Below are 975,697 nucleotides of genomic sequence, written 5' to 3' on the forward strand. Positions count from 1 at the left end.
TGCTCCTCTGTGCTCCAGTCATCCTTCCGGCCCAGACACCACCAGGGCCCCCTGTGCACCAGTCCCACCCATGTTGGCCCATCTGCCTGAGTTGTGAGTCGACAGTGGATCAGCTCGGTGGTCACCATGCCGATCCTGGGAACGACTGGAGCATTGGCAATGGAGGGAGAGCAGGCACCCAAGAGCAGGGCACGGGCTTGACACCCCTGGGTGATGTCATCAGCCCAGAGTGTGTCCACACGAAGCAGGCACCAGGTGATATGGCAGCGGCAGGCTCAGAGTAGGAGGCTATTGTACTTAGGGCATCCCATCTCAAGGAGGCAGGTATCCGGCATCAGACAGGACGCAAATGTGGACCTCAGAACGACAATGTCTTCCTTGTTTGTCCGATATGGGCAGCAAATCGGGACAGAGGGGGGGCGGGCTTGGGAGGTGATAGTTACCATGGCCAGGGCAGAGGTTGCACTGTGTCGGGCAAGGAGGCAGGCTGCCCTCCTCGAGGTAAGCTACCAGCACTGTTGTTACCGGACCGGCAAACTATGAGTCTGCGAGCGGGTGCCTTTCCGCCGCCAGGTCTGACCTGGCGGGTGGAATGGCACCCGCTCGCAGACCATGTCAGATGCACCGGCACCATTCACGAATGGTGCCGGTGCATCCGACCTCCCCATTCCCATTGAGTCCAGCAGGACTCAATGGGAATGGGGAGTAATATTTTTCAGTTCCCGGGAATGGGCAATTACCGTGTTCGCCGGGGCCAGAAAAAAAAAGACTCTGGCGGCAGCCGTGCCAAGTTTACTGGCACGGCTACCGCCAGAGTCATAATGAGGCCCATTGAGTGAAATTAGTGAGGAGGAAGACTAGCCCGTTGCCCGTGTTAATAGTTTGGTAGATGTATAGTTTCCTTTAATGTTTTGTATTATTTAGAGCTTGAATTTCGGACATTACTCCATTTATTTGGTACATAGCTCTGTAGGTGTAAGTTTCCTTTTATTTTTATTTTTATTTGGAGTGGACTCTGGACTATCCTCCATGTTTTATTTTGTACATAGTTTTTTAGTGTGTGTTTGTGTGTTCCTGTTAACCATGCTTTCCTGTTATTTTTCATGCTTTTTACTGTAAATATTTTCATCCACATGGAAATTTTTATTTTTCTATTTTTACATGGACATATTTGATCATTTTATTTACAGTCTGTGAGTAATACAACTGTTGAATATAGTTATTTTTTTACTCTCACAGTCACATTTATTTTTCAAGTGTGCCTGTTTGGTAGTCTATTTAGTAACCCTGATTCTGGCCATTCTTAGTCATTTGTGTGGTTGGTTACTTGCATGTGTCATGTTTGGGGTTTATTTGCCGGGTGAGTATACACATGTGGCGGACTGGTGGTGGTGTGTGATGTGGGAGTTTGTGTGTGCACGGGCAAATAGCATTTCCTTTCACATGTGCAGCATCACTGTTTATTGGACCTCACTGTGTTTGTGAGGGGGGTGGGTGGGGTGACTGGGGGAGTGTTACATGTCTGGGATATTGGCACTTGATGTGCTTGATGCTGTGTGACACAGATGTTGTGCTTTCCCCTTCACTTGCATGTGTTTATACAGTTATCATCATTTATAGTGTTGTTCAACCTCTTACACTGGGATACAATATTGGCATTTCTTTGTATTTACACATTGGCTGCCCAATGCAGCTGTCTTTGTGCATGGTGCATTGTCTGATTGCCATGTTCTTCACACATGGGCGTACAGTGATGTGTTTATTAGGAAATCTCTTATAGTAATCACAGCTCAATGAGGCTCAGGCTGAGAGACACCTGGCAAGTGTTCGTTCATGTGGCACACATTGAGGGTGTTGTTGATTCTGTCATTGTAGTATTATTTTTCCCTGGGGATTGATGACATGACATTGTCACATGGCCAGCAGGGCCTCACTTCAGCATTAACTTGTTACATGTCTATGTTGGGAGATGGTTGCGGACAGCAATTGTGTTTTAGCAGAAGCCACACTCATGGATGTGGCCCAGGTAAATGCATTCAATTTTGGTTTGCAGAATACATGTTCCTGTGGATATTCTGCCTGGTGTCACAACATGGCAGTCAAGGTGCACAACTACAATCGATGGAGTGATGATGTGTCACTATGTCAGGAAACAGCCTGGAGGTGAAGTCCCATCTGGAGGGGGCTGCCTGCACAGTGGGGTCACGGATGATGGGGGCTGGGGTGGGGGTGTTCCGTCTGGGGGGCTGCTTTCAGGGTGGGGTTATGGGTGATGGGGCCTGGGGTGTCCCATCTGGAGGGGGCTGCCTGCAGGATGGTGTCATGGGTGATGGGAGCTGGGGTGTCCCATCTGGAGGGGGCTGCCTGCAGGGTGGTGTTACGGGGATGGGGCTGAGGTGTCCCATGTGGAGGGGGCTGCCTTCAGGGTGGGGTCACGGGTGATGGGGGCTGGGGTTTCCCATCTGGAGGGGGCTGCCTGCAGAGTGGGGTCATGGGTGATGGGGGCTGGGGGCTGGGGTGTCCCATATGGAGGGGGCTGCCTGCAGGGTGGGGTCACGGGTGATGGGGGCTGAGGTGTCACCTCTGGAGGGGACAGCCTGCAGGGTGGGGTCATGGGTGATGGGGGCTGAGGTGTCCCATCTGGAGGGGGTTGCCTGCAGGGTGGTGACACAGGTGATGGGGGCTAGGGTGTCCCATCTGGAGGGGGCTGCCTGCAGGGTGGGGTCATGGGTGATGGGGGCTGGGGTGTCTCATATGGAGGAGGCTGCATGCAGGGTGGGGTCATGGGTGATGGGGGTGGGGTCATGGGTGATGGGGGCTGGGGTGGGGGTTTCCCATCTGGAGGGGGCTGCCTGCAGGGTGGGGTCATGGGTGATGGGGCTGGGGTGTCCTGTCTGGAGGGGGCTGTCTGCAGGGTGGGGTCACGGGTGATGGGGGCTGGGGTGTTACATATGTAGGGGGCTGCAGCGTGGGGTCATGGGTGATGGTGGCTGGGGTGGGGTTGTCCCGTCTGGAGGGGGCTGCCTGCAGGGTGGGGTCATGGGTGATGGGGGCTGGGGTGTCCCATCTGGAGGTGGCTGCCTGCAGGATGGGGTCATGGTTGATGGGGGCTGGGGTGGGGTTGTCCTGTCTGGAGGGGGCTGTCTGCAGGGTGGGGTCAGGGCTATCGGGACTGGGTTGTCCTGTCTGAAGGGGGCTGCCTGCATGGTTGGGTCACGGGTGATGGGGCTGGGGTGTCCCGTCTGGAGGGGGCTGTCTGCAGGGTGGGGTCATGGGTGATGGGGGCTGGGCTGGGGTGTCCCATCTGGAGGGGGCTGCCTGCAGGGTGGGGTCATGGGTGATGGGGGCTGGGGTGTCCCATCTGGAGGTGGCTGCCTGCAGGGCGGGGTCATGGGTGATGGGGGCTGGGGTGTCCCATCTGGAGGGGGCTGCCTGCAGGGTGGGGACACAGGTGATGGGGACTAGGGTGTCCCATCTGGAGGGGGATGCCTGCAGGGTGGGGTCATGGGTGATGGGGGCTGGGGTGTCTCATATGGAGGGGGCTGCCTGCAGGGTGGCGTCATGGGTGATGGGGGTATGGTCATGGGTGGTGGGGCTGGTGTGGGGGGTATCCCATCTGGAGGGGGCTGCCTGCAGGGCAGGGTCATGGGTGATGGGGACTGGGGTGTCCCGTCTGGAGGGGGCTGCCTGCAGGGTGGGGTCACGGGTGATGGGGCTGGGGTGTCCTGTCTGGAGGGGGCTCCCTGCAGGGTGGGGTTATGGTTATGGGGACTGGGTTGTCCCATCTGGAGGGGCTGCCTGCAGGGTGGGGTCACAGGTGATGGGGGCTGGGGTGGGGGTGTCCCATCCGGAGGGGGCTGCCTGCATGGTGGGGTCACAGGTAATGGGACTGGTGTGTCCTGCCTGGAGGGGGCTGTCTGCAAGGTGGGATCATGGGTGTTGGGGACTGTGGTGTCCCATCTGGAGGGGCCTGCCTGCAGGGAGGGGTCACGAGTGATGGGGCTGGGGTGTCCCACCTGGAGGGGGCTTTCTGCAGGGTGGGGTCACCGGTGATGGGAGCTGGGGTTTCCCTTCTGGAGGAGGCTGCCTGCAGAGTGGGGTCACGGGTGATGGGACTGGGGTGTCCCATCTGGAGGGGGCTGCCTGCAGGGTGGGGTCACCGGTGATGGGGACTGGGGTGTCCCATCTGGAGGGGGTTGCCTGCAGGGTGGTGACACAGGTGATGGGGGCTAGGGTGTCCCATCTGGCGGGGGCTGCCTGCAGGGTGGGGTCATGGGTGATGGGGGCTGGGGTGTCTCATATGGAGGAGGCTGCATGCAGGGTGGGGTCATGGGTGATGGGGGTGGGGTCATGGGTGATGGGGGCTGGGGTGGGGGTTTCCCATCTGGAGGGGGCTGCATGCAGGGTGGGGTCAGGGGTGATGGGGACTGGAGTGTCCCGTCTGGAGGGGGCTGCCTGCAGGGTGGGGTCATGGGTGATAGGGCTGGGGTGTCCTGTCTGGAGGGGGCTGTCTGCAGGGTGGGGTCACGGGTGATGGGGGCTGGGGTTGGGTTGTCCCGTCTGGAGGGGGCTGCCTGCAGAGTGGGGTCATGGTTGATGGGGGCTGGGGTGGGGGTGTCCTGTCTGGAGGGGGCTGCCTGCAGGAGGGGTCACGGTTATGGGGACTGGGTTGTCCTGTCTGAAGGGGCTGCCTGCAGGGTTGGGTCACGGGTGATGGGGCTGCGGTGTCCCGTCTGGAGGGGGCTGCCTGCAGGGTGGGGTCATGGGTGATGGGGGCTGCGGTGGGGGTGTCCCATCTGTAGGGGGCTGCCTGCAGGTTGGGGTCACGGTTGATGAGGGCTGGGGTGGGGGTGTCCTGTCTGGAGGGGGCTGCCTGCAGGGTGAGGTCACGGTTATGGGGACTGGGTTGTCCTGTCTGAAGGGGGCTGGCTGCAGGGTTGGGTCACGGGTGATGGGGCTGGGGTGTCCCATCTGGAGGGGGCTGCCTGCAGGGTGGGGTCATGGGTGATGGGGGCTGGGGTGTCCCATCTGGAGGTGGCTGCCTGCAGGGCGGGGTCATGGGTGATGGGGGCTGGGGTGTCCCATCTGGAGGGGGCTGCCTGCAGGATGGGGACACAGGTGATGGGGACTAGGTTGTCCCATCTGGAGGGGGATGCCTGCAGGGTGGGGTCATGGGTGATGGGGGCTGGGGTGTCTCATATGGAGGGGGCTGCCTGCAGGGTGGCATCATGGGTGATGGGGGTATGGTCATGGGTGATGGGGCTGGTGTGGGGGGTATCCCATCTGGAGGGGGCTGCCTGCAGGGCAGGGTCATGGGTGATGGGGACTGGGGTGTCCCGTCTGGAGGGGGCTGCCTGCAGGGTGGGGTCACGGGTGATGGGCCTGGGGTGTCCTGTCTGGAGGGGCTCCCTGCAGGGTGGGGTTATGGTTATGGGGACTGGGTTGTCCCATCTGGAGGAGCTGCCTGCAGGGTGGGGTCACAGGTGATGGGGCTGGGGTGTCCCGTCTGGAGGGGGCTGCCTGCAAGGTGGGGTCATGGGTGATGGGACTGGGGTTGTGGTGTCTGGAGGGCGCTGCCTGCAGGGTGGGGTCACGGGTGATGGGGGCTGGGGTGTCCCATCTGGAGGGGGCTGCCTGCAGAGTGGGGTCACGGGTAATGAGGTTGGGGTGTCCCATCTGGAGGGGGCTGCCTGCAGGGTGGGGTCACAGGTAATGGGGGCTGGGGTTGGGGTGTCCCGTCTGGAGGGGGCTGCAGGGTGGGGTCACTGGTGATAGGAGCTGGAGTGTCCCATCTGGAGGGGGCTGCCTGCAGGGTGGGGTCACGCGTGATGGGGCTAGGGTGTCCCGTCTGGAGGGGGCTGCCTGCAGGGTGGGGTCACGGGTGATGGGACTGGGGTGTCCTGTCTGGAGGGGGCTGCCTGCAGGGTGGGGTCACGGGTGATGGGGCCTGGGGTGTCCCATCTGGAGGGGGCTGCCTGCAGAGTGGGGTCACGGGTGATAGGGCTGGGGTGTCCCGTCTGGAGGAGGCTGCCTGCAGGGTGGGGTCACTGGTGATGGGGCTGGGGTGTCCCGTCTGGAGGGGCTGCTTGCAGGGTGGGGTCACGGGTGATGGGGGTTTGGGTGGGGGTGTCCCATCTGGAGGGGACTGCCTGCAGGGTGTGGTCACGGGTGATGGGGGCTGGGGTGTCCCAGCTGGAGGGGGCTGCCTGCAGGGTGGGGTCACGAGTGATGGGGGATGGGGTGTGGGTGTCCCGTCTGGAGGGTGCTGCATGCCGCGGATTGCGAGGGTTTGGGGAGCAATTTGGCTGATGTAGGGTCTGACCTTGCGTGGTAGGACATGCGTTTTCTACGGGGTGTGGCCGGGGATCGTCAGTGTTTTTGCGTGATTATGCATGGGGGCGGCCGGAGATTGTGAGGTGTTGTCGCGCGATTTGGGTGGTGTAGAGGCTGGCCTTGCGTGGGAGGGCACGCGTTTTCTATGGGGTGCGGCCGGGGATCGTAGTGTCTTTTGACACAATTACGCTGGGTTACAGGCGGGGATTGCAAGGTGTTGTTGTGCGATTTGGCTGGTGTAGGGGCTGGCCTTGCATGGGAGGGCACACGTTTTTTATGGGGTGCGTCTGGGGATCGCGGGGTGTTGTCGCACGCTTTGGGTTGTGTAGAGGCCGGCCTTGCGTGGGAGGGCACGCGTTTTCTATGGGGTGCGGCCGGGGATCGCAGTGTGTTTTCGCACAATTTAGCTGGAGGGGGTTGTATGCTGGGCCAGGGATAGCGCAGAGGCTTGCGCCGTTTCAGGCATTTCACTTGCTTTTTACTGTGCGCGGATGTGTGTCAGGGGCGTTACTCGCGCAGCTTGCTGTTACTCGCGCGACGGCTACTGATGCCTCAGGGAATCCATGAATACGTGTGTCACGCAAAGAATTTTCTGTGCCACGGTTCGCGCAGACTACTTCTCGGCGCGTGGACCTTGTGCCTTTTCTGCACCCGATTCGATGAATCGGTCCCATAGTATTTCACAAAGAATAATAATAACAATTTCCATTCACATATTGCATGTCACAAAGTAGCAATAACTTTTCATGGCCTCCTGTAAGATTAAAGACGCGTGTCACTTATGTGACGTCATTGCGCGTGACGTCATGTACCTGATGTTAATACACATGTTAATTAGGCGGCCCACAAGACTTGCAAATCCTAGAACCAAGGTACATTCATGGAGAATCCAGTCCACACACTAAAGCTTCTCACTCATAAAAAGAAGCCAGACCTAATGTCTTTGCCAATGTATATGGAAATATGTATTAGTGATTTCCTTTGCTTAAATGCTGATGTCGTGGAATGTTCATCTCTCTCACTGAGGGAGTGATGGGCGCCCGCCCGTGCCCGTGCAGAGGGTTCTGGGAATGCGTCGCGTTCGCACTTCATTTTGTGGTTTATAATCAAGAGTCCCAGCGCGTTGAATCATTTCCTTACTGTGCGCCGCTGTCCAGGATCGCACTGGAGTGCAGACATTTGGGAAGGCATCTGGGGGAGGGAGGGAACATTGCTCTACGTGATTATATTTGGCACTGAGGTCTCCAACCCAGAATTCATTTCTAGAAAGAAAAGTGAAGCACAGAGGAGCTGGGGTGAGCTTTGAAGGACCTCCCCGCCCTGCAGCAGACACGTAATGTGCTGGCGTGGGGACAACAAGAGCCGCTCCATGCTGCCCGGAAAGCAGTCTACCCTGACAGCTGTCCAAGAAGAAAGGGGGACGAGCTGCGGTGCCCTGTGAAGACGCCACCTCCCTCCTCCAGCCACGGGCCCCTCGCCTCACACCCTCCAGAGACCAGAGCAGCAGAGTGGACCCGAGAGCGAGGGCTCTCCAGCAGGCATAGGCTTCAGCCTGAGGGAGCAACGTCATACCCTTACTCGAGGTGCGGGGAGGCCAGGGCAGGTGAGGGACAGAACTGCCCTCGCCAGAGCAGCGGCGCTCAATAGCCACGCGCATCCTGCAGGTAAGGGCTCTGTGCCTGCACTGGGAAAATTGCAGGCTTGTTGGGGGGACGCTGAGCTGCAGGGTTGAGCAGCTGCGAAGCCTGTGCTCGCTGCTCTCCAGAGGGGCCACAAAGGCAGCGCCTGCTGACCCCTGGCCGAGCAACAGTCCAGACCGACACTCATCAAACACGAAGTCTCCCCAGGCGGTCAGTGCTGAGAGAGTGGACCTGGGGCGTTGACTTGGCAGTCTCTCTAAATGGGCTTGGGTGCTGCAGTGGGCGATATGCTGACGCTGGGGGTCAGATATGGGGTGTCTCTTTCTACTTGTCTGGGCTGTGTGTGTTAGTCTTCCTACACTTTGGGGTAAGGTCGGGTCCTTTTATTGTGCCTGACATCCTGGGGTTTAGGTGTACTTCTAAGAAGTGTACTGGACAGTCGGTGGTTTAGGCTTACATCTGGGGTATGCACTGGACAGCCTGGGATTTAGATTTACATATAAAGTGTGTACTGGACAGCCGAGGGTGTAGGCTTACATCGAGGTGTTACTAAACCTCTTGTGGTTTTGGTGTACATCTGAGGTATGCACTGGACAGCCCAAAGTTTGGGGGGTACATCTGAGGTGTGCACTAGACAGCCTGGGATTTGGATGTACTTCTGGGGTGTGCATTAGACACCCTGGGGTTTAGGTATACATGTGAGGTACTGGCGAGCCCGAAGTTTGGGTTTGTATCTGAGGTGTACACTGGACAGCCTGGGGTTTAGGTGTACGTGTGAGGTGTCTAATGGACAGCTGGTGGCTTGGGAGTATATCTGAGGTGTACACTGGACTGCCTCCGGGTTTGGGCAGCATCTGAGGTGTTCACCGGACAGTTTATAGTTTGGATTTACGTGTGAAGTGTGCACTGGACAGTTTCTGTTTTGGGGTTACATTTGGTGTGTGCACTGGGCAGTCTTTGATTAGGCATCACATCTGGGGTGTGCACTGGGTAGCCTTTGTTTGGGGTAGCATCTTAGACAGGCACTGGACAGCCTATGGTTTGTCATGACATCCGATGTATGATAGGCAGTTTTGGGCTGCATCTGATTTGTGGGATGGATAGCCTCTCTTTTGGGTTACAACTGAGATGTGCACTGGACAGGTTCTCTTTTGTCCTTACATCCGATGTGTGACTCTGATAACCACTATTTAGGATTTGCACCTGAGGACAGTCCGTTGTTGATGTGACCTATGCACTGGGCAGTCCTTTCTCTGTCTTGTCATTACATCTAAGGTTCACATTGGATGGCCTTTGATGTTGGGTTACATTCGAGTTGAGATGTGCTCTGGACAACACCCGTTTGCACATAAGCTCTGATGTGTGCACTGAGCAGTCTCTATTTTGGGGTTACCTCGAAAGCGTGCACCGAGCAGTCTTTGATTTTGGGTAACATCTGAGATGTGAACTTGAGAGTCTTTGTTTAGGGGTTGCCCCAAAGTGTGACCTGCACAGCCTCTGATTCTGGGTTGCATTTGAGGCAGCATCTGTTTGGGGGTACCCCCCCAGGATCGCTCCAGCCATCCCCTGTTTCAGCCACAGGTGCCTTAAATGTAATCTTCCGGGGATCCTATAGAAGCTCTGACCCGGAAGAAGTCCCTAAAGGATCCCCGGATGTGAGGTTTGCAGTGGGGGTTTTGGTCAGAGCTCTTTCCAGGGCAGGTTCGGTCCATTGGTTGGATGGTTGAGATCTGGGCCGTGCTATGGGTCGGTGACTTTTATGGGTCAGAGGTGGACAGTTTGTGCTTAGTGAGGAACTGTGAGGTATATGTTTGGGGGTCTACAGTTGTATTCTGCAGGGACCCAGTTGAGGTATGAGGCTTGACAGTATGCTGGTGCATGTACTGAGGAGATTGTGCTCATGGATATTTGTTTAAGGGTAAGGAATAGCCTTACTTTATTTGTTTGTTACTCATAGTGTAGCTTACCAGATGTTCTGCACTTAAACTCCCATTAACCCTAACCAGCATAGTGAATATTGAAGGATCATGGGAGGTGTAGTCCAAAAAATCCAACAGGTAACATAATGATCAACAAGTTATTGGTTAATTCTAGACTAATTTGCGAACATTGGGGCAAATAATATGATTTGAGAATGCTGTCCAATGACTATTAATTCCTGGGGCCCACACTAACAGGGGGTGCATGATAGGGGTGATGCTTGTGGAGGCAGCATGAGGGATGATGCAGAAAGGAAGAGGGCAGAAGAAAGCGCTTAACACAACTTCCAAAAGTGTGTGTGCGTTTACCTGTGTATCTGTGCATGCCTTTAAACGTCATGCCTTGCCTCGGGAGGATAGCTCAGGGGCACTGTGCATGCCTTGGAAGCAAGACAACAAGGAGCAACACAGGTTCGATCCCTGGGCCGGGCTTAGAAACCTCTGGTTATTAAGCACATTATAAATAACCTATCATATCATATGCATGATGGGGGGTGGGGGGGCAGGAGAGGTCTAGCATGTAGGGTTGCCCAATGAGAGATTGTGCATGCATTGAAATATCCCACTATGTTGCATGTTGTGTCATGTATGTTGCATTTCCTCCTGTAAGGAGAACAGCACAAGTTCTCACACCAGCATCCTTAGTACTTACTAACCCCTTCTGGGTGGCCAGTGAAGAAACAAAAGGCTTCCACACCTGACACGGAAGGGCAGAAGAAGTGGACACATGCCATCCACAATAAGAACATGCATTAAGTTAGGAACAAATGCAACAAATATTGTCAATGCTAACCGTTTGGGCTTTGTGTAGACGTCGGAAAGGCACTTGCCAGGCTCAGCCATAATGGTATTAACTGGCCATTGATGATAGCAGGTGAGAAAATAGTGTGTGTACCTGCACATCTAATAGCAGTGCCTAATATACAGAAAAGAAAAAACTGTTGGCTTTGCCAATGCTTGTTTTTAACACGACTTCAGGGAAGGACAAGCATAGTGCTTATAAACCGAGGGGCTGAAGGCAGACCTGGAGATGACATTTGAATTACACCAGTAGTGCATTTACAACTTCAATTAAGTCATTAACTCTGAGAATACTGCCTTGTGAAAACACTGCAGGCACTTTGAGTGCAACGTTTGATTGTAAGGCTTGATAAAAGCTAGCTCAAAGAGTGCCCATGAGGAGGTGTTTTGGGCATGGAGGGGCAGGAACTGGCCATAGGGATTAGCCTGTCAATGGGCAGTCAGTGGGTGGGGACATAACCAAACAACACATACAAGCTGCGTGTCCCTCCTCATATGCCATTTCTTCATATCTGTACTTGAAATAGTTTCGGATATAGGTGTCGCAAACGCCACCTAATAGCACACACTAATAATGAATGTGCCTGTAGCAGTTTTTCACTGATTCTTGGTCGCATCAGGCTCCACGTGTGGGCTGTGGAAGGAGATCCTGCGCTCCTGGAGCATCTGCCCAGGCTCTCTCCACTCATTGTGCCGGAGGTCTATGTTAACTGCTTCATTTGTCACCGAGACATAAAGGCCGCCATTTTACATATCAATGTTTCTTGTCTGTCAGCCGTCATGTGCCGCTGACGCTTCCCTTTCATGCAGGGCCAGAAGTTGGCGAGTGTTATTTTCTCTTTAGCAGGGCCTTCAGACCTTGGCCAGCCAGCAGGGATCTTCACTTTAGAAGTAAATGCAACAGCTTAGCTCCACGTCCGTACATTTTGTAACTAAGGGTTGTGTATCATGTTTCCTATTACACAAATGCTGTTCCAGAATTATATATTGTTTTAACCTTTTTTCATTTGTTATGATTGAGGACTTATAATTCACAGCAAGATGATACTGCAAACTGAATTGCTTTGTAGCGCAATTGTGGGTGGAGTCGGGAAGGCACCACGTCCAGGCTCTCACCCCCTGCGAATATACACACATGATAGCATACACACATGCAGAAATGTCGATGCAGAAATACTGGACGCATAGGTAAAGACACTAGAAACTGGCTTGGGTTTAAAATAGGCTGCACCCAGCCCGCTGTTATGTGATAGAACGTAATGTAAATGATCTTGAAAAGCGCCCCTCTGCAATTAGTGGCCTCGATGCGCTTGGCTCTGTAAGGAAAGCAGCAGAGAGTCATTAGATGGAACGTAGGAGGGGGAGATGTGAAACCTATGGTGTTCATGGGTTCAGTTTGTACGTTTCCAGTTCCTGCTGTTTATGGATTTGGCAGAGAATGTTTTTTTAAAAAAATGTTATTTTAGTTTTAACTATATACAAAGCGATCTACAACAATGAAATCACAAGTACACATTAGATATATCTGATTATGTTAATACAATAAAAATCAAATCCATTCCTCTGCCCCCAAAATTCAAGGTTCACATTTGTAATCAACTGATCAGTATAACGTTAGAAATGTTCCCCAAATCTTTTCAAACTCAGCCATTATTTTATCTCTTCGGTAAAGCACTCTTTCCATCTCTGCAAGATTATGCATCTCAACGAGCCACACAGCTATGTCAATGGGATCTGCCGTCTTCCATCCTCTCAGAATTATTTGGCAGAGTATGTTATCCATAGGGCAGAGGACCGGAATGTGATAAGAGTACAGCGCTTTGAGTTTGGTTAGCCACAGATGTGGGAGAGTGTCATAGCGCTTAAGAGGAGAGCTTAGCCATTGTTCAGTGAGTGGTGATGTGCTTTAGAAGCTAGGGCTGTGGCTGCCATGTGTCGGGTATGTGAGTCTAGTGTAAGGTGGTAGGATATCTTAGAAGGGAGTCAGTTAGTCAGCAGAAGGGGCAGTAGGCCTTACAAGGCAAAATAACCTTGAACCCTGCTCTCCCGCCACTATCCTCGTTTCACAAGCCTAAAATGCCACTGTCCACCCCCCCCCTCTCTCTCTCTCCCTCTCTCTCTCTCTCCCATAGATACTGTGCATCCCATGTACAACAAAACAAGCCGCTGCGAGCTCCCAGATGTAGGGTAGAGGAAGTCTTGAAATTGCCTTAAGACTACTTTTTAAGGGTTATGGGCGGCAAGAACCGTTGGTTCAGAGAAAGGGCTACTGGGAATCTGAGGGCAGACGTCACCATTTTGGCCTTCCTTGGTATGCTGGCTGGCAGGCTGAGAACCACCTATAACCTTATTTTGGCATCCTCAGGTCATGTGCTCAGTGGCCTGCTGTGACTTATGCCCACCTTGGGCAGATAAAAAGGCATCAGTCATTGGTCAGGGCAGGGGCCAGAATTGTTGCTCCTTTGGGTGGGGCATGGGCCAGAATCTCTGCTTCTTCCTCCTAGAGGCCTACACTCCTGTTCCTAACAAGCCCCAAACTCTCCTCACACAGGCAGAAAACACATTCCTCCCCCTCCAACCTCACCATGTTTTGAGGTGGCAGCAGGACTTTGGTATCAGAGTCATGCTGCCACCATGCAGGTGGCTCTTCATGATGAAACAAGGAGCAGAAAAGATAGAAGGTGGCTTATGGAGTCCTCAGAAGTGCAGCACCTTACCCTAAAGGTAGGGCGGCAGCTGCAGAAAGGTGAAGAGCAGCATGCCGGCAGTGGCAGAAAGGGAGTTTGGGTGGTGGGATAGAAAGTGATTCCAATAACATTGCAACATTGACTTTGCAGTCTCTGGGGACCGTGCTAGGTACGCTGCGTCTCTGACTTATATCCCAGGAAGGCTCTGTGCCAGAGCTAAATGATGGAACCAAAGCAAAAACATCTACTAAGGGCAGTCCTTCCCAGGGTAATGGATTAGCTCAAGGTGTGAGTTGTTCCCTGCAGTGGGTCTTTTGCAGCCAGGAAGGTACTGCCTCACCCATTAACTGCTACCTACACTACAAAAGAGAGGAGGGGGCAGAGAGGTTACCTTTCTACACACAATGGGGAACGGGGGTTGAATTGTGCTTTTGTATTTACGCACAATGGTATGATGTCTGAGGAAGAATGTTAGAGAAATTGGGTTTGTGTAGTTTGGTGCTGGTTCCAAAAGCTACAACAAATCGACAAAAAAGACACATGTTTCGCCGATGAGGGCTCATTTAGGTTGACTGGTCATTTTCTTCTTTTCTTGTAGTGCCTGGGCTCTTCATGAAGCGCGCTGCGTGCAAACTGTTCTGCCTTTTAATTGCTATGGGGAGGTGCCTCAGTGGAGCTGGTCCCCTTTGCAAGCCTGACGCAGCATAAAATGCCTAGAGGGACACCCTTTGCAAAGCCTGCATGAATATAATGTAATGTAAGTGGTCTTGTATAGGTGGAAAAGCCCCGCATTAAAGAGTGGATCTGTTTCTACCTGTCACCAAAATGAGCGCAGGCCTGGAGACATGCTGGGGGGCATAACAACAATTAGGAATGTGAGATCTGGGGGCAAAACTGATTGAAATTAGCTGAATAGGTACATGGTGGCTACATTTCTGAAGGTAATCAGCATGGAGCGAACAATCTTCAAAGAATGGGTGTTCTAAAGTTCAGGGGCTTGAACAGCGAACCCCCCTCTCACACCAGGCCATATAGCTGGAATGATGAGGAATCCCAGCAGTTGGTGGCCCACAGAGCCCAAGGTTCTCTCTGTAGTTTGGCTATAAGGTAGGGATGAGCAACAAGGCCTCGTCTGAGGTTACAAAAGTCCATCTAAGGAGGAAAGTCAAAAACCTTCTTTCCAGATACCAGCTGTGAAGACACTAATCAACTAGGTAAAGCAGTTTGAATTACATCAAATTGGAAGCCAGGGCAAAGAGCTATGAGCGTCCGCGAGCATCGGCTGTAGGTCATTAGGTATAAACGGCAGAGCTCATCCAAAATGGCCGAGTCTGAAATGTGACCGCCGATAAACCAAGGTAAACTAAACAGCCAGACTCGGATCAGTGTTCCAAACATACCTCAAGATCTTCACCATTTGGTCATGATGTTGTTGCGTATAACTTCCAATAGAAACTATAAACACCAACATCATAACCAATTAGCAATGAATCAATGTTCTTAGTGCTGTATCCTCCTCCATAGGATTATGGAAATCATAATGCACTGCTGTGACGTAACAGCAGGCAAATATTTCATTTTCTCTGACTCCCCTAGGTCACCCTAGACCCAAGCGAAGCAGAGAAAGCCCACTGCCTACACTAAAGACCAGAGCCTTGACAGTGATGGAGCCACAAGTCTGACACTTTCACAGACCTGCAGCGTCCACGTTTTCAGGGTCCATCACTGTGCTCAGCATCGGTTCCACGGCTCTGTGAAGCTGATATATCCATGGCTCCTGCCCTGTCATTAAGCTGTGGCGGAAGTGAGTGGGGCAGATGGAGAGGGAAGTGGGGGTCAGTGGCAGGACACCTTGTATTAGTTCCTCTAGGGGAAAACATTAGATAGAAGTTGGGTAGAGTGGGAGAATGCTAGCTATTAAGTGTTTCAGTATGGGGGCAAGCGCAGCGGCAGTGGGCACTGTCACATAACAGCAGTTATTTCCGTTTTTTTAATGTGGGAGGCAAGAATTGGATAGCGGGGATGGGCGGTAGGAGGCCCGGTATTGCTTTGCTTTTTCAAGGAAAGGGGAAGGGTTCTGAGTGACCTCATCTTCACTCGCGTTGTCTTGGTGGAATATATCCCCCTTGTTGATAGATAACCTTCAATATGTTATATGTATTACAAATAAAAGGTACCAATTAAGGCATGCTCCCGCAGTGCAGTTTGGTCCCAACAGCATAAACTCTGTCTTGGTGCATCCATATTCAGCCACCTTTAAAAAGAAAACAATCACCGAGGGCGCTGCTGAGCAGCCAGGCAATCTTTGATTGCAAGCAGAGCAACAATACCCCTTGATTGTAGTGGATCATTGTACTGGATTAGTTGATAGAGGGTGTACATACACATGTTTTGAGAGGTGCAGTAACAGTTTCGGACCTCTAGCTGTAACCGTTATTTGAGCAGCAACAGGTACTGCCAGAATCGGTATGGGAGGCCATTATCACGCTTCTTCTTAAACCAGGCAAAGTGGCAAGCGAGAGTGCCTCCTACCGCCCATTATCTTTAATAAATGCTGATGCCAAACTATTTGTCAAAGTAATAGCAAACAGACTGCTTCTGCTGATGAGACACTTTACGGATCAATCGGATTTATCTCAGGGAGGGCCACAGCCTTAAATCTGCGCAGGTTGTACAGCGTAGTCTCGCTGGTAGCTCCTGAGTCGGGGGCAGTGGCCACCTCCCTCAACATGCAGAAGGCTTTTGATACAGTATATTGACCATTCCTGTTCCAAACACTTGACAATTGTGGGTTCAGACCCTGCTTTGTGTCATGGCTGAAGCTATTATGCACAAGACCTGTGGTAAGAGTGAACACAAATGGGATGCTGTCACCTGTAATACATTTAGTGGGGGGGACAATGCAGGGGTGCCCCCTGTCACCGCTTCTATTTGCAATATGTATAGAGCCGCTGGCAGACCTAGTGCATGACATATATAGTGCATGTGGTCTAGAGTAGGGGGGTGTCCCACGCTGATATCGTTATATGCAGATGATATTCTGTTATGCATACACAGGCCAGCTGAAAGTGGAGCGGCAATACTGAAAGTGGTCAAAGATTTTGGGAGGTATGCAGGATGGCGCCTAAACAGGTGTTCCCCCTCACTGACACAGAATTGTCACCAGCTGTTGTGCATGCGGTGAAAGTGATGAAGACCCACATAAAATACCCGAGCATTGTCATTTCCAGATCCCTGGAGATCATTGAATACAACTACAGTACATACATCACGCAATTCAGAACAAAACTACATAGGTGGAGCCAAATCCCGAAGTCCATGATGGGCAGGCTCTCTCGCATTAAAATGATTGTTTTGCTCAAATTACTATACTTGTTTAATAATATTCCAATTTGACCAGGACGTACTACTTCCAGGGACAATAGAGAGTTTGTGAAAACAAGGATATAATATGAGGCAGGGTAACCAAAAAGGAAACACACCAAACACAGGTTACAAAGGAACATACAACGTACTTTATTTTATACTGAATCCAGTTACAAAAGAACACAACAAAATTCAGATAGCTATCGACCCTCAGTACAACACAGCGAACTCCGGCGTGGTTCGGTGTGCTCAGTGAGTGCAAATATTAATTGAAGCAGTCAGGCTTTTTATACATTTCTCCAGCCTGTTGTCCAGCCTTTCTTCAGGTTAACCATTCCATAAATAAGTTACTGCTCTAGGGTACCTTGCCAGGTCAAATCTAGTTCATCTTAGGTTTATACATTAACAAGAAGAAATGGTAATAATGTATGCTCTCGGCCTTACATTACAATGCAGGACTTAGTTTATACAATGTAGTTAAGCAGGTGTTCTCATTCAATTATAGATCAGTTTCGGTGATACAGGTAATCCATTGCACACAGGTCAGCAGAAGGACAAGGTCTCAGCTCATGACCCTAACAAGTGGCCTGCAGGCAAGTTATACATTAGCTGTACAGAGGTCATGACAATCGAGTTCTGTCCTGAATAACTGAATAACATAGGCTACCATTTTAGCTCACATGGTGACTTTATAGAGCAAGAAAACCTAAAATGGCGGCTTGACCCAAAATGACAGTTTACATGATTTCTAAGGTCAGGACCTTGCAATGCGAGTTTATTCGCATGTAGTTTATAAGCAGCTTGTTAGCAGCTTGGCGTAGGCCAATATACATATATTCATAGCAATAGGAGGCACGATATAATTTCTAGTTTGACAAGTTTGCAACCAACCAAAAAAAAGAGCTTGCCTTGGCGACGAATTTTATGTAGTCAAACTGATCGCTTATTTACTTATAAGGTTGTCAGCATGAGTAAAACTCTAATCCATGTGTGGTTGCTACACAGAAGCAATCAAAAAACTGAAAAAGCGATAAGAGTTATAATTTTACTCTAATGCGCCAACCACTTGTATTGAGTTTGTTTCGGTGAGTATTGATGAAAATAAAGAGTAAGGTTCAACAGATTAATGATTCCAAATAGTCAGATCTGTAATTCCATAGTTCCATTTATTGTAAACTAGACATGTTAACTTCACATTCAAGCATATCCTTATGGTTTGTGTATCAATTTTCCATATAGTTTCTTTCAATTCCCAATTACTCTCAAATACTCTCTACACGTGTTTCCCCATCACATTTTGCAATGGTTCTTCAGGAGAGTTTAACACATTCTTGATTACCAAAAAAAACAACTTATTCTTGTTTCAATTTCCTTTGTTTGTGAAATAACTTTCACTTTACTCCTTGTTTTAAGTAATTTATACCATATTACAGCCCTCTGCTGTCTAATCTTTTTAGATTCTTAGTATTATATCTGGTTTCTCCTTTCAAAGTCCTCTTTTCAGATTCAGGCTACATAGCAGAGTGTCGCCGAATGCTTTCGCCTCCAGGGACATACTATCTCCCTGCACATCCTTTGTATGGGGAAATCAGGTAGCCAGGCGCAATTGGGTGGCAATGACATGCCCTTGAGAGGAGGGAGGCATCATGGACCCACAGTTAGAGGTGTATTAGCTGGTGGCACAGGGTATGTATGCTGTGTACATGTAGAATTGAAGAAATGTGCTGCAGGTACGACCCCATTACAGACTCTGATACTGGGAGGGGATTATACACTGGGGGACGGCTAGACCCGACGAAGGCCAGAAGGCAGGCCTGGAAGAAGTTATTGCGGAAGCAAAGAGTGTGTTTCCCATATGACAGGTGGGCGGCGGGCGCCATTGTGGGGAATGTCAAGCATGTCACCAACCTTAGATGCCTCAATACAAAAAAACGGCATGAAGGTAAGAACAGACAGAATGGGACACTTATAATCCCTGGGAAAGTTCAGGAGCTGGAAAGACATTAGCCGTGTAGACGGCAATGCGACCCTGCAGCGGATGTACTATTACCAAATGAGATCTGTTGGCCGAACTTCCACGAAGAGCCACAGATAAACCCAGGGATGTCATATGTACATGAACCCGTAGAGGATGGGAGGACTAAATGTGTGTCAGTATTGTATAATCGCACACTTGGGGAGATAAAGGTCAAAAGCCTGGATATTAAGTTAAAATGGGAGCGTGATCTGGCTGTTGAATTTACAGAGAAGCAATGGTCCGGAATCTATGGCTTGACAAAAGAGATCTCATACAACTCCAAATTTAAGCTTATACAGTTTAAAATTGTTAACAGGCTCCATTACACCCCAGCCAGAATCAAGCTATTTAATAGAGAATGTATGCGCAGGTGCCCTAGATGTGTGGGAGTATTGCATATGGTGTACACAGGTATTTGTATTTGTATTTGGATTTGGTTTATTTATATTGCGCGGCTTGCCCGGGGGCATCTGGGCGCATTTCTTGCAGAGGTTAGAGGTCCTAAAATGCCTCAATATTGGGTGGGAAGAAGTATGTCATATATTGTTGCTGGTGATTGGTCAGCACGCAAACATGACGCCCCAGGTTTGTGTGTTAGGTTATGTAGGGAAGAATTCTGAAGTAAGGTGAAGATTTTTGAACCTGGGGTTACGATGGGACAACTAAGAGGTCACCCGCAGCCGATGAATGGTTGATGGATGTAGTATGGGCTAATGATATGCAGGAGGTGTACATGACCTTACTGCTATCCAAGTGCAGCCCTAAAGAAATATGGTCAGAGTTCAGACAGTATCCCTGGAATGCGGTGAGGGCAGAGGAAGAAGAAGATTCATGAAGCCTGGACAACCCTGAATACCAGAATATTTTATTGTAAACATAATTGTACACAATCGTAATCTGCACGGCAAGAGTTTGTACTGTGATCACCAAGTGTTATAAATAAAATACAAAAATTAAATAAAAAACAATCTCCCACCAATGAAAACCTCACTGTTGACGTCTTCGGTGGGCGACATAGACATAGCCAGACGTGTGTCATCCACATAAGAATACAAACAAGCTCTTGGCATCTCAGAAGGTCTCTCAAGGGTCTCTAGCAGATGTTGAAGAGTGGTTGATCGAGAGCAGGCAGAGGGATCCTTGTGTGAAAGCACAGGGGACAGATTCGGAGGAAGGTTCAAAGGATCCCAGTTTGATCTTCTGTGTCTGTTTCACTTCTTCATTGGTTTCCCCAGGGCTCGTCCTAGGTCCCTTTCTGTTTCTCTTTATACTTCTCTTCTCGCTTCTATTATTTTATCATTTGGGATGTCTTGCCATTTTTATGCTGAAGACACTTTTTCTTTCCTTTTCTTCTTTTACTCCGGCAATCCATCACTCCTTGTCATCCTGCCTTTTGGCCATGAAATCTTGGATGGCTGATCAGTATCTTGTTTTAAATTCTGCTAAAATGGAAGTTTACTTCATTCCTGTCTCCACTGTTCCTCCTCCTCCTGCTTTTATTTCCTTTCCCCCTTCTTCGCTTCCTATTTCCTTTTCTGCCCGTAATCTGGTTCTTTATCTTGATTCTGAGTTTTCATTTACTTGCCATATTTCTCTACTTTCACACACATGTTGGTTTCATCTTTTCAATATTTATAAGGCTAGGCCATTTCTCACCTTTTAGGCTGCTAAATGTCTAATCTCGTCTCTTATCTTCTCTCGCTTTTGCTATTGCTCTTCTATTCTTTTTGATCTTCCAGCTTCGCGCCTGGCTCCTTTTAAGTCTATTTTGAACTCCTCTATTTATCTTTTATGTAGCCTTTCACCTTGTGAGTCTATTTCTTCGTCACTATTGTCTCTTGGATGGTTGTCTTTCCATTCTCAGCTGAAATTAAATTTTCGCTGTATGGTTTTTAAATCTCTTTATAATGATGCTGCTCCTTATCTCGCATCGCTGGTCTCTTTTTATGTTCCTTCATGATCACTTCAGTCTCAATCTTTTAACCGTTCCGTGTTCCCATTGTGCTCAGTCTCGATTCCGTTCTTTCTCTCTATTGGCTCTGTTACATTGGACCGCTCTCACGCTTACTTTACGCCCTATGACCTCTTAAGCACTGTTTCGCTCTGCTCTCAGGGCTCATCTTCTTGAATTTGACTTCATGAAGTGCATCTGTTTTACTGTACTGTGATGTGATGTTAGTACAGAGCTTTGGCGAGCAGTGCTTAACAAATACAAAATAAATACGAAATACGGAAGTGATTTCCAACAGCATACAGACTCTTTTCTGCTCCCATATCTACTTATGCAGGACACAGGCCTGCTATCAAGCGTGTTTGAGAAAGGTACACACAGGCAGGGTTATTTTTAATTTGTTTGCAGAGAGCCCTGAGAGGGGAGCAGATGTTGCCTCTGCACTGTGTCGAATGTGTGTGTTCTATTGAAGGGTGACATTAGTTCCTTCAGTGCAAAGCTGCGTTTGTAGTTTGTAGTATTCTGCTAACCCTACACAAGTAACATTTAAAATGAGAAACTTCAACACCTTAGTGCGTGCCCAGAACATATTTATTGATTAGATGCTATTTATCCAAGCGTGTGTTTCAGGCTGCTCCTGCACTTACTCAAGGCAGTTTGCCGACAGTGTACATTCTTGGCTTTCCAGCGTGATACCGGAGGCATTCATAGGTGTGTAATCTTGCTCCCTTTCCGCAATGATGAATTTCCATTTGGTTACTACACTGTTAAAACGTTTCTCATGTGCGTCTTATTAAAAAATAAAACACCGATATGTACCTGTGCTTGGTTGGCAGTATGCCTGAAGGCACATAGATGGAATCATATACAATGAAGACAAACACCGTTGCCTATCACACTCACAAATGGAAGTAATGTGGTAAGATATCATATTGAAAACAGGAGTTCTGGGATCCTCTCTTCCCAGCGTCTCCACTTCACCAAAGTCTGTGATGTATCGCCTCGTTCCTCTTATATCCAAAGATGTTGATCACTTAAACACACCATCATTGAGCCATGTCTATCACAAATTGGTATTAAACGCAGCCCCCGGCTATATGATGTCTATACAGCTTACACAGTAAAATCATACAAGACGCAGGTGTTGATAGCTTTTATTGGACTGACTGAAAATATTATGAAGTCGTGGAACAATGTAATAGCTTTCCAGGTCCAATGGACTTCTACATCAGATGGTGCAGAGTGAAATGATTAGTAAAGAAAACCCCACTGGACAATTCACTCTCAAAGCAAAGAAAGAAAGGAGCAGCACATTTGAAACTTCATTGACTGAAGGAATGGTATACATGGAATATTGGTCTGCAATTGCGGTCTTAATAGTCTCCGGCGCATAGCTCAGGGGCAACGTGCTTGCCTTGGAAGCAAGACGACACAGAGCAACACAGATTTGTTCCCCGGGTCCACGCTTAGAAACCTCTGGGTGTTAAGCGCGTTATAAATAACCAATCATATATCATATCTAAAAGACCATGTAAAATCTTTTGAGCAGGGATCACATATAACGTTTGGAAAGCAGTCCACATTTCTAGAGGAGAGTTGCATTTTAAGAAAACAAATCGTATTAACATGTAACTGTTGAATGTTCAAAGGTAGGGACGCGCAGTCTGAAAATGGGTCTGAATAGTTTCTTAAAATGACTGATGTTATTTTGGCTTGAAAAAAAAAACCTTCCACCTAAAATGTGAAAGTCACACACATCACAGCAGTACACCGTAGACATCACTGGACGTTCACCCCCAGTTCAAGAGCCATAACCCAATGCTCCAATCACAAGGCTGTTAAGCTTTAGTGCACTGATGATGAATTATAAGGGTGAAACTCTTGCGTAGTTGCCTGCAGCTTTCAGAAGTGTTTGTCTTGAAAAATGCTGTCCTATTGACAAAGACATTTTCCTGGGGCAAGGCTTGACATTTGAGTTAATGTTCACACAAATAGTGCATTACCATCTGAACAGGACGTGAACCTCCAGCAATGACTACTGGGGGTCGCTGTGCTGTGTGTGACTTTGCTCAAATGGCTTAATATATTTTTGCATTTCTGCTTTTAGTGTAAAAGACATATTGAAGTGAAAAGTTTAAAAACACATAATCAGATAGCAGGGCCATTATTGCATTTTCCTCACACAGAGTCTAGAAATGTGTTTTGCAGCATCGGTATAGTGTGAGGGCTTTGTAGTGAGTTGTTTGTAGTGGCTAGGTTTTCCTGGCTGGGATACAATATGAAAATACCAGGTTTAATTGGCGCAGTCTCCATTCTTACCTCTGTATGCCACACGCTTCACAATGGTTTCCTGGCTTGCATGCAGTATGGCAAATGCAAAATACATTGCCGATTTTTAACAGTTCGGTATCCGCTGTTAGCTCAGTGTGTATCATACTCGGTAGTCGAGGCCAGCCAGCCAATTCAGGTTAGGTGCCCAAGATTTCTGTTGTCAGTGTCCTATGCCCTCACTCATTAGGGGCCCTGAACAGTAGTGTCCAACAGCTGTTAGTGAGAGGGTACAGGCGGGTTGACTTTGTTGATGTGATTTAGTTTGGGGACCCGTTGTTACAGAAGTCTTGAATACAATGAGGGAAGGGACACGAGGGGGTAAAGCCCATGTTGGGAACTTTAGTCTGACCACACCGAGACCACAGGAACACTTCACAACAGTAATATCACTTGTAAGGCTTGGGCCCAAGCAGAGGACAATCTACAGGTACCATGACACCCCTGGCAGGAAGCATTAACGTTTTAACGTGGAACGTCAGAGGCTTGAATAGCTTTGTTAAACAACGCCGGATATACACCTACCTGCGTAGATGCAAGGTGGGAATCGCCATGCTGCAGGAAACACATTTAACAAAGGACAGACAAGAGGCTATGGCCAAAATATGGCGTGGAACCCTAATTGGATCCCCCTACTCTTCATACGCTAGAGGGGTCCTGATATGGATAGACCCATCCATTCCTTTTAGAGTAGTGAACACAAAGACAGACAACGAAGGCAGGATGGCACTGGTACAGGGGACCATGGAGGGGAGGGAGATATGTCTGATTAGCACGTATGCACCTAACCATGACGCCACAGCATTCTTCCACTCCCTTTATTCTAGGATTGGCCCCTATGTAGACTGCACAGTGATTTGGGGGGGTGAACACAACTGCACATTAGACCCCCGAAAAGACAGGTCCGACTCTAAGCACTCCCGTCCTTCCCCCCCAGCCAAAGTACTCTCTAAACTAATAACCCAGCTGGCACTATGTGACCTGTGGAGGGAGCGGAACCCTGAGGAAAGAGAATATTCCTTTTTCTCCCCACCTCACAAGGTCCATACCAGATTGGACTATATCTTAATAAGCCAGGGGCAGCTTGATAGATTTGGTTATGCACGTTACTTGCCCAGGGTGCTATCAGACCACTCTCCCATGCAAGCCACCTGGGAGGTATACCCCCCTAGACCCCCAGTTCCCACTTGGAGACTTAGAGCCGAGGCCTTACTGGATACAGCCTTCCGAGAACATATAAGAGACAGCACAGAGGAGTACTGGCAGAACAACTTAGATAGTGTGGACTACATCGGAACAGCTTGGGAGGCTTATAAAGTGGTTATGAGAGGTGAGATGATTGCCACAATTGGGGGTACCCTGAAGTCCATCACAACCTCCCTAGTGGGCGCTGAAAAAGAACTGAGTGTGCTGGAGGGCGAGGCAGACTCGACCCCGGAACATTTACAGAAAATTACTGAATTGAGACAGGCCTGCCTGGCTCACTGGGAGTCGCTGGGGAAACTGAGCTTCGCTAAACATTCTGAAAGAACACACGCACTGGGGGATAAACCTGGTAAACTATTAGCTTGGCTCTACAAAAGAGAAGTCCCCAGGTCACCCATTTGCTCCATACTCAGACCAGATGGCACCACAGCACATACCCAAGATGAGATTAACTTCGTCTTCTCCGAGTTCTACCGAGAACTCTACTCCAAATCCCCGCCCCCCACCAACACTGAAATAGAGGATGCCCTGAGTAGCATAGTGCTGCCTTCACTAGATGCCCAATCGGCTGAGGCTCTAGAGGAGCCAATTACCCCAGATGAGGTGTTGGCTATAATCAGATCCTTACCAACCGGAAAAGCGCCAGGCGCTGATGGCATACCAGGGGAATTTTATAAGACATACGAAGACGCCCTCGCCCCAATGCTAGCACGGGTTTTCAATGAGGCATATGAGCGGGGCACCCTCCCTGACTCCATGAGGGAGGCCACAATCATCCCTTTGCTAAAGCCTGGAAGGGATGGAACGGACTGCGGGTCTTATAGACCACTTTCTATGCTAAATGTGGACTGCAAAATACTAACAGCACTTCTTGCAAATAGGCTACGCAGAGTGATCCCCCAGCTGATCCACCAAGACCAGACTGGCTACGTACCGGGGCGCTCTATTACCGAAAACCTGCGTAGGTTGCACCACATCATATACGCCACTGAGCATAACCCCCGAAAATACGCGGTGGTGTCATTGGACGCCACCAAGGCCTTCGATTCGGTGAGATGGGAATGGTTGTATGCTACTATAGGCAAAATGGGGATCGGGCCCGCCTTCCTGAAATGGACCCAATTGGTCTACGCCCGCCCCACCGCCAGAGTGCGCACCAACAGGACGTATTCTGATAAATGGCCCCTTCACAGAGGCACCCGACAAGGATGTCCACTGTCCCCCATGCTCTATATTATTGCGGCTGAGCCGGTAGCAGCGTATCTCCGACAAGAATATGGTGACGGGGGCATTGAACTGGATGGGGTGACTCATCTTGTGTCCATGTACGCAGATGACATGCTGCTATACTTACACAATCCAGAGCACCTCCTGCCCTACATACTAGAGACCCTAGAATGTTTTCATAAACTTACGGGCATTAGGATCAACAAGGAAAAATCGTGTCTTTACCCCTTGGCTGCTTTACACAGGGACGAACTTGGATCCCTACCCCCACTAGACCTTAAATGGCAGCCGACATCCTTCAGATACCTTGGGGTCACCATACACCGCAGCCCCAGCACGGAACATATCCTTAATACAGTCAGAGCCAAAGTCTCCCTTGATAAGTCCATGGTCTTTTGGGGGAAACTCCCTCTCTCGGTGGCGGGGCGGGCGGGTCTACTCAAGATGGTAGCACTCCCACATCTACTGCATTTCTTCACAAACGTTCCCTTCAACATTCCCCCCTCCTTTTTCAGAGACTTGAACAAACTTTGTAGAAGATTCCTCTGGCAGGGGGGTAGGCACAGAGTGGCGCTTGAAAATCTCCAAAGACCCTACGAGAGGGGGGGGCTGAAGGTCCCTAATTTCGAGCTATATTACTTGGCCAGCCAGCTTAGACACGTGACACAATGGATGGCCGACGAAACCACCACTGATACCCGACTTCTCCAGCCGGCCCTGCCTACGTTGCTACTTAGGGACACACTGTGGGTTGAAAGGGAGACACTAAGGCATTACCCTTATCTAGTTCAACTTGAGACCCAGCTCTGGAGGCGTGCCTGCGTAAAAGTGGGGACTGCGGATCCGCTCTCTCCGCAGATACCCATCGCCGCAATCATGGCCAAACACCCATGGGGGCACAAGGAAATACGCACCCTATGGGAACCTTGGGGGGCAGCGGTGCTAGGGGACCTCACCAGCGAACAAGAACTAATGTCATTCATCGACCTCAGTGAGTCTACAGGCCTACCCACAGGCCAGTTTCTGCTCCACAGGGCGGTAATCCAAGCCATAAAGGAGAGATGGCCGGAAGCCGCAAACCAGTTCATAGAAAACGAGACCATCGAGTCCATGTTCGACACTGCTGAGGGAGGCCACGAAACCTCCAGACTATACGAAGCGTTGCTGCAGGGCACAACCACAAACGAACTCAAATGCAAGAGCAGATGGGAGATCGAATTGGGTAGGGAGTTTGAAGATAAAACATGGGAAAAGATAACCCACTACCACAAAAAAATATCTAGGAACGCCCGCCTACAGCTCATCCAACTTTACATTACTAATAGAGCCTACCTCACACCAGAAGCCATATCTAGGTTCAGGGGAGCCGCAGTCCAGACATGCCCCAAATGCAATACGCCAAAGGCCGGAATGACCCACATGTTCTGGGGTTGTCCCTCTGTTCAAAGGTTCTGGGCTCAGGTGAAGGAAAAGGTAGCATATGCCGAAATAGTAGTTGACATTCTTGACCCAGCAGCCTGCATATTGGGTAGCTTTACGAGAAACAGCAAAAACAAACCCCTCAACAAGCTCAAGGACTTAATATACATAACGGCGAAAGGACGTACAGCTATGAGCTGGAAAAGCGCAAGAGGCCCGAGTGAAGCCCTCTGGTGGGCCGATCTCAAAAGATGGATAACGGCTGAGACTGCTGCTTGGGAAACTGCAATCCAAGTACAGAGATTAGAATCCAGCGAGGAACTACTCCGGTGGGTGGCATTAACTGTGCCACTGCTCCACCCAGCAGCGCGAGAGAGCGCTTCGGAAGGCTCTGACAGTCCAGGGCCGTCGAAGGTCTAAAACAAGGATTGAAGGTCTAACTGTGGTCTCGGGAGAGGCGGGTGGGGAGGGAGGGGGGGAATTGTTTTATGTTCCTCTGAAGTACTCATGTGGCAATGATTAACCATTGATTTTATGTGTATAGTTTGTTGTAAAATTAATAAAGACATTTAAAAAAAAAAAAAGACTTTGTTGATGTGATTGCATGGCTGGGCCCAAATGCAAAGTTGGCCCTAGATTATCAAAAAGGTCACCTTTTAAAAGCATCACCTATAAATCGAGCAGTAACTGCCCATGCTGTGCGAAGCAGCGTCTGAGTGGTATTTCTGTTTTGTGTGTATCTGTGTAAGTTCATCCTTGAGCAAAGCTTCTTGCAGGTCTCACCTCCAATCCACACTCTCTAGCGTTGAAACCTACACATTGAAATGCCGGAGATGGGCAGGTCTTCCTCTGTTCTAGATGAAAAAACATTTCTAAAGAAATCAAGGAGCGAGGGCAGCCCTGCACAGTGGCACCAACTTTGCGGAGGCAGGAGGTTTTCAACCCCCACTGGGAAAATCCTGGGGGGGGTGAACTCCCTCTCACCCCCAGAGGTGACCACCTGCGCATCAAGGACTATAGGGGATGAGGAGTGCTCGCCAATACTCCTTAATAATGTTTTTGTTTGCTCTGCTCTTCTAAGAGCAGACATAGACGGGTCATCAGCTGTATGATGGAGGAATATTAACCCATCAGTGTGACATTCACACCTGCTGGCCCACACTGCAACCTCGCGCTGCGCAAGTGTGTAAGATCCTCTCTCAAGGCACAGGGCTGTTTGGTGCTTATAACCCAGTATTCCAAGTTCTCTAATGAAATGGACCAAATGACAAAGTAAAATCATTTTTTAAAAGTAAAAATCACTACTTGATGTAATTATATATTTAGGATTTTGCTGGATGCAACTTGTATTCACATCATGCATGCCACCAGGATGCCTTGCTGTTTGAAATACTGACCAAGAGCAGAGGGTTGGGCCACACATACATATTAATGACATCACAAGTTGGCCAGTGTAAAATGTTCTGTGCGTCCTGGCTTTTAGGCTCCCAATGGATTGCATTCTGGTAGCCGTAGTCCTTTGTTTTATACTGACAATAACCACATCATGCAAAGAATATAGAAAGCTGTGATCCAAAAACCTAGAACTTGCCAAATCTCCATCCTTTACCAGGACGACTAAAGATGCAGCAGGAAAATATCCAGTGTGAGGCACATGCATTTGCAAACTCTGTTGGCCCATTGCAAGGCTTCCCTGTGTGACCACTCTTTGTGATCCTGGGCAAATCACTCTACCTAAATCCATCATATTTTCTTTGGCTGCCATAACTGGAATCTTGTAAAAGTGATTCTGTGAAGTGTGAACTACACCACATGTCTTACTCATAGATAGTTTAATAAGTACTGTGTTTGCACCTTGTATAATGATAATAATAATATTATATATTGTTTAAATGGTGCATATCAAATGCCGGCTTGTCTTAGCTTGATCATCACTCAATGCACCATCGCTTGTTTTGAGCCACGGTTCTCTCCTAACAGAAAAGTGAAATAAGTGAATCACTGCAATGTTTGATGGCTGAGAAGGCTGACCTTGGTCTTGACTGTTCAAGGAGTTTGGCACCCCCATCAGGTGCCTAGGGGCAGTGGCCATGGGGACCCCATCTGCTACACAGTTTGTGTGGGGGATAGTGGAGGGAAGAAGCTCATTTTGGCTTGCTACCATCCACATTTTGCTTTAGATTTTCTCCCCTCTCTCGCTCCAGCTATTGACATGTGGCTGCGGCCCGCCACAGCTGCCACTTTTCTCTGCTGGGAGATTGGGGAAAGCTCCCCTGGGACTGAAGTCCTTTGGTATCCCTGTTGCTGCTTCCCAGTCCCTCACAGGCAGCAGGATATCGGTTAACTCAATGCTACTCATTCTTTCAGCCTCAGAAGAATTCAATGATTTGCCAGCGCATCCAGGATACAAACCTGTGACCCACCGCTTGACCATGGATTGCCGCAGGAGCATCAACCAACTGAAGTACCTTACACAGTATATTCAATGTTTTTACACTGTCATTTCCCCTTCCTGAGGATATTGGAACATGATGGGTTGATATATGAGAAATGTTATTCCGGATGGGAAAGTGGAGGAATATCAAAACGAAATGCATTTTACTATACCTGGCTTGTTTCTAACATGACCTCTTCCATTTGGGAGGTCTCTTTGCACTACAAACGTGAATGAGGCAAGGATTTGAGTGCTTATAACACTATCATTGCTCTGGCCAGCCTTCCATGCCATCATTGTTTATCCCTGTATGCCCCATTACAAATGGAGACCAGCCAGATGCACACCAATCTTGGTCCTGCCACCAGTGCGTGGTATGTTAGCATGCCCTGAGCAATGCCAGTGGTTATGATTCATTTAAAACCGTGTATCCACCATACCTTTGGCAGCTCCCCTGTGACGTCACTTCCCATGACATCACCTGGGTGAAAGGTTGCACCATAATGTTCCATTCTATATTTCACCCCCTCACCTAATATATTAAAAAATGTGGCAGCCCTGTGCCTGCTCAGAGTTTCCACATTACCAGATCATTGAAAGAGTGCATAACCGGCCACCGCGTCGTGTGAAGAGGAGGTTCTGCAGCTCGACCCCTCAAAATGCTGCATTGTGTCCGATTATAATTAACATTTGTGGACATTCTTGTACGTAAAGCTTTGTCCGATTATAATTAACATTTGTGGACATTCACATCAAATCCAGAACAGGACTGCGAGACGTGTCCTTGGCCTCAAGCCCTAGGATCGTATCTCACCAGCTCTGAAATCTCTCCATTGGCTCCCAGTGGATGCAAGTATGAAGTTCAAAACCCTCTGCATTGTCCACAAGGCTTTCTGTGGCCTGGGTCCAAAATACCTTCAGCTATCCCTCCATAAATGCCTACCCCTCTCGAGCTCCTCGCTTCTCTAACTCTAACTCCCTCAGGGTCAGTCGTTTTTCAAAGAAACGAGCTGGGGGTGGATCTCAGTCTTCAGCTGGGGCCTTCCTCTGGAACAGCCTCCCTGCCACTCTAAAACTTGAGGAGAACCAACTCTGGTTCCGGAAGCATCTCAAGGCCTTCCTCTTTGCTTCTGCCTTCGCTCCTCCTCTCCCCTGGTGATCTGTTCTCTCTTGGCACTGTGCACCTGGCCACTCTGTCCTCCGGGCCCAGGTACCTGCTCACCCTGCCACTCTCCCGCACTGCCTCCGGGCCACCCCTTGCACAGGGGTCTGTATCTGTACCCATACAGTCCCCCCACCTTTTTGTTCCTGCACTTATCAAACCTACCCTGTCTGCTGCCTTAAACCCAGCACTTGCCTCTTGTTGCTGCACTACCACCGTTTGTTGCCTTTATTATTTATTTATTATTATTTATCTGTTTCTCCTTTGCTCCGCACTTTCCACTTCTCCCCCCTTCCATGCACTTTCCCCGTCTCCTATGCAATTGCGCGTTCTCAATGTCACTTGGCCTAATAAGATTGTTGTTTTGATCTCCCCTGTGCCCCTCCCTTGCCTTGTCGCGCTCTGAAACACTTGTGTAGGAGCACGATAGAAATAAAATGTCAATTCAATTAAATTCACTGCAAGTCCCCTAAGAGGCACAGTGCAATGTCCTCGACACAACAAAAGCCACCCTGGCCAGGAGAACACAGAGTACCGTGGCATAGTACTGGTGTGCAGCCAGAACTTTCTTCACAGCGACTTGCAAGATGTTATTTCTACTTACATCAGCGGCCATTTTTGCAAGTAGTGCTCTCAGACCAGAACACAGGGGGGTGACATCAGCAGGGGCACGGATCCCACTTATGTTGGGTCTTAGTCACAGACAGAATGTAAGGCTGCCTTACAGGGTCGGATTGGCCCCTTGGCCTTTCGGCCCGTGGCTGGGCAGAAATCGTACCTGGGGAGTGGGGCCAGTTTCCGGCCATACCTGGGCCGGTTTGGGAAAAAAAATGTGAAAAAAATATATTATTTTTTTCCAATTTTTTTTTCTTTTTCAAAAAGCCTTTCATCCTTCTTAGGTGGATAAATGAGTACCAACACAGGTTCAGTGATATTCTATGCATATTTGATCTATAAAAAAGAGCTTAAGCGTAAGTGCTATACAATAACATATTATCATTTGGCCTTGGACGTCTGCTTGGATTCACAGTAATTTACTGTACTTAGGTACAATGCTATTTGATGCCACTTCCTGTTTTGTCAAGGGGTGAAAGGTCGTGTTTCATTGCTTCCCGGGACGTCACTTTGGGGTGGTGTCAAATGATATTACTTCTGGAGATGTCATCAGAGGTCAAGGGTTGTGAGGCGAGGGGTAGGCCACTTTTTTTGGGTGGCCGGGCCTTTTTCTTGTCCCAGTCCGACCCTGCTGCCTTAAAAAGCACTCTCACATCCAAGTCTCTTCAAACCATGAACAAAACCCGGGCAGCTCATAATATGTTTTTCATATTCCGATGCCACTCAATAACACGTGATTCTTTAATAGTAGTGTCAGGTACTTATGCAGGTCTTCATGCCCGATTCCTACTGCTTCGAAGCAGTGTAATAATATCTACTAGCACTAGTGGTAGTCAATTTATCGACCTCAGAAGGATGAACTGCACCCACCCCACATCTGCTTTAAACATTCATTAATGCTTGCATCCACACACACACCACTTTTCATAAATATCATTATCATTATCATTGTTTTTGTAGTACTAGCAGGAGTAGTAATTATTTCAGTAGTGTCTGTTTAAGCACTAGTTACCATTGTAGTAATAGTAACAGTAGTAGTAGTATATTCATTATTAGCACCCTTGGTGCGGAGCCTGCCAATCAGGAGGCATTGAGTGCAGGCTGAAACTGGAAATCTCCGCCCGCGTTCCAAGCTGCCTGATGGCCAGTTCGCCTGCCATCTTCCCCCCACAATCTGCACCCTTTTTTCTTTTTTTCCCTACCCACCTCATTGCGTCGGCGACACTGACCCCCGTCGCAGCTGCTGCCGCTCCTTCAGCTCTTCTCCGACTGGCTGCCATGGAAAGGGAAGAGGGGCTCAGTATTTTCTTTCCGTGAATGGGACCCGTTCACGGAAAGAAAATACTTTGTATTAGCCCCATCCCAGCATTTGGGACGGGCGCTAATGGCATTAACAACCACTTCCAAGGGCTGGAACGGGTGGTAATGGCCCGGCAACCCAAGTTAAAGGCCTGAGCGAAACGAGTGACTGCAGGGGAGGAGGAGCAAAGGTCAGAGTTGGGGTGTGGTCTGCTGGTGGCACTGGGGAGCTTTTCTTCTAGTACTGGTGGCAGTCCACACTGACTGGCTGGAGGCCATGCCTGGTACGCTGCCTCTCGCTCCTACTTCTCCCTTGAAGGAATGCCTGGATTACATACCAGTAATGCTTGCTATTCCCGGTAGTACTCTTCCCTAGCCTATTTAAGCTGGGGCCACAGCCGATAGTAGAATGCTAAAAACAATAAAAATGTGAAGGCCGGTCAACCCCCTTAAGAGGCAGCATATGTCCATATGCCTATTTCAACAGTCTTCCGGACTGCAGTCCCTGGTCTGGGGTCGAGTGTATCCATTGGCCGGATGGGGAGGCAGGGGAAAGTACTTTAACATGGAAGAGGAGGAGTCAGAGTAATGAAAATGTGTGTTAAGCAATACAGGAATAAACTCCATGCCTTTCCTCCTCATTAGAGTTCATACCTCTGAGGGATCGTGGCAAACGAAAAGGCTCAAGGACAACAATTAAATCAACCACACACCTAATATTATACTGAGCACAAAAGCGACATTTATTTAGTGGGATTATATGATCAGAACTCCAAAATCATGAGTAGATGAAACTGAAGACTTTCAATGTAGTTTCGTTTTTGTGATGTATTACTTTTGCAAGCAGAGTTTTATTGCCGGCTCAGCAGTCCCATCCCTGGGTTCCTAACATTGGCACGGTGTTAGCATTGGCAGATACATAGACCAGGTGTGAAAGGGCAGCATTAGTACAGCAAGAGGCGACAGAACTGACAGCACATGATTAAAACTGACTTACTCTAAAATAGTGTTCATTGTTTGCATGGAGTGACTGAGTGCAGTCGCTTCAAAAGTGCACACTAGACATTGAATGGCCTCTAGGGTCTAGTCATCAATGCAGGGTGATAACAAAAGCCATTGACAAGGTGGAGAAAAGATGCCTTTTCAGAAGAACCCTGAATCAATGATGGTTACATTTCAACAAAACTGTCTGGTTCCCAAACACCGAATCAACAGCCGCCCCGATCAGAGAAACATACTCTTGGAATGGACAGCAAATCACCATTGCTTTATCCTGAGGCCCCCTATGGAGAAAGAATCTTGGAATTAAAGATATTTGGGATCTAGCCTCATGAACATTGTTACATACGACCTTGAAGACAATTGCCTTTTTGAGCTAAACCTAATGGAGAGGTCTGGAAAGGTCTCTAACATGGTATCTTGTCAATTAGGGTAAATGAGTAAAGAGGTAGGCTCATGATGGGGCTGGAGCAGTTATCCAGTCTTGCAAAAGTGGAAGGGTACAACCGAGTAGCCGCTCTGCACACCTCCTGCAGAGGAACACCCTGAGCCACCTCCCAAAAATCCCCCATTCCAATGGTGGACATACAAACGATTCCCTTTGGTAAAGGACTTTCAGATAGAGGCAATTCAAAGGATAGTGTGTGCTTCAACCATCTAGTTAAGGAAACTGAAGAGGCTTTCCTACCGCTCCACGACATGTCCTAAGTTATGAGCAACGATTCAGATTCATGAGGATGAGCTGCTCTATCCAGGTATAACAGAAGGACCCTTCGGATAGCCAAGAGTGACAACATTCATCCTCTTCCGAAGAAAGAGAATCAAAAATACAGGAAGCAAGACACCTTCGTTCTGGTGGAATTAAGACAAAATCTTAGTCTTAAAGTCTAAATCACAAATTAAGACAGCTGTTCCATGTTAAACAATCAAGAAGGGGCCCTTACAAAGGTGAGTGCTTAATTCACCCATCCTTTTTGTTGAAGTGATGTTGAGAACCAAGCCAGCCTTTATAGTCTGGCATTTTTTTTACTGCAATTGGTTTAATCAAACCGTTACAAATTCAAATTTAAATCCCATTAGAAGAAATATCAAGGAAAGAATAACATATTCGAATATTTCTCTTGCTATATACATCATTAAAAAAGTAATGTAAAAATACACAAACAAGAGGGATACAGTTCATATATAGCATTACAGATAACTCATTGCACGTACACCATTTCAGATAGCGCATTGCACACGCCAATTGTTTATCATAATAATAATAAAATAAAAAGAACAACATATAATTCATTCAACAACCAGTCAGCTTCGTAGTAAGAGTTCCCCATTTGCACTCTATACTATCTTAATGCCCTTGAGAAATCATGAAAGGGCTAATCCTTACCATACATTTCGTATGTTAAGACAGCGCTTCCACATTAAATTCATAAAGTTCCACACATGGTAATCATTCAATGTTCCTAGGAAAACATTCCTTAAATCTTTCAGCCACTTCACATTCCAGAACAAGATATTTCACAGATTCTGGTTCTGATTGGCAGAACCTACAGCCAATTTCCTCTAGATGTATTTATTTCCTTCTTAACAGGATATCCTTTGTTGGTAAGAAATACCATCTTAACCTCAGGAGTAGCCCACGGTAATACCGGTTCAGAAACTGAAGGAAGGTTTTTGAGAGGGATCCTCTGCACTTATATTAATGGGCCAAGTGGCTCAGTGATAGATATGAAAGGAAAGTTTCTGTCGTTAGGATCCAATTCTGATCCAACAGCTGTTTGTTAGTTAGCGTTGCATTACTAACCAGAGTTTCCAAATCGGAGCCTAGGTTTTAGAGACTAGTCTCACAAGTATTTTTAATTTCCAGCAGGGATGCAGTACAACTTATATTAATTCCCATCAACCCATATAGGGTTTTCGAAGTAGGGGCCATAATCTTCGCGTATAGTGTCAGTAGCCTCCACTGCACTGTGGCCCAAAGTGAGACATACACTAATTCATACCTAATAGCTGCTAGAGGCACACCATTAGGTATACCGAGGATCTGTCTCCAAATACTTCCCTCAATTTTATTTATGTTTAGGGCCAAAATTCCAAACCATATGTTAAATTAGGAACAATCTTTCCGTCGGAAAACATGAATGCAGGTTTTAGCGAAAACCTACCAAATTTTCGATCTATCTTCACGATCTGGGCTTCCAAGAGCTGTGGCTTGTGCGAAAGGATCTCCACATGTGTTTTGATTGCCTTATGTGACCCAAATTGGAATCCCAGATACGTAACACTGATAGATGTACTCACTTAGGTTCCTTCAATATGCAATAGTCAGACATTTTAGAACCTGTGCCTTCCAGGGGCTCCAACCAATGGGACTGCATGGCACATACAACCAAAGGAAAATCCCAGGGAGCAGCAAACGTCCTCGTAGAGGGACGAGAAATAGCAACTGTTTTAAGGAGTATGCTTACTAAAAGGTCTCCTGTTACGCACTCCAATCTTCCCTGAAAACTCTGACAGCTTCGAAATGTGCTCAAAAGAAGAACTAGCTTATCCCGGGGAAAACATGCCCTGCAAGAAATGGAGGATTGATGGGATACAGCAGGTCAAGGGACGGATCGTTTAATTTGGCACCAGGAGTGGCTCTCGATTACATTCTCTCTCCACTTTAAGGATCTGTCCATGGTTCACAGAGGTGCCTATGGCAAAGGTCCTCATGTCCTTTTTTCACACCTTATTCAGTATCTACCTACCAGAGCCTTTCCGGTCAGTGGGTACACTTTTATCAAAAGTGCCTAGATTCTAATAGAGCCAAAAGGGCGAATGCTTCTTCTGGGCTACTGGACCTGTCTCTCCCACATCCTATTTGTTTAACAAGCCTCTTTCTCTCTTTCTACAAGTCTCTTAAAACTTGACTGTTTGCATCTGCTTTTTCCTGGATTTGATCCTTCTGTCTCTTTCCTGATCCCTGATTTTGCATAGCACCAAGAAATCACCTGCAGGGTGTATACACCCTTATTGATCAATATAACATAACATAATGCAATATAACATAATGTAACATAACTGGAAGTTATTCCAATGTCTGTTGTAAGACATCAGATTAGATCCTCTCCTGGACTGCAGTCTGGCAAGGGACATTTTTCTAGAGAGACCCTTATTTATTAGCTCCTGCCATTCAACCTCCAGGCCAACAATGTCCACCTGCCTGTTGGCTTTGAGTGAAAGAAAGGAGCCTCAAACCGGGAGGGGACCAAGAGAAGCTTCCAGACTGGAGCAAGGGTCATTTGAGCTAGCCAAGGAAACTAACAGCTCCTTGTCCAGAAATAGCCTATGAGATTACGCCTGCAACACCTGACCTTGAGGTGAACTCTGAGAATCATAGGGATCAAAGGAATCATGGGGGGGTTGCATATAGGAGACCCTTTGGCCACTGTGAGGAGACAGCATGCAATACTCATGACTGAGGTTCTGAACCCAAGTTCATAACTGAGTGTAGAGAGCGGTATCTTGGGTGGCAAAAAGGTCCAGCAGAGGTTACGCATATGTCTGGAAAATCTGATGAAAATCTAAGGACAGCCCACTTCCTCTGAGGAGGGAACGCTTTGCTCAGCGGGTGTGCTCAAACATATTCCACTCCACTATTGTGGACTACAGAAATAGTGACAAACGGTGCTGCTGTAACCAAAGACCTAAAGAATAAGCCACTTCCTCAATGGCCCTAGACCTGGGGCTGCCCTGCTGTTTGATGTGGGCCACAGGGGCTGTGTTGTAATTTTGGATCTGAACTGCCCTTCCCCGGTAGCGTGCAAAAGACCCTGAGGGTCAAAATGAATGCCACCACCTCTTTCGATTGGAGGATAACGTATTCCTTGACTCACTAACACCCTTGAATCGGAGATCCTTGCAAAGGTTGCCCTCCCACCCCCCATTTATAACCGTGGGAAACGGTTGTGATGGTCTGAGGAGGAGGAGGATTGAGAGGAAACCCTGCTTGCATGTTTGATGGATTTAACCACTATTGCAATTCTCCTCTAATTTTTTTGGTTTTAAGAGTCATCATGTCAGCCATGAGTGTCAGCCCTTCCTTATTAATAATACATCTTTATATTGGGGTAATCACGTACAACTACTTCCCCTGAGCCCAGTGGGTTTAGGGGAACCAGTTGAACCCGGAGAAGGTCATCAATCGTCTGATTTACAGTATTTAAACTATAACCCCACTTGAATCCCTCCTTCACGACCAATGTAGATACGTGACTTGTAATGCAGAAGGGCAATTGTGGGCATTCATCAAGGGGTTCAGTGAATACAAGGAGGCTGTGGAACAACGGTCCTACCCCCTTTTGTTGAATAATAGTTTTGCAGAATTTATTTTGGATGTTTTACCACTTTTTTTGCTAACAAAATACAGATGGTAAGTTTGGGTAAAGTATATAGAAGTTGGATGGGGGCAGAAGGAGGGGGCGCCCCCCTTATATTTTGCATTAAAAGAAAAAAGTGCTACAATTGGCTTGGATACATTCAGCGAAATGTCATTCTGCAAAAAATGGTCAGGAAACCTTCATAGATCTGGAACACCTACTTAATTGTTTCAGAAGACCCAAGCTAACCATCCTAGTCAAGGCAGAGTTAGACGTTAGTGTCAGTGTTCATGCGGCGGTGTCTGTCTGAGACATACCTCCCCCAAAGCACTTAAAGAATAAAAGCTATTTAGGACTCAGCAGTGTAGCGGGGTTGGCCCGCTCAGAGCCTAATGTGACTGGAGAGTTTGCAAATGCAAATCAATCTCATATTTTACATGTTATGTTATGTTATGTTATGTTATGTTATGTTATGTTATGTTGACTTACACCATGCACTGCTACCACCCAGGAGCAGTCTCTGGGTGCTCTCATGCAAAAGTGAAGCACAAATATGCATTGCCAAAGCAAGAGAAGAGATGCATTCCCCAAGAAAGCTTTGAACCAGGGCCACGTTAAGAGCTTTTGCAGAGTGGACACGGACGAATCCCACCCCCCAAACCAACCCAATTAAGGGATCCAAAAGTCTCTATTTGCAAAGCTCCCACCTCCTTAATTCCAGTCACAACCTACGGGGTTATATACTCCCTTGGCTGGAATCAAAATAAGCATGGGCTTCTCTGCTCGCATCCTAATAATGACCCAGTGGTCTGGCAAGGGCAACATTAGCAGCCAACGATGAGGGTACTTGTGTTCTAGCACGTGTGTCCTGTCCAGGGCACATTTTTACAACAGCAGTCACCTAGAAGGAATACAGGCTGTAGTACAGATCAGTAGTTGTAAGACAAACGTGCACGTGACACGGAATAGATAAAGAAACAAGATTAGCCACCTCACAGAATGCGCATGTGGTCAAGCGCAGCTACAAGAGACATATCGGGGTCAGCGAGGAAGGGGCGCACGCCATTGGGCAGATAGAAGATCCGGTTCAGAAGTGATCACCTTCCGGTACGTATCGGTGCATAGACATAGATGAGAAGAGAGCCGCGCCTCCAGAAACACACGACTTTGTGGCACGTAATATATATGAACGGTCACTATTATCCGTACTACGGCCATTCGTGGCCGTCTGGGGCAGAGTAGCAAAGACTCCCATCTGCCTCCTTGCCACAGCACCATGAGGTGGCCTAACCATGGCAGAAAGTGCTACAACACAACGGTGCCAGGCAATTTAAATGCCCCCTCTGATAATTATCATTACCTTACGGCTATGAAAAGTAACATTAGCTAAAGTACTTGGGCAGAGTGTTGCAATCTGTCACTATTGTGAACAAGTGCGCTGGTGTATACCAGGTCTCGGCATCACACTATCCATCTTTGTCCTCAATCTACTAGGTATTCTCAGGGTACTTTATTCACCTAAATGTTACCAGTGAGAGATTTCACAAGCAATAACAAACTCTTCCTTCCACAAGGGTGCCAGGCTTTCACTGCATAGAGACGGATGTGCGCCCATCCTCTGCCTCCCTTCAGTCCTCTGTGGTCTGTTTACATTCACCTATCACGTGGCCTATCCTTGACTTGGCCACGCTCGGCCTCTGGGCTTGGCAGTCCCAGTGGTGCTATTCTGAAGGTGTTTTGGTCAGAGAAATCGAATGCACTTCTGACAACCAAAAGCCTCCACGCGTAAGGGGATTTGCTTGAGCCCATCATATGCCACACACAACAATTATTTTACACATATATATCTTTAAAAAATCGACTTTCAAGCAAATACCCCCTGCACCTTTAAATTTACCCTCTGCATTTTTGCCACTCCAGATGCACGATCCATGTAGGTTGGATCAACATGCCCCTATTACACTATTAAAAAGCGTATCCCTCCCCCTGTGAAGCAAGTCAATTATGGGAGGCACTCCATTGGAATATCAATAAAAATATGCAAATATTTTAATTTAAAAAATGTATTAAAAATGCCACTTGCATCTTGGCTACAACGGGAGTAGAAGAACGGTCAACAATATGGGCTTTTCAGTCATGTTTCACCCTTCACCCTGACTCGCCTCTGCTTGAGTGTCTCTGAGATGTATCCCCCCAACCCTAGCCCTGCACCTCCATACCTATTCCACTTCCTCCAGAGACTACACTCTGCATAGCCCTGTTAACAATATGATACATTCCAGACAGACTTCGATGCTATCAGACCACCGTGTTAGTGCTTTGGGGCAGCATAAAAGCTTTATAACACAGCTGTGGTGGATTTCAATCTGCTAAGGAAAAGCTCGTAGATCTTCTGACACTTTAGGAGCTCTAGTACATGGATTCTGCCTTGAAAGTCAGATCAGATAAACAGACTCACTTTCAGACTGCGCTCTGTGTATTAAAAACGGGTGTTGGTGGGTTTGTACCCAGATGGACTTTGGTCATTGGATTTATGAACATCCATGTTTGAGACACCCTATGCATACTAGCTGCTGGGCATCAGTCGTTGGCATGTCAGCAGCATGTTGGCAGCAATGGGGATACACTTTTAGAAAGTGCCCAAGACAATTTGTTAAGAGCAAACCTGTGTTTGCCTGGTAAAAACTATACACATGTGCCTGAAATATGCAAATTGGCCATCTCGGGTAGGTGGCCTTCAAAGGATTTCTTGCTGGCATGTCTGAACCGAAGTTATTTTAGAATTTAGCACTGCCCTTATTTGCAATAACAGTTGGAATTCCTTTGAAGGTAAACACACAGGTTCAAATGTATCACGTCACATCCCACGGCCTGGTGGCAGTTTCGCTAAATATGAAATGCAAGGTATATCTTGGTTGATATACTGGCCTCTAGGGAGTTTCAGTTATAAAAACACAAAAGCCCATTTGATGTCTTTTTATACAACTAGTTTTCCAGTGATCACTGCAACCGTCCAAACATTGTGTATCACTGTCTCTCTCGGGCTGGGGTTCACCAACAATAAGATGCTGGGCCCAGTCCATAAGGCTTCTTTTGTTCTCTGCTGGGAAGGTGTGACCACTTACCACTCTGGTTATGACCTCACACATACAGAAGATTGTTGGCAGGGACTTCAGGATTGGTTCACCAAGTTAGACGTAGCCTACACCAATCAATGTGGCACATTTGGCTTTAAAACAGGGCTGAGACCCACTTTTGGAAGAGCATCTGAAGACTTCACAAGAAGTAAGAAAGAAGAACTCAACCATGGACCTTGGCTGAAGGTACGGTCTGCCTTACACCTTCCGCCAGTGAAGGAAGGCCTGGATTTCCAAAGAGGGAAGTAAGATCCCTCCCCTAAACTTCTCCCCGGGAACAGAAGGAGAAAGGAACCCAGAGGACCCTCCAGCCTTACCAGAACTGGTACCCAGCCAGCACACAGCATGCCCTGCTATGCTCTGCAGCAAGCTTCCTGGATAATGAGTGCCAGAGGGTCTATGAACCTACAACCAAGGACAAGGCAGCTTCCTGCAAAACACTCCTGAGCTTTGGACTGTCCACCTTAAAGGAAGACATAAGCCCATTGAAGAAGCTGATAGAAGTGCCTCGATGAGCATCTACTGCAGTCCACCTTAAAGGACATTTTTGAGCCAGTACAGTTCCTCGATCCGCAACCGAATGCAACACTGACCGTTGCCAAGCTGCAGTCGCTTAAAGACATCCAAGATGTCTCGACCAGTGCTTCAGAACTGCTGAACATCACTAACACAACTATTTCTGTCCCCGAGCCACCATGTAGGCCAGCCTGCAGCCGTTCTTCCAGCTCTGCTCGCCGAAACATCTTGCCGCCTGATACCCGCAGCTGACTCCCGTCTCAAAATCTCACAAAAGCCTGAAAAGCGCCCTGAAGCCGACTATACCCTGTCAAGCACCAAGAACACCAAAAGAAAAAGGTACATTGTGGTTCTATCCCCCTGGCAGGGCTGGACTGAGCCGTCGGCCAATCGGCCCGTGGCCGATACAAAATCATGAAGGAGACCTGGGGGCCGGTTCCTGAAGCCCACGCTGGGCCGGTCTCCGGCTCAGTCATGGGCTTCAAGTCTGTGCCTTCACACTTCAGGAACCGGCCCCCAGGGCCTCCCCCTCGCCGCCGCCGGACGGACGCAAGTTGCAAAGGATCTGTAAGTAAGTATCTTACAGATCCTTTGCAATTGCAGCCCCGCCGCCGCCAGCCCGCCGCAGAGGCAGAGAAAGGTAACACCTAAGTGTTACCTTCCTTTGATAAATGCTGCAGGCCGCGACACCATGGGCTGGTTTTTTATGAAGCCACCCCAGGGCCGGTTTTAAAAAAATAAATAAAATGTTTGTTTATTATTACATTTGACTCGCTGCCGGCACAGCGCTGCAGCAGCCAGCCAGTGACACACAGTCACAGTGTGCTGTACAGCGCTGTGGGCGCAGGCCAAGCTGGGCCATTTCCATTTGAAACATTTTTTTTATTTGTTGCCTGCAGTGTTTGTACAATTATGGATTGGCTTGGCTACTGCCGACAGTGGCCACGCCAGCAGCTCGCCTTGCTAGCAGCAGGCAGCGCCAGTGATGGAAACTGGCACTCTGCAGGAGGGGCTGGGGCTGTGCGCATAATTATTCATCAAAGCAAGGTAACAACAAACAAGTTGTTACCTTGCTTTGGTGATTTGCATGCATCATAATTATGATGCATGCATATTATTAATGCCTGATCAAGTAGCCTGGACCCTGGGGTAGGGCCGCTGACATGGTGCAGCCACTCCAGGGGGAGCCGCGGCGTGCAGTGCTAGTCGCCGCTCGGGCCCGCCCCGGCTCCTCTGAAATGCTAATTCGGCTACAACTACAACACCTACTGCAGCCAGGCTCAGCCTCAGGCTGGCTGGCTTGCTCGCCTCCTGCCTGCAGGGCCGCTGGCCTGGGGCTGGGCTGACCTGGGCCCGGCACTGGGGGCACGGGGGCACCAACCAAGTGCAGTCTCATAACAAGTTGCTTTCAACTTTGCAGGAAGTAACAACAACGAATTTGTTGCACTTTGCAAAGTTGAAAGCAACTTGTGCCTGGGGCTGGGGATGAGGCTGATCCGGCACAGACTCTGTGCCGCCATTGGACGTGTGACATGTGACCCTCTCTCCCTGGAGAGAAAGGATATTAGTTGAGCCTCTCCTCCCTGCCCTGCATGATGATTTTTGCCACGGGCCACTGTCAGCCAGCCACAACACGACACCACCACGGGCTGCGTGCAGCACAGCAGAGGCCAGCCAGCAGACCGAGACAGTGGACCGTTACTCCACACCGGCTGCAGGCAGCACCCGGTCCAAAGTTCTTGCTGATCCGGCTGCTTGCCAGGGACCGGCTTGCAGTGGCACTGCCAACTCAGTCTGCAGCACTGGTGGTACTAGCAGGCAGGCAGCACTGTACACTGTCTGCTGGTGACTGCCGCCCCGGCCTGGCACCTCGTACCTGCGCCACCACCTCACTCGGTGGCTCAGCAGTGCTCAGCCCAGGTCTGCCAGCCCCCGCGGCAGCCAGCAGCAGCCAGCCCAGCAGACAACATCCAAGAGGAGACAGAGAGAGACTCTGCAGCTAGGAGCCGGCCCGTAAGGTAAGAATAAAGTCCAGGCACTGACTGCACTGGCCTGGCAGTTCTTCTCCTCCTTTCACCTACTGACAGCCAGCCCGTCCGCCGCCCACGAGTCCTCCCTCCCTGTACGTGAGTCCCTCAGTGGGCCGGCGGTGATGTGTGTATCGTGTCGCCCTGCTGTGACTGGGCACGGGCATGGCACTGGCTGGCACGGCACCAGAGGTCTATTTGGCCTATTTATTTATTTCATTTTACGTATCGTGCATTTGTGTGCACACATAGAAAGAGATGCATGCTAGACTGGAGTACAGAAATAGGTGCATTCTCAATCGTACAGTACAGATAGGAGTTCAAAACTGCCTTATCGTGCATTGTCCAAACTGTGTAAAGTAACTTGCCTTATGTATGGGATTATTAGTGGATATTGATTGGCAACCGCAAAATGATCTCAAGTAAGCACCAGGACTGGATGAAGTGATTACACTTGCTCCCGTGGATACGGCAGTGGAAAGGGGTGTTCAATGCACTGTATTATATTTAAAGCGAGTCACACATAGCCTGGGCTCATCATGACTTCCATAAGCAACACGTTACAGACCATGTGACATTTAATACTTTTCTACAGTTGTTAAATGGGATAGACAATTAAACCACATTAAGTAAAGTCTACCAACTTTACTTTGTATAAAAGGGCACAGTCAACTTTTAAAAATGCAGGTGTCTGTTTCACTCGGACTAGACAGACGGCCTGCATCCCTAACTGTGTTATCTCTCCGTTTTTTTGTTTCACTGGTTTTCCCCAAAGCTACATGCCAATGCAGACCTGGACTTGGCATCTCGAGTGCCAGCATGCGTCACTTCCTCCTGACAGGGTAACATTGGAATTAAACTATAAGTTGGGATCACATTGGCACTATTAGAGCTCATCCCCTTTGACCTCCAGGGAGTTGCATGTCCCCTCAAGGTGCTAATACATCAAGTACATTGTGTTTAAGCTCTCCTCTTATCAGTTCAGAAAATAAGCATCGGGAGCAACTGGTGCCTGGTACCCAGCCATGCAGCCGTCATCTGCCCTTCAACGTCTGCAGTCACGTTGCTGCCATCACATCTTGCTGCCTGGCATGAAGGGAGTCGGGACCGGTGGTGGACCACCACCAGGATCTGGCCCCCTATGAAACAGTACCTAGTCTCACCTGCTGACAGACAGCCCGTCAGCCGTCCATGAGTCCACCCTCCCAGAGTGTGACTCCCTCAGTGGGCCGGCGGTGGTGTGTGGCTGGCCCCAGGCCTGTGATTGTTCACCCCCACCCCAGGAGCCCGACTGGCCGCCCCTGCTAATATTATTTGACCAGGATGGCAGGCCCTACATTGCATTGCCCTTCACTTCTGGTGTTCTTTTGTTATTACCAAGACGTTTATTGTCTGCTATCATTTTTTACACGTTTAGTGAAGAACACATTTTTTGTAATGATGCTGATGATGATTTAGATGTATGATTGTTTTTTGTATTTAGACTAGGTTCATTATTTCGTTTTTCCTATTTCTATTGTTGCCCACTTTCTTTGCTTCCTTTTCTCTTCTATGTCTTGTTCTGTGCTCTGTTGTATGTCTCTCGCGCTGTTGTTTCTTTTTAGTTCTCTATGTTTTCTTCTGGTGGTCAGTGAGATCATCAAGGTAGGGCCACACAGTGTGCTAGCTTGCTTTTCGGACGCACTAACATCATTACTTCATTTACTTACCCATGTCTTTTATCTGTCTCATTATGCAATTCCGCATAGGTGTCACCATCTCACGACATTGAATCACACATCAAACTCGTAAGCATCTCCCATATGTCACAGCTTTGAATAGTCCTTTCACCCTTTGGATCCCTTTATAGTGCATCACCGTAGTGCAGATTTCCAAGCTGTGAGGCTCCTCAGAAAGAAATGTGATCTCAGGAAAGAGGGGCAAAGGGTTACTTCTTTCACTTTCGTGGACGCGTGACCTGTGGTGGGAGCTTATTGTGGGGGTAGCTGGGAGGGGATGCGGCTGAATGAGGTGAGGGAATGGAGGAAGGGTCAATGTAGAGCGAGGTGGTGGGTGACATCCTGCCCAGAAACTCCTGAATGTGGCAAAGGGACTCTGCCAGGCAGGTCATGGCATAGTGAAGGTGAGCTGTGACTGGGCATGGCACTGGCTGGCACCAGAGGCCTATTTGGCCTATTTATTTCATTTTATGTATCGTGCATTTGTAAGGTGCTTATACATCAAGTAAATTGTGTTTCAAAGCACCCCCCTCTCTTATCAGTTTAGAAAGGAGGCATCGGGAGCAGCTGGTACCCAGCCGTGCAGTCTTCATCTGCCTTATCACTTTCTCAAGCGTTTACACAAAACATAACATGTAACAGACACATGAACCCTCCATAAGTAGCATTTTCTGTAAAGTCGTGAACTGACGCGAATCACGGATGATCGTTTGAGGGCCACTTTTTTTGAGGTGAGGGGTGGGACACTTTTTGAGGCGAGGGGTGGGCCTTTTTTTTTGGGGTGTCCGGGCCTATTTCTTGTCCCAGTCCGACCCTGCCCCCTGGTCCTTCCCAGAAGGACCCTGAGACATTTTAAAACCTGTTTCCCCTTTTGCTGAAGCCAAGAAACCCTTACCAAATATTGTGGTTATTAATCATACCAACCACCCTCCTGTAGGTATCTAGAGTGCACCCCTTTCCTTTTCCTTCTTAGAACTGTCTGTCCTCTGCATTCTTTTGCAAGGTGGGTTGTATTTCATAGTGTTGTTAGACTGTTGTGATAATAATAAAGTAGATATTTGTATTCAGCCTTGACTGGACACTCCTTTTATCATTGGGTAATAATTGTATTTTCGCTGTTTTGCAACTAACCAACAATCCACGACTTTTAGGAGATAAGTCTGCTGTTCCGTCCACGTTACCAAAATTGGACAAGGAGGTTTATCATTTTAATTGTATGCTTGTTTATTCTTACCTGTTCGGGTCCAATCTGGAGTATTAGAGGTGTGGGGCTGATTGATGGTTTAGAAACCGATGTTCAGCCCTGTACCACTGGTACCCAGGAATTTGATTTGTCACAACAGGACATTGACATTAAATGACGCCTGGACTTTACTATTAACAAAGGCCCTTCAATTAGTAACATAAAGCATGTCACTGTTAGCACCTGCATGCATATGCATACATTTTTAGGCAATTGAAATTGTGATGTGGGGTTAGCACTTGCATGCCAGAGGAGTGATTGGAAGAGTAAGGGGGGACAGCAGACTACACACTCTTACAGCAGTCCTTAAGTGGGTGCTTTCAGAGGTAAAGGGAATAGTTAACTGCTTGTAACATTGAAGCTTCACCAAAGTAGTCTCATTGGAACGTATAAAGAAGTTAGATGCCCTCACACAAGTAAGTTTGCCCCTCCCTTACATTCTCTGAATATAGCGCCTTCTCCCAACATTTGAAGGGTTAGCACCCACTCCATCCTAAAATTGTAGCCTATGTGCACCCCTGGAAGGGGCTGATGAACGCACTAGCCATCGGCAGAGAGGAGGAGCAGGAAGCCTTTCCTGAAACTGGTAGAATTACAGTTTTGTTGTGTGCTTGTACAAACGCAGTAAAACTTTAAAGCTGCTTCTTTCAAGACTTGCATCGCGCCTCTGCCTCAGTCAAATCAAATGCTCACATCAGCCCCCTCCCACTGTATGCGAGCCAACATGTAACCACGTTATGTGTACTTTCACACCCGAGGGTAAGGGACTTTTGTGCACACTCGCTTTTTCTTGGGCATATGTGTTATGTGGCGAGAGTAGCATTTTGGTGCAGTCGGTTTAGTCGCTTAATACGCTGGCGTGACCTTATTTTTTTTTGTAATGGGCATCTATAATAAAGTAGGCCTGGTATCTGTTATTACATGGATACACGGGCATTTTGATGCATTTTGATGCAGCCGCTCTAGTCATGTATTACTGTGGAATGAGCATATATATACAAATGTTATACAATCTACCTTTTTTCCCCATTAATATTTTTCAAAAGTTGCGGTCCATAGCATATAAAAACTATGAATGCAACTAAATGTTTAAGTTGTCTTTAAATCCAATAACATTTTCATTCTTACTGGCATTTTGCACTTTAAAATGTACCAATTGATATTTTGGTCCCCACACCAGACAACTCTTGGGGGTAGAACAGAGGGGGTGGAGCCTCCAAGTTAGCGTTGCACAGTTTTTTAAGTGGCCCCTCCCATCATCAGTTAACCCGCTACCGAAATGTAGATTTTGTTTTGGGCTATACATCCTCCGTAGTCATGAGCTGGAATGCCCACAGGGCAATGCCCGAAGGGCTGGACAGAAAGACCAGTGTGGGCCAGTTTTCTGGGCCAGTTCAATGACCGTGCAGCTGCCACCTTCCTGCCTTACTGGCCTCAGCCCCGTTTCTTGGCCTGGGCTGAGCGGGCGACGGCCCGGGGCGCAGAGCTAAAGAGCTCAGGAGGGGGTGCAGTAAGGGGCTCACCCAGAAAGGTGTTTTCGACCTTGCCAGACAACAGATGAAACAGCATGCTGTGCCGGTGTGTGCTCCTGTGTGATGTGCGGCTGGCTGCTCTCTGCCGACTGCGATGCGTTGGAATATGCAAACAAAGGCATGCAGATTCCAAACGCAGCGTGTGAGATGCTCTGGAGTCACACATGTGCCCCTCATTCTTTGTGCTGACAGCCTTTCAAGTGGGGCAATCTATAAGTGATGGCTCACCTTACGAGCCATATTGTTTTTACACAGTGTGCGCTCAACATTTCAGTGTTAAGAACTTAACATGGGTCATTTTTTATTCACCAGGCCTGCACAAGTATCATTTAGCTGACTAAACCTATGCATTCTTCAAAGAGAATTAAAATGCCACACAGGAACATTTGAAAACTATTTTCTTTATTTGCATGTCTCTTTATTTGACACAACAAAACGTTTTTTTTTTTTTATATATTACTTTTTAGTTACATATGGCGCATCCCTGGGAAGGTTAACTGTCATTTTCTTGCTTGAATATTCTGGTGGCTGATTTGGGACATGTACTAAATGCATAAGCTCAGCATCAAAGGTCTTTTAATTTTCTAAACAAGCCACTGTCTAGCGCGCACACCAGATGACACTGCAATGTCACTTGGCACCTTGATTAGGAAAGCAGGGTTTATTGTGTCCCTGTGCAGACCATAGACCATGGCAAATCAATGTAGTGATGTGTGCAGCAATGATTTGTGCGCTGCACAAGTCGCCACCCTGTTGGTTAATGGTGTCTATGTGGTGCTCCCTTATGCAACAGAAAGTAGACCTGTTGTTGTCTGATGTGCCCAATGTCCATTCAATGGCACACTGGGATGTTTTGTGTATGTGGCTCTGATGAGCGTGCCATACTGTGCCCACACTTCAACACATAAAGCAATCAAAGAAGTTGCCTCAAATGACATCCACTAGGCCAGACGCCCTTTCTTCACTGCCACTCCATGATTTTCACTAGAAGCAGGCCAGCTCTAATGAGAAATGCTAATGCCAGCTCTGTTAGATAAAGCATGGGCCTGCTCTTTTTTTGCTGAAATAACCCCTGATGCCTGCGTAATAGTGAGGAGGTAGTGGCTGAGGAACTGTGGCCCCTGTACCATGCATTAGAAGCCGGTTTTGTTTAAAACGCTTCATCAGCTTATTACTGGTCAGGCTCAAGTTTGTAAAAGTTACAATCCTTTCTGTGTAGCCTTTCTGTGCATTGTTTATTGCATCTCTCTTGTGCAGCACCCTGTCCTGTCTGTAGATATAATTCCCTAAAGATGTTTCTGGATTGGGGTTGGGCATGCCCACACTGTGACCCAGCCCTTCCTCATCTAAAATTCTTCAGAAGCAAAAGAGCCCTTGTACCCCATTTGAGTGGCTGATGTTGCAGCCATGTATTACTCGCATCCAAAACTGTAAGCTGTCCAAATGAACATGTCTGGTTCATGGTTACAAACATTTTAATGTTAGGGTGAGTATTGTGAACCGTGATGTGAGCACCAAGCCATGCATCGGTTATGCACTTAGAGATTCACACATACAATCCTTTTATCACAGACTTGTTTATCAAATGTAGAGATCTCTGATCACTGTTATAGTCCTGAAATGCTCTGTGATTTAATGCAAAGCATACAGGAATCCTCATTGGTGCTGTTTGTCCCCTTTCCCATTCTCAGAGAGGTATTTTGATAGAGTACAATAAGAGTGTACCAGACTGTTCATCTTGGAATGATAACCTACTATCAGAAAATTATTCATATGGTTAGTCTAGTATTGCCCCTTGTGAAATACATGTGAGGTGGTTCGAACAGAACACCTGGCAGCAACACAGGGCCAGTACTCAGTGGGCCCTCAGACCCCGGCAGGCTGGTCACACCGCAGTGTGCCAGTACGGACAGTTTGAAACTGCATTCGGGTAAGGCTTTCACTAAGAGCAGGTGACAGAAAAACCATTTTATTAGGCAGCCACAGCTGTGTTTTCACATTAGAATTCTTCTGTGAAGTACTTGAATTACAATGTAATGAAACTATCTTCATCTATATAGCAATTATTTATTGAAATTGAGGAGGGGTTTTGTCGCATGACAGAGGTGTGTTTAGTTTGGGAGTGACATGAGCCAGTCGGGGGTTTGGGGCCGCATTCTCATGTTTCACCCCGGGCACCAAGTTGTCTAGAAACTGCCCTGATTGGCATGCTCCATTTTTAAAAGCACCATTTCCCACAAATCCCCCAAAATGTGAGTTCATAGATACTACTCCATTTGTCAAGAAAAGTCACGAATTGTCCGATGCATGCCCCTATTGTTTAACTGCAGAAATACTTGTTGTCCTAGTCCGACCCTGGTCAAGGGGAGGCCTCATACATGAGCCTGCCTCATGCATGTGCCTCCCTCCTTGATACAGGCAGGCCTTCCACTGCGCACGGGGCATATTTCAAACCTTGACTGACATTTTCCTCGCACCGTTGGCTCTTCCTATGGCGCGTCCGACCGTATCTGGAACCGTTTGGTTGCCAGGACCTCTGTCAAAATAAGAAGCCGGTTGTTGCACAAGGAGGTCGATTGTGCTTCACACGTCAACCCAAGAGAGAGTTCTGACAGGAGTTGGTTAGACCTCCGAGAAGCTGGAGGCCTCCAACCTCTCGCACCCCGTGGGGGCCTAAAGATGACCTGCGCAGACGGGTAGGGGGGATACCACCCCCTCCAGGCCTCAACCCCTAAATCACCGGCCGCTGCTCACACCCCACCGAGAAGGGGATCTGTTCGCCCCCCACTCTTATTCCCTGCACATGGACAAACAGGGGGCACCTCACATCTGGAAAAAAAAAGCCTTTAACGGCTTTGCGACCAACAGGTATCTCGTTACGCTGACGAGGTCTCGGAGGTATGCGAGGTCCAGTATAACGAGCTTTCCCGCTCTCTTGGAAACGTCGGCTTTCATGGAGTACCCACTTCTTATGTTTATTGCGACTTTTCCCAAACATACGTGAAGTCAATGCACCCCCAGGAACCTCGGCCGTTGGGCAGTGAACGCGTGACAGGGGTCTAAGGGAAACGTGCTCCTTCAGCAAGAGGCTATCAGGCGCAGGGCAGGGCGCGAGAAGCTAAACAGTCTGTTTACCGGGCCTCCTCCGTCCTCAGGTCGGGCTATAGGGCACGGTGTCCCCTCTGTAAACAGAGCCCTAGTATGTGCGGGCCATGGGAGACTAAAGATGCATGGGGCCCGCTTTTTTCACAGATGTAGTGATGTCGCAGAAAATGAGGTGACCGAAGTGGCCTTTAATATTTGATGGGATCAACGGAAGTTACTTTAAAACAAGTTCACAGGAGTAATCCAAGAGACAAATAAACAATGATGTTCCATTTTTGAATTGTTATGTTATGTTAACGCTTCTTATTCTGTGCACTGTTATGACCTTTGTGCTAATATCAGGAGTGAGGCCTTTTCTGGAGTAGGGGATAGTGTGAGCTGAATCGCTTGTGGAGGCTTCTTGGCAGATAAGGCATAAAGAGATAAAAATGATTTGCCAGGGAGCACACACTCACATTTGAGACCAGTCTGCACATATCTTCCTGGCTGTTTTGGTAGAAAGATTGTTTGTGACAGGTCTCTTTTCGACTTTGGTTCGAAAACGCCATGTGACTGTGGAATGCAGGGCAAAGGATGCGTGTGTTTCCAACTGAAGTAAACGGTTTCTATTTATTTTTTGCAGCCATCAGTTTTATGATTGCTTTAATTGTTAAGGTATTTAGCCACATTGTCCAAACTAGCAAAATGCTTTAATTCAGAAGTGACAGATGAGGATTATTTTGCCTGTGAAACTTAATGAATCTCCAAGCAATGCTTCAATTTTGAAACATGCAGTGAGCTATGTTAGCGGTTGCCGGTGTGCCCCTCCAGCCCCGTGGGCCCCCCTAGCATACAGAACACACGACACACAATGCTCTCTGTCCAGGCTGCATGGTTACACTAGAGATCCGTGGCACGCCCTGTTTATTGCGTGCACATGCGGCAGAGTTGCGTCACTCCGCCGCGTGTGAAGCTCTTAAAGGGGCAGGCACCACAAGCTGCATGCCTAAAGAATGTCTCCTGCTCTGACCGCAGGTTCCAAGGATGTGCAGGCAGTTTCGATCTGAGGTGGACAGTGCAAAGTGGATATACTGCAGAATTACCTTAAAATGTAATTTTACCAAAGCCCAGGGCTCAACTCGAAGGACCATGCGGGTGATTGGCATCCATCCTCTTTTATGAGAGAGCGGACATCCCACACCCTGCGTGTTCTTAAGAAATTAAAAAAAAACATGCATTTACTTCACACAGCTGTTGACCCGTATGGGCCACGGAAAGGAGGACGCGCACACGGAGATTACTGGATGCTTCTTTATTCATCCACTGCTTAACACGAACTGGCGCTTCTCGCGCCTTACCCAGAAAGCCCCGCTCTCCCTGTCCTCCTGCCGTAGCATGGCTCCGTCCCCACAACGGTGGGGGCAGCACTCCTTAACCCCTGAGTGCTTGGCAACATCACCCCCGAACAATATATTCAAACATGGAAATCAACATTCTTCAACAAGTCTCATAGGCTTCCTTACAGTTCTCCGTGGCCTCTCCTCTTGGTCACCTGCCTCTTGCAGTTCCGTGGCTTGCACATCTCTGCTTGTCCCTCCTGGGTCTCCTCCCGGAGGAACCCACAAGTCATCCCGCGACTCTCGCGGTTCTGGAGAGGCCGATCGCTGGAGCGGCTCTGTTCCCTCTCGTCTGGTGTAGTGTCTGAATTGTTGACAGTTCCTGGTGACAGCTCTGCTTTGATCCTCGGCCGTCACCATCGTGCCTTTCACTGCGGTTACTCTCATGGGGCTTGGAGCAAACTGCGGATCTGTCTTTCTGGGTGTTGGTTGTTGGCCGAGTACTTCGTCTCCAATGTGGAAGTCTTGTATCACCGCATGGCGGCGAGCGTCAGTCTCCCGTCTCGCTCTCTCCTTGGCTTCTGCGTCCCTTCGGAGCACGTCCATGTCAGGCAGCTCCTCATCGGATGGGTTGCACGGTATGCGGGTTCGTACTTTGTAGCGAAACATTAGCTCGGCAGGTGTCTTGTTGGTGGCTTCGTGAGGAGTGTTTCTGTAGTCCCGTAGGAGTCGGCACAGTGCCTGGTGTGGATCGACTGCTTCTACTCTGGCTCTTTGTCTTGTTTTCTTGATCGACGCCATGAATCGTTCAGCCATCCCGTTCGCTTGAGGGTGGCGAGGGGTTATCTTCGTATGTTCGAACCCTAGGTGTTCTGCTAGTGTTCCAAATTCATACCCACTGAACGGGGGCCCATTGTCGGATTTGACTATTTTGGGGATCCCCCACTCGCTGAACACTTCCTCTATTGCCGCTGCTACTTGAGGGAATGCGGTGGTGGTGACTGTTTTGACGATCGGGAAACGGGAGTGTTCGTCTATTAGGAGCAGGAGGTAGTCACCCTCCTCCGTGGGCCCATAGAAGTCCATGGCTACACGTTCCCACGGTCGTTCGGGTATCTGTGTGTGTTGGAGTGGGGGTGGATGTTCCGCAGGAGCTGTGCACTGGCAGGCATGGCAGTTCTTCACCCATTCTTCTACTGCCGCGTCTAGAAACGGGAACCAGACATGGCACCTCAGCTGTCTTTTGGTGTTCTCCGCTCCTCTATGTCCCTCATGGGCCGTGCTTACCACCTTATTCCTGAGCGTGGCGGGGATGACGATCTTGCACCCTCTGAGGAGGATGTCGTTGTCCTTGACTGCCAGTTCGCTGTGTACCCTGGCCAGCCTTTCAATTTCTTGTTTGCACACTCCTGGGTGTGCCAGCATTGCTCTATGGTGATCCCTCCATTTGTTGGTCGATGTGAGACTGATGGCGAGTGCCATGGTGGGGTCAGCTGCTGATGCGGCAGCAACTCTCTCCAGGGACAGCGCCGGTGTTAGCGAGTTTGACGCTATGTATCGTACATAGGCAATGTCTCCTTCGCGGGTTAGTGGGGCCCCAACTGGGTGTCGTGACAGGTAGTCAGCGGGGTTAAGGTCACCCCCGGGACGATGCACGATGTTGTAGTCATATTCCTGTAAACGGATTCCCCACCGCTCTATTCTGGGGGGCATCTTGGTGTGCGGGTTGCCAAAAAGCGATAGCAGGGCTTGGTGGTCCGTGATTAACGTGAACTTTTTCCCTATGATGAAGTCATGGAAATGTTCGCACGCCCAGACGGCGGCTAAGCTCTCTTTTTCCGCCTGGGAGTAGGCCAGTTCTGGGGTGGACAGGGCCCTGCTGGGGTAGGCAACGACGTGTCTCGGGTGGACATCCGCCCCGCTGGTTTGGGCTAGGGTGGCACCAAGGCCCACCGGGCTCGCGTCCACCACTATTTCAGTGTGCCATGAGGGATTGAAGTAGGCTAGGCGGTGCGCCTCCATCAGGGCCCGCTTGATGTTGGAAAAAGCCTGGAGACACGCAGGGGTCCATTCAAACACCGTTTCTTTCTGGAGGAGTTTCCGTAGAGGGTCAGTAAGGGGCGCGTAGTGCGGTATGTACCTCGCACAGTAGCCAGCCATGCCGAGAAACGAGCGGACGTCTGCAACTTGTCGCGGTTCTTCCAGGTTGGTGATAGTGTCAACCTTATCGGGATCCTGCATCATTCCTTCGCTGGAAAAGATGTGTCCAAAAAATTTCAGCTTTGTCTTGCTGAAACGGCACTTTGCAATATTGAGGGTGAGGCCTGTCTCCTGGAGTGCTGTACATGTGGCGAGTAGGGCTTTGTCGTGAGACTCTTTCGATGATCCAAAAACGAGGATGTCGTCACTGTAGTTCAGTGTGCCCTTGATGGGTCTGATCACCTGCCGGATGGCCTCCTGGAAGATTTCCGCGGCTGATGAGATGCCGAAGTTCAGACGCCGATACCTGTAGAGACCGTCGTGGGTTGCGAAGGTCGTGATGGGTCTGGATTCCGGATGCAGCTCCAGCTGATGGTATCCTTGGTTTAGGTCGAGTTTGGAGAACATCCGGGTGTTGTTCAGTTGCACGATCATGTCCTCAATGCAGGGGCCTGGATGCCTCTCGCGCTGAATGGCGGTGTTTGCCACCCTCATGTCCACGCACAAACGGATCTTCCCCCCTTCTTTGGGTACAACCACGAGTGGGGAAACCATGGTGTCGGACCTGTGGCTGGTTCAATGATGCCATCAGACAGCAGTTGTTGGAGTGCGTCTGATACTGCTGCTTGCAGGTGAAACCCTACTCTCCGGGGATGTTGTGGTACCGGCCTCACCGATGTGTCGATGTGGAGCCGGATGGGAGGGGCCCTGAGTTTGCCCAGCCCTATGCAGAGGTTGGGGAAGTCCCTTGTGATGTCAGCCTGTGTGACCAGGTTCTGCGGCTGGTAGCATGCGATGGCGCCAACTGCGTCCCTCGTGTTTGCGCTCTCGGAGGTCGCAGTGATGGAGTCTCCCGCCCTCACGTGCATTTCTATTAGCCCCAGGCGGGAAGCCGTGTGGTAGCTGAGCAGGCACCGGCTTCTGGCAAGTGACCGGATAATGTGTATAGTTGTGTCCACTTTCCGGCCATTCAGGAGAAGGCGTTGTGTGAAACATCCTACGGTCGGTAGGGGGGTGGTGGCACCCCACTGAAATATCCTTGAGCGAGACTGTTCAAGTGCGGGTGGGTTCGGTAGTACGGCATAGTCCTGTTCACCCATAATGTTGACAGTAGCGCCTGAGTCAATCATGAATTGAAATTTTCTGTTTCCCATTTTGATGGGGATTTTCGGGGCTTCTCTGGCCTCTTCAGTGTCAAGTATGAGGTTGACAAACTCGTCCTGGTCGTATAGGTCATATGGCATGTCATATGCGGCTCCCTGCTCCTCCTGGTAGAGAGTCTCAGGCCCATATTCCTCTGGTGGATGGTCATATTCGTCCGTGAAGTATCTGGTCCGATCAGCCTGCTCTGGCTGTGGTGGGTACCCCGGCGTATGGTATTCGTCAATGGCCCTGACGTACCGCCTCTGTCCTTGGCTTTGTTGGTAATATCTGGATTGAAAGTGTCTTGGAGGTGGTGGACGGAAAAGTGGCCTGACAGGCGTTTGGGGTCTCGCAGGGGGAAATGGTACACCTTCCCGGCACACCGAGTGAAAATGTCCTTCTCTTCCACAGTTCGTGCATCGTTGAGACAGCGCTGGGCATGAGCCTGCATGCGGAAAAGACATCCCACACCAATAGCACTGTCTCTGTAGGCGGGGAGTTTGGATGGTTTGAGTTCTGTACGCCTGTGGCCCCCTATCACCTGGACGAGATTGTTGTATGGTTGCGACCAGTTCCGCTGTGTCATGCTTGGGGTTGCTCGGATTGGCCATGGATGTAGCTTGGGCATCGACCCTCTCATGTATGCGAGCGAGCTCGCTCACTTCCTGAATGGAGAGGGGTTTTTTCAGGAGCTGTTTCTTGAGAGCAGGGGATAGGCAGCCTTCAATGACCCTCAATCTTATGGCTTCCTCCAGCGAAAATGCGTCAAATTGGAAATTTGCGCCTTTTACTCTTAGGCGGGTTATGAATTCGTCAACTGTCTCCTGTGGCATTTGGGTGCACTTGTTGAAAAGGTAGCGTTCGTAGTCGCGATTAACTTCTATGATGAGGAGTTTGTCTAGAGCAGTGGTATTCAAACTGTGGGTCGCGACCCCCTAGGGGTCCGCGGGTGCATCCCAGGGGGGCCCTGAGAGCTCAGCATGAAAAAAGATTTTTTTTTTTTTTTTTTTTTTTTTTTTTTTAGATTGGAAGAAATGGGCAGGGGTGGCCCACATGGGCAGGCTGAAGCATGAAACTGTCTCAGGCAACAATGAAAAAGTGGCCCACAGTTGTAAATGGATATTCATTCCTTTAGTCACAGACTGGGCCTCATTACTACTATGGCGGACCAGTAACAACGGTGCTGGTAAGCTACCGGCACCGTTGCTACCGTTCCGCCATAGTAAGAGTTGTGCTTGTGGGTGCTTGACAGCCCCCGCCAGGTCTGACCTCAGCTCGTCGGATGCACCAGCACCGTTATTAACGGTGCCGGTGCATCCGAGCTCCCCATTCCCATTTGAGCCATATGGGGCTCAAATGGGAATGGGGATCTACCGGCACCTTCGAAAGGGCAATTATCATGTCCGCCTAACTCGGCATGACCTAGTAATTGCCCATTCGCGGGTGCCAGACCCGGATGCAACTCCAGTGGCAGCCGTGCCGGTTTTACCGGCACAGCTACCGCCAGAGTAGTTATGAAGCCCACTGTTTCAATAGTACCCAAAGGGGTGCTTTGTGTTAAAATGTAAGTAAATTGTGATATATTCAGCAACAATGGTCAACATTACTAACTGCATAGTTAAGTAACTCATCAAAATGGTCCACATTGGCCAAAATGGTGGCCCATTTTGATTGGCCCAAACTAGCATTTTACATTTTTGGTACAGGCATTGCCCTATAGGCCTGTCCGAACCTGGCGGCTCATCCATAATGGCAAGAGGCGCCCACCCAGTGGCCCCTCACCCATTATGGAGGAGCTAAGGAGCCAGCCCAGTGAAACAGTGAGCACTCCCTCAGCTGCTTTATCCAGCTAATGGAGTGCTCCTGGGCTGGCTGAACTGTCAAAGGGAAACACTGTTTCCCTTTGACAGTTCAGTTTAGTTCCCCAGCCGCACATGCTCACTGAGCCATGCAAGTGCTGGGGCGTTTTGCTTCGCCAGCATTGCATAGCTCATTGGAAATGCTGGCTGGGGCACTGCATGTCTGTATGTCCGAGGGGGAGCTCCTGCGCCTCCTCGCATATACGGACAGAGCAGCTGGAGCAGGCCGTTTCAGCACCCACACACAGGCCAATGCAGAAGGTACGTTTATGTTCATTGTTTTTATTTAAACATGTGTATGGATGCGTTATGAGTGAGTGTATGGTGATGGATGCTCATGTGAATGATAGAGTGATTGCTGTATGAATGTGCAGCGCCTTGCATATACACATAATCATGTTCATTGTGTTAGGACCAGTGGGGCCCAGGGGACAGGGATGGTATCTTTTTACCGGACATCTATCATTCAAAACCCTCTGCCTTGTCCACAAGGCTTTCTGGGGCCTGGGTCCAAAATACCTTCAGCTATTCCTCCGCAAATACCTCCCCTCTCGAGCTCTTCACTCCTCTACCTCCAACTCCCTCAGGGTCAGTCGTTTATCAAAGAAACGAGCTGGGGGTAGATCTCCGTCTTCGGCTGGGGCCTCCCTCTGGAACAGCGCCCTGCCACTCTAAAACTTGAGGAGAACCATCTTTCTTCCTGCACTTATCAGATCTACCCTGTCTGCTGCCTTAAACGTAGCACTTGCAAATTGCTGGCTGCACTACCACTGTTTGTTGCCTTTATTATTTATTTATTGTTATTTATCTGTTTCTCCTCTGCTTCGCACTTTCCACTTCTCCCCCCTCTTCTCCCCCCTTCCATGCACTTTTCCCCTCACACTTGCGCGTTCTCAATGTCACTGGGCCTAGTAAGATCGCTGTTTTATTCTCCTCTGTTCCCCTCCCTTGCCTTGTCACGCTCTGAAACACTTGTGTACGAGCGCGATAGAAATAAAATATCAATGCCTGCCCCCTGGACTCCCAGCAACAATTGCAAACTGTTTGGCTATTTACCCATTTTTTGTTAAAAGTATGCTCTACAATGCAACATTTTAACCTATTATTTAAAAAAATATTCACAGGGGGAAACCCCCCCGAACCTCCCCTTAATGCCCCTCCACTTAAAAAAGATTCACCAGCCGCCACTGGCCCTCAGACTGTGTTGGGAACGGGATGGGGGAACCGAGGGACTATGGTGGGAGCACAATGGGCGGGAACCATGGGATAGTGATGGGAGCAGAGTGGGGAGAGCCCTGGGTGTGTGATGGGGTGGGGAGAGACCAGCGACTGGGTAGTAGTGGGATGAGGGAGCCCAGCGACTTTGATGGGAGCAGGTGACGGCGCGCAATATATACTGTCCATTTGGCATTTCTGGGGGTCCCGACCTGCCCAAATTTTGCTCAGGGGGGCCCTGGCCAAAAAAGTTTGAAGACCACTGGTCTAGAGCCTTTATTAAGTCCTTGAAGGTGTTCTGTTCAGCTGCAGGGATGGTCTTGACCACAGTCTTTATTTCGCCTCCTACTAAATTGAGGAAGATGTCCCTGATATTGGGGGAGTTTCCATCACCAGACCCCCTGACGTAATGTTGGAAATCTTCCATCCAATCAGTCCATCTGGGCCCCCTCGTGGCTTGTGGGGTCATGGTGAAAGGTGGTGGTAGTCGCAGTTGAATCGGCTGTACGACATGAGCTGTGGTAGGCGACCCTGGGTTGGAACCTGAAGCGGAGGCCGGCGTGCTCATGATGCCGGAAAGCCTGTGTCCCTTGTGCCTGTTATGGGCAGGCTAGCGGAGCTTGGCCTGCATGGGAGGTCGAGTGTTATGGGGGGGTGTGGCCCACTCCAACCCTGTCACGTCTCTTTATTGGCTTTTAGAGTGCCTTGGGAGACCTCGCCGGCACGCGACGTGGGGGGGGGGTCGCAGCAGATGGCCAATGTTGCACTGCGCGGTACCTGGGGCGCTTATCACAGCGTGGTGTCAGGCAGACTGCCAGCAATCAACAAAGACACTCTTGAAGTGTTGCAGGACGAGTGAAGAAGGAGGGGGGGGCTGCCGCCCGTGTCGGAGGTGGAGAGGCCGGAGGAGGAGGCCTGGACGCTCCCAGAGCAAGGAATTGGCGGATTGCCAAGCAGGGATACTTTCGAACGCGCTTGTGGCGTGGAGGGTGGCGGAGAGCCACGGAGGAGCGGCGGACTGCCGAAAGGAAGTCTCCGTGAGCGCACGGGAACGACCTCGTCACCAGTGTTGATCCGTATGGGCCACGGAAAGGAGGACGCGCACACGGAGATTACTGGATGCTTCTTTATTCATCCACTGCTTAACACGAACTGGCGCTTCTCGCGCCTTACCCAGAAAGCCCCGCTCTCCCTGTCCTCCCGCCGTAGCATGGCTCTGCCCCCACAACGGTGGGGGCAGCACTCCTTAACCCCTGAGTGCTTGGCAACAACAGCTTTCTTCCTTTTCCGCTGCCGGTCTCAAACCCAGGATGTGGGGCAGAAAGGCCACTCTGTAAGGCGCCGACCAAATGAAGTGTGCATCGGGCCACAGTAAAATGTCTCCAATGTTCACTGCATGTGACGTCACCTACCCGTGCTTGCGTCACAGTCCCCCTACTTTTCAATTTAGGAGTCGAGCCCTCACAAAGCCTGTTTACTGGGAAGGTATTGAGACATCAGGAGTGAGCAACGTCACAGGTCCTTAAAGATTAACAAAATCCACAGGGTTCAAGTCCTTAAAAAGTGAGGGTCTCATTGACATACGCACAGGAACTAAATATATCGTAGAGTGAAATATGCAAATTTAATTCAATTGAGCTTCCCCAATAGAATTAAACGCACAATAAAAATGAGCAGGGGCCTTTCTAAAAAGCAATCCTCAACATCTGAAAAAGGGAGATTTTCCTCTACATGTTGCTGGTGAAGTATAAAAGGTGCGTCCTATGAGCTAAACCCAAAAATCTATAGTGACATTCCCTGCCAATACGAGACGTGTGCTTTGATGACACTTTCATGTGGTCTTGTGGGTGTTTGCCCTCGGAACATGATGATCTGGGTTCAAATCCTGGTGGCCAACACTTGAAGAGACAACCCTTTTTTTGGGGGCTTCATAAACACCCATGGGGCGGGGGACACCGTCAATGCATAGGTACCCTTGATGTAGGCCTTAAAAATCAGGGCCGGCACCAAGGAGAACAGCCCCTTTTGCAGGTCATATCACAGAAGAGAACATTTTATCGAAAACAACAGTTACTGAGCTGGGCGATCACTTGTGAAAACCTTCCACTTTGAATGCTCTGCTAAAAGAAAGAGCGTGATAAGCAGTAATTGTGAGGCCCCACACAGGGCCGTGTCCAGGGAGGGGCCTGGAGTGGCACGCCCTACCCCTGGAATCTGATTGGCCACCCCAGGTGTCACCCCATTATCCTAAACTATGATCATTGTGTGTGTGTGTGTATGTGTCTGTGTGTGTGTGTGTGCGCGTGCGTGCGTGCGTGCGTGCGCGCTCGTACTTCTTGCCACCCCTACATATGTCAGGGCCCCACTAGGGCGAGCAAAGAGTGTGGACACGCCACTGCTCCCACACCGTCTGATGGACCGCTGGGGAGGTGGGTGTGTGGGTTGGGGTGTTTGTCGCTAGAAGAGGGTCACAGGGGGTTGGAAGGTGACAACACAACCTCCCTGAGATAGGCAACAAAAAGCCCCGTAGTGCTGCTCCGCTTGAAAAGAATTTGTATTACTGTATACTCATGACAGCGAGTGATTGCGTGGGGGCGCATGAGTGTGGGGCCTTGGGCGACGGCCAAGAGTGACCATGCCCAGGCCTGTCGATGAGTATAGTAAAGACGCTCTGTCTAATTACTCCACCATCTGCTTGTGCCTGTCAGTCATACAGTATGTAGTCTCCTCTTGCTATTGTGTTTTTCAGGACTCATCTGCTGTCTCCCTGAAAGGTTGCAGAGCAAAGCATGTGTCAGACTTTTAAAGCCGTCATCCTTTTAGGATGCTTTACTGCTTATGTGCTCTCTTTTAGACCACAACGGTCTCTTTCTCTTTCTAACTGTCGAAAGTCACGGCACACCTGCCACTTAGATCATACCACCTGGGAACACAACACTTCATCATTCTGGAAATAACAATAAACGATGGGTGGAATTAACAATTAAGTGACCACACACCCTGAATTGCCCACTTAAGCAGGGGTGGCACTGACTAGTTTTCATCAGGGATTTGCTGCTGCATAATTCTGCAAGGGGGTATGACATGTTCACCGCACCAGGTCTCGTCATACATCTGTATGTGGGTGACACCCGAATCTGTTTTAGGATTTCAGTCCTTGCTGGGTTCTGTTTTGGTGCAACCTGCGTCTGGGTATCAAATTAACCCCTGTAAAACTGGGATTTTATAATAATTGGTTATTTATAACGCACTTAATACCCAGAGGTTTCTAAGCACAGACCCGGGGATCGAACCTGTGTTGCTCCACGTCGTCTTGCTCTCAAGGCGAGCACGTTGCCACAGAGCAATCCTCCCGAGTCTCCTGCACCCAGAGGTGTCTGTCTTCTGTACGCTCCCCAAGTACCGCCTTTACTCTCTAGGTTTTACGTTAGACGTTACCCTCATTCAATCTCCCATATTTGTTCTTCTTTAGTTCAATCCTGTTCTTTGAACAGCGCCATCTATAGGAAGATGTATTCTTTCATTCGTCCCTCAGATCACTGGTCCACTGCGCGGTTTCTAGCTTTATCGAGTTTGATGGAGGTAGCTCCATCCTAGAAGGGCCATCCTAAATTGATCAAACACGTACCCACCCGACAGCTCTTGCCCACATGCAGGTTTGATCACAATCACCTCTAGGTTTATTTCCTCTCTTTTGATTCCCATTCCCTTCTGTGCTTTGTTAGGTAAATGTCTGTTGCCTTGCATTCAAGATTACAATGTTGGGAGATCCTAAGGGTGGTATAATAGAAACGTGCAATGAGCATACAGTCAAATATCCTTGAGTCTCTTAACACGTTTTGCAGTGCAGGACAAAATAGTAGTAGTTCATTTACTAGCTCCACCACCAGGAGATGGCTACTGGCTTTTACACGCCACAATTACAGCCGGATACAATCTTCAATATGTCTACATAACACTGTGGACAAATACCCTGCTTTGAATGTATGTATCCCTTCTGGTTACGTAGAAGGCAATTTTAAAAGCTAAATCCAACCATTGTATTCTTCATCCATTTATTAGGAAATATCAAATTCATAAAGGGTCATTACGTAATGCCCCGGTAAGTCCCCATTGCCGGGCACTGGAAAACAAATTACTTTACCGGCACGGCTACAGCCGGACTCATAATGAGGCCCATAGTCACAATCTTGTAGTTATCATAATTAATACACAACCTAAACAATGAAACTCCCCAAAGTCCACTTTTTATTGAACATTAAATCATAAAACACATAATTTCCACACAAAACATAAACATATTCACACAAAAATAGAAATGTTATAAAATCCATTTATGTGTAGAACTGGAATGTTCCTTATTCTACTTACTAATTACAATCCTATAGGCACACGTTTCCACAAACATTGAACTTGATTTAATCTCCTTATCAACATGTGCATGTTTCGTTCCACTTATTGCTGATGGTGCAGGGCATTCTTCAGGGTTACTTGTATCGCTAAATAATCTTTATTCTTATCATTGTTTGTATGCCTATTGGTGTCATTGGCCTTTGGACTTCTTTCACTTTGCTGCAATTTGTTTTTTTATGGCATTTTATTCACAATTCAACCAAACGTATATGTTTCTGTCCTCTTTTTTGCTGATGCTGCAGGGCATGACATCCTTCAGGTCTTGTTGTATAGCTACACAATCGTCATCCTTATCATTGTTTGTATGCCTATTGGTCCAGTTGACTCTTCTGCTTAGTTCAAGTTGTCATCGTTTGCTTTAATGACATCTGCTGATATTCACAATTCTATGAACCTCGTTTGCTCACTGCAATCTGTGGCGTTAACAGAAAGTCTTATCAGTGTTCAACTTGGTATACTAAGTTAATATTATGAATATTGGTGAGACAGAAATGTCACCTACTCTGCTCTTTTAAATAACAATTAGGAACAGCAGTATGTTCACTTACTTGATTAGTAACATTTTTGAAGGAAGATCCTCTGAATATTTTGGGTCACAAAGAAAACACCTCGATGTAAATGCGTATAAATCATAATTCTCACTGATCAGTACTTTCCCTATACGCATTTCTGCTTAATGAAAACTTGTAGAATAATCAAATAGTCTACGGACTTACTTCGATCTTGTTATCAGCCTGTACGTTTGAAATAAGTGCAAAGATGCTGTGTCGACTATTTCTTATGAAATCTGTAAAACAAAGCATGTTCTGCCTGTCAACTTCTAATGTTTTACACTAACTTACCACCTTTTCTCTTTCCTGACTAAAATAAAGGGATTGCAGGCTGACCGGCCTCGTGTGCAACTGGCGGTGGCTTTCTTTGCAAAGGCAATCACTGCTGGTGGCGTTCTCCTTATACTGTATCTTACGTTGATCTTGCATAAGCAGGGGTGATGCTAGGTCTGGAAAAGATCCAGGGCTACGCTAATGTCGGGACTTTGGGGACTCTGGGCTAGCTCCCCTTTTGGTTGTTGCCTCTGAGCTTTTAGCCCCTGAGCTTCTATCAGGGGCTACAACCAAAAGAGACGAGGCCATATCGCCCTCAGCCCCCCCCCCCCCCTCAGCAACGCCTCTGCGCATGAGCTGTATTAACCACGTAGAATCAAATGAAGGGACTTGCAGTACGCCATGTTCACCTTCATATTTAATCTCCATTATATTGAATTTATGTCATTGTATGTGGTTGGCGTCACCAAAAAAGCTGCCTCGTTCTAAATATATGAATTATTCATATACACCTTCTTTTTTGGGTATCAGTGTTTATCGTGCACATGTGTTGTGAATGGCATAGAACCCTTATTAGGGCACTAGTAGAATGCTAAGTTTGTAACTCTATTCACTATACACATGTTCTACTTATCTCGTGCTGTATAATAGGTGCAATCCTATACGTAGGTATTGTCAGCCACTATAGTGTGTGTTCATTGAAGTCACCATGCTGTTTCTATTTAAATTGCTGTGACAGGATATCTCAATGTAACTATTATTTGAGAGCAGGGAGGTGTACATCCTTAAGAAGGCATGGGTGACTGAATGAAGGGTGGTTACAGATGCCTGGCCTGCATTAAGGGACTACTGCTGGAGGTGTGATGTTGCCTTCTGTTTGCTACCTGTCGACATTACATGTGTCACGTCTAACCCACAGAAAAAGGGCCTCTTTGATAATTGCACATGCAAGCTGTTTGCGTGCAGTAAACTGTAGATGTGTGTTCAATATCGTAGGTCTGTTGACCAGGTTGGCATGTTTACTTTTAAAAATAATTATAATTGTTATTGTATAACACACTTAATACCAACCAGTGGTTTCTTAGCACAGGATCGGGATTCGAACATTTGCTTAATTGATCAATTTCCATGATGGCCGTTTGTTTGACTTGTAATTTAAAGTAATGTAAATGGCCTTGTTTAACACACATCTGCTACTATTGGTGGCCTAGCTGCTCTTGGCTCTGTAAAAAAAGACAGTGGGCGTGTGGTCATTAGTTGGACAGTGGGAGAAGCAGATTTGAAACCTGTGGTGTTGTTGGGTGCAGGTCAGAAGTACACAGTTCCTGTGTGCCAATCTGCCTGCTATGGGCTTGGCAGAGAAACCTGGAAGCATGTTATCCATAGGGAAGAGCAAAGATCTGATAGAGTACAGTGCTTTGGTCTGCTTAGCAGCCGACGTGTGAGAGTGTGATAGGGCTCAAGAGGAGGGCTTAGTCATGATTTGGTTAGTGCTTATGTTTGTTTGTTTGTTTGTTTGTTTGTTTGTTTATTTATAGGGCGCCAGAAAACCCTTGGGTAGCTGGGCGCACAGAATAACAAGAATACTTAGAGCTTGGTTACAGATTGCAGATTACAGGTTATTGGTATCATATATTATGTACAGTAATTACATTATATACATTCTTTACATGTAAGGATAGAGGGTAACATGTTATAAACAGTAAATACATCATGTACATTTTACATGTGAGAGGGGTATGTATGGCATCAGATCACAATTCACATGGTCTCAGGTTTCAAAGGTCATTGCGTCGGAGCCAGGTGCGGGTATGGTGTCTGAAGCTGTTGTATATCTGGTCCTTTCTTAGTTCAACTGGTAGGGCGTTCCAATACTGAGCTGCTTGCACAGGGAAGCTATTGCCTCCTGTTTTTTTTAGTCGGAATTTAGGGGTTTGGAGGCAGAAAGAGTTGGCTGTTCTGGTTGGTCGTGCAGCGGTTTTTCTTATTATTCTATCCCTAAGGTATGGGGGGGGCTGCATTGTTCAGACATTTGAATGATAGTGTGACAATTTTGAAAGTGATCCTATCGCTAATTTTTAGCCAGTTGTAGTTTCTACGCACATTCGAAATGTGCTCTCTGGCTGGGAGGTTCAGGGACGTTCTGAGTGCGTTGTTTTGCAGGGTTTGAAGTTTATTAATGATGTATTTGTTAGCGCCTGCATAAAGTGCATTGCAGTAATCCAATTTTGAGAGGATCAGTGCATTGGCTAGGATAATGTAGCTAGCTGGTGAGAGGAAGGGTCTGCATGCTTTAATAAGTTTACCAGTATGGGCAGTGGATGAGGCAAGGGAGTTCACTTGTTTCCTTAGGGACAAAGTGGAGTCCAAGTAGAAACCAAGGGTCTTCACCTCTTTGGCGACGGGATTATATTGCCGTCGATATTGAAGGAGCTGTAGTTGGAATCGAGTTTTTTTAAGTTGTTAGGTGAGCCTAGAATAAGGATCTCTGTTTTTTCGTCATTCAGGCAGAGGCCATGGGTTGCCATCCATGCCTGAGTGAGGGTGTAAACTTTGTTTACTAAAGCTGTGTCCGTAGTGAAATTGCCCGAAAGGGGGATGAGGATCTGGGTGTCGTCTGCATAATTTGTGTAGCTGATACCCAGTCTGTCCAATTTGTCGAATAGAGGTTTAGTAAAGATATTATACATCGTTGGCGAGATACAGGAGCCCTGTGGGACTCCACATGTTGTCTGGATAGGGTCTGCAGAGTCTAAGGTGGAGAAGACTTGCATACTTCTATTGTCGAGAAAGGATTGGACCCAGGCTATAGCTTCACTTGAGAAGTGGGCGGCTGACACTAGGTGTTTGCAGAGTACTGCGTGGTCCACTAGGTCAAAAGCTGCCGACAGATCAAGGAGGAGTAGCATAGCTGTGTTTCCTTTGTCGTTGAGCTCGTCGATTTGGGCTTTGATATCTATAAGTGCGGTCTCAGTGCCGTGCTGAGGTCTGAAGCCCGATTGACGAGTGGCAAGGAGTTGGTTAGTCTCCAGGTATTTTTGCATTTGGAAATAGGCCACTCTGTCAATTATCTTCAGGAGGAAAGGGACAGTAGTGATGGGCCTATGGTTGGTGGGGATGGAGGGGTCTAGAGTTTTTTTTTTTATCAGGGGGAGGACCCAGGACTCTTTTAAGCTGCTTGGGACGGTGCTAGATGAGAAGGAGGCATTGATGAGTTTAGTGACAAAGGGAGCTAGGTCTCTGGCGGCATCCTTAATTAACTGGACCGGGCAGTAATCACCTTTGCAATTGGATGGTTTTAGTGAGGCAATGATTTTTTCAGTTTCATGAGTGGAAACTTTAGCGAATTTGAAGGGTGTTAGGCTAGGTTTGGGCGTAGGCGTGGGCGTACTGGGAGTTTCGCTGAGAGGGAGCAAGGCTTTTTTTATAGTAATTTTAGATTATCATTTTTTCACTTTATTTGCGAGGGCATATTGGTACATCATTGCTTGTCTTTGGGTACGTTATCGGGTGGTGGTATGGGAGATTCAAGTTCTCGCAGGATTGCAAATAATTCCTTTGTATTGGAACATGCTTTGGAGATTCTATCGTTATAGACGTCTTTTTTAGCTTGGATGATTGCTTTCTTGTAGTTAGTAGCGCATAGTTTGAGTTTAAGTTTGTTTTCAGCTGTAGGGGTGTGTCGCCATACAGTTTCAAGCTTCCTTTTTTTCAATCTCAGTTTTTTTAGGTGGGTGGTGAACCAAGTATTGAGGTGGGATTGTTGTTTACTTTTACAGTTCTTCAGTGAGGCAACGGTGTCCATGGCTATGGCCATGGTGTCGTTGTATATTTTGACCATGGTGTCTGGGTCAGAATCAGTTGGCAAGGCATTGATGGTTGGGAGGAGCAGGGGTAAGATATTGTCAGGTGTGACGTTTTTTCTGGATCTAGTTTGTACAGATGGTGCCATTATTTTTTCAATTCTGGGCATCTTGTTGAATGTTAAGTAGAAATGAATGAGGAAGTGGTCAGTCCAAGGCTGGGGTGTAATTTTGGTGATAGCAGTAGGGCAGTTGGAAGTGCTAATGGCTAAGCCTGTGGCAGCCGTCTGTGGTGGTAGGGGGAATTTGTGTGTACTATAAGGCGGTAGGATATCGTAAAGGGGAGATGGTCAGTCAGGGGAATGGGGGAGTAGGCCTTACAAGGCAAAACAACCTGCAACCCTGCACTCCCACAACTGACCTCTTGAAGACAGGTCCCATTTCACTAGCTCACATTGACACTGTCAATCCCTCTCTCTCAATATTTCTTTCTCTCCCTCTTTCCCTCTCTCCTTCTCTCCCTCTCACATTGATAGATTGTATACTATGTATCTGACCACGTATGGTGCAGGGGATGTGATTTAGGGGGATAGCTCTGCTGTCTAAAGCTGGAGCCTGTAAATTACAGTGTATGCAATTTAGGTGTTAGTTCTGTTGTCTAAGGTCTCACTGTGTATGACCAGGACACACGATTTAGGAGAGCATTGGTCCTGTCTACACTGCAGCCATGTTTCGAGCAGGACACATGATTTGGGGGGATAATTCCCCATTGGTGATCTTTTGCATTACCTCTGCCTCCAACGTACCTGCCCCAGTACCACATTAGTAATTCATTGCATTGCCCCGCAAATCCCTCTTTCTTGATGAACTACACAATTACCCCTGCTTCAGTCTACCTCATTCCGGTACACCATTAGTAATCTGCTGCATTGCCCCCATCTTTCCCTTCTTTTTCCGAGTAACCCATTAGTAATCTGTTGCATTAACTCACCCTCCATTGTATTATCCTCTTCCTCATCCCAGTGCCTCATTAGTGATCTGTTGCATTGCTCCTTATTCCCTCTTCCTCGTCCCAGTACCCCATCAACCCGCATCAGCTTTCCTTGTCCCAGTATCCCATTAGTAATTTGATGCATTATTTATTTATTTGTTGCATTTGTTGGTAGCACACAGACCCGGAGGTATCACAGAGCTCAGGGTACATGGTTAGGAATAGGTGTAAAAACGTATGCTAGTTAGATTACATCACATGTCATAGGTAACAGGCAATATGGTAGTTGCATTACATCATGGGTCAAGATTCAGGTTCAGGGAGTTACATAGTTCAAAGTTATTTACATGTATTTGTTGAACAGTGAGGTTTTTACTTTCTTACAGAAGAGAGAGTAGGCAGGTTCATCTTGGATCTGCTGAGGGAGGGCGTTCCAGTGTGTGGGCGCGATGGTGGGGAGCAGGTGCCGCCTACTCTCTTTCTAGCAAATCTAGGTATGCGCAAGGCTGAGTTGGAGGAAGAGAGAGTGAAGAGGAAGTGCCAAGCACCATCCACACTCCAGCCACCCCTTCGAAGTACCAGGTACGTTCACGCCAAAATATGTGACGTATGGAGAACAGATAAACCAGCAGCGAGCCGCAGTTGGGCTCTGCCCAGTGCCTATCAGAGTAACAGCACCTATTGATGTACCGACACCTAAGAAAACCTGGACAGTAAGGTACCCATTGAGAAAACCATATCTACATGCAAGACAAAAGGACGTTTGTCAGAATGTAATACCCGAAGAAGCCAAGAAGATACTAAAGAAAGACGAATGGTGACGTCATGAGAAATCAGACTGACACACATATAGAAGATATAATGTCCTGAGGATACTAACAAAGAGATTAAATACCATGGATAAGTGACATCTTGAGCCTAAGGTGAAACAGTTGATGTCAAGATGAAGAAACTTATGCCATATGCACGATATAGATATTCAGTTACTTTAAACGTGTACAGATGCAGGAAACCGCAAGAAGCAAAGAAATCGTGAAGCTTGCTTAAGCTTAGTAGTAAAATAGATCACGCAAAGCTCCAACCATACATATATATACCTAAAAAGCACTTTATAGATGAGTGAAAATCCACTACGCACATGAGCAGAATTGTACAGAGGTTATTAAAGGTCTCAAGAGGAGAGTGTTGCAGCAAACAAATCGAGAATTAAGACGGAAAGAAACCCAGCTGAAGGTAACCATGCCAAGAAGCCAAGGTCGTATCGGGCTGGAAAAGGCCAACAATTGATACAATTAAGAGAAAAAGAACAGAGTATCCTGTTCTGAAAGGTCAAGATAAGCCACAGATGGTAGAAGACTGGCAGAATGAAATCAAATACACAAAATTGCATGAAGAAGAGGTCGATTTCACGGTGTCCTAATCACATGACAGGGCAGGCAGGAAGGGAGGATACTTTCACACCTACGCATGGATCCCTGCCATACCCATACTCCTTAACTTTCTCAGACCAAGAAGCAGACTTGAGGCCAAACTACAAAGAAGTAATTGACACATGACCACTGAGGTGATGATTGATTGTAACATAATTGGAGGGAAATGGTGGACAAGGATAAGTGTGCCTGGGAGTTTTGTTTCTGTGGACGTGCTGTGGATGGGCGGCACTGCATATGTGGGAGATATGGGATGCTGGGGGCACATCTAATGAGGGCAAGGGAGTGGATAAAGGCAGTCGAGTCGGAGACTTAGTATAATGGTTTTGGTCATATAGTGTAGATAAGATAGTTGTTGGTGACTGTGGTGTCTTGTGCGCATGCGCACGCCTGAAGGCTCCTGGTAGCTGTAGTTAAGCTATCTTCCTGTTGCTCGATCGAGTACATCATTTGTGATTTATTTCATTACCCCTGCTGTCCTCTTCCTCGTCCCAGTGCCTCTTTTGTAATTTGTTGGATTACTCCGGACTCCCTCTTCCTCATCCCAGTACTCCATTACTGCAGCCTCAATCTTCCTCATCCCAGTACCCCGCCGGCCACCTCACTTTTCCTTGTCCCTGTATCCCATTAGGAATCCTTTGCATTAACACGCCTTCTTCTTCCTCATCCCAGTACCTCATTAGTAATCTGTTGCGTTACCCCACCACCGTTCCCGCTTTCCCATTCTACTGCATCCCATTAATGTTATGTAATGTGATGCAAAAAAGGCAGTCGTGTCTAGCGTCATTCTGCCAATATTGGTGGACTGGCTGTGCTTGATTCTGTAAAAGGAAAGGGGGTGTGTTTCATTAGTGGGGCAGTGGGAGATGGAGATGAGAAACATTAGGGGTTGATGAGTGCAGGTCGTAAGCACCCGGTTCCTGAATGCCAATCTGCTTGCTTTGGGGTTGGAAGAGAAACCCAGGATATGTTATCCTTAGGGAAGAGCCCAAGATCTGACAGACTACAGTACTTTGTGTCTGGTTAGCCACTGGTGTGGGAGAGTATGATAGGTCTAAAGAGGAGCGCTTACTCAGCAGTTTGGTTGGTGTTTAAGTGGTAATGGCTAGGCTTGTGGTGGCTGTCGGTGGGGTGTGTGTGTGTGCAGTGTAAGGTGGTAGGAGATCTTAGAGGCGAGTCGGTTATTCAGGGGAGCGGGGAAAACAACCTGCAACCCTGCACTCCCACTACTGGCCTGGCCTCTTGCATACAGGCCCCATTTCACTAGCTCACATTGCCAAATGCCTGCTTACTTTTTACATGACGGCATATTGTATTCACCCTCTGCATCGTGACATTCTGTAGCATTGTAACATAGTGAATCATTTGCAGAGGTCTCAGGTGGTGCCATGTCAGGTGTGAGATCATCAGCCAGGCCTGGATTTGTGACTCACACACCTTGCCCTTTTTTTACGTGTAGGTACATAAAACTATGAACACGGTACATGCATGTAAATAAAACATGAAATAAAAAAAGGTTTGGAGATTATAAATCCAGAGCTTCGTTGCTGCATATGCCTTAGAAATTAGTGTGTGATTGAAGGAACAAGTTTAGGTGTGAATAGTGCACAGTCGTTTGTAAGCTTTACATACATTAGTTGGTTTTAGAATAGTTGCACTAATCAGTTTACTTAATTTGTGGGTTACTATTGTGTGGCAGATGGTAGAAGGTTAAGTAATGCTAACAAAGTAGGTCCTACCCATGAGACAAATGCACACTATAACTGGACCTCCAGAGATATGGGATCTTTGAAGATCAGGGAGACAATGGGGGTCATTTTATAAAGAAATGCAAATTCCATGCCGGGGCCCACCCAAGTTAGCACTGGCCTGCTGTCGGTTACCCTGCATGCCATTTTTAACACTCACAAAGTCAAGTGTAAACGTGGAGAGGAATAAGACACTGCATGCAAAGTACGCTTTGCAGGCAGCCTTTTGCAATGGATTCCAATGTAATTCCCCTGCTATTTACCAGGTGCATGCATGGGGTATATTAGATTGGAATCCGTTTTACGCTCGCAGGAAAATGTCATGCCGGTGTAAAACCGGGTGTTCTTCCAAGATGGAGGAAAGCAAAGAAGAGATGCAAACCTCACTTTGCTCCCACAGCACAAAAACGGGGTAGTTGTTAAATGGAGACTCAAAAGCAATATGCCTCGCTTTTAGGACTCCGTTTAGTGATAAAAATGTCCCCCAATGCAACTACATGTTTGCATTTCGACAGGGCTCTCTCAGCCTTTTATCATTCTGATGGATGATAAAATAAGTACCATTGACAGGGGTGGTGATAACTATGGTTATTTTCATCACTATTAATACAGCAAAACTGTGTTAGCTGCCCTTACATAAAAACAGGAAATAGAAAATATAGAAAGAAACTGCAGTAGGGAATCCATTGCGGAGGGTATGGTAGAAAAAGTCAACAGTAGTCAGGATTGCATGGAAATTATGTGCGTAGTTCTGATTCTAAAATGGTCTAAATTGTTTGTCCCAAGAATTTCAAATATATTTGAAAGCCTTATTCCTTTTAATGGGCGCCAACTGGACTAGTTCACCAGTGACTACGAGCATGTGGGTGTGTCACAGTTTGATGTCACCTCCTGTGGCATCACTTGCTGTGATTTTGTTGTGTGTTATGCTATGCTAATTAGCAACCCTGCCCAAGCATTTTTGAAAAACGTGTGCACTGGTCCAAAGTTCATTTCATCGTGGGTTACAAAGTACGATTTGTTGGTTGGGCTATTGACCTTTTAACTGCCATGGGTTTTCCCCCCCAGTGCCATGGCCTTTTTTGGTGATTTCAGTACTTCACCATGCAAAGCCTTCTAACATTTTCTCCTTCATTAACCCCTTAAGTGCCAAGGACGAGCTATCTCGTCCTTGGCACTGGGGAGGTAATCCCAAGGACGAGATACCTCGTCCTTGGCACTTAGAACAATTAGGACACACCTAACACACTTTCAAAAATCAAGGACAAAAGGTTAAAGTGTGGAATTTAGATTCAAAGTGTGCTGGCTCCTGGTTCGCTCATGGCAGCTCCTGCCTACTGGGTGATGCCCGACACCCAGGAGCTGGTTTTAGCTCCTGCTCTTCAAATCTCAATTTCGAACCCTGAAGCTGGTAAGCCGGATGACACATTGTTTAAATAGACCCTTGAATACAAGGCTGTGTCTGACATGAGAGTCAGGGCACTACACTGTGGGACTCATCAGGGGTTGGGCTGAGCGACAACAATGCAGTGGTAACGCTATTACCGCTGCATCACTGCTCCGCCCGATCACGAGTTTGGGTGGAAAGTTGGAGATTTCCACCCATTTTTGGCGCAATTATCTCTGGCGCTATTACTGCTGGCGGTAATAGCACAGAAAACCCCCATACAGGCTTATGCACGCTTAAAAAATGGGGATTTGCAGACATACTGCAACTCGGAATCTGGCGCTAATAGCACTGGACTGAGTTGCGGTAACGCTATTTGTGTTGGCGGTATCCCTGCGTAATTTCCGCTGGGATACCACCAAGGCTGTGATGAGGTCCTAAATTTCAAATGTTTTATTGGTCCTGTCCCTGCTCTCTTTGCAGGGTTGGCTGAAGATGTGCCAGGACTGGTGGGGGGCCAATTCATCATTATTTGGGTCCCCCTCCTTGTCTTGCAGCTGAGGAAAACTCTCTGAGGCACTTGTGAGGTACTTAAAATATATTGGCATGCTGGAGGGGGGAGCCAGCCAATCAGGTGATTAGGAACGCGGGCTTCAACCGCTGGTGAAAGCCTGCGTTCCATACCGCCTGACATCCGGCTCCCCTCACCACCATCTAACCCTTTGTCCCTTTGTTGTTTTTTCTCATCCTCCCACCCACCACTTACCTTATTTCTGCGGCAGGCGAGTGCCACCACCACTCCTTTTCCCTGGCTCCCGCTGGCTGCTGTGGAGAGGGAAGAGGGGCTCCCTACAGAGCCCTGCCTTCTCCTTCCATGGTGGCCATCTTGAACAAGTATTTTCCTTCGTTCAAGGGTACACACGCAGCGTCCCTGTTGATCGAAAAAAAATACTTTGTTTTTTACCACCCCAGGTTATCGCTTTGTCAAACCGGCATGCTAATAGCCTTAATCACCCGTTCCAAGGGCTGGAATGGGGGTAAGACCCGGAACCCTCATTATCTGCTCTCGCTTCACTCTATCCTATCACTTGGGCTGCCGTGCCGTTACTTTACTATTGCGTTAATCCTCCGTTCCAAGGGCTGGAACGGGGGATTAACGCCATAATAAAATCAAGAGAATGCAGCAAGGTGGTTAAAAGCTGACGATTATCACCGGAGCGGCAGCCAACAGGGAGTTGAAACACTGAATGTCAACTGAAAAGCCTTTAATCCCTCTTTGGCAGAGGAGTGCTAGGTAATGAGGTGATAAGAACGCTGGTTGTTGCATACTGCAAGAAGGAGGTGATAACCTGAGTTGCAGCAAAGGCAGCCTGTAAAATGTGCACTGCACACGTTTAATGTCCAAATTAAAGGGGTATGTTTCTGTGTTATAAGACTGCCAGCATGGGGAAGCTGATGGATAACCCACAGAGCGCCGGGGCCCTTTTCAACTGAAAAAATTGAAAGGCCCTGACACCGTCCCTTCCTGCTTGTGTCAATAGACGCCTCTTACAGATGTCTTGCTGTTAGTTCATCTGGTCAGTTCTCTCTTCTTTCTTTTTCCCTTAGCTTGGCTGCTCCTTTTCTTGGCTCTTGCGCATCAGAAGTCTCCACTATGAAGCTGCTCTTTCCAGGCATCGTCCTTCTGTCCTTCGCCCACGCCCTGCAGCTCTCTGCCTCTGCCGAGCGTAGCACAAGGCGTGAACTGGGCACCGCTCCAAGAGCTGGCAGGGATGCTGCCCTGCAGGCTACTCCACTGGGTGAGTCCTCGCCAGGTTCCTTTTGTGGCTGTGTCTCTGCCTGCCTTTGGTGTAAAACTACTTGTTATGCATGCCAATTGATGCAATTATATTATGATCACGAAACACACCTGATTCACATCACCAGCCAGTACCAGAATCTTAATTTCCATCTTCTGTAACAGTGGACCATCTGTTCTGTGCAAAATTACACATAGAAACACTGAAAATTGAGGAGTGGAAAACTACATCTGGATCATAACCACTGGGAATTGCTCTGGCCATCATCAATTCTTAGACTGCCAGTGCCATGACGTAAAGTTCTAAACGTATGCCAGTCATTCTTGGCACGATCCGAAAGGGATTAGTCCAGACTGAACCTCGGCACCCAACTCATGCAACCCAGACACGTTGTGGCTGTGTATGTCTTCATTATTGAGGTGTGGCGTGAAGCGACCTTGATTACATGTCATCACAACCCGACCATCAAAGGAAACACCAACATCCTCAGACATGCCTAACTAGACCTTGTTGAGTCTCATCAGTGCTGTTCTGCTTGGTTTCTTAGTCCCAAAAAGGCTGGGGTTGCTTGCATTCCCATGCAAAGGGGACATGCAAAGGGGACAAGGGAGTACCACTCCCTTTGTACTACGTCCATTTGAAGCCTCCACCATTGAGAAATTTGTAGCACTCCGTCGCAAGTATGTATTGCCTAAGTACACAAAAGCCCATCCATATAGTGGGACAGTGTGCATACTTGTGCCCTCTGGTTTTCATGTTTCCTTCGGGGTCCCAACATCCAGCATCCAATTATACGGCTCCACACACTCACGCGCAACCACATGCCTTCTGGATGTTCTGATCTCTACAGACCTTCTCCTTTCTATCCCTCTCACCACTCCTCTCTCCTGGAGTGATCACGTTCTCCTTTCCTCCCGCCTCACTCTCACCACCCCTCAGGCCAAGCCAACTCCAGCATTGCCACCTACCTTCTCGGTTATCCGACCCATGAAGCGTGTGTCAGTTGAGGCTTTCGCTGCCACTTTCTCACCCCCCTTCCCCTTCGGCTGACTCATGCCCTCATACAGCCCTTTACATGCTCCACACTTCTATATCTGATACTCTTGATGTCCTTGCCCCTGTCATGAGGAGCCACTTGAAGCCCAAAGCCAAGTGCAACTCCTGGTATGACTCAAACCTTGTCGCCCATAAACGCAAGTGCAGGGTGGCTCAGAGGAAATGGCGTGCTTCCTGTACATCCTCTGACAAACTGGCCTGCCGCCTGCTCCAAAGGCAATACCGGCTCTCTGCCCGCACCTAGAGGAGAGCCCTCATCCAGGCATATGTCTCTGCAGTATCCAACAACTAGGCCGAACTCTTTAAAATCTGCAAGGAGCTAGCAAATCCTGCTGCAGTCTATACCTCTCCTGTCCCACCCCAGGCCCTCTGCACAGCCCTGGCTTCTAATTTCATCTCTAAAACTCAGGACATCTTGTCCTCTCGCTCTTCCTTTCCTCCTCCTTCCTCTTCTCCCCGCCCTTCCTCTTGCCCATCTGTGGCCACCTCTCCTCCCTCCTTCTTTGCCTTTCCCCTGTTCTCCCCAGACAAAGTTTCTAGACAAGTATGATCTATGAAAGTCTTGTCAAAACAGGTTCTGCCCTGCTCCTCTAAAACCATCAAGGACCACATTGACACCCTGGCTCCTGCTTTGGATGACATCTGCAACCACTCCTTTGCCACTGTGAGCTTCCCTTCCCCTCTGAAGCACTCTTTGTGACCCTCTTCTTAGGAAACCCTCAGCCGACCACTGCTGCCCTGCTAACTACCACCCACTCTCCATCACTCCTTTCCTGGGCAAGCTCCTGGAAAAGCTGGCCAAGCTGGCCATATCCCAGCTTAATCTTCACACTGAATCACTTGGTTGTCTCCATGTCCACCAGTCTGGCTTCAGAGCTGCCAGAAGCACAGAAACTGCTCTCCTGAACATCCGTGAAGACCTGCTTTCCAACCTTGACTCCAATCCCACCTGTGTCCTCATTTTATTATAAACTCTCTTCTGCCTTTGACATGGTCAGCCATGTCACCCTGCTCAACCGTCTCTGTGATAACCTGGGTACCACCAATCAGGCCCTGGCTTGGCCGAGTTCTTTCCTCTCCAATCGACCCTCCCAGGTCCAACTTGTTCCTTCCTCTCCTCTATCTCTAGCTGTACCTTGGGTGTTCCCCAGGGGACTAACCTCTCTCCCTGGCTGTTCAACCAATACCTGGCACTTCTTGCCCACCACATTGCCGCTCTCTGCCTCAATGTTCAGTGCTATACGGACGACACTCAGCTCATTTACAGGCTCCCTTCTGCCACCTCTTCTTCTTCTCTCATCTCTGACTGTCTGTCCGCTATCCAGGAGTGGTGTGCCACCAATGATCTCTGCCTTAATGCCAGTAAGACTGAGATTCTCCTCATCAGCACACATGCTCCCTCCTTTCCTGTCACTCTCTGGCCAGCCTCACTTGGCCATCTTCCTTCTCCCACCTGTTAGGCTAAAAACCTCGGGGTCATCTTCGACTCCACACTCTCCTTCTCTCCTCACATCTCTGATGTCTCTAAGAAGTCACACTACCAGCTGCACCTCCTCAGAGGTATTCTTCCTTTCCCCTCCTTCCCCCAGAAGCTCACTGTCTCCAGAGCTCTGGTTCTCTCTAGGGTGGACTACTGCAACAGCCTATTTCTAAATCTACTTGCTTCTACTCTCTCTTCTTAAATATCTTCCTTCTCAAGCTCTTCACTCATCTGCCTCCAACTCCCTCAGGGTCAATCGCTTCTCCATGCAACGAGTTGGTGGTAGATCTTTTTCTTCAGCTGGGGCCTCCCTCTGGAACAGCCTCCCTGCCTCCCTCAAACTTGAGGAGAACCTTTTCCGGAAGCACCTCAAGACCTTCCTCTTTGCTTCTGCTTTCTCTCCTCCTCTCCCCTGCTGAACTCCTGACTGAAACTGCACTGGTCACCTGGCTGGCCTCTGATCTCGGGCCCAGGACCCCTCCCCCACCAGCGGCACACCTGCACTGCCTCCTGGGCAACTCCTGAACTTGGGGGCTGTTTCTGTATCCCTACAGTCCCCACCAGCTCTTGATACTTGACACTTGATGTCTGCACTTACGCCTGCACTTGCCACTAGCTGGCTGCCCTTTTTACCTATTGTTTTATTTGTTCTATTTGTTTTTGTTGTACTGTTGACCCTATGTATTGCACTGCCGCCCCCTCTCTGCACTTTCCCTCCCATCTCCCCTGCGCTTGCGCGATCACAATATCACCTGGCCTAGTAAGATCGTTGTCCTTGTCTTTCCTTTGTTGCCCCTCCCGTGCCTCGTCGGGCCTTGAAACACTTGTTTATAGGCGCGTTATAAATGCCATATCATCATCTCACATCAATACCACATAGTGCAACAAGGTGCATCAGGCATAGCTGTAGAGAGAGCGCAACAAGTACACCTTCTAGTACCATATGGCCAACCACTGCCAGAGGTTGTAGGTCACCTGGGTGCAGCGGGTTCAAGGCTGCCGGCATGATGCGATGGAACATGGTATCTCTGCTCCCCTGCAGATAAGAGAGATGGGGTCGCAATGTCGATGGAAAGTGGGGAACATCTCTAGTGGCCTTGGGGTTGTTGAGCTAGTCTTCAGACAGCGATTGTACAGTAATTATGCAATGAAACTTCATATTATTTGAGTACTTGGCAGAGTACATTGCAGTTGCGTTTATATTCATTCGTTTTTTGATATTTCATTTGTACAGCGAGAGCGGCACACTTTTTAAAAATGAATTTAATTTTAAATGACTAATTACGGGTTGGTCAACTGCAAATTGCGTTAATTTGTTTAATTATAATAAAAAACCTGTGTTCAACATTTAATTGTGTTCCACAAGACACTGGTGATCCTGAAGCAGCGCAATTTTGCACAAAGCATGTTTATCATGGTGATGATCGAATATTAATAGAAAATCGAGGCGAGTGGCTCCTTCTACGACATGCATGTATTACTACAGATAGTTTATACGTGTGTAAAACTGTATATAATGAATGTACAGAGTGATTATCGTTAGATTTTTGCACTTTGCACTTTACATAAGGGTTTGCACATTGCATGTTTTTTCACATTCAGTGATGCCATAAAATGTTTCCAGAATTAGGCGTCATTTGATGTGCTTTTTAATATGTTAATTAAGTCATTGAGCCTCATTACAAGGTGGGCGGTATGGGATTACCGGCACCGGTAAGGACACCGGTGCCGGTAATCCCTTACCGCCCTACTACGAGTTCCCTTTGCGGGTCCTTCCTTAACGCCTGGTTTTTGCAGGCGTTAAGGACGGGACCCACAAAGGGACACCGGGGTCAATAACAGTACTGCAATTTGCGGTACCGTTATTGCCGCCTTCCCCCTTCCCATTGAGCCCTATGGGGGCTCAAATGGGAATGGGGAATGGCCCTGGTGAATGGGGTATTACCGGTCCCACCGACCTCGGAATGGACCGGTAATTACTCCATTCACCAGGCCGCAGTCGGAAGGGTTTTGGAGGCAGACATGGCGCTATGGCTACCTCCAACCTCGTAATGAGGCCCATTGATGTTTTACTTTGTATGTGACAGAATGGTCAATTCACAAATGTTTTGTGTTTCTTTAATGTCAAAGCTTTGCAATATAGATTCAAAATATTTTTCATAAAATATTGCCCTTTGGCGTTTGAGTCCACTTGAACTTAGTGTCATGCTTGTGTCTTTGGTGTAATATTGAAAATCGGTGTTTCCCTCTGTGGTGTAAATTATTGATAACATTCAGACACACAGAGAAACAGGGTTCTATTGGACTGAGGGCGATTCTGTGGCATAGCACGGAGACTTCCTGTTATGAAACTTAAAGCTCTCCTTCATTCATCCGCAGTAAGAAGTGCAAAATATAAAGAAAATGACCCCTTTCTCACACTAGGAGCGCCCAAGTGGCCACTGCATCTGAAACAAGAGAGTCCCATATAGCCTGTGGCCTCCTGTAGCTCCGCCTCTTTTCTCACTACTCCAGGAGATGCATGCTCGCTCATGTAATACCTTCCCTGCTCTTTTGTTGGCTATTTGATTGACTTGATTATTAACATGGTTTCACTCGCTGCATTTACTGTAGCCCTTTTTGCTTCACTTTTCAAGGTGAATTTTGTGGGCTCACCAGCACTGCTCTTCGCGACAGTGGTGTGTGTGCGATTGTTCTGGGCCTTTTTGTACCGTCCGATGTTCTTTTCCTGACCGCAAACTCTTCCACACTAGAGGTAGGACTCCACGAGCATTGGATATCGCCTGGAAGCACGCAGAGAGCAGGGGAAATTACTTTTTACTGGCTAGCAATGCGAAACTATGTATCGATGATCTTTGGTTCTCAGGTAGTGGAGCCATGTGTGGTTTGGGTTGGACTGGGTGGCTTGGTTTCTGAGGGAGTCCTTGTGCCGCATCAATTGTTTAGAGATATTGGTTTGATACTGGCAACAAACTCTTGTCTTTGTGTGGTGGATTAAAGGCTCTGAGGTACTGGGGGTCTGGGTAAAGGGGCACTGAGAAAAAGGCATTTACAAATCCACAACATTGAAGTGAGTTGCCTCATGGCAACGTGCTTGCCTTGGAAGCAAGATGACACAGAGCAACAGAGGTTCAATCCCCGGAACCTCTGGGTGTTAGGCGTGTTATAAATAACCTATCATATCATATCATCAACAGACTGGGTGTTATGAAATCCCACAATCTTTCAGATCTGGCGGTTACATTTTGAGATTTTAGCCTCGAATTTAAGAATAAGCTTCAAGCTGATACCTGCGTAGGATAGGCAACCTGGTGGGGGACTGGAACTCCCATCATCTCCATGGTAGCAGCTAGACGCTTCAAAGATTGTTTCTGGGTCTGCAGAGAATCTGCACTCCGTTTCACATGGATCGTTTTGCAGCCAGAATCCACTATCAGTTTTCCCAGTTTAACAGCTGGATAATAGCTCCATTTGCAGTGACAACAGATGCTTTTGATCAGGTTTGGGCGCGCATCCCACGTTCTGCTTTTCCTCCCTTCGTGATGATTGCCTGGACTTTGCATGTGCAGAAGCTGTGGTGGTGGCGCATTGTGCTGATCGCACTGCGTTGGGCAGCCAGATATGGTTTCCTGTGGCATCATCAGGCACCTTGGAGAACTACGTCTCCTAATTATCACAGGTTCCCTTCACCTGATGGCTTAGTGTATCACTGCCGCAGAGGGACCTCTACAGGTATTTTGTGAACAGCTCCTAAATTCATCTGTAAGACCTGGACCAAGAGCACTCAGTAGGGCTATCTGGCCATCTCGACTGCTTGGGTTTGCCGGCGAAGTGGAGAGGGTGCATATCCCGTGCAACGAGCCAGGTGTTAAATATCCTTCATTCTCATTCTGCCTCTGCTTAGCGCACAGGGAATCTGTGTTGATCGGCTATCTCTTCCACTCATCGACTCGTGGAAGGGTGGACGGTGGGAGCTCATCCTCTACTGTGCTGTTTACTGAAAGGAATTTCAGTCAATAGTTCCCCAAAGCCTAGATACTCATACCCTTAAGACCCCCATATGGTTCTGTCAATGTTTAAGCGGTGGTGGCAACATGAGGCCTTTTCATTGCAGGAATTGTGAGCCAAACTATTCATGTTGATGCGATTGGTTTCATTTTCTAGGGTTTCTGACGTCAGGGCCTTGGATCTATCTGGTAGATTCTTTTACTCTCCTTAGGGTTGGTTTTAGAATCACTCGCAGGGCTAGGCGTAACTCAAGGCTTCTGGAATTTCCTGCCCTTACCAGGATGCCTTCTTTATGCGTAAGGTAGGTCTAAAAGCACATGAGTGCTGAAGAGCAGGTCTGAGAATGTCTCACAGTCCATTATTCATTTCCCTCTTGAAACTCCATTGTCCTGTTTCCTCCCCTATCCTGGCTAGATGGGTTTGCTGGGTTATGGTTTTGGCAGAGGGTAGCGTGTCCATTGTTGGGGCTCGCTCGGCTTGGCGTCCCATGGCATCTAAGTCCTTCTGGCTTGGATATTCTCAGGGCTGAATATTGGTACCCGAGCAGGTGTTTTTATACATTCCAGTGTGCGCCTATTGTTCATGCTGTTAGTGTGTTTATTGCAAGGCTTTGAATTTGCATACTGGGAAGTGACTGTGCCATGCCACAGAATTTCGATTTCTCCTAGTTTTTTTAGGAAAGAGAGTCGGGATTCTATTAATGGATCCGCCCTGGTTTCTTTTACGTAAGGCTCCCTCAGACGTTTACTCACAGCATCAGTTCTGGTTGCTAGGCAGCAGTTGGTCGCCAGGAGAGAGGTGTCTCTTGGGCGCAGCGGCTCTGATGAGGTTTGTGTCAAGAGCAGAGGGGAAAAGAGTTGGAGCTGTGTGAGGACATAGAGTTTATCGGACCATCTTCATAGAGATTGGCTGGGATGCAGGGGTCAGAGGACCATCTTCATAGAGATTGGCTGAGTTGCGGGGATCGGGGGACCATCTTCATAGAGATTGGCTGAGATGCAGGGGTCAGAGGACCATCTTCATAGAGATTGGCTAAGTTGCGGGGATCAGGGGACCATCTTCATAGAGATTGGCTGAGATGCAGGGGTCACTTATGGGGCTTAAGATGCGAGGAAGGGTTGTTTACTGTAATTCTGTTGTGCGCTTCATACTGCTGGTGAATGACGAAGTGAGTTAAGTTGCGTAATTATCATCTATCTGCCATTAATAGAATCCCAACTCTCCTCCATACATTGCTCGGAGCAATTGCCAAGAAGTTGCCCACAAACTGTTGGGAATAAACGAGAGACAGGTAGACAGCAGCACTCAATAGATGACTTCTTAATATTGAACTGAGGCCAGGCTGTAGAAGAATGTATCTCTCTAATGCAGTGGCGGCGGGTGAATTTTTCTAACTGGAGCGGCGTAAATATATGTCCCAGATATGCCGAGCATAGCGAGGGAGTCCACACCAACAAAGTGGGGTTTCGGGAGGGGTTGTCCCCCGAGAATTATTTTTAAATAATGGGTTAAAATGGTGCATTTCAGAACCCACATTTTAGAAAAATTGGGTAAAAAGCCAAACAGTTTGCAATTGGTTTTGTAGGGTAACTCGAAAAAATCCAATAGATGCAAGTCACCAACAGTGCACAGGAGCATTTCTCCAACACATTTTCATGATGCATTTTTGCACAATATGTGCCAGTTTAAAACTTTTTCACACTGTCTGTTCCCATACATTTCCATGCTGACTGCACCAATATACCTGAGTATTCCCATTTAAGAACATACTCATATTTGCTTTGTGCATAATGCCAGTAATGCTACTATAAGAAAACATGTTCTTGTTTGTTCTCCCAATATATGGCAGTACCCCCACGTAAGAACATACTCCAGCTGGCTTTACCATTAAAAATGAATGCAAAGTATGAAATCATGTCCAAACTGACAGTCGAGCTACATAATAGCACTTATCATGCTTGCTTTATCAAAGATGCCAATACAGAAATGTCATACAGCAATAAGAAATGGCTAGACTGGTTGCATAAAAGATTCCAGTCTTGCTTTGAAATAACACTTATCATGCTTGCTTTACAAGAGATACAAAATGTCATACCACAATAAAACATGGCTAGATAGGCTGCATTGATGGGCCAGTCTAGCTAAATATTAACACCTATCATGCTTGCTTTAACAAAGATGTCCAATCCAAAATGTCATGCCACAGAGAGAACAACGCTGTCACGGTCCATATCCCCACACATCAGGTGCAGACCAACCTGCCCAGGACTTCGACTTCCATGAGGACCTTTAAGGCCCCAAAGACTCTCTCAGAGGCCTCCTGGACTTGGTCCTGGCGCCGTTGGCGCCAGGCTCATGCTGCCATTACCAACATGGCAAGTTTCAAACAAGGTAAAGCACGTGTGGGCCAATCTGAGGCAGGCTGAAGGGACTACTTGCCTAGGGAACTATTTACTTGGGTGTGGTTGCTGGGACTACTTTACCTGGGGACTACTTTTCTGAAGACTATATAAAACACGCCTTTAATACAGAACACGCTTCGCGTTATTCTGCACTCCTGCAGCGTAACGCTCACCGTGTCTGTTACCTTCAGGCCAGTCAGCTACAACGGCAGCCCAGTTTCTTCTCGAGCAACCTGAAAAGGAAGAAAAGACATCAGGTTAGCCGCGCTGACCAAGGATCCACATCACTACCCAGCGCATCGTTCGTACCTACCTGAGAGCTGCTCTTCCCCGCGAACCGACAAACCTCCATCCCGTCACCGCTTCCATCGTTCGCCCAACACTCCGGAGTCGCCGCACCTGTCGGACGCAAGAAGAAACATCAGGTTAGCGCATATTGGGGAAAAAACCATTTGAAACAGTTAACTCAGCGACATACTCACCTGAAGGCCGCTCCTACTAGCGATCTGCTGATCTTTGTCACGCGGTCCTACAGCACCTGCAAAATAAGAGAGCAGCAGGTCAGTCGCACAGAAGAGTCATAGCTCATATACAGACTTATCACGGAACGCTGGTGCGAACTTACCTTTTCTTGGAAAACAACTCTATGTTCTACGAACTTTCGCATCAGAAAGAAACCTACAAAGGAAAGACAACAAAGGGAAAACCTGAGCAATTTGAACTCTTTGGCTAACCATATTAATGGTAAAGACTTACTCATTGAGTCAACGTTGTCTGAGACTCGACAGGATCAGTGAAGTAACTGGATCCTAGAACTCTATGCGCCCCTGCATACTGCTGCAGGACAGAGAGCCTGCCATCCTTAAAGCAAAGGTGAGACATAGCATAAGGGCTTTCAGAAGACCACGGGAGGCGGGTGTGGGTCTTCCGCCTCACAGTTGGGTAACGCTTCATTTAACCCTTTAGGCACACCATCGTGGGGGCACAGATACACAGAAGACACGTGAGCCATCTAACAGCAGACCTGCCAGTCCCGTTCGGCGCCCCTGTGGAGAACAGGTGAGCGTAACAGAATGCAAAACCTTACAAAAACTTCTACCTGGGCGCCATGGAAACCTCTGAGACAGATCAACTAGCCCAGCTTCTGGGGGAACTCAGAGCAGAGGTGCATTCGGCTCGGCAAGAGACTAATGCTCTAAGAAGGGAACTCATTGTGGCAAAAGAGCGCACCGATGACCTTGCCAGTCAACTACTCCAAGCCCAGGCTGGTAATACGCCGCTACCCGCGATGGGGGGATCAATCCCTACTCAGTCATGCAATTCAGTACAGGTGGTCCTTCCAGGAGCCATACCCTTAGCTCCACCAGAACGCTTTGCGGGAGACCCCAAGCGGTTTGCGGTCTTTATGAACCAGTGCTGTCTACACTTCGTATATCGGCCAGGGGCCTTCCCAAACGATCAATCCAAGGTGGCCTTTGTGCTTTCATACCTCAGCGGCAGCGCAGCAGACTGGTCAATACCAATAGTTAATCAGGATGATCCTCTCCTCCGAGACTTCCAAGGGTTTCAGCAGAATATGGAAAAGCTGTTTGCTCGGCACTCCCAAGGCCAGGCCTTGGATAACGAATTTCTGTCACTCCACCAAGGGAACCAAGACTTGTTAACTTATATTGCAACTTTCAATAGATTAGTGGTAGAGACCGGTTGGCCAGAAGACAAAAGGACTACCATATTTCATGGGGGGTTGAGAGGCGAACTGAAGGACGTCTTGGCCTAAGTCGTGAATCCTCCCCGAGACTGTTCGGAATACATAGACCTTGTGGTGCAGTTAGACCACAGGTTGCAGAACCGGAAGGCTGACTGAGCTAAATTTGAGAATCGAGTGTTTGTGCGTCCGAAAGACAGCACCCCCAAGAGTTCAGACACTTCGGAACCCTTGCAAATCAGAGGGGTTTGAGGACCGTTATCCAAGTCTGAGAGAGAGAAGAGGAGGCAACAACAACTGTGCCTATATTGCGGAATGGCCGGTCACTTTCTTCGAGACTGTCCTGTGAAACCTCCCAAGAAGGCAGTCGGGGTTGCCGACAAGGTCAGTGTCGAACCAGAGCCAGAAAACGACCCCACCCAGCAAGCGTAGAGGTCCGCTTGTGGAGAGAGAAGAAGGAATCCCAGACCTTGCATCTAGCCTTACCAATAATCTTTATTAGTCACCAGCACCCGTCTCATATGCACACATTTAGGGCTTACATCGACAGTGGAGCTATAGGTAACTACATGGATCAAGAATTGGCATCAAGGATGTGCCTTTCTCTGTCTCAAAAAGCAACAACCGATTTGGTCACCACCATCGATGGAACAGAGATTTCGTCAGGTCCTGTAACACACTCGACGAAGGAGATGACCCTGTTGTGCCAAGACTGGCATCGAGAAAACATTGTGTTCGACTTAATCAAGGCCCCGCAATTTCAAGTAATTCTGGGAATGCCGTGGTTAGAAACGCATAATCCTTGCATAGACTGGCGTGGCAAGAGGTTAACCTTCCTAGAATGTGCTCATACCTGCTATCCAGAAAAATCATTGCCGAAGGCAATCGCAACAATCATGGGTCCAGCAACTCAGATACCCCCGGAATACCAGGATTTTCAGGACGTTTTTCAGAAAGACCAAGCCAACACGCTACCACCTCATAGGCCATATGATTGTCAGATTGACTTAATACCTGGAGCTCAGATCCCATGCAGCAGAATTTACGCCCTCACGGAACCCGAAAATCTTCATCTAAAGCAATACTTAGATCAATATCTGGCTAACAGCTTTATTCGTCCATCCAAATCCCCGGCCGCCTCCCCCTTATTCTTCGTCCCAAAAAAGGAGGGGGACCTAAGAGCTTGTATCGACTATCACACATTTGTTTGGTCATATATATTGACTATATCCTTGTGTAATCGGCCTCCGAACAGGAACACGTAAAACACGTTTGTGCCGTACTAGAGAAACTTCAGCAACACAAGCTGTATGCTAAATTAGAGAAATGTTATTTCCATGTTACAGAGGTCGAGTTTCTTGGGTTCGTTTTAACGCCAGGTGGAGTGCGGATGGATTCGCGGAAAGTGGATGCTATCCTCAAATGGCCCTCTCCAAACTCCTGCTTGGATTCGCAAACTTCTATCACAGATTCATTCCAGGTTTTTCGCATTTTGTACACCCCATCACATCCTTGTTACGAAAGAACAAACGTTTTCAGTGGTCTGACGAAGCTGAAAAGGCCTTCCAAGACTTGGAAAAGAAATTCACCTCAGCTCCAGTTTTAAAACATCCACGCCCAGACCTCCCCTACGTGGTGGAAACCGATGCGTCCAGCTTGGCAAGGGGGGCAGTTCTTTCTCAGAAGGACCCTGAAACGAGTCAACTTCATCCAGTGGCCTTTTGGTCACGAAAGTTCATGGCGCCAGAACTGTACTATGCTATAACCGACAAGGAGCTTCGGGCCATCAAGGCAGCATTCAAAGCGTGGCGACATTACCTCCTTGGGGCCAGGCACACCATCTCTGTGATTACTGATCACCGAAATCCACAGTACCTCAAGTCAGCCAAGGCCCAGTCCTCCCGCCAGCTCTGATGGGCTTTATTTTGTGCAGAATATGATTTCGTGATTACGTACCGACCCGGTTGCCGAAACGGCAAGGCTGATGCACTGTCCCGTATAGGGACGGAAGAGGCATACTCAAGTCCGGGCCCCGTGCCCATCATCCCAGAGGGGAGAATCCTTGGAATCATCACTTAACTAACTCTGGACGACATCCACAAGGAAATCTCGCACCTCTTTAATTCTGAGGCCTTACAAGAGTGGTCGACCAAAAGCAACCATCATTCTATTATTGAACACTTACCTTATTTCCAAGGACCCCTGTACTTACCTAGTAAGGAACTGCAAAGACAGGTTATCTCAAATTATCACGAGTCATTTATGGAAGGCCACCCTGGAATTGCAAAAACTGAAGCCAAAATCAAGAGACATTTTTGGTGGCCAACAAGCGAAAAGATATCAGACAATTTGTACTATCTTGTGGCGTTTGTGCGCAGAAAAAGGCCCAAAAAAAGAAACCACCTGGTCTATTACAGCCTTTGGACATACCTCCTACACCCTGGCATACGTTATTCCTTGATTTTATCACTGACCTTCCTCCCTGCAACGGCTACAACACCATATTAGTGGTGGTAGACTTATTTTCAAAAATGGCCCATTTCATTCTGTTAAAAGGCTTGCCCTCCGCTTCAATTTTGGCAAAGGAATTCCTAGAACAAATTGTCCGGATACACAGATTTCCCTCCGTCTTAGTCTCGGATCGGGGTAATCAGTTTATTTCACAGTTTTGGAGAAAATGTTGTCAGTTGGCCCAAATTGATGTCAGACTTTCAACCAGCCACCATCCCCAAACGGATGGTCAAACCGAGAGAACCAACCAGACTTTAGAGCAATACCTAAAATGCTTGTTGCATCAAACTGAAGGCAATTGGAAGGACATTTTATGGATCACCGAGTATGCCTACTATAACTCTTTGCATTCCGTCATGGGGCAAACCCCGTTCTATACAATGTATGGAATACATCCACGAACTTCAGAACTCGACCCACCTCAACATTTGGAAATGCCTGCCGTAGGCAGTCTACACTCTACCATTACCCAAGCCTTCAAGAGAGCAACAGACCGTTTGAAACAAGCTAAAGAAAGATACAAGAAATATGCAGATCAACATAGGAGTGAAGCTCCTAAATATCAGATTGGAGATGAGGTTTGGTAAGCCTCCCGACATATACCACTAAAAGAAACCCACATGTCCAACCCCAGGTATTTGGGACCGTATACCATCAATGCCATCATCAACCCAGTAGCAGTTAAACTGGAGTTACCTCCAAACATGAGAGTCCACCCGGTAGTCCACATTTCCCTGTTGAAACATGTACAACCAGGAACCAGGATAACAAAACCACCAAGACCTATTTTGGTAGATGGTGAACCGGAATTCGAGTAAAAGACATTCTGGACGCAAAGTGGGTCAAATCAAAACTTTTCTATCTAGTTGACTGGAAAGGCTATGGTCCCTAAGAAAGGTCATGGGAGCCTAGTGACCATGTTCATGCACCTCGCCTAGTTAACCGGTTCCATCGAAATTACCCAACCAAACCTGGACCAGCGAGACAAATCACCTTGGGAAGGGCCTTTAGGGGGAGTGCTATCACGGTCCATATCCCCACACATCAGGTGCAGACCAACCTGCCCAGGTCTTCGAATTCCATGAGGGCCTTTAAGGCCCCAAAGACTCTCTCAGGGGCCTCCTGGACTTGGTCCTGGCGCCTTTGGCGCCAGGCTCATGCTGCCATTACTAACATGGCAAGTTTCAAACAAGGTAAAGCACGTGTGGGCCAATATGAGGCAGGCTGAAGGGACTACTTGCCTAGGGAACTATTTACTTGGGTGTGGTTGCTGGGACTACTTTACCTGAGGACTACTTTTCTGAAGACTATATAAACCACGCCTTTAATACAGAACACGCTTTGCGTTATTCTGAACTCCTGCAGTGTAACGCTCACCGTGTCTGTTACCTTCAGGCCAGTCAGCTACAACGCCAGCCCAGTTTCTTCTCGAGCAACCTGCAAAGGAAGAAAAGACATTAGGTTAGCAGCGCTGACCAAGGATCCGCATCACTACCCAGCGCATCGTTCATACCTACCTGAGAGCTGCTCTTCCCGGCGGACCAACGAACCTCCATCCCGCGACCGCTTCCATCGTTCGCCCACCACTCCGGAGTCGCCGCACCTGTCGGATGCAAGAAGAAATGTCAGGTTAGCGCATATTGGGAAAAAAAACCATTTGAAACAGTTAACTCAGCGACATACTCACCTGAAGGCCGCTCCTACTAGCGATCCGCTGATCTTCATCATGCGGTCCTGCAGCACCTGCAAAATAAGAGAGCAGCAGGTCAGTCGCACAGAAGAGTCATAACGCATATACAGACTTATCACGGAACGCTGGTGCGAACTTACCTTTTCTTTGAAAAACAACTCTGCGTTCTACGAACTTTCAGATCAGAAAGAAACCAACAAAGGAAAGACAACAAAGGGAAATCCTGAGCAATTTGAACTCTTTGGCTAACCATATTAATGGTAAAGACTTACTCATTGAGTCAATGTTGTCTGAGACTCGACAGGATCAGTGGAGTAACTGGATCCTAGAACTCTACGCGCCCCTGCATACTGCTGCAGGACGGAGAGCCTGCCATCCTTAAAGCAAAGGTGAGACATAGCATAAGGGCTTTCAGAAGACCACGGGAGGCGGGTGTGGGTCTTCCGCCTCACAGTTGGGTAACGCTTCATTTAACCCTTTAGGCGCACCATCGTGGGGGCACAGATACACAGAAGACACGTGAGCCATCTAACAGCAGACCTGCCAGTCCCGTTCGGCGCCCCTGTGGAGAACAGGTGAGCGTAACAAACACCACTTATCATGCGTGCACTGTCAAAGCTGCCCAATATAAAATGTCATACCACAATAAGAAATGGCTAAACTGGCTGCATTAAAATGCAAGTCAATCTACATAATAACACTTATCATGCTTGCTTTATCAACCATGCCCAGTGAAAAATGCCATGCCTGCTTCATGGTGCGCCAGCGCCTTGCACTCATACATAATCATATTAATGATGAATGTGATTATGTGTGATTGTGAGGTGATGAAAGGTCCAGGGGGCAGATGTGTGTCAGGAGCTTGGGGTTCCATGGCGCAGCCATGGCATTTTTTTATTGGGCATAGATGCCAAGGAAAAACTGCCATGTCCACCCCCTGAGTCCCCAAGTGCCCCACAGGCACACATTAATTGTGTGTGTGCGAGGTGCTGAAGGGTCCAGTTCTGTTATTTTTTACTGGGTATCTATCAGATGCCCATTAATAAATGGCATTCCTTTCCTCATTGCCCTCCAGTGCCTCACATGCACAGATAATCAATTGTGTGTACATGCGAGGTGCTGGGGCGCTCAGGGGTCAGGCTTGACATTGCATGTGAGGTGCTAGGAATCCCAGCGGACTGGGCAGGCATTCTTCACTGGGCATACACAGTAAGAAATGCCATGCCTGCCCCCTGTGCCCCAGTGCCTCACAAGCACACAACAAATGTGATTGTGTGTATGTTAGGTGCTGGGGGCACTGGGGTCAGGCATGTTTTATTTACTGGACATCTGTCATAGATGTCCTGTAAAGAAAATGGCACACCTGTCCCCTGTGTCCCAAGCTCCTCACATGCACACAATCAATATGGTTATGTGTGTATGCTATGCACTAGGAGTTCAGGGGGCGGGATGATATTTCGTAATGGACATATATCATAGAAATACCATCCCTGTCCACTGGGCCCCACAGCGGCAAACACACACACACAATCAAAGTGATTATGTGTGTATGCAAGGAGCTGGGGGAGGCAGGGATGCAGGTATGGTATTTTTTTACTAGACATCTATCTTAGATGTCCAGAAAAAAATAGCATCCCTGTCCCCTGGGCCCCACAGCACCTCAGACAGAGAGCTGATCTTGGCCGGTGGCGGAGGGGGGAATTGTGCGACAAAGGCATTTTTAAAATGTTGCACAAACCTCCTACCCCCACTCACCAAAATCAGCTTGGACCAGCACAAACAAACAAACACACACACACACACACACACACACACTCACTATACACAAATCAAGCACTCGCTGTCTCATTTACACGTGCACCCATCATGCACTAACTCATAACACAAGCATACATGCATCCATACACATATTTAAATAATAAATAAATGAACATACAAACACATACATTTTAATCAACCTACACACAGCAAGCACTCTCTGGGGGTCATTACGAGTTTGGAGGTAGCCATGGCGCTATTAGCTCTTCACGCAGGAGCGCCCCTTGCACATACATACATGCAGTTCCCCAGCCAGCATTTCCAATGAGCGATGCAAGGCTGGGGAAGTAAAACGCCCCCAGCCTTGCATGGAGCTTGCACGACTAGGGAACTGTAACTGCCAGAGGGAAACTGTTTCCTTTGACAGTAAAGAGCACTCCCTCAGCTGAATAAAAACAGCTGAGGGAGTGCTCGTATTTCACTGGGCTGTCTCCTCCATAATGGGTGAGAGGGGGCCAAGACCCGTGCGGTCGACACCTCATCGCGTATTATGGACGGGCTGCCCCATCTCTAATGGTAGGGTTACCTAAAATGTCTCTCTTGTCAATGGGGTCTTGTCACATCGCTACCTGTTTCACTGTGGTAGAAAAATAATCTCGGTACACTTCATTTGCTCCACATAGACGAGCACGTCCTGTTTAAACTGGACTGCCTCACATACAAGGAGCTTTCTGTGCAGAAACCAAGTTACTCTGCCAAAACACTTAATCTCTGGGAGGATGCTGAGTAACTAGCCGCAAGAAAGTCCAATATTCGACTTGTATGCAAAGCTCACACCTTAAATCAAACATCTTCTCGTGTGGGGCGTGCCAAAGTTCCGGAGTAGACTGCCAACATTGCATCTCGCTCCATCCCTGCTTCAGTTTCCAAGCACAAGAAGCCTTTTTTATTTTATTGTTTAAAGAGTGGACCTAGCTCGAGCGCAGCAGAGTGCTGTACAGAGTGTAAGTAGGCAGCGTTTGGGCTTTTTCTTCATGTAGCAGGAGATACCCTTGCTCTGGTTTAATCTGGATGTATGATTTGCTCATCCCTTCCTTAGGTGTTTAGATCTGTTACTTATATTTGTATATGTTTTAATGGATTATTATGTATACATGTCTTACTTGTTGCACACAGCATTGCCCCGCTTCCTGTTGCTTAGTCATCCTCTGTAACAAATTTCAGTGAAATAAGTATTAAAAAAAATAGAAATCACATTTCTCATGTGGATTGATTGATTACTTGAACACCTGGCACTCCCTGGCATGACCAACACGAGCTGGCAGCTTGGGAGTATAATTCTGGGACAATGTGCTCGTGCTGGGAATGTGATGGTACCATACAGCATGGGTTCGATCCTTACTCTGGTGCTAAGAAGGTGGAGAATTCCATCATTAAAAGCAGATAGAAATCACCAGTAAAAATAAATCATCAATTCGATGTGCTTTCCTGTGGGGACACCCCCACCAGTTCCAAGTGTTCCCTACGTAAGGTTATGGAGACCAGGTGAATTCCTGTCCAAAAGAGTGGAAAGACTGGAGGAAATAAAACTCTTAGTGGTCTCACGTTTTAAGTCCTCTGAGTGCTATTTATTGAGTCAGAGTGGGTGGGTGGGGGGAGGGGGGTCGAGATGAGCCAGGGTCACCATTTCGGCTACTCTTTGCCACCCTGCCTGAAAGAAACCATAGGTTTTCCACTTGCATGGCATTCCATGCGGGCTGAAAAACAATGGATTCCTGCAGAATCCATCTGTTTTAATGACCTGCTAAAAGCAGATGAAATACATAGGAATCCAGTGTAAATGCCGACCGCACGCGTACATTTCTGGGAGGCCTTCACGTGCTGTGGCAATAAGCCATGAGACGGCGGCCCAATACCGCCCCAGGTAATGCTCCCGGGGCCCATAGTTAACAAGGCTCCGGGGGCATTACATTGGGTGGTATTGGCCCGCCATCGAGGGGCTTATTGCCATTCGTACACCGGCCCGTTAGACCGGGGTACTAATGGCATTCGTGTATATGATACCCATGGCATTGAGGGGTGCAAAATTAAGTTTTGTGTATGCGTTGTACAGAGTAGGTGACAGGCAAGAGCCTTGGGGGACCCCTAGGAGTACTGGAATTGGATCAGTGGCCTCATTACCAATAGATACTCTTGAAAGAAAAAAGTCAAATAAAATGGCCGCCGGGAAAGTGAAAACATAGTCAATTTTCTCTTTCCATTGCGGCCATCGGGAGCGGACACGCTGGGAACAGAAGTGTTCCCAGCGCGTTCTCTCCCGATAAAAGAAGGTAAGTGGGGTTGGGAGGGCATGGAGGGGATAGTTTGCTGGGGGGGAGGTGGAGGGAAAAAAACTTAGCTGAGTCCCTGGCGGGGGACGAAGGAAGCCTCCAGCCATGGGGAGGCTCAGAGCGGGGATTGCCCCGTTTCGAGCCTCCTCATTGGCTAAGGGGCTGCGACGCCCCCGCCGGGAACCAACCCAGGCACGTACGTGCATCCACGGATTACACCGTGGTATGGCTCGGAAATGAGCCAATCACGTTAAGTGTATCCCGTGGATGCACGTCCACCTAGTACTAATTTGCATTACAAACCGCAAAACGTGGTACTCGGTTTTTGCCAGGTTGAACACTCGTTTTTGCACTTGCAAATGAAGAACATTGGCCTCAGGGGAAGCAAGTGCACAAAAGCACAGACAGTTCGATCCACTCTATGCAAAATACAGTTTTCTTAAATGAGCCTGTATGGGTCTAAATTGTCCCAGTGAAGCAAGGTTTGGGGTGAAGCAATCATGCAGCATGTTACCTTGCTTAATGATGGAGACATCTGAATTGCATCATCCCTACCTCCTGTTCGAAGGTCGGTGCAGAGATGATGTTTTTTGTTTAACTGTGTAGTGGTGATGTTATGTGCTTCCATCCTGCTGGTTCTACAAGCAAGAAGGTATCCAAAGCAGTGACTTTCATACTCGCCCAGGCCATTGAATTCTATGGGACGCTACAAGTCAATTTATTTTATTTATTTATTTTATTTATAGCATTTGGTATGCGCCCCAAACCCAGAGGTATCACGGCATAGGTTACAAGGGACCTTACTTATATGGTTACAAAGTAGTTACATTGCATTATAGACATACTTGACGTTAGATTAGAGCCAGTACACATAATTACATGTGGGTTGCAAGTGGGTTGTGCAGGCAGGTAAAAAGAACAGTACAATGTTACTATGTAGGCAGTGCTATATTCAAGACATATTCCACGTTGCATGTTAAAATGTGTTAAAGAGACAAGTTTTAATGAGGCTCTTGAAGTGCTGGTGAGAAAGCTTGTTTCTAATGTGGATGGGGAGGGAGTTCCAGATCTTGGGTGCTGCTACTGGGAAGCTGCCCGCCACCCCCTGCCCTAGAGCTCTTGAACCTTGGGACGAATATCTGAGTATTAGTGTCAGATCTTAGGGTTCTGGAATTCTGGAAGACCTTTTTTTGAGAAATAGAGTTGTTGAGGTGGGGCGGGGGGCTACCTTAGTGACGCATTTGTGGGTGACACAAAGCATTTTGAAAAGGATTCTGGCTTGGATGGGTAGCCAGTGAACTTTCCTCCTGATATGGGATATATGTTCCTTTCTTTTCAATCCGAAGGCTGCTCGTAAGGCTTTGTTCTGCAGCAGTTGCAGTTTGGATAAATGTGTGCTTCTGGTTCCTAGGAGGAGGATGTTACAGTAATTTAATTTAGATAGTATGAGGGCTTGGGCTATGGTGAGGCAGTTTTGAGGGGTAAGCAATTGATGACAGAGTGCAATATGTTTTGCTGTGTAGGCAGTAGAGGATGAGAGGACGCTGATGTGTTTAGTCAATGTGAGGTTAGAGTCCAAGTGAACGACCAGAGTTTTGACTTGCTTGAGAACTGGGATGGGTGTTCCATCAATGGTGATGGTTGAATAGCCAGCGTGTAGAGATTTTATTCTGAAAGGGGAGCCTACTATGATGATCTCCATTTTTTCATCGTTAAGATATAAACTGTTGGAGGCCATCCAATTTTGGATAATGGCATACACCTTGTTAATGGTGGTTTTGTCTAGATCATGGTTTCCCATGATGGGGATGAGGATCTGGGTGCTGTTGGCGAAGTTCGTGTATATGATACCCATGGCATTGAGGGGTGCAAAATTAAGTTTTGTATATGCGTTGTACAGAGTAGGTGACAGGCAAGAGCCTTGGGGGACCCCTAGGAGTACTGGAATTGGATCAGTGGCCTCATTACCAATAGATACTCTTGAGGTATGATCTGCTAGAAAAGATTTGACCCAAAGGGTGGCTTCGGAGGAGAAGTTAAAGTTTTTGGCTAGCGCCTTACATAGTTTGTCATGGTCCACCAAATCAAATGCGGCTGAGGAGTCGAGTAAGAGGAGGATGCAAAGATTCCCCAAATCTCTTAGGGAGGGGCTGGAAACCAGATTGTCTGGCTCCTAGTAGGTGGTTGCTTTCTAGATAGTGTTGGACTTGTGAGTAAGCTTTTTTATCGACTATAATTAGCATGAAGGGCACAGTGGTTATAGGGCGGTAGTTGGTGGGTATGGTGGGTACCAGAGAAGGCTTTTTGAGGAATGGAGTGATCTATGGTTCTATAATGCTGGCAGGGACAGAGTTGGTGTTGAAGGAGGCATTAATGAAGTTGGTGATAATGGGTGTCAGCGTGGGCGCACACAGTTTGACTAGGTGTGCAGGGAAGCTATCGCCTTTGCAATTAGATGATTTTAAGGTGGAGATGGTATTTAGGACCTGGTCTTGGGAGACCATAGAGAATTTGAATTGTGTAGCAATTTTAACTGTGTCAGTGTCTGGTGCTAATGGTGGTAAGCTTTATGTGGCCAAAAGATTCCTTTTGACTAGTATTTTGTTTTGGCTTGTGAGAATGTTGGAGGCTGGTGCGTTCGGGATGGTCGTGCAGCAGGCTTTGCTAGAGTTGGTGGGGATGGTGGAAGGGATGGGAGCTTCTAATTCTCTGAGAGTGGAGAATAGTACTTTGGAGTTGGAGGAGGTGTTCTTTATGCGTGTGTTAAGTGAGTTGGCTTTATGAGTCATGACAGCTGTTTTGTAGGTTTTATTAGCTGCTAAGAATGCATTTGCAGGTGGTGGACAGGGCCTTTTTGTGTAGGTGTTCCAGCCCTCTTTTGTTGCGCCGGAGTACCGTAAGTTCTTCGTTAAACCAGAAGTTGGTTCACTTGGAAGAACGGGGTATTTTGGTCTTGAGTGGTGCAACTGTATCAATGTTGGACTTGAGGCAATTATGGTAGATGGAGGCAATGTTGGGGGAGTTGGTGTTTGAAGGTAGATAGGTAGATAGGTCTTTAGGGAATCCGTTAGAGTGGGGATGAGGCTGTCTGCCTTGAGATTGCGGGTATTTCTCATTACAATGGGGCATGGTGTGGGTGTAGGTACGCCCAGAGTACTTTGCGTCATTAAAATGAAACTAATTAGAAAGTGGTCCGACCAATTGATTTATGTAATGGATTCGATAGATAGGTTGATGTTTAAAGTTAGGATCCAGCCCAGTGTTCTTCCCTTAGAGTGAGTGGATGAATTAACATGTTGGGTGAAGTGCATTTCGTTGAGGGCCGAATAGAAAGCACTGGCTTTATGGTTCAGTTTATCATTGAAACCTAGAGAGTGGGTGAGAGCCTATTGGGACACAGAAACTGTACAACAGAAACCACAGTGGGTGGGACCAAGAGAGTGGGAGTGAGCTTAGTGGGACACAAATAACAGAACAACAGAAACCACAGTGGGTGGGACCAAGAGAGTGGGAGAGAGCTTAGTGGGACACAAATAGCAGAACAACAGAAACCACAGTGGGTGGGACCAAGAGAGTGGGAGTGAGCTTAGTGGGACACAAATAACAGAACAACAGAAACCACAGTGGGTGGGACCAAGAGAGTGGGAGAGAGCTTAGTGGGACACAAATAACAGAACAACAGAAACCACAGTGGGTGGGACCAAGAGAGTGGGAGTGAGCTTAGTGGGACACAAATAACAGAACAACAGAAACCACAGTGGGTGGGACCAAGAGAGTGGGAGAGAGCTTAGTGGGACACAAATAACAGAACAACAGTAACCACAGTGGGTGGGACCAAGAGAGTGGGAGAGAGTCTAGTAGGACACAGATAACAGTACAAAAGTAACCACAGTGGATTATGGTGAATTACACAAAGTCTTTTAATATGCAAACAAATATATTTGCCTCCTAGGATTCAACAATAACCCTGCGTTTAAAGGTCCTTATAACATCATCTATGGTGAGCTTTAAGGGACTTTATGGAATTGAAAATACAATCTATTTCATGATTGAGTAGAATTAACACAATTAAAATAAATGTATTGCCTCACCTACCATAGATTATGCAGGTTTTACCAACATGCTCTCTGAAATTTGACCTCCTTAAATTACAAATAGACATTGGGCCTCATTACATGTTTGCTGGCCCGTAAACAAGGGTGCCGGCAAGCTCACTGGCACCCTTGTTTCTGAAACTATAAGTCTGTCTGCCGGAGCCGCTGTGCCCAACCGGTCTGACCCTGCTGGGCACAGCGGCCACGGTAGGAAGACTTGTCAGGGGAGCACCGGCACCCTTCTTAACATTGCCGGTGCTCCTGTGTCCCCACTCCCATAGAGTCCAATCGGACTCTATGGGAATGGGGATTAACAAATGTACCGGCGCCTGACTTCCCGGCTGCCAGACCTGTAATAGCCCGGTGGCACCGGGAAGTCAGGCGCTGGTAAATTATTATGGGTCCGGCGGCAACCTGCCAGTAGCACCGCCAGGGTAACCTCCGGACCCGTAATGAGGCCCATTGTGTACATTGGAGGTGAAGGAAGGCAAGGTTATTTTTGAAGATAGTAATTATAAAATTGCAGAAAGGGGGCTTACAATGTCTAAATTTGCTGGCCTACAATCAGCCATCACAGTTTAGGATACTAGTAAGTGGAGTGGTGCAAGGTTGACTCTACTATACATTGATGGGCTATGAGCATAGTAGTCAGTGGTGAATGCTTATGGCACGCTTTAAGATGTCTACAGCAGCTGAATAGTTCCGTAGTTTGTTGGCTCTGGAATTGGTGTACTTATGAAAGATCTCACATTCTGACTATCTGTCTAGTACAGAGGAGGACATTTATGTTTCGCTATCCCCTATTCCATTCAGAAACCTACAGCTTGCCTTAAGAGAAGAAGCACTTTTGTGGGGTGCCAGGCAAAGTCTATTGTCAGAGGAGGTACTGATCTGTTGTGAGCTTATAAAATGAAGGGTGCCTTGCAGTAGAGATAATGATTTCTTTGGAAGGGCTATGCAGTCTTTCCTCAGTTTCTCTTTTGGCCATTGTATGACTAACCCCCATCAACATCTAAATTATCTTTAGTCTGCCTTCAACACTATCCCCCAAATAATCAAATCATATTATCCGGCCCACTGCCAGGAAGGGTGCCAAAAAGATACTTTGCTTCAGGCAGCATTAAGCCTTGCACCGGCCATGAATAATTCTGTTATAGTATTAGTTCTGTCACAGACTGAATACCCTTAAAACAAATGTTCTACCAGAAGGATATGAAATTGCTGCTCTCTAAAGAATCAGGAATCTTCTTGTAATTCACAGATATGAGAGTCCCTGTTATGGTAGGTGGAGGCGTTCATGCCAAATAGATCCTAATTGTCTCCCAGACAGGCTGCCTTCTCCGAACGGCTGCCTGTTGGGGAACAGCACACGTGCTTACTGTGCACATGATATGACCAGAACACGAAGTTGCGACTGATGGTGCGAGGTAAGGAGGAGGATTGGGAGTGTGTCTGTGTGTTTGTGTGGGTGTATGTGTGAGTATGTATGTGTATGTGATATATGTGGCGAAAGGGGGCAGGCCAGGCATTCAGGGTTGCAGGGTATCCCCATGGAACACAGACAAGGGCGTGGGGAGGCGGAAGGGGGAGAGAATTGTGGGTTGCAGAGGTGTCCCTGTCATTGGGAGAGGACAAAGAAGGCACACTCAAAGAACATTATGTTTCCCTGTAGCACCAAAACAGGGCTCAGGGAACCAGGCTTCGGTGAACACTCCTTGTAGTGAAAAATTATAGATCTGATGGCAGGCCCACTCTCGAGGAGTCGCGATGGACGGTAAAGAAATGTCAACTAATTGGGTGAATAAAGTGTCACTTTTTCTTCAAACCTGTCACAATATGTGAAAAATGGATGCAGCATTCAGGGAAATGAAAACTTGAAGTGTGTCAAGTGACAAAATGGCTGTCAGACAGTGGCGAATTCCACCCTCATTGTCCCAGGCCCAACCTGCTGGCTACAGCTCAGTCGTGTTCAGAGTAGGTGAGGGTGAATATCGTCAAAATCAGGTGACGTTATAGTGGAGCCAAAAACATCATGCAGTTGTACATGCCAACTGCATGTCTCTGTCAGAAACGATAAGAAGCATGTGACTTCATCACAAATCTTTTTATCTGCATTATTGCTTTTAGAATTTTTGAACTTGGCAGTTAGTTTTTATGCAGATTACTTTTGTGCAGTAGATGAGTAAACATTTACCTATAAATGTATGGTTGTTTACAGTGTGCACTGTAAGGAAGGCATGGTATCAACAGTAAGACAGACACAAGTGACCACTGTTCAAGGGTGTTTATTGAACTGTAAACAAGAGGTTTGAAAAACGCCTATCTAATCCTAAATCTAAAGATGGGAGCAAGCTCCAACCATCAAATAACAATAACGCAGTCCTAGTAGTGTCTTGTCAAAATTAAAAAAGCCTATACTAAAAAACGTATTGCCAATCCTTACCTCTAAACACAAATAGTGTAGGAAACAGTGTTATGTAAAAGAAAGAAGTGTCCCAGAAATGATAAGGCAGGATATTCAGGCCGTTGGCCTCCCTTGCCCACCTTTTCAGCATGGGACAAGGTGACACAGTCGAGCTAAGCACAGTCTCTGGCTTCTCTAGCACAAGGTTGTAGGAGCCAAGGACAGTACCACGGCAGCAGGCAATTCTCCCCACCTTGATTATCGACGCAGGAGAGTCCCGGGTACCTCCGACACACAATGCAGGATTTTTCAGCCTGGTTATCTGGTTTTACGCTTTCTATTCTCAAGGTTTCATGAAAGTAACGGTTCTTTGTCAAAAAGATCAAGGGTGCTTCCCTCCTGGTGATCCTTTCTGTTTTGCCATCTTTTGCCTTGTGTTAATCTGTCATCTTGGAACTGCTGCTTCCTCATGTGCTTTGCCTCTCAGAGTGTGCCCTCGTGCTCCGCCTTTTATCCGTGTGGGTAATTGTAATCGAAGTCAGGTGTGTGTGATGGTCCGTAATTGCATGACCCTGCCTGACTATCGTATTGGGACATGTCAGGTATACGGCTCAGGTGTTTGTCCGTTTTCTCTCGTAGCACGCTGTCCATTGGAAAGTGTTCATGTTGTGAAGGTGGGGGGGTTGAGTTCCTAAGTATCCTACCTCGTAGGATAGGATAAAGGTGTTACAGGGGGGGGCATACTGTGTCTTGCCATCCAGTGTCCCACTCCCACTCCCAGAAGACCCCTCACCCAGGTGAGCCTCCCGCACTGCTCCAACCTCAGAAACTGGACCCAAAAGCAATGGGTGTGTCCTGGGCACCTGGATGACAGATCCCTGGGGATAAGCGGGTGAGACACCGTTTCTCGCAGCACCTAGCTATCATACTGCTATACACAAAAGGGGGAGAATGTAAAGATAATATGATGTGGAAACCTGGAATTTTAAGGGGTAAGCTTCGCATATATGTCGTTCTCCAGAGAGCCTTGAGGAACTGGCGTTCAAATGTTTGAATTATGCAGTTGATAAATCAAGTGCCATTTACTTTGGTAATTGTAACAACTGATATTTACAATGCAATGAAGAATGCCTACAAAAGCTCACATGTTGCCCTTGTCGAAGGAGAATGAGAATGCAAAAGTAAAACACTAACAATAAATAAATATCCTATTCTTTAGTTTCTGGGGTTCACTGTCCTAGGCCCACAATTACACAATGGAGGCCCACCTTGTAGTGAAAATATGGCTACAACACTGCTACCACAAGAGAAATAAACTATAGAGAGCTTGGGACCAGATCTAGGGTTGGAAGCAACACATTCTCAACATTCTTACATATGTGGCACAGACTAAGGCCTAATACAGCTCATATCATGAATTTAACAGCAGTAGATACATACAGCTTATGACTCAGCATGTGTAAATTGTCAAGTGGTTATATACAGAAAATTTGTGGAAAAGATTCACTATCAATTAATGGAACATAGTTTAGTTCATAGAAAAATAAATATTCACACAATTCATAACAAAAGACAGCAAAATAACTAATACAAAGAACACATGTCACAATTAATCAAAGATGCATATTGTCATCATTAAAATACATAATTTGATAGAGATACACCCAAAAGACTTAAACAACCTAAGTGCATTCATTCACCTATGCATACATGTCCATGCAGGCGGCACAAATATGTGCCCGTATTCCCATATAAGAGCGTATTCCTGTTGGGTTTGTCAGTAAAAAATGCCATAACACAATAGAAAAACATGTCAGACCAGCTGCCCTAACGTAGGGAAATCTACCCATGGAATAACATGTATCATTTTTGCTTTACTCTTGATTCCCGGTTAAATACACTTCATGCCACAGTAGGAATGTATATCGTACTGACTGTACCAATGAAGACCAATCTAGCAACGTTCAGACACTCATTGTGCTGTCTTTACCTTTGTAGCAATAAACACATTTATGCCACAGTAAGAAAGTATATCCAGACTGGCTGCACCAATGAAGGCCGGTCTAGCCACATAATAATACTTAGCATGGTTGCTTTACTCCTGATGCCCAGTAAACAATGCCATGCCACAGTGAGAATGAATAGCCAGACTGGCTGCACCAGAGTAGGCCCGCCCAGCTATGTAATAACAATCATCCTGCTGGCTCTAACTTCACACCAGTAAAAAATGCCATGCCACAGTAATAATGTATAGTGAGACTGGGTGCACCAAAGTATTCCAGTCTAGCTGCATAATAGCACTCATCATCTTTGCCTTACCCTTGATGCCCAGTAATACATTCTATGCCACGGTAAGAAAACAGCAAAACAAAAGAGGTGATGGCTGGAAGGTTTTGAATTAATCTTAACCTGTGGCATTGCTCTGGGCAACCCTGCAGACCATCGTTCTTCGCCTGCCAAGCCATGACAAAAGGGGAAAGCAGAGCTAGGCTGCCTGTAGCAAAGTATACCAGTCTTGCCATGTAATAATACTTATCATGTTTGTCCAACCATGTAATAATACGTATTATGTTTGTGGGGGTGGACCTGCAATCATCTTGACAAAAAACAGGCCCACCAGTTAAGAAGCGAGTATACGGTTATACATAAAGCAAGTTTATTGTACAAAAGCTCTGGGTAGCGGTTTGAGGGTATTGCAGGACCAAACTAACCCACATCTCAACAATACAACATCAGTTGGCAATTTATATACTTTTTTGCATTAAAAAAACCCAGATACATTTTATTACTCTCCACCCACCAAATATGATTGGACAAAACCTTTTCAAAGAAATCCCATCTTTCCCTAATTCTTCCATTTTCATTGGTCAGGCTATTCTTCATTATTATCTACTGGTAAAATACAGTTAAATCAAGTATAAAAAAAGAAAATTATTATCTTCAGATCATATTTTAAAACATACCTCTTATTGGGATTGGTTGTAGTAGGTCCTGACATTGGTGTATAGTTTAAACATTAGTCTTGAAAACATAATTCATTGCTAGTAATAACTGGCCTAAAACCTTTAATATTTAAGTATGATTGAGCATGGTATCGCTGACCTATTTGAGCAAATAGAGGAAGGTCTGCTTAACCATTATTTCCCCTGAACTGTACATAGACATCTCCATTCCACAGACTTCTGTCGCCTTTAAAAAGACCTAATGTGTGCAGCTACATACAACCTCTGATGACCTGGAAAATACTTAACAGAACAAATGACTAAACCTCTCTAAATATTTTAATACAAAGGGCAAGATAACATCTGTTCCCTTGCAACTTTTCCAATCTACAAGGTTCCCACTTTATCGCACAAATTGAAACTCCTAAATAGCTTTAGGCATTTAGCTTATCCTCTGTTTTCTTACTGACCAGAATAAACAAAGAAAACTCTTTTGGTCAAACTCCCAAACACCAGGAGTTTATATCTACTATCTACAAGGCTTATCTCAAGGCTATTTCTGCAGATGCTGACAGCAAAAGTTTGGGATTACTCATTTACCTGCCTTCTGTGTCTGAAAACCTGTTTAGAAGTCAAAAGTGCATTTTGCAAGAGATCCCTAACCACTATGTTCTGATTAATTGCAAAAGGGCACTTATATTGAGGTGTAATGAATTGCCCATGTATTTATATTAAAGTGCATGTATGTTTGTACATTTGGTAGATTTGATACTTCTTCTTTCTGCGCACATGCACGCTAATATTGTATCTGTTCTGAACAAAAAGTAAACTGTGCTCAGTTTGCCGCACCCTCAGTCATCAATATGGTACTCGCAATATGAATTCCACATAATAGAAGGGACCTTCTTTGACCACCCTGATATTCCCCCTTTTAGGTAAAACTTTAACTAAGAAATCATAATCATCTTCTTAGGGAATATCTCTACAACTATCTGTCACCCCGGTCTCTATATGGGCATACTCCTCCAATGAATCAACCTGACTCGTCCCACACAATTTCCACAATATACCCCCCTTCACACAAGCATGTCAATTTGGTGGGGGAAACAAAACAGCTTCAGTTGGAGTACTCGTATGGGATGAAGGAGTGGTAGCCCTAGTCTTGGACAGAGTTACGATCATCATGGCCACACCTGTTGGTACCTGGGCAGAGCAACAATGTAAAACTAACAAGCAGGAACAAAAAAGAATAAGTAAAAAGACAAAAATAGGCATCAAAATATTCACATCGAGGCTCAACTAGGGAGGTTCCGATGCAAACAAAGAGTCAATCCATGAGTCTTTGGTGATCCCAGCCTCAGTTTCCTTGACCTCTTCCAGTTTATGCAGAGAAGTGATAGTTCTGGTGAGTGTGCCATTCTCTGTGTATGTGTCAATGTACAGGAGCTACTCCCTATTTCTGGCAAATTCGGCCCTCTATTGCCATCGAGAGGTCAAGTATGTACCAGTTTTGCAAAGTTATGAGCCTCAGTGTTGCCTGCGATTCTTCCTTGATGGCACTAAACATGGACTCAGAAGTGTTCACAAAGAGCAAGAGTTCACACCTGATCACCTGGAGCCATTTGACATTTTCTGCTGCTTGAATGCCAGGAGGGAGGGAAAAAGGTTTCTGTGTGGCTAAACAGCCGATATCAGGAATGTGTGAGGATGCTGCTGAGAGGTAGTTGGACCTTTTCCTTTGTAATACTTGTCCAGGATTTTCTATCAAGAATAGTCTCTGATTTGTCCTTATGGGGTGATGAATGGGACTCAAGGGGCAGAGGAGATGGAGGGGGCATAGATGTCATTTCAGGCATTATATGAGCCAGAATCAAATGCTCTTCAGGGATTACAAGGATGGGCACATGCAGGTTTGAGAGACTGTACCCACCTCGCCTGGCTGGACCTGTATGCACGCTCTCCACAGATCCAGGAAATTGTGAAGAAGGGCAGTCGTACTTCCAGCCAAATCCGTAATGTTACTACAGTTCCCAGTTGTGCCATCAGGCACTGTGCCATCGCCCTTAAAACATAGAGAAAAATAGTTTTTTGCTGTTTTGTTGAGCCACGTTAGATATTGCAAATGATTTTTCCATACTGTCCCACACTCAGTTTATTTGTGCCACCATATCTTCTGAGGATCCCCTCATTCCTCCAGCTCTGCAACTCTTCACCGTTTGCTTCCATCGATTTTCCAAAATCAATTGAACTCTTTGAGTACACCTAATATTTATGGTGCACTGTCTGTTTGGCCATTGAACAGTCTTCATCACAGGGTATAAATGATACTGTAATTGACTTCCCTTTAAACTGCCCTTGAACCCTGCACGGGGCTAAGTCCAGCATTATCCTAACAATCTCTCTCTGCACACCTTCCTCATGTGGTTGTAACATACATTGTCAACTGCGAAACCATGTGAATCCATTATGGGATTTAACGTATCATCATCATTGTCAAAAAAAACTATTGTAAACATTTTGTTTTCTTCTCAACATTTTCTCCTCATTCTTCATAAGATTAGACAATTCTAATTGGTTTCCTTTTGTCATCTTCATACATGATAACCCATGGACCAAAAAAAAAATAAAACATTCATTATTACACAATTTACAATCATAAACATTCATTTTCTTATACAAAAATGATTTAAACTTCAGATCTCCATCCGCACCCCCCACACACTGAAACGAACGGTGAATCACTTAGGGCGTACTTAACTTCTATGCTTGCTCCTACTCCTGGGCAGGCGGAGGGTTGCCGGTATCCCTTCGAGTGTCTTTTAGGAGGGTCCAACTTGTATTGCCCTCCACCTTCACGGCAGCCAGAGTTGCATAGACGGTATCTGTATAAATGATCGAATACAAAAATAACTAGGAAGAAATGACCACATTTTTTACATATTTGTTTTGAGATTTTGGGTCGTTCTTATTAAAATATAGCTGTGGCTGGGGCAAGGGTGTTAGTAAAGGAAGGGGGTGAAGGGCAAAGGGTTCAGGGGGTTCCCCCCACATTATTAGAAAACAAATCCAGTCATTTCTACTTCCAATTTATTTAATTTGGTCAATTCATGGTAAACTGCGTAGACTACTGTGTGCCGACCATGGAAATGGTGCTCGTTCTAGTTAGGCACAAAAGAGCGGATATAGACTCTGTCCCTGGGGAGAAGCTGTAGCTCCTGCTGATCGTCAGTAGTCTTGCCATTTTCTCCTGTTGTCTATTGGTGAGAAGACACAACCTGTGAGGATATAATCTTCACACTTTTCGTACACAGAGACCAACCTCAAGCCACTGAGAGAATGGACAAGACATAACAATTAAAATAAATATTTGAAGTTACTGTACCTCATTATCATGACCACAAAATTGATATGGAGCTCCATGAATGGACCTGAGGGCCTGGGCAATACCCCCCTCACTGACCTCATGGTATTTCTTTTTTGTTGACTTTTATTTTTGTTGGCAGAAGAGAATAGCTTACACATATATCAGAGCAGTCAAAGGTGACACAATAGATTTTCGACTAAGTACAGTGGTACATATGAGCGGTAATATAAAGACAATTATGAGTACAACATCACGAGGCGTTCAAAGCTGTAATATTTCCTGAAGAAGATTGAAACGAGTTGTCCTCAGAGGAGGACGCATCTAGGCTGTTGAGATAGCTGTAGAAGGGAGACCAGATATTTTTAGGCCAGGAGTGGGCCGGGAGGGTAGTGAGGTACTCCTCCTCACAGTTCCGAGACCATGTTAATAAGTTCAACCATTTCTGAAATGTGGGGGGGGGGACTTCCAGCTCTGCAGCACACATTTCTTGGCAATTAAGCAGCTCACATTTAACAATTTAGCAGCACCCCTGGCTCCCTCGGCCCCCCACACCCTGAACAGAACCCCAAGCGGGTCAGGCTCAATAACAATGTCACACATTTCTGACATCGTCTTCAGGATCTCGCCCCAAAATGTAGCTAGCCTTGGACAGCCCCAGAACATATGGAGGTGGCCTGCATTCTCCGCACCACAGCGAGGGCAGAGTCTCGGGTCAGAGCGAGCAAACCTGGAAACTCTGCGTGGGGTATAGTATAATCTGTTCAACAGTTTGTACTGAATGGTGCGATAGCGAAAGTTCAAGGAGACTCTGCTAGTGTGGGAGCACATTTTCGTCCATAGTTGGTCGGTGAGATCCAACTCCAGTTCGGATGCCCAGTCATCCCGGGCCCTGGAGGGCAGTGGTGGGGAGATAGTCAGGAGGAGTTTGTATAGTGAGGATACCACCCTGCGGGCCCCACCCAAGTTGGCAATGTAGGAAATCCCAGGGGAGTCGGGGGGTTCATCAGGAAACTCAGGCCAAGCACTACGGAAAGCATCCCGGAGTGTGTAAAATTGTAGAAGCTCCAGTGGTGACCCCGAGTGACCGGGCTTCCAGGTCTGTGGTGTTATGAACTGCCCGTCCGGGTAGAAGTCAGTCAGGGCCAGGTATCCCAGGGACTGCCAGTGTCTGGCCAGGGCTATGTCATTTGTGGATTCCAGCCTGCGGAACCGCCAGGCCGGAAGCCACTTATAGTCCGGTTGTTCCTCAGCGCCCGTAGTGAATATCCACCCCCAGGCATGCACCGTGGTACGAACCGGGTCAATGGCCGAGTCCGGCTCATATCGTCGATGTAGTATTAAAGACATCATGTTGGTACCAGACGCCGCAAGGGTCTGCAGCTTGACATGAGGGCATGGGGGTCGGGGGGCAGGGTACCAGTAGGAGGCGAACTGTGCCTGCGCAGTGATCCAGTACCACAGCATGTCAGGGGCAGTGAAACCACCTTGTTCTTAGGGTAGTGTCATAGTGAGCAATTTTTTGCGGACGGCCCCTGAATGCCACAGAAACTGAGCGCACAGCTTTGTAAGTCTGCAAAGTATTTCTGACCAGGCCAGATAGGTACATTGGTGAATACGTACAGCAGTTTAGGAAGTATCATTTTTACCAGTGAAAGTCTGCCTGCTAAAGAAAGCGGGAGAGGGCGCCAGCGCGTTATCTTGGGTGCAGCCTGTTCTGCCACGGCCAAGTAGTTGTCAGCCAGGAGGGTGTCTTTGGCCAGGGACACCTGAATTCCCAGGTATTTAATCCCGTCAGGGGACCAGCAGAGTGGGTGCTCGGTGGCGGGGGGCGCAGTGGAGCTTGTGAGGGTTAAGAGTTCAGACTTGGTGTAATTGATCGTGAAACCAGAGTATGTCCCGATGCGGGTGATGTCACGCAGGATTGGGTCAAGGTGGTTATTGGGGTCTCAAACAGTAGCATGTCATCGGCGTAGAGTGAGATAATTTCGGGGGTATCTTGTAGCCGTATACCCTTATGCGAGTGGCGCTCCCTGACATGGTCCGCCATGGGCTCGATAGCCAAGGCAAACAAAATCGGGTAGAACTGGCATCCCTGACGGGTGCCTCTGAAGAGAGGGATCAGACCAGAAGTTTGGGAGTTGACACGGACCCTGGCCACCGGGGAAGTGTACAGTAACTTAATATAAGCAATCATCCTGGGTTCTATGCCCATGGTCTCAAGGACGAGCCACATGTACTTCCAGGACACCATGTCAAAGGCATTCTGGGCATCCAAGGTGACCGCAACCGCACTCACCCCCTGATCGATGCGCGCCATAACATTAAGAACCCTCCTGATATTATGGGATGTAGATCTCCCGGGCACAAATCCCGACTGGTCAACATGCATCATGTAGGACTTGACAGGCAGGAAGCAGCTAGCGATCACCCTGGCAAACATTTTTGTATCCAAATTCATCAACGAAAGGGTCCAGTAGGACCTGCATTCATTGCTGGGCTTAGCAGGCTTGAGTAGGACCGTGATGACGGCCTCTTGTAGTGTCGGGGGGAGAGATCCTAGCCTGAGTGACTCATTCCACACCTCGAGCAGCTCAGGGGCCAACATTGCTACGTGTTCCTGATAAAATTCAGCCGTTAGCCCGTCGGGGCCCGGTGCCTTTCCTTTAGGGAAACTAGATATGGCCTCCACTATTTCGTTCAATGTAATAGGGGAATCTAATCGGTATCTAGTGGCAGGGGAGACACATGTGGTAGGAATCTGCTCCAGGAGTTCCCGCATCTGGGAGTCACTGTGTTCAGGAGGCTGGGTGTTTAATTCGGAGTAGAAGCCTGTAAAGACTTCAAGGATTTGCAGGTCGGACCATTGTAGAACCCCCTTGCTATCTTTGATACAGGTTATTTGGGATTGGCCCCATTCCCCCCTTGCCAGTGCGGCCAGCGTTTTGCCGGGTCTGTCACCCTCGCCATATTTGCGTGCTGCCTGTGGGCAACTAAAGTACTGGACTTCCCTGGTGGGGTGTTTATTGAAGATTTTGAGCTCGTCACTAATCTGGGAGAGGACACTTGGGTCGACCGAGGCCGGGTGGGCTCGTTCCAGGTCCGTAATTTAGTTTTGGTGCTGAACAGGGCGGCTCTTATGGTTTTGAGGACACCAGACTCCCTAGAGATGGACGCCCCGCTAATGAATGCCTTGAAGGCTTCCCAGCGGACCCCGAGGGTGGTGGACTGTGGCAGGTTGTGTTCAAAGTAAGTCTGAATGTCGGTGAGGATATCCACCTTGAATACAACGTCCCACAGGGCGGCTGATTTGAATCGCCATGCATGACTAGTAGGGGCGGGTATCCCCAATTCCAGGGTGATCAAGACGGGTGAGTGATCGGACAGTGTGCACGCGAGTATCCGCGTTTCCACCACCCTGCCCAGCAAGGGGCCGGACAGCAGTACCAAGTCGATCCTGGAGGAACTGTCGTGAACTGAAGAGTAATAGGTGAACTCGCGCGCTTGCGGATGTAAGGCCCTCCATGCGTCGTGAATGTCAAGTGTCACTATGTGGGACAGCAATCTGCCCGCTGCGCCGGACAGGGACCTAGGGGCTGTGCCAGTTCAATCCATCCCGGTATCCAGTATAAAGTTCATGTCCCCCCCAAATGATCTGCACCCTGACGTATCCTAGCAGTATGGATACCACCTGGTCCACAAAATCGGGAGAGTCAACACTGGGGCCGTAGGTATTTACCAGTAAATAATCCCTGTTGGCTATGGCGCAGTATAGTACAGTGTATCTCCCCTCGGGATCTATATAGCTCTTGTGGAGAACAAACTTAAGTGACTTATGAATCATCGTTACCACCCCTCTAGCGCGCGTGGAGTATGAGGTGAAATACCTGTGTGGTCCCCATGTTGGTGCAATACTCTTGATCAGAGGGCCCATTGAGTGAGTCTCCTGCAGGAGCAGTATTTTTCAATCATGTCTGGTGGCATACGCCATAATTTTGCGAGCCTTGGTGTAATTGTTCAGGCCTCGTACATTCCAGGATATTACCATCACAGGCATGTCAATGATTTAGGTAACATCCCACCACTGCTGTCATAAGAGGAATCCAGGGCGAAGGTCGCCCTCATGTGGGCCCCCCGATGCACTGTGGTCCGCCAAACTGCCTCTGCCTTTTTGCATATCGAACATCAAACCCACCCCTCCCCCCTCCCGTACCACCCCGTCCAAGCGGGCAGTGTTATCCCCCTCCCACCACCCGTAATTACCAACATGTCTCACAGAAACAACAACATCGACACCTTTTAAATATGTCAAGGGACATTATCCAACGGGGATGTGCCCCTACCATGGCCCAACTGGGGCCAACCATCAATAACACCCAACCAAACATAAACATTTCCATTGCAGTGGGGTGTGCTGTTGCATTGAGGACGGCCGCTTAAGCATCATGTAGGACAGCGGAAGCCGTCAGAGGCAGGTTCTGCGGTAAGGGGATCTTATGTCAGGTCCCAAAGTCGACAGTCCATCGAAAGCAGGATGGGATCTATGAAGTACCAAGGGGTCATGGTCAGTTCCATGTTCTGAAAACACACAGAGATCAGTGTCCAAAGTACGGCTGTGGATGGGGCCGAGTATGCTGGGTTTGCAGTACATTATTGCTAGTGACACATTCACGCTAATGAGGAAAAAAGGGATTTGCTGAATAGATTGATTAGGCCGCATTAGGACATGGTACATTAGGTCAGTCTTCATCGGTGTGGCCACCAACTGGACCATGGAGAGGGATGTGCGCTCCAATGAATTTCACTGCCTCGTCAGGCACAGTAAAGAAATATAATTTGCCATTATGCGTGATTTTGAAACGTGCGGGGAACGGGATGGCGTATGGGACATTTCTCTCCCTGAGCAGTTTCTTGACCCCGAGAAATTGGCGCCTCTCCTGTTGTACAGCTATCGAAAAATCTGGGAAAATCCTGATGGTATTGGCCTCAAGTCGTAGATCGCCCTTCTCACGTGCTAGGCGGAGGATAAGGTCTCTATCGCGGTAGTTTAAAATTCTGGCGATGATGGGCCTTGGAATGTCGCCTGGTTTGGGGCGCGGTGAGAGGGCTCGATGGGTGTGTCCATTGTGAAGTAGGGCGAGGGGGCCGGATTGCCGAGGAGATCTCTGAGCAGGGTTTCAATGGCGTCCTGCATGCGCCCTTTCAGGGCGTTTTCGGGGACCCCGATAATTCACAGGTTATTTCTACGAGAGCGTGATTCTAAGTCGTCGCACTTTGCTTTCACACTTTTCATGTCACGTGATAAGGAGGTGACTGTGTTCTGCAAGGCTTGAATGTCATCCTCGTTTGTCAAGATTCTGCTCTCAGCGTCGGTGATCCTGGTAGCTGCCTGGTCCACTCGTGTTTTTAGGGAGGCCACATTGGCGTTAATGTCATCCAGTTTCTCGTGGAATGAAGTGAAGTTTTTAGCCATGGTTTCCATGAGTGTAGTTAGGTCAGGGGCCGTTGCGCAGGGATGAGGGTCCGGTTCTGGTTCCTCCTGTAGGGATGACGTGTGGGCAGAGTCCGTCCGTGGGACAGATTTGGTGAATTTGACCATGCCTCCCCCTTTCGAGTTCCCTCTGGATCTTTTAGACATTGCCGGTATAATTTCGGTGAGGCAGAGCTCACAGTTGGAGCTAGTAGAGAAGGGCAGGAGTTCAGGGCACGGGGCGAAGGGAGGTGTCAGGCACTGCAGTTGTGGCGGTGGTATGGACAGATTGTGGCAGCAGTGAGGGCAGGGAGGCTGCAGCAAGGTAGAAAGCGGAGAATATTCAGGGGCCAGAAGGAGAAGGCTGATAGCCATAAAGGAGGTTATTCTCCTGGTAGAGAGATGCAGCAGTTGCAGTGTGAGGTTTCACTCCTCAATCAGAGGGCTCTGTGCAGGTACTGGTGGATTGGGTGCCTCCAGTGAGATGGGGAGGGAAAATGAATGCCAAACACTCCGCTAGACAAGAGGCCCCATAGTGCCAAGTCCCTCGTGCAAGGGGGGAACCCCGATGTAATCAGGAGCCCCAGCGAAATTAGGTGGAAAAGTGTCCAGCAAATAAGTTCCTCTGAGGCCCCCCGCCAGCGCATATGATCCAATGATGGTGCCCCCTTCCAGAGCAGAGCAGGGGGCACCGGGCCCCACAGGCAGCAAGGCAGGGTGATGAGGCCAGCCCAGAGGAGCCACGAGCGCCGCAGCTCAGGCCCCCCCCCGCTCCTCACCTGTGCACCAGTGTCAGGATCGTGGATTTCGGGTGGGCAGCCAGGCTACTGCCCAGCCGCCCCACGCTGTTGCAATGAGAGCGCTCCGGCGCTGGTGTGAGGAGGAGAGGTGGGGGCGCGATGTCGCTCTCCAGGGAGGTGGTGGCTGCAGCCGATGGCAGAGTCTCTCTCCGGAGGGATGTAGGGTGAGCGCTCCCAGGGCTGATGCGAGGAGAGAAGTGGGGGCACACTCCAGCGCAGGTCCCCGCAGCGGCCGCCCGCGCGATAGAGCACTCCAAGGAGGGGCGGCTGATGCTGGAGACTCTCCCCAGGGGCATCCGGCGCAGGCCATGTACCGGAGGCCCTCGGATGGGGGTCATGGCATGGTCACCGCCCGCCACCGTGGGATCCGGCAGGGATGAGGAGGCGGTAGCCGGGGGCACGTGAAGGCCCAAGCGGCTGACAGTCAGCTGGCCAAGAAGCCCAGTTCGCAGGCTTCCCGGGACTGATTCAGGCCGGGATTGCTGCAGGGCATGCAGGAAGAGTGTTGTAGCAGATCCACGAAGCATTGGGCTGCAAAGTCAAAAATCACCGCAGTTGATGGCGGATTTCGGCCAGAGCCCCACGGAGCTCGAGAACTAAGCAGCCATCTTGGGCTGCTCAACAGCGCCAACCCACCTCATGGTATTTCTGAGATTGCACTCCTTGCACACTACACAATTCCCTATGGATCTACTTACCTGTTCTTGTAAGTTAGGGATAAACCAATCCTCCTGGACTTTTGTTGCAATTTGGTGTCGAGAAGTATGTGATGGGTATTGTAGTTGCTCTATGGCAAAAATAAGCAGCTCTGCAGGCATCACTACCTTCCCTGTCATGTCCTGTCTCCAAAGCAAATCTGTGGGTCTATTATTTGGAGCACTGGGACTGCGGTATACAGGGCAGGTAACTGTACTTGTTGGGACACGGTATCCCTTTACTGGGAATCTGTGAAGGAAAATATGCTGTTTCCTTATTAGTGTGGGAAGCGCACTTCACTAGACCAATCTCTACTGTCAAGGTTAACGCTTCAATTATCTGGGATAGCAGCACAGCATGCTTGACAGGGGACCCGTCAGACCTTCTAAATCCTCTTCTCTGCCATCTTTATAATACATAATGGACGATGCAAGTGACATACACAGAGTCAGAATAAACAGTGACTGCCTTCCCCTTACTACCATTTCTTCAGTCCGACCCCGTACTCCCCATCCAGAAGACCCATGACAGCTGTGCCCGTATGCCTCTCTCCCATCTCTCGGTTGATGGTCAAAGACCCAGCAACAAAAATCACCTCACCTCCCTCCAAGTCATCCTCTTTAACATTTACCCTCTCTTCTTCTTTCTCATATGTGGTGCAATCGTGAACAATATCCTTAGTTTCACTGTGACTGGCTGAGGTAGATTTTTAACTGTGGTAGCTCTCTGTGGCATTTCCTTCCTTCCTGTGGAATATCAGGCCAAAATAAAAACTCAATCGGTACCCGCCATGTCTGATTTCTGATCCCCGGGATCCAACTCAGCAAAACCATCAACCCATAAAGAAACAATGCTGCATGCACAGGAACCCCACTTAATCGTACTGTTGCTACAATAGGTCTGAAAAATGCACTGCATCCCTTAACGGATACAACCCTGAGGTTGAGCATGCAATACCTTCATCCGTGAAAGGAATCGATATCCGCAACTTGCTCAGGATGTCCCTTCCCAATAGATGTTCTGGGGTACCCGTACAAAACAACAAAGAGGCTGATACATTTTGATTACTCAGTTGATACGAAGATCTCAGTATAAGAAAGTGACAGGACAGCCCCAGAGTATCTCTGTGTCCATTGTTTTGACAGACAAGGGAACTCACCTTCCTTAACACAAAACCCGGTAGCTCATGTGTCAACCATGAATGAAAACATCTGGTCGCCTACCTGCACATCTATCTGGGGTTCCTCTTCTGGATCGGTGGTAATGGATAGGACTGGACATATCAAAGATCACTGTGGGCTGTCCCACACCTGGTACATATAAGCACCTAGGAGAGAAAAGGGATTTCCCCCAAAAACACTTGCCCCAGTGTAGTGCGCAACTGTTCCTTGAGATAAAGGGTTCCTATCCCATGTCTGCATTTATGCTTGCGCTGGCATGGTTGGTGGCATCCCAAAGGTCTGTGCAGCCCAGTAACTGGGTTCTGTTCAACCCATGCCTGTTGCAATTGCACAGGACCTGGGGCATATGGCAGGGTCGGGGCCTGCATATGTTGAGATCCCATGTTAAAGTACTGTGGATGTTCACAGCAATCCCGTGACACATGCCCCAACTTACCACACGACCAACACTGAATCCTATAAAACACTCCTTAATTGTTTCCTGCTGGCCCATTAAACTGGGGACGCATTCCCCCGAACCCACCAAATTACCCACTTCCCCATGGAAATCCTCTCATTGGCCTTGGACCGGGAACATGCCCGTCCACCCAACCCTGTGTCATACCCCGTTCACTGTGTCCCTGTTGTCCTGGTTGCCCATGCAGTCCCTGCATAGAATTTGTGATTACTGCCCCTTCTAAACAAATCTTTGCCAATTTCTTTTGAATAAGCTTGCACTTGCCACCATCTGGAAGCACTTTTTACTTTTGCTTTTATTTATTAATTTCATTTTTATTGACAATAACATGTACTGCACGGCCTCCTGCCCCTCTTCCCCTGCACTTTTCCCCTTCCCCCTCCCCTGCACCTGCGCAATCTCAATGTCACCTGGCCTAGTAAGATCGTTGTCTTTGTCTTCCCACTGTTCCCCCCTCCCTTGCCTAGTCGCGCCTTGAAACACTTGTGTAGATCATATCATATCATAACCTTAGCCTCTTTTTGCGCCTGATCTACATTCACCCTCTCTTTTTCCTGTCTTCTCTTGCAGAAATGCAAAATGTGTGCCTGTATTTCTGGCCAACTCTTGGCCTCCATCCCTACTACTTTATCTTAATCATGCTGGACTTCTTTAGGAAGTCCCTTCTTCAGCATGTGGTAAAAAATTGCCACATTCCTGTCCCATGTTCCTCCCATTTCTGCCCTCCACATCTCCTGAATTAACTGGATGTGTGAGGCAGGATCATCTTCCAATTTCATAGTCTTGTCTAAAATCAAATTGATATCAGGCATATTGGGGTACATAATCCACAAACCCCCCATACCAGTGCCCTAAGATTATTAAAAGCTGCCCCATCATGGGTATTTGCATTTAACTGAACTCCCAGATACCCAGAGTTTTTTCTAAAGCTCATTTGACCGCTCCCACATTAGGGCTGTGAATAAACTCTTCATGTCCCCTATGGCTAACATGACACTGGCAGTATGCTTCTCTAGTTCATAAATCCACTTCCCCACCCCTGCAGTGAGCAAAGGGAGTGTCTTCATTAAGTTACTCCGGTTCATGTATGACCCCGGGACATAATACACCATTCCCAAACCCTTCTGGAGCAACGGAAACTGAGTTATACCTGTTTTTACTGGGGCTTCCTCATTTCTCCCCTACCACTTACTGCAGCCATGCAAATACCCTGGTGTGTCATTTGGTTCCATGGTGTGCTTTCTATCAATGCTAATGGAGCGGGTGGTAGGGTGCCCACACCCTGCTCTCATTGCTTGACATCCCATTCCTCTCCTTCTTCATCGTCTACTCCAGGTGCTACATGCCCTTACCCTTCTATAGGCACAGAAGCATAATCGGCACTACCATAGGATGCCGTCTCTCATCCTCCCTGCTCAACCTCTGTACCACTGGCAGCATCGCAGTTCTCCATGTCCACCTCAACCATTCTGATACCCGAGTTATCCAATCTAACAAGAACCTGCCCATATCTCCACCTTCCTACTTCTACATCCCTTATCTGTCTTCTCACTTCCTCTCGCTCTTCATCTCTTTGCTGCCATAACAGCATTACCTCTTCCTCCGCTAACCATAGTGCTTCCATCCTTTTTTTCCCGTTCTTGCGCATCTACTACTCTTTGCAATCTATCCTCTATCCTCGGAGGAAGAGGCCTAACCTCCTCTTTCTCTCTCATTTCCAATCCTTCCTCTGCTCTGCTATCGGTCTCACTCTTTCTGGCTTCTTAACCTTTAATCTATCTGCTAACCTAGCAGTTGGGGGAGTTATCCCCTTCCCACTCTCTATTTTCAACCTCTCTGCAGCCCTAACCATTGAAGGAGTTACCCTTCTGTTTTCCTCATAAACCTAGTTTTTAGAAATCGTAGCTGGTGGAGGCGTTGCCTTTGTCCATCTTGCAACCACAGGAGTAGCTGCTGGGGAAAATGGCAGTACAAACACAGGGTCTGTGTACCCGTCTGCAGGCGATAAAGGATAGCACCCATATGGGGATAGTGCAGAAGAAATTCCTGCACCCTCCTTTTTTTCAGCCCTTCCCCCACAATTTCAACATTATTGCCCTTGCCGCTTTTTTCATACATTGTGCTTGGAGTTAAAAAAAGGTATGCAGGTTCTCCACTATCCCTGTATCATAGGATCCCTCAGAAGGCCAAGGATTTATAATTTTTTCCCGCAACCATTCCTTATGATATTTTAAAGTTTTTGCCTTATAGCCGGGAACATATGGCATACATGATTCAATGGAGTCTCCATACTCCAATCCAAGTTATCAAAAAGTAGTTTCACAAGAAATCTGATGCTAAGCCGAACCTGCGGCACGAAAAGATGTTCACCCAAGAGCTATATTTTTACACTTTCCCAATTCCGTAGTTGCCCTTCACACTCATTCACCGTGTTCGTCTATACCACATCTACCTCACTTCAGTTTTTACTCCAATTCTACTTCTCACTCATACACAGAAGACAGCATTTTATCAAAAACGGTTGCTGGGCAATAGTTCCGAGATATCCCCACCACTCGAGCATAGTAAGGGCGCAATTCTTTCCACTACAGCACTGCTGCTCTCGCTCTCTCTTATCTTACTAATACGCCCTTCTCTGCTACAAAAACATCTTTTCCTGACTACAGGAGGTTTCCTCTTCATTACTTCCACTAACCAACAAAATCGAGGTGAGGGGACCCACCCACACGGCAAAAGAATGTCATGACCTACTTCAGAAAGGTATCTCCAGTTGGACTTACCCTAAAATGCCACCCCACCTTCAAGTGAGGGCTCCAGCCAACGAGACAAGAAAACTAAAGAATATCAGGACAAGCTTCACACTGGGCATGTGGGGTAAGATACCCCTTCACACATTTAAAATAACAAACTAAGTAAAACATATATACAAAGGACTGACGATGCAAAACAGTTCAATCACTCTATCAAAACACATGCATTTTTCCAAATCTGGCAACCTCAACTAATCTCACACCCACACTCCAAGTCTACCCTTAATCCCTCTAAAACAATCCCTTTTCTACCCCTATTTCCCCTCTTGCTTTACACCCCCAACTGTGTACTCACGTGAACCCGAGGTGCTCCATTGTGATGCTTCGTCAAATCGTTCCACACTGCTAGGCCATGGCACCACGTCTCCGTGGAGCAGACAGTCCATTAACCAATATGGCATCCGCATACCTCTTTTTACGGTTCATGGAAGACTGGTCCCTGATGCGAGGTGCCGCACCTGAGAGGTGTGGATAGAAGACCCTCAACGTCTCGGAATGCCTGGGCTCCTACCTTGGCTTGACAAATGTGGGGGTGGACATTTAATCACTATAAGCAAAAACAGACCCACCACTTAAGAAGCCAGTACACAGTTGTACATAAAACAAGTTTATTGTACAAAAGTTCCGGAGAGCGGTTAGATAGTGTTGCGGGACCAATCATACCCAAATCTCAACAATTCAACATCAGTTGGCATTTGATATACTTTATTGATATACTTTATTGCAACAAAAAAAACACTCCCTACATTTTATTATTCTCCACCCACCAAATATGATTGAATAGAACCTTTTCAAAGAAATGCCATCTTTCCCCATTTCTTCTATTTTCATTGGTCAGGATTATCTTCATTATTATCTTTAGATCATATTTTAAAACAGACCTCTTCTTGGGATTGGTTGTAGTAGGTCTTGACGTTGGTGCATAGTTTTAACTTTACTATTCAAAACTGTCTTTAAGTATGATTGCACATGGTATTGCTGTCTTATTTCTGCAAATAGAGGAAGGTCTGGTTAACCATTATTTCCCTCGAACCATAGATAGCCATCTACATTCCACAAACCTCTGGCGCCTTTAAAAAGACCTTCTAAGTTGTGCGGCTACATACAACCTCTGATGACCTCAAAAAATACTTAACTGAACAAATGACTAACCCCCTCTAAAGATGTTAATACAAAGGGCAAGATAACAAAGGTTGCAAATTGAAACTCCTAAATAGCTTTAGGGATTTAGCTTTTCCTGTGTTTTACTACTGACCAGAATAAACATAAAACCTCTTTTGGTCACGCTCTCAAACATCAGGAGATTAGATCTGCAATCCAGGAGACCATAAACACAAGGCTATTTCTGCAGATGCCGACCGTAAAAGGTTGGGATTACTCATTTACCTGCCTTCTGTGTCTGAAAACCTGTTTAGAAGTCAAAAGTGCATTTTGCAAGAGAGCCCTAATCACTATGTTCTGATTTCATTTTAAAAGGGCACATATATTGGTTGTTAAGGCAATGCTTCCTAGGAAAACATTCAAAAAGGACAGCTGAATATTAACATACAATATGAGCTTAATAATTCTCCAAATGTCTCTCCAAAATCTGGAAGTGAATGAACATTCAAAGAACATATGCATATATGAGGCAGGAGTTGAACCACATGTCCAACATTTAGCATCATAGTTTGGATTAGAGTTTGCTAGTTTGGCGGGAGTTATAAATGCTCTATGAATGATGAAGAGATAATGTTGTGTTATGTTCGCAGAAACAGATATATTTTTGATTTTAGCAAACAAACGGCACCATATATGATCATCGAATCTGTAGCCCAAGTCCTCTTCCCATTTCAAACAAATAGTGCAGACATCAAAAGTTGAGGTGGTAAGCATATTATAAAATTTTGAAGCTCTAACATCATTGCACATGGTGAGCTGAAACAGTCTGAAGGGATCTGGAGAAATGATCTCGTTAGAATAATGATTAAGTGCATCTAGACAGGAGTTAATTAATTTATTACAGTATAGAAGGTCTGATTTGGGAATGGCAAATTTGGATATCAATTGCTGAAATGTGAGGATTGACTGATCATCTATAATGTGTTGAATGAATATAACCCCTTTTTTAATCTGAGATTTACGATTTAAGGTCCTGCTGTTGATAACAATATTCTTGCTGTGCCATATTAAAGGGGAAAGACACTATATATACAATATCTCCCCGGACTCAGCCGAACTTTATGATTTATTGATCTGCACAGCCTTGAAATGCATTACAGCCAAATGGAAAGATTCTAGATCTCTCTTCACCAGAGGATGGTGGAACTCTGTTTGTAATTTACATTAAATGGAATTATGTATGGCTAATGAGTTGAATGCAATCCCTAAATTCAATGCTTAATGGTCCTTTTCATCCGCTACCTTAACTATTTCGATGTTACTGCATATGGCACCTGAATCTGCATACCTATTTTGAATTCATTTGATGCAAGTTGATAATCTCATCCATATGTTTGCAATATTTATATTATAACTATATAAACAGTTTGAACAAATATAACTCTATACCCATCTTCCCCCTTACTCTCCTCCCTTTTGTTTCGTGTTTGTCAGCTGTCTGTCTACCAGTTTGTTTCCCCATCATTCATTTTCCAACTCTCCCCAATTTATTCTCATTGCAGATTTGATAGAATAACTTATGTTCCATTTTTTTATTATTGCTTCAGTAACATAAGCTTTGTGAACTTTGCAATATTATACAAATGGTTTATTTAATATTTTATGCTTTATTAACTTCTTCGCTTGTTACTATGGTTATCCTATGTTAAATTGTAGTATTGAGTTACGTGAAATATCTGTAACCTGCGAACACATGTATTATCATTTTTTAATTAAAACAATAAAAATAAAAAAAAATAAAAAGGGCACTTTTATTGACATTTAATGAATTGCCCATGTATTTATATTACGTTACATGTATGTTTGTACATTTGGTAGATTTGATACTTCATCGTTCTGCATGCATGCAAGCTAACATTGTATCAGTTCTGAACAAAATGTAAACCACACTCAGTTTGCCGCACCCCCAGTTATCAATATGGCACTCTCAACAAGAATTGCTCATAATAGAAGGGACCCACTTTGACCACCCAGACATGTTTGCTTTACCTTTGATAATCTGTAAAATAAATATTCATGCCACAGTGGGAAGTATATCCATACTAGATGCACCAATGAAGGCCATTCCAGCACCTTTATAACACTCATCATGCTGTCTATACCATCATGTCAGTAAAAAATGTCATGCTACAGTAGGAAAGTATACCCAGACTGGCTACATCAATGAATACTAGACTAGCCACATAATAACACTTACCATGGTTGCTTTACTCTTGATGCCCAGTAAAAAATGCCATGACACAAAAAGAAAATATATCCAGTCTATGGCTACATCAATGAATACTAGACTAGCCACATAATAACACTTACCATGGTTACTTTACTCTTGATGCCCAGTAAAAAATGCCATGACACAAAAAGAAAATATATCCAGTCTATAGTATGTAATAACAATAATCATGCTGGCTTCACATTCACACCTGTAAAAGAAAAGCCATGTCACCATCCAAATGTATAGCTAGACTGGCTGCACCAAAGTATGCTCTTCTAGCTATGTATTAGCACTGATCATATTTTTCTTTACCCTTTCTTTACCCCTCATGCCACAGCAAGAAGGTATATAGCTAGACTGGCAGCGCCAGGGTATGCCAGTCTGGCTACATGATATAACTCATCATATTTGCTTTGCCCTTGATGTCCAGTGACAATGCCACCCACCATCCGGCTCCTTAAAATATGAAATCCTTGCCTACCTCCCCATCATACACCAGTGCAGGTATACACACACTCATGCAACACAGCACAACACTCTAATTCATACAACATGCACTCCCTCACCCCCGCACACTTATAATCCGCAAATATAAAATATGGCACATATGTAAAAAGAAAACATACACACTTTCACACATGGGCTTATTCATACACGGGCACTCAGACAGACCCCCTTGCTTGCATGCATACAAACACATTACACAATATACACATAACATTAACATTTCACTTATTGCCTGCTCACACCTCAGCAGCATGTAGTTGCACAGAAGGAGATATGACCAGGTGGACCGCTCCATGCAAAGTACACTGATAGACAGAACAGGAGAGGACTTCTCCTGTCAGTCAGCACCTATGAAACTAGCGTAATACTGAGACGCAGTGGGGCCCTACTTCCTACACCCGGTCAGCCTCCCATAATGGCACACTATGCATTGAGGTGGAGCCAAGAGTGCTCTGCCTTAAAAAAGTTTTGGGAAAATCATAGCAGGGGACGTGCCCCTGCTGAGAAGCAGGCAGCACAGTCCCCCGTGCAAATGAAGCATCGGGTGCACCATGCTGTTTGTCTCTCTGCTGAGAGATGCCATGTACGTTTAGATTGTTAATCTAAACATGTGCATCTCTCAGTGGATGGCACCCCCCGCCTCTACAAGGGGGTCATCAATACCTTCACAGAACATAAGCATATCTCTGTTTATATAAGAAACCAAACTGGAACATGTATTGTATTTGTATTGTATTTGGTTATTTATATAGCTCTCTTTCCCCACTTTTGTGGCCTCAAAGCGCTTTTTCCTTGGTTGTAACGCCCTTGGTGACTGTAGTCGATGGTCTAGGAGGTTTAGCTTAGATGCATGTGTGCATGTTGCCGTTCTAAGACTTGGGTGGCTGGCAAGGCTCGACAAAGCAGCCCAGTACAGGTCATACACATGGTTGGGGGCTCTTCAGGTTAGAAATAGATTGCTATTGTTGAGAGAGTCTATGTGAGGCCAGCTATACCGGGTTCCTTTCGGGTGGTGGTCACTGTATGCTAGTGGCAGAGGTGTTGAGGTAAGTCAGGTGTTTCAGTCTGGATGGCTATGTGTGAAACTAGGCTGTGACAAATATCTTCTTTGTTCATGATAACCAGAGTGAGAGAATGATAACCAGAGTGAGAGAAACATAAAAAGGCAGAGTAAGAGGAAGTTAAGGAGCAAGAACTCATGAAGCAGTCAGTGATGAGTGTTTGAGGAGAAGACATGCTGCATCTGCTGGCCATAGACAGAGTGTCATAGGAAACACCAATCAAGATGTTACCAATGTCGACTCTCTGATGGACAGGAATCTGGATGTGATGGTGTCTGGTGGATACAACGGAATCATGCAGCCTCAGTCCATAACAGCCACTTGAGCGAGCTGCACGAGAGAGACGCCTGAGCCCAGCATAATGGAAGTAGCTATCAGAGGGATGGCCCAAGCCCTGTGTGTCCTCCTTGCAGATTGCAGCGCACACACCTGATAGTCAAAGCAGTGGGGTGACAAATGGTAAGAGCCGGGGAGAAAAAAAAGAATCAATGCTGCAACCATAGGAGCAGTGATGTATGCTGGGATATTCTGCCATTGCCAGAGAGACCTTGATGAGAAGGAAACCAGGTCAAATGAGGCACTGCTGCATACTGAGATTCCTGCTGAAAAGACAAGCACACAAGAACCATCCATAAGAGTACTTCTGCATGTTGAGATAGTGAGTCCATGCCAGAGGTGCCGTGATCAAAAGGAAATCAGGCTAAGTGAAGGAGTGCTGTATATTGAAAATCCAGGTGAGAAGCCAAGGCTCCATCGATTGGCGTACCTCTGCATGTTGGGATATTGAGTCCTTGCCAGAGAGACCCTGGTCAAAAAGAAAGCAGGTCACTTGAAGAGGTGCTGCACATTAAAAGCCCCAGTGAAAAGCAAAGAATCTAGGTGTACCACTGCATGGTGGGATACTGAGCCCATTGCACAGTGTCCATGGGTGTAATTGTAGGGGGGGGACAGGGGTGTTTGTCCCCCCAACTTTCATGCCAACACCATTCTGTCCCCATTCATTTGGCTGGGGCACCTTTTCTTCAGATGTCATGTCCCCCCAACATTTTCAGCAAAGTTACTCCACTGAGAGTGTCCCTGACCAGAAGGAACTCAAGGGTGATAGAGACCCTTGCAATATAATACATGAATTGCGCTTGATTGATATCTGTGGTTTCTGGGTATTGTGATGTTCAGGGTATAAACAGCTCTCTAGTTGTGGTGCATTGACCTGCTGGGTTACGATACTGGCTAACACATGCATCAATAGAGTCGACATTCGGTGCAAAGAGTGTTTTCCTGTTCAGAATGCTTTCCAGGCATCGCCAGTAACAGGCAGAATGGGTGGAGAAAGCAGGAAAATAGCTAACATTTAGGAGATGATTGGGACTGAAACATTATGTCATTGAGGAGTAAAGATGAAAGAGGTCCATAGGGATAAAGTGTCAGCTTGTAAAGCACCGCAAGCAGTGGATAAAATGGCTGACAAGAAAGTGACAGACAGCGTAATCCAAATATCAGCTGATGTTATCCATGTGTGACCAGCGTCCTCATCAAAATGTATGCCATGTCTGGAGATGCTAGCATCCGAGGTCGTAGGTGAGCAGAGAAAATCATGGCATAGAAAGAAAACACAAGTAACTTGGAGCAGTGTGAGATTGAGGAGGGTCTTGCTATGCATAGCGATGGGAGAAGAGAAGGCTGTGTAGAGAGGAAGAGAAGAACCTGCAGTGGAAGTCGAGGTAGCATAGTGAAGGTCGCTACTGTCATGTTGACAGTGAAGTTCCGGAGTAAGGGGGCGGGATGGGGCGGGAGCGGGAATTGACAGGGAAAGGCGTGTAGGGAAGTCAGTTGGTTATACATTGAGCAATAAAGAGGTTAGCGAACTCTTGGCTCTGTCCCATTACTGCGCAGCGTATGCGCGACTCTGGAGACAATGGCTGTCCCTCATCCGGAGAGAATCTAACACTGGAGATGGGGGGAAAGAGACGCTCACAACACGCGGCCAATACCTGGTGCTGCAGGTGCAACACAGCAGGCAAAGAGGGCAGCTGGCAGTGCATCACCCAGAGCTGCAGTGGTGAGAGCGTGACCCTGCCTGATAGTGGGCGGGCCAGCCGATATCGAAGTTAGCCCGAGTTCCACAGCGGTGATTTCACAAACACACCAGTGAGTGGGAGCTGGAGGGAAGGGGAATAGACGGTGCTTGTGCTAAGTGGCGGACGTCACACGGACCCCCTTTACATTTTGACACCATGGTGCTTGTACCCTGCTGGTGCCAGTAACAGGTGATCAAAAGGAGTTTCAAAGGAGGAAAAAGCACAGTGCAAGCAGGAGGGAACCATGATGTCTGTCCAAGACATTCTCCAGGCTTTGAATCAAGACAGTCAAGCAGCAGGTCAAGAGGCCCCACAAGCAACAGCCCTATACAGGCTTCCGGATTCCCTTGCGGAACAGCTACCAATGGCTTTTGATGTATCAGACACAAGCAACATGGGGCCGAGGTGGTCCAGATGGATTAGGGATTTCCATCTCTACATGGGGGCTAAAGGGTCCTTGACCGATGAAAGACAAAAATGCCTGCTCAAGCTAGCATTAGGGCCCGCGACAAGGGACATCATTGATGAAATGCCTGCAAGTCCATTGACTCCATTCAAGATTTAAAGGGTGCATTGGCCGCCTACTTCACACCACACACAAATGTGGACTTTGAGCATCGCCTTTTTCATAGCACAAAACAGGCCAAAGGTAAAACAATGGACACCTACGTCATGCGCCTGAGAATTAAAATGAAGCACTGTGACTTCCCCAATTACTCGAACACGGAGGCCTTACGGTCCCAAATCTTAGGCTGCGAATCTCAGTCGTTTCAACACAAACTACTTCAGAAAGCCCAAAAACTCAACGAAATCCACATGCTTGCAAGGGCAGAATTGGCAGTGGACACGCAAGTTGGGAGTTTTCACTCAACCAAACCATCAGAGACAATACATAGACTCCAAAATGACCACAGACAAGAAGAACCTTTCTGCTACTGGATCGGGTATGAATATCCGCAAGAAGGTACCTGTCCGGCAATTGGGCACAGGTGCTCCGCGTGTGGCGATGAAAGACACTTCAAATAAGTGTGTCGCAAAGCACGAGAGAAAGGACGTGATAGAGGGAGAGAGTCCACAGCTTGTTACAGGCCTAGGCCCTCTCTTACGGTGGCACAGGTGTCTCAAGCAGTCACTCACTCTCATTACAGACCAAAAAAGACAAAAGCAAGTGAGCTGGAATCAGGGGACGACAAGCACAAGAAGGACAGGAAGGAGAGGAGGAGATACGTTACGCATCCACGATCAGCCAGAATGTCAAGATGCCACGTTCGGTACTTGGAAGAGCAGTCTCCTTCAGACACCGAAATCAGCTCATTGGAGGGCAAACATAGAGGGCACACATAGAAAGAGGGGTCACCTATACACTTTGGCCAACTCTGCAACAACGGAGCACAGTCTGACCCTTCTCATGGGGCTCAACGAAAGGCCAACTGAATTCCTAATAGACACAGGCGCCACAGTGAACGTGATAAGCGAACAGGTATAGAATGAACAGCAGCACCCGCCTAAGCTTAGACCAGCCAATGTCGATATACACCCATATGGAGCAAAGTCCCCCTTAAAGTTCTTAGGACAATTTGTAGGCACATGCAGGAATAGGAGTTGAAGGTGAAATCAGTGCGCTGATCCAAAAAAGTTCACAATAAACAATAAATCAATATAGCAACAGAATGATTCTTGGACTCAAATAGTTATAGCATTTTAAGTCTTTTTTTTAAAATTTATTTTATTCAGTATTTAACAAACAATACAAACCAAACTTGCAGTGCATACGTTCACATTTCCATTATGCATCATTTTCATTTTACTCACTGCTCCCCTTATCCCACCCCCCATTACGAGCCCATTCCCTCTACTGCTCCTAGTGCCGGGATGTTCTCTTCCATAGGTTCCATTGGGTCCAACATTGACCCAAACAATTCTGCTATCAGTGATTTACATGCCATCAGGGTCTCTACCTCCTCCTCCCCACCTACATTGCTGGCTTCCTGCCATACCACGGTTTCTGCCTCTGCCCATTTCTGTAACTCCTTCCACCATACTTCCACTCGTGGTTTGTGACATGTCTTCCAACCCATAGCAATCCTTCTCTTCGCAAGTGCGTATGCCAGGTCTTTTAGTTTGCTCACATTGAGTTTCTGCGGCCTGGGGAACCCCCCTAACAAGCAGGCCCAAACACTATCCACCACGATCTTAATACCTCTTTCTGCTAGCTTATGCGCCACTTCACTCCAATAGCGCTCAGTGACCAGGCATGACCAAAGACCAAAACATATGCACCATTCTCACATTTTCTTCATCACACTTAGGTCATGCTTGCCGTCCCACATTTTTAAACCTAGATATCCTTTGCGGTGTCATATACGCTCTATGCATGATATGCAGCTGCATCTGCTTCAGTCTAGCATTCCTGGATACCTTCCCATGGAAGCCCTGGGCCCGTTCCCACATCCCATCGTCCACCGGGGCTCCCACTTCTTCTTCCCACTCTCGCCTCAACTGTACCACCTCTTTCCCCACTTTGAACATCACCATCTCATATATTCTGGATATCTCATGCCCCCCCTCTGCTATGTCATATATCAAATCTATGGTATCCTCTGGTTCCTCCTCCAGTACCTCTTCCGGCCAAGTTTTCCTAATTCTCTGTACCAATCTATGATACGTGATGTACTGGCCTATGTGTAACCCAGTGTCCTCCCTCAAAGTCTCGAAGTCCGTTATGGTCCCCTCTTGCCATACATCTCCCATGGTCGCTATCCCAACCGATTCCCAGTGGTTCCTGATTAACACCTGTAATTGCTTTTCCCCACCCACCAGTGCTACCAATGGTACCTGAGCAGAACACGGAGACGGGTTCTTCATCAGTTGACAAGCCCTATGCCACATCCTCCACCCGAGCACCATCATCCTGGGACGCCCCTCCACCTCTGCCCCGGGCAACCACATGATTTCCCTTAAGTAAAATGGGGAGCAATCTTGGCCAAACAACCTAGATTCCGAGGTGCTCTCCTCGGAGAGCCATTTAGCCACGTATTGTGGCTGGCTTGCTACGTAGTAAACTTCAAAATTAGGCAGCTTGATCCCCCCTATCTCATAAAAATTCTGTAGCTTCCAGAGAGCCATTCTGTTCCGTGTTCCGTGCCACAGGAAGTCCGCACACATGCCATCCAGTCTAGTGAAGAACTTCTTTGGTATCCAGTACGGGATATTCCCAAAGTAGTATAGGAGCCTAGGCAAGACCACCACCTTTAACATCGCTCTCCGTCCCATCATTGCCAAGGGCAGCTTCTCCCAGAACCTCATGCAATTTTCAATTTTCTTAATGGCTACCTCAGTGTTGCATTTATGCTCTTCTTCCACTGTGTGGTATACATCTATCCCCAGATAGCGAAATGTGATAACCGCCCACAGGACCTGCAGCACCGGCAATTGTTTCAGGGGGATACTTTTATATCCACCCAGTGGGAACATGCTGGACTTCTGAGGGTTCACTGCTATGCCTGACATCTCTGAATATTTGTCCATTACCTCCAAGATATATTGGAGGTTTTCCTCCGGATGCCGCAGATACAGCAGCACATCGTCTGCAAATAAGGATATCAGGTGTCGTTTGCTCCCCACTGCGATGCTTATTGTGTCATACTGTTGTCTCAGGTAGATTGCTAAGGGTTCCAGAGCCAAGATATAGAGCATAGGGGACCACGGGCAACCTTGTCTGGTGCCCCTGCAGAGTTGCCACCTCTCCGATATCACTGTTCCAGTCTTAACCCTGGCCAGAGGTTCACTGTACAACATTTTGGCCCACTGTAAGTATCCAGGACCCATCCCATAGCCAGCCAGGCCGCCATCAACCATGGCCATTTGACCGAGTAAAAAGCCTTTATTGCGTCTAGGGACACAATTGCCAGTTCACCATCAGTCTCGTTTCCATATTCAATGACTCTGTGGAGTCTTCTGAGGTTACTAGTTATATTCCTATTGGGGATACAGCCTGTCTGGTCCGGGTGTATTAATTTACCGATAACCCTCCTTAGTCTATTTGCCAGAACAGCCGTCAGTATTTTGCTGTCTTGATTTAACATTGACAGGGGTCTGTATGAACCACAGCTTTGCCCGGACTTATCAGGTATGGGTAGCGGTATTATGACCGCTTCTCTGAGTGACTCTGGCGGTCTGCCCAGCTCGTATGCCTCATTTAGCATATCTAGCAGGGGGAAAGCACTACTCTTTGAATGCTTTATAGAATTTGCTTTGGAAGTCCATCCGCCCCGGGGTCTTACTAGTGGGCAACTGTCTTACCACCTCCTCTAACTCCTCTAAGGTGATCGGCACATCCAGTTCCTCCCTTTCCTCAGCACTGATCTGCGGCAATCCTATTTCTTGCAATGTTTCTGTAATCATCACGCGATTATCCTCCCCATCATCTTCATATAGCCGCCCATAATAGTTTGCAAACTCCTGGTTGCCGCCTTCCTGGGTGTCAACCTCTCCTCCGTCTTCCCTTGTTATCGTCCTAATCGTGGGCCTCGGGGTTTCACTCTTGTATAGCCATGCCAAAATCCTCCCAGCTTTATCCCCTCCTGCATGCTGTCTCTCTATATATTTTTTGTAGTTGAGGTTACACAGTCTCTCCCAGTGCCCAGCGCATTTCTGCTGCAGCTTACGTATCAATACTGCCTTTTCCAGCTCACCCTCCGTTTCCCAGAGATCAGCCAGAATCCCCCCTTGCAGCCCTTTGGATTTCGCTATAGCTATCCCTCGCATCACAACCTTAAAGGCCTGTGTATGCCGAGTCCACACTGCCAGTATTTATATCAAAATAATTGATAATTTCCTCTCGCATGTCTTCTCTAAAGAGGGGGTCTCTCAGCTTCTCTGCTCTGAGGCGCCAGGTTGGTATCCTCGCCCTTGGGGGACAATATTGCCATCCTAGGATCAGAGGCGAGTGATCCGAGAGGACTCTCGCCTTATATTCAACATGCGTGATCTCCGTTAGTATCTCTGATGTAACAAAGACATAGTCTAGCCTTGTACGTAGCTGCTGCGGGGCAGAATAATGCGAGTATTGCCTCTCCTGGGGGTGTCGCACCCTCCATGCATCTTCGAACCCAAAGTTGTTCAGCAGTATTTGCAGCACTCTAACAGCTGTGGTAGGTCTGTCCATTTTCCCATCCGATTTATCTACCTTCGGATTTAATACACAGTTAAAATCCCCCCCCCAAATCACCATACTCCCCACACACATGCTGAGGTTGTTACACAATGTCTTAAAGTATGCCGCTGTATTTTGGTTCGGGGCGTACATATTTACTACGCTTATCTCTTTATTTTCCACCAATCCCCTCAACATGACCATCCTCCCATCCGTGTCTAACAGCTGAAAAGGGACATGTGGCGCCACCCAGATAATCACACCCCTAGCATACGCCGAGTATGAGGATCCCACAACCGTCCCTTTCCATTTCTTCCCAATCATCTCCGTTTTGTCCCGCGTCAAATGCGTTTCTTGCAGAAGGGCTATATCTATCTTCTGCATGCATAGGTATAATATCACCTTATTCCTCTTCAAATAACTATTGAGCCCCCTGACATTCCAGGTGATTATTTTAAAGTCCCCCATGGCATGGTAAAGTCCCACTCCTCTCTTCCCCTGTGCAGTCCAACTCTGACTGCCTAACTCGTCTATATGGGCTTGTTTCACAACTCAAACTCCCCTTAACTAACAACACAACAAACTCCCCACGCCCCCTCCCTCCCTGCCCCGCCCTCCCTGCCCCAACAACCCCCTCCCCAACTGTTGCCCAGCTCCATCCCTGGATCTCAGGCACCTCCGCATCTAGCCCTTCACAGGGTACAAAAGCAGTACTTGATCCCTGCTGCGCGCAGTCTCCTCTTGACCGCCACATAACTGTATCGCTGTCTTTGCACCAGCATGGTGTAATCAGGGTACGCCGTGATGTTGGTAGAAGCCCTTTCTATCGTTCCACCTTTACGAAAGTACTCGAGTATCTTTTCTCTATCTTTATAGTTTAAAATCTTCGCGATGATCGCTCTGGGAGGGGCCCGGGCCGCGGTTTCCTCATGAGGGCCCGGTGTGCTCGTTCAACCGTGAACCCTTGTGAGAGCTTGTCTGCGCCAATCTCCTGCAGGATCATGGTTTCCACATAATCTGTTGTTCCATCTAGCCCTTCCTTCCTCCTCCTCTACTCGATTTTCGAGGTTTGCCACCTGTTGCTTAAGTATATGGACCTCCTTCGCATTACTCGTGCTGGTGTCTGTATTGGTTTTCACGGCACTCTCCAGATTGCTTGTCCTGTCCGCCAGTGCTCTGACATCCTGTTGCAGCAGCGTGACTTTGAATCAAACGCATCAATCTTATTCTCCAAGGCCGTTCGTAGATCTGCCATTTTTGTCGCCCATGAGGTTCTCAGCTCTGTTATGGCTGCCAGGACCGAGTTGTTTTCTCCTTCAGGGACAGTGTCCATTGGGGCTACCGGTGTGCTTTGTGCCGGAGCAGTAGGGGTCCGTTGTGTTTTAGCAAAGACCTCCATTGTGGACTGCTTACTCCTTGCCTTAGGCCCTTTCACTGACTTTGTGCGGGCTCGGCTATGTCTCCAAATCCTCCGAGTGGGTCGTGTCCTCCCACATACTTTCTCCGACTGTCGTGGTCGGCCCCCCTTTCACTTATTCCCTTAGGTCGCTAGGTGCTCCACAGCCCATGCAACTCCAGTATGTAATGTGTCCAATGCTACATGTGCACCTCAATGCCTGCCACCTTTTCCTCTGCTGTCACAGCCTCCGGCAGATGTCCACGAGGAGCTAGCACGTAAGCTACCCCTGCTACTGAAATGGCAGTACACCCAAGTAGCCGCTTCGCCTGGCAGCGCCTGGGTGCACTCCCAATGTCTTGGTGCAGGTTCTGGCTGCTCTCACTGCCCCCTGTATTAGTACAGTTCCTGGGCCCTCTTCCATAGGAGGGAGGGCCTCTGGCACACTCCAGGCGCTACTCCACCACTACAGTCCATGGGACATTGCTCCCAACCAGAATTGCAACAGGGCTGCATACAAATCAGAGTGTTTGTGGACCACTGCAGTCCAAGGATGTTTGTTGGTGGTCTCATGCACTATCATCCCATGCGGCTCGCCACCATCCTTTTTTTTCATTTGAGATGGTTTTTAGTTGTTGTTTTTTTTCCATTCTTTCCCTATTTTAAATGCCAGGCTCACGTCCTTCATCCATTCGACCTGCACTCGCGGGTGTTTCGTTGCCGCTCACTGGCGTCCGGGGCCCACAATTATTCACGGGCCGATCCTGGCTGGTGTCTCTCTCATGGATCTCACCGTCACCTGCAGCCTGTGCCTCTCCCAACAACAATCGCGAGCGGCAGGGAGCCGCGTACACTTCAGTTGCCTGTCTTCGTGACACGGCAGCTGTATCTCATATGGCGATCAGCTCGCTCGCTCAGGCTCCGGAGCACCGCCACATTGTTGCCATCAGGAAGCAACAGGAGCAAGCTTTGGAGGCCAAGCATCGCACGTCCCGCGGCGGCTCACTTCTTTTGAACTGCAAGGCAGCTCAGCTTTCTTCGGTCTTTTCCGAGGCTGCGGGCCCAATCCCTTTGGTGTCTGCCATCTTGGCAACAATGTATCAGCACGGCCGCTCGCTTGAGGTTATGATTTCTCCTAAGTTCCCGGCTCAATTCACTCACATGCAGAGATTGCTGCAGAGCGTTAGTTCCAACGCTCATAGCTTCATTTCTGGAACGCCCAGGTCGTTTTTAAGCGTAGATTCCAGGATCATTGTCGGATCGGCCGGAGCTGCGCAAGAAAGCACGTCCTATTACATGGCTAGTTAGCCACGCCCCCTCTAGAATTTTAAGTCTTTATCAGGAAAATCTTCAAAGAAAACAGCAGACACGTGATTCGACCCTCACGGTCATTCTCAAGGCATATGAGTGAATGCTAGTGGCATGTATACGTGAAGAGGGATGGCTGTCTAACTGAAGACTGCAGTGCCACCCTAAACGCTGATTAGCAGGAAAATAATTTCAAAATGTAGCATAAACGCTGAGCAGGCGAGTTGAGGAAAGCTGTAGATTCAATGGTAAAGGGGCCAAATCCCCAGTCCCAGAAATCATACGACCCCTAGTTTTTCTACATACAGGTATAAGTCACAAGAAAATAAAATGCTCATTTATTTATTTTTATTCCTTTATTTATTTGTTATACATGCCCAGGACCTGGAGGTATCACAGCGCTAGATTACATACATAGTAAAGCATTGGTAGTTACAGTACAGTACAGGTTTTAGGTTCACAGTAGTTACAGAGATAATCATGCATATTTTTTCAAAAGTGAGGTTTTGACTTGTTTGGGGAATGCAAGGTAGGATGGTTTGTTCCTGTTCGTTCATTCCTCATACATGTGCTTGCCACCGGCACTGAGAGCGGGTGCATAATCAGGTTCAAGACATGGGCCTTGTACAAGTTAATGGTACACAAATATATCGACCCCATTAACTTGATCAAGGGACTGCACCCAACATTGTTCAAGGGAATAGGAAAGCTTCACAACCACAAGTCAAGTTACAGATTGACAAAGACATCCCGCCGGTAGCGCAACACTACAGAGGCATTCCCGTCAACGTGCAATGGAAGGTAGAAGAGGAACTATATAAACTACTCAAGCAGGACATAATTGAACCAGCCACAGGGCCCACAACATGGGTATCACCCTTCATCCCCATCAGGGACATGATACACTTGCTAAATGGCACTAAGGTGTTCTCTTAACTGGACCTTCAAAAAGGGTATCACCAGCTAGTGCTGAGCCCGGAGAGCAGAAACATAACGACACTTGTCACACACCTCGGACTCTATAGACTCTGTGGATTTTTCAAGCAGAAATTCATAATGGCCCTCATTACGACCCTGGCGGAAATCGAAAAACGATGGCGGAAATGCAATACCGCCATCGAATAGCGCTCGGTGCGACTATGACCCGTCACCGCAAAGTACGAAGCCATTAGCGACACCGTAGTGAACGCCAACGCTAACTGCACCAAGCACGCGCGCGCGCGCCATGCCAAACCGTAAACACCACCATGGCGCAAGGGTACGCCAATTCCGACCCTAGCGGACATGTACCTAACGCCATCAAGCATGGCGGAATGTACCATTCCGCCATGGTGAGAAGTACGGCATCGCGAATCAACCGTAAACGGCCCCACTGAGTGCCTGTACACCGCTCCCTGCCCACAAAGTACAACTCCCCGTAGGTGCAATGAAGTCACAATGCAACCAGTGAAATGTACAAGTCACCCATGCATGCCAACGAACAAATGAAACACAAGAGGGGCCAATGGGAGCTGCAGGGCACAGATGGCACGAATACAGAAGCCATCCCAATGGACATGACCACAGTCCCCCACCAAGAAACGCACGCAAACACAGGCACCTGTGACCAGCAATATTCCTAAAATCACATCATTCCACCAGTCCACCTGGCTGACCGGCATCTGTTACACAAAACCCAATCCCCCGCCCCTGAGCATGACAACATTCAAACAGTCATATTGGCAGCCCCCATCCCTGACCTCACGGGCTTCGTAGGCAAACGCGCCCAGTACAGTACCACGCAACTAAACTCCGAAGCTGGAACCCAATGCAGATCTCCTCACAATACATCGCTCCCCAAATAGGAATATGCCACATCACTTGCAAAGAAGAACGCTACACGGGCCAAATCAGAATAGAAATTTAATGCACAACAAAATCACCAAGCCCATACAGCCATCAGGCCATGAACTCCAAAACACATTTCACCATAGTGGGCTGCATCCGCAAGAAATGACCAGCCACTACTTGTGTGACGCCCTGTTCCATCATGGTACACAGAGCCACATTCACGTACGAAAAGGCAACATGGAAGCACACAGAACCGCAGGCACGTCCCAATGGGGAGGCACTAGTCCAGCTGAAAGGCCGAAATGTTGCTCCGAGCCACCAGTACTGCGTAAGGGCATGTGGCCCATTGGCGATCGTCCCATAAGATCGTAATGCTGCTCCACTGATTAACACGAAGCAGCAGGTGTCGGGAGTAAAACCCATCTGCAGGAGTGGCATACAGATGGCAGTGGCAAAAGGGGAGGAGATACCTGTCAACCAAAAGAAAAGAAAAAGAACAGAATGGCCATCAGAACTACATTCCAACAACTCACTTCAATGATCACACTAAATCCACAGCCATATGCATGCTAGCCCACTCCAAAGGTTCATCACCACCCAAAAACCACTTGCGACTCATAACTATCTATATCGAGGTGTAAACACCATCACAAACGAGTGTACCTGTGCATGCGTCTGTCAAAACAGAATCCATCAGATGGGATTGGTAACGTGCATGGACACAAGTGTCTGAGGGCGCGTCGAGACAGGGAGGGCTCAACAAGGCCAGATAGACGATGGTCCCACTATGGCAGCCCTGCATCACATAGCGTAGGGGAGGCGGATAGATCCCAAGAAGCCCTGTACATGGCAAACTCTGTATCAAATCACCTGCCCATGCATCCATTCATCATTCCCTCATCCCGGGATTAAAACGCCTGAATATTTACTCACATAACATTAGAAATATCCATTGAGTCTGTGCGTTATGCAGCCTGCAAAATCCACAGTGCCCCAGCCCGTAATTCCAGTGTAGTGAAGTAACATGTATTTGGGAACGTCCGGCCTCATCGCCCACGTCGCCATTGCGCATCCCAAACCATTCATATCAATCATTGCATCCTCGCCATGGCCCCTGTCCCAAGGACATTGAACAATAGTACGTTATATTTGCAGTCAGACCTGTGGGCATTTCCTCGCCGCTAGCTGAAAACCGAAAGCGCCGCCCTTCGAATTCCTCATTTGCAACATCACGTCGAAGAGGCATCTGTGGCCGTTTGAAATCACTAATTAATCCATCGAGTGCGGCTGTGTGTGAAAATGGCAACTGCCTTCACCCACAAATGGGACGCCCCGCCCGTCGTTGCAACTCGGTACAGTGATGCATGAGGGTCCACCGTTACTCGAGTACTACGTTCCACTGACCCTTCACAAGTCTGTTCGCGACTGCACAGATAGAATGTGAAACAATGGGACCACAGCAGAATGAACATATCAACCAATGTTACACGGCCATCGGGTACAAATACATGATTGCAATAGCAAGATGCCATTCCCCGAATTGCAGCGTTGTGTGCGGGACGTGCTCGGCCAAAGGGGAGAGCAGTTTGCACAGGTGGAATGAATCACCACAGGTGGAGGCCATACAGCCTGAAAACACATAAATTGCACACCCAGTCTCCTCCCACAACCACACCGAAATGCTACCGGCAGGACTCGCGATGTTGGCCCTGGGGGACATGATAGCACTGCAAGTACTCCAACTCCAAGAAGAAGACGAACACCAACTACAACCGGCCGCACGGAGGAGACGCAGGAGGAGGAGGAGGGCAAGGCAGGGCCAGCAAGGGCCGCCAGCACAGCCACTACCACCACGCAGGCAGCCCGCAATCCCACGCCTCCGAGCACATCCGTTCAACCTCACTGATGAGCAGATCCACACCCTCTACCGTCTGGACCGGGACACCATAGCCGCCATTGTGGACATGACACAGGCTGACCTTGTCAGCATGATAGATAGCCCAACCGCCATCCCACCCCTACTGAAGGTGGTGTCTGTACTCCACTTCCTGGCCACAGGCACCTACCAGCACACAGTCGGACAGTTGCATGGCATTTCTCAGCCACTGTTCTCACGGACACTATTGCAAGTGCTCGATGCCCTCCTGCAGCACGCAGACGACTACATCTCCCTACCACGCTCGGAGCAGGAAATTACCAACACAAAAGTGGGATTCCATGCACTTGCCGGCATACCGGGTTGCATTGGTGCCATCGACTGCACCCATGTGGAATTGGTCGTCCCACATGCCATGGAGGCCCAGTACCGCAACCGAAAACAATTTCATTCTCTGAATGTACAAATGGTGTGTGACTCCAACAGGATCATTACACATTGTTGTGCCAGATTCCCTGGATCAACCCATGATTCTATGGTCTTGAGGAACTCTACAATACCACGCTACAGGGAGCGACACGCAGGGAACAGATCCTGGCTACTCGGTGAGTCACATTACATGCATGATAATGTGGGGTATGTGATTCGGCAATGACCTGGCAGGAAGGGGGGGGGGTGTGCGTACGTAGCAATGGCATTCCACATCATACGTTTATCGTCCACATACAGGTGATGCTGGATATCCACTGAAGAGATGGCTCCTCACACCAGTCCGGAACCCACGGGACCAGCATGAGGAGGACTACAACCATGCCCACTCACGTACCCGTGTAGTCATTGAACAGGCATTCGGCCTACTGAAGGGTCGTTTCCGCTGCCTCAGCAGGTCTGGCGGGGCACTCCTGTACCGCCATGAGAAGGTTGCAAAGATGGTGATGGCATGTGTCATGCTCCACAACATGTGCGTACGTAGAAATGTGCCCATGCCCCCTGACGCAGAACTGCAAGCACCTGATGATGGTCATGATGAGGGTGGGGATGTGGCAGCACCTCAAGGAGTCTGCGAGGCACCGGAGGGCCGTGACATTCGTCAGCATCTCATTGATGTATGCTTCTAGCACTCACGCCTGGTGGCTGATACATGGACACGGGACTCGTGGCACTGTGTGTGTCTGGGACATGCACAATATGGACTGTACGCCTATGATGGCCTAGTACACAAAGATCAATGTCCACACATCTCATTGGTTGATCGTGCACTGTTTATGGCATATGTGATATCATGTAGTACACCCTATCGACCCGCCACCCAAGTGAGCCCAACACACCCCCTCCACCCTCCTACCTCCCCCCCGAACACCAGTGTCCAAAGATGCTCATTGTCAGTGGGCAGTCGCTATTGCAAGCCCCCTCTGCGGGTATCAGGGGCACCCCTGCCTGTGGAGCGCAGGTTCCTCCCAGATCTACGTTGGGGGCTGCCCTGGACGGAACTTGCAACGGATGATGTCTCTGCCTGCTCACGTCCATGCATGTCCCTAAGGGTTTGCGAGAGCTCAGTGAGCACACGGCGCACTGCGGCAAGTTCGGCACATACGTCCTTGGACGTCGCATGCAGTTCCCCCCTCAGGCTCTCGGTGCTTCTCTCCATTTGGACTCCCAGGCTCTCGGTGCTACTCTCCATTTGTGCCCTTAGTGTCTCTGTACCTCTCTCCATTTCTGCCCTAAGTGTCTCAGTTGATGTTTCTATGTCTGCCTTAGTGCCCCCACATTCATCGGCATGGTCCTTGAGGAGCGTGGCCAGTTGCTGCTGTTGCACGATTAACTGGTCGAGGGACTGTTGCCTCTGCTGGGCCATGGCCATTTGCGGGGGTGTCACAGAGGGGCTGTTGTCCTCATGTTGCCTTGCCACAGGGCTTGTGGGGGATGGCCAGTCGTCGTCTTGTGGGTGCCCCTGCGTGGTATCCTCATGTTGTACGGGATGGGACAGACAGGGGGATTGGGACAGGTCATGGATGGATCTGACTTCGACATCCCCGTCTTCTGTGTCGGAGCATGCTGCCATCAATGGGGTGTCACCTATGGTGCTGCTGCCACCAGAGGCAGTGCCTTCTGTGGCATCCGTTGGGGGGACCTGTGGTGGTGGGGGTGTGGGCATGCTGGCTGCTGGGGTGCCTGTTGATGTTCCCTCCTCTGTGCTGCCACCTGATTTGTGCTGCTGCCGTGTCTTGATGCGTGCAGCTGAGGTGGAGGGTCTTTGGCCGTTGGTCTTGGCCCTCTTTGCAGGTGTGCTGGTAGGGGTGTCCTGATGCTCGTCGTTTGGATCGGACCCTGTGGTGGAGTAAAGGAGGGCGAGGGTTATTGATGGGTCTGTGGGAATTGGAATGGCATTGTATCACATGCATTGGGGTGGTACCTGAGGGTGATTTGGGTCGGGGCCTTGGAGGTGCTTTCATTTGTGTGTGGAGTGAGGGTGCAGTTGTTTGGCAGCCTGCAGTTAGGGTGTGCCTGCTGCACGTGTAGTGCGTTTTTTAGGGGTTTTTAATTATTTATGTATTTATTGTGGGTTTTAACGTGCGCTATCAGGCCGATGTGTGTGTACGTTCTCCTGGACATGTGTTTCTGTTGCATTATGTGGACACATGGTACTTCACATGGATGGACTTTGTGGATTTGGCATTGTTTTATTTGGCCCACCTACCTGAATCTTCGGATGTCTGCACTCCTTTCTCCATCCCTCCGACTCCCTCTATGCTCTCCATTCCGATGGTGGAGGCACAGATTTCTTCCCAGGGGGTCAACTTGATGGGTGATTCAGGACCTCCCCCGGTGGCTGTGGCAATGTTGCGGTTGGCAGAGAGTATGCTGCGGACGCGTATCCGCAGGTCGTCCCATCGCTTTCTGCATTGCTGTGGGGTGCGGGGTGCGGTCCCCACCGCACTTACCCGCTGTGCCACCAGAGCCCATATGGCCTTCTTGTTTGCAAGTGCCGTCCTGGTCATTTGCGTGCAGAAGACGACGGCAGCATTCTCCTGGAGGGTCTCTGTTAGCACGGTGAGTTCCTCACGGGAGAAGTGGACCTGCCGCTTGCGGTCGCACGCTTTCTTCGCTACTTTTCCCATTTTTCTTGGTTTCGCTAGGGTGGATGACGGGTTGGGGTGTGTCTCAGGGTAGTGTTTTTAGTGGTTGTGTGGTTTTAGTGGTTTTATAGGTGTACGGCGGGATGTTTCCCGTTCCGGGCCCATGTTTTAACTTCCGTTTCCGTATATTTCCGGTCACCGTACTTTCCGGTAGGCGCACACTGCGGTGTCCGCTGTGATGGGTGGCGGTATTGCACCTAGGGCGCCGTACGGTGGCGGTGTGGGCCGTTTTGGGGTCATTTCCGCCATCGCGGACTTTGCACTTCCGCCATGCCGTGGTGCTCGTGCCCGATGGGTCGGAATGGGCCGCACTTTGCTCCATCGTGCAATGGCGGAAACGCTATTTACGCTGTGGCGGTCCGGTCAGTCACTTTTCGCCAGGGTCGTAATGAGGGCCAATGTCATCAAACACATTCCCAACTGTATTAACTAGAGTGATGACATTTTGGTGTTTGGCACAGACATAGGGAAGCATGAGGAGACACTATCCAGGGTGTGCATGGCATTGGAAGCGGCCAAACTCACCCTCAATCAAGAAAAATGTGAATATAGGAAAGGAACACTACATTTCTTTGGCCATATGTTTTGGGAGAATGGCATGACCCCAGACTCTGACAAGGTCACTGCACTCAATGAAACACAACCACCGGCTGAATTAAGATCCTTTCTGGGTCTTGCCAGTTATTGTACTCAGTGCATCAAGGACTTCGACACAGTCAGCGAGCTGCTTGGAGCACTAACCAAACAGAATGCCACTTTCAATTGGTCTGGAGAAGGTCAGCAAGTCTTCGCCACAATTAGTGACAGGGTAGCACGTGCCGGAAACATGGCATATTTCGACGCCAACCGTGAGTCGGAACTGACAGTAGATGCAAGCCCTGTCGGGCTAGGAGCCCTCCTGGCTCAAATTGACCCTGGTGATCCACGACGCACTCACAATGTCGCATATGCCAGTCGCAGTCTCTCAATGACAGAACAAGTGTACTCGCAAGCTGAAAAGGAGAGGCTTGCTGTAGTATGGGCGTGCAAAGATTTTCATCTGTTTCTTTACAGAAAGCCCTTCAAAGTGGTAACAGACCATTAGGCCCTGCTCTTCCTGTACGGAAATCCTCAGGCCAAGATGCCACCCCGCATAGCCCGTTGGGGACTCAGATTATAAGACTACATGTTTGAAATTGTTCACAGACAGGGAAAGGAAGAAAACCTGCCCAACTTCTTGTCCCATCATCCGAGAGGTGAAAGTGTGCCTGAACCATAGGTGGCCGACCGCTACCTCTGATATCTCATTCAGCAAGTGTTAGGGAGAATTCTCACCCAAGTTCTAAATTCCCTCTACCTTAGAGCCCTCCAGCTCTTTTGCTATATTTTGGGGCTTTGAACTTTTCATTTTCAATGTGTTTTACTTTTGTGTTCTTTGGTTATGGAGTTTTAAAACCACTCCATGGGCATCATCTTTTTCTGTGTGTCACACAGCACCTTCGGTGCAGTGGCACAGGGGTGTCTTTCAGACTCCCTAAGGTTTAAATACCTTCTCTGGGACTCACAACCATCTCCCAGAGCATGTAAAGTTAAATTGGCTTTACTAGTCGTTTTAACGGACCCAGCACACACTATCTTCCAATAGAGTGCTGGAGGGGTTGCTTAGCTTCCCCTGAGTCAAGACACTCATGTATCAGTCAAATGTTACCTTTTCCTACTTTAGATGGCTAGTGGCAGTGGTTTAGATCAACTACTGTGATATTTCCCGACCTCTAACAACGGTAGCTAAAAATCAGGTCAGCCATGTTTTTCAGTATGACGCCCAAGACCTATCTGTAAAAACAGGCTCCGGTCATCTTTTTTCGCCATTTCTTTTAGGAAAAGTCCTTCTTGTGTTTGTCTCTGCATTCCAAACCAGGTTTGGTCCCTTTGTTCTTTGGCAGGCTTCAATGCTGAAGCCCTTCTCTGGCGCCTGAGTGTCTGGGGTGGACAGGATGTGAGGGAGGTGCCCGAAACTCCCTGTGCTTAGTCTCCTAGGAGACCTGAATGCACTTTGGTGTGATTGGCCAGCTGACTGTCCAGCAAGGACAGCCACCCTGCTGTGTGAGTGACAGCCAGCTAGAATGAATGGTGGAAAACTGTTTAGAAGTAGGTGGGATTTTGGCAAACACTGGACTAGTGAGGCTCTGGTAGGATTTGATAAGCCACTAGCAGTTGAAAAACAGCTTACACAAATAATTGATTGGTCAAGTTTTTAGTGTTTTCATGGTGATTGTCACCCATGAGATCGTTTTATTTGTAACCAGATGTTACGTTTACACAGCTGACGCGCGTTTCAACCTGAGTCTTTTTCAAGGCTAAATAAGTTGAGGGTAAGCATCCGGGTGAAGTGTGCTGGTCCTCCCAATTAGGGTGCCAGTGGACTGGTTAGTCGTTTCTGGTGCCGGGTTCGGCTGTGCTGCTGCCGGTGGAGTCGCGGGTCGTCCACCGGCAGCAGCACAGCCGAACCCGGCACCAGAAACGACTAACCAGTCCACTGGCACCCTAATTGGGAGGACCAGCACACTTCACCTGGATGCTTACATTCAACTAATTTAGCCTTGAAAAAGACTCAGGTTGAAACGCGCGTCGGCTGTGTAAACATAACATCTGGTTACAAATAAAACGATCTCATGGGTGACAATCACCATGAAAACACTAAAAACTTGACCAATCAATTATTTGTGTAAGCTGTTTTTCAACTGCTAGTGGCTTATCAAATCCTACCAGCGCCTCACTAGTCCAGTGTTTGCCAAAATCCCACAAACTTTCCAAACAACCAGGAACCCCGGAGTTGGTTCCTTGACAAACTAGGACGCAGGCAGCAGGTTCAACATAGTCAACAACTGACTAAATAGGTGCGCAGGAGTGAGGGAGTCCCGCCTTTCAAAAACTCCTCCCATGCTAAAACTACTGTTTAAAAGTAGGTCTCTGGGATTTGGAAAGCAGAGTCGACCACTGGAACGAAAGAACTGAAGATAAGCTGAAGGAAGAGGACTGCTGCAACTCCTGGATGACTGGTGAAGCCCTGCTGCAGGTCCGAATTGCCTGAAACTCCAATCGTCAGAGAAGCCCTTCAAGTTTAACTTCTTCCCTTGAGTTTGGTGGGAAAAACCAACTTGTAAGCCACCTGGACACCGTCCCCATCTGGTCGAAATTTCATCAGAGTGCTGTTGAAAACCGGATAGCCAGAAGGAAGGAAACCAGCTTGTGGACTTTAAGGCACTCACACCTTAAACTGACGTCTTGTTAAACTTGTGGCCTCGCTCCCTGGGCAGTGCAGGAACCTGCAGATGTCCTCCTTCTTGTCCCCAAGATTGAAGCTCAGGAACAGAAAGATCTGCTCCAACTGCCAGGAACAACTGCCTCAGCTACAGCTCCTCTTCACTCACAGGGTACTGTGCAAACGCGGTCCGGAATTCTTTTCACCCATCGTGAAAGTTCGTGGAACTTTCCTTAACTTCAAAGGCTTGTCCTTCCCTAAACATTCGTCAAACTTTTCACCTAGCCAGATTCTTCTAAACTCTGTGGCAAAGACTTAACCGTTTACTACCAGAACTATGCTATCCAATACAAAGACTCTGAACCATTGACTTTGGCCCAGGCCTATGAGATGAATTGCTGGTTGTAGTTTATTGAAACGCTTTGCCCTGCCAATGAATGCATTTGTGCTGTTGATTCTTATAACCTTGTCTTTTTACCCCTTTTAAAAGTATATGAAGTGCCATTTTGCTCCCACTTCAGGAGAACTAAACTTGTTCATTTACTTACCGGTTGTGTATTTGTGGTTTATTAGTGTGTGATATTGAGCTGCTCTTGCTAGTGTAATGTTTTCAAACTGACTGAGTAAATAAATGTATATTCTTTTACCAAGAAACCTTGAGTAAGTGTTTGTTTGAATCACTGAATTAGTTGGTCCTTTGTGTAACTTGTTGTACTGCTCACTTAAACTCTTGAGATAAGTCTGGCTGCTCAGCCATCGCTACCACTTTACTGTGTAGTACAGGCTTGTACCAAAGGTGAAATTGTGCTTTCACTTGTAGTCCTAATTGCGTGTAGTGTTCCCAAAGGGTACTGCATGTGATTCTGCCTAACAGCAAGTAGTACCCAAGGGTATTGACCCAGTGTCCCTTGCTCAAGAAGAGGAGACAGACATAGCATGATGCGTAATCAGTGAAGGACTCAGGACGGGGCGGTGGAGGAGAGAAAAAGGAAAGGGGTCCCCTCGAGTTAGATGTCATTAGGACAGAGGTGGACAGGATCATACAAGTGAAGGAAGAGTTAGCCCTCACGAGGACCACATGTTACTGAAGAGACACAAGATGGTAATCCCAACATCCCTCAGAAGAAAAGTTGTAGTGCTTGCCCATGAAGGGCACCGGGGCATCATCTCCACCAAGCGTATGTTGCAACAAAATGTGTGGTTTCACCAAATGGACTCACTGGTGGAGGAAATACTGAGAGTGTCCAACTTGCTGTCTCATCACACTGAATGGACACCCTGAACCACTACACATGTCTGAGCTGCCAGAAAGGGTGTGGGAAGTGGTAGCTGCCGACTTCTTAGCGCCCATTGAAGGGGGAAAATATGTCTTAGCCGTAACGAACGAGTACTCCCGTTAACCTGAGGCACAGCTTGTGTCATCCACGGTGGCTCACCATGTCATTCCAGTAACAGACCGCATACTTACTGACTATGGTATACCCAGGAGCGTGAAAACAGACAATGGTCAACCTTTCACTGAACAAGAATTCAATCGGTTCAGAGAATACATGAGATTTCATCACAGGAAGATCACGCCTCTCTGGCCACAGGTGAACTGAATGATCGAACCCTTTATGGCAAATCTGAAATGAGCATTACAAGCAGCCCAGCTCACAGGACAGCCCTACAAATAGGTCCTTCACCAGCTGTTAAGGGATTACAGGAGCACCCCACATAGCTCCGCGGGAAAAAGTCCAGCAGAAGTAATGTTTGGGAGAATCTTTCATACCAGGATGCCTCAACACGGACCCCAAGATGATACGTGGCCTGTGGACACAGAATTCAGAGTTCATGACCGAGCAGCCAAACAAAGGATGAAAGAGTACGCTGATGTAGGGTGGAAGGCTAGGGACTCGATGCTTGACGTATGAGAAGTGGTGACAGTTAAGTAACCACAGACCAACAAAAACACAGCAGTGTTCAAAGATGAACCCTTGGTCATCACTGCGCGGAAAGGCTGAATGGTAACGCACACGTTGTCAATGAGTCCACCACACGGAACTCGTCACACTTTAAGAGATTTCCAGTAACCAGCCCACCACCGATGAATGGAAGGAAAGACGTGGTTGACGAGTACGGATGAGTCTTATCAATGGGACTGAGAGGACTCTGACACCTTGGATGCCGAGGATCTGCGTGACCCTGATGGAAGGAGCACAGTGGTGTTGCGTAGCACGCAATGTTTGTGAGCATGCGAGAGCCTCATTCGGGCTCCCACATGCGTTGTTAATAAAGGAGGTCCCAGAACGGCCGTTGCTGCTGGGACCCCATACCAGCAACACGTGTCCCGTGTATTCTTGTGGTGTGAGTGCGTGCGTGCGTGTGATGTGAACCGGGACCCCCCGGCGGCTAACACTGGCGACGAGGAGGTGCCGTGGGCACGTGAACGCGACACTGCTCCGGCGATTATTCTCGTCGGAGAAAGTGCTTTTCCTTCACTATGTGGCCACGGACCCGACGCAGTTTGCCGGCAGCCATCTTAGATAAGCAGATCATGACAGTTGCGGCCCTCACGGGTGCTCATGCGCCATCTGTGATCACTTTTACTAAATTTTTGGACATTCCATGGCCATTAGAGGACTAATGGCCATGGTCACTAATTTCTGAAGGGGAAAGGAGCACGACAAGTGCGCTGTGGAACCACCTGTACTACAACCAGGCCCAATCAGCCCACTGGGCCACCAAAGACCGGTGTCATCACCCAGCAAGTGGAGGTCAGTGAAATATCATTCTCTCACAGCCACAGGGCTCAGGACTAATCCTTCAACTATACGCTCACACAGTTCATCGCAATGGGAGAACAGGAGGAAGAAGACGCTGCTCCCATGCCAATGCCACGCAGGCTAAGCAGCACCCTGGCACCCATGCCTGAATTTGATACTTCAGGCCCACAATCAAAACTGGGTCCTAAATGGCTGCTGTGGGTAAAAAAACTTGAGATGTTTTTCAGGGCCACGGGGGAGACAGATGACGATGCAAAGGTGGCCACGATGGTGTACTCAGCTGGCACAGAAGTCCACAGGATCTTTGATTCGCTAAATCTTCAGGTGAATACTTATGATGCTGTTAAGTAGGCCCTCCAGGATAATTTTATCCCCATGGCGAATGTAGACTTTGACAGATTTGTGATGTGTGCTGAGAAGCAACTGAGCGACGAATCCTTGGACCAGTTTTGTGCAAGGCTGAGGCAGCTCGCAAGTACCTGCAGGTGGGGGAATGAAGACGAGATGGTGCGCAATCAGTTAATACAAGGTTATAGCTCGGGGAAGCTACAAAGGCAAGTGTTTTGAGAGCCCGGCCTGACGCTCACACATATCCTTGACACAGGTCGCGCATATGAACTGGCTGAGAACAGAGGCGCTAGGATGGGCGCGGCTGTACATCCAGGTAGGAGCGAGGGCGCCTTCACTATTGGTCGCCCAGCCCTGGAAAAGTCACGCTAGGGCCAGAAATGGGCGGACAGTTCCTCCTCGCCTGTGGGCCCACAGTCCTGCCAGTACTGTAAGTATGATCTGCCGCACGCAGGGGAATGCCCCGCGAAAACGAGAGTTTGCGAGAGATGGAACACGCCCGGACACAATGCGAGAGTGTGCAGGGCAGCGACTCCAGTGGCTGCATCAAGGGGGCTGGCAAGAGGGAGTGGGGGAAACCCCAGACGTTTCAGGAGTGTGTCGATGGTCGAACAGGGCGCGCAGGAGTTGGACATTGCTGAGGAAGAAGATGAGGAGGAGGTCTTTTTCATCTCAAACATTGCCACTGGGACGAAACAAAGAACAACCAACCTGCACTGTGAACATTGGAGATGTGCCAACACCTGTCTTGATCGACAGGGGTGCGTCGGTCTGCGTCCTAGCAGCAGAACACTACCAGGCCCTCCCGGGTCCTCCCACATTAGGAGACTCCAGAGCCCGAATATACACCTTCAGAGGGGATCCAGGAGTCTTCGTGGCACCAGTCTTGCACGGACTAAACAAGATCAAGGCAAAATTGTTTGTGACCCACATAAACCCGCATACCCTTTTGAGTTGTGCCACCTCTGAGGCCCTATACATTGTGCACTTGACGATGGCAGTGCACCAAACAGATGTTGACCGCCTGCTGAACCGGTTCGAAAGCATCTTCCAGGGTGTGGGCAAACTGAAAGGTGACCCTATTGGACTGCACATTGATGGGTCTGTGAGACCAACAGCTCTCAAGCACAGAAGGATATCTTTCCACCCTAGAGCGCAAGACGAGAAAGAACTCCAATCGCTGATAGACATGGATATCATTGAAACGATAGAGGGCCCGACACCGTGGGTCTCCCCCATAGTGGTAGCACCCAAGCCCAAACAGCCAGGGGCTGTCCGCATCTGTGTGGACATGAGGCTGCCAAATGCCGCCATAAAAAGGGAAAGCCATCTCACGCCCACCCTGGATGACATTGTGGGTGAGCTGCAAGGGGCGGAAGTGTTTTCCAAGCTCAATCTAATTTCTGGGTATCACCAGTTGGAACTCCACCCAGAATCACGTTATATAACAACTTTCACCACCCACGAAGGACTTTACCAATTCAAAAGACTGCGTTTTGGTGTCTCATCAGTGGCGGAAGTCTTCCAAAACGCCATACGTGGAGCCCTGGCGGGACTAAAAGGTGTCATCAACATGTCAGACGACATTCTGGTATTCGCCCAGTCGGAATCTGAACACCTGAAAAGGCTGGAATGAGCAATGGAAAGACTCAAAAGTCTAGGGCTCACACTACATAGGAAGAAGTGCGAGTTTCTCAACGACCGCATAGAATTCTTCGGATTTGTGTTCCACGCCGGAGGCATCTCTCCCGACACAGAGAAGGTGCGAGACATTCGCGAGGCGGCCTCCCCTCAATCACCTGCAGAGATAAGAAGCTTTCTTGGTATGGTCAACTACTGCGGGATGTTTATTCGTGACCTGGCGTCGTTATCAGAGCCCTTACTGGCACTGACGAGGAACGATGCGGCCTGGGTGTGGACGTCCAAGGAACAAAGGGCGTTCACTGATATCAAGAATGCATTGTCAGGCCAAGAGATAATGGCATACTTTAGCCCTGTTAAGGAGTCAGAGATTGTTGTGGATGCTAGCCTGGTGGGACTGGGTGTAGTTCTAATGCAAGCAGACTCCCATGGACTCATGCGCCCCATAGCGTATGCGAGCAAGGTGCTCACGGAACCCGAGAAAACCCGAGAAAAGGTAATCGCAGATTGAGCGGGAGGCTCTCGCCATTCTGTGGGGATGCAAACATTTCAAGTTATACATCCTGGGAAAGCCTGTGGTTGTCATCACCGATCACAAGCCACTCATTCCAGTCATGGCTGGGGCATCCGCCAAACCCCCTCCTTGCATCGAACGGTGGATGCTTTCGCTGATCGAGTATGGTGTCAAATTGCAATATCATCCAGGCACCCATAACCCGGCGGACTACCTATCCAGGCATCCAGGAGCAGGGCGTGACCGTGAAAATGCCGAGGTGGTGGACTGCATTGACATGGTCCGCAACGTTGTGGAGGCAGCTCTGCCGGTGGTGCTCTCACGCCAGGAAATAGCAGATGCATCAGAAGAGGATGAAATATTTTAGATCATCAAGGGGGCAATGAGTAACGGTGAGTGGAGAGACGTCCTCACCAACAATGCCAGGCGTGAGGCCGGGGCTCAGAGGGACCTTCAAGCCTTATTGAAGACACGCAATGAGCTCTCAGTGACTGAAGATGGTCTCCTGTTGCGGGGCCGTCAAATCGTCGTCCCGTGAGTTTTGGTGGCCAAGGTGCTGCAACTGGCACATAAGGGACAACTTAGTCTGGTTCCCTGACCTAGAACAGAGGGTGGACGATTTTGTGCCTGTATCCTCTGCCAAGCGGCCTGTCCGGTGAAGAGAGGCCTGCCATTTAGGGCCATGGAGATAAATGAGCAGCCGTAGGGGACGGTACACGCCGACTTCAGTTCCACGGGAAGAGGAATGTATTTTCTGGCGGTTGTGGACCAGTGGTCAAGATACCCGGAAGTGGAGTTGGTTGAATCAACGGCATGCGACCACACGATCTTGGCGCCAGAGAAGATGTTCGCCACCCATGGATTCCCGATAGAACTGTGCTCCAACAATGGCCCACCCTTCCAGGGACAGCAATTCGCCAAGTATCTGGAGGAAAGGGGTATCAAGCACAGGAGAGGCACGCCACTATGGCCAAGGGCTAACAGAGAGGCCGAGAGGTTCATGATAACACTCAATAAGATCTGCCGAATCCCGTTGGATGGAGGAGGGGAACTACGTCAGAACCTTTTCGAGTTCCTCCGAGAGTATCGAACGACTCCCCACCAGTCCACAGGAGTCGCACCAGTGGAGGCACTGTTCAGACGTTGCCCCAGAGGTCTGCTGCCAGAGGTAGAGGGGCGAAATCCAGGGGTAATCGACATTAGCCGGAGCAGCCTAGAACGACGAGTCAAGAATGAAAACAAAAGTGTACGGTGGAACCTCCAAGAAAAGACAATTGGAGTAGGGGACACTGTACTAGTGAGAAACAGGCGTCCGGAAGAGAAGCTGTCCCACACGGTTAAGACCAAACCACTTGGAGTGACCCATGTAAAGGGATCTATCGTCACGGCAGCCAACGAGAGAGGGACAATCACGAGGAACGTATCCTACTTCAAGACGATAGAGGCCAGCCTGCTGGAAGCAACACAAAGGGCTCCGGCCGAGAGGTCCTCAGGAGGGATCTGCATGACAGCAGCACCTGAGGAGGAAGGTGCCCCGGATGCTCCGGGGACACCCGGATCTTCCAGAGAAGATGCCAGAAGTACCCGAGCCGGGAGGGGCGCCAACGCCCGTCCAGGTTCCAAGACTTCGTCATGGACCCGGTCTCGTAGAAGAGCGAGAGCTGTTCCTGTGAACTCAGTTTGTGTTATGGTTAGGGTTAATGTTTAATTGCTTCCTTTGGTTGGGAAAAAGGAGGGATTTTACATAGCACGCAACGGTTGTGAGCATGCGCGAGCCTCGTTCGGGCTCGCGCATGCATTGTTAATAAAGGAGGTCCCAGAACGGCAGTTGCAGCTGGGACCCCGTACCAGCAACACGCGTCCCGTGTATTCTTGTGGTGTGAGTGCATGCATGCGTGTGATGTGAACCGGGACCCCCGGCGGCTAACAGGTGGAACCCGAGAACTTGAGACCTCAACAAGCTCGTAACATGCCTCAATGCCTCATTAAAGAGATGGGATGAGCCATATCATCAGACGTTGGAGTCACTTTTAGCAGCAACTACGTGGGACCGGTGTGTGCATTAGCAATGACAGCAAGCATTTAAAAGCCTGTCATTACCAACGCATGATTTGCTTTTATTAGAAATAAATTGATGCTCAAGTTTTGCATGAGTGTTTTATGTGGGGTGTAATGAAATGCAGGGAAGGGTCTGTCCTCGATGCCTGTGCCTGGTCAGCAGTAGGATAGACTGGGCACAGGGAAGGCGCCACAGGAACAGAGCCTGTCCGATCGCATGGCCCCAGGTGCCAGGGATTCACTGTAGGTGCATCTACCGCTCCGCAGCATTTCCCCAGGCCTTCACAAAGGCACATGCATGGGCATATTTACTTTTGTGATTGCAGCCCATGGCAAAATGCCACCGTTTCTTGTACCTGTGTGTGCCCATGCCACAAACACGTTAAAGAAACAACCCTTTTGTAAAGTGGTGGGGGGGGATGTAGTCACTATGAAATGGTTTGACAGGAGTTGCAAAACATGATTTAAAAAAATAGGACACCCTCAAGCAATAACATTACCGTTCATTACACTTCATTCTAAGTACTTTTCATCTTTGATATTTTCTTTGTTGAGTTTTCTAAAAACAAATGTCTGTCGTCTTGGGAGGATGCTGCTGAATTACAGGCAGTGTTAATGTTGCCTGTCATTTGTAGAGCACTCGCCTGCCATTGCTATTGCCTCATAGGCAGTGATCGAAGTGAGCGGGAACGGTCGGGAGCGGTGTTCCACTACTTTTTGTTATCTGTTTACCATTCCTCTACTTTTTACGACCATATTTACCATTCTATATAGTGGATGTGTCCATTCGTCTCCCTGTGCAAGTGTAAAGTTGTAACAGGAGCCTTAGTTACTAGTCACTTAGACCCTGCAACACCTTGTCACATGTTGCACTAGGCTTCTGCCTACCCTCTTCCCTGCCGAGACCACTGTTACACTTCTTTGTTCGGTACACTTCTACCACTGCTCATAGGGCTTCAGCAAGTCTGGGTGCGTCCTCTTGCAAGGATCTGAGTTCCAGGAGGACAGCACACTATGAATGACATTGAGGAGAAGATGCACTGAAAGGCATGGAACGCACAGAAGGCCAGAAGGCACACGCACATTCCCGGAAGGCACACACAGGCATGCACGCTGCATTATAGGCATGGCGAGGCATACACGGGCATACATTCTGCAGTAGAGGCATGGAAGGCATACACGGGCATAAAAGCTGCATGGAAAGCGTAGGCGGGCATAAAAGGTGCAGTGGGAGGCCTGGTGACGTCAAGAGGCGTGCGTGTACATTGAGAGTCCTAGAAACGCATTCCAGCCACTTATCCGCACGTGTGACACAGTGGGTGGGAGAAGGGAGCTGTTCCTTTCTGTTGGACCGTGACCTACGGACTAGACTCAGGTGGGCAATCCTTGCTCCCTCTGATTACCCTGTCCTGCCATCAGTGCTGTGTGTGGCACAGGGGGTCCTGCATCCCCTGAAATATTCTTTCTCCAGCCCTGGTGGAGCAGCATAACCCCGTAAAATTGAACGTGCTAGGCAAGCATCCTGCTATTGCTGGTATTATTCGGAATAACTTGTTTTTGTTTCCATTGGATATATTTAGAAAGCAAGGCTGTTTGCAAATGTCTGAGCAAGGGCATATTCTAAATAGATCATTGTTGTGCAACCTCCTCGCCTTTTAGGGCTGTGTTTCTATGGGCTGGCCCCATGCTGGCAGATCCATCCAGCAGCCCCCGGGTGGCCTTCTGTCCGTATTACCCAGCTTCCCCTGGGAAACGGCCGCTGGATTCTTTGCTCGTTTTACTCAACCCCAGTTACACCACAAAGAACCGTCAGGGAATCTTGGCATCATTTCAACCTGTTTTTAGGAGCAGCAACCGTTCTTAAAAGAGCCGCCTCTTCAACCATCCCCAGTAATATGGGTGCATTACAATGGTATGTGCGTACAAGGTACCACGCACCCACCAGTGGTCCAAGCCCAGACGTCCGCCCTGGACAATGCCGGCCATTGCATAAATATAGTAATTCACGGTTAGCTCGGCTCTGTGCCTCTTTGGCTTGGCAAACAGCAAAGTGGTCCAATTGCACACGCTTGCTTTTCTACCAGGCCTACAAGTGCACTGCAAATGTAGAAAGGGACAGTGGTGACTCATTCACTGAAGGTGGTGAGATTGCCAATGTGAGCCTACGCTATTGGTTTATGCAAAAGACTTAAGTGCCCTCTCCTTACGCCACAAAGGTATGAATTGTTGTTTGGAAGTGAGGAGTACGCATAGGAGCACACAGCCTGGGCACCTCTGTGCACCATGTGCAGCATGCACTATGCTGGCTGGGGAAGGGGCGCAGGGGATGAGACTTCATAGAACAGGAAGAAAGACTTCATGACCGAGAGAGAAAGAAGTAGAGGCTGTGCAGCCCCGATGTCCTCTGCCAAGCCAATGGCGGCCATGAGAGGCCCAAAATGGAGTGTAGGCCCCCGGAAAGGGTGGTGAAGGGTAGGCTGGTGCAGAGGAAGACTGGAGATGGGGTAGCATGAGAGGCTGAGCCTGTCAAGGGTGCGTGGGACGGTGCGTGTGTGGGAGGGGTTAGTGCCCAGTAGAGAGACCCAGCAGAAGGCGAGAAAGAGCGACCATATGAGTGGGTCTGTGAGACTAAGTGAATGTGTGGGACTGAGTGGGTCTCTCTATATAAAGAGGATTTACATCTTCCACCAAAATAGCAAGGAAAGAGTTCTGCACCGAAAGGTTGACAGTAAAGGCAGAGAATGATGTGGAGAGCAGATGCATCTCATTAATGAACTCTGTTTTGCTCTGCGCTGTCTTGCTTCCGGAACAAACACAATGCCCCTGAGCTATCCGCCCCTCCCTCTAAGAATATAAAGGTCGCAGAGGGATTGACCAGACCTGCACCAGTGGACGAGTCCCAATGACCCTTCCAGTGCAATCCTTGAGCACTGACCCCAATCAGCCAATGAGCCTATGTTAATGTCAGGGAAAGTGCTTTCCCTAAACTGGCTCTAGCGCATGCTGCCACTTTGCACCCATTTGGATCATATGTTTTAGAATGATTTGCTTTGGGTAAACTTGTATTGAAACAAATGCATGAGGTTGATGCAGCGCATGACATTGACATGGTGAAGATCCCGATGTGCAAGTGGACCGTTTATTCTATTCGTTCATATAGCTTAGCTTGTTATCATAATGCACTATGCAAAAAAACAAATAATTGCATCCTACTAGGACTGCAATTTGTGACTAGCATTCGGACAGAGGGCCTGATTCACAGAGCGGTTTCCTGTGGGATTGCACCATTATAAAAAGTTTCAGTGAATCAGGCCCGGAATGTATTAGCCGGCCACAGTCATTCCAATCTCACCCTGCGTGCATTTACGCAATGTTAATTGCACAAAATTAACATAACCTAACCAAATGAAGGCATTGCGGGTTTAATTAAAATGTGTTCGTTCTTTAAACAATTTGTTTTAAAAAAATGGCTATCAGGTACAATGAAAATGTGTCCTGCTATGAGCAGCAGTTTTTGTCAGTTACTGAGGATGAATGAGCCTCCAGTGGACCCCCAGTTGGTGATAATTGTTTTCATGTCAGAAATGCAAACCAAATTTGGAGGCGGCCCTTCCCAGCTGCTAGAACCTCTAAGAATACAAGTCCATCTTGAAATCTAAGGTGAATTGCGATTTTATTTTTATTTAATTGTTTAAAGCGTGGACCTAGCTCGGGAGCAGCGGAGCGCTGTACAGAGTGTGACGTTTCTGTTTGTTTAACCCATGTTTAAGAAACTTGGTGTACGATGGCGTGGACAAAAAAGCATTTGCTGGGAAGTGGCGTGTTGTTTACATCCACTCAGCTGCGTGGACACACCACCAACCCTATCTGATAAATGCAGGGTAATAAATAAGCTTGATGAACTTGGATTACAGGTACCTGTTAATAAAGTCTTTCTTCACTTTCTGCTGGCGTGGGTGGGATTCCAACAGGAGGGTAGCACTGGCCTTTAAGCTGACCCTCAGGGAAATCGGGCATACCCGGTGGGCCGACCTGATAGGCCCATATGGACCAGTATTTCTGTCTCAATATGGGTCACGTTATTGACTTCTAAGTGATTTTTGCAGCTGGTGGCTGTAACCAATGTTAATTGGCCACTGTGCTTTAAGAATCCCAATTTTACCAAAACCAATGTGTCTCCAGTTACCACACAAACAGCTTAGCATGAAAAGTCACAAGTTGCAATACAATGTGTGACACTTATTTGGTTCCTGGGGCTCTTTTGTACCCCGCACGGACGTCGAGTACAGATGCGCGGTATGAGAGCGGTGTTCGACGGGCTCCCGCACCATTCAAAGAGTGGCTCCTCGGCGGGGCCCCCCTTAGTGCCGACGCTCTCATCGGGCACGGCAGTGTATAAGAATCAAGGGGGCGGGGGCCACGCAGGTCACCGTCCAGAAGGGACCGACTCAGAGAACTGGTCTTGCCTCTCATTGGGGCGGCTGTGGGGGGGGGGGTTGGGCTCCAAGGGCGGAGGGTAGCGGTTAATGAAGGGGTGGCAAACATTGGGGTGAGTGTTTGAGCAGCGGATGGAGTCGTGTCCCCACTGAGGGTGTCGGCGCTGAGATATTTTGTTGACTCCATGGGAAATGGAATTGCGTGGGCAGGAAAGCCAGCATCCAACCCCTTTCTCGCACATCCCTCCAGAAGCTTCTGTCTGCTACCAGAGTCAGGGCATTTGAGTGACTGTCTGCACGCTTCCTTTGTCTCGTTGGTAAAGTATGCCATAAACCTGAAGTACAGCGGTGGCAGGAGGCGCCTGCAGCTTTCTATAAACCTGCAGGGTGACACTTAACGGTTTACTACCCTCTGCTCCCTGCCAATTGGCGGAGCTTCTGAACAAACAATGGCAGGAAAGCTAATCTCTCACCGAGGCCCTGCTAGCGTTTGGCTCCTGTCCTGAGGATGTGTAATTATCGCTATCCGTTCTGTGACAGACATTTATAAAACTGTTTTCACCAGAAGAAAAAACATGATTTTTTCCTATAAACTATGAAATGGCGCCAGGGTGGTCTCGTAATTTCTGTCTGTGTTATTGTGTGACGCAGAGGCTCTTCTTTTTCTTTGCTCTTCTTTGTTGGAGTGGTTTGTGGTCGTTTATTGGGATGCTTGTTTATTATGCTGTTCATCTCTCCTGTTAATGTATGTTAGCACGCATGTATAACAACGCATGTATGACAAGAAATCAAGTTTTAAATGCTAGTCTTTTGAACTGGCCGATGGAGTGGGTGAATCAATAAGGGAGTGGGGGTGTACAATAAAATGACAGGTACCTTATCATACCCAAGATTGCATCTAAGGCTCTGGCAGACAATAATGCATGTGGCACGCTGTAAAGCCCAGTAAAAAATTAAATAATTTCCCAGCTAATGACCACCCCTAACTGGGTGTAAGATTTAAATCATGGGTATAATTATGGAACAACAAGGGGGAACCCACTTGATTTTGCTGTGGACTCCTTTAAAACTCCTGTGATTTTAACCAATCTGTCAACTTCTCTAGTAAGTAGTATGCCTTCCGGTGTTGCTAGTCTTAGTTCCTGGGTGTGTGTGTCTGTAGCTAGGAGCGGTCTAGCTTCCGATCAAGGTTTATGTGAGGCTACTTCCCGTGTTGCCATTGAGGGCAGGGTCGGACTGGGACAAGAAATAGGCTCGGTCACCCAAAAAAAGTAGCCCACGCTTTGCCTCTAAAAAGTGGCCCATCCCTCGCCTCACGATCCTTGACCTCTGTGATGACATCATTGGAAGTGATGTCATTTGACCCCACCCCAAAGTGACATCCCGGGAAGCGATGAAACACGACCTTTCACCACTTGGCAAAACAGGAAGTGGCATCAAATAGCATTGTTCCTAAGTACACTACGAAAAATATGGTTATGATTTCACTAATGTGATATACATTTCATACAAGAATGGATCACCATTTGTATCATTAATATCTGTGTGTATAGATCAATATTGTCAAATGACTGTAAATCCAAGCAGACGTCCAAGGCCAAATGATAATATGTTATTGTATAGCACTTACGCTTAAACTCTTTTTTATAGAACAAATATGCATACAATATCACCCAGCCTGTGTTGGTACTCATTTATCGACATAAGAAGGATGAAATGTTTTTGAAAAAAAAAATAATAATTGAAAAATATATATATATTTTTTAAAATTTTTATTTCCCAGGCGTGGCCAGAAACGGCCCCCACTCCCCAGGGACGATTTCGCCCCGGCCACGGGCCGAAAGGCTGAGGGGCCAATCCAACCCTGATTGAGGGGTAATGGTTTGTTCACCGTCAGTTCTGCTACTCATATTATTTTGGGGAAATAATGTCACCACAAAAGAAAACGATGAATCGTTTCTCAACTACAAAATATGCTTGACAAAAACTGCATCTTCAAAATGGACACACTTAGGAGCATGGATTATCTTGAACCGGGGAAGAAAGCATATCACTGTGCTAGATATATGGGGTAATGTATCCCTTACCATTCCTATTAAGAATATTCCATGTCCCGAGGAGTTATGTGGCCCAATAGAGGAAGGGCCTTTGTAAAGTCAGGGAACTGCAAGGTGGCTTGCAATGTCCGTTTTATAACATTAGAAGCGGTCAGGTATTTCCTCTACTGAGAATGAACACAGCCAAATAACCTTTTATATGGGTAGGTGCAAATGCGTTTAAGCTCACAGTGGGCCTCATTCCAACAAGGGCGGTGGAGCCGCCAGGATACCGGCATCTGGTACTTACCTTTACCGGCACCCAGTCCGCCGGCGGACCGGTGTAAATCCCATTCATGGAGTCCTATAGGAGTCCATGAGGGGATTTTCCATCATTTTGGCTGGTAGGGCACTTGGCTTACCTCCAGCATCAATGGACTTGGGGTTTCATCCTGAATTAGCCAGGGTAATCCAGACACGGACCCCCTTTCTCACTGTGCTTAGAGAGGCACTGCTTCAACTCACTCATGAGACCCAACAAGGTCGAAACGCGTGTCTGGGGTTGCGGATCGTACTCTTGTTCAGATGAGACTTGCCTAGCATTTCGGTTCTGGACTGCCAAGATGGGTGGGACCAGACTGATCTGCTAAGGGATATTTTTACTCTGTGAAAGGTACACTGTGCTAAAACGTGGTTGTAGACCCTTCTGAGTTGGGTTCTACCCGTAGATCAGGTAATTTAGCCATGTTCATTCTTGGTAGAGGGGCTCTCAGACCTTTTGTATAAATATTGTTTTTAAATTTGGTTGGGGTATTTTATTCCTTATAATACATGGCCTCGCACTTTCATTCCCCTTAATACCTCGTCTATTGCTTAATATAATGTAAGAGATCTTCCATTTGCGGATCCATATAATCAATATAGAATCTGTTTGGTTTTTAAAAAAGCAAAAATGCAGCTCCTAATGTATAGCAGGAAAATAGTTCAAGCAGTAAATAAAAAATGTATTGAAAAAAACCTTCATTTTGTGCTTAAAAAGAGCTAATGACATGCAGATTCTTGCTCACAAATTAAACATTCTACCATAAAAAGTTACTTGTCAATGAATGGCTGTAAAGTGACACAGAAACCTATTCTGCAATCACAGAATTTGAAAAGCATTTCATGGCTTTAGTAAGTGCAGCAGTGACAGCTGGATTTCTGCTCTGTGCGGGCTCAAGCAGCAGGTATTGTGACGTCACAACTGAAGCGTAATAACTGATTACAGAACAGTTGTGATGTCATGTTCTTATTACAGGTCAATTGTCACGTCACAACTAGCCTATACTAAGATATTTATTTCCAGCCTTTTATCCAGATATTGCAGGCTGTCATGTATTATATGAAAATAATTTGGCAGAAAAAAATATTAAATTCGAGTGACAAATAAATGTGCCTTTACTGTTGGCCTGGCACAATAAACGGCATGAAACAGTTTGCATTGCTGAGATAGTCTCATAGTTTAGATTATACGATGAGACGTAGCTTTGGGTAAGTATTTGGGTAGACTAGCGATTGCAGCACCATGCTCTGCCAGATCTCAGTTTACCGGCGGTGTGTGCTTCTTCCCGGCCCCTTCCCCTGACTCCTTCCTCGTCCCGTCCCATCACCCCTTAGGACCTTGCTCGGCCTCCAGACCAGTTCTCTGGCTGAGATCCTCTCCCTACTGGCCATACGTTACTTCAAGTGTGGTTCTGAGGTTTAAATTCACCCCGGTCCATTCCTCTCATTCTCCCCTCCCACCCCTTTCCCCTTCTTTACCTCCTGCCCAGACCTCATTGTAAGAAGACTTCTACTCCCTAAATAACTAGCAGGAGCGTTGCCATCAGGGAACTGGCACCGGGGTGGTTATAAAGGCCTCCATTGTATTGTACATATATGTGTGCTTTCCTATGTCATGTACAAAATGCTCCCATTTTCAGTCCGTTGGTGCCATAAGACTCCCCGCGGTTGCCATCCACCTTGGTAAGTTTGATTGTGCCCATGCATTGGAACGTTAGATACAAAAGTATTCAAGATGGGGATTTGACCCATCTGAGTCCTGCCAGTGATACCTAAAATCAGTATATGTATCATTTGACCCCTTGTAGAACGCCCAAAACAGAAAATAGCTTCTCACAAATCTATGCCCCAAAAGTGATGACTGAATTGTGTTAGTGTCAAATTAACACATTATTATGATACAGCTATCACGATGGTGGCTCGAAGCATTGGTGTGGAGTGAATATTTCCTTTATTTTAAAAACACATGCTTTTAAATAAAAACCAAATAATTAAAGACCAATTTAGAAAGACTGCTCTGAGACCGCTCAGAGTTGACTTTCTTAATCTAACTGTCATGCCCCTGCCAACGAGTGCGCACAGGGGCTGAAAGGTGCGGCCGGGCAGGGGAAGATGGAAGTTGCGGGCGTGAGTTAAGTGTTTGTCTGTGTGCCTTTGTGTCTGTGTATTTGTCCAGTCGTAATATTTGTAGTGAGGAAGGGGCATGGGAGAAGGTTAGTGCAAGTGTGTTTTTGTGGGCGAAGGAGGAGTGTTGTTGCGCGATAGGGCAGGGGCGGGTACACGCGCAAGTGTATGGATGGCTAGTGTCGGAGTGGATGAGGACCGTAGGCAGGGGAGTTAGTTTCTTTTGGAGATGCTTTGGGTGAGGAAGGAGGGTGCTGTATTGTGGATGCATCTGTGTGTAAGGGTGAGAATCTTAAAGTCAATACGTGCTTTGATTGGCAGCTAGTGGGCGTCACGTCTCGTTTGAGAGATGTGCTCCGAGCATTTGAGGTCCCAGACAGCTCGGAAGTCATTGTTTTAGAGCAACTGAAGTTTAACCATATTTTAAGAGGAGGTGCCTGCAAGGATGGCGTTACAGTAATCCAATTTGCTGCCTATAATGCCTCTGGTGTGGGTATGGCAATCGTCAGTAGATAGGAATTTTCTGCTGAGGTGGATGAGTCTAGTGGTGTAGGCCGCTGAGTGTGTTTATGCATAGATATACACATACACGGCAAAATCAAATGTTGTACTCTTATGCATATAGGGCTTTGGCATGTTAGATTTCTCCCTAAGGCCTGTCCTGGGATTTCCAGGGCCCGTTGCAGAAAAAGCCATGCAGTCCCTTCCCCAACCCGCCTGAATTTGCAAAGGCATTGACCATCAGAAGTGACTCCAGATAAAATAGCATCAAAGGGAGCGTCATCAGCCTTTGATACCCAATGGTATCACTAGCAGTGACATTAAAAGACATGTCCATGTGTAAGCCAAGAGACAAGTAACTGTGTGGTCGTGTGCATCTCTATATTCTACCAAACCACTGGGGAGCTCTATTGCTGAAAACAGAATCACTTCTAGAGAATACAGATAAGACCCAGTCAGTGAGAGTAAACAGTTGCACGGGCTCAGACACTTTGCTGAAACCAGGATTTGGATCCAGTCTGCGATGTATGCATTTGAACCGCAATCCTTAAACACTGAACTAAAGCTGGGAAGATATCTAGTCAAGAGCTAATAAGTCGGGTGATAACAATACAGTCAAGGTACTCACATGACAAGAAAAATTTACCTGAGAATTTATGAATTGTTATCGAAACAGATTGATCAAAAAACAAATTATGACAGCTTTATTTTTCTCATCCTGAATGGAAAATTAAAGTAACATCCGGATACGAATCTCATTTGGGTTTTACTCTCCCTGTATTTCCTGCTCCATGAGGGGAAATGGACATCTGCTCCACAAATATCCAGTTTTGATCATGGTCAAACATAGTGGCCAAATAATAAGCACCTTCATGAGAAAAGGCTGAGGACTGGAAAGGGTTTGCATTTGTGTGTAGAGGAGCGCTCACCGGTAGAAGGATCCTTCTCTGAGAGCGAGGCAAATCCCACACAATCATCACTAGAGGCGAACTCCCAGCTCCCGTAGCGTCTTTCCCAGGGAACTTCCTCGATTTCAAAGGAGTTTTCTTTCAGGCGTTTGACAGTGAATGAAGCCATGAATTCCCCCCTGATGCAGCCGGAAGGCCCAGGAGAGGCGCCTTGTCGAGGAAAACTTAATCTCTGTGGACAAGTTGTCACACTCAGGCCTTTGGAAGCAAACGTGGTGGAGAATCGATTGAAAATTTGTCATTTTTGCCTCCAATGAATAAAGCCGGTTTTTAATGGGTCTGATAATCTTGGACATGAGTAGTAGTGAACGAGGGACGCAGTGAATGGCCTGAAGTGTTCCAACTCCACAGATAATAAACAGGCTCACATGAATTTGGGGGGAATGCACACAGGGGTAGTTGGAGGCTATAATGCAGTTCCCACCCTACACTCATCCAGAAGGAGACTGAGGGCGGTAAACTGCACCGTGCCGTGCCAATGATTGCCTGGGAGAATAATTGCCTCCATTTAGAATCTACCACTGTGTTTTTCTTATACTGTGCTCGGGGGCATCAGAAAGAATCAAAAGCATCAGAGGCTAAGGGGGCTTGTATTATCAGCATCCCGTAATAGTTTATTTCGGTGCATGGCTTCTCCGTGGGTTATAAGATGTTTGTGATTTCCTTTTCATGGACCTCTGAGAATTCAAGAAAAGTGGTCCTGCACCGGGGTGCGCGCGCTACTAGCAAAGCTAGAGGAAGAGTAGGGCACATCCTGTCGGCCCTTAGCGTATTAATTCTAACACTTAAGAAAGTCATCATAGTCTCACAGAAGTGCTGAGACAGGTCTGGCATGGCATCACAGGCACCTTGAGGATCTAGAAAAGGTCAGCTGTGAAAGGGTAAACTTTGCCCATGAATGGCTGAAGAGAGTCTTCTTTCATTCCTCTAGGATGGGTGTGCTTGTATCTCTGGGCATGGACTCAGCATCCAGATGGGTCGGATGGAATTTGCAATTCTTTCCATCTTCTCTTGTTTTCTCTGACTTGTCGCTTCTTCAACTGGTGTTTTTGTTGAAGAACCAGGGGTTTATGTTCCAGTTGGAGGGTTTGGGTTTGAAGGTTTAGTAGCAAAGCTTCACCTTGAGTCACATCATTTTTATTTTTTGCTTATATCGCAAACCTAGCTTGTGAACAGCAGAGCACTTTACACCGGAAGGGTGACAGTATTGGGCCTGGCATTTTACACAGTACTGCAGTTGGTGGAGGAAGGGAGGGATTTTTATTTGGCTGGCAGGTATGGTTGAAAGAGCCATGATGTTAGAATTTTTGCAAAGCTGGAGGATGGTGGGGGCTTTTTGTGCCTTGACATTAGATGTCAAAACACTGCTATTTCATTTCTGCTTTTATGGGATTCCATTGGGTCCATCGAAGGATTTGCACGCCTCTTTCACCGCTCATCTGACATGAGATTAAAAGCAGTGACTGTGGTTAATAAAATGACGTCAGAAAAATTGCCTATTTCTACTAGCAACTTTTCACTCTACCCTAAAGTGGTGTCCAGTGGCAGTGATTTCATGCCATGCTTCCCTTAGTATACAGTGGCGCACACTATCTTCACCTTTTCTCTCCTCTGACTAAACATAGGTAGCGCAAATCTTCAAAGTAACCATTCCTATATGTTTACATGGTTGGGAAGTCTTTGATTAGTCCTATTTTGTCCTTTGAACAACCCCAACTTTAGACACCCGTGACAGCTTCTTTCTTCATTTCTCTTAGGTTGGTGTTCTTTGTTGCAGTTTCTCCCAATTAAGTAGTATTTCTCTTAATTTGTGGCACCCAAAATTAAATGTAATATTTTAAATGTTGTTTGACTAAGCCATGGTTACTGAATATGTGATGTTGACATGTTTTGTACTTCAAGTTCTATTATCCCTATCCAGCATGGTTAGTGGAGAAGGTTTGTGGGATGTGTAGTCCAAACACCTGGAGAACCATATAAGGAGAAACCGTGGACTAGGCCATTGTACAGTGCTAACAACACTTTTACAGTTATCTCTATTCAAGGTTGTATCACAAATATCAAAAGATGTCTCCGTCCAGTAGAGTTAATAAGACTACTTTGTCTCTTCAGTAGACACTGGTGCTTCTTTCAATTTTTTGTGAACTGTGTGGGCTACAATAAAATGTTATGTTATTTTACTTTCCTTTAGGCTACTGGGATGTGTACCCCTCAACGCAGGATCCCACTAAGCACTTGTAGTCACAGTGCTCACACAACTATGAGTAATGTATACACCATCAAGATGTACCATAGTTCGTGGTTCCAAACATTGAATTTTCCCAATACCCAGTTAAACGTAGGAATGAAAAAACTGGGTGATTGCAATCCCAATCCAACAACCTATCACACTCAGGGATTGTGTCAAATATTTGGGTGTTCATCTGGTTAGGGATGTTAACAAATTGGATGAGTTTAATGTGAATAAAATAATAGAAGTTCTTCAAAAAGACATAAGGAAATGGTGATGTATGATCTTGAGTATCTGGGCGAAAGTTAATGCAATTAAAATGATGCTTCTTCCTAAGGTTTTGTACCTCTTACAGTCCATTCCTTTACGGTTCACGAAGAAAATACTGGGACGTATTGATAAAGTGTTTCAGGACTTTTTGTGGGGTGTTGGGAAAAGGGCTAAGATCCTACGTTATATTATGACTCGGAAATTTTGTGATGGTGGATTTGGTTATCGAGTTTTGGGTAACTACTTTAAGGGCTTCTTACTTAAAAAATTGTTAATTTTCTTGAATGATTATATAGACTTAGTGTCCTGGTGGGTGAGAATTGAGAGAGAAGTGTTGAAACCATTCAATGCGAGAAGTTTGGAAAATTACCTCATCGGGCTACGAATTTGAAATCAATTGCTGTTACTAAGGACACTTTGATCTCGTTGGTTACTACTAATGGTCAGGGATTGTATATGCATAAAGAGGCTGCTTTATGGTATAATCCTGGCTTGCAGATTAATAATATGCTGATGCATTGGAAGAGTTGGAGTAATAGAGGTGTTCTGGAAATTGGAGATGTTTTGAATGATAATGATGAAATGATTCCTTTTGATGACTTATGTTTTAAATATGGACTAAGTAGGAGGGAACAGGGAAGGTATAGGATACTGAAAGCTTTGCTGTTTGAACGGCAACAGATGTTAGACTCTGGATTTGTAGAAAGGCCAGGGATATGTGGGTTGTTTTCTGTGATGGAACAGAAGGTGTCGAATATTATGAACTTTCTTCCTTTGGAGAATGCTTGGTTGGCATCATGGGAGAAACCAAGAACAAAATGGTCTGAAGAGTTGGGTAATGACATTCCAATGGAGGAGTGGGAACAGATCTGGAGGGTCCCAGTTAAAGCAAATATCGACTTAAATTTGCGTTTTGTTCATCAAAGGGTATTGGGTAATAGTTACTGGACTCCGCTTCGTATGTGTAGTCTTGGATTGCTAGACAATGATGTTTGTTGGGGGTGTCGGAAGGAGAAGGGCTCTTTATTACATATGTTGTGGTACTGTGATAGGGTGAGGGACTATTGGAAGGATGTGTTGGAGAGGATTGATGCAATTTGGACCATTGATTTCCCGCGGAGCCCGTTGTCTGTGCTTATGCTTTCTCCAAGATGCGGGCGTAATATTGCTTAGTGGTTAGGAAATGGATTAATAAAGGATTACTGGTAGCTGTTAAACAGGTGTTAAAGGAGTGGAAAACGAGGAAGAAACCTATTCTGGAGGACTGGCTATGTGATATCAGGATTCTTTCAAAGTATGAGAAGTGCTTCTTACGTAAACAGCAAAAAGGAACAATTTATGAGGAACTTTGGGGACCTTTTAATGAATTTTATGGAAGGGAATGATTATAAGTCAAGGTGCGAGTGTTTTCTTATTCTGAGCTGGTTGGGCTATGAGTGTGTGTTTTGTGTCTTGTCTTTGTCTTGATTTATTTTGTGGTTTTGTTGTTCTTTATTGTTTCATAATATTTTAAAGAATCGGAGATTGAATATTTTGTCTTAATATTGAGAGAGTGATTCTTTACTTTTGTGTGGCATTGGATACTTTTTGTTTTGCTTTTATTGTTTGCTGTACTCATTTATTCTTTGATTTCAATGATTGTACTATGTTTATGAAAATTATAAATAAATATTTTTTTAAAAAAACTGGTTGATTGGCTATTTTAAAACATTTAGGTAGAACGATGACAAATTAGGCAATGAAGGATGCTAATGAAGTTGCTCATTTGCTGGTGATTTTATTTTCATAATCGCCATGCAGCACAGGGAATGTTTATGGAGCGGGGAGGTGGTGGTTTGATGCGGGAGCCAGCAGTCGCCATTATTCTCTTGTCTTTTGAATAAAGTACATATTCACCCACCTTCAGGTTACTGTTCTCCCATCACTTTATCTGGCGACGAGGACCGGGATCCGCTTCCCGCCGGCCTGTGGCAGTGGAACCGTAGAGCCAACATGAGGTGAGAAAGTAGCCTGCCCGTGAAGTGGCATTGTGGCTGGTGAGGAACGAGAACTCGGTCAGACTGCCAGTCAGATGTGGCAGTGGTGCTTCAGCATTGCTAGCTCTGCCCGGCAACCTGACGGAAGCACGTTGGAAGAGGCAGTCCAGAAGGAGGTCTAGGCCAAAAAGGAGATAATATTGTGAGGAGTGCACTGTGGAAATTGGACACCATAGGGCATCCTGAGGAAAGAAAAGGAGCTTGCACTTTGATGATGGCAGGTTATGATCAAGCCGAGACACCAACAGTGTTTCGGCTACGCCTCTTGAGAAGTGTGGCTGAATGTTGCATAAGTCTGAGAAGATGTCCGCTTTGTTGACTAATTCTCTTAGGTTGGAAGGACAGACTGTTTTCCATCATCTTCTCAGGGCAGAGGTGCTGAATGTTGACTTGTGTAAATATGAGGAAGCTGTTTTGATGCTGGAAAGACACCATGCTAACCAAACCAATGCTATAATTGAAAGGCACTTTTTGTTGTATACGGCAGCAGGGTGCTGAGGAAACGATAGAAGAACATGTGGAAGTGCTAAAGATTTTGGCTGCTGACTGTGAGTTCGGCCAGTTTCTCGTCCAATAAATCAGGCCTCAGATTGAGGTGCACTGCTATTGCAATAATCTTGTTGCAATAGCAGTGCACCTCAATCTGATGCCAAGAAAGGCTACTGGGTTGTAGAGACCTGCTACTGGAGCCAACGATACACATGGCTAAGAGTTTGGAGGTGTCAACAAGCACTCTGAGGGCAATGGACAATCATGGTAGTGAGAGGCCATCATGTGCATACTTTGGTGAGAAAACCTATATGAACGCCTTTGGGAAGGGGCGGGTCGGCCGAGAGTAGGAACAGCAAAGCTGTGAATCGAGTCACAAGGACCTGTTTCCATTGTGGTGGCATGGGGCACATAGCCTTCAGTAAGATGTGTCCACCTCAAGGCAAAGAGTGTAGCATAGGCAGGTGACTGGGGCATTTGGCCAAGAGATGCCAGATGGCCATGAGCAAGCAGTGAACTCTGTTGTAGAGGATAAGCTGGAGGATGACAGAAGTGCAGAGAATATGGTACTCATGGTGAGATTGTCAGTTGTGAAGAGCAGAAGGAAGACACAGAAAAGCTGGATAAAGGTTTGCAGCCAGCATGTGAACTCTGTGTCGGATTCGGGTGCTATACTTTGCATTAAATTGCAAAATACCTAGGGGCAGTTGTTTAGTTAGATGAAGCGGTTAAAAGCACAGATCATCCCGGAACAGTGCGAAAAGGAGAGAATATCTTTGGTGGGGTATTACCACAAGGTTTTGAGTTCAAAGGGCAATTTGCAGAGCACAGTATTTATGTTGCAAAAAAGGTGATCAACGTACTGGGCTGGGAGAATTAATCCAAGTTCAGAATTGTCCTTGGCCCATGTAGTGATGAGCAGGTGCTGTCACTGGGCCAGGAGTGTGGTTTGGAAGGTGTCCTGGGCGCGTGCAGGGACTTTTTATCTAAAAGGTTGGGAAGTCTTAAGGGATTTGTCCTCCGGATTAAGTTGAAACAAGGGGCGGTGCCCGTAAAGCATGAAGTGTGCACTCTGCCCTTAAGTGTGAGGAAGGAACTGTTGGCACACTTGGACCGCATGCAGGAAGAAGGTATAATGGAACCAATTGAGGCTTCTGCTTGGTTTTCTCTAATAGTGAGGGAAAGGAAAAAGAATGGATTCACTTTTTTGCGTGTAGATTTGAGGGGATTGAATGGAGTGATCTGGGTGGACTTTTACCCATTGCCGAATTTGGAGGACTTGCTGACCAAGGTGGACGATGGAAATATTTTCTTCAATGTTGAACTTAACGCAGCTACCATCAGATCTTTCTGCACTCTGACTCTCGTCCACTGTCAGCTTTCGTAACGCTGAGGGAGCTTTCCCATTTAGGAGGCTGCCGTTTGGACTGGCGTCCGCCTCAGCTGTGTTTCTGCGAGTGACGCAGTGGGATACCCGGGGGGGGGGGGGTCTTCCAGGATGATCGGCTATTGTTTGGGCGCACTGAATAGGAGCATAAGAAAGGCTTGGGGGAAGTTTTGGTGCGGTTAAGGGAGAAGGGATTGAGACTCCAGCAGGAAAAGTGTATAAACGTGAAGGCTTCTGTGGAGTACCTTGTGCATGTGATATCAGCCGATGAGGTGAAGCCAAGGGAAGGGTTGATACTGGCTATTGAACAGGCACCTACTCCCCAGGACAGGGAGCAGTTACATTTGTTTGGAGTTCAGCGAGTATTGCGCGTGATTTGTGCCAGGATATGGCACTATTGTTGAGCCCTTGCGAGTTGTTGCATAGAGGTGCCAAGTATAAGTGGTGTGAGGTGTGAGGTGAGAGAGGAGTGTCCAGTGTAACAAGAGGGCAATTGCAGAGACCCCTGTCCTGAGGGCATTCCATTAGGGAATGCCACGTCTTGTGATGGTCGAAGCAAGTGAGCTGGGGGTAGTTCTAGGGCAAGTATTGATGGGCAGAGAGTACACCATAGCCTTTGCTTCTCATTGACTATGTACATCTGAGCAACAGTAACTGCAGCGCGCAGAGCACTGAAGCCTCTTTTTAAAGTGAAAGATGAGTTGTCTGTTGAAAACAACATGCTCATTTGAGATCATAGAGTGGTGCCCCATATAAGTGTGACATCTATGTTACTCAGTATTGCAAATGAGGGCCATGGAGGGTCAACCCTGACGAAAAGGTAACTACAAGAATTACAATGGTGGCCAAAAATGGATGTTGAGGTGGACTTGCTGGTATGAAGGTGTGATGAGTGTCAGTCAGCCGATAAGAGGAGCAGTTTTTGACACTTTCCTTTTCAAATTGTGGATTGGTCTGAGACACCATGGACCAATATAGCAGTGGATTTTGTGAGGCCAATGGAAAGACTGGTGCCGGAAGAGCGGTACTCGTTAGTCGTCATTGATTATCATTCCTAGTGGTTTGGGGTGGAATTCATGTAAGAGCCCACGACTTTTGGAGTGATCAGATTCTTACGTGAGCGATTTGGGCAAGAAGGCATGTCAGCTATATTAACATACAATAGAGTCCAGTTTGCATTGTGGGAGATTAAGTTGTTTCTGAAGGAATAAGGCATAAAGAGCTGGAGGATGTCATTTTACCATACTCAAACCAACGAGTTAGTGGAGAGGGCCAATAATACCATCAAGGGGTGCATACACTGGGCGATGGAGAATTGGGTGCCCATGCGCGAGGAAATATGTGGTGTGATGTGGTCAAATCGGAGCATGCCTCATGTTGAGATAGCGGTTCCACCATATGAATTATTGAGGAGGAGAAGAGTGGTGTCGAAGTAGATGCCCACCTGAATTAACCTTTTAGCTGGGGACAGGGGTCTGCTGAAGGATTTGGAGGAGATTTGCGAGAGGTTGTTGAAGACCCAGTGGAGAAAGAAGATGCCGTATGACCCCCACAAGTGTGTGAGAGATCATGAGGTCAAAGTGGGTGACTTGGTGCAGGTGAAAAAAGCTTTTTAAGGTTCAAAATGTAGATTCACAATATTTTCAGTCAGATGTGGCCACTGAGGTCAGCCGATTCGCTGTTAAGCTTGGAAAGGGTGGATGGTGGAATAAGGAGAGAATGGTCAGTGCTGAGAGGATGCCGAAGGAGAAGGACGGCACATGGGAGGGAAAAATATGATGATGGTACGAGTGTGCGTACTGGTCATGGGTGAGGTGTAGAGTTATTTTGTGGCAAAGTCATGGAAAGTGTGTGAAGCATGGGTTCTGATGGCTCACAGTTTAATGGAAAGGATGAGACCTTTAGAGATCAGTTTAGGGGTGAGATGAGTAGGGGTGTTGAGCCCAGTGAAGAAGGCACGGCACCATGAATTAGGTAAGAGTTCGTTTATTAAAACGGAGCTCCCCGGAGCCCCAACCAACATTCGTCACGTACAATTATTTCCTCTCACTCCAACCGCCCACCTGGTCACGCGGCTCTCGCTAAACAATCACAAGAGCACGCGTGACCACCGCGAGCTTTAACATTCTCACCAGAGACTTGGATATCTCTACACATCTTTCCCCTTTACATAAAATTTAACAAGATAATTTGATATTAACAGAGTAAAGAAAACATAACTTATTATATAATGAACACAATAAAATTAAGAGTTATCTGAATTTTAAATATGAAGTGTTAACATATTCTTATTTAAATCCACATACAATTTGCATTTCAAGATGAAATTTCAAGTTTCATAATCTCTCATCCATACTGGCTTTGACCTAGACCTATGCGGACCTTCTTCATTGGTTATCAGACCAGCATCATCATTCTTTTCTGTCACCACACTTTCTTTCATCTCTTTTTCCAATTCCTTTCCATTTCTCATTTTTTCTTCTTTTCCTTCTAACTGTTCTCCCACTTTACTCTCTTTCACGTCCCTTACTTTTGCCAACCTTCCTTTAGACCAAACTTCTCCTCCTTCCAAAATGACAACATTACTTTTTACTGAACAAATTCTCTTCGGTCCCAGGAACTTACTTTCTACACATTTGTTCACTAGTCTGGGATTTTTAACATACACCATCTCTCCAATCTTCCACTCTTGTTCCTTCACTCTCATCCTATCATCAAACAATTCCTTGTTCCTCTCTTGATTCAAAGCAATGAGTTTCATTATGTGGCTCCGATCCACATTCACCACCTTGGCCATGCCTAACCAACCTGGACATAACTTCGTTCCTGGTTCCCTACTCTTCATTGACACAAATGGAGATATACCAGTTACCGAGTGTGGTGTAGTGACATAATTCCATGTTAACATCCTTAATACTTCTCTCCATGGTTGTCTTGATTTCATGGCCATTTGTAAACCCCCTTTTATGTACCTGTTAACCCTTTCAACAAGCCCATTAGCCTTAGGGTTATACAATGCCGTTCTCGTGTGTTTGATGCCATACTCTGCAAGAAATGTCTTCATTGCTACTGACACAAATTGTACCCCATTGTCCGATACAATTTCCACAGGCACTCCTTCTTTAAGAAAAACTCTCTCCAGAAACACAATCAATTCCTTAGCCGTGACTTCCTTCACCGCCTCCCACTCAAACCATTTAGAATGATAGTCCACCACCACAAACACAAATTTTAATCCATCTCCCAAACCTGATATTGGACCCATTATGTCCACAGCCAACTTACTCCAAGGCTGGTCTGGCACTACATTAGGTATTAATGGTGCTTCTCTTACCACCCTGCATTTGTCACTAGTTTGGCAAATCATGCAATCCTTGACATACCTTTCTGCACTTCTGTCTATTCCTGGCCACCAATAATTCTGCCTCAACTTCCTTTTCATGGCGGCTTCTCCTGGATGTCCCTGATGTGCCAGTTTTATCAACACAGACCTGAGTGATTGTGGTGGAATAACACATCTACCCCTCCTTAGTCTGTTTTCACACAAATTCAACTCATCCTTTATCTCCCACCAGGTATTGAATTTACTCTCTAACTCTCCTTTCTCTGGCCATCCCTTCACAGTCCAATACTTCACAAGTTTAAGATCTTCATCTAGATGATCCTCTTCCTGTATCCACTCTTCTTTACTAACTGCACTCTGTATTTCAGCCACTACTGACTCTTCCTCTGTCTCCTTTTCTTCAACAATATCCTTGTTTACCGGTAGCCTGGACAAACAGTCCGCCACCACATTTCTCTTTCCCGGCAAATAACTCACATCAAAGTTATAATTTTGAAGCCCCAAACCCCATCTGCTAATCCTTGGAGAGCCTAACGCCCATCTCCCACTCTCAAAAAGCTGAACCATGGGCTTGTGGTCTGACCTGACTATGAACCTTCTTCCCCACAGGAAAAACTTAAAATGATTTACGGCCCAGAACATGGCCAAAGTTTCCCTTTCTATAACGGAATATTTGCACTCCGCTCCTCTTAGTGTCCTCGACGCAAATGCAATCACTCTTTCCGTATTGTCCTTGTCATACTGCACTAATGTTGCTCCCAGTCCAAGCATACTCGCATCAACCACCAAAACACTCCTGTCTTTGGGATCAAATCTTCCTATGGAGGGCGCTTCACATACTGCTTTCTTGACTCTCTCAAAAGCCACATCACATTCTACCGACCATTCAAATTTCGCCCCTTTCTTGAGTAACATTCTAAGAGGATTAGACACTCTGGCAAAATCTTTCACAAACTTATGATAATATTCAGCTAACCCCAAAAATGATTTTACTTGTTCCTTATTTTCTGGCACAGGCGCAACTTTCACGGCCTCAACCAAATTCCTCTTAGGTCTCACCCCTTGTTCGTCTATCTCATGTCCCAGATATTCCACTTTGTCTACTGCAATCTTACACTTGCTCCTTTTCACAGTTAACCCCGCCTCACCCAATCTGTTTAACACCTGTCTTAACACCTCATCATGTTCCACTGTGGAACCGGCATAAATTAGTACATCATCCTGAAACACAATTATATTCTTTACTCCATTCAACACTGTCTCCATCACCCTTTGGAATACAGCCGCCGCCGAGGCGAGTCCAAACGGCATCCTGCAATACTTAAATGTTCCAAACACTGTAATAAATGCCGTCAAATGTTGACAATCCTCTTTCAATGGGACTTGATGATATGCCTGTGAAAGATCAATAACTGAAAATATCTTGGCATTGTTCAACACAGATAACTTGTCACCAATTATCGGCAAAGGATGTCTATCTATTAAGATGTTTCTGTTCAGATCTCGCAGGTCTACACATAGTCTAATGTCTCCATTTGCCTTAGCTGCTACCACCACCGGCGACAACCACTCGGAGCTTTCAGTCCTTTCAATTATTCCCCTTTGAAGTAGCAATTCCACTTCTACTTTTAGCTTTTCATTTAAATCATGAGGCACTGGCCTCACTTTGTGCACTTTAGGATTGGCTCCTGCTTTCAACCGGATTTGATGCTCAAATCCCTTTAACATTCCCAATTCTTCTTGAAACACTCTAGGATATTCCTTCTCCCATTTATCTTTCAACTCTGCTACATCTATAGGCCTTTCCGCATTCGCTTGGATTCTGATCCCTAACTTCCACTGTTCACCCCACCCCAGGAGTGACGAGCCTTCTTGAGTAACATATATCTCAGCTTCACAGCTTCTTCCTTTGTATTTGATGGATGCCTGAAACATCCCTAAAATCTCAATTTTTACATTTCCATAAGCATAGGGTTCAATGTCATGTTCTTTCAACTGCTTTACATTTCCCTGCATGCAACCCAAAAACGTTGCCTTCGACATCAAAGTCCACGGTGAACAACTGTCCACTTTCATTGTTACTATTCTCCCGTTGATCATGAACACATCCGTAGGTGCCCCTCCTTTATCTGAAACTTCCAATATTTCTAGCACATGTTTTGCTTGGTGGCTCACTCCCATTGCATGGTCCTCTTCTTGTTCATGTACTCTTCCTCCTGCTTCGATGTTCTGTACCATACCAGATTCACGACATACTCTCGCAAAATGACCCTTTTTCTTGCATTTCAGGCACGATATATTTTTTGCTGGACAGAACATACTTGTTGATATGTGGCGGTTACTCCCACACTTATAGCATCTTATTTCCTTGTTAGGAACCCCTTTACGGAATCCCCTCACTGCTGCCACTTCTCCATCTGACTTATCTCCTTTCATAGTATTCATATATTTATGGGTCTGTTCCATGCTTCTTGCCGTGTCTATGGCTAACTCCAGTGATGCATCTTTTGACAATAGCCTCTCCTGTATTTTTATATTGTTCGTGCATCTAACCAATTGGTCTCTTATCAGAGAGTCTGTGAGTAGTCCAAATTCACACGTGTGACTAAGGGATCTTAACGCTGCAATAAAGTTTTCCACAGGTTCTTGTGGATCTTGTACCCTCTGGAAGAACTTGTGTCTTTCAAATGTTATGTTCTTTTTAGCTTCAAAATGAACTTCCAATTTCCTTTCTGCCATTGAATACTGATCCACATCTCCTTGGCCTTGCTGTGGAAGATCTGGCAACCCATCATAAACGCTCCTGCCTTCGGTTCCTAAATTGTGCAGCAAAATCGCTTCTTTCCTTGGTGATGCGAATTTATCACCTCCTATGGCAATCAAATACGTGTCAAATAACTTCTTCCACCTGTCCCACCTAATTGGCGGGGCACCTGGTTCTGCCAGGAACGGTGGTGGCGGTGACATACTTGCTGCAGCCATTTTATTTGTATTATCCCGATTTGTTGGTTCCAATATATATATATACTTTTTTTTTCCACAGACAGTCACTAACTGGTTCCTCCTTCCCCACTGACAATGTTTCTTTGGCTATACTATTCTCTACTCCAAAGTTCTTTAAACCTTGACTTTTTATTTAACCTCTTTTGGCAGCACTTCACTTTTATATACCATCTGTATCCTCTGGGTGGCACTGTCTTATAATGCAGGTGGCCCTGTTTTCATTTTGGAGTGTATCTCTAATGTGCCTCCCCCTCTTGTTATTTGTTGTTAGTGCTTGCTTAGCCCAGCCTCACCCCCCTCCACTCCTCACCTCTGTGTCCAATGAAGCTGGGGTGGGTGGGCGGCACCGACCTGGATTGACTGCTTTGGCTCTTGTCAGTGAGCCGCCGAGGCGGGGAACAAAAAGCACTACGATCCTCCTTCTCCGCGGAAACCGTCTCCCTGCAGCACCTCACCATCCGGCTGCTGCGGAGACAGTCCTCTTGCGGTCCCCCACTTCCGTGTGCTGCTCTGCACGGCGTCTCGGGTCCGCTACTGATTCCGACGTCCCAGCACTCTGCCTCTCCACAGAGGATCGCTCTGCCGGCTCCGTGGCGAGCTCCGTGCCTCGTCGCCACTGAAGAAGGCACGGCACCATGAATTAGGTAAGAGTTCGTTTATTAAAACGGAGCTCCCCGGAGCCCCAACCAACATTCGTCACGTACAATTATTTCCTCTCACTCCAACCGCCCACCTGGTCACGCGGCTCTTGCTAAACAATCACAAGAGCACGCGTGACCACCGCGAGCTTTAACATTCTCACCAGAGACTTGGATATCTCTACACCCGGCATTTTCTTTTTTTTTTGTTTGTTATATTTATAACGATCTCAGGGCGGACCCAACCGTATAAAGGCACAGTTGGAACAAAACAATTATAATGCAAGAGTAAAGGAGGATGAGAAGTCACCAGGTAAGATGCTCTGTTACTAGTTCAACTGGAAGGATTTTAGGGCCTTCCGAAACTGGACACGTGTCTGACAGTCCCTAATCTCCAGAGGTAAACTATTCCAGAGTCTAGGAGCGCAGAGAGCAAATCTTCTGTCTCCTCTGGAGACAAATACCGAACGGGGGCTGCTCAGCAGCAGCTGGTCCCTTGGCATGGTGCTCAAGCACCCCTTAAGCGCATTGTTTATTTGTCCAACAGTTTTAAAGACGTTCTGTGTTATGATTATGTTCGGATATTCATGATGTTTCTGATATCATGTGTTACTCATTAAGGTTCACTATTGTGGGAAAGGGAGATGTGACGCATTGTGACTTGTGTTCAATGGCGAGGTTCACGAGACCGTGCTGCGCACCATGGAATGCAGCTTCCGGGTGCGAGAGGTGACGGTTGAGTCAGAGGGCGGTCGGCATTTTTGTCAGTTACAGGTCTTTTGAATAAAGGACATATTCACTTGCCTGCATTTTCTTGGTCACCTCTTACCCAACCCCTCACACTCCGTGTCCAGTGTTTTATCTCTTAAGGAGACTTTTGCAGTAGTGAGGAATGTTAACCCCTGGCTAAGGTATAGTTAAAGGTAACGGCAGGTCAGAGAAATGACCGTTGTGTAGCACTTTTCTATACGACAGTAATGGCTCACTGCGTCCCATGACGGCCACGAAAGCTGCTGCTACACGTAACTTTACCGCCCTGCACACTTTTTGACCGTGTGATGGTACCTTTCAATCGAAGTTAAAGAGTCACTTTCGGATCATGGCACCCATATAGGGGCTGAAGTTGGCGTGTTTTAGCTAAGTCACTCCTTGAACCAAGCAGCCGCCAGAGAAAAAAGAACATTTTGCGATAGTACAATTACAACGTTGAGGTCCTGTGGCAGGTTTCCAATTAAAGTACCTATAGTGTCTGTTAACATGGGATAATATCGGTGTGAAACCATGTCGGCAGGATCGCGCAGGAAGGTGAACTCTCACCTCAGAGGTGTGCCCACTCTGCAGGACAACTTTCAATTCTGGAATTCAATATTTTTAATTAAGGATATTTTTATATGGTAGGAGGGCTTTGGCGAACAATACTAGCAGGCACTGTTAGTTCTCACTCACCCCTCTGCTGTCTCCGATCCCTGACAGCTGCATGGAAATCTACGATTGCAGTGGCCCAGGAGGAACACAGGCAATCAACGCCCTCAGCCGCCTGCAGCCCTTTAACCCAACACACACAGTGCAATGGGCGTCCAAATCTTCCCTGTAGCCTGATACCGGCCCAGTTCTGGGGCTTGGTCTAGCGGGGCCCTGCCTCACAGTGAGGGTGCGTTTTACAGGATACTTACTGTGTGTGCAGCTGTTAAAGTGGAGTCACCACTGTACTGTCTGAGAAGATGGCATGGGGTACAACTCCCACAATTCACTGATTTGATGTGTATGTGTTCGTTGTAAAATGAGGGTACTTCTATTACTGTACAAACGTGTTGTTATTTTGTGTGCCGGCGAGTGCCATACTGCGCTGCAACCACTAGTGCCCTGTGCTGGAGTCAGCTGTGGTGAGCAGCACCTCCTGCTAAAGTGGCAGTACCACTCTGTGCAGCTGTCGGGCCCGCCATCGTCAAAACAGAACCCATGCAACATATTTCAGGTGTGCCAGTTCACTCATTATCATGCCGCAATCACTGGGCAAGTTGGCATGAAATCACCACCAGTTTTCATGATGAACATCACTTATGACATTTTCTAGCAACAGCACAACCTGTCGCGGTTCTATGTGACCTGATCGAAAAGTTTTCATCGTATTCTTTTTTTTTAAATTACTGGTTGATTTTGCCAAAAATAGATGTGGGGGAGGGGTACCACCCACAGCACCCCCCATTAACACCTCTACACTAGTTGTTTGCCTAAACCCACTCTCACATATATTTGGGCCGAAATCTGTTGTATAAAATTAGATGAATTCTTCTTCGACAAAATCTTCTACCGCCGAAACGCCTTATCCCACGTGTTGCCATGGAAGCTTCTGGCAGAGCACTGAAATATAAAGGCACCGTCTAATTATCCTTTGCAACATCAGAAAATAAGAAAGTGGAGTAAAAGACAGGATGGTTACTCTAAGGGGGCCTGTCCTGAGGTGTGTGCCGTGGCGGAGCAACACTTTTCTTAAAAGCACCATATTCTCTTAAACTAAGAATGTGGTGGCTGGCCCTCGTAGGTTCGGATTTTTGGCACGTGCCTCATTCACAGCCTGACCACGGCCCTCGTGACCATCATTAGTTCAGGACACGTATTGCAAATGCATTCTCCTTGGCAGAGGTCTTCCCTTGCATGTTTAAAAAACAGCATCTGTGAGGAGACATTAACAGGCTCAACAAGACTTTCATAAATCATAAAAGTGACAGAACTTTTAGAAATCCTTGTAGTGACACTGGTGCACACGTTGCTCCCGCAAGGACAGATTATGTGAGCTTTTGCAGCTGGAAAGCACAGCAGCGGGCCTCCTATCTTTCCACCCACTTCAGAATAGTGGTGCTGCAAACTGGAGGGGAGAATGTCAGCTTTTCCCTCCAGCTTTTGCCACAGATCAGAATCCGCCCTAGAGCCCCAGACTCCGGTGCCGGGCTGGCTGCAGAATGAAGTCTCCTTCTAACTGAGGACTCTTCAGAAAAGTGTAAGATAAACACCGAATAGGAAGGCCATTTTCACTTTATTAGCCCGAGAGCGAATTCAGTGATTGAAAATGCGTCCGAAAATCGCTCTAAAATGAAATACACTTGCAAGGAACTTGTAACATTCCCAGCAGTGCAGGCTGTGCTCTCCTCTAAAGGACCCCAATGCCAGAATAGCCTCCCAGGCTGCCAAACATGAGGTGCTTCTGGCACCAGAAGGATTTTAGCGGCAACTTTCATGTGAGCAGGAAAACTCTTCAGCAGATGTGCAAAGCAGGCCTGCACACACACACCATAAAAAGCATTTGAGGGAAAAGGAAGGGCTGCAGAAGGGGGTCATTCCACTTCAAAAGAGCAGTGCATATTTCCAGCTCAATGGTAAGCGCCAGTGGACTTTATGGGTTGCCCTATTAAGCCACAACGTGGATGCGATTATTTATATACCCACACATATCCACACACCCGGGGTTATGCTGCAAATCACCAAGGATTCTCATAGCCACAACCCTGTGCCATGACTGAAATACTGCAAGTCACCAAGGATTCCCATAGCTCTGAAGCTATGCCATGATTAAAATACTACAAAATACCAAGGATTCTCATATCCACAACCATGTGTCATGATGAAAATACTACAAATCACCAAGGATTCCCATAGCTCTGAAGCTCTGCCATGATTAAAATACTACAAAACAGCAAGGATTCTCATATCCACAACCCTGTATCATGATTGCAATACTGCAAGTCACCAAGGATTCCCATAGACACAAAGCTATGCCATGATTAAAATACTACAAAACAGCAAGGATTCTCATATCCACAACCCTGTATCATGATTGCAATACTGCAAGTCACCAAGGATTCCCATAGCTCTGAAGCTATGCCATGATTAAAATACTACAAAACAGCAAGGATTCTCATATCCACAACCCTGTATCATGATGAAAATACTACAAATCACCAAGGATTCTCATATCCACAACCCTGTACTATGATTGCAATACTGCAAGTCACCAAGGATTCCCATAGCTCTGAAGCTCTGCCATGATTAAAATACCACAAATCACAAAGGATTCTCATATCCACAAACGCGTGTCATGTTAAAAATACTACAAACTACCAAGTATACTCATATGCAACACCCTGTACCATGATTAAAATACTACAAGTCACCAAGGATTCCCATAGCTACAAACCTAGGTCATGATTAAAATACTACAAACCAGCAAGTATTCTCATATCCACAACCCTGTACCATGATTGCAATGCTGCAAGTCACCAAGGATTGCCATAGCTACAAAGCTATGCCATGATTAAAATACTACAAATCACAAAGGATTCCCATATCCACAACGCTGTATCATGGTGAAAAAACTACAAATCACCAAGGATTCCCATAGCTACAAAGCTACACCATGATTAAAATACTACAAACCAGCAAGTATTCTCATATCCACAACCCTTTACTATGATTGCAATACTGCAAGTCACCAAGGATTGCCATAGCTACAAAGCTATGCCATGATTAAAATACTACAAATCACAAAGGATTCTCATATCCACAACCCTGTGTCATGATTAAAATACTACAAATCACAAAGGATTCTCATATCCACAACCATGTGTCATGATTAAAAAACTACAAGTCACCAAGGATTCCCATAGCTACAAAGCTACACCAATACTTCAAACCACAAAGTATTCTCATATCGAAAACCATGTACCATGATTACAATATTACAAATCACAAAGGATTCTCACATCCACAACCCCGTGGCATGATAAAAATACTACAAACTACCAAGTATACTCATATCCAACACCCTGCACCATGATGAAAATACTACAAATCACCAAGGATTCCCACAGCTCCAACCATGTACCATGACTGAAATACTGCAAGTCACCAAGGATTCCCATAGCTACAAAGCTATGCCATGATTAAAATACTACAAAACAGCAAGGATTCTCATATCCACAACCCTGTATCATGATGAAAATACTACAAATCACCAAGGATTCCCACAGCTACAACCCTGTACCATGACTGAAATACTGCAAGTCACCAAGGATTCCCATAGCTACAAAGCTATGCCATGATTAAAATACTACAAAACAGCAAGGATTCTCATATCCACAACCATGTGTCATGATGAAAATACTACAAATCACCAAGGATTCCCATAGCTACAACCCTGTACCATGACTGAAATACTGCAAGTCACCAAGGATTCCCATAGCTCTGAAGCTCTGCCATGATTAAAATACTACAAATCACAAAGGATTCTCATATCCACAACTCTGTATCATGGTGAAAATACTACAAATCACCAAGGATTCCCATAGCTACAACCCTGTACCATGACTGAAATACTGCAAGTCACCAAGGATTCCCATAGCTCTGAAGCTCTGCCATGATTAAAATACTACAAATCACAAAGGATTCTCATATCCACAACCATGTGTCATGATGAAAATACTACAAATCACCAAGGATTCCCATAGCTACAGAGCTATGCCATGATTAAAATACTACAAATCACAAAGGATTCTCATATCCACAACGCTGTATCATGGTGAAAATATTACAAATCACCAAGGATTCCCATAGCTACAACCCTGTACCATGACTGAAATACTGCAAGTCACCAAGGATTCCCATAGCTCTGAAGCTATGCCATGATTAAAATACTACAAATCACAGAGGATTCTCATATCCACAACCCTGTGCCATGATAAAAAAATTGCAAGTCACCAAGGATTCCCATAGCTCTGAAGCTCTGCCATGATTAAAATACTACAAATCACAAAGGATTCTCATATACACAACCATGTGTCATGATGAAAATACTACAAATCACCAAGGATTCCCATAGCTACAGAGCTATGCCATGATTAAAATACTACAAATCACAAAGGATTCTCATATCCACAACGCTGTATCATGGTGAAAATACTACAAATCACCAAGGATTCCCATAGTTACAACCCTGTACCATGACTGAAATACTGCAAGTCACCAAGGATTCCCATAGCTCTGAAGCTCTGCCATGATTAAAATACTACAAATCACAAAGGATTCTCATATCCACAACTCTGTATCATGATGAAAATACTGCAAGTCACCAAGGATTCCCATAGCTCTGAAGCTCTGCCATGATTAAAATACTACAAATCACAAAGGATTCTCATATCCACAACCATTTGTCATGATGAAAATACTACAAATCACCAAGGATTCCCATAGCTACAGAGCTATGCCATGATTAAAATACTACAAATCACAAAGGATTCTCATATCCACAACGCTGTATCATGGTGAAAATACTACAAATCACCAAGGATTCTCATAGCTACAACCCTGTACCATGACTGAAATACTGCAAGTCACCAAGGATTCCCATAGCTCTGAAGCTATGCCATAATTAAAATACTACAAAACAGCAAGGATTCTCAGATCCACAACCCTGTATCATGATGAAAATACTGCAAGTCACCAAGGATTCCCATAGCTCTGAAGCTCTGCCATGATTACAATACTACAAATCACAAAGGATTCTCATATCCACAACCCTGTGCCATGATGAAAATACTACAAATCACCAAGGATTCCCATAGCTACAACCCTGTACCATGACTGAAATACTGCAAGTCACCAAGGATTCCCATAGCTCTGAAGCTCTGCCATGATTAAAATACTACAAATCACAAAGGATTCTCATATCCACAACGCTGTATCATGGTGAAAATACTACAAATCACCAAGGATTCCCATAGCTACAATCCTGTACCATGACTGAAATACTGCAAGTCACCAAGGATTCCCATAGCTCTGAAGCTCTGCCATGATTAAAATACTACAAATCACAAAGGATTCTCATATCCACAACCATGTGTCATGATGAAAATACTACAAATCACCAAGGATTCCCATAGCTCTGAAGCTCTGCCATGATTAAAATACTACAAAACAGCAAGGATTCTCATATCCACAACCCTGTATCATGATTGCAATACTGCAAGTCACCAAGGATTCCCATAGACACAAAGCTATGCCATGATTAAAATACTACAAAACAGCAAGGATTCTCATATCCACAACCCTGTATCATGATTGCAATACTGCAAGTCACCAAGGATTCCCATAGCTCTGAAGCTATGCCATGATTAAAATACTACAAAACAGCAAGGATTCTCATATCCACAACCCTGTATCATGATGAAAATACTACAAATCACCAAGGATTCTCATATCCACAACCCTGTACTATGATTGCAATACTGCAAGTCACCAAGGATTCCCATAGCTCTGAAGCTCTGCCATGATTAAAATACCACAAATCACAAAGGATTCTCATATCCACAAACGCGTGTCATGTTAAAAATACTACAAACTACCAAGTATACTCATATGCAACACCCTGTACCATGATTAAAATACTACAAGTCACCAAGGATTCCCATAGCTACAAACCTAGGTCATGATTAAAATACTACAAACCAGCAAGTATTCTCATATCCACAACCCTGTACCATGATTGCAATGCTGCAAGTCACCAAGGATTGCCATAGCTACAAAGCTATGCCATGATTAAAATACTACAAATCACAAAGGATTCCCATATCCACAACGCTGTATCATGGTGAAAATACTACAAATCACCAAGGATTCCCATAGCTACAAAGCTACACCATGATTAAAATACTACAAACCAGCAAGTATTCTCATATCCACAACCCTTTACTATGATTGCAATACTGCAAGTCACCAAGGATTGCCATAGCTACAAAGCTATGCCATGATTAAAATACTACAAATCACAAAGGATTCTCATATCCACAACCCTGTGTCATGATTAAAATACTACAAATCACAAAGGATTCTCATATCCACAACCATGTGTCATGATTAAAAAACTACAAGTCACCAAGGATTCCCATAGCTACAAAGCTACACCAATACTTCAAACCACAAAGTATTCTCATATCGAAAACCATGTACCATGATTACAATATTACAAATCACAAAGGATTCTCACATCCACAACCCCGTGGCATGATAAAAATACTACAAACTACCAAGTATACTCATATCCAACACCCTGCACCATGATGAAAATACTACAAATCACCAAGGATTCCCACAGCTCCAACCATGTACCATGACTGAAATACTGCAAGTCACCAAGGATTCCCATAGCTACAAAGCTATGCCATGATTAAAATACTACAAAACAGCAAGGATTCTCATATCCACAACCCTGTATCATGATGAAAATACTACAAATCACCAAGGATTCCCACAGCTACAACCCTGTACCATGACTGAAATACTGCAAGTCACCAAGGATTCCCATAGCTACAAAGCTATGCCATGATTAAAATACTACAAAACAGCAAGGATTCTCATATCCACAACCATGTGTCATGATGAAAATACTACAAATCACCAAGGATTCCCATAGCTACAACCCTGTACCATGACTGAAATACTGCAAGTCACCAAGGATTCCCATAGCTCTGAAGCTCTGCCATGATTAAAATACTACAAATCACAAAGGATTCTCATATCCACAACTCTGTATCATGGTGAAAATACTACAAATCACCAAGGATTCCCATAGCTACAACCCTGTACCATGACTGAAATACTGCAAGTCACCAAGGATTCCCATAGCTCTGAAGCTCTGCCATGATTAAAATACTACAAATCACAAAGGATTCTCATATCCACAACCATGTGTCATGATGAAAATACTACAAATCACCAAGGATTCCCATAGCTACAGAGCTATGCCATGATTAAAATACTACAAATCACAAAGGATTCTCATATCCACAACGCTGTATCATGGTGAAAATATTACAAATCACCAAGGATTCCCATAGCTACAACCCTGTACCATGACTGAAATACTGCAAGTCACCAAGGATTCCGATAGCTCTGAAGCTATGCCATGATTAAAATAATACAAAACAGCATTAATTCTCATATCCACAACCCTGTATCATGATGAAAATACTGCAAGTCACCAAGGATTCCCATAGCTCTGAAGCTCTGCCATGATTAAAATACTACAAATCACAAAGGATTCTCATATCCACAACCATTTGTCATGATGAAAATACTACAAATCACCAAGGATTCCCATAGCTACAGAGCTATGCCATGATTAAAATACTACAAATCACAAAGGATTCTCATATCCACAACGCTGTATCATGGTGAAAATACTACAAATCACCAAGGATTCTCATAGCTACAACCCTGTACCATGACTGAAATACTGCAAGTCACCAAGGATTCCCATAGCTCTGAAGCTATGCCATAATTAAAATACTACAAAACAGCAAGGATTCTCAGATCCACAACCCTGTATCATGATGAAAATACTGCAAGTCACCAAGGATTCCCATAGCTCTGAAGCTCTGCCATGATTACAATACTACAAATCACAAAGGATTCTCATATCCACAACCCTGTGCCATGATGAAAATACTACAAATCACCAAGGATTCCCATAGCTACAACCCTGTACCATGACTGAAATACTGCAAGTCACCAAGGATTCCCATAGCTCTGAAGCTCTGCCATGATTAAAATACTACAAATCACAAAGGATTCTCATATCCACAACGCTGTATCATGGTGAAAATACTACAAATCACCAAGGATTCCCATAGCTACAACCCTGTACCATGACTGAAATACTGCAAGTCACCAAGGATTCCCATAGCTCTGAAGCTCTGCCATGATTAAAATACTACAAATCACAAAGGATTATCATATCCACAACCATGTGTCATGATGAAAATACTACAAATCACCAAGGATTCCCATAGCTACAGAGCTATGCCATGATTAAAATACTACAAATCACAAAGGATTCTCATATCCACAACGCTGTATCATGGTGAAAATACTACAAATCACCAAGGATTCCCATAGCTACAACCCTGTACCATGACTGAAATACTGCAAGTCACCAAGGATTCCCATAGCTCTGAAGCTATGCCATGATTAAAATACTACAAAACAGCAAGAATTCTCATATCCACAACCCTGTATCATGATGAAAATACTGCAAGTCACCAAGGATTCCCATAGCTCTGAAGCTCTGCCATGATTAAAATACTACAAATCACAAAGGATTCTCATATCCACAACCATGTGTCATGATGAAAATACTACAAATCAACAAGGATTCCCATAGCTACAGAGCTATGCCATGATTAAAATACTACAAATCACAAAGGATTCTCATATCCACAACGCTGTATCATGGTGAAAATACTACAAATCACCAAGGATTCCCATAGCTACAACCCTGTACCATGACTGAAATACTGCAAGTCACCAAGGATTCCCATAGCTCTGAAGCTATGCCATGAATAAAATACTACAAAACAGCAAGGATTCTCATATCCACAACCATGTGTCATGATGAAAATACTACAAATCACCAAGGATTCCCATAGCTACAGAGCTATGCCATGATTAAAATACTACAAATCACAAAGGATTCTCATATCCACAACACTGTATCATGATGAAAATACTGCAAGTCACCAAGGATTCCCATAGCTCTGAAGCTCTGCCATGATTAAAATACTACAAATCACAAAGGATTCTCATATCCACAACCATGTGTCATGATGAAAATACTACAAATCACCAAGGATTCCCATAGCTACAGAGCTATGCCATGATTAAAATACTACAAATCACAAAGGATTCTCATATCCACAACGCTGTATCATGGTGAAAATACTACAAATCACCAAGGATTCTCATAGCTACAACCCTGTACCATGACTGAAATACTGCAAGTCACCAAGGATTCCCATAGCTCTGAAGCTATGCCATAATTAAAATGCTACAAAACAGCAAGGATTCTCATATCCACAACCCTGTATCATGATGAAAATACTGCAAGTCACCAAGGATTCCCATAGCTCTGAAGCTCTGCCATGATTAAAATACTACAAATCACAAAGGATTCTTATATCCACAACCCTGTGCCATGATTGCAATACTGCAAGTCACCAAGGATTCCCATAGCTCTGAAGCTATGCCATGATTAAAATACTACAAAACAGCAAGGATTCTCATATCCACAACCCTGTATCATGATGAAAATACTACAAATCACCAAGGATTCCCACAGCTCCAACCCTGTACCATGACTGAAATACTGCAAGTCACCAAGGATTCCCATAGCTACAAAGCTATGCCATGATTAAAATACTACAAAACAGCAAGGATTCTCATATCCACAACCCTGTATCATGATGAAAATACTACAAATCACCAAGGATTCCCACAGCTACAACCCTGTACCATGACTGAAATACTGCAAGTCACCAAGGATTCCCATAGCTACAAAGCTATGCCATGATTAAAATACTACAAAACAGCAAGGATTCTCATATCCACAACCCTGTATCATGATGAAAATACTACAAATCACCAAGGATTCCCACAGCTACAACCCTGTACCATGACTGAAATACTGCAAGTCACCAAAGATTCCCATAGCTCTGAAGCTATGCCATGATTAAAATACTACAAAACAGCAAGGATTCTCATATCCACAACCCTGTATCATGATGAAAATACTGCAAGTCACCAAGGATTCCCATAGCTCAGAAGCTCTGCCATGATTAAAATACTACAAATCACAAAGGATTCTCATATCCACAACCATGTGTCATGATTGCAATACTGCAAGTCACCAAGGATTCCCATAGCTACAAAGCTATGCTATGATTAAAATACTACAAACCAGCAAGGATTCTCATATCCACAACCCTGTATCATGATTAAAATACTACAAATCACCAAGGATTCCCATAGCTACAAAGCTATGCTATGATTAAAATACTACAAAACAGCAAGGATTCTCATATCCACAACCCTGTACCATGATGAAAATACTGCAAGTCACCAAGGATTCCCATAGCTCTGAAGCTATGCCATGATTAAAATACTACAAAACAGCAAGGATTCTCATATCCACAACCCTGTACCATGATTGCAATGCTGCAAGTCAGCAAGGATTCCCATAGCTAGAGAGCTATGCCATGATTAAAATACTACAAACCAGCAAGTATTCTCATATCCACAACCCGGTACCATGATTGAAATGCTGCAAGTCACCAAGGATTCCCATGGCAACAGAGCTATGCCATGATTAAAATACTACAAACCAGCAAGTATTCTCATATCCACAACCCTGTACCATGATTGCAATGCTGAAAGTTACCAAGGATTCCCATGGCTACAGAGCTATGCCATGATTAAAATACTACAAATCACAAAGGATTCTCATATCCACAACGCTGTATCATGGTGAAAATACTACAAATCACCAAGGATTCTCATAGCTACAAAGCTACACCATGATTAAAATACTACAAACCAGCAAGTATTCTCATATCCACAACCCTTTACTATGATTGCAATACTGCAAGTCACCAAGGATTGCCATAGCTACAAAGCTATGCCATGATTAAAATACTACAAATCACAAAGGATTCTCATATCCACAACCCTGTGTCATGATTAAAATACTACAAACCAACAAGTATACTCATATGCAACACCCTGTACCATGATTAAAAACTACAAATCACAAAGGATTCTCATATCCACAACCCTGTGTCATGATTAAAATACTACAAACCAACAAGTATACTCATATGCAACACCCTGTACCATGATTAAAATACTACAAATCACAAAGGATTCTCATATCCACAACCATGTGTCATGATTAAAAAACTACAAGTCACCAAGGATTCCCATAGCTACAAAGCTACACCAATACTTCAAACCACAAAGTATTCTCATATCGAAAACCGTGTACCATGATTACAATATTACAAATCACAAAGGATTCTCACATCCACAACCCCGTGGCATGATAAAAATACTACAAACTACCAAGTATACTCATATGCAACACCCTGTACCATGATTAAAATACTACGAGTCACCAAGGATTCCCATAGCTACAAACCTAGGTCATGATTAAAATACTACAAATCACAAAGGATTCTCACAGCCACAACCCTGTGTCATGATTAAAATACTACAAACCACCAAGTATACTCATATGCAACACCCTGTACCATGATTAACATACTACAAAGCACAAAGGATTCTCATATCCACAACCCTGTGTCATGATTAAAATACTACAAGTCACCAAGGATTCCCATAGCTACAAAGCTACACCATGATTAAAATACTACGACTCACAAAGGATTGTCAAGCTGGCATGAGCACTGGAGTGTACCTGATTTTTGGGTCCGTGGGTCTGTCAACCCCACAGTGCCCTCTGGGACCGGAACTCCAGCTATATGAGGATGAAACACCACCATGCACACCCCTACCAAGAACAAATCCCTCAGAGGCAGGAGGCAGGCTTGTTCTCCCTTTCTCCATGCACCCCGAAAGGATACCCCAGATTAGCATGATGCAGAGACAGTGCAGGGCATTGGAATGGGGTGGCACTGAGATGGAAACTTGAGAAGTAACACACAAGTACAAGATCAACCAACAAAAATCAGGAAACGACAAAAGGACTGCAGGGAAACAGGCTGGAGCAGAAGGCAGTAGGCAGAAGAACAAAAGGCAACAGGCAGCACGAAGGCAGGCAAGAGGCGAGGAGGAAACACCCAGGCTGGTGAAAAGCAGGACAAGAAAGCAGGAGCAAGACAACAGAGGAGTTCAGACGCACCAAACGACTGCCACTTCCTTCATGCTTGAGCATGAAAATCTGGCTGTAGCTGTTGGGTGTCAAGAAACACCATGCCGACCCAGACACCAGGCCACTAAGTGATGTGACAGCATCAGTGTCATGAAGGAAACATGGTGGCTCCCAGCTGCGTGAACCAACTGGGTCCCTTGTTGAGGGCTGGGGCCCCTCGTTGTGGCAATGCACGGCCACCAAGGGCTGCAGCAAACATTCTGGAGGAAGAAGAGCCACAAGAGAGCAGGTAAGGGAAGCAACGCCACGTGCGTCGCTGAGGCAGGTGCCACCGGTGATAGAGTCTCCTGGTCCTCGCTGGAGGACCCGGGATGTATGTTTGAGATTAACAAGGATCCTCATATCCACAACCCTGTGTCATGATTAAAATATTACAAGCCACCAAAGATTTTCATATCCAAATCCCTGTGCTATGATTAAAATACTGCAAGCCACCAAGTATTCTCATATCCAAAACCCTGTACCATGATTAAAATACCACAAGCCACAAAGGCTTCTTTTGCCCATAACCCTGTATCATGATTGAAATACTACAAGTCACCAAGGATTCCCATATCTTCAAACCTATGCCATGTTTATAATACGATGTACGTTGAAACATCAAATAGAGACATTTTCACAGCTTTTTTGTTGTAAAAATGCGGGGGGAGACCTCTGCCCCTTCCCTCTCCCGCTACTTTAACTATTTCCCTTACCCCACCCAATCCATATATTTTTTTTGAATGTCCCCAAAATTGGAGCAATCATCGCAAAAAAAACAGAGATAATTTCTCCATTCGATGTTTTCCTTTTCGACTTTGTCTGCGGATACCTTAAAATACTACAAATCACAAAGGATTCTCATATCCACATCCCTGTTGCCATGATTAAAATATTACAAGCCACCAAGGATTCTCATATCCAAAACCCTCTGCCATGATTAAAATACTACAAGCCACCAAGGATTCTCATATCCAAAACCCTCTGCCATGATTAAAATACTACAAGTCACCAAGGATTCATATATCCAAAACCTTGTGCCATGATTGAAATAAAACATATCACCAATGATTCCTTTACCCACACGCCAATGTCATGATTAAAATACTACACGTCACCAAGGAGTCATATTTACCAATTGTTCTGCCATGATTGAAATACAACACATTACCAAGGATTCCCAGAGCCACAGACCTATGCAATGATTAAACTGCTACGAGTCACCAAGCATTCCCTTATCCACAAACCTGTGTCTTGATTAAAATACTACAAGTCACCATAGATTGCCATAGCCACACGCCTATGCTCTTGAGCTAGGTCTGTGCTTTAAACAATAAAATAAATATAAAATAAAATATGCATGATCAAAATACCATGGTGCTCAGGTATTACAAATTATTAGTACCCGGTTGGGGCGTGGGTTAGTTTCCCAGCCAATGAGCAGGCTTGGATCATTGGTAAGTGTGTGCTCCCCATTCCGCTTCCCACTACCACTACCCCCCTTTACCACATCTCTTCTTCCCTGGCAACGATGTCCATGGAAAGGAAGAAGAAACTACATGTAGTACCTTCTCCCTTTTGCATGGCAGCCATCTTTTTTTTTGTCTTAATTTTTGAATGACCGCCATAGAAAGGGAGAAGGGACTGCATGTAGTCCCTTCTCACTGTTCCATGGTGGCCATTTTTTTGTTTTTCTTGTTTTTGTTGTTTCACACCTTCCTCAAGAATCGATTTGTACCCTGGTCCAACGGGGTGGGGTACTAATAGCAATAAGCTCCTCGCTGGGGGGGGCCTTACCACTTCAGATAATGCCCCCCGGGCCTGAGTTAAGGCCCTCATGAATGTAACTAAGTGTACCTGAAGTGGTAATGCCCCCCAGCTCTGGGCTTATTGCTTAAGTAATGTGGTGTCGGGGAGGCGTTACATGTCGGCATCCATTGCAAATGCTGCTTGCCATGGTTTCATGGTAGGCAACATATACAATTACACTTAAATTCTGCCTGACATGCTCGCATGGCAAGTGGTGCTGACAATTAAATGTAAATGCTGCTAGTGAGCGTTTACTCACTTTGCACAGCGGAGTGCAAAAGTGCAGGACAAAGGGCAGCATACACATGGCAAGTGGTGCTGTGCAAAGTGAGTAAATGCTACATAGTAGCCTTTATTTTTAATTGTGAGATCCGCTCATCTTGCAGCCATGTCGGGCAGCGTTTATCTGTAATTGTAAAAGCTGCATGACATGCAAGCACATCACACACATAAGGTCAACCCACAATTTATTCAAATGAATAGGATCAGTGGGGCCAAAAGAGGAAAACAAAAAAGGTGAGATCGTACCCACGCATTCACTGAAATATTTGTGCAAATACTGCTATTTTAATTCTCATCGAAATTATTTAAATAAATATACAAAGGAACATATAGTAATAAATAACAGATCGATTAGTAAGTCAACCATTTGTTGTATACTTATGTTAACTATGAATTTTGGGCTTCCAAATAGACAATAGAAAAAAAGATGGGTTTCCTTTTCCGATACGAGTAGTTTGTTTAATGAGGAAGTAAACCATCAAGAACAATCACAAGGTTGTCCTTTTTGAAGAAGAGGTCAGCCACGCATACGTTGTCCACCATGGGGGGGGGACTAACGTTCAACGTTCAACACGTGGAGGAGAGATTACCCTTGCTAGCTCCACCTCTGTCTAACTTGTGTGTGTACCAACTGCCAGACATTGAGTCCAGAGTTCTTGCAAGGGGTGTTGCATTTGTGCCCATGCAGGATACCTCCTTAAATACCATGGAGGTTGAACTAAAGCGCTTTTCCATACCATCAGGCTCAAAGCATTTTTTGACATGAAACATTTTATGGAAACTTTTAGGCCCAAATCCATGTTTACACCTGGGAATTACGAGGATCATACCAGGGTTATCACTTTTGAAAATACGGTAATATGAGGTCTACCATCTATTTTTAAAGGATGTCATTATAGAGGTCAATTCAACAACATGAGTCAATGTGAATCTAGAGCATTAAAGGAACTTGCCCGCAATAAGATATTGTCATCAAACTGGCAGATAAGGGAGGGTCATAGTTCTAATGGTAGCCTCCAGTATGTTGAGATGGTAAGGGCATTAATAGACAATCAAGAGCAGTATGCCAAGATGACTATGCACCCCACCAATAGTCTTATGGTACGTCTACAGGAATTGTGCCAGTTGGGAATCAATGAAGGTTTCCTTACAGCTAATGAGGCTATGTTCCTGACTCCTAGGGACTGCCATTCACCAGAAATATATATGCATTACTAAGGATTCACAAAGATTCTCAAAATCCTCCAGGAAGACCCATCATTTCATTGTGTCGTTAGATCTTGGAACCATGTGGTCGATATGTGGGCACATTTCTGCAGCCTCTAGCATCTGACACACCATCATTTTTAAAGGACACAATGGCAGCAATCATCACTTTTGAAAGGCTCCCGTATGATATAGACATCAACATAATGCTCACTCTAGACAGAGCCGCACTCTACACTAGCATACCTTAAAATGAGCCTTTGAAGCTCATTGAAAACAGATTGAACAGTCGGATGACTCCGCACAGTGTTCCCACCAACATTATTGTGGAATTATTGCATAATGCACTATGTAACAACTCTTTTGACTTTGATTCAGAACTTTTCCATCCGAAACAAGGGATGGCCATTGGTGCCTTTTTTGCTCCCAGCTTGGCCAATATCTATAGCCTTTGAGCAACAGTTTATTTACATGACTAATCCTTACCGTGCTCATATTGCTCACTAAAAGCGTTACATCAATGATGTTTGCTTTATATGGTATGGGACTATGGAAGTGTTGGAGCAGTTTCCTTTTTTTTATAAGGCTTTATTTGGTTTAGTAATTACAAACATTTTGCCTTCAAATAAACAGAAAACAAACAGAAAGACAGACTATCTTATACAAAAGTTATTGACTTTGCTTGTTTTTAAATCATACATGAAGACCTCAATGTTAATGGCAGACCTAGTGCATATTCAGACTGTACTCACGAAAATATTATCTATCAGTGAATGCAGTCGTCATTAATTTTCTTGAAAATAGCCAACCAAAGTTTCACCAAAGCTACAGTAATACATAGACATTGGCCTTTGAGCAAAATCAACCACCATTCTTCAGCAGATTTGTTAGCATAGTTAGCAGTGATCTCTGCCATTAGTTGACATCTTATGGTATTCACTGCTGGACAGTACAGGACTAAATGTTTCAGCAATTCTTTGGTTTCAGGTGAGTGACATAATCTGCATTGCAGATTAATTATGGATCTTGCGTTAATAATGTCACTAATAGGGAAAAGATTCAACCGGAACCTTAGATATTGGTGTCTGAAAAGAGTATTTGGAAATATTGCTAGATACTTTGGGATTGTATTCAGCTTCTGACAATCCACAAACGGTCTGCCATATTTTGTAAGTTTTTGTCGATCATTCTGTGTCTTGATCCAGTCTCTGGCATATAGCTTCTTCTTAACTTTATGTGGGTTTTTACGCAATGTTTCTTGAGTTTCCTTCAGATCCTTCAAAGTTTCCAGACATATTCAATGCAATTCTTGTAAAGTGGGATCTTGATTAGATGTTAAAGCTTTATTTATTGATATCAATGTACTATTTTTTGGCGGATCAACACATTTCTGATACAAGGCCAGAGATTTCCATAAGATGATTGCTTGGAGAGACGTGAGGCCCAGTTCCATGCGGAGAGCTTGGATTGGAGTTCCTGACGGCAGTCGGAGCACTTGTTTCCCAAAAATTCCTTCCAAGAGAGTCGAATTGTGCTCATATAATGTGAAAACGGTTTGTGCACCGTAAGTCAGTATGGGTATGACCTTTCAGCGATAAACAGTGATCAATGATCTGAGCGAGAATTCAAAATACTGTTTTAATTCTGCCTTGACTGGTTAGATTAAGGACTTTATTTCTTAATTGGTCAAGTCTTGGTTTATCGCTCTGACCTGTGTTCAAACATACCCCAAGGTAGGTACACGCAGTTACTTGTGGGATGTTCTCATCATTTATTGTCCAATTATTTTTTTTATTTTTCTCATAGTGATGATTATCTCGCCAAAAGTCATTATTCTGGATTTGGTCCGATTGATTTGGAGCCCATTGGATTGCACATAATGGTGGAATGCATTTAATTGCCTTTGCAATCCTACTGCAGTTTGGTCTAATAAGATGATGTCGTCTGCATATAGAAGCCGATTCATGAAAGTGCTTCCAATTTTTGGAGGGAAGCATCTAATTTGTTGGAATTCAATATCTGCTATAAAAATATTAAACAGATCAGCCGCCAAAGGCATAATTGTTTTAACCCTTTGTTGATTTCTATGGGTTTTGTTAGTGTCTCATCCCGATCAAGGCAAACTTGAATCGAGGTATTCGAATACAGTTCTTGAATTGCTTGGACAATTGCCTGTGGACATTTTCTCGATTTTAACTTCTGCCATAATGTATGTCGGTCGACTCGGTCAAACGCTTACGTTAAATCGATGAAGGCAGCATACATTTGTTTGCCTTTATTTTGTTGGGTCTGGGCTTTTAAGATGTTTAAGATAAAAAGGTTTAATGTTGTTCCGAGACCTCTTACGAAGCCACTTTGCCAGATATCATGGTTATTGGATTCTGTACTCCATTGACTCAGTGATTTACAGACAAAGGTAGCAAATAACTTTGCTGTAACATTGAGTAACGCAATTGGTCAATAATTCAATGGACTGGATCTCAGACCATATTTGAAAATTGGTATTACAATTGCTTTTTGCCCCGATAGTGGGATTTCCTGAATTTCTATTATTAGCTTAAATAGGGCTGTCAGGATAACCGTTCATTGTATAATATTTTCTTGCAAGAGAACATTTGTCAGGCCATCTGGTCCCGTAGTGCGGGATCTCTTCAGTTTACTTATTGCTTGTTGAACTGTCGTTGTATTAATGTCAAATATGTCCCAATTGCAGCCTTGTTTTTTTTCGATCAGGCAGGTGTTGTAAGTTCTCATCAAAAAAGTTTGAAAAGTGACTGCACCAACTTGATGCAGAAATGGAATTTGACATAATTGCATTTTGAGGAGTATCCAAGTGATTAATCATAGTCCACATTTCAGAAGTATATTTGGATTATATATAATTCAACATTTGTTCAGCGTCATTTAATGTTAGTGATCTTAAATGGCGTTTTCTCCAATTACGGAATTTTTGTTTTATTTTCTTAATGTTGTTGTTTTGGTCTGATATATGTCTCTTATATATGTCAGGTATCTCTTTGTTTTTTTTTCTTTTGCTTGGCTAAAAGTTGACTAAAACGGTGCTTATGTTTGAATCAAGATTTTTTCAGATTTTTGTTCTTTGATTCGAACATCTGCAATAGTGTTGAAAAAGACGAAATTACCACCAGTTGTTGAGGATCACTATTTACGTTCAGCCTTTTAAAGTTCTCATGAAAGCCCATTAATTTAGCAGGAGAGATCTTTAGCCGATTCCATCCTGACATCACCTCAAGTTGACTAGTGTAAACGTCTGTTAAACGTTCTGGGTGACAGGCCCATTCCATCTGTAGAAGACTATGGTCACTCATAGATGTCACGACTACCTGCATTGTAGTTTGATGTAACGTAATATTCTCTGAAGTACAAATGTAATCGAGGATTTTATTGGTCTTCTTTCCTCTCCATGTGGCTGTACTTGGTTTGCCATTATCCAGGTTATCAGTTAAAATGCTGATATTTCTTTTTGACATGTACCAACTCCATGAAATGCCTTTTTTTCTCACTTCCGATGTGACTAATGAGTCATCATCTGTATCATAGCCATTATCATTCCAACATAACGCATTCAAATCACCACAAATTATGAAATAGGGGTTCAGCCACTGTTCACGCAATTTATCTATATGTAATGAGATCAGTTCCGGGAAATTATTCAGTGTTTTTGTTACCAGATTCCAATATAGATTTAGTAACACTATAGTTTTAGATCGCTTGTGAATGTTGTCTGACATGGTACCACTACACATTGTGTATTAAGATTCCAATTATTTGAATTGATTACTTTGAAGTTTAATGAATTTTTGATTGCAATTAAGAGGCCTGAGGTTGGTCTTCCACAAGGGCCTTTTATAGCTGGATTTAAACATACTGAGTATCCTTCAATAATGGGAGTAGATTATAACCATATTTCTTGTAGACAGATGATCTCTTGCAATAGTAATGGTCTGGTCTTATCATTTATTAAGTGGTTAAAACCTCTTTTGTTCCAACTCGCAATTGTTAATTGTGGTGATTTGTTTTGATTTAAAATCAATGCGTTGTTCATTTTTGTTGCAAACAAGCCTGCTGGCAACCTCCAATTTTCTGTGGTTCCAATTTCAGAGATCACTGGTTGTTGTCCTATTGTCTGGGGTTCTGCTTTCCTAATGTGCTCCACCTTCGGTTTATTTGGTTGGAATCTCGACCGTGGACGAAAGGTTGAATCTTTTTGTTGATTGAGATCTTTATTTGTGTTGATCGGCATTGTCACTGACTTTACTGGTACATTAATGATCAACTCCAATTCGTTAAATGCATTTAGGAGAAAGCCCATTGCATGTAAGTTTGGTGCTTCTTCTAACAGGATGTGTTCTATTAAGACACTGTTTAGGTTAATAATGATTTTATCTTGACGTTTTCCGTCAGTGAATTGTATTGTTGTCAAATCTCGAGTTGTTAATAATCTTAATGTCGGCAGGTGGTGAAATAGCTGAATGACGTTGGCTCTATTTAGAATCAATCCATCGTCTTCTGGTGACATACCTTCCAATGATAATCGGATTGGAGTGTCGGATTGTTTTATTCCTGACATTACAGTGGGATTGTTATTAGATGCCTTGTGAAACGTATTCTCCACCTCTTTCCTTTTGATGATTCGTAGAGGTGAGATTTTATAGTCATCGTTAGATTTTGGGTCATTTGCTCAGACAAGGTTTATTTTGAACTATTCTTGTCTCTAAATTGCGGTCGTCCTCCAGAAGTGGCCCGCCTTGATCAGCTGACGCGGGTGGTTCTGTTTCTTCTTGTGTTACAGTTAATAGCTTTACATGTGGGGTTCCAAACACAGGTTGCTGTTTTTGTAAACTTTGTTCCGTGTCAAGTACATCGGCCTTGCTAATAGCTGATTGGTTTGGGATCCTGGTTCGTAGTTGGGTTTGAGCTGACACTGGACCTTGAGGTTTTTTGTTCCAACGAGGTTTATGTATGAGATCAACATCGTCTTCAGAATCTGATGAGAGAGCTTCATGCGATGAAACATCATTTTCACTTTCATCTGAGTCTTGTACTTCAGAAGATGTAATAGAATATGTGCTCAGGTCTAACAAATCTATATTTGGTGACGCCATATTTAAAGGAATCTCAGGTAATTTTGTTTTCTGAAGATCAAGATTGAGCTGGCAATGTTCATCAGTTAGCAATTTCCACAATTGATTAGCACTTGGTAAAGTAATATTTTTAATAAATGGTTTGCTTTGATTAGATTTGGTTCGGTTGCTTGGCAATTGGTTCTTGGTTTTTCTTACTTGTTTTATTTTAACAACAGTTTCTGTCTTTTTTTGCATTTGGCGTCTCAGTTGGAATGATCGTAGGAAGATGGCCATCAAATGCAGCTGGCTCTTGAACTGTTAATAGATCAATGTTTTTTAGAAGGTATATAAAATTGACCAAAGAATGCTCAGTTTGAGAAGCAACCCTAGATTGGACAGGACATTCAGTTTGCGCTCCAGTTATTAAAATTTGTTTTGGAGGCAGCATTAACGATGGATTAAATACCATGGGTTGGTGAGAGCGCAAAAGCCTACGTACTTATTTCTCCTTTAAGACTGGGTCCAAGATAGTATGTAATAACTCTGACACTTTGGCTTCGCTATTATCAATGTTATGTTGAACACGGCTAATTAAACCCTCAACATGAATCATTTTAGAGTGTAACATTGCGAGGACTGTAGTATGATCTTTAAGGTTATCGCCAATTTGTTCATATAATTTCATGAAGGGGTTCAATATTGACGTAAGCGTGGAGATCATTGTAAACTCGTGATTAGTTGAGGAGATAACTTTATTTGTTTGATCATTAGAACAGTTTGATCTTTCAATTTGTGTTCTTACTGAACTTGTATTATTCCTTTCTGATTTTTGTTGGACCAATGGACTTTGGGGAACAAGGTAGGCTGTTTCAAGTTTGTGCTGCCTAAGCCCATCTTTCGAGTTAACTGTTGTGGTGGAGGGCTGCTTCTCAGATCTTCATTACGCTCCACTGACAACGACATGTCCAACATTTGTTGATCCGAGATTTCTGATTCAATACTATACGTATTGTCTGTAGAATCATGATACAAGCAATGGAAGAAGGCCTAAGTATTTACTTTGCCCGATACATTAATATTTCTTGTGTTTTTGTAATGAAAAGGATCAGCGTCAGAATTGGAATGAGGTTTCAACGACATTGGTTTCCATGAGCTGGTTTTTATATTTGCTCATTTTGCAAAGAAATGTGCTGCACGCTGTTCATGTAGCGTAATATTCAGTTTTCTTTTCAAGTCATGTGCAGGTACTCGTATGTCTTCACTTGCTGATCATTTAGGCGGATGAATTGGGAAGGAGATGGGCGTGTCTGTCCTATGGGCGGCACTTTGAGGTTGATGTTGTTCAATTGGAGAACAGAGAGGAACGGGAGCCGAAAGACTCAAAGAGCCACTCCCCAAACCAAACCCATTGTCAGCTTTCTCATGTGGCTCAGAGCCCAACTGCTCCCGCTGGACTGCACTGCCCACCGGCTCAGCTCAAGTCGTTACTGCGAGCTGTGTAGCAACATCCAGGCTCGCGGCCGCCACGGTCGGTGAACACCCATGAGCAACGGCTGTCTTGTTGAAAATCTCGCCATTGCCACTGCCCTCTTCATGTAAGTATGTGGAGCATTGGGGTTCAGGTTGAGCAAAACCCACTTTTGCTGCGGTAAGTGTAGAATTAACCAGCCGGAGAGAATCAGCTGTCACAGACGTTATATTGTTCGGCGATAGTAAATGTGTTTGCATGGTGTTAATGTGAGAAGTTGTACTGGCAATGATGTTGACTTCAACATTAAAAGGCAGTAAGCTGGAGGGGACAGCCTTTATCTGGTAAAGTGATCCTTTAGATACAGAAGTCAGCTTGAGAGGTGATTTAATTCCAGTCTCGATATTTAAAATAACTTTTTTCATACATGCATTCGTTTGACTGGGTACGATCACGTCGTCCAGTGGTGTAATATCATTAATTGCGAGAAAAGGCGAAGCGGTTTTTGAATGAAGAAAAGATGTATTGTTAAAGTGGTGAATGCTGGGCAGCACCTCCGTTTCCCCACTAAGCAAATTAGATGTTGAGAGCGTAGGAGATGAAACAACAGTAATTGAGGCATGAGGAGATGCCAAACTAATGTCTGAGAGCGTCATGATTCCACTTTACGCTTCAAATCAGTTTTCGTTTTTTTGTCAAATGTAGTAAATCACTCACCACAGACCGCTTGCCGCATTGCCGGACTGCAGGACTGCCACTCTACGCCACTCTGCTCTGCGTGGTGAATGAAGGTTATGTAGGTCCGCCAACAGTGGCAACTGCAGACAGACTCTCCAAACAGACTCTCCAGGTTAGTCAATAGCACAGGAACAGAGAGTGGTCAAGGATAGTGGACTGCAGGACTGCCACTCTATGCCACTCCAGAGCAGTTTCTGGCATGGCTTAACGAATGCAATGCTAATTTAAAGTTTACATGTCACTTTATCAAAGAAATGCTACCATTCTTGGATTTGTGTATCTGCCAACAAGATGGGTATTTATACACCATGTTATATCGCAAGAGCACAGCCCGTAGTACTCTGCTTCTGTAGACCGGTCAGCATCTCAGGGCACTGAAGGACAACTTGACATACGGCCAAATTTAGCATTTTAAGTGAAACTGCACATTCTGAGAAGATTTTGAAAATCAAGAACAAGTACTTGCTGATAATATATTGGTACAGGGTTATGCTCGTAAAATGATGAAATGTGTGGCCAAGCCTAACACTTCATCAACAGGGATATTCTTTTGACCCCTCGTGAAACTTCCAGGGAACAGAAACAGGTGGCATGTGTTACTATATTTTCAAAACATACTAATCAGACTAAGAAACGTATTAAAATGCACTGGGGTTTTGAGACCAGCACGGGATGCACTTCAAAGGCTCCCTTATTTGCCCTGAAAAGAGCCAATATTTGTGTGACACATTGGTCCATGCCATATTTACAACTGCTAGCCCCAATATGTTACGAAACACTTGATAGGCAGCATGAGCACGTGGTTTTTCTCCAATTGTAGGGCACCACTCCTGTGGTAGTTGAAGTTCCTGCCCCTTCGCAACTAAGAGTACTGTGTTTGTACCTAATTCGTTCAGTTGGAAGCTGAGGCAGTTCAATTGTAATTCTGTCCACATGATTTATGTCATCAAATCTCCTCGAGCTCTGCTGTACAGTGGCATGACAACTGGCAAGATAGCAGTCAGAATTAATGAACATCATTCAAGCATTCAGAATCCCACACCCGCAGCACCTTTGGTGCAGCATTATACCGGAGTGAACCACTGTGATGATGACATTCTATGGATGACTATCAATCAATTTAAACCAGACCGATGTCATTTTTCCTCGGTGAATAGATTGTATTAATTGGAGCAAATCTGGATACAGCGCTTGCGCACCCATGAGACTAGCCTCAATGAAGATCTGCATTGGCCCTCCTTGCTGACTTGAATAAAGAAGGTAGGTGGTTGAATTGGAGCCAAGAATACTGTGTTACAAGTGCAGCACTAGTAATAACACGCTATTGCTTTTAGCACCAAAACCCAGGCCAATAGCTCCCAGGACTTCATAATGTATGATAGAAACCTGATCATTACTAATATTCCGAAGGTTGAAAGTACAGAGTCAAGACAAGCCCTACGCTACAACGTCCTTGCTTGGTTGCGACACAGGACAGGGCCGGGTGTAGTCAGACTGTCGGATTTGAAGATCATGCGCAGGTTGGCCTTGGACGATTGGTGTACACAACCCGACAGCGACTGTGTACTAGTGGGTTGTGGTAGTAGCTTCTTACCTGCTTTTTTAAGAAGATGTCAATATATCCCCAGAGGTTCTTCCTTGTGTAGCTTGATAATCTGATGGGTATCCCATTGTTGAGTTTTTTATATTTTTGCACTTTATCTGTGTTTTTGGTCTCTCATATGACATGTTTTTTACATATTATGATGGTTGTAATCTTTATGTTTTATGTTTTGTATGTGCCCTCACACCTCCGGGTTTATGGTGCGCGATATAAATGTAATAAAGTAAAAGTAAAGTAAAAGCATCTTAAGTTCCCTTTTCGACCTTCACTCAAATGTTATCAATTGAGTGGTCACATTCTTGGTCAAACATTAAGGTGATACTAATTCTAACAGCATTCATTAATGGGCGCATCCAAGTTCCTATAAAGGTGGTTTAATCAAGTCGTTTTGGTTAACAACAAACATTGATGCTAATTTCTCAGTGTTAGACTCGTGTTTTATACGGCAGCATCAGTATCTTTGATGGCTGTTGTTTCAATCAGATACACGGACATGGCGGGCTGCATCACCGTCGAATTATGAGTGACCCTCAATATGGCGGTGAGATGTACCATCAGAACGGATTGGATGGTTCAAGGTTTAGCAATTGAGATGAGGCAGAAGTAGAGTACACATCTCGAGACTTGGCGTATTGCAACGCTGACCGGTGGCAGGGGCACAACTCTATCAGAAACATGCTCCCCATGGATTCCCGATATTGATAAGCTTGTGCGTCACGGGAGAAGTGTGTATTCCCTTTTATTTCATTGGGAGATTGTGAGACAGGAAATTGGTGGTGTTCCACATCTTATGTGTTTGTTAGACACACCTGTGGAAAAAGGAAAATGTATTGAAGAAGGGGACACATGTGATGTGCAGTGGGACTTAGCTGCCACATGTCCCCATATTGAAATGGCACATATATTGACCTGAGCTCAGTGAGAAGCCTTGAAGGTAAGAAATGTCTGTGGCACAGGTGTGTTTGGATGATGGACTTGATCTATGTTTTAGACCGTCAAGCTGTATATGGCTTTTTGTTGTAAGTAGCTACAGTAAAGTTCTTTTTTCAAGCAGGGGGTTCGCCGCTGGTGGTGTGGAGGTAGATGAAAGTTGGATGCACCATCGCAATTGCAATCTCTTTCATTAACTATTTGCGGAATAAGGTCAGAATATAATCTTCAACATTAGACGGTGATTATTACCATGGGAAATGCATAATAGTAATATTACACTATGTGGGTTGTTTTGCAGCTCATGTCACAATTTCCCCTGTGTCACGGAACAGTACTACCCTGATGAAGGCTGGGTTGATCTAACTAAGTGACCCAGTAGTCGAAACTCGAGTTGCCCATTCTCTATCATAGCTCAAACTGTTTAGAGATGTGTGACAAAGATTTGGCCTGATTAACACAAGTTAATGTGTGATATGCTCTTTCATTAACATACCTGCACTTTATCAAATTGCTACAGCATGGGGACCATTACTTGCTCCTGTTTGCACTATGATATTTGTATGATTTGTGTGCTGCATGGGTGAAGTATGGATATGTTTTGGTTGTGTGTGGTAACAGTCATGTGGTTGTCATCACTTTATGTTCCATGGGATGTCCATGGCTGTCATGTAAAAAGTGTACTTTATAACATATACAACACATGGTTGACTAAGTATTTAATCTGTTATTTATGATTATACGTTACTTTGTATATTTACTTAAATACATTCTATGAGAATTAAAATGTAAGTATTTTCATAAATGTTTCAGTGAAAGCGTGGGTACTATCGCCCCTTTTTTTGCTTTGCCATGTAAGCATGGCAGGCAGCGTTTACAATGGATGCCTATTGGGTCCACCTACTTTTTATGCTGGTGCATAAAGCTGGCAGACCCCATATGGAACTGCTGCAGTTGTGTCAGCATGAAAATCTATGCCGGCGCAAATGCTGAAGCATTTGTGTGGCGGCGAGGGAGGGAGGAGGCAGAAACACTAGTTGCGTCCCACCCCTCCTCTCTACTATACAAATACATGAAAATGTTGTGTGACTTGAATGGAATGCGTTAAAGTCTTACTAAAGGCTTGTACACCTTCCATTCACGTTACGCCACAATGAAACATAAGCTCCTACATGTCCCCGAGGACTGCCATAGCCACAAGCCTATGTCATGATTAGAATATGACAAGTCACCAGCAAAGATTCCCCTATCCACATTCCTATCTGATTATTATACTAGAACCAACAAGGATTCCCACATTCTACAAGTTGCATTATATTGTGTTACTCTGCTTGTATACTGTGCCAAATAACCACTGTCATAGGGCCTGGTCCTTCTCCATGGTACTTTTTGCCCCAGTCCAGGGATGCCAGAACTTAGTCTGAAGGAGGGAGCGTGAGCAAGAGTGGGAATAAAAGAGAGGGAAGGTGGAAACAGGTGAAGAATCAGTAGAGTAATTATGGGAAATGCTTTTGTGTTAGGATGGATGCATGTTAATCCATCGGTTCCATGTCTTAAGCATAAAATGTCTAGCGTGTCACAGTTACTGTGTAGGTTATTTCCATGCTCCCCCACCTGTGCTTTGCCCCACCCACTTCCTTGCTTTCAAAAGCGTATCCTTCACTCCCATCATTCCTACATCCTCCCATTTCGAAGGGGGTTCCGCCCTCCACGCCTCGCTGATTCCAACTGCACGCCCCTCAATTCCCCTGTCCACCCCCTCACTTACTTCATTCACCCATCAACTCAACCTTTCCCCTTCCTGTCCCTTTCCTAGCCCTTCCCCGCTCTATTTCATCCCTCTTCCCACCCCCTTCCTAACTTATACTCACATTAGCGCCTGCCCTGCCATTGCAGCATGGTAAACACTTGGGAAGCAGAGCCGGCGATGTAAAAACGTGCCACAATTGGCAGCAGGGCATGACACTCCACCAGTCCATCTCATTATGGATTGTCATGTGGAGATGTTTGGTCAATAGATATATCTCTTGAGCTAGCATACGCATATGGATTCCAATGCAGATTTAGATCATTATAAATTAAACATTCCCTAGTGTTGGGTGCGTGCGGGACATGAGAACCTGCTCGAACAATCCGTGTAGATGTACATTCTTAGAATATCCATAGAATCAGTTAAATTACCATACATAATTCCTGAATCAGAGTTCAGGGACTACCAAGCCAATCTCCAAAAAGGAACTAATCCAAGAGAGTACAAGTCAAAAAGGAGACTATTGTTGGTAACCAGGAGAAGAGAGCAAGGAAAAGCTGGGATTAAAGAAGGTCTGATTTATGCCCTGCATCTGATTTAATCTAACATGTCATATGTTTGATTTCTATGGTTGAGAGTACATTTGGTCCCTTGATGTAGGACCAAATGTTAATTAGAATTGTAAAGGTATACAGATTGTTAATTAGTGCTTGGCGAGGATCAATCAGAATTTAACAAACTTTCTGATTGGCCCTTCCTGGGGCTTTACCTGACTGGGATTCCCTCAGCAAGGATTCCTTTCCTTTGCTCCCAGCGGTGGGTGTGGCATTCCCTCAGCCAATGAGGAGGCTAGAAACGGGCCAGTCCCCGCTCCGAGCCTACACACGGTTGGAGGCTGCCATCGTCCCCTGCTGGGGATTCAGGTACGTATTTTCTTTCTTCCACACCCCTCTCCTGCAAACAATACCCTCCCCACCCTCCCAAACCCACTTATCTTCTTTTTTCTCCTTTTTCGGGAGCGAACACGCTGGGAACACTTCTGTCCCCAACGCGTCTGCTCCCGATGCCCACCATGGAAAGGGAAAACAGATTCTGTTTTCTCTTTTCTGGCAGCCATTTTTTGTACATTTTTTAAATGTTATTGTTTCTGTTCCGAAATGCTGCAGCGTTTAGGAGACAAATGCTATTAGTACCCCGGTCTTGTGGCCGGGGGTACTAATAGCCAGAAGCCCCTCACCACGGGGGCATTATCGTATAACTATGGGCCCCGGGGCATCACCTGTCTCAGTAATGCCCCCATGGCTCGGGGCTTATTGCTCAATTGTGAGCCTGTGCTGTAGCTAAGGATCGAGAGAGACACAGTGAACAAGCTCTGATGCTCTCCCACTTACACCTCAAATTCTGATTTGAATAGGTTATCAGTACTCCACTGCTTAGTAGAATTTGCATTTTTATTTGTATTTGTTTGAAGAACCGGGATGTCAATTACGATCAGAAATGACTTACAATAACACATTTACATACACAGGGCATCCTCCGGAAAGTGCCTGTACAGTAGCACAGATTAAAACAAGTGGTGAGGCAATTTATCAGGGTTTGAACAAAGCTGGAGATAGACCAGAGACAAAACAAAGCGAGTAATAAAAATATGCTAAACAGATGGCTGGCGAGGGCAGCATCAACCTGAGGGGGCAAGTACTTCAAACTAAAGAGGGGCACTGCTCAAACATTCATATTGTCATTGTTACATTATTACACAGCACTAGAAGGAGTGGCGGGGTCAGGTACTGCATAGAACACTCTGTTGTCCTACAAGGCAGGCAGGCATGTTTTGGATCTTTCTTCCCATTCCCAGATGTGTGTGGGAGTAAGTCCCTTGCTAGAGTCTGTTTTGATAAAATAACTGTTGACAATCTTAGAATCAGGCCTCAAGGAGGTGCCATTGTCTTTGCACGTATTAAGACTATACAATGATTGCACAAAGAAATATGCCAAGCTCTAAGAAAAATGCAATTTGTTTATTTGTTCATTATTTTATCGCCATGTATGTTTACAATCTATGTACATTTTATCCACTTGTGATCCTCTCACCTCTCCCTTCCCGCCCCTCTACCCATCAGCACCCCCACCTACTACAAGGCTCTTCTATCCTACCCCCAACTGTGAGTTTTAGGTGGCTGTTTCAAATTAGCTACCTATGCTCAGTGTGTCCCTGTGTCCCACCCGTTGTCTGTCCCTGTCCAATCTCGTTGTCACGCAGGCATCAGTTCATCCTGTTTTCCCCATCATTCCCTACAAGTATGAGGTGTACCACTGACCCCTCTCCTCCATTTGTGAAGATTGATGTGAATTTCAGAGAAAAAGCCCAGATGATGGTCAGGCTTTTTCCTGCGACTACTGGGATGAGAGCAGGATTTGCCAATTCTTGTCTCCATTTAAGCCCATCCAATGTGAACTCGTCAGACAGCCAATGTGAGGTTCTCTGCTGAGAACCAATTGGTGCTGGATTTGAGATGTAATTGTTATGGTTCCAGGCACACTGCATCAAATGTGTGAACAATACCATTGTCAATTTCTGTAGCAGAGTACCTGCATCTTTAGCTGCTTAAAGGCAAAGCTAAGTAAGAATAACACCATTTGTATTTCTTTAAGAGCAATTTGCACTTTCTTATCTGCTTAAAATGTGAAGTGCTTTGTGTATCGTTTGCTTCCCATTCATGAGAATTGGTGGAATATAACAGGATAATGTATGATCTGGTCCATGTGCACTTTAGCCTGGAGAAGGGTGATATGAACATTAAATCCATGATGAGGTCCAACATGTTCCACCCACCCTTTATCCAATTGACTAATTGATCGAAGGGTGTTCTAAATGGATCTAGAAACACTTGTGTTCAGGAGCGTCATAAATGCCACATCATATCAAAGCCTAAAATGTTTTGAAGAGTGCTTCGTCAAATCTTGACAATAGGAGCAAAGTTAATTTTCAAAAAGTGCACTATCTGCTAGAAGCATTTACAGTGAATACCCTGGTGGGGAAACGCTGTCTGCACTAAGTGTTATAAGAAATGAAAAGCCATGTGCTGGACTCTTGACCATAAGGAGTGAAGGGGCATGCTGCAGGGGGGATGCCGCTAGAGCGGGTGCAGGTAAAGTTGAGGCCAAGTTGGATGGGGTGATGGGACCATGACGGATTTGGGACACCGGAAAAGACAAGGGCTTCCCTAAAAGGAATCGAAGCAGAGCAAACACACAACTGGAAACCCACACATAGGCATTGCTAGGCAGAATTATATGCAGTACCCTTTGGGAACACCACACACAATTAAGACTACAAGTGACAGGACAAAGTCACCTTTGGTACAAGCCTGTACTGCACAGTAAAGTGGTAGCGATGGCTGAGCAGCCAGACTTATCTCAAGAGCAAGTGAGCAGTATCAATAGTTACACAAAGGACATCAATTGCTATGATTCAAACACTGACTCAAGGTTTCTGAGTGAAATAACATACATTTATTTACACATCAGTTATATAACATTTCACTGAAGTAAAGCAGTTTAAAAATCACACTCTTAATACACCACACGGCTCCCAATAAGTTCCAGACAAGCTAAGCTCACAAAATGAAGTGGGAGAAAAATGGCACTCCAGGAATTCAAAAGGGAGGAAAAGACAAAGTTAGGCAGAAATTGAACTACACCAACAGGTAATTACTCAGGGCAATTCAGCAAGAGGAACTACAGTGATAGAATCAGTGTTAAAAGGCTTAAGGCCAAAGTCAATAGATCAAAGGTCTGTTGCCCAAGATCGCACGGTTCAGGGTAGTTTGTGGTAAAGTTCGTGCCACGGGTTCCGGACGAGGTTGGTTGGCAGAAAAGTTAGTTTTAACATTCAAAACAATCTGGTGTAGATTAGGATTCTTATGAGATTTCAGCTAATTGCACACATAGGCACATTACCCTTTGCGTGCCCGAAAAGTTAATACTAACCCTTCAAAACGCTTTCAGTATAAAAAGTTTAGCAAAATGATTTTTCCACCCATTAACACATTTACAACAGGGAGGGGAATGGGTATTTCTTAGATGTGATAAAGAAAATGGTGATTGGGGTGGAGGAAACGGGAATCAAGCATTTGTTGGTGGAACATTGGGCTGGAGATCCGGGTGAGCATGCCCAGCGCCCTGGCTCTAGGAGCCGGTCAAGACAGTCTCACCCCTCTCCCAATTGCAGGTGCCCACCAGCCTTATTGCCCAACCAGCATCGGAGTGAGAGGTCAGAGGCAGAGATTTCAGAGCGCTTTCTATCAATCCTCTGGTGGCGGTTTCTCAGGCTATGGAGCAGAGGCGTTTCAAGGAGGTCTGGGGGTGGGGGGCTTCTACAGCTCAGGATCTATACTCAGGGGCTACAACCAAAAGGCTAGCGAGCCCCGAGTCCCGACAGTCCTGACATTAGCGTAGCCCCAGATCATTTTGAGACCTCGCGACACCCCTGCTATAGAGAAGGCTGTGGAGAAGGCAAGTTGCATCCTCTGTTGCTGAATTTACCCTGATAAAGATTGCTACTTTTTTTTCGGCTGCCTCCGTTTGATCGCTAAACGGGAAAACTATTGCACATTGCTGCATTTGTCTTAATTTTTAGAACCAGTACTTTCCTTGGTGTACGGTATCAACAGCAGATCTAAAGCAGAGGATAACATATTATGTTTGCCTCTGCCCCCCAACTATGTAATCCAGTTCCGGTGTTTCCTTTTCTGAAGATGGTTTCCTGTAGTCCACGTGCAAATACACATCTGACATCTTAAAGTGCATCTTCACATAAATAATTAACTGCTCTTGTGTGTGTCGCCTGAAGCACTTACCCTATTGGCTGTGGGATACTGAATGTCTGTTATTCAGAAGAAACCATAGTTGTAAGTGCACTGTTCAGCAGCAAGAGAACGAATGGAACCATCTTTAATTGTGATTTCCTTTACCCCACATTCTTAAGGCATTTTCCAGGAAGGGTTGCAGAATAACTCCACCAGCTCAAAGGACTACCACTAGGCCAAACATTGCCCTGGTGCCAAAATGGATTCGAAAAATACGTTGTTTGCAGTAGGGAAAGATTTCCGCTAACGCTAATTGTACTTGCACCAGTGCAAAGTTTCTGTAATACCACCTGTAATGCCCACACCACCTTGTGCACATTGGCATTTGGCTGCAAAAATACACCGAGGGAACTGCTTTTATTTCTCCTTGCGTGAACACTGAGGCGCAACCTAAAAGCAACCTGAAAGTCAACACGCAAGCACGCAACCATTGATTTGCATTGGACATTTCCCCTAGCGCATCAGTGTCGGTTAGCCTGCCGAACGTTAACCCTCTGCGTGCCAGGATGCGACATCTCCCCCGGGCAAACAAAATGAACATGTCCCTTTGGCGGTCCACAGCTCTAAATTTCTTCAATAAGGCGTGTGGTCCTTCTGATGCATTGGACCGGTCGATAAAGTCCGAGGGGATGCTCCCCTTCTTCCAGTGTCTCTTGTCTAATCACTGCCACTTCACTCCCCTGCACCTTATTACTCTCTTCATCGTTTCTCTCAAAATACCTTTCAAAGAGGGACACGTTCTGGGTGATTACATGATCAGGAGACCTGAGACTGTCAACGGTGCCATAGTAGTGGGCGTGGCCTACATGGGGTGCATTCCTACAAAATTCCAAATGTACAGTAATGTACAAAAATCAACTGGTGGATTTCAGTTTCAGAACATTGTTGTACTTTGTAGCTCAGTCCATTGCAGTTTAGCCTGTTTTTTAGAGGAATTGGAATACTGCGCTACCAAGACGAGCATTGCAGATTTAGTTTAAAGCAAAAAACAATATAGATTGTATTTAGTTTTGGAAAAAAAATAACACAGCAGCGTCAGAGTTAATGCCTTTTATACAGTTATTTGAAAAACGTATTAACTCTTGAAGATCCTGCTTACTTTTTATAAAGCTAAAACCAATCTGCACTGTTCGTCTTGACAACACAATATTCCAGCTTCTTCCCAAAAATCCATGAAGTTAATTGACCAAGTAATGCAATTTTTCTTAAACTGAAAACCAGATTAATTGCAGCCAGCAGCACACAAACATAGTCCTCATCTGTTTGGTGGGTAGTAACAGCACGTGAACACAGGTGGGGAGTCCACTTTAACGTGTTAATGCCCCCCGCCCCCATCCCCTATCATGGTGCTGAGGACTGTGCTTTGTCTAATGCTGGCCTCAACCAATCACTCTGGCCTTGGAACTGAGAAAAACAAAGAAGCAGCTCATTGCCTGTAATCCATGGCTGCATGTTGCAGTCGTTGGGGGTGAGAGGCCGAAAACCGCACCACCGTCTCCAATATATGTGAACCAAGTTTATAAACCTAAGACTACGCATGGCACTATCTTTTGTAGCAATCTGCTGTGGGGGAGCGAGGGGTGCCTGGCAGAGCCCCAGTTCAAAAGTCATTTTTCATTTGGGCTTTTAGGTGTCGCTTGCGACACTCTAAGCCGAAACTATTGCATTGGAGTACAGATAGGGAGGAAGGGCATATGAGGAGGAACACACAGCCTCTAGGTGTTTGGTTATTTGTCCACCCATAGACTGTTTATGGCCATTCTAATCCTGATGGTTATTCCCACTCAGTTCCTGCCTCTCCCCGCCCAAAACACCTCCTCAAGAGAACTCTTTGACCTCGCTTTAATCAAGCCTCACTGTGACGAATCTGCTTCTGGGGTGCCAGTGATCCATGGATGAATTTCGGTTTCTAAACCATCAATCAGCCGCACAACCACAGTACACCTGAAGGGATCTGAACAGATTGGAATAACAAGCAAATTATAAACCTCCTTGTCGAATTTTGGTAACGTGGCTGGACCAGCAGGCTTATCGCCAAAAGGTCATGGATCGTTGGTTAGTTGCAACACAGCAAAAATACAATTATTACCCAATGATGAAAGGGACTGTCCAGTCAAAGTTGTATCAAAAGATCTACTTATTTATATTGCAACAGACAGTTCTAGCAACACTACAAAATGCAACCCACCCTGTAAAGGTATGCAGAGGAAAGACAGTTTCAAAGAAGGAAAAGGGATGCACTCTGGATACTGACAGCAGGGTAGTCGTTATGGTTAATAATCACAACAGTTGAAGGTTACTTGGCTTCAGCACGAAGGAAGAAATGGGTCTAAATATGTCTGTAGGGGCTTTCCTGGAAGGACCAGGGGGACAGAACCACAATGTGCCTTGTGCTGTAAGTGATTGTGGTGCTCGACAGGGTTGAGTCAGCTTCAGGGTGCTTTGCAGGCTTCTGTGACAGAGTTCAAGATGGGAGTCAGCTGCGGGTATCAGGCAGCAAGACGGTTCAGCGAGCGAAGCTGTACAAACATCTGCAGGCTGGCCTACACGGCGGCTCGGGGTCAGGAATCACTGTCTCAGTGCTGATCAGCGGTTCTGAAGCACTGGCCGAGACGTCTTGGATGTCTATAAGCGATCGCAGCTTGACAACGGTCAGTGTTGCAGTCAGTTGCAGCTCGAAGTACTCGACTGGCTCGAAAATGTCCTTTAAGGCGGACGGTGGTAGATGCTTGTTGAGGCACTTCACCCAGCTTCTTTAATGGGCTTGTGTCTTCCTTTAAGGCGGGCGCCCAAAGCTGAGGTGTGTGTTACAGGAAGCTGCCTTGTCCTTGGTTGTAGGTTCAGAGACCTTCTAGCACTCTCTATCCAGGAAGCTGGCTGTAGAGCCTAGCAGGGCACTCTGTGTGCTGGCTGGGGACCGGTTCTTGAGTGGCTGGAGGTTCCTTTAGATTATAAATCTCCCTGTGAGATGTTTAGGGGAGGGATCTTGCTTCCCTCTCTGGATGCTATTGGCCTTCCTTCACTGGCAGAAGCTGTAAGGCAGACTGTACCTACAGCCTGGGTCCAAGGATGAGTTTTTCTTTCTTTCTCCTTGTGAAGCCTTCAGATGATCTGCCAAAAGAGGGCCTCAGTCCTCTCTTAAAGCCAAGTGGGCCACAGCGATTGGTGTAGGCTAGGCCTACCTTAATGAACCAATCATGGGGTCCCTAACAACAATCTCTTGTATGCATGAGGTCATAACCAGAGTGCTTTGCAAAAGCAAAGGTGAAGGGGTGAAAATGTGTGATACTAAGTCCCACCCATCTTTCTCTCTGTTGTTGATCAAAGAGTCTCTCTGGTTGATGGATCTCTCTGTGGTTCCTGATTAAAGTGGCAGGTCTCCCTTGATGCTGCAGCAAGACTGGACTCTCTGGCTCCTGCAAACCACATTCTCGTACCTTATGAATGGGGTCCCCCTACTGGGGTGGTCTACTGTAAACACCAGCCGCAGACATGACTGTTCACTGTCATTTATAATGGGGGCGGGAGCTGGCTTCAGGTTGACACAGTTACATATGAAAGGTTGTTGGGTTTCAAGCCTCCTTTGGTAACCTCTGCAGCCAGGCCCCATGTGGGCCTGTTTGAAGTACCCTCTAATTGGTATGTTAATCGCCGCCATCAGATGCAGGGCCGAACAAAAGAGCAGGGCCGACCCATGGAGCCTTTGTTAGTTAATCAGGCTGGCCATGACTGGGGAAACCTGGTCCTTCGTCTTCCTAGACATAGTGTACTACTGGCGGTCACATTCCAACTAAATATGACAGGGAGGACTGTGCCTGTAGGCTGTGTCTACCCAGAATACAGAGGTCTATCCGTTTGTCGTGGTGTGAGCATAGGAAAATGTGTGTGGATTACCCACACACATTTTCATGAGGTTGGTCTACTATCATTCCATTTCATTAAAAAAAATTTAAAAAGCCAATGCGAGCGCACTCCCACAGTTCGGATCGTCGAATTCCTCACACTTACCATCAAACTGCACTGGATTTGACTGCCAGTGTTTTTTCAAAGCCATCTTCTGAGAGTCAATGACTTAATTGGATTTGTAAACCCGCTACTGGTGTAATAATGTCTTACCAGGTCTGCCTTCAGCCACTCCATTTATAAGCAATCTGCGTATCCTTCAGTGAAGTCCTGTTAAAAACAAGCATTGGCAAAGCCAATGGTTTTCACTTTTGTATGAGGCATTTGCCAGGCACTGCTATTATATGCCCATGTACTCACACAGGTAAATAGACATGCTACTATCAATGGCCATTAATACCACTACGGTTCTACCTGGCAATTGCTTTTGTCATGCCTAAACAAAAGCCCAAACTTTTGGCATTTCCAATGCTTGTTTGAGACTGCCAGGGCTCTGCCCCACCTAGCCTCGCCGACTTAAAGCCCTGCCTGGCCATCTCCAAAAAGTGTTCTTAAGCCAGGGACCCCACTAGCCCTTAATGCTGTCAGCATCCCTTTCACAAGACAGCCGGCTATCTATGTTGGGAACGGATCAGTAAATTCAGAAACAAAAGAAGAAGTGAGCGCAGCAGAATGAATGCTAGCACTGCACCTGCCTCTCCCACTGACGTCTCACAAAGAGGGACAAGAGGTGGAAGGGCCTTTTTGTAAGAGGTCAGTGGGGGTTGGCATTTTGCTCGCCTTCATTTGGCTGTATCCAACACTACTTTTATTTCTTAATCTGAGGAGCCGATCCCAGCAGGCAGTCCTTTCACAATACAGCAACGACCGTCTCTGTATGCAGGTGCGCATTGTGTAAGGGTTGCCTGCTGGGCTCAGTGCAGCAGATTAAGAAACAAAATAAGGCGGGTGCAGCTAAATGAATGCTGGCAATGCACCCGACTCTCCCATTAACTTTTTCCCAAATAAAAACTGCCCCTTTTTGTCCCCCAGGTCAAGTACGTCGGCCCCGCCACCTAGCTAGAGCCCCCCCTCGATTTTTCATCCCACTTAAGTACTGGTTGTGTATTTAACTGAGTACAGCGTGTGTGATGGGACGCAGGAGGTGGTTAGGGAAATCAATCCTTCTCAACAAAAGCTGAGCCCAGCGCCTCAGCCCACACAACGCACATGAACTCTGTGGCAATATGGCAGCACACAACATGTCCACTCTCAAACACACACACTGCATCCTTTCATACGTTGTTGGCATATGACAAGGGATCAGTATTATATTCTGCTTCAGCACAAGTAATGACTTACAGGGCCAGAATTATGGAAAATATTTTCAGTGCCAGCATTTCTGCATTCAATTAGACGAGAAATTATAGTTTTGCTCACTCTGGCTTCATTTCAGCATCCGATGTCTGGGTTCCGGTTCATGAGTTCTAAATGTCTATCCCTGGGATTGAGAGGTGGGCATCTCTGCAAAAATCATAAGGATTCTATCTGGAATATTATTATTATTATTATTATGGTATTTATTGAGTGCGCGTCTAGCAACGGAGCGCTTTACAGGCGTATCCAACCATGCAGATACATAACAGCACGCTTTACAGAGGTGTACAACAGTACAGATGCATAACGGTGCGCTTTTCAGAGGTAACAACAGAACAGATATACAGCTGGGGGTAGGATGCAGAGGGGCACAGAGGAGGGGTACAGCTGTACCGCGGGGAGGGGACTGGCGGGTGGCATCTAGCAAGTCAGGTGCCGCAAGGGGCGACGTGAAGGCCTAGGTTTTGAGTTATTTTCTGAATTGTAGCAGTGAGTGGGTGAAAGTCTGATGCTGATGAGGAGGAGGTTCCATAGTCTTGGGGCCTAGGCAGAGAAGGCTTTTTTCTAGTCCATTCATTTTTTCAGGGGCAGATTTCAAGTCTGCACATGTCCTGGCTTGTGGTGATGCGCTGTCCACCTGAGATGCTGAGTTTCTCCGAGTGGTAGCTGGCTGTGTCCCCGCCATCCACCCTCAGTAAAACAACGGGTTAAAGAAGAAATCAGAAAAGGATTTCGGCAGTTTAAAGAGGTTGATATTTACAGGGCCACACACAGAGGTTGTTTCAGTAACTCGTGAGTGGTGGTGATTGCTGTATACATTGGTTCGAGTCCCCCGCCTGTCCTGTGGTGCACTGCATGTCATCCTGCATGTTGTCAGGGGTAAAAATGGTTCAGGTAAATACAATGCTTGTCGAAAGAGAAGGGCTTTGGGAACTGTGACGTACCACAGTCACCACACTTTTTGTGGAAAAGGCTCTTTTAATGGATCGGGAGTTAACAAACACATTGCTTCCCTCGCTTGCTCAACACTGGTCTGTCCTACTACGGGTCAATTTATGAAAAAATGCCTATGCCCTTTCTCCCCTAACAACAAATCACCCTTTTGGACTTTCCAAAACCCACCCCTCACTTACCGAAAAAAATCTCCTCTACCTTGTGTCCATGCCTACCGTCCTCCTTTTCCTTTTAACCTACCCCGTCCGCTCCAAACCGAGGCTAGCTTCTGTCTTTGTTCTCTGTCCCACCAGACTGTTATAACAAAATGGCAGACAGTTTTGTAAATCATCCTGCCCCACCAGCAGCAAAAGCTAGTCTTAAGGTGCATTTGAGGTGCCCTTAAATGTACCTCACTTTTGCTGAGACATATCCCCTTCAAAAAACGTTTTTCCAAATATCTCTAACCTCTACCATAGCCCCCCCCCCGGACTAAACTATCTGTGGGGGAACACCTTGAGTCTTGGTGGCATCAAAGAGAAAGAGGTTGCACCCATGCTGCCTCCTCATCCATGGTCCCACTTCGATCGCCCCCCTTCCTATTAGCCCAAAAGGCCGGCCATTATCTGCTTGATGGCTCTCTCTTCATTTCAGCTGTGCCATTCACATGAATTCCTGCACCAGGTCTTGACTGGGTATACCACCAACATGTCTGGTATTCTATGTCTACGATGCATTTCAAATAACATAGGCGTTGATTGCCGGATTTCATTCCCGACTACCAGACCACTGCACTTTGCCACTCTCAAAACTGCGTCTCAGCTGTCCCCTAAGGCGTCTCTTCTCTACCGGTGCACAAGTCCAATGGACAAATGAATGGCCATATAACGAGGGTCCTTCGCTCGTTACCAACACCTGTAGCAAGAAAATGTTAACAAAAGGTACCACATTCATTAGTAGTCAGAAGTAACCTCTACACCTGTCTCAATTCCTACCCCCACTTGCCTCAATTCCTCCCCACTCATTCCAATACTTCTGCCCTTTTGTGGATGCCCCAATGCAAAATGGGTGTGCTGAACTCTTGCTTGCCCTTCCCCATGCACCCCAAAAATGTCTTCCTTCACCACAGCCCACACCTGTTCCCTGTCAGCTCCTGCCCATCCCTATGCTTCACCAATGAGAAGACCCAAGAAACTACAACAATAAGTATCATTTAAAAAGCCCGCCATCCCACCTCAGGTAGCACTGGTTACATCACCCTCTACAAACTCCCCGTCATCTCTTTCTTAATCCTTTGGTTGCCCCTCTTCTTGGGCCATATCTTCAGAACTCTCTGTCCATCTTACCTGCATATACCTCATTTACCTAGAGTCACTTGCAGTAAACAGCAGTGTTTTCCGGCAACAAACCCTTCATAATCATTTGTATAGGAAATTCCACGATATTTCCTCTGAGGTAATCAAGATCAAGCCCCCTGTCCAGAGTGGGACTGGGAGTGAAATAGGCCTGGCCACCAATTAAAAAAAGTCTCCATCAAATGCAAATAGCAGTTCTTTTCATGGCGCCTGAGTACTGCATAAGGGGGTGATTCTGCTGCACTGCGTCACTTATAGATTTGCCCAATGTTACTGACAGAATGTACGAAACCCATCAAACTGGCTCCCTTGGATGCCGAAAACTGGACCCGTTGGCCCAAAACACTTTCCCAACCTATCCTGATGGTCCAGTCATTCAGGCTTTGCCCTATTGCCCTGTAGGCCAGTGCAGGCCTGCCTGAACGCCTAAGATTTGCACTAGGTCTTTCTGTACCTCCTACTCCTGCTAAGTGATAGACCACCTCCCACTAGCTCCTGTTCCCTCAGTCCCCCATCTGCCACGGTCCTCCACATCCGTGTTGGATGCTGATACGCTGCTCCCCGCGGCAGCCACGGAACCGACAGAACATCCTCTCATTAATGTTTACATTTTGTTTAAATTATAGTATCGCACAACGGAACACAAAACAAAGACATCCCAACAAGGAATGGGATTTCAGATAACATTCAATCCTTACCACCCGCAGTTTACACTGCACCTCCCATTTCGACAAATGATACAGTCTCTCTATATGCATCATCCATTTATCATGTCTGATGATAGTACAATTCCCTCTGTCTCATATTCATCAAACCAATAATTACATGAATCCATCAAGATATCTGAAATATTTCACACCTGGAACATCAAGAACAATTGCAATTGCCTCTAACAACATGTTCTAGACAACTGTACTGTAATGATATACTCTTTACAGATACACATGTCCATAGGTTTCACCCACGCCGTGATTATGACATGTTTACAGAAGTTTGTCATCTGGTGATGATGTGAGTTTCATAAGTGCCCCTAATCCATCCCTATAGTCCCTTCTTCCTCGAGTACCTTGTTGCTTTATAAAACAACATCTTTTAGCCTTTAATCAATTATTGGATCCCTCCTGTACCTCTATGAATGACCAGACTCCTCTTCGCCAACAGAACAAGAAAAGCGTCCATCTTCCACATTCAAAGGATCAATGTTTTGAAGTGGTAAGTCTAGCTCTATGCCTGTATGCCTGCATCACTGGTCGCTTCCATACCATATGCCAATAAACAGCATGACCGTGTTGGCATCTGGGGCCCATGTGCGATTTAGCCGGGTTAAAAGTGTGTAATTTCATCGGCATTATATGTTTCCTATTTAGAATGTTGAATCGAATCCGTTATCTGGGAGCAGAACTTTCTCCATTCCCGATCTTCGAATGGGGTTCCCAAGTTCCCATTTCTCCCTCGCCTTTAACTCTGGGATTGTTTTCCCATTTGCTAATTTATTATAGGAACTACAGAGTATACCCTTTCTAACCTAGTGGAGAGGACCAGATGGTAAATCGGGGTTGTCAGTGGCTCTTCCAGCACGTCACCCATTTATCTGCCTGCCTGTTAACTGGTGTGGCATAGTTCAGGAACTATTCTGTCAACAGTTCATATCTATCCCTGGCTGAATGTCAGCATTATTCCTCCCTCAAAGAAATCCTCAAGCTTCATAGGCCCTGCCCCCGGGGCTTTAGCCATCCCATATCTTTAATGATTGCCCTCATATCCATGTCCACTCCCATTGGTATATCAGGGCTTTAAGATTCTTCCAAATGGCGCTTTGCCACGCTTGTTACACTACCCACAGAACGCAGGTGTTTCTGATCTCCATTATAGTACCCCAGATAAATTGCCTGTTTTTTTTTTAAGTTCCTGTAATAATCTACAATCTTCCCATTGGGCCCTATTGCTCCATCTCACTGCATGTTGCAATTTAGCTGCTAAAAATATAATTCAAAATCCTGGAGAGTAAATCCTCCATCTTCGTAGGATCTCTATAATGTTGCCAATGCCATCCAACACCCCCACGCCCTCTGCCCACAGGAGATCCACTATTTTTCTAACTGCTTTATCATATCTGCCATTGTTCGCGAACAAGCACATTAGTGTGGGGAGTATACCGATTTTGCACAGTGCAATCCTGCCCATTAATGAGAACGGGATCACTTTTTCCAAAACTTTATGGGCTCACCTATTCTGATTAGTGTCCTTCCTGTGTTATATAAGAATGTTTCTTCAAGAGTATGGAAAATCTGTACACCTAGATATCTAAAGGATTACAGCTCCCGGCGCATACCCAACTCTGGTAGCATATCCCTAGGGTTCGCCCGGAGGCCGGCCAATGGAAAAATGCACAATTTATCCCTATTGATTTTAAACCCTGAGATTTTTCCATAATTACTCAGTACCAACATCATTATTGGTATATTACATAGTGGGTCCCTCCTATAAAGTAATATGTCATCCAGATAAAGTGAAATTATGTGACGTTGTCCCTCAACGATGAATCCAGCATCAACAAAATACTTTGTACCGGATTTCAGCTAGAGGTTCAAATGTGAGTGCAAATATCATTTGGGACAGTGAACAGCCCTGACTTGTGCCCTTACCGTGCATCCATCTGGATGAGGGCAGTCTTTCTGTCTTCACCCTAGCTAAGGGATCGCTATATAGCAGATGATTACAATGTTACATGTTCTCCTCTAATCCATAACACTCACCAATTTTAAAGAGCCTCTTCTACTCCAAGGAGTCAAATGTTTTGACCGTGTCCAAAGAAAGTACTGCTATATATTCTTGCAATTTCAATGTCTTCTCCATCACATGATGCAAAAGGGGGAGGTTCAATGAGATAATCCTTTCCCCACAAGAAGCCGCATTGATCAGGAAGGGTTAAGTCAAGTGCTATTCTTAGCAGTTCAGGGGCTGTTATTTTGCTCAAGATCTATGCATCCACATTTAGTAATGGGATCAGATGACGTGACTCATGTTGTTTGGGATCTTTGTCAGACTTTAGCAATACTAGTATTAGCGCCTCCCTCATGGACTCGTGAGTAAGACCTGTTTGAAAGGAAGGGTCATAGACCTGTTTAGAGCCAGAATATCAACTGGAAGGCCATCACCTGCAAGTGTTTTGCCTCTCTCCAAGGAATTGATGGCGGCTACTATATCATCTTCACCTATGGGTTTTTCAAGTGTCTCCTTTGCTATTGGGCTAACGTGGGTATTTCAGCCTGTTCAAGAACTGCCGTGGACTCTGTCTCATCGTATGCTCCCTTGCTTAAGTATAGCTTTCCATAATACCTACAGAAGTTTATATGTTTCTCACTCTGTGTAGTCGTGGATCTGTGTGATAGTTGTATGCAACGTTTCTTCCTTTAGAAGCCAAGCCAGCAGTCGACCAGCCCTATCGCCTTGCCCATGAATTGGGCTCACAGAGTGAACAAACTCAAAGCGGCCTAGAGTTTCCTGTCCATCCTGTTGTGACCTAGGTTCTCTAATGAGTTTTGGCCTCAGAGATGTCCTATTGCCATAGCCCCTTGAATTTCCTTTATATTTTCCTCTGTTATTTTAATGTTTTAAGAAGGGTATATTTCACCCCATATGTAGTCATCATGCATGTATCCCGGTATTGTGACTTCGAAGGCTTCCTAAATGATCCCCATTTTATCAACAGAACCTTTATTGTTTATCAAAAAAGGATACTACTGCATCCCTAATGGAACTCTTATAGACTCTATCTTGCAATGAATCCACAGGTAACATCCAAGTTGCAATTGACATCATGACTTGATCCCAAGTCAATATTGCTGCTAAGGGCAAGTGGTCTGTTATGATTTTCCCCGGGTATTCTCTTTTGCTAAAGATGTGGAAGTGAACTCTTCTGGTGATAATATACTCTATTCTAGATGAGGGTCATGTGGGTGTGAGTGGTAGGAATATCCCAGTCTGCCCCCTCTATTCCCGCTCCACAGTTCCACCAGTTCGAGGTCTGACGCCACTTAATTCAATTAAACTTAAGCTTGTTTTTTTTTTGAGTGCTCTTTGTTTCTTATTTATCCAGTCTGTGGTCCAATAAACAGTAGATGTTTTCCCCAGAAGAACATGCCATATCTTTGCCACCTACTGGTTCCAACACTTCTGGGAAGTATGTGCTGTGTTGGGAACATAGGTATTTCTTTACTGTCTAATTAACCCATCAGTGCCAATGTCCTACCTTCTGTGTCTCTAAGCAATCTGGAAATTTGCAATAGGGTGCCTTTGGCTATGCATATCCGCGCACCTCATGCAAATGATGACTAGCTAGACCCATACCAACCCTTCCTTACATGGTCCCCAGCTTATTATGCTCTGGTTGCATAATGTGTGTTAGTTGTAGGAGTGCTATTTGTGTTCCACATCTTTTAAGGCGTGCCCCTCCCCATTCCTTCTCTTTTTCAACCAGTTGTCCATGCAAGTGAGCAGTTTCCCATATCAAGTGTTTAACAAGGCCATGAATGTATGTTCCCCTTTCTCGTGCCATAAATCATGCGAGCTACTGAGAGTTTAATCATTATCCCAAAGACACCCATTCCTTAACACAGTAACACTTTCAACTGTATCACTGACATGTCCTCAACTCACCATTCCCACCCAAGTCCAAACCCAAAACTCCACCCTAACAACAATAATTATGTTAGTAACTGAAACCATATTCCACCGCTCAAATTCCTGCAATCTGTGCCTATGGATTCCAAGAGAAGTTCCCCAGAGAAGGATGGAGGAACTCCAGGAATTCACTATGGTGGGGGGAGGGAGGCGATCTAACACCTCATCCTAAACTTAAAAGTTGTAAAGAAATGTTTATGAGGGAAGAAGTTCCAATCCGACTCCTCCCATTCCCCATTTTATTATTTTACTTGGCAGTTTATTCTCCAAAACGTAGTGCAGGAGTCTTCCTGTTCTACCTCCATATGTGCTTCTGTTGGTTGCTGCCTGGTACTTTGGATTACTGTCTGCGTTGCTGTTACGCATCTTCTACTTCTGTCCGCGTAGCTATTGGGTTTCATCCGCCGATGTTCCAGTTAATGCTGCGGCGAGTGTATCCTTGCTTCCGTGCTTTTTGCTCCTTTGTGCTGTTGCTTGTTTGAGTAGTGTACTCACCTTCTGTTATGTAACCAGTCCCCACTTCTTGTGGTGAACTACAAAGCCATTGTGTGGACCCATTAATTATTTTTAAGTTGCACGTTTGCAACAATGGGTCTAGGTCTAGCATCTGGGGTATGTGCTCTTGCTGGCACTCTATGGGATCTTTCTACAGCAAACCATTTAGATAGGCCTTTGGACCATAGGATTCCTGCAACCAGTTCTCCTTGAATAGTTCCATTGAGCCCTCTTCCTCACCCTGTGGCATCCCCAACATCCGCATGTTGCCTCTCCATGAGCGCCTTTCTTCACCTTCCGCCCGCAATCCCAAGTCATTGGTTCCTTGTAGGAGGCTCGGAACCTGCTTTTAAAACTGGTAAGTTCTTGTTCGATAGTAATAATTTTAGATTGAAGATGTGTCTGCCCGTCTACACCTTTGCAAACTCAGAAGGTTCACGTCCACTGCCATTTCACTCATATGGTTTTCTTGCACCAGTCTCGAATCCGGTACGGCATTCAGCACTTTTGCCATCTAGGTCTCAAGAAACATAGTTTGCAAGACGAAGCTGAGTCTTCCAGATTGTATGTCCAAGCTTCTCTTTGCAAATCCTGCGTGCTGCAATCCTTTTCAGTGCAGAAAGGTCCTCACAGTTCCCAAGTGCACTTATGCAAAAAAGATTGAGTTCAAGTCTGAGTTTCTCCTTCATGTATGGATCCTACCAAATCAAACCTGATCTTCACCTTATCAGAGCTTTGAAAAGGGATTCACAAGTTAGCCAACCAAATTTTTTTAAAACAATCTGTCTTGAGAGGATAGCTCAGGGGCAACATGCTCACCTTGGAAGCAAGATGACACCGAGCAACACAGGTTTGAACCTTGGGTGCGCGCTAAGAAACCTCTGGGTATTAAGCGCGTTATTAATAACCTATCATATCAATCATATTTGGGATTTGTGAGCTTGGAGAGGATTGGGAAATGCTGGAATTTCTCAGCTTCCAATGAACCACTCGGACAAGCTTTTTCAAGGGAATGGTGCTTGCTGCCCTCTGGACGGGCTGAGATGTATTCATGGACAATGTGGCCTGCACCAGATGGTGACAGGCGCCTGTGCAGCCTCTTTGATGCAGGAAGCCTATCACTATGCAGAGTCTCCAGCTTTATATCTGAGCGGCCAGAATATGAGGAGCACCTGAGCACATTCCTCTCAGGAGGCTCCCTTAGTTGGTGTTAGGCCACTGGGTCTACCATGCCCCGGATGACCGATATTTCCTTTTTTTTTTTTTAAAGTGAGCCGTTTTTCAGCTTAGAATTGCGCTCTGTGGGAGGCTGGATCGCTTGCATCCCAATGACATGCAGCTGAAATACCTCATGCGGCCAGAGAGCAACAAAGAGCCCAGTGTTGGATGCCACATTGCTTTCCATCTGATCATCTCCCTTTCACAGCTGGGTAACATGGGGAACAGAGACAAAGCATGTCTCGGGTCAGAGATGGGGTCGAAAGGGGGTCATGAACAGAGGCTGTATCCAGAGAGAGAGTTCAGTACCCCATTACACCATCACAAGGCCTTCTCATTTCCGGTCACTGGAGCCATTGTTCGTCAATGAAGCAAATGGCATGAATGACAATACATTCTAACTTTTATGCATAATGTTTCAGAATTCTGATGCAGCGGAAAGAGCGCAACATGAATTCACACATTTTGCGTTCATTGGCAGCAGCTTCCAAGGCCCGCCCTCGTGATGCACTTGGTTAATTTGTCCCTGGTTTATGGGTGCCCCCCTGGGGTGCAGGCATCGGGTGTTCTCCGCCTGGGATTGCATGGGTTCACCGATGTTGTCCAGAAGTTTACACTTTTTTGTTTTGGACACTTCCTTCGGGAAGAAAACCAAATCTAACACTACTCTGCTTCAATCCTCGCTGAAGCAATTGTACTCTCGACACATCACACATGTGAACTGAATAGGGCAATTTTAAACTGTCCCCACACCTGCAGACACGCATCATTGCGCAGTCAGTATCGAAATACGGTTTGGAAAAAAAATGCACCAAACTTTCCCAAGAAAGAAAAAGCGAAAAAACATCTTAAGAGTATCCGACAACTGAAAGCCGACAACACATGAATCTCTTTTCTTGTGCACTGGTAATACTATTTTTGCTCGTTTTGGGTACCAGAAGAAACAGCTTGGTCAAAGGCAATGTGTTGGCTTCGATGTGGCAGGGAAAAACAAACAGAGGCAGCAGCAGACAAACCTTAGGGGGACGGCTAGTGTGTGTTGCTAGGTCTGGAATAGAGCAGGGGTTAAGGTTTATGCTAATGTCGGGACTGGCGGCACTCGGGGCTAGCTAGCATTTTGGTTGTAGCACCTAAGATTCTATCCAGGGCTACAACCAAAAGACCCGTGTCTATAAGCCCCTGAGCCCCCCAAACCCTAGCAACGCCTCTGGCTGGTGGGCATATCCAGCGGCTAGAGGGGCATGGATAGAAGGACGCCAGTGTTGAAAGGCGGGGGCTAGGGGAGGGGGCTGCTCCTACAATGGCTGTAGGGCCACAGTCACAGGTGCAGATAGGCCTCTCAGCCCCATAGATGGATGAAACACTTCCAGGATGGCAAGAGAAACCAAACCACCCGGCTGCCTGCCGGGAAGCATAGCGACTTGCCAGCTTGGCATCTCCTTCTTGGTTTGTTATTGCCTTAGAGGTCGGAGGACCCCGTGGCCAGGTTGTCCCCGCCCCTCCCCCACCACCCTTAGCCCAACCACAATCAATAGCATACACATACACAAACACAGACATTTGACACATAAGTAACTAGACTCAAAGAAGAAGACACTACACTTTGGCTTGGATTTACAATAGTCCACAAACAACCAGTTATTATTAAACATTAGAGGTTAAATTGATATGGGGAGGGAAAATCTGAACTTTAGAAGAGTGCACCTTGGCGACCACCCAAAGGCAATACACATACGTTATCACATTCATGGGCTTGGCATCATTCCCCCAGGGTATATACCTCATATTAAGTTTGTTCCTTTATAAGTAGGTTCGGAATGCTCATGAGCCAATTATGTGGCAAAATGAGAGGTCACCGGCCAACCTCTTTACGGTATGGCTCAGTGGCTCAACCCTAGTAGGTGGCTCAATAGGAGTTGAAAGACACCAGATTCTAGTGTTGCTTGATCTTTCGGTTCTGGTAGCTAATTCTGCCTACACTGGTAGGCAGAAGAAGAACCTACTGACAACAGAGAAGTTGGGCCACAAGGTACCTCAACTGGATCCACCCTTCGTTTTTCTGGTTCCAACAAGTGAAGACACCGCTAAGCACTAGCTCCATGGAAGGGGCGTGGGTGGCCAAACATATTTCCCTTCTTCACTGCATGCCACCACCAAACTGAAATTGGCAGTGCACGGTGCTGCATATAATGGTCCACTGATGCAGTGATGATGCTGTCATGCCGAGCCACGACCTATGTTAGCACTGGAGGGAGGCTGCCTGCCTTTGCTAATGGTGGCCTGCCATAATGGCAAAAGTTTGCTGGCTAAGCAGCAAGACAACTCTGCAGCTCCTTCCCAGGTAGGGGAACTGTCTTTATGGGTTCTGCATAGGCCACGGAGGTTGCTGTTAGGCTTAGTAAACTGCTCTTCACACTGGCTGAAAGTGGCATTGTGGCTCTTGAGCTGGTCTAGGTTGTGCAGCATGATTGTTCAACAGGTCTGCGGTGCAGGTTTCTTCACATCACAGCTGCTCTCTGCGATCTCTCGTCCAATCAAGGTGCTTGCTCCATCTTCCTCTACTAGGCAGGCTTGATGCTGAAGTCCTACAAAAAAATAGACTGTCCAGCAATGTACAGTACTTGCACCAAGGCAAGAAAAGGCGGTACACATTTCAGGCAAGCAGGCACAAGTAGAAGAGTCAGTGTCTGGGGCCTCCCCAATTCCCACACCATGCCTCTGGGGGAGGACTTGCTCTGAGGAAAACTCTGGTATGCCACCCACGCCTGGCTGAGAGGGGCCCAAGTCCTCGCTTGACAGGGCCCGGTCACATAGGTAATGGCTAAATGTGGGTGTGGGGCAGAAGTGCTAGTCAAAAGCTATAAGTCTGGTAGAGTCAAATATAGGAATCATTGGGGGGAGGGAAGGTTATTTGGTTAATGTATGCACTGTTGTGTGTTTTTTGAAATAACGTAATAATTTTTCCTTAAAAATGATGCAATCAATTTTATATGAATTTGAGTATTATGTAGCAAGTGGTTTTAAAGGATGACTTGTGGTTTGAAAGTTTGTATTGCTGATTTCTAGGGTACATACAATGTGTGAAAACTTCGTTTAGTTTACATTTTTATTTGAATATTTCTGTGAGGTTTGTTTTGTCTAAACCATGAACACAATACATTTAAACAAATTTACATAGGCATATCGAATTTATATCTTCTGTTCATGGAGCCAGATGTTCACATTTCTTTTGAACCACTTGCAGATTTTTTCTGTTTTCAGAGCTGAGAGATCACCCTTCGTATTTCAGTGTTTTGAACATGGATGTAGTTTGCGTGTTAACCCGTGATGATTTTAGTGGTCTCGTAAATATATACTTGTTTATGTAAGATTTCATGTATTTAGGAGAAATATTATGGAAAATGTGATAAGTAGTAGAGATTTAGTGTGTGATTCCCTTTGGAACGGGAGCTGGTTGAGGCTTTGCTAGCCTGGTGAGATATGGTCACAGGGCATGATTGCCAAAATAGGTCTACCTGCTTTATTTTAGATACGTTGCAGCTGGGTTTAGTTGTTTTTTGTTTTGACCTTGATAGAGACTACTACAATAGCGTAGATGAGAGAGGACAAGGGCTCTTGTGTCCTCAATGTTCTATGTCATTACCAAGTAGGGGACAATTTTCTGAAGGATCTGGAGCTGTACGTGTGATTTCTGGTTGCAAGTCTATTTTGGTTTTATTGATAGTTTGCTGATGAGATTCTTTACCTGGTCTGACGGAGTGGGTGCCACACTCATGAGGGGTGGTCATTTGAAGTGTGGTGTTGCCAGGGTTGACATCACATAGAATATCATCTATTCTATAGAGGCATTCAGCCAGAGATTATTATCTCTGGTTTAATTCTGGGTTCTCTGCAGGAGTTCAGGTATATGTTGATTGTTGTTGTCAGGTTCCAGGTACAGTAGTACCCGAGAATTATCCATGTTCAATGATGAAATATTTGTAGAAAAAAATAATGTCTTTTAGGGATTTATTGCAAACATTAAATAACATATGGGTAAAAGATGGAGCCCTGGTGGACACCACATTTTAATGGGAACATTCTTCAGTTGAAATCTCCCATTTTAACCATCAGGGTGCGATCGTAAATGTAATAGGTGAGCCACTCCAAGGCAGTACCATCTATTCCTATCTCAACCTTTATTCTTGGTATTAGTGTTTGATGGTTGACTGTACATAAGCAGCCAATAGACCAAGGAGTACTGGGGCTGTTGCTGTAATGGAGACTACTTTTCATACACCTGCTTGAGAAAAAAAACAGATTGTTTTTCATGAAGTAAGAGGTTTCCTTCACTGTGGAGAATCAGTTGGGTGATAGTCCCCCTTTCGGGGAGTTTAGCAATTAAAGGAATGTTAGAAATTGGCCTTTCATATCTCTGGGTGTGCACTCATTTTTCTTTTTAGGAGGGGCGTTATGGTGACAGCCTTTAGTGATGTCTGGGTATTGTCTGATGTTAGTGATGCATCACCAAACTGGTTCCACCAGTTTATATTTGTTTTCCTTGATCAGTGTGGGTGGGCATGGGTCGAATGTCCAGGGGAGGCATTTAGTTGCATAATGAGGTTATATGGTCTTCAGTCAGTTGTAATGAGTTGAATTCCATAATCATATGCAAATTGCCTTGATTTACTTCGGCTGCTCTATGTGATCGTTTGTGGTGAGTAATGTTAGCTTGGATTTGAGCAATTATAGCCTGAAAGGCCCTATAAAGAGAGTTGGCCAGTTCCCCTGAGGGTTTGGGTTGATTTCTAGTTTGTTGTGGGTAGGTTAGTTCATGGTTTGTTTTGAAAACATCTTTAGTTTTATATTGTGCAGTAGAGACAGGGTTAGATATGATCTTTCTTTCTTACAATCTCTTATCAAGAAATAAGTATTAAAGAGAGCAATAAAGATGAGAGACAGAGATAAAACAAGATAAGAGAGACAGCGAGAGGCAGAGACAGACATGCAGAGCGAGACAGATAGGTACTGATATGGAGAGAGGAAGAAGTGAAATACAGAGAAAGGGTGAGAAGGGGAGAGAGTGAGGCAGAGAGATAAATATATCATTAGTTGCAAAGTGCCTAGGGCTCAAGGAATGTGAATCCCTCAAAAGTGGTGGGCAGTAAGATGGGCATGCAATATTAACACCCCCATTACTACATTGCTCATGACATCAAACATAATATGACATCACAAATACATAAACAAGTACACATGGTAATCACGCAGAGAGCAATTTCATCACACTAATACATCTTTGGAATTTTATAAAGTATAGATTGCTTCTGGTACATTTTATCTCAAACTAGTGGAAAAGCCTGTTTACATGGGCTAATGTGCATAAAGGAAGACATTTTCAGAGTGTAAATATATTATGTGGTGGATTTTAACATAATTTATGTTAATATGATATGATATGATATGATATGATATGGCATTTATAACACACCTGTATGCTAGTTTTTCTAGGCGCCAAAATAAAGGATCTTGCTCCTTTTACGTGGAGTAGTAACCTCAAACCAAATCTCACAGAGTTTGTTGAAAGTTCAAGATAGTACATACGGGCAATTGTTGTATCTGCTCCCCATTGTCTTGGATTCCACTAATGGGTTTTGGATTCAAACATATAATGTTGAGGGATGTCAGAGTAATACAATTCACATGCAGCATGATTCGAAGTAGACATGAGATCATAAAATAAGTTGAAAGCAAATAAAGTTTAAAACGTACATGAAGAATAATATTGATATAATAATACATACCAATACATATTACAATGAATAATTACATAATACATAAGAGCATTTAAACAAAAGTTATTCATTTTGTTAGGGAAATATTGCTTAATCAAATGAATTTCTGTTTATATATATTTTTTAATGGATATATTTTCTTAGTGTTTGCAACTTGAAGTATTCTGGTAAAGTGGTATCCCTGTCTTGGGCCTTTTCTGCAGCTAATTGTATGCTCTCATTGTTGAAATACACATTTTGCTCGCCTGGGTTATGAACTTGAAGTCTTATTGTTGTATACGTAAGGCAACAGCTCCGTCTAGCGGTGATACAGGCAAAGCGGGCAGGACGCTTCGGACAAACATTCATCTGGCCTTTTATTATATAGTATGATGAGACCTTATCATGCAATGGTAAAAAATGCAAAGGGTCTGATTCTGTCAGAGGCAGCACAAACGCTGCTAGAACACCTCCCTCCCCGTCGGGTCTTGGTACCTGGGTGCAAGTAACGCAGGCCGCCTTGACCCTTGGGGGAAAGAGGGTTAGGGTCCGATGGTTGGATGGGTAGAGGTTGTTTGGGAACACCGGAAAGAGGGAGAGGAAGAAGTTATGGATGGGGATGGGGAAGATCAGGGTAACATGCTCCTCAGCTCCGGCTCCAGTATCTGGAGTTCTCCGCCCTGGTGCTTTTGCATTCACTGGCACTCTCTTGCTCATACCAGACGGAATGGGCCTTTGTACTGGAGCCCCAGACCAGTTACTATGTTCAATTCACATTCAACAATACACTCAGATGCCAGATGATGTTAGGCTTTTGTACTGGAGCCCTCTACCAGTTTCTGGACCTTCAGTCCTACCGCTATCCACCCATTACTTCATGGAGGGAAGCTGTGTCTGCATTTACATCATACAGAATTATACAATCAATGCCCAGTTTCTAAACATGCCCTACTGTAACAATGGAAATTGCACTTAGCTTCGGCACTGCCGTGTAGTCTTCTGGTCTTTTCGGGCTGCTAGACCCCTATGACGTTCTGTACCTCACAAGCACTGCAAGAGGCAAGAAATAAGTCAGAATGAAAGCGTACATATGAGCGGAGTCGCTGTTTAGGGATTAATAGTTCAGAAATTGCACTTCTGCTCGGGTGTCTTTCCAGTCTAAACACATATAGGAAGCATGCTTCATCTAGGAACACAATCGCGTGTTAATGGTGTCTCATGCTGGGTTATTGGACGGAGCGCCATGCATTCCTAAACCGCCTCGGGCGCGGTTCCAGTTCGGAAATCCAAGCGCGACTTCCGCTAATTAACTGTCTCTCTAGAATGCTGCCGGAACGTGCGCGCTTTGCTCTGCACTTATCTGATTAGTCACGCGGGGCCTGGGGTGGCTAACAGGCGGCGGGGAGCCCCGCGTAGGCGTGCCGTCAGGAGCTCAGGCTCTGCACGTCCTTCCTCTCTGCTGGCCGGAATCGCAACCGTGGGACTTCGGGTGTGGCTCGCGCATGCGCATTCGCGCGGGCATGATTGACTTCATCCCAGCAGGCCTGTGCCACGCTCGGCCTGCTGGGAAACATAGTTCCTGGGCTGTCCTTCGTCCCGGAGGCTGTTCCCTGAAATAGGGATGAAGGACACGCCTGGGGAATAATGTAGGATGAATCCTACACCCCATTAGGGTACCTGCCACACTGCTAGAGCCCCCACCAGCCTCAATCCTGACAGTACTCCCCCTCCCTCCGGCAGGCCCAGGTTTAGATGGATTTGACAAATGAAAGAGGCGAAGGAGCCGAGGAGCATGAATGTTTTCAGCGGGCTCCCAGGACCTATCCTCCGGGCCATACCCCTTCCAATCCACTAAGTAAAAGAGTTTACGCCGGGTACAACGGGAATTAAGGATTTTGCGGACCTCAAACTCGGGCAGATCATTGACTAGAATAGGAGGAGGATTCTTGGTTTTGGAAGTGGCCGGGGCTGGTTTGAGTAGAGCTATGTGGAATACAGGATGTATTTTCATGTGTGCTGGTAAAATCAACCGTACAGCTACTGGTCCCACCAAAGCTTGCACAGGAAACGGGCCGATAAACCGGGGCATGAACTTTCGTGATCCCTGTAGCCGGAGATGACGAGTGGATAGCCACACCCTATCCCCTACCTGGTATTGTGGACCTGGTCGTCTTCCTTTATCTGCTTGGTATTTATAAGCCTTTTTCGCTGCTCTCAAGTTATCCTGCACTGAACACCATATTTCTTCAAGATGTTTTTTCTTCGCGGCTGCTGCTGGTACTTCGGGTACGTGTCCTACAAGGGCTGGTTGAAAGCGTGGATGATACCCATATTTACTGTAGAAAGGACTCGTCTTGGTTGAAGTATGTATTGCATTATTATATGCTATTTCAGCTAACCAAATAACGTCCGCCCAATTATCCTCCTTACCAAGAGTAAGGCACCGGAGGTATTGTTCGAGAGTTTGATTTAGCCTCTCCGTCCGCCCGTCAGTTTCTGGGTGATAAGTGGTGGAGAGTCGTATGTCCATACCCACGGATCTACAGAAGGCCTGCCAAAACCTTGACGTAAATTGCGGTCCACGATCAGAGATGACAATGTGCGGTAAGCCATGCTGGCGGACGACATGCTGCAAAAACAAGTCTGCTAGAGTATTGGCTGACGGGGTACCAGTGCATGGTATGAAGTGAGCCATTTTGGTGAGGTAATCCACTATTACATAAATTGTCTTAAACCCTCGACTTAATGGTAGATCCACAATTAGATCCATAGACACGGAATGCCAACGAGCAGGAGGCGTCGGTAAGGGTTGTAGAGTTCCTGATGGTCGTTGATGATCTGATTTGTTTCTGAGGCAAGTTTCGCACTGGGTCACATATATATGAACATCCTTAGGTATGGATGGCCACCAAAAATGGCGTTTTATTAATTCAATTGTTTTAGCTTTCCCGGGGTGGCCTACGAATTTTGAGTCATGACACCATTTAATGGCTTGTTGTTGCAGGGGTGTCGTGGGTAAATACAAGGCTGATTTAAAAAAAGGTAATCCTTCCTTAATAGTTTGGTTTTTGTTCTGGCTAGCCCATTGGACTAATTGCTGTGCTGACATCGCCTTTCTAATAGTATCGAAAACTGCATCCGCAGCTACACTCCCGATTACACGACTGGGATCAACCATTGGCTTGGGCTCTTCTACTCTTGTGGTGGATTGATCGGGATCTGGTTCCGGATACCTCGATAGAATGTCTGCTTTTCGATTCTCAAATCCTGGGCGATAAGTGACTACAAAATCATATTCGGAGAACTGCATGGCCCATCTGAGCTGCCTGGGACTGAGAGCCTTTGCTGATTTCAAGAACTGCAAGTTTCGGTGGTCGGTATAAACGGTTACAGTATGTCGAGCCCCCATTAGATAATGTCGCCATTCGTCGAATGCTGTTTTAATCGCCAACAGTTCCTTGTCAGCTATGGCGTAGTTTTGTTCTGCGGGTAACAACATTCGAGAGTAGTAGGCAACTGGGTGTAATTGTCCATGTTCAGTTCGTTGCGAAAGAATGGCCCCCACAGCATAACTAGAGGCGTCCGTCTCGACAATGTATGGTTTGGTTGGATCAGGATGTATTAGCACCGGGGCAGTAACGAAAGCCTTTTTTAGAGCCTGAAAGCCTGCCTCAGCCGCTTCATCCCAGGAAAAGGTTACCCCCTTCCGTAACAGTCTAGTCATGGGCTGTACCTTCTTGGCGAATCCTTCTATGAAGCGACGATAAAAATTGGCGAAGCCAAGAACTGTTTGAATGTCTTTTACTGATTTCGGTGAGGGCCAATCCAGGATGGATTGTACTTTTTTCTTGTCCATGGTGACTCCTTGAGGTGACAGAATGAACCCTAGAAACTCCACAGTGGATTGATGGAACTCACACTTCTCGAGTTTTGCATATAGGTGATGTTCCCGAAGCCTCTGTAGGACTGCCTGGACGTGTTTTTGGTGATCCTCCAAGTTCTGGGAATAAATCAAGATGTCATCAATGTAGACCACCGCGAACACGTCCAGGTACCCGCGGAGCACTTCGTCCAGGAAATGCTGGAAAGCTGCTGGGGCATTGCATAGGCCGAACGGCATAACCTGATACTCGTACAGGCCAAATCTCGTCCGAAATGCCGTTTTCCACTCATCACCGTTGCGTACCCTTACCAGATGATAGGCCCCGCGCAGGTCCAACTTGGTGTAAATTGTCGACCCACGCACCTGATCCAACAACACCGGTATCAAAGGCAAAGGGTAGGCGTTCTTGATGGTAATTTTGTTGATTGCCCTGTAGTCGATACATGTTCTGAGGTCTCCAGTCTTTTTGGGTACGAAGAATAAGGGGGAGGAAACGGGTGACGTAGAGTGTCGGATAAACCCGTTTGCCAGATTTGTTTCAATATAATCTTTCAGATACTGATTTTCTGCTTCTGTGAGAGCATATATCCTACTACAAGGAAGTACTGCCCCTGCTTCCAAATCAATCCGGCAGTCAAATGGCCGATGTGGCGGTAGGGTTTCGGCGGCGGCCTTGCTGAAAACATCCCGAAAATCTTGATATGCCTGAGGTAGTTCTGGGAGTGCACTTCCTGCGACGAACTGTGGAACAGATACTGAACAATATTCTTGACAGAAGACAGAATTAAAAGAAACTGAGCCAGCCTTCCAGTTTACCTGTGGATTGTGAAGTCGCAGCCAAGTCAGTCCCAGGATAAACCCGAATTGAGGGGCCGCTATGACATCGAAGACAATGGTTTCCTGGTGTGTGGTACCCATTTTCAGGTGCAACGGTTCTGTTTGCTGAGTCACTGGCCCTGAGATTAACGGGGACCCATCTACGGACTTCACTTCTTCTGGTAGAGTCTTAGCACGTAACGGAAGACCCATTTTCCGAGCTAATTGAACGTCCACGAAGTTACCCGTGGCGCCCGAATCCACCATCAGAGTAACGGGCACCCATTCCTCTTGCCAGTGCAAATTCCCGATCACTGTGATGTGGGCTTCCTGAGTCGTGTGCACATTAGCCAAATTCAATGGGGTGTTTTCTGCTTTGCTCGCTCCTACCACCCTTATGGGCGAGCTTTCTCGTTTCCCGAAGGCCCTCCTTTAATGGGCTTGGTAGGACATTCCTGCACGAAGTGCCCTGCTTTTCCACAATACAGACATAACTTGTCTCTGCGCCTCTTTTCTTTCTCCTCCTTGCTCAGTGGTACCCGCACCGAGCCAATTTGCATAGGTTCCTCAGTTCCCTTCTCCACTGTTCTGGTTAGTTTTTGCTGGTCCAACCTCACTATCGGCTTATTGTCCCATTTCCGCCTGTCCTGCCGTCGCTCACTCTGTCTTTGATCCAACCTGAGTGCTAGGTCAATCATCGCGGAACATTCATCTGGCTGGGGATCTACTTGAGCCACGAGATCCTTTAAGTCCTCCCGTAGTCCCTGGTAGAACAGAGCCATTCTTTTTTCCTGTGGCCAGTCGGTTTCCATTGCCAACCGGTTAAATGCTGTTACATATGAAACCAAATCTCTGCCCCCTTGTCTTAGAGTCAATAGTTCCCTATCCTTAATTAAGGTAGCAGCTCGTCTGTTAAAGATTTTGCCGAACTCCTCTAGGAAGATATCCCAACTATAAAGCAGAGCGTCATCCTTTCGGACTAAGGGTGTGGCCCAAGAAGCTGCATCTCCACTCAAATATGAAATCACGAAGGCTGTGCGGGACTGTGCTGTACGAAACACTGCCGGCTTGGTCAGGAAATGCAATTGACATTGCATGATGAATTGGTTAAAGGTTTGAGGGTCTCCATGATACCTTTCAGGCGCAGCTAGAGGCAGTTGGGGTTCAGTAGCGACCTGCACCTGAACCGGGATCGGCAGAGGGGCCCTAGGCAGTGGCGTGGCTTGGGCTTGTTGTTGGATAGTAAGGGTGTGCACCTGACCCGCCAGATTCTGGTAATCCTGCCTAGTTGCTATTAACTCAGTCTTGATTTACTGGAGTAATGCTACCACGTCTGCCATGGTTGTGCTGCCCAGGCGTCTGATGAATACTTGGGCTTGCGATTCTGTCAGACTTCTTTCTTCTCAACGCAGAGGCAGCACAAACGCGGCTAGAACACCTCCCTCCCCGTCGGGTCTTGGTACCTGGGTGCAAGTAACGCAGGCCGCCTTGACCCTTGGGGAAAAGAGGGTTAGGGTCCGATGGTTGGATGGGTAGAGGTTGTTTGGGAACACCGGAAAGAGGGAGAGGAAGAAGTTATGGATGGGGATGGGGAAGATCAGGGTAACATGCTCCTCAGCTCCGGCTCCAGTATCTGGAGTTCTCCGCCCTGGTGCTTTTGCATTCACTGGCACTCTCTTGCTCATACCAGACGGAATGGGCCTTTGTACTGGAGCCCCAGACCAGTTACTATGTTCAATTCACATTCAACAATACACTCAGCTGCCAGATGATGTTAGGCTTTTGTACTGGAGCCCTCTACCAGTTTCTGGACCTTCAGTCCTACCGCTATCCACCCATTACTTCATGGAGGGAAGCTGTGTCTGCATTTACATCATACAGAATTATACATTCAATGACCAGTTTCTAAACATGCCCTACTGTAACAATGGAAATTGCACTTAGCTTCGGCACTGCCGTGTAGTCTTCTGGTCTTTTCGGGCTGCTAGACCCCATTGACGTTCTGTACCTCACAAGCACTGCAAGAGGCAAGAAATAAGTCAGAATGAAAGCGTACATATGAGCGGAGTCGCTGTTTAGGGATTAATAGTTCAGAAATTGCACTTCTGCTCGGGTGTCTTTCCAGTCTAAACACATATAGGAAGCATGCTTCATCTAGGAACACAATCGCGTGTTAATGGTGTCTCATGCTGGGTTATTGGACGGAGCGCCATGCATTCCTAAACCGCCTTGGGCGCGGTTCCAGTTCGGAAATCCAAGCGCAACTTCCGCTAATTAACTGTCTCTCTAGAATGCTGCCGGAACGTGCGCGCTTTGCTCTGCACTTATCTGATTAGTCACGCGGGGCCTGGGGTGGCTAACAGGCGGCGGGGAGCCCCGCGTAGGCGTGCCGTCAGGAGCTCAGGCTCTGCACGTCCTTCCTCTCTGCTGGCCGGAATCGCAAGCGTGGGACTTCGGGTGTGGCTCGCGCATGCGCATTCGCGCGGGCGTGGTTGACTTCATCCCAGCAGGCCTGTGCCACACTCGGCCTGCTGGGAAACGTAGTTCCTGGGCTGTCCTTCGTCCCGGAGGCTGTTTCCTGAAATAGGGATGAAGGACACGCCTGGGGAATAATGTAGGATGAATCCTACGCCCCATTAGGTTACCTGCCACACTGCTAGAGCCCCCACCAGCCTCAATCCTGACAGATTCACACAAAGAATTGGGCATTGAACAATAGCACAGAAGATGCACTTTCAAGCTGCCCAATTCTTTGCAGTGCCAAGACTGCTTATTCACAAAGATGACCTGCATATTCCCTAGAGGCCAGCACCAGCGTAAATGATGCCCTGGCTGGCTACCTTGAACACCTAAGTTCCCAACGCAGTCATAGGGTGCTGGCATGCAATTCACCATGACAGGGCATTCGTGGTCTGACATTGTTTACTGTTTTAAAATAAATACATGTTTCTATTCCTATTTGAGCAATCAGTAATGTAGGCAGCTGCTGTCCCAGTTATAGACACATTTCCAGAATTCTCAGATTTAGCTTTTCTATGCATTGACTATACCCCTGCACTTGCCCCAAACATTTGCAGCCAAACCCTTTCAATTTCTACACATTCTGCATCCCATTTGTGAATTGGAATGCATAATTGAAATGTATGAAAATGTGCCCTTTGAAACCTACACAATTGCACACACGAAGGCATATAGACAGGATATACACACAGCACCCATTCAAAAGGCTTTTGGTAACAGGGCAAATGTTTCTTCTTATGAAGTGAAGGGAATGAGCTAGCCTTCATTTTTGACCCCAAGTGTCATCTTCATCGTGAGCTTAAACAATATAATTTGACATAGTATGTTTACCTTTTTAATTTCAGAAATATTCTTAAACTAACCCAAAACAGGTGGGGGTGGAGTCCACCTACACCCTTCATTTCCCCACCAGTCAATCTCATCTCCTACTAGCCACTGCCCCTTTTCACTCATCCAATTTAATTTGGACCTTGCTGACATGTACAGACCATGTCTACTCCTTTAAACTTCTACATTAACGCATATCAGCATTCCCTATTGGGAACACTGGTAAGGAACCTCCTTGCATTGCCTGCAGATCTTTGGTGAACAACCAATGCTTTAATGTAATTATTTTGTGAACATTGTCACTGGGCTTCTTGGGCTGTTTTGCAGGGTTCCCTTCCTTCCAATAGGGACAGTATGTCTTTCGTGGAACTATCATGGAAGTTGTCAATGTCAGAGTTTACCTTTTTGAGTCGATATTGCTACAGCTTCCAAATTAAATTGTCTAACTGTTTTTGGGGGTTCTTACATTTGCATCAAACCAAGGGTTTCTCTTTACCTGATTTATTTTATTAATCTCTTTTTGACTGGAGCCAAACAATTAGCCACATTTACAATTTTCCCAGGAAAGAGAGATCTTTGCCTTGGATGCCACCTACCAGACTTTGTAAACTGGAGGGGAAAACTGTGAAATATTAGACCAAGTATGCCTAATCTGTTCCTGTTTGGTCAGTTTATCATGGATTAAGGGATTAAGGGATCATGCAAATTGATAATGAAAGGAATTACAGCATGATCAGTCCAAGGAAGAAACATCGGATTGGTTATTTCCAACTTGTTGAAATTGTCAAAGTGTCCCCCTGAGTGGGTGCGAGAAAGATTTTTTGTGTCAGTCCAAAATCACTCATAAACTCAATCAATGTGGTTACGCTGCCTGTCGAGCAGTCACACCACAAATTGAATCTCCCAAGATGATGAAGTATGGGCACAAAGGGACAAGTTGCCCAATCACATTCCGGAGGTCGAATACAAACTGGGATGCAGTGACTTAGGGGGACAATAAACTAAAAGAAAGTCTAAAGATAAGTTTGGAGTTCTAGAACATTTCATGTGGAGTGCTTCCACACAGCCGAGATGGAGATGTTATTTTCCTCATTTTTAGTTTATTGTTAAATAACATGTATACCCCACCTTCCGTTTTACCTACCCGGTTACTGGCAAAAGCATAGAAATTGTCTGGGCGTATATCGTTTAAAGCTGAAATCTCATCTAGCCTCCTATTTCTTCTTCCCTCTCCCCATTCAATCTTGGTCTTTGGAATGCACGGTCCATCTGCAACAAAGCCCACTCTGTCTTCGATGCCTTCCTTTTGTCTCAACCTTTATTTTCTTTGTCTCAGTGAAACATGGCTCAATCCAACCCACCTTGTCCCACCTCCTGATCTATTCTCCTCTTCTACTTCTTTCTTTCACACTCCCATCCCTCAAGCCATGGGGGTGATGTTCGTATTCTATTCCGGTCTTTCTATACCTTACTTCCTCCACTTTCCAATCTTCCTCTCTTCCCGTCATTTGAGTATCAGTTCTCGTGTTTCACAAAGTCTCTTTCTGTTGCTTTTCTTTTGCTCTATCGCCCCTCTGGGTTTGCTAACTCCTTCTGTAATGATATTGATGTCTTACTTTCCTCTCTTCTCCCACTTGATATTCCCTTAATTCTTCTGGGTGATTTCTGCCTTCATCTTTCCTCTACCCACTCAGCCTCTCCTCTTCTTGCTGTTCTTGATTCCTACTATCTTTCACCTGTCCCCACTCCTCCTTTTCACACTTCTTGTTCATCTCTGGACCTCATCTTCTTTTCTCTGCCTGCCCTTACTTCAGTTTTGGCCCTTCCTGCTTATCTCTCTGACCACTATCTTCTTTCATTCTCACTTAATCCCCCTCACCCGTCCTCTTCCTCTCTCTCCTCTTCTTCATTCTTTCTCTGTGACACTTCCCTATCTATTTCTTCTTTAACATCTTCCCTTCCCTCTTTTAAAGCTCTTCTATCTTTTTCAGACAGTTCATCTTTGCTATCAACCTGTATCCTTGATACCCTTGATTATTTTTACCCTTCTTCCTCTTTCTTGCCTTCACACAAGCCATCTCAATCTTGGCTTACTCCAGCTCCTCATTCCTTGAGTTGTTCTCTGTGTTGCACTGAACGCCTCTGGAGGAAAGCCCTGTCCCCTTCTGACCTTCTGAATCTTTTCTCTCTCCATTCTGACTGTGACACTGCTCTTCTTTTTGCTAAACAACACTTCTGTGACAACCTTCTTGACCCTCTCTGCCTATCCCTGCCATTTATTGCAGTTCCTCAATCGTATTCTTTCTCCTTCTACCTGTGATCCTTTTCTTTCCTCTTCCCTCTCGGCCTCTGACCTTGCTCCTTACTTTTTTTTCTAAAGTCACTGTTGTTCGTACATCTATCATTTTGTCTTCTTCTTCCTCTTCCGCTCCTTTTGTCCTCTCCCTCATCTTTCTTCCCTTTCTGCTGCCAGCATCTCTTTTCTCTCTGAAGCCGACCCTATAGCCCCTCCTTCTATCCTGCTTCCCTCCGCTCTTATTCCGAAAGTCTATCCCTGCCTTTCTTCATACTTGCCTTACTCTTTAATCTTTCCCTTCAGTCTTCTATCTTTCTTTCTTCATTCAAACATGCCTCTATTCATCCTATCATTAAAAAACCTTCTCTCACATCTAATTACCAACCTATTTCTCTCCTACCTTTCCTATCCAAACTTCTCGAGTGGATCGTCTATTCTCAAGTCTCTACTCCTGTTAAGACTGCCTCTCTCTTCTTCCTATCCATCAATCTGGTTTCTATCCTCACCACTCCACCGAAACTGCCCTTTCTTTCTGTTTGTGATGCATGTCTTACTGCTCAGCAATCTTCTCTCCTGGTTCTGCTTGATCTGTCAGCTGCTTTCGACACCATTGATCACTCCCTTCTTCTTCAATCCCTTTCCACTCTTAGTCTCTGTGGTTCTTTTCTGAATTGGTTTAACTCATTTTTCTTGAATCGCACTTATCAGTATCCTGAGCTGGCTTTATCCCTCCTACCCTTATACCCTTCTTCTTCAGTATGGTGTACCCCAGCCAGAGCTCTATTCTGGTTCCCCCCTTTTCTCCCTCTGTACTATCCATCTCATCTCTCTTATCTCCTCTTTCGTCCTTTCCTATCATCTTTACGCTGACGATACCCAGCTCTTTATTTCCTTTTCTTCATTTTCTCAGTCTATTCATTCCACTCTCACCTCTTGCCTTCTTGGTATTCAGTCTTGGATGTCGGCTCACTTCCTCCATCTCATTTCCTCCAAGACTGAAGTTCTCTTCTACCCTGACATCACAGTGCTCCCTCTTATACCTCACCCTTTCATTTCTTTTCCCCCTTCCTTTCTCCCTATTGCTCTTTCTGCCTGGAATCTTGGTGTTTTTCTTGTCTCTTGCCGTTCTTTCTCCTGTCATAGTTCCACTCTTTCCCGCTCCGGTCAGTTTCCCCTTTTTAATATCCAAGAGGCTAGATCTTTTCTTTCATTTAATGCTACCAATTTTCCTGTCTCATCTCTTATTTTCTCCCATCTCTTATACTATTCCTCACTTCCGCTTGTCCTCCCTGCTACTCTTCTCTCTCCCCTCTGCTCTATCTACTACAACTCTGCTATTCGTCTCCTTTTTTCTCTAACCTCTCGCGACTCTATTGCCCCCGCTCTTGCCTCACTCCACTGGCTCCCTTTAGAATCACGTTTGCTCTTTAACTTCCTTTTCCGGGTCTTTAAATGTCGCAATAATCCTGCCCCTCCCTAGTTTTCTTCTCTTATTTCTTTCTATGACCCAACCTGCTCTCTCCACTCTGAATCTCTCTTCTTACTGTTCCTTGTCCCCCTTGCACTAACTCCCGTTTCCGTTCTTTCTCTCTCCTGACTCCCAAACACTGAAACACGCTTCCTCGCCCTCTCCGATCTCTCACTTCTTAACCTGCTTTCGCTCACGCCTTAATACTCACTTGCTTGCCTATTAATTTGTGTTTCTCAGAGTGTATCTCATGAATAGTACTGTTTATGTTATACCTGAAAAGTGCTTTGGCGCAAAGCGCTATATATAAATAAAACCAAATCAAACTTGAGCGTTCTGACAGACATGTTTCTTTAAGGCACAAAAGATTCAGATTTGGTGGTTGATTATGAATACAGACCATTTTTTTTAGCGCGCTTCTTGCGTTATGCAATGCTCCTTCCATTAAGATTCGGGTTCTTCCCAAGGGCTTTAGAAGTGTGTGCATACAGGGGAGAGGCACAGAATGCTCATTTCCTTCTTGTTTTCCACTACCGTTCTCTGCTAAAGAAAAATGCTCATATAGCCTCCAGGACCCCACAGGGGATGGTAGATGATGAAAGGGGTTCGGGGGAACAAGAGATAGGAATAGGTTTAGAAAGCCCTGCTGCCCCAGGTCCAGATGTTTCGTGGGCAATCCCTCAGCCCCTGTTATGACGTGATAGGTTATTTATAACATGCTTGATACCCAGTGGTTTCTAAGCACGGACCCAGGGATCAAACCTCTGTTGCTCTGTGTTGTCTTGCTTTCAAGGCGAGCACGTTGCCCCTGAGCTATCCTCCCGGGAGGATAGTGCAGGGAAATGCTGGAAAATATTGTCAGGGGTAACTTGTTATGTTCCATAAAATCCTCTTTCCTACATCTTTTTTTTTGTTGTTGCTATCGAGCCTATGGCCAGCCCATTGAAATTAGTGTGCACCACAACAGTAGTTGGGAGATGTAGTTTCCTAATGACTAAATTGGCAAAAATGTATGCCCAAAGCTATTGAGGACTAGGACAATTTCATATAGTGAAATGTAGAGAGTAGGACAATTTGCTATAGTGCTGCATGTGGTGGAGTGATGTTATATTACATAGTCTTCTCTTTCTTCTGAATGTTTCTCTTTCATGGTAATGTCTTCATAGTAATGTTACACTTTGACTGCTTGGCCGTTCTTACATTAGATGGGAAGAATTTGACCAGAATGCTATAATATTACATATGTCTCCATTTGTTTATCTTCCAGAAAATACATGTAACAAGAAACCCCTGGACCTTGTGTTCATCATTGACAGCTCGCGCAGTGTCCGGCCTTATGACTATGAGAAGGTGAAAGAGTTCATTGTCACAATCTTGCAATTTTTGGACATTGGTCAAGACACCACTAGGGTGGGCCTCCTCCAATATGGCAGCACCGTCAAGCAGGAGTTTTCTCTGAAGACGTATAGGAGGAAAGCTGAAGTGGAACGAGCGGTCCAGAGGATGATGCACTTGGCCACCGGCACGATGACTGGACTGGCCATTCAGTATGCAATGAACATTGCCTTCTCCGAGGCGGAGGGGGCCAGGCCAGTAGACCAACATGTGCCAAAGATTGCCATGATTGTCACGGATGGGAGGCCGCAAGATTCTGTGGCAGAAATTGCAGCGAAAGCAAGGCATTCTGGAATCCTGATTTTTGCCATTGGTGTGGGAAGAGTAGATATGAACACCCTGAAATCCATCGGCAGCGACCCCCACGAGGATCATGTCTTTCTCGTAGCCAACTTCAGCCAGATTGAATCCCTGACCTCTGTGTTCCAGACAAAGCTTTGTGGTAAGGATCGTATTTATGTTTTCTAAAAGCTGAAAATGGCACGTGCGGCATGTGTATCATGAGATGATTTGTTGTGATGTATCACTCAAGCATTGCATAGACAAGTGAGCTGTGACGTGCTCTTCCAACAACTAGTAGATGTCAAAAGAGCATATAAATAAGTAAAACACATTGACCCTTCCTTGAGCTGAATGTGCACGTGCGCCATTTTTGGAGGTTCTGCTCTTGCAAAACTCCGGAAGCTTGCATTCAACTCTGAGCCCTGCCGCGTCATCAAGTCCTCTGCCTCTTCCATGTGTGGCTCTCCCCCGCCATTGGTACAGAGTTCCGACTTGAGTCCATCATTGACAGTCTCTGTCTCACTGCTGAGGCAGCTTTCAACACTGTGGACCACTCTATCATGAGTACTCTGCGTGGGCAGTATTCGGTTTACCACACTCGTATGGCTGTGATGCTTTGTGGCAGATCAGTCCTAGCCTGTTTTGGTCACTTCTCTCCCCTCGCCACCTCCTTGCCAACTTTTATGTAGAATCCCTCAAGATTTGGCTCATTACTGTTCAACAGTTACATTCTGCATATTGCTCGCGTCAGACTCCTTTGTCTTTTGGTGTTACTCAAACTATGATTATGGTCAGATGCTGGTCTGGTTGGACTGGGGTCTGAGGTTGGACTCTTCCTTCTGTAGCTGTAAGGAGGCTCCTGGGGAGTGAGTGAATAGAAAATTGCTGCACTTAAGAAGACTACAGGGACTGTACAGGACTTGTTGGCTGTGGTTGAGAATGAAGAGTGCTGGGAAGCTCATCGCACTGGCCTACAGGGATCAGAACCCTGTTGCCAGTGACCACGGGTAAACACCCAAGGTTCAAGTAAGTCTGTTTTTAGTCACTTGAGCCTGATTTTAAGACCATGGCTAGCACTTGTTTTACCCATCCTTAAAGCTTTTGAAGGCGTATCCCTTTCTTTCCCCTGATCCTCTTGCTTCCACCTTGGCTACCCTCATGTTACTGTGTTGGCTACCCTCATGCTCCCACCTTGGCTACCCTCATGCTCCCGCCTTGGCTACCCTCATGCTCTTGTCTTGGCTACCCTCATGCTTTCGCCTTGGCTACCCTCATGCTCACTGGCTATCCTCATGTTCCTGCCTTGACTTCAGTGGTCTCTTCCAGACTGTACCTGGGTAGTGTCTCTAGTTGGGTCTTCCATTATACTTGATTCAGCAACTTGCACTTGTCTGAATGCTGCTTCCTGGCTGGTCAACGGATCTTGGAGGAATTTACTTTATTACTAATCATCTCTGCCAGTTTTACTAACTCCCTACTTGCCGGCAAATGTAATTTGTGTTCCTTATGGAAGCTCATAGCCTCTTCTATAAAACTGTCCCTCCATTTATTGTGAAGACGTGGTGCCGCTATACCCGTTCTCACTGGGCCTCATTATGAGTGTGTCGGTCCGGAAACAATTGTGCCGGTAAGCACCTTTGTTTCCAGACGGGCACATTACGACTCTGCGGGTGGGTGCCGTCCCGCCTGCCAGGTTCGGACCAGCACGGTTTTACCAGCACAGTTACCGCCGGGCTTGTGATGAGGCCCACTGTCTCCAATCTGCCCATCTCAGCCTTCTGGCTGTACCTCCTTTTCACTGGAAAGGAATTTGGGCATGAAAGGCACCTGGAAACTAACTGCAGAGAGGCATCTGGCATCGCCAGACCAAACCTGGACCTCCCATTGCAGCAAATGTCAGGAAAAAGCAGTAGAAGAAAAATTGGGGATTGCGTAAAGCTTGTCAAATCGTTGAAGCCTGTCCTTCTCACGCTCGCTCTCTGTCTCTTGGCTTCTCTCTGTATTCCCATGCCGCTAGCTCTTTCACTCTCTTATCTTCCTCTATTCCCTTACCTCTGCCTTCCTCCCTCTCTTCCTCTCCTTGTTTCTCTCTCCGTCTGCTCGCCCTCTACCAGCTTCTTTCTCGTTCACTCTTCCCCTTAGTTATCTTTACTTTTTCCCGGTCCTTTCTTTCCAATATGTGCAACGCAACATTATTCCACTTATTAGAAAATATAATGTAGGTTTGTTTTTTCCAACTCCATGTAGATGGAGCCTTCCCCTAAAATAAGGCATGTCTTTGGTGAAAGCTAGTCTTATTTTCTTTCCCTGAAACACTATGTCCCGCGCCGTGCAAGGTCTGGGAGCACTTTGCTTCCCCCTATTTGTTGGCTTGTCTAAAATACTTGACACACTTTTAAAGGTGAGCACACTGTGTCCCTGGCTGTGTCCGAACAGGTCCATATCGTGAGAAAGGGCAGGACTTTAATGCATCTTCACCTGGACTACTGCGGTGGTGACCTGATCCAGTATAAAAAAAAGAATCAGAAGATGAAATAAAAGTGCAGAGAATGTTTATCAGTGTTGTTGCAGGGGAGAATGGCCCAGATTATTTGGGTTCCCTTTCTACACTAACTGCCCATCCTACTTCTCCTGCATGCTGCCCTCAGGGCAATTCTATGCTAATCTTTGGCTCAGGCTCTCAATGTCATAATCTCCTCTTGTGCCTGGTTTATGCCTGGTTTATGTTCCTGTTCCTGCCCCTTCACCACCGAGTATACGCCATTTCATTATACGTCATGATTGTTTTGCCCATTATGGACAGCTCCTGGTTCTTTTCAGGACCGGTTTTTGGTCTAAACCTTTCCTGCGGTACATTCCTCCCTGCTAATGCTGCCACTCAATCCTCATGTTATCTCCCCCCCTCCCTGACCCCCTCTCCTGGTCACCTTTCCTTTTCTGCTGCCTCGCTCCGACTTCCTCCCGCTGTTAGCTACTCCTGCTTACCTTTATCCTCATTGCCTTCTCGCCCCACAGGCCACAGTCTGCTTTGCACCCTGGGTGGGGTCAAAGGTCACCCACACTGACAAGGTTGTGGCGCTTTAAGACCGCTGCGGTGGTGAGGGTGCAGTGTTAGATCTAAATAACATAACATGTAATACAATAATGTTCTTATGTAAAGGAACCTTATCCTAGGCCTGCCACGGATCTCTGGCAGTGCCTGCTTTGCAAATGATTTCTTCTAAATGACACCCTGTTCTTAAAGAAATACAAAATAGAAATTAGAAATATTACTCTTTATACTGTCCCTAAAGACATAGGGCCTCATTACGACTCAGGCGGTAAGGGTTTTACGGCGGCGTAAACAGCGCCGACCCTTACCGCCTGAGTACGAGGTCCCTTAGCGCCATGGCGGATTTAACACCTGATTTTAGCAGGTGTTAAAATCCATGGCGCTAAGGGACCATGGAGTTAATTACGCCACCGTAATTTACGGTGGCGTACTTAACGCCTTCCCCACTCCCATTATGCCCTATGGGGCAAAAATGGGAATGGGGAAGGGTAAATGGGGATTGGGGACTTACCGCCCCGCCAACCTCGGAATGGGGCGGTAAGTCCGCCAACCACCATGGCGTAAACATAGTTTACGCCATGGTGGTAAAGTCACGGCCCAGGCGGTAACTTACCGCCTGGGTCGTAATGAGGCCCATATACACACTGGCCAGAACCACGAAGAACGAGCTGACATGGAACAAATTATTCGGCTGGGTCTTGCCAGCAGAGGCGTTGTTAAGAGGGGCTTGGGGTGGCCAGGTCTTTTGGTTGTAGTCCCGGATAGAAGCCCAAGGGCTACAACCAAAAGGCTAGCTAGCCCCGAGTCCCGACAATCCCGACATTACCGTAGCCCCAGATCTTTTGCAGACCTAGCGACACCCCTGTTTGCCAGAGAGCAGCAGGGGTTCCTTTCGCGGCCCAATCACGGGTGAAGAGGCCATATACAGTTTGGCAAGCGAGGTAACATGTTACGCAAGGGCATTCCCCTTCCGCCAGAGTGGAATTATTAATCCATGCAAGAGTTGTGCTGATGCTGTGAAGTGCCACGTACCGTCTGTCTCGTGCGCAGACTGCGGGCCGACGTGAGATAGATCCAAGGGGGAGAGCCCCCACCTCTTACACACAAATGAGTCCAAAAGGCCTTTGTCCAAGGGACACACCACAAGTCTGTCTAATTTTGGCAAGCAGGCCACTGCACTTTTATGTGAATAAAATCAAATGATAGTTATGCCATAAATATAAGGTTAACCATTAATAGGGGTTTTCACATGCTCTATGCTTGGCGCTGAACTGAGTGCATTGCCTTCTCCACCATGCCACTTATTCAAGCTCCACACCAGTCAGTGTTCGCAGCTGCCAAATATTGGGACTCACTGGGTTTGTCTTACAGAGAAACATATCACTGTCCCTGCCCCACCACCCAATGCTGCACTGCCACACACGCCCAACACACACACAAAACACACCAGTACAAGCATCCTGGTTATGTGTTTTTCTATGTCTGTGAATGTATGGCTTTTTAGGGGAAGAAGATGGGAGTTGTGTGTGTATCTCTGTGTAGGTGAGGCAGGGGGGGGGGCGTTTATGTGTGACATAGGTGCACGATTGGAAAAAGCATCACACAGGCATCCAGCTACAGATTACAGCATCATGTCAAGGTGGCTGCATACATAATACAGACTGAGCGGATGATGGACCTCACAGATGTTTATGATGAGCTAAGAGGCCACTGTCTACTCATTTCCTGCCTGACCTGCAAAACAGAAGCTCAAGTGGATGGAAACGCACTCCCTTCTAGAGAACATCACCATAGGCAAACGGCAAGCATTGCCACACGAGAGCCCACGTACTCATCACCCATCATGCTTTTCAGCATGTTATTGAAGTAACCCACCAAACCATTGGGCTTGGGTCTGGGAGATGCTTCTCAAGGGCGCTGCATAGGATGCCAAGTTGCATGGTCCACATCTACTGCCAAGAACCTTCTCCTAGAGGTGATAGGTAGGTCAATAGGTCAAACATCTTCACTTCCAACGGTCTCAAGGGTATCACAATAAGGGTCTCACCAAAAGTAGTGCCACTAAGGGTCAAATCATCTGTCCACTCGACTTACCAGACAACTGTCAAGTCAGGCAGATCCCACAGCAGAATCTGGTTGTTATCTACATGAAGGGTCTTTGAGCTCAATATAAAGGCACCCACTTTCTTATCCGCACAGGGATCTCCTCTTTTGACTGGGCCTTGGCATGCCTGCATATATATTGAGGAGTTGGACGTACTCTCTGTGCTGTTCTTCTTCTTTCAACATGGGAGGTCTCCCAGGTCAGGCATTGAACACTCAGAGCGTCTTGGGCTCCTCCTTTGCAAGAGCAGGTTTGTCTGCAGGACATTGTGTATCCATGGGAGGTGCTCCTTGGTTGGTACTCCCTGCATTCTGTTTAGGTTCTCTGTCAACTTTCAACCTTTCCTTAGCAGAACCACTTCCGTCAGGATGCTGTTCCCTCCTGCCTTTGACTGGGTGATGTCAATGTCTAACAACGTAGTGTGCCTAGGGGTAGCATGACTTTCTATGTCAAATCATATCACAACTAAAATCTGGTTAGGGAGCTATCCTAAACACTTACACCCAACCGCTCAGACTGGTTATCTTTCAGTAAAGTAACTTCAGCAGTGACAGTCAAACTCATGGGGTCACTGGGCAACTCAGTGGGTGACAGGTGTAAGTGATGTAGCAAGCAGCAGTTTACTAGCATCCTGCTGCCCCCAATGTTGTGTAAGGTGGAGGTCTCTTGGACATTGATAAAAACACCCTCCATAGACTGGTGAGTGTTGTCAGACTCCTTGATAAGGTTCTCAGGAAGGTGTTGTGACACTGTGATAAGGTGGGTGGGAAATGACCACACTAGACACAGACTTGCTTGAACTGAGAACAATTTTAATGTCTATAAAGTTAAATTGATAACAGCCTGTATTTTTATGGCACTGTGAAGAAGGCTGCACCTTGCTTTCAGGTATCAGTCATTTAGGCCAACCGGCCCCCTTGGTGTATGTTCTCTACTTTAGGGTCTGATCTCTTCCCTCAGTGTGTAGCAGTGGTAGCCCCTTTGAGCAAGAACAGGAATTCAAGGAAGGAACTTGAAACAATTAAGTCTTGATTGCTTCAACGTTCGTTTTTAACTCACTTTAGAAATATTAGCTTGGGGTGTGTAAGGCTCTCACCCTCCTCTTCACTGTGTCCCATTTCATATAGTCAATTCGAATCAGGCCCCCAATTCATTTGCTTCCTCTTGTTGCTTTAGGGACATAACGACATTTCACCTCTCACCTCTTTCTTGAATGTCCCTTCGATCGTCAGCTCGTCTTCAGGGCCGTCAGCGTTTCCTACCGCCGTCGCGGCTCTGATCCGCTGGGTAGCAGGAGGCCCGGCGGCTTCCAGGGACTCCCGGCCCCACCTCCTCCTTCTGGGGCCGAGGAACAGCTGACGGCTGCCAAGCCGCGGCTTTGCCGCTTGCCGGAGGCGCGGCGTAGCTCGTCAGCTGGGCCCAATCCCTGCCGGTCTCACGCCGTTGGCTTCTCCCTCACGACGATGGGGGCCACGGAGTGAGGATGCCAGCCCCTTCGGTTGCTCTTCATATGCTGGCAGCCTGACACTTACTGCTTTGCTTTATAACACGAACGCGCTTCGTATGGTGCTCCGACTTCTCCGGACAGCGTCACAGGTAAAACGAAAGTCTTTGAAACCTTTGGATTCCTTTAACTATGTTTCCTTTAAGTATTCAAACTTCGCTCAACAGGAGCCTCCTTGCTTATCTTTGTTGCCTTTAGCGGTCAATAGGCCCATTCAAAAACGGTTTCTTCTTCCTGGGGAGTAGCTTCGACCTCCGCTCCTAACAGCTGTTCAACCGAAAACAAAACATAACAGCCAGTCAAAAGAAAAGCACCTTAACTCCTTCCTTCATTCGCCACTGGGCCACAGACATGCGTTTCATGCAGAGATAAGATAAGACCCTCCCCTCATGACAGGGTGACATCATAATCACTTCAGCCTTCAAGGCTTGCTAACTGGCTCTGAATAATGCTCTGATTTTGCTCTACTCCTCCTGCTTTGTCACATATCCTCTCCCTTAAGCCTTTACGCTCGGGAAGGGCATGAACTCTCAATAAGAAATCGGCTTGAGCCATCTTCCTTCCGGGTTGGTGGACAGTTTGGAACGAATATGGCTGTAATGACAGGAACCATCTTAGGACTCTGGGATTTGTCTCTTTGTTCCGGGATAACCACACCAGAGGTGCATGATCCATCACTAACGTGAACTTCCTCCCCAGTAGACAGTACCTCAGGGATTCCATCGCCCACTTCACGGCCAGGCACTCTTTCTCTATTGTTGCGTAATTCAGTTCGTGAGGCATTAAATTCCTACTGATGAATAAAATAGGTCTCTCGTCCCTTCCCTTATTCTGGAAGAGTACTGCCCCTAAGCCCGTTCCTGAGGATTCTGTGTGCAAATAAAAAGGCATCTCAAAGTCTGGACAGTGAAGGACTGCTTGATCTGAAAGGGCAGTCTTTAGGGCTTTAAATGCCTCCTCAGTTTTCGTATTTCTCCATTCTTTTTTTGGCAGGGCATCAGACCTTAGAAGATTGGTTAAGGGAGTTGCAAGGGTCGAGAAATGTGGAATAAATCGACGATAATATCCGACAAACCCAAGGAATGCCCTGATTTGTCTGGTATTTTCCGGGAATTGTAGTTTTGTATAGCCTTCAGCTTCTCTTGTTGCCATTTTATGATACCTTGTCCAACAAAGTACCCCAAATATCTAGTATATGAGTTGGCCACGTTTGTCTTCTTTGGGTTTACGTGTAAACCTGCCTCCTTCAGGGTCTGGAAAATAGCACCTAGGTGGCGCAGGTGATCATCCCAGCTCTAGCTATATACCACAATATCGTCCAGATATGCCCCCACGTAACCTTCATGACCCTTTACCAGGTGGTTCATTAATCTTTGAAAAGGGGTAGGGGCGCCATGCAGTCCGAATGGAAGGACAGTAAATTGGAACAGCCCGCTAGGAGTAGCGAAAGCAGTTTTTTCCTTGTCCTCAGGATACAACAGAATCTGCTAGTAACCCTTGGTTAAATCAATGGTCGTAAGATATTTCGCCTCCCCGAGCTTCTCCAGCAAGTCGTCGATTCTGGGCATGGGATATGCATCGAACTTGGACACTTCATTTAGTTTTCGAAAATCCATGCAGAAGCAAATGCTCCCGTCCGGCTTCGGTACCATTACCAGAGGGGAACACCAGTCACTATGCGAATACTCCACCACCCCTAATCGAAGCATCTCTTGAACTTCTTTCTCCACCGCCTGTAGCCTTGCTTCTGGAATTCTATATGGTCGCATTCTTACTTTTGCTCCTGGATTGGTCTGAATGTGATGACATGTTAACATTGTTTTTCCTGGTAATGACGAAAATAATTCTGTATACTGATCCAGTAACTTGGACAGCTCTTATCGTTGTGCCGGGTTTAGCTCAGGGTTAATATTCAAAGCTTCTTTCCCAAGCAGACTCTTGGAACTTGGCAGGTACTCTGCTGATCCCTCTTCCAAGTTAATCATGGCGATCGTTGCCTCTGGCTCAATCCATTTCTTTAATAAGTTGGCATGATAAGTTTGAAGAGGGATTTTACTTTCAGGTTGGCGGATTCTCTAAGTTACTGGCCCCAAGACTTCCTCAACGGTATATGGACCCTTCCATGATGCTAGCATTTTATTTTCAGTTGTGGGTAAAAGTACAAGGACTTGATCTCCTACCTGAAAACTATGCATCTGTGACTTCTGATTGTAATACTGTTCTTGTCTTCCTGCGGCCTGTAGTAGGTGGCTCTGAGCCACGGACTGAAGCTTCTCTACTCTTGCCTTCAGCTCTGAAGCATATTCTGTCAGAGTAATCTCAGAACTAGACCGCTCTTCCCAAGCTTCTTTCATGATGTCGAGCAGGGTCCTCACTGGTCTTCCGAACAATAGCTCAAACGGGGCATACCCTGTTGAAGACTGGGGCGTATTCCTCAATGTCATCAGAATCCATGGAGAATTCTGTCCCAATTCCGTTCTGCCAGTTGTATGGTCTTCCTCAGCATCTGTTTTATCGTCTGGTTATATCTCTCAACCAGACCATCGGTTTGAGGATGATAAACTGCTGTTCGGAGTTGCTGGATGTGTAGCGTTTCACACACTTGTTTGAGGACCGCTGACATGAGGGTACTACCCCTATCTGTGACTATCTCCTTGGGAATACCCACCCTTGAGATAAACGGGACTAGGACATCACAAATTTGTTGGGCAGTCGTGGAGCGTAAGGGAAAAGCTTCAGGGTACCGAGTGACGTAATCCACAATCACCAGCAGATACTTGTGTCCTCTGCTTGAAGGATCCAATCGACCAACAATGTCCATTCCAATTCATTGTAACGGTTCTAAAATCAGAGGCATTGTTTGGAGAGGAGCCTTGCTTACATTTGGTCTATTCTTTTTTTGACATTCAGGACATTGTTGGCAAAAGCGTGCCACTTGACCATATACTCCCGGCCAGTAAAATCTAGCTAGAATTTTCTGCGTGGTCTTTTCAACTCCCAGATGGCCCTCCCCAATTTGAAGATGGGCCACTTCAAGGACTGGCCGGTAGTACTTGCTGGGAACTAACAACTGGCGAACAGATTCTTTGTCAGAAGTACTAGTCACTCTGTAGTATAAAGCATTTTCTTTGACAAAATGGGGAGTTGGTGGATTTCTGTTGAGTCTCTTGCATTTTCCAGAAGGGGGTCGAGTTCTTGGGCCATGCGAAAACTATCCCCTTGCTCATCTATTTTCCAGTCTACAGCTATGGGATACATGTTCTGTTCGATCCAGGCATGCTTTTCACTCTTCTTTCTATTTTTACTCTTTCTCGATTTATGAGATGATGATGTAATCTCCTGATTATAGAAAGGAGCCTCTCTTAGCCATTGTCTCTCTAGATTTAGGATCAGCCGAGGAAGATCAGGCACATCAGAACCAATTAACAAGGGTTCCGGCAGCAGAGGCATTATTGCGGCTTTCAGAGTCATTCGTTCCCCCGCTACTTTCACCCGAATTTCTTTAACTGGGTATATCTTTACATCCCCATGTACACATCTGATGGGAATTCTTACTTTCAAAGTCTCTACATCACCTACCAACTCCGGATTCACAGCCGTTTGCAAAATCCCCCGAATCCAACATTGCTCTGGTAGGTTGTCCCTCCACCTCGGCCTCACAAACATAGGGATATGTGTTCTTCCGGGTGGTGATAGATCCGGTGGGACTGAAATCCTTAGATGACTCCATAACTCCCACATCCATAGGTTCCGCCTTGGCTTTTCTGGGACAAAGACGAGCAAGGTGGCCCCATTCGCCACACTCAAAGCACTGGGGGGCTCTTGCGCTGAGGCTGGGAGGTCTGGAGAGCTGTGACGTCCCGGTGGCTTCAGGGATAGCTCGGAGTCTTCCTCCTTCCCACTCTGGCTTTCTGATCATGGAATTTGGCCAACTGGAGGTGCACAGGGGTCGGTTGCTCAGTGTTGTGTGACTCCCTCCAGTCTTAGGTGTGGAGGGGTAGACCATCAGCTTTGCTTGTCAGACCTTCTGATACACTGAGGCTATGTTGACTGCTTCAACCAAGGAGGGTCTATGGTGTTGTCTAACCCACCTCTGCATTGGTAAAGGCAAGGCTTCTACAAACTGCTCCAGGATGACTTTCTCGGCCACCTCGTGTGTCATTGAGGTGTTTATCTGCATCCACTTTTCACTTAGTGAAAAGTGGAGTCTCTTCCGACATGAGTTTGGTGTCTCTAAACTTGATTCTGTAGGCTTCTTCGTCGTGGCTAAGCCGCTCAAGCACCACCCGTTTCATGTCTCCGTAAGCGGTGTCCCCTGCCGGGTTTGCAGCCTGGTAGGCGCTTTGCATCTCCCCGGTCATCAGTGGTGCGATGTAGTGACACCACCTCTCGGGGGACGACTGAGCATTCCTGGCGACCCGTTCAAAGTTGACAAAGAAATGGGCGGGGTCTTCACCGCTGGAAAACGTTTGAAGGACCGAAGTTGACACTGGTGTATGGTTCCTCAGATTTGTGGCTTCCAACAACTGGGCCTGCTGGACCTGTAAAGCCTGTTGGAAGGCTTGTCTATCGGCCTGCGCCTGCTGGCTTTGAAGTTGGAGGGCCTGCTGTAGCAACTGCTGTCCCTCGCTCAATGTTTTTATCAATTCCTCCATCGTGTTTCAGTCAATCCCACCCCTGCCACCAAATTGTGATAAGGTGGGTGGGAAATGACCACACTAGACACAGACTTGCTTGAACTGAAAACAATTTTAATGTCTATAAACTTAAATTGATAACAGCCTGTATTTTTATGGCACTGTGAAGAAGGCTGCACCTTGCTTTCAGGTATCAGTCATTTAGGCCAACCGGCCCCCTTGGTGTATGTTCTCTACTTTAGGGTCTGATCTCTTCCCTCAGTGTGTAGCAGTTGTAGCCCCTTTGAACAAGAACAGGAAGTCAAGGGAGGAACTTCAAACAATTAAGTCTTGATTGCTTCAATGTTCGTTTTAACTCACTTTAGAAATATTAGCTTGGGGTGTGTAAGGCTCTCACCCTCCTCTTCACTGTGTCCCTTTTCATATAGTCAATTCGAATCAGGCCCCCAATTCATTTGCTTCCTCTTGTTGCTTTAGGGACATAATGACATTTCCCCTCTCACCTCTTTCTTGAATGTCCCTTCGATAATCAGCTCGTCTTCAGGGCCGTCGCCGTTTCCTACCGCCGTCGTGGCTCTGATCCGCTGGGTAACAGGAAGCCCGGCGGCTTCCAGGGACTCGCGGCCCTGCCCCCTCCTTCTGGGGCCGAGGAACAGCTGACGGCTGCCAAGCCGCGGCGTATCTCGTCAGCTGGGCCCAATCCCTGCCGGTCTCACTCCATTGGCTCCTCCCTCACGACGGTGGGTGCCACGAAGAGGATGCCAGCCCCTTCGGTTGCTCTTCATACGCTGGCAGCCTGACACTTACTGCTTTGCTTTATAACACGAACGCCCTTTGTATGGCGCTCCGACTTCTCCGGACAGCGTCACAGGTAAAACGAAAGTCTTTGAAACCTTTGGATTCCTTTAACTATGTTTCCTTTCACTATTCAAACTTCGCTCAACAGCAGCCTCCTTGCTTATCTTTGTTGCCTTTAGCAGTCAATAGGCCCATTCAAAAACGGTTTCTTCTTCCTGGGGAGTAGCTTCGACCTCCTCTCCCAACAGCTGTTCAACCAAAAACAAAACATAACAGCCAGTCAAAAGAAAAGCACCTTAACTCCTTCCTTCATTTGCCACTGGGCCACAGACATGCCTTTCATGCAGAGATAAGATAAGACCCTCCCCTCACGACAGGGTGACATCATAATCACTTCCGCCTTCAAGGCTTGCTAACTGGCTCCGAATAATGCTCTGATCTTGCTCTACTCCTCCTGCTTTGTCACAGACACACCAAGATAAATCATGATTATCGAGAAGGGGACACCAGTGACCTCCTCCTCTTAATTGTGTGAAAGTATGCGCTAATGTTTCCCTTGTGACTTACGGTTTTATTTTTGTACTTGCTTCCTCTAATGGTCTCCCCTTTTTCTGTGGAGACCACTGCTCTTTCTATTACACCCAGTGACTAGCACACTGCTTTACGGCTAAAGTTAGCAGCTATGGATCAGTCACCTTGATGTCAAACAATCCCTCATAAGAGTCAGACGTTTTGCAATACATCAAACCATTTCACTTCCAGATCTCAACATACAGCCAAGTTTCTAAACTCACACTCCCTCTTTCCTGTGAGTCATGAATTATATGTAAGTTGTAGGTTGGTGTCTTCCCAAACCTTCGCACAAGTGGATCTTTTATAGTGGTTTAATTGTTTTGCTCAATTTCACTAAGCTCCAGAATCACTTCACTTCTGTCCTAGGCAGTTCTACTCGTAAACAGACCACCTTGTCTTCCTCACTTACCTTGTACATCCTACACTCGAACTCAACAAGACAAGCTAAGGTATCTGACTCAACAACATATGTGCTGATAAACTCTTTCAGGAGGTGGAAGAGAGGAAGGGCTGTCTGCTTCCTTAGTACCCGGCGCGTTGATGCTAAGGGATACACTTAATGTGGATTGGCTCAATTCTTAGCCACACCACAGTGTAATCCTGTGTACGCATTTGCGTGCATCGTGCGCCGGGTCGAGTGAAGCTTCCTCACTCACCTCTCCATTCATTATTACAGATCAATTGGGCCCAAAATGAAGTACTGAAGCAGTACGTGCGTTCTAGTCTTTCTAGAACGAACGCGTTCTGCAGTGCGCTTTTTTCAACCGCCAAAACAATAGCCGATTGAAAAAAGTCACAACGCCATTAGTATCCATGGGCTGATGAACTCTTTCAGGAGGTGGAAGAGAGAAAGGACTGTCTACTTAATTAGTGCACTTCCTGGGATGCCTGCCTTGGTGGCGTACAACTCCTGTTTCTACAATAATAGCAGCCGAGTTCATTTCTTCTTTGTGAGTTCAATAACAAGCCTCTCCAGCTCCATCTGATGCTTGTCCTTGCCCAAGTCATGAAGTGCTTTTTGTTCATCCTGCGGGGCCCTTTGTAGGACCACTGAACTTGCTATGGAGCATTCTGGAGTTGCCATTGCAGGGAGGCTCGCTCGTTCAGGAGATAGAGCCAATCGAAAACTGGGTCCCATTGAAGTGCAGAGTGGTCACTCTCCTTCTTCAGTGTCATATGGATTATCTGATTCTTCTCCCAAGGGAGACTAAGCTTGCTCCCTCTAGTACTGGTGAAGGAGCACCAACAGTTTCTCATTGGTTAGGTTGCTTGTTCTGGGCTTCTTCAGCTGATAATGATCATGCCGCTTGCCTGATATCCTGGTGCTTACAATGCTTTCCCTAATGATCGCCACTGGCTTTGTCTTCCTTTACTAGTTTTTTTTTTTTTTTTAACTTCTTTTTATTGGTTTTACAACATAAAAGGGATGGGAGAGAACAAACAGAACCAAAAACAAAAGTCCCCCTCCCATTGTCTTTTCCCCCTCCCTCCCCCCCTCCCTCTCCCCAAAGGCAGCCGCAGTATGTTCATGGTCCTTTGCCGCTTCGGGCCGGCGCCGGTCGTTGTCAAGTTCGTGGCGGAGGGGCCAGTCTCCCAGTGGCTTTTCTCCTTTCCTTGGAAATTTCCCTTGGTCTTGTCTTTACGTGTAGTTGTTGGTCTTTCCCAGTTGGAGTTGCACTGTTCAGAGTCTGCGCAGGTCACGACCTCTTCTCTTCCTTCTCCTTAGTTCTCTCCGTTGTGAGTTATGTAGTGCCTCCTGACGTGGGCGGTTCAATTTCGGTGTTTCCTGTGTCCCCTGGATCGCTAATGTCAGTCGTATCGTCATCGCTTCTGCTGCCAAGCAGGTCTTGCACCAGGGAGTTCCATGCTTGTAATCTGGCTCCGCTGTTGCTCTCTCCCCTTTGTGTGGCTCTCGTCCAGACTGCCGTCTCCGCTATTGCCCATTTTTGTAGGTCGGCCCACCATCCTTCCTTCGAAGGGCCTTCACTCTTGTTCCATGCCATCGCTATGCGGCGTTTCGCTAGTATCGTCATTAAATCTTTCATTTTTGCCACGTGCGTCATCTGCCGGTGCCCTCTTGGGAACAGGCCCAATAGGTATGCTGCTGGTGTTCTTGCTGGCATCTGTATGTCTGCTGTCGACGCTTTTTCTCTCACCGTGTTCCAGAAGTCTGCTATTTGCGGGCACGACCAGAACATGTGCACCATGTCGGCCTGTTCGTCTCCGCACCGCGGACAGCTCCGGGATTGTCCTTCTCCTATCTTTGACATTCTCTTGGGGGTTAGATATGCTCTATGTACTATGTATATCTGCAGTTGTCTGAACCTGGCGTTTCTGGACACCTTTTTTGTGTACATGAGGACTTTGTTCCATTCCTCGTCTTCGAAGGGTTGTTGCAGTTCCTCTTCCCATTTCGTCCGTGCCGTTAGTGTCTTTTTGTTGGTGTGTCCCAGTATTCGCTCATAGAGTCTGGACACCGTATGGCCTCCTTCGGATATATCGTACCATGCCTCTAGTTCTCCTTCGGTGTCCTCGGGTTCTGGCATAGTGCTCCACCTCTTCTTTATTGTCTGGACTAGGCTATTGTGTAGGATGAATTGGCCCCTGTGTACATCTTGTTCATCCATCAGGGTCTGGAATTCAACCCACTGTCCGTCACGCCACAGGTCCCCAATTTGGGCCACACCCTTGTCTTCCCATTGTGCCCTGTACGTGGTCAGGCTGGCCACTCGGGTGTCCACCAGCCCCGCCAGTGGGATGTGTCTTGAGCAGGGGTCTCGTATGCCCTGTGTCTTCCAGGCTCTTTTCCATAGTATTCGGCCTAGTTGGGCTATTTTGGGCAGTTCTTTTGCTTGGGCGGCATTGACCCATAGTAATTCTCTCAGGTGATACTTCCGGAGTGCTGGCCCCATAATTATTGCGTCTATTGAGGTCTCCTCGCCCAGCCATCGCACCACAAATTGGAGTTGTGCTGCCAAATAGTAATGCTCAAAATCTGGGAGTTTGATGCCTCCCCACTCATAGCTTCTTTGTAGTGTGCTTAGTGCCACCCTGTTTCGTCCCCCTCCCCATAGGAAGGTTCTCGCTATGGTGTGTAGGCGCTTGAAAAAGGGCTTTGGTATGTTGTATGGGATGTTCGTGAAGTAATATAAGAGTCGGGGTAGGACTGTCATTTTTAGTAGTGCCGCCCGGCCTATCATGCCCAACGGCAGCGTCTGCCAAAATTTCATAGCCTTTTCAATTTTGTCTAAAGCTATTTGTGTGTTACCTGCGTGTGTTTCCATGGTGTCGTGATAGATCTCCACTCCCAGGTATTTGAAGGTGTTCGGGGCCCACGTGATGCCCAGAGGTGGTAATTGATCTGACGGCACTGCTCGTAGGTCTGCCAGGGGAAACAGCACGGATTTTTCCCTGTTGACCACTATTCCAGATAACCTACCGAATGCGCGCAGCGCCTCCAGTAGGTCTTGCAGGTGGGTGCGTGGGTTCTGTATGTAAAGGAGTATATCGTCTGCGTATATGGATATCTGGTGTGTTTCCCCGTCTATCTCTATGCCTGTGTCTTTATAATCCGTTCTTAGGAATACTGCGAACGGCTCCAGGGCCAGGATATATAACATTGGGGACAGGGGGCATCCCTGCTTTGTGCCTCGCTCTATGCCCCATTCCCTAGAGATTTGTCTACCCGTCTTGACTCTCGCTCTCGGGTCTTTGTAAAGTAGTTCTATCCATCTTGTGAACCCTTGGCCTATCCCATAGTGGGTGAGCGTTCTCAGGAGCCAGTCCCATCCCACCGAATCGAATGCTTTAATTGCATCTAGTGAGGCTACAGCACACTCCCCACCTTCTTGGTTTGTCTTTTCTATAACGTAGTGGAGTCTACGCAGGTTCCAGGACGTGTTCCTTTCTGGCACGTACCCTGTCTGATCCGTATGGATCAGGGTGGGTAGCACTCGTTTCAGGCGGTTGGCTAGTGCCGCCGTCAGGATCTTGGAGTCCTGGTTTATTAGGGAAATCGGTCTATAGGAACCGCACTCGAGGGGGGGCTTGCCCGGTTTAAGGATCGGGACTATTATGGATTCCGACATACTGCTCGGGAGTCTTCCCCTCTCGTATGCTTCTTCTAATGTTTCTAGTAGTCTCGGGGCTATATCATTTTTGTATTGCTTGTAAAATTCCCCCGGGAGCCCATCTGGCCCCGGAGATTTCCCTGTCGGGAGCTGGGCAATAACCTCCGTTAGTTCCTCTACGGTGAGGGGGGCATCTAATATTTGGGCCTGCTCCTCCGTCAATTGTGGGAGTTTGATTTCCGCGAGGGCTTCCCTCAGGTCCCCCTCCTCTGCCTCCTGGACCCTGGAGTATAAGTCCTCGTAGAACTGCGAGAACACCTCGTTTATTCCCTCTTGGGACCTTATCGCCTCTCCTTCCCTGTTCTGAATTTCGTTAATTGGCTCCCGCTTAGTCTCCTGCTTGGTTAGCCAGGCTAGGAGTCTGCTAGGCTTATCCCCTTCAGCATGTAGTTTCTGTATGTATTTCCCGTAATCTAGTCGTCCCAATCTTTCCCAGGTCTCCACGCACTGTTGTCGCAGGGTGGTGAGGTTTCCTTGTTCCGCCCCCTCTTCCCCCGCTTGTCTCTCTGCCTTCTCGATTTTCCTTTCTATCTTATCTAGTTGTGCTAGGGTTTCTCGTCGGAGACCTCCCATTTTCCCCATCGCCTCTCCTCTGACTACCACTTTAAAGGCTTCCCAGACCGTTCCTGTGCTCTCCACACTACCCTCATTATGTTCAAAATAGTCTTCTATCACGCTTTGGATGTATTCCTGGAAGCCCGTGTCCAGTAATGCCTCTGCCCTCAATCTCCATGTTGGTATAGGGGCTCTCCTGTGTGTGTGCGCCCATGTGATCGTCTGGGGGGCGTGGTCAGATAGGGTTCGCGCGTGTATGTATGCCTCAGTGAATTCTCCCAGTGTTTCCCTGCCCGTGAACAGGTAGTCAATCCGTGTGAATGTTCTATGTGGGGCACTGTAATGCGTGTATCCTCTCTCTTCCCCATGTACCTTCCTCCAGACGTCTTCGAGTCCGAGCTGGTCTAGTATCTGTTGTAGTGCTCTCGCTGGCGGCGCCGCTCTCTTGTGCTTATCGTCCGACCTGTCCAGCCGGGGATCCAGAGTGCAATTATGGTCACCTGCCCAAATCATCGTTGCATTCCTGTACGGGGCCAGCCGGGGCGGGAGCATTCTGAAGAAGGCTGTAGCGTCGTGATTAGGGGCATAGGTGTTCACGAGGCATATCTCCCGGTTTTCTAGCATCCCATGGACTACCAGGATTCTCCCTTCCGTGTCTTTCTCCTGGTTGATGAGCTGGAATGGGACGCCCGGGGCGACCCAGGTTATGACTCCTCTGGCGTAGTTGGAATACGTCGCACTATACATCTGGCCTCCCCATTTTTCCTTTATTTTGGCCTGTTTTTCCGCCGTCAGGTGCGTTTCCTGCAACAGTGCAATGTGAGTCCTTGTTTTGTTTAGCCAGGTATAGATCCTTAGCCTCTTGACGTATGCGTTCATCCCCCTGACATTCCACGTGACAATTCTTAGGACATCTTGGTCTTTGTGGGGACTAGCGCTTGCGGCCTGCTCATTCCCATGGGCTCGCTCGGTGTCTCATTCTCACGATGCGTTCCTGCTGGGGATCTGTGTCCCTTCTTCTGGCAGTTGAGTTTTTTGCCTCGTGCCTCCCGCCAGCTTTTTGTTTGTGGGTGCTGTCCCCTGGATTTGTTTTCCTTGCTGATTCTTTGTGTGTGACAACTGTTATTTCTTATTCTGCTCTCCTCCTCTCTTTGTGGGCTTTGCCTTAACTTCCCAACTGTTATAACTGTTAACCTAAATAACGTCAACAAACGCCCAGCCTCCCCTCCTCTGCTCGGGCTCCGTCGCTTTCCAGGTGCCGCTTTCTCCTCCTCGGCCTTCCCTGTCGCGGCGTAGTGTCTTGAAACTGACACTATAAACATTGTTTTTGCTGGGGCTTCTCTGTGGGTCTTGGCGGTTCCCCTTCTCCAAGTCTCGTGCTCCCATTGTAAGTCTCTTTACTATGGGCTTTTCAACTTGGTGGTTGTCGGTTGCTCTTTTTTGTTACTTCCCGGTAGGGCATTTCTACCGTCTTGTTCTTGCTCCTGTAGCGTTGAGTATGCTTGTCGTGCTCGGTTCTAATCTCTGTTTTGCTGGGGGTGGTTTCTGTTTCTCTCGTTCCTCTCTGCCGACTGCGGAATCCCACGCTGGTCCATCCACTCCTGGGCATCGGTCGTTGTCTCGAAGATCTGTGTTTTTCCGTCATGGAGTATTTTTAGTTTGGCTGGATACAGCAGCATGAATTTCACCCCTGCTGCTCGGAGGCGCTCTTTAGTCTGCCAGAACTGGGCCCTCTGCTTTTGCACCAGTACCGTATAGTCTGGATATATTGTTATCCTGGCCCCGTTCCTTGTGATGTTCCCTCCTTCTCTCGAGAAAGTCAGGATTTTCTCCCTATCCTTAAAGTTCATAATTTTTGCTATCATTGGTCTTGGTGGTGCTCCTGGGCGCGGTCTTCTAGTCAGCGCTCGGTGTGCCCTTTCTACTACGAAGCCCTGGGATAGGGTCCCTGCCCCTACTTCTTGGATCAGGAGGTTCTCTATGTAGTCCGTGGGGTCCCTTCCTTCCTCTCCTTCTGGCAGCCCCACTATTGGTACGTTATTGCGTCGGGCCCTACCTTCTGCGTCTTCCACTCTGCGTTCTAGTATATTAATTCTTTCCAGTGCTTCCGACATTTGTGTTCGCGAGGCGGACACTTCCACTGAGTTACTCTGTGCTTGTTGTTCCACTGTTGTCATCCTTTCCGCCAGATTTCTCGTGTCTTGTCTAAGAAGTCCCACATCTACCATCACTGCATCTAGCTTTCCTTCTATCGACGTCTTTAACGCCCCTATGGCTTCCAGTATACTGCTTTCCACTTGCCTGATCTCTCCCTGCGTGGCATATGACTCCGGCATGTCTTTCTCCTCGGCCCCTGGCTGCTGGTCGTCGTTCTTCCGGGTGAATGTCTCCATGACTGTTTGTCTCCCTCTGCCGCTTTTAGACTTGTCTGGCATATTAATGCCCACTGCTCTTGGCCTGTAGTTGGGCCCTGTTCAGTTTGGCTCCGTTTGCGCTGCAGTGGGTCCCTTTTCAGTTCCCCCACTCGCTTCCACTCTTCCTGTGTGTGTTACCTTGTTATTAAGCGATATCTCTCTGAGGCTTTACCCTTTCTGTCCGTTTGCCGTGTCTTTCTTCGGTGTTCTCTTCCCTCTCTCTTTAGGTGTTTAGAGCTGGGTCTCGGCTTCCCTGACCCGCCCTGCGGTATGTTTCTTGTTCCTGGGCCCGGTTCCTGTGTCTCGTCGCTGCCTCTCCTCTCCGGATCTGCTAGTCACCTCTGCGGCAGGGAAGGGCTCTTCTTCGGTCCGATTTGTGGGCTGCTTCCTGACCGTGGGTCTCGAAGCCTTCCCCCTTCCTCGTTTGATGTCGCGCCGTTTCCGTGGTGCTGTCTCGGGCTTTCTTCCCCGTTGCTGCCGTCGGTGCCTCCTCCCGCTGCCGGTCGGGTGATGTTCCGATCCTGCTTAAGCTGGGTGTTGATCTGCTGTCTCCCTCGGTTCCGCTCCGGACTGGCAGGTGAGGACTCCTCTTCAGCAATCCAATTTGTCGTTGTTGCTCTCTTCTGCGTCGGTCGGGGGAAGCTCTTCTATGGTCCGGCCCTCGCTCTCCGTTCCCTCTCGTTGTGGGGACCCTCGTTGCTCCGCTGTTGCTCACCTCTGTTTCAACGTGAGGGAATCTGCCTCGGTTCGGTCTGTGGGCCGCTTTCAATCCGTTCTGCCTTGTTTTCCGGTTCTCCGATTGTTCAGCTGGGCCTCCGCCGCTTCTGCGTCAAGGGGGGGCTCTCTCGGTCCGGTCCTCGGGTCGGCTCCCGGTCTCCGCCGCCTCGTCTCTCGGGGTCCCACGTCGCTCTGTTGGTTCTCCGCCGTTAACTCTCACCTTCGCTCTTCCGGGGCTCAGTCTGTGGGTCGCCCCTCGCCTCCGCTGCCTCACCGCTCAGGTTCTTCCGTTGTACCGCCGGGATCCTGCTGCCGCTGCTCGTCCCGCTTCGGCTGGGAAAAGCTGTTCTCCAGTTCCGGTCCGCGGGCCTCTCCCCGTTCTCGAGCCGTGCCGTCTTCACCTTCTCCGGGTCGGTGGTACGCGGCTATCCCTACAGTCGGCGTCTCGGGTTTCTGCCACTCCGGTGGTGTTTCGGTCTTGCCTGCGCTGGACGTCGATCAGCTGTCTCGCCCGGTTCTGCTCCTGCTCTTCGGCCTTCTTCGTGCTTTGGGACGCGGGTCCTTTTTTCAGCGCTGCGCGTCCGCCATTTTGTCGGTGGTGCCGCGCGCTTCTTTCCCTTCTCGTTTTCACTCTTCTGGTCTCCGTTTTTCCTCGGGTCTTCTCCCGTGTGTGCCTTGGGTCTTCCGACGCCTTTTCCTCGCGTTTGTTTGTCTTTTTATTTACTGATATACGCCTTTCTCAGGATCTCTGGTCGGATCTGGCGGGAGCTCCTCGGAGTCTGCTCACTCTCGCATGGCCGCCAAGCCACGCCCCCTCTTCCTTTACTAGTTGTTCTGTAGTGTACTCCATATGACTTTTACCAGTAATCTATGTTGCATTAGTCCTTTCTCTGGATCTCCACCAACGCTGCCAGACGTTGAAGGATTCTCCCGTCCTATACTTAGGGCCAGCATTGCCTTTACAATCTCAGCAAACAGGCTGCCCCTTTGATGCCTTGGCTGACCTAGCAGCGGTAGAACTATCTTCAATTCAGGTGGACAGCGTATGAGCCACGGAAGAAGAGGAATTCTTGAAGAAGACTTTCTAAAGCTAGGGTTCGTCATTACATTTCAGGTCCTTCTGGAGGCGTAGCTCAGACAGGTGCAGCAATAGCAATGCAAGCAGCGGACACCTACCTCGAAGTGCTGGCATGCACTGGTTGTTCTTTGCATGGCTTGGTTGCAGTTCAGAGTCCTCAGCATCTGCAGGTCAGATATGCTGTCGGTTGAATGTTGCTCAGGGTCCGGTGCGGTCGCCTCTTTGTGTCAGTGATGCACAGGACATAGACTCCTGCAGAGCTGGGCTCTCAAGGGCAGTGATCTGTCCAGACCCTTCTTCCAACTCCAGCCATCTTGTCAGAAGAAGGAAGGGCACGGTGGAGTGGGGAAGTTTAGCAGTAGGCGGCCCAATCTTTTCTGTATTCATGACAGGAAAGAGGACTGTTCTTTGCCTTTCTTGTTTTGACAGGGCTAAGGGCCCAGATTCTTCTGTTACTCTTCATTGAGAGAAGTCTTACAGAAAGTGCTAAACTGGGGAAGGGAGGGGCATAAACTCAGAACCTCACCAGCTCCAATAAAGAAAGAACCATTTTCCCTACCCATGGGGAAGGAACATGCGCTCACGCTCACTTGTGCACCATCTTGAATTGTTGATCCCTCCAAACCATGTACGTTATCCAGGTCCATCCTCCCTCCTTCTACATCACTCCCCTGCATTGCCAACTGATTTGCACTCTAAGTAAACAGAACAAAATGTAAAGCCTCTATAACTTTTATTGGATTACATGTCAAACTCTCAAAACATGTCTATCCCCTCACAATTCCTGTTAGGATCTCATGAAGAACTTCTTTGAGACTCTGAAAGCTAATGCTGCATGCCATCGCATCATAATCTTCTCAGTTAGTCCAATAAAAGATACCAAAACCTGACATTTTGAGATGTTTTCAAAACTCTGTGGCACATCTCTTTACACATTCCATGACTACCAACGTAAACATAGATACCCACGGGTGTGTACATAGACTTAAGCAGTTGGCAGGCCAGGGGTATCCATACACTTTGCTCCAATACATTGCCCCTTTCCTGCCAATGAATAAAGAGCATTGAAACAAAACATATTTGCACATGCACAGTTTTTACACAACCGCAAAAAATGCATTACACTGTGCAAAATTCTATAATCTGGGTCCAGGAGACCAGAGCGAAGGCACAGTGTAGAAGAGGAAAGCTGTTTACAGTGGTACACATGTGAACAGTTTCTAGGATGGACATAAACAAAGGACGAAGGGAACCCAGAACTCTGGCATTGTGAACATTTCCCTGCCAGTGAAATGCATAGAAAGAAACACCTACCTGGACTTGCACAGTTTTTTTAATGCTGCAGAATTGCACTTTGCTGGTAGACATTTCTACAGTCTGGGCCTAGGAGGTTAGAGAGACTGGAGAAAGGATGTATGTGCTTCGTGGTCACCATATGAGCAGGCCTAGGGTGGACATTCACAATGGACACAGAGAACCCAGAACAAAAGAACATGATTAGAAAAGTGAACAACAGCGGCTGATGTCACTCATTGTCTCTACATCATACAATTGTACTCTATTCAGAGAAGCTATTTTTAATTGGTCACAAAATGAAAGGTCTGAGTGCTCTTGCATTTAACGAAATATTTGTTTTAAAATATAAGACAGTGGGTTCATTTTTAGAACATATTGGGGTATAGATAGTTAAGAAATTTTAAAAGACCAGAAGTAGTATTTTCTTATCAAAGAGTTCGGCAATAAACGTAATATGGCGAGTTGAGTACATGTCATTTAGATGAATGCATGCCTAAGAAGCTATATTTGCGGCAGCGTTGCAGGCAGTTGCCCGCATTGTGTCAGTGGTGAGCATCGTGTATTGAGCAGCGGAGAGACGTGGGACTGCATCGAAACAGGTGAGAGAAAATTGAAATTGAAGCCCTCTCCTAGCATCAGCGTAACAGCAGCATTGCTAGCAGATGCCCGCAGTTCCCCACGGAGCACCGCCAGGAGAGCGCTAGGGTCTTTCAAGGCGATATGTTGTTCTTTGCATAGCAGACGGTCCAAAACCGGAGGGGGAGTCGGAAGTGGCTGACATAGTCAGTGCGGCTTGACCCCCACACCCTGATTGACAAAAACAGGTCAGCTCCACGCTTTGTAGTATTACAGCGTTTTCGGAGACCCTCCACAAATTTAACATTCTCCTAGCTCGGCCCTGAGCACTATACAATTAATACAAGTAACATAAGTATTGAAATTGTTACCAGCAGTAGTTTCCAGCAGCGGCTTTAGAGCATATTGCTTAGAATCCGGGAACAATACAACATTTGTCATTGGTCATTTGTCATTTTCTGCTTTTGACTGCACACTGAGTATACTGAATACCAACAGCACTAGACGGAGGTCCGCAGTACTAGACAGCAGTCCTGTAGCTAGAGTGCCTTCAAGCTGAGATTGATGACACAACGCTGTCCATCAGGGACTAGGGGACTGCTCAAACAATCTGAGAACCAGTCTAATGAGCAAACTAAGCAGGGGGGAGATGGTGTAGATGATGCAGATGGAAAAGGATCTTCCAAATATCCCCTTGCAGAATATGGTACCTTAAGATGCACAGTTCCCTCAAACTTAACAGGACTAACGAATAAACACTCTGAATAAGTAGTGGAAGTGGCAGCGTCAGCAGTATGCAGCAGTATGCAGCAGCGGCAATATATGAAAGCAGGAATGATGGCCTGCAAGAAAGCACATCGAAGCTACTACTGTTAGCACCGGAAGCCTCCACTCCAAAATGGGGGTGAGTAAAGAACAGGTGTGACTTGAAATCTTCGTCCAGCTCTACGTCCACAGATGGTAGAACTCCAGAATACAGGAACGGGCTGTCAAATGAGAGGGGAGGTGAAAGGTTCAACCCCATTAGACAACTTTAATAATGTCTGCACTAAATATCACGCTGGCTCCATTTCTAAAATTATACGAAACAATAAATGACAATTTCAAGGATCATGCCACTTTACTTGCGATGTTACATTCGAAAAGGATTTTTATTGAGGGCTTTGTCAATGGGTCCAAGCTAACTTAGACGAAAAAGCAGACCACATTTCATACCCCACTATTAAAGGCTCTGAACCCAATAATAGGTGAGGGCTGAAAGGAAAAACTATAAAAAACATGCTGGAATGCTCACAGAGAGAAGGTGCTGATATGATAAGTGAAGAAGTGATAAACTGCTCAGAGCCACTAATAAAGGCTGAAACCCAAAAAGTGGCAGAGCAAACAGGATTTGCCCTAGATCCATCATGCAGCCCGGTACAGAGGGGGGGGGGCATTGAGGTAGAGGTTGAAATAGAGGCAGCAGCTTTGGTTGATGTGGCTCAAGAGACTGAGTATGATCTCAAATGCCCTAACACGGGGAGGACGATGTGTCCCCTGAGAGAGACATTGGCATATTTCTGCGTAAGAAAAGAAAGAAACAAGGTCCAAAAACCCAGCAAAAGAAATCCAAGAATCAGGGTCAGGGGAAAAAGCCTTGAACAAACAACTCCAGGAAATCTTTTAAGAGGCTTAGATATCACATCACCTCGAAAAGATCCCCCTAAATCCTCTACAAGGGCTGCAAAAACAACATACAACAACATTGCAATGGAACGAGCGCATCCGTCTTTGAACAAAAATCAACTCTTATCTGCACAAAAAAAGTAAGAAACTCACAAGAAGAAATGATTGAGGAACTCATGAACATGACAACACATTCAGTCAAGGACAGTTCAGCCCTTTTTCAACAAAGCTCTGGAACAAGAGGCCCTTTGAGAACCTCCAGGCCTGAAAATCGGCGATAGACTGGTATTAGAAAAGGTGGCGGAAAGCTCTTTGTCAATGAATGATCCAAAATTCAACATTAACTTTCTTACACTAGAAAAAAAAAGACTGGTGGGGTATACAAAGCACAAAGCTGAGTCTAGAGGAAAAAGGGACAGAATAGCCAGATAAAACATCCTTTAACGACTGGGAAGACAAAGAGGCCTCGTAGACTAGAACGTAAAGCCAATTTTGATAAATGTTTGTTGCAAGAAAGAACCCTCTATAAAGACGATGCACTGATTATGAATTGCACTAACGTCCTCCAACTTTTGCATTGTATTTTAAAGCTGAGAGCAATAGGATCTGACGATATTGTACTGTTGGAGTTTCGAAATGTGAAAAGACTTGACTGAGTAATGATCCATCTGAATTCGACACCTATCCAATAAATCTTACTAGAAATAGCCTCATGTTTGTTGCCTCTGGGTTTACAGGAAAGCATACATGCTGTAAAATCTCCAAGGGTCAGGGGGCGTGGCTTAGCGGCCGATGTAGTGAGACGTGCTGCCAAGCAGCTCTGGAGCGTTCCTGACGAAATCAGATAATAACTAGCATAAATTGGTTCCAGAAGACCGCCAAAGTCTCCCCACAGAGACCGGAACACCGGCTGCCCACCCAGCGTAGCCCCCAGAGGAAACTGGGCGGTGGAAAAGAAGATAGACCGCCGGAGGGGAATCGTCCTGCGAAATCAAAATGGCGGACGCGCGAGCTGTGGGAAGACCCCGGCCGCGTAATACAGAATGAACCAGTGAATCCACACGATCTATACGATCGGCGAGAGGGACACATCTCGCGCATAACACAGAAACCAGTGCGGGGCAGACCCGAGCCTGAGTCAACCCTGAGTCAACCCCACGACGTCGAGATCGGTGCGACCGGTGGAAGTGGGACGCGGAAGCGGGAAGGCCCCTGACACGGTGAGGCGACATACGCAGCGGGCATGGGAAAGGCCCGAGCCCAAAGTGACGCCCGACAGGAGACATCAGACGGGGGGGGAGCACAGGGAGAAACGAGGGCCTAACGTATATACCCACCAGAAGAGTGTAATAATCCTAATATAAGGAGAGACCCATAAACACCGGGGAGCAGGACGGCGGAAGAAGCAGGGGCTACGGCACGTGGAGCACAGCCAAGACTGGTACCGGCGAAGCAGGCAGAGGATGGCTCCCCCGCAATGCCGAACAAGAAAGCAGAGGGGAAAACCAAGCAAGTAAGCATAGAGACTTTTATGAAGGCGTCCGGACACAAATTGTGCCTGTCAGCGGACAAGGCAGCAGCCACGGATGACACGTCGCGCCCAGCGGAAGCCGCTAACGAAGGCACGATACTGGAAGCAATCACCTCCATGAAAGAATCGCTCGAAAACAAAATGGACACAGCAATTGGGGCCCTGAAATCATCTCTAGAAAATAAACTGGATACAGTAATGGTAGATGTGGGCCTTCTCCGCCAGGACGCGAGGAACCTAACAGAGAGAGTGACGGCGACGGAACAGCATGTGCAGCAAAATACGGCGGGGGTTGCGGTAACGCAGACACAGATGTCAGAGGTACTACAGAGAATTAAGGTTCTGGAAAGGAGAGCGGAAGACGCAGAGGGGAGAGCGCAGAGGAACAACATCCGCATAATTGGAATTCCAGAAGGTGAGGAGGGCAAAGACCCCACTGAGTACGTCGAAAACATGCTCCTCCAAGAGGTCAGAGTAGGTGTACTATCCCAGGGCTTTGTGGTAGAAAGGGCACGCAGAGCCCTGACCGGAAGACCCCAGCCGGGAGCCCCCCCGAGAGCGATGATTGCTAGGATCATGAACTACAAAGACAGGGAGAAAATACTAGCGTTCTCAAGGAGGGGGGGGGAATCATCAAGAACTCTTCCAAGATCACAATGTATCCGGACTATACAGCCATGGTACAGGGGCAACGGGCACAGTTCGGCCCAACAAAAGAACGCCTCAGGACCGCGGGGGTGAGATACATGCTCCTGTTCCCCGCTAAACTCAAGGTGATACACCAAGGCAAAACATGTTTTTTCGACTCCACCGAAGAGGCACACAGTTGGATGGACTCACAAGGCTTCCCTCAGCTGAGGCAGAGAAACGCTAGCAATCCTGGAAATAGACCCTGATGAGGAGTAACAAAGGCAACCTGGAACAAAGAAAATAAGCACTACGTAAGTTAAAAGAAGCTAGTAGTAAGCATGGAGGAGCAATCGGCCCCACTTTAGCTGTATTGGCTGAGAGAAGTGGCGCCCCCGGGAAGAATGAACTATCAGTTTGGATGTCAGTTTTAAGGCATCACGCTGCAGCGAGTCTGACCCCCTCACAGGAGCATGACGAGAGAAGCGGTGGGCCCGAGCAGGGGGAGGGTGGCTGGGCGTTAGTTTTCCAGTTTTTGTTGAAGTTATGGACGTTGAATGGAGTGAATGGACAGTACAAGGCGCAAACTACGGAAGGACTATTGTAAAGGACACTGAAATAATACAGACAATAAGCGACCGGAGCAACATGGGACAGGACCCATGTGACGGCAGCAGCGGCTGCATCAAGAGGCATAGATCCAGGACCAGGACACAGAGGGAGATGGGCACGAGAAGACTAAAGGGCAGGGTGCAAGGACATGCCATTGGGACAACGAAGCCAAGCAAACAAAGGAGATCATGGGACCAGATGAACTGATGATAGCTACCTGGAATGTGAGAGGACTCAATGAGTATATCAAGAGACTTAGGGTTTATGCCTGGCTAAACCGGATGAAAATCAAGATAGCGTTGTTACAGGAGACACACCTCACAAGAGACAGGCAGGCCAAGGTGGACAAGAAATGGGGAGGACAGATTTACAGCGCCACATATTCAAATTACGCACAAGGTGTACTAATATGGATTGCCCCGGGGGTCCTGTTCCAGCTACTCAAGCAGGAGATCGACACAGAGGGACGGCTGGTATTGGTGCATGGCATGCTAAAAAAACAAAGAGGTATTCCTGGTCAACACCTACACACCGAATACTGATGCAACGGACTTCTTCAAAAAGCTAGCGCCCAAGTTAGCGCAATATAGGGAGGCTACGTTCATCTGGGCCGGCGACTTCAACTGCACCTTGAATCCCCTCCTAAACAGATCTGATAATAAATACAAGAAGCCGGCGCCCCCAGCCAAAGAACTGCATAGGATCCTGGAGCACTAACAGCTAGCAGACGTATGGATGCAGGTACATGGGGAGGGGAGGGGTTATACACACTACAGCGCACCACATGGAACATTCACATGTATAGACTATATATTCGCGGGCAGGGAATCACTACAAGATTCACGGGAGTCACCATTAAAGCACGCACACTCTCTGATCATGCCCCAGTAGTAGCAACATGGGCACACACCAATAGGCAGAGACCTTTACATACTTGGACATGTGCATGAACATCAGCGCAGTTGATGCCCTGAGAGGGAAAATCCTAACAGCAAAAGTGTAAAATCTGGCGACACAGGGAGGTTTCTTGTTGAGAAAATATGGTCATTATTCACTATTTCCAGTGTTGAATTTTTATAAACTAAAGGTGATGGCTATTTAAACTCACGGTGGGGAAGCTGCGTTTGCCCGGCCAGCAAGCATATGGCCAATGCAGAAAGGTTTGTTCTGGTGGAGAGTGCTTGTATTGCCCAGTGGTGTGCTGATTATGGTCATCCGGCATGAGTTGGTCCTTCTCTCATTGTATGCATTGGTGGTATGGAAAACTATCATTGTATCGAAAATGTTTCAATCAGGATGGCCCTATTATGTTCATAATGATGGGGGATACATTTTTAAAAAAGAACAAAATAATTTTGAATGAAACTGGGCGCGACTGAGGATGAATTACTGCTAAATACTGTCCGGGTTAAACTTAAAATGTGGAAGTTCGACTGGATTGAGACACATGAAGCAAGAAAAGAATACAAATGGATTCATCCATGTGCTATGGATTGCAGACCTTATAACGCCCTACCGAAAATACTTGCTTGTATTTCCGAGCAGTCCCTATTGTGCCCATTTTCTTTGGTTTCAAATTAACCTCTACCTTATTGTGGGACATGAAAGAGTGAAGTCATGCTGCAGACTAACTACATGACTTTGGGAGGAAGCGGCAGGAGGGAGTAAAGGGAGGGGCAAAGGGAAAGGAAGTTCAGTCCATGTATAGGGTTAATAAAGGAAGGTAACAGACATATTGGGCTCTCTGTCGTTAATGGCTGTGAGGCTAGCCCACAACACAACAACTGGCGACGGAGGCCCATGAACCTGTGCGCCTTTGAACAGCTGATCGCCACAGGAGAAGCTGCTGTGGAGTGAGAGACGGACAGAGTGGCGGTGCACCCCGTGGGGAAGAAGGCCTGGCGCTGACAGTGCTGAAGGGGAGAGCAGAAGGAAACAGCCGACTGCACACGGGAAGAGGGAGGACCTGGAGGAGGCAGGCCGGACCCACATCACGGTGAATGAAGGTGAGAACAGTAGCTGGAGCGTGATTAACTCCGCAAGGAGGGTGGCATGTGCACCTAACAAGGACACCAGCAAGGAGAGAGCGACTAGATTAAAGGCAGCAACAGCCATTAAGGAAAGGGGATACCAGAGGGAGGACACATGAAGACTGACACAAAGGGCGGGTGATGTTCAGGAAGAAAAATCAAGCCCCATAGAGAAAAAGCAAAGGGTGGAAAGAATAACAGAAGGCCCCTACAACACCAGAGGCCCAACATTAAAATGTTCACAAAGGCCCACAGCCTGCATCCAGAACACTGGCAACTAAGGACAAGTGCCACCCGGAAAGCCAAGCAGAAACAGAGAGGCACCATGGAAGACAACACACAAGTGCCAGTAGGGGCAGTGGCGGGACCTACATCATGGGCAGCATTCCTCAGACGGCCCAACACTTTCATGCTACAACCCCACTATGATCAGGGTCAGAGATGGGAGGAATGGATGGAGGAATTTGAAGACTTTATTAGAGTCACAGGAGACCAGGAGTCACCTAACAAATCAGACATCTTTGCTAATCTGGCTGGGAAAGAGATCAGTAGCATCCTAAAAACTATCCCAATGCAAGACAAGGCCATGTATGCACAAATGATAGCTGTCAACAACAAATTAGTAAACATGCCCAATAGAGACTAAGGGGGTCATTCAGAGTTTGGAGGCAGCCATGGTGCTATTCGCACCATGGCTGCCTCCAAACTCGGGTCTGGGTAGTCGGAATGGGGACTTACCGGGACATTCCGACCTATGCGGACCTGGTAAGTCCCCATTTCGAAAACCATTCCCCATTCCCATTTGAGCCCCTATAGGGCTCAGTGGGAATGGGGAAGGGGCTAAGAATCTCCCAGCAACTGCCCCAAGGAGAAAGACAGTGCTACCGATGCGGGTTCGAGTGCCCTCACAGGGGGAATGCCCAGCTATAGGACAAATGTGGGTTCCGACCCGGTCACAGAACTGAATCAGCGCTCCTAGATTTAAAAACCCAAATGGACCAATTCAAGGACAAAGGAGATCTGTGCATCCTCCTCTTACTGGCTCTCTGAGCAGGCCTCAATTTGGTCAATCACCAAATCCTATGCCAACACCTTGAAACAGCCATTCACTTCTCACCTGCAGCTTTTAAATGGATTGAGTCCTGTCTATCAAATCGATCCATGGGGGTCTTTTCCAACTCTGCCGCAGCCCCGCCTGTCCTAGTGACTTGGGGTGTACCACAAGGCTCATGCTAGTCCCCCACCCTGTACAATGCTTTCACTAAACTTCTATTTGACAAACTAGACAAAATGGGTATCACATATACAAATTATGCAGATGATACTCAAATACTTATACCTATCACAGGATGCTACGATACCAATTCTAAAAATCTTAACACAATTTACCTCGCCATCCAGGATTGGATGGCGCAAAATAAATTGTGCCTCAACGACGAAAAGACCAAGCTTATTCTAATCGGTAATAAAGCCAAACTGAACAACCTCACACAACAATACAATTCCTTTAACATTGACAGCAACACCATTACGGTTGCAAATGAAATAAAAACATTAGGGATTTACATTGACTCAGCACTTACCTTAGATGGACAGGTGAATGCCATTGTCTCATCTTCAGCGTACACCTCTAAACTAATCCGAGCCAGCAGAACATTCCTTTCATCGGACAATAGCATCACCTTAGCCAGAGCCTTGATACTATCTAGGATATAGATTACTGCAACTCACTCCTTGCAGGTACCAGCAACAGAAACATCAGAAAACTGCAAAATGTCCAAAATAATGCTATCAGAGCGGCACTAAGCATTCCTAAGAATTGACATATCTCTGCCATTAGACAAAATATCCACTGGCTCCCAGTCCAAGAGAGGATCAAATTCAAAATCCTTACCTTGACACACAGCTGTCTTACCAAGAAGGCTCCGACCTACCTTAGCAACTTGATCAGCAAAACTCAGTCCAACTGTCACAACTCAGAGGTTGTTTTCTGGTCGTTGCAGATAATCCTTCCCCTAGGGAAGTTCCTTTCACTCAAGGATCCTTGGGTCTTTATGGTGATGTGCCAAAGACTTCCCTCCCAAGAGCTCAGCCTACAGGGATCAATACACCTGGCAGGCCGGGGGCTTGAGCGAAAAGGCCGGAGCAGAATCGTCAGAGCTAGAGGGACAAAGAACAATACAGTTGTTCAGGAAATGCAGCCAAGTTGTGCCGGAGAATAAACAGCCAACACTGCCCACAATTACCCACTCTTACCTGCTCCGTAGGAACTAAATACCAGTAACCTACTAGTATCAAAATGCAGAAAACAAGGAGGATGAAGGGGTGAAGGGAAGGTGTGCCAGTATCCTAGGAACACCACGGTGAAAGCAGCAGGGCGTTCCAAGAAATGTTCAAAGTAATCCAGTGTCAATGCAGCAGCACGTCCCAAAAAAGATTCAAAGCAATCCAAAGTGTAAACAGCAGAGCGTCCCAAAAAAGGTTCAAAGCAATCCAAAGTGTAAACAGCAGAGCGTCCCAAAAAAAGGTTCGAAGCAATCCAAAGTGTAAACAGCAGAGCGTCCCAAAAAGGTTCAAAGCAACAGGAGTGGACAAGGAAAGAAATGAAAAGATCAGGGAAGCGAGCGTTCACCTCACGCTATTTCCCTTACGGAAATGTTCGGGTTATCGGGTCACCAAAACTTAAGGATTTAGAAGTGGGAGGTCAATAATGGGTAAGCCGGGTTCATATAATCCAAGGGGAACAATCGAAGGAGGCAGGCGTCGGGAGGCAGACAAGGACAAGGCAAAGACAATAACTTGATTCAAGCGCCAGGTAGTCAAGGATTCAAACGGGTATCCGGGAACAGAGCTCGTAACTAACAGCAGTTTAGGAGCACTCGATCTCCGGATAGATGGGAGTTAAATGTAGTTCCCAACAAATGAAAACACGGCAACGTCATGCGTGTATGTCACGTGGCTATAATAGCAAGAGTTGTGGGAGTTGTAGTTTCAAGGAGTTTTACGTCCGGATAGCGCTCAGACAATCGCCAAGGCAGTTTCCAATTTAGCCGAGACGTGACAGTGCCCCTCCACAAAGAGCGCTCTCTCCTGAGTCTTCGCAAGCGTTGAGACCAAAAGGCACGTAACAAACGGGGTGCGTTCAAATTAGAGGCCGGTTCCCAGGACCTGTCCTCTGGACCATACCCCTTCCAATCAATCAGGTAAGACCGAACCCCACGACATAGGCGAGTGTCCATGATGGCACGCACCTCATACTCATCCTCCCCATGGACGTTAACTGGGGTGGGGACAGCAGGTAACCGTGTGCCAGGTACAAAAGGGCGAAGCAAGGAGACATGGAATACCGGGTGCACCCGCCAATGAGATGGAATCTCTAGACAAACAGTGACAGGGTTAAGGCACCGTAGAATCGTATAAGGACCCAGGTAACATGGCAACAGTTTCCTTTTACCCTTAATGGCCAGATGTTTTGAAGAGAGCCATACACGGTCACCACAAGAATACGAAGGAGCCGGTGCGCGTCGCTTGTCAGCCTGCATTTTGGTACGACGTTGCGCAGTTTGTAAATGGGATAACACTGATTTACGGATGGCAAGTAAGGAATCCTTCACGGCATTAGCTGCGGGAAACTGCTTTAAAGAAGGCAAGAAAAGCGGCAGAGTCCTTGGGTGCAGACCATATAAAGCATAAAATGGAGAGCAGCCAATTGATGAATGTATAGAATTGTTATAGGCAAATTCTGCTGCACCTAGTAGCGAGAACCAGTTAGACTGATGTTGCAGACACAGACAGCGAAGAAACTGTTCCATAGTGCCATTGGTACGTTCAGTCTGGCCATCCGTCTGAGGATGGTAGGCCGAGGACAAGTGGGCATCGATACCCAAAGAGGAAGTAAGGGAGCGCCAAAAGCGCGAGGTAAATTGAGACCCCCGGTCAGAAATCAGAACCGTAGGAAGTCCAAAAAAACGTACCACATGGTCAAAAAACAGACTCACTAACATAGAAGCAGTAGGTATTCCCCAGCACGGTATAAATCGTGCCATTTTGGTGAAAACATCCACAACCACAAGAATGGTGGACATGCCCCCGATACAAGGGAGTTCCACCACAAAATCAAGGGTGACCGTATGCCACGGATACGGGGGTAATGGCATGCTCATTAGAAGACCTACGGGTTTGCCCGGTTGTCTTTTGCACTGTGTACATACGGCACACTTGGAGACATATTGTTCGGTGTCCTTCTTCATACCAGGCCACCAGCACCATCGGTGGAGAAGATCATAGGTTTTAGCCCGACCAGGGTGAGCTGCCAACGGGAGATCATGGGACCATTCGAGAGCTTTTCGCCGAGTTTGATTATCAGGCAGGTATAGTAAGCCTTTGACATATGGAAGACCAGTGATGAGTTCGGCGTCCAACTCCTTAAGAATAGGAGCATGATCCTTAGCCCATCTTCTTAACCCATCTAGGATGGACGGAGAAACTGAACAAACACACACTACAGTCCCTGAGGACAATACTGGGGTTGACTGTTTCATAGTTTCCATATCTGTACCAATACGTGACAATGCGTCCGCCTTTCCATGTAACGGACCGGGGCGATATGTCACCGTGAAATCAAACATGGTAAAAAACAAATGCCACCGTATTTGCCTAGCATTGGTGCATTTCACATGGGACAATGCTTGGAGATTCCGATGATCCGTATACACAGTAATGGGATGCTTAGCACCTAATAGATGATGTCACCACTCATTAAATGCCACCTTAATCGCCAGTAATTCTCTCTCCATGATCGTATAATTACGTTCGGCTGGCGTAAGTTTCCGAGAATGGAAAGCCACCGGATGTAGTCGATGGGTAGCTGGACAAATTTGCGACAGGATGGCCCCCACGGCAATTGCAGAGGCATCGGCTTCCACGATAAATGGAAGGGCCGGATTAGGGTGCTGCAAGACCGGAGCGGTGGTAAAAGCCTCCTTCAATTTGTGAAATGCAGATTGCGCTTGTTCATCCCGAAGGAAAGGGACGTTCGGACTAGTCAACCGAGTTAGTGGCGCAACTATTTAGGAAAAGGAAGCGATGAAGCGTCTGTAGAAGTTAGAAAAACCCAAGAATGATTGGAGGGCTTTTACTGAAGTCGGGACAGGCCAATCCAGTACTGCCCGGCGCTTGGAGGGACACATAAGCACTCCCTTTTGAGATATTTGAAATCCCAGGAACTCTACAGACGATGCATGGAACACACACTTCTCCAGTTTTGCAAAGAGGGAGTGCTCTCTTAGACGGAGTAGGACAGAGCGTACATATTGTATGTGCTGAGATAAGGATTCTGAATATATCAGGATGTCGTCCAAATACATTACGATGTAACAATCCAACAAGTCCCTGAAAATATCATTAACAAAGTGTTGGAACGTCGCTGGGGCATTGCAAAGCCCGAAGGGCATTACACAATATTCATAAAGCCCGAATTTCGTCTTGAATGCGGTTTTCCATTCATCACCAAGTTGTATGCTCCCCGTAACTCCAACTTGGTGAAGACGGTAGAGGAGGTCATTTTATCAAGGAGCTCCGTGATAAGTGGCAGTGGATACTGGTTTTTTATCGTGACATTATTGAGGGCACGATAATCCACACATGGGCGTAAATCCCCTTCCTTCTTAGGTACGAAGAATATCGGGGAGGCCGCTGGTGAACGGGATGGACGTATGTGTCCCAAGCGCAAAGCATTGTCCACATAGTCTTGCAGGTGTTCTTCTTCCTTTTGAGTAAGTGAGTAGATACGACCGTGTGGAATGACTGCCCCAGGTATGAGATCAATGGGGCAGTCATAGTCTCTGTGTGGAGGCAGTTTTTCTGACAAGCCTTTATCGAACACATCCGAGTACTCTCGGTATTCCAATGGAAGTACAGGGACCGGGATAGAGGATAAGGCACTGATGGAAGGAACACTAGTCACCAGGGCCAGGCAAGGAGAGAAGACTGCTGCCTCGTGAGACCCAAGGCATTTCTGTATGCAAAAAGAGGAAGAGAACCGCACGGTTTGTTCAACCCAATCGAGGATTATGGGTTTGCAGCCAAGATAGACCCAGAATCATACCGAACTGGGGGGCCGTAATAAGGTCAAATGTGATAGATTCTGAATGACCTTGTAAGGTGGACATTTGTAGTGAAGTCGTTTGCTCCGTAACTTGTCCGGATATCAAACGGGAACCGTCTACAGCATGTATGTCCTCAGGTCGTATTTTGGGAATTATGGGTAGTCCGTAATGTTCGGCCAACCTAGAATCCATATAATTCCCACTAGCCCCTGAGTCTATCATTACAGGCTTGAAAAAAGATTTGATGCCAGGGGCCTTGAAACACATAGTAAGATACACATGTGAAGACGGAAAACACTCACCCGAGCCCGGGTACATTTGACTCATCCTAAAGGCCCGGTTTACGGACGAGTCCTGGCGTTTCCCGCCGGTTTGGCGGGTCTTTTAGGACATAACCGAATATAGTGTCCTGACTGGCCACAATAGAAACATAGGTTATTCAGTACCCGTTTCTCTCGTTCAGCCTTGGACAATGGACCCCTGACGGCCCCAATTTGCATGGGTTCGGCTTCGCCTTGAGTAACAGGAGTAGTGCCATCTGATCGGGAAGAGGTACGAATATCAGGATACCGACGTTCGCCCCGTCTTTGCCGAATCCGAGCATCAACTTGAAGAACCAGGTCGAGTAACTCGGGAAAACCAGGTGGAAGGGCGGGCACCACTGATAAGGCATCTTTTAGATCATCCGACAAACCTTTGTAGAAAACAGCCGCTTTCTTCTGTTCTGGCCACGTGGTCTCAGCCGCCAACTGGTTGAAATGAGCCAGGTAGGTCAAGAGATCCGTCTTGCCTTGATTAATAGCCAAAAATTCCAAATCCGAGGTTTGTGCTTTATATCGCATATCAAAAACGCTGTTCATGGATTGAATTAGCATATCGAAATCATAAAGAGCCGGATCATTAGCTTCCAGCAAAGGATTAGCCCATGCTGCGGCAGTGCCACCTAGATAGGAGAGAACGAAGGCCGCCTTAGTGGTAGCGTCTGGGAACGCCAAGGGACGACAAAGAAAGTGAAGGCGACATTGATTCACGAAAGTCCGATACGCCTTGGGATCCCCCAAAAAGCGTTCGGGTGGGACCAAAGGAAAGGGCCCAGGAAGGACAACCGGAGCTGGAGCTGGGGGGGATACAGGAGGAGGTGTTGCTGCAGCGGCATCACCGAATTCCTCATCATGGGGTAATGGCTGCACGAAGCTCTGTAATACATCCATGCGTTGATGTAAGGTCACATGGGCGGATGCCATATCGGTACGCAAGGCAGAAAAAGCCTGCATGAGAGCTGCCATCGGGTCTGATGCAGCCTCCATAACCAATAGGCGTTATTGTAAGGCTCCTAAATCTGTCACAACTCAGAGGTTGTTTTTTGGTCGTTGCAGATAATCCTTCCCCTAGGGAAGTTCCTTTCACTCAAGGAACCTTGGGTCTTTATGGTGATGTGCCAAAGACTTCCCTCCCAAGAGCTCAGCCTACAGGGATCAATACACCTGGCAGGCCGGGGGCTTGAGCGAAAAGGCCGGAGCAGAATCGTCAGAGCTAGAGGGACAAAGAACAATACAGTTGTTCAGGAAATGCAGCCAAGTTGTGCCGGAGAATAAACAGCCAACACCGCCCACAATTACCCACTCTTACGTGCTCCGTAGGAACTAAATACCAGTAACCTACTAGTATCGAAATGCAGAAAACAAGGAGGATGAAGGGGTGAAGGGAAGGTGTGCCAGTATCCTAGGAACACCACGGTGAAAGCAGCAGGGCGTTCCAAGAAATGTTCAAAGTAATCCAGTGTCAATGCAGCAGCACGTCCCAAAAAAAGATTCAAAGCAATCCAAAGTGTAAACAGCAGAGCATCCCAAAAAAGGTTCAAAGCAATCCAAAGTGTAAACAGCAGAGCGTCCCAAAAAAGGTTCGAAGCAATCCAAAGTGTAAACAGCAGAGCGTCCCAAAAAGGTTCAAAGCAACAGGAGTGGGCAAGGAAAGAAATGAAAAGATCAGGGAAGCGAGCGTTCACCTCACGCTATTTCCCTTACGGAAATGTTCGGGTTATCGGGTCACCAAAATTTAAGGATTTAGAAGTGGGAGGTCAATAATGGGCAAGCCGGGTTCATATAATCCAAGGGGAACAATCGAAGGAGGCAGGCGTCGGGAGGCAGACAAGGACAAGGCAAAGACAATAACTTGATTCAAGCGCCAGGTAGTCAAGGATTCAAACGGGTATCCGGGAACAGAGCTCGTAACTAACAGCAGTTTAGGAGCACTCGATCTCCGGATAGATGGGAGTTAAATGTAGTTCCCAACAAATGAAAACACAGCAACGTCAAGCGTGTATGTCACGTGGCTATAATAGCAAGAGTTGTGGGAGTTGTAGTTTCAAGGAGTTTTACGTGCCGGATAGTGCTCAGACAATCGCCAAGGCAGTTTCCAATTTAGCCGAGACGTGACACCAACAGACCAACACGTTCCCCCTATGCTAACCTCATTGCAATGCCTTGATACAGAAAACAGAAAGCAGGCGGCTCAACTTCCCTGTAGTAGCAGCTAAATGCTGGAACACTCTCCCCACACTCCTGAGAAATGATACCTCCCTAAGGTCTTTCCGTAACAAACTCACTTATTCAGTCTAGAGATCAAACCATAGCCTCCAATGTCTATCAGTAATGCTTCGACTATCTCCCGATGCAATTGTGCCTGTCTGCAACTAATGATCCTATGTAAATGTTTTCTTAATTCCTTTTGCCTGTCTGCAACTTATGATCTTATGTAAATGTCTTTAACTATTGCAACTGTATCGATGTAACATAAAATGTAACTTAAGTGTAACCATTTTCTTAAGCTACAGCGCCTAGATGCCTATGGGTTACCTGCACTTTATACATGTACAAATAAATAAATGTGCATGTGATGTGGCCAGGAAAATAATTTCCAAGCGATGTGCTGAGAGAAAAACCTGAACTCACAAACTACAAGCTACCCACAAAAACCTGCAGCAATGAAAAGACAAGAACAACGCAAGGCCCAGCTACAGGACATACCCAGATGATTACTCGCAGAGATTGAACCTAGGAAGGAACACAGCCACAGTCCAACCCCAGGCCAGAATAATTAGAGTGAGGGAAGACCTGGCAGTGCAAAACCCACCACAATACCCTGACGATTATAACTACCCACCAAGCCCAGCAGAGCACTACTCTTACCAACCTGGCACTCACAACATAAATGATGACATGAACTGTCACGATTCCTGCCCCAGGCCCCCGGCATATTAGGCTGGAGCCAGGTCACGGCCACCTAGTCGTCCCCTAAGGGCCTCTCCATCTCCCCAGACACCTACTTGGACTCAGACTTGGCGCCTTTGGCACCAAGCTCACACACAGTCCTGAGATCCACTTAGTAATGGACTTTCAATGTATTATGGGGCAATGGATGCCCCCATGTAATTCAGTTCCTTCAACTGGATGAGCGGTCTAGTCTTTTGTGTGTGGCTCAGCCCAGGGATACCTGGGATACCTATCGACTATTTAAACCACACCCGGCCTGAGAAAAATGCTTTGCGTTTCTCAGCACTTGCAGCGTGACACTCACCGTGCTCGGATCTCCTGAAGAGGCCCACTTCTTTCTTCAGCACCAGCACACCTGCAAGAATAAGAACTTTGTTGCCAATACTCACCTCGAAGAGCATCCAACTTCTGTCCAGCTCTTGCCAGTCTTGCGGATTCCTACGGCAGAGTCATCTCCATCTCGACACGCCGCGCCCTACCAAAGGGGAGAAGAATAGAAGAAAAGACGTTAGTAAGCATTCTGCAATACTTAGCTCTCTCGAATTTGCAAATAGAGTTTGATCCTTACCCGAACTCCCGTCGATCGGACAACTTCTGCTCTGGAGCATCCCGCCGATCTGAAAAAGGGGAAAAGACACATCAGGTTAGCGCAAAACATTTAAGAGGCGCCGCACATCGCGCTTTCTCACCGCAGCTCATCTCCTCAGCTCGCTTCCATGCTGGGTTACTGCGGCACCTAAAAGGACACGGAAAAGACGAACAATGGTTAGTGCTAAGGAAGCCAATAAGCATCACGCTCCGCATTCCTACTTACTTCACCAGCGCATCACCATCCTCAAGACCTTCATCACTTAAGGAAAGAAAGACACAGTATTAAAGGGACTAGAGCCATCAGAACTTTTGTAAGACTCATTCCAATTACCGGTTGGGCTTAAGCCGCAGCAAGCCCCGTCTGCCGGGCCCGTGCCAGTGAAGCAACTAGGTACCCTCCAGCCCGCATCACCCAACGCACCCCTGCTTTGAAGGCAGGACGGAGAGTGCCCCACATCAAAAAACAAGGTGAGGAGAGGTCCGGGTGAAGGTTGGGACCTAGGGAAGAAAAGAGGGGCCAGACAAGCAAGACCAATAGGGAATTGACCTCTGATAATACTATGTTTCAGGCCCAGTGCTTGGTTGAGCAAGTCCAGGGAAGGGTTCGAAGTGGTCGGAAGTCCGGACCGGCTGAGTGGCGTCCCCGTGGATATCAGGTGAGCGTTACAGAATGCAAAGCCTCACACCAAAAATCCACCTGGGCGTCATGGAAACGTCAGAAACTGACCAGTTAGCCCAAATGTTGGGACAGTTACACTCCGAAGTACACGCAGCCTAGCAGGAGACCAACACCCTGAGGAGGGAGTTGATAGTTCCTAAGGAACAAACAGATGACCTAAGCCGACAACTTCTCCAGTCACAAGCGGGACATGCACCATTGCCGGAAAACGTGCCTACAATGCCAGTATCATCAGCCAGCCCTGTTCAGATAACCCTTCCTGGGGCAGTTCTCTTGGCGCCACCGGAGCGATTTACTGGGGATCCTAAGAAATATGCCACTTTTATGAACCAGTGCTGTCTGCACTTCCTTTGCAGGCCCGGGGCTTTTCCAAATGACCAATCACGGGTCGCATTTGTGCTATCTTATTTGAGCGGATGTGCTGCAGACTGGTCAGTACCATTTGTCACTAAAGACGATCCTCTGTTACGCGATTTCAGTTTTCAACAGGAAATGGAAAAACTTTTCGCCCGTCATACTCATGGACAGGCTCTAGACAACAAACTTCTATCCCTTCGTCAAGGGAAATAAGACCTATTGACAAACATCACCACGTTCAATAGACTTGTGGTTGAAGCTGAATGGCCTGCAGAGAAGAGAACCACGATATTTCATAGGGGTCTGCGGAGAGAGCTAAAGGATGTGCTCGCACAAGTAGTGGACCCCCCTCAAGACTGTGCAGAATTTATTAACCTGGTGGTTCAACTAGATCAAATATTGCAAGACCGAAGAGCAGATTGGATCAGACCCAACTCTCGCCCTATTTATGTGTGTTCAAGAGACAATGTTTCTCGATCAACAGAAGGCTCAGGGGAACCAATGCAGATTGGAGGCGTCAGGTCACCTTTGACTAAGGCGGAAAGAGATAGGAGGAGGCAACAGCAATTATGTTTGTACTGTGGAAAATCGGGTCACTTTCTAAAGGAGTGCCCAATGAAGCCACCGAGAAGGATAGTAGGAGCTACGGACAAGGAAGACCCCACCAAAGAGTCGGAAAACTGCCCAGCCCGGCAAGTGTAGGGGTCCACTTGTCGAGCAAAGAAAGTAAACTACAGACCTCCCATTTTGCACTACCTGTGATCCTAATCGATCACCAACAACCATCGCGGATGCACGCAGCAAGAGCGTACAGGGACAGTGTGTCATGGGCGCTACTCCCGAGGGGCCAGCACTGGCCCAGCGCCCTCGGAAGCAGACCTGTCTTCCACTACTCCGGACCCAGCAGACCCCTACAGGGGCCCTTTGGACCGTGTCCTGGCGCCTTTGGCGCCAGACTCATGAAGGGTTTCAGTCCCGGCGCCATAGGCGCCGGGCTCATATTGATAAACAGTGTAATAATGCTTGGGTGGACTTACCTGAGGCAGACCATGCTGCATATTTACCCAGAACAATCCAGTCTGGTTGAAGTCCCCAGCCATCAGGGCTGGGAGGAACTATTCCCTCCATTCAGGAACTCTTTTCTTACCTGGGTGGAACCGGTGGAAGAACACACACTGGAAGCACTTCTCTGCTATTTAAACCACGCCCGATGGAAAACACGTGCTTCGCGTTATTCTGCAGCAGCAGCAGAACGCTCACCGAGTCGGCTCCTGCATTCCAGGTCCAGAGTCATCTTCAGCTTCCGCGCAGCAACCTGTGGATGAAGAAAGACACAGAACAATACTTACCAGATCCCGGAATCCAGTCACCGGCAAAACCTGCAAAAAATAAACATAAGGTTAGAAAAGTGCAACTCGCTCGCAGCCGCGCCCGCTTACCTGATCCATCCGTGAATGCAACGGAGCTAACCGCGGCCTTCTCTTCGGCAGCTTCTCTGCACCTGAAAGGCAAAGGACATAATTAAAAAGGGGTTCGGGTGAAGGCAGTCACATTAATTTTAACTTACCAGTTTTTGCACGCGCAGTAGCGGCCGCATCAACCTCAGCATCCCGGCACCTGAAAACTAGAAAAGGGACATTATTAGAGGTGCCATTAAAAGCAGCCAACGATCATTATACTTACGTGCATCGGCACGTGCAGTGGCAACGGATATAAAGCCTGCAGCATCCCGGCACCTGAAAACTAGAAAAAGGACATTATTAGAGGTGCCATTAAAAGCGGCCAACGAACATTATACTTACGTGCATCGGCACTGCAGCGGCAACGGAAAACTACGCCCACAGCATCCCAAGGCCTGAAACAAAGGAAAAGGGACATTATTGAGGTGCCCATCTTTTAAAGCCTAAAGACTACAGTATACTTACAGGCATCCGCTCGTGCAGTAACGGCGGCATCGCTCTTTGGCATCCCAGCACCAGTGCCACAACTAAGGCCGCAAAAGACTTGAGCCTCAACACTGAACTCATCCAGTGACGTAACTGGAATCCACGCACCCCTGCACCAGACGCAGGATGGAGAGCTCAGCATTTATACGCCTAAGGTGAGAGCTCGCCGAGACAAGTAGAAAGCTAGGCTGTGGGAGAAACTGGCGATTGGTGGGAGAAGGAATCACATCAAACAGTGATTAACCCTTTTTCTTCCACCTGCAGAAAACTTACCCTGCAAGTCAGACATTCGATAAGAGGAAGCCCAGTCCTGAGAGTCGTCCGAGCTCTACGCTTCTCAATTGAAGAAACGATAGCAGCCCAGCCAGGATCAGCGCCTCCGTGGGAATCAGGTGAGCGTTACACAGTGGAGCTGTTGGGAATTACATAGACCAAGATCTCGCAGCAAAGATGGGACTTCCTTTATGTCCAAAGTTAACCACAGACACTGTAACTGCAGTCGATGGCACAGAAATAGCCTCCGGTCCAGGATCCCAATGCACTGCAACATTAACCCTTCTGTGCCAGGATGGGCATCAAGAATCTATCGCTTTCGATCTCATCAAGGCACCTCAGTTTCGACTGATCTTAGGGATGCCCTGGTTGGTGGCTCATAATCCTCGAATAGATTGGCGAGCAAAGGAGCTGGCCTTCTCCAAGACCTGTGCTCAAACGTGTTATCGTCAAGAGAAACAATCAATCGACGCCAGAACCTCTACGCTGGGAACAGTGGCGGCCGGGACCCTACCAAGAGAGTACCAGGATTTTCCAGACGTGTTGCAGAAGGAACAAGCTAATACCCTACCTCCACACAGACCATACGATTGCCAGATTGACCTGATACCCGGCACCCAGATCCCTTGTGGACGAATCTACGCACTCACAGAACCAGAAAACCAGCACCTGAAGTCCTATCTCGACCAATACCTGGCAAACGGGTTCATCCGTCCCTCGAAGTCCCTGGTGGCCAATTCTCTGTTCTTCGTACCGAAAAAGGAAGGGGACCTAAGAACGTGCATCGACTATTGCGCATTGAACAAGATTACCGTCAAAAACCGTTACCTCTGCCATTGATTCCTGAACTGCTTGACCAAGTCAAAGACGCCCAAATCTACACAAAACTAGATCTAAGAGGAGCATATCACCTTGTCCGAGTTAAAGAGGGCGACGAATGGAAAACCGCCTTTTGTACCAAGTATGGCCTGTACGCATATCAAGTAATGCCCTTTAGCCTTTGCAACGCGCCAGCTGCATTTCAATATTTCATGAACAATGTTTTAAGGGAATTAATTGATGTCTGTGCTTTAGTATACATTGACAACATCCGAGTGTACTCCGCATCAAAACAAGACCACGTCAGACGTTTGATCCGTACTGGCAAAACTCTGCCAGAATCAGCTCTATGCCAAGCTTGAAAAGTGTTCATTCCATGTTTCCGAGGTGGAGTTCCTTGGTTTTATTCTTAGTCCGAAGGGTATCCGTATGGATGTACACAAGGTAGATGTGATCCTAAACTGACCATCACCAAACTCGTTCAAGGGAGTACAGAGCATGTTAGGTTTCGCAAACTTCTACCACCGGTTCATTCCGGAATTCTCACAGATAGTACACCCCATCACATTGTTACTAAAAAAGAGCAATAAAAAATTTCAATGGACAGAGGAAGCAGGAAGAGCTTTGCAGGAGCTTAAGGCTCGATTCACTTCGGCCCCAATTCTACGCCATCCTCGCACAGAACTCCCATACGTGGTGGAAACGGACGCATCAAACATGGCCATGGGAGCCGTCCTCTCGCAAAAGGATCCTGAAACGGGTCAGTTACACCCGGTTTCCTTTTGGTCACATAAATGTACACCCCCCGAGCTCAATTACGCCATCACAGATAAAGAGCTCCTAGCCATCAAGTCTGCCTTTAAGGCCTGGCGCCATTACCTTCTGGGTGCAAGACACACCATCACTGTCATAACAGATCACCGAAATCTCCAGTATCTAAAAACTGCTAAAGCGCAATCTTCACGACAGTTACCTTGGGCCCTAATCTTCACTGAATATGAATACGTGATTACATTTCGACCTGGAGTCAAAAACGGGAAGGCCGATGCCCTTTCCCGTATGGGTATTGAAGAACAGGACTACAAACCACCGGACCCGATACCTATTATCCCATGTGATAACCTCCTGGGAATTACAGCAACCATCACTCAGAAAGAACTGCACAAAAAAATCCAAAACTTGATGATTCCTAAGCAATCACAAGAGTGGTGCACACAAGGGGAACATTACATGATAAGGGACCAGTTGCCTAACTTCAGAAACCGCTTGTTCTTACCAAATCAGGAACTACGAGAACAAGTCATGTCCAGCTATCATGATTTCTTAATCGAAGGCCACCGGGGGATCACAAAAACCTTAGCCAAAGTAAAACGGAATTATTGGTGGCCCACGTGGCGTAAATACATTGTTCAGTTTATCCGATCTTGTGGAGTATGCGCTCAAAACAAATCATCCAAACAGAAACCGGCAGGACTCTTGTAACCGTTGGATATCCCACCAGCACCCTGGCACACGTTATCCCCCGACTTTATTACTGACCTACCATCCAGTCAGGGATTCAACACCATTCTAGTAGTTGTGGACCTGTTTTCAAAAATGGCACACTTCAACCCTCTAAAGGCGTTCCCAAACGCTTCCACTCTAGCAAAAGTATTTCTGGAATGCATCGTACGGCTCCATGGTTTGCCCTCGGTACTGGTTTCGGATCGGGGTATTCAGTTTGTGTCCAATTTCTGGAAGAAGTGCTGCTCTTTGGCTCACATTGACATCCGACTATCCACCAGTCACCATCCCCAAACGGATGGTCAAACTGAGTGAACGAATCAGAAGCTCGAACAGTATCTACGCTGTATGCTCCATCAAGCTGAGGAGAGCTGGTCAGATATATTATGGATTGCTGAATATGCCTATAACAGCTCCCTACACACCAGTACTGGGCAAACACCCTTCTATACCATATATGGTCGACACCCACGCACTTCCGAGTTGGACACCCCTACGACCTTAGAAATGCCAGCAATTAAAACCTTACATACAACCATTTCACAAACCTTCAAAAGGGCAGCAGAACACATACTCTGAGCTAAGGATCGTCAGAAGAAATGTGCAGACCAACACCGAATCAAGGCCCCTAACTACCAAGTGGGAGACAAAGTCTGGCTGGCATCCAAGCATGTACCCATTCAAGGGACCCGAACCTTCCGTCCGAGATATCTAGGCCCATACACTATCACCTCCGTGATAAATCCAGTAGCTGTCAAACTAGCCTTACAAGCTAATATGCTAATTCATCCTGTGTTCCACGTGTCTCTCTTAAAGCCTGTTCAAACTGGGACCCATGTGACACCAGCACCAAAGCCAATAGAGATCGCAGGAGAGCCAGAATTCGAGGTCAAGGACATCCTGGATTCCAAGTATGTCAGATCCAAACTATACTATCTAGTGGACTGGAAAGGGTACGGTCCCCAGGACAGAACATGGGAACCCTGTGAATACATCCACGCACCTCGTCTGCTTAGGAGGTTCCACCAAAACCACCCAAACAAGCCGGGACCTGAGGGGAAAGCCACCTTGAGAGGGGCCTTGGGGGGGAGTGCTGTCACGATTCCTGCCCCCAGCCCCCCAGCATATCAGGCTGGAGCCAGGTCACAGCCACCTAGTCAGCCCCTAAGGGCCTCTCCATCTCCCCAGAGAGCTACTTGGACTCAGACTTGGCGCCTTTGACACCAAGCTCACACACAGTCCTGAGATCCACTTAGTATTGGACTTGCAATGTATTATGGGGAAATGGATGCCCCCATGTAATTCAGTTCCTTGAACTGGATGAGCGGTCTAGTCTTTCGGGTGTGGCTCAGCCCAGGGATACCTGTGATACCTACAGACTATTTAAACCACACCCGGCCTGAGAAACATGGTTTGCGTTTCTCTGCACCTGCAGCATGACACTCACCGTGCTCGGATCTCCTGAAGAGGCCCACTTCATTCTTCAGCGCCAGCGCACCTGCAAGAATAAGAACTTTGTTGCCAATACTCACCTTGAAGAGCATCCAACTTCTGTCCAGCTCTTCCCAGTCTTGCGGATTCCTACGGCAGAGTCATCTCAATCTCGGCACGCCGCACCCTACCAAAGGGGAGAAGAATAGAAGAAAAGACGTTAGTAAGCATTCTGCAATACTTAGCTCTCTCGAATTTGCAAATAGAGTTTAATCCTTACCTGAACTCCCGTCGATCGGACAACTTCTGCTCTGGAGCATCCTGCCGATCTGAAAAAGGGGAAAAGACACATCAGGTTAGCGCAAAACATTTAAGAGGCGCCACACATCGCGCTTTCTCACTGCAGCTCATCTCCTCAGCTTGCTTCCATGCTGGGTTACTGCGGCACCTAAAAGGACACGGAAAAGACGAACATTGGTTAGTGCTAAGGAAGCCAATAAGCATCATGCTCCGCATTCCTACTTACTTCACCAGCACATCACCATCCTCAAGACTTTCATCACCTAAGGAAAAAAAGACACAGTATTAAAGGGACTAGAGCCATCAGAACTTTTGTAAGACTCATTCCAATTACCGGTCGGGCTGAAGCCGCAGCAAGCCCCGTCCGCCGGGCCCGTGCCAGTGAAGCAACTAGGCACCCTCCAGCCCGCATCACCCAATGCACCCCTGCATCGAAGGCAGGATGGAGAGCGCCCCACATCAGAAAACAAGTCAAGGAGAGTTCCTGGGGAAGGTTGGGACCCAGGGAAGAAAGGGGGGGCCAAACAAGCAAGACCAATAGGGAATTGACCTCTGATAATACTGTGTTTCAGGCCCAGTGCTTGGTTGAGCAAGTCCAGGGAAGGGTTCGAAGTAGTCGGAAGTCCGGACCGGCTGAGTTGCGTCCCCGAGGATATCAGGTGAGTGTTACATGAACACATATCCAAACCCACAATACAGCCATGGACCAGATCCGTACAAAAAACCCACCCGAGGATCAGCAGGGAGAATGACAAAACCAGAGAACGTACGGCCCAAACGACAGGTACAGCGGAGTGTATGTGAGACTAATCAGCGAGGCAACAGACAATAGTGCAGCCCCGAACGTCAATGTCCAAATTGAAGGACTAAACCATCAGTTCATCGTTGACACAGGGACAACCATAAATGTGATGAATGAGACCCTATACCAGGCCATCAAAGACATCTACCCACTTCAACCGTCCCAAGCTCAAATATTCCAATGGGGCGCAGCACACCCACTTCAGTCCACTGGACAATTCCAATGCAATCTGTATCGCAAAGGACAGAACGTGCCTACGACCATACATGTCATACAAAGCCCCTTGACAGGTTGATGCCTACTAGGTTATCGCACAGCATGGACACTCGCCCTGATAGACATCCACTATGACCAATCAGAAGTTGTCCAAGGTCTCACAATGGGGGAACATGAAGAGAACACAATGTCACACCAACAGATGTCGCTGCGCACAATTAAATCCCTGTTCCCAGTGCTATTTCAAGATGTGGGCATGCTGAAAGACTCTGTGATCTCCCTCTACATTGACCTGAGGGTAGCTCCAGTGCTTCAACACCCACACCGGGTTGGGTTCCAGCTCCAGGCATAAGTAACGCAAGAGCTGCAAATCTTACCTGACAACGACATTATTGAAAGGGTAAGCATCCCAATGCCATGGGTGTTGTCCCTGGTCATCGTCCCCAAGTAAAACGGTTGATTGCGCCTCTGTGTTGACATGCACATTCCAAATGCAGCAATCCAAAGAGAAAGGCACCCGGGCCCAAATATAGAGGACATGATGGTCAGACTCAACCAAGCAAACCGATTCTCCAAACTAGACCACAGGGGTACCACCAGCTGATCAATCCCCCCGATTCAAGACCTATCACCAGGTCCGCAACACACAATGGTCTTTTCTGCTATAATCGGCTTAACTTTGGAATATCCTCTGTGGCAGAAATATTTCAGGAGACCATCCGCAAGCTAATAGCGCCAGTACCCACCACACTCAACTACAGTGATGACATACTCGTATTCGGCACCTCTCAAGAACAACACTATCAGGCCCTGACGCACGTATGTGAAATCCCAAACCCGCAGGTCTCACCTTGAATGGACCTAAATGTGACATCAACAGGGACAGTCTCAGATTCTGTGGACACATTTTCTCAGACCAATGGATAAAAATGGACGCGCAGAAGATCAGTGCGATAGTTGACTTAACCTCCCCAACAGGAATAGCTGAACTACGTTTGTTCCTCGGTATAGCAGGATATTGCTTCCGCAACATCCCCAACTATGCTATACTCACAGACCTGTTAAGACAACTACTCAAGAAAGATGCACCTTTTGAAATAGAACAAGACCTGCCAAGAAGCATTCCATGCAATAAAAACAGAACTTGTCAGCAAACATAAACTAGCATATTTCAATCCTGTGAGAAACATGGAAATAACAGTTGATGCCAGCCCAGTGGGTCTTGGTGCCATACTCGCCCCAAACAGAACAGGACGGGCACAGGTGGAGGCATATTGTTGAGTATGCGAGCAGATCTCTGTCTTCCACTGAAAGTGCATACACTCAAGCAGAACGAGAAAGCCTGGCAGATGTATGGACATGCAAGAAATTCCACCACTTTGTCATAGGACAACCTTTCATGCTCATAACTCACCATCAGGCACTCATCTCCATCTCGGCAATCCAAAAACGAAAATGTCTCCACGCATTGAGAGATGGGGAATCAGGCTCCAGGAATACGACTTCCGCATCATCCACAAACCGGTAGGGGATGCAAACCCAGCAGACTATCCCGACACCCAGAAGGATAAGGAGAAAAAACGTTGGGGAAGGAGGCAGAACACTACATCACCTACCTGTCAGAGAACGTACTTCCACTGATGGTACAGGCAGCATTGCAACTCACCAACACAAACAGGTGGAAACACTACTGTAGGGGACCATTTGAGAACGGGGAGGTGGACAGAAAAGAGCTAGAAAGGATGGTCAAAATACAAGGAGAACTAGCCACCACAGAACAAGGCATCCTTCTGTGAGGAAACCAACTAGTGGTCCCCAAATGCATAAGAAAGACAATAGTGAACATAGCACAGGAAGGACATTGAGGTGTCGTAAACACCAAAAAGATCCTATGCATCCCTGTATGGTTTCCATGTATCGACGGGATAGTTGAGGATATCTTAACACACTGCCAGGCCTGCCAAAAAGCAACAACAAATGTACCCCCAGGTCGCCTGCAAATAGTGCTGCTACCGGAAGGAGCCTGGCCCGAGTAGCGATGGACTTTTACAGTCCCTTTGAGGAAGGAGGCCACCTGCTAGTAACAATGGACGAATACTCGAGATTCCCAATAGTCAAACACGTGCAGTCCATAGCCTTCCACCACGTAGTAGGATTGGTGGATGAACTATTCAGTGAATGGGGGTTCCAAACATTGTGAAGACAGACAATGGGCCCCCATTCCAAGAGCAAGAATCCAGGAAGTTTGCATGGCACTTAGGGTTTCAGCATCAAAGAATCACACCCCTGTCGCCACAGGCCAACGGGATGGAAGAGCGCTTCATGTCCACCATCAAGAGGACACGACAGAAAGCTCTCCTAGACCAAATGGCCTTTTCCCAAGTGGGGTGCCAAATGCCGAGAATCTACCGGGACACACTGCACGAAGCCACAGGGAAGAAACCAATAGAGATAATGATAAGATACAAACCTTGGATGTGCCTAATACAATTGGAGAACTACACAGCAGAGCAAGAGGCAGACATAAGAGAGACAGAGGCAAAGAAGAAAAGGAAAGCCAAGGAATCGGCAGACCAGCGTAGAGGAGCAAAGGAACAGACAACTACCAATTGGGGAGCCTGTCCTGGTACGGCAAAGGCAACAAAAGAAGTCAGACTCACAATATGACCCAAAACAATTCCTCTTTACTGAACTCAAAGGGTCAATGGTTACCGCAATAGAGGATGGACGTGAGATAACTCGAAATGCCCCATTCTTCCGACGCCTCCACACCTCTGAACCAGAAACCTCGGAGTGGACGCAAGCAGAGGAAGAACAGAAAGACAGAGAGGACCAAGGAGATTGAGATTGACAGGAAGTAGAGGATAGACCAGGGGAGACCTGTGAGTCACCAGGAAGACCACATCGTATGGTGAGGAGGCCACCACAACTGATTGAGCAGATGTGAGGCCGAGAACCTTTATAGTAAGCACAGGCGAGGTGTTGTGGGACATGAAAGAGTTAGGTCATGCTGCGGACTAACCACGTGACTTTGGGAGGCGGCGGGAGGAGGGAGCAAAGGGAAAGGAGGTTCAGTTCATGTATAGGGTTAATAAAGGAAGGTAACAGACATCATGGGCTATGTGTCGTTAATGGGCATGAGGATAGCCTACAACAAAACATACCCCACGAAAGAAATTGCATTTATCAGAAAGAAAAGTGGTGTAAATGACCCTACATGCAGATTTTGCACAAGCGCTAGTAACACAGAAACACTTCAGAAGCTTATGCTATTTTGCACAGAGACGCGAACACGATGTCTGGGAAGATTCTTCTCAGAAAGCAATAGTACGACACCAGAAGAGCGGTGAGACATCCTATTAATGGGTGAAAGAGTTCAGCTTTTCAGATGAAATATTTAAAGAAAGTAACAAACTGTAATGATGTGTCTCTTTGACCATATGAAGTATTTGCTGCTTGCTTATATCGTTGAAAATTACTATTATTTTATTCTATGTATCTCAATAAAGGTTTTAAATTAACCAAACACCTAAATAAAATTAAAACAAAATAAAAAATAATTTATTTAAATGATGGCTCTATATGCAAGATGGCAGGAGCTTGAACTATCATTCCATATTCGTACAGTAATAATGTGGCCTTTTGTTTGTATGGTACCGTTTTTAAACTAGTTCAGGCTGAATGGTAGAACCTTTTTTTAAATTTTGAAAGCAGATTTTTGATGACATGTTTATTGCTGTTAACTGAATTTTCTTTCTGCTCAAATGAAACGAGAACTTCTGTTTCTCAGCCACTGATGCAAGAAGCACATGGAAAAACATTCCTGAACCGCGATGGCGTGGAACCCACAGGACTAGGTCCAGAGAGCCCGGTGCTGACCTGAAGCGTGAAAGTAGTCAGGGGAGTACCCTCGAAAAATCCCAAACAATAAACTATTCACTAAAGAGGCTCCTGCTCACTTCAGCTGTCAAACCTGAAGTGGGGTGTTGTGGTTGTGTCATTAGTTTCAAATTCACATCAGCAGGGCTGGGTCAAAGAAATGACCCAAGAAAGAAAGGAAGCAGGCCAGGTGAGGGATGTCGGCTCTATATGGAATAGCAGCGCGGGATGTATGTTGCGAAACGTGGCGAGTTTGCGGCTGGTGATTTTTTTATCATAGAAATTACACGTTGCAAATGGACCTCCTGTGGCTTTGTCATAAGTCTCATTTTGGGCACATGCACCTAGATCGGCAAACAGCAACACTGATTTGGTGAGTACAAAATGGCAAGCAGGTCCAGTGTAACGTACAGGAGAAGCGATTAATTCTCCATGGCCGTCCACCAAAGCCACAGACCTCTGCCTCCATGTATCAAATGATTTCACCGCAGAATTAATGCTCAAGCAGAAGTTGCATTGCCAAAAGTTCATAACCTTTGACCTACAGCAAGTTATATATAGCATGACCTGTTTTATAAAATGTGTGGGGGGAGGGGCGCACGGATGAGCAGAGGAAGCAGAAATGCCCTTGCAAGTGTAAGGAGGATATGGAGTGCATAGCACCGCGCACCAAATCATCAGCGTAAACTGAGGACAAGTGGGGGCAATAAGGTGAGTAGTGTGTGGGGAGTAGGGATTCATGAGGGGAATGAAGGGCCCTGGGATAGGAAGGAGAACAAAATTTTCCTTAACGTAATCATTGACTAAGGTGTGCAGCAAAGTGAGTCATGCGAAGGTCTCATTATGAGTTTGGCGGTATGCGGTAAAAGTGTCGGTAACAGAATTGCTGGTACTTTTACCATTCAGCCAAATTATGAGTCAGCGGTAATACCGTCTGTGGTAATACTGCCGACTGTGCGGATGGTAATGGCAATAGCGTTGTATGTGTCCGGATAGTCATTTTTGGTGGTAATACGTTACCGCCAGTGAGCTGCACACGCAATACGGCAGTAATTCTGCCGGTTATCACAGGAGTAACGAAAATACCGTTGGGGCGGAAATACAGCCGTAGTGTCCAACTCGTGATGAGCCCCAGAGTGTGGTGAAGCCATAGGTCCTCATGATGAGTATGTAGGTAAAACTTAAAACATGTTTTGTTTTTAACGCAACGTGTTAAGGTGTTCTTTGCAAGGAAGTGTGCTCTGCTTAACAGGCACACTTTCTGCAAAAACTGCAGTTAAAAAAGTATCCTCATTGATTACACCTGAACTGACATCTGGCTGGGAGAGTGAGCAACATGATCACTTTCATCCATATAGTAGATACGTGAATACTTCGGCTGTGCACAGTGCAACGATACGCTGGTGGCTAAAATATGAAATTGACACATTTCACATACAAAAGTTACATACAACTTCCAATGTGCATCTAGTCCTAGTCCCAGTTCGATAGTTTAGCTGAGCTGCTGAGAAGCTCTCATACACATGGGGCCCCGAATTGATGCACAACCCAAGATAATTCCAGCCCTGTTTAACACCGTCCTCAGGTCACAGCCATTGTTTAGTGCCCATCCTTTCCACAACACCACAGTGCACATTGGGCAATTTCCCTTTTATTAACATCTGGGATTGAGAGGGGTGCGTGCTATGTGTGGTCAGAGGAACTATTCAATTCTCTAACATGAAAGCACTTCCCAGAGCGTTTCCTGTGATAGATATCTTGTGTGCTATCACACCCATGCTGTTGTTGCGAACTGGATCACGCCTAATAATCAGTCTGTCATGCTCCGCCTTTCATCCAAAAAGTGTAACTAATGCATATGCTACAGAATATTAACCCACTAGGGCGCATTAGTGAGTTACAGCAGTGTGCCCGAAGATGAAAGCAAGCCCAAAGTGGTGTTGGGAGCAGCCTAAGTCTAAAAGCTCCAAGTGCGCCATAGGCGCCTGTTCATTATCAATTGCAGCTCTTGTGTGAGAGTAAAGCTGTACCACTGCTTCTGTTGTTGAGTCACATGCCTGTCACGTGTGTTCTTTCTTTTTCAGTTGCCCATCTCTGCGCCACAGTTGCTCATGGCTGCTCCCACTATTGCATCAACACGCCTGGCTCCTACTCATGCAGATGCAAGCCGGGATACCTCCTGAACCCAGACCAGAAGACCTGCAGCAGTAAGTACCTCCCCGCCACTAGCCCCTCCTATAAAAGTAACAAGCGCCATAGATGGGCCTATGGCACCTTTTAGCAGTCATCGCACATGGGCGTGAAATATGTTTATCATGTACGGCAAATCCCCCATTATATATCACCTCTTATAGAAATGAGCATTTTTGGCATTGTGTTGAAATGCTTGAGGGAAGTTCTGACATTTATTTAATTAAAAATGCAACAGTGATACATAGACGGGGATCCACACAAATGGTTACATTGTATCTTAAGGCTGTTATTCCGGAAGATTCCAGGAACATGTAAGTGGAATGTCTAAGAAGATAGTGCGCACTTTCTGGTGGCCTGTTAAGATATGCCAGGAAAGGGTGTTGAGGTAACAAAGGTGTAGAAGTTTGAGGTGTCCAGTCAAGTTCGAATCCAAAAGGATCGAATGCCATAGGGTCGAGTCAATAGGACCTAAAACAAAAGGGTCGAATTTTTTCAAAAAAAAATATTTTTTTTGGGTTTCAGTATAGGAAAAAAAGTGGCCCCACAAAAAAAAAAAAAACCCTTTTCTTTTCGGTCCTTTTGATTCAACCCTATTGCATTTCGATCCTTTTGAATCCATCCTTTGACATATAACCGAAGTTTGATATGGGTGAACTTGTACAAGAGAGGCGGAGCATCCTCTGACGGGCCCATAGGTCAGAGCTCACCCTTGAGTACCTGTAAAACAAGATAGCTGCACCATGTGAGGAATATGGGGGTGCAGGATTCACTTACTCCAACACAATTCAATAAGGACAACTCAATAGTTTGGCAAAGGGAAGTCTGTTTAATAACAAGTACAAGACACGGGGAAACAAATGGGAATCAGCAGTGTTGCGATTGCCTGTCTCGCTTCAACTTCCTCGAACTTCATGGAAACAGTAACATATATACTCAAAACTCGTCATCATTGACGTCTAACTCTACACGTTCGTCATGCAATATTATTGGTTGGAAAAGGTAACTTAAGTATAGCTGCTATATCTGTATTATGGTAACATAGCATGCGGATTGATAACTCTTATCGGGTGGGCGTCTACGCCCATCCCTCTACATCACACGTGATAGACGTCACTACAAGTATGACGTTTTATTGGTTCTACTATCTATAAGACCCTACATTACATGGTCCATTGTGATTGGGCAGGTTATATCCGTAAACATAAATCTCCACTTTAATTAGCAGCATGCAGAGTGGACACCCAGGTGCCTTGTGCCCCAGGATTCACCCTGCCCCCTTTCCATCAATCAGTACTTTTAGGGCTATGTGTCAATTAGTTGGCTGGGGATGGCCTAGAAACTGCAGCCTCTTATCTGGAGAAGTTATGGCATCCTTGGTTTGGGTGACATCAGACGTTGGTAACTCTTCGCGCCTGGATGGTCACGTGTCTGTTCACTGTGAATCTGCTTCACTTCCCTTCTTTTCGAGTATTTGATTCTCCTTAGGCCTCGCCACCTGCCTGGGCCCCCTTATCTTGACCTTCACGGGGCAGGCTGGTATGCTCTGAAGTTTCGATTCTTCAGAGTTGCCGCTCTCCTCCCTTCCTTAGGTTGACCTCGAATTCCCAGGCGTGAGCTGCTTCTTTGCTGAGTTTCTATTCCGCTCTTCCTTCTGGCTTTAGCTGGGATATGAAACCTGGCCTGGAAGGCCACTGGCCGCCTGGGCATACTTCTGCTTTTACAAAATGGAGTCACACTTGTATAGTGGGCTTTATTGAGGTAGATATATGGTTGGCACTTGCCGCTCTATTCTTCTACTAAGCATTGCAAGCAGTACCGTTTTCTTAGCTTCTTGCGTTCCAAGCCTATTTACACGTGTTAGCTGGTTAGATACTTCCATCTTGTTTTACAGTGGTATTTCCTTATGTTTCAACATTGTCTCCTCTTCTGCGTCCATTACATCTATTTTCATAGCAACTCACACTAGTGTGTTATCTTTGGTTGTCGTTTTCGTTCATCCGTGAGTCTGTCCGCCCCCTCGTGTCATTACCACTGGCCATCCATTAAGGCTCTTTGGGTCTCTTCGTAGACAGTCTGTAGGTACTCTTCATTTCGTATCAGCTGCTGGTATGGTTGTCTAAGAGGGTACCGTGCAGCCCATGGTTGTCTGGTTTTGGGTGTTTCAACAGGTATTGCTCTTCTGATGTACACTGGGCAGAGCCCAAGTGCAGCTCTCTGTTGGTTCATCTCCTCATACCTCACATACCTTGGCGAGTACGTTCCTGGTACCTCAAAATGGCGGCTAGGGGTGCAGACCATGTCTGGGACCTCCTCTACACTCCCCCCTCTGGTCGGTTCATCAACCACTTCTGCTTCCTCCTTTGGATTCATCTTTCTTGGTTCTTCTGTGTCCTATTCATCGTCTTCAGGGTTTGTACACGATAGTGTGAATGTGTGCATCTTTGGAGTCCATATTTTTATCACACCTTTCAAATTTCCTGCTGTTTTTACATGTTCGTCTTTGTTCTAGGTCATTAGCTGGCATTGTCCATTTGGGCTGCAATATATCAATTTTCCTTCATATGTTCTTCGTTTTCTCGGATATGCGAACTTTGTTCCTTCTGGCGCAAATTCGTTGGCCTTCACAAAATTTCTGATTTCTTCATTAGTCAGGTCTCTGGGCTTCCATCCTGGTTCGACATCGACCATGATTTTCATTCCAATGGCTTTCTTCGCAGTTTTCTGCCACTGTGTGATGATTATCTTGGTAACACAGAATCCTAGTATTATCATTACTAGCAGGGCTCCCAGAAACATGAATATATCTGCCATCCATTGCGGGACCCATGAGAACAGTGCTCCAAACCAGCTGTCATCATCCACTTCATCGATTTCGTCAATCATCTGTTTTTTTAAGTTTGTCAGCATACCTATGGCTTCTGTTAATATTCCATTTTCTACGTCATGTGAAGGTATAAATGTGCAACATGATTCTCCGATTTTTGCGCAAACACCTCCATTCATTGCTGTGATCATGTCAAGTACATATCTGTTCTGGAGGGTCATCAATCGGATTGCTCTCTGTTCTTCTTTGATTGTGTGAAATCCTTTTATAGTGGTGTTGATGGTCTTCAACAACTCCCACCTGGTTATCTGCAACCATTTAGCATTCACTCCTATTTGGATGTGTGGCACGAGCAGTTTTGTGAATACTGTTGAGGTGAGGCTAAACAGCCTGTATTCGTACAGGATTGCATGGAATGCTTCTTCTGATTTAGCAGAAAAGTAATTCTCTCTCTTCATCCGGGATACCAGATCCACAGATCTCCTTTTCCATAGATGAGCATCTGCTTTCAGGAAACTGTCAATACTCAAGTCACTTTTTGGGATCACTATTGCGGGAACGTGGACGTTCACTAGTGTGCATATGCTTCCCCAGTTTTTCGGTAGTCTTATATATGCCTTGGATCCACACGCCCAGTAATGGTCCATTATAACTGCGGTCCCTTGCATCATTCCTGGGGCTTTAAAGATTTGTCCGCAGTTTTGATTCTCTGCTATTTTCCTTGTGCCATTGTTTCTGAAGCACAGTTTCGGGTTTATCAGGGGTACTATCTGCAAGGGTCCTCCTCTGTCTTCGAACCATGTCAGCAGTTTCACCAGTTTTGGCCATAGAGGTTTGCATAACCTCTGTGAGTTCTCTATTGCTTCTTGGCCCTATCCAAGCTCAGCAGATTACTACTCCTTCTTCCCATCCATTTGGGGAAACCACTGTTCTTCCAAATTTGAGCCTCTTCTGCAGTCTTTCCTTGGACGTTCAGTCTTGGTTTTATTTCCCATCTTGTTCCCGATCCTTTAACTTCAGGGTTCTCATATCTGATCACGTGATTCCTGGTATGTGCTCTGTTTCTTGTTTTAATGTCCTGGGCGAAGCCATCTTCATCATGGTAATCCGTTTCAGTGTCCCATATCAAGGAGGCGTCTCTCCACATAAACTGTCCTCTGGTGTTGCACATTGCTACGGGTGACATACAGTGTGCTGTAGGGACATCAATTTCTACGGCCACAAAGATCTTGGATTTCCCATGCTGTACGGTAGAAGTGCACAGACAAAGCATTCTCCTTCTGATTGCCTTCTCCTCACATCCTTCATGTGCTGGTACCAAATGTTGTTTCCTAGATGTGCCGTGCTGTCCAGGTAATCGTTCAGTTCATTGTCGTCTTCATGTGGGCTTCTCTTGATTCTCAGTGTCCTTCTGTAGTTAGCTATAACTATATCTTTAAATGCATCTGTGCTGCTTTTCCACTCTGGGAGTCTCTCTGGCATGTTTTTCGGTGGAGCAGGTTTCATTATCTGTATCACTGTGGTAGGGGAAGGTTTTGCATTTTTGTTCCGCTCCTCTTGTATCCTTTTGTAGATCTCCTTTAAGCACCATTGGTTTACCATCTGCCAAACGCGTGGCGGTGTCGTGGGCCTGGTGCTTGTTTCTTGCATTGGAACCGGTGTGCTTGTTATTACAGTCTCTGTAGGTCTGTTTTCCAGTTCCTCATGCAGTTTCTTCGCTCGAGTTATAAACGGGAATAAATGATCTATCAGCATTAATGTCCTTGCAGAGAACTCTCTCGTAGCTGCCTCTGTCTTTTTGAGAGCCTTTGTCATGATTCCCTTAGTGATTCTCTCACTTTCTTCTGCTCGGGCTCTTCCACTGCCTTCTGAGACTGGTTGTTCGGTAGGTAGTCTCGTATTTTCTGTTGCCTTCGTTAGAGGTCCTGTAGCCATTGACACTTGCCCTTGTTCGTGTGCATTCACTGTGTGGGTGCGTGTAGTGGTCAGTGCTACGTTTTCATTCATTCCGTGCTGGCCCTGTCTCCAGATTTTCTCTTCATTCATTACCTCAAGTTTGTATCTATCACTGCTAATTACATTCAATTTTAGCTCATTGGCTTTACCATCAGCTTGTCTCGGGACAGGAATAACCATATAGGGTCTAGGAGCTTTTGTGGGATTCATGCGTATATTCTCTGGAGGGTGCACTGAGACTGGAACACTCTGTGCACCTATAAAAAATGCAGTTCGGATAGTCAATGACAAGAAAACAATGATAATTACTATGCATATGCACATGATTGAGCGATATGACAGTTTGCAGCATTTCCTTCAAGGGAAGTGGGGGCGCCCCTCTGCTTGTGGTAGGGCCAAGTTACTGTTCTGGGCCCCCATTTCGAACATGAGTCTATTGTCAATGTTCAGTTCCTTTCACGTACTCTGTTTCTCAAAAGGTTGTATCATAAAGTGTCAAGTGCCTTAAGGAGTCTCCCCTCTTGAGGGTGACGATTGTCTCTGGTTATGCGAAGCAGTTTTCCTACTAGACTATAGAAAAGATTAGACTAATACCTTTGGTTAATTGCATTCATTAAGCATATTAAAATAGGTAAGCTCCCAGCTCACCTTGCAAACCTGCTTCAGTCCTGATGATATGCTGGGACCTGTTAACAGTGAAAGGGAAAACTTAGTCCCAATCGGAAATCGAACCCAAAAATAACAGACAAAAATAAAAATAAAAATAAAAATAAAAGTGAAAAAATAAAAGGAAAACAAAACGGTGAAGTTCTCGTTTCTGCTCTTCTCGATCTGTCCCTCGCAGAAAGATAAAGTACTGTCTCTCTATCTCCTCGATCTGTCCCACAGCGGAAAGCCTCACTGGAATCTTCGCAGGTACTCTCGCTGGAAGTAGGATAGCTCCACCAGGAGCATGATTCCATCGTGGAGCATGCCCATATGTGCTACATTGGCTGGATCTCTGATGAAGGTGATGACGTCAACATCGGCATCGGACACCACTTCTGGAAAGTCAGTGACTAAATGAAATAGCACATTGTGAGCCAACCGGCTGTCCTCGGGTGACAGGGACATTGTCCTTCTTTTTCTGGGCTCTGGATCACAGGCCTTTTTGTTGACGTGAACAGTCTCTGCACTTTCCTGCTGCATGGATTGCTACTAGGTAATTGAGCTTAGCCCATAGCTGGTTCAATTGTTCAATGTTTCTTGTATCTCTGACGAATGTGTGTGTGTCCGTGGTTCTTCCGACAAGTGCTGGGCATTTCTCGATTATGCGAAAGAAGAGCGTAAAAGTGAGTTCATCAATCGTTGCCTTTGGTGGAAGCATTTGTGACCTTATTCACCGTACTCAGGCAACTCGGCGAAGGCCTCCGTGAGGACAGTCAGTAGTTGCTGTAAAATCTTCTTGTTAGCAGGATCTTGAATAAAGTCTGGGATACTGGTGTCTCTCCCTACAAGTGAAGGGTATGTCTCTAATACTAATCAAAAACAGGGCAGCACATCCCTTGTGATATTTCTGTTGGGGGATACCATAAGGTATGCAAACCAAAGTCTTGATATTAGCTACTTCAGGATACTGTGTTAAGCTCTCAGAGGAAAAAGTCTTGTCTGTAGTAGAGTCTTGGTTTTTCATAATGCTTGAGTGTGACTTGATTCAAAAGTTTGTTGTGGCTTAGATGTGCTTTTCTCTTATTCACCCTGCAACTGTGATGCACGGAGTGTCCATGCTAGTGTCTTTTATCACCTTTCTTTTTGCTTAGGGGACATGTTCGGTTTAAAGCCACAATTTATCAAAACCAGAGTTCTTTTGTCTTTGGCTTTGCTGCTCATGCGTCCTTCTTCCTCGTCATGGATCTTGTCTGCACGTGCTGAGGTTCTTCACCGTTGTTTGTGTTTTCTTCGCGGTGAAGTGCAGCTTGAGGGATCTCTCCGATGTAGGGTTTAATGTCATTTAGGAAAATCCAAGCCCTCCTGCCCTGCAACTTGACGGCTGAGGGTGTGCAGTCCTCTACGATGAAAGGGCCATTGAATCTTGGTTCGTCCCACCTTTTCCTCGTTTGGTTCGTTATCAGTACTGCATCACCAGGGAAGACGAGGGGTGCACATAGACCTTGAACTGTTTCTGCTTCAGCGCCTCCCGTTGTGTTTTGTGCTGTGCTGCACCCTCTTTGCCGTTGCTGCAGTTGGCCAGAAATGACAGAGAGGCTCGATGTCATGCAGTTCAAATACTCCTGCATTTCGGTCCCCAAGACCTCTCTAGTTGGCTGGGCATCACATCTAGTACTATCTCAGGGTGTTAGGGGGGTCCTCATCCTCCTGCCCGTGACTATCTCGTGCAGCGTAAGATGATGGTCGGAGCCTGGTTGGTTCAGAAGTGCATGCAATGCCAGTGGTAGACAGTGCAGCCATCCCTTTTTTAAAGTGAGGTTCAACTTGGCTATCCTCTCTTTTAACAAGCCGTTGAGCCTCACACATATGCCGTTACCTTCTGGTTGATACGCCGATGAGAACTTGTGCTTTATACCAAGCAACAAGCTGATCTGATCAAATACTGCATTGACAAAGTGAGCCATGTTATCTGACCTCATTACCTCACACGTCCCCCATCTAGGGAACACTTCCCTCACCAGGAATTTAGCAGCACAGGTTGAGTATGGGTGTGTACAAGGACCTGCTTCTATCCATCTAGAGAATGGACACATCACTACAATTAAGTACCTGTAGCCGTTGCACACTTCAATCATGTCGACATAGTCAATATGTAGGTGCTGAAAAGGCCCATTTGGCTGGGGGATGATTCCTCTCACTACTTTTAATGTGTGCCCAGCGGTGAATTGCTGGCAGATTATGCAGTTCACCATAAAGAATGCAACATGCTTCGCTAAATTCGGTGTAAACCAGTCTCCTGCAGCGTTGCAGTGAGACTTTCTTTTGACATATGAAATGGGTACTGTAATTGCTCCAATGCTATCTTTAGTAGGGCGACAGGCATTACGGGTTTACCAGTGCTGTCTTGCCTTCACAAACCATCAGAGGGGTTTAAAGAACACCCTTGACGCTTCCATAGATTCTTCTCTTCCTGAGGTGCCTCCCCATGGAGCTCCATTAGTTGAGTCTGCCCCATATTGCTATAGGCCTCTGGTGTGGCTCGTGCTACCATCATACGCTCATGGGTGCTTGCCACCTCCACGTCCATGATCATTTCACTCTTGGATACCATACGCTTGGCTTCTGTGTCTGCTTCATGGTTTCCACGTGACACGAAATCCATCCCTTTGGTGTGGTCGGTGCATTTCACGACCACTATGCCCACTGGGAGCTGTAGTGCCTTTATCAGCCTGTCCAATGAGGCTGCATGTTGCACTGGCGTGTCGTCTGCTTGGAGGTAGCCCCTCCTTTTCCAGCGTGCTAAGCCTGCATGCCTGGTTGACGTCACATAGGCGGAGTCACTGTACACTGTTACTTCCTGGTCTGCATGATTCTCAATAGTGAGTATCAACACCGATAGTTCTGCAGCTTGTGCTGAATAGTGAGATGGTATTCGTGCACTGACGAGTACTTGAAACTCTCCATTCGCTATGTGTTTTACCACGGCCACGCCGGTGTATCTTTGTCCATCCTCTTGGTCGATTCTTGATGAACCATCAATGAACACAATCTCACCACCCGCCAGGGCATTTTCCTTTACCCTGGGGATTTCATCATAGAATTCCTCATAGTTTGCACAGTCGTGTATACGTTCTCCCTCTGTGACTGGCTCAGCTATGAACGTAGCTGGATTTACAGTTTTACATCGAACTATTTTGATCAATGGGTTAGAGATCATCACCTCGTAGGCAGACGCTCTCTGAGATGTCAATATGCCCTTTGGTTTCCCTAGTATGGCGAATAATGAGTGCTCGATGTATAACGTCATGGAGCATTCCATTACAATGGATGACGCCTTCTCTATGGCGAACATGGCAGCAGCTAGATTTTGTTCACATGGGAAGTGGCCTCTCATAACCGGGTTCAGGCTCCCACTGTAGTACGCCAAGGGCTTATACCCCAGCGAGGTTCGCTGATCGAGTACTGCCGTTATGACATTGCCATCTGCAGGTGAAAACAGGTAGAATTCCTCTGCATAATTAGGAATCCCAAGAACTGGGGCCTTACAAATCGCCCCCTTGAGTTCTGCAAACCCCTTCTCCATTGCCTCAGTCCATTCAATCGTTTCCTTTGTCGCCTGGGCCTTCTTTAGGGCTTGAAGCAAGGGTGTGGTATAAGAGCTGTAATCGAAGACCCATGCTCTGACATAACTGCACAGGCCTAGGAAGCTCTGCATTTGCTTTATCGTGAGCGGCTTAGCAGTGTTCATGATGGCTTCAGCCCTTTCTGGGGTTACCTTCTTCCCCTCGTGTGAGGGGAGCCTATGTAAAGAACCTCTTGTTGACAGTATTGTAACTTTTCCTTGTCAACTTTATATCCTTTCTCAGCCAATATAGTCAGTAGCTGGACCGAATCGCGCCTGCAATGCTCTTCAGAAGTGCTACAGATCAGAATGTCATCCACATACTGCAAAACAACGCTGTCTACTGCAATATTGCTTAGGTCCATTTGCAGGATTCTGTTGAAAAGGGATGAAGAATCACAATACCCCTGTGGCAATCTTGTGCTCTTCAGACGCATTTGTCTGAAAGTAAACAACATCAGATCCTGCGGGTCACGGTGTAACGGGATTGAGAAGAAAGCATTTTCAAGTCAATCACCCTGAAATATTTTGCCTCAGAGGGTATGTTGCATAGGATTGTAGATGGATTAGGGACTAGAGGGAACTCGGCTTCAACAATATTGTTTAATGCTCTTAAATCTTGGATTAAACTCAAAGACCCTCCCTTTGATTTCTTGACGGGGTAAATCACTGTGTTACAGGGTGATTCTGACGTCACTAGGATGCCCTGCTCCATCATGGCGGAAATTGTCTTTGTGATCCCTTCATCCGCTTCTCTGGACATTGGATATTGTCGCGCTCTTGGTAAAATTGCTCCTAGTTTCAGTTAAATTTTCACTTCTCCTGCCCCCTTCATATCGTGACGGGCACTTGGGCCATGTCATCTTCAAAGTATTCTGGACGTATTAGTGCCAACATCATTCTCTGTGGCACCTCTCATTTGATCATTTTGACCCAAAATATGAGACTCACTTCCACCCTCGTCTCTTCTAGGTCAGGGTGCTCTTCGAACAGATCATCATCAGTGACGTCAGTCACTCGATAGCCTTCTTCAATGGCGATAATCGCGCACCATTGTCTGCCTTCGTCATCATACCCTTCGACCAGTGCTACTTTCCCTCGTTCTGCGCCAGTATGTATCATTAAGGGAAATACTTGTCCCTCTTCTTCATGCATAGGTATTCTTGGTCTGAATAGGAATTCATCAGGAGTTCTCATAGTTCTATCTGCAAGGCCTGGCAATCCCGCCATGAGCACACGCACCCCATATTCTTAGACTTCTGGTTCTAATGGTATAGCTCTCATGGCTATGCATCCGGAGTATACTCTGATTACTTTGCACATGTTTGAATAATGCATTCCTGGAGTGGAGCATACTATGCCATTCTCCGTAAACGAAATTGTCATATTCAACTTTGTCATTAAGTCCCGACCCAAAATGTTTACTGGGGTCTGGCATGCATATAATAAGGGTACATTCATCTCACAATCCCCCACAGAGACTGGGAGATTGTCCGTAAAGGGAACTCTACTGTGAGCTCCTGTGAAACTCTGGGCCTCATTACACGGTAGGCAGTAAGGGTTTACCGGTACCGGTAAGGGCACCGGTACCGGTAAACCCTTACCGCCTTACTACGAGGTCCCTTTGCGGGGCCCGACCTTAACGGCTGGTGTAGACCAGCCGTTAAAGTTGGGACCCGCAAAGGGACCTTGGTGCTAATCACGGTACCGCAATTTGCGGTACCGTAATTAGCTCCTTCCCCATATTGATTCACCATGCCTGTTACCATTCCTTGGCCATTTTGCCACATGCATTGGCTTCTGCATGCGCGCGCCACATGTCCTGTCATTCCACACAGCCAACACACTGGCGGTGGTCGGGCCATCTGTCCATTTGGCGTATCTGGACTGCCCATCTGCATGTTTTGAAAGCCACCTTGATTATTCTGAAAACCTCCCTGATTACCTTGAAGCCCTCCCTGATTACTCTGCCATCCTCTTCCTCTAAATCCCCTTGGGTAAAATCCCACACTACCCTGGTTATTCTGCAATGGGTTAGTCGCTTGTTGTGCACTCGGTTCAGCTGGGTTTGTCAACATGGCTCCTTCGAGAGCATACTTTGAGAGTTTCTATTGCACCAGCTTCGCTTCCTCACCCTTACGAGTTGCCTCCTTTTTTCGATTCTTTTCTTGCAACAATCTACAGTAGTGTGCAATTGACAACAGTATTTCGGCCCAAGGTTTAGCTTCTACTCCTACCAATTTCTTGAGCTGTTTTTGCACTGGTTCAGGCAACCCTTGGCACAATATATAGTAGAATACAGGGATAGATTTTGTCCAAGACTCATGCGTTTGGAGCACCCATGCATCTTGAAAATTCAGGATATAAATCAACGGATCCTCTGACTCTTTCATTTTTTGAGTGATTATAGCTCCCATATCGGAAGTGTCTGGGTACAGTACTCGTAGCGCTTTCCACACTGCTGCTCTAGAGTTATTGAACAGCGCTCCGTCATGAGTAGTGTTAATTATGGTTACCCCAGGGTACCCAGCCCGTTTCCATACATCGTCTGCCCTTTCACCAAGTACGGTGATCAGCAGGCCCTTAATGTTCCCTATAGCTAAGGTGACACCCCCTGTCATTTTTTCTAACTCATGTTTCCACTTCCCGGCTCCCGAAGTCAGCATTGGGAGCTTGTTTTTCAGGTTCTCTCGATCCATGTGTGGCCATGGAATATATTGTGGTCTTGCTCCCCCATTTTCTAGCAGCGGGAATTGGAATGCGCAGTCTTCTTTCTCTTTCCCCATAGCTCTCCTGTCTATCGCTGGGGTAGCATTCCCACATCGGCGTCTTCCTAGCAATGTCCTCAATCTGTCTACATAGGCAGGTGCTGACACCCCCATCTGACCGTGGGGAGTCCCTCATGTTGGCCAGGCTGCATGGCGGACTTTGATGCCCTAGGTGCGGACTTGCAAGCGTCTGACCATCGTACCCCTTGGGAGCTGCTTTTCGCGCCGTCTCCCTTCTTTGTGTGCCTCGTCCTCCGTCTCCTCATCAGAGTCGGACGCTGATTGTTCCCAGTTCACGGAACTCCTTGCATCTTCTCCGTTCTTACTCATTTCTAGCCTATCTAGGGACAGTCCCCTGCTCCCACTACTTCAGGTGACATCTTCACTGTCATATAGTTGAGTGCTTTCCAAGCGCTTGTCTTCCCTTCCCCCTTGGGAAATTTGTTCCAGCCCCATTTCATTGTATATTTTATCGATCGTTTCGCCGATGCTTCTGGTGTCGAAGTCATCTTCAATATTTGCCCCACTTGTACCTGGTACTGAGTCATATGCAGGAAAGAATTCTTCGATCTCTTCCCATTCTACAACAGGATTGGGTTTTTTAACTTCCCGCTCCAAATATTCAAGATCCTGTGCCCTCTTTCTACGCTTACTTTCTATATCCTCATCGACTTCCTTGCGCTTCCTTGCATCTTCTCTAGTTTTATCCTCTTCCCTTCTCCTTTCATTTCTACATTCCTTTGCCATTCTAACTTCCTCAACCTCTCGTCTCTTTACTCTCTTCTCACGTATTCTTTGCTCTTCTTCCAACTTTTGCATGTTCTGGCTGTACTGTTCATAGGCTGCGTATTGTGTGCGACTGAGCGGTATTCCTTGCTCTTCGCGATAGAGTTGTTCTCGCCTCAGCCTATCCTTTCTTTTCATTCTCTCGTCCCTTATTGCCTTATCCTTCTCTTTTTCCTTTCTTTGTGTCTCACCTGACTTCTCTCTCGGTCTCACATCAGCACTTCCTTTTCCATCAAGTTTCAACAATATCTGTCCTCCCATCCATTCGTCTTTTGCGAATGCTATCTCATCTGTTCTGCCTTCGCTTCCTTTCCATTTATTTCCCTCTCTCTCCTTAACAAGAGGTGCACAACTCTGTGCCTGGTCCTTCCTTTCATCATTGCGTCTCTCCTTGTCCCTCGGGACTGCAGAGGTAAGATTCATTTCCTGATCCTTCCCCTTGACTTCGTCACTACTGTACGTAGGTGACTCATATGCAGGGGTGCTATACCCCGTGGCTGCCTTGAGCTCTCTTAGCGGGTAGAGTCCCTCTGACTTCCCTCGATCTCTGGCTCAGGCGGGGCTGGTGGCGCGGTAGGCGTCTCACCCCCCTCCGTGCATACGTTTAATATCCAGTCTGCAGGTGGTTCTTCCTCCTTCGTCTGTTTGAACATCTTCCACAGTTCTAGAACAGCAAGGCATTTCTCTAATTTTTTACCTGTGTATGTAGCATGTAGGAAAGTCGTCATATGTTGCAAGACGGCTTTAGATAGGGACCCATTCTGTGTCCACTGCATAAACATCTTGTGGGAGGTACCCTTAACCCACTCAGTGCTGTACCTTTTAAGCTTGGGTGCATGTTTGGGCAACTGCTTACATAAATGGGCAAGTGGGGCAATCTCCTCCATTCTTAAATTTCTTTACCAACAATATTTTATGCAGTTTCAACACGTTCACCAGTATGAGCGAGCACTAAATACGCAAGTTCCAATCCCATCCTTTCCGCCAAAATTCTATATCGTCAATTTACTTAAGAACAACAATCCATTGGTGATTCCCTTAGTTACAGAATCGAGTAAAACCCAAACTTCAATTCAAACAATCAATGATACAGTTCTTTACATTTGACATACAACAGGACACGCATGACAGACATTTAACGGACTAGACAGACACCAACTGGACACATATACCTGCCTTCTAATCAATACCACGACATGGAGTTTAAACAAACCCCTTTAGTGCTGTCTTTAATCGTCACCGTAGTCTAATCGTCCCCCATTATGTGGGCTCTGAGTTCACGTTTCTTCTGACCGCTATATTTAAGCGCAGGAACAAGGCGAATCCTCTTACTTTTTTATCTCAAGTGTCCTCCTGGTATCCTCTTGTTTTCTCTCGGGTGCCACCCCTGGTAACCACTTTTTCTCTCGGGTGTCGTCCCGGTAACCACTTTTTCACTTGGGTGTCTATCCCGGTAACCACTATTTTCTCTCGGGTGTCTATCCCGGTAACCACTTTTTTCTCTCAGGTGTCTATCCCGGTAACCACTTTTTTCTCTCGGGTGTCTATCCCGATAACCACTTTTTTCTCTCTTATACACGAGTCATTAACCCCTTATATATATACAGTCTTCTCTACTTCTGACTATTTTATTTTTTCTCTGCCACCCTCCGTTACCTTTCCCTTACTTGTTCTAATGCCTACAAGACATTTGCCAAAGTAATGAGTTTATTGTTTCACTCCCGCTCGCATCTTTTCCCCTCTGGAACCTAGGGATCACCAGCCCTCCTTTCCAGCCTCTTGTGGTCTTTTCGTTTGATTGGCTGCCCGTGGGAATGAGAAGGGTTATGCTCTGTAAGACAGGTTCCTTTAGACCCACTGCAGATTTTTGAGTTATTCTATCATTGTCTACGGGAAGCTGCTCAGTCTACTCAGCCGAAAGGCGAAAGGACTCGTGATATTGCCGAAGGCCTAGAGTTACTTCGTGCCGTCGGTCTATGGGTGTTTTAGCATTAATTAATCAATAGTTGATGGTCGAAACCATCCTCTGCTACCAAGTGAACAAGAGAGGCGGAGCGTCCTCTGACGGGCCCATAGGTCAGAGTTCAATCTCGAGTACTGTAAAACAAGATAGCTGCACCATGTGAGGAATGGGGGTGCAGGATTCACTTACTCTAACACAATTCAATAAGGACAACTCAATAGTTTGGCAAAGGGAAGTCTGTTTAATGACAAGTACAAGAAACGGGGAAACAAATGGGAATCAGCAGTGTTGCGATCGCTTGTCTCGCTTCAACTTCCTCGAACTTCATGCAAACATTAACATTTATACTCAAAACTCGTCATCATTGACGTCTAACTCTACACGTTCGTCATGCAATATTATTGGTTGGAAAAGGTAACTTAAGTATAAGTGCTATATCTGTATATGGTAACATAGCATGCGGATTGGATAACTCTTATCGGGTGGGCGTCTACGCCCATCCCTTTACATCACACGTGATAGACGTCACTACAAGTATGACGTCCTATTGGTTCTACTATCTATAGGACCCTAGATTACATGGTCCATTGTGATTGGGCAGGTTACACCCCTAAACATAAATCTCCACTTTAATTAGCAGCATGCAGAGTGGACACCCAGGTGCCTTGTGCCCCAGGATTCACCCTGCCTCCTTTCCATCAATCAGTACTTTTAGGGCTATGTGTCAATTAGTTGGCTGGGGATGGCCTAGAAACTGCAGCTTCTTATCTGGAGAAGTTATGGCATTCTTGGTTTCGGGTGACTTCAGACGTTGGTAACTCTTCGCGCCTGGATGGTCACGTGTCTGTTCACCGTGAATCTGCTTCAATTCCCTTCTTTTAGAGCATTTGATTCACCTTTGGCCTCGCCACCTGCCTGGGCCCCCTTATCTTGACCTTCACAGGGAAGGCTGGTATGCTCTGAAGTTTTGATTCTTCAGAGTTGCCACTCTCCTCCCTTCCTTAGGTTGACCTTGAATTCACAGGCGTGAGCTGCTTCTTTGCTGAGTTTCGATTCCGCTCTTCCTTCTGGCTTTAGCTGGGATATGAAACCTGGCCTGGTAGGCCTCTGGCTGCTGGGGCATACTTCTGCTTTTACAAAATGGAGTCGCACTTCTATAGTGTGCTTTATTGAGGTAGATATATGGTTGGCACTTGCCGCTCTATTCTTCTACTAAGCATTGCAAGCAGTACCGTTTTCTTAGCTTCTTGCGTTCCAAGCCTATTTACACGTGTTAGCTGGTTAGATACTTCCATCTTGTTTTACAGTGGTATTTCCTCACGTTTCAACATCGTCTCCTTTTCTGCATCCATTACATCTGTTTTCATAGCTACTCGCACTAGTGTGTTATCTTTGGTTGTCGTTTTCGTTCATCCGTGAGTCTGTCCGGTCCCTCGTATCATTACCACTGGCCATCCATTAAGGCTCTTTGGGTCTCTTCGTGGACAGTCTGTAGGTACTCTTCATTTCATGTCAGCTGCTGGTATGGTTGTCTAAGAGGGTACCGGGCAGCCTATGGTTGTCAGGTTATGGGTGCTTCAACAGGTATTGCTCTTCTGATGTACACTGGGCAGAGTCCAAGTGCAGCTCTCTGTTGGTTCATCTGCTCCTCATACGTCAAATATCTTGGCGAGGGCGTTCCTGGTACCTCGAAATCGGGGGCAGGGGTGCAGGCCATGTCTGGGACCTCCTCTACGAACTAATAATAGTAACTTCTAAGTAGGATTTAAAATCATGTTACTGAATGTGATAATGACAGGTTTTGCTAGTGCTGATTTCAGAGGACTCCCTAGCGCACACACCTGTTGTAAAATCACAAGATCTCATTGACTTCAATCTTAGGGTTTAAAAACAAACTTCGGTGGGCGGCTGGGCACTCTTCCTATCTGGATACCATCAATGTCACAGGCGGGTTTGGACACCTCGATGATGCCACACTGCATGGTAGATAAATAAATAGTTGAAAAAACAATTCACGCAACTGGAATGTCCCTTTGACAATATGCATTTATCAATACATTAACTATGTATGTCGAACACGTGTTTCTGAAGTGACCATCGATTGACAAAATAATCTTAGCAATATTGTAACTATCTGACTCGACACATGTCTCGCTCCTTTTCTGCTCATCAGAACTCTAAAAACAAATTACTTTCAGTTTCCCTGTTTTGTTAAATATGTGGTTACACAGACCCCTAATTACTGTTTTTTTACAGTCAAGTTCACTGTTCTGACAATCTTGCTGATGTTTCTCTAAACAATCATATTGTGTCTCTGAGAATCCTCCCTTTTCTTTAAATGCCTCTCTCCCCAAATCACTCTTTAATATAGAATTGTGCCTAGACGTTGTTATTGATGTACACCACAGATGTTGGATAATTACATTAAAAAACTCAACATTCCCTAATATTCTGCACAATAAAGCTAGCGGGTTATATAGAACCTTGCTCTTGTATCAGACATAGTTGCAAATGTTCCTTCTCATTGTGTATTCGGTGTGTAGCATGTATGCAAGGGTACATGAACTCCAATCGCAGCATGTTATTTCTATTTGCAGCTCAAGATCTTTGCGCCTTACAGAGCCACGACTGTGAACAAATCTGTGTGAACACACCTGGCTCCTACGTCTGTCAGTGCTACGAGGGCTATGAGTTAGATGACGATAGAAAGAAATGCATCGGTAAGTGTTGCCTGTGCAGGTTGTGTCCCTCTGTTGTGAAAGGGTTAGGAATGATGAATGGTGGTCTAGGCCAGACGCTTTATTTTTCCCTGTGGCGTGGACCTGTTCAGGAAAGCTGCTAACGCTTGTGCCTTGCTCCTTGCCAAGTTGCACCATCTTTGCTCTTTGTGCAACTTTTGGTCTCACCCTTTAATTCAAAATATTAATTTAACTCCCACCATCTCAATGCATTAATTCAATTTTGATTTCAGATTTTGTCTGATCTAGGTCAACAAATGTTTAAAAGCCAACAGAAAAGAATCTCAACCGTTTGTTATGGCTCACGAAAAACATTTCTTTAAAATTGAGTCTTTATTCATTGTCAAGTGTAAATATCAATTATTTGTAATCAATACATTTCTTTAGTAATGTAAGGCTTTGATGCATTTATAAATGTGATTTGGAAATGTTGCACCTCAAGAAAAGGTCTTATCATACATGCCGAATGATAAAGGCATAACTAAACTCAAGAGCCTACGTTCTTAATAAAACACAACTTATGAATTTAAAGCAGACCTATTAGCCAAACCATTTAATAAAATCACTGTATCCTCTAAACTGAGACCATACAATGGTGTCACTTAAAAATGCATGAGATGGAGAAAACAGTTTTCATAAAATTGACAATGAGTAAAAAGAATGCATCGAGGGAAGCAGAAGCTGTGATACTTTGCATCACTCAACCAATGAGTGCTCTGTGCACCTCAGAAACCTACACTTCATCTTAGTATATACTTGCCATGGCCAATCAGAAGGTTAAACAGCATATGACACAACTTCACATGCTTTTAACCTAGTATCAGCCATGTTGAAGAATGAAGAACATCACTGAATACTTGCAGAAAATATGATGAGCTAATTCTGTTTTGTTAGCATCACTCTGGGAGATCCATTCATTATTTTCCGAAGTCAAAGCCACATTTGTTTCAAGCCAAATAAAGTAATACATTTAGCATTCATGATCTGGCCTATTTTTTTCTGTTGTGAATACAAGCTATACTGTTGTAGATCTCCGCCTGTGCTCAATGTGGCAGCAGGGAGACGTTCTATGGCCATAATAGTGTCATTGAAGGTCTATACGCCATCACAAGCACGCCTTGCATCAGTGGCACGCTACAGCTGGTCTTCACTGAGCCACGGCATTTGCAGGGTTGAGAGTGAGTGTGTAAGTAGGCCAGAGGGACAGGACAGGTGAGGGCCAAGGAGGGAGCCAGAAATGCAGGCAAGAGAAGGTGGTACTGGGAGTGAAGGTGAGGCGCGGTAGAAATGTAATGCTGGGCGGGGGAGATGGCAATGCAGAGCATGGAAGTCTCAAAGGAGGGGAGAAAGAATCATGGAAAACCGAAGTTTATACAGTCTGCAAACCCCACAAGCTGATTGGAGCACCAACATTACAAGAATGCCAATTAGAAATAGAAATCCATATGTGTTTTTGGGCTAATGCATTTTTCAGGGAATTAAATTACGAGTTATGTTAATTAATTGGCAAAGTTCTGCACTTGTCTATGGCAGGGCCATCTTAAGCACCCCCTCCACCAAACCAAACGAATTAAGAGATCAAGAATAATGGTCGCACCCTTCACCCCCACCCGTTGCGCCCAGAACCTATAGGTTGATATGCTGTCTCGCAGCATAATAAGCATGTATACTCCCTTTAAGCCCCCTTGCCCTCTTCATTCTTGCTCTAATCAGAATGATAAACAAGTAGCATTTGAAGACCAACATTAGCAGTCTACGAATAGGTTACTGCTCTAGTACATACAGGATAATTGTTATCAATAACATCCAGGAAGGTGTGCAGCCTGTAGTATTAATGCAGGACCATATGTAACAGGTACATGTCACCCATAATAGACAGAGAACGGAAGGAGAATGTAGAATGCTACACATACCGTAGCATGGATAGTGGATGCAGATTAGAAGCTACCAGAAAGGTGTCTTTATCCAGACAGATTGAGATTAGAAGTGGGATATGGTTTTGAAATAGTGTTGCCATTAGATATCAAAGGAACAAATGCCTGTGGTGTGCGATATAAATATGCTCACTATTAAAGTGGAAGCAACCCTATAGGCCAGTGAAACCATGAATACGTCTTTTATGAAGATCATACCATGAGAATAAAATCACTCTGAGGGGCTGACAATTTTGAAATGTTCAGGGACTGGCAATATAAGATTAAATGAGATGCCCGGATCACACATTGGTTAAGAGCTGAAGGGGTGAAGCTGGGATTTGTGCCAACACTGCAATTTCTGCATTTGAACACTTTCTTTTGCAGTTCTTACCATTAACTAAAACAATCTCATTTTATAAAAATGGACTTGGAATGTACACAAATCACATTACCAAACATGACAATTTTTAACAAAATATTATAGAAGGGTTCTATGCAAAATAGGAATGGTCCTAGCTTCATTCTCTCCATCATCAATGGAAGTATATAAGTACGATGTGATTTAACAAATGTAATCTGGGTTTATCTTTTGTATTTTAGAGCTTTAAATACTTCCAAAACAATGGCTTGTGACATTTTCATTTATAAACGTGCATAAAAACCTTTGACTTTTACCGAAAAGCTAACTGTGTTTTGTGTCAAAAAAGCAGACCTTGAAATATGCTTGCCTAAGGCCTGCAACATCTGGTCCACTCTCTTCTGTCTACCACCACTTCCACTCAAATGGTCTACATAAGAAGAAAGAGCATGTAATGGGCTAAACGATGCCAGAAGCATGTAAGAAGGCAAACCTCACAGAACACAGCAAAGTAATGTAAGATATATGAGAGGATTTGACCAGGACCACTGTATCGTCTGCTGGCAAAGCCAGGATACAAGCATGAACGCTTTCGTTCCATAGTCTTGAATTTGGATGCTTATTTTCCTCTTAGACTAACAGTTGATGCCATCGTTGGAAGCAATTGCCTAGGTTTTACAACACCTCACCTGAACAAACCAATTTCTAGTCCTTCACCATACGGATGACATGTTAGTTTTTATAGCATTCCCTATCTGGTACAGGTACATTGCTGACACCAGCAGATATTGTTCTGCAAAACCAAGTACACATGCAGGCAGTTTTATACACTTCAGACATAAGAAAGGCTCAGCCAGCCTTGCTGGAATATGATATTCTAATTTTGCATATGAACACATATCTCTGCAATGGGTGCTTCACACACTGAGCTAACGTCTGAACCATTGTCGCACTCAATTTATCAATATGCATTTCACTTTTGCCTATTGCACATGATCAACATAATTCCCACAGGAAGGAAAGAATGAGTTGTGCCGTAAGGAACACACAAACTATGTATACCACAGTGAACACAGAAACTAATACATGATGAATTCATCAAGGCAGAATGTACTTGTCAAAACAGAAAGGCACTGGGTTTAAGGACTCAGCAGCACCCCATAAAATATCCTGATGTGTGCGGTTTAAGATAAGACTGGTTAACAATGTAATCTTACTTCTTCAGATCAGGCAGCCTTTTTCGGGCCCTCTCCAAGTTGGGGGCCCTGGGCAAGTGCCCCTTTTGCCCTCCCATAAAGACGTCTCTGGTCTATGGTTTATTAAGCAACTGTTTCATATTATTGTAAAGCTTAAGTATCAATGGTGAAAATGGCAGGCTACAGTACGAACATCATCATTACTCTTAGTTCACCTAACTCATCCCAGGCCTTAATAATTGCATAATAATAAAATAAACTGCTTCGCCAGCCTGTTACAAATCATGCGTTTAACATTTGTTTCACTATTCATCTCAACATAGCCGTGGTAGTCTTCTTGCCTATAGGGGTACCACCAAGAAGACAAATAAGGCTTGAGATGGACAAAAAGCTGATTCCCTCATCCAGGAGCATAGTCCCTAAATGCTTTTATCACTGCCCATTGCAGATGGAGACTAGAAACTGAAAAACCCATTTGGAACCACTGGACACTAATTCAAGAATGCACCATTAGTTTCCTGAATGTGGTGTCATGCCTCTAGTAGCGCATCAGCTTGAAAAAGATAACTGATGATGCTTGCATGTTTCTATGATAGATGGTTGACAAGTATTCTGGATCTCTCTAGCCATATCTAGCAATATCCTTACACAAGAAACCGACCAAGCCCCATAACTCAACTCACAAACCATCCACTGTAGAAGAAGCCGTCAACCGTAGATATGGATAAAATAGGATACCATAGGGATAGCGGATTCACTCCCAATGCCAGAGCCAGCAAGACCGGATATCATGGCATTCTCATCCAATGTGTGGCTAGTAAGATTACTGTGCATTCTCCCTGATGAATTTTCCTGTGGACCTATAGCAACATTGGGAATAAAGGGGAAGCAAACAGTAGTCCTACCAATACAGAGGGATCTGGGGGAAGAAAGTTAGGGGAAGAGAGTATTTAGTTGGTTTCTGATGCAAAGAGGACCAACATAGGCCATCCACAAAAACTCACCAGCAGATGGAACTCCAGGGACGTAACCGTAATTCATTGAAGATGGAAAAACTGTGACCAAGACATCTGCTGCCCATTTCTGATGTCCCAGTTTGTGCACCACCCTAGGAACTTGGAGGTGATTTCCAACTTATGCAAACAGGAGCATTGCCATAGAGAACATGCCATTGTGTTCTCTCTTACCTGCTGATATACATTTTGGCAACATATTATCAGTTTTCGCTACAACTTGTTTGGCTTCCACTGTCAATTGGAAATGTTGCAGTGTCCCTCTAATTTGACAGATACCTTGCTTCCCTGGCAGACCAGATAGCCTACATTGAATGATGTTCCACTGTGGTGTCCCATCCCTTGAGACTTGCATCCTTAGTAATCCCTATTGGCTCCTCTGTGTGCAGGCATATTCCTTTTAATAGAGTTTTTAATTCGGCCCACCATGCCAGCTTGTCCTGAATGTCAGAAGGGAATGGAGCTAGATGTCGTAGTCCCTGCATGCCAACAACTGGTGACTCAGTAGATGGTGTGGGCAGAGGTTTAACATGGAAATGAGCCCGGGGATCTGTTGCTGTGCATGCTGCCATATGTCCTTGAAAGTATAGCCATGCTCTTACTTACAGTTCCTTGCTGGGGAGGACACGATCCAAGAGAAGCAGGATAGTAAATGGCTTTAGGTGGGGGGAGTACAACCCTACCCAGACATGTTTGGTTAAAAAATCTAAGCTCTGAGATGAGGTCATGCATGACTTCTTCACATTAACCCAGAAGCATGACTCTCTAATACGTCACAGACCCAGAGGCTTTGATGATGGTGAACTTCCCTTGAGTCTATCTGGACTATCCAGTCCTCCAGTTAAGGGTGACTCTAGATTGTGGAGACCCGCAATGGAAGCCAGAACTTTGGTGAGAGCCCTCGGATCTGATGCTATTCTAAATGGGAGAACTCTGAATTGGTGAATGGAAATGAGCATTGGAAATCAAAGATATTCCTTAAGGAATACACATATAGGAATATGCAGGTTGGCACCCCAAGTCTTTGGTAGCTAGCCAGTCACCAGGAGGAGTGGAAGCTATTACTGTGGAGTTTCCATACAAAAAGGACGATATGCCACAATCAACTATAGCCTTTCCAGATCGACGACGGGACGATTTCCTGCAATGGCTTTTTTTTTTTTTGCCAAGAAGAGGATGGCAATAATCTGCTTTGCCTTTTCGGAATATGAAACGTTTTACTATTTTGATTTGATTTGAGTAATTTATATAGCACACCTAGACGAGCCAAATCGTATCTGGGTGCAGATGGAATCAGAATACACTCAAGCGATAATATAAGAACAAACATATCTACCCAATTTCAGACCCTATCACTGAAGGAATTTCTCGATGGCCATCTGGCTAAAGTTACTTAAACAGGTGTGCCTTTAAAACTTTGCAAAAACAGCTTACTGTTTTTATGGCCCGAATTTCCAATCAGAGTTATTCCAAATCTTTGGGCCATATATTGCAAACTGACAATCACTCCTAAATACACTGTTTGGGGGCTGGTGGGTTGCAGCAAGTGTATGTCGCAAGACCACAGCGGTCGAGTAGGTTGCTACTTAGTAATGTTTCCTGAGAGGTAGTTGGGGGCCAGCATATTGACACATTTGAACACTGGGCACAACATTTTGAAATCAATGCAATTCTTCACTGCAAGCGAGTGCAAAGATCGACGCAGGCTTGAAATCAGAGAAGATTTTTTTACTTCAAAGATGAGTCTAACAGCTGCATTTTGGGCTTTTTTGCAGTCTCTGGATTTGTGTAGAAGGGATGCCTGACAGCAGCCCATTAGAGTAAGCCAGATGCAAATTCACCAGGGTTCCCACCACTGCTACGTGATCCTTTGCAGGAATGAACAGGAGAGCCTGTCTCAGGAGGCGCAAGGTGCTGAAAACTGATTTCACCTTAGCACCTACCTGGGCTTTGCTCCCAGGTCTTCCTGCCAAATACACCCCATGTTTTTTTTTATTTTTGGAACAAATGCCAGGTGTGAGCCCAAAAACCATGGCGACTCTGGACACCTGCTACCCCGCAGAAGGTGTTTAGGGCCAAACAATGCTTCCTCTGTTTTCCCAGAATTCAGGAGAAGCCAATTGGAGGACATCCACCCTTTGACATTGTCCAGACAGCGTTCGACCATCTGAAAAGTTCCTACACCTTCTCGGTTTTGATGAACACTTGGGTATCATCCACGTACGAGTGAAATTTCACATTGTGCTTCCTCAAGATGTCCATCAATGGTCTAAGATACAAATCAAAAAGGAGAGAGAGAGTGAGGATCCCTGTGGAACACCACAATCCTGTTCCTGGTTAAACAAAAAGGAATGGAACCAATTCAGTGACTGGTCAGAGATGTTTTTCAATCTCTCGGTGGCATCTAAGCACGATACAGTGATCCACTGTGTCAAATGCCACAGAGAGATCCAGCATGACCAGTAGGGATAACTCTCACTGATCTGCCACTTCAAGGGGGTCATCCCACACTGCCATCAATACCGTCTTGGTTCCAAAATCCAGTCGGAAGCCTGATTGAAGGTGGTCCAACAAAGATTTCCTATCCACATAATCCTGTAACTGGAATGTTACAATACTCTCCACAATTATTCCTGGCCATGGTAACCCCATCACTGGCCCATAGTTCTGTAGATCTTTGGGATCCAGCTTTGTTTTTAAAGCTCTCTTTTGAAGCATCCATTGAATTATCTGCAGTAAAGCTTCCTTCTTTGTTACTGCTCTGTGCAATGATTTCTTCACTATAATGTAATACAGAAGGATATCTACACAGTCAATGGAGTATCAATTCGCAATACTTCCCAAATCAGGAATCAAGGTCTTGCCATTGGCCATTGTAGTTATCTCTTCCTCAAAAGTACCTGCTGGTGACCAGTAAGAGTATTCTCCTCGCACGGTGGAATGAGGAACTCCATGCTGTAGGTCTTGATTGTCAGTACTCACCAAAATGCCCCCAGGAACAAACCAAGGCATTCAGGATCAGCAGACTGGTAACCTGAGTCTAAGATCGGGTCTCCTCACTTGAGGGTGACCTTTCCCTTGATGTACTCCTCTATTTGGTAATATGTTACAAATAGAAGTGTAGTTCATTTGAAAGACCGAAGAATTCCACCAAGGAAACAACAAGCTGTGGAAATAACTTGGTTAAGTATTTTTATTGTCCCCTCTCTGCCCATTCCCCTTGGAACTGCACAAAGTGAAAGCACATGGATTGAGGTAAAAAACAGTCTTCTAATCAATGCACAATAATTTAAGTCTTTTCGGGCAAGCCGGCAGTCTAAAGTCATCTATGAAGGAAGTCAAAAACATCTTTCCATTCAATGTTACATTGTGTTTGATCCTTTTGTAAGGAGTGTGTTACCCATTCCAATGCTACAAATTCCCATATCTTTTCAAAACATTCATGAAAAGTTGGTACTTCTACCCCCTTCCTCTTTTGGGCTATAAGTAACATATCCGCAATGGCCAATATGCCAGCGAAACATAATTTTGTAACACATCTCATGTGTCTGAATTGATTGTGTTAGGTTGGGAATAGTCCTCCACAATTTCTCCCATTTTCTAATCTGTATCTTTTTCCCCATTGATTTCTCTCAGCTACTCATGTATGCCCACTCCTCTCCCTGTATTTTATGAGAATCTCATAAATATCAGTGATCGGCCCTTTTGTTCCTTCATGGGTAATTAAAAACTGTTTACACTTGTTAAATGACTTGATTGCTAAACCTGCGAAAAGGTCTTTCAGTTTAAGGCATCCCCCCTCCTGCCACCTCAGAAAAGCCCCTTCTTCTAAGCCTGGGGTGAAGCAGGAGGGGAATGAGGATATGTGGTACTTACGAATTAGCCCAGAGACGTCAATTGGGGGTCGCCAGAGGTTGCAAGAGCGACCTCTGCCATCTCCCCAGTGACACCTGACATAGTTCTGCAACCTCTGGCCTGGACTGGAGCCTGGAGCCTGCACTTTTTTATAAATAGTCTGTTACAAACTATTTATAAAAAATGAGCAAGCTCCAGACCTGACACCACCCAGGCCTGGTCAGTGGAAGCAGCATGGCGCGCCGGTGCCTTCATGTCTGTTACTCGAGCTATGGTTACTTAGTAACCATAGCTCGTCTGGGGCTGAGGAAGGGAAGAGCAGAGCTCTGAGTGCAGCAGCAGCCTGCCAGACCGAGGCACGTGGGATTCCTCTCCGGGCTGAGCAGACGGTAAACCCAAAGTGTAAGTAATGCATGATGGTCCACAATAAAGCAGCACACTTTGAAAATGTGTTCATACCCACAAGGTCTAATAGCTTGATATGCTAAAAGGTAAAGTTTGCTTGATTTATTGGTGAAAGAAAGCAAAAGTAAAGTGTGCAAGTAGGTTGGCTGCACACAGAGCCAGTGGTCTTGTAGCAGAATTTCTTCTGCTGCAGTCAAGAGGGCAGCGCTTGGCAGCTCGGGTATCTCATCACATTTTAGCTTTTCATTATGAATCCTGCGCAAATGGCACATACAAATATGAATTTTCAACTCGAAACTCCTTGATCCATAGTATAAAAAAAGAAAGGCATCAATTGGTTAGGCTTCACAGTGAAATGGTGCCAATGTAATATTCAATCGGCTGCTTTGAAAATCTAAAAAACTGTCTCACTGATTTACTATGTAAACTGTAGAGCGAATAGGCAACAGCATAAGTGATGCTGCTCGTGTATTTCGACAAACAATGTGTTCAGTTCAGAGCGAGGATGCATCTCGGAGCTCAGTTCATTGTATCGAAAATGTTGTGTACAACTTTAAAAATATTACTTAAAAAGAATGCTAAGCAGTCCAATAGACGTGTTATAATTAGAGCTTTATAGACACTGTAGATGACTATAGCAGCCACGGAAGGCCCAGAGACCAGGTTTGCTAAGGATTTTATCAAGGTCTCACCACAGCCCTGATTTATTGGTGAAAGAAAGAAAAGGTAAAGTGTGTGGGTAGGTTGGTTGCACACAGAGCCCCGGGTCTTGTAGCAGATTTTCTTTTGCTGCAGTTTAGAGGACCAGCGCTTAGCAGCTCCCGTCCACAGCATTCACTGGAGGGGTGAAGTGCACAGGCGCCTAACCCCAGAATTGTGCACCCCATATTATCAGATGGCGCTGTGCCAGTGAAGGAAGAGCAAGTGTATTAGAACACATGTTCTCCAGTGAAATATTCTCCCTCTCTCCCCTTCTATCCTGCCTGTCCCTTATCCCTACACCCACCCATCCACCCCGGTACCCCCAGAATGTGATTTCGCTCTGTAGTCATGTTGAAATAACAGGGCGGATCCACATAAAGAGGGGATTTATCATTTGGTTTCATACACTTCCGTGATAATATGGGCCTTGACACACTATTATTAAATATGTGTCATATTACATTTATATTGTAACCATAGTTTTCTTAGTGTACTGAGGGATACTTCCTTTGGATGGCACTTCCGGAGCTATCACGTGGGGGCAGGTCAAATTACATCACTTCCTGTGATGTCACTCGGGGGCAGGGTCAAATTACATCACTTCCGCTACCCCTGGCATTTTGGTGAAATTACGTCCCTGGAGTACCCCATCCCATATATCCCCCACAAGCTTAGTAATTTGGTTTAAGTACATGTGTCTCAACCTGTCCTTCCTAAGAAGTCATAACACCTCATGAAAGGGATGTGTCACCACTGCTCTATCCATGTCAACGCATCCTTTTCTAACATCCCTGCTAAACCATTCTCAAATGATTCTGACTCGTCCCGCTTCATAATATTTCTGAAAGTCCAGAAGTCCTAGTCTACCCTTCCCCCCTAGGGGTTGCCAGGATTTTATAAGAGTGTCCCAGCCTTCATATAAATGTACTCATCAAGTGATTGAGTGAATTGAAAAATGTTTTGGAATATGTATTGAGAGAGCCAGGAATAAGTAGAGAAACCTTGGGAATACAATTCTCTTAAGCATGGCTGTGCGGCCCAGCCATGAGACTGTGATTGGATTCCACCTATGCAAATCAGTCCTTATAGAAGTCAGGAGTACCAGGAAATGTTCCTGATATAACTGTTCGATCGTACTAGTGAGCGTCACCCCAACATTTTTTAACCCCTTCATAGTCTACGCAAAGGGCGAAGCGCATTGGCTTCTGCCAAAAGTGCCCCCGCAGCGTTGAGTTGAGAATTTCTGATTTCCCTATGCTGATCTCCAAACCTGCTAGGCTGTGAAATACTTCAAATCATTTCTTTTTATGTATAGAAAACCACAGCCATGGTCAGAAGCATATCGTCGGTGAAAGCCGTGAACCTTTGCGGCACCTCCACAAAAGGAATTCCTTGTATATCACCTGATGCACATAGCGCTTGTAAAAATGGTTCCAGATACACTGGAAAAAGAAGGGGTACAGGAGGCATCCGTGCTTAGTACCCTCCAGCAATTCCACCACTTTAGAGAGCTTATTATTAATTGTGAGTCTCGCTGAGCTATGTAGTTAGCTCTCACTATGCATATAAATTCCTTCCGCACCTTTTCCAGCAGATGTGTCACCCTTTTGATGTTATCAAAAGTTTGCAGGCCTTTCATAAGGCCCGACTGATCAGCATGAATCAGGAGAGGCAGGAGCGGATCCAACATATTTGCCAGAATTTTGGTGTACATTTTAGCATCTATATTTATTCAGGGTGATTGGGCGTTACACTTAGATCGTTTTTGGGTTTAGGGATAAGAATTGTTTTGGATTCCTCCATTGAATGAGAGATTTGCCTGAGCTGTAGAAAACAATCAATACCTTAGTTAAAACTGACGCCAAAACCTGTTGAAAAGCCTTATATAAACCTGGAGAAAAACCATCTGACCATTGTGATTTATTTTTGTAGAGGGTTTAGATAACCCACAAGACCTCCTCTTTAGAGATGTCTGCGTTGAGATCATTCTTGGACCTTTTGCAAATATTTGGTATCGTAATGCTATCTGAGTATTGCGGTTGCACCTAAGGTTCTGGATTTTCTGAAGTATAGAGAGCCCCATAACATTTTGCAAATTCTATTGAGATGTCCCCTGTTTTGTGACCGAGACCCATACGTAATATATCCGCGATTGTGTTGTATGTACTAGAGAAAAAGGTAGATCCATGCGCTTTTCCTTTGGTCTCCCTCCAGACATCCCTCAGATGTAGTGATGCAAACATATTTTTCAAGGAAGTCGAGGCTGTGCCTCTACCCTGAGCTCTGTCAGAGCTTTTATCCAGCTCTTGAGACCATGCTAAATTAAAGCCCCATCAGCACTAACCGTCCTACGGCAAAGGCTTCCATATGCCACAGAAAATCCTTAATGGCTCTATACTACGTAATGTTCGGTGCATATACTGCAGCCCATCACTGTGAATAGAGTGCTTCTCCTCATCAGTATGTACCGGTCGTTCCTGTCCTCTTCCATCTTATCAATCCGTATTTTATTGCCATCTCTTAAGGCCAGTAAAACCCCTGCCATTTTAGTTTTGGATGTGGCATGAAGTACGTGGGGATAAACTGAATGCTACCTTGGTCTCTCCGCAGTAGATGTGTCTCCTGAAGTGCTATTACATCGGGTCTGTGCTCCCTTATAAAGTGCTCCACCTTTATCCTTTTATTTGTGGAATTCAGGCCCCTCACATTTTGTGTTAAGCGCTGGTAAGTGTAGCGTTGCGGGGGGCTGCCATCCTATACCTCTCCTAAGGCTATTCCTTCCTCGTCTTCCCTCAATCTGGTTCACAACTCTGTTGACTCATTGGCGGTCATTACAACCTTGGTGCTAAGTGCACCAACTTTACCACCATGGTGTAAACTATGTTTACACCATGGTGGATGGCGGATTTACCGCCCCATTCCAAGGTGAGTGGGGCGGTAAATCCCCATTTCCCATTTTCCCTTCCCCATTCCCATTTTTGCCCCATAGGGCATAATGGGAGTGGGGAAGGCGCTAATTACGCCGCCGTAAATTACGGCGGCGTAATTAGCACCATGGCAGGTTAGCGCCATGGACTTTAACACCTGCCAAAAGCAGGCGTTAAAGTGGGAATCCGGCGTTAAGGGTTGACGCCGTCGTTAACCCTTAACGCCGGGGTTGTAATGACCTCCATTGTGCTGTACCGCTGTCCTCCCCAGCCCCCAAACTGCCCTCCATCCCTCCCCCACTACTCCTGCATCCCAGGAACCTCAAAACCACCCCCATCCCCAAGGAAATCATGCAGTCCACCCCTGACCCATCCTTTTGTGGACCTCATTGCTACCCCCTTCCAGGGCGTGTTTACCCTTGTGTGTAAACAAAATAGGAGCAAATCACTAGCTTCCACTCAGTCCATCCCACCTGAACTGTCTCTAATAGGTTCTCAATATCCCTAGCCTTTAGCTTGATCATCATTCTTCTTAATTTGCCATTGCCCGCCAAGGGGCGCGATCTATATCTGCAATGCCCCATCCCATACAATGGCCACATCTGAAATGGCCAATGACTGGCGGTAGGGCCCATAAGGTGGTCTGAGTGGAGGGTACCTGGCATTGATGTGCGTACGTGTAGACAAGTGTTTTTTAAATTGCTCTGTCTTTTAAAGGCATATCTCGATGCTTCTGGGTTAAAGTCATACGTTTTAACTGTATTCCAATTTCATAAAATGGTTCGCCTGAGTGCATTACTGATAGTAATAAAAGTGGTAATGCATGTTTTTTTCTGCAGTGGTTTTAAGCTGCTTGGTTAGACATCTTTCTCTGTTTGTGTTATGTGCCCATTTCTTTGCATCCCTGATCACTTTACGGGGGTAGCCAGTGTTTGAGTTTTGTGGTAAGTTCTTTACTGTGCATATCAAAAGCTGTGAGTGTTGTACAGTTTCTGCGAATTCTGAGAAACTGTCTGAGTGGATGGAACCTTCCATAGTGGAGCAGAGTATTTCTGTCTGTTGGTTTTTTGTAAAGCATTGGTTCAAACACACCATTGTCTGATTTCAGAATGTTCAAGTCTAGGAATGCTATTGATTTGGAATCATAGGACATTGTAAACTTGTTATAGTCATCCTGCATATTCCGCCATATGAGGAATTCTGCCATTCGTGTCTCAGTTCCTTTACCGGTCATAAAAACTTCATTGATATTCCGGACCGACATCTCCAATGCCCCGGCGGCATCCCAAGCCCTGGGGTTTCCCTGGAGTTTATGTAGTGTGCCCTCATGAGTGTACTTGGAAGTGAAGACTGTTTGGTGTTGTTACTATAAAGTTATTAGTTGTTGTCAATTTGCTTTTTGGATACATGCAACAATGTTGGTGAATTGTGTAGCAAATTATTATTGTTCATTATAAATGCCAATAAAACATTTTAAAATAAATAAATAAAAACTTCATTGATATATCGATGCCAGCTGGTAATTTTTTAAAAAAAAATTTTTTATTTGATTTAAAAAATGTTTACACATTTTCTTTTACAAATTATTTGAATTCGTTCCTTAGTCCTGCTCCACCATTCATCCTTATTTAGTTTGTTTTAAATTAATCTTCTTTCTGGTTTAGGGCTTTCCAAAGTCAATATGTTGTAAAAATTGCGACACTGCGATTATTTCCTGTGCATTCCCCCTCCATTAAGCGTTTCCACCATTCTTTTTCTTCGTAGATGGAAAATCCTTCAAATAAATGCAACATGTGTGTGGTTCTTAGTTCGGTCAAACCCGTGCAGTTCAAGAGTAGATGTCTTAGTGTTTCTTTAAACACTTTATCCTGGCAGAAACGGCAGTTGTTGGACAATGATATTCCTCTGATAAATCTTATCTCATTAGTTGGCAAAATGTTGAGACAAGCCCTCATGAATGTTTGCCCGTGTTGTCTGTTTGGAAAGATTTTCAGATAGGGTCTGATCTCGTTCAGCTTTCTATTAATCGGTATCACATGCGCCGCTGATTTATATGTTTCCGCCGTGTCCTGGGTCTTTATCCAATCTAAAGTTTCTAGTTTTGTTATTGCTTTCATGGGATTGGTTATTAGCTCTTCTTCTGAGGATCCGATTTCTTCTAGTTGAGATGTTATTTTCTGGCTCCAGCTCTTTAAGGTATTAGAGTTTGTTGTAAAAACTTCTTTATGGATGATATCAAAGATGTTAGACCGCTCCGGAATAATCACTTTTCTGTATATCATCAGTTTGTTCCTTGATACAATGCTTTGTAGGGACAGAATACATAATTCCCTTCTTATTAAAGGCATCGGCGAAGAAGGAGGAAGGTTCAATATCTGTCTCCAGAAATGACTTTCCAGCTTTATCCATAAAGTTCCCGAGATGTTGAGGAAGGCCTCTGCCCCGTATGTTACTGATGGGATCACTTTAGATCGATAAAATTGTATAATCGGTTTCAGTGAATACCGGCAGAATTTTCTTTCAAGGATCTTAGCTTGGGATGTTAGGTTCTTCATTCATTCCCAAAGATAGAGCTGCATACTTGTTTCAGTTTGGTTATTGCTCAAGATCACTCCCAGGTATTTGAACTCTAATACCGTCTCAATCTTTTCGTCTTCCAGCTTCCAAGTAAACAAAATGTTAGGAGTAGTAGTTTTTTGTAGCGTCATGATTTTCGTCTTGCTTTTATTCTTTTATTTTGCGCCCTGATGCCCCTGGGCCTGTGGGTTTGCGCGTTATAAATAAACAAATACAAATACAAATACAAAATTCATTTCTAAGTCGTTTTCTCCAATGTATCTGCTCAGATTGTCCAGTTGTCTTTATAATCCTATCGGCGTTTGATCCAATAAAATTAGATCGTCCGCATACAGTAGACGAGACACTGTAGCCCCGCCCATTTTTGGAGGATAAGTTCTAAGGTCACGTTCAGGATCTTTGAAATCCCACAAATATGCGTTGAATAACGTGGGGGCCATTTGGCAGCCCTGCTTCACCCCTCTTGCTGTTTCAATAGAGGTTGACAGGGTGCCTTGTTGATTCAAACAGATAGTTAAAGACGTCTCTGTGTAGAGTGCTTGAATTTGCTCCAGTATGTTACCAGGGCAGTTTTTGGTTTCCAGTTTTTTCCAGAGGCGCTCCCTATTGACCTGGTCAAAGGCTTGAACCAGGTCAATGAAGGCCATATATATGCCCAGTTTCCCTTCTTTCGTTCTGCTTTTCAGGATGTTTATCAACAATATATTGGCCAAGGTTCCCGCATTCCTTACAAAGCCTGATTGAAAGGGATCCATTAGTGTGTTTTCCATTGCCCAATTCTGAAACATCCCCAAAAGTTGAACCATATACTTTCCCAATAACATCTAACAATGCTATGGGTCTGTAGTTCTTTGGATTTTGCCTCGGTCCATTCTTGTAAAGTGGGACTATTATAGCCTTTTTCCAGCATTTTGGGATCGACTTTGTTTCCATAATTGTATCAAATACTTTGCTAATAAATAGTGCCCAGTTTTTTGGAGATTCCTTTAAATGGGCTTTAGTGAGACCATCTGGTCCCGGTGCTCTAGAAGTATTCAACCGCTTAATTCTTGTTATGGTTGAAGATGTGTTGTTGGGAAGAACCCATTTCATTTCCATTCTGCCAGTTGAGATCTCCGTATGTTTTTGTGGATTTTTATAAAGGTTTGTGAAGTGATCAATCCACTAGCCTTCTCCTACACTGTTATTAATTACATTTCGTGGAGTGTTCATTGTTGATTTAATAAGCGACCAAAAATCCCTGGAGTTACGGCCGTTCATTAAACTCAGCATCAGTTCTGCGTCTGCTTGCAGCATTGCAGCTCTGCGCGAGCTCAGCCAGTTTTTATACTGTTTTTTTGCTTTCCGTGCTACCTCCTCGTCTTTTTTGTCCTTAGTCTTTTTTGCCACTCTTTGCGCTTTTCTTAGCTTTTTTCGTTCAGCGACCAAAAGCTTATCATAATTATGAATATGCTCACTTCCCTTGGTTGTTGTGGCGTTAGCTTTTTGTTTATAGACGTTTAAGCATTGTTCGTAATCAACTTCTTTCCTTTCTATGTATTTTTTGGTAAGCGGCGTTATATCTTCTGGGTTTACTTTTAGTCTTATTCTTCCGCTTGCTTCTTCGATCTCCGTTTTCATGAATTCCTTTATTTCATGTTTGGATTTCCATTCAAATTCAAGCAGATTATGGTTGCTGTTCTCAGTACGTTTAACTCGAAAGTTAATGATGTGAGTTAAAAGCTCGGGGCTGACAAAAATATGATCTAAGGTAGCTGCGGAAAGGTCCTTTTCCAAGGTAGGTATCAAGGTAACATCTTCCTCTATCAAGAAATGTAGATTTTGTAGGGATCTTACCTTCATTAATTTGTCCCATTTAACTCCTCTTTTTTTTGCCGGAGTTTTGGATGATCGATTTTGGTTAGATCGTTGCAGTTTTGGATATTCCAAGTTCAGGTCTCACATATAATCAAGTGACTGAGTTGATGTTCTTTGTTGATTTTTTCAAAGATATTGTTTATTTGTTTTAGAAACTGATCATAATTTATTGCGAGGCGATTCCAATAAGTATTAATTATTATTATGTCCTCAGGCTTCAAGGCCAAAAGTGTCCAGTTTTTTCTTTCCCATTTCAGTAGTAGCATTTGAAAGTATAAAGATGATTGTAATATTTTTATCACTTGTAGGTCTTTATTTGAGCATAGCATTGTCAAGAGGCCTGATGAGGGTCTACCTGAAGGCCCTTTAGCTGCTGGGGAAAGTTATGTTTCATAACCGTCCATTGTTGGGGGATCTCTTAGCCATGTCTCTTGTAGACATAGAACATCAAAGTCTCCTAGGTGTACATCGCTTTGCTTTAGCAAATGAGAAAAACCTTGGGTATTCCAGGAAGCGAACTTCAAAGAGACGATCTTCTCCTTTGTTTCCTTGTTTAGCGCGTGTTCTGGTCCTTTGGTCTTGATTTGCTAACTTGAGTCACTCTGATTTAGAACTTTGGAAATCCACCTCCATTTTTGACCCTCTTTAAGTTTATTCCATTCTTTTTCTAGAGATACCGGTGATAGTTCTTCTTTATCATCTATTTCAGAGTTGAATGTGACCTTCATTTTCGGTAAGGGACCTTTGGGAAAGCGCCCCTCCCCCGTGGGGTCTTTGTATGCTACTGTAGGCCAATTTTGCAGTGATACAAATGACTTCCTGTCTCTCTGTGATTTCCCGTCTTGATCTTTTTCTTTCTTACTCGTATTATTGGTATTAGTTGAATCTGCAGGTTTTTCAGTTACAAGGATTTCTCGACTTGTGTTCCCGTTTGACACTCTTCCTTCTGTTCGCCTATCGGGGTTTCGATGTTCTTGCCTCTTCTGTTTCTCCCTAGTTCTAATAGGGGATCTTGTTCGTGATTCTTTCTCGCACTTTTCTTTTGGATTGTTATATATTGATAGGTCGTATCCCAATATCAGAAAGTTTTCGGTTGCTTGTGCGATCATTGTTCTCACCACTGGTGAAGGGATATGTAAGTAAACACTATCATGTTAACCTTTTTTGGCAAACTCCACAATCCTGATATCCGCTGAAATGATTGATCTTAATGACGGTATACATTGCAACAGTGTCATTATGTTTTTCCTGTTCAAGATTGTACCGTCTGATTTTCCTATGCTTTCAAGGAGAAAACTTCTAATGCTTTTTATTTTTTCTTTGTAAGTTACTCTATCCGTCTTGGTGGATGTATAACTTGCAGTCCGATTTCTCAAAGGAGATGGGCTGTCCCGCTGGCTTCTTATACTCTCTCTTGGCACTCTCTTCCTTTTTGTGTCAACTTGTGCGTATTGTGTACTGTCTGTTGCATAATTGTTTCTTGTATTTTTTTAAATATGTTTTTCCTGCAATCTCATCTTTTCTCGTTTTTTTCTTTCTTCATTATCAATTTATTTCCTTTTGTTCTCTAACGAGATGAATGCAGATGAGTCTCCGTTTAGATTACCATCTCTAGAATTATTGGATGACTTTCGTGTTTGTTGAGAATGTTCTTTTGCGTGTTTTCTCTCCTGGTCTATCTCCTCTACTGAGTATTGAGATAGATCTGAGACGTTGATGGTTTCCTCCAAATCAAATGTCACGGTTCTCTTAATCGCTCTGTTGGTAGGTGGTTCCCTTTGATCCCCGTCCGAGTTGTTATTTTGTGAAGAGTTATTTGGTGATATCCCTTGTGCTAAGATAGAAAGTGCTGCCTCTACCTCTATTTCTTCCTCCGTTGCTACAGTTGTCTTGACCTTAGGTTCCGGGGATTCAAATATTACTCTCCTTCTCTCAGCAGGATTTTTCCCCTGGACCTGCGAGAACACGGGGTAGATCTCACCCTTCGTCTTTCCGGGTAACTGTCCTGGTAAGTCCTGGGCTTTGAGAAATGGTTCTATTTCTGATGCTGTTTTCACTTTCAAGACAACACAACCATTAGTAGTTTTCTTAGCGGTTGTGTTTTGAGATTCTTTTCGTTTACAGTTTTCTCTACTACCTAGCTTTTTGAGTTGACTCCCTGCTTGGCGTAGCGTTTGTAGCGTTGTTTCTGTTGGTTGCCTTGTTACTGATCTTGTTCTCGTATTCTGCTCTTCATCATTTGTTGTGGCGATTTTCTCCTGTGGTAGACCTTCCAGTGTATATGGGTTATCCTTTTGTTCTTCATTCTCTTGCATTGTTTGAGTCATTTGATTCCTCGTTTCTATTACCGTTGTTTCTGTTTTTTGATCTTTTAAATGTATTCTTCCATCCGGATTATCCGTAGATTTTTCGTAAGTACTTAATTTGTAAATTTCTTTTAGATTTGGTGTTGATGTGATAAAGCCCTCTAAGAAGATGATTTTAGTGTGCATCATTGCCAATAATGATGTCTGATCCTTAAGCGTGTCGTTGAGTGAATAGTACAATTTAGTAAAAGGTGCTAAAGCTATTGTGAATGTAGACATTATTGCCATTAAGTCCGGTTTTTTAGAAGAGGTTTCTTTGTGTGGAATATCTGTGACACTTGAAGCAGTACGTCTTCTTGTCGGTGACTTGAAGAGTGGTAGTGTTGATTTATTTCCGTTTATACCCCCAACAATACAGTCATTTACCTCTTGTTCTGCAGATATATCATTATTCAGGGGCGTTGGTGTTAACGTTTTACCGCTCTTTAGCCTCGTGGGGTTTCCCTCTTTCGGGTTTCTTGGAGATGTGTGTTCATTATGGAGAGTTTCCCCTGGGATTGGGGGAGGAGATGATGGAGTCAACCCTTCTCCCTGATTTCCTTCTGATGGGGCACTTCCTCCCAATAGAAGTCTTAGTTCTTTTGATGTTCGAATCCCTTTTGATTGAATTTTCGTCTTTGAGGTGCTTTCTTTTATGTTGGTTCGCGGTTCAGGTAAGCTTAATTGTATCGTTAAGTCACCCCCCTGTGTTTTTGATGTGTTAAAGACAGTTTTTTCTGCTCTGTTCGCAGAGGAGTCTCCTTCCATTACTTCCACCCCCAGTTGAAAAGAAAGTCCCCTTTCATCCGGGGATGTATGAGTTTGCTGAGTGGAGGGGACTTCTCTCAAGTTTTGTTTGGTTGTTGCATTTGACAGGCCCACCCATGTGAAAACCTGCAGGCCTGGCAGTTGTATCTTAGGATCTATGTCTGGTCCTTGTAAGATTTCCGCGTCTGATAGCTCTCCCAATTTTTGGGTCTTTATGTTTTGTTTTTTCAAAAAGAAGTGTGAACCTGTAGTTTGGCCTGACATAGTTGTCTTCTTTTACGGATTGATTTTTATATATGTCCGTTTTGCTTTCATCTCATCTTCCAGTTTATTTTGCCCCTTCCCTATTTTTCTTGTAGGGATAGGCGGATTTGCTGGAGTGCGTTTAGTCTTGGGTTTTGTGGGTTTCAACTCCTTCGGTTTCAGCTTCCTCTGAGATTTCTTTAAGATTGTTTTACTTTTTGGTTTCCTTGTAAACTCTGTCCTCTCCTCATTATTTGTGGAGTTTAGCAGGTTTTCCATTACTAGTGATTGGTCCAGATCCTCATCCAGATTCACGATGCCGTCAGTTGAGATCACTGAGTCAGATACTTCCGTCAGTTTTTCCACTAGGACTAGGTCTTGCTGGTGAGGCGTGTTATCATCTGCTGATGGGCTTTTGAGGTTTCCAACCTCAGGTACCGGGTGGATGGTGAGTTCCGTTGTGTGTTTTCTCCCCACCCCCTTTTGAACAAATTCAACCACGCCGTCATTCTCTTTCATATTGTCTATAGAGTTGTCATCTCCCCTCTTTATAGAGGGATCGGGCACATTAGTGCCGACTCCCTCCTTTTCTCGGTTCCATGTTACCGTGCTCGCTTTGCCTAGAGCGAGTCCGTCGATTTGACTCCCTTCTTCGTTCAGGGAGGCGGAGTCCGTAATACCCACTCTTGGCTCTTTTTCCGAGTCATGGGCTCCTGGGTTGCGGAACATCTGCTCTTTTTCACCTCCCAGTGCACCCTCCCCTTCGCCCCCACTCTTCTCCTCTTCTAAGGTGTTGACTGGGGCGGGTGCAAGGTCCTGCAACCTTATCACTTCCCCCTCCAGGGACAACTTGGTCGCGGGGGCCCGGGAGGGGGAGAGCAGGGATACGTCCTTGTTCCGAGGCGAGGGTGAGGTCCACCGCTGCCTTTGCGACCCTTGCGTCCCTTGCTGTGTTAGTCTATCCTCCTGCAGGCTCTTACCTCTTTTTGAGGCTGCCGGTCTCAAGGGACTCCGATGATCCAGTTCAGATTCTTCTGACTGTTGATTATAACTGCGTAGTCGTCTTCCAGGCTCCTGCTCAGGATTTCCGCCTGCCACCATCGTCCACCGCGGACTACCGCAGCCTGCCCACCTCTGCTGCCCAAACTCCGCGGCCGCTCCGCGGCTGCCGGCCTTTTTTGTAGGTAAGCTCCTCCTCAGCACAAAAGACAGAGAAAACAGACCTCAGCAGGATACGAGGTGTATTCTCTTGTGTGGACTGCCGCAGACTGCCCAACTCGGCTGCCCAAACTCTGCGGCCGCTCCGCGGCTGCCGGCCTTTTTTGTAGGTAAGCTCCTCCTCAGCACAAACGACAGAGAAAACAAGACCTCAGCAGGATACGAGCTGTATTCTCTTGTGTGGACTGCCGCAGACTGCCCAACTCTGCTGCCCAAACTCTGTGGCCGCTCCACGGCTGCCGGCCTTCTTTGTAGTTAAGCTCCTCCTCAGCACAAACGACAGAGAAAACAGACCTCAGTAGGATACGAGGTGTATTCTCTTGTGTGGACTGCCGCAGACTGCCCAACTCTGCTGCCCAAACTCTGAGGGTAATGATCAGAAATATTTGTGCTGTCCCATAAATACAAGGCTGTCTAAATATGCCTGACGTGCATAACATAGAGTCTTCCTTCCTCCATGATTCTCTTGCTAGGCACGTAGACCCCCGTTTCAATCGCTGTTTCCCAGAGTGGCACTATTTTATCCTGTTCCGTGTCACTCCGCTTTACCTCAATATATTCTAATCTCTGTGGCAACCTGCGTTGTCTGCTCTCCTCCGTGGCGCTTCACGCTCGCTCCGCCGCTTGAGGCCCAGCCCCTCCTTTCGGCTCTGATAATATCACAAGATGGCGGAGGCGGCGGGTCCCGGCCCTCGGATTCCGGGGAGCCCCGCCAGGAGGCACCGTGCCCCCACCGAGGGAGTGTCCTCGCGGTGGCCGGTACATGCCCCGCGTGCACCCCACAAGTCCAACCACTTTCAGCGCCCAAGCTTCGTTGTAAAACACGCTCCGTACACGTCACAGATGAAGCGCAGCTGAAATGTCTACGAATGGATTGTGATCACAGTAGATGGAATAAGTCTCAAAATGGTCCAAGTAAAGATTTGCAATGTTCGGGAAAAAGTTGCCCCCATACTTGTACCGTGCCTTTTATTGTAAAATTGACCTTCAAAAAGAAAATAGTTGTGTAATTGTAATTTCATGGCGTAAACTCAATAGTGAGCAATTACAGCAGAGAGTTTTGTTTTCCATGTTACATACTAATGTATTTATATTCTTTTGTAAAAAGGTGGACCAATAAATGTGTTTAACAGAAACTCTGGTACACGAGCAGATACTGATTGACAGCTGCTTGTGGAAGCTGTATCTCTCATTAGTGAATGTTATGTTATATTATTGTTATGTTATTTTGCATTTATATAGTGCCTTATGTACCATTGGTATGGTCTCTAGGGAGGGGTAGCCTGTTTCCCTGCTCTTATATTTCTAAGTGTGTCCTTCCCCTTCTGAAATAGGCCCCCAGATCAAAAAAGTGGTAAGTATCCATAGTAATTCTAAGGATGCATTAGGGTGCCAGACAAATAAGGCCAATATGGGGCAAAATAGTACTACTCGGTACACCACAGCATTGCATGTCCACCAAATGACACACAGAGTAACAGTGACCAACGCTAGTGTCCAGCAGGAGCTGAAGATGAGAAGTGTACACCCTGAGAGTGTCAGCCTGCTCTCTCCTAGGTGCAGGCCCCTTCTGCACAGTGCTTTGCCATTGGGAGTTTGCCCAGCCCATTGACAGGCGCAGGATACACGAAACGGACTATGATTCAAGTCCACCAAATCACAAAGAAAATGACAGGTGCATCATTTTGAAATACTTTCAGCTACTGAAGAATCTATCCCACATAATGCGGCCATTACCTGCGTCACAGCGAGCACTGTTGATTCAGGCTGCCATCCAGGCGAAGAAGCACAGGGAATATAAATATGAATAAGTGACCTATTAATGACCAGCCATCCATCTACGTCACCTGGGCCTCCAAGTAAGTGATGAATCCCCACTTCTACTGAAGACATCCGGGCGCCCTGCAGAAACTTGAAAGAGGAGCACATAAACACGAGCTAGGTTTAAATCAAAAGATGTGCGTGCCATGGCCACGAAGTGATCTAGAGTATGGTTCACCTCTGTGGATGCCATTAGCTACATGCTGTTACAGGAAATGGCCCTCTGCTCCACTAGCTTTGCTGTGTTTTCATGAAATATAGTACACTTCACTTATGCTGGCATCACGATTGTAAAACTAGACTAACTTTAAAGAAACTCATTATATTGCAACTACAGCCTAGGAAAGTAAGCAATAATGCATACTTCTCAAAATTCTTCATGGTATGAAGTTAGAGGGCAATTTTATGTTAGTTTCTAGTTCTACGCCTTTACCTAGTGTTATTCTCTCTTGATGCCACCATTGGCCAGTGTTTCTTCTGTATCAGTTTGCTTTCCCAAATCATAGAGTTGTCTTACAAGTTGGGAGAGCGGCAACTATGTATTTGTTCAAATTATTGCCAGAGCTGCAGAATGTCACCTTGTGTCTCCTTCAGAGCTCTAAATTGTGTCACATTATTATTGCTTGTGTGGTGTTGCAACTACAGGTGTTGGTGAGAGTGGGTGGTCTATAAAAGCCAGCCAACTTGATAAACATGGCAAGTGGAAGCCATTTTGGTGCAATTATGAAGCTTGCAGAGTGTGGTGTCTAACAGATTTTGTAAACCATTGGCGATGAAGAATATATATATTTAGTTCACTTCTGTGTAACAAGACTGGAAAATAACCATGTGGACTTCAATGTGCTAAGAGCTGGACTGGAGTACGGGACTGCAGTTTAAAGAGCATGGGAAGAGGGGAGACCCACACAACTATTATAAGTTTAATGACTATGGAAGCTTCACATAAAGGGCTGCAACAATGGACAGAATCCAAGAAACAAAGCAGGCAAAATGAGCATAGGCAACAGATCAAAAACATTTGAGAGACAGAATTGTGAACAGCACATAGGATAAACCACACGGAAAGAAATTATAATTTCAAGACTGGAAAATAGCTATGGACTTCAATGTGCTAAGAGCTGGACTGGAGTACGTGACTGGAACCGTCTGGAATCTGCAGGTTGAAGAGCACAGGAAGAAGGGAAACCCACACAGTTATTATTACCTTACTGACAACGGAAGCTTAACAGGGCTTGACAGAATTTCTACTATCCACTCGTTCTATGATTCAGCTTTGATCGATGTCAAAAAACTCTACTTCTCAAACCTCAATCTTTCATATTCCCCTCATCCTCTGTGTCCTGTTCAGTTACTTAATCAAACACTTTCTTCTCCTTCTCTTGATCCCTTAATCTCTTCTTCCCGAACACCTACTGATCTGGCTAACTACTGTACCTCTAAAGTGGGACAACTACGGTCCTCACTTCTACCCCCCCCCCCCCCAGTAATCTACCATCACTCGGTCTTCCTTGTGCTTCCTCTTCTTTCTCCACGTTGGCCCCTCTCTCTGAAGCGGACACTCTTTCATTCCTTGCTAGAGCACATACTGCAGCTTCACCTTTGGACCCCATTTCTCCCTCCCCCTCTTCACTAAGATGTTTCTGCTCTTACTTCCTTAGTTGACTTCTCTCATTAATACATCTCTGTCCTCGGCAACCTTCCTTGCTAACTTTAAAATGCTGTTATTCTTCCTCTCCTAAAAACCTCCCTTATACACTTCCTTACCTTGAAGCTATCACCCCATCTCTCTTCTTCCCTTTCTTCCTAAAATTCTACAACCAGTAGTTTATTTTCAAGTCTCATCTTATCTTGATCTTCACTCTCGCCTCCTCCTAACACAATCTGGCTTTCTCCTGTTTCACTCTACTACAACTGCACTCCTTTCCGTTTCCAATTCTATTTTGTCCGCTCGTCACTCTAAACTCTCCTCTATTCTAATCCTAGTTGACCTCTTTGCTGCTTTTGATATGGTCAACTATCCTACTCTTCTTTCCTCCTTTCCTGTCCAGGGCTTTTCTGGTACTGTTCTCTGATGGTTTAAATCCTACCTTGCAGACTGTTCATTCTTTGTCTTTTGTGGTGGTTTAAAGTCTCCTACCTTCCCGCTGACTCATGGCGTTCCCCAGGGTTTGGTCCTGAATCCTCTTCTCTTCTCCTTCTACACCTCGCCCTTGTACTCTATTGTTTCGTCCTATGGTCTTTCTGCACATTTATATTCAGATGATTCCCAGCTCGTTGTCACCTTTTCCTCTTTATCTGACATCCTTCACTCGACTATCTCTAACTGTGTTCTTACCACCCAATCTTGGATGAATTCCCATTTCTGACATTTGAATGCCTGAAAGATTGAAATCCTTTTCTTTCCGGCTACTTCAATCCCACTGCCCCTATCTCCTCCCTATATTCATGTTCCTCCTTCCTTTCTTCCTTTCGCTACTTCTGCTCGAAACCTTGGTGGTTTCCGATTCTTCTCTCTCCTTTACGCATCACAATTCTAACATTGCCTGATCCCGCTGTTTCCAACTCTTTAACCTTCGCAAACCCCGTCCTTTTCTTACATTCCATGACACCAAATTCCACATGAATGTTCCCGCCTTGATTGCTTCTCCTGTCTTCTTGTTGGTCTTCCTGCTACTAATTTGGCCCATCTTCGTTCGGTCCTTACCTCTTCTAGTCATACTCTCTGCTGAATTTCTCCTCATGCTTCTATCTCGCCCTCCTTACACTCGCTCCGTTGGTTCTCCTTTGAATCCCATCTTCTGTTCTGCTTTTTTTGCACCACTTTTAACTGTCTTCATCCGCTCGCTCCTCCCTACCTTTGTTCTCTTCTTTCTCTGTATGTTCCTTCTTGTTCCCTTTGGTCTCAATCTCTGTTTTTGTTAACTGTCCCTAGGCCACCCTGTGTCCAATCTGGTTTTCGCTCATCCTTGCTTTTAACCCCCAAGCTGTGGAATTCTCTGCCACGCCACATAAGGGCTATCCCCGCCTACTCTCATTTCCATATACAACTCAAAACCCATGTACTCTCTAATATGTCCTAATGTTTCTCTCTCTTGTTTTATTTGTTCATTTAATCATGAATTTGTACTGATTATTTCTGTTCGGTGCTTTGGAGAAAGCGCGTTATAAATTAATAAATATTAACACCATCTGCAAGCCCTTGACTCCATCTCCATAGCATGGGCTTAGCGTGGTTTGAGGGAAGACAAGGCTGCAAAGACTTAAGTGGATTATGGACTGTAGTTTGGTTCTGCAATTCATCAGGGAGGCACACTGAGAGTCCTACACAGTGCAGTGCAAGAGCATGATAGGCTGATGTCATAGCCAAGTGCAGCATTTGCACATGAAGATGGTTCAGGATTTCACAAAGGTAAGGACCAGAATGCAACACTATGACTCTTCAAAATGTGGAACTGGATTCTGGAATGGAGTTAATCACAGTCAAACTGGAGGTCTGTGGATTGGTGGCAGGAGACTTGAACAGGGGTGAGGGGTGTGTGTAGAGTAGGCTATGATACAATTTGAGGCCTTGATTCGATGTAGTGAGAATAAGAACATACATTAAATGCACCACTAGTAGATCATGGCACATTGCGTTTTTCAGTCGCAGCTTTTCTTTCTCCTTTATCCTTCTCCTATTATGCTCAACTTTCAGAGGTTTCACTCAATCTCTTCCTCCCAAAAAGATGAACCTATGCCCTCCCCCTTGTGTTTCACTGATCTTATCTTCTCTGCGCATCCTCATTTTCTTCCTTATCTGACCTCTCTGTTTAACTCTTCACTCTTCACTCTTCTATAATCATGTTCTTCTTTCTTTTAAGCATGCCACTAGTCTGCCTATTCTTGAAGAATGCGCAATTGATCCTTCCTTCATCTTGAATTCCCTATGTTCCTTTTTCCGTTTCTGTCTAAAATCATTGAATGCACTGTCTAACCTCAACTCTCCCTCTACCTTGACTCTTTGTGACTCTCTCTCCTTCCCTCACTTCAATCTGGTTTCTATCCTGCTCATGCGACTCAAGCTACAGCTCTCGTACATCTCACTAGTTGTCTCAATTTCTCATCACTTCTCATTATTTTGCACTCATCTGAAGGTTTTGAAGCAGTGGATTGTTCTATTCTCTGCCCATCTCTTCTCTCGGTATCTTTCGGTCTGCTCTCTGTAGTTTCTTTTTAGTTGCTCCTATCCTGTGCCCGCGGCTGGTGTTCATTCTTACTCAATGTTCAGCTTTTGGACATTTCATTTCTCTATGTATTGCCCCTCTTTCCTCAAGCGCTTATTTGTTTGAGTTAAATTGGCAGTTTTATGCTGTTGAATCTATCTCAGATCTTTGTTTCATTCTCTTCTTTTACTTCTCAACTTCATACTTCTATTTTTACTGTCTTTTCTCTATTGAGTCCTAATCTTTTCCTGACATGACAACTTCTCTGGGCTACTTCTTGGCCTCTCAGCCTATGCTCGCTCTCCTTTCATTTCTATTCTCACTTATAATGTTTGTCTTCTCTTTCGACTCCTGCTTCACTTTTTTATTTTACCATCCTTAGCCTTTCTAGGTTGGCTATCGTCTTGTGCCCATCTTCAGTATCTTTACCCCTGCATTGTTTTTAGATATATTTATGTGTTAGTGCCTGCTTAGCTTTCTTTTCTTATCTCGATTTACTCTCGCGCTCTGTTTCTTTGTTCATTCTCTCTTTTTCTCCTAACTGTCCCCCGCAACCCACCAGCCTAGTCACATTTCTGTTCTTTCTCCCTTCTTGCTCTTTAACACTGGAATTCTATTCCCTACACCGTTTGTTCTGCCCTTGCTCCTATTTTCCTCCACACTTCTCTTAAAAACAGATCTCGTCTCCTGTACGAACCTTTAAGAATGTTCGCCCTTGCTAATTTCTGCTTTTTTGTGATTTTTGTCCAATGCCTAGGTGCAAGCGCTTTATGAGTTCCATGAAATAAATAAATGGTAAATGTTATCCAAAGTTTACATACTTGGCTAGTCAGTATCTACAATCATGGGAAGTGTAGAAGAAACAGGATGCAATCATAGGCAATCTGTTCAGATGATCATCAAGTACATACAAGAAGACACTACTAACTATTTGGATAACACTTACCATCTAAGGTCCGGGTAGGTTGCACAAGAGTGTGCAATTGCTGTTCATTTGACAAGTCAGACTATTACACATATTGCTCTAGGCAAAGTTCAAGCTGCTGAATGGTGTCCCTATCGGTCATCGAGTAAAGTCCATAAGTAGACAATTCATGTGGCGGACAATTTATCATCTCCATTCATGCCGTACTGTTTCAGTTCAGTACCTGATTATAATTTGCTCAAGATTCAGGCAAGTTATTGGAGAATTAAAAATGAAGATTGTGACAGAAGCAAAGGAATTTAGGAGACTATTCTGCACCAAAAAGGATGCTGATGTGGGCCCTTTCAGCTGGACTACTAAATGCTTAAAGGTGCCCAATAGAAAATTGAAGATCGATTATGAACTAAAACACGCCACTCAGATCCATTAACAGTGTATGGGCACAGTGACATCATTGAACAGAACGGCCTCCGATAACCATGGCAACTGCATTTTTCATTTTCATGTGTTCTCATATCCCCTATATCAGCTTGTCTTCTATTGTATGAATCTAACTGATACTGCTCTGAACTTTTCAAAAGATTTCAATTAGATGTTTAAATATTTCAATGAATGAAACCTCACATTGTGGCAGTGGCAACATGCAACTATTTATTACCCTGTGATTGTGTTTGCCATACACTATCAGTGTGAGGATGCTCCATATTCAACTGTGTGACAACACATGAATGTATAGTTTATCTTTGGTAAAGTCATTTGGCTCGACCATTAGAAAACGCAGCAAATCTCTGTTCTGGAAAACATGTAGCAAAGACACTTAAAAGAACTCTGAACTTAGACGTATGTGACGCCCACGTGTATGGTGCTCATGTAGCATGTAGAGGCTTAGGCCAGAATTATATGCAGCCACCCAAGTGCCAATAGGGTGCAGGAATATCCACATCATGTCCTCCACTTTGTCAGCTGGAGGCAGGGTTGTGGATTTGTTCACGTTCAACATATTTTCACTGTTGAACCGCAACTGACAAAGTGGTCTTGTCAATTAAAGTGTCTTTTCACTTGTGTCAATGTTTCAACACAAAAGGAAGATCCTTTTTCTGCTCATTGAACACTAGGAAATATTGAAGAAAATACAGCCATACGTCAATGAATAATTAACAACAAAAGCTGGCCCTGAAAATGCGTGGTGGTACGACACATATCCAACAATACCTGTTGTTTACGCCTGTTGCAAAAGACATAGGGCCTCATTACGAGAAAGGCGGTAGGGGGTTAACAGGGCCGGTAGAGCTGCCGGCCCCGTTAACCCCCTACTGCCTCATTACGAGGTCTGCTTGCGGGACCCGCTAAGGACGCCTGGTTTTACCAGACGTCCTTAGCAGGTCCCGCGAGCGGTCCAGCATGCTAACAAAGGGCCCGTCATTAATGGGCCCGTTGTTAGCATGCTCTCCATTCCCATTTAGCCCTATGGGGGCTCAAATGGGAATGGATGGACCGGGTCCGGGTTCCTTGAATGGGAAAATACCGGGCCCTCCAAGGTCGGAATGGCCCGGTATTTCCCCATTCAGGGAACCCGGGCCCAGTACCCGGAATGGAGGTAGCCATGCTGCAAAAAGCGACATGGCTACCTCCTTCATCGTAATAAGGCCCATACACTTGCTTATGAACAGTGGGATTTTTTAAGTGTATTTAAAAAATAAAATGTATTACAGTTATCACCTCCACCTTCCTTATGTGGAGGCATGGTACCCTTTTTACAAGAATTCAACAAGAACATGAACAGATATGAAAACCTTTTTCTCTTACTAAAATGGTTTCTTAGGGCATCATTACGAGTGTGCCGGTCTGGTAACAAAGGTGCCGGTAAGCCTACCGGCACTGTGGTTACCGGACCGGCACACTCCGAGTCTACGGGCGGTTGCCGTCCCGCCCATCAGGTCTGACCTGGTGGGTGGGATTGCAGCCGCTCGCGGACTTTTCATGAAAGCACCAGCACTGTTTTTAACAGTGCTGGTGCTTCTGTCCTCCCCATTGAGTCCTATGGGGCTCAAATGGGAATGGGGATTAACAATTTACCGGCGCCCGACTTCCAGGAACACTGGGGTCGTAATCCCCCGGTGTGTCTGTGAAGTCAGGCGCCAGAAAAATCCATAAGTTCGGCGGCAGCCTGCCAGTTTCAACAGCATGGCTACCGCCGGGCTTGTAATGAGGCTGTTAGTATTCCTTTAGCTCCTTTATTCTTCTAGTGATGCCAAGCGACTCAGATTTTCCTACTATTCTTGCAAGTGAGCCTTCACATAATCGTTCACCTTGAAATAAGATCTCTCTAGATCTTCACATTTGGCTTCCAGGCCCCTTAACTCAAATTATCCATGATCCCTTTGGGTCACCAAATGTGTGTGCATAAAATGAATGAAGAAATCTGAACATGTGTCAATTTAGGATCCACCAACAAAGTCAACATGCGAGACAAGCGCTCATTGACAACTGTTGGAATTGTATCAACTGAATATCCTGTTCTGCCCTCTTGGGGAGACCCTCCTCGAATAGTGAGAACTTATTCTTCACTGCCTCACCCACTTTCCCGAGTCGCTTTAGCCCCTTGAAGAGACCCAGTTTTGACTTAACCGCACGATCGCGTGCGTGAGCACCAAAAGTACTTTTGAGCTCAAGGCTCCACTCGTCTTAGGGACTGGATTGCCCCTTAGCTAGGGTGTGAATTGTGAAGGACTGCCACAGAGATATTCGCACTATATAACCCCTTTCTTTGCAGGTTTTGGAACTGTACTGAGTAATATCCCTGTGGGCCATTGGTTACTGTATATATGTTTGCTAGATTAGTGTTGTGTTGGTTTTGTTATTACTGCTGAAGAATTACTTTGTGTTTGACTTAAAAGGCCTTTAATAAATGTATATATATTTTTGACATACACCTGAGAGTCATTTGTGGTGTTGTTTACTGTGTGTGCTCATTGTGGGCTTTCGATCACCCTCACCCCTCCTGAGACCTAGTCTTGACCGCCGTCAATGCTACAGTGATCACTCTTGCTTCTCCAGAAAGTTACCCTGTTCCAAGAAACTAGGCTGGCCTTCTGAACCTCTGCCCACCTGGTCAGAGTTCAGAAATCCATCTTAACACAAGGATCAAATTCAAGACCCTATGCATCATCCACAAGGCTGTCTGGGTGCTGGGTCCACGCTACCTGTAACTCTCTCGCAATGAATACTCTCCTTCCAGATCCCTCCAATGTTCTTGCTCCAACTCTCTGCAGATTAAATGCTTCTCCAAGTGGAAAGCTGGGGGCAGATCTCTCTACTCAGCTGGCTCCCACCTATGGAACAGTCTCCCTCTCCCTCTCCGTCTTGAACCACACACCTCAAGTTCTGCAAACAACTCAAGACCTTTCTATTCTCCTCCTTCCCTCACCCCCTCCCGTGCTAACCATCCTCTCTGTCACTGAGATTGGCGGCATGGTCCCTCAAGAGTCCAATAGGGTGCTGGTCTTCAGCCCAATCGCCCCCAGCACCCCATCCCCCTGCACTGCCCTCTGGGCCACACCCGCCTTTTGGGTGGTTTGCCTCCACCCTGCACTTATCTGTTGGGCAGTAGACCTCCCTTTCACCTTACCTGTTGCCTGCCCAACATGCACCCCTGGCCCTTCCTCCCCTAGGGGACCGTGATATCCCTTACCCCCACCGCCCCTTTTTTCATTTTTCATTTCTTTTCACTGCACTTGCACGCTCCGAATGTCACAAAGCCTAATAGGACCACTGATCTTTTTCTATGTATTCATTGTCATTCCCATTGTTTATTTGCTCCCTGTTCCCCTTCCCTGTGCCTTGCACAGCTTTGAAACACTGGGCCTCATTACGAGTCCGCCTGGTTACCGCCGGACTCGTATTACCATTCCGCCTCTGTGCATTACAACCCCGGTTTTCCGGGAATCACAGAGGCGGAATGGTGTTAATCCCGATTCCCATTGCGTCCTATGGGACTCAATGGGAATGGGGATCATGGAAACACCGGCAGCATCTCGTAATGCTGCTGGTGTTTCCTCGTCCGCCTGCAGGCGGGCGGTGTTAAACCCGCCAGGTCAAACTTGGCGGGAACATCAACTCCCGCCTGCAGGAGTCGGGATCAGGCGGTCCGGAAACAACGGTGGCGGCCTCCGAAACGCCTGATTTGTAATGAGGCCCACTGTCTTGTTGTATAAGCGCTTTATAAATATCCAATAAATAAATATATAAACAGCGGATAAAAATTAGTGTTTTTAACAGTTTCAACCCAGTCCCATTCATATACAGCCATTTTGATCTTACACAGATATGTGATAAGAAGTTCAGCTCACCTGTGAGAGACTCGCATTGAATGATAACATTGGTAAGCCCGTTATTCTCCCTCCTCAGGGCGATAACATTCAGATCCATATAATAGGAACTTGCAGCTGGTGCCAGTATCATCCTATAAAAACTTAACAATCTCCATCTGGCACACGCCTTCAGGGATCTAATCCTGAATTCATACTGAATTATAACACCGGGAACGCAGTTAGGGAGCTTTAAAACACAACGCCACAATCTCGCCTCAAGTTTGTTAAAAAACTCAAGCATAACGGACTGCATTAGCTCAACACCATAGACCATTTTAGGGGCGACTTTCTGCACAAAGATCTTAACTAGAAACTACAAAGTACATTTTCCAAGTGTGTTGCTTATCTTACATATCTGAGCAGCCAAATCGTTCCTTTGTGCTGTAGATGTTCCCAAACAAATGCTTTATTGGGTTTGCTACGGATAGGAACGCCTAAATATACAAATTATTCTAACGTCTTTAATTTAAGGTTATTGAAATACGAAGCATGTCTCAACAATTTAAGCGAGGATTTGATTGTAGGGATTTTCGTTTTTGTTTTTTTTTTGTTCAATGTAATTAGCACTTGCGTAGTTATTAAAGGATTTACCAGGCTTTGAAGTCCAGTTGGAGATCTGTCCATGAGCAAAAAACCATTGGCGTGTGCAAGCAGAGATATGCCCAAATCATCGATTTTAGGGGGAATAAAATCAGCTGCCTCCAAACACTCCCCAATATCAGACATGTAAAAGTTAAAGAGGCAGGGTGCGAAAATGCAAACCACTATCACTCCCCTAACTGTGACTCTTACAAGACAAAGCTCCCTGATGGTGTAGCCCTATGATGATGTTCAACAGGCCTGCCGCTATACCCCAACCGGCTAATTTGACCCAAATCTACTTACTATCAATCAAGTCAAATGCCATGGTCAAATCTACGGTGGCAACATAGATATTTCCTTTTGCGTTTGCCCCCACCCCTCCGCCCCAATGTTTCCTGTAGGCAACAGACTAAAAACCCATTCAGGTGTGTGCCCACCAAGGACCAAAAAATGGTCTGATTCTCGGCTAACCTGTCCACTTCAATGGGCCATTTTGCCGGGTCTTTTAGAAGCAGAGATGCAAACACTTTACCGTCTGCATCCAATATACTGATAGGCCTTTAGTTCCGGGGACCTAGAGGACTACCCCGCTTAAAAATAAGCATAATATCCGCTGCCTCTCAGCTCACAGGAAATTCACACCTCTCTCGGATCTGACTAAACAAATAGAACAAAACAGATGCCCATAGTTCAACATCTGACTTGAATAAAATGTTAGTACGCTGATTTGGTGCAGCTGCTCGAGAAGCGCTGGCCTTGCGGAAGACCTGCATTATATCCTTCCGCTCAAAACCCAGGTGCTATTCAACATCCAGAATGTTATTGGGGATCATGTGGCCACCAGCAGACTCCTGATAGAGCTTTCCAAAGTATATTATCAACATTTCTTCATTTACCGAATGTAATTGTTTGTCAAATTGGCTCACTTCCATCTGGTGGGTTAATTCCCAAATGTTTATGCCTGACTTTTTTGATAAAGCCTCCAACATGGCCCCACCATCTCGCTGCAATTAATAATATCCATGTTGCTTAATGCAGTTCCAATATGTTTCAGTGGCCTTTGTTACCAGCGCCCACATCTTAACTGAATTTCCAAAGCGCTGTTTTAATTCTCCATTCTGTTTTTTCACAGGGCGAGTTTCTTTTCATGCACTAAACTAGCATAAGTGTGTCTATGACAAGATTTTGCCTTAGGTGCCATATTGTGTTTATGATGCGATGGCAAAATATTCTTAATTTTCCCATTAATATAATTAAAAGCGATCAAGATTGAAAGTGTTCCACTTCCATGACTACGTGGCGGAATGAAGATCGTGCCACAGATCACAATTTCATTTGTGTGTATTAACTGCATTCCACCGAACCCGCGAGCGTGCCATGTTTATTAAAGGACCTGTAGGGCCACCCTTTGCTGCTGGTTTAAGGATTACTTCAACTTGCATAAATAAAATGCAATGATCACTGTACTGTGATGAACAAACAGTTAAATTAACACTTTTTTGAAATAATGTTTTGGTGGCAAAGATATAATCAAGTATTGAGAAGGAGACACCTATGTTTCAGGTGGATCCCATGGGCATATCACCCCTAATTTTAAATCTTCAGCCATCAAATGGAAAAGTATCAGCAAAGGCGGAACACCTATCACCATTGTGTACTTTTTCCCCACTGGGCTTCGTATTATCAATTGGGAATAGAGTGAACCAACATGTTTGTTTATGTTTGTTGGCTTATAGTGCACCGGAGCCTGCATATCCCCATTGCAATAAGAATTTAAATAACCCGCCAGCACTGTGTCACCCTGGCCCGATACTGCCTTCCAATCACGTAGTATCCCATATAATGATTCCAAAAAAGATTCTAATGCCATGATCTGCTTATGACAGTAAATATTAAGGATTAAGATTCTTTCTGTTGACAGATCATGAGGGACGTCCAGTGAAACACATAGAGCAACCCTAATGTTTACATCAACGCTTTTGGCTTTGAAACCAATAGAGGTTTTACTAGCCATTAATAAACCCCCAAACCGGCGGCCGTATTCCCCATTTTCCGCAGATTAATGGAAAATAACATACCCATCCATTACAAGGGGATTCAATAGCCAAGACTCTTGAATTAAAATGATCTCATGTTGCGTCAACTGGCTCCCTATATCTGGGTTACCACAAAGTTGAGCAAAGTCGTGGGAGTTCCGCATGGCACGTTTTAGTGACGGTGTGTACTACACACGCCCCTTGCACCCTTTGATGAGGCCCATTCAAAATTCCTGCATCCCACAACCAGTCAACATTTCCAGATTGAGAATTACAACTTAAAAACTGGACCTGTCTTGTTTCCCCACTTGTCCTCCCACATGAATAAACATATTCATACCTCCCTCTAATTTAAGGTTACACCGAAAGGTGACAGACAGCTTGCTTTTGACAAAATCAGGAGTAACATCATAACCTATTAACCCTTAGAGGACCAGATTAATTTAGAATAGTCTCATAAACTAGCCTGGAGGGTATAATCACGAAGACAATGTTTGTACATTGGCCATCACTAAAATCGACCAATTCAATATAGCTGCACAAAATAGATCTTAAGTTTGGTACTTCTGAGACAGTGCATTGATCTGTTCAACAGATCCGAGTCCTCACCCTGAAGTACTCGCTCCAATCTGAGTGTCTTAAAGAATTGTTCAAAATAATTATTTGATTTGGCTGTCTTAGATCTGTCAGTGTGGAGCATTAAACAGTTTGAAGACAAAATTGAAGAACGATTCTCAGAGACTTGCACTGTACCCCTCAATACGCTGTATGGCGCTTTTAGTCCCACATCAGGCCAATTCTTGAGGCAAGGACCATTTATGTCAGAGTTTATAAAAGAAGGCAGACCCAGCCCCCTGGAACCTTAGTTCGAGACCGAGAATGCCCAGTTTCCCTCACAAGAGAAATGGAAATTTTTCGTAGTCGTCGAAGTAGAGAACCCGGGCCCTTCTACAAAGTCATTACTAATAGTAATCGGCCCAGAAATCATTTTGGATGATACGGATATAACATTGGTCTCATCAGACAATTTCTCCACTGGCAGTGTCTGACAATCCACTGTGGTCTTACTACTCGGCGGGTGTTGGGAACATAGACCATGTCAACTACGGGGCCCTCTTCCTCTTGAATTTTAACTTTTTTCTTCTTCTTGTAGATTGGGGTGAACTGGAGACTTTCCACTGCTTTAGATTCCTAAGGCATTTACGGGAGGAATGCCCCGACTTCTTTTTACACTTCAGGTTTTTAGATTTCTTGGGTCGTGCATTCCTCTTTAGAATGTTAGGGCCATTAATGCAATCCGGTATGACATTGGATGGAACCTGGATGTCTTCAGGTAAGTATTAGAGCTCTTGCCGCTCTGAGAGCTCCAAAGACTGTTTACCGGGAACAATTCCTCATCTGTCATACATAACGGTAGGTCGTCCAACACTTCCTTCCACATTCCACCAGGGGGATTCACAGCAGTCACAGGCACTGCTGTCTGGGAATTGAGGTCTATAACATCTAATTGACCAGCCCTTTGGCTGGGATACCACCCTTCCAATTTTGTGAGCAGGTTATCCCTGTTTTCTTTAATCAATACCAACATAGCTGTATGGCCCGTGCATCTCAAGCTTTATGTTCTCATATAGTTTAACGAAGTTTTCTCCTTCTCTTTCCGGAGAAGGAGAAAACGAGACTTCATTTCCAACGGAATCACGATCTTCGAACCTGGGGGCCGTGTGCAAACAAGACTCTGTTAAACCCCCAGGGGCGATAGGAGTTTTCACTGTGTCCTCAGCTAATTCCAACGTGGTCTGAGGTTCCTGCGCAGCTGAAGCCGCATCCATGCATCCCTCCCCACTGGCCAGTATGAAGGGCCACCCCCGGCCAGAAGAACACAGTTTGTAATTGTAGTCATGTTTGTACCTTGGTCATGACATCTCCTCGTCTTTACCAGAGCTTTTAGTTGTTCTTCCCCTGCCTCAACTAGAGACATCGGCAGAGGTAGATCCTGTGTGAGCTCCATCAGAGCTTTTTCTGCGTTCTGCAGTAGAGGTTCGAGCTGCTTCCATAAGTTAAACTTCACACTTCCTGGAGCAGGAACAGGTGTTAGACGTATACCGGACGTGTCCTCGCCCAGACTGCCCAGAATGCGCTGTGCACTCTTCACCCTGCACTGCGCTCGCGGCGCTCTGCGCCTTGCTGGAGGATTTATGGACGGTGCAGCTAACACTCCACATGCCGACCCACCTCCAATGCTGGTTGTAGCAACAAAACGCCCACTGACTGAAAAGCTGGTAGCACACAGTTGACAGCTTCTTTCCTCTCCGCTAACGCCAATCTGCGCTTTGCCGGAGGATTTATGGGCGCGCTGGTGACTCTCCTTATGCCGACCACCTCTAACGCTGGTTGTAGCAAGAAAACGCCCACTGACTGACTGAAAGGCTCGCTGCACACAGGTGACAGCGTCTCTCCTCTGCACTCACTAATGGAGGCGCAAAGCTTTTACACTTTTATTTTGCACTCCATCTCATTTTCATGCCCTTTCAACGAGTGGGAGAAGCACAAAGCAGAATGCGCATCTTCGCTGCTTTTCTCCTCCGCCTTGGAAGAGCGCATTTAACGCCTGCATGAGATTTTTATGCAGATGTAAAACAAATGGATTCCTCACCTGCTCACAAGCAGGCGGATTCCATAAGAAACCGAATGGATTTGAAACATAGTATAGTGCAAAATTGAAGAGTGAAACCAGGCACAACTGCCTTTACTGTCATGTCTTATTCTCAGCTTTGTAAAAAAATGAACACAGGCAGTGGCTGCAAAGCGTAATTTGCAGACGTTCATTTTTTACAAAGCTAAGAATAAGACACAAGAGTAAAGGCAATTTTGTCTGGTTTCACTCTTCACATTTTTCACTATAATATGTTCCAAATTGCACGCAGGCTTCCCAACAGCACGTGCGTGCAAACGTTGACGGTCCCCTGCATGCAATTTCCACTGTTTTCAAAAGTACCTCATAAGTGTTTTGGGGTCTGCGAAAAGATGTTTGTGTACACTGTGTCCTACGCCTTTTCGACGAGCAGCTTATTTGGTGCTATGAGCACAGTACCCGCTCAAGCACATGTGCCATTTTGCATGTAATGAAAGACCGCCCGCTTGCAGAGAGGCCTAGGCCAGGTCTAATATATCCCCGTCATGCGCAGTCAGGTAGTAGGCAATCCTCCTTGACATTAGCAACAGGGTGTGCTTCACATAATCCACATATGTTTTCCCACTCTGATTGTCAAAGTAATGTATGTGGAATCCATACCTCAGCCAAAGGCGGCCATTTTGCAACATAAAAGAATGAAACACCAGATGGGAAGTCTACCGAAGCTTTGAGGTGCAGCCAAGAGTATTGTTTGTCTGGATTTTATGTTGTCCTATGAGGGGTGACAGGACCGTTCTACTAAATACTTTGTTTCCAAAGGACTCTGCAGTGAACCGGAAGTACACGTTGATATTGTGAGAGTCACACACTGCTGCAAAAAAGGTGTCTGTTGTCTGGACACTGGCCTATATTAGGAGCTCAAGGGAAAGCTGTATCCTCCTTATGTGCCCCCAAAAGGTTGTAGAAAGCTGTAGGAGGGACGCTTCAGGCTACTCTCTAGCTTGAACATAACAGGTCAAAAACGGTGGCACTTCGAATGTGTGTCTATTTGTCAAACGTGTCTGCTCCAGGTTTACTTCTAAGGAAATAAAAAGCAGTGGCTGCAACTCCACAGCCCAAGGTGCGTAGTGGAGTTGCAGGGAATCTAAAATGAAGCTGTGGCGCAGCTCAGATATATGCAAAACCAGGACTGCACTTGGTAAAGTAAGTAGAACATAAGCCTCATGTCATCTCTGCATATTTTGTGCAATTAGTACACTTGCCACACTGCCAAGCATATACCATGTCCTGATCTGTGGACCTTCTTGATCCCAAGGCTCGCAAGTGCACTTACTTCAGCTCACATCAGTGGCCGTCTGCCCCTCCTGCATGGTTGTTCTGCCACCTTTACCAGGCCCCACTGAACATGGCCTCGCCCGACATCCAGAAATTCACTACACATTCCCCACTCACCCTCCATTGACCTTCTATCCTACCCACACACTGGTTTCCGCATCCCAGGTGCCACTACTTTTCTGCCCAGTATACCACCTTGTTTCTGACTTTGCCTCCCTACTCATCCTTCCATCATTTCACCCACTGGCATCACCCTGTATGGCCGACCTTCCTCCCACTCTTCAGAGTACCCGGCACTCCAGTGCTCCCCGTCAGTTATTCCGGGGTACTAAGAGCTATAACCCCCTCAGCGAGCGTCTTTACAGGCCAGTAACGCCACTGTGAATCCTGTTGAAGGCCCGGCCAGTAAGGCCCCTCGCATTGGGGAGTATTGCTTAATTAAGACTATTTTAGTGGTCGAGTGGTACAAACTGACTTTAAAAAAGGTAATCAGAGTTCACCAGTACATGCCACTCCTCAGCACACGCTACATATTTACAATACTGCAAGCGCAGCACATGAGAGCACGGTCATCTTTCCTACTGCCGTACAAGGTACATCACATTAAGCCCTGAGATATCAATAAGGTCTCCTCTCGGCAGCCATTTTGCAACAATATCCAAAGTTATGAGATGCTGGTTTGTATGGAGAGCTTTTAAGGGGCGTAAAACATTGCAAGTGGGAGAACAGGAGCCACGTATCCACATGTGACGATGGTGCAAGAAAACAGGGAAATACCCAGAGCCCCTGGAAGTCAGAGGGACTTGAAACAGCAGAGTTTGAGAATGGAGGACGGTCTCAGGATATCGCCTGACACTGACAACAGTGCATGAACTTCCGGGCTTTGGGAATTTTGAGAATTTTGCATCGCATTAAGGGTGAATCCATTTCCTATGGAACTGATATAAATGGAATTACAGAACGCAAGACCACTTTCAAGGAGACAAAGGCAGACTTGGTTACAATACTTTCACTGGACCCATATAAGATGACTGTTGGAAAAGTAAATATGGGAATGGCTAGCTGCAGTTTTGATATATTTGGGCTGCATGTGTAAAATGGGGAGCTTAGAAAGTAAGAGGCCAGCAGTTTTGTTTGTAACTCCTGTTGTATTTTAGGCTCTGTGATGGCGATGTGGTGTCCGTTTAGGTCAGCCATCTTGGTTTGTAGAGATGGCAGGCCTTTCTGTGCATTTAACAAACTGCCTTACTAGCAGCGGGTATGTACTGATTTCTATAAAACATCAGTGATTTATATTGTCTATAACTGTGATCTTAAGGGCCAGTTCCGGAATACCAAATAGATAAAGTAGGCACCGGCCTATGGGCCACACTCCTTTTAAAGGGCCCTCCACAACAAATCAAAATAATATTGATTTGATCTTGAAAGAAAATTACAATCAAGCTTTCTTAAATTGTTTCCAAAAGATAGGAAAAAAATCAGCTTAAAGAAACCAAAACGTTACATTAAAGACTCTTTAGAGAAAATACTGTATTAATGTAATGTACCCATTAACAACTTAAAGTACATAAACCAGAGACATCAGATTCGCATTACAGTCTGTCTCTTAAAACCTCATCTTCTGGCAGCTTTCAGTTTGTAAAAGAATCCAGTGCAAACTACCTACATGTAAAGTACAGACTGTAATGAAAAGTAATGTAAAGTACAGACTGTAATGAAATTGGTTTATTAAAATTGTTGGTTGGTAAAATTAAAAACATATTCGGAGATTGTTTGCAAGGGGGGCCCGAAATGTTGACTGCCTAGTGGCCTCCACAGGGATTAATTCGACACTGTAAAGGGCAAGACCAAGCAGGCTGGTTTAGTTACGCAAACTAGATTTAGGCATAATTGTTGGCAGCTGATGCTAGGTCATCTGAGCAAAACAGCTCCCCGCTCCTAGGGATAATATAACATAATTAAATATTTAAACGGATATGAACGATTTTAATCCAATTTAGCATAATAAACATCAATGTAAACTGCACTCAAAATAAATGGAATAAATGGAAATAACTAACAAAAATCTGGGGAAAAATAATGAGGCCACAGTGCATCATTATGAACAGCCCTCTTCTTTAGCTCATGTTCCTTGATACATGTTTGCTGAAATGCTGATCTATCAACCAATCCCTATAAGGGCCCACAGGTTTCCTGCCGCTCTATGTGAAAACATGCCATGTTCTTTGCACACCCGCGGTCCTTTGTTGTAGAGCCGTATGCATCATGTGATCACGTTCCTGCTTTTTTTACTTATTCTGGGTTGTTTGATTTTCAGTTGTGGACTATTGTGCGGTGGGAAACCATGGCTGTCAGCATGAGTGTGTCAACACCGACGAGTCTTACGTCTGCAAATGCCGCCAAGGCTTTCTTCTCAATCCAGACCTGAAGACCTGCCGCAGTAAGGAGGCTCCTATTGCTCATCTGCCCAGACTTGATTTTTCAGTAGTTGCTTTGTCAATTAGGAGCTAGGGAATATGCTACTACTACCACAAGCTCAGCAACAGGCATATCAATGGGCCGGGATAATAATGCATTTGGTATCATCAGCTGTGGTGAGAATGTCCTATCAGTTGGGCCAGGACAGACTGGTAATAATTCTTGTTGGGACCTGACCTGCCTACTTAGTGAGCCCTTGCATTATTAATTTACCCTGGCACACATTCTTACTGATTCACAGTCTCTTCCAATGAAAACCTAGATATTGTTAATCTCTTATTCCTCAGGTTAAATTCGTAGAGTGACCAGACCTCAATAGTGGTGCCTTTTAAATAGGTTAGATTATGTAGAATGTGTTGTATGCTATGCACTAATTCCTTCAACAGAAAGGACAGACATGAGCCACAATTCATGAAATATTAACCCATGCAAGGGCAAGGTGCACTGCATTGTGTGGTAAATGCAATCTGGGTTCACCCTTGTTGGGGGGGGGCTCGATAAATAAATTGACAATGTGCATTAGTGCTGATAATTTGTAGCTTAGACACCTGAACCACGTGGCCACTGGGCAGTGATTGGCCACTGTCATTGACCTGGGGTTTCCCAGAACCGCCTGACCCACACTGCCAATGGTCTCCCCAGCATCATCCCTCTTGACATTCCAGTCCAGTTTAGAATCCAACCTCACTGTAATAATGGTAGCCGTTGGTGCTAAAAGAGGAAAAGAGGGTGTCTGGTCAAGAGGGAATTCATGGTCATTGAAGACAAATCCTAAAGGAATGTTCCAGGGTATAGATCCTTCCAGTCGTGAATGTGGGGTCACTGCAGAGGCTGACAGATTCTCTTGCACCTTAAATTGAGGTAATCCCAGGCAAGTAGACGATAATCCATAAGGAGCTGAGAATGCCACAAAGATAATTTAAAAACATTACCCGAAGGCCCATGTCATTTCCCAGTTTGTCCCCTCATCCGTTCATCACCACTCTCCCTCAGAGTAATATTGTCACGTTTTTGTAGTGATTAATACCAGATTCCTCAGGCTTCCAAGTGCTGTCACAGTAGGTGTTAACATTACCCAACTGATTTTAGGCAATTTATCGACCTTGGAAGGATGAAGGGCTGAGTCAGCCATGCAGCGATTTGAACTTGTGACTGACGTTGACTCCGGGGTTATTTATTCCTATGGGAGGACATGGGCAGGCGCTTACATTTGCATACCAGACTTTACCACGTTCGTGATCTCGAGGCACAGAGGTTAATCTAGTGATGCACCTCAAACAATAAAGGTAAACAACACGGGAACCCCTGCCGGTTGCTGTTGGGGAGTCGGGTGGTTCCATGTCTTGCCAGCCTTTAATATTGATGTTTGTAGGAGAGAGTTGGATGGCGCAGTCTGTACATGCAATCATCATTTAATGTAACGCTGCGTATTGATGTACGGATGTCTCTATGTTTCCCCACTCAGGGCCAGACTATTGCGCTCTGTCCAGTCACGGCTGTCAACATGAGTGTGTTAACGCAGAAGAGTCCTACCTCTGCAGATGCTACCCAGGGTTCACTCTCAATTCGGATAAGAAGACCTGCAGAAGTAAGTCCTGCTCAATGGAGCACCATCCATCGAACTCAGACCGCTGGCATTCCCTGCAGTGGGGTCCAATCCTCGGTGTTTCAGAAGGATTCTCTCCACAATGTGCTCAGGAGTAATTTGCTCATCCTGTCCGCTGGAGTCCTGTGGCCAGGAACCAACTGGGCTCTTGTTATCATTGCCCTACTCTCAGTGGGCCCTCTTTGGGCTTTACTCTGTGGGATGCCTTACTCCAAAAAGTTCTAGAGTTTACCCGGAACTTGCTTCAAATTGAGACTTGGAACTGGATTTACAAAGCGTTTTTCAGTGGGAAAATCCCGTTGAAAAATGCTTTGCAAATCAGGCCCTTGGTGTCTATGCGAGAGGGATTTTTCCAGAAGGCTCGCGGCTCGTCCATGTACTCACGCCTCGGAGGACATGCCTCACACCTAATGAGCCATCATTAAAAATCAAAGATTTTGAAATCACCAAAAATGTGAAAAATAGCCAAACAGCAATTCAAATAGCAATGTCAAGCTACTGAGTCCTTGTCAGCTTTATCTAACCTTAACTGTGCCTTGCTGCTTGTTGGTCTTTTCTTCGTTACTTCCTACTTTTTTTGTTAATTTTAAATATGCATTAAGAACACCATCAAACGAAGGGCAGAAGAGCATTGGACACATACATTGTAAATGGCACATATTACAAATCAACAACATGATTACAATCAATTTAAAAACAAAAAAGAAAATCAAAATATGATTTTAAAATTAAAGAACACACACATTAATAGGCAAGAATAGACTACTCTGCCTAGGGTTCATAAATTGGTGGTTTACGGTTTACTGGTTCCGGTATTAAAGGAGTTATAAAAGAACAATTATAATTATGATAGAGCCTGAGGAGGGGGGGGCATTACCGGTCTGGCGTCAGTTATAAGCCTGAGCAAAGTGAGGGCTTTAACATAAGCCCTGTGGCATTACCAGATGGTAATTCCCCCCTTGAGGGTTCTATTCCTATTAGTACCCCGGCTCGTTGTACCAGGGTACTAATAGTAATTTTATTGAGTTGTGAAACGGCGTGAAAGCCATTTCTCAACTCGAGAAAAAAAGTTACAAAAAAGGCCACCATGGATCGGGGAGAAGGGACTACACCTAGTCCATTCTCCCTTTCCATGGCGGCCATTAAGAAATGCAAAAAAAAAGGTAAACAAAGAAAATGGATGCCTGGGAACGGGAGAACGGACTACACCTAGTCCCTTCTCCCTTTCCATGGTGGCTAATTGCGTGGCAGACATGCGCCGGGAACATTCCTGTTACTAGCGCCAGCAAGGGACAGAGCAGCACAGGTTAGAGGGTTTGGGGTAGGGAGGGGAGCGGATATGTGGAAAAGGGGGGACACAGGGAGAGCCCTTACCTTAGTTCCCGGCGAGGGAAGATGGCGGCCTCCCGCTCTGAGGTTGCTCGGAGCAGCGTCTTTCCCTGTGTGGTAAGGACCCCGTTCCTAGCCTCCTCATTGGCTGGGAGGCCGTTACACCCCCCTCGATGGGTACTAATAAAGAATAAAAACAATTAAGTTAGAATGTACATTTGCAAAAGGGAAAGCAATAATTTTGTGTTCTTACATAGTGCTTCATGCTGCACTCCCATCGCTTTAAGCGCTGTAAAAGCAGGTGCTATTATTGCCCCATTTTGAATGGCAGTTGACATCAGAAGGATGAAAGGCTAATGTGGCTCTGGCGCAGGTTTCGACCTTGTGAAGTGCAGGCTGCCCTCATGTCAGAGACCAACGCTGTACTCGTGAAGCTACCCCCACTTGGTGAAACCTGGTCCTGCCATTTGACAGCGGGTGCTCTTGGGTTGGACACCTTTTTCCCGAGATGCCAATCGGCAGAACCAGGACCTGCACTTGCTAATTTTGTTGGCATTTTTCACATTGATAATCTTGCTCCCCACATTAATCCATGTTAATTGGCGATCCCTTGTCTATTTATTGAAGCACTTAAAAATAATTTTCCTTTGGGGGATTTTCTCAAACTTTTATGTGTTAAGTACACAAAAAAGATTGCCATGATATTTAAGATAGGGAATACATATTTGCGTTCTTATTTACACAGGGTTTGACATCCGCATTACTTAATCTTTTAATGTGGATGTTGGTTGACATTTTATAACCTGATTGGACTTGTCACACCTTTATTTAGTAAATATTGAGATTGGCCAACGCAGCTTAAATGTAAAAAATAAAGGGGTACCATTGGGGGTCTGTTAGTTACCATCCTTCAACCTCAACATGAATGGTTTGGAGGGCACCAGTGAGCATTTAAAAAGTAACTCCTCCTAATCGTTCCTGCATGACCCTCTTGCCATTGCTTTGCAAGACTCCCAGTAAACCTGTGTTTCACCCCAGGAACCGTGCATATCTCCATTGTTCTAATCGCCCAGGGGCTGATGACACACAGGAGAATTTCCCCATCCTCACTGATGGATCTTGGCTCCACTTCACAGGTCAGAACACTTTCAAGAAAAAATAATTACTAATTCCACTCGAACTCTACCTGCAACACACTTTAAACCTTATTGCCACTTTCACAGGAGTATCCTCAGTGGCAATCCACCCCAAATTGTGTGTAACCGTATCCCAGACACGCTACTGTTCATCTCCAAAACCTTTACAAGTAGGAGCCAAGGATTGAGCAGGCAAAATATATGACAAGATTCACAGATGTATCCCGCATAGGAAATAGAAAGGTATTAGCTAAGCCGCGGAAAGCACAAACATATTGCATGCAAACTCTGATGCAGCAAACAAAGCCTTCCACCTGGATTATGTGCATTTACTAACCCTTGCAAGTAATGCTCCATCGCATAGGTTGCATTTACAAAGCATTGCAAGTAATGCTCCATTGTATAAGTTGCCTTTACAAAACATTGTAAGTAATGTTCCATTGCATTGATTGCATTTACAAACCCTTGCAAGTAATGCTCCATTGCATAGGTTGCATTTACAAAGCATTGCAAGTAATGCTCCATTGTATAGGTTGCCTTTACAAAACATTGTAAGTAATGTTCCATTGCATTGATTGTATTTACAAACCCTTGCAAGTAATGCTCCATTGCATAGGTTGCATTTACAAAGCATTGCAAGTAATGCTCCATTGCATTGATTGCATTTACAAACCCTTGCAAGTAAGGCTCCATCGCATAGGTTGCATTTACAAAGCATTGCAAGTAATGCTCCATTGCATAGATTGCATTTACAAAGCATTGCAAGTGATGCTCCATTGCATAGGTTGCATTTACAAACCCTTGCAAGTAATGCTCCATCGCATAGGTTGCATTTACAAAGCATTGCAAGTAATGCTCCATTGCATTGATTGCATTTACAAACCCTTGCAGTAAATGCTCCATTGCATAGGTTGCATTTACAAAGCATTGCAAGCAATGCTCCATTGTATAGGTTGCATTTACAAAGCATAGCAAGAAATGTTCCATCACATAGATTGCATTTACAAACCCTTGCAAGTAAGGCTCCATCGCATAGGTTGCATTTACAAAGCATTGCAAGTAATGCTCCATTGCATAGATTGCATTTACAAAGCATTGCAAGTGATGCTCCATTGCATAGGTTGCATTTACAAACCCTTGCAAGTAATGCTCCATCACATAGGTTGCATTTACAAACCATTGCAAGTAATGCTCCATTGCATAGATTGCATTTACAAAGCATTGCAAGTGATGCTCCATTGCATAGGTTGCATTTACAAACCCTTGCAAGTAATGCTCCATCGCATAGGTTGCATTTACAAAGCATTGCAAGTAATGCTCCATTGCATTGATTGCATTTACAAACCCTTGCAGTTAATGCTCCATTGCATAGGTTGCATTTACAAAGCATTGCAAGCAATGCTCCATTGTATAGGTTGCATTTACAAAGCATTGCAAGAAATGTTCCATCACATAGATTGCATTTACAAACCCTTGCAAGTAAGGCTCCATCGCATAGGTTGCATTTACAAAGCATTGCAAGTAATGCTCCATTGCATAGATTGCATTTACAAAGCATTGCAAGTAATGATCCGTCGCATAGGTTGCATTTACAAAGCATTGCAAGTAATGATCCATTGTATAGGTTGCATTTACAAAGCATTGCAAGCAATGCTCCTTTGCAAAGGTTGCATTTGTAAAGCATTGCAAGTAATGCTCCATTGCATGGGTTGCCCTCTTCCCCATTAGTTTGAGGATAATATTTAGTGGCGAGGGAATGCTTTACTACCAATGCTATATGCATAGAGCCCTACAAAACCTTCAGATATACAACGGAGCCTAGTCAGAAAGAATCATATTAGACAACCCAGTTAGAGAACAAACTCCAAAATAGGATTCTAGTCAATTAGCGCCCCCTATAGACAAGGAAGCATTCAGAGAACTCGATATTCAGGCTTTATATTCAGGTATAAGCCCACGTTCCAAGCTGCCTAACAGCCTCCCAAACCTCCATCGCTCCCTTCCTCTCCATTGTCTCGCCCCCATTTACTCAACAAAATTCCAGACTGGCCAGCTTTGCCGCCACCTCTCCTCATGCTTGTTGTTGCATGCTGCACGTCTCGTTTCTTCCATGCACACTGCAGGGGGACTTGTCCTCCTTTGAATGAGCTCCCTTTCCTCTATCTGGCATTAACTATAATCTACTTTTTGTCTCTGTTTGGTGAAAGCGAGTTAACATCTTCTATGAACCCATTCCCCAAACAGAAAAGCCATGGCAACCAGCTACCAGTGGCTACAATCACCAGCATTATGGCGCGTACCAAAGAATAGCTTTGGCAGCGTTCTAGTGCCAACCGTTACAGGCAGCCCTGCCAGTGATTATTGCCCAATTCCTGTGTTGTCTGTAAATCTTTCAAAGCGATACATTGTACCATTTTGAAAAAGGTATTTACAGTAATTATTATTAGTATTATTAAACCGTAATAGGTATAACGATCAAAATAATACAGTCAGTAGTAATAGCACAACAAGGTTGTGGAGCAACCTCCAGTGACATCACAAATACAGCTGATAGCTGGTGAGAGCGGCTCTTGGCACACCAAGGACAGCCAGTGACCTAACAATGTGCAGTGCTTTTGTTCAGTCTAAAATGCAGGCGGAGACCCCCGCAAACCCCCACCCCACTTCCCCCCCAACCTAATCTATACCCTTAACCACCGCATATATATATTTAATTAAATTTGACCCAAAAAAGTCAAACAAATTCGATCAAACGTTTTAGGTCAAATGTTTTTAGGGTAATTATGCTAACACCGCCTTATAAATCCTCATGGAGTGTCCAGTGATGTTATGTTATGCTTTGTTAAAGGTTCTTGTACGCGCATTGTTGCCCCCTGTGTGGTCTCTTGGCGCGCTGCAAAATCCACTCCATGTTTCCAGAATATCCACACAAAATACTGTGCTGCTGCCCACAACCAGACACACTGTCTGTGCCTTCTGTAAATATGAGGTGACTACAATGGCTGATTTTTTGTGTTTTGTAATCCTTTTCATTGCAGGAATTAATTACTGTGCACTGGGCAAACACGGCTGTGACCACGAATGTGTTAACACTGAAGGCTCCTTCGTCTGTAAGTGCCGAACGGGCCACGTTTTAAACCCTGATGGCAAAACCTGCAGAGGTAAGTCCGTCCCTAAATTATATCAAGTGTAATTTGTGCTAGCCAGGGAACAGCCCTATGTAAGAAATACAATGATGATGGGGGAATCATTAACTCTCATAGTGGGACTGATCTCAAAATATGGATTGAATACACATGCACGGGTGGCCTGGCCTACAAAGAACTCTGGAGATTTCCCGGTAGGCCTCTGCATCATGGGCCTCTTTTGTGTGGTTACCTATTTTATTTCCAAATGTTCTTATGGGAATATGTACTTTGTGGCAACTTCGAAAACATTTTCCAGGGCCTTTTTTGGTTCCCAGTCCGCCCTTGTACATATGCCAATAACAATGCCAACAGCAATGCCAACTCAAACCTTCTGTGGCAGATTGGAGAGTTCAAGTCTTCTGCTATATATCTTTTCACTCGAAAACATACTTAAAAATCAATAAAAATAATAATGAACATGATAAAAGGGTGAAGTTGTTTTCAAGGTTATACCAAGAATAGTAAAAGAGTAAATGAAGTGTTATGAAAAATGATAGGTTGCAAAGGAACTCTGAACAAGCATTGGCAATACCAACAGTTTGGGCTTTTGTGTGGGCATGTTAAAGGCACTTGCCAGGCACTGCCACAGTGGTATTAACTGGTCATTGATGGTAGCAGCTGCAAAATAGTGTGAGTACTTGAGCATCTAATACTAATACTAGTGCCTGGCAAATACCTAATACTTATAACACAGAGTGTTGCTGCACTGCTTGGAGAGCGGACGCTGTGTGGAAAGTGCTTCTTACTTTTTGCTGTGCTACAGACTGGGTTTGCAGTGACGCTTCATGAGATTAAAACCTCCCCATCTGCACAGAGCGCCGTAGGGTGCCTCAGAGTGCTGTTGCACTGCTTGGAGAGCAGACACTGGGCCTCATTATGAGTTTGGCGGCAGCCATGGAGCTATTAGCTCCATGGCTGCCGCCAAACCGGGCTCATTTACCGCGTTCCTGCCATGAGGAATAACCAGGTCATTCCAACATTGGAGGACCTGATAATTCCTCCTTGTAGGAACCATTCCCCATTCCCATTGTGCTCAATGGGAATGGGGATGGAGGTAACAACGGGCACATTATGAGGGTCCTGTTGTTACCTCCCTCTTCCCCTCGCGTGACCCGGAAAAGACGCCTGGTTTTAACAGACGTCTGATCCGGGTCCCGCATTTGGAAGCTAGTAATCGGCGCTCTCGTAATTAAGGGGGCCGGTCCCGTACCAGCCCCCTTCATTCCGGGAGCACCAGCCTTATAATGAAGGCCCACTGTGTGGAAAGTGCTCCTTTCCTTTTGTTGTACGACAGACCGAGTTTGCAGTGATGCTTCAAGAGAATGAAACCTCCCCATCTGCACAGAGCGCCGTAGAGTGCCTCAGGGTGCTGTTGGCCTGCATGTTGTCTGGGGTGTTTCTGGCCGAAGACGTACGTACAGTGAGTTCCTTCCTGCTTTATATTGCCCCTTGTTCTCTGGAGTGCCTGGACGAGCTATGTAGTAAAAACACACAGCAATTTACCTTCTGAAGAGAATTTAATGGAGAAGGCGCGGGCTCTAACCATGCTGGAGTCGCCAAATGAGTTAATTACTCTGGCTTCTACCGTCTCTTCAGCTCTGGCACAACTGTTAGCTGTGGGCGTGGATAAGGTGAAAAAATTAACAAGATAACCTCCTTTTTAAGGTTCTATGTGATAATGTCCCCGCAAAAATGTCGCCATACAAGAATGGTGCTGTTTTATTGAGGCAACATTATCATATGGAACCTGCGGGGGACACCCCCACAACCCCCACATTTTTTAACATAGGGTGCGGGGGCCACCCCCACAAACCCTGCTTCCATTTACCCCATATATTGTCCCCATAAATAATGTCACCTATGCCGTTTCCCGGCGACTATATGTATGGCGACATTATTTATGGGGACAATATTACCTGATACCCTTTTTAATACCCTCACTAAGCAGCTGGAAAACTTCCTACAGGCTACTGCTGCTAGAGGGTCTTGCAAGGAAACACTAACTAGGGGGCATGTCTCTCTGTTAGACTCTGAATTAATGGAAGTGTCATTGGGAGAGAAGGATCCGCAACATCAGGATTCATATATAAACACACCACGTATCTTCACAGACTACGCCGCAGAAGGTAGTGACAGTTTCTCCTCTGTGACACATCGATTACGACACACTATCTGGGCTTTACCTCTCATCTGAGGAACTCTGATGGCACGGATATTAATCAATCTGCTATACAAGCCCTTAACTACATGCTGTAGTCATTCGTTGCACTATACGAGAACAGCAATTTCGAAGTCAAAATAACTGTGGCTCTTCATGAAGTTATTAAAAAAAGGTTGATAGTTTGGAGCAAAGAGGAGACGTTAGGACTTTATTCAAACTTATGTGTAATGTTCACGTTAAACCCACAGAAGGGTGGCACAGGTGCACAAAGATAACAGAAACATCGTCAGTGTCCAGGGCAACTGAAGCTGTTGTGGAAACAATTCCTTGTGTGGATTTGGTGGAGTAAATGCAAGGTGGAACAGGAGAGGCGTCAGGCTCGGGCATATCCTCCCCAATCTCCGTTCATGTCATTGCTCACCCTGACAATGCAGGAAATATTGCATCTGTTGACCCGGAACCCATAATGGTCTCCTCGGGCGAGGTGACATTGAGAAAGCCAAAAAACAAGTTAAACTTCAGGAGAAGAAATCTAACAACGAGAAAGCAACAAAGAAAAACAGAAGAGCCTCTAGGAAGTTTCTAAGGAACTTAAACATTGTGGCATCACCCAGTTTGGATAATAACACTGAGAAGTGGCAATAGCTGAAGGAACAGAGGCCTTCTAACACAGCTATCACGATAGTGTTAAAGGATCAGGGAACCAGTATGGTAAGAAATGCAGTGGCACCTCTTGTTATAGAGCCACTGATCGCTGGTCAGGATGTGAGTCTTGAAAACGTTAGTCTCTTGAACCCTCACAAAGGAGTGCTGCCTCGGACTAATTCTCAGGGGCCTGTGAATCTACAAGATCTTTTTGGTTTGTCTCTAATTGGATCTGATACAAACTCGGCCGGAAATTGTGCTCTAAAACTCCTGCCTATAGTGTTCTCAGAGCATGGATTTTCGACCATGGTGACAAGGGAAATAAGCGTTCGGAGCACAATTCTGTTAATGAGCATAATAGACATCACAGACTCCTGTTGGAATGCTTATTCTCTGAAAGTACTCAGCTGATCTTGAAGACATCCAATGTTTTAGCCCTCTTCACTGAAGTGCCCAACCTGCGGTCAATAGTCTCTACAGATATAGACATAGTTGAATTTATAGATGAAACTGTCACAGATAATGTAACTCTGGACATAGCTTTGAAGATTGTTTATGAGGGTATCTTAAGTGATGCTGATTCATTGCGACAACTAGGCTTTGACATTACACCTTAGAAGTCTGGGGAACTGTCAGAGAAGGGCCTTAATAGACTTAATCCAGGGGGCCTCAACTTCTCTGATATTCATATCTCTATTAACGCTGCAGGCAAAGGCGAGAGATCTATCTGGCTCATTCTGCAAAGAAGAGCTCTCTCTTCCAGGAACAATGGCTGCTCTTGGATTGCAGGGGCTTTAAACTCTGCCAGGAATACCAATAAGATTGGTCAAACTAATTGTTAGTGGTTGGGGCTACCTGAAGGTTTCCCGGAACTCGAGGGGCACCATGAGCTGTTATATAATCCAGACCTTGTCGTCAAGCTAAAGACATTTTTGTTGTGATGTGCATGTCTCTGCATGTGAAAGCTGGTGATGTCATGTGGAGTGTTGCCTTGTGAATGTCGGAATGTTTACCCAAGGATTCCACACCAAGCCAGTTAGAGCTCCCCAGCCTGGGTGATGGGAGCCAGTGTTACGTCCTGTCCACTTACGTATATAACGTCATGTAACTGTGACTTAAGTACTTGTAATAAACATATAAGTAATCCAAAGAAGCCTGGAAGTTACTTTATAACAATTTGACCTAATATTGCTACAGGAAACATGGCTCATGAAGTGCCCAATGTTGAATGGCTATAAAATTGATTTTCGGTCTGCTAGTAAAAAGAACCGAGGGAGGGGCTACTAAGTCTGGTGCTGGTACTTTCTGGAATAGATGTTAATAGATGTTATGATATACAATGTGGAGCCTTAGCATCCAAACTCAAATTATGTTGGGCGTTATCTAGTGTTTTGATACTTGTGGTTAACATATACTGGCACGAGGTGGTTGGCGAAATTGATGAAATGTATTGCTGATTGGAGGGAGGAAACCAACAATGGTCCTGCGCTGGTGGTGGGGGATTTGAATGCCTCTTGCACCACTGCAGAATACCTTGATGATGATTTATTGTATTTAAATTCATCACACAATGCCTCCCGTAAAGATGTGCAGGGGAAGAGGTGGCTGTCAGCTTTAAGGGCCCTTGGCCTGTCTAGGTTGAATGCTATTGTCATGGGGAATGATACGCTGCAAGAGTCGTGGCAGTCAGGTGGCAGAGAAGCTGTGTTGGAGTATATGTTCGTAGATGCTGAACTATTTACGTCATGCCAAAAGTTTAATATTTGTAAAACAAAACTTAGTGACCACCACATATTCTCGGCAAATGTTATGGTTGGGTCCGGGGATCAAGCAGTTACTGGTCCTTCGGACCTTATGGTAAGTCCTGGGGCTAATCATAATAAATGAAACAAAAAGAGTATGGGGGGGGGGGGTTAGTAACAAATTAATAAAAATTATTGTGGTGACATCAGAGAAATGGAAACAGAACACTTTCACATTAGAAGGTTTTTACCCCTATATGGGGCACAGCGTAGATCAATTATTCTTATGGAATAAACAGGGTTCTGGCTATTAAACACAACACAAGGCATCATCCCATGTTTTTGTCCCTAAGCTTCATGCAAGAAAACTAAAAATTAATTGCGACATTTAAGGCAATTAAATTAGAGACCACAGATCGCTTACAGTGCCTTTCAGAGATAGGCAAAGCTAGAAAGGCTTCCTGGAATTGGGTTAAAAGTCATCAGGCTCTAAGGTTGCAAACAGAGTGTGAGCTGATGGTGGACAATTTAAAAAGAAAGAATGTCATTAACATTTGGTCCCTGATTAATTCATTGGGGAACCCCCAACTGTTATGCAATCAAATCCCTTAGCTGAGTCTATATGGATAAGCCCCTTTAAACCAATCTACTCTGGAGATGATAATGGCCTCTCCGAGACCCTGAATTTACCAAGTGAATCCCCGTCCGATGACTCCTAGATTTTCATTTTTAATCGTAATGATGTTGTGGAATGTATACATAAGGCCAGTAGTTCTAGGGTACTTGGTCCTAATACTTGTAATACTTACAAACCATTTGTTTAAATCAGATGTGGAAAGTTGGGCTACTGTTCTTTATGTTTTTAACACTAACTTGATAAGGACTGGCAGCTTTCCTGCCTCTTGAGAATCATCTTTTGTTGTCCCCATGTATAAGAGAGGTCAAAGATCAGAACCTAGCAAGCATATGCCGCTCAGGGTGATGGATGCAGACAGTAAAATGTTCTCATCCATCATCTTTTCCCATCTGAACATATGGGCTGAAAAGGCAGACAGATTGAAAATGTTTCAGACTGGTATCCGGAAAAACATGGTACCAATATGAACGGCTTCTTAATAAAGTGCCTGCAGCAAATGGCATGGTCAAAAAAACATGAATCCATCTATGTGGCATCCATAGACTTATCATCTGCATTCAATTTCGTTAACAGCAGTCGTTCATGGGCCAAATTGACCAGTTGGGGCATTCCTGCCGGCCTACTAAAGTTGATCATGGGTATCCACAAAGACTCAGTTGAGGTTAAGCCAGGCTGGAAGTCTGTCCAATAAAATGTCCACGATTTCGGGATTGCCACAGCGGCGCGTCCTTGCCCCCACTCTTTTCACTTTGTATGTTTGAATGCAGAAGACATTTTAATTACGGAGGCTTTTGTTTCGTCCAAAATGGCTGAAAAGAGGTATAAATGCAAGGCCTATGCAGAAGATTTTCTACTTTTCGACTGCACGCCAATCAGTCTGCAAAGGCTTATGACCTCTTTTTCTAAGTACGTGTCTCAAAATCACCTAATAATTAACCCGAGTAAAACAAACATTTAGCAATTTACATCTTTGAAAAAGGAGTCCAACTTTAAGTGGTTTTTGGACAGTGTTAAGTTAGAAAGGTGTCGTAACTTAATATATTTAGGCTTCCCGATAGTCAAGTCCCCTGCAAAAAATATGTAGACGAGTTCTTGGGGCATAAAGCGGTGACTCTTGCGAATCAAATTTTAAAAATTAATGCTAAATATGGTACATTTTCAATACAACCCCTACTCAAATTTTATTAGGGTAAGGTGATCCCAAAGATGTTGTATGAGGAAGAAATGCTACAAGGGTGGGTACTTACATAATGAGTATTTTATGAGGCTTCAATTTGGAGAAGGGTGCTTTGTTTGCCCAATTGCGTTCTGATGGCAATGATAAGATATAAATTGGGGTTGAAATCAATGGTGATTCGGCCAAATGGAGATACTTCTTATTTTTTAACATTTTAGAACCGCCTAAGAATTCTCTTTATGGTGACTTTCATGAATTAATAACAACTAAGAAAGACAATAGTATTAACACATTAGTAGCTTTTTGTAATAATCTCCTTTCTTCTTTAGGGTTGACTGTGGCAGATTTCAAAAGAACCCAAACTCTATCAAAAGATTGTTATTTCAGAAAGATTGAGTTAACACAGTTGATACTTTTCGTAATTACAAGTTGCTCTCGCACCTATTTAAACCTTTATCCTAATAGACTGACTATTCGTTCCACAAGGCAGGACCTTCCCATTGCAGGTTTTGTGGTGGTAATATAACTGGTGAGGAAACACTTAAGACCTTATTCTAACTTGCCTGCCATTCATTTTGATTTGCATTTAGCACTTTGGGAAACAGGTTCATAAGCTGGATTTTCTTCATATAGAAAATGTATGGAATAGATTTTTAGGAGGTTATCCAACTGTGGTTGTTATTGTAGTTACAGGTATTTTAATGGCTTTAAAATTGGATGGAGCTTAAGGTAGGATCTGTATAATATTTGTATGTATTAGATTTTAATGTTTTATTGAGAATATTATTCTTCATTGTATTATAGAGGGAATATGATGGGTTTTTTTATCTTGTTCGTATCTCAAGTTTTTCTACTTTATTGAATTGGTTTTCTAGATGTCTGGATGGAAATGTTATGTTTTGTTTCCTTTTTTTTTCTTTTTTATTCTGTTTTCAACTACATTAAATGTTTTATGTAACCTTTTTTCTTCTTCTTTTTGCAAAACTATACGCAAATAATAAAAATAAAAAATAAGTAATACTTATACAGAAGCCAAAACTGTTTGCTTTTAACAGGACTTCAGTGATAACATGCATAGTGATTATAAATCGAGTGTCTGATGGAAGATCTGGGTAAGAGATTTTTATTGCACCAGCAACAGGATTTCAGCTCAAATTAAGTCATTCGCCCTCGTTGTGAGTTCAGCGGAAAACTCGTAACACCGTTCCGCTGCCTCTTATCCCAGTGTCAGTGGCCCGGGAGGTCAGGCGGTGGAAAGTGTAAGTTCCCATTCCTGTGGAGTCCCATAGGACATTCCATGGAATGGGGACACGGCAGCACCGGCACCTTTGCTAACGGTGCCGGTGCTTTTCTGAAAACCTTGCCTGCAGGGGCCAGTGCCCCCGGCAGGTCAGGCCAGCTGAGAGCAACAGCCCCTGGAGGCATAGTTGTAGTCTGGCGATGAGGAAATTATGCCGGTATGTTGTTACCGGCATCATTATTTCCCGACCGCCAGACTTGGAATGAGGGCCATTAACTCTCAGAAGAGTGTTTTGGAAAAACAGTAGCAGGCACTTCGAGTGAAAAGTTTGATGGTAAGTCTTGATTAAAGGGACCTCAAATAATTTCCATGAAGAGGTGATTTGGCCGGTGAAGGGCAGGAACTGGGTGGGAATGGCCTTAGGGATTAGTGTGGCTATGGGAAGTCAATGGGTGGGCAAACGGGTTGACAAATAAACAAACAGCACCTACAAGTCTCCTCATATGCCATTTCTCCATATCTGTACTCGAATGCTATAGTTTGGGCGCAAGCGCCACTTAATAACCTAAACCAAAAATGCAGGTTTATGTGTAAATGTATAGACTGATATGCAGCACATGATTGGAATCTTGCTATATAGTTTTTAAAATGTGCACTTAACAGCCCTTGCGAGTACCAAATGAATTCTTGTGTCAAGGGTTAAGTAAAGTCAGAGCAGCTGCGAATGCAAAAGTGTTTAGGTCGATGAGAGCAAGCAAAGAAATACTCCAGAACTGAAAATGGTACAACGTCCTTTCATCGCGGGACGTTTTTTCGCAGGGTTTTTTACTGCATATTTTTTACCGAAAAAAACCCATTGAATTTTGTTTGGGGGGTTAGAAAATTATATATACGGGATGTGGGTTTTTGGTAATAGATATAAACTGAAAGGGAATGGGGGGGTTGGAGGGGCATCCCAAAAAAAAAAAAAAAAAAAAAGAATTTGATGGTTTCTTTCGATAAAAAATTTGCGGTAAAAAAACCCGCAAAAAAACATCCCGCGATGAAATGACATGGAACCCTGAAAAAAATTCATATTACTTGTAGTAGATGAGCATTAACCTTGCCAGCCGTACAGTGAGACCATCCATCCGTAAAGGTGTTACTAGTATTTGTGGGATAGGTGCAAAGCCCATCACAGAGAAAACAAGTACAGTGGCCCTCGCTTCGGGGCTCTCGTGAAGAAATCTCTGCATGCCGTCATTACCAATGTTGCCAGGCAGTGATCCGAGTGTCTCTGGTTGACAATGGTTTTACCGCTGCCCATGCTGTAACAGACAGTTCCGCATGCGGAAAATGTGAAAGCTCTACATTCAGCACCTCATGATGAAATACCATTAACACATGTACACAGAGAAAGAGGTGCGGCAGCCATTTTGAAAATCAGTAAACATTTAGAATCTTACCTTTGGAGTAGTCCTCAAAAGAAAATTGAGGGCGCTGATGGATATTGCAGCCATCACAAAGATACATTTTCAGACGTGGAGCTGGAGGTGTCGCGAAGTAGCCATCCCGGTTGTTTGTCCACCTCATGGCCTAAACCACCTCCCAGAAGCGCACCAGGATCTGGGAAGCCATTCTGCACGTAATCGTGGCCATCAACAACCACTCCATTACCATCTACACGGTCAGGTAGCGCTAGTGTGATCTTAAAGCAGCGTGTTCCACTCTCAATCCCCACCAATGCATGGAGTACATGCCAGCAGAGGATGCCAGTTTCCCCACGTCTCTTATATATGATTAGTTATTTACAACACGCTAAAAACCCAGAGGTTTCTAAGCGCGGACCCGGTGATCGAACCTGTGTTGCTTCGTGTCGTCTTGCTTCCAAGGTGAGTACGTTGCCCCTGAGCTATACTCCAGAGACGAGATATGCGGGCAATGAGGGCAATGAGGGCAGTGTCTTTCCTGAATATGGCGGGCCTTGTGGAGATTGGGATCTAGGATATGAGAGCTAGAAACCAAAAGCCCATGGTGAGTACATTTCAAATGTTTTGCAGTGAAGAGAATGTACAAAAGTGACCATCTTCCATCTGGCCTAAACCCTAAAACATGCATACTCAGAATATCCCAGCGGAAAGCACCTCGCTCACCCAACCATGTGGCATATGTTCACCAATAGCGTTTCCGGGACATGCAGTGCCAAACAAAATAACAGTCATTAAGTCTCCACTAACATCACCAACATGTCACTTTACACGTGGAAGATTTTCTGATCAGAAAACGTGACAGAAAACGTACAAAAAAGGGGGCATCGTGATTGGGTTACTTCAGCATTCCCTTTGGTCTGCGGTCCCAAAATGATCAGCATCTTAGGTCTCCCTCTTGTAGTGTCCAAGCAAAAATGTAGCTCATCAATTGTGCTGCCACAACACAGACATGATCATTCATACAGATGTCTGCAAGTTGCCCATCACCAGTGATGTATAGGTATTCTGAGCACAATGGGTTGGATGGGCCCTACAACATATGTAGAAGCCGAGTAGTGTGACTGCAAACTAGAAGGCCAAGGCCAAACATGGCTGACTGAGAAGCCTCCAAATGCCATGTGTGTCAGGCAAACCCAGGGCAGCCACTAAGTGTCTGCTATCTGCCTTTACAACGAGTGCTGCTACATCCCGTGACAGTGACGCCAGGGACCGGTCAGGGCAGGGCATCCAGATCCGGCACCACAGACCTCCTCCACTAGCACCACTGTCCTTCACCACTGTTCCCCCTCCCCCACTCCATTTCAGCCCTGAGGCACTAGCCATGGCATGTGGGTAGAGGGCACCTTACATACTGATACCCTTGAGGAGGCCCTGACGGATGGGCCGAGCCACCTTCGCCCCCTTACCTGGACCTCCTCCATTGCCAACCCCACTCTCGGCTGAGGAGCTCAAGCCCCTGAAGCCTTGGGAGGCTGGGCCAGTGGAGGCTTTGAAGGTGGAAGCAGTTGCTAGTGGCTCGCACCATCTAGGGGGCAGGCCTCCAAGGATCATCCACATCTCTGTCTTCAGGGCAATTGTAATTGGCTATTTATAACGCGCTTAATACCCCAAGGTTTCTGAGCACGGACCCGGGGTTCGAACCTGTGTTGCTCTGTGTAGTCTGGCTTCCAAGACAAACACGTTGCCCCTGAGCTATCCTCCCGGTAACGGCTAGAAAACCACAGACGATGACGGGGATGATCTTGGAAAGGCTGCTGATGCAGGCACCCCCTCATGGTTGCACACTTTGAACTGTGGGGGCTGGAGGGCACATTAGAGTGCCGCTTGGGCCTTAACCCTTATTAAACCCTGGCAGGGTTGGACGGATCAGGGTCATGTTTCTGCATGTCAACTTTCCACAAGACATGACCGTGCGGGCAATGTGCTCCACCATCATCCCATTCCAGTCCTCCAGTCCTGCTCTTTTGGTGCCTTCCCTGGCCCTTGACAGATCTATTTCTCTTTTTTTGCTTTTTGCCTGCATTACTGGGTCCATTCTTCCAGCCTGCTTAGGACGGATCCTTTCTGCCCTTCCTGATATGTCTTCTTTGTCCCTCAGTTATTCTGGCGTTGCGTGTTTCTGCTGCTGTCCTCCCATCGGGAACACTCCCGTAAACCCCTTTATTTCTACATCCCTCATGTTTGCTTCCTGTATCCGAATCCTGCTTCCTGGTCCCGTCCCACGCCTATTCTTCCCTATGAAGGACCTTTAAACTTGGTCCACAAACATGACCATCTCCTGTGCTGGACAGGCTGCACAAATGGAACAGAGACAGTTGTCCAGCAATGCAGTGGATGAGATAGCTATCCCAGTTGTGCAAGTTGCAAAAAGAAGTGTGACGCAGCAGCGACTCTCCATGAGGGAGGCCATTGAAACCATGATCTCTGGTTTTAGCTTCCTCTCCGACCCCCTGCCCGTGCTCCCGTGAGCACTCTGACCCTGGTGGGCGGGACGGCACCCGCCCGCAGAGTCGTACTGTGCCGGTCCGGTAACAATGGTGCCAGTAGGCTCAATGGCAAACATTTTTACCGGACCAGCACAGTCATAATGAGGCCGATTGTCCCAGCGGCGCAAACCACTTCCAGATATTTACTTTGACACAAAGCACGTGCTTCACATGGCTGTATCTAGTTATGGATTTTGCTTTTTTTAAATCCAGATCAGAGTTAGTCTCAATCAGGCGATAATTATCATGCTTTTCTTGGCGATTCCTTTTGTTTTTCTTAATGGGAATTGGTAGTTAAAATGAAATTAATGCCAGCAGTATTTTACCCGTGGTGGTAACCCAGTGGAATGGGTTTACTGCCGGTTGGAATGTTCATGTTGTAGAATTTTACCCCAGAAGGTGTTTGCCAATCACAATGGCGGGAGCTGTAGCGGCCTATCCGTGGCGATGGCCGGTGGATCTTAGTAGGATTGAAGGGGTAGAAAGGATGTGATTTTTTACCGTTGGTCAGCGGCTCTTGGTTGCTTCCCTTGAAGATACACGGCAGTAGCTTGTGGTCACTGGGCGCGTGCAGCGTCTTGAGAGGCGAGGCTCTGAGCTAAACTTTGGAACTTCTTATCCTCTTGGCAATGTATTTTAGGGGCCGGTCTGTACTGTAATTCAGGCAATAGTGGAGATATTCTATTTCACATTGTGGGAACGTTGTGTCAACAGATTTGCAACAGATATACCAAGTGCCAAAACAAGGGCGGAGGCAGAGCTTGCAGGCCACTCTAGCTCCAGCCCTTGATTAGACGCAGATTTTCCAAGAAACTCAAAACCTTTAAAGATGAAACCGGGCCTAATTGCTAGCAGGGATGTGGTGTGGTTACACAAGAGAAAAAATTAAGAACTTATATGTATATATTGATTAAAGCTGCTGGACTCAAGTGATCAAGGGAGTCATTTTTAATAGTCTGGCACCTGCCTATGGATTATGGTGACACAATCCAGCCTCGTTAACTGTGATGCCAAGTTATGGAAAAATCAGGACAACGCCAACTGGACCCATTCAAAGATTTTATGTGCTTAGATGTTGTCCACCAAGATTTATATGCAAGGCAACATTCTCTCATTGCGCTTGTTGGATTCCCACGAAGATTCCTTATTTGCAGGCACAGGGGAGAGGGGGGGCGCTTACATTGGACATCTGCTCGGATTCTCTAGGCATTGAACAACTCACCGATGGATTTGAATTATTGCCTTATAGCCCAGCCAGAGCAAATACAGCACAATCATCGAGGAATGGAAAGGGTGGAGGTGGTATGGGCACCACCGTGTATGGTCAGCCGCCGTTAGCACGGGAGGTAGCTTGGCTATGTTGCAGTGGGGAGGAGAGCGAGCAGGCATATGTTGCTATTTCTACCCTGTTTTTTAATGGTATCCCCCTCACGTCCCCCTTCAGCCTGAGCAATGTTTCTCATTGTGGGAAGGTGGCTCTGGCAATGCGCGGCATGCGCAGTTCCAAAACCCCATCCGCGCATGCACTCTTTTTTTACACCTGCTGCACCAAACTCATCTTTTACTGCTCTCATGGTGGCAGAAGCCCACAGCTGAACACAGTTTGACTATTTTTGGACTTGTTTCAGAGTTTGTCTTAAAAAAAGAGGTGGAAGGCCAATGAGAAGCAGACCGCGATGCACATGCATGGTTCAGACAAGTAGCCAAATTTGCCACACGTCATGAAACACGTGACCCTCTCTTAGACCACCAGAAGATCTGCAGGTTCTGTGATGCCACTGCGCATAATGCCAGCATTCTAATCACCATAGGACATCTCACATGAATGCCACAGCATCCATGTCCTCCCTTCCAATTCCCTTCTGCTTTACACGCCCCTTCTGGGGATGCCCGATGGCTTCCCTTCTCTCCTCTGCTTCGGTCCGAATTTCATGCAGTCTATATCAGGCCCTTCGGTGACCACTCCTCTACAATCTAATATCCTGATTACATGGCACGGCTGGCTGTTCTGCCTCGGCCGCATGTCTGCATACCATCCTTATTCTTTCAGAATGTTCCTTATTTGTTTATTTATTTATAGTCCCTTATACAGGAGAACATCATCTTGTCTATTGACATGTTTCTATTTTACAGCAGGTGTCACAATGTCCTTACCTTAGGCTCATGTTTATTTTGTTGTGTGTCGAAATTGTGATGTGTACAAAGTCTGCAATAAACCCAAATGCATGCCCTCGTCTGCACATTCCTGTTGACCTCAAACTCCAGTGTGTAATGTGTACATCCTTCTGTCCTCTTGTCCCAGCAAATCGCAAAACATTATACTCATTACTGACCTGTTTATTTTTGTGTGATTTCATATGTGTAAAATGTTTTAATGATTCTCCACAAATTTCTTTTAAGTTAAGCCCAGTATTTATTCAAACATTACCATGTGGGCAATAATGGGAACTCATTCCCGTATGTTGCAGCTTCCCTTTGGAACACGCTTCCTATGAGTCTACGCTTGGACAGTAACCTGGCTCCATTTCGAAAGGGATTGAAAACGCATCTGTTTGAATAGTTATTAGCATATCCTCACGTGGCTATAGTGCTCTAGGCTCAGTGTAACTTGTTTTGTTCTGTGTGTTTTATGTTTCCACGCCCGGATGCCCATCGGGTTTTCGGCATGTAATAAAACCATACAACATAACATAACAACGCCAGCATTGGTTGACCATGCTGGTTGACATGACTGTTTCCCGAGTATGGCTGCTACATGCCACCAATGTAGGCATTATTACCATTAGCAACCATGACAAGTGGCGGGGTGCTAATGGCCAGGATTTCCGTTATGAAAAAATGCTCATGAGCAAGTATTCTGTCATAACAGAAAAACAAGCCAAAGATGGCCACCACACAAACTTGAGAATGTGCTAAAAATGTGCCCTTTTCTATGTCCATGGTGGTGGATATGTGAGGCGGTTGTGAAACAGAACTGGATTTGGCGGGTGAAGAGATTTTGGGGGTAATTCATGGATTATTCGCGCCGAAAAAAACGGGATTTGGGTGCCATTCTGCCCGCAAATCCCTGTTTAACAAATGGGGATTTGCGGGCAGAATGGCGCACAAATCCCATTTTGTTCGGCGCAAATAATCCATGAATTACCCCCTAAGTGTGGCGGATGGTGGAGTTAGGAATCGGGGACATAAGAGTGCAATGCAGGGCAAAGTTGGTAGGGAGCCTGCTGCCGTGGAAAAGTCTATTAAGGAATAGAGAATATAGACTTGGATTTGTGCTTCCTGATCATCTGGGCAATAGCAGGGTGGCAATGTGCTTTTTTAAATGATATTCTCTCTTTTTAAACCAGAACCCATGTGTAGTTAGCTTAATCTATTAAGTGGCCTGTGGGAGGATTCTGTCTGAACATTTTTAGTTTTTACAAATAAAATGGTGCAGGTAATTCAGCCTCTAAAAGCGAGCTCTGCTTGTCAGACTTGCTTTCATAAATACTCGATGAAAAAAGCACTGTGTGCCATGTACCCACTTGTGACAATCTACTGACATCTCCCAGCAGCTCCCCTGCAGTGTAACTGGGCATGTTCAAAGGTCTCAGGGACATTCCTGAACTCAGCTGATGAACCCAAAAGTTCCAACAGGCAGAGGTGGCTTATTAACTGAAAGCACCTCTGATCTAAAATACAATAACTACGTGCCCCTAGTCAACGTGGTGGCAGTGGATTGTTAATTAAATATAAGCCATGTCTGGTGTGCCTTGGTGGCTACTGGGATCACACCATGATAAAGCCACAGGCATTTGGATGTCATATAATTGTCAGTTTGGTGTGGCAACTCATTCATGGCAGGGATCAGTCTGTATTCAGTTTGCTGGGTTGACGGAACCCACAAAACAGTGTGGGCCCCATCAAGAAAAAACATGAAATGAATGTGTGGGTTCGGTCAAGCCACAGTGCACTAGTGACCACTCCCAGTATCAGGTAGAGATAGTACATAACAGTATCGGGTGGCTGCAAACTCACTATTCCCACAGATCACCCACAAGGCCTGTGAAATAGAAAGTAATGTATTCAGGGTTTTTGGAAATGTAACTTGCGCGCATCCCACAAATAGAATAATGAAAACAGAACTGAAGTTCTAATAATGATGCTGTTATCCATAGAAGAATGGCAAAATGAGGTTTTAATGATGATGAACAGCCATCAAGAAAAACACTATCTTTGATCCCCTGGAAAGGCTGGTCACATCCTCCTGGAAGCAGGAACACTCCCTGGGGGGTTGGCTGGGAAAACTGTGCTTCTTAGACAGCCTTGTCATGACAAACACCCCTTCACACTAAGGTGATGATCACTGAAGTCCTTTTGATGTAGACAGAGGTGGGGGAGGTAGAGTTATAGTAGCCGTGCGAAGAGGTTTAGCCCAGAGAGGGGTTCTACAATCTCAGATCTCCAAACTTCATGCCCCCTCCCCACTTCCTGCTGACAGAGCACTCTGGATATGACGTCACAAGGCAAAGGACACTTGTTACAGCAGCCTGGATTGGACTTCTAACATCAGGCTTGCTTCGGAGCAATCGTTGGAGTATTTTTCCGCTACAGGGGTGGAAACCTGACAGTTTTGACTCATCTTTGGACTTCAAGACAAGTATGGTTCACATGGAAGTCCTGTGCCACGTAGGTGAAGATAGACTTTCAAAAGCTTGCCTCTTTTCCTTAACCATCCCCAGGGCCTATGCAGGATGACCAGCTCGCTGGACAAGACCTATTGCAACTGAGACACATTAAGCCAGGACCCTGCTCACTGGAGGTGACAGAACCCTGCATATGCTCTCCAAAACTCTTCCTTGCTGGGAAGGGAGTAGGGAAGGACTCATCTTTCCCCTTAAACCCTGGCTGGGCCCCCAGCAACCACACAACATAGGAAGTAACCCCTGGCTCTTCCTGCATCTCTGAACAGCTTTGATGCTGACTTGGGCACCTTCAACGCCATCCAAGCAGCTACAAAGCAACTGCTGGAGTCTTCTCTGACCTCATTGCTGAACCACCTCCGCATTTCCGAGTCCGGCTCAACACTGATGCCAAAGTTCTGCTGTCTCCACATCTGATACCCGTAGCATCCCCAACTTGACATCATGTCTGGTGAGCAGCTTTTTCGATCTCCAAACCATTGCCTTTGCAGTACCCTGATGCCTTGTTGAGCATGCCAAGCCAATTCGCTGCCTGTTTCCACTTCTCCCGAACCAAGGCCGCAGAGTCTTCTAGCACCACGGATCCAACATAGCCTTCGTTTCACATTGTCTTGGATTCCCAAGCTGTCACCACGGCCGGACAACAGTGCCTTATTGGGACCCAGCATCACTGCTTCTCGACTCAACACCAGCCCAGCACCAAAAGCTCTGAGATTCCCAGTTTGACACTGAAAAGCCTATCTTGATGCTGTTTAGCCCCAAGAAGAGCAATACATGTATTTGCAGTGGTCCTGTACCTCTGGCCCACCTTAAAGGGCCCTATGGACTGATAAGACCAGCCTCTTTGTTTTTTTAAGGCATCTCAAGTACTTCTGACATTTACTGCTCAAATCAATACCCTGCACCTCTGTTTTCTCCCAGAGTGCCCCCTTTGTTTGTTTACCGGTGTGGGTCCTTTCTGTTTTTAATTAGCTGTGTGCATTTTTTTGTTTTATTTAAGTTCCTTTTCTTCTGGATCCTTAATCTCACATCCCTCCTAAAGTGTAAAGCCACATTACTGAAAGAACCAAAAAAAAACGAAGGAGGCATGCATGTCATGCCATGCCTGTTTCACCTTCAGGATTGGGATCACTGCTGTTTTTGTAGTAGTGTGAGGCTGAGTAGGTTTTTAGGACTCTACTCATCCTGTACTCAAGCAGAGCAGTAGTCATTTCGTCTCAAGACCAGTCAGAAGGTCCACTTACCCATTCATAGGTGGATTCAATCTTGCTTGTCAATTTTCATATGTTCATATTTTGTTTCCTACAGGAACACTAGACGACCAGGCCCTGTAAGCATGTGTATCCAGCCTTTGTGTTATTTTACATCCTCCACTAACATTTCATACTTATTATGGTCATATCTCCTCACTTCCCTCACTCACTGAACTTCGTGTGGTCACAGCTGTTTGTATTTTCTGTGATCCACTCCAATGGAATGGCCTCATGTGTTACAGCGTCTCAAAATTAATGACATCAATAAGTGCAACCAGTTTTGAAATTAGTTGTATGTTTTTAAAACCTGCATCGCCCTCCTTTATCTTGCTACGGCAGATCTTCCGGAGTCCACATCTCTGTAAGAAATTGCTTGTGATGACGTGTTCTTCCCAAGTCTGCTTTCAGGTCAGACACTTGATGCTGTCCAATGTTTTCTTGAGTCCCAAGGGCCATGGCCAATTAGTGTCATTTGGACTATGCAATGCATCCATTGTGGTGGCTCACAGATCCTTGTGACTGCCTATTGTGAGCAGTGCTGTGTGAGCATGCTGCCACGACACCATCAGCGCATTTTTAGATGGGGATGGAAAGGAACCTGTGAGAGAATGCAAGACTGATGCCAAAGATATTTTGCGAGATTCTTTGCAGTTAAAAACCTCCTGCTTAACAGTGCCCCAATAGTCTAGTGGATAAAGACCAGAAAGAGCAGGTATTGGTTAAGGTTGTTTGTGATTTCGATTAACCCTTGCTAGAACCATTATCATAAGTCCCTCGGGATCTGTGCAGTAGAGATGCTGGAGAAGAGACCAGGGACAAGGGAGCAAAGAGGTCGATGGGAGACACCAGGGCAGCGCAGAGAGAGCAGGAAGTGCGGGCAGCGGATGATAGACTGCTGCAAGGAACGGCGGCTGGGCGTGAGGGCTATAATGCGCATGTCACAGTGGGTGAGCGGAATGTTTGCTGTGAGGGCCTTATATCAGCCGTTAAGGCCTGCTCCGGCCTCATTGTTGACATTGGAATAGCAATGTTCAGATGTCATAATGGCCAATCCAGTTAGGCATCCATTTTCTTAGCGCCCAGCCTAAGAGCCACAGACTGCTCGTTTTTCATGCCTGAGTGTTTTTCCTATGAAATTTGACCCTGTCTGTTTGATCATTCTGATAAGTCGGTCAGATAGCACAGCGAGTTGAACGTTTGCCCCTGATATCTGTGTGCAGCCTGCTGTGGCAGGTTTGAAACCGGCAAGGCCAACTCAGACTTTGATCCTTCCGAGGTCGATACATTGAGCACCACTTTGTGGGATAATAATGTCTTCTGTTATTTCAGCGCTCTGAGCCCCAAGGGTTGTAGTGCTACATAAGACATGGATATTATTATATGTGTAGATTTCAAAGAAGTATTTTTAAAGGTTAAAAATGCGGTTGAAGTTGTTTAATGACCTCCCATCTGTGGGGTCTTCAGGAGGCATCACATAGCAGCATCCTTTGCGTCCTCTCTCACAGCAGAAGAAGTCAAAGGAGGCAATGGCTGATGCAGACCAAGGGTCTCAACAGCCCATTGAAGTAGGTCAGGTTGTGTGAAACTCACAGAAAAAGAGCCTCAAAGTGAGTACAGCTGTGGATCCACCAACCAATGAATCAAGACTGAGGCTGCCTTTTCCTCCCAAATTTTTGTCCCTGCCTGAAGCCACCTGTATCCCACCTCCACGTCATTGCAAGTGCACCCTTCATAGTCCATCTTTCTTCCTGTATGGATGTTATTGCACCCAATCAATGACTCCCCTTGTTGCACAACAAACATCTGCTATCTGTTGATAGCACCAAGATACTCTCTCTGGGGGTGAACGTGTGCTCTACAAATACACCTGTTATGTTATGTTACAGTGCTCCTTTACTGGCACTGTACACAACCCACATGCACACATCCGTGCCTTGCACTGGAAGAACGAGGCCGAGCATTAAAGTTTCTCTTATGAAGGGGTGAGGGGGAGATTATTGCATGCAAGATTGCAAATAAAAGAGTTACAATACATGAGGACCCGTAATACAGACACATTTTAATGAAAGGTCTAAAAATCCCCCGGTGAACCTGGGCGCCAGGGAGTGTTGCTGCCACTCCAGAAAACAAGACCTTCTGGACCTGGAGCACATGTTGGCAAACCCACAAAGGACCTGTACATGTAGCAAGAATCTTTTATGTGGAGGTACTGACCGGTAGTAACATCCAAAGTCTTTTTATTTTTCAGAACAGAGCAGAAAGTATCAAGAGGAAATGTTTCAGTGGTGGTTTGTACAGCTGCAAGATTTTAAACAAGGAGCGTCAGCGATTAATTACATTCCATCCGAATGTTATCCATTACTAATGGTACTGGACCCTATATATAATGTCAGGCTATTTTGCCAGGTTGATGGGCCTTTTTGCAGCAATGTTGTAGGCCAGCAACAATTGCATTTGCATTGACGAACCAGTGCAAAAACTGCATTTGCACTAACTGGCCAGTACAAAAACAGCCGTTTTGACTTTTTGCCCAGTGTATACATTGCTACTAAATTGTCAGGCCCCAGCTCACTCGCACCTGGCAAATAATGTTGATACCAATGATAAAACCTTTTATAAATGCAAAGAACTTGCACCAGAATTGAGTAGTTGTATAAATAACCTTGCATTCCTGCCACTCTGATGGGAATTTGAAGAAGGCAAGTCTAGGAGGGACATATCACTGCGTTTCCGGGGCCTGGCTCTTTTCATCAGGATAAATAACTCCACAAGAAAGTCGCGTAATGACATCATTTCCTTCTATCAACAAACGCAGAGTCCCGGAAACCAGCGACCACGTGACGATCAGCAGATCACAGCCAGGAAGTAGTAGAGGGAGCATCCTCCTCGAGATATCAGCCAACAGTGAAGAAAAAACAATATAGAGGCACTGGGAAGGAGGATAAAAAGGGCGTACAAACAGAGGAGTGGGTCAGTCATCTGGAATAATTTAAGGAAGTAACCCACCCAGTGAGAGATAAAAACCGTGTGGAAAGTTCATTAAGTATTGGATGCCCATGTGCTATTTGTGTGCAGTGGAAATGCACTGATCTGTTCAGAGTCACAGCACAGATCTGTGCATGTTCGCTCATCTATGGACGTACATGCATAATTCTGATTTTGTGCTGGTCTGTTCAGTTGCTATTCAATCCGGACTAGATGGGTTTATTTATAATTAACATTTATAAAGCGCACAGCAGCCTGTAGGCATCGTGGCGCTGTTTCAAGACAACACGCTTAGTTACATAGTATACTCTTAATTGCACACATGAAATACATTCTTAGTTACAATACGCATAGTACAGGAATGACGAGAGGGGAGAAGGGGAGGAGAGAGGAGAGAGAGGAAGGGGTGTTAGTTGAATAAAGGGGTATTTAGTGCTTTCCTGAACGCTGTGAGGGAGGTCTCAGCTCTAGGTGAGTTGGGAAGGGCTGTTGCACAGTTTCATTGCTATATGTGGGAAACCAATTCCACCTGCTTTGGCCCTTCTGATAGGAGGGATGCTCAATTGGTTAGTATGGCAGGTTGCGTTGACCACTATTGCATATGATCCGATATTCACAACAAGGTGTAGTAAACAAGTTATGTTATGTTGTTGTAATTTGTACCGTGCACCGCTGCCATTTTCATGGACTCGAGGCGCTCTGGCAGATCTGAAAAGTGCACACTTTCTGGACCCTTCTGCTTGTGGGTACTCAGAGAATGCACACGTGCATAGGTACTCAGAGAATGCACAGGTGCATGTGCAGAGAACACATCAGTCTTGACTCTTATGTGAAGAAGTCCCATGCACAGTGTTAAGATAGATTTCTGAACTCTGACCTGGTGGGCAGAGGTTTAGGCGGCCACCCTCGGTTTAGTAAAACTGGGGAACCTTCTGGGCAAGCCAGACCAATCTAGGTAGCTTGGCAGGCTGTCAAGACTAAGGGTCTCATCACGAGTTCGGTGGTAACGCCGGCGATATTACTGCCAGCAGTATTAGCCCTACCGCCAAACCCCCCGGCGCTATTAGCGCCGGATCACGGGTTTGGCGGTAATGGAATTCCACATTGAGCCCATTCGGGAATGCCCCATTCCTCATTGGGCTCAATGGGGAATTTTCGCGCTCTTACCGCCGGCGGATTTCCCGCCAGCGGTAATAGCGCACATTTTCGGCGGATTTCCCCCCAGCTCAGAGCTGGGGAGAAATCAGCCAAAGCCCTGATTTGGCGGACCCTTAAACCCGGCGGTAATAGTGCGACCGCCGGATTTAAGGGTTACCGCCAAACTCGTGATGAGGCCCTAAGTCTCAGGAGGAGTGAGAGTGATCGGAAGCCGACAATGAGCACCCACAGCAACGAACCACAAATGACTCTTAGAAAAGTGTATATGAAAAACATCTATACATTTATTGTCGACTGGAACAAATAGACACAAGTAACTTTAGCAGTGAGTAAAACAATGATCACACAAATCCTTAAACTATACAGTATATACACATTACATTTCCTAGTGCAATTCAGTTACAAGCTACCACCACAACGTGTGAAGAAAGGGGTGAAGTACACAAATGGCAATAGGTTATTCTTCAGAGTTCGTTCCCTAACTTTTGTGTCCAACCCTTGTGCTCAGCAGTACAGTTGTGCATTAAAACGCACGATCGCGCAGATGAACAAAAGAGCGGGTCTTCTTTGCAGGGCTGTAGCAAGTCAGGAAGGGACTTGAGGCGATGAAGAATAAGTTTCCACAATTCGAGTAGGCCCTGCCCTTGGCGGCAAAGCAGTAATCAAATGGTGAGAATAGCTAGGGAGCGCAGGTTAACCCAGCCAAGTTCAAATACCTTTAAGGGATACTTGTGCGTAAAGACAATCGGCTGTACCAGGGTGCCACCGGTAAGTTATGCAAGTACTCACTGACCCTTGGCACAGTCCGAACCAAACTTCGCCAGTTTAGTCGAGGTCGCTAGTAGGTTCGAGTCTTTCAGTTTCGCGGCGCCCCGGCTCTCAGCGACTGCGGTGGAGAACGATTGTCCGTGACGGGACAGTTGCCTTTTTTCAGCTTCCAAAGGAGGTAGGAAGAAAATTACGGTGCAGCTGGCTTCAGGGCACATGAGAGCAGAACAGCAGGGGAACAATAGCGACCATCACCACCAGGTTGTGATGCAGGAATCGAGGGTACAGGCCGTGTTACGCACTCTCTTAATTCGCGACACAGAGGAGCTAGGCCTGTGAAATCTGGCGGGAGAATGCACAGGACCACAAGCAAGCAATGTCCCAAGTCTTGGGTCTGCACTCAAGATGTCGGCAGAGCTGAGGGATATCCTGAGGTAGATCTGGACAGGGACAGCAGACGGGACAGCGGAGGGCAAAGGGTGCCAAAATCTTCCAAAGCGTCTCCGGTGGTATTACGAGTCTGTTTATTCATGTAGGAGACTTGGCTCCTTCTGTAGTTCAGTGAGAACACAGGTGATCGACCTGGAATGGCTACAAAGCCCCTTTTTTATCCAAGATTAGCTTTGCGCCAAAATCGAGGACTTCCAATAGAAGATCTGCTCTCTTGCAGGCATCCCAGATGTGGACCAATCACGTCCTATGGTGGTCTCAGTCATTCAGGCACTCCAGACATCCTGGCACCAGTAGTGTGGATTGAAACTAGACAGTTCCAACCCTCTTCCTAGACACACCTACGTGACAGGCAGAAGCCCGCAAAAGAGATCGGTTTTCGCTGCATGCCCAAATAAGGAAAACCCGGGTTACTCGACCTCGGTGAAGGTAAGGAACAAAATAGCCTTGGGACAGAACAAAAGACTTTGTTGCTCTGCTATTGTCGGACCTGGCCACAGTCTTGAGACAAACGCTGTAAACACGCTTTAACTAGATTAATAAAACAAAACATTATAAAAAAATAACTGCTACCACCAGGTCGTCCTAGGCACACTCGTACAATCACCAAAAAAATCCTTGGAGGTTGTGTAGGGCCATAAAACAAAAAGAAACCCAAGGGCACGGTCCTGGAAGGTACATTGCGCACTGTTAAAAAGTTACCAAGAAATGGCAACATAGTCAGTACTGACAGTCTGAAGGACGTAACAGTTTCCCCCTAACAAGTGAACAAAAACAAAAGGTTTGGGGGATCCATAAATGGAGGGAAAATTGCACAAAAATGAAATCTTTCCTAACACGCAGCCGGAGCACAAATTCACTCAATTTATTTGAACTTATTCAGTAGTTTTAAAATAATAATTCTGTGCATTCCCCTGAAAGCAGCGGTGTAGGCCCTTTGAATGCCATGCGGTTGAGTTCCACCGCCGTCATGAGTGAGCCTCATTGCGCTGACTCTCGCAGTTCACCACCCTCAGGAAGAGGCCCAGTGCTTAAGGAGGATCCAGACACACTATTGCTCATGCATATTAGCAGGCGGACCAGCGGTACAAGTATGTCCAGCGCTTCCCTACCAGTTCTCCATAAATGCATAAATAAGTTCACTTGGTTGAATTAAGGCGCTAGCATAGGATCGATATTTGGGGACAACAGAAGGGTAGATGTGGGCTGGAGCATCCAAGTACTGTCTTCATTTATTTATTTATTTGTATGTTTTGGAATGCACTAAATTGCCGCTTGAAAGTACAGGGAAAAATACAAGGGGAAGGGGTGCAAAAGGAGGAAAGTCTACATCTACATATAATCACAATGCCATTGGACAGAATCCTAGATTTTAAAACAACAAAGAAAATGGAGGCAATGCAAGAGGGAACATGTGCACAATGGGTGGGAACATTGCATGGCAAGGGGAACAATACGTGCCAGTAGGGTTGGTGAGAACCGAAACGTGGTGTTCAAGGGGGAAGAAATATCAACATTAGTTGAACAATACGGGAAGTGGTGTTAATCTTAGCAATTTTTTGGAGATTTGGAGGAATGGGAGAATGTCAGAGGGGGTTAGCAGACTTCAGGCAGAGTCAAATAGGCGGTGAGATGATAGGCAAAGGAATAAGGAAGGGGGCAAAGTGCTGGGAGGTTTGGGTTAACAGAGATGTGGGTGCACGCAGAAGCATTAATGATGCAAGTAGTACAGGGTAGAGTGTAGGACATCTGTACTGAATAGGGTAAGGCAGAAATTCAGCGTGGGCACTTGACCATACGTGGGAGTAGAGTTTGCAGCTGTTCTAGAGGCTGAACCTGTCTTTTGGGGAGGAAGCCTACTAGGCCAGCGTCTGAACACAGATGGCTTGCATATCCATCAAGTATGGTCAGTTTTGCCAAAATGATTGTTGAGGACATGCTTTCCCAATTCTGTGAAACCCCCTGAAGGATGCTTCAAATCGTATGTTCAAAGAGAATGGATTTCAAAGTTTGGATGCGAAAGCAGGAAGTGTTTGCCCACCATGCCAGTTTTATTTCGAAGTAGTCGCTTCATAAATGTTATTAATAAATAAATACATACATACAGAAGCAGGCCATTATTCAAGCCCATGTAGCAGGATTTGCAGTACACCAATCTTGGGAGGATCAGGGCTTGGACCACTCAGATTTTCTGGGGCAATGATATTTTATTGGTCATGTGATATTGGCAGTGGGACTTAGGTGCCACCTGATCAATCAGAGATGTTGTCAAACACGAAATGTTAATTGTTTTGTTTTTTTGTATGGGATTGGAAAGCAAGCCCCTGCTAGCGGGCCAGTGCAGAGGAAGGTTTATTAATGTGGGATTGGCAAAAGAGATGATTTCGATTAGCATCTAAGAGTGTTGGCAATTGTCCAGTCTTGATGTCTTTGTTGGAATGTAGTGATGCAGGCATTCTCTACAGCCGCCGCAGAGGATCCGGGAGTCATCATATACATCTGAAAATGTAGAGTGAAGGCCTCTATGAGACCCACCATTGGCATGGTATAGGCATTGGAGTAGCAAGCAGAGCTGATGGGGTCTCAGGGCATCCCAGAGGCCAACTGGTGAGTAGTAGAAGGGAAGCCCCTCATTTTAACTTGGCCTGTGCACTCTTTCAGGTAATTGGAGATCCATCTTAGTGCAAGACGCCAACATTATGGCCACAGTGACTTGAATCCTTTGAACAAGTTGCACGTGGTTGACAGTGTCTAACGCAGATCAGAAGTCTAATGGAATTAGTGCAGCAGTTACGTTCTTGTCGAGAGATTTTACGATTTGATTTCTTTCATGCAGAGTAGACTTGTTTCTGTGTGTCTTTACAGATTACAGTCAGAAATTCATTAGGGAATTGCCCACTCCCACCCCCCCCCCCCTGATCCCCGTCTTTGAACATGTATGTCCAAAATATCTACGAAAACAGCTCTCTAAAACATGCTTTTAATTTTGTAATTGTTTAGTTAGGGCTGACAGGTGTCGCTTGCAACACCTATACACATAAACTATTGGATTACAGTACAGATAAGGAGAAATGGGATACGAGGAGGGATACACAGCTTGTAGGTGTTGTTTGGTTATTTGAAACACCCATTGACTGGCTATGGCCATGCTAATCCATATGGCGATTCCCACCCCGTTCCTGCCCCTCCCCGCCCAAAACACCTCCCCATGGGAACTCTTTGAGTTAGCTTTATTTTATTTTATTTTATTTATTTTTGTATTTGTATAGCGCCCAGAGGCATTGAGGCGCTGTTTCAAGTAGGTGTCTTGGTTACTTGAACAGAAGGCATTGCATAGGTTACATGGAGCAAGTGCATTTACATAGTACAGTCATATTCAAGGATACATACAAGGGATTCTTGGTTACATGGGTCGTAGCTTAGTTACAGAGTTTGCATGTGCCTATAGGTATATAACACAGATGAATGAGCAGATGTTTAAAGGTGTACAGTAATACATTTAGACATATACTGTTGGTGAGAGGTAGTGTGAATCTCTGAGAGAGGAAGTGGGGTGCAGAATCATGGAGACATTTGTGGGTAAGTGCCAGAGACTTCAAAAGGATACGCTCCTTGATGGGTAGCCAATGAACAGATTTCCTCGTGGCCGAAATGTGGTCTCTCTTTAGTCAAGCCTTACCATCAAACTTTGTACTCGAAGTGCCTGAGAGTTCATGACTTAATTTGACCCGATACTGGTGTAATAAAAATGTCGACTCGATTTATAAGCACTCTGTGTGTCCTTCACTGAAGACCTGTTAAAAACAAGCATTGGCAAAGCCGACCGTTTTGGCTTGTGTATAAGTATTAGGCAATTGGCATGCACTGCTATCAGATGCCCAGGTACTCGCACCATTTTGCACCTACTGCCATCAATATCCAGTTAATACCACTATGGCTGTGCCTGGCAAGTGCCATTCCCATGCTTACACAAAAGCCCAAAATGTTGCCATTACCAATGCTTGTTTTCTATAGCAGTGTGACAGGAAGCCAGGTGGGTAGCACAAAGGAACGAATACATGTGTTTTACAGTTCTCACAACTCTTTTATTCAGGTAACAACTACTGGAATTTGGGAAAAGTAAAGACAGGGTAGCAAACAACTGAAAGTCTCTCCTGGCCATGGCTTGCTGCTCATATCAGTATCCTTGTCTTTGGGTTGTGGGTGTGCTGGGTTCCCAAACCTGGTTGTGAGTGCTCCAGGCTGGGGACCCTCGATGGTCTGTGAGCTGCGGCTTGGTAACTGTCTCTGGGTTTCAGCAGATGTGTAGAAATATGGCTGAACATTCCACTTCAGGGTCTAGCTTCTCCAGGAGCCAGGCAGTAGGCTTTGGGGTATCCCTAATGGGGGACTGTCTCGCTGTACCATGGTATTAGTCCCAAGGTTACTCCCCACATCTCGGTTACTGCTGTAACCTCCCTTGGTGAAGTAGCACTGCCTCGTTCCTCCTCCTGCCTCTACAATCTGCCCTCGACCAACCTGGTCTGCTGGAATCTCCCTGGTCTCACTGTTCTGCAACCGGATCTTGATGGTCCGGTTCTATATCACCCTTTAGCCATTCAGCATCTCTTTCTCTCCGATAAGTAATCTTCCTCCTCCCTTGCAAAATCTTCACCCCCTTTTACCGTCTCACAAATCCCTTCTCCATAGGGTAACCATGCTCACCATTCAACCTACTTAACATTTCTCTCCCCAGTGGTAAGAGCTCTCTTTCCCCCCTCAAAATAATTTTTTTCCTCCAGGCTTCGTCTCCCAACACATATCTGGCTGCCAGAGTTCTCTAATCCGAAGGATTTCCTTCTGCCTACTCTCCCTGGCCAACTCTTTCTCCCAGCCCTTGAGCTCTGCCTCTATGGCCTCTTGTTACTCTCTCTCAGACTCCTGCTCCATCTCCCCTCTAGCTCTTCTTCCTCCCTTATTGCTGGTGGGTTCTGGTCTATGCGCCACCACTCCCAGTCTCGGTCTTTCTCTGCGTATCGAAAACATTCTCCTCCAGCCCGAAACAATCCCCTCTCGGGTGGAACAACTCTCCCCCTCCGCCTCCAAGCAATTCTCTCTCAGGTAATAACTCTGCCCTTCCTCGTCCTCCAAACATTTCTCTCTCTTGCAGTTACAATTCTCCCCTATTCCTAACAACTCCCTCCTCCTTCAAACAATTCTCTTTCCGGTAATAACACATCTCTCCGCCATCACTTCCTTCAAATAGTTCTCTCCTCTCTACCTTTAACCTCCTCTAGACTATTCTCCTCTCATTACTACTCTCTCACTGCACTCTCTGCCAACCACTTCCCTCAAATTCATGCTCGATCTCCCCATCCCAATAAATTGAACTGGCTGGTTTATATAGGCTGGACCCTACACCCCCTGGCTGGGTCTAAGAGAATAGCTTGAACTTGGGGTTGCTGATCTGGAAAGGGGCTGGAATTGGCTGGGACCATGGCATGCACCTGTGAGTTATCTGGGTTAGGGCCTGGGCAAATCTGTCCTAAGGCCTGTCCACCATCTTGGAAACTAATATGACCCTTTCCTTTGTGTCCTTTCCTGATCTTGTAGGGTTAGTGGATGTAGCACACACAGAGTCTCCAAACCCTTTGGTGAGGTTCTACAAGAGCTTCCCATTGATAGAAATTGCACTTGCGTCTGAGTACAAGAACATTGTGTCCGCGCGTCACTCTGAAGTTGTATTTCAATCGGTTACATGACTAAACATTTTATGAAGAATGCACTTATAACGAAACCTTTAAAACGAAAAATATAACGCCTGTTTCACACCCCTAAAAACCCACCCAACAGTTTCCCCACAAGATTTAACACTTTACCCCACATACACTTTTGATATATTTTTTGTTATAAAAGATTCGATCTACGTGCATTCTTCATAACATTTTCGTTATAAAGACTGCATACCATTTCAATCAAAATGCTCTGTGGGCCTGCTGCAGTGTGTCAATGCATCAACAGGTGCTCCACGTTGCTAGCGGTTGTGTCTGATTGGATGAATGGGCTTCTCAGATGTGTGATTGGTCTCCTGGGATGAATGAGAATGCTCCGGGAGATGCTGTAATGAAATAATGTATCAGCATGTGTTCTTTATGTAGAGTTGGCTTTTCTAATATGTGTATTTCATCGGGTCATGAATGGAAACCTCCAATATTGATGCTGGGGAACTGCAGTGGGATTTTCTTAAAGGGCAGCTATCTTTTCTTAGGCTGCCTATTGAATCTGGCTGGGAGAACGTTTTAGTCTCTTCCTCGGGGGGCAGAATGGGGGCTCTTCTTCCACTGTCGTGTCGGCAACAACTGCCTCTCAGAGCGCTAAGGGTTATGGGAGGCAAACATGTTTTCATGAGAGAAAGGAATGCCTTAGATATTAAATCCCCAGGTGTTCCTTTCACTTTCCTTAGGAAGTTGCTTTACAGACTGAGAGCCACCCTCATACTCTAACCTGCCCAGGTGCTTTGCTCAGCTGGATCGTTAAGTCTTATGTCCACCATACATGTCAGGGCGATGACCAGCATTTGTTAGGCGTTTGGGCAGGGGCCAGAATCCCTGGATGTTTGTCACAGAAGCCTACACCTATGTCTTGGACAAGCCTCATAGCCCTCTCACAAAGTGCACAGAGCCACGGGTCAAAATGAACTCCATTCCATCCCCCATAACTTGTGTTGAGGCAGCTCCATTGTTTCAGTTTCTGAATGATGCTAAAGAACTGCAGGAGGTACTTTATGGGGAGGCCGATGAGTGTGGAAGCAAGCAAGCTTAAAGGTGGCATGTGGGTTCCTTGAGATGCCATCCAAAGCTGGATGCGCCATCCCTGTAGGTCTGAGACAACAGTAACAATGTGTAAGGAATGCCTGGGAATACTTTTCATCCAGAAAAATAGTTCGTGGGGAACCTGGACTTCTAAAAGCCCTTAAGCGTCTGGCTAAGCCTTACTACGTTTTTGGATGCATGTCTTGCATATGGCAAACTCTGGTCAGACCTACTGGGCTTTTATAGACTCCAGTCTGTCATTTATGATTAATTTGAGCATATACAATGTATTGCGTTTAGATGAATTTCAAGGGTTGCCAATGTATTGCACTTTGATAAATCTCAGGGGAACAAATATATGGCACTAAGGGCCTCATCATGAGTTGAGCCTTAGCCTTTAAATGCGGCAGTAAAGGAATTACCGCCGCATTTAAGGGTTGGCCCAATCATGGGTTTTCGGTGCTATTACCGCTGCCACAATTACCACTGGTGGTTATAGCACTCCCCACCCCCAATGGGTCCAATGAACACAATGGGAAGCGGGAACTTACTGCTGAACCGCGCTACTCATGATCCGGCGCTAATAGTGCTGGACCGAGTAACAGTAATACTATTTGTGCTGGCAGTATCCTGGTGGCAGTATCCTGGTGGTAGTACCGCTGGGATACCGCCAGATTCCTGATGAGGCCCTAAGACACATTTATAGGGTGGCCACTGCTTCTAGATAAATCTAGATGAAGCTATGAAGGTAAGCAATACTGTATTATCCCAATGGAATCACCTCTGGCATTATAATGCAGCTATCCCCACAATAATATTCGCTCTCGCTGCACACATAATATCTCTCCTGCTTCACATACTTTGCACAACACCTCTACCACTAGAATGCATCTCTCCTCCACAATAACATTTGGTGCAGCTCCACACGTAATGTCTCTGCTGCTTCACATATTTTGCACCACACCAACACCCATGCACTACTCTAAGACACTTTCCACAACATCTCTGCCATTATAATGCAGCTATCCCTCACGATAAAAAGTCGGTCTAGCTGCACGCATAATATCTCTCTCAGATACTCTCCAGACTACCTATCTGCACCCACACACATGCGTGACTAGCAGGGACTTGGCCACCCCTCCCTACCTTCATATTGGCTAAAATGCACACACCCATTCTATAACTCTGATGAATATCCCATACTTGGACTTCGGTCCCCAAGGACATTCAACCTACAGTACATTGAAACCATACCAATGGTGAAAGGTGCTATACAAATGCCCATTACATGATTGACCCAACTCCAAAACCTAACAGCATTTTAAAGGAACACTGGACGTATGGCAATTACTGCTCATGCTCTACACGCCCTTTAATGGCATCAGCCAACATTTCACCGTTTCCTGACCCATCCCATAGGAACATTTGGGGTGTACTGATTTGTGGACATGGCCTATCTGCTGCCTGAACACTGGAACCAGGAATCTTATCACTGGAGGTGACCGCCCTTGCAGATGCTCTCTGGCATCCTTTCTGGCTGAGAAGGCCAGAACAGACTCCCCGTATCCCTGGAGACTCTGGACTTGGTTCCCCAGCAAACAAGAAGCAAAGGTGCACCCTTTGGCTCTGTCTTCCACCTCGATCCAGTCTTCAAGAGACTCAACCATGTTCTAGTCAATTCAAGCCGCAACTATAAACCACTCTTCAATTCTGTTTAAACGCAGACAAGCCCCACTGGAAGCAATCGTCTCGCCCGTTTCGAACACTGACACAATCCACTGGAAGCAATGATTTTGCTCACCTTGACTGCGGACTCGATTCAGTTGAAGCCATCAACTCGCCCATTCCAAATGCCGACTAGACCCTCTCGACGCACTGTTCTCAACACATCTCGATTTTATTTATTTATTTATTGTGCATTTGAAGGTGCTTATACACTAAGTAAATTGTGTTTCAAAGCACCCAGGATGCCAAACCGACCCCATGGAAGCAACCGTCCCAATCCATTGTAACGCAGTCTTCAACTGCGGGAAAGCACCTAGAAGCCTGTCTCGACACTGTCAAGCCTCAAGAACAAACCTAAAAGGTACGTGTAGTGGTTCTGCATGCCTGGCCTGCCTTAAAGTTCGCTGGTGATATTTAAGACCCCTCTCCTTAACCTTTTAAAAGCATCTTCATTGAACTTTAACATTGCTGCTGAAAATATTGCCTGCCTCCTCTTGTCTTCACACCCAGAGTGCTCTTTCATCTTAAAGTCTGCATATTTTTGGTCTTCTCTTGGAGGGGTGGGTTGTAGATTGATTAGTGTTTTTGTATTCTTAGTTTAATTAAAGTCCCCTGTTTTTTATAGAACCTTGTTTGGACATAACTTTCTTATGTTGGTACTCAAATACCAAGCCGTAGTCTGGCAAAGGGCGTTGGGAAAGCCCGACGCCGCTCTCCGCCAGCTTTAAAAGGAGAGGAGGCTTTAAAGGGAGAGGAGGCAGACCGGCAGGCGAAGCCGCAGTCTGGCGAAGGCCATTGGGAAAGGCTGACGCCGCTCTCTGCAGCTCCGCTGCGAGAGCCTTCTACAGGAACCTCCAGCCACACCAGGAACCTCAGTGGGAGCTCCCACCCCGCCGCCATTATGATGCACGCGGCCCGGCCCGCGGTGCACCTTGAGGAGCAGAGCCCCTCCCACTCAACGCGATCCTGCACAGCTGATCCCTGCTCAGCTGATGCGACTGCCGCGCCCGCCAGCCCCTCCTCTCCTGCTTTAAAGGGAGAGGAGGCAGACCGGCAGGCAAAGCCGCAGTCTGGCGAAGGCCGTTGGGAAAGGCCAACGCTGCTTTCTGCAGCTCCGCTGTGAGAGCCTTCTACAGGTACCTCCAGCCACACCAGGAACGTCAGTGGCAACCCCCACCCCGCCGCCATTATGATGCACGCGGCCCGGCCCGCGGTGCACCTTGAGGTGCCGAGCCCCTCCCACTCAACGCGATCCTGCACAGCTGATCCCTGCTCAGCTGATGCGACTGCCGTGCCCGCCAGCCCCCCCTCTCCCACTTTAAAGGGAGAGGAGGCAGACCAGCAGGCGAAGCTGCAGTCTGGCGAAGGCCGTTGGGAAAGGCCGACGCCGCTCTCTGCAGCTCTCCGCTGCTCGATGGCGCGCAAGGCGCCATTATGCTGATCCAGACAAGGTAAGGCCACCTGCCTTAGTACTCGCATGTTCTACCCATCCCGGAGGAAGGCCCACCCTACTACCTTGCGCACAGGGCCGTGCTGCCTCAGGAACGCACGACTCCAGTCGCGCACCCGCCCCACTATCTCCACCACCTACACCCCAAGTCTAGCAGACAGCAACCTTCAGGTAGGCCTCAGATGTCTGCCACCGTCACGCAGGCACAACACTAACTGGACTTACCCTGATGACACTCCTGTGCTCCACAGGCCTGCCAGCCCCATGGCACCATTGTACACTGAAGCCATTCCACCTCATCTCGGCCCTAACTCATCAGACGCCCCTATCAAAATGCCCAATACCTACACTGACTCGGCACTACCATCCATGCCTAGGCCCAGTGATGCTTCTAAGCCCAATGCTGTTACTACTGTCACTGCTGCCCTTATGCCCAATGTTGATTCTGCATTGCCTACAATGCCTAGTGTTGCCCCCATGCCAAATGCTGATACTGCTGATATTGCTGATACTGCTGCCCGTATGTCCAATGTTGATTCTGCATTGCCTACTATGCCTAGTGTTGCCCCCATGCCAAATGCTGATACTGCTGATACTGCTGCCCTTATGTCCAATGTTGGTTCTGCATTGCCTACTATGCCTAGTGTTGCCCCCATGCCAAATGCTGATACTGCTGATATTGCTGATACTGCTGCCCTTATGTCCAATGTTGATTCTGTATTGCCCACTATGCCTAGTGTTGCCCCCATGACCAAGTCCAAAATCATATTACCCCCCATCCCTGACCCTCCTACTGCGCCCACCAGGCCACCCACCTCTACACCTCCAATGGCTCACACACTCAGCTGCGCCCTGCTCAACGCTCGCTCCATACCTGCCCACGCCCTTGACATCAACGACCTGATCATCAAGGACAATCTTGACCTCCTATTCCTGACAGAAACCTGGCTCAACGAAAGTTCAGGCCCGGCACTATCTCTGGCTATTCCTTCTGGGTACTCCATCTTCAGGAAAGACCGCACCTCGCAGAGAGGTGGTGGCGTGGCCCTCATCGCTAGGGAAACCCTTGCCATCAGAGAAGTGGCGGGGCAACTTGACCACAATAGTGACTACCTCCCACTCAAAATTAATGTCTCCTCTAATTGCACCATAACCGTGCACATTGTCTACAGACCTCCAGGTCCCTGCACTGACTTCCATGACACCCTCATCTTCGCACTGTCCGATAACATCAAAATGACCTCCCAGGTCATACTCCTGGGCGACCTCAACCTAGGGCTCAACGACCCTAAGGACTCCCATGCAAAATCCCTCAAGAATGCCCTATGCACTTTGGGCTTCGCACAATCTATTTCTGACTCCACCCACATCAAAGGGTGCACCCTCGACTGGATCAGTCACCATAACTGCTCCTTACTTATCACTGCCAACACTCCAATCCCATGGTATGACCACCATTACATCCAATTCAACCTTCGCACCAAAAAAGAGACCCTCTCACCTCCCGCCCCGTGCCCAGCAACTTTCACAAGGAGCTCTCGCAGTTGAGAATTTAGCACCCCACCTTCTCATCCCGGCTCTGCAGGCCCCATTCGCCAACAACCCAGAAACCCTAGCCAACACATTCAAAAATGTCATCACCCAAGCAGTTGATGCCGTTGCACCACTGACCCTCAAAAAAGCCAAGAAAGCCAAACACGCTAATTCATGGTTTTCCAAAGAACTCCTTGATCAACACGCGCAGAAGAGGACTGCCCTCTCTGCGTGGAAAGCCAACCCCTCTGAAGCCACCAAAAATGCATTCAAAGCCATCTCAAAATCCTACAAAACCAACATCACCCTAGCTAAAGCGGCCTCTTTCAACGCCAGGATTTATGACGCCAAATCGGGGTCAAAGGAAATCTTCACCATATTTAGGGAATTGGAAAAACCATCCTCTCCTCCACCCTCTCTCATCAAAGATGATAACTGGTGCAATAGTATTAACTCTGCAATGCTAGACAAGCTTAACACCCTTCAAACCAAAATTTGTGGCCATCAAAAAGCCCTCTCCCGCCTCATAGCTAACCTGTATTGCCAACCAACCACACCCACCATTACCAATCCCTCTCCACCATTTGACTTCAAAGATATTACTGAGCACGAGGTTATCGCCCTGCTCAAGTCCATCAAACCTTCCAACTGTAAGGGAGATGCCTGTCCAGCTAGTCTCATTAAAGACTCAGCACAGATCCTAGCTCCATTCCTTACAGCATTCATTAATTCACCCTTCCAGTCGGGCCACGTTCCAACTGGACTTAAGGAGGCTTGGGTACGCCCACTCCTCAAAAAACCCTCGCTGGACCCAACGGTCCCGGGGAACTATAGACCTATCACCACTGTACCCTTCCTGCTTAAAATTCTGGACAAAGCAGCCTACCTGCAAGTCCAAATGTTCCTTGAAGAAAACCGTCTCCTCGGCCTGCGGCAATCTGGCTTCTGCCCACGACACAGTACCGAAACGGCTCTCCTGGGCTTAAAGAACCAAATGGACGATCTAAGAGATGCAGGGAAACCTGCTCTCCTTCTGCTCCTGGATCTATCCGCCGCCTTTGACTTGGTGGACCACAACACCTTGTGCCACCATCTAGCCACCCAAGCTAACTTCTCCCCCAAAGCTTGTGAATGGATTACCTCCTTCCTCCAAGAAAGGGCCATGAATGTCTTCCCTGACTCAGCTTGTGCCACCCCTAGCCACATCACTTGCGGTGTGCCTCAGGGTTCGTGTATCGCGCCCACGCTATACAACCTCTTCACGAGGCCCCTGTTCAGCATCCTTGATTCCCTGGGCATCTTGTATACGAACTATGCAGATGACACACAGGTTCTCATCCCACTCACGGGAGACTACCTAGCGGATACAAAAACACTCTCCACCATCTACTCCACTATCCAATCATGGATGGCAAATAACTGGCTATGCCTCAATAGTGAAAAAACCGAACTCCTCCTCATAGGGGCACCCTCCACCCTGGGGAACCTTGGTGAACAGTACACTTCCTTCACTATTGACAACATTCCCATCAAGGTCTTCAATCACGTGAAGACAGTCGGAGTCTACCTAGGCTCCGATCTGTCAATGGATAGACAGGTCAATGCCATCGCCACCTCCTCAGCCTACTACTCTAAAGTCCTGAACGCTGCTAGACCTTTCATGTCATGCCAGAAGTGCCTCACCATTGCCAGGGCAATAATTGGATCAAGGCTAGACTACTGTAATGCCCTGCTCGTTGGGACCTCCAATAAAAACCTGGCCAAACTTCAGCTAATTCAAAATAATGCACTGAAGGCGGCCACAGGTACCACGAGAAAAGACCACATCTCCGAAGTCAGAAGACAGGCCCACTGGCTCCCGGTGAAAGAGAGGATTTTTTCAAAACACTCGCCCTCAGCCACAAATGTCTCTATGAACTTGCTCCACCCTACTTCACCCAAATAATCACCAAGCATACTGCCACCAGACCATCAAGAATGTGCTACTCCAACACGATTGTCACGCTCAAAACGCGCAAGGTGCGCGCCGGTGGCGCCAGCTTTTCCACCCGGGCCGCCACCCACTGGAACGCATTGCCACCGCACGTAAGAATGATTGAATCCCACCAAGCCTTCCGCAAAGCTATTAAAACCAAGCTCTTTGTATGAAACGTACCTGACTGCATTCTGTAACTGTACTATGCATATCATGCTTCGCCTGTAACTATGCCTGTATCTGTGTATCCAAGAGCCCTCTGGTCACTGTATAACCGCTGAATTAAGAATCCAACTTTTACTTGTAACAGCGCCTCGATACCCCGGGCTGCAAGTGCGCTATACAAATGCAAATAAATAAATAAAAATAAATAGAATACTGTGCTTGTTTGGATGCTCCTTTGCTAGCTCGTATTTATTTATTTTGACGTTTGTATAGCGCACATAACCCAGAGGCATCTAGGAGCTTTTTGTTTAAAGGAGCCGGTTACAGTGGTTACTTACAGAGGTAGTAGGCTACAGTCATATCATGGTTAACTCGCATGAGTAACAGATTACGTAGATAGTTTACATTGGTTACAGGTCACCAGCAAATGCAGTAGGTTACAGACATTGGATGATTAGTTCGCATAGATAATAGGTTACTAGCATTGCTTGCATTGAATATAGGCAAGATTAGTTACATGAGCTGTATCTCTCCTGAAGAGCACAGCTTGCCCTCGGCCCACGTTACCACAAGAGGTGAAGGTCATCCTGTCGAGCTCTGCCTGTTTCACCTTTATTACTGCGTGCACTGCTGGGTTAGGAGTAGAGTGGGGCTTACTAGGAGTTTCCTTCATGACTCATCCCTTTACCCCTTGAAAGCAGAAGTCATTGTGTCACACTCCTCACCTACCCCTCCGAATGAGCATCATCAGTCGGTACTCGACCTAGTTACGAGCTCATTAACTTACACCCTCAGGGGACGATTCACCAGGAAAATATGCTCAAAATGCGCACCAATCACAGAAGAGAAAAGGGAAGTGTGCACGCACTTGTCTGTATTGCGACTGCATGCTTTGCACCATATGTGCTCAATTTCCGCATGCGCACATATATGACTGAGTGAAGATATGTCGATGGGAAAGGGGTGCAACACTGAAAAACAGTAAATTTGCATAAGCCCAAATGAGTGGGTTGGGATAGACACTGGCGATGAAGCTGGCTGCTCCACTGGACACCAGCCTTAAAAAAAATATGGTCATACACAAAGCAGAGGCTTGGTACTGCTCCTGTTTCTCCAAGTCATAGCTGACCCCCTGCTCCATCCGGCCCAGTCTGACTGGACAGCAGAGCAAATGCTGCCATTACTTTTACTTGTTGTATTACTATATCCCAAACGCGTTTCACTTCTGACACTACTTACAACCACCGTTTTGGATTGCATGTGTTAACAGCGTTTTTTTCACTTGACACGTGTCTTCCTTCGTACATGCACCTGAGTTTTTCCCTAATGCACAGACATGTTCACAGTCCGCACTTTATGCATCCTTGTGAATTAAAATTTCATGAGTTTATTGACCCGGCCACATTTGCAAAATTCCCTCCTGGCAGTACACGACCAGAGCCTCTACAGGTGCCAGCTAAATTTAAAATGTGAGGGGAAGCGTCAACTGTAATGAAAAATCCTTCGTGTGATCCAAATGAAATACACTTTTCCCCGACCAGGATTGACCACAGTGATCCAAAGCCTCAATGAAATAGTCTTGTTGGCTGACACAGAATATACTCTGTGGCTAGTGATGGGGGAGGAAGGCCTGCGGGTTGAATGTCTGCTCATACTTGTGCATGTGAAGAAGAAACAGCCGAAGCCGGGCCAGCCCATCCGGTGTAAATGTCCAGAAACTGCATGCTGAGTGTCAAGTCTGACACTGCACCGGAAAGCATTTCACATGTGGTTCTGCACCACTAGCCTTTGAAATTGCAAGAGGGATTTTCAGACACAGTTTCCTGGCAAATGGGATTAAAAGGAGAGCTGCTGGTACTGTTCCATGGGCAATGTCCAGAGCTGCAAGAAGAGCTGGCAACCTGCCTTTTTGAAGGGGTGGTCCTCAGAGGCTGGCAGCAGCATCCCACGGCCAGGCACCCACAGCCCCACAATGCTGTCAGGCTGCAGAAGTGCTGTATTTGTATTTCTGAAAGTTAACCTGTAAAGTCCTCTAGTTTAGAGAAGTATAGACAAGTCAGTCTCTCAGTAATGGCATCACCTTGCGTCATGGCCGCCTTTGGGTTGGTCCCCAACTATATGAAATTGGCTCAAGAGTGTTTGACAGAACAGTCCTGCCATGGGAACATTCCTCTTCTGAATGATAAATAAAATGGGCGTACTGATTGGCATGGAATGTAAAGGGGGGCTGTATCCCGGGCAGTGCTAATACCATCAACAGAATTACTGTTATGGGCAGTGGTAATGGTAATTCCACACCTGATCATGAGTTTTAGTCACTCTCAATTATGAACTTCCATAGGACTTAATTGGGGAGTGACAGTATTACCGCACTCGGTATGCTTAATCTAAAGTTATTTTTCCGAATCTTGTGTAATAAAGGACTGGGCGGATGGTAAGGGATCCAACTCTCTGAAACTGAAGGTCGTCTATCAACCTTAACATCTTCCATCTAAGAATGCAGCCTTTTGACTATGGGGAACTCCAAGCGCTCACAACACGCCTTTGCTACCTCTTTAGGTAAGGTCAGGTACTATCGCTAGTAAAACGGCTCACACTTGAGCCAGACAACCTGGCAAGCAACTGCCCCATCACACACCTGCCGTTCATCAGAAAGATCACTGCCTTCTGTACACCATAGTTATCAGAAAAAGGCATATTTTGAAAGGTGTTAGCATATTTGACCTAAAAACATTTGACCTAAAACATTTCATCGAATTTTTTTTACCTTTTTTTGGGTCAAATTTAATTAAATATATATATGGGTAAGGCTATAGATTAGGTTGAGGGGAAGTGGGTGGGGAGTTGTGGGCGGTCTCCCCCCGCATTTAAGACCGAAAAAAGGTCAAATCAATTGGATAAAATGGGATTAGATCAAATGTTTTAGGTCAAATAGACCCAAACCTCTTGAAAAACTGGAAAGCCATGTCAAACTCTAATGTTCGGACAGCATCTGGGCTAAACAATGACCTACCCCTCTTTTCTACTGCTCCCAACCGTGCCCCTTTCTGTGTTCCCAACTATTGTACAGTGCTCCATTGGTTCCTAGCTAGGTTTGCGCTTTATACATGCATACAAACACTAGAAAGCCAGGGGATGAATAATGGAGCCACAACATGAATTCATCAACAGTGAATTTAAATGTTTAATTTTATTGTACACATGTATATCATTCTAACTAGTTGAACAACCACAATACTGACTGTCAAGCCAAGGGACAGTGAATCAGAGCGATTAAAGAACATCCCAGGCTCACCAGATCATCTAAAACTTTACACAAAACCATCCTTTCCTAAACCAGATATCTCGCTAAAGTATACCTTACTGACAAGAAGGTGATAAAGACAACACAAACCAGGATTGACAGGGTAAGGCCAGGAGGATGGAAAGGGATAGCTCAGGAGCAACGCGTTTGTCTTGGAAGCAAGACAATGCGGTGCAACACAAGTTTGAATCCCGATCCCGTGCTTAGAAACCACTTGCTGGTATATACCACTTGCACATTATAAATGAACAAAAAAATGATATAAGTAAAATACATGGACGGCAATGAGAAAGAGAAAGGGATAAACAGAAAAAGGATGGGGGTGGTCAGCGATGAAGAGATCACCGGTAAGTGTCATGCCCCATCACATACTTTTTCAGTCCCTACAGAGCTCATGGAAGTTTCCACAAGTTTCCTCAGACCTGTCAGATCGATTTTTTTCTAATGCCGATCTGCGCTACATCGGCGCACGCTCCTGATGATCATTTAAGCAGGAGTCCTACCAGATACCAGCTACTCCTCTGAGAGACTTCTCTCCATTAGGGTTTTACCATGTCGGAACCCTACACGATGTGAGGTTGAGATGCCTGGGGTGACACAGAGTGCCAGCAATTGCTTTTGTCTTTTATACCACTCGTACAGATCCAATGCACTCTGAGTAGAGTCTACCGCTGCACATGTGGCATATTTTCAGATCCCCCATACGTCTCCTAATATTTCTCAATATTCCATACCACACTTCCCCAGTCTAAGGCTCTCGCTTTCCTTTCAGCAGGGGGACACCCTCTGCTCCCTGTTCAGGTAGCCGTCTATACACCCATGATGGGGTTCGGTTTCACTGGCTGCATAGCCCAAGCTCGCTTAGCTAGCTCACCAATATCAGTCCGCGCTTTCTCTGTATGGGAGTGGATCAATTCCATTGAGTAACTGCTGCTGTTGGCTCACAATTGTGTATGCTCAGTCTGACTCTGTTCAATTTGTGGATTCCCTGAGATCAGCACAGTGCATCCTCCTGGATGAAGGGGACTTCTTCATGAGTCTTGGTGAGAGCTTTTCATTCGGCCCACGAAAAAGGCTATGTAACATGTGCTCTGTAGCCGCCACCTTCTCGTGTCTTTTTGCAGTACACAGCATCCTGGAGTTTTCCAAATTGCTCCCTCCGCGAGAACCCATGCTGAAATCATAGCCCACATCTTTTTCTCTTCCAACAGGAAGCTTGATCCAAAACTGCACGTGTGTGATATAGGTTCAAGTTTGGGAGATTGACTCCTCCATTCTGTACCAGAAAATATATCTTTCATCCAGAGATAAAGCTTCTTCCTGTTGTCTCATAGCACCTTTTGTTATAGCCTAAACATCTTATTCCAATAGTGCTCAGAGATACGCATGGGGCGGGTGCACAGTTTGTCTAGCAGTGGCTAGAGAGACATTATTTTAAAGCAATTCACCCTACCACATAATAGGAGGGCTAGCTTCTCCATCGTATCGGCCAGAATTGCATGCTTCTCTAATACTCCATCTTGACTTGCCCCCACTTTCCTTGCTAAGTGTCTTGGAAAGATATTGGGATCTTTGAAGTCCCCACTTCATTGACCACTTTCAAGGATAGCTCTGTGACAGCCAGTTGTAAATACCAGGCCAGCAGCCTTCTCTTGGTTGACTTTGGAGCCCATTAAGGTTCCAAAATGCTCTCTAAATATGAGCATCTCGTGCACCGACCTTGCCAGATCACTTACAGAACACGAGGATGTTATCTAAGTTGAGCAGCACTTTGTGGTCTTTAGATTTGGTACTGATGTCCCAAACGACCCTATACATCCGAACAGCCACTGACAGACGCTCCAGTGCCAGAATGAAGAGAAGGATGAGAGTGGGCAGCCCTGACGTGTTCCACAGCTTAGCTTGATATAGATGATTTGCTTCCGTTCGTGTAGACACATGCCTCCAGGATTTTATACAGTACCTCGATCATCATCCTCACCCCAGGTTTAAGGCCATGATGTTGAAGAGCTATAAACAAAAATCTGCAGATGCCATGATAAAATGATTTCTCTGTGTCTCAGGAAGTGATGGCACACAACCATCAGCTGCATGTAACACCTGTGTTTCCACCCAGAACATTCAAACACACACTGTCCCATTCCTACTCATCCACCCACCAGTCGCTCACTCATACATCTTCTCTTACACCCACTCTCAATGCATTCTCCACACAGGCACACAGGCACACACCCACCCAGAACATTCAAACACACATCACTGATGACATCACATGTGAAATACATTTTGATGAAAAGTCCCTACAAGTAGTTGTGTTTATATTGTTGGTACCAAGATGTCAGGGGTGATCGGGAGACCTAGCGTGAACTACTTAATCTATTAAAGAATGCACTCATCTAAAAACATTGTATTGGGGTGTTGTCGTCAATATAGAAACCTAATCATATATAAACATAGGCAATGACTGCAGCATGCACCATAGAAGTACAATATTTATCATCTTGTAATTTTGGATAGTACAATAATGAATGCTAATAACTTTGTAACAATTCAAGATTTACAACACTTGTGCTGGTACAAACAATCCATATGAATAACCCCAATGCATACAAATCAGAGGCACATACAGGGAAACTAAAGTAAGGAAGTTAAAATGGTTCCAAAATAAACTGTCCAATCAAGATTGCATAAAAATATATACTTTTCAATCGAGCAACAAAAGGCAAACTAATTGGAAAACACTAGGAAAACCCACCCCTGTTAAAAAACACAGAGAATGCAGATTTTTGTCAAAGGGGCACACGATGAGCAGGGGTGCTCGGGCACAATGTTAGCAAAATATCTTAAGCCACCTTTTTGTACCATGTTCTTAAAAAGTCACTCTGGTCCCCATGGTCCACTTTTTTGGACAGGGCCGCTTCACAGTACCTTAGTTCTTATATTTGAGGCTGAACGACGTTGAGCCAGGCTTTTCAACCAGGAGTCTGGGTGCTTTTAGTGCCGGGCTACGGTCAAATCGTGGAGCAGTGGCTACAACTCCCTATGATGTAGTGCTTTTTGGCATTGGCGTTTGCATAGTTCTGGTTATAAACTTTTATTAACCAGTAAAAGGGTTGGAAAAAAGATCTCTCCCTAAAGCTGAGAGGTTTCCTGCCTTAAAGAAAATGTCAGGATGTGAAATAGTCATTCACTGTTTTCCAAAAACCCTGGTTCTGACCCTAACACTAATAACTTAAATCTAATGTGTAAGGATGATGTATTCACAACTAAAGTGTGGATGACTGTTCTTGCCAACAGAAATTTCCCAATGTCTCTGGTTGTCGACAAAGAAAACCAGTGTTCCAATGTTATATTCCAGTGACCAGGGTGTGGCTGCTTCCCCTGTTTTTTCCAAGCTTTTCTCAAAAGTTGCACAATGAAAGTTTGCAGCTTTCCCGTGAATGCTTTTTCTTCGTTCAAGGAGTTTGTCTTGTTCACTCTTCTACCAAACAGACCCCAGGAAATGACAGATATTCTCTATTAGTATCTTCCTTTTTTAATTCTTTGGGTCCCAGACCCTGTGGTTTCTTGCTTAAGGTTCACCTTATTCTGAGGCCTTCCATTGGATGCAAGTCCCAGACTAGCAATGGTATGTTAAACCAGCTTGGTGTTCTCTCCTGCCAAGCATATATTCCTTTGTTTGTCACTTTTGTCTTCAGCGTTCCAGACCCTCTTATACTCTGGCTCTCAGATTCGCACTGCAGTATCACAGTAGCTTGGTTTATTGTCCTGCCAAGCATATATTCCTTTGTTTGTCACTTTTGTCTTCAGCGTCCCAGACCCTCTTATTCTCTGGCTCTCAGATTCGCAATGCAGTATCACAATAGCTTGGTTTATTGTCCTGCCAAGCATATATTCCGTTCTGGTCTGTCGCTGTTTCTCTCAGGTTCCCAGACTCTCTTTTTCTCAGATTGTCAGAGTCCCAGACTCGCAGCAATGTGGCTTGCCTGCTTGGATTACTCCCCTGCCAAGCATACAGTGGGTTCTCTCTCGCTCTCTCTGTTACTCAGAGTCCCAGACACCCTTATCTGGTGCTCTGTAGTCGTTCCCTGATTCCTCCCAGACCTCTAGCACCACTCGGTCTGCCCGCGTACCTGTTTGTGTGGTTTCTGTCTTCCAAACGGCAGTGCTCCGCTGTTAAGCTTTGATACCGTTCGGGTTCTCTTTCGGTTCAGCAGTGGCTCTGACGGTTACTTTTTCCTCGGGCTGTGGTTTCAGTCTCTAGCCCCATTCGGCGATCTCTGCTCATTGGCGCAGGCTCAGCTGGTCTCTACTTCTTTCTCGAGCTGTGGTTTGGATATCCAGTAGCTTCCCGGAGTTTGGTACGCCTGCAGGGTCTCTTGGGCAGCAGTTGGCGTAGTCCCTTCGTCCTGGACTACCTTTGTGCTCCCATTGGCCTCTGTGCACAGGGTTCCTCCCTGGTCGCCGTCTCCTGGGTTTCCTCCTCGGAGGATCGTTCTCTCCATGTTGGTTACCCACAGCTATTTTGTATTGCCTTTGACCAGTCAAGTGCCGTGAGAGAATACACTGTTAAGTCTGATTCTCTAGAGTGATCTTCATACTCCGGGCCATCTTCTGCGTAACAGTACTTTTATTGGAACTATATGGAAAGCAAATTGTATTCGCATGTGCCTTACGTTGGGTCTAACTTATTAGGTTGGCTGACTTTACAATAACAAATATTGTCACTATTTGGAAAGAGAGAAGGAGAGTCTGGTAAGGGCAAAAAGGGAGGGTGAACTAAAGTAGAGTTATACCGCGTTCTTGGGTGTGGGGGTGGTCGTCCCTAATCCCATTAGTGATCCTCCCCCTGTGTACCACCCCCCCAGGGGGACTATTGTACTGTGGACGCACCGCCTTGGCCCCATGGAAAGTTCTCCCCCTAGGGGAGAAGGGACGACATCCACAGATTCGTCACACAGTCCAATAAGAATAATTGGTAATAATTTGATTGGATGAAAATATGTTGATTGGAGTGATGACTAACACACAAAGCAATCAAGTGATTTAGTGGAGAGTACCACCCAAGTAAAGATCATTCTTTTGTGTTTGCAGAAGCCTTTTGTTCAGACTTGCAGTGTTGTGGTGGTTGGGGACACACTTCTCATGGGTTCTATGGTATGCCTGGTCGACAGGGCATTTTCTTTGACCAGATGAGTTGTGGCTAGGGCCATGACTTTTGAGGGCTTCAGCACACATCTGACACTTCTTGCCAAGTGTCAAATTCCACAGACGGACCACCTTCAAAATGCAGCTAAGAAATCGCACAACATTGTTACAGCTATACTTCCTGTGGAAAGTCTAGCACTTCTTCCAGAGCGCTTCAGGCTAACTGCATCGTGGAGGATGTTTCTACTTCCTGTGGAAAGTCTAGCAGTTCTTCCAGAGCGCTTCAGGCTAACTGCATCGTGGAGGATGTTTCTACTTCCTGTGGAAAGTCTAGCACTTCTTCCAGAGCGCGTCAGGCTAACTGCATCGTGGAGGATGTTTCTACTTCCTGTGGAAAGTCTAGCACTTCTTCCAGAGCGCTTCAGGCTAACTGCATCGTGGAGGATGTTTCTACTTCCTGTGGAAAGTCTAGCACTTCTTCCAGAGCGCTTCAGGCTAACTGCATCGTGGAGGATGTTTCTACTTCCTGTGGAAAGTCTAGCACTTCTTCCAGAGCGCTTCAGGCTAACTGCATCGTGGAGGATGTTTCTACTTCCTGTGGAAAGTCTAGCACTTCTTCCAGAGCGCTTCAGGCTAACTGCATCGTGGAGGATGTTTCTACTTCCTGTGGAAAGTCTAGCACTTCTTCCAGAGCGCTTCAGGCTAACTGCATCGTGGAGGATGTTTCTACTTCCTGTGGAAAGTCTAGCACTTCTTCCAGAGCGCTTCAGGCTAACTGCATCGTGGAGGATGTTTCTACTTCCTGTGGAAAGTCTAGCACTTCTTCCAGAGCGCTTCAGGCTAACTGCATTCTGGAGGATGTTTCCACTTCCTGTGGAAAGTCAAGCACTTCTTCCAGAGCGCTTCAGGCTAACTGCATCGTGGAGGATGTTTCTACTTCCTGTGGAAAGTCTAGCACTTCTTCCAGAGCGCTTCAGGCTAACTGCATCGTGGAGGATGTTTCTACTTCCTGTGGAAAGTCAAGCACTTCTTCCAGAGCGCTTCAGGCTAACTGCATCGTGGAGGATGTTTCTACTTCCTGTGGAAAGTCTAGCACTTCTTCCAGAGCGCTTCAGGCTAACTGCATTGTGGAGGATGTTTCTGGTGGATGCTAGAACGGTGGATAGCACCAGGGCTTGCACAGTGGATCTGAAGCTGGTGTGTGGTAGATGTTTGAGGAAAGGGTTGGGTGTAGGAAAACTCAGAAGAGCAGTCGTGGGGGGGAGGAAAGAACCATGTACAAAGAAATTCCATTGGGTTGCAGTCTTCTTTTAGGTGAAGATTAAATTGATCACCCCATTATTTATCAATTGACTCAGAAGTGATTATTGACCTCTTATGGGCTAGTCAGAATGCAGCCAATAACTACTCCCTTCCGCCCCCCCCACCCCCCTCCCCCCCCGAATGTTTTCCTGAATTCTGATTTCAGAAGATGATGGGAATACAGCAGACGCATTTCTCGGAAGTCAAACTGCTATGCGATTTCCCTGTAGATTTCCTTTAAACGAAGACTCTGGGCAAGTATTTTCTTCCCCCTACAGTACCTGCAATGTGACGAGTTACAACCATTTATAGAACAAAGGGAAAGCCGAACGTGGAAAAGCTTTTGCACATTAAGCCCAATACGTGCTCATATTAAAAAAGTTCCAGATTAATCAAACTTAAATTGAAAAAAGCCTAATTTATAAACACCACTTTTTTTAAACGCCAGACACAACCCATTTGTTACTGGTGCCTTTTTGACTATTTACTTGCTTTTAAACTAGTCATTTAAACGTCACCTCCAATACCTGTTTGCTAGCTGCTACAGCTGGGTGCTGGCCGAAGCATGGGGGGTCTGTATTTCATGGGTTAAAGACCCGCCCGCCCCAGTTTATGGCTCTTGGCTTTCGCCGCAGGACAACACTCGGGGGACGATCACCACATTCTTGCGATAGTGACGCCTCCCTTCGTGTATTTCGTGTATAAGTCAATTGCAATAAACATGAGAACAATCGAAATGACTCAAGTAACTATTTATATACATGATTTAAAAATCTAAATTCTAATTCAAATGCGGTAATAGGAATTCTATTCAAACACGCCGAGCAGTTCGCTTCCTCACTGGCATTCCGTGAGACTTTGCATAATGTGCAGTTCACTAACGCAATCGTTGGCACCATCACGTCGGGGTATTGTGTTAGTTCCCAAGTCTCTTTACAACCATATTTATTGCTAAATGGAATTCAAATGATGTTGTCTTTTCTTGTGCTGGTGCTGTAACGTTTGTCGGGGTGGGGGGCACTGTCTGTTTGCATGTATCCTATTCATTCATTGTTACATTGCTCTCAAACGTTCGAATTGTTTTCAGCTTCTGGGTTTAATGTAACGGTGGAGGTTCTCCCAACTCCTATTGGGAGGGCATGCTGCCCTCCACTTTGGTTGCAGGTAGAAGGCGGCACCCAACCCTGGCAAATTTCTCACCTGGGACAGCAGATGATTTACATTTAAACAATCAGCGCGGTAGCAGCATGGTAGCAGCAGTAAACGTACAGAGACACCGAACAGAAACCTGACTAGGGAGAAAGACTGAAATGCTGGGCTCAACTTTTAGATGGCCCACGCCTCCAATTGTTAATATTGCTGTGTGACATCTAGACAGGATTATGAATGTTAGGATGTACCACACTTAGAAGGAATTCTCAATTTTAGCTTGTGTCGCATCTAGACAGGATTATGAATGTTAACTTGTACCACACTTAGATGAAACTGTGAATGATGGCAAGTGCAACACCTGAATGGAATCATGATCACTAGCCTTCCTCACATCTAGACAGAATATTGAAATTAGAAAGCGCCATACACTCAGATGGAATTTTGAATGATAGCAAGCATCGCACCTAGACATAATAGCAAGGACAACTAACCAATCCACTAACAATTTCATCCCTCTGCAGACACCTCTCAAACTCTAACCAAACACAACTACAAGCCTAAAACGCAGCAATCGGCACAAACTTCACTACACTGCAACAACAAAACAAACCGCACATATGGGCCTCATTACGAGGTTGGAGGTAACCATGGCGCTTCCTCCAAAACCTTACTGACTCCGCCCTGGTGAATGGAGCAATTACCGGTCCATTCCAAGGTTGGCGGGACCGGTAATTCCCCATTCACCAGGGCCCTTCCCCATTCCCATTTGAGACCCATAGGGCTCAATGGGAATGGGGAAGGTGCTAATAACGGTACCGCATATTGCGGTACCGTTATTAGCTCCAAAGTCCCTTTGCGGGTCCTGTCCTTAACGCCTAGAAAAACCAGGCGTTAAGGGAGGACCCGCAAAGGGAACTCGTAGTAGGGCGGTAAGGGATTACCGGCACCGGTGCCCTTACCGGTGCCGGTAATCCCTTACCGCCTACCTCGTAATGAGGCCCATAAACTTGCACAACAGCACACAACGACTACTGACTGTAAAACACCCCAAGCCCAGCCAACGGACCCACCAGGCTGAGGCTGCCAACAGCACATCACTGCTCTCTTGCACTTTTCCAGCTTATTCCCACAAACTCACCCTCCCCCCTCCCTCTTTCAGAGCTGCCAGAGCGCCAGGGGACCACTCCGGTGGTGATAGTGCGCGTTACAAATATCCTTTAACATTAACATTAACAAGAAAGAAACAGCATCATCAGAAAATTTTAATGACATTAAAGTTTATCTTCATTATTACAAATGAATTGTGTGTTTGAAGCCTGTTCATTTCCCCGTGTATATGCACCATGAGCTCAGACCAAACCCTAAGGAAAGTACTTAAAGAACATATGACAAGGTTAACGTCTAGATATATAGCACCTTTTTCAATTTTAATATTCTGACTGCCAGTGAACAAAACCACCTGGCCTATATATGTCACTGAACAAAAACAAGTGTCCCAGATATGTGACGTCATCAGTGATGTCATCAATGACATTTGTGATGTCATCTTTGATGTCCCGGGTGTTAGTCTTAGTGCACGGTGGTGGCGCGAGTTATGGTTGCTTAGCTTACCATAACTGGCGAATTTCAGGGGGTTTTCGGTTTTACTTGTAAGCATAACGTCCCATTAACAACGTTTTTCCATTAAATTTCATAGGTTTTTATTAGTCCAACTTAACCATAATGTCCCTTTAACAAAGTTTTTTCAGTGAATTTCATGGGTTTTTACCAGTGCATGCTATTTTCCTACAGCTTACTAATACCATGCTTACCCAATATAGCTATAGTTTTGTTGTCCAGTTTACATAGTGTCACCTTAAAACTTTTCCATTTCCCACCTTCTAGAATCATTTTTAACACTTCTATACACTTTTTACAACAATTTCAGCTAGTTTTGCATCCATAGACGTCTACGAACATCTGACTTCATTGCCAAACTTCCGGACAGTGCCACATGACCATACGCTGGCACACGGCATGATGACATGTCCGAGAACCCGTCCGCAGTTCACGATGAAATCCGTACTTCGCGGACAGTTCGGAACTGCATTTTCTACTGATCTCAGAACTTTCAACTTCAAAATTTTCCTTGCACAGCTCCAAAACCTATTCCTACTCATCCATTAACAATCTAGTAGAGGGTACATACTTTTAGCAAAACTGTTATTTATCTTAAAATGGAATCAGCTCATGCCATCCCTCCTCCCCAAGAGACACCACCACTGCTGTAATCAAGGAGCATGAGAAACACTGCCCCCTACCTTAGAAATAACACACGCACAACATTTTCCCCTATCAGTGTTTGGTGCCTCTTCCCTCATTTCCCTCCCCACCTTTCGTTCTTAGCTCTCCTGCCAAAAAAATACACCCAAAAACAACAAAAGAAATGTTCCTTTAGGAACCACCTTTCACAGTTAAAAAATAGAGCAAAAAAAAAACATATAGACTCCATCTACTTTATATTTCTCAGTAAAGTACTTAGACTCAATAAGATTTTCCAACATTTCCAATTGCATTTTTTGTTATGCTAATGGTAATATTGTTGCATTATCCCCCGTTCCAGGGACTGGAACGGTGGGTACCAGCCTGGCAGCCCAAGTTATCAGCCCAAGCGAAGCGAGGGTGGATAACGAGGTCTCCGGACCATTATCCCCCCATACCAGCCCCTGTAATGGGGTATGAAGGCCATTAGCACCCTAGGTTTCCAAAATGCGGGAACTCGGGGTGCTAAAAAAGGATTTTTCTTTCTACACGTCCCGGTGTAGGAAGGAAAATCCTTTTCCAAGATGGCCCCCATGGAAAGGGAAGGCAGGATTCGGTACAGGCCCCCTCTTCGCTTTCCATGGCAGCCTGCAGATGGCAAAAATAGAACCCTATGACCATGAGCACATGTTTCTTCCCTTTCAAACCTATCCCAATTTCAAATAACTTTACCACAAAGCCAGTCCCAGGTGGACATGGCCACTTTAACCCCATGTGTTGTCCCTCGTGGTCATGGCCAGTAACCAAATTGTCCAGATCATGACCTTATTCCATGACCCAAACAATCTGGCCACTGCCCATGGCCATAGGCTACACCTCAGTCACCAAAGGTATATCACTATTTTTTGTATGACACTTGTCAAAAAATAAAACACAGGCACATTTGCAAAATCATGCTTTCAGGTCTTGCCAATGCTCCTTACACAAGTTTGCTGGAAATCCACCCACGTTTAATTTTTTCAAAAGTGTCAAATGTATGCACATACACTAGTCATATAACCTAGCCCCAGTTGACAAAATCCATTCTGACTTTACGAAAACAGTTATATCTAGATCTATAATCTTTTTGCAAACCTTTGTGTAGCTTTGTCAAATGCCACCACATTTATAAGCCTTTACAATATTTTGGTACCCCTGTACATCTGGAAAGACATTTTTTGTACGCTTTATAAAGACAATTTATACTTTCGATAGCTTTGAAATTCAAGTTACATATGTTTTCCATTGGTCATGTACAATGTATCAAAATTGTTGAACATACAAATAGCTGATAATCATTTGTATCGGGATTCTAACTGTTCCACAAGTTTTGTTTTCAGTGGACAGGGCATGTTTGCAAAGTTTTATGGCAATGTATGTGTCCTAAGAACCAAACCATGAACTATTCCATGAGTATGCATGTCCAACACATTCAAAATCAGATCTTTCACGAAATCGAATTCCATTTCCTGGTATATTGGCTTGACCACCCACTTTTTGGTTCTTTTTCCAAAGACCATTTTGTATCGAAGCATCCGAAATTTGCCAGCAGTTCTACATTGTTGTCTGCCTATGTTCTCGTTATGCGCTAATAACGCAAGTAGTATGCAAGATTCCATACCCTGTATACCGAAATGCAATCTCTTGGGACGGTACTTTAGGCACATATTGTGGAACACTTCCAAATCTCCTGTGTGACAGAATTCTGTGAGTCCCTTCAGATGTCTTGATAGAGTTTTATCAAGCACGATCTTCTCAAGAGCTTTGTGTGCAGGTGAAGATGGAACTTACCACTTCTTCTTGCATTCCTGCTCCTCCGTTAAAGGTCCATGTTTACATTTGTGAAAAGGTTGGTTTTCTGTCGATGAGTGAACGTTGGAGCAGTGGTGCATCAATGAGCGCAATTTTTCAATTAGAATTTCCAGCTGCTTTTCACCAACCCTGTAATGCTGAGGTGCTGCAAACTTCTCAGGACTGTTCGCGGACTTTTGTGGTGAAAAACACAATTATTTTTTGCATCTTGCAGCCGTATCCCATCCTCATCACCCCTCACCTCCCCAGATATTATTTGATAAGTTTGACAAGTGCAATGTTGTGTATTTTAATATGTTTTTACCGCGATGTCTGCGGACACCGGTCGCTGTCCACGAATCCAAGATGGTGGTTGTTTCCAAAAATCTGGCGCTTTTCACGCTTTTCACCATCCAATCAGTGGGCAAATCCGATGTCCGCAGACACCACGTTGCCTTCTAAACCAATCAGAGTCCTGTCCGCGGAGCAAACAGAGAAGTGTGTCCGCGGGGTGACATAGATATCACTAATTTTTTGGGACCTACTTTTTGGTCGTTTTAAAAAAACTACTGGACGGGTTTTCACCAAATTTACAAAAGCACACTTCGAGGACCAAGCTGTCATGATGCCTGCCCCCGGAAGACCAGACCAGGCCCAGCAGCCCCGGAAGCAGGCATCATGCCACTTGGAGCATGCCCAAAAGCCCCAGTTAGGGGCTGTTTGGGTGCAGTCCTGGCGCCTATGGCGCCAGGCTCATAAAGATAAAGTCAGTCCTGGCGCCATGGGCGCCAGGCTCATTATTGATAACTTACCTGAAGCAGACCATGCTGCATACTCACCTGAGGCAGACCATGCTGCATGAAGACTCAAGCCAAATGAGGCTTAGGAGGGACTATTTTACTGAAGGGACTATTTTGTTACTTGGGTGGGGCTGTGGAAGAATACTTTCCTGGATCTTCTTCCAAGGCTATTTAAACCACGCCCGGACAGCCACACGTGCTTCGCATTATTCTGCTTGCTGCAGCGTAACGCTCACCGTGTTTTCAGCAGCTCCAGTCTTCAGCCACGCCCGCTTCAGTCGTGGGACTCCTGAAACAAGAAGAAAAGAAGGATAAAGGATAGAACAGGAGTTTTAACTTTAATCCTTACCTGAATCCTGATCCATTTCGCCACGGAGCTGAAAGACAGAAGTCTTTGAAGCATCGCTTCGCATTCCTACGGCGCCGCGCTGAACTCACCTGCTTGGCGGTACTTCAGCATTCCATCACGCTCTCTCCATCTCGCGGCCGCCCTCCGACACCTAAGGAGACAAAGACAACAAGGTGAGCAAGGGGACTCTCTAAGGCTATACAAGCTACCCCCAAGGACTAACCTGATTTACCACGGGGGGTACTCACCTCATCTCGGGTCGGTGCAGTCAACTCTGCTTCATCGACGTACCCCGGTCCCTAAGGGGAAACCACAATAGACTTACCGGAATCTTACCAATTGCCATTTGGAAATCTTCGAGTGGATTAATCGGCAACCTGCAAGGAATCGGACAGAGTGAAGATCAGACATTTGAACTCTTATGAACAATTGGACTTTAGAGACAATACTGGAACTCACCAATTCCTCTACGCCAGTGAAGTAACTGGTCATCAACGCGCCCCTGCGGTCGACGCAGGATGGAGAGCTCATCCTTCCAAACCATCAGGTGAGACTAAGGAGGGGACATCAAGAGTGATCTGTGGGAAGACAATGGGAGTGGGGAAGGTGGGTTGACACTCAATTCCACGGGTGGTTAATTCCTCTTCTCCTTTGCAGAAGAATATTCCTGCGAGCCAGACAAACTATGCTGAGCGGGCCAGTCCAGTCAGTCATCTCGGCGCTACACGTCACGCTGGTGGAAACAACAGCGGCCCAGTTCCGGTCGACGCCCCCGTGGGAACCAGGTGAGCGTAACACAAGCCGCCACCCTGCTGCAAATTTGGTGAAAATCCGTCCAACGGTTTGGGTTGTAGGCGTGAGCAAAGTTTTTCTCCATTCAGTCTATGGGAAAAAATACATTTTGGGACCCCCCCTATAACTTTGCCCCCCTGGACCAAACCTCACCAAACGATACACTATTTTTGCAAAGTTTGGTGAGGATTCGTCCAGGGAGAGCGAAGTTATAAGCCGCCCAAAAAGTGTTCTTCATATGGGTTTAGCAACGTAACCATAACTACATATATATATATATATATATATATATATATATATATATATATATATATATATATATATATATATATATATATATATATATATATATATATTACATGGCCACGGTAGTGGCCATGTAGTTATGGTTAAGTTGCTGTTTCCATAGGAAGAGCACTTTTTTGGCGGCTTATAACTTCGCTCTCCCTGGACGGATCCTCACCAAACTTTGCAAAAAAAGTAGTTGGGTCACTCTGAATTTTTTTGCAAAGTTTGGTGAGGATTCGTCCAGGGGGGGAAAAGTTATAGGGGGGGTCCCAAAACTTTTTTTTCCCCATAGACTGAATGGGAAAAAACTTTGCGCACGGCTACAGCCCGAACCGCTGGACGGATTTACACCAAATATGTGGCAGGAGCGGCGGCCTGGTCCCAAAAGCGTGTTTTTGTAAATTTGGTGTAAATCTTTCCAGTAGTTTTTTAAAAAAATGACCAAAATGTAAGGCAAAAAAATAAGTGATATCTGCGTTCGCTTCGCGGACGGACTTCCCTGTTCGCTCCGCGGACAGCACCCCGATTGGCCCATGGGCTTGTGTCATGTCCGCGGACATGCGACGTGTTCGCTGATTGGATGGCGAGGGGCGTGGAGCGTGTCAGATTTTCTGTGGCGCCCGCCATCTTGTATTCGCAGTCGACCGCATACAGCGCAGTGAAACGTGGATAAAAAATTGTATTTAGTGCCGTGTGTTGGTGTGTAAGAGTGTTTGGGGAGGGTGGGGGAGTATGAGATAGGTTCAATGTTTTGTTTTTTTATGTGCTAGACCTTTTTGTTGCGTTCGATTTGTCCGCGGAGAACACGGCTGTTCTGACATTTTGTAAATAAACTAAATGGTGGGGTGTTTAGAGGACGGAGTATGTGTCATTTTTGTTCGCAAGGAAGGTAAAAATTAGCTATGAACACTCGCGGTGTACTTAATTGTTCGTAAATACACAAACTGGGGGTGTCCTCAGGACGCTGTCTGTATTGTAATCTGTCTAGTTGAATGTGTTCTAAGAACACTCGCAGTGTCCCGAAATGGTTGCAATTACACAAAATGGGGGTGTTCTGAGAACGTTGTTTGTATTGTTCGTTGTCAGGGTGAAAGTGTTTTAAGAGCACTCCTTTTGTTCGCTAATAGTACAATTTCCTAGGGGCGTCAACCGACTTTTTGTCCACTAAAGAAACGATAAATCCGGCTGGTGTGCGCCGACATTATGTGATAATCCTATGACTGGCGCTATTGACCTGGCTGACTTGCTTTTGCGACACTAAATCATATCACCCGCCCCTAAGCCTGATATTATCAAAGCATTCATATTCCCCGCCTCTCTCCGTGACGTTACAGGGTGCGTAATCAAACGCGCCCAGTCGTCTCCAGTACTACCCGACTTTACACAGAACCCGGAAGACAACACACATTATGTCACAACACAGCGCGCCACAATTCGGAATATGAAACTGTAATTTAAAAGCAAAGAGCAAGATTGTAAATGTTGTAAAGTACATTTATTTGACATCAAATGTTTAGAGAATATTCAGCAATTTGCATTTGTCTTTGTTGTCGATCCGCAAAAGTTCATGTTGAGACACGCGATGTTCCTTTGCGGTACAGAGAGTGTTAGATCAGCTTACAACTCAGTGCGCCACAATTCGGAATATGAAACTGTGGTTTAAAAGTAAACAGCAGGATTGTACATTTGGTAAAGTACATTTATTTCACATGAAATGTTTAGTGAATATTCAGCGATTTGCTATTGTCTCTGCTGTCGATCAGGAAAAGTTTATTCAGAGCCACGCGTTGTTCCTTTGCGGTAGATAGGCTGTTGGTTTATGATAAAAGCAGTAAATAGTCGCTCTGATAATCGGAACGGTTGCTCCAACAACGAGCCATTAGACCACTCTATTGGTTGGTATGTTGTTTGTAGCCGCTAGTACTGTGTAAGGGCATATTGGTCCTTGGCGATTGTCCCATAAAATGGTGAAGGTCATGAAGTTGCATATTTGGACTTGCACCTGGCAGTTGAAGACCCCATCCGCTGGAGTCTGTAAATCGTGACATAGACAAAATGGGGCCACGTACCTGTTTTAAAAAACATAAATTAGTCTCACCAGCCGATCTTCATTAAAAATCATCATTTTATTTATTAGGGCGTGAAACTATTTGCTATCAAAGATAGTGCAACAGAGTATGTTAATAATAAAATAATAATATTTTCCCATTCATATAGCGCTAAGAACTGTGAGGTATGTAAGCGGTGCTTATTATTAACCACGGTGTGTGGTGCTCATTTATCGACCACGGAAGGATGAAAGGCTGAGTTTCGCCTTGCCGGGATTTAAACTTGCGTTAGCAAGCTGTGCACGGATGTCAAAGTGAGAGCTGTACTTGCTGTGCCACTTGACAGGCTACAGTGAAGTGGCACAGCGAGTAGAGCGCTTGACCGTCTATAGACCGGTTAAATTATTTCTATCAACCCACCCTGTGTCGTCTGCCTTTTTCAGAGCCCTCCAAACGACAGGGGATCAATTCGGCGGTGATAGTGCGCGGTAGAAAACATTATGCCACTTTCAACGAACAAGTTCAACTTCAGCGGTCTTTAATGCTACGCTATTGTAATTATATTTGGTACAAAGTAATCTAAAGGGTTACTTACAGTACAATTGCAATTTCCATTGTCTACGAGTGGTGCAGTCCCAAAATACGACTCTGCATGTGCCAACGATCTTTTGCATAGTGATATAATATATAAAAGTGGTTTCGTTTCAGAAATTTCATCTTTATCTTCTCTTACGTTTTAGCAACACTCCTTCAAGAGAAGTCTTTCATCACAATCTCTGTCTGTCAAGGTCAAAACACAATACAACCTTATAGTCTGCTTCGTGAGCCTCTCCGGGGCCTGAGAAAAAAATGGAAGCAGCTGACCTTCACTGTGAACAAGCATAAATTCTTACTTTGCAACATTCTGTGTGAAGCCATCTGTAGAAGTTGGTTTTTGCACGCCATGTTTGTATATTGTTTGCGTGATATTAAAAAAAGTTTGTTTAAAGGACGTTATGGTTCTAAGTACAGCCGAAAGACCCCTGAAAATAGCAAGTTATGGTAAGCTATGAAAAATAACTCGCGCCACCACCATGCACGGCTAAGACTAACACCCAGGACATCAAAGATGACATCGCAAATGTCATTGATGAAATCACTGATGACATCACATGTGTATGTACTTTTCATGGAATTTGTGTACTAGGGATTTTTATTATAATGTTCTGAAAAAAGTGTCAAGGATATTGCAATAAATATCATACCGTTATTAGTGCTTTGAACGATGCATTGATATAAATAGCATTGTATTATGGGATTCTATGTAGTATACTGAGCTACTAATGGAGAAAGATAGCATTGTGTGCAGAGTACAAGATAAAAGTATAATATTTGTAATGTTAATATGTTGATTAATGAAATGATAATTGTCCTGAAATGTTCGAAAATTCACAAAATGGGGGTGTTCTGAGGACGTTATTCGTATTGTGTGATTGCTTAGATGTATGCAATGAGGGAATGGCACAGAGAGTAAAGTGGACGCCGTCCGCGGACACCGCGGCTGTTCGTGGACAGGGCGTGGTACATCCGGGTTTTTCCAGGAAATCCAACATGGAAAGAAGACTGTACGGATCAGCCAATCAGATGTCGAGGTTGTGGATTTGTGTTGAAAGAGACTGTGTGTGGTGAAGATGGCAGAAGTGGAGAAAGTCAGGGTTTTGGTGCTCGGAGATATGTTTGTGCATGGCTTACAGCAGTACGCTGAATGCAGGCATGTTGCAAAGAACTTTGATGTTAAAGGAGTGGAGGTGGTGTGGAGCAGTGTGCCTGATTGCAATGTACAGGGAATTGTACAAGTTTGTGCGGATATGGCCATGATGAACAGTCCGCATGTGGTAGTTTTGCACTATGGTGCTTTCCATTTGGGCAACGTCAGTGCCCCTACTTTGTTGGCTGATTTGGAACGCTTGGTTCAAGCCGTAATGAAGATCCTTCCAAATGCGAATGTAATTTTTTCTGGATTACTACCTAGGGCAATATGGGACAATAGTTCAGTTGTCCTCAGCAAAACATTGCTAGGTGTGTCATCAACCGAGGCATGTGTGCCTTCATGCTTAGAGCTGGTATGTTCTTCTGTAACAATGAGAATATTGATGCCAGTAATGCTGTTAATTTTAAAGAAGATGGCATTTCTTTAGCTTTTACCGGAAATGCCTTTCTATTTTGGAATGTAAGGGTTGCATTGGAGAAGGTTATGTGAAGATTTTAGGAGTAAAGTAAGAAAAAAAAACAAGAAAAAAAATATAAAATAACAGGTGTCTGTCAAGCATCTGTAAAAAAAAACGGCTCTTTTCAGAGCCAACTTCAAAGGGGAAATGGGGCACACTATTTAAATTTACATTCACCACGCTCAGATTTTCGATGTGTCCGCGGACATGGCGGTAGTCTGCGGACGTGAAAATCACTACGAGGGGGTAAGTATGTTCTATGTTACATGTCAGGGATATTATGGTTAAGTTGTGCTACTAAAAACCTATGAAATTCAGTGAAAACACTTTGTTAAAGGGACGTTATGGTTAAGTTGCGCTACTAAAACCCTATGAAATTCAGTGAAAAAAACTTTGTTAAAGGGACGTTATGGTTAAGTTGCGCTACTAAAAACCTATGAAATTCAGTGAAAAAACTTTGTTAAAGGAGCGTTATGGTTCCAAGTAAAACCGAAAAACCCTTGAAATTCGCCAGTTATGGTAAGCTAAGCAACCATAACTCGCGCCACCACCGTGCACTGCTAAGACTAACACCCAGGACATCAAAGATGACATCACAAATGTCATTGATGACATCACTGATGACATCACATGTGTATGTACTTCTCATGAAATATGTGTAGAAGGGATTCTTATTATGTTGCGAAAAAAGTGTCAAGAATCATTGCAAGAAATATACCCTAATAAGTGCATTGAACGATGCATTGATATAAATAGCATCCTATTATGGGGTTCTATCTAGTATACTAAGCTACTCATACAGAAACATAACATTGTGTGCAGCGTACAAGATGAAGGTATGATATTCGTAATGGTAATATGTTGAATAATGAAATGATAATTGTTTTCTTAATAGATTTTTGTGTACTGTGAAATATGTAATAAGTAGCTAATAAAACCCATGTATTACATAATTGCATTACTATATACAAAACACAAAGACACAAGAACACATACCAATATGGGTATATACAGGGAAAGTGAAGTTAGCAAAAAAGCACAAGTAGTAGCAGAAACAATTCATAACTTAACTGATTAGTTTCATGCAAATAAATGATTGCTCTGTTTCAAAGCTGCTATTTACCCTATGTATATGTATCACTTGATGTGATTGGACCCTAAGGAAAGTAGTGTGAGTACAATGTATACAAATATGACCATATACAGGGAAAGGACAGCCATAAAAAAAACAGAACTATCAGAACGTGCTCATAAGTCTAGTGATTATCTTTATGCACAAAAAGGATTGCTGTCTTTCAAGCTTGTTTTTTCCCATATGTATATGTTTCATATGATGTGACTGTACTCTAAGGGAATTACTGTAAGAACCTACTAGAAGGATATGTCTACAAATAAAATAAAGTATTTAGTTTCTGACTCTTACTGAAGAAAACCATTTGGCCTAGATATGTCAGCAAAAGAAAACATAGTGAGCCAGACATGTGATGTCATCAGTGATGTCATCAATGACATTTGTGATGTCATCTTTGATGTCCTGGGTGTTAGTCTTAGCAGTGCACGGTGGTGGTGCGAGTTATGGTTGCTTAGCTTACCATAACTGGCGAATTTCAAGGGTTTTTCGGTTTTACTTGGAACCATAACGTCCCTTTAACAAAGTTTTTTCACTGATATATATATATACATTTATATATATATGTATATACACATATATATATATAGTTCTTTAATACGTGGTAGCAAGGGAGACAGCAGGGGTAGTAAGGAAGACCACAGGGGTTATGGTTGTGACCCCTGGCGATCCCCAAAGACATCCCTGCTGCGTTTATCAATATGTCTGCAATCGATTTGTGTACAACCTTATACAAATGTCTGATTTCAAGAAGCAGGCAGATTTTTGGATCTCTTTTCAGCCCTGTACAATGCCAGCTGGAAACACTTTATTTAGAGTTCTCGACATCCCCTGTAGCCTATTGGCAATTACTTTCACATAAAGCGTGATTGCCTGAACCTGGTGCACTCTGTGTCAGCTCTGCCTTCCTTGTGCATCACTGTGATCATTGCCTGCCATCAATGCAAAAGGTGGGAGTTGAAAAAAGAAGTTAGAAAACGTTTCCAGGAAAGGATAGGAAGATTAAGATAGGCAAGTGATTGCATAGGAGGAGGACAGGGCTATGCGTGTATGCCTTCATGCCTTCAAAAGCATTGAATGCTTTTTTAAAACTTTTTTCTTTAATGGGGGGTCCCCCCAACCCTTTTTGTAACCTTTAAAGACCCAAAATAAACCCTTTACCTTAAAATAAACTGCATTGGATGCTTTTTTTTGGACGCTTTTTTCTAGATGGTTTGGCATTCGATGCTTTGGCATTCGATGCTATGACTGGATACCGCGTGTCTGTGCGCCCAAGTGCGCTGTGGAAGGTAAGAATTGAGGATTTGATCTGCTGCAGACCAGCTCCATGAGGGTACCGATTTGCAAGAAAAAAATTGAAACGCTGACTGTCTGAAAATGTCGCCATTTGTAGTCAAGATGTGAAGAAAATGTTATTTTATGTGGATTTCTATGTGTGTGTGATTTGTTTTAAGCAAATGGAAACCCAGTTGCATTAAAGAGGAGAACAGAACTGTCCTCGATCATGGATAGCTCCCTTCTAAGTGTCACAAAACAGCCATATTTCATTTAAATACATGTGGAAAAACACTATTTGCAACACATTTCATTTATGGAACAAAAATTGAATGTAGATGAATTCAGAATAAATTACAAGAAAATAAATATTGATAAAGACAGACGGAAATGTACAAAAATTGTATACTATAAAACCAGGAGCCTAAAATTCCTATATTCACTGAAGAGACTGTAACGTAAGTATTGTTCCCTGCCCAAAAGCCACCAGTAAATACCATACTCCGGGTGCTGCTCATTTGCAGCTGGTGATTTTTTTAATTAGAAGGGCGTAAGCAACTGAGTGTAGCGAGAGAGCCTAAAGCAACCCAGGGGCGAAAAATCTTTCAAATATTGAGTTAAAATGTTGCATTTTGCAGCATAATTTCTGTTAAAAAATGGGGCCAAAAGCCACATCGTTTACAATTGGTTTTGTAGGGTAGCAATGAAAAAATCCAATAAATGCAAGTAACCAACATCGCAAAGAGCATTTTCCAACTCATTTTGATGATGACTTTGCCCACAATATATGCCTGCATAAAAACATTTTTCTTCTGGCTGTACTCATACATGTCCATGCAGGCTGCACCAATGCATGCCAGAAATACCCTTTAAGATACACCTGCTCCTGTTGGCTTTGCCAGAAAAGAATGCCATGCCACAGTTACAAGATATATCCAGACTAGCTGCACCAATGTAGGCCAACCTAGCCATGTAATAACACTCAACATGTTCAGTTTACCCTCGATGTCTAGTAGAAAATGCCATACCACAGGAAGAAAACAGAACCAGACTGGATGCTGCAATGTAGGTCCATCTAGCCACATAACAATTATGGGTGCTTTAACGATGATGCCCAGTAAAAAATGACATGCCAGTGCCACAGTAAGAAAAAATTACCAGACTGGCTGCAGCAATGCAGTCCATCCTAGCCAAATAACAGCATGTATCATTCAAACATAATAAATGTTGTTGCGTGGCTAGAGATGACTACATTGCTGCATCCAATCTGGTTATTTGTATTTCTCTAGCATGGCATTCATGACTGGGCATCATAGTTAAAGCAAATATGATAAGCAAATATTGCTGGCTTTACATTTTATTACCAGTAAAAAGAAATGCAGTAATTAAGTAATTAAGGTGTTTATCAAGAGCTAATTTCTGGGATGTATTCAAACTAGTAATTCTCTGTAAAGCATCTTTACTAAAATGCTGAAATATTGTGATTGTGCGTTTTGTTTGGCCACACAAAAAGTGCTCGTCTTTCATGCTAACTCCACCATATTACTCCTTACTGTGTGACGCATCCGTTAAATTATAAATGGTGGGTGTCTCATCTTTGATGATGCCAGTTCTGTGGGCCCATCCAAGAGGTTTCTCTTTCTCAACTTCTCCGTAGAGATGTCCCCTCCCCTGTACATGATCAGGGGTAGCATCTCCTTTGGACACAGTAGGGGTGTTCACTCCTGTGGACACCGTAGGGGGTGCCCTCTCCTCTGCACACAGTAGGGGGGAGCCTGCTTCTCTATACTTTGTAATGAGCGTTTCCAGTTTCAAAGGTGGACAGGATAAAGGTTTGCTGTATATTCGCTCAAGAGCAGAGGTAGGAGCGATCGGGGTGGGTCCAGTGAAGGGGCTTCCGACTAAGGCAACCACCCCATCACCAGTGTGATTTAGACATTCTGACTGCCAAGCAATTAAAAGTAAATATGCCTTTGACTTTTTTTTGTTTTGATAGAAAATGTTTGTGCCGGTTATCAGAACCTATTTATTAACATGGTGCAGCCTCAAGATGTCAACAACTATTGTTTAAATACACTCACTGGTCTCTTCGTGTGGTCAAGGATCATCTGATGATGTCACTCCCTGTGATGTGATTGGGCAGTAAAGACCATTGCAAAATAGCATCTGCTACCCTTGTGATTTTTATGAAATGATGTCACCATCGGCTGAGCTGCTGATGACGTCCATTGTTGATCACGTCATTACCACAAGAAGGTCTTGCCCATGCGCTGACTTCTGGTGAGCTATCGGGTATTATTTATATATGTTGCATTGTGCGGCCTTGCTGTTAAGAACTCTGGAACATCCACTATTAAAAAACAGGCTCCTGAAATACTACTGATCCCAGGGAGATCCCCCTCGCACCCCTCAAAAACGCACCCTTTGCACTAAGACTATCCGAGAAAAACAAAGCATTGATGGCAAAATATCTCTTTCTTATGGTGGAGAGAATATCTGAACTAGGTAAAGAGTTTTTACTCCTGGATATCTTGCTTGGATTTGCTGCAATGATTAGTTCCAACACTCTGGTAGGTACGAAGCAATTCGTTTTTTATTTGGTGATTTTCTTGGGTGGTTTTTTTAATACAATTGTCAGTGTTTAAGAAACACTATTAGGACTTGATGTACCAATTCGGTCAGCCGACACGTGTTTCGACCCTGGGGGTCTTTCTCAAGGCTGATCAAAATTCAATAGTGCCAGGTGATGTGTAAAATGTGACAATATCGTGACATGATAGTTGTACAATAGTCAAACATTGTGGTGTTGGGGTGACGTGGAAACATTGTGACAGTTTGAGAATCATAGCATTATAAACAGTTTGAATTACATTGTGAATTAGATGCCAGTTGGAAGAAAATGGAGGAAGAAACGGAAAAGAGATAGCAAAAGATTTGGGTTAATGTGCAAATCGTAATGGGGGGAGGGACATGGTGTACCTCTTACCATGTGTGAATTTCTGTGAGCCCTCATTGGGGTCCTGGTTCAGTTGTTGAAGGCTGTCCTTGTGGCAGTCTTGGCTCCTGTTGGGCCCTAGAGAGGGGTTTAATAGAGAGTGATGGATTGGTAGGTGAGTTGCATCCAGTGGGGGTATGGCTGGGCAGCGAGCATGGTTGGGGGAGCCCATGTTGGTTGAACTGCCATTTGGTGCTTGTGCCATGGGGGTGAGGTCACTTAAGGGTTGGTAAAGCCAAGCCTATTTGGAGCATGGGTGTTAATTAGGACAATTTGATTATCTAAAAAGAAACCGTTTTGGTCTCAGTTGCCGAGATTAATGAGGTGAGAGAGAAGGAGGTTAATGGCTGCAAGCTATATAGCTGGTGCAAAGCCCATGTGTGGCGGGGCAGTGTCTCCCTCGTTCCGTGGGGATGTGGGCGCTTACCTGGAGTCCGAGGTTGAGCGTCCTGGGTGCTCTGTCGCGTTCCTGCTGTAATGCCGGGCGCCGCCATACTTATTTAATCACGCATGCAATATGTCACGTAATGTGGACACCAGCGCATGCACGATAGTGTAGCGTTCGCTTGGCGGACTTCCCACGCATGTGCGTCAGATGATACCAGCGCGCAAGCTTGGTGGACTAGTGAGGCGTTTGAGAAGTATTCGCCTGGTCTGATTACTGAAAGCCGTAATTGTACTTGGCCTTGGGGCGGGCCAACGGGAGTGGAGGGGGGGGATCATGGAATGGGAGAGTGCTAGGCTTTCTGGAATAAACCCAAATAGAAGGGTGTGATCAGGAAAAAGGGCTATGCCTATATTATGAGCAATGGTATGAGTGCCATGGAGTAATACCATAGGCCTACTGGGTGTGGTGGCCCAGTTCGCTGTGCCTGGGTGTGGGCCTAATTTGGGCAAGGAGGATAAACCAGTTCAATAATGCCTGGATCCTGATGGGATAGCGGTCCCAGTGCACGGTACGGTGGGCTGTGGAGCGGTCCATGTGGGACTGATGGTTGAGCCTGCTGAGTAAAGGTATGAATATAGTTAAGGTCCTGCCCAAGGTGTGATCCCTGTATGATGGGAGTGAAGTCCTAGGATGTAGAATATGTGTCAATGTGTGTGGGGCTCAGTAAAAATGCTGGGTGGTGTGAACGCCCCAGAAAATAGCCAAGTGATATGTTGGGAGCAGATTAGAGAGGAGGTTACAGGAAAACATTGAGGTCATGATCTTTGTTTAAGCCATTTTTGACACATCTGAAAGGACAGATCATTCGTGCTTCATCTTGTCTCAGCTTTTGGATTCTGTCTCCTTCTCTGGGGCCCAGCCGGACAGTCTTGAGTCCGATGAACCTGATCTCACTTTTGTTGTCCATCTGGTGATTCCTCTGCCAGTGGTTGGCCAGCGGTAGTTTCGGATCTTGTGAATATATACTGTTCATATGTTCTCTTATCCTGAAGCGTGTTTCTCTGATGGTGCTACATATGTATATTTTCTTGCATACACAGATAATTGCATATATCACAAATTTACTTTTGCAATTGATGTGCTATGTGATATTGAAAGTTGGGCAGCCCATAAATTCAGCACATTTAGTCGGAGTTGCATATTTGCACATTGAGCATGTCCCGCATCTTGTGAAGCCTATTGGTGTGAGTTTGCTGAGCCAGTCCTGTGCTTTGATATGTTTATCCGAAAGAAAGGAGGGGCTCAGTAAGTTCCTGAGAGTTGGTGCTCTGCTAAATGACATGCTAGGGTATGTTTCCAATTGTGGCTTGATGTGTTCATCCATGCGAAGTAGCCCCCAGTGCTTGGTCAGGATTTTTTGGAGTGCATAGCTGTCTTTGTTATATCTTGTTACAAATCTAATCATAGGTTTGTCATCATGTCTATTTGGTTTGGGTGAGAGTAGAGTCGATCTTTCAAGATGGCGAGCTTGTTCCCTTGCTTGCGCCAAGTTTTCAGTGGAGTAGCCCCGACATCTAAATCTACGGTCCAGTAGATCGCATTCTTCATTGAAGAATTTTTCTGTGTTACAGTTTCTTCTTGCTCGGATGTATTCTCCTTTGGGGATGTTGCGTATAACACTCTTTCTGTGGCAACTCTGTGCATGCAGGGTGGAGTTGACCTCCGTTGGCTTGCGATAAGTTCTGGTTGTGATTTTATTCTCTTCTATCTCATTCCTGAGATCTAGGAAGTCAATTTGTGCCGAGCTGGTGTGGCTGGTAAATTCAATGCCATATTTATTAGTATTCAGGTAATTCATATATTCATTGAGTTCTTCTTTGGTTCCTTTCCATATTAAGATGATGTAATCTATGAATCGTGCCCAGTTGACAATGAGCCTGGTGTATTTCTCTTCTTTCATTGCATGCTGTTGCTCATAGGAATGCATGAAGCAATTAGCTAGAGCTGGAGCATAGCTGGCTCCCATTGCGTTCCCCTTGGTTTGTTTGAAGTATTCTCCATTAAATATGAATATGTTATTTGTGAGAGAGAATTTGAGGAAGGCTTTGGTCATTTCCACTTGGTTTAGATGCGATGCTGACTCGTGATTGAGGAGGAACCCCATGCTTGTTATGGCTAGTTCATGCTCTATTGATGTATATGATGTCTTGACATCAAGAGTGGCCATTATGAAATGTGGTTCCCATTTGATATTGGAGAGTATCTCCAAAGTGAAAAATCCGAAAGGGCCTCATTATGAGTTTGGCAGTATTAACAGCGCTGGTACCACTAATCTGAATTTGGGGCAATGGTAATTCATCACCTAACTGTGGGTTTTGGTTCCTCCCCATTCTAAAGTCCCCAAGGACTTCATTGGGGACTTTTGGTATTATTGTGCCTTTTGGTAATCCCTCATTACCACGATTGTGAGCAGAGGTGAAACCTCCAATGACAAGCAAGCATTTTTTCTATGGTCTGCAAAACCCCAATTGGGCAGACGATAAAATCTGCAGTATTCGGAAATACCACCTGTTTTGCCATTCCTCCCACATATGTAATGAGTCCCAAAGACAAGCCCTGCAAACAAACAGAAGCCAATGTGATTGGTGACTAAAGAGTGGATAATGATGACTTGTAAGGCCTGACCAATGATCTATACTGGGTGGCAAGGGCAGAAATGTGTTGATTAGAGGAAAAGGGATAGAGAGACCCTGCTCCCTGAGGAATACATTCCGTGATGTGTACAAATCATTACAAACAAAGGCGAATAATTGATATGACTCTTGTTTAAATCACATGCAGCAGATCAATTGTAAAAGATGGGCTAAATGACAGGTTCATGGATGTTAGTGATAAGAACATAGGGAACGAAGAGACAAATAAGCGTGAGCAGTCTGTGATGAAGCCCCGTGCACATTTGTGTTGGTGGGTAATGGGGTCGCCATGGGGCCGGGTGTCACCACAGGTCATGTGATGCTGGGCATTGGGCCATGATAGGGAAGATACTATGGCTACTCCCAACATGCCACATGCGGAGGGCAGGGGCTTGTGACATTGCGTTCCACAGAACCTCCTGCCTCTTTAAAGGGAATCGAAATATGGGGAGACCACAAACGGCTCTCCCCGCAAAGGTGCAGGTAATCCATATAAACCTACAGAAGGAAAGAGAGGGACCTTTAATTAGGACTGGGAGCAAGGACTCCACTGTCCTAGAGTTCATAACAGATGGGCTAAAGGAGGGCACCTTTGGGGCAGGACGTGACAAGCAGAAAGAGGACGCCCAAAGGAAAGCACTTGCCAGCTCTGAGCTCCAAACCAGAACTGGAAGCATCCTAAGGATGGGGTCCTAAGGGTGGAGCCAGCATCCCCGCCTCCTCAACCACCCGCCTACCCGACCACCCACCAATCTGTACACCAGCTGCCTGAAGAGACACGCCTGAGTTCTTTTACCCCAGAGAGAGGCTGAAAGGCAGGCCATGATGCGGCAGGCAGAGCCCGTGTGGACCACCCAGCCAACCCCAAGTTCCACATCAGGGCAGTAAGTCATCCCCAGAAACCTAGCCAAACAGACAATCCCCATCCCAGCTAGCACACCCGAGTCCCCCTTTAGCAGGGAGAGGGTAGTGTACCCTCTTTGGGTTGAATAGCAATAATGCCATCCTCCTCGGGTCATCACTAGGTAATAACGGCCCTCGGCCTAATATAATTGAGATCAGACATCAGAATGTGACATTATTGCTTAAAAAGTATTGTATCATCCACACAGTTGCAGTCAACGTGCACTACTACGTTAATGGAAATGTTTAATAAACAGACATACTGTATGACATTTCTTTTTAATTAAATTTGCCTTAAAGTCAACAGTGTTCACTGGAATGTCAAGAGTACTTAAGTGGTGTTGGGAACGATGCTAAACGGGATTGCCATCCAACCACAAGTGCAACAAAGGGGAAACCTCTCTGATTCTATTTCCTGGATCCATGCTTTAAAACCTCTTTTGGCATCTCACACACAGACACAGAAGTGCGTTTTTGGATTATTCGTCTTGCCAAAGAATATTCATTTGACTGAATTCCTGTCGGATGTCCGTGTGTTTGTCAGTGTATGTCCAAGTCGTTAGAGTTTAGAAGGAGAGGCAGGGTTTCACTGTGCAAAGAATAGATTTATAACATCTGTGCGACAAGCGCCAGCAGGATAGCATGGGGGCTGGCTAGCTCAGCAGCTCAGCTCTCTCAAGATGACTGGGGTGAACATCCAGCTGTAGTTGGTTGATTTATCGAAACTGACCAGTACGTGCTGTCTCGTTACTTTCACTGCTATTGAAACGCCTCGCTATTGGTTATGGTGAGCAGTGTATGACGGATCTGTCTGATTACTATGAACAAAAAAATCCCTAACACGAAAATGTCGAATTTGTTTTCCCACATGTCACTGCAATTATCTGCTGGGTGAGACCCCACGCAGCCCCTTCCAATACTCCCCTTAAATTTTCATTACCCCAACACACGCCCCCACGTATAATTGCGTGTGAACTTCGAAATTCGGCCTTTTTGTGTTCGGGATTTTCTTGTTTGGTATTTTGGTGCGATACCGTGTTTGACATTATCCTCTACATGCTGTGAATGCCAAAAACATTCAACTTTTCATAAAAAGAATTGGTAGTGCCTTGTGAAAAAGCACCAGGGCTATGATGGCAAGGGCAGCTGCCAGTGATTGGGATGGATTGATTGATGACAATATATTGGCCCTCATTGTAAATTTGGAGAATTTCTGAAAGCAAATCCTTCATGGGGAAAACACATTTTGCTTTCTCGAAATCCAGCTCCTTTAGAAAAGTCTGCCGCATTGCTGGTCACGGGTGTGGATTTCCAGAGATCCCCCCAGGCTGCGCTTGTTGAAATCTGCACGCATTGTTTTTCTATTTAACCCCTCGTTTTCAGGATGGAATGAGTTGCATCGAGTAGCGCACCATGCAGCTTTTTCCCAGTCCTTTTAAATGCAAAATAGCGTCAATTCTCATGCACTTGTGCATTCCATGGCAAAGGTGGTGAGAAGGTGGGCGTCTGAGATGCCAACACGTTCCCTATTTGCTAGTCCAAATACAAAGGGTTTTTTGGAGGCGTTGATGGAAATGAAGTGTGTTTTTCTTCAGTAAGCGAAAAACAGTTTACCAACTTCTGGGGAGTTTTAAAATGTTTTACCTCCACCTCATGAATGAAAATAAAAAATGGAGGTACATTTTGAGGCTTGTTGAACCCATAGTATAGCGGTAATTTCTGCATGCACTGATCTTGTTGTAAAACCACACACAGTAATTCCACCTGGAATATAATCAGGCGGGGCTAGGAATGGACGACATTTCGAAATACCACAGATTTTTACTGTTACCACCCAACTCATAATGTGGACCATTTTCTTCTTATCCTCATTTTTTTTTCAATCTAGGCGGATATCACGCTATTTTCAACCAGACAGCAACAAGCCAATAGCCAGGCCTGGCTCCCTCACTAGCATACAGACAAATTGTCACTGATAATGGCTTACCCTTAGAAAAATATTTGCTTTTGGTAAATGTTCTATAACTCTGGGGCTGATTCATGGAACGTTTTCCTATGGGATTGCGCCATTATAAAATACTTCCATGAATCAGACCCTATATGTCAATGCCTAAAAAAAGTTACTACCAGGATTAAAAAAAAATAAAAAAAAATTGAGGTTTGGGATTATGTGTAGGGTAACAGTACATGTTACGAGTTAAGATTATGAATTGGGAACAATCATTTATAAGCATTACATACAAATTATAAATAATAGATCATTATTTTTACTATGGCATCTTTTCGGAACGTATTTGACAAAAAAATTATAATAATAGTGAATTAATAAAACTAATATCAAAATATTACTAATAATAACAATAGTACATATATTTTGAAAAAGCAACTACTCACCAGAAAAGAATGAGAAATTGGTGGGATGAAGGAGGGTGTATAGATTAATAAGAGCGTCATGAGATATCCCCCGGCCTGTTGAAAAAGTGAAATAAAAGTTAAACTAAGGGAGTGTAAAAGGTAAAGAGACCACACATCTAGACATACTTTCATGTGTCGACGTTAATGGCATTTCAGTCTGAGAATATAAAGTCGATGTTTAACCAAGGAATAATGGGATTCAGACTTTGGGAATTCTCTATCCCAATTCGAATGAAGGATATGGAACCTTTCTTTTAGCCACAGTTTACATTTTCAAGGAAGGATAATACACGAATTGTGCCCATTTTTTCATAAGCATGACACCATTTTCCTACATATTGACCTACTTTTAGAGTTTGGAACCCCATCCAGCTGGCCTCATTGATTGCCCACCTGAGGGTCATCCGTACATGTGAAATACAGTTTCCATCCAAGATTATTGGGTGAACACAGGAGTACACAACAGCTCCCCATCAGAAATGGCTGTCAGTCGCGCAGCCCTTCCATCATTCCTATGTGCGGATGATCATTACATATTGGCCAGGATGGAAATGGCCATGTATTCTCTGCTGTCGGCCGCAGTCCACTAGTACTGTAAGCAGAAACATCTCATCATTACCATTCTAAATCTAAAGTGATCTTGATTGGAAATGGCTGCCGTGTACAGAGAAACGCAATGTTAAATATTAGGCCCGGTTGGAAATTGTTCAGTCCCAACTACTTTCCTGGTAATCAATGAGCAAGTCTGCTGCTACTTTGGGTCTGGTTACAGGGGGAGTCCTTGCATTTAAGCACTCCAGGCCCATCATGCCTCTTAGGGTGCCCTTTAAAAAGCTGAAACTTTGGGTGTTGCTAGGGTTAATACCCTGACCCTCGCTGGCGATGAATGTTTCCACCAATTGATTGGACTCCTAGGGGGGACCCATTTCTTTGCTATGTATTGTGAATTGGGAGACTCAGTTGTCCTTATTTTATTGGTAGCAGTTTTGGACTAATCCCCATGCCATAATATATAGACAGGCCATTGAAGATGTTTGGGTGATTATCTCCGAATTCACCAGGTTGGTTGCACTAAAGAAAGCGTCTTCCAAGGCGAGTTTAAATGAATATTGGGCTCGTCCAGGGAGTCCTAAAAGTGGACAAGATCTGCTGGAGGAAATTTCCAGTTTTGGAAGCACTGAGGTCCCGCTCCTTGGTCAATGCTTCTCTGCAGATTCCTGGCAACCCTATGCCCTCAATTACTCCTTATATAAGCAATTCTGATTGGAGGTCTTACCTGTTGCAATGCTGACAGCCAGGTGGCAGGGGTCCTCTAACCCCCACGGGGTGTACGTTTGTGATGGCCTACCTACGGAAACTACACTGCACTTTCTACTATTTTGCCCTAAATTGCAGCATTTTAGAAAGAAGTGGGTGTACCCCTGATTTGTAAATCTCGGGATCAGGGCCCGTCATTAAGTTAGATTTTCGTATGTGCCAGATAGGCGCCCACAAACTAGGTGAAGTTTTCTGATGCTCGGTTCATAGCTGTGGCATGGGCTTGTACCAGAAAACGCGTAATGACGTAGTTTGAGTTATTTGTATTTTTTCAGACTTGGAATGTGTGCATGGCACCTTTTGAATTTTAGGAATTGTATTTTAGGGTTTGCATGGCAATAGCATTGTTTTGCTGAACAATACATTTGATTGTGAAATGGCTTCCAAAGTTCTTTTGTACTCCGAGTGCTAAAAATTTTAATTTAAATTGTAAAATCCTAAGCCTAACACATATTACTATAATATATAGTACTATAATATAGTAGGGTTCCAATCCCGGTCTCGCGCTTAGAAACTGGTCTCCGGTATTAAGCACGTTATAAAAGAATAATTATAATTATAACATGCAGGATCTATTGCTATTACTTACTTGCTTGCTGGTGCAATTTTCCAAAACATTAACATAGATTCACGTGCGAATTTTGCAAAGCATTTGGATTTTGTACGAGGCAAACATATCTTTGAACCAGGGCAATATTTACCCGGGTGCAAAAAGAATGCACTGTGCCACTGCACCATTCTAAAGCCTCCGGAACAGGCACCCGGTGTGAGTTTGAATTGCACATGTGGCAAAGGTAGCTAGAAATAGTGTAAATGAGCTCCATTTATGAAATCCCACCAACACAGGATTGACTGAATTTGTGTTACATATTTTTTGCCCAACTAAATCGTTAAGCCCCATCCCATTAAACCATAGTCGTTGTATTAATACATTGACAGTTCGTGAGAAATCGCATAACTGTTCTTCTGTATAAAAAGGCAGCAGATGTTGATTAGCCCCAGTGGTACTGGAGTTAAGATGAACCCCACAATAATCATCAAGCGCGTTATGCACAGGATGAAGGTCGGGAACATAATCCCCCCAACCCAAGAGGGGCTGCGGCCTTGCTTGTCGACTGTGGGTCACTCATTTATTTCCTCGCCTCTAACCTGCCTCTGTCCCTCACTTCCTCTGCCTCCACTCGAGCACTTCATCCATCATGGTCACATCCCGAGCACGGCTGGCCCTACCGCCTACCTGCACTTAACAATTGCCAATGTTCATTGTTCCTAATCTATGTATGTCCACCTATGCATTGTCCCCGTTGACTGTTCCATTTACTGCACTCCACAACCTGGTCAGGATGTCCCCCAAACACACCCCATTGTAAGAAGCTCACTGCTTCTCATCAAATCCGATTTCTTATCTATTGTGATCAAAAGAGCATTATTCTTCCTGTATATAAATAAATAAAATTCATTTGCAACCCCTTTTACTAAGCACACAGTAAAGGAGAAAGAAAATCTGTATGTCACTTTTCTGGGTAACCCCGTCCATAGATCTGTTAAACAAGGAGAAACTCTGGACAAAGTGAGAGGAAACATCAATAACTATCAATATCATTACTCCAATCAAAGTGCTGTGATAGGCCATCAGCTGAAGTGGTGATAGTAAATTATGTCAGTTGACAAAGATATTATCGACCAACCCTGGAGTACAATGGCTGTGTCCAATGTCCCTGATATTCTTTAGATGTTTCGTTGAAGACATCCTGGGCTACCTTCCAGCACCCCAAAGGTTTCCATAAGACTAAAATAAAGGCAGGCCTCCATGCCCTCTCCTGCTCTCTGGGAATGTTTATGGTCCTGACCATTATTCTTGAGGGGTCCAATACAGAAGCCTGGCGTTGTCTGGCCGGAGACTGCTACCATCAAAGAATTCTGGGGGACACTCCATCAGTTACCCACAGGAGATGGTCAGCCTGCAGGGCTGCATTTGAACGAGGGTGTGCCTTGCACAAATACTGCTAAACCATAGACTCTGCCATTCTGCAGAGAGAAGCAGCATTTTGGAGTCTTCCATTTTTTGAGAGAGACAGCTGTGGGTCTTCCCATGACCTGCGCATATGGGAGTCGTAAGGTTAATCCAACCTCCCTCCAGTGAGGGGACAAGAAAGGCCCTCTCCCCGGAGGTGGGCCACCACAATGGAGATATTTGTGCCTGAGTTTCCACAGGCAGATTTGGTCAGGTGGACATACATCCTTTTTCACACTAGGCATGATATGGACTTCTAGTAAGTCCATCCACAGGAGAAGCCAGAGGATCAAAACACTTTCCCATTTGTGTTTCAAAATCAAAATGTTGTATTGCATATAAAAGTTATGAAGTCATCCGCTCTGACTATGTCCTGAACATAGATGCACCTTAATATTAAAAAAAATCTGAATCCTGGCCTAGATCTGCTGCGGCTTGTTCCCTCCCAAAGGGGACAGTCGCAACAGCTATATGCTTTATGTTGCTTTTGGTTTTCCAAACACTTAAGCCTCCGTTCAGGCATGGTGGTGACCCCAGGCCCCTTATTAAGAGAAGACTGGAGAAGAAGGTCAGTGCATTTGGACAAGATTATTATTGTGTGTCTGATGCCACTCATTTTTCTAGTGGAGTAATCCTCCTGGCCAAAATGGCAAATGATTTAAGCCCATGAGAATTGCAAATTGTGATGTACATCCTTTTCTTCCTTTCTGAATGGCTGGATTGCGTGAAGGAGTGGACCACTGCGCAGAGAGCAACCATGGCTGCGAGCAGTTGTGCCTGAACACCCCCGAATCCTACATCTGCCAATGCTCCGAAGGCTTTGTCATCAACGAGGACCTGCAGACCTGCAGCCGTAAGTCTTTCTGCTGCTCATTAACATGTATACTATATGCTGACGCTAACAGAGCGCTCTATATCCACTACAACATTATTTCCATGGCCAGAGGGAAAGGCACTGTGTGTTGAGACCCCCTTTCAGGAGGGGGCAGAATTGCCAGTGCATTCCTTAACAAGGCCACCCTCATCCTCCCACACGTTGGGCTGACTGAATGCTTTGCCTTTCCTCGGGCCCCATCTGATCTCCATCCCACCCCACCCCACCCTCTTCCTTCTTCATAATTGGGATTGGCACGGTGGTCTTCTCCTTAGCATAGGATGCCCTGAATCCACAGAGCATCAAGCAAAAAGGAAAGGACCAGAAAACAAGCCTTCTCTGCCTACACCCCAAGTCTCTGGAACCTCCTCACCATCCACATCAGACACGCCACCATGCTTCTACAATTCAGAAAATAACTCAAGACCCATCTCTTCAAGGAATCTCTCCTCCTCAACACCTAGGCCATCGCGTCGCCCCTCGTGCTACCTGACTGGCTAGACAAAGCCCGGCCCTCTCCTCCCTGCCACCCTGGTACAGCTGTACCCCTCCTTTGTGCTCCTCTGTATCTGAGCCCCGCTGTATATCTGTTCTGTTGTTAGCTCTGAAAAGCACTCCGTTATGCATCTGTACTGTTGTATACCTCTGTATAGCGCTCCGTTATGCATCTGTACTGTTGTAGACACTGTAAGCTCTCCGTTATGCATCTGTATAGTTGTATACCTCTGTAAAGCGATCCGTTGCTTCTCAAAGCCTGGTCCGTGCTCACTAAATACAATAATATTAATTCTTGCGTTATAAAAAGAGAGTGAGCAAGTTTGTGTGATGGCTTTTATGCGGTACTGAGTATCACATGTATTCACAGCTATTTTTAAAAAGAGAATAAAAGCAAATTTAAGCAAATACACCGGGGGAAAGTCAACCCTAGTAACATCGGTTGGCACTGGTCTTTCAGATCCTACATCTAACTGAGCATATTATGCTGCGAGGGTATAAAGCATTAGCTCTGCTTTTTACCATCTGATGGAAATTGTCTTTGTGACTTTGGCCCTCATTACAACACCGGCGCTAAACCATGGCGCTATTAGCACCATGGTTGGTGCCGGTATTGTAACAAGTCCGCCATGGTGAAATGGGGAAGTACCACCCCATTCCAAGGTTGGCGGGGCGGTACTTCCCCATTTTACCATGGCCCTTCCCCATTCCCATTTTCGCCCCATAGGGCATAATGGGAATGGGGAAGGCGGTAAGTATGGTACCGCAAATTGCGTTACTGTACTTACCTCGGAAGGCCCTTTGCGGGTCCCTACTTTAACGGCTGGTCTAGACCAGCCGTAAAGGTCGGGTCCCGAAAAGGGACCTGGTAATTAGGCGCTAAGGGGTTAACGGCACCGCAGCATTTTACGGCGCCGTTAACCCCTTAGCGCCAGGGTCGTAATGACCCCCTTTGTCTCGGGGGATAGCTCAGGGGCAATGCGCTCGTCTTGGAAAGAGCAACAGAGGTTCGAACCCTGGGACCGGGCTTCAAATGCTAATGCATTGTTCCATCTCAGCATACTATTTTCACTGACTTCGAGAAAAGGTATCAACACGGAACCCTTGGGGATTCTTTTTAAGAGTAAACCAGCACAGTGGTAAAGGTTTTTTGCATACATCTGAAACGGCAGATTTACCCAAGTCTGGCAGAATGGAAAATAACCACAGATCTGTTCGTGATTTCTTTGGACCCGGTTGGTTTTTCACCCTAATCGTTATGAGAAAACATACAAATTGAATGTGTAACTCGCTCAACAATTGCAAGAAATATTCTAGGACAAACTAAGAGTTTCAAGGGCTCATGAGGCGTTTGCACAGCTTTTTTGTTGCCCGTCCCATTTTTGGCACAAGACAACCCCCTTTCTGAAATAGCATCTAAGCTGGCCCCTTTCCTGCAGTGACTGCAACTAATGTACCTGGGAATCTACCACATGCAAAATAGACTCTCGCTCTGACAACAGCTAATATCACATTACATTAAAATCAGTGGTAGTACCCCTCTAAAGTGCTCAAATCCGAGGTGTGACATTCTTAGATATTTAGAGCCCAAAAATAAGAGGAACTACCATGACAATGAGTCATTCATTATGCAGACTCAAACTATCTGCGGTCTTATCAAACAATGTCAGTGTTTTTTTGGACAGCACAAGTATTTGGTGGGCATCCTCCCCAACACTGCACCATTAAATATGGCAATTGCTCTACTCATCTACATAGCACACTCGCTCTCTGCAGCTCATCAGAATATTAACATTCGCTATGCTAACCTAAATGTCACGCTCATGCAGCTCTTTATCGGAATAGGGTAATTCCCTATGCTAATCTATGCACCACACTCTCTATCCGCAGCGCCTCAGAATATGACCATCCCCAACGCTCATCGACATACCACACTCACTCTCTGCTGATTTTTGCCACAATATGACCATTCCTTATGCCCATCTACATACCACACTCCCTCTTTGCTGCTCTTCATCAGAATATGACCATTGCCTGTGCTCGTCTACATACCACACTCCCTCTTTGCACCACTTTGTGAGAATATAAACATTCCTTATGCTAATGTACTTATCATACTCTTTTCTTCAGCTTGTTGCCAGAATATGACCATTCCTTATGCTCATCTACGCCCCACACTCCCTCTCAGTTGCTCTTTGTCAGAATATGACCATTCCATATGCTTATCTGCTTACCACACTCTCTCTCTCCCTTTTTCTTCAGCTCTTTATCAGTGTATTACCATTCCCTGTGCTCATCTACATACCTCATTCCCTCTCTGCTGCTCTGTGTCTGAATATGACCATTCCCTATGCTCATCAGCATACTACCCACCCTCTCTGCAGCTCTTTACCAGAACATCTTTTTTATTTTATTTTTTTATTTTTATTGAATATAGCTGAAAAATTCAACTTTTTCAATAATTATACAAAATTAATTTAAACATTAACACAATAAATACATTAGAAAATTAAATTAAAAATTAAGTCACAAGAAATTAAAAGGAAGAACAGAGAAACAAAAAAAGGTAAAGGGAAAAGCATAATATATACATATGCATAAACAATAATTTGGCACAATTTGTGATCAAGAAGAGTACTTATACATCACATAGTAAAATCAATCATAATCATTTCCACTAAATTAAGTATAAATAGTATAGAATTCCTGTTTACCAACTGAAACCAAATTAACTTACAATATCTCTGCGCAACCTATACATGATCGACAGATAAAACATCCTAAAAATGACATAGTGTCTGCACTCAAACGGATAGCCGGCAATCCACAAACTTGGAACCCTTATGCTTCCATAACAGTCTTAGATAATATAGTTGATTCTATCTTTAAGGCCAATAATAGATTGTGAGTAGCAATTCGAATGGCTGTAGAGTTAGTAGATAAAATTACAGACCATCGAGAGTCAATTGTATACCAGCAAAGTAAGGCATGTGCTTCTCAAAAAAATTATTTCTTAGATTAATTAAGGCCGGACATTCAGTTATGATGTGTTTAAGGGTTTCCTTTACTGCAACATCCTGGCAAAACCTACAGTAATTCTCCTTCAGCGACAACAACTTTCTTCTGGAAAGAACATCGCGCGTAGGAAATAAATTAAACCGCAAGCGTAAAAAATGGTTGTCCTCATTTGCGGGGAGGGAGATTGATTTAAATAAAGCGCCAGCACTTTGAGTCTTTTATGCTCATAGACTAGTACTTGAAAATCTTTATACGCGAGACACTGAGTTCTCGTATCAGTCCAGTCCAATCTATGAATTTTTATCTTTGCTCTTGTAGGATTTGCAATGAGAGTTTCCAAACTGATGTCAGCCCTGGCCAATATTCTATATACATAATTGACCCACTTTGTGACAAATACATGTTCTCGAGCATGTTTTCAACCCTTTACTATGAAGCTCATTAGAAATGTTTACATTGTCCCCCATTGTATCACTATTAGGGTGGGCTGAAAACTTGGTAGTTAGGTGATCAAAAGTCGACACAGTCATTAAATTAGAGGAGGAAGTTAAGGCTGAGCGCTCAGTGAGATATGCATGGACTGCAGCCTTTATTTGAATCATACGATCTTGTACACCAGTTTCATTAGATGGAATACCACTTTCAAAACTAATAGATGCAGCTTGGGGGTTTTTGACTCTAACCACATTTGCTGCTACGGCCTGGACCATTGATGAGGTTACTATGGCCATGGTGGAAGGGGTTTCAATTAAGTCAATGATCTCTATCAGAGGAGCATAGTCAACTGGGCCACAGGGAGGAGGAGCACCTAGGGTAACTCCCTGTCTACCTGGTGCTACAGAAGACATATTCTGCTGATTTCCTGTGAAAGCAGAAGACCGACTCTGAGAAACTCCAACGGGCAGGGAAAGGGGTATTTTCACTGGTAACAACGATAGTGCGTGTGGGGTTATAGATTGTTGGAACATCTGGGGTTGATGCACCACACAAGCTCTCTTTCTAGACGATGTTTTCACTCTAGGCACATTTAATCTATGTCCTGAAACCTTCGACGAGTTTTGTGAATCAATACCGATACTTCTAAGATTCTCGATAGCTCGAGATTTTTTGGAACTTCTGTCTAAACTAATCCAGGAGTCATTGACATTTATGTCCTTCGAAACAGGCGAAAGGACAGGATAAATGATGTTGTCAAACGACGGAAGAGCTGGCTGGTGGCTGCTCGGGCCTCTTGGCACCTTTACTCCGATTAGGGAAGAGCTGGGACAAACTGCCATGTCTATCATATTCAGGGATTTACTTTTGTTTAAGTCGGTAGTTGATAATTTTGCTATCCCTTCCGCTATTAGCTGAATCTGGGAAGCTTGGGTCAAGATTTGTAACTCAAGAGATTGAAACAGTTTGAATAGACTGGTTACGGTAGTATTTACCGCAGCCAGGGTAATCCCAATCAAAGCAAGGTTTTCCAAAGGATTGGCCGAGATGTTTATAGGCAAACATTGCCGAGGGGTTGGCACAAGAAAGGAATCATGGACGGAATGTATAGTAAAGCCCATCAAACTTAGTATAGCATCTTCACATGGGGAGTCCTCGTGAGACCTACTCAGGTTCCCTTCACTAGCATGGATCGATACATTAGACACATCCGCCATGTCAGATATGTGAGAGGATTCCTCGTTTACTGTGGTTAGTGGTTGATGGCAGGAAAATGGAATCCTACATCACTAAACCCAGGATCTGACTGGGCATTGGCCAAAATGGTGGCATCAGAAACAGTGGGAATACAATTAGAAACCTTCGGGCATAGTGGTGCAAAAACGATGGGAAGACAATTAGAGGCTTTCGCACATAATGGTGCAGACATAGCCAACTTATTCTGATAGCACACAGATTCCTCCAACATACATTCCTTCCGTTTTGCACAGAAACTGCGAATATCTTTATTGGCCAAAGACGTTCTTGAAATTGGTGTCAAATTGATAAATCTCTTTGAGATGCGCGAGAGCTTCTTTTCTTTTGGGATGACTAAAGAGCTAGCGAGCAAAGCGCTCACAGAATCAGGCATATCTGATTTCAAAGAGTAGGGGTAATAAGGCATAAGAGACACTTTCTACGTAAAAAAGCCAAGACAACACGCCCAAAAGAGTTACCTTTAAAAGTCACGGAAGAAACACACCGTTCAATCACACTTCCGCTAGATAGCACACAAGATGTTTTCTAGCAGTTAAATATAACCATACTGCTATAAACTAGATGGTTTTCACTCACTCCGCCTCTTTAAAACGGGAGAAATTGCAAAGTGAAATTTTACCGGGGTTTTCTCCAGTTAGTACACCACTACGTATAGCTTGCCATAAATACATAAATTGCCATGCTTACTTGGGGGTCACCAGAATGAAGCTTAAGTAACCTAAACACAGCCTTCAGCGCACACTGCTCGCAGTGAACAATAAACACTGTGCTTGAAGTGCTTCAAGGTGCGCTGCACCTTGGGTAGATGTAGAAGCTGGGAGGGGCTGCTGGGAGGCGGGATCACTGTTGCCTACACCCGTTGGCTGAACACTAAAAATCAAAGAAAGCCGTTATTCACACGTTGTTAAAAGGGGAAGATTATCCAGTCTGTAACTGATGCAGTCTGTAAATGAGTCGAGTAATAAAAACTTGTGAGTAAATGTCACGAAGAGAGCTAATCACCTCCAGGCAGCTTCTGTGTAACAGAAAAAGACGTCCTCCTCCTGCTCAGCGGACGGCTATAGATTCCGACTGGAAAGGCTTACACAGTCCTCACGGTTCTCGCACAGTAAACAGTGTGCTTGAAGTGTTTCAAGGTGCGCGCCAGAATATCACAATTCCCTATGCTCATCTACATACCACATGCTCTCTCTGCAGCATTTTGCCAGAATATGACCATTCCTTATGCTCACCTGCATACCACACTCCCTCTCTGCTGCTTTTTATTAGAATATGACCATTCCCTGTGCTCATCTACATACCCTACTCCCTCTCTGCAGATCTTTACCAGAATATGACCATTCCTTATGCTCATCTGCATACCACTCTCCCTCTCTGCTGCTCTGTATCTGAATGTGACCATTCCCTATGCTCATCTGCATACCACACTTCCTATGTGCAGCTCTTTGTCAGAATATGACCATTTCATATGCTTATCTACTTACCTCTCTCTCTCTCTCTCTCTCTGTCTCTCTGTCTCTCTCTCTCTCTGCAGCACTGTCAGAATATGATCATTCCCTGTGCTCATCTGCATACCACACTGTCTCTCTGTTGCTCTTTATCAGAATATGACCATTGCCTGTGCTCATCTGCATACCACACTCCCCCCATGCAGCTCTTTATCAGAATATGACCATTGCCTGTGCTCCCCCATGCAGCTCTTTATCAGAATATGACCATTGCCTGTGCTCATCTACATACCACACTCCCCCCATGCAGCTCTTTATCAGAATATGACCATTGCCTGTGCTCCCCCATGCAGCTCTTTATCAGAATATGACCATTGCCTGTGCTCCCCCATGCAGCTCTTTATCAGAATATGACCATTGCCTGTGCTCCCCCATGCAGCTCTTTATCAGAATATGACCATTGCCTGTGCTCCCCCATGCAGCTCTTTATCAGAATATGACCATTGCCTGTGCTCCCCCATGCAGGTCTTTATCAGAATATGACCATTGCCTGTGCTCCCCCATGCAGCTCTTTATCAGAATATGACCATTGCCTGTGCTCATCTACATACCACACTCCCCCCATGCAGCTCTTTATCAGAATATGACCATTGCCTGTGCTCCCCCATGCAGCTCTTTATCAGAATATGACCATTGCCTGTGCTCCCCCATGCAGCTCTTTATCAGAATATGACCATTGCCTGTGCTCCCCCATGCAGCTCTTTATCAGAATATGACCATTGCCTGTGCTCCCCCATGCAGCTCTTTATCAGAATATGACCATTGCCTGTGCTCCCCCATGCAGGTCTTTATCAGAATATGACCATTGCCTGTGCTCATCTATATACCACACTCCCCCCATGCAGCTCTTTATCAGAATATGCCCATTGCCTGTGCTCATCTACATACCACACTGTCTCTCTGCTGCTCTTTAACAGAATATGACCATTCCCTGTGCTCATCTACAAACCACACTCCCTCCATGCATCTCTTTATCAGAATATGACCATTCCCTGTTCTCATCCACATACATGATTTTCAGCTCAGAACGAAGGGCAGAAAGAAGACACAAAAGTGCATGTGTTCACTGATGCATACCCGCATTTATCTGCATTGGCTCGACACAAAAGTTAACTGATAATGGAGAAGGCCTTTTTTTCAGAGCTACGACCAGTTCTTGAAATCAAATATTTGGATTACTTTCTGCTTGAACCTGTTGTTCAGAAATTACATTTAGAAAAAGGTACCCTTGACAATACTTAGTACATTTGGTTCAAAATCTTACTTTTTGAACAATTCTTTTGAAGAAGTGCTGTTCTTTACCCCAACAATATACCTGGATGCAGGGTCGGACTGGGACAAGAAATAGGCCCGGACACCCAAAAAAAAGTGCCCCACCCCTCGCATCAAAAAAAGTGGCCTTCAAACCATCATCCGTGATTCGCGTCAATTCACGACTTTACAGAAAATGCTACTTATGTAGGGTTCATGTGTCTGTTACATTACAACACAACTCATCAAATAACATAACTTTGTATACAAGAATGAATCACCATATGTACCATTAATATCTGTGTGTATAGATCCATATTGTCAAATTACTGTGAATCCAAGCAGACGTCCAAGGCCAAATGATAATATGTTATTGTAGAGCACTTACGCTTAAGCTCTTTTTTTATATAACAAATATGCATACAATATCACCCAACCTGTGTTGGTACTCATGTATCGACCTCAGAAGGATGAAAGGTTGAGATGGCCTTGCTGGGATTCGAACCTGCAACCTGCGGTTTGCTTTCCATAGCTGTTTGGGTTGGTACACGCCGCTGGCATTGGGCTTCTGATGGTGCATGGCACCAGGGGTCTCGGGGCTCCTTTCAGGTCTCTTATTTTCTGGCCTTCCTTTTGTGCCAGCTCACAGCACGTGCAAATACTTTTTGAGAGCCCACAGTAAAGAGTTAGAGTGCGACATATTTTCCAGCAAAGCAGAATTTGGAGATTTCGCCTGCCAGTTCCCGGAGGTGCCTTCTTTCTATTAATGTGTGCGGGAGTGGCCAGAGGGGGACACCTTATAGCTACACCTGCAAGCTCTCTGGGAGGCCAGTCCCCGTGGAGAGCCTGGGGCTGGAGCAGAGTCAGCCCGCCTTCGGGACACAGCGACAGGGGACTGAGAGTGCCCCTCACTCGCCAGCCTCGCAGTGGCACCCGCTAACCTTGAAAGCTCACGGGCCTCCGATAGGCCAGTCCTAGCTCCTGGTCGTGCATATTATGCTGTGCCCACTCGTGCATTAACCCTGCAAGCGCAGGGTTTGCAGGCAGCGCAGAAGAGATGCATTCCTGGGTGGTATTACAGAAAACTTGCTCTGGTGCTGTGGCAAGTGGCACTTGTTTGCCCTTGTGAAAAACAAATATAATTTCAAGGAATGTTTGCACCAGGGCAAAGGAATAAGTGTAGGATAAACAATGCTCTGGTGCAAGGTTGCATTGCAAGAGTATGTTTCTGTACTAAGGCAATGTGTGCCCTTGTGATAACGGCACTTGTACCTGTGTACAATTTCTATGATTTCACACCAGCTGCTCATTCCAAGTACATGGCTGCATTTCAGGACATCGCCCGGACATCACACCTCCGACACCGTTCATTGACTGCAGCCCCGGCACAAAGTGGAGTAACTTTGCTGAAAATGTTGGGGGGACATGACATCCGAAGAAAAGGTGTCCCAGCCAAATGAATGGGGACAAAATGGTGTTCCATGAAAGTTGGGGGGGGACAAACACCCCTGTCCCACCCCTAAAATTACACCCATGCTGGCACACTACCACCCAGACCCGCAACACACCGTAGCCTTTCGAATTATACTAAGGAGGACTTCCTGGAATTGGACACCATAAGGCACTCCCTGCGGGGTATCCCCTGCAGGGCACCCCCTCCCTCTCAGGCCCCACTGCATTTACCAAGCAAGAAACCAGTCCAGGGCGTTGTATGCATGTCCCAAATCCCTCGAGAACTTTTAATTTGTGCAGTGCATAGGCAAACAAGTCATCAGGCATACACCAATATACAAAGTGCACTTCACATACAAGACCTCTGGTGACAGCAACAGTGCTGGCGCCTAATAATATGAAGAACTGTGACATTGCTGTCAAAAATCAAGGGTATTAAAAGCTATTTAACACTCGTTAACTGCTTAAGTGGTCACGGAATGGGGAGGATAGCATGAATTGGTGTTTTTATAGCATTTTCACAAGGCCCAGAACGAAATCCAGCCCTGAGATGCCAGAAGCTCTGAGATGCTCACATACAAATGTGATTCACACAGATTTGATCATGCGCGTTTCAGAGATGCTCTGGGCATTTCAGGATTTGCGGCAGTTTTAGGTTTTGTGAATCAGGCATGAGGTTGCGTACGCTAATCTGAGATGCTGAAGGGCTCCAGTGTCCATTCTTTGCTAATTAGGCCTACTGTGCTTGATTTTTGCAAAACGTGCACATCACAATGAGATGGGAAATCCCACAAAGATGCACATGCAGGCTCACGCATCTCACTGCAATGTCGCCATTCAGAAAAGGGCTCCACGTCAAATGTATGACATCTGACCCAGTGCTGCATGACAAAACAGGCCATGATGGATGCACACTTTTTTATGCACATTTTGTCCCAGTCAACATGTTGTTTGAAAACGTGGGAATCTGTTAAATGAATTAAACAAGTGTGCATTTAACTTCAAAACTTAGACACAGCTGCAATCCATGCCTGGTTGGCCCCAGAGACTATAGATGACTGTGAAGAAAGACCAGGGGAGCAAGGGTGGTGGGAAGGGGTGCATTGGAGCATTCGTGCAGGAAACAAAGGACACTTTTCAACCTCGATGGGAATAGAGACGGCATTGCTGCGTGCCGTGTCCTGTGGCTTGAAACAAGAAGCAACATCAATGGCATTGATGTGCACCAGAGCACCCCATGTGAAGTGAAGAAGCACTGGGGGACATACAAGTGCAGGGCCACGGCCCAGAGCAGGGCCCATGGAAGTGGGGCGAGTGGCAGACTTGCCTCAGCCACAAAAAGTACACCCGTAGAAGAAGTGGCGGCTGAGAGGAGGCCAACACTTGGGGACTAGACGCTACACAGCAAGAACCAGGAATGCATGCGCAGCACTCCTGGGTTACTGCATGGTGGTTTGTGCGCATGTCTCACGTGCTGCAGGAAGCACCGAAAGGTTGGCAGCGGGAGTGTGTACTTGGAAAACAAAAAGTCTGTCAAAATGCAAGTCTCGGGCGGATCGCTCAGGGACAGTAGTGGCGACTATGAGCAGAATAAATAAAGAAATAATTATCTAATTTCTGTGGCACTCACCGTCGATACTGGACGCTGCGACTGCGATGTGTGGTGTGTGGCAGGCTGCAGCAGGTCTCGAGTCTATGCCTCAATGCACACACAGACAGCAAAGTGGCCCGGGCCAAGGCTCAGTCTGCTGCTGCTGCTGGGGGCCAGGCTCAGAGGGGGCAGGCTGCTGGCTGTGAGCGCCGCAGCCACTACTAGTGCTGCTGCCTGCTGGCTGCCTGCAGTCTGCAGACAGTGTCTTCTTCATCAGTCTTGGCAATGGGCACTGGGCTGGCTCAGCTGGCTGACTCTCTGTGGGCTGCCGCCTGCCTCGTCGACTCGTGGCTAAAAAATAATGCCAGGGTCAGGAAGAGGCCCACTATACCACCAGAGAGAGAGTCACCCACGTGTCCACACTCTCTCCGGCTCCAAGATTGTGGCGGCACGGAGTCTGCCTGTCGTCGCAGCCCCAGGCACAAGTTGCTTTCAACTTTCAGGAAGTATCAACAACTTGATACTTCCTGAAAGTTGAAAGCAACTTGTGTGTGAACTTGGGCAGCCCTGCCCCCGGCAGCCAGGCCCCAGCCCTGCAGGCAGAGGAGCCGGAGGGAGCGAGCAGCCCAGCCAACCTCCTGCTGTGTGCTACAGTCTGACTGCAGACCACCCCCGCTGGAGTTTGTATTTGTTCATTTGTTATTGTTAACAAAACTACACTATAAGTACTCACAGTGGGCGGGGGGGCCCGATGCGCCGCCGCCGGCCTGGCGCGGCCTGCCCTCTCATATGCATGAAGCATGCATGATGCATGATGCATCATGATTATTTATGCATGCATCATGCATTGCAAAAATCAAATCAAGGTAACAACGTGTGTGTTGTTGTTACCTTGCTTTGATGAATATGCTAATGCTCCTCAGGTGAGGACAAGAGCACCGGCAGCTCCAGGCTTAGCCACTGAGGCTCCCCCTGGCTGGGTGGGCCGGCCCGGCCCCCCAGGCCTCAGAGAGTAAGAGCGCTGCGTGCGGCAGCATGACTGACAATGTGTCAGTTTCCTTTGTGTTTCCTTTTCGGGCCCGGTGCCCGAGGCGAGCTGGCTGCTGCCACGGGCACGGCACATGCACTGTGCGCACTGCACACAGTGCACACACATCAACAACAAAAAAAGGCCCAGCTAAGCTTGGGCCGCCCGCGCTGCGCCGCGCCGACCTAATAAACAATAAAAAAAATAGCCCAGGGGTGGCCTCAGGAAAAAACTGGCCCCCAGGTCCCAAAGGTCATCGGCCAGTGGCCGATGGGCTGATGGGGCCAGTCCAACCCTGTCTGGATGGGAAATACAAATATTCAAACTTCAGTTCTATAATATTTAAGACAAGGTACTTTTCATAGAGTCCAGGTATGCTTGCCTTCTTCAATTCTTCCCTAACAAAATTAAAAGTTTTGAAAATGTATATAAAGTGTACATTTTTTCTCCTTTTAGAGTGTTCCAAACAAACTAATGTGGACAATTTTCTTAAATGTTTTTTCAAGGGATGCCTTATGGACCAAATAGTTTCAAACTATAGAAACCGCCCATTATTTTGGGATTTGCGTTAACAGTAGAAACAGGCAGCATTTGGAGAAAGTTGTTATGCACACCCCTTAGAAGTTACAGTAGTTTATTTGGTGAATCAACTTTGCTGCAAACTGTGTGTACTCGCTTATTAAATGTGTAACAGCGTTGCCAAGAAAGTGGTTATACAGTGAGTGCAACTGCCCAATCTTACACACTCTTCTGTTTAAAATAGGTGCTTAGCAACCCATGCCTATTTAAAGCAGTAACTGGGTTGTGTGTGTTGGTGTTGCCAGGTGTAATTGCACCAACACTATGGTGGTAGTTTTCGGAGTGTGTTGTTGTCTGGACTGACTGTCCGCAGCAGGTGGGGGGATGACTGGAAGACCTTACCAGTCGGTTTGAGAAAGGGTACAAAACGTTTCTCTCCTCACAATAGTGCAATCATTGTTCTGTTATATCTTTTATTCTATTTTGTATTATGCTTGAAATATTGATTCATATCTCAATGAAACATATACTTGACTGTGTGGCTTCTGTGACATAGCCAACAATCACGTTTGGCGCACGTGAATTGATGTTTTGCCAATTAATTGGCTTTAGCAAGGCTAGAGTTAAAGTTTAGTGATTTTTACAACACTATCTATGTTTACAATATTGTTGTCTTTGACCCATTGGGTCTACTGCTTTCTGTTTGCACCGCAATCTACTTAAGTACAATCTTATGCATACTATTCATTTAGCACACTCATAGCATTTTATGGTATTTCCATCTGTTGTAAAATGTTCCGGTGTGTAACTAGGCAAGTCGATAGATTCCCTCTCGCCTTCCTTTAGTAGGTGGTTTGATTCAATTGCGTTCTTATTAGGAATGATTCCTCCTAGCGTACAGTTACTTCCTTGTTAATCAAGTGAGCCTCTGGTGGCTGCATCTATCAGTTGGTCTGGCGTGCGTTACAGCCCTCTGGGGGTTCCTCTGGGCTGTGCAGTAGGTGCTTGTTTCACGCTGGTTCTTGTTGTATGGTGCTTGCGGATGTCCTGCGATGTTTTGCGCTCGAGAACCCACTGCACGGCCCAGAGGAACCCCCAGAGGGCTGTAACGCGTGCCAGACCAAACTGATAGATGCAGCCACCAGAGGCCCCATGGAGTGGCTGTGCTGTTGTATTATTAATAAATATGTATTCGTGATAAACTACCAATTTTAGAGTAGAATAAGCATCCATTTCGGACTGTGTATTTTGCCTTTCGCAAGTTGCAGTAATAGCATTTTTTTTCCTGCCATTGTCTCTGTTACGATCATCACAAGACATTGAATCTTGGTGTCCTTGTCACTTGACAAAATCCTTGTGCCTAAAAGCTTCTGAACAGTGTAGAAATATTTGACCATAGCACATGAAGTGACCATTGATTTCATTGTGCCACAATTAATGCTTTGTTGTAATGTGTCTATCTTTCCCATCTCCCTGGCATGCTGTTCAGGATGTTTGTTTGCACACTCGGAGCACTAGTTACCTCATACAGTATGAGGTAATGAGTGCTCAGAGTATGGGATATCCTGCGAGTGTGCTGCTTTCCCTATTTTGCCAACCTCTGAAGCATGAAAAGTGGATGCATGCAGGCTTGACATGCGGCCAACTTTGCACCAGACCTGCAGATGAACTTAACTGGTCTGCTGTTAAATCTCAATTACCAGTTTAGTATCCACTACAGAATAATGGCTCATTTTACTATAGCCAATATGATCGCTCAGTGGATTGAGCGCTTGCTGCTGCGATGTGTGTATGATCTGTAGGTTCAAATCCCAGCAAGGCCATCTCAGCCTTTCATCCTTCTTAGGTCGATAAATGAGTACCAACACAGGCTGGGTGATATTGTATGCATATTTGTTCTATAAAAAAGGGCTTAAGCGTAAGTGCTATACAATAACATATTATCATTTGGCCTTGGACGTCTGCTTGCATTCACAGTAATTTGACAATATGGATCTATACACACAAATATTAATCATACATATGGTGATCCATTCTTGTATGAAATGTATATCACATTAGTGAAATCATAACCATATTTTTCGTAGTGTACTTAGGAACAATGCTATTTGATGCCATTTCCTGTTTTGTCAAGGGGTGAAAGGTTGTGTTTCTGGTGATGTCATCAGAGGTCAAGGGTAGTGAGGCAAGGGGTGGGCTACTTTTTTGAGGCGAGGGGTGGGACACTCTTTTTTGGTTGTCCGGGCCTATTTCTTGTCCCAGTCCGACCCTGCCTTCCTGATGTTCTCGCGGTGACTGGGCCGAGTTTAGGAAACAGGAGGCAGGTGTTTCCTTGTGGCAGCACAAGTGTATCCTCTTTCTGCATAGCTGCCTTTTAAAAATATTTGGGCATCGCTTGCGTCCTTTAGAACTGTACCGAACAGCCCATTTCCAAAAAAAGCAAAGTGTTATCATTTCAAACCTAAACTAGGACCACAATTATGAGTTGTGTCATTGTAAAGTGCCCTATTAGTCATTTCTTTTCAGATGCTTCTGTTCTCTATGGCTCTGCCAGTACACATCAATCTTGACCTGCAATACACGTCTGGCATTCCCGAGTGGGACCACACACAGCTCTGCCAGTGCCCCTTCATGTGTATCTGCACATCTCCTCGCCTGTTCCAGCATGGATGCATGCCCACATGCAGCTCTGAAAGTTCACCCCAACCCTATCCTGTCGCATGCCCCTGCCATTGCCATTCTCTGCCAATGCACTACATTGCAGATATGCAGAGCCCTGCTTCTATTCCAGCATGGTGTGCACCTCAATCCTGGCATGCACCACTCCTATCCTAGTGCAGCACTAGTAGCACTGTCTACCAGGGGCGCTGAGTACGGGGGGGGGAGTTGTGGGGCCCGCCCCCCCCCCCCCCCTGGCAGAATGAAGCCGGGGCTGAGCCTCCCCCTTCCCCCGGCCGGAGAGAAGAGACGCAGTATGGATGGCTCTTTGTTCCATCTATACTGTGTCCCTCTCTGGTGGCCCGGGTAAAAGCCGGGGAAAAACGATGTTTAGAAATTGTGGGACAGATGCAAAGCAAGAGGCTCTTGCTTTGCATCTGTCCCTCATTTTCTAAAAATCGTTTTGGGTTGGGTATACTTCTACATCTGTGCACCGCTCTTGCCAACAGGGGTGCACAGATGTACAAATACACCGAACCCAAAACGATTTTTGGAAATGGAGGCACAGATGCAAAACAAGTCTGTCCCTAAATTTCTAAAAATCGTTTTGGGTTTGGTGTATTTGTATATCTGTGCATCCCTGTTGGCAAGAGCGGTGCACAGATGTAGAGGTACACCCAACCCAAAACGATTTTTAGAAATGGAGGCACAGATGCAACGCAACTCTGTCCCTCAATTTCTAAAAATCGTTTTGAGTTGGGTGTATTTGTACATCTGTGCACCCCTCTTTATAAGAGGGGTGCACAGATGTAGAGGTACACCCAACCCAGAAGGATTTTTAGAAATGGAGGCACAGATGCAAAGCACGTCTGTCCCTCAATTTCTAAAAATCGTTTTGGGTTGGGAGTATTTGTACATCTGTGCACCCCTCTTACCAAGAGGGGTGCACAGATGTAGAGGTACACCCAACCCAGAAGGATTTTTAGAAATGGAGGCACAGATGCAAAGTAAGTCTGTCCCTCAATTTCTAAAAATCGTTTTGGGTTGGGTATACTTCTACATCTGTGCACCGCTCTTGCCAACAGGGGTGCACAGATGTACAAATACACCGAACCCAAAACGATTTTTAGAAATGGAGGCACAGATGCAAAACAAGTCTGTCCCTAAATTTCTAAAAATCGTTTTGGGTTTGGTGTATTTGTATATCTGTGCACCCCTGTTGGCAAGAGCGGTGCACATATGTAGAGGTACACCCAACCCAAAACGATTTTTAGAAATGGAGGCACAGATGCAACGCAAGTCTGTCCCTCAATTTCTAAAAATCGTTTTGAGTTGGGTGTATTTGTACATCTGTGCACCCCTCTTTATAAGAGGGGTGCACAGATGTAGAGGTACACCCAACCCAGAAGGATTTTTAGAAATGGAGGGACAGACTTGCGTTGCATCTGTGCCTCCATTTCTAAAAATCGTTTTGGGTTGGGTGTACCTCTACATATGTGCACCGCTCTTGCCAACAGGGGTGCACAGATATACAAATACACCAAACCCAAAACGATTTTTAGAAATGGAGGCACAGATGCAAAGCACGTCTGTCCCTCAATTTCTAAAAATCGTTTTGGGTTGGGAGTATTTGTACATCTGTGCACCCCTCTTACCAAGAGGGGTGCACAGATGTAGAGGTACACCCAACCCAGAAGGATTTTTAGAAATGGAGGCACAGATGCAAAGTAAGTCTGTCCCTCAATTTCTAAAAATTGCTTTGGGTTGGGTGTATTTGTACATCTGTGCACCCCTGTTGGCAAGAGGGGTGCACAGATGTGGAGGTACACCCAACCCAAAACGATTTTTTAGAAATGGAGGCACAGAAGCAAAACAAGTCTGACCCTCAATTTCTAAAAATCGTTTTGGGTTTGGTGTATTTGTACATCTGTGCACCCCTCTTGGCAAGAGGGGTGAACAGATGTAGAGGTACACCCAACCCAGAAGGATGTTTAGAAATGGAGGTACAGATGCAAAGAGAGGGAGGGGGCAGGGAGCAGGGGCAGGCAGAGGGCAAATGAAACTGTTTGCATGTCTCTTAGTGTGCACGTGGTGAGGGTGAATGCTATAGAGGGGGAGCGGAGGCGTATGAGCCAGCTCTTTCTAGTAGAGCTGCCATATTTGAAATGGGGCAATGCTGGTACTCCTCAGTTAGCTCGCTACACTCTTGATGGGATAGTACTGCTGTAACAGGGCTTCTATAATTGTTGAATCTTCTCAGCGATAATACTATGCTTTTGTTGAGGCACTGCTAGTTCATCTTAGTGGGGCTGCTATACTTTTGATGGGACAACATCAGCACTTCTCAGTGGAGCTGCTACACTCTTATTGACAAGGCCCCAGCACTTCTCAACAGATGTATTTCTTTTTATTTTAATTGGTTATAATGCGTGTACTACCCAGAGGTTTCTAAGCGCGGACTGAGGGAGCGAACCTGTGTTGCATGGACCGAGGGAGCAAACCTGTGTTTCGCGGACTGAGGGAGTGAACCTGTTTTACGCAGACCGAGGGAGCGAACCTGTGTTGCTCTTTGTCGTCTTGCTTCCAAGGCGAGCACATTGCCCCTGAGCTATCCTTCCGATACTCTAAAGATCTGAAGTACATTTAATGATACAGAACCAGAACTATTGAGCAAGTCTGTCATCATCAGAACAACTCAACACTGTCGTGGTTATACAAGAGCTCATATATTTAAAGGGATGGAATTACTCAGAATGTAGCAGCACTATTCAATAACCAAAAGTTCTTAAGCATAGTTAATGTGAAAATAGTACACTTCTCACCGTTGGGACAGTACTGCCACTTCTGACAGAGGCTTCTACACCTTTTATGGGGCAGCACTGATCCGGCCTACTGCTCACATGCTCAGAATTGTCATTTCTCAGCAGGACTGCAACACTATACCATTGTGTTCTGTATGTTGAGTGCTTCGTCACCACCAATGTGGATTCATGGCTCTCTCCCAGTGTCTAAATAGTAGATCTGTCTACATTCAATTGGCAACAGGCATGTCCAGAGCTGCCTGCTGTCCATAAACTGCCGCTCAGGGTGTTGGGAGCTGTGATAGGGCAAGGGATAGAAGGCTCGAGCCTGTCGGATAGCAGAATCAGCAGGTTCTTAAACCCTGCTGACTCCTTCTGGAGGGGCCATGGGGCAAAATGAGCCTGATCCCACATACAGGGGGTTGTTACCCCTTTATCTCTCCTGAATGAAAGAATGAGCTCTCTCAGACACAAGTTATCACCCCTGCACACACATTGAATGAATATGGTATGGATCTATAGATCGAGAAAACTGGAGTGACAATTCAGAGTGTTTTAACAAATATAATTGTCTTCCCAGATGGGAGACTGACTCCATTAATATACATGGGGTCACTGAGATGACCAAGAGTGAAACTGTACATTCAGTTGTGAGATTACCAGCAATGGTTGATACTATGCTCCAAGGAGTGAGGTGCCCACTCAATATATCACACTGTTTATAGGTGTGAGACCCATCCTGAATGCTTGGCCCAAAGTTTCACACTGAAGAAGTGAGCATGTGATCCGGGGTCTGCAGCCCACAACACGCAGGGGATTCCCATGCTCCCACTTGCCAGATTTGCACCAAATTAGTGAGATTGTGCTCCAAGGTAGGAGGCACATGCACAGTCTTTGCTCTGACGTTTGACACACTCACAGTATGGGACAGCATTTCATTCTCCCATCCTAGTTGTGTTGCTCTGCCTTTTGAGGGCTACTACAACCTGGATGATTATAGAGGGGTGGAGTAGGGGCAGTGATTGCCTACTGGAATGCAACTCGAAGGCTTAAATCGCCTTCTTACTTGACTTTAGTATATGCAGTACATGCTAGCCAATGTTTCCACTGTTCTGCACTGCGCGCGCCTTCAACCCCCCACGCGCCGTTGCACCAAGTTGGAGACTACATGCAAATTTGCGGTCCTATAACTGCCAGTGATGTCACTTCCTGTATTTGGGCCCCCCCTCCCCCGGGAAATTCATAAGTCGGCTCCCCTGCTGTCTACTGCTCCAACACCATGGCCCAAAAACAGCTCTGCCACCGGGGGTGAGTGCTAGCCTTCAGAACTCCCTCTATGCTTCTCTATAGCTGGGGCCCACTAACAGCTCTGCCAGTGCACCTCAGTCTAAACCTGCACCCCCCTTCTGCAATTGCAGCACTGAGACCACAGCTGTCTCTAACAGTGCACTGCATCACTGTTGTGCAGCACCCCTGTTCTTATTCTGAATCAATCCAGCTGTCCAGCGGCCAACATCAGTGGTATGGAATAGCAGGAATATGTTATCACTGAGTGTGTTTTATGCCTGTATGTAGTCTATATTGGATATCCACGGAGACCACATCAACAAATATTAGCTGCTATCCAGTCTTCAGGCCTTGCTTCCTTCCCCACCACTGCTGTTCCTGTAACTATGCTAACCACTATTGCAGCCCTCTTGCCTGCCAGTCTTTAAGTCCTACTCACCACTCCTATGCAACCCTGCCCTTGCGTTCCCCTCCACTGGATAGGCTTTGTTATGTTCTCAGGGGCATAGCTCAGGGGCAATGTGCTTGCCTTGGAAACAAGATGACATGGAGCAACACAGTTTCGATCCCCGGGTCCGCGCTTAGAAACCTCTGGGTATTAAACGTGTTATAAATAACCTATCATATCATTATTGAGATTTGTGCCACATAGCTCGTCGCCAGGGGCTCACATGATTCAAACTTGGAAAGAGAGGAGAGGGGGGGTTTAGGAGCAAAAGACTGGTGTCTTAACTGTTGATGCGTCTAGAACCAGGAGCAACCGACGCCTGCGTGGGTGTGATTTTCTTGATGGATTGTGATTTGTACTCCGAAGGCATTTTGTTTCCGGATGGGAGACCTGGGAAGGATTTGGATTTGTGCCTGTTGATTGGAGAGGGCTAGAGCTGTGATTATATATTGAAGTGGCTTGAGGGCTTTGTTTAGCCACTGAATCAGTGAGTTAGTGAGCATGCTTCTGCGGAGTGAGGCTGTTAGTAGGTTAAGTTCTTTGAGCACTATTTGCAAAGAGGTTGGTTTGGTGTGATTGGGCTTCGTGGTGGTATTGGTGATGGGAAATTTTGAAAGTGAGTTCCACCTCGTACATCTCTGCTTTTGCATTATGTTTGAAGGGAAATTGACTGATTAGTTTGAGTTTGAGTGATCTGTGCTTGAGTGGTGTGCTGGTCCAGTAAGCTAGGGCATTGCTGGGGGGTGTCAAGTCGTATTGTGGGGACGTGGCACGTAGCTGTGCTGTAGTTTTGTTTTGCTCATTGTTGTAGTTAGTTCTTTACTCTGGGGCCTGCAGGGCCTACTAGTTCTGAGGTTTCACGTGGTTGGCATAAGGCTTTGTTTCTTGTTGTTCATTAGTTCCATGTGTTATTCCATGGACATCTGGTGGTCGTGGAGGTGTTGGGTGCCTGTTTGGCGTGCTAGCCGTATGTCACTGGGTTGCTAAGGTTTTGTTTTGTGTCAGTTCTTTCTTGTTGACTATTTAGTCATTGTGGTGCTTCAGGTGAGGCGTTGATTAAGTGCATGCTTGGTCGTAAAATGGCAGAGATTTGTGGCATTGTGTTTTAACGTATTTGTCTCTCGCTGGGTTGTGATTACCTCTCTGTCTCGGCGTATTGAAAAGGCAGGTGTTTAAGTTTTCGAAACATTAAACGGTCTCATTCAAATCCCAAAACTCTGCCAGTGGAACTCAAAATCTCCTTAAATAATCCAATGTTCAAGATGCCCAGCCTGCGTCCAGTTGTAAAACTAGAAACATATTTCCAAGAGATTCTTGCTGGCAAAAATCATCAAGCGGGCAGCCTAACTACAACTCCTGTCGTTTTTGGAAGCTAGCAATCTGCTTTATGATGCCCAATCAGTCTTCCGCCCCTGCAGGTGACAGGATCACACATCAAACGGCGTCTCGATCACGTGACATCGATGGAAAGCTTCCCCTATTCCTCATGAATCTCGCAGCCATATTCAATAACGTAGTTTATAGAACCCCTATAAATGGTCTGCCCTGTATGGGCATGCAATGCTGGGCTTGGGGCTCAGTCTGTCAGTTCCTCTCTCCCTCCTTTTCACTCGAGCCCTCACCCAGGTGGTGCCAGGGTGTTGACTCTCTACTTCAACCCTTCTTCTCCATCTGATTGGAACCTTCAGCCTCACCTGATAGGTCTAACTAGGCCATTGGCTCTTCATGGCACTACCCCATTATACATCAAACATTGCTGCTGATATGGTATGATATGGCATTTATAACACGCCTATAAACAAGTGTTCCAGAGCGCAATGAGGGGGAACAGAGGGAAGACAGAGACAACGATCTTACTAGGCCAGGTGGCATTGAGATTGCGCAGGCAGGGATGAGGGGGCAGTGCAGTACATAGGATCAACAGTTGAATAAATAAAACAGTAGGTGAAAGTGCGGCCAGCTAGTGGCTAGTGCAGGGGTAAGTGCAGACATCAAGTGTCAAGAGCTGGGGGGACTGTAGTGATACAAAAGCAGTCCCCAAGTGCAGTGGTACGCCCAGGAGGCAATGCAGGAGTGCTGGGACGGGTCTTCACAGTCTCAATGCTCGAGTTTGCGTTCTGCAGTTATTGTTCTCAAATTTCAGAAGAGTGGGGTTTTTGGTCCATGTGGCACAGGTCGCAAAGCTCTGGAATTCCCTTCTAGTTGATATTCTTGGATACCTATGGGTGGTAGCGCCACTTTCGTTCAATTTAAACTAAAATAAACTAATATACTTGTGGCTTCTATGAAAAGACTTAAAGATTTCAACATGTGTAGCCTAGAATGGAAACATTTGACATGTTCAAAATATTGGAAATCCATAAAAAGATTGTCACAGTGCAAGAGTACTGGATTGATTCCATTTGGAAAGGTGTCAGATACTCCCGGGATTGATTCCATTTGGAAAGGTGTCAGATACTCCCAGGATTGATTCCATTTGTAAAGGTTCAGATACTCCCAGGATTGACTACATTTGGAAAGGTGTCAGATATTCCCAGGATTTATTCCATTTGGAAAGGTTCCAGATACTCCCAGGATTGTTTCCATTTGGAAAGGTGTCGGATACTCCCAGGATTAATTCCATTTGGAAAGGTTCCAGATACTCCCAGGATTGTTTCCATTTGGAAAGGTGTCAGATACTCCCAGGATTGATTCCATTTGTAAAGGTGCCAGATACTCCCAGGATTGTTTCCATTTGGAAAGGTGTCGGATACTCCCAGGATTGATTCCATTTGGAAAGGTGGCCGATAAAAACCAGGATTGTTTCCATTTGGAAAGGTGTCAGATACTCCCAGGATTGATTCCATTTGGAAAGGTGTCAGATACTCCCAGGATTGAAACATTACTGTGCAGCTGCAACATGTAACTAGAGCAGTGGTGAAAGCATTGGAAAGAATTTTTGCAAAATCAATGTTTCCTGTGCAACCAACACAACTCTTTGCACTGGGACTTCCTCTTGCTTGTTCAAGCACTTAAGGAAAGAAATACCCTGCCAGATCTACCCACAGATTACATATTTATAGTCATGTTTGTGCTCATCTTCCAGAACCCTATGCAATATGAGTTCCCCTGGAAACTCGTTCATTCAACATGGGGAGAAGAAAGGCGCAAGGGGTCCAAAAGCAAGGTAGAGTTGCTTTAGTTTTAGTTACGGGAGACAATGGGCCTCATTACTAGTTTGGAGTCAGCCATGCCCTTAATAAGGGCATGGCTGCCTCCAAACTCCGGTCCGGGTCCGGGTCCCCAGAATGGGGAAATACCGGGCCATTCCGACTTTGGAGGGCCCGGTATTTCCTCCTTCAGGGAACCCGGACCTTCCCCATTCCCATTCGAGCCCCCATAGGGCTCAATGGGAATGGGGAGCATACTAACAACGGGCCGGTTAATAACGGGCCCGTTGTTAGCTCCTTGGTCCCCTCGCGGGACCCGCAATGGACGTCTGGTCTGACCAGATGTCCAGAGCGGGTCTCGCAAGGGAACCTCGTAATAGGGCAGAATGGGATTAATGGCGCCGGCACCATTACCGGCGCTGTTAAACCAATTCCGCCCGCCTCGTAATGAGGCCCAATGATCGCCATATTGAACCAAATTGCACCCATCAGTCCCAGTAATCAATCCCCCAATAACAAACTTTTGCCTATTGTGTAATCCTATGTAAATATAACTTAAACTACCCCGTACATTGAATTGTACTTGGTCACTTTTCCATCTTAGATGCACTTCAAATAGAATTCTGTCTCAACTTTGGGTTGAGAACAGCGCAATTGGTTTTCTGGCATCTGCACCCTTGTGGAAGGCACCAGTAGAGCACAGCCTTGAATCGCTAGTATAAGCTCACATTTGCTCTTGATGGTCGTGGCCGTCCCCTCTGTGCCTCCTCAACTGACTCTGCCTGTGCCCACCTACCACCTTGCTCCTGCCTCTCCTACCTCCGCCTTGACTCATCACCTTGCCATGCGTCACTTGCCGGCCGTTAGTTGCTGCCCGTTCTGTGTCTCATACCTTCCTCGACGCTCTGTCCTCTCTGGCCACGCCCCTCTCCATCAACGAAATGGAAGAGGAGCTCCATGATTATCTCCTTCTTTCATTTCTTGCATGACTTTTCCTCTGTTTAGGTGCAAATGAACAAGAGGAAAGAAACATTGCCTCGGGTTCACTACCACAGCTTGTCGAATAAGAACAGTCAAATCTTCCCCTGCCTGACTTTTGCAAATCGAAAGAACAATCGTTGCACTCCTTTCAAAACCCTGAGGGCCGCATGTTCTCACAGTCAACTTGATTCGTGTCCTAGCAAAGGCTTCTGGCATTCTGTTACAGAGTCTAACAAATGTAAAATAGCAATCATTTGCCAAAGCGAGGCAGCATTTTCTTTATTAACACTGCGGTTAGTTCCTGCATAGATTTTCCAACTTCGCTCATCAAAAACTTCAAAACCTGGTAGTCCACCCATTGATCAGAAAAATGTAAATCACGATTATGGAGGGCAGGTTGTGTCCTAGCACCCCAGATGCCCACTTTTGAAACACTAACTCGTGGTTCTACTCCAGGCTACTTCACTTAATGAAACTGGTATCTTCCTGCGTGAATTATTGAAAGTCCCTACCAACACCGAACATTTATTATCACGAGCAAATGGGAGAATGTGAAAAAAAAGGTGTAATTCAACAGAATGAGGATGTGTTCACTAAACTCATCTACCATTGCATAGTGAGATTCAAGCCAAGCAACATACTAAGGTTTTGAACCGCCATGTTCTAGTCACCTTCTCCTATAGAAAATGGTTGAAGTATAAAATGTATGCTTTGTAACAAGAAAATGTAAATGTTATTGCGAGTGTGCGTGAATCTCAACCTGACCGCCATTCAGCTACATGCCAATCCTGCTCACTCGTGACTCTACGTCCTCCTGGGCCCTTGAGGTGCAGGGAGATGAACCTGGGCCCCAGGGACACAGATCGTGCTCTTGCAGTAAATGCACGACCAGCAACATGTACATGCTAATTTATGTTTAATGTATTCATTGTATTTTACTAGTACCATGGTGATGGCCCACAAGGCCATCTAAGCATGTGGAAACCACAGAAAAGAGACATCAAACAGAAGCGCTCAAAAGAAGTAATCAGAGAGCCAATGTGTGCCACGTCCTCTGAAGGGGAGTTCCCAAGTTTCACGGCCAGTTCCCCATGGCTTTGACATGTTCATTGTGTCGAATGTGGACCTTGCATTTTTTGAATCCAAGATTTCTTCTGAGCTGGTGCCATGGGTTCTTTTTCAGGTGGTACTGAAGATGGCCTTTGCATTGCCTTGTTGACCAATGGGAGGACTTTGAAGGAGGCCCTGGCTTTTACAACGGGTCAATGTAGGGTTCTCAGTAGAAGGGAAATATCTTCTCTCTTGGGAGTAGAGGTTGAAATTCCAGCAGCAAAGTATGTGGGCATGTGTTTGATGCATGCCCACAAAGAGCATGACAGCGATCTAATTTAGCTCCTAAAATGGCTGCTGGCACAGTTGGCTTCCCAGAGGCAAGGTCTCACCTGGTTTAAAAGTACGAGCTAGAAGTTCACTGAACTAATTTGCATAGCCATGGCCATTGAAGAGCAGAACATGACTCCTATGGATTTGGCCTGTTCTTGTGAAGAGATGGATGTGTCTGAAACAGTCACCTGACAGTTCTCCTGCTCTGAGCTTGTTTGGTGACAAGTAGTAGAAATCATGTCTGTTAGGGAGAATTCTCAGAAATGTGCTAATTCCTCTCTAACTTAGAGACCCGTAGCAACTTTGCTGGATTTTAGGACTTTTCATTTTTAACCTGGAAGGTGCGAGACCAGGGACGTCATTTCACCAAAATGCCAGGGGGAGCAGAAGTGACATCACACGACCCTTGACCCCCCAATGACATCACAGGAAGGGATGTCATTTGACCCCACCCCAAAGTGATATCACGTGAAGAGATGGAACACAACCTTTCACCCATTGACAAAACAGAAAGTGGCATCACACAGCATTGTACACTACGACAAATATGGTTACGATATCACTATAATGTGATGTACATTTCATACAAGAATGGATCGCCATATGTATCGTTAAGATCAGTGTGTATAGCCCCATATTACCAAATTACTGTGAATGCACGCAGACGTCCATGACCAAATGATAATGATGTGTTATTATATAGCACTAACGCTTAAGCGCTTTAAATAGAAAAAATATACACCCAATATCACCCAACCTGTGTTGTTACTCATTTATCAACCTCAGAGAAGGATGAAAGGCTGAATTGAGGTGTTTAAGAACAGACTAAATCAGTGACTGAAGTGTGCCTGAAATAAACCTTTAATGAGTCTAGCAATTATTGCATAGAATTCCATAAAGGCACATTATTTGGTATTCCTATTTAGGGTCACTGCTGAAAGTGTTAGACTTGTGCCACGTTCCTTCTTTTTTTTAAGGAGCCTGAACAAGAAGGTCAGCCACTCCAGAAGTAAAGAGCCACATGGTGCTGGTCACAGCCCAGGAGCTTGCATTTAAAAAAAAACTTTTTTTTAGAGGTCACAAGGGAGTCCACAGAGGTCGCAAGGGAGACCTCAGAGGTCGCAGTTGCGACCTCTGGCGACCCCCAAATGACGTCCCTGTGCGAGACCTTTTTTTTCCCCACTCTCATGTATTTTAAAGTGATTTTGAACACTGTCTCTTTTGGTTGTGGAGTCTGACAAACTCCATAGGCATCATCTTTTACATTGTGTCACAGCACCTTCAGTGCAGTGGCACAAGGGAGTCTTTCAGATATACCAAAGATTTAAATATCTTCTCTTGGATAAACTACTGTTTCCAAGAGTAGTGAAGTGAAATTGACTTTACTTACATGTGTAACTTTCTAGACCCAGCACACACTATCTTACAATAGAGTGCTGGAGGGGTTACTTAGTATCCCCTTTGTCTAGTTTCTCATGTAACATTTTTATGTTACCCTTTCCTCAATGAATGGCTGGTGGCAGTGGTTTACTTTTAACTACTATGGTGTGCTTTTACCGCGGGCTGACTTTGCAGCTGCAGTAAAGCACCCAAGGGTGCCATATTTGTCAAAATGGCCCGGTCTTCTTTTTTTGCCATTTCTTTGTGGAAAGGTCCTTCTTGAGATTTACTCTGCACGACAAACCAGGTTTGGTCCCTTTGTTCATTTTGCCTTTGGCGGGATTCACGAGTGAAGCCCATCTCTGGCTCCAGGGTGTCTGGCGGGGGCAGGGAGCGAGGGAGGTGCCTGAAAGGAGACAGAAATGCACTCTTTGGTGATTGGCCTGCTGGCTGTCTGCAAAGGACAGCCACCCTGCTGGGTGACTGACAGCTAGGCTGGGATGAATGGAAGAAACCGGCATAAAAGGTGAGGCGTTTTGGCTTGGAAGGCAGAGTTGACCACTGAACGAAGGAATCCGAAGAAGAACTTGGAAGAGACACCTGCTGCAAGTCTTGGACCATTGGTTTGCCCGGTGAAGCCCTGCTGCTGTGCAGAAGCTCCGAATTCGTCTCGACTTTAGAAGCCATGCAAGGATGACTTCTCACCTTGAGTTGGGGGGACCAATCAACTCCAAAGTAAGCCACCTGGACATCCTCTGAAAGCTAGTTGAATTTCCACTGCAGTCGCTGTTAGAACTGAATAGCCAGGGAGTGGAACACCAGATTGTGTGCATTGTTTTTAAGCTGGCCAAGAGCTCCAGAAAGATCCTCCGGACTCCCAGGAAGCAGGATTGATCAAGCCTGAGCAACCTAAATAGAGTGCTGGACCCTAGATGCAAGGAAAGCCCATCTCAACAGCCAGGAACCACGGTGTTGCTATTTGCGGTAGGCGTGAGGAGCTGAAACACTGCAGTGCCACTTGTTTGAAGATTGCCGGTTGCGGGCTGTTTCTGTCCCCTTGCAGTGCAGGAATCCCCAGAAGTCCTTCATCTTGTCCCCACGACTGAGGCCCAGGAACACCAGGATCTGCAGAGCTGCACAGGAACAGAAACCGTCTGCTGCACTTTTCTTCAACCTAAAGGTACTGTACAGTCTAAGAGAATGTACCTCTTGTTGTGCCACCTTGCGTGTTCTCAGTTGAGACTTGTCTTGGTTGCTCCTGTAGTGTTGCTTGCATCTTCTACGACTCACAGGCCTAACAGCTTGTGACCCTACATTTGATTCTACTTTTTCTACAAAGAGTTCTAAAACATTGTTCAAGGCTTTTACTTACCTGCAAGAAGTTCTTCAGTTCACCTTGACTTTTGCTGACTTTACATTTGCTGGCCTGGCTCCCTGAATGACTATTCTCTCCTCTGCGTATGTGTTTTGCCTTCCTTCTAGGAAAGAGTGAACTGACTTTGCATTTTTTTTTTTTAAGTACCTACCTGATTAAGAATAATTGTGTGAACCCTTGCCTTATTCTGAAACCTCTTTTCTTTGACACTCCTCTCCAAATATTCTGAATGCAACAGTGATATATTGATGTCCCCAGCATCCTAACTATTGAAGTCACCTGTGGGTGTAGGTAGTGTCTGTGGCCATCCCAAACGAGTATTTGCTGATTTAGAAAACTAAGAGTGTGAATTTTAAAGTATATTTGTGTGTTGCTTTATATTGCTCCCTTTTGAAGCAGGCTTATTCAAACTAACTGATAAATAAATTAATAATTGTTTAATCAAGAAACCTTGTGTTTAAGAGTTTATTTGAAAAGACAAAATCGATTCCTTTCTTAAAAATATCAGTCGTACTTCATACCCCAGATTAGACCTTTCTCACCTTCACAATGATATTACCTCCTCAGAGATCACTAAAGCTATTCACAGCCTAGGCAAAGGCAAAGCACCGGCCCAGATGGATTATCTACCGAATTCTACATCAATTTATCCCAAGTATTAACACCAAAACTTAAAACACTTTTTTCATACTTTATATCACAAAAATCTTCCTCTTGTTCATTCTCAGAAGCTTTACTTATCATTTCCCCTAAACCTGACAAAGATCCTTCCCTCCCCAGTAACTATCGACCCATTTCTCTTATCAACATAGAAAGTAACATTTTTGCTAAAATACTTGCTAATAGAATCGAATCCTCACTCCCAAATCTGGTTAAAGCGGATCAAACTGGTTATGTAAAAGGACGTAACATATCCATGAATGCTAGACTTCTACTCAATGCCATTAACCTAGCAGCCAAAGACGAAAAAGACAGACAAGGATGTGCTGCCATTGCATTGGACGCGGAAAAAGCTTTTGATCATGTAGATTGGAATTTTATGTTCCAATCCCTATGCTGGCACGGATTTGGTGAAAAATGTATCTCGCTTGTTAAACTCCTATATTCAGCCCCAAATCCGCTATCTATTTAAATGGACAAACTTCTTCATTCGTTCCCTTACTCAGAGGCACACGGGAGGGCTGCCCCTTCTCACCATTATTATATATTCTTTCACTTGAACCGTTGCTGGAATTAATAAGATCAAACAAAAATATCCCAGGGATTCAAGCAGGTACCTCAATTACCAAAATTGCTACATATGCTGACGATATTCTTATCCTAATCAAAAACCCCAAGCTTCATATACCTAACCTCTTAGATACACTATCTCAGTTTGGTCATGTATCAGGATATAAACTTAAAAGACAAAAATCAGAAATTATGCCCTTAAATCCCTACTGCCTCAAGCACGACATCGACACTTTCGGCCTCAAATGGTGTAGTGGATCCATCAAATATTTAGGACTTCGTTTTGCCCCTACAATCCAAGAAACTATTAAGCTCAACACTAAAACATTACTGGACACCCTTAAGGACCTTACAGATGGTCCCCTCTTTACCTCTCCTGGTGGGGGCGTTTGGATACAATTAAAATGATGCTATCCCCTATTGTACTTTACTATATTCAGCTACTCTATGTTCCACTATCCCTTTCCGTTTTCAAATCTATATATTCCATACAACTACATTTTCTTTGGGGAGTAGGAAAAAGCAGAATAATTGCGCTAACTAAACTTAAAGCACCTTATGAAATGGGAGGTGTTAAATTCCCTGACTTTAAGCTATATGGCTCTGCATTTCTCAAAAATCTATCTCGCCAATGGTTCACAGACCCCGAATTTGCTGATACCCCTACATGGTGAACATTAGAGAAACACATAGTTCATCCACACAATATTACTGATTACATATATATATATATAAATATATATATATATGTAAATATATATATATATATTTATATATATAAGCATACTTCAAAGAACATCTCGGAACCTATTACAAACCTTTCTCTTACCCCATACCAAAAATCCCAATAAATACCTTTCCCCTTTACTATGGCATAATAAGAATATAGTTAATCGCAAAGCTTGGATTAAAAAAGGAATCAGATTCATCCAACACATTATAGATGGTCCTTCTATTGTCTCCTTCCAGCAACTCTCTACCATATTTATCATACCCAAGACTGACTTTCAGTTTTACAATAAATTAATCAACTCCTGTCTTGATGCACTAGATCACTTTTCCTATGAGATTCTTTCTCCAGACGCCCTTAGACTACTACAGCTAACCATAACTGCTGAGGTCAGAGCCTCAAAAATATATAATATGCTAACCTCAACATTTAATATTTGCCCAATTCGTCTGAAGTGGGAACTTGACTTAGGATATAAGTTTGAAGATCACATATGGCTCTGCCTGTTTTCTAAAATTAAACAATTATCGGTCTCAGCTAACATAACACAACACTACTACTTCTTTATTCATAGAGCATTCATTACTCCGGCTAAATTAGCTAAGGCTAACCCGAATTATGATGCTAAATGTTGGTCATGTGGCTTATCTCCCGCTACTTATATGCATATGTTCTTTGAATGTTCATATATTGTCAAATTTTGGTATGATATTTGGAAGTTCATTAAGCGTATCTTCCCTGTAGATGTTCCGTTTTCTCCTGTGAGTATATTTTTAGGAAGAATGGCCATTACAACATATATTCCACCTGACTCTGCCAGATTATACGATTTATTCATCTCTATAGCCTTAAAATGTATCACAGCGAACTGGAAAGACTTTTGATCGCTCTCTACCAGAGCATGGTGGAACGCTTTATGTCAAACTCATACATTTGAAATGTGCATGGCTAATAATCAAAATACAATTCCTAAATACAATGCTAAATGGTACTATTTCACCTGTTATCTTAACTGTTTCAATGCAACTGCTCATGGCTCCTGAACATATATTCTTATGCTCACTTTACTAACCTGATGACTATATTTATATTCAAATGCCTGTTTTATATTATTACAGAAATGGAAAGACCAGTTTTATGAAATAATCTATTATACCCATCTTCCCCCCTTCACCCTGCTCCCATCTGTATCTGGTATGTCTGCTGTCTGTCTCCCTGTTTGTCTCCCCATATCTCTATTCTTATCTCCATATCAGTTACTCTTTACAGATATGTTTTATAATAATCCAGGTTTAATCAGCACTACCTCCAATTTCGAGTCTATTCTTGTTCAACTTAATACAACAAAATAATTTGATTAATGAATGTCTTGGATAAAGATGATATTCTTCCTTGTTAAGATTGTTAACTCTGTTCATCCTTTATGGTTACCAGTTCCAATCAAAGTCTGTAACATGCTAACACATGTATCATTATCTGTATCTTGAACAATATAAATCATTAAAATAAAAAAAGTGTTTAATTGAATACTTGTCACTGTGAATCCCTGTGTAACTCCCCCACAGCTCAAATTGACCCCTCTTGAGATGAGCCTGGCTGCTCTACACGCTATCAACCTGTGTAGTACAAGCTTATACCAAAGGTTGGGTTTTCTATTGCCAGGCGGTCAGGGTTGTTGTAGTGCACCCAAAGGGCACTGCATACAATCTTGCCTAACACTGTCTTAGGATGAGACTTAGCCAGCTGCCCCGCATCCATAACTCAATGATTTGAAAAAAGGCTTGTATGTGAACCAGATTGTCCTCTGATACCCACGTGACCCTGAAGATGATCTGACTTTCATCTACATATATATGCAATAGGATACATTCCTGAACAAACAAGTCATGCAGAGGTAAGATGTAACATATTAAATAGCATTGGGGACCGCCAGGAGCCATAGTGGACACCAGATGTGGATTGGTGGATTGAGAAGTGTCTGTCCTACTCTGTTACTAGTGAGACTTGCTCCTTTTTCCAGCTACATATGCCACTCTCCATGACACTGCTCGCTGCATAGAGTAAGCTGGGATAATCGATTGTATCGAATGAAGCCAAAATGTCCAGTCATCTAGTCCAATACCATCAGTATGACTGACCCATAGCTGTTCTGAAGCTGACATGGGTTGTTTTGAACATCTATTAATGCTGTTTCTGGACCTCTGTTGAATATAATTCCCATCTGTCCATCACCTAGAGACAATTATAATATTTTTAAAGCCTGGAGCTGAATGACCGCTGTTTCCTGTAGGATTTTAGAGGAAAAGGTATGTTGGTTGGTATGTTGGTTGGTCTGTAATTATCACAGTAGACTCTGGGTAGGGGATTTTATAGAGTGCTTTCAACCTGCATTTTTAAGAATATCTGGGATAATGCTCTCTATAAGAGGCTAGTGTCTAATCTCTGTAATGTGGGCTGTGAGCTCCTTCATACTCTAGGTAGCTTGGAGATCCTCTGGGTGAATAACCTCTGTAACTCGCTGCACAGTGTTCGTGAGGCAGACACTAGGTTTTGTGTGTTGCTACCTTCAGCTAGCTGTGTCAAGTTTTTCATCAGCTCTTTAGTAGAATTATTAGAGTCAGCTGTATAGTTGGCGTGACACCTTTTCTTTGCTGTTTAGTAGGGTTGCCTGGCTGATTTTAATCCATTGCAGTGTAATTGATTGGCGACTTTTCATCACTTTCTTTTCGCACACATTAGTTGCAGTTGTGTGTAATGTAGTTCCTCTGAGTACCAATGTTTGTGTGGCCCGACATGTCTTTTACCATTTTAGTTTGATAGAGGTGATCTAATCCATGAATGAAGGCGGAGTGAGGTAATACTCGTAAAGGTTGATGCGGCTGTCCATAAAGACAGTCAGGTCGACAAAGCTTTAGTGGTGAAGGGAGACTGGACATTGCTTTAAGGTTAGGCTAATCCCTAAAAAGAGATTTTTCTTTTATTTTGCAAACATTCTGCCAGAATATCATTCTGGATTATCTGAAACAAGATTAATAGACCCAAATCTAAGATACATCCCTTGCTGTGGTCTGTGGCCTGAGGAACTGAGGGATCAATGAAACCCAGGTTTAGGTCTCCAGCCAAAATAATTTTATTGGACAGCCTCAAGATGGTTTGTGACAAAATCAGACCAACAGTTGAATGTTGTGTAATGATCATGCGCATTGAGTTGTTTGCTTTTGGTGTAGGTAGGTCACAGCCTGGAACTGTAGTGCACACGCGTGAGGGAATATCAAGAATGGGTTTATGGATTAGGGTCACTCCCCCTTCTGGCCTCCCTTCTGTCAACATGTGTGATGGTAACCAGGAGAAGATCTAGGGGGGTCCTGCCTAGAGGGACATGAAAGATGGAGAAATGTCAACCCCTACTTTCACTCTGCCTTGTGTTTTGTTACCCAGAAATGATTGACCGCCCCACATCAAGGATGCCCGCGAGACCCCAGCAACGGACTCTTTCTTCAATTAGCATCTGTGCATTACAAAGTCATTTTGAAAATTCATTAGCGCACACACTATCTCAACACATGCACGCTAACATTTGTTTACGTGGAATACATGTTTTTGCACTACATAAAAACAGTTGACAGTGAGTGAGTGTAATGTATCCATTCATTTTCTTTCTGAAGAAAACGAATATATCCTTTCACCAAGCAACTAAAAGTAAAGTTGAAATGTCCACATTAGAAACTTGCCATAAGAGTAAAACTAACATATCACCCATATGGATATTCCCCTTTCTTCCCCCAACTATAATTAACGAATGTAACTGATTAACCAGATTTCCTTCAATCTTGATGCTTTATTTGATCAATTAAAAGTCATCATCAACATAGAAAAAATATAAAACATGAATCATACAGCAATACAACCCATACCATAAACCCTTTCTTGGAAAACAAAGAACACACGTGAACATGCTTAGGTTATTAAAATGAAAAAAATGATTACAAAAGGATGCTAAGGCTCACAGTATCATAAACATTCAAGATGTCAAGGAAAATCAGGGCCCAGCACCGCCCCTACCCAGGTCATTGAGAATTGAAGTCATTTCTGCCTCCAACCCATGCAGTAGATGAATTCCTTCTACATAGCTCTGGATGTGTGTCACTGCCACTCTTTCCATCAGCTATGACACAAATAGGAGGCACACAACCCATCAGATGTTTGCCATGTCAGATGAACCTGTCGGGTGTCCCTGCAGGGAGAAGTTACATGTAGATTTAGAGGATTGTGACGATTGAAGAGGCTGGGCATCCATTAATTAGCTCGAAAATGAATACATTTATAGGTGATTTTTTTGTTGTTGATTTACATCTTTTTATTGAAAGCAAGGTTCTTGTACACATGAATCATAACATTGCCAAGCAAACCAGTAACAAGAGAAAAATCGAAAAAAAAGAGGAAAAAAACGGAAAAGAAAAACTTCACTCAGTAGGACCAGCGCAGTGAATACACAGACGGAGAAAGTGGAGTATAATTCAGATCAGTCTAAATAAGGCCAAATAAGTCCAGATTGATCCAGTCCTTGTTCAGGGGCCGAGCCCATAGTCAGACTTGAACCCATCCTCACACAGCACAATTATCCATCCCCAACAGGGTGGCAGCCACATGCTTGGCCTCGAGACCTTCAGCAGCAAGGCCCAGCCTCCTTCCCCTTTGCCTCCCCACCAGTTCCATCCCAGATGTACCCCCAAACCATACCAATCCCACTGATGTCATTGTCCTTCTGATGTACTGCTCATATGCACTTTGCTGGGGGGTGAGGGTAAGCAGGGTAACCCTAGCATTTGCTTGTTTCCATATTCTTGATTAGATCCAGTTTGGAGAGAGAGGTGAACGGGCCTAAGCCAGTTTGTCCAATACACTGACTGGAGAAAGTGCCAGCTCTTCAACCATGCGGTTTCAAGATCGTTTTTCTTCCTGTATTCTCTCATTTTTTCAGAGATGGATTTATCACTGCTGTTACATAAACTTGAGTGGGTACAAGCATAACTGCATAGACCTGAGGGCTATGCCACTTTGAAATGATCTTATATAACACTCTTGGAGGGGAGATTGAGCTTTTCCAGACATTCCTGGAAGTATTTTTAATTAAATTTGTATGTATTAGTATAATTTCAAATATACAATAAAAGACAGCAGAGACAGTCTTAGAATAAGGGGCCAATACATTAGAGCTTTTTTGGATTGGGTGGTGAATGGGTTAGAGTAGGATCATAAAACAGGGGCAGGGCCTGGTGGACAAAGCAATATTTTTAACATTGAGGGCCTGAGGCTAGTATTTATGTATTTACAGTTGCATTGAGGGCACAGTGCAGGAGAGGTGGGTTGAGTAGTTAGTTTAGACAGGATGGTGGGGATCTCTGCAGGCTCCTTCATTGCTAGCAGGTGGGCTTTCAACCCTTTTTGAAGTGCTCCACTGAAGAGATGCCTTTGATGGCCAGGGGAAGGGGGGAAAGTAGGGACAACCAATGGAACGAGACACAAAGATACAGGGCCCGATAGGTTGTGAAAACACGAAGAGCTGAGGGTTTGAGAAAGAGACTACAGCTAGGTGCATTCAGCAAGTTAGTGGGCGCAAGACCATGGATAGATTTATAGATGATTAGAGCTACCCACCTTGGTAACGGTAGGAAGAGGGGAGGGGAGGGGAAGATCTGAGTTTGTTGAAAAGGGTGCCTGGCGCAAATTTGAGGACTTTGTTAAGTGGAACACGGGTGGAGGAGCCTAGCAAGAAATAGGCTGACACAGCAAAATTGTTTTACATAGGAAACACTTTTTTGGACCCTCTGGTAAAAACACTTAAAATAAGTTTGTCTTCTGGATAATAGTTCCTAGAATTGGTCTTTCGTTGCTTCTAATAGTTCAGGAAGGAACCATTTGCCTTGCCTTGTAAAGTTTACCAGGAGATAGGGATTAAACTTTCAGATCCATTTCCTACCCACGCCAGGATTGTAATTTTGAAAATGGGGAATTTTGTTTCCCAAATTGTTTACTCTAAAAGTTGGGAAACTTTGTAGAGATTTCCACATCCCAAGCAAGCATAACCGACCTGGAATAGAGACTAGGGTTGGGCATTTTTAGAAAGCAATATACACATTGATTTCTAAATGGCAACAAGGCCCCTTTCATAAAGATCATACTATGCATTGCAATATATGACTTGAAATGTTGCGCCTGCATAGTTGGGTGATTCCCAATGATTTCCATTGTCGTTGTACACACGGTTCATATGGTGTGGGATCCTGAAGGTCTTATCATTAGGAGGTTTTTCAAAACCTTTTAGGAATTTTCCCAAGAAAATGTATTTTTCTTACAGAAAAGTAGCCTTGCTGAATGCATACTTGTCATGTAAAAGCCATGTGTACACATATCTTGATTGTACTGGTCTTGGAGGAAGCAGCTAAGGAGATGGGGAAGTTGCAGTAGAACCTCTGTGAATTATCAAGCGTTTATGCAGGATTGGATCCTTTTGTGGTTATCACCCTCATTTGCGTTGCCTGTCCTTAGCCACTCCATAGACAGCCAGATTGATTGTGCAATGGATTACATTTTCTGTTCCATGCCTTCATTGGACCACCTTCTTGCTGCTCCGCACAGTTTTTGTATTTGTGAGTAGTGCTCACATGCTGCATGTGCAGTGATACTATACTTTACACTTTTCCCCTTTATTACTCGTGCACATTTCTTGCGTAGGGAAGTCGTTTTGTGACCATAATAAACTTTTGTTAACCAGTCTAATTGAGATCCAAGGTGATCCTGCTAACATGGCCTCGTATTCAAAGGATGACTTAATTTTTCAGGAGTGGACTACTGCGTTCTGACAGATCATGGCTGTGAGCACGACTGCGTAAACACTGATGACTCGTACAAGTGCCTTTGCTTTGAAGGCTATCAGCTGCACGACGATGGGAAAAGCTGCAAAAGTGAGTCACTGGCAGGATCCTATAACCATAGAGTGAAATACTGTATAGAACTTCTGAAAGTATTAATGTACGAGATTGAATCTCTACATTTTGATTCTTCTATGATTGTGACCCTAATAAACGTTTGTTAACCAGTGCTAATTGAGATATAAGATGATCCTAATAACATGGCTTCTTATTCATCAAAAGATTACCTAATTTTTCAGGAGTGGACTACTGCGTTCTGATGGATCATGGATGCGAACACCTCTGTGTAAACGCTGATGACTCGTACAAGTGCCTTTGCTTTGAAGGCTATCAGCTGCACGACGATGGGAAAAGCTGCAAAAGTGAGTCCCTGGCAGGATCCTCTAACCATAGAGTGAAATACTGTACAGAATGTCTGAAAGAATTACAATATGTGCTTGAATCTCTGCATATTGATTCTTCTATTATTGCCAGGATATTTCATGAATGAACCCGATCTTAATAACTGATCATGGTGGTACTGCTGCTGTGGAATGTGTATTGTCCGTTAACGTGTTTGTTTATCGCTGCACTCCTGTCCATCTGCTGCATTGAGGCAGTGTTTTATGAACACAATTGAACTGTGACTGTTAAAGCACCTCTTTTTACTACATGATTGGCTCTTGGAAGCTAATGACTTCACTTGGTCTAGTGCTGGGCTGTTAAGCAGTACACCAGTGTGGGCTCCCTAGACAAGAACTGCTTTTTGGATCCTGTGTAGCTGTGAGGGTTGGGAGGGGGGGATGCCTTCGGTGAGAATTTACTCTGCTCAAAGAGCCCCATTTTAGGAGGCATGCTGTACTGGGACTGGATGCTGGCTAGGTAATCGCAGAGAAAAATTATGTCCTGCATGCTATTTACTTTCATGTAAAATTGAGTATCATCTGCATATTGGTGGATGGCTAAATTGGGATATTTGAAGAGAGTGCCCAAAGGCTCCATATAAAGGTAAAAAAGGATTGGTGAGAGGATGGAGCCTTGGGGAACTGCGCAGCAGACCTGGAGTCGGTAAGAACGGAACAAGTTTATTTGAACAGACTGGTGTCTGCCTGAGAGGTAGGGGGTAAACTAGTTCATGAGAGTGCCAGAGAATCCTATCCTGTCAGCAAGGAGGGAGAGAAGGATGTGGTAGTCACGGTGTCGAATGCAGCCGAGAAGTCAGTCAAGAGGGAGGAAGAGGCATGAGTTGCCCTTATCTATGATTTGGAGAGCATCATCCACTGCCTGGATGGTGGCTGTCTTGATGCTACACTTGGGGTGGAACCCTGACTGATAGTCATTTGGGAGGTGGAGTTGTTCTATTCTGGTGAGTAGCTGTGTAGCAACTATGTTTTCAAAGACTTTGCCAATAAACGGGAAGTTTGTAATGGGCCAATAGTTGGCTAGGTAGTCTAGATCTAGGGTTGTTTTTTTTCAAAAGAGGTCATATGAGACCACTTTTAAGGGTGTCCACGAATTATCCTTCTGCGAGGGAGCCATTGATGTTGCCGAGGAGGGCATTAAGTGTTGGGCCCATCAATTATTTAATGATGGAGGCTGGAATTTTATCATTAGAGTAAGAAGTAGGTTTGAGGGAGGCAATCATTTTTAGGAGATCTAAGCAAAAGAAAGGAGAGAATTCAGTCCACAGGGGCAGTGTGCGTGCTGGGGATGCTAATGCTGTGAGAGGTTGATTTGATGGTCTCTCAGATTTTGTCTATTTTTTCAATAAAAAATGTGTTGATTACATCGCATTTTTCCTGAGTTGCTGGTACCTCCGGGTCGCTTGGGGGTTTGGTACAATGCTTTACTACTTCAAAGAGGGATTTGCTCCGGTTGGAGGCTGCAGCAATGGTGGTGGAGTAGTAAGCAGTTTTGACCTCAGTAATCAGAATTCTACAGTTTGCACAGAGAGATTTGAGGTTGGTTGTACTCTCCCGAGTTATGGTTTTTGAGCCACCGTTTCTCTAGGGCTCTGCTGGAGCATTTGTTGAAGGCCAGCTTGGGGGTGTACCATGGGTCCGATAGTTTGGTCATTGGGCGGTAGAATTCTATGGTTGCATGAGTGTCCACCAGTTTCATAGCAGAGTTGCTGAATAATTCCAAGAGGCACGAGGCATTCACTGTGGTGGGGAAGTCTGCAAAGTTTGCTTACAGTCATTGACCGGGAAGGTTTTGAATGAGCAGCGTTGAGTGAGGGGGCATTTAACCTGACCTTTGTGAGCTGTAGTTGAGTGGGTGACTGATAACGGGATAGCAGCATGGTCAGACCAGTCAAGTGAGATAGGGTCTGCACAGGTGATGCAGGGGGTGATGTGAAGACTAAGTCTAGGGTGTTGCCTTTGTTGTGTGTGGGGAGAGCACAATTTGCTTAAGGTCCATGGAAGCGGTCAGTACGAAAAGCATGCTTTGAGTGTGGTTCTTAGCCTGTGACTCAGGGACATTAAAATCACCAAGAAAGACTGTGCTAATTTGGCAAAGGAGAGTAAGCTGGAGATGTTTGAAATGAAAGAGTCACTCCTGTGAGGTGGTCTGCAGATGAGGTGGAAATTGATTGATTCCTTATGCGATAGAGGGAACCGGCAGGTGAGTGATTCAAATGAGCTTGTTCTAGAGAGGGGATGATGGAGCATGTCCAAACACTCCTATGAATGATCACCCCACGCCTCCTTCCCTACATTACCAGTCAGCATTGTGGATGCAGTAGCCTTTGGGCGGGAGGATGTCAAAAACATATGGGGGGGAGGAATTGGGTAAACCATGTTTCAGTGATGAACAGGGCATCAAGGTTTTTGTACAAGATGAGGTCAGCAATCTCTGCAGCATGAGCGACTGACGAGCGAACATTAATCAACATGAGAGGGCGTGTGCATGTGGTCCATGGGCGTTGGATGGGGGCAAGGGCAATATTGATGAGGTTCGCAATGGTATCGTGGGCCCAGGACACTTGGTCATTTGAACCCTAGTGAGGGTGGGGATTGGTTATGGAGGGAGGAGACACATAGATATGTCTTTTGGTGAGGAGTAGTAGTAGTGATTAGTTTGTAGGTGAAAAGCAGTCTAGCGCGCCGGGCCCAAACAGGCATGGTCCTTGTCTTTGCCCATCCTTTGCTGAGGATGCCAGCAATGAGGACACCTAAGGAGGACTGATTAAATAGGTGGTGGGCGAAGCAACTGAGTGGCAATATCTGGTCATGACCAGCAGCCTACTCAATGCTGCCTGCCTGGAGCTGCTCTAGAGTCCTTAAGTAGAGGCTTGGAAGGCACAAAAACTGGATGTGGGTGGAGCAGCGCCTAGTCACGCGACCCGCAGCCTACTCAACGCTGTCTCCTTTTTGTCTTAGAGGAGAGTTGAAATGACAAAGAGGTTGAAGATCTTGATGCACCAAGTATAGAAGGGAGGCTGAGAGGCATCACCCACCGCCTGGCAAGACTTAGGAAATGTAAAACCCATATGCTGACATACTACCACCTTATTGACCCAGGGATATAGAGCTAGAGACAAGACAAATACTTTTTCCGTTAGAAAGTCTTGACTTTTGACCTAATTTGCATATCAACAATGCCCAGCCCATCTGTCTCTGAACTAGAGTTGAACGTTTCATGATAGCTACTGAGTGGCACTGTGCTGTTTGTGCTTTGACTGAAATGGCTAATTCTACATACATTGCATGTTGGTCACTTCTCCAGTACGCCATTTCTTTCTCATACCGTGGAAGTAGACAATGGCCTGCAAAGAGTAAAGTGTTTAAGTCAGAGTTGTGATGTCTCCACTGCCCATGACATACACCCCTGTGTTTGGTGCGTATGTAACCGGCAGAACGAAGTGAAATGGTAGGTCACAGATTGAGGGTAGAAAGAAGGGGACTCAGGCGCTTGAAAGGTAAGAGGGAGGATATCACATAACATGACTCAGAGAACCTTACGTATACATTGCATCACCAAGCAGTGTGTGTCAGTTGCTAACCATCCTGGAATAAAGAAAGCGATTGACCATGCCTTCAGTGTCCACATATTCTTTCAGGGGGTTCCTGCAGAGGTCACTAACCACTGTGCAGACATGACACCAGTGCCCATTGATTTTTCTCCAAATGGAACACAAAAGGTCAGCGCAAATTGCTAAAGATCATAAGGTTGCACTTAAAAAAAGCGACGCTCGTACATAGGTCGTGATAAAGCATATCACAATTTCACAAGCTGAATCTGTATACAAGTTCAATTGCTCTGGCCTTAGTGTCCAGAAAGCAAGGGTGAGTTTGCAAACTCACTCTCACATTAAGAGGTACATGTATATGAGGCATCTGTATTGCTACACCCATAAAAGAAGGATTTATTTTGTTTACCTTGTACAGGCAAACATACTGGAGCTGCTTTTTGTGTACTTGATAGCCAGAGATTCCCTGAGAAGTTGGAGGCAATTGGGTTTTAACTCACCCGGTACCGCTTGCTTTAAAGGCTCCATGTAGAGTCACAAACGCGACTTGACCCCTGCCTTCTTAAAGCCAAGTACATGCTCAAACTCCATGTTATCAAAGACACGGCAGAGGGTGAGCTGTAGCTAGTGAAATAGTTTTCTTCATCTCATCATTAGCAGAAAAGGGTATAAGATACAAATCAATCATATCTTAAAATCCCTTGTTAAAGGGACGTTATGGAAAAGTTGCACTAATAAAAACCTATGATTTTCATTGAAAAAACTTTATTAAAGGAACGTTATGGTTCCAAGGAAAAATCGAAAAACCAAACAAATTCGCCAGTCATGATTATCTATGCAACCATAGCTGGAGCAACCACCATGCACTGCTTGGACTCACACCCAGGACATCACAGATGACACCAAATGTTGACACACTCAGCATCCACGTATGATGTCCTCAAAGATTTTGTGGGTCCCTGATTGGTCTATAGGCGTCTGCGGACCAAACCAGGAAGTGTGTCTGACTACCAGACAGGAATATGACTATTTTCTTTGGACTATCTTTTTGGGCGTTTAAAAAAAATCTACTACACCAATTAACACCAAATTTGCAAAAGCATGCTTTCCGGACCAGGCTGCGGCTCCTCGCGCACGTTTGGTGCAAATCCATCCTGTGGCTTGGCCTGTTGCCACGACCAAAGAATTTCGCCATTCATGTCTATCCGGATTTCAAACGTTTTGGGACCCCCTCATAACTTTTCCTCCCCCCTTGACGAAACTGCACCAATCTTTACAATAAAAAGAGTTGTTATAGAGGTGGGTCCATACTTTCTTTTGCAAAGTTTCTTTCAAATTCGTCAAACAGCACCAAAGTTATAAGCCATCCAAACACTGCTCTTCCTATTTGAAGTACAACTTAACCATAACTGCAGGGACGCTTCCACGTACAATTCAGAAAAAAAAGAAACTGCAATAATTCATCACTTTTCTTCTTGTCTCTCGTTGAGCGCTTTTCCTAATGTCTTCAAACGCAGGAGGATGATCTAAGAAAATGCTAAGGGCTTCTCTTCCCCCTAAGCACACACTTTACTTAAGGGTCAAAGTTCTCCCTATTAGTCCAGCACAAGGTGATTTTCTGAAAATGGAGGCCCTTCGGGAAGATTCAGGAAGCACACCCAGTAGCAGAAGGGAACTCTGCTACTAGAATAGGAAGTTCTTTTTAAAGGGGGTCCTCACATGTCACCTACAGATTCCAGGTAGTCTTCTGAAGAGCCTCAGGCTCGTCTGTATAGCATATGTTGAACCCCTTTCTCAAGTACTACCAGGCGTTTAATTGGAGCAAAAGGCTGGTTATATATGGGATTAATCTTACAATACAGGGATAATCACATCCTGGGGGGATATCATATGGCAGGGGGATGATCTTATCATATGGGTTAATCATATGGTTTGGAGCTCATCGTATGAAAACATGGTTAATCTGATCATTCGGAGTGAATCATATAATTGGGGAAATCAACGCTGTGTGGCAATTGCACACTGATTGTTTATAATTCTCTTGTCTTTAGGTATTGATTTGTGCAAGTCCGCCGACCACGGCTGCGAGCATATTTGTGTTAATAATGAGACTTCATACCACTGTGCGTGCTTCGAAGGGTACACATTGAGCGAGGATGGAAAACAATGCAGAAGTAAGTATTTTGCCTCCGCAGTCTGGTACTCAGGTAACATTGCTATAGCATTGCTCTCTCAATTCAAGAAAGGCACCTGAGCAGTCCTTAGCGTGACACAGGTCTTCAATGCGCGTTTGAAACGCCATGCGGGAAGTACCAAACGATATCAGAAGGAGCCTGGAGCGAATTGAAGAGCTGTTTTGCTGATTTATGGACAGGTAGCATTGGTCGGTTGAATGTAAATACCGACTTTCTTCCTGTTGGTGAGGGAAAAATAAATTGCTCTCTTCTATATGTGCTAAGATATGATTCAGTTTGTATTATGTTTCTAATGTAGGTTATTTTTGAAGAGTGACCCTAGTACTGAGTGACTGTGGAGCGTTGTACTCAGTAGAGTAATGATCATCCAATAGTATCAGAGGGATGGGATTTACACAGAGGGGAAGTAACACTGATGAGAAAGGTAGGGTGCAAGGGTGCAGTCGAGGGGTACACCTCAACCACTGCAACATTTTCTTAGGGTTTGTCAAATGAGAGTCAATTAAGCAGTTACAAGTTACTTTAGTTAGGAAATTACATTAGTTAGTCAAAGAAAAGTCCTTTTGTGAAACCCAACTAACGATTACATGTACGAAGCACGGCAGGCAATGAGCAAGGGTTTCTGAGAGTCATCATATGGTGAAAATCGTACTTCTTCATTCTCCTACAGTTCGTAAATTCATATTGGAAACCCAGCATTTTACTGTAATCCTAAGGCTTAATAATGCTGTGATCGACAACACAGCGAACACTAAAAAAGGAAGTTATTTATATATTGAATTACATTCAATTTGCTGTCAATAAGTCCCCTATTTGACCTTAATTGCGTACATAGAGGTTGGAAGGATAGGTCAGGGGCAACGCGTTTGTCTTAGTAGCAAAACGATGCAGAGCAACACAAGTTCGAATCTCTTCTTCACATTTGGCATAATAGTGATACGTGACACTTGCTTTTAAAGTTGTATCTTATACTTATATAGAAGAGATTTTTTTTATCAACCCTTTTCACATAGTTATGTTATTTATACTGCTCACTAATGCCAATATTTGCCGGTCTCCAGGCACTTTGGCGGGTCTGATAAATAGTGGAGGGGTTTGTTTAATGGGGGTTAAAGGGGAGAGGGAACATGAATAGGCTTGCTTAAAAAAGCGGACCCCATGATATGGTGGCATTGGTTGCAAAATTGTGTGTCAAAAAAGAAAATATTTTGGCACACAGCAAGTCATGCAGCATTTTTTTTTTAAAAGAGTAACACATAGCTCGATAGCATGCAGAATTTCAATGCACATATCCTTATTGTGACTTCTCTTTTAAACAAGGTCATACAGATGGAGATCACTCGATTCAAGTGATTTGCAAGGTTTGGGAACACTGGTTCTGTGGGCACTGAACATGATATCAGACTTTGATTTGTCAGTGAGACTTATTAAAATGTGTAGCAGCTGTTTCAAATACTACATTTTGAGCCTTTATCAGAATTTCCTGGGTTTTGACGCATTTTTGAAAATGGCAAATTTTACTCTTTGTTGCAAGCACAAAATCCCTATATGCTTGACTGGCGCATAAAGTGAATGGCGACTACATATGAGCGGCCATCTTCCTTCATGTAATGGTCCATGATTCAGGTCTTGTATAATGAATTTTGCTACCAATACCCACGAGCTTATATGGCCACGTGAATGGGAACCTACTGAAAGCATTCACACTGCGCGGCTGACGCTGCGGTCCACATCCTTCTGATCCCCGGTTCTACCGCTGCGCATCGGGTTGGACGGTTTCTCTTTAAGCGCCGCTATCCGCTGCTCTGCTGATGCACTTTCACTGAGAGCATTCAGCAGAAAGGATTTGCTGCTTTGGTCTGTCCTGGGGCTCTACAGGTAAAGCATTAGCAATGTACCTTGAAGTTAGACTCTGCTCTTGCTGTGATGCTGGGAGTATCTTAATGAAACCAAATGATTCTATGATTCAAGGTTATGGTTGGCGAAAGCACTCAAAACTCACCCAGTTAGCCTGTGGTCCTGGCTGCACTCCAGACCTTATGATCTCACATAATCCCAATTTCAGATCTTAATCCAGGCCACCAGATACTTTGTACATTTAAATGGAATATTCAGTCTAGTGTGATGTCCGGCAATCAGATTACTAGACCTCCTTTATCCTGCATCAGTCTCAAAATATGTCTTTCACTCCTATTAATCGGTATTTGGTCATTGCATCTAATGCCATTCCATCAAAAAAAGTCCATCTAAAAAATGCCCATTGAAAGCATATTTTTGGGGGGTAAAGGGTACATTTTTGTTTAGGTGCATTATAATGAGTGAAAAAATGGGGATTTAGGTGGACCCCCCCAAAAAAAGACAAAAAAGAAAAAGAAAAAAAAGACATAAAAATGCATTTGATGCTAATGTTTTCGATGGAAAAAATTAGATGCAAATGCATGTCGATGCAATGACCATGAACTCGATTAATCTGCTGCAGGATTTCTGCTGACACTTGATTGCTCATCCAAGTCCACCAGGTCAGTGGACCCCACTACTAGACAATGGTAGTCATGGCGCTATTTGCGCCATGACTGCCACCAATAATGGGTCTAGCACCAGTGTTGTGCAATGGGGACTTACCGGTGTAGTCCGACCCTGGCGAGACCAGTAGGTCCCCATTGCACAAACCATTCCCCATTCCCTTTGAGCCCCCATAGGGCGCGACTTGCAAGCCCGTTACTAGCGCCTTGGTCCCTAAGCGGGCCCTGTAAGGGATGTGTGGTCGGACCACACATTCCTTACGGTCCCTGCCAAGGGACCTTGGAATCGGTCTCCTTACCAGTGCCCGGTATCCCTTGCCACCCACCTTGTAATGACCCTCAATATCATGATAAAGTAGGCAATGCCACCATCTTGGACAGGCGCTTGCTTGTAAGGCAGGATGAGGCACCTGACTTATCCTTTCTATTTCACAGATGAGCAGTGATTGTGAGTTGCAATCTGGAAAGCAATAACATCAATCTTGGGAGACGTTGGTTCGCCAACACCACAGTGATCTCTGATACGCTGAACCCGTGTTTCAGAATCCTCTAGATGCCACTGCAGCACTTGCAATGATTCCAAGCCCTTTTAGTGCCGGAAATGTGTTGTTCAATTTTCAGTATAAATATCAAGATATATCTGTGGGACAGCTGGATACTATGACTTCTGCAGAAATGTCACCGGGATGGAAGTATCGTGGATCCCAAAAAGGCATCCCTAAGAAGGAAGGACCCCTCCTGAAGTTCAGCAGACTATTCTTAATATGTTTTTTATTTCTTCATTTTAGATACATTTCTGCAGAAGGTGGAATTTTCAATGGGTCTGGAAAATGTCCTTTTGACATTTCTGTAGAACATTCAGAGGGTTCTATGTTCTTTCATCAACACAGTGTTTTGCTGCAGGTTTTTTCAGAAAATTCTTGCGGGGGTTCACCCCTAAGCCCTCCATCATTTGTCTATTTTTTTATTCCCAGCCCCCACCCTGTGTTTGCCCTTTCCCACCACCCTAAAATAAATTTGATGAGGTTATTCGAATAAAAAACCTGTGGCAAAAACACCCGTTGGAAAAACGGGTGCCGATGAAAGGACGCGACAGCCATTCAGAGACTAGTTGCATTGAGCTCTGTGGTGTTGTAAAGGCCCACAGCCTGTAGAGCACAATATGTCTATGATTAGTAACCGAATGACGCAGAGCAACATAAAAAGATTACTGCAGTGGCGTGAACACTCAGACAGGCTCAGAAACCTAAAATGAGATCATTACATTCCAAGGTCAAAACGCAAGTTACAGCTTGACAAGTACTGGGTACTTTGATAGGCTGTTTTGTCACTAGACTGTCTGTCCCCTTTTATCCTACACTGAATATGTTCCAATTTAGGTTAAATTGGAAGATTACATGTGCCCTTTAAAAAGCTGTAATCTTATTTTCCTTCTACTGTGGCAGTTTTTTCATACAAGTGAAACGACATGCACTGGGCGTGCATTTTCTACAGCTTTCACACTGATCGTTTGCCACTTTCTAGTATGTACAGCAGATCCTGGTCTCCTCTTGCCCACCCTCTCTACATAGTGAGTTTCATCTCTTCCTCTATACTCACGTGTACACATAGCATTGGTCCTTCCTCTATTGCACTCAAAACCAAAACCCTTCAGCCCTCAGTGAAGTGGCCACAACAACAGAGGTGAGGAGTGATGTTTTTTGTTTTATTTTAAACGAGAAAAAAATATCGATTTATCGAAATATCGATTTAGAAAGACTGCTCGGACGCCGCCCCAAACAGTCTTTCTAAATTGAACTGGCAGCCGCTGCCACACACGCGTGCGCACAGGTGGGGGTGACATGCGCAGACGGGCTGGTAGAGGGGAGACGAGGGTGCCAGAGGTAAGTGTTTTTGAGGGTGTGTGCGTGTGAGAGAGAGAGCCTGTGTGTGTCTGTGGGTGTGGAGGGGGAATGTTTGTGGCGTGTGGAAGGGTGGGGGAGCGGGTAAACGTGGGTGTGAATGGATCAGTGTGTCTGGGGTGGGCATCCCGAGGAAGGTTGAGAGGTTGAACCCCTCCCACCCCCCCAAGTAATATGCTATTTCCACTTTTAAAGGTCGCACACAAAACAGGCGAAATAAATCAGCCTTTATAAAGGGGGGTATTTAGTCCGTTTATGGAGCGGTCGTGTTGTCCCACCTTATCCTCTACCTCACCTCTTCTGGATTCCGCCTTTGCTATATGACCGCTCCCATTATCCATCCGGGTGTCAAGTGGCTAACTCAAAAGTTAGCTACTATTAAAACCACCACAAAATGTGCACAGCATGTCTGGATGTGCACCTCGCTTCATCAAGCAAAAATCATCTCTCTCACTCAACTATCGCTTTACAAGGAAGGAATTCACGACGCAAAACAAAGGTTCTATTCCTCAGGTATTGAGCAAGCTGCAAATACTCAGGAAGAGCTATTTTCTATTCTTAATGAGCTCTCTGATCCATCGCCATCTTTCTCTTCAGCTCTGTTACTCCCAGCATGAGGAGCTTTTTCTTTTTTTTTAGGAAATGGTGGCCAGTATTCATGCCAAAATAACCTATGCTTCGTCTGGCACATTTAATATCCACACCCTCTTCTGTCACTAGGCTATAATTATCAGATTCTCAGACACTTTCTGATATTTTTGCCAAAGTTAAATTACCCTCTCTTTTGGGCCCTAGTCCAGTAAGGATTTTCAATGAACTGCTCTTCTATCAGTCATTAATCCCTCTTTACAGACTGGGTATGTTCCGGAATTCCTTAAAAAGACAGTTGTTTCTACGCCTACTAAAAAACACATTTTTGGATGCCACAGCCCCTTCTAATTTCCACCCATCTCACTCTTTCCTATCCCAGCTAAACCTATTGAGAGCACTGTTGTTTCAAAACCTTAGTCATTTGTCGGCAGTATGGGTAGTCTATATGCTTTATGGACTAGTTTCCAAACCAGTCGGGACACAGAGTCTGCCCATCAGTAGAGTCACTGACATCGGGGATGTCCTAGCCCTGGTCTTGCTCGATCTGTCTGCAGTGTTTGACAGATTCCGATCCCTGGGTTTTAGTGGAACAGTGGTCTACTGGATCTCCTTTTTCCTTTCTAGTTAGTCACAGTCTGGTCTGTCTCTCTTCTTCCTGTCGTCCCATCACTTGTGAAATTTCTGAAGGATCCACCCACTCTCCTCTCTTTCATATTCGTTATGTTCATCCACTTGCTATTCTCATTTCTGCATTTCATTTTACTTCCCATAACCTTGCTATTGACAACCTGCTCTGCCTGCCTGGATGGGTAGGTGGGTTTTATTCAGTTTCAATGCTGTATGTCTGCTATAGACACTTGGATGACCTGCAACTCTCTTATGGAGTAAAATTCTTGTTTTTGGTGGTCGACTTTTGGGTTCTGTGAAGGCATCATGAAGCAAGACACAGACAACAGACTTAAAGTTCAAAGTAAAATACTTCATTAAACCAAATGTGAGGATGGTGAAATGCTGGTATTAGCCTAATTGTTTGTTTTTAATTGATCAAATGGTACATTCGACCAGTAGCATTCAATCAATTATAAACAAACAATTAGTCTAATACATACTGAGCATGTGGAGCGGGGTTGTGGGGGTGTCCCGCTACCCATGTTTGTTATGTATTGGCCTTGGGGGGTTGCAGGGGTGTCCTCCACTTCCTCAACATGGGAGGCGGGGGACCGGACAAAAAAGAAAAGGGGACCCTGTGGCGTCGTATCTGACCCGCATTAGACGGATCAGACGCCGCAGGGGTGAAGGGGACATGGTGGCGAGCAACCAGGTAAGTAGGGGAGGGATCATGGGGGTCGAGTATGGGCGTGGGTGCCTTTTGGTTTAAGTTTGGTCATCTGATCATTGTTCGCATGCAAGCAGTTTTATTTTGAACAGTTTGTTGTGAACAATTATCAGATGAACAAACAACCCCAAACCGAAATGCCTACCTTGCCATATGCTAAGGTGGGATTTCCCTACCTGGACGAAACTAAGGAAAGCCAGAGTTCAACTTAAAAGTCTGTGTGTGTCCAAAACCTATGCTTGTCCTCACAGCTAAATTTAACCACCGTGTAAGGATATCAAAATCAAAAGAAATTGTGTTCAACCCAAAGATCTGAGCTTCTTCCAGCTCACAGCTTTCTTTCAGCTCCCCTTCTCCAATTACAAGAAAGTTCCATGAAAAAGTCTCAAGATTACCTTTCCCCAGTTCAAAATGATACATTTCAAAATAACCCTTGGGGTTCCTTTCCCCAAGTTTAAGGTAATATCGCAGATAGGTCTCGGGGTTCCCGTCCCCAAGTTCAAAACAACTCAGTTTCATAGGAAAACATAGCACTCTTCCAAGTCAAGTGAATACTCCTTTTGGGATTCTTCTTTCACAGTGTCTTTGTCTATTCCAACTATAGAGTTCCTTAGTCTAGGCGCAGTTGTACACCCATCACAGGTCACACAACCAGGAACCCTAGATATAGATGCACCCTGCTCTACTTTAACCGGGTTAGTCTTTTGTTTTTTTCACAGTATGTCCGTTCCCCTCTCCGAGTCACATGATTAGCTCTAGGCTTTGCCAAGGCAGGTTTCTAAGTACTTTAGGGGAGGGTTTCTTTTGACACCTCACAATTAAATAATATATTGACTCTGTCTTTTGTAATTCGTTTAGGAAGGTTTTCCAGCCTCTCTTTATGTTACCCAACAGCTTCCTTGACTTCTGGTGGGTTAAACATTTATTGTTTGCTTTTTTCTTTAACTTTGGGTCAAGTTAGATACAAGGATCCCAGCTCATTATTAAAGAATAGGTAATTTGTACAAGGGTTTCTTTTAGCGGGACATTTGAACTGTTCCGATAATGGATTTCAACTTAATAACCGTTCGCGGTTACTGTTTCTGCATGCAAACGCTTTCGAAAATGGGCTTTCATTCAGCGGCATATGGGTAGGAGATACACCAGTGTTTCAGAGCGCAGGGAAACTCACCTCTGCTTGCACTTGTCTCCCCTTGCTACGTGGGCTGCTCTGTGCTCCACTCCTGCCTTCAGGGCCCTTCCGTCTGCTCCTTCAATAGTATGGGGTTCCTGGCACGCCCTGAGAGAACGAGCATTCTTCTGAGGACTTTTCAGGACAGACTTCACCTGCTCCACTCCCTGTTGCACCAACCATAGAGAAACAAGCTCCTGCTCCAAGGCCAGACACGCGCCTGATTCACACACCTGCAGTTTCGACATCTCGGTGCATTCTGCTTCACAGATTGGATTCCTGCAGCTTCCAGGAGTGTTTCGCTTTCCTCCCTCTTTCATGGGGGTCTTCGCAGCTACTCACGGTCGGGACTTCTACTTTGGCCTCTGCTCTGACCTCCAGTCTGACTTCCGCTCCAACTCCCGGGTTGATTCCTTGTTTGACTCGGTGGAGGGCTCTATATAGTTCTTAATCACTTTCAGGTGTTGCTCATTAAACCTAATTTTCTGTCTCCACTAGAAAAAGTTTAGCTGGACCTGCCTGGATCTCCCACCCCCCTACAGGCATCTTCTCCGTCTCAGTACCAGTGTGGCAAACTATGTTACTAGTATTTACTACTCTTGGTTTCTTCTTTCTCGTCTCAATACTGTTAGGTGGGGATTGTAGGAGAATAAGGGGAGAGGTCTTGTAATAGCCCATAAAGGCTAGGTCAGGAATTCGGTTGTTCCTTAATAATAAAAGGGGGATACCATGTCTCACCTAAGGGCATCCAACTGTCAGTCCACGCAGACCCTCCACCCAGATGATCCTCCCTCGCTTGTCCACCCCTATGGTTGGGATCCAAGAGCGATGGCCTTTCCCTAGCCACCTGCGCAGAGGATCCATGGGGAATAGGAGGGTTAATACCCTCAGGTTTCTCAGAGTGCCCTCAATTTTGACCTTCCGCAATAGGGGACCTGCCCTTCCTCAGATACCCGAGTGAAAATTTGAATTTAATGACTCTTAGTTTACTTCTCCAAACATGCCAAATGTCCTCCTTATGCTGGTTCTACCTCCACATGCTGCATCAGATTGTTCTCTTGTTGCCTTGTTGCCTTTTTCTGCTAATGCTTAGTATTCATCCAATCCCAACCCGATGACTCCACTTCTCTGTACTTTGGTCTTCCTCTTAGTTTAAATATTACACAACAATGCAGCCAGCCTATTATTCGACCACTGCTGCACTATTAATATTGCTAAATTTTTTATTACATTTCTTTGGATTCCCATCACACATCCTCTTGTTCCTCACACCTGAATGTCTTTACTGTTCCCAAATACAATTGGTCTGATTAAGGAGCCACTCCTTCTCGGACTGGGCCCCAGCTCTCTAGAACTCTCTGGAACTCTCTGGAACTCTGTTCTGCTGGATCTATGTCTTCTTCTTTTTCTGGCTGTTTACTCAAGCATTTGGCTTTTAAATCTCTGAGTTCTCCCATAGGCTTTAGCACTAGGAGACCATTTATGTGGTAATCACCCTCTTTATAAATGTAAATGCATGGAATGGAAATAGAACAGGTATGAAGCCATTAAAAAGATCATGCATAATTCTGACGTAGTTAACGGCTTCCACACACCGCCAACTTCCAATGCACCAGTTAGAGACACCTTTCCACCACACAGGAGAAACTAGGCCTACACCACCAGAGACTCACTTCCCTGGAAGAACCTAAGAATACTGACACTTGGAAACAAGACATGGAAACAACCTGTGATTTTTGATAAATAGGCCCACTGGCAATATGTCAACCAATTTAGCACAATTTGGCACAGAATTGAATCTGTAAATAAGACGAAAATTGACTAGACCCCACTATAATGTGTTAAAGTGAGGACAAAACAAAAGCATAACACATCCATATAGCTTGATTAACACGAGCCACCTTTCCACCGCGCGAGAAGTGCCAGGAACAAACGACCAACAATACCCAAGAGCCAAAAACCAGCAAGTGGTTTCAAAGCACGGGATCGGGATTTGAACCTGTGTTGCGCTGTGTTGTCTTGCTTTCAAAACAAACGGGTTGCCCCTGAGTTATCCTTCCTTAGACTATTTAGAGTAAACCATTTTCTCTAAATAATGAACTATAACTAGCCTGCCAAAAATAGATACAACAAAAGCATGCAGACGCACTCTGTTGATAGAAAATGGCAACTTTGTCAGTAGAGAAATGTTCACTGTATTAATTTAAAACCTTAAAATACACTGACTCGATCACTGAAATTGTGTTACACCACAAATATCCTTCCCCCACACTAACTATTAGCTATATATGACCATGTAGTTACAGAACTAGCTTCAGAAATGTACCACAACCAAATAGCCACTTCAGATGGAAAGAAAACCTCCATGGTAGAATTGACCCCCATGGAGGAGAAAACGAAAGCATCAGCAACAAAAAAGCTGGTAGCTGTACCTTCAGACTAAGAGACCCAGATTACTCTAAAAGTAGACATCTCTCCAATGCAACATAGATTAGTAAACAACTACTTTATTGAAGGAAAAGGGCAATAATGGTAAGTGAATTTGGTAAGAGTTATATATGTGGAATGACATTTCATAAACAATTAGAGACAATCTCGAGTTGTAATTTGTTGCCACTCAGAACTCTAAGGTGCAACACTCCCTTTACTTGCAAGCTACAAAAGGATAACTTTACATTGTTATGGCCAACCCTACCCTCTATACTAACCTTGCACAGCAGACATAGGTGAGCATTGCAGGGGGAAGAGAGGGCTTAATGTAGCTATTTAAAACACAAAACAAACCAGTTGCCACTACCCATAATTCACAGCATCCCAAATTCACAAACAACCTGTCAGCGAAAATGTTATATAACATTACTGTCATGTCTTAGCTGTTGATTATAAATTCTACATTTCTCTACAATGATTTTCTCTACAAAGAAGATAAACCATGGAAAGGGAAAGTCTTACTGAATGTTTTCCTATAGAAGCCATACAGAGCAAAGTATGTAGACATATACAACAAAGTATGACGACTTACAAATGTACAAAATAGCAACAAGCAAGCAATGTCATTAACCACATGTTCGAATCTCATTCCAGATGAAAATGTGCACCAAAGTTCTTGCAACAGTCAACAACAAACTAAGGACTTTGCAGCCAGCCATCGCCTTCCAATGGAGGCTTCATACTTACCTGTGCCTATAAGTGGCCCTTGCCTAGAGGAAGTTCACCCGCACACCCCATCCCATGCATATCATGCTACACCCATCACTATGCCCCCAAGCAAACTAACTTAAATAAAAACACCCCAAACTCACTTTCACCCCTACCTCACAGGACTATTCCATCCCCACTGAGATAATCACAACACACACTTTGTGGTGGTCCGAAGGTTGGACTTCTATTATCAAAAGAAAGAAAATCCCTCAACTAGCCATATTGCTATGATGAAGTTCCCTATCTAAGAAAGTAAATACAAAAGGGCTCATCAGGACGTCTTGCATAGTATGGTGCTCTATCCACACCTAAACTATCTAACTAGCCATACCACTCTAAAGAAAAGAAACAAAAGTAATACAGATAAATGCTCTGACTACGTTGGTTGTGGGGTGGTGTGTGACACCCCCCATGCTATGTATTTTGAAATGTCCTTCTCAGATTCCCAAGCCTGTAGGCATCTTGTCACAGTTCCAACACAAATCTAAAAAGACTTGTGCAAGGGTGAAGTTACTCCTCTTGTCTGGTTCCACTTCACAGTCCTTATAATCCCAGAAAGAGTGACTAAGGTTTTCTTTTTAGACTGTCATAGCTCTTAGTTGCAACAATTCTCCAAAGGTGTTTGATTCAAATGACCTGGGCAGATTACTGGGCCCTTCCATATACTCTTGACAACCTTTACAAGTGCACTTCCACCTTTACTTAGTAGGATTTGTAGCTTGAGGGTACCAGTTCACCTTCTCTTTTTTGGTAATTTCTGAGGATCTCCTTTAGACCTATGTATTATGCTTCCCAAAACTGGTTTAAGTTTTCTTTGATTTTCTAAATAGCTTTGATTATTTGGTTGACTCAGGCCTCTGTATTTTGGCTCTATAACTCTTGCAAGCGAACTAGCCCATTCGCCTAGACCCCTCTCGGGTCTTCTCTTCTTGGGTTGACTCGCACCCTCCTCTTGGGTATTTTCCTTGGGTTCACCCCCTCAGGTATTTCTCTTGTGCTCTGTTACTAGTCATGAGGGGTTTTGCTTTCCCTTCTTTAGGTCTGATGGCAGATGTCTTTACTGGGCCCGTAGGGTCTCTGAGTTAAGGGATTCTGAACTTCCTGTGGCTCGTTGAGGAGTATAACCACCCTCCTCCCTCTCTGATTCATACACTGCATACCTGCTACTCCGCGGTCTTCACTCCATTGGCTGCAGTCTACTCCTTATAGGGACACTGGTTCCATGCTTCCACTTGCAAGTGCCTGTTCCATGGCACGCTGGTCTTCCACCTTGTCAGCTGTGAGTGTTTCCCCTGCGGTGCTCCTAGGCTCAGCAGCATTGTGCGGGCTCTCCCCCACTATGTACTGGCAGTGGTCCTGCCTTCAGGCAGCGTCAGCAACACTTGGCAGTGGTGACATCTGCTCAGTATGTCTTCCCTGCTGCTGATTGGATTCATGTAAGCTCTTTACTCCAGGTAAGAGTATCAGTCTTTATTTGTGATGTCTTAAGATGAAAGACATAGACAAATTGGTCCTGGAATGTTAGCTTAAGGGAGGGTTAGCATCCACACCAACCATGGGCCATTAGGTTACCTATTCTCATATATGCTGAGAACACTGAGGTAATTTGGTTTAATGGAGATCTTGCAATCTGGCCAACTGAAGACACTGGAGTCCTTGGCCCCTAAGGGGAGTCACTCCCAGTGACTTCCTGCTTCCTCAAACGCCTAGGGAGGGTGTTGCATTCCAGGCTCACCTCCTTTGTCTGCAGAGAGTGGCTCCCACTTGGGGAGAAGGAACAAATTCCCCGGATTCGTAAATACCACCTCTGTTAAATGGAAGCACCCGTCATCACTCCCCAGTATAAAACAGGTGAATAAGTCTATGTTCTCTTGTTCTTTTCCTTTTCTTTGTTCTACCGAAATGCACAAACTTTGCAGATCTATAAACCACCTCATAACTCGGGTATTTGAGTCCTTCCTGAGATTCATCCAGGTTAAGGGAGAATGATCAGTACCAGTTGGAATTTACGTCTGGTTAGATTATTACCGTAGACTGGTAATAGCCCACTTGATAGCTAGAGCCTCTAGTTTGACTGTGGCATAGGCTTATTCTCTTGGAAATAACGTGTGCCTAGCACAGGGTGTTCTATTCCGTCAACCACTTGAGAAAGCACTGCCCTTAAGCCTACCTTGGCGGCATCAGTCTGTAGGATGAAATCCTGCTTAAAGTTGTGCATCTTTAGGACTGTTTTTTTACACAGAGCATGTTTCAACCCCTCAAAACTCTTTTGGTCTTGGTTGCACCAACAGGAGTTTGGGAGTTTTTGAGCTTATCCATGAGGGTTGCCAGGAGGGTTGAATAATTAGGAACAAAGCTCCTATAATATTTGGTCAGACCCACGAAAGCTCGAATTCACACTTGGTTTTAGGGGAATGTCCATTTCTCTCCCTTCACTTTTTCAGTTTGCGGTTTGATAAGGCTGTTGCCCACAAAACAGCCTAGATATTGTATGGCCGTTTGGGCGAGTTGACACTCTTTAGGATTGGCTCAAAGCACGGCTTTCCATAGAGCCATGGTGACTTTGTATAGATTGAACAAGTATTCTTCCCAGGTATTATTATAGATGGTAATGTCATCAAGATAGGCACTGCCAAAAGCAGAGTAGGGTTCAGGCACTTTGGCCATAAGCCTCTGAAAGGTGGCTGGGTCACTGTGTAAGCCACAAGGAAGGACAGTGAATTTAAACACCCACTGAGGGATGGAAATGTTTTTTTTCAATACTCTTTTGTAAGGTCTAAATTGGAAATGTACTAGGCATTACCCAGCCTTTCGATCAGCTCATCAATCCTGGGCATAGTAGACAAAGATAGGGATCAATTTGAGCTTTCTGAAATCGATGCAAAACCTCCAGGACCCTTGAGGTTTGGCTACTAGAACTATAGGGGAGGACCAAGGGCTATCAGATGGCTCTATTACTCCGAATTTGAGCATGATTGTGATGTCCTCTATGTTTTCCTATGGATCACGAGTATACAATAAGGCTTTAGGTGTATCTTCTGCCCTCAGGGTGTGCGTATATGATGGAAAAAATTGCACACTTTCCCTGGTTGTTCTGACAAGATCTCATGGAATTGATTTAACAGGTCATGGAAATCCCATTTCTGGGCAACACTTAGGTTTTCAGGAATTGGGATGTGTTTATGTTCACTCTCCACTAATAAGGTTCCCATGGCGACTGTTCTCTTTTCTACAGATTCAACCTTCCAACTTTCAGCAAGTTAACATGATAGAGCTGTGATTTTCATGTATCCAGTTGGGTGGCCATGTAGATCAAGGTTCCTATTTTCTCCAAGAATGTATATGGCCCATACCATTTAGAGATAATTTTGTTCTCTGAGGTTGGCAGAGAACAAGGAACAAGTTTCCTACAAAAAAAAAGGCCAGGCAACAGCTTGTCGGTCATGTAAAGCCTTCAGATGTACTTGGGCTCTAGAAAGGTGTTGATTAACAATTTTCTTGACCACCTTCATATAAGACTTAATTTTATGAATGGTTTTGGATAGCCGTAGGGGAGCTTCCCACCTCTCCTCTCATGTTTCCTGGAGAATATCTAATACATTCCTTGGTTCCCAACCACAGCTGCTCAAAAGGGGAATAACCCAAAAAAGATTGGGGAGGTTTCCTGACATCAAAGAAGGTCCAAGGAATCATAATGTTCCAGCTGCAACCATCTGCCTCCACTAGCATGTGCAATATTATTTTTAATGTGTGATTGAAGCACTCCACTAGTCTGTCTGTCTGGGGATGGTATACAGACGTTCTCAACATTTTAATGTTAAGGAGTTCTTTAACATCTTGCAACCCCTAGGAAGGGTTTTGCATAGAGGGCTGACCTCCCTTTTCTCACAGGAGGTGGCTGCCCTCTGGGGAGAAGGTACGGATTCCCTGGATTCATCGCAGCTGACAACCATTACACCACACATGCCTACACATGTGCTTTCAAGTGCATACCTTTACACCATAAAGTACTTTCTGTTTCCCATGCAGTAAATAGCCCATGTGGTCCCAACTCATAATTAAGTGCTTTTGAAAAATATACAGTTTTAAAAATACCACAGACATGATTACAAGTGGGTCAGTAAAAGACCCAAATTTAGCACATGGGTAATTAAGTTTATATTGATTAATTCGAATTACATTATGTCGAAAGACATAATGTCGAAAAAAAAAAGTCCCCAAAAAAACTTTTAATGTCTTTTTTGGTTTGTTTTTTGTTCGAAATGGGGGGTTCCCCCACAAACCCCCCCCCCCTTTTTGTGTTTTACCCCTTTTCTTACCCCAAAAAAACATAAATAAAAAAATAAAACATTCGGAAAAAAAAATGTCGACATTTTTTTTTCAACATTATATCTTTCGACATAATGTTTTCGACTTTTTAACTGCTCACCGGGTAATTACCCTTTCCACACATCTTAATCTGAGGCCCACATCACAATTTCACCTTTACTGCCATGCATGGGTTAACTGTAAATACTTCATGCGATAAATTAAGGATATGACATTCGCTCTGTCGGAGAAACCAAGTTCACACATCAATTTCAGGACATGGTAAAAAGAGAAATAATTGATTCATTGGTTTGCAAGCCATGGAAAACAGCATCCTGAACCTAACAGGTCCACAAATAACTGTCCTGCCTTGCCCTGCAGGCCCCTTTACCTTTGCAGTGCATCAGTCAGTTGACTAGAGAATAATCGAAAGACCTACTGCTTGACCTTCCAGCACATTATCCTGCCTTCCTCCTGGAACCATTCATCCTCAGATAGTCCGACTTCCATTTACTGTACTGACATCTTTTCACAGCTTCCGGCTTGCCGATCTGGGCTGAGGGGAATTAGGCCTCCACCCTCATGATGACTTGCATTCCCTTAGGAGTGCCTCATTGTTCTTTCTAGTCTGGAAAGGGCCGCTATACACAGGCCGTTGGCCTTGTACCCCATACCCCGGCCGCACAACAACCTATAGTTCAAATCCAACTGCGCAGGTGTGAATGAGTCCATAGTTCCCAAAATTAGTGGCAAAGCCAATATGGAATGGGGGGGCTAGAAATAGACCACTTTAAAAAGAGAAATTAAGGAAATGTGGATTGGCATTTGGCATCATAGGGGATGGGAGCATTTCAACGTATTCATGATCCGACAGTCTACCTAGAAAGAAAAACGTTTCTGCGCCCCCCTGTGTTCAAATCTTTATGTATTTATTTATTACTACTATTTATTAACAAATATTTCCTTAAATATGTCACTGTTTGTACTAATATCATTAGCGGATGCGAAAATACTGCAAATGTGCAGAGAAACACAGCGCAGCGGCCATGATTGGATTAGAACTCATCTGGAATCACAGCAAAGGAGTGCAATCCAGCAGAAATGAGTGCAGATCAAGAGGCTGGGGGCAGTGACAGTGAGAAAGTTGGCTCACAATGCTTGCTAAAGAGGTGGCAAAGGAGCAGTGCAGGCTGGTGCACCGCCTGGGGCCATACTACAGAAAATGTTCCGCCCAGCAGAACAAGAGGAAACCCTCCATGTCACCGCCCACCCAGGCAGAAACCACAACGCAATTGGCATGAGACAAAAAATTGGCATAGTAGGCATACCGTCAGCAGATTCTGACGATAATAACCTGTGTAAAAGAAATCACTGGTGAACCATGACCACCAGTGGAGCATCACTACTCAGCAGAGTATGTTATCACTGGTGAGGCACACAACCAGCAGCAACGGTCAATAATGCACATATGGAAGAATTAAAAAGTGGGCCACAGAGGAACCCCTAAAGAGCATACCCAGAAGTGGACTTCATCACCAAAAGGCTTAGACGGGCCTAACCACCAGAAGGAGAGTGGCACAGACAGCTGCACAATGCACCCACAGAGCTACAGTGCTTCACAGTACACAGAAGACATGGCATCACCGGAGGGCAGCCAGAACAGCCATCAATCACCTGGCCACATCAGCAGCAGCCAACACGAAACTGGTAAAGAGGAACAACGTCTTCAAGATTCGTAGCAGAGAGGGGATGGAGAAATTCTCTCCAGATTAACTGAAAGTCCTCCCGGTGGAGGCCAGCACGCACATCGTGGAGCTCCTCGGTGGTAAAGGCCGATTGCGAGAAGACCAAGGACGTTTTGCATCCAGAAAACATTGTGTGGGGTATGTGACACAAACAGGGGAGAAATTGTCAAAAATGCTGTAATGACTTGCTGCAGGAAGCTAAGTAAAATGAGCCCAAAGAAGATCACAGCAAACAGCAATTGTGGACAACGGTCCTTCACCAGTGCGCCCCACATAGCCTAATCAGTGGGCACAGCAAACTATCATATAGAAGCAGTGGCTTGCCTGTTGCGACATCGACAAAGCTTCACAAGGTAAGGACCCTTCTATAATCGCATCAGCATGTGCCATAGGCTGATAGATACATGGACTCGAGTGGCAATCAATTCACTCAAGCTATGAGCGTTTAGGCAACAAACAGAGGTCATAATAAATGTGGCCGCATACAGCGCGTGTTCAGCATAGTCAAATATGCATAGAGCATGTGTCTAGTGTCACAGACAACATGATGTAATGACAGAGCAGGGAATCTGTAGTGGGAGAGAATGGCAAACGTTGGCATCAGTGTGGCCATGGCAACCCAAGGAAGATCAGCATGGATACATTACAAATAGGTTGACGGTTTTGAACGTTCCAGCAAGTGGTTCATGTCCTCGTGTATACATAATTACGACACAAGAGAACTGTCCTCATTTCACACGATACAATGGAACTCTTCTATGCAGTGCTATTCAAGCTACTCCTCACTGATGATGGCCAATGAGGTCTAAACATTTCTGGGGGTGCTTGTGGTCTCGTCCAGAAGGGATGTGATCTAGCAGTTCGGCCTTGACTACCTGAGACACTCATCATTTGGCATATGGATCGCATTGCCCAACCTTCATATGGCCGTCCTACTAGACTCCGGGCTGGGCTGGTGATGTAGGACAGTTCAACCCGGCCAACCCGGCCTAACGCACGTGACATTAATCAACTATACCGTGACCAAAGAAAAATATTTAAAAATAATTAAAAACATGCGTCCTCCGTGTTACATTCAATTCTCTGATTGCTAACCTTCCTTGGCATGCTATGATAAATGAGTACTTAACTTCACAGTATACTCAAGGTACAGCATCTATCTCGAAAAACCCCTTGGATCGTTTAGAACGTGTAGGAAACAAATAGGCTACAAAGGTGATATGTAAGAGCTAGGTTTTTTCTGAGCTGTATATAAGTGTAGAATGGATTGGCGGCACACTTGTTTGTTAGCCTCTGTTCCTAAATAGAGATGTTTTCTTCATCCCCTGTTAAAGGAGTTGTTATGCTGTGGTTGTTCAAGTTAGTGCAACCGGTATAGACACACAGTAGGAAAAATGTCATTTAGTGGCTACAAAAAGCAAAGGAGCAAGTGCATATAAATATACATATTTCTCCAAGTTGGGTTTGGAAAAATCACAGATGGTGAGATGACTGATGCAGATGCAGCTTCTCTTGGAATTGAACTGAAAAGCCTGGTCAGTACATGGTATAAAATGACCCCATTTAGCATACTTAAGAGTGTGTACATTTCTGAGTATTTTATTACATCACCTGATTTTTTCTGATGTGTCCGAGTTATACATTAACGGCATCAAAAGCGTAGCAAAAAATATTTTTGGTCCCCATTCGGCAGCATCATATCAAGGTTGGCAGTTTACCTGAGGAATGGGATTAGTGGTATTTATACCCTACATCATTAGCGTTACCATATTTGTATCTTTTTAGAATTCACATGATGTATAAGGGGCAGTCCAGGAGAGTTAGTCTCCACACAAAATCAAGTTCCCTGTCCTGATGAAGGCCTGCGCAAACACCTGAGGCAGAACGCTTAAGAATGGGTGTATCTGGAATAAGGGCCGAAACACCTTGTGTCGAAAAGTTATTTTATATCTACATCCTATGGTTGAGGGATATTTGTTCATGAGACCCGCTGGGAGAACTTTGTAATACCACTCCTGAGTAATGCTGAACTCTGCCAATAGCCCACTTAGTAACAATATACTATAGCTCCTTGGGAATTAGAAGAGGTTTCTGTAGACACCTAAAGAAGTGATGTTGGAGTGTATTAATGTTCCCCCAAATTCAAAGAAAAAGGAATTGTTGTTTTTGGTTGTACTGTATTGCAATGTATTGCACTTTAATGCTAACCCCATAGCACTTAGTGATTACATTTCTTGCACTTGTTGAGCACTCTGATTAACTGTTTTAATTGATTCTCATGATTTTTTACATTTATGAGCAATTTAAAATAAGGTTTCTAATGGTCACAATGCAGTGAAGTGATTATGCAGTGATATTCGTTGCCTGCATAATGTCCTCAGGTCACAAAATGCTAAGAAAACAGGGAGGGGAAGCCCACCACTGTTATATGCTGTAATCTGTTTTTATCCCCGTTCTGGGGTCGTCCTCAACCCCCAAGAACATAAAAGGGATAGTAGACCCGTAGTTGAAGAAGCCTGTAAGAGTGAACCTAGTTGCAGGATTACAGTATGCCGAGGTTACTAATGTCCAGTCATTACAACATTGCAGCAGACACAGGGCAATGCTTTATTTCTTGTGGTTTGGCCTAGTTAATGCATCCAGGTGAACACTCCATTGACAAGGTTATTTCATGACTGAAGACCAGCAGCATTCATGGAGTACTTGTCCACATGTTGGTTGCACATCACTGTCTATCTCTACATTCAAGGGTGCAGTATGACACATGCCAGTGCAATGTAATACACAAAAGCGGGGGCTGTGCATTAATACTCCCCCAGAGGCATGCATGCATCTGGAGTGAGATTTACCACCGCTGTCTCACCGTACCCTGATGTGCGCCCAGCTTTAGCATCTGCCATAGGCAGTCCGAGGTACAATGATAGGTGTCATCGAGTAGGGTCGGGAGGAGTATCCACTGTCCCTTGCCTCATGAAACATTCATACGTGTTTATGGTAGAATTGAAAGTTTGACGTTATTGTAGTGACATGTTACAGGAGTGGATCAGTAACTGTTGGCTTTAACCTAGAACCCATAGAGATGTCTTGCCCGAGATTGCTCTAGGGGGCGCTGTCAGTAGCACCTGGACATCCTGGCCCTGAAGGGATTATGTTGCCCTTAGATGTGGCACCACTCTTTGTAGTGGCATTTAAAAGGTGGATGATGTCTGTAGGTGCTCTAAGTATACGTGTGCGTGTGCATGGGTGCGTGCGTGCGTGTGCGTGCGTGTGTGTGTGTGTGTAGCCTCTCTTCGACACGTCATATCATTTGGCCCATATAGCTGCCATTCCCAGGGTTTGATGTTGCTTCATTGCCCCATTGTGTCCCCTACCACCTCCCACTGGCTGCCAGCCGATGCCCCCACGCACCTGCTCAGCCACCAGCTCCATAGTAAATATCTGTTCCAGTTACGGTGACACGTGGAACATCAGCTGTGCCTATAATGCTTTCATGCTCACAAAGCTCGGAGGATTGGCCAAATAGACCATAATCAAATGGCTCCCTTGTGCTACAGTTCTGAACATGAGTTAACCTTGGCATTCTAATGTTGTTCTTGGTAGCTGTTAGGGACACCTTGCATGGCTCAGAAGCCCGCCTGGGTGGTTGTCTGCTCTTCCCTTTTCTTTGGGTCTACCCATGCACCCCCCAGTGTCTATGCGCATTGGCCTCCACAACCCGGTGGAATATATTGCTGCAGGATTCTTGTGAGATTCTAGATAATGGTGCTGGATCCAGATGCCAACATGCCCAGTGTGCAGCTTCAGTAAAGGGAGAATGGGTGCCCACCTCTGAATTCTTGGTTTGGTGTGATTTCAGCCTATAGTTCTCCCAAAATGTATGTGTACATGGCATATGACATAACACTCAGCCATTCTGTCTGTAATACCTTAGCGTGCCACTGTCAGATTCCAAGAGGCAGACAGCACGTTGCACAGTATATCTCAGCCCACACACTCAGGGGGGCATGGCCAAGTCTCAGAAGCCCTCCATCTAAATGCTGCTGACCACATTGCACTCCGCACCACCCCGCATATGCATTTTTTACCACCAACGGTACGGTGATCCATCCATCAGAGCCACCAGGATGATCATATCCTGCATGCCCCCTTCTTTCACTTCATCACTGTCCGGTGGGAGGTTGACATGGTTTGGCATTGATACGTTTCATTGGATGCATACATTGTGCAACATGCAGCATGCAATGATGTGCACAACCTTTTTTGGTTTGTACACCAAAAAGACTGCCTCCCTAGCGGATGCTGCTATATCGCGGTTATATGCCTCTAAACCACGTCCTTTCAGCCTCGAATATGTGTTAGTCCGTACAAACCATCTAGCTACAAGATAAGCCTAGGCAACCCACCCTTCCCAACCCAGTTCCCCCACCATATGTCCACACCCATGCCTTGGTACCCTAGTACCCGGACTGGACTACAGTAGCCAACACATGGAAAGCTCACAAACCAGAGGGCCCCTCAAATCTAGCACCACCCAATCGTGCTAATAAAAAAATACCCCTAAAAAATTCGAAATCCCAAATGGAAACACATGGAAACAGAAAATACACATTGTTACTAACACACAATTACCTGGGACTCTGAACAGGGATTTTGTTTCTATTGGCGTAAAATCTCTGCTAAGCCTTGACAAAGCCCGCAACTGGATGAAATATTAGCCTGTGCCACTATTTAGTTAATGTTGGCTTAGAAAACTTTAGACAGAACTTTACACAACCTAGGATTCTACCTAGGACATTATGATTTTTACATATTATGTTTAGTCATATACACCAGTTTTGATTTAATTTTATGTCATGGCACAAAAACATACCTAACTAACGTACAGCCTCATCAAAAGACTCCAAGAAATAAAAATCAGAAACATGGCCTTGCTATGGTTAAAGCCCTTCCTAACAGAAAGAATGGAAACAATCTGCCTAGCCCCCTTCAAATCAACACCACGCACCCCAACCTGCGGAGTTCCACAAAGCGCTTCACTCTCACCACTACTCTTCAACATCTATATGTCCCCACTCATCAACCTCATGAAAACACACAGGGGCTGATTCTCAACCAGGTGTTAATTACCGAAAAATTCATATAAAGGCTTTTCAAAAGGTTTGGTAATTAACACCTATTCTGAAGTATGCGCATTTTCCCGAGGATGCAGAGAAAGCGCCACTTTTGGAGCCAGTAAGCAAATTGTCATTTTCGAAAAATGTTTCTTTGCATTGCTATTCTCTCCACACTAGCGACAGGCTGAAATTGCTTCAGATATACAGTACCTCTTTAGTGCCGGTCTGTATCACTGTTGTGGAGGAGTGACGCAAGGGGGGCACACATTAAAGGAACGCAGGTCAAAGAATGGATGGCGGCAGTGCTGAAAGCACGTATGACACAAAGCCAAGGCAGGCTGTATCCCAGCCATAACCTGGGAGCATGTATTTCATCCGGTGCGATCTGCAGTTTGCTTCTCCTTGACAAGACAGCAGCAACGTGTGCCAGTTGTTAGTTGTCAGATGAGCATTTCATGACCTTGTGTGGAATCATAAATAATGAATGAATGTCAGTCCACACGCACCTTAGAAGGCAACTTAAAACTCTTCTCTGAGGAGGTGTTCTCGGCAGCACTTTTGTAAAATGACGATTACCTAGTTATTTTACAAAAGTGCTGCTGAAATTTTACAATCCGTTTGCTCTCTACAGAAACAGGTGGATTGCAGGCAGTGCACTGTTGTGCTCTGCGACGATGCCCAGGCCCACTTCAGAATAGGCATGTTGCCTGGGCGTCAGGTGCTCACTGCGCCTACATGAGAATCGCATTCACAGACTCAGCTACAACTACAACAACGCAGACAACACACATATCATCTCTAAAAATCAACACTACTGAAGAACTAGACTAAACCCTCAACAACTGCCTTACACAGATAAACACATAGATGACCAAAAACAGCCCTAAACTCAGGACAAAACAGAAATGTGATCACACCCAACAACCCGTTGAACCAACATCCCATTCCATGGCCTAGAGAAATGGGAAACCGACCTGAACCTTCCAAAGCAGTTAAACATCTCAGAATACTAATGGACGACGACTTAACACTGGACCCACAAGTCAACGCTGTAGTAAAGTGTTTCTTACACCTACGCACAATAAAACAGATACTACCTTTCCTCACCTTCCCACGCGGAACACTCACCGTCATCTCCCTCTTCATGACAAGATTAGACTATGCCAAAACATATAACTGGTAATGCCGGCCTACCTCACCAGAAAACTACAGCGAATACAGAACGCGGTGGCAAGACTGCTCCTCAGACTCACCAAAAGAAAAACTTTGCACTGGCACTGAGAACTCTACATTGGCTACCAGCCAAAAAGAAAATCTCTCTGCATAGTAATCCATGGCCAAGGAGTGGAATTCATACAGGAAGAAATCTCCATCTACAAACCAAAGTGAGCCAAAGATCAAGCAGTGGTGTCTGCCTCCATTCAAAGCAATATTCACAACTAAAGTTTGGTGGATCAGCATTCTCTTGCGTTTCAGCAAAACTCTGCAAGTCACTACCCAAGTCACTACCCAGGGGAATAAGAACAACAGAATGACTAAAATTCAGAAAATAACTAAAAACCTGGCTCTGCAACTCGCCCACCTAAAGAGGAAGTAGTATTGAAGAGAAACACTTGACCATGACACAAAGGGGGACACCACTGCCACCCAAAGGGAAAGCATATTAACGCTGATGATCATACAAGGTATTGACCCCAATCAAATCAAAACGACCCACACAAACGCACAGACTTCTCTCACCACTAATCCTACTAAAACCTTCAATATTCCAACAAACTCCCCCTCAGCCACTAATCCAATCAAAACACACACATACCCATACCACATCACAATCTTGAAATCACACAGCAAACTGCACATCTCTCCCACACCTAACTCAAACCCAAAACACTGATCCTCCACAATTACACCACAGACTCACAGAACAATCGCATACAGACTCACACACCAAAACGATACCAAACTTATCAATTAGGAGCAAACTTAATACACAGTGATTTTTTATTTTCTGAACTGAAGCTACCAACAGCACATCAAAGCTCTCTTGCGCTCTACTGCTCCATCCCACTAACTAACCCTCTTTAACCCTCCTTCCTTTTCAGATCCGCCTGAGCATCTGTGGTATGTGGTATAAATCCCCATAACATATCCACAGACCTTCCTCATGCCATTCCCTCTCCTCTATATCCACACATGTCCTTGATGCCAACCCCCTTCCCTATGCAAACACTCAACCTTTGCCCTCCCTTCAGTGGGTTTGTTGCCTATCTACTTAACAATATCCGTGTTCCCCTGTGGGTAGCCATGCTGGCTGGCAGGGTGTGGACGAATCATGTTATCAGTGGTCGATGGTAAGATCAGCATCAAAGGACGTCTAGAAATTGAAGGTGAGTTGCTGCGCTCGATTTTAGTGCCCCTCTTCCCTCACATGCGTTGGTACCAATGGGACATGTATGCAGTCCAGGGTGCCTATGATGTTGGGAAGTTGGATATGTCATAGAACCTTCCTTGGATGGTATTCATTGCGTGCGTAGTGGGAAGTAGTGTAATGTGGTGAGGGGCGAAGTGCAAGAAAGCATGTAATACCTGAACTAGAACACATGAACATGTGGGCTGTGACATCCCATGCAACATGTCGATCAAGTCTCAGAATGTGCCTGTGATACAGAAATGGAGAATTAATACTACCTGAAGTGCAGATTGTATTGCTGGGCCAATGTTGATGTGACTCAGTAAGTGGCCCTCCATAAGCTGCACTACATACATGATGCTGCTCCTGTCAAGGCGATACAGGGTGGTGAATTGGCTGTTCATTAATGGCCATGTGGGTGGTCTGACCCTGGGGACGGGTGCTCCCCTCATGCTCCCCTGTTTCCTGCCAGTAGACCCCTCTGATGCTGTCAGTGTGACGAAACATGGCTGCGCTTGGCTGCATGGTGATCTGTGTTGTGAAGGATGGGCGAGCCTTTCTTATCCTTTGGAGGTCAATGGGCTCCACCTGTGTATCATTTAAAGGGACCCAGCAGTCATTACCTACCTGCAGCAGGAGTTACCTGGCAATCATAATCATTATCACAAATGGATTGCAGATACAATTCACAAGATCGCCCCAGAAAAACCATTCACCCCGTCAATGGCAAAATGGTTCACCCCACTACTAAGCTCCATGAAAAAAGAAAACAAAAAGATGGAACTGGAATGGAGGAAAGAATACAACCCAAAAAAAAACACTCTACCACAAACGAATCCGTGCATACAAGAAGGAAATTCAAAAGGCGAAGAGAAGGCATTATGATGACAGAATCACCAATGCCACCAACACACAAAAAGAAATGTTCAACATCATTAAAGAGATGAGAAACCCACCAGGCTGCGACAACAACCCAAACCCCTCAGAGAAACTATGCAACAACCTGGCAGACCACTTCAAGAAGAAAATCAATGACTTCCGATAAACCATACAAAACAGACCAACCAACCACAACACACAACCAAATGAATCCAACACAGAACCACAGCACAAACTCCAAAACTTTCCTGAAATATCAGCAGAGACATTCGCCATGCTGGTAAAACACTCACCAATCCTCGCACAAGGAACGCCAGCCGAATATTACAGAAACCTTCTAAATCTATCACTAGCAACAGGGACTGTACCAAGGACCTTCAAATCAGCATATATCAAACCACTTTTAAAAAACACAAGTGGTGACGTAGAAGACCTGTCCAACTACAGGCCAATTTCAAACATTCCCTACCCATTAAAACTCCTAGAAACCTATGTACACAAACTAACCTAAGAACACGTAGACAAACACCACCTGCTAGACCAAGCTCAAGTCGGTTTCAGACCCGCAAGAGGAACAGAAACAGCACTACTATCCATCTGGGACGACCTAAAAACTAACACAGACTCAAACACAACCTCAGCCCTTATTCTGCTCGACCTCTCCGCAGCCTTCGACACAGTTAGCCATGACACCCTAACAAAAAGACTAGAAGACATAGGCATAACAGTCACAGCACTACTATGGACTAAATTATTTCTAGCAGACAGAACAGAAACCATAAGGATTAAATCCTTCAAATCCACCCCACGAGTTAACGACTGTGGAGTGCCACAGGGATCCTCCCTATCACCACTGTACTTCAACATCTACCAGACTCCGGTTATCAGAATCTTCAAAAAATACATTACATGCTACAAATACGCAGATGATACTCAAATCATCTAAAAAATCAAAGACACCCAAGCTGATCATTCAACCCTAATCAAGTGTCTAAAAAAAGTCTTCAACTGGATGAATGCCAACAACCTGAAAATTAACCCAGGAAAGAAAGATATCATGATCATGTCCAAAGACCAAGAGAACAAAACTGCCATCCCGTGGCCAACGGAAATGGGAACCGCACCGTCACCATCTAAGGTAGTAAAAAATCTGGGAGTCCTGATGGACAACACCCTAACCTTAGAACCACAAATAAATGCAACAGTCAAGAAATGCTTTTTCCTCCTCCAAACTGCAAGAAGAATCCTACCTTTCCTCTCCTTCACGCACAAAACACTCACAATCGTCGCCCTCATCATGTCAAGAATCGACTAAGCAAACAGCCTCTACCTCGGAATACCAGAATACCTTCTGAAGAAACTAGAACTGATCCAAAATGCAGCAGCTTGACTACTCCTCAAACTATCCAGAAGAAACCACATCTCTCCTGCCCTAAAAACATTACACTGCTCCCAGTAAAACATTGCATCACCTTCAAAACAATGTGCATAACGCACAGGGCAATCAGTGGACAAGAAGTAGAATTCCTACAAAAAAGAATAACAATCTACCAACCAACGACACTCCTCAGGTCAAACAACGAAATCCGCCTGGAACTAAAACCATATCTTAAGAAAAAACTTGGAGGCACCTCCTTCTACCACTTAACCGCAAAAACCTGGAACAACATCCCAAAAGAAATAAGAAACACCAAAGATCACCTAAAATTCAGGAAATTACTAAATACCTGGCTCTTCAACAGCACAGACTCACACTAAAAACGGAAACAACAGAAAGGAAAAGAATGACTAAACTTAAGAGGACACTGACAACACCCAGAACCAACTAAGAAACTCCCACCACAACTAGACAGGTAACGCCAAGTCAAATAAAACACAAGCGTCACCCATTAAAACAGAATCAACAACCCCAGCCAATTCCAGCCAACATCCTCACTCTCCCCATAATTGCTACCAGGTACCACACTGCTATCAAGTTTTCTACATGTTAGCAATCACCACACTCGAACTGAGTTGTGGACTTTAGCAGGCACACTGGCCGTATGAGTGGAAAAGGAAGGCAGGTAAGGTTATGAAGGTAGTTGATGGAAGTGGAGAGCAGATGTGAAAGGGACTGTGAATACCGGACAAGTCCAGATCAGGACAGAGGTGCAGAAATGCCCCCAAACCCCTTCGGGAGAGATTACCCTAACCTCGCCCCTCAGTTTGAGACAGAAATGCCAACTAACCAATCCACTAACAATTTCCCCCTCTGCATACACCTCTCAAACTCCAAACCAAACACAACCACAAACCTACAGCACAACAAACCGCACAAACTTCACTACATTGCAGCAACAAAACAAAAACCGCACATAGACTCACACAACAGTACATGACTACTACCGGTCGGAAACACCCGAGGCCCAGCCAATGGACCCACCGGGCTGAGGCTGCCAACAGCATATCACCGCTCTCTTGCACTTTTCCAGCTTCCTCCCACTAACTCACCCTCCCTTTCCCCTTTTCAGAGCCGACAGAGCGCCAGGGGACCACTCCGGTGGTGATAGTGCGTGGTACAATTGTCCTTTAACATTAACATAACCTAGCTTCAGCAGGAGGTTTTTTGGGCAGTTTTTGGCCTTGTGCAGTATTTCCTCATTTTCCACACCCCGTATTTGTGCAATTTGGACAATACTGCATTTGGTATTTCTGCATGTGGCAACACTGAGTTGCGCAGTCCGTAAACGCGTGCTGTAATTGGAAATGCCACCTATTTTACTATTACGGCACATTTCGAAAGGAGGTCGAGCATGCTTTTAACATTACCAGTATACCCATAACGGTATCCAGTGATATTATCGCTGGTGAAAACATTGCCGGGACTCGATATTTTTTTTAAAGGCACTTCCCAACAATTTTCCCAAAAATTCTAGGACTGGTGTTTAGTTATATAATTGCAACTGTCCTAAAATATGTTGAGGAGGGTGTCTAGTGCCTTTAAAAAAAATATCGAGTCACCTTCGATGTTTCCACCAGAGATATCATCACTGCAACCGCAGCACAAAGGCTGAAAAGAGTGCAATTGCGTGGTATTAATCGTGACCCCTCCCCTTGTTAAGATCAGAGTGGCAGTGGAAACTCTTCAACCACATGTATTCAAACTTGGTATTTCCAGTTTCAGGGGAAGAGTGGGAAATTTGACGCGATGTTTGTTGCAATGTAGCGTGGTATAAATCACCCATTAATAAATAGAAATGACACGAAAAAATGGCTATTTTGGCACAATAGCATGTTCCTCTATAGGTCCTCACAGTTTTGTTATAAGCATTGTGCTGGGGTTTTATCAGATCGCAATGCAAACATATCATGTAGGCCCTGATCCTAATACATTCATACTGATATCAAGAGCAATAACACACAATCGAATGCGATCACTAAAGAGGGTCTCTAGTAACTGGCATTCTTGTGTGTTAGCTCACATTCGAAATGTGGTGCAGTGCAAAAGTAAACAGCATACATGTTTTAAACCACAGCTTTACAACTTATCTGTACTGCCTCGTGCTTGCGAGTGTTTTCAATGCAACATCGTTTTAGGGCTAGATTTGAACACTTTAGCACTAGTGCAATTTTGCACAGTATTTAGTACTAGGGTAAAAATTGGCTTAGTGCAAAAACCATGGGCCAGATTAAGAGTATGGAGGTGCGGAAAAAGTGGCGGTTAAGTGGCAGCAATTCTGTTAGAACAAACTTTACTGCTTCTTTACCGCACTGACTTACTACAATATTTACTGAGCAGAGTTATCACTTCTTGCAAATCTGCAAAAAATCCCCATGGACTGCTATGGACTCCAATAATGGGCCTTTACACTGTCATACCACCATGGGACCGGGTGGCGGTAACGGCAAATGGTGCGCATTTTTCTGCCCAGGGGTGGACTGGGAACTAAAAGAGGCCCTGGAAATAAAGTTCAAAGTGGCCCCATATGACACATTTTCAGCAAGCCCAATGCTTTTCCTATGAGAAAATTTGGAAATACCACACAAAAGAGGCCCAGGGTGCAGAGGCCCACCGGGAAATCTCCATGTGCTTTCAGTGCATTTTAGCACTATGGCAGTGTTTGCCCCAGTGCTTCTACCATGTTAAAATACACTTGCACCAGTGCAGTTTCTGTAATATGGACCCAAATAGTGTTTTTGCAAATGCATGTAATGTGGATGTGCGTGCATGTTTAAATGGGACATTTTGGGAATTATTGGAGTGTTAAAAGGTTTTGTGTGCTGTTATTTTTGGCGAGCGCGTTTCCTGACAATGTGATCCCTTTGAGAATGTCCGTGAAGGCATAGGTCAATCGTGCGAGTAAAACAGCAACATTTGTATTGTATTCGTCATTCATATAGCGCCCTTTCGCCATTTGTATGGCCACAATGCGCTTTTGGAAGTACTGCCTGGGGTTTCTAGGTATTGCTGGGGACTATAGCCGAAGAGCAGAAAATGTGAGTACGATTTTCAAAAAGTCATGCAAGTTAAGAACAAAAGCACAGAGAATGTGCTTTTGTTCAAGGAATGCACGGGTCAGCTTCTTCATAGAAATGACCTGTGCATTTCTAGAGACTGTGCAAAAGGGGTATCAGGTAATATTATCCCCATATATATGGTCGCCGTATATAGTATCTCCGGGAAAAGGTTGTGCTGATATTATATGGGTGACCATATATATATAGGGTCAGGGGCAGGAAAAAAAAAGAAAAGAAAAAAGTTTTAAAAAAAGGGTTTGGGGGCTGCAGGGATGTCCCCCGCATGTTCCATGCAATAATGTCCCCACAAAAAACTGCCATTTTCCGGCGATATTTTTGTATAGCGATATTTTTGAGGGGACATTATAACATGGAACCGCAAAAGGGCAAATAATACATTGGCGAGTCCATTTTCATATAAGCCTTAAAAGGGCCTGTCATTGTGAAACGTTCAAAAATAATAAATAAAGTATTTCTCTTCCATTTGGGTCATAAATGACCATCTCATGTATTGCATCTCTGTGTCTCCTAACAGCATGAACAGGGAAATGTGTTTTCTTTCTACGCATTTCAAAGCGCACCCCGTTAGTGAATGTGAGATGCCCTTTGCAATGCACAGAAATGACCACCACAGTGCATATACACATTTCAGCATCTCTTTGTAAATTCTGCACATTTGTGGTGCAAGTTAAGAGGATGATCGAGCGCATCCTACCAATTGAGACAAAACGTTTTGCAAATAGGGCACTAACTGTATTATTGTAGAAAATAATACATTTAGAGTACATGTGTCACTAAACACTGTCACGTATCGTGAATTTGACTTTTCAATAAATAGAGGACATTGGCTCACAAGTGATGTTGCCCTAGGTGAGCCAGTGAATGATTTAATTCGTGATGTATCCCTTGGCGTGCGTGCCAGCCAATCAGGAGGCCAGGAAGTTCTTCCAATATCCTCCCTTCCCACTTACCCCATTGTGGCCACTGCTACCACCGCTCCTTCCCCTCTGCCGCGGATGGCCGCCATGGAAAGGGAAGAGGGTCTTCATACGGAGCACCGTCTTACCATTCCATGGCGGCCATCACGGAAAGAAAATACTTTGAATAAGCCCTGTCCCAGCCCATGGGACGGGTGCTAATAGCGTTAACCAACTGTTCCAAGGGCTGGAACAGGTGGTAATGTCCCGGGGTCCTCGTTAAAAGCCCTCGCTTGCTCTGGCCCTGCCGGTCCATTACCACCCGTTCAAGCCCTTTGAACAGGTGGTTAACACCACATTAATGGGTAATACTAATATTAATTACGCTCAACTCAGATTTGTTTGTTTGTTTTATAAATATATGACATATAATGATAAATTATATAAAATATATATTGTTGAGGAATGATATACACAAAATCAATACATGTGGTCAAATGGCAGCATCAGGCCTGGCAAAATACACCTAGGAAAGGAATTCATGTTGTGGCTCTTCATAGTGCAATGTCATGTATAAGGGCAGAAAAACAATCCATTTATATGTTGCTTCGATTTCACCAAGCGCATTTCATGAGAAGCGAACAACCATGGTCAGTTGGGCTACTTCATATCAGTTGGGCTAGTTCAATGTTTCTATCGGTGTAATCAACTAGAAGACAAAGAGACAGGTATGTCATAAAGCCCCACAGAGCATGGTCTTCGTGTTGCATGCTTTCAATGTGAAAGACAGGGGGGCATCTGATTGGAAGAGGTGGATCTAGGTCACATGGCCTAAGCCTCGCCCACCTGTCAATCACTTTAAACTGTTTGTGCCTTCCTGGTTTGTCGCTCGTTTTACCTACTTAAGCTGTCCTACAGCCACTTTTCTTTTACAGTTGGTGAGCCGGTGCAAGTGGATCGAGGTCACATGGCCTAAGCCTCGCCCACCTGTCAATCACTTTAAACTGTTGGTGCTGTCCTGGTTTGCTGCTCGTTTTCCCTACTTAAGCAGCCCTCTGGCCTCTTTCCTTTGCAGTTAGGGAGCAGGTGCAAGTGGTTCTAGGTCACCTGGCCTAAGCCAAACCCACTTTCTTAGCTCTGCCTCTTCCGTTCTGCACTTAACTCTTAGATCAAGGGTGTCTCTGCCCGGGCGTTGCAAGTGAAGGGCAGACAAAGAAAAGGGCAATTCCACTTTGGACCTGTTCGGACCAGGAGGACCCAGGGCCTGAACCCCTGCTCAGACAACAGGTAAGCTCACGCTGACATGTGCTTGCTCCCTCAGTACCCACAGGCCTTCCCCACCATGATCAGGCAATGCCAACATCAATGGCATTGCCCCTCCTCTAAGACATGGACTCCGTAAAGCAACAACCTCGCCCGCATTAGCCCCAAGTCCATCAGCACCCCTCACCATCCACAACAAGGAAATTGATGCTCGCCAACATCCGCTCAGCTATCACCCATGCAACAGACATCGCCGACCTCATCACCACACACAACCTTGATGCCATCTTCATCACAGAGACGTGGCTGACACCCACCTCCAGCCACATCCTAGACGTCCTTTTCCCCAACAGCTAAAGGATCCAACACAGAGACCGACCAAAACGACAGGAGGAGGTCTTGCAGTCATCCACAAGACCTCATTTCCTTGCATCAGACTGGACCATGACAACATTGGCTCCTTTGAAGTCCTCTCCTGCCACTTCCCTCTCTGTCTAATGGACACAGTCCCCTTCCATCTCATCTACAGACCACCCAAACCCAACACCACCTTCATCAGAGACTTCACCAACCTGGTTACCACCATGGCCCTCACGCACGCCAACATCTTCCTAAGCAACCTCAAGCTCCCAGGCAACAAGGCCACCAAACCGTTGAAGGAAGCACTCCTCATTCTTCTCAGCACCCTAAGTCTCACATAGCACACCAAACACACGAGAAAGGTAACATGCTCGACCTAATCCTCATTGCACTGTCTTCCCTCCACTACAGCTCGCCTCTCCTACTTGACTGGTCTGACCACTTAGCCGTTCCTTTCAACATCCTGCACACCACCCCAGTCAAGCACTCCCAGAAGAAACTCATCAGACAAACATTCAGGTCCTTCAAGAAGCCCTCACGGAAGACCTCGCCAACCTCCACCATAGATGGACCGAACACCCACAACCGAACTATGACTCTCAACCAAAAGCACTCAACAATACACTTTCAGCCTCATTCGACCAACATGTGGATCTGAAATAACGCACCTGCAAACCGAAACCATCAGCACACTGGTACATGCAAGAACTCACCTCCTGCAAAAGAGTCATCAGAAGAGAAAACCTGGCACCACTCCAGGGCCGCATCCGACCTGGTGTTCCTCAAGGATCTCTGAGCAACCCGCTGACAACTCATCAACACGGCTAAGGCCTCCTACTATCAGAACACCATAGCAGAAGCTGACAACAAAAGTAGAGCCCCCTTCAAAGCGGTCAAGCACTGCGTCAACCCACTACCCCGCCCTGCCATTTCACACTCCATCGAAAAGAATGTACCGCCATTAACACCTTCTTCATTGACAAAATCAGCAAGATTTGCTAGCGCATGGACACCATCTCTGCATCCACAGACCCACCTCACGTCCTTCCCCGTGAAATCTACACACCCTGGACAACATTTAAGACACTCTTGACAGAGGACCTGGTAGAAACCCTGGCAACCCTCAAAGCCACATCATATACAGATGATATACTCCCAGCATCCATCCTCAAGGCCCTCCCTACAGAAGCTCTCCTTCCCTACCTGGAGATCACCAACAGCTCCCTAACTCAAGGCACTTTCCCATTGACCTTAAAAACAGGACAAATCCTCCCTCTACCAAAGAAACCCATTCTGGATGCTGACAACCTAGCTAATTATCGCCCCATCACCCATCTTCCCTTCCTAGTTAAGATCATCGAGAAAGCAGTAGCTGCACTACTGCAGCAACACATTGACACCAGCAATCTCCAAACCTACCAATCTGGTTTCAGCATGGAGACTGCAACCCTAAAGGTGGTCAACAACGCCCTGAACATCCTTAATGACGGCCACCCCTGCCTTTCTGGTTCTACTCGACCACTCGGCCACTTTCGACACAGTAGACCACCATGCGCTTACGGACACCCTGCATCGGCACATGGGGATCAGAAACCTTGCCTTACGCTGGTTCAAATCCTACCTCACCAACCGCCAGCAGTTTGTTCAGATGGATTCCTCTAGATCGCTGATGCAACCCATCACCTGTGGAGTCCCGAGGGTTCCATCCTATCCACAGTGATCTTCAATCTATACATGGAGCCACTGGGAGCCCTCCTAGCCACACACAACATCCATATCCACCAATATGCCAATTGCACACAGCTATGCCTCAAGATCAACTCCATCAAGGGCATCCATAGGCTCAAGACTTGCATCTCACTGAACCAGTCTTGGATGTCCAGTGCAAACGTGAAGCTCAACCTCTCCAAGACTGAATTCCAACTCCTCACCAACACTGAACACCCAGACATACAGTCCTGGCTATCAACCATGAACTCTGAGGGCTTCACACCTGAGCTCACTTCTGCACCAAGTCCCTCAGGTTCCACATGGACAAACACCTCCTCTCCTTCAAGACACACATAGCTAAGCTTGGTATCAGCTCTCCCTCCTGGGAAAGTCAAGCCCCTCCTCCATCCAGACAGCTATAAATCCACTGTTCAAGCACTGGTCCTATCTCACCTGGATGCAGTGAATGCACTCCTTGAAGGCCTCCCGTCGTACACCCATGTACCCCTAAGAAGTGTCCTACATGCGGCTGCACACCTCCTCAACGGTCTACGCAGATACGACCACACCCACCCGCCCTCATTGACCTTCAATGGCTCCCACTGCATGCACGAATCACCTTCAAGTCTTGCTGCATCATCTATAAGACAGTCACCCTCAAGTCACCCAGCTTCCTTGCAGAGAAACTCAGCATCATCGGCAGACAGCGCACCGGCAGACAGCGCACCACCAGAAGCCAGGACACATGCAGACTTGAAATCCACTGCTGCAAAAAGGAAACAACCAAAAAACAAGCCATCTCTGCCTGTGCCCCAAGATGATGGAACCTCCTCCCCGTCAGCACCAGACTCGCCCCCACGCTTCTACAATTCAGAAAAGAAATCAAGACCCACCTCTTCAAGGAATCTCTCTGCCTCAACCCCTAGGACATCACATAGTCCCTCTCCCCACCTGACACGCTAGACGCTGTCTGCCCCTCTTCTCCCGGCCACACAGTACAGCTGTACCCCTCCTCTGTGCCCCTCTGTATCCCACCCCCACTGTATATCGTTTCCGTTGTTACCTCTAAAAAATGCTCCATTATGTATCTTTATTGCTGTAAACCTCTGTAAAGCACTCCGTTGCTTCTCGAAGCTAGGTCCATGCTCAATGAATAACATAATAATAATAATAAAAGACATAATGTGAGGGGGCAGGATCAATCAGAGGGGGCAATAGAACACATAGATGCAGCAGATGTTAGTTACCATAAGACAATGATGTAACAATTCATATCCAGCATTCAGAGGCTCAGCAGACATGCAACCCTTAATTTAAACTGAGCTCCAGCTCCAGCTCAGCTTGCATGCCGCTCAAGCCCCGCTGGTGGAAATCCACACGTAGCCTGACAAAGCGTCTGGCCACAACTGGTTTTCTAGACCTAGGGTGCATGGAAATGGCTTGAGCGTCAAGAGCAATCACAGCTAATACAGGAGGGACTGTAAGCAGAGGCCCATGGAGGATGTCAGCCATTGGTGCACACTGCATGATGTCTCTCCTCTCTCGCCAGGGATATCGGGGAACTATATGGAAGATGTTAAATCTTCAGATCTTGGCACACTTGTGGCATATTCACTGCATTACTGAATAGGATAAATATTCACTACACCTTTACAACAGCATGTACTACAAAGCCTGACAAGGATCTGGAGGGAGTGACCTGGGAAGGGGAGAACAATCGGAAAGATATTTAAAGGCTGTAAATTCTTTCAAGCTGTTAATCCAATTTAGAGGAGAAACAAGTTGGCTTGCAAACTTGCACTTTAGATGAGTCATATACAGACTTTTCTGTGATTCATCATATAGGGTACATCTGTTGTGTGGTAGGATTAGCTCCTAGGATAAAACCAGTATACAGGCAAATATGCAGGCCTTTTGGCAATAGAGGCTAAGCATGTTCATATGATGTCATTGGCACAGGATTACCTAAACCGAGATCCTGACGGGACGCACATGTTGTTGGCAATGCACTGTTATGTCTTGATAATCCGTGGCAGATTTGGTGTTGAAACTGGGTATCATCGCTTCACTTGAACTAATCGGTCAATTTCTGATCATGACTGTGGCTTGAACTCCTCTGCCTGTTGAGCTGCACTGTATAATCGTTCTCTTTTTATTACACAGAATGTACTGAGGGTCCGATTGATCTGGTGTTTGTCATCGATGGTTCCAAAAGCCTTGGAGAAGACAATTTTGAAATAGTGAAGCAATTTGTGAATGGGATCCTGGATTCCTTGGAGATCTCCCCCGAAGCTGCTCGGGTGGCTTTGCTGCAGTACTCCACTAGGGTACGCACAGAGTTCACCTTAGGACAGCACAGCTCAGTCAAGGACATGAAAGCAGCAGTCTCCGAGATGAAGTACATGGGCAAAGGATCCATGACTGGACTTGCCCTCAAGCACATGTTTTACAAAAGCTTCAGTGAAGCCGAAGGAGCAAGAGCATCTTCTTTGAAAGTGCCCAAAGTGGCCATTGTGTTTACAGATGGGCGAGCGCAGGACGATGTTGCTGACTGGGCTAAAAAAGCAAAGCACCATGGTAAGCTGACCTAAAATATGGTACTTCTGCAGTAATGTTTTCTTTACAATACAATGTCAATGTTAAACTATAAACTGTAATGTGCAGTAAAAGCCTGCCCTCAGTCACTGCATACCAACCACAACACTATTGATTCATCACCAATGGCTGCAATCAATTCCTCAAAATACCCTTTACAGAAGTAACTGGTGCTGGGTCAGTCTCCTGACTAGTTGTGTTGGTTGTCATATTTCTTGGTAGTTCCTCAATGATGAGGATCAATGGCATCATGCCAAAATACCTCAGTGCTCAGGGGTGTCCTTTGTGTGTTGCCTATTTTGAGAGGTTACTGATCTCATTTCTGATCTAAGGAAATGTGTGTATAATTGGGATTTTTGTTGAGAATTGTTCTGCACTGTGTAGGCGTATCTAAATTAATTAGGACACTGAAGAATCATTGTGGGTAATTGCTCTCTTCATTGATTTATATAGTTTCCTACACTGCTAACAAATGTTGCAATGTAGGTTGAAGAGAAAAAGCTTTTCTTGTTATTGTGCATTCAATACCTCTTAATACAATGGTTCTCAGTGTTTCCTTTAATCCACTTCTTCAAAAGTTAGCTGGTACTCTTGTTAATGACAGCTCTTAGGAACTTGTGAATATGGGATACTAATTAGAGCAAGTTTCACCAGTACAGGTGTTCATGATCCGTTAAACTGTGTTGTCTTAAATGGTTTTATCAATGTTCTCAAGGATTCTACTCAGAGTTCTTAGTGTGTAAGCTATCTATTTGTCCTCAATGTTTCAATAATGAGTTTGAATGCAGTGAAATGTGTGTAGGATCAGTGAATCAGTACTAGGCTTTGGCATTTTCAGATCTTGCTGATACATTCTACTATATGTCTGTCCTTGTACGCTGATTTATTTGCAGTACTGTATAAGGTCATTGGCTGAAAGAAATGTGTGAGTTTAAGGCATTAGTACAGTGAAGTTGAAATCCCCATAGAAAGTGATGTTGCAGCACTAAGCATTGAGTAGTTATGAGAAACCATCCAAAGGGCTATCTTGATCTTGAATTTTAGCATCCTCAAAGTTATGATTGGCAGGTCTGCTGTAAAAAATTAGAATTTAGAATAGCTACAGATGTCAAGTGATTTGCAATTGAGGGCATTTGGATATCAGGGTAGCCTACCACAAACTTTGCCTTTGTGGTTGATTTGTACAATGGAGAGTATTCTGGCAGTATATAGTCTTCGAGGGTTTGAGCAGTAGGCCTCATCCAGATTTCTGTGAGGGTGATAAGGTCTAGGCTGTGTTCCTATATGAATTCTGAGAGTTCTATGTGGTGTGCATTTGTTAACCTGCAGTCGCTAGGTAACCATTTAAGAGTGGTGGATATGGTATCTGTTTTATGAAGGTGCAGGGTTTGAGGTTATTGATCTTTCTTCTTCTATTTCTGTATAGTCACGAAGTTGGTTGTTGGAAAATCATTTTTGGGATTGGGGGTTGCTATTGGTGAGTAGATTGATTTCCATGAAAGGAGATAGATTTGGTGTCGTTCTGCTGCCATCTGTCAGTATTTATCCAGTCCCTTATACGTATGACTTATACAAAACAATGAGCACACTTTTACAGCATGAGTCCTTTTTTTTTTTGAAAATGTGGTTTTATTGGAGTTTTACAATTATGACATAATTCAAAAAATAATGCAAACATTGGTATATATCAAAGTGAGGTCACAACTTTCCCACCCCACCTCCCACAATCGCCCCCCCCCGTCCCATGCCATGGTTAATGGTCGATAACAAGAACAGGGTCCAGCAAATCATCTGAAGATGCAATGCGAGCATAGGGTTGCTTCCGAAAGAAAGACGGTGCTCAAAAAACAAGGTCCAACATATAAAAGTCACATTTCCTGTAACAATCGATCTCTTCCCAATCCAAGGGGGTCGCCCCGATAGTATTGTTCCCATCGAGAGGGCCGTCTGAGCTGATTACTTATGCCTCAGGCTATTTTCCCATATTTCTCAAAAAATGGCAGCCATAGGGCCTCGATGTTAGATTTGGATTCATCGATCAGGTGGGTAAGATACTCCATATCATAGATTGCCCGTGTTTTTGCTACCCACTCCCCCTCCCCAGGAGGTCGGGGTGATTTGCATTTTTGGGCCCAGCAGCATCTAGCCGCGACTAGCATGACCTGCAACATATGGTCGTGTTTCACCTTGGGGCCACCCTCAACCTCAATGCCGAACAACACCAGCCAGGGGGACAGGGTTCGCACCATTCCATCCACTCCTCTTATCCATGACAGGACCTCACTCCAGTAGGTCTGTGCCACCTGGCACTTCCACCACATATGCACATAATCCCCCTTTTCAACGTGGCATTTCCAGCAGTGGGGGTCATAACCTTTTCTCATTCTGGCTATCCTCTGTGGGGGGTAGTGCCATCTGTGTATCAACTTCAGGGCCTGGTGGCGGTATTGGGGTGCAGTTGTGGAACGGTGTGCCTGCCTACAAATCTTGGTCCATCTTTTTTCCGTTATGGGGGTGCCTAAATCCTTCCCCCATTGTACTTGGGAAGATGGGGGATCCCGTGGGGTAGAGAACAACAAAAAGCTATAAAGCCGCGATATCACCCCCTTGGTACCTTTGTGTGTTATGAGGAATTTCTCAGAATCGGTTAGGTCCCGCCTGAGTGTATCCCCCCATCTGCTCTCGGTAAGGGCACCCTTAAGCTGTAGGTATCGAAAGGGGGAGAGGTTAGGGGGGCCCAGGGCCTACTTCAGGTCACCTAGAGATATAAACACCCCATCCACCCAAAGCTGTCCGGCCCTACAAAGACCCACCTCGTACCATTGCTGGAAGGCTAGTGGTTCGTTGATCCCTTCCCAAAGTGGCGGAGCCCAGATGCAGCTCAAAGGTGAGGGCCACATCGTGAGCCATCTCAGGTAACCCCCTTCCTTCCAAATAGACCACAGCACTCCCAACACTGGATGTTTTAGAACCCTTCTCGGAATAGATGTCTTGGGGACCCATAGCCACTCGTCCAATGTGACCGGCGAGAAGAGTGTGTTATCCAGTGTTACCCATTGTTTCTTTGGGCCAGTCGTCAGATGATCAACAAGGACGCGCAATTGTGACGCCTTATAATAAGTGTTTAAATCTGGGAAATTAACTCCAACCTCATCCTTGGGTCTAGTGAGAGTGTCATGAGCAATCCTGTGGGATTTACCGGCCCATAGATAGCGGAGAAGGGCCCGCTTGATCTCTAGGAGAAATGAGTTAGGTATCTGGGTTGGCAGCATTTGAAACAGATATAAGAATATGGGGAGGATTACCATTTTGATGGAGTTGAGGCGAGCCATCCATGAGGCCGGATTTTGACCAGCGTCCCAGGTCGTGTTTGATTGACCTCCATAGGGGCGGGTAGTTTACCTTAAAGAGATCTTCTAGGTGTGATGGAATTCGGATCTCCAGGTGAGAGAGTCCCTCTCTTTGTTTACAAAACGGGAGGTTGTCGATGTATTGTCCCTTGGTCTCGTTGACCTGGCCTGCCGGGAAAGCCACTGATTTATCTACGTTCACCTTATAGACTGCCAGGGAACCATATCGCTCCAGACTATTCAACACCTCTGGGACTGATTGGGATGGTTTAGAGAGGTAGAGGAGGACATCGTCGGCAAACAGGGTTATTTTGTAGTCAGTTCCCCCTATTTTAACACCCTGGATCTGATCATTAGTCCTGATTGCTATGGCCCAGGGTTCCATCACCAGGGCGTATATGAGGGGAGACAGTAGGCATCCCTGTCTTGTGCCTCTCTCTAGAGGAAAGGACTCCGACTCTCCTCCATTGACCACCACTTTGGCGGAAGGGCGGGAGTAAAGGGCCGTCATCCATCCCCGCCACCTGGATCCCATCCCCAAGGACGACAGAACCCCCTCCATGAAGGCCCAGCTCACCCTGTTAAACGCCTTCTTTGCGTCTAGAGACAAGAGAAGAGCACCGTCGGATTTCACTCCATTTGAGCTCAGAATGTGCAGGGTTTTGCGCATGCTGTCTGCTCCTTGTCTATTTACTACAAAGCCTACCTGATCGGGATGGATCAGTCGGGGGAGACACCTTTCTAGACGTGTCGCCAGGATCATGGTGAAGATCTTGGCATCTGTGTTCAGAAGCGAGATGGGCCTGTATGAGCCTCACTCCGGGGGGGCGTGGTCTGGCGCGCATGGAGTGAGGAAGCAGGGCACTGAGCTCCGGCCATGATCCTACGTACTGATCCTCCAGCGAAGCACAGATACAACCAATAGAAAGCAGAAGTAATCCACTAGGACGACAAAGCGATCCGCACCAGAACCGTGGCGGAATCGACAAAAATCGGACGTCGAGGGAAGCAGTGAGGAGTGTGAGACGAGTCCCCCCCTGAGCAGCCCAAGATGGCGGCGACGGACCGGAGCTAGAAGAGAGAAGGGGGAAGGGCGCGGAAACCAAACCGGCCCCAGAACTGACTACACCAGCGACGGAAAAGGGCCCCCCGGCTTACAGAAGACTCTCACGGATCGAGCTCCACGGCGACGGAGCCCAGCGGAGTCGGCGAAGAACCCAGCTGACAAATCCGAGCGGGGACCGCAGAGGTGAGCCGGCACCGAGGCAGCCGCAGCGAAGGAGACCGACGCGGCGAAACCTCTGGGAGCGGAACTGCGCCCACGGACCCGCAGCGGAAGGACATAACGCGGCGAGGGAAAGGAGATCGGACCGGACGCCGCAGACGGACACCCATGGGTAGAGCCACGCAGACGGCGGACCCCGAGACCAAGGGAGCAGAAATCCGGCGCTGAGAAGTACAGCGCAGCCAGAGACCCTCCCAGGAACCACGAAAGAGGACAGTGAAACCCCGGGACTCTGTGAGCACTGCCAGCAGAAGACAAGGTGAGACCGGTGGCCCCAGCGGGGAACGGGCACCCAGGTGAGAGAACGGGGTGGAGAAAACGGCACCCAGAGTGCGCAGAGACGGCTCAGGGACCACTGACCGGACTGCGCAGGAAACTACCCACTACACCACCCGGGGCTCTGGAGAGCTAACACAGGGGAGCAGGGCTAGCGGCAGGGCCGGCAGCAGTCTGTCGCAAACACACCGTGGGGCACTGCAGCTCCGAACCACGGGGCTATCGGGAAGCCCGACGGATCCAGTGCCCAGAGCAGCGCGGGAAACACCGGCCGTAGAATCAGGTGGCCGATAACCGGCAGATAAGCAGAGCAGGAGGAGCTGGTGGGGGATAAGTCCGGAATGAAGGGGCACTGGACGACCCAAGATCAATCACTGAGACTCCAGCGAGAGCTGTAAAGCGGAAGAAGCCAACGCATAGAGAAAACCGAGAAGAAGCCCGGCGAGTGAGGACGCAGGGCGAAGTTGGACACACGGATCGGAACCACAAGCGCCATACAAACATGCCAACTACTAAAGACAAAGGAAAGGTGAAAATGACGACCATGGACGCGTTTGTGGCACAGAAAACGGCAGCCACAGCACAAAGAAACCCGCCGGAAATCGAGGTGCAGGGAGAACCAAGAATGGACAATAGAGATGGGCAAGTGCTTGAGGCCATAGCTGCTCTAAGAACCTCCATAGAAACGAAAATAGACGAAATAAAAGTGGACATGCAGCTTATGAGGCAAGATGCACGGAACCTTGCGGAGAGGGTGGCGGTGACAGAAACCGGAGTGGCAGAAGCCGCGGAGGCCACGACTGAACTAAAGACCAAGGTAGGGGAACTGGAGAAGAAGGTGGCAATGCTGGAGACTAGAGCTGAGGAAGCTGAAGGGAGGGCCAGGAGAAGTAACGTTAGACTGCTCGGCATCCCCGAAGGAACCGAAGGAATGAATCCGACAAGATACGTAGAGTCCCTACTGCAGCAGGAGATAGGCCCAGGCAACCTGTCACAGGGATTCGCAGTGGAAAGAGCACACCGGGCCCTACAGAAGAAACCGCCTCCCGGCTCACACCCCAGGCCGATGATAGCAAAAATCCTCAACTTTCAGGACAGAGAGATCATACTCAGGCATTCGAGGGAAGGCGGGCTGATAGAGAGAGGAGACTCTAAGATAGCCATATATCCTGATTACACACAAAAGGTGCAAAGGGCCAGAAACTCCTTCGTTCCGATCAAAGCGAGGCTGCGGCAGCTTAACATAAAATACATGCTGCTTTACCCATCCCGCCTGAAGATAATCCATAAGGGGCGAGCCATATTCCTGGAAACCCCTGAGGCGGCGAACATGTGGCTAGAGCACAATAACTTAGCGGATGGCCAAGACAAAGATTCCCGAAAGGATGGAAGCTGACGGACGAACACAAAGGCACGGAAGCGACGACGACAACTAAGCCACCAGTGAAAGTCCCATGGAATACTGGGGGTGAACCACAGGTGCTCTTAACGGACGGCCGACCAGAGCTCAACCACTGCACCGCACACATCACCCCAACACTAGGAAAGATGGATGCCAGCCTGTTGCTGGCATACCCAAGCCCACGCTGGATGCCCCTGAAGGGGCTAGAGAGCGTGGAGGCGCCCGAGCACAACGCCGGTTGTGTAGTTGCTGGGCGCACCTGTTTACGCTGTGGATGTTGCCGCAGCAGTTCCAGTTTGATACCACAGTCTTCATACAGAACGAGGAGTAGGGAAAGGTGGCCGACAGACGGAGGATGCAAGAAAAAAGGTGAGAGGGCGAGAAAGAATAAGAGCCTGGGGGGTAGACACCCTACGAATGGCAACACAACTTAGAGTACTAACCTGGAACGTGAGAGGGTTGGGGTCATACCTACGCCGGAACAGGATCAGGTCCTACCTTCGCAGGAAGAAAGTAGATATTGCAATGCTCCAAGAGACACACCTCACAAAGGAGAACCAGTCCAGACTGCAGGAGTATTGGGGTGGACAAGGGCAAGGGGCCCCTTATTCCAAATTCGCTAGGGGAGTGTACACTTGGATAAACCCTGAGGTACCCTTTCGGTTGATAGGATGTGAAATAGACACGGATGGGAGGTATCTGATAATGTGGGGCGTGCTAGAGCAAGTGGAGATCTGCTTAGTCAACACCTACTTTCCGAATCACAGTATTCCGCCCTATCTTGAAACACTACAGCTGAAACTGGCGGGACACAGGGATGGCCTTTACATATGGGGCGGGGATCTTAACTGTGTGAGGGACCCGAGCTTAGACAGATCTGAACCCCCACAGAAACGAGTGGATAGGACCTCCCGGGCACTGAACAGCCTGCTGGAACAACTGGACCTGGTGGATGTCTGGAGGGTACACCACCCCGCAGACAGAGAATACTCATACTACTCCTCCCCACACAACCTCCACACAAGAATCGATTATATGTTTATAGATAAAACACACCAAGCCCAGGTTGAATCAATACAATACATGGGTAGATCGATCTCAGATCATTCCCCCCTGTTAATGAACTGGGCATTGAAAGGCCCAAGACCCCCTGTCCCGCTGTGGCGTATGCCCACGGACACACTGACGGATCTGATGTTTAGGGAGGAACTGGGAGAAAAGCTGGCAGACTATGTCACCACTAACAGCGGCAGCGTCGAGCACTGGAGCACGGTCTGGGAGGCCCTGAAGGTGGTAGCGAGGGGAGAAGTCATAGCCGGGACAGCGGGAATCAGGAGAATGCTGATGAGGGAACTGGAAGATAGGGAGGAAGAAATAAGGCAAGGGGAAGTTAATAATTCAGGGACTAGAGAGGAAGAGGAACATTTGCAAGAGGCACGGATAGTCTGTCACCAGGCATGGGGACGGTTAGCGAAATTCGACTACGCAACACGCACCACCAGAGCACACATGCATGGTGACAAACCAGGCAGGTTGCTGTCCTGGTTATGTAAACGAGAGCACCCCAGACACCCAGTGACCGCCATAAAAGACATGAACGGTGACACTAAGACAACCCAGCACTCCATAAACACCACATTTGCTGACTTCTACACCACACTATATGCACACGACACCCAAGTCCCGCTGATAGACATACAAAACACCCTGGAAGAGATAGGACTCCCCAAATTAAGTGAGCAACAACGAGACTTGTTAGAAGAGCCCCTCACGCCCGAAGACATTACAGACGCCATTAGATCCCTGGCCACATGCAAGACCCCAGGAACGGACGGGCTCCCCCCCGAGTTTTACAAGGCATATGAGACAACACTGGCCCCACTGTTATATGAGGTATACCAGGAGGCTTATGAAACAGGAACCTTACCCAAATCCATGACAGAGACACTAATAGTCCCGATACCCAAACCACATAAACCGGCCGAGGAATGCGACTCTTACAGACCAATAGCAATGCTAAACTACGACTGTAAGATACTGACCACCATACTGGCCAAAAAACTGTCAAAAGTGGTAGGAAGCCTAGTTCACGAGGACCAGAATGGCTTTGTGCCCGACCGCAATACGACGGCCAATCTGCGTAGATTACAGCACATTATAGCACACACAGAGGGAGACCAGGATCATATGGCGGTAATGTCGTTAGACGCCATAAAGGCATTCGACTCCATATACTGGGAGTGGCTGATAGAGGTGCTAAAGGAGTTCGGATTCGGGGAACGATTTGTACGCTGGGTCAAGATATTGTATAATGGACCCACGGCCAGGGTGAAGACGGGCAAATGGGTCTCGGGAGCCTGGAACATACAAAGAGGCACAAGGCAGGGATGCCCCCTGTCGCCCATGCTCTATATCTTGGGGCTGGAGCCAATTGCGATCTACATTAGGAGTCAATTCTGGGACGCTGGGATAAGGGTGGGCAGGAGACATCATGTTATCTCGCTATATGCGGATGACGTCCTGATCTACCTAAGGGACCCAAAAAACAACGCCCCAACAATCTTGGAAGTGTTAGATAATTTTGCGCGTTATTCGGGGATACATTTTAGTAAACAGAAGTCCTGCATGTTTCCGCTGGCGGGCCTAAGGGAGCTAGGAACAGACAACCTACCCCAAGTTGGGATAAGATGGCAACCGGACACGTTTAAATATCTGGGGGTCTGGATCAGGCATACACCTGAGCTTACACACGAGCAAAATACGCTGAGGGTAACTCAGGGGCTTCACAAATCTATGAAATTTTGGTCTAAGCTACCACTCTCAATGATGGGAAGAGCATCAATAGTAAAGATGATTATACTCCCCCGATATTTATACTTCTTCCAGACTATTTGCCACTACATTAGACCACCCTTTTTTCGAAAGTTAGATGCCCAGATTAGGGATTTCATATGGGGTAAGGCACGCCACAGACTGGCACTGAATATTCTGACCCTCCCGCATGATGCAGGGGGCATACAGCTCCCGGACTTCGAAAGATACTATCTGGCGGCCCAACTTAGCCATGTCACCAAATGGTTATCAGACGAAGTTACCAACGAAACAGGCCTCCTGGGAGATCTAATCAAACCTCTGTACCTTAAGGAGATAATATGGGTGCCCCCAGACCGTCCCGACAGAGCACCCCATTGGCTGGATTGGGCAGACTGATATGGGAAAGAGTTAAAGCCATCACGCACTTAAAGAATCCTTATTCCCCAGAAATCCCAATAATGGCAGGCTTAAGAAAAACACCAGCCGACACTAACACGATCAGGCAGTGGGAAAGACTGGGTATCTACGCCTGGGGAGACATGTTTGAGGATGGGGAGTTCAGAGGGCTGGAATCACTGCACGAGACAGAGGGAATACCCATGGGACAGTTTTTATGGTATCAGAAGCTTAAGCACGAGGCTAAAGCGAGATGGAGCAACTGGCCAGAGGAGCCAACAGCGACCCCTCTTGTAACAGAAATGTACAATCTAAGCGATGGGTGGAGGCCAGTGTCAAGAATCTATGCGCAGATGAATGATAGGCCCAACCCCAGGGGCGCTACTCTAAAAGCTAAATGGGAAACTGACCTTGGTGAAGAGATTTCAGACAATGAATGGGAAAGAGCACTGAAGTTTCCGAAAGCAGTGTCCAGAAACACCAGATTCAGACTCATCCAAACAAATGTCTTATACAGAACGTACATGACCCCGAAAAGAGTAGCTAGCTTTAAGCGGCAACCGGAAGCGCAATGCCCATGGTGTGCCAGTGAAAACGCAGATCTAATACATATGTTTTGGGGATGTGCAAAGGTGGGCACTCTTTGGGCCAACATCAAACAGGCATGCGAGAAGGGCGGAGTAAGCAGATACGACTGGACAATGAAGGAGTGTCTGCTAGGCACGTACCCCAGGATCAGCAAGTTAAAACACATTGTGAGGGTGATGGACATAGCATGCATCTTGGCAAAGAGGGAAATAGCAATGTCGTGGAAGTCAAAGAAAGGCCCGCAATATACAAGATGGAAAAGGGAGATGGAGCGGTGGACGACCGCAGAGACGGAAGCGTGGGGCACCGGGACCACCAGAGGGCTAGGGGACGCTAACGCTAAATTCGAGGCATGGAAGGCCGTGATCAGAGACATGTTCCTGCCGTCGGATGATATGCCCCCATGAACTAACGAGTAGGTGGACTGGCACACAGCCCCAAGAGACACGTGGTTCGTAAAGAAGAGAGGAGAGAGGTGTGGCACATTGGGAATGAATGCTAACCTTACCCTCAACCCACAAGCAGAGATTGGGACGGGCCACCAATCCGACCCTAAGTAATCCAGACGCCATATTCGCTACAAAAGGAAGACAATGTATGTTTGTGGTATGTTAGAGTTTTGTTTATTATGTATAAGAAATAATAGAACATGTTTCAACCTCATAAAGAGGATGTAATGCCAACTAAGAAATGCTAATAAAAATATTTTGAAATAAATGAGCCTCACTCCGCTGGGTCTCTGCCCGGCTTAGGGATAACTGTGATTATGGCCTGCAGGAATGTCGGTGGAATGGTTTCTAAGGTTTTGATTTGGTTAAATAATTTGGTCAGTGGTTGGGTTAGTTCGGACTGAAATTGTTTATAGAAATCCGCTGTGTACCCATCTTCTCCCGGGGTCTTGCCTATTTTAAGATTTTTGATGGCCTCTTCCACCTCCTGATCTGTTATCTCCTTGTCTAGTGTCTCCCTCTCTAGGTCTGTGAACTTGGGTAGGGGGTAGTCTTCAAGATATTTTCGAATTTCATCCAGTGATTCACCCTCTTGTTTAGTGTAAAGGGCCTTATAGAAGTCCACAAATGATTCGGCTATGTGTTCAGTTTTTATCTGGGCGTTACCCGCCCCGTCCTTGACCTTTTCTATGTGTCTGCCTGCCCTGTTTCCCCTCAGCCTATGTGCCAGAAGGGTTCCAACCCTGTCGCCCCTCTCATAGTATCTCTGCTTGGTGTATCTCATTTTTTTAACTACCTCTCCAATCAGGATTGTATGCAGAGCTTGTCTCTTCTCTCTCATTTCACTCAGGAGGTTTTCGCGGTCTATGTTTCCCTTGGTGAGCTGTGCCCTCATGGCCCGCAGGTCTTCCCGGATTCTGGATTCTATCAGGGCCCTCTCGCGCTTCTTGCTCGAACCCTCTGCGATGAGGAGACCCCTGAAGGTGGCCTTCGTTGCCTCCCAAACTGTAACCATTGGGACTTCCCCTGTGTCGTTTGATAAGAAGAAGGCTTCTATTTCGTTCTTAAGGAATTCCCTAAACACCTGGTCTCTCAAGAGGGTGTCGTTACAGCGCCACCTACGTGATTTCACGGTGGCTTGCAGCCGCCTTTCCATAACGAGGAGTTCATGATCCGACCAGGTCACAGATTCAACCGTGGGGTTTCCAACCTCTCCCCCTCCCTCCTCTGACACCAGCAGCAGATCAATTCTGGTATATGTTTGTTGGGGAGGGGAGAAGAACGTGTAACCCCCAGTGGTTTGCCAGAATTTGCGCCATACGTCAACCCAGTAGTACTCTTGTAAGAGGTCCCTCAGGGCGAGATTATCTTTTGTGGGGGCTTTTGGTCCCGTCCCTTTGGCCGACCACCAGTCAAGATGGGGGTCTGTAATGAGATTGAAGTCTCCGCCCAGGATTGTGGCTCCCTCGGCCCACCCGTCCATGACCCCAAGAACCTTGTGGATAAACTTGACTTGGCCGGCGTTGGGCAAGAACAGGGTGGCTAGTGTGACTCGTGTGCCCTGGGCTGACCCCCTTGATCGCAAGAAATCTACCTCCAAAGCCCCTTTTCATCTCTATATCAGTGAGATGCAGCGACTACCCAAGAGGATACCCACTCCCTCCTTCTTTGAGGATTTGTGCGAGGCCCAGAAGTTTCTACCTATCTCCTTTCCTTTGATCGTTGATTCGGCCCCCCTTCTATAGTGGGTTTCTTGTAGGAAGAGGGCCAGTCATTTCTGTTTGCGGAATAAGTTACTTGTGAGAGACCGCTTGTTTTGCGAGTTGAGATCTTTCACGTTGAGCGTACCGATCCGACCTTCAACCATGGTCGTCGCTATCCTTGCCCTGTTAAGCCTCAGTGAGTGCCCCCGTTATCATCCGTAGACTTGAACCCCAGAACCATGGCATGGCATTCCCTATTTCTTGCCCCTCCCCTCTCCCCTCCCCCCTCCCCGGTTCCCCATTTCCCTTACCCATTTTGGTAGGCATCCGTCTCCATCGCCCGACATACATCGGGTTTAGTCAACAAACCACCAGGGCCGCTGCCTGGGCCCCGAGAGAGAAATAGTGTGGATCGTACCCTCCAGGTTATACCTATAGGAACATTTTACAGATTTAGTCGGAGTTCAATTCTCCTACGAGACCTCCCCCGCCCCAGGCCCCTATACTCCTGCTGCGTGTCTTGTGTCTCATAGGGGCAGGGTCCCACCGTGAACTAGCTTCCAGTGTGAATCGGGGAGGTTTTCGAAGGTCTCGGGGGACGCACCTGGCCACCTTCTGACAACCGAGAACACCACCACTCCGTGTTTCAGACAGGTGGGACCCAAAACCTTCAACCATCAATTTCGGCATAAGCCTCGCCAACCGTGGCAACATCACAATACAACATAACACGCCCCCAAACATGGAGGGGCCCATGGGGGCCCTGCGGGCAAATGCAATACAGTACAATAACATCACATTTCTTAACTTTCTCCCCTTCCCTCTTAATCATTTGGATCCATCGCGCGGGCCTTGGCGTCAACAAAAGTGGAACAAATGTTTCTCCCCAATTCGCCAACGGCCACGGAGGGCGAGTGAGCGAGTGAACCACAACAGATCGGCACTGCATTCCTTTTAACTTCTCCTCTATCCGATAATCATGCGGGTCCTCCACGTCCCTCCGAGGGGTGCCTGGTTTCTCTGAATTTCCGGGTGCCCTTCACTTTGTGTTTCCCCTGGCCGAGGTCAGGGCCCATGGGGCACGGCTCGGGCCTCCGTCAGATCCGACGTTCTCCCCCGAGGGCCCGGGGGGGGGACCCTGATCAGTTCGACGATGCCTCGCTGGATGTCCTCTTCTGTAACAAGCTGAAAGTTTTCCCCTTGCCATTCAAAGGATAGGTAGAATGGGTGTCCCCAGCGGTACCGGACCCCCTTCTCCTGCAGCCACCTAGTGATCGGACCGCATTTTATCCTCATTTGTAGCATGAGGGCGGATAGGTCCTGGTAGATTGCCACCCTGGAGTTGTCGTATTGTATCTCTCTTAGAGTTCTAGCTCTTTCAAGTATTTTTGCTTTGTCTCTGTAATAGTGGAACTTCGCAAGCACGGAGCGTGGGCCCCTACCGCCTCCGCCAGCTCGATGAACCCTATCAATTAGGATGGTTTCCCCGGAGTCAATTCCCAAGACAATCCTAATGATCTCCTGCACTTTGCCCTCCAGGCCGGTCTGGGTCTCCCCCTCCACCTCCGTCAGGCCGAAGAATCGCAGGTTACATCTCCGTTCACGATTTTCCATGTCATCCACTTTGAGGCGGAGTTCCCCCTCGCGCCGCTGCATCTCTTTAAACCTTGCCTCCATCTGGGTCTCCAAGAAGACGGTGGACGCCTGGTTATTCTCTACCCCCTCCATTCTGTCCTCCAACGTGGAGACCTTGGTGGTGAGGTAAGCTAACTTGGCTCCCATGTCCGTTCTCATCCCCCTGATTTCGTCTAGGATTGTCTGGATATTGTTCTGCATGGTGTTCATGTCTGGGGTTGGCGTAGGTGGAGAGTTGGTCTCCATCTCTTGTTTTCGGGGAGTGAATTGGTATCCTGCCAGGGTTTCTTTCCAACTCATGAGGGTGTCTCCACCTCTAGATCTTCGTGGTTTCCCAATGTTCCTCGAGGTCTCCCCCCGGTTCCGTACCAACTCCGATGAGGTGTGGTGGTTAGGACGGGTGGGTCGGGCCCCAACCCCCCCCGACAGCCAGTACTCACGGTTACTCCGACGTGGGGCCGGTGGGTGCGTTCAAAGGGCGCCGGGGTGGTAGTCGCTGTGGATGGCAAGTAGTAGGCCCCTAAATAGGGTGGTGAACCCCACGATGGGCCCTACACTCCGCAGAGGGGCCCAGGCGCGCTCCCGCGTCGGCCCGGGCCTATTAGGTGTAGGCCTCTGAGGGTTGTGTCACAGCAGCAGCCGGGGGGAATTCTTATGGTAGTTGTTGCAAAGATGTTCCCCACCGCCGGGGGGGGCGAGAAGAGGAAGGGGTCCGGGCGAGATACACAGATGCGTGTGCGGCAAGCCGGGGTCCGGCTGCGGAGGCCGGGGCGTACTGTCGTCCAAAACTGCCACAGCGGGAGCCGAGGGTGGGCTTGTCGGACGAGGGCTCCGGTCTCCGAGGGGCTCCCACGAGCTTTCAGCGATGCCGGCAGAGGCGCAGGGTCTCAATTCCTCAGATTGATCCCGGCGCAGCGCCCATCTGCGGGGAGGAGGGGCCCGTCCACGGAGCTTCACCTCGTGCGCGGCACGAGCCTGAAGGGGGGAGGGGGAGCGCGGAAGCTCCAAGACAAATATCTCGGGGACCCGGGCACCCCCCAGAGCTCGGGAGGGTATCGCCGGAATCCCAAGGAGTTCCCCCACCTGGATTCAGCCTTTGTAGGAGGATAACGTTCCTTTTGTCGCAGTTTACTCCACAAATCTCTCGGGGCTTCAGGGGAGCCGAACGATCAGGCAGCCATCACGCCTGCGCCCCCTGGTGGCCTCCGGGTCCCCTTTTTTCTAGAATAGGGGCTTGTTGGTAAAGGACTAAATACAGAGAGAAACACAGAGAGAGTACCAACAAGCTACCTTTCGATATCCTCACCGGAGGTAACACAACTGGGTCTCACATCAAAACCATGTATTCACAGACCATCAATCTTTTAACAAATATAAAGAGATGGCAGGCTCAATTTTGACAAAAATATCTCATATATTTATTATATTTTGTGATAAAACAGACCATTTGGTCACATTTACAAAACTCATTATACATAAAAAACACAAATAAAAGAGACAGTTGATCTGCAATTTTGATCTTGTGTTTATTCACATAATGCTTTATAACAAAACTTTGTGATGTTAGTAACACATGGGTGACTTTGAATTAGCCTCTTCGTATTTTGCTAAACAATCCCCATTATCCTTGTGTCGACGTGCATAAATCCGTTTCCAGTCTTAATTTTTACTCCCATACCGACTTGTCCCTATTTTTGTGTTAGTTGGTCGTGTATGTAAGGCTTTCTTCAGGACACAGCCCGTTTTTCTGTTTGCCTCTTTCAAAATGTCCGCAACAAGAGTTGATGGTTCCTGGCCCCTCTTTGTAACTGGGCATATGTTGTCAGAAGCCGTGTCACATGACCTGTCTCAGCACATATAGGCCATGATGATGGCGAAACGAAGCATTGCTTCCTGCTTCGTTGCCGGTTTGTGATCAGAAAGTCCCAGTCTGAACAAAAGTGATGCCACGGCTGAAACTAGCCGCACACTGCCACCAAGATTACAAGGTAATTGGGAAACACTTGCAGGATTAATTGAGGATCCGCTTTTCTAAAAACGGACTCGTATTAGTCATCACGGCCGTGCACGTGTTTTTCTCTTTCTCTATCTCAGTACACGAGGGTCGGACAACCACTCAACCTGGCTCCCAGATCGTATGAGATATGCTGCTGCGGCAGCGGAGAGACCAACAAATTTAACCAGTTATGGTAGGTCTAAATATGCTGGATTTTGTTTTGCAGCTAGTTGGTAGTTTCAAAGTACAGACTCCTTACAGCCCTTTTTGTAAAGACCGTTCCATGTTTTGTCTCTTTCCCTTTTTGGTCAAATTAATCACTGACAAAGTACAACAACCCACTGAAGGTCTGGCGTTTTTTGAAGTCGCAACTCAATAGTTCGCGAAAAAGGAGTGTAAATAGGTATGCTGAACCTAATGGCTCTTTCTATGTCTTGCAAAGACAGGCTGAACAATGTTAGCTAGAATAAATAGAACAACTCTAATGTAAAATGAAGAGCAAAATGACTTACTTTTGTTTGCACTAAGTAGCTAACACTAGTGCAGTATGTGTGTTTGTTGACCCAAGGATACCCACCTAAAGAGATAGAGAGGTGAAACATAGGTTCTCTACTACCAATGCATGTATACAAATTAATGACAGGCTCTCTCTGTGTTATTTGAGATTAGCTATACACTGATATAGTTTTTCTCAGTTTTTTATAGATTCCTCGAGACATTGCACATTTGATTGTGTGACATTCTGTACTCTTGAATACTGTGTCCTGAAGAAAGCCTTACATACACGACCAACTAACACAAAAATAGGGACAAGTCGGTATGGGAGTAAAAATTAAGGCTGGAAACAGATTTATGCACGTCGACACAAGGATAATGGGGATTGTTTAGCAAAATACGAACAGGCTAATTCAAAGTCACCCATGAGTTACTAACATCACAATTTTTTGTTATATAGCATTATGTGAATGAACACAAGATCAAAATTGCAGATCAACTGTTTCTTTTATTTGTGTTTTTTATGTATAATGAGTTTTGTAAATGTGACCAAATGGTCTGTTTTATCACAAAATATAATAAATATATGAGATATTTTTGTCAAAATTGAGCCTGCCATCTCTTTATATTTGTTAAAATATTGATGGTCTGTGAATACATGGTTTTGATGTGAGACCCAGTTGTGTTACCTCCCGTGAGGATATCGAAAGGTAGCTTGTTGGTACTCTCTCTGTGTTTCTCCTTATATGTATGATGTTAAATGAAACGCTTGGCTGCATTTCTGTTCCTGTTGAGGGTGATTCACTCTTTTGCTGTGGGTTTGACGAGTTTCTTATCCCTTTGATTCGCTGTGTTCTCCCTTGTATGCTTCTGCTGTGGTCCCCTCTGTCTTTGGGCAGAATAGTTCTTTTATGTTTTTGTTTTTTCCAGCAGTGCAGACAACGCAAAATCATCAGAGTGGTTTATGTTTCATCAGCATAGAGCTACTGCAAACGGAGGAGATCAAGCAGCTAGCACTCTGCGTGGTTCCCGGCAAAAGGGATCACTATGTTGTGCCCTGGAAGTGGCTCTTAATGGTTAGATTGATAAATGATTTGATGTCCACCTGTTGGCTCAAAGGAGCGTTTTAAGATTAACACATTTTTATACCGGCCTGTATTCCCTTTTGTGTGTTTCTAAAATCCTTAATTTCCTCAGTCAGTGGATTGTTAAGGTTTTTGATAGATGACATATCTTTTCGTGTTCTTTACTTATGTTAGCAAAATTCGACTTAAGTCTGCTTACAGCAGCAATATGTCTGTTTTTAATTTGATCACTGTTTTGATTTTAGTTGATCAATTTTGGAGGTGCATGTTGGAATTTTATTTGTCTCTTCTCTAAGGTCTGTAGATTGACTTTAAGACCTTGTCCCTGCATTTATTGTGGGTCGGGTGGTTGTTTTGTTCCAGGTAGGTCTTTCATTATTTTGGGTATCAATTACACTGTGTGCAGTTTCTTTGTGTCTGTCAGTGAAAACTCATTTACTAATTGGGGTCCTTGAGTCCTGGAGATTAATTTCTATTCAAACATTCTCTTTCTCAGGCCACTGATACAGCCATTGATAGGTAAAATCCTGATGGATAAGGCCAAAGGTGATGTGGTTTCTGCTAAAATGGGGTAAAAGTTAAGGGAGCAATGGGGAAGATTAGGGGAAGTGGGAGTACTTAGTTGAGCAATATTTGGGGGGTTCACACTCACGGTGGACCAACTCAGCTTTATCAACTTGAGATTTTTACATACACTTATTGCAGCATTGTAAACTATCCAAATAATTTCCCTTTTTCAAAAAGTAAAAGAAAGTAGATTATCATGCATTGTAATGTGCACAAGAAGAAATTGATATCATGGTTATATACACTGACCCTTTCATCAGGTCATTTTATGCCAGAAGCTGTTATTCAAATGTATTCCACTGGAGACACAATTTTTCACTTCACCAAATCCTTGCAAAAGCTCAAAATACTTTAATCTAAAAGCAATGGAACTTTAATTATGATTAAATATTGATCAATCACAGGCATGTTGCTCTCTGTTTGCATTGACAGTGTGCTGCACTTGCCACTATATTAGGGAAAAAAGCTCCCGGGCACATACGTATTATGTCACAGGGAAGAATGCATGACTAAATATTTGCTGTAATGTACATAAAGAAGAATCGTCATCCGTCATCAACTCCAACATGCCCCTCCCTGGCACTGTTGACCTCTAACAAGGGGGTCAATGCAGAAGGCAATAGCATGTAAATGCTCGCAGAAAATGTTTTGCTACAGAAACCGCAAGAAAACGCGAATAATCTAAAGTCACGGTGTAATGGAAGAGTAATACATATCCTGAAAAAAGCATCATCCACATTTTGATCAACTAAATTATTTTCATGAACAAAAAAAACAAAGTGTCAAGGGGCGCCTCACATTGAAGTTTTCTTTAAAAAAAGAGATGTCGTTCACTGTTTAGTGAAAACACTTGAAGATATAGTAAAATTGTTAGGTAGCCAACATGTGTTTCGAGCTGCGCTCTTCATCAGGACTACACTTTAATCATCTGGTAACGTATAGCGTGGTATCAATCAATAAGTACCAGACATGCATTGTGAACATATTTGTAATTTGAACAAAACATATAAGACGACATCAAAACAAAGAAAGAGAGACAAATAAACTAAATCTTCGATTAGTAAGACAGATTTGAAGCAATTTGTTTGCAAACATTAAACTCTTAATGCACTTTTCATCTCATGCTGTGTTCCATATATATTTAACCTAATATCAATTCATGCCAAATTGCTGTGGGTTTTGTGTGGCACAGACTGTTGTGTTATTTTATATGTTCACAATATATGTCTTGTACTTATTGGTTGATACCATGCTGTATGTTCCCAGATGATTACAATGTAACCCTGATGAAGAATGGAGCTCCAAACGTGTGTTTGCTTCCTAGCAATTTTACTGTTATTCTTCTGAAAAAACATCCATATATATTTTCAAGTGTTTTCACTAATCAGTGCACAAAATCAATTTTTTTCAAAGAAAACCTCCATTTCAGGCGCACCTTGAAGCTTTGTTTTTTGTTCTTTCATTTTTGGGTGGACCTCAGTGAAGCGATTAATTACATCAGTTTCAAATGTGACCCCAGTTCACCGATTTTCCCAGGTGTTTAGCGCAGGTTTCTGGTTTTAGTCATAGACAGTTTGCATACATTATTTTCACATTTGCTCAAATTTAGGTTTCTTTAATTGTGTATTTTATTTTGATTCTATGATGTGTCCAACGAACCCAATTGTCAGGCAGAAGACTATTTCTTGCCGTCTATGAATATCATTAGTTATGCTACAAAAATGATTCTGGTTTCCAGTGCAGGGTGGGTGTCCCTTTTACAGTTTGTCTCTGGTTTTGGTTGAATATGCACTGGAACATCACAGGAGCATAATTAGCAGTTTCCAATACTCTGAAGCAATTTTCTCAGGTCATGTTTTGTATTGTTTTCATATGCTTCAAAGTCTTCAGGCTGCCAACATTTGGCCGCATTGGGGAAGATTGGTGGGAAAAGGAGAGTGGATTCAAGTCCAAAGGGCCGGGGGCGCATACCCTGCATCTGCAGCCCATGCCTTGTTCTGTTTAGATGCTGGCTCGATTCAAACATTTAAATGTTTGCTGGATTTTCCCATTCATTCTCTCACAAGATGCAGCAAAGCCATCACATAAATAAATACACGGATGCTGAACACGTCAAACAAAAGAAGAGATGACCCAGTGATACGCAGGACAGAGACCATGGCAACATGGTGGCAATTCTCCAGCTGGTACAAGGTCTGTGCAAGTTATCAATGAGTAAGAATAGGTGTCATGTCGGCCTACCATGTGATGGCAGAAATGGCAATACACTTAAGACTAACGATGAGAGGGGACAGAAAAACTGTTTAGTTTTGGAAGAGTTTTGGAACTGTTTAGTTTTTTTCAGTAGTCTTCTTCTCACCAGGTGCTGCTTGGCTTGCACATTTTGAGATGTGGTCGATCATATTTTAATGTATTTAAGATCTCTGTTTTCAGTGACATTGATAACTCCTAGGTAAAGAGTTTGTTTGCCCCGCTGCTCTTGTCTTGCATCAGCGGGAGGCCTTCCTCCCAGATATGTTGAGAAATGACAATGCACTCTTTTTACATTTGAAATGTGCGTGTGTCATAGAATGAAACATTAGCATGTTGTCCTATTGGTTAATTGCACATGCCATCCTGCTTATCCAGACTACTACAAAGGAATTACATAGCAAAGGCCTCGTCTATAAGCAGAAGAACTGCACCCCCCTAATAGTTGCATTGCCCTTATTTGATGTGTTTGAGCAAAAAATAGCCCCTGCAAATAGCTGGAAATAAATAGCTGGGAAACAGGCAATACATTGTTTACCAATAGTGTAATCTAGCTCAGAGCCCCTAGATTTTAAACCAGGGATGAATAAAATGTTACTAATACCTTTACTCTTCAAATGTTTTATAATAAGCATATAATAGCTAGTTGTTTGAAACTGTTATATAATTTCATTAATATTCATATAGCCCAGGATAAAATAGTACATAAATGATGCCTTCGTGTGGCACTGTTTTTCACAAGAGATGGAAGAATTCAATGCCTGTTTTGCTTAAGGGCCTCATGCCTATATTCCTGACTGTTGATCTATGCAAGAATGGCTGAATGGGAATGGCTGAATGAGTGTCATTCATTTGCAAATTGTTAATCAGCAAAATAAGAAAGCATTTCACTCAGTCTGCTGAGAAATTCTAAAGCACAAACTGGACAATTTTGTACTGGCTTAGTGCAAGTTAGCCACTATTTCTTGCTCCCTGTCTTTAATGAATATACCAAACATTGTACTTTTAGGATTAAAACCAAGTTATAAATATTATGTGTATGTTCTTAAAGTAGCAATGTGCATTTACATCTGAAATGTGTGCTTAGCAAATAAGTATTGTACACATTTCAATGTTTCCCAAAAATACCATTTTCTCTGACAAAGAACAGAAAATCGTTTCTTCCCATGGCTGTGCATTTATTTATGCATGTATTGAGCGCTTAAGCCCATGGGCATCAGAATGTATGCAGATTGGACATCATTACTTACCACCAAGGGGAACAGGCCCACGGAAATGTGGTAGTTAACCTGACATACCTTCTGTATGCCAAGTAGGATCTTGAGAACGTGTGGCTCTACATGAAAACATCGAATGTAGAAAGATAGACACATTTATCTCTTCCTTGAAAGGGTAAAATCCGATATTATAAAACTGTTTATTTCAATACCAAAAAATCCCCAAAACTCAATGAAATGGTTTAAAAAACGTAAAATAAGCAGTTGTATTTTTTTTTAAACACAACATGTTTGGCCTTCCCTTACTTACTTATACTATTTTTTTAAAACAACTTGTTAGAAAGGGTGTCAACACCGCAACTCCTCACCCCCATCCTTTATCACGCTCTCCTTACACCCATCCAACCTTCCTGTTCCTGGCTGCTTCACCATTCATCCACCAGCATGCTGATTGTCAATGGATGTTTGAAAATTCATATTTTATGCATATTCTGCATTTTGTTACATTTAAGATTTTTTTCTTTTCTACATTTTTCATTTGACTTTTCAAAAAGTCTTTTTGTTTCTATATTTTGGAAAGAGCAGAATGTGTCTACCAAGGATTTCTTTGGCAGTGATGATTGCTATTATGTTGATCTGGAGATTGCTAATGAGTTTGGTGACCTAAGCCCAGCTCCTGATGTGTGTGCCATGCATGGTTTCTTATTAATATGTGCCAGCATAAAAAGCCCACAATGCCACATCCAGCAGATTAATTGGCCTGCCTCTCAAACTCAATGGGCCTCATTATATGTTTGTAGGTACAGTCACAACTGTACCCGTAAGCTTGCTGGTACCTTTTTTACCATACCGGCAAACTACGAGTTCTGCTCGCAGGTGCCCTTACGCCACCAGGTCTGATCTGGAGGGCAGACCAGCACCCGCGAGCAGACCATGCCGATGTACCGGCACTATTATGAATGGTGCTGGTGCTGGTGCATCCGGCCGCCCCATTCCCTTTGAGCCCTATGGGGCTCTGATGGAAATGGGGAGCATTTTTTTCCGGCACCCGCGAATGGGCATTTACTGGCTCCGGCAAAGCCGTAATGGCCCGGTTATTGCCCATTCCCAGGTGGCGGTAAAAAAATCTACTCCGGTTTTACCGGCACGGCTACTGCTGGAGTCGTAATGAGGCCTAACAATCTCTCTCTCTCTCTCTCTCTCTCTATCGCATATAACTTTTACCTTCACATCCCTCCTCCTTGTGCCAGTACTTACTTGTGAAAGTGATCTGCCTTTTCGACAAAAGCGAGTCTCATCCGCTCCTATTTTTCTCTCGGTCCTATCAATTCTGCGGGCGGATCTCTAATTTCCCAAAGTATGCTACTGCGCTTTGTGAGTCTAGTCTGATGAACATCTTCCTCTCTCAATCCCTGCTGGACTTGGACATAGCCCCATGTCCTGTGAGAATGTGGGGCACATCTGAGATTGCAGCTGGGCAGACCGCCAATGGTGCCTGGCACCCATGAGTAGACGAGTATTGCCCTCTGTACGTCTGCAGTTGGGGAGGTGGTGGATTTGAGCGAATACGGCCCGTGTTAGGACCATGGAGTGCCACAAATTGGTGAATGAGCCGCTGATGCTGCCACAGGCATCCCTAGACCCACACTGAGTAAACTATGGGAAATGAACATGTGGTCTGACATTCCCTAGGCTTCCAGAAGCGTTTTCTGGGCAGGGGAGAGACATTGTGGTGTGTCTTTCTATTTCACTTTAGCATTATCTGGCGACTGATGAGAGCCGGAAGATGCAGGCCTTCTACTGGGCCTAGGCTGAAAAGGCAGCAGTGAGGGTTGCACTCCCTTGATCTAGCTATCCTGCTAGAAAGACATTCGTTTGTACTGTTTCTTCACTCTTAGCTAGTTTGTGATAACCTGAAAAGATTACATCCAGCCTTTTATCAAGGAAAAACCAAACTGTATAGAGTTAAAACGACCTCCTTGAGCAGCCTCTGCCAAAACAGCAATCTGGCAATACATTTCGGACTATTTGTCCATCATCAGGGCAAGTAGCTGTACATAAAGTATTGGAATTTGATAGAAAGGCCCCAAGGACCCACAACAAACAATGATGCATCCAAGTTACCACAAAATGGATGGCAGTCACAGTTTTAAGAGATACAAAATCGAACACATGCCATTGTGACATTTGTGTGAACTGTGCAGGGTAACAACCCGTCACCAGCATGTAGTAATATCATTGATCAAATCAGACACATAGACTGCAATGCGCGTAATTGTTTAAATCAGGAGTGAATGTTCCATTGGCACACATAATCATCATGATGAATCAAAAATCAGTCAGTAAGCATCATTCAATCAATAGGTTATGGCATCAAAGTTTCAACTGGGAGAACAATTTTCAATGGGAAGGTAAGCAGGTCTGTGAAATGAGCACAAAGAAAAAGTCCCTCACTTACTGTTACCTTACCTGTATCCACCAAAGGGTACCCGTGCTCTGCTTCGCGCTCTTGTACGAGTGCTGTGTGCCTTGCCTAGTACATAGCCCTAGTGAAAGGCACGTGACCGACGTGCGTGACATGCCATCGCCATAAGGATTGACGTGTAGGTTAATCTGCTTGACTACTGTATCTAAGGCACCCAAGAGGAGTCTTGACGGTGCCTGTTATGCATAGTCTGCCAGAGTGCTAAACTGACTATCTGATCAATGCCATAGTCCATGAAATGCGATGTGGAGCACGCATTGCGCATCTGTGCATGATGGCAAATGTTTTATTAGTTGTCTTCCGGAATACTAAACTAATAAATCTGCTCCGTGCCATTGTCCAATTTGCGTGATATTGAGCGTGCATAGTGCATGTATACATAATGACAACCTGTACCTTTCTTCTCTGAAAAACACCCATGGGGCGCGTGTCGCGTGCGTACCCAAAATAACATTATCTGTCTTTATTGCAAAAAATGTGTTTTAATCCCATGATCTATCCACTACACCCAGGGTATAGCAATACCTCAGAGTCAAGTGTATTACAAGATTGCCACAAGAAAAGCTGGGAGGGTCTGTCATTGCTCAAGGAAATATTGAGTTAAAGATTAAAACCCACCATGGAACCAATGTGAACTACCAGTGAGGAAGACTCATCAACAACCTCATGTTGTGAAACCAAAGATGAAGTAGGTATACAAATGAACAGTAAAACTAGGAGAAAGAAAAAGGAAATTGGAGTACTGTGGGTTACCATAGATCATATATCATTTTGATATACAGTTGTCGATGATCCAATTGTTCAGTCTAAGTGAATGTCAAGGCATAAATGTTGTTGCTGACAGAACACTCAGACCAGTGGTGTCAGATAGTCTTTTTTACAGAGAGCAGTGGAAATTCAGTTCTACAGTCATGCCACTCGGAACCAAATACTCCAGCCTGTACACCCAAAATGCTTCTCTCTGCGCTCTCCTTCTGGCTATATCCCCTCGAAATTCTTTCATGCTCAGTTGCTCTTGTACCTAGAATCTCATCTGTGAGATTGTGCATCCATGTTCGTAGAAGTGTCATGCCACGGATACATTCATGTTATTTATTCATATGCATGATTTGTGTTCATTCCACCTGATACTCGCTTTCCTTATAGTCTCACCTACATAGTAGATGCCGTAATGACGTTCTCTGTGGGACAGGTAGCAAAATCTCTTAGTCTAATTCGTTCTCCTGTAAGTGGGTGAAAGGCATAAGGACCTTTGGTCACACTATTACAGTTACCGCAACTCAAGCAGGGATATCTGTCTTTCCTTTTTTGCCTTTGTGGTAGATGGTTTGCGATCTCTGCTACTCACAAGAATGCCCCTGAGATTATCACTTTTTTGACAGGAAAAAACAGGTGGCTTTGGAAATAGATATTTGGTTCTCTCAAGCACAAGGAGACCACTCCGGTGGTGATAGTGCGTGGTACAAATATCCTTTAACATTAACATTAACATTTCTCAGGATGCTCCAATGCCAGTTTATACTTTATGTAACTTTGTGGCTCTGTAGAGAGAATTTAGAAACAAATACTAGTGGTGGAGCTGTCTTCTTGTGTCTGGTATGTAGCAGTGCTGTTCTAGGTTGGTTGGTAGTCTAGTCAGCGGCTGCTTCAGGATCTTGTGTGGGATATCCTCTATTCTGGAATTTCTAAAAAAGTCTATCGAACTCTACTCTGCATTCTTCCGGATCTTTCACAATACTTTTAATTCTCAATAGTTGGCCATAGAGTCAGTTGCTTAGTGTATCAGGCGGGTGACAACTCATGCAGTGTAGCAAATTGTTTCTATCGGTGGCGTTAGTGTAGAGTGCTGTGGATATTCTGTTGTTGATAACCTTCACAGTGACTCTAAGAAATGGACATGTGGTGTCACTATTTCTGCTGTAAATTGAATTGATATTGATATTGATCATTTATTTCTATCGTGCTAGTACACAAGTGTTTCAGAGCACGACAAGGCAAGGAAGGGGAACAGGGGAGAACATAACAGCGATCTTACTAGGCCCACTGACATTGAGAACGTGCAAGTGCATGGAAGAGGGGGAGGGGAAAAGTGCATGGAAGGGGGAGAAGTGGAAAGTGTGAAGCAGAGGAGAAACAGATAAATAACAATAAATAAATAATAAAGGCAACACACAGTGGTAGTGCAGCCAGCAATTTGCAAGTGCTAGGTTTAAGGCAGCAGACAGGGTAGGTCTGATAAGTGCAGGAAGAAAAAGGGGGGCTGTATGGGTGCAGATACAGACCCCAGTGCAAGGGGTGGCCCGGAGGCAGTGCAGGAGGGTGGCGGGGTGAGCAGGTACTTGGGCCCGGAGGACAGAGGGTGGCCAGGCGCACGGTGCCAAGAGAGAACAGATCAGCAGGGGAGAGGGGGAGCAAAGGCAGAAGAAAAGAGGACGGTCTTGAGTTGCTTCTGGAACCGGAGATGGTTCTCCTCATGTTTTAGAGTGGCAGGGAGGCTGTTCCAGAGGGAGGCCCCAGACAAAGACAAAGATCTACCCCCAGCTCATTTCTTTGAAAAACGACTGACCCTGAGGGAGTTGGAGATAGAGGAGCGTAGAGCTCGAGAGGGGAGCTATTTGCGGAGGGATAGCTAAAGGTATTTTGGACCCAGGCCCCAGAAAGCCTTGTGGACAATGCAGAGTGTTTTGAATTTAATCCTTGCATTCACTGGGAGCCAATGGAGAGATTCCAGAGCTGGAGAGCTACAATCCCAGGGCTTGAGGCCAAGGACAAGTCTTGCAGTCCTGTTCGGGATTAGTGGCAGAGGGCCGAGAGTAGAGGCGTGTATATTTAGAAAGAGGCTATCACAATAGTCCAAGCTAGAGAGAACCAGAGCTTGGGATACCATGAGCTTCTGTGGGAAGGAGAGGTAAGGCAGAGTACCTCTAAGGAGGTGCAGTAGGAAATTTGACTTTTTAGAGACCTCAGAGATGTGGGCGGAGAAGGAAAGGGTGGAGTCAAAGATGACCCTGAGGTTCTTAGCCTCACAGGTGGTGGTAGGAGGAGGGCTAAGGGAGGTCAGCCAGAGAGTGAGGGGAAAGGATGGTGAAGGTGTGCCGATGAGGAGGATCTCCATCTTGCTGGCATTCAGACAAGATCATTGGCGGCCCACCAATTTTGAATGGCAGTTAGGCAATCAGAAATGCGAGAGGGAGAGGAGGTGGCAGAGGGCAGCCTGAAAATGAGTTGAGTGTCGTCAGCGTAGCACTGGAAATTTGAGCAGAAAGTGGCAATGCAGTGGGCGAGAGTTACCAGATATTGGTTGAAAAGCCAGGGTGAGAGGTTAGACCCCTGGGGAACACCACAGGTAGAGAGGAGGATAGATGAAAGGAAGGACCCAATTTGGACCTGGGAGGGTCGATCTAGGGTCGATCTGAGAGGAAAGAGGTCAGCCAGGCCAGGGCCTGATCACTGATATCCAGGTTTTCACCGAGACGGTTGAGCAGGATGGTATGGTTGACCATGTTGAAGGCAGAAGAGAGATCGAGGAGGATGAGGACAGAGGGAATGTTAGATTCAAGGTTGGAGAGCAGATCTTCACGGATGTTCAGGAGAGCAGTTTCCGTGCTTCTGGCAGCTCTGAAGCCTGACTGGTGGTCATGGACACAGCCAACAGAATTGGAATGAAGGTTAAGCTGAGAGAAGGCTAAGTTTTCCAGGAGTTTGCCCAGAAAGGGAGTAATGGAAATGGGGCGATAGTTAGCTGGACAAGAAGGATCAGCTGTGGGTTTCTTGAGAAGAGGATGCAGAAGGGAGTGCTTCAGAGGGGAGGGGAAGGATCCTGGGGCAAAGGAATGGTTGCAAAAATCAGCAAGGGCCGGAGCGAGGGTGTCAATGTGGTCCTTGATGGTTTTAGAGGAACAGGGATGAACCTGTTTTGACGAGGCTTTCATAGATCGGACTTGTCGAGCGACCTCGTCAGGGGAGAAAAGAAGAAAGGATGAGAGGATGGTGGGGGGTGGCTAAAGGAGGGTCAGCAAGCACAGATGGAGAGGGGAGTGGAGGGGTGTGGTTGGTGAGCGCGGACAGGATGTCCTGTGTTTTTTAAATGAAGTGAGAGGCAAGGGCTTTGCAAAGAGCCTGGGAGGCAACAGGAGGGGTGGAGACTGCAGCAGGGTTGGCCAGCTCCTTGCAGATTTTAAAGAGTTCGGCCGAGTTGTTAGATGCCGCAGAGACACGAGCTTGAATGTGGACTCTCTTCTTGGTGAGGACAGAAAGTCGGTATTGCCTTTGTAGCAGGCGACAGGCCAGTTTGTCAGAGGTTGAACAGAAAGTCCTCCATTTCCTCTCAGCCGCCGTACACTTACGTTTAAGTGTAGCTAGGTCAGAGTGATACCAGGAATTGCACTTGGCTTTGGACTTCAAACGGATCCTCATGACAGGGGCAAGAGCATCAAGGGTATCAGAAATTGAAGAGTAGAGCAGAGACAGGGCTGTGTCAGGATGTGAGACAGCCAAGGTTGGAGTGGGGGGAGAGAAAGTGGCGGCAAAAGCCTCAAGTTACTTGAGAAGGTAGGTGGCAGTGTTGGGGTAGGCTTGGCTTGGGGAGGAAGAGAGGGAGAGTCAGGGGAGTTGCTAGGGGGGGCTAAGGGGGCTATAGCCCCTGATCTTTTGGTTGTAGCCCCGGATAGAATCTCAGGAGCTACAGCCAAGAAACTAGCTAGCCCCCAGTCCCAACAGTTCTGACATCAGCGTAGCCCCGGGTCTTTTCCAGACCTAGCAACTCCCCTGGGGAGAGTTGAGAGGAGAATCCGGGAATCAATCTCGTTGATAAAGAGAAACAACTCTTGTAGGTTCTCAAGTGTGCTGTGCCAAATGGCAAAAATGTCATCTATGTAGCTGACCAATTTAACTAGGTAGTTCCGCCAGAGTGGATGATGTAGTATGTGCATGGTCTCAAATCTGTGCATAAAACAATTGGAATACGCAGGTGCCATGGTATGTCCCATCGAGGTGCCCGATGTATGAAGATAATGCTGTTGCTTATGCTTGAAATATGAATTTTGGGCAATAAATGCAAGTAGAATCATAATGGGCCTCATTATGATACTGGCGGTAGCTGTGCCGGTAAAACTGGCATGGCTGCCGCCGGTATATATTTATTTCTGGCGCCTGCAATGGGCAATTACCGGGTCATTCGTGAATGGTGCCGGTGCATCCGACATGCTCTGCTTACGGGTGCCGGTAGGCCCACCAAGTCAGACCTGGCTGGCGAAAAGGCACCCGCGAGCAGAACTCGTAGTTTGCTGGTCCGGTAATAACAGAGCTGTTACTACCGGACTGGCAAACTTAGAATGAGGCCCAATGAATTCTTTGCCAGCACCAATAGCATCTGCCTGTAATAGTCACATTCCACAGCCTCGTGGCCAATGTTGTGGGGGAGGCTAGTATATCGGCTGTTTTCACATCAACAGCGAACAAAATGTCCTCTTCTACAAGGCTGACGGTCTTGAGTATCTGCAGAAAGTGTGTTGTATCTTTGATATATGTGGGTGTGTTCTGAATAAGAGGTTGGAGGTAATGGTCGATATATGTCCCCAGTGGTTCTTTTAAATGCCCCGTGCGGAGGCATTCTTGGGAGGGTATGCACCCCAACACGATCAATAATGTTATCTACTAACAATTAAACTTGTTGCATACAGTTTAAATTAAGTGGTGCGTCGAACTCTAATTCCTTTGCACTTCCTCATCATTCTGTCTTGAAGGATCCATGATGTTTGTTCAAGATTTTTTTGCTGTAAATTACATTTTGCCATCCCCTCACACTCCCTCTCACTGTATACCTAACCCAAACCCACCTCTATCTTTATTAGGTTAAATAAAGAGGTAAAAATGGTGGCAAAACGTAATTCGGTAAAAATGGGGAATACCATCTAAAGGGGTCTTCAAGATGACCGGTCCCTCATGGAGTTGGCAGCCAGGGGCCGGACGCTGCATATGGGAGCGCAGGCAGAGGAGATGGCACTTTGACTCCCCTGCTTAGGCATACTTGATTAGACCAACCACAGCCCGCTTCCTCGTGCACACACTACAGGGATCATCGCTTTGGCTTGTATACAGAACCTGGGGGCTCACAGGGAAGTGGTGCCAAGTGTCCACCTTGCTGCAATGCCATGAAGCTGAGGTGTCCAATGGGTTGTGTCCTACCATCCTCTCCTTGGGTTCATCAGTCACAACATAGAGGAAGAAGGATGTACAAACCTGTGTGACTGGGCACTCTGGAAGCAGGAGACAGCGGGCTCCCACTACCCGGGGCAGGCACGAGAAGGTACTGGCAGCCCTTTCATAACTCACCTCATATCAATCAAGCTAGAAACTGCCAGTGTTGATTCCGCACAAATGAAGCCTCGTGGACCTGTGCAATATGGAGGTTGGCCGAATTTTGACAATATTATGTGGACAGGTAAAAGCAAGTCATTCGCCTTCCATTGCGGTCACAATGTTACAGCATTAACATTCGGTATCAAGTAGAATGGTTAGATAATGGAAAAACGAATGGTAGATATGTTCGAATTTCAGCTGTACGAAAATTGCGTACAGCTAAACAGTTTGAACACATATACCATTCGGTGCGATTACAGTGAACAAGGGGAGCAGGGGCTGGCCTTGTTCACTGTAATCACATCGGAGGTTTCAGGGGTGTCCCCCGCAACCCACATGATAAAAGTTTAAAAAGGACCCTGCGGCACCAGTTACCATGCACGTAAGTGAAGGGAACCGGCGTCGCAGAGGGATGGCGGAGGCAGCGGCACACAGCGAAGTGTGCCACCTGAAGGTAAGTAAAGGGGGCTGGGGGGGTTGTCGGAAATGCCTGCCGGAGAGAAAACCAAAAGTTATTTTTGTTCAAATAACTTTGGTTTTTTGTCCTTCGGACATTTCGTGTTCGATCAACTCTTGGCCAACCTTAACGTTCTGCTTCAGTTTTTTGCCCAAAACAATATTCTGTTGTTGGAACCGGCTATGGGGTGTAGGATCTGCCGTGCTACCCCATTCCTGACCTCCTCATATTCTGAACAAGCTTCTCCCAGTGCATGTGTTTAGGGAATTTGCCCCTGTTTATAACTGATGTTCTTTGCCTTTGTTCCAAGGGACCGACTTGTTGAGGGGTTGCCTTCTACTCTGTGGTGTTATGGGGGTGCTGGTTCCGATCTGGCACTATCGGGTTCACGGGGTTGCCCCTATTCTAAGTAAGTGGACTCCTCTGCGCCTCTTCAGATACACTGGGGTCAGGCCAGCTGACCGCTAAAGATCAGTGTCAGGTCGCCTTCAGTCCATGTGGTGTAGCAGTTGACAGCTCTGAGATGGCTTCCTATTGATAGACAGACATATCCAACTGCATATTGACATGAGTTCATATTCTCAGAGAGCGAGTATTTTGTCGAAACCGGTAGGTCTTTAGCAATTTTCTAAGACTGAAATGGTTTTCGGTACTTCTCAGCCTAAATGTAGAAAGTTTCACAGTGCGAACACCAAAAAAAGCACAGTCCCCAAATTGGTGCATTTAGGTTTTTCTCACAGCTAGAAGAGGCAAGGAGAATGATCTTAAAAATCTGTGAGGGGTGTATTTTGAGAAATTTGCTTGAATGAAACTGAGGCTAGTTCCATACCAAGCTCTGTGCAGAATTCAACTTGACTTGGCCCTCCAAACGTAACTAGTGCACGGCAGAACAAAGCTAGTGCTACACAATCCAACTTTGAAAGTTTCATTAGAAGCCATTCTGCAGTATCCTGAAGTGGCTGAAGTATCATCAGTGTCTTCAGGTGCCTAAGTATGAGCTGTTAGAATAGTCTCGAATGGACCAGATTAGGGCAGTCATTACCTGGATTTGATCATTTAGGCTCAGGAAGGTCAACGTCTGCCTCAAAAGATAAAAATCCTGCTTTCCGCCAGTTTTGGGCTCGATTAGGGGGGCACTAATTGCACCGGCACTAATAGCTCCATGAAACCCCCATTTGGTCCAATGGACCCAATTGGGAATGAGAACTTACCGTTAACCTGCTACTCGTGATCCGGCCCTAATAGCGGCGGACCGAGTAGCAGTAACGCTATTTGCGCTGGCAGTCTCCCGCCGGGGTACCGCTAGATTCGTGATGAGACCCTATGTTTTTGCATCCAATTGGGGATAGCAAGAAGGCATTCCCTGAATGGTGGGGCAACAGGAAAGTTTGTTTTGTTTTACGGTAAAGGATCAGTGGTGTGCCATCGGCATAGTAATATGCTGTGATACCAAAATATCTAACTGGTTTAAGTAAAGTACTAATATAGCTCTTGAATAAAGGTGGGTGTGCAGGGCCCCGAGGGACCCAACACTCTTAATCCCAGGTTTTTTAAAAGAAAGGTGGAGCCATAACCCTCTATTGTCATCTAATCATGAAAGTGGAATGGCATTCAAGAGCAGGACCACCACAGCCAATGTCAGCAGTTTGTGGGATACGGTATCAAAAGCGGCCGACAGATCTAGGGGCGCAAAAGAGGGCAGGTTGGAAGTTGGGTGCAAGTTTGAAGGATCAGCGGGGTATGACAGAGCTATTTTCAGAAGAGGTTTGACTACTGCTACTTTCCAACTACTGGGCAATGACTCTAGAGTAAGGGGCCATTTAACATGTTCAACATGTGTTTTGCCAAGACAACATTAAGTCCTAATGTTTTAAAACATGTTGAAAGACAAGGCTCCCTGGGAGAACCAGAAATGTAATTATTCAAATAGCTTCAGCATAGTAACCCATATTCGTGGAATACCGTTTTTTTGCGAATGATTGACCTTGATTTGAGAATGAGTCCCACTCAAATATTGTCCATGAACGAATTTGCCTATATAATCGCAGACCTATTGAGATGTGATCGACATGTTAAAAATAGGTCGGAGGGACCCGTTATCCATGGAAGTGCAAACGAGGTTCCCTCCACAAAGTTTGGGACTTTAATCAAAATGAACCCCAGAATATTTGGAATAAGGTCTATACGAGGGGTTATAGACTGAATTCCAAGCATTCTGGTTGGCAGAGAGAAGGGCAATGATGGAATCCATGTTCTAATAGAAGTTACTGCTTTGACATAAAACTAAAGAACGAGGGCAACAATGTGGGGAGCAGTTTCTGGGATGTCCACCACCCAAAGACATCCAGTTGAGGCGCTATGGATAATGGGGCCCCTTGAAATGCAGGGGCTGCAGAGGTAGATGTCATGTCCCTTGTGCACTTCTGTCTAGGTGCATAACATCCACACAATGACGTTAAACACTCACCCTTCAGGTACATGAACCCTACCAGAGTAATTCGAGCTCAGACTCTTCACAGACACATGACGCTAAACACAAGAGGAGATATTTTGATCCAGCTGATTGGTTGTACCATGTACCATGTGCCTGGTTCTACACATAGAGTTATTGATTGCAGTCTCCATTTACACAGAGGGTTTCCAGAGAGGCACCTGATTTGGACGCCAAGTCCGTTTCATGGGCACATCCCTTCCCTCCAACCCCCCACAGGGACATGGCCTGGCATGTCATATACACAAGTGAACATCCACCTCCCTCCCCATATGACCATGATTTTGGACATTTAATTCTGAAGGGTGAAGGGAAAAAAGAAGGGAAAAAAGTACAACATGTAAAGGTGCCGGGAAATGTGAACCAGGCCAAACAAAACATAATTCCTTTATAACAGGCTTGTAAGCCAGTGAAGAATCTACACATTGTGGGGTAACCCAGAATTACAGCTCTATATCAATAGCTATTTTGCAGAATTTTAGAGGCTTTCAGTTTCGACCTCCGTTATCCCGACACCATCCATTCGTTCAAGCAAAAGGCTATTTAAGAGTTCAGGCATTCCAGGGCAATGCCACGTTCATGTGCCTCTCACTTACTGAAACGTATTGGGGCCAGATAAGGGGTTACCCGGACCACGATCCTTCTGACCTCTATCAGCAGAAACCTGCAAATGAGACCTCATATGTCTGGAAGCAGAGCCAGGATTCTCGCTCAAAGGTTCCATCCTAGGGTACCTGACCATCCCAAGGCTGAACCCTGCTTAGTGTTAGCCTCTATTCTGGACAGCACTAACAAGTGATGTGTAAAGGGACCTATGTCTCTCCTGAACACATAAGAAGGTAAGTAAACATCGGGCCCTTTGCCAATCTTAATAAAAACCATCCATCTCTTTAAGAGCGTCATGAAGGCCAAAGCAGTGGGGCCACCTAAACACTAAAGACAACTGTAAACGTCCCCCATAATATGGTATAAAACAAACATCTCTCACTCCTCATCCAGCGAATGAAATCCATAACACAGGGGACTCTTAGCAACAAAATGTTTCCTAGCCAGGGGTTCCTGCTTCCCCTGATGCTCACTCTCTCCCTTTGCTGAGGGTGGGTACATACATCAAAGCCCTCCACATGCATAGGCGTGTCCAGGGAGTGTCCTGGGGTGGCACGTGGGGAGAGAGAGAGAGAGTATGTGTGTTTGTGCGCGTGCATGTGCGCGCGTGTGTGTGTGTGTGTGTGTGCTCATACTTCATGCCACCCCTGCATTGGTCAGTGCCCCACTTGGGGCAACCCAGTCAAAATGCAAGTCACTGTCCACAGGGACTGTTTCCCACCTATGGACTATTACCACAGTGGTACAGAAAGGGGTTATTGTGCTCTGTCTGGGCGGGTTACTTTATTGATGTGAATTCCTCTTCATTGGTCAACAGAACGTCTGAAGCCCTATGAAATCAGGCACATCCATTAATGCATTCATCCAATGTATCTGATGAATACAAGGCAGTCACCTCAGGCTTTGATGAAGCAACCACCATTGTCCAATATTCTCCACACCCCTACTTATCCTCGCCTGGACTCTGTTCATGATCATAGATCGTTCTTGCAATATTCTCCGACCAGAGCTACCTACACCCATCACTGCTCGACCTGGTACACTGTACCTCACCAGATTCTAAGCTTGCACAGTGCTCCACTGCTCTCCAGCTAGGCCTGGGGTCAGTGAAACCCTCATACAATACAAATACGAACTGGTGCATTCACCCAGCATTGGTCTCTGATTAATGCCTGCAGTAGAGCCCGCCCTCATCCACGAAGTTCAGAACTTTCCATCTCTAATTCACGTAGGACAGTAAAGAGCAAAAGTCGCCTCTTCGCCAGTCTACCAAGCAGAAGGGCACCAGCCAGCTGGTTTACTGAAGTTTAAGGACTGTGTAATTGTTATGCCCCAAAAGTGTACCAAGAATTCAATAATGAGTAAATTGTTGTGAAACAGACATCCTTCAAATGTTGTGATTCCTTAAGCAGGCATAATCATCTACGCCATTGGCGTTGGGAAGGCCATCGAGGAAGAGCTGCGAGAGATTGCATCGGTGCCTGAAGACCGACATCTCTTCTACGCCGAAGACTTCAGCTCCATGGGAGACATAACGGAGAAGCTGAAAGCCAGCATCTGCGAAGGTGAGGGCAGTGTTGATGAATGGTCTACCCGTGCGTCAGTGGATCGGTCATATGTAGAGATGTGCACTGTGTGGATGAAAACCAAGTGAAATCATGTGGGGTCACGTAAACCAAGGCTTCTTTCAAGAAGCTCTTACTATCTCAGAGGGGAATTACCGAGAACAGATAAAGCACATTTCGACCTGGTCTTTTATCAGACAACGGCAAAGGTTGATGCGCCCCTAAAAAGGGAGGATCTATTGGACTGCAGAAAAGAAGTTGCCCATGCAAATATACCAGCCACAATGCCTGTTAGTGAATGCACTGGAGAGATATGCTTTATACTGAAGATCACAATTGGGAATCCCAGTGTGTCCTCTTTCACCTCTATCCTCAACAGGTTGACCGGCATTGAGGTGGGTAATAAAACTACCCGGTGGTGGTGCCTTGACATGGTTCTGTTCACAGAATGTGCACTGTAAATGTATCAATTATTATCTTTTCCCACGAGGCACATAGCTACACAATCCTTTCCTACGGGTTTTTAAATCAAATATTTTAGGGAACCTTCTGAAACCAAATGCTGAGTAACACAAATACTAGCTTTTTACTTTAATAGAAAACCCAGGAACACATTGTCTGATGTCATCGCCATGTATCACTTTTTCACATTTTGAGGGCTCAATATTGACAGTACCTCCATCACTCTTAAAATGCCAACATGGCTTTAGACCAAATTGAGGGTAAATTGAGAGCAACTGGACATGTTTAAAGGCGAGGCAGAGCAATTATAGAGAGGGTAAAAACGTGGCCGCTCATTGAATGACACTGCCTGCTGGGACAGGAGACTCGTCTATCCATCCAGGCAATGTCTTCTCCCATCCCCGTCAGAAAAGGATCCCTCTTCAGTGGGTAAGAGGCCAAGTGAACACTTTGGCCCATTTAGAATTCAGTCACTGCACTTCAGCCCACAGGCACATGAGCACTCCAGTAGGAAAGTGAAGATTCAGATGGAGGGGGTGAGGTTCATGGGAGCCCTCGCGTCTGTGGTGGACTGGTTCTCCAGGTACCTCCACACAGGTACCTGGAGAAGTCAATGCTTCCCAACTAAACGCTGTCCAGATTATGACTAGCAAAAGGCTGACCCGATTCTGAATGATATGTCCCTTTTGTCAGGTCATACTGGCATGCCAAACTGTCAGACATCTTTGCTGGTCAAAGGGGAGCAATATTTCATTGGTCACACACAACCCCTTACGAATTGAGGTTCACACACCAGAAGAGAGGTGCGGATTGCATAATGCTTACATCTGACGAGAGCATTGTTATGGTTGGTGAACACTATGGGAACTGCGATTACTACCTGCAGGTAGGATATTACCAGGCAGGAGCATAGTTACAACCCAGTGGTGTGATATTGCCCATTTTGTAATATGGGCCATGCGGCAAGAAGCTTGTTGCCAGGGCTCAGGTTGAGGGTACACGTGGGGGGACGGAGTCCACCCACTTTTTTCACAGGGTGGACTCAGTCCCCACCAGCTAAAATGAGAAACATTGAATGTCCTCTTTGAATTTATGTATTAACGCCAACCTCAGGGATCGAAATGCAGTGGTCAGGTTTTCAGGCCTGACACTTCACCACTGCACTGTATAACCTGATGAAAAATAACAAACAACTAAAGGTGAAATGTCCCATTTCGGTACCGCAAATCCCAGGGAAAGCATTAGTAATGGATCTTGGATATTAAAACATGCACACTTTTTAACGTTTTCAAAAACATTTTTAGAAGAAAATATCCTCTCTTGGTTTTGTGTGTGTGTTGATTTCATGGAATGCAAATGCCATTCGTCCTGTGCAGTTTGGGTGGTTATGCAAAGCCAATTTAATGAAATGTGCATATTTCAACTTGATATGCTCATTTCTGGTGACGTCACATCCCATTGCGTTTGTTGATGAGTCCCCCACTTAAATTTTTAGGAGTTGACCCCTTATTGTTGCGGTTGTTGCCATTGAAGGAAGTGCCACAAACTGGGAGTAGCCCACTTGAAGAACTGAACAGACATCTTGCAAAAATGTCTTGTTCCTTCTCAGCAAAGACCAACATACTGTGGCTTCACAGTTTCTGTGCTTACTGTTGGCTGTTAAGCTCTGGAATCTGCTGGCATGACTTTGCCAATGCGTAGTTGCCCTTTAATGTTAAAGAGATCCACCTAAATAGAGCAACCCCCATGTCCTACAGTTTTAAAGCACGTGTTTTAATGTTACACATTGGCCCGGCCTCTACGGTAATGCTACTAGAATACCAATTGAGCCACATGGATTATTTTTAAAAGACAGTAACGAAGATGGTTGTGCAGACAAGAATATTTGTTTTTAGTTTTCAAAAGATGTTTAATTGCCGTGTTCCTGTCTCAATAGATGTCTCTTTCTTTTCAAAGGTTGGACCAAAAGACGCAAGCAGATGGATCCTCGTGTTGCAGGTAAGCACTGTGCTCCCTACTGCAGTCCTCACACTGTAATGTGGTCCTGTAATCTCCTCCAGGACCATTCGCTTGAAGGATCATCTCAAACAAACTCTTGCTGGGAAGCATCTTCTTATTGAAACGTCATCACAACTGGATTGATCCATTTGTCATTTGACCAGAAACAGCGAGTGCTGCCACATTTAAAGTGCTCTGTGAAGGTGAACGAGTGTGTGGAGTACGTTTTAGCACTTTGATTTATACAATTGTTAAAAAGCAGGACTGTGTTTTCATAGACGGTTCAGAAATCGGAGTATTGCAACCAATATTATGTTCAATGGTATGGGCTGAAGGGAGTGCTCATTGAGCTATAGCAGGGGCGGCTCGTTCATAACAGGTGATGGGGCGCCGACCCACCATCCATTATGCAGGAGCCACCAAAAGCAGGGAAGGGTGGTTACCTTTGCATTTAATTTCCCCGGCGTGCATGTCCAATGGGCCATGCACGGCCTGGGCGTTTTGCTTCCCCAGCCGTGCATACCCTGATGGGGGTGCAGGCTTGAAAATGACTGCTCCAAATGTGCATAAGGGCCGCTCCTGCGCCTCCCCGCACATTTAGGTTCCATTGGGGCAGAAAGATGGAGGCCCAACAGCTCCACTGAACACGTCAGATACCAGGAAGCTCTGTCTGCTTCCCGGTGGCTGTCTGCTTGAGGCGTGGCAGAAAGAGGCCTGAACTGAGGAGCAGAATCGAGCTGGTCTTGAAACGGGTAAGTAAAAAAAAAGGCATATTTGTATGTGTGTATGGGTGCATGCAGGTGGGGTCTCTGAGTGCACGTGTGAATGAGGATGCAGTGTTCAGGATGTGTGTGTGAAGGGAAGCTGTATGGGTGTGTGACTGCTTGTGTGAATGGGTAGGAATATGTGTTAACAATACCATAAAATTCCTCCAAGCTACTCCTAAAGATGAACATGGATTCTCCCTCCTCTGTCATTAAATCACTCCTATGGGTCATGGTTAAAAAAACGTTACTGTTGGGGGAAGTGTTGTGAGAAATTAAACGAGCACCAACACCAGTGTGAATTATGTGCTTGGTGATCCAAGCATACAACCCTTTTATTACAGGAATGTTTGGCAAATATAAACACCTGTTGTCATTCTCTTTGATGTCACGCAGAGAAGCCAGGAATCCTCATCAATAGAGTTATTTCAAACAAGTATAACAGGGATGTGCCAGACTGTCACTCTTAGAATGATAATCTCCTATCAGAAAATAATTTTGATTATTAGTCTGAGTTTTGATAATGTGATTTGCTAAGTAAGATAAGAATTGAACATTGTAAAATGATTAAAAAAGAGACCGTTTTTCCAATCTTAGTACAATAGAATAGGTCACTTGTTTAACCCCCATACACCATGCAGTGCCTTTACGTATCCCCTTTCCTACCTTGTATGGACAATCCACCCTCATTGTGATGTCTGCATTTCCATAGACACAACGGATGGCAATGTAAGTCTCCAAATACCCGGCCGGTCCCTATTTAGGGGAATGCCGCTGTTGCTCCCATTTCAGTTTTAACTATAAAGAAACACTGCACCCCCCTTGCTCACCTCTTTCAATATATCTCTGTTTTTCTCTGGTTTACTGATGCCCTGAAAGGATGAATTGCTCTAGCAAAGGGACTACTGTCAACGCCGCTCTCACCCCAGAGGGAGGGAAGAGAGGGAACAGAGATATGAAGTGAGTCAGAGAGAAACAGAGACCGAGAGACAAAGAGAAGGAGTGAGAGCGCAGAGAGGAAACAAGAGGAGGGCTAGATCATCATATAATATGAGGGTTCAGCTAGTTACCAAATAATACATCAATAAATATAAGCAGCCCTAGAAATTAGCACTTCAGCTTCAAAGACACTTTACAGTGCCTGTTGTGGTTACATTAAATCGCATGCATTTACACAAAGACAAAGAGGAAAAGAGAATGAAAATGAGAAACAAGCAAGAATACAGGGCAAATGTAGGAAGGGCAAAAAGAGTGAAGCAATAATACAAGAGGAAATTAATTGGAAGAAAGGGGATGGATGGGAAAATGGATGTATGCATTTATGCATCCAACAAGAACATGTTTTCTTACTGTGGAATGGCATTTGATACTGGCATTAATGACAAAGACAGGATGAGGAGTGTTCTTACATAGCCATTCTGGGCTACATTGGTGCAAATGGTCTGGACAGGTTTCCTTACTGTTGCATGGTGCTTTTTTCTACTGGCATCATGGGGAAGCCAACATGAGGGTTCCTATGTGGCTTCATGGACCTACATTTTGTGCAGTCAATCTTGATAGGTTTTAAAAACGTTCAGACTAGCTGCATCAATGTAGTTCAGTATGGCCATGTAAGAACACTTTTTTTTAAACCATATTTTTATTGTTTTCAATATACAAAACCATCAAAACATTAATCCCGCATAACCCCCCCTCCCCACCCTCACCACCCTCCCCAGAAGATTAGGGTCCCATTCAGTTTTGCATCAGGAAAATGTATATGCTGTATATGTCTGATACTTTGATGTTGTGTGGGCACCATTGCTCCATGTACTTTGATGTTGTGTGGGCACCATTGCTCCATGTACTTTGATGTTGTGTGGGCACCATTGCTCCATGTAGTCCGACTTCAAATATTCTAACACTGTCCCCCATTTCTTCGTGAAGGAGTTCTTTTGGTCCTGGAGGTGGTGCATAATCTTTTCCATGGTCATTTGTGACCACACCTTTTGCAGCCAGGTGAATACCAGTGGCGGGTCTTGTTTTTTCCAGTTTTGGGCAATCGTTGCCAATGCCACAACGACTAGGCCCATGAAACCTCTCCATTGTGCTTTGTGAAGTCTCTTGGCCAGTGAGTGTTTGAATCCGCACAGCCACACCCGCTCACCCATTTTATCAGCCTCTGGGAATATTTTTGTCATTTCCATTTGCACTTCTCTCCAGAAGCTCTTTACCCCCTGACAGTCCCACCAGATATGCCTCCACGTGCCTGGTTCCAGGCACCCCCTCCAGCAACGATCCGACATTTCCGGATACATTGATTTGAGCCTCTCTGGCAGTGTAGTGCCATTGAGTGATTATTTTAAGCCACATTTCTCTGGTTTGTACTGCCCCGGTGAGTTTTGGGATACCTGCCCATAATTCCTCCCATTGCTGTCTGGTTATCTCTTACCCCAGCGTGCCTTCCCATCTCTTCATGTATGTCCATTTGATTTCTTCTTCTTGTGTACTGATAAAGTGATAAAGTGTTGACACCAGTTTTTTGTTGCCCGGGTTGGTTATTAGGAATTTTTCGAATGATGTTAGGTCCCTTGTGGCAGCCTGAAATACCTCTGGTGTGGTAAGCCAATGTTTGATTTGCTCATATTTATACCTATCCGCCTCTGTTAGGTTCCACATTTTTTTACATTCCGCAAATGTTCTTATTTCATTGTCCTGGATCATTTCCCCAATTTTCCTGCACCCTGCGGCTTCCCATTTTTCAAAGCTTCCAGATTCTTGTACCGGTGGAAACTGTGGATTTCGGCATATGGGTTTGAAGGGGGCCAGTGGGGTGGTCATGATACCCCTCTTGGTTTGGTCGTCCCAGGCGTCTAGGGAGGTTTTCATGACCTCGCTGATGCTAAGATTCGTGGGTCTATGTTGTTTATGTTTCCACAGTAGGTCCTCCAGGGGGGTCCTGGCGACCGCCCTTTCTTGTGTTACCCAAGTTGTTCATTGGTCATCCCCCAGCCACTCCTTTAGAACCCAGAGTTGTGCTGCTTGATAGTATTTCCTGAAATGTGGGAGTGACATTCCCCCTGCCATGGTTGGTGCTGTGAGGATGGCTCTGGCAACCCTAGGGGGTTTCCTGTTCCACGCGTATGACGAGATGGCCTTTGAGAGTGCTTTAAAGAAGGAGTTTGGGACTGTTATTGGAAGGGCGTGCAAATAGTAGAGCACCCGGTGGAGTATGTTCATTTTTACTGATTGAATTCTGCCCCACCATGAGACCCTTAGCGGGCACCATCTATCTCGCTCCTTCTTCACTCTGGCCAAAAGTTGTGGGCAATTGCTCTTATCCATCCTGTCCACCTCAAATGTGAGTGTCATCCCTAGGTACTTGATACCCTCCTCTGCTGTTTTAAGACCTAATGAGCCCGCCACTATTTCGAGTGTCCCCTTATCACCTGCTAGGAACAGGATCTCTGATTTTTTCCTGTTTATTTTTAAGCCAGAGATCACCCCGAATTCCTCCAGTTATTTTAAGGTTTTGTCACAACCTTATCCCCACCAAGGGCTCACGGGGCCCTAAGGACCTTATTCGGATCCCCTCGGATGCCTTGGAGCCAGTGCTGGCGCTGTTGGCATAGCAGACACTTTCTGGGACAGGGTTTTTATGAACTAAGGACAAGCATGGCCGCCCCCATGCGGAATACTGGAGAACTGTATTCTGCGGTCTAGCCTTTAGGGTGGGGCCCAGGTGTTACTGCCTTGCTATTTAAACCACACCCGATCAAGGGCACGCACTTCGCGTTATTCTGCCTAGCAGCGTGACGCTCATCTGACCCTGCCCTTACCTGCTCTGCAGCATCCATCGGTGTCGAACTCTTCCAAGGCAAGAACCATCGCCATCCTTACCTGCTCTGCAGCTTCCATCGGCTCTGAACTTATCCAAGGCAAGAACCATCGCCATCCTTACCTGCTCTGCAGCATCCATCGGTTTCAAACTCTTCCAAGGCAGAGCCATCGCCATCGCCATCCTTACCTGCTTAGAAGCACTCATCGGGTTCAATATCATCCGAGGCAAGATTCATCGCCATCCTTACCAGCTCCACTGGTCGCCCGGAAGGCCAACATCTGCAAGACATCTTCATCTCGTTGGACTCTTGGGAAACATCCTCCTCCAGGTCCTCGCCACCTACAGAACAAAACCAAAATCACAGGTTAGCCACTTGCTAGGACGCTCCCAGCGCGGCTTGGCATTCTTCTTACCTGTCCTAACCGGACTTCGACTTCCACCGCAGCACTTGCCACCTGCAACAAGAAGCGAAAAAGACAATATTGCAAATTCAACTAAGGACTTGCTTGCACCTGAAAGACATTGCTTTCGCAAGAAAGACTTACCTGAAAGAAGGAGTTGCAGCCGGTCTGAACTCCTGCTCTCACCATTGAAGAAACTCGGCAGAACAGTGCCACCTTTCGACACGCCCCTGCCAGGCGCGGCAGGACGGAGAGCGCACCTTTATAGAGAACCAGGTGAGAGATATTCCCTGGGGAACTGCGAGGGGATCCCGGGAGGTGGGTTGCAAGGAAAGGACCAAAGCTTATCTCCCCCTCCTGTCTTCCAGAGTCGTCCCTCGATTATCCAGGTCCCAGGACAGGCGAAGGGTTCCCGAGAGCATTCCAGCTATTCGAGAGGCGCCCCCATGGACCAACAAGGGGAGTGTTACAGAACGCAAAGCCCTAACTAAATTATCCACCTGGGCGTCTACCATGGAAACTTCGGAAACAGATCAGTTAGCCGAGCTGTTGGGGCAGTTGCGTGCGGAGGTTCATTCTTCGCGGCAGGAAACCATTGCGTTACGAAGGGAGTTGATTGTTGCCAAGGAGAGGACGGAGAATCTCAGGAGGCAACTTCTTCAGTCACAAGCAGGACAAGCCCCGTTGCCTGGAGTTGGCCAGTCCACCCCGGCTACCGCAAGCAATCCGGTTCAGATTAACCTCCCAGGGGCTGTGCCACTGGCTCCTCTGGAACGGTTTGCGGGAGATCCCCGGCGATACGCCACCTTCATGAACCAATGTCGTCTCCACTTTCTGTGCAGGCCGCAGGCCTTCCCTACGGATCAGGCACGTGTGGCTTTTGTGTTATCCTACCTTAGCGGGAGTGCAGCTGACTGGTCAGTCCCATTCATTAGCTGGAATGACCCTCTGCTTCAAGACTTTGATGGATTTCTTCGGGAGAGCTGGAAAAACTTTTTGCTCGACGCCACCATGGGCAGGCCCTAGATAACAAACTCGTGTCTCTTCGTCAAGGGAACCAGGATCTGCTAATCTACATAGCGACGTTCAATCGACTGGTGGTTGAGGCAGATTGGCCTGAGGATAAACGGACTACGTTATTCCACCGGGGTCTTCGTGGGGAGTTAAAGGACGTTTTAGCCCAAGTGGTGGACCCACCCCAGGATTGTGCCGAGTTCATTGGTTTGGTAGTCCAGTTGGATCGTCGACTACAAGATAGGAAGAGTGACCGGGAAAAATCGGACTAGCGCCCCAATTCGTATGCCCCAAGGATCACGCTCCGTGGGGCTCCGACGGAACCAGTGAACCCATGCAGATAGGAGGGGTCAGGCCCCCGTTAACCAAAGCTGAACGGGACAAAAGGAGGGATATGCAATTTGCATGTATTGTGGGAAAGCGGGCCATTTCTTAAAGGAATGTCCGGTCAAGCCCCCCAGACGAACCATCGGTGCCATGGACAAGGAAAACCCTGAAGAGGAATCGGGAAACGACCGAGCCTGGCAATTGAAGGGGTCCAATTGTCGTGCGACGAAATCCAGCTTCAGACCTCCCATTTTGCGCTACCGGTGATTCTAATTCCACACCAACCGTTGTCGAATATGTATTTGTTGGAAGCCTACCTTGACAGCGGAGCGGTGGGGAACTATATCGATCGAGACCTTGCAGCAAAGATGGGCCTAGTCCTGTGCTGCAAGCCAACCGCAGAAACCGTAACCACAGTTGATGGTACCGAAATCGCTCCGGGTCCTGTGTCAGAGTGCACCACTGAACTTACCCTCCTGTGTGAAGATGGGCATCGCAAAACTATAGTGTTTGACCTGATCAAAGCTCCCCAGTTCCGGCTGATCCTGGGAATGCCATGGCTGGGTGCCCATAACCCTTGAATCAACTGGCGAACGCGCAAACTGGTTTTTGCCCACAGCTGTACGCATACTTGTTGCCCGAAAGGGTGGAAAACAAAGCTCGCAAGTTCCCCGGTGTGGGAGGGATTCGCCCATGCCCTCGGAGGGGTAGCAACCGTGCCAGTCAACTACCAAGATTTCCAAGACGTTTTCCAGAAGGAGCAGGCAAACACGTTGCCTCCCCACATACCTTACGACTGTCATATCGACCTGCTGCCTGGAGCCCAGATTCCATGTGGACGTATCTACACACTCACTGAGCCCAAGAATCAGCACCTGAAGGCGTACCTGAAGCAGTACCTGGCCAATGGGTTCATCCGTCCGTCCAAGTCATCGGCCGCAGCGCCGTTATTCTTCGGGCGACTTAAGAACGTGCATAGACTATCGTAAACCAGGTGACCATCAAAAACCGCTATCCACTACCCTTGATTCCGGAGTTATTGGACCAGGTCAAGGAGGCCAAAATCTACACCAAACTGGACCTGAGAGGGCGTACCACCTGGTGCGCATCAAAGAACGGGACGAGTGGAAGACGGCCTTCCATACCAAATACGGCCTGTCTGAGTATCAAGTAATGCTGTTCGGCCTATGCAACGCCCCTGCTGCGTTCCAGTACTTTATGAACAATGTCCTCCGAGAACTTATCGACGTTTGTGCTCTTGTATCGACGACATTCTGGTATACTCTACGTCTGAACAAGAACACATTAAGCATGTGCGGGCGGTCCTGGCTAAGCTTTGCGAACACCATCTGTACGCGAAACTCAAGAAATGCTTGTTCCATGTTACTGAGGTGGAATTCCTGGGTTTTGTTCTTTCTCCCCAAGGCATACGAATGGACGCTCACAAGGTGGACGCAGACCTCAATTGGCCTGCCCCCACTTTGATTAAGGTAGTCCAAAGCATGTTGGGGTTAGCGAATTTCTACCGCCGCTTCATCCTGGGCTTCTCCCAAATTGTTCACCCAATTACTTCATTGCTCAGAAAATGCAACAAGACCTTCAACTGGACCGAAGAAGCGGAAAAAGCTTTTCAAGAACTCAAGACCTGGTTCACCTCCGCCCCCATTTTGCGACATCCGCATCCAGAGCTTCCCTACATTGTGGAAACAGATGCATCCAGCCTGGCCATGGGAGCGGTTTTGTCCCAAAAAGACCCTTTCACAGGCCAATTGCACCCGGTGGCCTTTTGGTCTCGGAAGTTCACACCAGCGATAAGGAGTTATTGGACATTAAGGCAGCCTTTAAAGCCTGGCGACACTATCTGCTGGGGGCCAGGCACACCATCACTGTAATAACTGACCACAGGAGCCTCCAGTACCTGAAAGGAGTGAAGGCTCAATCATCTCGGCAGCTACGCTGGGCCGTTTTGTTCGCAGAATATGACTTTGTGATCACGTACCGACCTGGGGCTAAAAACGGCAAGGCTGACGCTCTTTCCCGCATGGGTACAGATGTCATGGCACACAAGCCACCGGACCCGGTGGCCATCATACTGGAGAATAGAGTACTAGGTATCACTACCACCATGACCCAGAGTGAACTATTATACGAAATTCAACAGGTCTTCACCCAGGAGCAGCTCCAAGAGTGGGCCTCTAGGGGAGAGCACTATAGTGTCAAGAATCAACTGCTGTACTACCGAAATCGGCTATTCGTTCCCTTGACGGAACTACAAGGACGGGTCATCTCTGAGCACCATGACTCCCTCATGGAGGGCCATCCAGGAATCGCCAAAACCTTAGCAAAGATACAACGGAACTGCTGGTGGCCAACTTGGCACAAGGATGTAACCGAGTTTGTGTCTTCATGTGGTGTCTGTGTCCAAAACAAGTCTAGCAAGCAGAGCCCTGCCGGGCTCCTCCCACCGTTGGACATTCCCCCAGCCACATGGCACACGTTGTCACTCGATTTCATCACCGACCTCCCTCCATGTCAGGGCTTCAATACCATCCTGGTGATTGTGGACTTATTTATAAGATCGCCCATTTCTTCCCCTTGAAGGGTCTTCCGACTGCTTCTGGCCTCGCCAAAGTCTTCCTGGAACACATAGTATGTCTACACAGATTCCCGTCAGTCCTAATATCAGATCGGGGGTCCCAATTCGTGTCTAGCTTCTGGAGGAAATGCTGCTCTTTGGCCGAGATAGACATCCGGCTGTCCACTAGCCATCACCCCCAGACCGATGGCCAAACAGAGAGGACAAATCAAACTCTCGAACAATACATACGCTGCATGCTGCACCAGGGTGAAGGGGACTGGAAGGAACTTCTATGGATCGCCGAGTACGCGTATAATAATTCTCTACATAGCAGCACAGGGCAAACGCCATTCTTCACGATCTATGGACGACATCCGTGCACTTCAGAACTCGACATCCCTACAACCCTGGAAATGCCTGTAGTCGAGACTCTACACACCACCATCACTCAAGCCTTTGTGAAAGCTCAGGAGCACCTACGACATGGGGCATGGACTTGGGTAGCTGGTTTCCAGGTACGATCTGCAGCAGAGTTTCCCACCCAATCGATCAGGTAGTACAAGTGGCCCCAATGATACTTGAAATCGCAAATGGCACGCCCCTGGAATTCAGGATGTTCATCAATTTTGACCGGGGCTGGACGGGTCAGCCGTCTGCCATACGAGTCTGCCAAATATGGCTTCAGCAAATAGGATGCACTCGCCAGGCCGGTGGCAGACGGATGCGGTAAGTCACCGCTGAGACCCGCCATAGGATGGGAAACAGGCCAAGGAACCTGGTTGCCAATTTAGTAGGCAGGTTGCGTAAAGGCAAGTTCTTCGATGAAAGCCAAACAAGATCCCTGGTTTTGTAATTCGGTTCCACAGATCAACGTTTGTCTGCTTCGTGTTTCTGCCATTGTTTGGTGTCCTACTTTAGAATTGTGCGTCTGTGGCTCAGTAGACTAATGCATCCACTACAGGGGCCTGTGTGTTTGACCTCATGGTCACAGGTTTGATTCCCGGCAGATCCACTCAGCCCTTCATCCTTCCGAGGTCGATAAAATGAGTACCATTAAGTTGGGTAACAACAAACATCTGTTATTAGGACCAAGATGCCCCTTTGGGGGTGAACGTGTCTTTACAAATATGCCTGTAACTGTCAGATGTGGTCTTGTGGAGGCTCTGTACTTGTCTGACCAGATCATCTGCCAATGGGATGGAACTGCTGCAAATGGACTGAATAGGAAATACTTTAGGGTGGCATCCATATGTGGTGTATAAGGGTGTCTGCTTGATGGCGGAGTGCCAGTAGTTATTGTACGCGAGTTCAGCCGTATCCAGATAAAGGCACCAGTTGTCTTGGGTGGCATTGATGTAACAGCATACGTACTGTTCCAGGGTTTGATTGGTTCTCTTAGGCTTCCCATTGGTCTGAAGGTGGTATCCCGAGCTAAGGCCACATTGAAGTTTAATGTGAGCACAGAGTTAAGACCTAAAATGGGAGGTGAACTGAGACCTGTAATCAGATATCCCTTTCTCTGGTAGTCCAGGAAGACGGTATACCTGGTGGAAAAACGCAATTGCCATTTGAGATGCAGTGGGTGGGGCCTGGAGGGGAATGAAATGGGCCAATTTGGAAAAGCAGTCGATGACCACCATGATACATGTAATCCATTGGACCGGGATAGGTCGACTATAATGTGTCAAAGCAAAGCAAAAACAAAGAGGTGATGGCTGGAAGGTTTAGAATTAATCTTAACCACTGGCAATGCTCTGGGCAACCCTCCAGACCACCGTTCTTCGCCTGCCAAGCCATTACAGAAGGGAAAAACCATATGCAAATCAGGCTTGGTCCCACCCCAAAAGGGGCAGTCCAGCCCGAACTGCTAGGCCACATCCCTTCTGCACGAGACCACAAGCATCCCCAAACATGTTTCGCCCTTGTTGGGGCTCATCAGTGAGGAGTAGCTTGGGTCTCTAGGCCCAGCAGGCACGGGACCCACGTCTGGGCATACCCGTCCCACTCGGGGTGACATAGCAAAAACAAAGAGGTGATGGCTGGAAGGTTTGGAATTAATCTTAACCACTGGCAATGCTCTGGGCAACCCTCCAGACCACCGTTCTTCGCCTGCCAAGCCATTACAGAAGGGAAAAACCATATGCATTCTAAACCTTCCAGCCATCACCTCTTTTGTTTTGCTATTGTCACCCCGAGTGGGACGGGTATGCCCAGACGTGGGTCCCGTGCCTGCTGGGCCTAGAGAACCAAGCTACTCCTCACTGATGACGCCCAACAAGGCTGAAACATGTCTGGGGATGCTTGTGGTCTCGTGCAGAAGGGATGTGACCTAGCAGTTCGGGCTGGACTACCCCTTTGGGGGTGGGCCCAAGCCTGATTTGCATATGGTTTTTCCCCTTCTGTAATGGCTTGGCAGGCGAAGAATGATGGTCTGGAGGGTTGCCCAGAGCAATGCCAGAGGTTAAGATTCATTCTAAACCTTCCAGCCATCACCTCTTTTGTTTTGCTATTGTCACCCCGAGTGGGACGGGTATGCCCAGACGTGGGTCCCGTGCCTGCTGGGCCTAGAGAACCAAGCTACTCCTCACTGATGACGCCCAACAAGGCTGAAACATGTCTGGGGATGCTTGTGGTCTCGTGCAGAAGGGATGTGACCTAGCAGTTCGGGCTGGACTACCCCTTTGGGGGTGGGCCCAAGCCTGATTTGCATATGGTTTTTCCCCTTCTGTAATGGCTTGGCAGGCGAAGAATGATGGTCTGGAGGGTTGCCCAGAGCAATGCCAGAGGTTAAGATTCATTCTAAACCTTCCAGCCATCACCTCTTTTGTTTTGCTATTGTCACCCCGAGTGGGACGGGTATGCCCAGACGTGGGTCCCGTGCCTGCTGGGCCTAGAGAACCAAGCTACTCCTCACTGATGACGCCCAACAAGGCTGAAACATGTCTGGGGATGCTTGTGGTCTCGTGCAGAAGGGATGTGACCTAGCAGTTCGGGCTGGACTACCCCTTTGGGGGTGGGCCCAAGCCTGATTTGCATATGGTTTTTCCCCTTCTGTAATGGCTTGGCAGGCGAAGAATGATGGTCTGGAGGGTTGCCCAGAGCAATGCCAGAGGTTAAGATTCATTCTAAACCTTCCAGCCATCACCTCTTTTGTTTTGCTATTGTCACCCCGAGTGGGACGGGTATGCCCAGACGTGGGTCCCGTGCCTGCTGGGCCTAGAGAACCAAGCTACTCCTCACTGATGACGCCCAACAAGGCTGAAACATGTCTGGGGATGCTTGTGGTCTCGTGCAGAAGGGATGTGACCTAGCAGTTCGGGCTGGACTACCCCTTTGGGGGTGGGCCCAAGCCTGATTTGCATATGGTTTTTCCCCTTCTGTAATGGCTTGGCAGGCGAAGAATGATGGTCTGGAGGGTTGCCCAGAGCAATGCCAGAGGTTAAGATTCATTCTAAACCTTCCAGCCATCACCTCTTTTGTTTTGCTATTGTCACCCCGAGTGGGACGGGTATGCCCAGACGTGGGTCCCGTGCCTGCTGGGCCTAGAGAACCAAGCTACTCCTCACTGATGACGCCCAACAAGGCTGAAACATGTCTGGGGATGCTTGTGGTCTCGTGCAGAAGGGATGTGACCTAGCAGTTCGGGCTGGACTACCCCTTTGGGGGTGGGCCCAAGCCTGATTTGCATATGGTTTTTCCCCTTCTGTAATGGCTTGGCAGGCGAAGAATGATGGTCTGGAGGGTTGCCCAGAGCAATGCCAGAGGTTAAGATTCATTCTAAACCTTCCAGCCATCACCTCTTTTGTTTTGCTATTGTCACCCCGAGTGGGACGGGTATGCCCAGACGTGGGTCCCGTGCCTGCTGGGCCTAGAGAACCAAGCTACTCCTCACTGATGACGCCCAACAAGGCTGAAACATGTCTGGGGATGCCTGTGGTCTCGTGCAGAAGGGATGTGACCTAGCAGTTCGGGCTGGACTACCCCTTTGGGGGTGGGCCCAAGCCTGATTTGCATATGGTTTTTCCCCTTCTGTAATGGCTTGGCAGGCGAAGAATGATGGTCTGGAGGGTTGCCCAGAGCAATGCCAGAGGTTAAGATTCATTCTAAACCTTCCAGCCATCACCTCTTTTGTTTTGCTATTGTCACCCCGAGTGGGACGGGTATGCCCAGACGTGGGTCCCGTGCCTGCTGGGCCTAGAGAACCAAGCTACTCCTCACTGATGACGCCCAACAAGGCTGAAACATGTCTGGGGATGCTTGTGGTCTCGTGCAGAAGGGATGTGACCTAGCAGTTCGGGCTGGACTACCCCTTTGGGGGTGGGCCCAAGCCTGATTTGCATATGGTTTTTCCCCTTCTGTAATGGCTTGGCAGGCGAAGAATGATGGTCTGGAGGGTTGCCCAGAGCAATGCCAGAGGTTAAGATTCATTCTAAACCTTCCAGCCATCACCTCTTTTGTTTTGCTATTGTCACCCCGAGTGGGACGGGTATGCCCAGACGTGGGTCCCGTGCCTGCTGGGCCTAGAGAACCAAGCTACTCCTCACTGATGACGCCCAACAAGGCTGAAACATGTCTGGGGATGCTTGTGGTCTCGTGCAGAAGGGATGTGACCTAGCAGTTCGGGCTGGACTACCCCTTTGGGGGTGGGCCCAAGCCTGATTTGCATATGGTTTTTCCCCTTCTGTAATGGCTTGGCAGGCGAAGAATGATGGTCTGGAGGGTTGCCCAGAGCAATGCCAGAGGTTAAGATTCATTCTAAACCTTCCAGCCATCACCTCTTTTGTTTTGCGACTATAATGTGTGCCAGGGATAGCGCGGTTGTTTGATGGTTTGCAGCAATCCTACAGGTCTTTGTCTTGAGGCTAAGGCCTGGGCACATGTCAAGCAAGACGATATGCAAGTGGTTACTTGTTCCTGTAAACCGGACCACCAAAAATGACGGGAGACCAGCTAATAAGTGGCTTTATGTCCTTGTGCTCGGCCACAGATGAAACATGTAGGCCACGCAGGATTGCCTTGCATTTCTCAGTAGATGGCACGTAAAACGGATGGCAACAAAACAGCAGTCTGTTGTGCACACTGATTTTGGAATGTCGGAGAAGACGTGGAGCCAATGGGTCGAATGTGGTTGCCTGATGGATGTGTTCCAGGTAAGGCTGCAAAGTTCCCATGAAATGTTTTGCCGGGAGTAGATGATCAGAAAATAAGCCGCTGATTTTTCAATGCCTAACAAATGTGAGATGGCATCTGCTTTCTTTTTGGCGGTCCCTGGAATATAGATCAAGAAGAAAGCCCAATGGGCTTGACGGCTGTTCGGACACTGCCGTTTCTGAAGACACAATAGATTGCGATGGTCTGTCCGTACAGTACATAGAATGTGGGCTCCTTGAATGTAATATCACCATTGTTTAAACGCCCCTTTGATGACCAACAGCTCCTTTTCAATGACAGCATAATTGATTTTGCTGGGAGTGAGCTTGTGTGAGAAGTATGCAACGGGATGTTCAAGTAAGATACAGGGATTGGCTTGTAACAACACAGCACTGATGGCGCTGTCAGAAGCACCGGCTTCAATGATAAACAGTGAAATGTCATCTGGATGGTGCAGGACAGGAGACGACAAAGCCTTTCTTGAGGGACTGGAAAGCAGTCTCCTCCGAACTCGTCCACTGAAAGGGCTGATTGGCGCGCAAGACTTGGGTAATGGGCAGGGACAATAAGGTAAAATCGGCTATGAAATCCCAGTAGTAGCTAGCGAACTCCAGAAAGTATTTGACTGCTTTCCTCTCTGAAGGACTTTGCCAGTCCATGATGGCCTGCACCTCTGTGGGGTCCATCTGAATTCCGGAATCTAGTACAACATGTCCAAAAAAGCTCATATGGCTCCGGTGTAAAGCACACGTTTTGATCTTCGCATGCAGATGGTTTTCCTGCAGGCGACAAAGAACCTATGAGACATGGAAGCAATTTTCTTCAAGGGAAGAGGAGAACATCAGATTATCATCCAAGTAGACCCACATGCTGAGACTGATTCAATCTGAGTGGATGTTATCCATAAACCACTAGAAAACCAGAGGGGCATTACAGAAGCCGAATGGCATAACTCGATACTCGAAATGCCCCTGGTAGGTCTTGAAGGCGGTTTTCCACTCGTCTCCTGGTCCTATTCGGATTAGGTGGTAGGCCCCACAGATGTCCAACTTGGTGAAAACATTTGGGTCATTGAGGGACTCCAGTATGTCATGGATCAGGGGCAAGGGATAACGATCTGTATGGTAATTTCATTCAAATCTCAGTAATTGTTACGCTCACCTGGTATCCACAGGAATGCCACCCAGCCGGGTTACTCGATGGTATGCTTCTCAGCTTTGCCCTGATGTGGTCTGCGGGGAAGGTTCTGCCTGAAAATACAGGAGGACTGTGTTCAAGAATGACCGCTGGGGTAGGTATCCTCCTTCCAACCCCGTATGATTTCAGTCCCTCTGGCGCCCTCTCCTCACCTTGTGGTAGAATTAGGCGTGCTCTCCGTCCTGCCTTCTTTACAGGGACGCGTTGTCTTTCATGGGCGAGTGCATTCCAGTTACTTCACTGACGCCGGCCCGTTTGATATTGTTCAGGTAGGTCTTATTGCTGTTCTTTAGTTTTGTTGCTATCCTGCATGCCTTTCTTTGTTTAAAATGTCTCTTTTTTTCTCCCTTAGGTATGCAGAGCTTCAGCACGGCAAACTGGCTTGGTTGAGCCCTGCTGGTAAATGATGGCGCATTAAGAGCGGTATGATGCGGTAAGTAAGCGCTATGCACAGCGCTGCAAAGTCTTGCCTTTGCTAACCTGTGTTTTCCTTCTTTGTAGGTCGCAGTGTTCTTCAGCGCGAGTGGAATGTCCGGAGTGGTGCCAGCCGAGAGGCGACCAGCCAGGTAAGCCTTTTGAGCAGTTCGTAATTTGCAAATGTCTCTACTGCTTTCTTTAATGTTGCCTCTATCTTCCTCTTTCAGGTCGTTCTGTCCGGGAGGCGTGCAGATTCGAGGAAGCTGTTCTCAGTAGCTGCGAGTGGCTAAAGATGAAGACTGCAGGTAAGATGTTGCTGCTAATGATGTTCCTTTTGTCTTCTTGCAGGTTCTGCTTCTCCGAGGTTCGAGGGAATAGCTGGACACAGTGAGCGTCACGTTGCAAGCTGCAAAGTAACGTGAAGTGTGTTGTCTTGCTCGGGTGTGGTTTAAATAGCCCCAACAAAATAGTCCAGGAAAAAAAGTAGTCCCTAGGCTACCACACCCAAAACACTAGACCGCATAGCTTGGTTCCTTGGAACCAATCTATGTGGATGCTTCCATGTTGGATGACAACACATTAAGTAGTTCCTAAGCACATGTTTTTCATGGTGTATGAACCTAGCGCCATAGGCGCCAGGAGTGGCCCCAAGAGGGTTTTGGAAGAGGATGCCAGGCTCTAGAGGCCCGAGTCCTGACTCCACCTGGCCAATGGGTTTGCCAGAGGGGGCTTTGGGCGAGGGTTGTGACAGTAATCCACACATGGCCTTAAAGTTCCCTCCTTCTTTGGCATGAAGAACAGTAGAGCCCCGGCCGGGGAATGTGAAAGTACTATGCTCAGTGATTGCCTAGGGTGGGACAGAAGCATGTCACTGTTCAAGGTATGGCATGGGGGTCGGCGCAGATCAATGGGCACTCTGGCAGTGAATTTGTAACATATTGCTGCTTCAGATGGTAAGTGCCACTCCTCTGATGTTGGCCAGCCATTCCCTCTGTAGGAAAGCCCCTCAGACGCTCACACCAGAAAAAATACAACCCACTAGGGAAAAGGCCCAATACACCGCTTGCAAGGATAAGACGTTTTATTTCGATATAAAGGGGGAAAAGTGGCAACAAAGAACTCTGCTGCAGTAGAACATTCTAGCAATCTCGGCATGTGCAGTACATTATAACAGTACACATCGTCATTACATACAGTAAAAACTTGCACTGCCAGTTTGTGGGGCCCTACCCATAGGTAACCTGCTCCATAGGAGATACCAGCCCATTGGTCTCAGCCCTGTCCATCCATCTTTGTCTACTTGGGTGATTCTGCAGTCGTCATCGGTCAACAGGCGAACACATAGTAATTATTTGACAACTAAGAAACACATCTATGGGCCTCATTACGACCCAGGCGGTAAGTTACCGCCTGGGCCGTGACTTTACCACCATGGCGTAAACTATGTTTACGCCATGGTGGTTGGCGGATTTACCGCCCCATTCCAACCTTGGCGGGGCGGTAAATCCCCATTTTCCCATTTACCCTTCCCCATTCCCATTTTGCCCCATAGGGCATAATGGGAGTGGGGAAGGCGTTAATTACGCCACCGTAAATTACGGTGGCGTAATTAACTCCATGGTCCCTTAGCGCCATGGATTTTAACACCTGCTAAAAGCAGGTGTTAAGTCTGCCATGGTGCTAAGGGACCTCGTACTCAGGCGGTAAGGGTCGGCGCTGTTTACGCCGCCGTAAAACCCTTACCGCCTGAGTTGTAATGAGGCCCTATGTCTTTGTAACACTACACCTAATATGTGCAGACAGGGGTATGGGGGTAAGCAGAGGTCATACTAACTCACACAGACTTCACTCACTCCCAGACAGGCCAGCATTTCTCCAAGGTCTGCCACCCTCGTTCTGGGTTATAATTTCATCCCACCCTGCACCTCGCAGCACAAATAACGTGACCTAGGAATGAAGGCAGGAAGGCCCTGCTTTCTGATCTTTCCGATCAATCGGGGGTCCAGCAGTTTTATGGGCAGTGGTCTGGAGGTAATCTGGTACACTGGAATTCAGGGGTCCTAAAGCCAGGACATTTGTGTGCTATAATTTAGGATTGGGCCTGGTAGGGGTTGGAGGCCTGTGCCCTCCTCATGGGATCGCGCTGTTCACAGGCACCCATCCCTCCTTCCGTGGCCTTACAGTGCACATTCTTCCCAGAGCTTGACGGTTGGCACATTTTGGGACAATTAAGGGTTTTATGGATCTGTGTAGCTCTGGGTTTTCTCATCAGTGCTTGGAATACAACCTCTTACTGTGCTCATGTTCACTGGCTTAGGGGTGGGGTGCTGTCTGCTGCACTGCGTTTTAAGCTGTGTGCTACAATATGACTGCTAATAAAATCTAAAATGGCTGCTATTCCTGCATGCATACTATACCTACAGAATGCACAGTAATGTGATCGTGTGGATGTTGATAATGGCACTCCCCTCCCCTCTGGTCTTTTACATTACTGATAATGGCCTTTGCCTTATTCTAAAGCATTTTGGGGTGTGGGAAGAATATGTCCCCTTCCCAGCACTTCCTCGAGAGCCACTGTCTCCCATGGCCCCTCTTCCCTGTGCCATCCAAAAGATCACTGATGCTGTCCCTAACCCCCTTCCCAGACAATGCTGCTATCCCCTTTCTGTCCCACATTTCCCCTCCTCCACACCATGCAACAAACACTGCACTGTATCCACCTCTGCCCAACACCCCCTCAGCCATCTCCATCTCTCTCCCCTGGCCTCCCTACACAACACCATCCTAAAAACACCAGCGCTGTCCCTACTCTTTTTTTTTATTTGATTGCTTATTGTGCATACTTATCTCAAGAGCAGTGGAGCGCTTTACAGCAGGAGTGTGCCAGAATGGGCTTGGCATTTTATACAGTAGCACAGTACTGTTGGTGGCGGGAGGGAAAGCTTTTTATTTGTTGGGAGGTATTGTTGAAGGAGACACATTTTTAGTGTTTTGCGGAACTGGAGAATGGTGGGGGTAATGTGAGCCTCCACCGGGGTCGAGTTCCAGATGGGTGGGGTGTCCTGCTTCCAGCACCACCATTCCCTTTTCCCTGTTCTTTCTCCTAGCCATAAATTAAATCAGTGGTGCTGTCCCTACACTCTCCCCCTCACCCAGCGCCACAATCCGCTCTCCCCTGCCACAGTCCTACTCCCCTGAGCCATCCAAAAAACACTGGGGCTGGTCCAACTCCTTGCACCTCAGTGCCCCATTCCCTTTTCTGTCCCCACCGTTTTACCAGCATGCAGCCATTTTGGCTCAGCTCACATTTAGCCACTAGAGCCAGGCCAGATCTCCTGGCTGAACCCTACCTGTGTCTTCCTTAGCTCTCCCAACTCTACTCCAGAGCAGGTCGGACCAGAACACACAACCCGCAGCCGCCTCCGTCTCAGGGGAAGGCTGCAGGTTCTCTCCCGCAGTGGGGGAAGTGGCCACACACACGTCGCCTCCATTATCGTGCGGCCGACACCGCACCTTCTCGGGAGCACCAGACGGCCCGTGTAAACGTACACAGGGCCCTGGACCACCCCAACTGCACATTCTGCGGCCAATGCCACGCTTGGGCTCCAGCCCTTGTCGCCATTGTTGTGGGCCTGCTCCGGGTCACCGGGCAGGCCCCATACTCATGTCGGGAGCACCCAACGGGGTTCCTTTGTGCGGCGCTCACGCCGCAGATGATGCCGTGGGGATCACCCCCACGCGCTCCAGGTCACTGGAGGCCCACACGTGGCTGGGGGCACCCAGCACACGACGACCCCGGCTCTGGGGGCACCCAGGCTGGCGTTGCCACAAACAGCCGTGATCACATGACTGCAGCATCTTCCAGGGACGGCGTTGCCCAGCAGGGGCACCGTCCTCGTGCTGGGCCCCGTCCTTGGGCCCATGGCACACGGTGTAGCACCAGCATGGTGCTGAACAAACAGGACACCGGAGTCGTAGTTGGTCTGACTAACAAGCCGGAAGCGGCTCGTAACTTTTATTAAGTTGGTCACGTGGCTACTGCCACGTGACCCATTACAACGTCCTGGGAGCTACCATGCCACCAGGAGGGGTGCCATGCAACAAGTGCTATGAGCCTACACTTAACACCAAGCCAGAGCACGTAACAACCACGTGCTGTTGGTGTGTTCGATGACCATGCATCCCGTTGTGAATGATGAGTGCAGTGTCATTGGGGCACCCGGCTAATTTTGACCAAATGGGAAAATCGCACAACCAAATCATCTTGGTTACACATCTACCATTTTCACACTTTTTAGAGCAGCACATTTCCTACAGCACTCTGTTCCAGTACAAATGATTTCTAAACCGAACACAATGTGCCTTTTTTTAACTTTACTTGTTCTGTCGGAACTGCGTCTTTTGTGCTCTTTGTTTTCCGATTTGATAGCTGTCTTTGGACGCCTTTTAGTCCTCTCTCTATCTCTCTACCTACTGGCTTTCGCGTCTCTTTCTGTCTTTCTGCCCTATTCTCAGGGCCTTCTATCTCTTATCACGTCACCTTTTGATGTTGTAAGGCAAGTTCCTAAGTGCATTACCAACTTCCCAACATGCTGGTGTGGGCCAGGTCTGTTGGGCCAAAGTGGGACTTTGACAGTGTTCTGGTCAAAGTGGGCCAGTTTGATGAGTTACTTCACTGTGCTTCTGGTAGTTTTGCCCACATTTCTGAGTAAATATTTTTTAAACGCACTATTGGCAACACATTTTGCCCCACAAAAATCTCTGTTGGTTACTACGCAAACAGCCTTTCATGAAAGAAACGACTTTCACAGTACATGCAAAAGCAGCAATGTGGTGTATGCTATTCTATGTCCCTGCAATAAAGCGCATGCAGGGAAAACCCAGAGACAATTGAAAGTGAGGATCATTGAACACAGGCCCAAAATCAGGACCAAAACAATGGCCGCTCCGCTTACGGAACATTTTGGGTCAATCACCGTAGTGATAATGGCATCAAATGGTGTGTTGTTGCCCATCCCAGCATACTTGGTTAAGCAACATGATGTTGCACTTAGCGAGACCGTTCAGTCATTTGTAAACGCTTCATTAGCTCAGGACTCTGTTCCACTAGATTTTAGAAAATCTTTTTTGACTTATTTACTAAAAGAAATCTACTCTGGACCATGACACTCTGTCTAACTGTCGCCCAATTGCCAGACTTTCATGGCCAGCAAGGATTTTAGAAAAGTTGTGACCATTTAGCACCATAGCTTTTTGGTTTTAGACCGCGACACGGGACCGACACAACGCTTCTAGCTGTCTGGGATGTCTGGCTGGGCGCTACCGATGAAGGCAATATTAGCATGCTGGTCATGCCTGCTTTGCCTGCGGCTTTTGACACAGTGAACTTTGAGATTCTTATTTATAGATTGTCTTTGCTAGCACAGGTGTTGGATGATGCATTCAAATGGTTTGCGTCTTTTGTTCCAGAGCGTACCCAACAAGTCAAGTTAGGCCCATATCTGTCTGACCCACTGCCAGTCAGTTGCAGAGTACCTCACGGTTCTACAATATCACACCTGACCTGCTGTTTAACATATATATCCGCCCATTGATGAGTATTTTTCTAAATTCAATTTACAATATCATTCTTATGCCGACGACACACAGATCTATGTTCGGCTGAAGCAAGCTTTGGAATCATTAGATCGTGTCCTTCACTACGCTGAAAAAATGAAAAGATGGATTTTACAAAGCAAGTTACAGCTTAATCCTTCAAAAACAGAGGTGATTGTTTTCGGTTCTAAGAAAAACCTCGCTAATATGGTTCAATCCACCCAATGAACAACCCTTTCCGGTGTCCCAACAACATTTCTGGAGAAATGTAAGCATCTCTGCTGCATTTGGCAATCTAAATTGGATTGTAATCCACGTATTAGCCAAATTGTTGAATCTTTTTACTATCAACTGAAATTGCTTAAACCTTTATCGCACATTATATCCATTACCAATCGTCCAACCGTTGTTGGTTCTCTCGTCAATCAAGGTTAGACTATTGCAGCGCCCTTCTTATGGGCATCCCATACTACCAATTGTCGGTTGCCCAGAATTCAGCTGTTAGGCTGATCTTCTGACTTCCTAGAAGCTCCCCTAGTTTTCAGTATTGTAAATCCCTTACAATGGCTTCCTGTTCAACAGAGTATAATGTTTGAGACCCTTTAGTTTACTTTTTAAATGTATTCATGGTCTGGCGCAGCTTTATCTCTGCAAAAATAAAATCGTACTGCCCTAACCTATCTCTTCGTTCTATAGGACAGGACTTCCTGTCAGTTCCATCTTCCAGGTCTTCTACAGGGAGTGACAGATGTTTTTCTGTCTTTGGCCCTCATTCTTGGAATTCTCTTGCCTCAGAACTACAAAAAACGGACTCTCTTTCGCTCTTCAGAAAACAAATGAAAACGTATTTTTTATGTAAAATTGGCTGTATCGTCTGTTCTCTATGTCTGCCCTTCCTCATGTTGGTGTTACGATCATGTGGTCTATAATCATCAACAGATATTTTCATCTACGCCCCCAGATGCATTTTTGTGCTTGGTTCCTATGTTGGACATGCACGATACAAATACCAAATCAATCGAACATGGAGAGTCATAGTGATGGATTGTGAATTTTTGAACGGGGGGGAGGTGTACATGTATTTTGCGAAAGGGCCTGGCCGAGTCTGATGAAACCTAGTTGAGTTATGGTGTGGGGGCTCTCCTTTTGAAATAATCTTCCAAATATTGGCGTGAGATGTTGCATTGTACAGCATATATTTCAGAAGAAGACGAGTGGGAGAAATGAGAGCTAGAAATAATGGGAAATGGAAGAGCAGAAGTCAATGAGAAATCAAAGAGTTAAGAAGGGGGGTATTGAATACTTAGAGGTGGGAGAATGTGGAGGGCTGGAAACAATTAACAAAATAGAAGAGTTGGAGGGAGCTGAAGGAATGGGAACATTAGATTGGGTGATGGATGGGGAATATGGATAGGGTGTGAGCGGTTCAGGGGTTGTAAAATGGATGAGAGGTGGGGGAACTGGAAGGGGTTAGAGAGATGGGAGAGGTGGAAGGAATATTTCAAAACAAATGTTACTATATTGCTTGCATTTTTGTGTCTTGTGTGACACGCCAAGTCGGATCTGGCTTTTCCTGTGGGATTCTGGAGCTTGCAGTTGCATTTTCCCATTTTAAGCATGAGGCTAAAAATCCTAGCGCGCAAACTGAAATCCCAAGCCTGGTGCATGGGGCCACATGCTAGCTAGAGCAAGTAGTGACCTATAAACCCTACAAGAAAATAAGCTCTGGTCTACGTAAACTGCCCGTGCTGGTTCTCCTGTGGTTATTAAATCATACCTAATGCTGATCTGACCAATGTGATTTACAATACACCATGTGCCATCAACTTTCTTAAATGTTCCTTGAAGATGATCATCCAGTAAGGCAATCTTGAAATCCAAACAGGACTGGCCAATGCCAATGGACCAATCTGCTCTATAATGGCATTCTATTTCTTCTTTACACAATAAATCTTATCTTTTCTTATGGATATACTATCTCCCAAGGACTCCACAGACACTATGGGCCTCATTACGACCCAGGCGGTAAGGGGTTTACGGCAGCGTTAACAGCGCCGACCCTTACCGCCTGAGTACGAGGTCCCTTAGCGCCATGGCGCTTTTAACACCTGCTTTTAGCAGGTGTTAAAATCCATGGCGCTAAGGGACCATGGAGTTAATTACGCCACCGTAATTTACGGTGGCGTAATTAACGCCTTCCCCACTCCCATTATGCCCTATGGGGCAAAAATGGGAATGGGGAAGGGTAAATGGGGATTGGGGACTTACCGCCCCGCCAAGGTCGGAATGGGGCGGTAAGTCCGCCAACCACCATGGCGTAAACGTAGTTTACGCCATGGTGGTAAAGTCACGGCCCAGGCGGTAACTTACCGCCTGGGTCGTAATGAGGCCCTATATATGGGACTGTGAGGGAAAGGGTGGGGTGGGGTTTGGAGAGGCCGTGTGTGGGGATTGTGCCGCAGTTTGGAGAATCTCCAGGATTTTGATTCTCTAATGTATACGGCTCTGGCTGCACCTAGGAACTCAATCTGACCACACCTGCCCCATTTTGTAAGGGTTTCCCGTTCATTGTGGGATTCCTATGTGGCAACTACCAAACACTTTCCCCACAGGGTTTTCCGCACCATGTGGGGAATCCCCAAGCCCCGAGAGGGATTGTTGATGTTGGCCACCGTGGTTTTCGTCCGCCAACACTTTGAATCTTTGTCACACCACATGCTGCAGCGACAGGTGCAGGGTCAGAGTTTTGCCCAGTTTCCGGAGCGTTGTGCAGTGAATCCGGTGCAGAGGCCCCGGCCACAGACACGGATGCGGTTGGGCGCTCTTTGCCAGGTTCTCCAGCTCTTTAATCGTGAGCTTGCCAGATCAGCGCAGATCTCTCCTGGTGCTGCTGTCTTGCTCACAGGACAGGATAGCTGATACTGTGGCCCCTGTGCAAACTCCACTAGAGCCCACATTACATCATGTTTTGCACCATGTAAAGAAATAGACAAACAGGATTTTACACTATTGTAGTTCTTTACACACTGATGAACGACGTACCTACATTTTCCTCCACTTTTCAGTGTGAAAGGATCCGCTGGAGGTTGAACGAAGTCGGTTTTCTGCATTTCTTGCTACCAAGCAGCACCGGGTATTTCACAAAGAGTATTTGTGATCCAGGTTCTTTTGTTAAAAACCCTATACATATGTCATACATGTTTTGTAATATTTTCACAATAATTTTTTGCTATGGCACAAACATGTTCATAATAATAATAATTAATTTAGCATTTACATAGTGCTACAAACCCTCAGGCATCTGAGCGCTGCTTTTTATAGCCCACGGTGTGCGGTGCTCATTTATGGACCTCGGAATGATGAAAGGCTGAGTTTGGCCCTACCGGAATTCGAATTGTGCAAAGCGAGCGCTCTACTCACTGTGTATCTGACTTGCATCTACAGAAGCAGTGAAATAGGCAGCATTTGATGTGTGCCATTTCCCCAAGTGCAAACTTAAAATAATAGGGTGTTTTTAAATGGGCATCGAGTAGGGCTTTGTCAAGAAGCTCGCTACATAAGCAAATATGAGCGGCTGGGCAGTCCCAAGGCAGGGTTCCTTACAAAAGCACAATGTAGCAGTGGGAGAAACAAAAACAGAGGTAGAAAGGGGATCATTGGACAAGAAGAGGGGGGCTGCACTGGCAGTACATGAATGACAGGTACTAGCGATGGAATTAACAATAATTAATGTTTGCATATAGTCAGGAGACACATATCAAAAGATGTGCAGGAGTTCAGTGTGTGAGGGGAATAGCAGAAGAGAACTCGAGTGCATCTTGGAGTGAGAGGGGGTGGTGCTTGCGGGCCAGTAGGGAGGGTATAGACTGGATGTCGGCAGCAAGGCATGCCAGTGGGTGGGTGCTAGGAGGGTGAAGTATTGGGAGAAGATCTAGGGGGTGTTCGAGGCGCAAGGAGGTTGAGGAGAGCTGGAGATTGCACTATGTGAGGGGGGAAAGGGGCCATGTAAGGGGGCAGGCCATGGGAGACACAAGAAGAAAGGTAAAGCGGGAGCAATGGCCAATGGGACAGCCAGCCCACACAGAAGTGAGCCAAGCTCTTGGAAGGTTAAAACGGGGTGCAGGTGACAACGTTGAGAATCTTGTCAAGTGGGGTAAAGAGGGTTATACCCATAAGGTGGTTGCTGCGATCATCTGCCCAGCTGAGCACAAAGGAGGACGTGAATGTCTTGATAAAGTGGAAGGTGAGGAAAGGGTGGGTTTTGCAGAGGATGGTGGGGAGGAGGAGTCTTGCTGTCGTAGTGGTGGAAGTGATGGATTGCTGTAGTTTCAGATCCCTGTCGAAGAGGGGACCCATGTTGGGAGCCACGAGGGTTGGAATGAGGGTGTGTGGGGGGCGGTGTGGCGTGTGGCCCATTTAAGATTGGGCCATGATATATCCACTTTACGTCCCGCGGTGAGGTAAGGCATTCCAAATAAAAGCCCTGCCCCGCTCAGAAAGAACAGTTCCGGGCAAGACAGCAACACGTTTGGTGTCCGTGTCAAATCATTGCTCCCGCCGGAGCTGCGCAACGGGGCCTGGTAGCATAGGGCCCTGTTCTCATGTCTCCTGCTGACGCATCGGCTGGGAGACACAATCTAACACTGGCGACGAGGCAACAAGTGATATGAACGGCGCACGCGACGCCCATTAAATTAAGCCCTCGGCAGGGGCACAATTTTTGGAAGCATGGTGAGGGGCCCATCCCCCACCAGAATTTTTATTTTTCTCTTCTCTCCAATCTCAACTGGATCAATTGTGGACACATCCAGAAGTTGTCACAGAGTGGCCATACATCCTTTCCTGAAGGCCCAGGTCCAGCTGGCAGATGTTTTCGTCCCACCTGCATGAAAAGGGTGACAGACAGAGCATCGCGCCCAGACCCACACCACACGACGCGAGACCCAAGCAGGGCAGTGAACACCAAGGTGAGGAGGCATTGCAACACGTGCGCACAGGCAAGCACCAGAACCACGCACCATGGCGACAGGAAGCTCCACTCCCAGGCCCAGCACGCCTTCCAGACTGGCTGCAAATCTGTCACCATCCATGCAACAGGCACGCCCACAGGGGGGAACATTGATCGCACTCGCCCCTTTCGACCGATACACCGACCCTTCATCGGTTGGCCCCCGGTGGCAGTTGTGGTTGCAAAAATTCGAAATGGCCATGGATTGTAAAGACATTACCACGTCAAGGAAAATGAAGTCGCACCTTTTGCTGAATGTCAGGAACGAGGTTCTGCGCATATTCAACTCGCTGTCAATAGCAGACGGCCTTGACGTCTACCAATAAACCAAGGACGCGCTCATGGCCCACTTCATGCCCCAGCTCAATCCAGACTATGAGACATTCATTTTATGTACTACCATCCAACTGGAGGACGAAACACTGGATGCCTATCACACCAGGCTACCGAAGCTCGCAATCTCATGTGAATGTACCAACATCGAAAAGGAAATTCGACAACAGATCATTAATGGGATACATTCAGAGAAGCTGAGGAGAATGGTGCTCAGCGAAAAAGGCATATCTCTCACCAGAATCCTGGAACTTGGCCACCAGAGGGAGTTGGCACATGCCAAAGCAGCGCACATGGGCACGACCCTGCATAAACTCCAACCCGCACTCACGATGGCGACGGTGGCCCAAATCACGAACCGCCAGTACACGAGGGAAGAGGCCGGCAGCAATAACGCATACTCCAGATGGCAACCAAGAACCCTGGGACCCACGGAATGTGGGTGGTGCGGAGGGTCTTGCCACGGCAGATGCAACTGCCCAGCCCAAGGCACCACGTGCGGGGCATGCGGCACAAAGGACAACTACGCCAAAGCCTGCAGATCATCGGGGCTGCCACAACAACCCCAAACTCCCCAAGACAGGACCTCAACCTCGGGAAAGAAGAAGAAGCAAGCCAAGGCTCGCCGAGTCGAGACCGCAAATTCATCGACCGAGGAGGAAGGTGACGATGTGACACAATCCCAGCAAGAGGTTGCAAAAGAGCAATGGAAGAAAGGAATAAAAGTATACCTGGTCTCAGCACTAAACTACGGGGACAACACACCCAAAAGAAAACGGAGAAGGCGGAAATGCCAAATAGCCATCCAAGGACAAGAAACGCAAATTACCATAGACACTCAGCAAGGGTGACAAGTCGCTGCAGTCCAAGATCTATGTTGTAAACGCCGGAATCGAGTGCTACTCAGCCGAGACGCGGCAGAGGACCTTGGCCTCATAAGCTTCATATGCAAGGTGACCGAGTCACAAGACATCAACAGCATTCTCGGGAAGTACCCGAACCTACTCAAGGGGATTGGATGCCTCAAAGGGAAGTCCATCAAGCTGCACATCGATGAGTCTGTCCAACCACAAGCAGTACGACACCAAAAAACACCATTCCACATACAGAACCAGGTGGAGAAAGAGCTCTGGGCACTCGAGAAAGCGGGCATCATTGAGGAAGTGACCGGACCAACACCATGGGTGACACCCATGGTCGTCACCAAGAAACCCAAACAACCCGGGAAAGTGAGAATATGTATTGACATGCGCCTCCCTAATGCAGCAATAAAGTAGGAGCGCCACATCACCCCGACCCTCGATGAGATAGTGGCAGACCTCATAGGATCCAAGATATTCTCGAAGGTCGACCTCAACGCCGGATACCATCAACTTAAACTCCACCGTGATTCCAGGTACATTACAACATTTTCCACTCACATTGGCCTGCGCAGATACAAGCGGCTCAGCTTCGGGATCTCATCTGCAGCCGAAGTATTTCAGCAAACGATCCAGGAGGTAACACGTGGCATCCCAGGGGTACTAAACGTCAGTGATGACATTGTCATACACGCAGAAAACAAGGAAGAACACATACGACGGCTCCACATGCTACTTAGCAGACTCGAGAGTTCAGGGCTCACTATCCACAAGGACAAGTGCGAGTTCCTAATGGAGGAGATCTCTTTTTTTGGATACACCTTCAACAGAGCAGGCATCTCGGCAGACCCCCAAAAAGTAGCAGACATCCAGGCTGCCTCTCCCCTCACCACACCAACGGAGGTACGCAGTTTCCTAGGAATGGCAACCTACTGCGGAAGGTTCATCACCTACCTGGCCACACTATCAGAACCCCTAAGAGAACTCACAAAGGTCAGTATGAAATGGGTGTGGGGCCCCACCTGCCAAAAGGAGTTCGAACAAATCAAGGCATCGCTCTCGGCTGACACCACCATGGCATATTACGATCCCAAGTTGTCGACCGAGCTGTACGTTGATGCCAGCCCAGTGGGCCTAGAAGCCATCCTAATACAAGTGGCCAACACAGGAGAGTCAATGCCGATCGCATGTGCCTCCTGCGCACTGACACCGACGGAGCAACGGTACTCTCATATCGAAAAAGAGGAGATTGCAGTGCTGTGGGGCTGCCACCATTTCAACTATACCTCTACGACCGAAAGTTCAAGGCCTACACGGACCACAAACCACTTTTTCCCATCTTCACGGGTTCATCCTCACATCCCCCTGCCAGGATTGGAAAGTGGTTACTACACTTACAACAATATGATTTTGAATTGGCGTATCAGCCAGGCAGTGGAAACCCGGCTGACTTCTTGTCGAGACACCCGAGAGCGGCCACACATGGAGAAATACACGCAGCGGAAGAAACGGAGGAGCACATTTGCCAGGTAATCCACGCCATGAAATCAAGGGCCATCGGCATTGAAGACATTGTGGAGGCCACGCAAGCCGATCCATGCTGTGACCTAGTGAAAGACACGATCATCTCGGGGGAATGGAAGTCTTTCCTACGGAACATCCACAATCAGACGCCAGAAGCAAAAGAATTCCTAACTGGCATCTTCACAGTGAGACAAGATCTCTCAATCACAGAGGAAGGGCTCATCATAAGAGGGACCCGTATCATCACCCCCGCAAGTATGCAGGATAGAGTCTTGGCATTGGCGCACGAGGGTCACCAATGGATGGTAAGAACCAAGGCCCGGATCAGACACCATGTCTGTTTCCCACAGATCGATGGGAAGGTGGAGCACCTTATCAACACATGTCTCCCATGCCAAATAACCGGGGCGCCGCCTAATCCTGAACCTATACTATCAGCAGAGAGAGGGTCCTCTAGATGGGACCCCATTAGCATAAACTTCTGCAAGATACAGGAAGGGACGTACCTACTAGTGGCGATCGACGACCACTCCAGGTACCCAGAGGTCGAAATCGTAACATCCACAGCGGCGGAGGTGGTCATACCCGCGATGGAGAAGATGTTCGCCACTCACAGCCGCCAAAAGCGAATTCGGAGCGACAATGGCCCACCATTCCAGGGAGAGGAGTTCAGGAAATACCTCACCGAACTCGACATTCAGTACCACCACATCATGTCCAGGTGGCCGCAGGCAAACAGCGATGTGGAACGATTAATTCGAACAATAAACAAAGTCCTGCGCCTGTCGCGCGCAAACTCAAGCCCCTGGAGAGTGGACCTCTAAAGATTCCTGAGGAATTACCAAGTAACACCACACAGCATGACAGGTATATCGCCAGCGGACATAATGTTCAGAACCATCTTCAATTCATCCATTCTACATCACCCGAGCAGAAGCACAGACACATACGACAGGGCACGCACCGAACTAAGAAGAACTGTGGCCAACGAGCATATGAGCAACAAGAGGAGTGCCAAGAAGTCCCATCACTCTGTAGGCGACCAGGTGGTAATGGTGAGAAACCCATCCAAGTCAAAATTGGACACACAATACGACTCCGTCCCATGGACCATAACCCAAAGACACGGGACTATGGTAACAGCCAGGGGGGACAAAGACAAGTGACAAGAAACGCGTCTTGGTTCAAGACAGTCCCAAAAGATATATGGACGGATGGTGAACCGCAACCTGAAGAAGAAGACGACCAGCCAACGGGAGAAGAGCGAAGTCACCAGGAAGGCGAAATGACCAGGGACGACAGGGTGGAAGAACTGTCAACCGAACCAGAGCTGGGTGAGCCCAACTGTGAAGGTGAGCAACCCGAGGGAAGTCAAGGGATAGGACCCAGGAGTGGACGTCATGAACTAAGAACTGCGCCCCGACCCCAGCCAGGCTCAGAGACTATGAGCGGTAGAAGGCCAGCCCGAGAGACTACTGAACTCACTGTCTTAAACAGTTGTCCAAGTTAGTATTGTTGTGTTAATGTTTGGTTATAATAAAGGAGGAATGTTATATCCGCCTTACGTCCCGCGACGCGGGGACCTAAGGCGTTCCAAATAAAAGCCCTGCCCACGCTCAGAAAGAGCAGTTCCGGACAAGACAGCAACACGTTTGGTGTCCGTGCCAAATCATTGCTCCCGCCAGGGCTGCGCAACGGGGCCGGGCAGCATAGGGCCCTGTTCTCATGTCTCCTGCCGACACATCGTCAGGGAGACACAATCTAACAGGCCCATTGCCCCTTTAAGGAGAAGCGTCATGACATTGTCATGACGCTCCTCAAATAAAAGGGGCTCTGCTAGCACGTGAAGAGCAGTGCAGCAGAGACCCAGGAAGCAGCCGCTCGTGTCTGTGTCGTTCTTTGTGTCTCCATAATGCCGTGTGATCACGGCCTTGTGCAGCAGCCCCAGCCTGGGTGGCCCCAGCCCCCACACCGAGGCTGCAGTCTGCTGGGTGCTCCCAGCATGTGTGTCCCGACCCGGTGCTCCGGGTCCCGCAGTGTGATCCCTGCCCTGTGTTTGCTGTGTGCCCGCAGCGTGACTGTCTGGCCAGGTGACCCTGGTGCTTGGTGTGGCCCGCCCCAGTGACCGGAGGCAGGCCACCACAGATGGAGGAGCATGGAGCTGAGGCCTTGGAGGGTGGGAGGTAGATTGACTCTGTTTTAGATTAATTGAGCATCAGGCAGCGAAGTGCCATGCATTGTTGAATGGCAGTTAGACATCAAATGACGCGGAAGGAAAACTCAAGGTTAAAAGAGGGGAAGGAGAAAAGGACTGGGGTTTCGCCGGCAAAGAGGTGAGACAGGAATACAAAGGAGGAGATGTGTTTACCAAGGGTTGAGGTGTAGAGGGGAAGAGCAGGGGAACACGGGCAGAACCTTGCGGGATCCCAACAGGTAGAGAGACTGCGCATGAGGTTCCGGCATCACAAGAGATGCAGAATAAGTAAGGGGCAATACAGACAATGGCACTGCCATGGGAGCGGAGGTAGAAGAGTCGGGATGAGTGCTCGACAGCAGGGGTGTTGCAAGGCCTGGAAAAGATCTGGGGCTAGGCTGTCAGGACTGTCGGGACTCGGGGCTAGCTACCCTTTTAGTTGTAGCCCCTGAGCTTCTATCCAGGGCTACAACCAAAAGACCTGGGGCGATAGCCCCTTCAGCACCCCCCATACCCCTAGCAATGACAGCACTGAAGGCAGCCGAGTGGCATCCAGACCAGAGAGAACCCGAGTGCGTGCTCCCCAAGGAATGCAATGCGTGATATGGTTGAGTACCACTAGTGCAAGGATTATAGATCAGTGAGGGGGGAGACGGGGCAATAGCGAGCAGGGCTGTTGGATTGTTGGGATTGGCCAGGGTCGTTCACGAGGAGTAGGGCGTGGCCACCTAATAGCAGTCAGGGGAGGTGGGGAGGTACCGCAGGCAGGAGCAGAGGCCGCTTTTTGTGGCGGGAGGGGAGCTGATGGGCACCAGCGGGAGGCTGGGCACCAGGGGGGAATCGGAAGGGGCACCCCGCCCCCCCCCCCATTACCCCTCCAGTCCGCCGCTGCCTAGAGGCGAGGGAAAGGTTTGAGAGATGGAAGTCCTAAGGGATGCCAGTTAGTTAATAGTCTCGGGTGCAAAGGGATTGCCAAGGCCCCAGGCCACGTTAGTGGGGCAGACAACGGGTGCACGTTCAGCTGGAGGGGTGGCTGCAAAGTGCCAGAGAAAGGAGGAGAAGAGAGTAGGGGATGAGGGGAGAAGGGTGGGGGGTGGAGGGGGGCTGGAGAGTGATTTTAGAGATGTTAGAGGAAAAGCAGCAAGCAAGTAGTAACCATTCATGGTAAGTAGCAAGCAAATGTCCATGTTCTCCTGCATCTTTTACAGAACGATCCCAGCACTGGAGATTTAAGGCCCTAACTTTTTACAGGCAGATCTTGGGGCCTTTGTGCAACGTGTTCCGTGTGTACTGGGGCACAAGGAGGGCAACGTCAGTCATACGAACTGCAGCAAAACAGCCGTTGCTTCAGTCCGTATTACAGAGAAAGGTGTTGAACCAGCTCAGCATGTTCCTGGCTACCGAGCAGCAACGAGGTGACGCGTATTGCCTCGTTCCTAGAATTGCAATGTTGGAACATTTTAAGTCCTGAATACTACGTTTAAGTGCACAAAAAGTGCCCTTGGTAGCTTTAGGCTGCACGAGTCCAGCGAGAAAACTCAGAACTTGGCAACGTCTCCATTATCTTCAGATCTGTGATTTTATCGAGATTTAAGGGTAGGAGGGGGGCGAAGCGAGAAGCTCTTGGGTAATAATAACATCTTCAGGGGTGCTCTAGAGGAAGGCTGACTGGGAAAGCATGCCTGGTACCTGACAAAGTGACTAGTTGCTTTACAACAGAGAACGGGATTTCAAGTCAATGGGCCAATTGCGCCACCTGCCGGAAAAAATGTATAGCACAGCACATTAATAACACAAATGCTATTTTAACACCAAAGTGAATCTTACAAATGGGTGCGTTACTTTATTCTGAGTGTTTGACAGCCTTACAGTTAGCTCGTTGTGTAAATAAGGGTAACTTAGACAAAGGATGGAACCTGCTTGCCCCAGCCACTTGTGTTGCCGTGCAAAATGCTAACAATCGACTGTTTTTCCTCCTTTTCTAGAAGTCTCTGAAGAACCTGCTGCTCCCTTCGCCAGAAGCAGCGGCGAGCCTGGTTCCTGTTCGATACCGGCTATCCATTTTAAAACATTGGTTGAAGGTGAGGAATTGATTTTTGAGGGCAACACTGACTCAAAGTATTCCAGATACACTGCACGTCCAATAACAACCTCGCCCTCTTTACCTCCATTGTTGGGACATACGCCAGTTAAAAAGATACCTTGCCTGGATAGCTTGAAACGACCACTAGCAATGTGATTCTAGCACCGTGCAATGCAACGGCGCAGGCGCTCAGGCCACTGACTACCTGCTCACGACTCCCATTGCGATTACATGGAAAGGATGCTTTCATACATAGTGACAGGGCCGGCCCCAGGATTTATGGGGCCAAGTGCAGCAAATTAAGTGCGGGCCCCTTAATTTGCATTTGATGACATCACAGGAAGTGACATCAAAAGATAATGATCACTATGTATGTAGGCAGGAGCGAAAACATGGTAAAAAAAACAAAAATATATATATAAAAATAATCAGAGAGGATAATTTCCAATAACTACACTAGCAAAATATAAAAGGTGCCCGCCTTTTAAACCCAATGATTTATAATGAAATATTCCAAAGAAAACAAAATCCAAACATGGGACATGCGCTTCAATGGCACTTTTATGTGTTCTTGTGTGTAAGCGTCTGCATTGAAAACATGACAACCTGGTGTGAATTCCTAGTAACTTGAGCAAGCAAACTTTTTTAAATGCTGGCCTCAAAAACACACAGCAGGCTTTGCGTCCACCCAGTGAAAAAAGTGGGGGGACGCTGTCCACCCACATGTATTGACTTGTGCCCTGAAAATCAGTACAGAGCCAGAACCATGGAAAATATCTCCTCCAGTCTCCAGGATGACAACCTATCTTGTCACATCCTTGGTAAATATTCATGGGTCATTTGCATGCTTCATATACAATGTGAGGAAAATGGTACATTGTACTTAAACACTTTTTGGCTTGGCAAATATAAACATGTGGAAATAAGGCAAATAGCTAAAACTGTGTGATATGTTTAATTGTGCTGGATGAAGGCTCAGATTTTAGGCAGCTAACTGCTGCTTTGCATGTGCTTTCAAAATAAAAATGCCTCTTTGCAGTTCTTAACACTAGTAAATTGCACCCACTTTAAACGCTCTGCTTTAGGAAAGAAAGTGATCAGCAGTGCTTACCAGGCCCAGAGTGCCTATTGGGCGGCTTGGAGAGTGGCATTTGTCTCTCCAGCGTTGCAGCAGAACGTTGACAGGCAGCACGTTGCCTCACCAGAAGAAACAATAGGGAGCCAAACCTAGAGGGAGAACAGCCGCTTTAAAAAACATAAGCGTCCCCTTCTTCATGCATGCTGCAGCATGTGCCACCAGCATGCTCAGAGTGGACCGCAGCTAGTTTAGGGACTCCGAGCACACGGCCCGCACTGCAGCCTGCAAGAAGAGGTAGTCAACGGCACCCTCAGCGCAGGGCTTTATGAGCGTGAGGCTAAGTGCAGTTGCACACGCCTAGTGACGGCCATACATAGTGAGGTATAACTTTGACAGTGACCCTATAGTTGAGTTTCAGGACTCGGCTGACAATTTGCATATCTAGAAGATATAGCAATTTGAAACAGACACGTAACTATGCTTGCGCGTTTACGTGTGCGTGTGTGTGTGTGTGTGCGTGTGCGTGTGCGTGTGATGTCGAATGATTACACCTCAATGGTGTCACTCTCAGTCTAAAGTGGTAACCATGTGTCCTTCCTCACCTGGCAACGTGTATCCAAATGTGAAACAGGCAGGATTCAAACAATACACGGAGGCGCAGCTGTGTATGGTAGCTACCATCTTTAATTAGTATTCCTGTGAACTAACCCCAACATGAACCCTTCCCCTTCCTCAGTGGTGCAGCACCATTGAGCAGATCGGGGTTTAACCCCCCACTCAACCCCCATCCCTCTGACATTTTTGACTATGTTGACCTACAGAGCCGTTGCCAAACAGAACAGGACACAGACATTAAATGGTACTTAAGCATCACTGTTAACAAAGGCCCTGCAATTATTAACGTTAATCATTTCATTGTTACTACCTGCATTCATATGCATTTGTTTTTAGGGAATTGAAATTGGGAGGTGGGGTTAGTACTTGCATGCCAGGGGAGTGATTGAAAGTGTGGGGCAGGAGACAACTCATTCTCACATCACTTCTTAAGTGTGTGGTTTCAGACGTGGGGGAGAGAGTTAACTGCTTGTAACATTGAAGCTTCACCAGAATAGTCTCATTAGAATGCGCAAAGTAGTTAGATGCCCCCACACACATAAGTTTGCCCCACCCCCACAGTCTCTAAAGTTAGCACCTCTCCCAACATTTGAAGGTTTAGCCCTGCCGAAATTTCGGCCTAGATGCGCCCCCGCCCTTCCTTGACGTCACTTCCTTCTCCCATGCCCAGAGAGATCGACCACATACATAATGAGGTGAACAGAATAGACAGCTCAATGTGGTCCGACATTACAACTTCCCCCCATTCTATATATACAGTCCATTACCCCTTTTCTTTAATTAGCTGAATAGGTTTCTCTTCTACTCGACCTGGTCGCTCCACAGCTGGTTGTTCTGGGATATCCTTCATTTTTTTCCACTTTCCCGCAACATTTTCATGGTCTCGATTTTCACCATCTCCTAAGTATGAGATCTCAAAGACATCCTCACTAAACTCCAGTGTTCTGAGAGACTCTGCTTCGCAGACGTTTCATTGCTCCTTTTAAAGTTTCTTGTAATGCCCTTCATATCATTTTGGGATGTTATCAATGAGCCTCGTTTCCTTGTGATGACCAGGGGGTCAGGATGAAATGGGGACGTGCCCTTGCGATGGTTGGGTTGTTTTACCACCACTACATCTCCAATGCATAAGGAGGATTATTTCACCCTCCCGCGTTTGTGGGCATGTGTTTTCAATTGTGATTTGACTTGTGTATAGCATTCTCGCAAGCACTAGTCATGTGGCCTTTTGTCAGCACTTGTTAGTAGCTGTGGTAATCATGTCTTGACAATTCTCCCAAACTTAAACTTCCACAGGGACAACCCCCCTGTGGTGCTGTGAGGCATATTGTGATAGTCTGTCAACAGCTGGTAAAGCATCGGTTCTAAGGGTCACCCAGTCAGATGTGATAACTGCAGTATTTTCTTGAGATTAGCCATGAATCGTACCCGTGTGTCATTGGCCTCAGGCCATAATGGAGTGACTCGTCGATGTTTGAAGCCTGGATACTCTGCAAAGGTTTTGAAATCCTGACTCATAAAAGGTGGGACATTATCCGACTTGGCATTTTGAGGCACACCATATGCCATGAATATTTTGTCGAGAGAAGGTATCACATTGATGGACGCTGTGGAGGTTACAACCTGGGTTTCTGGGAATCTAGAGTACTCATCTAATGTGACTAGGATGTACAACTCTCTATTAATCAGTCCCAAAAAATCTATTGCAACCTCCTCCCAGACTGTCTTGGGAAGAGCAGTCACGTGTAGAGGTTCTGAACTTGTTTGAGGAATGATAATTTGTCAGGTGGCGCATTTCCTTAGTGTGCCTCACAACTGCGTATCCATTTTGGAAATCATACTTTCGGACAAAGCATTCGTGGGCCAACTCAGTAACTTATTGATACAGTGTAATGTGGATCACAATGTTTGTTCCTTCGAGGAGGATGTGTTCAGTCAGGGAAAATTCATAATTAGGTTTGAGATGTCGGTGGCACTCACCAGACATTCCTGAGATGCCATTAGTTTTGCACGTTTTCACTTACTGTTTATAGGCAATGTTTGATGATGGAAAGTGTTGGATCCTGCTCCGGCTCGTGTGATCTGTATTCCAGGTCAAAATATGAGGACTTTGCTTGTTGCACAATCTAATTTATCTCTGTCAGCGATGGACAGTTCTACGCTTGATGATTGTGTGGGATGGCGAGACAAGAAAATCTCCAGGTGGTCTTCTTTGCCAGATCTACATCTACGTAATAGTCCTGGAGTCATAAACCCCACCTGGCAATTCGGGCGAGGCATAAGTGCCTGTGGATTTCCAAAAATGTTGAACAGCGCTTGATGATCTGTGGCTATTGTGAATGCCTTCCCTTGTAAGAATAGGTGAACATTTTCACAGACCCACAGTACAGCTAGGCTTTCCTTCTCTGCATGGAAGTATGCCTGTTCAGTGACTCTGAGGCTCTGACTAGAGCAGGAAACAATGTGTGTTGAGGTGAAGAGGGCTCGTATTGTGCAATGATAGCTCCCAAACCCACTGGGCTCACTTCTACCGGGTTAAAATAGGACACGCTGATAGACAACGTTATTGGTTTACAGATTTTGTCATACGCTCGCGGACATTCGTCCACATGAAGTCACTGTTGTGTTTCATGAGGTCTCAGAGTGGTGCACTGATGGTCGCAAAGTCTTGTGCATATCTTCCATGCCATGATGTTGGAGCTATCACACCGCCAACATCATGGCACATGCATTTTGACACAGATCCCGGCACACAGGGACTCGGCAGATGAGTGAGATACACTACAGAATTTCAATTGCACATTAGGAATAACTTGAAAAACTGATCAGAGGACACTCCTCCCAGGAAACTCTGATCAGAAATCTGAAAATCAGTAATTAAGATTCAGAATCTATTTGGATACAGTTATCGCATGTTATCTATTGAAGCACAGCCCTGAAGAAGAGCAAAGCTCAAAAAACATGTTGGCTAGATACTTGTTTTTCACATTGTTGTACCAACTTGAACTCATTTAATACACTATGAAGTGTTTGTTAGGGAGAATTTTCATTTATGTGCTAATTTCCTCCCACCTTAGAGACCCCCAGCTCTTTTGCTGGATTTAGGACTTTTTAATGTTAACTCCTGAGTGAGTGGGACCTTGCTCTCACTCCCTCATGTGTTTCTCCCTCACCAGGATGTTATGTTTTCCTGTTTTTGGAGTCTGACAAACTCCATAGGTCTCTGCTTTTTTAATAGGGACACACAGCACCCTCAGTGCAGTGTCACCGAGTAGTCCATTGGATTTCTCTTAACGTTTAAATACCTTTTCTTGGGTAAACTACTGTTCCCAAGAATAGCAAGGTGAAATTGATCTTACTTAACGTTTTACTTTGCAGGTCCAGCACACACCATATCATGTGGAGTGCTGGGGGGTTACCTAGTAGCCCCTTATCCTACTTTCTCATGTAGCATTTGTTGTTACCCTCACTTCTTTAAATGGCTGGTGGCAGTGGTTTACTTTTTACTACCAGTATGCATTCTTACCACAGGCTGATCCCTCATCTGCAGTACAGCACCCATGGGTGACCATTTTGTCAAAATGGCCCCTGTCTTCTTTTTTCACCATTTTCAGTTTGTGAGGGCTTTCTCGGATTTGACTCTGTAAGTTGAGAGAGGTTTGAGCCCTTTGTGTGTTTTGACTTAGGCAGGCTTCAGCCCTGAAGCCCGCCCCTGGCTTCAGTGTGTCTGGAAGGACAGAAGTGAGGGAGGGTTCCAAAACTCCCCTTTCCATTGTATCTAGGTGTGCCTGAACGAAACCAATCCTGATTGGCCGGCGGGCTGTCCGGGAAGGACAGCCAACATGCTGGATGATTGACAGCCTAGGGCTGTGAATGAATGAGAATTAACTTAATAGGTGAGGTTCTTGGGACTAGTGGCAGAGTCGACCACTGGAAGAAACATCCAAAGAAGAAATCACGAAGAGACGCAACCTCCTGGACCTCAAAGTGCCCCGTGAAGCCCTGCTGCTGTACTGACCTCCTTTTTTGCATCGACGGAGAAGCTCTCGATAGAATTACTTCTCTCCTGGGGCTGGTGGGACCAACTAGCCCCAAGACAAACTCTACCTTGTCACAACCCCCGACTTGCTGTGCCTCCACAGTGCTGCAGAACCCCAATGCCAGGGGTCGAGTGCTCAGTATCAAGTGCAAAGTCTTCCGTGGAACAAATCCAGCCAAAAGCTCCAGGAGCCTAAAGAACACTCCATAAGCAGTAAAACCCAACCCAGAGTCCCCTCACAAGAGTTCAGGACTGAGGGAGCAAGGAAAGTCAAACCGGGGATATTCATTCTGCATCAGTGCTGATTGCGAGGCGCTGAAACCATGAAGAGCTGCTGAAACAAAGAAAATCCATAGCTGACGAAGTCCTTTCCTGAATACTGCCGCAAGAGCCCACCAGACGTCCTCCCTCTTGCCCCCAAAACTCATGTATCCCTTATTTAAATCCAGTTAGGAGAACACGGTCAGGCCATTGAGGAGGTGGATCATATCTGTGATCCTGGGTGCCCGATGCCTCTCTCGATGGATAGCCTTATTTGGGAGGTACATATCAACGCATAACCAAATGCGTTTATCTGATCATTTTTTAGGAACCAGGACAATGGAAGGCCCCCATTAGTTTGGGCTGTTGCTGGCCCCCATTAGTTTGGGCCGTTGCTGGTTCTATAATGTTTTGTTTAAGTAGGTGATGCAACTATCTTCAACTTGGTGTTGGATGCCTATCGGTATGCCCCGGTAGTGTGGAGCAATCGGTTTGACAGAGGTGTCTATGTACAAACATATTTGATGATATTTTACTGTCCCCAAGCCTTGGAAGAGAGATGGGAACAGTTGTTTAATTCTGTCCACCATATCAAAATACTGGTTTTCCATTAGTCTAGAGCCTTCTTAAAACTGAGGATGCTTCCACTTTCAGTTGCTGCCTTCAGAATATAGAGTTATATTTTGGTTGCATTTGTTTTATAGCAGCACGTGGCATGCGACGTACCGGTATGCGGTAATGGTGTTTGTGAGCCGTAGGGAAAAATGTCAACTTCAGCAGGCCGTAGTGTTGGCGCACAGGGTCATCGGATGTAAGCTTCTTCCCTTATAACATGAACTGTTGCATCTGTGTCAACTAGAAATTCCAGGTGCTGATCATTGATTCGAAGCAGTAGTGTAGGGCTATTGTCAAGAGCTGTTTGATTTCCCAGTGCAAATACATAGGGTCTCATCACGAGTTGGGCAGTAGCCCTAAAATGCGGCCATAACGCTATTATCGCTGCATTTAAGTGTCCGCCCAATCACGGATCTGGCAGCATTTACCCCCAGCTATAATCTGGGAGTAAATGTACCAATGTAATACCCATTTTCGGGTGCAATTAGCACAGTTCTATTAGCGCGTGCTAATTGCAATGAAAATACCCCATTGGGTCCAATGGTCCCAATGGGGAATAGCCATTACTGCCAAACCCTTGATCTGGCGCTAATAGTGCCGAACCGGGTGGCGGTAACTCTATTAACCCGGGCCGTATCCCGGTGGTAATACTGCCGGGATACCGCCCAACTCGTGATGAGGCCCATAGACTTTCATTTTATATGTTACAGGAAAGGAACTTGGGTCACTAGTGGATTGTGGACGTGTCTCAGATAACAAATGTTTTGATGTGCAGTGGGTCGCCGATTTCTCTCAGAGGATGGTCTTTTGTCTGCAGGAGACCGGTGTCTGTATCTGTTCCCATCAGAGGACTGTTTAAGCATTTTCTCACTCCGCCCAGTATGGTTTTGAAGTTGCAGGCAGCAAAGTAAATGCAGACGTGCTAGTGACCCAGCAGACGGCCTTGAAATGATTTTCTCTGCTGCAGAAGGAACGGAATTGGCCCATTGCTGGACATGTGCCCTCATGGGGAAAAGCGTAACCACATCAGAAGCAAATTCGGTCTGTTGGTTGTGGAGGCTGTGTTGACGAAACAAGTTTGTGAACTGTCACCTTTGCATTTTAAGAGTGTTTGTGGCTTCAATTTGTTGTTCGATGGCCACGTTAGTGCATGCAATGGTCAATATTTCATCAAGAATGCAAGGTTGCTGTAATAGTTTACTGCGGACGGCAGTGGATTTGCACGCTGCAGTGGCCTGGGATTTAAGGCTTCTTCATTGGAATAACGGTGGAAATTGCAGTGTTTCATGTGCGTGCAGAAGTGCATCACAAAGGTATCCATGGTCGCACCTTTAGCTTGAGTGGTAGTGTGAAACAAATGACGTTCACAATCCACATTTGTGTGTGGAGCAAAGTTGTTAATTAGTGCGTCCCTTAATGCTGGCAAAGTTATTGTGGCATCATCTGAAAATTTGTAGAGAATGTCACGCACTGAAGCACCTACACATAGTATCAGGAGGCTCTTCTTCCTATAATCATCTTGAGGACCGAGTGCATTGATGTATACATTGAAGTCTCAAACCCACCTGGACCATGGTGGTCCCAGGTTGCTATTGGCAGAGACGTTGAAAGCCTTGGCAGCTGTAAGGGTAGTGACTCACATGGTATCGGTGCAACCACCCTGGATGGAGATGCTTGGACAGTGGAGGAGATTTTGTCTTCTGACATGATGCAGCCAAAATGGTGTAGTGGGGCTACCACTATAGGTGAATATGACAAGGGTTGGCGTCAGTGAGTGATTAGGAGTAGAAGTCGTGCTCAAAATGGTTGCATTTGTAAACTGTTAATATGTGTGGGATACAACTCTTCACTCAGCAGCTTGAAAATAGACTCGTAGATAGCTGAATGTAGCGATCAAGATGCATGATGTAGTGTATTCACAGGGTGATGGACGTGCTGTCACGATAAACACTTTGTGACAACAGTCAGTGCGCGGAGCGGGAAAACGTTGTGTAGTACACAAGGGAAACAATCCTTGACGTACGAGAGCTAATGGCCTTCAGGCAGACAGGCAATTTAGGACAGTGGTGGGAGCCACGCTTTGATATCCTCAAGGCTTGTCGGGACAGCAGCAGGAGCCGGGCAGCAGTTTCAGACAGAACAGCGTATGCATAGTTCTTGGCAGTGCTGCCTCGGGAAGGAAAGGAAGAAGGATGCCCTATCACAGCGGGGCTTGCAGGATGGAGCGGCAGGGCCGAGACAACTATGCCGACATGAGTATTTAGACCCACCCGCTTATGCTCGAAAATGAAAATTACCACAATTGTTTCTCCAAGAATCCTTCTTAACCACATATTTTTGCTCTTCTAGTTGTTAGATTTATTTCCTACTGTTTTGGTTACAAGAGCTAAAATAATACTGTTTTATAGAGATGACTTGCCACAGGTGTGGGAATATGAGCAGCGTTCTCAGGTAGAGTTATCACCCATGGTCCATCAGGCTTCATGAAGTGTGCACTGGAATGGTGGACCTGACAGATCGCCGAACAACACCAACGGCGAGGACACCCCCAGGGAAGCAGTGGGCAAAGAGCAGTACTCTTGCAGGAACTGTGATTTCTCCTTGCTCATCGGCTTTATGTACACAGTCTTATTGAGATGGGAACGAATCACTCTCAGTGCTAGTGTGAGTATGGCCAGTATGTTATTATACAGGCACGCTCTATCCCAAAGGTGCCCAAAAATGTTTGAATTCCCGCCATTGGATGCTGCCACATTGTCTGTTTTCAGTAGCTCTGGTAGAAAATGGGTGGCCACCATTTTGCGTTTTTAGAAGCATGGCAGCCGTTGAAGACACTTCCTTCGCTTTCGGGTAGCAGGAGTAGTCACTGATTACATTTAACAGATGCTGTCTGTTTGGCAGCATGTAGAAGTCTGTGCTCACATTCTGCCACAGTCTGGCGATTAATTACTCGTGGTCTGCCATGAAAGACTTTTCTGTGCAGTGCGAGGTCTTTTCTAGGATGGGTTTCCACGTGCCATCTTTCAGAGAGAGAGCCTTTGGGAATGGAGTCTCGTACACGCGTTCTTCCATCTTCCTGGCCACTTCTGCCTGTCTTCTAGTCGCAGCTCTTGAATGGTGCAGCAAGAAATCGATGGAGCTGTCCCATCAAGAGCCAAAGAGGATGTCTAATTTGTATTCCTACTTTTGATATGATATGATATGACATGATAGGTTATTTATAACGTGGTAAATACCCAGAGGTTTCTAAGCACGGACCTGGGGATCGAACCCGTGGTGCTCTGTGTCATCATTCTTCCAAGGCGAGCACGTTGCCACTGAGCAATCCTCCCGAGACAAAGAGATCATTCCCCAATTATCAATGAAGGATGCAGTGGGATGCCCTTAAAGATGCAGGATTATCAGGTCATGATCAGTTTTCATGGTAAAGGGGCGCCCGTAAATATTAATATGGACAATCCATCATCCAATCTGAACAGCAATGGTCTCTTTTTCAATACAGGACTATTTAAAATAATTTGTCATTTATATAGTACTTTTTCCAAAGCTCTGTACATAGCATATTTACATACAATAATTAGCACCAACCAAAGATTGTACTAATTTATCCACCTCACTGGGTGAAAGGCTGAAGAGGCCTTAACCTGCAACCTGCAGATCACAGACAGATCTCAGTGGCTGAGCTATCTCACAAGCTTACATATCTGCTCTTTGGGTGATAGGACCTGGTGGCATATGTGTCCAGAAATATGATACCCTCATACTGTTTCTGGTCCAAGGCAGTCTCACTGTCAAAGGGTGTCAATAGTAATGTCTAACATGAGAGTGTCCTTATGTGATGCTGGAAAGGCCTTATGGAGGGACAGGGCCGCCTAGTCCTTGTCCTACAATTTCTTTGTGTGGGTTTTCTTTGTGTTCTGCCACTGAGGTCCAGCCAAGGCCTCTGGCAGTGCAGCTCTTCATTTTATTCCTTTGGGTGAACAACAACCATGGGATACCCTTATGGCACCCATGGGTGGGGGTACCCCGTATGTGTGTTTTTGGGAACTTGTGTGTTGGCCACAGAGCAGGGTATGGGCTGGTGGCAGCTACATGCTTACTTGGCAGTGGCTCTGAGTGTCCTCCATTTTTGGGAGACCAAGGCCAAGCCATAGGAATCAATGAATTCCTGCAGGAAGGCAAAATGGCCCCTCTGAGACCTGGGAAGCCCTTACTCTGTCCTTTCCTCCTGACTGGCTGTTGGCTGGAAATGCCATATATGGTTGTGAGGCTGCCTCCTGTCAGAATGGCTGGAGCCTTCCCAGGGTTGTGTGTTGTGGGTACATCCTAGGGGTGGGGCCTTTATGAATGGAGTCTGAAGTGAACTCCATTCTGTTTTGTGGGTGTCTGGTTTCTGTGTGTGACACAATGAATGAGACATCCCTGACTGAAGCTGACATGAATGCAGAGTAGTGTGCTGAAAGGCTGGGTACGTACCCCAATCCACATTCTTTGTTATGGGAGGAGTAAATGCCATGAATGCCTGTGAGCCTGATTGGCACTAACCACTTTTTCCTGCCGGAAAGTGTCCAGGGTCGCTGCGTACAGAGGAAGGTCCACCAGAAGCTAACGAAGATGTCCTGAGGGTCCGGACTTGGTGAGGGTCTGAGGTCTACTGCAGTGGTCAATGGCCAGGTCGCCAGAAGCAGTCCAGAGGTCTGTGCTGCATCTGCAGCACCGAAGAACCGAAAGTCGGAAAACCGCAATATTTCAAAACCTGACACCAAAAGTGACCTATTATACCCGTCACCGCCAGAAGTTATCAAAGGGTCCCAGGGGTCTTACTTTCATCTGCCAAGCCTTTAAGGAGCCCACAGCAAGTTGCATCTTCACAGGACTTCTGCAGTCAGAGAAATCGCTGACCAAAGGAGAGCACCTCAAAGAGCAAAACTGCTGCACTTCAGAAAGACTTTGGTTCCATTTTTATTCTTTCATTCAGCATCCCAGTGGCTCCTTCTTCCAAGGGGGGTCCATCCTCAGAGGCAATCGTCGAGTGAAACCAAGAAACTCTACCAATTCGCCTGCCAAGGCACCAAAGGTACTGTGACGAGGAAGAACATCTTCTAGCCTCATGAGTTGCTCAGGGGTCCCAGATTCGTCTTGGATTCTGTGCTCCTGTTACCACTCAGTTACTTTGGGGTGGTAGAACCTTTTAAAGAAAGCAGAAGGGTATTGAACATTATTGGACTGGTGTGCAAAATACAAGGTAATTTACTCCCTATCTTTTCCATTACAGGTTGCCCAGGTAGGGGGATCTTCACACAGAATTATATATCTAGCCTAAAGAAAGCATTATGCCACTGTTCACAACTAACCTGACTTTGTTCCCTATTCTATGCTGTTACACCTCACTTAAGAATTCACATGTCTATTTAAAACGGTCTGCAGTTAGTGCATCTATTACAGAATTTAAATATTTTGTGGAATCAAATAGAGAGTGTATATATTTGCCATTCTTTGAATAAGTATTTCCAAGTACAAAGTGTTATTATTTAAAAGTACATATATTCCTGAATCTTATTTTATATAAAGAAGCTGTGTTATCACCTAACATAGTGTGTGGACATTCCTTTGTGGGGGCTTTGGGGATTCACTGTACTTAAGAACCTGCCTGCATCACCTTATGGAAGCTTAAGCCTGGCTGCTTGTCCATTGCTACCAAATTTAGGGCCCTCGCTGGGGTGCTTTGTGCATTTACCCTACCATATACAGGGCAGTAGTACAGATACGACCCTCCAGTCTTTACACCGTGATTGTCTGAAAGGTATGCTGGTGAACATCTGTGCAGTAGCAGAATACTGCAGATGTTATGAGTTCTCAAAGGGATTCCATCAAGGTCCCTAAATTCTTGGATGAAATGGCTGCAGTAATGAAACAACCCACAAAAACTGCACATTTTAGATTGGGTCTGAGGAAGTTCTACCAGCTTCATGGCTTTCATCTTGTTGGAGTCTGCCAATACTCGATCTGCATCCGCCACCTATCCAAAGACCTCTGAGCGGTCCTTCATCACTTCACACGTCTTTTGATCAACATCAGAGAGTGGTCCATGATGTCTGCAACACCAGCCGCTGTCAGGTGTGGTGGGCAAGGGCAGTCTGCTGCCCAAACTGATTATGAAGACACCTGGCATATTTCTGTAATACGTCGACCACCAATGAGACAACAAACCTGATCACGTGTAGTGTTGCAGGTCAACGTGTGAAGAGGATGTGGTGCAATCTGATGGCCCGGGTCCCCACGCATTCAAGTCCAACTTTATGAGAGTACATGACTTCTTCAGATGTCATCAATGACTAGTGTCAGGTGGTGCTCTCTTTAGGTGACCTTGGTGGGCAGGTGCAAGTACTGATTGCTTTGGCTTTTGGGCAGCAGCTCTGGGGGAAAGCCCTGTGGTGGATTAGGTTCCCTTTGCAATGATGGCTGCTTCTCCAAGTGTTTTACCTCCTCCAGTGTTTATAGGCTGCAGTGTCATTGATGTACAAGCAGCCGTACCTCTCTGCCAATTACTCATGGTATTCAGTTATGGTGTGATAGGTGGGACCTGAAAAGCACACCCCCTGAAATTGACATGGCCACATGAAACAGATGATCTTTCATGTGATTGCTGAATTCCCGGAATGTGTATGAGAAGTTATAAGTGGGACAGGTATGAGGCTGGTCCCGATGGGAGGTCTGAACCCGAAGGGCCCTCCCCATGAACTCCCAGGCCAGATCTGTCGAGATGGTGGGTGCAGAACTGTGCAATTCCAGTCTGTAGATGTCAGACACGAGGCCTGGGTGCCTGTGCGACCCCCCACCCTGTCTCCTCGTGGGAGTATGATGCTTTGTGTCAGCAGTGTAAGAGTTATCTTTGCAGGGGTATCAATGGGGTCAGATGATATTCTGGCACGATAGATCGATACATTTGAGCACTTCCCAATACTCTTGTGGTGCTCATGATATTCTCTTATGGTCGCCAGATTCCTGAACGGTTGCGTGAAGTCATGGTGTAGATATGAGGGGTAGGTGGGGGTGTGGTCCTGGTTTAAGCTGATAGCCAACCTAATGGCCCTCCACATCACCTTCCAGTCCAGTTATGGGAGGTGGAGGTCCTGGCAGAGGATCAGTAGCCTAATAACCCTACCCATTAACTTCCAATCTGAGGTTTGTCGAGATTGCGCGCGTGTGTGTGTGGGGGCGCGCGTGCACACGTGCGTGTGTGTGCATGCGTGTGTGTTGTGGGGAAATGTGTAGTAAGCATCAGACAGGATATTGAAAGGATTTATTGATAAGGAACCTGTGAAGCCTCCTTAATCCAACACCAGTCACCAACTGCTGCCAACGCTCACTGAGGGAATCCTGGCTCCCCTTAAAATCGAGAGGTGGATAGGCCTAACAAAGAAATATACTGTAAAATGCCATCATGATGCCTACTACATGTCAAGTTGATAGGAAGTCCACTCGCAACAGTACGTGCCCTGTGGCTTACTGCAGGGCCCTCTGGGGGAGGCAGGTCAGCGGGGTGTCCAACAATAAACCATCTTTCGTGCTAGTAAGAATGTTTTCCCTACGACAATACCTTAAATAAGGGCTTTTGTTTGCACGCCTGTCCTGAATTTCATAGATCATATGTGTGCAGTTTGGCACGCCGCGCACCGACTTCCTGTTGATGCTGCAATCCACTACTCACACCCAGGTACTCTGTGACAATAATCACATCAAGGTTAACCACGCCTACCCCTCAAACAGGACATAGATGCATCGCCTCCTTCTCCACTCAGCCTCCACATACTTTTTCCAAACTCAGAAGCCCCCCACTCTTTGCTCTTCCTTTGCTCCCAATTCCCCCTCCACCTTCTTCTCCCCTCACCTACAACTCCCTGCACTACCCCATTCCTCTCCTTTTCTCTCCTTGCTGATGCCGATACTAATTCCCTCAAATCTACTCCTTCCTTTTGCCCTATCTCGCTGTCCTCATCTCTCTCTCTCTCTCTCTCTCTCTCTCTCTCTCTCTCTCTCCTCTCTCTCTCTCTCTCTCTCTCCTCTCTCTCTCTCTCTCTCTCTCTTTCCTAGCCCATTTAAACATGCAAGCATTATTCCCACCTTACAGAAGCCCTCCTTGGATCCTTCCTCTTCCGCTGGTATACAGCCAATCATTAATTATCACCATGTGCATTAAGGGGCCAACTTTTTAACTTATTAGGTCTCTCGCTCTCTCCTTGCTCAAAATGTCTTTATTTGGCTTTAATGACTGTTGTTCTGTGTGCACCACACCACATCATTCAAGTGTTCAGCATGAAAGAGATCACTACATCCGTTTACCCGGCGGCGATACATCTGATTGGGCGCGCGTGTTGCGCACGTTACCTGCTGCCCCTAGATTCCTTTGTTTCTATCCTGTTTTTAACCTCTCTTTGTGATTTATCCCAATAGTTGCTTATGTCTACACCTTGTAATTTACTGTCTACTTAATTTACTTGGACATCATTTATGCTTGATGATGGGCCTTGTTTATCACCATCTTTTTGCTCATTAGACCATAGAATCTCACATGACTGTAACTTAGGATTCTTCTTTACTGTATAGTACCCTGTATGCTATGCTTTCAATATGTCATGGAGCCTAAGTGATGCCCCAGGGCCAGGTGCGCTATAAAAATAAATAAAATACAAATAATAATGGCATTAAAGTGCTGGGGGGAAAGCCTCTAACAGGTGTTGTTGTCCCTTGGCCTGATTATGTATCCTCTGCTTTTCCCCAGGTGCATAACTCGGGTGCAAGTTATAACCCTCTGCCCCTGTGCTGTAATGCCGCACTGTTCTGCCCCGCCTGTCCTGCATGCCCAGCGATCATGGTTAATGCACAACATTGGCTGAACTTCAGGGCTGAGCGTGCAGAATCTTCTGCTCAGTGGTCCGCTCGTAGCTCATTCAGGAACTCGTGTTACTCATCCCACTAAATTCTCATCACAACCCTTCTCTCTCTTCTTCCAGAGAATCAGCTGGGAGCCAAAGATGATCGGTGCAGGTGTAAGAACATAATGGAGTCGCAGAATCATGCGAACGAGGACGTGCGCAAGCTCACCCAGCAGCATATCCTTTCAGAGGGCAGGCGTACTTGGAGCACATTTGCGTTTTTCCGATCTCTTCGCGCCACTTTTAGGGGAGGTTTGCCATTAGAAGGCATTGAGCAGTACTAAGACACGTGCTGGTTTCTAATGTTGGTAGAATATTTGGTCAAATAATGTTGCTATTGTAAATCCCAAACTCGTGTAACAAAAGTATGATCTGCCCCCAAAGAGGTTGTGTTGTGGCAGCTGAAGGGCACGGGAGATCACCAGGGATAGCGGGTTTTGGAATATAAGGTGACTGCTCAAAAGATGGACCTATGTTGCAAAGTGCCCAGGCTGAAGCAACCAAAATAAGTTTAGGTGAAGAGGAGTCCAGCTCTTTGCAAAGAAATGCCCCAATTCTAATCGAAATTCCATCAGCTATGGCTATGGGCGTGAATCACAATTAACAATGATAACGTGGGTGTAATAGGGAATGAGATTATAGTTGGGCTAGATCTTGTAATCTCTTCGCCAATGACATGAAGGGCTGGACAAACATGGGCAAGTACAACTCGAAACAACTGCATCTTAGGTTATTCGAGGACCCATCAACGTGTCCAGAAATTCATCCGGAGTAGTTCAAGGGTTACTCAGGAGTCAACTGCTGAGACCCGCCCCACCCGTGGCCCTATAGCACGCCAAACTACTCTGCTGGTGTCTTTCAAGCTCCTATAGGGCAGGGGAGCATATATTCTTTTCGTTCCATTTGAGCTGGAAACAGAACAAAGCGTTCACAATCTTAAGGGTGGGGAAGGCAGAGGGGCTCAACCATGGGGGGCAGTGGGAGAACGCCTGGTTAGTTCCCCCAAAAGTGACCCATGAATATTTGCAGATCACCCAGCTTTTTAATCAGTGGCCCGTGAATATTCACAACGTGCTTTTGGGGGATTTGCCAGGATTATCACATACACGCAAAGGAAATGATCTCATTATCTCGCAGTATTCAAACAGACAGTCACAGGGGATGCAACATTGAGAGCCAACAAAGCCTATTCATTTAGGCCTCAGGATGCATCAGGGATGCTCATTCTGCAGAATGAAACCAGATGAGGGAGTGATGGCAGCGCCAGGGTTGTCCAACTCCAGACATCGAGGGCGAGAAACCTGTCGAGTTTTCACCATATCCCTAATTAATATTTGACAGCAAAAATGTGCATACATTTAGAATCACAGTATGCAAATGTTTCTCATGAATATTAATGAGGGTATTCTGAAAATCCGACATGGATCCAGCCATCAAGGCTTGGAGTTGGACAACCCTGGATTAGGCAATCCAATAAGTGGACAGCAGTGGAGTCAGCAATGGAGGCAGTGGATAGTAAGAGTGATTTGTAGGTGACTCAGTGACTGAGGGAGTAGCAGCTGAGTCATTGAGTGAGGGAGTGCATGGTGCAGAGTAGGTAAATGAGACCATGAATAGCAGCTACGTTAGTGACAGAGGGAATGAATGGTGACTGGGTCAGTGGCTGAGAGAGTGAATGGGGCCGAGACAGGGTCAGGAAAAGAGAGTGTGGATGGCAGCCACGTTAGTGGAAGGGGGTGAGAAGCGGCTGGGTCAATAAATGAGCGCGTGAATAGCAGCTGTGTTAGCGGCTGAGGGAGTGAATAACCACTGAATCAGTGACTGAAGGAGTGAAGAATGGCTGAGTGAGGGGCAGGGGCCACTTTATAACAAAGTGGTATGGGTGGTGTTGCGTGTTCTTTCAAGGTCTTCATGCGGTCTACAGGATGGTTTAAAGATGAAGGATAGCATATGAGGTGATAGCATATACAACATTTTAGAGGTCCCTGTAAACTGTGGACTTCTCATGTCTTTAAGGAGTGCCTTCCAAAGGGTAGGATATACCAATGAGCTCTCCTCCAAGCCACAGGGACAAATTAGCCACATTAGGGCTAGGGACAATTCATTAGAAAAGGGCAGTTCATTGCCTCACTGTACCGATCAACAATCATTTTGAAGATACTGGATTTATTTATTTATTTATATTTAATTGTTTTCTTATAACATGCCTAACACCGTACTTGAGTTCGGTTTTTAAGAGCGGATCCAGGATTCAAACCCATGTTGAAATCTGGCAGGCAGTCCGCTGTGGTTTACAAAAAGCTAATAGCATAACATACTGAAGATTCACCTGGCAAGAGAGGGATCACTTTGCAAACCCTAAGGAAATGCCGGGCATCTGTTCAGAAGGGACTGGCGGGAGGCAGAATGACAGCCCAGGTTATTCTTCCCACATCCTAATGAGATGCTGGCGGAGGCGCTTTTGGGATCCCCATAGAAGCCTCAATACCAGGTATAGAGAAAAATAGTGAGTTAGCAGACGGCGGAAAAAACACCACCAAAGGACTGCTCGTTTGTCTGTCCGTCAACATAGCCACATGTTCCACTACATGGATAGCACAGGCTTAAGGCCTTTAATGCCAACATATAACATGTCCCGCTCCATGGGTAGCACGGGCTTAAGGCCTTTAATGCCCACGTATAACATGTTCCACTGCATAAGTAGCATGGGCGTAAAGCCTTTAATCCCTACGTATAACATGTTCCACTGCATGGGTAGTATGGCCATAAAGCCTTTAATCCCTACGTATAACATGTTCCACTGCATGGGTAGCACAGGCTTAAAGCCTTTAATGCCCACGTATAACATGTTTCACTGCATGGGTAGCACGGGCTTAAAGACTTTAACGCCCACGTATAACATGTTCCACTGCATGGGTAGCACAGGCTTAAAGCCTTTAATGCCCACGTATAACATGTTTCACTGCATGGGTAGCACGGGCTTAAAGACTTTAACGCCCACGTATAACATGTTCCACTGCATGGGTAGCACAGGCTTAAAGCCTTTAACGCCCACGTATAACATGTTTCACTGCATGGGTAGCACGGGCTTAAAGACTTTAATGCCCACGTATAACATGTTCCACTGCATGGGTAGCACGGGCTTAAAGCCTTTAATGCCCACCTATAACATGTTTCACTGCATGGGTAGCACGGGCTTAAAGCCTTTAATGCCTACGTATAACATGTTCCACTGCATGGATAGCACAGGCTTAAGGCCTTTAATGCCCACGTATAACATGTTCCACTGCATAAGTAGCATGGGCGTAAAGCCTTTAATGCCCACGTATAACATGTTTCACTGCATGGGTAGCACAGGTTTAAAGCCTTTAATGCCCACGTATAACATGTTCCACTGCATAAGTAGCATGGGCGTAAAGCCTTTAATGCCCACGTATAACATGTTTCACTGCATGGGTAGCACGGGCTTAAAGACTTTAATGCCCACGTATAACATGTCCCACTGCATGGGTAGCACTGGCTTAAGGCCTTTAATGCCCACGTACAACATGTTTCACTGCATGGGTAGCACAAGCTTAAAGCCTTTAATGCCCAGGTATAACAGGCTTCACTGCATGGGTAGCACAAGCTTAAAGCCTTTAATGCCCAGGTATAACTAGGGGCCCTTGGGATCAGAAATGATTAGTATTGTTTTTGTTTCTTGACAACAAACCTGGATCAAGATCCACAGAAATGTTATCCTTTGTTTTGCTTTCACATTGCCCAGATGATCCCTTTGGTGGCTGGAAGCTGGACCCATCATCCCACAGTGCCCATATGGATACAGCCAATAACTGACCTTGTATCCCGGGCTTTCTGAGCAGCCACTACATTCCAGGATGGGAATCATAAGTTCACTGCACGACCACATGAACAATGGGTGACTATTTGTGGAAAACTCTGAATCCACACGTTTTTAGGGAGATTTAGAGCTTGCCAAATCTCCTGAGACTTTGGGGATTCTCCCTGATAAATTCATTGGAAGAATCTATTAGGATACAAAGGGCAGAGGCTGCAGCAGTTGTACTGTGTTCTGGGGAGTGAAAGCTGTTGTACTGTGTTCTGGGGAGTGAAAGCTGTTGTGCAGGTGCAGTGCAGCGACACGGATTTCTGGTACCAGTAGTCAGAGGGAAATTTGAATAGGTCCATGTAAACATGTTGGCATGAATATTTGTAAGCATATTGTGAGGAGCGATTTGCATGGATATTGGGAAAAGACTATGCGATGTATCAGAGCCTCATGCAGTTGAACACTGAATATATTTGCAAGAAGGAAAAGGGCCTTTTCTGCCACATGGGCAGGCCGCGGATTTGATAGGAACGCAAGCGAGAGCGATATCTTTCAGAACACCAGTCATTCAGGCAATAGGTGATAGTGATGGCAAAACATGAAGGCCAGTCATGCGGGAGCGGAAACAGCGCAACAGACCTATGCAGAACACTGATTGGATAGAATGTGCCAGAGAAACAGGCACCTTCCGCCCGATGGATAGCCTTGCGCTGTGTGATTGTACTCAGCTAGAAAGGCCTCTTCGAATACATTTTAGCCGACAGGATGTCTTCCTGCTGAAGCAGTTCCACAGGCATGGAAGTCACATGAGTTGTAATGTTGACTGGCTGCATGCTGTGGCCTTGTCTGAATCGCGTGTGTTACTGTTTAATACGCAAGCACAGGGAGCATGTTGGACAGCACCTGCACAACTGTCACGACCATATTGACATGGGTAACCTAGCTGGCGGCAGCAGTGGTTACTATATTGAATGTATATGCTACCGCGACTTCATGAGAAATAACCCTACAGACAGCGCAACAGCCGCCTCTGGTAACGTTATCGGGTCTGGTGCAATCGTGATTGAGAGGGCGTCGTACATGCACAGGGACACAGATCTGGTAAGGTGACAATCAAGGGGCGGGCCACTGAAAATGGAGCAGCGGAATAATTACTTGCGGAAAAGCTCCCTGCAGCCCAGACACACATCCAACCCAGTCTCATCTAAGAAAACCTTCAAAAAGTCTGAGGAGGATAGCTCAGGGACAACCTGCTTGCCTTGGAAGCAAGACGACACAGAGCAACACAGGTTCGATCCACAGGTCCGCGCTTAGAAACCTCTGGGTATAAATAACCTATCATATCATATCAAGACCACTCCGGTGGTGATGGGCGTAGTATGAATGTTTGTTTTACAATAATAGAACAAGGAACCAGTTGTAGGGTATCTTCCTCCACCTGCAGCAAGGCGTCCAGATCTCCATGGCACCATTCAGCCCCACAGACACAAAGCAGGGAAGAAGGTTAGATGCCAGGGTCACAGCAAGAGACTTCAGAGAGGACCACTGTTAAGTCCAGAAAGCATTCTGTCTCTACACCAGTTTCAGGGGTGCCGCAACGCCATGCTGCTACACACAGACAAGGGTACGGCCCATCCCAAGAAGCCAATCTAACAGGGAGAACTTCATGCAAGGAGACATCTTGCTCCTCACGCTGATCTTTAGAAAACGATTGGCCTGGAATTAAGAGGAACATAGGCACCTCATCTCTGCTGAAGCTTCGTAGCCTGTGGTGCTTTGGAATTAACCCGAGGGACAGATCTGCCAGGAGCAGCTCCCGCATGTTCAAATAGGACAGCAATTGCTGAATCGGCCCGAATATCCCAAGCAGCTCCACAAGTATTTGCCGGTCCATTTCAAGGAGATTTGCCTCAGGCGAGACAAGACATGCAGTAGAATAGCTTAAGCTATGCCAGACATGCAGCAGAGTAGCTTAGGCTATGCCAGACATGCAGCAAAGCAGTTTAAGCTATGCCAGATATGCATCAGAATAGCCTAAACTATGCCAGGCATGCAGCAGAGTAGCTTAAATTAGGCCAGGCATGCAGCAGAGTAGCTTAGGCTATGCCGGACATGCAGCAGAGTAGCTTAGGGTATGCCAGACATGCAGCAGGGTAGCTTAGGCTATGCCAGACATGCAGCAGAATAGCTTAGGCTATGCTAGACATGCATCAGAGCAGCTTAAGCTATGCCAGATATGCAGCAGAATAGCTTAAGATATGCCAGGCATGCAGCAGAGTAGCTTAGGCTATGCCAGGCATGCAACAGAGCAGCTTAAACTATGCCAGGCATGCAGCAGAGTAGGTTAAGATATGCCAGGCATGCAGAAGAGTAGTTTAAGCTATGCCAGAGTTACCCAGTTAGTAGTTGCCAACAATACATTACACATGCATCATACCAAGTAAATGCAAGCAACTGCAAAATAAAACAGAAGACTGGAAATGACAGTCTGCATCAACTACGTGATCTTGTGTTAAAAAGCTTCATTGTTGTCCTTGTCTAAAGGACAATGGGTTCCAAGTTGCTCTGATGTGAGGGAGGACCAGTGCGCCAGCCCTTCTGCTCGCTCACGGCATCACAACTAATTGGAAGGAAGCTCTCCTAGACATCCCTCTGCCTCTGACATCTCAGCAGAGCTTGGAAGAATTGAGAGCTGGGGTGGTCAATTCCATCTCATTCATGAACGACCACAAACGATGTAAATGGGAACGAGAAAGATCGAAATAAAGGCCATCACCCTTGCCGGGTCAGCAGGTGAAATCGTGTGTGTGATCATGAAAGAAGCTCTCGATTCCACCAACAAAAAGGTAGGAAGACGTTTATAACAATGTTCAAGCTGCACAAGCATCAAATCCTTCACTTGGCCACTGGTGCAAGCACGTAGCCGAGTAAACAGGCCAAATGTACTGAATACCATTCATATTGACGGCCTTGGGGAATCTGGTAGATCCATCACCAGGGAAGACTAAAATGTTTCTGGATTTATGTCATAATGATCAACAGTGTTCACTCATTGACAATGGTTATCTACCACCCAATTCTCAGCTAAAGCAGCAGGCAGTCATTGTTTGTGCTCTATTGCGACGTTGATCCCCCATTGGTCAACTATGTGCCAGCTGGAGAGTATGCACGGTTGCGTGCCCCGGGGCAGCGCACACTGATTGCCCTACGGAGGCCCATGTGGATATTTGCTTCATTGTCCCATTCGACTGGCATAAGAGTAGCTTACACTGGCCCAAGGACAGAGAAATATAATCTGTAAGGTTCCCGCAGAACCAGTTCCTAAAGTATCCCCCAATAAGGAGTATGTAGATGTCAAGCGTGGTCCTTAATGCTGCAGCACGCACATCACACAGCAGTACTGCAGCAAGGGAGATGTGGGCCCCGGGGTGCACTTCATTCCAGTTCTTCCATAAGTGCAAAGAGCGCTGTCTTGCTAGGATGAGGACTGTTAGGCGGATGCATAGTTGGGCGGCTAGGCTCTCAGCCTGGCCTATGCGCTCAGTCCACGCAGGGCATCATCAGCCTTTCATGGTCACAAGGTGTCTGTTCACCTTTCCTCCAGCTGGCCTTATGCAGGGCAGGTAGGAGCGCCCACGTGCAGGGTGACCTCTGAGGTGCTACTGGGAGACCTGAACATCAAGCCTCAAATACCTGTGGACGTTGAATATAGGCTGCGAGTTGGGCAAAGTTAAGAGGCTAGTCATGGGGGGGGGGGGAGAATGGCCACTTTAAGTTACTGGAATTCGAGGGACTTTTAATTTTAGTTGACACATTGACTAAATAGTGATCAGGGAAGTGCAGTCCACCCGCAGTGACCGCAAGGCACAGACTCGCAATTGCAAAAGTGGGCTCCCAAGGTGACACTTGTGAACTTCTGACCTGGAAAGAAAACCACCCAAACAAACAGAACTGCTCACTAATATTGTATAAGTGACCAAACTTATTTATCTGCTCGATAGAAATTAGGTCTGTAAATTGTTGCATAAACTGTCACGTAGGTACTTATGCCTCACATACTGCAATCAGACAGAATCCTACCATGTTTGATGGAGTCATCCAGACCGCTGTCATTTCCAAAGATGGAGACGCTGAGCATTGCATATCATCACCTCTCACATCATGCTTGCGCGATGATGTTAAAACGGAAGCCTCGTCAAAATGGGAGAAACAAACCAATGGAGACTGTATATATGGATTGTATGTGGTGTTGGACAAGGTGATGTGCAGAGCTCGGCAGAGGACACTCACTTGGCGCAGCATGAAATACTGCACATCAATTACTCAGGCCTTCACCCCTTGAACACTAGGGCCATCCCAAAGCCAGGCTCCGAAGGAAACATACATTTTCTAAAAGTGGGATATTTTCTGCATTTAAACATGCTTAATTGCATACTTTATATAAGGTAGATGCTGCCTAGTAGATGATCATTTTTACAGGTTTCCTTCACGGATTAGGAGCTGGGCAGCACAGCGCAAATATTAAGAGATTGAATGTGACCTTGGTCTTTCGTTGGAGCACAGGTGCTTTTGTATTGTTTTTCTCCCCGGGCAGTGTTCGTCGAGACTCAGATATGGCCGTCTGTCCAGTTTGCAGCTTTGTCCGGGACAGGTGCCTGCGGCGGCCATGGCAAAGGTTGAGAGCCTTTACTATGTCACTCTGATCACTGGTCCGCTATGGTGTGTGAAATTGTTCGTAGCAATATGGAGAGAATAGTCTCTTGCCACTTGTTGGCCATGAAGACTATGCCCAAATTATGTGTTTGCCAGTATTGAAAATGCCACCAAATTGAATGGCCATTACTGGCAGTGGTAATGGTAATTCACAGGCTGATTACGGGTATTGGTTACCAGTGGCGGTCTTGCCGAATGTGGAAAATAGGCCTTCGCCATTATGGCCACTGTGAGTGGAGGTAGCACCTCCAAACACAAGCTCATTTCATTTCCCTATGAGCTTCAAACCCTTTAATTAGGAGGGGAAGAAAAGCAGGTCCTATTCAGAAAGCCCTAAGCTTTCTTCTTACAATAATGAATATTTATTATGGATATTTTTGTTTTTTTATTGATGGCCTAAATTTAGCTATTTGTGTTTCTGGGGTACTATCCAGTATCTTAAATAGGTCCAGGTCATGGAAAGCCCACTGCGCTTTAGCGCGTTCCTCAGAGACTCTCAGGGTGTTACTGCGCTTTAGCTCCTTGCTCAGAGACTCTCAGGGTGTAACTGCGCTTTAGCGCCTTCCTCAGAGACTCTCAGGGTGTCACTGCGCTTTAGCGCCTTCCTCAGAGACTCTCAGGGGGTCACTGCACTTCAGCGCGTTGCTCAGAGACTCTCAGGGTGTTACTGCGCTTTAGCTCCTTGCTCAGAGACTCTCAGGGTGTAACTGCGCTTTAGCGCCTTCCTCAGAGACTCAGGGAGTCACTGTGCTTTAGCGCCTTCCTCAGAGACTCTCAGAGCGTTGCAGAATGCAGGATAAGTATTTATTCAGTATTGTTTCAATATCTGCTATCATGGCATGTGCACGTAATAAACAGAAATTGATCAGCCATCCATTATGTTTTCCAAAATAAGGGCTGCTCACAGCAAATCTTGAGACTTGCTTGTGTCAGAAGAATCTGTACTCCTAAAGAAAATGGCATTGAGGTGCAGCGTGAGAAAGGAAATAGTGCTGAAGGACCCCGCGAGCAGGCACTAAAGGCCCTCACCCAGAGTGCAGTGAATGGTCTTCTGGAGCCCGCCTTAACCATTTCCTGCTCTGCAGGTTATTTTGTAGTGCTTCTATAATAAGCTGTCCAAAGCGCTTCAAATAATTAGTGAAAGCAACACTAACGGCTGATATGAAAATTAGAACAAATAGTCAAGAAAATAATACCAAGAAAGTCGTTTTAAAAAACGGAGGCAAAAAGAGGCCTGTGTAGATTATGCAACGAACCATCAGGTGGAGAATAACATAATTACATTTTCACAAAAACGATGCCTCTGTGATACCTTGCTAGCCAGAGGAGCTGGCACGGAAAGAGACTTTTCCTGGCAGAATAGTCAAAAGCTTTTAGACACCATAAAGCACTTTAGTTAAATTGAGTATCAAGTTCCATAGGAAACCCACAAATTGAATTGCTAATAACTTCGCCAACAAAAAGCATTTTACGAACACCCTTCCCCCACCCCTCCCTTGCCAGGCAAGATTGGTTAAAAAATGTATTTAATGTAAGTAATTAAGAAAGCAAAGAAGCACTATTTTCGGCCTACTCGCATTCATTTCCCCATAGAGAAAAAGTACAAATTACTACACAGCGAAAATCGCTGGACGGAATTGGACCAGGTACAAAACTATTTGGGCACGAAGCATTGACTCGATTTCCAGGAGGGTCTGGGGTTATTCTGTCCAGTAGTTGTTAAAAGTTAAAATATTCGACTTATAAGGGAGTCCCCCCTTCTCCCAAAATGATGTGTCCCACAATCCATCAGCGAGACTTCTCAGAAATGAACAAGGCCATTTTATTTTTTATTCATTGAGATAGATAATAGGGGCTATAACTGATATAACTGGGGTTAGCCGAAAGCAAAAACTGGAAAAAATGCTGTTTGGAACAGGAAAAGGATTAAATGGCATGAGGCTAGAGGTGGGGAGGGTAAAGGGGACATCATGAGAAATTTAGCAGTTGGGGCGGGTGGCTGGGTACAAAGTTCAGAGTGCAAACATTTTCACATAACCCTGGTTATCCCCAGTATAACCACAATAATAGTAAATGCGATTGGGAATGAAAGTGTCTCACACGAAAATAACTGGGGGTTTTGCAGGCATTTGCGGGAAAACAGGGTGTGGACCAAGGATTTGGGTATTGGGTTACATTAAGGAACCGAATGGTGCAACATGGAAAGTGTACACGTGCCAAGGGCCATGGCTAGTGGGCCCCAACAGAATCTATTGGGGCAACATGTCAAAGGGTACAGTATGGAAAGTGACAACGGTCAAAGGCCATGGCTAGTGTGTCCAAAAGAAACGTAGTGGTGTAAAGAGGAAACAGCCAAAGGCCATGGCTAGTGTGTCCAAAGGAAACTTAGCTGTGTGGCCATGGCCAGTATTTGTCCATGGCCAATGGGCCAGCTTAGGAAACCTATTCGAGCAATATGTAGCGTGGCCACGGCTGAAGGCCGTGTTCACTACCCATGGACAAAGGCCATGGCTAGTGGGACCGGAAGAATGCTATTGGGGTAACATGTAAAGGGGCCATGGCTGAAGGCCTGGGCCAATGCTCAAAGGCCGTGCTCACTGACCAGGGCCAAAAGCCCTGGCTAGTGGGCTTGAAAGACATGTTTACTGGCCAAGGCCAAAGGCCGTGGCCACCTTGTGTGTCCAAGAGAAACACATTGGGGCAACATGTACAGTGGACAAAGGACCTAGCTAATAGCCTAGCAGTGTTTTTAAATATACAGTGGGCATGGCCGAAGACTCTGCTCACTGGACAGGGCCGAAGAGCTGGGCTAGTGGGCCTGAAAGACATGTCTATGTCCTTTGGCCATGGCCACCTAGTGGATCCAAAAGAAACATATTGGGGGAACATATACAGTGGACATGGCTAAAGGCTGTGGCCACTCAACAATGGCTAGTAGCCTGTAAAAAAACTATAGTAAAGCAAGCCCATTAAATTCACTAAGAAAACCTTAGTTAAGATGCAGTTAAGTTTTGCAGATTTAACGAAGCAAAACCCTTGAAATTCAGCAGATGCGCGAAGTCATGACCAGCGAAACACGGTGCTCTCCTGTTGATGTCCCCCGTAATGCTATGTCCCCATAATGTGATTTTGTATGTCATTGGGAATCACTTCTCTTATAATATGTATGTGCTCATGGGCTTTGCAAAGGGAACGTGCAGAGTTAAGCTGGTCATGACTTCCCACATTCGCTGAATTTCATGGGTTTTGTTGTGTTAAATCTGCACAACTGCACTGCACCGTAAATAACTGTTTTTTCAGTGAATCTAGGATATCCATGAGAGTAGGGTGCAGGCAAACCTCCCTGGGAATGCCTCTATGTAGCACAACTCACCATATCCCCAGAAAAGTAAACTAAAGGAATGTCGATGAAATCTGGCAAAAATATCTGGCAGGGAAATGTCCAAATGCACATAATTTTTATTACTGTAAACACATGAATATGTGCTCCGATCAATTTCCCTTAACCTACAGTCACTGGAAGAGATCACGAGGCGGATGGAAGCCTTGGAAAATCGTGTTAGATGAAGACAACAGAGGATCTTCTGAGAGATCTAAATATTTATACCACCGACACCGACGAGCTTCTACTGCTCTGGGCGAGGATGAAAAACAATGTCTTTTGTGAATTCACAATCACCAAATAACTGAATGTATTTAATTTGATTAAAAGGGAAATAAGTTAATGTGACCTATGCAACAAGACATTTAGAGAGAGATGTTATCAGGACCAATATGAACATTGTAAAGTGTAAGAATATGTACCGCATTTTTTAACCGTTTTTGAAACCTCTTATTAAAACCACTTGGAGAACAATGCTCCAATTTTTCACAAAACAACTGTAAATTAATTATTTATAGCCGTGTACTTAAATATCAGGCCTTGTCTGGAATCCAAGAGGATAAGCACAATCAGGACTGCTTCGGCAGGTTGTGCTGTTCCGGCGGGATAATCGTCGCTCTGCGCACGAGCCAGCGTCAGTCACAGGAATCCTAGCGGACCCCAGTTTTCCCGCTCCTCAGACCGGTTCATGCAGTGAATTCCTATGGATCCCTGGCATTGGCACAGTGAAGATCAGTAATCGCAACGGCCAAGAAGAAACTGGGTATGCTCACATCATAATTCATCCCTCTTGCCTGGGCCTGCTACTGAGCAAGGCCAAAAATTGGCCGGCGCAGTCTGCAGGCATCAAGCCTCTACATGGTTCACAATACTGATCCCCAGGAATAGGCTTTGGATTGGCCTCTTGCAGTGGGAAACACTGCAGTCAAGCTTCAGATCAGGGTTCCTGCTCCATGAAGAAAATTTGAAGAGAATGGAAAGATGTGGGGAAATCCATGTAAACAAACTATTAAGCGGGTTTCCTGCATCTGCCCCATCAATATCACGGCCTATGCCTTGAGCTTCTTCTATATTAAAGCCTAGTCTATGTTGTACAAATTAATCGAATTGAATGTTTCTATTGCATCCCGACGCCCACTGCGATGATAACCTTTTCAGTAAGTCTTCCTCTCCTTTTAACCTGTAGTTAGACGACAGACAACAGTGTTATTGTCACATTAAAATCTCCATGAGTGCTGTAAGAGTGTGAGAACAAGGGTTTGTCATGCTCGACTCTGCATTGCTTCTCCTTATGCAATAACAATGTTATAGCATGAACAAAATGCATTTGGTTAATATGTCGACTGTGATAAAACAGAGGTATTCTCCTGTTTCCTGATGCCAAAGGCTCTTGTTTGGAGGTATTTCACTCATCAAATAAGATTGTACATTTTTCCTGCATCATTATTTGTACTGATTTCATTGCTGGGCAATTTCTCTACAAGGCCTAGCAAAAGCCAAAAGAGGTTATGAACTTAAAATGTGCCAGTCTTCCCTTTCCAATGTAGCGAACAAAAAGCATCTCAATCTGGTTCCACAGGTTTTGAAGAAACATTTTGGCTTTCACGTGAAGAGATCTTCTGCATTCCAGTTTACCAAAGCCTGGGGCACAATACAAAGCCACTTCCCCAAAGACATTTCATTAATATCTTTTCTTCTCTCCCAGCGGGGCAAAAAGTGCTTGACCACTGTCCTGAATTTTGACTTTAAATTTGGGGAAATTGATTGGGTATGCCAACTGGAAAATGTTACTGCAGGGCCTGCAAGTAGGGGCTTTGCGCCCATTCTTCTGTGATGCCATATCGGACAAGGCAGAAACAATAACTGCAAATTATTTCCAATTGGAAGCAAAGAGCTTCTGGGCTTCTAAAAACAGGGCCTTTCTGCAGGCATTCCACAGGGTTATGCCAGGAACTAGGGTAACAAATGGAAGCATGTGCTGGGAGCTGCCTTGGGGAGCTACTTCCAGCACCTCAGTGTTTCTATAGACACGTCTCCATCCTTTGGCAAACATCCTCCATTTTCATAACTACCACAAGACGAAGTAAATGAATGTGGCACGCCCCATCAACATTAGCTTTCCATCATCAAATGTCAAGTACACAAATCCCATCCCTCCTTGCAGACAGCCACGCTGCCAATGAGGCTGCAGCAGATCTGGGACAACTCACCCACAGTGGCCATTTCACTCCATGAGTTGCAGCATCTTTAATGGGGAGCTTGCCCGGCATTTACCCAGCTATCACCCACACTCCAAGCCTCAGATTTCATTTTTCTCTATTCCCTGACCTCACCCCCATCCCCCAAGAAATGTGCAAAGAAAGACAGTAAAAATTGTACTTCACCAAAAACGGTGAAACGCCCACAGTGAGTTGGGCAGATAGCTGCGTCGCAATGTCCTCCACTGGCATCACTTCCCTACAGATAACTGCAGGTTGTTTATTTTCTTTATTTATTTAAAATCGATGCTACCTGGGCACCATGGCACCAGCCATAAAGCTGGAGACAACACCATGCTTCTTACTCTGGTCATGGACAGGGGAACCCGTGCCAACACCTTAAAGGTTGAAATCGCCACCCACTTATTCTAATTTCAGTGACAATTAGCTGCCTCATCTCTTGTTCCTACTCTGCGGCCCTGTGGTAGTTCCAACTGCATTACATGTTTTGATACAATTATATTCCTGTGTTCCATAAAAAGCATTCAGGAGCCGTGCAGGGGCATACCTTAAAGGGCGTGGTGATTTTGGTGGCTTACATGAGTCAGTTGAGAGTAGCAAAGGTTGTATGAGACCATGAACGTCGTGGGTGATAGCTTGAGTTGATGGACAAAGGAGATATTTCACAGAACCATTGTATTATGGCCCAAATGCAGAGGCACCTGCCACTAGGTGCAATATAGAGCACCCGTTGTCCCAGTTTCAATCACCATATTGTGTGGGTGAGACGTCGATGTAGTAATGAAAAGCTTAGTGGATATACAGGAAGGATCTCGATGCTAGCTAAGAAAAAACATTGTTTGGTTAAATCAAGAGTAGAGATCAAAAATGCAATGGCTTGGTGAATGGTACAGGATATGCTTGGAAGCTGAACTACTCTCAGAGACCTAAAAAGTTACTCTCACATTGACTTGTTATCACTGAATGAAGAAAGTGTGTACATGCCTACAGTAAGGATGGATACTTTTTTTTATCAGATCACGGCCCGGTAAATTGAAGATGTTCAGGCAAGAAAAGGTGGATAAGGGAAATATGTGATGGACATTTGACAGACAGTTATTGAATTATTGAATTATCTATTTTTTAAGGAACAAGTGGATAGGTTTATACAAGTGCACACCAACAAAGGATTGTCACATGGTTAGTGTTCAGTGGGGTGCATTTAAAGCATACCTCAGGGGTCACATTACTTCACATTGAAGTTTTTAGGCAAAAGGAGAGAACAAGGATTCGAGAGGGATTGCAACCTATTTTAAGGGTAGCAGAGGAGAACCTGGGTGCATTTATGTCCAAATGGTAAGTTAAGAATGATAGAAAGAAGTGGAGAAAGATAGCTGCTATGAATAGGACTACTGCTTCCAAGACACCACAGGAAAACAGGCTACATTGGATAGAGAGACCAGATTTGAATTTGGAAGTAGAGTGAACAGGTTGAAAGGTGCAGAGACAGCGCAGCATCAGAGCCAGATGAGGAAAGGTTGAGCCAGATGAGGAAAGGTTGAGCCAGATGAGGAAAGGTTGGATGTGTTTGTCACTTATTACAAGCAGTGGTACAAACAGGAGGAGGATGTGGATGCAAAATGTTTTATCTGAAACCAGGAAACAAAAACACGGAATGTGGCGGGAGCGGGGGTGGGGGGCGGGGCTGAATGTTACAGAAAACGTTGGTACAAATGTACCAGGCATGCTTTGAGGAGTATGAGGATATTTGGCTAGGCGCAATTCGTGAACAGTTCCATGATAGCAGTGATACTGAAGGAAGGGAAGGACCCAGAATGAACTTATCCATACCAACCAATGGTGCTTCATGTAGACTTAAAAATGTATGCAAAGAGATGGGACAGACAAGAGGTAAAACTGATTCATAAGTTCACGGAAAATGATCAACAAGGATTTATACTGGATAGAGGATTAGCAACACCAACGTATATGTTTATAAATAAGCAACACTGCAATAAAGGGTTCTAGTTGGTAATTACCATTATTGAAGCCTGCACCCAAAACAGACAGATTTTTTCAGCCGATTTGGTGTGGCCTTCCAATATTTGCAATGATCAAGATTTCAGGGAGGGGTTTCCACCGAACCTCCTTAAAGCCGATCACCCACCCGCCATCTCCTGCGCTGCCAGAGATTAACTTTAAACGGGGGGGTTCCACCCCCCGAGATTCCTATGCCACCCCAACCACTCCACTACACGGAAAATACAGTCCCTCTCAGCCCCCAAACATGCACATATACACAAACACTCCCTTGCACCGTCCCACCCCGCCACAAACACTCCTCCTCACCCCCATACAGACACAAACACAGGGGCACCCATATTCCACCTCCTGCCACTCCCACACTGAAAACATTCCCCCACAACAGACACACAGACACTTACCTGTGACACTCGTGACTTCCGTTTTGTAGCTCGGCAGCGCCTTTCAGCCCCTGTGCGAACTCGTGTGCAGCGAGGGGCGTGACAGGTTGACAGATTGATTTAGAAAGACCACTCAAAGCGGTCATCAAGCGGTCTTTGTAAATCGATCTTTTTTGTTTTCATTTTTTAAGATATTTTCACTGTATACCCAATAAAGATGGGTTTTACATTACCAGTCATCCACGTAGATGCAGAGAAGGCATTTGATAGGGTAGGGCAGACATTTCTGTGGGCAGTTCCCAGAAGGGTTGCATTTCCACCCACCATAATTAACATTTTTAAGATGGTATGTATTGCCCCAGAGGCGAGACTAATGGGAAATGGGAAATGTAAATGTGCATATGAGCATGTTGACACACTAGGTTATGCGCTAATTTTTGCCCCCATGTATGGACAGCTGCATATGCACAATTGGTGTGGCTATGCTCAAGACCACAACAAAGTTGGTATTTAATTAAATATTGTGCATCTATGCCCAGAGAAGGTTCCTAATACATTGGGATTTGCAATATGACAATTTAGTCATTTTGTCAATTTGAGGTTTTCTTATTTTTAACCTCTGTTGGGATGGAAATGAGTATATCCCACCCCACTAGGCGCTTTCAGGTGAGGCAAACCCCATATGAAGTGATGTAGAGTATAAGGGGGGAGAAAACCGCACTATTAATACCATGTAGAAGCATTGTAGTGCCAACAGTAGATGTGCAGCACTAGAGAACACATAGAACAAAACTCCATTTTGTAGTAGGCCATGAAGCACAGGCCTGCATGATCGCGCTGCACCTGCCAAATTCCATGAACCCAGTTCACTAGGCCCAACCTCATTAAGACAAACTGAATCCACACAGCCACTTTCTCACTGAAGTTCACTGCCCCTCTACTGTTGCAAACATTTAGTATCTTTTAGAGGAATGCACCCTGCAAGAGCATGAGACAACACCAGGCTCTGCGCAGCGTCTATTCATCTCCACTAAACTGCCAATAGGCCTCTAACCCCCACCCAGCAAGTCCGGAGTCAGCCCCACACCACTGACCCAACCCCCACACCTTTGCATTCCATGATAAGCAAGCAACCCCCCTGCCCCAACACAAATCAAGTGTCCATAAAATATCTTAGCATGCGCTACTATTTCTTCCAGCATAAAATACAGCCTTTGTAACACGAGGTACAGGGAGGGATGAATTAAAGATCAAAACCCGGGTGGAGACCTTGGAAGTGCGGTATCAAAAAAGCCCTGAATGTTTGGGTCAGCATGACTATTTCATCCTCCCTTCCACCTGGCACCATTTTTTCCATGGTGCCCAGGTGCATGCCACAATGATGGAGTAAGGAGCTTAGTGTGTTAGTTTAGATGTAACTTTGTATTATACGAGCAACCTGACCTTCACCCAAGACTGAGATGAGCCCAGCTCACGTGGCTCGTGATTGACAGCAACAGAACTAACCAATTATAGCCTGGCATCCCCTATGGAGCAGGCCCATCTATAGGGCTCTACCAATCAGTAGCACCAGTTCTTACTGTATAGGATGACGCCACAGGGCCTTTTAAGTTACTGCTTGTCCTTAGCTTAACCAGAGCACTCTCGAGAAGCAGAGTCCTTCGCTGATATTTGTATTCTGTACAATTAAACCTTTGTTATCCTTGCAACACTATCTCCTGGCCTCTTTCCCTAGAGGGTTGTCGTTACTCTGGAGTGTGCGTAAAAAGGGGCTTGACTTCATTTGGTTACCCTTGCAACGTGATTACATCATCCCCATACCTGCAGAGGAATCCATGTAGCCTCTCCAGAAGGGCTGTGCCCACCTACGGTGAGCAGTCCCAAAACACATACGCTGAGTGGCCTTGCAGGGGTCATCTTTGGAGAAATCCTGCCTGCTCGTTGGATCGGGGTGCAGCCCCAAGGAGAGCCCCAGGCCTGTTGTGTATCCCTCATGAATGGAGACTTTCAGAAGAACGTGGATACGTGAGTATAGCCTGCAAGGGATAACAAAGTAGGGTTGGGTGTATTGAGAAGTGTGAAGAGGGGAACACAGTGAATGAAAGTGAGAGTGCATTTTGGTTTGTAGATTGTGGTGATTTTTTATGGCCATTTTTGAATTTACTTTAAGGATATTAAGGATATGGAAAAAGGAATACGGGACCCCCCCACACACTGAGTAAGGGGGAGGGTGGCGCCACATGCACTGTCTCGACCAGTGTGGGGGGAAAAAGTAGTTGTTATTATTTTAGCTTGTTATTTTAGTTTGTTTTGTTGGTGTATTTTAATGTGTAGGGAGGAAGTCCAGGAGGGGTGTGTGTGACGTGTGTGAATGTATCAGGGGAGCATATAGGGAGTGTATGAAGAAGCTCTAGTGGGGCACATGAGAGGGGGAAAGGTGGATTGATGATTTTTTCTGTGAAATTATTGACAGTATTGACTCGTGCTAAATGCATGATTAAAGTGTATATGCTTAAACTAGTTTGGAAGAATTTCTGTTTGACTGTGGCACAGTAGTACAAGCAAAGCCCTGACACAAGGCACCCTCCAGACACGACCATGGGGACGGACACACCCCTAGGCCATATATGTAAAGCCTTGCCCCATACTGTGAGAAAATTAAAAAGTACCACAATCAATGGATGACAAAAGGGGAAGGAATGCCCCACTCCTGGCCAGAGCATGGGTCCTTTGACAGATGGCACTGGACCGTATGTCCACTTACTTGACCGCAAGGTATAAAGGGAGACCATTGCAGAATAGAAGGGAAATATTAGACCTCTGGAGAATATTTGAAGAAACAGAAGTCCCAGGGGGACGGGGGCAACATCTGACAGTGACAAGAAAGCGAGTACAGAAAAGACCGGGCAAAATAGAGATGAAAAAGGGAATGTACCCACTAGCAACGCACCCAGCAGAAGGGTATACCAACCCGACATATGTGTCGGCGGGCACCATGGTGGCCACACCAGGTTCGGGCCCCCCCACCGTACGTCTCACCCCCAGAGATATAGGCCCACACCGGGGTGAATGTACGAGACCTAGAGGTAGCATTAGCCTCAACGCACAAAGAACTGGCAAGATTATGGGCAGCATGTGAGGAACCAGGGTTGCAGAGGGGCCAATGTTGCCTTCAGGAGTGCCACAACAGGTAACTGGGTGTGAATAGAAGTCAGGTGACTTCTTGTTCAGAATAGACAGTGCACCCATAAGAACTGTCCATGTAGAGCGGGACGGTGAAACAGACAGCTTGGGATACGAGAATGTAGAGTCCCGGAGAGGGGAAGAGGAATATTGAGTGACTTTGATGACACGGAAGAAAATGGAGGGAGGGGTCAAGCAGGTTCCCCAGACCACACTGAGATTAGAGAGCCTATAGGACAGAAGATTAACGGAAAGGTCCAGCAGGATAGCGCTAGCACGGAAAAAGGGAAGTGCAACTCAGGGCAGGAAAGGAAAGCCAAAAATGCAAATGCCACTTATACACAAGGGAGCGGGGGTGCCCTCACTATGTTCTCTGGGTACAAATGGACAAGAATAACCTCCTCAATGCTCTCCCGCAACTGACAGCTGGTCGGGGAAATGGATTTACACATTGGAGAAAAACACAGTAGGGGTACCCTTAGCAATAGGGTACATTAAGAGTTTGTTGGTAGCCGCAGTGGGAGATCAAGCAGAGACGGTGTGGATTAAAGCTGGGTACCCATGAGTAACGCCAAGTAACGATGCCCATGATGGTGCATCATTCAACAAGATCAGAGCGCGAGTATGGGATGCGCTACAACGCTCGTTACCAGACACCCCAGATTTACAATCAATAATGCAGCGCACAATGGGGGAAGAGGATGATGCTGCACAATACAGTCTTAGGGTTTAAGAGATGTGGAGAGCAGAAACTGGCAGCGCCTGGGATCAGTTGACGTCATTGTTCTATTTCATTGTAAAAAGAGAGCTCCCCAAAGAAGTGAAGAAAGTGCTTGATAAGATAGCGGGAGTGGAAGCAAAGGCCGAGATTCAAAGCATGCTCTTAAGTCCCGTTCCCTTTCCTCCATACTGTATGGGCGTCCCTTCCAAGGGATGGGAGACGGAACCTTTTCCACCAGAAAACATTTTCTTCCCCTTTAAATTTAGAGGCACGCTGCCCTGAGATTTGCCCTCTGGCGCCATACCTCAGTCCCCTTTTCCGCATCGATGGGAATGGGCTGAATTCACCAGCACTCCTGGGTTTGGCTTCGGCCATGTAATTCCACACTCGGATACTTCTCTTTGTCTTTTTTGTCTTATCTATCATGCAGGTACTCATTCCTCAGGCGTCAAGCTCCTCCCAGGCACATGTCGACTTCTACAGGGTTCAGCAGGTGTCCAACCTGCAACGGGCTCTTCCCAACTTCAGACCCCCACGCCCTCTGCCTACGTTGCCTTGGCCCAGGCCACGATTGGCAATCATGTACGGCGTATGACTCGCTGTCCTCTAAGATGCTGAAGAACAGACTAGCCAGGTGGAGGGAGCTCTTCCAGAGGTCGCCTCCAGAGGATCACAAGAACATTGTGAAGCATCAAACCAGGCCCCAAGGTAGGTCCGATATTTTCCAGCACACCCCACAAGGGAGACTCATTCCCAGGGACTCTCCCACGTGGGAAGGACCAGCCAGGTCCTTCTACCGGCACGTGCACCGAGGCTACTTCAGCTACTGACCTTCGGGTCGAGGGATCCCAGGCGGAGTGTTGAGGGACCGGAAGGTTCTTTTACCAGGTCTACACCCGAGGGGCTCCACCCTTTTACCGGCACCATGGCCGAGGGGCTACGCCCTAATACCAGCATTATGTCAGAGAGAAAGAATGCATGACACCCCCCTTCGGGTCCACGTGTCTCCAGTGGGGGCAGGCTTGGTCTCCATGCACAGTTCTGGTGCCAGAATTTCATGGACCCCTGGATCCTATCCGTAGTATCCACAGGGTACCGCCTTCCTATCCCAGCTTCCCCTCCCTCATCCCCTCCACTCCCACAGGTTGGGACAGCAACTCTTTTGGCAGAGATCCAGTCACTCGTAGAGAGCCAAGCAGTGGAGGAAGTCCCAACCTCCCAGCGAGGCTTTGGCTTTTACTCCAGGAATTTTGCCATTCAGAAGAAGAACCAGGCAGGCCTGAGAATTGTGCTGGACCTTTCCACCCTCAATCTCTCCTTACTCCAGCAAAAATTCAAGATGGTTACGCTAGCTTTTATTGCGGAGACATTGTGCAAGGGAGACTGGATGTGCTCCCTGAATCTGAAGGACGCATACCTACATGTCGCGATTTGGCAGCCCCATTGTTCTTTCCTGCGGTTCAGGATAATGGGCTACCATTTTCAATACAAGGTCCTACCTTTTGGGCTCAATTCGGCCCCCAGGGTCTTTACCAGACTCATGAATGCGGTGGTGGCCCTCAACAGAGCGCAGGGTCTCCACATCTACCCATACCTCGACAACTGGCTCATCAGAGCTGCATCTCCGGAGGTGGTTAACCACTCTTTCTATGCCTTTATGAACACGCTGCACGATCTGGGCTTCTCACTCAATCTCAAAAAAGTCTCTGCTGCAGCCCACGCAGGCTCTGACCTTCCTGGGCCTCATCTGGGACACATGCTCCGAGAAGGTCTTCCCATCGGAGGACAAAATCTCAGCCATCAAGAGGGCCACCGCCAACTTCCTCAGCAGAGTAGTGACCTCGGCATGGTGGTACCAACATCTCCTGGGTCTACTTGTAGCGGTCCTATTAGCCTTTCCGCACAGGAGACTAAGGATGAGGAGGATTCAGCTGCACTTTGCAGCCTCATGGAACCAGCAGAGGGGCTCTCAATCAGAGATGGTCAACGTCCCTTCATCGCTCCACCCGGATCTAACATGGTGGTCCAGGGACTGCAACCAACGGACAGGCAACCCTTTCGGCCGCCCTTCCCACAGGCCACCATCACCACAGACTCCTTGATTGAGGGCTGGGGAGCCACCCTGGACGGCCTCTCAGTCCACAGCACCTGAACTCGTCAGGAGCAGGAATACCACATCAATTGGTTGGAGCTGGATGCCACCTGGCTAGCGCCCAGAGCATTCCTACCGCTTCTCACGGGCAAGGTTGTCTTCATCCAGACAGACAACTTGACCAGCATTTAATACATCAACAAGCAGGGAGGCACCAGATCCCCTCCTCTGTGCAGACTGGCAATCAGCATGTGGGAGTGGGCCCTAGAAAATGACATTTACCTCACGGCAGTCCACCTCCCGAGGGAGTCCAATCTGGAAGCGGACAGACTCAGCAGGCTGGGAGCAGACAATTATGAGTGGCAGCTAAACAACCTTGTTCTTCAGGAGATCTTCAACATGTGGGGTCACCCCCACGTGGATCTCTTTTCCACCTGGCACAACAAGAAGTGTCCCCAGTTCTCATCCTGATAAGGTCAGGGCCCCGGCTCTCTGGGCGACGCATTTCACCTCCAGTGGACCGGAATGAAGGCCTACGCCTTTCTGCCCACTCCCCTGATCCACAGGGTAATTTGCAAAATCAAGGAGTCTCGCCTTCTCCTCATTACTATGATAGCTCCATGGTGGCTGGCCAGGCCATGGTTTTTGGAGCTTCTCAGCCTCTCGGAGGTGCCCACGATGGGCCCAGCACATCTTCTGGCAAAGCAGGGGGCAGAGTCATCCGCCCTGCCCCAGGGAAACTGGCCCTCACAGCATGGTACCAGAGCAGGTAATGCTTTGGCACCTTAGCCTCTCACAGGCCAATCTGGAGATCATACAGAGCGCTAGGAGCAAGACTACCAGGGCCCAATACAAAGGTAAATGGACCAGATTCTGCCACTGGGTAGACTCCAAGGGTATCAACCCCTTGGCATGCACTTTGGATGATGTGCTCTCCTTTTTGGCACACCTCGCTCATTCAGGCGTGCAGGTGGGCACCTGCCGCACATACCTTGAAGCCATTGGGGCTTAAAGGAACTTGGAGGAGGGCATTTTCTCCTCTTCCAACCCTATAATCAAGAAACATCTGATGGGTCTCGCTAGGCTCTACCCGCCCGTCAAGATACCACACCCTGTGTGGGACCTTAACATAGTCTTGGGCGCCCTGACGCACAAACCATTTGAGCCAATGGCGTCCAAGGACATCAGGTTGGTCACCATCAAGACAGCCTTACTAGTCGATCTTATCTCGGCTTGCCGAGTCAGCGAGATCCAGGCACTCGTAACCTCGGAACCATATACCACCTTTCATAAGGACAAGGTAGTCATGAGGACGCACCTGAGATTTCTGCCCAAGGCTCCGTCTGCGTTCCACTTGAAAGAGGAAATAGTCCTTCCTATGTTTTTTCCCAATCCCAAGAATGAAGCACAGAGAGTGCTGCACTTCCTGGATGTCAGGCGTGCCCTAAAATTCTACTTGGACAGGACCAAAGGCTTCCGCAAGTCTGACGCCCTGTTTGTCACTTTTGGAGGCTCAAGACCAGGCTATCAAGCCTCGAAGGCTTCCATATCCCGCTGGAAGGTCTCTGCCATCAAAGACGCATATGAGGGCTAGCACAAGCCACTTACGGCCAACATGCATGCCCACACAGTCAGGGCCAACGCAACGGACATTGCATTCCACGCCTTGGCAAGTCATAAGCAGGGAGGCCACTTGGGCCTCGCCCTCAGCTTTCTGTAAGCATTACTGTTTGGATGCCAGCTCTAGATCTGATGCAGCCTTCGGACAGGCGGTTCTCAGGAACCGATTTTCTTAAGGAGGGTCTCCTCTCCACCATGGGCTACATTCAGTTGTAATCGTCCATACAGTATGGAGGAAAGGGGACGGGACATAAGAGTAATTATAAGTTACTCACCATAGTGACTAACATACTCTTAGTCCATAGTCCCCTTTCCTCCATAAGTCCCACCAACCTTCACCCTAATAATACTGCTGTCATTAGGCAATGTTAAATCTACTGTTGATGCGTCAATGGGGACTGAGGTGTGGTGCCGGAAGGCGGAGCCAGGGCAGCTCATGCTCCCTGGGCCGCATCCTCGCGCGCCTTTAAATTTAAAGGGGAAGAAGGTTTTTTCTGGTGGAAAAGGTTCCGTCTCCCATCCCTTGGAAGGGACGCCCATACAGTATGGAGAAAGGGGACGGGACATAAGATTAATTATAAGTTACTCACCGTAGTGACTAACGTACTCTTAGTCCATAGTCCCCTTTCCTCCATACGTCCCACCAACCTCCACCCTAATAATACTGCTGTCATTAGGCAATGTTAAATCTACTGTTCACGCGTCAATGGGGACTGAGGTGTGGTGCCGGAAGGCGGAGTCAGGGCAGCACATGCTCCCTGGGCTGCATCCTCGCGCGCCTTTAAATTTAAAGGGGAAAAAGGTTCCATCTCCCATCCCTTGGAAGGGACGCCCCTACAGTATGGAGGAAAGGGGACAGTGAGTAACTTATAATTTATAGTCCACCATGGTAGGAAGATCAAAGAGCGAGAAAAATAAACTATTCAGCGGAGGTAGGCAGAGGAAGCGAAACTAGTTCAAAATAAACTAGTGAAGGTAGCGGCAGTATCGACAGGGCAACCTCTGAACAGACTGGAGAGGAGGGGTGCACCTCCATTGCAACCTTGGCAAGGATAGCAGCAGTTTGGGCTGATGGCGGACAAGGATAGAACCTCAGCGGCAAGGAGGGCAGCAACAAGGATGAGGTGGTTTCCGAGGGACAAGAGAAGGGGGATTTGGAGGACCAGGACCAAGGGGTGTCGGGCCTGGACAGTGCTGGTCCTGTGGGAGATGGGGGCACTTTTAAAGAGAATGTCGCAGCAGGCAGGGAGGGAATTATAACTACAACCAACAACAGTATGAATATCCCCACCCAGATATCCCCCAAGAGCCCACTCAGGGAATTACTTCAATACCAAACGAGATTCACCAGGGCTATACGCAGTTCCCTACTCAAATACCCGCCCCGTACAACCCACCACACCCGCAACAAGCAATGTAACAACACCAGCAACAACACCAGCCATGCCCCAACAAACAGCCTGCAGAGAACAGACACCCTTTCACAACCACACCCAACGGAGCAGCGGCCCCATATCAAGGATCTACCGTGGTAGGGGGAAACCTTTTCTCGTTTTCCGGGACAGACACATACCACGACTAGGACAGCCCACAGAGAGCACTTGCATGTCCAGTCCTGTCCTGTCCTGTCAATGACCTTGCATCCAGAAGAGGAACCACTGGTGGGGGCAGATATAGGGAATAAACAATTCATCTTCATGGTGGAGAAGTCGTGTATTAGTGCAGGAAACTTCCTGCTGTCAGGAAAAACACTCGACATGCAGGGATTCTCTGGAGCTGCTTTAACAGTTCCTTACACAAAAGATCTAGACTTTAAGGTGGGGGTGAAGGTTGTACGAACTTTCCTCCTCTATTCAGAGAGTTCTCCTGTCAACTTGCCCGGTAGGGATCTGCTTAGCAAGTTAAACATGCCTATTTCATTTACAGACAGAGGTATCATCTGCGCCACACCTGGCATGTGCTCTCTAAGAGCAGTGCTAGTAATTCATGTCATGGCAAGTCAAGTGACATTGAGAGAGATCCCTGTTAACCCAGACATGTTTGTTTATGCCATTAAGGTTCTCGCCCAAGTGGTGCCCCAGATAACCAGAAAAGAATGGAGGGTACCCACTGACTTCATCTTCCGACCTGTAGTACTCCCCGAGTTGGTTGCAGGCACAATCCTTTCACTAGATCTGGAAGGCCTACTGCTATCTGCAAAACAGATTGTAGTGCTGTGTACTGACCCTCACGGGTGCCAATGGTGCACTGTGGTATGCATTCACCCTAATGTGCCCCTATGACAATTGTCTCATGAAGAGCTTTTCGAGGATGGCAATAATGATGGAGAAATCATCCTCAAGATTTGTATACCTTGTGAAATATTGGTACAGTACAGGAAAGTGCAGAGCCCCCTCATGGCTTTAAGTGGGCCACGCCCATTCAGTGAGACAGATTTGCAATATGTCTCCACACATTTATTGACCACAAACCCACACGATGTAGGGATGCTGCAAGAGGCAACACCTATAAAATAACATTAAAACCAGGAGCAGTACTCCCGCATAGGAGGGGATTCAGGAAACACTGCAGGCCCTGTGGCACTAACAGATCATAGTGCCCTCCACCTCACCATGCATTACGGCCATTTACCTAATTAAAAAAGGCAATGGGGGGCAGTTGGAGGATGATCAAGGATTTGAGACCCCTTAATGACATTGTACAGAAAGAGTTTCCACTTGTTCCCAACCCGGCATCCATCTTGTGTAGCATCTGTACCGAGACTACCCTTTTCACCGTGGTGGACTTGAAGAATGCCTTCTTCTCAGTTCCCCTACATCCAGACTCACAATACGTCACAGCCTTTAGACTGGGCGGAAAGCGCTACGACCACACTCGTGTGCCCCAGGGGTACTGTGAGAACCCCAGCATCTTTAACAGGATACTACATGAAGACCTAGGGAATATCAAAGTACCCAGCATGATAATTCAATATGTGGATAACCTACTGGTCTGCAGCGACAGCGAGCAAGGCTGTCGAAGGGACTCCATTGCATTACTGCATTCGACAGCAAGGAAAGGGTACAAGGTGGACAAGGCAAAACTCCAATACTGTCAACTGGAAGTTCTTGACAGGGCAGCAACAGTGCGTGCCACTCCCAAACCACTCACAGTGAAGGACATGCAAAGGTTCTTAGGGTTATGTAACTATTGCAGGGCATGAATTTTAGACTACACTGCATACACAAGGCTGCTCTTTCAGGGCCTCACAGAGCCCAAAAGGAGAGCAACAAAATTGAATGGACACCACGGATGACAACTAGTTTTAAAAAAAAGTAATTTCAACAGCACCTATCGTTGCCACCCCAGTTTATACACAGGAATTTTACATTTTCTCCCACTCAAACGGCACACTCATGACAGCAGTACTCACTCAAAAGACCACAATGGGTCATAAATCACCAGCATGTTAGAGTGGCACACTCTATGCTGTCATGCAGGGACAGTTCGTCTGCCAACAAGCTCTTGCTGCTGCAGCCTTTGCCATTGAAAAGAGCTCCACAATTGTCATGGGGTGCTCAGTAACATTGTACATGGAGCACTCACCTTTTGCAATCCTAAACCGCTCCAATTCCACACTCACAAAACAAAAAGCATCAGCATATGAGATCATACTGTCTAGCCCCCGCATCCATGTTGTACAGTGCAAGACAGGAAATCCTGCCACATTCCTCACTCAGCCATGCACGGCTGAAGATTTACAGCAGCATGATTGTGCATGCTATGAAGGGGAAGACTATGACGTCCCCAAAGCTAAAGATAGCCCCCTATAAGAGGGAGAAGTGCTCTTCGTTGACGGATCAGCATCAATTGATCGGGAAACAGGTGAAAGATATTTTGGGCAGCAGTGGTACACCTAGAAGAGGGCGAGTACGAAACACTGGTCATGAAAAGACTACCCATGCATTATTCTTCACACGCAGCTGAACTTGTAGCGCTCATAGTAGCCCTGCGGGCCTGTAAGGGGTGCTATGTTAGCATATATACAAACTCTGCCTAGTCACCACCACGGTGCATGAAGGTCTATCACGCTGGAGAAGGAGGGGGTTCAGAAGAAGAGGTGGCTCACCAGTACAACATGCTGCCCTACTCCACACGTTGAATTCCACCCTTGTAGAGCAATCTGTGGTGGCGGTCATCAAATGTGCAGCACATACACACAATACAGATGAAATCTCACTGGGAAACGCAGCCGCTGATGCGGCAGAGAAGGCTGCAGCTTATCTCTCAGTGCCAACATCTTCTGAGTATGTTGTGACCACAGTAAACACCAGGCCAGACACTGATGCATACACAGCCCTCCCTATCGCGCTGTCACGATATATTATGCAGCACAAGCAAGTCAGGGATCTCTTTCCCTTGCAATGAAAATAGAACACAATAAAACTGCTTTTGATTTTTACAATCCCACTTTGTTTTTAAGGAGGCCTCCAACCCGTCTCGCACCCAACCTCCACCAGCACCCTGTTTCACAGTAGACCAGGAACCAGGCCGGTGTGTTATGAATGAATACTTTATTAATTTGTGATTGAATGGGAAAATTGAATAAACAGTTACAATTGCCACCAAGGTGTGGCAACACAAACTTCAGAGTACCTTTAGTCAATTGGCACACTAAGACAACTCAAACATGGATGGAACACAGATTTACATTACTGATTTCACTGCAACAGTTTAAAACACCATGAAAATTAAAGCAACCCACAGGAAAGTGCATGCGCACACAAAGGATTCTTGAGTCCCAGCAACCCTCACCCCTACCCCCAGACCACCACTAGGCTTGTCAGCTTTCAGTCGAAGGCAGTGACAAGGAATGGGAGCACCTGGTTAAAATTGGATTTTGAATGGGGGTTTCCAAAACAATATGGGGAGCCAGCAATGAATGGGACAATTTGAAATTCGTTATCAAAAGATAGTAGTGGAAGAGGGATAGGCTAGGAAAAACAGTTTTAAACAGTTTAAGCTAAATTTCCAGGGAAACCAAAATGCAACTGACACTCGTTTTTACTAAGGCTGCAAATGACAGACACGCTTTAGCAATCGTGAAATCACGAAAGGAAAATCGGTTGTCAGTTAAAATGACATAGGTACATAACAGTTAGGCTCTCGGCAAAGAGATTGCTCACAATAAGAAATCGGTTTGGGTTTAAATTGACAGATGCAAATAGAAATTTGTTTTGTAAAACACCATTTAAACACACAGACAAATTCTTTTTCAGCTCACAATGAATGTAATTCTTTGGGGAAACACTTTATAACAATAACAACTCACAAGACACTGGGCGTAGATAGTTTTTAATTCTACCTCGGTCCCGTGAAATAATGTGGAAATTAATTGATTTACTGAAAAACATATAAACTAGGGATCTACAAAAGCAACTGGAGATTCTTCAGTGGAAAATCACTGAAATGCACAGGCAAACACAAAAGATGTTCAATGGGAACAATTCCTACAATGCACAGACAAGTGAAATATCTTTCAATAGGAAAATTACTGAATCACACAAACAAAGAAGATAGGGGATTGTTCCATGGGGGAATCTCTATGGCAATGCTGAAGAAGATAGGGCTTATTTAATCTATTGCTGGGGGTGTATATACTTACAGGAGAGGGCTTGATGGACATCGAAGGGGCACCAGGGCATCACTGCATAGACAATCAAGGGGTCAGTCAAGGCTTCTTTCTGTCCTCCAAAAGAGTCCTGTTCCAGCTACTACAACTCCTGATTTCTCTCCAAGATTTAGGCCCCTCTCTGCAAGTATGGTTCCAGATTTGGTCAACTGCACACCTCAAGATTTGGATGGGAGAGCCTTGATTTGTGATGGAGTGATGTACTTATAAGGCAAGTGACTTCACAGATGGGTCATAGTTCTCGCAGAATTGATAGGGCAGTGTTTGAGGGTTCCCTCCCATCTGTGGGCCGATAGGTCCAGAGAAAGTGGGAGTGTTCTGGGAAGCCAAGGAAAGACACCCCATCAATCATCTAAATGGGACAGGGGGCTGGGTCTGGTGTTTGCACATGAAAATCTCACTACAGGACAAATGCCCTTTCTCATCAGATTATGACACATATGCCAGCATTTTTTAATACTACGTTTTTTGGGGAAATTGCATAAACCTTGTTTGATGTCTGTGTGAATATGGATAACATTTTACATATTTCCTAAAATGTTTATGGTTCTCACACTTATACAGAGATCACAATCAAGTTTTTCCTCATACCTTCTGGTATGTTGGTGTCCTCACAATCGTGTTTGGCTCACCAGAAGAGGCTCGCTAACAGCTTTTCAGAAATCTGAACATGAACCGTGTGCAATCAATATTTCCCAAGTTATCCCATAAACAGAATATCTCCCATTCTGTGCAATGGTTGAGAAACTACTCCTTAGCTCTGTCCCCAGGGAGAGGGAGAGTTTTGTTTAGATTAGCCTAGAGCTTCAAGGGCTGATGGCCAGCTTTATGACGGCCTAAGTGATTTTATTCATAAAACCTGGGGAGCGGAGAATTCCTCAACTTGTCCCCCTGACAAGTGAGTTTTGAAATCTAGTTTCACACTTCGGGGTCCCACAGCAAAGAAATGAAACCAGGATTCCGGCCTGCCTCTACTGAACATTTTACATTTAAATTAACTCTTAGAATTGCACACTTTCAAAATGTAAAACCCTTGCACAGTGGTTACCTGCAAACAGTGATTACAGAAGGGCAACATAATGTATATATTTAAAGACTTTAGCTGTACATCTGAATACTTAAAGTGTTGATTTCGAAGGCACAATTTCACTCTACTGCAATTCAACATCTCCATGTAGATTCTGCAAATTATTGTTTCCTCTTGTGATGGGCTCATGATGGACAAAACTTAATTTACTCTATTACACATCTTGCACACATTTTCATGAGCATGTCTTTAATATAAAGGTAAACACAGATTTACACATTTCCTTTAATATTTCTGCCGAAATGCATTCTGCTTCACAGTACCTGTAGCTCACAATGCTGCCATCCCATTTAGGGTTCTGTGGATTGTAGGTCTGGAGGATATTATTTCAGCTTTCTCATACTTTGGCAAATTAGGCTATTTGTCTTTCCCTTCGATCAGGCAATGAGCATTTTTAGGCATCTCCAGGTTTTGATGCCTAATTTCACTCCTTTTTGTTTGGCAAGAGCCTCATTTTGCACAGTACTCGAGCGCAGGCCTTTTACTGAGGGGCATGTCTCTACACTAACTTCGGCCTTTAGTTCTGGCATTCAGGGCTATTTCACCCCACAAAATCCCCCCCTCATAGCTCTTTGGTAACTTTATTCAGAGAGAGGAGCTAGGAGAGAGTGGGGTGTTCATTTTATGATGGCCTGGGTTCATCCCAGGGATCTTCTTTAGATCGCACCTGCTCCATTCCTGGTCCTGAGGGAGTGGTGCACTGGTTTGCCCCCACTCTCTTCGGATTTTCATTTTTCTGTTAAGTTGTGGGTCCTTGGCCTCTCCCCTTCTGGCGGCTCCCCTCCAGCCTGTAGCGGCAAGGAGTTAATGCATCTGCCAAAAGAACAGCGGTATTTCATACAATACCATTTTCCCAGGTACGGACGTGAAAATGGACAACAAAACAGCAGGAGAGACACACACATGGTAAACATGGCAAGCACACATTTCTTTCCTACATATATATATATATATTTCACACACATTTGTTCCTTACGTTTTACATCTTCATCATCTTTTCAAAATAAGAATAATTGTTCTACTCCCTGCAAATGCATGATTTTCTTTATTCGGGTTCCAATTCCTTACTTTGACTCTTCAGAGGATTCCTGGGCTCTACCCTCACTGGGTTCTTCAATCAGTCGCAAGTTCTGCCGGGGATGATAGTTCAACTGATTGATGTGCACCCATTTCTCTTCCGTTTGTTCTCCTTTAGGGATGCAGATCTTATAGGCGACAGGTGAGTAGAGCGGAAAAGAACTCTTAAAAAAGCATTAAGAGTATTAGTAAGAACACAAATCCAGAAACTGCGAAGGAAATACATAAACTCAAACAAAATATTGAAATTGGCTCTGAATACATAGAAAAACTATGCTAAATCAGGATTCAGTGTATATGTAAAAATTAAAAACAGAAATACAACAAAAATTTGGTCCATAATCAATTAAATGGATGCACCACAAGATGCCCTGATGACGAACCCAATACCAGCAAAAACATGGTGCACATTTTATACACAGTTACAATCGAAGACGGGCTCAGAGATAACATCAAACATATGCTCGACTGCAGAGGATGTACTTTTTTTTAATTTACATTTTTAAAGCACTCACACAGCCTGCGGGCATCGAGGCGCTGTTACAGGAATTGTTTGTTTTTTAGTTGCGTAATTGTTTTTGTCTTAGCTGCGTATTTATAACGTGCTTAAACACCCAGAGGTTTCTAAGCGTGGACCCGGGGATCGAACCTGTGTTGCTTCGTGTCGTCTTGCTTCCAAGGCACTCATGTTGCTGCTGAGCTATCCTCCCGGGACGTACAGCTGGACTTTGATACTACCACTATCGTAGCAATGATCAAGAAACTCAAAAATTCAAAAGCGCCAGGACCGGACAGGCTGACGAACGCCACACTAAAGAACAACCCACTATAATGGGCAATATTTTTGAATCACTTGATCGAATACATAATTTCAGTGGGAAAGGTGCCAAACTCATGGAGGGACGCAGTAGTCATCCCGATTTTCAAGAAGGGGCTTAGGACAAACCCAAACAACTATCATTTTATAGCCCTTCTTGACGAGTTGGGCAAGAAGTTTTGAAAGCCCTGTCCACCTGGAGTGTCTCAACAGGAACACAAGATCCCTGGCAGTCGGGGTTTGTGAAAGGGAGAGGGACTTCCCTTAACATCTTCATGATCAACTTATTGAAGGCCAGAATAGCAAAAGACAAAAAAATATTTGTCGCCTTTGTTGACCTGTCAAAGGCCTTTCACACGGTCAACAGGGAAATTCTTTGGCGTAAGGTATCTAAATGGCAGTGCCCCTCTACAGTCATGAATAACATCAAAAATCTGTATACCAACACGTCTCTGAGAGTAAGATTGGATAAAACTGGATTAACAACTAACCAAATACGAACCATAATGGGACTGAAACAATGATGTCCTTTGGCGCCAGAACTGTACAACCTTTATGTTTCGGATATAGATCAAGCTTTTCAACATATATGTGTATTTCCCCAGAATAATTCCAGGAATACCAATAGGAAACTTCTGTATGTGGATGATATAGTCCTAATGGACCAGACGCCAATAGGACTACAGCGCCAGTTAGAAGCGCTACAGGCATATGTTGACACAAATGAACTATCAATCAACCCAGAAAAATCATGTATACTGAACTTGTCAAAATCCAAAAACAACAAGAAGACCAAGTTTGACTGGGTCCTGAAAGGTAAAAAAAATACTGGGGGCAAACTCCATCATTTACCTGGGAGTTTGTGTTAACAACAGCCAATGTGAGGCACCAAGGGCAGATCTTATGCGAAAGAAAGCAACTTGGCTGCCCAGGTAAAGATCCTGTTGCAAAGATATTGCACATTCTCCCTAATACCTCTGATAACGTTCTACAGAATTAAAGTTATACCAATATTAGCTTATGGAGCCGAAACAGCATTTGGCCTATCAGACAAAATCTGGCCAATTCTCGAGGGGATATGTTGGCGGTCAGTGCTACAACTGCCAAAATCACTGCCAATTCAGTCGATATGGAGGGAGCTCACCCTGACTTCACTAACAGCAGTAGTGGACTGGAAGACTATATCACTATTGAAAATGTCACAAAAAACCTCTGACAGGTGGTTTTGAGGCTATTAACAGGGCAGTGAGTGACAATAAGGATCAACTGTTGCAAGAATGGCAAAAGAAGTGTGAAATAATCCTGGAGGACTTAAACGAGACAAAAGAGGACCTGCTGACCAACCCTTCAAAAACAAACAAAAAACTATATACAAAAGATTGGATACAGACGCAAGAGGACTTGTCGAAGTATGAAAGCTACAATGACTTGTGGTCTGTACCAAGAAAACTCAACACACCTCCAGGTTATTTGAAACTGTTCCCAAATTGGTACTGGCAGTCGCAACTCATGAGGTTTCATTTGAACATCTTGCCCACAAGGGAAGTAGCACAGAGAAGATTGAAATCCGCTGGTACGAATAAATGTAGAGTGTGTTTAAATCCAAACTCAGTAGAATCACTGAGAAACTTAACACTTGAATGTAGGGGTCTATCTAAAGAACGCAAACTTTGTTTGGGGAGATTGCAAAAACTACTGCAAATAAGGAAATTGCAGTATAGTGGCACGTCTTGATTGAAGGGGAAACTTACACATGAACTTGGCCCTTGTTAGACTGTTAACAGCAATCTTCAGAAAAATCGAACAACTACCAGAGACCCTATACTTTAAATATACGTGGAATTGTACACAAACATAAGGGGGAAAAAAGGAAAAACAAACAAAACTTTATATATAAAGTGAGAAATCAGCAGAGGACAAAGTTAAAATGTCTGTGAGAAAAAAGAAATTATTATAGCTTGTATGAATATAAGCAATAATGGAATCCTTGTCACTGTATGTTTTTAGTAACAGCTTAATGTTTTAAATTTTGTAAACCATGAGAACCCTAAATAAAAATAAAGAAAATAGGCGACAGGTGAGATTTTATCTACAATCTCAAAAGGGGCTGCGCCAGGAGGGAAGGAACTTCCGCTCCTTGGTCTAGTTCCTTTGAAAATTGTACACGTAAACCCTGTCTCCTACTTGATACTCTTTTTTAGTGATCGTTAATCGTAGTGGGTTTTCATCCCCGCTGCCGACTTTTCCAGATTTCGCTGAGCATACGCAAAAGCATGCTGAAGGTGTTTTATCAAATTCTCAATATATTCATGTGTCGCGGACGCGTTAATCAGGGTTTCTTCTTGCATTCTGTAGAGCAGATGCTGAGGTAACACCATTTTTCGTCCGGTCATGATCTTGAATGGAGACATTTTTTGTCGCAAAAGATGGTGTAGACCTGATGGCCATCAGGACAAGTGGTAGTCGGATGTCCCACTAACTTCTTTAGGATAGGATGCCCACAATTATTTTATTGTACCTTGCAACTCCCCCACTAGAGGCTAGGGCGTAAGCAATATGGAGTTACCTCTTTACCCCAAGTATCTCCCACATCTATGTCATCACTTCGCTGGTAAAGTGACTCCATCAGTCTGACGCAATCATTTGGGGAAGGCCGAAACGTGAGAAGATATGGTTGATCATCAGGGCAGCTGCTGTTTCTGCCTTGCAATTTGGCTCCTGGAGACATTCCACCCATTTGGTAAAGAAGCATGTTACAGTTAACATGTACTTGGTTCCTCTAGAGAAGCGAATCACGGGCCCAATGAAACCTGCTTGTAAGTCTGACCAAGGCAGTGTCATCCCCCTTTTCTATAGGGGAGCTCAGTGTGTCAGGGAACTTGGTTGAATTTGCACACACACACAAGACACCCCTTCAAGTATTGGTCGAGGTCCTGACCCATGTGTGGCCAGTATGCAACCTCTCGCAAGATTTCCAAAGTTGTATGAAACCCCTGATGACCAGCTGTGGCCGCATCATGGACGTAATTTATCAGGCTTCGGAATGAGGTAGGTACCACCCACTGGTCACATGCAGAGATGGATCTCTGTACCAACAAACCATCTTGCTTGAAACTTCATCAACACCCGGAGATCCTCTTTCCCGATGTAATCGGTTTCGGTCAGAGGAAAATTGACGGGATCTTCAATGTGTTGATAACATTTCCCAATAATCGGATCGCCTTTTTGTGCCATAATCAAATCAGCATCTCAGCATCTGGGGACTCCTTATTCTAGTGGGCAGTTGAGAGTTAATTTTGGGCAAGTATTTGGGACCTGGTGACAGCAGTGACCTGGATTTCCCCCAAAAGGGACTCAATCTTTATGAGATCCCCATGGACGGCTCCAGTTTTGGCCAACTGGTCAGCCAGGTCATTTCCGGTTTTGTCTGGTCCCTCTATTCTGGAATATCCCTTGATCGTCTTCCAGTAGATTGTCATCTCATTAGAGGTGACCAGATCGTCAATGGATTGTATTAGTTTCCCATGCTTGTGTGGTTTGTTGTTTGCACACAGCATGCCTCGGTTTTTCCAATTTATCAGGTGCTCCACAAACCCATTCAGAAAATATTCTGACTCAGTGATTATGACTAGTTCGTGGAGTTGGTGTTGCACAGCAGTGAGGATGGCCTGATGAACCACCATCAACTCCGCCACCTGACTACTTCGGGGACCGATCTTGTACCCAGCAGAGGGCTCCGGGCATCATTCATCCAGGCATTCCCAACGCCAGCCACCAGTTTCTTTTCCCCATTGTTATCAACATGGTAGGAGCACCCGTCCACATAAACTGTGGGCATCCCCTGGCACATGTCTTCTTCATAGACTTTGTGCGGGGAAGTCAAGTATGCCTCCATGCTGTCTTGGGTTTTTAGACTTCCGTCCTCGAGACTGTTTTCTCGAGCACAATCATGCAAATCAGCCAAACCTTGCGCGAGGGGACTCTTGTTTTGGCCATATCTGACCTCCACAGGAAAGCCCTGCATGGACAGAATCCAGGAAGTAATTCTGGAATTACTCACGTTCCCTGCCTGGATTCTGTCACTTTGGAGGTATTGCAAAGGCTGGTGAGGAGTCTCAACAATGATGTGCTCCCCCTGGATGAGCGGGCAGTAATTTTTCAATGCCCACACTGTTGCAAGGACTGCCTTCTCACAATCGTAGAGTTTTTCCTCCACAGAGGAGACAGTCTTACTCGCATAGGAGATGACTTTGTTGACCTTGTCATGCTTCTGGTATAATACTGCTGTTAAGCAAGTATTTGAGAACCCCGTCTCCAAGAAGAACTCCTTGTTTTTGACTGGGTAAGCTAAAGAAGGTGCTTGTGAAAGGCTTCTCTTCAGTTGTTTCATTGCCTCGGCTTGCTTTGCACCCCACTCCCACTTGACCCCAGCCTTTAGTAAATGGACCAAGGGTCTCATGACCTCTGCATAGTCTTCTATGAACTTCCTACTATAATTAGTAAGTCCAAGAAGGCTTCTTAGTTCACACAAAGTCGTAGGATCCTTCAATTTTTATTAGGCTTCTACCTTTTTCACCTGGCGACAGAGTCCCTCAGGGGCGATTTCATGCCCTAGGAAGTTCACACAGGTCTTACACCACTGCGCCTTCTGGAAGGACAGTTTCGCTCCGTCTACCTTCAACTGGGTCAGAACATAGCTGATTTCCGCTATATGTTCCTCCACGGTTGAGCTTTTAATCAGAACAACATGGCCTTGTGCAAAAAAGTTAAATTCATTGTTGGAATTTATATATCCAAAGGGAGTTCAGGTGCACAGGTACTGCTGCCCCCTGAAGGTAAAGGCCAGCTTGTACTGGTCTTCCCTACTCACGGGTACTGTCCAGTAACCATTGGTCAGGTCAATGGTGGTATACACCTTTGACCCTTGGATCTGTGCCAGTCCCTGGTCAATGTAAGGAAGAGGTCATCGGGAAATGTGGACCCGTTATTTAACTCCCTAAGGTCTGTGCAAAGTCTCTATTGGCCATTGGGTTTTAGTATCCCCAGTACCGGATTATTAAAGGTACTGTGGACTGGACAAATTATCCCACAGGACTCTTAAGTTCTTTATGATATCTGTGGGTAACTCCATAGACGTGAGAGGCAACTGATACTGCTTTATGAATACGGAAGCCATCCCAGGGTCCGTAGGTATGGAAATAGAATGTATCTCGGTGCGACCACAGTCGTACGATTACATTGCAAAGATTTCTTGAAACACCTGTTCAGCTACTGCTTTTGCCCCTCGGACTCACAGGCATCAGCAAAGTTGATTCGTTCCTCAACCATCTGCCTGAAGCTTGGAAATACCTCAGGTTTTGCACTTTCCACAGTATCCTGCAGTTGCGTGGAGAGATCTCTTGTTATGGTGTTGGCCTAGACAGCAGGTTTCAAGTAGGAGAGGCAGTTATTGTTGACCTGAAATACCACCTCATCCTTCCTGATGTCGCAGGTCACCTCTTCCCCCCCATAAAGGTAGGAAGAGTACACCAAGAAATTCCCCCCTTGCCGGGTGAAAATCCTTTCTGGAGGTAAGCCATCGTCACAATCGTAGCAGTCATTGGGGATCTGTCCCATGATCTCATTCCCTAAATCAATGGAGAAATGTTGTTCCGTGATACTCCTAGGGTTGCTGTTATCCACCAATATTCGAATTGTATCGTGTTCTAGATCAACTAGTGGTGTCAGGTTCAAATACAACCCCTGCTGATGGAGGAGATGATTTAAATTTACATAAGCGTCTGGGTTTTGGAGGTTCTGTCCTCGCTTAATTTCTAGGGGAATGGTGAATTGTCGGACCAATCCTGGGATGGTTACCTCTTCTCCAGTTTGAACTTCAACTGCATACAGCAGCAATTGATCTGACCGAAATGGTTTTTTAGGATTACCAAAGCCCTTGGGGTTACCCCACAGTCAGGACCAGACTTTGTAATTAATGAGGGGCAAATTCATTGCTAATCGATTGAGGGGACATCTCACACAACCCAACAGTTATGCTCTATGCTTTTATAACCAATGGAAATTTTTAGCATGCACCTGCTAGGCAGGAGATGTTTGGAATTTGGTGTTTCCAAGCCCATTTCTCACTTATCAATCAACTTAAATGTGGGAATGGTCTGATCTTTTGGGAGTTTCCTGAATAACGCTTAGCTGATGAAGTGTTTCCCATTATTGAGACATACTCTGGCGAGAACAGGCTCCCCCGATTTACCTGAATGGGGAGGAATAGCTGGTCCCCCTTTTTGTGAATATCAGCCAAGCTTTGAGCTGGTTTTTCATCACCTTTAATCATGGGATTTGTGTTTTCTTCAAATTGTGGATCAGTATAACATTTCAGGGTATTTCCTTCCAGTGTGGAATGCCACTTGAAACTGGGAGGAAGGTTAATTCTCAAAAATGGGGAAGGGTTCCCATCATCAGTTTGTTCTCCTACAGAGATTGCAGTTATGTAGGGGACTTGTTTGTTACTAAAGTGGAATTCAATTTGGTCAGACCGCTGCTGAACCATATGGCACGTGCCATTTAGACTTACATAGTTCATGCTCTGTTTTAGTTTGATTGGCCTGTTAGTCTGGGTCCAGAGGACCTTGTTCACACAGTCTATTAGGGGTGAAAACCTCTGAAGGAGGTAATTCCCTAAGAGACAAGGTGTGCCCTCTGGAGTGACGACTATGACCAGGTGTTTCACCCTATGTCGCCTAATTTGGATCTTCAGAACCGCAGTCCCTTCGATGGGAATGTCATTTTTGTCGAAGTTCTGGTGTTGTCCAGGAAGAGGTGTGAGGGGAATTTGGTGACTCTCCACCCTTCCTGAATTTATTTGATCAAATGCCTTTTTGGACAGAAGGGTGGCTTGGGGTCCTGTATCAACCAGCGCTGAAAATGCACACTTGCCTTTTACCTTGACTGGGGCATAAAACCTGCCTTCGTTCTCCTCAATGTGGCAAAGGAAATGTGCATTTTGGGCCAGCTGGGAAGTTAATTTCTTTATTTTGAACTCCGACACTGTGTGATCTAGGACAGTTTTCTGTGTCAGAGTCTGGGAATCAGGCTCGGCTCCAGCAGGGAGGCCAGGGGGGCCAGGCCCCCCCATTGCTAGCCCCTTGCCCCCCCTAGAAATCAGGGCCGGACTGGGAACCAAAAGAGGCCCTGGAAAATGTGATCAAAGTGGCTCCATATTTTGACGCACGAGTGAGCAATATTAGTGCACAGGAAAATATGCCTGCATCAGGGGGCCCTTCATATTGAAAACGAGCATTGGTATTGCCAACAGTTTGTGTAGGCATGACAAGAGCACTTTCCAAGCACCGCCGTATTGGTATTAACTGGCCATTAATGGCAGCAGGTGCAAAACGGTGTGAGTACCTGAGCACCTATTAGCAGTGCCTGGCAAATGCCTAATACTTATACCAAGCCAAAACTGTTGGATTTACCAATGTTTATTTTTAACAGGACTTAAGTGAAGGGCATGCATCGTGCTTATAAATGGAGTGGTTAAAAGAAGACCTGGTTAAGACACTTTTATTACACCAGTAGTGGGTTTACAACTCCAATTAAGTCATTAACTCTCAGAAGGCTGCTTCGACAAAACACTGGCAGGCACTTTGAGTGTGAAGTTTGATGGTAAGGCTTGAATAAAGCAAAGTCAAAGAGTTCTCTGGAGGAGGTATTTTTGGCAGGTAGGGACAGGAACTGGGTGGGAATAGCCACAGGGATTATCATGGGCAGTCAATGGGTGGGCAAACAACCAAACGCCTACACGCTGGGTGTCCCTCCTCATAGCCGATTTCTCCCCTATACTTTAATGCAACAGTTTTTGGTTTATAGCTGGTGAAGGTGCCATCTATAAACCCAAACAAATAAAAAAACAGCACAGAGATGAGGATAAGAGCGCATGTAGTGAATATTACAGCAGAAGAATCTCATGGCATGGGGGTGTGATAGCAAATGTGATTTTTAAAGCAGAGGGTGAAATAGTACAGCACAGGGCTGGACGATTTTGGCCCAAATACATATTATGTCATGGGTAGGTCATGCTACAGCACAGTGCTGGCTTTATGCAGGGCTAAGGGATTACATAATATGGAAGGGGATGTTTCTTATGTGGCAGAAATATTAGAGCATGGGGTTGGGGGTTTTGCACACCAGGAGAACCATCAAGCAGTGGCGGGCTGATGGATTACACAGCATGCACAAGCTGTGGGGTGGGGCGCTCAGCGCAGCGTGAAGACAACTGCATAGGCAGGCAGGCACCCATGAATCAGCCGGGAAGATATGAAATTACCATCAGAGTCCTGAGGATTGGGGAGGTGGAGGGGAGGACAGAGAGTGTGTGGAACAAGGGTGTGGGCAGGGCATAATGTACTAGCCGACGATTGCTGAGCAAGGAGAGATTTAGTGCAGGTGTCTGGGGCAATCACACCACACTGATATATTACAGCACACCGGGTGGAGCGGTGAAGTGCAGGAAGAGAGGTGCACACCACAGGGAGCTAATGTACCAGCAGAACAGGCCAATGTTACAGCGGGAAGTGGATGGTGCAGCAGACAAGTGAGATTATTACAGCACATGGCATGAAGAGTACAGTGCTGGGAGAGCACACTACTGCCACTGAGAATGTTACAGCACAAGGGGGTACGCACCTTGCTAAGTTCCACCTGCGGGCCTGAGATGTCATCTGCACACCCTGCAGCCCCCCTCCACAGCCAGAAAAAGTCTGGAATTGCTGGAATGTGTTATTGTTCACGCAGAGACAGAGGGGCCCAGAAGCATAGGTGCCATGCTAAGGCATCCAAGATACAACCGGATAAGATAAGGGGTTGTCGGAGGGGGTGCTGGAACAACCCACCCACACACATCTCCTCCCTGTCCAGAAACGACATGACCTTAGATCTGGTTATCAGGACAACTCTGGGAGCATGCAGGCCTCACCACCTACCACAAGCATGAAAAATCAGACAGCGGCTAGCCAGGATTGAGGTCCATTGGCAGAGATTTGTGGGAGTGAGTGTGATGGAAGAATGGGGTTGCTTCTAGACAGGGTTGAGTAACACTGGTAGAGCTGCGTGTGAAGGAGACACTGACTGTAATGGAATAACGGGAGGTGTTGCAAGACAGGATGGAGGGTCCATTGGCAGATCTGAGTGTGAGCCACTGTAATGGAACAACAGAGGTTGCTGCTGGCTAGGATTGAGGTCCATTAGCACAGTTTTTTGAATGGCTATAATAGTAGCAAAGTGGTTACTGCTGGTAAGGGTGGACTAGTAGTGAAGGTCAGATGAGTGTTAGTTGCTGTTATGGAACAGCAGGCGTCAATGGAGGTCAGTGCTGGAATTGTGGGGTTTTGGGAGGTCAGGATTGGGAAGAGGTGCATTAGCAGAGCGTGTGTCAGCCTCTATAATGACATAGGTAGGGACTTCTTTAGTTCATGGTAAGGTACATTTGTAGAGGTGGGTGTGAGTGGCAGTACTGGATTAGCAGTTTAGTTTGGTCTTGCATAGCAGAGCTGAAGTGTATTTTAATAGGTCTACGGGTTGCCAGTATTACCACTACACCCCGATAACCATCCCCATTCAGATCAGGGCCGGGGATCACCTCACAAGGAGCGGATATTAGGTAAATGGGGTGCTGTTTTACAGTATAGCTCAGGCAGGGATCATTAAAGCACAGGAAGGGGAATGTTAGAGCTCATGGAGAACATATTACACGGCCCCGGCCGGTAAATGATTACAGCATAGGGGGAACACATAGCAGCAGAGGTGCAGAATGTTACAGTCCATGGCATCACAGTAAGAAATAATTCAGCACTTGCATGCACAGGATAGCAACACATGGAAAACATCATAGCATGATGGCTAGAAAATATTACAGCACATTGTAAAAGGTTTACCGCATAGGGTGAGAGTAAGGGTCAGAAGCACTCGGCAGAATGGGAGAGGGGCACCCATGTACAAATAATCCCTTACCTTTCAGGTCTGGCTACTGCCCTCAGCTGCTCTCAGCCCCAGCCACAGCCTCACTTGGGTCACCTGCTGCTGTCTACTGATGGAGGCAGTGCAGCCCGTCTCACCTGGTTGGTCGGCTGTCTTTCTTGAATCTGTTAGAGCACACCATGAAAACGTGCACAACACACGGCATGGGCCTGGTACCAGGACAGCACTCGGACTGTCTGCTGGCAGTGCCTCTCAGGTGGCAGTGGCACATTCAATCACGGGCCGAGCCACACCTGCACATGTGAATCAACAGCACAGAGCATAATAAGGCACCTGCGGTTTCAATGCACGTGCACCCTAGTGCGACGAGAGTGCAAGCCCCAAAATCCATGGGCAGGGGCGGGCCTTGCAGGCAAACAAATCATACAGCGAATGGCCACACTCAGGCTGGCCTGTAGGATGCATATCCCCGAATGGCGAGTGATAGTTTAATTTTGAGTACCCATGCATCCTTCCCCCAAGAAAAGAGGCCCTATAGCCCGAGGCCTACCGGGGAAACTCCTGGTCTCCCGGTTGGTCAGCCCAGCCCAGCTAGAAAGGAGACCTTGTCAGTGCTGTGAGTTTTTCTTCCTATTTTTCTTTTTTTCATCGAAAGACTGAATGTATTTTAACTATACACAATAAAAAAAAACTAAAAATGGAATTTAATATGCCACTGGGAACCAGGGGTTTTAGGGGGAGACTAAGAGGGTAAAAACAGGATGGGGGGATTTTGCGATTAGCATTCTGAGGAGCTGCACTGAAGGCGGCTCAGTCAGGATTTGTTTGCTTACCTTGGACAATGATTTATGCCCCACAGCCATGAAAGCAGAAATGACCAGGGATATGGAGGGCCAGTAACACCTCTAAGTAAGCTAGCACACTTGCTCAAGCAGGCAGCCTACAACTGTCTAGCAAGATCCTGTGTTGCTTTTTTAACTACACTTTTAATCTTACTTACATTACAAACCTCTCATTTATAAGGTAGCTATTGTTTCAAACCTATCAAGTAGATTTCTGTAATTGAATGTAGGTGTTAATGTGAGGGAATATAACTGTTCCAATCATGCCTAATAAGATGGTTCACTGTAGAAAACAATAAATGGCGGGTGATGATGCTTGGACAAAGATTTCTACATTAGGCGCATACATGGCTAAAGACCCTGACAAGTTACATTCACTGGAACACAAGATACCGCAAGCATTTGTAGGCCTTGTGGTCCAGCAGATTGGGCAGGGCTGTTCACATTAGTGGCAGGGAGGCCAAGGCTGATTGGTAAATAACGGTATGGAAGCCTGACCGAAGCAATGGCAGTGGTTAATTAGACTGAGAGCCCTTACAAATTCCATTCAAAGTATATATTCTGCTGCATGAACTACTTGGGTATAAGTGAAACAATAAGGTTGGTAGAAAGAACAATGTAATTCTGTAGGGGAGAGTGTAGTAAAATCAAAGTGATTTGATGTAAGGCGTTGAAGTAGGTTATTGTGTGTAAGCCAGAATAATTGTATTGGACCACATATAGGATGGAGAAAGTATGTTAGGAGGGATACACATTCAATGGATGTGTTTGGTCATTTACCCATCCATTGCCATGTTAATCTCTATGGTATTCCCACCAACTACCTGCCCCCTCCCTGCTGAAACATACCCTCTTGGGTACTCTTTGAGCTAGCTCTGTCAGACTTAACTGGCACTGTAAATGAGCTCCTGTGGTAATCAAAAATCTCTTAACATGGTGTGTTTTCAGCCAGTAGATTTACAAGCAACATGGTGTCCTCACATTTGTTCCTTACACTGGAATTCTAAAACAAGCAATCGCAAAGTCAACCGTGTTGACATGTGTATAAGTATTACACAGGTATTTTCCAGACAATTACATCATATATGCGTAGGTACTCACCCCATTTTCTAGATGTTCCCACCTTATTGCCAGGTGGTACCGTTATGGCAGTGCCTGGCAAATGTCTTTACCATGTGTATTCAAAAGTCCTAATTTTTGGCTTTGCCAATGTGCGTTGGTTTCAGTTTATCTCCCTAAGTGACAGTATATATGCCCTGATGTGGGAGCCTTGTTTGCAATGCCTCGGGACTCAAACTGCACCTCACTGAGTTGGTCCAACAAGAACCTACCTGAACATATCAAGGCTAGGATGGCAAGTATGGACCAACTTCAGATCATCTTCTCATACATACTTACCAGTGGGGTTCTGACCTAAACAGTATGCATATTTGTCTGTCTGGAAGCCTAGGCTGCCTGGCCAGAACTTTTCATGAAATGGCCAGATGAGTACTGCCTTATTGACATCATACTATTGGAGTAACAATTAACAATGTCTGTATGCAAACTGAATACATCATGTGTATTGTGGGCCTTGTTTGAAAAGTATGATATAACTGCTAGGTGTTTAGGCAGTGCCAGTAATTGAAGTTATTTCCTGTGGGATCCCACCAGTGACAGAGGGGCAGGGGTGCAGGACTGGAGGATTGTTCCCCCTTCCCCCAATAAACATTTGGCTCTCAGAAGATTGATCATGAAACCTTGAAAATAACACAAGAAAAAAAGCATTTCTTAATATGTTTCTGGCAGCGTATAAACATAAAAAAGGGTATTGAGATATTTCCTGCAGAGTGCAATCAGAGGTGGATTTAACAGTCGAACAATGGACAAATGTTCGTAGGGCACCCTTGCTCTGCCTTTCTCCCCTCAAAGTCAGTCAGGGCTGCCCAGCTCCTCCCAGTGATGCCTTATCTTTTTAACATGTATCAGATGCAGATTATTTAAAATAGGAAGTGATTAGTGATAGGAAAAGGTACTTTTTCCTTTACATTATATACGCTTTTAATTAGCTATTTAGGTGTGGCTGTTGGGTGATTAGAATTGATGGGGGTAAAGAACAAGCTGTGTGAAACAATGACTGTTATGCATTTCATTTCACTTTGTGTCTGTATGGGATCTTTTGTAAGTTCTGATTAATTGGCATTCGGGAGCGTGTAGGCTTCCAATCAGAACGGAGAACATAAAGCTACAATCAAAAAACATTTTACCGCCACTTTTTCCACTCCACAGGACTTGGAAAATGACCACCTATGATTGCAACTTTATTGGTAAAAGCAAACAGATTCCAAATCGTTAATTGTGGGAGAGATTTACACTTTTCCAGACACAGACTACAAAAGTGAAGTGAAACAGCGATTTTGCCTTTGTTTTGCTATTTACTTTTCCATTACTTTGTGGAAACGATTCAAATTGCCTGTAGGGGCCCTTTTGCAAAGAAGGTGCAAACAGTAGCAGTCCCCATCAGGCAATTTAGGATTCAAAACAAAATTGACCCAATACTCTTTTCACCTTTACAAATAAAGTTAGCAAAGTATGAAAAAGAAACTAAATAAATGGAATAAGAAAAGTAAAGAGAAACATTGAATACAGAAACTTACAAAATAAACAACATTTTTGTTTTCATGGCTTATTGGTATAAAAATATGCAATTCATGACAATACAAAATGTTTTCCCATAAATCATCCCTATCACTTAAAGTTTATTTTATATACAGAGTAACGGCTATGGTAAGCAGGACGTAAGTCCCATTTCAAAATCTGTACAAAAGGTGACTTGTGTGCAAAGACCCAGAATTGTAATAATTTAGGTATTTAAAACCAAACTTCAAAACATATTTGTACCAACTTTAGCTGGGAAGGTGTGTGATCAAGTACCTACATTTCAGGCTATGCTGACATTCTGACTTTACCACTTAACCAAAGTGTTTGATCCTGGCAAAATCAGTTAATCTCACTGTGTGTTTCCTGCCAAAATTAGGAGCCCCTAGAAGTGATCCAGTTTGCAATATGGTTTAATAGATGGGCAGCGCAGGGATCAGGGCCAGCCAAGGAGACATACACACATCTTTATTTGGAAAATATAAGGCCACATTTATTGATCAAAATTGTGACATTCAAAATAGCAAAGTAAACGTGTCAAATAAGAAGTCATCATGCACAATTGCATATTATAAACAGTATTTACCACACAATGATGTATAGGGGGTGGCAGGGGAGGGGCGGCTCCTCCTCCTTGCTACATCCAACCGGGACTGATGCCAGAGGCCGGAAACTCTTCAACCTCCACTGTCTCCCTCCTGAACCCACTCTCACCTGCATGCTAGCGCTCCCACACACCCTCAACTCAATTAAAAATAGCTGTAATGTAATTTGGAAGAAACAAAATATCCTATTCTCTGATTCAATATTTGTAGAGGTGGAGGGGGCTGTCTTTTACAACAAAATGGCTAGACTACAATCACCTCCTACGTGGCCTCCTGGGAGTAGCCACAGCATTCAGGGAGGTATTTTTAAGCGCACACTATGTTAGATGGAATAAGGACTGGCGTCCTCTTTCCTCAGGCCCTGCAGAGGAGGAGGTGGCATCATTCTTGATTCTCCGCAGCCAGGCCAAGAAGACATGGTGGGGGAAGGGTGGGGTAGGTGGGAGTGATTGTAAATGGGAATGGTAGTCAGGGGGAGCTGATGGAAGTGACAGGGGCTGATATTGCCACACTATTTCTTCTGCTTCCCCTTTGCTCTGTACTGTTTTTTTATATCTCAATTATAGCAGTATGTTCAAAAAAGCCACAAAACGTATTTCTTAGGGCATGACTAATTGGCATTAATCTTTCAGACTCGTGTTAAAGGCAGTGTACAGCTTTCATTTTTCATTTTTGGCAAATGTTTTCCATATGGAGATGGGGGAGCATATGGAAGATGAAGTGAGTAGCCAATGGAAGGTTAAAGTAGTGAGGGAGCTTATGGAAGGAAACAAAGGAGCAAATGGAAGAAGAGAGCAGAAGACTGTGGAAGGAGTACTGGAGAGCCTGTGAGTTTGGAAGGGATGAGCAGTTGGAAGGCGAGAGCAGATTTCCCATTTGAATGAATTGAGCGAACCTGGGCAAATCACCTCATGTCAGCAAAACCTGGTGAGGTGAACAGGCTGTTTCCAGCTAGAGTCATACCTCTAAACATACAGCTCCAATAGTAGAAAAAGACAACTTAAAAAACATGCAACATTTGTTGCACTCATGACAGTGATTAACTGCTCCCACCATAAGCTCCACACCCATGCCCCACCTACCCGGGGCCATCTGTCAGCTTTGCTCAATAATCTATTTTGCTTAAATCTGCCAGGGAGTGCAATCCAAAGAAGCATCTTTATCAGACATTCAAGTAGTCTTGTGGGTAACAACCTGGGTTTGAATGCAGGCTTCTGCACCTTATAAAGCAGTCTAGCAGACTAAAGAATTTAAGGGCAAATAGATTTTTCAGATCCAGGAAGACGTGTTTTGCCGGATCACAAATCTGAGAAAAGTTTGCCCCCCCTGGTCACAAACCTGGCCCACCCAGATTAAAATTCCTGGAGCCGGGCCTGCTGGGAATCTGTAAAGAAAATTTGGTATCCAGAGACTTGGAGGATGTGGGAATCCTCTTTTTCCCCTGATTCTGTGCTGCCCTCCTTTTCCTGGAGAGAGTCACTTGAACCAGTTTGGGGGAGGATCCCTCATTGATTTCCGAGTCATCGGGGTGACATTTTTGGGGTTCAGGGATAGGTGGTTCTGGGTCAGTCCCCATAGTTACTCAGTCTAAGTTAGGGTCTTTTGGGACCCATTTGTCTTTGGCAGGAATCCCCCCATCCTTGAAAGAGAAGACTTTCTTCCCAGAATACTCCAGGGATTCTTCCTCTTCAAACTGGAGGACGCTGACCTCCTCCACAAAATGGGTTTTCTTTGTCCCTTGATTTCTCCTACTTACCCGCTGTTCCCTAGGCTGCAGCTTTTCGTGGGTAGGAGATTTGGGTTCAGGGGTTCGGTTCTAGGGGCTTTTCACAGGTGAGGAAGCAAGTTTCCTCTAGGGCTTTGCATCCCCCTTCCCGCGGGCCTCCTCCTCTGGAACCTGCAGATTGTCGGAGGTTTCTCCCCATCATCGCTCTGGGGGCCCAGACCCTGGGTTTGAGCTGTTCTGGGTAGCCATGTTCATTTGAGGGCTCTCCTTTATATTATGCAGCACAAGCAAGTATGAGATCTTTTTCCCTTGCAATGAATGTGACACACAATAAAACCACTTTTTATTTTTACAATCCCACTTAAAGGATAGTTCCGGGACTTTTTTTTATTGTTCCTATGGTTCGGCCATGTGTTTTTAAGCATAAATCGGTAGATCGTAGAAAACTTTCCTATGGACCTTACCCGACTTTTCGTCCATTAACGCACTCGAAAACAGCCGCCATTTTATGATAATCCTTCATTTCCCCCATATCGCCCTAGCTCACCTGCTTTTGCGGCACTAAATCACATCCCCCGCCCCTGAAACAGACTTGATCAAAACATTCATATTCCCCGCCTCTATCCGTGACGTGACTGAGCTGCGTAGGCAAACGCGCCCAGGCGTCTTCTACGTGACTCCACACAGAACCAGGAAATCAACACAGATGAGCTCACACAACACAGCGCGCCACAATTGGGAATATGAAACTGTACTTTTAAATTAAACCGCAAGATTGTAAATTTGGTAAAGTACATTTATTTGACATCAAATGTTTTGAGAATATTCAGTGATTTGCATTTTTATTTGCTCACGTTCCAAAAAGTTTGTTTCGAGGCACACGATGTTCCTTTGCTGTACACAGGGTCTTAGATCATCTCACAATACAGCGCCACAATTCGGAATATGAAACTGTGGTTTAAAAGCAAACGGCAAGATTGTACATTTGGCAAAGTACATTTATTTGACATCAAATGTTTTGAGAATATTCAGCGATTTGCATTTTTATTTGCTCTCGATCCAAAATAGTTCGTCTTGAGGCAAGCGATGTTCGTGTGCAGTACACAGGGTGTTGGTTTACGATAAAATAAGCTCTTCGGTCGCACTGATAATCACATGGCTGTTCCAACAACGAGGCACTAGGCCACCACAACGGTCTGTATGTTGCATCTAGCCGTTAGTACCGCGTAAGGCCATACTTGTACTTGGCGATCGTCCCATAAAATGGTCAGGGTGGTAACGTTGTTCACGCGGAGAAGCAACTGGCGGTTGAAAAACCCATCCGCCGGTGTCTGGTACTCGTGACACAGACAATAATGGATGATGTACCTGTTTGAAAAACATAAAAAATGAAATTAGTCTCACCATCAGATCTTTATTAAAATTATTCATTTTATATATTAGGTCGGGAAATTATTTCATAGCTAGGACAGTGCAACTGGGTATTATACGTCAAGGGGGGGCTGTAGGATACTGAGACAGTCCCCCAGTGCAGGGGTTGACAGGGAGGCAGTGCAGGTGGAGAGTGGAAGGGCCCAGGACCGAGGTCGCAGACAGTGGACCAGTTGTAGCAGGGGAGCGGGAGAGAGAAAGCAGAAGCAAAGAGGAAGGTTTTGAGGTGCTTCCGTAAAAGGAGATGGTTCTCCTCAAGATAGCGCGCGGTACAAAACAATATGCCACATAGAACGAACAAGTACAACTTAACCCGTCTTTAAAGCTACTGTATAGTAATTAAATTGCGGTATAAACTCATCTAAAGAGTTACTTACATTATATTTGCATTTTCCATTGTGTCTGTGCGTAGGGCAGCCCCGAAATACCACTCCTTCTATGCCAACGTTATTTCTTCTAATGAACGAACATGAAATGGCTTTCGTTTCTGAAATTATATTCATTATCGTTTCTTACGTTATTGCCCCACACCCCCAAAAAGAAGTCTTTCGGGATGGTCCCGGCCTGTAAAGGTCAAATAACAATAGAACCTTATACTGAGTCGTGGGTCATTCCGGCACCCAAGCAAAAAATCAAAGCAGCTGACCTTCACTTTGAACGAGCACACATTCCTAGTTAACTACATTCAGTGTAAGGCCATCTCACAGGACTTGAATTTTACACTCCATCTTTGCATTTTGTCTGCGTGCTTTGCAGCCCCAGAGAACCATAAATACGGAGACATTCTATATTTTTTGAAAAATTATTTATAATACTGTTTTGTTTAATTTAATGCGCAAATGAACAAGGTTGGATAGACACATTGCATGTACACTGAGCAATCACTTTTATTTACACATTGCATAAATACACATATTCAATGGGCCTGCGACATGAGGAGACTCGAGAGAACAGACAATCAAATTACAATCATTTAAACCGTGATGTGTATTTCTCAATGAGCTCTTCTTTAGGTGGACATGGAACAGAGGCAATGTTGGGTGGCAATGCAGTTGTCCCCTGCACAGGTTCGTTCACAACTCCATTTATGTGCCTATCTAGGACGTCAACAATAAGTCTCTCAATAAACTCATATTGCATATCCTCAAACACTGGTTTGATCACCCATTGTTTACTTCTTTTAGTGAAGGCCTTATTGTAGCAAAGCATCCCTAAAGTTCCGGTCGTCCTACTTTGTTGACGGCCAACATTATGGTTATGTGCCAAGACCGCTAGAAGAGTCCGATTTATCATGCCCTCCATGCCAAAATGCAATCGTTTTGGCCTGTACTTTAGGCACATATTGTGGAACACCTCCAAATCTCCTGTGTGGCAGAATTCCGTGAGTCCCCTCAAATCTCTTGTTATAGTTTTATCAAATACAATCTTTTCAATGGCTTTGTGAGTGGGTGATGAAGGAATCAACCACTTCTTCTTCCGTGCCTCCTCTGTGGACAAATGGCCATGTTCACAATTGTGGAAATGTTGGTTTGTGTTCCAACGGTGAACGTTGGTACAGTGTAACATTACTGACCGCCATTTTTCCAGTAGAATTTCCAACGACCCTCCACATGTTTTTGAGCTCCACCAAAGATGGTTGCTGATTGACTTGGACCACTGTGAAATACCTTGCATTTCTTTTTTTTTACCTGCAGCAGACATTTTTTTATTGATTGTTTTTGCAAGATGCCAAACGTCAAATTGGTGATTTATATTTTTGTACTCTTCTCTCATTGTCTTAGCAATTGAAACGTGTCTGTCCGTGGCTATCAGGTCGATCACCATTCCCCGCGATTGTAGTTCTTGCAATGATGCTACAAAGCCAACTTTCTCCATGGCCACTGAGGATGTACTTTGTGACACCTGCACGACCACCGAACTCACAATTTTCTTACTTTCCATGTCCTGAAAGTGGTAGGTGCAGTACTTGGCTGAAAATCCTGGGCTGTCGCACTGTCCATCACCGGCTAGCCTGAACCGTTTGCCCGCGAATGTACTATCAATAGACATTTTTTCCATTCTCCAAGCTTCGCTAATGGCTGGAAATAGATAATCGGTTTGGTATTTGTAGAACTGAGTTTTCGCAATGAAATGGATTCCCACAAACTGAAAGAAAGACTCTAACTTTTTAAAACTTGAACCACTAAAAAGTGCAGCCGCTGCACAAAGTAGATTGCCTGCTGGCAGTTGCCCCAGCATGGGTTGTGCAGACCATGAGAAAGGATGATATTTTGTACAGGTGGCATGTATTTTAAGGTTAGTGCCTCGAATTGCACGAGTCACATTAATCAATGGCTCCCCACATACTTCCCCACCTACCGAATGCCCACATTTCAACCGAATAATAATATCAATCAAACAACTATGGAATACTATGAATTTGGCCTCTTTCCTTATACTGTCACTCTGCATCCCAGCTGGTTCAGCCTGTAACGTTGAGGACATGTCACTAACATGAAAGGTAGAATCTCTGATATCGTCTTCCGCTATGTTCAGTGATATTGATGGTGTTTCATTGTAATCCACTTCATTCTCTTCCATTGCAACATCTGTTCCTTCTCCGGCGATGGGTGAATAAGACAATTTCTTCAACTTTCTCGCGGTCTTAGCTTTTGCGGGTGTGGATTCTGTGAATTGATCTCCGACTGCATCCGAACTACCAGGAGGACATTCACTAGCAATGGCTGGTGGTGGTATAGCTCCGTTGTCAATCACTTCATATTCTTCCCATTGGCACGATGCATCTCCAGTCTCAAGTCCCTGCCAAAAGGTTTGACAAGCAACATCTCTCGTTCGCTTCACTGTCTGTGTAGATCTAGTTCGTACACCCACTCGCAACTAGAGGACAGATTGGAAAAGGGATGTTCAGTTTAAACACAACTTACAGTATTGAACTATTAACAGTGAAAAACAACATAATATAGTGACCAGGACACTAACCTTCTTTTGCTTTCTTTTCTTTGAAACTTTCTTGCCTCGAACTTCAACATCAGGACGCTGTTGCTCTGACTCGTGTGTGCATGTCTCCACTTCCTCTTGCGCTGCTACGACTATATTTTCATGATAAGCACATCCGTCACGCACTGACGCTCCATCGACTCCCTGAAACATAGAACTTTCATTAGTATGTATAATAATATCGAAAACACAAAATGTACTTGGGGACCAATACCCACGTACATCTCAATAGCAAAACACAAATGAACGCTTTGTGTAGAACATTCAAACGATAATTATTCACGCATTATTGATCTAGTTAGATGGAACTGTCAAGATCCATACCTCGGGCTCCTCATAGACTTCCATTGATGATATTATTGAAGATGATGCTTCAGTAACTCCCTGAAACACAGTAATTGCATTAGTATGGTTTTCTATTTTGTTATAAAGAACATAAACTTTGTGCAGACGTCAACGGCTCATCTAAATAGACCTGCACAAATGATCAGTTGTCTAAAATAAATAATGGATATGTAAATATGATTCGATTTGCTCGATCGTTGGAAGTGTCACCACCCAGAGATCTGCATCAACTACTAGGGGTGATGTTCTTGTAGAAGAAGCTCCGTCATCTCCCTGAAACATAGTACTTGCGTTAATAAAGAAGGAAGTATAGCGGATGTAATCACGTCATATGATTTCGCTTGATCGAACTGTCAGTATCCATACCTCGAAATGCATAAGAACATCAAGGGACGATGTAACTGCGGTGCACACTTCTGCAAGCTGTTGCGCCGACCCGTAACTGCATGCTCCCCCTTCTTCTTGGACTAATGCTCCATCGACTCCCTGAAACATAGGACTTTCATTAGTAATGAACACAATATTGAAAAAAGAAGACACATAGGAGGGCGACGACAGAAGGACATATCAATGGCTAAAAACGAAAGAAACATTGTGTGTAACAATCACGCTACAAGAATGCAAGATCTGATGATCTCCATCGATGGAACTGTCCGGAAACGTACCTCGAGCATCTGAGTGACATCAACGGTAGTCGTCAATACGTTGGACTCCTCAGCATCTCCCTGAAAGACAGTACTTGCATTATTTTGGATAACAATAATTATAACTGAAATCAAAGACTAGAGGACGAGTACAAGGGTGTACCATTAGGTAAAATAATTACACGATAAATTAAAACTATTGATTTACATGCCTAAAACAAGTCAGTGGCAGAATAGCCAAGTAAGATTACCCGATAGGCGCTTGAAGTGGCTGATGACTGCAATAACGACACGGATGGAGAATCTTCCGCCTTCATATTGAGTGGATACATAAATGGGGAAATTATTGTTAGCTAATGCTACACACTACCGCAAGGCCGAGAGATAAATACGTAAACTTGACTCACCAGTGGAGGGATGTGGACGAATAGAGTGGGAATAGCGGTTGAGAGCAATTTTCGCCTCGCTCGCGGTGTGTTCTTCTTTATTAGCAATGATGTGGAGTACATGTCAGAGGTAAAGTGCCTGCTGCAGATGCGGTATCGATCACCCCTCTTGTCTGCAAAGACTTCCATGACTCTACTTTCAAGCTCAGACGGTGGATATCCGCAATATCGGACCCATTCTCTTATCTGATCTATTGTCTTAGGGAAAACATGCATTATAGTACCTTCAGATTTATTATGGGTCTTCGAAGGGCAACCGCCAATGGAACAGGCAGGCATTGTGGAAAGTTCTGAAAAGTAAAGATCAACAATTCTCTATGAATACCAATGTAAACTCAGAACATGTGACTAGTTCCTTGCATGTACTGTCTTGAACGAAAAGAAATTGGACGCAAAATGATTATGGTACATGGCCTTACCTTGACGAACAAACAGTTAGATGCAGGGATCAGAGTAGTTTCTTGTCGTAGAACAGGGAGCAGTTCACAGGTTGCAAACTGAGGAGTTTCCTCGAAGTGGTCATGGAAGTTCACAGAGACGAAGAGCAGATAACCAGCACCTTCACGGGTTGACTAGCAAAGCGCAAAGAACTGCTCATTAGAAATATGAAGTGGGTTATAAAGGATTCGAAACTGGGGTGTGTTTGTGAATGAATGACGTGTATATGTCGTGGCATTATGCGGTTTGCAGGGGGGCGTCCAGCGTGAGGGGGGATGCTTGGCAGGAGACACGGGGTCTGGAGGTAGACATGGGAACAACAACCCATGCTCTATAGACCACTTTGAAGTGTACATGGTCTTTGGCACCTCTTGGCCTTTATCGCTCCCTGACAGCTCCACTTGCCAGCGCAAGTACCCCGGTGCGAACTGCCTTTGATAGGGCGGGGGGTGGATTGGGGCGGTGGTCGTGCAGACAAGACACAGGAAGACCCGTGAATGGAGACACACTTATGTGGATTGCAGGGGGGCGTCCAGCGTGAGGGGGGATGCTTGGCAGGAGACACGGGGTCTGGAGGTAGACATGGGAACAACAACCCATGCTCTATAGACCACTTTGAAGTGTACATGGTCTTTGGCACCTCTTGGCCTTTATCCCTCCCTGACAGCTCCACTTGCCAGCGCAAGTACCCCGGTGCGAACTGACTCGTTTGCCGCAGGGCCTCACCAAGGAGAGGCCATCTAACTGCATGTAAGAGGCAGGCTGCAGGATCTAGTACATGGAAGGCAGGGGGTGAGTTTATAAATACCTCACCCTCCCAGGAGAATATATGGGTGCAGTTCACCCTGGAGACCCTGGATGCCTAGGCAGTTAGTCAGCAGCAGGCTGGCCTGTGGTGGCAAGGCGGCACGGGCCAGAGGGGGTCATCTCTGTACCCGGTGCCCAAAAGGATGATTTATTGGGCGGCCTGCGTGAGGGAGGATGCTGGCCGGAGACATGTGGTGTGACAAGACAAGGCACAGGAAGACTATTCAATGGAGACACACTAGATTCATTTAAAAAATCAAAACAACCATTGTTAAAATATATGTTGGGTTTTATTTTAGATCTTAATTTCAATTGAACATAAATAATAAACATTACACATTGTAAAGTTCCGGTTGCAGCACATCCAGGGAAAATCCGCGGTATTGTCCACTGTCGCTGGGGAAATGTTGTCTAATGGCAAGTACCGCACAGGCAGGTATTACTCTCCGAACGCGGTGTCCGAGCCTCCCGTGAAGCCACCAAGTGAAGCAACGATAGGCCACCAGCCTGTACCACCTGTGAAAATGAAAGATGCAAACTGTATTAAAATGACAAAACTTTCTTATCACTGTCGATTCAGGTAAAAAATGTCATTCTGCTTTGAAAAAAATTCTATCTAGAAAATACACAATATGGAACCAATTTACATGCATTCGAATGATATGTAGATGTAATTTTATATGTGGGAGACGACCATGACATAGTAGTGGCATCACTGACATCACAACCAGAGTATACTTACTCGTTACTCGGATTACGCGGACGAACAGTGCCGCGAAGTTCGTGCATAAGCACCATCATCATCCTCAACACTGTCCGTGAGAGGCAGGCTTCCCTGAACTCTGGCAGCTCGGTGATGCATTACGGACTTGGCTCGCCTTCCGAAATGTAGGCCAAGCACCCGGAATTTTCACGGCAGCAGCAGTTCTCCTCCTCAGTTGGCATTAGCTCGCACCGATTGCACGTGCACCAGGTGGAGACGCCGTCCATGCGACATGGTCCAGGCTCTTCATCCGTTGACTGGTCCTCCCAACTGCCGTCCGAATCCCCATCGTTTTCGCGTGCTTGCCTTTCCAGTAGTTCTTCCTCGGTGTACTCGGGCTCGTACATATACGGCATTATTGTAGCCATTGTGTGGTAAAGAAAGTAAAATAATTTACAGAGATGGTACAGGTGTTCATAAGGCCTAGAAGCGGCGAAGGTAGCTGACCCGAGCACAGAAACGAGTCACAGAATGCTCAAAGTAACACAGAGAGAGGAATGGAATCGAAAATCTGCTGCTGTGTGTTGTGAAACGGTGTGTTTATACTTATAGAGGAAAGAGGCGTCCTGCCATTTCCATGGCGACACTTCATTAGCTGAGGCGCAGCGATTGTTGACACAAAACGTGCTTTGGCGTTGGGAAATGGGCGGTACGCGTCTGCTGATGTCAGGCTCAGGGGCGGGGGATTTGATTTAGTGCCGCAAAAGCAGGTGAGCCAGGGCGATGGGGGGAAATGATTGGATTATCATAAAATGGCGGCTGTTTTCGAGTGCGTTAATGGACGAAAAGTCGGGTAAGGTCCATAGGAAAGTTTTCTACGATCTACCGATTTATGCTTAAAAACACATGGCCGAACCATAGGAACAATAAAAAAAAAGTCCCGGAACTATCCTTTAATTTTTAAGGAGGCCTATAACCCGTTTCGCACCCAACCTCCACCAGCACCCCATGTCACAGCAGACCAGGAACCAGGTTGTTGTGTTATCAATGAATATTTTATTATTGTGATTTAATGGGAAAATTGAATAAACAGCTACAATAGCCACCAAGGTGTGGGAACACAAACCGCAGAGTGCTTTTAGTCAAGTGGCACACTAAGACAACTCAAACATGGATGGCACATGTATTTACTTTACTGATTTCACTGCTACTATCAACAGTTCAAAACACCATGAAAATGAATGCAACCCACAGGAAAGTGCATGCACACACAAAGGATTCTTGAGTCCCAGCAGCCCTCACCCTCTGTAGACCTCCATGAGGCTTGTTAGCTTTGAATGGAAGGCAGTGGCAAGGAATGGGTACACCAGTTTAAAATTGGATTTTGAATGGGGTTTTCTGGAATAATATGGGGAGCCAGCAAATAATGGGACAACTCGTTTTTCTGCACCAGGTAATATAGATTTTTACTTAGTTAGGGCAGCTTCTACGGGACAGCACAAAAGGGTACCTCATGCTGCTTAGAGTAGAAGACAAATAGGGTTCAGAAAAGACTAGCCAGCACACAATTGGAAAATCAATTTTAGTACATGCAATGGGCAACTAAAAAGGGAATGCAATTGGAAATGTGTTATCAAAATATAGTAGGGGAAGAGGGATAGTCTAGGAAAACAGTTTTAAACAGGTTAAGCTAAATTTCCAGGTAAACAAAAAGGTAAATGACAGACATGCTTGAGCAATGGGTAAATCACAATAGGAAAATCGGCTTTCAGTTAAAATGACAAAGGCACATAACAGTAAGGCTCTGGGCAAAGAGATTACGCACGATAAGAAATCAGTTTGTGTTTAAATCGACAGATGCAAATAGAAATTTGTTTTGTAAAACACCATTTAAACACACAGACAGATTCATTTTCAGCTCACAATGAATGAAATTCTTTGGGGAAACACTTTACAATGATAACAACCCACAAGACACTGGGAATAGATCGTTAGTTTTGAATTCTAACTATCTTGATCCCATGAAATAATGTGGAAATTAATTGATTTACTGAGAAGAAAATATACTAGGGATCTACACAAGCAACTGTAGATTCTTCAGTGGAAAATGACTGAAATGCACAGGCAAACACAAAGAATTTTTATGGGAACAATTCCAACAATGCACAGACAAGTGACATATCTTTCAATAGCAAAATAACTGAATTCTACAAACAAAGAAGATAGAGGATTTTTCAATGGTGGAATCTCTATGGCAATGCTGACACAGATAGAGCTTATTTAATCTATTGTCGGGGATACTCACAGGAGAGGGCTTGATGGGCATCACCGCAGGGAAAATCAAGGGGTCCGTCAAGGCTTCTCTCTGTCCTCCAAATTAGTCCTGCTCCAGCTAGTACAGCTCCTGGCTTCTCTCCAAGATTTAGGCCCCTCTCTGCAAGTATGGTCCCAGATTTGGTCAACTGCACACCTCATGATTTGGTAGGGAGAGCCTTGATTTGAGGCGGTGTAGCCTATTTATAAGGCAAGTGACATCACTGATGGGTCATAGTTCTCACAGAATTGATAGGGCACTGCTCGAGGGTTCCCTCCCATCTGTGGGCCGAAAGGACCAGAGAAAGTGGGAGTGTTTTTAAAGCCAAGGGAGGATACCCCATCAATAATCTAACTGGGACAGGGGGATGGGTCTGGTTTTTGCACATGAAAATCTAACTGCATGACAAACGTCCTTTCTCACCATATTATGACACATATGCCAGAATTCTTTAATACTACATTTTTCAGGGAATCGTATAAACCTTGTTTGATGTCTGTGCAACCTACTGGTGCGAAGCTACAGTATTTTCTCATTTATGCCAGAGCTATATTAATGAAAATACGGCACTCGGTGGCCAGAATATGGATAACATTTTACATATTTGCTCAAATGTTTATGGTTCTCACACTGATACAAAGATCATAATCACGTTTTTCCTCATAACATTTGGTATGTTGGTGTCATGAAAATCGTTTTTGGCTCACCAGAAGCTGCTCGCTAACATCTTTTCAGAAATCCGAACATGAACCATGTGTGATCAATATTTCACAAGTTGTCCCATAAACAGCATCTCCCCCACTCTGTGCAATGGTTGTGAAACTACTCTTTAGCTCTGCCCCCACCCTTGGAAGGGATCTGGTTTTGGCTCTGACATCCAGAGGGAGGCTTTTGTTTAGATTAGCCTAGAGCTTCAAGGGCTGATGGCTAGCTTTATGACGGTCTAAGTGATTTTAGTCATAAAACCTGGGAAGCAGGAGGATTCCTCAACTCGTCCCCCTGACAACAGAGCTTTGAAATCTAGTTTCACACTTAGGGAACCCACAGCAAAGAAATGAAACTCTCTTAGAATTGCACACTTTCAACATGTAAAACTCTCGCACAGTGGTTACCTGCAAACAGTGATTACAGAAGGGCAACATAATATATATAAAGACTTTAGCTGTACATCTGAATACTTAAAGTGTTGATTTCGAAGGCACAATTGCAATGTCCTTTGTCAATTCCAGCCGTGAATGGCTTTTACTCTGCTGCAATTCCACATCTCCATGTAGATTCTGCAAATGATTGTTTCCTCTTGTGATGGGCTCATGATGGACAAAACTCAAGTTCATCTATTACACATCTTACACAGATTTTCATGAGCATGTCTTTAATATAAAGGGAAACACAGATTTTCACTTTTCCTTTAATATTTCTGCCGAAATGCACTCTGCTTCACAGCAACTGTAGCTCACAATGCTGACATCCGATTTAAGTTTCTGTGGACTGTGGTTCTGGAGGATATTATTTCAGTTTTCTCATACTTTGGCAAATTAGGCCATTTGTCTTTTCCTTCTATGAGGCAATGAGAATTTTTAGGCATCTCCAAGTTTTGATGCCTAATTTCACTCCTTTTTGTTTGGCCAGGGCCTTATTTTGGACATTACTCCAGCAAAGGCCTTTTAACTACGGGGCATGTCCCCCCCAATGACTCCAGCTTTTAGTTCTGGTATTCAGGGCTATTTCACCACACAGCACAGCTCATTGAACTACAGCATAGGGCACCTCCAGAAGAGCAGGACATATGGCTCAAACGTGGGTGCGTGCAATCACCCACAGATCTCTTATGGAGACAGCAGAGCACAGGAAAAGTTGTAATGCCCGTGGAATTATTGCATACAGCATTCGAGCAATTGCATTACTGGGCCCATAGCTCTAAACAACACATTGCAGCAGACATTCAAGAAGATTGGTTTGTCCCAAACTTACAGGAGCACCTCGCAACAATGGTGGTGCAATATACAACATGCCAGGTATTTAGCACAGGCATGACACTGAGAACACTAAGAGGAACTTTACCCCGCCCCATCTTTCCATTCTGTGAGCTGCAAATTGACTACGCAGACATGGGATAACGATGCAATGGGGCACGATATTTGATTGTGGTGGTGTGTCCATTCTCGAGGTTCGTTGAGGAGGGTCCATGTGCCCACCCAGATGCCAAGTGTGCCGCAAAATTCCTCATCAGAGAAATATTCCCCCGTTGGGGAGTATGTGACATTTTAAAATCAGATAATGGCACCCATTTTTTGAATGAGCTGGTCAAAGAAATAATAGCCCTGTTAGGAATAAAACATTGTATGTATTCAATTTACCACCCACAAGCAAATGGAATGGTGGAGAGGACCAATGGCTTCCTTAAAAGAAGACTGTCCAACCTATGCAACACACTAAAAAAGAATTGGGTGTATTTCCTGTTCCTGGCCCTGTTCCATCTGCGCAACCCAGTAAGGACCACCACCTGTCCCCCCATGAAATAATGACTGGCAGGTATATGCAGACACCCCTATTGTCTGTCAGGAGAGCATCAGCTGCTCATAGAGCAGCAGCAATATTAGGAAAGAAGTTTAAACAATGCCTGTCCCAACTGACATGTGCGATCAGATGTATCGCAAAAACACACAGAAGAAGCACAAATGACAACTGCCCCGCAAACCGACACCACACCTGCACAACCATTGCTGCCAGGAAAAGAATTGTCAATGTCAGAAGCTTCATGAGAAAATGGAATAACCCAAGGTTCCATGGGCCCTACGAGGTCGTGTTTTCCACCCCCTCACAGTAAAGGTGAAGGGGTTGATATATTGGACACACCTCTCAGATGTTCGCGGGGCCCCACTGGTCACAACACAAGGCATCCAAAATGAAGAAAACAATACTACCTCTACATGCGTAGTTTCTTGCTGAATATATTAAGTGCATGTGTAAAGAGTAAGAAAACATGCATTGCTGCTACAGCATCAGCTACATGAATTAAAACTCTATCTCCATCTCTCTCTCTTTCTTGTTCCTTCCCACCTCTGTCCCTTCCCACCTCTCACCCCCTCTTCACCTTGCCTTCCCTTCCCCATTTTTTCTGAATTACAGGTGTATCAATTATGGAGTTGACCACACCAAGATACTCAACAGCCGTAGATAGCAATAGAATCAGTAGTACTAGAATATACAGTTACAGTAGTGGTCTTCATTTTACGACCATTTTGTTTACTATATAATGATGTTTGCATTAGGAATTTATTGGGGAACGTCTTTTATGTGGGCTGCCCATCTAAAAGAAGGGGGAAGGGGACTACATGAATATGGAATATGAGTACACCTTCTAATATCACTGTCAAAGGGCACTGAATTATATGTTAACGTCACTGTGGCTCCTCCCAATGCTACTGAAGTACCTTCCACTATTGCTAAGCTCGCCCCCAGAGGTTCCTTGGTAGTTAAAGTCACCCCAACCACCAAATCCATAATGCTAACTTCCACTCCAAGCCAAAACTTAAATGAAAGGATGAATGAAAGTGTATCATTCAATATTTCAGAAACAACCACGATAGCACAAATCCCATCAATGTATAATGGGACCCAGGCAAATAGTAGCAACTCCTGAACGATGATATGTAATAGCAAAATGTTTCAAATATTAAAGCCGAATATAAAAACTCCTTGTGTGATGGAAGCAGTAATGTAAATAATGACTAATAGCAGAAGTACAATAGTGAAAAGGCAAACAATACATAATAGAAGGAAGAAAAGACAAGCGCACCAACATAAATATGATGCATATCATGGTTTAGGACTAGATGCATTGGAAGAAATTCATCATCCCGAGCACTCAAGCAGTTTGTACTCTGATATGAGTGCAATGGGAAGACGAACAACTAATGTGAGGTGCAATGTCTGTTCCTTAATACTGCACGCATCCGGGGCACCCAAGGTCTTAGTACTGCAAGAAGTACCCTTAATAGAGACCCAATGCCTAATTCATCTTGCGCTTTGTCGGATCAAAGGCACCTTCCAGGCACGCAATGTCCGCTTAGAACTCGTCGATCCAGACACCAGAAAATGCTAAACGAGTTCCACAAACCCCAACTGTTTTAAAGAAGTGCACCTGGCAATACAAGGGGTGAAGTATACAAACAATAAATGGCAAGAAACAACTCTTGTGTGTAAAGCAGAAGGACTTGAAGGATATCCTGAAGAAAAGCATGTGCACAAATATGGACAGAACATGTCACAAAGCTAACGTGGATTGCAGAAATTGAAAACCAGTGAAAGTGCACCAAGAAGAAAACTATGAAGTATGTTTTTACAGCGAAGGAACTGTTTCAGTGGGATCAAACCAATGGTGTAACAGAACCATGCTAATCCCGGATCTGCGGAAAGTCACCACAGCACTGATGGATTATTACTAGGTCTGAGGCCAGCAAGCATGCTTGCACCTCTCACCTTCTTGGAGGCGCTATCGTTCACTAGCGATGCTGCATTCGCCCCTGCTGGTGGTACCAGAAGAACACCTGACAGGAGGACCCTTGCCTGATGGAGAGCCCACAGTGCCCCGACAATAGAGGTGCAGCACACAATGCAACCCCCAGACTTTCGCATCCTCCCCGAGGAAGAACGTTATGACCAGCTGCAAAGGAAGAACAGATTCTTAAATTATCTATCTCAAGACTCATATGACCTGCTGTTTTGCTTTTAGGACAGGTGTTGCTTTTAGGACAGGTGTAATGACCACAGAACCACTTACAGTATTACACAGACCAAAGGTTTGTGGACTCAGTAAGGCAATAATACACACTGAAACCCAAAATAACGGGGTACACGTCAAGGCACTAACACTGAACTGATATGTTTTACTTCCTAGTCCCAAAGTCAATCCTTCCAGAATATCAAAACCAATAATCTATTCAGGTATGGGAACATTTAACACTTGGTATTTATTTCTTTTTAAATTACCTATTTTCATATCAACTTTTGTATGGACTGCAGGAGTCTCTTTCCCTCCCAGTCCCGTAATGGTAAAATGCCTGCCATTAAATCTTGAAGGAATCCCATGAATTAATGAGGCCTCCACCCCAGTGTCAATCAAAGCTTGAACCACTTGTGTATTTCCTTATTGCCAAAATAATTTCACATTCACATGAGGTCATCTGTCTAGCTTAATCTGAGCCGACGCTACCAGAGTTTGACCACAATCCTATTAATATTTCTAATGTGTGTAGTTGGACTCCGTCTTCAATATCGCACCCACACCTTTCCGTAAATCAGCATAGGTCGGCGGATATGGTGAAGGCATCCCCATGGAACAGTCATCCGTCTCCTCAATCCGTTAATTTACCTGTCATCCCCACGAGTAAAGTCATGATTACATTTTTGTAGGCCGTGGAGCAGTTTGGATAATTGTATTTTGGGCTGAAACCAACAGTGCCACCACCCCCATATGTTCTGGATCATCAATATGATGGCTTCTTTGATAGCATGCTGGCTAATTCTTTGGATCGCCTCTCTCAGTGTGTACCATCTCTTTTCTTCACTAGGCCAGTCCAATGTAATCGGATACTTGCGGTTACACCCTTGAGCAGCGGAGTGTAACAAAGACAGTGTCGTATCTCTTCCTTGACCATCGGGAGGCAGCCCTGCATGTAATACTTCTTGAATATGGGTTTAATGGGACAATGACAGGAATCCTGGATAATCGGACGAATCTTCAAGGAGACCTGCCGCACCTCCATCAAATGATGGTTACATTACATTAACAGAGGCTCGCCAGCCCTCTGTTTCAATTGGTAAATTATTTCCTCAACCTCTTGTTGAGAATAATCCTTTAACGTTGTAAAATTCACCAAACCACCTCAGGGATTATTCAGATGTGGTCCTGCTTGTCTATGTGTGACTGGTTTAGCGGTCACCTCTTTCCTGTCAGGTTCTGGTTTGGACGGTACTTCCCTATCCGAACCAATCTCTGAACTAGCACTTTTGAACACATCCCCGTCCAATTGGTCAGGATCTCAATCAACCCCTACGGAGGCAATTACTGTTGCCACCTTACGGGTATTCACTTTCTCCTCTTCTCTTCGATATTTATATCATATCGGGCAACTCTCACAGCAGCTCGCTCGGCTACTGCTTGATATTTATCAGCTTTATAATGATACAATTTCCCCTGAAGCTGCTGCATTAATGTGATCTGTTTCTCAGCAGCCATCAATTCTACATTTTGTTGATGCACCTGTCTGAACACATCCAACAAAATCCAACCTCGTCTGCCCAAAACTGAGCACTCCTTTCCCTTTTCTACCAGTACCTGTTGCAAGCAAGCCACCACCTCGGCCGGACTCACCTCACCTATACTCGTGTCTCAGGTCTCACTCAAACCGGCACCACACGCCCAAGTCTGTGCCAGTTTATCATACAGACTCTTTGCCCACCCTGGGATCATCACTTCGGGACAATCTCCAACTGCGCACCTTCCCTTTTTCCTAAAGAAGGAATTTATCGTATCAACGGATGTTTCACGCCCCTTCCCACAAATACCTCAAACACAATCACACAATTTACAAACCTAAAGAAATTGCCTTCCTGGGTCCAAGTTTCAGATTAATTTGGTCTCTGGCATCAATTTCAGCACAAAGACCCTGCTCACAGCACCATTATGTTTTGCTTTTAGGACATGTGTAATGACCTCGGAACTACTTACCTTATTACACGGACCAAATGTTTGTGGACTCAGGAAGGCAATAATACACACTGAAACCCACGATTGGAATATCATTTTCTTTACAGGCCCTTTATTCCCCCTGGCACAATTTTCCGTGCCGCCCAGGTGCATGCCACAATGATGGAGTAAGGAGCTTAGCTTGTTACTTTAGATGTAAGTTTGTATTATACAAGCAACCTGACCTTCACCCAAGACTGAGATGAGCCCAGCTGACCCACGTGGATCCAGATCAATGGCAACAGAACTAACCAATTGTAGCCTGGCATCCCCTATGGAGCAGGCCCATTTATAGGGCTCTACCAATCAGTAGCACCAGTTCTTACTGTATATGATCCACATGGCCTTTTAAGTTTCTTCTTGTCCTCAGATTAACCACACCACTCTCGAGCAGCAGGCCTTTGCTGATATTTGTATTCTGTACAATTAAACCTTTGTTATCCTTTCTAAGACTATCTCCGGGCCTATTTCACTAGAGGGTTGTCGTTACTCTGGAGTGTGCCTAAAAATGGACTTGCCTTCATTGCTTTGCTCTAATGTTTATCAGACACCTCTAAAGCATAAAGCAACACGTGTTTCCATGTTTCTGGTCTTTTTCTAGGCTTCATGCATAGCATTATTTTCAGATAAGTCTGACTTAGTGACATATCTATAAAGAACTGTGATCAAGACCCATCGTCCCTGACAGAACTAGACATATATGAATGAATGTCTTTAAACCTTCTTATAATCAACCGAAGTTCAATTAACTCTTTTTATTCAGGGTGGGTGTGGCTTGATGGCTACGTGAGAGGACGTTCCTTGGAGGAGCTCCCGATGATCCGATCCTGATCCTGGGAAAAAAGTGATGGTTTTTGGTGGACTTTCGAGCCCACGGTGCATCTAAAGGCGTATGAAAGTGGGGGCATACGGTGCGTGCCCTCCCCAACGGCGAGACTGCATATTCACGGAACTAGACCCCGAAGAAGGTGGCGGGCGCGCAAAGGAAGGGGAGCACCCAAGATGGCCGCCTGTGGACAAAGGGCCATAAAAGGTCCGACGAGCTGAGGAAGACAAGGTTGGTCGGAACGTGGGCGAGCCCAACCAGATAGACGGGTCGCATGCGCCTCGGGCTGAAAGCAAGAACATAAGGGCGAGCCCCCACTGCAGAGGCCATGGGTCGTGGCGGGCTAGCAGAGTGAACCCAGGTTCAGCGAAACCTCGCTGAGAAGGGGCCGGCGAGCGAACCCCGCGAGGATACAGCTGGGCGCGTGGGCCCAATCGACACAACAGGATGTCTTCCAAGGTGGTGCGACCCCGGATCAAGCAGCCTACGATGGAGACCTATGCTAGGTCGCCCTCGGGCGCGGAAGGGGGCAAGAGCAAAGAAACCCCAGCAGCGGTGACGGACCCACCGGGTACCATCCAGGAGGTGCTGGCAGCAATTGCTGACCTGAAGGTGGCCTGGGAGATGAAGCTGGGCCTGGCCATGAAAGACTTGCAAGAGGGCCTAAACCTCAAGATAGGAGCGGTCCGAGAAGAAGTGAACCTGTTGCGCCAGGATGTGCGAACGATCGCGGAGCGCACTGGGGAACTGGAGAAGGAGTTGGCCCCGGCCGTGGAGGCGTGCAATACACACGCCAAGGTACTTCATGCCCTTGTGCAGCGAGTGGGCAATTTGGAGGACAGAGCAGAGCAGGCGGTGGGGCGCGCCAGGCGCAATAACATTTGCATAGTGGGGGTACCGGAGGGAATGGAAGGATCGAACCCCACGGATTTCGTTGAAACCATGCTTTTGCAGGAGATTACAGGCGGAGAGCTGACCCAGGGGTTCGCGGTCGAAAGGGCGAACAGGGCCCTGACCAGGAGACCGGCCCCAGGAGCCCCCCCGCAGCCGTTGATTGCAAAGATCTTGAACTATCGTGACCGCGAGAAGATTCTCGAATTTTTCCGGAAAGGGGGCACGATAGAAAGGGGGTCAGTGAATATAACAGCGTATCCGGATTACACGCTGCTTGTACAACGGAGTCGAATGAACTTTGGAACGGTGAAGAGGAGGCTCAGAGAGGCAGGCCACCGCTACATGTTGCTTTACCCCGCTAGGTTAAAGGTGATTCATAAGAACAGATCCCTCTTCTTTGAGACGCCGAGCGACGCGATGGAATGGCTGGATATGCAAGGTCGACCACAGGAATCGGATGCCCAGACAGAAGCGGATGGAGATAAGTAGCTCGCTGCAGAGGCACCCGTGAGGCCATAGCTATGACATTGGGACTAGAATATAGTTTGATATTGTGCTTGTGTGGGGGAAGTCACGGCATCTGCCGGCGGGTCCCGTTGAATTCACTTCTCCTAAATAGATGACTGGGAGCTCCTGGGGAGCAACCTCTGCACACGATAGTAGTACACTTAGTTAGGTCACTGTTAGATTGGTGACACCCCGTGGGGTCCTTGTTCTTGGTCACGAGACGGGTCCAGACGTGGGTAGGCCTGAGATCCAGGGATGGAGCTGGGCTATTGTTGGGGGTTGGTGGGGAGGGGGGGGAGTTGTGTGCAGTGGTGTGAGGTTGGGGAAGGGGGGAGGGGGGCACGGTTCATTAACAGAAGGGAAGGAGCCAAGAAACGACCCTACATGGGGAACATTATGGGGAGGGATGGGACGGAGATAGACCGACTAGATGGCATCGGGTAATCTCAGAATTGTGACCTGAAATGTACGGGGCCTCAACAGCTACATTAAACGCAACAAAGTGATGATGTATTTAAAGAGGATGCGCGTAGGCATAGCCCTGCTGCAAGAGACCCACCTCACTAGGGAAAGGCTGGAGGTGGTTGGGAGGAAATGGAAGGGCACCGTTGTGCGGGCGGCGTACTCAGCATATGCCAGAGGGGTTGTCACTTGGGTGGCGCCCCACATGCCGTTTCGAGTGCTTGATTCTACGGTGGACCCGGAGGGTAGAATGGTGGTAGTAACGGGTCTCTTGGAAAACAGAGAAATACACATCATAAATTTGTACGCCCCCAATAATGATACAGCGGCTTACTTTAGGACCCTCTATGGTAAACTTGGCCCCCTGGCGGGGGGTACGGTAGTGTGGGGGGGGACTTTAACTGTACCGTAGACCCCAGTATGGATAGGTCCAAGGACAGGGCAGGAAAAACGGCACCGGCGGCTAAAGCGTTGAGTACCCTACTGAAAGACCTAGGCCTAGAGGATGCGTGGAGAAGGCTGCATCCCACGGATAGACAGTACTCACACTACACAGCGCCACATGATTTGTACACAAGGTTAGACTACATGTTTGTAACAGCCGGGATAGTGAGAGAAATAGAAGGAGCAGAATACAAAGCCCGAGTGCTGTCGGACCACTCGCCCTTGGTGGTAGACTGGAGACACCAGCCCCCACGCCCGCAGATCCCTACATGGAGACTTAGGAACGAGGCTCTGCAGGATGAGGGGTTTCGGGAGGGCCTGAGGGACGCCATTGAAGAATATTTTGATACAAACACGGGAAGCGTAAGCTCTGTGGGCACACTGTGGGAAGCGTTTAAGGTGGTGGTGCGTGGGGTAGCTATTTCCCAAGTTAAGGGGCTAGAGGGGGGGGTCGAAAGGGAGCTCTGGGAGGCGGAAAGGGAGCTAGAGGAGCTCACGCGTTGCGTGAGCACCGCTCATGATAACAGAACCAAAGTAGAGGAGCTACAGTTGTCCTGCAGTGCACTCTGGGATAGACTGTGCAGACTCAGCTACAGGAAATATACGGAGAGGATACACGCAGGGGGCGATAAGCCGGGCAGATTGCTGGCTTGGCTGTACAAGAGTGAGACCCCCCGCTCGGTGATTAGTGAGATTCAGGGCGAAGGAGGTAGCATATGCAACACCCAGAAAGAGGTAAATGAGGAATTCCTTAAGTTTTACAGACACTTGTATGAGGACACGGGGGAGGATATGGGCCAAGACATACTAGACACATTAGGGGACATTGAGCTGCCCACCTTAGATGATCTAGAACGTTCTGAGTTGGACGCACCTGTCACCTCGGATGAGCTGGAGGTAGTGATTGGGAACTTGCCAACTTGCAAGGCGCCGGGTTTGGATGGGCTGCCCAGCGAGTTCTAAAAAACATACCAGCAAGAGTTGCTCCAGCCACTGCTTGCCACTTTCAACGAGGCCTATGAGAAGGGAGAACTCCCGTTGTCCCTCCGTGAGGCTGTAATCATCCCACTCCTGAAACCAGGCAAGCCGGCCGTGGAGCGCGGGTCTTACAGACCGTTGTCCATGCTCAACCAGGACAGCAAAATACTCACGGCGGTGCTGGCTAATAGACTGAAGAGGGTGATTAAGAAACTGATACACCCAGATCAGACGGGATATGTTCAGGGCAGGAACATCACTGATAACCACCGGAGGCTACACCGTGTCATAGACCAAACTGAGGAGGACACGGGCGAGCTGGCTACAGTGTCGTTAGACGCGGTCAAGGCCTTCGATGGCCCTGGCTGAAAGCGGTCCTGAAGGGGTATGGAGTGGGACCCGGATACCTCAGATGGGTACAGTTGTTTTACAGCACCCCGATGGCGAGGGACAAGACAGGGTCCACGTTCTCAGATTCTTGGCAATTGGGCAGGGGAACCAGACAGGGATGTCCCTGGTCACCTATGCTATATATACTGGCATTGGAGCCGCTGGCAATATGCCTGCGTCAACAATATGGGGAGGTGGGCATAAACACGGCCAGTGAAGAGCATCTGATATCATTATATGCGGATGATATGCTCCTTTATTTACGCTACCCAGAAGAAAACCTACAGTACGTCCTAGAGGTGATAGAATGGTACGCCATCCTCTCCGGTATATCGGTGAACCCTGGAAAGTCCAGCCTGTTCCCTTTGGGTGGATATAGGAATGTCCCAGTGCAGAGGCTGCCTGTTCTGCCAATACCATGGCAGCCCGTAACATTTAGGTATTTGGGAATAAACATTTACCACAAGATCGAGACAGAACACAAGCACAACACGGAAAAGGCGATAGAGGGGATTAAGAACAGTATGGTATTTTGGTCCAGACTGCCCCTGACCATGATGGGGAGGGCGGCCTTGCTCAAGATGGTGGTCCTGCCTAGACTCTTGCACTTTTTTATAAACGTCCCGTTTCTGATACCCAGGAGCCTATTCGCGAAACTTCACAGCATCTGTAGGGGTTTTGTGTGGGGCAGCTCTAGGAATAGGGTGGCTCTGTGGAAGCTCCAGAACCCGTGCGACAGGGGGGGATAGGCCTGCCTAACTTCGAACTCTATTACCTGGCGGGCAGCTGCAGTACGTGGCCAGGTGGCTCTCGACTGAAGATTCGGCGGAAGCCAGGCTCCTGCGCGAAGATACAGCCCCATACTTTCTGATGGAAGTGGTGTGGTTGGGCAGAGATAAACTGGTGGGCAAGGGGCGGTTACTGAGGTTGGGCTGGGAGATCTGGCACAGGACATGGAAGATTGGGGGGGACTCGGAACCATACCCTCAGCAGGCCCCTTTGGCGGCTCTGTTTGGGAGCGACTCTCAACTACTTGAATCGGTCCGCAGATACTGGGAACAGGTAGGCCTAGCCACCCTCGGGGACATATGGCAGGAAGGGGAGGCGGTGGACTTTCAGCGGCTGCAGGAAGAGACGGGAGTACATGGTGGCCAATATATAACCTACACTAGGCTGGTGAAAAGACTAGAGAAAGATGGCCGGAGACAGTGCTCGCGGAGGATCCAGATGCCTCCCTGGAAACCATGTATGATGTATCGGAGGGCGGGCACAAAATATCGAGGATATATGAGCTCCTGCGAGCAAGGGCAGAGAAGGAGTTGCTCCAATTGAGACAAGATTGGGAGGAGGAGGTGGGAGGACCCATGACGGATGGGCAGTGGGAACGGGCCCAGAGGTACCATAAAAAGGTGTCCCGTAACGCGAGATTCCAACAGCTTCAATTGTATGTTACCCACAGGGCTTATTTAACCCCCGGGAAGATTGCAAAGTTTGGGGGATCAGCTATACAGCAATGCCCCAGGTGTGGGGAGGTGAACGCGGGACTGCTACACATGTTTTGGGCTTGCCCGGAGGTACATAGATTTTGGAACGAGGTCAAGACGAAACTGGCTGGCGGGGGGGTGGTGCTGGATGTGGAATCGGCCTGGTCATGCTTGCTTGGACTATTCCCTAGACCCCGGCATTTGAAACACATAAGCAAGATGAAGGACCTGGCCTATGTCTTGGCCAAACCTAGGATCGCCATGGGCTGGAAGGCGGCCCACAGACCTAGGGTGGAGTTATGGTGGACAGACCTCTTGAGGTGGGCGGAAGCTGAATCCGTAGTCTGGTTTGAAGCGGTCACCAGGGGGGGGCGAAGAAGAAGTAGGGTCCTTGCTGGCCTGGCGGCAATTGGTGGCCTCGTTGGCAAACCCTCACCAGGGTGAAAAGAAACAGAGGACCCGGTTGATGGCTGTCTAGGTAGTGTGCCACCCAATGATGTTCCCGAAAACGATATGTGAGAACCGGCTCTAGTTTAGAGGGGGAGGGGGGAGTTGGGGAGTTTGAAAATGTCTTGAAATATGATGCTTTCTATGTTTTGAAACAGTTGTAGTGTGTTTGTTTGACCTTAAAAAATAAAATAAAAATATATTACAAAAAAAAACTTTTTATTCAATTTAAAAATACATAACTTTTTGTAGAAATCAATGTTTTTTGTCAAAAAACACGTCTTTTCATCCCCCTGAATGCCTGTATATCCCACAAGTCATTCACATTTATCCCCTTACACACACCATTGATTGAGTTTCAATACTCAACCTAGTCACAGTACTGGAATTACAAAATACTAACGAATCCAAAAGACAGATACTCAAAGAAATAGACACATTTATGTTATTTGTTATAGGTGTTTGTTAACAGTTAATTTATGTTAGTATTTTGTAATTCCGGTAGCTAAAATAGGAAAAAAAGGTGATATTAGTGATATTTTGCTTATTCCAATTGAAGCGTACATATGGATTTCAAGTGTTTTTGTTTCCTTCTCTCACACTCCCCAAGAGTTGCAATAGTTCCTGTTACAAACTTAGCTTTACAGTGCCTTTCGCTCTGGAGAGATTCCTTGTCTCCCTTTCCCAATTGTGTATATGATTTTCTGTTATCTTCTGGTTTGCAAGTTAGAATCCTCCAGGTTCTATTTCACTTAGTATCTTAACGGGGTCCTACCGACCCTCACGTTGCTTTTGGTTTAATAATAGGTTGGGGCTTTATCACTCTATATATCTTGGGCACCCGTTACAAACAACTTCATTCAATGTCCCACTTTGATATGTTGGCCTCCTTATTCCCCGAGCTACCCCACTACCTGATTCAGCATCGGTCTGTTCCTTGGGAATGGCGTCTGCACCTCACGGCTCACCCAGCTTTTGGTCGCTTGTTGCACTGATGGCGTTACTTCTACACATATGCTGCTTGCTCTCGCAGCCTCTGTAACCACTTCTGGGATAGAGAATCCATTCCTCCAGTCCGGCTGGTGTCGGCGTTTGTTTGTGGGCCTCTAGCCCACGACGCCACCAGATGAGACGACTTCTCCAGCTTCTTGGTTCACTGGCCATCCGGCGCCCTCCTCTCTCTGGCTCTCTGCTTGCCACTACCACCAGCTCTGGGGTACTGCACAAATCCACCCATTGAAGACATGGTATCATCAGAGGCTCACCTCTGCGTAGTGCTCTTTCTCCTCTCAGTAGGGTTCTTCAACCTTTTATGTTTGTTACTTTGTATCCCGGAAGTGGCGTGCTGTTCATCTTTGTTTCTTGAATACGGTTCAGCATTACCTACAGTCAATGAGTAAGGAACAATGTCACAATTGGTTATAGGCATCTCAATTCCAATGCAAGCAGATAGTTTTCTTCATAGGAAGTGCTGTGTAGGAGTGGGAGTCCTTGTCATCTATGGGGGGATCCACTCACATTGAGATCCCACTTGCCCAGCCCCTAGGGAGGGTCTTGCTTAGCGGGCTCACTTTCCTAGCCTCAAAAGGGGTGGCTCCTCCTTGGGGAGAAGGGACAAACTATCCAGATCCGTCACAGTGCATAGCTTTCCTGTGTCTCACAGTCATCCCCCTGGTTGTCTGCTGGGCCTCTGTTGGATCAAGGTCATTAAATGCAGATGGAGCAGTGTGGTCATATACTCTCTTGAATCCCCTTCTCTTTATAGGGTCTCTGAGCATGACCTCCCTCCATTCTCTCTAGCTCTAGGGATCACCTCCGGTATGGTATAGCAGCTCTGCCTGGTACCTCCTCCCCACCTTCTGTGTCAGCTTTGGACCAACTTGGCCCACCAAAACCTTCCTTGGCTGACTAGCTGGCCTTAGTAGTTCTTTCACCACTGGTCTTTGTTCTGGAAGTACCACATTCTTCTCCCAGTTAGATTTCCCTTCTAAGCCCTTCTGTATCTCCTTCTCTCCCTCGGGGGTCTGTTGCCTGACCTTCAACCTCTGTCCCCCCTTCCTCCTCACCTATCGGCCCCCTTTCTGATCTCTAAACTTCCTTCACCTCTTCCCCCTTCTCCTCCTGTCCTTCACTTTCCCACCTCCAGATGTTCTTCCTCCCCTCTCTCGTCCCTCCTCCCTGATGTTCACTATCCAATCGCCAATCGTTCCTCACCTCCTTCATGTCCTACTGTTTGCATTCTGTCCCTGTCTCCCCCTTTTTTCTCCACGCTCCACACACTTCCCAACTTTTGCCATTCTCTCCAATTTCACACCATGTCCACACTCTACTCTCAGCTCCTTCTCCAACATTCCACGCCACTAGGTTATACTGCTTGGCTTGTATATTGTCAATTGGCCTCCTCCTGGGTGGAACTCTAGATGAGTATTTGCACATGTGTGAGCCTGAGATAGGCAGAGCGGAGGTAAATATTGAACAATAGAGGCAAAAGTGGTGACCCCTGTGGAAATCCATAGTTAACACAGGCTAATTTAGATAGGAAATGGGCCCAGCTATACTCTGAGTTCTTCTTGACAGAGAGGAACAAAACCAAGGAAGGGCTATTTCAGAGATACTGGTAACCCCTTCGAGATAGTAGAGAAAGATCCCTTTGGCTGAGAGGTCCCACCTCACCAATAATGGCAAACGCCCCATCAGCATTTGCAAGGATAGCATTCCACACTACAAATATAGTGTACTCTCTGCCATGTTATGGTGAAAGCCTGACTGCATCTTTTCTAACAAGTTATAGTTCTCCAGGAGGCAGTATAAATGTCAGATAGCATAGCACAGGGGTGCACAACTGATTTTGACAGAGGGCCGAAAGTACCTTACATGAGGGCTATAGTGGGCCGAAAAGTAAAAGTGGGCGGGGCGGTAGGCGGGACATGTCAGGAGGCTTTTTCAACCCCCAATTTGTATTAAACACATGGTAAAAGAATATGTTTTTGAGGGGTAACGATTTTTATTGCATTTCAAACTTACATTTTGTACTACACATTTTCCATTGTTATAATTTATTTCGATTTAGTTATTGTATATAGTCTGTTTAATTAAATTATATATATTTTATTGACCATTGATTTGACATTCCGTTATTTTGGACTGCTATAGTTTGCTGTTTGGGTTGCCCAAGAGGAGTATGGCCTTCGTTGAGTCAGGTTTCCTCAAAAAAGCAAAGGATGTACATCTCCTAACTGTGCCTGTTTTAGCTTTATTATTGAGTTCACTCATGGAGTGCAACACTATGCCCCATGGCCCTCACCCGCCAAGCAAACACTATGCCCCCTGTCCCTCACCCCTAAGCAAACACTATGCCCCATGGCCCCCTCACCCCCAAGTAAACACTATGCCCCATGGCTCCCACCCCCAACCAAACACTATGCCCCATGGCCCCCACGCCTCATGCAAACACTATGCCCCATGCCCCCCCTCACCCCCAACCAAACACTATGCCCCATGGCCCCCACGCCTCATGCAAACACTATGCCCCATGGCCCCCCTCACCCCCAACCAAACACTATGCCCCATGGCCCCCACGCCTCATGCAAACACTATGCCCCCTATCCCTCACCCCCAACCAAACACTATGCCCCATGGCCCCCTCACCCCCAAGCAAACACTATGCCCCTTGTCCCTCACCCCCCAAGCAAACACTATGCCCCCTGTCCCTCACCCCCAACCAAACACTATGCCTCCTGTCCCTCACCTCCCAAGCAAACACTATGCCCCCTGTCCCTCAACCCCCAAGCAAACACTATGCCCCCTGTCCCTCACCCCCAACCAAACACTATGCCCCCTGTCCCTCACCCACCAAGCAAACACTATGCCCCCTGTCCCTCACCCCCAAGCAAACACTATGCCCCCTGTCCCTCACCCCCAACCAAACACTATGCCCCCTGTCCCTCACCCCAAGCAAACACTATGCCCCATGGCCCCCTCACACCCAACCAAACACTATGCCCCCTGTCCCTCACCCACCAAGCAAACACTATGCCCCCTGTCCCTCACCCCTAAGCAAACACTATGCCCCCTGTCCCTCACCCCCCAACCAAACACTATGCCCCATGGCTCCCACCCCCAACTTAACACTATGCCCCCTGTCCCTCACCCACCAAGCAAACACTATGCCCCCTGTCCCTCACCCCCAACCAAACACTATGCCCCCTGTCCCTCACCCCCAAGCAAACACTATGCCCCATGGCCCCCTCACACCCAACCAAACACTATGCCCCCTGTCCCTCACCCACCAACCAAACACTATGCCCCATGGCTCCCACCCCCAACTTAACACTATGCCCCCTGTCCCTCACCCACCAAGCAAACACTATGCCCCCTGTCCCTCACCCCCCAACCAAACACTATGCCCCATGGCTCCCACCCCCAACTTAACACTATGCCCCCTGTCCCTCACCCACCAAGCAAACACTATGCCCCCTGTCCCTCACCCCCAACAAAACACTATGCCCCCTGTCCCTCGCCCCCAAGCAAACACTATGCCCCATGGCCCCCTCACACCCAACCAAACACTATGCCCCCTGTCCCTCACCCACCAAGCAAACACTATGCCCCCTGTCCCTCACCCCTAAGCAAACACTATGCCCCCTGTCCCTCACCCCCCAACCAAACACTATGCCCCATGGCTCCCACCCCCAACTTAACACTATGCCCCCTGTCCCTCACCCACCAAGCAAACACTATGCCCCCTGTCCCTCACCCACCAAGCAAACACTATGCCCCCTGTCCCTCACCCACCAAGCAAACACTATGCCCCCTGTCCCTCACCAAGCAAACACTATGGCCCCTGCCCCTCACCCACCAAGCAAACACTATGCCCCCTATCCCTCACCCCCAACCAAACACTATGCCCCATGGCCCCCTCACCCAAACCAAACACTATGCCCCATGGCCCCCTCACCCCCAAGCAAACACTATACCCCAAACACACTCTCAAGCATGCACCCATACAGACCCGAACCCCCCGCCCCCAACGCAGCACACACATTCTCAAGCATGCACCCATACAGACCCGAACCCCCCCTGCCCCCAACTCAGCACACTCTCAAGCATACACCATGCACCCATACAGACCCGAACCCCCCGCCCAACTCAGCACACACTCTCAAGCATGCACCCATACAGACCCGAACCCCCCCGCCCCCCAACGCAGCACACACATTCTCAAGCATGCACCCATACAGACCCGAACCCCCCTGCCCCCCAACTCAGCACACTCTCAAGCATACACCATGCACCCATACAGACCCGAACCCCCACCCCCCAACGCAGCACACACACATGCACCCTTACAAACCCGAACCCCCCACCCCCCAAATCAGCACACACACAGACCTGAATCCCCCACCCCCAACTCAGCACACACACAAACATGCACCCATACAGACCCGAACCCCCACCCCCCAACTCAGCACACAAAAAACACTCAAAAACAAACATTCATACACATCCAACACGCCCCCACCCCCCCATCTCAACATACAAAACACAAACACTCAAAAACACACATTCATACACATCCGACACCCCCCCACCCCCGCATCTCAACATACACTCAAAATACATTGAAATTCCAACATTCATACACATCCGACACCCCCACACCCCCCCACCCCCGCATCTCAACATACACTTAAAATACATTGAAATGCCAACATTCATACACATCCGACACCCCCACACACCCCCACCCCCGCATCTCAACATACACTCAAAATACATTGAAATTCCAACATTCATACACATCCGACACCCCCACACCCCCCCACCCCCGCATCTCAACATACACTCAAAATACATTGAAATTCCAACATTCATACACATCCGACACCCCCACACACCCCCACCCCCGCATCTCAACATACACTAAAAATACATTGAAATTCCAACATTCATACACATCCGACACCCCCACACCCCCCCACCCCCGCATCTCAACATACACTCAAAATACATTGAAATTCCAACATTCATACACATCCGACACCCCCACACCCCCCCCCACCCCCGCATCTCAACATACACTCAAAATACATTGAAATTCCAACATTCATACACATCCGACACCCCCACACACCCCCACCCCGGCATCTCAACATACACTCAAAATACATTGAAATTCCAACATTCATACACATCCGACACCCCCACACCCCCCCACCCCCGCATCTCAACATACACTCAAAATACATTGAAATTCCAACATTCATACACATCCGACACCCCCACACCCCCCCACCCCCGCATCTCAACATACACTCAAAATACATTGAAATTCCAACATTCATACACATCCGACACCCCCCCACCCCCGCATCTCAACATACACTCAAAATACATTGAAATTCCAACATTCATACACATCCGACACCCCCACACCCCCCCACCCCTGCATCTCAACATACACTCAAAATACATTGAAATTCCAACATTCATACACATCCGACAACCCCCCACCCCCGCATCTCAACATACACTCAAAATACATTGAAATTCCAACATTCATACACATCCGACACCCCCACACCCCCGCATCTCAACATACACACAAAATACATTAAAATTCCAACATTCATACACATCCGACACCCCCCCACCCCGAATCTCAACATACACATAAAATACATTAAAATTCCAACATTCATACACATCCGACACCCCCCCACCCCCCCATCGCAACATACACACACAAACAAAGTAAAACAGACCCGACGCACAAACAGAGCACTTACTGGAGATGTGCTGGAACTGGAAGGTAAGCGGCAGGAACGCTGGAATCGTACTACGGCTGGCGTCGTCCAAGGCTAAAATGCCTACCGGCATCAAGCCTTATGGACCACGCCAGCCGTAGTGCTGGCCCGCCATTGGGTCAGCACACACACACTACGTGGCTCGTAGGAGCAACGTGGTGCATGTGTGCTGAGCCAATGACGGCCAGTGTTTTGTCCGGCCCGGAAGACAACAAAGACTTTCCTAATGGAGGGCGGCCGCGGGCCGCCCTCCATTAGGAAAGTCTTTGTGCCTCGCGGGCCGGACAAAAGAGCATGGCGGGCCGCAACTGGCCCGCGGGCCGTATGTTGTGCACCCATGGCATAGCATAACATGAAACACAAGTTGAGAAGTCACGACTTTCTTCATAATCTTTGAAGGCCATTGTAACTCAGCAATAGGATGGTAGTTCTTTTGGACTGACAGGTGTAACGCTCACCTGGTTCCACGGGGGCGCTGGTCAAGTCTGGATTGCTGTGGCCACTTCTAGCGTGATGCGCAGGACCCGGAACACCGATTGGACAGGACCTCCAAATCGTGCTTGCCTGGCCCGTAGGAATATCCTTCTGCAGATGGGAAAGGGGATTAACAGTCTGCAGAACAGTGTGCTAGCTCCCCCCTTTCTCCCTTCGTTCCTCTCTAACTTCCTCCAAACCCCGGTTTAAGCTCACCTTATGGTTTGGAAGGATGAACTCTCCATCCTGCTTCTGGTGCAGGGGCGCGCGTTCGTCCAGTTACTTCACTGGTTTTCAGAATGGCGCTGGCAAAATCCACTTGACTTTCCTGAGCGATGCGTCGAGGGGTTAAACTGCCGAGGTGAGTAGTGATGAGGGCGATCCCTCTAAATGTCCTTATCATTCCCCAGAAATGTCTCTTGTCCTTTCCCCATAGGGGCCGGGGTACGGTACCTGCCAACGGGGCGGCGCCGACCCGAAATGTGGAAGAAAAGCCGGTAAGTATTATGGCTGTTAATCAGGTTTTCCTTCTGTGTTCCTTCTGCTCACCTTTTGTTTCTTCCTCTCTCCACTAGGTGCAGAGATGTGGCGTCCGATGCTGACAGCCGCGATGGAGCCGGGAGATGTCTCGAGGACAGGTGAGTGAAGCGTTGCGCTGCAGCGAGCAACGCGATGCTTTTAAATGGAAGACTTTCTTCAGGGATGCTGGCGAGGAGATTCCGGATGCAGGTAAGAAGTTTGAAATAGTCCTTGGTTTTCACCTTTCTCTTCTCCTCCTGCCTTGCAGGTCTTCCAGGTTCGAAGCGGGCGTGGCTGGAGTCCAGGAGCAGGAGCAGACACGGTGAGCGTTAAGCTGCAGGAAGCAGAACAACGCGAAGCATGAGCTGCTGTCTGGGCGTGGCTTAAATAGCCTCCAAAGAAGTCCCAGGTATGTATCCTTCCCCAACTAGGTATGTATCCTTCCCTGGCCACGCCCGAGTGAAAAAATAGTCCCTATGAAAAAATAGTCCCTTTCAGGTCTCAGGGAGGCCTGAAGCGTGCAGCATGGTCTGCATCAGGTAAGTGCACAAAACACCTCCCGTTATGAGCCTGGCGCCTATGGCGCCAGGACTGATGTCCAACATGAGCCTGGCACCAAAGGCGCCAGGACTGAGTCCAAAGAGCCCCTATAAGGGGCCGCTGGGCTTTTACCCGAGGGCATGATGCCTGCTTCCGGGGGTGCTGGGCTTGGCCTGGTGCTCCGGGGGTAGGCATCATGACAGCACTCCCCCCCAAGGCCCCTCCTAAGGTCGTTCCTTCTGGAGGTTTCGGTTTGTTTGGGAAATTCCGATGTAACCTTTTTACCAGCCGAGGTGCATGTACGTGATCACTGGGTTCCCAAGACCTTTCCTGAGGCCCGTACCCTTTCCAATCAATTAGATAGAAAAGTTTTGATTTTGAGATCTTAGAATCCAAAATGTTCTTCACCTCGAATTCAGGCTCCCCATCTATCTGAATCGGTTCTGGTGGCTTTGTTAATCTTGTTCCTGGGTGCACTGGTTTCAAAAGTGACACATGAAAAACGGGGTGAATCCGCATGTTAGCTGGTAGATCGAGCTTGACTGCCACTGGGTTGATTATAGCTTTGATAGAGTAAGGGCCTAAATACCTTGGATTAAAGGTTTGAGGCCCCTTGAGTGATAGGTGTTTGGTAGCCAACCATACTTGATCCCCTATTTGGTATGGAGGCGCCTCTCTTCGATGCAGATCCGCATTCTTTTTGTATTTCCCTTTCGCATGTTGCAAATGTGCAGTTGCATCCTTGAAGGCTTGAGTAATCGTAGAATGCAAATGGTCCACTGCGGGCATTTCAAGGCTCAGAGGTGAGTCCAAGTCTGAAGTACGAGGGTGATGTCCATATAGGGTATAAAAGGGGCTCTGACCAGTTCCAGAGTGTATCGAGTTATTGTATGCATATTCAGCCACCCATAAAATGTCCTTCCAATTACCCTCCGATTGGTGCAACATACATCGCAGATATTGTTCAAGGGTCTGGTTCGTTCTCTCCGTCTGACCATCGGTCTGTGGGTGGTGGCTGGTCGAGAGTCTTACGTCGATTTGTGCCAGTTGACAACACTTTTTCCAAAAATGAGAAATAAACTGGCTTCCCCGATCGGAGACTAGTATGGACGGGAATCCATGCAAACGGATGATATTTTCGAGGAATTCCTTGGCAAGAACAAAGGCTGAAGGTAATCCTTTCAATGGAATAAAGTGGGCCATCTTGGAAAATAAATCCACCACGACCAGAATAGTATTGTAACCATTACAAGAGGGCAGGTCTGTGATAAAATCTAGTGACAGGGTGTGCCAAGGTGCTGGTGGAATGTCTAAGGGCTGAAGAAGACCGGCGGGTCTTGTCTTTTGACCTTTGTTTTGGGCACAAACTCCACAGGACATCACGAAAGATTTAATATCCTTTCGCCAGGAAGGCCACCAGAATTGTCGTTTAACCTTTTCCTCTGTTTTGGCAATGCCAGGATGTCCTTCTATCAGGGTATCATGATGACGGGAAATAACCAGTTCTTGCAATTCCTTTTCTGGAAAAAATAAGCGTCCTTGGAAGTAAGGTAAGCCATCCTTGACTGAAAAGTTAGACCCCCTTTTGATCCAATCCTGCAAGGCTGAAGAGTCCAGGAATTGTTTCACTCGTGCTTGAATGTCTTCCAGGGTTTGTGAAGTGGTTATCCCCAAAATTCTTTCTTCGGGAATTATCGGCACAGGTTCTGAGTTTGTGTCTATTTCGTCCATTCCAATTCGGGATAGAGCGTCCGCCTTACCATTCTTATAGCCGGGGCGGTAGGTGATTACAAAATCGAACTCAGCAAAGAACAAAGCCCATCGGAGCTGTCGAGACGATTGAGCCTTGGCAGTTTTTAAATATTGTAAATTTCGGTGATCAGTGATCACGGTGATGGTATGCCCGGCGCCGAGGAGATAATGCCGCCAAGCCTTAAAGGCGGACTTAATGGCTAATAGTTCCTTATCGGTGATCGCATAATTTATCTCCGGCGGCGAGAACTTTCTGGACCAAAATGCTACGGGGTGCAGTTGGTTGGTTTCAGGGTCTCTCTGAGACAGGACAGCTCCCATGGCTAAGCTGGACGCGTCGGTTTCGACTATATATGGGAGATCGGGACACGGGTGCTTCAAAATAGGTGCGGACGTGAACTTAGCTTTCAACCCCTGAAAGGCCTGTTCAGCTTCCTCGGTCCATTCAAAACATTTATTTTTTCGCAAGAGTGCAGTGATGGGTTGCACCACACGTGAAAACTCCGGGATAAACCTGCAATAAAAGTTGGCAAAACCAAGCATGCTTTAGACACCTTTCACCGAACTAGGTGATGGCCATTTGAGGATGGCATCCACTTTCCGTGAATCCATTCGGACCCCTTTAGGTGTCAGGATGAATCCGAGAAACTCAACCTCGGTGGTATGGAAAACACATTTTTCCAGCTTGGCAAACAGTTTGTGCTGGCGCAGTTTCTCTAGGACGGCCCTGACATGCTTTCTGTGATCAGATTCCGACGAGGAGTACACAAGAATGTCATCGATATACACGACAACACAGACATCGATGAGTTCCCGAAGGACATCGTTCATGAAGAATTGGAAGGCTACAGGCGCGCTGCACAACCCGAAAGGCATCACCTGGTATTCGAATAGTCCATATTTTGTACGGAAGGCCGTTTTCCATTTGTCACCTTCTTTTACTCGTACTAGATGATAAGCCCCCCGGAGATCTAACTTGGTGTATACGCACGCGTCCTTCACCTGGTCAAGGAGTTCAGGGATCAGAGGCAGAGCGTAACGATTTTTAACAGTTATCTGGTTCAATGCACGGTAATCGATAGAAGTTCTACGGTCGCCTTCTTTTTTAGGCACGAAGAACAAAGCTGAGGATGCCGGGGACTTTGACGGGCGAATGAAACCATTGGCGAGGTATTGATCTAAATATTGTCTCAAATGCAGATTCTCTGGTTCAGTAAGGGCGTAAATCCTGCTACAAGGGGGTTGTGCACCGGGCACCAGATCGATTTGGCAATCGTACGATCTGTGGGGAGGTAACGTGTTGGCCTGTTCCTTTTGGAAGACGTCCTGAAAGTCTTGGTACTCTGGAGGTAGTTGCACAGGGACAGAGGTTACTGATGCTAGATTAATCTTTGGATTTTCTGGGTAGCAGGTTTGTGCACAATCCGGGAAGGTTATTCTCTTCGCTCGCCAATCAATTCGAGGATTATGTGTCTCTAACCAAGGGATTCCGAGAATAAGCTGAAACTGTGGAGCCTTGATTACATCAAACACAACTGCCTCCCGATGGCCATCCGGACCTACAAGTGTCACCTCAGCTGTGGAATGTGTTACCGGTCCAGAGGCAATTTCGGTTCCATCTACTGTGGTGATGACATCTTTGTTGGTTTTAGGACGCAGAGGGAGGTTTATCCTAGAGACCAATTCTCGATCCACATAGGGCCTCATTACGACCCAGGGGGTAAGTTACCGCCTGGGTCGTACCTTTACCACCATGGCATAAACTACGTTTACGCCATGGTGGTTGGCGGACTTACCGCCCCATTCCGAGGTTGGCGGGGCGGTAAGTCCCCAATCCCCCATTTACCCTTCCCCATTCCCATTTTTGCCCCATAGGGCATAATGGGAGTGGGGAAGGCATTAATTACGCCACCGTAAATTACGGTGGCGTAATTAACATCAAGGTCCCTTAGCGCCACGGATTTTAACACCTGCTAAAAGCAGGTGTTAAAACCTCCATGGCGCTAAGGGACCTCGGAATCAGGCGGTAAGGGTCGGCGCTGTTTACGCCGCCGTAAACCCCTTACCGCCTGAGTCGTAATGAGGCCCATAGTTTCCTATAGCCCCGCTATCGATGTATGCCTTTATAGCATGCAACTGTTTAGGCTGTTCCGGATCTACGAGGACCATTGGCACAATGAAATGCAAGGTCTGAGAGTTAGTTTTCAAGCTCGGCAAGCGGACCCCTACGCTTGCCGGCCGTGGTCGTTTCCCGATACAGAGTTTCCATGGATTTTATCAGCGGCTCCTACCACCTTCTTGGGCGGCTTAACCGGGCAATCTCGTAGAAAGTGTCCAGAGGACCCACAATAAAGGCATAATTGCATCTGTCGTCTTCTTTCCCATTCTTTTTGAGTTAGGGGTCCTTTAACCCCTCCGATTTGCATAGGCTCCGAGCCATCATCCCCCTTGGGGTTAGCGTGGGTCTTGGCCAACACCCGGGTTTCAAACTTGGACCGATCTGCTTTTCTGTTTTGCAGCCTGTGATCCAATTGGACCACTAAGTCTATATATTCAGTGCATTCTTGGGGCGGATTTACAACTTGTGCCAGGACATCTTTAAGTTCTCTCGATAGAATAACGTGATTCTTTTATCCTCTGGCCAACCAGTTTCCACAATTAGTCTATTGAAGGTTGCAATGTAGGATAGAAGGTCTTGATTGCCCTGTCGCAGAGATAGAAGTTTGTCATCCAGAGCCTGTCCCTGGGAGAGTCGAGCAAATAACCTTTCCATGCTTGTTTGAAATCCTTGAAAATCACGAAGAATCGGGTCATCTTGAGTTACCAGTGGGACTGACCAATCGGCAGCACAGCCGCTGAGATATGACAACACAAAGGCTACCTTGGTCTGATCATTAGGGAAGGCCCCAGGTCTGCATAGGAAGTGCAAACGACACTGATTCATGAATACGGCGAATCGTTTGGGGTCCCCAGCAAAGCGTTCAGGTGGGGCCAGCGGCATGTTTCCAGGTAGATTAATCTGCACCGGGTTACTGGAAACCACAGGAGCGGGGTTCCCCCCGGAACCGGGTAAAGGAGTTTGTCCAGCTTGACCTTGCAAAAGCTGTCTAGCCAGGTCATCAGCTCTATCCTTTATTACAATCACTTCCCTCCTGAGGGCACTAGTCTCTTGACGAGCGGCGTGTACTTCGGCCCGTAATTCCCCCAGTAATTGGGCCAACTGGTCAGTTTCGGAAGTTTACATAGCGCCCTGGGTGGGAATTTGTAGGAAGGCTTCGCGTTCTGTAACGCTCACCTGGTTCCCACGGGGGCGCTGGTCAAGTCTGGATTGCTGTGGCCTATTCTAGCGTGATGCGCAGGACCCGGAACACCGATTGGACAGGACCTCCAAATCGTGCTTGCCTGGCCCGTAGGAATATCCTTCTGCAGATGAGAAAGGGGATTAACAGTCTGCAGAACAGTGTGCTGGCTCCCCCTTTCCCCCTTCGTTCCTCTCTAACTTCCTCCAAACCCCGGTTTAAGCTCACCTTATGGTTTGGAAGGATGAACTCTCCATCCTGCTTCTGGTGCAGGGGCGCGCGTTCGTCCAGTTACTTCACTGGTTTTCAGAATGGCGCTGGCAAAATCCACTTGACTTTCCTGAGCGATGCGTCGAGGGGTTAAACTGCCGAGGTGAGTAGTGATGAGGGCGATCCCTCTAAATGTCCTTATCATTCCCCAGAAATGTCTCTTGTCCTTTCCCCATAGGGGCCGGGGTACGGTACCTGCCAACGGGGCGGCGCCGACCCGAAATGTGGAAGAAAAGCCGGTAAGTATTATGGCTGTTAATCAGGCTTTCCTTCTGTGTTCCTTCTGCTCACCTTTTGTTTCTTCCTCTCTCCACTAGGTGCAGAGATGTGGCGTCTGATGCTGACAGCCGCGATGGAGCCGGGAGATGTCTCGAGGACAGGTGAGTGAAGCGTTGCGCTGCAGCGAGCAACGCGATGCTTTTAAATGGAAGACTTTCTTCAGGGATGCTGGCGAGGAGATTCCGGATGCAGGTAAGAAGTTTGAAATAGTCCTTGGTTTTCACCTTTCTCTTCTCTTCCTTCCTTGCAGGTCTTCCAGGTTCGAGGCGGGCGTGGCTGGAGTCCAGGAGCAGGAGCAGACACGGTGAGCGTTAAGCTGCAGGAAGCAGAACAACGCGAAGCATGAGCTGCTGTCTGGGCATGGCTTAAATAGCCTCCAAAGAAGTCCCAGGTATGTATCCTTCCCCAACTAGGTATGTATCCTTCCCTGGCCACGCCCAAGTGAAAAAATAGTCCCTATGAAACAATAGTCCCTTTCAGGTCTCAGGGAGGCCTGAAGCGTGCAGCATGGTCTGCATCAGGTAAGTGCACAAAACACCTCCCTCTATGAGCCTGGCACCTATGGCGCCAGGACTGATGTCCAACATGAGCCTGGCGCCAAAGGCGCCAGGACTGAGTCCAAAGAGCCCCTATAAGGGGCCGCTGGGCTTTTACCCGAGGGCATGATGCCTGCTTCCGGGGGTGCTGGGCCTGGCCTGGTGCTTCGGGGGTAGGCATCATGACAACAGGTCCAAAGAAGGCTTCTTTAACTAAGGGGTAAGAATGACCTCTCTCAACACGTCCTAGGTTATCATCAATTTTGGACATATAAAAGTGTTGATATCATTAGCTAACGAAGCAAGAATAGATATCTGATCTCACTGTGGATTTACGAAAGAATCCACTATCTTGAAGGATTCGCTGGCATAGTCATCAGCTTGGGATATCTGTCCCAGAAAGACCATGCTCTTGACTTGAAAAAAAAATTGTATACGGTCATACCATGTCTTTAAATGTTTTAATAGAGTCAGTATGTTCCCCATTTTCGCCACATTTCTTTTCCCTGTGATAGTCCCTATTCAAGCGTGTCAAGGATCGAGAGAACCATGGACATGAAGACTTTGTAGGTTGCATGTTCTGTGACAGAGCCCAAAAGTTGCAATGCACTTTAAACACAGATTGACATTCATTAAACTATTCTATACACTATACAGATGCCTTCCCAGAAGGATCAAAAAAGATCTAATCAAGGAAGATCTGATATAATCTCATTGGACTGAATTGTGAGGAGCTTATGAGGCCTGGCTTGGGAGGTCACCGATTTAGACAGCAATCTGATAACGTGATTAGTCACAAGAACAGGCAGTGTATTAATTAACGTCATTATAACTACTCTACTAATAATTAAATCAAGACAGCATCCTTTATGATGGGAAGCAGAATTACACAGAAACCAAGAAGTTAGTTGCTGCTCTGAGTGCATTGTTTTGATAGATTTGCAACTTTTTTTAAGTTGTATTGGTTAGTGCCTACGTACAGGGCATTGCAGTATTCTAGCTTGGTTAGAACTAAGGTCCAGGCTAGGGTAATGCAGTTGTGTAAAGTCAGAAAAGGCCTGCAGGTGTTGATGAGCTTACAGGTGTAAGCAGTGGTGGGGGCAGTGGCGTTGATTTGTCTGGATAAAGAGAGGGTTGAGTCGATGTAGATACCTAAAGTTTTAACATCCTTCAAGACCTTAATGTTGTTATCATCAATATTGAAGGAGTTAAACTGTTTGTTGATTCTGTTGAGTCTGGTTTGAGTTCCTACCAGGAGTAGCTCAGTCTTGTCGTCAGTTAGGCAGAGTCCGTGTTTCGCCATCCATGCTTGGATGATGATGAAAATGTCATTAAGTCGTTTGGAGTCTGTTAAGTAGTTGCTGTATGAGACACCCATGAGGTCTAAGTCATCAAATAAAGGCTTTGTAAATATATTATAAAGCGTGGGGGAGACACAAGAGCCTTGAGATACCCTGGAGGGGACAGAAGCGGGTAAGGCAGATGCCGTCGGGGCAAACACTCTTGTAGCTCTATTGTGAAGAAGGATTGGATCCAGGTGGTGGGGTCGTTGGAGAAGTGGGCCGCAGAGGAGAGATGGCTACAGAGAGTTTTATGGTCCACCAAGTCGAAGGCAGCTGATAGATCTAGTAATAGAAGGAGGGCAAGGTTTCCATTATCTTTAATGGTTTCAATTTCGGTTACTAGATCTATCAGGGCTGTTTCGGTGCCATATTTGGGACGGAAGCCCGATTGGGGTAGCCCCAGTAAGTTTCTACTTTCCAAGTGGTGTTGAATATGTAGATAGGCTGCTCTGTGAATAATCTTGAGGAGGAGGAGCACTGTGGTGAAGATAATGGCATTCACTAACTAGCCTAAAGGAATGCGCAAGGACCAAAGGAATCAACAATTTAAATGTCAGCACCAATGAAAGAATGATTCCAATAACAGATGAGTATTCTTAAATCTAATAGCAGTAAGTGCTTAAAAACATTACAATTTCTACATAGCAAGCAATGTTCCAACAAGAAAATGCTATTCTCTCCTTGTGCTACAGACCTTACCCTTCCTGCAGGGTTATGTACCTGCACATAAACTGACATTGTGTCACTTGTATTCAGTTAAGATTAAAACTATGTATATGTGCCTCTTATTTTTCAAGGGCTGTTGTGGTGCATTGGTTTTGTTCCCATCTATCTGTTGCATTCTGTTTGTGTTTGTGAAAGGAGCAGGCTGGCCCATTATGAACAGCTAAACACTGACAGGAACACAATGTAACAGTCCACTCCCTCCACCACAGGCTAGGCCAGCCTAGGTGAATGTTAAAGACAGAGCCCTGCAACACAGGGGAGAAACATACAATCCCCCTGCAAAATGGGCAAAACAGTTTGTGAGTGCATAGGGTCAGCCATTTTGTAGAAGCAATGATTACTGTTTAGTTTTATTGGGGTTAGAGAATGTTGCTTGTAACAGTTCTTTTTTTTATAACCCGGACTAGTTCGTGGATTTCCTTTCACCTATATACCTATATGCTGCGGTTGTATTGAGTTTTAATAGTTTGTTGATAAAGCAGGCAGCTCCAAGAAACATGGCTAAACACAACCAAATATTTGGCACGGCGGCATGTCTGAAGTGATTGGGTGTTTAAAATTTGAATCCCTGTACCATGACATTATGCAGCACAATGGCGTTTGGCACCTGCACCTGATGTGCACGAGTGCAATAATATAGGCTTCAATATGCAGCGTTGTAAAGTTAGGCACCATGATTAGATGTATGAGGTTGCTGTACCTTAAGAGATCACTAGGTGGCGTTTCCCACCAACGTGTGCTTACAGCAGTCCTGTACCGCAGGTGGCTAATAGGTAGCAGTGTGCAGTCTTGCGCAAGTAAGGGAACACTACCCCTCTGTCACTTTTGTCCGAGGGAAAGCTAGTGCTATGAACCAGTGTTTCTCAATTCTTCACAGGATTTTGAACCATCCCAATAATGAAAGCCAATAATTGGTAGCATTGTGCGGTTTGGCAACTACACATGTGTGGGATTCCCTACCACAAACTGTTAGTAGGTGCTGCTGTGCTGTTCGGCATAGCATTGGATGTGCAGTCAAACTGCATGCGTGCCTGTTTTCTAAGTGACACTGTGAAACATCTGTTTGTGAATCTGTGCTTCTTGTCACAGTCTCTTATGCCAGCCTCGTTGAAGTTTTGATTAATTGACTAGTTGTAGAATTGTAGAGATTGGTCTTGAAAAGTACACACGTGTTCATAAGTGTAATGGCGTGGGGTGAGGCCCACCAGGCCCACGTGGCGCAGCAATAAGGATATGGAGACGGAGCGATGCTTCAACACATCTTCCTTTATTCACACACCAACAGAATAACCTGACCCCGCCTCCCGCCATCCGTCACTTCCCGTTCCCCTCTCGTCCTTCCTTTCCTGGAACACCCGCCCCCCAGGTATCCATGGAGACGTCAACGGGACAATATGATGTGCATTTCTTCAAGCACACATCATTTCTCATCTTTCATGGTACTCATGTGTAGGGTTACTCCACACACATGTATAACACAGAACACAAAGTTCCGCTCCTTAAACACTGCCTGTCCTCACTTGCCCGAGGCATAATCGCAATGATAGCCTCAATGGATGCGCTCTGGGGTGGCAAGTGAAAGCAGAGGGATTTGCTACTGATACATCCTGTTTTACCCCCAAGCCAAATTGCAGAAGATCTGTGTGGCTTCAAGTCCCTATGTGCATTGCTATATGTATTGAACCAAAGCAGGTGTGCATTAACGACCTCTTACATGCACAGGAACATCCTGGTCAGAATTGCTATTGTATCTGGATAAAGTTCCCGTGGGCCAAATGAGAAACTGCCACATTTCCACAGTCCAGCCATTTGCATATGTCCATGCACTACATAAACCCATAAAAAAAGGAACAGGGAGGTTATGGAGGAAAGAGTGCAGAAAAAATGACTGCCTCCGTCGGGGTTGCAATGAAATGAAACAGCACGATCTCCACTGCACGTGAGAGGGCAGTGATGTTTCCTGCGTGAGTGCGGATGGAGAGCAGAGCCATGAGATTCAGGTGTGGGCGTGGCTGCTTTTTTGTGGGGGAAATCTCCCTTCCTTACTTTCCTCTTTCTCTCCCAGCGCTTTTGATCACTGTTGCGTTCCCGGGCTCATTTGAGGCTCACATCAGCAACAGAAGAAGGGGCTATGTGTTCTCATCTGGTGTCCAACCCCACCCTCACGGTGCATCATTACTTTTTCACATGCCGTTTATATCTTGCTGTTTGATTTCACTGCAACCAGGGTTGTACTGGGACATACACTTGTCTCGGGCACCAATGAAAAAGTGGGCCACAGTTGCAATTAAATTCCTATTGTGACAGGACAGCCTGTTTCAGTACTACCCAAGGGGGAGGTCTTCGACTAAATATGAGGCAAATTGTGCATTTTAAAGAGTATGTATTCATAACACTGGTCAAAACTACTAGCTGTGCTGTGAACTATCTTATCAAACTGGCTCACTTCGACCAAAAAAACTGGACCACACTAGCATTTTGTGTTTTGGCGCAGGCATTGCCCTATAGCCCAGTCCGAGCGTAACCCCACACAGAGGAGAGAGTTGTTATGCACAGTACTGTACACTCGCAGTACTGCTGTCTGTCCCTCCACCCTCTTGCCTGTTAATGTCACCTGAATCCTGCTGCACAGTGCTCCTCTGCTTCCAAGCTAGATTCATAATGTAATAGAATATCTGGCCCCCATAACCTCCCTGTTATTGGGAATGGGTGTATGCATGTGCGAATAGCTAGACTGGAGCAATGTGTCACAGCTTTTATGTTGGTCCACAGTGAGTTTCATACGAATAAAGCTCCAATTCTGCCCAGATTTATATATATATATATATATATATATATATATATATATATATATATATATATATATATATATATATATATATATATATATGTATTTGGAAACACCAAAGTGTGCCAGTTTTGTAAACATAATTACTCTGCAAATTTCAGTTTACTCACATATTGCGCGATATGTAATGACAATTCAGAGACATTTTTGTCTTCTGGTATTTTTTTGTTGTAGTCACTACTCTAGGCCATCATTACACATGAGGGATATTAACACTGCCCTCACTCATGCAGCGTTTCAGTAAATACAATTCAGTGAGCCTCTTTGCCCTGCATCCTCACCTTAAGAAAATGTATGGGGCGTGGGGGTCCTCTTCCAGCCACCCACTAAGGAAAGTGCAGGCAATAGGCCCACCCTTCACCTTTCCAATGCCCCTACTCAATGTCATTTGAGAACATCAAGAAAGAAATATATGAACTTAAAATAGAGACACTCTTGGTACAGATAAGATTCATGTTGTAATCAAATCAAATTCTCAAAAGTGGGGTACGGTACTGGCGGATCTATTCACAAACATCTTTTAGCTGAGGGGTGCCCTTAAAGTCCTAGGTGGGCAAGAATGTGGTGCTGATTATTTTTTTAATCAAGCATTGGCAGAGCCAATTTCTATTGCTTTGTGGATGTAGAGGATACGATTTTAATTTTTGCCAGGCATGCACAGAACAAAAAGGCTCATCCTCTACATTTGCAAGACCAGACATATGTACCGTCCCAAAGCTTGTCTGAATTGGTGTTACTCTTTGTGTTCCAAACATCATTTTTACACATATTGTGGCTTCAGTGTGCACATGCAGGTTGGGTGCACAGTGGGTACATTTCGCAATTAGGTTTGTGTATGTTTGCTGCAGCCCTATAGTGTTGTGGTTGGGTGCGGGTCTGCTGTACATATGCACAATGTTATTAAAATGTCAGCTACTCACAGTGCAGGTTAATGTGGAAACATTGTGTACAGTGCATTCTCACCATCAAAACCAGGGGTACACATTTCATATGTAATAGAGTTACACAAAGGAGACATGACTTTAGAAAGATTCCAGTTAGTCAATGGCTACCTGAAGATAGTACATAAACTGGGACCATGTGTTCTTGAGACGACATCTTGGGGGAGCTAAAGAAACATACCATTCTTCAATAACATGAGTCTGTGTCAGATCCTGCATCTACTCCACGGCCATATGCATTGCCCAGAGAGCCCACTTTCTAAGAATACAGTGCAAGGCATTCAGGAAGCCCATGTCAGGAATCACCTGGTGACAATAAGGACCACACGAACTCCTCCATAAGCAAATATCGATACACACATGCCTAATATTCCATAAATACACCTGCAGAATACCTTCTAGAATTCACATAATACAGGACAGGACCATGTCATATGCACCTATCCCGGTTCCAGCTCACCACATATGCAACACTTATCACGCCCTCTGCACTTAATGTATTTGATCTTGGCCAGTGTATGGTGCAGTCTACTCAGAACGTTGAATTGAACAAAGTGGAATCAGGAATGTAGAGGATCCTCCTTTATGAGCAAGTGCATATCACTAATTTCAGCGGGGGCCGTGGCCTGAGCGCATTGATGGAGGAGGCTTTGAGACAGAGCTCCCGTCCTGATCCTGCAAAGATAATACAATTAAATGGAGTAGTGGTGCCTGAACGGTAGAAAAACTACCCACTGGCGTGAGAAGGGGTTGCCTATGCCCCTGCGACAATTTCTCTGGAATTTGGTGCTTCACTGCAGCTGGAGGAGCGACTGCAGGCGAGGTCCCCCAGCCCACAAAGATGGCAATCGGCACTGCAGAGTAACAAGAACTGTGGGGAGGAGCCTGGCCGGCATAGCGACCAACTGAGACTGGATCCCCAAGGCATGCTGGGGCAGAAGGAGACCGATGGGAAAGGTGCTGAGGCAAGCAGGAGCTGAATAACGCACCTGATCGGCTGCCTGTGGAAGGAGTCTCGCTGTGACGCTGCCCAGCCCCGTGGGGGTGTGAAGGAACAAGGTGGGCACAGTCAACGCATAAGCTACCACATTGTGGTGTCACGTGCCCCGATAGTTCCGGGTCACGTGACGTCCAAAAATAAAGGAATCACCGGAACTGTCACCAAAGGGGCAGTCCTGATTTATGCAAGGTCACGAGTGGTTGCGTCTTTCATTGCTGCGATGCGCGACGCCTGCCACCAGGGCCCCGCTGGCCTATCGACCCCCACAGGCCCCCAACACCCTTGGGCCTGCGGACAAACATCACACTGGGGACGAGGACGCCGTGAGGAACACCACGCGCGTATACAAAAAAAAGGCCTCATCATGCCCAGCAAGCCTCGTGGTGCCGCGCAATAACACGCGCATTAGCAGAGCCTCATTTTCAACCCCCCAACATTCCGGAACCTTCGCTAGACGGATCGGAAGTTGGAACAACCTGCTTCCGTAGCGAAACTCACACCAAGCCATTTAACACCTCCTGCACTACTTGCATAACACAGCCCGTAAGACTCCTGAACTGTACACGTCCCTGGTCTACTCAGCAAGCAGAAGGCCTCGACCACCACATCCAGGCACCAGCTCCAAGCACTGTTGAGTGCAACCCAAAAGCACACAGCCTTAAAGTGCCCCCCCTCGCCTGGCAGCATATCTCACCATGTCTAGCCCCGAAAACAGCCCCGTGAGGGCCAGCACAAGCTCATCGACTAGAAGAAAGACCACCCCAGATAACCATGACCCAGCGCTCAACGTGCTCATGGCACCTTTCGACCCATTCACCACCGGAGCGGCCATACGCTGGGAAATCTGGCTACAGCAATTCGAAATGCACCTCGATGCGAGGGACATCACAGTGGCAAAGAAGAAGCGCACATTCCTCCTACTCAACATTGGGGCTGTAGCCCTACGTCTATTCAATGCCACCCCAGACCGTGGCGATGCAAACAACTGCGACGCAGCAAAGAACACACTCACAAACATGTTTAAACCAGACCTCAACCCTGACTATGGACGCTTTCATTTCTGCATGGCCAGGCAACGGGAAACCGAAACAGTCGATAAGTTCCATGCACGCTTACGCAAAGTGGCAGTCGGCTGCAAATTCCCCAACGAGGAATTCGCCATCCGTCTCCAAATAATCAACGGCATATCATCGGAGAAGCTGAGAAGAGCCATCCTTTCAGAAAAAAACATACGCCTATCCCGCATCCTGGAAATGGCGTGCCTCCGCGAACAAACAGAAGACCAGGCAGCGGTAATCGAAGCAGCCATCCAAAGACTGCCGCTCGACAACCCTAAACCAACAGAAGACGTTGCAGCCATATCCAGACATCAGAGCACTCGAGAGAAACACGAGCGGAAGAACAACACCTCCAGATCACAAACACCACAAGGAAAAGACAAGACCTGCAGATGTAGAAAATGTAACCGCCTCAACCATTACGCGGCAGTTTACCTAAACCCGCCTAACCGAAACGACAGAGAACAAGCGCCGCGACAAACGCAAGAGCGCCGGAAGAAATTCGCACCCAAGGAAACGCCCTACCCACATGACAGAAAAGGAAAAGCGAGAGCAGTAGATCATGCCCAAAGATGCCCAGACACAAGCGAAAGTGAAGACAGTGAGGACAGCGGGTCTCCCGACAGAAGGGACAAAGACAAACGGAGAAGAGGGACCAAAACAAAACACTGAGTGCACCTTATCTCAGCTGTCGAGCCACATCAATCCCCTCAACGGAAAACACCATTGTGCACAATCATCTCCAAATGGAAATCATTGCGGGTGGTCATCGACACCGGCGCAACAGTAAATGTAATGCCAACTACTGCATTCAGCGAACGTCGCCCAAAACCCAAACTCCATGAGAAAAAAGTTCGACTATACGCATACGGATGCAAGAAACCCATGCCCGTGCAAGGGTCTTTCAAATCAGACCTTTCCCACAACGACACCAGTTGCTGAGCAAGAGTATACGTCGTGGATGCTGGCTGCGAAACACTGTTAAGCTGCAAGACAGCAGAAAAGCTAAAATAAATACATTTCACCTTCAGCATCCAACACAAAGAACTCGATGACCTACTAGAACAACACCAGAAGATATTCCAACGCATCGAATGCCTGGAAGGCCGAACCATCAAGCTCCACATAGACCCCACCATCGAACCAAAGGCTGTAAACCACCGGCGAATACCATTCCACCTGAGAGAAGCAGTCGAAGAAGAACTAGCCAAGCATGAGGAAGCAGGAATAATCGAGAAAACTTCAGGCCCAACCCCATGGGTATCCCCCATGGTGGTTGCTCAAAAACCGATACAACCTAACGCTGTACAAATTTGTATTGATATGAGACTCCCCAATGCAGCCATCGGAAGAGAACGCCACATAACCCCAACAATAGACGAACTCATTGTCGACCTAACAGGAGCAACAATATTCAGCAAACTAGACCTCAAATCCGGCTATCACCAACTCAGGCTAGCTAGAGAGTCGAGATACATCACTACATTCTCCTCCCACCTTGGTCTGAGACGATACAAGCGCTTAAACTTTGGGATTTCGTCAGCCGCAGAAGTATTCCAACATGAAATCCGTAAAATCCTCACCAGTCTAGAGGGAGCAATAAACATCAGCGATGATATCCTGGTATACACATCCAACGAAAAAGAACATTACAAACGCCTGGCAGCAGTTCTAGGCAGACTAGAAGAAGCCGGGTTAACACTCAACGCAGAGAAGTGCGAATTCGCAAAGGAAGAACTATGCTCTTTCGGTTACATATTCAATGCAAAAGGAGTGTCACCAGACCCCTCAAAAGTAAACGATATCAAAAACCCTAAAGCCCAACAATCTGCCACCGAAGTGAGGAGTTTCATGGGGATGGCAACCTACTGCGCGAGATTAATTCCAGACCTCGCCAGTATCGCAAGCCCACTCCGAGAACTGACGAAGAAAGATCAGAAGTGGGAGTGGACACCCATCCACCAACAAGACATCCAACAAATCAAGGACACCCCGTCAGCCTCCACAACCATGGCATTCTTCGACATAGAAAGACACACCGAGCTCCTCGTTGATGCTAGTCCAGTCGGCCTAGGAGCAGTACTGACCCAAACAGACAGCGAAGGAAACATATACCCCATCGCATTCGCCAGCCGGGCGCTCACAAAACCTGAACAGAACTATGCCCACATAGAGAAGGAAGCCCTCGCCATTTTATGGGGATGTAGACATTTCAAAGTATATCTGCTGGGCAAGCAAGCCAAAGTATTCTCAGACCACAAGCCCCTAATTCCAATATTCTGAGGTTCAGCACCTCACCCTCCAGCACGCATTGAAAAATGGATGCTGCAGCTACAGCCATACAACATAGAAGTGGACTACCGCCCAGGAACAGATAACCCAGCCAATTACCTGTCCCACCACCCACGGCCCACCACTGATGAAGAACACCGCCACGTGAGAGAGCCAGATGAACACGTATGCCATGTAATCGCCTGCGCCCGGCCACAGGCTTTGACCCTGCGAGAAGTTGCGAGGGAGACGGAAGCAGACACCATCCTAAAACATACCACCACTGCCATCCAGTCCGGGAACTGGAAGACCTACCTAACATCCATGACCCATCGTACAACATCCGCTCAAGAAAAACGAGCACTATTCGGAATCCGACATGAACTCTGTCGCCCCTGAAGGAATACTCCTCAAAGGCCACCGGATCGTACTGCCCACATCACTAGAAGAGAGAGCCCTCAGACTAGCCCACAGCGGACACCAAGGCATCATCAAAACAACAACGTATCTAAAGTCCAGAATGTGGATGCCCAACATACAACAACGAGTAATAGAACTGGTGGAGTCCTGCGCAGCCTGCCAAGCCTCCCAGAGGGCTGAGAACCCAGAACCCATTATCAGCGCCCCGCGGAGCAGCAAGCGGTGGGAAGCAGTCAGCACGGACCACTGTACCATCGCCGGCGAAGGGTACCTACTCGTCGTAATCCACGAATTCAGCAGATATCCGGAAGTGGAACACGTGATGTCCACGAAGGCTGAAACCATGATCCTCACACTAGAAAAGATCTTTGCAACACACGGAATCCCATCAAAAGTCAGAAGCGACAATGGACTGCCGTTTACTAGCCAAGAGCTGCGCACATTCTTTAAAGACACAAACGTGAGACACAAGCGGATCACCCCAAGATGGCCGCAAGCGAACGGTGACGCAGAGAGATTCATGGGATCGCTCAACAAAGTCATCCGCATCACCAAAGAACGAGGACACCCATGGCTAAAAGCAGTCTACCGCTTCCTAAGAACCCACAGGCAAACTCCACACTCCTCGACAGGGATCAGCCCAGCCGCCCTCATGTTTGTGGTACCCATACACCCACAATGGATAGCCCCTGAGCCCGATATCCCCACCATAGACGCCAGAAGATCAAGGCGAAATGAACAAGAGAGCGCCACCCGTCGAGCCTGTCACAGAGATTTAACACCAGGAGACACCGTCATTATCAAGAACCGAACCACACCCAAGAAAATGTCCCTCAATTTTGAATTCCAACCATGGACAGTCAGTGCCACAAACCACAGCATGGTCACAGCCAGCTGTGGAGGCGAGACTGTAACAAGGAACATATCGCACTTCTGGAAAGTACCACCCGAGCTATGGGAAGAGAACCCAATAGCCACAAGGGAAGAGTCGGCACCACCCCATACACCTCGAGATCAAATGATGCCTAGAGCCTACATCACCCCAAGAGAGCCGGAGACACCCCGCCAGCAGGAGGAAACACCCAGATCCAAAACCCCAGCAGTGGACAACCCAGAGAGGGAAAATCCCTGATACCACCTAAGAGAAAGACCAAAACTGTTATCCCGCCTCCAAGGATACGTAGTGGGCGGGATCTACCAGCAGACGATCCGGCCGAGGTAAAAGCCTGAAGATTTAGAATGATGCACCTGTTATAGTTCACATGTTGTCAAATCATTTGTTAAAACATCTCCAAGTTGGGGAGGAATGTGTTGTCACGTGCCCCGATAGTTCCGGGTCACGTGACGTCCAAAAATTAAGGAATCACCAGAACTGCCGCCAAAGGGGCAGTCCGGGTTTATGCAAGCTCACGAGTGGTCACGTCTTTCATTGCTGCCCTGCGCGATGCCTGCCACCAAGGCCCCGCTGGCCTATCGACCCCCGCAGACCCCCAACACCCTTGGGCCTGCGGGCAAACATCACACACATGTTGCGATACAGCTGCAATGGACAGCGAAGGACACAGGCGGCTTGAAATATCCTGAGGGCACTCGGGCCTGGGGCACCCAACTGAAACACACTCTGGTGCTGCACAGGTGAGAGGGACAATGCACAGAACAGTGAGAACCACTTCATTGGGGGAGCCTGGGGCACCACCATAGACACTGAGCACACAAACGGTATTTGTGTGAAGCTGACAGCACGCGTCCCTGCTGAACATTACCTCCAAGTCCTGGCGGAGACCGCAGTGAGAGGGACAGCGGGCACCCTTCAGAGGAGACACGCCCTCGGCTGCGCTGCGAGTGCTCTGGCCCCAGGACACTGAGCACAGGTAGGGACTGAGTGTGTGGGTGGAGTGGACAAGGATTGCCCAGAGGAGGGGGACTTGGCCCAATAGCACAGCGCTACTGCTGAGTGCGGCACGGGCAGGGCAACAACTGGGTCTGCGGAGGCACAGCAGGATGAATGGGCTGGATATAATAGAAACACTGGTGCGATACATGCCCCAGAGTTAACAGTTGGACGGCACACAATGCTCTGAAGATGGCTGCGACTCTGAATGGAAGTGGGATAACGTCAGTGGCTAGGCCTGTGAAGAGGAAAGGTACGACAATGGACACGACAACAGAACAGAGAAACCAAGTAAACGTGCAGCTACGCCCCATACCCGGAACTGGGTGAGATACAGGAAAGCCGTTGCTCAAGGGGACTTAGAGTACCTAACGGAGCACGTTGTGGATGTTGTTTTCCACTGAAAGGGGCTGCTAGATGTAGAGTGTGGTGAGAGTGGGGTGCCTGCTGACTTCCTGACTGCGGGACAAGGGCCTTCTCAGTTGGTGACACTGTAACCCAAGGGCAAAGGCGCAGGAGTCACTGACTGGCGCGCACATGCATTACAGGAGCCAGAGCTTGACACACTGCGATGTGCGCGCTACGAGGCATTGGTGGCATCCACTACTGTAGGGAGCAATAAGGAGAGGACACATAGAAGGGACTACAGCCAACACAACACTCGACTGAAAAGAAGGGCTTGGTGATTGTGCAACTATAGTGGGGTTGTGCTGTGCCTCTACTGAAGGTGCGCCCACGCACAAACAAGCAGGGCCATGCTACCGCCTAAAGGGAAGAACAAGTCCCCTATAATGGAATCTTTCAACAATGCAGTCCAGCCTCGGGACTTGGCGCAGGGCCATGCCACTGCACAGAAGGAAGTGGAAACGCAGGAGATGGGTAGCAACGAGGACCGGGTTTTAGCAGCGATAGCGGCCTCAAGGACTTCCCTTGAGACGAAAATTGGTGAAGTGAAACTTGACATGCAGCTGATGGGGCAAGATATATGTAATTTGGCGGAGAGAGTTACAAATGTGGAAACTGGGCTGACAGAAACCAGCGGGATTACGAAAGACCTGGAAACGAGAATGAAAGACTTAGAGAGGAGAAATGTTGTGCTGGATTCCTGGGACGAAGATGCGGAGGGGAGGGCCTGATGCAACAATGTAAGGCAGCTAGGGGTTCCGGAGGGGATGGAAGGCCGAACCCCACGCAGAGACTTTGTTACTACAAGAGGTTGGTGCAGGGAACCTCTCACAGGGATTTGTGGTGGAGAGGGGTCGCAGGTCTTTGCAGAAACGGCTCCCACCTGGGTCGTACCCCCGACCAATGATAGCTAACATTTTAAACTTTCAAGATAGGGAAGTCATACTAAAATTCTCACGGGAAGGAGGGGAGATTTGTCGAGACAACTCTAAAATAGCCATATACCCAGACTACACTCCAGCAGTCCAGAGAGCCAGGAACTAATTTGTCCCAATTTAAGTTAGACTGCAGCAATTGAACATCAAATACATGCTCATATAGCCATCTAGACTCAAGGTGATCTACAAAGGACGAGCCATCTTTCTTGAAACCCCGGCTGCGGCTGCAATGTGGCTAGAACACAACAACTTGGATGGAGGAGAAGAGGCTGTCACATGAATGGATGGAGCACACGGGGGAGACGGGAGTGGGGTAACCCTGACACTGCTGTACTTGCAATAATGGACACTGACACTATCCAGATACTATATGGAACCACTCGATGCACAGAGTGGACGGGTGCGGCGTTCGGCCACCCGCCTTGAACTCATTGGTTTTACCCACGCTAATGTTAGTTTTGGCCTGTTGCAGACACTGTTTTGCTGTCACACTAGGGTCTGGATGGGTCCTAAGGGTGCGGGGCATCCAAGTGCTGTGAGAGGGAAGCAGCTGCTGGATTCAAATGTTTTGTTTTGTTTATTGGTTTATATTCTTCACGTAAAAAGGTAAACAAAGGACGATGGCTCCTTAGTATGGCAGGTGGACCGAGGTGGCTAAGGGGGATAAAATGGGATGTGGAGCTGAGGCAGGGTATTGTGTGGTAGGGTGCAGACTGGGGGGATGGGAAGGTGTAGTCTGGTATGACCATGGCATCCACCATTAGGGTACTAACGTGGAATGTGCAGGGGATGGGTACATATTTGAGAAGGAACCGTGTAAAATACTTTAACAGAAAAAAGGCGTCTATTGCACTACTGCAAAAGGCCCATCTCATGGAAGAAGAATCGACAAAAGTGAAAGAAATATGGGTGGGGGGGCAAGGGTATGGGGTGGCATATTCCAAGTATGTTCGCCGGGTATTCACATGGATAAATGCTGCAGTGCCCTTCCGGTTGCTGGAGATGGAAGCTGGCACAGACGGGAGGTTCCTGATGCTGCAGGGTCACATAGAGCAGGTTGAGGTATGCATAATCAACTCTTACTTTCCCAACCTTGGTATTCCGTCTCACCTTGGCACATTATGCGCTAAGATAACACCATACCGGGAAAGCTTCTTCATCTGGGGGGGTGATTTTAATTGTGTTATGGATCTGAGCCTGGACAGGTTGTCCTGCCGGTGCAGGGTGCTGGGCCAGCCCCTGCTGCATTGCATACAGTGTTGCATAATCTGGACCTTGTCGATGTGTGGAGGGAACTGCACCCCAACGACAAGTGCCACTCCTACTTCTCTTCGCCCCACTCCCTGTATACCAGGATAGACTACCTCTTTGTGGGTAGGACACAACTGGCGGAAACAGAATCGGCACAGTACCTGGGCAGAACGATTTCAGACCATTCACCACTATTGCTGGAATGGAAGAGATTAGGCCAAAGGCCCCTGGTGCCATTGTGGTGTATGCCCACAAACGCGCTGTTGGATCCAGCCTTTAAAGATGGGCTCCACACTAAACTAGAGGAATATTTAAAGCACAATGGGGGTAGTGTGAAAGACTGGAGCACAGTGTGGGAGGCAATGAAGGTAGTGGTGAGGTGGGAGGTAATTGCCAATGCGGGGGGTATCCGAAGGACGCTCCGGGCGGATCTAGAGAAGTGGGAGGAGGACATAAGGCGAATGGAGGCCCTACCTCTGGGGAATCAGGATGGGGAATTGAAATTAGCAGAGCTCAGGGGGAAGTACCAGGAGGCCTAAATTTGACTATATGGTTAAAAGCACTGGGGCACACACGGAGGGGGACAAACCGAGTGGACTGCTTTTGTGGACGCTCACTACAGCTAATGACTTGGGATCTACCCCTGCAACTTGGATCCAAAGGTATTGAAACCTTAATATAGAATGAGGATTCAGTGATATAGTCTGGCCACTGCGCCCCACCAAAACTTCCACTAAGGCAATGAAGCCACAAACTCAGATGACACAAAACAGTGCAGTATCTACTTATCTCACCTAAGAAACTCTATTTAAGATTCGGACCATGCCCAGAATTATTTGACTGCCTTGAGAACGACCGAATGGTCGAAACACGTGTCGGCTGTGTTTAGAATAAATCACCTTACCCATATCCAATGGCTTCATCTATATATATATTCTCTGATGTTGTTATGGATTCGGAAATGGAACTTTAAGTATTGATTACTGTAATTTAGGTCTACTTGCGCAGTATGAGTACACTTCACAACTTCTACTGCTTTCATGGCTATGCAAGAGAGAACACCTGAGGCAGATGATGAGGGTATTGTACATAACACACAGCATGCAATTAACACCTTTGCTAGATTTTATTCCCAACCATATAAACATGAATCTTTGGTTCCCCAAGACAAAATATTGGGCACGATAGAAGAAATAGAGCTGCCCAAGCTGGCCAGAATACAGTGTGATGCGCTGGAAATTGGCATATCGGCTGAAGAAATAGGTGAAGCGATTAAGTCGCTGGCAACTAGCAAGACTCCTGGCGGTGATGGACTACCACCGGAGCTTTACAAGGCATATGCGCCGGTTGTGACTCCAGTGCTATAAGAGGTATTCAAGGAGGCCTATACAAAAGAAGTGCTGCCGACTAGAATAAGAGAAGCCTTGGCAATTCCGATCCCCAAACCAGGGAAAGCCACTGATAAATGTGACTCATGCCGATCACTGGCAATGTTAAATTATGATATAAAGATACTGGCGACAGTTCTAGCAGGGCGGTTACGCAGGATGATTGGTGGTATAATACATGGGGACCAGAATGCTTTTATATTGGGTCGCAATACGGCCATGAACGTGCGCTGACTGCAGCACGTCATAGCCCAGACTGCCGACTAGCAGGAACAATATGCAATAATATCGCTGGACGCGATAAAAGCTTTTGATTCAGTGTGCTGGGAGTGGCTGCTTGCGGTATTGCGCGAGTTTGGGTTCGGTGAGCGGTTTTTCAAATGGGTACGGCTATTATACTCGTCACCGGTTGCGAGGGTTAAATCAGGGAGATTGGTGTCATCGGTCTGGGAGATACAGAGGGGCACTAGACAGGGGTGTCCACTGTCGCCTATGTTGTATGTGTTGTGCTAGAGCCTATAAAGATTTACCTTCGGAAGCAATTTTTGGAAGCGGGTATATGGGTGGGAGGAGTTGGGCACCTGGTCTCGCTATACACTAATGACGTATTGCTATACTTGAGCACCACAACGTACCAGTGTTGCTTGATGTACTAGACAACTATGCTAGGGTCTCTGGAATCTGCTTTAGCAGAGTAAAGTCCTGCATATTCCCAATAGCTGGCCTGAAGGGAAAGAGCATGGATGACTTACCAAGAGTGGGGCTGACGTGGCAGCTTGATACCTTTCGTTACCTGGGGTGAATATAACACACACACCTGAGAGAATGCATGAGAGTATTACGCCGAATGTGGTGAAGGGTCTGAGAAAATCCATAACATTTTGGTCCAAGTTACCGTTGTCTTTGATGGGCAGAATTGCCATAACCAAAATGACAACTTTGCCAAGATTTTTGTACTTCTTCAACAATGTCCACCATTACATTAAGGGCCCCTTCTTTCGTTTTTTGGAGGTGCTATTACTGGAATTCCTATGGGGGATGGCTTGACATAAGATGGAACTTGCAACACTCTGCCTGCCCTACAAGAAGGGCAGAACACAGTTGCCAGACCTGGAAAAATATTATCTGGCAGCGCAGCTTGGCCATGTAGCGAAGTGGCTTTCAGATGAGGCAACCTTGTAGTCAGTGCTGCTGCAGAGATTGGTAGCTCCAGCATACCTGAAGGAAATTCTATGGCTGCCCCAGGGTTGTTTGGGCAGCGCGCCCATGATTGTCAAGTTTGGCATAGGACCCTAGCACTGTTGAAGCTGATGCGCCCCTACTCGTGTGAGACTACGGTGGCAGCAGACGTCTGCAGGGATACGGGAGATTTGGCAGTAGTGCGATACTGGTAGAGGTGGGGTGTATAGTCCTGCTGTGATATGTATGCAGAAGGAGTGCTTAGGGAGTTTGGGTCTTTGCTCAGCAGGAAGGGCTGCCCAGGGGACAGTTCCTTTGGTACCAAAAAGTCAAGAGGGTGGCGAAAGGGAGGTGGGTGAAATGGCCTAACAGATAGACAAAACACTAAGAGCACACCACTGAAAACACACTGGGAGGTGGACTTGGGAGGTGAAATGGGAGAAAGAGAATGGGAGAGAGTTATGTCATACCCCCGGGAGGTGTCTAGGAACGCTCGATTCAGACTAATCCAGTTGAATGTAATATATCGGACATACATGATACCACAGAGAGTAGCCAAATTCAACACCAATGCACAATCAAATTACCCCTGGTGCGGCACTGAAGAGGCAGACATGATATACATGTTTTGGGGGAACGTGCAAGTACAGGGGTTCTGGGAGTGAATAGAACAGGCCTGTAGAAGAGCCAAGATTGTATGATATACCTGGAGCCCAGAAATATGTCTATTGGGGGCCCACCCTAGAGATAGCAAGTTCAAACACGTGGTGAAATGTATGGACATGGCATGCATCCTAGCCAAAAGTTGCATAGCAATGGCCTGGAAATCGGCTCGAGCCCCCAATATATACGCTGGCTTAGAGACTTTGAGTACTGGGCGGAAGCAGAGACCAGAGTGTGGGGTGGAGCGTTTGTTAGATCAGAAGAGAACGCAAGTGTTACTTACGAAGACTGGAAAACACTGGTCTGGGACATGTTCCACCCCTCAGATGAGAAGCCTCCGTGAATGGTGAAAAGCTACTAATAAATTAGACTTGATGTCAAAAGGAACAATTTGTTGATGAAACGATTACAACCTGGTGCCCTGATGCAGTCATTATGCACCCCATATGTCACCCCTAACCAGCTGAAGAGTATGAAATGATGGCAAGCTACTTGTCCTTGTCTACCAAGTGAAGAAAGTTTGTGTTTATGGTTGTGCTATATTGTTGTTTAAAGACATAAGTGTGAAGCACGAGCACATAAAGTGCACTGATGTAACAGGAACAAGAATATATGCTAAATTGTTTCTATTCAAATGCCAATAAAAACAAATCACCAATTTCAGCGCTCAGATCTCTACCCCATTTGACACAGGCAGTCACTGACACTTTAACTATGTGGTTCTTCATCAAATTATGTAATGTACAAACAATGTTTCGGCATCCGGTTTAGCAGACAATGACTCGAATGCATGGATGAGTTAAGGATCAGCGATGGAATTGGAGACACTTAACACGGAATGCGCTCCTCTTGCAATAGCATTAAGGTTCCCAGGTAGAGGGATTCGCAACTGAAGCATCACAGGGGTAAACAGACTCAGGTTTTCATTCAGAACTAGACCGTCTGATCTTGGGGCCTTGCAGCCTGCCAATTTGTCTGTTGCTATCAAAATCTCATCCAGAGTTAACAAGACATCCAGTTGCAAGACTGCTGTAGGGGACAAGACAGGAACCATGTGTCTGTTTAAAAAGGCACAGTTTTCAATATCAGCTTTAACATCTCATTGACTGTACAGGGTTGAGTAGCAGTCCAAAACGGTCAGGCATATTTTAAAGGGTTGTGTATGGGCCAAGACAACCCCATCCCATTTAGAGCAGTTTGATGCTCTACCACGAACCTCAATTTATCTTCTGCAGCTGTAATCTCCCTTCGTATAGTCTTGAGACACTGAATTCAGAGCCATCGCCATTAAGTACACTTTGAATGCTGTGTGGGGACGAGGGTGGAGAATTTGAAAATATGAATAACCTCTTAACACCATTGTAGTAGTGCTCATCAAATGCTGTCGTGTTTAACAAGTGCTTCATTGCCACTGATGTGTGAGCCCTATAATCTTATGCGCATGTCCTGACCTTGAAAGCTTTACTCGCTTAGTACATAACAGAGCTTGCTTCCACAATTCTCGCCTCCAATGTGTTTCCCTTTTGGCATATAGAAGCCTGGTTTAGGGGAGTGCTTTCCTAGGCAAGGCGGCTTTAGCAGACAGAATTTGTCATATAGTAAGCGGGCTCGCCTTCCCCGAGCTCTGTGTGAACTGTGGAAATAGCTTGCCCAGCAGTCCTCAAGATGCAGAATTGCTCGTCTTCCATAATGATCATGTCTTCCTGAGATTGAGAAAGCAGCCTGTGCCCAAGACGTGTATGCTGAGACACAGCCCTTGTCCCTGATGCATTGTTTCTTCTCAATGGTTTACTAAGTCTGAAACCTCCCTCTTCACTGAAAGGCATTGATACCATGGGGTATAAAACCAGGTGACTGGAGGAAAGGGGGTTGATTTCACTGAGTCTCGTTCACCAACCCACTGGATGAGTCTGTGGTCATTCTTTCCATGATAATGCCTACCTTAGAGTGGCTACGGAGACTATTAAACTCACATTTGTTTCGAAATATATATTATAATTATCATGCCTGTCTGCTACAAAGGCTGGATCTTGTAGCAGCATGTGTTTAAAGCATCAAGGAGAACTAGGCCATTGCTCGGGGGAAATCTGGATATTTCAAAGTATGGGCGAGTGGTAGGTGTGATGACATGGAGTCCATACGACCAAGCAAGGTGTCAGAAGCTGGCCATAGGTCTATCCTGGATGACGTGTCATGCGATCATGTAACAGGTATGAGCCCTCTGGTATTATGGTATGAAATGAGCTTCCTACACACGTCCATCGACTCCATGCTCCCATTCCCTCCAGAAGCGCCTGAGAAGAACTTGATAAAGATTGTGGGGCAGATCTGGTACGGTCCAGGCTTGTGTTCAATAGTATGTTAAAGTCACCTTCCCAATCACAGGAACATCCAGAACTGTTGCTACCCTATTAAGAACATCATGAAAGAAAACCTAGAAGATTAGGGCAATACGTATTCACAATCAGCAAGTCTTGTCCTAATAGAATGCATTGCACCACCACGTATCTACACAGCAGATCAATGTCGAACTGGACACATTGAAAGTTCAACAAGTGGTGTATCAACGTTACAACCCGTTGCACTTGGAGAAGTACGTCATACAGTGCATAATATGGCACCAGTTTTTAGAAAATTAATTCCATACTGCCGATGTGGCTTGTGGGCATTAGGGTGCTACACAGAACAATACACACAGTCAAATACACACATAACAAATTGAATACATTTTCCCAGAAGGGGTACGGGGAGCCAAGAGGAATACAATACAGCATTTCTTTTTAAAGCAATTGACTAATTAAGCCCAATCCTTAAATTAGAGTTAGATGACATGTTGGTCAGATTTTTACATAAACTCAGAAATGAACGAAGGCTGCTCTGACCATACCCTATGATAATAGAAAATGCAGTCTGTTTTGTTCCCATTGCACCATTCCTTAATATGCATCCTTTGCAAAAGTCTTAAAGTCCTGTCCTCTAACACAGCCAGGACCCACTTTAGTGTGTAGCCAAGACAAGACCTTATTTCTGAGCGCCTCTCGGTCTTTTCTACATTGGTGATAACAGTGTTCCTACGATCCATGGTAAACTCTCTTTGAGAGATATCAGTTCTCACAGGGATTCTCAACTTCTTGACACAACTATCCTTACCATGCGAAGACATAGCCAGCCTGGGTGAAGGATTAGCTAGCTTTCTAATCTTTTGTGAGGAACTCCTGCCGTTCCTACCACAGCAGAGCCCACACCAGGGCACTTGCTGTCAGACTAAGATACGCTGATCTCATTTGAAATGTTTGCCCCACTGGTTTATAGTCATGTAGGTTTGGCATGCTATATCCATCCTATTGGCATGTAGCTCACTCAGGTCACATTCACATGCATTATCCACACTATCCATGGGGGCGTGTGAGGTGATCTCATCAAAAGAATCCACCCATCGTAAAAGTCATGATGTGTTTTACACTGATTCAGATCATAGCTGATCTTGTCCTTAACATATCGCCAATTTACAGCTCCACTAGGCTCCTTGTTTTCAGGGCAGAACTTTGACATAGCACTCACAGTGTCCATGCTTTTCAATGGGGATTGCAGCACCTCCCTCACAACTGATGGCATTTGGGCAGAGTTACCAAGTTGACTAGGGCCAGTAACTTCATGAAACAGACCAACAAGATCCTTCTGAATGGTGACTGCTTCAAGCTCTGCTGCTAGGTCTGCTGCTGGGACAGTCACAGCAACATACTCCTCTTCCTCCCCTAAGCCCTGACACTTTTTGCAAAGACACTGTCTTCGCAGGGCACTCCTTGCCATAACCTCCAGTACACAGTGGCTGCCGATAGCTACACACATAGGAGAAACTCTTTCAACATCGTTACATTGAGCACCAAATTCACTTAACAGGCAAGACCTTTTTTAAAGAAGGCGTTCTAGTGGTGGGTATTATACAAGCTCTGGGTCAATTACAACGCACAAAGGCAGAGGACAGCTAGCCTGTCTAGGATAAGCAAACTAGCATATATATCCCAAAAGACAATTGGCATCCAAACCTACATATCCCACAATATACTCTGTTGTGGTATACCGTGCCCCCACCGTCCTCAATATGTCCACCATTAATAACCCCCTCAGACCTCTTCCCCTCTTACTCTTCACACCATCGCCTTCAAAAATCAGCAACTGCCTCTCAGGAGGTTAGAGGCACGGGTCACAGAGGCACAGCAGCATGTGACACTCGAGGAGCAGCACACAGCGCAGTGAGGAGAGCCGACTGCTTCCAGGTTAGAGGAAAGAACCTAGAAGAATGACAATGGTGCTCAATCAGACCGTCAAGCTGCACTCTAGCCGCTTCAGCAACTGCAGCCACTTCCGACGGAAACATGTTCCACATGACTGGGTAAGCAGGATCTCCTGAAGAAGAATGTTCGAGGTAGGCTACCAGGTTATTGGCCAAGGTGAGGTTCTCTATACCCTGGACATTTCAATTCATCAGGGACAAAGGGAGAGGAGTGGACATGCCCTGGTGCCTACGAGGTGGTTTAACCATTATAAGACCATAGAGAAGTCTCTGCTAATACCTAACTATGGCTATGGTACACACAATGCTAGAGCATGAAGAGCTGTCAAGTACATTTTCCGTGAAAGAATCCTGCAAAGAGATCCTCCCCGGGCCTGCCGACACTGCCAAACTCACAACTGTGGTACAAGAAACCCACCCCTTCTAAACACAATTAAATGTAAGAAAGGTTTGTGCATTCACTCAGTGACTACCTGTGCTTGTCCCTAACCACAGCCAGGCACCCATCCATCAAAAGAAAGATCTCTCAAACCCAAAATGGTTACTACTGGTGATGCAAGAATGGCCCAGGTGCAAGTCCTTCTTCATGCACTATTGTGGACTCTTGAGGGATAGGGTGGCAGAGAGCAAGGAGCAGCGTGTGAATTTGGTGGTGGGTCTCCGTGGTCCACTGCTAAATCTGCCCTGGTTTGTGTCCCCAAACAGTGGTGCTTGGTTACCGTTTAAACAGAACTGCATGTTGCTGCCTTGCAAATGGCGACAAGAGGAGGATTGGCTATGAATGCCACATTACTGTTGGTTCCTGTGTTAACGTAAATGTTTTTGCTCTAGTGTATAGCACTGTAGTATGCAGCTTACAATCCTCCTAGCAATGGTATATTTAGTGAAAGGACAGCCCTTTGCTCAAGGGGCAAAGCGAGCAAAGAACCGTCATGTATTTGTAGTTTTTTGGTGCAGTCCATGTAGAACATGACTGCCCTACATGCAGTTAGTGTATGCAAAGCTTTATCTTCCCTTGACTGAGGCATTTAGGGTAGCTCAATTGACTGGTTCCCATGCAACTTTGATTTGAATGTTGGTGAAAATCTCGGATGTGTCCTGAAGGCCACCTTTGTCTTTGTGTAAAGCCATGAACGGTTCATTATCAAAGCTTGCAGTTAGCTCACTCTTTATTGACGCGATTGTAATGAGGAACACTACTTTGGAGAAAAGGTGCCTGAGTGAAGACTTGTGAATGGGCTCAAATGGTGTTAGCACGAGCCAGTGTAAAACTGTATTGAGATCCCATGTGGTGAAAAACTAACTTTGGTGGGTGGGATCTGTTTCACCCCTTCCACAAATGCCCCCCGCCACCACTGGAACTCTCCACCACAAAACGTGGTGCTGGGAGGAGGTGTCTGCTGCAAGTGTTGCTAGGTGTACCTTCAGCAAGTTGAATACTAGACCTGCATCCATCAGGTTAATCCGGTGCGCTACCATGTTAGTTGGGTACAATCTATAGGACTGACAGTCAGTTTACACCATTGCCTGAGGATGCCCATGCATTTGCGAGGTGGGTTTAAATGACTAAAATCAATGGGCCTCATTACGACCCAGGCGGTAAGTTACCGCCTGGGTCGTACCTTTACCACCATGGCGTAAACTATGTTTACGCCATGGTGGTTGGCGGACTTACCGCCCCATTCCGAGGTTGGCGGGGCGGTAAGTCCCCAATCCCCATTTACCCTTCCCCATTCCCATTTTTGCCCCATAGGGCATAATGGGAGTGGGGAAGGCGTTAATTACGCCACCGTAAATTACGGTGGCGTAATTAACAACAAGGTCCCTTAGCGCCATGGATTTTAGGTGTTAAATCCTCCATGGCGCTAAGGGACCTCGGAATCAGGCGGTAAGGGTCGGCGCTGTTTACGCTGCCGTAAACCCCTTACCGCCTGGGTCGTAATGAGTCCCAATGACTTTAGGAGCCAAGCTGCTAAGATAATAAACTGCAGGTTTGGGTGTGTGATCTGCTGTTGTGAGTAGATTGTGTGCAGGATAAAGCTTGATTGATGGGTCCATCGCCATCTGTAGCAGATGAGGATACCACACTTGCAATACCCGCAATGGAGTAATGAGAATTAAGCATAGATTAACTAATGGAATTTTTATACCACTCTACATATCAGCAGTGTTGGTGGGAAAGCGTAAGCCAACATCCCTGACCTTGTCATCCATAGCGCATTGCCCACTGATGCGTCTTGTGGGTACCTAAATGCACAATTCTGGCATTGTGTGCTTATATTTGTTGCAAATAGATACATATTTGGGTTTCCCAGTGTCTGGAAAATCAGTTTGAGTGCTGCTGTGCTTAGCTCCAACTTTTGCTTTTGCTCTACCTCTCTGCTGAGCGTGTCAATTAAACAGTTCTGTATTCCCAGGATGTGCTGACTCTGGAGCAAAATTCCCTTCTTTATAATTTATAATAATTGTTCATTTATAACGCGCCAGGCCAGAGACTAATTTCTAAGCACGGAACCGGGATTCAAACCTGTGTTCCATAGCGTTGACTTGCTCCCAAGACAAACGTATTTCCCATGTGCGATCCCCCCTCACCTTTATGCACCAGTGCAAAATTTGTCATGCAATATGGGCCGCTTTACTTGTTTTTAAGGCATTGCTGTAGTATTCTCTGTCTTTACCTTTTTTAACAATTTCTTTGCTAGTTATTTCACATAAAACTTTAAGGTTGTATAGGCAGACAATATTCTCAGCATGAGCACAACGCCTAAACATGCAACCCTGCAACATAACTCATAGAAAACAATATCAGAGTGCAAATACCCCCTCATTTCAGACATCCGTTGGCATCCCTAAATGGCAACATGGCATTTGCAATGTCCTGCTATTCATTCATATAATCCCGATTTGACCTATAGTCTGTCATGCTTCACCACCGCAGACCTGTGCTTGCTACATGGTCTCTATGGAGATGCTGGCTACGCTTCCCATTCCATCATGGTGGGTCTTGCTGCGTCCGTGTGTTGCATAGGATCATGAAGTTACCCATCTGACAGCCCGGAAGACGATTACAGCCTATGTCTATGGTGTACTCTAGGTGAGCTGTGGATCACAATAGCTCCCTTCATTGAAGGACGATTTGTGCCCTATTCTCCCTCTCCTTGCCTGCGTCTTCCGTTGCCTTCCTGTTTCCCTGCACTCCGCTGGGTGGCCTGCTCTCTCTCACTTTTCCCTGCTTCCTGGATGGCTTCCCGTCCTTGCCTTCTACCTCGAATACTCTGCCTTACCGGATCATCATCCTGGAGCGCCTTCCCCTTCTGTCTGGAGCCTTTTTCCACCCGTGCTTCACTCTTCTTTGGCTAGGAACTGGATTGGAACTCTCTACTGCCACTGCGTGTTTGTGTTTGTTCCCCAAGAAGGGCTTTTCCCGCTTACTTGGCTCTGCGTCCTCTGGGCAGGGCCAAGAACCAGTTCCCACTCCTGGGACGCGGTGGCTGCACAGGGTTAAGCCGCATTAATCAACAGACACCTTTACCAAGATCCAAAGTAAGGTGTGATCTTGACATATTGCAATGCCTTAAAACTCAGAAAAAAAAAATGACCAATTCCAAAAATGGTAAACACTGTCCTGGGGGTTGACTGCAGAAATGCTACAAGTTAAAGCAGAAAACGCCTATCTCCACTAGGCCTTTTTAAACCGTGATCCTGTTTCAGGACATGCTCTTCCTGTTCATAAGCCATTGAAATATTTCACAGTGGACGCCGGTTTAGTCATGCTTTCTTTCTGGCAGAATGCTTTTCCCAATCACTGGGCTAAAGTGGGTTTCTTAATCACACATCGGACAGCAAGTGCTTTAGCCTGGGCTACGACTTTGGTCGCAGCTGGAGATCCTATCTTGGATACTTATGCTGACTTTATCACTGCCTTCAAAGGCATGTTTGGCTGCGCAGAACTAAAGTACACCAGCCAAAATACATTGTTGGATTTCGTACAGGGCTCCTTGGACACCTTGACCAACACCACCAATTCAGACAATTAGCCCAAACTACGGGTTGGCCTGAAGAAGTGTGTTTTACCATCTTTCGTAGAGGGTTGCATGAAGAGCTGAAAGATGAAATTGCAGTTGTACCCCGCCCTTGCACTTTCAAAGACCTGATCAAATTGACTTTACAGATCGATTTCGGGATCCAGGGAAGGAAGGCTAAAAACAAACTAGGTCAGAGCATGACCTGTATCCTTCCTCCTCCAGTTGGTAAAGAAAATTATACCTCTGAACCTATGCAAATTGGTACAGCAAAAGGTCTGCTGTTGAAGAAGAAAGGATCTGATGTAGGACAAAAGGTCATTGTATATACTGTGGCTCGGCTGAACATCTACTCTGCTCCTGTCCTTTGTCCCACCCTCCCTCCCCCCAAGGCGTCAGGGAAAGGCCATCTCCAGTCTTTAGAAGGGATGCAGGTTCGGGAGAAGGCGCACCATCCCTTGTATACCACCGGAATCACCCCCAAGTCAGATACTACTTTGATCGTTATCAGAGTCATTATTTCTAACACTGGGACTGGGGACATTGAGACCACCGCTTTTGAAAAATTCTGGGGCAACTGGGATATTTATGGACATATCATGGGTAAAAGATAAGAAAATGCCCATGCAAAAAAAAGGACTTTGCTTTACCAATTCAAGGCATCAACGGTAGTCCTTTCGAAGGAGGACCCTTCGTGGCTAATAAAGCACCTTAGTCTCTAAAGATATATCACCATCACAAAACTCGATCCTTTGATTTTATTCAAACTACCAGTTATCCCACCATTTTGGGCATGCCTTAGCTGGAGGAGCACAACCCCTACATCAATTGGAAGGCACATAGCCTTTTTTGGGCTTGGTGTATTGTGTCTCTACATGCCTTGCTACAAATATTTCCGCCATTCGTTTTTCCATAACAACCTGAAGAAACCCTTACTTTTTTTCAGTTCATTGTGTGATACCAAGTGAAAACAAAGAATACCAATCAGTCTTTAACAACGACAAGGTCAAGTCTCTACCACCTCAAAGACCAAAGGATTGTTCCATAGATTAACTAACCTATACTGAGGTGCGATTCAACAGTATGTTTAAACTATCCCCAGTTGAGAAAGAGGCATTATGGGCCTATGTACAGGAGGATGTGGCTAATGATCTGATCACAGAATTGAAATTGTCGGCTAGAGCTTACCTTTTCTTTGTGGCCAAAAAAGGAGCCCACAGAGCTAAGACCATGCATTGACTACCGTGGTCTGGACAACATCACAAGGAAGGACAAACAACCGCTCCCCTTCATTCCTGCCATATTAGAGGCAGTAAAAACGGCCATGGGATTCGCAAAATGTGACCTACGGCGAGCATACCATCTCATCAGAGTTAAAGAAGCCGATAAATGGAAGACCATCATCCGTACCCCTTTTGGACATTATCAATATTTTGTCATGCCATTTGGTTTGGCTAATGCCCCAGTGATCTTCAAAAGGTTAATTGATCACCTACTCTCAGATCTACTTCTCCATACTGTGGTTGTCCATCTCGTTGACATCCTAATCTTTTCGCAAAATAAAAGGAACATCATGACCACATCTGTGAAGTACTTAGGCAATTGAGAGCCAAACCTGAACAAAAAGGGTATTTGCGGTTACCGAAATAACCCTTTTAGGGTGCGTTCTTTCTAACAAAGGTGTCAATGGACCCATGTAAAACCAGAGCTGTCCTGACATGGGAAGCATCCCAGTCTGTTATAGAGATACAATGATTTTTGGGACTGGCAAACCTTTATCGCAAAATAATACAAGCCTTTTCTCAAATTGTTTTGCCTAGAACATCTCCGCTCTAGAAGAATGTTCTGTTTCTTTGGTCGGAAAAGGTAAAGGAGACCTTTCAACTGCTTAAGAAAAGATTCACTAAGGCTCCTATCCTTTGTCAACCCAATACAGAGATCGGATTCATTTTGGAGACTGGCGCTTCGGACCATGCAGTTGGAGCCGTACTCAAACAAGTACAAAGTGTTGACTTGGAACACCCTCTGGCATATTTTCAAAGACTATCTTCAGCAGAAAATAACTACTCTGTGCTGAAGAAAGAGATTCTAGCCATAGAACTGGCCTGCCAGGAATGGCGTTACCATCTGATGAGAGCACGCCTTCCTATGCTGTTCCGTACCGATCACCAGAAACTGCAACACCTAAAAGAATTTGAATGCCAGAACAGCCATCAAGCCCGATAGGCTAATTTCTTTCACCACCATGATCTGCTGTTCACACATCCCAGGAACCCTGAATACCATTGCTGGTGCCTTATCCAGAAAAGTGCTGAACCCCTCAACAGAACACTCAGATGGTTTCCGCAGGTGCCCTTGTCGTTGTAGTTGACACCTTCCTTGTGTTTATTAAGAACTTTATACTACAAAACCCTGAACCTCAAAGTACCTATCCCACCATGCGTCAGGAAAATTCTGTACTTTTGTTTCATGGCTCTACATTATATCTTTCCTCCAAGTAACTTCAACAAGAAGGGCTTTGGGTATGTCAAGACTCACAAATTGCTGGACATTGTGGAGTATGGTCCACCAAGGAGGGTATAGGGATATTTTTGGTGGTCATCCTTGGAGAAAGATGTCTCTCGTTATGTGGCATCCAGTCCCATCTGTGCTCAATCCACATACCATCAAGGAAAACCGAAAGGCAAACTTGGCCAACCTGAACTTCCATCCGCTATGTGGTATACTGTCTCCACAGATGTGATTGTGGACCTTCCTCCCTCTAACGGTTGTACTATTTTTATGGTCACTTTTGATGTTTTTTATAAACCTGCTCCATTTTCACCATTCAAAAAATTGCCTACTGCCAGTGATATGAGAAACGTTTTTGTTTCCAATATTTTCTGCTGACATGGAATACCACAAAAGATCTCAGATGGAGGTACCCAATATGCCTCAAAATGTTGGTCTGCCTTCTATAAGGCTTTTGGCATAGATTGTTCACTGTCCTTGGGTTTGTCACCCAGAGACTAATGGTTTGACGGAAACAGCCAGTCACACTATTGAACAGTATCTCTGATGCTTTGCTTCTGCCACTTGCGACAGTTGGGCTTTCCTGCTCCCACAGTAGAGTCCTCTTATAACACTACGTACCACATGTCATTTGGGCAGGAGTACTTTTTTCTCCACCTACAGAGTCCATCCTCTGTGGTTTCGACTGTCTTCGAAGCAGAGCACCAATGTCCCATTAGTGGAAGATATGGCACAATCCTTGCAAAAGATTCACAGAACCACCTTGAAGAACTCACAGAAAGCATGATCTGCCAAGCGATTTGCTGATCGTAAACGTTCTGACGTTCCTTTAAAATGTTTGCAGTCCTTGGTATCTGGCTCTTGGCGATTCCACTTATAATTTGAGAAATTAGTTTTCATGCAAATTATGTTATCCCTGTTTTGTGACTGCTTCACAGCTTCAAGTTTAGGTATAAAGAAAGTGGAGATAAACGGTTTTTGCGCCAACTAATAAAGTACATTATTAGTCAGTATTTTTAGCCAGTTCAGAAGACAAAAATAATACCACTGATAAATGTTGATTGCATCAAAGAAATATTTTTAATTTTTACCATCTCAATTTAGCTTTCTTCAGCATCTCAATTATACTCTCAACATGTGTTTCACCATCCAGACAGTCCTGAATGATTCATCAGAAGAGATTTACCAATAATTATATTTGTATCCATCAAAATGGGTTAGTCCTTTAATGAGATTTCCCTTATTTCAGGTTCTCAAAATTTTTAACAAAGTAGACTTGCTTTCATCATATATTTTTAGCCTTTTGTTTAAATGTGGCTTGATAAACCGGCAGTTCACTCTCAAATATTTAGGGTTCAAAAATTGAACTTCTTCCTTAGATGTTCTTCTAAAAAGGTTTCAGTGGTGTATTCCTCTTCCTCTGTTATGTTCAACAGGGAAATTGTATTTTCAACAATAGATTCTGACAGATCTGAAACCGGTATTCTTGTTTTGCAAACCGGAATGTTTTTTCTTAAGGGGACTTCTTCAAAAAATGTCTTTAGCTTCAGCCGCCTACAGAATTTGTAAATATCCAATTCTGTTTGGAAGTAATTGCCTTGAAATGTTGGGCTAAATGATAAGCCTTTGCTTAAAGCTGACTTCAAAGGTGATGTTACTGGAAAGTTTGAAAGGTTTACAATTAGGTCTACCTCCTGTTGCCCAATCGTTGTGATCTTGTTTTTACCCCTGGTTGGTTTTCTTTTGTATTTCTTGATTCCTCCCCTCTTCCCTCTGAGGTGCTTGGGATTGAGGTATTTTGTTTTGTTTCATACATGGCCCTGATATTTCTGTTTTGTTGACTCTAGGATCGAGAGCTCTTTCTGTATCTCAAAAGTTCCTCTAAAAAAGGACAGTCTTCAGATTCGAGTACTGGTAGATTGGTTTCTAGTTCTGATCCTATTGTTTGCTCTTGTGGTCTTGTGTCTGACTCACTGGCTGTTTCTGTATCCGATGAGGATGGTATTGATATGTTGCTTGCTCCTTATATTTTGGTTTTGTTTTTCGTCAAATTCTTGCTAAAAAGTTCAAATTTTCTTTGGTAGGTGTAAATCCTATGTTTTTTGTAATCATTTTCATCCCCGATGAAGGATTTTTGTTTTTTATTTTTGAGTTCCTTTTCATAGTTGGTGAGGTAATCATCAAGGATCTAGTTATATTGTTATGTGATTTCTGGAAGCTTTTGTTTTTTTAATTTGTTGATTAACAGTTTCTATTTCCTTCAATGGCCCTCATTACGACCCTGGCGGAAAGTGACTGACCGGACCGCCACAGCGTAAATAGCGTTTCCGCCATTGCACGATGGAGCAAAGTGCGGCCCATTCCGACCCATCGGGCACGAGCACCACGCCATGGCGGAAGTGCAAAGTCCGCGATGGCGGAAATGTCCCCAAAAGGCCCACACCGCCGCCGTACGGCACCCTAGGTGCAATACCGCCACCCATCATAGCGGACACCGCAGTGAGCGCCAACCGGAAAGTACGGCGACCGTAAATATACGGAAACGGAAGTAAAAACATGGGCCCGGAACGGGAAACAACACCCCGTACACCTATAAAACCACAAAATACACACAACCACTAAAAACACCACCCTGAGACACATCCCAACCCGTCATCCACCCTAGTGAAACCAAGAAAAATGGGAAAAGTAGCGAAGAAAGCGTGCGACCGCAAGCGGCAGGTCCACTTCTCCCGTGAGGAACTCACCGTACTCACAGAGACCCTCCAGGAGAATGCCGCCGCCGTCTTCTCCACGCAAATGACCAGGACGGCACTTGCGAACAAGAAGGCCATATGGGCCCTGGTGGCACAGCGGGTAAGTGCGGTGGGGACCGCACCCCGCAACCCACAGCAATGCAGGAAGCGGTGGGACGACCTGCGGATACGCGTCCGTAGCATACTTTCTGCCAACCGCAACATTGCCACAGCCACCGGGGGAGGGTCGGAATCACCCATCAAGTTGACCCCCTGGGAAGAAATCTGTGCCTCCACCATTGGAATGGAGAGCATAGAGGGAGTCGGAGGGATGGAGAAAGGAGTGCAGACATCCGGAGAATCAGGTAGGTGGCCCAAATAAAACCATGCCAAATCCACAATGTCCAATCATGTGACGCACATGTGTCCACATAGCGCAACAGCAACACATGGCCAGGAGAACGACCACACACATTGGCCTGATAGCGCACTTTAAAACACACAATAAATACATAAATAAGTAAAAACCCCAAAAACACCCACTACACGTGCAGCAGGCACACCCTAACTGCAGGCTGCCAAACAACTGCACCCTCACTCCACACACACATGAAAGCACCTCCAAGGCCCCGACCCAAATCACCCTCAGGTACCACCCCAATGCATGTGATACATTGCCATTCCAATTCCCACAGACCCATTAATAACGCTCGCCCTCCTTTACTCCACCACAGGGTCCGATCCAAACGACGAGCTCCAGGACACCCCTACCAGCACACCTGCAAAGAGGGCCAAGACCGACGGCCAAAGACCCTCCACCTCAGCTGCACGCATCAAGACACGGCAGCAGCACATATCAAGTGGCAGCACACAGGAGGGAACATCAACAGGCACCCCAGCAGCCAGCATGCCCACAACAGCACCACCACAGGTCCCCCCAATGGATGCCACAGAAGGTACTGCCTCTGGTGGCAGCAGCACCATAGGTGACACCCCATTAATGGCAGCATGCTCCGACACAGAAGACGGGGATGTCGAAGTCAGATCCATCCATGACCTGTCCCAATCCCCCTGTCTGTTCCATCCCGTACACCATGAGGATACCACGCAGGGGCACCCACAAGACGACGACTGGCCATCCCCCACAAGCCCTGTGGCAGGGCAACATGAGGCGAACAGCCCCTCTGTGACACCACCGCAAATGGCCATGGCCCAGCAGAGGCAACAGTCCCTCGACCAGTTAATCGTGCAACAGCAGCAACTGGCCACGCTCCTCAAGGACCATGCCGATGGATGTGGGGGCACTAAGGCAGACATAGAAACAGCAACTGAGACACTTAGGGCACAAATGGAGAGTAGCGCCGAGAGCCTGAGAGTCCAAATGGAGAGTAGCACCGAGTGCCTGAGAGTCCAAATGGAGAGTAGCACCGAGAGCCTGAGAGTCCAAATGGAGAGAAGCACCGAGATCCTGAGGGGGGAACTGCATGCGTCGTCCAAAGACGTATGTGCCGAACTTGCCGCAGTGCGCCGTGTGCTCACTGAGCTCTCACAAACCCTTAGGGACATGCATGGACGTGAGCAGGCAGAGACATCATCCGTTGCAAGTTCCGTCCAGGGCAGCCCCCAACGTAGATCTGGGAGGAACCTGCGCTCCACAGGCAGGGGTGCCCCTGATACCCGCAGAGGGGGCTTGCAATAGCGACTGCCCACTGACAATGAGCATCTTTGGACACTGGTGTTCGGGGGGGAGGTGGGAGGGTGGAGGGGGTGTGTTGGGCTCACTTGGGTGGCGGGTCGATAGGGTGTTCAACATGATATCACATATGCCATAAACAATGCACGATCAAACAATGAGATGTGTGGACAATGATCTTTGTGTACTAGGCCATCATAGGCGTACAGTCCATATTGTGCATGTACCAGACACACACAGTGCCACGAGTCCCGTGTCCATGTATCAGCCACCAGGCGTGAGTGCTAGAAGCATGCATCTATGAGATGCTGACGAATTTCACGGCCCTCCTGTGCCTCGCAGACTCCTTGAGGTGCTGCCACATCCCCACCCTCATCATGACCATCTTCAGGTGCTTGCAGTTCTGCGTCAGGGGGCATGGGCACATTTCTACGTACGCACATGTTGTGGAGCATGACACATGCCATCACCATCTTTGCAACCTTCTCATGGCGGTACAGGAGTGCCCCGCCAGACCTGCTGAGGCACCGGAAACGGGTCTTCAGTAGGCCGAATGACTGTTCAATGACTACACGGGTACGTGAGTGGGCATGGTTGTAGTCCTCCTCATGCTGGTCCCGTGGGTTCCGGACTGGTGTGAGGAGCCATCTCTTCAGTGGATATCCAGCATCACCTGTATGTGGACGATAAACGAATTATGTGGAATGCCATTGCTACGTACGCACCCCCCCCCCTTCCTGCCAGGTCATTGCCGCATCACATACCCCACATCATCATGCATGAAATGAGACTCACCGAGTAGCCAGGATCTGTTCCCTGCGTGTCGCTCCATGTAGCGTGGTATTGTAGAGTTCCTCAAGACCATAGAATCATGGGTTGATCCAGGGAATCGGGCACAACAATGTGTAATGATCCTGTTGGAGTCACACACCATTTGTACATTCAGTGAATGAAATTGTTTTCGGTTGCGGTACTGGGCCTCCATGGCATGTGGGACGACCAATTCCACATGGGTGCAGTCGATGGCACCAATGCAACCCGGTATGCCGCCAAGTGCATGGAATCCCACTTTTGTGTTGGTTATTTCCTGCTCCGAGCGTGGTAGAGAGATGTAGTCGTCTGCGTGCTGCAGGAGGGCATCGAGCACTTGCAATAGTGTCCGTGAGAACAGTGGCTGAGAAATGCCATGCAACTGTCCGACTGTGTGCTGGTAGGTGCCTGTGGCCAGGAAGTGGAGTACAGACACCACCTTCAGTAGGGGTGGGATGGCGGTTGGGCTATCTATCATGCTGACAAGGTCAGCCTGTGTCATGTCCACAATGGCGGCTATGGTGTCCCGGTCCAAACGGTAGAGGGTGTGGATCTGCTCATCAGTGAGGTTGAACGGATGTGCTCGGAGGCGTGGGATTGCGGGCTGCCTGCGTGGTGGTAGTGGCTGTGCTGGCAGCCCTTGCTGGCCCTGCCTTGCCCTCCTCCTCCTCCTGCGTCTCCTCCGTGCGGCCGGTTGTAGTTGGTGTTCGTCTTCTTCTTGGAGTTGGAGTACTTGCAGTGCTATCAGGTCCCCCAGGGCCAACATCGCGAGTCCTGCCGGTAGCATTTCGGAGTGGTTGTGGGAGGAGACTGGGCGTGCAATTTATGTGTTTTCAGGCTGTATGGCCTCCACCTGTGGTGATTCATTCCACCTGTGCAAGCTGCTCTCCCCTTTGGGCGAGCACGTCCCGCACACAACGCTGCAATTCGAGGAATGGCATCTTGCTATTACAATCATGTATTAGTACCCGATGGCCGTGTAACATTGGTTGATATGTTCATTCGGCTATGGTCCCATTGTTTCACATGCATTCTTTGCAGTTGCGAACAGACTTGTGAAGGGTCAGTGGAACGTAGTACTCGAGTAACGGTGGACCCTCATGCATCACTGTACCGAGGTTCACCGACGGGCGGGGCCTCCCATTTGTGAGTGAAGGCAGTTGCCATTTTCACACACAGCCGCACTAGATGGATTAATTTGTGATTTCAAGCGGCCACAGATGCCTTTTCGACGTGATGTTGCAAATGAGGAATTCGAAGGGCGGCGCTTTCGGTCTTCAGCTAGCGGCGAGGAGATGCCCACAGGTCTGACTGCAAATATAACGTTCTAGTGTTCAGTGTCCTTGGGACAGGGGCCATGGCGAGGATGCAATGATTGATATGAATAGTTTGGGATGCGCAATAGCGAAGTGGATGATGAGGCCGGACGTTCCCAAATACATGTTACTTCACAACACTGGAATTACGGGCTGGGGCACAGTGGATTTTGCAGGCTGCATAACGCACAGACTCAATGGAATTCTCACATGTTATGTGAGTATGGAAACAGGCGTTCTCATTACGGGATGAGGGAATGATGAATGGATGCATGGGCAGATGATTTGATACGGTGTTTGCCATGTACAGGGCTTCTTGGAATCTGTCCGCCTCCCCTGCGCTATGTGATGCAGGGCTGCCATAGTGGGACCATCGTCTATCTGGCCTTGTTGAGCCCTCCCTGTCTCGACGCGCCTTCAGACACTTGTGTCCATGCACGTTACCAATCCCATCTGATGGATTCTGTTTTCACAGACGCATGCACAGGTACACTCGTTTGTGATGGTGTTTTCACCTCGATATGGATAGTTATGAGTCGCAAGTGGTTTTGGGGTGGTGATGATCCTTTGGAGTGGGCTAGCATGCATATGGCTGTGGATCTAGTGTGAGCATTGAAGTGAGTTGTTCGAATGTAGTTCTGATGGCCATTCTTTTCTTTTTCTTTTCTTTTGGTTGACAGGTATCTCCTCCCCTTTTGCCACTGCCATCTGTATGCCACTCCTGCAGATGGGTTTTACTCCCGACACCTGCTGCTTCGTGTTAATCAGTGGAGCAGCATTACGATCTTATGGGACGATCGCCAATGGGCCACATGCCCTTACGCAGTACTAGTGGCTCGGAGCAACATTTCGGCCTTTCAGCTGGACTAGTGCCTCCCTATTGGGACGGCCCTGCGGTTCTAGGCGCTTCCATGTTGCCTTTTCGTACGAGAATGTAGCCCCTGTGTACCATGAAGGAACAGGGCGTCACACAAGAAGTAGCTGGTCATTTATTGCGGATGCAGCCCACAATGGTGAAATGTGTTTTGGAGTTCATGGCCTAATGGCTGTATGGGCTTGGTGAATTTGTTGTGCATTAAATTTCTATTCTGATATGGGCCGTGTAGCGTTCTTCTTTGCAAGTGATGTGGCATATTCCTATTTGGGGAGCGATGTATTGTGAGGAGATCTGCATTGGGTTCCAGCTTCGGAGTATAGTTGCGTGGTACTGTGCTGGGCGCGTTTGCCTACGAAGCCCAGTGAGGTCAGGGGTGAGGGCTGCCAATATGACTGTTTGGATGATGTCATGCTCAGGGGTGGGGGATTAGGTTTTGTGTAACAGATGCCGGTCAGCCAGGTGGATTGGTGGAATGATGTGATTATCGGAATATTGCTGGTCACAGGTGCCTGTGTTTGCGTGCGTTTCTTGGTGGGAGACTGAGGTCATGTCCATTGGTATAGCTTCTGTATTTGTGCCATCTGTGCCCTGCAGCTCCCATTGGCCCCTCTTGTGATTCTTTTGTTCGTTGGCATGCATGGGTGACTTGTACATTTCACTGGTTGCATTGTGACTTCGTTGCACCTACGGGGAGTTGTACTATGTGGCCAGGGAGCGGTGTACAGGCACTCAGTGGGGCCGTTTACGGTTGATTCGCGATGCCGTACTTCTCACCATGGCGGAATGGTACTTTCCGCCGTGCTTGATGGCGTTAAGTACATGTCCGCTAGGGTCGGAATTCGCGTACCCTTGCGCCATGGTGCTAATTACGGTTTGGCATGGCGCGCGCGCGCGTACTTGGTGCAGTTAGCGTTGGCGTTCACTACGGTGTCGCTAATGGCATCGTACTTTACGGTGACGGGTCATAGTCGCACCGAGCGCTATTCGATGGCGGTATTGCATTTCCGCCATCGTTTTTCGATTTCCGCCAGGGTCGTAATGAGGCCCAATGTCCCTTCATGTACCTGAGCGGACTGATTAATTATTCTTATCATCTCCTTGGATGTATTATTTAATAGATCATGCCAGTCGTTCAGTGCTGTTTTGTCTTCCTCGTCGAATGAGGGGAACATACACATTCTGAGACTCCTTGGAATCCTCCCTACTTCCAAGTACATTTTCAGGGTTTTAATTTCCCACCACTTGTTTAGTTCCAGCTTGTTGAGTGATTCCAAATGTTCAAATAGATTCCTTAAATATTCACTGTTACTTGTTGATGCTTGAGTAGAGGGAGGGTGCCTATGTCTTAGAAAGAGCTCTTCTGCAACTGCATCGCTGGTTTCAAATAAAGTATCCATTACAGAAACTATGTGAATCGTTGGGGACTTTATTGCGATTGGACAATTGTTTCAAGTTATTCAAATATAAGGTTGTGGTTCTGCATGGTTAGATACTCATGAACATGTACACTTCAAAGTTTTGCGGTCTTTGCTATCTGGATCTTGGCAATTCCACTTATAATTTCAGAAATGAGTTGTCATGCAAATTATGTTATCCCTGTTGTATGACTGCTTCACAGCTTCAAGTTTAGGTATAAAGAACGTGGGGATAAACAGTTTTTGCCCCAACTAATAAAGTAAATTATGTTTCATTATTCTTTGCCAGTTCAGAAGAAAAATAATACCACTGATAAATGTGGTTGATTGCATCAAAGAAATATTTTTCAATTCCACCATCTCAATTTAGCTTTCTTCAGCATCTCAATTTTACTCTAAACACGCATTTCACCATTCAGACAGAGATTTACCAATAATTATATTTGTACCCTTGAAAATGGGTTAGTCCTTAAATGAGATTTTCCTTATTTCAGGTTCTCAAACTTTTAACAATGTAGACTTGCTTTCATAATATCTTTTTAGCCTTTTGTTTAAATGTGGCTTGATAAACTGGCAGTTCACTCTCAAATATTTAGGGTTCAAAAATTGAACTTCTTCCTTAGACGTTCTTCTAAAAAAATGTCAGTGGTGTATTCTTCTTCCTCTGTTATGTTCAACAGGGAAATTGTATTTTCAACAATAGATTCTAACAGATCTGAAACCGGTATTCTTATTTTGCAGACCGGAACGATTTTTCTTAAGGGGACTTCTTCAAAAAATGTCTTTAGCTTCAGCCGCCTACAGAATTTGTAGATATCCAATAGTGTTTGGAAGTAATTGCCTTGAAAGGTTGGGCTAAATGATAAGCCTTTGCTTAATGCTGATTTCAAAGGTGATGTTACTGGAAAAGTTTACAATTAGGTCTACCTCCTGCTGCCTAATCTTTGTGAACTTGTTTTTACCCCTGGTTGGTATTCTTTTGTATTTCTTGATTTCTCCCCTCTTCCCTCTGAGGTGCTTGGGATTGAGGTATTTTGTTTTGTTCCATACATGGGCCTGATATTTCTGTTTTGTTGACTGTAGGATCGAGAGCTCTTTCTGTATCTCAAAGGTTCCTCTAAAAAAGGACAGTCTTGAGATTCGAGTACTGGTAGATTGGTTTCTAGTTCTGATTCTATTGTTTGCTCTTGCGGTCTTGTGTCTGAATCACTGGCTGTTTTTGTATCCGATGAGGATGGTATTGATATGTTGCTTGCTCCTTGTATTTTGGTTTTGTTTTTGTTCAAATTTTTGCTAATAAGGTCAATTTCTTGAGAGTGAACTGCCAGTTTATCAAGCCACATTTAAACAAAAGGCTAAACAGATATTATGAAAGCAAGCCTATTTTGTTAAAAATGTGAGAACCTGAAATAAGGAAAATCTCATTTAAGGACTAACCCATTTTCAAGGGTACAAATATAATTATTGGTTAATCTCTCCTGTTGAGAGTAAAATTGAGATGCTGAAGAAAGCTAAATTGAGATGGTGAAAATAAAAAATATTTCTCTGATGTAATCAACAACATTGATCAGTGGTATTATTTTTGTTCTGACGTTCCTGTCTACAAGGTTGGTGATCATGTAAGTTATCTTCAGGGCATCTTCCAGCTTGACTGAAAACATCCACACTTTCACCTCAGTATTACAGACCCTTTTGGATCACAAGGATCATCAATTCTGTAGGATTTCGGCTGAGCTTACTTGTAAGTTGGAAAATTATACACCCACTGTTCCATGCATCCTTGCTTAAACCATATGTCACGGCTCCAGATTTGCATGAGGCCAGTCTCATTCTCCCCTACCTGTGCTTCTTGACTCCACCCTGGAACATGAGGTGGGTTGCATTTGTGATTCTCGTTTTCATCAGGGAAGGCTTCTGTACCTAGTCAACTGGTAGGGTTATCCCATCAGTGAATGTTCTTGACTTGGAAACCAGCTTGTAACGTTCATGATCCTATCCTACTCCAGCGCTTTCATCGGTTCTTTACCTGGAAACCAGGTGGGACACGGCTTGGACAGGGACATGGAGTCACATGCTTCACTGCCCTGAGCTTGCTACATGGTCTCTATGGAGATGCTGGTAACGCTTCCTATTCCATCATGGCGGGTCCCGCCGCATCCATACATTGCATAGCATCATGACGTCACCAGTCCGAATGTCTGGAAGACTATTGCAGCCTATTTATATGGTGGACTCAAGGTGAGCTGCGCATCACAATAGCTCCCTTTATCCCTGTATTTTCCATTGCCTTCCTGTTTCCCTGCACTCTGCTGGCGTTGCCCTCCTCTCTCTCGCTTTTTCCCTGATTGCTGGCTGGCCTCAGCCTCCCGTCCTTGCCTTCTACCTCTAATTCTCTGACTTGCTGTATCATCCTGGAGCTCCTTCCCCTTCTGTCAGGAGCCTTATTCATCAGTGCTTCACACTCTTTTGGCTGGAAACTGGATTGGAACTCTACTGTCACTAAGTTTGATGTTTTCTTTTCCCTGAGAAGGGTTTTTCCCACCTACTTTGCCCTGCCCCCGGGATGCAGAGCCAAGAACCAGTTGCCACTCCTGGGTTGCGGTGGCTGCCCAGGGGACTGGAAGCTGCATTCATCAACAGACACCTCTAACAAGCTCTAAGGTAAGGCGTGATCTTGACATATTCAGTTATCCATGTGGTTGCAATCACATTATCTCACACTGTGTATATTAGCTTTTACTTCACATTAGCATAAACGCTGTGGGATTCAAGGAGGAAGAAAGTCTGGCAATAATAAACCATTGATGAAGTTACCAAATGCAAGTGATCTCTGATGTATCCTCACTCCTCCCCTTGTTCACAAACATTGTTCACTAACATTCCATGTTCAATGATAGTCCAAGCACACATCTCAACTCAGTGTTCATAGTTGGGGGCCCTAGATGAGCTCCACCTCATAGCAATCAGATGATTAGCCAGAACACAACATAAATGTATGAAGTTGCACACTTTTTTATATTTCTTCATAGAGGGTGCTAGCCTCAACAAGCAAAGTGCTGGAGAAATGGCTGGCCTACAAGTGATTCATTCCAGGAATCCAGGACTAAGGCACATGATTCTTCGACTCTTGGACAAGCCCAAATCAAATGTCAGGAAGAGACCATCTCCCTGAAACGTCAGGCAATTGAGTGGGTAGGAACTATCGGTTCAGTGTTTAATAATGGGTGTAATTTAAGCGTGATGGAAAAGTTTGTTTATATGAGGAGAGTTTCTAGAAATGTCTCATACAAAGGGTGATACACAACCATTCTGTGTCTGCAAATTCCATTTCCATATCCTCTTCCCAACGGTATGTGTTGGGAAGCTCCATAGTTTCCTTATCAGAACATACAGCTTTAACTAGTTGCGACATCATACATCTACAATCCCCCATTTCCAGTACCATAGAAAAAAATATTAGAAGCTGGTGTCTATCTAGGGAACCCACCCTAGATAATCCCAATCTTTTTAGGGTGGCAAACCACAAGAATTGACTGGGTTGAACATCATATTGATCTCTCGTCTCATTAGAGGTTAGGCATTTTCCCTCTATGTATGAATCTCCGAGATTGTTACAACCAGTCCATATACACGGTGCAGCTTCATCAGTGTGACAATGATCTACTAAATGCTGGTAGCATACTCAAAGGGCACTGCTCCACTAATGTGAGCTGCCTCTATCTCGTTTTCACAGTAAAATCCCTGGCCCACACCATCCTTCCTAGTTCAACCATGTAATATGGGGGGTACCTCGAAAGCGAGTTTCTTACCCTGTATCAAGTACTCCCAAGGCACAGTCCCAACCTGCTATATCCTTTCACTATTCTCATCTTCACTGAACCAGTTCCATATGAATTGAAGCTGGGCCAAGATATAGTAGGCTTCAAAGCCAGGCACTCTTAGACCTCCCCCGTCCCTAATTCATAAGATCTTTCTGCCTTGTCTCTGCAGTCATAAAGTCTAGTTCTCAAGGATTGAAATTAAAAGTTTTGCAAATACTTAACACCTTGCACATGTTGAGCCCTAGTTTCAAAGCTACCAGTTGTGGAGCCCTACAAACACACCCATGCATCCTAGGAATTTTATCTTCTAACTTGATCCGTTTTTTGTGTTGTGGAGCACAGATCACATTCAGTTGGATCTTGCTATACAACTGCCCCCAATAGTAAAAAACTAATCCCATTCCATGGCCATCACAAATTGAAGATCCCTCATTAAACTGAAAAAAGCAAACAATATCCACCTTAATTTCCTTAAACAAGACACGGCCACCTATGGCCTCAACTGACAGTTTCCACTGTGGCAATAATGGGTGTCTCCTTGCAAGAACAAGGGCTCCTCTTAGCAGGGAGTGATCCGATATAACCCTCGTATGGGATCTGAACATGCACAGCTTTCAAAAACATAATATATATGAGAAAGAAGATGGACATTTCAGTGAAACCACTACATTATTTCTTGCAGTTCTGGCGGGTCAAGCAAGCTCTTCCTAGAGTATTATTAAAATCACCTGTCCATAGTATCCATGTATCAGCCCATCTCTACCAGCTCCGGGGAAAAGATTCCAGCTTCCAGGTACGGGCATAAACGTTAACCAAGATCAAATAAAGACCCTCCCTCAGAGTCAACCACTTTCGCAAAAATCTCAAAAGGAGCCCATTTAGTGATCTAGAACAACACTCCTCTGGAAAATGCAGCATAGGATGTGCCATACAAATGTGACATCTACCTCCACTCACATCCTAGATGTCCTCACACCCAACAGCTACAGAATTCAACAACAAGGCCATACAAATAAGATCAGCGGAGGCGTCACCATCATTCACAAGGCACCATGGCCATGCACCCAACTGGACGTCGCCACCATTGGCTCTTTCAAAAACCTATCCTGCAACTTCCCACTCTCCTTAACGCACATAGTCACTTTCCATCTCGTCTACAGACCACCCAAGACCAACACCTGCTTCCTCGAAGACTTCACGGACTTGGTCATCACCATGTCTCTCACGCATGCCAACAACATCTTCCTCAACGACTTCAACATCCCGGGCAATCAAGCAACCAAAAAAGCTGATGGGTACAGCTTTCTACATGTAAAATGTTAGAGCCAGAATTATTAGTGAAAATCTGCCATATATTTTGTTGATTATCACAGCTTGCACTGTCGAAGTTTTCATTTTTTTGAGTAGATCGCAATAGTAAGGGGCTTCTGAGAGTTGATCGTTCACAATCAGCCCCAAGTATTTATAGTGCTGTACTACTTTTAAATGCTTTTCTTGTAGTATCTACCTAGATTTGATTTGCTTCCTCTTATTAGTAGGGGTGAAGATGATTATATTAGATTTCAGATGATTAATAATCAATTCATTCTTCCGAGCATACTTGCCCAACTCGTTCAATAGCAACTGTAAGCCTCTAGGCGTCTTCACCAGCAAAGCCAAATCATCAGCATAAAATAACCAAGGAATTTTATGCTGAGCCAATAGATGAGGTCTGAAATTACCTGTAAAAAGCCTTCACTAACATCTGATTTAAAAAAGTTAAACAACAATGACACCAGAAGGCAGCCCTGTTTTAGATCTCTATCAATTTTTATGGGTTCTGATAGTTTGCCATCAATGTTAATCTTATTTGGATCATGGTGTTTGAATGGCATTCTTTGATCCAGTAATATAGGTGTTCAGGGCATACGGCTTTGATCAACTTAGAATAAAGATAGGATTATATATAAAATAGTATATCCTCTTCTGATATTTTCAGATTAACTTTTAAATTAACGGGCAAAGGAAGAGGATGATAGGCCCAAGGCATGGCGGCATAAAGAGAGCAATAATATTGCATCCAAACTGACTCAGGAACTGCATTTATTTGTACCATGGATTGATTTGGGGAAATTACCTTTTTCATTAGACCCCATATCAGAGCTGAGCTCTTCGATATGAGGGAACACAGCATCATTTGGGCATCATTCAGATGTAATTTAGCTTGTTGCACTTTTATCCAGTTTCTGTATTTGTTTTTGAGTCTACCAGTTTCTCGAATTCTCATCTCAAGTGGTGAATTAGTAAGGGCTCGGATATTCGCTCTTAAACTAGCCTTCATTTTCTGAATGTCAGTGTCATATACGTGATAGTGAGGTTTGTTCGATTTACTCCAAATCTCGCTATTTGTCTTATAGATTTGCATGACTGTATCATAGGTCCCTTCCCTGTAAATGACATCAGGAAGTAATGTACTTGGGGGATATCTAATTCTTCTCATCAAAGCCTGTAATTTATCTGTCGTCCATCTAAAACTGTTACCTTTGCTGGAACAAGACACTTGAGAATTGTAATAATTTGCCTTTTCTGTCTGATCAGACAATGGTAAGGACCATGTCAAAGTCAAAATATGGTGATCACTGACAGATTGCAACACTACCTTGAATTCACTCATTTGTGCAAAGAGATTTTGATCTCTATATATATAATCAATTAATGTCGATTGGTGACCTCTTTGCCATGTATGAGTTGGCCATCTGTTTTCAGAATTAGCATTGTTTGTTAAGAGAAGATTGAGATTCTACACGAGATTCACTCATCGAGCCGTTGAAGGAGACATTGCCTCTCTCTGAGACGGAAGACACTGAATATTCAGGTCACCAGCGACAATTGCATAGTCAGTCGAGGAATCATTGGCAATGAGGTGCAACATGGTTTCCATATCCTCCATAAACTGATCATCGCTTACTGCTGTATGGTTCCAATATATGTTTGCACAGGCGATGGTAAAAACCGAGGTTTACATCTTTACAAGTTGGATCTAAGGACTTGGAGAGGCCCATGGGTGAATCGCAATATTCACAGAAGATTTAATAGCGATTAATAAGCCAGCTTTTGACCTCCCTCGATTTGTTTTAGTTGCTGGAACCAACAAAATTACGTGGTTCTCCCATATTGGGGCTGAAGTTAGCCAAACTTCCTGTGACATGACTATGTCGTATTCACTTAGCTCGTTTACAGAGGATGAAGTTAAATGGGCATAGCCAGGGGTATCCCATGAGGCTAACCTGAAAACCGTCAACTGTTCGTTGATGAATTGTTAATTCGATTTGGATGTGAGGTTTGAAACTGAGACCACTCGAGAGGCAAGTGGATCTATATAAAAGCGAGAGACCAATAAGGGATTTGTAATCCATTGCTTATTCTGTAGTGGACGAGAGTTCTGCTCACTGTCTAGATGGTTATCTTCTGCAAAATTGGATTGGTACAGTAGCAGAAATCCCATGTTCTATAGGTCCTCACGAGCACTCCAAATTATTTTTCGTATAGCCCCTGATGTCATCCATAACCGAGCTACTGATGTATCATAATGATGGATGAACTCAATTTGCGCTAAATCATTGGAGTTTATATCTTGCAACTTAGGTTTGTCTTCAAAGATGTTTTACAAAGGTAGCGGGCGCCCCTCTCTCGCAAGAACAGACATGATAACCTGTTCAGTGGTTATTAACCACTTGAGAGTTCGCAGCCACTGCTTTTACTCACTGTGCCTTTCACAGATGGGAAATATCCATTTGCATATCAGTCTTTGTCCTGCCCAGGGGCAGTCCAGCACCGAAATACAATGGCAATTCCAATCTGAACGAGAGTACCACCAGCAACCCCATACACGTGTTTCACCCTTGTTGGGGATCATCAGTGAGGTGAAGCTGATGCCTCTCTAAGCACAGTGAGAGGGAGACCACGTCTGGTTGCCCCCAGGAGACCTAGGGTTACCAATCCCAGGTTCCTTAAAAAATAGTTTTACAAAGGTAGCGGGCGCCCCTCTCTCGCAAGAACAGACATGATAACCTGTTCAGTGGTTATTAACCACTTGAGAGTTCGCAGCCACTGCTTTTACTCACTGTGCCTTTCACAGATGGGAAATATCCATTTGCATATCAGTCTTTGTCCTGCCCAGGGGCAGTCCAGCACCGAAATACAATGGCAATTCCAATCTGAACGAGAGTACCACCAGATATGTAAAACTATTTGTCTTCAAAGATGTTTAGAATTGAGGTCGTATTTAGGTCATAGGTTGGGTGTTCACCCCCTCTACATCGTAGAATCACATAATGTGTTGTTGAGTCACAATTGGTATGTTTCAGCCTATAAAAGGATTTAGAACGATTATCAATGAAATCTGTTTCTCTTATAGTGTGCTTTTGCGGTTGTTTACCAAACATGATGGGATCAAATGACTTAGAGGGCTCTTTGTTATCTGTATTCAAATTACTACTTTTAGTCGTGTTTGGGAAATGTTTACAGTGAACAGGTCCCATAAGAATTCTCAAGGGATCTTTACCATCTGTTTGCAATAGGGCAGGGGCCCTTAAAGAGCCGGCCATAAAGGAAGTGATTGATTGCTCAATTTCTTTACGACGCTCCTCCATTGTGAGAAATTGACCATGAACATTTTTTAAAGTGTCTTGTTTTTGGTCTAAGGCTCTCACTGCGGGTGCCGAATGAATAAGAGTTTCTTGTGAAGTGGAATTAGTTGTTTCCACTTTTTGGATCTCTTTGACCAGATTGTCCAATGGGGGATACAGACAAATCTTCAGTGCTCCACTGGAGAGACTTGGTGTTTGTTTTTTTGGTTGGATTACAAGTGTGTGTTTTATTTTAGTGTTTTGTTTTCTCATAACAGTCGACTTTAGTTTGGCTTTAGTTTTTGGAGGTAGAGTCAGTGAATGTATAAAGTACCGGGAATTAGATTTAGATTTTACAGTAGTTGGAGCTGCAACCTTTTTCTTGTTATTTGCCTTCTCATTTGTCACTTGGTTGCCACTCGGTTTTATAGAGTCTAACATCATCTCAGAGTCTGTGAATATACAATTGGATTTACCTTGAGTTTGTTGCGCACTCACGGTATTCACAAGAGTGCTTGTATTCACTGATGGTTCATGAGATAGAGCCAAATTGATATCAGTAGCTTTCTCAGTAGCAGAAGCTTCTTGAGCTGAAATTATTTGCACTTCTTTTTTATCCAATTGTTGATCAATTTTAGTCGGAGACCTAAGTTGCAAGTTCTTAGAGGACACATGTGAGGACATTTTCGATTGAGAGTGGCCCTCCAAAATGTGATTGATCATTCCATTTTGTTCACTTAGTCTATAATCTAGGCTCTCATATAGTTTTGCGAGCGAGAACAGAGCAGTATTCATCGCCTGCAAAGATATCTCAGTGAACGGTAAAGCAGCTGACATAGTTAAACATCTCCACGTTAAAAATCAGCTGCATTAACCTTTTTCGGGGTAGGCTGAGCGTAAGAGTGATGCAATAGAGGCGTCCTGTAATGAGCTGGAGAACATCACAGGTGACTGAGATAGAACAGATCGTGCTGGTAATATGGTATAGTTGAGGTTCTGAACTTGGGACGACATTGAAATTGCAGCTCCCGTAGTCAATCACATAGAATGTACAGAGCCATTTAATGACTCCGTTAAGTTATTGGTTGTATGCAGAAAGCTCGAAGCGCCATCATCAGTTCTATGAATACAAGCGGCTACATTCAGTACCTGTAGCTGGTCTTGGAGCGCTTGTGACACGCCTTCCGCTACATACTCAATATTTGGTCATTCCAATTCCGCCATTAATGAATCTGATGGAGTGCATAAATTAATGGACATGATTTTTTCCTCAAACGGTGTAACAGGTTGAGGAATAGAGGAGCCCGTAACCATACCAGTCTCCAGTAACAAAGGAAATGGAGAGGGGCACGGATAAACATTTCTAATATCATTTGTGAGCGACATGGCTTCGGCACGATTAGAAGTGCTCAGGCTATGACTTAAAGTCACAGAGTGAGTTGAACGGTTAGGGGTTACATTAGCCAAAGCAATGGCGCAAGCTATTTTGTCTGGTGAGGGCATTGCAGAGCTCAGAGTGTAGCAGACTGGTATTAATAAAATAGCTGGTCGTTATACTTTAATCTGCTCACTCAAACTCAATGCTCGCTTGTTCAAAGTTTTCAGCAACTATTTTTAAATACCTTCGAATTTTGTGAAGTAGAAGACAAAACACATCGAACCACAGCCCCTCGTCCTCCAGCCATATCAGCTGTATCAGGACACTTCAGGAAGTGCACTTCCGGGATGCGCGCGGAATGCACGTGCAGTTGGATTGATAAGGCTTCTGGATAAGGTAGGAGGGACTTCACAGGGGTCACTATAGAAATAGTAAAGTATATATGAGCTCTTTTTCAAAGTCCATTCAAAGTCCATTGAAAGTCCATACATAGATCAACATTAGTCCATGCAAGCTGCTTTCGTGTAAGTGTTCATACCGTGTCTCCAGTCAATTCAGCAGCATAAGAGGCACGGAGCAAAAACGGAAAACAGAACAGCAAACAGCGAAGTCCTCTGTCAGCTGTATCAGCACACTTCAGGAAGTGCACCTCCGGGATGCGCGTGCACACAATGCGCGTGCATTCAGATTGATAAGGCTTCCAGGTAAGGTAGGAGGGACTTCACAGGGGTCACGTGTCTCCAGTCAATTCACAGGATAAGAGGCACAGAGCACAAATGGAAAACCGAAGCACCTTAAAGGACGACATGAGCCCTGTGAAGAAGTTACCACAACAAGCATCAACCAGTGTCCATCTTTTAATGGCATTTTTGAGACAGTCGAGCCCTCGAACCGCGAATGACTGCACCACTGACTGTTGTCATGCTGCAGTCATTAAAGCCATTTGAGACACCTCATCCAGCGTTCAAAATCCGCCAACCAGCACAAAGACACCGATTCTTGATCCTGAGCCGCTGTGTAGGCCAGCCTGCAGCTGTCTGTCCAGACTCTCTTTCTGAACAACCTGCTGCCTGATACCTGCAGCTGTCTCCCGTCTTGATCTCTGTTGCAGGAGCTGCAAAGCATTCTGGAACCGACTCGATGCTGTCGAGCATCAAGATAATCTCAAGCACCAGGTACATTGTGGTTCTATCCTTCTGCTCCTTCTCTTAAGGCCCCTTTTGACATTTACAACCCCTTGCTCCGTTGGTGCTGAAACCAAATAACCTTGAACAGTTAAGACTGATTGCTTTACCGACTACCCTCCTGTCAGTATCCAGAGTGCATCCATTTCCTTCGTGAAACTGTCTGTCCTCTGTGTCCCTTTACAGGTGGGGCTGTATTTTGTAGTGTGCTAGAACTCTCTGTTTTAGTAATAATACAGTAGATATTTGTATACAACCTTGACTGGACAGTCCCTTTTTATAATTGGGTAATAATTTTATTTTCACTGTGTTGCAACTAACCAACGATCCACGGGCTTGCAGAGATAAGCCTGCCGTTCCGTCCACGATACCAAAATTGGACAAGGAGGTTTATAATTCACTTGCGTCTCCAATCTGTTCAGATCCCTTCTGGTGTACTAGAGGTGTGGGGGTGATTGATGGTTTAGAAACCGATATTCTTCCCTGCACCACTGGTGCCCCAGAAGTTGATTTGTCACACTGAGAGAGGGCACAACAAGATAGAGATCAGTCAACATAAATCATGAGAAAGAAATATTGGGGCCCATCACTAAATAACCAAAAAGCAATGAGGAAACTTGCAATGAGTTAATTGGAACACGTAATGTGGAGTAGTTAAATATTTTGTTGCATATAACACATAGAACTGGTATATTCAACAAATGTATGACACAGCCTATAATGTGCAAATATGGCCACCATATGCAAAGCGCAGCCACACATTCCCCAGTACCAGAATTGTATCTCATTTAACACCTGATATGCATGGCATAGTCAGCAAATGTAAGAAACAGCCCTGTATGTCCAGGTGCTGCCATAATATGCCAATGGTAGTTTCAAATGCCAAATAAACTAGTTAATGTCTGATACACCTGGTAGAGTCAAATGCAATTTGAGGAGCGGGTACCACTTAATTGTCCAGAAAGATAATTCTCGGTGTTCATATAAATTCCTTTCAAGTGATTGAAGGCGTCATCCAGAATACGTGACGTACACACAGTCACAATAATAAACTGAAAGGGAAAAGGTGCTCAGTGAACCATTCACAGAGCCTGGAGATGCCCATTACGTAGTAAATACTACTTCAGAAAGTTCGATTGTTCTGTTTTGTAGAATTAAATTGTCTAAAAAAATTCAGTAGTTCTTCAAATGTATTAGAATCTGTTGCTTCTCTTTTTATTTTTTTATATGTTTATAGCAGAAGCCAAAGGCAATGCATTTCGGACACATGGTCCATCCCCAGGGCGAGCTCTACAAGAATGCATACAATACAATCTTATAGAAACATTGCCTAATAACAGCAAATGTGTCTAACTCATACATAATGCTAGATGATTTTAAATTCAAGCAACTAGTTCATACCTGGATATTTTTTGGAGAATTCAACAGAATTTCATAATGATTTCACTCTTTGTTACACTATAGCGTAACATCTGCCTCATATTCATCTGTGTGTCGCCTAATCAGAAAAAGCATGTTGGTGTTCATATACCATCACCTTGACAGTGTATATACATGCTTCTTAAACATCACCATTGTGTGAAATGAAATTACTTTCACTACTGTACAATTATCCTGTCCTTGATAAGTACTGGGCATGATAATATTTTGGGGCAGCAGCACGCTGGGTGACAAATCCTTTCTATGGGTTCAAAGTAGTGGAAAAAATAGAGTAAAAGAGGAACTTTAGAAAATAAAGAATTACAAATGAAAAATATATGGATGTAGAGACGGAGTGATATTGGTGTGTTCATCATCTTATAAGGTAATTACCGGAATATGGAGTATTACCGGAAAAGAGTCCAAGAAATAGTCCCTAGCTGCTGTTCCATAGATGCTGAAATGCTGCGTTAGGGTCCAGTGTGTCTGACAAGAAGAAGAAATGATGTGTTTATGTGCACTGTGTCTTCCAGTATAATGTAGTAGTATTGTGTTTTGCATTGCAACAAAGATCGAAATGCAGTGCGAGTCTAATACCTCTTATTGAGTTTGTAGTTATCCTGAGAAGCGCAGGGGGTTCTGAAGTGTCTACAGTCGCATGAAGCGCAGCCAGCAAGCAGTGGAATGGATATTTCCAAAGGAAGACGAAATAAGATCTTCGAAAGAATAGAACTTGATCATGTTGGAAGTAATATCCTAAAATGCCTGTTTGGAATTTTAAAGAAAGTTCTATTTACAAGCTAGTGGGACAGTAATGGTAGCGACCATGGCATCATCTATGCCAATGCTTTTATGTTGAAATTTGAGGAAGACTTCATACTTAAACATCCTGTTTGGCACAAATACATAAAGCACTGGGGTAGATATATTGATGACATTTTCTTGATTTGGCAAGACACCAGAGAAACACTCACAGCCTTCCTTGAATATTTAAACATGATAGATAACAGAATACAGTTCACCTCACAAATTGGCAATCCAGGACTGCATTTCCTCGATGTACAAGTAATACCGAAAGTACCAGGATTTGAAACTAATATATACCATAAACCAACAGATAGGAATAACTTGCTACATAGAATGAGCTTCCATCCACCATCAACGATCAAAAGTCTTCCGTACAGTCAACTTTTAAGAGTAAAAGGGATTGTAAATACAGAAAGAGAATGGGAAACAGAATATACAAAAACGATGAACAAATTTCGAGGAATAGGATACCAAGAAACTGAATTGACAGAAGCCAAAACCAAAGTCAATAATAAAGACCGACAAACACTCCTGACACTGAAGACAATAAAAAAGAACAGTGATGGACCAATAGTGTTTGTAAGCAAGTACAGCATTCAATCAACCAAAATCAAATGATCAATACTCAAATACTGGCCGCTACTTACTTTCGATAGTAAACTGAAAAACCTCTTCCTTGAAAAACCAATTTTTGCATTTCAGAGTAATAGTCATTTGAAAGACTTTCTTGTCAAGACGCAACCGGAAAGATGAAAAAAACAGAAAACAAAAAACCCACAGACTTCCCCATGCTTGGCATCTAACAGTTGTAACAACGTAACTAAAGGTGATGTCATAACTCACTCCAGTACAGGAGAAACAATCAAATTAAGAGACTATACCACTTGTAACACCCAGAATGTGATGTACGCAATCAAATGCCCTAGTGGGCTAACATACATCAGCCAAACAAGCCACAAAGAATGCATTCAATGGAATGAACCCAAGTCTAACATCCGTACCGATAACAAACTATCACCATTAGCAAGACATTTTCACCAACAGAAGCATCAATTAGCTCAAATCAGATTCCAGATTCTTGAAGTAATCAAAGAGAGGCATTCTGGATAGACAGACTGGACACAGTTTACCAATCCAGTTTGAATGAAGAATTGGACTTACATTGTTTTCTATGAATATTGCTGTTTCATAACACCTGACAACTACAACACATTGGAAGGATGTGCTAATTGAACTAATCTGAATCACCCAAGTATACGTAGACATCAAACTATGTGTCCTGAAATCAATCAGAATCACCTAATGATTCATAGACATTGAATTATTTGTTCTAGGTGCTTCCCGTTGCTTTACAAGAGGGGACGAAGAAGCTACCACACCACATGTAAGCTTTGGCTCTGTGAGGAAAGTGACATCACACAGTCACACAATAGAGTTTGCACAACCAAATGACATTACACTAGAATTTATTAATTGGACTTATAGTGTACTTCACCATGTGAATGATTGCACGTAGCATAAATAACTATTGAAGAAACTTGTTTGACCATGATTTGAGCAATATCAATATGCAAAACCATTAATCTTGATTGTAGTAGTCTATTTATATGACTTCACATTGTTTCTATCAAACCGTACATTCCAGCATTCATTGAATTTAGATCACACGCACACGGTAAACTATCATGCCTATACATCAATAGTTTTTCCTTAATACGTGGACTATCACTGATATATATTGAACAATGTTTGTTTTTTGCAAGAAACTTGCTGACACAAGATATATCTTGTTAAATAAGGACAACATTAATCATAGATACGAACACTCAAGAGCAGGAAAGATGTTACCTATGCATCATTATACATTTAGAATATCAACATAGGCTTATTTTAATATTCATGCAGGAATTTCAGAATAAACCCACTTACACCCATAAGTGCTTAAACTAAAATTGCCATGAGCAATAGAGTTACTATGCAGATGTGTTCAACTGAATACGTCGCCATTACTTCATCATCTGACATCACTACGCATCTGTGTGGTGACATTGGCAAATATATTGTCTCGGGTAGGCAAAGTGTGTCCGGTTCCATGACAACGGCTGCGCTTAATGCGACTACAGACACTTCAGAACCCCCTGCGCTTCTCAGGATAACTGCAAACTCAATAAGAGGTATGAGACTGCACTTCGATCTTTGTTGCAATGCATAGCACAATAGTACTACATTATACTGCAAGCAAGACAGACACATTGCACATAAACACATAATTTCTTCTTCTTGTCAGACACACTGGACACTAACGCAGTATTTCTGCATCGATGGAACAGCAGCTAGGGACTATTTCTTGGACTCCATGCCGGTTATGATCCATACTATCTTAGGATCCACCCCTCTTAAAAATATTAGAGGGGAGCAGGCTGGCATTTTCCTCTGTGCATGTGACATTATGGACTATTCTGCCATCCCAGTGCTGACAATGACCAGTTTTATAGATCTATCCCAGCAATTTGGGGAGGTATGTGGCTTTTGTTTTAATGTGGGTATAACTAAACCTATACCATTACACTATCTGTCATATGAAGTCCATCAGGTGAAGTGTATGACATGGAAGAACATTAAATAAACCCAGAACTGAGAACATTCTTAAAAGTGAACATGTCTTGTTCTTCCCATTAACCTGATCAGGATTCAGCGGAAGAAGCGGAGCACCTTGATTTCACAGCTTCCTTGGATTGGGATGATTCCCAGATGAAGTCTTAAACAGCTGCTCAAAGTGCAGGCAGAAGGCGATCAGGGTAACGGATGTCCAGATACAAACAGTAACTGTGCCTTCCAGACCAACCCTATCAATCAAAAATATGTTCAATCCATTAAGTAAATTGTTCCCTAATCCTAAATATATCGGGGGAGAAAGTTGCGCATTTCAATTTTTTATTATGACACACTTCGGACTCCCAAGAATATTCTCAGTTGATGCAGCAAAATGCTGGCCTGACTGCTCCCAAACTAGGGCAGGACAATCTTTGTGGGAGATAACTTCAGATCACCGAAACAGCTAAAACAGAATTTGGGTCGCCCAACTGTGCTTTTTACATCACAGCTCTCTTGTTCTCTTGCTCTCTTGCTCTTTTCTCCCGCTCAGTCCTACTAACTTACCACCCTCCCCTCCTGCTTTACAGATCCGCCAAACACAACGCAGGTGGCAAAAGTGTGCGGTGTAAGAACCTTTAACATAACGTACACAATTTAGAGACGTTTTAGAAGTCTGGAAATTGAGTAAAGGTTACAGAAGCTATGGGATATCTTTTTAAAAAGGTATGATTTAGAAAAAAGTGGAGTATATTTGTATAAAATATGCTTTTCGGTAAAGTTGGTAGAGAGGCCTAAAATGTAGTCATCGGGAGAAGGTCATGCTTAGGAATTAAGTAAATTCTGGGTGCGTGGGTAGTCTGAGGAGGTGTGCATATTCCATCCACATTATGGCTATTATGGCTAGACAACTGCTTCACTATCTCTATTTGTTGTTTCATTATTAATACCACTTTCTCAAACTGGTATGTTTTCATCATCCACAAGGGTACGTGTCTGAGATGTTTTTTATGCATATTATCTTTTCGTCAATTAAGCTAAGAAGATACTGGGATTATGCATTTCCCAAATTAAGGGAAACATTAAATGTTAAACTCAAGCCAGGTTTACAAAGGCTGGTTTTTGCCATGCATCCTAGAATACACTGGGTATAAAGTCATGCCCACAAAGAGGCATTTTTGAAAGTCATAATAATAGCCTGGATACATAAAGGAAATGTGCATAATGATTACGGGACATGCAGTCTGTGCAGCAGATGATTCTCCTGGCCCAAGACAGAAACATAATGTTCCATGAACTGTGGGATGTTTTTACTGAATACATGTCCATTGATGTTTAGGTGTATTTGCTGTTACTGCTCTATTTGATATATACTGCCTGCAACAACTATGTAACGAATTTAGCAATCAGATGCGTTTGTCTCAACGTATTCTTCTTTTGTTTACTTTCTGGAATTTTGACATTTTTATATTTGCAGGTGCTGCCACATATTCCCCAGTACTGCCATTTTATAATCAAATAAGGCATTAAATGGCAATGTCGCCATATAGCAATGGACAGACTCAACGCCTCAGTAATGCAATCTAGTGAAGGATATTGAATCAGACTTGTAGAGTACTCACATATGCAAAGCCCAGGTGCTAACATCATACACCAAGTGGCCCATTAATGCCCATATAAATGCTGCAGCCACCATATGTAAGGTACAGCCTCGCATGTGCAGGTGCTGCCCTCGTATTCCAAGCACAGCCGCAAATGCAATTAAATGCCCAACATGTCTGGTACACTCAGAATATGTAAGGCATAGCATTTTATACACCTCATTTTCACCACAGCATGGACACTCCACATCAATTACTCCGTTATCCCTGGCCTCGACTTGCATTAATCAGACTTAAACCTTGGGCAGATGGCACATGAAGCTTACAAGGCCCAATGGTACCACAAGTTACAGACCCCACCCTGTCTGCATTACAGGATTTCTTCCCGATATCACACTGCACATGGACCCTAGCAGAGTCCCTGAGCAGGAAGTAAAATACCACATACAGCATGTTCCTCAATCAACCTAGTACCTTCTCGGCTAGTGATGTCTGCAATGATGTTGACAATCAATTCAAGTAACAGCAGAAGGTTGGAAACTCACTTAGGGCTAAATACCCTCAAACAAGACCTGCAAACACAGGCTGGGTGACTCAAAAAAATAGAAGAGAGGATTGGAAGTGTGGCAGACCATCTGGAGGGTCTGGTGTAACTACATTTTAGGGTTGCTGAATGGATGACAAATGCTGTGGACCTAGAGGACAAAAGCAGAAGGGACAACATCCACATTTTAGGAATTCCAGAAGAGAAGGAGGGTGACAGCCAACTATTATTCTTGGATGACCTCATTCCCAAACACTTAAAAGTACCATTTGATCCTCCACTTCAGCTGCAAAAGGAGCACTGAGTTTGTTAGGAGAATTGAGAGAAATCCAACTGTTCACAAGCAGTCATCATCTGTCTCCTCTCTCACAAGACTTGTTTTGCATGAAAGAAAAAAAGGCAGCATCTTCCTATATGAGTCCCACAATGTGTGAATGCAACAGGAAATGCACCAGTGAGAACAAAAAATCAACAATTTCTAGCACTGAACTGGGTTTAAAGAAATGGAACAGAGATACAGCTCGGTGGATGCAGCCAAGGGACTGGTTATCAAAGATAGGAGTGCAAAGGAATCTAATGATCTTGTGGACTTGAGAGTTTCCTGTGCCATACCACAGCCTCCAACACTTAACCACTGTTTAGGTTAGAAGTCGAGATCAACAATCAAAACCATTGATCATGCAAATGAGTCACAAAAGGTGTTAGATAGACAGTTACATTGTGGAAAGTATACCCTAGTCTTCATTATTTTACTCCAAGTAAAATACTATTTCTCCTCAATGTATACATGTTTGGGAAAATGACACTTATGTTACGTGTTGATGTGAATACTACCAGGAACTCAATGGCAGTCATTTTCCAAATTCATGGATTAGTAAAAAAATAATGGTAAAATTGGACATAATCAATACCCTAATTCTGGTGGTAATGATTACATAATGTTTACTGCCACTTTCAACAATCTAGGGTATTGTGTCCTATTTGTCAGGCAGAATTGGAGAGCAGGGCACAATGTACATTTACGTCCCTTTCTCGCTACACATGGCAAATCCACCTGATTTACTGCCAGCATGAGATTTTCATGCTGGTGGTAAACCAATAGACTCTTATGGAATCTTCTTGAATTTAGTTGTAGAATGTAGTCAGCTAGCAAGAATTTTAGGATATATTTTCTTAATGAGATTAATGAGCTTGTTTTTTTGCACGATTCCAAAGTGACTTTCCACTGCCGACACAGACCCCGATTGATGGAACTGTGCAAAGTGTATTTTTGCAGTGCAAATTACTTTGTACTGACATTGCACTGCAAATATGCACTTTCCATGGTTCCATGAATCAGGGTTTGTGTCGGCAGTGCAAAGTCACTTTTCAACAGGTCAAAGTCACTTTGGGCCGTGCAAAAAACTCCATGAATCGGGCCCTAGGTCTTTTATACACAAATCATTCCATAAGTGTTTTATGGCATGATACTCAATTTCTCCTCAATTGTTCCAATTCGCTTTGGAACCGCAGTCTGTCACAATTAGAAACAAAGATGACATCAAACCTACACAAACCACAGCAGGCATGTACATAAGTATGCTGTATATGGGTGATGTATTGTTGACCCTGGAAATCACTAGGCAATCAGCTGGAGTGGGATCAACATGGAAGACCAATTTTCCAAATGAATTGGTTTAAATGTGACTCTAAACCAATCACCACCACAACAGAGGCAGACAATGCTGATTTCCTTTTCCAATGGGCGCTGAAGAACCTCAAATATCTGCAAATAAATACCTCCACTTGCTTATTAGACATGACGGTTGCTTACATAGGCACACCTAGACAATCATTGAGTTCTCCGGCTCCAAATAAGCAAAATGACAGTTGTCGCAAAGATCAATTATGGTTTCGTTTCGGTCTGTTTTCTTTGAGACCCGTGTCCCTTATATCAATCTGCAATGGTCTGAAAGCCTTTGTATCGGGTCCCAACATGCCCAGAATTTTCCTTGATAAATTGAATGGTGAATTGTGCGCACACAGGCTGGACCACACAGGCTAATAAGAGTATACGCCAGCAATACCTAGAAGCCCCTCTCTGGAATACCTGGAATTTGAGGATATGTGGGCCCTTCTTTGGTATGATTATTTAGAGAAAGGGATATTTAAAATTAAAGACAGTAATAATAGCAGCAAGATGTGATATTTCCAATAGCTACCTTGAGACTTTAATAATTACCTTTAATAATTCCATTTTATGGAAATAATGTGATAGAAGACACAATGGGGCTCATTATAAGTTTGTTGGTCCAGAGAATAAGTGCCACTAGTAACGTTATCCAGCAGTTTTTTGGATCAGCAGCCAAAAGTTGGAGGTAAATCAGGCCCCACTGGCAAAAAACAGCTGATATTATATTACCGGCACCAGTAGTGCTGGTGCCGGTAATACCTGCAACTCCTGCCATGGAGTCCTACAGGACTCATGGGAATGGGGATTTACCGGTATTCCTGCTGTCCATAAAATGCCAGTAATACTGGTATATGAGGTGGCGGGAACAATAATGTTTGCAGGAATCCTGCCAGATTCACTGGCGAGATACCCGCAAACTTATAATGAGCTCCCTCAACGCCATACACCAGGTTTTGGCACTTTGATCTGCAAATCCTATCAATCATAGCCAAAACAGTCAATTGTTGAATCGTGGGACGCATAGTCAAACAACTCTGGAGGGATGCAGTTTGCAGGCCTCTGCCATATATCATGACAAAATAACTAAGACATCAATGGAAGTGTGTATTGAACCATGGGGTTTCTGGTCCTCACAGTGTAGGAGTCTTGCCAGCAAGTCAGGTGACATGAGGGAGGCACAAGCTAATGTGTGCAACCTACACTGATGCATTGGTCACATTGGTCCCCACAGACATTACACAAAGTCGTCGTATTTGATAACAAAAGCCATGAGAAATGCTGTCACCCATAGATGGACATGCTACATGTAGTGTGGCCTTGCCCTAATCTAACCACCTTCTGGTCCAAACCTTACAGCACATAGATAGTTTGGCTGGTACTAGAATCTTACTACAAGGCCTATCACACATAACAGACTGACAAGCCATTGGTACAAATGGTTTGTGACTTTGTTTATCAATGCCAAAGTGTGCTTTCTAAGTCAATGGCACACACCACCCACCCCAGCCTTTCAGCAAAGGATGAATAAGAATGCACTGACAGTGTCCTACGAACACAGCATTTACTGCCTTCAAGACACCATCTGCACGATCAGAGAAATAAGCGGGGAGTTCCTCATACACCGGGAATATAATAAGAATGTGGACCAACCACCGTGATTTATTTGGCGCACACCTAAATAGGAACTCATGCTCCAAGTCTGCGTAAATTGCAGACAGGGCAGCACCTACGTTTTCAACTTAGGTGCAAACAGGTGGCCTCCATGCAATTGTTGTCATTGGCAAAGCAAATCGCCTGGTATAATCGCCTGCATGCCTCTCTTCTGAACTGCACAGTGCAAAATGAGTAAATGCTGCCTGTCATTTACGCATGCCAAGCAGCTTTTACAATGGATTCCTATTGAATTCGAGTGCTTTCTGCTGGTGTAAAAAGCAGACGGATTCCATATGAATCTACAGCATTTACGCCAGCACGCAAATATCCTGTTTGCATAAATGCTGTCACATGTGTATGGCAGAGAGGATAGGGAAGGCAGTAGTGAATAATCTGGTCCGTGCCACCACTACGCAACGCAATTGCATTCAAATGAAAAGTGACGTATAAATTAACGTGCTTTTACGCATTACTTTTAAATCACTCCTCAATGAACATAAGCTCAACAGCATTTTAAATACCCTACTACACATTTCCTCTCGCTCCCCATGTCAAAGAGAGCACATAGCCCACGCAACATCTCTCTTTCTTGCTGTCATTTGAAATTGACATTGTTCTAGTTGCAGTTACTTTGTTACTTCATCATGGTTAATTGGGATATGCTCTGTGATTAAGTCACTTAGGTGTTGAATCCGTGCAAACCATGGGTGATGGATTCTGCCACCCCCACAGACATTCTGGTGGTGGAAGCAGTATACTTTGATTCCCCAAGGCCCGCCCATCCCTAGCATCAAGTACTTCCCCCCCCCCAAATAACCATCCCCCTGCACCCCAAGCATAAATTGTAGTGTGCATTCAGACCATGAAGACATAACTGGTCTCAGAATAACAAATCGCAAGTCACTGATCGCGGAACTCGGCAAGTCAAATATTGCATCTAGCAGAAAAGTCTCATCTTGCTGGCAGGGATTAGCTTGCAGTCTATGTCATAGTACAAGAGAGAACATTTACAGAGAAGCCCATAGTAGAGACTTTATTAGGGTGGGTAAGGGGGGGCTGTAGCCCCAGGTCTTTTGGTTGTAGCCTTGGATAGAAGCTCAGGGGTTACAACCAAAAGGCTAGCTGTCCCCGATTCCAGACAGTCCCAACATTAGTGAAGCCACTGATCTTTTCCAGACCTAGCAACACTCCTGCCCAATGGTGGCACATACTGGAAGCACCTTTCTGGTTTCAAAACCACTTGACTGAAGATGATGACCACATTTCTGAGCCTTTGGTGCAAGGAGCAGTGGCCCAATCCACAAAGCAAACAGGTTCACATTGGGAATTGGTAGTCTAATCAGTGGCCCACCAATCAGAAGACACTCTTCAGACTGCCCAGAGCTGCCACAGATTCCCTGCTAAGAAACCCAATTACTGGAGTAAGGTGTTGGTTGGTGAACTTGGAGAGAGATGGAAGAGAGAGGCAGGAGTTGTCAGAGTGGAGAGAGAGCAGAGATAACCAAGAGATAGAGAGGAAACGAGCAGGATAAACAGAGAGAGTGTGAGAGACAGAGAGAGAGAAATGGAAAGATACACAGAGAGAGAGAGCAAAATAAGGAGAAAAAACATCAAGGTGTAGAAAGAGGAGAGGAGGATAAAGGGGCAGAGAGAGGAGAGTAGGAGAAACAACATGAAAGAGAAAGACGAGATGTGGTGGAGGTAAACCAAGACAGTGAAAAAGGAAGATATGTGGAGGAACATAGAGAGTGAGAAAGAGGAGGAAAGGGGCCAGAGAAGGTAGAGGGAAAGATAGAGGAGAGGTGAAGAGAATACATCGGAAAGAGGAAGGAGACTGTAAGAGTGAGTAGCGATTGAAACTAAACATCTGGAAGGCCGATGATCAGATAAAAATAAATAACTTAATGATTGCATCTACATATAGAAGCACATGTAATTGATGACCTTTTACAAGTAATGAAACTGACACTTGGTTGCCTGTGAATATCTGGAGAAACGAAATGCTGTGACCTTTGAACCCACTTAAACATAGAGGCATGATCTAACGACCTCCTGCTTTTTACCTTCCGAATGAAAATTAACGCAGTTCAGTGAACAGCACACCATATGAATATTTAAAAAGCTTTCCTGAAAATGCATATAGTACTGATGATTTCAAACACACAATTTGTTATGAATTTAACTCAAATAGGCGTGACATTTTTCAATTTGGAAAGAGTAGTATCACTTGTGCATGTGTACCTGCGATGAGAGCATGACCAGTTGGGCTATGAACACCCAAGCTTCCTCCTGAGGAAACTCCTCCTATGAACAGAGGATCAGCTGTGTGTACAGCGGGGCTTCACCCTACAACCCACATTACCCCTGCAGGAATTCCTGTTCCTGAGACGTAGAGCTTGGTTTCTTCTTTTTAATATCCATATTGCATTATTGACACTCTGCTGTGCAACCCAGATGTTTCTGACATCTTGCCTTTCTCCTGCTGATTGGCAGATACTCCTTGTCCCCGTAGAATCTGAGTCTTTGTTCTGTGAGTGCTCTGAGATAAAACGGCGTAAACCGGCTCACAACCCCAGGCACCTGTGCTGCAGAAGGCCATTGGGTGAGAGCCTGAACTGCAGCCAGGTAACAGTGGTCTGAGCTCAGAAGTATTACCCAATCTGCCTGCATACTTGAAGTTGTGGGACCAATGACTGAAGGCCTGGACTATTAGGCCTTGATGGTGGCTCCACGTCTCTTGCTCTGCATTGAGGCACCACTCTCTGATTCAAGTGACCCAGCCTATTTGTGACCAAAGCTTAGGACAGCGCCTGAACATAGTTTTCTCTCTGAGGCCTGAGAACTAAGTCCACTGTGAACTGGAGGACAGAGCTTGGGCTTGTTGAAAGTAAGCTATGACATACCTCAGCTAATTTCTCTGACTTAGGGAGGTTTACCAGACCAGCATTATCAAGCACTAGTATCAGTGGAATCACCCGGCTTCCTGGATCTAAAGGGAATGGGTTCTTCATTTGTCATCTTCTAGGTAAGGATAGTCGCCCTTCTTATGATTGCATCCAGGGCTCAGGAGCTCTGCACCCTGAGTCCTTCCCCTACCTGCACCCCCATCCTTCAGCACCCCTAGTGGGTTTCCTGCCACATAGTCTAACCCTTTCACAGTATTTTGGGAGTTTCATTATGTTAGGTGAATATTTATTGTAGATTTTTTTTTAAACTTTTTTTATTATTCAGCTTGGCAGCATAACAAAGGCGAACAACATACAGGGCTGGTGCAATGCGGTTACAGTTGAAATCAAAGCAGGCTTACAGTAACTGCTCATAGTGTGGAATGTTCATCAAACATATACATAGAATAAGCAAGTCGCTAGGGGACTATAGTTCAGGGTGGGGACCCCAGGTGGAAAGGGGTGATAGCTGGAGATGACGCATCCGGTGTTGCACCTAGATCGGACATATAGGACCGGAATTTAAGCCAGATGTCTCTAGGCCTTGAGTGAGTGGATTGTAGGTAAGACCAGGTTTCCTCAGTGTCTGAGGCCCATGTGACTGCCCCGAGCCATTGAGCATGAGTGGGGGGTGTGGGGCGTAACCAACAGAGTAGGATGGATCGTACTGCCAGGAGCATACAAAGACCAGTCAGCTTTTTGGAGTCCCGGGGGAATCCGGAAAAGTCGTGGAAGAGACACTTTATTGGGGAGGAGTCGATAGGGTGATCGAGAATTGCTGATACGGTTGAGCACACCATACCCCAGAACTGGCAAAGGTGGGGGCAGGACCAAATCATATGAATATAATCGGCTGTATCCTGGCCACATCTGGGACATCGTGGAGAGTGGTCACTAAACATATGATGCAATCTGTTCGGGGTGTAGTGAAACCTATGCAGTACTTTAAGCTGTATCAATTTGAAGCTGGAGTTAAAAGACACCCGGTGTATGCGGGCACACATATGGGCCCAGTGTTCATCCGTCATCTCCACCCCCAGATCATCCTCCCACGCCCGCCTCAGCTTAGTGAACTTCGGATTGGATCTGGATTGCACCATGGTGTACAGCCTAGATATTTTACCTCTGGTGGGTGTGGGGGAGGTCAGTTCTTCAATAGCGGGGTCATCCGGTGGTAACGCTGGGAACATTCGGTAGTTTCTTTAAGGGTCTTATGGAGGGACGAATACTGAAGCCATGCACACTGGCCATGTCTCAGGGACAATGGTAGGTCCGGCCACTCGACAAAGCTGCCCTGGTCGAAGACGTACCGTAGCAGCTTGTATCCCGCCTCAGCCCAGCGTCGCACCATAGGAGGTTGTACTCGGGGGGACCCCCGGGAGAAAGTTCCAGAGCGGGAGGTTGCCATGGAACGGGTAAGTGATATCAAATAGTTTCCATATTTTCGTTAGTGCCAAGGATGTACAGGCGACCGGTTCCAGTGAGCCCAGTGTCGAGGCGGAGGGTTGCAGAATCAGGGAACGGATGTCCCGGTCACCAACCGAACCGCAAGTTTTTCAAGTCTGACATGTGGGGGGGGTCTGTTGTGTAAAACCAGTGTGACGTGTATTGTATTTGGGATACCAACAAATATTTAAGAAAGTTAGGGGCCCCAAAGCCACCATTGGCCATGGGGGTGGACAAGGTCCAGAGTTTGAGTCGAACCATCCCCAAGTGCCATAGGAAGGAGTTAACAGTGTGAGTCAATACTCGGAAGAAGCCCTCGCCTGGCCATAAGGGGATGTTGGTGAACCTGTAGAGTAGTTGGGGTAGCACGATCATGTGTAATATCCCTATTCTGCCTGCTAGGAAGATCGGTAGTTTACTCCAGGCTATCGTCTTAGTCGCCAGATGCATAAGGTAATTTTGATAGTTTTCCTCGAAGGCCGATTCAAATTGTCGTGTTATTACTATTCCCAGATAGGTGATTTTTGCCTGCGCCCAAGTAAACCCCAGAGTATCGGTAGGGGGGGAGGTGAAGTCCGTAAGTGGGCAGAGAGTGGATTTTGAGCAGTTCACCTTGAGACCCGAAATGCGGCCAAAGTGAATGACATCCTTCAATATCGGGGGTAAATTGACAGAGGGGGAGCGTATGAAGAGTAGTGCGTCATCAGCATACAAGGACACTATGTCAGCCTGACCAGCCGTTTGGAGCCCTCTGTGCGCATGGGTTTGATGAAGCATGTCAGCAAAAGGTTCTATTGCTATAGCAAAGATCATGGGAGAGAATGGACAACCCTGTATTTATTGTAGATTTTAATAAACTGTGATTGCAACCTTTACAATGTCTTATGGATAGCAGGTCTTGCGATCATGTCCTAAGTACCATACTTTTCAGTGGGAATGTTTTGCAGCATTGTAACAAGTTCATTTTGAAGTGTGCCTTTATTGTAGTGGAATTTTGAATGTAGACTTTGATGGATTTCCATTGAAACCAATTGGATTTTTTCTAGTAAAAGCTGATCCTGATGTTCTACCTATTGTTCCACTGCATTCAATCCTGACCTTTTTCTTAAAAACTAACATAACCTCAAGCATAATATATTTTGTCATGGTTAAATGTTGAAATCTATGCAATGTAACATTTGTAATGCTCCAGTTAAGAAGCCTTGCTTTCATACTGCAGGATGTTTTAAATGGGTGACAAACTAGTTTGAGGGCATTTTCCACCCATCTCAAACCAGGTGCATACATGTTTTTATTCATTGAATAAAGTTATTTTTATGAACCTGGTACACCCAATTTTACAATATTGAATCCCTACAGCCTCCCTCAAATTTTGGGACAAAAAACACAAAGGGTTGCATAGAATGTATATCTATTAATAAAATAGAAATAAAGTATTCAATTTAAAAATCAACCAATTTTGCATCTATGAACTTCCAATATGAAATGGTAACTACAATGAAGAATGATCAAAACAATGCTCACAACCCTTTTCTATGTAATGGTACATGTACTTTTATGTCAACTTTTAAAATGCACACATCACCATATGCGCATTTGATTTACCCTGAGCGAGCATCCACCATGCACTGAACAGTGTATGAGAACTTGGGATAAAATTGTCATTTTATAGGAAATCAAATTAAATCAGAACATCAATGCCTACCTAAATCTCTCAACTTCCCCTTTTTTGAAAATAGGTACCTCCTTCTTACTCAGTGCATGTGTCAGAATTTCAAACAGCATTCTCGCAAACTCAGTTGAGACCAGCTGCTTAATATTCCCGCATGTGGATCACTTACAACAAAATGAATACCTCTGCTGCTAAATTCCCTTCAGGTGTGCTTCTATTGCATTAATGTGTAAAAAGTGTAATTTTTTTTATTTTCAATGGGCAAGATCACCCTCCTTAAGAAATTCTAGCTTTAGATTTTCTCAAAGAAAAATGCAACACCTAACAAGAGTAAGAAAGGTACGCCCATGGCTACAGGACCTTTTAGAAACGACTCTATAGTATAAAAGTTGAGCGTATATGTGAAGTAACCTTAGTATCAGAATGGGTAGCACTGATCGTTCTAGCTGCAAAACTTGATCGTAGTATCAGGCTTTGTGTCAACTTTGGGGATTATAGAAATGTGCCACTCATTCCTGAATACTGGAGAGATGATTACCAGAATAGAAGGTGCCACTGTGTCTACAATGCAAGAGCTGCAGAGTGCACACCATCATATAAAACTGACAGATAACAGCAAGAATCTGACTGCTTTTGTAAAGCCATTTGGGCTGACATTCGTAGCTTCAGTATTTCAAAGGCTAATAGAACAAATATTTATGGATTCCTGAGAGTAGTTTATTTTCAATACAACATGCTAGTGTTCAGTGAAGGCCCAGAGAAGCACAAGGAATCCATGAACAAGGTAATGAGCTAAGTAATTATGAGATGACAGTAAGGGCGAAAATGTGTACACTATCCCAGAGTCAAACTGAATGCCTGGGGTATACCTTAACACAAGAGGGAGTCAAACCTAACACAACCCTAGTTAAGGCAATGCTCACAATTAAAACCCCAAAGAACAAAGACCAACAATTATAATTTTTAGGGCTCTGATAGTATTTTAGCTATGATAGAAGCATTAAGAATTATTTTAAGGAGGGAGAACACATGGGGAAAGGATCAGTAGGGGGGCCTTTAGAGAAAGCCAAGAAGCACATAATAAGTCTCCCATCCTAGCAACGTTCCATACAAGAAGGCCCACCACTGTGCTGGTTGATGTCAGCCCAAAAGGTCCAGGAGCAGTGTTGACACAGGCAATGACCGAATGTCTGGAAAGTATTTTTAGGTAACATTTCACTTACTGCTATTTTACCTCTATTGTCGTTGACTCGCCCAACCTTTTGTTTTTGTTTCAGCCTCCTGGCCTGATTTTCTGCCAGTGAAGAACAGCCTTTAGCTGTGCTGGGCTTTTGTTCATCATTCAGGGAAACAGTATTTCAGTCAGTACTCGACATTTTATTTTCCCTTGGTCTTATGACTTTGTTGCATGTTTGGCAAATGTATTTAAGTGCGCAAAGTACATTACAGTACTGCACACTGGGTTCCTTGAATTTTTGGGATCTAGACATCCCTTAAGGATTTTTTGGTAACTGAACAATATGTTTAAGAGTGGACTGGTGGCAGCAGAATCGTTTTCATGTATTTATATTAACTTTTACTGACCGAGTGTGGCTCAGGACTGTGGCTAGTGTCCGCCATTGGCTGTGCCACAAGGTTTTTTTGTCTTCTCCTTTGGCCATTTTGTCTGTTGGTCTTCCCCTTGCTCTTTGTGACCCAGGGAGTCCTTATTTGGCATGCACTCTCCCGTGAAAGCCGGGGTTTTTCACGGGTTAATGCATGTCACATGGGTGGGTACCCAGGAAGTGGGCTGAGACTGTCTGGTCCCTATCCACACTACTGATGCCAGAATGTCTGGTGTGTCTGTATACATGAGAGCCGCAGTAGTGCCTGAGGCGGGCATGAAAGGACAGATCTCCTCATTGACCAGCCAGGTGTGAGCCCACCCTGGACTTTTAGGATATGAAGTGGGGCTTTGAGGGCAGACCGGGAGATCACCCTTAAGTCTGATTTGACCTATACATGGAGCCAAGTATCCTGAGAAGTGAAGCAGATCCAAGGACTCTCTGGAACCATACAGAGAAGGTTTGGCACCTTGAGCCTGCTGTTGTCCCGGGATGGACACTGCATTACGCTCGATCTCCAAAGACCTGCAAAGTTACTTCATCCCTTTTTAGTGGTGGGACCAGTCACTCTCAATGCCTCCTTGGTGCCCTGCAAACAAGCCTTCTCGGAAGTGTCCCTGGGCCCTCCAGTGGACTGACCATCTTGTACCTTGATACACATGCTGGAGCATTGCTACGTCAAGTTTCAGCTTGAGCTTTGGGAGAACCCTAGTTCGCACTGCAAAGCCTCTTCTTGCCAAACCTCATCATCCCTACAGCTTTGGACCGTGAGAGAGGTGTGTCAGTCCACGAGACTTGGGTGCTCCTGCGTCACTGTGCAACAGTGGCGTTCACTGCTGGCGACTTTCCCGCCTTTCTTCAAGTGTCCTGAAATCAGCTGCATCAGTGCTTTCTTTGTCCAGCATTCATGACGAGGGGTCCAGGTGTAAATCAGACCTGCATCCGCACCGCAGTGCCTGTGTATTTTGAAGCATAATCAAAGACGGAATTACATAGTCCAGGTTGACCTTCTTCAAACCTGCCAATTTTGAACCCAGAGTAAACTAAGGGTGGTGAGTAATCATACCACTTACCGGTGGCCCATACTTCATCAATGCCGTTTTTACACACAAAGGATCCCTTGTGGTCCTTGTCTTGATTTGGGTGGCTCTTGCTTCCTATGTGCGAAAGTTGAGGATAGCTTTGTACTCTGCAGCAGACCCGCCTCTGACTCTTGGAACCAAATTCCTCGCACTACAGTGTCCTCTTCTAACTTTTCCTTCCGATTGAAATTTGTCCTTTGTGAGCTGTGTGCATCAACAAGCGCTTTAACGCACAAACATAACATTGAGCACAAGGCTCCAATCTTTGTAGGGCTGGACTTCTTAAATTAAGGATATCCATTTCTAGAGTGGGCCATTGTGATAAAGTTTGTCTGCTGTCTCTCCTCACAGGTTTTGGCGGGAATCCGCACTTTACTGCATTGATCTAAAAGTGATTGTGCATATAATTTACATAGTGTGTGTGTAAGTAGTAGTATTACAGTGTTCTTCATTATTCACTTGTGTTTGTTCTGGACCTAATACATTGTATATCTTTTATATACTACTGTCTAAGGGAATTTCTTGTGGTCCTGCTTTGTGTTCTCATTGAAGACCTCAGATCACACCCATTACTCCTGAGACTTAGCCTTGACTGCTCTCCAAGCTACCTTGAATTGACGTGGCTGACTTTGCAGAAGTGTTCACCGGTTTAACTAAACAAGGATAGCCTCCTGAACATCTGTTCACCCGAGCAGAGTTCAGAAACCATTCTAACATCTATTGCCAGTTTCACCTCAAGGTCAATAAGTAAGACTAAACATAACTATTCAGTGATATAAAGGGAGGCGCTCACCTGCATGTAGGCAGTACACATCACATTTTGAGCACAGAGCACAGTGCGGAAATGAGGCAGAAAGTGAAGCCTGCTGCATCATTACTGCTTTGTCTATGTACCCAGAGGACTGCTATCATTTTAGCTCTAATTTACCAGACGAAAGAGACAGACCCTTAAAAATGGCACCTTCAGCTCAGAGCAAGGAGAAGAAGTGAGACAGAAAGTGAAGTCTGCTGAATCATTCCTGCTTTGTCGTTACACCCAGAGGACTGCTATTATTGGAATTCTCCCTTACCAGAAGAAAGAGATGGACCCAGTGCGAAAGTGAGGGAGAAAGTGAAGACTGCCAAAGTTCGCCGAGGGTAGTGGAGAGCAATAAGTCACCAGGGATTTGATTTTGAAGTTAACACACAGTGAGAGTGAAGCCTCTTTAAAGACCCCCAATTTGTCTTTTTATTGTTCTCATCCACACTCTCCTTAGAGAACTCCAATTAAGTCCATTGTTTAACTTGTTCATTACAGGTTTGTGACGGGACCATCAGTGGACATGGCTTCACCAGCAGGCTCATTGACAGAAGTAAAGATGGTCCAGGAAAAGCTCAAACTTCTTTTTTAACTCCCATTAATGGAAATGTTTCCCTTAAATCACCTGAAATTCCACCCTTAGACAAACTAGGCCCATCGTCAATCACTGCTCTTCACTTTCAACCTATGGTCAGGTTATACAATATTAAGGAGGTGGAACAGCATAAATCTTCACTCCTCTCTTTTGTGATGAAATTGAACATAAATCAACAGAAGAATAAAAACACGACCAAAATAATGAAAAAGGAAAATCTCCACCTGAACCTGGAAGATTCATGTACAACAGTTTCGGATGAATCTTTGGATGACACTCCCAGGCCTTGATCGAGAAGAACATGGATTACCCCGTCCTGCATCGGAAAGACTAAGTTTGGCTGTGGACATGTTCAAATCAGTGAATGTGGAAACTGGCATACATACAGACTCCTTAACAACAAATAATGCTAGTTTCCAGCAAAGGCACGACCCTCAACAGGATAAGCAAAAAAGGAAGCAAAAAGAAAACGAAGAATCAAACAGCGCTCAACTTAAACAAAAAAGTGCACGTTTTTAAGAGTTCTCCCCAACGAGGATCTGAATACCAGGATAACTAAAGTTCCTGATCCCCAAATGGTAAAAAAGAAAATGAACAAAAAATCCAAAGGGAAGCATCTTAAATCTGCTGCCCAAAAATGATTACTACATTTCTTTTCCTGGTTGACCTCACCCAAGAAGAAGGCCATACCCTATTAAACGATGACATCTCAGGAGCTTTGGAGGAACTGGGCAAAATTCCAGGCAACATCTTAGCAATTGAACAGCCAAGCATACAAACATTTTCTGATCCCCTAATTGAGAAGACCAAAGGGAATCTGACTTGCCTATCGGATCACATACATCCATTGAAGTCAAACTAAAGCCCAGAAAGCTCCAACTGATAGAGAGATAGGCTTTGAGTTTATCTCTTTTTAGATAAAGATCATATTACCACAAACAGATCTCGACTCCTCCACATTTTCACATTAATTCCCTCTCTACACCTGATCATTATTTCAGCCCTCGACTGGGTGGACTGTCCGCAGGATAATGTGGATAATGTTATTGCTCCTTTTTACTCACAAATGGTGACTCCACTGGTGTGAGACCAGATGGATAATTTTAGATTGATGGGAACAGAGCTGTATAACCCCGAGGTGAAAAAATCTGACCAGAAAAAGAAGGTACCTGGTCAGTCCTCTACTTCAGCGAGGTCCTCTTTCGACAACTTGACAATCAAAGGAGATATTGCATGGAAAGGCACTAGATCTATCCTCCGAGTTACTCAAAAGTCCAATACACCGAAGAAAAAGACAACTGGATGTGGTTACCTCAAGCTCTCCTCTGTATGAAGCATCAGTTGTGCAGGAGAGAGCATCTTTAGTGAAACCCATAAACGCTGTTTCCTGGAACTGATGTGGCCTTAACAATTTACTCAGTCTAAAACAACTCAACATTATTTATGGAAGATCATGATATAATTCTTCTCCAGGAGACAATGTCAGTTAAACCAGTAAAAATTATTGGAGGGCTTTTAAGTTTTCCCGAAAGATGCTTCCAAGTGGGAGTCGATGGTATTTTAGCAGGTACTTTCTTAAATTCTTGCATTACAAGACTTTCAAAAATGTCAATCGGTCCACATAAGATGTTAGGACAGAAAATGGATTTCAGTTTAAGGTGACTAGGACACGTGATGTCAGTGGATATCCCGAATTGTTCTTCTAATGTGGCATTATCTAATGCACATGCCAGTTCATCTTCCAGTCCAGTTTGCTGTTCCATGTTAGTTAGACAAATAAGACTCATCATGTCCTTGTCTGTGAGCGGGGATATTTCTCTTAAGGACGTATCTTTTTTCCTTGGTCCTTCATTAACCTTCGTGGCATAAAATTTGGTCAGCTTGAATTTTCTCAAAAATTTAAAGAGATCCACCCTCGTCGAAGTGTAATCGTAGATGTGCGTGGGGCTAAAAGATAGACCTAAGGATAATACTGGTGTTTCCTCGTTGATGAGAGTCCTATTAGAAATGTTAAAAATCTTTAATTGTAGGTTTTCTTGCCTTTCGGCCTCCCCCTGGGGTTGTTTCCAGATCGCGTGATCACATTGGGTTGATTGTGTTGGCACCGCCTCTTGTCTTGTTTTTCCTGCTTTTCCTACTGTGCCTCTTCCTTATCTGGATTGCTGGCCTCTCCCCCTCTTTTCCATTCTGCGGTCTAGGTGCAGTAGTTTGAATTCTTCTAAAAAGTTGAGCCTTTTTGATGTTGCCCCATCTGTGTCTGAGGTATCGATATCAGAACTGCTGGGTTCTTCCGGGATAGCAGCTGTTGGGTGAATATTAGTGGCAATTTGCTCCAATCTTAGTTTGATTGCGGCATCAAAACATTTGGCGAATGTGTATATTCTGCCCTGTTCATAGTCCAAACGATCACGCTTGAATTTTTGTTGTTTTCTCATTCTGATTTCCCCTTCATGTCTTTCCAGGTTATCTTCGACTCTTGATATTCATTTTTTACATTCATCTCCATCTTCAGATGAGAAGAGTTGCTCTTCCATCTCTCCTATATCTTTGAGGAGCTTGATCCTATCAAGTTTAGCATACTTGATGAGGCTTTCAATCATTTTAAAGGAGCATTGATTTGTGTGTTGTGTCCATTCCTCTATGAGCCTAGGATCTATATCCTCGAATGTGGGGATTGTGAGGATTCTTAATCCTCTCGGAATACGCTGGACTTCTAGATACGTTTGTAACGTCATCACCTCCCAACATTTGGAGATTTCTTTTTTCTTAATTTTTTCAAGTTTATCCAACTTCTGCTGTACCGTTAGACTTGCTGGCAGGCTTTGTTCTAATGTGGCTGATGTGGCTGCTTGGTCATAATTTTAAAGGATTTGTGCCGCTGCTCTTCTCTTGGCTTCAACCTGTTCTGCCGTTATACCAAACCTAAAAAGTTTTGGTTTGGTAAGGTAGTTTGTGTTGGTTGCAATAGAAAGCGGCTATATGAGTGAGCGAGATGGGAAAAGCAAATATGTTCCCCCCAGAAAGCACTCTCACTCCACTAAAAAAAGCGGCTAAGGTGCGCTCAGTTGGTCTCCCCAATTCCAGAATAAATTACTGAGAGAATCTCCCAATGTCTCTGGAATCTTATAAAGATACAGGGGCTACACCACAACTGTTTTTGATTCTCTGAAATTCAGCTTGATCAAAGATGCGATATCCAAAGTTGCGGGAGGCGGCATCTAATGGCTATATGAAAAAACAACACGTATGCCAAAATGGTGCTCTGCCTACATGTAGATGGTGCTAGGGAAAGAAATCTTGGCCAGATTTCTAAATATACAAAACACACATGTGTTTTGGTAAGTTGTAACACTACAAAAAAAAACAACAACATGTAACAAAATAATCCCTGCACACACGACCAAACCGCTTTCTCAGAAAACTATTTTATTTAATTACAAAAAACTTGTGCAACCAACACTGCATAATAGCTTAAAAAGGGTAGGCATCTGTCCCAGGCCTCCCTTGATGGCATACCGGTTATAAAACACTCACCCCACCAGGTTGGAAACCGCCACGCGTTCCCCTTGTAACACCAAGCTTCCTCAGGCTTTTTTTCTCCACGTTCGTGAAAACACCTTCATTTTATTAAAACAGGAAGAGAACCGGCATCAGCATTAGGCTCCTCCCCTTCGCTCTCGTACTATCCCATCACGTGATCGCGAGTGGCTGCTAATGCTAACGTGTAAAGAGGCAGCCATCCATGAATGGTTTCATAATGCAATAAATCAGAGTAAATACTGGCCCCTTCCCTGCTAAATGCAGTATCAGGGAATTTACGAGGCTCAAGGGTGAAGCTGCCTGCCGAATGCCAGATACTACAACCTCTTGCCATATTTAAAATGAATCATGTGTTTATGTGCGCAAGTGCGCAAAATTCATTAAATGGTTTGATTTCATCCTGCATGATGAAACATCAAACCAATTCACATTGGTTCACACCCCATGGCTCCGAGTGTTTCAGAAAAGCCAGAGTTCATCGCAGCACATTTCCCTTTTAAAAGTGTCATCACATGACCATACGCTGTATACAATATACATTAAAGGGGCCTACTCCTTTTCTAAATGCTAGTATTGTTACTCTGCATGTATCTAGGCACATCATAATATGACAAAGATGTCTAATGAGATGCAAGGTAAGATGCAAGCAGAAAAGTGCATAGTGCATATGTAGCAGCAATCTACCCAATAACGTAGCCTATGCATTGTAATAAAGTGCAAGTGCATTATAACAAAGTCTAATATATCTGTAACATCAGACTAGACTGTCTGTTGGTAAAAGTCCAGAATAACATATATATATATGCGCTTGCCACAATCTATTCACTATAAAGCTAGCCTCAAGATTATTTCATCCGCTTGCGTTTCTTTTTCTTTTGCATCTGTACACGTGTAACATAGCTTGATGTCTTCATCGATTCTGTGGCATAAGCTTCTTCACCTTGGTCCCAAGATGTCACCTATCCTTGATACTTTCTTGAAGCCGTATAGAATATCTGCATTCTCTGGGCTCTGCATCTCTTCTAGGTACGTCAGTTTAGCTCTGTGTGATGTTTACTTGGTGACGTCACAATTCTTCCTTACCATTTATTTTCTCTGCTTCTTCAGGAATCCTATTTAAACAACCATCATATTTCCTCGTATACAGGTATAGTTTCCTCAATGGGAATCTTGCCTATAGGATTCCTTTTGGCTTTGTCGTTTCAACTGCTCTGTGTATGTCTCATACTCTGGGTTTCCAACATACAGGCAATATGGGCAGAATGGTTGAGGTGGGGGTACTTGGCTCCTCCTCTACATTCCCCCCTCTGGGCAATTAATCGACCACTCTCACATCATCCTTCACATCTAGGCATTCAAGTTTGAAGGAAAGCTTCTTTGGGAGCCATATCTTTATGACACCCTTCAGGGATCCTGCTATTTTCACATGATCATCCTTGTTTCACGTCATGAGCATGCATTGTCCATTTGGACTGCAATAGATCCACCTTCCTACATACTTCTTATGATTTTTTGGATACAAGAACTTCATCCCCTCATGTGCATGGATACTGGCCTTCACAAAGTCTCCGATTTCTTCATCCGTCAGGTCTTTGGATTTCCATCCTGGTTCGACATTGATCATGATCTTCATCCCTATGGCTTTCTTTGCTGTCTTCTTACATTGTGAGATTATCAACTTGATCACACAGAATCCAAGTGATATCATTACTATTAGAGCTCCAATAATCTTGATCATGTCTGCCATCCATTGTGGAACCCAAGAAAATAGCGATCCAAACCAGCTGTCATCAGCAATGTCTTATACTTCATCTATCATCTGACCACATTTCTATGTCCTCTGTCAAGGTTCCATTCTCGTCATCATGAGAAGGTATAAATGTGCAACATGATTGTCAAATTTTTGCACAGACACCTCCATCCATAGCTGTAATCATGTCCAAGACATATATTTTCTGGAGAATCATTAGACTTATGGCTCTCATCTCTTCTCAGATTGCATTGCATCCCTTTATGGTAGTGTTGATTGTAGCAATTCCCATGTTATGATCTGCAACCACTTGGTATGAAAATCAAGGTGAATACTGATGAGGTCTGGCTCAACACCCTGTGCTCATAAGGAATAGCATCAAAAGCTTCCATTTACTTGGCTGATAAATAGTTCTCTCTTTTCATCCTCCTCATCAGCTCCACAGATCTCTTCTTCCTCAGGTGAGCATCCGCTTTTGGAAAACTGTCAAGATTCAGATCACTTTTTGGAATCACCAACGCTGGAACATGGACATTTACTAATGAACATCATCGTCCCCAAACCTTGGGTAGCTTCATGTATGCCCTGGATCCACAAGCCCAATAATGATCCATGATTACTGCTGTTTCATGTATCATTCCTGGTACATCAAAGATTCCACCACAGTTCTGATTCTCTCCAACTTTTTGTGTGCCATTATTTCTGAAGCACAGCTTTGAACTTTCCAGAGGCACTATCTGTAAGCGTCCTCCTCTGTCTTCGACCCAAGTCAGTAGCTTAGCAAGTCTTGGCCGTAATGGCTTACAGCCATTCTGTACGATGTCAATGGCAGGTTTGTAACAACCATTGACCACCCAGGCTCTGCAGATTACCACTCCTCCTTCCCATTCGTCTGGAGATAACACTGATCCCCAGATCTGCATTTGGCCTCTGTTCTTCCATCTACTAACTTCCTCTGCAGATTTTCCTGGACTCTCCAGTTTTTTGTTTACCTCCTGTCTAATTCTCAGTATGGGCATCTTCATCTGGATCTGTCCACTCAGTTGCCCATTTGAGGTAGGCATCTCGGCCCATGAACTTGCCTTTTTGTTTTGCAAAGTGCTATGTTCGAAAGACAATGAGCTTCTCTGGACATCTATTTCAATAGCTATAAGGATCTTGGATTTTTCCATACTGTAAGCCAGGAGTGCACACACAAAGCATTCCTGCTTCGAAGTCCTTCTTCCCACTTCCTTCATATGTTGATCCCATATGTTATTTCCCAAGTGAGCTGTACTGTCCAGGTAATCATTTAGTTCAAAATCAACCTCTTTGGTGCTTTTTTTAGGCCCAATTCTTCTCATGTGACATTCCATAATCATTTCATGAAGTGTGTTAGCATAACTCTAACTGTCCCAAATTATCCAATCTTAGGAGCATACATTTAAAAAAGAATGGGTAGTTATGTATAGTAACATGGAAACAAGTATGATATGGCATCATCTATTTAACAATCGCAAACAAAGAGTTTGCATAGCGATTGTTCACTTTCTGTTGGCCTCCTTTCCTGATATGCTTGCAATGTAAAAATCGTTTGATTTATGTATAGATGATTTTTTAATAATTTGATGTTTATAATTGTTTTGATTTGTGATTGATGTGATGAAATGTATTGTACTATAAATCATTTGAAAGGATAATTTTATTATTCAATACAAATAAAAACATTTAAAAAAACTCCAATTTGGGTTAATCATAGGCACATTTATATGTGTTGTCTCAGTAGCAGAAAGTTCAGAAAGTTTCATCCTCTCAACATACCATTTAGGCATGACAATGTATTGCAGAATCTCCATGTGTGACTTTCTTTGCGGAATCACACTTGGGTTATTTATCACAGGACCAGATGTAATTGCATGCATTACCTGTGTAGGTTCACCTTCTATCAACCCATTCTCCTCCCTGTCTTTCCAAGCCTGTCTTTTACATCCAAAAAGAGTCTCTAAGACTGTCATTATTCCTGCCCCTCATGTCCCCAGCCCTCCAAGATGTCAGGCTGGAGCCAGGCCACGATCACCTACATGGCCCTCAAGGGCCTCTCCATCCCTCCAAAGACCCACTTGGAGTCAGACGGGTGGCACCAGACTCACTCACTCCCATAGGATAACATTGGGGGTTGGACTTGTAGTGCATTGATGGGACAAGATGGATGCCCCCACATATTTCGGTTCCCAGAACTGCATGTGCGGTCTAGTCTTTTGGGTGTGGTTCAGCCCAGAGGCACCTGGGATACCCAAAGACTATTGAAGCCACACCCAGGCTGAGAAACATGCTTTGTGTTTTCTGCACCTGCAGCGTGACACCGTGTTCGGATCGGTCTCCAGTAGGCCTGCATCTTTCTTCTGCGCTCAGCTCCTGCAAGAACAAGAACACTGTTAGGAACAGCCTTACCTTGCGGCGCTTCTGCCCATCAGTCATCGCTCCTTCTGTTCTGCGGGCATCTTCGTCGGTGTCATTCCCATCCCGGCACACCGCTTCCTAAGGAAAAGGGAAAAGAACAGAAAAAAGGCATTAGTAAGCATTCTGCAAAACTTCGCTTATTTTTAAGTACTGTACGAGCTTCAAATGCTTACCTGAATCCCAGCCGCTCTGGGGGAACTCTGTCTCCGGAACTTCTCATCCATCTGCAAGAGGGAAAAGACACTCCAGGTTAGCGTGGAAACATCTAGAGGCGCTGCATACCGTGCTTACCCACCGCATTTGTTCTTCATAACCGGCATCCATGCTGAAAACGTTGCAGCACCTAAAAGACACAGAAAAACAACTCAGTTCAATGCAAATACAAAAGGGGTGCATCGCGCGCTCACTCACCTTCAGCGCTACTCCTCTCAGCAGCATGCCGCCATCCCCATCCCCGGACGCCGGCCATCATCTAAGGAAGGAAAGGAACGAAGTTAGAGAACTGTTCAAAAGACTCATTATACTTACCTGTCGGACTCTTGCCAGTGAAGTAACTAGGCAGCAACGAGCTCGCATCAATCAACGCGCCTCTGCGCTCAAGGCAGGATGGAGAGCACAGTATCCAAGAAAACAAGGTGAGCTGTGGATCAAAGGGAAGGGTTGGACCCCGGGGAAGAAGCGGTTCAAGCACACAGAGACAATAGGGAGTTAAACTCTACCAATTCTGTGTTTCAGGCCCAGTCTCCAGTCGAATAGCCTCCAGGGAAGGGTTTGAGGTCGTAAGAGGTCAGAACAGGCTGAGTGACGTCCCCGTGGATACCAGGTGAGCGTTACAAAGACACTTCTTGCATGTGAATGATTATTAGTGACATTTATCTCAGACTCCAGCAATTTCTCATCTTTCTTTAGAACAGGAATGACTACATACGGTCTTGGCTGCCTAGTAGTTGCCACGATTGTACCTTCCTTCTGCTCAGGAAGATTCACAGGAGTCTTAGCTCCATGTACCTCAATGTAGTACGATGTACATATTGTGAGTGAAAGCAGTATAACTATGCACCAAATGCAACTGTAAATAATACACAGATAGGATATTTTGCAGCATCGACTTTGCGGACGACGTGGATGTCTCTCTGCATATGGCATAATGAGTTTACTACTAACACTTCCCATCTTTATTGTCTTTAATACAGCAGCATTATGTACCACTCCTTGAAGCTACTATCCTGGCTTGGCAACTTATCCTCGATCAGCTGTATGCTTACAGCTGTATGGTTACTGGATACCAAAAACAAACTCTCAATGTATCTCTGGAACCAGTCTTTAACCAGAAGAAATGTGGATGCCTCTCTAGCAAGAAGAAAACCGACTTCAATAAGTCTAGATAAGTTCAACAACATACACCAGTTCCCAGTCGATTCCTTGAATCTGACTTAGACCAGATGACATGATGAATTTCTTTCAGCATGAAACACAAGTTCTGTCTGACCAGCAACCTCTCGATCTGTCCCTCGAAGGAAAGTTTCACACTGATCCCAGAATTCTCTCGGAATAGGTACTCACTTGTGATATGATAACTCTCAAGATTTCGTTTAGTGCTGAATTGTGTCTCGGATCCCTTAGGAATGTACACACATCAATGTGTCTTCCAACAAGATGCAGGTATTCTTCAATCCGATGATAGAAGACCAAACTGAACAGTCTGTGTGTGTTATCAGCTGATTGGGGCATTTGTGCTTTCCCCACCATACTCTGGTAGCTGCAGAACTTGTTAGATGATTGCTGTGAGTAACCTCCTTACAATTGGACCATTTTTAGGATCTTGCAGAAAAACATAAACACAAGTAGTTCTCACAATTGCAGGGTATGTGCGCCATATAAAGAGAAAAACTTCGAATATAATCAGTGAAATGTTGTCATTGGGAATCTCCATAGGCAAATCCAAACAGGAACTCAGTGAGAAATGAATCGGGGTACTGTACCCTCTTCCAATTGTAGAAAATGAGCCCACGACTTGACATATTTTTCTTCTTTATCAAGGCTTAAGCATGCTTCAGTCCAAAGTCAACAAACTCATGTGGCTTTAAGAACAAAAGATCTTCACTTAACCTGAAATGACTGCACAGAGTGGTAAAACCAGCTTCCCTTAACTCATTTATAAATGGCCAACAGAGTGTCCCAAACTGACCCACAGCCCAATGAAATATTTTCTTTTACTCAACAGCCTCAGTGTCCTTCTTCCTTGTCATAGACCTTGTCTGCATTTGCTGAGGTTCTTCACCGATGCTTGCTTCCGTAGGGTGTGGTGGTAAAGGGGTCTCTCCAGAATATATTTTTACATCAGCTAGGAAAGTCCAAGCACGTCTGCCTTGCACTTTGACTGCAGACGGCGTGACGTCTTACACAATGAAAGGGCTGTTAAATCTGGGCTTGTGCCACTTCCTTGTGAAATTGCGGATTAGGACTGCATCTCCGGGGAATAGTTTGGGAAGACATAATTCTTGAAAGCTACTTGTTGAAGCAACTCCTTCTGTGTTCTGTACTGCCCCACAGCCTTTTCGCCGTAGCTGACCTGAAATGACAGAGATACTTAAAGCCATACACATAGGATAATCACGTAGCTCCATTCCTAAAAGTTCAGATGTTGGCTGATGAGGCGTGAGAGTGTCCTCATCCGTCTCCCTGTCACCATTTCATGGGGTGAGATGGTGGTCCGAACCTGGTTGGTTCCTCAATGCATATAATGCCAGTGGTAGGCAATGCAACCAAGATAAGGTTCAACTTGGCCACCCTTTCTTTAAGCAAGCCGTTGAGCAGTTCACAGATCCCATTTCCTTGTGGATGATAGGCTGAAAGAAAACGTGTGCTTTATACCAAGCAACAAGCTGATTTGCTCAAATGTTTGATTCACAAAATGTGGGCGATTGTCTGACCTCATTACTTCACATACTCCTCATTTAAGAAACACTTCTCAAAGTAAGAAATGTACTGCACTAAGAGTCTGGGCGTGTACACGGACCAGCCTCAATCCATCGTGAAAAGGGACAAATTACTACAATCATGTATCTATATCCATTACATACTTGCAGCATGTCGACATAGTCGATATGCAAACGTTGAAAGGGGCTTGTGGATTTCGGAATAACTCCCCTAAGTGTGCACCATGTATGCCCAGCCATCAATTTTTGACACATGATGCAGTTCACTACATAGAACGCAACATGTCCTAAAGAATTTGGCACAAACCAATCCTCTGCAATAGTTGCAGTGCGGTTCTCTCTAGTTGTGTGTGCAGGGTAATATAGCTATTCCAGCGCCACCCTTAATAGGGCTTCAGGCATAATCGGTTTACCAGTGGTGTCTTGTTGCCACAATGCTTCAGAGGGGTTTAAAGAACACCCTCTTCGCATCCACAAATCCTTCTCATCTTGAGGTGCTTCCCCCTGGACCTCTATTAATTGTGTCTTTGACAATTTACTATATCCTTCAGACACGCTCATCATTACAACCATTTTCTCATTTACATCAGGCGTATCAAACGACATAACATTTTCTGAACATGCAGTGAGTTTTGCTTCATCGTCTGCTGGTTGGTTTCCGCGTGCGATAAAGTCTGCCCTTTTAGTATCTGCTGCGCATTTAACGACTGCAATGGCTATTGGGGTTGCAGTGCCTTAATAAGCCGGTCCAAAAGGCAGCATGCTGCACTGGCGTTCCATGCGCTCGGAGGTAGCCTCTCCTTTTCCAATGTGCTAACTCTGCGTGCACCGTTGACGTCACATAGGCAGAGTCGCTGTACACTTACTTCCTGGTCTGCATGATTCTCGAGCGTGACAATCCGCGCCACTAACTCTGCAGCCTATGCTGAATAATAAGACAGTAGTCGAGCACTTACCATCTTCTGAAACTCCCCATTGGCTGAGTGCTTTACTAGAGCAGCACCTGTGTATCTCTATTCATCATTCTGATCGATCCTTGAAGAACCGTCAATAAAAACTATTTCCTCCTCCTGCTAAAGCATTTTCTTTTATCCTAAGGATTTCATCATAGAACTCTTCATAGTTCCAACAGTCATGCCCATGCTCGTCCTCTGCCAGTAGTTCAGCTACAAACATGGCAGGATTCACTATTCTGCATCAAACTATTTTGATTGCTGGATTCGATATGACTACGTCATAGGCAGAAGCCCTTTGAGAAGTCAACGTGCCTTTTGGTTTCTCTAAAATGGCAATCAGTGCATGTTCAACAAATAACGTCATAGAGCATCCCATCACTATGCTTGCAGGTTTCTCTATGGTGAACGTGGCAGCTGCCAAAGTTGTTCGCACAGAAAATGATCTCATCATTGGGCCTAAAATCCCACTATAATATGCAAGGGGCTTGTACCCCAATGTGGTTCTCTGCATAGAACTGCTGTCATAACAGTGCCATCCGTGTGTGAAAACAAAAAGAATTCCTCAGCATAATTGGGAATCTCTAAAACTGGAGCTGTGTAAATTGCTTTTTACAACTCTTCAAATTCTTCTTCCATTTCCTCAGTCCAGACAATGTTCTCTTGCGTTACCTGTGCTTTCTTTAAAGCCTGTAATAAAGGCCTTATATATGAACTGTAGTCAAAGACCCATGCTCTGACATAATTACACAGACCCAGAAATCTTTCATGTTTTTTATCGTGTGTTTCATTGCAGTTTTCAAAATAGTCTCAGCTCTCTCAGGAGTAACCTTCTTTCCTTCATGTAACATCAATTGGCCTATGTACAACACCTCCTGTTGACAATACTCTAACTTCTCTTTGTCAACCTTATATCCTTTGTCTGCAAGTGTAATCATCAGCTGAACAGAATTGTGTCTGCACTCCTGACGTGCTGCAAACTAAAATTTCATCTACATATTGCAACACAACACTTTCTAAATCAATATTGCTTAAGTCCATCTGGAGGACTCTATTGAAAATCAATGGACTCAATACTCTTGAGGTAATCTTGTGCTTTTTAACTTAGTTTGTCTGAACATAAATGATGTCAGATCCGGCGAGTCTTTGTGAAATGGGATTGAGAAAAACACATTTTTCAAATCAATCACAGTGAAATATTGTGCTTCAACTTGTATATTACAGAAGATTGTAGCAGGATTAGGAACTAGAGGGAACTCGGCATCTACAATCTGGTTTATCAGCCTAAAATCTTGAATTAGCCTCCATGACCCACCCTTTCACCTTTTTCACAGGATAAATTGCTGTATTAAAGGGTGACTGACGTCACTAAGATACCCTGATCCATCATGGCGGAAATTGTCTTAAAAATACCTTCTTCTGCCTCTCGAAACATAGGATACTGTTATGCTTGAGGTAAAATTGCTCCTGGTTTCAATTTAATCTGTACTTCTCCAATCCCCTTCAACAGGCCCACGTCATAGGGGCCTGTGGTGCACAATAAAACTGGCACTTTTGCCATACCTTCATCAAAATACGCAGGACTGTTTGTGCTAACATCATTTTCTGAGGAACTTCTCGTTTAATTGCTCTCACCCAATAAGTAATGCTCATGTCAAATATAACTTCGTCATCAGATGGATGATCTCCAAATACATCATCATCAGTGATGTCAGTCAATCTGTAACTTTCCCCGATGGCAATTACTGCACACCATCGTCTGCCCTCATCATCATTCTCATCAAGCAAAGCCATTTCACCTCACACTATGGCTGCTTGTAGCTCTAAGGGAAAAACTCGTCCCTCTTCTTCAAGCATAGGTATTTTTGGTCTAAACAAAACTTCATCAGGTATTCTCTTAGTTCTGCCTACTAGGCCTGGAAGCCATGTCAATATAATGCATACTCCGAAATGAAAAACCTTTGGTTCTAAAAGTGTTGCCCACATGGCCATTTGTCCTGCAAATGCCATAATAAATTCGGTCACGTTTAAATAATGCATTCATGGTGTAACACACTATGCCTTCATCAGTAAACAAAATTGTCATGTTCAACTTGGTCATTAGATCTCAACCCAATATGTTGACAGGTTTCTGCCTTGAATATAGCAATGGCACTGACATGTCACATTCTCCTATAGGGAGTGGTAATTCTTCAGTGAAAGGAACTCTACTTGTAGCTCCTGTAAAACCTTGAGTATTCATGGCATTTACAGACATTGAAACATTTCCCTCTCATTTACATGAGCGAGTTACACCTGTGTCTGCTAAAAATGAAAAAGATTTGTCTCCTAAACTGACGTCTACCCTTGGTTCCTTGTGAGAATTCAGCATCACGGATAGTATTGAACACATCAGGTCTCCCAGTGAGCTATCCTATTGCGGGTACAGCCTCATTCCGTTACCTGCAAAATGCATTCCCTCCATCGACAGTGACACCCCCTACTCTAGGAGTCATTAGCTGTCCTGTGCTTGTACTCTGCTGAATCTGCATGGGCGAATGCTGCGATTACCCTTGTGGGGGATTGAATGCTACCTGCTGAGTTTGCCAGCCTTGCTGAACTCCCAGCGCTTGTTGTTGCTGCATCGTTTGATTTGGCGCAAACCCATCTCCACTCTGCTGTGAATACGCAGGTGGGTTTGAAGTCCCCCCTCTTAAAAATGTGCTGTTTTGCATGACCTCTTGACTTCTACACGTACAAGCAAAGTGCCCAGTCATACCACATATCCAACATTAGGAGATCTCCTAATCTGCCCATCCTGCATATTTTGACTGTCACTCTGCATATTTTGAAACCCACCTTGATTATTCTGGAAGCTTCCCTGATTATTCTGCCAATTCCCTTGATTATTCTGAAAACCTCTTCTTTGAAATCCTCCCCTTCCTCGCGGAGCAAATCCATCATTGCCCTGATCAAACTACCTTTGGTTATTTACCTATGGCATAGTCGCAGTCTGCTGTGAATTCGATCCGTCTACACTAGTCAACATTGCCCCTTCAATGGCATATTTGGACAATTTCTTATGTATTAACTTTGCCTCTTCGCCTTTCCTAGCATCGTCTTTCTTGCAATTCTTTTCTTGCAAGAGTCTACAGTAATGCGCGATGGTCAGCTGAATCTCCGACCATGATTTGGCTTCTATACCCACTAACTTCTTGAGCTGCTTCCGTACAGGATCTGGCAGCCCTTGGCACAATATATGATAGAACACAAGTATAGATTTTCCCCAAGATTTGTGTGTCTCCAAGCCCCACTGCTCTTGGAAATTTTGAATGTAAACAAGTGGATCATCCCAGTCTTGCATCTTTTTCGTCATTAAAGATCCCACATCGGACGTGTCTGGATACAGTACTCTAAGCGCTTTCCAGAGCACTGCTCTACAGTTATTGAACGGTGCTCCATCGTGAGCAGTGTTAACTGTAGGAACAGCAGCATATCCTGCTCTTGACCAAACATCATCAGCTCTCTCACCGAGTATGGCGATCAGGAAACCCTTAATGTCCCCTATGGCCAATGTGTTACCTCCCATCATTTTCTCTAACTCATGTATCCATTTCCCAGCACCAGAAGTTAAACTCTTTGGTTTACACCTTAAATTATCCTTGTCCATCTAGGGCCACGGTATATACTGTGGTCAGGCCCCCCCTTTCTTTAGCAAGGAAAACTGTGAAGCCCCAGAATCATTCTCATTTCTCATCATGTGTCTGTCCACCGCAGGGATAAGATTCCCACACAGCCTTCAGCGATCTTAATCTGCTCACATATGGTTGCGACTCACGACTCTCACCATGCAGTTTCCCTTTAGGTCGGTCTGACTGTGTCAGTGAATCTGATGCCCTAGGGATAGGTGTGTTTAAATCTGACCATCTTACTTCTTTATCCATTGAAAAACATCCCTCACGGAAGGTGTATCTGTCTTCGTCTGACATTCCTTGTGCCCAACTCATGCAAATTCTCTCCTCTTCATCTCTGTTCAGAGTCAGTATATCTAAAGACAGCTCTTCATGCTTCGTACTACACGAGGCTCCCTCTGTATTGTACAACTGCGCACTCTCGAGTCAATCATTTTTTACCTTCCCCTTTGATTCTTTCTGGGCTTTCATTTCATGGTATACTTTCGATTGCTTCCCCAATGCTCCTAGAGTCAAAACGCATCCTCTAGATTTACTCTAGAAAGGCCAGGTAATGACTTGTATTTGGGAAAGAAATCCTCTATGTCCTCCCATGCTACTTCTGGATTAGGATTCCTTACTTCTTTCCTTCTCCAGGCGATCAAGATCGCATGCTCTTTGCCTTCTTTTACGTTCTATATCATCGCCAAATTCTCTCTGCTTCCTTACCTCCTCTCTTCCTCTTTTTTCTTCATATCCCTTCACTCATTTGCTCTGCGTATCTCCTCATCCTTTCGTCTCTGTATTATCTTGTCCCTTAACTTCTGTTCCTCCTCTTCTATTCTTGTTTCGTTCTCGCCTTTCCTGCTCATCAATTGCTCTTTGTTATCACGTTTTCTTTGCTCTTCTGCTCTCGTTTGCTTGATTGCTCCTCTTGATATAACTGCTGTTGTCTGTGTCCATCCTTCCTTTTCGCTTCTTCGTCCTCCAAATGTTCTTCTCTTTATCCTTTTTATCTTGCTCATCTTGATCTTCCCTTTGCCTTACATCCTCGATGCCCTTACCGTCGAGTTCAAGCAAAATATGGCCACCCATCCATTCGTTCTGTAGAAGTGCTAACTCATCAGCTGTATCTCTTTCTCCTTTCCATCGCTTTATTTCCCTTCCTATATCTAGAGAGGTGCTTGCTCTATCACTTCTCTCTTTATTTTTCTCTGGACCCTCATCACTGCTTTGCGTAGGCAACTCATGTACCGGGTTGCTATACCCTGTCGCTGTCATCATTTGTGATGTCATCTTTGATGTCATGGGCGTTTGTCCTTACAGTGCACAGTGGTAGTGCGAGTTATGGTTGCGTACCGTACCATGACTTGCAAATGTGTGGGGTTTTTACCTGTAAGCATAACGTCCCTGTAGCAACATGTTTCCATTGAATTTCATAGGTTTTTTAGTAGTGCAACTTAACCATAACATCCCTTTAACAAGGTTTTTTATTAGTGAATTTCATAACCATAACGTCATTTAGGCTATTCTTTTGCAATAAAGGGGAAATATTTTTAGTACCGTCACTTAACCATAACGTCCCTTTGACAATGTTTTTTGTCAGCGAATATCATTGGTTTTTAGCAGGATACCCTTAGTTTGTAAGGGAGAACTGTGCAACATACTGAAACTGCTGGCAGCATGTTAATGCGGACAGCAGTTGCGGGCTGTGCATCTGTTTGCAGAGATTGCGTGGCATCCAACCTGCTGAGGAAGGCAGGAGTTCTCTTACATAGTGGTACCAATCACCAAACGCAAAGAACATATACAAACGGCACCATGTGCAAGAATTGCAAGTGAAAAAAAGAGTAGGTTTGCAAATTGTGTACTTATGAAGCAAACAGGACAAAGGCATAGGCAGTACACCATAACAGAATGCATGAACAAAAGAAGTGACGTCCGCCTTCAACAATGTACCGCACTGCTACTGTAAATGGGAACAAAGAACGAAGTGCCACAGTAATGACTGGAAAGTGCCAAGACCTCAACGTCACTACAATGTAGTATGGACACTAAACTTTATGTAATAATTACAAAGCTGCTGGATTATGCAATAGAAGATAACCCTAACGTGTCTTTGTGTAACGCAGCAATAGCAAGCACCTCGGAGTGGCAGGACGAAAATGGCCCTCATGACGCAGTTTCTATAGTAACTCCATTGGTACACACAGTACAGTGAACCATAAATGATGTAATATATGTTGCCACATGTACACCAAACACATTCTCTTTTTGGTAAGAGAACATATTGGAAAGGAAAGCAAGGCAGTACAAGCGTCAATCCTTGCACAACAGCATACGGGCATTGGAAAGGAAAGAAACTCTGTGCATAAGGAAATGGACAGCCTGGAGATGAAAGTGGAAAAAGTGGTGAACAAATGTACCGCCGTAAAGTTTGTGTACAAGGATATATTTTGAACAAAATAAAACAGCAGGGGCCCACCTGCATGTGTACTCCTTCACCATCATAGGCCACCATCCCCTCAAAAACCATGTCATGGAAGATGTTACGGTAATACATCAAGCTCTTCCGCCTCTCACAACCAAGTTCTGCAAATCACAACAAGTAGCCACTTCTGCTAGCCCTTCCCTTTCCCAATAATGCGTATGAATCTGTACAAGTAAACAGTAATATTGTAAAAGTTGCTGAGGGTTTGTGTGGTATTTTTTCTTTCTCCTGAAATGGAGTACTGACTCAGCGGCACACAGTCCTTGTTGCAAAGACTGCAATTAAGAAAAAGGTAGGTGTCCTATGGACACTGCAGCTGTCCGGCCTATCCACAATCACAATGGAGGCATCCGTATGGCGCCAGAAAGGTCTGCATATTGTCCACCACCTATCAATGCATGTGGGAGTGGACGTTTGTGCGTAGTGCAAGTACAAGCATGTATATGTGTTCCTGTGTGTCCGAGTAACAGCGCCACTCTACTGCATATGCAAATGAACTTTAATGTGCTCGAGGCACCCACCCACTTCCTACAAGTAGCTACACACATGAACATTCCACCTGCTATGCACTATAAACATCCATCCATACAAAAACATATATGTATCTTTTAAAAAAATGCAGGCCTGTTTGCCAAGTGCAAGTTCTCCACACCAGTCCTACAAAAGTGAACACCGCAAAGTTCCACCACAATTTCTTTATAGCTTCCCAAAACAGAGTAAGAGGCCACAGTACTGTGCCCTGTAAGTGAGTTTGGACCAAGTCTGCTGTGCTCCATTTTCTTTGCAATTAATGCCTACCCAGCTCAGTACAAACAGTAATTATAAAACGTATTAACTGCCCTTCCTGTAACCTACACCCTAAGTTACAATAGTCCCCTGCAGTGACCGATCAATGATCACACCAGACGTCAAGGTTAATTTCCTGTGCTTTTATTAACTCTTCACAAATACCACTGCCTTCAAATTTTAGTCACCTTGCATCATACATTTCAGCATCGATTTATACAAATGTTATTGTCCTACTGATGGTCCCTATATTTAGGTGAGTCAAAGTCTGTGGCGGAAGGTTGTAGGGGATACCGTATGACAGCCTACTGCTGCCTGGCTTACCAGGCTGACAATGTACTCAGCAGGAGCTTGCACACATGTTCTCACAGGTTCTCCCACCGCTACCTGCCTAATGTCCTTTACTGTGCAACCCCATTATGCCATTCCATAGGTAGCATGCTGCAAGCGGTTTTATGTGCCACGTGCGTTTCTTCAACTGCGCCGAAGGCCGTACCCCAGTGAAGCACAAACATTCCGTCCTCCCTTTCCTCTTCCTTCTTTGTAACACGCCAGCAGCGGTTGCTGTTAGAATGTTCCACACATATCAACCAATCACATTGAAAAGGTCTCCATTGAACTATATTAGTTTTATACACCAGTCCTCTGCGTACATACCACACATACCACACCCAGAAGCGGTTTTGGGCAATTCCTCACCCTGCATAGTCTCATTTCCATGGCCATCCTCAAAATCCCCAGATGGGGATTTCGTGCTGCGTGCGGCTGTAACTTAATAAAGTACAACCAAAGTGGGGGAGGTTATTTGTGCGGACAGCTCTAAAAATAGCACATTCTGTTTTAAGTTGTATTGTAGATGCTTCTACTAAACACCCTTTCTTTCAAGTTTAAATTGTCACACTAAAGTCTTAACGCATCCCGTACCCGGGCAAACAAAACAGCATTACCAATGGTGTACAACAAAATACCTTCTGCTTGCAAAGACTCTGCATTTGCACAATAACTGTTTTCATTGTTGCTGAGAAATATCCCACCAGAGGACAAACAAAATGTACATGCTTCTGTTCAAAAGACACCTTCCAACCTCTGGCTCAGAACAACTTACATGACCTTTGTCCCACACTCTTATTACTATTATGCACCAGAAAAGCACCTTGGTAGTGCGACAAAGCAGCTGCATGACATTTAGCAACCTCTTCAGTGGACGGAGGATGCGTAAACAAGGCAAGAAACCCATATACATGTTGCTGTACTTCATGACGATAACATCGCCATTATTAAAAAGGGCCATGTCTCTCCAAAGGGCATGCATATCGGCAATACTGCCGTCAGACACAGCGCACCACAATGCGTGCACCCCTTCCAAATATCAGTGGCCATCAAAGTGTCTTTCCTGGGTATACTTGTGCATATGTAGCTCAAATGCATCACCCAAAGGCAACTCAAGGCGTTTCATCATGTCAGACAGCCTTACTACGGAGAGCAATATACAATAGTATGACCGGGTCTTTGTGTGAACCACACCCACAGTACCTGATTTCATGTTTCCCACAGTTCCATTTGCCCGCATGGTGAGACGTGCAGATTGTAGCACATGCGCATCCAAAAGTACGGCGGAGGCCGCTCCCCAGTGAAACAGGAGGAGTCCCTCTCCCTATGGCTGCCCTTGCCTGTGAAGCACACCCTGAGCACCTCATTGGACAATGCCCACAGTCCCATTTCCATTGGACACCATGGTGAGAAGAGCTGAATATAGCATGTGGGCTTTCCCAAGTATCACTACTGGCGCTGCCCACTGACGCATCAACAATTCTTCTTCCTTTTCCACTTCTTTGCTTCTTGCACGCCGTCGTCATCTTCTCTTACAATGTTGCACACACATCCACCAATTACATTAAAGAGCTCTCCATGTAACAGTATGAGTTTTCAACACCAGTCCTCTGCGTACACACCACACCCAAAAATGGCATTGCGCAATACTTCACCCTGCACAGTCCCATTTCTGTGACCATCGTGAAAATCTCTGGATGAGGTTTTCGTGCTGCCGTGGACGGATACATTTCAATTTTGCTTTTAAGGGAGGCTGCCCAAAAGGCTTTATTTTTTTCAATTTCTCATTTTAGATGCTTGTAGCGAGACACCTTTTTTCAGTTTTTCATTATTTTTTTGTGTTCTTGCAGTCACAATATTACAGTAAACTCTTCACTGCAGATTGGCAAACAAAACCGCATTGCCAGTGGGCGACAAGGAAAGGCCATTTCCATCAAAAAACACTGCATTTTCACAACCAATGAGGTCATTGTTGCAGAAGAACATCCCACGCGAGTGCAAACAATCTGACAGGCTTCTGTTGATGAAACACCTCCCAGCGTTTGGCTCAGAACAACATTCATCAGCATTCACCCATGAAACGAGCACCTGAGCAGTTGGAAAAAGGTGCCTCAGTGCATTCAGCAACAGCACGTAACCCATATGCATACCGCCGTAGTGAATGACATCCACAGTCCCAAAGGTGGCCAAGTCTCTGCAAAGTGCATGCATATCGGCGAAACTGCGATCATAGACACCGTTCCACAAGGCGTGCACTCCTTCCAAACCAAAATTTCCATCAAAGTGTCTTTCCGAAGCATACTTGTGTAGATCGAGCACAAACGCATGACCCAAAATCAACACTATGCGTTTCGCCATCTCAGCCACCCACATTACGCACATTAATGCAACACTGTAGGACCGCCACTTTCACTGAACCACATCCTCAATACCTGATTAGATGATCTCCACAATCCTATTTCTATTGGGCCGCATGGTGAGAAGTGCACAATGTGGCACGTGCGGTTCTCAAATTTACACGCAGGGCCGGGCCCCAGTACAGTAGCAGTCTTTTCTCCCTTTCCACTATTTCTTTCTCCACCAGTACCCGATTGGCTATGTGTAAACAGTCACACAGGCATCCACCAATGGCATCCAAGACCTTAGCATGTAACACTGTGCGATCTACACAACACTTCAATAGTACAGTTACTAAATCAGCTTGCAAATATCCAGTCATTGGAAAACACTTGTAGTAGAAAGTTATGTGACAGAGTGCAATGTTTTTGCATCCATGTTCACCCACATGAGCGCCCAGCACGACAAAATAGAGGTATGCTAACTTCTCCCACAGTATGTGTACAACTCTGTTAAGGAACACCTCTGCGCACGGTATCTGCCACTGAGCAGCCATTACGTTATTTACAAGCAAACTGGATGCTTTCCCATCCCCTACCTTTAAGTAGCACTTCAGCGATATGTGCTGGCAACCTTATTCGCCCACATCATACATTGTAATATTGAAACGGGAACTCTTTGCTTTCCTTCTGACAATTCTACGAAATGCATTACCCACCAACCCACCTCCTACATAAATCATAAAATAATAGCACCAATAGCAGTATCGAAGGTATCACACTAGGCGAAAGGAGCTTTCCCAAACATCACTATGTGCACAGCAGCACTTATGTCTAGACACCACTATTGCCACAGTCTTCTTTTAAATCTGCCCCCTTCTACTATTGGCCCTCTGGAATGCATCCTGAAGTGAAGTATGCGATTTAGGATGCTATATGGCCTGCACTGAAATATCACCAATAACTCCCAGTGGATGCTAAAAATAAAGCAAGAAGAGACTGCATTATGCAAAAGGTCTTCTGGGCACTAGGACCTCAATACCTGTGACTTCCTATATATTTGCATGCAGGAGCGCTTCCCTCATCCACCTCCAACTCCCTCAGGGCCACACACTTCTACAAATAACCAGTTTGTGGTAGGTATGCTTCTTCGCCTGTATCCTCCCTCTGTAACAGCCTCCCTGGCTCCCTGACACTTGAGGGGTATCATCAGCGGTTCAAGAAGCTTCTCAAACCCTTTCTCTTAGCGTCTGCTGTTTATCCCCCTCTCCCCGGCTAACTGCTGGACGTACACTCATTCTGCACTAGTTACCGCGCAACTCTTATGTCGGCCCCATATCACCTACCCTTACCATGCGAACCGCTGCACTAGCTTTCAATCACACCCCGCACTTAAGGACTGTTTTCTGTATGCCTCACAGTTCATCCACCACCTGTTCTGTACACTTATCTATTCACTTGTCACAATTGGGCCATATTGTTAATTATAGTCCTTTGTTGTTCTTCCCATTTACTGTACCTTCCCCTCCCTCCACCCATGCCCTTCGGCTACTTCCTTCGGCTACTTAAGTCACACCTGGCCTACTAGCGTAGTTGTCTCTATCTCCCCTCCATTTCCCTTCCCTTGGCTCGGTCCGCTTTACTAGACATGTGTGTAGGAGCATGACAAATGCCACAGCATACAATTGCACATCATGTGATGTCATACACAGAGTGCATGTACAACAGTATAATGCCTGCCCCTTATGCCATACACTGCAAAGTTTGTTTTCCGCAATAGCCCACTTACTGCACACTTTTCAAAAAATAACACGCACACGTGGCACAGCTTCATGTTACTAACTTCAAACAAATGCATACATTGCATGCATACACCCAAATTGCCTGCCCCTTACCTTGCACACTTCCACCATACCTTCTGCATTTCTTTCTCCAAAGAGACCTTCAGGCACAGTGCTTCCGTACACACCAGACCCCCCCAGGCTGACAGAGCAGTCTCTTTTGCTCCACAGTTTCATTTTCATACCTCCCATCGAAAATAAACTCTGCATGTGGCACATGCAAGCATGCAAGTGCACCTTAATCCGCTGGGTTATCTGCTAGGGAAGGAGGGGATAGGTATGAGGGGAACTGTAAAACAGGGTAGGGGTTTGGGTGTGTACAACTGTCTCAAAAAACAAAAGGTTTTTTTGTGTGTTCTGTTATGTAAGTGCTTTCATACAATTTGTTGTTTCTCTTTCAATAACTTTCTGTTTCCTTATCCTCCGCACATTTGTACATACTAAACGTCGACGCCTCTCTTACACTTCTACAAGATTGTCTGCAAATCTTAGTGCAGAATTGCAAACCAAACAGTATTGCCAATGGAGGTCCAAAAAATACCATTTCCTTATGATCACTGACAATATTGCTAGTTAAATGCTGTCATAGTCAGTGCAGAACATCCCAGAACTGCACATAAAGTCACACAAGCCTCTATTAAACGGCTCCCCAACTCTGGCTGTGGGCAGCTTACACCAGCATGGTTCCAAGCACCTTTTGGTCGTATGGAGAAGAAAATTACCTTAGCATTGGGAAAAATGTGCATCACTGCCGACAACCACTTCTTGAGGTTACGGAGGAAACGTGAGCATGACATCTAGGCCAAATGTAGTGCTGCATAATGCACTACCACGACATCCACTGTACTGACACATGCCACACGTGTACAAAGGAGAACCATAGCACTGAAACCACATAGACTGTGCCCCAAAAAGCCTCCACTCCTCCCAACTAAGTTAGTATCAAAGCCTCTTACCCACAGCATCCCTGTGTACATCTTGCACAAAAGTATCGCCCACGATAATAACTCTGTGGCTCTCTTTCTAAGTCAACCACACTGCAGCAAATTTTGGAGACATCTACCACCGCCCCTTCCTGTCACCCACACCCTCCACACCTCATTTGATAATCCCCACAGTTCCATTTCCAAAGGCATCATGGTCAGAAGTGCACATTGTACCACGTGCGCCTTCCCACCTACAGCGAGGGGCTCACCCCCATTAAAGCTGAGGGACTTCTTCCATTTCCACTATTATATACACAGCACTCCCGCATTATGTACTATTTAATAGGCACAAACGTCTTTAGCATTCACATCCAAGTCCTCCGCATCGAACACATTTCTGCACTACACTGCAGACATACCTTTACACACTCACAGTGCAGGTCTGGTGTCATGTGAAACCACCTCCATGTAACAGCTCTCTTAAGTGATCCACAATTTATCGTCCACATTCACCCACACCAGTACTAAAAACCACCAACTATACCTACCAGCATTTTATTTTCCTCCCAACACTCCACCAACTGCAAAGATACAGTACTTCCAAGTGCAGTACAGTGTTTACTAATCTGCACAGTGCACATTACCCAAGCACATGCACTAGGCAGTTCAACCCTATGCACTACAACACACACACACACACTTTCTCAACACAGCACTCAGTGGACACACTGCATAACTGTACACTCCATAAACTCCTGCCATGCACTGCTAAATGTACCGTGTGTGAACAATGAACACACCCATGGAATCAACTATGCATGCACAAGCCGCACACAAATGTCAACATTTAAAGGACTTTTTACAGGCAACCCGCACATGTCTTTGTGCAAGGCTTCCAGCCATGCATCCAAGATGCTAAGGAGTCCCCACACACAACACCCTAGTACACCTCACGTTGTACTCCTCAAGTCATGTGTCATGGATTCCCCATCTGCAAATGCACCTGCCACCTTTCACCCAGGGCACATCTTTGCATGCAGGCCACCATGACGTTGCATTGGCTCTATTAAACGTTATGTCAGTAGCTACATTGTCCATTATGCAACTTTGTGATGGTAAGCACTTCCTTTCATAGTGCAATATGCTAACACACTTCCTCATTCAATGGTCATGTAAAGGGAATCTCATATTAAAAGCACATGCTAACATATGCCTCCCTAAAATGCAACACGTGCAACTGCCTACACCATGTGCTTGTGAACACATTGCAGCTCACTTAAGGTGCTCCACCAAGTGTCAAATGCTCTCCGCACACATTTAAAGGTCACCATCCTCCGAGAGATACGAAGGCAACTCGGCATGGCTGCATTATGGTATGCTGGCTGCCGCCACGGGATACGCTCTTGGGTGCATGGCGTATGGCCTTCGGCCATGTACCCAATAGTCTAGTCCTTACCCACACCCACCACAACAAAACTCTCATTAAGAGGAACCACTGCGCACACACAGGACACACTACACAAGGTGTCACTCCACGAAGTCCAGGCATCCAGTATGCAGTGTAAAAATTACAACCAAACCTCATACCCAGGAATCCAACATGTTATGCAATACATACAAATAGCACATCAGAGGCAGCAATGTCAAATCTAATTCACCCCAGGGCACATATTTTGCGGTGCATTGTACCCACCAACTCATCAACGGAGCTACAGGCGTAGCACACGCAACACACCGTACTACAGTGTATGTTTCAATTTTCATGTCGTCTTCATTGTACTCCTTCTACCATTGCTGTACTGTAGTAACAATCCATCTTCTACTCCTCACGTCATATGTAATGCACTCCCCATCTCCAATAGTGCCTGCCTACTTCCACCTTGTCCACATCTTCACATGCATGCATCCATCCATGACATTGTGTTGCCGGTGCTAAAGGGTATGCAAGTAGCTGTATACATTATCCATATTGCACATTTGTAATCCAGAAGCCTTCCTTCCACAGTGCAATTTGTTACAACACTTCCTCAAGCAAAGGTCGTACTAGGGCCCAACCAAAGCAAGCTGCAAAGGTGACGTGTGCCTTCCTGTTGTGCAACAGGGCCACTAATAAACACCATATGCTAATGTATGCATAGCATCACACTTCTGCTGTTCTATCAAGTGTACAATATCGTCCACAACCATTGTGTGCTACTCTCCAACTTCAAACGCATGCAGAGTAACAACTGCATCACTGCATTATGTTCTGGTGACTGTCATGCAGGCCTAACCTGTTGGGTGCATGGCCTACGGCCTTCGGCCTTGTGCCCAACAGTCTAGGCTTACGCCACACCCACCACAACGTAACAGAGCCATACAGGTGACCATGTATCCATATACCAGACATCAGAAAGGCAACATATGCACCAGCACTTCCACCCAACCGCACACCATAAAGCAGGGATGCAGGCACACGTGTTGCACTTACCATAATGCAGAAACATATCACTATGATTGCCATTGCGACCCACTTCCGATCGCAAAGCATTATAAACATACCAACCAAACAAGTCACTCTTCACAACATTAACCCTGCTCCCAACACTCTACTACGTGCATACAAGCAATGCTGTGTAGGGCACTGAAACACTCACTAATCTGGGCAATCCACACTACACAAGCACATACAAGAACCAGGTGCATCGTCACCTCTTATGGCTCAATGCCATTGTGTTGCCTGTGCAGAATGTTATGTGAGTGGCTGGGTAGATTCTCCATATAGCAAATTTCTCATGCTGAAGACTTCCTTGCATGGCGCAAATGTGTAACAACACTTCCTACTATAAGGGTCTTACCAGGTCTACCCAAAGGAAACACAAATGGTCACATTTCCCCCCTATTGTGCAACAAGGCCCATCATTAACACCATACGCCAGAGGTCTTCAAACTTTTTAAAATTATTTTTAGATTGGAGGAAATGGAAAGGGGCAGCTCACATGGTCAGACTGGACCATAAAACGGTCTTAGGCACCAATGAAAAAATGGCCAGCAGTTGCAAATGGATATTCAGTCCTTTAGTCACAGACTGTTTGAATAGTACCCAAGGGGTTGTTTTTTGTTCAAATGTAAACAAATTGTGATATTTAAAGAATATTTATTCAGCAACAATGGTCAAAACTACTAGCTGCATAGTGAAGTAACTCCTCAAACTGGCCCACATTGGCCAAAAAAGTGGCCCATTTTGACTGGCCTACACTAGCATTTTTGGTACGGTCATCGCCCTATTGCCTGCTGGCTCATCCCTAATGGGTGAGGGGGCGTCCACCCACTGGCCACCTCACCCATTATAGAGGACCTGAGGAGCCAGCCCAGTGAAACACTGAGCACTCCCTCAGCTGCTTTTTCCAGCTGAGGGAGTGCTCCTGGGCTGGTTGAACTGTCAAAGGGAAACACTGTTTGCCTTTGACAGTTCATTTCCCCAGCCGCACATGATCACTGAGCCATGCAACGCTGGGGGTGTTTTGCTTCACCAGCCTTGCATAGCTCATTGGAACTGCTGGCTGGGGCACTGCATGTATGTTTGTGCGAGGGGGTGCTCCTACGCCTCCTCGCACATATGGGCAGAGCAACCTGGAGCGGGGTATTTTAGCAACCACGCGCAGGCCCCTGCAGAAGGTACGTTTATGGCAAATTATTTTTTATTTAAATGTGTATGGATGTGTGCGCTTGTGTTACAGGACTGTGGTGGGAGCAGGATGGACAGAAAAACACTGGGATAGTGGTGGGAGTAGGGTGGGGAGAGCGCAGGGTCTGTACTGGGAGTAGGGTGCGGTGGACAGCACGCAAAGGTTCATAGTGATTTCTACACACTGTCCAGTCCATCTGGCACTTTTTGGGGGGGTTGAGAGGGGCAGCCTGCCCTAACTTTGCTCAGGGGCGACCCAGGCCAAAAAAGTTTGAAGACCACTGCCATACGCTAATGTACGCATACCAACTCACTTCTGTTCTACCAATTGTACAATGTACAACCATTGTGTAATACCCACCAACTTGAAAGGCATGCAGACTAACAACTGCATCACTGCATTATGTTCTGGTGGCTCACATGCATAATCATAATATATTAGAAGGAAACTTCAGAAAACAATTACTCCCTAGGGTAGTAAAAGAAAACTCTACCTTCAAGAAGGGATAAGAGAGACAAAATACAATAGCACAAGGTAGAGAAAAAGTAATCAGCAGCAACTAAATATTGTCACAAAACACATTTTATTCATAATTATTAAAAAACATCATAAAAAACATACAGATGTTAAAATCTAGTAAAGAATAAAGTGCAAGTGACACCAAGCTAAATACTTAAACAAATTGTAACAATTCATCTCTAGTCATTCAAATAGACTAGGTACAAACCTCCTATTGACAAATTGATGTAGTATGTACAGGAGAAAAAATTAGTCAATGACCCAGATACATAAACCAGTAGATCTAATCCCTGGTGGTATGCCTCGACATGTTTCAGTTCCTGTGATTTCTTGAGAACTTTCTTCAGGAGGAAAAGTTGTGATCTGTCATTTTCATTTTAGCATTCACTGCTGCACCTTTGGCCATGTACCCAACAGTCTAGGCCTAGGCCGTACCCACCACAAACTAACAGAGCCATGCAGTCGAACATAGTCATATACCAGACATCAGAAATGCAACATACGCACCACCACTTCCACCCATCTGCCACAACATAAAGCAGGGAGGCAGGCACATGTGTTCCACTTACCGTAAAGCAGACACAGATCGCTGCGTTTGGCACTGCTACCCACTTCCTATCACTAAGCACTATAAGAATCCCAACCAAAAAATACAATCGTCACTCCATTTCACCTGCTCTCAACACTGTACTACGTACTTACAACCAACCAATGATTCGTAGTGCACTGCAACACTTACTAATCTCGGCACTACCCACTACGCAAGCACATATAAGAACCAGGTGCAATGTGACCTCTTCCATACGTACACCATTCCGTTACTGCAGCCATGCAACACACTACACGACTCGTCACTTCTGCATGTCCACCCATAAACCGACAACTGTAGACTGCACTACCAATCACCACACCCATGCTACCAACATTATGTGCACTGCAGCCAAAGCACACACATAAAGTCACAATGTAGCACCTACTTCCAACCAGTGGACACACTTTTCAGTGCTAGGGCTGCCGCCCTGCATTGAAAGGGCTACAGACTTACTTCACACAGCACACCATACTACGCACTATGTTTACATCCGCAAGTGTCCTGCAATGCACTGCCCTTCTGCAAATGTGCCTGCCACCACTCATCACAGAAATATATTTACTCTGCAGCTTCCATGTGTTTACGAACGCTGCCTGCAATGACCACGCAACAGTGTTGTTTGTTCATGTAACCTCGCATTAGTGGAGCATGAACGAATACCGCTGGCAAGGCAGCGTCTTCTTCAAATGAGATATCAGATGAACCATTTCTCACTCCCGCATCTTTTCTATCCCTTCTTCCCACCACCAAATAACATCCATTATGTTTCTCTGTCCCTTTCACTGCCGCATTGTCCTCCCATACAACATGCCGCCGTCATTGAACACTTAACACACATCCCGTGACCGCACACTGCAGTGCACTCAAACTTTTCACCACTCGTTGAACAGGTAAATGGGACGCCGAAGCGGAGACTCATCAGACTACTTTGAGTGCGCACACCAATACAACATTCCCAGCTATGCTCGCAATGCTTTACAGCCTTGGCGCACACACCACAGCGCTATCCCCCGATACACCATGGCGGCGTTTCCCAAAAACTTCGACACACAGCACGCTTCCCTCCAGCCAACTACCGGATGTGTCCAATTTTCGCCGACATCATGGTGTACCACATGCCAATCAGACTGCGGTCCGCGGAGCGAACAGGGAAATGAGTCAGTGGAGCGGACCCAGATGGGCACTAATTTTTTGGGACGTACATTTCAGTGATTTCCAACAAAGGTACTGGTCGGATGTCCACCAAACACACAAAAGCATGCTTTCCAGCTGAAGCCCCCGCTCCTGGATCAAATTTGGTAAAAATCCGTCCAGCCGTTCGGGCTGAACCCATGCGCAAAGTTTTTCCCCATTCAGTCAAAGGGAGAAAAAAAAAATGTAGGAACCCACCTATAACTTGCCCCCCGACCCCCCACCGCACTACACCTCACCCAACTTGGCGAAATAATTCAGAGCCAGTCATATACTTTTTTTGCAAAGTTTGGTGAGAATTGGTCCAGGGGAACGAAGTTATAAGCCACTGAATAAGTGCTCTTCCTATGAGTTTAGCAACTTAACCATAACTACACAGCCGCTACCGCAGGCCATGTAATATTAGCACTTGCCGCAATCTATTCAATATAAAGCTAGTCTCAAGATTATTGTGTCTACTTACGTCTCATTTGCATCTGTACATGTGTAACATAGCTTGATGGCTTCATCGATTCTGTGGCATAAGCTTCTTCACCTTGGTCCCAAGATGTCACTTATCCTTGATCCTTTCTTGAATATCTGCATTCTCTGGGCTCTGCAGCTCTTCTAGGTACGTCAGTTTAGCTCTGTGTGACGTTTACTTGGTGATGGTTGGTGACATCGCCATTCTTCCTTACCATTTATTTGCTCTGCTTCTTCAGGAATCTTATTTAAACAACCATCATATTTCCTCAAATACAGGTATGGTTTCCTCAATGGAAATCTTGCCTCTAGGATTCCTTTTGGCCTTTGTCGTTTCAACTGCTCTGTGCATGTCCCATACTTGGCTCCTCCTCTACACATGTGGCCCCATCTTCTTTGGTGCCAATATTGGCCTTAATGGTATTGGCCTTGTTGCTAGGTCAGTTGTGGTTGTTGCAATGTTCCTGTGTGAATTCAAAAACCTGGCAGGGACGTGGACGTCTGCTGTGCATGAAAACATTCTTGTGAATGGAGGAAAAAACGGAATACGGCATGATCATATATGTACTCCCCTGGTACTCAGTCATCATGTAATAGCGTATCCTGCTTGCCACATGTCATGTTAAACCACTGCTCCTAGCCATACAACACAATGTACTGAACCTCACGGCACAGGTCATGCATGGGTCGAGAAGTTCTTCACTCATGGTTAAATATTTCTCATCGTCACTGTTCATACTTCTGATGTATATCCATTCTGGTACAGCTAAACATGTTTTCGGCTCTCGCCTTTTGATCTGAGGCAACTTTAGCAAGCAGATGTCATATTACAAGGCCTCACACCTGCTTCAAGGCGAGATGTCAAGCTTTAGGGAGTATAGTTACCTTGAAGAAATAGGTTATACTGTGCTGCCTACTGATAGCGCTTTGCTAAATGCAGCTGGCATCAAAACACTGTACAAGAAGGGCTTTGTCTCAGTCATCAATAAAGCGCAAGGTGTGACCGTGCCAAGACTGAGACCACCCCCTTCCAGTGGCATCCATTAAGTCCTGGGAGTATGAGATACTTGGACCAAGGAGGGAGGGAGTTCACTTGCTACAAAGTCTTGTGCTGCCATTGTCCATTCGTTTGCTTACTGCTTTGACTAATAAAGTGTTCATCAATCCATCGGAATGAAGTGGTCTTAATCATCCACACCATAACATTGTCCTGACAGTTGTCCCAGGACCTTCAGTGTCTGCTGTTCTTTTGTTGCGTTCTCTATGCACTCGTCCATTGCTTTATCAAATGGGAGGTCCTGGTCTAGAAGCTTTTTGATAAGTACTGCCTGGATTTCCAATTTAATGCCTGCTGCCTAAAACTGGGAGCAGCGATTGAGCACCACAGCACCCACTGCCTAATGCCCAGAATTTTGTGCTGCATCAAGGCTACTCTTGATTATAGCTTTTGGTGCCAAATGCCCCTCTCTTGATTATTGCTTATACTTTTGCCTGGATGCTCGCCAGCATAACTTTGGTTAAGTCTTGCATAGCTCCCCGTCATGCTCAGATGTACCTGCTGACCAAAGCCATCATATTTGCAATATGTCCATTATACGTCAGAACTGTGTTCATCTTCATCCCCATGGAGTATGACCTTTTACTCTCCTGGTCTGTGGGAGATTCTGTAGTTGAGGTGTGCTGTATTATTCCCGTGTGGTTGTCATTGCCATTGAGTTTGAGAGTGTTGTATAAGATAAAAAGGATGCACTGGATGAGACAGGAGACTGCAATTATGAAGATACTACTTGTGTATTCCAGGTCTTCTGTTACAGGATTCATCAGTTGTGCTCATCAGTCTCAAGTGCCATCATCAAGATTGGTTATAAAGGAATAAGCAGCACTCAAAGGACATTCATCAACTCTGGCTTCCAGGATAAACTGAAACTCATAGAATACCCGTACCTCTGACATACCAAGGGCTCTGTGAATCATTTCCTTTTAGGAAATCACTCACTTGTGTCACTCAGCATGAAATAATTCAGGATACAACACACCTTCCTTCTTTAAATATGAAAACATGCATCATGGGAAGGAATACAAAACACAGGGCTTACATAGGCACTCTGAACTTGTAAATCAGTCAAGATTGAAACACTCACTTTGTCTGGTGGGACTATGGAGGCAGCACCCCACATGCAAGTTGTGTTGGCCAAGAGATACTATCCCTGCAGGGTTGGGGGAGGCATGTCCCAACAGTGCATGTCTTGGAGGACGGTGTGGCTCAACTATATTTATTTGAAGTGCAGCACTTTTTGCTAACCTTATTGGGGGTCTAGCCAAACAATGTGCTGAAGGAGTATGCCTAGAGATGGGATAAGGGTGAACTGTTATTAGTTATTGTTGATGAACAGGGAACTCCGAAAGGTTAGCCACAACCCAATCAAGGTAAACGTGGAGATCAGTCAAGGCTATTCTCGGGAGAGTGTAAGTGGGGTCAAGGGCCCTCAATGAGGCCACATAATATAATACACAATAATTCAATTTAGACAGGTATGCATGAAACTATAAATATTTATTCTAGGCCTTCTACACACTAAAAGATGAAACTAGCAGGCAATATCAATAAATAAATTCATCATAGGTTCTTAAAATGCATTCAAATTGTAAATATGTTTGCTGTGGTAGTTATACGGATAATTCAAGCATTATATTATCCACTCAAGCATTATATTATCCACTCTATCAGCCATTTGACCATCCATTTAACCAGAGAAATGCCATATTTTATACCATGGGTTGTAGAAGCTAGAATGGTTCCATATTTACTGAGAACCACGCATTTATATTTATTCATATGTGAATTATGTCATTTTAGTAGCACTTAAGTGCTCTTAGGAGCTAGAGAAATGAGCTGTCGGTTCCATTCTGAAAGGGTTTCGCTGTGAGCGCAGAGATGGTTGATGTACAGTGTGAGGATAGAATGATAACAATGGTCTTTGCCAGTAGCTGTTTGGCCTAGTAGAGATGGCCTTGGCTGGCAGAGTTGGAGGCGAGAGGGATATGTGCTTCGCTGAATAGGGGAACTAATGTTTTGGTTCTGCAGACGAGACTGCCGTTTCGTGTAATATTAATTATAAAATGTACTGTCCTTAGAATGTTAGACACATGTCGCTGTGACTGGTACAGTCCCTGCCATAACAGATGTCTGCACGCACAAAGTATAGACGTGTACATGGGCAGACATGGTGCCCCCTATGAAAATGTTGACTGTGCGTCATTGCAAAGTATAACTGGGGGTCGGTGATGAGGACTTTGGACTTCAGACTAGCATCTGTCTGTCAGGAGACTGCGCGAGGCTGATTGAGTAGATGCAGAGATCAGATGGGAGTCCCTGGCTGTCTTTTGGATGAATGAGGAGGCATATGAGGGGAGTCATGAGTGAGTGGCTGGGGAACTGCTGATGGAGAGCTAGAGGGGGAAGGGTGTTGTCTCATCAGGAGGGTTAGAGAGCTGTGTGTGTGGAATGAGAAATGCTGAGAACTAGTAGGGGTATTGCTATTATGCTAGAGATCCAGTAGCATAACTCAGCTGGTGTGAGAGCTTGTTGCAAGGAAACAGACCGAAACGGCTGAGGAAGTTTCAGTAGCATGCACTTATGCTTAAGGGGAACTGCTTGTCCGCTTATGTAGCAATTTGCTGTGATTAGTGTCATGCCATGCAAGGCATGAATAAAGTTAATTTTGATTGCAATTGAACCGATTTGTGCGTTTCTTTTTATGTCTCATTTTGTCTTCTCGTGTCGTTTGGTTTGTGTTTTTCACATAGCATAGCAATTTTGCTGTAGTTCCTCAGATGCACCTCAGTAACACAATGCACCATTATTTTTCTAGATTGACGTAATCAACAAAGGTTGACTTGGTTTCGTCTTTACTGCATTAATCAACATTAATGCAGTAAAGATGAAACCAAGGCACCAGTGAATTCTAACAATTTTACTTCTATTGGTGATTGTTCGAAGGATATTCAACTAGTTAAGTGATTGTGTTCTTATTGTTCAGAAAATACTACCCAGGTTCAACAACCAAAAGGCAGTTGAACTGAAGATTAGGATACAAAGGGACTGGTTCCCAATCTTATCCTATGGAGGATGGACAAATGCTTTGTGTCTACTTAAACCCCCTAGCCCAAAAAAAAAAAATTTCCCAGATGACTTGATGGGTTGACCCAGAGTCACTGGAGGTTGATTTTTCCGCCATTGGTTTCCGGTGAGAGGTGCCCAGCAGTCCAACTTCAAAGAAGAATGGGGCATAGTGCCCAAATGTCACAGTAGCCCACGAGAGCACTGGTCAGTCGACAGGATGGTCCAGTGACACTTCTGAAGGATCAGGACGGCTGGATCCTCGAAAAGGCATGAAGACTAGTTGGTCCCACAAGGGTTGAGGCTGCACTCGGGGTCTTTGGCGATCAGGTAGTCCCAACAGAGGTTCACTGGGCCAGGCGCAGGAAGGGATGCTAGGCCACTTCCTCAGATCTTCAATCAGCTGTCCATCTATGAGGGATTATTGGCTCTTACGCTGATCTGAAAAAATGGCTGCAGGAATCCACTAATCCAAAATCCTGGGTCAGTCAGGCTCTCTTTTTTACTATCCCTATTGCAGGTCAGGAAAACACCCCTACGCACTTTTTTTTTAAAATGCTTCTGATGTTTTGCAATAGCAATTTTCATGGTGACAGTGTACAGCATAACCATACTTTCAAATTTGTATAACACCGGTAAGGCATTCATGAGCACTTAGTAAAAATAATTACCACTGCAGCTTCGGAAAGGGGTTCCTTCATAGTTCTCCTAAAGTCTGCTGATGGCAGCAAATGCAATTGCATGATGAAGAGTCAGCAGAAGGTCGTCCAGTAACATGTGCACTTCAGAACGGAGACACCCCTAAAAAAGCTGCCAGTGAGTGCACAGATTAAGCCAAGAGGGCTTAATAGCAATTTTGCCTTCCTTTGGCCCATTAGATGCATCCTTCATCTCAGAGGCCATTTAGTTTCAGAAAGATGCTAATCATTGGAGGCATTGGTCATCAGTGCAGTTAAATCTTTGACTTCATCATACGGTGGGGTCTTATTTATATTGTCTGGTCAGGCTTTTGTCCTCTGCCATTGCAAGTTTGCTGCTGTCAAGTAAATGATTGTTTAAATGTTAAGTAAATATACCTTTCTCCGAGGTGAGACATTTGACAGGCTCTTTGCAGAGCACAGAACAGAGGGATTACTTCTGCCTCAAAGTGGGAGGGATTAAGCTCTCCCTAGCCAAGGCCTGGCACTGGCCATGTGTGCACTCCATGGTACAGTGGTTTGACACTGAAGCAGATATAGGAACATTCTAGCTCTGCATTACCTATGGGGCGTTTGGCCACCTTAAGGTTGCATAAGAGCTTTGCTACTGAACAGTAGAGAACTCCAAAACAGCTTGCATTACTGTGAATAGCAGTGCTTACAGATAGCCAATGTTCGTTCCCAGTGTGCAGCACAAGTGGACCACTGTCCCCTAGCACTTATATACTGCATGTCAAGTAGTGTTGCAGGCTTCTAGGCACTCTAATGAATGTACTGTCACAGCACCTCAGTTGGTGCAGCAGGAGGAGATGAATCACCTTGAAGACTTGGGTTCTTGATCATAGTGGGGGGTAGCTGGCTTTGCTGTAGAAACATTGAAGTTGCAGGCAAGGATATTTTCACTTGAAGGTTGGGAAGGTGGGTGCTTGGCTGCTGCCCTCCCCACAGCAAGGAGATTTACTCCATTGCTAAGTTGTTGCATATAATGAAAGGATACATGCTGTACCAATGAGACATGAGGTTGGTGAGTTGTGGATCCGGTTAAAGGTTTCCTCCATATTTTCAGTAGCAGGCTAGATCAAAAGCCATCATTAGTATCACTTGCCATCAGCAACATTAGTTACAGAACAGCAGTGCCCACCGGACAACCATTCCATGAGTGTCAGTTTCAGATGAACCACAGTGAACACACATACCTCAAACACATCCAGGGTTCATTGCTGCCTCCCCACTTATACCACCCACTACTGTGACAACAGCAAGTCATTGTCAGAGATCAATATCTGTAATAGACGACCGGGGGGGAGGGGGGCAGTTTGCATCAACAATACCACAGGTTAACAGTATCTGGGGGCCCCTCCGGAACCTTCTCCCTGGCAATATCGGAGAACTCAGCCACAGGGAAAATACACTGAACAGGGAGTCCTTCTGCATCCCATTAAGCTTTCTGGCATCTGTGAATTCTGAGACAGGAACAAAGGAACAGATGCCCAGGTGAGGTTCACAGCCATGTTTATTTACAGATTCACAAGACAGTCTGTAAAGCACACACCGTTATGCTGCGTTCCCCTCCTTATATAGGCCTTTTTGAATGATGCAATATTCTCATGCAAATTACTCCCTTGTCAGAGCTCCTCTATGATGGGGCCTTTCATCCAGAGAAAAGGCCTCCCTATCTTCTGATCAGGTGGCTTATCCAAGCCCACATTAGTTCATACTTGGCAAACACTTGCTGACTGGCACACTTATTTTAGACCCAGCCTACCATAATTACACATACTTTAACTCCTGCCAAAAGCAATTATAATCCCCTCACTTGCCAGTTCTTATCTACTCTTCAAGGTTCTGCCAAGTCTTAGTGTCTCATACCGTGGAGAAATGCAAAAGCTCAATTATGCTGCCAAGTAATGCAGCCGTTCTGTTCAAATTGGTAGCTTCCCATGCCTTTATCTGGCTTCATCCTCAAGTGGTCTACTTTTCCTGTCAAATCCTAAAATTAATCTCCAGATATAATTATTTCACAGTGAGATGCTGCCAAAGACCTACTGTATCAGCACGAGTCAGCACTTCCATACTTGGTCTCAAGACACCATTTTGTCCTTTGGCATCCACTAAAAAAAAAAAACACATCTCAGTCTGTACGGCCATGCTATCATACAGTGATTCATTAACTTTTACGCATTTCTCAATTTGTATCCTATATTCAGAATATATTTTTACATATTCATGATGAGTGTCATACTTTAAGCACTCTTCACTTCCTGGGTTATTCGGACCCAGAATATGCACTGCGCCATATAAAATAAAAGGATTAAGCTAGAGGTGATGAGGAGAGAACACCATGTGAAGTTTCGGGGGTGGCCTATTGAGGAATACTGGTCACGAAAATGCACCACACAAAAACAAAGGGAGGAGACGGCTGAGGTCCTTGGAATGGGACAGAGGTACATGGGGAGCACCTATGAGGCAAAGAAGACTTGAGCGCAATCGTGGTTATTGACGGTTACTACCAAGACTCACTGCTCTTATGTCTATTGTGTCGAAACTGGACTATGCCAACTCCTTATACCTGGGAGCACCGGCATACCAACTCAACACACTACAAAGAGCCCAAAACGCTGCAGTCAAACTCCTAGTCGCCCTCGGACACAGACCACATCTCTCCCGCTCTTCGAACCCTCCACTGGCTCCCAGTCAGATGAAGGGCCACCTTCAAGACCGTATGCATTACCCACAAGACCCTATGCATAACCCACCGAGCAGTGCACAAGACCGGTCCAACATACCTGCAAGAAAAAATAAAACCCTACCTCCGATCACACACCCTCAGATCAAGTGCTGCCCTCTTTCTAATGATTCCAACCTCCAAGTCTGCCAGGATCTGCAAAACCCTACGAGGGATCACTCTCCCCGCTCACACGACACACCCACAACTATCGCAAAGTTCGAAAAACCTGGCTCTTTCCATAATGCCGAATATGACCATCTAAGACTGCTGAAACCTTGCTACCTGATGACAATGTTCTGAAATCCTGTGCAATAACGCCAGTGAAGACAGCTAATAAATTACGAGTACGTTTACTCAGAACGTGGCAAACGCGGACCTAATTCCGCTCGATCAAACCTCCTCCCATACATTCACCTCTCATATCGCTACGCTAACTCTTCTCTACACCAACACAATTAGAATGCAGCTATACCCCTTGAATTCAACCTAGCTGCACAAAAAAAATTGTCTAAACTAGCCTAATGCAGCCAGAACCTACTGTACAGCAACCCAGTAGCTAGAGTCAAAACAGGCACCACACTATCGGAACAATGGCGGCGAAGCAAACGGACGAGATCCCCTAGGTTATTGATATTGGCCTTGGAGCCGCTGGCGGTATACTTACAGAAGGAATACCAGGAGGCAGGCATCAGTACACAGGGTAGCACACATTTGGTCTCCCTATATACGGATGATATGCTTCTTTACCTACAACAACCAGAGACTAACCTACAATACAATCTAGGTTGTTGAGTGCTACGCAGACCTTTCTGGGATTACAATAAATGCACAGAAGTCAAGTTTATTCCCCCTCGCAGGGTATAAGACGACCTCGGAATGGTTTACCAGAATTACCAATCAAACGGGAAATGGACAGATTTAAATATCTAGAGGTAGACATCTTTCACAACCCCAAAGTAGAACATGGTCAGTAGACAGAGCGGTGAATAAAATAGAGAACTATGAAATGTTGGGCCAAGCTGCCGCTTTCAGTAATGGTAAGGGCCACGCTGTTGAAAATGGTGGTGCTTCCAAAGCTGCTGGATTACTTCACAAACGTTCCATATAATATACCCAGAACCTTCTTTATGGAACTGAACATCACCTGCCGTAGCTTCCTATGGCATAACTAGAGATGTACAATGTCGCTAGAGAAATCAGAGACCACACGAGCAGGGAGGGATAAAAGTGCAGTGGTATTTTGTAGCATGCCAATTGCAGTTTACCAAGTACTGGCTGTCAGACGAACAGCCCCAAGACACTGAGTCACTACAACCAGCATGTACCCCATTCTTTTTAAAAGAGATGGTGTGCGTACCACAATACCAAGTGACCAAGCCCCTTCTGTTGCTGAGACTAGGCATGATGCTGTGGCAAAGAACCTGCTGCATTCTGTGCAAAGATATGCCCTACTCACCCAGGTCCCATTGGTGACACTATCGAGTGAAGACATGCAGCTTAGGCTGAATGTTAGGAAGTACTGGGAGCCCAGAGGGAGTGGTGACACCAGGTGATACTTTGTGAGAGGGACGACAAATGACATTTAATGAGGTCGCTTCAGAGTCAGGAGTACAGGGAGGGCAGCGCATAACCCACGCCTCACTTCTCCATAGAATAAAAGCAAGTGGCCAGGACCAGATAGAATATTGGTAGAAGATGTAATGATAGAAACATTCTATGATATTTCCAAAGGAGGACAAGCAGCATCACAATTATATGAGGTACTAACATCGAGCTGGGAGGCAGATTTGCAAGAGCAGCTGTCGGACGCAGCTTAGTGAAGGGCCATGGGATAGCACAAAAAAGTATCCAGAAATGCGAAACTACAGATGATCCAACTATACGTTACACACAGAGCATATTTAACTCTGAAGAAAAAAAAACATCGCAAAATTTAGTAATGCAAAGGAACAAGCTTGCCCGAAATGTGGCCTGCATAGTTTGTACATATGCGCAGTCATACGCTGATATTGGGAGGGAGTGGCCCGTGTCCTAAGGTTGGCATGCAGCCAGATTCGGTCACCCCCATGGCATACTTGCTAGGAATTTAAGACCAAAAACAGGCGACACATGAGTAAATTGAAAGACCCGGCTTACATCTTGGCGAAGCATAGGATAGCAATGTGGTGGAAAGCATGGAACAGCCGAGTGGTGAGAGTATGGTTGAGGACCTCTAGAAACGGTCATTGTCTGCATAATCAAATCTGGATGTCATGGTCAGATTATGCTTATACTGACTGCAACATAACATTCCCGCCACAGGCCGAGAAACCCACCCCTAACCAGTCAACTGCCAATACCACAGACACTGCCTTATAACCACTAATCAATCTCCTCCATATTGCTCTACAAGTATAGGATCGCACAGGCAATCAACATTGGTTCTACTTTATTTCAGCATAGAACCATAAAAAGTATTAAGCCCAATACATAAAAACGTTTCCGTAAAACACCATAGCCATGTACAAATCCGTAAGAGAAAAAACAAAAATTGCACACTTTTACTATGTGTACAATCAGATTGCAGTGATTTTTTTTTTCTGGAGACTCGGCAACAATCCCGGCTACATTCCCATTTCATGTTGTGTAATATTTACGGTTATAACCAGCATTTAAAAAACCATCATTGGCCCCACATGTCTATGCGCTTCATTTAGCATTTGTCTGCTACAGCCAGGGATGGTCTCTGGATTGTGCCATAATTCTTCTAGATTAAGCATCCGACAATACTGCTTAATGTGCTCAAGCTATCTCAATGAAGGGGTGTTTTGTTAAGCGAGAACATAAGACAGCGGCTCTATTTTGAGAGGGAATCACAGGACCAAATATGCATGTCAAACCAATTTCAATTTTATAAAGCACACCTAACCCTGAAGCATCTGGGAGCAACTCTTGACAGGTTCAGTAAAGTTACAGCAACAGAGCATTAGATAACTACAGTTTAAACAAGGTCAAATGCGGTTACATCATAGACCCATAATAAGAGTACAGATTTAGAATTAGGATGTTATGCCAAGCAGTATAGGTATAGAGCTTTCAGCAGGCCATTATGTTTAAGGATGAGAGTGGGTGCAAATTAACGCTCATGTGGGAAAAGCCATGGTTTCAGGCTTTTTCTAAAGATCCAGAAGGAAGGTTCAGCTCTTAATGGCAGTGGCAGAGTGTTCGCGTTTGACAGCTACCACAGGGAAGCTGCTGCCCCTGCTCCGTCGTTTGTATCTAGGAATACTTCGTGCGCCTGGGTTGAAGGTGTTGTCCGAGAGTCTGGTTTTTGATGAATAAATACGATATTTGGGAGCCGAGTTGGATAGGCACTTGTGCATCAAGGAGAGGGTTTGATCCTGGACTGGCAACCAGTGGGTTTTCCATCTTGCAGTTGTAATGTGATTTTCTCTAGGGATGTTGGGGGCCACTCCTATGGCATAGTTTTGGATCACATGGAGTTTAGATTGCGACTGTTCGTGCCCGCGTACAAGGCGTTAGTCTAGTCTGGATAAGAGGAGGGCTCTAGCCAAGGTAATGCACTATTTGATGAAAGGTAGGGTCTGCAGGCATTAATGAGTTTGGAAGTGTAAGCTGCCGCAGAGGCTGTAGCATTGACTTGACTAGTTAGCGTGAGGGCAGAGACGAGGTAGACGCCTAGCGTTTTCACTTCTTTGGATATACTAGGATTTGAACTGGTCATCTAGTTTATTCAGTCGGTTTTGCGAGCCAATAAGGAGTAACTCCGTTTTGTTGTAGTTTAGGCACAAACCGCGGATAGCCATCCAGGCCTGGATAGTGAGGTACATTTCGTTTAATATTTTGGAGTCTGTCATGGGGCCCTGTGATAGGTATTTGGATATCAGCGCAGTTAGTGTAGGTGACTCAAGTCATCCAGATGGTCAAATATAGTTTCTGTAAAGATATTGTACAGTGTGGGGGAACACAGGATCCTTGTGGAACTCCACTGGAGACCGGGCCAGGCTCTGCTGCTGCCGTCAGATGAATACCCCAATGGATCTGTTGGAAAGGAAGCATTGTATAGCTTTAGTTGAGAAATGGGCAGCCGAGGCAAGGTGTTTGCAGAGTATTTTGTGATGGACCAGTCCATGGGCCCCCGAGAGGTCTAGTAAGAGTGCTATGTTGCTCTCGTCTGAACTCGTCCATTTGTATTTTTAGGTCTACGGATGCTGATTCTGTGTAGTGTCCAGGCCTGAAGCCTTACTGGTGAAGGCCAAGGAGGTTATTCGATTCTAAGTGGTTTTGAATTTGCAGGCAAGCAGCATGGTCCAGTATTTTAAGTAGGAGCGGTACTGTTATGGGGCATTAGTCGGGGTGTTGGGATTCAATATTTTTTGGGGTAGCGGGAGGGCCCAGGCATCGGAGGTTGGGATGGTGCTTGTTTCAAAGGAGGCATTCATTAGTTATGTGATGGGAGTGTGCTTAGCCAGAGTCTTTGATGACCGAGGCTGGGCAGATGTCCCCCTCGACATCTGCCAGGTTTGAGGCTGGAGATGATTGATACTTCAGGTAAGGAAAAAAATTGCATGTTTGGTTTCAGAGGTGTATCCATGGCCGTCAGGAGGTTTAGCTACACTTTCAGATTTTGTTTAAAATTGTTTGTGCTCCGAGTGCGTTGTTCTGTGCCCCCTTCCCCCCTCCCCTTGCAGCCTCTTCCTGGTTCCCCTCCTGCCTCCCTGCCCCCCCACCCCTCCCATTCCCCTCCCCTTGGGTGCACGTGTCTTATACTGAACCTCCTGGGCAACCCCCTGGGCAAAGGGCGGCTCCCACGGCTGCGGCTCCTGTTGTGCCTGCAGGTGTCCGCAGGGGACGCCTGTTGCCTGCCAGTATCAGTATCAGTTGATTTGTCCCACTCGCCCCCCTGCCTACCCCTCCTCAGACTCATTAACCTGACTGTGCCTTTCACCCCTTTTTTGGTTTAATACGCACTGTACCTGTATTTAAAATTGCGCTGTGAAACTAGGACTTTCTCTCCCCTTTTAGGATTCTCATACTTGGGTGGTCTCCCCCCGGTTATTTTGAGCATTGGAGCTCTTTAACCCTGAGGGTCGGTCGTCCTGCGCTACTCGATTGCCGTCTGCTCTCTCCGGTGTCTTCCCCCTCTCTCCCCCCTGCCTCTCCTCTCCCTACTCTATGGTGCTTTCCATCTCTCCTATCTTCTCCAATTGCTTCTCTATTGACTATCCTGCTCTTCTCACTAAATCTGGAAGGAAAAAGTTTAAGGACATTCTGGTCTCAATCCAGGCCTCCCTATCGCTGACACCTACACCAGTGCCGCCTCCAAGGAAACTCTCACCGACATCCTCTTTGTCGTGCCTTCACCTGACCTATGGACCCTTCATATGGTCTCTGTGCTCGCTCCTTTCTCCTCTTCTCCCATTAATGGTGGCACCCGTTAGGCTGTCCTCCTGGCATCCTTCCACTCCTCCAAGGTCATCATTAATGTTTACTCTAATGGGACCGTCCTGGTCCAAGGCCCTCAGGCCAACCTTCACCTCTTTGATAGACGCTTCCCATGCCTCATCAACTTCCTTTCTTCTCCTGCTGTCCCCCCCCTCCCCTTTCCTCGGCTACCTTGCCTTCTCCCTCCCCCCCTCTTTGACTGCTACAACTCCGCAGGACGTACCTCTGATCTGTAGCCCTCCCCGGAAGTCCTTCAAGGATGGCAACCTTCTCCACATTGCCACTCAACTCTCGTTCTGCTGTCAAACATTCCTCTGACATCTGCCGCCTTCTCAAAGAACTTGACCTCGATCTCACTCAGACCTGGTTCACAACCAGCTCTGTCACCAGCTATGACATACTTCTACCCGACGGCTACAAGATCTCTGCCCAGGCCCAAACGCTCGGGTGGGGGCATTGCCCTTATCTTTCCTGAGTGGATTCCTGCCCATGTCACTCCTACGCAGACCTACTCTTTTGAATGTCTTGTCTGCTGGCTCTCTCTCCTAGCCATTGCCTTACCGTGACTACTATCCATCGACCACCTGGTCAGATTTCCTCCTTCCTTTCCGAGTGGGCAGACCTCTCAACCACTCAACTCCTCCTTCTTGGAGACTTCAACATCCACCTGGATGCCTCCTGTCCTCCCTCTGGATTGCGACCTCTGCGACACTCTCTCTATTCTCGTCTGGGCCAACTCATTCTGCAGGGCACACTTTTGATGCTCGGATCTCCTCACCTTCCCCTCTGTCCCTCTCCCCACTCCTCTCTCCTGGAGTGATCAGTCTCCTAGAGTGATCACTGTCTCCTATCCTCCCACCTCACCTTCCCTACCCCACGGGCAAAGCCACCTTCATCACTGCCACCCACCTTTGCGGTCATCCGGTGTCCCGTCTCTCCCCCCCCCTCCAATAGCTCTGCTCGGTTGACACTAGCTCCCAGCGCATGGGCTCTAAAATCCCACTCGATTATTCATTTCATAAGGATAAAATGTTGTTTCATTTCCTTCCCAATGCCATGTTAGCTTTTATTACATGTTGATGCCATGACCCATTCCATGCAATCCTGACTCCTAAATAGTCCAAGTGGAAAATGTATAATTTTCAGGCCCTCAATGTCAATCTCCATTTGACAGTCGACCCCTGCAGTCTACCACATCCCATTTGTTTAATTTGCATTTACTTTGGCCACGTTAAATTTTGCATGGGAATGTCGTCTGTTTTACAAGGCCCGATGGAGCTCGAGACAGAATGACAATTAGCAAAAATGCCAAACGTGCTGCCACCAAGCGAAGTAGCGTCTGATATATTTATGGGGAATTCGGTCAGTAGGTTATCAAAAAAGATTTTTCAAAAAAGCGGGTCAAGCATATAGCCTTGCCTTATTTTGACTAGAAACGTTTTGGTGCTTTCCTTGCCCAAGTCCCAATCTCATGCTTGCCGTTGTGCCATCACAAATCCATAATTGCTTTTAGCAGTGAGAGGCACTTTTGGAAGATAGCATACCAAGAGCGGAATGATGGTGAGCCCCAACGAAGACAACTAAAATGACTAAATAAATTCACATTGCCGCTAGATTGTCACATACTAAGAGTATGAGAACCTGGTCCATGGTGCTCACCCCTTTTGTGAATCCAGCCTGCCGATGGCTCAAGGCATCAGTCTCAGTTACCCATTTTTTCAATTTACATCAGAGGATTTTCCCAAAGATTTTGCTGCTAGCATCTAGTAGGGAAATCAGTCTATACAGTTCCCAGTGTCCCCCCTTTTAAAGAGGCACGATAGCCGCCACTTGCCAAGATGGAGGTTGTTGGTCTGCCATTAGTAAATCAGAGGTATGGAACTCATCTTACTTGTTCGTTCCTAAAAAGTAACAGTACAGAATCGGGACCGGGAGCTTTTCCTTGAGATGGTTTCCATGTGGCTTCAAAGACTCAATTCTAACCATACTAGATCTGTGCCAGTGTCGGCAAATCAGCCAGGAAATCAGCAAGACAATGGCCATGCACACTATTTTAGGAAATGGGCGCTTCATTTGTTCAATTCTGCATTGAAACAATACGCCAGAATGCCTTTGGTGTTTCTCTTTTGCGGCTTTATTAACCTCTCACCACCACAAACCATGGTTCGACAACTCCCTCTCCATCAAACATGAAGCCAGGTACCTTAAGAGATCAATGCACCACCAAACACATGCTACAATAGTCTCCACATTCAACAAAACAAATTTCCCCCTCAAAAAACGATCCCTCGACTCCCTATTCCCTGTTAACTGTCCCATCGCTATCCTGCCACACCTCATCAGAATGAAAGACTGCTTCACTAGCAAGTTTCCAATACCACCACCAACGACGACCTCAACCCCTTCAAAGCAGGATTCCAACTCTGCCACACCAAGACCGCTACACTTACATCATTGACATCCACAACATCAAAGGACAGAGCCCTCCTCGTAACAGTCCACAGCCTTCAACACCATCAGTCACACCATCCTAACCCACAGGATGAATTTAATGCACTGTTCGGCTGGTTCACCTCCTCTCACCGACAGGACATATCTAGGCAATCTAACCAGTCAACTATGGGGTTACCAAGGACACTCCCCTCCTCTAACAACTATATGTAGAATCCGTTCGACAGCTATTAGCAGGTCCATTTCCACGAATATGCAGACACTAATGCACTTCCAAGTCTCCCCTCAACACCACATCCTCAAAAGCAGTCTCTCCACCACCCCGATAGACACCGCTTTCCTCAAACTACTCCAAAACAACCCCCCCCCTTCCATCTGTATCCCCACCACACAGAACCCACAAATTATACTACTCTCCACACCGGTCAATCCCTAAAATGCAACACCAACCCTTCAACACCCCATAGCAGCAATCACCAACACAAGCAGCTGCATGTCCGCCGACCCCCCCCACCCCCCGACTCGTGCACTACAGCCAAAGCACTAGGTGCTGTCCAAGCTGGACTACGGAATGCTCTCAACGCCTCTCCCCCTACCCCCAAGCAAACCAAAATGAAGCCGCAAGAATTACCCTGCAAACTCGAAAGGCTCAGCCATACACCTAAAACCCAGCGTACGCCCAGAGCAAACTAATAGACATCACCCACACAAACAGTACCCAATATCTCATACATAGCACTCCCCACACGAAAATGCACAAAAAAATAACTCAGTGGGCACCTACAGCCTCCATCACCACGTTCCAAAAGCATCTCAAAACATACCGATTACCAGCAAACTTAACCCAGGCACACACCCCCTGCTGCCATCACCGAACTATCCTAAAACGAGACTTTTTTTAAAAACAGTCACGTCCTCAAAACCCAGGCAAGCATCCCAAAACAGCATTGACAGACCGTGAAAGGCAACAACCTGACAATCTAGGGCAAGACAACGGGATAAGGAATTGAGCACGTATATAAAAAATAAACTGCCTACTCACCCTTGTTTATTCACTCCTCAAAAATAACAGGCATCTCCAAGGAGATCAGGCATCACAAAGCTAACCCACCAAAGTCCAAAATAATCCATGACCAATGCAAATCCTTTGCAACGCAACATAACCCCCTTGGCAAGCCCATTCCGTCACCCCAATCAATCATACAACCCTACATTCATAATTTTCCATATGCAATTGCCTACTTTGTGGTGGAACGTAATAAACTAGTGGCTAGGAATTACTTAGTTGGAACACATACTTCACAGCAAGATCAAGGGTAGAGAAATGCTTAAAAGTCAGTGCTCGCAGGCTAAAAATGGGATGATCGTTACCTTGCCATTTCACACACACCATGGTACCCACTAACAGCAATCAGCAAAACAGCATGAAATTAGGACCTAAAAACTGGAGATCAAGCTGAAGCCTAAATGGATGAAAGTAGCCAGATGAAGGTGCATGCATGATACACACCTGGATTCTCAAAGACTTCAACAAACAGGAAGCCGTCAAAATAGTCATTCACTTGGAAGGGAACACTAGAACTTAATAAAAATAGTCCCAATAGAAGTCAATATTCCTAATTGCAAAGAAACTACATTGAAAAGGCCAGCGGTTTACCCACAGAAGAAAGTTCCAGCTCACCAGGAAATTAAAGAATCCAGCCATTTGCAATGTAACCAGAACAGCATTGCAAACACTGACGACCTAGGCGAAAAGGTTTAGTGAGATGCAAGCACAATGGAAACAAACAGTTGAAAAATGGTCCGCTCATTACAAACCCACCAAAACGTAGCAGCTTAAGATTCCTCACTAAACCAGATTGCTCTACACCAGTGAAAAAGTTATGCAAAAAAGGCCCAACAGACTACTTAATCGTATTGTGAACCAATTAATTCACCCCGGCACAAGTGGTATTGCATGATTTCTAAAAGCCTACACCAAACCGCTTCACAAAATAGAAGGAACACAGGGGAAAAAAAGAAAAAGGAAATAAACACTCCTGCATCAGGCCCTTCTCGTCTACACCCAGCTCCTGGACCATGTAGAAATCAACATCCTGATCATTTGTCTGTTTGACCAAATGAGAAGAGTCAAATCAGTACTTTTTGTAAGGACCTGAAAATAAGCACATACTGCCAAATCCAATCCTGAACCCTCCATTCTACTCGAAATCTCACCAGCATTTGACAGAAAGCCATACCATTTTGATTGAAACTAAGAAACTCCTTGACAACTGCACCAATTCATTGCTCATAATATAAACCACCCGTCAAGAACCCTCCATATCACCTGTGAAGAATCACATAGCTGAATCTCATCACCGCTTCAAAATCCACATCACAGACTAAAATGATAGACTTGCATGCAAATGCACTTAAACTTCCCTACAACAAAAGCCAACTGGACCAAATGTCCTAAATTGGTCTCCTTCATGGCCAAAAAACTTGAATCCAACGACTCGAAATCATTGTCTGCTCTGCCCCTCCCCCAGCCCCCAAAAAACCCATCACCACAAGCATCAATACTAAAGGCGATGTGGAAAAAGCCCCCAATCCTTAAACTCCAAATCCAGATAGAAACTAGGAGGCAACGTGCTGTTCAAGTAATGCTTCATTTCATCCAATGGATTAGCTGTATCCAGCCCCTTCTAGCCTTTCTGCACAAACTCCACACAACCACATCACGTGACTAGCCAAGCACAGATTACGTGATCTAGTGGGATATCCCAGGACAGCTCTAGTTATTTCAACATGAAAACTGGCCTTCAACTAGACAAAAAGAGCATAACGCACCAACACTACAGACCGTAGAGTAACCAAGCAAAGAAACGCATTACAGCGCACTATGAATTACTCAGGATTACCTGGTGAGGGGCCAGCATTTATCCAAAGTGAAATTATAAACGTTTGCCCAAAAAAGGCCCTTCAATATAGCAATGCTGCATGACTCGCTACATTGGGAAACAGGGAGATAATGGTTCAACTACCATACAGGCTCCAAGACCCACCTCCCCTTACAGAAAGCACTCACAGCCCGACTTCCAGGCATAAATTCAGATAACTGGAGAAATCCCTACCAAACAGCAGGTAAACTACTTTTCAGCCCCAAGCAAATGCTGAAAGAGGCCATGGATAACAGACCTAATCAGCCTAACATAAAACAGACAAATGCATCTGACAAGATTAGATGTACAACAATTACTATACGAGATATTCCGATTAATCAGCCCACCAAACTCCATAAACCAAAAAACACATAGAAACTCACCAAGCCTCCCACACCAAACATCCTGCCAAACCTCCCCAACACTCACTCCATGCCAATGCTTCAAAGAACCTGGGCAGACGCTATGCAAACATTTCAAATTGCAAGATGGCCAAGCATAAAGTCACCCACCCCCTCAGCATTCCACCACGTGCAAAGCAGCATGTCAATCGCCACTCACCAAGAGTGGATTAACACTCACCACTAGCTGGTGAAAATTAAAGCCTGCAGCCACTAACAGCACAACAGCTAAAAACACTTCATGCCCACAGACTTATTCCCACCCAAATCACAAGGCCACATCTGGCACAACTGAAATACTTCAATGATAACTCTGCAGAGTGGGTTTTTGCAGATCAGCGCATAAGTCTTGAACCAATTCTCTTGCAGGACCAAAAGCTGAAATGGTAGAAGCAGTGGTATACAAGCCCTAATAACCATTTGAAGCACACGAATGCAATAAGTTAAGGAATCACCATCATGAACATACAGCAGCAGTAATGCAAGTCCAATAAACACTCCACATTACGTGACACCTTTAATTAGCAGCAATCGATAAGATACTGCACACACCACCACAGCTTCAAACGTAGGTCAGTAATCAGACTGCGAAAACGTTCGCGTTTTTTACGCCTAAATACTTAAAGGCGTGAAGATCAGCAGCTACCTAGTATGTAGTGAACTATCAGCTGTGAAATCAATCCCGACAGTATTTGACAGATTTGATTTCCTAGAAAAATGAAATCTTGTAATTCACAGGCAGTGCTAAAAACCCAAAGCAAAAATGAAACTACATGGGCTTTTGATTCCAGCTGTAGTGGTTTTGCATTACACTTTTAAAAACAGTATGTCGTAGCATGAGTCACTGTTTGGTTGCTTCATCCACTCCACATAGCGGCCATACATCCTTCTCCGGTCTGCAGCAGTTACAATTTTAGAATTCTTGACAACGGCACCGCCACCCACCCCTCGATGCAAGTACTGAATTCTATCGAACTAATAGTAACCATCACAAATGGATTGGAAATAAAAATATTAAGAGCAGCAAGTTTTCTGAAACCAGTTTTATTGAGAACAAGTTCATCAGAGTTTACTTTTCACCGGTCTGCTCTGGCATACTTCTTATGATATCAGAATCACCTAAAATGAGAAAGATAAACCGAAATGATCAACCTATGAAATAAAAGCATGCTTAAAAAGGTCATCAGTTTATAAAAGCATTGAAACATTAAGCTACATTACATATCCAAGAGTTCTCGGCTTTCACGTTAAGTTACGAGAGCAGTTTGCAGACATTCTGAAAGCCTTCAGTAGCTAAAGGAGGCACATTTGCCACAAAGGAACTAACAAAATGCTTTACGTAAACATCTGTGGTCAGTGGCAAAACATATACACAATAAGGTTATTTGCAAAAACCCATCAAATGTGCTTGGCTTATCAATACAGTCCCCAAAGTTGTATGAGAGTTTAAAATACCTGGGTTAGACATTTTTACGGGTAATCCCAACAAGAAATGGTCATAAAGAGCCCAAAACAAATTGGTGCTACAGTTTTCTTCAGGGGAGTCCATTGCAAAATGTGGCTTTTCTCTCCACCCCACCTTGAAAAAGGAGTGCCTGCGTAACATCTTAATATTGAAGGCAGTTCTGGCATTAGGGAGTGCCTAAAAATACCCCAATGCCCTTAATACGTATTTAGCTTGGCATGGTTGGAGTACGATAGGAGATGCATAGATTTCATTAAAAATTATGCAAGCTTCTGAAGAGGGATCTCTACAGACAATGGCCGAATTTTAAAGCAATGAAAAAAACGGTGGTCGTTAAAAACAATGTGGAGATTACTATGGAGAACAATAATTTAAAGATCATATCCAAATAGGACTGGTATAACGAATTAAAAACAGATCCAGTCCGCAGGAATACAACTCTAAGGCACAGGTTTCTGCTGAATATGCAGATTAGACGTGATGGTACCCAGAACAGGGGTGGTGAGAATGAAGTGGTAGCGACACCTTTGTAAGAAAAATTAGCAGGAAAAAAAATCTATTCCAACATTGTCCAATTATACAGCCTGAACTGTATTCTTTGGCAGTTTTGTCAATCCCCCCGCCCCATCTTCTGAGTGTGCCGCATGAACGGTCATCAACTCAGCTACACACTTGCACTGGTTCAGTTTTGGCTCCAAATACAACATAAGTGAAACTCTTAATCACTCACCTTTGGAGTTGGAATGCTGTGTTCTATATTGTATTTCTATACTTTTAAATTATAGGCAGAACAAATATTTGGCCCAAATGGGTAACTGGCATGCCAAGTAGTTGCAATGCGTTCAATGACTGGAAAACAGTGCCCTCTCCAAACCCCTCAGATGTCTTGGGAAGATGCCCCTTGACCCCTCCCACCCATGATCACATCATATTTCGTGGTCCATAAACATTGCACCAGTGATTCTGCCACGATTACGTAAAAAAAGCCAAAAAACATTGCACCAGTGATTCTGCCACGATTACGTAAAAAAAGCCAAAACATTGGAACACAACCCAATAAAGTGGGGTTGGAGCAGGAACGGGTGTGAGGAGGTGCAGAGTTGGCCAAAACTACTCCCTGGTTAGGGCTGCAAGGATTTAGTCCTGCAAACAATAGTACTAGCAAGGTATTTGCTTGCACGGGGGTGGGGTGGGGTTCAAAGTATCTAAATGTATCATGGGGGGAGGGGGGGGGGGGGGGGGGAGACTGGGGCTGTAGGAACCAGACACCCAAATGCAATTTTGTTTGGTCCTTTCAAACGAATGAAATTGGGTCCGATAATATTCCCCTTTCCAAAGCCATTTTATATTGCAGTTTAAAAAAAATGGATGTGCTATAAGCTTTAAAACTGCTGTCATCTGGAGGGTGCGCAGTAGAGTATGCAAGATTCTCAGTAGCAAAATTATTGGGATAGTGCCAAAAGGTGGTCGATACACGGGCAATTTTAACTCCAATCGCTTATTAACCCAGTGAAAGAAAAATGATAATTAAGTCTAGCAAATACGTCACAAACGATCTTTATGCAAAAAAAAAAAAAAAAGGCATGTAACTTGCAAAAATATAAGTAGAACTAGATAAAGAACTAGCTCCGATGACAAATTGCAAGTTTTAATATAGCGAATGTCTAGCCCGGACCTGACCACAACAGATCAAACCGGCGAGAATATATTCGCAGCTAATTACGCAACTATAAATCAGTAACAATGCAGCTATAGCTTTCACTTCAATGCAGAATAAGCATTGCCAATACATTAAGGAAAAAGTATTCAACACAAACTACTCAAGTAGGCACTAGCTATTGTAATATTCCCCCACATGCTTGAAGATATGTTTTCCCTGCAGCTAGTTTCCAAGATGTGTTTTAGTTAATGTTAACGGTTTATATTGGGCACCGATATCATGTGGTCGCCAGGCGCTCACGCATATCTGTAATATAAGGGGAGGACGGGTGGTTAGGAGGAGCAGAAAAAGAGGAGAGCCTTTACTGTTGGCAGCTTCAGTTCGGAAGCACCGTTCACTGAGGCTATTTTCGGAAGTTGGCCGTCATGTGCCGTTTTTGCGAGGTTCGGTGCGGTTTGTTTTGCTTTTGTGAAGTAGGTGCGGGTTGTGGTGCTGTAGAGGTCTGGTTGTGTCAAGTTTGTGAGGTGTATGGAGAGGTAACGACTGTTAATGAAGGTCACACTAGTGAACAAAGCAGGAAGTTAAAAGGGTGCTAGATTCTGAAGGAATTGGCTGGATTATTAATTTAGCACCCAAGACTGGTTGAGTCACCATGCTGCACAAACAGACGACAGAAAAGAGTAGCTCGTAGCTCCTAGAAGTTAACGGGCTATATGCCGTGGGAAGTCACTACAACTAAGAATGAACAAGGGGATTGGTGGACATCCATATGGACATACACAGTCCAGCAGGGTTGTTGGATGCAAATTTACTTTCAGGGCCTAGGATTAAATGCTGAAATCGTGAATAAAAGGATATTGCGCTGCATGATTTAGTAGTACATATAGTATACCCATTTTTACCACTCTTTACCCTCAATTACTTGGGCTGGCAATTGTAGCCTCACTATCATTGTCCAAAAAACAAGGGTCTGAATTTAAACTAGGGATTTCAAGGGGAATTCAGTACTAAAAATCTATTTTAAAAAACGGTGCCAAGTAAACCACAGTTACCTGGAGCATGGGCAACGGGGCAAGGCTCCAAAACGAGAAAGACATTTCTGCTTTGGTATTGTGCTAACCTGAATCTTATCCCCGAACCATTCAAAATTCACGTACTCTGGGAAACTACCATCAAGCCAGGAATCTGGGTTTCTAGTTAACAGACTAAAAGTAACATGCAAAGTCAGCTACTAACCTGGATCAATGATTGCCAATGTGCATACTCTGTAGTATTTTCCACAAGCTGTTCCAAGTTCAATGTTGTTGCCACTGTAATGATGCACACCAGTCTTTGCCAACATGGCATAATACTCAATCTCAGATTTCCTAAAGGGGAAGAAAAAAAAAAAAAAAAAAAGTCACCCTACAATTATGGGCGCACATGTTCACAAATAAAAATAGGAGGCTGCATTTGCAATTCATATTACAATTAGAATTAGCTCATTAACCCAGTCAATGAAGAAAGATACCTATTAAGTCTGGCAAACGTCATAAAAAAAGACGAATACACAAAGAATAGCATGTTACTTGCAAAAATAGAAGCAGAACTAGACAACTAGCTCCAATTACATATTGCTAAGTTTTAATATAGCGAATGTCTAGCCCGGACCTGACCACGACAGATCAACCCGGCGAGAATATATTCGCAGTTAATTATGCAACAAAACGAATACAGTACATCAGTAACAATACAGCTACATCTTTCAATTACCTAAGCATTCCTTTAAATCCCATGCAGAAATAGCATCGTCAATATGTTACGGTAATCACACTTCCGTTAACGGAAGAAAGGCAAAATTAAATAAAGTTTTTGGGGCGGTGTGGACCGGGGGTATCCTTATGGATGAACATTCCTTTGCACCTTTATATTACAGAAATATATGTTTTACAGTACAAAACTACAATTAAATAAAAACATAAATCATGCCAAAATCCACCGCACAAGCCTCTAGAAACAAATATGAATGGATAAGCTCAACTCATTACAATTTAAAATCCTTCCCCAAAGATCTTCTGTAGGCATAAAATTGTTACAAAGTCCACAGGGTCAGACACTGCACACCAATGCTTCAGAGTCGATGTGTGTGTGTGTGACAGTCACAACAGTCTCTGGTCCCGGGCATTGTTATTTCGCTAGCCCAGAATGTGTGTTAGCACTAGATTTAACCTAAATCTCAACACTTGAAACCTAAAGTGCTGTGAGGGGTGCTTGTGTTAAAATATGATTGCCTGGTCGAAATTATCCCCAAAACATTTGTGTTGGACTAAGGATTCTCTTAATTTAAACCACACATTAACAATTTTGTCTTGGACAATTTTGGTGTGGATCTCAGTACATCTAGGGATATACCCATTTCGTCCAATATTTGTGCGCAACCAGAGGCGACCCATCTCCACCTTTAAAAATCCAAACTATGGGTTTCAAGTATCAGGGAACACTTTATTAACAAGGATACTGGAAATAAATCTGATAAACAGGATGTCTGGCCTAAGTATTATCTTTAAATGTCATTAGAAAGGTAATCGGGTCCCAGGGCGTTATAACGCCTGCTCCTTTTTATCAGGTAAATAATGTCCTCCAGACCCCATTTAAGTGCCCCTGTCCACCTGGCCTGAAATCAAACTAATGGACTGTTGACCCCTGGTTTCACATACAATTGAGAAAAATGCTTCACCCAAGTTTCTTCCGAAATCGAGTGAGACGGTACAAAGCATTCTCTCCCTTGAGGCTTTATTAGCCGCCAAATCTGCCTGTGTTCCCTGCCATACAAGCCAGCATCACTGATGTACTATACAGAAACTGGGTGAAGGGGAGGCAATTTGTACTCCTGCCTTAGCCTGCGTACCGCCCTGTTGTAACCAGCTATTAAAACCTTCTTTAACCTCCTCACTTCTCTGTGCAGTGGTTACTTAAAAGCCTGTAACTCCAAATCAAAGGCATGGGAATTACCGCACTTGTCCACCCCTTTCTTTAAATGTCTGTCCGTAGTTAAACTACCCAATACCTCCTGTATACAGTGAAGCCTACTGCAGAACCCAAAAAAGCCCCCCTTTCTATGGATACGCTAGAAATTCTCCGAAGAAAGGCTTTAGCCATTTTTGGTACCCATCTAACCTCGTAGGCAGAGCAATGCTGTACACCAGCAAAGAATAGTCGCTCAAATTCAAATTATTACCAGAGAACCCCACCCCCCTCATTGCTAAATCCTGCGAAACAAATACATAATCTAGTGTTGTTTTCCAGGACCCATTGTGCCAAGAACAATTCAGGGGAATGTCCTCTTGAGCATTCCCATTCACTATTACCAAGTCCCAGATTTCAAATTCTTGAACAATTATCCCCCCCCCCCAGCATCAGTCCTTTGCCACAGGCTTTGTTCGGTGCCATATAACACTTATCTAATCTAAGCATTAAAATCCCCTCAACTATAAGTGAAGCCCCTTCTTCTGGACCCCCCCCCCCCCCCCAACAGTGTGAAGGAAAGAGCCAAGAGCCTCCTCCAATTGTTCTTGGTGCAGGTTAAAAGGTTAAAATATACAATCATCAATGGGCATTTGCTGAGTGTACCAAACTCCTCTTCCTGCCAGATCAAGAGTGCCACCAGCCCCATCAAGTCACTTTTTTTAATAGAAACCCCTTGAGATTGCTCGATAGCCGTCAAGCCACCATAAGGCCTTCCCTTTTCTCCCCATAGGGCCCTGCTATATACAACTTCAAAGCCCTCTATAATAGGGGGATCCTGCAGGAGTGTTTCTTGTAAATACACGATATCAAATGACAAAGATCTCGATTATTTAATATTCCTGAAGCCCCTAGAGTACCAGGAAGCCAATTAGACCACCATGTGTGGTGCGTTTCCCCTACGATCTTGTTCCCATTTATTACTGTCACCTTTCCTCCAGGAGCCCTCCGACCTCCTACAAGTCGGTTCCCGTTTGTACCCTCTTGAGCTGTACATATGGGAGTGGTGCGTTCCAGCTAAACCGCGCACCATTCAGCTCTTATCTGGATAAATTGGTGTAACTTGAAATTGACTGGCCTGTGTGAGTGACTTCAAATCCCAGACCTAAAAAAAAAAAACTTTCTGCCATGATCATCTCTTTAGTAACGAATGACCTAGGTGCAGTTTTACTGTGTCTGAACAATCCTCATACACAAATTCCAGTCAATACGTCTTAGGTTTGGGATTGCATGCATTAAAGAAAGTGTATGTCGTCTATTCAAGGGGTATCTATTCGAACTCTCAGAGAGGCGATTCAAATCATTTGCAGGCAAATCTTTTTTTTGCGAGCATTTCTGGTGGTGCAAATCCCACGCTTTAAACCTGACTCCAGCCGAGTCCTGTCTAGGGTCAGAGACTTTCTCGCCTGGTGCACCCAAAGCAATTTCTTCTACCATCTTTACAAGTGGTGCCGGCATAACCAAGTGGGTTGTTACAAGGGGCGGCCCACCAACCGAATCCTTCAATACAGCCAGTTTTGAGAATATTACAGAAATATATTAAGTCACCGGAATGGGAATTAAACATTCTGAACGAAGAAAGTCAAACAACCGTTTATGTCCACTTTGTTGATATTTGTGTATATGGGTAGATGATCCATAAAATTCAGAAAAGACTACAGATTAAAATAAGTCGGACAAAACATTGCAAAATAATTCCACAATTTAAGTTACTAATTGGATCACCATAATAGACCCTTTATTTCAAATCTCATACTTCGAATTCCAACCATATATGAACCGCTGCCACAACAGGATACCGGAATAAATTCTGATCACTTAATATCTACATTACTTACTAACCTACTACAATTTTGCCCATGCTTCGGGTATTGTGCAAGCAGCAAATCAGCTCAAGGAGCATCAAGTTTGTAAAATTACATTAAACTTAGAATAAAACCAAGTTCAAAAGAACTAAACAGTAAAGAGTCCCGTTTTTGTAAATGCAAACAAGTTTGACCGCCACCGAATAGCAAACTCAGGAAAGTCGCAACAAACGTACCTCTAGAGGCAGAGTAAACGTAAAAGGTAAAGTAACTGGTCTTGCAATATTGCTGCAGAATTTGTGGGTACATTTTGTGAGGCTGGTACAAAGTAGAACATAATATAAACCAGCTTGCAAATTTCTCAAATCCCTTTTGGGGGAGGCTTTATTGTGTAGCACAAGTGTTGGGATAGCTCAGGGGCAGCTAACTGTCTTGTAAACAAGACCATGCCGAGAAGCAGTTTTGAAACCCTATCCCGTGCTTAGAAGCTGGAATCAGGCATGAAGCTTTTTTTTAATTTAAAAAGGAACCCTTTAATTAACGTATCAGACGTTTTGGGGAGAGTTTAGTGAAACATGAGCGTCAAACATTTTTGCAGAGGCCAGCATCTAGAGCAAGTACTAATTAAGATACATTAAAATAGGTCCTGGGACGCCGCTGATAATTACAATACAGAAACAAAAGCCAATGCTACAGCCCAAATACACAATTCATGTCAAAGGATCCATAAAACTGCCTTTAATAAAACTTATTATGGATACATCAAGCAGTTTGTAATGTCAAATGTATGTAGCTGTTATGTGGGCAGAATTACCAGTAATTTCCATCAACACTAGTCCTACTCTTACTAAGGGCGTTCTCTCAACCAGTCTATTAATCTGGTGGCTCCACCCTTATCTTCTTCCAGATACTTAACCCAACTGTCGCAGAAACCCATACCCAAGAAATCGGACCAATACCCTCAGGGTAGGCATAGATACTGAGCAGGTATGGTCATTGTCATTAAGATTACCGGCATGTAAAATAAAAATGTTATGCCACGGCCCTCTTCTGTACCAAAGACCGGCACAATTGGCATACATGGCAATAAAAACTGGTACAATCAGTATGCAGCACACCCAATGCTTTTTTATTAAATCAGAATACTCATCAGCTTGGCTGACCATCGAGCGCAAAAGCTTGATCTGTCTGTGTACCATGAATATAGATAGCAATGACCCCAGGACGTAGACACCCCTAGTTGATTGGTCCTGAACCAAACCTGAGAAGGGGGTGGACCCAAGTAAAACTATGCCAGATGACCACCTTCAAGCAATAACTGAGTTAAAGACATCATCCCCAGCCAGTCGTCCCATAACAGTAAAAAGACTATTATACCAACAGGGGACTAGAAGATAGCAGGACAGGTACAGGTTTCGAATCCCGGTCCCGCACTCAGATTTGTCTGCGGTATTAAACTGGTTATGTATGGAACATCTATCCTACTAATGCAAGTCAATAGCACTTCACCACAGTCAAGCTCAGCCACGGTCTCAGCACCGGCTTCCGAACGGTCAGCAGGTAGGGCCAGGAAGACAATGTCATTGGGCAGTTGAAACAGAGGTAGCCTGAAGGCAGATTACATTGCAGCACCAAAGATTGAGGGTGAACTTGAAAGGCGAGCAAATAGAACACCCAATTTTCCTGGCAATGCTGATGGAAACCATGAACAAGAGCCTTAAGGCAAGGAACTCTGCATCCGCTGTGCCCAGGACCCAGAAGACAAAGTACCAGTGGAGAGGGCCGAACCAGAGACTGCACCATGAGCCATCCACAGTGAACCCCTTTAACAATGCGACTATAGGAAAAGCAACCCGATAAATTCCCACCCAAGGTTGTGCCAACTGCCTCAAAGGCTGCCCATTGAGCCCGTAAAGGCAGCAGTACAAGACCAAAGATTGAACCCATCCTGCAAAAACCGGGCATCTCCAGACCCCCACACTTTATGGAAAGCATGCGTCCATTCACCAAGACCACACAGTGCATCATCATAACACCTACTAAAACCCTTTCAAAGACCATGCTGCCCTGGGCAAGTTGCTCCTCAGCTGGCAACTAGCATGGCAGGTGATCTCTAGAGAAGGAGGTTTGGGAGAATGGAGGGAACCAGGTGCATCTGGACCAGTACAGTATTCAGAAGCACTCTACAGGTTTCCCTGATCCTGCAGAGAACCCTTGAGATCAGGGGAATGAAAGAGGGAAAACAGAGGAGAAATCTGGGCCAAGGCGACCATGGTGTCTTGTCGGTAAGCCCCGTTCCAGGAACCTGAAGACATACAGCAAGGTGGAGGCGGAGAGATTGAAAGAGGGAGAGTCTAACAAACATGCCCGTTTGAAGTACTTGCAATGTAATGGTGCACGCTTCGCACAAAGCGTTATGAGAAAGCTACTTGAACCCAAACTGCAACAAGACGAGCCTGCACCCCCTCAAGAAAGAGCAAAATTAAAGGCATTTGGAACTCACCTCAAAGCAGGACAGTTGTTGGCAAGAATGACCAGCTTGGCTTTCCCCTGGCGTATCATTTTCAAAGTCTGTTTATATCCCAGCACATATTTGCCACTTTTCATAACCAGCTGGAGTCTTGAATTGATAGACTCGAGGGACTTTTTCTAATAGGAAACACAATATATTCACAATCATCAATCACAAAGAAACACTACTCGTATACTATATAAGGGATCCTTACTTGGTTTTCAAGTACAACGTTCTATTGTGACGGTCCTGTCCTTTAATTAGGTCAATTCACCTTAATCACTAATGCCAGTCTATGCTGATGCTCCTTGTGCAGTAAATGCGATTTCCGCAATGTCCTCATCGACATTTAAGAGTGAATGGTGTTCGGCTTCTTGACGCAGGCCGATTTGCTCAGCCAGACCCTCCTAATGTTCCTTCGAACGCAGCAGGGTCTTGCTCTCCCTCGCCCATGGAACTTTCTTACACACTGCATTGGAGTAGTGAGCATGTTCCAGCTAGCCCCAGAACAGAGAAATTAAACGGGGCTGCACACCGGGTGCTATTATTTCCTCGCAAGTGTGGTGAACGGCAGTTGTGCTCTCGAATGCAACGTGTTTACACTACCTATTGGCAGACTGCAAAAACAGGCAATCTCAAGCGATCCGACAACCTGCTAGCCCACCTGCTCCAACATAAACGAGGTCCAACGATGACAGATTGTGGGCATGGTGGGTACAATTATTTTAACAAAATGCTGTAGTGGAGACCACCGGACAAGTATGACGTAGGTCCAGACAGGCGGACATATGGATAGAGGATACGTTAGGCCACTAGAAAGATAAGTAAATACTTAGAAGATGTTAAAGACACCATCTCGGCACCAGTGCTGTTGGGGGGCGAGAGTCCCGCGGAAGACTTGGCTGTGTTTACAACTCAATGCAAATCACTGCTTTGATAAAAGGGGACATTTAACCAACCAGGGCAGAGGCGATTTAGAAGGGGAAAATTATACGTTTCTAAATTATATGCTAATTCTATTGACCGATATATAGTCGCGATTCCTAAATAGCAAGCAATACCATCTATATGGGTATATACAGCAGACGCCCTACAGTAGCACCGCTCGGGGAGTTGTCACAGAAGCCAGCGTGTTTGACAGTCGGACACAATTTAAGCATTTTACAAATCTGAGGGGTCTCCGCCATTGGCTGAGCGGAGAGACCCTGCTTTTCCCATTACACACCCCATGTAACTCCACGTGAGAGCCCCTGGGTACTCACCGTCTTCTTGGCGGCCACCATCTTGCTGCCGGTAGATTCTGACGAGCTGCAAAAGACATACGTGGAAACGTCAGAGCCTCCCCTGGCAGCACCATACGCGTACAAAGCCCCAACGCGCCCCCAACTAAAGTAGTAGCCCCCGATGCCGGAGCCCAAACTTACCAGAGTTTCTATGCCAAGATGGCCGGGGAGAGAAAGGAAGGAGTGCCCACAATGCACTGCGTTTCATGCGCCCCGCGGCACTTGCGTGACTCCGCCTGTTATGGAACAGGAAGTCGGGACTTCTGAAATGTTACTACAACGCATGCAGCCGTCAACCAGAGAGAACGCTTGAAAAAGGGCGGTACTTTGTTGCAAAAAAGGAGGCCATGTTAAAGCCAGCAAATGTGCTCTACTCTGGCCAGCGCTGATGCCGGGTAAACATTGCCTGACCAGGAAGAACGTATTCCGCCTGGCCCCTGGCCTGCTCATCGTATGACCCTCACGCACACGAACTTTCAGCCTGTCATAGAAATAGAAAAGGTATCAAACCCATGTGGGTGAAAGAAACGTAATGTCTAATGTCTTAATTTTTTTATTTTTACCGAAAGCAAATAAATTGAGGATATGTATTTTTTGTTCAATTTATAGATGCATGCTTTTTCAGGAAAAAGGTGAATGTCTTGAGTTTGGCTGTGGAGATTTCCAAAAGCAGCTCGACAAAGAATAGGTGTATCATGTCAAAATTCTTCTAAATCAGAGTGGGTAATTCTGTGTCAAGACTGGAGGCTCGGATTATGTTTTCGCTCTTTACTTAGAACTTGAGCAGCATATAACAATTACAAACTCATTAAAAAAATATGACAAAAAAACGCATTTCTCTGAATAAATGTCTTTTTGTGTAACACACTGTCCCTTATCTTCTACATCTGTGTCCTTCTTCTTTCTTTGCTGCTTGGGCAGCCAGATAAGGATTTTACCATTATAACTAATGTTGATTGTCGTAAGAGATAGAATTGTTTAAAGAATTTGTATGTGGAGAGTGCGTGTGCAAAACATTGAAATTGCTTGGCGGAGCGCATCTGCAAGCTTTAGGGGTTCAGAATATCATAGCTCTCACATACATGCCAACATTCAGACACAGCTGGGAGGGAGATTTCCACAATAAAATCGGGAGACCAACATTTCCCCACAGGCTTGCATTGGGGCAACAGCTATTTCAGGCGGGAGACAGTGAAAACTAGCCCGATTGTTCACTGAAAAATCGGGAGTCTCCCGCCTAAATCGGGAGGGTTGGCATGGATGGCTCTCAACTCACACGCTTTTGGCGGGTGTCACCCGCCTTGTAAAGGGCTGTATGACCCGCCAAGCCTCGTGCACGTCCATTCATTCCAGTGGGCGTCTCACCCGCCAAAAACAAAATCTGGTGATTTCACCCGCCTTTGCAGCACAAATGGTTGAGAGCTATGTAATATACAAAACGAACCTGTGACAGGGCCTAAGGCACCGGCGGGCGCAACATCCTCCTTCTTTGAGAGGGGTCATTGTTGCATGAAACGACTCTCAACATACATGCCAATCCTCCCGATTTAGGCAGGAGACTTCCGATTTTCCTGTAAAAAAAAGTTCCTAAAATATCCCTAACCCCAATGCAATTGAATGGGGAAATGTCATGCTCCTGATTTTTTGTAAACAAATCTCCCTCTCAGGGGATCTAAAAGTTTGGCATGTATGACTAAGTGCGACGGGACCCAGTAAGGTTCTGGCGCTCAGTAGTCGTAGTTCATGCTAAGAAGGAGCAAGTTTGCAACGCTCCACGAGACGTTCAGACGATCTGTATTTTAGTCTGACACCAAAGTCAGAGATCATCAAGGAACGCACGGAAGCTCGTCAGAGCATAACCAGCTCCTTGCTGACAGAAAGGATCAGCAAAAATATTCACAGACACACCACCTAGACGAAGAGCAAGTTGGTGGAGGAGATGTTCCCATACCATCTTTTAAAGAGGCATTAGCTATCATTGCAGAAGGTGCTAAGCATTGCTAGATGGGCACAGACCCAGGTTAAACTGACACATTGATTACCCAGACCCACAGAGTGCACGCCTTGTCATCATTTTTTACACTATGTTCCAGGAGTCCCAGGCTCAAGAGGCTGCAGCACCAGGGTCATCATGCCTTACTATGGAGAGCCATAAACATGCTTTACCCCCTCCCCCTATCAAGGGTAAGATTTGTGCTTTGGAGGGAGTTGTTGCCCAGTCACATGCAATTGAATAATGTGTGAGAATGCAAATACCAGAATCCTTAGAGACATCAATGTGAATTAACCTGAAACACCTGAAAAGGAAATGCAACTAGACACGCCTGAAAAGGAAAAGAAACACAGCCTCCCTGATGATTGATGGAGTCAAGAAAACGTTTGGAGGAGAAAACAATTTGTTGCTACAGCAGGAAAACTTGACTGGGAACCAGAGTGCACGCCTTGTCATCATTTTTTACACTATGTTCCAGGAGTCCCGGGCTCAAGAGGCTGCAGCACCAGGGTCATCATGCCTTACTATGGAGAGCCATAAGCATGGTTTACCCCCTCCCACTATCAAGGGTAAGATTTGTGCTTTGGAGGGAGTTGTTGCCCAGTCACCTGCAATTGAAAAATGTGTGAGAATACAAATACCAGAATCCTTAGAGACATCAATGTGAATTAACCTGAAACACCTGTAAAGGAAATGCAACTAGACACGCCTGAAAAGGAAAAGAAACACAGCCTCCCTGATGATTGATGGAGTCAAGAAAACGTTTGGAGGAGAAAACAATTTGTTGCTACAGCAGGAAAACTTGACTGGGAACCAGAGTGCACGCCTTGTCATCATTTTTTACACTTTGTTCCAGGAGTCCCGGGCTCAAGAGGCTGCAGCACCAGGGTCATCATACCTTACTATGGAGAGCCATAAACATGGTTTACCTCCTCCCCCTATCAAGGGTAAGATTTGTGCTTTGGAGGGAGTTGTTGCCCAGTCACCTGCAATTGAAAAATGTGTGAGAATACAAATACCAGAATCCTTAGAGACATCAATGTGAATTAACCTGAAACACCTGAAAAGGAAATGCAACTAGACACGCCTGAAAAGGAAAAGAAACACAGCCTCCCTGATGATTGATGGAGTCAAGAAAACGTTTGGAGGAGAAAACAATTTGTTGCTACAGCAGGAAAACTTGACTGGGAACCAGAGTCCACGCCTTGTCATCATTTTTTACACTATGTTCCAGGAGTCCCGGGCTCAAGAGGCTGCAGCACCAGGGTCATCATGCCTTACTATGGAGAGCCATAAGCATGGTTTACCCCCTCCCCCTATCAAGGGTAAGATTTGTGCTTTGGAGGGAGTTGTTGCCCAGTCACCTGCAATTGAAAAATGTGTGAGAATACAAATACCAGAATCCTTAGAGACATCAATGTGAATTAACCTGAAATACCTGAAAAGGAAATGCAACTAGACACGCCTGAAAAGGAAAAGAAACACAGCCTCCCTGATGATTGATGGAGTCAAGAAAACGTTTGGAGGAGAAAACAATTTGTTGCTACAGCAGGAAAACTTGACTGGGAACCAGAGTGCACGCCTTGTCATCATTTTTTACACTATGTTCCAGGAGTCCCGGGCTCAAGAGGCTGCAGCACCAGGGTCATCATGCCTTACTATGGAGAGCCATAAACATGGTTTACCCCCTCCTTTTATCAAGGGTAAGATTTGTGCTTTGGAGGGAGTTGTTGCCCAGTCACCTGCAATTGAAAAATTTGTGAGAATACAAATACCAGAATCCTTAGAGACATCAATGTGAATTAACCTGAAATACCTGAAAAGGAAATGCAACTAGACACGCCTGGAAAGGAAAAGAAACACAGCCTCCCTGATGATTGATGGAGTCAAGAAAACGTTTGGAGGAGAAAACAATTTGTTGCTACAGCAGGAAAACTTGACTGGGAACCAGAGTGCACGCCTTGTCATCATTTTTTACACTATGTTCCAGGAGTCCCGGGCTCAAGAGGCTGCAGCACCAGGGTCATCATGCCTTACTATGGAGAGCCATAAACATGGTTTACCCCCTCCCCCTATCAAGGGTAAGATTTGTGCTTTGGAGGGAGTTGTTGCCCAGTCACCTGCAATTGAAAAATGTGTGAGAATACAAATACCAGAATCCTTAGAGACATCAATGTGAATTAACCTGAAACACCTGAAAAGGAAATGCAACTAGACACGCCTGAAAAGGAAAAGAAACACAGCCTCCCTGATGATTGATGGAGTCAAGAAAACGTTTGGAGGAGAAAACAATTTGTTGCTACAGCAGGAAAACTTGACTGGGAACCAGAGTGCACGCCTTATCATCATTTTTTACACTCAACTGCAACTGTGGGACGGGAGCAGGCTCAAGATCCCTGCAAATAACCCACCGGCAATACGATGCACAGCTCCAGTGAAGAATGTGAAGAGCCCCATACCAGCAGGCAGTGGACAGCGTCCAACAAAGCCAGAGCAGTGCAGTGTGTACTGGGAACAGGTTTGGGGGGATTGTCACAAGGTAGGAGCCTGGTGGACGATCTTATTACTTCCTCCCAAGGGATGGAAGCCCTAAGGGGAGAAGCCCCAGTGAGGTGCTGGGAGGGGCAAGGGGGAAGAAAGAAGGCCCGAAAGGTCCGCAGCAACCAAACCTCCCCACCCCCAGGCACAGGAGGATGAATGGGATGAGACGTCTGAGGAAAGCTCAGAAGAGCGTAATACATCCTCCACAAGCCCTCCTGACAAGCGTAAGGTTGCCATGAAAAAAAGACAGAGAGAGGAGGTGGAAATGGGCGAGGTATTCAACCCAGACTCCCTCATACATCCCACATCAGCGGAGTGAGAGCCCCCCCCCCGCCAAGATTGCTAATTATGTAAAAAAGAGAATCCGTAGCACCCTGTCTAAAGAAGCCAGGAGCAAATTACGTGCAGAATGCCCCAGGCCTCGGGCGCTGGAGAAAATGGCGGAAATCGATGAAAAAATGCTGTCATTCATGGGGCGCTACGGCAGGGACATCACCAATAGGGGATAGATAGATCCTGGAGAACGTGCCAGGATAAGCTCCTACATGTCCTGGGCCCGTTGGCAAAAATTTGGCAGATGGCAGAGAAAGCAAGACAACCGGAACCAAAAGTAGACCCAGAAATCTGAGCGTCTGGGCGCAAAGAGAAATATGCCTGCTCAGCAATGCTAACAACGCCCTAACAACTGAGCGTCGGAAGTCCATCCTCGTCAAGATAGTCCCCAAGATGAGCGAACTAGCGACTGCAGAGTCAACATCCAGCAATAGAGGAAAACTGGGGATGCATTTACTAAGGAAATGGCGAAGTTTGCAAATGCTTATGCCGCAATATATAAGGCGCAAGCATCACAGACGAACGTCTTTGGCCACAAGGTTATTGGTAGGGCTGGCAGAGGAAATGTTCACCCGGCCAGCCGGTTCTCCTCTTACAGGCCCAACTTCAATACTAGAAATGATTGGAGAAACCAAGAAGAGAACTGGCCCAACCCCTTCTTCCAGTCGAGGGGAGGGGCCAGGGGCAGAGGCTGGAGAAGCAGCAACAGAGGCCAGCAGACAAACACAGGTGAGACGGCATACAAACTTACACAGACACCTGGTGATAACAGGGGCCCCGTGGTAGGGTGTAGAACGGAACAGTCCTTAGAACGGTGGAGAGAATTATCAGGGGATGCATGGGTCGAAGAAACAGTGCAAGGTTTCCACCTAGAATTCTGTCAGGAACCAGTGCAAACAGAAGACTCGAGGCCTGTTGAACTATTGTGAAATCATCCTAACAAAACTGTGTTGTATAATAAATCCTTTTGGTTTATCAAACAAGCAGTTTGTGGACATTTGACTATTGCCTTGAAGATTGAGAAGTCCTATTTGATAATAATGTTGCCAAGGGAAGAACCTATGGAGAGAAGAGAACTTTGTGTCATACCTCCAGTTCAACTTGGCTACTGGAAGAACTTACTTACTTTTTGCTTTTTGTTGGAAACATCTTGATTTAATCCAAGGGATGGGGATTCAACCCTGCATACAAGGATTTATGTTTATAATTTCTCTATGTGCATCTAAATGTTATTTTGTGAAGTTTGAACAGCCAGATAACCATTTTAAGATGTTGTTGTATGTATGAGTGTGAGGGACAAAGAGTTTTGGATATTAGGTTGGTTTTTGTTAGCTTTAGGTTTGTTAGGTTAGGGAGAGTTAGGTGTTTGTTTCCACCCCTAATGTTCAATGAAATGGCTAATTGTGAGAAACATCTATCTACTTGACCCCTCATAGACCTAATCCGATGATACAAGGATGAACAGTAACATTGGAATTACGGGCTCCAAGGTCAAGGTTTTATGCAGAGGTAATCCAATATCAAATCCAGGAGCATACTGAGGTCACATCAAGTAGTGAGAGGTAAGGTATCCTAGAAGAGGCACCACGACAGCACGGTCAATAAGCAGGCCATAGTTCTGGTAACAAGAAGGCATTTAAAACATGAATAGGGCAAAAAAACATAGAAGGGAAGAGAGCATACACCAAGGAGAAGGCAAGCACAATAAGGTAAGGGGAAGAAGAACAAAAATCACTAGAGAAAAAATCATGACGACAGCAATGCAGAACGCGAGAACTAGACTTTCTACTCATTGAAGAGGTAGTCCCGTAGCTTCTTATGCTGCTTGGAGGCCCCTGTGGCATGCAGAACGAGCCGCAGCACACCAGCGGGTCCCGGCGTCAGTTGACCAGCATGATGATGCATGCGTCGGCCGAACAAATCTCATCAGGCAATGTAGTCGTTCATGCTCTAAGCTTCCAAAGGAAAGCCCTTTGCTGCTGTCGCTCTGAAAACCTGACAGGACGGCTGGAGGTGGAGTCATCTGGCCTGGGGATCCAGTTTTGGCACAAGGCAGCATGCGTCCAGGAGGTGGTGCCTTCACACTTCCCTGAGGTCTAGGTCGTGAGCAGGACTTGGTGCGGTAGACACAAGGAGCGAGGGAAGCTCCTTTCCTGTTCTGCGCGGGCCGCTGAAACCTAGAAACAACCTGCCCAGGATGACAGAAGCAGAAGAAGAAGCAGAGTGTGCAGTGTCAGCGGTTCGCTTGGACGCGTGTAACAAAACCGGTGAGCTAACCAGTGAAAGGTAATTCCGATACGCTCTGTGTGGGACCGCTGACCTCTAAGCATTATTTTGAATACCAAACTGATGCAAAGAAAGCATGTTGGCGAAATACGAACTTTGCAGAGAGGCCAGCAGAGAAAGGTTACAACTATTCTTATATAAGTCAGGACCTTTACCAAAGCAAAGAAGGGGCAGTACAAAAGCAAGCTAATTAGAACCATTATTGCCAAAAACCATTTACTTAAAAATATCTTTACCAAAAGCAAAGAAGGGGCAATACAGAAGCAAGCTAATCAGAACCAGCATTGCCAAAGTAAAGAAGGGCCAATAATTAGCAGAGCTTATAAATCATGTTGGCTGAATAACAAGAGAACATTGTTGCAGGAACATTGTAATGGCTGTTGCCAGAATTAGGAAGAGGCAGTAGTCCAGCAGAATAACAACAAGCATTACCTAATCCAAACAGAAGCAGGAGTAAGAAAGAATCATTGTCATCAGTTTACTGATGTGCAAGTGGGAAAATAGAAGTGTCCGAAAAGGGGCCCTCCTGATATAAAGTATTCAGGGGGAGTGAAGCATAGCCTGCATTGCCTGTGGCAAAATCAAGAGTGGAATGAACAACACGTGTCATGGTTTCCTGAAAGGAGTTGTGAATGTCGAAGTTGTTGAAAGTTAAATACTTTGCTAACTATTTGAGGTAGACCTCACAACAAAGTACTTGTAGTAGTGTTAGAAGCTTTTTGTCCTGGCATGCGAGTGCACCAGTATATGGACCTTTTAGTGTTTGTCCTGGCAGGTTAGTAGAGTAGGAAGAAGTAATTGAAGTATTGCATTGTGGTGAAGCTTTTGTGTTTGAAGAAGAAGAAGTGGCAAATGTCACTAAAGTGTTTTATGAATTGTTGTGGAATCATCCTGTCAAACTTTATTGTTGATACAGAAGAATTGTAAAAATATTTAATTTCTGAAGAAGAGGTTGTGTTGAACTTTTACTATAAGTGGACCGACAAAGGGCTTCATCAGGAGTTGGGCGGTATACTGGCAGTAAATCCACGGGAATACCACCCAACGCGATTACCGTTACAGCCGGATCACATTCGGCAGTGGCAGTGTAAATCCCCATTTTATTAGTCCATAGGACTCAATGAAACATTTTTGGTGCAGAGTTAATTGCACTGAAAATGGGAGGGAAGTCAGTGAATCCTCCAACTTTCCCCCAAACTCATGATTGCGCAGTGAGGTAATGCAGTGGTAATGCTATTACTGCTGCATTTTTACTGCACCGCCCAACTTCCGATGAGCTCCAAAGACTTGTCATCAAATTTAACTGTTGGTTAAAGTTTAAGTGGAGAACTTTCGAAGCCAGAAGATCCTTATGATCCAAACTTGGTTACAAAAAGGAACTTGTTTGTTTAAACCTTTAAGTAAAAATCCTGCTTTGAATCTGGGGAAGGAAAAATGACCCAGGTTACAAGGATATACAATTATTGGGTCTAAGTTGAACTTAACTGTTATTTATGTTACATTTGAATTGCCATATAGTCCCTTTATGAGTTAGATGTATGTATAAGTGTGAGGGACAGATTCCTTTCGTTAGAGTATTTCCTTTAGTTTATTTTAATAGTCATGGAAATCCTTGTTAGGTTAGGGATAGTGAAGCATTTATCAAACCTTTTTAAGTTCATAAAATGGCATCTTGTAAAAACCCTTTAGCAAGTTGTCCGCCTCACATTTCTGACCCCTCACACAAAGCAGATACATATTTCCCATTCAGAATCTGGTTACCTAATGAGGCCAAATAACATCCCTGTTGCCAGAATACACTGACATCATGAACTACCTTAAGGGTGCAGAAGTAAGACTCTGACACACTGGTGGCATTATTGATTGATTCAGACTTGTATTAAACAAATAAGGGTTGTGAAACGCCTATCTATCCCCAATACTAAGAGGGGTTTCCCTGCCTCAAAGGAATCTAAGAGGCCCACCAGGATGTCAACTAAACGCAAGCCCACTGTCATGTCCAAACACCTACTTCTAACCCTCACACTAATAACTAAGTATAAGGTGAAAAGGGGATTGTCTGTAGTTTCAGAAATTCAGAAGAAAAAACAAAGTTCCAAAATTAAGATGCCCAAAAGAAGATCCAAAACCAAAGTTCAGGAGTATCTCCTCCTCCTGACAGTTCTCAAAGTCTCAAACAAATTACCAAAACGTCTCTCTTTCTCAGCCGGCACTTCCCGGGCTTCTTCTCTGTCAGTCCTGGTTTCCCTTTCCTCCAGGTCTCTTATTCCCAAACACAGACTTGGTTTACTTGCCTGCCAAATACTGTCTCCTTATGCATTGCACTAACAGTTCTCTTTGCAATCTCTTGATTTCACATGCAGCCTTGGTTTACTCGCCTGCCAAGTACTGCTTCTCACACAAAGTTCATCAGTAGTTTCACAATATGGGTACCTGACCTTTCTCTCTGATTTATAGTAGTACTCAATTGAACCCGGTTTACTCTTGCAGGGTTTCTCAAAAGTCTCTCTCCTGTTTATCAAAGGGTTTCTCTTTGTATGCCTTGTCAAAGGGCTGCGGGTCTGCTGCACCCTATTCGATTCCCCAACCATTATCTTGGCCATCTGTGTACCTGTAAGGTCTTGGCGGCAGCACAGCAGCTGCTCCCAGGTGTCCCGTGTCTTCCTCCCCAGCTCTCTTGACAACCTGGAGGTGTTTCGAGTCTGCTGATGCAGCTCTGCAGTATTTCTTCCTCTGTCCTGTTAGCGACTTGCCCGGACCATGCGGTCCTGTGGCATGGCTCTGCTTGCCATTGGTTCTTCCTGCCCCTGGTTCTCGTTCGCTCCACTTGACCCGTGGGGACCACCTTTCCAGCATCTCAGCGCCTGGGTCTGCCACGTCAACTGTCCTGCTGGATTCAACTCCCCCTGCAGCGGCTTCACATTCGGGAAGTGTGGCCTCACCCACAGACTGCTCCTGCAGTTCCACTTGGGTATCTCCACACCCCCTCTTCATTTTGGCTTCCCCTGCATCGGCTCTGCAGTTAGGAAGTTTGGCTCTACGCCCCTCTTGTCTGTCTGCCGGCTGCAAACGGTCCCGGGTCCTTTCAGCCTTCCAAACCTGATGGCATGAGTTTGGCAGCTTTCACCAGTTCTCCTTCCCTTGCCAACTGGCAAAGTTTCTGCATCTGTCTGGTGGTTTAACCGGCCCACAGCCCCTTCTCAACAGAGCACTGCTTCCTTGCTCCTCCAGGGAGGATTTGACAACACTTCCTGGTTTACCACCTCTATTTCAACTACTGTTGGACCAACAGGAAGTTGGTAACCACTAGACTGTTCAATGTGGTACTCATAGATAATCTTCATGCTTCCACACTTCTCCCTCATCACAATACTGATCTTGCGGTTCACTTGTGAGTCAATGGAGTTCTTCTTCTGCACAGTACTGGAAAGGGATCTTTACTTAGGTAATTCCTATTCTGCCATGTCCCAGTACTTTCTAGGGGAATGGGTGGGTGACAATAACTCATGACCCTATTAGGGATGGGTTTGTTGTTAAGGTTGTAAAAAGGGGATTTAGGATCAGATGAATAGTGGGGATATCACGTTCTCTTCAGATAATTGTCCCTAGTCCCATAGGGGGGGGATTCCCCCTCCCTGAGATCCTCCTGCTGAGTACCACCCCCAAAGGGAAGTTTCGGTTAGCGGCCACACCTCCCTGGCCTCATGAGGAGTGACTCCTCCTAGGGGAGAAGGGACGACATCCAAAGATTCACCACATACCTTTCCCCTTAGGATGGTGTCTTTCCCAATGGAGCCAAGCCGAAGGGCGAATTAGTTTTGTGAGGTATCCCGTCTTGGGTCCAATCCCACATGGGTAGGTCTACCGTTAAGTCCTCTTCCCGGCTGTCTATGGGAGAATATTTTCTTGGGCCTTTCCCTTGATGTGACGACCTAAGTTGTTCAAAGGTCCCTACATAGGTTTGGGTAGTATTGTTAGACCTTACGTTAATGTCAGTCTGGGCAATTTGGGGTACCCATTAAGAAAATTGGGGCAAGTTCCTACATATAATCATCTGCACTGGTAATTTGGGAATCACTGCCACTGATACTCATACCTCCTCACCTAAGATGGTGATTTGGATGTTAATTAGGGGGTATTTCTTTGTGTGTCCATGGACACATTGGACCTTTCTTTTTAGGATTCCCATCCATCCCAGACGTAACAAGTCTGGGCGGGCAGCACATGCCTTGCTCCCAGTGTCTTGCTAGGCCCAAATATTACTGTTCTGAATAATAGCGGGGACCTCATGCATGATATTTTTGTTGTCTCCTATTCAAAGGGATGGAGGTTTGCCTTTGTTTCATTTTCCCCAAGGGAGGACCGCAGCTCTTTCCGTGCTCTCGGAATCTGTCTTTGCAGGGGATGCCTGAGCACATAAAATGGAGCAACTGGACATGGAGTTTTCCGTATTCCCTGGTCTTGTGTTCCTTTAGGGCCTTCTTTTTCTAGCATTGACGGTATGGTGATGAAATCCATCCTATTTAAAGGGCAATGGGCATCATTATAAGTGAGCCGGTCTGGAAATAAAGGTGCCAGTAACAAGTCACCAGCAGCTTTACCGAACTGGCTCACTTCGAGTCTGCGGATAGGTCAGTGCCCCTACCGGCAGGTTTTTCACTGAAGCACCAGCACCGTTAACAACTTCAGTGCTTCAGTGTCCCCATTCCCATAGAGTCCTACAGGACTCCATGGGAATGGGAACTTACCATACTGCCACCGCCTGTGATATCCCAGTAACACTGGGATGTCAGGCGGTGGTAACGGTAAGGCGATGTTGCCGGCAACCTCGTAATGAGGCCCAATGTCCCGCCAGGTGCCCCGATTCTCTACATGAGAAACATGTCTCGAGTAGGAAACGGGGGTCTAGAGGATGGTATATCTCTATCATCATCTCCTACTTTGATAGCGGTCCGATATGTCTCATTAGCAATGGCTCGGGAAGTTTGAAGGGGTTTAAATAGGACAGATGACTCTGACATGTTGTCTCTTCCGAGGTGAGGAATATCCTCCTCATCTTCTTTGGATGTTATCGATTTCTGGGCCCGGGAGGGAGACAGGAAGACTGTGTTCTCAATCTCACAGTTTTCTATCTTCAGGGGGAAGCGCATTTCCCAAGAAGGTGGTCAATCGGGAAGGTTGTTGCTTTCCCTGGCAGCTGTCCTAACTAGGGTTTGTCTGGCTTTCAGGGTTGGCTGGGATCCCTCCCTCGGTTGTTTGGCCATTCTAACCTTCTGAGGGTATTGTATGGTACTTTTGTCTCCTCCACGCTGCCATCATCCCTGTGGGAGGACATCAAAGCACTATACTCCAGACTTTCAAGTGTTTTCTATTTTCAAAGAGGAGGAACGTTTCAAAGATGTTAAGGTGCTGGGAAGTTGGCATTTTCCAACAAGGACTTACCTTCGGCCTGATCGTATTTGAAGTTAGAGTCTAGTTCAGTTTCCCCTTCTGAGTGATAGAAACATTGTTCTTGGACCCTGATCTCTGCAGATTGATTCTCAGGGAGATCCTCCTCCCTCTCTCTAGGGGTCTGATTGGATGGAAACTCCCATAGGTTCTCATATATCAAGTGTACCTCTTTCAATCTTCACTGGGCTTGAGGAGAAGTTCAAGAAGGCACATTTAATTTCTTCTTTACAGAATAGGAGGGTTAGAAATGTTCGCTCTCTCTTCCGGCCACTCTCCCTCGGAGGCAAATATAGATGACACAATTAGTGGGGAGGTTCACCCAAATATCTAAAGAGATGACAATTCTATTTCAGGCATGAACCATATACTTGCAGGAACAAAAAAGATGATAACTATTCCCCTCTGCAGACGTTTGTGTCGGAGAGGTTAATAGATGGAAGGTAACTCCCATTCTGTGGATTGTATAACTTTAGGGTTCATGGCTTCTCAGTCAATCCTGACCTTGAATTCCTGACCGAATGAAGTGGGGTTGATAAGTCTTGGTTTTTAAGTCTGATGACATACTGTCGGAAAAGATGATGTTAGTCAGCCCTTTTCTGGGTATATCAATACTGCGGCTAGAGATTATGTGATAAAGCTTACTACTTATGTAAATTCCCCGGTTTGTGTCAACTGGGCAGAATCTCATTCCTGACACCATATGTAAGGGTGCAGAAGTAAGACTTGGACACACTGGCGGCATTATTGAATGATACAGACTTTTATTATGATATGATATGATAATTCATTTATAACGCACTTGCACACAAGTGATTCTAGGCGCGACAAGACAAGGAAGGGAAGACAAAGGGAGGACAAAACACATGATCTTACTAGCCTTGTGTCATTCAGATCGTGCAAGTGCAGAGGGGGACATAAAGGGGAAGTGTCAGGTTTTTCTCTCACCTTAGTGGCAGATCGGGATAAAGATGAAGAGACTTCTTTCTGGCAATGTTTCTGGCGTAAATTGGAGTCCTGGAGAAAGTGACGTCCCTCTCTGGTCGCCATGCTGCCTGGCAAATAGATGCCAGACTGTGTAACAAGCGGAATAAGACTCTGTGGAACGTGGGAAAAACCCTTGGCAGGGAAAAACCCACAATGTGGGTCATTATGACCCTGGCGGTAGCTGTGCCAGTGAATACCGGCACAGCTTCCATCAGAGTCTTGGATTTTCTGGCGCCCAGGAACGGCCAATTACTGGGGCATTACAGCCCCAGCGGACTCCCCATTCCCATTGAGTCCCATTGGACTCAATGGGAATGGGGAGAACAGATGCACCGGCACCATTCATGAATGGTGCTGGTGCATCCTTCAAGGTCTGCTAGCAGGTGCCGTTCCACCTGCCAAATCAGTCCTGGCCGGAAGAAAGGCTCCCGCTCGCAGAACTCGTAGTTTGCCAATCGGAAACAACGGTACATGCAAGCTTACCGGTACCGTTGTTTCCGGACCGGCAAACATATAAGGATGCCCAATGTGTTGTTATTCCTCAAATTCTGGAGAGAGTTCTCAGAAGATGAAGTTTTCATACATAAGGCACCAGCCGGAGCAGAAGCAGAGGATCGAAGAAGTACAGGACGAACAAGGTCCTCAGAGGAAGGTAGGAACCAAGACAGGTAAGGAGAAGGCAGCAGGCAGGGCTCCACGGGCTGGAAGGAGGGAGGCGTAAAGAAGAGGGCTTGGAGGGACCAACCAAGAGAAGAGGCACAGGAAGGAGACAAAGGCAGAAAACTAGAAAGCGCTGAACTAAGGATCAAGCGTACCTTAGCGTTGAGATGCACTGTTTTCCGTGGCCGTATAATTTGGAGCTGGCACTGAGCGGGTTGCTACGGCAACGTGATATCTCACGAGTGCAAGAGCAACACAAACAGGAAGGAAAAGAGAAGCCCTTGTTGCCCAACACCATGGTGGCCATCTTAACAGGGACCAGGCAAGACGATACGGCGAAGGGAAAACGCCATCTGTTCTAAAGTGACCAGGAAGGTCGAGTCATGATAGCATGCCCCCTTCCATAGTTGAGCCCACCAGGCTTACCCAGGTGTAGGCGATAAAACTTGCGAAGAAGAGGGGGTGCATGTACAAAGGAATGGGTCTCCCAAGACCTCTCTGAAGGGGGGTAGCCCTTCCACTCAACCAGGTATTGCAAACGGCTTCTGCAAAACCGAGAATCACAAATATGGGACACCTCATATTCCGGGCAGGAATCAAGCATAACAGGGACAGGAAGCAGGCAAGTAGAAACAGCTGGGTGATGGTATGGCTTCAGAAGGGACACATGAAATGCTGCATAAATTTGATTCCAAGAGACAGGCAGCCGTAAATGGAAGGATACTGGGTTGATCTTCTGTATGAAAAAAAAAGGGCCAAAGAAATTTGGAGCCAGTTTGAATGGGCACGAGTGGCACGAGTTCACAAATCCTTTAGTAGCCTCTTGAGCCTGAGAGAGATGTTGAATGGCACCCTTTTGAATATCATGGAGACCGGAAAGCCACTGTTCAACTGTGGGTATATTGGATCGTACATCAGGAGTCGAAGGAAAGACCGCTGGATGAAATCCGTAGGAGCAAAAGACTGTTTTTCGTAAATTAGTGTATGGTGTTGTTATTAGAATATTGGACAACAGGAAGCAAAGTGACCCAATCATCCTGTACTTATGTGGAATAACAACATAAGAATTGTTAGTTCTTTCAGTGATGCCGTTGCTCTATGGATGGTAGGCAGAGGAAAGCGCTCTTTTGATTTCTGTTTTGTGACATCATTCTGACCGGAACTTAGATATGTACTGAGATCCACAGTGGGAAATTATGGTGTCAGGTAGACCGTGCAAACAGAATATGTCCATGAGAAAGACTTGTGCCATTCCTGTGTGGAGGGTAACTTCTGTAATGGTGAGAAATGTGCCATTCTGGAGAACACGTCTACCGTAACCATTATGGCAGTGCAACCCTATGTAGGGGGAAGCGCCATGTTGAAATCGGTAGAGATGACTTCCCAAGGTCGAGTTTCCCCTTTGAGGGTTTGGTCTGGGCACACACCAAACAGGTCCTAACGTGTTGTCCAATTGATTCCTTTAAGGCGGGCCACCAAAAATGACACTGGATGTTGTCATAAATAGCATGAATACCTCTATTGCCGGCTGCAAAGGAGTTGTGGCCACTATGTAAGATGTAATTCCTTGTTCTTGCCGAAGGGACAAACAAGCGATGATCCTTGAAAAGCAACCCCTGTTTTTCATGTAGACGCCAAGAATTTGATTGAGCGAAGTTTTTGTAAACAGAGAAAGTCATGGAGCCTCATTACGTGGTTGGCGGTAACCCGCCTGTGCTGGCGGGTTGCTGCTAAACCTGTAAGACTGAATCCGCCGTCTGACTTCCCGATGCCACATTACAAGTCCCAGCAGAGCGGGAAGTCAGGCAACAGATTTTGTAAGTCTCCATTCCCGTGGAGTCCAATAGGAAATGGGGACTCGGAAGCACCGGCACCATCAATGATGGTGCCGGTGCTTCTGTGACAAGTTTGCCTGCAGGGGCTGTTGTGCCTAGCAGGGTCAGACCTGCCGGGCGCAAGGGCCCCTGCAGGCAGACTCATAGTATGGCGGTCCGGAAACAAGGGTGCTGGTAAGCTTACTGGCATCCTTGTTTCCGGACTGCCACACTCGTAATGAGACCCACTGTGTCTTGTTTGACTTGCATTAAGAAAGTATCCACAAAATAGATAAATGTCTTGTCTTGTAAAACTGAATGGATAAAGAGGACTCAAATTGGTACTTCTGTGAAAGTTCATGTGCGATACAATTTGCTTTGCCTGGCATGTATGTTAATTGGAAGTTGTATTGAGCAAAGAAAAACACCCACCTGGCTTGCCTGCTATTGCGGCACTCCAGTGATTACAGAGCCTGTAAGCTGCAATGGTCTGTTCTTATTAGGGCAGCATGTTTTGTGCCCAAAAGGAGATGACGCCACGCCACACAAGCCTGACGTATGGCTAATAACTCCTTTTCAATAACAGAGTAATGTCGCTCTGATTCTTTCGGCGTTCTCGAGAGATAGGCAACTGGGTGTTCTTCATTAACTTCCTGTACCTGCTTCAGGATGGCCCCTATCGCAGCTTCTGAGGCATCCATCTTGGTTATAGAAGGCCTTTCAATCTCTGGCTGTTGGAGTATGGGTTCCTCAGTAAATAATTGCTTGAGCAAATGGAACGCTGTTTCAGTTTTGTCTGTCCAGAGAAAAGTCACAGCCTTTTTCAGTAGGTGGGTTATTGTCAAAACAAGCTCAGAGAAATTGGGTATACATTTTCTAAAAACAAAAAATTGCCAAACCCCAGAATTGTTGAATCTGCTTAATGCGGTGGGGGATGGCCAATTTAGAACGCCCGTTATTTTCCTTGGATCTAGGGCTAGTTCAGTGGGCAAAATCACATAGCCCAGATATGATATTGATTGCTGGAAGAAAAGGCATTTCTCTGCTTTTGCCAAAAGATGATTTTCACACAGTCTGGTGAGAACTTGTCTAACATGATCCCGATGTTATGGCTTATCCAGAAAGTATATCAGGATGTTGCAGAGATAGACGACAACAAAGTGGAAGAGCATGTCTGAAAACACCCGTTCCATAAATCGTTGGAAGACAGCCGGGGCGTTCATGAGACTGAATGGCATCACAAGATACTCAGAATGTACAAATGGTGTCCTGAAGGCCATCTTTCATTCATCGCCTTGACGTATCCTTAGAAAATGATAAGCTCCACTGAGATATAATTTGGGGAAAACCTGGGCTCCACGTAGAACTTTCAATATGTCAGAGATAAGAGGTAATGGACACTTATCCTTCAGGGTTACGTTATTCTGTCCCCTATAGTCCTAAACAAGGGCGAAGTTCAGAGGTGTCCTTCTTGGGGATTAAAAATAATGAAGCATCAGCAGGTGACTTGGACTTGCAAATAAGTCTGTTTTCCAGGTTGGTATCTAGATAGGTCTTGAGAGCCAGGTTTTCCGGAGCTGACAAAATGAACATTCGTCCAAAGGGGAATATGTCATTTGGCAAGGTATCAATGCCACAGTCTTCTGGCCGATGAGGTGGAAGAGTCTTAACCTTAGCCTGAATGATCACATTCTTCCAAGGCTTTTACCTTTGGCATAATTTCTTTTTTTGAAGTAGCTCTCTGTCTATCTGTCTGAGCTCAGTCTGTCCTTTTTCTTGTGGTTATAGAGCTCTGGTTTTCTTTGTTACTATAGATCCACAGCTGCCGTCTCGCTGAGCTTACTACTTTTTCCCCTTTAGGAGAAAGCAGTGCGGGACGTGTATGCATTTGAAGGTGAAAATGGAAGAGAGAGAAGTTGCAGAGAGAACTGTGAAGCCAAGAGCAGTGGCGGGTCCTGAGAGGGTCTTTGCCTCGAGTTGTCCCTGTCGTAGAGGTCGTGCAGCAGAAAGCATGAGAAAAGATTGCTTGCCCATTGAAGACTCATTGTGCAGCGGGAAGCTGAAGCAGTGAGGGAAGTGTGACATATTTAGAGGTTTCAGGTAGTTGGGCTACACCAGAGCCTCTCCAGAGCGAAGGAAGCTCCAATTCCGAGTGGTGCGAGCAGAGGTGGACCAGAAGAGGCTGTCCCCCGAATCGTAAGAAGCCACAACAACAGAAGACCTGCGAACACCAAGCGGAGGGCGATTGACCAATTTACACAATGAGTTTACTGCTTGCCAGTGACTCCAGAGCGCTCTGACGCTGTCAGCATGTTCACAGCAGGCAGTTTCACTCGCGTGTGAGTGAAAACATCAGTAATTATCATTTTGAACACTGTTCGAAACCATCAAAAGTTACATCTACTAAACCAAAGTGACTATGCAAGCAAGTGTGTGAGTTGTGGAAGGCCTGAAAATTCTGTGCGAAAGGTTATTTCAAACCAAAAGCCTACAAGTAAAACCCAAGCCAAGAGTGTTTTAAAAATATTGCTCAAGGCAAGAGGGAAATATTGGGAAACCCAAGAGTTGTAAGACTTGCTGCTCATGTGTTGTGAAACACAGATCACCAGTTGACATAAACACACATTGCTAAAGCCAAGACAGAAGCAGAATGAGCCTGTGGGCCTCATTACAAGTTTGCCGGTCTGGAAATAAGGATGCCGGTAGAAACGTATTGGCACCCTTTCTGGACCAGCAAACTCTGAGTCTGCCGGTAGGGGCCACAGAACTCTCGGCAGGCCTAACCTGCCGTGAAATTCAGGCCCCTACCGGCAGACTCCTCACTGAAGCACCGGAACCGTTCGTAACGGTGCTTCAGTGTCCCTATTTCCGATGGGACTCCGCAGCAATGGGGAGTAACCATTCTGCCATAACTTGTGATATCCAGGTGGCACCAGGGTGTCACTGAGATATCAGGTGGTGGAAACGGTGTTACGGGTCGGCGGCAAAATGCTGGTTGCACCGGCGAGTTACTGCCGGCCTTGTAATGAGGCCCTATATCCTTGTCACTATTGGGTTGTTGTAGGGAATGAAAGGTGGCAAACAGGCTGCCATTCTGGAGGAGATTGTCCAGAGGGAGAGGGAGAGGGAGAGGAGCATAGTTGCAGAGGAGTCATGAAGAGCACCAATGTGATTCCTTGTTTCTCTGGAAATGGCTTAAAGTCTGGTGTTTAAGAAACATTGTGAAGTTGTTGTTGTTCTAAGTTACCACTGAAGCACACTTTGTTCTTTTGTGAAGTGTTGAGCAGGCAGGAATCTGGATGGCAAGTTGTTGATGTAGAAGGCCTACCATCGAAGTAAACCAGGTGGTAGTTGTGAGATACCTGTAGATGTCTCACCCGCTAGTCCCCGGGGATCTGTCATCCAGGTGGCCAGGATACAGCCATCGCTTTTGGATCCAGTTCCTGGGGTGGACCAGTACGGGAGGATCACCTGGATGATGGGTCCTCAGGGAGTGGAAGTGGGACACCGGAGGGTGAGGCGCGGTATCCCCTTCCCAATAAAAACTTTTTTTTACCCATCTTATCAGGTAGGATACCTAGGAATTCAGCCCCCCCACTCCCTTTCTCCTATTCACAAAAACGTTCTCATGGACTGTTCATCGTGAGCAACAACGGACTAATACCAAAGCCGTATACCTGAAATGTCCCAACACCATAAACAGGCAAGGTCAGGCAATTACGATCATTACACACACCTGACTTGCATCACCCTTCCCCACACGGATAAAAGCTGGAGCACGAAAGCACACTCTGAGCGAGGCAAACTGCATGAGGAAACAGCAGTTTCAAGATGGCAATTTAGTACAAGGAGAAAGGCAGCAAGACAATAGAGAGTCGCAAGGAGGGAAGTACCAGTGACCTCTAAAGACCGTTACTTGCGTGAGCCTTAGAAAGTGAGAAACCGAAGACCAGGCTGATCAAACCTGCACAGTGTGTAGGTTGTACCTAGGGATCTCCTGCGTCAATAACCAAGTCGGGGAGGAGCGATTGCCGCTGTGGTACTATCCTTGGCTCCTACAACAAAGCAGTGTTAGAAAAGACAGCACAGCCGATGAATCGGAGAGATTGATACCTAGCCACCTTGTGTTTTGAACCAAGGTTGCGAGCGGCAACATTGTACAGAGAGAACAGTGCGTGAGGCATTTGCAAAGAGTGACATAGTTATAATTTGAACTTTTCAAGTGAACTTTGGGAGGCCAAGAAAAGATACCATACACAGAGTGGTCCGGCACCATGTGGGTGCTCATTCAAAAGTCTCTGTTAGGTATCCAACTGATGCTGACTGTGAGTAAAAGGAATATTGAGATCAAAGTGGTCATGCAATGGGTCAAGCTAAACCCTGTGCACATTCAAAAGTCTTCAATAGTTTAAAGTACATCACAATTGGTCCGAGCTCGGCTGAGGGAGACCAATTGAGTTAATAAAAGGGATCTGAGCCCTGCTGAGGGGAATCCGGGGTGAACCGTCAGTCACCCGAGAAAGATTTATCTGAACTTAGTTTAAAAGTGATCTGAGTCCGGAAGAGGGGGATCCAATGTTGAACTTCTGTTTTGAAAGGGATCTGAGCCTCGCTGAGGGGGATCCAGGGTGAACACCCAAATTTAATACTGGAAAAAGCAAAAAAACATTTTTGGGTTGTTTTTGTATGCAGCCCCTCTGAGTCAAGAGACTTGCAAGAAGTAAAGAGGCTTGAACACAAAGGGTCTTGAACTATCTAAATGGAACTGAATCCTCTTGCCGCAGAAGCCAGAGTGTGTGCTTTGCTCAAGTGAACCACCTTGTTCCTTGTTGAAAACATGAGGAAGGGAGGCCAACGGCCCAAACATCCTGACTTATCATTTTGTGAACATGTCTTTGTTTTTCATGAACCTCACCCCAAATTATTTGTAAATTAGTAGAAGGATTGGCAATAGTTTTCTTTTAGTAGAGGCCCTTTTAATTTGACAAGACTCCACTAGGACTGCATTATTATTATTTGATGGTTGTAACTTGCTCCCGTCTGTAGATTTAGGTTTAGATAGGCGTTTACCTCACCCTTGTGAAAGTACAATAAACACCCTTGAACTGTGGTCACTTGTGTCTGTCTCACTGTTGATACCATGCCTTCCTTACATAGTTGATAACATTGCTGAACTGTGGGTCTAACAAAGACAACTTATGCTAAGTGTGACATTGAAGGAAGAATTGTGTAAAGCTTCTGTGTAGGAGTTACATTTCTTCAGAAATCAAAGTTTGTGGCAAAACATCCTGATAAAGACAATTGGTGCTTACTTGAAGAAGACGAATGTGAAACCTGTTTTTACCACAGGAAGAGCTGGAACAATTCTTTTGATACTTTATTGAGAATGTTTTGTTATGAAGTTTAAATCCTCAAGAACTTTGTGGCAAATCAGGATTTCCTTATTTCTTTTTTGAACTGTGGAGCAAAACTGTGCACAGATCTGAGGAAGGGGAATTCACCCAGGTCATGAGAAGAGAAGGTGATCATATTGTGAAATTGATTGTATGTTATATATATTTGTTGAATTCAACTGCCATGCATTACCTTATTGCTTTATTGAATGTACATGTGTGATGGACAGATATCCTTTTGTTAGAGTGTTTCCTTTATTATATTATAGGAAGGGAAATCCTTGCCAGGGTAGGATAACAAGGTGTTTATTCAACCATTTAATAAAATGGTTAATCCTAAAAATTCTTTACAAAGTTGTCCGCATCACATTTCTGAACCCTCACACCTGTTAGTTCTTATTGGCAAGAACTTATATATCTCCTTATCTAGAACCAAACAATTAAAATGATGTAAACCTAAACATTAAAGCACACATAAGCATCAACTGAGATAAAAAATACTTACAGTGACAACAATGCTCTTTTTCTAAAGATTGATTTTAATATCTCAGAAAATGTTCTTGAGGATTAAACCATTTTATCGATGATTTGCATCAGGATCAAATAGACATGTTGATGATTGAGTATTTATGTTTAGGAGGTCCTGTTAAGACACATAAGAGGTTGGTGAACTATCAGCTAAGAAGGACTCAGCATGCATTAAATCACTAAGTAATCTAATCATAATTTAAGGCAACACAGTATCGGCATGTGATATATACATTTTATAGATCTGCTAAAAAACTAGACAAGGACTAATTGGAACAAGGATAATTAAATATACTGGTAAGGGAGACCATGTGGATAGGAGAGGTATGTGTGTTGGCATGAGATTATTTCTTGACTATAATAAGAATCTGGAACAGTTTGGACTTGTGAAACCTGAATAGCGTCAAGGGTGTGATAAAGATTCAGAACTCAAATACACAAGGTATAACAATTGTTCAAACCTTTAGCTTTCTGCCTAGTATTGACCCTATATCAAGTCACAAGGCACGATTATTTGCCTGCTACTAGGGAGGGGTGTGCTATCAAACGTACCTGATGGGGCTGTTCAGGAGTTGTTTCAAAGGATTCAAATGTTTTCAGTTGGCTTTTTGGGATACCTGAGGAGTGTGAGCCCAGTATAGAATATATTTTAAGAAAGGTGTTGAGGATAATTTGCATTTTTACTATTAATGTGTGTATTTGCATGCTCTTTTCTAAGGTTCTTGGAGACATCCATTACCATGTACAAGCTACTATCGATATAGGAAAGCAATTGTTAATCAATGATTTGTTATAAATCGCAATACTAACATCACTAGGTTATACCCCCTGAAGAAGAGCAAAATGCTTGAAACACATGTTGGCAACATTTGTGGATTTGAAGCATGAGTTTATTATGAATTGTTTTGGCTGACAACACACACACACACTTGTTTCAGTTAAGTAGCTAATTCAAGTCACAGGGTGCAGTCCCACATATCCATAGATGTTCTGGTTGTGTATTGTATGACTTTATATAGGGAGTCGGGGAGGGATCCCTTCTGTGTATAGGGATTGCATAGCAGTGAGCTATATACCGCCCCAGTTTAATTTAATCATATTGTTTATAGACTTCAGTTACTTGACACAAAATATGCAGCATTATAAAGATCAGTAATATGTTAACATACCTAAAAAGATTAGAATAGGACAAATAAACAACAGTGCAGCTGATATGTTAAATCCGAGACTCATCACAATCTTGAAAGGACCAAATTCTACTGGACCAGATGTGTGTAGTAAGGTATGTAAACACCTGTAAATCTAATGCCCTCATTAGCAGACTGTCAAACATCCAACAAAGTAATGCTAAGAAAACCACAGTTAATTCTAAATCAACCCATAGACAAAATGCCGCAGCACTGTCTAAGTAGTAAAATGAACAAACAGGCCCAAAACATATTAAAAGATTTAGAAGCCACTTGCCAAAAAGAGCAATATTTCTTGCAGGACTAGAAAGTCACTAAAATGGGGCTTAAAAGTGCAAGCTATGTTGCACAACCATATTGCACAGAAATGTAAATGTGAAGCGAGGATTAGTCGCTGGTGTTGTAGGTTATATAAAAGATTTTAAAAGCCATGTCACCAACTTGCTCCTAGAGTCCGAACAGTAAAGTCTGACGACATTGAAGAGGTACAAACATTTTTAAGTGTGACTGTACATTTTCAATTGCTAAAATACATTTATTTTACTAGAAAACAGTTTCCAGCGACACCGGCATATGCTGTGAATTTATATATGTTGGTTTTAATGTACTGTTTACTTTCTGTTGTCTTTACTGCTAATGTTGGTTTTTGGTTAAATTATATGTTAAACCTTAACGTTGATATTTCCAACAATTGCATACTTTACTATTTTTTAGAAAGTAGCCTTAACTTTTTTTAAAAATCTCAATTTTATACAAATACATACATAACAACACAAAATGTGGAAATCCTCAACCTAGAGTTAACATTAGCTACACTAGTCTTTATAGTGGGCAAATAGTGAGTGACAGCATCCCACCGGTGCCACACATGAACAGAGCCTGCAGGCCAGAGCAACATCCACCATCCACCAGTAGAGAAAGCAGCGCAGGAGACACTGACCTCAGCAACCACAAAACAAACGGAGGCCTGCTTCAGAACAACAGCGAGTGCACAACAGCGAGTGCTCGGAGTGCAACACAGATCAAACGCTAGAACACAAGGGACATTGTAATGGGTTAGAAACCACAAAGGGACCCTTACTTACGCAGGTGAATACCATCCTCAGCACCCTCAATACAAACTGGGACCTGGTGAACCACGGGCCACCATTGCAGGATCATGGTGGACTTGCACACAGAAAGGGGTGGGGTTTAGCACACTAACAACCTTTCTGTCTGTAACAACTCCCAGGAGGGAAACGACAGGGCCAGATTATCCCAGGAAAGTGGACGAATGGAGGCAGGAATAGAAGCACAAAGGGGAAATAGGAGGCAACAGTGTGCAGGTTGTCTGGGTGAGGTCAGAGGAGGAGGAGATTGCGGACCAAGAGACCAGCAGGAGGAAGGAAGGAAGGAGAGAGTGTAGATGGAGCAGGTGAAGTGTTGGTTAATGAGTCTAAATGTTACTAAATGGTACTGCATTGAAACTGTGTGTGAAAAGGTAACGAGTGTGACTAGGAGAAAAAGCGTAGGGAGTGTATGTGAAATGTTTGTGTGAGTGAAAGGAGGGTGTCTGAGTAGAAGGTGGGGTGGAGTGGGAGTCATAGTGTGGAGGAACGGGGTGTAGCGTGGAGTTGGGAGTTGTAGTATGGGGAATGGAGTCGGGGGATGGAATTGTAGTGTGTAGGAGAGGTTTGTAGTGTGCATGAGCGAGTTGTAGTGTGGAAGAGGGAGGAGATGTATCAGAAAGGAAGTAGTGTACAACAAACTGAGAGGCGAGGCTTATGAAAGGAGTGAGAGACATTGGAGGGACAGAGGAGAATATGCAAGTAGTAGGAGGAGTAAAGGATGGTGGAGTTGGAGGGATGATTTTATTGAGAGGAGAACATCAGGAAGGTTGAGGGTGAGGAGTATCTGGGTGTGATAGGAAGGAGACAGAGTCAGGCATAGGGTCTGAAATGCACTATCCTTTAACCCTTTACAGCCTCATCCACTTGCTAGAGTAGTGAAAGTCTAGGACAGCAACATTTGGCTCGCCAGATGTTTTGCACTACAACTACCATCAGGTATAGGGAGCAGAGTCAATAGTGAGGGCTCATGAGAGACATAGGCCTACACACCTGGAGGGCTGCAGATTGCAGACCTCTTGTCACGGAAGTACCTGGGGGAGTCTAGACAGAGAAGGCATTTTGCCTTTATGTCCTCACTTCCAGTTTCAGAACCTAGACAGTGGGGGAAAAAAAATCAATATTTACTAACTTGGGGTTTAAGGACCCCTAGAAAAGGAAGGAGGTGCTTTTATAGAGAAGAGAGAGGGGTTGGCCGTAGGTCCAATCAAACAATGAGCCATGTTTTAACTTTATTACAGACATGTTTGTGTTATTCTCTGAATGCTAGTTACTGACTATCTGGCGAGCTAAATACGGAGAGGTTGCTATCTCTCTTTCATCGTTCATAGCAGGGGAGTATCCAGCATGGCAGGAGTGGGTGGGGGTAGGATGCCTGACAGTGGAAAAAGTCTGGTTTGTATTTTTTCTGATATGGGAATGCGATTCCCCCAATGTGTGGTGAAAGAAGGGTTCAAGACCTCACTAACCCTCTTCATTGTGTTCCATGCTCCTCTCCATCAACACCATTAGTCTACAGCGGTTGCAGCTGGTCAAGGTTTAAAGTGGAGGAGTGTAATGGTTTCCCTGCATTGACCAGAACTAGTGCAGCTGAACTAATCCTTAAAGGTTTTGGGCAACACTTCCCCTTAGAGTTTTTTAAAATAATGGGTTTAAGTCGTGCATTTCGCAGGAAAAATGAATAATTGGGTGCAAATGTAGAATTTATACTACGTTTTGGACGGCAACACATGAAACACTCAAATAGATGACAGGTCCCCAACAACACAAAGGAGCATGTATCAATACACATTGATGCTTGCTGGCCCCAATGAAAAACGACAAGGCCTCTCTCAACAATATGTGCCAGCATTACCCGGCTATTAAGCCTTCACGTTCTCTCAGTCCAAATGAGATTATGAGGTATGCCCCATGTTCATGTTCACGTTGTGTCCGAAGAAAGTAATGTGGCTGGTCTCAACAATACATACTAGCATTGCCCATGTAAAACACACTGCCATGCTGCCAGTGACCAAAGAAAGCATGAGCCCGGTCTCAACAATGTATGCTCATGCTGCCCACCTTTCATACTGCTAGTGGTCAAATCAAATCCTGCAGTCTGTCTCGATACATGCCCCCACTGCCCTCAGTTCTGTATCATGTCGCTCTGGGTGCCCACAAACTGCGTCTGTGGCCCAAACTCATGTACATACACACCAGAGCATACACATATACACACACACACACACACATACACACGCTCAAGCAAACACAAATGTTTACATCACATTTTTTAAACATAGTTTTCTTTTCTTTTAAAGAGCCTTAAAACAGTAATGGTTAATTATTTCACAAATGATACTGCGAAACCTAACACCATCTTACACTGTCCTATATCTTTCTCTAAGTTCAAGACTTTAACACCTCCAGAATAGCTGTTATGATAAACCCATTCCCTTGTAGTCATTGCTTGTCAGGGCTATGCCTCACGTACGCAGCATTTGCACATCAAACAGTCAGCCATAACACTTAAGTTGAGCGGAGATGTTTTAGAGCAAACGGTTACCACGCATTGCTTGCCATCTCTGCCATCAGGCACGAAACTAGATCGAAACTTTGGGGGGAGAGGGCAACACTGCAAATGGTGGTGGAGGGGTTGCCCTCAGAGACGTTGTGTGGGCAATGCAAATATACTTTTATGGGGCTCCTTCCCGTTTTAACCAAGGGATGTTTTTGGGAAGCAGGGTCAAATTAGCCACAAATGGTAATATTTAAAGCACATAGGTCCAGAGATATTGCCCAAAAACATGATAGGATTTAAAGACAAAAAGCACATATAGTATGGTGTCTGCTAGCATGGTAAGGCCTAGGGCCTCATTAGGAGTTTGCCGGTCTGGAAACACAGGTGACGGTAAACTCACCGGTACCCTTGTTTCTGGATCTGCAAACTCTGAGTCTGCCTGCCATGGCCGCTGTGCCCTACAGGTCCGACCCTGCCAGGCGCAGCGGCCACGGTAGGCAGACCTGTGATGGAAACACCGGTGCCGGTGCTTCCGTGTCCCCTCTCCCATAGAGTCCTATGGAATGTGGACCTACAATTTACTGGCGCCTGACTTCCCGGGCCGTAATCATCCGGCGGCACCCGGAAGTCAGGCGCCAGTAAAATATTGCGAGTCAGGTTACAACCCGCTGGTAGCACCGGCAGGATTACCGCCGACTCGTAATGAGGCCTCTTGTGATGTTGTGTCTGGTGGTGGTTGGTGTTGTCATTTGCTAACTTATGGTGCATACCCATCTGCAATGAAACAATCCCACGTAAGACTGAGTGTCGTTACTGTTATAGAGTGTCTTTGAACTGTCATTGAGCAGGTAGAAGGGAAGTCCTGGGCAACTGACTACAGACAGTTACCGTGAATGTTTGCCATGGTAGAGTGTCACATGGTGTAGCATCAATTAGCCGAGCATCAGATAACATGGCAAACAGGACACAAAAGCTGAAGAAATAATGTTTTGCATAGATATAAACAAATAAATGCAAACAAATGAGATGTTCCAAAAGTGAAAAAGGTTGTCCCCAGTTATTGGGTTGACTGTTGGGCAAGGCATGATAACAATAGCTTCTTCAAAATAATTAGACTTCCCACTCTGACTGATAACACATCTCGACACACAACTCAAGCACCAAAACAACCCAGGTAAAATAATGGAACTTACACCAACAAAGGACCTGTGTCTATACTATACTATATTTTCCTCTACACCACATGAATCCACCACCAATAGACCAACACCAACTCTCCACACTCCTTAAACACCACTCTGACAGACAACAACACAAACCATTTACACTAGCAACCTGGAGCACACATTAACCACTGCTCCAAAACAACTCACAACACATTGTGACAGGGTCTGGGGCCTTACCCTGACAGGGGGGACATGGGACCCATCCGAACCTAAGACAGGGGATCTACCTTGGAGCAAGCCAGAGCCAGCCCTGTCCCAGAGGCGGGGTGTAGTTGGGGGAGCGAGTTCAGTACTTAAATGTACAGCCATGAATGTTAATGTTGGTACCACCCTCTGCCGCCTAATCGCTAACAGTACTATTTCTGGTCAGAGTTCTCTTTTGAATTCTTCAGAACTGCAACTCCCAGAATGCACATTAGAACAACCCAGAAAACCCAGATCAGAACTAGGGGAATGGAGTTGAGAATAAGGATGGAATGAACTGGGAATTTGTTTTATCAAACAGAAATGGGACACCCAACACCTAACCTGCTAACCCCAAGTGGACAGCAGGGAAATGGTGGAGAAGCAGAAAATAAACTGTGAGTGAGGAGAGACTGCAGGGAAACGGGAGAGACACAGAAACCTTGCCTCAAACGAAATTGCAACAAACTGCACCAGCACCTGAAGGAAGCCACATGAAAACCGAGAAGCCTGAGCACCTGGCTGCTTCCCTGCAAACATAGATCGTAAAGGGGAGGAGGTTGTAGGGTAGATGGGATTGGAGAGTGGAGCTGAAGAGGAAGTGGCAAGCACCATCCACACTCCAGCCACCCCCTTCGTAGTGCCAGGTACGTTCACGCCAAAATATGTGACGTATGAAGAACAGATAAACCAGCAGAGAGCCGCAGTCGGGCTCTGCCCAGTGCCTATCAGAGTAACAGAACCTATTGAAGTACCGACACCTTAGAAAATCTGGACAGTAAGGTACCCATTGAGAAAACCATATTTACAGGCAAGACAAAATGACGTTTGTCAGAATGCAATACCCGAAAGAAGGCAAGAATATAATAAAGAAAGACAAATGGTTATGTCATAAGAAATTGGACTGATGCAAATATAGAAGATAAAATGACCTAAGAATACTGACAAAGAGACGAAATACCATGGATAAGTGACATCTTGAGCCTAAGGTGAAACAGTTGATGTCAAGATGCAGAAACGTATGCCATATGCATGATGAAGATATTCAGTTAGTTTAAACATGTACAGATGCAAGAAACCGCAAGAAGCAAAGAAATCGTTAAGTTTGCTTATGCTTAGTAGTAAATAGATTGCGGCAAGCGCCAACTATACATCTATATACCTCAAAAGCACTGTATAGATGAGTGAAAATCCACTACGCACATAAGCAGAATTGAACAAAGGTTACTAAAGGTCTCAAGAGGAGAGTGTTGCAGCAAACAAATCGAGAATTAAGACCGAAAGAAACCCAGCTGAAGGTAACCATGCCAAGAAGCCAAGGTCGTATCGGGCTGGAAAAGGCCAACAGTGGATACAATTAAAGAGAAAAAGAACAGAGTATCATGTTCAGAAAGGTCAAGATAAGCCACAGATGGTAGAAGACTGGCAGAATTAAATCAAATACATGAAAATACATTAAGAAGAGGCCGATTACACGGTGTCCAAATCACGTTACAAGGCAGGCAGTAAGGGATAAGACTTTCACACCTACGCATGGATCCCTACCATGCCCATACTCCTTACATTTTTCTCAGACCAAGGGTCTAGGGTCCTATAGTGAGTAGAACCAATGAGACGTCGTACTTTTAGTGACGTTTATAGTGGCCATTTTGAAGGAAGGGCTTAGTTGCCCCACCTGACAGTGAGTACCCAAGCCCCTCTCCCCGTTACCACATACAGTTCTAGTACCTATGTTAAAGTTACCTTCCTATAACCAATCCTGTTGCATGTTAGGTTTTTAAGATTGTGCATCAGTGATGACGAGTTTTTGATATAAATACTGAGTTGAAGCGAGAAGGAAGATCGAGCGGTTGCTGATGTTCATTGTACTCCCCGTTTTTTGTACTTGTCATTAGACGGACTCCCTTTGCCAAACTATTGAGTTGTCATAGTTATTTGATGCAAGAGTATGAATCTGCATCCCCATCTATCTCGAGGGTGCTGTTACTCATCTTAAAGGGATGTTTGGAGATCCCCAGTCACATGGGCCGGCTGGGGTCCATCCAGTTCAGAGCGTAGGGGGGAAAGAGGAAGAGAGAAAGTGAGGACATCAGAAGAATAGAAGGGGAGAAAAGAGAGGAAGACGAACAGAGTGTGTGCGAGAAGGCAGTGTAGGGAGAGAGGCGAGTGGACTGAGCAGAGGATGGTGAGCAGCGCACTCTATCTCTGGAGGGTGAGATGTGTACCATATCCATGGAAGGTGAGCAGAGCAACATATCCCTGGGAGGCTGAGCAAGGCACCATATCTTTGAGTAGGGAAGGTGTAATGAGATCAGGGAAAATAGAGTGAGAGAACGAGAGAGAGACAGAGTGAGAGTGCATGCATGAGAGAACGGTCCAGGGTGTCTGTTACTGGCACAAGAAAACATAATTTCCTGTTGCGAAACTTGGGGAGTGTTATGTTAGGACACCTCTAGCAGAACCCCAGAGAGAGCCAGACAGAAAAGGCTTTTGCCTCCAGGACATTACCTGCAGCCAGATTTCAATGGTAGGTGTTACCGATCACTAGCTTGAAAATCTGGGGTTTAGGTGTATGATTTTTTAGATTCATAAAAATAAAAGACCCCTGAACCCCCTTTCTGAGACTGGCCATCTGTGACAATATATAAACCTTACACCCCGCAGAGCGCCCGACCGTTTCAGACCTCAACGCATCAACTTTGAATCAAAGGAAACTTGCCCTCTGGCCCCTGCTTCTATGTTCGCTCCCTATCCCACCTCCTGCAAATCATCAAATGCCAAGAATCAGTGAATACGTCAGGTTGTGCTATACAAGACCAAATAACATAGTGTAACAGGGCATATCAAAGAGCTTCACTCATCCTCCCATGGGGAAGTACTCTGGATGGCCTAAGCTACTTGAGTGATTGGCATCAAATTAATGTTGGTATGCTGCAGTCAGTCCACTACACTAGAGTCTCTAGAGCTCTGAGTGGCTGGAAGCCTTTTTAGCTGCATGTCAAATCACGTGATATGGAACTGAGGGAGAGCCAAAGAAACAATAATGCAATTTTATTTAACAGCTTCAGAGGTTACTAACAGGGGATCAGAAGGGAAACTATTTTATACCTCGAATCAATAAATCTGCCCAATTTTAAGGGACTCTTCTAGTAATGTGCACGTAATCACGTCTAAGGCAATTTACTGCATACTTTCAGAGACTCACTTGGCACAAATATTTAAGTTTTGCCTTTCAAGGCTTTAATACATTTGCTATTTTAGTATTTACTTGCAAAATACACAAATCACATATTAAAGCAACCTGACAACATGGACATTCCTAATTAAACGAATATGATTGTGGCTTTATCCACTACAAGTCCCAGAATGCAAAATAATGTGAGTCTAAAAGTCTCCTGTTTACACCACCGTACTTTCAGCACTTCAAGCCACACATTAAACAAAAACACTGTGGTAATGTCACCTGGTTTTAGAGATTTTTTTTTATCACAAACGTCCAGCTTGTTGTTATGCATGATGTTAAAAACATTTGACAAGGCACATAAAAGCAAACACTTTTTGCACGTTAAGCTAGTATACATCATGGTTAGAAATGAATCTTTAAAATGTATATAGTGTTGTTAACTTTAAGTGTCTTGTTAGAAGACACCGATTTGGTGGGTATCTGGAGCTGTGAGGGTTTTTGCTGTTGGAAATGTCCCTTCTCATTGCCAAATGACTAAACATCCATGCATTAGAAAAGATCTGCTTATACCAAAAGGAAATGGCAAGGCCATTGTTAAGGTGCCAGGACAGTGTTTATCATTTGCGTTTTGTCCTGCTTATGACAGCTCTGAAAGTGAGCAGGTCCCCTCCCCATTCAACAGCAACCTAGAATTTCCTGGAAGGGAGGTGGCTGCGGCCATTTATTTCTGCCCATTGGAAGTGCATCACTAGAAACAAAAAAACAGTGTGAAAATGTTGCCGATGAGGCCAGCGGGTTGAGAGACCATGACAATCTAAACCATTCACAAGGCCCTCCTCATGAGGCAGCAGCTGGAAAAAAGTCCTGGACTTCTCAAAATGTCCTCATTTTTTGATCCATGGTCGGTGTTGGGGGCTGCTCCGGATCACTGGGCAGTCCCATACTCGGTCGGGTGGCACCCGACAGTGCACACACAGGTGCAGCGATCATGCGGCTAGATTAGGGGTGGGGGTTCATCCCACCCGCTCCGGGGACACCGGAGCTCTGCACATGGCCGGATGACAACCGGCTTACCGCGGCCCCGGCTCTGGGGGCACCCAGGCCGAGGTCGCCACCCTGGCCCGACTCACAGGGCCAGGGGAACACCCAGGGACGGTGTTGCCCGGCAGGGGCACCGTCCGGACGGCGTTGCCCGGCAGGGGCACCGTCCTGGAGCTGGGCCCCGTCCTTGGGCCCAGCACACGTGGTGAGGCGCCAGCATGGCGCTAACACAAGCACACAAACACACCACGGAGTCTTGTTGGTCTTGACTGACGAGCCGGAAGCGGCTCGTAACTTTTATTAGGTTGGTCACGTGGCCACTGCCACGTGACCCATTACACCAACATGGGAGCTACCATGCTCCCAGGAGGGGTGCCATGCAACAGTCGGTAGGCTACTGGTTCCTAGAACACAACCACTTGGCCCCATTGCTGAGACTGTCGGAAAGAAAGCCCTCTGCTGTGCTGTGCAGCCTACCAGCAATATCCAGATTGACACAAGATGGATGCTTGTAAGGTTATTGCTGCAAATGGCGGACTGGAACTGAAAGAATATGGAAGCAAACATGGTTTAGAATTGTCCTCAGCATTGCCTGCAGTCTCTCACGTGCCATTTCAAAGATATAATTTGTACGTCTTCTGACATCCGTTTTGCACAATTCCAAATATTCATTTTGAAGACAAAAATGCAGTCATGTTTTGAAATTCAGTGTTTAAAACATTTTTCAAGGTCTGCGTTTTGCTTCATAAATATGTTGGCAGCTTCACGGGAAGCCCTGCGGTAACATGCACCCATGAAGCTCACTTTGTGAGTTTGACTGTGCTATTGAATGTGACAGGTTATTTTTTCCCGGCTAATGTTCGCGTTAAGAAAAAAAGCAAACGTGCTCATTCAATTTCCATCAGTTTGTTCACTATCGTATCCCTTTATTGTCAGGCTGACAAACACATCTGATTGCTCAAAGAGGCATAAGAGGAATTTGGAACCCACACAGAAGTAGGGGGTGTCTGCTGATGCAGCAATTTCACGTTTAGGATTGATGTGATCAACAGCCAGTATGCCCTCCACAGACGGCTTCAAGAAGCTGCCGGTCTGTTTGTGTTTTTTTTCATCAAAGGGCATGTGTTTTGCCACAGTAATCTATGGATCTCACTACTGGACCAAACATCTGGAGCAAAAGACCACCTGCCCAGGAGCCCTTTTCTATGAAAAGGTCAGATGTGTGTCCTGCTTCTTACTGTGTCCTTTATTTAAAATAGTTCTAGTTAATTCCAGTTGCGGTTTACAACGGGTTATTGCTGTTTATTAATGTTGTCCATTGGTCGTTTTATGTTTACAGTAGCATTTACTTTGTTTTTGATGATCATGTGTATTTGAATGTCCAAAATCCCATACGTCAAAACTGGATCTAGAAGAAATCATTTGCAACTGGACAACTGGAAGGTGATGCGATGCCTTGCACATCAAGTGAAAAAACAATATCAAACCTAATCCTTTTGGAAATTATGTTATTGCGTTTCTCACAGAATCTTAATAACAGCCCCAATAGATGGCCTCACACAGAACATCAAAGATCCCATAAAAGATAGAGGAAGAACAAAAAGCTCTGTGAGAGGATTCCTCTTGCAAGAACTGGTCAAAGCTCTATGACCCCACATGAATGCCATGAATTAATACCATATTCTTCATCTTTGTTGAAACAAATATAAATGTTTTGTATTCGTTTATTGCTTTCACTAATGAACCACTTATCGTCGCCCTATCCTATTTACACTTCATTGACGTAAAAAGGTATACAAATTATTGCCCCGGCTTCATTTCCCCAGCCAACACGTGTTTCGACCCGTTGTGGTCTTTTTCAAGGCTGTTCATTGGCAACTGTAATCCTTCCAAATATTTCAAAAGTATACACAAACAAGGAAATAAAATATTATTTCTAAAACACACAAAGGGGGATGGGAGAGGGAGAAGAGGATAAACACAGAGAAAAGGAAAACAAACATTATTAAAATGAACATCTTGTTAATATAGTGTTGCTATTAATTTAAGAACATGTGTCACAATGCCCTGTCTAGAGATCTGATCAGTTTGCCAATCTTACCCCATAGTGTCTTCAATTATGGAATTCGTTCTCAGCATTAATCCATTTTACATTTCTAGTCATTTAGCATTCTGAAGCAAGGCATAGAGAGATATAGTCATCCAATACATATAATAGAACTATAGGTGTCCGTGTGAACCAAGACCAGCACCTGTCCGGCATCTCACCTATATATCTGGCTGATTAGTGAAAGGCTTTTATACTTGTTGCCTTATGAATAAGTCTGTGTCATTCAGTTCCCTGATGCTTAGTATGTTGTTACTGTCTGAAAGAAAGAGGGGTATGCCATGAGTCCCTTGTTCCATTATCTTTCACTTATTAGTATTATGAATCCAAACTCTAACTCTACTCACCCACAGATTTGTTTTTTATAGTTGATAAAATCGTTAATGTGCACTTCCTTCCCTAGATTGGTTACAAAAATGTTTGTGCTCGGGTCACATTGGACCGGTATCTACAACTTTTGAGGGATACCATTATTTGTTACAAATTGATATTGTGCGAAAATAACATGGTGGAACTTTTAATGGACATATATTGAATGGAATGATAAGAAAGGTGAGTAGAGTTAGAGTTCGGATTCATAATACTAACAAGTGGACGATAAAGGAACCAGGAATTTATGGTAACAATCTTTCTATAAGAGTTCTTGTTTCTGTGCAGATTACTTAGTATACTCCCCTGACAGGAATATGTATACAATTTCCAACTGCCTGGTGGACTCGCCGGTCAGGACTTCTCTTTAGGATTGTCATACCTCCAGGTGTGCTCTCTTGCCAGGAATCCCTGTACAATCGTAACTGCCTGGTATACTCGCCTGCCAGGACCTCCTATGTGTACTTCACAATACTTAGATTCAATTTCAGCTGCCTGTGGTATTCACCTGCCAGGTCATTTATGCACTTCACCGTTCTTTAATATACCACAGTAGCATATACCATGTGCTGCTTGGTATATCTGTTTGTGGTAATATTCCGCTCAAATGGACTTTCTCAAACTTCTCCCCCACATTGGCATCTCATGCTTCCATATTGCATGGGAGTTTGCCTTTATACTTTGTCTTGTCGGCATTCAAATATTCTTCTCATTGAACTTTGACTTTGCGCATTGCCTTAGCAGTGTTCAAACAAACTCTGCCATTGTATATTTTATGCATCAAACATTCTTCTTATTGTGTGTGGCATTTTTACTTTGCCTTGACTGCATTCAAACAAATTTTGCCTTTGCATATTTTCTGCATTAGCAATATTGTACCAATAAATCACTGGTTTGGGCAGTTGTCGGAATGCACTGGGGTCCCCACCTGCTCTAGGCAGACTTAACAGTCTTCTTCAGCATTCCCGACATTGCTCATGCTTCTGCATTATGGCTTCTTCCTTTGCTCTTCAGGTTGGAGTGTGCTAACGCTTTCCCAGCACCCGGCGCGGCTCTGTGGTCATGTGCCAGCTCTCCTTCTCATTCCAGTGTGAGGTTTGCTGCCTCGCCGAGCAAACAAACCTACAGGGGCTTCTGCTTGGCTCCTGGCATCTCCACAGTCCTTCTTGCTCATACGCAGCGTTTCTCTTCCTTCCCCAGCAGCCTGCTTTGCTTTGCTGGCTCCGTCGGTGTGCTCTGTGTGCTCTGTGTTCAGGAGCCCCGGCGTGACTGGCAACGTCTCATTCTGCATGGCTCGCTGTACCTGCACCTCTATGCTCCATAGTACGATTTCCATTTTTAAATGTCCCGCTCATTACAGGTTTGGAAAAACAATTGGTCCGAAAGTTAGACTTTGAGTTCCTGTAACTCTGCACAAACTCCCTTGTCCTCTTCCTCGTCTTAGTACCTGAGTGGTTGTGGGAGTTGGAGTCTTTGGGCTTTTAACTCCTGGATAGTTTTTCTCATGGTTTTCACAAAAAGACACATCAAAAACAAAAGGTGTTGTGTGTGAGTTTGTTTGTTTGTTTATTTGTTTGTTTATTTGGTAATGCGCACGGAACCCGTATGTAACTGGGCGCAACAGATAAGAATACTTAAGACTTAGTTACAACATGGAATCAATACAGTGCATACAGAACAGGTAGAGGTAAATTACAGTATGGGGTAGTGCAATAAGTTACATACATTCATGTAGGGTGGTATAGTGGATTACATACATTCATAGTCAGGTACTGTAGTAGATTACAAGCATTAATAGTCAGGTAAATAGGCATGTGTTGCAGGGTGTCCAAGGGTCATATATCATTGTAACGCAGCAAGTTTAAGGTGTTACGTCTGAAACTAAGGTAGGATTGATCAGTTCTGAGGGTCAGGGGTAGTGCATTCCAGTATTGTGCCGCTTCCGCTGGGAAGCTACATCCTCCCGATGTGGTTAGTTTGAATCTAGGTATTTCTAGACAGTGGGAGTAGGCCACTCTAGAGGGGCGAGTTGAGGTTTTTCAGATCATTGGGCCTCATTACGAGTTTGGAGGTAGCCATGCTGTTTTTACCGGCATGGCTACCCCCAAACTCAGGTCCGAGTCCCGAAAAATGGGAATTACCGGGCCATTCCGACCTTTGCAGGCACGGTAATTCCCATTTTTGGGGACCCAGTACGTCCCCATTCCCATTTATGCCCCCATAGGGATCAATGGGAATGGGGAGGATGGTAGCAGCGGTACCCTTAATAAGGGTACCGCTGCTACCATCCTGGTCGGCTCACTGGTGCCGGTATGCACGCCTGGTCAGACCACACGTGCAGTCCGGCACCCGTGATCAGAACTTGTAATTAGGCGGTGAGGCAACAACAGCGCCGGTAGCATTTTGTTGGGTTTGATGTAAGTCCCGCTCTTCTTAGGGCCATGGTAACCAAACAAAGATGCTAAACATGCTCCTTCCAAGTCTTACTGTGGATTATATCATGGATGTATGCTCCACAGAAAGAAGCATAAGGCCATAGGATTTGATCCATTAACATTTTAAAGGTAGCTGGTGCCTCATGTAAGCCAAAAGGCAATACTTTGAATTTGAAAAACCACATGGGAGTAGAAAAAGCTTTTTTTGGTATATCTACTGGATTAACAGGTACTTGCCAGTACCCCTTCATCAGATCACTCGTGGAGAGATAAACGGCAGACCCCAATCAATCAAAAAGGTAATCAATTCTGGGCATGCAGTAACTATCAAAGTGGGAGACCGCTTTTACCTTCCTGAGATCATTGCAGAACCTGCACGACTCATCTGACTTAGAGACTAACACAATCGGAGAGGAACAGGGGCTTTGAGAGGGCTCGATAATATCAGCCCTTAACATATTTTCCAATTCCTCCTCAATAATGCTCTTTCTACTCTCAGGTATAATATATGGATTTAGCTGTACCACTTTTCGGGGAGGGGTACGGATGTAATGATATATCCCCTTTACTCTCCCAGGGTCTATTCTAAAGACATCATGGAACTGTTCCAAGAGGTCCATTAGGTCCTCCTTCTGATTCTAAGCCAAATAGGAGGGAATCAAAGTATTGCTGCTGGTTTCATCAGATAACAAACTGGTTAGTACCACAGTAGTGTCTTCAATGGGATTTTCTTTCCATTCCTTGAGAAGATTTACATGATGAATGTGAGTCTTGATTTTTCTGTCTGGTTGCGAGACTCGATCATCGTAAGACCCTGTCTGATCTATTATCTGTCAGAATCAGCCCTTACCTCTTTAATCTTTGTTTCCTTGGCAGCGAAGAGGTAAAGCCTGTCCTTCCAGGTAGCCACAGTGCAACCCAATTACCAGAAACTGGTGGGCACCATGGCCACCCAGAGAGCCTGGTCCCAGAGAAAAAAAACCTTGGCAGGGGAAAATACCCTGATGTGAAGAGAAGCCGTCCAGGGATGAGAAGGGTCCAGACAGACTCCTAGTGATGAGTTATGGTAGTTCCAGGTATCAGGATAAGCAGCGGAAGGCTCAGTAATCAGGATGTATAGTTGCAGACTTCAAATCCCACAATACACTGAGAGAAGGAGCAAAGCTCAAAGGAGACCAGGGGGAGAACACTGAGCGAGGTTCAACAAGAAAGGTAGCCAGGCCGAGACCGGCAGAGAGGCAGCAAGGAAGAAGTCGGGCGAACCGCAAGTTCTGAGAGGGGAGAGATACAGAACCGTCGATAACCTGAGAAGGCACGGGCAAGCCCATGAAGGTAAGGCAAGGAAATACAGAATCGCTAACCCAGCAGGGATAGCGGACGAGAGCCAGGGAGAAAAGAAAAACAAAGGGGGAAGAGACTGGCAGAAAGCCAAAACAGGTGAAAATAGCCAGTCGAGGAAAACAAGCAGAAGCGTTCCTCAATGAAAACAATTGCAATGCGATGTGCTTCAAACCCAGAGCGCTAACTATTGCCGGTCAGCTGGGAATTTGGGGGCAAGTATGCGTGATGATCTCATCACGCAGCTCAAACGTTCTGATTCCATCTTGGGATGGGAAGCAACCCGAAAGCGGTTGTAAAGAGAAACACGATCAGACATGCGCCAAGAACGAGAAAGCATGACATCATGCACCCTTCTTTGTCTGGCTCTTGCTGGTTTCCATAGGTTTTGTAGACGAAATCTGTGAACCAGACGGTTGGCATGAAGAAAGTCCTCTGGTTCCCAAGAGTGTTCAGCAGTAGAGTAACCAGCCGATCAAATACTCTAAGGAACCCCAGAAATACCTGGAATCACTTATCTTGTTCACCTCGAATTCCTCAGTACTGTCTTCACAAGGAGGAACAATGTTGTTTCAAGTTCCCCCTTCAAAGGTTTTCAAAAGGGAAATATGGAACACATGGTGAATCCGACTCCAGGTTGGGGACAACTTTAGCCTATAAGCCACAGGATTAATTTTTTTTTTGCACCAAAAAGGGACCAAAGTACCTTGTAGAAAACTTCCCAGGTTTGAGCCTCCTGGGAAGATACTTAGAAGAGAGTCACACCAAATCTCCTTCTTGATGCCCGTCTGCACCTTTTCTTTAGCAGTCAGCGTATTTCTTACTGTTGGCTTGGGAGTCCTTCAGGGCCTGTAGGGTTTGACGTTGAATCTCACGGAGATGTTCCAGATGCAGTTCCACGGAGGGAACCGGGGTAGTCAAAGAAGAGATTTGTGGGAACCAAGTGGGATGGAACCAATAAGAACAGAAAAAGGGTGATTTATTCAGGGAAGTATGTATAGTGTTGTTATGTATAGTGTTGTTATAGTAAAACTCTGCTAAGGGTAACAGAGACACCCAATTATCCTGGGAAAGATTGGTGAAACACTGCAGGTATTGCTCAGAGTATGGTTTAGTCATTCTGTCTGGCCATTGGTTTTAGGATGGTAGCCAGATGACATATTCCTGGAGATACAAAATTATAAGGGGTTACCTATTAATCTCTCTGGTTCCCCAGGTAAATTCTACATGACATTTAAAGGGGTTTGAACCAAAGTGAACAGGATGACAAGGAAATCTATTTCTCTCGTCTAAAAAAACATTTTATTTGTGTAATACAAAAGAATCTATACGTGGTTAAAACAATTCATAATATTTAAACAATTTCTAATAATCAATAACATTATTTATCAACTTCTGACCCAAAACAAACTCATCCATACACATCTCTCTCAGTCATTCATTCATCCCTAGTGTCCATAATGGCAACAAAAGCTCTCTTCTCAATGCTTTACTCATATACCGCTATCACAATGATTTTGAAAAATGTTCAACCCAAATGTCAATACAGGTATTTTTACTGTTCGTGTTACTTTAGAACAGTTCTATAATCGTCGACATATGTTTCGGTCTTTATGGGGTTTGCACACTTGCCCCCTCGTTCTCGACCTTCTTCAGGACGTTTATACAAAGAACTTGTTGACTCTTTGCCTCAAATAGACTGATATGGGTTACTTCACCTAGATAAAACCATATTTAGAAAGCTACCAATATTTCTTGTCATCCATATTTCTTCTTTACACACCATAATTGTGTACCACAACATTATGAATTAGTTGCTTCCACCTTCACTCACCTCCACACATATTGTAGGAGATGCTTGAAGTGGTAAACTGGAGCTGATCCGTCACTAGGACCACAATGGTGATGTCTTCACCTTGGGCCTATAAAATAATAAAACACAGTGTATCAGTACGTGGGATAACCACGATATTCGATTTTATCATCATGCTACTTTCTAGTATCCACATGCTCTCAGTAGACACTGTCCATCAGTACCTGGAGCTTAGTCCGCTTTGTGATAGTGGCTCACTTCTACTTCTTGCTTTTCCCGACTTCAACCAGGTATGTCTCCCTCTTTTCTTTGTTTTACTGCCTGGGAACATAAATCTATATCAATCACCTATATCCCATCTTTACGTTCTCACCCGACCATTATTTATCTGAACTACTCACCAAGATATACTCGGCATCCAGAGTGTACTGTTAATAGTCCTTTTTTTTGTATGGTGGTATTGGACGTGATTTTCCTGTCCCCAATTTTAGGCACTCGCCTAGAGAAAACGGAAAAATATCATGTCCTCGTTTCCCACTTCTGTATTTTAATCAATTTGACACTAATTGTGCCCATAATATTCAAACTGCTCTCGCTGTGCGGCCAGTGAGCCCAATTATTATATTTACACCGTCCTTCCCTATTTCATGCTGCTCCTGTTAAGATCTTGATCTATTCAGTATATTTATGGTGCCTTATGCCGCGACACTGAGATGCCTTATTACTCGCATATCAAGTTCTCAATTGCTCTCCCTACTATGAGATTATTGCGTGTCTATTTCTGTGTCTGCGGCGGTCCACTTACCTTAAGAGTTCGTTTATTATAGATCTCGCGACTGTTTTCTTCCTGCTCCTGCTCAACTCTAGTCACAGACAGAAAGGAAGGACTCCCCTTTATGCACTTCATGGCCATAGAAAGGGGACTACTAGATATGTCCTCAGGCGTGCTTACCTCTCTACTCATAGAGACAGGACTAGTTAGTGTTTCCCCTCGCGTGCTCAGTAATAACACCAGTATCGTTGATCATTATTTAAATAGCAATTCATGCTGTTTGCTTAATTTGCCTGACAAATTTAAATATCACTTCATGGTATTTGCTTAATTCGCCTGACAAATAAGGCAAAAATAGCAACAATCAGCATGATTGTGGTAGAATTAGGCATGCTCTCTGTCCTGCCTTCTTTGTAGGGGCGTGTTGTCTTTCATGGGCGAGTGTGGTCCAGTTACTTCACTGACGCCGGCCTGTTTGATATTGTTCAGGTAGGTTTTATTGCTGTTCTTTAGTTTTGTTGCTATCCTGCATGCCTTTCTTTGTTTAAAATGTCTCCTTTTTCTCCCTTAGGTATGTGGAGCTTCAGCGTGGCAAACTCGCTATGGTTGAGCCCGCTGGTAAATGATGGTGCATTAAGAGCGCTATGATGCGGTAAGTAAGCGCTATCCGCAGCGCTGCGAAGTCTTGCCTTTGCTAACCTGTGTTTTCCTTCCTTGTAGGTCGCGGTGTTCTTCAGCGCGAGTGGAATGTCCGGAGTGGTGCCAGCCAAGAGGCGACCAGCCAGGTAAACCTTTTGAGCAGTTCGTAATTTGTAAATGTCTCTACTGCTTTCTTTAATGTTGCCTCTATCTTCCTCTTTCAGGTCGTTCTGTCCGGGAGGCGTGCAGATTCGAGGAAGCTGTTCTCAGTAGCTGCGAGTGTTTAAAGATGAAGACTGCAGGTAAGATGCTGCTGCTAATGATGTTCCTTTTGTCTCCTTGCAGGTTCTGCTTCTCCGAGGTTCGAGGGAATAGCTGGACACGGTGAGCGGCATGTTGCAAACTGCAAAGTAACAAGCGTGTTGTCTTGCTCGGGTGTGGTTTAAATAGCCCCAACAAAATAGTCTAGGTAAAGTAGTCCCTAGGCTACCACACCCAAAACACTAGACAGCATAGCTTGGTTCTTAGGAACCTAGCTATGTGGATGCCTCCATGTTGGCTGACAATACAATAAAGTAGTTCCCAAGCACATTGTTTTTCATGGTGTATGAGCCTGGCGCCATAAGCGCCAGGACTGGCCCCATGAGGGCTTGTGAAGAGGATGCCAGGCTCTAGAGGCCCGAGTCCTGACTCCACCTGGCCAATGGGTTTGCCAGAGGGCGTTTTGGGCGAGGGTCGTGACAAGGAGACATGGGCACCATATTACATCAAATTGAACAACGATGGATTTATAATCTGGACACGGTACGCCACGGTCTTAATATATATGTAGAGTGGAATACTCTAGCAACAAGTTAATAGTACCGAGAGGGTTGATACGAAATACCAGACTGTGGTAGTCCTGTTACACATGTGACAGTGAGCGATCATGCTGATTGTTGCTATTTTTGCCTTATTTGTCAGGCGAATTAAGCAAATACCATGAATTGCTATTTAAATTTGTCAGGCGAATTAAGCAAACAGCATGAATTGCTATTTAAATAATTATCAACGATACTGGTGTTATTACTGAGCACGCGAGGGGAAACACTAACTAGTCCTGTCTCTATGAGTAGAGAGGTAAGCACGCCTGAGGACATATCTAGTAGTCCCCTTTCTATGGCCATGAAGTGCATAAAGGGGAGTCCTTCCTTTCTGTCTGTGACTAGAGTTGAGCAGGAGCAGGAAGAAAACAGTCGCGAGATCTATAATAAACGAACTCTTAAGGTAAGTGGACCGCCGCAGACACAGAAATAGACACGTGATAATCTCATAGTAGGGAGAGCAATTGAGAACTTGATATGCGAGTAATAAGGCATCTCGGTGACGCGGCATAAGGCACCATAAATATACTGAATAGATCAAGATCTTAACAGGAGCAGAATGAAATAGGGAAGGACAGTGTAAATATAATAATTGGGCTCACTGGCCGCACAGCGAGAGCAGTTTGAATATTATGGGCACAATTAGTGTCAAATTGAGTGAAATACAGAAGTGGGAAACGAGGACATGATATTTTTCCGTTTTCTCTAGGCGAGTGCCTAAAATTGGGGACAGGAAAATCACGTCCAATACCACCATACGAAAAACAGGACTATTAACAGTACGCTCTGGATGCCGAGTATAGCTTGGTGAGTAGTTCAGATAAATAATGGTCGGGTGAGAACGTAAAGATTGGATATAGGTGATTGATATAGATTTATGTTCCCAGGCAGTAAAACAAAGAAAAGAGGGAGACATACCTGGTTGAAGTCGGGAAAAGCAAGAAGTAGAAGTGAGCCACTATCACAAAGTGGACTAAGCTCCAGGTACTGATGGACAGTGTCCACTGAGAGCATGTGGATACTAGAAAGTAGCATGATGATAAAATCGAATATCGTGGTTATGCCACGTACTGATACACTGTGTTTTGTTATTTTATAGGCCCAAGGTGAAGACATCACCATTGTGGTCCTAGTGACGGATCAGCTCCAGTTTACCCCTTCAAGCATCTCCTACAATATGTGTGGAGGTGAGTGAAGGTGGAAGCAACTAATTCATAATGTTGTGGTACACAATTATAGTGTGTAAAGAAGAAATATGGATGACAAGACATATAGGTAGCTTTCTAAATATGGCTTTATCTAGGTGAAGTAACCCATATCAGTCTATTTGAGGCAAAGAGTCAACAAGTTCTTTGTATAAACGTCCTGAAGAAGGTCGAAAACGAAGGGCAAGTGGGCAAACGCCATAAAGACCGAAACATATGTCGACGATTATAGAACTGTTCTAAAGTAACACGAACAGTAAAAACACCTGTATTGACATTTGGGTTGAACATTTTTCAAAATCATTGTGATAGCGGTATATGAGTTATAATATCGCAAAGCATTGGGAAGAGAGCTTTTGTTGCCATTATGGACACTAGGGATGAATGAATGACTGAGATAGATGTGTATGGATGAGTTTGTATTACACAAATAAAATGTTTTTTTAGAAGAGAGCAATAGATTTCCTTGTCGTCCTGTTCACTCTGGTTCAAACCCCTTTATATTTCATATTCCTGGAGATGCCAAGTTCTCTGCACATGGCTCCCCAAAATCTGGAGGTGTATTGTACACCCCGATCGGATATGATGGAATCTGGGAGACAGTGTAACTGGATAACATCCTTTAGAAACACTGAACTAATTTCCTCTGCTGTTGGAATATTTCTTAAACCAGAGAAATGGGCCAACTTGGTGTAAGTATCAACGGTAACTGTAGACGATAGTCAATCTGGAGTACCAGTTTGACTAGGTCCTCAAATGAAGCAGGTCGTGGTATCCAGGCAAGTTCGTCCTTCAATTCGTCAGATAGGCCTCTCCTGAACAAAGTAACACAGGCTTCCTATAATCAGGCGGTCTGGTGGGCTAGCTGTTTGAACCTGGTCATATAGGTAAGATGCCTTGAGTTAAATCCAGGAGTGAATCCTTTTTAGGATAGGTAAGCTTAAAACTGTCAAAGATGACAGCAGAGGCCTCAATAAAGCTCTTGAAATCGTCAAGCAACGGATTACCGGAGACCACCAAAGAAGTTGTCCAAGACAAGGCGTTCCCAGTCAAATGGGATATCGCAAATCCAACACGAGAGCGATCAGTAGGGAAGGCAGCCTGTCTAAATGTGAATGCCACAGTACAGGCGTCCAGAAACTACTTGTACTGTTTTGGTTCTCTGCCATACTTCTCAATGGGAGGACCCCGGTACGTGCCTGATCTGTAGAAGGATTCCCCTTAACCAATGCTTGACGCAACACAGTTTCTCTGTTTTCAAGTTCTGCACCTTTAGGGACAATCCTTGGACAGCAGCCACAAGCTCCTGTACTTGCTCCATGGCTTTCTTCTTCTTTTTCGATTGGCATTGCAAGTTGTCAGAATCAGCCCTCACCTTTTTAGTTTTTGTTTCCTTGGCAGCGAAGAGGTCAGGCCTGTCCTTCCAGGTAGCCACTATGCAACCCAATTACCAGAAACTGGTGGGCACCGTGGCCACCCAGAGAGCCAGGTCCCAGGGAAAAAAAGCCTTGAAAGGGGGAAAAAAACCCTGATGTGAAGAGAAACCGTCCAGGGATCAGAAAGGTCCAGAAAAAACTCGTAGTGATGAGTTATGGTAGTTCCAGGTATCAGTATAAGCAGCGGAAGGCTCCGTAATCAGGATGTACAGTTGCAGACTTCAAATCCCAGAATACACTGAGAGCGGGAGCAGAGCTCGAAGGAGTCCACTGAGCAAGGTTCAACAATAAAGGTAGCCGGCCCGAGGCTGACAGAGAGGCAGCAAGGAAGAAGGCAGGTGAACCGCAAGCTCCAAGAGGGGAGAGAGAGAGAGAGAGAGACGGAACTGTCATAACCTGAGAAGGCATGGGCAAGCCCGTGAAGGTAAGGCAAGGAAATACAGAACCGCTAACCCAGCAGGGATAGCGGACAAGAGCCAGGGAGAAAAGGAAACCAAGGGGGGAGAGATAGGCAAAAGCCAAAACAGGCGAAAATAGGCAGTCGAGGAAAACAAGCACAAGCGTTCTGCAATGAAAACAATTGCAACGCGATGTGCTTCAAACCCAGATCGCTACTTATTTGCAGTCAGCTGGGCGTTTAGAGGCACATATGTGTGATGATCTCATCACACGGCACAAACGTTCTGATGCCATCTTGTGATGGGAAGCAACCCGAAAGCGGTTGTAAAGAGAAACACGATCAGATATGTGCCAAGAACGGGAAAGCATGACATTATCTCATAGGGAACATGACACTTAGAGAGCATTTTGTTTTCAGAAGATGGGAGGAGGACTAGGAATCTGTCCAATAGAAAAGGGTCTTAATACAGCTCTTCTATGATGATGCTCTTCTGTTGTTCCTGGGTTTTACTCATATTCATCTGCACTATGGATCTAAATGCTGCCATGTGCTCTTTCAGTCTCTTGGCAGTTTGGGATAATGATAAAGTGTCTTCTTCTCATTTCAGGTTTCACGCAACCTATCTAAGACATCTCGGGGTTCTCTCCCATATAAAAGTTCAGTTAGAATGGGGAAAATCCTGTGGAGGATTGTGGTGTTTTCCTAATGGCGAAAAGGGCCCATGGTGTCATAACATTCCAATTCTTTCCGTCAACCTCAACCAGTTTCTTTAAAATATGCTTTACGATCTTGTTGAATTGCTCAACTTAACCATCAGCATGAGGGCGGTATATATAGAAGTACGCAAAGTTTTAATCTGAAGAATTTCCTTTACCTCAGGCATGAGTTTACTCATAAAGCTGGATACTTGATCCGTTAAGATCTCCTTTGGAAAACCAACTCTCGAAAAAATGAAATGAAATCCTTGAGAATCTGTTGGGTTGTGTTGTTCCTTAAAGGAAAGGCGTAAGGGTAATGATTTGCATAGTCTAATCTCACCGTTATGTATTGGATTCCCAACTTTGATGGTTCTAAAGGTTATACTATATCCATACTTATGCATGAAAAAGGTATGTCTATGATGGGTAAGGGCTGCAAGGGAACTGGAGGGGGATTTGGGTGCTGGTCTTCTGACATAGGGCACAAGTACCCACAACGTTCTTTACATCTACATATATCCCAGGCCAATAGAACCAGTTCAGGTGGGAATGGGCAATCTCTAGCACAATGTTCTTATGGTTTATGGGTTCCACAACTTGTGACCTAGTGATAAATTCAGCTCTACTATCCCCCCTAAATAACAACTCAGTCTTCAAAAAAATAAAATGGACCACGCTTCTTCTTTTTTCAAATTTTGGAAAATCAGTGCTGATAATACTTTCTTCTGGCAGCCCTGGGATGACAGCAACATTCATTCTGACAACTGACCCTTGAATTTTGATGGTAACAGGAGTTCGGTGATAGATCTCCTCACCCCCATGAACACAACCCTAATGGGTTTATCCTTCTGACATTTCTGAAGGTATTAGATTAGGTCTGAAAGCTGTTTGACATCTTCCTGAATCAATGAGTGCTTGAACTGGAACACTGTTCACAAAAGCATTGCCATGTGTTCAGGATTTTTATTCTTCTTGAATTTCTTCCAACCTGGGACCCCCTTTTCTTTTCTTCTCAGAGATTCTTTTTGTTTCGCCTCCACTGTCTTTGAGTGGGAGTTTGGAAAAGTTGCCCTAGTTTTTATTCCTCTATGGTCCATAAGAGGACAAGGCTACAGCTTTAGAGTCCCTTTTCATTTCCTCAACTTTGTGTAAACTCTGTATATGTTTGCTAGCTTCTAGAAAATGTTGGCCGGTTTCTACCACTAAGGATAGATTAGATTTATTAAATTGTAATTTGACTTTCTGTAAATAGGGAGGAACCAAATGAATAAACTGTTCTATGGTCAAGGTTTCTAATATTTCTGCTAGGGTCTTCTTCCCTAACCATAAGGATAAAGTATTTTGTATCCTAGCAGCTAGTTCTACGGCAGAATCGTCTGAATTTAATTTGATGTTCTGTAATTCCTGCTTGTAAACATTTTCAGTCTGACCCACTTTCTGTAGTAAGCCTGCATTGATTTCAGAAAAAGGGGTAGTGCCATCTGGGTTAGGAAGATGATAAGAATTCTGAATTTCTACTTTTAAAAGGGTGGCCAGATACCATGTTTTTAACTCTGGACCCCAATTTAACTGGTGGGCTAATCTTTTGAAGTTGACGAAGAAATCACCAGGTCTTCCCCCTCCTTATATGGTTGCAATATACCTTGTGGAATTACTGCTCTCTGTGCAAATGCTATAATTCTCTCTAATCCTTCCTGGAACCTGGTCTCAGCCTGAATCTGATTTTCGATCAATTGTGCTAATAGCTCATTGATTGTGGCCATGGCGACAGCTTCAGTTATCAATCATCTTACAGAATTCTCTTCAAGTTCTTCAGATGGATCTCTGATATTCTGTCTACCTCAATAGGTCCTTCCAACTCCACTGTTCCTGATATCCCGGGATCCTCATGCCCACTAATTTCAATCTCAGTTGGAGTTGTAGAAAGGGAGGGAGAAACTTTACTTTGAGGTACTAATATCAAAGTAATTTTACTGTAGGATTTGGTCATCTGAGGGAAAGGCTTTTATATCAGTTATTTGTTTTAAGTGAAAAATTGTATCTCTAAATCTTACCTGTACCGCAAATTCCTCTCCCTCTGTAGCCTGGATTTGTATTTTCATGCAGGAATCTTATTCCCACACTGGTAAGTGGGCCCCTAGTTTGTATCAAGCGAGTTGCATCCCACCTCTGACACCATATGTGAGAGGTCAGTAATGTGAGGCTCACAATTGAATTTAGGTTCTTCTAAGTTTTACATTTTATTTGCAAAAGAAACAATATAAAAATCCTAACTAAATGTACTCTGTCAGGGGATTCCCTGCCTATTCGAAGATCTAAGGGAAAACCTCATAGCATACATAAAACTAACCCTCACACTAAACAATCAAACAATAAAAATACAGTAATAATAACATAAATAAATGTTTACCAAACAATTAAGTTCTAGGTTGACTTCTGCTAGTTCTGGGCAGATTCTGCTACACCAGAAATGTCCAATGTCATGTTTCCCCAATAAAAACAAAGTCTCCAATAAGTTCTTGACAAGTTCCAAAGAAAATAAAGTCACTTAAACAAAAACCAAAATGTAAAAGTTTCTTCTTCTTTGGATGGAAAAGCTCCCTTTTCAAAGTTCCATAAACAAAACATAAACAAAACATCACCAATGGTAATCCTGGATAAAGTTCAAACAAATGTGCCACTTCCACTTAATAACACATTTTATTTCCTGTGGTTTCTTGTCTGCAATTTGTCAGGATGCTTCTTCTAAGGAAAGTTTTGCCGCCACCTCGAACTCTGCATCAGTTTCTGACTGCCACAACGTCAGCGTAAGGGATATGTAGTTGTTTCTTGTTACAAGCACCCAGTCCCCTTCCCCAGATGTATATACTTCTCTGCATCTCAAGGGCTTACCCCACAGTTGTAATGCCACTCTCCCAGTTTCATAAGACTTTGTCACCCTTGTAACAGAGGACCGTTTGTTTATATGTGATTTTAACGAACAGAAAAATAACGAACACTTTTTTATCTAAACATTTCTTTTAAGAAAAGACAGTTTAAAAATATTTTTTGGGGGGGATCCTATCCTAATCCCCCCGTTTCCCTTCCTTTATAATCCATTCTGAAACTCCTCCCCACCAGTTTTAACCCCTTACCCACCCCATATATATATTTTAAAAGATTCTGTATTTTGTTCATTAGAAATGTTTAGATATAAATGTTGTTAGTTATTTTCTATTCGTTTAAATCATACCCAGAGGGACCGAGGGTTAGTATCAGCTTCAACAACTTCAAGACAGCAAGCTATAGCTCTTGTTTTAACTAGTTCCCTCTTGGGAAGGTTCTGCCTGTTGGCTTGGGCAAAGCTTGCTCTGCTTCTACGTTTAACAACTTCAACAACTTCTATAATATTTAAAAGTAGAATGTTAAAAGAGTTAACAGTCAATTCACAACTGAATTTAGGCACACGTGATGACTTCTTGATGATGAAATGAGACTTACTACTTGCGTTCCCTTTTACAATGGCAGCTTCCGTCTATAACAACAATCAGGAAACAGAATCTCGCATGCACGGCCTCTCTGAAGTGATCTTTCCTTGTAACCCAGTGGGAAAGTCTGCTACTGCTTATGCGATCATTACCGCTGCCACTCTCTGTGTTAATAGGAGACACGTGACTTGGCAGGTCAATGATGTAAAGGTAACAATGGGGCAATAAAGACTTTTCTCACACGCAAGCACTTTGGTTACTTCTGAATAAGCATGATACATTTCCCCTTTGTCAGATAGAACTTGCCACAACTACGAAGACTTTCACTCGCTTTACCTTCAGTGCGAATGAAGTTCCACTGGTCACCAGCAAGAAGTTTCTGCTGCTCTAATATTACAGCGACTGTGGGTTGCCTCGACTTCTCAACTTCTTTTCCTCTGCTACTGCTATTAGAGGCACTCTCAGGATCCATACCGTTCCTCAGCACAGGTGTTTCGGATTGGGCCTCATCAAGAGAGAATCTCTCTCTCTCTCCAGCTTCCCTTGGCTTGCATCTGCACATAGGCCCCGGGTAAAATACCAGACTTCGGCTCTGCATTCATGATAATCGGGTGCACCTGGAAAGATTGCCAGCTTTCTCCAGTCTCTTCCAATGCAGCCATATCCAGACAGGGTTTGTGAGCACAGGACCAACTCAGAGCCTGAAGATGAAATCTGCTTGTTCTGTGCTCTGGCGGCCCTTCCGTGGTCACACTTTCTTGTGAACTGCCAGCCTCCAGTTCTATTTCTGCTCCTACTTCTGCTGCCAACTGTGAGGGGTCAGTAATGTGAGATTCACGACTGTGTTTAGTTTTCTCAAGATTCAACATTTTATTTTACACTAAATTATAAAATAAACCCTAACTAAACCTACTCTACCAGGGAAAAAAAAACGAATCTAGAACAGGACTACCGGACTTGTCTTTGGCCTCAAGCCCTGGGATCATATCTCTCAGCTCTGAAATCTCTCTATTGACTCCCAGTAGATGCAAGGATTAAATGTAAAACCCTCTGCATTGTCCACAAGGCTTTCTGGAGCCTGGGTCCAAAATACCTTCAGCTATCCCTCCGCAAATACCTCCCCTCTCAAGCTCTTCGCTCCTCTACCTCTAAGTCCCTCAGGGTCAGTCGTTTCTCAAAGAAACGAGCCGGGGGTAGATCTCTGTCTTTGGCTGGGGCCTCCCTCTGGAACAGCCTCCCTGCCACTCTAAAACTTGAGAACCATCTCCGGTTCCGGAAGCACCTCAAGACCTTCCTCTTTGCATCTGCGTTTGCTCCCCCCTCTCCCTTGCTGATCTGCTCTCTCTTGGCAATGTGCACCTGGTCACCCTCTGTCCCCTTGGCCCAGGTACCTGCTCACCCTGCAACCTTTCTGCACTGCCTCCCGGCCACCCCTTGCACTGGGGACTGTATCTGTATCCATGCAGTCCCCCACACCCCATTTTCTTCTTTTTATGCACTTATCAGACTTAGCCAGTTCTGCTGCCGTAAACACAGCACTTGCCACTTGCTGGCTGCACTACTCCTGTTTACTGCTCCACTATCTATTTTATTTGTATTTATTGTCATTTATCTGTTTATCCTCTGCTCCGCACTTTCCACTCTCCCCCTTCCATGCACTTCTCCCCTTTCCCTTTCCCATGCACTTGCACGTTCTCAATGTCACTGGGCCTATTAAGATCGTTGTTTTGTTCTCCCGTTCCCCTCCCTTGCCTTGTCGATACAAATAAAATATCATATCATATCATATCAATTCCCTACCTACTCTAGGATCTAAGGGAAACCTCCTGGCATTCACAAAACTAACCCTCACACTAAATAACATAAACATTCAAAGCAACATGAATCAACAAAATAAAAAAGGTTACCAAACAACCAGTGTCTTGGATGACTTCTGAGGATCCTAGGCAGACCTTGCTCCCCCAAGAATGTCCCAAAGTCAATTTCCTCCAAGGAAAAGAATAGTCTTAAACAAAGTCTTCAAAAGTTCCAAAGAAACAAAAGTTCACCAAGAAATAGAAATCCACCGGTAAAAGTTCCATCTTTGCTTGATGAAAAGATTCTCCTTCCCAGTTCCACAAAGAAAATAACAGCACCAATGAGGGTTCCTGGTTGACTTCCTTTCAGGAAAGAATGGATAAAGTTGAAGACAAAAGTACCACTTCCGTTTACATCAAATCCTCTGCTTTCAACATCTGCAGCGTCTTTAATACAGTTTGTCAGGATGATTCTGTTTAAGGTTTGCTCTCTCTTTAGCAACGCCTTTCTACTATTTGTACTGTGCGAGCAGGCTCCTTTGCCCCACAATTGACTTCTACTTCTACTACTTCAATTGTTAAAGTTCTGACAAGAAATGTTGACGACAACAGTTCTACTGCTCCTACTACAACTTCCGATGTTGGGAAAATGTACGGCTGCTACTGCAACTTCAGCTTTAGGCAACTTCAGCAAGTCTTCTTCAACCTCTAGAGATTGGCAAGGTACTCTTCTCTCTCTTTCCCCTTCCTGCTGTCTTGCAGCTACCACAAAACTGCCTCTATCTTTCAGAACATTTCTCCTCCATTCAAAAAGTCTCATCCAAGCATATTTAAAGCAACATTTTTTCACAAGCATCTAGCTCCCTTCACCAGCTTCATGTATGCCTGTTCTCCAATGGTTACCCCAAAGCTGTTGTGTCACTCTTATAACTTTGGGTAACCTTGCCACTTTAATATTAGAAGACTCTCAGGTAACAACAAACAACTTCACCGACTTCAGAATAACGGTGTATAGTTCTTAAATGAGCGAGATTTACTTTAACAGTGTTCACTCTACGGGCTTGGGTAATGCTTGTTCTTTTGTTCAGCGTCTGACACTGCTACAACTTCTACAGCCAGTGTTCAATATGTTACCAGATGTGGGTTTCTTAATGTAAACAAAATTAGGCACAATCGATTTCAATTTAATCTTGAACTGCCACTTCAAACGATGCACGTTCCCGTCTTTTGGTCATCTTTCAGCCTCCCTGGTGTTGGGGAACAGTGTTGCATGTGTGTCCTCTTTAAATTATACTTGTAACATTTTGGGAAAGTCAGTTCTGCTTCAAAAACTTAACAGCAGCATTTGCCTACTTATTAGGAGCCACGCGACCGCTCAGCAACAAGGTATTTCTAATAATGGGGAAAAGAGATGCTTTCATTACACGCGGTGTGAAGGCATCATGAAGCAAGACACAGTCAACAGATTCAAAATCTAAACAAAAAGGTTTTATTAACTTAAATGCCAGGATGTGTGAAGGCCTAATTTGCTCTATGCTAAGGTTTGATTTCCCTACCTAACGAAACTAAGGAATGTCTGAGCCAGAAAGTTAAATTTAAGAGTCTGTCTGTGTCCAAAACCTATACCTGCCCTCACAACTAAAGCTAAATGATGTGTAGGGATGCAACAATAAAAGAAAGCGTTTCAAATAAAGTTCTGAGGTTCTTTCAGCTCCTGGCTTACTTTACAACTCCCCTTCCCCATGTTCAAAGCAGTTCCACAAAATCTCTTGGGGTTCCTTTCCCCAAGTTCAAAACAGTTCCACAAAGTCTCTTGGTGTTCCCTTGCCCAAGTTCAAAACAGTTGCACCAAATCTCTGGGTTCCCTTCCCCAAGTTTAAAACAAAACAGTTCACCAAACATTGGGATCCTCCCCAGCCTCCTTACCAGGGTAACATTTCCCTAGTTTCCCAATCTACGTTGGTTATTACATAGAAGTCTCTTTCTGTACATTTTCATTGACTTGCTCCTCTTGCCATCAACTCTCTTGCCTTTTCCTTTCATTTCCTTTTCTGTGTAGGGCACTCGGTCTAGGTGCAGTTGACAGACCACACGGTCCACACATGACAGGTCACGCAACCAACACCCCTTTTCATCTGCTTCATCAACCACGGTTCACTGTTTTTTTTCCATAACAGTGAAGATTAATTCTTGTACCACATTTACTTTCTTCCAACACCTTCTCATGGATAGCTTGGCCACCATTCACTTAGTTGTGCTGTTGATACTTCTCTGGCTCCTGCAAATACAGGTCTCCTTTTAAACCGGCAGTCCTTTGACCATTTGGCTTGTGTCAGTACTCTTTTCTCACCACCCTTCTTGGGATTTTACTTGCTTTGCCAATACTTGTATTTCAGTCAATTCATTCTGTGGTACTTGCCACCTTCACAACGTTACTTTCAGAATCTGCTCATCATTTGTTTTCTTTCTGTGCGGCATTCAAAAATGCTTATTTAATTACTCTTGTTACTTGTTTTCATTCTGTATGGTATTCAGTAATGCGTTATTTTCGTTTGGTTTTCAAAACTTATATGTTCAATTATGGTTTCAGTTTGTTCAAGCTTGTAAACACTTGCCTCAGGAATTGAAAAGTGTTAATAACAGGTTCTGTAAGTTTCATTGTGGGAACGGTGTTACAATAGCCATACAGGCCGGGGGAGGGTTAGGCTGGTCTTCAGTAGGGAAAGGGTGATACCATGTGCCACCTGTGGATATCCTCTCCCCAATCTCCAAGGACCCTCCACCCAGTTGATCGTCCCTCTCTTCTCCACCCTCAGGGTCAGGATCCAAAAGTGCTGGCCTTTTTCTGGCCACCCTAGAAGAGGATTCAAGGGCAGTAGGTGTGAGGATATCCTCAGGTTTCTCACATATCCTTCCCCTATGGAGGTTGGATTGGGGTACTTCACAGGGAAACAGGGAGAGGAAGTCTACGTTACCTTGTTCTTATCCCTTCCGGTGTTCTACTGTGATGTAATAAGGTTGGAGTTCCAAGAACAACCGCATTACCCAAGAGTTGGACTTCCTTTGACTAATCCATACCAAAGGGGAGTGGTCAGTTATTAATCGGAACCTATGACCCAGGAGATAGTACATCAGATGAATCACTGCCCACTTGATTGCCAGTGCCTCTAGCGCTATGACTGAGTAGTTTTTCTCTCTGAGGAAAAGCTTCCTGCTAATATACAAAATTGGATGTTCCAAACCGTTGTGATTTTGTGATAAAACGGCCCTTAAACCCATTAAGGAAGCATCAGTCTGAAGGATGAATTCCTTAGTAAAGTCGGCCACTTTCAGAATGGGACTCTGGCATAGGGCTTGTTTCAAGGTCGTCTAACACATTTCATCTTCCCGCTCCCATCTGATCTTTTGGGGCTCAGCATTCTTCTTTTTGTCATTTAATCTTGCTGTCTTGCTGGAAAAATGTGGAATAAATCTGCGGTAGTAACCCATTAGCCCCAAAAAGGCCCTCTGGTCTTTTTTGATTTTTGGAGTAGGGGTATCAAGAACAGCTCTCACCTTCTCTTGCTGGGGTTGGACAGTCCCATTACCTACAAAGAACCCCAAATATTTAACCAAAGATTTGTCCATCTTGCATTTTCTGGGGTTAGTCCTGCTTTTCTTAACACTCTCATGACTGTGTAAAGGTGGTACAGTTGACCTTCCTGTGTCTTGCTATGGATCACAATGTCGTCTGTACAGGCTGTGCAAAAATCCAAGTATGGCTGTAAGATTTTATCCATCAGCCTCTGGAATGTTGTGAGAGCACCATGTAGACCAAAGGGCAGGACTTTGAAATGAAACAATCCTATGGGGGTAGCAAAGACAGTTTTCTCTATATTCGGGCCATACAACACAACTTACCATTACCTTTTCGTTAGATCTATTGTTGAAAGGTAGACAGCATTACCCATCTGATCAATGAAATCGGCGATACGGGGCAATGGGTAAGAGTCAAAGGCGGAGATGGCGTTCACCTTTCTAAAGTCTACACAAAACCTCCAACTTCCATCAGGTTTTGCCACCAACACGATAGGGGAGGACCAACGATTATAAGAAGGTTCGATGATGTTAACGTCAATCATGTTTTTAACTTCCAGAATGATGGTCTCTTTTCTAGCTTCGGGTAGTCAGTAAGGTTTTAAATATACCATTTTGCCTAGGGAAGTGCGGAGTAATAAATATCTTTCACTTATCCGGGTGCCTCTTTAAACACATCAGTGAATTGTCGTATCAGGTCATACAGGTCTTGCTTTTGATTATTACTGATATCAGGAGGAAAGAAGACGTTGTTATCCGTGTCTTTTGGTAACAGACAGGATAATATTACAGCCTGCGATTCCAAAGGATTTTCTCCCCATTCCTTTAATAGGTTTATTTCGTAAACTTGGGTTTTAAGACAGCGCTCTGGTTGTAAGATCTTATAATTACATGGACCCATTTGTTCCAGAACCTCATGTGATCCCCGCCACTTAAATATAAGCTTATTTTCAGATGTGGGCAACAACGCCAGCACCTTTTGACCTATGGAAAAAGATCTCAAAGAAACCTTGTTATCATAGATCTTTTGTTGCTCTTGTGCTTTAATGGTGTGGGTCTGTACTAAAGATCTAACATCTGTCATATTTTCCTTAAGCCTAGTTTCAGTTTGGGAGAGTGGAATTGGTGCTTCTTCCCTTTCATCCCATGTTTCCCTCAGCATGTTCAGAACATTTTGAGATTCTCGTCCATAAAGGAGTTCAAACGGGAAAAATCTTGTAGATGCCTGAAGGGTCTTCCTGACTGCAAACAAAGCCCATGGTATCATCTTATCCCAGTTCTTACCATCCTGTTCCACTAACTTCTGATGTATTTTTTTTAGAGTTTCATTAAATCTCTCCACAGGGAAGTGTATTTGTGGACGATACACCGATGTTCGTTGTGTGGTAATATGCAGCAGTTGTTTAAGTTACCCCATAAGCTTTCTTATGAATGCAGAGCCCTGGTCAGTTAATATTTCCTTCAGGAACCCTACTCGGGAAAAGAAAGGGAGCAGGTGTTTCAGGATTTGTTGTGTTGTGTTAGTTTAGAAGGGGAAGGCCTTGGGATATCGGGTAGTGTAGTCTATAATGACTAGTATGTATTTATTTCCCAGTTTGGAGGTTTTCAGTGGTCCTACAATGTTCATACCTATCAAGAGAATGGAATCTCAATTATTGGTACTGGATTTAAGTGGACTGATGGAGGCAATTGTGTGCTGGTCCTCTGGCAGATCTCACAGGCTTGAACAAATGTTTAATGTCAGTAAAATGTATTTGCTACTTGGGCCTGAGTTTTAGACTGTGGCAAATGTCCTCCCGCTAGATGTGAATGGGCTATCTCTAGAGCCACCTGCTTGTGACTTTTAGGGACAACCAACTGTATTTTCACCAAGCCTTCCGAAGTGGGGTTTCCTCTATATAGAGGTCCATAATTCAAAAAGTACAAAAGATCCCCATTTCTCAGGACCGTCTGCTTCAGAGAGGAATTGTAAAAAGGCACCAGCTAATAAAGGGACATTTCTTTGAGCAAAGGAAAAGTCTGGAAGTGTCTCAAGTTTGTCTCTCTAGTTTTCTGGGTTCAGGGTTGGGAGGGCCATCAGATATTTCATTGGCGTCTCCAAAGCCTTGAGTTCTTCTATCTGTTTTCTCCTCCCTGGATTCTTCCTTAACCCTAGGGAACATGGCCTTCTCAAACAACACATGAGCAATTTTATCCCTGTGATGCATTTGGAATGGGTCCTTCCCATGATTTTGTAACGACACCTTAATTTCACCCCTGAAGTCTTGGTCTATAACTCTAATGCTCCTTTCTTGGCTGTGATTGATCAGTATCGCGCACATGTAGGGGTCCTCTTGGTCGAGGCGAAGTTGACAGACCACACGGTCCACCCATCATAAGTCACACAACAGATACCCCTTTTCATCTGCTTTATCAACCACGGTTCATTGCTTTCTACCTTAACAGTGAAGAGTAATTCTTGTACCACATTTACTTTCTTCCAACACCTTCTCGTGTCCCCTGACAATAAAGGTCTCCTTTTAACCTGCAGTCAGTCATTTGGCCACTTGGCTTGTGTCAATACTCTTCTGGTACCCTTCTTGAGATTTTACTTGCTTTACCAATACTTGTATTTCAGTCAATTCATTCTGTGGTACTTGCTACCTGCACAAAGTTGACTTCATTCCATTCAGAATCTGCTCATCATTTGCTTTCTTTCTATGCATCATTCAAAAATGCTTATTTGATAACCCATGTTACTTGTTTTCATTCTGTTTGATATTCAGTAATGCTTTCAGTTTGTTTGGTATTCAAAACTCATATGTTCAATAATGCTTTCAGTTCGTTCAAGTTTGTAAAGACTTGCCTTAGTATTCAAAAGTATTTATAACAGCTTCTGTAACATTAGTTTTCATTAAGGGCTTGCCGGTTTTCAGAGCGCCCCGGCATGAGTATTCCCCTTCTGCACGTATTGGCTTCATGCGCCAGCTCCCGTCGACTTTGCTTTCTTCCTCGCTTGGCTTTTCCCACCTCCACGGTCTCTGCTCTGCTCTCACGGAGGGCGGGGAGAGTGCCACGTGCTCCCCCAGATGTCCGAGGTGACCTGAGCACCTCGGCACCGCACAGCTCCAGGTTGGGCCCGGCAGGATGAGGGCACAGGACTTCCCAACCATCTCTGGGCCTTCCCCAGTGTCTCTGGTCTTCTCATGACACTGCTTCCAACACGCACGTCTCCCTCTCCTGTCTCTCCGGTACCCCAGCTTCCAGCTCCAGCCGGCTCCACACTCCAGCCTGCTGTGTGACCTCTTTCCACCTGAAAGGTCTGCATTTTTACATCTGCTGAGCTTCCTAAGTGGCCACAAGTGTTGGTCACTTACTCCAATTGCCTGACCATATTTAAAGGGACATGCCTGATCTTCACAATACTTTGAAGGCCTCTTCCTCGTCTCAGTACTCAGTACTAGAGTGGTGAAATAACCTGAATAAGTGTACATCACTTTGAGTAGCCTCTCTCTTGTCCCAGTACCATAGTGTTTAAATGATGGAAACTGTGGGGAAAGGTGTTACAATAGCCCAAAAAGGCCAGGAGAGAGTTAGGCTGGTCTTCAATAGGGAAAGGGGGATACTATGTCTCACCTGTAGATATCCTCTCCCCAATCCCCAAGGACCCTCCACCCAGGTGATCCTCCCTCGCTTCTCCACCACCAGGGCCAGGATCCAAAAGCGATGGCCTTTCCCTGGCCACCTGAGAAGAGGATCTAGTGGGAAGTAGGTTTGAGAATACCCTCCGGTTGCTCACAGCTGGTACTTCAGCTTGTTAACAATAGCACGTCTTACATTTCCCTTATTAGAAAGACTTAGTTGTGGGGTCAATAATGTGAGACTCACGACTGTATTGAGTTTTCTCATGATTTACCATTTTATTAAACAAAAATTAATAGCAGAATTCCTAACTAAATCTGCACTACAAGGGAATTCCTTACCTATTCTAAGATCTATGGGAAAACCTCCTAGCATTCACTAAACAAACCCTCGCCATACACAATATGAACATTCAGATAACAAAAATACAACATAAATAAAAGGTTACCATGAATGTCAATTTTCTACAAGTAACACAAAGTCTCAACCACAGTCTTGAACAGTTCCAAAGAAACAAAAAGTTCACACAAATAAAATCTACTGGTCAAAGTCTCTTCCTTGTTCGGTACAAGATTTCCTTCCTTACAGTTCCACAAAGAATTAACAGCACCAATGGAGTATCTTGGACGACTTCCTTCCAAGAAAGGATAGATGAAGTTGACAAAAGTATCTTCTCCCACTTTAACAACAACTTCTTCACTTCTAGGTTCTGCGTTGTCTTATGTACAAGCGTCAGGATGTTCTTGTTTGGCATTTCCTCCAATCTCAAGAAACTTACTTTTATAATGTCACTGTGAGAACAGGTTCTGTGGTCCCACAGTTAACTTCAACAGTACTAACAGCTACAGTCTTTATTATACTTGTCTCGGGAGGATAGCCCAGGGGCAACGTGCTTGCCTTGGAAGCAAGACGACACGTACCACCACAGGTTCGATCCCCGGGTCCGTGCTTAGAAACCTCTGGGTATTAAGCGCGTTATAAATAACCTATCATATCATATACTGCTACAACTAGGGGTGTCACGGTATTGGTTTTATGGCGGTATGATAACCTTCTTGCCAAATGACAGTATATCATGGTTATTGCGGTATAGCAGGTGGAGTTAACTAATCTTAACAAATATTTTCTTAAAGGTCATAAAATTGTCAGCATTTTGAAACTTATCTCTGCACATTTTTAGCTGATCCTCCAGGAATATAAAGCGGCTGCAGATTTGGTCTTTCATGGCGTTCACTCGTTAATCGCCTTGAAGTAAAGAGTGATTAGTGGCAGTGTTAAAATGCACATTTTGAGCAATGAGCTTGCTGCTCAGTCGCAGGTCATAGTTTTGAAAATTGGCCTCGACCTGCATTATTTTGGAACCACATGGCATGGGCATCATGACCCCTCACTGCGATCAGCCATAAAAGTTTATTTTGATAACGCTTTATCCCATTAAAGGGAGAAAAGTCATTCATTTGAGGTCTGAAAGCCCTTGTCATTGTGTTTCTTTTGTCAAAATGTCATAGCCATCACACACTCACCGAAAGGTTGCATATTGATCAAATCACTATAGCTTGTTACCATCTGCCTGGTGTATTATAAAGGTCTGATGTTGGAGTCACCACTGACCATGTAATCCTAACAGGACAGCGTTCAGTGGGCGCTGTTGATTTCTTTCTTGATTCTTGCAATACATGTTCATTTACCTTCTTAAAGATAGTGCCACAAAAAACATTTTGAAAATGACAAAGTTAAAATACATATCAGCACAAATATGGCCTTGACCACCACCACCTCACCACAGCCACATAATTACCATTTCCCCAGGTCTGAGCGCATTAGGACCCTTGTCATGTGAGTTGAGACGGAGGAATGCTTTCATGGTGGTGTCACAAATCGAGGATAGACCTGAGAAATATCTCAACCCCATTGCTCCAGTGCCATATGCAGAAGGCTGGTGAAGGATCAAGCGAAGCAACAACTATAGTGCCAATGTGCAAATCTGCATGGAGGACAGTGGGGGGGAGAGTTTATATACTAGCACAAAGTACTGATATCTCCAGTGTTCATACAATATGCAGAGCTAAGATTTTTTGTGGACATGCATCAGAAGGGCATCCAGTTCATTCCCCCTTTGAATTCTGGGATGTGTAGTTCCCCATCTTTCAAATTGGTGGGAAAACTACAAATCGGCTGATCTTTAACCCGACTCTACTGATCACAGAGAAAGAGCGGTCACAGCATCAAAGCTTCATTTACTAATGTGGCCTCACTTTTCCTATGCTCTTGTCTGCCAAATAAGACCCCCTTGGCAGATGCCACATCCCACAGTGCAAGATCCAGACTGCGCAGCACTTGCTTACTGCAGCCTTTCCAAATGAGATTGAAAAGCTCACTTAATAGCTGCAGGCCCTAAAACGGTATACTGGTATAAACAATGTGACGGTTATTATAGTTCAATTAAGTTGTTCACAGTATCTATAACGGTATACCGATATACCGTTACACCCCTAGCTACGGCTTTATAATGTTCTGCTATTACAGTAACTTCAAAGTTTGGGTATTGTTACAAGACATCTTCTACCTCCACAGGCTGGCAAGGCACTGTTTTTTCTATATCCCGAGAAAGGGCAGCCTCTTTGCCTGTCTTGCATCTACCACAGACTCTGCTTCGGGTTTCTAGACTACTTCTTACTTCCAGATAGTCTTTGCCATGCAGATATAAAACAACTTTAGTGAACATGTAGCGAGCTCCCTTCTGCATTTTTCTATACACCTGGTCTTCAATAGTTACCCCAAAGTGGTTGTGTCACTCTCCCAACATTGGATGAAGACTCTTTGTTAACCAAGCATTCTTCAACTTCAAAAACCACCAGTGTACACTTCTTATGTGCTTGGGAATTGGCTTTCATAGAGATTTCTCTATTAGCTTGGGCAATGCGTGTTCTAGCTTCGACTTCTACTACTTCTTGCTTCTGCTGCTTCAACCGTTGATGTGTTGCAAGTTATGTATCTTCAATGGTACATAAGATAAGGCACACATGAATGCGTTCTAATGTTAAACTGCCACTTCAATGAGAGACACATTTCCGCCTTTCGTTCAGCAATCAGACTCCAAGGCCTCAGGAAATATTGTCTCATGTGCATGGTCCCTTCAGGAAAGTCAATTGGGCTTTGCTTCTGCTACATGCAGCGTTCTCTGTGTTAATCAGAGACATGCAACTGCACGGCAACAAAGGTATTACTGCTTTTTGGGAAATAAAGGCTTTTCATCACACTCGAGCGTTTCAGGGAAGCGTGTGTTGTTTTCCCATTAGTTAATAGTTAAAAGTTCTGACCCCCCCATGTGATCCTCCCGCAGTGCACCACCCCCAGGGTCAGGATCAGAGAGCGCCCGCCATTCCCCTGGCCACGTGAGAAGGGTCTCAGACCAGGTTCTTGGGGGGAATCCCATCGGGATTCTCCACATGACATTCCAGCTCCTGCTCCAGCTTCTCTCTGTGACACCCTCCTGCAGCAGCCTTTTATTCCCCTTGGGTGAGTTAATTGGCTTTAGGTGCAAAGCCTCAGTTTTAAGTGCCTGACCTTCATGGTTTTAGAAGAGGGGCTGTAGGAGTTAAACCTTTTAAAGATGCAGAGAATAGGAATGGCCACATTTCCATCGTCCCTTTTGGCATATCTTTGATTTGAAAGTGGACACTTCGGGAAAATAAAGACTAGTCCTGAGCTAATGTTAATTTCAAACTTTTTAAGCCTAGGTTTAATTATCTTAGTTTTGACATTAAGTGGAAATTCATCAGAATGGCAACAAGCTATAACCTTTGTCAGAATATTCTTGGAATTATACAAGTAACAGTACCATGTCTAACCCTGTGGACTCTCCCCATGACCTTGGGCCTTGTCTCCACCCAGGTGATCCTCGCTGCAGTACACCACCGCTAGGATTGGGATCAGGAAACATCTACCATCTCCTGGTCACCTGGGATCAGACTCCAGGCTTGGATTTAGTGGCGGATCCCCAGGATTCTCCACATAATGTTTAACCAAAGAAAGAAATAGCTCAAATCAGTTCTTGATGTTTCAAAGTCAAAGTAAGATTTGCTAACCAAAAGTTCCAATGATAGCAAATCTCTTCCCCTTGGTGAAATATCCACTTTCCACTTCTACCAAATAGCACCAATGGTCATTCGAACCACAATGTCTCATCACCTCTTCATGAAGACTTGCGCAGTTCAAAGGAAATGCAATATCCACAACAGTCAGTAATACACAGTTCTTGGTTAACAGTTATTGTTTCATTAGTTACAGTTTTAGACTTCACAATGGCATATTTGTCAGAATGGCTTCTCAGTGCTGCTGCTTCCACTTCTACTTGCTTTACTATGAGAACAGTCACCTTTATCTCACAGTACTCCACTTTGTTTATGCTACTGCAGCATTGCATCTACTGATAACCATATATACCACCACAGCTTCAGTACTTTGGATTACTACCGCAGCTTCAGTGATTTGTACTTCCAGACAGACTTCGACAAGATGCATATTAACGTACTTCAACACATTTAAGTAGGCACAGCACTCTTCCTCTGAATATCCCTCTTCAAAAGGAGCAGGTTCTTTGCCTCTCTTGTCTGTCTGCCACAATAACAACCTGAGTTTGCCTTTAAGACTCGCTTGTCTTTGTCTTCCACAGTCTATGGGTATGACATCAGCAGGTAAAGGACATTTGTCACAGTCTGCTCCAAAGTCCTGTGTCAGAGAGTTGAAGACTAGAAACTTCCAAGCAAGAAGCACGCTCTTGTCCCTACCCATCCCCAGTGCCTGTGTGGCATGTCCAGCTGGCTGGACAAGGACTACTGCAACTGAAATGACAAAACCCTGCAAGTGATCAGTCCTAAGGTTCCTGGCAATGCAGATGAAAAGACCCACCTTGCCCCTGAGAACCTAGACTGGGTCTCCCAGTGACTGTAAAGCCCAAGAAGCAGCCCCATGCCTGTTCTCCTCAAGATGCTTTTTGATCCAGCTAAACCGTGCATGACTCACTTCGAGCAGCTACAGGACTTGTTGTGCTGCCTTTGACCAGATGCTCATTCGACCCATTGAATCAGATCATCCTGACTCAATCCGATCGACATCTTGACTTGAAGGAAGCAGCCAACTCATTGCATCTCGACTGAAAACTCAAGCCATTTAAAACTTTGATTCTACCTGATATGAACACTGACTCGACGTGCAGGAAGCCATCGACTCATCCATCTCAAATGCTGACTCGATCCGGCAGAAGCATTGTCTTGCCACCGACTCGACCTCTAAGGCGATCCACTCAAATTAATCAACTCCACCCATCTTGAATGCTACCAGGAGCCTGCACCTCGATCCACTGGGAGCCTGCGCCTCTCTCTGTCTTGACACGAACTTGACATTTGGAAAGCATGACTTAACTGTCTCGACACTGGCACAACTACAGTAAAGCACCTAAAAGCATGGCTCGATACTGTTGAGCCCCAAAGACAAGAAACTAGAGGTATCTGAAGAGTTCCTGCCCCTCTGGTCCGCAAAAGACCATAGTACCTTTAAGCCCGGCTTTTCTCCCTTTTTTTTAAAGACATCTTCATAAACTTGAAATTTTGCTGCTAACGTCTTTGCCTGAGCACCCCGGTCTGCAAACCCAGAGTGCCCCTTTGTTTTGAAGTCTGTTTTCTCTTTTTTCCCTTACAGTGATGGGACAGTAGTGTTTTCATTATTTGAGTGCAGGCTTGTTATTTTAATAAAAGCTTGTACTTTCATAGAACCTCGGTTGGACAATCTATTATTTTGGCACCACCGTGCTATTGTTGTTTGGTTTGTTTCGGTACCAGCTCAAACCACACCTGAAGAGTATAGCCTGCTCTCGGCCCACATTACCAAAAGAGGTGAAGGAGCTATACCTGTCAGGCTGCACCTGTTTCACCTTTATGATTGGGATCATGGTTGCTTTAGTAGTAGTGTAGGACTGTACTCCTGCAGATAAGTAGTCATGTTGTCACAGCAACCAAAATGAAAGTGGGAAGGAAAAGGCCCAGCCTTTTCTAAGGAAAGGACACAGAAAGGAAAGGCTGAGGCCCTGACCAATGAACAGGAGAAACAAGCAGGAGGAGTACATTAGCCACTCATTCAGGGGAAAAACAAGCAATGGAATGGCCTGCGCACTAACCCATTGAGAAGAAAAGCCACAAGTTAAGCCACAAGAGTGGCCTGGATACTAATCCAGGGACAAAACATGAACATTAAGAGACCGGAACTTGCCTCAATTCACAACTCATTGTTATTCCACCCTCTTTGAGAGTTACTTTACGTTTCCTGGCATATCATTGTGAGTTTCTAGGATGCACCAGGACAAAAAGGTATGTTTCTGAAAAGGCGGGTTGGTTCTGGCTGTGGGCTCATGGCAAACAAAGTATGCTCAGAGCTCAGGCACTAAATACAGATCAACGCCTCTTTAACCCACCCGGGACTGTTGTTAGCCTGTTCCAGAGCTAAGTGGCAGGCCGCTGATGGTCTGTTCCAGATGATTAGTCGAGTTAAGAACTATGGTGTGGCATGAAAATATTCAAATTGTTTTAATCCGTCTGCTACATGAGAGAGGGGAGCTCCAGCTTTGATGATCAAGACTTGCGTTCCGAAAGAAGGCCTTTAGACTAGTGTTCCATGATTTAAGGTGGTGTATGGTTGCAGAAGTACAAGTCTGACACAGCGGTGGCATGCTTGTTGGCAAAGACATTTACTTATATAAAAGTAAAGAAAAAGAAAACCTATCTTGCCCTATTTCTATGAGGGGGTGCCCTACCTCAACAAGAATACTAAGGGCTCTGTCAGGATGTCTTGTAAAGTAAAATGGGCACATTCCTGTGTCCGAATCTATTTCCGTCCCTTACGCTTAACTAACTAAGGAAAAAACTGCCCGTCTTCTTGGTCCCAAAGGAGGCTACTCTCGCTCTGGATACAGATTTTTAATGTTCAGTTCTTGATGAGAAAACACAATGAGTGACTCTTCAAACATAGTTCCCAAGTATCAGGGGGGAAGTCTCTTCCCCTTGTTCTTTCTGCAGCTCAAAATTGTAGCATCAAGTCTGGTGCACTATCCTGCCATATTTGCCTATAGATCTTGGAATTCCAAAAAATCTCTCTTCCTTTGGTAATGGGTCCTCAACCACTTGTTCTTACTTCTTGCATCTCACGTTCTTTCCTACATGAGTCCCTCGTCCCTCTGGGCTGTTTCTGGGTTTCCACGAGTTGTTCTGTAGCTTCTTTTTATTTGATTTATTTAGGCATTTGTATAAGCGCACCCAGCCCTTGGGCATCTAGGTGCTGGTTACATTCAGGCAATAGGATAAAATCATGGGGGGGAAACAACATAGGGAAAAGCGGAGTGTCCGTTAAAAAGGTGTGTTTTAAGCTTTTTCCTGAAGATATTGTATGAAGGTTCGTCTCGTAGGTGAATGGGGAGCTCGTTCCAGAGAGTGGAGGCCCGAACTGGGAAGCTGGACCCCACAGCTCTCATACGGTTGAATCTGGGGGTGGCGAGACAATGTTTGTTGGCCAATCTCAAAGGCCTTGCCAGTGAGTGTCTTTTAAGTTTTTTTGTAAGGGAGGATGGGGCTTTTGTGTGGGTCCCAGATTCCTTTATATTATCTGAAGTTCTCTCTGACTTGCTCTGGGCCGCTGTGTGTTTTTCTTTTGTGGAGCTCGCCCCACTTCATATGGGTCCCAGACCCTGGTGTGCTGTTTTTGCAGGTTCTCTACCCCTGCTTCACTCAATGTCCAAATGAACAGACCTGGTGTACTCTTGTGCCAGCTACTGTTCCACATATGATATTGTGTCTAATTTGTTTCAGCTTTTACAGTTTGTTTGTTATCCCTTTCTGCCTCTGCCACTCAGGATATTGGTACATGTCTTTTTAACTTATTTGGTGCCCTGCATGTCCAACCAGCCGGCCCAACCCTTTCCTTTACTCCGGGAAATGTTGTTGTGGTCTCTGGTCTGTCCTGAGAGTAGAGCGTTTTGCCCCCGGCTGCTCCGCACCGGTAAGCTTTCTTTTCGCGTCCTCGGTTGCGCGTCTTCGCCTTCCTTTGCCTTCGCCAGTCGGATTTCCTCTTTCCCCGTCACCGGACAGGTTCCCGCTCCATGGAGCTACTGGAAATACACTTGTCTCTCCGCAACAGCGCCTCGATCTCTTCTCATCGGATCTCTCGCCACGGAACCTGTGTCTGGTTCCTCGCTCCTCCAGGGCTGGCTTGACAAGCTACATAGTCCTTTCTTGCTTTTTATCACCGGTGCAGTCTTTAGTAGACTGCACCGCATCTGTTGGTTCTGGGGTGGGCTTTTGCCTCCTTGTCTGATCTTCTTCGTGTCAGTGATTATATACACTCCACCTGGGTAAGCCTCATTCTTTCTTGTCCCAGTATGATGTGTATGAATGAAATCCACTACTCTACAGAAATACATAGAGGTGTGGGGGACCACAGGGATCTGAGTGGGGTGAAAGGAAGGAGGGGACAGAAATGAAGGGGGGCGTACTGCATTCTCCCAAGGTGATCGTCACTGGTTCCATGGAGGGTTCCCTCCCCATGAGATCCACCTGCTGAGTAACACCCCCAGGGGGACTATCGGTTAGCTGTCTCACCTCACAGGAAGGGGCTCCTCCCATGTAAGCAGTGACAATACCCTTGGATTTGTCACAGTGGCATATTGCACAACCTTTAAAAAGGGGGCAGCACTCTGGGCAGCCATGGGTCCCCTCTCTCCTACTGCAGGGTGGGCCCACACACGTGTATTCACATCAATGACAAACATGCTTTTGAAATGACTTTGGGCCTCATTATGAGTTCTGCAGCGTTGTCGTAAACAAAGTGGCAGTAATTCCATTGCCACACCCTTTTTAGCTGTACCTGAATTACCTCTGTTTTTTCTGAATTCGCGCCTCATAACACTTTAAATTACTTATCATATCATTTTACTGCACCACCGAATTTTAAAGGTTGAGGATTCGCCTTCAGCAAAAAGCCTCCAGTTTTTCCCAAAAAAATGGCTGATTTGCTGTGGTGCAATTACTGCGTATGGTAAATTTGCCAAAACCCCCATGGAAACTTATGAAGTCCAGAAATGGTGAATTACACTGTCCTACCACCTGGTAAACCTGCGGTAAGCCCACAGGACTTAGTGGCGGTAACATTAAATTACTTTCGCAGTGATTTCGCAGATGTAACGCTAACTAATAATGAAGCAGTTTCTATATGATTTGTTTTTTGTTAGTATATTTCAATTGGTGTTTATTTGTATTGCTATATATTTGTTTGTATATTGATTAGGTTTGGCACATATTTTACCAGTTTGCTGCATTATTTGTATCTGTAGTGCCATGAATCTGGTAATTTCTGCTCAATTAATACTACTACTTTAATAATACAACTGCTACTACTGCTACATGCAGGGACGTCATTTAGGGGTCGCCAGAGGTTGCAACTGCAACCTCTAAAAAAAACATTTTTTTTAAAAAAAGGTTATCTTTTTTTTTGTTCTTGTTTTTGTTTTTGTAATGCAAGCTCCTGGGCTGTCGCTCTTTACTTCTGGAGTGGCTGGCTTTCTTGTTCAGGCCCCTTAAAAAACAAAGAAAAATAAGAACAGGAGTGCCACAAGTCTAACACTTTCAGCATTGACCCAAAATAAGAAAGAATAGGAATGTCAAATAATGTGTCTTTCTGGAATTCTATACAATAATTGCTAGACTCAGTTTATTTCAGGCACACTTCAGGGAGTGAGTCACTGATTTAGTCTGTTCTTAAACGCCTCAACTCAGCCTTTTATCTTTCTGAGGTGGATAAATGAGTACCAACACAGGTTGGGTGATATTGGGTTTATATTTTTTCTATATAAAGCGCTTAAGCGTAAGTGCTGTATAATAACACATCATTATCATTTGGTTATGTACGTCTGCTTGCATTCACAGTAATTTGGTAATATGAGACTATACACACTGATCCTAACGATACATATGGTGATCCATTCTTGTATGAAATGTACATCACATTATAGTGATATAGTAACCATATGTTTTGAAATGTACAATGCTATGTGATGCCACTTCCTGTTTTGTGAACAGGTGAAAGGTTGTGTTCCATTGCTTCCCGCGATATCACTTCGGGGTGGCGTCAAATGACTTCAATTCCGCTACCCCTGGCATTTTGGTGAAATGACGTCCCTGGCTACATGGCTCAGAGAGAGACTCAGTGCAGCCATCCTGGAAGCAAGACCGTACACTGTTAGGTCCTGCAGAGCAACCTGGGGGACTCGAGCTGCAGGCTCCCTCTGAGGACATGGACAAAGACACATCATGACTTGAATAAAAGACAAAAGAAGATTTGGAAGATGGTCCCACAGCCCTGTACAGTATTACCTACTAGTAAAACTGCTTATTTTTTCAAAAGCAAAGCTGCCTGCTCTATGCTGCTCTGCAAAAGAGATCTCCCAATGTGTCCCTTTAAACCTGCCTCATCTGCCCTCTAGGTTTCGCTGCAATATCAGCCCACAGAGGTCTTACTATATCTTTACTAGTCTAAACAGAGCCATTTTAAACAGTCGTCCCAGAAAAATACATATCTCTTTCCTGGTTTAGTTAAAGAATGGTCTCCCTGAGAGGTTTGAAATACCCTTGGAAATGCCCTCTACCATGTTGCCCGCTTTACTCATTAAATAATCTCCCGAATGAGGTCTAACTAATGTATTGAAATTTGAATACTAATTCTTGTGAAAGAGAAGGCAAGAGGAGCCAGGGGCGCATATGGCTGCTCTGGAGGAAGCCTACTCAGGTAGCATGTGCCTCCTTTTTAAATAACAAAAACTAAAAGAAATAAAGGAAAGGAGTGCGAAAATTAACCTATATGAAGTTATTTTGCTGCATAAAGCTGCCCTAGGGGTTAAATGTTGGTCATGTTTAACAACAGAAATCAAGGAAGGAATAATGGTTTAAATAATTCTGTGCAATAGTTCTGGATAGCACAGTGGTTATTCAAATAGACACATTGAATGTAGGTAGAGGAAAGACTTATCAACGTTGTCATAATTTGCACTATTGTGTTTGTAAACTTGGGTCACCTATATAATTAATGATGCATTATTGTGTATATATTAAAGAGGGGGAGCCACATATTAATTGAGGGATTTATTGAGGATCCCTGTCTCCCTAACCTGATACATGGAGGTACTAAGTAGATTTAGAACAAGGTTCACTATGGGAAAGAAATGTGCGCGGTGGGTAGAGATATGAAAAAAAATGTAACCCTTCTCCAGTGCTTAGAAGCCAACTTAAAAGTAAACCTTGGTTAAATTCATATATGGCTTTGAGACACACACGCACATCTTGTCTCTGGCTGAAATCACACCTCATGCTATCTCCAGCTCGATTGACATAGACCTTATCCTGTCTCTAGTCAACCAACTCTGGTTGAATTCACACACTTCAGACCAGGGGTGTAGCCCGGGGGACAGGGAATGTGGCCACCTCACCTGGAGCCCTCCTCGTTTTTTCATGCAGTCCCTTGCTGCCCTTTGGGCCGGCACTGCTTCTTACATTAAAAAAGCAACAGCTGATTCGCAGGTGTATATTACTGTTGCTAAGCAACAGAGACTCCTGTGTCAGAGTGCAGTATGTCTTGCGTCTTCCTCCTTGGACTTGCAGTGGCATGGCCTAGTGCAGCTGCCCCTACATCCTGCCAGATCATATGATACTGCAGATGATGGTGCGTGAAGCAGAAGATGACAGTGCATGTGAAGATACATTTAAATGTGTTTGTATGCATGTGTATTTGGAATGATATACAATGTTTTGTGTGTTTTGTTGCATGTTTTAAGTGGTGTGTGTGTGTGCGCATGTATGCGAGCAAGTCTGTGTGCCTCTGCGTATGTATGGTTCTGTGTGTGTGTATATGTGTGTTCATGTGTGCGTAACTGAGCGTGTGTGCAAGTGCATTTGAGTATGTGTTTTATTTGGCACAGTAGGGTCTACATTGCTGTGTTTGTGCATGCAAATGCATGCAAGCATGGCTGTGTGCCTTTGTGTATGTATGGTTCTGTACGTGCGTGTGTGTGTGCGATTGAGAGTGTGTGCAAGTGGATTTCAGTACATGTTTACTGAGGGCATGTTGGCGTTGCAAGTTACGATGCTGACATCTATTGTGGGCGCAGCTTCATGAAAGTGTTTAATATATAGTGTGGGTACAGCATCATCAATTTGATTAACAATGTTAATGCAGACATATTGTAGGTGCAGCTTCATGGAGGCCCCAGAGAGGATTTACCCTGGCAATTCTGGCCCATATTGTAGCTACAGATTTGTGAAAGTGATTTACAGTGACCATCACAGGCATAGAATGTGGTTGCAGCTTCATGAAAGTGATTTACAGTGGCTATAACTGGCATAGATTGTGGTTGCGGATTATGAAGGTGATTAACAGTGACCCTTTTTCAGCAAAGATTGTGCCCTCAGCTTAATGAAAGTGATTTACAGCTACCATACTGTCATAGATAGAATGTGGCTGCAGTTTCCTGAACTTGATCCACAGTGACCATACTTCCATAGATAGATTGTGGCTGCAGCTTCATGAAAGTAATTCACATTCACCATACTGGCATGGCTAGACTGTGGCCACAAAGTCATGAAAGTGAATCACAGAGACCATACTTGCATAGATTATGGCCACAGCTTCATGAAAGTGATTCACAGTGACCATACTGGCACTGACAGATTGTGGCTGCAGTCTTGTGAAAGTGATTCACAGTGACTATACCGGCATAGATTGTGGGTCCAGCTTCATGAAAGTGATTCAAAGTGGCCACGCTTGCAAAGATAGATTGTGACTGTAGCTTCATGAAAGTGATACACAGTGACCATACTGGAATAAACAGAGTGTGACCTGGCTGCAGCTTGATTAAAGGAGTTCACAGTGACCATACTTGCATAGATAGATTGTGCTGAAGCTTTATGAGCACTATTCACAGTGACCCTACTTGCATAGATTATGGCTGCAGCTTCATGAAAGTGATTCACAGTGACCATACTGACATAACTAGATTGTGGCTGCAGCTTCATGAAAGTGATTCACCTCACATAGGGAGAGTGTGGCCGCAGCATTATGAAATTGATTCAGTGATGACACTTGCATAGATAGATTGTGGCCGCAGCTTTATTTAAGTGATTCACAGTGACCATACTAGCATAGCTAGATTGTGGCTGCGGTACATGAAATGTATTTATGTTATGTTATTTGTCGCTATGAAACAGCAGCCAGACCGTGGACCTTACAGTGAAATGGAGATGGGGCCAAGCAGATGAGAAAAGGATAACAGTGGAGAAAGTCAGGGACAAACAAATGTACGGATTTAAATCAAAAGATGTACATAGATTGTGGCCACAACTTCATGAACGTGAGAGTTGCAATGCTAATATATATCCTGGACGAAGTGGCATGAAAGTGACTTACAATGTAATGATAGCATATGTTGTGGACCAAAGCATCATAAGAAATGTTATAATATGCTCCTGTTTAATGTTGGTGACATGGCATTTTCTAAATGTTTTCATTTGCTACCCTAAATTGCACTGCTTTTTACCCGATTTTCTGAACATTGTACTGCACAATACACCATTTCAACCATTTTATTTTAAAACATTTCTCTGGGAGAGCATTCTCCTTCCCCCACACAAAGCCATGTAGGTTATTTGGGGATCCTGTGCTTTGCTCGGTCACTGGCACTAATTGAGAGATGTTAATATACCTCGCCTAAAACTATTCAGCTGCCACAACTTATCTTGAACCGTTTACAATGCCCCTCGGCCACTGACTCGGGCCATGGCTATAGTCACAATTATTGTACCGTCACCTCTAGTTGCATTCTTGCATCACCCTATCTTTAACTTGAGTCAAGCCTCACCCTATCACTGTGTCTCTGACTGGAGTCACATACCCCAACCTGTCTCTAGGAGGGGATCACCCTTGCCCACTCTGTGGTTAAACTAGCAGAGACCTTATCCAACTCTGTTTGAAGTGGAAAAGACCTTCCCATGCCTTTTGCTTGAATTACACTTCCCTGTATGTCTAACTGGAATCACCGTCCTCACAATGTCCCTCATTGATGATGCAGAGATGTCAACTGACCCGTGACCCACGGGTTTGGTCGGCAAAAAACCCTGTGTACTGCAAACAGTGTCAAGAAACCTTCGATCAGGGAAGGCTGAGAAACAAGGTCATCACTTACTAAAGTGATGATCCTTTTACATGTAAAGCAAGCCTTAAACTCTGTACAATGGCTTTATTGAAGTCTGCTTCAGCCAGTCACAGAGCTTTGACCTCCTGTGACCTCCCAAAGTTTGAAGATTTTGCAAACCAAAAGTGTTTGTGTGTATATATAGCTAACAAAAATATTTAAGTGCTTTGAGGGCAGGCACACAAGTTATTGGTGGGACTGGATTGATTCTTTTGAAAATTTCTGATCTCTACATTTCTGATTTCTAAAAATAAACCATGCACTGATATTCAAGTATTTGCAAGTACGGATCATTGTTTGCCCTATCACTACTTATTTTTATTACTGTGGTTTCAATTTGTCAAGAAAGTCACTGCTAAAGAACACACATTCCCAGAACAGTTTTGCCAAAGATCATATGGCACTCCAGCGCAATCCCATCACTTCTGAATACCTATCAAATGGTAATTCAAAAACACAATTCAGGGTGATGCTAGTAAGACGAAGTGCTTGTCTGTCAAACTGAACACAAATCACAGTCAACTAAGGAACTGTCCCCTGTATTGGGGCAAAACACACGTATCTATGCTATTAAACATTATTACAAAAAGGGGACTTTGCTTGCTTCTAATACAATTGTCCACAAAGTGGTAGGTTCACAGCACATTTTGTCCTTTTGGTGAGGTGGGTGGAGCTAGGGATCAAGTCGAGAGTACAAACAGGTGGACAGCATCCACCCACTTTTTTCAGAGTATGGACATCGCCCCCTTGGGTATTTTAGAGTCCCTGTGTAAAATAAGAAATATCAATGTCTCATTTGAACGTATTAATCTGTGCCATGTCTGGAATCGAACCACAATCGCCAGGCTCACAGGCCGGGCACTTCACCAATGCACCAGATAAGCTGATCAAAAATAGCAAGTAACTAAAGATGAAATGGCAGATTTCGGGACTGCATGTTCCATGGAAAACATTGTTGTTGATTCTTGTAGTTTAAAACATGCACACCTTTTAAAGTTCTCAAAACACTATTAGCAGAGAATATCCTTGTGTGTTGATTTTATGAAAGGCAAATGCCGTTCGTTCGGTGCAATTTGTATGGTTATGCATAGCCAATTGAATGAAATCTGCATATTTCACCTTGATACACTAATTTCTGGTGACATCACATCCCATTGCATATGTTAATGAATCGCCCCACTTTGTTTTAGGACTTGAGCCCTGAGAAGCTATACAAATTAGGCACATTTTTGGAGCGTGGGCAACGTATAAGTGACCCTCGAGCCCACTTTGAAAAGTTGGTATTTATGATAACGCTGCCACCCCTGCTGTCCTTGTGCATCTGACTGGGCTCACACACCTCAATACGTCTCTCAGTTGAAATCAAAACCACTGTTCACCCTGTTTCCGGCTGGATTCAAACTCACCTCGGACTGTCTCTAACTGGAATCACCCTCCTCACCATATCCCTCATTGATGGAGTTGCCAGGCCCAAGACCCGTCAAGTGGATGGCCCAGCCCACGCAGGGGGCACTAGCGGGAGAGCTGGCATAGCGTGCCGCCCCTTTAGCTCCTGTTTTTTGTCCCTGCTGGGCCGCCTGTGCTCCATCCCTGTAGTGTGGGGGCATGGAGCCAGCATAGATATGGGCGTGCGCTGCATTGACCCATGTCCACACTGGTGCTGTAATTTCCTGCGACTGCCTCCTTTGTCGGGGGCAGGTCACTGCGTTTATTTTACGTCACCACGTTACCGTGTTGACGTATACATAACATCTCTCTTCTTTCCCATTAACAAATAGAACGAAAATATATACAATTCTTTCACAGCGCCCCGCCTCTCTCGAGTCCATGCTAGCGCACATAGGCCCTCATTACAACCCAGGCGGTAAGCGAAAAACGATGCAGGTAAATGAATACCGGCATCGTTTTCCACTAGGTCCGATCATGACCCGTGAAAGTGCTATTAGCGGCATCGTAGTTAACGGCATCGTAAATACTGGCATCGCGCAAAGGTAGGCAAATCACGAACCAAGCGGACATGCTCTTAACGCCATCGCAAAGGCTGTTAAGTACCTTACCGCCATGGTGCTAATTCCGCCATCGCGAACTAACCGTAAATGGCCATGTACAGTGTTCCCAGCTGCCACAGGTGCACAGAATCAGCACAGGTGGAGGCAATACAGACTCACCAAGTACAAAAAGAGCACACCCCACCCCTTCCCACACCCAGTCACACTCCACAATGATTCCAATACGACTAGCAATGTTGGGGCTGGAGGACCTGATTGCAATGCAGATGCTACAACTACAACAACAACAACAGCAACAACAGGCAGCACAGAGGAGACGCAGGAGGAGAAGGAGGGCAAGGCAGGGCCAGCAAGCCCCACCAGCACAGCCAGTGCCACAACGCAGGCAGCCCCCAATCCCACGCATCCGAGCCAGTCCATTCAACCTCACCGCTGAGCAGATCCATACCTTGTACCGTTTGGACCGGGACACCATCACCACCATAGTTGACATGATACACAACGACATTGTCAGCATGATAGAAACACCCACCGCCATCCCCCCCCTACTGAAGGTAGTGTCCGTGCTCCACTTCCTGGCCACAGGCACCTACCAGCACACAGTGGGGCACTTGCATGGCATTTCACAACCATTATTCTCACGTACACTGATCCAAGTGCTCGATGCCCACCTCAAGCACACAGACGACCACATTTCCTTACCACGGTCTGCCCAGGAGATTGCAAACACTAAAGTGGGTTTCCATGCACTAGCCGGCATACCTGGTTGCATTGGTGCCATCGACTACACCCATGTGGAATTGGTGGTCCCACATGCCATTGAGGTAGCGTACCACAACCGTAAACTATTCCACTCAATCAACGTGCAAATGGTATGTGACTCCAACAAGATCATCACACATTGTTGTGCCCGATTCCCCGGATCAACCCATGATTCAATGGTCCTGAGGAACTCCACAATACCACGCTACATGGAGCAACATGCAGGGCCAAGATCCTGGCTACTCGGTGAGTCTCATGTCATGGCCATGGAAATGTGAAGTGGGTAGGTGATTGACTTCCTTGGTCCGGCTGTTCTGCATCAGTCAAACTGGTGGGTTGGTGCCGCTCTCCTTCTTAGCTTGTGTCCCTTTCCATTAATTCTCCATCTTCTGCTTACCTGCCATGTGTTTGGTCTTGCTCCTCTCTCCATAGTGTCTGTGAAACTTTATTGAACCAGGATGCATTCCTGTTGACCGACTTTACCTTCACGGCTGGCAGTAATCATGGTACCTTTCGGTCCAATTGCTGTCCAGGGCTCAGTCTCAAATGAGCTTGCCAACTTGGTCCTCGATGGGTTCCGGAGGACTAACACCTGATCACCGACTTTGGTGTGTGCTTTCCTGGCTCATCGTTTCCTACTCATTTGTTCATTAAAGGCATGGTCTAGTAAAAAATGTTATTTAAAAAATAGATAGGCAACATAAAAAAAAAAATACTAGCATTCTCTTTTTTAAAACTTCCTATGTAAATAAAATTTTGAGCTATTCAAGCTCAAAATTCGCAAAAGCAAGCACATGGGCGCATTCATTTTGTGAAATGGATGCCCTCCTGTGCTGGCTTTTGCTTTCGCGGCACTAATGAAGGAAACGCCAGCCAGCTGTAGTAAACAAAAGCTACCGCTGGGTGGCTTTCCCTTCACTAGTGCTGTACGCGGAGGACGGGGACCAGAGACCAGAGCAGGAAAGCTGCAGCTGAATCTCGGTAAGTGCTATTTATTTTTTTTAAAAAATAAGCACTAGCTGGGGTTTTTTTTCTAAGTTTTCCGGGCTGGAGGAGCCCGGAAAACTTAGAAATAAAACCGCAGCTTTAAAAACATTGTATTTATGTTTGCAGTCGCTTTTGAAGCGACCGCAAACATAAGTACAACATTATTGTGTTGGAAAACGCTGCGGTTTTTCTTTCCAAGTTTCACAGGCTCCTCCGGCTCGGAGGAGCCTGAGAAACTCGGAAAGAAAAACCGCAGCGTTTTCCAACACAACCGCGTTGTTTCTGCCTGAATCTGCTTTCCCATTTGGGGCTCTCGGGCATGTAAACACAACCGCGTTGTGTTTCTGCCTGCTGTGGCTTTCACTTTGGGTCTCCAGTGCTCCCACCGGAGACCCAAAGTTGGAAAACGCTGCGGTTTTTCTTTCCGAGTTTCTCAGGCTCCTCTGACCCGGAGGAGCCTGAGAAACATGGAAAGAAAAACCGCAGCGTTTTCCAACACAATAACGTTGCATTTATGTTTGCGGTCGCTTGAAAAGTGACCGCAAACATAAATACAACGTTTTTAAAGCTGCGGTTTTATTTCTAAGTTTTCTGGGCTCCTCCAGCCCGGAAAACTTAGAAAAAAAAACGCAGCTAGTGCTTATTTTTAAAAAAAAAAAAATATCACTTACTGAGATTCAGCTGCAGCTTTCCTGCTCTGGTCTCCGGTCCCCGTCCTCCGCGTACAGCACTAATGAAGGGAAAGCCACCCAGCGGTAGCTTTTGTTTACTACAGCTGGCTGGCTTTTCCTTCAATAGTGCCGCAAAAGCAAAATCCAGCACAGGAGGGCATCCATTTCACAAAATGGATGCGCCCATGTGCTTGCTTTTGCGAATTTTGAGCTTGAATAGCTCGAAATTTTACATAGGAAGTTTTAAAAAAGAGAATGCTAGTATTTTTTTTTATGTTGCCTATCTATTTTTTAAATAACATTTTTTACTAGACCATGCCTTTAACTCTGACTCTCTTATAGTGTACATTCCGTTTCTCTATGAATTTTGCTTTGTTGTGGCGATAGTGTGGTATGAAGGACCGTATCAGTGTTCTGAACATGACGTCCATCACCGGCAGTGTTGGTTGACGCTTGTGGTGTCAGCCGGTAGTTATGGAGGAATCCGTATAGTTTGAATTCCCATGGGGCTGCTTGGGCCTTTGCGATTCTGAGAACCTTGTTGTTCTTTCTCATGAAACGTTCAGCATCCCCATTTGCTTGGGGCCACCATGGTGTGATGAGGTCCTGTGTGATTTGGAGGTCATCTATGAATTTAGCGGAATCATCCCCTTGGAATGGTGGCCCGTTGTCACTTTTCAGATAATTGGGTAGCCCGTGTGTCGCAAATATCTTTTCTAGAGCTGGAATTGTGGCTTCCGCTGCCATGGAATGAACTACTTTCACCTCGGGTATCGCGAGTGTTCAGGAGGTAGGTCTCCTCTTTTACTGTGCAGAAGTCAACCCTCTCCGACTCCCAGCATGACATGCTCCTTGATGCTGATTGGATAGGCTCGGGTAAGGGTGGTGCTCCAGTTTTTAAACACGGGAGGCATGACGCGATGGCGCCTCGACCTTGTTGTCGATCTGTGGGAACCACACTCGATCTCTGTTCCTTGCCTTGGTCCTCCCTATGCCTTGGAGGCCTTTGTGTGCTAAAGCTATTATCCTTTTCTGCATCTTGAGTGTTATCAGGATGTGGGTCCCTCTCAGGATAAGGCCTTCATCTGTGATGGACAGTCCATGGTGAACACTGAAAACCCCTGAAACTCTTTTGCCTCTGATGTGCGGTTGTGGTTGTTCTGAAGAAAGGAGTTTGACGCCCTTTCTAGAAAGGCGTTCTTCATCAGGGTACAACATGGGTCACCGTTTGTGGCTTCTACCGGTTCTGTTGTGCTCACCGCTTTTGGTTTGGTTATTTCCACCATCAGGCAAATGTATTCTTCAGTTTCCGCGGATTCCAAGACTTCCGCTGCTGTGGCAGCTTGCGGGTGTCTGGACACAAATTCTTCAGGATTATATGTTCCTGCTTTGTACACTAGGTCGGATTCATATTGTTGTAGATGGAGCAGCCATTTTCCCACTCATGCTGCGTGGTGTGGTGCTGATCCTGTAAACATGGGGATCAGCGGTTTGTGGTCCGTGAATGCCTGGAATTTCCTGCCGTACAGATATAGATGAAAATGCCTTAACCCCCACAGGACGCCGATTGCTTCCTTTTCGATATGTGAGTACCATTGTTCTGTGGCAGTTAGGGCTCTGACCGCATAGGCTACTTGTCACGTGTCGCCTGACGTGTGGTTTGAACAAGCACTGCCCCAAGACCTACCAGGCTCGCATCCACATACAGTTCAGTGTGCAGCAGGATGCCATAGTAGGCCATCATAGTGCTGGCTGATAGTGAGTCCTTGATTATGTCGAATGCTTCTTGGCACGATTGGTCCCACACCCATTTTGTGTCTGATTTGGTTAGGGCCCACAGCGGTTCTAACAACGTGGCCAGGTTGTTGATGAATCTCCCGCAGTATGTGGCAATCCCCAGGAAACTACAGACTTCTGTGGGAGTCGTGGGTTGTGCAGCTCCTTTGATGTCTGTTGACACTCCTTTGCCGTTGAATATATATCCAAAGAAAGTAAATTCTTCTTTGAGGAACTTGCATTTGTCCCTGCATATGTTCAACCCTGATTCCTCCAAACCTTTGGGCATTGCTGCCAACCTAGCCATGTGCTCCTCTTTGTCTTGTGCATGCACCAGGATGTCATCACTGACGTTAAGTATTCCATGGAGGACTTGCAGGATGGTGTGTATTGTTTGTTGGAATACTTCGGCTGCGGAAGATATCCGATATCAGTTCAAGTGTTTGTATCTCCTCTGCACTAGGTGCGTCAAGAATGTGGTTATGTATCTTGAATCCCTGTGTAGCTTTAGCTGGTGGTAACCAGCCTTCAAGTCTATCTTTGAGAATACTTTGGACCCTGTGAGGTCTGCGATCATTTCATCCAATGTTGGTGCGATGTGTCTCTCCCGGATGATTGCTGCATGTCTATGCATATTTTGATTTTTCCTGTATGCTTCGGTTTCTTCATCGCTACCATTGGGGAGACCCATGGCATCAGTCCCGTCATCTCCTCTATTATGCCAGCTTTCTCCAGGTCATGCAGTTCTTTGGCAACTAGGTCCCACATGTGGAAAGGTGTTCTCAGGTGCCATACTGCCTGTGGCTGGATGGTTGGATCAATATGCAGTTTGATCACCTTGCCTTTTAGGCACCCAATTCCCACGAACAGCTTTGGATGGTTAGCCAGGAGGTCACATACCTTGTTGTCATCTGAGATGTTGCAGATGAATTGTATCAGTCCTAAGTCCTTTGCCAAGTCCCAACTAAGTAGACATTCAATGCCTGCATCCACTGCATTTATCTTGGACTGGTTCCTTGGCCCCCCAGCCCTGATGAGTGTGGTCCTGAATCGCCCGACCATCGGGAGGGGCTTCCTGCTGCCATATGTGTACAGCTGAGTGTTTGTGGCTTTCAAAGTTGGTTATATCCATGGCATGTAGAGTGGTGAGGGGCATCACGTTCACTGATGCCCCGGTGTCGATCGTCATCGTTACCTTGAGTTCTCCCACTTCCATGTCGCATCTAGGCCTTTTTTTTCCTCTTAGTCTTCTGGTCACCTTGCGTCAGTGCCGAAATTAGGTGTATTTTCCCTTTTTTTTCTGATCTGGTGTGTTGCAATCGCCGCCATTGACTTGTTGTCTCTGTCATCCGACTCCACCAATGAGGAGTTGTTCTCGGCCTTGACCTGTTGTGCCTTTGCTTGCTTCTGTCAGAGATCATTGGCTGGTTGGGTTACCCGATGATTGGCAGATCTTTGCATAGTGGTCAAGGCGACCACAGTCGCTGCACGTGGTGCCCTGCATGGGGCAGTTTTGCCTTCCGTTGCCCACCACACCACCCTCAGTCATTGGGTGCAGGGATTCCGGGTCGCCATCCAGGTGTGCGGGTGGGCCCATGGTCCTCTCCTCGCGGTTGTGGTCGATCTGTGACTGCCGCAACCGTTGAGGCAGGCGATAGCTGTAACCTTTGCAGGATTGTGGACATGTTGGCCACTGGTGCATGCGAAAGTTCCCTCTGGTGGCCATATACCAGGATCAGGGAGAGAGTAATACCTTTTTCGCTCAGTATGATTCTTTTCAACTTCTCTGAATTCATCCCGTTGATGATATGGCACCGTATTTCCTTGTCTGCATCATCAAACTCACACAACAGTGCTAGCCGCTGCAACCGGGTGTGGTACGCATCGAGCGTCTCTGTCTCGTTCTGGACTGTGTAATCGGGTTGAGTTGGGGTGAGAAATGCTGTTTGAGAGCGTCTTTCATGGATTTGTATTCATCACCTGTGTCCGGCGCTCGTGAGAGCGAGTTGAAGATGTGTAGTATGTCATCTCCAATGCTCAACAGCAGGTGAGACCGCATATTTTTTTGGTGTTGTGATGTCCTTACAATCCATGGCCATTTCGAATATTTGAATCCATAGTGCCCATCTGGGTCCAACTGAAGATGGCTCCAAATAGGGGTTGAAAGGGGCCATGGGCATGCCCACCGGAGATCACCAAGACAAGTTGGAGGCACTGCTGAGATCTGCTTGAGTTCTACCTAACCCACCTTAAGAGCATAACTACCAGGCCTCCTGCAGCGAGGCAAACCGGCAGCGCGGCCCCCTCTGCTGTTGTCCCCTTTCGAGGACTACAGGACCATCACGGAACTGCGAGAAGACCGGACAGCGCAATCTGGACATTGGCCCTGGGGAGCCGACTTGAAAAGTATCCCGCCCGCAGTTGGCGAGTGTCAACAGGTGGTCCAGACGAGGGGTGGTGGCGAGCCGCTTTGGAGGGGTGCCCGCGGGCGAGCGACCCACACTCACGAGGACTTGGTGAGTATGGCACACCCAACCAGCAATGTAATGTTGTGCGGGAAGGGGGAGGAGTTGTTGAGAGGGAGGGAGAGGTTGTAACAGTGTGTGGAAATTGATTTTGAATGTTCCCCAGCAGTAGAGGTGTGAGGTGTAACGGGACATCCGCGAGGACCGTCCCCTACAGCGTCACGAAGTGGATTGGGTGGGGCCTCAGGCACCCACATGTGACTGTTAGAGAGCGCGGATTGGTTAGAGATCGCAGACACCTGTGTAAGAGGGGGTGTGGCTTTCCTATGAGTTGACGTTGTAGATCAATGAGTAGATGAGGATCCCTACTAATTGAGTGTTGAAGCTCGTTAAGTAGATGACATTTTCCCGCAGGGGGTAGATAGGTTGTTTACCGAGTGCGGAAGATAATTGGCTGGTTCAGCTCCTCTGGAGAGGGGGCGTATCACACGCGAGGCAACGCAGCGTGCGCAGACCGATTATATTAAAGTGAATTGATTGTGGATTACCTTGCTCCAGACGAGGCAAGAAGACAGCTGTTGGGTTAATGGGGGATCATTTTGTGAAAACAAGCGCGCATTTCTGAAGTTTTGAAATTTGTACGTACTTACAGTGTATTGTAGAAGTTGGTGACGTCACCCTTAGGGTTTGTATAGGACACTGCGATAAACCTTGCGTCCCATCTCGCATCCAACCAGAGGTGGCCGGGGACGGAGGGTGAAGGAAGGAGGGGGGAAAGGAGGAGAGGCGGCCACGCATGGAGAACGCCGGCTGCGCTCAGACGAGGAAGGGCCAAAGGGGGAGAGGTGGCCGCACACGGAGAACATCGGCCACGCTCAGACGGGGAAGGGCCACGGGGGGAGAGGCGGCGGTGCACTGAGAACGCCGGCAGCGCTCGACGAAGGGTTTGTGGAAGTAGAGGGTGTGGTTTGAGGAGAGAAAGAGAGAAGGAGAGGAGGAGGAGTAACGTTGAAGGTGTGACAAATACAGGAGGAAGAGGAAGGTGGGGCAGCCCAGAGAGACGCCGCACAGGGCACATTGCTGCAGGGGGCGTTGTGTGCCACGTTCGAAGTGGGCCGTAGTTATAAGTAATAACTGTGTAATAAAAACATTGCCTTTTCAGTGGACAGTTGAAGTCCCCAATTTACGGGGCCAGGTAAAAGGTTGACATTTGGAAAAGTCAAATTGTAACATGGCCCTGTACTATGGATCAGGGGCAGGAGCGGGATGGAGGAACATGGGGAACGCATTAACAACTCCACTTCAGCACATATGTAAGACATTGACACCACACAGGGAAAAAATAATTAAGTATAGCATCGAGTGGACACAAGGAATGGACAACAAAGTAAGAGTACCGTGGCCGCCCAACGGCAGCTTCGATACGTATACACAACAAAGTTTGTTGACATACATTCACAATACCTACAAGGAGAAGAAATTAGCAAACCACTTAGAAGTTTTTGACCTCTGGAAGATGTTTCAGGGAACTAGACCTGGGGATACAGGTATGTACACAGTGCAGGGGTAAAAGAGGAGAATGGGATAAGGGAGGGAAATGAGGAAAAGGAAGAGAAAAGGAAAGGAGGGTGTGGGGACAAGAAGAACAAAAGTGAGCCCAACACTGCAGAAAGTGAAGAAGAGGCGGAAGGATCATTTGTGGTAGCAGAGGCAAAGGTCAAACAAGAAGGGGCATAAGGAGTGCAAGTGGCTAAGATAGTGAAGAAGGAAGAAGGGGGTTGTACCCACTAACAGAACTTAGAGAAGCAGCTAGGCAGCAACTAACGGCTGCTGAAGGATACTCCAACCCCTCATACAGCCCTCCGCCATACGCGCCCTCGGATGATTGTAAAATGAGGATGGGGGAGGTAGGTACAGTAGATTCAAGAACTACGCAGGTGAGGAAGGGGGATGACAACAGGTACATGGGGAGGTTTGCAGACGTAGGACCAGAGGAGTGGGTAGCAGCGCAGGTGCTTCTGAAACTCCGAGGAACATTAACTAAGGAAGAGGAGGATACCGTTAAAACTGCAAATAAGGAAGAGAAGGAAAACACACAGACAGGATCGAAGGTAAGTGAAGAAAGAGAAGGGTGACTATCACAAGAGGAGGAAGAGATATTGGAGGAAAGGTTGGCGGAATTGAGGAACGTGCAACGCGCCTTGCTCAAGCAGTTCGAGGAAGAGACATGGAGAAGGCAGAATGAAAAGAAAGCACATAAGGAAGAGTTGGCCAGAATGAAGTTGAAGGAGGAAGAGCGGAAAGGGAGGGAGAGCGCATTAGGGCAATAGCGGAAAGAATGGCACATGCAGAACTAAGGGAGATGAGAAGGAAGGAGGAGGAGAGAGAAGAGAACGATAGGGAAATGGGAATGTGGAAAAAGAGGATTATAGCTGAAAGTGCACGGAAGTATGAGGAAAGGAAGGTTATAGAAAGTATATTAAGAAGGGAAGGGGGAATGAAGGGGAGAAAAGAGGATGAGGAAAGGATATTAGCAAAGGTAAGTGAAGAAATATTGGAAGAAATAAAAAGAAAAAGAGAGGAGATAGGTGGTGAAGTAGTGGAAAAGAAGGAAGGGGAGGGAAGAGATAGGAGGATGGAAAATGGAGCAAGGAAATACACACGCCATGATAAGGAAATGGCATCAACATCAGCACAGGCAGCTGAGGATAGAGGAGGTGAGTACACGGATGCAGATTTAATAGATTTAAAAACGGTGACAGTGGGGGAAAACGCACAGAGTGGGGATTGGCATTAACTGATGGGTTTTGCAGCGATGAAGAGGAAGGTTCAAGCATCAATGGAAGAGACGGAAGTAGGGAGAGTTTAGACAAACTATATATAACGCGCACTAATTGCGAGTCACCATGGGCATGCGAGAGAAGGGGAGGACCAAATGCAGGAGAGCAAAAGAGCAGGGACATGATGGGGAAAACGCAGCACCCACTAACACCCATACCCACACAAACACCATGCCCATCACCACGCCCACTGACACCAACACCAGTACACACCCCATATGTTGGCAGACTTAGGGATCTCCCAGGACGCAGGCAGGAAGAAAGGCAAGCAAACCGATGGTAGGACCAGAAGGACACAAAAGGGGGAGGAAAGATATAGGAGGTGAAAGGGCAAACACCTGTAACATTGAGAGCATTGAAGAACTACCAGACATGGAGGAAAATGATGCATATAATGACATAACCGCACACAGGAGGGTGAAGGAAGAGGAGAGATGGTACAATTTAATGCCACTACTGGAGAGGGGAGGAACGAGACCACAATACATTCCCTGGAAGCATGCAGACAAGGAAAATATAAAATGCAGACTCCCATCGTTGAGTGCAGGAGCTGGGAAATGGATATACGAGATGGAAAAACACACTGCAGGATAAACATTAGCGGTGGGAGATGTGAAGGGCCTCCTAATTTCCATACTGGGGGATGCTGCTGATGACATATGGAAGAGGGCGGGATTCCCCGGGGTGACAATACATGACACAGCACATGATGGAACACCATTTGCCAATTGCAGACATGCACTTTGCCAAGCATTGAGGGTACAATTCCCAGACACTTCAGACATAGGAGCAATCACATCACAAAAGATGCGCGAGAATGAAGATCCTGTTGTATACATACAGGAGATTCAGGAGAAGTGGCGCTTGGAAACACAGGAACGGTGGGACAAAACACTAGCAATTTGTTACCACATACTAGTACAAGGGCTCCCAGAGCAAGTGCAGAGACAGTTAAAGTAGTTAGTGGGAATGGAAGCTAAAGGATTGCCAGAAATACAACTGACAATAGTACACTACTGCAGGATGTGGCAGGAAAAAATGAAACAAAAGGAAGAGGATAGGAAGGCCGAGGAAGAAAAATTGGTTCAGAAGAAGCTATCGAAATATGCCATGGAGGGAGCACTGATAACAGCCCCTGCACCACCACAGACATTGGTGGCACAAGATACAACACAACTACAGGTAGAACTACCACAGCAAGCACAAGCAGTGACACAGCAAATGCTTCCTCCCCCGACACACATACAACAAATGGGGGGATGTTATATGCCAATGGGAAACGGGTACTCAAATAACTACAGAGGGAGGGGGGGGCAAATGAGAGGGAGAGGATATGGCCCACCCATCAACCAGCAAGAGGGAGGGTTCCAAGGTTACAATCAACGGGGCCAGCAGGGGTATCAGGACTACATGGGGGATTTCAATGGCAAGTACAGGAACCAACGACATGCGGGATATGAGGGATAGTAGGACATATGTCGCGCACATGTAGGATGAGAACAGTGCAAGGGTCCTGGGGGGAGCAGGGACATCAAGGGCCTATGGGGGAACAACAGGGTTACCAACAGCAGGGAATAAAACAACTACCACCACAACAAACACAAATGCCCCAACAGCAACAACAACAGACATTGCTACCACAACAGCAACAACAATCAAACATACAAGCACACGCACAACTGCAGCAACAGCCAAATATACAGCAGCAACAGCAGGTCCAAACAGGCCAACAATTAACACAAATTCAAGACAGCGCGATAACATCTACTGACACACCTATAGCCCAGACACAGCTTGGGAAGGTGACAATATTGGGTCACAACCCATACACAGGAAATGGACAGTCACTATACCCACAATAGGACAGGCCACAGACGTCCTTGATGTGTCCCATCCTATCAATAACACCTAACCCTCCGGAGGAACCACGCATACAGGTGACGATAGGTGACAAAACATTTTCCTTCTTATTTGACACAGAGGCCACTAGGTCGTGCATAAGAGAGGGTAAGTTTCAATGATCAGGCGAAGCTATGAACACTCAAGGATTCTCTGGGGCTCAAGGGTTGGTTCTTTTCACAGATAACATCTCCCTATCTGTAGGTGATCATGATGTGTCATTGCCACTGCTATACTCAAAAAGTCATCAGTAAACATACTAGGTAGAGATATCATGAGCAGATTGAACATGACTATCTCCTTCACTGACAAAGGGATAATTTGCTCTACACCAGCCATAAGCATGCTCACAGCACGACAAATATTACAGGCTTATTGCGGCAAAACAGTAGCAAGAGCAGAACCAATAGATGGAGAACTATTCCAATATGGGACAGACATGGCAATAGCATGGCTGATAGGAATTGAAGGGAAGGTTTGGAGGAGGCCTACAACTTACCTTTTCTGACCAGAAACACCAACCAGTGAGAGCGAAGGGACGAGGATGTCACTGAACATTGAGAGCATTGTGGCAACGCAGGAGTACATTGCGGTGCATGCCCAAGACAGGGAAGGAAGGGCATGGAAGGCAGTTATACCTCTAGCAGAAGGGTGCCGACTAACACAAGTATCTGATGAGGAGCTCTTCTCAGATTATAATGGTGAGGGGGAGATGGTGTTTCAAATGAGCGTCCACATCTGGGCGACGGTAACATACAGAGATGTAGCACAAAAGATGGCACTGGCGCTAGAAGCACCAGCCACCACAGTTGTGCCGTTTTATGAGGAGGATATGGCAAAAGTACCTGCATCTCTATGGACCACCAGTCCATATGACGTGGGATGCATCAAAAGCATTGGAGGTGTGAAAATAAAGTTGAAAAAGGGGGCCATACTGCCGAGAGTGAAGCAATACCCACTATCAAAAGAGGCAGATGAAGGAATATATGAAACAATAACAGCACTAATAGAGAGAAGCATACTAGTACCATCAGAGTCTCCATGTAACACTGCTGTGTATCCTGTGTGCAAGGCCAAGGGAGGGTCTTGGCGTTTCATACAAGATCTAAGACCCCTCAACCACATTGTAGAGGCAGAATACCCCATAGCGGCTAACCCACCCACTATACTATGTGGAATACCAACAGAGGCATCACGATTCACTGTGATTGACCTCAAAAATGCATTCTTCTCAATACTGCTACACCCTGACTCACAGGTTGCCCCAAGGGTATTGTGAATCACCATCTATATTTAACAGGGTGATACAAATGGACTTGGCAAACATTGAGATGGAGAGCACAGTGCTACAATATGTAGATGACATAATCATCTGCAGCTTAACAGAGGAGAAGTGCAGGAGAGACTCTGTCAAGATGCTCACTGTGCTAGCAGAAAAATGGTACAAGGTAGACAAGGAAAAACTAAAGTACTGCCAAGAACAAGTGCTCTGCATAGGCCAGCTCATTTCACAAAATGGAAGAAACATTGCACCTCAACGGGCACAGGCCATAACAAACACACCACAGCCACAGACAGTGAGAGAACTGCAGCAGTTCTTGGGTTTATGCAACTACTGCAGGACTTGGGTTTTCGATTACAGCTCATACACAGGACCACTGCTTGAGGCACTAAAAGAAGCACAGAGAGGGGAAAAGAAGTTGAGATGAACCACAGAAATGACAGAAGCATTTCAAGAACTAAAACATGCCATATCCACAGCACCAGTACTAGCCACGCCAAATTATGAAGAACAATTTTTTATCTTTTCACATTGCAGCTCAGCAGTGATGAGAGCAGTACTGACACAAAAAACTAGCATGGGGCACAAACCAGTGGAGTTTCTACAGGGGGCACCTACACCCTGTAATGTTAGGACACTTCCTGTGCGAGCAGAGCCTGGCTGCCGCAGCCTTTGAGGTGGAAAACTCATCCTCAATAACAATGGGTTGCCCAACAACACTGTACATGGAGCATGCCCTTTTTGCCATACTAAACAAACCAAAATCAACACTAACCACTCAAAGAGCATCAGGGTACAAAGTTATCTTGTCCAGGCCTGAGTTAACAATTGTAAGGTGCAGCAACTTGAACCCAGCAAGGTTTATAGCAGAGGTGGTGGAAGATGGCAACTATGCTCATGACTGCACACAAGCTATCGACACATATTCCAGTACAAGGAAAGTTGAGGAAAATGCCCTAGAGGGGCAAGAGATACTGTACATTGATGGGTCTTCAACAATTGACCAAAGTGATGGGGTCCGCAGAACAGGTGCAGCAGTGGTAAGATTGACAGAGGATTGGACCTATGTTCCAGTAAAATGTGTCCAGCTACCACAACACTACTCTGCCCAGGCAGCAGAGTTAGTGGCCCTAATTTTAGCACTAAAAGAAAGTAATGATAAAAGAGTAACTATATATTTCGACAGTGCATATGTCACATCAACCGTACACTCTTGGTTAATTAAGTGGCAGCGCAGAGGTTTCAGGAGGGCAGACGGCACCCCAGTGCAACATGCCCTACTACTTGCTGAATTAATTGAAGTAATTGAAGACCCCAAAGAAGTGGCCCTGGTGAAGTGTCGGGCCCATTCAAACGGGGATGATCACATTTCCAAAGGTAATGAAACAGCGTACGCACATCCTAAACATGCTGCGTACTACGGGGAGATATGGATCCCCCCAGAATAAGAAAAAGATAAGGGGAGAGTGGGGGCAAGACAGATTCTGATGAAGGATGGGTACACTCATATCCCTGAGAATGAAATAATGGAAATACAAGCAGCAACACCCATGGCAGAGAAAGAACTGTGGGTCAAATGAGGATGAACAATGTCCCCCACAGACGCGTTATGGCGACAAAACAATACAGGCAAAATAGTCAAGCCTGTGGCCTTATTGAAAACACGACTGGCCCAACTACACCATCCTGCACACACAGGGAAAGAGGTGATTTCAGCACATATTAGGGAAGGGTGGTTCTGTCCCGAATTAAATTCACACGTTGCAAATTTCATTAGTAATTGTCTCACGTGCCACCAGTTTACAGCCGGTCACACGCTGCAAGTGGTCAAAGGTGTTATAGCCCGGCCGGAAGGACCTTTCCTACACCTCCACATTGACTATGTTGACATGATATGATCAACATATGTCAGGGGTACAGATACATGATTGTGGTAGTATGCCCATTTTCAAGGTGGATCGAAGCTGGTCCATGCTCCCATGCAGATGCCTTTAGAGCGGCAAAGTTCCTAGTGAGGGAGGTCTTCCCGAGGTGGGGGGGGTGTGAGGTATTGTGGTCAGACAATGGCCCATACTTTGCCAACGAAATGTTTCAGCACATAACTGCGCTCCTTGGCATTAAGCACAAGTTTGCATGTGCGTACCACCCACAGGCGAATGGGGTGTGTGGATGCCTCAATGGCCTCCTAAAAGAAGAGATAGCAAAGATACAGCAGTCAACCAAAAAGAGCTGGCTCTACTGTCTCCCCTTAGCACTATTTGAATTAAGAAACAGGCCAGGGTCGGATCACCACCACACACCCCACGAGGTGGTGACCGGGCACCAGATGCACCTTCCACTGACACCACCGTCAAGGGCCATAACAGACTGCCCCTCTGTACAAACTGTTTTTGGTGATGAAATGTTCGAATATATAAATTCCTTGATTACTAGTGTCACCTTTATATCTCAACAGCTCGAGAAGACGCGGGGCCGGTCGAAGACCACCCAACAAGAAGATACTACAATTGAATGACAGGAACAAGCAGCACTATGGACAGTGAGGGAAGGAGATCATGTTCTCCTTCGTAATTTCAACAGAAAGTGGAATAGCCCAAGATTCACCGGGCCCCATCTAATAGAGAAGGTAACTGCTAGAGCAGTAAAGTTGAGGGATAAACAGGTTTGGACTCATCTGCATGACGTCAAGCCCTACAAATATCAGACCCGCCCTTGCGTCGACGACAGGGCCAATGCAGCAGCAACAGCAACGGAAGAAAGCGCAGCAGCAACAACAACAAAAGACAACAGCGACACAGTCCATGTCCCCTCCCAATCCACAGACACCCATAAGGACTCAAATGGACAACTGCCCACAGCCCACCCCATGGTCACGAGATCCCAGAGCAAACAAAACCCTGCCCCGGCCAACTCTCCCGTACCACTACCCAAATAAAGGACATTATATAACAAACTGTCGTATTACACCACACTTGTAGACACGTGCATGTTCTCTTTCTCATTTTTGTCTCGCACATGCAGGTAGCGCGTACAACTGTTTATGTATAAAGAAAAATGAAGTAACTAACATTGCGTTTTGCCCAGGGGTAAATGCTGCCCACGGATGACGACACACCCGAAGCATTGTCACACCAATTTGTATATGTAATAAAAAGACCAAAATATTTAAAGAAGAGAAAAATATGTGTGTACTACAACACGTTCCTTCTAGCCATAGAGCAATCATTCCCACATCTCCACGAATATTTACCAGCCCTAAGAGATAGGTCGTTAAGATACGCGTGGTAACAGCTTTTCGCTTGGGCATTAAACGACTATTTGATAGGGAGAGCTTGAATAAATAGAACTAACAAAATTAACGCTTTTTTTTTTTTTAGAAATATTCAGGCGGGCAACTATATCGTCAAACAATAATAAGAAGCAGGACCGCAGCGAAGATAAGAGGAAAATGCCGGTGATATTAGTTCTTGGTTTACAGTGATAATTTCGACAACAAAAATGTCGAAAGTCAAAATATCGAAAAAAAAATGTCGAAAAAAAAATGTCGACTTTTTTTTTCAATGCATTTTATTTTTAAATGGGGGTTCCCCCCCCAGCCCCCCTTTTTTATTTTTTTTTTACATTTTTCCCTTTTTTTTAACTCCCGAACCCCTAAAATAAATATATAATTAAAACAAACGAGAGTCGACATTTTTTTTTGTTGACATTTTTTTGTCGACATTTTTGTCTGTCGACATTTTTTTTCGAAATTATGACCACCCACCTTAGTTATTGTATTAAAGATTATAGGTTTGTTGTTTATCACTGGTCTACTTGCTGCCACTGTCTGACAGACACACTATGCTTATCATGTATTGGCTGCACCCCCTACTAATGAACCCCCTACCATGGCTGCAACAGGTACGGTGTCAGGTGGTACGAGCAGAACAAGAATAGGGAGAGGAAGGATTAAACGTAGCACATATGTTGATAATAATGGGGTTGACATATATCTTACAGATTCCGCACACGTCTCAAACAACATGTGGTATCAGCACATGTCCAAAATTGGTATGGGGACAACTAAGGACAACTGCTACGTGTGCTCACTGATCCCATACGCCATGAGCGCCTCTAGAACATTTGTGGCTACTGAAGTACCAGCAACATCAGTGGAATGTCTGATATACCTGGCCCTGTTCCAAACAAAAGGACGTTTCAAGAGAGATTGGCAATAATAAAGTGGCAGACGAGAGACACATACCCGTATGAAAATAACTTCATAAAGATACTCCATATATACAATAACTACTGGCAACTAACAGAAGGACTCCAGTACGTGACGGATGGCCGAGGCAAAGGAGAGACGAAGGAAGTAACTTTGAATTACCTACCATGTGAATGGCGTGCAAGTGCAGTTGCTGGAGTAATGGGGTGCTGTTAAAGACCATTGCTGCTAATATATGGGAAAGTATAAAGGAAGGATGGACAGAAGGGGTTGTGGGGAGCGAAATGATAACACTGACTAAACCGAATATAGCAAAAATAGACGAAGAAAACAACAATTGTTTCAACGGATGGATTAAGACAGCTGGACTGGTGACATGGTTGGAGAAGGACGAAGACCCGGTATCAATACTTGCACTAACTGCACCGACACTATGCTATCAACACAACGGAGACGTACATGTCGGAAGGAACAGCAACTGCAAAAAGATAGTGACAATAACTAAAGAGGGTGCCGGTACAGCGGTTTTAATGGACCACTATTGAGCCTGCGGGGACAAGGCATACCATAGTTTGCCGCCATCATGGAATGGACTATGCACAATAGTACACATAAACGTACCATCTCTGGTGGTACCGCCGTGTCTTGAAATGGGGAAAATCTTCCTCGGGACTAGCCCTTGAGAGCAAAAATTACCCAAATCAGCCCAAAATACAGGTTCTATTGTGCCGAGCAATGAACTCATGCTAGTGACAAATGACACCTTCAAAATGTTTACCATTTATTAGAAAAGGCATAAACAGTAAAATTTAGCAGCACCTTGGGATTCAAGTTAGAGAAGATTACAAAACACAAAACTTAGAGAAATACAAAATACAGAGAAACACAGTCTTATGCCCCTTCAATCAGCGCTGGGAGACCCTGGCCCTCATAAGCTAGCTGTTGCCAGCCCCGCTCAGATGACAGCGCTGCAGGGTGCCGACAGAGCATCAGGTTCCAGACACTCGATCTTGCTCGAACCAAGTCCACGGATCGATCTCCCACCTGATCCATGTGGGCATGCATTTTCGTAATCTCGTGCTGTCAGTCCATGACGCACAGTTCCAGAACTTTCCCTGTGCAAAAAAAGGGTTGCTCATGGAAAAACCCAACTCTCTCTGAGATGCTCCCTGCTCGCTCCTTCCCCTCCCTTGGAGCCCTCTCTGCAAAAGCACTGGAATGTCCTTATCAGCGTGTGGGCAAGGCCGTACCGGGCCTTCTCAGGGAAACAGGATTTGTTTACGAAGCCATGCAGGGCTACAGTTAGAAAGGCAGAATATTCTAAGAGAAGCCGAGATGAATTAACACCATGTGAGCAAGCTCTAAAAGGCATGCACTCATAGCTTAGTGTTCATAGCGCTTAAGATTGGCTATCTAAGCGCTATATAGGTGCCATAATGCTCCAAACACTCCAATAATGTCTCTATTAGCTACAGAACTGGGGCCTTCGCCCTGCCTGTCTATCTACAATGCATAATGTGACCTACCACCCCTACTAGGCCTGCATATTCCTTGTAGCTCACTACTGCATAATGGAGGTGCTACAACAGACTACTGTCAGCATTTAGCATATACTTTGAATAAACTATTGGCTTTCAGCGGCTAATGCTGTCATCTAAAGCCCTGATTGGCAAATTTGCATTTTGTGTATCACGACATTCCACCCCTATTCAAAGTGTGGGCGACAATGCTGGCTAATACCCATCAACATAGTATGTAGTGCAGTGATAAATGAGGTGGTGAAAGACCTTGGTGCTTTGCAAGAGGTTTAAGCAAACTATCTTCTAGCGGTTAGTCAGCGTGGCATGCAAGGTTAGTAAAAACACTACCTAAACAAACATTTACACAAAGTGAACATGGATATTTACTCTAGCCAAAACCTGGCCTACACAAAAATACCTAAATAATTATCGTATAACTGATTGTCAGTTAAAAAGCAGCATGCAGTTAGAATATCAAGGCAATCCGGTGTAGTCTAATCTACAATGCACTATTGCATTTATGTATGATTACCAATTCTAAACCTGTCAGCCTTTCACTCTAAGGGCCTACCCTCCCCCTGATCCCAGGGCATTCAAACGTGACTATGGGCTGTGTGATTAGACATTTCCCCCATATATGTGGAACCCAACCAAAAACCATCTAATTTCATGAGCAAGGTGAACCCATGGGCACCAGGTTATCTAAATAAAAACAATTCTACTAATTTGCATTAAAGCATGGCATGTGTTATTCATGCAATCAAAAGCAAGGGGTTTAATCCATATGTTTGCTGGTAACTGTAGCTCTGTGTGCCAGTGGGTTGAGGATGGTCGCCCCCACTCGGAGCGAAAAGCCAACACCTGCTGATTTAACAATGTTCGCCATAAAATGCATCGTGTGTATTTAGCAGTCTTGTTGACCTGCCCTATGGCAGAAAAAATGTCTTCATAACTAAAGTTTTGCCATCTGCAGTGGTGGCCAATACTTGTAGCAGTGTTGGGCGTATCAATGGGCCCCACTAGGCCAGAGGTTTTATAGCAGAGCTGGCATCAGAACCCATAGTGGCTAGCTTATTGTGCACAGTTTCTATGTCAAAATCGTTTAAAGCTCCTGTTACCCCCCGCTGCTCCCGCAATTAATGAATCTAGCTCCCTAGCTATGCGCACTTTGGTGATGGGCCATAGAAATTGACTCCATTTGTAGCAGCTTAGTAGTACTAAGAAAACATTGCCTCGTGATAAATCTATGTCTAAGTGTATCACTGTAATAATAGAGGTGTGCATTACCAGCCTACAATTCAAATGTTGCCTTACTACTGGAAAATCTAGCATGTTCACAGTTTCTACCTTGTGTGACTTGGAGAATACCCTTCTCCAAGTGGGATGCCTAGCATATACAATATTAGTTTTAGATACAAACACCATACTACCATCCGGCAGTGGCTGTTTCATCGTACCATTGTGTGAAATGCATTTAGTCAAGTTATAGTCCATAAAATCTTGGCGAGAACACTTGCTGCAATTCTTTAGTCAGAAAAAAACATGAAACATCAAACAAATCGTTGGATCCATTCACTGAAACATTTGGGCCTAGGATTTCATAAGCACCAGTCATATGAGTCAGTGACAAATGATGCCTGACAATGTGCCAGGCCAGTACGTTAGCAATTCCATGTGGATACTCATTTGTAGCGCTTTTCTAATGAATTATTCTAAATGTCTACAATCAAAAGGTGACTCTTTGCATCAGTGTGCTGGAGACAGCCGTCCCCACAGAAACATGAAACTGATTGGTTTAACAAAAACCGTGTCACACACTGTGTCATAAAATCAAATATCAAGTCAGTCATGGTTTCATTTACCCGCCTTAAGGCTGGCTGTAAAAGTATCCAGTGTTTCAAAGATTACCATCTCAAATTAGAGCTCACACACTTGGCAGTATTACTACAAATTAAGAACCTTAACCTATGCACAACTAACTTTGGTGTGCGCACTCATTTTATCTCAAAATATATTACGCTCCTGCTTGCATAACCCTGCTGCCCCAAAAATTCATAAATCATTTTCCTACCTACGTGCAACGTAGTAGTTTTAAAAAAAAAAAATAAAGCAAAGCATCATTGGTTAAAGCAATTCAGTTGGAAGAGCAAAACATTTCGCTTTTTCAGATTCATCTCAAAAATGCATTTAAAAACCATTTTTCAATGTATTAGCATTCAAGTGCTGTGTCACACAGCTGTTTGTGGTGCATGATGTCACAGTCCACAACCCATTGTCCACAGTCCTTTAAACAAAAAAGGCAAAACTTATCAACCAGGTTATTTCCAGCAACTGAATCATTTGAATGTGCAGCATCAAATGTTTGATAACTAGCCAAGTCTGCACCGTGCCAGTTCAGCAAAAGTTATTACTTTGTTGGACCCTTCTCGCAGGTTGCAGAACAAATGTCCTCACGCGTCACACACGTTAGCAGCATTGAGTGTGGTGCAGGACAGGTTCAAGGTTCACATATCATCTCGCAGTGACCCGCTTTCTCTGAGAATGCGTCTGCTTGACTGATCAGTGCCACCCGCAAATTGCACACATCTACCCCAATCATGGCACGCAACTGTCTTGGTGTTTTTGCCTAGGCAAAATACAAACAGAAATGTTAGGATTTCATCAAAAGTACAATGTCATTGTTATTCACGTTAGGATGTCATCAAAACTACAATATCAGCGTTATCCACCCCTTGCCTTAACACCACCCCCACCTTCAGGAGTCTCATCAGGTAACTACACACTTTATCATTGCTACCACAATTATTGGTCACCCTTCTTTGTGTTACTGGGGGATTATTTACACTCAACCATACGGGGTGTAATTGCCTAATCACAAACTCATTTGTGCAATGCGATCATAGTTGGTGAATGGTACTTCAGACTGATCTGTGATTTTACAAATGCCATATAATAAGTACCCAGGTCGCACTTCTCAATGGATCAATGCTTTTCTTTGTCACCAGAGCGATCACGAATGCCAGGAGCCAACTTGCTTCCAGTGTTTCATGATCTTGATTTAGGTTGCCCTGCTGGCATCACTCCATATTTCAAAGGTAAAGTCCTTCAGCCCAATACCGCCTGCAGTTGCACAAGAAGCTTTGTTTATTTTTTCTCCATACAGCTAGTGTCTTTCAAGCCTCTGGATTTCCACTTGTCATTTTCCCAAAGGGTGTCTGCTGATTTCTTGGGCCACCCCTTTGAGAGCGATAGTCTAAGTCAGTTTCTTTATTTGCTTCAACAAATCATTAATTCTTGCACTAAGCCGTGAGGCTTCTGGATCATGGCTAATGTGCAGTGTTCATGTTATACTCAGTTCTGCATGTTGTTTCTTGCAAAACGGCTACCTTTGTCAGTTTTGCTTCCATCTGGAACGCCATAATGTCTTTGTCAGTTACTCCAGCCCTGCAATGTAGCTTGCATTTTTGCCAGCTGTGTATTTTCACTTCTCAAAGCGCCTAGAGGTTTCTTCTCCAGTGCACAGCGCTTTGCTTCAGTTCACATCACATGGAGTACTAGGATGCAGCTTGCACGGCAATGTCTCTTCACTTCACATCACATGTGGCATGGGGATGCAGCTTGCACGGCAATGTCTCTTGAAATGGGCGGCTGTCTTTTCTTAGCCCATTCACAGATGCACAGGTTCCCCAAATGTTCAGATGCGTGATGCGCCCAGCCTGCCATTCTGCATGCAGCATTTATTTTTTCTTCCAGTGTTGATACTGGGCAAATTCTTTACTTCTGATCAGCTGTGTTATTGCATGCCAGTGTCAGAAAGCATGCGTACATCAGCATGTGTAAGGTAGATTGCGCTCTTTTTCATCTTCTCACTCACGGCAATTATTGATTCGTTTTGTTTCAGCATTCTGTCTTTGCACCCCCCTCCTCAGTCTTTGCTCACACTGACGGTGTCTCTTACAGGGGATGGAATGCAGGAATGTCATTGTTTATCTTTCCTGTGCACATGGCAGAGCCATGCACACGCAGCAAGCTTGTCTCTTTGCCTATAACTCATAAGCTGGGGTGGCTTCAATGGAAGGCACTCGTTTCAGACAGTTCACCAAGATTAACTGTTTCCTGCACTGCTTCAGCAACTCAGAAAAGCTCCCATATCTGCAGCTTCTATAAACACCATTTTACTGAACAGGAGCGCGGCATTCTGCTTTCCTGCCTTCCTCCAACAGTTTTTTTTTTTTTTTTTTTTCGCGCACCTCGCCCAAGACAGTGCAAGTTATCTTCAAGGCACAAGCTCTGCACAGCAAGACTCTTATTTTCAAAAGAGGCACTTTTTCTTGTCATCAGATTCAACTCCATGTAATTTTGCAAATCGTCTTTTAGCCTGTTTAAACTGATCAATGTCCCATGTAAAATCATGTTTCTTTCTGGTGACTTTGTAGTTTGGCTTCACAAACTCACTCCAATGCAATGTGCGATCTTTCAAAAGAACCCACAACCCACTGAATCTTTGTGCTGTCTTATCACACACAGATTTTTCATTCTGTTGTACCATTGCCAAATTAAAACCAATTATTTCAGTGCATTTAAAACATGTCATGTGTAGTGCAGCTCCCTGCACGTTTTCTGCAAGAACAACCCACACTCTGTATTGCTTGTGGGCTGTTAATGTGTCAACAACATTTTTCACCATGTATCACAGACAACAGGTCACTATTTCCAAAACATACATCACTTAATAGCAACAGTACTTTAATCCATGGCATAGCGTGGGAACAGTCACATACTCTAGGGGCAATTTAGGGGCAGTTTAGAAAATATAAATTGTCTTTTCCCCCCAAACCATTGCAAACTGATTCTGCAATTCCAAATCAATACACAAAAATCGAAAATCCAAATACCATTCAGTCACTTTCTTTTTTAAGTGAGCCTCTCACCCATTGTAAGCATGGCACAGGTAAATTGCAATGTGGCCATTTTAGTGTGTTTCCTTAAACAGAATGCACCACCAGCACATGGAATTTACAGTTGCCAAAAAACAAACCCTTTAGGCTTTCAACACAGATGTTACTCTTTCTCCTAAACTCCGCTCATTCCCACGCTATCTTCAGGAATGTCAACACTTCAAAAGCATACATTTGAAAAGCGAACCTTCGCCTCCTTACATTACAGCCCCGCACTCGCTAGCACACTGGGGCTGGATCTCAATGTTTAAATCACTATTCACAATTTGCATGTCAAATCCTCTGAACTATTTTCCTGCCCTCATGACAGAATAGAGTGAGAACTCCGTCTCACTTTGCAATCCAAATTACAACTTTAACTGGGTAAACCGCATGATAAAATTCTTTCCTAATTGAACATAAATCTTTCTTCACCATTCATCGGAGCGCTTTAAACATAGCCATTTTCCCGCTTGTTTATCGCCCTGTGCTCCCTGGCTCCGTTCCCAAGCAGTAAGTCAGCCACGACTGATTTACTGAAGGGGAAAGTCTTAACTACACAAGCTATCAGCCGCAGCAAGCCGACACAAAAATGCTGTCTATTTGATGTCTCAGAGCTGCAGTGAGACCACCAAGGAAATGCAACAGCCTGCTCCTCACTCTGCACTGTGTTCTCTCACACAATTTGTCATTTCACAGCAAGGCACTGCTCTGCACAAATCCCCAAGCTGCCACCAAATGTTTTGAAATGGGGAACATCTTCCTCGGGACCAGCCCTTGAGAGCAAAAATTACCCAAATCAGCTCAAAATACAGGTTCTATTGTGCCGAGCAGTGAACTCATGCTAGTGACAAATGACACCTTCAACATGTTTACCATTTATTAGAAAACGCATAAATAGTAAAATTTAGCAGCACCTTGGGATTCAAGTTAGAGAAGATTACAAAACACAACACTTAGAGAAATACAAAATATAGAGAAACATAGAACTTAGAGAAACATAGAGAAACACAGTCTCACACCCCTTCAATCAGCGCTGGGAGACCCTTGCCCTCATAAGCTAGCTGTTGCCAGCCCCGCTCAGATGACAGCACTGCAGGGTGCCGACAGAGCATCAGGTTCCGGACACTCGATCTTGCTCGAACCAAGTCCACGGATCGATCTCCCACCTGATCCATGTGGGCATGCATTTTTGTAATCTCGTGCTGTCAGTCCATGATGCACAGTTCCAGAACTTTCCCTGTGCAAAAATAGGCTTGCTCATGGAAAAACCCAACTCTCTCTGAGAAGATCCCTGCTCGCTCCTACCCCTCCCTTGGAGCCCTCTCTGGGAAAGCACTGGAATGTCCTTATCAGCGTGTGGGCAAGGCGGTACCAGGCCTTCTCAGGGAAACAGGATTTGTTTACGAAGCCATGCAGGGCTACAGTTGGAAAGGCAGAATATTCTAAGAGAAGCCGAGATGAATTAACCCCATGTGAGCAAGCTCTAAAAGGCATGCACTCATAGCTTAGTGTTCATAGCGCTTAAGATTGGCTATCTAAGCGCTATATAGGTGCCATAATGCTCCAAACACTCCAATAATGTCTCTATTAGCTACAGAACTGGGGCCTTCGCCCTGCCTGTCTATCTACAATGCATAATGTGACCTACCACCCCTACTAGGCCTGCATATTCCTTGTAGCTCACTACTGCGTAATGGAGGTGCTACAACAGACTACTGTCAGCATTTAGCACATACTTTGAATAAACTATTGGCTTTCAGCTGCTAATGCTGTCATCTAAAGCCCTGATTGGCAAATTTGCATTTTGTGTATCACGACACGCCGAAAGATGTGAACTTGGCAAACTTCCCTAAAATGGATGAAGGAAATAAAAGGAGGAAGAGATCTGTGACGATTGAAGAAGGGAAAGAAAATGACAGCACAAATATACTGTCAAGAGTAAAAAGACAAGGAGAGCCACTGACGGGGAACTACCTGTGGGAAAGATCGGAAACAGCTCTCAGTGACATTCCACCAGGACTGTTTAGCATAGCGGCAATGTTCTTCTCATCAATAATACATCCAGGACTGCAGGCGTATACAAATGCAAAATGGCTCCAAATAACAAGATGGGAGCTAATGATGACAATAAACTCCACAGTAAATGGATTTAATGCAATAAAAGCGGAATTGAGAGCAGTACGAATGGTAGCACTACAGAATAGGTATGTGCTGGACCTTCTTACTGCAATGGAAGGAGGAGTTTGTGCAAAATTGGAAAATCATGCTGCACATTTAGACCTGCTTATGACGCAGACAACGGCACCCTCACAGAGGCAGTATCACAACTTGCCAAGATGCACGCCAAGATGGAAGAAGAAGCGAAGGGAGTGAAAAAAGATGACAGCTGGTTTTCCTACTTGTGGTCATGGATGCCATCATGGTTGTCGGATGGCCTTTAAATAATAGCTGGGTGCATTATATTGGATATGGCTGCCCTTTTAGGATTAAGGTTGTGGAGAGCTCGGACAGCACGGACAACAGATGAAATGATGGAAATGATCGGTATGCACGCCTTAATGCCAGCAGAAGACGACAGACACACAGATATAATAATAAAGGAAAGGGAGAGATTGTGCAAGCAAATATAAGAAAATGATACGCACCCACCGTCTGTGAAGGTGGAAAACCCAAGGAACCCGAAGAGCTATGTTGGGAAGTGGGTCTACTGCAAACCAGGTGGTGGATGTGTATATATGTACTGGTCATTTGAAGATCATGTGAACCAGTATGGACACTTAGGAGGAATAACAAAAGTATGGAGACCACGCGGAGACAAGAGAGCGGATAATTTTGTGGTCGACAAGTCGACCAGAGGGGGGACTGAAGTGGGAAAATGGGAGAACACGCTCCCCCCATTCTCATCCCGACCATGGCCTAGAGGATCACGGGCCAAGCACCAACCGCAAGAGGAGTTTGACCCACTCACCTCCTTACCAGACGACAAGGTAGCATGTGTTCGTGGCCCACATGCACGAGGAGCATGCCCACTACCATGCCCTGGCCAAGCCGATGCCTGTGACATGGACCAGATCGACTAAAACAACAGCCGCAAAGCATCAACATTGTTAGAGATGCCATGACGACATAGCCAACAGACAAGAACACATGTGCCACCATGCACACTGGTCACTGACACACCAACCCACACGAAGAACATACTCAGTGCTATGATGTAGCGGACTGACACACTCATGGACATGCATCATTGTTATTTTTCACATAGGCCTCCTACAGCACCGCAGAAACGTAAGATGCCTGAAGAGCTCGTGTATACGCTTGCAGACGCTTCATTCCACCCTACCCCCATAGAGATGTCATCATATATATATATTTATATCTACTACTACTTGTGACACTCTGTCACCCTGCGGCACCTATGTTAGTGATTATACATCGCCTCCCAGGGAAACTAGGCCCGAGTAAGCTGCAAGCAAGAGTCCACAGGCTGGAGCCTCTAAGACGAAAACCTTCTCGAGACGAAAAGCAATGCGCTGACCATGCAGAACGAGTCCCAGCGAAAGCCCACCGCCAAGGCCACAATGTTGCAACCCACATGCCGAGCTCTCAGTACCAAGGTTACACCTGCCGCAGCCAGCACCCCTCTGGGCCGAAAAAACAAATTAAATGCTCATAATTATGCTCCAGCTACGGTCTCTACACACGTGATCGAGCCGAACTGACAAGATGCCAAGCTTACGAGACAGAAAGTCGCCGGGGTCCCACGTCTGGGACGCAGGTTGCAACAACGAAGCGACAAGTTGGACATCTACACCGATGGGAAAGGCGTGATCATCAGCCACTAGCAAAACCTGTCGATTGTTCGCCACTAACACATAGTTCCACAATGTTGCCAACACCAGGTACCTCTCGGGCTGGGAACAGCGATGGTTCCAGGCTTGGGGGCTCACGAGGGAACCAATCAGAGTACGAGGGGCTCCTCACTGATGCCATTTCGGGTAGCCAATCACCAAGGGTCCCCATGTAACCACTTTATTGTAGCAAGTGCTAGGGACAACCCAAGTGTGCCCCCTGACCTGTCCTTATCCACTAACATTTCTCCATATACGTATCTATACTAACCCTACCACTCGGGGAGCCAACCCGCAGTGGTGATAGGTTTGGTGATGGTTTTTCCCAGGTGACGCGAGTAGCACATCATACTACGGTAAAAAGGGCCTGCGAGCCCTGCTAAGAATGAGAGCATCTCCCTGGATGCATACGGATGGAGAACAACCCCTGCCATTATTATAATAAACAGCAGTAATTACTTTGCTCTTGTGTGTGCCTCATACTCCTTTTGGGATGCAGGAGGAGTTGGGGCCTCCCCAGCCCCGGAGGTCCGCGGACGGCTCTGCAGGCCCCCGGGAGATCACCCCGACAGGTGGGCAGGGTGTTTTCTAGGAGGTTGGAAAGGGCAACAGTGGGCGTCACCTTGAAGCATCATCATATCAGGTTAAGTATACCCAAAAGGAGGATCTGCGCATGTGGTGCAAATTCCTTCAGAAGTTTAATGGCATATGGTTGCGGAGAGGCCATTTGGTGACGATTAGGGTGTAGAGGAAGTGCCAAGCACGAGTCACACTCCTGCCGCCCCTTTTGAAGTACCAGGAACATTCTCGCCGAAATATGTGACATATGATGAGCAAATAAACCAGCAGAGAGCCGCAGTTGGGCTCTGTCCAGTACCTATCATAATAACAGCACCTACTGAAGTACCAACATCTAAGTTAACCTAGACAGTAAGGTACCCATTGAGAAAACCATATCGACAAGTGAGACAGAATGACGATTGTCAGAATGTAACACCCGAAGAAACTAAGAAGATACTGAAGGAAGACGAATGGTGACATCATAAGAACCCAGACTGACTCACATATAGAAGATATAACAACCTGAGAATGACAAAAAGAGATGAAATACCATGGATAAGTGACATCCTAAGACTAAAGTGAAACCATTGATGTCAAGATGTCAGAAAACTATGCCATATGCACGATGAAGATATTCGGTTAGTTTAAACGTGTACAGATGCAAGAAACCGCAAGAAGCCAAGAAATCGTGAGGCTTGCTTATGCTTAATAGCAAAATAGATTGCGGCAAGCACCCCCTATACATATAGCTACCTCAAAAGAGCAGAATCAACCAGAGGTTACTAAAGGTCTCAAGAGGAGAGTTTTGCAGCAAACAAATCGTGAATTAAAGACAGAAACTCAGCCGAATGTAACCATGCCAAGAAGCTAAGGTCGTATCAGCTGGAATAGGCCAACAGTGGATACAATTAAAGAGAAAGAAGAACAGAGTATCCTGTTCAGAAAGGTCAAGATAAGCCACAGATGGCAGACGACTGGCAGAATTAAATTAAATACATGAAATTGCATGAAGGAAGGGCCGATTTCATGGTGTCGGAATCACGTAACCAGGCAAGCAGGAAGGGATGAAACTTTCACACCTACGCATGGACCTTTGCCATACTCAGACGCCTTAACTCTCCCAGACCAAGAAGCAGACTCGAGGCCAACTTCAAAGAGATAATTGACACATGACCACTGAGGTGATGATTGATTGTGAAGGCGAGCGTCCCCAAATAGCACGACCCTCCCCGCAATGAGAGGCAATAATGGACTCTCCCAAAAGTGGGAATAAGGCTAGGACCAAGTGCGGGTGAGCTTAATGGAAGTTTTATCTAAGTCAAATAGGGCATGCAAAGAACTCTGCAAACTCTGAGAGCGCTCTGCCTGACAATCGCAAAGACAGGTGTTTATATTTACAAAAAGTGTCATAAGAACCTACACACTATAGGGGCACATGTTCATGGGGATTGGGTGGCGTCGACTAACAATACGTGCAGCTGTGATGTGTCGCTTCGTGGTTGGTGGACAACGTCGGGTGCCAACATGGGGTGGGCAGGTCAGCTGGGCTCATCCGGGAGGTGCTGCCAGGCCAGGCGTGGTCAGTGTCATTGATGGACGTCTTTCTTGGCTTTCTGCCCTAATGGCCATGCACACCCCATTCATTCAATACTGCAATGTCAGTTGTCCTGTAAATCCTACAATAGGTTATTCTACAGGTTAATACAATACAGGAGGAATGCACATTGAGTGGAATACTTTGATGATACATCAATACATGGTTACTGTTTTCCTGTTGACTAGGTATCATGGGTCATGGGGTCGGGTCACAGGGCACGGGATGAGCTGTCCAAGTTTTAGGTCTCGTTAGAAGTAATGACGGATGCTTTTACACAATGTTGGCACAATATTAGGGGTCTTATTTTACAAGCGCCATTAATCTGAGGTGAACTGGTGGGTCGTGGGACCTATGAGGGGGCACCTCTGGCCTTTGGTTATGGCCAGGTTTTACTGCTGGTCTGTAAATAATTCAGGTGGCTGTCCATGGCCATGTGGGCTGTGGGGGAACATGAATGCTTGAAGCGGCTCCAGCGAATTGGGGGAGGTGAGGCGGTGTAGCTCGGGCCTTTGCTTTCTCTGGCAGGCTTCAATGGGAAGGGAGGGGAAGTGACCTTGGATATGCCCACAATGATACGCTTCTCGTATGCAGCAAATTATATTGAAAACAAAGGGATTCGTATAATGTATAATGCTTATTCATTTTCTAAAGGGTTACACGTCTACATTCTTTGCACCTTTACATAATCATTTCAAATATGTTAACTATACCGATGTTTCTATTAATCACTATAGGGTGAGTATTTGCAAAAATAGCAGCTCTTGCATTATATGGTAAACACGATACGTGAGGTAGCATTGGGGTTGGTGGAGCATGCAGGAACAACAGACCATCATGGTTGAAAGCAGTAATACACGTTAAACTCGTACATTCACATTTGATTGCATTCTATGTATCTCTTTAAGCAATTTACATGAGCTCACAATACTATCAGGCTTGTGTTCCTTTGCACTGTAGCAGCATCAGGTTAGTCATGGCAGAAGGGCTTAGTATCGCTCTCTTTACATTACCACTAGTGAAGCACATAGTAGGAGGCCAGGGGCACTTGGTCTTTTCACATAACTGAGGAGGTTTGAGTATCGTGACCATTTTCTCACATAATAACACATTCTTCTATTCTTACAGTGTTTGTAGATTTTGACAAGGGGGTCGTGCAGAAGGAATATCATTGTGATGCATATATATATATATATACAGTTCCTAGGATTGATTGAGGCTTCTGTTTCATCAGGGACGATTTACAGTTATTTTCCAAGCCAGCCCCGCTACCCGGGTCCCGCTGAGGATAATGATGCACTGCGGAAGGTGAATGATGCAGTGTTTGCTCTAACACTAGCTCATGTCCGACTGTTTGTGGGAACGGGCTTTCAGCGGATCTGCCAGGGAGCGGAGGCAACAGGGGTAGGCGAGGACTCTCTGAAGGTGGGGGCTGTGCTGCAGTGCATGAGGAATTATGTCTTAAGATGGCGTTCTGGTTTTCAAAATGGTTTCCAGGACCTAGCCTAATACAGTACGTTTGGTCAATGCGTCAGCCAGTGGTCCACCCACCACCTGGGCCCTGGTGGCACGGGGTCCCCTGATGAGTCATGGATGTCATAAGGAGGGGACTGCAGGGGAGGGGGGGTCCCTTGGACCTGTCCTCCCATACATTTCCCCCCTTTCGTTACTTAAGTAACGAATATTGTAACTCCCCCAACCTTTGGCGTTCCTTTTCATCAGCCACCACTTCGTCCCACGCCGGGGTGCCCTTTATGGGCATCCAAGCCCTACACACCCCCCTCAGGCTTTCCCCCCTTCTAGCATATTCATCTGGTGTACAAGTCAAATATATACAGTCCCTGTCCCCCTCCAAATACACCCACACCTCCTCATACCATTCAGGTTCCGGGGGCTCCCTAATTGTTGTGTGCCATAATCTGTCCACTATATCTCCACTATGGCATATTGGCACCATCTGGTATTTGGGTCCACCCTCTTCACCTGTTTGCACCTGAGCTTCCTGCATAGCTTGTACTGTACCTCGAGCATTGCCCATTGTCACCATCATCAATGTACCATTTGGTACTGCGTTTGCACAACGTCGAAGGCCCATTTGGCACACACAAAAAATTAGAAGTAAAAACACTACTCTGGGCATTAGTAGTTTGACAGTCATTCCCAACCATGATGGGACCCAGGAGAAGAGGTTGTCGAACCATGTGCTTGCTTCTGCCCCACCTTCGGTTTTTATTCTTTCTCCTAGGTTGTGTACTGCTGCGATCACGTGAGACAATGTACCATTATCTGCGTCTTCAGAAGGTACAAAAGTGCAACATGCACTTTGATTTTTCGGCAAACACCTCCGTCCATCGCTGTTAATAGGTCTAAGACATACCTATTTTGCATTGTCATTAGCCGCAGGGCTCTCAGTTCTACCTTGATCACGTTGAAACCTTCTTCAATGTCGTTTGCTAACTGGATCAGCTCCCAGCGGGTTATTTGGAGCCACTTAGCATTCGCCCGTGCCTGGATGCTTGGAATGAGTGAGGCAAAGAAAGTCTCTGCAGAGCTAAACAATCGATATCTATCAGGGATCTGCGCCAGTAGTTCTGAAGATGCTTTGGATATGTAATTGGATGATCGTCTGTTTCGGGACAGCATTTCTTCCTTATTCCCAGAGGACAGAATATACATTTGCGGCTCTTCCGTCGGTTGGGCCTTGCTTTCACGACGAGCATCTTGGACTTTCCTGCCCCCACCGATGTGGCTCTCTGGTATCACCATTAGAGCAGAATGTAGTGTGGCCAGTGAGCAACTGCCGCTCCATGATTGTGGGAGATGCAAGTATGCCTGGCTTACACACACCCAGTAAGTGTCCATGAGCGCTGCTGTCCCCTTCCTCATGTCTGGGATGGTGAGAGTCCTGTTGCAGTTTTTTTTTATCCCCATTACGGTTTTTCCTTCTCCCTGGAAACACAGTTCATATGTTATTTCTTTCTGCAGTTTCAACGGTTTTTCGATGGCAGTTACCCATGTTAGCTTTGCGATATGCTCCTTCCAGACTGGCGTACACGTTTTTTCGATCCACTGCAGATTTTCAGGTGACACTCCTCGTAGCGCCTCAGCTTTACATGTCACTTCTTCATCTTTCCATTTATTGTCTGTAAATAATGTCCCTTTTATTATAAAAAACGGTTCCTTCAGGCATATTACTCCTTCCACTTTCGGGTAGCATGTTTTCTCGTTCTGCAGCATGCTAAAAGTTATTTCGTGTGCCTGAAAGGTGTTCTTAAATCTGCACAGTGTAAGATGAAGCAGACATTGGGCATTTATAACAGACAGTTCTTTTGGTAGCAGCACCTTGGGTGTTCCCGAGGCATGGGGGATAAGGGAGCAGACATAGCAACTCTCATTTGTTGTTTGCTTGGCAGTTGCGCTCATGTCTGCATACCATTTATTAGTTTGGTGAGGGTGTCTTGGGTCTTCCATTTTATCTAAACCCAGGCCATAATACTCGTCATACTTCCTACTCCCCACCTCCCTTTTCCTTCTAATTTTTCTAAGGTATCTCCCAGCTTCACGGGCGAAGTCTAATCTAGACCCCCCTTTTACCACACCCCCCTCTTTCCATTCATCATACAGAGATGCAAACTTTTCTGCCATCTTTTCGTTCTCTTCTTTTATTCTATGATGTAATGTACTGTCTGCTGTAGGGGTAGTTACATGTGTGGGCAGGGTAGTGGGAGTATTGTAAAGCCATGACATGACAGAAGGGTTGCGGTCATTTAAGCTGTGGGCATTGTAGTCAGAGACATTTGGCAGGGGAGTTGCAGTCATTTCAACACTGCTTTTCTTGGAGGGGTTGATTGTTTTGGACGGTTTCGTGTTCTAGCCCCATACAAGCTGGAATACGTTCCATACCAAAAAACACCTTCTTTTACCCTTTCAGTTGTTCTGGTTTCATTTGTCATATTACTTCTGTTCCCCCCTCCCCCTCATTCATCTCGACAAAGATGAATGTTATGAACCAATAAGTGCTTATGCCAAACAGTATCACAAAGAATAATACGATGCACACAGACAGTCCACATTCATACAAATAGCTACAAGGTTTTACTATAGCATCTCTACATCTAGACATTCTATTGCTATCCGTTGCGGGCTGCCCGTTTGTTGCCATGGTTGTTCCTATTCAAAACATAAAAGTGCATTAAGTATGTACATGTAAACATTTTCTTTTTGTACTGCATCTACCAGAGCATTATAGGGAGAGAGAGAGGGAGGGGGTGGGACGGGCACAGAGAGGAAGAGAGAGAGAGAGAGAGAGAGAGAGAGAGAGAGACATTTTCTCATTTATATTTGATCACTTTTTTTCATATTTCATTTCAATCATTAATGTTACTCAGTTATCTTTTTCTTTTACCTGTAAGTCAATTTGTACATTAGCATATTAATAAACTGTTTGCACTTCCTTTTGCCTGTACTCATTCATTCAACATTTTCATTGTTGTTGTTTGCTGTTGTCTGTGCCTCCTCATTCACTTCCTCCTGTACATTATTGTACGCCCTCCGTACATCTGTTAAATGTATCCAGTACCGGAGTCCTTTGACCTTGACTGCGGTGGGTGTACAAAAAACTACCTCGTATGGGCCATGGAACCTTGGGGCATCCCACCTACGCACAAAACTTCTAACATAAATAAAATCACCTGGCATCAGTTGTCCTTGGGGGTTCTGTTCCACAATGACACAGCTGTGTTCCCTTCTTCCCTTGTAAATGGCGGTGAGAGTTGTCTTGAGATTGCGTGCGCTGCCCTAGTCAGTTTTTTCAGGTAATCAGTAAACTCATCTCCTAATATCGTGGCGCTTCTGTGTGCATCTGAGTGTCTGCCCAGCAGAGAATGTGCTGTGTGCATTCGTCGTCCCGTCACAATCTCGTGCGGGGACAAGTGGTGGTCCTTACTTGGCTGATTCCTCAGCTCGAATAGTGCAAGGGGTAAACAATACACCCAGTTTTTTTTTAGTGAGAAACATAGTTTAGACAACCTTCCTTTTAACAGGCCGTTGATCTTCTCGACAAAGCCATTACTTTGAGGGTGATAAATCGAGCAAAGCTTATGTTTAATCCCCAACAATGCAGTTACTACTTTGAAAAGCTCGTTCACAAAATGAGTGCTGTTGTCTGAGAGAATCACGTTGCAAATTCCCCAGCGTGGGAACACCTCTCTCACTAGGAACTTTGCAGCGCACTTAGCATCAGGGCGTGCACATGGACCAGCTTCGACCCACCTGGAGAACGGACATACAACCACTGTCATGTAGCGTGCCCCATTACACCTTTCCCCCATGTCTGCATAATCAATATGCAGTTCTCGGAAGGGCCCTGTAGGTTTTGGAATTGTCCATCTGAGTGTCTGTAAGGTCATCCCAGAATTGTATATCTGGCTGGTTGTGCACTCCATTGCTAATCTTGATATATGTTCTTGGAGCCCAGGCACAAACCAATCATCCTGTATCTCTGCTGCTATATGTTGTTTGGTATTGTGTGCTGGAAAGTGTAATTGCTGGAATGCTATCTACATCAGTTTAATGGGCATCACTACTTTACCTGTGTTATTTTGGCGCCATAATAAGTCTGTTGCCGACTGGCTGCAACCCCTTTTTTCCCACAAGGCTTTTTCCTCATTACTCGCTCCTTCCTGCAACTCTAGTATTTGTGATATGGGCATGGCATTATACCCTTCTGGTAGTTCCTCACTTGCTTGTTGTTGCAATAGGTACTCACCTGCAGTTTCCTTTTGAAAATTTGACGCCTCCTTGGCGGCAGCGTCCACTACCGCGTTTCCCAAAGATACAATATCTATATTAGATGTATGGGCTTGGCACTTGACGATTGCCACCATTGTAGGTTCTTTCAGTGCCTCAATTAATTCCTTTAAAAGTTCGGCATTTTGTACTGGAGTCCCATCTGCCCTGCGAAACCCTCTCCTCCCCCACCGGGTCAGACCACCGTGTACGGTGGTAGTCATGTAGGCTGAATCTGTGTATATCGTTACTGTGCATCCCTTGGCTGCACGTAATGCTTCAATTAGGGCGATAAGATTCTGCTGCTTGAGCCGAAAAGTGTGTTGGCAGGCGATATTGTACTAGCACCTCGTACTCACCTTCTTGTAATCTCACTACCACCATTCCCACATGTTTTTCCCCTGTATTCATGTCAATTGATGCTGATCCATCTACAAAGTACACCTCTCCTTCCGTTAGGGCATTTTCACTTACCACCGGGCCCTCTCCCTGTTCTCCTGTGTATGTTGCACAATCATGCTCTTGCATGTCTTCTAATGTACATGGTTCTGTGATGAATGTCGCTGGGTTTACTGTTCTGCACCTTACTATGTGGATGTTGGTGCTGGACAATATTATCTCGTAGGCCGTTGCCCGCTGTGTTGTCAGTGTGCTTTTTGTTTTCTCCACTACTGCGAAAACGGAGTGTTCCACAAATAATGTAACGGAGCACCCCATTACTATAGTGGCACTTTTTTCAATGGTGAACGCGGCGGCAGCGAGAGACTGCTCGCACGCGAAGTGACCTTGCATTACTGCATCTAGCGTGCCACTGTAGTAAGCCAATGGCTTGTGTCCCATGGATGTCTTTTGGGTTAACACAGCTGTCATAAAAATTCCTTTGCAGTGGGAGAACATGTAAAATCGCACTCATAGTCTGGATTGGCGAGTACTGGAGCACTTGAAATTAACTGTTTCAGTGACGCAAAGGAGTCACTCATTTCTTTTGACCATTTTATTTCTCTGTTCTCCCGCTGGGCCTTTTTGAGTGCTTGTAGTAAGGGCCTGGTGTATTCTGCGTGATCTAGTATCAATGCTCGGCAATAGTTGCACATTCCTAGAAATGTTTGCATTTCTTTTACCGTTTTTGGCTCTTTTACTGATGTGATCACTTCTACTCTGTCAGGTATTATCTTTTTGCCATCCTTTGATATCAGCTGTCCCAGGTATAATACTTCAGGTTGACAGTATTGTAGTTTCCCTCTGTCCACTTTGTAGCCTTTGCAGGCCAGCAGTGTTAAGAGTGTAACTGAGTCCTTCCTGCACTCATCCTCATTCTGTGCGCAAATGAGCAGGCCATCTACGTACTGAATGATTGTACTCTCAGCTCTCAGGTTTCCCAAGTCTTCGTGGAGGATGCGATTGAATATGCTGGGACTCTCACAATAACCCTGTGGCAACCTGCAATGTTCATATCTCTTCCCCCTAGTGTAAATGCTGTCAAGTATCTGCTTTCTTCTGCCAAGGGAATGGAGAAAAATGCATTTTTCAAATCAACTACTGTGAAATGTGATGCGTTTTTTGGGATACTGCAAAGTATCGATGCAGGGTTCGGGACTAGAGGAAACTCTTTTTGTATGACGTCATTTAGTTGGCATAGGTCCTGGATCATCCTCCATGCCCCTCCCTTTGCTTTCTTGATCAGGTAAATGCAAGTATTACATGGGGAATTTGAGTGTATTATTATTCCCTGGGACAATAAGGCACTTATCGTTTCCTTTATCCCTTCCTCAGCTTCGCGGGACAATGGGTACTGTTTGACTCGCAGCAGGATTGCTCCGGTTTAAGCTTTATTGTGACTGGGGTAACTCTGTGCAGCAACCCTACATCATGGGGACCCGTAGTCCACAAGTTGCTTGGCACTAGTTTCATGTCATCATCAAAAAAGGAAGGCGGTGCTCCTACCACTGCCATCAACTGTACGGGCACTTGTCTCACTTGTATCAATATATCACATGGTATTGCTATCTCCATTATTATCTCACTGTCACTTTCTGAGTCAGAAAAGAGATCCTCATCTGATAGATCACGTAAGGCAATGTCAGCATTGATGCACAACACAGTGTGCCATTCACATCCATCTATGTCCATGCCAATTACTGCAATTCTTTTGGCTGATATCTGTACCGCATGCAAATCTAGAGATATCACTGAACCAGGTGCAATGTCTGGGCGTACTATTGGGCGGAAGATGAATTCTGTTGGCACCCGCCATTCTAAGTTTTTTAGCTCAGGTACAACTCGGGCTAGTGTTTTCAATCCTTCAATGAACACATTTGGATTTACCGGCATGCCACCTATCTCTGGTGCTGTTGCTCGCGCATGTAACACCAGCATTACACGCAACGGGCATATTCCTGGGGTGGAGCAAACTATTCCTCTTTCTGTGAATGATATAGTCATATTGAGCTTGCTGAGAAGGTCCCTTCCGAGCAAGTTGATCGGTGACTGTTCATAATAGAGTAGGGGTGTCCTCACTGTTTTACCCCCCACTGTCACATCCAAATCTTCTGTGTAAGGAACTTCAACGACAGCCCCAGAGAACCCCTGCGTCTCCAATTTACGGTTAGATAGCGGAAACCGGCCTTCACGTATGCATGATTTTTCGGCTCCCGAATCTACCATAAATATGAATTGCTTGTCTCCTATCTGCGCCCCTACTAATGGTTCCTCCGCTGCATTGTAGGTGGTAGATAGAACAGGACACACAAGTGTTCCCTGTGGGCTGTCCTATGCTGGTTGCCTCATGTCTCCCCCTTGACTAAAGACATTGCCTGACACTACTGCCACACTGCTGTAGGGGGCTGGGGCAGGTGCCCCGTTCGCAACTGTTGCAAAAGGGTTTCCTGGTGTGTATTGCATAGGTTCGTCGTTCTGTGGGTGGCCCTGTGCTCTACTGTGTTGAACTAGTCTTTGGTCTACATACCCTTGCTCTTGTTGCCTCTGATGTCTTCCCATTGGAAGGAAGGCCGTATGGGCTCCCTGGGTGGGGGTTACCATATTGCTCCATCTCCTGAAATCCGTTGTTTTGTCTGTTCCTGCATTCTCTGGAGAAGTGTCCCCACCTCCCGCAATTCCAGCAGCTCCCTTGTGCACCTCTGGGACCTTGCCCCCCATATCCTCCATTACCACCGTACCCCTGCCCACCCCCTCTGCGACCCCTGTACCCACCTCGTCCCCCTCGAGGGGCCCAATCTTGCCACTGCGGACCTCTGTACGGCTCCTGTCCGTTCCACTGTGGTTGCCCCGCTCCTGCCCAATTCGCTGCTATCCTCCCCTGTATTGCTACCAGCCCCTCCTCCTCCTCTTCTCCCTCCCTGTTATGTGGGAGCGCCGCTACTGCTGCAGCGACCTTCACCAGTTTCGTTTGTACTAACTTGGCCTCATCTGCCAATCGTTTTTGTGCTATTTCTTTCTCACGCTCTTTTATTCTTTTGCAGTGGTGGACTTTTATACTCTGTATTTCAGGCCACCCCTTCGCCTCAATTCCTGCAATTTTGTCAAGTGCTTTTTGTACCTCTTTAGGCAGCCCTTTTTTTATTATGAAATAAAATAATGATGTTGACTGATACCAGGGCGTGCCCGTTTCCGCTCTCCATATCTCCTGCACCCGGAAAATGTAATCCATAGCATCTTCCCCCTCATTCATTGTACATTGCATAACCGACTGTAAGTCTGGGGTGTCTGGAAATGTTTCTCTTAATGCGTCCCACACTCGTGCTCGCACTGTGTTGAAGGAGGAACCATCATGGCGGTCACAGTCTAGTGTTATTCCCGGGAAACCAGCTTTTACCCACACTCTATCTGCTTGGTCCCTAACTGCTGATACTAGCAGGCTTTTCACATCACCTACCGCCAAGGGGACTCCAGCTGTGTGCTTCTCGAATGCATCTATCCACTTAGTTGCCCCTCCCAATACTGGTGGTAACAGCTTTAACAAATTGGCCTTAATCATCTGAGTCCAGGGTATGTAATTTGGTCTCCCTCCTCCCCTGTGTATCAATGGGAGTTGTAACTTCCCATTTGTTACTTTGCTTGTACTCACCTTCGTTCCTTTCTTTCCTAGTGGAGCCATTCTCCCCAATCTATGCCTTAATCGCCATGTCTCATCCATTGTTCTCCCGAAGGATGCACCATCCATCCTTCCACTTTCTCCTCCCATTGCCGCACTTAATCTCCCACCTTCTTCGTCATCGTCCTCCACATCACACCACAAGTCCTCTCTTCCCCCTGTGACCATTATTTCATCATCAGCATGTTCACTCACCTCATGTTGTTCTATTATACGCGTGGGCTCTTCTTGTATTCTGAACAATATTTCCCCCTTCTTCCACCCCTCCTCAATTGGCTTGTCATGACCCTGTGCCCTGGGCGTTTGCTCTGACCGGGCAACATTAGTCCCACTCTGTTCACAAATGTTTTTAATTCTTGATAATTCTTCTCTCACTAATGAGAGCCTGGAATCTAAATCCTCTGTTAGCTTTTCTATATCTACTGTGGGTGTACTTATCTGTCCACGCTGTCTATGGCTCTCATACGGTGGGGGTGCAGTCGGGCCATGGGTCGTTGTAGCTGCAGTCGGGGGCACATATGTGGGTTACTATACCCCTCTGCGGGCACCGGTTTATTAAGTATGGGGTACAACCGTGTTACTTCACCTAGTTTTCCTTACTCTATCATCTCTTTATCATCTTTGGGTATCAGTAATGGGTTATCGGTGGTGGATGGCAAATTAGTCCCTAACTCCTTCTTTTTGATAGGGGGCACTTCTTCAAACAATCTCCAGAGATCTAATATATCTAGTCAAGATAGCACTATGCGGCACTACCTTACACCCCCTTTCAGAGCTAGGTTCCCGTCTCTTTATCTCTTTTCACCTTTTCATCCTAATGGCCATATGCAAAGAAAAAATAAAGAAAATGTAGAATAGCTTTTAGTGGGCCCAAAAGTGTCCCCTTTTAAATGACCTAGTTTTTTATCCTGCTCCCTTCCCCTGCTCCCTTTATGGTCACTCATACTTAATACTCACGTGCCCGTCTTGAACCGAGAGTCTCCGAACTGGGTCCGTCCAGGCGGCGCTGCCACACGCTCAACGGCCAGCCCCAGCTCCGGCAAGCGGTACTCAAAGGGGATTTTTGAAACGCGATCCCGTACCTTTTCTCTATTGAGTGCGCACTTCTAAGCGTACCAGTCGCCGTAGGCGGGTAGCTTTCCGGAGCAGGCGTACCGTGCGTCTCCCTTTTCGACCGGAGATTTTCATGCCAGAGTGGACGGAAGGGATATATTAAGAGATGGAATCACGCAATCGGGGTCACCACTGAAGGCGAGCGTCCCCAAATAGCACGACCCTCCCCGCAATGAGAGGCAATAATGGACTCTCCCAAAAGTGGGAATAAGGCTAGGACCAAGTGCGGGTGAGCTTAATGGAAGTTTTATCTAAGTCAAATAGGGCATGCAAAGAACTCTGCAAACTCCGAGAGCACTCTGCCTGACAATCAGAAAGACAGGCGTTTATATTTACAAAAAGTGTCATAAGAGCCTACACACTATAGGGGGCACATGTTCATGGGGATTGGGTGGCGTCGACTAACTATACGTGCAGCTGTGATGTGTCGCTTCGTGGTTGGTGGACAACGCCGGGTGCCAACGTGGGGTGGGCAGGTCAGCTGGGCTCATCCGGGAGGTGCTGCCAGGCGTGGTCAGTGGCATTGATGGACGTCTTTCTTGGCTTTCTGCCCTAATGGCCATGCACACCCCATTCATTCAATACTGCAATGTCAGTTGTCCTGTAAATCCTACAATAGGTTATTCTACAGGTTAATACAACACAGGAGGAATGCACATTGAGTGGAATACTTTGACGATACATCAATACATGGTTACTGTTTTCCTGTTGACTAGGTATAATGGGTCATGGGGTTGGGTCACAGGGCACGGGGTGCGCTGTCCAAGTTTTAGGTCTCGTTAGAAGTAATGACGGATGCTTTTACACAATGTTGGCGCAATATTAGGTGTCTTATTTTGCAAGCGCCATTAACCTGAGGTGAACTGGTGGGTCATGGGACCTATGAGGGGGCACCTCTGGCCTTTGGTTTTGGCCAAGGTTTACTGCTGGGCTGTAAATAATTCAGGTGGCTGTCCGTGGCCATGTGGGCTGCGGGGGAACATGAATGCTTGAAGGGGCTCCAGCTGAATTGGGGGAGGTGAGGCGGTGTAGCTCGGGCCTTTGCTTTCTCTGGCAGGCTTCAATGGGAAGGGAGGGGAAGTGACCTTGGATATGCCCACGATGATACTCTTCTCGTATGCAGCAAATTATATTGAAAACAAAGGGATTTGTATAATGTAGAATGCTTATTAATTTTCTAAAGGGTTACACGTCTACATTCTTTGCACCTTTACATAATAATTTCAAATATGTTAACTATACCAACGTTTCTATTAATCACTACAGGGTGAGTATTTGCAAAACAACAGACCATTATGGTTGACAGCAGTAATACACGTTAAACTCGTACATTCACATTTGATTGCATTCTATGTATCTCTTTAAGCAATTTACATGAGCTCACAATACTGTTGCGCTTGTGTTACTTTGTACTCTAGCAGCATCAGGCTAGTCATGGCATAAGGACTTGGCATCGCTCTCTTTACATTACGCCTAGAGAAGCACATAGTAGGAGGCCAGGGGCACTTGGTCTTTGCACATAACTGAGGAGGTTTGAGTATCATGACCATTTTGTCACATAATAACACATTCTTCTATTCTTACAGTGTTTGTAGATTTTGACAAGGGGGTCGTGCAGAAGGAATATCATTGTGATGCAATATATATATATATATATATATACAGTTCCTTGGTATAGGATTGAGGCTTCTGCTTCATCGGAGACGATTTACAGTTATTTTCCAAGCCAGCCCCGTACCCGGGTCACGCTGAGGATAATGATGCACTGCGGAAGGTGAATGATACAGTGTTTGCTCTAACACTAGCTCATGTCCGACTGTTCGTGGGAACGGGCTTTCAGCGGATCTGCCAGGGAGCGGAGGAAACAGGGGTAGGCGAGGACTCTCTGAAGGTGGGGGCCGTGCTGCAGAGCACGAGGAATCATGTCTTAAGATGGCGTTCTGGTTTTCAAAATGGTTTCCAGGACCTAGCCTAATACAGTACATTTGGTCAATGCGTCAGCCAGTGGTCACCCACCACCTGGGCCCTGGTAGCAGGGGGTCCCCTGATGAGTCATGGATGTCACAAGGAGGGGACTGCAGGGGAGGGGGGGTCCCTTGGACCTGTCCTCCCATACAATTGTAACAATAATTGGAGGGAAGCTCGGGTGCCGATGAACTCCCTGAACATGGCCGGCTATTCTGCACGCTGCTAAGAGCAAGTGGAAAAGTATAAGTGGGGTTGATGCCAACCCAATCATAGTGGACCGTGTAATCTAGGGTCCTATAGTTTGTAGAACCAATGAGACGCTGTATTTGTAGTGACGTTTACAGTAGCCATTTTGAAGGAAGGGCTCAGTTGCCCCACCTAACATTGTTTATCCAATCTCCTCTCCCCGTTACCATATACAGATATAGTACCTATATTAAAGTTACCTTCCTAGAACCAATCAAGTTGCATGCTAAGTTTTAAGAGTTACATGTCAGTGATGACGAGTTTTTGGTATAAATGTTATGTTTTTTCTGAAAGTTGGAAAGTTGAAAGTTCTGGAGTTGAAGCAAGAAGGAAGATCGAGCGATTGCTGATATTCACTGAACTCCCTGTTTTTTGTACTTGTCATTAAATGGACTCCCTTTGCCAAACTATTGAGTTGTCATTATTGATTTGGTGCAAGAGTATGAATCTGCATCCCCATCCTTCACAAGGGTGCTACTGCTCGTATCAAAGTGCTGTTTGGAAACCCCCAGTCCTATGGGCTGGCTGGGGTCTATCCTGCACACTTGGTAGCAGAGATTGATGGTTCAATTAGAATCAATTCGATAAGACACCCATTGGCCATTCGACATAAGTAACTCTGGGTCCTCAGCAATATCACGATATCACGAGTCCTTTGCCATCCGGCTGAGTAGAACGAGAAGCTCCCTGTAGATAGTTGTTAGTCTAAGTAAAACCCATGCAGGTTAGGTCTGAAGGAACCTTTGATTTCACCCAAGAACCTTTCCCACTTCTACGAGCAGCCAATCGGACGAACAGCACGCAGAGGCGGTAATGAAGGTGGTGGTCCCGAGCGTCCGGAGAGGAAAGAAATGCGAACAGTGAGTAAAAATACTGAATGCTTTGGCAAAAATAGTGCATGCCTAAAACAAGTAAAGGAAGGTAACGGAGGGAGGTGGGAAAAAATTAACATCAGAGTAAGAGTATAATGTATATATAAGGGGAAAATATTGACTTGAAGGTGGCCGAGCAATAGAGAGAGATACCGGGAGAATAACCAAGAGAGGAATATATGCCCAGATACCTAGGTTTTAATATAGCGCTAGAAGAAGCCTTCATTTAAAGTCCTGAATTAATAGGGCGACATAGGAGACAAGAATCGATTAAAGACGATCTGGAAGAAATGGGCTTACATTCCATGTAAGAATAATAACAGGGGTACAAATGCATCTGAGGAAGCAGACGGCATGAGATTTATGTAGCCGGCCGGAGTCTGTCTTGTCTGTTTTGTGTCCTTTTTTCTGACGTCACGAGGTAAGAACATGTTTAGAGGAAATAGCATGAAAATTGGTATGGCATGGATTGATGGTTGTTGTTTGAAAAAATAAAAGTAACATTTTTGTGAAAAAACGGGGTTGGAGCTTGCGACGATTGGTGCTTGCTCATATTGTTGATCTTGTTTGTGAAACGTAAAGCATAACAAAGTGTTATATAAGGAGAGGATAAACAGGTTTAAGCATGAAAGACGTTACCCCATTGTTACACTTGTGCAAACAGTTGTCAAAACATGCACCTAAGCTTAAACAGTACAGTCCAGAATGGGTTAAAGGGACCGCAAACAAAATGTTTATGCCATGGCTCCAAGGTGGCTCGCTATCTAAAACGGTCCTGCAACACATGACGACATATTTGCACGCCACATATACTGGCAAAAAGTTAGATAAATGCCTAGCTAGTTTAGAGCCTTGGAAGATGTACCAAGAGGAAAAGGAGGAGGAGCTGCCGGTAGATTGGATACTGAATATATATGTACAGAGGGGGGTGAAACACCTTTTGCGCCACCTGCCGCGTCTGAAACAAAAAGCGAAGCTAGCAAAGATGAAAGATTAAATCCATTGAGGGAGCTTAAAGCAGCAACGGGATATAGCAATCCATCATATGAGTCACATATGCAAAGTAATGACGAAAGCCCAGAGAAAAACTGAGAAATAGATATTGCCTCCAAAGTCCCGAAGGACAGGGAGAGATACGAAAAAGGAAAAGGAGATCAAACAAAAGCAAGTACATCTCTAGATATGGGTAGAGAGGGAAAGAGAGGGAAAGGAGATGAGGACAGGACTGATGAGACAGCATTCACACTGAATGAATGGATGGGAGGTCAGATTTTATTAAAACTCTATGGTAAAGGCATTGAGGATATGAGACAAAAGGGAGAGCCAGATGAAGTAAAAAGGAAAGAGAAGGAAAAGGAAAAACAATTGAGAGACGAAGGAACTAAGAAAAAGGATAGACAGAAATGAGAGCAGTTATATCGTGAGGAGCAAGAAAGAAAACGTGATCATAAACAGAGAACAGCTGATGATCAGGACAGGCAGGAACAAAAGAGAATAGGAGAAGAGGAACAAAAAATACGGGAGAAGAGAATAAAAAGATGAAGGGATGAGGAAATACAAAGGGCAAATGAACGAAGAGATGCGAGGAAACAAGAAGAAGATAGGGTTAGAGAGGAAGAGAGGAAGCGCAGAGAATTTGATGACGACATAGAATGCAAACGAAGACAGAGAGCGCAGGATCTTGAATATCTGGAAAGGGAGGTCAAAAAACCCGATCCAGTAGTAGACTGGAAAGACATAGAAGAATTCAATCCTGAGTACGATTTCGTACCAGGCACGTCTAGGGCAAATATGGAAGAAGACTTCGACACCAGAAGCATCGGAGAGACGATCGATAGAATATATGATGAAATGGGGCTAGAATAGGCACCCCAAGGGAAAGGAGAGGACGAGCGTCTTGGGAGCACTCAGTTGTATGACACTGAGGATGCCTCCCGAAGTAGCAGAAATAGAGAACTGTCCCTAGATAGGTTGACGCTAACCTGAAATGAGGAAGATGAGAGAAGTTGCACGAGTTGGGTACAGACAATATCAGACGCAGAAAGAGAAGAATGTGAAGAAAGAGAAGGCGAGAGAAGATGCAAAAAATGCTTCTCTAGGGGAAAGGGAATAAGATGGTCAGATTCTAGTGGATCTGCACCAGACATCAGAGTCAGCCGCACAATCAGACCGACACGAAGGAGTATCTTACGGTCAGAGGGGGTGTCTCCACCGCCCTATGTGAGCAGACTAAGGACATTGCCAGGTAGACGGCGATGTGGGAATATTACACCTGCAGTGGATAGAAAAATGATGAGAGAAGAAAAGGAGTGCCATATGTCACAATTCCTGCTACACAAAAAAGGAGGAACCAGGCCACAATATATACCATGGCCACACGTGGATTGGGAAAATCTGAATAATAAGCTTCCAGTGTTGACAATGGGAACTGGAAAATGGATACAGAAGTTAGAAAAGATGAGGGGAGGGAGCACGTTAGCCAGTGGTCGAAGTTGGCGGGAGCGGTCGGGAGCGGTGCTCCTATACTTCTTTTAAATATGTTTTACTGTTCCTATATTTTTATTTTAAAATAAAGGTGTAGGAACACATTGAAACTTGCACTTTCAGTGCACTGCAATGGATGTTCCCTTAAACATCAGGCGCATGTGTTTTGGGGTTTGCATTGTGCATGGGAGGGGGTGCATCAATGGGGTTTGTGGGGAGCGGTGAAGGCCAGTAGGGAACATAGTTCCACTACTTCTTTTCGTACACTTCGACCACTGACGTTAGCTTTCAGGGATATTAAGGGTCTTTTAATCGCCATACTTGGTGAAAGAGCTGACGATGTGTGGACACGTGCAGATTACCCTGGTGTGACTATAGTTAATACTGCGCATGATAGAGCACCATTTAACAATTGCAGAACCACGGTGTGGAAAGCATTACGAGTCCTATACCGGATACTTCAGACATGGGAGCTATAATGACACGTAAAATGAAGGAGTCAGAGGATCCTTTGCTTTACATCCAGAATTTCCAAGATGCCTGGGTGCTGGAAACTCATGAATCTTGGGGGAAATCCATACCCGTGTTTTACCATATATTATGACAAGGGCTGCCAGATCAAGTACAGAAGCAGCTCAAGAAATTGGTAGGAATTGAGGCCAAACTATGGTCTGAAATACAATTGACCATAGCACACTATTGCAGGCTGCTGCAAGAGAAAAATCACAAAAAGAGGCTGCACGAAAAGGTGAAGAGGCAAAATTAGTGCAGAAGAAATTGTCAAAATATGCCATTGAAGGGGCAGTGATAAACAACACAGACGGATCAAACATGCAGTAGGTCAATAATCAAAGGCAGGTTGATGAAGGCAATAACGAGTTTTACCGAAGAGGGAGAGGCTTTCGAAGAAGAGGATGGCAGAGTAATCAGGGAGGTTTTCAAAATAATCAGGGAGGTTTCCAAAATAATCAGGGAGATTTTCAAAACATGCAAAACGGCAATCAGGATATGTCAAATGGGAAAATAATCAAACCACCGCCAATATGTTGGACGTGTGGAATGACAGGGTATCTAGCACGTGCATGCAGAAGTCAAGGCATGGTGCAAAATGACCAAGGAACAAGAGTAGGGATGGTGAATCCACCTGTGTTTTAACAGCAGGGTGGAAATGGAGTTGAACAAAATCACATGGTGCAGCAGCAAGCACCGGGAGCACAGCAAAGTTTGCAACCTCAGAATATGACAAATTTTCCGCAAGGACAGTCTCAACAGTCGCTGATGCAACAGTTACAAACAACAAGTACAGGGCAGGTACTGAATTCTGGAATAGGAAATTACACTGGTGATGGAGGAAGTCCATTCACTCAACATGGGACAAAGTTATATATGGATTAGGACAGCTCACTGGGAAACCTGATGTGTTATATCCTATCAGTGACACCAAACCCTCACGAGGAACCAAGGGTAGATGTCTCATCTGAAAAGTACCAGGTTACCTCAGGGGTACTGTGAGTCTATGTCGATTTTCAACAGAGTACTTAGGCAATATCGCATTAGAGAGTGTTGTCTTGCAATATGTGGATGACATCTTAATTTGCAGCATGACAGAGGAAACGTGCAGACACGATTCTATTGAGCTATTGACTATATTGGCTGAGAAAGGATATAAAGTTGACAAAGAGAAGTTACCGTATTGTCAACAAGAGGTGCTGTACATAGGCCGGCTAATCTCACATGAGGGGAAAAGGGTTACCTCAGAAAGGGCTGACGCCATATTGAACACAGCCAAGCCACACACGATAAAACAAATGCAGAGTTTTCTAGGATTATGCAATTATGTCAGGGCATGGGGCTTTGACTACAGCTCTTATACCAAGCCCTTGTTACAAGCCCTAAAGAAGCCACAGGTGACGAAAGAAAAAATAGTGTGGACCAAGATCATGGAAGAAGGGTTTGTTGAACTAAAAAAGGCCATTTGCACGGCGCCAGTTTTAGGGATTCCCAACTATGCAGAGGAATTCTACCTGTTTTCACACACGAATGGCAGTGTTATGACAACAGTACTAACACAGAAAACCATGGTGGGGTACACGCCCCTGGCATACTACAGTGGGAATCTAGACCCAGTGATGAGGGGTCACTTCCCGTGCGAACAAAGTTTAGCTGCAGCAGCATTCGCCATAGAAAAAGCTACAACCATTGTGATGGGATGCTCAATGACGTTGTTCATCGAGCACGCACTATTTGCCATTTTAGAAAAACCAAAAGGCACATTGACATCTGTAGAGGAGGTCCCAAGCACGACCGGCACTCAAAGCGCCCATTTTGAAGTACCAGGAACGTTCACGTGAGATACGTAACATACGATGAGCAAATAAACCAGAAGAGAGCCGCAATAGGGCTCTGCCCGGTATCGATCAGAACGACAGCACCCACTGAAGTACCAACATCAAAGAAAACATGGACAGTAAAGTACCCACTGAGGAAACCATATCAACAAATAAAACGGAATGAAGATCGTCTCAGTACAGTCCCCGAAAAGGCCAAGAAAGTCCTAAAAGAAGATAAATGGTGACGTCACAAGAACTCGGACTGACTCGCAAATTAAGAAATCGACGACCTGTGAATAACAAAAGAGACGAAACACCATGGATAAGCGACATCCTGAGTTTGACAAAAGGACAATGTCATGTATAAGAAGCTTATGCCATAAGAGTGATGCAGATATGCAACCTGTTTACACGTGTACATATGCTTGGAAACACAAGAAAGCTGAGGAAATCGCGTGGCTTGCTATGCTTAGTAGGAAATAAGATGCGGCAAGCGCCATATATATCTACCTCAAAAGGACCACTTTATATAACGTACATGTCCACTTTGCAAAAGGTCAGAACCAACCGCAAGTTACCAGTGGCCCCAGGAGCAAAGGGCCTCAAACATGGGAATCGAAAGCCAAGGACAGAAACAAAACTCAGAGGTATGCAGCCCGTGCAAAGAAACCAAGGTCATCTTAAGCTGACACAGGCTAATACAATTTATGACACCAAGAGTGGAGTATCCTGTTCAAAGGAGTTGAGATAAGCAGCAGAAGGCATTTGGTGGACAGAAAGCTAAAATCAAATACACAAATTACATGGAGACGGAGGTGGGTTCACGGTGCCTAAAACACGTGACCTGCTAAGCAAGGAGAGTTGGAGCCTTCACACCTACACGCAGCCTTGAGCCATGCACAGATATCTGAGTTCTCCCAGACAGTGAGGCAGCATCGAGGCCTACAAATTAGAAACTAATTGACACATGGCCAGTGGGTCAGTGATGGATGGTGGTACTGGTTGGTGGGAGGCTAGGGGAACTGACGGGCACCCTGCACCTGGTCGACCATTCTGCATGCTGCTAAGCAAAGTGGAAAAGTACAAGGTGACGTGGTATCAACCCAATCACAATGTACCAAGTATTCTTGGATCCTATAGTCCGCAGAACCAATGAGACATGGTACTTTTTGAGATGTTTACAGTAGACATTCTGAAGGAAGGGCTTAGATGCCCCACCTGACGCTAGTTATCCAATCCCCTCTCCCTGTTACCGTATACAGATATAATACCTATATTAAAGTTACCTTCCTATAACCAATAGAATTGCATGCAACATTTTTACCGTGTCACGTCAGCAATGATGAGTTTTTAGTATAAAGGATGCAATTTCTGTGAAGTTCATTGGAGTTGAAGCGAGAAGGAAGATCGCGCCACTGCTGATATTCATAACTCCCCATTTTTTGTACTTGTCATTAAACAGACTCCCTTTGCCAAACCATTGAGTTGTCATTATTGATTTGATGCTTGAGTATGAATCTGCATCCCCATCCATCTCACGGGTGCTGCTATTCCATCTTAAAGTGCTGTTTGGGAAAACCCAAGTCCTATGGGCCGGCTGGGGTTTCTCCTGCACACTTGGTAGCAGAGATTGATGGTTATCGATTATCGATTAGATAAGACCCCCATTGACCATCGACATAAAGTCACTCTAGGTCCTCGGCAATATCACAAGTCCTTTGCCATCCAGCTAAGTAGAGCATGAAGCTCCCCGTAGATAGTGGTTAGAGTAAAGAGCAAAACCTGCAGGTGTATGCCTGAAGGGACCTGTACTTTCCCCTACAAACCCCTTCCCACTTCTACGGGCAGCTGAGCGGGCGAACGGCAGGAGAGGCGGTGATGAAGGCGGTGATCCCGAGCATCCAGAGAGGGAATATGCAAATGGTGAGTGAAAAAGACTAAATAATTTGGCAAAAGTGCATGCCTTAGAACAAGTAATGGAAGGTAGCGGAGGCGGGAAAACAAAATTGTAGTTAGAAGGAGAGTAGAGTGTATATATATATATATATATATGGAAGGAAATAGAGACTCAAGGGGTGACCAAGTAGTGGATAAGAATACCGGGGACGATACCCGAGAAGCCGAGAAGAGAGGGGATACCAGGAGGATACCTGAGAAAAGAGGGGAATACCGGGGAGGACACCCGAGAAGAGAAAGGATACGCCCAAATTACTATGCTTAATATAACGTTTAGAAGAAGCCTGCATCCATAGTCCTGAATAAAACGGGAATAAATAGGAGACCACAGCGGTTTAACGCGCTGTGAAAGGGATAGGTTTACACCCCATGTTGGGGTAAGATTAGGGACAGAATTCTGTTTAGCCAGCTGGAGTTTGTCTAGTCCGTTAACATCTGTCTTATGTGTTTTGTGTTGTGACATCATAGGATGAAAATGTTCCTTTAAGGAACGAGCATAAAAAATTATGCAATTAAGTAACTGAGATATTGTGGAACATGAATTGATATTAGTTGGTTGAAAAAATAAGCATAATTTTTGTGGAAAAAACGGATTGGAGCTTGCGACGAGTAGTGCTCGCTCATATTATTGGAGTTGTTTAAGGAAACAGAAGGGCATAAGAAGTGTTATATGAAGAAAAGGGGAACAGATTTAAGCATGGAGGATATGACTCCATTGGTACACCTGTGCAAACAGTTGCCAAAACATGCACCCAAGCTGAAAAAGTACAGTGCGGAATGGGTTAAAGGAACCGCGAACAAGATGTTTATGCCGTGGCCCCAGGGTGGATCACTGTCTAAAGCAGTCCTACAGCACATGACGACATATTTGCATGCCACATGTAAAGGTAAAAAGTTAGATAAACGCCTAGCTAGTTTAGAGCTTTGGAAAATGTATCAAGAAGATAAAGAGGAGGAACCACCGTTAGATTGGATACTTAACGTATGTACAGAGGGCGGTGAGACGCCTTCCGCGCCACCTGCCCCGTCTGTATCAAAAATCAAAGTCAATATGGACGAAGGATTATACCCGCTAAGAGAGCTTAAAGCAGCCGCGGGGTACAGCAACCCAGCATATGAGTCACCTATGCAAAGTAGTGACGAAAGCCCAGACAAAGACAGAGGTAGAGATATCACCTCCAAGATCCCAAGGGACAAGGAGAGACGCAAAAACGAGAGGAAAGACCAGGTACAAACAAGTACATCTCCCGATACAGAGAGAGAAGGCAAGAGATGGAAAGGAAATGAGGATAGAACTGATGAGATAGCATTCGCACAGAACGAATGGATGGGAGGTCAGATTCCATTGAAACTCGATGGTAAAAGCATTGATGATGCGAATCGAAAAGAGAAGTACGGAGAATGGAGAAGGATCAGGAAAAGGATTGAGAGATGAAAAACTTGGGAAAAAAGATAGTTAGAGACGAGAGCAGTTATATCTCAAAGAGCAAGAAAGACAACAAGATCATAAACAGAGAGCATCCAATGATCAAGACAGGCATGAACAAAGGCGAATAGAAGATGAGCAAAAGATACAGGAGATAAGAATAAAAAGACAAAGGGATGAGGAAATACGAAGGGCAAATGAATGTAGAAATGAAAAGAAAGAGGAAGAGTATAGAGTCAGAGAAGAAGCAAGGAAGCGCAGAGAATTCAGTGACGACATAGAACGTAAGCGAAGACCGAGAGCACGCGATCTTCAATATCTGGAAAGCGAGGTTCAAAAACCTGATCCAGTAGTAGACTGGGAAGACATTGAAGAATTTTTTCGTGAGTACAATTCAGTACCAGGCACGTCTATGGCAGACATCTAGGATGACTTCGACACCAGAGGCATCAGAGAGACGATCGATAGAATATATGATGAGATGGGGCTAGAACAAGGGGGAGGGAAGGACGAGTGCCTGGAGAGCACTGCTTTATGATGCTGAGGAGGTCTCCCTAAATAGGAAGGATAGCGAGCTATCCCTAGATAGGTTGGAAATCAGTAAGAACAAGGAGGATGCGAGAAGTTGCACAAGTTGGGCACAGATAATGTCAGACACACAAAGAGAGGAATATGAGGAAAAGGAAGATGAGAGAAGACGGGAAAGATGCTTCTCAAGGGGAAAGGGAATAAGATGGTTGGATTCTAGTGTGTCTGCACCGAGGGCATCAGAATCAGCCATACAGTCAGGCCGACGCAAAGAAATATTGTATGGTCAGAGGGGGGTGTCTCCACCACCCTATGTAAGCCGACTGAGGACATTACCAGGTAGGCGGCGATGCGAGAATATCACTCCTGCAGTAGATAGAAAAACAATGAGAGAAGAGAGAGCGGACTATGCATCCCAATTTCCGTTGCTGGAGAAAGGAGGAGCGAGACCACAATATATTCCATGGCCACACATGGATCAGGAAAGCCTGAAAAACAAGCTTCCAATGCTGACTTCGGGATCCGGAAAATGGATTCATGAGTTAGAGAAAATGACGAGAGGGAACACATTGGCTATTGGGGATATTAAGGGTCTTTTGATCACCATAGTTGGTGATCGAGCTGATGATGTGTGGACACGTGCAGGTTACCCTGGCGTGACTACAGTCAATACCATGCCTGATGGAGCACTATTTAACAATTGTAGAGCCGCAGTATGGAGAGCATTACGATCACCCTATCCGGATACTTCCGACATGGAGCTATACTGTCACGAAAAATGAAGGAGTCAGAAGACCCTTTGCTTTACATTCAGAATTTCCAAGACACGTGGGTACTTGAAACACAGGAGTCTTGGGGGAAATCTATACCCGTGTTCTATCATATATTATGCCAAGGGCTGCCAGATCAGGTACAGAAGCAGCTCAAGAAATTAGTAGAAATCAAGGCCAAGCTGTGGTCTGAAATACTGCTGACCATAGCTCACTATTGCAGGCTGCTGCAAGAGAAGAATTGCAAAAAAGAAGCTACACGAAAGGGTGAAGAGGTGAAATTAGTGCCGAAGAAATTGTCAAAATATGCCATGGAAGGGGCAATGATAACTAACACAAATGGATCAAACATGCAGCAGGCCAATAATCAACAGCAGGGGAATCAGGGCAATAATGGGGTTTACCCCAGAGGGAGAGGCATTTGAGGAAGAGGATGCTAGAGTAATCAGGGATGTTTCCAAAACATGCAACATGGAAGTCAGGATATGTCAAGTGGGCAAATGATCAGACCATCACCAATATTTTGGGTGTGTGGGATGACAGGGCACCTAGCACGCACATGCAGAAGTCAAGGCATGGTGCAAAATGACCAAGGAACCAGAGCAGTTATGATGAATCAACCTGTGTTATTACAACAGGGAGGAAATGGAGTTGCGCAGAATCACACGGTGCAACCTTAAACGCCAGGAGCACAGCAAAGCTCGCAACCTCAGAATTTGATAAGTTGTCTACAGGGACAGTTCCAACAGTCACCAATGCAGATGTCACAAACAACAAGTATAGGTCAGGCTGTGAACGATGGGATGAGAGTTAACACTGGTGAAGGGGGAAGACCATTCACGCAAAATGGGACAAGATTGTATATGGAATAGGACAGCTCGCTGGGAGACATGATGTGTTCTATCCTATCAGTGACACCTGACCGTCACCAGGAACCAAGGGTGGATGTCATTATAGGGGGTAAAGAATATTCCATCTTAGTTGACATTGGTGCAAGACGTTCATGTATATGTGAATGCAAGTTTTCCTTGTCCGGCGATGCTATAAACACTCAGGGATTCACAGGAGCAACAAGTCGTGTTCCTTTTACAGACACACTTCCAGTCTCTATGGGAGAATGTGACATGAATGTGCCACTGTTATATTTAAGGCAAACCCCAGTAAATATATTGGGATGGGACTTAATGACAGTTAAACATGACAATCTCGTTCACAGAGAAGGGCAAAGTATGCTCGACTCCAGGAATGCACTATTTGAACGTATGCAAGATAATTAGAGCGTACGCAGGACACATAACCATGAGAGCTATCCCTTTGGAGCCAGAAATATTTGCATACGGAGTATGGGTGTTGATGGCATGGCTACCAGGCCTTGCGGACAAAACCATGAGGACCCCAGATGAGTTTTTATTTAGGCCAAGAATGCCTATGCACGAGGAGAGGGATGAGTATTTCCCTTGATGATGCAAACAGCCATAGTGCGAGGGAAAATGGCTTTGATCGATGGTAGAGACGATGAAGGCCAACAATGATTCACAGTGATCGCCATTGAAGAAGGGTACAGGCTGGCTGACTTCACGAATGATGATCTGTTCGACGAGCGAACAGATGCTGAGGAAATAACAGTTGAAGTGAATCTCACTTTTTGGGCAAAGATGATCAAAAGAGAAGTGCCCCAGAGAATGATGTTGGCATAGAACCGTCCTGAATATTTTGAGGTCAATATGGCCCAGGTGCCTGTCTCAGTAGGGACCACAGGCCCCTATGACGTAGGCTTATTGAAAGGAGTCGGAGAAGTCAAAATTAAACTGTAACAGGAGCAATCTTACCAAAGGTACAACAGTATCCCATGTCTAGAGAGGCAGATGAGGACATTTTCAAGACAATTTCGGCTATGATGGAACAGGGCATCTTAGTGACGTCAGAGTCGTCATGCAATACATCAGTTTACCCTGTCAAGAAATCAAAGGGACAGTCTTAGAGGCTAATTCAAGATCTACGCCCAATAAATGATATTGTAGAAGCTGAGTTCCCTTTAGTCCAGAACCCGGCCACAATCATATGTAATATACCTGTTGAGGCAAAATATTTCACAGTGATTGACTTCAAAAATGTGTTTTTCTCAATCCCATTGCATCGAGACTCACAAGATCTGACACCATTTACCTTCAGACAGATGCATCTGAAAAGCACAAGTTTACCCCAGGGGTACTGTGAGTCTCCCACAATTTTCATGGGTCCTACAGATGGACTTAAGCAATACCGCATTAGAGAGTAGTGTCCTGCAATACGTAGATGACATCTTAATTTGCAGCACCACAGAGGAAAAGTGCAGACACAATTCCAATCAGCTATTGACTATATTGGCTAAGGAAGTACATAAAGTTGACAAAGAAAAGTTACAATATTGTCAGAAAGAAGAGCTGTATAAAGGCCAATTGATCTCACACAAGGGGAAAAGAGTTACCCTGGAAAGGGCTGAAGCCATACTGAACACAGCTAAGCCACACACAATACAACAGATGCAGAGCGTGTTAGGTCTTTGCAATAATATCAGAGCATGGGTCTTTGACTACAGCTCATATACCAAGCCCTTGTTACAGGCCCTAAAGAAGGCACAGGTGACGAAAGAAAAAATCGCTTGGTCCAAGACCATGGAGGAAGGGTTTACTGAGCTCAAGAAAGCCATTTGCACGGCACCAGTTTTAGGGATTCCCAACTATGCAGAGGAAATCTACCTGTTCTCACACACGAATGGCATCGTCATGACGGCAGTACTCACACAAAGAACCACATTGGGGTACAAGCCCCTGGCAAACTACAGTGGGAATTTGGACCCAGTGATGAGAGGCCACTTCCTGTGTGAACAAAGTTTAGCTGCTGCAGCGTTCGCCAAAGATAAAGTGACAACCATTGTGATGAGATGCTCAACGATGTTGTACGTCGAGCCCGTACTGTTTGCTATTCTAGAGAAGCCAAAGGGCACGTTGACATCTCAGAGAGCTTCTGCATATGAATTAATCAAATCAAATCCGTCGATTAAGATCGTTCGATGCAAGATAGTGAACCCAGTTATGTTTATAGCAGAGCCAGTCACTGAAGGAGAGCCAATACATGACTGCATGAACTATGAACAATTTTATGATGAGATTCCCAGAGTGGAAGAAAATGCATTGGCAGGAGGAGAAATTGTCTTTGTTGACGGTTCCTCGAGAATCGATCAAAGCGATGGGCAAATATATACTGGTGCCGCTGTGATGAAGCACACAGCAAATGGAGAGTTTCGAGTGCTCCTTAGTGCACGGTTATCATCTCATTATTCAGCTCAAGCTGCAGAATTATTGGCGTTGATACTCGCGATGGAGAATCAAGCAGACCAGGAAGTTACAGTGTACAGTGATTTTGCCTATGTGACATCAACAGTGCATACAGGACTAGCGCGCTGGAAGAGGAGGGACTACCTCTGAGCAGACAGCATGCCAGTGCAGCACGCAGCCTTATTGGACAGGCTCATCAAGGCACTACAGCTCCCAGTGGGCATAGCAGTCGTGAAATGCGCCGCCTACACGAAGGGAACAGATTTTATCTCACGAGAAAATCAAGCAGCAGACACAGAGAACAAGCGTATGGCATCCAAGGGTGAACCCATAATAGATGTAGAAACAACTGATGTAAACGAGAAGATGATTGTTGCACGAAAAATGAACCTGGTAGCTATAATAATATGGGACAGACCCAGTTAATGGAACTCCAAGGGGAGGCACCGCAGGAAGAGAAGAATCTCTGGAAGTGGCGAGGGTGTTCTTTAAACCCCTCCAAAAGCTTGTGGTGACAAGCCAGCACTGGGTAATTCCTATAGCCCTGTTAAAATTAGCACTGTAGCAGTTACACTATCCAGCACATATGACCATATGACCAAAAGAGAATCTTGCGGCAACGCTTGCTGAAGACTGGTTTACAACGAACTTAGCAGAGCACATTGCATTTTTTATGATGAACTGTATGATCTGCCAGCAGTTCACGGCTGGGCACACACTAAAAGTAATTAGAGGAGTCATACCAAGGCCCAACGAACCTTTTCAGCACTTGCATGTCGATTACGTCCATGTACACACCCAGACTCTACCTGTGCAGCCATATTTCTAGTGGGAGAGGCATTTCCCAGGTGGGCAGTATGTGAAGTCATGAGATCAGATAAGGGGGCTCACTTTGACAATTAAGTTTTTGAACAAATTAGCTTGTTCCTTGGTATAAAGCACAAGTTCTCGTCGGCGTATCATCCACAAGGCAATGGAATCTGTGAGAAGTTCAACGGCTTGTTAAAGGAAAGGATAGCCAAGCTGAAGCTTACTCTAAAGAAAGGATGGCTGCTCTGCCTCCCACTGGCACTGTATGCACTCGGAAACCAACCTGGTTCTGACCACCACCTTACACTATATAAAATAGCAAATGGAAGAAGGATGAGCACTCCTCTGACACCCCGAAGCAGAGCTATGTGTGATGCTCAGCCGACAAGTGAAATCTTAGGGTCTGAGATGCAAAATTACTTGAACTGCATGACATCTTGTCTTACTGTAATTGCAGGCCAGCTGCAGCGCCGACGAAATGGGTGCAGGGCAGCACAGAGCACAGAAGGAGATGCTACTGCAGACACAGCTCTGAATCTATGTGTTCCTTCAATCCTCCCTGGAGACACCGTCCAGGTGAGGAATCACACAAGGAAAAAGTGGGACGAGCCAAGGTTCAACGGACCGTTCACAGTTGAAGAAGTTACTCCATCTGCAGTCAAGCTACAAGGAAGAAGAGCTTGGCTCTTCCTGGGCGATATCAAGCCATACGTCAGAGAAATCCCCCTGCCTGCACCCCACCGCGAAGAGACTACAGACAACAGGGAAGAACCACAGCACGTGCAGACGAGATCCATGACGACGAAGAAGGACGCATGACCAGCAGCAAAGCAGAGACAAAGAACTTTTGCGCAAATTTGTGGCTTGAAAATGGACATTCCTCTGAGCAAAAAGAGAAGAGGATAAGGACATAAAAAATACAGACACTCTGTGCATCCTAGTTGCAGGGTGAAGGAGAGAAGTGCATATGCAAGCCACAACATAGGTTACTGACTTTGAACTTTAGACTGAGGCACACTGAAACCCTGATAAGAAAAGAATATGTCAAATTTCAATAGCAAACACACAAGTTGGAAGAAAACACAGTATCTAGACTCATTCAAGACAGGAACACTGTTTGGACTCATAAATGGCGTCCCGCAGTCGCGACATCACTAAAAATGTTTTTAACTACTTTGACCTAGTCTTGAGGTCACACCCATCGCTAGTGGGAAGGCTCACTAGAATCCCGAATTTCTGCAAGATCCTGAAAACAGCAAGATATTAAGAAGGCTGCTCACCGTGATCGCCGAGCAGTTCTTCCGATTTCCAGAATACAGAGAGGAAAAAACAAATGTTCCAAGCGGATGAAGAAGCGAATACACTCATCAACATGATTTTTTTTGTCTAATTGAAGAGCACCCAAACTTTGTCGGAAGATACACTGATGTATTAACATTTCTTCGAGATCCGGCAAACACAAAATGCTTGAGCATAATCTTGAATGGCATCATCATCCAGGTCACTCTTCACATCAACCTAGATCATAGAAGCTATTCACAGTGAGTACCAAACTTTTCCAGAATTCAGCAAAGAAAAAGCAAATGTCCCTGTCACCAGAAGATAGCAGGTTGGCGAAAAAGGTCTTCTTTTGCGTAATTGAGGAATTTCCAGAACTTGTGGCGAGACGTTGTTGACATCCTCACGTTCATCAGAGACCCAGAAAAATCTACCCATCTAAGCATGCTCCTGCAGGGTATTGTAGTACAAATCAAGCTCTCCAATCTCCACCAGAGTTTCCGTAAGAAACCTTGAAGCTTCCCGCCAAGGGACAGATCGAGAAAGCGTTGCCAGAGACCTCACTCTTGTTGCATTGATAAAGACACAACATGTCATCTGGGATGAAGCAAATAAGAGGCATCAACTGGGAACTCATATACTTTGAACATGCACAGTAAAGAAACGTGTTGACCGCATTACCTGATTTTGACATTTCCTCATACGTAGAAAGGGAGAAATGTATCCAGAGTCCAGGCAAGAGGGACAATTGTTTCTGTACATGCAATCCGCAAGATGAACCAGCAGTATCCAGGAATAATATTGTCTAAGATTGTATTAAAGCGTTAGCCTTGTCATTAAACTGTTCGAGATGAGAAATCAAAATAGCAGCCATGTTCTCCCCCAGGAGGAGAGACGCCCGTATTTTTCCAGAAGTAAATGTTGCAGGCTAACCTATAAGGGTATCATGTACTTATGCATTATATTCATCATTGTTTAATTGTTGCTGACGATTAGAACTGTATTTTTTATTGGTTGACAAAGCATTCAGAGTCCAGTGCACCCACCTAACGATGCGCACATGAAGCCCACGAAGGCAACCATACCCTATGTAGTCATTCCAGTCCCTAGAAGATCTGACAATGGAGTGAGCGAACTTGAGATGGATGTGAGTAGCAATGACACACACATAGTTGCAGTAACAAGCACGTTAACAAGCCTGAGACAGGGTCGGCAAAATGTGAGTGAAAACAAGTTTCTTACAACCACACGCATGCAAATGACGAGTGGACATACACCAGATCTAATTTCAGTAGCTACAGAACCACAGGCCAAAGAAGGGGAGAAATTAGAGCAACCAACTATGAGAAGCTACCCCACAAGTGAAGAGAAAAGACAAAGGGGAAAATCTGAGCCTTTGAAAAGACAAAAAGAGCTGAAGAACAAACCAACAGAGACAGCATTGACAAACACATCTGATCTAATGAAGAGAACAAGCACAAGTCCCGCAAAACTATCACGTGCAGAGATAGCGGCAGAATCAATTTGGCCATTCATAAGCAGAGCCAAGGAAAGACAGGAGATGAGATAAAGAATTGCAAGACTTTCGCCTACTGTTACGCTCACCTGGTATCCACGGGGCGCCACGGGATACTGGATGGAGGTCTAAGCGCAATCCCGGACCCTTCTCTGCTTGGTTATGTGCCAGACGTTGGGTAGCACCTATAACAGGATAATGGAGGGTTAAGATACTGGTTCCGTGATGGGTGGACTCCCACCTCCCTCTGCTCCAAATCCCCTCCCTTGGGTTTATTGCTCACCTTAGATTTTTGTGCATTGAACTTTCCGTCCCGCGTCTCTGTGCAGGGGCGCATGGATTGTGCGGGCGTTTCGTGGTCCTAGTTGCTTCACTGGTCCACGTGCCCTTATGTCAGGTCCACACCGGCTGTGACTCCAACTCTGCCTGTCTTCCAGGTGATTTATAATGTCTTTTACGTCTTTATTTTGTCTCTTTCTTTCCCTCCATTTTCTCTGTCTTCTCTGCGTCTTGCTACACTACGCTGTTCCCTAACAATGTTTCTTTTTGTTTTCACAGGGATGGTTGCAATCTCAGAGTTGCCGCACTGATGGCGAAGACCACAGTGAGTTATTGATGCACGGAGTGCTGCACTGTTTATTGGTGTTAATTGCTAACCTGTGTTCTCTTCCCTTTGTACAGGTTGCGGTGATGTTCCAAAGTGATGAGCGATCGAAGCACTGCTTGCCCAGGTAAGTGCTTTGTTAATGCTGACCTTGTTCCTTCTCCCTTGCAGGTTGCGGTGAAACCCAGAGATGGGCGAGGTAAGAGAAGCACAAGGTGCTGCCAGGACTCACTGCTTGCCCAGGTAAGAATTGTTATTAATGCTGTCCTTGTTTCTTTACCTTTGCAGGTTTCTGCGATCTCTGGAGATGGGCGAGGTAAGCGAAGGGCAGGATGGATTCGAGACCGGTTACTTCACAGGTAAGTGTTCTTGCTCGCTAATGCTGTTCTTGTTCTTCCAGGTTATTAATGGAATCTCGATCTAGGGCCTCAGGATCAGGCCGCCGGAGAAGCAGATGAGCAGGAACTGGACACGGTGAGCGTTACGCTGCAGGAGTGCAGAATAACGCAAAGCGTGTTCTGCTGTTTGGGTGTGGTTTAAATAGCCCAGGTAAAGTAGTTCCAGGCCAAGTAGTTGCAGGCCCAGCCACACCCAAAACACTAGACTGCATGGCTTGGTTCTGAAGAACTGAGCTGTGTAATAGGTCTCCATGTTGGATTAAGGTCCAAAACTGGTATTGCTTTTTTCCTGAAGGGCGCCAGGACGGACTCCATGTATGTTTCTGATGGAGTTTTAAGTCCCTTGGGGCCAGTGTGAAGGGCTTTAGCCCCACTACTGCCAAGGGGCTGTTATAGCTGAGGGGGTCATGGGCATGGGTTGTGACAGCACTCCCCCCTAAGGCCCCTCTCAAGGTATTTCCTTCATCTGGCTCTGGTTTGGTCGGATGGTTCCGATGAAATCGTCTTACCAGGCGTGGCGCATGGACGTGCTCGCTAGGCTCCCATGTCCTGTTCTGAGGGACGTATCCCTTCCAGTCCACTAGGTAATATAACCTAGACCTGGTGAGTTTAGAATCTAGGATGTCCTTCATTTCAAATTCGGGTTCTCTGTTAACCAGTACCGGATTTGGTGGTGTTTTGACCCGAGTTCCAGGCTGAACAGGTTTTAAGAGTGACACGTGGAATACGGGATGGATCTGCATATTTGGTGGTAAAGCTAGTTTTACTGCCACAGGATTTATAATAGCCTTGATGGCATAGGGCCCTAGATATCTGGGACGAAATGTTCGGGTTCCTCTTATGGGCACGTACCGAGACGCCAACCAGACTTCATCTCCAACTTGGTAGTCTGGGGCTTTTCTTCGCTGTTGATCAGAGAATATTTTCTGTCTTTCTTTGGCTTGGATCAAGTGTTCTGCTGCCTTTTTGAAGGCTTGAGTGAGGATTGTATGTAAAGTCTTCACCGCGGGCATTTCCAAGGCCATGGGGGGTATCTAATTCGGAAGTACGTGGGTGCCTTCCATATTCGGTATAGAATGGACTCTGTCCAGTACTGGTGTGTAGCGAGTTGTTGTAGGCATATTCGGCTATCCACAGCACATCTTTCCAGCTTTCTTCCACTTGATGTAACATGCACCGTAGGTATTTCTGATTGGTCCGCTCCGTTTGGCCATCAGTTTGGGGATGGTGACTAGTGGACAGATGAATATCGATTTGGACAATGGCACAACTCTTCCTCCAGAAGTTAGACACGAACTGACTCCCTCGGTCAGAAATCAGGACGGAGGCGAAACCATGTAATCGTACGTTTTGCTCTAAAGACTACTTTGCCAGACTGGATGCGTTTGGTAGATTCTTAAGTGGAATGAAATGGGCCATTTTAGAGAATAGGTGAACAACCACTAGGATAGTGTTGAACCCTTGACAGGGAGGCAGATCTATGATGAAATCGAGGGAGAGTGTGTGCCAAGGTGCAGGTGGAATTTCCAGGGGTTGAAGAAGGCCCGCAGGTCTTTGTTTCTGGGATTTATTCTGTGCACAAATGCCACATGACAGGATAAACTGCGTAATGTCCTTTCACCAGGTCGGCCACCAATCATTTCTTTTCACCTTGGCTAGGGTCTTGGCAATTCCTGGATGTCCTTCTATCAGGGGGTCGTGATAACCAGAAATTACTTGTTCTTGTAGTGCCTTATTCGGTAGATATAAACGCCCTCTGAAATATGGGAGTTGGTTCTTTGTTGTGTAATGTTCACCTTGAGTGGTCCAGTCTTGTAGAGCCTCGGTGTTCATTAGGAGCCAAATTTCCTTTTGGAGTTCGTCCAGAGATAACGTTGTTGTAAGTCCTAGTAGTTTGTCACCTGGAATAATGCCCACCGGGTCGGGGGTTGAATATGCATTCTCATCAATACCCATGCGGGATAGGGCGTCGGCTTTTCCGTTCTGGACTCCAGGTCGGTACGTGATTATGTAATCATATTCTGCAAAGAATAAATCCCATTGGAGTTGATGGGATGATTGAGCCTTTGCCATCTTGAGGTATTGTAGGTTGTGATGGTCTGTAATTACTATGATGGTATGTCTGGCACCTAGGAGGTAATGCCACCAAGCCTTAAAGGCTGACTTGATCGCTAGGAGTTCCTTGTCTGTTATTGCATAGTTAAGTTCAGGTGTAGTACATTTTCGCGACCAAAAGGCCACGGGATGTAACTGGCCTGTTTCGGGATCCCTTTGGGAAAGAACAGTCCCCATTGCTTTGCTGGAAGCATCTGTTTCCACTACATATGGGAGATCTGGGCGGGGCGTCGTAGCACCAGGGCTGAGGTAAATATTTTCTTTAGTTCCTAGAAGACCGAGGCCTTTTCCGCCTCTTCTGTCCATTGGAACAGTTTATTGTTTTTTCGTAATAAAGAAGTGATCGGTAAACAATCTGGGAGAAACCTGGGATGAATCGGCAATAAAAGTTTGCAAAGCCGAGCATACTTTGGACACCTTTGACTGAATATGGTGATGGCCAGCTAAGGATGGCGTCTACTTAGTGCATATCCAACCGGACGCCTCTGGGAGTGAGGACAAAACCAAGGAACTCGACTTCGGTGACATGGAAGGAGCATTTTTCAAGTTTGGCGTATAGCTGGTGCTGTCGGAGTTTTGCAAGGACTGAGCGACCATGCCCGACATGGTCCTGTTTAGAAGAGGAGTACACCAAGATGTTGTTGATGTAAACTAGGGCACATACGTCGATCAATTTCCGTAGTACATCATTCAGGAAGTACGGGAACACGGCGGGAGCGTTGCAAAGCCCAAAGGGCATCACCTGATATTCGTACAGTCTATACTTAGTACGAAAGGCGGTCTTCCATTTGTCTCCTTTCTTTACACGCACGAGATGGTATGCCCCCCTGAGGTCCAATTTGGTGTAAATTCGCACATCCTTGACTTGGTCCAGTTGTTCTGGGATAAGGGGTAGAGGATAACGTTTTTTAACTGCTACCTGGTTTAGTGCGTGGTAGTCAATGCACATTCTCAAGTCCCCCTCCTACTTGGGTACGAAGAATAGGGGCGAGGCTGCTGGGGATTTGGACGGGCAGATAAAACCGTTTGCCAGGTATTGGTCCAGATATGATTTCAAGTGGAGATTTTCAGGTTCGGTGAGTGCATAAATTCGACTACACGGGATTTGTGCATCAGGTACGAGGTCGATCTGACAGTCATGTGGCCTGTGAGGGGGTAAGGTATTAGCCTGTTTTTCTTGGAAAATGTCTTGGAAATCCTGGTATTCGCTTGGTAGTGTACTTGTTACACCTAGTACCAACGCCTCTTTATCTTGGACAGGTGTCTCTGGGTCAGATGATGGCATTTCCACTTGACTTGAACACACTCATTGGAAAAGGCTAATATTTGGGCTCGCCAGTCGATGTTAGGATTGTGAGCCACCAACCATGGCATCCCTAGAATAACCCGGAACTGAGGGGCCTTCATATGGTCGAATGCAATGGCTTCCCTATGTCCGTCTTGGTAGAGAAGGGTCAATTCTGCTGTGCGTTGAGTGACAGGATCAGAAGCTATCTCTGTGCCGTCGACAGTGGTGACCTTCTCAGTTGTCGTTTTCTGACAGAGGGGATGCCCCAAGCTTGTTGCCAGGCCTTGGTCTATGTAGTTACCAATGACTCCGCTGTCTGTGTATGCCTCCACAGCATGCATCCGAGACGGTTGTTGGTGACTGATCAAAATCACAGGCAGGGCAAGGTGTGAGGTATGTGGCTCTTTTCCTTCGCTCGACAAACGGACCTCTATGCTTGTCGGGCCTGGAAGTTTTCCGACTCTTGTTCTCCTCCTTCTTTCTCTGTAGCTCCAACTGGTCTCCGAGGGGGTTTTATGGGACATTCTCTGGGGAAGTGACCTAATTTCATGCAGTACAGGCATAATTGCTGTTGTCTCCTTTTGTCTCTTTCAGCCTTGGTTAATGGGCTCTGTACCCCCACCCCCAATTTGCATGAGTTCCGAAGTGTTTTCTGATGAACGCGGAATGTTCTCCTTTGAGCAAACATACACAGTCCGATTCTCCGTTCTGGCTCGATCTGTCCTTCGATCTTGCAGCCTGTGGTCTAGCTGCACCACTAGGTTGATGAACTCTGCACCGTCTTTTGGCGGGTTTACCACTTGAGCTAGGACATCCGTCGATTCCCCCCGTAATCCTCGATGGAATAACATTGTTCGTTTCTCCTCAGGCCACCCAGTTTTAACGACAAGTCTGTTAAAAGTGGCGATATATGTTAACAAATCTTGGCTGCCTTGGTGGAAGGGCAGAAGTTTGTTATCCTGAGCTTGGCCCTGGGTATGTCGGGCGAACAACTTCTCCATCTCCTGTTGAAACCCCCTGAAATCCCGCAGGAGTGGGTCATCCTGGCTTACTAACGGTATGGACCAATCCGCGGCCCTGCCACTCAGATATGACAGAACAAAGGCAACCCTTGACTGATCGGTAGGAAAGGCCCTGGGTCTACAAAGAAAATGGAGGCGGAACTGGTTCATGAACACTGCATATTTTCTTGGGTCCCCCGTAAAACGTTCCGGTGGGGTCAATGGAACTGCCCCAGGGAGGACCACCTGCACTGGATTGATGGATGTGGCTGGAACCGACAGAATACTTCCTGGCAACAGAGCCTGCCCAGCCTGTGTTTGGAGCAATTGTCTGGCTAATTCATCGGTGCGGTCCTTGGTGACAATCAACTCCCTCCTAAGGGCATTAGTTTATTGCCGGGCGTAGTGCACCTCGGCCCGTAATTCTCCCAGTAACTGGGCTAGTTAGTCAGTCTCTGATGTTTCCATGACGCCCAGGTGGATGTTTTAATTGAGGCTTTGCATTCTGTTATGCTCACCTGGTATCCACGGGGGCGCCACACGATACTGGATGGAGGTATAAGCGCTATCCCGGACCCCTCTCTGCTTGGTTATGTGCCAGATGTTGGGTAGCACCTATAACAGGAGTATGGAGGGTTAAGATAGTGGTTCTGTGATGGGTGGACTCCCACCTCCCTCAGGTCCAAATCCCCTCCCTTGGGGTTATTGCTCACCTTATGTTTTTGTGCATTGAACTCTCTATCCTGCGTCTCTGTGCAGGGGCGCGTGGTTGGTGTGGGCGTTCTGTGGACCTAGTTGCTTCACTGGTCCGTGTGCCCTTATGTCGGGTCCTCCAGGTGACTTTTAATGTCTTTTCCGTCTTTATTCTGTCTCTTTCTTTCCCTCCGTTTTCTCTGTCTTCTTGGTGTCTTGCTCCCCTACGCTGTTCCCTAACAATGTCTCTTTTTGTTTTCACAGGGATGGTTGCGATCTCGGAGTTGTTGCACCGATGGCGAAGACCATGGCGAGTTATTGATGCGCGGAGCGCTGCGCTGTTTATTGGTGTTAATTGCTAACCTGTGTTCTCTTCCCTACTTTGTACAGGTTGCGGTGATGTTCCGGAGTGATGAGCGATCGAAGCGCTGCTTGCCCAGGTAAGTGCTTTGTTAATGCTGACCTTGCTCCTTCTCCCTTGTAGGTTGAGGTGAAACCCAGAGATGGGCGAGGTAAGAGAAGCTCAGGGTGCTGCCAGGACTCGCTGCTTGCCCATGTAAGAATTGTTATTAATGCTGTCCTTGTTTCTTTACCTTTGCAGGTTGCGGCGGACTCTGGAGATGGGCGAGGTAAGCAAAGCGCAGGATGGATTTGAAACCGGTTACTTCACAGGTAAGTGTTCTTGCTCGCTAATGCTGTTCCTGTTCTTCCAGGTTATTAATGGAATCCGGATCTAGGGCCTCAGGATCGGGCCGCCGGAGAAGCAGATGAGCAGGAACTGGACACAGTGAGCGTTACGCTGCAGGAGTGCAGAATAACGCAAAGCGTGTTCTGCTGTTTGGGTGTGGTTTAAATAGCCCAGGTAAAGTAGTTCCAGGCCTAGCCACACCCAAAACACTAGACCGCATGGCTTGGTTTTAAAGAACTGAGCTGTGTAATAGGCCTCCATGTTGGATTAAGGTCCAAAACTGGTATTGCTTTATTCCTTATAATGAGCCTGGCGCCAAAGGCGCCAGGACTGACTCCATGTATGCTTCTGATGGAGTTTTAAGGCCCTTGGGGCCAGTGTGAAGGGCTTTAGCCTCACTGCTGACAGGGGGCTGTTATACCTGAGGGGGTCAGCGGCATGGATCGTGACACATACCTCATTGGTACTGATGAAGAGGCCTGACCATGGATGGAAGTGCCTGAGAATCCCCCAGTGAGAAGAAGCTACATGGATGTTATTAAAGATGTGATGATAGCAAACTACATGAAGACCTTGAGAATCAAGAGAAGCATACAAGGAGATGACAGTGAACTAAACGATTACCTGGACAGCACAGCACATTTGGGAAACACCATATGGTACCAACATGTGAAAGAATTTGGAAGACGGAGCTCAGAGGGGGAATGATTTGTTTGCATGGGGAAATCAATGATATTTGTAGTCGTAGAAATTGAAGTCCAGATAGCACACTGTCTATCACACGTAGCAATGTGCAAGACAAGAGGTCAATTCATGGGAAGTTATGCTTCCCTTAAGTGGGCAACTGAAAATACAGATCCAGATGAAGATGAATACATACAAGATATAAAGACAAGAAACAGAGCCCATACAAGAAATCATGTGATCAGATATGAGAAGCCAGGAGAGAAAGGAGCTGGCATTAGATGGGAAGTGAATAAAGGAAAATCTGCAGAAAAGGCCAGAAAATGGAAGAACAGAGGCCAAATGCAAATATGGGGAACAGTGCTTTCACAAGACAGATGGGAGAAAGAGGTAGTGATCTGCAGAGCATGGATGGTCACCGGAGCCTGCAAAGAAGCAATTGAAAATGCCCAGAAGATATGCAAACCACTATGGCCAAAACTTGAAAAACTATTGACATGGGTCGAAGACAGAGGAGGACAAGAAAAATGGGAGAAAATCCGAGCTGTGGATGAATCATTGATGCTCCAGGAATGGTACACGGTACTGCAGTGACCATGGATCATTATTGGGCATGTGGATGCAAAGCATATATCAACCTGCCGAAAAACTGGGGAGGTATATGCACATTAGTAAATGTCCATGTTCCAGCGCTGGTGACTCCAAAAGGTGATTTTGAATATTGACAGTTTTCCGAAAGCAAATGCTCACCTGAGGAAGAAGAGATCTGTGGAAGTAAGAAGCAGAATAAAAAGAGAACATTTTTTCTCTGCCAAATCAATAGAAGCCTTTGACGCGATTCCATATGAGCACAGGCTGTTCAGTCAGACCTCATCATTGTTCACGACAATTTTCATGCCAAGAATCCAAGTTGGAGCAAATACTAAATGGTTACAAATACCCAGATGGGAATTACTACAGATAATCAATACAACCATAAAGGGATTCAACACGATCAACGAAGAATTAAGGGCGATTCGACTAATGACTCTCCAGAACCGATACGTCCTTGACATGATCACAGCCATGGATGGAGGAGTTTGTGCAAAAATCGGAGAATCATGTCGCACATTTATACTTTCTCACGATGAAGAAAATAGAACTCTAACAGAAGCCATAGGTATGCTGACGAAACTGCAGAATCAAATGATTGATGAAACTAACGAAGTAGATGATGACAGTTGGTTTGGATCACTGTTCTCATGGGTTCCACAATTTATGGCAGACGCATTCAAATTCCTAGTGGTGATAATGCTCAGAGTTTGTGTTATCAAGATAATAATCTCTCAATGACAGAAAACTGTGAAAAGAGCCATAGGGATGAAGATCATGATTGACGTCGAGTCAGAATGGAAACCCAAAGACCTGACTGATGAAAAAATAAGAGACTTTGTAAAAGCTTGCGGTCATGCACCAGAAGGAACAAAGTTTTGATATCCAAGGAGACATAGAAATTATGTGGGGAAATTGATTTATTGCAGCCCAAATGGACATGTCAACTTATGACATGGAACAAAGATGAACACGTGAGAACAGCAGGAAGCTTGAAGGGAGTGATAAAGATATGGACCGCAAAAAGATACTTCTTCAAGCCATCATGTACAGACCCAGACGATGAAGTGAAATTGAATGCAGAAGATGCAGAAAAAGTGGGTGCCAAAGGGAAAGTGAAATTGGTCGATGAATCGCCCTGAACAGTAAAGTACCCACTGAGGAAACCATATCAACAAATAAAACGGAATGAAGATCGTCTGAGTACACTCCCCAAAAAGGCCAAGAAAGTCCTAAAAGAAGACGAATTGTGATGTCACAAGAACTCGGACTGACTCGCAGATGAAGAAAACGACAACCTGTGAATAACAAAAGAGACAAAAACACCATGGATAAGTGACATCCTGAGTTTGACGTTAAAGGACTATGTCAAGTATAAGAAGCTTATGCCATAAGAGCGATGCAGATATGCAACCAGTTTACACGTGTACATATGCTTGGAAACGCAAGAGAGCTGAGGAAATTGTGCGGCTTGCTATGCTTAGAAGGAAATTAAATGTGGCAAGTGCCACACATTCATATCTACCTCAGAAGGAGCACTTTATATAATGTACATGTCCACTTTGCAAAAGGGCAGAACTAACCGCAAGTTACCAGATGCTCCAGGAGCGAAACCCCTCAAACACGGGAATTGAAAGCCAAGGACAGAAACAAAACTCAGAGGTATGAGGCCTGTGCAAAGAAACCAAGGTCATCTTAAGCTGACACAGGCTAATATAATTTATGACACCAAGAGCGGAGTGTCCTGTTCAAAAGAGTCGAGATAAGCAACAGAAGGCATTTGGTGCACAGAAAGCTAAAATCAAATACACGAATTACATGAAAACTGAGACGATTTCAAGGTGCCTAAGACACGTGGCCTGCCAAGCAAGAAGAGTTGGGGCCTTCACACCTACACGTAGCCTTGAGCCATGCACAGATATCTGAGTTCTCCCAGACAGAGAGGCAGCATTGAGGCCTACAAATTAGAAACTAATTGACACATGGCCAGTGGGTCAGTGATGGATGGTGGTACTGGTTGGTGGGAGGCTAGGGGAACTGATGGGCACCCTGCACCTGGCCGACCATTCTGCATGCTGCTAAGCAAAGTGGAAAAGTACAAGGTGACGTGGAATCAACCCAATCACAATGTACCAAGTAATCTAGGATCCTATAGTCCGCAGAACCAATGAGACGTTGTACTTTTTGTGACGTTTACACTGGTCATTCTGAAGGAAGGGCTTACATGCCCCACCTGACGCTAGTTATCCAATCTCCTCTCCCCATTACCATATACAGATATAGTACCTATAGTAAAGTTACCTTCCTATAGCCAATAGAATTGCATGCAACATTTTTAGCATTTCACGTCAGCAATGACAAGTTTTTAGTATAAAGGATGTCATTTTTGTGAAGTTCATTGGAGTTGAAGTGAGAAGGAAGATCGCGCCACTGCTGATAACTCCCCGTTTTTTGTACTTGTCATTAAACGGACTCCCTTTGCCAAACCATTGAGTTGTCATTATTGATTTGATGCTTGAGTATGAATCTGCATCCCAATCCATCTCACGGGTGCTGCTATTCCATCTTAAAGTGCTGTTTGGGAAAACCCAAGTCCTATGGGCGGTATGGGGTCCCTCCTGCACACATTGCAGAGAGCTTCGGTTTATGAAGTGATCATATCAAATCCATTGATTAAAATAATCTGATACAATATAGTGAACCCAGCTATGTTTAGAGCCGAGCCAGTCACTGAAGGAGAGTCAATCCATGACTGCGCAAACTATGAAGAATTTTATGATGAGATTTCCAGTGTAAAAGAAAATGCATTAGCAGAAGGAGAAATCATCGTTGTTGACGATTCTTTGAGAATCGATCAAAATGATGGCCAGAGATATACAGGCACCACTGTGATGAAGCACACAGCAAATGGAGAATTTCAAGTACTCATTAGTGCATGATTACCATCACATTATTCAGCACAAGCTGCAGAACTATTGGCGTTGATACTCGCACTCGAGAATCACGCAGACCAGGAAGTGACAGTGTACAGTGACTCCGCCTATGTGACATCGACAGTGCACGCAGGCCTAGCGTGCTGGAAAAGGAGGGGCTACCTCCGAGCGGACGGCACGCCAGTGCAGCACGCAGCCTTATTGAACAGGCTCATTAAGGCACCACAAATCCCAGTGGGCATAGCAGTCGTGAAATGTGCCGCCCACACGAAAGTGACAGATTTTATCTCACACGGAAATCAAGCAGCAGACACTGTAGCCAAGCGTGTGGCAACTAAAAGTGAAATAATAATGAACGTGGAAATAACTGATGTGCATGAGACAATGATTGTTGCACAAAATGAGCCTGAAGGTTACAGTAATATGGCGAAAACCCAGTTAATGGAGCTCCAGGGGGAAGCACCACAGGAAGAGATAAACCTCTGGAAGCGACGAGGGTGTTCTTTAAACCCCTCCGAAAGCTTGTGGTGACAACCAGTGATGCCTATATCCTTATTGAAATTAAAACTGAAACAGGTACACTATCCAGCGCACATGACAAAGGAGAATCTAGCAGCGACAATTGTCGAAGACTGGTTTATACCGAACTTGGCAGAACACATTGCATTTTTTATGGTGAACTGTATAATCTGCCAACAGTTCACGGCTGGGCATACACTACGAGTAATTAGAGGAGTCACCCCAAGTCCTAATGGGCCTTTTCAACACTTGCATATCGATTATGTCGATATGATTCAAGTATGTAACGGGTACAGGTACCTAATTGTTGTGGTGTGTTCATTCTCTAGATGGACAGAAGCAGGTCTATGTACACACCCAGAATTAACCTGTGCGGCCACATTTTTAGTGAGGGAGGTATTTCCCAGATGGCGAGTATGTGAAGTTATGAGGTCAGATAATGGTCCTCACTTTGTTAACGCAGTATTAAACAGATCAGCTTGTTGCTTGGTATAAAGCACAAGTTTTCATCGGCATATCATCCTCAAGCGAATGGGATATGCGAGAAGCTCAATGGCTTGTTAAAGGAAAGGATAGCCAAGTTGAAGCTTACTCTAAGGAAGGGATGGCTACACTGTCATTCACTGTCACTGTATGCACTCAGAAACCAACCTGGTTCTGACCACCATCTCACACCGCATGAAATCGTGACAGGCAGAAGGATGCACACGCCATTAACACCCTGACATAGATGTGATGCTCAGCCTACAGCGGAAGTGTTAGGATCAGAAATGTAAAATTACTTGAATTGCATGACAGCTTGTCTTGCTGTAATTTCAGGACAGCTGCAGTGACCACAAGAAGGGTGCAGGGCAACACAGAACACAGAAGGAGATATTGCAACAAACCAAGTTCAGGGTTTACGTGTACCACAATTGTTCCTTGGGGACACGGTCCTGGTGAGAAATTACATGAGAAATAAGTGGGACAAGCCAAGGTTCAACGGTCCCTTCAGAGTGGAGGAAGTCACTCCCTTTGCAGTGAAGTTACAGGGAAGAAGAGCCTGCATCTTTTTGGGTGACATCAAGCCATACGCCAGAGAAATCCCCCTGCCTGCCCCCCACCGCGTAGAGACTACAGACAACGGGGAAGAACCACAGCATGTGCAGATGCGATCCATGATGAGAAAGAAGGACGCATGACCAGCAAAGCAAAGGCAAAGAACTTTTGTACAAAGTTATGGCTTGATTTTGGACATTTACTCTGAGCAAAATAAGGGGATAATGACATAAAAACATGGACACTCTTTGCATCCTAGTTGCAGGGTGAACAAGAAAATTGCACGTATAAGCCACAACGTAGCTTGTTGACTTTGAACTTTGGACTGAGGCACACTGAAGCCTTGATAAGAAAAAGATATGCCAAATTTTGACCGAGGATACATAAATTGGAAGATAATACAGTATCCTGACTCTTTTGACACAGAAACCTTATTTGGACTCACTTATGGTGTCACGCAGTACTGACATCACAAAGGACGTTTTGATCTATTTTGAGTTAGTATTGAGGTTGTACCTTTAGCTAGTGGGAAGGCTCACTAACATCACCAAATTTCTTCAAGATCCTGAAAGCGAAAAGACAATAAGGAGGCTGCTCATCGTGATTGCCGAGCAGTTCCTTTTGCTTCCATAGTACAGGGAAGACAAGACAAATGTCCCTGTCACTAGAAGATAGCAGACTAGCAAGCAATGTGTTTTTTTGCCAAATTGAGGACTTTCTAGAGCTTGTGGGGAGACCTGCCAGTGTTGATGTCCTCACTTTCATCAAAGACCCAGCGAACTCTACAAAGATGAGCAATCTCCTGCATGGTATCATAATGCAGGTCGAACTTTCTAATCATCATCAGAATTACCGGAGAAGATTGTAAACTTTCCGTTGAGGGACAGAATGCAAAAGTGTTGCCAGAAGACTTCACTCCTGGTTATGCTGACAAAAAAACAACATGTCATCTGGAGTGAAACAGATAAGAGGCATTGACTGGGAGCTTGTTTATTTTGAACACGCAAATTAAAGACTTGCTGAACTTATTACCTTATTTGACATTTACGTATATGGAAAGGAGGACTGTTTCCAGAGACAAGAGATAATCAATTATTCTGGCAAAGAGCATAATCGTTCCAGTATCTGTAACCTGCAAGCAGAGACAGCAGAATCCAGATATAACACTATCTAGAATGTATTAAAGAGTTAGGTTTTTCCTTAATTGATCGAGATGGGCAGCCACAATAGTAATCTTGTCCTCCCGCAGGAGGAGAGACGCTCATATTGGCCCAGAAATAGATGCTGTAAATTGACCTACAGAGGAATTATTTACCTATGCATAGTGTTCATTATTGTATTACTGTCACTGACAATTTGAACTGCATTTTTTATTGGTGCACACAGCGTTCAGATTCCAGTGCATCCACCTAATGATATGATATGATATGGCATTTGTAACGCGCCTATACACAAGTGTTTCAAGGCGCGACGAGGCAGGGGGGGAACAAGGGGAGGCAGACAACGATCCTACTAGGCCAGCTGTCATTCAGATCGTGCAAGTGCAAAGGGTAGAGGGAAAGGGAAAAGTGCAAGGGGGAAAGGGAGAGGGGAAAGTGCAGTACAGGGTTAATAGCATACAGCAAACAGGATAAATAACAAGGGCCAGCTGGTGGCAAGTGCGAAGTGAGTGCAGACAAGTGCTGGGAAGGGGGGCTGTAGGGATACAGACACAGTCCCGTAGTGCAGGGGTTGCCATGGAGGCAGTGCAGGGGAGAGTGGCTGGGCCAAGGACCAAGAACAGTGAGTGGCCCAGTTGCAGATTCAGTGCATTTTCAGTAGTATTAGCAGGGGAGAGGGGGAGAGAAAGCAGAGGCAAAGAGGAAGGTTTTGAGGTGCTTCTGGAACCAGAGATGGTTTCAGGGAGGCAGGAAGGCTGTTCCAGAGGGAGGCCTCTGCAGCGCAGAGAGATCTGCCCCCAACTCGTTGTTTGGAGAAGCGGCTGACCCTGACGGAGTTGGAGGCGGATGAGCGAAGAGCTCAAGAAGGAAGATATTTAGGAAGAGAGAGTTGAAGGTATTTTGGCCCAAGGCCCCAGACTACCTTGTGGACAATGCAGAGGGTTTTGAACTTGATCCTCGCAGTCACTGGGAGCCAGTACAGTGATTTCAGTCCTGGAGAGATACGGTCCCTGGGCTTGAGGCCAAGGACAAGTCTACCAGTCCTGTTCTGAATGAGTTGCAAAGGGCGGAGAGTAGAGGCGGGCAGATTTAGATAGAGGCTGTTACAGTAGTCCAGCTTCGAGAGAACCAGGGCTCTGGAGACAGTGAGATTCTGGGGGAAGGAGAGGATAGGAAGGATACCTCTGAGGAGGTGTAGCTGGTAGTGTGGCTTCTTAGAGACATCGGATATATGAGGAGAGAAGGAGAGTGTGGAGTCGAAGATGACCCCAAGGTTTTTTGCCTTGCAGGTAGGAGCAGGAAGAGGGCCAAGAGAGGCCGCCCAGAGAGCTGCAGGGAAGTGGGTGTGCCGATGAGTAGAATCTCAGTCTTACTGGCATTAAGGCAGAGGTCGTTGGCGGCACACCATTCCTGGATAGCAGAAATACAGTCAGAGATGAGGGAAGGAGAAGAGGAGGTCGAGGGTAGCCTGAAAATGAGCTGGGTATAATCCGCATAGCACTGAAAGTTGGGGCAGAGAGCAGCGATGCGGTGGGTGAGAAGTGCCAGATACTGGTTGAATAGCCAGGGAGAGAGGTTAGATCCCTGGGGGACACCACAGGTAGAGAAAAAGATGTCAGAGAGGAACGACCCCAGTTGGACCTGGGAGGGTCAATTGGAGAGGAAAGAGGTCAGCCACGCCAGAGCCTGACCAGTGATACCCAGGTTATCACGGAGACGGTTGAGCAGGATGGTATGGTTGACAGTATCAAAGGCAGAAGAGAGATCAAGCAAAATGAGAACACATGGAATGTTAGAGTCAAGGTTCGAGAGCAGGTCCTCACGGATGTTCAGGAGAGCAGTTTCCGTGCTTCTGGCAGCTCTGAAGCCAGACTGATGGTCATGAAGACTACCAACAGATTCAGCATGGAGATTGAGCTGGGAGATGGCCAGTTTCTCCAGGAGCTTGCCCGGGAAGGGGGTGATAGAGATTGGGTGATAGTTAGCCGGGCAGGAAGGGTTGGAAGAGGGTTTCTTAAGAAGGGGGTGCACAAGGGAGTGCTTGAGAGGGGTTGGGAAGACTCCAGAGGCAATGGAGTGATTGCAGAAGTCAGCAAGGGCAGGAGCCAGGGAGTCTATGTGGACCTTGATAGTCTTGGAGGAACAGGGGTGGACCTGTTTTGACGAGACTTTCATAGATCGGACTTGTCTTGAAACCTCGTCAGCAGAAAAAAGGGGAAAGGCAGAGAAGGAGAGAGGAGGGGTGGCTGTAGAAGGGCAAGAGGAAGGGCAGAGAATAGAGGGGGGAGGTGATAGGAGGTGAGTGAGGACAGGATGTCCTGAGTTTTTTAAATGAAGTGAGAGGCCAGTGCCGTGCAGAGGGCCTGGGAGGGGACAGGAGAGGTAGAGACTGCAGCAGGGTTGGCCAGCTCCTTGCAGATTTTAAAGAGTTTGGCCGAATTGTTAGATGCCGCAGAGATGCAGGCTTCGATAAGGGCTCTCTTCTTGGTGAGAACGGAGAGCCGGTATTGCCTTTGGAGCAGGCGACAGGCCAGTTTGTCAGAGGATGAACATGAAGCACGCCATTTCCTCTCTGCCACCCTGCACTTGCGTTTGAGGGTGACGAGATCCGAGTCATACCAGGAGTTACATTTGGCTTTGGGCTTCAGGCGGATACTCATGACAGGGGCAAGGATATCAAGAGTATCAGATATAGCAGAGTGGAGAGTGGAGAGGGCTGTGTCAGGGTGGGAGTCAGCCGAAGGGGGAGGAGAGGGCGAGAGGGTGGCAGCGAAAGCCTCAACTGACACGCGCTTCATGGGTCGGATGACCGAGAAGGAAGGTGGCAGTGATGGGGGTGGCTTTGCCTGCGGGGTAGGGAGGGTGAGGTGGGAGGAGAGGAGAAAGCGATCACTCCAGGAGAGTGGAGTGGAGAGAGGGACAGAGAGGGGAAGGTCAGAGGAGATCAGGGCAACAAGAGTGTGCCCTGCAGAATGAGTCGGCCCAGACGGGAGAATAGAGAATGAGAGCGAGTTGCAGAGGTCTCGAAAGAGTCCAGAGGGGGGACAGGAGGTATCCAGGTGGATGTTGAAGTCACCAAGAAAGAGGAGTTGAGTGGTTGAGGACAGGAGTGAGGAGGAGAGGTCCGCCCACTCAGAGAGGAAGGAGGAAATTTGACCAGGTGGCCGATAGATAGTAGCCACGGTAAGGGAATGGCTAGGAGAGAGAGTCGTCAGACAAGACATTCAAAAGAGGAGTAGGTCTGCGTGGGAGTAACAGTGGCAGGAATCCACTCAGGGAAGATAAGGGCCACACCCCCCCCAGCACGGTTGGGCCTGGACACGGAGAGGATCTTGTAACCATCAGGTAGTAATGTGTCAAAGCTGGTGACAGAGCTGGCCTTGAACCATGTCTCAGTGAGACAGAGTACGTAAAGGTCAAGTTCCTCAAGAAGGCGGCAGATATCAGAGGAATGTTTGACGGCAGAGCGAGAGTTAAGAGTGGCAATGTGGAGAAGGTTGCCATCTTTGAAGGACTTCTTCCAGTGAGGGCTACAGATCAGAGGTAAGCCCTGCGGAGGTGAAGAACAAGCAAGAGAGGGGGTTGGGGGGAGGGTAGAGGCAAGGTAGTCGAGGACAGAGGAGGGGGCACAGCAGGAGAGGAAAGGAAGTTGATGAGGCGCGGGAAGCGTCTATCGAACAGGTGAAGGTTGGCCTGAGGGCCTTGGTCCAAGACGGTCCCATTAGCATAGACATTAATGATGGCCTTAGAGGAGTGGAAGGAAGCTAAGAGGACATCCCAACGGGTGCATACCAATGATGTATGCATGAAACCCACAAAGGTGCCAGACCTTACATAGTCATTCCAGTCCCTAGAAGGTCTGATAGAGGGGTGAGTGAACTTGAGATGGATGTGATTAGCAATGACACACACACACTTTTGGTAACAAATAAATTAAAACTGCCGGAGAGAGGGTCGGCAAGGTAAACACTAGAAAGTATTAATGAAAGACGCACATACGCAAATGATGAGTGCACATAAACCTGGTCTAGTGTCAACAACTGCAGAACCACATTTCAAAGAATGGGAAGTTTGGACAACCAACGATGAGAAGCTCCACACCAAGAGAAGTCAAAAGACAAAAGGAGAAAGCTGAACTTTTAAAGAGACAAAAGGATTTGGAGAATAAACAAACAGAGACAACATTGGCATTGGCAAGCACACCTAATCCAGCGATGAAAGGGGCAAGCACAAGTCCTGAAAAACTATCGCGTGCAGATATGATAGCAGAATCAATATGGCCATTCATAGCCAAAGCCAGGAAAAGACACAGAGATAAAGAAGGACAAACAGAGCTTTCTACTACTCAGGGAACCCGGATGAAAATACCTGAGAATCCTCCAGCAAGAAGAAGCTACACGGATGTGTTTAAGGATGTGGTTATAGCAAACTACAGAAAAACCTTAAGAATCAGAAGAAACACACAAGAAGACAACAATGAACTAAACGACTATCTGGACAGCATGGCACACTTGGGAAATAACATATGGTACCAACATATGAAAGAAGTTGGAAGACGAACGTCAGAGGAAGAATGCCTTGTTTGTGCACTCTTACCATACAGCATGCGGAAGTCAAAAATATTTGTAGCTGTGGAAATAGATGTCACAACAGCACACTGTCTATCACACATAGCAATGTGCAAGACCAGAGGCCAGTCCCTGGGAAGTGATGCTTCACTCAAATGGGCAAATGGGCAACTGAAGCAACTGTTCCAAATGAAGACGATTATGTCCAGGACATAAAGACGACAAACAATGGAAAAACAAAGAATATTGTGATCAGATATGAGAAGCCTGGAGTTAAAGAGCGTAGATCAGAAGAGAGACAAACAAAAGACTGAACGTTCAAGGAAAAACTCCAGAATAAGCTCTAAATTGGAAGAACAGAGGTCAAATGCAAATCTGGGGAACAGTGCTTTCACCAGACGGATGGGAAAAAGAAGTAGTGATCTGTAGATTATGGATGATCATTGGATCCTACAAGGAAGCAATTGAAAATGCACAGAGGACATGCCAGACATTATGGCTAACATGTGTCGAAGACAGAGGAGGACCCTTACAGATAGTGCCATTGGAGAATTCCAAATTGTGCTTCAGAAACAATGGTACAAGAAAAATGGGAGAAAATCAGAACTGTGGATGCCTCTTTAACGCTCCAGGAATGGTACATGGTACTGCAGTGATCACGGATCATTAAAGGGGCATTTGGGTCCAAAGCATATATCAGATTACCAAAGAATTGGGGAGGTATATGTACATTAGTAAATGTCCATGTTCCAGCATTGGTGATTCCAAAAAGTGATCTGAACATTGACAGCTTCCTGAAAGCAGATGCTCACCTGAGAAAGAAGAGATCTATGGAACTGATGAGCGGAATGAAGAGAGAGAATTACTTTTCTGCCAAATCAGAAGAAGCCTTTCGTGTGATCCCATATGAACACAGGTTGTTCAGCCTAACCTCATCAGTGTTCACGACAATTCTGATGCTAAGGATTCAAATTGGAGCAAATACTAAATGGTTGCAGATAACCAGATGGGAGTTACTGTAGACCATCAACACGACCATAAAAGGATTCAATGCAATCAAGGAAGAGTTAAGGGCGTTTCGACTAATGACTCTCCAGAACAGATATGTCCTTGACATTATCACAGCTATGGATGGAGGTGTTTGTGCAAAATTGGAGAATCATATTGCACATTCATACCGTTGCATGATGACGAGAATGGAACTTTAACAGAAGCCATAGGTATGCTGACAAACCTACAGAATCAGATGATAGATGAAGTTGACGAAGTTGATGACGACAGTTGGTTTGGATCACTGTTCTCATGGGTTCCGCAATGGAAGGCAGATGCATTCAAATTCCAAGGAGCCCTGCTAGTGATGATATTGCTCGGATTCTGTGTTATCAAGATAATAATATCTAGTTCCAGAAAACTGCAAACAAAGGCCATAGGGATGAAGATCATGATTGATGTTGAGTCAGGATGGAAGCCCAAGGACCTGACTGATGAAGAAATAAGAGACTTTGTGAAAGCCAGCATTTATGCACCACAAGGAACAAAGTTTCGGTATCCAAGGAAACACAGAAATTATGTGGTAAGATGGATCTATTGTGATCCAAGTGGAGAATCTCAACTAATGAATAAAGATGAGCACGTAAGAACAGCAGGATGCTTGAAGGGAGTCATAAAGATATGGACCCTAAAGAGACATTTCTTCAGATCTCTATGTCTGGATCCAGAGGATGAAATAAAGGTGGATACAAAGGAAGAAGTGAGAGTGGTGGATGAATCGCCCAGAGGGGAGAGTGTAGAGGAAGTGGCAAGCACAAGTCGCACTCCTGCCGCCCCTTTTGAAGTGGTTGCCAAACATTTCGTTGAAAAAAGCTCGTCGACAGGTCATTTGGTCGAAACCATTTGGTCGAAAACCAAATGGTCGCATTTTTTTTTAATTTATTTTCACTATATTTTTTTTTGGGGGGGGGTCCCCCTCTACCCCCTTTTTTTTCTAAAAAACCCTTTTTTTCCCTAAACTACAACCCAAAAAATATATATATAATTAAAAAAAAAAATTCGACCATTTGGTTTTCGACCAAATTACGTCGACAAAATGTCTTTCGACGAAATGACTTTCGACGAAATGTCCGGACACCTTTGAAGTAAAGTAAAGCCCGAGTGTGTCAAGGGCGAGTGGGTTTCTGTACCTGACTGTTTGGCCATTTGCATTTCCCTGCATATTCCTGGTGCAGTCAGCCTCCTTACTGCTGTGAAGAGCGGCGAGCGGTGTGGACCTAAGCCCCGTCCCCTCCAGGAAGTACAAGTCAAAAGGAGCACCCAGCCGCCCTTGCGGCGTAAAGCCTGAGTGTGTCAAGGGCGAGTGGATTTCTGTACCTGACTGTTTGGCTGTTTGCTGGCTTGCTGGGACGCTGTCCGGCATGCTGACTCTCCAAAGGTTGCCACAGCTGTCATGGCTTGCGGACCGCAGACTCGTCATAAGACACTTCAACAACACCGAATGCTGAATCCTTGGACAGCCATTCCCGAAAAGAGCGCTACAGGCAGCAAGGTAAGCAAGCAAGTAGTTACTCTAAACACACCTGCTGCCTCTCTTCAGGTAAGTGCTGAAGTGCACCAAGCTGCCCCTCTTGATAACACTGACTCCTCCAGGCAACCATCCCTAGACGTGGTTGATAACTCACCTAATATGCAGAGCGCTGTGTTACATGAAAAGGCAACGCGCCCAATTCCGCTGCTCTCTCTTGCGAATTTAATTCCGGTGCCGCATGCGGAGCATGCGACGGCCGGTGCCATTTCGCTAATGCAAACTGATTCTCCATATATCTTTTTTTCTCCGTTTGATCTAACAGATGCGGAAATTATGTGTGCATCGACCTTGGCACAGGATCAATCCACTGATGCTCCGCGTCCCGTAGTTGCCAAAGTCGATGTCAATGTATGCCCGAATAAAAGCGCAGCTACTACAGAGTCAGTCTGCATCAGTCTGATCTCTCGCACAAGACTCAATCTGAAAGTGAACATGACGTGCATGGACATTCATCACAGGCCTCGGCCAGTCGGCTGTCAACGACGCCGAAAGGCTTCACCTCACCTTCCCATCAAATGTTCCTGCTTGATCTGCAGTTAGCATCGAACTCCCTTTTAAATTCCACACCATTGGAAATCGTTGATTCAGCCTCTAGAAAGGCACGGTTCCACAGCATGAAACCATTCCTGTGGTAGGTGCTTTGAGCATAGGCTGTGCTTTTGCAAATCCAGCTAACGGCCTTATAACTGCAACTCCCGAGGTGCCTCTGCAATTGTTTTCACAAAGGGACATCTTTAGTGTATCAATGCAGTAGTCGTCCCAAAACAACGAACGACCACAGTTAAAACGCCCCTCACCGAGCACGAACCAACGGAACCTAGGTACTAGCAACACCATATTGTCGGCTCCTTTAACCTTGACGCCTCTGCCCTCAATTCAGTGTGGCCAACAGGGGAAATCTCCAAAATACCAGAGCTTAGTCAAACAGCTGGAAGGGCATTTAAGCACAAAAAGAACGAGTGCTCCAACGGCCCTAGCGACACTGTCAAAGCTCCCTACTCCAAATAAGGAGCTCCTAAATGCCACAAGTCCGGGCAAT

At 45.8% G+C, this 975,697-nt stretch overlaps 2 protein-coding genes and 2 non-coding genes across 5 annotated transcripts; 1 reads left to right on the top strand and 3 right to left on the bottom strand.

The window, feature by feature from the left end:
• Nucleotides 1–7,506: 7,506 nt before the first annotated feature.
• MATN2 (matrilin 2) lies at nucleotides 7,507–614,414 on the top strand. 2 transcript variants are annotated; one of them, XM_069621407.1, is made up of 18 exons: nucleotides 7,507–7,997; nucleotides 75,039–75,229; nucleotides 240,720–241,289; nucleotides 295,288–295,410; nucleotides 312,561–312,683; nucleotides 354,302–354,424; nucleotides 355,928–356,050; nucleotides 361,572–361,694; nucleotides 435,534–435,656; nucleotides 472,495–472,617; nucleotides 472,824–472,946; nucleotides 478,588–478,710; nucleotides 514,820–515,233; nucleotides 550,568–550,723; nucleotides 553,142–553,183; nucleotides 586,352–586,447; nucleotides 602,072–602,169; nucleotides 614,052–614,414. In XM_069621407.1, the coding sequence occupies exons 2-18, from the start codon at nucleotides 75,085–75,087 to the stop codon at nucleotides 614,100–614,102; spliced, it is 2,679 nt and encodes an 892-aa protein (XP_069477508.1). In that variant the 5' UTR covers nucleotides 7,507–7,997; nucleotides 75,039–75,084; the 3' UTR covers nucleotides 614,103–614,414. The 2 variants fall into 2 exon arrangements, with proteins under 2 accessions (XP_069477508.1, XP_069477509.1); XM_069621408.1 differs by having other exon boundaries at nucleotides 550,571–550,723.
• Nucleotides 614,415–807,995: 193,581 nt separating this feature from the next.
• Nucleotides 807,996–819,019, bottom strand: RPL30 (ribosomal protein L30). Its single transcript, XM_069621409.1, has 5 exons — nucleotides 818,837–819,019; nucleotides 818,675–818,720; nucleotides 817,404–817,549; nucleotides 811,329–811,459; nucleotides 807,996–808,086 (listed from the first exon to the last, which is right to left on the bottom strand). Exons 2-5 carry the CDS (start codon nucleotides 818,693–818,695, stop codon nucleotides 808,037–808,039), a joined length of 348 nt encoding a protein of 115 aa, XP_069477510.1. The 5' UTR covers nucleotides 818,696–818,720; nucleotides 818,837–819,019; the 3' UTR covers nucleotides 807,996–808,036.
• Nucleotides 810,014–810,147, bottom strand: LOC138499028 (small nucleolar RNA SNORA72). Its single transcript, XR_011279081.1, has one exon. It is a non-coding gene; the product is annotated as a small nucleolar RNA SNORA72 (small nucleolar RNA).
• On the bottom strand, nucleotides 811,652–811,782 carry LOC138499030 (small nucleolar RNA SNORA72). Its single transcript, XR_011279082.1, has one exon. It is a non-coding gene; the product is annotated as a small nucleolar RNA SNORA72 (small nucleolar RNA).
• Nucleotides 819,020–975,697: the final 156,678 nt, after the last annotated feature.

This window comes from Ambystoma mexicanum, chromosome 5q (assembly GCF_040938575.1).
Source record: "Ambystoma mexicanum isolate Mex_15411 chromosome 5q, UKY_AmexF1_1, whole genome shotgun sequence".
In the NCBI taxonomy this organism is placed as follows: domain Eukaryota; kingdom Metazoa; phylum Chordata; class Amphibia; order Caudata; family Ambystomatidae; genus Ambystoma; species Ambystoma mexicanum.

Coding starts and splice junctions, on each gene's coding strand:
- RPL30 (XM_069621409.1), bottom strand. CDS start 818,695: ATGGTGGCCGCCAAGAAGACG. Junction 811,460..817,403: donor AACAACTGTCCTGCTTTGAG/GTGAGTTCCAAA, acceptor CTTCCCCTTTAG/GAAATCTGAGATTGAGTATT. Junction 808,087..811,328: donor ATTGGCAATCATTGATCCAG/GTTAGTAGCTGA, acceptor TTCTCATTTTAG/GTGATTCTGATATCATAAGA.
- MATN2 (XM_069621407.1), top strand. CDS start 75,085: ATGAAGCTGCTCTTTCCAGGCATCGTCCTTCTGTCCTTCGCCCACGCC. Junction 312,684..354,301: donor CGATAGAAAGAAATGCATCG/GTAAGTGTTGCC, acceptor TTTGATTTTCAG/TTGTGGACTATTGTGCGGTG. Junction 356,051..361,571: donor GGATAAGAAGACCTGCAGAA/GTAAGTCCTGCT, acceptor TTTTCATTGCAG/GAATTAATTACTGTGCACTG.